This window comes from Kogia breviceps, chromosome 12 (genome assembly GCF_026419965.1).
Source record: "Kogia breviceps isolate mKogBre1 chromosome 12, mKogBre1 haplotype 1, whole genome shotgun sequence".
Taxonomy (NCBI): Eukaryota; Metazoa; Chordata; class Mammalia; order Artiodactyla; family Physeteridae; genus Kogia; species Kogia breviceps.
This window is the reverse complement of record NC_081321.1, coordinates 34593443-35746875: the sequence shown is the minus strand read 5'-3', so window position 1 is coordinate 35746875 and position 1153433 is coordinate 34593443. Positions and strand designations below refer to the sequence as shown.

The 1153433-nt window shown below is 37.8% G+C and overlaps 2 protein-coding genes, 1 long non-coding RNA gene and 1 pseudogene across 14 annotated transcripts; 2 read left to right on the top strand and 2 right to left on the bottom strand.

Moving 5' to 3' along the window:
- Positions 1-16795: 16795 nt before the first annotated feature.
- On the top strand, positions 16796-460135 carry NELL2 (neural EGFL like 2). Of its 4 annotated transcripts, none has more exons than XM_067009131.1 (21): positions 16796-17056; positions 91018-91103; positions 91547-91675; positions 142672-142822; positions 182198-182371; positions 182458-182554; positions 184949-185021; positions 185193-185275; positions 186511-186639; positions 188126-188228; positions 236526-236617; positions 239759-239861; positions 246515-246643; positions 289692-289817; positions 346653-346775; positions 349539-349634; positions 424512-424652; positions 438629-438822; positions 440337-440513; positions 442031-442255; positions 459429-460135. In XM_067009131.1, the coding sequence occupies exons 2-21, from the start codon at positions 91049-91051 to the stop codon at positions 459477-459479; spliced, it is 2451 nt and encodes an 816-aa protein (XP_066865232.1). In that variant the 5' UTR covers positions 16796-17056; positions 91018-91048; the 3' UTR covers positions 459480-460135. The 4 variants fall into 4 exon arrangements, with proteins under 4 accessions (XP_066865232.1, XP_066865231.1, XP_058937570.1 ...); XM_067009130.1 differs by lacking the exon at positions 16796-17056 and adding an exon at positions 90027-90074; XM_059081587.2 differs by lacking the exon at positions 16796-17056 and adding an exon at positions 90056-90309.
- Positions 460136-474780: 14645 nt separating this feature from the next.
- LOC131766865 (E3 ubiquitin-protein ligase RBX1 pseudogene) lies at positions 474781-475210 on the bottom strand (annotated as a pseudogene).
- Positions 475211-575308: 100098 nt separating this feature from the next.
- TMEM117 (transmembrane protein 117) lies at positions 575309-1112203 on the bottom strand. Of its 9 annotated transcripts, XM_067009093.1 has the most exons (10): positions 1111879-1112147; positions 1101906-1102210; positions 1096794-1096938; positions 1036980-1037179; positions 1013973-1014105; positions 820873-820972; positions 761999-762096; positions 670244-670403; positions 588365-588494; positions 575309-577053 (listed from the first exon to the last, which is right to left on the bottom strand). In XM_067009093.1, the coding sequence occupies exons 5-10, from the start codon at positions 1014083-1014085 to the stop codon at positions 576407-576409; spliced, it is 1248 nt and encodes a 415-aa protein (XP_066865194.1). In that variant the 5' UTR covers positions 1014086-1014105; positions 1036980-1037179; positions 1096794-1096938; positions 1101906-1102210; positions 1111879-1112147; the 3' UTR covers positions 575309-576406. The 9 variants fall into 9 exon arrangements, with proteins under 9 accessions (XP_066865194.1, XP_066865198.1, XP_066865193.1 ...); XM_067009097.1 differs by lacking the exon at positions 1096794-1096938 and having other exon boundaries at positions 1013945-1014105; XM_067009092.1 differs by lacking the exon at positions 1096794-1096938.
- LOC136792262 (uncharacterized) lies at positions 588048-609171 on the top strand. The gene is made up of 3 exons (XR_010835791.1): positions 588048-588246; positions 605586-605718; positions 609051-609171. It is a non-coding gene; the product is annotated as an uncharacterized lncRNA (long non-coding RNA).
- Positions 1112204-1153433: the final 41230 nt, after the last annotated feature.

Here is a 1153433-nt window from a genome sequence, read left to right as displayed (position 1 = left end):
GTAGATAAATATGCTTGAAGTATGAAACATTAATCCATCATAAATCCAATGGTTACTGTTTTCAAGGAGCTCAACTCTAGTGTGGGATATAATACATTTAGAAATACAAGGTGAACATGATAGCTTTGAGGCATAATATGGATACAAGTGTTGAAGGAATAGGCAAAAGAGAGATCACTGTGGGCTGAATCTAAAATTGCTTATGGGGGCTTCCCTGGTGGTGCAGTGGTTAAGAAGCTGCCTGTCAATGCAGGGGACAAGGGTACGAGCCCTGGTCTGGGAAGATCCCACATGCCGCGGAACAACTAAGCCCGTGTGCCACAACTACTGAGCCTGCGCTCTAGAGCCCACGAGCCACAACTACTGAAGCCCGCACGCCGAGAGCCCGTGCTCCGCAACAATGGAAGCCACCTCAGTGAGAAGCCCGTGCACTGCAAGGCAGAGTAGCCCCCTCTTGCTGCAACTAGAGAAAGCCCGTGCACAGCAACCAAGACCCAATGCAGCCAAAAATAAATTTAAAAATAAATTAAATTAATTAATTAATTAAATAAAATTGCATATGTAGGCTGATTCTCAACCAAATCAAGCAAGTCTCAATGTCCAGTCCCATCACAGCAGTACTATGGGAATATTACAGAACTATCAGTTATTGAGTGCTTACATTATGCTGAGAATTTTACCTATTTTTTTTCTTTTTACAGTGACTTTTAATGAATGTATTAACATACCCATTTTCCAGATGAGGAAACAAAGGTCGATAGATGTAACTTACCTATAGGTATATAACTAGTTAGTAGGAAAGCAGGGATTTGAAGTCAGTTCTACCTGGCTTCTAGGCCTGGATTTATTCCTGTATGTCACACTATGCTTTAGAGCAGCGGTCCCCAACCTTTTTGGCACCAGGGACCATTTTCATGGAATACAATTTTTCCACCGACAAGGGTGGGAGTGGGGGATGGTTCAGGTGGTAATGCGAGCCATGGGGAGCATCAGATGAAGCTTGGCTCGCTCACCCCCCGCTCACCTTCTGCTGTGCAGCCTGGTTCCTAACAGGCCGTGGACCAGTACCAGTCCTTGGCCCAGGGGTTGGGGGCCCCTGCTTTAGAGGGCTTTGTCCCCCAGAGCTTTCCATCCTGAGGCTTCTGGTGTTGCAAGCACTCTCGATGGCAAAGATCCCAGCAGAACGTTGGTCTTGCACATTCTGACTTCTGTGCTTTGTTCCTTCCTGTTGGAATAGTCAACCTGAGCCAAGATTGTTTTTATTTCTGCCTTCAGATCTTTTGCCATCTGTTTGTTGATCCGGTGAGACAATTCGCAGGGCAGTTTATTTGCATGGAGGCTGAGAAGCTTTTGGGGAAATATCTTGGGCTTTTGTGTCCACTTGCAAGGGTTGAGCTATATAATGGAGAGAAGTCCATTTCTCTTGTGAGAAAATAATTCCGAAGGTTGGGAAACAGTACTAGTGTCTTACATCTCAGAAGAGGGAACTATTCTGAAAATAGCTTAGTTACTGTTACTTGAATCACTGTTGTTATGAAATACTTTTATTCCCCATCCACTCTGCCACTGAACTTGTGTCTGGCTCTCTGCCCTCATCACGCTAACAACAAATCAAATTTTCTCCTCCACTGATATGTGAACACTGCCAGCTGTAGAAACCGAGTTCAGAGAAACCCACCACTGGTCTTTGCCTTACTGAATAGTAAACCACTCTGAAACCAAGAAAACAAAGCATAGAATGGAACTGTGTACTGAATGTCTCACATTATTTTTAATTAAAAAACAATTGGCATCTTGTTTCCCCATATGGGGAAGTTTTGCAGAGAATTTTTGGGAAATATTTTTCAATGTTTTTTTAAACTATGTTTTTACCTTTTATTTTTCAAGTAAAAACAGAGTATATGCTTGTGATAAAATCATTTAACATACATTAAAGTAGAAAGAAAGAAATAAAAATGACAGAACTTTATTACACAGACAATACTGATGTTTAATTTTGGTGTATTTTTACCATCTAGTTTATTTTCATACCATTATTTACTATATGATCTTTTTGTCATCATTTTTAAATACATAGTTAATATCATACCATATATTTATACACACGTATATAAAGATAGTTTACATGCATATACAAACACACATATACGTGTATATAGTTTTTATGTACAGTTATTGTAAGGACAAATAAAAATAAAAATAACAGGCTGAATGTTCCCTATTGCAAATAAGGGAAGAGAATTCTCCTTTTTCTTAGAGCATTTACTTTAGAAAACTTGTATTTTTAAGTACTTTCTCTTCTCTGAAATGTATATAAATTCTTTGGAAGACTAGAAAGTCATTTTGTCACTTTCTGACCCAGGGATGTCTTGCTCTGGGGACCTGGGAGCCTCCTCTTTGAATGTAGACATTGAGGGGGACAGCACCCCTTTCTCTAGTCTCTGGGAAGGCAGGAGCCTATCTTTGTTTGGTGCCTTGCTGCACATTGCAAAACTTCCTCATGCCATAAAGATATGAGAAGTTTGTTTCTCCTCTGGATAAAGCCAATTATCTAACCAACCCAGATGGTCACCCTAATTACCAGGTAAATTAGGATATACTATGTGTGACAAATGGAACTGTCATGTCCTCTTACTTGAGCACTATTGTTTATCTTGAGAACATGTAAGTAATGGGTTGTGTCTGCTTGGCTGTATAAGAGGGTGAGATTCCTTTCTGTTTTTGCAATCTCCTAGTGTGTTGCCTGTGATGTACATCGCATTCTGCTTTAATTTTTATTCATTAATGACAGTGTTTTCTTCCTTTACTACTTTTGTGGAGAAGAGTTTTGCGGGGAGAAGATATTTTTAAATTATATTTTCCCAACATTATATGTATACGAGTGTGTGTGCCTGTGTGTGTGTACAACATAATAGCATAGGATTATTCTAAGTCTTAGATGAAAGACAATAGGAAGAGGTGCTTGGTAAGACCTTATCTTCCTTACATTTCTTATTAATATTTCCTAATTAGAAAATACTCAGATTATCCAATTTGGGTTTTAAAAATACATAAAGTAAAATAATTATTTGTAGTCCTTGACATCTATACATTTCTAGCTTTGTAGACGGGCCACCTGTCTTTTGATCTAACTGATAATAAAGTTTTTGAAAAGCAGAGGATAATCCAAAACAACTTAAACACCAATTAATTTCTTATAAGAAATGAAAATTAGAAGATTTGTTCTACTAGACTAAAATAGTTAGTCCTAACACACTTTTTTGCCATATTGTATTAATATAAAGAACATTAAAATCATCTATGGTGAAAAACAAATATATAAAAAGTTATCTATGAATTAATAAAAGGAACAGGAAATGTCAAATTGAATGTAAATGTCAATAGCAATTAGGTATAATATATTATTTTCTTTTTCTTTTTGCAGATTATTGCATTCAAGGTCACTGTCATGCTTGATGATGTTATAGACTCAATGCTATTTAATTCTGGTGGCATTGTTACATGTTTTTGATTATTCTTTTACTAGAGTGAAAAGTGACAAATGTCGGTGACTTTTTTTTTTAAAGGAGAAATGTGAAACATTTTATTAGGAAAACTTTGAGCAAATAAGTGTGTAAGGAGCAGGGTATTATGAAATCTCATATTTCCATCACACAGTTTTAATGATTATCTACTGGTAGCCAATACTGCTTCATCTATATCCCTATCTATTTTTGACCCCTTCCCTGTTGATATATCTGAAGGAAACATTGTTATTTTCTGAATATTGTTTATCAACAATGAAACATTAGTATAACATCAAGAAATATATAATAATTATTAAGGTTGACTCTTTTTCTCTTAAACAGGGCTGATAATTTCTATTGTGACCGAAATGCTAATAATATTTTACTGTTTTTCCCTCTGTGATGTTAACTGACTTCCTCCCATCATGATTTCACTTAGAAATTTAGGGTACACTTAGAAAATACCTAAATTCAGAAAGTGTGACTTCGGAATACCTGTCCAGGTCACTATTACACTCTGATGACCAGGAGGTCGATGCCTGGGAAACTGCCTTGCATCATGCTTGAATCTCAAACTTAATTTGCAGTATTATTCCTTCGTCTATTTTTCTCAGCATTTTCATATTTATTTTCTGGGTGAGGAAAGAATATTTCATGCACTGCTACCAGACGTAGTATTAAAAGTCATAAGTCTGGTAATTTTCTTTTAACTATAAAACTGATAAATACACATTTTAGGAAATTTGGACAATACAGAGAAATGAAAAGAGGAAGCAAGAGATAGTCACCCATTATTCCACCATTTAGATAAACACTAACATTTTATGTCTTTTATTTGAAATATTTTTCAGTGCCAATAAATAGCACTAAGTTCCACATTAAAGTCATTTGGAAAAATTTACTTTTAGATCCTATGAAACTTGGCACTTGGAAATTTGTAATCTTGTATTCACTAGAGTTGTTAGTATAATTAACATAATTCAGTTATTTTGGGCAACAGGTGTTAGTTTATTGCTTGACCTAAAATTAAGTCAATTTTACAAGTATTTGTATTTCAAGCCATATAACAATTTAAAATTATACACTGAATATTAGTCATGGAGTTTAATTATTGTTACTTCATTGAACTTGTAATTCTGACTGGGTTCCATAGACTGTGTCTCCCCAAAGTTCATATGTTGAAACCATAATCCCCAATGTGATGGTATTTGGTGCCACCTCCAAACCGTTTGGGACATGATTAGGTTTAGATGAGGTCATGAGGGTGAAGTCCCCATGGTGGATTAGTGTTCTTCTAAAAAGAGGAAGAGACGCAGGATCTTTCGCTGTGTTCGTGTACCAAGGAATGACAATGGGAGGGCATAACCAAGAAGAGGGCCCTCACCAAGAACCTATTTTACAGGTATTTGTATTTCAAGCCATATAATAATTTAAAAGTAAACACTGAATATCAGTCATGGACTTTAATTATTGTTACTTCATTGAACTTGTAATTCTGACTGGGTTCCATAGACTGACTGTGTCTCCCCAAAGTTTGTATGTTGAAACCATAATCCCCAGTGTGATGGTATCTGGTGCCATGCTGGCACTCTCATCTTGGACTTCCAGCCTACCGATCATGAGAAATAAGTGTCTGTTGTTTTAGCTACCAGGTGTATGGTATTTTGTTATAGCAGGCTGAACTAAGACACTGGGTTTGTGAAAAGAAGCAAGAAGAGTGAAAAGGTCAAGATAGACAATTAATGTGGACTGTTAGTTCCCCAAATCCTTTCTTCTTCTTTTTAGTCTCATTCTCATCTACTTCCTTCTCCTCTTCTTCTGTCTCCTTGCTCTGCTTCTCTCTGCCACCTCTCCTGGTAGAGATGACCACCACATGCTACCTTGCTTGAAGGAGAAGTATTAAGCCACCATTGAGTCTCCATTTTTTTTCTGAGATGGAGTGTGTCTTAGGAGCAAAGGTCATGAAATTCATCACCTGGGTTTATATAATAGCCATCTGTGAATTTTTTGGAATTGGCAGGTGATAAGGTGAGCCTGAACTGGTTTGGAGATGAACTGGTTTGGAGATGAAAATAGAATTATCATGGGATAATTCCATTTTTAATTGTTTAAGGAATGACCATATTGTTTTCCACAGAAGCTGTACCATTTTACATTCCTACAAACTATGCACAAGGGTTCCAATATTTTCACGTTTTCACCAACACTTGTTATTTTGTTTATAAAATTTTTTTGGCTAGTAGCCATCCTAATAGATGTGAGCTGGTATCTCATTGTTTTTTGTTTTTTTTTTTTTGCGGTACAGGGGCCTCTCACTGTTGTGGCCTCTCCCGTTGTGGAGCACAGGCTCCGGACGCTCAGGCTCAGCGGCCATGGCTCACGGGCCTAGCCGCTCTGCGGCATGTGGGATCTTCCTGGACCAGGGCACGAACCCGTGTCTCCTGCATCAGCAGGCAGACTCTCAACACCTGCGCCACCAGGGAAGCCCTCATTGTAGTTTTGATCTGCGTTTCTCTAATGATTAGTGATGTTGAGCATCTTTTCATGTGCTTATTGGCCATTTGTATGTCTTCTTTGGAGACATACCTATTTAGATCCTTTGCCCATTTTTGAATCCAGTTTTTGTTTTGTTGTTGAGTTTTAGTAGTTTTCCATATATTTTGGATATTAATCCCTTATCAGATATATGCTTTTCAAATGTTTTCTTTCATTCTGTGGGTTTCCTTTTTACTCTGTTGATGGCATTTTTGATGCACAAATTTTTGAAAATTTCATGAAGTCCCGTTTGTCTACTTTTTCTTTAATTGTCTGTGCCTTTGGTATCATGTCTAAGAAAACCATTGGCAAATCCAATCTTGTGAAGCTTTACCCTTATGTTTTCTTCCAAGAGTATTGTAGTTTTAGGTCTTATATTTAGGTCTTTTATTGATTTTCAGCTTATTTGATTTTGAGTTTATTTCTGTATATGGTATTATAAGGGCCCAGCTTCATTCTTTTGCAAGTGAATATCTAGTTTTCCCAGCACCATTTGTTGATTAGATTTTTTCCATTGAATAGTCCTGGCACCCTTGTCAAAAATCATTTAGATAGATATATGTGAGTGTTTATTTCTGGGCTTTCTATTTTACTCTGTTGGTTTATATTTCTGTCTTTATGCTAATACCACATTGTTTCTATTACCGTAGATTTGTAGAAAGTTTTGAAATCAAAAAGTGTGAGTCCTCCAGCTTTGTTCTTTTTCAAGATCGGTTTGATTATTTGGGGCCCATTAAGATTCCATACAAATTTTAGGATGGGTTTTTTTCTATTTCTGTAAAAATCACGGGGATTTTGATAGGGATTGCATTGAATCCATTGATCACTGGGTAGTAATGACATCTTAACAACATGAAGTCTTCTAATTCACGAACATGGACTGTGTTTCTATTTATTTGTCTTCCTTTAATTCTTTCAGAAATGTCATCATTTTCATTGTAAAAGCCTTGGTTAAGCTAATTCCTAAGTATTTTATTCTTTTTGAGGCTGTTGTAAATGAAATTGTTATCTTAATTTCCTTTTCGGATTGTTCACTGTTAGGATATTGAAATGTATTTGATTTTTGTGTGTTGATTTTGTATCTTACTAAATTCATTTATTAGTTCTAATAATGTTTTTGTGGAATCTTTAGGGTTTTTACATATAAGTTTATATCATCTGCAGAGGTAATTTTACTTCTTTTTTTTCCAATTTGGATTATATCTTTTTCTTACCTAAGTGCTCTGGATATAAGTTCCGGTTGGATAGAGATGGTGAATGTGGGCATCATTGCCTTGTTCCTGATCTTAGAGGAAAAGCTTTCAGTCTTTTACCATTGAGTACGATTTTGTGTGTGTGTGTGTGGGGGGTGTTTCATATATGACTTAACGATGTTGAGGTAGTTTCTTTCTATTCCTAGTTTGTGAGTGTTTTTATGATGAAAGTATGTTGAATTTTGTCAAATGCCTTTTCTGCATCAATTGAGATAATCATGTGCGTTTCTTTCCCCTTCATTCTGTTAATGTGGTGTATTACAATGATTGATTTTCTTATGTTGAAACATCCTTGCATTCTGGGAATAAATCCCACTTGGTCATGGTGTATAATCCTTTTAATATGCTGCGGAATTCAGTTTACTAGCATTTTGCTTAGGATTTTTGCATCAATGTTGATAAGGGATATTGGGCTGTAGTTTTCTTTTCTTGTAGTGTCTTTGTCTGGCTTTTGTATCAAGGTAATGCTGGCCTCAAAAAATGAGTTGAAAAGTGTTCCCTCTTTAATTTTTTGGAAAAGTTTGAGAAGCACTGGTAATAGCTCTAATTTAAATGTTTAGTAGAATTCGTCAGGTTCAGGGCTTTTTTTGTTGAGAGATTTATAATTACTGATATAATCTCCTTGATAGTTATAGGTCTATTCAGATTTTCTATTTATTGATAATTTTGTCTTAGTAAGTTTTGTGTTTGTAGGAATTTGTCCATTTTCTGTAAGTTATCCAGTATGTTTGACTACAGTTATTCAGACTACTTCTTTATAATTCTTTTTATTTCTGTAGAATCAGTAGTAATGTCTCCACCTTCATTTCTGATTTTAGTGATTTGAAACTTTTTTCTAAGTACATCTAACTAAAGGTTTGTCAATTTTGTTGAGATTTTCAAAGAACCAAGTTTTCATTTCATTGATTTTCTCTATTGTTTTTCTATTCTCTATTTCATTTATCTCTGCTCTAATTTTTATTATTTCCTTCCTTCTGCTAGCTGTGGGTTTAGTTTGTTCTTCTTTTTCTAGTTCCTTAAGTTTTAAAAATAATTTTACTGAGGTATAGTTTTATGTATAAAGTTTGATAAGTTATGACAAATGTATACACCTGAGGAACTTCCACCACAATCAAGATATAGAACATATCCATCACTATAAAATATTCCTTTGTGCACCTTCCAAGATAACCCCTTTTCCCCACTCCTGGCTTCAGGAAACCACTTCTCTTCTTTCTGTCAGTATAGATCACGTTTGTTTAGAATTTCCTAATACGTCATGTAGTCTTTTGTGCCTGGCTTATTTTGCTCAGCTGCATGTTTGTGAGATTCTTCCATGTTGTTGAATGTATCAATAGCTTGTTTCCTTTATTGCTGAGCAGTGTGCCGTTGCACAGATATACCACAATTTAAAAAATCTATTCTGTTAGTGGACATTTAGATTCTTTCTAGTTTTGGCTATTATGACTGAAGCTGCTATGAATATTTATGTACAAAACTTTGTGTGAACAAATATTTTAATTCCTCTTAGGTAAATTCCTAGAGGTGGGTTTGCTGGGTCATATGAAAAGCATACATTTAACTTTAGAAAAAGCTGCCAAACTGTTTTCTAAATGTACTGTTTTGCATTCCCACCAGCAACATAAAAGGATTCTAGTTGTTCCTTGCTCTCAACAACAGTGAGACTTTGAACAAGTTACTGAATCCTGTAATCCTCCATTTATTCTTCTGTAAAGTGGAGATAATCACAACAGTTCTGTCTGGCATACATGTATATGTGTGTCTGTATATAAGTAATGGGATATTAAGTTGAAAATCTGAGACAATAAAATAATATTGATATGTACTACATACTGAACTGAGGTGGCACATCAAAATGCAGATTCTGAAAGCATGTGAACAAAAACCGGTTTTATGACGTTTGGACCTTTCTTCTAGAGGTAGAGTTATCAACTTTTACACTTTGCCTGGAACCGAGGGGCTCACCAGGATGCGGGATTTTCAGTGCTAAAACTGGGACAGTCCTAGGCAAATTGGTAAGGTTGATCATCCTATTGACCTAAAAGGGGGAAAGTGAAAAAAGGAAGTATTTGTGAAAAGATCTCTTGGGAGAGAAATTCTGTCAAGTTGTTTTTTCAATAACTCCCTTTTAAGGAAGTAGGATGGAGCTTTTTATTACCTTTATCTTAAGCCTAGAGCAAGGGGGTTTCAGTGAAGCTATTCCAGGAGCTTGAGATGTGTCTCCTGGTTTCTGGGAGACCCAGAGACTGAGGTCTGATTGTGCAGGAGACACTGGCTGTGAACCACTTTGTGGGAGAGTGAACACAAGTTGCTGTGTCCAGGAAGCAAGTGCACTCCCCTCTTGCTTATGGGTTAGATGTGTGACTGTTCCTTGTAGACTAGATATGGTCCATGGGGCAAAGAGAGCTGTCTAGAGCCACTGGAAGTCCTGTCCAAGAGAATTTCCTGGAAGAGATTCCCTGTCCAAGAGAATTTCCTGGAACCAAAATCCAGGGACTGAGGGGAAAGGGATCAGGTGAACAAGAGATATTGTTTCCTTCACTGAAGTTACAGCTCAAGGGGCCCAGCAGAAGCACTTCTGATAAAGTTTCAAAAGCACTCAGAAGTAAATGGGTCATCTTTAAACATTTGTCTGGTCCAGAGAATTAAGCCATTTTGCAACAGAGTCAGTTCAAAAATCAAACATCATATCCCTCATTCTCCCTAGGTGGGAAAGTACAGGATTGAACTGAGCTGGAGGCAGCGGGGCATACAAAGGGAATAGCATGAGGGGACCAAGGACCAGTCTGGGGTTGTATTCGGAGGTAGGAAAAGGAAACTAGTACCCACACATAGAAGAAAGGCATTGCCAGGGAAGGAGCAAAGACAACCTCACAAACTTGACCTATTCCCTCATTTGCCCTATTGTTTAATTAATTAATTAGTTAGTTAATTATTCAAGATTTACTGAGAATCTGCTCACAGTGATATGGGCTGTGTCGGGTGCTGAGAACATAGCATTGAACAGGGCACTCAGGGAGCTCACGGTTCAATTTAAAGGATAGTCAGATACCCATACAATTATAATCCAGTATGATGTGTTCACAGACTACATAGAATATTTGATTTCTCTTATTCATATACTGGGAGAACCAAGATTTCATTTTTTATAATGACAAATCAGTAATTCCCCAAGTACAGGGCTTTCAGGTGAATTAAGAATGAGAGAATGTGATTTTAGGCCTGAGACCAGAGTGGATCTTTCCAATCTGGGTTTCTTGTAGTGAACGGCAATGTTGACATTTTCCAGACCCAGATGGAAAATCCAGACATATCAAATCACGTGTCCAACTTGGAGGACTTATTACCTGAAGTCTGGTAGAGCCGGTCTAGTTATTTAAGTCTTAATTAAGACCTTCACAAATCAACCAGATTTTAATTTATTATGGTTACGTATTTAAGGCTCTACATATTTACCTTTTAGCTAAAGTCTATGATGATATTTTTTCTGTAGTTAATATCTGCATATATGCTGCTGCATGAGAGATAGATAAAAGATGAGATACTTTGATATCAACATAAAACAAGTGATAGTCTATGCTTGAAATGTGTGTGATACAGCATTAGAGAAAAGGTAGTGGCTAGAGCTGGGACAACAAAGGCTGATGACAAAGTGAAGGGAGAGGGGACCCAGAAGGTGAGGTTGAGTGAAAGTTAGAATGGAAGAATTTATGTCTCTAGAGTGTTGGGCTGTAGCGCACAGGCCTGCAAGGCCTGTACTTGCCCAGCTTCAAGATCGAAGAAAGAGCCCAGAGTCAGCGACAGAGACCTCAACGGCTTAATGAATGGGGGGAGCTTACATATCTGAAGTAAGATCCTGGAGCGACACCCCACTGTGTGCAGCAGACATGGCGGCAGTCTCTACTCCCAGGGGGAAGGGGAGATTACCAGTTATAGGGGAAATTGACATCAGGTTGGCTGGTTGGTTACCAGGGAAACTTGCAAAGGGGCACAGCCCTTACTGTCCCTTGGGTAAGGACAGTCACTAGCTGGGGCCTGGGGCAAGTATGTAGGAAGGTCAATCATGTGAGTAGCGTGTAGGGGAAGCAGGCACTGGTCGAGTAGGGGGTGTACAGAGAACAAGAGAACAGCCATCTTGAGTGGCCTGACCATACATAGAGTTTTAAAATTATATAAGAAAGGATGTATATTGACTTCCTATTACTGCTATAACAAACTACACAAACTTAATGGCTTAAAATAACACAAATTTGTTATCTTAAGAGTTCTGATAATCTCTGCATCTCAAGATCCTTAACCTTAATCTCATCTGTCAGTCTTCTTTGCCATGTAAAATAACATAATCACAGGGCTTGATAATTAGAGCATGGGCATCTTTGGGGACCACTAATCTGCCTACTTTTGAACAATGACACTAGTCATTTAGGCTGTCTGTTAAAATTAAATGAGATAAATTAATGAAAGTGCTTCAAAAATGTACCTGGCATAAAGGAGAAACTGAATAAATGTAGTTAACAATGAAAACAGTTCAATAACTAGCTAACTGTGAAGGTGTATCTGAAATTTAGTAGCACTAAGGAGACCTAGAAATGAGGGTAGTATCTGCTTTCAAAGGACGCCTCTTGTATTTCTTTTTTCTGCTGCAGTAGAAATCATCTAGACATGATAATCAGGGGTTGTCACATTTGGGAGACTGAAAGGTGGAAACTTGGCTGGAGTGGAGAGTCTGTGGTTAAAGGAAAGCACAGACTGTGATATCCAGGAGGCTTTTGGAATTCATAAATCATTCAGAATGATTTTTGAGGTATGCGCTTTTGTTACATTTTACAGTTGAGAAAACTGAGGCTCAAAGAGCTTAATTAACTGGCTCAAGGTCACAGAGCTGGTAAAGGGTGAGCAGGGACTCAAACCCAACCATCTGCTTTAAAGTCTGAATTTTCAGCTTTTGGACTCTTTTATTCCATATTTTGAAGCCGGCATTAAAAACATAGCCTTTTTACAATGGTGACTTATTTTTTTAAATATTCTTTGAAATTAGTTTTTGAAGAACTGGAGATTTAAATCACTCTATTAATAAAGCCTACCCCTTGGGGTCAACACATGGCCATTCTCTAAAACTAGCTCTCTGAAAGCAGGCGTGGCATTTATTAAAGATGCGATAAACCCATTTCCTCACTTTAGAATCCTAGAACGTTTAAAAGATGACTATATTGTATTTTAGAAAAACTTGTCTATTGAGTCTTCCCTGGATGCCTGACACTAATTCTTCAAGAACTAGAAAGAATATAGTTAGTGTGAAAATTAACTGTACCTGTTTAAAGTCTTCCTGTGAATAACTGAAAAAAGTAAAATTTTACTAATTCTTTCTGTGCTAAAATAAGAACTCAATATATTTTTGCAGAAAGTTGTTGAAACTAAAACCTAGAAAACCTAGAAAAAGCTAGAAAAACTGAAACATTTAGTTATTAAACATTAGACCTTTCATCGAAGGAAATACGCTGTATTTCTCCAGAGAAAGAGAACCAATAGAGTATATATATATATATATATATATATATATATATATATATATATATATATATATATATACTTATAGGAGGAGATATATTATAGGAATTGGCTTGTGCAATCATGAAGGCTGAGAAGTCTCATAATCTGCAATCAGCAAGCTGGAGAACCAGGAAAGTCAGTGATGTACACAGTTGAGTCCGAAGGCTTGAGAACCAGGAATACTGATGACCAAGGGCTGGAGAAGACGGATGTCCCAGTTCAAGCAGAGGTAGCAAATTTGCCTTTCCTCTGCCTTTTTGTTCTATTCAGGCCCTCGAAGGGCTAGATCATGTGAGGGCCATTTATGCATCATTCAGTCTACAGATTCAAATGCTAATGTCTTCTGGAAACACTCGCACAGACACACCCAGAAATGTTTTACCAGCTGTCTGCGCTTCCCCTAGCCAAGTTGACACATAAAATTAGCCATCACCTATGCAAATATATCCTTTAACTTCATTGTGAACAATCTCCAAATCCTCACTTGTTCACCCTTAGTGTAGAGTGCACTTTGGTATCTGATCACTTCTCACCACCCTGCAGCTACCTATCCAAACCACCTTCATCTCTCCCTGGATCCCTGTCCCAACTTCTGACTTGTCTCCCAACTTCCACCTCTGCTTTCTGCAGCCTATTCTGCACACAGTTGCCAGGGTGTCCACTTTAAACGTAAGTCACGTCATGGCACCCCTCTCCTTAAAGCCCCCCAGTCATCTCCCTAAGCTGATGTCTTGCCAATGTCTCAAGCCCTGATGCTGGGCTCCTCCAGTGAGCTTGTCACGTACCATCACACACCAGCTCACCCCCAGCTCCAGCTCCAGCTCTTACCCTTCCTCAAATATGCCGAGCACACTTCTGCATCAGGGATTTTCACTTGCTGTTTTTTCTGCCCAGATCTCTCTGCACTCTTTCACTTCCTGCTCCTCTTTCCCTCCCTGCGTTGACTCATCAGTAATGCCTCCCCTGACCACCCTGTATAAAATCACACTTTCCCATTCCCTGTATTTCCCTATCTCCTTAACCTGCTTTTTTCCCCCCTCCATAACACTAATATTCTATTTACTTACACATTCATTTGGTTATCATCTGCCATTCCCTGCCTCACCCTCATGCTTCTTGAAGAACATAAGCTCTACAAATAGGGCCGTGAATTAGTTCTTTGTTTCCTACTGTACACCCAGTGCCAAGAATGGCGCCTGGCATTTGGTAGGTGCTCAATAAACATTTGTTGAATAAAAGAATGTTATTTTTTTCCCCCAAACAATGAACATTCATCATAGAGAATGGAAAAATACAGGAAAATACAAAGAAAGAACATGCACCTCCCAAAAGATATCTATTATTAACATTCTATTGAATTTCTTCCAGGTTTTTCTAAAAATATATTTTTTTCCTTTTTGTGAAATCAAGATTATTGTTTATATAAAGTTTATATTCAGCCTTTTAATAAAATATATTGTGAGCATTTTTACATTACGCATGATTTTAGTTTGTTATTTTCCTTGCTAAATTATACAATTTTTGGTTCTATTATGTGTTTTCCAATTGTTCATATAACTTTATAAAATAATTGTACGTGTTTATATCTAAAGGATATGCAGTGATAGACACCACATGAAGAAATTTGAAATAAACAAAACATTCTACTCATATGATCATAAATACTTGAAGCATTAAAAAGAAATCCATGGTGGCCAACATAATTTTCTAAGGGGATAATTTTCTAGATGAAACTCACTGTGCTGGCATGTCAATATTTTAGGTGCCAGGACTACCGAGTTTGTGCTAGGACACTTTAAAATTGCTTTATATTCAGTCCATGGGTTGGTGAAATAGCAGCTCGCTTTTGGTTACCTAGAAAAATGTATGTCATTAAAATACTCTTTATATGCAACCCCGGGAACATATCCCATGCATAATGTATTCATAAAAAGTTCATTTTATTTACAGCTTGTCACGTTATATGGTGTAAGGAAGCACAGTTCTGATCTACTTCAATTGAATTATGCTTCTCTTTTTTACAGAGTGGGGAAATATATTTGTAAGAATGAATAAACACACCTTGAACTGACTACTTTTTGAGAAAGAGGCAGAGAGAAACACATTAACATCTATGGCAATAGACATTTTAGACATTTAATAACTGTTTGTTTTCTAAATTGGGTGCCTGAAATAGTTTATGTCAAAATCTGATGCCAGTTACTTGAGAAAGCAGTAAACTCCTAGAAAAACATTTTTCAGAATTGCAGTTTTATAATGCAGATAAGGAAAAAAAAATCTGTTGTTACATTTTTAGGCATCTAATCCTTTGATGTTTAATTCAATGTAATTCAAAGGTTAGTTTTTGTAATTGACTGCTGTGGTGAATTCTGTTTCACATATGGATAGAGACAGGATTGTTGGATTGTTTTTGTAGGACAGAATGCACCAGTACAGCATTTGAACAATTTTTTCGAAGCCATATTGACAAACATCCAGTCAAATAAATTAATTTTACCTCCTCAACAAATTCATTAATTTATAAATCAATAAAAGCATAAAAAGTAGAATACTAAACTGAGACCAGAGAGGAGATGGAGGTACTCTATAATACTTTAAGATGAATATCAGTGTCCATCTATTAGACACATTGAGGTCTAACGAGGTCTAAATTCTGTAATATTTGTGTGGACCATTTATTATCCCTTGCAATTCTTGGGCCACTAATTAATTCTTACATCACTCACCTCGCATCTAGCTATTGTGAAAATACATGCTCTTGGTTATAAGGAGTTTCAGAGGAGTAAAACGGATGGACCAGTGGAAATCCATCATTATTACAGGAAAAGGAAAAAAAAGATGAAAGAAAAAAAACTAAGTGCAAAACTCCAAGCACCTTCCTGCATAAAGAGATTTAGACAAAAGCTATCATCTTAGTTAATAATATACAGTTATTGTGCATTAACTACATTTTTGAGGATGGAGAACTCTTTTAATAGCCATTTTTGTGTATTTCTGGGTTTTCCCTTGATAAGAATATAAACTAACTGGTGGGATCAATTGACTTTTTTTTTTTTTTTTTTTTTGCCACACAGCCTGGCATGCGGTATCTTATTTCCCTGACCAGAGATGGAACCCAGGCCCTCTGCAGCGGAAGGGCAGAGTTTAACCACTGGACCGCCAGGGAAGTCCCCGACCCTATTTCTATAGCCATATTGTCTGTTAAGTAGACTTCTGGGGCACCTCATGTTTCACCAGGTCTGGCTCTTATTGGTCTGGAGTCTAGGTGGATTTTGACAGAGATGCCAGATTTTATTAAAGTTAGCTGAGGATAGCACGGAATGATACATTCAGAGTCTCAGAGATTCCAATTGTATTAGATTAAATAAAAATTAAGAAAAAAACAAATACAACTTCCTCTTATTGAATACATTCTGATTTTGAAGCACCGTCTATACCAAGCACTTTACATTTTCCAGATAAGGAAACTGATGAGAGATTAAACACATTATTCATTATAGCATGCTAATAAAAGACAAAGCTGGAATTTGAATACGTCTGTCTGATTCCGAAGCTTGTATATATTTTATTATTTTCTAATTCCGACATGTAACTTTTCTCCTTCAGGGCAACATCTTTGAATATGAGTGAAAAGTTCTAGGTCGGAATATCTTTCTCTACTAAGCATGCCAAGGCATCAGTGCCCCAGAAGGCATCTTCATCTAGCTTCAAATACCTGAGGTCCATCTCCCAATGTTCATATATTTCAGCTTTAGTGCCCTGTGCTGGTTGGCTGTTTCCTTCCGCGGCCCCCAGAGGGCCGCTGGCAGAAACGGTCCCCCTGAGCCCTCTAGTGGTCAGTAGGAAACTCTAACCGTGCCTCGGGGATCAACGTTCCCAGGAACATTCTCAAAGCCCCGCGGGTGTTGCCCAGGGAAGCAAGACTGTGTGACACCACCTAGAGTCACCCTCATAGCTTCCCTTTGGGTGCTTCTGGGCCATGTCCACTAGCGCTGCCCCAACTCAAGATGACTTCTCAAACCTGCCAAGTGTGCACTCTTGGATGCTACAGGGTAGATTCTATCACTAAATCTCAGGAACAATCAAATACAGGTATCTAGAGGATGCGGCAGCATGTCCAAAATTTATTTTCGTGTGTCCCTCAAAATGCACAGGGTGGTTTATTCAAACTGACTCCCAGAAGCAGCTCTGGATATCTTATACTTCCCCAAGGTAAATACTTGAATAGTTCTAGTAACACTCTTAGATTACATGGGGTAGTATAATTATGATTTTCTGGGATGTTTTGGGGGTATATTTACAGGGTATATTTAAATAATATTGGCAAGACACATGCTGTAATGTAGGGATATAATTTTTTTCCCTTAATTTTAATATAATTATGATGACATATTACAATAATTTCCTTATTATTAATACAATAACTCTAGATTATTCTTATTATTTTGGAACATAAATAAACGTATTTAAATATACACATACTTTAACATGTGTATTTTGGTTATCAAATACAGATAGCAAGTATATGTCTGTTTCACTGCTTCCACTGGAGTTTATTGATATTATTTTATTTTTATATCTAAAATAGATCAATTAATAGTGTTAAGTGCTGTAGAAGATGCAATAGGAATATGCTATTATTCCTAACTTCAGAGTTTGGTTCCTCAATTGTCTCTGTTCTGGGGGGCCTCTCAGGTTTGAGCTTGTCACTGAGCTGAGTGCGACTCTAATTTTTAAAGATATGTATACATGCATTTTTCATATAAAATGGGCCCTAAAAGCAAGCCAGCTACTTCCTCTGGTGCTCAACCAAAGAAACAGGAACCTGTTCTAATGCTGGAGGAAAAGCTGGCTGGGCTGAACCAACTCGTGGTCCCCAGTGGAGATCCTGTCAAAGGAGTTTTCCAGGGTAATTTTGATTATTTTTGGTGATTCATGACTTTCTTATTTTTGATTTTAGAATCTAAGAGGTGTGACTCGATTGTAAGATAAGTATCATCAGAGAAATAGATACATTTTGCCACACAGTAGGAGACTCTTAAATGTTTCTGGATAAGGATGTCGTAATATTGGGTTTGGGAGATTAATTAGGCAGTACTATTCTAGATAAATTGGAAGTTGGCAATGGAGGCAGTTAAAGGCTGCTATGATGGTAGAAGTGAATGAGAAGGAATGATTGTCAGACCGATGGTGGAGGTGGAATAAGTTGACCATTTTAACTGACTAGGATGGGTTAAAAATATAGCTTTGAAGTTTTTGTGACCATAACATTGGTGGCTTCCTTAACCAGAATTAGGGAAATTGGAAGAACTGGTCATGGCTAGGAGGATGAGTGTTATTTTAGACGGAGTGTGAGGTGATTATGGGACATCCAGGTGATATTCAGCAACATGATTGGAACTCCTACAGGAGAGAATTCTAAAAATGTTTGGGTTTGGGGTACATTCTGTTTAGAAATGGCAGTTGAAATCACAAGAGGAGACAACATGACTAATGAGGATCAACCCTGTAGAATGAAAGGAGAAGTTCAAGTCTAGGTTCTTGGTAATTACCTGCCTTTGGAGACCAGAGGAAGAAGACAAGAAGCCACTCAGGGAGCCAGAGAAGGAACATTCAGAAAATATATTCAGGGAAACAGAATTTTAAAAGGAGATGACATAAAGTGTTGCTAAAAGTTCAAGAATTATACAAATTCTAATGGACTAAAATTGGTCTAATGGACTAATTTTGAAGGTAGAAGGAAGAAAAGAAAAAAATAAGAGAACAGATGTTTGAAAAATAGGTCAGGGTGAGACAATTTCAGGAAGAAGAGGTAACAAATGATTTTAAGTGCTACTGAAATTTCAAGGAGGGTTGTTACTGAATTTGGAGAGATTAAAGTTTAAACCCCAAATTAAGATATGTGGTGTCTATCAAAGGATTTTTTCCTGATTTATAAATTTGTGTGACAAACATGTGTACTACAAAAATTAGTTCATATTTAGTTACGTCATTCATTCTTTATATGCTCAAAATCGTAAAAGTGTAAGAAACTGGGGTTTTCCCTGAAATGACTATCAAAGTAGTAATTAGTGACCTTTTTAGAGAATGTGGGCTGATATCAGATTACAAGCCAAGGAATGAGTTGGAGTTGAAGAAATATTTTGAGAAATTTAGTGATGGGGCAAGGAGAGAGAGGAGTAGGGTTAGAAGGCGGGAAAGACCTGGAAGACAGCTCAGACCAGCCTGGTGGTCTCATTGCAGCTTTTGGATTATTTTTCAATTATTCTTTCAGTCTTTCTCTATGCACGTACTATTTTGAAATGATACAATATGCCACAGATTTTGTCCATGTACTAAAACACATTGGAAAATACCATACAGCATTTGTTGCCAGGTGAAGCTACAATTAGTGCATGATCTGAGTGGAAAGATCATGCAAGTGTTCAGTCAAAGAAGATGGTTTCCATGACCCTTTAATAACTTCTAAAGTGTCATTAGGGTTTCTCCTGTCTGGGAAATACTATGATTCTCCATTCCCTAGCCCAGAAAAGAAGTCTTTGAAACAGTGGGGTGGGCGATGCGGATGTTTCTGTGGCAGAGATATTTCTCATTTCAGACATGTAGGATTAGGGCGATATTGCAATACTGATCCTTTCCTGAGTGCTCAGGCTCTTTAGTGGGATATGATTTTCTCAACTCAGCAATATTTACCATCAGGCCCATTCAGGCACTTACAACACTTGTTGATCATAGAAAAGTAGCTATAGCTTATAGAGCATATTAGGTTTAATGAGATAGGAAACACAATCACTACCCTTAAGGGAACAAGTCAGACAAAATGGGAGGAAAATGTATTGGAAATGTTTGCCTCAAACAAATCAGCTAATGTAAGCAAAGCATCCTATTCTGAGATGAGGAGTTAAATACAGTAGTAACACCTGCCACATGACGGGTTTTTTTAAATTTAAAATTTAAAAATCCATATCACATAGAGCCTGGGGGTGGGGCAGCTATTGTATTCTTTTGCATCTTTCCGAGAATAGCCCATTCTTCCTTCTCTCTCAAAATCTTCAACTAATGGAGGACCAGGATGTAGGACTTTCAGTGTTCAAATTGGGAAAGTTCTTTGCAAACTGCGACAGGTTGGTAACCTCTCTTTGGAGCAAGGCTACCTGACTATACACATCCTTACTTCCTGCAGTAATCTCCCAGTCTCCCTGTCAATCTTCCTCATTTGGTGAAGAGTTTAAGATCCAACTTACTTACGTTCTTCTTTCCATCACTGCTGCTGTTCATGTGGATAATCCATCCAATGCCTGATTTTTTTAGTTCCTTGACCTTTTCTCTTACGATCTTTTCCTTACCCTTCTCCCTGACTTTCGCTGCCATTTCTTATGGTCACACCTCAGATTTTGTCAATTATGAATAACTAACGATACTGCCCTCAAAATCTCAATTTCTAACATTCCAGTCACCAGCCACCTCTCCTCTCTTTTCAGCTCACTGCCTCTGTGGTAATTCTTTGATTATACTGGGGCTTCCAATCCATGCCTTCCTTGACTCCCTCTCTGCCTTACTCAAATGGTAGAAATCAATACTGATTAATCCCAACAATTTATAGAAAAATAGTATAATTTAGTGGCTAAAGGTGTGAGCTCCTTGAATCCTGTGTCCAATATTTATTAGCTAGGTGGCCTTGGAAAAGTTTCTGAACATCTCTGTGCCTCAATTTCCTCATGTGTGCCCAACTCATAGGGCTGTTGTGGGCTCACAGTATTAATAAAAGTAAAATGCTTAGACAGTTCTGGCACATGATAAACATTCAATATATGTTTCCCAAGCTTGCAGTTCATGGCTGGAGAAAAACTCCTAACTATTGTGACTGATCTCTTTTAAATTTTATGACTGTGTCTCAAGTGGGCCTTAATGCAGTCTCTACAATTCAGTCGACCACAGTTACCATTTCCTTATTGATTTATTTTCTCTCTCTCAGAGATTACTATCTTACACCGTCTTCTTCTCAAATTTCCAACTCCTCTTCCCTGCTTCCCACTGTCAGTGGATGATTTTCCTTCTAATCTCACTGAAAAAGCAGAAGCAATCAGAAGATAGAGCTATTTTTCCACCAACCAGCCTACCCTCATCTATAGCCTTCTGTTAAAATGAAAGTGTCTTTCTCTATTTTAGGAAAATCCTCTACTTGTGCACTGGATTCCATCTCTTTCCACTTTCTCAAGAACTTTATTGCTCTAATGACCTCTTTTCTGTCTTGCATCATTACATGTCTTTCTTCTCTGCTATAATGTGCTCTATTATTAATTAACAATATTAAACAAAAGGAGAAAAGAAACCTCCCTTGTTTCTATGCTCTCTATGACTATCAACTTATTTACCATCCTTTATAGCAAACCTTGATGTTTCCACAGTCTCAGCTCCCATCCTCATGACAATTCTAATCAGGCTTTCATTCCCCTATTCTACCAAAACCCTCACCTTTGTGGGCCAATGGCAACTTCCATCTTGTCAAATTGGATGATCCATTCTCAGTCCTCATCTTACTCTGTTTGTCACCAGTGTTTAACACAATTGACCACATCCACTTTATTGAAACTTTTAAAAATTTTAACTTGGTTTTAGGACACCATACTGTTTTGATTTATCATCTACCTTTCTTCTCAGTGTCCTTGACTGGCTTCTTCTTTGGACATTTAATTGTGTCTTAAACAACAGAATGCCCCAGAGCTCAGCCCTTGGCTCTCTTGGGCTTGCTGATGTGATTGGAGTGACCAAAACCAGGAGGAATTAATTTCATAGGCTTCATATGAAGCAGTTAGAACTGTGCTGTGAAAAACAAAGTAAGCATAGTTTGTAGGAAAGAGGAAAGTCATTTATTTTTTTTGTTGAATTTTATTAATATCTGATTGTTTAATGGAAGCAATTTATTGTGATAAATTCAGTTCCACAAATGTTTTCTGAGCACTAGGGGTGGAAAGGAGAAGGAAGACTCAAAGATGAAGCAGAAGAGTCCTTGCCAACATGGTCCTGAAAGCGGTTAGGTTATTATCCTTATTTAATTAATGGAAATGTAAGAGCTAAATCAATACTAGAACTAGAACCAGAATTCTTGGTGGTTTCAGGTCTTTGATTAGGTTGATTAATTTCAATCTGCCTCCCAGATTGAAATACAATAAAGAATAAAGTGTAGCTAAATTACAGGTTTAAAAGGTATTAAAATGGAAAATTTCTGGAAAAAGTAATAAAATAACAACCACGAAAATATAACTTCCCTTGGCATTTTCAACTTAACTACCCCAGAGCTGCTAAAAAGAACATATTCTTGCCTTTTTCAACAAGATCTCAAATTTTTCAACCAGCCACTACCAGGATTCTTGTATTGGTAAAATTGGATTCTCTTTTTGGAAATTGATTTTTGATGAAGAACGAACTAGAATATAGATGGATAATTCTACTTCATGATTAAAATCCCAAAGCTGAAGCTTTGAACAAACACATATTTTAGAAACATGTAATCATAAAGTTGCCTAATCACCTTTGAGTTTTTCTTTATAGCACCTAAAAGATTTAAGCAGTTTGTCTATTTAGATTTGAATTTTGGTGAATATTGTAAAGATTAGAAGTTTGGATATGCAGTTTATAACAAACCACTCTAAAAAATAATAACAGTGCTAATAGTGATAACTACTTTCTACTGAGCAACTATTTACAATTAGCTATTTACATCTGTTACATCTTTTATCCCTTACAATGACTGGATGAGGCGGTGTTATTATCCTTCCCAAGAAGAAACAGAGATTCAGATAGGTTCGAGAATTTTTCCAAGAAAATGAGAAATATGCTCTCAGTGCTCTTACTTCTAAAGGGAAAAAAGAAGGAAACAATTGAATACCAGATACCACACCTGGACCTTTTGTGTTACTCTGTTGTTTAATCAAAAGTAGGAGTTAAAAATAGGTTGTAATATGAGCGCTTGTAACACTTAGCACTTTGTGTTACAAGAGTACAGTTTGAATACATTTTAAATTAGAGAGCTTTGCAGTGCATTATAATGACTGTTCCCTGTTTCAGAATTGCATTTTATATGTGGATGCTTAAATTCTTGACTCTATAGAAAGGTATAAGAATTATTATTTTACATCAAGATTTTTCCTCTCATTTAATGATTGCTGAAGCATTTCCTCTTTGCAAACCAGCTTATAATACCGTTGGCCCTCGCTTAAAAATAAAGTTGTTGGGAATTAGGTACTTGATCTGCATACATATAGAACAATCATACTTACAGCTTTCCCTGTCTTATTTTTATTTTTTTTAGTTTTTATTTTATATTGGACTATAATTTATTTACAATGTTGTGTTAGTTTCAGGTGTAAAGCAAAGTTATTCAGTTATACATATACATGTATCTATTCTTTTTCAAATTCTTTTCCCATTTAGGTTATTACAGAATATTGAGCAGAGTTCCCTGTGCTACACAGTAAGACCTTGTTGGTTATCTATTTTAAATATAGTAGTGTGTATATGTCAATCCCAAACTCCCAATTTATCCCCCCCCCCGACCTTTCCCCTTTGGTAAGCATAAGTTTGTTTTCTGTCTGTGAAGTTCACTTTTATGATTTTTTTAAGATTCTGCATATAAGCAATATCATAAGATATTTGTCTTTCTATGTCTGACTTACTTCACTCAGTATGATAATCTCCAGGGCCATTCATGTTGCTGCAAATGGCATTGTTTCATTCTTTTTAATGACTGAGTAGTATTCCATTGTATAAATGTACCACATCTTCTTTATCCATTTGTCTGTTGATGGGCATTTAGGTTGCTTCCATGTCTTGGCTATTGTAAACAGTGCTGCTCTGAATATTGGGGTGCATATATCTTTTTGAATCATGGTTTTCTCTGGTTATGTGCCTGGGATTAGGATTGCTGGATCATACGGTAGTTCTATTTTTAGTTTTTTAAGGAAACTCCATACTGTTTTTCATAGTGGTTGCACCAATTTACATTACCAGCAACAGTGTAGGAGGGTTCCCTTTTCTCCACACCCTCTCCAGCATTGTTTGCAGACTTTTTGGTGATGGTCATTATGACTGGTGCGAGGTGAGACCTCATCGTAGTGTTTTGTTTTGTCTCTATGCTACGCCACGAGACATGTGGGATCTTAGTTCACTGACCAGGGATTGAACCCCTGCCTCCTGCATTGGAAGCACAGAGTCTTCTTTTTTTTTTTTTTTTTTTTTTAACAGGGTTCATACTTTATTCTACAAATTAATCCCCATTCCATACATGGAAGTGCAGAGTCATAACTACTGGGCTGCCAGGGAAGTCCCTTCATTGTAGTTTTGATCTGCATTTCTCTAATAATTAGTGATGTTGAGCACCTTTTCATGTGCCTCTTGGCCATCTGTATGTCTTCTTTGGCGAAATGGCTATTTAGGTCTTCTGCCCATTTTTTAATTGGGTTGTTTGTTATTTTGATTTTTTTTTTTTGGAAATTAAGCCCTTGTCAATCGCATTGTTTACAAATATTTTCTCCCATCTGTGGGTTGTCTTTTCATTTTGTTTATGGTTCCCTTTGCTGTGCAAAAGCTTTTGAGTTTAATAGGTCCCATTTGTTTATTTTTGTTTTTATTTCTGTTACTCTTGGAGACAGATTGAAAGACATCTTGCTGTGATTTATGTCAAAGTGTTCTGCCTATGTTTTCCTCTAAGAGTTTTATAGTGTCTGGTCTTACATTTAGGTCTTTAATCCATTTGGAGTTTATTTTTGTGTATGGTGTTAGAGAATGTTCTAATTTCATTCTTTTACATGTAGCTGTCCAGTTTTCCCAGCACCCCTTACTAAAGAGACTGTTTTTTTCTCCATTGTATAGCCCTCCCTATTTTAGTATCCAGGCACACAGCAAGTGTAGGACACTTCTGAAACAAGAAGTTGAACTTGTTTAACAGTGGTTTCTCTAGAGATCTTTACTTCCATTTGCTGGTTAAAAGTTGGTAAGTGAGTTTTGTTTCTTGTTGACATCAAGCACACTGTGAATATCTTGAGGTGAGTGCCTAAGTGTGACCAAATAAAACAGAAATAAAAGTCACATAAGACAAAAATTGGATTCCAACAGATTGCTCTGTTTTAATGATTTATTCAATATAACAAAGTCTCTTTCTGTGGCTGCTGCTAACTCTTCTGTAATCCTGTGTTAATATTTTAGGTAAAAAATAGAGTCCAGGTGAGGGGTTGGGGCAGGGGGGTGAGAGCCAAGAGTTGAGAGAGGACAGAGGTGAGGAGGAGGGAAACGTACCACACTAAGATTTGTCATTTTCTTGGATAGTATTATTTTTTCTTTTAGTTCTCTAGCAGGTAAGTAAGCTACATATTTCGATTTTTATTTGATTAAAGAAAGAAAATTTAGAACATTTTAGAAGGAAGTCACCCTCAAGTCCCCCACCCATAAATTTAAAACATAGATAAAGATACAAAGACAATTTTTCTTTTATCCACTGCCCTTGTTTGTTCAGGAGATGGAGTTTTAAAAATAGATTCAGGGCTGAAAGCCCCAAAACAAGAGCTTGGTAACTGACAGACTTAGAAACAAATCAGTACCACTATTGGTTAGTGCTGCTCTTGGTGACTTTAGGAATACCTGAATCATTCTTACCTAGGAGCTTATCACTGTGGCCAGAGACAAACACTATCATAAAATATAACTGATTCAATTCAACAAACGTGTTGAGTGGTGAATATGCACCGTGGTTGGTGTTAAGCATGATAGGATGAGTAAGACAGTCTTGATTTTCAAAGAACTCACAGTCTTAAGAGAAACAGGCAGGTAAATTTTGTTCAGAGTTATTCATAAGGAGCTAAGTTCCATATTAGGTTTTGAGCAAATTGTTATGGGAGCACCGAGGAAAGAGAGGTTGTTTAGTTCAATAGAAGGGACATTCTGTACTCTATGCTTTTTTAGGGTTTGTATGGGATGCACAGTCGTCTGTAAAGTACTTTGAAAAGTACATTGGAGGATAGGGTTCACCCAGGGTTTTGGCATTTGGTTCTACCCACTGATTTGGGAGAATGAGTGAAAAATCTTCTCTTCTTTCTCTTACCCTTCAAGGTTCTGTTCAATGTCCTACAGACAGCATAATTCCCAGAGTGGCCTTCCTCAGCATTCCCTCCACCTTGAAACGATCTTTGTACTTCACTGGTCCCCTAGGTGTGTTTAGGGAGGGACTGTGCATCATTAGTCATCTTTCACTTCCTGTGCCTAGCAAGTGCTTGGCACACTGTAACCTCCCAACACATTTTTGGTTAATTGAACTAAAGGAAGAAAGAAAGAGATGTGTACTTCTCTGATCTCACTCAACCAACCTTATTTTCCCTCCCACCTCTTTGACTAATTCCCTTATTTATGATTATGGAAATTAAAGAAAATGGTCCCTTAATAATTCCTTCGGAAACTGTGCTGCAGCCATATTAAGGGTTTTCCTATTTCCTTTCAATTTGAAAAGAAGGATGGAAAAGCCAAGAGCTGCAGCTTTATTCTTTTCCCACCCCTCACCCCCTTTTCTCTTTCTCTCTTTTCAGATTCCTTCTTTGGTTCCAGAGCAACCTCTAATAAAGATATTAACCTTGTATTTCTCTTTATCCAAAGCATGGACATAAATCACCTGGTTTCTGCATTATATATGTTAATCCTCTAGGATAATACCATCCTTTGCTGTTTGACAGACATCCCAGATTAAAGCGTTTTAAAATAATATATCATTAAAAGAAACTACACTTGGTGGCCAAGGAATTCAATTACATTTTTTTTTTTCCTCAATGGAATCAAAGCATTTTACTAATTAGATATGTTTTTCCACAAGATGGCGCCGTAGCCCTTTTGATTATTTGGAGTCTAGGAGCCCAGGGTTTTATTTTATTTTTTAAAGTAACTCCCCCTCCCTCTAATTCTTTACATATAAAAGTGACATATAAGAAAGAATGTAAGATTCTCACTCATAAAAGGCCAGATTTACTATCTGATTTTAAAGAGGTCCATAGGAATAACCATAGAATAGCTAATAACAGGCATTAGTACAAGATGAATATTACTAGACCTGATTTAATAGGGTGTTTTTTTTGCACTATTTTTTCTTTAAACAATTGTTTATCAAGAGAAAGGAAAATTGTTAAACATAGTGTAACTCAAATATGAATTAGGAATTTAATTTTTAAAGCATTATGGATAAAATTTTAATGTTCTTTAGTACTACTTATATTTGGGTGTTCAGAATGAGTTGTTGAATTCACTGGGCAATTTTTTTTGTTTGTCCTCATTTAGAAAAACATCTTATATAGAGGACTAATTTTTTTTACTAAATATTTTGGTCTTAATAGCATTCTCAGGTTTGTTCTAAATATTTTTTTATTGTTTTGAAGTTAAGTCTTCCCCAAATTTGCATACAAATTTGAAGGTGAATCCCATTTATAATAATGATGTTAAGCCTCTTTTATGTGCAAAGCACAGTTTTAGATAGGATCTAAGCAGGAAAACAAAACTTCTCTGCTACTTTCATATAATCCACTCAATCTGAAAAGTAAAGGAAAAACGATTACTGCTAAAAATATGTTCAGAAGGCTTAGATTTATTTTATTTTATTAAAAAATTTTTTTAACATCTTTATTGGAGTATAATTGCTTTACAATGGTGTGTTAGTTTCTGCTTTATAACGAAGTGAATCAGTTATACATATACATATATTCCCATATCACTTCCCTCTTGCATCTCCCTCCCTCCCACTCTCCCTATCCCACCCCTCTAGGTGGTCACAAAGCACCGAGCTGATCTCCCTGTGCTATGCGGCTGCTTGCCACTAGCTACCTATTTTACATTTGGTAGTGTATATATGTCCATGCCACTCTCTCACTTTGTCACAGTTTACCCTTCCTCCTCCCCATATCCTCAAGTCCATTCTCTAGTAGGTCTGTGTCTTTATTCCCATCTTGCCCCTAGGTTCTTAATGACCCCCCCTTTTTTTTTCTTAGATTCCATATATATGTGTTAGCATACAGTATTTGTTTTTCTCTTTCTGACTTACTTCACTCTGTATGCCAGACTCTAGGTCCATCCACCTCACTACAAACAACTCAATTTCGTTTCTTTTTATGGCTGAGTAATATTCCATTGTATATATGTGCCATATCTTCTTTATCCATTCATCTGTTGATGGACAATTAGGTTGCTTCCATGTCCTGGCTATTGTAAATAGAGCTGCAATGAACATTTTGGTACATGACTCTTTTTGAATTATGGTTTTCTCAGGGTATATGCCCAGTAGTGGGATTGCTGGGTCGTTTGGTAGTTCTGTTTTTAGTTTTTTAAGGAACCTCCATACTGTTTGGGAGAGAATTATTTTTGAGATTTATTTTGACAATGCTGGATCCATTTAATGAAAGTTACATATTGACCTCAAATACTAAAGATTTTAATTAATGCCTGACATAGTCTCCTTGTTAGAATCATAAATTTATTAAATTTTAAAAGTCCAACATGAAGAGGAAACAGATTACTCTGTGCAATTCTTAATTATGTCTAATTGTGAGTTTGTAATGCATTTCCATTTATAAAATCACCCTAAGTTATCAATGTCTGAGACAACAGTTTGTGTTTACAAATTGCACATTTTTTAAGGAGTGAATTTGTTAATGTGCTAATTAGAAAACTCTCATGAAAGAGAATACAGGTTGTGTGGCTCACTTCTGTCCATTTACTCCCATTTGGATCTTGTAGTGGTGAGTGGGTGGAAACACTATGGTTAAGTTTAAAACCGCTGAATTCACATTAACAGATATGTTTGTGCTTTTAGTTGGTGATTGAAGTATTTAAGCCATTTATACTCTCATTATTACTACTACTAATTACTTTTCCGGAAGGTCTACTGTGTGTCAGGGACATCAAGCATTTATTTAACTCATAATAATGGTTTGGAACAGGTACCGTTATTCTGATTTCACAGGTGAAGACACTGAGGCTTAGAGAAATTAGATAATGTTCCAAGGGTCAGGCAGCTGGTGAGTGGAAGCCAGGATCTGAATGCAAGTTTCTATGACTCCAGAGCCTGTTAACCATTTCAACCACTTACTTATATTGTGTATGTAATTACCATGTCATGTAGCTCTTGGTGAAGTCTATAAGTTTAATGTGAAATACTCTGTTCTTAATGTTTAAGGAATAACTTAGGCTTTCAATGCTATTTAGGGCACAATAAGGGCTTTTGCAAAGGGGATTTGTTAAGTTATTATGACAGAGGCAGCAAGCAGAGCATCTCTGGGGTGAAAAGGAAGCTCCGTTTTCCTCCTTCCTCTCGCCCCTTAACTTTCCCCCACGTCACTTTGTCAATGTACAATACAAGCTATCATGGCTCTAATGGGCAGACCTGATTGTATTAATTTAAGAATTACTTAAAACCCACCAAATTCATTACCTTCCAACAGAGTGAAAAGATGAAATGTTTCTATTTCAAAATGTTATCTTCTTAGAAGAAAAGATATGAGTTTTAAAAAATACTTGGTAAACTAAAATGACAGTTGAAGGGCCTTTTGTGTTAGTTATTGGACCAGATTTTCTACATATTCTGTTGCAAAGTATGTGAAAGTTATCAAAGGAAGCACAGCTGTGAATATCTCTAAAAAGTAGCTAAATGGTCATTTAGATGAGATGGATGTGGGTAAATTGAAGTCTTCATAGAGAAATAGAATAAACTTTAAAAAAGCTTATTTTAACCCTAAATTAACCCCAACCCTGAGGATTCTTTGCTTCCCTAAATGATGCCAGAAAGATCAACTGCTCCAAGCACAATGACAGGTATGAAGCAGATAGCACACACCTGGTGATGGAAGGTTTCAGAAATCAAATCATTCTTCCCTTCATCCATCTGTCTGGCCGCTATTTGATGGTTACTTAGTATTTGTAACATTCAATTCTGTAGTTACTAACCCCGCTGTTACAGGCGCTGTGTGAGGTACTGCAAGCCTTAACTTTCTCACAGAATTAAATCATCAGCTCAATATGTTTGCCTCAGTATGTGATTGTATCTTTTACAGGACTGCTGATTCAACCATTTGGGGGCTGTAGTCCTTGATTTTTATTGTCAGCTTGTTTAAGCAGGAGATAGTCTGTTCATTGATAAAGAGTTGATGGAATTTATGTATTTGGGTGACTGAATTGATCTAATTATTTGGTGTTTAAAGGATTTGGCATGTGTTATAGACATAGTCATTCACATGTTTAGGAAATAAAATCCTATGTCATGTCTACACCATAGTTTAGTAGAAGTAGTAGTAAGAATCATAGTAATAATGTTTATAATAGTAAATTTTACTTCATTGGTGGGAAGCAACTTCATATGTTAGCACTATAAATATTCTTTTGAGGATCTGACTTAGCAACTTCATTTCAAGAAACATAGAGAAAACATGTGTCATCTTGGGCAAGACACTATTATCTCTATCCCTTAGTTCCCTCCTTTGTAGGATAAAGAAGCTGCACTAGGTGATCTCTAAGTTAAAGTTCAATACTAAAGTTTTATAATTTTAGGATTTGATTTTCCTTCCTTTTAAAAAAAATTTTTATTGGAGTGCAGTTGATTTACAATGTTGTGTTAGTTTCAGGTGTATAGCAAAGTGAATCAGTTATACATATACATATATCCACTCTTTTTTAGATTCTTTTCCCATATAGGCCATTACAGAGTATTGAGTAGAGTTCCCTGTGCTATACAGTAGGTCCTTATTAGTTTTCTGTTTTATATAGAGTACTGTGTATATGTCAATCCCAAACTCTCACTTTATCCCTCCACCCTCTTACCCCTGGTAATCATAAGTTTTTCTACATCTGTAACTTTGTTTTTTAGATAAGTTCATTTGTACCCTTTTTTTAGATTCCACATATAAGTGATACCATATGATATTTGTCTCCTTATGTCTGACTTACTTCACTCAGTATGACAATCTCTAGGTCCATCCATGTTGCTGCAAATGGCATTATTTTGTTCTTTTATATGGCTGAGTAATATTCCATTGTATATATGTACCACATCTTCTCTATCCATTCCTCTGTCAATGGACATTTAGGTTGCTTCCATGTCCTGACTATTGTAAATAGTGCTTCACTTAACATTGGGGTGCATGTATCTTTTCAAATTATTGTTTTCTCCACATATATGCCCAGGAATGGGATTGCTGGATCACATAGTAACTCTATTTTTAGTTTTTTAAGGAACCTCCATACTGTTCTCTATAGTGGCTGTATCAATTTACTTTCCCACCAACAATGTAGGAGCGATCCCTTTTCTCCATACCCTCCCTCTCCAGCATTTATTGTTTGTAGTTTGTTTGATGATGGCCATTCTGACAGTGGAAGTTATACCTCATTGCAGTTTTGATTTGCATTTCTCTAATAATTAGTGATGCTGAGCATCTTTTCACGTGCTTTTTAGCCATCTGCATGTCTTCTTTGGAGAAATGTCTATTTAGATTTTCCACCCATTTTTTTGACTGGGTTGTTTGTTTTTTTGATATTGAGCTGAATGACCTGTTTGTATATTTTGGAGATTAATCCCTTGTGTGTTATGATTTTCCTTCTGATTTCAGAAGGTTTTTTCTTGGCACCTTTTGTTTTTGTTTTTTGTTTGCTTTTTAAAGTTGAAGTAGAGTTAATTTCCAATGTTGTGTTAGTTTCAGATGTACAGCAAAGTGATTCGCTATACACACACACACACATACACATGTATTCCTTTTCAGATTCTTTTCCATTATACGTTATTACAAGCTACTGAGTATAATTCCCTGTACTAGACAGAAGGTCCGTACCATTTACCTGTTTCACACATAGTAGCGTGTATCTGTTAATCGCAAACTCCTAATTTATCCCTCCTCCACCATCCCCTTTAGCATAAATTTTAGAAATATGAAGAATTTTATTTTTATTTTACTCTTTAGTAATGCCTAGCAAGTTATCTTACACATAGTAGACAATAAATGTAGTTGAGTGAATAAAAGATAGCATTAGACCAATATCAATGTTACATTTATTTAATACCTATTAACTGAGCATCAGCTATGTGCTGATCTACATGCCTAAGAACCAAGCAGTAAATTAGGATTAAATTCCCTTTTCTCATTTAGTTTACAATCTAGTGGGGAAACATGGATAATAAACCTTAAAATAGCAATGAGTTCAGATAGTAACAAATGCCCTGCAGGATAATGGGGAAGACCTGAGGTGGGCAGGTGTGTATAGACAGGATGGTCAGGGAAGGCCATTCTGCTATGTAAAGATCAAGAGTAAGAATATTCCAGGCATTGGGAAAATCTAAAGCAAGGGTCTTGAAGTCAGATATAGGTTGTTATCTTCAAGGGACACGTGGTGGATAGGTAAAGATCGAGGAAGTGTTCTGAGATGAGGCTGGAATTAGGCAATATCAACAAGGTGACGGGTCTTCTAGGACTTAGTAAGGAGCTTGGATTTTTTTCAGTTGCAGTGAGAACATGAGAAAGTCTTAAGTGTATACCTAATTCTCCCATTACATAAATGTATATTCTGAGATTGTGGCTGTTGAGTCATACTCGGCCAAAAATTTCCTTTTCCTCCCTTGTGTCCATAGCGATACCCTATTACTGTCTTTAGAAACTTGTTTCTAAAATTACTTCATTAAATCAGGAATGAATGTTTTTCCCAGCTCATGAATTGAAGATTGAAATGTTTCCAAAGGCCACTTTGAGAAATGAGAAGCAAATGGGGTAAACTTCAAGAGGAGATAAAAATATATTTGTAATCTTTCTTTAAAGAAAATTCAGCATTTACAAACCCTTTTTATTTTGTGAGATTTCTGGAACAGTGGGAGTCAAATCCTTACTTTTGTGATAAGGAGTGAAGGTTTGTCGTTTCCCCTTAAGATTCCCCTTCATATTATGAAGTAAAGTACAGTACAAATATACTCATCATGGAAATACAGATTTTACTTTATACTGGGGTAAAAGAGCATTCTAAATACCTCATAATGCAATAGAGAGAAGGACAGCTCAAACTGAAGTGCACTGATATTCTTTCATAAGAGTTTTATTCGATATAATATGGGATGCCAGTAACCATTAAAAGATAATTGGGAAGTTGACTCATCTACTGTTAGAGTGAAGTTTACTTATAGTGGGGTAAAACTTGGGTATAATGATAGGCAGTGTCTAGTTCAGCACAATGTTTCCCTCCAAAATATGGAAAGGCGACTTATTACATATAAATGGTAATGTACAGGTTTGAACCAAAGAAAAGTAAAAGTAGTGTGTATTTTGGGAGAAGTTGATTAATGTCTTTGAGCTTCTGCTTCCTCACCTATGAAAATAAAATTGAACCAAATGATTTCTAAAAAGGATTGTATGCAATTGACACTGATAAGTTAATTATGTAACTAATAAGGGGAGAAGAGGAGAGAGTGTTTATGACTTTATAATCAAGTTTTGAGTCAAGGATGATGAAAAGGGACAGAATAGATAAATTTTAACATGAAAGGCTCTTCAAGGATGGGTTGGTTATAAATAAGCTTTGTTTTGTAAATAATAGGAAAGCATCTTAAAATTTGCATTTTTCCCTCTGAATTAAGTGGAAATTGAATTCTATAAACATTCTCTAATGTTGCCCATTTCAAAAGCAGTTTCTGGAAAGAAAACTCTGTATGTGTTATTGCTTCCTGCATGTGTTTTCACACTCTTATAACCCAAAGTTAGTTTTGTGAATTAGTCATGGTATTATGTCATTGCTCTGTTTCTTGCCTCTCTCTGGTCATCAAATTCTCAGTAATCCAAAGGCATATTGAAAATGGAAGAGTAGTTCAAAGTTGAGAAGGAAGTGAGAATTCAGTCTGATGACAATACTTCTCTTGGGTTTGGGTTTGTATGTAGATGTTTATACAGGAAGCTTGGATATTGCAAGGCAAGTTAATGTCTTATGTGAAGAATATTTATCCAAAATTTACTTGGGGTTGACAGATGTACAAAGTAAATGCAAGTGGTTTAATTGCATAGGTTTATCATTGATAGATATTTGAAGCAAATTAAATTTTATCATCACCATTTAGTAAAATTTAAGATCTCAATGTTAAGAATAAAATTCAGAAGATTTGTTGTTTTTCAGTACATGTTTAATTTTTTAAAACAAATTAAGCAATGGAGAGCTTGTATTCAAGAAAATAAAAATGATTTACTCTAGATTGTAAAGAAATTAAGGATATATCCAAGTGCTTTAGTTTCTCAAGACATAATCCAAAACCTTTTTCTCTTCTCTTTAAGTATTTTGATCAATTACCATCTCTAGGTCTGTGGTTCCTTTCATTGATGTCCCAGGCCTCTCTGCCAAGATCGAGACTCATCTGTGACCCTGCCTACTCAGCATCTGCATGTGGATGTGTCATTAGAACCTCAGTTCACCATGGTCAAAACTAAACTCTTACCCATCCTTTGATATCTGATTCTTCTCTAGTTCCTTATCAGAAAAAAATGATGTCCCATTGACCCAGTAGCACAAGCCAGAACCCTTGTTTTCATCCTTTGCTCCTTCACATCGAATCAACTACAATTTTCTGCTTGTTTTTTTTTTTTTTTTTTTGATACTTATACAATCTTTGAATCTGTTTCTCTGTAGCTGGTTTTCTGCTCTGAGCTAGTCTTATCTCTCATCCAGACTGCTGTAACAGCCCCTGAGTCACCCCCTCTCCATGTCCACTGTTGTCGGCTTTCAATACCTAGTCTGGAGCCTGAGAGAAATTCTTGAAAGGCAAACATGATTATTCACTCTCCTTCTGAAAACCCTGCGAAGATTTCCCACTCTCTACTAGCAGAAGGTCAAAATGCTTAACCTGGCCTCAATGATCTGGCCACTGCCTGCTTCACCAGACTCACCTAGATGGAGCCTCCACAACACTTTTTGGGCCCTGGCCACCTTGACCTTTGAATTTCTAAAATGTATTGTATTCTTTTCTCTAAAGCCTCAGGGTCTTCATAAGTGCTATTTTCTTTGCTTGAAACATTCTTTCCTGCCTATTCTTCAAATTAACTCACATTAGTCCCTGGTGAGTGATTAACTTCTATTTATAACTCTGCCCAAATATCACTTCTACAGGGAAGGCTGTTTTGATCTTTTAGAAGAGGTCACATCTCCTTAATAAATACTCTTATTCTGTACCTTTTCTCTTTCATTCCTTTTTGGCTGTGCCCTGTCTTAGTTGCAGCATATGGGATCTTCCTTGCAACATGCGGACCCTTAGCTGTGGCCTGCGTGCGGGATCTAGTTCCCTGACCAAGGATCGAACCCCGGGCCCCTGCATTGGGAGCTTGAAGGCTTACCCACTGGACCACCAGGGAAGTCCCTCATTCATTCTTTCTTTCAACAATTATTGGGTGTCTACAATGTCATGTACTCTTCTAAAAACCAGAGATAGAATGAGAGAAGACTGACCGCAGTCATAGGACAAAACAAGCGAGATAATTTCATTATCTTGATGAAGATTATAAAGAAAATTAAACAAACTAATGTGTTAGGGAATGACTTAAGAGAGGTGCTTCGGGTAGAATGTTTGCATTCAGTTTCATGAATGTTAGTTTGTTTAATGTTTGTCTTCTCTGCAAGAACACAAGTGCCCAAGAACTGGGACTTTGTTGCCCTTGTTCACAGTATCCGCAGCACTTGGTACAGTGCTCAACACATGACAGATGCAATAAGTATTGCTGAGTGAATGAACTAACCTACTGTATTCGTTTCTTGCGGTTCCATAACAAAGCATATAGGTGGGGTGGCTTAAAACAGCAGATGTTTATTCTATCACAGTTCTGGAGACTAGAAGCCTAAAATCAAGGTGTCAGCAGGGCCTTGCTCCCTCTGAAGTCTCTGGGAAAGAATCCTTCCTCACCTCTTCCTAGTTTCTGGTGTTTGCCGACAATCCTTGGCATTCCTTGGTTTAAAAGTGCATCACTGGGCTTCCCTGGTGGCGCAGTGGTTGAGAATCCGCCTGCCGATGCAGGAGACACGGGTTCGTGCCCTGGTCCGGGAAGATCCCACGTGCCGCGGAGCGGGTGGGCCCGTGAGCCACGGCCGCTGAGCCTGCGCGTCCGGAGCCTGTGCTCCGCAACGGGAGAGGCCACAGCAGTGAGAGGCCCGCATATCACAAAAAAAAAAAAAAAAAAAAGTGCATCACTGCAATCTTCCTTCTTCATTACATGATCTTCTTCTCTTTGGGTCTATGTGCTTTATCTCTGTGTCCAAATTTACCTCTTCTTATAAGGATACTGTAATTTGATCAGGGTCCACTGTAATCTACTATGATTTTATCACTTGATAACGTCTGCAAAGAACCTATTTCGAAGTAAAGTAATATTTACAGGTATGTGAGTGGGGATTAGGACTACAGTATATCTTTTGGGGGGACATAATTCAACCCACAATACTTATATCCCTAAGTTAAAGGAAAATTGAAAAAGTTAACATTTTAAAAGCTTATATAGTTTTTAAGACTTATTTTTAAGGAAGTTGTATATCATGTACAAATATTTGAAAAGGCATTACTATTTTACTTTAGATAAGCATGATAAATTATTTTTGATTTGTTCTAGACTATTGGTTGAGTCCTAACCACACCAATATCTGTGCCATCCTAAAAAATCAATACCATGATGTGAACCAAATTCATCTCATGTTCTCTATTCCCTTAGCAGACAAGCACTTACTTCTTCATATATTAAAAATAAATGGGGCTTCCCTGGCGGCGCAGTGGTTGCGAGTCCGCCTGCCAATGCAGGGGACGCGGGTTTGTGCCCCGGTCTGGGGGGATCCCACATGCCGCGAAGCGGCTGGGCCCGTGAGCCATGGCCGCTGAGCCTGCGCGTCTGGAGCCTGTGCTCCTCAATGGGAGAGGCCACGGCGCTGAGAGGCCTGCGTACCACAAAAAAATAAAAATAAAAAATAAAATAAATGAATGTGGAAGGATATTCATGACACTCGCATCATAAAAATTCATCCTGACATTCTTGCAAAGACAGTGTGTGGAATGTTGACATATTTTTGTTATAAAATGACAGTTTTAGCACAAGTTATTTTCACTGTGACCAAGGAGAAAGAGAAAACTAAAGAAAAAGAATGTGTTACAGTACTACCTACGCATGAAGTGAACCTACCAGGCAACAGAATGGCAGAGGTACTTTCTACAAAGGTGGAGAAGTTCTTTTGCGTATGAAGGGGGGAGGGGGAATGACTAATATTGCTGCCTAATGCTCTCTATCTTAGGACAGTATTCCTGATTTTCCCACCAGATGCCATCTTGCCCTCCCTTGAATTCCATTAGCACTTTGTTTTTAGTTTTCTCAAATGACCCTTACCTCATACTTATTGCTTACACTGCTCTAGGTGCTTTGCATTTATTAATTGAGTCTTCATAACAACCTATTCCCATTGCATGGCTGAGGAACTGAAGCACAGAGAAGTTACATGACTTGTTAGGTTGCAGCCACAATTCAACCCAGTGTAATTCTTGGGTCTTTGTTCTTACCCATCATGCTATACTGCTTGTGTTGTTAGTAAATTTTAAACTTATTTTATACCCCTGCAGGTTGTAAGCTTACGAAGACTTGGTCACCATATCTTTCTTATGTTTGTATCTGCCATAAAACCTAGCTCAGTGTCTTGGGCGTAATAGATGCTCAATAAATGTTTGCAGATAAATTGAAGTTAGACCATGGTTTGCACAAGTCTATCCAGTGTCTGGGGCTATGACTCCAAAACATGAAGACGTTCATTTGGAAAAATAGAATCCTGAATAGGTAGATATAAATAAAATAAGGACACTGACAAATGTTGGTTTTGGTGCTTCCAGCCTCCAGATGCTTCTTTCCTTCACTCCCTCCCTAAGCCCCCACCTGCCAGCTATAAAAATGTGCACTTAGGTTGAGATCTCAAGTGTTTTCACTGAGGATAGCTTAAGATGTTGCCCTCTTTAAAAATATTTATATTACTCAGGAATCAATCACTGTAATAATTTCTGCCATCATCAATAGATGAGGGAGGTATTTATTTGAGCAGTAGCGCTACTCCTAAGCTACAAATTATATCAATTTTCATGTAAAATATCATTTTATAAGTCTGTTGGTAACTTTTGCACTTGTTTGCACTCTCTTCATGTATAAATATAATATTAATTAATAGCCAATAAAAACTTTTTAAAATTTGGCAGTTCTGAAATAATATAGCCATGTTCGTATTCATTCTGCTACTTAAGAATTTAAATTTAATTTTGCCTTTTTATTTTGTGATATGTGCATCACAAGCCTGTGGGCAATAGATGAGCTTTAATAAAGCTAAAAATAAATAAAATGGGAATGTTAATAAACCTTGTAGCTCATTAAACATTTGGATTCACTGAGTATCAATTTTAAATGAGACTACATTAAGAAACCTTTGTTACATAAAGGTTGTATTTAAGTGAATAATATATTCAAATTCAACACAAAACATCTTTTTCCACATCTTTTTACTGACAATTCTTTAGTAGGAAATTTCAAGGAACTGAAAGACTTAAAAAGTAATGATTAAATATGCAAATATAACAATTTATAGTTCTTTGTAAAGAATTAAAATTTAAAAGATATGTCCAAATGGATTCTCTATGACAACTCATTATTATCTTCTTAATCTATTCTAGCATTTGTGATTTCATCATTTTATTAAGAAAGTACGATTGTCTCTTAACCCTCTTTATTGTTCTGTTCCATTTGTATATTTGAAAATTCTTCCTTAGTTTCTGTTAAAATACATGCACTCTAAATTATTCCTTTTTCTTTCTCTGTAGAATATTCCTCTTTTAAGAATCTCTTCAGTTTCCGACCTAAGGTTAATCCATGTGTAAAGACTTTACTTTGAGAATCATTTTTTTGTACTATCATTATCCATGAAAATAAACATCACCTTATGAATGTATGACTATCAAAAAAGTGAACACTCATTTTCTGTGGGTTTTTTTTTTTTTTGGTTTCCTTTGGAATTTGGGTTTATTTTTAACATTGAATTATGTAGTAGTTTGCTAGGGCTTGTTAAAAAACAAAATTCAACTGAGTAAATTTGAAGATCTAATTGGCTTTATTCAATGATTCATGAATGAGGCAACATTTCATCTAGCAAATAGAAAGGAACTCCAAAGAGCTGCAAAGAAGGAATGGAGCCTTTTTTTTTTTTTTTTTTTTTTTTTTTTTCCCGGTTCGCGGGCCTCTCACTGTTGCGGCCTCTCCCGTTGCGGAGCACAGTCTCCGGTTGCGCAGGCTCAGCGGCCATGGCTCACGGGCCCAACCGCTCCGCGGCATGTGGGATCTTCCCGGACCGGGGCCCGAACCCGCGTCCCCTGCATCGGCAGGCAGATTCTCAACCACTGCTCCACCAGGGAAGCTCGGAATGGCTTTTAAAGTCAGAAATGAGTGGGATAGGAAATCATAAATAAAAGGAAGGATTATTTCTGACAAGATCACCTTCCTTTTGGAGGAAGGCAGATTCTCTCACTAGTGCTGGCCAGGAAGTTCCAGGATGACTGGTTAAGATTACATTCCTAGGAGAGGCTGAAACTGCAGTTAGATTAGGTTTTAAGTCTGGGTTTGCTGACTTGGGGCTTAGCACAAGTTACCCCATTTTAGGCCTTTGTCTCCTTTTTTTAAACAGGTGGCTGTAACAACGTACCACACACTGGATATTTGTACAATAGGAATTTATTGTCTCCCAGTTCTGGAGGCTACAAGTCCAAAACCAAGGCAATGGCAGAATTGATTTCCTCTGAGAGCTGTTTCAAGCCTCTCACCTAGCTTCTGATGGTTTTCTGGCCATCTTTGGTGTTCCTTGTCTTGTATACGCGTCACCCCGATCTCTACCTGTTACCTACCTGTTCTTGGATTCTTTCAATAGAAATTGGTAAGAGGCCAGAGGAGAAATTCAGGCAAGGCTTTATTGAGACTCATGCTGCAGCACAAGGGAGTGAAAACAAGTAACAGGTGTCCCTTGGTCAATCTCTGATGGGGTGGCTAGCTCGTTCTTTAAATGGGTTGACGGTAGGAGTGGATCGGTGGGTTGGGCGGAGGGGCGGCTTAGGCGGTCTGCCCACCCCTTTGGTGGTGCTGTGTGCAGGGCATGCACAGCACCCTGCTTTTGCTTCCAGCACCTCAGAAGTGGCAGTTGTTTTTCGGCCTCTTCGTATCTTATTGTTCACAACTTGACCCAGCTGTGCATGCGTGCAGTTATTTTTAGTCCCTTATAGTTTCTTTGCGTTTTGTTGCTCATTGAGACATTTGTCCAGGTGCAAGCACTGCAGTAAAGGGTCCCAGGTCCCAGCCTATCTTACCTTCATATACACATGGCATTTTTTTCTGTGTGTGTGCCTCTGTGTCCAAATTTCACCTTTTTTTTAAGTATAGAGTCATATTGGATTCAGACTGCATGTGATACTGTGATGTATAATAAGAAATATATATTTGTTCTTTATCCCCATTTCCAGCATAGATCTTCTAAAAACCTTGGCATTTCCTAAGTGTAATAAAGGTGTCTTTTGTTGTGTGAACGATGTGACTTTTGGAAAGCACCTAAGGATGGGGGCTGGCTGTTTGGAAAACCAACCAGGTGATTAGAGGGTTGGAACTTTCAGCCCCACCCCTCAACTTCCAGGGAGGGGAGAGGGGCTGGAGCTTGAATCAATCACCAGTGACCAATGAGTGAATCAGTCATGCCTATGGAATAAGCCTCTGTAAAACCCCAAAGTGCACAGGGTTTGGAGAGCTTCAGGTTGGTGAACACATGGGGGTGCCAGGAAAGCAGTGCTCCTGGAGAGGGCATGGCAACTCCACCCCTTTTCCCCCTGCCTTGCCCTCTACATCTCTTCAGTCTGGCCCTTCCTGAGTTGTATCCTTTTATAATAAACAGGGAATCTAGTAAGTGAAAATGGAGGGGGTCTTATGATCCTCTGATTTATAGCCAGTTGGTTGGAAGCACAGGTAGCCTGGGCTTGTGACTGGCATGTGAAGTGGTGGTGGAGTCTTGTAGGACTGATCCCTTAACCTGTGGAATCTGGTGCTGTCTCTGGGTAGATAGTGTGAGAATTGATTTGAATTGTAGGACACCCACCTAGTGTCCCAAGGATTGCTTACTGATGTGGGCAACACCTTCTCCCTGCCCAACCCTCCACGTATTGGAATTGGTATCAGCATCTGTGTACTTCATTGTAACTTGATCATCTTCAAAGACCATATTTCCATGTTTTCTTTTTCCATTGCCAAGAAAACTGAGGATTAGAGAGGTGATAAACTTGTTAGAGGTAGGCAACTGTGTCATGTAGGATGTTTGTAGCTGCAAGGAACTGAATTCCCAGAAAGTGGCTTACACAAAGAATTCATTTTTTCATGTTTGAAGAGATCTGAACCAGCAGGGTGGTTGAAGGTCTAGTTAATCCATTGGCTGAGCAGTGCTGAAGCTCAGGCTCTTTCTCTCTTTTCACTTTGTCATTCTTAGCACGTTGACTGTCTTTGTCAGGTCTCTTTAGGGTCATATGCTCATGACCTCAATAAGGAAGGTGGAAAACCACATATGTGGTCTTATTGGGACCACATCTACGTTGGGAATTAGGAACTGCCTGTAGGGGGAAAGGGAAGCAGTGAATGACTGTTGGGTAGTGTCTGTCATAGGAGAGATGCTGTTAATTTCTTCTTCATGCCCCCTTATGAAGGCTATTAATAGGAAGGCTCCCTTTGGAAGTTAAAGATAGATAATTTCATATAGCCTAACATAAAATCATTAGTGAGCAAGTGTTGAAGAATGAGCCTTCATGATGTGTTTGGATATGCAGTGGCTAGAGGTACTTCTAAATGTACTTTGTGCAAATATGAAAAGAGGAATACTAAAGTTCTGAGACTTTTCCCTGATTGGCCAGAGAATCTACACAGGCGTGTATGCACATGCATGTACATGGCTGTATCCCCAAATAACGTAAAGCTAGTGAGGTCGTTATGCAACTCAAGTGATTAATACAAACTAGAATAGATTAATATAAATTATTATATATATATATATAAAAACAGGGCATAATCAAATTTAATTATAAATATCATGTTTCTCATTAAGTTTAGGCCCCTGCCACAACCCCAGATTTAGCATCCATTAATGCTTTCTGTCTGAATAAATTTTTTCTGTGATGGTTGCATCCACTTTGGCAAGCCACACTTCAAAGGAAATTTAGCTAAAGTGGAGATGTTTGGCGTAGAGTTACCAGAGCCATGAAAAGACTGAAAACATTCAAACAAAATGGTATTAGTTTTATACTGCAGACCAAACTACCACAAACTTAGTGGCTCAAAACAACACGCTATTCATTATCTCAAAGTTTCCATGGCTTAGTAGTCTGTGCACAGCTTAACTGGGTCCTCTGTCCAGGGTCTCACAGGCTGCATCTTTATTTAGAGGCTTGACTGAAAGAGGGTCTGCTTCTGAGTTCACTCAGGCTGTGGGCAGAATTCAGTTGAAGCTATATGGCTGAGAACTCTGATTTTTTTTACCGGCTATTGACTGGAGGCTGCCCTCAGGCTCTAGAGGCACCTGCAGTTTCTAGTGGCCCATCCACAGTTCCTTGCCTTGTAAGAGAGAGTATCTCCTGCTTGTCTGTGCCTTCAGGGGGGACCCAGTCTCTCTTTTAAAGGGCATTCACCTGATTAAGTCAGGCCCACCCAGGAGACTCATCCCTTTGATTAACTTACAATCAACTGATTTGGAACCTTAATTATCTGCAAAACCACCTCATCTTTGAATATTCTATTGGTTAGAAGGAAGTCACAGGTCCCACATACACTCAAGGGGAGAGCATTTTACAGGGTATGAACACCAAGGAGTGGGAATTGTGGGACCACCCTGGGGTCTGTCCACCCTGTTTACCTGGGGAAGGCTCAGGTGGACATGATTGTACCGAACTGGTCATGTGGAGTATAGTATCTCCTCAAACTCCCCAGTAGTTACTATTATCCTCTATTTGCAGATGTGGAAACTGAGACTCAGGACAGCTAGGCAACTTGGCTGAGGCTGAGGTCACTCACTTAGGAAGTGGTTGGGCCGGGCCTGTCTGAATTCAAACCTTGTACTTTTTCCATGCTATCATGTGGCCTAATTCTTCTGTATAATCAGCAAGGAGTGTATCATCATCTGTATATCAATCTTTATAATCATCCTGGTGTGGCGTGAACTAGTCTAGTGCAGTGTTTCTCAGTTCTGGCTGAATATTAGAATCACTTCAGTAGCTTTGACAATATACTGCTTCTAAATCAGAGTCTCTCTGAGGTAGGCCCCAGTCACTGTGATTTTTTTATGTTTTCTTATCAATAAATGTCCCAGATAAAGTACTTAGTTTGGGTGACATAAGAATGGAATGAATAACAGGCTGAAGGTGAAATGGACCATTTTGGAAGATGGGGGATTCTCTATCAATCAACATGTTTCAGTAAAAATAATACAGCTGTGTGGCAGGAATGTGACAGAGGGAATTTGAGAATGGATACTTGGTTGGACTGGAAGACCTTTAAAATCTCTTTTGACCTTGAGAGTCTATGATTCTAGGACACTGACATTTAATAAGTGTTAAATATGACATAATGAGTTAATCAGAAGGGTCTCAAGTTTTGTCATTTTCTTGACTTCCATACTCCATATAAATCTCTTTTGAAAAATGGGTGTGCTGTGGTCAGGAAGGTAGTGTAATGCTGGATGCAGTGAGGAGTGCTAGAGAGATGTGATAGAGAAGAGAAGGCTATAGAGATTCTGTTGGAAAGGAGACTAAGAAAAATTCACAGCCATGACCTATTTTATATCAGTTTCCACAGTATTCCAGGATTCTCTTGCTTCTTTTACTCCCACCTTGGTTATAATAATTTCTGCTTTTAAAATGTGAGTTGAAGGCTTCCCTGGTGGCTCAGTGGTTGAGAGTCCGCCTGCCGATGCAGGGGACACGGGTTCGTGCCCTAGTCTGGGAAGATCCCACGTGCCGCGGAGCGGCTGGGCCCGTGAGCCATGGCCGCTGAGCCTGTGCGTCCGGAGCCTGTGCTCTGCAGTGGGAGAGGCCACAACAGTGAGAGGCCCGCATACCGAAAAAAAAAAAAAAAAAAGTAACTGATATATCTTTAGTATGTTAAAAGTTTGTATGAAAAAGTAGGAAGGGGCTTCCCTGGTAGCGCAGTGGTTGAGAGTCTGCCTGCCGATGCAGGGGACGCGGGTTCATGCCGCGGTCCGGAAATATCCCACATGCTGCGGAGCGGCTGGGCCCGTGAGCCATGGCTGCTGAACCTGTGCGTCCGGAGCCTGTGCTCTGCAACGGGAGAGGCCACAACAGTGAGAGGCCCTCGTACCGCCAAAAAAAAATGTGAGTTTTATTTGATGGTTGAGTAATACCAATTTCTTTTCAGCTCAGATCCTGAACCAATTTCATTTGCTTGATTTCTATTTTACCAACTGTTCAGGTTGTTTTTATATTGTCAACTCTCTTGCCTTTGTACATTTTCTTTTCATTTGATTTCCCTTGTCTATTTCTTTTATAAAATTTTAATTTCTTTCTCAGCTTCTTCATCTTCATAACTTTAAGCCTGCAGTTATTTGCAGTTTTTATGCAGGTAAGGTTGGCCCATTGATTGCCTATCATTTGCTGAGTCAGCGCCCTCTAATACATGTTACTTGTTAAATTATGTAGGCTTTTCCAATACTTTAACTTTGATTTAAACATAGTTGAAATATATAATGCAGATTTTAGAAATTTAAATATAGTAGGTGATGAAATATTGCATTTTGGAAAGTGGTGGTTGTGAATATTCATTAAAGGTGTTTGGAAAAGCTTTTAGATTATTCTGCAGCTAGGCAGAACAGTCGGAACTTGCCTAGCTGCAGAAAATTGCAAGTACTGATGAGTGATATCATTTAAGAAGTACAGTGGGCTGACAACTTCATACATTTAATTAACACAAATTACCAAGCAGTGGTGGTGGTTATTTTATAATACTTTCCCACTTTACACTTCTGTTTCCACTACATGCAGACAGCAGGGTTTTTGAGGGGACCATTTGGGATTCTAATGGCTGATTCTCAGTAGTGTTGTCTGACCTTGGACTCTGCATTTATATTTTGAAGAAGCTTCAGTGTAAGTTTCAAATTATTGGAAAGAGAATTGCAATCTCCATTTACTTCCAAGTATATTACTTTCAATTCCCACATGTCCTGTGAGTCACCAGTACAATTAAAAGGTCACAGAAGATACAGACTAGAATGCGAATTCTTTAAGCACACATTACATGTGTTTCATTTCCTTATTAGTGTTCCATGGTTGTTGTTTAAGATCAGATGGTAAACAAAGGGATGAGAAGACATCCATGTTCTTCATTTACTGAGAAAGTAAGATAACCTTGAATATGAAATAAAGCAAAATGTAATTAGAAAGCAAGTAAAAATTGACTCAGACTCCTGCAATTAGTTGCATATTTTGTATCATCTTAATTGCCTCCAGTTTTGTAAATTTTGCTAATTTGAAATTTGCAAAAAGTGCATTATTTTTTATCTTTATACTTTTCCAACAGATATGAAAATGAGCTCTCTTGCAAGTTTCCTTTTTACTGAGTCTATCCAGGCTTTATTTTTGATGCCATCTTCACTGATGACTCCTAAAATTATATCTCCAGCTCAGGCATCTCTCCAAATTCCAGGAGTGTATATTCAATTGCCTACCCAATAACTCCACTTTCATTTAACATTCACCAGATATTTATTGAGCACTTATTTATGTGCTAAGCACCATTCTAGCCTCGGGGAATGATAGCCCAGGGAACAAACCAGAAAAATCCTGCCTTCATGAAGCTTTCATTCTATTAAGGAGAGACAATGAAATAAATAAGGAAAATATATAGGACTTTAGATGGTGTTAAGTGCTATGTAGAGAAAATTCTGGGAAGGACGATAGAAAATACGTGTATGGGGTGGTTTGCAATTTTAAAAGAGGTGGTCAGGTCTCCAGAGAAAACATCCAGATGGCCAGCAAGCACATGAAAAGATGTTCAGTATTGCCAATTATTAGAGAAATGCAAATCAAAACTACAGTGAGGTATCATCTCACATGAGTCAGAACAGCCATCATTAAAAAGTCTATAAACAAATGTTGGAGAGGGTGTGGAGAAAAAGGAACCCTCCTACACTATCGGTAGGAATGTAAATTGGCGCAGCCACTATGGAGAGCAGTATGGAGGTTTCTTAAAAAACTAAAAATAGAGTTACCATATGATCCTGCAATCCCACTCCTGGGCATATATCCAGAAAACAAGAAAGTTCTAATTAAAAAAGATGCACGCACCCCAATGTTCATAGCAGAACTATTTATGATAGCCAAGACGTGGAAGCAACTTAAATATCCAGTGACAGGTGAATGGATATATATAAAATGGAATATTACTCAGTCACCAAAAAGAATGAAATAATGCCATTTGCAGCAACATGGATGGTCCTAGAGATTATCATACTAAGTGAATTAAGGCAGACAGAGACAAATATTATATGACATCACTTATATGTGGAATCTAAATATGATACAGATGAATTTATTTACAAAACAGAAATAGACTCACAGACATAGAAAACAAATTTATGGTTACCGAAGGGGATGGGGAGGGGAGAGATAAATTAGGAGTTTGGGATTAAAATATACACACTACTGTATACAAAAATAGGTAAACAACAGGGACCTACTGTATAGTATAGAGAGCTACACTAAGTATCTTGTAATAACCTATAATAGAAAAGAGTCTTTAAAATATATATATATATATATTCGTTACGTATAACTGAAACCACTTTGCTGTACATTTACAACATTGTAAATTAACTATACTTCAGTAAAAAACAACTTTCTTATAAAAAAAAAGATGGTCCAGGAAAACCTTATTGATATGGTGACATTTGAGCCACATGAATAACTGCAGGAAGAGTATTTCAGGCAGAAAGAACAGTATGGGCACAGGACTTGAGACAGGCTGGGACCCGGGCCCCTTTGCTGCAGTGCTACAGGGCTTGCACCTGGACACACCTCTCCTCGAGCAACAAAATACTAAGAAACCATAAGGGGCTAAAAATAACTGCATGCATGTGCAGTTAGGGCAAATTCTGGACAAAAGATACAGAGACCAAAAAACCCAACTTCCACATTTGAAGAGCCTGGAGCAAAAGCAGGGGGTTGGGAGTAAAAGCAGGGTACTGAGCATGCCCCCTGCACACAACACCCCTAAGGGGTGGGCAAAACACCTAAGCCACCCCTCCGGCCTGACCCCTGGACACACCTCTACCCTCACCCCATAGAAGGAACAAGCTCGTCCCCCCACCCCCTTGGGGAGCCAGGGAGCAAGGGAACCTGTTGTTTGTTCTCCATCCCCACTGCTGCAGCAGGGGCCCCAATAAAGCCTTGCCTGAATTTGTTGTCTGGCCTCTGATCAATTTCTGTTGATTAAAGAGGCCAAGAACCCTGGTCAGTAACAGTCTGACGGGCTTGTTATGGAAACAGTAAGGAGGCCGAGGAGACTGAAATGGAACAGAGGAGGAAGAGTGTGATCAGAGGGGCGACATGCATCAGATCATGGAAGACTCAGCAAGGACTTCTGCTTTTACCTCAAGCAAGATGGAAAAGCACTGAGGGTTTTGAGCCAAAGAGTGATGCCATCTGACTTGTGTTGTCATGGGATCATTGCTTTGCATGCTGTTTGGAGCACAGACTAAGGGGAAGGATGGTAGCAGGCAGAGCAATTAGGATGCTGGCTTGAACCAAGATGGTTGTGGGTAGAGGTCGTAAGTGGCCAGACTCAGGATATATGTTGAAGAGGAGCAGAGAAGATATATTGGATGATCGGGTGTGGAACATGAAAGCAATGGTTCCAAGATTTTTGACCTGAGTAATCAGGGTGATCCATCCAACACTTGCTGAAATGGGGAATATTCTTTTATTCAATCTGGAAGAGAAAGAAACCTTTTAGACCTTGTTATTATGAAATGTCTATAAGAAGACTTCTTAGTTTTAATCCTCAGAATTTGAGTTCTTAAACTCTTTCTTTCAATTTTACTTTTAAGGTAATTCTGAACACTTTTTTTTGTAGAGAAGTACAGTGACCTGAATTTTTAAGCAGCTAAGAATTCGATGTGAATCATATTGTTTTCTTTAAACTATATTAATGTTCATGAATTTTTAAATTATATTAAGAGTTTGGGGATTTCTTTGGTAAATTCACAACTATTTCTAATTTGAAACATAATGCTTACTCCTACCTTGAGCTCCCAATTATTACTGGCCACTATTGTTTGGATTGAAAAGGAGAAAAATTACTATATTGCATTGGTCTTTGTTTCTAGCTCTAGCTTGAAAGCTAACTTTTTAAAGTAACTTTTTTTTTCTGAATATAAAAATAATGCATACTGATTTTGGACAGTTTGAAAAATAGGAAGAAGTACTATAAAGAAACTAGCAATCGACTTTATTCCTTCATCCTTCAGTTACATTTTTATATCCTGACTTTTTCAACCAGGTGTGGGGAGAAAATAATGAGAGCTAGGAGACTGTGGCTCACTACCTAGGGTGAAGATTGATGTCTCAGTAAAGTTTCCTACTTAAGGGAAGAGCCCAAATGGCCTTGTTTTATCTCATTTTCACCAATCTCTAAACAGGCTAAGGATTTATTATGAAAATTTCCCAGAATAAATGTGCAATAAAATACTTTGTGAAAGGAAAACACTCCCTCTGACCCTAGCATATCTATTTTATTTACATAACGGAAAAACACATTGTGCTTATTATATACCTAGCACTGTTCCAAGCACTTTATAAATATTAACTTATTAAATTTATCCAATCATCAGAACAACCCCCGAGTTACGTACCATTACAGTTCCCATTTTACACAGGAGAAAATCAGTACAGATTGATCAAGTTATTTGTCTGAGCTCACACAGTTAGTAAGTGGAATAGCTAGGATTTAAATTTAAACAGTTTGGGTCCTGAATCTCAGTTCTAACTGCCACTATACCCTGATGATTTTGTGTCCTGTATAATAAGAATCCAAGTTCATTTTTGTTTTGTTCAGATGAACCCAGTAAGAATCTAATATTTTTATTCCTATGACCATAATTTGAATTTGTAAGGCTCATGTATTTTTATGCATGATTAGGCTTGGCATTTAGAAGATACTAAAAAAATTTTATTGGGTGAGGAATAGATATGTATAATGTCATGTGGTAGGAAGCCAGTTTATATTGTAGTGATGTCATCACTGGCCCAGTAGCATTTTGCAGAATACATTCCCATAAAACATTAGTCTTCTAATATGCTCCTTAAAAAAGTGGGGGTGGGGTTCCTGTGGTCAAATTAATTTGTAAAACTATATATTTCTTTTCTTTTTGAGATTCACAATGTGTATTAAGAAGTGCAGAAAAGGGCTTCCCCGGTGGCGCAGTGGTTGAGAATCCGCCTGCCGATGCAGGAGACACGGGTTCGTGCCCTGGTCCGGGAAGATCCCACATGCCGTGGAGCAACTAAGCCCGTGAGCCATGGCCGCTAGGCCTGCGCGTCCGGAGCCTGTGCTCCGCAATGGGAGAGGCCACAACAGTGAGAGGCCCGCATACCGCAAAAAAAAAAAAAAAAAAAAAAAGAAGTGCAGAAAAGTCTAAAGTAAAAAAATCCTTTAAATTTTGTTTAACCTTATTTGATCAGATAGCCATTTTTTATGTCATATCTGACAACATTCCATAGAACTATTATTTATGGAACACACTTTGGCAAATAACTACTTAACAGGAGTGAAAACAGACTGCTTAGTCTAACAGACTACTTAACTATCTAAAAATAAATTACTTACAAGGCTACATTTCTAATTTCACTTTACAAAACATTTCCATTGTTTCTCCTCATGAACCACACCTCTCTTCACAATTAATGTAAATGTCCTTTGCATTTATTCCTCTACATTTTGCTGATGTTTTTCCTTCTGCATGACCTTCTTGCTTCCCAATACCACCTTCTTCCAGAACACAGACCTTCATAAACCTCCTTCAATCTGAGCCTTAACTCAGTTCTCCAGGCCCAGTTCAGATACCACCTATGGCCCTCTTTTGACTCAGAAAGACTTAATCTCCCTTCCTTTTTGGTCCCTTAGCATTTGGTATGCAAATGTATATTGTACCTATATAGTTTTCTTATGCGTGTGTCTTTCTCTCTAGTTTATGGATAACTTGAAGGCAGGGATATGTCTTGTAGTAGTTTTTGTTTGCTTATCACATAGTAAATATTGTCATGACAGAGAACTATCTTGAAAAGCTTCTTTAGTTTTCATTTTTAGTTGACCCTTGAACAACATGGGTTCAAACTGTGCAGGTCCACTTATACATGATTTTTTTTCAATAATAAATACTACAGTAATACACCATCTGCTGTTGGTCGAACCCACAGATGTGGAACCACAGGTACAGAGGAACTGTGGATATGGAGGGCAGAGTATGAGTTATACCTGGAGTTTTTTCTTTTTCTTTTTAACGTCTTTATTGGAGTGTAATTGCTTTACAATGTTATGTTAGTTTCTGCTTTATAACAAAGTGAATCAGCTATACATATACATATATCCCCATATCTCCTCCCTCTTGCATCTCCCTCCTACCCTCCCTATCCCATCCCTCTAGGTGGTCACACAGCACCGAGCTGATCTCCCTGTGCTATGCGGCTGCTTCCCACTAGCTATCTATTTTACATTTGGTAGTGTATATAAGTCCATGCCACTCTCTCACTTCGTCCCAGCTCACCCTTCCCCCTCCCTGTGTCCTCAAGTCCATTCTCTATGTCTGCATCTTTATTCCTGTCCAGCCCCTACGTTTTTCAGCACCATTTTTTTTTTTTTTTTTTTTTTTTTAGAATCCATATATATGTGTTAGCATACGGTATTTGTTTTTCTCTTTCTGACTTACTTCACTCTGTATGACAGACTCTAGGTCCATCCACCTCACTACAGATAACTCAGTTTTGTTTCTTTTTATGGCTGAGTAATATTCCGTTGTATATATGTGCCACATCTTCTTTATCCATTCATCTGTTGATGGACACTTAGGTTGCTTCCATTTCCTGGCTATTGTAAATAGAGCTGCAGTGAACATTGTGGTACATGACTCTTTTTGAATTACGGTTTTCTCAGGGTATATTTCAAGGGTAAACTGTACTTTTGATTTTGATACATTCACCCAAACCAGGTTGCCCATAAGAGCTTTGTAGATTTCCTTTTGGTAGTGGCAATAATTAAAGAGGTACATTTAATTTTTGATGATGTTTCATCTATTTATCTTTGTGAAAGATTATACTATGTGAGTATAATTTAAAATCTAACTGGGAATACTTAGTGTTTAACTGCTGCTGAATCACAATGCCATCATATAGCTAAATGGTCACCACTAGAAATATATGTTATTTCTTATAGTCTTCTTAAGTTTGAACAAATGTAATCAATGGTCAGAGTGATCGCAACACTCATCTGAAACCTGCAGCTTTCCCTGTTGATGTACAGTAGTTAGAATACTCAGGGAGGAGATAATCTCATGTTAAATGGCTCAAACGTGTCCTTCCTTAGCATTCTTCCTGCCACCATGTTTGAAAAATAGTACTTTATTTTTAAATGTAACTACTTTTTCCTTTTTAAACTTAGTAGAGCATTGTATTGATTTCGTGATTTCTCTGTTCTTATGTGCTCTGTGTATAGGTATTTTTTAAAGGTCAAATACTTTAAAAGTAAATCTAAATAAATTATGTCAGCTGGCTCTTCTTTCAGTGAAAGTTGAAGTACATTACTCATATGGGAACTTTTCTGAAGGACTCCTCCTATAGAATGGAAAGGCATGAGCCAAACTTAAAGATGTCCAGATGATTTACCCAATACATAATAGATTCCTTTTTAGTCTTGATTGTTGAAATAGCTTTCAATTATCTGTCTTTCTAGTGTGGTCATTAATATTCTGTAGAAGGCAAAAGCAGGTTCCCATTTCTTATGATGAATACCCATCTTTAGCACAAAGTTTCTTCAATTCATTTACTTTAGGTTCCTTGTTGAATATAACCTTATTAATTGAATATTTTAGCTCCTGGCTTACTTTACTTCTTCCAACATTTCTCCCGCCACAATTCTTAAAGATTTTAATATCCATGTGAATCATGCTTCTACTACTCTAGACACTTGGTTCCTTGACATCTTCTCCTTCAGAGATCTTGTCCTCCATTATTCGTCAAATACAACCTATGTTCATTCAAGACCATATCCTAACTCATAACTGCAGCCTTGCCATAATCTTGATTCCCAGCATCCTTCCCTGACTATTTATCTCCAGTTTATTTCCTAATACCCCGATTGAACAATCATTTGACCCCTACCTATTTACTATCCCTCATTTCTTCATATTTTACCATTTTAACCTAGCTTAAATTTCATAATTAATCACTATATAATTCTCTTGTACATACCTTCTAATCTTTTGCCATCATAAGACTGGCAAGAGTTTTGATCACTGAACTCAAGTAGACTGATCATAGCTGCCTTGCAATCATACTTCCCCATGCCACGCATACTTCTATACTTCTACGTGTCTATTTCACACCTTCCCCTCTTTCCCCAAACCTTCAACATCTCTGCCCCATCCTAACTTCCACTAAGAAAATAGAAGCAACCAGAAGAGACCATCTTTAAGCTTGTACCATCACATTTAACCACCTCTGCCTTTGTGTGCCTCAGCTCCATCTTCTCTTGTTAGTATGGATGAAGAACTATCCAAGTTTTCTACTTGTGTATTTGATTCCATTTCTAGAATGTACTCAAGAACATCATTCCAGTGATTCTCCCTTTTTTCTCTCTGTCATCAGCTTTCTCCTCCCTAGTGGTTCTTTCTCACCATCTTGTAAACATATTGCTACATCTTCTATCTTAAAACAAGAACAAAGACAACCTCCTTTGATCCTACTCTTCTTTCTCTCCTGCTTGCCACTGCATTTTTCTCCTCCCCTATATAGGAAAATTGTTCCCCAAAGTTGTCTATCCTCACTGTCTCTAATTTCATTTTTTCTCATTTTTCTCTTGAAGCATTCCAAACTGGCTCTGCCTCTCTCATTCAAGTGAAATAGCTCTGGCCAGGGTTACTAATGACCTCCATGTTGCTAAATCCAATCAAATATCAATATTCATTTCTCTTGACCTACAAGCAGCACTTGACACTTCCATGACACTGCCTTCTTTTAGTTTTACTCCTAATTCACTGGCTTATTGTTCTCAGTCCTTTGCTATGTCTTTCTGTTCTTTCAGAACTCTTAATGTTGGAGTGCCCCGGAACTCTTGTTGTTTTCTGTCTGTCTTTTCTCACAGTTTTTGCGATCTCATTTGGCCTTATGGCTTTAAAAGTCATCTACATGCCAATGACGCCCAGATTTATATTTCCTATGTGTGCCTTTCCTCTGAATCTACATCACGAAACTCCAGCTGCCAGCTTAGTGTCTCCATTTGGACGTGTAATAGTCATCTGAAGTCTAATGTGTTCCAGACTTACCTTCTGATTCTCACTTCTCTTCCCCTAACCAGTTCTTCTTCTAGATTTTCCATCTCAATAAATGTCAATTTTATCTCTCTTAGTTGTTCATATAAAAGATCTTAGTGTTCCCCTTGATTCCTCTCTTTTCCTCATACTCCACACCCAATCTGTTGGTAAGTTCTATCTGCTCTGAATTCAGTATATATTCACAGTCTCACCACTTCTCACTGTACTTAGTCACTATTTCCCTGGTTTAAGCCTCATCATTCTCCCCTGGGTTATTGCAGTAGTCTCCTAGCTCCTCTACCCTTTTTCCTCCAGTCATTGTCAGAGCATCCAGAATTAAACATTTTAAATACAAGTCATTTAATATCATTCTCTGTTCAAAATCCTTCAGTGATTTTCCATTTCACTTAAAGAAAAAGCCAGCATTCTTACAGTGATTCACAGGCTCAGGTGACTTGGCGCCCTGTTAACATCTTTGACCTCCTCTCCTCTTACTGTCCCCCTAATCCCAGCCATACAACTGCTGCTCCAGGCACACTATTCTCCTTCTGTTCTGCAAGTATGCCTAGAACATTCCTGCCTCAAGGCATTTGCTGTTCCCTCTGTTTAGAAACCCTCTTCCCTAAGATACTGTCAAAGCTCACCTCCTTGACACCAATGCCCATTTTTTTTTTACATTATTGCTCCACTTTTTATTTAATTTAGTATACATTAGAATTGAGTATATTCTTCATAAATCACATTACTAAGCTAGGATCCTGTATGACTAATTATTGTAGTTTCTAAAGTGCCCAGCAGAGAATTTTGCAGACTTATTGATATTGAATGAGTGATTGGAGAAGGAGGACAGATATTCAGCTTTCATTGTTTTTCTTGTTACGTTTAGTTACATATGTGAAGTAATAGAGATATTTGAGATAATTATCTGAAAAATAAATACTAATGGTTTTTCCTCCCAATTTTTTCAAAACATCTACATTATTAAAGCAAAAAGTTGTTTCAACTCTAGTTTTTATAGAAGAAAATATTTTGGGGATTCTGCTTTGGTTTTATTTAATCATTGTGACAATTGCCTCAAGTCTTTACTTTGTGTAAATTTCTTATGTAATTCTGAGTATTCATTTCAGCATCTTTGTGAGACCTTTACTAAACACCCTATTTAAAATTTTAACCTCTCTATAAACTGCCTATTTCACTTTCTTACTTTATTATTTCCATAGTGCTTATGACCATCCAACATACTGTATAATTAATTGTAGTTAATTTAGTTTATTATTTGTATCTCTTCTTTTCCTCAGAATAAGCCTCTGAGAGGGTAGCAATTTTTGTCTGTTTTGTTCATTAATGTATCACCAATTTGTGGTGCATAGTAGACCTTCATTAAACGTTTGATAAATGAATATATGTATGATAGTCGTACCAAAGGGAGTCTATTTGTGAGGATTCAAACCAAACAGCCCCCTTTGGGGCTATGAGTGCCAGTCAGGTAAATGCATGGTCTCCCTGAGGATTACAGGATACTTTGATGATGATATTGGCCAGAAGAGGATATCAAATAATTCAGTTTATTTTAAAAAATGATTCGGGAAGAGACATTAAGGGTCTGTCAGTGCTCAAATGACCAGATATTAAAGAAGGAATTTATATTAATTGATTTCTTACCCATTTTCTGATCCCTATGTTTTGCTTGGTCAGTCTGGTCTCACTGAGGTCTCACTTTAAAAACCTATGCTACTGAAAGAAAGCATATCTTATAGAAGGAACATACTTGGAAATTGAAGTCATCTTAGATAATATTTATAAACAGTCATGAGAATTTATGCTTAGAATATTATCAAAAGGGAAAAATTTAAAGTATAAAAATGCCACGTACAATGCCCCCAAATGAAAAATATATTAAAAATAGATAATGAGAAATTCCAGCTGACAAATGCAACTACATTAGAAGAAAGAATAAAAAATATCCTAGAAAAATAAACACACAAGAAAAAAATCTACATCATCAGAACTCTTACCTATAAGAATTTTGTTTTTAAACACATAAAGCTGAAGAAAATTTGGTTTAGTAATTTAGTGTTCAGCGTTCTTTTGTCTCCTCCCAAAACTGTGTCTGATCCTCACTGGACATACCCACTGGAGAATCACCAAGAAATAAGTAAATCCCTGATGAATTATTAGGCTACCTCACTTCAAAATATAATGATTAGTGGTTCTATCCCTTTCCCTTAAATCCTTTCTCTTCAACTTTACTTTTTAGTATTCTCAATATTTGATTACGTTTATAACATAATATTTTGGTGTATTTATTGATTTGAAATACTTTGAAGTGATTTGAGGAGAATTAGAATGTATATTGTATAATTCTTCTGATTTTTTAAACAGGAATAAAGTCTTGGGAATGTGTATTAGTCAGGATGAGCTGACTATAACAAACCCCAATCTCAGTAGCTTTTATTCTAGTTCATATTGCAATCCAGTGAGTGTCGTTGGGAAGTAGGAGGAGGGCTCCTCTTCCACACATTCATAGATTTAATCTCCTTTCATCATGTGGTTTTTTAATATTTTTTGTATTTTGTCTTTTTAAATCTTCAAGAGTCTCAGAGCATTGCACTGTATAGTTTTGCACCTGGCCAGCATGCAAGGAAAGAGAGAGTACGGAGGTTTTAGGAGCCAGTCTTGGGAGTGTTGAATATCCCTTCTACCCATATTCTATTGGCCACAACTCAGTCAAGAGCATGTGCTAAACAAGGGAGCTTGGGAAATCTATTCTTGCTGTGTCTTTAGACTAAAAGAAAATAGAGTTTGTTGAACATATAGCATTATTTCTATCATAGTGTCTGATTTGGCTTTTTCCCATTTCCCCCCATATTTGAGATATTTAATGCAGTGAAATAAAGTATAGTCTTTCTAAAGTAACATTTAGTTTTTTAATTTGCTATCTTTATAAGCAAAAGTGTCCAAAAGAGTTCTAGACATTTGATAGCTTTGTTCTGGGTGCCCCTGACCATGCTTACTAATTTACCTAGATTTTAAAGAAGCTAAGTTTTAACACTGGAAAACACTCCTCTTTTCCACATCATATTTTGTAAGTGTGAACCTTCATTGGTTTTCTGTTGTTTCTGAGAATGTTACGATCAATTTCTGCACTGTGTTCTGTACTCTGGCAATCCCGACATGTATTTGACCAACCTTGGTAGGTAATTATTACTCATATTATCTTGTCAAATTTGAGAGGATTCACAGCTTCTTTTTAAGATTCTGATTTCAACAGTACTGTATAGATGGGCCTTTTTATAAAAGCGTGTCAGTAATGTATTTAGTATTCATTTGTACAGAAGAACAAAGGACATTTTAAAGTTCTCTGATTGAGTCACTCTGGTGCTTAAAAACCTTCAGTAGTTTCCTATTGTCTTCAAAATAAAATCCAGACTCATTATGGCTTTCAAAGCTGTGGGCTTCACTTACCTTCTATCCTTATCTCCTACTTATCCACTTTATGCATCTAAACTAGATTTTTATTTTTCAGACAGGGAGGAAACATTTGCCTATGATGTACCATCTGTCTGGAGTGTCCCTCATTCTCTCTTCTACCCTTTAAAAACCAAGGGTTTGAAGCCCAGGTCAAACTCTTCATTCTTCAAGAAAACTCCACTGGTCTACCAATTAATCTATTGCCTTTGTCCTCTGTGTTCCTCTAATACTCTAAGTAATTTCTCTCTCATAAAACCAATTACGTTTTATTTTGCCCAACAGTTTTCATGTGTATACATCTATATCCCTGAGGCTAGACTATACATTCCTTAAGGGCACATGCCCTTAGAAATAGACTACATTGTAGTTTTTAACCACTCCTGTGTATACCTTAGCCATGTAATTCCTTTAAGGAATGTTAGTTGATTTTGATTAAAATTGTGAAATTATGTTAATTTCGGTCATTTATTAGCAAAGGACAGTTAACTAAGAGATGGAGATGTTAGAAATCTTCTGACAGCTTTTTTAAGGAAGCCTGTAGAGCTAACCTCAGCTGGATATCCTGAACTAAAATATACATTTTCTTCTTTTTTTAAACTTTGCTGTGTATTTCATATTAGCTTACACTAGCAAATATATTTAGCAACCAACAAGAATTGCTTAGTTGGATGATTTTTGTGAAGTGGCACAACTTTTAGCCTTTAAAACATGACATCTAGCTTTCTGATTTAGTCAAACTAAGACCTGCCCTGATAGCCCCTCTCCCTGTCTTACTGAATAGTAATTACTCTTCTAACTACTTTGATCTAAATGGAAATCTCAGACTCTTGTTTTTTTCTTTCTTCATAACACATTGAATGATTTATTTTCTCTAGCCTAATCAGGGAAGTAAGATAGAAGATAGAAGATAGGTTTTGTAATCAGACTACAGCACTTTATAAAACCGAATATAGCAAAATATTTTCTATTTATAGATGTATGTATTATGTTTTATTGTCGAATTCAGTGGTTACCAGTGTAGACATGTTAGATGATATTGTAACCCAGTTGTCTATTCCATCTCTATTTATGTTGGCAGTATAATGCCACCAAAGAAAGGTTGAGTGATTCCTTTAAGGCTGTGAATCTCAAGGGTGGTGCTGTTGGTATCAAAGGTAGGGTAGTGCTATATTATTTCATAACATAAACTGTAGAAAATGAAACTCAATTACACAGCATTGTTACTCAACTACACTCCAATATAAAATAAAAATTAAAAAAAAAACTCAACAAAAATTTTACTGAGTGGTACGGATACAGATCAGAATCCCCTGGGGTTATGTTTATAAAGGGAACATGAGTTTAAAAGAGTTTGAGGATGCTCAACATCGCTAATCATTAGAGAAATGTAAATCAAAACTATAATGAGGTATCACCTCACACCAGTCAGAATGGCCATCATCAAAATATCCACAAATAATAAATGCTGGAGAGGGTGTGGAGAAAAGGGAACCCTCTTGCACTGTTTGTGGGAATGTAACTTGATACAGCCACTACGGAGAACAGTATGGAAGTTCCTTAAAAAACTAAAACTAGAACTACTATACGACCCAGCTATCCCACCACTGGGCATATACCCTGAGAAAACCATAATTCAAAAAGAGTCATGTACCACAATGTTCAGTGCAGCTCTACAATAGCCAGGACATGGAAGCAACCTAAGTGTCCATCAACAGATGAATGGCTAAAGAAGATGTGGCACATATATACATAATGGAATATTACTCAGCCATAAAAAGAAACGAGATTGAGTTATTTGTAGTGAGGTTGATGGACCTAGAGTCTGTCATACAGAGTGAATAAATCAGAAAGAGAAAAACAAATACCGTATGCTAACACATATATATGGAATCTAAAAAAAATGGTTCTGAAGAACGTAGGGGCAGGACAGGAATAAAGACGCAGACATAGAGAATGGACTTGAGGACACAGGGAGGAGGAAGGGTAAGCTGGGACGAAGTGGGAGAGTGGCATGGACTTATATACACTACCAAATGTAAAATAGATAGCTAGTGGGAAGCAGCCGCATAGCACAGGGAGATCAGCTTGGTGCCTTGTGACCACCTAGAGGGGTGGGATAGGGAGGGTGGGAGGGAGACGCAAGAGGGAGGAGATATGGGTATATATGTATATGTATAGCTGATTCAGTTTGTTATACAGCAGGAAACTAACACACCATTGTAAAGCAATTATACTCCGATAAAGGTGTTAAAAAAAAAAGAGAGTTTGAAAATTATGGCTTTAGGGCTTCTCACTCAACTACATGGGATGGTGACAGTTGCAAGACTAACTTTTCCTTTATTTGTTTGTAATGGAGATTTAGACCAAACTGTGATTTTGCATGTATCTGCAACAATATTTTTTTATTTAGTCATCAGTATGAATAGTAATTAATTAAACACGGCTAAGTCAAATAGGAATCTTAGAACCAAATTGGGAATTCCTCTTTACAGTTCAAGTGTTCCGCTTTGTTTCTTCTAACTGAATTTATGGCTCCTTACTAAATTGCTGTCATGTTATCATATCATACTTTAACCAGAGTTGACACTCACTCATCCTGATAAATAGATGCTCTTCTAGCACCAAAGCAAGGACCCAATCTGCTACTGTTCTCTAAGTGCCAAGGGGAAAGATCGCAGGAGGAGACTTCCTTTCTACTTTCTCTACTTCCTGTCTTTTCTCCTGGCCAACTCCAACCAGTCAAATGTGAAAACAAATATCACCTTTTTTCCTATCACCTCCCTTGTGATTCATACCTCTCACCCATGTGTTTACTGCTCATTGTATCTTTTAGCTCTCGTCTCCTTGTCTCTTTTTATGTCTGTCATCACAGCTTCTAGACTGCATCCTAGCTAGAATTTCTTATGGAAAGGGAGTTTACCAACCCTTCTCACATTCTCTTTCATTTATGAAAACGTAGCAAGCAGTATCAATAGTTAATTGAAAATTCAGTATGCGTTACACTCAGTTTCTACTTCTACACCATGTTACCATGCTATTTAGAGACCAGAATGTAATTGAAGTTTAAATTTTTTAATCAAAACTTTTTGTATAAAGATGAACTTAGATAAACATTTATTTTACTTGTATAAAGATAAACTTAGATAAGTATTTATTTTATTTATTTTCACATTTACTTATTTACATAAATAAATATTTATTGCCTGGCATGCACTAAAGGTTTTTAAGTGAATAGGGTTCATAAATTATAATTATAATGTATTATCATCAGATTACCAATTTAAAAATCCCAGACATAGCTGCAGGCGTCAGATATCAATTTTGAGGTTTTACAGAAATGGCAGTAATGCAAATATTGATGCTACTAAACCAGGTCAAAATGGATATATTCCATTAGGTTATTATGAATCTATGTCATAAATTCAAGGCAAAATGTCACCAAAGTGAAATTAACAAATTCAGAAAATCAGTACCTTCCCTATTACATTAGAATAAATTAGGGCAAAATTGATCTCTTTGCTGCAGAAAAGTGGGAATGAAAAAAATCCATAAAATATGAAAAATCATTTATTTATTTGGTTAGCTTAAAAAGATACCTTAAAGCAGAGAAGCCTTGTATATATTTTGTTGTTATTAATACTGATTAAAGGCCAAAGTCTAAGTTTGGACACTGAGAAATAAGAAAAGAAATTCTAGATCAGAATGTTTGTCATCTGGGCAAAGCACTGGGAACTCATCTCAAAAAGACTAATACATTATGAGTCCATTCTTCGACTGAAGGGCTGAAAGCATCCATATGGGAAATATGCAGGGTCTGGTGGTGAGATGTCCTTCTTCCCTGACCTTATTCTAGTCTATGTAAATCTCTGTCCTGGCTCTTATCATGCTTACCAGCTCAGTCTCTATCTTCATATCCTAGAACCTAGCACAATGCTTTCTATAAAGTAGATTCTCAGTAAATCACTGTTGGGAAAAAAACCACCAACAACAATGAATAAACAAAAGAACAAAGATACTCAAGTAAAGAGAAAAAAGGCAAATAAAAAGATAAAATTTCATAGACTATTAGGGACTTTTTTAATAACTCAAAATAGTCTGTTGTGCCTTTTGTCCTTATCTAATTTTTCTCCCACCTATCTATCCTCGTTTACTTTATCCTTAAGAATTACTTTTATTGTCATTTGGCCTAATTTCCATCCCCCACTCCATATCTAATTCCTTTTTTCCCCTTTCCCTACTCCCCTGTTCCCCACCCCTTACCCCCATTCTTCTGACTTCTTATGGACATATACCTTATTCACTCATTATATCAGCAAACATATTGAAATCTACACTGGGTCAGGCATTAAACTAGGTTCTGGCACCTCAAAGGTGAACAGGAATTCTTGCCCTCAAGGAAGATATATTCTAGATAGATGGAAGATAGGTAAGTAAACAACTTTGTAAAAATGATGCAATATTTGTTACAACAGAGGTGAATGCTGAGTGTTATGGATTTGAAGAATACAGTAGAGAACCAGGAGCATCCAATCCCTACTGTGTATGTGTGTGTGTGTGTGTGTGTTTGTGTGTGTGTGTGTGTGTAAGGTGATAATCACGTGAGTCTTGTGGCTGGATGGAAGTTCATCAGGTAGGGTGTGGGATGAGACTGGCGATGCAAAGTGAGATATGGAAGGCTATTCCAGACAAAGCAAATGGCATAATACAGAAAACTTAGCTGCTTTTTGTACTTGGCCCTCTTCTGAATTTTTTTCTTCCCTTCCTCCTATTCCATCTTACCCCACCTGCCCTTAATTCCTTTTCTTTTTCTGCCTCCAGAAGGCTCAGGGGCTAAATAGTTCCTAGAAGGATCCAGTTGTACTATCAAGGTGAGAGATCATTTTTCACTTTTGCTACCCAATGTGTCTGAAAATGGTATTTTATATTTTTTTCTAAAGATATGAGACATTTTTGTTGCTGCACCCTGTAAACTGCTGTAGAAAAATTCTGTTCAGTGCATATTTATTGTACACCTGCAATTTTCCTGGCATTTGTTGATAAAAGAAGGTAGACATAATCTCTGTCCCTATGGTGGTTACATTCTAGAAGGGAGCACAAATATTTTTAGAAATGGTTATAAAAATGACAAGCTCATCTTGTCTATACTATGCATCTATACTAGGGGAAGTGTGGAGTGTGAAGTGGGAGAGAGCATGGGGTATTTATATATGACCAGAGTATAGAGAGTGAGAGGCAAAGTGGCAGGAGATGAAGCTGTAGATCTGAGTGAGGATGAATTATGTAGAATCTTGTAGACCAGAGTTACTCAAAGCGTGATGCTAGTTTTAAACTGTTTATAATGGGTCCTCATGAGATAACTGAAGAGGAAATGTTTAGAAACTCTGATTGCATATTGACATTACCACAATGTCTAAGCAGGTGGTTTGCAGTTTAAGTTTTATGTAGAAGTGTCCTCCCGTGGTGCAACTGTAATAACAGAAAAGCCTCTGGAATATATACCCAGATTAAGAAGCTTATAATTTAACACACTACTTTTTTAAAAAATTTATTTTATTGAAGTCTACTTGATTTACAGTGTGTTAATTTCTGCTGTACAGCAAAGTGATAGTTATACATATTATATATATATATTCTCTTTCATATTCTTTCAATTATGGTTTATTACAGGATATTGAATATAGTTCACTGTAACACACTACTTTCTTTACCAAGAAAGTCTTATTATGAGAAAAAAAGTTAGCTGAACAGACAGCGTGTTTAGCGATGTAGCAATAATTGTGAGGTATGGTAAGGCTAATGTGTTAAATTCTACTACCTTATTCTCTTTGTGATGATGTGACACGAAACTGGTCATAAGCAGCTGTTTTTGCAGGCTGAGTTATGATGATTATAGAGGGAAAATGTTCAATTGAGAATGTATGAACCACAAAAGAAACAGTCTTTCTGCAAGATAAGAAATCAGTTTTATCTCAACATTTTAAAGTTGTGAATTGGACAGCATAGATTTGTTTATATATTTGACATCTTTGGTATTTAAAATTATCTAAATACATTCATTCAAGGAAGGAACCCAAACTATATTTCATTAATAGATAACACTGAAGTGTAAAATTGAGAGTTAGAAGCTTGGAAGAACAGTTTCTATGGATTGTTATGACATGTTCCATAATTTAATGAAAAATATCAATGGGATAATTGATGATCTTAGAATTTTAACATCTGTGAGTACCTTACAAATTTGATCGAAGTTTTGGAATTTTACTTTGTATCAAAAGAAGATCTGTGCATAAAAAATAGTGAATCCAACATTCCTTTTTTTTTTTTTTTTTTTTTTTTTTTTTGCGGTATGTGGGCCTCTCACTGTTGTGGCCTCTCCCATTGCGGAGCACAGGCTCCGGACGCGCAGGCCCAGCGGCCACAGCTCACGGGCCCAGCCGCTCTGCGGCATGTGGGATCTTCCCGGACCAGGGCACGAACCCGTGTTTCCTGCATCGGCAGGCGGATTCTCAACCACTGCGCCACCAGGGAAGCCCCCCAACATTCCTTTTAATTTTTGAAAGATAATGTAGATTTAACCATGACTTTACATGATAAATTATTGTGACTATTTACTGACAAAGGATTAAAAATGGATTTTGAAAATACGGCATCGTTTGCTTCACTTGAGATAAAAATAAAGAACAAATACCCCGAGCTTACAGTAATTCATTTTCTTCCATTCCTGACAGTATACCTTGTGAGACTGATTTCTCTATGATGAGTGTTAATAAAACAAGACATAGATGTATGTTATCCCCTGAGAGCAGCATTGTCATCAATCCAACTCAGATAGGTTAACAAGCAGGAAACAAGCTCAACTGTTGATATACATGGTGTTCATTCAAAGGGTGTATAAAGCAGTTTAACACAGGGGATTTCTATTTTCTTTATAACTTTTTTCTTTATGATTGTGAATGACAAAAGATATGAGCACAGCCAGCAATTCTCCATTTTATTCTCCTACATGCAAGCCTTCAATAAGCAATGTATATAGTTTCCAAAATTTTTTCCTGTTATGTTTGTTCTGATTAGATTTATTGAAATGTAATTTTAGGTCTGTTGAGTTTCTGTCTTTTAAAATTTATTTTTCTGGAAGTTCATTTTATTATACTTCACAAACATAAAATTTTGAATCTCTAATCTGTTGATTCATGATGGCTTAGAGATTAAAAATTTGTTCATCACTTCAATAAAACTGGGGAAAAAATTAGTCTGTCATTACGAATAGTTTGAGAAACACTTCTGTAGGCAGGTTTAGGATTTTGGGCACTGTCCCAAGGGCAGAAAGAAGCCTTTGAAGGTTCAAGGATAGCTGCTATTCCCATTATTTAGAATGCTATCTGGATATTCACAATTAGGAGGCTTGGGAGAGCCCAGCTGTCGGGCTTGTGTAGGTGCTCAGAACAAGTACACAGCTAGTCTCAAACATTTGCCAACTCGTTTTAAGATAGTATAAGTGCCACTCTGCAATCACTCCTGACGTGCAACTTCTACCCACTCTGCTCAGGAAGAGGTACCAATTAGATCCCAGAAATACTTGATTTAATTGCATTAAAATAATGTTAACAATTGTCATATAAATGATAGATGACCTTTGCTGCTAAATTATTAGCAAAATCATGATTATATGATTATGTACAATTACTAAGTATGTGAAGGGTTAATTTAGCTATTTTTTGTTTAGTATAATAGAATTTTGGAGCTGAAAAGGATTTGATGTATTTAACTTAGGCTCAGAGAAGTTCTATAGAGAGGACTGATTAAGAGTTTGGTCTCAGATGCAGAGATTGGAGTTATACAACCACAAACTAAGGAAGACCTGAGGCTACCAGAAGCTAGAAAAGGCAAGAAAGGATCCTCCTCCAGAGGCTTCAGACCATCACCTTGATTTCAGACTTTTACCTTCCAGACCTGTGAAGGAAGAAATTTCTGTGTCTTAAGCCACCCAGTTTATGGTAATTTGTTATGGCAGCCCTAGCAAACTAGTACATGTGCTGAAAAAGTGTCATGAATAACAGTTTTTTGGTACATGAATTTCCAAAGACTTAAACTAACATCCCCTCTAGAATACAATGTTCTATAAAAAGAGTTTGGGTGTGGAATCAAATAGTTATGATTCATATCCCAACTGTACCCCTTACTTAACATTGACCTTAGGTAGTTTACTTAATTTCTTTATGCTTTGGTTTCTTCATCTGTAATAATTTGGTAATAATAATAATGATAATAATAGTAGTAGTAGTAGTATTTACCTTATAGGAGGCAACAAGATGCTACAATAGTTAAGCCAAAGGAAAAAGATAATTTCATGTGTGGATAAAGGGAGCAAACAGGAAATAAAGTGAAAAATATGCCTGTAATGTTGGAAAAATAGTTGTCAGTCACATTGATGCAATTTGCTGGGGGAGAGGGAGGAAACTAAAGGAAATGAAACGAATATCTGTGCTCCATCCTAAGTTGGAGGCATTTTGAGGCACATTCTTGTGTAAAATCAATAAGAGCCAATAAGAGCCTGAAGTACTGAGATAAATAACAAGTGAAAATAAGTTGTCAGTTTCTTTTTGTTGCTAAAAAAATTTATGTTACAAAACTGCAGCTAATTTTACACAAGAGGTTTTGCTTAGAAACTTAGACCTCCATCAAAAATCACTTGTTGAACCCATTTTGAATATATAGTATTGATCTAGACATGAACAAGATGGGCTTTTGCTATATCTCAGCAACTATGGAATGATCTGTAGAGGTTAATGAGGAGGTTTTACATGCCCTAGATGATTATGTCCTGTTGATCATAAGTTAACATATTCTAGTAAATTCTAAGTAGTAATAGCTACCATTTATTGAATGCCTGCTATAGGCTCAACACATACTAGGTGTGTTTATATATATTATTCTTGTATTTGACATATTTACAATGTTCCAGGTACTGTTGTAGGTATTAAGAATAAATCAGTGAGAGGTCTTGGAAGATGGCAGAGGAGTAGGGGGACGAGTTCATTTCTCCCCACAAATGCATCAAGAATACATCTACAAATGGAACAATTCTCACAGAGCATATGCTGAACACTAGCAGAGGACCTTGGACACCTTAAAGAACAAGAAAGATCCCCATGTAACTGGGTCAGATGGAAGAAAGAAGAAGGGAAAAGGAAGAGGAGAGGAAGCAGGATGGGACCTTCGCCCCTAGGGGGAGCTGAAGGTGAGGAGAGGTCCCACATCTTGGGAAGCCCCCTCACCAGCAGGGAGATCAGCTGGGACAGAAGGGGAACTTCAGGGGCTCAGAGGAGGGCACAGCAACTGGTCTGTGGCAGGCAGGACAGAGTGAGACCTACACAGATATTCCATACCACAACCTTGTTTTCCCCAACCTGAGGTGGGTATCCACCAATACGCATGGGGGCTGGATGCTGGAATGTGGGGTTTGGAGAGCAGACCACCATACTATGAGATTAGAAATCAATTATAGGAAAACAAAACTGTAAAAAACACAAACATATGGAGGCTAAACAATATTTTACTAAACAACCTATGGATTACTGATGAAATCAAAGAAGAAATTTAAAAGAAACCTGGAGACAAATGACAATGAAAACATGATGATTGAAAACCTATGGGACACAGCAAAAGGAGTTCTAAGAGGGAAGTTTATAGCAATAACAATCTTAGCTCAGGAAACAAACAAACAAAAATCTCAAACAACCTAACATTACACCTAAAGCAACTAGAGAAAGAAGAATAAACAAAACCCAAAGTTAGTAGAAGGAAAGAAATCATAAAGATCAGAGCAGAAATAAATGAAATAGAGATGAAGAAAACAATAGCAAAGACCAATGAAACTAAAAGCTGGTTCTTTGAGAAGATAAACAAAATTGAAAAACCTTTAGCGAGACTCATCAAGAAAAAAAAGGAGACGGCTCAAATCAATAAAATTAGAAATGAAAAAGGAGATGTTACAACTGACACCACAGAAATACAAAGGATCATAAGAGATTACTGTAAGCAATTATATGCCAATCAAATAGACAACCTGGAAGAAATGGACAAATTCTTTAAAAGGTATGATCTTCCAAGACTGAACCCAGAAGATAAGGAAAATATGAACAGACCAATCAGAAGTATTGAAACTGTGATTAAAAAACCCCTAACAAAGAAAAATCCAGGACCAGATGGCTTCACAGGCGAATTCTATCAAACATTTAGGGAAGAGTTAACACCAACTCTTCTGAAACTCTTCCAAAAAATTTCCAAGGACAGAACACTCCCAAGCTCATTCTGAGGCCACCATCACCCTGATACCAAAACCAGACAAAGCTACCACAAAAAAAGAATATTACAGGCCAACATCACTGATGAAGATAGATGCAAAAATCCTCAACAAAATATTAGCAAACCGAACCCAACAATGCATTAAAAGGATCATACACCATGGTCAAGTGGGATTTATCCCAGGGATGCAAGGATTCTTCAATATGCGCAAATCAGTCAATGTGATACAGCAGATTAACAAATTGAAAAAGAAAAACCATATGATCACATCCATATATGCAGAAAAAGCTTCTGAGAAAATTTAACACCAATTTATGATTAAAAACTCTCCAGAAGTTGGCATGGAGGGAATCTGCATGTATGGCTACATACATGGCCAACATAATAAAGGCCATGTATTGTATGGCAAACCCATAGCTAACATCATAGTCAATGGTGAAAAGCTGAAAGCATTTCCTCTAAGATCAGGAACAAGACAAGGATGTCACTCTTGCCACTTTTTTTCAACATAGTTTTGGAAGCCCTAGCCATGGCAATCAGAGAAGAAAAAGAAATAAAAGGAATCCAAATTGGAAAAGAAGTTAAACTGTCACTGTTTGCAGGTAACATGATACTATACATAGAAAATCCTAAAGATGCCACCAGAAAACTACTAGAGCTCATCAGTGAATTTGGTAAATTTGCTGGATACAAAATAAATACACAGAAATCTGTTACATTTCTATAAACTAACAACATAAGATCAGAAAGAGAAATTAAGGAAATAAGCCCACTTACCATTGCATCAAAAAGAATAAAATACCTAGAAATAAACTTACCTAAGTAGGCAAAATACCTGTACTCTGAAAATTATACCCTGATGAAAGAAATCGAAGATGACACAAACAGATGGAAAGATATACCATGTTCCTGAATTGGAAGAATCAATATTATAAAAATGACTATACTATCCAAGGCAATCTACAGATTCAATGCAATCCCTATCAAATTACCAATGGCATTTTTCACAGGAACAAAAATTTTACAATTTGTATGTAAACTCAAAGGACCCCAAATAGTCAAAGCAATCTTGAGAAAGAAAAATGGAAGCTTGAGGAATCAGGCTCTTTGACTTCAAACTATGCTACAAAGATACAGTCATCAAAACAGTATGGTCCTGGCACCAAAACAGAAATATAGATCAGTGGAACAGGATAGAATGTCCAGAGAGAAACCCATGTCCCTATGGTCACCTAGTCTATGACAAAGGAGGCAAGAATATACAATGGAGAAAAGACAGCCTCTTCAATAAGTGGTGCTGGGAAAACTGGGCAGCTACATGTCAAAGAATGAAATTAGAACACTCCCTAACATCATACACAAAAATAAACTCAAAATGGATTAAAGACCTAAATGTAAGGCCAGATACTATAAAATTCTTACAGGAAAACATAAGCACAACACTCTCTGACATAAATCTCAACAAGATCTTTTACAATCCACCTCCTAGATTAATGAAAATAAAAACAAAAATAAAAAATGGGACCTAATTAAACTTGAAACTTTTGCACAACAAAGGAAACCATAAACAAGATGAAAAGACAACCCTCAGAATGGAGAAAGTAATTGCAAAAGAAGCAACTGACAAGGGATTAATTTCCAGAATATACAAACAGCTCATGCAGCTCAATATCAAAAAAACAAATAACCCAATCAAAAAATGGGCAGAAGATCTTTATAGACATTTCTCCAAAGAAGACATACAGATGGCCAAAATACACATGGAAAGATGATCAACAGCACTAATCATTAGAGAAATGCAAATCAAAACTACAATGAGGTATCACCTCACCCAGGTCAGAATGGCAATCATCAAAAAAAAATCTACAAACAATAAATGCTGGAGAGGGTGTGGAGAAAAGGGATTCCTCCTACACTGTTCGTGGGAATGTAAATTGGCACATCCACTATAGAGAATAGTATGAAGGTTCCTTAAAATCTAAAAATAGAGCTACCATATGACCCAGCGATCCCACTCCTGAGCATATATCTGGAGAAAACCATACTTGAAAAGGTACATGTACCCCAATGTTCACTGCAGCACTGTTTACAATAGCCAAGACATGGAAGCAACCTAAATGTCCATCAATGGATGAATGGATAAAGAAGATGTGGTACATATATATAATGGAATATTACTCAACCATAAAAAATGAACAAAATAATGCCATTTGCAGCAACCTGGATGGATCTAGAGATTGTCATATTGAGTGAAATAAGTCAGACTGAGAAAGACAAATATCATGTGATATCAGTCATATGTGAAATCCTAAAAAATGATACAAATGAACTTATTTACAAAACAGAAATAGACTCACAGATGTAGAAAACAAACTTACGGTTACCAGCAGGGAAAAAGAGGGGAGGGATAAATTGGGGGTTTGAGATTGATATATACATACTACTGTATATAAAATAGATAATTAATATGGACCAGTGTATAGCACAGGGAACTCTACTCAATTCTCTGTAATGGCCTATATGGGAAAAGAATCTAAAAAGGAGTGGATATATGTATAACTGATTCACCTTGTCGTATAGCAGAAGCTAACACAACATTGTAAATCAACTATACTCCAATAAAAATTTTTTAAAAATCAATGAAAAAAACCTGTGGAAAATGGATATTACATCCTTGGGTGGGGGAAAATAGACAGTAAACAAATAAGCAAGTAAATAATCAATGTATAAATAAGTAAAATTAAGCAAATAAGGGGGGTAGGAAGTACTAGAAATGTATAGTGGGTGCAAATTTGAATAGGGCCATTTGGGAATGACTTCACTGGGAAAGTGACACTTGAAAGAAGTGAAGCAGCTGTGTGGGAGAAGAGTGTTCCAGACAGAGAAAACTGGATGTGCGAAGTTCCTGGGTCAGGAGTGTGCTTGGATGGTTCAAGGAACACCCAAGAAGTGCTAGAGCAGAGTTAGTTCAGGGGTAGTTAATGAGAGATTTGGTCAGAGAGATATAGGTGGGATTTCATGTAGCTGTTCATGAAAGTCCATGTGGGTGGTGCATCTTGATTTTCTTGGAACATCAGGAAGCAGCAGTTATATTTTTAGATTAGTCTGTCACTCTTTATAAGGTCCCTTTGTCCAAAGTGGTGCCTGGGCCCTAGTTGAGATTTGCCGATCTGAGGTACGGAGCATGGTGCTGATAGTTGGACCTCCACAAATATCGGTGGTACAAATGACTAAATTAGGCAAACAAGGCTTATGAGCTAGCTCTGAAATTAATTAGTTGTGTGATTTTGAACAAATTGCTTGACTTGTCTGAGTCTTAGCTTGAAAAATGAGAACTTTTCAAGCTTTCCTATTAAGTGATCGTGAGTGATGGCCAGTCTTCCCAGCAAGGCCCTGACTTAACTCTGTGAATGTAATAAGAGTCAGCTCAGGGAAAGGATGAGGATGACCTGAAGACCCCCTGCACCACTAACACATTTATTTACCTGCTCATTCAGCAGCTATGTCGTTCTGTTTGCCTTCTCAGCTCCAGCCTTTGGCTAAGACAGTAAAGCTGTAGATAGAGTCTGGCTCAGGCAGGGTGATCTAACTCTTGAGGCTTTTCTTTCTGTCAGAGGATTTGATGATATGTGTGAATGGATACTTTGGCCAGGCTCATGCTGAATCTGGGTCCCTGCCAGCCTCTTTAAGATACTAACATAAATTTATCCTTGTTCTCAAGCCGTGAATTTGGGAAACCCGGTCTGGACTTCCCATCTAGTAACTACATGTTCATCAAAAAGAAGATTCTAATGTCAATAGCTAAGCACTAAGAATTATGTAATGAGTCAGGAAAGAATATGAATTATTGTGTCTTGAGGCCTGAACTTAATCGATTTCCTTTACAATGTGGGCTATGAATAGCCTTAGAAAAAGAGAATGATTTTTGATGATAGCAGAGGCAGAATCAAATAAAAATCTTCCTCTTAAAATGGAATTTTTAATAACTTGTGTATTTACCATTTCTGGAGTTAAGTTTACAAGATGAAGGGGGAAATCTGATATAAGTAAAGCTGGCTTCTGGATATCATTAAGAATATTCTGACTTTTAGCCCTTCTGGGGAGGGTTACTTTGTCTCTTAATGCTAGGCAAAACCCCATCCTTTAATAGAAAACCTTGAGCAAGGCCAGAAGCCAGCAGACCAGCTGGGTCCACATGGATGCTTTATTCTATTCATATGAACACTAAGTCCTGCAGTGTATTGGCAAAAGCAGCCAGTGCTCAATCTGCTTGTCTATTGGCAGTTAAAAATAAGGGCTGCATGGTGGGATACGTTTTTAAACCGATGACTCGTGGCTCTTGCAGACTGGTAACATTTGATAAGCCAGTAAGTCAGTCCTGTCCTCAGAACTATATATATATATATATATATATATATAGTTATATAGTTATATAGTTATATAGTTATATATATATAGTTATATATATATATACTTTAAAAATATACATATTTTTTCGACCAACAAGGCCCACTAGCTAACAGTGCTATTTAGTTAACCGTTTACATATTTCAGTTCTCTTTTCCTTTCCTATTCTCATGCGCTGATTTTAATTACCAATATTTTGCATTACGGCAATTGAATCACAAAGGGTAACGACAGAAACAGGACAACCTTGATGTAGCACAGTTTAATGTGACAACAACAGGAAGAACTAGCATTTACGTACTGCCTGGCAATTTTCAAAGCAGACTTGACCCTCCACGGCCCTGCGATAGCTAGGCATTCGTTATTATGCTATCCTGATGACAGCTTCAGGGCGGTTGTGTTTGGCTCAGGAAAGAGGAGGTGGGCCAGGGCCTTGACCCCGAGCTCCTGACCAAGTTCCAAGCTTGTTCCTTTTTGTAGACTGCCCCTAGTACTGGGTTTGAAGCACTAATTCCTTTATTTTTCTTAGAGCGTTTCAGTTGACTTGTGTGAGTAGTTCAAAGTATGGGGAGAATATAAAGAATACTTCTTCTAATCCTTTTTCTTTTATACTTTTTCTTTTTGGTATTTTAATGTTATTGGAGTGTTGGGCTCTTTCAAAAGACATGTGGGTTAAGGGAGGTGTTCGACTCTGTGGTTGGTTAAATAAATATGAGCCACTCTGCCTTGAGCCCTGGGACAGAAACCAAGGTACTCTGATGATTGCTAGTATAAAATGAAGGAAACGACAAAATGAGTCAGGAATCACCCTCTCGTCATCCCAGGTTTTGTCACAGTCAACAACATGTGAAAGCAGTGTATTGCTGCATGTATTAGTAGTTCATTGCTTTTCATTGCTGAATAGTGTTCCATTGTATGAATTTACCACAATTTTTTTTCCATTTATCGGTCTGTGGACATTTGGGTTGTTTCTACGTTTGGTTAAAATGCATAAAGCTACTATGAGTCTTTGTGAAGAAATCTGTTTTCATTTCTCTAGGGTAACTAAATACCTAGGAGTGAATATTTTACTTTATAAGAAGCTTCCAAACGGTTTTCTGAAGAGCCTGTACATTTTCATTCCCTCCAGCAAAGAATAAGAGTTCATGTCATTTTGTATCTTACTGGCACTTGGAATTGTCAGTTTTTAAAATTTTAACCATTCTTATATGTGTGCATCTCATTGTGGTTTTAATTTGGGTTTCTTTAATGACTGCTGATGTTGCAATTTTCATGAACATTTTTTGCCATCTTTATAAGATGTCTATTGACATATTTTTTCTGTTTTCTTTTAAAATTAAAAACCTTTTGTCTTACTGAAGTATGACTTCTTTATATAATAGGAAACAAGTCCTTTATTAGAGACATGTTTTGTAAATATTTTCTCCTATTCTGTATTTTGTCTTAATTTTCTTTATTTTTAAATTTATTTTTGGCTGCATTGGGTCTTTGTTGCTGCGCATGGGCTTTCTCTAGTTGCAGCAAGTGGGGACTACTCTTTATAGTGGTGTGAGGGCTTCTCATTGCAGTGGCTTCTCTTGTTGCAGAGCATGGGCTCTAGGCATGCAGGTTTCAGTAGTGTGGCACGTGGGCTCAGTAGTTGTGATGCATGGGCTTAGTTGCTCCACAGCATGTGGGATCTTCCAGGACCAGGGATCAAAGCCATGTGCCCTGCTATTGGCAGGCAGATTCTTAACCACTGTGCCACTAGGGAAGTACCTGTCTTAATTTTCTTAATGGTGCCTTCCAAAAACCTAGTTTTTAATTTTGAAGTACTATTTATCAATTTTTTCTTTTAATTTATGTGAATTTTGTGCCCTGCTTGAGAAATCTTTGCCTAACCCAAGTCACAAGATTTTTACCTATGTTTTCTTCTAAAAGTTTTAAAGTTTTAGCTTTTATACTTAAGCTTGTGATCCACTTCAGGTAAATTATTGTATATGGTACAAGATAAAGGTTACAAATAAGAATTATCTCCCTTCTTCCTTCTCTCCTCCCTCCCTCCCTCCCTCCCTCCTTCCCTCCTCCCTTTCTTTCTTCCTTCCTTCCTTCCTTCCTTCCCACCTTCCTTCCTTCCTCCCTCCCCTCCTCCCTCCCCTCCTTCCTTCCTTCCTCCCTCCCCTCCTTCCTTCCTTCCTTCCCATATGGATGTCCAGTTGTTCGAGTCATTGTTAAAGAAATTATCCTTTATCAATTGAAATATCTAGGTGCCTTTGTAAAAAATCAATTAATCATATATATGTGAGTCTATTCCTTTACTCTTTATTTTATTCCTTTGGTAGATATGTCTATCCTTATCCCAATACCACACCATCTTGATTACTGTAGCTTTATAGTATAATCTTGAAATCAGTTAGCAGACATTTGGTCCTGTCTAAAACATCCATAAGAAATTTGTTCCATGCCAAAGGGTCCTTGATAGTTGGTCCTATCCAAAATATCCATGAGTATATTTGTTTCATGTCAGATGGTTTTGGAATAGCACCAAATATCAAGAAACTTTCCTTTTGGCATGAACCAAATATCTCTGTGGTCATTTTGGACAGGACCAAATATGACCAAATATCAAGGACCTTTTGGCATGGACCAAAGGTCGTATGAACATTTTATTTATTTATTTATTTTTTATTTGCGGTACATGGGCCTCTCACTGTTGTGGCGTCTCCCATTGCGGAGCACAGGCTCCAGACGCGCAGGCTCAGGGGCCATGGCTCACGGACCCAGCCGCTCCACGGCATGTGGGATCTTCCCGGACCGGGGCACGAACCCGTGTCCCCTGCATCGGCAGGCAGACTCCCAACCACTGCGCCACCAGGGAAGCCCCGTATGAACATTTTAGACAGGACAAAATGTCCTGCAAGTTTGAAATGAGATAGTATAAATACTCCAATTTTGTGCTTTTTCAGGCTTTTTAATTTTCCTTGTTTTTACATATACATTTTATTTAAAAAATTTTTTTAATTTATTTTTTAATTGAAGTACAGTTGATTTACAATGTTGTGGTAATTACTGATGTACAGCAAAGTGACTCAGTTTTTTATATATATATACATATATATATAAAATACACTTTCTTTTTTTATATTCTTTTCCATTATGGTTTATCATAGGGGATTGAATATAGTTCCATGTGCTATACAGTAGGAGATTTTGTTTATCTATTATATATATAAAAGCTTACACCTGCTAACCCCAACCTCCCACTTTGTCCCTCCCCCAACGCCTCCCCCTTGGCAACCACAAGTCTGTTCTCTATGTTTGTGAGTCTGTTTCTGTTTCATAGATAAGTTCATTTGTGTCATATTTTAGATTTTATATATAAGTGATATCATATGGTATTTGTCTTTCTCTATCTGATTTACTTCACTTAATATGATGATCTCTCATTGCATACATGTTGCTGCAAATGGCATTATTTTGTTCTTTTTTATGGCTGAGTAGTATTCCATATAAATTTTATAATTGGCTTGTCAATTGCTGCCAAAAAGCCTACTGAGATTTTGATTGTCTTGAATCTATAGATAAATGTGAGTATAATTGATACCTTAAAAATATTAAATCTTCTTATTAAAGAGCATGGTAAATCTTTTCATCCATTTAGGTCTTCTTTAATTTCACTCAGCAATATTTTGTAGTCTTCAGTGTAAAATCTTGTCCATATTTAGATTTATCCATTTTAATGCTATTATAAAATGGTATCGCTTTTTATGTATATTTTCAGTTATTCCTTGCTTGCATATAGAAACATAATTGGTTTCTGTATGTTGGCATTGTAACATTGCTAAACTCTTACTAATTCTAGTAGCTTTTTTTCATAGATGCTTTGGGAATTTTTAAATGTAGATAACCAAATCATCTAGGGAAAAAATTATTTCTTCCTTTTCAATCTGAATGGCTTTTATTTCTTGGCTCATTGCATTGATTAGAAACTTCAACACATTGTTGTCTTGTTAATGTAGAATCTTTTAAAATATACTTTATTATACTGAGGAGGTTTCCGCCTACTTTCACTTTGCAGTGAGTTATTTATTTTATCATCAATAGTTGTTGAATTTTGTCAAATGCTTTTCTTACATCAATTGATATGATCACATAATTTATCCTCTTTATATTGTAAATGTGATGGATTACATTGACTGATTAAAATATTGACTCAACCTTGCATTCCTGGGATGAACCCTACTTCATTGCAGTATATTACTCTTTTTTATATTTTGGCAGATTTGATTTATTAATATTTTATAGAGGATTTTACATGTATGTTCAAAAGATATATTTAGTATCCATGTTCAAAATATATATTTAGTATCCATGTTCAAAAGGTATGTCTATGTTCTAGTTTCCTTTTTTTGTTTTGTATTGTCTTTGTCTGGTTTTGGTATGAGTAATGCCAGTCTCATAAAAAGAGTTGGGAAATATTAACTCCTCTTCTATTTTCTGGAAGGTTTATGTGATATTATTTTTTCTTTAAATGTTTGGTGGCATTTGGCATTGAAACTATCTGGGACTGGAGATTTCCATTGATTATGAGAGAGGAATGTGCAGAGTTTTTAAATGTAATTGTGGATTTTCTTATTTCTTCCTTCAGTTCTGTTCACCATTTCTCTAGAGCTTCAAGTATTTTGAAGTTTTGCTATTAGGAGCGTACACATGTAGGATAGGTATGTCTTCTTTGTGAATTGACCATTTTATTTTTAGGTAATGTACCCCTTCCTCCTGGTAATTTTCTTTGCTCTAGATTTACTTTTTATGTTATTAATATAGTCACTCCAACTTTCTTTTGATTCACCTTTACATTGTATATCTTTTCTTAATACTTTTACCTTAAATTTACCACATTATATTTGAAATGAGGCTCTTTTAACAGCCCTTAGTTGGGGTACATTTTTCAAGTCCATTCTGACAGTCTTGGTCTTTTAATTTTAATTGTTGGTTTTTTAGTCCATTTACATTTAATGCAATAGGGATATGTTTGGATTTTGGTTTTCCATGTTATTATTTCTTTTCTCTTTGTTCCTTCTTTTATCTGTTCCTCTCTTAATCCTTTTCCTATCTTTCAAGTTATCTGAACGTTTTTTAATATTCCATTTTATTTTATCTATTTTTTAAACTATATCTCTTTGTATAGGTTTTAAAATCAGTGTTCTGGAGAATACAATATACATAGTTAACTTTTCACTGTCTACTTAGTGTCCATATGTTACCACTTCAATTGGAATATAGAAACTTTTCTACCATATTGGTACCTTTATCCTCATCTCTTTATGTTGTGGTTGTCTTACGTATTAAATCTACAAACATTGAAACCCCTTTGGAGTACTTTAAAATATTTTCTTTCAATCATTATAGTAGCCAGAAGAATGGTTCCCCAAAGATGTCCATACTCTAATCCCCAGAACCTATGACTATGGCAAAGGAAACTTGCACAGGTGATTAAGGTTAAGAGCCTTCAGATGGAGAAATTATCCTAGATTATGAGGTAGCCCCAATGTCATCATATACATCCCTAGAAATTAAGGACCTTTCTGAACTGTAGTCAGAGAATCAGAGAGAATGCTCTGTGCGAAGGACTTAGCCTGCTGTTGCTGGCTTTGAGGATAGGAGAAGGGGGAAATGAGCCAAGGAACACAGACACTCTCTAAAAGTTGCAAAACGCATGGAAATGGATTCTCCTGCAGAAAGGAATACAGCCTTGACAATGCTTTGAGCTTAACCTATTGACTAGTGTCAGATTTGTGACCTACAATACTGTAAGATCATAAATTTGTGTTATTTTAAGTCACTAAGTTTGTGGTAATTTGTTATAGCATCAATAGACAGCTAATAAAACCATCAAACATATTTTATAAGACTCAAGAGAAGAATAATCTATTATGTTTACCCAGATATTTACCATTTCTATTGATATTTCTTCATTACTGATATGCTGGTTGCCTCTCTATTATCATTTCCCTTCTGTCTGAAGGATTTCCTTTAGCAATTTTAGAACAGGTTTTTGGGCAACCAGTTCTTATAGATTTTCTTAATCTGAGAGTACTTTCCCTTCATCTTTATTCCTGAAGGATATTTTCACCAGATATTGAATTCTGGGATGACAGAATTCTTTTGCGCACTTGAAAAAATGTTGTTCCCTTCCTTCTGGCCTGTGTGGCTTCTGATGAGAAACCTGCATTCATTTAAACTGTTGCTTCCCTATAAGTAACGTGTAATTTTCCTCTGGTTGCTTTCAGAATTTTTTCTTAATGATAGTTTTGTTTTTCTATTATTTTCAGCAGTTTGATTATGATATGGTTGGCCATGGATTCCTTTGTATTTATCATATTTGGAATTCACTGAGCTCCTTGAATCTGCTAAGTTTATGTCTCTCTCCAGATTAAGGAAGTCTAAGGCCATTATTTCTTTTTGTTAATGTATATATATATATATATATATATATATTTTAAAATCAATTTTTATAGGAATATAATTGATTGTTTCACAATACTGTGTTAGTTTCTGCTGCACAACAAAGCAAATCAGCCATATGCATACACGTGTCCCCATATCCCTTCCCTCTTGAGCCTCCCTCCCATCCTCCCTATCCCACCACTCTAGGTCACTGCAAAGCACTGAGCCAATCTCCCTGTGCTATGTGGCTGTTTCCCACCAGCCAACTATTTTACATTCGGTAGTGTATATATGTCGATGCTACTCTCACTTTGCCCCAGCTGCGCCCTCCCACCCCATGTCCTCAAGTCCATTCTCTATGTCTACCTCTTTATTCCTGCCCTGCAACTAGCTTCATCAGTACCTTTTTTCTTTTTTTTTTTTTTAGATTCCATATATATGCGTTAGCATACGGTAGTTGTTTTACTCTTTCTGACTTTCTTCACCCAGTGTGACAGACTCTAGGTCCATCCACCTCACTACAGATAGCTCAGTTTCATTTCTTTTTATGGCTGAGTAATATTCCATTGTATATATGTGCCACATCTTCTTTATCCATTCATCTGTGGATGGACATTTAGGTTGGTTCTATGTCCTGTCTATTGTAAATAGTGGTGCAATGAACATTGTGGTACATGACTCTTTCTGAATTATGATTTTTTCTGGGTATATGCCCAGTAGTGGGATTGCTGTGTCACATGGTAGTTCTATTTTTAATTTTTTAAGGAACCTCCATACTGTTCTCCATAGTGGTTGTATCAGTTTACATTCCCACCCACAGTGCAGGAGAGTTCCCTTTTCACCACAACCTTTCCAGCATTTATTGTTTCTAGATTTTTTGATAATGGCCATTCTAACCAGTGTGAGGTGATACTTATTGTAGTTTTGATTTGCATTTCTCTAATAATTAGTGATGTTGAGCATCTTTTCATGTGCCTCTTCTCCACCTGTATGTCTTCCTTGGTGAAATGTCTATTTAGGTCTTCCACCCATTTTTTAACTGGATTGTTTGATTTTCTGATGTTGAGCTCCATGAGCTGTTTGTATATTTTGGAGATTAATCCTTTGTCTGTTTCATTTGCAAATATTTTCTCCCATTCTGAGGGTTGTCTTTTTGTATTGTTTGTGGATTCCTTTGCTGTGCAAAAGCTTTTACGTTTTATTAAGTCCCATTTGTTTATTTTTGTTTTTATTTCTGTTACTCTAGGAGGTGGGTCAAAAAAGATCTTGCTGTAGTTTATGTCAAATAGTGTTCTTCCTATGTTTTCCTCTAAGAGCTTTATAGTGGCTGGTCTTACATTTAAATCTTTACTCCATTTGGAGTTTATTTTTGTGTATGTTGTTAGGTAGTGTTCTAATATCATTCTTTTACATGTAGCTCTCCAGTTTTCCTGGCACCACTTATTGAAGAGGCTGTCTTTTCTCCTTTGTATGTGCTTGCCTCCTTTGTTGTAAATTCGGTGCCCATATGTGTGTGGGTTTATCTCTGGGCATTCTATCCTGTACCATTGATCTATATTTCTGTGTTTGTGCCAGTACCATACTGTCTTGATTACTGTAGCTTTGTGGTATAGTTTGAAGTCTGGGAGCCTGATTCCTCCAACTCCATTTTTCTTTCTCAAGATTGCTTTGTCTCTTTGGGGTCTTTTGTGTTTCCATACAAATTAAAAATTTTTGTTCTAGTACTGTGAAGAATGCCATTCGTAGTTTGATAGGGATTGCATTGAATCTGTAGATTGCTTTGGGTAGTAGAGTCATTTTCACAATGTTGATTCTTCCAATCCAAGACATGGTATATTTCTCCATCTGTTTATGTCACCTTTTATTTCTTTCATCAGTGTTTTATAGTTTTCTGAGTCTTTTGCCTCCTTAGGCAGGTTTATGCCTAGGTATTTTATTCTTTTTTTGCAGTGGTAAATGGGAATTTTCCTTAATTTTTCTCTCTGACTTTTCATTGTTGGTGTATAGGAATGCCAGAGATTTCTGTGCATTAATTTTGTATCATGGAACATTACCAAATTCATTGATTAGTTCTAGTAGTTTTCTGGTGGCATCTTTAGGATTTTCTATGTATAGTATCATGTCATCTGAAAACAGTGACAGTTTTACCTCTTCTTTTCCACTTTGTATTCCTTTTATTTCTTTTTCATCTCTGATTGCCATGGCTAGGACTCCCAAAACTATGTTGAATAAGAGTGGCAAGAGTGGACATCTTGTCTTGTTCCTGATCTCAGAGGAAATGCTTTCAGTTTTTCACCACTGAGTATGATGCTTGCTGTGCGTTTGTCATATAAGGACTTTATTATGTTGAGGTAGGTTCCCTCTATACCCATTTTCTGGAGAGTTTTTATCGTAAATGGTGTTGAATTTTGTCAAAAGCTTTTTCTGCATCTATTGAGATGATCATGTGGTTTTTATTCCTTAATTTGTTAATGTGGTGTATCACATTGATTGATTTGCGTATATTGAAGAATCCTTGCATCCCTGGGATAAATCCCACTTCATCATGGTGTATGATCCTTTTAATAGGCTGTTGGATTCTGTTTGCTAGTATTTTGTTCAGGATTTTTGCATCTATGTTCATCTGTGATATTGGTCTATAATTTTCTTTTTTTGTGATATCTTTTTCTGGTTTTGGTATCAGGGTGATGGTGGCCTTGTAGAATGAGTTTGGGAGTGTTCCTCCCTCTGATATATTTTGGAAGAGTTTGAGAAGGATGGGTGTTAGCTCTTCTCTAAATATTTGATAAAATTCGCCTGTGAAGCCATCTGGTCCTGAACTTTTGTTTGTTGGAAGATTTTTAATTATGGTTTCAATTTCATTATTTGTGATAGGTCTGTTTATATTTTCTAATTCTTCCTTGTTCAGTCTTGGAAAATTGTAGCTTTCCAAGAATTTGTCCATTTCTTTGTGGTTGTCCATTTTATTGACATATAGTTGTTTGTAGTAGTCTGTTACATCCTTTGTATTTCTGCAGTGTCAGTTGTGATTTCTCCTTTTTCATTTCTAATTTTATTGATTTGCGTCCTCTCCTTTTTTCTCATCATGAGCCTGGCTAATGGTTTATCAATTTCAAAGAAACAGCTTTTAGTTTTATTGCTCTTTGCTATATTTTTCTTCATTTCTACTTCATTTATTTCTGCTCTGATCTTTATGATTTCTTTCCTTCTATTGACTTTGGGTTTTCTTTGTTCTTCTTTCTCTAGTTGTTTTAAGTGTAAGGTTAGATTGTTTATTTGAAAATTTTCTTGTTTCCTGAGGTGAGATTGAATTGCTATAAACTTCCCTCTTAGAACTGCTTTTGATTTGTCCCATAGGTTTTGGGTTGTCATGTTTTCATTGTCATTTGTTTCGATGTATTTTTAAATTTTCTTCTTTGAATCTTCAGTGATCTCTTAGTTATTTAGTAGCACACTGTTTAGCCTCCATGTATTTGAGTTTTTTATAGTTTTTTTTCCCTGTAATTGCTTTCCAATCTCATAGCATTGTGGTAAAAAAAGATGCTTGATATGATTTCAATTTTCTTAAATTTTCCGAGGCTTGATTTTTGACCCAAGATATGATCTATCCTGAAGAATGTTCCGTGTGCACTTGAGAAGAAAGTGTATTCTGCCACTTTTGGGTGGAATGTTCTATAAATATCAATTAGATCTATCTGGTCTCTTGTGTCATTAAAGCTTGTGTTTCCTTATTTATTTTCTGTTTGGATAATCTGTCCATTGTTGTAAGTGGGGTGTTAAAGTCCCCTACTATTATTGTATTACTGTCCATTTCTCCTTTCATGGTCGTTAGTGTTTGCCTTATGTATTGAGGTCCTCCTGTGTTGGGTGCCTTAACATTTATAATTGTTAAATCTTCTTCTTGGATTGATCATTATGTAGTGTCCCTCCTTAACAGTCTTTATTTTAAAATCTATTTTATCTGATATGAGTATTGCCACTCCAGCTTTCTTTTGATTTCCATTTGCATGGAATATCTTTTTCCATCCCTTCACTTTCAGTCTGTATGTATCCCTTGGTCTGAAGTGGGTCTCTGTAGACAGCATATTTATGGCTCTTGTTTTTGTATCCATTCAGTCAGTCTGTGTCTTTTGGCTGGGGCATTTAATCCATTTACATTCAAGTTTATTATCATTATGTATGTTCCTATTACCATTTTCCTAATTGTTATGGGTTTGTTTTTGTAGGTCCTTTTCTTCTCTTGTGTTTCTCACTTAGAGAAGTTCCTTTAGCATTTGTTGTAGAGCTGGTTTGTTGGTGCTGAATTCACTTAGCTTTTGCTTGTTTGTAAAGCTTTTGATTTCTCCATCAATTCTGAATGAGATCCTTGCTGGGTAGAGTAATCTTGGTTGTAAGTTTTCCCTTTCATCACTTTAAGTATATCCTGCCACTCCCTTCTGGCCTGCAGAGTTTCTGCTGAAAAATCAGCTGATAACATTATGGGGATTCCTTTGTATGTTATTTTTTGTTTTTCCCTTGCTGCTTTTAATATTTTTTCTTTGAATTTAATTTTTGTTAGTTGGGTTAATAGGTGTCTTGCTGTGTTTTTCCTAGGGTTTATCCTGTATGGGACTCTGTGCTTCCTTGACTTGGGTGACTATTTCCTTTCCCATGTTAGGGAAGTTTTCAACTATAATCTCTTCAAATATTTTCTCAGACCCTTTCTTTTTCTCTTCTTCTTCTGGGACCCCTATAATTCGAATGTTGGTGCATCTACTGTTGTCCCAGAGGTCTCTGAGATTGTCTTCAGTTCTTTTTATTCTTTTTTCTTTGTTCTGCTCCTCAGCAGTTATTTCCAACATTTTGTCCTCCAGCTTACTTATTCGTTCTTCTGCCTCAGTTATTCTGTTATTGATTCCTTCTAGTGTAGGTTTCATTTCAGTTATTGTGTTCATCTCTGTTTGTTCTTTAGTTCTTCTAGATCTTTGTAAAACATTACTTGTATTTTCTCAATCTGTGCCTCCATTCTATGTCCTGAGATTCTGGATCATCTTTACTATCATTACTCTGAATTCTTTTTCAGGTTGATTGCCTATTTCCTCTTTATTTATTTGGTCTTGTAGGTTTTTACCTTGCTCCTGCATCTGTGATTTACTTTTTTGCCATCTCATTTTTTTTTTTTTTTTAATGAGTGGGATTGTGTTTCTGTTTCACTGGTTATTTGTGTTCCTGTTTACTGGTTGTGAGGCTTCTAGCACTGGAATTTGTAGGCTATTTTGTAGAGTTTGGTCTTGGTGCTGATATGAGGAACTCCGTGAGACCTCACTCCAATGAATATTCCCTGGGGTCTGAGATTCTCTGTTAGAATGGTTTGGACTCGGAACTTCCACTGCATGACCTTCAGCCCAATCCTGGGCTCGTGAATGAAGATCCTGCAAACCCCGTGGAGCAGTCAAAAAAAAAAAAAAAAGAACAATAACAAAGTAAAAAATAAAATTAGACTAGGAAACTAACAGATATGTTAGAAAGAATATAAAAATAAAAATATAGATGAATCAACAACCAGAATGTACACCAGTACCACAATAGTAAAAAAGAGGAGGGGGAAAGTCCTTGGCTGTTGACGGTGGGGCCTTAGGAAAGGTGAGGTTTGGGAAGTGGGCGGGGCCAATGCTCAGGACCCACAGGGCTGCAAAAGACCCTAGGGGCTGTGGGGTGTGGGGCTTAGGCTCAAGCAATGGAAAGGGCCCAGGCATGTCCCCCACCCATGGTCTCAGAGGGCAGGGGACCTCACCTGGGAGCCCAGCAGGCTCCCATTCCCAAGTGGGAGGGGAAATCACCCTCTGTTTTTCTCCTGCTCCTCCCAGAGGGTCCCTCCCGCCTGCCTCTTCTGTTCTCCTCTCGGCCTCCTTCCTATGCCCCCAAAGACCCATGTGACCTGGATGGGGCTTTGGAGGTCAGGGGATTGGCCTGGGAGCTCAGCAGGCTCTTTGGACCTGAGTGGGTGAAGCAAATGCCCTCGGCTCCTTTCCCACTTCCTGGAGGGCCCCTCTTGCAGGCCTCTCCCACCTGCCTCTCCTGATCTCTCTGGCCTCCCTCCTATGCCTCTAGGACCCATGCAGCATGGATGGGGCTTGGAGGGGAGGTACTGGCTTGGGAGCTCAGCAGGCTCCCGGCCCAAGTGGGCCAGGCAATCATCCTCAGCTCCTCTCCCACTCTTCCCAGCGAGTTCCTGCCGCCTGCCTCTCCTGATCTCCCTGACCTCAAGGGCATCAATCCTGTCTGGCCTCCACCTCTCCTCCCCACTCAGTCCCCCTATGTTCTATCAGTTCACCTTGGGGTTCCTCCCATCTTCTTAAGCATCAGAGTCCCCCACCAGTGGCCGGCAGGTGCCCTAGCTGTGGGGAGAAGCTAACTCTGCGTCTTCCCACACTGCCATCTTGTCTCCGCCTCTAGGCCATTATTTCTTGAAACACTTTTTTTTGCTATTGAACTCTTCTTCCTCTCCTGGGACCCTAATAGCATTAAGGTTATTTTGATTTTGTCTCACAGATTCCTGTTGCTATATTCACTTAAAAATAAGCAACAACAACAACAAAAACAGTATAAAAGCAAAAACAGAAATCAACCAAACAAAAAACACTCTGTTGTTCAGATTGTATCATTTCAATTGATCTGTCTTCAAGCTTGCTGACTCTTTCCTCTGTTATCTCCATTTTGCTACTGAGCCCATTCTAATGAGTTATTAAATTTCAATTATTATGCTTTCCAGTTCTAAAATTTCCACTTTGTTCTTTTTTTATATCTTTTATTTAGTTGCTGCCACTTTCTATCTTATTTGTTTCAAGAGTGTTTGCCCTTGTTTTATGGAGTATTTTTATAATAGCTTTTTAAATGTCTTTTTAAGATAATTCCAACATCTTTGTCATCCTGGCATTGGTATCTGTTGATTTCATTTTTCTTATGTAAGTTGAAGTTTCCTTGTTTTTCATATTCGAAATAATTTCAGATTATATCTTGAACATTTGAATATGGTAAGTACTATGAATTTTAAGTACCAGGGAGAATGTCAATTTTTTTAAAAAAGCAGGCAATTGGCCCAGTTGGGTTTAGACTGTCAGTTTTGACTAGCCTTCTTTGGAGGGATTTCAAAGACTTTGTAGTGTATTCAGATTTATCTCATGTGCGTACCACCCAGAGGCAGTCTGTGACTTAGGTGATGGTGTATTTCTTAGAATTACTCACTGTCACTGTGGTGGTACTTCAAACTCTGGTCTTCTTTGTCAATTTGCCTGCTACTACTTAATTTTCAGAGTCCTCAAATACTCCATGAATTCTGTCCAGGTTTGGTAGCATTAAGTGGGAGAGAGAGGCTGGGGTGTGCTTATTCCATCTCACCCAGGATTAGATTCTCATGCATGCTTTAATTCTTGAAAGCTTTCACTCTTATTTGTTTAAATATTTCCAATAACACTATCTACTTCCATTCTCTCTAGTCTCTTATTTTACATCGCTAAGTAATTGTGTATGGATCTTCTAATTGTAACACTGTTCACATTTTCTATCTTTGTATCATTCTTGCTAGATTTTCAATAATATCTTCAGATCTCATTTTTTATTCCCAGGTTTTTTTGTTCTCTAATTTTCAGCTCTATTTCATCTGCTGCTTTTTCTAGCCAGTGTTTAAAAAAATTTTTTTTAATATGCTTTTGTGTCTAGAAGTTCTATTTGGTTTCCTTTGAAATCTGCCTAATATTTCCTCATACAGTTCTGTTCCTTCATTATTTTTTCTATTCCTTAAAAAACTCCAATCATTTAAAATATATTTTTTAATACTTTTTGATCACGTTTCTCTGATATTCTGAGTTCATGAGATTCTAATTCTCCTTTTTTTCTATGTTTGTCTCCTGACTCGTTTTCATGGTATTTTACTTCAATGCAATTTATTATTGCTATTGATATTATTGTAATTATTTAATTGTGATTATATCTTCATCAGAATTTTTTCTCTTATATGCCAGAAGTTGTGGAAGCTCCTTTAATGGAATTTTTACATTTGCTTCTTCAGGAGACTCTAGGGGGTTTATTCTAATTTCTGATTTTATAATTTCTTATACCAGTGCAGATGTAGTTTTGGACCATGTGCTTATAAGTGCCAAGGCTTGAGATTTGACATTTATTACAGATGACTGTTTTCTACCTATGGTCATGTGCAGCTGGCAAGCATTCTTGTCAATTCTTGGGCCAATTTGTGCAAAATATATGTGTATGTATGTGTAATATAATCATTCATATCTCCCTATTTTTATTGGAGGGATCAGTAACATCTTCACATCTTCTGGCTTTGGCCATAATTCATTGTTTCCAGTTCTTGTGTGGATATTAAAATCCTACCCCATTGTCTTAAGGCCCCTACTGTGTCCAAAACCCTGTGTCCTACCCTCTCCCAATCATTGCATGAGTTACTCCTTCTGCTAGTTTTCAGCTATCTCTGTTTTCCCCTAGCATCTGGAAATCTTTTTCTTTCATTTTTTTATTTAAAGTTCATCTATGAATAAAAAAATCTTGAAAATTTTATTTTGCTTGTGATGTATTTAAAAATAGAAGAGGATTCTTTCAGGGTCAGTAAAGTCTACCATTTTGACTGAACTTTATGTGGTTAGTATTTTTATTAGTTTTCTGTGAATGCTGAAATGAATTACCACAAATTTAGTGACTAAAACAACAGAAATTTATTATCTTACAGTTCTGTAGTTCAGAAGTCTAAAACAGATTTCACTGGGGTAAAATCAAGGTATTGGCAAGGTTGTGTTCCTTTGTGTGTGTGTGTGTGTGTGTGTGTGTGTGTGTGTGTGTTGGGGAGAGAGCATTATTATGCCTATCACAATGATTGAAAGCAAAAATTTTAACATTGTATACTGGATCTTTTTAATATGTAAGACAATCACAACTTAAAGGGGTGAGGATAAAGGAACCAATATGGTGGTGAAATTTCTACGTTCCAATTCAAGAAGTAACACATGGACTTTAGAGTAGATGGTGAAAAGTATGTATATTGTATTCCCTACAACAGCAATTTAAAAAGCTATACAAAATGATATAGTTATAAGACATATAGATAAAATGGAATATTAAAAATACTGGCATTTAGTGGGTAAAGACCAGGGATGCTTTTAATCATCCACAAGGCACAGGACAATCCTAACAAAGAGCTATCCAACCTTAAAATGTCAATAGCACTAAGGTTGAGAACCTCTGCCCTAAATAATACAATGATTCACCTTTATTATGGTTTTCTAAAGCTTTGCATTTCCATTTTGTGGAAACAGCTCTTCTCTGTACTCATATTTTAATGGTTTCCATAAGTTTAATTAGGTCACATATTTACCATAGCAGGTTAAACTGGATTAATTCTGGATACAAAATACCACTCTTCTGGAGGGAGCATAAGCACGTGTGACAAGTTTACTAACCCCCAGCTTTTAGCATGTCATAGGTGAGAGTCAGAGATTGGGGAGTACCCCTGATTCTATGATTTGGTTGAGGGCAAGTAGGTTAGGAGAACTTCTACATGTAAATATGTTTGCATATGTATATTTACTTTTCCCTCTCATTTTATGTCTCAATTTTTAATGTAACTTTTGTAGATACTTATTACAATTCATTATTTTGGTTGTACTGCTGTAGAAATATTTTTAATTTCATGGTGAATAATTTCCTTTGAATTAATTCAATTCAATTACATTAATCTCATTTTGTGTAGTTTTGCAAATTTACAAAGTTACATAAAACAATATTTCATCACATATATGTACTGGAATATTTCTCAAAGTTTACAAAATTACAGATAGAATCAAATGGAAAAACTGACAAGGAGAGCTCATTAAAACCTAATTTGGAAAAGCTTCCAGATTCTGATTTTTTTCCCTTAAACATTCCAAGGACAGAGCTAAATATGTTCCCCTCATCCCATTATAGTATAATATAGTACATATTGCTCTACTGGAGCCTCAGACTCTACCCAGTAGGTATTTTGGTAACTAGCTGTGTAGGATCCTTTTGTAGAATTCAGAATCTCCTTGTTTGGATGGAAAGTTAAGAAACTCATTTGATCTTTGTACAGATTAACAATTTAATCGCTTTTGAAACTTACTTTTTCAGTATGGGACTTTAATGTCATTATTCAAAATTTACCTCAAAATTTAAGGGCTATAGAATACTATATGCTGTTAACCTCAAGTATACTTTTGCCTGCTGAGAATTAGATCTCAAATGACCTCACTGTGTTTGTTGGCAATCTGTATATCTTCTTTGGAGAAGTGTCTATTTAGGTCTTCTGCCCAGTTTTGGATTGGGTTGTTTGTTTTTTTGTTATCAAGCTGCATGAGCTGCTTGTAAATTTTGGAGATTAATCCTTTGTCAGTTGGTTCATTTGCAAATATTTTCTCCCATTCTGAGGGTTTTCTTTTGGTCTTGTTTATGGTTTCCTTTGCTGTGCAAAAGCTTTTAAGTTTCGTTAGGTCCCATTTGTTTATTTTTGTTTTTATTTCCATTTCTCTAGGAGGTGGGTCAAAAAGGATCTTGCTGTGATTTCTGTCATAGAGTGTTGTGCCTATGTTTTCCTCTAAGAGTTTGATAGTGTCTGGCCTTACATTTAGCTCTTTAATCCATTTTGAGCTTATTTTTGTGTATGGTGTTAGGGAGTGTTCTAATCTCATACTTTTACATGTACCTATCCAGTTTTCCCAGCACCGCTTATTGAAGAGGCTGTCTTTTCTCCACTGTATATTCTTGCCTCCTTTATCAAAGATAAGGTGACCATATGTGTGTGGGTTTCTCTCTGGGCTTTCTATCCTGTTCCATTGACACTACTGGGCATATACCCTGAGAAAAGCATAATTCAAAAAGAGTCATGTACCAAAATGTTCATTGCAGCTCTATTTACGGTAGCCAGGACATGGAAGCAACCTAAGTGTCCATCACTGGATGTATGGATAAAGAAGATGTGGCACATATATACAATGGAATATTACTCAGCCATAAAAAGAAATGAAATTGAGTTATTTGTAGTGAGGTGGATGGACCTAGAGTCTGTCATACAGAGTGAAGTAAGTCAGAAAGAGAAAAACAAATACTGTATGCTAACACATATATATGGAATCTAAGAAAAAAAATGTCATGAAGAACCTAGGGGTAAGACAGGAATAAAGACACAGACCTACTTGAGGATATGGGGAGGGGGGAGGGTAAGCTGTGACTAAGTGAGAGTGTGGCATGAACATATATACACTACCAAACGTAAAATAGATAGCTAGGGGGAAGTAGCCACATAGCACAGGGAGATCAACTCGGTGCTTTGTGACCACCTAGAGGGGTGGGATAGGGAGGGTGGGAGGGAGGGAGATGCAAGAGGGAAGAGATATGGGAACATATGTATATGTATAACTGATTCACTTTGTTGTAAAGCAGAAACGAACACACCATCGTAAAGTAATTATACTCCAATAAAGATGTTAAAAAAATTTACAAAAAATAAATGACCTCACTGTTATGGTTTTGGTGCATATGGTGAAGGGTGGGTAGAGCCTGCATGAGTGTGGTCAACGATGGGGTGGCTCTTCTCTCTTGCCCAGGCTCCGTAGTCGTCTTCTGTTCGTTTCTCTGCCCCTCGACCCCATCGCCCGTGTGTGTCATTATCTATCGATCATCTATCTATCATCTATCTATCTATCCATCATCATCTTTTATCTCTTCTTTTCGGGATGGGCAGGCACGCTGACTGTTGGCTTTGCCTCCTGCTGTCCTGGAGAACCAGAGTCCGGGTCTGGGCGCTGTGTTTGGCAGGGGGCGCGCGAGGTCCCGGAGCTGTCCAGCAGTTCCTGGCTAAGTTCTCCCCTGAGCTCTCCGCGCTCTCCGCGCTGGGGAAGCTCTCCAGCGCCCCGCCCCGGCTAGGGAACCTCTCCCGCAGAGCTCCCAGGGCTTCCCAGGCTCGCCACCCGTCTCCGTCAGTTTCTCTCTACTTCCAGCCCCACCACGGGAGTCTAGCTTGCCTTAGCAGTCTTCCTCCGCAACCCCCCGAGAGGGAGTCCCCTCTCTAGTCCCCGAGGTTGCGACACTGTATGCAGGCTTCCCTCCTTTGCCTAAAGGGCGGGCGAGTGCGTCTCCTTGTAGCCTCGCCTTCTGCGATTGGGTGGTCCTTTCTCTCTCCGTCTTTCTAGACAGGCGCCCGAAATCTCGGGGTGAGAGCAAAGACCGCCCATCAACTTAGCACCTTGAAATAGAATCTTTCGATCCCGAAGGAGGTTGGCGTTGCCGGGGTCAGCGAGAGAGGGAGAAGGAGGGCGGAGGCCGCAACGGCTCCGGGGCTCGCTAGACGGGGCTTGGAGACCGAGGAGCGAGCCCGTGCGGGAGAGGGACACGGGACGCGGGCCTCGCCCTCGGGCTCCCTCTCTTCTCCTTCTCTCCCCGCCTACCGGCCCGCCCCTCCCTCTCCGAGGAGCCGTCTCTCCTCCGCGCGTCTCCCAGCGCTCTCTCCATTGTCTCTGCCTTTACAACAGGTTCGGGCGGGGAGGAAGACAGGCGGGTGCGGGGCCGCCCCAGCCCCGGCTTTCTTGGGGCGGCCTCCCTTCCTCCGGGTGTGCGTGCCTTCGGCTGCTTTGATTCGGCTCCGGAGCTAATTCCCCGGCGGAGCAGCCCCCGGCGAGTCCGACCCCTCCCTCAGGGCCCCCTCCCAGCCCGCTCCCCGCCGCCTGGGTTCTGCGTGTGGGAATGATGTGCGCGTTGGAGGGTCTAAGTTCTTCACGCGCCTGGGGGGTCCTCCCTTTTTTTTCTTAGGCAACCAAATCGTACTCCTCTTACTAATCAGTAAATCCAAGGCAGCGGCAGGAAAGACAAACGCTATTTTTCCCGCTTGATTCCAAGAACCTCTTCGATTTTTATTTTTAAAGAGGGAGACGATGGACTGAGCAGATCCACACCATGGAGTCTCGGGTCTTACTGAGAACATTCTGTTTGCTCTTCGGTCTCGGAGCAGGTGAGTGGCCTCAGAGCTGGGGCGGGAGAAGGGATGGCTCCCGCCTCGGGGCAGCCCGAGCTGCCTGAGGACGCCTCGCTCTTCCTCCACCTGAAGTAGGTCTGGAGTGGGAAGCTTGGAGTAGGGAGTGGGTTTGGATTTGGATTTTTTTTTTCTGTGCTTGTCTTGGAGGCAGCAGGGCGGGTCACACCCCTAGTCCAGGGTCTGAGGGCCAAGGGGAACTTTGCACCGAGAGGGGTTTAAAGTAGGTCACGGAAATGGGACTGGATGCTCTGCTCTTTAAAGCTTGATTGCTGATCTCAGGTAAGGCAGCGGAGGGAGTCGCCTCTTGTCAGTTTCCAATATTGTCTCTAAGACGCGGTTCTTTGCTGCCTTGGTGGAAGAGACTTACATTTTGATGGAGGTTTTTCTTTCTTTCCTCCTCCCTCCCCCACTCCCACCAGTCTGGGGGCTTGGTGTGGACCCCTCCCAACAGATTGACGTCTTTACGGAGTTAGGACTTGGGGAGTCCACGACCGGAGTGCGCCAGGTCCCCGGGCTACATAATGGGACGAAAGCCTTTCTTTTTCAAGGTAAGAGGCGCGTGCTCAGTCCCCAGTGTGGTTTCAGTTCGGATAAACCCGAGAGAAGCTGGCCTGACCCGCTCTTTCTAACTTCTGTTTTGCCTCATGGATGACATCTGAGCTGAGATGTGGAGGGATCCGTGTGAAATACACACACCTTCCATCTCTTTTTAAGTGGCTCGGTTTCTCTCTTCCCCCGCCCCCTCCTCTTTCTTACTTTGTACTCTTGCCAGTTCTAATGGATAGTCCCTTAATTACTGTACAGAAACTCCCATGGCAGATGGTTGATTTTGGAGTCTGGGTAACAATGAACTATAACACAAAAGCCTCATTTGGGTGAAATTGATTTAGGTAGGGAATAGGGTAGCTTAATCTTAGTTAAGACACTGCTCTCTGAAAGTTTCAGGTACAGTGGTGCCCAATTGCAGAGGAATTTCTTTATGTGGGTAGCTTTGTGGAAAAATTAATATCTTTCAATAGTTTTAACTACTGTATGTCACAAACACACTATATTTGAGACAAGATTCCTCACTGAAAGATAATGATTCTTCTTCATCAATGACAGGAGAAAGGAAATAATACTCTTAAAAATTATTTTGAAAATATTTCAAATAAATGTTAATTCAGAAGTATACTTTGTCTCACCATTAATCGTGTACTTAGGATTTTAAAACTTTCTCTTTGAAGTCAGTGGACTTTGGCTATGCACAAGTGTCTACATTTAAATTTATATTTAGGTGTGTTATGTAGTCAAAGCAAATTCCAATGCATCGATACTTCGGCTTTGTTTTACCAACCTTTTTGAAGATTGCTTGGTTTGTGGGAAGGTGCTGTAAAATGAGCTTCTGAAAGGTAGCTAAACAGATACAGAAAGACTAGTTTCACGTATGGTAAAGTACAGATGAAGGCAAAAGAGAAATGGAATTTGGTTTAACATATTTGATGGACTGACTAAAGCATCTTCTCCCCACCCCACCCAGTTTTTCTTTTGTGATTTCGGTGCTGTGGCTTCAAAAAAAGTGCAACTGATAATTACTAAAGAGTTGGATATGCAAAATAAAACCACTTCAGCAAATTTGCCACCAAGAAATAGGCATAAAATAAAACTTGAGTGTTTCTGTAGTGGTGTTGTTGCATAGTATAGCCAGTATGTGTCACCATGGACAGTAACACCAAAGCTTACAGTTGGAAAAGGAGGAAATTGACATGTGTTGCATTTATTTAAAGCAAGTTTACTCTTACAATTAAATGCAATTTTCTCTTTAATTATGGTGAGCCCACTAAATGCTTTTATTGTGAGGGATATTCGTGATAACATTTTATTTACGTAAAGTTCTTTTTTTTGGTGGGGAGTGGGGGTGTGATTTGGATATTGACTCCTTTAAAAACAATGACCAAATCTAATAAAGGAAATAAAACTTAGACTGTCAGCAAAATTCACAGAGCGGAATAAAAGTGTCATTAGAGTTAAGCTTCTGTTTTTCTCTTTTTCTTCTTCTCTTTTTTCAATCTCTGATTTTTCAATCCCTGTGAGCTGGAAACAAAATTACTTCAGGGCTGCCAATTTGATTAACTGGAAAGCTTTACAGAAACTAAAGCTCCTGATAAACAAATGGCGTTGAAGTGCCCTTAAAATTTCCAAAGGTCCTTTAAATTATATTGGTGTTCTTCTTGCCTTTCTCTGAAGACCGTCTGAGCTGTCACAAATAGAAACCTTCAGGACTGTGCATTTTATGTTCTGATGCTCAACAATTTCTAGGAAATAGTCTCAAGGCACCAATATCTTTTCCTGGTTAAATTTTTATAAGAAATGTTTTGTATTCATTTTTATTTAAATTGCCAGTTCTTCAAGGTAGGCATTGTGTTGTGAATGAATTGGCCATACTTACTACATATCAGTGCACACTGATTAATTGTTTTGTTTCCTTGTTGGTACCAAGCACAATATTTAGACAGAGTAAATGCCTGACAAGTATAGTTTACGAGATTTGGAGATGTAAAGTTTTATTTCTTGCCAAATTATGCACCTTATTTCATATAGCCAGTCAATCAGCAAGTATTTGCTACCTGCTGTGTTCTCAGTAGGCATGTTATTACTGATGTGTTTATTATGCTCTAATGATTTCTCTTATTCTAATATTTAGATTATAAAATTGACAACAGGTAAACCTTTGGCCCTGCTTGATAGTTTTGCATTACCTTGGAAAGGTGTTTTCTCTGCTATTAGAATGTGGAAACTGTTTTTAAGAAGTCAGTTCTGGGCTTCACTGGGATTACATGGATTTTAGAGAGACAAAAGCTTTCAGCCTCTGAAGATTTTATGGATTTGCTTTATAGTGAATTGAGGGTGCTGCGGATATTTTTGTATAGTCTTCAAAATGGCATAGCAGGAATAGTAACACATTACAAACCTGTGAGGTGCTCTCAGATTTCACATAAACCTATCAGATAAGTTACTTTGTGCTATCAGATATGTTCCAAATAGATGGAAGAGCTTTTTGAACCATCAAATCTCTATAACTGTCTTCTTTTGTCTCTTATCTTTAAATTAAAGAAATCTCAACATACAATTTCCCAATGATTTTTGCTCATTTAATATTGCTTCTCCATTTGGCTAGTTCATTCTTCTCTTTATTGTTTTTTAATATGCTTATAATTCAGTACTTTTAGAAACTAAATAGTTTTGTAAATTATTGTGCACTAAGAATCTACTATTACTTAGTAACTATTTTATTTATTATATATGTATAATAAAAGCAAGTAGAAATGTATTTCAAAGTCATACCTGATTTTTGTCATATATAACATCACTAAAATTGTTTTGTTGCTGTTGAAATTTGGTTTATAGTTGCTTTGGAAATTGAAGTAATAGGATGCTAAATTAGATCATCTTTTGATACATGTGGCTTTTGATCTGTGCCAATTATACTTTTCAAAAGAAAAAAGTGACCAGGCAACAGTTTGGAATCTATATCAAGATCTTCCGGGCTTCCCTGGTGGCGCAGTGGTTGGGAGTCCGCCTGCCGATGCAGGGGACACGGGTTCGTGCCCCGGTCCGGGAAGATCCCACATGCCGCGAAGCGGCTGGGCCCGTGAGCCATAGCCGCTGAGCCTGCGCGTCCGGAGCCTGTGCTCCGCAACAGGAGAGGTCACAAAAGTGAGAGGCCCGCGTACCACACACACACACAAAAGATCTTCCATGTATTTCTAGCTACAATCTGACTGATAGCCACAAAAATAGACTTATGGTTTTAAAAAAATAGAGGACCAGGTGCTGACAGTCAAAAGACCTATGAAAGGTGGTAAAGAATTCTGAAATGTTAAGGGCTAGTGCAATTAAAAATAGAATTCTACCAATCTTGTTTAAAGTCTAGGAACTGTTCTTCGAGATAATGATTATAATAATCTTTCCTCTTTGTACATGAGGCACCAAGAATGAGAGAATACAGAAGCATAGTTCTAGGACTTTCTAACATGATTTTTAGATCTTTGGTTTTAACATTTTGTCTGGCCAGGTTCCCAAACTAGATAGTTTCCTCTGTTGGTTTAATAAACTTTCTTCTAAGGTGTTCACAGATTTTATAATGTCACTAATCCCCACGAGAGAAGTAGATAAAATCAAAGCATATTTTTTTTCCCTGAGTTGGTCATTGGGAAATAAATATTTAGTAATTATTTTTAAAGAACTTTAAGATTTTAAAGGAAAAAAATGTTCACAAGTCTACCTTGTGCCAGTATTTGAAAACAGGAATGAAATTGGGCATTTGGTGGTGAGTCATTGGCTTGACTAGGCAATGGTAACAGCATTAAGGAAAGTGAGGTGGCAGTGAGTATTTTTCTTCAGTATGAAGATCAGAGAGTATCTGTGGACTCAGAGACAAGGGTCATTTTGATGCCGCATTAGAATAGAATGACACAATGACTGTGGGCTTTGAAGAGATGGGCTTTGAAACCAGTTAGACCCAAGTGGAATTTCATTAGTTGTGTTTCTATGGTGAAGTTACTTAATTTCTGTGAGCTTTACTGCCCTAAATTATAAAACTTATGTTTTGAAGAATTTTTTTGTGCACCTATTCTGCTAGGTGTTAGGCCTGTAACAAATGAAGTTAGAACTTTACTTTCATAGTGCCTTAAAAATAGTCATTAAACAAACAATTATGCAGATAATAATTTAATCACTATTAAGATAAATGATATGAAGAGAAACTAAGGCTGTAATGGGAATCCACATTCTTGTTTAGGGAGTCACAGGATCAAGGAAACTGTCGTTGAAGGGGAGTCATTTAAGCTGATAGCCAAAGGGTAAATAAGAGTAGTCTGGGGAAGAGGAACTGTAGGGATTGAGAAAGGAAGAGTAACACAGGCAAAAGAAATAGCATGAGCAAAGATCCTGACCTGAAATGAGCATGGTGCACTTGAGGAAATGGAAGAAATCCAGAGTAGTGGAAATATAAGTGTTATGATATGAAATAAAGCAAACAAAGAAAGCACAGATCAGTTTACACAGTAGATCATATTTATACAGAAGAATTGAAAATTTATCATTATACAAGATATACTGTGGTGGGCAGAATAATAGTCCCTCAAAGATGTTCACGTCCTAAGCCTAGGAACGGAGAATATGTTGTGTTACATGTCAAGGGGGAATTAAGGTTGCAAATCTTGGATGATCTGGGTAGGCCTCATGTAATCACAAAGGTCCTTTAAATCTGGAAGAGGGATATAGAAGAGTCAGTGTCAGAGTGATGCAAAGAAGATTGACTAGACCTGCCATTGCTGGCTTTGAAGATAAAAGTGGGCCACGACCAAAGACTGTGGGCAGTCTCCAGAATTTAGAAAAGCAAGAAAACAGATTTTCATTTAGTGTGTCCAGAAGGAACACAGCATAGCTGACACCTTGATTTTAGCCCAGTGAGGTACAATTTGAACATCTGACCTCCAGAGATGTGAGATAATAAATTTGTGTTGATTTAAGCCACTATGTGTGTGGTGATTTGTTACAGCAGCAATAGGAAACTAATACAGATTTTGATTCATGGAAGTGGGGATGCTGTAAGAAATACCTAAAACTGTGGAAGTGGCTTTGAAATTAGGCATAAGATGGAAGAATTTTGAGGAACATGATAAAAAAGGCTAGATTGCCTTGAATAGACAGTTAGTAGAAATATGGACGTTGGTGATTCTACTAGTGAAGATTCGGAAGAAGACGGAACATGGTAAAGAAAACCCAAATCACCTTTGAGAATACCTAAACTGTCATGAACAGACTATTTGTAGAAATATAGACATTAAAGGCAATGCTAGTGTAGGCTCAGATAGAAATCAGGAACATGTTGTTGGAAACTAGAGGAAAGGATATCCTTGTTATATAGTGGCAGAAAGCTTAGCTGAATTCTGCCCTGCAGTTATGTAGAAAGCAAAACTTGTAAACATGAGTTTAGATATGTAGCTGAGGTGATATATATGCAAAGTTTTAAAGGTGCAGCCTGGCTTTTTCTTGCTGCTTATAGTAAAATGTGAAAGGAGAGAGATAGATTGAGAGAAGAACTGTTAGGCAAAAAGGAACCAGAACTTGATATTTGAGAAATTCTTAACGTATCCAGATTGCAAAATATGCTAAAATTAGGAGATTCACTGGCAGGACAGCCTACTCAGGAGAGAAAGCCAGTAGTGTGGCCTAAAAACCTTTTGCTAGTGCCTTAGAAGTAAGGTCAGAGTGTTCAGTCACATAGAGGGCACTTTGAAGAAATTGAACCTGTGACTCATGTATTCCCTCAGACATCTCAGTGGAAACCTGTAATAGAGATGGATTTATCCAGGAAATATTTGTGGAGGAACCTGTCGTTTAATGGAGTAAATCTCTATGACGCATGTGGGAGACCCACAAGATTCTTGAGAAAACCATACCAGCAAACAGTCCTGGCTTAACCTGAAAGGGCAAGTGAGAAAATGTAATGAAAGAAGGTTGTTGGGTCCCCAAAATTCTATAAGCAAGAAACAGGCTGGTTAAACTACTCAGCTGCAAACATGTGCCACCTTTCATGGGCAAAACTGAGAGCCCAGAAGACAGAGCTTAGAGCCTAGAGGGTGGAGCCAAGAATCACAGAGGATTATTCACAGATCTCAAAAACCAAATGCAGTTTACCTGGCTGGATTTCAAAATTGCATGGATCTGGTGTCTAATTTTTTTAACTTCCATTTTCTCCCTTTTTGAATTGTGGATGTCTAAAACTGTTATCCGATTTCTATCCCACCATTTTATTTTGGGAGCAGTTAACTTGTTTCTTGAGTTTTACAGGTTCACAAATGAGAGAAGTTGTGTCCCAGGATGGATAATACCCAGTCTCATTTATACCTGATTTAGATGATGAGATTTAGGGCTTTTGAATTGATAAGATTTAGACCAGATTTTAAACTTTGGGTTGATATTCTAACGGGTTGAGACTTTGGGGAAATTTGGGATAGAGTAAATGTGTTTTGCCTGTGGGATGGTTGTAAATCTTGCTGAAGGACAGATTATGGTAGTCTGGATAATGGTCCTCCAACTGTCCACATACTAAATCCTAAGAACCTGTAAATATGTTATGTTACGGGGTAAGGGGGGATTAAAGTTGCTGAAGGAATTAAGGTTGCTAATCAGTGGACTTTAAAATATGGAGATTATTTGGGATTATTTGGGTGGACTTCATGGAATCCCTCAGGGGGTGCCCACAGGGCCATGTACCCAGGGCCATGTCCATGGCACTCCTTTAAATATGGAGGAGGGAGGTAGAAGAGTCAGTGTCAATGTAATGTAACGTGAGAAAGACTTGATTGGTCCTTGCTGACTTTGCACTTGGAAGGTGGTCTTGAGCCAAGGAATGTGGGCAGCTTCTAGAAGATGTAAAAAGTGAGGAAATGGATTTTCCCCTAGAACCTCCAGGAGGAGCTCAGCCTCACAGACACCTTGATTTTAGCCCAGTGGGATTCATTTTGGACTTCTGAACCTCTAGAACTGCGAGATAATAAGTTTACATGGATTTAGCCATTAAGTTTGTGGTGATTTGCTACAGCAGCCATAGGAAACTGATGTATATATTAAACGTTAATGTTCATTTATTTTGTAACTGAATTAAACTTTCTTTTGAGCCCTCCTTCTACTATGTATGAGAATAAATTTGTTCAGTGGTTGGAAACTTGAACTAGCCAGCTAAAGTTATCTTAGTCATTTGGGACTTAAAAGTTTTTTAAGTGTAAATTCAGAGTCTTCATACTAAATGATGAGTCTTTAAGGGATTCTCTCCATCATTCTGAGAACATTCTGAGGACAAACAGAGTAAAACCAAGTTGTGGGTTTTTTCAATTGTGCCTCTTTTTCAAAACTGCACCCCTTCTTCCCCCCAAAAGGTTCATCCAGAGGTTGAGGGGGAAAATTAGAAAGCATGCATATTTTGGAAGTAGAATGGATAGAACTTAGCATGGTGTTTGGGACCCAGTCAGTACGGTAGTCAGAACTATGGACAGGTGCAAGGATTACTAGAGTTCTCTGTCAGAAGTGGCAGGGGTATCTGTAGGATGCCAACTAGGTTTGATTTGGGAAGAGCTGGAGCAATCTTGATAGGCTCTGACTGGTGAATGATCTCAAATGTCATGGCTAAAGTGCACCCTGGATAATAACTGAAATGAAGGGCCTTTCTGTGGCTTTATTCCATCTCCCACTAGCTCATTCACCTCATGCTGGTCCCAGACCCCGTTCTTGCAGACACCTATCCTTTTTTGAGTTCTTGTCATTATCTGTCCATAATGCAGATAATTATTGTCCATATGCTAACTGGTAACTTTGGTATTAGATATTAAGGCCTTATGGTGTGATGTCTCCTGTTGATTTTACTTTAATTCAATTTAACAAATACTGATTGCACTGCTATTATGTGTAAGGATAGGACATACAGTATAATGGAGGAAAGAAGATGTCTACGTAAGTTATTACAGGAGGTGAAGCAGGAACCAAAATTTAATTGTAAATAGTGAAAAAGTAAATTTGGGACTTTATCTTAAAGAAGCTGGAAACTATGCAAATCATTTGTCCTAGTCTACATTTGACAAAATGTAGGTAATCATTTAGCTATTAGCCAATTATAAGAACAAGTAAATAAAATCAAGTGTTGGGGTTTTTTGTTTGCTTATTTCTGCAAAAATATCTGAGGACTGTCTCTTAACCTTTTAATAAGAAATCATTTATTTTGAGGTATTTATCATTTTGGTCAAATTTTTATTTTTCATGTTAAAAATTTATCTACCTAAATCAGATCATCATAAGTTAGTGCCTTTGTGTGTCCTTTGAGCATTCCTCTTACATTGTTTTTATCAATTTTATGAAACTTTTCATCTTTTGCTAGTTTTAGTTTAGAATTGACATTGAAGAGAGATGCCAGTCGTGTGGAAACTCATTTTTTAGGGGCTAATTTTTGTTATGGTAACTTTTGCTTCACATTTGTTGAAACTCAGATATAAACCACTGTAATTAAGAAGAATTAGGGAGAGAATAGATGGGAAGAAAAGTGGATCACAGCTCTTCCCTTTCCCATTAGGGCTGCTGCCAGGAACTGGACATGGGCCCTTGGACAAGTATTTGCTGAGTTGTTCTTGATGGCAACCGTCCTGACAGTCTTCATTCTGGGGAAGGGATGGGGAACCCAGACAACCAGGTGTCTCTCCCTTCAAAGAGAAGATTTAGAATGAGGACAACAAACCAGTGCTTGGAAGGTCACACTCTACCTGTCTAGACAAAGGGAAGAAATGATGGAGACAATTCCAAGTTCAAATTGATGTGCAGTAGTAATTAGGAACATGGACTCCAGAGCTAGATATCTTGGGTTCAAATCTTGGTTCCTTTGTTCACTAGTGCGAACTTGAACTTGTTATTTAACGTATCTCTGCTTCAATTGAGATAATGACAGTACTATTTCTTAGAGTTGATGTGTAGATTATAGGAATAAAACTGTGTATGGCATTTACTAAACATTCAGTACACGTTAAATATTGTTTTTATTTGGAATTAGCTTAGCAGCAGGTCAAGCTCCCTTGGATTGTTTTAGGGGCTCCCTGGTAGAAATGCTGGATTTTGTGGAGGAGCTAACCTAAGGTGACTTTCATGTGATGCAGGGATGAAGGTGAAGGTAGAGTGGAGTGGGGGAGAAACTGGCCCTGAAGCATCTCCGGTTCTATTTTTGTGGTTTGGGCTTTACTTGGGAGAAGAGGACATGCGGTTTTGGGTAGAGAGAAATGAGAACAAATGGTCAGTTTGTAGAGGAAGGGGTAAAATCTGCCCTGTTGTACCACTGTTCAGAAGTGGGGGGGGGGGGGCATAGTGAAAACCAGCAAAAGACGATTCAGAACATAGTTCCTCTACTGTCACCCCAACACACATTACTTTTTAAGTGCATTAAAGGTTTAGCTTAGATTCTGAGTCATGTATTGTGGGGAGAAGTGTTGGAAGTTCTGAAAAACAACACAGTTGTTTCCCTGGTTCTGTCTGGGTCACCTTGGCTTTCCTTGACAAGGTACCAGCTTGGTCTGTTGGTGGGGGCTGATGGTAGAGGATAAGATTCCAGGGAACCTTGAATGGTGGTTTAGGGGCCAGGGTAATGTTGACAGAACCTTTGGGGTGGTCCTTTGGGTCCTTTATGAATCAGAGTCACTTTCCCTACATTTCCTGCTACATCTTTGGCTTTTCTTGAATATCTTGCTGGCCTGATTGTTTCTCTTTATAGTCCTCTGCCAATTTTCATTCCAGTGGCACCTGGGACTCTGGTCTTAAGTGATGTACTGTCTTGTCTCTCTGTTGAGACTATAAGTTCCCCAGGGAAAGGATCATGCCATATACTTTTCCTGGCCACTAACAACTCTGTGCCAGTTCCTTCTCTGCCTTGTGTTTCCTCTTTCTTTTTCCTGGTGAACTTTTTCATATTATTCAGGACTCACCAAAGATACTAATCTGTCCTTGGTAGAATTGTTGTTTCTTCTTCTGTGTTCTCTAAGCTTTCTTTACTGAAACTACCACCTACCTCACTGTATTATAGCTAGGGTTTTCTTTTTAACATAAAAACTCCGACCACTTTTATTTTCCTTGCTGCTACTTCCCCGATCCACACCGTCGTCATCTTTTGCCTGGATTATTGCAATAACCTCCTAAGCAGCCTTCCTGTTTACCCTCTTGCTCCCCTGCTGTCTGTTCTCAACCTACTTGTCAGAGTGATCTTTGCAAAACATAATTCACATCATGTCACTGCTTTGCCCCAAACATTCAGTGGTTCCCCATTTCACTCAAAGTCAAAAATAAAGTTCTTATTATGCCTTACAAAGACCTACGTGAACACTGCCACCCCACTGCATTACTTTCTGGCCTAATTTGCTGCTCTCTGCCTTGCTCTTGGCTTTAACTCTACTGGCCTTCTTCCTGTTCCTTAAATAGGCCTGGCACTCTCTTGACTCAGGGCCTTTGCACGGGCTATTCTTTTTCTTTTTGTTTTTTTTGCGGTACGCGGGCCTCTCACTGTTGTGGCCTCTCCCGTTGTGGAGCACAGGCTCTGGACGCGCAGGCCCAGCGGCCATGGCTCATGGGCCCAGCCGCTCCGCAGCTTGTGGGATCCTCCCAGACCAGGGCACGAACCCGTGTCCCCTGCATCGGCAGGTGGACTCTCAACCACTGCGCCACCAGGGAAGCCCTGCACTGGCTATTTGTTCTTCCTGGAATCCTACTCTCCCAGATATCTACATGTTTTCCCACTAACTTTCTTCAGAGGTTTTCTCAAATATCAGTTTGTTAATGAGGCCTACCCTGACCACTGAGTAACATTTCAACTTGTCTTTTACCCCACAAGTATTCTTGATACCCTTTATTCTGATCTATTAATTTCCATAACATTTACCATCTAACGTGCTATGTAACGCACTTAATTATCATTTGAATTGTTTATTCTCTTTCTTCCCTCCGGAGAGTAAGCTCCATAAGAGTGGGGCTTCTTGGATGTTTTATTAACTAATATATCATCCAAGTGTCTAGCATATAGTAAGAACTCCATAAATATTTGTCACATGAATCTACTTGTCTTGCTAACTAGACTGCGATCTCCTTGAGGCTTGGGACTCTGCCTTATTCCTTGTGGCCTCCTGGCCTATTGTGGTGGCACATATAATATGCTCAGTAAATGATCAGTAAGTGAATATTTGTATGGTTGAATTGAGTCCATTTAGTCATGACAAATCTGATTGTTTTGGTGACATTATTATATTTTATCTTTATGTAACTTTAAAGAAGGCTGAAGAACTCTTGTACTAAATCAAAACGCCTACATTCTTCTCCAGTCATAAGAAAAGGTAAGAGGGTTGAGAGGCATTGAAAAAAGGTAGTTCTGCTTAACTTAGTCTCTGAATTATTCTGAGAGGGCTCTTCTGTATCCCAAGATGAAGTGTACCACGGAGGAAACAGCAGCATGGTGAAGAACCTGGACATCGTGAACACTTGTTGACAATGAGAGTTTAAAATTTCAGTTTGAAGTATTGTGAATTCACCATTTAGCAGAGACACTCATATTCATATGAACATACTAGGAAAGATTTCCAAGGCAGATAGGATTGATTTGGATTATCTATGCTATGGTACTTTTCCACTATTGCAAATCAAGCAAACAAACTGGAGTGTATCCAGAGGGCAGCAACCAGAGAATTGAAAGGTTTGGAAACCACGTCAGATGAGGAACAGTTGAAAGAGCTTGGAAGATATGACCCTATATTTTAGATATTTGAAGGACAGTAATGTACGGGAGGGCTTAGGTTTATTTCGTGTTGTTCTAGAGCAGTAATGCCCAAATGTCAGCCTGATGATCAGTGGTTAATTGACTGCCTTGTTAACAATACTCTCTGGCCTTCCTAAACTAACTAGGTTTGTATTTCTGGGGGTGAATCCTAGGAATCTATATTTTGAAAAATCTTCCTGGGATTTTGATGTTCAGCCAAATTTGTGAACCATTGTCTAGAACTAAGCTGTCCAATATAGCAGCCACTGGCCACATGTGGCTCTTGAGCACGTGAAATGTGGCTTGTACAGACTGAGATGCAGTGTAAGTATCAAAATACACATGGGGTTCTGAAGACAGTCTAAAAAAAGAATGTAAGATCTCAATATTTTAATGTTGATTATATGTTGTAATAATATTTTGGATATATTTGGCCAAATAGATGCATTATTAAAATTAAAATCATCCGTTCCTTTATTTTGAAATGTGGCTAATAGAAACTTAAAATTATTTATGTGACTCACATTTGTGGCTCTCATACTTCTTCTACTGGGCAGAACTGTTATAGAGGGCAAAACTAGGATATGCAAAGAGAGTTAGGAAGAGAAAATTTTTGAGTCAATGAAAGAAAAACATTTTCAACAAATAAATTCAAAAATTAAGAGGCTTATTTTAAGCAATATTTGTCCATCCATCCATCCATCCATCCATCCATCCAATAAACATGCTTCTAATAATACTCAAATAGAGATTAAATGACCTATCTCAGGGAAGATGTTTCAATGGGTGTGGGGTGGGGATTAGACTAAATGATTTCTAAGATTACTTTAGTTCCAGCTAAAAGTAAATTACTATCTTTTCCCTTTTAATTAACTTTTTATTGTAACCACGGATGTCCAGGACCTCTTCTTTTTCATCTGTCTGACAATCCTTGACTCTCTTCAAAACAGTTCCCTTTTAAAAAGTTCTAGTACTCTGAAGTTTGCTACTGAGAGATATCCTGTCATTTACTACTGTGCTGTGCATTTTGTATCTGATTTATAAATATTCCTTCTTTTTAAAAATTGAAATATAGTTGATTTACAATGCTATGTTAATTCTCCTGTACAGCAAAGTGATTCAGTTATATATATATGAGCATTCTTTTTTATATTCTTTTCCATTATGGTTTATCACAGGATATTGAATATAGTTCCCTGTGTTACACAGTAGGACCTTGTGGTTTATCCATTCTATATATAATAGTTTGTGTGTGGTAACCCCACACTCCCACTCCATCCCTCCCTCCACCCCCCATGCCTCCCAGCAGCCACAATTCTGTTCTCTATGCCTGTGAGTCTGTTTCTGTTTCATAGATAGGTTCATTTGTGTCATATGAATATTCCTTCTTAATGGTAGTGATCCACTTTATTTCTTCCATTCACTGGTGTTTTAGTGTTTAATCTATTTTGCTTGTCTATTTACATGGAGAATCCCCTAGGCAAGCAGTATGTCTAATTCTATGTTCTTGGAGTCTAACACATTGTACTGATGGACCATTAAATGTCCCAGAAAAAGTGCCAAATAGATTAAGTATTTTAGAGCAGAATATAACCTATATTTTTAGAACTCATTTAAATTTCCGGCAGTAATTGGTAGCTGAACATCCTCACTATGAGTTGTGTGTGTTGACATATACTTGTAACTGAGCAGAGTTCTTCCTGGAGACTAACAGATTGTTAAAAAAAAAAGACACATAAAAACGGTTGCTGCATGCTACCAATGAGAGGCAGTGCTCCTAGTAACTGTATGTTGAACCTGGATGTTTCCTGAGAGCCTGTCGATTTTGGAGGAGGACATGTTCACTGATATACTTTGGTGTATTCTTACTACATTTCGTCAAATTGCTAATTATACTATAAATACAGATTTGTTTAAAGTGTTTGAGTACTCCTGAGAGGCAGCTTATTTTATGTTACCATCATTCATGTTTGTTCTTCCTTCTGAGACATTTTCCGAAGTTCAGTTGAAATGTAAATACTTTGCTTCTGTTAGTACTTCCTATCCCCTGATGTTCAGACTGAATTTTTATAGGATACTTAATAGATAATTTAATTCAAACATCTTAGAAAAGCACTGTGACTCTAGGCTTTCTGTTTTTGCCTTTCAAATGAAAACAAGGAGATTTTTCACTACAGTAGAGGAAACATCATACCCCAAGTAAAGGGGAGATTTGCTTTAAGATGTCTCAGAGGTGGGATTGTTGTATCCAAATTTGAGACCAAAGAGTCCAAACTTGGGCTTGTCTGGGGTTTTAGGACACTTTATATTTCATTACTATTCTGAAAGAAAACATGTGGACATGACTTTACCAAATTTCTTTAACTTAAAATTCGAGGGTCAGAAGTTGGAACTCATTTTAATTGGACTTTTAACATTTTAAACTCAAATCTGAGTTGCCTTTACCATAACCCTTACCAAATTCTTCCTGAAGTTCATCACTAATTTCTGTGATAAACAATAATCCTGAAAAGACAGGACATTGTTTTAAATTATCCTTTTCATAGGCCATTATGGGTTAAAATTAAGAATTCTTTGAGGTTGAAATGAATTGGATATAAGTGCTTGAGTTGGAATGTGAAGTTGCAGTATGGGAATTTGCAGGAAATCAGGCCTATAAAGGGAAAGAAAAGAACTTAGAATAAATGTGTATTTACTGCTACTCACCTTGAAACACTGACTGATGCAGAGGTCAATTTTTTTCAAGTTGCTGCAAAAATTTCATTAGCCTTATCATAGATGCCTCTCTACAACAAAGTATCTCATAGTACATTTCATCCTTTTGCTGCTGTGGCTCTACTTTTTAATAATTGAGTTGCATTTCCAGTGACAATAGTGTAATTTAAATTGTTCTTTGATAACACACTTCCAAATTATAACATGTTTCAGAGACTAATGGAAAAAAAATGAGTGTTCACTCTGTGAATCATTGACCAGGCAGGAAAGTGTCCAGTGGGGAGAACCCACCTATTTAATGGATGATTACTTTTTGTTATTTTGGTCAGCAAATTAATAAAGTCAGAGGGTTATGTTGGGGAAAGGCCAGATAGGCTGTGGAAAGTTGCAGGCTCAGTCTTATTTCTGAAACTTTCAGGGACTGATGTTAATTACACAGGCATCAGACAAGAAAAGGCCTGCTTTTAAGTAAACACTATCCTAGCTGTCATGAAGAAACTAGAGGGAATGTTTAAACTGTAGCCATCTGTGTGTAACAAAGCTTTTCTCTCATGGGAAGAAAACAGAATAGAGGTGCAAATGCAGAACTACCTCTTTTTAGACTTTCTTAAGTTATTATATAACCATGCAACAAATATGTACTACTGGGAGATATCGGAGGCTTCGTTTTCTTTCTTTTTTTAAATTTTTATAAATTTATTTATTTATTTATGTACGGCTGCGTTGGGTCTTCATTACTGCGCCTGGGCTTTTCTTTAGTTGCGGTAAGTGGGGGCCACTCTTCGTTGTGGTGGGCGGGCTTCTCATTGCGGTGGCTTTTCTTGTTGCAGAGCACAGGCTCTAGGCACACGGGCTTCAGTAGTTGTGGCTCACAGGCTTAGTTGCTCCACTGCATGTGGGATCTTCCCGGACCAGGGCTCGAACCCATGTGCCCTGCATTGGCAGGTGGATTCTTAACCACTGCGCCACCAGGGAAGTCCCGGAGGCTTAGTTTTCTTTCCACACTATCTTAGTAGAAGAAGTAGGTAAGGAAAATATAATTTGTTATTTTTTTTTTCCAACAGTGTATGTTGGGATATGACTTCGCAGAAGGAAATGTTCAAATCATTAAACTGAGATGTAGAATTTCAGGTACAAGCTCTCTATTCAAGGAAAAATAGTAAATCGAATGCTCTGTTGATATTGATGACCATTGGACAGTGAATACATTTATATTTTAGTGGATTAAATGGAGAGAACTCGTAAAATAAATCTATAAAAATATGAGAGAGGACGATGGGAAGTGTAGAATGAATGTTCTACATTCTTGCTGCAGAGAGACTTATTTTTAATTAGAGCAAGTAGAACGGAGTGCACTTTCAAAGAAGAGATCAAATATTTCTGAAGAGCAAAATCCGTCTTTGTGGCATTGTAGGTGTTGAGGAAGAACACGGTATGGCATAAGACACCACAAGCAGACTCAGCTGTCGGTATGTGCTGCGTGAAAAGACCTGGGTACTGCCGACTCTGGAACTGGGTCTCACTGGTACAGATTGCTGCCAACATTTGGAACTGAAATAGGCCATCTTGCACATGGCGCGTCCTCCCTCTGTAGGAGGAATGGGGTTTATAACAAGTGTTAGCCACTATTCTGTCCTCCAGATAGACCTGTGAAGCTTTTTTGCATTTTGATTTTGAAAGCACTATATCTTTGGAGCTATAGTTTAATTCTGTTATAGCAGTAAATAAACAAATTGCTGGCGAAAAGTGAAGATTTAGCAGGATGCTAAAAAAGACTGAAAAAAAGATAATACTTGACTTTATATCATTCTGTTTAGTATTACCATGAACTAACAGTGGTTAGTTATCGTTTTTTAATATGTACATATATTGTTATTGACATGCAATCATAAGCCAAAAAACCCAAATTTGGACTTGTCTGGAGTTTTAGCCCATTTAATGTTTCAGTATTTTTCTTATAGAAAATGCATAGAAATGACTTTACGAAATCCCTTGCCAAATTTTTCCTGAAGTTTACCATTAATATTTATTTATGAATGTCTGTTATTTACTCCTCTTGATTTATGGTGGTGGGTGTGTGAGTTTGTCAGACTAACCCAGTCAGATCCTTCCAAGACAGTAGTGTGCTGACCAGATGGATTAAGGTATTTCTGTTATAAACAATAACTGTTTAGGGTTCTCTTGCTAATTCTTTGAACAAAAAAGGGAATGATGAACTACTTGATTAATACAATATGGAGAGCATTCTAGCCAAATTTTATTCATAATTATATAAATATGTACCTACAATATAGGTATTTTAAGCATACTGTATGTAAGATTATTAGGCTCCCAGAGCCTAATCGTATTTGTCCATTTCACCTAATCCCTTCATCTGGATTCACCACTTTCTTCCTAAATTGCACTTTCTCCTTCCTGATCTCTTTGACTGTTCTCTTTCATTAACATCTACATTGTTGTTGTTGTTGCCAAAGGTTTATACAGTCCCTATGGGCTCCATTTAATGGTGTTGCCACGGCTATGTTGCAAGTCCCTATCATTTCAAATTATTCATTTTATTACTGTTTATCACATACTTCAAGTTGGTAAATATTGCAACAACTGTGAGAAACTTGTTTCATAAATTTGCTTTATTCAAAGAGCTGTACTCCACTGTTTTCATGTACACCTCCGATATTAATGTTTTACAGAAGAAAAAATTACGATTTTGTATCGATACCCTCTTTCTTTGATGAGAGAAGCCTCATGCTATAATTAAATGTAATCTTCAAAACTGATATTATAAAAAATAATCTTTAATAACAATTTGTTAACAAAACAATGAATATATTATGGCTTTAGAGCAAATCAAAGTATTTTTGAAATGACTCTCCTGATACCATTAAAAAAATGACCAAGTGCACAGAATAGACATCCTTGTCACTCAATCTCTTACACTTTTCCACTTGCACAGAGACTTCCCTTCCTACTTAGTTCCTTTTTTATGTTGTTGGAATTATTTATGTCTGCGTTTTTTTTAATAATAATGAAAAATAATAATTAAAAAATCTTTTTCAGTACTATTAAGTTAGTAGTTCTGTCTCTCGATATGATTATTATTCTCTATGGAACTGTGTTGGTCTATAAATATATATTTTCATTGAGACACAATTAACATGCGGTTGAATGTATAAATCTTGAGTACTTAGTTTGATATGTTTTGATAATTGTATACAATTGTGTATGTACCATCCAGAACAAGGTATAGAACATTGCCATTCCCCCAGAAGGTTCCCTGGGCTCCTTTGCAGTCTGTCGTCCACTCCGTCCCTCACAACTATTCCCTGATTTCTTATGTGATAGATGAAGTTTGCCTATATATATATATATATATATTTTTTTTTTAATTTTAACATCTTTATTGGAGTATAATTGCTTTATAATGTTGTGTCAGTTTCTGCTTTATAACAAAGTGAATCAGCTATACATATACATATATCCCTATATCTCCTCCCTCTTGCGTCTCCCTCCCACCCTCTCTATCCTACCCCTCTAGGTGGACACAAAGCACCGAGCTGATCTCCCTGTTATATTTTGGAATAATGCAGTAAGTATTCTTTTGTGTCTGGCTTCTTTCACTTAACACAATGTTTTTGCGTTTTCTCCCTGTTGTATGTACCAGTAATGCGTATTTTTTCATTGCTGAGTTTATTCCATTGTATGAATGTACTACAATTTGATTATTTTCCTGTTGATAAACATTTGGTATTTTTCTAGTTTTTGGCTATGTGAATAATATGCTTTATTTCTCTTGGGTAAATATCTAGGTTAGAAGTTGCTGTGTAGATGTATATTTAACTTCTTAAGAAGCTGCCAATCAGGTCTTCAAAGTGGTTGTACTGTTTTGTATCACTCTGTGCTCCTATAGAAATACTCCACATCCTTACCAACTTTGTTTTTGTAGTCTTTGATTTTAGCCAGTTTTGTGGGTATGAACGGGTATCTCATTTTGGATTTAATCTGCATTTTCCTGCTATAGCATAATATGCTATTCAGTTATTTCTTTTTGTGAAATATCTGCTCAAATGTTCTGTCCATTTAAAATAAAAATCTTTTTATTGTTCACATAGAATTTCTTCATATTGGATTGGCCAAAAAGTTCGTTCGGGTTTTTCCATAAGATCTTATGTAAAAACCCAAACAAACTTTTTGGCCAACCCAATATATTGTATATATGAGTTATTTATCAGATATATACCTCGTGAATATTTTCTCCCAGTTGTGGCTTGTTTATTCATTTTCTTAATGGAGTCCTTTGATGAACAGGGATATTTACTTATGATGAAGTCCAATATATCATTTTTTTCTTCTATGGTTTGTGCATTTTGTGTCCTGTCCAAGAAATCTGATGTTCATCTAATTTTAAAAACTTCTTAATTTGTGAGTTCCTTCTTACCAACATGTAAATTCAGCAGAAAGAAACAGACCTATATCATCTTAAAATTTTTAAAGCAGACCATCACAAAATTATTGCTTACATGGTCAGGGTAAGTAACATAAATAAGCTCACTGAACCAGCTATGAGATTATAAGTAGTGAGGTCAATAGCTAAATGGAAAGTTCAAACTTCACTTAAAGCTGTTCAAATTCAAATTTATGTGTCTGGAAATGGATGGGCCAGTTTGGGGGTTTGTAATCCCTGCCTTAAAGAACTATTGAAATAGATTCTTATTAAATGATTTTTGTCCAGTGACCGCTGCTTAAACCCAAGCTCTTTTCAGGTGAGAAGGCGTGATCAGTCTGTTGATTAAAAAACCCCAGTCTCAGATAGTTTGTGCCTTCTGCTTTTTTCTACAGTGATGAAGGTTCATAAGGAAGATATGGCTTTGGTGACCTCATACCCAAAGGAAAGACTTGAGATCTTTGGGAGGCTTATCCTCTGGTTCCACTATCTGTAGGGGGTGTGTGTGTGGATGTTTGTGTGTGTGTGTGTTGATGTCCATCTCTCTGCTGCTCTCTGGGGTGATGTCCCACGCCCACCTGTTGCTACTTGTGCTGGCAGTTGTGGCTCAAGTCTATGGCTGTTGTTACCTGTACACTGGCTTTTGTACTTGTGCACTCGGTCAGAGCCAGTGGTATCACCTGGCTGACTGCCTTATCTTTGTCCTGCTGATGCTCTAAAGCCTCACGAGGTCTGGCTCTAACTCCCACTTGACCCTAGTCTGGGTGGCTGACCCCTCTGCGTCTCTCTTTGTTAAAGCCACCTCACTGTTTCTCTGGTCTTTTCTCTGGCAAGGTCCCGAACCAGACCTTGGGAAAGGTAAATCTCAAGACATCCTTCCTCCTAAGCCCATTGCACTTCTGAGTTTACTCTGGTGGAAGGGGTATTGTTAGTACACTACTAGGCATCTCTAAGAGCTGTGTTCTAGAAGCTTGGCTCTTGGTATATACAAGGAAGGACTTGAAAAATTTACAGAACCCTCTCTGGAGATAGTAGCAGGCTTGTAAGGCTGTAGTCTTTCTGCAAAATCCTATTTTTGAATTACAGAAGTTGAATATTACTTAGGCTTCTTTTCTTTGCATTCCCTCTGTACTGAGGCAAAATTTTCCTCCTAGGCAGAAGGATGCTTAGGCTAGCTAAGGTGAATGCATTCAGAAAGGCATATTAATAATTTATAAAATATTATCCCTGTTACACATAAATAGAAATAAGTCCACTGTGTTAAATCTACTATATTAGTCTCAGTGGAGTTAAACAGTAAATAGTAATAGGATATATGATTATAATGCTTCAGGAACATGCACCTTAGTTTGGAAGAGAGGATTAATAGAAGTAAAATACATATATGAATAAGATAACAATCCAATGCACTTACTTTATAAGAATGATGATTTACATATTCCATTCTTAACCCTGTTTGCATCCTTACTGTACCAGTGAGCTTGGCATAGGGTCACTAACTGCCCTGCCAATAGTAATATTGGTGATGGTGGTGACTGTACAGCTGAGTCTCTAGCCATTACTGTGGGTTTTTTTTTCTGTTCTGGCTTGCCTGAAGCTATTAGAAGCATGGACTATTACATAATATTCTGAGTTCTGCTATCTGGCATTATGTAGTATGGGGGAAAACTTTGCCTGGTGATAATCAGCTGCTCTCTCTATGTCCCTACAAGATATCCTGAGATTAAAAAGCCACTTTCCAAAGACCTGTGGCTGATACTGGCTTCAGAACTTTATTGTTTGTGAGATGTCAGAATGCCATGAGAGAGAGATGGATTGTTTTTAATTCTGGAAAGTGGTGTAACTGAAAAATCCCAAGTAACATCTGTATATATCATACATATAGAGTTCAAATGGAAATGGAAAGATCAGTTAGAGAATTTAAAAGTTATTGGCCTGAGAAAAACCAGAAAAAATGTGTTTTAGGATTTATTTTGCATTGATCATCTTCAGTGGGTTCCATTGCTAACAATAAAATGTCATAACGCTTTGGCACATTGTCTGAAAGGGGAGAGTATGTAAGAAAAATTAGATTATTTTTTCACCTGGAACCCAGGCTATTCTATTGTGGCAACTTAAAATACAATAGATGGCAGCAGGAGTAATATCAACATGATAAATGATAATGCTTCCAGAGGAGCTGTGCTGATCAATATTGCTAGTGATCCATAAACTGAGGACTCTCTTAGTGGGGTTTGGTATGATTAGACCACAGTGGCACTAAAGAAGCCATCCCCATCTGTGGCATTAAGAATCTTCATAAAAGCAGACTGTCCGTGTTGATGCTGACACCATAGACTGCCTGGCAGTGATGGAATTTTCCCTTAAGATAAATGCATCGTTAACTGTGATGGCTCCAAAGGAACTTTTGTGGTCTTTGGGGGTCAATAATCTCTAAATATATACTTGCATAACAAACCACAGATGCTATGAGAGCACTTTTATAGACATCTGGCCTATAAGTTGTCTCTTAAATGCCCTTAAAACACGTACATGGCCAAGTCAGTGACTTCAGTGGATCCACTCCAATCATTAGTCCATACGGTTATTAGTGCTCTTGGTGTTAATGTTACAACTCCATTTTTATTATATTAGCATTTTTATAGGTCCAGAATCAGCACTCCCTTAGCATGGAGCTCAAGCCATTTTCTAATCTAAAGTCTTGAATTTTAAAAGCCTTCAGGATTAAATCCTTGACGTAAATAGAGAATAACCAGGCAAAGAAAATACATCTTGGCGCAAAAACTTTCCTTGGAAATGGAGGCAAATTGAATTTGCTGTTACAAGATCTTTGGGGTGACTCTCATGTGAACTGAAATAAGACTGATTGACCTCTAGTTTTTGCTTTAGGGTTGTGTACATTCATGTGTGTGTGTGTGTGTGTGTTTATGAAAAATCTCTGGTTCACAAGGTTCCAAATCTTAATCCTTAGTATTGGGCCATTGCCTTTGCCTCAGAATACCAAGTTTCCATTGAATTTAAAATGTAGCTTTTACCTTAAGGACTGTTTCTGTCCCCAGCTTGCTTTCTAAATTGGACTTGTCCAATAGAAAGGTGTAATGTGTGGAAATGTCCAATATGGTAACCATTAGCTATGTGTGGTATTGCACACTTGAAATGTGGCTAGTGTGAATGAGGAAACTGAGCATTTAAATTTTTATTTAAATTTAACAGCTTATTTTTTGATTGGGTTGTTTGATTTTTCGATATTGAGCTGCATGAGCTATTTGTATATTTTGGAGATTAATCCCTTGTCAGTTGCTTCATTTGTAAATATTTTCTCCCATTCTGAGGGTTGTCTTTTCATCTTATTTATGGTTTCCTTTGCTGTGCAAAAGGTTTTAAGTTTCATTAGGTCTCATTTGTTTATTTCTGTTTTTATTTTCATTTCTCTAGGAGAGGGGTCAAAAAAGATCTTGCTGTGATTTATGTCAAAGAGTGTTCTCCCTATGTTTTCCTCTAAGAGTTTTATAGTGTCTGGCCTTACATTTAGGTCTTTAATACATTCTGAGTTTATTTTTGTGTATGGTGTTAGGGCGTGTTCTAATTTCATTCTTTTCCATGTAGCTGTCCAGTTTTCCCAGCACCACTTACTGAAGAGGTTGTCTTTGCTCCATTGTATATTCTTGCCTCCTTTGTCATAGATTAGGTGACCATAGGTGCGTGGGTTTCTCTCTGGGCTTTCTATCCTGTTCCATTGATCTATATTTCTGTTTTTGTGCCAGTACCATACTGTCTTGATGACTGTAACTTTGTAGTATAGTTTGAGGTCAGGGAGCCTGATTTCTCCAGCTCCGTTTTTCTTTCTCAAGATTGCTGTGGCTATTCGGGGTCTTTTGTGTTTCCATACCTAAATAGACATTTCTCCAAAGAAGATATACAGATGGCCAACAAACACATGAAAAGATGCTCAACATCACTAATTATTAGTGAAATGCAAATCAAAATTACAGTGAGGTATCACCTCACACCAGTCAGCATGGCCATCATGAAAAAAATCCACAAACAATAAATGCTGGAGAGGGTGTGGGGAAAAGTGAACCCTCTTACACTGTTGGTGGAAATGTAACTTGATACAGCCACTGTGGAGAACAGTATAGAGGTTCCTTAAAAAACTAAAAATAGAGTACCGTATGACCCAGCAATCCCACTCCTGGGCATATACCCGGAGGAAACCAAAATTCAAAAAGATACATGCACCCCAATGTTCATTGCAGCACCCTTTACAATAGCCAGGACATGTAAGCAACCTAAATGTCCATCAACAGAAGAATGGATAAAGAAGGTGTGGTACACATATACAACGGAATACTACTCAGCCGTAAAAAGGAACGAAATTATGCAATTTGCAGAGACATGGATAGACCTAGAGACCGCCATACAGAGCGAAGTAAGTCAGAAAGAGAAAAACAAATATTGTATAATATCGCTTATATGTGCAATCTAGAAAAACGATACAGATAAAAACTTATTTTCAAAGCAGAAATAGAGACACAGATGTAGAGAATGGGCGTATGGATACCAGGGAGGGAAGGGGGAGTGGGATGTATTGGGAGAATGGGATTGATATATATATATATATATATATATATATATATATATATATATATATATACACACTACTATGTATAAAATAGATAACTAATGAGAACCTACTGTAAAGCACAGGGAACTCTACTCAGTGCTCTGTGGTGACCTAAATGGGAAGAAAATGCAATAAAGAGGGGATATATATACATATATATGTATATATATACGTATATATGTACATATATGTACATATATACGTATATATGTATATGTGATTCACTTTGCTGTATAGCAGAAACTAACACAACATTCTAAAACAGCTATACTCAAATAAAAATTAATTATAAAAAATGTAATAGGGCTTCCCTGGTGGCGCAGTGGTTGAGAATCCGCCTGCCAATGCAGGGGACACGGGTTTGTGCCCTGGTCCGGGAAGATCCCACATGCCGTGGAGCGGCTGGGCCCGTGAGATGTGGCCGCTGAGCCTGCGCGTCCGGAGCCTGTGCTCCGCGACAGAAGAGGCCACAGCAGTGAGAGGCCCGTGTACAGAAAAAAAGAAAAAAAAATGTAATCGCTTAAAGTTAAATAGGCTTACATGGCTAGTGTACTGATATAGCCACTGCACACCACACCGCAGGCCACAGAGTACACGACTCTGTACTGTATTGACTAGCATAGCTCTAAATACTGTGCCTCATTCCTGTCACCTTCCCTATGCTTGGTCGACCTTAAGTCAGGAATCATAACATTTGATTAAGAAAGGTTTTTTACAATAAATGCTGGAGAAGGTGTGGAGAAAAGGGAACCCTCTTGCACTGTTGGTGGGAATATAAATTGATACAGCCACTATGGAGAACAGTAGAGGTTCCTTAAAAAACTACAAATAGAACTACCATACGACCCAGCAATCCCACTACTGGGCATATACCCTGAGAAAACTATAATTCAAAAAGAGTAATGTACCACAATGTTCATTGCAGCTCTATTTACAATAGCCAGGACATGGAATCAACCTAAGTGTCCATCAACAGATGAATGGATAAAGAAGATGTGGCACATATATACAGTGGAATATTACTCAGCCATAAAAAGAAATGAAATTGAGTTATTTATAGTGAGGTGGGTGGACCTAGAATCTGTCATACAGAGTGAAGTAAGTCAAAGAGAAAAATACCGTATGCTAACACATATATATGGAATCTAAACAAACAAACAAAAAAACAAAAAAATGGTCATGAAGAACCTAGGGGCAAGACGGGAATAAAGACGCAGACCTACTAGAGAATGGGCTTGAGGACATGGGGAGGGGGAAGGGTAAGCTGCGACAAAGTGAGAGAGTGGCATGGGCATATATACACTACCAAATGCAAAATAGATAGCTAGTGGGAAGCAGCCGCATAGCACAGGGAGATCAGCTCGGTGCTTTGTGACCACCTAGAGGGGTGGGATAGGGAGGGTGGGAGGGAGGGAGACACAAGAGGGAAGAGATATGGGGATATATGTATAAGTATAACTGATTGACTTTGTTATAAAGCAGAAACTAATATACCATTGTAAAGCAATTATACTCCAATAAAGATGTTAAAAAAAAGAAAGGTTTTTTACTAAATTAATAGTCTTTATTCCTTTATCACTCATTTGTGATGGGGAAGGTCTTTTGTTTGACATGTACAACAATTAATAGGACAGCTGGCTTTTTAGAATACAATTTGGAGTCTGTGTTATTTAATCTCATTTTCTCAAGTTAGAAAGTGATCAAATACTTTGATTTTTTTCTAGTTTGTATAGGAAAGGAGGCTCACCTTACATTTAGGAAATTTACTGGAACTTTGGGACTCTCATTATTCCCATTTTTGAATGGCAAATATAGCTGATTAAGACACTATGTCCAAAATATTCAGCAAGGGACAGGTTGGAACTATCTGGCAGTTTATGGCTTGCTTGAATTAAAATAATAGAATGGGTACCAATTGTAATTTTTAAAAATTAGATTCCTTTTATATCACTTGTGCACCTTCATAAACACTCTCTAAGGCGTTTCTCTTTACTAATACGAGATATGGAAAATAGAGGTTTGCTGTGAGCAGATAATCAGAAGTGAATACTTCCTACTACAATAATGATTTATTTAGTTATGGACTGAATTTTTAAATTGAGTAGACTTGTGCTCATCTTTAAAGATATTTTTCAGATTCTAATTTATACACAGTGAAATGCACAGACACTAAGTGTACAGCTCAGTGAGTCTGACAAATACGTGTACCTACGTATCCTGTATCTCATGATTCCAGGTACTCCAACATTTCTAATGTAAAACAAATTCAAGCATCCTTGTATCTCTTTCCAGGTGATCCCTGCCATTCCCCTTCTGCCACCCCCACTTCTGAGGAAACTCTGATTTCCATAACCATAGCTCAGTTTTGCTTGTTCTATTTCCTGTGTCTAGATTTCTTTCTTCAGCATAATGTTTTTGAGATCCCTTCATGTTGTACATCTGAAATTTGTCTTTTTTTTTATTGTCATTACATACAGGTATCACAACTTGTTTTTACGTTCTTTTGTTGACAGATATTTGGATTGTTTCCCATTTTTAGCTATTATTGAAGCTGCTGTGAAAATTCCTCTACAAGCCTTTTTTGTACATATGATTCCATTTTAGTTGGTAAATATGGAGGAGTGGAATTGCTGGCTCATAGGGTTGGTGTATGTTTAACTTTATAAGAAACTATTAAACTGTTTTTCTAAGCACTTGTATCATTTTATATTCCCTCCAGCAATGTCTGAGCATCCCAGTTGCTCCACGTTTTCTCTTACGTTTGGTTTTGTAAGGGTGTTGTTAATTTTAGCCATTCTAATTAGTACATAGTGGCATCTCTGGCTTGAATTTACATTCCCTAATGATGAATAATGCTGAGCACTTTTTCATGTGCTTATTGGTCATTCATATATCTTCTTTAATGAAGTTTCTGTTCAGTTCTTTTATTGAATTTTTATTGTTTATATATATATATAGTTTGTATATATTTATAATCATTTTTTTCATCTGTAGCTTGCCTGTTTTTTTAATGAAGTCTTTTGATGAGGAGAAGTTTCAGTCTCCTAGTGTAGCTGTAACAAATTACCGCAATTTGACAATTTGGGGGCTTGAAACAATGGAAATTTATTCTCTCACAGCTCTGAAGGCCAGAAGAAATCATGATGTTAGCAAAGCTCCCTCTGAAGAATCCTTTCTTGCCTCTTCCTACCTTCTGGTAGCTCCCAGCAATCCTAGATGTTCCTTGGCTTGTACCTGCATTATTCCAATTTCTGCCTCTGTCTTCACATGGTGTTTTTCCTTCTATGTGCGTGTCTGTGTTTCTGTGTCTCCATGTGTTACATGGCCTTTTTATAAGGATATCAGTCATTGGATTTAGGCCCACCCTAAACCCTAAAGTATGATCTTAACTAATTCCAAATAAGGTCACACCAGTGAACATGAATTTCGGGGAGACACATTCAAAACAATAGACTTGCCTACTTATTTTCTTAATGAAGTCTTTTGGTAAACAGAAGTTTTTCACTTTGATGAAATCCAACTTATTTATTTTTTATTTAATGGCTGTTGCTTTCTGTGCTCTGTATAATAAATCTCTGCCAACTCAAGTTCTCAGAGCTATCCTCTTGTGCTTTCTTCCAGAAGTTTAGTAGTTTTTACCTGTTACATTGAGGTCTGTAATGCCTTTTGAATTTGTTTTTGTTTTTATAGCACGAGATGGAATTCAAAGATGATTTTCTTCTCCATATGGACATCCAATTTTTTCAGCATGATTTATTGAAATATTACCTTTTCCCCTTTGAATTTCTTTGGTGCTTTTATTAAAATTTATTGAACAGACCTCTTTTGCTAGACTGTCTGAGCTATTCTTATATCACACTGTTCTGATAACTGTGACTTATGGTAAGTGTTGAAATCCGGTAGTATAAGTCTTCCATCTTCCTCCCTCCCTTCCTCTTTTTCAGGATTGTTTTGACTATTGCAGGCTTTTTGCATTTTGTTGGATTTTGTTGTCTTCTTTTAAAGAATGCTGAGTTTTTTTTGTTTTTTTGTGTGTTTTTTTGTTTTGTTTTAATCAGGCAGATACTAGAGGATTATCATTATTCTGTTAAGGCTTAGTTTTAAGCTTTGTTAAGGTGGCTCTAGAGTAGCCATTACTCTATAGCTAGAATGGATCCACTTCCTAAGGCATGGCCTTTCTGGCTTGAATGATCTTTGTGCTTGAAGAGATCTCTCTACTCTGGATGGTCATAATCCAGTGGCTTGTGTGTGACCTCTGGAACCTCAGTCTGGCTCCTGCCCCCCAGGAGCTGTTCTCTGTTTCTCTCAGTGCGTGCACAGCTTAATAATTGGCTAAAGCTGGTTCTTGGGAACCCCATTGCAGATTCCTGGAGCTCTTCCTCTGCACATCTGTCTTCTGCCTCTGTGCAGCGAAGACTGTGGCTATCTCTTTGAGCTCCATCTGTTTCCCTGTGCCTATGCCTCAGTTAGGAGGGTACACGTAGGCAGAAAGCCAAGGTTCTCACAAGGATCACAGCCCTGTGTTATCTGTTGTCCAGTGACTAAAAATAGTTGCTTTCTACATTTTATCTAATATTATAGTTTTAGATAGTAGTGGGTAAGTCTGATAGCCATTCCTGCATTATGACTGAGACAAGAAGCATGTGCTATCCTTTCAGAAAGAGAAATGTAAATATTATTACCAGTCAGTTCGATTCTGGATGATATCTAATTTTAAAGGTTTGATCTATAGAAAATTGAGGCAAGGTACATGATGTAGAAATAAGGGATGTGAAAAAGACCATGGGGTACACTTAAAGAAGTTCAATTACTCTGGGCAGTCAGGGGGATTGCAATCATTTTGAAATGTCATACCATAAAGCTTGCCAATTTCTGTTCTCTTCTATCCATTGTACTTTCTGCTAATAGAATTCTGAGGCATTGCCCAGTGCACAAGTGTTCACTGGGCTATTTTTTTAAACTGTTGAATTTTAATAAAATTATTATGGTTTCCCCCCAATAGGTAGTTATGCCAACAACAAAACACTACTTTCAGAATATTAAAAATATCAAGCCTAGGGGTCTGCATGCTTGTAGTGTTTTGCAAAACTACTTGTTATCTCCTCAATTCAGACACATAAACAATTGCCTTAGAAAGACATTTTTAGCTTTTTAAAAGATATCTCTTTCCCATGTATTTGACCTATTCCTGCCTTGGAAAGAAGGAGAGAAAATGAATTGCTACATTTACTGTAGACCTTTGACTTATACATACTACAATTTGTTTTAAGCTAGAGATCTATGAAAAAGTGGTAGAAATTTCTGTTGGTCAGGGAACCTTTATGACACATTGTTTAGTTACTGTTTGTTAAGAGCAGATGCAATTTATATTATGCCATTTAGAAAGAAAAGTAAAGAGCCTTGTTTAGGAAAGTACATTTCAACATCAAAGCAATAGGTATGCATTTTGAACCTACTGGGCCAGTTTGGATTTGGACTTTTGGGCTATGGAGAGACATTACTTAAAAAAAAGGCCACTATATAGAATGACTGGGATGATTTAGTCAATATTTCTCAACCACGGGTATTGTATAAACCTTTTCCAAAGGAAAAGTTAATTCTTTCTGACTTCCATTATGTACCTAAATTATTTGTATTGTTCCTTAAATTTATGTAAATGTAAAACAGTATAAATTCCTTGTGCTAAGAACATTTATACTAATAACACTATACTTCAATCAAAACACATTTACAAGTTAAATACAAACAGAGCTGTAAATACAAATTAACAACATTAGTTTAACACGATAGGTAATATTTTGCTGTTTACAACGTAAATATGATACCAAATATGTTTGTTATTTACAACATAAATATGACTGCTAGGATGCAGGTTCTTTTAAGCCGGATTCATGTACTATGGGATGACTCAATTCTCTCATCATTTTGCTCTGAATACTGTAAAACCTTTCTTAGTATTTATTCAGTATTGTAACTTGGCCATCTCTTGGCCTGAAAGCTGTCATGTTACTTACATGTATCTTTTCATAGTTGTCTCTGTGAATTATAATAGTACTGCTTGGGTCAATGCAGTTATAAACAAAAATACTAAGGCAGTCACCGAAATTTCATGAGAGTGCTCCAGAAGGTGGTTTTCCAGATGTTCAAGAGTGTATTAATACAAATGTTAAATTTTAGTGTCAAAACAAGTCACAAAATGATGCAATTCTTTTTTGTTTAAGATTTTTTTTTTTGATGTGGACCATTTTTTTAAAGTCTTTATTGAATTTGTTACCATATTGCTCCTGTTTTATGTTTTGGTTTTTTGGCCGCGAGGCATGTGGGAATCTTAGCTCCTTGACCAGGGATAGAACCTGTACCCCCTGCATTGGAAGGCAAAGTCTTAACCATGGGACTGCCAGGGAAGTCCCACAAAATGATGTAATTCTTATAGGTAACCTACGGACTGTTAGGGATGCATCCATGCACATACAGTTTAATAAACCATCCGGTAGAATGGATTTGAAGAGGCGAAGGTTAGACGCAGGGAGACTAGAAGACTATTGCAGCAGTCCAGAAGTGGGATATCAAGAGCTTGACCTCGAGTGGAAGTGATGGAAATGTAAGAGAGTCAATGGGTGGTGATGATCACTAGCCCCAATATTCTAGTTTATTTGAAAGATTTATTTATTCGTTCAGTCATTCATTTCTTCATTTGGGCATTCATCACTGGAGAGACTGTCTTCTATGATGACTAAAAATCTTTTTTTTTTGTCATCTGTCATTTCCTCATGGGATTGTTGAGTGAGATTAAAAAATGTAAGATCTTGGAACATAAGTTCTTGACAAATAAGGGTTATTATTAATCCATTCACATTTATTGAGTTTTAAATTATGTCAGGAAGTAGACTAAATTGGGATAGATAAGGCCTGAGTTCTGGTTTCAAGGCGTTCACAGTGTAGTGAAGGACACTGTAGTTTGGCAAGCTCTGCAGTGATAAACTCTCCAGCACTCAGTGGACTGGCATTCTGAGGAATAAATCACCTCCTCTGCCAACTGTAGCTGGGTTTTCAGGACTGCATCCTGGAGCAGGGTGCCTGATTAAGCTGGAACTTGGAAAGCATTTAGGTGCTTGTTTGACAGACCAAGAGGCAAGGAGGGACGTTCCAGGCAGAGGCATAGCATTTGCAAAGATACAGGGGGTTCAAGAGCCTGTGCGCTTGGAGGCATGCAAGTAGTTCGGTGTGGATGGAATGTAACACGTATGTGGGAGCATGGGCTGGGAGGCAGTTGGAAAGGTAGTGACAGTAAGGCAGTGTTGAATTCTGAGAATCAGAATGGGAACCTGACCTGTGACATCTGTCTTGCAAGTGTGTGCCATTGGTTATGGGAGGAACTGAGAAAGCCTGACTTAAGCAGTGCAGCGCAGCGCAGCCAAGCCCAGCTGCCAGAAAAGCAATCCAAAGTTGGGTCCCTAGAAGGCAAATCATGTCATCCTGGGTGAGAAGAGCAGAATTATTATGGTCCTTTTCAGTGGAGTCATTAGGAGAACTTTTCACCATCATCAGAATCCTGACAGCACACTGAAGGAATGATAGTTTTCAAGCAAAAACTTCATTGAGTAAGTTGTGTTAGAAGTTTGAAAAAAAATTCCAATAATGGAAAGAACTTGAAGTAAATTATTACCAGTACACATTTCATATTAGTATCTCTGCATAGAGCTGAAGGGCCTTTTGGAAAGCATTTTTGTTGTGATATTATTCAGTATTCAAATGTTGACATTATTCTAAAGGTAATGCAGGAATTTTTTTTTTTTTTTTTTTTTTTTTTTTTCTGTGCGCGGGCCTCTCACTGTTGTGGCCTCTGCCATTGCGGAGCACAGGCTCCGGACGCGCAGGCTCAGCGTCCATGGCTCACGGGCCCAGTGGCTCCGCGGCCCGTGGGATCTTTCCGGACCGGGGCACGTCCCCTGCATCGGCAGGCGGACTCTCAACCACTGCGCCACCAGGGAAGCCCGGTAATGCAGGATTTTTTTGGTTTAGTTACTAGTGCTCATGTTCTTAATTGATATTTACGAAGAGAAATCTTATGGGTGCTTAAAGCATTGATCTGGGTGATTGTTGCTAATAATTCTGTTTTTATGACATGTTGCATATAACATATATAATTGACCATCTCTGTTTTCTTCTAGTACAGTTTTCTTTTTCTTTAGTACCACTGTTATATATAAGTAACATGAAAACATAAACATAGACTGTTTTTTCTAAAAATGATTAAAGCGTCTTAGCTGTCTTTAAAATGTTTGTTCGGAGTTACCAAGGTTACCAAAGGGGCACATAAATATTCTGCAGAAGCATAATTAGTACAATGGTACAGAATAATCCTTCACAGATGGTATAAAGGAATAAGAGAAAAATTTGACAAAGATCATAATGAGAATAGGAAGTAGTGTAACATAAATTCACTCTTGTGGCACAGATTGAAGCGTGCGTGGGGAGGTGTGGGAGCTGCACAAAATTAAATCCCCTCATCGCACTCTGAAAATTGCTATCTTACAGTCATCAGGTCCTCCTCCTTCTCAGATGTTGAAGCTGTGCTCCCAGACCAGCAGAAGAAAATTTCATAGTTCAACATATTCCCATTTAGTTGATGAACTCATTTACAGTTGTGGCTGCTAAAAGCTGTTGATGAGCATGTTGAAATGACTGTTCATATCTACATCTGTTAGAGAAGTGTTTTATTTATTTATCCATTTACACACATCAGTTTGAATTCTTTGAATATCAAAGTGTGTGTGATATTAATTGGGCACTTACTAATATCACTTATAATAGCCAAGCACTGTTCTAAGTGGTATATATATGTATATATATATATATATAAATCCTGACAATGACCCTATGTACTATTATTATTCCCATTTTACAGATGGGAGCCAAAGTAACTGAGGCCCAGAGAGGTTAAATAGCTTGATTAAGCTAAAAAAGGATGGGAATAGCATAGATATTCAGTGTACACTTAGTCAAGAACACACACACATATTCAAAAATGATTATTCGAAGTGTAGGTCCATTTTTGCAGTGAAAGATTGGTGCTCACAATTTGTAAATTACCTACGTAACTCATATTGACATTACTTACAAAAATCGTTTTTCACACTTGTTCCAGATGAGTAGTAGTTGTTGGGTTTTCACTATAGTCAATGACATAAGAGTTCTTACTGACCTTTCAAGGTATCCTCTGTCAACATAATTTCAGACATCTTTTTTGTGCTCTGGGAAGCACCACGATACCAAATTCTGACACTGTATTTCTCAGTGGGTTTTATTACCTTTAATAAAGATATTTTCATCCTACATATTCTAAATACTAAAGGCAAGTAGAAGGATTTGAAATTAAACCCCTTGGACTTCAGTTTCAACATAAGTTTTTAAAATGAGAGAGAGGGGCATCCCTGGTGGCGCAGTGGTTGAGAGTCCGCCTGCCGATGCAGGGGACATGGGTTCGTGCCCCGGTCTGGGAGGATCCCACGTGCCGCGGAGCGGCTGGGTCCGTGAGACATGGCCGCTGAGCCTGCGCGTCCGGAGCCTGTGCTCCGCAGCGGGAGAGGCCACAACAGTGAGAGGCCCACGTAACATAAAAAAAAAAAAAAAAAAAAAAAAAGAGAGAAAGAGAGAAGCCCTGTGGATTGTGGTTTGCTCCTGTTGTTCTTAGAGTCGAGGCTTCTGGGAAGTGCACTGGCAGCATTACAATCAAGTCCCCCTTGTGCAGGTTTCACAAAGGCCATTTTACTCCTGGAGCTCACATGTTTGGGAAGCTATTCTCCACTGATTTGTGCTTCTACTTTAAGATGATTTTAGGATATTGTAATGAAAGTAGCACAATATAAGTCCTTAAGGCTGTATAGAAATCCGAATTGATTTAATGTGGACAATCTAATCTACTGAGTTCTGTAAGGAACACTGCAGTTCCCAAAAATGGGACAGAAAAGTCAAGGCCTTAGCCATCAAAAAACCAAAATGTAGCTTAGTCCTCCAAAAATATTTGAAAAAGTATCTGGAAGATATGAATCAACTTGTTGAGAAAAATACTTTAGATTATTCTTCTATAGTGTTTGGTTTCAAGGTAGCCATTCAGACGCACAGCTATGGTGAAAATGAGATGCGAGGGTGTGGGAAAGCACTCACAGGCGCCTGGTTCCTAACAAGCAGTGGCTAAATGTTAGCTTGTGTGCTTTCTGGCAGCTGAGATGGAGAGGTTAAGGGCATTCTCTGCAGTGGATAACCTGGACTCAAATCCTGGCACAGCCATTTATCAGCTAGAAATCCTAAGCAGTGGTTCTCAACCAGGGTAAACGTTGTCCCACAGGGCACATTTGGCAATGTCTAGAGACATTTTAGGTTGTCGCTCTTCAGGGTGGGGTTCTGCTGGAGGCCAGGGATACTGCTAAGCATCACAAAGTGCTCAGAACAGTGGGACCTCCCCAACAAAGAATTACCGAGTCTGAAACGTGAATAGCACTGCAGTTGAGGAGCCCCAACCTAGACCAAGTAACTTTGTCTCTCTGTAAATAAGGACACTTAGCGCGTGCAAAGAAAGCACTTAGAAAAGTGCCTCATATACTAAGCACATAGTAAATACTAACTCTTGTTATTCTTTAAACAATTATTTGTAGGAGGCTCCCTATGTGCCAGGCACTAGCCTAGGTGCTATGTATACAGTGGAAGTGGAAGGGGAATAGGCCCGGTCTCTGCCATCGCAGAGCTTGCTGTTTCTGGCTGCAGGGGTCACAGCAGAGGTGACCCCCACTCCTTAGGGGCAGCAGCATTGATCACTGTTGGGACCACTTCATGCTCTCTGTGCCTCCCTCCTCTTAAAGTACAAGTTCCTTCTTCATCTCTTTATAAAAATCTCTCTTTTAGACTTAGAAGAATCCACAAAAGGAAGAAAAATATTAGCCCTAACTTCTCCATCACACTCATCTGAATTTGAGCATTACACACCTCTCACCCGATCCATGTGCAGACATTGCCAGTATCTCCAAGCATCCTTTGTGAGGGGAGAGGTCTCTTTCATGCCAGTGGTGCTCCAGTTAGAGAACGCTCTTCACCCCAGGACTACTTCTCTTCCTTCTTTACTGGCTTTGGGTATCTTAGTCGTTCTCCATCAGTGCTGGGCTCCCTGAGTTTCTTCTCTCCCCTCCTTCCCTTATTCCCTCGGAGCTGCCTGGAGCCTCTCAGGCTCCTGCTCTTACTCCTGTAGCCCAGTGTGGCTCAGGGATGGAGACTCTCCATTCCCTTTACGGTGCTATTTAGGCAGAAGACACTCTGAGGGTCCTAAGTGTGAAGTTTGAATGTGATTTCACCTAGAGGCCAAACTGTAAAGCGTGGTCTGTTTCAGCGCTTCTAGGCTTGCGTAACGAGGCCTTGTATGCCAAACATTCCCAGTTCCTGAACCAGTTGTGACCAGGACAGGGAGTTTACTGGGACCTCACCCCACTAGTGTGGGCGTACAACTCATTAAAGTTCACTGTGCTAATGACTGGTGCCTGGTGCTGTGCTGCTATATGCCTGCTAAGCCATCCCTTCTCCTTCCACCTCACTCTGCTGGTCCAGTTCAGATAACTCGGCTTCTGCTTTGGTTTTCTCTTAGCCCTACTGTTCTCTGAGTAACACAGTGTCTCTGCAAAGGCTGATCACAGAACCATGATCTGTTCCTGACCACCCTTCTAAACTCCTTCCATTTCCCACCTCCCTCCCTCCTACATGCCTTATGCTCCAGCAGTATAAACGGTATAGAATACTGGTGGGTCCGTGAAGGTGCTGTGCTTCTGCGTACCACGTGCTTTGCACAGATTGCTTCCTCTGCCTGAATGTCCCAACTTGAACCAACACAGGGTTCACGTTTACTTCTTTGTTAGATGTCGAACTGCTGGCTCCCTTCTTCAGGATCTAGTCTGCAGCTTGTTCAGGTATCCCATCCCTTTACCTCATCTTGGCGTCCAGATTTCTCCCTTGCCCATCGAGCTTCCAGGTGTTCTGAGTTCAGCATCCTGGATTTATGGAACCAGAATCTATTGGATTTAAGTCAGCCACAGCATATTGTAGTAGATTGAGTCTTCTCAGGACCTAACCATCATGTAAAGTGTTGCTTCAGTGTAAAAATGCAGGCCAGAGTCCTAAAAACAGATCAGTCAATGATGGTTTAGAAACAGCCACATTTATAAATTGTAGATTGACCACAGCAAAAATGTGTTTGAGTGTATGTATGTACGTGTGCACACCCACATATATACACACACACGTATTAACATATACTATATCTTCTGCATTTCTGCTCATACTTTATGAAACGAGGGAAGAATGAAGAAGAATACTGAAAATAAGAATTCAGAAGAAAAACAAAATTAGAGTATATTTCTAGTGAGTGAATGTGAGGCTGTGCAGATAAGGGAGAGAAGCTATGCAAATGAGGAAATATGTGAATGAATCATTAGAGGTTGGTATTTAAATAGGGAATATTATTGTTGATGTTTGGTCCTAATTTCCTAAATTAGAAATGGAAATATATCTTTCACATATCTGTATGTAATTCAGAGGCATATCTAAATATGGCATTAAGGTGGAAATACCCATTTTATCTTCCAAATGCTAGAAAGAAAACACTTTTGTGGAATTGGAATATGAACTAAAGAGGAAGAAATATATGACTTGGGATGGCATTCAGACAGGAAATTCTGTGATGAAAGGAAGCAGCTTGCTTTAAGATACACTCAGATATTATGGTTTAAAAGAATTTTAAACTCTAGCAATTTTCCTGGCCTGGACTAATAAGATAGTTGGGACTGGTACTTAGTATGGGCCATGCCTCCCGGGACCTCTGCATAAACCCACGTTCAGGGTCAGTTGTGTTTGTCTGTGAGATTATCAGGCATTGCCTGTAGCTGTACAGTGAGTTCAGGGTTGTAAACCTTGCTTCAGTGGAAATTAAGAGGGGAGGGGAATGACATCCTTACACAACCAAGGTGGGTATGTTGTTTTATCTTCCAGACCTTAAAAAGGAAAATTAATTCAACTCTATTCAACAAATATTTATCAAACTCCTTCTCTCTGTCTTGGACCATCATTGCTGGTAGTTAGGAATAGAAGAGAACTAAAATGTACACTCGTTGCCTTCAAGGAGATTAAAATCAGTCTTTCTGAGGATTTAAGACTGGCATATAAAGCAGTTACATAAGAAACAGAGAAAGATGTAAGACAGCTCAGAGTGCTACACTGAAAAATAATGAAAGGGCATAATAAACAATCAGAGCTGTAGACCATCATAAGAGAAAAAGAATTGTCAAGAAGGTGGGATGTGACATGTTAAATCCTGATTGCAGTATAATTCCAGGATTATTTTCATGCCTGGTTTCTCCTCTGTTTTAAAGGGTGTGAAATATAGTGAGGAAAACTATCTGTAGACCACTGTGTAGACTTTTTGCCTGAATAGTTTTTTCAAAAGAAAAAAAAACAAGAACATTAATTTGTTAAGTGTTCTGAATATTCTATGTAGGTCAACTCACAACTATCCCCAAACTGATAGTGGAGCTGAAAGAAGACAAGTCCAGTGCTTTCATTTGGTTCTGGAAGGTGTTTCTTGCCATTCAATTAGAAATTATTTTCTCTGACATTCTGGAAATTTCTAAAATTTCTAAGAAACTACTCAACCCGCAGTGTAATCATCTGAGGGGAAAGTTTTGAACCTGTCATTAACTGAGACCTCTGTTATTCCTTTTTCTAGGAACATGCTCATCTCAGAGTGCTACAAAGGATTAAGTTCTTTTCGTAAATCTACAGTCCCTCTGCAGACTTGCCAGTTTGTATTGCAAGGCGAAATTGTTATCTTAATATTAATATAATTAATATAATTAATATATTGTTATCTTAATAGATAACAATATAAAACATTATTGTAAAATTTTTTGTACTTATTCTAGTTTAGTTCATTGGGGTTATCATCTGTTCTACCTTTTAAATCATAAGTTTTAAACTGGGTGGCAATGCAAAGGAGTATTTGAAGGCAAAATAAATCTCTAGCCTTTACTTAGTTATTTGAACAAACAATGAACACTGTTATGAAAAGGCATAGAAGTAGGTGGGGAAGTCATCAGTGAACAAGACCGTTGGCTGCATATTGATTTTCTACATGGACTGTGCCAAGAAGGAGAATTACAAAATTGATCCCTGCACTTGGAAAGCCTGTCACAGAATGAGAGAAGATAGGATATGCCCCCAATATACATGTCAACAGCAGTGATAAAGGCAAGGTAGCAGGAATTATTTGTCTCTTTTTTGATTCTATAGCATCTAGACTTGCCCTAACTAAGCAGATCATCACATTGTTTTGGTCTTACTTTCTAGGTGTAAACATAGCTAAAGATATAAAAGAATTGCGTTTTTTTTAAAAAAATTATTTTATCGAAGTGTAGTTGACTTACAATGTTGTGTTAATTTCTGCTGTACAGCAAAGTGATTCAGTTATACATATATCTTTTTCATATTCTTTTCCATTGTGGTTTATCACAGGATACTGAATATAGTTCCCTGTGCTATACAGTAGGACCTTGTTGTTTATCCATTCTATATATAATAGTTTGCATCTGCTAGTCCCAAACTCCCAATCCATCCCTCCCCCATCCTCTCTCTCCTTTGGCAATCACAAGTCTGTTTTCTATGTCTGTGAGTCTGTTTCTGATCTGTAGATAAGTTCATTTGTGTCATATTTTAGATTCCACATATAAGTGATATCATATGGTATTTGTCTCTCTCATTCTGACTGCTTCACTTAGTATGATAATCTCAAGGTCCATCCATTTTGCTACAAGTGGTATTATTTTATTCTAAAATAATTTTATTCTAAAAGTATTGCTTTTTAATCTAAGGGAAATTATATCTACATTTGTTGCTTCCAGGGGTCAGTAGACTGTTCCTTGTTTTTTTGATAATAGCCATTCTGACAGATGTGAGGTGGGACTACATCAAACCAAAAAGCTTTTGCACAACAAAAGAAACCATGAACAAAATGAAAGGCAACCTACTGAATGGGAGAGGATATTTGTAAACAATATATCCGGTAAGGGGTTGATATCCAAAATATATAAAGAACCCATAAAACTCAAAATCAAAAAAGCAAATAACCCAGTTAAAAAATGGGCAGAGAACCTCAATAGACCTTTTTTGAAAGAAGACATACAGATGGCCAACAGGCAAATGGAAAGGTGCTCAACATCACTAATCATAAGGGACATGCAAACCAAAACCAAAATGAGATACCACCTCACATCTGCTGATACTTGTTTTAAAGAATGATACCTCAGGGACCATCTGAGTGAGTCATAGGAGAGTTGGGGAGACATATTACCTAGGGAATAGGCTAAGCTCCTGTGACAAAGAGACCCCCCAAATGCAGTGTTTAATTAATAAATGAGTTTACAGCCTTAAAAAGAGTGAAATAATGCCATTTGAAGCAACATGGATGGATCTAGAAATTGTCATACTGAGTAAAGTAAGTCAGACAGAGAAGGACAAATATCATATGATATCGTTCATATGTGGAATCTAAAAAAAATGGTACAAATGAACTTATTTACAAAACAGAAATAGACTTACAGATGTAGAAAGCAATCTTATGGTAACCGGGGGGGAAAGGGGGGAGGGATACATTGGGAGATTGGGATTGACATACGCACACTACTATATATAAAATAGATAACTAATAATCATCTACTGTAGAGCACAGGGAACTCTACACAATACTCTCTAATGACCTATATGGGAAAATAATCTAAAAAAGAGTGGATATATGTATACATATAACTGATTCACTGGGCTGTACAGAAGAAACTAACACAACATTGTAAATAGACTACACTCCACTAAAAATTTAAAAAAAGAAAGGAGTTTATTTCTCTCTCACCTAACAGTCTAAAGGTAGGCAGGTGCTCCACTGGTGATGGGTAGTTCTGCCACGTGAGATTATTCAAGGCCCCACAATGCCCTTGTCCTCTTGGAAGAACTTGGCTTGCTACCACAATATCCTGATTCCAGCCTGAGGGAAAGGAGAGTGGAGAGCAGTCAGTTTCCTTTTCAATAATAAAATCTGGATCATAGCACATATCACTTCTACTCACATCCTTTTTGCCAGAACTGAAGTCACCTGGCCTCTTTAGCTGGAATGTAGTTTCTAGCTGGACAGCCATGTGCCCAGATGAAAGAAGGGAGTTTTATTACTAAAAAGAAGGTAATTATTGCTACTAGAGGACAGCAAGCAGACTCTGCCACAGTAGACAGTTCATTGTATTGAATTATTCCTGATCTTCTTTGCTGAATGCTCAGCACGAAGCAAGTGCTCAATATATATTTGCTGAATTAATGAAAGTGAGCAGGAAACCAGAGCCAATCCTTAGGCCAGGAATGAGCACTTAAAGAGAAATCCAAGTCTTGAAATGGGAGAGACATAAGCTTGGTAGGATTAGATGTAAGCGTCCTGGGAATGGATGAATCAGTAGTGGAGATTATATAGCTTCTAGTAAAGTGAAGTCCAGAGCTGAGCGTAGACAGTAAGTGAATCTTCTGTGCTTTATCCAGGGATAGCATCCTCACTTAAATAGAGAATATAATTTAGAAAAACTCACAGGAGCAGGAAGAACTCCACAAGGATGGTACGATGGGATGAGGGGAGGGTATGAGGATGAGTGGGAGTTGGGGTAGTATCCAGTCTGCTAATGGGGAATGTCCAGTAGCCTCCACAGTTCAAAGGCAGGCAGGCATCATTTGATGGATCTAGCATTCTGACACTTTTTAGCAGGGTTCATCCATTCCTGAGGATCAGCAGAGAGAATTGGCAAGATCCTGACTGGGCATTAGAGCCTCAACCAAGCAGATGGGGGGGCAGGGCAGGATTTTGAGTTCTAGGCTGGGAAACTGAAGCAGCAGCTCAACTTTGTATATTGGGCCAACATAGCAGGTCTGGGAAATGATTCATTTTAGAAGCTGCACAGATTCTCAGAGCTAATTTTTTTGTTGAATGTCTGAGCAGTAAGACTTAATTCTGAGCATCACTTCTAATTTTCTGGCATCTTTATCATAACTGGTTCAGAAATGGAGGGGAGACAGATACGGGGCCTGGGGAACAAGGGCAGAGGTTGACTGACATAAGGGCTGGTGTCTGAGACTCTGGACTGAGAAATTGATTATACTATGCCCCGTGTCCTTTGGTACTTTATAATGCTATTTTCTTTCTTGCAGTGAAAAGAATAGTCGTAAAATATAGCACAATTTCAATAGGGTGATAAATCATGATAACGGATATTTTGGTGTCTTGTTATTCTAAAATAATCTGATTATTGTAATTAAAGAAGGATAAAAGCAGAACTCCCAAAATTGATATCTCAGGTCAAATTGGCCTATTAGGTAGAAGATGAAATCGTGTATTTCAGCACTTCAGCTCTGCATAATTGATGGGGCACTGCTTACTATCTCTTTGGCTATTCAGCAGATTCTGTTAGAACCTGCTTGTGTAATTTTGAGGTTGCACAATTTATAACCTTCATAATTTTATAGATGTAAAACTATCTTAGAGATACCTATTCTTTATTCTTGTCAATTAATAGGTTCAATTGAATGTTGAAGATGTATAATGAAAATCTCACCTTGATCCTGTATGTTTTCTTCCTTCTTTTTACACTAATAAATCTACTAAGCTAAGCCAAACACTAACATGCATGTGGATAAAATGATAGCCAGCGTTGTGAATGCACATATTTTTATTCTCTCTTATCCTTCTCAGGGACTGTATGAATATTTGATCAGACTTCAAAGAAAATAAAGGAGTGACTTATGATTCACTTTTCACTTAAAAAACTAATTTATATATATTTCTTTTGAATTTCTAGTTACTGTCTTAATAGATGAACATTTTACAAAGAGTAATTATATGTGTATTTAAGGTATAGCTAGGTACTGTATAGGGGATAGTTTACAAGAGAAAAGAAAGATTACATAATTGATGAATTTGTACACTTCACTATTAATTTGAGTAGTTTGTTAATTTAAGCAATACCTCACCCATCATAACTGTATCAGTATAGGAAGGTGCAGTTGAGCCTTTTCATCTACTATTAATGGTAGAACCAGAAAAAAATCGTTTTTTTCTTTTTTTAAAAGAAATTCAAACATTTATTCAAGTTTTCAGTGGCTTTAGTCAAGGCAAAAGCATGTTTTGTAAATTATGGCAGTCCATGAATTTAGTTTTCCTTATGTGTTTAAGACATTGGCTCATGATATTAGCCAACACGTTGTATGCAGTTTAAGTTCAATTGGATATAGTATTTTGGACTACTTTAAATAAAGGTCTAGCAAATTACTAATTCTCACATCTGCTACGTATGTTCAAATGAGGTTGTTGAGACTGCTATCCATGAGTAGTGAGGCAGGATCAACAGAGGAATGCAGCCAGTCTATTGAAGTTGTGAATGACGTCGTCATCATCATCATCATCATTATTGGCATTGTCATCGTCATCGATCACCATATTCCCTTTTATTTGCGTAATATTTCTGCCTATTTGATCTTCTTGAGCAGTATTGCAGTTGAGAGAAGAGATGATAAAGAGGAATACTGTTTCAGCTCGTTTACCTTCTTAATTTTGCTGGTAACAAAAGAGCTGCTAATTTCACTGGTGAATTTCTGAGGGACAGCTAAACACTAGCTAAAAGCATTAATCTGATTATAAACTCAAGTACAAATTTTAATTTTAATCTACGAGGAGGATTATAATAATGAATGAAATCAGAATACTCATACTGTTTGATCACTACTGCTGTGTCCGAAGGGAAGTGTACCTTGGAAGCCAATTATTATCAGAAAGTTGTTCGTTGCCATGGAATAAAAACAAACAAAGTGGAATAACTTTAATATCTTGTCTTATCTCTGTTATGTATATAATTTTAATACTTTAATTTTAAGCTTCAAAGTATAGAGGTGTTTTATTATTTGTAGTCCCCCCTATACCCTGACTACATTTTGTTCTACTTTACTAGTGAAAATTCCAACGATTTATTTAAAGTCCATTAGTTAGTTGCTAAATCCAGGAGTAGAATCTGCTATTTGTTTTTGTTTCTTTGACTAGTTAGTGGATGCTTTTGTTTCTGATTATAATCACTTATGTACGTATATTTTTATGTTGTTAGATATTCACAACATTAAGCCAACAAACATTTTTTGTAAATAATACATGAAGGTATGTTTATTATGTTTATTATGTTACATATGTTTATTATGCATTGAATCAAATTATAATTAGCTGTATATTTGAAAGAAACTTTTGAGATTGTTTTGAGGTTAAATGAAGGGATATTTCCAAGTTGACATCCCAAGAGTATGTCCTTGAACTCTCTGAACCTAGGAAGGTAAAAGGCATATAGATATCTAAAGGGTGAGGATGTGACATCCTTAGATGTGAGTTTGCTGACGAAAAAAAGTTGTGGATTACTCATACATTTTGCCCAGTAACTTTTTGAGGAGAATTATTTAAAATTGTCTTTTTAAAAAGCTTTTGGTTTTAAAATTTAGTATTGTTTACATATCAGTAGTTCCAAGTATCAGCTGAGAGATTATGTGATATGAATAGTTTTGTAGATCTGAAAAACCTAAATTGATCCAAAGATGAAGAAAAATGTATTTATTTATCTTCAGAATATATTTTTTATAAAAGTTAACTAAAAATGAGGGTTTATCTACTCTCTAGAGTGTGCATCGTGCTTCTGTAATAATAGGAAGCACCTTGCCCTGGGTTGGGATCCAGGCTCTGCCACTTGAATTTGGTAGGTTCATTCCTATATCCTCTCATAATTGCCTTGGGTAGTAGCTATTGGAGGAGGTCATTGAGAGGACATGACCGCCAGTTGACCCACAAGCGGGATCAGGGCAATCAGAGGCTCCTCACCCCCTCCCACCCTTGAAATGTACATTCCACTGTTCCCACAGTGAGAGCTCTTTTCAAGGAAGCAACTGCCTTGAGAAAGCAATGTGCTGTTGAGACCATCTGGATGGCATAGGTGACAGAACCCAGTTAAGGCTTCTATATAAACTTTTAAAATTCCAGTAGGCGAGTGCAGAGGATGTACTTGTCTTGCGACCGCCCAAAACAAGCCTGGTGTGTAAGTTCCTTTGTTTCTTAAACCTGCCACCTACCAATCAGGAGCCATCTGCCTCTTCCTGTGGTCTCTCCTTGCCCTTCAGTGTACGTGCTCAGTTTCAGATTTCACGCAGGAAGGTCCCGAAGTTTTGAGCCAACAAGTTCCTAGAAGAGTAAGTTGATGGAAATCAGCTCTGATTTTGAGCCACTTACAGAGATAATCACAAGTGTCTTCGTTTCTCTGTGCCTCTCTTTTCTCATCTGTAATTTCTATTACTGTGGAGCTGATAATCTCATTTATTCAAAGTTGCTGTAGGCTTAAATGAGATTGTTGATGTTGAAGGACTTCGCAAACTGCATATATTGTGTTAATCAAATTTTAATGGCTTTTAAAATTGTTATTATTTTTGCCTTTAAAGTTTTGCACTGTAAAGGCATGGATATATTGAAAGGAGAGTAAGAGCAATGAACAACAACTATTGATATAATAATAGTTCTAATTTCATGTATTTCTAACCTGAATTTAGAAGACAACAACCTTTCATAGTTAGAGACTGAACAAAAGGGTAATTTGGTGAGTTTTGGAACATTCTAAGTCAACCACTCTATGCCCGAGATTAAACCGTTTTTATGATTGAATCTGCACATGGTATTTTTAATAGTCTGCTTATGTGGAGGGAAATCAATTTAGGTTTCTACACACTGCAGACAGGATAGACACCTGTCAGAGGCCAGAGACTCATTTGATTCATGGTGGCAATTGTAGTGATGCAGTTTAAGTGCAAAAGAGGAAAAGAATTCTTACCGATTGCTTTGTTATTGGGAGATGGACAGACTCCTTCTCTTTACTTTTACTACTAATGCACTAAACATACTTAAAGAAGTTCTAGTCTGATTCTTTTTCAGTAAACATCCATATTTGCTACCACAGATACACTTGCATTAAGCTACAGTCTATTTTATATAGAAAGAAACCAGTTTCTGTCTCTCCATCTCACCCTCACTCTCCTCTCTCCCCCTAACTATGTGTGTGGAGGATACACTGCCTCCAAACATGAACTCATCACTCCATCCTGGTTGTCCCATGACTAAAAATGAATATTTTGATGTAATTGCTTCTGACCTCCTTCATTATTTATTAATAACTACTGAAAATGCCACCCGTTGTGTCCTTCGTGGGATTTTTAGGCTTCTGCACGCAATAAAAATGGAAAACTTGGAAAGAAAGTTCTGTTTTAAACTCAAGCAGCTCTCCAATTAAAAAGACCTAATACAGCATGGGCGTGCTGGTAAGTTCTTCTGTAAGGCTTCCTAGTAGCATTTAAAGGCTCCTTTTCTCTGCCTGATTTTCTCTGAAGAGGCAGTTCAAATGATGGTCGTCAGCCCTTTTTTGAAAAGAAATTCAGCTTACTTTGATTTTTGTCCATAAAAGAACGATCATTCACAGTTCTCTAGAAACGGGGTGGTAGGCAGGATTTATCTTAAGAATAATTTCATTGCCAGAAACTTTTATGTTAATTTTCATGTGTGAGAACTGGTATTTTGTGGCTGAGTTTAAGACACTTAGAATGAAAGTAAGCTCAGAAAATCACCACAAGGGTATAATGGCTCTTGGTAGTTTTAGTGGGTTCCACAGTCTCATTGCTTGTGAGAGTAATAATAAACGTATCATAATTCTAAAAGCCAACATGTGGTGTTGCTACATGCCAAGCACAGCTAGTCATCTGCATAGCTGGCATTGGAAACTTATTTTTCTGGGTTGAGAATTTGTTCTCATAACCATCTACTTTTTATGTGTGGTTCCTAACAGGAGACCTTGTTGAGAAATTGCTTAATACATACTTGAATTTAATTATGAATTATGAAAACTGAAATGATAACAAAAATAAAGTAAAATTATTCTTCCATGGTGGTTTCTTTGACTTGACTTTCTGGTGAGGACTGGAGTTGGATCTTAGAGTAATAATCACAGGAAACTCAGAAGTCTCTCTGAACGGTATATAATCTTTGAGATGAAAATAGAAGGCAGGGATGCTAATTTTACAAATTGGGAAACAGAAATGCAAATGGGGAAAGTGACCTTTCTTAAATTAAATCACTACTAAGCGAGTCACTTAAGGAACTAAAAATGTTATGTTATATAATTACTTCTTTCTGGATTATTTTCTATGTTGATGCTCCTGAATTTGCCTTTCTGTTTGTGAGTGGCAGTTAAGCATGAGTAAGGATGCCACATTCAGGAGGCAGGGCAATTTAGTGGAACGAATACTGGACCAGAAACTGTCATCCCCATTACACCTCTAGCATGCCTGGTGCCTTTGGGTGAAGCACAGAATTGTAATAGTTGTCCTTGTTAAGCGTTGTGAGAATAAAATGGAATGTGGGTCAAAGGGGAAAATATATTATTTATACATTTTTGAAGGACAAATGTATGGTGGTAGACGTGCAGCATTGTATAGTACACGTATAAAGTTATATATGTTGTCCCTGCTGTGCTACAGATTTAGTGTTTTTATGGTCCATCCTTTTATCCTCTTCTCGTTCCTGTGATTCCTATGATTTACTCAGGCATGCCTATGACTTTAGATACTGTATTCTGATGACCGCTACATTTAAACTGCTGACCTTGACCTCTCTCTTGAGATCAAATTCTGTAGTGCCAGCCTCCTACCGGACATGTCCACATGCACGTTCCAGAACACCCGTTTCTAAAACTGAAATCCCATTTGGGTGCCATCATGCTCCTACTGCATTTTCCTTTCATTCTGTCTCTCAAGCTAGAAACTTTGGATTCAATTGGATTCAATTTTCTCCTGTTCTTTTGCCTTTTGCATGTGTTTTATAAGTGACCAAATTCTTTAGATTCTGCTAGAATTTCTAAAAATCTCTTGAATTCTATAATAATAAAGTTATACTCCCTAATTTTTTTTTTTTTTTTTTTTTTTTTTTTTGTGGTACGTGGGCCTCTCACTGTTGTGGCCTCTCCGGTTGCGGAGCACAGGCTCCGGACGCGCAGGCTCAGCAGCCATGGCTCACGGGCTTAGTTGCTCCGCGGCATGTGGGATCTTCCCGGACCGGGGCACGAACCCGTGTCCCCTGCATCGGCAGGCGGATTCTCAAGCACTGCGCCACCAGGGAAGCCCACTCCCTAATTTTTTTGAGCTACTCACAGAGTTCAGGCTCCCATCAAATCCTTCCCGGATGCAGGCATAATAAATTTTTCAAAAACATGTTTTTAAGGGGGAACAATAGATTTAAATATCATTAAGGTGAGGTAAGGATTGGTGGGAGGTGGTGTTCTGTTGACAGAAAGCTGAAAATCAGTATACTTCCTAGAGGTGCTCTCTCTGCCTCATTCAGTAATTTGTCTTCACCTGGGATTATAGATTCATGCAAGGCCCAGTTTTTAAACTGCTATACAAGTGAACTTGGTTAATCAGGATGGAAAAAAAAGAATTTTATTTTTCCTGTCCCTAAAGCGTAGGCTGACTGGAGCTTCTGCAGGGCATGTTTGGTATTGGAGGGTCCCTTCTTCCTGCAAGTCACTCTAACCGCCACAGAGGGAGCAAAACAGGAAGGTAATGGGCTGGGAGGAGCGCCTGGACAGGGTGAGAGAGCGTGTCCTGAATTGTGACCCTGCGTAAGTGAATAGGCTTACGTCTAAGCTGGATGGAGACCCTCTGGGACCACACTTACCACCCTTGCGGGTTAGAGGATGGTTCTGCCCTGCAGGTCTCCTTAAGCACTTCCTTAAGCATCTCAACGCAGATATCCATCTGGGTGGGGTTCACTTGGCCCTTCTCACATCAACATGCCTGACAGACAGTGAAAGAACCAGTAAGTAGTTCTGTATCACGATTCCTGGTGAAAGCCAAAAACATCAATTTGATTTAGGAAAGGTGGTTTAGGGATGTCAAAATGTGATATTTAAAATATGTGAAATTTAACAAAAAGTCAGTAATCACCTGAATTGCCAGTTTCTCAAGAGTTTTCCCAATATTCAACTTTTTTTCTTTCTTCAGATATTCCACATGGCTACCAGAGAAATTTTTCCAAAATGCAGATTGACAAATCTTTAAAAAAATGGTTTCCCTTCAACTACACTTGCCTTCCTCATGTTTTCAGCCGTGGTGGTTTACATTTTTACCAACGATACTCAAACGTAATCCATTTTTTAGGTTCTTCTTCCTTTCGTCATAAGGTCAGTCTTCACATGTCATTTCATCTGAAAACAAAACAGATAAAAACCCACACAAATAATATAGCCTCTCAACCCTTCTCACAAATCTGACTCCAAAAGCAGTGGAGAATAATATAGAGGTTTAGTGAGGGTTTTCTTTGTGTACCAAATGACAAAGCTTTCTAAAAATCCTCTTCAAGCATCTCTTCTTTTTTTTTTTTTTTTTCCTGCGGTACGCGGGCCTCTCACTGTTGTGGCCTCTCCCGTTGCGGAGCACAGGCTCCGGACGCACAGGCCCAGCGGCCATGGCTCGCGGGCTTAGTTGCTCCGCGGCATGTGGGATCTTCCCGGACCGGGGCACGAACCCGTGTCTCCTGCATCGGCAGGCGGATTCTCAACCACTGCGCCACCAGGGAAGCCCAAGCATCTCTTCTTTAAAGTTCCACCTTGTCAGGCAGCTGGCACAGTTTTCTCAGTTTCTTTTCTCTCACTATAAGAGCTCAAGCTTCCTGGGCTACACCTTCCCATCTCTCTGTGGCTCTGATCACCATTCCTGTATGTAATGTAGTCCCTTCCTCAGTTTCCATCATTTATTTCCCCATCTATCACCCTGTCCGGCAAGACAAAGGATGCTGCTCAAGCTCTATCTACCTGCCTGGAAAGGGTCGGAGTGGGGCGGGACCGGGGGTGGGGTGGGGTGGGGAGTGTAACATTTGTAATTCAATTTTACCCTTTTTTTAATCTAGCAAATTGAAATGAAGTCATGAAGTTTGTGAATGATTCACTTGTATATAAATTGGAGTGGATTAAAAGTTAACACTAGATAAATCCTTCTCACAGAGTCTCATTTTCTGTGCCTCCTTGGGAAGCAGACGGTTTTGGATCTCAGAGGAATTGGATGGCGTCTCTGCAAAGCCTGTCTTCTCTCTAGTGGAATCTAGGGAGAAACTATTACATTTACCATGGCTGAAATTGCGGATGATTATTACGCTTTTGAACTGTGACTATTGACTAGAACTGAGGAAGTTTCTTTTTTTTTTTTTTGCGGTACGCGGGCCTCTCGCTGTTGTGGCCTCTCCCGTTGCAGAGCACAGGCTCCGGACGCGCAGGCTCAGCGGCCATGGCTCACGGGCCCAGCCGCTCTGCGGCACGTGGGATCTTCCCGGACTGGGGCACGAACCCGTGTCCCCTGCATCGGCAGGCGGACTCTCAACCACTGCGCCATCAGGGAAGCCCTGAGGAAGTTTCTTTTTGGAAACTAGGAAGTTTCTTTTTCCTAAAACCTGGAACCAATATCCTGGGCCTGATGACTTCATTGCCCTGGATTAGGTGCCTCTTTCGGAATCAATTACCGTGGACAGGAATAGGCGACGCTCTGATTGGCTACTTTTAGCACAGAGGAAGCCATGGGTTAAGAGTGGGGAGGGATCGTTTTTCAGTGGTAGATGAGAGTTATTATTATTTATTTTTTACATAGAGAGTAAATTGAGGATGGTGACAGAAGCAAGTGTCTATTACATTGGCACACAAAGCCCAGCCTCTCCTCTTCAGCTTTCCTACCCAGCCCCATCCTGCAATGGCTGCTACTTGCTGTTTCAGCCATGTCATGCCCTATCACGTCTCTCTTTGCTTTTTCATAAGCTATTTCTATGACTGGAGTGCTTTTCCCTCTCTTCTCCACCTGGTGAACTCCTGACCAAATGCCTTCTGTTTTGAGATCCTGCCCTCCAGATGATGTTGGCTGCTTTCCCTCTGTGGTCCAACACCACTTTGTACTTAGCTGTATGACAGCGTTTCTTTTATTTTATTGGGATTATTTGTCCCCTCCTCCATTTTATGGGTATCTTGAGGGCTTCTCCATGTCTATGCATCCCCAGTGATGGACACAGACCAGGTGATTCCATTTTTATTCCATAAATTTGTGTGGCTGGAAAGGTGGGGAACTTTAGATTAATCTCATAAGCTCTGTTTCATCAAGGTTGTGGTTCTCAACCTGATTTCTGCTGCACTGTTCCAAAGGGAATGCTTGGAAAAGTGTGGGAGAACTTTGGGTTGTCACAACGACTAGGACTGAGTGCCACCGGCATTCATTGGGCCAGGACCAGGGGTGCTAAATGTTCTGTAGTGCATAGGACAGTCTTCCACATGAAGGGTTATTCTCTCCAAATGCCAGTAGCTTCCCCATTGAGAACTCCTTATCTAGTCTATCTAGTCTAAAGCACAGAAAAGAGGAGAACGATTTGATAGCTACAGAAACTGTGTTTCTGGCTCCCATCAACCCTCTTGCACACACTGTGACTAGGAGAGCAATATGCTCTGCGAGTGGACGGCTTGAATGATAGGTTTTTCCTGTCCACTAAATACATTTTCTACCCCTGGCTATTTCTCCCATGTCCTCTGGGTCCTGAGGTTGGAGTGCACGACGAAACCACAGGAAAGTGCCGGATAAAAATCTACTCTCCCACTCAAATCTCTCTTGTCTAGGTGTTCTCTAAGCCTGGGGAGAGGGATGTGGGAATTGAGTTCTGTGCATTTCTTTCAAAAATACAGCACGATAATTTGATCTTAATGTTTCATCCACTGCACAGAAGGCTGAGAGTGACTAATTTCAATGATCTTTTAAAAAATCTATTTATAGCAAGCCTTCTGGCTACGGATATCAACGTGGAAGGTGGCACATTGATTTAAATCCAGTTTTCTGTCACGAGGTGTCAGAAAAGCTAAATGGCTCTGTCATGGTTTTTTAGGTCCTTTTCTCGGAAGGACATCCTTTTGTTCAGTGTTGACACTGCCGTGGCTGTGGCATCCAGGATTTAGGAAGAGTGTGGGGAGAAAACTTGGGAGCTCAGTTCTTCAAACAGGGCTCTTTGATTCTTCACCTCAAAGACATTTTTGAAAAAAGATCTCTGAAACACAAGCTCAGTCATTCATGTGGTCTACTGTCCTGTGTTATGTGTAGCAAAAAGTCTTTTTGAACCAATTTACCAGGAGAGTCTGGAGCTTAGTATTTATCAGCAGTTGCTTGGTAATGTTTTCTGAAAGATATTGCCTGTAAAGGATGCTTTATAAAGCCAAGTTCTAGTCTATTTACTGTATGTTTCTTTTTTTAGATACTCCCAGAAGTATAAAAGCATCCACTGCTACAGCTGAACAGTTTTTTCAGAAGCTGAGAAACAAACATGAATTTACTGTTCTGGTGACCCTGAAACAGACCCATTTAAATTCCGGAGTGATTCTCTCCATTCACCACTTGGATCACAGGTACGTGCGGCTGCTAGAGTTTCCTGTGTTTTCATTATATATGGTGAAATTAACACATTAAAGAGAAGTAAACAAAAGCAAGATATTCATGATTGGTTTAAAACAGCAAGAATAATTTTGCTACATTATGCAGAATCAGAAACACAAGTAATTGAGATCAGCCTAAAAGCAGAAGAGGAGCTGTTGCTCTTGATGTTTCTAACAGCCCACGGAAGTCACCATTCCTAAAACCCACTTATTAATTACTAACTTCCTCATGAGTTATCTTCCTCGATGTTAAAGTCAAACATACTTCCTGTTAATTGGTGAACAGTTAGCCGCAAAAATACCATATTCTGTTTCTTTAGGATATTGCCTGGGTTTCGAGTTTAATAGTCTTATAATTTTAATCACAGACAGATAAATTCTTTTCCAGCACACTTCTTAGACTGTGGCAGTTACAGCTGTATTCTTGGATGTGTGTTGAATCAAAATGCTGTCTAGAATTTCCTAGCTTCTCGCACGCATAGAAGCATGATTAGGAGAGCTGGTGGGAGTAGTGAGGAAGAGGGGAGAGGGGGAAGAAGAAATTCATTCATGACACTTAGCATATACATAAATTGCTACTAAATAATATCAAACAGCTTAAAGTGATTCCTTCCTGAAAGAACAACCACAGTTCTGACAATGAAAGTTCTTTTGTGTTCATATTTTGAATGCCCATTTCGTGACTATCTGGGGACGCTGGGCAAGTCGTATAACCTCTCTGTGTCTCAATTTCCTCATCTGTAATATGAGGATAGAAATAGTACCTCCTTCACAGGTGGTTGTGAGGATCAAAGCGTTTATATATGTAAAGTGTTTTACATATATAATGGATTTAACAATCCTGTTCAGATGTGGGCAGAAACCTCTTTTCTTGGTTTCTCTTATGAGAGATGGGGCAGCCTGGGACATGGCAAATCTTTGCTAAATACTAAAGGGCAAACAGAAGCAAATATATGTGGAGAACAAAATATAGAAAATTGACACAGAGAGCGGGGTTCCTGATCACATTCTACCTGGATTACCCTCAGGGATTTAAGGCCCCATCTAATTCTATCTTTAGTTCCAAAGGATTGGCATAACTTCCCAGGCCCCTCACTTGGGTTTCTTTCCTCCCAGGTTTTGGCCTGTTTTTGAAGGGAGGGTGCCATCCTAACATTCACCAGGTAATTGGCTTGGGCTCCTTAAGACTGAGCAAGAAAGGGAGAGGTCCGTCTCCAAGGGTTCACGAGGGCTGTTCGCCTTGGTATGTTCCTGGTCCTCATCTTCAGGTGACTGATATCACGGGAGCTCCTCGTTTGTAACACTGCGACCCTGCCCTTCTCCAGTGGGCTTTAGGCAACATGGTTCACATACAGCGAAAGATATTGTTCCTTCACAGAGCAGCCTGTTTTATTGCTGATTATTTCTGTTTGCTAAGAAAATTTCCCCTGTATTTTGGGCACTAGATTTTTCTAAGCCCTGTGGCTTCTTGCTACCCCATTTGTAAAGACATGGAACTCGCCTAACCTTCTTCCAGATGACATCCCTCACGACCATCCCATCCAGATGGTCAATGTTTTGTTGGTCCCTAGAGTTGAATACATTAACTCTACAAATGTTTGACCAGCATGGATTTCTTATAATCTATGCACGTTCCAACTGATATGTATTAAAATCGTTTGAAAATTTTTTTAGCACCTTAGACATAGTAAGGATATGGACCACCGAAATACCCAACTTTTATCAGGTAGGTCCTTGAAGGAAGATTTGCTGTCAGACAGATCCTATCTTACTATTCCTATGAAGTAGCTTTGTTAAAGTTATGTGTAGGTCTTTATATTGATTTATTTCAATTAAAAATAATATTTGGTTTTTTAAAATTAGAATAGCAATATATTTTCACTATAGAAAATGTGGACAACTGACAAGTGTAATGAAGAAATAGGAAAACTCATACAAATCATATCACCAGAAGAAGACTGATGTTGAAATTCTGTCATATTTTAATCCAGTTTTTTGTCTGTGTCGGTGTGTGTTCTTAACTTTTGGATCCTGAACTCATTTCCTTTTTAAACTTTAAAAAATAACACCGTGATGAACATATTTATGCATAAATCTTTGTGCTCAGCTCTCATGCTTTCCAGTTACTCTTGTTAAATCGATTATTAATTCTTCATTCTTCCTTTGTATCATCTGTAAATTTGATAACATTTACCTAAACAAATACCATATTTGAGATATAGGATATTTTTCTATGATATTTAAAATCATATTATCTGTTTGGAAGGCGCTTTTCATTTGCTTGGAAGCCAACAATTATTAAAGGCTTACCGTGTGCTAGGCGCAGCGCCCAGTGCGTTCCATGGGTTAGTTCCTTTTACGTCAGTGTTAGATAGTGGTTCAGAGTGCAGATCTGGAGAAGGACTGCGTGCATTCCAGTCATAGCTCGAACGAAGACTTACTGGCTTTGTGACCTTGGGTAAATCACTTACCTCTTCTGAACCTCAGGTTCCTCATCTGTAAATCCGTATAAAGTGCTTGATGATAGAAGAGAAAAAAATCCACTAAAGTCCCATCATATTGCAAGGTCATTATTCTCATTATCATTTTACAGATAAGAAAAACAAGTCTTAGAGAGGTTAAGTTGTTAAAGGCTCCCAAGAGTAAATGCAGGTAGGGTTTATACTCAGGTAGTATGATTATAGAGCTGGCCTCCTGCACCTCTGTGCTGTGCCTTCTCTCAGTGTCTGAAGTTGTTAGACTAGCTTCTCTTCTGCCTGTTTTTTCACCGTATCACTTATCTAGATGGTGACAGAGTCGGCACCCAAACCCACTTCTTCTGATTTTTTTATTCCAGTTTTAATGAGATATGTCAATACTTGACATGCAGCACTGTATAAGTTTAAGGTGTACAGCATAATAATTTGACTTACATACATCATGAAGTGGTTATCACAGTAAGTTTAGTGAACACCCATCATCTCATATAGATACAACATCAAAGAAATAGAAAAATAATTTTCCTTCTTCTGAGAACTCTTAGGACTTACCCTCTTAACAACTTTCATGTATAACACACAGCAGAGTTAATTATATTTACCATGTTGTACATTACATCCCTAGTACTTATTTATCTTATAACTGGAGGTTTGTACCTTTTGACAGCCTTCATCCAATGCCCTCTTCCTCCATCACCCACCTCTGGGAACCACAAATCTGATTTTTTTTTCTATGAGTTTGTTTGTTTTTGAAGCATAATTGACCTACAACACTATCAGTTCCTGTTACGCGGCGTATTTCTATATATTTCAAAATGATCACCACAATAAGTTAAGATGGCACCATACATACACGCATACGTATAGTTATTGACTATCTTCCCCACACTGTACATTTCATACCTGTGACTCGTTTATTTTATAAGTGGAAGTTTGTACCTCTGAGTCTCCCTCACTTATTTCTCTCCTTCTCTCCTGTGGCCATCACCTGTTTGTGTCTGTATCTGTTACTCTCTGTTCTGTTATGTTTGTTCATTTGTTTTAGTTTTTAGGTTCCACATATGAGTGAAATCATACAGTATTTGTCTTTTTCTGTCTGACTTATTTTACACTCAGCATAATTCTGATTCCCGAGTCTGGTATTTTTATGCATCCACTGTGATATCTCCTAACCTCCCATCACCCTCACAGACCTTGTGCTTTGGTTTGTATTGTTTTTTTTCCTGTTGTTGTTGCTGAAGGTATCTTTCTTTCCTTAGTCTTATTCTCACCCATCTCTTTAGTGTCATCATTTCCTGAACATTTATTTATTCTCTGCTTATTTTCACAAAAAATTAAGGCGGTTTATAGAGATATCTACAGGACAATAAGACAAAAATAAAATGAAATATGCAAACCAAGGCAAAGAAGAAATAGACAACCACTTAGATGATAAGGGAATGCAACTATTCTTGGTTCTGAGACCAGAGACTTATTTCTCCTATTAACTTTTTTTTTTTTTTGCGGTACGCGGGCCTCTCACTGTTGTGGCTTCTCCCGTTGTGGAGCACAGGCTCCGGACGCGCAGGCCCAATGGCCATGGCTCACGGGCCCGCCCGCTCCACGCCACGTGGGATCTTCCCGGACCGGGGCACGAACCGTGTCCCCTGCATCGGCAGGCGGACTCTCAACCACTGCGCCACCAGGGAAGCCCCTCCTACGACCTTTTATGGTAAAATATGGTGAGTTCCTTTAGAGGAACAAGTTCAGAGGACCTCATGTCAGCTGGTGGCATCAAGCCACAGCGCCCTTCAGAAAAAGCAAATCTATAACGATGCCAGTAACGTGCATCTAGGTGTAAAGGTGTTTGAAGTTGAACTGTCTTTGAGGCCCTTGGGAGTGTGCACAAAAGTTCTGTGCAACCAAGTTTTACTGCTCAGAATGCCAATAGCACCTCCTATATGAAATCCTGATAAAATACCATGTCTTCTAGGCAATATTCCATACCAATTGCTTTTCCCAGTGTCTTGAGAATAATACTGAATTCAAGTTAGACTTCTCTGATAAATACCCAAATTGCAGCTATTCTTTGTTGACAGTTAAATGAGAGTTGTGTTGAGCCTCAGCAGCAATTGAGTTGGAGGAAATAGTGACATTTTATTATAAAAATTGAGGAACCAAATAAGACCATGCCTGAACAGAAGGTACCCACATCCTCCTGTGGTGGCTGAAGTAGGCAGTTCCGAAGGGCAGGGCCAGGCTTTTTCTGGGTAAGTAGTGTGGATTCTACTCTCACGTACTGATGGATGGATCCTCTAGAATGTGGAAATTTTAACTATGCTACAAATTTCAAACATTACATATAAGATTAATGCTTATAGTGAATTTTACAAATTAGAAAAATCACAAAGAAGGAAGCAAAAATCATCTGTAATTTTATCCCCCTGGGGATAGTGTCTACTAATGCTTTCTGTTATAAATGTCTACTTAAAATGTATAGATATACTATTTAAAAAAAATTAAATCACACTGTACATAATATTTTATAACTTTTTATAATTTAGCAAAATTTTTTGAGGATTTTCCTATGCCAATAAATGTTCATTTATAATGTGTTCATTAATGACCAAAGAGTATTCCATTACTAGGTGCAAATTAAATCAGGGAAATCAAATTCTCACAAAATTTTAATTTTGTCATTAAAAAAGCCAAATTATCCAAAAAATGTCAAATTTTGATCAGTAGAACTCTCTGAGGTATCCATTAAGATGACTAGCTTGCAAAATAGCGTCCTGGATAAGTGAATACATTTATGTGCTTTAAAGGACGGTTAGCTGTAAACCAGTGAAATGTTGGAAAATGGTCATCAAAATAAACAGGTGATCTGTCATCCTTTAACTGGCAGTGATTAGATGTGGATCCAGCCTTCCGTCAGGTCTGTCTTAGTTCACAGAAGAGCTCTTCCTCATGAGGAAAGAAGCTCATTTCCTAGTTGCTTTTGGGAGTGGGTGGGGTGAGGTCGTGGTGCTCCACTGACCACAGGTTCTTGCCTGCTTGGTAGGAGGCAAGAAGTTGAGTTATTCCCCCGTGAGTTAGGCTTTGTGAGTTTGACCAGAGTGCCTGCTGCAGAGCAAACACTAAATAAACATTAATGTTATTACTAGAGATGATGTGAAGCGGCTTCCCTGCTTCTTGTGTCAGTCCCTGACTTCACTCTTATCTCCATGCGGGTTGATGGCAGCGAGCTATCCTGAGATATCTGGCTATTGTGCATCTTGCTCTGATTCCAAATGAAGTAGGGAGAGGTCAGTGAGAAACAGAGACTGCGGGGAATGTCAGCTCCGGCACTGGCAGAGATGGAGAAAAGTGGTATCATTCAGTAGGGGTATAAATGCCAGGCACAGTGGCCAGTGGGCTCATCATCTATGTGTAGATCCTTTTCTTTCTACTCATCCAAGTCCTGTTCACACTTCAGAACTTCACTCACAGCTCCGTGAAGCTTTTACTGACCTTCCCAGTTTACATTAATTTCTTTCTCCAGGTTTTAAAATCTGGGCCACTCCTTTTGGCATTCTAACATATAACATCTTGTTGTTTCAATGTTTCACATATATACATATGTATTAATTGCATATGAGACGGTAAAAAGTATCATTTACTGCCTTTGATCACAATTTAAATTTTAAAAATCTAAATCTATTTGGTAACAAATATTTACTGAAGATTTTTAAAATTTAAATTGTAATTGTAATTTTAAAAAAATTGGTAATACATCCCATGGTTCAAAATTTAAAAGGCACAATAAGATATAGAGAAGAAGTCTACCTTCATCCCTCCCCAGCCACCTGATTTCTGTCCCTGGGGGCAACCACTATTATTATTAAAGACATTTTGAAAATAAGAAAAGTTAAAAGAAGAAAATGTTTCTCAGCCAGTCAGTGGTGTGCTGGAGTAGGCTCAGACTGACTGATAAGAGTTGAAACTTTGTGAGCTAGCTGACGTTACTGTTGTAGCTTGAAGTAGACTATGGAAATAAGCAAGTGCTACAGAATAGAGCTATTTTTAAACAATGTATTTTTGTTGATAAATATTCTTTTTTTAATATTCTTTTTTTTCATATTTCTTTTCTTCTATCTTCCCTAAAAAAATGGATAAATGAACCAATATCTTAGAATTATTCTGTAGAGAGCAGAGAGCCAAATGTTAAACATTTATCAGCACCAAGCCTGCAGTGGTTGTAGACAACCACCATAAGACTCCAGGATGTAACTTTCTAATCCTTTTCCCAGGAGTACTTGTGTGTTTGCCTGAAATTTTATCTAGCTGACAACAATTTTTGATTAGATTTTTTTTTTTTTTGCTGTAAAGGATTATGCATTAAACTTGCATACTCCATTTTACCTGCCATACTGTCATACAAAGTTAGATGCTAAATAAATATTTGGTGGATGAAAAAATGAGTGAAAGATCGAATGAAAGATCATCATGAGTACACCAGGTATCACAAATGACATCACAAAGTTTTCTCCAGGCTAGGGTAAAGGATCTGGAGAATGTTCAAATTGCTCTATTGATGCAGGGTGCCTAATCTATCCTGAAATGCCATTAGCTCTAGGTGTGAGGATTTCACTAACTGTCAGACACTACTTCCAAATGACTGTAAATCAAGTTCTTAGAGAATAACGGCACCTGTAATGAGCTGTGTAGCAACCTCTCAGCCACCGTGTGAAAGCTGGAAACCTAATCACACAACTTTGTTGGTTTGGACATATGAGACTAATGGACACGCTCTGGGTCTTGGGGTGTCTGAAGTGAGCTAAGAGCAAGACGGAAGTGGGAAAGGCAGACATCACAGTATCTTGGGACTGGAAGTGCGCTTAAGTCACATCTTGGTACTGAAACACAGCTTCAAACAAAGTGACATCATTATGAAGCTACTGGGAACCTTATAAGCAGTGCCTGGTGCGCTGTGAACAGTCTCATTTGGCCTCGCAACCTGAGATGCTGGTTTCCAGTGATGTTTTTCAAGTAGGGGCTGCTGTTAAAAATTGGACCACAAACTTCACGTGAGCACAGTGTAAAAAGATTGTTGGCTCTTCTGGCATTTCTGTGTATGTTTAGCCAACATCAGTATTACCTAAAAACAACAGACAATAATATATGGTACTTTATGTATGAAAGAATTAAGACACTTAGGCAGATCGAGTTTTCTCATCATTACAGTTTTCTGACTATTGTGTTTTGAAAAGAAAAAAAAAAGACTAGAGAAGTATTTCTAAGATATTATTCACTTATCTATTTGTACAAGAAATATAGAAGAGAAATATGAAAACAGTAAAGGCTAATTGAAAAGTGAAAGTATATTTGTAAGTAAAAATGAATGAGAAAATTTCCCCGAATTCCAAAAGGACTCTGTTCTCTTTTTCCATGTTTTGCAAAACTGCACTTTCTTCACAATCAATAAAATCCTTTTGCTGTCCCTTGGTGTAGCTTTGGTACAGTCCCTTAGATTATATTCTGTGGTTTAAAATTTCCTTTATGAGAAATTTATGGTCTACTCTATAGAATGGAAAATTTGGCATGATTTTGAGCAATTTGGGGGAAGTAAGAAAAAAATTCATCTGTCCTTGATGCTACTTAACTTTCTTCTTTGGATTTTGAAGAATTTGTGACAATGAAGGAGAGATTATCTCAGCACAATATTTGACTCTGCAATGAATACTGATACATAGACATTAATGGAAATACTGTTGATTAGTTTACTATTGATCTTTTAATTGGAGATCTGGAAAGGGGACAATGGTACATCTGTATTTAACTTTCCATCTTAATCTGCCCTGCTGTATTCAATGAATGATCATTTTGTCCTGCCTAACAAAGAAAAGAAATGGACATCTTGAACTTAGATCTACATATACTTATCTAGTGTAATATCTAATAGGTGAAGCTGGTGGTCCCAATGCCAATTACCCAAAAGCCCATTCTTTTCTCACATATTTGTAATGTCGAATGTAGTACCAATTCTCTTATCAATTCAGAGGTCTGTTTCTGGGCCTTGTATTCTGCTCTACTGACTGCTTGTGGCTCCTGCAGGAAGACCACACCACTCTGATTACTGTAGCTTTATAAGACTTGCTAACTCATAGTTCAGGTCTCTGTTCTTCCTGTTCAGATTTTTTTTTGCTATGCTTGAAACTTTATTCTTTGGTATAAACTTTAGAATCAGTTTGATAAGTTTTATGAAAAAAATGGCATTGGGATTTATATTGGAATTATATCACATTTATAGATTAATGTGTTAACATTTTTCTGATATTCATTTTTTAAAATCCAGGGATATGACTTATTTCTCCATTTTCTTTCATTTCTTCTTTATAATTATCTCTATAAAGGGCATACACATATTTTGTTAGATTTTTTCCTAGGAACCTTATAGGCTATTCTGTTACTCAAGTGGGATCTTTATTTTTCCATTATATTTTCTAATTTGTAAAAGACTTAAATTACTATATTTCCAGAAAAATGGACTCTGATTTGTATCAAAAGTAACATCTTCTATAGTATTTAACTTGCTTTCTCTTTTGTCTCTGGAGGAATGTTGGATTATTGGGATGCAACTCAAGTATAATAAGAAAATTTTCAAGGTGCCATCAAAGTTCATTTAATTCTCTTTTCTTAATCTTCCATACATTGATATGCGCTGACATTTCAATGATCTTTTCCAAGCTGAATGTTGAGGGATTGTTGTACTATATTTTAATTATTTGGCATTAAGACTCTTCTCCTTTTAGTCTTACGATGTCGTTGTGAAACTTCCCAAATGCTGTTTAGGCCTTTGGTCAGTCACTTAAAATCATTTTTCAAAAGACTCATTTAACAAATTAAAATGATCTTCCTGCAGTTTATTATGAAGTGACCAGAGATAGAATTGAGCTTATTTGTAACTTGTTTTGTTATCTCCTGTAGTGTGGTGAACCATGTACCTTTTAAAAAAGTCCATGCAAAATATTATTTTGGTGTCCTTATTGACATGGAGTTTATGTTATCTCCATTACTTAAGAAATCTTATTTCCCTAGCTGTTGTATACACTTGCATTCCATTGATCTTGGCAAGGCGTCATATTTTTGAAACCATATATTGATGTATTTCATAATAGATGAATGAAAGTCATTCAAATTTTGCCTCTTCTTTTCAGTGATTTTACCAATTGAGCATTTAAAGAAGGAGATGATTGGCATGCTGTCATCTTCCTTTTGTATTTTAACCTTTGGTTATTTAAAACTCTAGGTGGTGTAAAAATTATGTTTGATTATTATTGAGGATGTGAGTGCACTAGAGAATACATGAATCAGTGAATATTTCAGCTTAAATCCATTTAACTTAGCCAGTAAAAATACCCTGAACAGCACCGAAAAGAAAGTAAGATATGTGTTTTGAGGAAACAATTTACTTTGCAGATGACTTGAACTATACACTTTGAAGCACTGAGCACTATATTTAAAATACTTTTTGCTAATACGGTATCTGAGAAATGACTGTCATTTCTAAAGTTTACTGTTATTTGTACATTTTCATATATTTATTAGTAAGTTGTTGGTGTCTCTGATTAGATGAATAGTTTCTAAATATCCTTTGCCATTTTTACACCAGAGTCTTGTCATTTTTCTTGTTTATTTGTAAAATACTTTATATGTTAAGAATGTCAACTCACTGTCAGTTATATATGCAGGAGAGTTCCAAGGTTAATTAAAAAATGTTTTTTCAAATCATTTCAAACCTACAGAAAAGTTACAAAGACAGTACAAAGAACTCCTACCTCTTCTCTCACCAGATTCCTAATTGGTAATATTTTTAGCTCATTTGCTCCATCACCCTCTATCTCAGTCCAGTATGCCTTTTACTGACAATATATTCCATCACCCTTAAATACTCTAGTATATATTTTATTAAAACAAGGACACTCTCTGTATAACCAACATACACAATACAATAAAGAAATCAACATTGACAGCACAATACCATCCAATCTCAGACCCCACTTAAATTTCACCAACTGTCTAAACAATGTCTCTTTTTCCTTCTTGGGCCATAATTCCATTCTAGAGCACATGTTGCATTTGGTTGTCATATCTTATAATTTCCTTCAATTTGGAGCAGTTCCAGTCTTTCCCTGTTTTGGATATCCTTTAGAGTCTCAGAAATATAGGCATTTCATTCCATATTATCACCGTCAACCTGGGTCCATCTGATGTTTCCTCATCACACTCAGGCTATGCATTCTTGTTAGGAATACCACAGAAATGATGCTGACCACATCTGGAGGTACACTGTGTCAGTCTGTTCTACTGCTGATGATATTAACCTTGATCACCTGGTCAAGTTAGTGATCTGCCAGGTTCTACACTACTTTTTCCCTTTGATTTTGATCAGTATTTTATGGGGAGATAATTCAATTTCATTCCAATATCCTGTTCCTCATCAGACCTTCACCCACCTGCCTTAACATCCATTGACTGTTCCCACCTGTATAAGATACGATTGCTTCTTAGTGACACGAATAAAATGATAAAATGGAAAATTGAACTCATTCTGACTCAAATTCATTTTTTATACTGTCAAAAACTTAAGGAATATGTGTCATGTAAAAATATATTCTAAAAAATGGTAATTCAGACTTTTGTATCTCATTTTAAGTGCATGTCTCCCTTCACTATGCAAGGTATCTTTAAATTAACTACATATTTTTCTTTAATGAAAAGTATTCATTTATACTGAATGAAATTCAGAGAAAATAGTGTTATTTCCATAAAGTTGATTTGCCCAACTTTTCTACCTTTTTCTTGGTAGCTTTATATACAGTATTGCATTCATTGAACTAAACTCAAAGACCTTTGTGAAAACAACATCAGAGTGTATATAAGATATATTTCCAGGCAAATTTTGCTGGAAATACATTTAGCCTTCTATGACATCTAGTTATTGGATTTTCATTTTTTTGACATTTCTAATAGGTTAAAAATGCATGTTTTCTACATTTAAAAAATAATTCTAATGGTTATGCATCAGCCAGTAACTGAAATTAATATATGACAAAATCTTTCTATCCTTTAGTTTGTCAGAATTCACGATCTATTGCAGGAGTTTTCTTCAATCACATTAAGAAAAGTTGTGCTTATTTTTAATCTCTCCATTTCTAACTAGATTTGAGAATGTAGAGTAGTAAGACATATAAAAATGTCTGGTCATGTAAAATAAAGATCTGGCAGAAATATAAAAATTCTTCACACGAAAAAGGAAGGCCTGCATTTATTGCAAATCATCATCCCGGGGAGTGTCAATTCAGAAAAATGATGAAATGGGAACTCTTTGAGGGTCTGGACTTTTGTCTCCTTTTCCCAGTATTCTCTGTGCCTGGTATAGTGCCTTCCATAATAATGGCTGGTAGATGTTTGAGGAATGACTGAATGAGAAGTGCAGAGAATCTGCTGATACCCAGTGTATGGTAGTTGGCTGATTTCTTAGGTTCATTGAAATGTTGTTTCTGCATTATAAGGATTAACACTTTATTAAGTTCTTACTCTGTGTCATATAGTCTTCTAAACACCTTACATGGATTAATCTCATTAAATGTGCATCACAATCTTGGAGGTAGATACCATTCTTATCCTTATTTTCCAGATAAGAAAATGGGGCCTTGAGAGTTTAAGTCTCAAGTCCAAGGTTACAGTAAGTGGCAGAATCAACATTTGAACCAGGCTGCCTGACACCAGAGCTCATTCTCCTGTAACCACCATCCTGACAACTTCGCTTTCTACCTGTTTTAGAGCAGCACCATGGCCTTTCTGCTTCCTCAAAACCCAGGAACTCTATTGACAGGGTTAATACTCTTGCTTTCTATTGCTTTTGAAGACAACAATCATATATTTTTCTTCTATTAAGCTTTTTGTTATAGTAAAAATTTTTATCCAGAAGTTTTCTTTCTTGCAATTTATTTCTTTATTTCAATAGCATCATCATGGCTTGTTGAAGTTGATAACAGTATAAATAAAGCTGTTGTGGTCTTCATGATTGGGAAAATATTTTGTCTTTTCATTTTTTTAAATTGCCTCTCCATAAAATGTTTGTGCTAAAACTTAAAAATAAGATTGCTACATTTTTGGCATTTCCCTACTAGAATTTGGGGCCCAGTTGGATCTATTTTCTTTAGTTAGGGGGGTCCAGTAGCCATTTCGATTGGGAACGCTTGAAGTAATAGGCTCACTAAGAGCTAAATGTCACCTCAATGGATGACCCATGAATCCTGCTGCCTTCTTCCTTGACTTTTATCTATTCTGAACAATAGAGGAGACATGATGACCCATGAAGCATGTCAGAAAACAGATGCTGCAGTGTTGACAGCTTACTCTCCCCTGTGACTGCTTCCTTTCTTTCAAATACAGCCTCCCTAGAACTTCTAGCTGCCTTAATGCATCAATGCTTTTCCTTTATTGTCTGCCCATAGTTTCAGAATGTGTTATGTGTAAAGCTGCCAGAAATTCCTGCACAGACCAACCTCTATTGGCCTGAGGAAGTCCTATCGATTTTTTAGGACCTTAAGAAAGCAAAATGTTAACTTAAGAGGAAGATTTGAAACCAGATAAAATACTTCCTGGAATCAAAGGGCATTGAGGGTCTTTGGGAGTCACTTAGTCACCCCAGACGGATGTACTCCTAAAAGCATCATGAATCATTGTTTTAGGTGAAGGTGATGATGAAAAGTTACCATCTTGAGAACATAATTTTCTTCCAGAAATATTGTTTGTTGTTTATACTTTGAGATAGCACAATTGCATGCACACTTTAATACACTTGTAAAACCACTTAAGTATCTGGAAATTGAAGAGACCATTGCTGTATTCTCTTGGAATTACACATGCACACACACACATACACACAAATTCCAATTCATCCAAAACTACAATAATGTTTAAATTATGTATTTAAATGTATATGGATTTTAAGAGATCACCAAGTTCTTTCCTTCAGGCAGAGCTGACTTAAATCATTCTAACAGGTACCAGAAATGATGTTTTGTTTTGTGAATTTTTTTCACAAAAGAGATTGACTTAAGTAACCAAATTGAGAAATTAAAAAATGATGTATTATGGATTTTTTAATGTAAAATTAGGTACCTAGTGTCTTATATACTAAAGGATTAAGTAACTAATGATTCCTCAATGAATATGTTATTCCCTCCCTGACTGTGCTCTACTTTTCTATGTATGTATATTTTTAGATCCTTTCATATCAAAATGGATGTTATGAGAACTTTATGTATAAAATATCATTTCTATAGTTTTTGAACCCTACTTGACCATTAACACATCACAGATGGTTTCACAGATCCAGGGATAATTTACTCCACTTCCTTTCTGCAGAAATAGAATTACATATACTCAGTGGAAAAAAAATTCATGTTTTATATAGGCCTTTTAAAATAACTTTTCAGGAAGGGAGATGCAAGGGGGAGGAGATATGGGGATATATGTATATGTATAGCTGATTCAATTTGTTATAAAGCAGAAATTAACACACCATTGTAAAGCAATTATACTCCAATAAAGATGTTAAAAAAAAAGAGATAACTATAAAATAACTTTTCAATAGGAGTTTCATCTTTAAATTCAAATGAAGTGATACCTCAGTTAATAAATCCCTTGGAACCAAACGTATTTTATTACTTAACTATATTAAATATACCCTTGTGCGTGCGCATGCGTGTGCACACACACACAAATACTCACACCTCAGAGTCTTTCAAAACAGAACAGCTAGTGCTTATTTTTAATGACCAGATCTTTAAATTTTCCTCTCTAATACGTTAATCTGAGTTGTATAGAAAAAAGTATGACCATTTCTGAAATTAGAACAATGCTATATATCATAAAAGGATAGTGAGCTGGAAAAATTTTAGGAAAAAGGAAAGAATGCACTGACCCTTTCTCAACCTACCACTCTTCAGTGTAAGCCCTCTTGGGGAATTAGTGAAAGGTTATATTTCTAACTTCCTTTCAAATATCTCTACATTGGAGTAAGGACTAGAGGCAGAATAGCTTTGGTGATGCCATCAGGAGTGAGATGGGATGAATCCAGTCTCCAAATAGATTCCTTGAGTTTTCAGCAAGTGGGGATCTTATTGTACATGGCCTGTACTCGTAGGTGATAAATATAAGTTGGGAATCATTGCAGAAATCTTCTTTTTCCTTATATGAATGTCTAATTGATGCTCCCCAATTTTTTGAAAGAACGATTATTTTCTTTTAGAATTGCAGTCACCTTTGCTATAATCAGCTGAACCTGATATGTATGGGCCTGTTTTTAAACTATCTGTATGGTTCCATTACTCTATATTTCTATTCATGTGCCAACATTGCATAGTTTTAGCTACTGTGGTTTCATAATAATTTTAGATATAGTAGTGTAAACCTTCCAAATTTTGTTGTTCTTCTTCAAGATTATCTTGGGTATACTTGTCTTTTTCACACTTCCTTCTAATTTTAGAATCAACTTGATTTTTGGTTGGGATCTCATTAAATCTGTACTTAAATTTGACCGATGATTTATGTATTTGCATTAGAGATTAAAAAATTTTTCTGAGTAACATTTTTATATAACATTTTATTTCATTTGTTTGGTAAGGTTATCACACATTTTCTGTTAAATTCTGGGATATGTGATGTTTTCATGTTAATTTAATTGGCACATTTAAAATTATGTTTTATATTTGTTAGCAATACAAGTGAGTTTTGTACATTGATCTTCCAGTGACCTTTGTTACATTAATTTATAATTTATTATTACTCTTTTATTCATTAATTTATTTGCTATTCATTATAATATTGACTACCAATAACAGTGATACTTCTTTCTTTTCAATTCTCATACCTTTAACAAATTTTTCTATCTTATTACATTGGCTATTCAATATGGAATAAATATGGAATAAAAGTGTGCTGGCTGATATTTTTATCTTCCCAATCTCATGGGGAAGGCTTTTGATATTCCATTATTAAGTATGATGTTTTTCATAGTTATTATTGTTATTTTTGTTTATTTGTAGATTCTTCATCTTATATAAAGCAACTTCAGTTTTATTCCTCAGAATTGAGAAGAATGGATGTTAAATTTTCTCAAATGCATTTTCTACAACTACTAAATATTTAAATTTTCTCCTTTAGTTATCTATTTATTTTTTGCAGGGGATTTTTTTTTTTATTCAAACAGAAAGTCACAAAAATTATAATCATCCTCATCAGTTCACTCAGTCCTATGTAATGTTTTATTTCAGCTTGATCTTTTGTTAGCACTTTTATGAATTCATCAGTTTTCCATTAGAGTTCTGAAAATGCTTATTCATTCAGTTCAGCAGTATAGTCAGTTACCAGAAACCTGTACCTGTCAGTCTTTTCCATGAATTCCTTGAAGGTGAAACACTTTTATAGGAACATTTTTGCAAAAGCATCAGAGTACACCCAGAACTGTCTGTAAATGACAAAAGACTTAAAAATGACCACGGTTAAAGATTTGATGAAAGTCCATAATAATGCAATTGACAAGGAAATTTAGTTATTTCTGAGATATACATTTTAAAGTAATAACTAGAATTGTGACTTATAACATTATACCAGAACGTATAAGATTTTTATAAATTTCATGTAATGTCTGAAATATTTATATTAACATATTTCCTTACAAATAACCCAAAGAAAGTTTAGTATTAGTTGGTTTTGTTTGTTTGTTTGTTTGTTTGTTTGTACAGCAGGTTCTTATTAGTCATCAGTTTTATCCACATCAGTGTATACATGTCAATCCCAATCACCCAATTCAGCACACCACCACCCCCACCCCACTGTGGTTTCCCCCCCTTGGTGTCCATACATTCGTTCTCTACATTTGTGTCTCAAATTCGGCCCTGTAAACCAGTTCATCTGTACCATTTTTCTAGGTTCCACATACATGCGTTAATATACAATATTTGTTTTTCTCTTTCTGACTTATTTCACTCTGTATGACAGTCTCTAGATCCATCCACATCTCAACAAATGACCCAATTTCGTTCCTTTTTATGGCTGAGTAATATTTCATTGTATATATGTACCACATCATCTTTATCCATTCATCTGTAGATGGGCATTTAGGTTGCTTCCATGACCTGGCTATTGTAGATAGTGCTGCAATGAACATTGGGGTGCATGTGTCTTTTTGAATTATGGTTTTCTCTGGGTATATGCCCAGAAGTGGGATTGCTGGATCATATGGTAATTCCTATTTTTAGTTTTTAAAGGAAATTCCATACTATTCTCCATAATGGCTATATCAATTTACATTCCCACCAACAGTGCAAGAGGGTTCCCTTTTCTGCACACCCTCTCCAGCATTTGTTGTTTGTACATTTACTGATGATGCCCATTCTAACTGGTGTGAGGTGGTACCTCACTGTAGTTTTGATTTGCATTTCTCTAATAATTAGTGATGTTGAGCTGCTTTTCATGTGCTTCTTGGCCATCTGTATGTCTTCTTTAGAGAAATGTCTATTTAGGTCTTCTGCCCATTTTTGGATTGGATTGTTTGTTTCTTTAATATGGAGCTGCATGAGCTGTTTATATATTTTGGAGATTAATCCTTTGTCTGTTGATTCATTTGCAAATATTTTCTCCCATTCTGAGGGTTGTCTTGTCGTCTTGTTTATGGTTTCCTTTGCTGTGCAAAAGCTTTGAAGTTTCATTAGGTCCCATTTGTTTATTTTTGTTTTTATTTCCATTACTGTAGGAGGTGGATCAAAGAAGATCTTGCTGTGATTTATGTCAAAGAGTGTTCTTTCTATGTTTTTGTCTAAGAGTTTAATAGTGTCTGGTCTTACATTTAGGTCTCTAATCCATTTTGAGTTTATTTTTGTGTATGGTGTTAGGGAGTGTTCTAATATCATTCTTTTAAATGTAGCTGTCCAGTTTTCCCAGCACCACTTATTGAAGAGACTGTCTTTTCTCCATTTTATATCTGCCTCCTTTGTCATAGATTAGTTGACCATAGGTGCGTGAGTTTATCTCTGGGCTTTCTATCTTGTTCCACTGATCTATGTTTCTGGTTTTGTGCCAGTACCATATTGTCTTGATTACTGTAGCTTTGTAGTATAGTCTGAAGTCAGGGAGTCTGATTCCTCCATCTCCGTTTTTTTCCCTCAAGACTGCTCTGGCTATTCACAGTCTTTTCTGTCTCCATACAAATTTTAAGATGATTTGTTCTAGTTCTGTAAAAACTGCCATTGGGGCTTCCCTGGTGGCACAGTGTTTGAGAGTCCACTTGCCAATGCAGGGGACACAGGTTTGTGCCCCGGCCCGGGAGGATCCCACATGCCTTGGAGTGGCTCAGCCCGTGAGCCATGGCCGCTGAGCCTGTGTGTCTGGAGCCTGTGCTCCGTGACGGGAGAGACAACAACAGTGAGAGGCCCGCATATGGCAAAAAAAAAAAAAAAAGCCATTGATAATTTGATAGGGATTGCATTGATCTGTAGATTGCTTTGGGTGGTAGAGTCATTTTCAGAAAATTGATTCTTTGAATCCAAGAACATGGTATATCTCTCCATCCGTTGGTATCATATTTAATTTTTTTCATCTGCGTTTTATAGTTTTCTGCATACAGGTCTTTTGTCTCCCTAGGTAGGTTTATTACTAGGTATTTTATTCTTTTTGTTGCAGTGGTAAATGGGAGTGTTTCCATAATTTCACTTTCAGAATTTTCATCATTAGTGTATAGGAATGCAAGAGATTTCTGTGCATTAATTTTGTATCCTGCAACTTTACCAAATTCATTGATTAGCTCTAGTAGTTTTCTGGTGGCATCTTTAGGATTCTCTATGTATAGTATCATGTCATCTGCAAACAGTGACAGTTTTACTTCTTTTCCAATTTGTATTACTTTTATTTCTTTTTCTTCTCTGATTGCTGTGGCTAGGACTTCCAAAACTATGTTGAATAATAGTGATGAGAGTGGGCAACCTTGTTTTATTCCTGATCTTAGAGGAAATGCTTTCAGTTTTTCACCATTGAGAATGATGTTATCTGTGGGTTTGTCATACATGGCCTTTATTATGTTGAGGTATGGTCCCTTCTATGCCCACTTTCTGGAGAGTTTTTATCATAAATGGGTGTTGAATTTTGTCAAAAGTGTTTTCTGCATCTATTGAGATGATCATATGGTTTTTATTCTTCAATTTGTTAATATGGAGCATCACATTGATTGATTTGCGTATATTGCAGAATCCTTGCATCCCTGGGATAAATCCCACTTGATCATGGAGTTTGATCCTTTTAATCTGTTGTTGGATTCTGTTTGCTGGTATTTTGTTGGGTATTTTTGCATCTATATTCATCAATGATGTTGGTCTGTAGTTTGCTTTTTTTGTAGTATCTTTGTCTGGTTTTGGTTTCAGGGTAATGGTGGCCTCATAGAATGAGATTGGGAGTATTCCTTCCTCTGCAATGTTTTGGAAGAGTTTGAGAAGGATGGCTGTTAGCTCTTCTCTAAATGTTTGATAGAATTCACCTGTGAAACCATCTGGTACTGTACTTTTGTTTGTTGCAAGATTTTTAATCACAGTTTCAATTTCATTACTTGTGATTGGTCTGTTCATATTTTCTGTTTCTTCCTGGTTCAGTCTTGGAAGGTTATACCTTTCTAAGAATTTGTCCATTCTTCCAGGTTGCCCATTTTATTGGCATAGAGTTGTTTGTAGTAGTCTCTTAGGATGCTTTCTATTTCTGCAGTGTGTGTTGTAACTTCTCCTTTTTCATTTCTAATTTGATTGATTTGAGTACTTTCCCTCTTTTTCTTGATGAGTCTGACTAATGGTTTATCAATTTTGTTTATCTTCTCAAAGAACCAGATTTTACTTTTATTGATCTTTGCTATTGTTTTCTTTGTTTCTATTTCATTTACTTCTGCTCTGGTCTTTATGATTTCTTTCCTTCTGCTAACTTTGGGGATTTTTTGTTCTTCTTTCTCTACTTCCTTTAGGTGTAAGTTTAGATTGTTTACTTGAGATTTTTCTTGTTTCTTGAGGTAGGCTTGTATAGCTAAAACTTCCCTCTTAGAACTGCTTTTGCTGCATTCCATAGGTTTTGGATTGTCATGTTTTCATTGTCATTTGTGTCTGTTAATTTTTCGATTTCCTCTTTGATTTCTTCAGTGATCTATTGGTTATTTAGTAACATATCGTTTAGCCTCCATGTGTTTGTGCTCTTTACATTTATTTCCATGTAATTCATTTCTAATCTAATAGCATTGTGGTCAGAAAAAATGCTTGATATGATTTCAATTGGCTTAAATTCACTGAGCCTTGATTTGTGACCCAAGATGTGATCTGTCCTGGAGAATGTTCCATGCGTACTTGAGAAGAAAGTGTAATCTGCTGTTTTTGGATGGATTATCCTATAAATATCAATTAAATCTATCTGGTCTATTGTGTCATTTAAAGCTTCTGTTTCCTTATTTATTTTCATTTTGGATGATCTGTCCATTGGTGTAATTGAGGTGTTAAAGTACCCCACTATGGTTGTGTTACTGTCTATTTCCTCTTTTATAGCTGTTAGCAGTTGCCTTATGTATTGAGGTGCTCCTATGTTGGGTGCACATATATTTATAATTGTTATATCTTCTTCTTGGATTGATCCCTTCATCATTATGTCGTGTCCTTCCTTGTCTCTTGTAACATTCTTTATTTTATTGTCTATTTTACCTGACACGAGTATAGCTACTCCAGCTTTCTTTTGATTTCCGTTTGCATGGAACATCTTTTTCCATCCCCTTACTTTTAGTCTGTATGTGTCCCTAGGTCTGACGTGGGTCTCTTGTAGACAGCATATATATGGGTCTTGTTTTTGTATCCATTCAGCAAGCCTGTGTCTTTTGATTGGAGCATTTAACCCATTCACAGTAAGGTAATTATCGATATATACGTTCCTGTGACCATTTTCTTAATTGTTTTGGGTTTATTTTTGTAGGTCCTTTTCTTATCTTGTGTTTCCCACTTAGAGAAGTTCCCTTAGCATTTGTTGTAGAGCTGGTTTGGTGGTGCTGAATTCTCTTAGCTTTTGCTTGTCTGTAAAGCTTTTGATTTCTCCATTGAATCTAAATGAGATCCCTGCTGGGTAGAGTAATCTTGGTTGTAGTTTCTTCCCTTTCATCTGTTTAAATATGTCATGCCACTCCCTTCTGGCTTGTAGAGTTTCTGCTGATAAATCAGCTGTTAACCTTATGGGAGTTCCCTTGTATGTTATTTGTCATTTTCCTTTGTTGCTTTCAGTAATTTGCCATTGTCTTTAATTTTTGCCAATTTGATTACTATGTGTCTCGGTGTGTTTCTCCTTGGGATTATCCTCTATTGGACTCTCTACACTTCCTGGACTTGGGTGGCTATTTCCTTTCCCATGTTAGGGATGTTTTTGAGTATAATCTCTTCAAATATTTTCTCTGATCCTTTCTCTCTCTCTTCTCCTTCTGGGACCCCTATAATGTGAATGTTTTTGCGTTCAGTGTTGTCCCAGAGGTCTCTTAGGCTGTCTTCATTTCTTTTCATTCTTTTTTCTTTATTCTGTTCCGCAGCAGTGAATTCCACTATTCTGTCTTCCAGGTCACTTATCCGTTCTTCTGCCTCAGTTATTCTGCTATTGATTCCTTCTAGTGTATTTTTCATTTCTGTTATTGTATTGCTCATCTCTGTTTGTTTGTTCTTTAATTCTTCTAGGTCTTTGTTAAACATTTCTTGCATCTTCTCGATCTTTGCCTTCATTCTTTTTCTGAGCACCTGGATCATCTTCACTATCATTATTCTGAATTCTTTTTCTGGAAGGTTGCCTATCTCCACTACATTTAATTGTTTTTCTGGGGTTTTATCTTGTTCCTTCATCTCGTACATAGCCCTCTGCTTTTTCATCTTGTCTATCTTTATGTGAATGTGGTTTTTGTTCCACAAGCTGCAGAATTGTAGTTCTTCTTGCTTCTGCTGTCTGCCCTCTGGTGGATGAGGCTATCTAAGAGGCTTGATGGGAGGGACTGGTGATGGGTAGAGCTGACTGTTGCTCTGGTGGGCAGAGCTCAGTAAAACTTTAATCCACTTGACCCCTGATGGGTGGGGCTTGGTTCCCTTTCCATCCCTGTTGGTTGTTTGGCCTGAGGCAACCCAACACTGCAGCCTACCTGGGCTCTTTGCTGGGGCTAATGGCAGACTCTGGGAGGGCTCACACCAAGGAGTACTTCCCAGAACTTCTGCTGCCAGTGTCCTTGTCCTCATGGTGAGCCACAGCCACCCCCCGCCTCTGTAGGAGACCCTCCAACACTAGCAGGTAGGTCTGGTTCAGTCTCCCCTCGGGTCACTGCTCCTTCCCCTGGGTCCCGATGCGTACACTACTTTGTTTGTGCCCTCCAAGTGTGGAGTCTGTGTTTCCCCCAGTCCTGGCAAAGTCCTGCAATCGATTCCCACTAGGCTTCAAAGTCTGATTCTCTAGGAATTCCTCCTCCTGTTGCCGGACCCCAAGGTTGGGACGCCTGACGTGGGGCTCAGAACCTTCACTCCAGTGGGTGGACTTCTGTGGTATAAGTGTTCTCAAGTCTGTGAGTCACCCACCCATCAGTTATTTGATTTTACTGTGATTTCTCCCCTCCTACCATCTCATTGTGGCTTCTCTGTTGTCTTTTGTTGTGGGGTATCTTTTTTGGTGAGTTCCAGTGTCTTCCTTTTGATGATTTCCCAGCAGCTAGTTGTGATTTGGTGTTCTTGCAAGAGGGAGTGAGAGCACGTCCTTCTACTCCACCATCTTGGTTCCTCCTCCCTTTATTTTGTTAATATGTAGTGAATTAATTTGATTGATTTCTAAAATGTTAAACCAACATTAAATTTCTGATATAAGTCCCACTTAGTTATGATGTATTATTCTTGTTTTGTATTACTAGATTATATTTGCTAATGTTTGTTCAGGCCTTTTACGTGTATTCTTATGAAATAAATTGGTTTGTAGTTTCCCTTTCTTGTAATGTCTTTGTCAGGTTTTTGCCTCATAGAATATGTTAGGATGTGTTCCCTTTTTGGTAATCTGGAAGAATTTGTGGAAGATTGGTGTTACTTTCTCCTTAAAGTATTCAAAAGAGTTCACTGATCTAGTCATCTGAGACTGGATTAATGTTTGTGGGATGATTTTAATTACAATTATCCTTCTTTCTAGGTTTAGTGTCCATAGCCCTGACAATGGCCAGCATTCTAAACTGTGTATTAAATTGCATTTCCTCTCAGGGCATTGCTTCAAGAATTCACTTCTTCTTTTTCACTATTACTTTGTACTTTCTCTATCGGATAGTTCCATAAGCATATAAATATGCTATAATATTTATAGTCTGAAAAGCAAGCCAAATGTAAATCCCTCTATTGACCTTACCTATTCAACTACTGTTCCTCTGTTTCCCTTTGGTTGTCTCCAGTTCCCCTCCTCTCACTCTTTATTGGACCCTACTCTCTCTGCTTCACTGAAAATGTACTTGTCAAGGTTATCACTGATGTCCATCTTGCAAAGTCCATTCTCCAATTCTGAGTCCTCATCCTATTGGACTTTGATTATTCCATCCTTCCAAACTCTTTTCTTGAGCTCCCACTTTTCTGGTTTTATTCCTCGGTCTCCTGGCTCCTTCCTCCTCACACCCCTGACATCTGGATGTAGGACTGTTCTAAGGCTTGATGCCCAGACTTCTTCCCCATGTTCACTTAATTCCTAAGTGATCTCATACTGTCTAAGGGCTTTAATTCCCATCGCTATGATACAATGGATTATTAATTTTTTCTCTTATCTTGACCTTTGCCCTTGGACTCCAAACTTGTATATCCAACAGCTCACCTGCATCTTCACTTGCATAAGTTGGAATATCAAACTGTGCATGTCAGAAGTCAAACTCATCATCCTCTTCCTTAAACTTGCTCTTCATTCAGTGTTCTCCATCTCAGTAAATGGAAACTGCTTTCTTCTAGTTGTGCAGGCTAAAAACCCTGAAGTGTTTCTTGATTTCTCTCCCACTGCACATTTAATCCTGAGAAAATCTTTTCACCCTTTTCACCACCTTCCCTGGTCCAAGGTACCTCTAGCAGTAATGTTCAAACTCATCTCCTTGATTTAGCCCTTGTAATCTCCCACCCTTCATACAGTTTATTTCCGACACTGCAGCCAAAATGATTATATTAAAACTCCGTTCAAAAAACCCTCCCATGGCTTTCTACCTACAGCAGCCAAAGTTATTTTTTAGACCCTTAGCCCATAAAAGGTCTTCCTCTCTGCTTTCTGATGCCTTTTTGACCTAATTTCCTCCTATTCTGACCCTTCCTCATTCCACTCTAGCCACACAGGCGTCAGTGATATTCCTTGAATTTGCCAGGCAGGCTTCTGCCTCAGGGTCATTGCTCTTTTTCAGGGCTTCACTACACGTCACTTCTTCAATAAGGCTTTCTTCAAACATCCTGTTTTAGATATCATCTTACCATACTCCTTAGCCTCCTTCCCCACTTTAATTTGCTTCATAGATTTTATCACCATGTAACCCGTTTATTTGATATATTTTATTAATTTACTTTATTTTAATATAAATTCAAGGAGAGCTGGTATTTTTATCTCTTTCGTTCTCTTCTCTATCCCCAGAACCTAGAACAGAGCCTAGGACAAATAGACATTCAGAAAATATTTGTTGAATGAATAAATGAGTGAGTAGTGAATGAATATAAGAAATCCCTTTGAAATGTGTATGCCATTTGAATCAGCAATTTAGTTAAAATAATTTATTCTAAGAAGGAAATTGTGCAGGTGCACAAAGAAACATGTATTGAAATATTTTTATTAAGAATGAAAAACTGGGGAATTCCCTGGCAGTCCAGTGGTTAGGACTCAGTGCTTTCACTGCTGTGGCCTGGGTTCGATCCCTGGTCAGGGAACTGTAATCCCACAAGCCACATGGCATGGCCAAAAAAAAAAAAAGAAGAAAAATCAGAAACAGCAATAGGAAATTGGATGTTAACTAGATCATGGCACAGCTATACTATGAAATACCATGCTTCCATTAAAAAGGGTGTGACTTTACTTTTATTGACTTGGAAAGATGTTCACAGTGTATGGTTAAGTGAAGAAGACTGCAAAGGATACATGCAAAAATATTATATTGATCATCTCTTGCCAGCAGGACCATTAGTGATCTTACTTATCTTCTTCATGTTTTGTGTATTTTCTGAATTTTTGTATTTTTATAACCAATTATTTTATATCAGGAAAATTGTATACATATATAAAACCAAGTTGTCAAATTTTTCACAAGTAGCCATATTCTGCTTGGTCTTCCCACAAGGCAAGAATGCTTAGCTTGGAGTCCATGAATGGACCTCACGGGATCTGTGAACCCCTTGTCAAATCTGTAAGCCAGATTTTCTATGAACTTGCATGTGTGCATTTTCAGATCATCACAGCAATCCGTATTCCCTAGTTGATCTTCCTCAACCATACAACAGTGTGTTCCTGGGTTCATTCTTGATAAAGTAGGGAAGACTCATCTTCTTTGAGTCTGCCTCTTCTTTGAATGCTTTCTCTTCCGTCTTTCACTAATTTCCACCTGCTTGGTCTCCGTCACAACTAAGTGAACGGAGGTTATGAGAGGGCATAGCATTCAGTAGGTACTACCCTTTATCCAACAACATTTCAACTTGACTTTCACGCATACCCTGTTCTGCGGAGTGAGTACCCACTTACTACCAGTGCTTTATCACATCTGTTCTTTCTCCATCCTTGTATAACACCGTTCTCAAAGTGATATTTAAAAAGTACTCATGATGTCACTAAATTGTCCTCCCCTCCAGGATCATAGCTCAAAGTGTTGTTTCTTAGATTTTTTTGTGTGTCATGCTAGTAATAAATTACCTCCATTTCATGAATGGCCACTTTCCCTTTTATTTTATTGTAAACTCAGTTATGTGGGGTAATAAGATGGAGAGATTGTTATTCAAGCCCTCATGTATGATGCCAGCGCTTCAATCATGAAACAATTCCATTTGCTACTGCTGTTTCCTTTTGGTGATATAATTTTGCTTCCCAGCTATATTATTCATGAAGCAACTTTGTTACTCTCACTGATCTAGCTACATTCCTCTTCTTGCAGCAAGATTTTTATAGTAGTATTATTATTAGTTTTGAAATGGCTAAACATTTTTCAGTTAATAGTAAGTTTATTATTGAGGATCTCCAAGCTTCACTGTTGTTCGGCCTTATTCATTGCCATATTCTCAGTTCCCATAGTAAATATTTGCTGGAATAAATGAACAAATAAATCATAGTTTAAAAAACCATCTTCCCTTTATGTTTTAATATAAGTAAGGTCTTTGTTTTATAAAAATGAAATGATCGGCTTTAGGAAGTCATGAATAATTGGTCACCAGATGAATTCAAACAAACTGCATGACCATGTGATGGGAATATCATAGATGAGATGCAAACATCATTATTTGGGTAGATTCGCACTAAATTACTTTCTGTCTGATATTCATGTTTAAGTTAAAATCAACCCTGAAAATTTGCTGATGTTTAAATAACATGCATAAATATGTCATAGGAAATATAAATCATAATCATGATGTGTATGGAGTGCTTACTCTTTATCAGGAACTGTGTAAAGTCCTTATAACTTATTTCATTTACAAAACAACCACATACGTTCACAACTCTTATTACCCTTATTTGATAGGGAAGGAAACTGAGGCTTGGAGAAGATTTTCAACTTGTCCAGTTGTGAACTATGGAAACAGGATTAAGACTCTGAGGTCTTTTTTTTTGTGTGTGTGTGGTACGCGGGCCTCTCACTGCTGTGGCCTCTCCCGTTGCGGAGCACAGGCTCCGGACGCGCAGGCTCAGCGGCCACGGCTCACGGGCCCAGCCGCTCCGCGGCATGTGGGATCTTCCCGGACCGGGGCACGAACCCGTGTCCCCTGCATCGGCAGGCGGATTCTCAACCACTGCGCCACCAGGGAAGCCCTGAGGTCTTTTAAATTGCTGAATTATACTGCCTAGCTGATGACCAAATACTGTTAAAAACTAATAAAAATAGAATCAATATGATTCTAATGAAGGATTGCAAAAGTACACCTTTTACTCCCCACTCTCCCATCTCCCTCAATACTTGAGGGAATCATTGGAAGAGGCGAGGTGAAACAGCCGTTTTCTTTCTAATAAGTGAACGCAGCAGCCTAACTTACAGTAAATTTGGCCCTACCACTGGACTTCATGTTTCATATTTTACGGGTTACACTAGAGCCCTCATAATACCAGTGCTGTCCACTTAGTTTCTATGAGAGTGGATTAATCTTCTGTTTTTATCTGCAAGTTATGCCTCCTGGTTTCTGCATTATTTCAATTAAAAATGTATTCAGCACGCTGAACTGTATGCTTTAAAACAGTAAGTTTTGGGCTTCCCTGGTGGCGCAGTGGTTGAGAATCCGCCTGCCGATGCAGGGGACACGGGTTCGTGCCCCGGTCCGGGAAGATCCCACGTGCCGCGGAGCGGCTGGGCCCGTGAGCCATGGCCGCTGAGCCTGCGCGTCCGGAGCCTGTGCTCCGCAACGGGAGAGGCCACAACAGTGAGAGGCCCGCGTACCACAAAAAAACAAAACCAAAACCAGTAAGTTTTATGTTATGAGAATTTTGTCTCAAAAAATTTTCCAAAAAATGGGTTCAAATTGCTTGTTATTTACAGAATTGGCTATAAAAAGCTGGACTTTATAAATGATGCCTAATTGGGACTATTGACAAATAATTAAAATAGTTACCATTTATTGTGTGTTTCAGATGCCAGGCTTTATATGGCTTATCCCACTGAATCCTTATTTTACAGATGAGGAAACTGAGGCAGTGAGAGGTCAGGTCATAGATGGTAGTGAGAGGCAGAGCTGGTTTTCAATTCCAAAGCCTGTGCACATAACTCCTTTGCAGTTGTACCATCCTTGAACCACACTAATGATATAGTTGGCACTAGAAGTGCCTGTGGCTTTTCTTCAAGTGACTGATTTACAACTGGGTTGTAGCTTAATGTTCTGAGGTGATTTGATCATTTTTCTATTTAAGTTTAATTTAAGGCGGCAGAAAAATTCTCATTTCATGTTGTGTGCAACCTTTTTGTCGGGTGAGACATGACCTTATTTTTATCCTTTGATCTTGAGTTATGAAGGTGGTTGTTAAAATGAGTGATGTCCTACCACTGTTGCCTATTTCTCCAAAGCCTAGTCTTAGTTTATATTTCTGCCATTGCAAAGGATATTTGATTAACAAGGGCATAAATTATTATAAAGGGTGAACTTTATTTCTGATTTTAGTTACTTCTCAAGATTATGAATAACAAATCAGGGAGACATGATATGTTGAAGTGTGACAAATTATCTTCTTGGGATTTAAAATGTGATTGCAATTTAAGGTAGTAAATGCTTATTAAACAAAAGGGAAAATAAAGGACAGTGACAGTACAAAGAAGGTTAAACTTCATACATAGTTCTATCACTCAGTTGCTTTTAAAAATGTTGATACGTTTCATTCCAATTATATATTTTCCCCATGGTCACAACTGTAATGTATTAGTTAGGGTTCTTGCTTGTAAGGTGACTTTGGGGGTGATGGACAAGCAGGATAGCTTACAGTACTGATGGGAGGCTGAGGCACCAGAATTTGGAGGAGGCAATAATCAAAAGTGCCCTGGCAGATCGGCAAACAGGAAGCAAGATGCAGAGTGACCTTAATATAGCTGACGGGGACGCTGCTGCACTGTTGCAATGTAGGGGTCCCGCCTCCCTCTCTTCCTTGCTGTGCTTCATCCAGATACCCAGTCCAAAGGAAGAGTGTCAGATTGCTAAGATGTGTCATGGACCTGTCCCTGGCTGTACTACGGGGAGGAAGACAGAGGATTTGACCTTTGCTTTTTGAAATGAAAAATATATCTAACGTGTTTTGGGCATGCCCAACAGTGTTCTGAGTGCTTTCTTAAATTAACTCGTTCCAACCCTCACAGAAGTCCTTTGAGGCAAGTGCAATTTGTATCTTTGTTTTATAGTTGGGTAACCAGATGAGGCACAGAGAGAAGTAGCTTACTGCTACCAGGAGGGCTACCAGGATGTGAAGTGGAGGTCAGGCTTTAGGGCTTGGGTGCACTGATCTGCTGAACCTTGGGGTCGGGGGATAGGTGAGGGGAGGCCACCTCCCACTTAGATGCCACCCAATGGGGGACAGGTGGAGTTCTGGAAATGAATAATACTTATTGAATACTCACCACGTGCCAGGCACACTTCTAAGTGTTTTACATCATTATTTATTTTTCTTTTCACTAGATGTTTTTTGTGTATTACATATCTATTTCATTTAAAAAAAACTGAGCGAATGATGCTGGTAAAAATGTAATTTGGGGGGCTTCCCTGGTGGCGCAGTGGTTGAGAGTCCGCCTGCCGATGCAGGGGACGCGTGTTTGTGCCCCGGTCCGGGAAGATCCCACGTGCCGCGGAGCGGCTGGGCCCGTGAGCCATGGCCGCTGAGCCTGCGCGTCCGGAGCCTGTGCTCTGCAATGGGAGAGGCCACAGCGGTGGGAGGCCCACGTACTGCAAAAAAAAAAAAAAAAAAAAAAAAAGAAAGAAAAAAATGTAATTTTTGGTAAAATATTTAACTACTGAAGCGTTGTTCTTGTTTGTGCAGCATAGTGTCAGCCTCCATTCTATTAAGGATAATTCTGGTGCCTCAAATTTAGGAATTCAATACAGGTGACAGTAATATCTAGAGGAAGAGACCAGACCGACAGCAGTGGTAGGGTTCTTGCCTCCATGTGGTAAAAGAACTGAAGGTATATAGCAGTGGGGTGATATGCTTGCTGATGTTATTTTTTTAAATGCAAATATCTCTCTATAATTATGGAACTCACTAGTTGATTAAATAATAATTACTTGTTATCAAATAATAAGATAGAAGGGACTCTGATTGGTATCTTCTGGATCAGACACCAAACAACTTCATGTTTAATTTATGCTTAATAATTTTACACATGATTTATATTCTGGATTCCTTAGTTTATTTTTTATCTTAAAATAGAATTTTACTATATATGTGTGTATATATGTATTATATTAAAGAAGTAATACATAATTAATGGAGAAAATTCAACGTTATAAAAATATTTGAGAAGGTTCTTACATCCTTGTCCCCAAATTGTACTCCCCTGAGGTAACTACTGTTAACATTTTGGCATATATCCTTCTTGATCTTTTTTTCTCTAAACACACACACACACACACACACACACACACACACACACACACACACACACACAGAGTTTTCTCAAACTAAATGGGATTCTATAGAGCTTTTTTTAGTTTAATTAATATTGATAATTAACTATGGCGTTATTTCACGTCAGAACCTCATGCTTTCAGAGAGTGCCATAGTGTTCCAGAATATGGATGTATAATTCCCCTATGAGTGGATAGTTGGTATTTTATCAGATTTTTTTTTTTTAGTGACAGTGACACCACTATCACTTTTTTTCTCCTCTACTCTCATTGGCCTTTGGTTTCATTTTCTAGTTCCTCCTCAAAATGTTAATGTGTCATTTCATCTATAATAATTCCCTGGGTAATCCCTATGCCTTCATGGCTTTCAATACAATCTCTATGTCTATGATTCCCAAGTCCTATTTCCATAATGGACCTCTCTCCATCTCAGACTGGTAGATCTAGCTGACCTCCCTACATGTCCTCTTGATTGCTCATTAGGTACTTTAAACATAACATATCTAAGTCTGCCCTCATTAGGTTTAATTACCCAGTTGGATCATGATCATATCGTAGTCTCTCAAAGTGCTCTAGCAATTGTCAGTGGTTTACGTGAAGTGGCCATGGGTGTCTGGAGCACCCGGAAACTGTATCAGAGTTGTACATATTTCCAAACATTTTAAAAATGAAAAGGCTCTCATGTTCTCCTCACTCTGTGCACTTTGCTGTTGATGTGACAAGGCATTTAAAGATGTTTCTGGCATTTTCTTTTTTTAAAAAAAATTTGTGAGATGGTGTGTTAACTCTATGGTCATTGGCTAGGAATCCCGAGTTCTCAACTGTACATATCTATAGTTTGTAAAAAGAACAAAGCAACCAAGACACACTCTTGACGCTCCTTGCTTGCATGGAGGCTGTAGGAGTGATGCCTTCTGGAGGTGCTGTAGCTCAAGGCATGCACTGTGGGGCTGGACCTGTGGACACTGCAGTGGGCATGCATTTAGCTTCAGGTTGTCTTGTTTCTGTATATAGACACATAGCGTCCTGCTGCCATTCTTAGCTGTGGAAAAGGGGGGCGTTCAGCTGACATGAGAAGTGTTTTGGATCCTTTTTGGTTGAAGTGCAGTAGTTTTCAACTGTTTGTTTTTTAAAACAAACCATAGAACTCTTCATTGTCAGCAAAGCCAAGAGCCACTGCATTGATGAAAGTTCAAGAACCTTCTGTACTAAACACGATCTGCAATATTCTGTTATTTTTTTGTATGTTTAGAATGTTGAAATGTTTTTCAAGTTAAATAAACAGTATTACATTAAAAAATCATAACATATCTAAGTTTAAAAGTTGATTCAAATTATCCTTGTTTTTCTTTTTCTTTTTTTTTTTTTTTTTGTGGTACGCGGGCCTCTCACTGTTGTGGCCTCTCCCGCTGCGGAGCACAGGCTCCGGACACGCAGGCTCAGCGGCCACGGCTCACGGGCCCAGCCGCTCCGCGGCATGTGGGATCTTCCCGGACCGGGGCACGAAGCCGTGTCCCCTGCATTGGCAGGCGGACTCTCAACCACTGCGCCACCAGGGAAGCCCGTTTTTCTTAATTTGAGAATGCCTTGATTTCTTCATCTCTGAAGGATATTTTCACTGGGTATAGGATTCTGGCCTGATAGCTTTTTCTTTCATCACATCAAAAATATTTTTCCACTTCCTTCTGACTTTCATTGTTTCTTCTGGGGAATTCACTACCATTCTAATTCTTTATTCCTATACATAATGTGTCAATTTTTTTTCTCACTGCTTTCAATATTTTTCTCTTTATTTTTAGTTTTCAGAAGTTTTGTTATGATCAGTATTTCTTTGAGTTTATCTTGTTTGGGGTTTGCACAGATTCTTGAGTCTGTGAGTTTATGTCTCTGACCAGATTTGGGGAGTTTACAGCCATTATTTCTTCAAGTACTTTTTTAGTTCATCCTCTTTCTCCTCTTTTATGGGCTCTGATTATAAATATGTTAGAACGTTTGTTATAATCTCCCAGGGCTCGGAGACTGTTCTTTTTTTTTTTTCAGTCTGTTTTGTCTCTGCTGTTCAGATTGGATAATTTTTGTTCTGTCTTCTAGTTAACTGACTCTTTTTTGGTCCCCTCCATTTTGCTGTTGAGCTTTTTATTTCAGTTATTGTATTTTTCAGTTTGAATATTTCCATTTGGTTCTTTATTTATTTGGTCCTTCTATTTCTTTACTGAGGCTTTCTAACTTTTTTTTTAATTTTTGAATTTTATTTTTTCATACAGCAAGTTCTTATTAGTTATCCATTTTATACATATTAGTGTATATATGTCAATCCCAATCTCCCAAGTCATCACACCACCACCACCACCCCCAGCAACTTTCTCCACTTGGTGTCCATACATTAGTTCTCTACATCTGTGTCTCTATTTCTGCCCTGCAAACTGGTTCATCTGTACCATTTTTCTAGGTTCCACATATATGCATTAATATACGGTATTTGTTTTTCTCTTTCTGACATACTTCACTCTGCATGACAGTCTCTACATCCATCCATGTCTCTACAAATGACCCAATTTCGTTCCTTTTTATGGCTGAGTAATATTACATTTTATATATATGTACCACATCTTCTTTATCCATTTGTCTGTCGATGGGCATTTAGGTTGCTTCCATAACCTGGTTATTGTAAATAGTGCTGCAATGAACATCGGGGTGCATGTGTCTTTTTGAATTATGGTTTTCTCTGGGTATATGCCCAGCAGTGGGATTGCTGGATCATATGGTAATTCCTATTTTTAGTTTTTAAAGGAAATTCCATACTATTCTCCATAGTGGCTATATCAATTTACATTCCCACCAACAGTGCAAGAGGGTTCCCTTTTCTGCACACCCTCTCCAGCATTTGTTGTTTGTACATTTACTGATGATGCCCATTCTGACTGGTGTGAGGTGATACCTCATTGTAGTTTTGATTTGCATTTCTCTAATAATTAGTAATGTTGAGCAGCTTTTCATGTGCTTCTTGGCCATCTGTGTATCTTCTTTAGAGAAATGTCTATTTAGGTCTTCTGCCCATTTTTAGATTGGGTTGTTTCTTTTTTTAATATTGAGCTGCATGAGCTGTTTATATATTTTGGAGATTAATCCTTTGTCCGTTTATTTGTTTGCAAAGATTTTCACCCATTCTGAGGGTGGTCCTTTTGTCTTTTATGGTTTCCTTTGCTGTGCAAAAGCTTTGAAGTTTCATTAGGTCCCATTTGTTTATATTAGTTTTTATTTCCATTACTGTAGGAGGTGGATCAAAGAAGATCTTGCTGTGATTTATGTCAAAGAGTGTTCTTCCTATGTTTTCATCTAAGAGTTTTATAGTGTCCGGTCTTACATTTAGGTCTCTAATCCATTTTGAGTTTATTTTTGTGTATGGTGTTAGGGAGTGTTCTAATTTCATTCTTTTCCATGTAGCTGTCCACTTTTCCCAGCACCACTTATTGAAGAGACTGTCTTTTCTCCATTGTATATCTTTGCCTCCTTTGTCATAGATTAGTTGACCATAGGTGTGTGGGTTTATCTCTGGTCTTTCTATTCTGTACCATTGATCTATATTTCTGTTTTTGTGCCAGCATCATATTGTCTTGACTACTGTAGCTTTGTAGTATAGTCTGAAGTCAGGGGGTCTGATTCCCTTTTTTTTTCCTCAAGACTGCTTTGGCTCTTTGGGGTCTTTTGTGTTTCCATACAAATTTTAAGATTTTTTGTTCTAGTTCTGTTAAAAATGCCATTGGTAATTTGATAGGGATTGCATTGAATCTGTAGATTGCTTTGTGTAGTATAGTCATCTTCACAATATTGATTCTTCCAAACCAAGAACATGGTATATCTCTCGATCTGTTTGTGTCATCTTTGATTTCTTTCATCAGTGTCTTATAGTTTTCTGCATACAGGTCTTTTGTCTCCCTAGGTAGGTTTATTCCCAGTTATTTTATTCTTTTTCTTGCAATGGTAATTGGGAGTGTTTCCTTCATTTCTCTTTCTGATCTTTTGTTGTTAGTGTATTGGAAAAGAAGAGATTACTGTGCATTAATTTTGTATCCTGCAACTTTACCAAATTCATTGATTAGCTCTAGTACTTTTCTGGTGGCATCTTTAGGATTCTCTTTGTATACTATCATGTCATCTGCAAACAGTGAAAATTTTACTTCTTCTTTTCCAATTTGTATTCCATTTATTTCTTTTTTGTCTCTGATTGCCATGGCTAGGACTTCCAAAACTATGTTGAATAATAGTGGCGAGAGTAGACGTCCTGTCTTGTTCCTGATCTTAGAGGAAATACTTTCAGTTTTCACCATTGAGAATGATGTTTGCTGTGGGTTTGTCATATACAGCCTTTAGTATATTGAGGTAGGTTCCCTCTGTGCCCACTTTGTGGAGAGTTTTTATCATAAATGGGTGTTGAATTTTGCCAGAAGTTTTTCTGCATCTATTGAGATGATCATATCATTTTTCTTCTTCAATTTGTTAATATGGTGTATCACATTGATTGATTTGCATATATTGAAGAATCCTTGCATCCCTGGGATAAATCCCACTTGATCATGGTGTATGATCCTTTTAATGTGTTGTTGGATTCTGTTTGCTAGTATTTTGTTGAGGATTTTTGCATCTATATTCATCAGTGATATTGGTCTGCAATTTTCCTTTTTTGTAGTATCTTTGTCTGGTTTTGGTATCAGAGTGATGGTGGCCTCATAGAATGAGTTTGGGAGTGTTCCTTCCTCTGCAATTTTTTGGAAGAGCTTGAGAAGGATGGGTGTTAGCTCTTCTAAATGTTTGATAGAATTCCCCTGTGAAGCCATCTGGTACTGGACTTTTGTTTGTTGCAAGATTTTTAATCACAGTTTCAATTTCATTACTTGTGATTGGTCTGTTCATATTTTCTATTTCTTTCTTGTTCAGTCTTCGAAGGTTATAGCTTTCTAAGAATTTGTCCATTTCTTCCAGGTTTCCATTTTATTGGCATAGAGTTGCTGGTAGTAGTCTCTTAGGATGCCTTGTATTTCTGTGGTGTGTGTTGTAACTTCTCCTTTTTCATTTCTAATTTTATTGATTTGAGTCCTCTCCCTCTTTTTCTTGATGGGTCTGGCTAATGGGTTTATCAATTTCTTTTGTTTGTTTGTTTTTGCGGTACGCGGGCCTCTCACTGTTGTGGCCTCTCCCAGATGCGCAGGCTCAGTGGCCATGGCTCACGGGCCCAGCCGCTCCACAGCATGTGGGATCTTCTCGGACCGGGGCACGAACCCACGTCCCCTGCATTGGCAGGCGGACTCTCAACCACTGCACCACCAGGGAAAACCTGGTTTATCAATTTTGTTTATCTTCTCAAAGAGCCAGCTTTTAGTTTTATTGATCTTTGCTATTGTTTTCTTTGTTTCTATTTCAGTTATTTCTGCTCTGATCTTTATGATTTCTTTCCTTCTAATAACTTTGGAGTTTGTTTGTTCTTCTTTCTCTAGTTCCTTTCTCTAGTTCCTTTAGGTGTAATGTTAGATTGTTTATTTGAGATTTTTCTTGTTTCTTTAAGTAGACTTGTAGTGCTATAAACTTCCCTCTTAAAACTGCTTTTGCTGCATCCCATAGGTTTTGGATTGTCTTTGTTCATTGTCATTTGTCTCTAGGTATTTTTTCATTTCCTCTTTGATTTCTACAATGATCTCTTGGTTATTTAGTAATGTATAAAATAACCTCCATGTGTTTGTGTTTTTTACATTTTTTTCCCTGTAATTGATTTCTAATCTAATAGCATTGTGGTCAGAAAAGATGCTTGATATGATTTCAATCTTCTTAAATTTACTAAGGCTTGATTTGTGACCCAAGATGTGATCTATCCTGGAGAACGTTCCATGCACACTTGAGAAGAAAATGTAATCTGCTGTTTTTGGATGGAATGTCCTATAAATATCAATTAAATCTATCTGATCTATTGTGTCATTTAAAGCTTGTGTTTCCTTAATAAGTTTCTGTTTGGATGATTTGTCCATTGTTGTAAGTGAGGTGTTAAAGTCCCTCACTATTATTGTGTTACTTTCGACTTCCTCTTTTATAGCTGTTAGCAGTTGCCTTATGTACTGAGGTGCTCCTCTGTTGGGTGTATATATATTTATAATTGTTATATTTCTTTTTGGATTGATCCCTTTATCATTATGTATTGTCCTCCCTTGTTTCTTGTAACATTCTTCATTTTAAAGTCTACTTTTCTGATATGAGTACTGCTACTCCAGCTTTATTTTGATTTATATTTGCATGGAATATCTTTTTCCAGCCCCTCACTTTCAGTCTGTATGTGTCCCTAGGTATAAAGTGGTTTTGTTGTAGACAGCATATATGTGGGTCTTGTTTTTGTATCCATTCAGCAAGCCTGTGTCTTTCGATTGGAGCATTTAATCCATTCACGTTTAAGGTAATTATCGATATGTATGTTCCTGTGACCATTTTCTTAATTTTTGGGGGTTTGTTTTTGTAGGTCCTTTTCTTCTCTTGTGTTTCTCACTTAGAGAAGTTCCCTTAGCATTTGTTGTAGAGCTGGTTTGCTGGTGCTGAATTCCCTTAGTTTTTGCTTGTATGTAAAGCTTTTGATTTCTCCATCAACTCTGAATGAGATACTTGCTGGGATGAGTAATCTTGGTTGTACGTTTTTCCCTTTCATCACTTTAAATATATCACGGCACTCCCTTGTGGCTTGTCGAACTTCTGCTGAGAAATCAGCTGTTAACCTTATGGACGTTCTCTTGTATGATATTTGTCATTTTCCCTTGTTGCTGTCAATAATTTTTATTTTTCTTTAAATTTTGTCAGTTTGATTACTATGTGTCTCGGTGTGTTTCTCCTTGGGTTTTTCCTGCCTGGGACTCTCTGTTTCATGGGTTTAGGTGACTATTTCCTTTCCCATGTTAGGGAAGTTTTTGACTATAATCTCTTCAAATATTTTCTGTGGTCCTTTCTCTCTCTCTTCTCCCCGGGACCCCTGTAATGTGAATGTTGTTGCATTTAATGGTGTCCCAGGGTTTCTTAGGCTGTCTTCATTTCTTTTCTTTCTTTTTTCTTTATCCTGTTCTGCAGCAGTGAATTCCACCATTCTGTCTTCCAGGTCACTTATCCGTTCTTCTCCCTCAGTTATTTTGCTATTGATTCCTTCTAGTGTATTTTTCATTTCATTTACTGTATTGTTCATCACTGTTTGTTTGTTCTTTAATTCTTCTAGATCTCTGTTAAACATTTCTTGCATCTTCTCAACCTTTGCCTCCATTCTTTTTCTGAGCTCCTGGATCATCTTCACTGTCATTATTCTGAATTCTTTTTCTAGAAGCTTGCCTATCTCCACTTCATTTTGTTGTTTTCCTGTGGTTTTATCTTGTTCCTTCATCTGGTATATAGCCATCTGCCTTTTCATCTTGTTTATCTTACTGTGAATGTGGTTTTTGTTCTACAGGCTGTAGGATTATAGTCCTTCTTGATTCAGCTGTCTGTCCTCTGGAGGATGAGGCTACTTAGAGGCTTGTGCAAGCTTCCCGATGGGATGGACTGGTGGTAGGTAGAGCTGGGTGTTGCTCTGGTGGCAGAGTTCAGTAAAACTTTAATCTGCATGTCTGCTGATGGGTGGGACTGGGTTCCCTCCCAGTTGGTTGTTTGGCCTGAGGCAACCCAACACTGGAGCCTACCTGGGCTCTTTGGTATGGGTAATGGCAGACTCTCGGAGGGCTCACACCAAGGAGTACTTCCCAGAACTTCTGCTGCCAGTGTCCTTGTCCTCATGGTGAGCCAGAGCCACCCCCCACTTCTGCAGGAGGTCCTCCAACACTAGTAGGTAGGTCTGGTTCAGTCTCCTGTGGAGTCACTGCTCCTTACCCTGGGTCCCAATGTGCATACTACTTTGTGTGTGCCCTTCAAGAGTGGAGTCTTTGTTTCCTCCAGTCCTTTCAAAGTCCTGCAATCAAATCCTGCTATCCTTCAAAGTCTGATTCTCTTGGAATTCCTCCTTCCGTTGCTGGACCCTCAGGTTGGGAAGCCTGACATGGGGCTCAGAACCTTCACTCCAGTGGGTGCACTTCTGTGGTGTAATTGTTCTCCAGTTTGTGAGTCACCCATCTGGCCATTATGGGATTTGATTTTATTGTGCTTGCGCCCCTCCTACCATCTCACTGTGGCTTCTCCTTTGTCTTTGGATGTGAGGTATCTTTTTTGGTGAGTTCCAGTGTCTTCCTGTTGATGATTGTTTAGCAGTTAGTTGTGATTCCAGTGCTCTCGCAAGAGGGAGAGCACATCCTTGTACTCCGCCATCTTGAACCAATCTCAACCTCTAACTTTTTTCATTTGTTTCAAGTGTGTTCAAATATGTTTGTAATTGCTCATTTTAATCAATGCTTCTTTAAAATTTTTGTCAGGTAATTTTCACATCTCTGTCATCTTGTGATGTTGATATCTATTGATTGTCTTTTTTCATTATATTTGAGATCTTTCTGATTCTTGGTATGGTGTTTGATTTTTGACTGAAACCTGGATATTTTTGTATAATGTTTTGAGACTTGGATTGAAACATGGATATATTTGTGTGATGTTCTGAGACTTGGATCTCATTTAAACTCCATATTTTATGTGACTTTCTCTGACAATGCACTGGCAGAGGATGAGGGGGTGTCATCTTGTTATTTCCAAGTGTAACTAGAAATCCAGGTTCCCTACTAGGCCTTCAGTTGACAATTAAGTGAGAACTTTTATTATTTCTGGGTGAGGGGGCAGAAGTTCCAACTGCCTACATGGTCTCTACCAGACACTCTGGTAGGGATGGTGTCATTATTGCAGGGTGACGGTGAAAGTTCTGACTCTCCACTAGGACTCCTTTGAGAAGGCAGTGTGCTTTGTTACTAGGGATGGAACATGGTCTCTACTGATGCCATGGTTCATCTCATTACTGGATGACAGGGTTACAGTTCTTGGCTCTCTACTTGGCCTTTGCTGGCACCACCCTGGCAGAGGTGTTGGGTACCTGATTTCTGCCTCAAGAGAGTGGAAATCTAGGCTCCCCACTTAGCCTTTGCTGACATGTTTGGCAACAGAATCACAATTTTTCCTCTGATGCTTGGCTGGAATAGAGTGGTTGTTCTCTAAAAGTTTTTGTCTTTCTGGGCCTCTCCTTTTTTGGTACTTTAGCTAGAGTGAACAGGCTTTTGAGGGGAATTGATTTGTCTGCATCCATTGGTATTTCCAGGTTGCTGGCTCCTCCAGCTCCAAGACTGGCATATATGAGGCAAGAAGAAAACCCACTTCATTCACCATTCTGTTGTTACTCGGGCCTTGAGTGCCCTTGCATTTTAAAAAAATTTTCTCCATCTTCCAGACTCTTCTTATTGTTTGTTTTATCATATACTTTTTAGTTGTACTTACTGGGAGGAATAGGAAAAGTATGTCTGTTCCATCTTTCTGGAGACAGAGGTCGTGTACATCATTTTTGAGCTTTATTTTCAATGGGCCTCATGTTCTTCTTCTTCTCTGTGCAGGTACCTGGAACTGGAAAGCAGTGGCCATCGGAATGAAGTCAGACTGCACTACCACTCTGGCAGCCACCATCCTCACACAGAAGTGTTTCCTTACATTTTGGCTGATGATAAGTGGCACAAGCTCTCCTTAGCCATCAGTGCCTCCCACTTGATTTTACACATCGACTGCAATAAGTAAGTGAAATGTTCTCGGTTCAGGTAATGGAAGATTCTAAGAAATGACGGTTAATGCACATTACTTACCTGATGCTTCTTTGCAGAATATATGAAAGAGTTGTGGAAAAGCCTTCCACAGACTTGCCTGTGGGCACATCATTTTGGCTGGGACAGAGAAATAATGCACACGGATATTTTAAGGTATCTTCTGACTAAAGTCTGAGCATAAAGTGTAAATATAAATGCTTTTTAATGAATTTGGAAAAGTACGTTTTGTTTTTTATGGTGTAAAGCAGAATAATTTGATTTTTTTATAGTTTTTTAGGTTTTTTTTAGTTTTTTAGTTTTTTTATAGTTTTTTCTATTTGTGTCTATTTCTGTTTTAGTTTTTTGTTTTACACTGGTGTTTAATTTAGCTAGTCAGCACTATTTTCTCTTTTTTTCCTGAATGAGTTTGAACTTTAGACATAACAGAGATGATCACAAGGCTCAATCAGGGCCGTTAACATCTTCTTGAAATCAGGCATTCAAAGTAATAAAAATCCAAAATGTTAATATGCAAATAAACTTTCTACCTTCGAAATATAATCTTTGATGATACTTTTATAGGGGTGTTAATAATAGAGCATTAAAACTTTTCAATATTTGTTATTCATTGTCTCTTCATACTTTTGAAAGTGAGAAAGGAATACATATATATGCACAAATCTATCAAAGCTAGAAAGCAGTTATAATTTATATCTTTTTCTTATCGTCTATTTAGAGACACACTCCATGGAATTGCATCATAGGATCTAAAAGACATACCATTTAACTTTCAGTATTTTAAGGTTGAGGAAATGAAGTCCAGAAAATTGCTTGACTACAAGCCCATAGTGTAATCATTTTCCCCCCCAATGACTCTGACACTGCCTGCCATACAGAAGAGGATCGGCAAATGGTTGTTAAATGAAAGAATGATAGGTGATGTGTCTAACTCACGGATTTCTAGCTAGAGTAGGTACCAGTAACTTTGAAATTGTGTTCTAAGAAAGGTTTGTATTCCCAGAAAGGTATTTTTAAAACTTACTTAAACTGCTACCTGGAAACCAGGTGCTTTGAATATGTTATTTCATCGAATCCTAGTCTTGCTAGCCTTGGTGCAGGGCCTTTTTAATTTTTTAAAAATCTCTTTTACATGTGCACAAACCTGTTCAGAGAGGTTAAACAACTTATCCAAAGCCAGTCATGGGGAATTGATCCCATGCTTGTGAGTCCTGAAAAATCAGTGCTCTTTTCCCACATAAGGGATAGCAAGTTTGTGCTATAGGTGCTAGTCTCTCCTCTATTTGATCATGGCAATGGAGCCCAGATGTGGCGTCAGAAACCTTCTCACATGTCAGTTATGTGTACTACTCTAGGGGCCATAATTTTTACTGTAGACTGTAAATGGTGCTCACTAGATTTGGGCAGTGCACAAACTATAGAACTCTACATGGTAGCTTTGCTTTCATGTTGCTGCTACCAAGTGATAGGATTTTGTTGTATACAAGTTGCTTCCCTGCTCCAAACCCCAAGCAAACAGCAGATCCAGCAATTGCCACATAGTGTACTTAAATATTTATCATTTACACTGACACTGTTTTTGTACCATGCTATTAATCAGATTAAATATATAGAAGATATATAGGCCAGGATTTGACTGGTAAATCTTTGTAGGTACATTCAAAATTGTCTTAATAATATGTTGGTATGTCACCTCTGTCATTAAACGTTCTATTTCCATTTTTCAAAAGGGATAAAGTGAACTATTACTTAAAGAAAATATATAAAGGTGTTGAAGGAAGAGAGAGGGATGGTAAATGAAAGGGACAGCTGGAGTGTGTCTGATGAGGTCATTTCTGAGTTACCATTTGGCCATTGCTTTAAGAGCCTTGTAAGCTGGAAGCTAATTATATCTTAATGACAAAGGATGCATGTAAATTTCACATATAAACATGTGATGTCACCTTCTGTGTAAGATGGGTCGTTTCCATTTGGCATCTTAAAAAATTTTAGGCTAAACTTTCTATACTCCTAAGGACTTATCACTGAGTCTTGCTGTAGCTGTTTAATAAATCTCTTGTCCTTTTTAAATTGAGAAATTCACTTAAAAATATCCAACCGAGAAACAAGAAATGCTCAAATAAGCATTGCTCTTATGACGCTTTTCTCTTGTTTTCTTTTTGATGATTGCAGTTAACTTAAAACTGGTATCAGTTTCACTGTTGTTGAAACCCAAAGTGATTTTCAGGTTGATTTTTAAAGGTCATTTTCAAGCTTTTCTTCAGTGGCTAACTAAAAATAACTTCCCAAAACGCATACTATTGCCTCAATTATATCTTGACATTTAATCTTAAGGCTTTAACAATATTATCAATAAGAAGGTACATCTATTTTGCCTGCCTGATGTTTTTCTTTCCCTTTGGTTTGAAGTCAAAGCAATGTATTCAAAAAGATTTTATTCAGGGATTTTGGTGCATCTATCCTGTAATGTTTCCCTTCATGAACTTGACTGTTGAACATAATTTGGGCAGATGAAAGTAATACGTCTTTTTCAAAATTTTTCTCACACAGGGTATAATGCAAGACGTGCAATTACTTGTCATGCCCCAAGGATTTATTGCTCAGTGCCCAGATCTTAATCGCAGTAAGTCCATTAGTTCTTGCACCGTGTAATGAAAAGTATGCTTCTTGCTTAGTTTTGTCCAAAATGTCAGTTTGAAATTGGAGTTCTCATATATTAGTTGTCAACATAGACTTTACCAGATTGAACTCCTTATAAATTATAACTTGACCACTGTGGTGTTTGTAATTCTAGCCTGTCCAACTTGCAATGACTTTCATGGACTCGTGCAGAAAATCATGGAGCTGCAGGACATTTTAGCCAAAACATCAGCCAAGGTAAAAGCTCCTTAGAAATAGAGTCTGGGGGAGCTCAAAAATCCTTGAGGTTCCTTACAATTCCTTTTATAACCACAGTTGTTCACCTTTGAGACTTTTCTTATACCCTACTGTGTACCAGGACTGAACTGAAACCCTGCTCAAGAAAGGGGCTTATAAATATTCAAACCCTAGCCATCTGTATAACAAATGATTCAGTAAATCAAGAATGAGGCAGATTACTACACTGCTTATTACAACAATAGGATTTATTGTTTAATTTAGTTTTTATTATTATTTAGTTTTTCTTTGCAAGGAAGGAAGCAAGAGGACATTGTAAAGAATATGAGCACTAGAATTATATCAAGGAAATGGTTGCACGAAATCTTTCTATCACTATGTTACAGTTGTAGGAATATTGACTGTCTTAAGCCTGTATCAAGTTTACCTATAGTTTCACCAGGCTGTTGTCATGTTGCATAGCAGTTACTTATGACCTGAAAGTTGTGTTGTATTTCAGTGATTTGTTTCTGACCCAATATACATTCTAAAATTTATGTTTGCACTAGAGCAAACATAGTCATGAAATTAAACATTTTTAAAAATGGAAAATGCTTCTCTGCATTGTGGATGATTCTATTTTGACTAAGCATTCTTTTCCATCATATAAATCCTGCTTTTTTCCCCCAAAGGCAGGGGGCAAGTTTATTACAAAAAGAAGAGGGGAAAAAAAAATCCTTTCTTTTAAATTAAAGGCTTAAGTCATTTGCAGCAACATGGGTAGACCTAGAGATTATCATACTAATTAAGTAAGTCAGAAAGAGAAAGCCAATTACCATACGATATCACTTATATGTAGAATCTAAAATATGACACAAATGAACTTACCTATGAAACAGAAAAAGACTCACATACGTAGAGAACAGACTTGTGGTTGCCAAAGGGGAGGTGGGTGAGGGAGGGATGGATTGGGAGTTTGGGATTAGCAGATGCAAACCATTATATAGAGAGTGGATAAACAACAAGGACCTACTGTATAGCACAGAGAACTATATTCAATATCCTGTAATAAATCACAATGGAAAAGAATAAAATGAAAAAAATAAAGGCTTATGTATATTTATAATAAATAGTTGATGGGCACAGCCATCATTACAGCTATTCACCTGAAAAACAGTCAGATGCCTGTTGGAGTATTTTCCCTTTCTGCATTGCTGGAATGGTGAACAATATGAACCCCTTCCTTTGTGCCACAGCTGTCTCGAGCCGAACAGCGAATGAATAGATTGGACCAGTGCTATTGTGAGAGGACTTGCACCATGAAGGGAACCACCTACCGAGAACTGGAGTCGTGGACAGACGGCTGTAAGAACTGCACATGCCTGGTATGGCTTTTGCTGGAGTTCAGACTAAGGGAACTCAGATGTCCCCACTCTTTAAAAATTAATTAAAACAATGTCATCATGAAAATTTCAAGGCCCATTTCCTCAAGAAACAACACTAAAGTGCCAGCAAACCCGGTCAAATCTAAAGAACTGTGTGTTACATTATTAAAGACACTTTCTAGCCTGTAAAGATGATTACAGTTTAAGAATGCTATAAAGTTTTTAGTTTATTGGTCCACACGTGAAGCTAACAATTTAAATTGGGTCAGTAAAGGGATTCCCAAAGGATTCTATCCTGTTATCCCTAACTTTTCCAGGGATTTTTCCCCTCATGTTTTATTAATGCATTTTGATAAAATGAAATTAAGTGTAACAGGAAATACTGTGTCCAGATTGGGCTGTACAAACAAATCATGGAGTTTAAATAATCTTTAAAAGTTTACTAATACAGTGGAATACAAATTCTAGAGTATAAATAAGTTTGTTCTCTAATTGCTCACTAATTAAGTAGAATATTTAGTGCATTATTATTTCAAACATGTAAGTTCATTTTCAAAGAAAAGTTCAAAATGAGTTTAGTTTTGAACTTTTAAATTCCACATGAATTATCTGTTAAAACTGGTTGACTGGAAAGAAGTCAAAGGTCTAAAAAATTTTTTCCCAAGTTCATCCAGTTTATTCAAAAGTGGAACATCATGATGGCAGAAGGTCAAAGTTAGCTGTGAAATAACCGTACATGTGTGTATGTGCGTGCCTGCTTTGTAGGATTTCTATTCAGGAACATATATTCCTATTAAAGTCATAGCATTTTACCAATACAGTAAAACCTTCCCAACTTGTTAAATGGGTGCCAAAAATCAAATTGAGTAAAATACAACATGTGGTATGTGAAGTCAGTAAAATGACTAGAAAAGCAGCTAACCTACCTGGGAGCTCTGGGTGACCTACAGGAATCAAATTCCTTGAGGTCCCCTTTGCAGTTTGGCACCTCTTGTGATGATTGTCAGCATCGATTCGTGGCGGTGGCCTGTCCAAGCTTAAATATCCTTGGGAAGATTTCTGCATCCTGAGACTGGGTCTCCAGCATGGCAGCAGCTCTTCCAAAAATCTCCTCCTTTGTTGATGCTCATTTTGTGAGTCATCTGGGGAGACACGAGTGCCCCAGGCCGACCCTCAGCCTGCTGTTTCCCTGTCAGCAGGTGCCCTTCCCTCCACACCTGTCCTCATCCACTTCACAACAGGAGGTGAGAACTCTAGCTCAGTTGCTGGACAGAAGATGGAGCCAATCACCATCTGTGTTATGACGCAACTTGTATTACTGTGGGTTTTACTGTATTATGGGTTTTGCTGTATAATAACCAAAGAGAATAGTGGTATTTATGACATTTTACATGAAGAGTTTGAAATTTAAGAAATATATTAAACGATACTTGAAAGCTACCAAGCTGCAACTTGGAAATTCTTTAAAATACTGTTTTCTTCTCAGAATGGAACCATCCAGTGTGAAACTCTGATTTGCCCAAATCCTGGCTGCCCCCTCAAGTCGGCTCTTGCATACGTGGATGGCAAGTGCTGTAAGGAATGCAAATGTGAGCATAACTTTTATGATGAATACTTTTTTGGCAAAAATAAAGCTTTGTATTAATAAATATTCACCCATCATTGGTTTAATCTGGGTAAGCTAAATAGCTTTTAGAAATGATGGAAACACCTTCTCTATTTTGGTTGAGCAGTTCTTTTCCACTTAAAAGTGCTATACTTGTATTTTAGCAAGAAAGTTTTTCTTGGAGGAATCTATTCTGTATAGTGACAGTAGTAGCAGAGATATGTAAGAAACTTAGTGGAAGGCATTTCTCTCATTAACACTGCTTGATACAAATACCTCTCAACTAGGTTGAGAATAGTCCACACTCAGTCAAGATAAACAAGAAAATCCAAGATACAAATGACCTTCAACAGCAGAAGATACAAAACTCTATTAGTCCAAACCACAGAAGTGCACATTATTATAGGATTGTCCAGTGTGGACAGGGCAGGGCCATGATCTTAATTCATAAAAGAGGCTCATGGCACTGAATGAGGAAGCCATCTGCCTTTAGCAGCTGTTGTATGCAGTTCACTTCTGATGTCTGGAAATGCTCTTTGAATCAATAGCTATCCTCAAATGGGTTCTAAATCATTTATTTAATAACATAAATCATCGCATCTCTATTACTTACACTTTAAAAGATTGCCTTACATCCATGTTAAAAGTAGCATTTAAAACTGAGCTATTATTATTATTGTTTACCATGCTATTATTATTTTTTACATTTTTTTGTAAAAACATATATGAAAACTGGGTTGTTATAAAATTTGCAGACAATATAGGGCTGTGTAAGTGCAGTATAAGCATACACACACATGCACGCGCACGCACACAAGACAGAAAGGGGGGTAGGGCAAGGGAGAGGGAAGGAGAGGGGAACAAAAGTAACGGCTGCTTTTTCTAGGGTTTTTAATGCTCACTGGTCTCCGTTGCCATTGTCATACCTTACTCTTGCCTACACAGCGTGCAGGGCGCTCCTTCTGGTGAGAGTGACAAGTTACCAGAGAAAAATCAGGAAGTCGCTTTGTAGTCCATTGATTTAATTCCCTCAGGAGCTCATGTATATTTAATTTTGTTGGACTTTACCTTGAAGCCAATCCATTTCATTGGAGTGTATTAACCTAGTCAAGTAGATTTGGCTGAACCAGGAAAGGTTGAATGCAGTCGTTCTCACACATGTCACCAGCTAATTTCCTTGGTGAGGGGTAATCTGAGTTCTTCCTTGAACTTGTATTAATAATGAAAAGCTTGTGATGATATTCTGTAGTTTTCTTTGTAGATGCTTGGAGGTAGGAGGAAGAAGGGCCCTCTATAGGACTTTATATTCATAACACAACAGTAGCAGGAATCATACTTTTGGCTTTTATTTCTTTAATCCTTTCCATTGATACTTCTACATTGTTACCTGTGAATATTTACATTCACATTTACATTAAGTGATGTTGATTTTATTAGAGATAGGCTGATTGGAATAATGGACCATCATGATAGATGGATTAGTCAGAAGTTGTGAATTTCAGTTCTGCTTTTACCTTTTGTCTCTGTTACCAACAGTAAGTTGCCTATTAAATCAGACTGTGCTTGAAATCTTCCAGAAAGCATGTAGTTAGACTTAATGAAATGGTAAAATATTTTGAAATTCATTAATACAAAGTGCTTCCGGCAGACTTTGGTGTTAATGATTGGAAATCAACTGTATCTCATACATAAAATAGTGAAAGCTGCAAGTAAGTGATCAATGAGGGGACCATAGCATCAGTGGAGAAGTGTCAAAATAATTCATTTGAGTCTTTCATTTCATACGGTTAAAAAATAATAAAGATTAAGTGACTTTGGCTTTCTGGTCATATTCAGTGATATGAGTGCCGTGGAATATAGAGGATTTGTGTCCTATAGTTGGTTGTATTTCGAGTATTTGAACCTCTGATTCTGATGAATTCAACATTTTACGAGGGCTAGCATTATATTTTCAGCAAACACCCATAGATTTTTTTTTTTCCTATGAGAAATAAGTATTTAGTTCATATGGTAAATATTATTAGAGATTATTTGGGAATGTGTCTTACGCACAAATTTTTTTATGCAGAAAAGAAATAACATAACTTTTTATTGAGTATAATTTATCTACTATATACTATATATATGTTATACATATATATGATGTAATTTACCCGTTAAAAATGTACAATTCAGTATATTTTAGTATATTTGTAAGATTGTTCAACCATCATCACTACCTAATTCCAGGACATTTTCATTATGCCAGAAAGATACCCCATAACCGTTAAGAATTCTGCCCTCCCCTCTCCTGCCAACCCCTGGCAACCGCTAATCTACCTTCTGTTCCTATGTATTTGCTTATTCTGGGCATTTCATATAAATGCAATATACAATATCCACATGCATAAATTTAAAAACAGTCACTAGAAATATTTCAGGAAATGTGCTTCTGAAAAGTTTTGCAAAAAAATATTTTATAAAGGATAAATAATATTTACAATAAATTTAATAATCATTAGCTGACTTGTTTAGATCTGATTTTCATATGTGCTAAAAGTGGGAGAAGCTAATAGTTATACAGATCCATGATGTTCTGTGTGTATGTATGTGTGTGTGTGTGTGTGTGTGTGTGTGTGTGTGTGTATCACTGTTACATATGAGGGGAAGGAAACAGTCTCATTTTCCTATATAAATTTCCCCAGTAGTATCAGTGTTATAATTTACGAGAACTTAATTTCAGTGGAATATAATTTCTATGTGTTTTACTTTTTAAAACACCAACATAAGCCTTCCTCTTTATTATTATTTTTTTATTGGAGTAAAATTGCTTTACAATATTGCGTTAGTTTCTGCTGTACAATGAAGTGAATCAGCTATATGTATACCTATATCCCCTCTCTTGGACCTCCCTCCCACCCCCCATCCCAACCCCTCTAGGTCATCACAGAGCACTGAGCTGATCTCCCTGTGCTATACAGCAGGTTCACACTAGCTATCTCTTTTACACATGGCTGTGTATTTATGTCAAACCTAATCTCCTAATTCATCCCACCCTCCCCTTCCCCCTCTGTGTCCACATGTCTGTTCTCTACATCTGTGTTTCTATTCCTGCCCTATAAGTAGGTTCATCTGTACCGTTTTTCTAGATTCCACATGTATACGTTAATATACGAGATTTGTTTTTCTCTTTCTGGCTTGCTTCACTGTGTATGACGTACTCTAGGTCCATCCACGTCTCTAGAAATGCCCCAGTTTTGTTCCTTTTTATGGCTGAGTAATATTACATTGTATATATGTACCACATCTTCTTTATCCATTCATCTATCGTTGGACATTTAGGTTGCTTCCATGTCTTGGCTATTGTAAATAGTGCTGCAATGAACATTGGGGTGCATGTATCTGTTTGAATTATAGTTTTCTCAGGGTATATGCCCAGTAGTGGGATTGCTGGGTCATATGTTAGTTCTATTTTTAGTTTTTTAAGGAACCTCCACACTGTTCTCCACAGTGGCTGTATCAATTTACACTCCCACCAACAGTGCAGGAGGGTTCCCTTTTCTCCACACCCTCTCCAGCATAAACAATGGGCGTAAGACCTAAATAGACATTTCACCACAGCCTTCCTCTTACACACTGCACTCATTTGATCTTTGAAACTCTTTGGCTCGATAGGCTTTTTAATGACATAAAATTAACAAAGTATGTTCTTTAGTGAGAACTATTTAAAGAGATTAATCATTTATTGTTTCTAAAGCCCTCTGAAGGGGAAACATGTAACCTAACCGCTGAACTGTTACTCTGCCAAGGCTGAAAGGAACGAAGGCCGTGCACGTGCACGCGGCCAGTCTTTTCTGGTGTTCTTTATTTACTGCTTTCAGCCTTGCTGTGTCAGAGTTGTTTGTGCAACTCTGAGCAGCCCTGTTTTGCAGCCTGCTTTATATTTTCCCTCTGTAACTTCAGCTCTAGCCCTTTATCCAAATATAAATACTGTTGAATAGTAAGAAGGTTGTTGTTCTGGGAAAGAAGTCAGAGAGAACCAAGCCTGTCACTTTTCTTTATTTGACTCGACATTAGCAAAGTGTTGGGAGGAGGGGCTAAACCTTTTATGCCTCTACCATTGAGCCACTGTGGTGGAGTTAAACAGACGATGAAATCCAAAGGCAGGAATGCACCAGTGCCAAATCATTAAGGTCATAATAGTCACAACTAATCTGAGGAAGTCATATCACTTCCTCAGATTAGAAGGCACATACTTTGCTCCTCAGGTGAACTTCACAGTAATTGTAAAAGGTAGGCATTGTCTCCATCTTCCTCATTAGAGGGATTATGTGACTTGCCCAAGGACACACATTTAGTTAGATGTGCCAGGGAAATTCTATCTGAAAGTGTTGTGCTTTGCCAGCCTACTTTCCTCTTCAAAGCCACCTGCTATAATTAATCTCAGTGATCTACCTTCATCGATTGGTAACTAAGCTTACTATACAAAGCCATTTGGGGTTCTGGCTAAGTCTAGGTGAAATTACAAAGTAAGCAGAGTATCACTCTGCTTACTTTTCAGCCACCACTGCCATACCCTTTATTCCAGTCACAGGCTCTCAACTAGCCAACAGCAAGATTGACTGATGCAAATTCAAGGCAGCTCTAGAAAATGTAAAGTATAAATATTGGGGGTGACATTAAATCTGAAATAGGCTGAAGTCAAACAAAGTGCATAAAATCTCAACCCAGTTTAAAAAATTGTCAGAAAATAATCAACTAAAGTTCTAGGAAATAGAAAGTTACTAAAATCACTGAACTTAGAAAACATTTTTAAAGTATTCAGTGAATTCATTTATTTTCTTTCAGTGGACTGTAGATTCAAGTTTGAACACAGATCTCTGATTCACAGAAAAAGTGATTCGTGAAAATAGGGAATCTGAAGCAAATCTGAACTAATGCTGTAATGACTTTTGCAGAAAAGGCTATGTTTTAATAAACAACAAGGAAGGCAGATTTCCTCTCCATTTCTAGAAAGGCATCAAATACAGGAAATGTGAATGTGACCATCAGCATTGGTTGGTGCTTGCCTAGTAGCCATAGTTATTTTAATTGGTGTTTCCTCAAAGAGGCCAGATTTTTTTTTTTTTTTTTTTGCGGTACCCGGGCCTCTCCCGTTGCGCAGCATAGGCTCCGGACACGCAAGCTCAGCAGCCATGGCTCACGGGCCCAGGCGCTCCGCGGCATGTGGGATCTTCCCGGACCGGGGCACGAACCTGCGTCCCCTGCATCGGCAGGCGGACTCTCAACCACTGCGCCACCAGGGAAGCCCCAAGAGGCCAGATTTATATGAATAAATTAAAATCATTATTTTGGCTGAACAAAATCAGGGTTTTAATATGTAATATAGATTACATTTTAATATGTTTTGTGCTGATTAGACATTATACTGTTTTAAACTTAATTTAAAAACCCTCTTAGCTTAGATAAAATGGATTTTTGATATCTTTGCATATTGAGTGGTTAAGCATGTGGGTTATAGAGTTAGATTTTCTGGGTTTGAATTCTGGTTCTACTGCTGTGCAACTTCGGTCAATTTACTTAACCTCTCAGAGTCTCAGTTTCCTCATCCGTGATATTATATGTAAGGGTTGGTGTGAGGACTGAATGAGTAATATATGTAAAGTGCTTAGAACAAAGTTACCTATTATTACTGTTTTTATTAAAAGAATCATTTATGTTTTTATTGATGAAAATACAAACTAGTGAAACTCATTTGGTCATAGATCTTAAAGCTACATAGGACCTAGAGATCTTCAGAATAGCAATTTGCTTTTGAGGAGGTAAAGCTTCAATATCCCTATTTTACGTAGGAATAGTAAAGCCAGGGAGGTTAAATTGCTTTTCTAAGATCAGTTAGTTTGTAATGCAAGGTAATTTTTTTTTCAAATTCTGTTCTGATATACAGTACTACTCTTTTAAGGCCATTCCACCCTCAGTATTTTGGATAGGTCTTGACTAAGGTTTACACGTGGAACCAATTTATCATGCTTTATAAATTCTTTTGAGTCTGGCTTCTTTCATTCAAAATCATGTTTGTGAGACTCATCCATATTTTTACATGTAGATGTCATTTATTCATACTTATTGCTGTATATGTTCCATTTGTGTTAATGTATCACAATCCAGTCTATTATTGAAGAGTGAGTTAGGTGGTTTCCAGTTTTTGACTCTATAAATAGTCCTTCTATAAATGTTATTTACATCTTTTTTGGTGTTATGCATGCCTGATGGGTATATACATTAGAATTGTCTGGCCACAGGGTAAAAACTGTTTGATTCTACAGCAAAGCAGTTTTCCAAAGTGCTTATTCCAGTTTGGCCTCCCACCAATGGTGTATGAACATTCCAGTTGCTCCACAGTCTCACCCACACTTGGCATTTTTGGTCTTTTTAATTTTAGGCATCATGATAAATCACATTGGTACATCATATTGTACTGTAGTTCAGAATTGCATCCCCCTGATGACTAATGAAGATGAGCACTTTTTCATACATTTATGGACCAATTTCCCTAATTTTAAATAATAGAAAATAAGAGTAGATTTTTAAATACATACATTTCCCTAAAGAGGATTTTTCTTGTTTTTTTTGGGTAGAAGATGGTAGTTTTGGAGGTTTGCTTCTTTTATTTTCTTGTTAGCATGCAAATATGGATGATCTAGGCCTGTCACTTAAAATGCATAGCAAAGTAGGGACAGAGATTAAATGACAGTCACTCAAGTAATTTGGGGATTTTTTTTTTTTTTTTTTTGCGGTATGCGGGCCTCTCACTGTTGTGGCCTCTCCCGTTGCGGAGCACAGGCTCCGGACACGCAGGCTCAGCGGCCATGGCTCACGGGCTTAGTTGCTCCGCGGCATGTGGGATCTTCCCGGACCAGGGCACGAACCCGTGTCTCCTGCATCGGCGGGCGGATTCTCAACCACTGCGCCACCAGGGAAGCCCAATTTGGGGATTTTTTAAAGAAAGGAATGGCAGTAATGAAACTGACTCAGAGACTTTTAAACATGTGAATATAGGAAAGAGGAAGAAAAAGCAATGGTATATAGTTCACCAAGAATCTCTTTGTTCTTAAAAAAAAAAGAAACATAATTTATATAGGCTACATTAAAAAAGAAAATAATTTGGGGGCAACATAACCAATAAACTTAGCTGTCTCTACAGTAATTCTGGGAGCATGGGAAATATGCAGTATGCATTGGAGGTTCTCATTCATGAACACGATTATAAATTATTGGGCTTTATAGAGACACGAGGGGCTACGTGACTAGAATGCTAATGCTGACTCAGGGGGATCTATGCAATAATGAAAAAGGTAGAAATAGCAATCAAAAGGAAGGTGTGTTGTGTTACATATCAAACACAATATTTTGGGGAAGTTTCCCAAATGTCTGTGGTTATTAAGGAATATTATGTCAGCAAACAATTGAATGAGCTGAGTGCTTATGGTGTTGGTGTAAATCAAGTACGTGGCCTTGGTTTGGATTGTCTTTTCTCACCAAAATTACCTTAATTTAGTACTTAAAATAAGACTGGATAAATAATAGAATTATGACACTTTTCTGATTCTATAGGTAAGTATGAAGAAATGGGCAAGGAAATAGTTCACGTATGTATTAGTTAAGGTCATTGAACTTATGACAGGGAGTATTTTCACTAAAGACAAATAGCTAAGTTTTATTAAAGAGAGGTTTCATCAAGATAATCCTGTAGGTTTCCTCAACACTGTCATTAATTTTGTGCTGATTTTTTTCATCAACTCTTCAAACAGGCATTTGGCATACTGCTATCTTTTAAGCATTATAAAAACTGATAGATGTCAAATCAGAGGAGAAAACACTGAACTGGCAATATATTAATAAACAAGAATAATTAACAATATAGCCTTCAGATTAATGACTGTATGAGACACTGCATGATACATTTTAATGATCTTTTAGCAAAATAAAAAATCTATTGTTAATTTGTCAGCTTGTAGCAGAGCTGAGGTACCAGGAGAAGGCAGGGCAGAATTACAGGATGATGGCAATGTCACAATGATTTGCTGCTGTGTCCTGTATTCCACAGTTCTGAGATGTTTGACTCTATCATTCTTTCTTCCTAATCCTACTACAGCATTTAAAAAAATTTATTTTACTCAAGTATAGTTGATTTACAAAGTTGTGTTAAGTTCTACTGTACAGCAAAGTGATTCTGTTTTATATATATATAAAACATTCTTTTTCATATTCTTTTCCATTATGGTTTATAACAGGATATTGAATGTAGTTCCCTGTGCTGTATAGTAGGACCTTGTTGTTTACCCATCTTATATATAATAGTTTGCATCTGCTAATCCCAAACTCCCACTCCACCCCTCCCACCCCCCTTAGCAACCAGCATTTTTAATGTTTGAACGAAAAATAATGCCTGCATACGTTAAACATTCATCCATCCAAAAAGATATAAAATAAAAAGTAAAGAATCTCCTTTCTCCTCCCTCTCCTGAACTTCTTTTTTCCCACCATGAAATCCCCTGAACTTCTAGTTCTTGTGTATCCTTCCAGGTGATTTTCAATGCGTCCACTAACATATGCATGTGTAGGCTTTTCATGTACAGTAAATGACGTCATACGTCTTCCTGTACTTTTATCTTGGAGATGTTTCCATATCAACAAATTTTTAAAAACGGCTGCATAGCACTCCACCGTATAATTTATCATAATGTTATTTCTTCCCCCTCAAAGGATATTTTTGTTCTTTCTGATTTGTTGTGGTGGTTTTTCTTATGAAAATCACTATTGTGGGATGTCATTCCTGCATAATCTTGGTGCACTTTTATATGGTTTTATACAGTAAATTGCTGAGGGTGGAATTGCTGGGTCAGAGACTGTGGCACTTTTAAATATTGTCAGCTTTTGCTCTACAGTTATTTTCTTGCTCTAAATTACAAAAAGCTGGGTGTTTTTCCCTTCTAGTGAGGAGCACTTGGTGGCAGCGCTGAGGGAAAACTGAAAACACCACTTTTCTCTCAGTTTCACGAGGTCTTTAAAAAGAGCAGCAGGGGCATTTTTCTTTTTCCCAGGCAGCTTTGACAAGGTGATATCAATTCATGGGAGATCCCTCTGTGAAAGATAAGTCTATGGAAGCCTGAACTTTCTTGTTTTACCTCAAACGGTATTGTCTGGTGAGCTCATAGGAAATTATTATTAAAATTAATTGCTGTTTTGCATCTTTGGTAAATTCTATAGATGACATGAGAATATATTGAATTTATTTTTTTCTGAAATGAAAGTGGTTTTCCAGAAGACATAACACGGGTACTGCCCTCTGATTTTGATGCGTTCTGCTGTGCCTATTTAATCACTTTTTTTTAACATCTTTATTGGAGTATAATTGCTTTACAATGGTATGTTAGTTTCTGCTTTACAACAAAGTGAATCAGTTATACATATACATATGTTCCCATATCTCTTCCCTCTTGCATCTCCCTCCCTCCCACCCTCCCTATCCCACCCCTCTAGGTGGTCACAAAGCACCGAGCTGATCTCCCTGTGCTATGCGGCTGCTTCCCACTAGCTATCTATTTTACACTTGGTAGTGTATATATGTCCATGCCACTCACTCACTTCGTCGCAGCTTACCCTTCCCCCTCCTGTATCCTCAAGTCCATTCTCTAGTAGGTCTGTGTTTTATTCCCGTCCTACCCCTAGGCTCTTCATGACATTTTTTTTCTTAGATTCCATATATATGTGTTAGTATATGGTATTTGTTTTTCTCCTTCTGACTTACTTCACTCTGTATAACAGACTCCAGGTCCATCCACCTCACTACAAAAAACTCAGTTTCGTTTCTTTTTATGGCTGAGTGATATTCTATTGTATATATGTGCCACATCTTCTTTATCCATTCATCTGTTGATGGACACTTAGGTTGCTTCCATGTCCTGGCTATTGTAAATAGAGCTGCAATGAACATTTTGGTACATGACTCTTTTTCTTTTTTTTCTTGCGGTACACGGGCCTCTCACTGCTGTGGCCTCTCCCATTGCAGAGCACAGGCTCTGAACGCGCAGGCTCAGCGGTCATGGCTCACGGGCCCAGCCACGGAGCGGCATGTGGGATCTTCCCGGGCCGGGGCACGAACCCGCGTCCCCTGCATCGGCAGGCGGACTCTCAACCACTGTGCTACCAGGGAAGCCCTGTTTTACACTTTAATTACATTGTTGGTATAAAAACGTTTCTGAGCTGGCTGACTTCAGAGGGGCCCTCACTTACAAATATTAATTCAGATTGTAAAGACATGTCTCTCAAACACTTGTGCAACAAACTCAGAAAGTTGGGAGAGAATTTTAAGTCTCCAGGGCATGTTAGATCCTATACAGATACAATATTTATGATTTTAACCATTGGCAAGTGACCCTAATGATCCGTGATACATGTATTTGTAAGTTTCCTGAGACCTGAATTTTCATTCAACAATCTGTGAGGCCTGCACACGGGAACACAACACTTAGCTCAATGCTTCTCAAATTTTAATGGGAATGTGAATCAGCTGGGAATCTTGTTAAAATGAAAATTATGATTCCGTGGTTCTGGGGTGGGGCCTGAGAGTTTGCATTTCTAACCAGCTCCTGGGTGATGCTGTTTTGTGGAACACACTGAAAACACTTTGATTAGCAAGGAGTTAACTATTCAACCTAGTCAAGTTTTTATTCAACAAACTCCTCGTCGTTTATTGTAGCATCATTTATAAGAAGACATGAAAGAGGGACTCTTTCTCCCCCTGAGTTGTTATTGTTAGATTTGGGAAGCTAATTCTTCATTACGTTTGGAGGAAGAGAATAAAAGAGCAGTGGGTAACACGTCCTGTTCACACTACTTTGTGGGTAAGTATCATGTCCTTAAACCAATAAAAATTTGCGCTTTTCTGAGCACAAATGAGTTTATCTCACAGCAAGCAGTGTTAAGAATTGCTCATTTGTGTTTATGCCTATGGTTTACCCCCAGCATTTCTCAGGCCCTGAATCTCAGAAAGGTCACTTTTGTTAGTCAGCAAGGAGGGAGGGGGTGGGCTTGTAGAGAACAAGATGAACACTGTACTTGTTCACTGGTTTATTTCATCTATTAATTGTCCCTTCAGACCAGGATTTCTAAGTGCTGTAGGACTTGGAGCTGGGAGAGACAATCAGCTGAATGTGAAATGGAATTGGATGAACTCTGCTGGCTGCGTTCGCCATAGGCCTAGGAATGAGCTTAGGAGCTGGAGAGCTTGGAATAATACTGGAAATAGTAGTAGGGGGATGATTGTCCTTATGCATATGGAAATTGAGGGAAATAAAGGTGAAATCATGTATCTTGCCACTGTGTCTCTTTCCTCTAATTTTCATTAATTTGAAAAATAGTTATCAAGCACCTCCTGTGAATTAGTCTCTGCTACACACTGGGGATACAGTGGTGAACAAAATAAGATTTTTCTCTGCCCTCATGAACCTAATAATCAAGTCAGGGAGACAGACATTGATCATATTATAATCAAGTATGCAGTGGAATGTTGCAGCAGTAAGTTGTTGCTAAAGCACCTGTAGTAAGTGAAATTCATCTAGCATGGAGATCAGAGAAGGCATCCTTTAGAAAATGATGTTGAGTTGAGATCTGATAAGTAAATAGCGTTACACTAGTAAAAAGAAGAAGGAAGAAATGTTCAGGCTGAGAGAACTTAATATACAAAGGCTTTGTGTAGGGAGGTAGGATGTTGTGAAAGGAAGCTGATGTGGTTGATGTGCAGAGTGTCAAGGGCACAATGTGAGATGCAGCTGGAGAGAGAAGAAGGGGCCAGATTAAGGAGTTTAAATTTCATCCTAAGGGCAATGGCATGCAAGTAACACATTTTAAGCAAGGCAGGTCTTTTTTTTTTTGCAGTTATCCAGAGAAAAGATGATGGTAGCTTCATTAAGTAGAAGAAATATATATTTAAGGTAGAGCCAACAGGATTTTCTGATGGCTTGATATGGGTATGAGTTAAAAGAGAAGAGCCAGGATGACTCCAAAGTTTTTGGATTGATGAAGTAGAAGGATGGAGTTGCTACTAAGATGAGAAAACGGATAATTGGGCCAGATTTGGGAGGGTGGCTAAGATCAAGAGTTCAGTTTAGATATGTTCTGTTTGACAGGTGTATTAGCCACTTAAATGGAAGTGTAGACTAGTAGTTATATATTTGAGTCTGGAGTCTGGGACAGGGGTCAGAAGTAGAGCTAAGGATCTGAATTGTGGAATTTTTTCCTGCGTTTCTTGGCAATTTGTGTTTATTTTTTGATTTAATTTTTCATCTACATTGTCCACTTTAAAATTTAATTCTTTGTATTTTTGCTTTTTGATTCATAAGAGCTCTTTTTATACTAAAACTCATCTGTTATGTATGTTGCAAATATATTTTCATAATGTTACTCCTTCTATTTAGTATTTTCAAACATAAAGAAGATTCAAAATTTTATGTAACAAAGTCTTTGAGTCATGCTAAAAAAGACCTTTTCCTCTTTTTATTCATAAAAATATTACCTTCTAATTTCTGCATGGCCCCTCCCTTTTCATTTTAAGTTTAAACAATCTGGGATTTATTTTGCATACCTGAGATAATAATTCTAGCTTACTTTTTTTTGTTTGCTAAACAAGTTACCAATAATTCTAGTATCATTTGTTGACTAACTCCTTTTTCATTGATTAACATGCCACTTTATCTTATATTAAATATTTACGTATTTACATGTATTTAGGTTTGTTTCTAGGATTTCTCTTCTTGTCCTTTTTTTAAAGATTTTACTGTAATATTTTTATTTTATTCTGTTTGCTCAGTCTGTAAGATAGTGTTTAGGAAATACAGTTCAACCACAAGACTTCTTTAAAAAAATTTTTTTTTTGGCTGCTTTGGTCTTAGGTGGGGCACATGTTATCTTCATTGCAGTGTATGGGCTCTTTGTTGTGGCGCATGGACTTCTCTCTACTTGTAGCACTGCAGGTTTTCTCTCTCTAGTTGTGGCCCACGGGCTCCAGAGCGTGTGGACTCTGTAGTTTGCGGCATGTGGGCTCTCTAGTAGAGGCGCACAGGCTCAGAAGTTGTGGTGCGTGGGTTTAGTTGCTCTGGCATGTGAGATCTTAGTTCCCCGATAAGGGATCGAACCCATGTCCCCTGCATTGGAAGGTGGATTCTTTACCACTGGACCACCAGGAAGTCCCAGATTTCTCTTATTTTCTATTAATCTATTTGTGTTTTACGGTACTGATTCTACAGTATTTGAATTATTTTAGCTTTTTAGTATGAGTTATTATCTGGAAAAACCATCATTGTTCTTTCTAAAAACTTCCTTGGTTTATTTTCTCTCATTTATGCTTCCAGATGACTTTCACATATCATGAGAATTATCTGTTCCTTAACTGTTTTCAAAGCTCAGTCATATGTGTGTCTGATTCTGGTACTATTTTTTGTGATAATTCTTTGAGGGATAACACAGAAAATGTTTTTGTGGTTATTTTTGTTTGTTATTTTGTATGTATTACTGAAAGCAGTTTCATGGTTTAAGATTTGCAGTATTTCAGGGTGGAGTAATTCTGAGTGTTGACAAGTTCAAGGGTATGGTTATGGAAATAGGATGCTTAAGTGGTGAAGGAATGAAATTCTCTGTATACCAGGAGGCAAGGAAACTTAGATTCTAAGTGTTGAACAAAATTTCCAAAGACCTTTCGAAGTTTCCCAAGACAAAGTGGAATTGAAGATTGTTTTTTAGGTTCCAGTGACTCGGTCATAGATAGATGATATTAATAAGGAGAGGTAGTAGTGGGAAGGGATGGAAATCAAAGGAGGATGGATTCTTCCATAAGGATGAAAGAGTGGTGTTTTGGAAGTGACACTTCCCTCCTGTCGCAGACATAAATGTGGTATGGGAAAATGAAAAATCGAAACGGCATGGTTTCAGAGAAAGATACGTTATCCTCACTGAAAATCTAAGTTTCAATCAAAGGAGGGAAGTGAAGGGAGCATTCTGTAAGGTGTTAGATTGTGGAGGATATATATGGACAATGGTTGTGATGGAGGGTTGGAAGCCCTGTGGATCAGTTGGCTTTTGCTTTGTAGCAAAACATCCCAAAACTCAGTAGCCTAAAATAGTAGTTTGGCAGGTTGGAAATTTGGATTGAGCACCTGGGAATTTTTTTTCAGTCTTGATTTGGTTGGTCTAGTCTTGGCAGGACTTGCGCATGCATCTGTAGTTAGCTGGTGGGTTAAACTCGGTTGTTTTAGGACAGCCTCACATTTTGTGGCTGGGATAACGGGAGTCTCTTTCCATGTCTTCTTTCAAACTAGCAGGTTAGTCCAGGCTTGTTTATCTGACAGCTACAGATTTCTAAGAAAGTCCAAGCTTGCAAAGTTTCTTGAGACCTAGGCTAGGAAGTCAGTCAAACATTGTTACTTCCACCATGTTCTTTTGGCCAAGTCAAGTCACAAGACCAGTTTGATGATGGAGGACCTGTAAAGTCACTTTGAAAGGGGCATAGAAACAGGGAGTAGAAAGTGGTAGCCATTTCCACAATCTTCAGTACCTTGGGAGGATGATTCAGGGGGAAGGAAATCCAGAGAGATATGAGGATGAAAGAAGGAGAGATGTATCTGGTTGTTGCTTTCAGACTGTGGAGTTGTGGTCAAAAATGACGGGATAGGAAGTATTGTGGGCTTCACTGACCTCAAAAACTCGATTCTTACCCTGGGGCTAACTTTCAACACTGGTGCAGCCTGAATTCTCAGTGGTAACAGGAACTTGGTGAATCTAGTTGTCAACCACCATGGCTGAGGCCATTCCTGATGGAAGTAACAGATGGTATGTTAGAGGCATGAAGTTTTACTTTTTGGGTAGTGATTCAAATAGAAGAGAAGAGAAATGTAGTATGGTGCTTTTAAAGAATACTGTCCCAGAAAGACAAGGATCAGAAGTAGGTAACTCCCAGGAGTTCAGTTTCAAGGTAGAAATAACAGTGGGTGAGGCAAATAAGGAGTGAGGCTTCTGAAGAAATTCTAACGCAGGTTTATATAGAATGAATTGTTATTCTGTTTCACACAAGGCAAGGTTTATTTGTCATTTATCTCTGTATCTCCATCACTTGACACAGTATCTAATGCACAGTAGATGCTCAATAAATGTTTTTGCATCATTTATTAAATAAGGTATTCCATATTTTGACCCCTTTTCTGAGAATTTTTTATTGTACTCTAGCTCTTCTATATGTATTAACAGTAGGTTTAGATTATTATATTTGTGCATCTTCTGCAAAAAGAATAATTGATTGTACTTTTCTTCACTGGGTCAAGTTTATTCTTTCTATATTTTGAAGTGGGGCTTTAATAAAGCAGAGTAACCGGGGTTTATGTGTGGCAGCAATTGACAAAGCTAATAGCATTTAGAAAAACATTCACCCTGAAAGGAATAGAAGGATGGGACTTCCCTGACGGTCCAGTTGTTAAGACTCCACACTCCTAATGGGGGGGGTGTGTGTCCGGGTTCGATCCCCAGTCAAGGAACTAAATCCCATGTGCCACAAATAAGAGCCCGCACGCCACAGTGAAGATCCCGTGTGCCTCAACTAAGATCCCATGTGCTGCAACTGAGACCCGGTGCAGCCAAATAAATAAATATTAAAAGAAAAGAATAGAAGGAATTGTCTTTTCTAAATTCTTTACTTTGTCATGAATGTTGCAGACTTTCACTCAGGGCAAGTTAAAACCATTTCCTGATTTTGAATGCTTTGAGGATAAGAAGAAATTCCCCAATAATTCAGTGATCACAGGTAACATATCAGAAAAGTAAAAACATTTATCTGGGATAGTCTCTTTAGACTATGCTAAAAGCAATGATGAGTTAGCATATATGCAGTATTAATGTTGGGTCAACATATCTCCTGTATCAAAAGAGACCTTTCCCATACATAAAAGAAAATATGTTATACCAGATAAACAAAGCTTGATGTTCATTTTGTTTCCAGGTTTCACTTTTGTAAAAATATTGCCATAATTATTATATCAGGTTGAATCTAAAAGAACAGGAATTTATAGGTCAAACATACAAAATTTGTAGAATTTTGACACAGGTTGTTGAATTGTTCTCAAAGGTTTTATTAATTTACACTTCAGTAATATATGACTGCCTGTTTCTATATGCCACTCCAGCACAAGATATTGTCATCATTATATTAGAAAGAAAATATTTTCTAATTTGATATATAGTATATGGTATTTCATCCAGTGTGACTCAAGTATAGTGAATGGTGTGACAGTGTAAGTTGAGTATTTTGTGATGAAGGAGGAGAAAGATGCAATGGCAGATGATACAGGGTCGTTCAGGTGATATGAAAGATCTTGATATTTATTTAGTCTTCTAAAAAAGTCTACTTTATTTAGGTACAATTTACATGCAATGAAATGTACACATTTTAAGTATAAATTTTAATGAGTTTTGATGAATTTATACATCCATTTAAATCTGCTACCATCCATATATGATTCATTTCATCTAAGTCATCAAATTTGTAGGCACAGAATTATTCATTCTAGTCCTTTGAAAGATCTTGATATTTAACTCTAAAGCACTAGGACGCATTTGAAGGGTTTAAAATAGTAAAGTGTGAAAAAGTATTACATTTTAGATAGATTACTCTGCAGCGGTATGAAAACTGGATTTAAAGGAGCAGGAGGGGGTGTGGGGACATTAGGAAACATAAACACTAGTCCAACTGAGAGAGGTTGCAGTCTGGGGTAGGATAATGGCTGTGGAATTGGAAAGAAGTGAATGGATTTGAATAAGTAGGAAGTAGGTAGATTGTTTACACTGATTGGATTTCAGAGAATGAAGGAGAGAGCTGTATTACAAATAAATTTTCTATTTCAGATTGATTCAAGTAGGTGTATGATTATGCAACTTACTGAAGTAGAAAGCACTGGAGTAGAAGCAAGTTTGGGGAGATTATGAGTTTAGTTTGATCATAGTGAGTTTGAGATGCCCATGGATATTTAAGAGAAAATATTAAAGTTTGATGTATAAATTTTTAGTTTAGAAGAAAAGTCTGAACAGGAGACACAAATATGGAAGTCATGTGTACATAGATGATAATTGAAGCCATGGGAATGGTTAGAGTTACTTAGGGAGAGACTATAGAGAGAGAAAATGAGGACAGGGACCAATCCTTCAGGTATTCTAACATTTAAAATTTTTAAGAGGTGGGTGAGCCTCTAAAATAGTCTGAGAAATTGTTGCCAGAGATTTACATGGAAGATCAGAAGCACTTTTGTACCAGGGAAGCTAAGGGAAGAATGTTTTTGGAAGGAGGGAGTGGTATACAACAACAGAATATGCTGAGAGGACAGAACAATGATAACCAACATTTTTCATCAGATTCAAAATCTGAAGGTGACTGACATTGTGAGAGCATTTTGGTGGGGCCAGAAAGGAAGCCAGATTACAGTGGGCTATGGGGAATGGATAGGAGGAAAAGTGGTGATGCTTTTTTAAATAATAAATTTGTGTGTGGATGGGAAGAGGTATGGAGAATTTACTGGGAGCACATGGTAGGGTCCAGGGATTTTTTTTTAAGATGGCAGGGAATAGGAATAGATAATATTTAAATATTGGTGGAATGAGAGAAAGAGAGAGAGAGACGGATTGAAAATAGAAGGGAGGAATTAATTGATGGTATAAACTGAGCAGAAAAGATAGGGTTCAGAGCATAATTAGAGGGTTTTGCCTTTGCTGGGTGGAGAGATACTCAGTATGTAGAGCAAGAGGGAAAGGAGAGTGGGTAGATACAGATGCAGCTAAATGTATTGATTTGGTGGAAAGGAAGTTGAAGGAGTGGCATCTGACAGCTTTTATTTATGTATTTATTTATTTTTTTTTGCGGTAAGCGGGCCTCTCACTGTTGTGGCCTCTCCCGCTGCGGAGCACAGGCTCCGGACGCGCAGGCGCAGTGGCCATGGCTCACGGGCCCAGCCGCTCCGCGGCGTGTGGGATCTTCCCGGACCGGGGCACAAACCCGTGTCCCCTATACCGGCAGGCGGACTCTGAACCACTGCGCCACCAGGGAAGCCCGACAGCGTTTATTTTCTCCGTGAAGTGAGACCCAAGGTGAATTATTGGGGAGAAGAAGCAGCGTCACAGGTTGAGTAGAGATGGGTTGAAAGATATTTGGCTAAGAAATGTTAAAGTTGCTAACTAGAGGCTGCTATTCCTCCATCAGTTTATAAGATCTTACCTTAACCGTTTGACAACCCAGGCATGAGGAAAGTAGATTGATTTATCCACGGTTGGGATTTTTTTTGCGGTACGCGCGGGCCTCTCACTGCTGCGGCCTCTCCCTCTGCGGAGCACGGGCTCCGGACGCGCAGGCGCAGCGGCCATGGCTCACGGGCCCAGCCGCTCCGCAGCATGTGGGATCTTCCCGGACCGGGGCACGAACCCGCGTCCCCTGCATGGGCAGGCAGACTCTCAACCACTGTGCCACCAGGGAAGCCCCATGGTTGGGATTTTGCTTTCTGGACAAAAATCCCATAAAGAAAGTTATGATGTTGGCCAAAAATGGATCAGAACTAGAGACTCACAAGATTTAAGATAGATAGAAAAGAAGGTAAGGACGGTTGAGGTCTAGTCAATAGGGAGAAAGTGGGTTCATATTCAACAGGAAGAACTCATAGAGTTGAAGAGTAAATGCAGTGAGAGCAGTTGAGGAAGCAACTTGGAAGCATGAAGCGTTTGAGTTGGAGAGTCAGTAGAACGTCCGGTTTAGAGATTTTGGAGGCAGAGCCATTTTGAGGAGACAAGGGCAGAATATGAACTTGGAGGTGAGGGTGGTGTCAAAGGAGCCACGAGGTGGGGTGCTGGATGGGTCAATCACATGGATGCCAAACTCTTCCAGAATGTTGCAGACATATGGATGGAGAAAGATTGGACAGAGACCCAGGTTTCAAAGTCAGCAGTGAAAGTTGGGGAGTGTCCAGTATTGTCTGTGTGTGTGCGTGCACGTGTATGAAATGGTAGGAAGGTTGGTGATGTGAGCCTCGAAGAGCAGATATTTTTTTGTGAGGGTGGAGAAGTGACACCAACTATATCTTCTTACTCTGAGGTATGGAATGTGAACTTCACAGTGGACATGAATGTATGATTTTCCTGGGGCTCCATAACAAAATACCACAGACTGGGTGGCTTAAGCAACAGAAATTTATTTTCTCAGAGTTCTGGAGGCTAGAAGTCCAAGATCAAGGTGTTGGAACATTTGATTTCTCTTGAGCCCTTCTCCTTGGCTTCCGGATGACTGCCTCTCCTCTGTGCCTGCACATTCCTGTTGTGTCCAAGCTTCCTCATTTTATAAGGACGCCAGCCACATTGGATTAGGGCCCACGCTAATGGCCTCATTTTGACTTTATCACCTCTGCAAAGGCCTTACCTCCATCTATGGATGCATTGTGAGTTACTGGAGGTTAGAGTTTCAACATCTGCATTTTAGGGGGACTCAAATCAGCTCATAACAATGAAGTATCCGTAGTGGTAAAAGGGCACAGTCATCCCTTGAGAGGCCCATTAGGCAAGTGGTAATCTTGTGGGGAAACCAGAATTCAGTTAAGGCCAAAAGCCAAGGGGATGAAGCTACGAAAGGGATAGAATTAGAATTCCAGAGGACTAGGTGAGTTTGGCAGTGAGATTTTTTGGGTATAAAAGAAGAATCATACGCAGTATAAAGATTGGTATTCAGGAAGAGTGAATGAATAGAGTCACAAAGGGGAAAAAATAAAGGAGACATTTGACTTTTTGTTGAATTAGTTGTCTTATAGTGTTGTCAATATTACATCCTGTTGGAAAAATAGTGGGTTTGCAGTGCTTTTCGCAGTATTTTACATTATTTTCTGCTGCGAAGTGAATAGATTTTCTTTTTTTTATTTTATGCTTTGTTATTTCTATAAAGGAAAGCTATTGATTTTGGTCTACTTATTTTATAACTCAGTTATTGTTTCAAATAGTTTCTCAAGGATTCTCTTTTTTTCTAGGTAATCATTCATATCTTTCATAAATAGGGATCATTTTGTCCCTTTTCCAATATACTTCTAATCACATTAATTCTAATAGTAGTGATGGCTCTGGAAATCCTTATCAGATATCGGCCTATGGTAAGGACTGGATTTTATTTGTAGAAAATGTATGCAATAGTCTAGTTATAAGTTAGTGGAATTTAAGCCAGAGTGGGTGGCAGTGAACTTGAAGGAAAAGGAGTAGTTTTCATAATACAGTACTTAGCTTTTGACTGAATATGGAGTCTGGAAGAAGAGAGGTAAAGATGATTTCAACAGTTCCACTTAGATAACAGAGAAACACAAGGAGGATGCCTCTTGTGTTTCACTATTAAGTATAGGATTATTTCCTTATGGTAAGTGTTTGGAAGGGTAATAACTAGGCCAAAGACTATTTATCGTTTTAATACTTTTAGCCACAAACTACTGGACTGGATACCAGCTATGTTAACATACTCCTTCACCAATACCATTGCCATCATTTAGAATTTTGTTGTTAGATCCAAAGGAGGAATGTGGTATCTCATTGTTCCTTTATGAATTCTTAAAATGGCCTTCCCTAATGTGAGGTCTGACAAATATTATGTTAGTTTTTCTACTGGTATGATTTTAATATTTAAATACATTTGGGGTTTATCTTTGTATGTGGTGTGAGGTACAGATGTGATTCTTTTCCTCCAAAGAGTGACCTAGTTTTCATAACTCCAGATGGATAGCATTTTGAAAGAGGGAAATGTGGCCTGGGAACTCCATATGAAGGGAATAGCATTAAACCAAAACTTATTTATTAAAAAAATTAATTATTAGGAATAAATTTAACAAAAAATATTAATTAGTAATACATTAGGTGCAAACTCCTCAACATGATGTTTAAAGCCCTAAATCAGCAGTGGAAAACTGGCAGCAAGCAAGCCATTATAACACTAGCTAATATTTACTGAATGCTTATTGTGTACCAGCCCTTGTTGCGTCTACCATTTTATATACGCTTATTATATACATTACCTCATTAAATCTGAAATGGTCCTATGTGGTAAGCATTATTATTATTTCCTGAGGAAACAAAGTGTTCAAAGGTTAAGTAATGTATACAGGTCACACAGCCAAGTCCTAGGCTACATTTTACCAACCTACTCACTCTTCCCTAAAAATACCATATATTTTACAACTCCGTGTTTTATTTTGATGTGATTTGAAGCACATTGACTGCACTGTTAATAGTAAAGTCAAAGAGGGAAAAGAGTAGAAATTCATCCAGTCATTCATTCATCAACTGATTGAATAACTCAGTGTTTTCATCTTTCAGGCAGAGGTCGAAGGGCAGGGGACCTTCGAATAAGGAATTATAGAAACAGAAATCTCTCTCTGGCATGAGTAGAACTTACTGTTTGTTGGGGGGAGGGGAGAGGCAGTAAACACAAAATAAATAGTGATGTGAGACTCAAGGTACCATGAAAGAACAGTCAGGATGAGCGTATGAAGCAGGATGGGGCAGGGTGCTGTGGTCTGTCGAGGACGGGGCATTGGATCGGAGACCTGACATAAGCGAAGGAGCCAGCCATGTGGATATTTGGGACGCAGGATGTGCAGAGGCTCTAGGGCAGGCGTGTACTCGGCCCCATGTGTTCAGTGAACTGTGAAAAGCCCAGGGCTGGGGTGGGGAAGCCTGAGAGGCATGGTGGGAAAGGAGGCCTAGCTTCCAAGAGCCCACCAGACCTTGCAAACGGTGGTGAGGACCTTGGAGGTTATTCTCAGCCCGCCCAGTGATTTAGGGGCTAGTAATGAGGACTCAAGCCTGGGTGGTGGCAGTGAGAGGGGCGCCCCTGTGGCAGCGTGTGACTCGGCAGTTGACTGAGTGGGGTTGGCAGAGGGGTCGATGACACCAACATTTTGAGGCCTGATGAGGCACAGCTGAAGTGACTGAGAATGACGGTGCTGTGTAGAGAGGAAAAGATGATTTTCAGGAGAAGAGGCTATAACAGTCTGAAGGTAGGAAGTTGGGAACGTATACATTTAGGGAATGGCAAGTGGGCCAGGAAGGATTAGAGACATAAGAAGGGAACTGAGGTAGAGCTGAGTCCCCTGGGAAGTTTCCAGGACTTTCTGAATGGAGATTTAGTGGTCTTCTAATAACGTACTACCTTTGCTGGGAACCGAAAGCTATCGTGTGGTTGTCATTAACTGCAGCTGAAGTCAGATTGGGATTAGAGTCCAGTCTCTGTCACGTATAAACATTGTGAACCTGGTTAAATCATTTTCGTTTAATTTTTCTGTTTATTTCTATGTTTGCTGTGAGCTTAAATGAGACACTGTATGTCAACTCTACTCTGCTGGAACAAAATAAACCCTTATGAAATGGTGCTGTTATGGTAACTAATCAATACTGGCTGATTATTTTACATAATGTATATGGAGTAACTTTATGAGATGAAAGAAGCTAGGTATGAGGTATTAATGATGTCGATAAAACTAAGTTCTTGGTCTTTTCTGTACTGCTTTCTAACTGTAGTAAGTCCTGTACTAATTTTACAACTTTAGATGATCGTAGTCAGTTTTATAGAAATGTATGTAAAGCAAAATGGTGGTATAACCTTTTTGCAAAAAAGTTCAAATTACAGGCTTAGATAATTAATTGAAGCCCAGAATAATGTAATTTTGTAGTCTTATAGTAAAATTACAAGTTCACATATTGAAAATTTTGATGACATCATTATTTTGCCCATAAATTTCAGCAAATTAAGGAAGACTTGCTTAAAAGTTGAAGTAATAATGTTTTGATAATGTATGTAGCTTTGGAATCAGGGAGTCAAAAGTAAATTTAGGAAAAATATGAAATGAAGTCTTGGCCATAGAAGTAGGTATTGAATCTTACCAATAGTTTCTGGTTTTATCTTTCACAGATTTGTTTCTTGAAAACAAAATTAAAATAAATATGTGTAGTTAACAGTTAATTTTAATGATTATTTTTAAAAGGAAGATAAAATGTGCTTTACATTTTCAATGAGATGTATGTGAAATATAGTTATCTCAGAGGCTCAGCTGTTCCCAGCACCTGAGCTGCCCCCTTGAGACCTTAGGATCTCTATCTAAAATAGAATATAAAGAGTAAAATATACTTGAATGGAAAAAAAAATCTAAGTTTGTCTTTGAATGTATTTAAGAAAAAATGATTCATCTGAAACCAAAACAGTAATAATACCTTTGCTATTCCTTCCTTCTCCTTTTCACTTACTTTGTAATTGTATTTTATTTTCTGTTTCCCTGTCTCTCATGCCTTAATGACCTCAATTTTCTGACTGGTCCTCTTTGACCTACACAGAAGCCTGCTTAAGCATTCAATGAGTTCTTTATGAAATTCTGTGGTCATTTAATCTGCTCTGCGAGGCCCTTTTGGGAGCTTTGTTTCTGTTCTCTAACTTTAGGAGTGAAAAGCTGTTGCCAAGTCATGATTTTTATTTTTCCTCCTGTGAGTAGTATTTTAAAGATAACTCAAATATTGTCCACCCTGCTTTTATAATTATTCTTATTATAATTTTCTTTTGATATTGGATCACTTTTAGAAATGCAGAATTCCAATTAAATCATCTGATTAACTGCATTCATAACCTGTTAATCTTCATTTTTCCATTTAAAATATTTGAGTGCTTGTTATCTAGCCTTATCTCTCTGGATGTGTGTGATTTATCCAAGCCTGGATGTTTAGAAACATAATAGAAAGAAGCAGGCTTGCCTGAAAGCTTTAGTCAGCCAGATTGCTTTGGCTGTTATCATGGTGCCTTGGAGAGGGGCGCCTGAGAAAAAAATAAGGAGGCTTTTCCGTGGGTAATATTCACCTGAATGCAGTGAATTTTCTAGTAATGCAAGTTTCTGATTACTCTATTTTCTATTAGTGATGTTTAGCCTTGGTAATCCAGAACTGTTAATAGGATAAATGGATTTTTCAAGTTGCTTGATTTTGCTTGCATTATACAGTATAGTCACATAAAAGAATGCAAGCTTATAAACCCCCTAAAACTTCTTGTTTCCTGTCAGTGAACACTCTAGCATAAATGTATTAGGAAATATCTACCTTCTCATAAAAGCCTCAAAATAATTTGTCCTAACATAATTTTTTTTTTTTTTTTTTTCGCGGTACGTGGGCCTCTCACTGTTGTGGCCTCTCCCGTTGCGGAGCACAGGCTCCGGACGCGCAGGCGCAGCGGCCATGGCTCACGGGCCCAGCCTGTTCGCGGCATGTGGGATCTTCCCGGACCGGGGCACGAACCCGCGTCCTCTGCATCTGCAGGCGGACTGTCAACCACTGCGCCACCAGGGAAGCCCCTAACATAAAATTTTAATAAAATTTCCCTTATGTATTTAGCTCTGCTAGGCAATTATGGGCTTCTCTGAATAGCATCTGCTCTACAGGCTGTAAGGAAACATTCCTCCGTTTTTCAATTGATCTTTAGCAATATGCACTTGTTAACTCTATTTTGTTTTTGAAAAAATGTATAAAAGGAAAAAATAATCTCCTTTGAGTGACTTTCTTTCCCTTTGAAAAAGGACACCTTTCTAGTTCCAACCCCCTGTGGATGAGAGGTATTTTCTTGTAATGCACATTACATAGAGGCAGATATATGTACTTGGAATCCCCTCTGTAATTTCTAATTTTCTCTTCCTTCTAGTTTCCTAGGCTGGTTTTCATGCTTCACATACTTTCTGTGCCCCTTTTGTGGTAATAATGTTGTTGCTTGAGAATCTGTCCCTCCATTTCAGTGCCATGTATACTCACCAAGTGACAGAACGTGCAAGATAGTGCTTCTTATGCTATGGCCGTTTCCTGGCTCTGGCATCACTTTGCCTTTCTGCATAACTACATTCTGAATGATGGCATCACCTCTCCTCTTCTCCAACCGCAATCTGCAGTTGTTCTAAGAATGCCCTCACTATTCCACTCTCCTTTTCTACTCCTATGAGGCATCCATCACCACTCTTCGTTAGCTAAGCATAATGGCATCTTGGTAATACATGCAATAATCCTCAGATTCCATAAATTCTTCTTACTCTATTTTCTAAAGAGGTGACTAAATAGTTTCTTCTATAAGGGATGGAAATGTTCAGCGCTGCAGTAATTTTTGATGTGGGCTACATATGTCCTAGCTGGGGAAAGCCAGAAGGAAAGAAAAGTGGCCAAAAGTATATTAAAATAGAATCAGGAAATATAGTAGGACGATGACAAAAATTTATATTCTTTTTTCCCCATATGTCAGTATACTTGAGAAAAAGAGCAAGGAGATATAGAGCAAAATTGAGATAGCATTGAAAAATATTAAATATGTGTAATAAATAATTTTTTAAAAGAGCTTATAATGCATTACTCATCTTCTCACCTTTATAGTAGCTCCTGCTATCCTGAATCCTCCAGGGGAATTTCTTTTGCAGTTTACCTTTAGCTAAACCTGTTGGGAGAAACTGAACTAGAGTAACAGGGAGCTTCAGGAGGTTCATTACCTGTTAATCTTTGATTTAAATCCTTGTCAATGCTAGCAAAATATCAGTTAGTCCTTTTGGAGTCGTCTTTTTGTTCAGAGGACTGGTTTCATCATGCAAGGTTGATGTGGCATGAGTGATATTAAGTTAATGCTGAGACCTCTGCTTCTGTCAGAACCATTTTGCCTCTCACAGTCTCTAAATTATTTATGTGTGTGCACATTTTCCATAATACAAATCCTATAAAGTGGAGTAATACTAACTTTAATTGTTTTTTATGTTTGTTTTTTGTTGGTCTCTTCCTCTCTCTTTGGTAGTCTTTACTATCCCCTCTTTGGCATTTTATTGCTTGAATACTTAATTTGGAAAGCTGATCTTAAATTCTGACTGTTTTAATTTGCTAAATGATAGACCTTTTCATTGCTTTCACATGGTCCAAATTTGAAGAATTTGGTTTGTGTAAGCCAAAGCTGCTGGATGTTTCCAGTCCTATTCAGTAAACGAAGTATGCTCTATTTAATTACAGTGCCATGGAAACTAAGTATTTGTCAATGTTCAGTCTATTATATGATCACTTTCAAGCCACATTATATATAGGTATAGTGAGGATAATAATACCAATACTGATGTATTTATGTTTGGTTCCTTGGCATGAGTAATATTTAGTATTTTAAGTATTAAAGAAGAGAAAAAGTCTGTTGAATACACTTGATAAGATTTAATTATTTCTATAAAACATAGGATGTTGAGGAAATGCAAAATAAGGAGTGATTCTTTGTCTATAGAGATTAAGGGATAGAGCAAATAATACTCTTACCAATGATTTATGAAAGCGTATGTACTGTGAAACAGCTGGGGTTTTTTGTTGTTGACTACATTTAAGACACAAAGAAGTGTAAAGGGACACTTTTATTAACATATTATCTGTTAGCCTGTATGAATGGTAATGTTATTTGTATTCTAAGATGACAATATTGACAAATGTGTCCCATCAGTTTGAAATTTCTGAAAAACACTTTTGTGACTTCTAATCTTATGCTGTCGCTAAGTGCTGGTTAATTTGCTCTGCCCACATTTTATTGAGTATATTGCTCCTCTGATGAAGAATCCTCATTTTATAGATGAGAAAATTGAGAGTCAGACAAAGGACGGTGTAACATAGTGATTAAAAGCCTGGACTTTGAAGCAAGACCACCTGGTTTCAAATCCTGAAATTGCTAATTACCATGTGAGTGACTTTGGTTAGTCAAGTGGATTTACTGGTAGAGTTAGAGTTGAGATACATATATATATATATATATATATATACACACACATATACATATATATTATATATATAGTAATATTATATATATGTATACAGTGAGAGAGAGAGAGAGAGAGAGAACTTTGAAACATTACCTGGTATATAATATGCTCCAAAAAGTGTTAGCTATTATTGCTACTATCATTTTTATTAGTATGTGACCACGTTGATTGTCCATATTGGTCCTGGGTCAGAGTTTTTTTTTGTTTTTGTTTTTGTTTTTTTGTGGTATGCGGGCCTCTCACTGTTGTGGCCTCTCCCATTGCAGAGCTCAGGCTCCGGACGCGCAGGCTCAGCGGCCATGGCTCACGGGCCCAGCCGCTCCGCAGCATGTGGAATCTTCCCGGACCGGGGCACAAACCCGTGTCCCCTGCATTGGCAGGTGGACTCTCAACCACTGCACCACCCGGGAAGCCCTGTATAGCATTTTTAAGAGCAAGAAAATCCTTCCCAGAAGTCTCCTCACAGGTTTCCCCATTTCTCATTGGCCAGAATTGTCACATCTCATAACTCAACTTATCATTAGCAAAGGCAATTGGATTACCATGTTTGGCCTAGAATAACAATTTGGGTGGAATAGAGGATGAAAAATTGTTTTCTGTAAAGGACAAGACAGTAAGTATTTCTGTTTTGCAGGTCACATGTTCTCTTTTGCAGCTACTAAACTCTGTCTCTACATATATAAACAACATGTAAATGAACCAGCATGGCTATATTCCAGTACAACCATGCTTATTGACATTGAAACTTGAATTTCATATAATTTTCACATCATAAAATATTCTTCTTTTTTTTCCCCCAGCCATTTAAAGATGTGAAAACTAGTACTAGCTCCTAGGCTGTACAATATTGTACACCTATAACTTATGTAATATTGTATATCAACTATACTTCAATTTAAAAAACAATGAAAAATGATGATACTGGGAAAAAAAAATGAATGGCAGATGTATTTGACCTGTGAGCCATAGTTTGTCAACACTGAGTCAACCCTCAGGACCACTACAAGCTATTTTGACCAAAGAAGTTCTAATCTTGGTAATTATTTATTTTGAGCTTTCCTCCCTATAGCCTTATGAGACAAAGGGGACAGTAAGTAAAAACCCAATAGATGTATAAGGTGGGAGTACACAGGATACCCTCATCACAATAAGCTGGCATTCTAAAGACTGTACCTTCAGGACATGAAGCCTGAGTTGCAGTCATCTTGGTTGTTCAGGGGGCCTCAGGCCTTGGATTTAGTTTAAAGTCGTATATAATGCACTTGGTGAAAGAAAATGAACCTCCTTTCTAGAGCAATCTGCCTTCATCTTAGACTTCAAGTTATTCTTAGAAATATTTTTTTCAAGTACTACTAGACACCTAAGGAAACAAAACACTGAGAATGAGAACTGGCAGAAACAACAGACAACAGAAACAGACTGCAGAGAGGTCAGATTAGAATTAACCAACATTTAATGTAATACAGGCATGCTCGTATGTTTAAAGAAATAACAAGGTAAGTCTGGATTTATTTTCGGGGAACAGGAAAACAACTAATTTGAAAAAAAGAAACAAACTCTAGAAATGAAAAATACAATAACTTGGAAAAAGTACAACTTCAACAGATGGACTTAATAGCAGAGTAGACAGATATACATAGAGAATTAAAGAACTAAAAAATAGGTTGTAAGAAATTATCCAGAGGTCAGAACAAAGATTTTTTTAAAAGATGGAATATACTAGGGCTTCCCTGGTGGTGCAGTGATTGGGGGTCCGCCTGCCGATTCAGGGAACACGGGTTCGTGCCCCGGTCCAGGAGGATCCCACATGCCACAGAGCGGCTGGGCCCGTGAGCCATGGCCGCTGAGCCTGCGCGTCGGGAGCCTGAGCTCTGCAATGGGAGAGGCCACAGCAGTGAGAGGCCCGTGTACCGCAAAAAAAAAAAAAAAAAAAAAAAAAAGATGGAATATACTAAAGAGAAGGAAGAAGACAGGGAAGATGTAGGAGAATGTTTAATATACATTTCCTCTGAGTCCCAAAAGGAGAAGGGAGGGGAAATGGCTGAGGATTTTCTGGAATTGATAAAAGACACCAATCTACAGATTCAAATACCCCAGTGAATCTCATAAAAGATAAATAAACGTAAATCCTCAACTAGACACAATATGGTGAAACTTCAGAAAATTGAAGACAAAGAAAAATTCTACAAAGGAGTCAATAACAATATTACTTTCAAAGCAGTAATGAATAGACTGATCACACTGACTTTTTTAGAGACTATTTTTTAGAGGGATTTTATGTTCACAACCAAATAGAGAGGAAGATACAGAGATTTCTCATATACTGTCACCCCACACATGAATAGCTTCCCCCATTATCAACATCTCTCACCAGAATGGTACATTTGTTACCAAGGATGAACCAACTGAACATCATAATCACCCAAAGTCCATAATTTATCTTAGGGTTTACTCTTGGCTTATATATTCTGTGGGTTTGGATAAATGTGTAATGATATATATCTGTTATTATGATATCATACAGAGTATTTTCACTGCCCTAAAAATCTTCTGTGCTCTGCCTATTCATCCCTTTTCCCCAAGCTGATGGCAACCACTGATCTTTTTATTGTCTCCTTAGTTTTGTTTTTTCCAGAATGTCATATATTTGGAATCATACAGTATGTAGCCTTTCAGATGGCTCCTTTCACTTAGTAATAGGCATTTATGGTTCTTCTATGTCTTTTCATAGTTTTACAGCTCATTTCAATTTAGCACTGAATAATATTTCATTGTCTGGCTGTACCACAGTTTATTTATCCATTCACTTATGGAAGGACATCTTGGTTGCTTCCAAGTTTAGGACATTTTAAATAAAGCTGCAACATTCATCTGTGTGCAGGTTTTTGTGTGGACATTAGTTTTCAACTACTTTGGATAAATATCAAGGAGAGCAGTTGCTGGATCCCATAGTAAGAGTTTGTTTAGTTTTATAAGAAACTGCTGCACTGTCTTCCAAAGTGACTCTAACATTTTTCATTCCCATCAGCAATATATGAGAGTTCCTGTTGCTCTACATCCTCTCCAGCATTTGGTATTATCAGTGCTCTGGATCTTGGCCATTCTAATAGGTGTGTAGTGGTATCTCATTGTTTTAATTTGAATTTCCCTCATGACATGATGTGGAGCATCTTTTCAGATGTTTATTTGACGCCTGAGAATCTTCTTTGGCAAAGTGTCTGTTAAGGTCTTCGTTCCTTTTTTTTTTTTTTTCCTTTTTTTTGGTACGCGGGCCTCTCACTGCTGTGGCCTCTCCCGTTGTGGAGCACAGGCTCCGGACGCGCAGGCTCAGTGGCCATGGCTCACAGGCCCAGCCGCTCCGAGGCACGTGGGATCCTCCCGGACCAGGGCATGAACCCATGTCCCCTGCATCGGCAGGTGGACTCTCAACCACTGCACCACCAGGGAAGCCCTGGTTCATTTTTAAATTGGATTGTTTTCTTGTTGTTGAGTTTTAATAGTTCTTTGTATATTTTGGGTAACAGTCCTTTATCAAGATGTATCTTTTGTAAATATTTTCTCCCAGTCCGTGGCTTATCTTCTAGTTCTCTTGACATTGTCTTTTGCAGAGCAGAAGTTTTAAATTTTAATGAAGTCTAGCTATCAATTATTTCTTTCATGAATCTTGCCTTTCGTGTTGTATCTAAAAAGGCATCACCATACCCAAGGTCATCTAGGTTTTCTCCTCTGTTATTTTCTAGGAGTTTTATAGTTTTGTGTTTTACGTTTAGTTCTATGATCCATTTTGAATTAATTTTTGTGATGGATCGAGATTTATTTTTTTTCACGTCCAGTTGTTCCAGCAGAATTTGTTGAAGAGACTGCCTTTGATTCATTGTATTTCCTTTGCTCCTTTTTCAAAGATCAGGTGACTAGATTTATGGGGAGTCTATTTCTGGGCTCTCTATTCTGTTCCATTGATCTATTTGTCTATTCTTTCTGCTGGTATCACATTCTCTTGATTACTGTAGCTTAATAGTAAGTCTTGAAGTTGGGTAGAGTCAGTCCTCTAACTTTATTCTCCTTCCAAATTGTGTCCACTGACTTCTCAATAACAACAGTTGAAGCCAAAGGGAGTGAAAGGGTATCTTCAATATACAGAAGGAAAAGAGTTCCTGATTGGAATTCTGTTTTTAATAAGAATAATTTCATAGATGAAGTAAAAATGTTTCAGAAAAAAAAAAGCTGAAAAAATGAAGTTCATGTGCGTAAACCTAAATGAATATTGAGAGAATAAGACAATTTATCATCATTCTCATAAGATCTTATTTAAGAATATATAGAATTAACTTGAAAATACAACATTATAGTGTAGCAGGGAGTAAAATGTGTTAAAATGTGTTATTGAGTGTAAGGGAAAATAGAATGAGAAAAAACAATAGAAAATATAGAATGAAAAAAAACAATAGAAAATAAGTTATAAAACAGGGAGAAAAAGAAACAGCATAGGCAGAGGGAAAAACACAAGATAGTAGATTTAAAAATTAATTACATTAAATGTAAATGGGCTAAATGATCCCATTTAATATTTTGAAACTGAATTAATGAAATCCAACTCTACTGTTTAAAAGATGCACATCTAAAACATAAGGATACAGAAAATTTTAAAGTGAAAGAATAGTAAAAGCCCATGGAAAAGAAAGCTAGTTTCTCCCAATTAATATCAGACAATGTAGACATTAAGGCAAAAAGTATTACCAGTTACTTCATAATGATAATATTTCAAATCACAGGGAAGACATAGCAATTTTTTAATTAAAAATTTTTTTTGAACATCTTTATTGGAGTATAATTGCTTTACAATGGTGTGTTAGTTTCTGCTTTATAAAAGAGTGAATAATCTATACATATACATATATCCCCATATCACGTCCCTCTTGCGTCTCCTTCCCACCCTCCCTATCCCACCCCCCTAGGGGGTCACAAGCACTGAGCTGATCTCCCTGTGCTATGTGGCTGCTTCCTACTAGCTATCTGTTTTACATTTGGTACTGTATATAAGTCCATGCTGCTCCCTCACTTCGTCCCAGTTTACCCTTCCCTGTCTCTGTATCCTCAAGTCCATTCTTTATGTCTGAGTCTTTATTCCTGTCCTGCCCCTAGGTTCTTCATAACCTTTTTTTTTTTTTTTTTTAGATTCCATACATAAGACATAGTACAAAAACACAAAAAATCATTAGGAATACAGAGCACTTGAATGTGATTAACAATCCACATCTAAAGAACCTATATAGACCATTATGCTCCCAAAGTGCACTTTATGTGTTCCTTTAAGCACCAGCAGAACATTCACAAATATTGATTATGTACTGGATGATGAAGCTCATCTCAACAAATTTCAAAGAATTAAATTATATAGCGTATACTATCTGACCACATGCAAATAAGCTAGAAATCAGTAACAATAGGTAAATAAACAATTCTATGCTGGAACTCATTGTTTCTCAAATAAGCCAAGCTAATTTCTCCCTCTGCCTGGAATATTTTTCCTGTCATTTTCCCCACATTAGGTCCTCTCAGCCTTCAGTCTCAGCTAAAATTTCATCTCCTCAGAGAGGTATTCCCTGATCAACCCAAAGTAGTATTCCCTGATCAAATCTAAAATACCCTCCTAGTTATTCAGTGCCTGATTCTTGTTTTCTCTACTTAGTGTTAACCTGCAATTATTGCATATCTGCTTGGTTAGTTGTCTTTGAATCCTCCTCTATATCGCAGATTCTATGAGGGCAAAGTTCATTCTTTCTGTTCACGTCTGTGTCCCCAGTGCTGAGCACAGTGTGTGGTGTATAGTGACCATTCAAGAAGTATTTATCGAGAGGATGAGAATGAACGTTTCCATAATTTTCTTCTTAATAAATGGAGGTGAGGAGAAATGCAGCAATACATGTGATAGTATCTTCAAAGGCATATAAAATTGTGGGAAGCCCTTTCATTTCTTAATTCCAGAGACTTTGGGGGAATGTAATCACATTTTGACGTATTATTATGAGAAGTGTTAAATTTGGGGGTAATTTAATTCTTAATTTCTAGAGGTAATGTGTTTAACATTTTAACCTCAATGTTTCATTTAGCATAGCTGTAGAAAATTTTGCTTAATTGGCCCCCTAAGGGGGAAAATTGCCTGAAAATAGGAAAAATTGATGTATTTTAACAAATATTTTGTCCCAAAATACAAGTACAGCTGTATTTAACGAGGCTTAATCTTTAGTCTTACAGGGTGTATGAATTCTCTTTCTCTGTCTCTCCCTGGCATCCCCTCCCCCTCCTTCACCCTCTCCCTTGTCTTCCACTTCCATTACTCCTATTACTTTTTTGTTGTTATAAACATAAGAAAATGATTTAGAAGTTAAGATGTCACTGGAAATAGAACTTTAGGTTTATGATGTTATCCTTAACTATAGCATAAGACTAAAATAATGTTGGCCAAATTCTTTTAGTAACATCCTATCAGTTACTCTCTGATATTATCCAGGATGGAGATGTATATTAAAAGATCACTGAATTGACTAGATGGATTTATCTACACAGGTGATTCTCAACATGGGCCATACTCTGAAATCACCTGGATGCTCTTACAAAATACTGATGCCCAGGCCCCTCCTCCGGAGATTCTGATTTAATTGGTCTGGGTGCCACAAATTGGTAGTTTCAGCAAACTCCCTGGGTGATGCTTATGTGCAAGCTGGGTTAATAATCAATGGTCTACAGCTTTGCTACCCAAAATGTGATCTCTGGACTGGCAGCATCAGTGTCACTGAGGAGCTGGTGAGACATGCAGAACCTCAGGCCCCGTTCCAGATCTACCTAACGAGGATCTGCATTTCAATCAGATCTCCAGGTGATCTGAGAAACACTCCTCTGGGATTCTGTTGGCGCTGTTAAAAAAAAAAGTATCACCTGAACATGAGGCTAAACCTGTACACTTACGCTGCCATGACAGCATAAGTTAGATTTGCATGCTAACCAAGAGATAGATGTTTGTTCCCAAACCTTTTTATGGCAACTGTATTCGTATTGTAATTCTAATACTATTGAAATGCTATAAATACATATGCATAACATAATATGCAAGCCAATGAAATATGAATGTGAAAAGAAATAAATTTTCTTTTAATAAAAGTTGAGTGCTTTGGGAAAAGATGATAAACTCATACTGCTAAAAAATATCCTCTTGAACTAGGTGTCAGTAAGGCAGTTGTAAAACGTTAAAGAAAACATAGGATAAGAATGAACTCTCTTCAGATTGCTTCGTGAGTATCTTGTTTCCCTTAAACAAACAAAAACTTAGAAATTATGAGCAACACATTATAAATTTTATTTATAGAATCAAGATTACAGTGAAGCAGAAATTATGAGCAACACATTATAAATTTTATTTATAGAATCAAGATTACAGTGAAGCACAAAGAATCCATAGTGAAGAAAAGTGTTCTACTTCAAAACGTTGAATGTGTGAGGATGTGTTTTTTGTTTTGTTTTGTTTTGTTTTTTGGTACACGGGCCGCTCACTGTTGTGGCCTCTCCCGTTGCGGAGCACAGGCTCCAGACGCGCAGGCTCAGCGGCCATGGCTCACGGGCCCAGCCACTCCGCGGCATGTGGGATCTTCCTGGACTGGGGCACGAACCCGCGTCCCCTGCATCGGCAGGCGGACTCTCAACCACTGCACCACCAGGGAAGCCCCTGGGCATAGAGTTTTAAATATTCTTCAAGTGATTTTAATTTGCATCCACAGTTGAGAACTGTTAGCCCAGTAGATTGGGAGTATATAAATTGGTTATAAAATCAACTGATCATAAATGAATTCCAGCTTATAAAGGTATCCTGATGAGATGTTCTTTAGGATCTGGGTCTGAAGTCTATTATTATAATTATTATTCTATTCTGGTCTCTGACTGTATCATGAGTACTGTGTCTCTGATTTAAATCACATTAAAACGATTCTCCTTCAGTGGTCATTTTCAAATGTCCCTCCTCTGGAAAGCATTTCCAGTTCACTCTGGAAAGACGTTTTTCTTCCTCTGAGTTGTGTGGAGTTCCTCGTACTTGTGCTTCTCTGTTTCCCACGCTAGACTGAATGCTCCTTGAAGGCAGGAAGGCGCCTTCCTAGGACAGTGCCTGGTGGACAGGAGGTTATCATCAGTGCTTCTTATTTCCACCAGGTGTTGCCACTCTTTCTGCAAGTTTCTATGAACTTATTTTGCTCCTTTTGTTTAACCTTTTGTTGCTTTCTGCTTTCCTTTCTCCTGCTTCATCTCAATTTATGCTTTCTAATTTTTTTGTCCTCTGTTGCTTCCTCTGCTCTCTCCTCCCTCCTCAGTGTGCTGTCCGTCTGCATGTCTTATTCTACACGGAGCTGGCTCCCCTTAACCTTGTGCTTCTTCTCTTCCCTTGGCTCATACGCTTTGCATAATAGAAGGCATTATTAATATACCACTCAGACAACTACATTTAAAATATGTCCTCCTAAGACAGCTACTTTCCCCAGGGCCCACCCCCTACCATATTTTCTTCTTTGTTTTGCCTGTACACAGATGCTATTTTAAAATTGCAAAATCACTCTTTCAGGGGCTTTACTTTTTTTTTTTTTTTTTTTTGCGGTACGCGGGTCTCTCACTGCTGTGGCCTTTCCCGTGGCGGAGCACAGGCTCCGGACGCGCAGGCTCAGCGGCCATGGATCACGGGCCCAGCCGCTCCGCGGCACGTGGGATCCTCCCGGACCCGGGCATGAACTCACGTCCCCTGCATCGGCAGGCGGACTCTCAACCACTGCGCCACCAGGGAAGCCCGGCTTTACTTTTAATCTCTTAGTTGACCACTAGTGTGTGGTTTATAATGAAAAGGATCATGCTTTACAATTCACAAAACATTCAACATCTTTGTCAATATAATAATGAAACAGCATATGTCTAAAAGGTGCCAGTCATTTTAGAAATATGTTCCTCAAAGTTAAACTAAAGATTAGGCGTTTAAATTTTGACTGAGGTCGCTGGTTTCTTACTGGTAAGAAAATATACGCAGAAGTTTTTTTCAGAGGAGTTCTAGTTCTGGCTTTGAAACTAGCAGTGTGTGGCAGTTTCCGTATTATATTATATATTATGTTTTCTTTGTAAAAGCTGTCACCTCATGTATGTTCATGTTGTCACTTTAAATGTGTTCATGTACTGACATGAATATTATGTTTTTCTCCAAATCTTTACCTTCACTCATTAAATTTATTTTTCTTATCCCCAGGAGACTAAATGAATTTTACATTGTCTTTTTTTAAAGGATCCATCCTATGGTATATGAGGTAGCATCAAGAATAGGGCCAGTGGTAGAAAGGTAGCTAAATGAAAAAAATTTCAGGATCTATCTTAGTTACAATTTAAATGGGTAGAATCAAATTAGGGGCAAAAATACTGAATTCCTCCTTCCAGCTATAGACTTTGCCTTCTTGCTATGATCTTCTAAATATCCAATTCTTGCTTTCCCAGTTTCTAGCCTTCTAACCAAAGGCTGATCTGGATAGGGTGTTAGAATTTATGCTTTCGTTGTATTCTGGAAGTTATTTTTATCCTCCTTTGCCTCCTAACCCCTCACTACTGCTAGATGTATGGTGTTTCAGGGCCTGTTCTCGTTTTGGAAGAATAGGCTACTGACCTAAATTAAGGCCCCCCTAGGAGAAGCACTCTTTGGTCCCTTAGTAGTGCAAGGACATGATATATATAGGATGAGAAAGGAGGTTTGTGCATCTACTCTCATGCTCTCATTTCCTAAACTCTGATATTAGTTTTGCAAACAACTAAATTCCCAAACAATTAATGAGATTTAGTTAAAGGAAGCAATCATGTATAATTAATGAATTTGTGAATTATTTAAACACTCTGAAATTTTGATCATTTAAACAGCATTGACTCATAAAAGTTGGTTTTATGTAGAGAAAGGAGAAAGTTCTGTCATCAAATTGTCCAAGTAGACTTCCGTTGCACATGTTGTCTTGTATTATTCATACTGCTCTGACAGTAGCCAGCTACTTTATCAGTAACTGATAGATCTGCTCCCATTTCAAGTGCTCCAGCTCTACTTCAGTGGAGAATAAGCTGCCATTTAACAGAAAAGGCAAAATATTTCTGTGAGACCCAATTTATAGGACCTTTATTATAAGAGGCAAAAATCAAAGGATAGGGCCAAATATAAAGGGACACATGAAGATCAGAGAGGCCAGTTTTCTTGTTTTCAGGCTTTTCATCAAATAGAAAGCTGGAAGAAAACTTACCGAAAAAAATTCAACAAACCTTTAGAATTTATTATTTATGGCCAGTGCTGGGTGCTGAGTACAAGATCCAAAGACAAATTAAGACACTGCCCCCATCTCATGTAGGAAAGATAAAAGAAGTGTACAACTAGCTAGAGGAAAGGAAAAATGGGTTCAGTGCTCTAATAGAAATTTAAGCATTGTAGAAAGAGGGAAAATTAATTTATAGCACTTAGTGCTCAAAACTTTTATTACAACCATATTGTTAAGAATTGACTCCAAGTCCAGATTTCAAAAAACATTGTGGGCTGGATAAATGCAGCATGGCTTATTGGAGTCTTTAAGAATATTGAAACACTTTCAGATTTTTTTGTTTGACTCCAAAGAATCTTAGCCTGTTTAGTGAATACATTTATTGTGCATTCTTTTTTAAAAGCTATAATAAAAATATACGTAAACATAATTACAATTAATGAGATATTTTCTCATCCAACAGTTTTGATTTGTATATCACTAAGTATCATGTTGACTCAAAATGAAATAACTGCCATTGTACATGGGGTTTTTAAGAGTCCTCCCAGTGGAAATCAAGATTAGAAAGAACACAATGTAAAAGCCACTACTTTATACAACTCTGCCCTTAACAGACAGCTTAAACAATTTAAAGATCCCTGATACCTGGTGTTTTCAAAGAGAATTTTAAAGAAATTATAAATCCCATTTCTCACTAAGTGAATTATACTGGTTTTCTTCTTGGTATCTATAACCTTTAATTTTGTGTTGTATCATTTTTATTTATTTATTTTTCTTTTTTTCCCCAAAATGCATTATTATTATTATTTTAAAATGAATTTATTTCATTAAAATTTTTTTTTAATTTTGGAATTTTATTTTATTTATCCTTTTATACAGCAGGTTCTTATTACTCATCAGTTTTATCCACATCAGTGTATACATGTCAATCCCAATCGCCAAATTCATCACACCACCACCACCCCCATGGCTTTCCCCACTTGGTGCCCATACATTAGTTCTCTACATCTGTGTCTCTATTTCTGCCCTGCAAACCAGTTCATCGGTACCATTTTTCTAGGTTACACATATAAGCGTTAATATATGATATTTGTTTTTCTCTGTCTGACTTACTTCACTCTATATGACAGTCTCTAGATCCATCCACGTCTCAACAAATGACCCAATTTCGATCCTTTTTATGGCAGAGTAATATTCCACTGTATATATGTACCATATCTTCTTTATCCGTTCGTCTGTCGATGGGCATTTAGGTTGCTTCCATGACCTGGCTATTGTAAATAGTGCTGCAGTGAACATTGGGGTGCATGTGACTGTTTCAATTATGGTTTTCTCTGTGTATATGCCCAGTAGTGGGATTGCTGGATCATATGGTAATTCTATTATTAGTTTTTAAAAGCACCTCCATACTGTTCTCCATAGTGGCTGTATCAATTTACATTCCCACCAACAGTGCAGGAGGGTTCCCTTTTCTGCACACCCTCTCTAGAATTTGTTGTTTGCAGATTTTGCGATGATGCCCATTCTAACTGGTGTGAGGTGATACCTCATTGCCGTTTTGATTTGCATTTCTTTTTTTTTTTTTTTTTTTTTTTTTTTGTGGTACGCGGGCCTCTCACTGTTGTGGCCTCTCCCGTTGTGGAGCACGGGCTCCGGACGCGCAGGCTCAGCGGCCATGGCTCACGGGCCCAGCCGCTCCGCGGCATGTGGGATCTTCCCGGACCGGGGCACGAACCCACGTCCCCTGCATCGGCAGGCGGATTCTCAACCACTGCGCCACCAGGGAAGCCCTGCATTTCTTTAATTATTAGTGGTGTTGAGCAGCTTTTCATGTGCTTCTTGGCCATCTGTATGTCTTTCTGGAGAAATGTCTATTTAGGTCTTCTGCCCATTTTCTGATTGGGTTGTTTGTTTTTATAATATTGAGCTGCATGAGCTGTTTATATATTTTTGAGATTAATCCTTTGTCCATTGATTCATTTGCAAATATTTTCTCCCATTCTGAGGGTTGTCTTTTCGTCTTGTTTAGGGTTTCCTTTGCTGTGCAAAAGCTTTGAAGTTTCATTAGGTCCCATTTGTTTATTTTTGTTTTTATTTCCATTACTCTAGGAGGTGGATCAAAAAAGATCTTGCTGTGATTTATGTCAAACAGTGTTCTTCCTATGTTTTCCTCTAAGGGTTTTATAGTGTCTGGCCTTACATTTAGGTCTCTAATCCATTTTGAGTTTATTTTTGTGTATGGTGTTAGGGAGTGTTCTAATTTCATACTTTTACATGTAGCTGTCCCGTTTTCCCAGCACCACGTATTGAAGAGACTGTCTTTTCTCCATTGTATATCCTTGCCTCCTTTGTCATAGATTAGTTGACCATAGGTGTGGGGTTTTATCTCTGGGCTTTCTATCTTGTTCCATTGATCTATGTTTCTGTTTTTGTGCCAGTACCATATTGTCTTGATTACTGTAGCTTTGTAGTATAGTCTGGAGTCAGGGAGTCTGATTCCTCTAGCTCCGTTTTTTTCCCTCAAGACTGCTTTGACTATTCGGGTTCTTTGTGTCTCCATACAAATTTTAAGATTTTTTTTCTAGTTGTGTAAAAAATGCCATTGGTAATTTGATAGGGATTGCACTGAATTTGTAGATTGCTTTGGGTAGTAGAGTCATTTTCACAATATTGATTCTTCCAATCCAAGAACATGGTATATCTTTCCATCTGTTTGTATCATCTTTAATTTCTTTCATCAGTGTCTTATAGTTTTCTGCATACAGGTGTTTTGTCTCCCTAGGTAGGTTTATTCCTAGGTATTTTATTCTTTTTGTTGTGATGGTAAATGGGAGTGTTTCCTTAATTTCTCTTTCAGATTTTTCATTTTTAGTGTATAGGAATGCAATACATTTCTGTGCATTAATTTTGTATCCTGCAACTTTACCAAATTCATTGATTAGCTCTAGTAGTTTTCTGGTGGCATCTTTAGGTTTCTCTATGTATAGTATAATGTCATCTACAAACAGTGACAGTTTTACCTCTTCTTTTCCAATATGTATTCCTTTTATTTCTTTTTCTTCCCTAATTGAGTGGCATGGACTTCCAAAACTGTGTTGAATAATAGTGGCGAGAGTGGACATCTTTGTCTCGTTCCTGATCTTATAGGAAATGCTTTCAGTTTTTCATCATTGAGAATGATGTTTGCTGTGGGTTTGTCATACATGGCCTTTAGTATATTGAGGTAGGTTCCCTCTATGCCCATTTTCTGGAGAGTTTTTATCATAAATGGGTGTTGAATTTTGTCAAAAGCTTTTTCTGCATCTATTGAGATGATCATATGGTTTTTCTTCTTCAATTTGTTAATATGGTGTGTCACATTGATTGATTTGCATATATTGAAGAATCCTTGCATCCCTGGGATAAATCCCACTTGATCATGGTGTATGATCCTTTTAATGTGTTGTTGGATTCTGTTTGCTAGTATTTTGTTGAGGATTTTTGCATCTATAATCATCAGTGATATTGGTCTGTAATTTTCCTTTTTTGTAGTATTCTTTGTCTGGTTTTGGTATCAGGGTGATGGTTGCCTCATAGAATGAGTTTGGGAGTGTTCCTTCCTCCGCAATTTTTTGGAAGAGTTTTAGAAGGATGGGTGTTAGCTCTTCTCTAATGTTTGATAGAATTCCACTGTGAAGCCATCTGGTCCCGGACTTTTGTTTGTTGGAAGATTTTTAATCACGGTTTCAATTTCATTACTTTGATTGGTCTGTTCATATTTTCTATTTCTTCCTGGTTCAGGCTTGGAAGGTTATACCTTTCTAAGAATTTGTCCATTTCTTTCAGGTTTTCCATTTTATTGGCATAGAGTTGTTTGTAGTACTCTCTTAGGATGCTTTGTATTTCTGTGGTGTCTGTTATACCTTCTCTGTTTTCATTTCTAATTTTACTGATATGAGTCCTCTCCCTCTTTTTCCTGATGAGTCTGGCTAATGTTATATCAATTTTGTTTATCTTCTCAAAGAACCAGCTTTTAGTTTTATTGATCTTTGGTATTGTTTTCTTTGTTTCTATTTCATTTATTTCTGCTCTGATCTTTATGATTTCTTTCCTTCTTCTAACTTTGGGTTTTGTTTGTTCTACTTTCTCTAGTTCCTTTAGGTGTATGGTTAGATTGTTTATTTGAGATTTTTCTTGTTTCTTGAGGTAGGCTTGTATAGCTATAATCTTCCCTCTTTGAATTGCTTTTGCTGCATCCCATAGGTTTTGGTTCATCGTGTTTTCATTGTCATTTGTCTCTAGGTATTTTTTTATTTTTCTCTTTCATTTCTTCAGTGATCTCTTGGTTATTTAGTAATGTAGTGTTTAGCCTCCATGTGTTTGTGTTTTTTTACATTTATTTGCCCGTAATTCATTTCTAATCTGATAGTGTTGTGGTCAGCAAACATGGTTGATATGATTTCAGTTTGCTTAAATATACTGAGGCCTGATTTGTGACCTAAGATGTGATCTATCCTGGAGAATGTTTCATGCGCACATGAGAAGTGTAACCTGCTGTTTTTGGATGGAATGCCCTATAAATATCAATTAAATATATCTGGTCTATTGTGTCATTTAAAGCTTCTGTTTCCTTATTTATTTTCATTTTGGATGATCTATCCATTGGTTTAAGTGAGGTATTAAAGTCCCCCGCTATTATTGTGTTACTGTTGATTTCCTCTTTTATAGCTGTTAGCAGTTGCCTTATGTATTGAGGTGCTACTATGTTGAGTGCATATAAATTTAAAATTGTTATATCTTCTTCTTGGATTGATAACTTGATCATTATGTAGTGTCCTTCCTTGTCTCTTGTAACATTCTTTTTTTTATTGTCTATTTTTTCTGATATGAGAATTGCTACTCCAGCTTTCTTCTGATTTCCATTTGTATGGAATATCTTTTTCCATCCCCTCACTTTCGGTCTGAATGTGTCCCTAGGTCTGAGGTGGGTTTCTTGTAGACAGCATATATATGGGTCTTTTTTTTTGTATCCACTCAGTGAGCCTGTGTCTTTTGGTTGGAGCATTTACCCTATTCACATTTAGGGTAATTATCGATATGTATGTTCCTATGACCATTTTCTTAATTGTTTTGGGTTTGTTTTTGTAGGTCCTTTTCTTCTCTTGTGTTTCCCACTTAGAGAAGCTCCTTTAGCATTTGTTGTAGAGCTGTTTTGGTGGTGCGGAATTCTCTTAGCTTTTGCTTATCTGTAAAGCGTTTGATTTCTCTATTGAATCTGAATGAGATCCTTGCCAGGTAGAGTAATCTTGGTTGTAGGTTCTTCCCTTTCATCACTTTAAATATATCATGCCACTCTCTTCTGGCTTGGAGAGTTTCTGCTGAGAAATCAGCTGAGAAATCTGCTGAGAAATCAACTCCTTATGGGAGTTCCCTTGTATGTTTTTTGTCGTTTTTCCCTTGCCGCTTTTAATAATTTTTGTTTGTCTTTAATTCTTGCCAGTTTGATTACTATATGTCTCGGCATGTTTCTTCTTCAGTTTATCCTTCATGGGACTTTCTGTACTTTTTGGACTTGGGTGGCTATTTCATTTCCCATGTTAGGGAAGTTTTTGACTGTGATCTCTTCTAATATTTTCTCTGGTCCTTTCTCTCTTCTCCTTCTGGGACCCCTATAATGCAAATATTGTTGCGTTTGATGTTGTCCCAGAGGTCTCTTAGGCTTTCTTCATTTCTTTTCCTTCTTTTTTTAAAAATTGTATTCCACAGCAGTGAATTCCACCATTCTGTCTTACAAAACACTTATCCGTCCTTCTGCCTCAGTTATTCTGCAATTGATTCCTTCTAGTGTAGTTTTCTTTTCAATTATTGTATTGTTCATCTCTGTTTGTTTGTTCTTTAATTCTTCTAGGTCTTTGTTAAACATTTCTTGCATATGTTCGATCTTTGCCTCCATTCTTTTTCTGAGGTCCTGGATCGTCTTCACTATCATTATTATGAATTCTTTTTCTGGAAGGTTGCCTATCTCCACTTTATTTAGTTGTTTTTCAGAAGTTTTATCTTATTCCTTCATCTGGTACATAGCTCTGTGTCTTTTTGTCTTTTCTATCTTTCGGTGAATGTGGTTTTTGTTCCCCAGGCTGCAGGATTGTAGTCCTTCTTGCTCTGCGTCTGCCCACTGTGTTGTATCATTTTTAAAGGTTATGATACCAATAGGGAAATTTTGTGTAGACTCATGTATTTTCAATCCAGTAATAAAAAGAATCTAAATATGTAATGAGTGAGGAAATGTTTAGAAGTGAAATATATGTCTTTTTGCTTTTATATTCTAAAATATTGTTAGATAGATTTGGATAATTCTTTCTACAAAGGTTTGCAGAAGTTGATTTAGATCTCATTAGAGGGATATGCATTTTCTATCTTTGCATTAATGACCAATAAATCATGATGTTAATGTGTAACTTACAGCTTTTAGAGTTTGGCTTCTTTCACTTATCCATTTCTCAATCTGTTCTATAAATTCCTTTTCACTTTTTTACAACTGAAGACTCTCAAATTTGCATCTGTAGCATTTCCTGTCTTCTTATTTCTTGTTAATTGTTAAAATAGAGGAGAGATTAAGTGAAAATAATTCAGATTAATTGCTTTTGCAGATTTTCTCATAATTATGGTGCTATTAACTATGTAATTAGTGATATTTAATATAGCCTTGGTAAAACATATATACCAATTGTTATAGCATACTATTGAATTTCCCCAAGTTCTAGTTAATTTCTCTCCCTATGGCTTAATAGGCTGTTCATTGGACAGCTCTGAGTGACATAATTTACATAATGTGAACGGTACCCCCTGGTGTGTGTGTATGGGAGTGTGTGTGTTTGTGTGTGTGTGTGTATGTGTATATGAGAGTCATAGTGAATATGCATTTGACATTGGTTAATATTAATAGCTTTAGAGTAGTGGTAGTGCTATGGGTTTGTCTGACTGCATGGGGGGCTTAGCTTCTTAGTCTGCAAGAGTATAAGACTGTATCAGTGAATTAATACACTTCCCCCTAGAGGCCTCATTACCTTCGAATATGTACATGTAATATACTCAATAAATCACTTAGCGTAGATCTTTGAAAATGCAGCCTAGTTGCCATAATTCTGCTTTAAGCTGATAAATGATTTGGACATAGGAATCCAGAGTTATGTCACAAGAAACTTATTGCTATATATGCACACACTAGCAAACACACACACACACACACACCCCAATACTAGGAAAGAAATGAAGCCTCTGTCTGTGAACATGTGAATGCAATTGAATTGAAGAAGAAATCAATACAGCAAAATGATTATTCCTTTGTTGTTTTGTTGAGGAAGTGATTTCTTACAATGTGCTGGGGAAGGGTAAGCAGGGAGGTGCAGTTCAGTTAGGAAATTCTAGAGACTTTCTTGTAGTCAGTGTGGTAGCCACAGTGATCATTATTATCTCTGAGGCTTTGTCCCTGATACCTGCAGGGGCTAGCCTTGGTTAAAATCAGGGCAACACCTAATCTGCTTCCTCTCCTCTGTTTTAACACTTGATCTGCCCAGTTACTTCATTTTGCCTTCTCCTTGCTTATAGATCTCATTTTGATAAGCTATCTGAATTTTTCTTTAAATAGAGCTGTATTTTTTAAATGTCTCAATTTTGTACTGTGTTCCACTCTCTCATGCTCTTCTTTTTTTTTTTTTTTTTTTTTTTTTTTTTGGCATTACGTGGGCCTCTCACTGTTGTGGCCTCTCCCGTTGTGGAGCACAGGCTCCGGACATGCAGGCTCAGCAGCCATGGCTCATGGGCCCAGCCACTCCGCGGCATGTGGGATCTTCCCGGACCGGGACACAAACCTGTGTCCCCTTCATTGGCAGGCAGACTCTCAACCACTGCGCCACCAGGGAAGCCCCATGCTCTTCTAAGCAACCTATCCTTGTAAACTATTTCTCTTCATGGTCTAAATTGAATTACTGTGTTAGCCACCAGTGCTGGGGGTTGGTTATTTTTTCTCCTGGGCACCCCACACACCCCACCTGTCCTTCTCTGCCCTACTCTGTACCCCAGGAGCTAGACTTCTGCAGACTGTATCACCTTGGTCTCCTTGCCAGCTGGCTTTGGGTAGGGTTTGCCAATGAGATGCACTGGCAGGAAATCGGAAGGCCAGAGGAGAGAGAGTTGGCCGCGTTTCTTCCCTGCTCCTTCCCTGCACCAGGCTGGGTTTCTGGTGGTACCTGTGTCTCTCATGATTTTGGCTCCCACTGGGCTGCCTCTCCTTCATAACTCTGGCTCACTGTGGGCTCCAATAAAACCATTTCCTCTCCCTATTCCTTAACCCTAGGGTGACGATGACTTGTCTCTATTGCCAGAGTCTGGGTCCTTCTCCAGCCCTTGTTTCCTCACCTTTGATCCAGTGGTGCCCCCCAGTTTACCACTTGGTCTCCTGTGTTTACATGTCACTTACGAATTTCTCAGTTATAACACTTGAGCTTGGATTTTATTATAGCTAGTTGTATACGAGTCTCTCTTCCCAACTCAGTAGTGAGGGGTCGAAACATGTCTCTTTCATCTTTGAATCCTAGTACCTAGCAGACTACCTGGCATGTTAGCAGGAGCTCAGTACATATTTGTTAAATATATCAACAAATTAATACGAGTTTTACTCCTGCAGTCTACTCCTATGTCCCAGAGCCATCCTTATGGATTTTCAAGATTCCTTGTAGTATTTTTTAGGAATGATTAGGAATATATACATATGTATGTATATATGTACGTATATATATATATATATATATATATATATATATATATATATTTCTGAGTTTCTTAACATTTTTCCCCTAAAGAACCTAGGGAAGGCATACCCTGATGGCATTACTAGGTACTTAGAGTAAACCTCAGAATTATGGAGAATCACAGCAATTGATCAAAAAAGAAACAAGGCAAAAATCACTCACTTTGGGTTCTCTCTAAGCCAAATTCACACTGTTTGTGCTGATTGCTTGAAAGGCAATGAAGCAATTGTGATCTCATTCGTTTTGTGCTTCTCGCTCTGCCAAGCTCCATTTGGTGCCCTATTGTCTCACAAGTTGCCTATTTGAGTCTTTTGAATTAAGAGTTTCGAACAGAAGGTCCATCTCCTCTGCATGAATATTAAATTATCATAAGACTTTGTATATGGAGAATTTACCCTTGTGTTTTTACAGTGTTTCCTTTTCCCTCTGCTCTAAGAAAGACTTGGAACATCAGGTTTTTTTCTTCAACATACCCTTGGACTTTAATAGACTGCAGTTATCGAGTTGTATAATATAATAGGCTTAGGAAAATTTGACTGGCAGGTGCTGAATAGAAGAAGGTTTTATTTATTCTCCTTATCTTAGAAAATGTGATACTTAAGTATAATTGAACATGCCATAAGCCAGATCTTGGTACTTTGAGGTTATTGAATCTCATAAGAAAAAACAAAGCACAATCTTAAAAATTACACGTTGGAGATAGACATTTTACAATCAGTCAGGTTCATTAAATAAATGCACATGCTATTGTAATTCATATATGATAGATAGTATGCAACTGACAACTCCCTAGTTTCATTTTGAATATTCATGAGTGAGCAAGCTTCAGCCAGCTTTTAAGTAATATAATTTATGCAAATAAGTTGTATTCCCTTCCAACAACCTCCAAAACTGTAAAATCAATTTGCCAATAATATATATTATGTACTGAAATTTGTTAATAAAAGCTGAGTAAGGAGATCAGTTGAAGGATGGCATTTTAAAAATGTACATGCTTTCCATTATTTAAATGTGCACCTTTTAAATAATCAGTTATCTTTTGCGCAAAGATGAAAGTTGGCTTTAATATGAATATTTGTACAACCATATATATATTGAATATTATTAATAGAAGTATGTCTAATTTCTTTGTTATAAATTTTTTTAGGCAATGTGATACTTTTAAAGATAATGGGATATATAAATTCTGAAGAGGGACTTTATTCTAACTCACACAATGGAATTAAAAGGAAATATACACACCCTTTTTGTAAAATCCATGTAGTTATAATTAAAAATTGGATTTAGTAAATAGGGCTAACAAACTGCTTGAGTTTTTTTCCTATCAGATGACTGCTTCCTCTGGTCTTTTGAAGTGATTAGCTTGGGTTGATCTAGATGTTATGGAGTTCCAAAGCATCTACAATATTGAGTGTCCTTTGAAAGGAAAACAGTACAAATCTGTGAAAACAAAAGTTGGTTCAGAGTCTTAGAATGGAGGGCTAAGCTGGAGAAGGATACTGAAAGTTAAGCTTAATTAGCTTCAGGGTAAATCTGTCTCTGTTTAGGTGATGAATCAACATGGGTAGTGTGAAACATTCATTTCAAAACAAGCAAGCAGTTTCCATTGGCTAAATGTTTTTGCTGTGAATTGTAAATATTTTGAAAGTCTCAAAAAATTCTTTGATACTTTGTATGCATTTTCAGACATTAAAAATGTTTTCACCACTGAGTCTGAAGTTCTATCTTAAATTTTTATTTAATTGTGATGGAAGCAAGGCAGGCCCAGATTAAGACCTTTCAACATCTTAAATAGGGTGCCTTAACCCACATGTACTTACAAATAAAATGATACTAACCCATAAAACATAACATTTACATGTATGTAGTGGAATTAAAATAGTTTCTTTCTAATTTTCTGTTTTAAAATTCTGTAATGGTACATAAAAATGAACTTTTCTCATATTTGTGTTGCCCCTGATTTGTAGCTGCTTTGAGCACCTGCTTAATGTGCCCTGAAGTGGGACATCATCTAACATGCAAGTAATTGGCTTTGAGTCTGCTTATCAGCACTCCTTTTTCAGAGTTTAATTCTGACTTGGCATTGCCCCTTATCCTTTTTGTACCTTATTTTACTCTCTGAACTTAATGGGCATGAAAATAACTTGAGCCTACATGTGCCTTATATTGGGTTGAATTTAGGTTTACAGTTACTCAAACACCTTGAAAAGTCACAAGGACATGTGAAATATTGTGGCAAAATGATCTGAACACCTGTAAGCTATATTTCTTAATGAAACATTTAAAAAATATATATGTTTTTTTAACTCCAAAGCTATATGCCAATTTCATGGACGAACCTACTTTGAAGGAGAAAGAAATACGGTCTACTCCTCTTCTGGAGTATGTGTTCTCTATGAGTGCAAGGTAAGGAAGCTCTTCACTTGTGTTTCAAAATTCTTTCAGTTACATGAGCACAGTAAATGTTCCTTAAAAAGTCTCACCCTTGTAATACCTTTAAAACTTTTAAGGCAAAGAGAAAATTTAAGATGATAATTATAGGTCAAATGTATAGAAATTCTCATTGTTTTTGCAATCATGTAAATTAGTGGTTGTAAAATAATTTTCCCAATAAATAAAAACACTCTTTTATCAAATTAAAGTTTTATGAAGTTGTCTTATATTTTCCAAATACAAATCAACTCCTTGTTTGCTGCTTTGAAGAAAATGTATTAGATAAAATTAGACTCAGCCTGTTCTCACTCTTGCTTTTGACTCGTGATAAATATCACTCAGTCCAATTAAAATCAGAACAAAATTTACCTAATAAAAATTAGGTGTTGGATGGAGATGAGATTGATATTGATCTTAATTCCTTTGGGAAGAATCTTTTAAATAATTTTAAGGGGAATGTTTTATAAATGTACTCTTGATGTATGCTTCTGAAGCAAATGTGATTCATTTTAAGTCTGCTTCTTGACCTACTAGTTGAAAAACTAAATATGTTTCATAACACTTTTCACATTTACCTTTTATAAACTATGATTTTCTATTCCTTGACCATAATGTTATATTTCAAGCCACATTCTATCTAAAGGAAACTGACTACATATAAAATTTCTGCTTTAGGGTTCATTTACATTTGATCCTTAATTTTCTTCTTCAAATGCCTCCTGTACATGGTTTGTGGGGATGATTTAGTGTGTATAGATTATTTAGAAAATTAAGATAAGTGATTTACTCTGCTGGCAATAAACTGTAAGCATTAATATGATTAAGTGTTGGGGAAAGGAAAATCCGCAGAATTTTGCCAAGATAAGTTGAATCTGAAAAATCCAGCTGTATACCTCATGCATCTTAAGTTGGAAGACATTTGAGATAAACAAGGCAGAGACATAAAGATGCAAAACTGTGACAGATTTGGTTTCTAGAACATGAAAGCTCTGATTTGTTCATGTCCATTATAAGGTATTCTAGCTGCTTCTTTTGGCTTTAAATAAGCTCTCCCATGATGTAGGTTACCATCTTAAAGTAAGGGAGCTGGGGCATAAGAACATTAACACAATTGCTGAAGCTATATTTCAAGATGGATTTTTCTCTATCAGCATCCCTTCACAAATGCTGTTTTGAGTGGAGCAGGTCCCACTGTAGATATAAGGATTGGAAGGCTTGGAGTGAGATCTAGCAACACCAAGGAAATCAGGGAACTTTTACTTCAAGGAAGATGGAAAACTTTTATCAACTGGTTTCTAAGTAAACTCTAACTTTGAAATATCAGCCCTAACTCTGAAAATTGTGAAGGCATTTGAAGATTCTCCACTTTGTGTGTGTGTGTGTTCTTTTCATTTGACAAGTGTATTCCATAATACTGATAATTATGATCTAAAATTTACTGAGATAGTTTCCTATTTGATTTTAAAATACCTATAAAGTGATTTTATTTTAAATTTGATATATGAGAAGTCTGTGTGTAGGCAATTCTGCAGGTGCTTAATAAATATTGGGTGAATGAATAAATGTTACCATTTATTTGCTCAAACAAAAGAAATCACTTCCTACCCTCTAATGCTGTGCTGTCCAGTAGAAATATGGTGCAAGCCACACATGTGATTTTTATTTGGGCTAAATTTTCTGTATTCAACTCCATATATCCAAAATATTGTCATTTCTAATGTAATCAATATAAAATTCTTAATGAAATATTTTACATTATTTTATCATACGAAGTCGTCAGAATCTTGTAGCTAGTGGCTATGGATTCTACAGCACAGCTCTACCAGAATTTCATAAGCTTTTGTATTCTTCACTAAATTCTTGACATTAAGCACTCCCATTGTTTTTTCCTCCCTTCAGGCCCCTGAGCTATTTTACATAATTGTCACCTCTCTCAGGCTTCCATTTTCTGGGCTGTCAATTCTAGTCCTTCTTTGTTCCTTTATTGTCAGTTTTGTGGCCTTGAAAATGTGTCCTGGGAGGGGGGGCGGTCTGTGAGTTTCATAGTAACACAGAAAAACACTGTGGTCCTGAAAATAAGATTATCAGAATGGATATTACCGTCAAACCAAAGGAAGAATAGCGTTTGATTCCACTGTATACATGTCTTCTGACACTTTCTTTTTTTTCCTGCAACTCTGGTGACTTGGAGAAGGTCCTTTCCATCGATAAGCCAGGAAGAGGGAGATATTGAAATTACGATTTCTTCAATAAAAGCAGTACTTATAGAAATGATATCTAAAAAGCTAAGCTATTGAGCAGTATTAAAACGGAAGCCTTCAAGTTCCAACAGTTATTTTATTACTTACGTATTGGTAAGCATAGTATAACAGTTAATGACCCTCGCTCTTAAAGAGACTGGAGGTTGACAGTACAGAAGCAAAATGTTTGCTTCAAGGGCAATGCTGTTATATTTATCAGAAAAAATATTCTGTTCTGTATTTTGGTTTCTCTTTGAGAAGGGTTTTATCTACTTTGGTGACTAGAACTATAATCGTTTTACATTGATTTATTCATTCAGGAAAATTTTTCGATTGCTTGTTATATGCCAGAAAAAATGCAAGACATCTTCATACTCAAGAGACATAAATCCTGCCCTCATTTTCCTTATAGTTTTGTGAGAGATCCCCAGTGTTCCTCATCACACTCACTTGGGATAATCTATAACAGTTTAGGAAACTTTGAAATGAGAATGTTTAAAAAGCCTGGGTTTTATTGTTTTTTCCAAAGTGAGCTATTGATGGAATTCAAGCTGTATCTTTGACACAGTTGTCATCTGGATGTGCAAATATGTTGTAAGCTCACAGAATCTTTCAGGATTACCCTGATATTTGGAAATTGAAGGCATGGCTGCAGTGTGGCATGCTTCCATTCCCAGAGCTGCTTGTCCATTTGAAAGGCTTTCCAGTTGTCATTTAATGTCATTTTGCAAGTGAGTGTGTGACCTGTGCAGAGGTTCTCAGGGTGAAAATTTTACTCTCATGTTCGTTGAAATTTCTTGGATGCCGGATCTGAAAACTTCTGAGTTATTCCTAATTCAGAGGTTTGAAGCTTTTATTTTCTGTTGTCTGACAGGACCAGACCATGAAGCTGGTTGAGAGTTCAGGCTGTCCAGCTCTGGATTGTCCAGAGTCTCATCAGATTACCTTATCTCATAGCTGTTGCAAAGTTTGTAAAGGTAAGGCTTTTCTGTAAAATAAAATTTATGTGCATGAGTCATTCTAAGAGGCTACTTCAACTGACAGGAAATAGAACTTTTTATAATCAAGTTATTTCCAAAGACTATCGAATTAAAATCGAGATGCTCCCATGCATTTCTGCAGGGTGTATTGTACCTGTCTCAAGCTCTGGGTTTCTATACTTCTGTCTGTGTACTTGTTCTGAGTCAGCATGGCATTGTTGAAAACATTTACATAACAGTGCTGAGTTATTTTATTGTTTCTTTTTTTTTGCTGGGGGTGGGGGGGATTTCCTTTTTTTCTCTTTAGTCTATTTTTATAGTTGTCTGAGCTTAATTCCCATGTTGTTCAAATCCCTCTCTTCACAATTCCACTCTCCTTCACTGATAGGCTTCTACACTACCAAGAAGAGAGAGGCCATCAGACATGCATTGGTTGTTCTGTGTTGCCTCTGTGATGATAAGCCTATGACCAATAAGTAGGAGGAACTTAGATTTTTAGTTCAGTATAAGAAAACAGTAAAACTTGAGGTATTCAGAAATGCAGTGGGCTGCCCAGGAGGCAGTGAGTTGCCCATCACTAAAGATTCTTAAAGTTGGTATTTTGTTATAGATTTAAGTATTAAACTAAAGGATTAATTATATGGAATTTTTATGTTCCCTACCAATCATGAAATTATATGTGCCTTCTTGTGTTATCCTGAAATTATGTGTTGGTGAATCTGTCTCCTTCATTGGATTTTGCACCTTGAGGGCAGGGCTGGGTCTTTATATTCATCTCTTTATTCTTAATACCTAGTATGACACCTGGGATGTAGTTGAGACTCATAACTCATGTAGTTGGTACTGTATAACAGTGCCTTAAATGAGCTACTAGCACTTGTTTTAATAATAGCCTTTATTGGTGAATAATAAAACTTAAATGGAAAAAAGTAAGAAAAAGAAACTTTATAAAACATATACTATTTTGTTTCCTTTTAATCTCATCTGTTCAAAAGGAAACATAAGATCCCTCTCTCCCGTTTTTAGGAGGGTGGTACAGTTTTTTCGTTTTCTTTTTAGCTACTTCTTCCATCCATTCAATTAAGACAGCCTGATTGCATCCATTTCTTTGAGCCTTAATACATTACCAAAAGCAAGTTAAGAATGGAAAAGCTAGCTACAAAACTGGTTACATTTAAGTTGCCTATAAGTTTTAAAAATTAATATGTTTACACAGCCCACTCAGAATATCAATACAATGCCAAAATATACCGTGACCTACACCCCCTCCACCTGAGATCCTGGTATCATTGATATGTGACCAGCCAGAGCCAGAACCAAACTCAGGTTTGGCCTCTCATTGCTCAAAAGTCAATGTTCTAGAGACAGGGACTGGTGGAAAAAGAAAGATGTATTATTCAGGAAGCCGGCAACCTGGGGAGATGGGCTAGTGTCCCCAAAACCATCTCCGAGTTGCCAGTTAGGGGACAAGAGTTTGTAAAGGAAAAGTTTCAGAGGTGTGCAGTAGGGGGCTATGTGTGGGGCAGCACAGTCTGCTTCGATAATCACCTTGAAATTGGTGGTGCAGTGTTCTGGTCCGAGTCACCTTGATTGTGTAGGGAGAGCAGTTAATCTGTAGCTGCAGGCTTGAAATGTCCTGTAGTTCCTGGAATTTCACAAGCATGCAGAAGGTTGTTCTTTAAGCATTTAATCATATTATAGCTTATTCAGGCGTAGGTCATAGTTTTTTCTCAAAATGGAACTGGGGCTTCCAATATGGAGTTGCCTTCGCTAAGGCAGAAGCTCAAATCCCTTTTCCTAATTCCTGAATAAGTGTTTCAGAGCCAGATTTCAGATATACGGGATAGGGCCTTGGTATCACCTTAAAAAACACTCTTCAATAAATTATTTTACTCAGCCTGGATTGAGAACCTCTGGTTTAGAACTGGAACTGAAATTGGACAAGTTGGCCTTTCTTGAAACATTTAGCACCATTTAAAATAAAGGTTACTTCCATTTCTGACTTCAAATAAATAGAATAAACAAATGAGTCCTCCTGACATTCTCTGACTTTTAAACTAGAAAACGTCAAGTTCTGAAGGCTTAAATTTTGAGTCAACTCCTACACACATATTGTGACAAATTCATTTGTAGTAAGGTTGGCCTCCAGTTTCCAGGCCTGTCTGCCTAGTGCTAAAGATGCCGTGTTCACATCTGAAAAACTAAGTTGTTCAGCAACAGTTAGTAAATATTCCCCGAGGGCAGAGCATGAGATTAAATTGTTGACCTTTCCACTGGAGGCTCGGCCAGTGGTTGGAAACCAAGATGTGCACCGAAATAAGGCTCCAAATTTCTAGGCACCAAGTCAAATCCAGCCAGGGCTGTTTTCTAGGTACCCTGCTGTCTTCCATTGTAGCAGCTCAGGAGCAGTGTAGCAGGAATGTTCTTTTCACTTTTTTCATATTTGAGAGCTCTTTCAAGGAAGCTTATGACAAATTACAACACGCCAGAGACTTCATGATACAGCGAGGACTCTGACTTAGAAAGGTACAGAAATAACGTGAAACTGTATGTTTTCATATCTCAGCCCTTCCCATTCTTCTCCTCCCTTAGCCGCCCCTTTCTCTGCTTACAGACCATCAGGTCCTATTCACTGGATGCCCAACTTTAATTTAGCGTTGACTTTGTCGTGCCTTACAATTAGAAGTGATAGAGGCAGCGTGTGCATAAGGCTGAGTGGGTGTAGGTTGTTTGCACCGAACTTCTGGACAATTCAGAGTTTCCAACATCATTCAATTACACCTTCAGGATTCTTGTTATCTGTGTACCACAAATAACGTTATTTAGTTAATGTTTTAAAGTCTACTGTTAGTCAACTCATTTTGTGAAAATTTAGTTTTGTTCCTAAGCAGTAGTATCCATGAAATAATGGGATTATTTGTTAGATGCATGTATTTTTTTATACACATTTAAAGAATTCCATTGCTAGCAGTACTGTTTTTTTAAATGTTCATCCATGCACATGAACTACCTTTTGGGAAAAATCAGGATTATCCATCATCTTGCAGACGATACTGATATGAGTTAGTATTCTTTCAGGTACAAGTGATAGAACACCCAGTCCAACTGACTTAAGCAAACAGTGGAATACATGGCCCAAGTGACTGGCTTGACTCAGATCTCAAATCTCTCTCCTTTGCTTAGATGCATCGTTCTGTTTGTCTCCCTGAGGTGGCCTTATTTTCTATGTATTCCCTGAGGTTCTTATGCTCACATATTATGATACTCAAGTAGGTGGAAGAGAAAGTTCAGTATCTTCGTGAGTTGAACAAAGGTCCCAGAACTGAGTTTCAATTGTCTGCATTAACCTGAACTGCATCATTTGCTCAGACCTGAAGAAATTACTTCCAAGCCAGTGGTGTGCATTGATTGGTGTGGCCTTAACCAGTCGGCAGTGTAGTCCATTTTCCTGTAAGCACCTAGGCTAACAGTAGAGGTGAAGAGTTCATCCCAGATATGACTAGGTTTTTGTTTTGTTTTGTTTTTTTCCACAAAAAGGAAGAATAGACACCTGTAAGGCAAAACCAACAAATATTCACCTCAAAACTATTGCATTCTCTTTCTCCTGGTTATTATGAATAACATTTATTTATATTGTTCTTACGCATAATCTTTTCTATCCAACCCTTCCTTACCCTTTTGTATCCTCAGTCATAGAGAAATGCTTATTGATATTTTATAGAAAGATCTAGTATGCTTAATGAAAGAATCTCATGTAAATTTGGAAAGCTTAAGAGGAATAGAAAACTTGGTATCCTTGAGGTTAAAACCCAAAGGAGGAAATAAAAGAAAGACCTGATTGTATTAGATCATTAATGTATCCATTTATAGCAAATATTTGAATTTTCTCCTATGATAGGTATCTCAACACATTTGGTTTGTGGTTTATTAGTAATACTCTAATTGCTTTAATTATTAACAAATTCTATACTATTATACTTTTACATAGATGATCTCATTTGAACCTTTTGCAAGGTAGATATTATCCTAATTTTACAAGTGAGAAAAGCTGAAGGTTTAAAAAGGTTAATTAACTTACACAGCTAGTAATTTACACAGCCAGTAAGTGGTAGAGATCAGATGTAAATATAGGTCTTTCAACTCCAAAAACCAAGCACAGATGAGTAGAAATGTGGCTATAATGGTGGTAGGACTATGGTTTATTGCCAACCCATACTCTGATTTTTTTTGAAATTCTTCCCTATAGATTGGAAACAAGCCCCTTTAACTGAGTCTGAATTTTCTAACCATCAGTAGTTAACATTTTAACCTTGGCATTTTTGTATCTAATCAGTAAAACAACCAATAGATTCAATCAACTTATTTGTTGAGAGACTAAATCAAAATAGCTCTCTGACATTGTTTAGAGTAAATTAGTATTTGACAAAATTTTCAGTTTTCAAGTCTCCAGGTTAACTTAAAAAACTCATCTGATGAGAAGTACTCCCTAACTGAACCTAAAACAATGAAAAGTAGAATCATACTGTTATCTTATAGTTAGAAAATTCTTGCAACAATTAAACACTGCATGGTGAGCGTGTGCATGATATTTGATGCTGAGATGAGGGGATCTTACCGTTACTTAAACAGGCGGGAAATGGATTGTAATAGAGGAGGCTTATGGCATAGACAGTGACAGCATGGATTGGACAGAGTCTGAAAAACAGGAGAAGAGAAAATGCATCAAAATGAAGTGTTGAAAGATAGTTTTGAAAAATATAAACTTACGAAAGAAAAGTAAAAGTGCATCAGGAACAGTTCCTGTTCTTAGTCACTGCTCTCTAAAAATTGTTTGAAGCAGTACAGGTAAACTTCTACAGATTTAGCGCTGTGTTAAAACATGGTCTCTTAATTCTCTGTGTATCTTAAAGAGTGGGCCAGGTTTTTTGAGTAACATTGTTTTATTTAGAATAAATATAAAGTGATCTTTTGGAACATTTTCATTTTAGGATGATGATGTGCTGAGCTATTGGTATAGAGAATGAGGATGACTGTTTTAGCTGAAATCATCCCTGGTCAGGCATTGTAAAAAGACACTGGAATACATTTTAAGAAATATGGTCTCAATTTAGCTACTTAAAGAATGAAATAAAAAGACCCAAGGAGAAAACATTTTTAACTTTTCCTTTCCTTAAGAGTGAACCTTTTACTTCTAAATTTTCAGCCTTAATCATGAGAATTCAGATTGTGAAGAATCTTGTCAAGAAAAGTTGTCAAGTGATTTCAGTGCTGTTATTGACTATATATTTTTCCAATCTTCATACACTCTGTTCTATTTTATTTTATTTCTATAGAAATCACTAATTCTTTTTATTTTTCCTATACTTTTTAAACGCATCACTGTATTTTGAGAGCCTCACCCTTCCTAAGGCTTATTAAATTGTACAAACACTATTTTACTCTACATTGTAGTTGCATTTCATGGGAGATTTGTTTTAACTCTGGGTCAATATTCAACATAGTCATTATGGGCACAAACCCATTGGAATGGACATCAACCATTGTGCCTGAACCAGAGTATACCTTTTGGCTGTGGTATAGCTTAGTTCACTTTTTCAATGAATCACAGCACTGTATGGTAATTTGATAACAAATAAGATGAGTGTAGAACTTACATCTTCATGATTTGCTCAAGTAAAAGTCTTTTCTTGCATGTAAGCAGATGAGTTGATTCTGAGCTACATGAAATGTATTCTTCTGGAGCTCTCTTTTCTTTTATACATGGTGAAAAAGTAATTCATTAGACCATGTAAAACTAGACAGAAAATTTATGCATCGAGCAATTTGAAAATTGTTTGAATGATGTATAATCATATAATTTCCATTAAATATGGATTCCAGTGTTCCAGCTTTTTATTTCAGCATCTTAGATGATCTTTGAACAGGGATTCACACAGGAAAAAGAGATTTGAGAAATTACACATGATTGGTGTCACTGTTTATGAAATGTTCCATTTTACTTTCCTTTACATAAAGACTCTGGAATCTGTGAAGTCTTTATAATTCATAAAAACTTTCTTTTTCTTTTGCGTGGACATACTTCGTCTTGCAGATTTCCTGAGAAAATTAGATTAAAGTGATGTGGGTTTTTTTTACATGTTTAGAGTTTTGTGGGGGTTTTTAAGGATTCCAAGTTGTCTGTTTCATTTCTTAAATACATAATGAGCACATCTCGTCTGGCTTGGTCTGTATTACTCATAGTTATTGACAGTGTTCAATCACTAATTCTCAGACCACTTTCCTTCCTCACTGTGTTGTCTTCTATATGGTAAATCTTCATTTTTTACTCCAAGAATCTTTCTTTGTTTCCAGTGTTTGGAGGACTGTAATTGGAATATTAGGGACTAGAGACAGCATTTATAAAGTCAGAAATAGAGGAGACTTCAAGAAGGAATTAAGTGAGTTAACTTCAAGAAGGAATTAATTAAGTTAAACACACTCAAAAACTTTTTACTACACATAGCATATGGTCCTATAAACATTGGATGAAGATATCAACTTAATCGTTTAGAGAAATATAGCTTCTAAATCAAAGAAAGATTTTAAGGAGACAAAGTTTATTTGCTTTGTTATGATTTTATTTACCCTAATAAGTTTCTTTTTTCTTGTAGGTTATGACTTTTGTTCTGAAAGGCATAACTGCATGGAGAATTCTGTCTGCAGAAATCTGAATGACAGGGCCGTTTGTAGCTGTCGAGATGGTTTTAGGGCTCTTCGAGAGGACAGTGCCTACTGTGAAGGTAATCCTTGTAATGATGTGTAGCTTGGCTGTATAAATTTCCTAGGATTACTGCATGCAAAATTTATTAATTTCCCAGGTCGTCAAGTTGATGGGCCCATTAAAGGCAGTGAATTTAATCTGAAGCATATTAATCAGCTAAAAATAATTATCTTTCAAATTAAACTCTTTCAGCTATCTGCTACATGTCAGACTAATCAGTTAATATGGCTGGGTTTCTTGAATTAGGACAATGCTTCCACTGTGAAATTGCCTTCTTTTTTTCATAATTAGATATTCAGGTAGTTCACACATTGACATGATTACTGTGGCTTGCGGTTAGAATTGTAGTCAATTTTTTTCTGACAATGTTGTGTAACAAAGACAGTCAATTAACAAGAACATAAAGTGCCCAGCACCATTTCTGTTTGCTACTGTCTGTAATCTCAGTCGTTGTATTCACGCTCTATGGTATTTAGTAAATAGCTCCAGTGGAGAAAATAGTTTCCTAGTTATTTTAAAAATCTTAACTAATATCCCAGGTAGTTTATTGTCTCATTGAAACAGTCCAAATACAGTGATGAGACCCCTGGCATTCACAAATACTGTGGCTTTGGGTGTTCGGGAAGACCCTAGAAGTCCATGAGATGTAGTAATTTATAATTTCCCCAAGGCACACATTTGAATCATTCTCATTAATTGTGTGACTAGCTAGTGGCTCTTGCAAGTAAGAACACTGATATGATGGTATTTGGGCACTTGGACAGTTTTGGACTTACCCTTTCCAAATGTCAAGACAATGTGCCATCAGTCCTTAGAGATCATGTTTAGCTACATGATGATTTACTGGCCCTTGGGAAACCAATTTCTTTTGTTTCCCTCAGGTTTCAATAGATTTTCTCCACCTTAAAAATTGGTATTCACTTTTTAAATTGACCTTTTTTTTTTCCTCAGCATATTCCTTTAAATGCTTCTGATTCAGTCCTAAAGAGACCATTCTATTTTTGCCAAAAGAAAGACATATAGCTTCCCTTCCCCATTCATAAGTAGATTTATTTAAAATTCCTCATTTTGAAAGGTTTTATATTAGAAATGAATTTAAAGTAACTTAATATAATAATGTATTTTTCATTAATATTTGGGATCTCTAATATGTAATGAGTTCCACTGATATTGTTAATGTATGTAACATGAAATCACATGATATAAATTCATACGATACCTCTTTTTGAATCTTAATCTTATGATAATTATTCATATTTTGAGCTGCTTCTTTTTGTTTGTTGTTAAGTATATTCAAGCTTGTAATAAATATTTAGTGAGCACCTACTGTGTACCAAGCACTTTTCTAGGCATTGGGTAGTAAATGGTGAATAAGACTGATAAGGTTCCAGTGCTCAGGAGCTAATATTCAAGGGAGAAGACAGAGAATAAGTGAGTAACTTAGAAGTAGAGAATGCAATTTAAGGTAGTAATAAATAATAGGAAGAAAGTTAAACAGGAAGATGTGATAGAAATTGATTGGGGATTAATTTAGATGAGATGGTCAAGGAAAGCCTCTGGGTTTGGGGTTGGGAGGGGATTGACAGTTGAATTGAGACTTGATGATAAGGAAGTAACATGGAAAGATCTGCAACAGAGTATTCCAACTAGAAGGAATAGCAAGTAGATAGACCCTAAGTGGTAACTAGCTTGGATGTTCTAGAAACAGAAAGAAGGATAATGTTATGGAGCAGATGAGTCAGTTAAGATGCAGTTGGAGAATTAGGTAGGGGCCAGGTAATGTAGGGAGACTGTAAGTAGTTTAGATTCATCTAGTAGGGGAGTGATATGTACAGACTTGTATCAAAAAAGATAGCTCTGGCTGCAAGGTGTTAGATGAACTCTGGGGTTGGATATGGTCAGAAGAACAGAAGTGTAAACAGGAAAACCAGTTGGAAGGCTATTGCAGAAGCCTAAGCAAAGCTGTTTGATGGCCTAAATTAAGAGAGTGGTAAGAGAGATAAAGAGAAGGAGCATATTTACGTATGTTTTGGAAGTAGAGCCAACAATGCTTGCAGATAATTTACTGTAGAGGAGAATTAAAGAGTGATAAATGGGAGTCAAGGTTTTGATTTTGAACAGCACATGGATGATGTTGCCATTTATTGAGACAGGAAAGAATTCAAGGCAAGAGGCCAGAAATTTAGATTATTTATCAATACAACCTGTTGATAATTGATTTAATTGTAAAGACTAGATCTCTGTTTTTATCTACACATTTATCTGTAGTGCACATTGGCAGCTGTTTTCTATTCTGAATGGATCATACTGAAAAATGGTTTGTAAATTTCCTCATGTTATTTATTTTTCATTTAATGAAGTAATCTTCAAAAGTTAAAATAATGGAAAAACTTGTTGGTTTATTATAGGGATCTTGAATTTTTTATATAAGAGTACTTCTAGTGTACCTTTTGTTATTCATATTAACAGATTCTGCAATATTCTGATCAAATTTGATTTTCTTTTTTGTTTTATTGTTGTTGCTAAGAATTTTTTATTGAAATACAGTTGACTTACATATTATATTAGTTTCAGATGTACAACGTAGTAATTTGATATTTGGAAACATTACAAAATGATCAGCATGATAAATCTAGTTACCATCTGTCACAATATAAAGTTATTACAATATTATTGACTATATTACCTATGCTTTATGTTACATCCCAAGACTTACTTATTTTATAACTGGAGGTTTGTACCTCTAAATATCCCTCACCTATTTCACTAATCCACCAACCCCCTTCCCCTCTGGCACCCACCAGTTTGTTCTCTGTTTATACGAGTCTGTTTCTCTTCCATTATATTTGTTCATTTGTTTTGTTTCTTAGATTTGACATATAAGTGAAATCATATGGTATTTCTATTTCTTTGTCTGACTTATTTCAATTAGCATAATATCCTCTTGGTCCATCCATGTTCTCACAAACGCAAGATTTCATTCTTTTTATGGCAGAGTAATATTCCATTGTATATATATACCACATCTTATATATCCTTTCATCAATCAATGGGACCTTAGGGTGCTTTCATATCTCACCTATTTTGAATAATGCTGCAATGAACATAGGGGTGCATATATCTTTTTGAATTAGTGGTTTTTTTGTTCCTTTGGAAAAATACCTAGAAGTGGAATTGATGGGTCGTATGGTAGTTCTATTTTTATTTTTTTGAGGAGCCTCCATACTGTCATCCATAGTGACTATATCAATTTAGATTCTCACCAACAGTGCACAAGCACTCTCTTTTATCCACACTCTTGTCAACACTTGTTATATGTTGTTTTTTTGATGATAACCATTCTAACAGGCATGAGGTGATATTTCATTGTTATTTTGATTTGCATTTCCCTGATGACTAGTGATGCTGAGCATCTTTTCATGTGCATCTTGGTCACATATATGTCTTCTTTAGAAAAATGTCTATTCAGATCCTTTCCCCATTTTTTAATCAGGTTGTTAGTTTTCTTGATGTTGTTATAAGTTCTTTGTATATTTTGGATATTAACCTCTCATTTGAAAATACCTTCTCCCATTAAGTAGGCTGCCTTTTGTTTTGTTGATAGTTTCCCTTGCTCTGCAAAAGCTTTTTAGTTTGATGCAGTCCCATTTGTATGTTTTTGCTTTTCTTTCTCTTGCCTAAGAAGACAGATCCAAAAAATTATTTCAAAGACTGATGTCAAAGAGTGTACTGCTTATGTTTTCTTCTAGGAGTTTTATGGTTTCAGGTATTACATTTAAATCTTTAATCCATTTTGAGTTTATTTTTATATGGTGTGAGAAAGTAGTCAGTTTGATTCTTTTGCATGTAGCTGCCCAGTTTTCTCAACACCATGTATTGAAGAGGCTATCCTTCCCCTTTGTATATTCTTGCCTCCTTTTTCATAGATTAAATGAACACATAAGTTTGGTTTTATTTCTGGGCTTTCTCTTTTTTTTTTTTTTTTCTTTAACATCTTTATTGGAGTATAATTACTTTACAATGGTGTGTTAGTTTCTGCTTTATAACAAAGTGAATCAGTTATACATATACATATGTCCCCATATCTCTTCCCTCTTGCATCTCCCTCCCTCCCACCCTCCCTATCCCATCCCTCTAGGCGGTCAAAAAGCACGGAACTGATCTCCTTATGCTATGCAGCTGTTTCGCACTAGCTATCTATTTTACGTTTGGTAGTGTATATATGTCCATGCCACTCTCTCACTTTGTCCCAGCTTATGCTTCCCCCTCCCCATATCCTCAAGTCCATTCTCTAGTAGGTCTATGTCTTTATACCCGTCTCGCCCCTATGTTCTTCATGACAATTTTTTTTTACATTCCATATATATGTGTTAGCATGTGGTATTTGTTTAACTCTTTCTGACTAACTTCACTCTGTATGACACACTCTAAGTCCATCCACCTCACTACAAATAACTCAATTTCGTTACCTTTTATGGCGGAGTAATATTCCATTGTATATATGTGCCACATCTTCTTTACCCATTTATCTGTTGATAGACACTTAGTTTGCTTCCATGTCCTGGCTATTGTAAATAGAGCTGCAATGAACATTGTGGTACATGACTCTTTTTGAATTATAGTTTTCTCAGGGTATATGCCCAGTAGTGATATTGCTGGGTCATATGTTAGTTCTATTTTTAGTTTTTTAAGGAACCTCCATACTGTTCTCCATAGTGGTTGTATCAATTTACATTCCTCCCAACAGTGCAAGAGGGTTCCTTTTTCTCCACACCCTCTCCAGCAATTATTGTTTGTGGATTTTTTGACGATGGCCATTCTGACCGGTGTGAGATGATATCTCATTGTAGTTTTGATTTGCATTTCTCTAATAATTAATGAAGTTGAGCATTCTTTTATATGTTTGGTGGCAATCTGTATATCTTATTTGGAGAAATGTCTCCTTAGGTCTTTGGCCCATTTTTGGAATGGGTTGTTTGTTTTTTGTTATTGAGCTGCATGAGTTGCTTATAAATTTTGGAGATTAATCCTTTGTCAGTTGCTTCACTTGCAAATATTTTCTCCCATTCTGAGGGTTGTCTTTTGGTTTTGTTTATGGTATCCTTTGCTGTGCAAAAGCTTTTAAATTTCATTAGGTCCCATTTGTTTATTTTTGTTTTTATTTCCATTTCTCTAGGAGGTGGGTCAAAAGGGATCTTGCTGTGATTTCTGTCATAGAGTGTTCTGCCTATGTTTTCCTCTAAGAGTTTGATAGTGTCTGTCCTTACATTTAGGTCATTAACCCATTTTGAGTTTATTTTTGTGTATGGTGTTAGGGAGTGTTCTAATTTCATACATTTACATGTACCTATCCAGTTTTCCCAGCACCACTTATTGAAGAGGCTGTCTTTTCTCCACTGTATATTCTTGCCTCCTTTATCAAAGATAAGGTGACCATGTGTGTGGGCTTATCTCTGGGCTTTCTATCCTGTTCCATTGATCTATATTTCTGTTTTGGTGCCAATAGCATACTGTCTTGAATACTGTAGCTTTGTCGTATAGTCTGAAGTCAGGGAGCCTGATTCCTCCAGCTCCATTTTTCCTTCTCAAGATTCCTTTGGCTATTCAGGGTCTTTTGTGTTTCCATACAAATTATGAAATTTTTTGTTCTAGTTCTGTAAAATATGCCTTTGGTAGTTTGATAGGGATTGCATTGAATCTGTAGATTGCTTTGGGTAGTAGAGTCATTTTCACAATGTTGATTCTTCCAATACAAGAACATGGTATATCTCTCCATCTATTTGTATCATCTTTAATTTCTTTCATCAGTGTCTGATAATTTTCTGCATACAGGTCTTTTGTCTCCTTAGGTAGGTTTATTCCTAGATATTTTATTCTTTTTGTTGCAGTGGTAAATAGGAGTGTTTTCTTAATTTCACTCTCAGATTTTTCATCATTAGTGTATAAGAATGCCAGAGATTTCTGTGCATTAATTTTGTATCCTGCTACTTTTACCAGATTCATTGATTAGCTCTAATAGTTTTCTGGTAGTATGTTTAGGGTTCTCTATGTATAGTACCATGTCATCTGCCAACAGTGACATCTTTACTTCTTCTTTTCTGATTTGGATTCCTTTTATTTCTTTTTCTTCTCTGATTGCTGTGGCTAGATCTTCCAAAACTATGTTGAATAAGAGTGGTGAGAGTGGGCAAACTTGTCTTGTTCTTGATCTTAGTGGAAATGGTTTCAGTTGTTCAGCATTGAGGACTATGTTGGCTGTGGGGTTGTCATATATGGCCTTTATTATGTTGAGGAACGTTCCCTCTATCCCTACTTTCTGCAGGGTTTTTATCATAAATGGGTGTTGAATTTTGTCAGAAGCTTTCTCTGCATCTATTGAGATGATCATATGGTTTTTCTCCTTCAGTTTGTTGATATGGTGTATCACGTTGATTGATTTGCATATATTGAAGAATCCTTGCATTCCTGGAATAAACCCCACTTGATCATGGTGTATGATCTTTTTAATGTGCCTTTGGATTCTGTTTGCTAGTATTTTGTGAAGATTTTTGCATCTATGTTCATCAGTGATATTGGCCTGTAGTTTTCTTTCTTTGTGACGTCTTTGTCTGGTTTTGGTATCAGGGTGATGGTGGCCTCACAGAATGAGTTTGGGAGTGTTCCTCCCTCTGCTATCTTTTGGAAGAGTTTGAGAAGGAAAGGTGTTAGCTCTTCTCTAAATGTTTGATAGAATTTGCCTGTGAAGCCATCTGGTACTGGGCTTTTGTTTGTTGGAAGGTTTTTAATCACAGTTTCAATTTCAGTGCTTGTGATTGGTCTGTTCATATTTTCTATTTCTTCCTGGTTCAGTCTCGGCAGGTTGTGCATTTCTAAGAATTTGTCCATTTCTTCCAGGTTGTCCATTTTATTGGTATAGAGTTGCTTGTAGTAATCTTTCATAATCTTTTGTATTTCTGCAGTGTCAGTTGTTACTTCTCCTTTTTCATTTCTAACTGTATTGATTTGAGTCTTCTCCCTTTTTTTCTTGATGAGTTTGGCTAATGGTTTATCAATTTTGTTTATCTTCTCAAAGAACCAGCTTTTAGTTTTATTGATCTTTGCAATCATTTCCTTCATTTCTTCTTCATATATTTCTAATCTGATCTTTATGATTTCTTTCCTTCTGCTAACTTTGGGTTTTTTTGGTTGTTCTTTCTCTAATTGGTTTAAGTGCAAGGTTAGGTTGTTTATTCGAGTTGTTTCCTGTTTCTTAAGGTACGATTGTATTACTGTAAACTTCCCTCTTAGAACTGCTTTTCCTGAATCCCATAGGTTTTGGGTCGTCATGTCTCCATTGTCACTTGTGTCTAGGTATTTTTTGATTTCCTCTTTGATTTCTTCAGTGATCACTTTGTTATTAAGTATTGTATTGTTTATCCTCCATGTGTTTATATTTTTTACAGATCTTTTCCTGTAATTGATATCTAGTCTCATAGCGTTGTCGTCAGAAAAGATACTTGATACTATTTCAATTTTCTTAAATTTACCAAGGCTAGAGTTGTGACCCAAGATATGATCTATCCTGGAGAATGTTCCATAAGCACTTGAGAAAAATGTGTATTCTGTTGTTTTTGGATGGAATGTCCTATAAATATCAATTAAGTGCATTTTGTTTAATGTATCATTTAAAACTTGTGTTTCCTTATTTATTTTCATTTTGGATGATCTGTCCATTGGTGAAAGTGGGGTGTTAAAGTCCCCTATTATTATAGTGTTACTGTCGATTTCCCCTTTTATGGCTGTTAAAATTTGCCTTATGTATTGAGGTGCTCCTATGTTGGGTGCATAAATATTTACAATTGTTATATGTTCTTCATGGATCGATCCCTTGATCATTATGTAGTGTCCTTCTTTGTGTCCTGTAATAGTCTTTGTTTTAAAGTCTATTTCGTCTGATATGAGAATTGCTTCTCCAGCTTTCTTCTGATTTCCATTTGCATGGAATATCTTTTTCCATCCCCTCACTTTCAGTCTGTATGTGTCCCTAGGTCTGAAGTGGGTCTCTTGTAGACAGCATATATATGGGTCTTGTTTTTGTATCCATTCAGCCAGTCTGTATCTTTTGGTGGGAGCATTTAATCCATTTACATTTAAGGTAATTATCTATATATATGTTCCTATTCCCAATTCTTGTTTCAAATTTGTTCTTGTAGGTCTTTTTCTTCTCTTGTGTTTCTTGCCTAGAGAAGTTCCTTTAACATTTGTTGTAAAGCTGGTTTGGTGGTGCTGAACTCTCTCGGCTTTTCCTTGTCTGTAAAGGTTTTAATTTCTCCATCAATTCTGAATGAGATCCTTTCTGGTTAGAGTGATCGTGGTTGTAGGTTTTTCTCCTTCATCACTTTGAATATGTCCTGCCACTCCCTTCTGGCTTGCAGAGTTTTTGCTGAAAGATCGGCTGTTAACCTTATGGGGATTCCCTTGTGTGTTATTTGTTGTTTCTCCCTTGCTGCTTTTAATATGTTTTCTTTGTATTTAATTTTTGATAGTTTGATTAATATGTGTCTTGGCGTGTTTCTCCTTGGATTTATCCTGTATGGGACTCTCTGTGCTTCCTGGACTTGATTAACTATTTCCTTTCCCATATTAGGGAAGTTTTCAACTATAATCTCTTCAAATATTTTCTCAGTCCTATTCTTTTTCTCTTCTTCTTCTGGGACCCCTATAATTCGAATGTTGGTGTGTTTAATTTTGTCCCAGAGGTCTCTGAGGCTGTCCTCAATTCTTTTCATTCTTTTTTCTTTACTCTGCTCTGCAGTAGTTATTTCCACTATTTTGTCTTCCAGGTCACTTATCCGTTTTTCTCCCTCAGTTATTCTGCTATTGATCCCATCTAGATTATTTTTAATTTAATTTATTGTGTTGTTCATTATTGCTTGTTTATCTTTAGTTCTTCTAGATCCTTGTTAAATGTTTCTTGCATTTTGTCTATTCTATTTCCAAGATTTGGATCATCTTTACTATCATTATTGTTAATTCTTTTTCAGGTAGACTGCCTATTTCCTCTTCATTTGTTAGGTCTGGTGGGTTTTTACCTTGCTCTTTCATCTGCTGTGTGTTTTGCTGTGTTTTCATTTTGCTTATTTTACTGTGTTTGGGGTCTCCTTTTTGCAGGCTGCAGGTTCGTAGTTCCCGTTGTTTTTGGTGTCTGTCCCCAGTGGCTAAGATTGGTTCAGAGGGTTGAGTAGGTTTCCTGGTTTAGGGGAGTAGTGCCTGTGTTCTTGTGGATGAGGCTGTATCTTGTCTTTCTGGTGGGCAGGTCCACGTCTGATGGTGTGTTTGGGGATGTTGGTAGCCTTATTATGATTTTAGGCAGCCTCTTTGCTAATGGATGGGTCTGTGGTCCTGTCTTGCTAGTTGTTTGACATAGGGTGTCCAACACTGTAGCTTGCTGGTCATTGAGTGAATCTGGGTCTTGGTGTCGAGATGGAGATCTCTGTGTGATTTTTGGCGTTTGATATTACATGGAGCTGGGAGGTCTCTTGTGGACCAGTGTCCTGATGTTGGTTCTCCCACCTCAGAGACACAGCCCTGACGCCTGGCTGGAGCACCAAGAGCCTTTAATCCACATGGCTCAAAATAAAAGGGAGAAAAAATAGAAAGGAAAGAAAGAAAGGAAGGAAGGAAGGAAGAAAGGAAGGAAGGAAGGAAGGAGAAATGGAAGAAAGGAAGGAAGGAAGAAAGGAGGAAAGGAAGAAGATAAAGTAGGAGAAAATAAAGTTATTAAAATAAAACATACTTATTAAGAAGAAAAATTTTTTAAAGTAGAAAAATCAAAAAACAAAGAAAAAAAAACAGGACCGTCAGAACCTGGAGCTTTAATCCGCTGCTTCTGAGGCTGCTGGGAGAGACCTCCCCCTCTCTTCTTTGATCGCGCAGCTCCAGGGGTTCAGCTTTGGACTTGGCCCCGCCTCTGCACGTAGGTCTCCCGAGGGCGTCTGCCCTTCGCTCAGACAGGACAGGGTTAAAGGAGTAGCTGATTCAGGGGCTCTGGCTCATTCAGGCCAGGGGAGGGAGGGTTACAGATGCGGGGCGACCCTCGGCAGCAGAGGCCGGCATGACGTTGCACCCTCCTGAGGTGCGCCGTGCGTTCTCCCGGGGAAGTTTTTCCTGGATCCCAGGACCCTGGCAGTGGCGGGCTTCACAGACTCCCTGGAGGGGAGGTGTGGAGAGTGACCTGTGCTCGCACACAGGCTTCTTGGTGGCAGCAGCAGCAGCCTTAGTGTCTCATGCCCGTCTCTGGTGTCCACGCTGGTAGCCGCGGCTCACGCCCGTCTCTGGAGCTCCTTTAAGCGGCACGCTTAATCCCCTCTCCTCGCACCCCAGGAAGCAAAGAGGGAGGAAAAAGTCTCTTGTCTCTTGGGCAGCTCCAGACTTCTCGCAGACTCCCTCCCGGCCAGCCGTGGTGCACTAACCCCTTCAGGCTGTGTTCACGCAGCCAACCCCAGTCCTCTCCCTGGGATCCGACCTCCGAAGCCCGAGTCTCAGCTCCCACACCCCGCCCACCCCAGCGGGTGAGCAGACAAGCCTCTCGGGCTGTTGAGTGCTTGTTGGCACCGATCCTCTGTGCAGAAATCTCTCCGCTTTGCCCTCCGCACCCTGTTACTGCGCTCTCCTCCGCGGCTCCGAAGCTTCCCCCCGTCCGCCACCCGCAGTCTCCACCCGCGAAGGGGCTTCTAGTGTGTGGAAACCTTTCCTCCTTCATAGCTCCCTCCCACTGGTGCCGGTCCCATCCCTATTCTTTGTCTCTGTTTATTATTTTTTCTTTTGCCCTACCCAGGTACGTGGGGAGTTTCTTGCCTTTTGGGAGGTCTGAGGTCTTCTGGCAGCGTTCGGTGGGTGTTCTATAGGAGCAGTTCCACGTGTAGATGTATTTCTGATGTATTTGTGGGGAGGAAGGTGATCTGCGCGTTTTACTCTTCTGCCGTCTTCTCTCTGTCACGTCCATTCTTCACCTTAGTTCACTGATCATCTTTATAATCATTACCTTGAACTCTTTTTTTGGGTAGATGACTTATCTCCACTTCATTTAGTTCTTCTGGGGTTTTGTCTTGTTCCTTTGGAATATATTCATTTGTCTCCTCATTCTGCCCAATTCCCTTTGTGTATTTCTAAGTATTAGGTAGGTCAGTTATGCTTCCTGATGTTGTAGAAGTGGCCTTATATAGGATACATCCTGTGGGTCCCAGCAGCACACTACCCTCTGGTCTCCAGAGCTGTCTGTTCTAGGGGTGTCCCGTATGTGGATTGTATAGGCCATTCTGTTGTGACATTGCAACAACTGTTGTCACACTGTTAGGCAAGCCTGGCCCCTTGCCCAGTCAGCTGCTAGTTCCTGCCTGTGCCATGCATGGCTGCTTCCCACTGGTGGGTGAGGCTGAGTCCTGGCATGGCTGGCTACAGGAGCTGGGGTATCATGGGACTGGTTCCAGCCTGCTGCTGTGTGGGCCGACTCCCATCGTCTCTGCTTTTGGAGCCAGGGCTATCCCATTAAGCATAGTTTGACTCACTAGAAGCAGCATTTAAAATGTTTTATGCAATTGTACATGTTGTCCATCAACTGGTCTTATAGAGTTCTGGTCCTCTAAGAAATTAGACTTGTCATTATATACATATATACAAAAGTAAGCAAGTGATATAAAATAAATTTTATTTACTAAATCTGTGGGGTTGTTTTAATGATATAACTATAATTGAGATTATTTATTTTTACAATAATTTTGTTGATCAGAGTTAAAATAGCACTGGTAAAATTTGGAGTTTATTCATTTCACAAATATTTATTGAAGGCTTGTTTTGTTCCAGGCTAGGCTAGAGGTGAAGCAGTAAATAAGGTGTACATGACTGATGTTCTCTCAGGCAAGGAAGATCATTGCACCAAAGAGCATTTAATTGCACATGTGGCAAGTGGCTAAAAGAGAAATAGGTTAACAGGGGTTCTGATCTGTGTGGGTGGTAGTGCTTGAATAAAAGTGTTTTTCTCTATAATCTGAAGATTAAGTAAAAATCAGCTATTCATTGAAATACGTGGGGGAAAGAAGGGAATTTCCTTTGGAGGAATCACCATGTCTAAAGGCCTTAAGGTGAAAAGAAGCACTTCATAATAACTGAAGGAAGGCAGAGAACAGGGGAAGAGGTGCCCAATGAGATTAATGATGGGAAGCAGGGCCTTGAAGGGCACAGGAAAGACTAAGGGTTTTGTGCTAAGAACAAGGGAGAGCCGATGGAAAGTTTTGCAGAGGAATGCCCTGCTCACATTGGTGTTTTAAATAATCACTTCTGCTTCAGGCTGAATGAAGGGAAGACTGGATGTGGGAAACCAGTGGATGGGAGACAACAGTGGCCTGCAGAAGAAAGGGGGATGGAGGTGTGGGTGTATTTGAGAGCATTCGTGAGGTAAAACCAATCCTGATGATGAATTGGTGCTAGTAGATGATGAGTAGAGAGGTTTCAAGGGTGATACTCAGGTTTCTGTCCTGAGAAACAGGCAGGTGTTAGTGCTGCTCCCTTAGGAAACAGATTTGGTCGGAAAACCATCATGTTGGGTTGTAGTGCTTGAGGGACAGGTGAGTAGCCAGTTGAATATACTTCAGTGTGGGGTTCAGAGAGGTTTAAGTTGTACATAACATTTGGGATTCTTTGGCATATAAATGGTAGTTGAGAAAACGGAAGGAATTACCTAGAGAGTTTTGAAAAACTCTGGTATTTGAGGGTTTTGTAAAGAAGATGATTTGGTGATGGAGACAGGAAAGTCGTGGCTGACAATTAGGAAGAGAAGAGGAGGTGGTGTCACAGAAACCAGGGAAAAGAGAGGACTTCAAAAAAAGTACAGTGCTTCTGAGAGATCGAGAGTGATAAAGACTGAAAAACGTCCTTTGTGTTGAACATTCTGGATGACACTGAGGGCCAGCCGTGGCGAGTTTGGTGCAAAGGTGATGACAAAAGCCAGTTTGGAGTACATTCAGTATTGCACAATGGGAAAAATGGTTCTGACCAAGGAAGAGAACTCCTTCCGGATGTTTGCTTATGAAGGGAAGGAGAAAGAGAAAGCAGTAGCTTAAGGGGCAGTGGGGCTAAGGAAGGGTGTTTCTTTCCCACCTGTTTTTTCCTTTTCGGTTCTGTCTGGCCTCACCCCCCGTGACTCAGCCTTGCAGATGATAGCTTCTTGTTTTTGAAAGAGTTCTGTGACTCCTTAGATATTTATCAACATGACTTAAATTAGGATTTTATAACTAGATGACTTGTCCGGCTTTTAGATATTAAAGTTCTAAAATATCTGAGAGTATATTGCCCTACTTTATGTTTCTTATGAACTATATGTTTATCATATTTCTCTTTTAAAAATTATTTGTCCATCTCCATCCATTCAATGTTCCTCATTCCCTACAGAGTGTTACCAAATTTTTTAGTACTTTCCCCTTCATTTGGTCTCTTGCAATACATACAGTCTGTAAAGGTTGTCAAAAATTACGTTGGACATTGCGTTTTTCAGAATGATTCTTTGCTACATGTCTTGACTTTAAACTGAAAATGGTAGGAGCTTTTGATGTTTTGACTATACTTCCTCTTGACACTTCCTTACACTATTGAGTACTATTTTAGGACCATCTTGGCATTCCATTTTAGATAGTGTCTTCAGAAGTCACTTATTTGGTAAGTTTCTCTCTTCAGTGCATAATAGGTGCCAGGGATTACAGCTGTGTCAGCCCAATAGTGCATTATGATGAAGAAACTTGTTTCTGTTTCCTAAGCACCTTAAAATTGCTGGCATTGTTGCTGTCCAAGCTTTTGGCAGTACACTAAGAACTGGAAAATAATTCTGCATAGGTGAGTCATTTATATAGTTGCATATCACATTTGTTTACCAAAATTGGAAATGGATGCCTTATTAATGAAAGGAAGTTTGTGAGGCATTTCTTCAAATTAATGAGAATATAGAAAATCTGAACCCCCTAAAAGAATAATCCCTTGCTGATGGACCAGTTTTTTCTGGATTCATCTTATCTCTTTCATTCTGACTGCTGCTGCCATATATCATTTTGCTTTACTTCATATCACCTTCTGTTTAGTCATTCTGTCTCTAGTGTCTCGCTCCCTCCTACCCAACCAGGACCCATTCACTGGATTAATGTTTACAAAACCCATTTCTTCTGCTTGAGAGCTCATGGTGCTTTTTTGTTGCTCAACACATCAAGCTCAACTCCTTTGCTAAGGTTCCAAGCCTTTCTGTTGCCTGGCCCTACATAGCTATTTATCCATTAATCCATAGCAAGTCTCTTCCAGTATTTTCATCGTTTTCTTTGCTCATAATGGTTCGTCTGTGTTATGGGTTGAGTTGTGCCTTTCAAGAAGTCATATGTTAAAGTCCTAACCTGTTATCTCAGAATGGGAATTTATTTGGAAATAGGGCTGTTGCAAGTGTAGTTAGTTTATTTATTTATTTATTTGTGATACACGGGCCTCTCACTGTTGTGGCCTCTCCCGTTGCGGAGCACAGGCTCCGGACGCGCAGGCTCAGCGGCCATGGCTCACGGGCCCAGCCGCTCTGCGGCATGTGGGATCTTCCCGGACCGGGGCACGAACCCGTGTCCCCTGCATCGGCAGGCGGATTCTCAACCACTGCGCCACCAGGGAAGCCCAGGTGTAGTTAGTTTAGATGAAGTCATACTGGAAAATGTAGGGACCCTACTCCAGTATGACTGTTGTCCTTATAAAGTGGAGAAATTTTTGACACGGACACACAGGGAGAATGTCATGTGAACATGCAGGCAGAGATTGGGGTGATGCACCTACAAGCCAAGGAACACCAAAGATATCCAACAGAGTACCAGAAGCTAGGTGAGGAGCATGGAGCAAATTGTCCTTCTCAGCCCTTAGAAAGGCTGATACCTTGATTTTGGACTGTTAGGCTATAAAACCGTAAGACAATAAATCTCTGTTGCTTAAGACACCAGTTTGTGATGCTTTATTATAGTAGCCCTAGAAAACTAATACAGTCTGACAGGTATACCTTCTGCTTTTTGTTCTATCTATGATTTAATTATTGTTCTAGACTGCTTAATTTTTTAAAAAGATTTTCTTGATGAATTAGGTGCACATAAATTTAATTTCTCAAATCTATTTTTTATTTTATCTTACTGAAGAATTAATACCTTGTTTTGTACTAATTTATATCCAATTGTCTGGTTGTAATATACTTTATTATCTGCTATATTATTTATTAAGGGATTCATACATATGCATTTGTATATATTTCTGCCACCTAATAGTGTTTCGTGGTCACAGGCTATTTACTTTCCTTGAATTTTCCAAAACTTCTAAAATAGACAATTTAGAGTTTAAGAATGTTTGTTTATTGATGGTTTGAAATGCTTAGATATGCTGAACAGATGGGCACCGTTAGGCTTCCTAAAGAATTATTCAGGATAAGTATTGAACTTATTAAATTGTGCTTATATTGTATAAGAAAGTCTAATTGTCATATAGATTTTTGTAGCTAAAAAGAGATTCAGTTGTTTTAGATTGATAAGCATTTTCCTTTGAAAAATATTTTGAGTAGGGCAAGGAAAGGAAGTTATTTGTTTATCTCACTCATTGTACTGATAAATGGCATGCATACTTAAAGGACTACAAATTCCAGAAATTTTCCCATATCCACCATTGCTTTTACTGAACACTCTTAAGTTTTCACCTAAGATTTGAATTCTAGCTACAATCTGCAAACCAACTGACTTGAACATCAAATGTTTGGTATGTAGAAGTTGCTTAACTAAATGCTAGTTGACCTGAAGATTGGAATCTTAATAAACATTTGGTTAGCACTTGCTATGTGCCAGGCATGGCACACCTTCAAACATAAACTATAAACCACTATATTTAGATATCCAGTTCAAATACCTGTTTGCTTTTTTCACCAGTCACACCAAAAGAAAACACTGTCTCCTCTCACCCTGTTCCTGTCTTTTTAATTCATTTCTTTGACTAATGATACCTTTTCTACCTCCTTTTTTGTTATGCATTTCAGTAAATTCTGGCCCATGTACAAAGTAATGTAAGCATAAATCTTAATGAAAACAAGTAATTTCTCAGTTTTTTCCTATGTTGTATTCTTTTTTCTTATTATACTGTTTGCCACTAAGGCTGATATTAAAAAACAAAAGCAGCATAACCATATTGCTCTTTAGAGACATTTAGAAAGCTTTCCACATACAACAGTTTATTTCATCCAGCAGTCCTATGGTGCAGGCATTATTATAATCTCCTGTTTCGTAGTTGAGAAAACTGAAGAGCTTGGAAATAAAATGATTTTCCCTAAAATCACTTATTTAGATAGCAAACAGTAAACCGAAGGTTCAAATTCATGTCACCTTTCTTCAAATTTGGTGTTTTTAAACTTTTACTACTTTAAATTTACTTATTAGATACCTAATCTATTCTTATTTTTATGGGTAAGAGTACCATATAGATTTTTCTTCAAAAAGACTTTCTTTTAAAAGCAGTTAACTGGCTTTAAAAATTGAATGTTTCTGAAAAGGAAAAAAAAACTATAGTCCATCTGAAAAGCAGCTACTTGGCATTAAAGAAACTGTAATGAGATGGGACCATGGTAAATAATCCACACTGGAAGACAATGGGAAAACAAACTCTCTCATTCTTTCTTGCCCTTTCCTTCCCTCCCTTCCCTTACTCTGTCCCTCCTTTCTTCCTTCCTCCCTCCTTCCCTCCCTTCCTTCCTTCCTTCCTTCTTTTTTTTCTTTCTCAGCTTCACATCTAATTCATTTAGTAATGAATTCCTGACACAGTCAGTATCTGCATTTCATTAATTATGGAATATAGAGCCAATCTGAGATGACTTCTTTAACAGTAAGATGAGTGATAGCCTCACAGAGTTGCTCCAAGAGATATGAAGGAAAAGATGCAGAATTAGCTCAATTCTCTGATTGTAAACTAGCACACAACTCTCCACTGGAGCTAATGGGAGGCCTGCTAACAGAGTAGGGATAAATAACCAGAGGACCAAGCCCTATGGGATTAATTAGAAAATTCTAGCATATTTTAGCTTTCAAAACTATGGTTAATGATGCATGTTCTATTGAGTATTACAGTAGAGTTTCTTAAATAAAAAGGTCCAAGGTTACTGTGTTAGTCAGAGTTCTTCAGAAAACCAGAACCAATAGGACATATATGTCAATAGATAAGAGAGGAGAGAGAGAGAGAGAGAGAGGGATTGAGGGAGAGAAAGTATAAGGAATTGACTCATGTGATTATGGAGGCTGAAGATTCTCAAGATCTACAGTCAGCAAGCTGGATACCTAGCAGAGTTGATAATGTAGTTTTAGTCCAAGTCTAAAGACCTGAGAACCAGGAGAGCCAATGGTGTAAGTTCAATTCCATGGGTGGGAGAAGACCAGTGTCCTAGCTCATCAGTCAGGCAGGCAAAGTTTCCCTCCTACTCAGCCTTTTTGTTCTATTCAAGTCTTCAATTGATTGGATGAGGCCCACCCACATTAGGGAGGGCAATCTGCTTTATTCCAAGTCATATGTAAATCTCATCCAGAAGCACCGTCACAGATGGATACACCCAGAATAATGTTTGATCAAATGCGTGGTCACACCATGGCCGAGTCATGTTGATGAATAAACTTAACCAACACAGTTACAAATTAACAACAACAAAAAAAGGAGATGAGAAAAAGTGTTTCTGATGTTTCCAAATATGAATTAACCTTTTAATAGCATCATCTATCCATCTAATCAAGTGAAAAAGTTGCCACATAAAGCAGATTTTTGAATTAATATGATATATGGAAGTATTAAAGTATTTTAAGGCATTGAGGAATATCTATTTAACATGTTTACAATGCTGAGGAAATACTGTTTTGTGTTGTTTTGTTTTGTGTTTACATGAAAATCATTCCTTCTCCAATTAAGGAGTTTTGGTGCAAAACTTTTGAAAATCCCTATCAAGGGACATAATAAAATTTGAACTTACATTAGTGGTTTTTCTGGCCTCATTCATCATTTACTCTCTGTGATACTTAACTTCAGCTTTCTCTAACTCAATTTTTGTTCATTTATAAACTTGACTAAGTTTACATTAAGATACCCAAATCAGAGGAAAAGGGCATTTTTTCTTTGAAACCAGGGCCCCCTCTGATATGAAGGGAGGACTTGAAATTTTTAAAATCAAACCTAATAAAGATTAAACTTCTCTGAATTTCTTCTTTGGCATAGTTTCTCATGCAAAGGAAGTTGAAGAAGCTGTCAATGCTACCTATATACTATTCTTTTCAAACAAAATACCATACTTGTGTGATTTTTATGGTCGGCTGATTTTTTCCCCCAAAGAATGCACATCTCTAGAAAACACTCATAGTTAAGTCTGAGTTCATGATCACTTTGGATACTATATAGAGGAGAAATCATAAATCAGTTATCAATTAATGATATATCTATGTATTAAATAGGATTAAGAACAAGTATTTTCTTCTGAGGTGGATCTCTAGGCTTTTTTTTGGCATTTTAATTTACAATTGGCTTTTATCACTAGACTTCATATAGAGACTCTGTTAGCATTCATTTATTCACAGTATTTGTTGAGTACAAACTATGTGCCAGGTCTTGAATGGGTGCTGGCCATAAAGTCATGGGTAAAACCAATTATACTTCTGCTCTCGTGGAGCTGACTTGGTAGTGGAGGTAACATCTAAAGTCTATGTCCATTTTCCAGATGCAGGTGGAGTTGAGAATTGTGATTGATGGTTTCGCACTTTTGCAATAAGTAGTCCTGTCTTTGTATTCTTTTGGCAGTTGTTTTTTAAGACCTTATTATTCAACATGCTGGTCTGAGGACTAAAAGTATAGGCCATTACCTGGGAGCTGGTTAAAAATGCAGAATCTCATACTGTATCTAACACCTACTGAATCAGATCTGCATGTTAACAAGATCTCCAGGTGATTCCTATGTATATGAAAATTTGAAGAGCACTGGTTTAAGGCATAGAGTTTATTAATTTACCATCTCAATGATTTGGCAACTATCCAGTGTTTTTTAGCCATATGTTCAACTGGAGGAAAAGTTTAGTGTTCACAAACTCAGTTTATTTTCATCAGTATACATTTTCACTTCCTCAGCTTAGTTTCTTAGACTGCCCAGAGTTTAGAGGTTCAAGCTGCGTCAAATTCACCCAAAGAGCTTGTTAAAAATACATGTTGCTGGATGCAGCCTTTATCCTGGGTTGGGTCTCAAAAATCGGCATTTTTACAAGCTTCACAGGTGATTCTCACGCACATTCAAGTTTGAAAAGGATTATTCTAAATAGTTCTATATTACATCCTTCTCAGGATGGATTCAAAATTGTGATTACTTTTGAGCTTTTAATTAATCTATTCCTCTCTAGAAAGATGAATTGTTGAGCCTGTGTGGTCATATATCCCTGTGTATCACAATGGTGTTAGTTTAAACCAGTATTTCTCAACGTTGGTACTATTGACATTTTGGACTGGATAATTCTTTGTTGTGGGTGCTGCCCTGTGCGTAGGATGTTTAGCAGCATCCCTGGCCTCTACCCATTAGATGCCAGTAGCACACCTATGTCCATCTCCCCACTTCCAGCTGTGATAACCAAAAATTTCTCGAGACATTGCCAAATTTCCCTGGGAGGGCAAAATTGCTCCCAGTTGAGAACCATTGGTTTGAATTAAGTAAACAATAGGAGCATGGCTATATGTGAGCATGATGCCTACCCCCAGTGTCTGTTTATATTTTTGGATTTTCTTGAGGGCTTTTGATTTATGCCAAAGATGAAGAGGGGTTTATGTACAAGCTTGTGAGGGCTGCCTGGACCTTTGGGCTGGTTTAACACTGAATGGTGGGAGAGACATAATGTGATTATGGGAAAGGGGATAAACTCTCATATGTAGGACATAAACAAGGCTACTGTAGGGCCTAGGTTCCAAAGAACAAAACAAAGTTAGGTGAAAGAAACTTTTTTTTTTTTTTTTCATGCTGTGAAGACTGAAAAAGACGCTATGTGGTATCTCAAGAGTTTTGTAGTTTGGGGATGGGAGCTTTTTTTAAAGGGGCAAAATTCGGGACACAGGGATATGTACTAGCTTCGGCAGAGACTCAGAGGACAGGGAAAGGCCTAGAGGATGCCCAGGGGCAGGGTATTGGGCAGTGATGGTAAGCGCTGATTTATTCTAGAGTCCATAGAAACACTCAGGGTAACTGGAGAGACTTTCAAGGGAGGACTCAGATTCATCAGCAGCCAAGGAAGTTTGTATCCATAGCCTGTAATATTATTGACCTTCTGGTAGGTATGGTTTTGGGTTTTGTTTCACCTGCTATTCTCAACAGAATGCTTACCTTTGCATTGCTTTGTAATAATGATGGAGACATTTACTACCTGCCAATGTTAAACAAGCATTTATAACCATTACCCTTTACTGTCGATGCTGAAAAGTCAATTAGAACAAATACTTATTTTGTACAACTCCTTGTGCATAAGGACATATTCTGGGACCCAGATAGATACGTTGCAGGTTTAGATGTACATCTACCTGTAATTATTTTTTTTAAATATATGTCAGAAGAAATTTGGGGATTTAATAGACAAATGAATGTAAAATGTTTATATGATCAAATCAAAATCTTTCCATTTACTAACTGTGGGAACTTGTACAAATCACTTAATATATCTGAGCCTCAGTCTCCTCACCTATTAAACAGGGAGAAATTGTTTCATGAGGTTGCTGTGGGAGGGAGGTTAAACAAGATTAAGTGGGTGAAAATGTCTTCCAGAAAAATAAGTCTTTGGTAAGAGTGTGCCATTGAACTTGTGTTTTACACATATATTTATTACCACTAGTGTGTCAGTCAATTCATGCAACATGAGTTTATTTTGGGAACTAAGATATTATACTATTAGTTTATTGGAAACTTGAGGAAGCAATACTCAGAGTCAGTATGATAATGTCATATTTTAAGCCACTTATAATGAGATCTTTACTTCAGTAATTAACTTATCATGCATTATTTCTAGAACCAAACCACTTTATGCCAAATGAATAATATTCTAACCAGTTCTTAGATATAGAGTATGTACAATTTGTCCTCATTTTGTAAATTATATGATAAAACTTTAAATGTAACCATGGGAATTCATGTTATTTTTCTATAAATGAGTAGCAGGTTAAAGTACTTGATAATTACATGTACATGTACTTGTTTATTAATGTTAGGGAGAAAACCCCTGCATTGAATTAAGCAAAATCAACTGCAGGTGTCTTATGTGAAGCAGTGGTTCTCTATCAGTTTTTTGTTAGATAAAAAAAGTCATTTTTTAAAAAAGCCACCACCCTGGAAAAGTATCCATTTGAAGTGATATGTGAAGCATCACATAATTAATAATTTTTAAATTAATTAATTTAATTTTTAAATTTAATTTTATTTTTTTATACAGCAGGTTCATATTAGTCATCACTTTTATCCACATCAGTGTATACATGTCAATCCTAATCACCCAATTCATCACACACACACCCCCACCCCCAGTGCTTTCGCCACTTGGTGTCCATACATTTGTTCTCTACATCTGTGTCTCAATTTCTGACCTGCAAACTGGTTCATCTGTACCATTTTTCTACGTCCCACATATATGCGTTAATATACGATACTTGTTTTTCTCTTTCTGACTTACTTCACTCTGTATGACAGTCACTAGATCCATCCACGTCTCAATAAATGAGCCAATTTCCTTCCTTTTTATGGCTGAGTAATATTCCATTGTATATATGTACCACATCTTTATCCATTTGTCTGTCAATGGGCATTTAGGTTGCTTCCATGACCTGGCTATTATAAATAGTGCTGCAATGAATATTGGGGTGCATGTGCCTTTTTGAATTATGGTTTCCTCTGGGTATATGCCCAGTAGTGGGATTGCTGGATCATATGGTAATTCTATTTTTAGTTTTTAAAGTCACCTCCATACTGTTCTCCATAGTGGCTGTATCAATTTACCTTCCCACCAAGAGTGCAAGAGGGTTCCCTTTTCTCCACACCCTCTCCAGCATTTGTTGTTTGTAGATTTTCCAATGATGCCCATTCTAACTGGTGTGAGGTGATACCTCATTGTGGATTTGATTTGCAGTTCTCTAATTATTAGTGATGTTGAGCAGCTTTTCATGTGCTTCTTGGCCATCTGTATGTCTTCTTTGGAGAAATGTCTATTTAGGTCTTCTGCCCATTTTTGGATTGGGTTGTTTGTTTTTTTAATATTGAGCTGCATGAGCTGTTTATATATTTTTGAGATTAATCCTTTGTCCGTTAACTAATTTGCAAATATTTTTCCCCATTCTGAGGGCTGCCTTTTGGTCGTGTTTATGGTTTCCTTTGCTGTGCAAACGTTTGAAGTTTCATTAAGTCCCATTTGTTTATTTTTGTTTTTATTTCCATTACTCTAGGAGGTGGATCAAAAAAGATCTTGCTGTGATTTATGTCAAAGAGTGTTCTCCCTATGTTTTCCTCTAAGAGTTTACAGTGTCCGGTCTTACATTTAGGTCTCTAATCCATTTTGAGTTTATTTTTGTGTATGGTGTTAGGGAGTGTTCTAATTTCATACTTTTACATGTAGCTGTCCAGTTTTCCCAGCACCACATATTGAAGAGACTGTCTTTTCTCCATTGTATATCCTTGCCTCCTTTGTCATAGATTAGTTGACCATAGGTGCGTGAGTTTATCTCTGGGCTTTCTATCTTGTTCCATTGATCTATGTTTCTGTATTTGTGCCAGTACCATATTGTCTTGATTACTGTAGCTTTGTAGTATAGTCTGAAATCAGGGAGTCTGATTCCTCCAGCTCCGTTTTTTTCCCTCAAACCTGCTTTGGCTAATCACGGTCTTTTGTGTCTCCGTACAAATTCTAAGATTTTTTTTTCTAGTTGTGTAAAAAATGCCATTGGTAATTTGATAGGGATTCCATTGAGTCTGTAGATTCTTTCGGTAGCAGAGTCATTTTCACAATGTTGATTCTTCCAATCCAAGAACATGGTATATCTCTCCATCTCTTGGTATCATTGTTAATTTCTTTCATCAGTGTCTTATAGTTTTCTGCATACAGGTCTTTTGTCTCTCTAGGTAGGTTTATTCCTAGGTATTTTATTCTTTTTGTTGTTTGGTAAATGGGAGTGTTTCCTTAATTTGTCATTCAGATTTTTCATCATTAGTGTATAGTAATGCAAGAGATTTCTGTGCATTAATTTTGTATCCTGCAACTTTACCAGATTAATTGATGAGCTCTAGTAGTTTTCTGGTGGCATCTTTAGGATTTTCTATGTATAGTATCATGTCATTTGCAAACAGTGACAGTTTTACTTCTTCTTTTCCAATTTGTATTCCTTTTATTTCTTTTTCTTCTCTGATTGCCATGGCTAGGATTTCCAAAACTATGTTGAATAGTAGTGGTGAGAATGGACATCCTTGTCTTGTTCCTGATCTTAGAGGAAATGCTTTCAGTTTTTCACCATTGAGAATGATGTTTACTCTGGGTTTGTCGTATATGGGCTTTATTATGTTGAGGTAGGTTCCTTCTATGCCTACTTCCTGGAGAGTTTTTATCATAAATGGGTGTTGAATAAATGGGTGTTGAATTTTGTCAAGAGCTCTTTCTGCATTTATTGAGATGATCATATGGTTTTTCTTCTTCAGTTTGTTAATATGGTATATCACATTGATTGATTTGCATATATTGAAGAATCCTTGCATCCCTGGGATAGATTCCACTTGATCATGGTGCATGATCCTTTTAATGTGTTGTTGGATTCTGTTTGCTAGTATTTTGTTGAGGTTTTTTGCATCTATAATCATCAGTGATATTGGTATGTAACTTTCCTTTTTTGTAGTATCTTTGTCTGGTTTGGGTATCAGGGTGATGGTCACCTCATAGAATAAGTTTGGGAGTGTTCCTTCCTCTGCAATTTTTTGGAAGAGTTTGAGAAGGATGGGTGTTAGCTCTTCTCTAAATGTTTGATGGAATTCACCTGTGAAGCCATCTGGTCCTGGACTTTTGTTAGTTGGAAGATTTTTAATCATGGTTTCAATTTCAATACTTGTGATTGGTCTGTTCATATTTTCTGTTTCTTACTGGTTCAGTCTCGGAAAGTTATACCTTTCTAAGAATTTGTCCATTTCTTCCAGGTTGTCCATTTTATTGGCATAGAGTCGGTTGTTGTAATCTCTTAGAATGCTTTGTATTTCTGCGTTGTCTGCTTTAACTTCTCCTTTTTCATTTCTAATTTTATTGATTTGAGTCCTCTCCCTGTTTTTCTTGATGAGCCTGGCTAATGGTATATCAATTTTGTTTATCTCCTCAAAGAACTAGCTTTTAGTTTTATTGATCTTTGGTATTGTTTTCTTTGTTTCTATTTCATGTATTTCTGATCTGATCTTTATGGTTTCTTTCCTTATGCTAACTTTGGGTTTTATTTGTTCTTCTTTCTCTAGTTCCTTTAGGTGTAAGGTTAGATTGTTTATTTGAGATTTTTCTTATTTCTTGAGGTAGGCTTGTATAGGTATAAACTTCCCTCTTAGAAGTGCTTTTGCTACATCCCATAGGTTATGGATCGTCGTGTTTTCGTTTTCATTTGCCTCTAGGAATTTTTTGATTTCCTCTTTGATTTCTTCAATGATCTCTTGGTTATTTCCTAACGTTTTGTTTAGCATCCATGTGTTTGTGTTTTTTTGTTTTTTTTTCCCTTTAATTCATTTCTAATATAATAGCATTGTGGTCAGAAAAGATGCTTGATATGATTCAATTTTCTTAAATTTACTGAGGCTTGATTTGTGACCCAAGATGTGATCTATGCTGGAGAATGTTCCGTGCGCACTTGAGAAAAAAGTGTAGTCTGCTGTTTTTGGATGGAATGTCCTATAAGTATCAATTAAATCTATCTTGTCTATTGTGTCATTTAAAGCTTCTGTTTCCTTATTTATTTTCATTTTGGATGATCTGTCCATTGGTGTAAGTGAGGTGTTAAAGTCCTGCACTATTATTGTGTTACTGTTGATTTCCTCTTTTACAGGTGTTAGCAGTTGCCTTATGTATTGAGGTGCTCCTATGTTGGGTATATATATATTTAAAATTGTTATATCTTCTTCTTGGCTTGATCCCTTGATCATTATGTAGTGTCCTCCCTTGTCTCTTGTAACATTCTTTATTTTAAAGTCTATTTTATCTGATATGAGTATTGCTACTCCAGCTTTCTTTTGATTCCCATTTGCATGGAATATCCTTTTCCATCCCCTCTCTTTCAGTCTGTATGTGTCACTAGGTCTGAAGTGGGTCTCTTGTAGATAGCGTATATATGGGTCTTGTTTTTGTATCCATTCAGCAAGCCTGTGTCTTTTGATTGGAACATTTAATCCATTCACGTTTAAGGTAGTTATCACTATGTATGTTCCTATGACCATTTTCTTAATTGTTTTGTGTTTGTTTTTGTAGATCCTTTTCTTCTCTTGTGTTTCCCACTTACAGAAGTTCCTTTAGCATTTGTTGTAGAGCTGGTTTGGTGGTGCTGAATTCTCTTCGCTTTTGCTTATCTGTAAAGCTTTTGATTTCTCCATCAAATCTGAATGAGGTCCTTGCTGTGTAGAGTAATCTTGGTTGTAAGTTCTTCCCTTTCATTATGTTAGGTATATCATTCCACTCCATTCTGGCTTGGAGAGTTTCTGCTGAGAAATCAGCTGTTAACCTTTGGGAGTTCCCTTGTATGTTATTTGTTGTTTTACCCTTGCTGCTTTCAGTAATTTTTCTTTGTCTTTAATTTTTGCCAATTTGATTACTATGTTTCTCTGTGTGTTTCTCCTTGGGTTTATCCTGTATGGAACTCTGTGCTTCCTGGACTTGGGTGGCTATTTCCTTTCCCATGTTAGGGATGTTTTCGACTATAATCTCTTCAAATACTTTCTTGGGTCCTTTCTCTCTCTCTTCTCCTTCTGAGACCCCTATAATGAGAATGTTGTTGTGTTTAATGTTGCCCCAGAGGTCTCTTAGGCTGACTTCATTTCTTTTCATTCTTTTTTCTCTATTCTTTTCCACAGCAGTGAATTCCACTATTCTGTCTTCCAGGTCACTTATCCATTCTTCTGCCTCAGTTATTCTGCTATTGATTCCTTCTAGTGTATTTTTCATTTCAGTTATTGTATTGTTCATCTCTGTTTGTTTGTTCTTTAATTCGTCTAGATTTTTAAAAAACATTTCTTTCATCTTCTTGATCTTCACCTCCATTCTTTTTCCGAGGTCCTGCATCATCTTCACTATCATTATGCTGAATTCTTTTTCTGGAAGGTTGCCTATCTTCACTTCATTTGGTTGTTTTTCTGAGGTTTTATCTTGTTCCTTCATCTGGTACATAGCCCTCTGCCTTTTCATCTTGTCTACCTTTCTGTGAATGTGGTTTTTGTTCCACAAGCTGCAGGATTGTAGTTCTTCTTACTTCTGCTGTCTGCCCTCTGGTGGATGAGGCTTGTGCAAGTTTCCTGATGGGAGGGACTGGTGATGGGTAGAGTTGACTGTTGCTGTGGTGGGCAGAGCTCAGTAAAACTTTAATCCATTTGACTGCTGATGGGTGGGGCTGGGTACCCTGCCTGTTGGTTGTTTGGCCTCAGGGAACCCAACACTGGAGCCTACCTAGTCTCTTTGTTGGGGCTAATGGCAGACTCTGGGTGACCCTCCAACACTAGCAGTTATGTCTGCTTCAGTCTCCCCTGGGGTCACTGCTTCCCCTGGGTCCTGATTTACACACTACTTTGTTTGTGTTCTCCACGAGTGGTGTCTCTTTTTCCCCCATTCCTGTTGAAGTTTGCAAACAAGTCCCACTAGCCTTCAAAGTCTGATATTTTAGGAATTTCTCCTCCTGTTGCCGGACCCTCAGGTTCGGAAGCCTAACGTGGGGCTCAGAACCTTCACTCCAGTGGGTGGACTTCTGTGGTATAAGTGTTTTCCAGTCTAAGAGTCACCCACCCACCAGTTATGGGATTTGATTTTACTGTGATTTCGCCCCTCCTACCGTCTCATTGTGGCTTCTCATTTGTCTTTGGATTTGGGGTATGTTTTTTGGTGAGTTCCAGTGTCTTCCTGTCGATGATTATCCAGCACCTAGTTGTGATTCTGGTGTTCTTACAAGAGGCAGTGAGAGCACGTCCTTCTATTCTGCCGTCTTGATTCAGGCCTCTAATTTATGTTTTTATAATTTTTATTGGAGTATATTCGATTTACAATGTTGTGTCAGTTTCATGTGTACAGCAAAGTGAATCAGCCATACATATACATATATCCACTCTCTTTTAGATTATTTTCCCATATAGGCCATTACAGAGTATTGAATAGAGTTCCCTGTGCTATACAATAGGTTTATTCAGTTTTACCTATTTTATATATAGTAGTGCGAATACGTCAATCCCATTCTCCCAATTTATCCCTCCCCACCCCCTTATCCCCTGGTAACCGTAAGTTTTTTTTCTACATCTCTAACTCTATTTCTTTTTTGTAGATAAATTCATTTGTACCCTTTTTTTAGGTTTCACATATAAGCAATATCATATGATATTTGTCTTTCTCTGTTTGACTTACTTCACTCAGCATGACAATCTCTAGGTCCATCCATGTTGCTGCAAATGGCATTATTTCATTCTTTTTTATGGCTGAGTAATATTCCATTGTATATGTGTACCCCATCTTATTTATCCATTCCTCTGTTGATGGACATTTAGGTTGCTTCCGTGTCTTGGCTATTGTAAATAGTGTCTCAATGAACATTGGGGTGCATGTATCGTTTTGAATTATGGTTTTCTCCAGATATACACCCAGGAGTGGGATTGCTGGATCATATGGTATGTCTATTTTCAGCTTTTTAAGGAACCTCCATACTGTTCTCCATAGTGTCTGTACCAATTGACATTCCCATCAACAGTGTAGGAGGGTTAAAATTTAAATTGATGGAAAGTCTTTTTTTGCAACTTCATTAAGTTTAAGGTCAGCTATAACTTAGAGATTAAATTACAAATACCAGCTGTATCTTGCCTTTCAAGAAGTCCAAGTTATATGTTCCAGTTATATTTGTTAAAAGTGTCAAAGCCAGTGAGCAAATGCTTGCTTGAAGTGAAACACAACTATTAGCATTCCTCTTACAATTCTCTTCCTCTCATTATATATTCATTAGCTTCAAAAAGAAGAACAAGTCCAATATAAAATAAGATTATCATGAGCAGAAAGGACATTGGGAAAAAAAGGCTTGGAGATAGGAGATGGAAGTTTGAGCATGGTTAATGGCAGCAAAACAGTATAGCTACAAATACCTAAGGATTGCACAAATGAAATAAATCTAACTTTGATTCAATGGTGTAAAATTATGTTTGGGATCAGTTGTGACAACATGTGATGCTGTGAAGAAAAATGAAATGGCATGGTCAAAGCAACAGACATTGGAATAAATATTAGTCTCATTATTAATATTATATATAGAAATAGGAATAAGTTTTGAGGCGACAATATCTGTAGATTGTGAGAAGCACAAATTAAATGTCAGAGAAGGGTGAGAAATTTCAATTATGTGGAGAAGGATTTGGCTTGTTTGGGCAAATGACAATTCCAGAGCAAAAATAGCTGTGTGTGTTTGGACAGAAGGGATAGTCAGGAAATTGGTGCTACCCTTAATGAAGGTGAAATACTGGTAAAAGGCAAAGACATTATGGTTCTAATTTGGATCTCATATTCATTGGTATGGTATAAAAATAGATGCCTAGGATTTTGATAATACATAAAAATATTTTCATTTTTACTTTTAATTCCATTTTAAATTTCCTCCAAGTGATTTTACTTTAATATGAAGAATGTGCTTTTAAACAGATTTTTACAAATTGTTCATATCCTTAAATAAGAAAGTGACAGTAAAGAAATGGGACTGAAATTGTAGAACATATACGTTTGTTTATACTGAGTTGTTGTGAGGTCATACTTCCTAATCAGCATTAAACATTGCTTAAAACTGTCAAATTTAGCAATGCAATTTAGTCAGTGATTATGTGTAAACAAACAATTGGAAATTGGAGCAGCTTGATATCTTTCACGAAAGCACTGTTGTTATGTTTAGATTAATCTAATAACTTTGAATGGGCAGCAGTTTGGATATTGTAATGACTTGCTTTGGGTAAAATAAATATATATGTGTTAAGTTAATTTTTAATATTAAAAATACTAATTTGCCTTCTTGGAATGAATGCGGTTCAACTTGATGAATTTTCCTATCCAACATGGCAAGGCAGTCTTTCAAAGGAGCCTGTCTGTTCCTTAGTTTCAAGCAAGTTGGATTCAGCCAAAACAGCTACTAACTAGCCATGCATACGCACAGATAAAAAGTGCAGAAGTAGAGACAGATGGACTCCCTGTGGCCAAAGAGGTTTGGGAGACACTGTGGAGGAATTGGGGCTTCTTCTGGGCCCTGAAGGGAGGATGCAATTTAGTTTGGTAGAGAGAAGTAAGTAAAGAGAAAGAGCAAGCCATGTCTAGGAATTTTCTTGCAACAGGAGGCTTATGTCCAGGCGTGTTAGCAGGTTACACTGTAAAGACAGAGACCAGAACGTGGAGGAACAGTGGGTTACATGGAGTGATTCTGCTCAAGATTTGCCAACCACTGAGTTAGAGCAAACATCTGAGAAACTTCTCAACTTCAAACATGTGCCTTGGCTATGAAGAATGGGTACCTCTATTTGCTCTCCCTAGGTCACAGGGTTATTGTGAGAATGAACATATAATGCCTATGAACATGAACTGTAAGAATCAAGGTGTTACAAAAATGTCAGGCAGTCGATCTTTACAGCTGTGTGTGTGAGGTTACCAGCCCTAGCTGTGTGCTGTACTCTGCTTGGTGATTTACTCTGCACAGCAGCTCAGTTTCCTCTCATTTCTTATAATGATTACTTCAGACCTTCCCCATTCCCTACACACCTTTGACTCTACCCGTTCTCTTATTCTCAGCAGATAACTTCTTTATCAACAAAACAGAAAATGGAAACGTAATTCTTCATCCTCCTGCTGTCATTACGTAAACCCACATGCTTCACACCCACCCTTTCTTCCTTTCCTTAGTCTCAGTGGAGTAGATACCCTTTCTCCCAGGAGTCGTGGGTTCATCTCAGTGCTGAATCTCATCTCTTCCTGTCTTCAGAGGAAACTTGTTCCATCCAGTCCTCTCAAACGCAGTTTTCAACTTCTTTCTAGTTGTTCCTTCCCATCAGCATTTAAATCTCCTTAAATTTCTCCATTAACCCCACCTCCCCTTCTAGCTTTTGTGTTATTGCCCCCCTTCTTCTTTATAGTCAGATTTCTTAAAGACGTGATCTGATTTCACTGTCTTTATTTCTTCATGTCAGGTGCTCTCCTTAAACCACTTCTGTCGAGATTTTTCATCCCATATCCCCTCCAAACTGCTCTCACCAGTGTCCCTGATGACTTCTATATTGTTAAATCAGACATCTTTCAGTCCGTACCTTGCTTGACCTCTAGGCAGCAATTAATTCTGTTGATCACTCCCGCCTTCAAACACTTATTTACCTTGTCTCCATGAAAGCACGTTGTATTGATCGGGTGTCAGAGTTGCAAACAACAGAATCCACTCTGGCAGTTTAAATAGAAGAGGAATATAGTGAAGGATGTTAGGTGGCTCACAATATATGTGGGAGGACAGCTTTAGATGATGTTAAGCCACGACAACACCTATCACATCTCGGTACAGATCCCACTGTCTCCGCCTCTTGGTGTCAGCACTGCAACTCACACAAATACTGCACACTTTTCCCTGCTGACACCCAGGACTGGACTCCGGAAGTTGTACCACTGCCTTCTCCACCATGCTTGCTAGAAGCTCTCACAACCTGCTTAGTCAGGAGTTCTCTTCTGAATTGAAGTTTGGCATGAGTGCCCCTGATTGGCCATCCTAGGCCATAGGTCTATATTCTAGCTGCCAAGTACACTGAAAACTAGAGTTGTGACTTCTCTCTTGGGGAGATGGAGATTCCCCAAATAGAGAAAGTGCGTTGAAGAGTTGGTAGCTACCACTATTTCAACATTCGTCTACCTCCAATATGCTTCTAATTTCGCTGCCACATCCCCCCCGAGCAGTCTTTCTCAGTCCCCTTTCTTTACTTGCCCCTGGAGTGTTGAATCCCCCAGGGCTCCATCTTAATTTTTCTCTCCTCATTCTGAACCCTCTCCCTGGGTGGTGATGTGTAACAGCATGGCTTTAATTACCTTCTCAGTGCTTAGGACCCCCAAATCTTGATCTCCAGTTTTGAGCTCTAGGGCCACATAGCTGACTGCCTTTTGGACATTTCTACTTGGATATGTCTTAAGCACCTCAAAATCAACATGTCTAAAGCCATACTCCTCTGTAACCCAAATGCATTCCTCCAGTTCCTCACAGTACAGGTCCATCTAGTTGCTGAGAAGGAAGATGTTACCTTTGAGAGCTTCCCTCTCTCATCTGCAGGTATCCAGTCAGTCCCAGAATGCAGTCACTTTTATATCCCATATATATTGTTTTGAATCTGCCACACTCTCTTCCATATTCAACTAGAATAGACTGTCACGGTCACAGGAACCCAAACTACTAGGAGAGCTTCCTCCTAGCTTCCAGTTTTGCTCTTCTCTAATCCATCTTCTACCTTGCAGTTAAAAAGATCTTGCTGAGCAACTCATGTCGTCTCATTCCCCTGCTTAATGCCCTTCGGAGAAGTACAAACTGCCCCGCCCCCCACCCTCCCCCCGCCCATGCATGTGCTTATGTGGGCCTAGGGTATCTCTGGAAGGTTGCACCAGAAATTAGTAACCGTGGTTGTCTTGGGGATTTGGATGGGAGAACTGAGTGGCTGAATGTCAGACTTACTTTTATTGTGCACTCTATTGTATCTTTAAAATTTTTATACCGTGTGCACATATGATGTATTTAAAAATTGACTGAAAAAACCAGTAGATTCCCATTGATCGCAAGATAACGTCAAACTCTTTCATGTGGTTTGCAAGACCTCAACACAGAACCGCTCCTGCTTGCTTCTTGAGCCACATTGAATGTCTTGCTATTCTTTGAATATGTAAAATTCTCTCACTTTCCGTCATTTGCACATATTTCCCTTGTTAGAAATGCTCTCTTCTTTCCCATCTCCTTTAGTCCTCTGCTCAGATGTCACAGCTTCTGGGAAGCCTGTTTGACTAGATTTTGAGCCCTCACATTTTTTCTAGGTAGTACTATCCTTATCAAACTCTTATAACATCATCATCATCATTATTATTATTATTATTAATTTTGTCTCTTGACAGAAAGACCACAAGCTCTGCAAGGACAGATACCTCTGGCTTATTCAAGGCTATGCCATTGGTTTCCATGTTAACACTTTGGACATAATAAGAATTCAATAAATATTACTTACATATGGATAAACTACTCATGCGTTTGTTTCCTCTGCCCCTTAATATTTCATATTATCTCACCTTGCCCCGTAGGTATTAGTTGATGATCCACTCTCAACCCTGTCTCAAATTTTCCTACTGCATGTCTTTCTCTATCTCTCTCTCTCTCTGTCTCTGTCTCTTTATATATATATATATATATACACATATATGTCAGGAATCCTAAAGCTAGGAGTAATATAGTCTGTTAAGAGTAGCAAGAAACTGATATAATGCTAGTGGTTTCACTCTTCTTGAAGAATGTACCGTCCAATTTACAATGAATGAATTTTAAAAAATAAGTGAAGGAAATATGTGGCTACTGTTTTGAGATGTCAAAAAAATCATATGTTTAAGTAGCATATGATAGATACAGTTTTTAATACATAAAAATTAATGTTTGGTAAACAAACTCATTAATGCCACTGACTTTAAAACATGATTGCTGGCAATTCCTTTAAATGCTAACTTATTTGTAAATGACATTTTAATTTATTCTTTACTGATTTTTCACTGAGCAGCCTACTTTTACTTGCAAATTTTTTATTCTTAAAAATACTCTTATCTTCCCAAATGTTACTCTCAAATCTCTTTCCAGAATTACATTTCTCAGAACTTCGTCTTTTTCTTGATTTATGAATTAAGTTTTTGATCTCTTTGCCAACTTTCCCAAGCCAGTTTTTCACAGCTGGTGAGCCAAGATTTAGTAATAACCCATACTCATCTGTATCAGCCTTCAGTATGAGGAGTCCTTGCTGTTGAGCTGTACGACTTAAGATCTTATTGGCTGAGCAAGAAGGCATGAGTGTTCATTACCATGCTAATATAATCTTTTTACAGGACAGTATTGAAAATGCTGTCGCCTTAGAAATACACCATGCTTTTAAAAAAATGGCACCAGTGACATGCAAGGCATAAGATGGGGGTAGCTGGGTTGCGTGGCAGAAGCACGTAGGTGAGGGGGCAGCATGCCTGGGTGCCCACTGCCTCCAAGGTTAGTGTGGCGACCAGTCTATGGCCAAAAGGAACACTAACTTGGGACCTGGGGTTTGGAAACAGTGTTCTCATTTTGATTGTCACTCATTAGCCGTGTAAACTTGTATTAGAGGGATCTTCCCAAAACACAGATCGGATTCAATTAACCCTCTCCTAAAACCTTTTCCATTTTGTATAGGATGAAGTCCAAATTTTTTATGGTGGCTCACAAAAGTTTCATGATCTGACTGATCCCTGCCACCTTTTTAATTTGTCTCTGGCATCCCTGTGCCTCCATTTCTTCGATAGTAAATGACTGGGGTTAGTTTAGATGATTTCTAAAGTTCCTTTCAGGTCTAAACATCTATCATTCTGAATAGTTACAAAGTCGGCTTCAGCGTTCAGATAGGGTAAAAGGGAATTTATAAATTCCTGTTTCTAAAAGAGATCAGCTTGAATTATCCTGGGGCAAGAGAAGTTGTTCAAGTCTAGGACACACAGTTTACTTCTGCTTTTTAGGTTTGGTAGAGTAGGATTGTGTGTCCTACAAAATCCTAGAGAATCAGATTCTTCAGTGCAATCATATAGATCATGTTCTCTTTGTTGGAACTGTAAATTATGCAGGCTGGTAACGACTTGGAAACCTCTAGCCTTTGTCTTTACAGATGATTAAATTAAGGTCCAGAGAGATGAAATGCCTGTCAGGTTTATAATAGAGCCGAAGACTAGACTCCAGCCTTCTTTATTCCCACCACAGTGTTTTTCCATGACACAAGACAATTTCACCACCGTGCCTTATGTTCACTGTTCATACAAAAAAGCCCACATCTAAGTGAATGCCTGGGCTGTATCCTGGGAAGACAAAGGATTCACTCTGCCAAGTTGAACTCCAGGTCAGGCCAGTGTGAATGAGGATGCTTATCTTTTCTCCTTCCAGATGAAAAGCCATGAAAGGGTCCATTGATTCCTTCAGCAGATACTTAGTGAGGGCCAGCCATTATTCTAGAACAAGGTCTCTACCCTCCAGAATCTTATATTCCAATAGAAGCGGACAATAGACATACTAACAAATAACTTAATAAGATGCTTTCAGACACTGATAAGTAATGTGGAGCAACTGGGGCTGGGAAGGTTACTTCCCAGATTAGATTTAGTAACTACCTAAGACTCTGACTTTTATTAATTTATGAACATTCTCCTCACCTTGATTGTACCTTTTAAAATTAATTCCACAACTGCACCTTACCAACTCTTGTGAGATGTATTTTTCCTATGCTGCTTCCTCAACCTCCTCCTTCCACATGCTTTAATGTGCTTTAATATCACAACAAAGAAGATAACTTTCTTATATTTGTTGGGCATTTAAGTGCATTTGCATGTGTCTTCTATCCCATAACAGTGTTTCTGTTTTTTTCCTGCACAAACTTCATTCAAATGGAATGTTCATCGTTCCTCAATATTTCATATTTTTGCCATCTCTGCTGCCTACACCAGACTTGAATCTTTACAGTACTTCTTTTGAACACCTCTGTTTGACAGGAAACTCTCTTCTTTGGCAGCCCCTTCCAACTTTGTGCAAGTCAGTCACTTTAAGCCTACTTCTTCAAAAGCCACTTCCAGCCCTGCCACAGCATCACATCTTCCTTGGTTGCCTCTGTCCTTAGTCCTCAACCTTCCTCTTTTTTTTTTTTTTTTGCTTTTGGCACTTAGCACATAAGACCTCACGTTGTTTTTCGTGTAAGTGTGTCCTGGCTTCTTAATTTCATTATCGGCTCCTCAAGTTGGGGGAGGGAAGAGTTATAAAATCATTTGTATCACCAAATAGAAATTCCCTAATGTGTTCTGAATGAAATGGTGCTCAGAAGAAATAAGCACTGTGTTAAGAAAAAAAAAGTTGGTTGCTCCCTATTTAATGCACATGGTGTATGTTTCAGATAGACAGTATGTGTCACTTCCTAACATTATCTTTTAAGTATTATTTCTTCAGCTAGGTTTGTCTTTTTTGCCTCATGCAGTAACTAGACATGTTTCATGTTCATTATATACTTGTTGAATAAATGAGTGAAGATTTTTTAAAAACAACTAGATATTTAAAAGTCTGTACTTTGCTCATGTACATTGTGACTTTTAAGGAGGGGAATGGGGACAGGATAGTAATATAATGGTTCTGAAATTATTTGGCCATGAAATACTGTCTTTTCAAGCAACCATGAATCTCTTAGAGATAGTACTCTCTAAAATGTAGGCTTAGAACTTAGAAGGCACCTAAATGGATAATGATGATAATATTACTATTTCCTGGATTGTAAGTCCTTTTAAGGCAGGGTTTATGCTTTAACTTCCTTTGTACTGAATTTTGGAAGGGATGTTAAAAGCCCTATGGTTCAGCAATGTACCCTTTGCTTGAATCTCTACAGTGTGTCCAGCCATGTTTGAATTCTTCCACCTGGCAGGAAGCTACCTTCTAGTAACCCTTTCCAATATTGTGCTGTTCTCCCCACTTAATAGAGAATTCTATTGAAGCATAATCTGTCTGTGGTATTATCCACCTATGGTTGTTGTTTTACCCCTTAGGGTCATCAGTATGACTGAAACTCCAGTAAAGTGACTTGGACATAGAAAACATTCAATAAGTATATAGAGAATTGAACTGAATTGTAAGAATTTGACTCTTTGAGTTTTTGAATTGGGATTTGGAACTAAAACATAGCTTGGATTAGGATTGAATATGTTTTTCACCAGATTACTTTTTAGTTATGCCATTTTGGTGCCTGTATCTGCACATGTAAATGGAAATGATGTTTATGTAGCTTTGTAGTTCTAGTATGTAAATGTGACTCTTTGGAGAGTTCTTTTCCTGAAGATGGGGCATGAGAAATTTAAAAAGACAAGTGGCAATTAGGTATACAGTATTGCGATGATTTTTTTTTTGGCATTTTACTTCTTTTCCCCTCACAACACTGCTCCAGGAAATAGGTCTGACACTTCATATCTCTTTGTCGTGAATCCTATATTCCTATGTGATCCAAATCACTCAAATTCCTAAAAGGCTTCATATTAAATAGGTTCCTCATTTTTGCTTTACAACCCTATGTTGACCTGGGTTGGCCAAAAAGTTCCCTTGGGTTTTTCTGTAAGATGTTATGGAATATATTTTCTCTGACTATATGACAGCTTAAAAAGGAAACATCTGCAAAAGAAAATTGGACAGGCTGATGTCCCCCAACAGTCTGGGATGTAGACCTAACAATGAGCAATTGTTAGAGACAGTATTTAGAAGGCCAACTTACCCTTTCACAAATTATCCTTTATTCATCTTACAAATCAAAATATTCCATAGCTTGTAGCTGTAAATAGAGCCACATTAACAGAAATTACCCCAATTTACTGTCTCTTTTCTCCATCCTGTCCCATAGGACTTTAGTATTCTCAAAGTTCCCATTCCTTAAGGGTTCCTGGGAGGGATCTGGGTTGCTTCATACGTACCTACGAGTTTGATTTGCCAGGTTTGGTGGCTACTCCTGCTGTGGTAGGCTTTCTTCTCTAGGATAGTGTTTGGAGAGAGGCACAGTGTCTTCTGTACTTAATGCTTGTTTCACCTGGACTCAGTTCTGCTCCAGGCACTGAAGCTACTTCCTTGACTCTACCAGGAAGTATGATCTCTCACTAGGAACTACTCTTGTTTTGAGGTAATGTCACAGTGTACTCAGTGGTTTTTCCTTTTGCAAACCAAGATGCTGTCCCTGGGTTATGTTCATTGTTCTTGGCTCTTTCACCTCCAAAGATAAATTCTTCATGCTTTTGTGCACATGGACTTCTTTGTGGCCATCCCTCCAGCTCGCAGCTTAAGCCCAAGGGGCTTCTACATTGGTTTGCAGTAACATTGACTTCTCCTCATTACCCTCTCAGAAGGGCAGGGTTAAAGTCCTTTGATCCAGCTGAACACCTTAATAATCCCATACGATTCCTATTATGATCTTAAGACTCTGGAAGCAAATGAGTTTTCATCATATTCCACCAGTGTGCTTGTAGTTTGATTTTTTTTTAAGCTGTAATTGATTGTGATACTTTCCTTACAGACCAGTGCAAACATACAGAAGTGGCAGGAGTAGATAATGCTCCATGTGTGCTTGAGAAGAATGTATGTTCTGGGTTTTTTTTGGATGCAGTGTCCTGTAAATATGAATTAAGTCCAACTGGTCTATTGTGTCACTTAGGACCTCTCTTGCTTTATTAATTTTCTGTCTGGAAGATCTGTCCATTGATATAAGTGATATGTTAAATAAAGTCTCCTACTATTATTGTATTCCTCTGTTTCTCCCTTTATGTCTGTTGGTATTTGTTTTATGTATTTAGGTGCTTCTATATTGGGTGCATATGTGTTAATAAGTGTAATATCTTCTTCTTGTATTGATCCTCTTATCATTATATAATGTCCTTCTTTACCTTTCTTTATGGAATTTGTTTTAAAGTCTATTTTGTCTGGTATGAGTATTGCTATCCCTGCTTTTTTGTCATTTCTATTTGCATGAAATATCTTTTACCATCCCCTCACTTTCAATCCGTGTGTGTCTTTTGCCCTGAAGTGAGTCTCTTGTAGGCAGCATACTGTAGGTTCTTGCTTTTTATCCAAGCTGCCACTCTGTGTCTTTTGATTAGAGAATTTAGTCCATTGACATTTAAAGTAATATACTTATTCCCATTTTAAACCTTGTTTTCCAGTTGATTTTGTAGTTCTTTTTTCCTTTCTTTTTGTTTTTGCTCTTGCTCTTGTGGTTTGATGGTTTTCTTTTGTATTATGCTTGAGTTCTTTTCTGTTTGATTTTTGTCAATCTATTTTATGTTTTTGATTTGTGGTTACCCTGGTTTTCAAGTATGTTGATCCATAACTGTATCTACTTGCTTTAGACTGATAGTCGTATAAGTTCAAACACATTCTAAAAGATCTACATTTTTTTACTCCCTGCTCCAGTGTTTTGTGATTTTGATGTCCTATTTTACATCTTCATGTTTATCCCTTTGCAGTTAATTGTAGTTATAATTGCTTTTACAAAAATTGTTTTTCTTTATATAATGGCTTATTTAAGTGACCTTCAATACTTTTATATATTTTGTCTTTCCTATTGTGATTTTTCCTTTCCTGTAGATTCTTGCTTCTTTTCTATTTAGAGAAGACCTTTCAGTATTTATTTAGGATAGGTATGGTATTGCTGTATTCTTTTAGTTTTTGCATGTCTGAGAAATTCTTTATCTCTCCTTTTATTTGAAATGATAATCTTGTTGGGTAGAGTATCCTAGGTTGCAGGTTTTTTCCTTTCAGGACTTTGAATGTATCATGTCACTCCCTTCTGGCCTGCAGAGTTTCTGCAGAGAAATCAGTTGAAAGCCTTATAGGGGTACCTTTGTAACTGACTCTTTGTTTTTCTCTTGCCACCTTTAGAATCCTCTCTTTGTCTTTAGCTCTTTCCATTTTAATTAAGATATGTCTTAGTGTGGGTCTGTTTGGGTTCATCGTGTTTGGGACCCTCTGTGCTTCCTATTCCTTGAAATCCATCTTCTTCTTTAGATTTGGGAAGTATTCAGCCATAATTTCTTCAAATTTTTGATCTCCTTTTCTCTCTCTTCTCTTTCCAGAACCCCTGTTATGTGTACATTGCCACAGTTTTTATTATCCCATAGATCTCGTATGTTGCTTTTATTTTTTTTTCCTTTGTCTTTCTGTCTGCTGTTCTGATTCAGTGATTTCCATTATTCTATATTCCAGATCACTTACACATTCTTCTGTGTTATTTAGTCAGCTATTCATTGTTTCTAGATTGGTCTTTAGCTCACTAATTGTCTAATTTTCATTGGTTCCTCTTTATAGTTTCTAGTTCCTTGTTAACAGTGATCTGCGTTTCTATTGATAATCTTTTAAAATTCCTTTAGCATTTTTATTATCTCCTTTTTGAACTCAGGGTCTAGTAGACTGGTGAGGTCTACTTCATTATTTGTTCTTTCAGAGGATTTCTCTTCTGTCAACTGGCAGTAGTTTCTTTGCTGTTTCATTTTACTTAACTTTCTCTGTCTCTGAATTTAGGAGAAACCGTTATCTACTGTGATCTAAAAGGGCTGTTTTTATGTGGGAGCATACCTGTGTAGACTGTATGAGTCCAGTATTTTTGTTGCAAGGGCTGTTTTTGATCTGGTTGCCAGCCACGTCTTTCCCCAGAGAATGCTGGCTCTTAGCCCCTTGATAGGGAGTGTGACTGGCATTGTGGTGTCCAGAGACTGCACAGCAGTGTTGGACAGGGCCTCCTCTTTACTCTGTGGCTGTCACAGCCCTGTCAGGGGTGGGGTCTGCTTCCCAGTTCTTGGACTAGAAGCCCTGAGATCCAGGTTCTATAAGGCTCTGTTGCCCTTGAATGCCTGCTCTGTCCCAAAGGATGTGACCAGTGAAGCAAGTGAGGCCCAGGGAACCTATGTGCTGTCCGTGCAGGCATCCGTGGTTTTGCCCAGAAGCAGCCCAAGGGTGTGTGCGTCCCTTTCTCCACTGTGTTTGTCCCAGACCTAGTGCTACGCTGCAGTGTGGAGTGGGCTGGTGCTGAGGGCTGAAGTGCTGTGGCTGCAGGAAACGAGATAGTTATGCTGCTTCCTGGGGCCTGGGCTGCCTCTATGGCAGGCCTCTCCCAGGACCTGTGTGCCCCAGATCTGGCTCCAGGCTGTGGTGTGGGGTGGGTGGAACCAGAGGGCTCCCTCTGGAAATGAACTGCTGTATACTCCTCCCCAGGGACTGTCCGCCCAAGAGGTGCATTTCTGTGGTGCCACTTGACAAAGACTGCACCTACCCTGTGAGCTCTGAAAATGGGCTTTGAGGCCAGACCCGCTGCCTTCATGTATGAGCCCACAATGTCTGCCACATCTGGACCCACATCTGCCTGTGGGAGCACTGATCATGGCTCCAATGCCAGAACCACAGCTGCCATGTGTGTGTGCTGTGCTGACAGTGGGCTTTGAGATTTGGCATGGACCACTCCCCAGGCCTTCTGGGCTGTCTCCACACAGCTAGAACGAGTCCCCTCCGAGGGCCCTCTGCCTGAGATTTAGCGCCTAGCCACTGAGCACTAGTGGCCCTGCCCAGCACACATTTCAGACTTTCGGGAATGTGGTGAGGTAGCAGCCGTCAGCTCCCCTCGCTCTCCTCCGTGATTACTAGAAAGCCAGCATGCACACACTCCTCTTGAGCAAGTCCAGGCCCCACCCGTCCCAGCTGACCTCTTAGCAGGAAAGGAGGTTCCCCAGGACAAGGGTTTTGTGTGGACTTTCTCCCTTTCACAGATCCTTCTCAGCGGTGCTGGTTCCGTCCTGATGCCTTTTTCTTTCTTTGTTTCTTTTTTAATTTCCAACCTGAGTATGTGGAGATCTTTCTTGCAGCCTTGGGTGTATAAGAGATCTTCTACAGCTTCCAGTTGATTTTCTATGAGAATTGTCTCACATGTAGATGTATTTTTGATGTTGGGGGAAGGTGAGCCTCACGTCCTCCTACTCCTCCATTTCGGTCCTTCTGAGTGATTCTTAACTCTGATTATGCATTAGACAAGGGGTCATCAAACTATGGCCTGTAGGCTAAATCTGATTCATCTTCTTATTTTGTAAATAAAGCTTTATTGGAACATCGTCAGACTCATTCATTTACATATTGTCTATGGTTGCCTTCATGCTACAACAAGAGTTAAGTAGTTGCAATGGAGAACGTATGGCTCCCCAAAGCCTAAAATATTTACTGTCTGGCTCTTTGTTGAACATTTTTGCTGACCCCTGCATTAGACTCTTCACAGAGAATATTAAAAATAATATTATGTCTGTGTTGTACCACAGATAATTAAATAAGAATTTGTAGTGGGATTTGGGGAGTTGGCGCAAAAACTAATGTTTTTTAAAAGCATCTCACATGAATATAATGTGTAGCCAGAATTAAGAAACACAACTAGATGATCCCTACCCTTCAAGGGTATATTTGACTTACTGGAAAAAGAAACTTACAAAAATTAATAAAGGTACAATGGATATATCTATAATGGAAACATTTACAAAGTTGCAAGGGAGCACAGCATAGGGAGAATTTTACTTCATTAGGGGAGTTTTCTCAGAGAGACATTTAAACAGATTCTTGAAGGGTGAATCTACTGGTAGACAAGATCCACTGTAGGTGGTGATAGGGAGAGAAGGAGAAGAGAGAACAGCATATGCAAAAGCACATAAGTAAGAAAGAGTGTGGCCCATTCAAGAAATGACCAGAAGCTCAGTGTGGCCAGAACACTGAGAGGGAAGAGGAAGTGAGATCATAGAATATAAAGCCAGAAAGTAATGGTCAAACTGGGAGGGGCTCTGTATGCTAAGATGTTTGTAATTTACTGTGTTGACTTTCATTTAGAAGTTGAATGGAAAATTGAGTCTCTCTAAATCTCAGTGTTTTGATCCGTAAAATAAGTAGTTAGCCGGATGATTGCCAAGAACCCTCTAGCTCTAAAGTATAGCCCCCCGAGAGACTGTGTCAGCTATTTCTTTTGACACTGTCAGGACTGAGAACATAGTTGAGTTTATATGAATGGCATGACTTTTGTAGTATTGGGTCACCTGGCTATCTCCTGTAATTGATCCCTTTCTTTTAATAGTTACAAATGAGGTCAATGCTACTTTGTGGATTTACCACAATGATTTGAGAAAGCAGACTTCTGGAGGAGAAGCACCTTGCCTGGTCAATGCATTAAGGCCCTTAATAAAAAGTATAACATAATGATAAAATACCTGTAAAATGCTTTATGTTTCAGGCAGAGAGGGGCTATAAAATGGGGACAGTTTTATTGTTAAAATTCATACTCTTCCCAATTAGTACTAGTGCTTATTATGGCTTAGCATTTGCAAGTCTCTACACTCAAAACTTGGTTTGTGAATTACTGTGGAAGCTCTTCAGTATGATATCTTGTTTTGCTATTTTACAGCTTCTCATTTCTATCAGGCTCTAGATTGTAATTTCATCTCTGTTCAACACTTACTGGTATAGCTATATCTCTACTCGTATCTCTAATAAACTACATGTTATTTGTTTCATATCTTTAAGTGAAGTTTTTCAAGTTCTGGTGTATATTGAGTATTCTATTTACCTCTTGCAGGGTCTCCCCAAGTGTACAGAATAGCTAGTGAATCAGAAAATAATAGGTGGTCGGCTCAGTGATTGAAACGTCCAAGACTGTAAGGCAGCCCAGTCTCTACTTTCTGACTCATTTTATCAAACATTCTATCTAAGATAGATGAATGGACTGAATATTTTCAGATGTATTTTAGAATGATGCAAGTTGAAATATAAAGACATCTTTGAAACTCCAGCAAGAGCTTTTAGGAAGAAGTGTTATAATTTCTGTCATTTGAACATGAAAGGTTTCTACTAAAGGAGATACTTTGAATACATTTAAAAAATGCTTTTCAGTTAGTAACTTTTGCCCTCTCCCCACCAAAGAAAATTATAGAGAAACTCTAGAATACTGGCCACTATTGACCTCTACTTTTTCTTCACAGACGTTGATGAGTGTGCTGAAGGGCGCCATTACTGCCGTGAGAACACGATGTGTGTCAACACCCCAGGTTCCTTCATGTGCATCTGTAAAACTGGATACATCAGAATTGATGACTATTCATGCACAGGTAAACAGTGACTACTTGTGAAGTAAAATCTTTCTGTGCCTTAAATTACTTTTAAAACTTCCTTTTAACTCTAAGTGTGTGTGGAGAAGTGTGCCATAAATACCCCCTTACAACAAAACAAGTTATATGCAAAAGCATATCTTCTTGATTTGGTAGTTAACTCTGAATCTGTTCTAAGGAAAGGGCTAGTTCCTTGCTCTGGATAAGAAATTCCTATTAGAAATGTAAAGATAAACTGAGGAACAAAATCAATATTTTACCAATTTTATACTTACATAGTATTTATACCCAAAACTTGTGTGAATTCTATGGCAAATCTGAGAAACACCCTTAAATAATATTTCCTTTACATGACAGTTGACTTTTGAATAGAGGAATAATGACATAAATAATGTAATGTTTTCAGAAACAGATCCGTGGAGTGCTAGGAAATGGGAAAAGCTTCTTCATGCCTCTGGGGAGTACAGTGGAGTATCTACATCAAAGAAGTTTTGCTGATGTTTGTGCTATAAAATATCACTCCCATCAGTAGCATCCAGAGTCCTCCTCAGGGATATCTTGAGTGTTAGTAATGTCTGAAGTTGGTCCTAGGATAAGACAACCGATTCACTGCATATTCTATAGAATATGAAAGAAAGTGGTGCTAACAGCATAGCTTGCAGCCTATGGGGATTGAAGAAATGTGGGTGTGAAATAAAACATTCTTTTGGCTTTTTTTTTTTAAATAGAAGAAACATATACATACCATATTTTAGAAAAACATGTAAAATCATAAAACTGGAGAGCACCTAAAGTGTTATCTTGTCATTTTTACTCTTATGTCCCCATCATAAGTTGAAAATATAAGTTGAAAATGCATTTAATGCACCTAGCCTACCAAACATCATAGCTTAGCCTAGCCTACGTTAAAAGTGCTCAGGGGCTTCCCTGGTGGCGCAGTGGTTGGGAGTCCGCCTGCTGAGGCAGGGGATGCGGGTTCGTGCCCTGGTCCAGGAGGATCCCACATGCCGCGGAGCGGCTGGGCCCGTGAGCCGTGGCCGCTGCGCCTGCGCGTCCGGAGCCTGTGCTCCGCAACGGGAGAGGCCGCAACAGCGAGAGGCCCAAGTACCGCAAAAACAAACAAACAAACAAACAAACAAACAAAAAGTGCTCAGGACACTCACATTAGCCTACAGTTGGAAAAACTCAACTAACACAAAACCTATTTTATAATAATGTGTTGAATACCTCATGTAATTTATTGAATACTGTAGCGAAAGTGAAAAACAGAATGGTTCTAAGTGTATCAGTTGTTTACACTTGGTTCGCTGCCGCTGCCCAACATCGGAAGGAGGTATCATACTGCGTATCACTAGCCTGGAAAAAAGATCAAAATTCAGAATTCGAAGTACATTTACTACAGAATGTTTATCACTTTTGTGCCATCATGAAGCTGAAAAGTCACAAGTCGAACCATTCTAAGTGGGGACTGTCTATGCTTGATATCCTGTTTATTAGAGCAAAGGGACTGTCCTTCCTCTAAATTCAAGTGTAGCATTTATATAAAAACAGAATGATGCAAAGAAAATGTAATGAGAATTGCCTTCTCAGTCTGTGGAGAATAACCAAAGATATTCTGAAGGTAGAAAATATATTTAACATAGAGTTGCCAATGGATTTACAGATTCTTGCTTTTTTGTCAGTTCATCCTAAGCATTTCCACATTATGGGAACAAGTCTGCACTTTTTCTTTAGAAAAAGATAGAATCACACTGAGTGGCAAAGTATCCTGACAGAGCACTGTGGAGATATTTTTCAACATAAAAAAAGGAATATAAAAGAACAAGTCTTAATGAATACATGAAGAATAAAATAAACAGTTTGCCGTAATATTGCTACTATCAATAAATCTGCATTCCAATGTAATGGTTAACAGAACAAAACAAAAAAACTAAGATAAAGCTACTTGAGTGATATTTCGAGATGTACTCATTAAAAATAAGAGTGCTGGCAATTTTCAAGGAGTCTGCTAATTCTTCGGCATTAGAGACTTAAAAAGCTTTGTGTATTTTTGTACTTCCTAGTGATTCTTTTTGTTTTTCTTACAATCTCCAAAAGTGTTAGAGACAAGTACGGAAGAGTACACAACACAAGATTTGACCTAGTGTTGAATGAGGAGTGTTTCTTGGGGGAGGGTATTTTCAAGAGGTTCATTTACATCCTGAGCCTGTCTGTTGGCTGTAAATCCAAGGACTAGTTCAGCTGTCATCCCTTACGTAGCATCTTCTGCTTTGGCTTTACCTCTCCCAGTGTATTTTCTTTCCAAATAAAATTCCACAAATTGCTGGGGTGTTTTGGGTTTTTTTTTTGTGTGTGTGTTTTTTTTTTTGTACTACTTACGGAGAATTTCCCCTTAAGATTTCAAAGTATCTAATGATAAAACTGAAGTGTCCCTTTGTAGGAATACCAAGGAAAACCAAAATCATCTTAGGAGAAAAGCTGTTCAGGCCATGATTTTTTGCCTAAGGAGCCAGAGCCAGGAATTTCATGATCTGGCAGATGATGGAATGTGTTTCCTTAATGATGCACCAGCATTTCCAGCTAGCACCACTATTTCTATGCTTCCATTTAAAGAAGAGAGACTGGGCTTCCCTGGTGGCGCAGTGGTTGAGTCCGTCTGCCGATGCAGGGAACACGGGTTCATACCCCGGTCTGGGAGGATCCCACATGCCACGGAGCGGCTGGGCCCGTGAGCCATGGCCACTGGGCCTGAGCATCCGGAGCCTGTGCTCTGCAGCAGGAGAGGCCGCAACAGTGAGAGACCCGCAAAAAAAAAAAAAAAAAAAAAAAGAGGAGAGACTTTCTTGCCCTGAAATTTTCTGCCTACTATGAGTAGGTCTGCAAATTTGAGAATTTCCATCCATACATAAAAGTTGGATTTTCTTGGGAATATGAGTGGATTTTACTTTGTCCTCCAGAGTCAGGTGATCTTTGACAACATTTTATGCTAAACCATGCAGGCTCAGCATATATTTAGGGCTCCTGTAAAGGCAGTGAATGTTTAAATTTTTCCTCTTTGAATCTTTTCCTCTACCGTTTAGCTTTAGCATCTGAACAGAAGGCTTGAAGAAGGCTTGACTCCTCTATGATGTGGGTTTGCCTTATGGCTGAAGGCATCTAGGCAGTACCTTTTCAAGAGCTCTCATAAGACCAGAGTAGGACTTTATATCCCTAGTAAAGATTGGGATTTATTTTCTCTGAAGTTTACAAACAGACATTCACATACTTGCAGGAGTAGGCCTTCCAGAATAAATGTCAAAACACCACTGCAGAGCCATTATCTGATGTTTGTGACTGAGCTCGTGAAGTTCTGAATTTGTTTTGCTTCTGCGTCCCTGCCCCTCTTTGCTACTGAAGAGCACCCAGCCATAGCGTAACAAGTGACATTGTCAACACCATACCCAGCGGACTCTCAGATGTGCTTTTACCTCATCTGAAAATTAATCATGGGCAATCTAATTTAAGGAAGACTCCAAGGCAATACATGTTACTTTATAGTCAAGAGCTTTGATCAGTAAAAGAAGCCTGTTTTTGCTTTTATAACCCTGTAGTCTGGCATAGAAATTATATATGCTATAGAGTAATCACCTTCCACAGCTGGTAGAATTGCACAATTTTTTTTTTCTTTCACTTCTAGATAATTTGAGTTATATTTTTCCCATGATGAGAAAATTTTGGAGATGGAAGAATTCTTACAGAAAATCTAATCCAATTTCCTAACTTCTACAAATGAGGAAATTGAGGCTCAGAGAGATTAATTGCCTTACCTATGGTCATACAGTTAGTGAGAAGCAGAAGGGGGCCAGAGGATAAGACTTTTTATTCTTAGCTCTTACATTAGTCACCGTTGGTTTAATTTGCAACCACACAAAAATAAGGGGAAAAGATTCATATTTTATCTAGAACTGCGTTATTCCATTTATAATATTCAGTAGTTAAACTGCGTTCCTGCAGTTTCACTTCATTAGCTTCAACTCCAAGAGGAATTTTTCCCCTACAGATCGTATAGTAATAATCCTAAATCAGAAGTCAGTAGAGGGCTTCCCTGGTGGTGCAGTGGTTGAGAGTCCGCCTGCCGATGCAGGGGACACGGGTTCGTGCCCCGGTCCGGGAAGATCCCGCATGCCGCGGAGCTGGGCCCGTGAGCCATGGCCGTTGAGCCTGCGCGTCCGGAGCCTGTGCTCCACAGAAAAAATAGAAATTGCCATTTTCTGGGCCTCTGACTCTATTATGCAGTTTCACTGATGACTCAGTTGCACCATTTGCGTAGTTTATACTCTTGATAAAGTATTGATGCAACACTTTATATTCTTCTGAACTCATTAATATAATTTTCCTTCCAGTGATGGTGGTTTTTTTTTCTAGTTAATACTTCATAATCTCTGTCCTTCTCACATCCTGTCCTATTCTAGAGGAAAGCATGGTTATACCTACAGGAAAAGAGAAAGGAAGGAAGGGAGGGAGGCAGAGAGGGAGTGGAGGAGGAAGGAAGGGAGGAAAGAAAAGATAGAAAAGGCAGAGGGAAGGGAAGGAAAAGGGTTTGGTTTATATGAGCCAAGATGTTAGAAGCCCATTCTTCCATCTCTCTGATTACAAAAATAACTTAATTTTCATGAATAACAAAGTGTCTTTATTATTTAGACTAATGCCTTTCTTGGTTCACTCACATAAGCACTGATTAAATTGGGCAGTTCTTTCTGAGTCTTACTAGACAGCTCATCTTGAAACTAGTCTTGTGTGATGGACAAAGAATAAGATAGCTCTGGAAATAAAGATGGGATCAAGAATTTTGGAATTATCAAAGGATAAAAATATTCTGAAGGAAAAGGCATACATTTCCGATCTTCCCGATACATCTCTGTGCTTTGAGTATTACAACTAAAAAACATAGTTCTCATTCTCTTTTTGTGTTGATGAGCTTGTAATCTTCCCACTTTTGTGTAGTTTTTTAGAGTGGGAACAGGAGAATGGGAAGGGTGGACCAGTCTACCACCAAGGAATGGAAAAGGTCTTGTCCAACTTAGGGAGAAAATTCATCCTTTAGGGCAGTGGTTTTGTCCAACAGGGGCGATTTTGTTTTCCTACCTGCCAGACGTTATTTGACAATGTCTGGACACACTGTGGGGAAAGGGGGTTGCTACTGGCATTTGATAGGTAGAAGCCAGAGACATACTAAACATCCTATAATATTGTTAGACTAGCTATCCCCTTAAGGAAATGTCTTATTCTTCTGGAACCCTTTCAACTGGGAGCTTTTCTCTGATTACTTTCCAACTGAGTCATTAATCTTTATCCTGCACAGGACATCCAGTATAAGACAGCCCCCCATAATAAAGAATTATATGACCCAAAATGTCAGTGGTGCCAAGGTTGAGAAGTTAGGGTCACCCACTCAAAACTGTAGGATGTACACTTTCTTTCCTTTTTTTTTTCTTTTTTTTTGTGCGGTACGCGGGCCTCTCACTGTTGTGGCCTCTCCCGTTGCGGAGCACAGGCTCCGGATGCGCAGGCTCAGCGGCCATGGCTCATGGGCCCAGCCGCTCCGCGGCATGTGGGATCTTCCCGAACCGGGGTACGAACCCGTGTCCCCTGCATCGGCAGGCGGACTCTCAACCACTGCGCCACCAGGGAAGCCCACACTTTCTTTTTAATTTCACTTTTCCTCTCCAGGTTTCTTTTAGGCCTTGTATAGTGATGTCTTCTTTCGGTTTTTGAGGTACCCAGTGTCCTTCTATTGGCCTTTGGCCACAAAAGGGACCCCTTCTCAGTAAGGCCCACTCTCCCCCAAATTCTTTCCTCTCCTTTCTCTTATCAAAAACCTGTTCTTAAGACTCGCAGACATAGAGAACAGACTTGTGGTTGCCAGCGGGAAAGGGAGGTGGAGGAGGGATGGATTGGGAGTTAGGGGTTAGCAGATGTGAACTATTATATATAGAATGGACAAACAACAATGTCCTACTATATAGCACAGGGAACTATATTCAATATCCTGCAATAAACCAGGATGGAAAAGAATATGAAAAAGAATGTATAGATAGATAGATAGATAGATAACTGAATAACTTTGCTGTACATCAGAAATTAACACAACATTGTAAGTCAATTATACGTCAATAAAATAAATTTTAAAAAACCCAAAAACCTGTTCTTAGCTTAACAGGTGGAAAAATCGCAGACCTCACAGAGGTAGCAGAGGGGATTTTTTAGGGCCTCTCAAATTACACTATCCTGATGCCTCCCCAGTATGCTTTCCACTGACCCTGACTGCTTCCGTTTTTCCAGAGCTTCTAATGTAGGCTTTGGTCCATGTCACATATCACAGAAGGTCCATAAAGTATCTGAGCACAAGAAATTCTTCTGGATACTTGATTTTTGTTGTTAAACAAAGAGCCTCCTCTGGTGTTCCCCAAGGAGTTTTACTTCTTAAAGTACTTAACTTTTTACAGCATCGAAAACTCCTAGCACTTACATTTTATGATCTCATTGTAGTTACTTCTTTTTCTCTAACAAGGTCAATACTGACTTAAAAAAAATCATCGTTACCGTCCTATTTGTTGGGCTTTATTACTGTTGGTTTTCTAGCATTTTCAAGAGTTTTGGATGCTATTGACATGCACAGAAGGTTGCAGAGGATTTACTACTGGGCAACCAGAGCAAAGATTTTAAGTCTGTTGTAACCCATGCATGGCCTTTTCTCAAATAGCTGTCTTCTTTTTGTGTGTTTCTTTGAAGTTCCCTATTAATTAATGCTAGAAAAGGTAATTTGCTTAAAGTGCTTAAAGAGATGACATTTTGGAAAGGCAGCGTAACATTATTCTTTTTCATTCTGCAGTCTGCCAAAAAGAATTGAAATTGAAGCTGATAATTTATTGTATAGATGTACAATAACTTTATTATCAACTGTTTAAAAATAGCTCTTGGTGGGTTTATCAAAATCACAAGTACGGAAGAAGGTAGATAATTCATTGTGTGTGTACCCTGATAATTACTGGTATATAAATAGTGAAGGAAGTAAGAATATTGTGAACAACGGCAGAGAGGATAGGGGGCCAGGAGAGGCACAGACCAGAGAGAACAATGGTAAAGAAGAGTAAGTGAAAATATGCATATCAGCACTCACAAAACTCCTAAATAAACAAAGTCATTTTAGTTATAAAAAGCCTTGGCTCTTTATCTTTAGTAAAATGCCTAGCACAGAAGAAATCTTTAATAAACATTAGCTACAGTTATTGTTGTTGTTTCTATTGTGATTAGAGAAGTGATCCTCTTGAGGAAATGTCTTCTTTCCCTAGGATTTTTTTCAACTGGGCACTTCTCTCTGGTTACTTTTCAATGGAGTTATTTGTATTATTATTATTATAAATAGATAGACTTGCTGGAGCCATGGATTCAATGTGTTTTTATTTAGTCAACTGACTTATTATGTACCTGTGAATAGGGGCTTAAAAAAGAAAGAGAAACCTCAGCGTAATGGAATAGCACTCTCTCTGGAAGTTAGAAAAAATCCTTCCATAGGAGAATTTGTTGTAATTCCTGGGATCAGGGAGGTTCCTACTATTCTTGAGAATGAGTGTTAGATGGGGAGGCTTGGAGCTAGATATCAGCATCCAGGTCCTACTGTGGACACTAATCTACCCAGAGTAGAATCTGTGGCCTCTAAAGAATTAGTGAGTCTGGTCAGTTCTCAAGCAGGGCAGATTTTATGAGCCTGGCTGCTTCTATGTGGATTTCTTTTCTAAAGAATCACAATCAGCAATCAGACAATCCTACCATCTGGCCACTAGTTGCCATGACAGTTGGGAAAGACTTTTGCATTTTTATGAGCAATCACTCCAAATTTTCTTTTTCTGGAATCAGCATTACAAAATATGATACAATTGTGGCATATTTCATAAAATATGAAAAGTCAGATTTGGGGTTTTAAATAGGGCCTCTAATGCTAAAAGCTGTGTCTTTCATCTCCTGTAGTTTGCTATATATTATTATGCTGTGTAGTTATTATTGAGTAACTTGAACATCTAAACATGATCACAAAAGCAAATTAAAATACCAAGCCTTAGGACTCAAAGGATTAATAATGAAAAGCAGTTTTAAACAAACATAATCAAGGAAACCTCTCTAGAAGAATGTGTACTGTGGTTACCAGAAAGGGTTAATGTTTAGAAAACTTCAGACCATGTTTGGAAAACTTGCAGAGAACAGAAGTGAGACTCGTCTGCACAGTGAGTGTGGAGGCCAAGGCAATGTGCTTATCTCTTTGCTGAAACACATATATGCACGCATACAATTAGCAGTCAGCTCAAAATGGAACAGGCTCAAAGGCTCAGGGAGCCGAATTGCCTTTTACAAGATGAAAAGCTTGGAAAAGAGCCTGTGCTATCTGAATCTGTCAGTGAGTGGGGGTCACACACCAGCACCCACGTAGCAGTTTCCAGGCTTGTCAAAGCCTTTATGCAGCATCTCAGTGCAGCCCTCGTATCCATGTCTGACCTCCAGCCCGGCCGTGGTTTGATCCAAGCACCTGGTGGTGTGTGTCCACACAAGCTTGCCTCTGAAAGCTCATCTGAGCACTGAGATGATGGGAGCTGCCTCATTAGGCAGCCTCACTTGCTTTGACTTGGTTGGTAAACTCTAATTCACCTTTGTCCCAAATGGGTTTGAGTTTTATTATGAGATTTTTATGTGAAGAGCACAGAGCTGAAAACTCACATAGGGAAATAAAAAGATTATACATGCCAGGAATGTAATAATAGCGGTGTCGTAGCAACAGACACCTGTGGAGGACAGGATTATTGAAGTTGAGGTTTATAGAAGCCTTTCACTTTCTTCCTTTATTGTTGGCTTTGACATGTTAGCCGGAATGGATGTTTGGCTTTCCTTGTGCCTCTTCTCTGTGTGCTCCATGCAACAGAGTTCATCGTCTGGCTCTACTGCTGATCTAATCTTGGAGTGGATGTGTATCTACCTGGTGACATCACCGTGTCTCGGTGTTCCCCTTTTCTCCCCAGCCCAAGGTGCCTTTGCAGTGTCACATTCAAGTCATGGGTTTGGGCTCAGAGGGTGAGTTTCTTCTCTCAAATCCAGAGCTCCCTCTCTCCTGTGTGCCTCTGCTGGGGAATGGCAGAGCCTCACTCGTTGTTTGGATAGTGCTTTCACTAGTCTCTCTGTTGCCACGTATTTCAGTGATTGGTACTTTCTTCAGATAACTTCTGATACCACATAAGAGATTGCTTAAACTAAGTTCTTTTATCAGAGGGACTAACATTGTGTTAGTTATCTACTACCGCATAACAAATAACCCCCAAATTAAACAGCTTAAAACAGCATGCGTCTATTGTCTCACAGCCTGTAGGTCAGGTGTCTGGGCATAGAATAGCTGGGTCCTCTCCTTCAGGGTCTCTCAGAAGGGTACAATCAAGGTGTCCACCAGGGCTGGGGAAGGGTTTTTCTCTAACCTTACCTTTGTAGTTGTCGGTGGATTCAGTTCCTTACTGGCTGTTGATTGTTGATTGCCCTCAGCTCCTTGCCATGTGGGCCTTTCCAACATGACAGCTCGCTTCATCAAAGCCAGTCAGAGAGAGAGCCTGCTAGCAGGACGGAACCAACATCCTTTGTAACCTAACCACAGAAATGACATCCTATTGCCTTTGCTGTAGTGTATTGGTTAGAAGAAAATCACTTTTAGGTCCAGCCCATACTAAAGAGGGGGATTACACAAAGGCATGTCTATCATGAGGTGGAGATCACTGGGAACCATCTTAAAGGCTGCCTACTACAGACATTAAATATTATCAGTAGTTAACTAACCTGCTTCAGCTAAGTGCTGATAAAGAGCACCAGGTTAAGAGTAATGAAAGAGTAGTAAAAATTCATTGTGTAAGAACTGGGTGTGAGTGATTGTGAAAAATTCATGATATGTCACACATTTCTTTCACTTTTCTTGACACCAGAGCTTTGATCTGGGTGCATAGTAGGGTTATTGTCCAATTTATTACATGGAGGTGGTATAAATAAATCATTACTGTACATTGTGGTACATTCTGTAACGAAGGAATGTGCAGAGAGCTGTGGCCACCCCAGAAGAGGCAGTGAGTAATCTGGTTTAAGCCCACTTTTGGGCAGGCATCACTGAGTGACATTTAAATTGAGGTTTTTAAGGATGAACAGACATTTCAGGAGAGGAAGAAGTGAGAGAAGGCATTTCAGGAAGAAGGAAGAGTAGGTACAAACGTATGGGTTGTTGTATAATAGCAAGTTTAGTGTGAATGGAATTGTTAAGAGATAAAAGCCAGAAACCCCTGTGGAAATTCTAAGATAACATTTTATGGTTTCTAAAACATTTCACTCAGTCTGTGCACCTTCTGAGATGTGCATGTTGAAGTGTCCATGTTTTGCTTTGTTTTTGTTTTATGTTACTTTTCTTTTTTGCTGAAAAGTTGATTATTAAACTGGTGATACTTCCAACAATCAATGCAGAGCTAGAATCAAGGTGATAGGATATTTCATTTCAAAGAAGATAGAATGCTTTGTCGGTGTTCTTGGAACCCCATGAAAGAATAATTTCAGTGTGTCCTAATGAGAACCGAATTTAGAATTTTTCTAGAACAAAATCATAACCATTAAGTCACTACCTGAGGCATTTTTATACAATAGATTTGCACATACATATCCATTAAATGTTAGGAAATGCAACAACAGCAAACAACAAAAAAGACAGGAAATGGCTAAGAGTTCCATAGAGCTTCTCTCTTTAGTTGGTCCAAATCAAATCTTAATCGCCTCTCTGGGCCCCTCTTCTCCATGAATATTTTGTGGTGTTTTAGTGTACGGATACTAGCTCATTCAGGCTTCTTGGATTTGAATCTTTGTTCTGCTGTCTACTAGCTGTGATCTTGGGCAATTTATCTAACCTCAGCCTCTGTTTCTTCATCTTTAAAATGCAATAATATTACACACTTTATACGTTGTTTTTATTTTTATTTATTTATTTTTAACATCTTTATTGGAGTATAATTGCTTTACAATGTTGTGTTAGTTGCTGCTGTAAAACAAAGTGAATCAGCTCTATGTATACATATATCCCCATAGCCCCTCCCTCTTGTGAGACAAAGCATGCAAAGTCATCAGCATGACAGCTGAGACATAGTAAGCATTTAGAAGTGATAGTTATTATCTTTACCAGTTGTGGTAAACAGAATAATGTCCCTCCAAAGATGTCCACTTCCTCATCCGCAGAACCTTTAAATATGTTTCCTTACATGGCAAGAGGGACTTTGCATATCTGATTAAGGTTAAAGACCTTGAAACGAGGAGACTCTCCTGGATCATCTGGGTGGGCACGAGGAGACTCTCCTGGATCATCTGGGTGGGCTCAAATCTAATCACATGAGTTCATTAAAGAGAAGAACTTTTCCCGGCTGTTGTCAGAGGGAAATGTGACTATGGAAGAATGGTCAGAGAGTTGCAACATTATTGGCTTTGAACATGAAGGGGGGGCCCTGGACTGGAATAGCCGCTAGAGGAACAACCTGAAGAAGCTGGAAAAATCAACAGTCTCCAGAAAAGAATGCAGCCCTCTGGACATCTTGATTTTAGCTTGGTTGGACTTCTGACCTATAGAACTGTAAGATAATGAATTTATGTCATTTCAGGCCATTGAGTTGAGAGTAATTTGTTATGGTGATAATAGAAAGCTAATATACTATTATTATTAGCTAATACTGTTGAATTGTCCAAAACTATATTTATAAACTGATTCTCAGTTCTCATCTCTTTTCTAATTGTTGAGGAGCAACAATTCAGTTCCAGTAATACTGGAGCAAGTCTGATGTTTGTGGGGAGAGTTAGAAAGATAGTCTATTAAGTAGAGAAGGGATCCAGTTCATATTTATGTCCAAATTCCTCACTTTAATGATTGAGCTGCTTTTTTCATATTTGGTTTTTGGTGTAAAAGTTTAGGGTGCTCGTTATTTTAAAAACATTTTCCTAGTCTGCTTCTAATGAACACAAACACATGTGTCGATACAAACACACAAAATTAGGCAGAAATAGACTATACATTTACCCAAACACAGTAAATCCATTGATGACATAATACATTTCCCATCTGCCTACTTTTAAAAAGGTTCTGAACTTCATAATATGAAGAAAGTTGGCAGACAGTAACTTTGAAAACACTCTTTTAAAAATGCATGTGTAGACTTAGTTGTTGGGGGAATGCTGCTACCATAGGTCTTCGGGATGGAATGCAGGGATGTCGAGAATGACCTTTCATTCAGGAAGGCTCCGTGCCAGCAAGACTATATCTGACAGTGACCAAAATTGGCTCTCAGAGGCAATATATTCGGCTTTGGGGACATCTTAATGATTGAACATTTAAACAGTCAAAGATTCATTATGAAAATCTGGAATTCCAGCCAGATTTCCAGATTGTTCCCCATTAATTCTCGGTCTGCATCACTGCACCTCAACTATCAAATGCAGCTGAATAGTAGCAGCCCTCTTAGGGGAAGAGGGTCTCCCTAGTTCATCACAAGTCCTCATCTCCCAGCCCCTGAGACTCAGCAGTTCCAGTAAGAAAACTGTTTGACTTTTCAGAATTCCTATAGCTAGTCTGCCTCGTCCACTTACCGTATCTCTCTGACTCATGAATTAGAGTATTTTCAATTTGCAACCTATGATTTATAGTATTAAAGTGATAATAAGTATGGTCATCTTAAGCCATGGAGATTTTAATATAGAAATAATGTCAAAGGTTTGGCTTTGTTATGAGTCATGTTCCTACCAAATCTATAAGTCACATTGAAATAAACCTCAGGAGAACCATCAGACACTTCAGCAAATTTTGAATTCATCTGTATTGGTTGTGAAATTAAATAACCTTAAATAGTAATATCACAAGCAGAATATATATGCCATTCTAGTGTAGTGTTGGCCAATTTTTAAAACTCCTAAAAATTGAGTTCATTGCCAAGTTTATACAGAACAAATTGTTTAGAACTAAAAAACACAAAAAATTTATTGATAAGCTAGAAAAGGTCCATGGAAGTGAAGCTGTTCTGAATAATAAATGTTGTTTTATTTTCTAATGGCCAGTCTATTCTCTGATAGAGGTAATATTTTACAAAAGGGGGTAGCAGTCAATGGCTTGTAAGGAGATGAATGTAATTATCTAAGGGAATATAACACCTAGATTCAGTTTGCAGGATTTCACTGTGAGTTAATCAGCGAAAGAGGCTGTTACCATTTGCAAGTCCTTTGCTAGAGGAGCTGGGCCAGGGGCTGTTGGCTTTAGCTTGGTTGATATTAATTATACTTTTGATTTTGTTTGGCTTCTCTTTATACGCATAACGATTAGTGATATCCCTCCTTCAGCAGTAAAGCTCTCCACATTTCTATGTAGAATCTGACGAGTCCCATGATAAACAACTAAGAGAGCAGAGGGGCAGAGAGCCCTGTGTGGCTACCTACCAACTGTCCTTGTGACCACAGGCAGCTCTCAGCCTTTCTGCATCTCAGTTTCCTGTCACCAAACAGGGAAAATATGATTTGTTTGTATGTAGTCAGCGCTCTTAGGCACAAGTAATAGGAAAAACTCTGGCTATCTTAAGATTAAAGGGATTTCCTGGAAAAGTGTAAGTGGCTCAGAGAAAACATATAAAGCTTAAGAAGCAGTCTGGAAAATGTTCAGAGACCAGGGCACCTCTGGAGGCTTTGAAGCTCTGACAGTTTTCTCAGGATGGGGCAATTATAAGATGTTGTCACCCCTGATGCTGGGGACACACAGCACTGAACGTGAAAGCTAATTCTCCCATTGCTTTCCAGCCACTCACTCTACATTCAGACTTCCTGGGCAGAGACATGTAGTTGTTTTAGTTTATGTCACATGGCCATGTATTTGCCAAGTGACAGGAGGCTGGCTGGGATAAATGTCTTGCCTTCTTTTGGCTTCCAAGGTGGGAGAGGTGCTCTGCCTCCTACCTTGACTCACACAGAGGAATATGTTTTCAAAACAGACAAGCAGTTGAGGTGCTGGATAGGCAAAGAGTGGGGCAGGGGTGGAGAGGACAGGAGAGACAGAGACAGAGAAGTCTATATTGTCCTTGCTTCTCAGCTGATGTGGGTTCTCTGATAAGACTATAACTAAAAGAAGGCTGAAAACCTTTCAAAGCATTATAAAAACATAACACAGAGGGGATTCCCTGGTGGCGCAGTGGTTGAGAGTACGCCTGCCGGTGCAGGGTACACGGGTTCGTGCCCCGTTCCGGGAAGATCCCACATGCCGCGGAGCGGCTGGGCCCGTGAGCCATGGCCGCTGCACCTGCGCGTCCGGAGTGTGTGCTCCGCAACGGGAGGGGCCCCAACAGTGAGAGGCCCGCGTACCGCAAAGAAAAACAAAAAAACATAACATGGTATGGTTATTGTTATTATTCCCACTGTCAGTATCTCAGTTCAGACCTGCATTGCTTTTCACCTGGACGTTTTAGTTGTACTACTGGCTATCTCACTGTAATACTTTGCTTCTCCACTATTACCTCAACTTTGTCACCAGCTTTGTCTTCCTATCCTGTGGAGTCATTTCCTCCTCTAGAAACTTCAGTGACTTCTCATTGTTCAGAGAGTAACACTGACACAGCTTAGCAAAGCAGTCTGTCTTCCCAGCTTCATGTCCAACTATATCCTTCTACAAGCCACAGGCTTCTTCTGCTTTGCAAAACCACTTTAGAACTTGATAAGGGACCACACTGTAATGCAAAACTTGATAAGGTACTACACTATAATACAGATTGTGATGTAATTGGCTCCAGTCCCGTTCTCCACCTGGATGAACCAAAGGTCTTAGCTTTTTAGGGTATTGGGAGGAAGAAAGGAAGTAGGAAGTTACTGATTTATGATCATCTGAGACTTCAGCGGTTCAATTCAAAGCATATTTAACTTTGTAAGGATTCGGCAGAGAGCATGCTCCAAAGCCTTCCAGCAGGAGAAGGCTTCAATGCTCCCAACATGTGTCAATCTCAGAGTCTAGCCCTATAACCATCCCTGTCTGCTCTGCACACCTCCCACGCACAATAGGGTTGCACCCAAACATAGTGACCTGCACAGCGGACTCCACTGCTCCCTTCTAGTCTCAGCCAAGAAAAGTGACCCGCTAAATTGCCGAGAACCAGGAGTAGCAGCACGTGTCTGCTCCCCTTCCAACCATGCAAGGTATCACACATTATTATTATCACACATTATTATTATTATTATCACACATTATTATTATTGGGCAACCAAATAAAGGTAGTATATTTCCATCAACCTCATTGCTACCTTTGTCTTACTCGATTAGATTTTTAGACCCCGCTTATCCCATTGAGGCAGGTTTTATTGTACCATTCTCGAAGAATGTCTTTGCTGATGTAGTTTTTACTGGCCAAAATCGCTTTCTTTCCCTTTTTCTTACTGAAATGCAACTCACCTTCTGTGAGTCAGTGAACATGGTCTCACCTGAATGAAGTTTCTTTGAGTCTTCTCATTAGAAGGTGTGAGTTAATTTAGCAGCTAATGGCATGAAGTTCAAGTGGATTTAGTATTCACCTTCTTAGTCACAGTATGATATTTTAATAGATTTCTTCATCTGCATTTCTCTAGCTCTTAATTATATCTGTTTACTTCTGTAATTAGTTGTTTACACATCTGTCTTCCCCCGTTAAATTATACATGTTATTTGAAGACAGGCTTTTATGTCTTTTTCATATCCACACCCACAGAGTAAAATTTGGTGAATTTAATAAATATTTCTTGAATCAGTTAATTAAAGTTGGTATCCTATCTCCATTAGAACGAGAGCAAGCAAGTGATTGGCTAAAGCATTCACACAATCAGTGCATTTTGGTGTTTTCAGAAGTAGTTTTATCAACAGAATTCAAGAATAGGTCTTAGAGCTAGATAGCATTTCTATGGAATGTATAGCTATCATCTTGTGAATGCTTTCCACATTTTAATTAACTTAATCTCATGCAGGAGATATCCCTGTTCATAGATGAGAATAGAGGTTGAGTAACTTGCTCAAGTTCTCATTTATTCTAAGTGGAGGAATCCTATTTAAATAAGGAGAGGAAAGCACATTTGGCTAGTCTCTTCTTTCATTTTAAGGAAAGCAAAACTGTCCCCAGAGTATAACTATGTGAGCCAAACATGCATTCGTGAATTTTGTCTCTGAGTCTCACCATTCTCAAGTTCATGGCCATTAGGTTTTGTATCAGAGCTAGTCCCAGGTAGCATTGTATAAAGTACCTACTACCCACTCCTTGGCATCTTCCTCAATGCCTTTGGTTTCTAGTAGGCTCAAATTCCTTCTAGAGGATTAGAATGGATGTGCACTGTCACAATTCGTTACGTCCTCTCCAGCAGAACTCATAAAGCCAGGTATTCATTAGACAACTAATTATTGAGCACTTAGACATAAGACATTGTGCTAATAATAACAAGCGCTAACATTTATTTGTGCTTACCATATGCTGGATATAGTGCTAAACCCTTTATATGCATTTTTTCATTTAATCTTATTAACCATCTTTTAGATCAGCACTGTTGTCAGCCCCATTTTACATATGAAGGAACTGAAGCCAAAGAAGTTTATGTACCATCCCAAATTTGTAAGCTTTTAAGTGATAGGGCCACTCGGGGAGGCAAAAATTGTGCCCCAGTAGTATTTTGATTTAGTAATCAAAGTGGCTGCGTGGATCAAGAGTGATTTTAAGTTCCATTCATTCAAGTTTTTCTCTGACTTCTTCTCTTAGTTGAAATCTTCATTTCATATTCAGCAGACAGTATAGTACTATACACAGCATCACTCTGGAGCCAGATCACCTGGGTTTGAGTTCTCTTATGCAGCTTATCTGTATGACCTTTAGCAAGTACTTAACTCTCAGTGCCTCTGTTTCCTCTTCTATAAAATGGGAATGAAAAGAATAATACTTACCTTACACTTGATGTGAGGATTAGAGACTATATATATATATATTGCAGTGCTTGGCATAAGTATTTTAAAAAAATATTTATTAACTGTGATTTGGAAGACATGTGCTTGTTGCTTTGGATGATAAAAATGTAAATAATACCTATACCTATCCCTTGGGGACTTTATAATCTATGAGATAAGATAGAAATATATTCATTTAGCCAGTTAACTAAAATTAATAAAAGACAAATTAATTAATTGCTAAACAGAGTTACAAGCAATGTACTATGGCCATTTGCTTGTACAAAATTATAAGAATGGATGCAAAATGAGGGAAAAAAGAAATGAGGGGAAAAACATTGGCTAGAAATTAGGAAATGAGGGGTGTATGAAAGGACTTATCACTTATTAGCTGGAAAACTCAACAGTTACTATACCTCTCTGAGACTCTTTCTCTCTTGGTAAAATGGAGAAATTATACCCACCTTATAAATGTATTATAAGGATGACTGTAATATCATATATTAACACAGATATGTGGAATCTCAAAAAGTGGTATAGACGATCTTATTTACAAAGCAGAAATAGAGACACAGAAGTAGAGAACAAACATATGGATACCAAAGGATGGGGGGAGATGAATTGGGAGATTAGGATTGACATATATACACTATTGGTACAATGTATAAAATAGATAACTAATGAGAATCACTGAGTAGAGTGATCTGTGGTGACCTAAATGAGAAGGAAATCCAAAAAAGAGAGGATATATGTATATGTATAGCTGATTCACTTTGCTGTACAGTATAAAGTAACACAATATTGTAAAGCAACTATACTCCAATAAAAATTTTTTTAAAAGGATGACTGTAAAACAACATAATGGTTAACCAGACAATATGAAATTGTATACTATTATTTAACTATAAAACAGACTATTGTACTCAAGGAGAAATTTGGAATTCAGAATAAGAAAACATTTCTTTCCCAATCTAACTCATTTTTGCTTCAGCCAACACCCATTTGCTAAAGCAGTGGGCAACTAAGCTGCCCTGATTCCTCACTCACCCTCCACATCCAATTCATTTACATGGTCTTTGTTTTAGTTTTCAAAATAAGAGCTCAAATCCACACCCTTGTCTCCATCTCCCTCCCATTATACAAGTCTAAGTCACCCTATTGTCACCCCCATATTGGTTTTTCATGTTTGCTCTTACTGTCTCCAATCTGTTTTTCATACAGAAGTCAGAGCAATAATTTAAAAGCAAAAATTGAACTATGTTATGCCATTACTTATTGCCATTCAGTGGCTCCCTTTACAAACCTATGATACAGCTTCTCCTGACCTCTTCTCCCTTGTCTTATTCCACTCTGCCTTGCTTCTCATGTTTGGTCTCATTGGCCTCTTCTTATTTCCTGGAAGAAATCCCAAACCTATCTCTGCTTCAAAGATTTCCTATATTCTGTCCCTTTTATTTGGAACACTTTTCCTCCTTTTCCTTTTGCAGAGTTGCTCTCCCTATTCTTTAGGTTTTAACTTAAATATTACCTTCCTTTGTCCACTTTATCTAATTAGCCTCTTCCCCATCCCCTGTGGTTCTCAATCATGTCACCTATGTTTCCTTCAAAATTTAATATATACAAACCCTCCCATATGTGCTTTTCTTACTTACTGCCTATTGTTTTCCAGCTCCTGTAAGCTCCACAAAGGCAGGGAAAATGTTTACTACTTCTGCTTCGTTCATCACTGGATACCCAGAACGGTTCCTGGGAGGTACTTGATGAATGACTATTAGTAGACATTTGGGTCCATTAATTGATTCAACAAATATTTGTTGATTAGCTACCATGAGCATCAAAGCACATCACGTCAGAGTTTTACAGAATAAAAAATTAATATATTAGGGAATATGAAATGTTGTACATGTATATACTTTACTTTGTCTGGTATAGCGTATCTACGGAATTTATTAGTGCCTTTGAAAGATGGGCAAATATGTCACCAGGAAGCTGAGACTGAATTATTAAATCAATACTTCTCTCCTTTGTCATATCCAGTTGCCATACTTGTCTGATTCTATTTGAGGAAAAGTTTGGTGTATACCTTCTAAAGTACTAGTAGGTGGTTGCCATGACTTTTTCATTTCTAAGTTACATTGCACAGAATTTATCTCAGATTATTATACAAAATTAAATTCAGTTACATGCCACACAATGAGCTCATCTCTCTCAGTCCTACTAGCTCCTCACTCATGTTTATTGCTAAACCAAGCCTATTTTGTCTGTATTTTTTCTTTTACTGCAACATAATGACCTGAATATGTTATCCCAAGATTATCCCAGCAGAGGAATAGAATGAGGTTGTTAATATCCTTGCACTGGTTTCTGTGTTCACAGTCTATCAATAGCTGAATCTTTTTGTTAACAGTAGTAAATGTAAATTTGAGGCACTTTCAACCCAAATGTTCTTCTATTATTATTCCTTTCTAGTTTGTCTTATCATATCAAACATTTCCCTGATTAGATTAGATTAGATTTTCCCTGGTGATTTCATTGATATTGTTCCAAGTAGAAACTCTTACACATGTTTCTAGTCCTTTTTTACATTGATATTGTTCCAAGTAGAAACTCTTACCCATATTTCTAGTCTTTTTTTAAAGTCTTGTATTTGTTAAAGTATGGTATTTTCTTTTTAATTTTGTAAAATCTCGTATGCACATAACAGAACCAGTCCACCAAAATATTTATCAATAGAAACCATATTGAAATTCAAGAGAAAACAAACACACATGTTGTTAAAAGCTCAACATTGGTGAATTTAAATATACCACATTTACATGAAACCCTAAATTTTGCTGCTTTCATATTGCTACATGTTTTCTTTTATATATGTTTTATTTTCTTTCTGATACAGAAGTATTAGATGTGCCCAGTAAAAAAATACAGAAAAGCCCCCAAAAGGAGGAAGGAAATAAAAATCCCCCACTATCCCATCTCCTAGGGAGACTGCTGTTAATATTTTAGAAATAGTCCTTTATCTATGCAAGCAACGCATGTATACCTTTTAAAATTAGATTGGAATCATACTATAATATTGTTTTTTAATCTTTTAAAATGATCAATTTGGTATGAATATTTTCTCATCTCAATAATATTCCAGGGCATTTATAATGGTTGTTTAACATTCTACAAAATAGATTAACTTATTTAGTCAGTCATATATGTTTGAAATTTTAAGTACTTACCAAAGTTTCATTGTTACCGATAATATGTGGTGTGGGAATTTTTGAAAGCCTCTTTAATAATTTCTTTAGGATACATTTCTATAAAAGAAATCATTAGGCCTAAGTTTTGTGCATTTTAATACTTCAGATGTATATTATCAAATTGTCCTTCGAAAGTCTGCACCAATTGTATTCCCACTCAGCAGTATACAAGAAGGTTCCCTGAACTCTCTTTTGCACTGGTACTTTATCCCTTTTATCTATCAATTTTAAGATTTAAATATATATATATCTTGGCGTTTTTGTTGTCTTTTATTACCAATGAATATGAACATTGTTTTATCATGTGTGTATTTTTTTTTCCTTTTGTGAGTTGTGTGTTCGTATCCTTTGACCCTTTTATCTATTTTGGTTGTTGATGTTTTTCTTATTGATTTCTAAAAACTATATGGGTTTTCAAAATCTTCTTCAGGTTGTATAGCACAATTATCAGGTTAAGAATCATTTAGAAATTCTTGCCTAGAAGATAATGTAGTTACCAGCTTCTTCTACTAGCCCATACCCATCCCAGGAGACTCAAAAACTGAGTAGCAGTAAAGTGCAATAGTGACTTCATTGATCAAGATTTTCTAGCTTCAAAAAAATCTTGTGAATATCACAAGGAAGGAAATATCATCCCCATTTCACAGAGGAGAAAATTGTACTTCTGAAAATTGAGAAATTGATACAAGGCATCACAATTTTTAAATACCAGGGCACTGACTGGATTTTAGGTGCCAAATCTGCTACATCACCTTTCTTGTACTTATGATTTCCTCTTTCTCCTTTCCTCTTTATTATAATTTATTGTTCCTCACTATTTTTTTTTAACAACACATCAGCACTAAAAGGGGCATTTTCCTCAATGTGGTTTTAGCTTGCCTCTCAAGTCCTCAGGGGGGACTGGCTTTATGTCATGCACCGGGCATTACTAGATGCCTTGCAAAACATGAATCATTTCATTATCGTTCATCTTGTCCAAATCTCTTTTTATCATGAACTAAATTTGATTGAATTTTGCAGTTAATTTTACTACTTATTTCTGTAAAGAAAATATTTTAATAAATAGGCTGAAGGAAAAGAGATATGATTTAGCTGACAGGAATTAAGACCCTCTTTGCATTGTTTCTGCTTCATGCTCTGGCTTATGTATTTTGTGCTTACTTATTTTCCCCACTAATTTATCTTTCATATAAGAGGATAGTATTAGTCACCATTTTTCTTTTTTTTTTTTTTTTTTTTGGTTAGTGGTGATGGCTTTGTTTTTTTTTTGTTAATGGTGATGGCTTTGTATGGAGCTAGCCATATCCTCCTTAGTTATGTCTGGTTCCAAAAGAAAGTAGCTGTGAGAATTCTGGATAGGATCTGATATTTGTGGAGCATTTTTTTCCTCATTATAAAGTAAACATAATTCTCTCCAACAGTACTCCTCTTAACTGGTTTAATTCTAAAGTTTTAACATCCTCAGTTCCATGTTATCACCCCAAACTCTTTTGGATTCTAAATACATATGATGACTGGGAGAAGTATTTGGAAATTAAAGCATCCCAAACAGAAAAGCATCCACCTTATTGGTTATTGGTTGTGCTTTATTGCAGAGTTTCTGCTTTATAATATGCTGCACTAAATTTGCCCACCTTCTTCCTCAGATATTTCTATATGAATGGCATGTTAACTATATTGTAACAAACATAATATGGAAGTTCATTCAGCCTAATAATGCTCGTTGCTAGGCAACCATGTTCCCAAAATAGCAGCTGAAGCAGTGCAATGTCAGCTAAGCTATCTGAACAGCGTAGAACATAGAAACTCATCACTTATTTTTACAAATTTTGAGTTTGTTAATATGGTTTTTAATCAAAGCTAGAGAAAAATTAAGTGCTCAATTTAAAGCTTTTGGAAATTCAAGGAGGCAGATTAATTGTGTGTAGAGACAGACAGATCAGGATTCAAATCCCAGCTCTATTATTTAAATAATCCGGGAAACAGTGGGCAAAATATTTACCCCTTCAGCTTCAGTTTTATCATCATTATTACAGTAGTGATAATAACGTGTACCCTGTGGGGTTGTTGTGAAGATTCAGTGAAGAATGTTTCACATCGTTCCTGGTGCACAGGAAGTGTTCAGTAAGTTAATAGTATGATGATGATGATGATGATGATGATTCAAAAGATCATGCTAACCATTTTTTAACCCTTTTGTATTTTTGAAGCAATCAACAAATACTTCTTGAGCATAAGCCTTGAGTAATAAGCTACACAAATAAGTGCTTGCCCCCAAAAGAATTTACAGTTTCATTTGGGAGATATATATATACCCAAGAGAAAAGATAATGACTGCCCAGCATATGCCAAGGCCCTGAGCTAGGAGAAGAAGTTAATGTGTTTGAGGGGCTAAAAAGTGGCCTAGGGTTTGGAGCATAGTGAGCAAAGGGGGAAGGTGGCATGAGGTGAGAATGCAGGGGTGGGATGGAGTCAAATCATTCACTGAATTTTAGTCTAGGTATCATAGCAAACCTTTGAAGTGTTTTTAGCAAAGGAGAGATGTGATTTGATTTACATTTTAAAGACACTGTTTGGAGAACAGTTTGGTTGGAGGTGAGAGTGATCTTGGAAGGACCAGTTAGGAGGCTCATCTAGGTTAAAGATAACAGTGCGGGGCTTCCCTGGTGGCGCAGTGGTTGAGAATCCGCCTGCCAATGCAGGGGACACAGGTTCGAGCCCTGGTCCGGGAAGATCCCACATGCCACAGAGCAACTAAGCCCGTGCTCCACAGCTACTGAGCCTGCCCTCTAGAGCCTATGAGCCACAACTACTGAGCCCGAGTGCCACAACTACTGAAGCCCACACACCTAGAGCCCGTGCTCCGCAACAAGAGAAGCCACTGCAGTGAGAAGCCTGTGCACCGCAACGAAGAGCAGCCCCTGCTCGCCACAACTAGAGAAAGCCCATGCACAGCAACGAAGACCCAACGCAGCCAAAAAAAAAACAGATGATAGTGACCCAGGCGAGGGTGATGACCCTGGAAATGGAGAAAAGCTAGCAGATTCAAAATATTTTGAGAGAGAATCGTCAGGACCTGTGATCTATGGGTTGTACAGAATGAGGTCAAGATAGGAGTCAAGGATGATTCATCTTTCTAGATTGAGCAGCTGGGTACATTAGTGATAGTGAAGAATGAGTAAAATGTCAAGATGAGCAAGGAAGAGGAATTAGCTTTTTTGTTTTTGTAGTATGTGGGCCTCTCACTGTTGTGGCCTCGAGGTCCCGTTGCGGAGCTCAGGCTCCGGACGCACAGGCTCAGCGGCCATGGCTCACGGGCCCAGCCGCTCCGCAGCATGTGGGATCTTCACGGACCGGGGCACGAACCCGCGTCCCCTGCATCGGCAGGCGGGCTCCCAACAACTGTGCCACCAGGGAAGCCCAGGAATTAGCTTTTTAAGTAAGGGAATTGGCAATGAAGGAACTCAAGGTCTTGTTAGGAAATAGCAGGTGGCCCAGTTCAGCTCAAGGTGATTCACGTGTGTGTCAGGGATGGGATGGGGTAGTGTGGACAAGATAAAGTTGGAAAGGGGTTGGCACAGGTTCACAGATGTCAAGCAAATATATGTGGATTTGTGTCTTTATTTACAATCAGGTCTACTCTCTGTAGACTTTCTTTTCTGCTTTCCCCTATAGGCAGGCCTGATCTCATGGGTGATGAGGACAGGGAGAAAAACACAAAGAACAGCTGGCTGTCCACTAGGGTAACCACTGGCCACATGTGGCTGTTCAGCCCTGGAAATGTGGCTCGACTGAATTAACATGATCAAGTGTAAAATATACACTAGATTTTGAAGACTTAATATGAAGAGAAAGGATTTTAAATATCTCACATTTTTTATATTGATAGGTTGAAATAATATTTTGAAATGATTGGGTTGAATAAAATATATTATTAAATTTTCCTGAAAATTTTTAATTTTTCTATTAGAAAAATTATGCATGCACCTCACATTACGTTTCTGTTGGACCGTGCTGATCTAGAGTGGTTCTAACTCATGCCAACCTACGTGGGCCACCTGAAGAGTGAGTTTTCGTATTGCCAGTCTGTAGTTTCTTGAAGGCCGTGATCCTGATGTGTAGAGCAAGTGAGATAGTGTGAATGAGTCATTCCAAGATGTATTATCAATAAACACTCAACCAGGGTCCTTGGGTGAAGCTACAGATCAGCTTTACCTGCAACAGAGTGTTAAACCCTCTACAACTCACAGTACAGGATATCTGCAAAACATTCCAGATCTCTGCTTATTTCTCTTCTCATAGTTTGTTGCCCTCCATAGAAGATTTAGCAATTTCTCCTCAAGATTTGTTTGATAGACTTTTCCTGTGAATTTTCTCTAATCAATTCTTCCCACTCAGAATTACATGTTGTGCACTTCATTGCCATTGGCCAGGTGGTTTCCTGAGGTTAATCATCATAGAAAATGCAAATATATTGAGCACTTTTATATACATACTTCTTTTTTTCTCATGAAGATGTATTTCAGTTTTATACCCACTTGGTTCTGAACTTGTGAGGCTTGTTTAGTATTGGATGGAAATGGAGCAGTGTCAGTTATATTTAGGATATGTGGTCAATTATAAAGGTTTAATTTAAGGCTGAGCTTTTCACCTGGCAACCTTTTATAATGTCTGAATATATTTTCCCTTAGGGTAAAGAATTTTACAGGGATGGTGTAAGTGCAGGAAGAAAAGTAGCATTTTTTCCTACATGGTAGAAGCTCTTTTAACCAACCACGACTTAACCTACCCACCAGATATATTGATATTTTCCAAAACTAGTGTTGTTTCACACACAAAAAATAAGTTGAATGTGTATGAAAAACTTGATTCAGGTCAAGTCATTTAAAAATGTGTTCTGAAATTAGGTATGGGTAAGAAAATTGTAAAATATTTGGAAAAATTATAGAAATCTATTAATCTTCATTCAAATTGCTCTGCAAGTGTCTTTAATTTCTCACCCCACTTTAAATAAATTAAAGTTGGAACTCCCACAGAATGCATAATCAGTATGATTTATGAAAGAAAGACTTTGAGGCACTCAAGGTAAAAGACTTGGCCTCCATTAGAGACTGACAAATAAATTCTCATTTGTATATTTTAAGTAAAGTGTTTAAAATATGTATGCATTACCTTTTGTGATTTCTCTCTTCCTCTATCACCTGACCTCTAATCACACTGGGCAAAAGATTTCCTATGGATTTGACATTTTATAGCATGGAAAGGACCTCAATCTAGCTACCATTTACCACAACATATGTAAAGAGTATGGTTTAATACTCTGATTCACCAGCTCTTCTTTACCACTTGTTCACATCTTATTCACTGGCTTCTTTTTCTCCTTCTCTGAATTGGTTTACATGGACCAGTGACCAGTGACCTTGTAAACAACTTTGCTTTTGTCTCTCTAGCCTTTTATACTGTTGCCTTTGCCTCTTGAACCTGTCTTCCTCTTGGCTTATAGTAACCAGACTATTCTGACTTTTCTTTTTCCTATCTGCATGTTTTTTTTTCCCTCTTACTCCTTTATGGGCTTATATTTCTTCTTCCTTTTTTCTTACCCTGTTTTCTATTCTTACAAGTTTGATTTTTTTCTTCATACAATTTTCACTGATAGTCCCATTCACTATTTTTTCTTCATTTAAAAAACTTTTTTTATTTTATATTGGAGCATAGCTGTCAAGAAGACTATTGCTCTCTGTGCACTAGTTACAGTGCTCTCCTTTGGTATAAAAACCATAGGGATAATTGAATCATGATTAGAGCAAAAGGAGTTAATGAGATGCTTCTAAGAAACTTGGGATATTGGTGTATTTTGTCAGTGTACCCCTTCCCCAGACAATGAAGAAAGAATATATCAAATTCTACCTCCTTCAGTTTCCCACTGCCAGACGTTATGTAGACCGTCTTTTTCTTCTTCTTTTAAATATGTTAATGCCATTGATTACATGTTGGTCAATATCTCTTTTTCACTTTGTTCTTTCAGCTTTTTAAGTGGACATGAAATAATATTAAAAAAGGATTTCTTCCAGTGTGTCAGGCATAGTTCTAGATGCTTTAAATTTCAAAACGATACCATACATTTGATATTATTAGCCCCTTTGCATAAGTGAGGAGTATGAGGTGTTGGAATTTTCAATAACTTGCCTAATGAAAGCCATGTTTTTTAATGAATACATTTAACTCTATACATTCCTATCTAATCTTTACTTAAGCTACATCCCACAGATTTTAATATGCAGTCTTCTCTGTATCATTTAGATCTAAATATTTCATAATTTCCATTGTGATTCCTCTTTAACACTTGGAATATTTAGATGTGTTTTTCCTACAACATATGGAACCTTTGTTTAATACTTTATTAAATTACTTACTCAGAGTAACTTTTATAGATATCTATTTTTAGTTGAAATATAGTTTATTTACAATGTCATATTCATTTCAGGTATATAACATAGTGATTTGATATTTTTATAGATTATACTCCATTTAATATAAAATATGAAATATTGGCTATATTCCCTGTGCTGCACATTATATCCTTGTATGTTATTTATTTTATGCCTAGTAGTTCATACCTCTTAATCCCCTTCCCCTATCTTGCCCCTACTCCTACCCCTCTCTTCACTGGTATCCACTAGTTTATTCTCTGTATCTGTGAATCTGTTTCTGTTTTGTTATATTTATTCATTTGTTTTATTTTTTAGATTCCACATATAATTGAAAACATGGTATTTGTCTTTCTCTATCTGACTTACTTCACTAAGCATGATACCCTCCAGGTCCATCCATGTTATTGCACATAAGATTTCCTTATTTTTATGGCTGGCTAATATTCCATTGTGTATATAGATCACACCTTCTTTATCCATTCATCTGTTGATGGACACTTAGGTTGCTTCCATATCTTGGCTATTGTAAGTAGTGTTGCTATGAATGTTGGGGTGCATAGGTATAAACATCTATTTTTATTCATTATGTTTTGAATATTTTATTGCTGTAATTCTTAAGAAATGAGAAGGGTAGCACAGCCTTGTTCCTCTACATCTTTTTCACATGCTATAAATAAAAGATATGGATCCTATTCTCAAAAAGTTTAGTCAGTTAGAAACTTATAACAAATAAGATCAAAAGAAAACATTATAACAATGTCTAGGAGCTCTAAGGATGAGAAATTCAATGGGTATTGTCTCAGTCAGAAACGTTTTCATTAAAATGGTGGAATGCGAATTAGGTCTTCTGGGGAGGATAGAATTTGGGTGAATTGGGTAAAGAAAGGGGATTTCAAGCAAGGAGGCCAACACAAATGAAGTTACCACGGAAAAAATACTATGTTCTTGGGTCAATGACTAAGCCATCCATATTTTTCCCCTTGGAACACAGGAAATAAGTCTAATCTTGGTTGCATATAACAGCACTGAAAATAATGTTCATAAAACTACTAAGTCTCCGTGAGTATCCTTTTTGAATTAACTAACTCTTCCCTCAGTTATTATTCCTAATGAGTCTCTTCCTTTTGACTGCTTGTTGATATGTTAGTTAAACTTAATCCTTCTTAAATGGGACCCTTATAACAGGACATGATCCATGACTTCTTAAAGGTTAGTTCCCAGGATGAAACCCATAAGAAAACACCAACTGTGAAATCTTGAATATGGAATAATGCCTTGTAGTCAAATCCACAGTGTGGCCATGTGACTGGGACAGTTAAGGAGTAACTCATTTACTTTTCATAAGGTAGAAGACTTTAAATGAAGAAGATCAGTTAGATTGATTAGGTCTTCTTAACTTATTGTAAAGTCTAAGAGTTCAGGCTTGGAATTCAACAGATCTGACTTTGAATTCTAGCTGCTCCACTTAAAATTCTGTGACCATGGATGAATTTATTTAACCTCTTTATGCCTCATTTTCCTCATCTATAAAATGAGAATAACAATACCTATTTCATAGGGTTGGTATGAAAATTAAATCAAAGAACAAAGTAAATCACATGGTGTAGTACTTGGCACATTGTAAATGTTCAACCAGTAGCTAAACATAAGCCTGGGTATAAATGTCAGCCAAATAATGAGGCATTTTCCTGTTCACATCAACTCTACTCGATTATGCCAGTATAAATTTTATATCCCCAAAGTGGTAGAATGTTAAATATGCAAAATATGCATATAGGTCTTGCTTCTGTATGGATAATGAACAATAATTAATGGGGCTATTAGTACATAGGATCAAGTAATAGTGAGTGCTTCACTATTTATTATAACATGTAACCGAAAGGTTATGCTTTAAATGATGCTGTTTTTAGTCAAGACAGTACTATTTATGGGAATCTTTTCAGAGGACAAAGGCATATTAGAAAAGACATTTCTAGGGTAAACTTATATTCTGAAACCCTCCATGTACTTATCTAGGCTGGGAAGTAACAATTGCAGTGTAGTTGAAAATTTATGACAGAGTCGGCGAAAATAACAATGTAAGCCAGCTTTGGTGGTTGACGGTGGAGTCTGGGGAAAGCGATTTGCTAATAAATAGTTTTAGTCTGCATTTTTATTCAATTACCATGATATTCATAAAAATGAATGAGGAAAATAACATTTTAACCCAGAAGTGCCAGAGAGAGTTGCCAGTGTATAATATTATTTCATTGCATTTGCCCAATTCACCTCTGAAATGTGGAGTCCATCAGTGAAGGCCTTCTTGTGTTAATATGTGAGTATGAAGGTGACATCCTGGACGTTTCCAAACCAACTTGCCTCTAATATCTTTGTGATGCTTTTGCCTCTGATTCATTACTACAGGGGCAACCCAACCCTGTATTCTGTTGCTAAACACAGTATTTCTTTAGTGGGGTCTTCATGTTTTAATCCTCTAAAAACCAAAAAGTATCTAAATCCTCTAAAAACTAAAAAATATCTAAACCTGGTTTTAGATACTTCTATCAACTAGCTAATCTTATAAATAGGAAAAAATATTTTCAGTAAACTTTAAAAAAAAATTCTCCTTAGGTGATTTCCAAGTGGGTTTGTTTTTTTGTTTGTTTGTTTTTGTTTTTGCAGATACATTAAACTCTACTAACCCAATATTTTGCTTTTGCAGTGGACTCTGTTAATATGCTGGAACTGAAACTATACCCTTTCATGCTTCAATTTGGAAGTCACTATTTAGGCCATTTGTATAGTAATAGTTCTCATTCATAAGTAAAATTAGTACAGTAGAATAAAATTGTATTGTTGGACTCCTTTTTACCTAAATGTAGATACACTTTATATAATACCATATGTCTTGAAATGTAACTGCATTCAAATAAAATCCTGATAGTATACAATTATTCTACATTGAATAGAGAAGCTGTTAGTCTTATCCCTCAATGCATATTTTACTAGTCTTCAAATTTAGAGTTCTTAAGTGTAATAAAAGGCATACAGAGGGAAAGAAGCCCTTTAATCTGAAGGATACATGGATCCAATTCATAATTTTTGAGAGTCTGCTCTGGGCTGGGTGCAACGCTAATCACACAATTCCTCTCTGGTTGCCTTCATCATCATCTGGGGGGAGGTGGTAGGAGTAGGTAGAAGACTAGTAAACAAGCAAATGGATGAATATTATCAAATATTTGCTATGGAGAAATGCTATAGAGACTAGCATTGAGTACCTACTTAGATTATATGATCAGACAAAGCCTCACTGGGCTCATGAGAGAGGAAGAGCCTGGGGAAGAACATTACAGGTGGAGAAATCAGTAAGTCCAAATACCGTGAAACAAAATGCTGACCAATAACAGGGTAGGTCTCAAGGGGGGAGAGTTATACAGAACCCAGTGGGATTGGACATTGGAATAACAGATTTACTCACCTTCAGTCTCAGCTGCATGAGACTACATTTTGACTTGGATTGTGCCATACTGCAGGTAGCTAAGTGGTTTACCACTTTCTACCATATAAGTGGGTGGGTGTGCTGCAATTCTTCAGCAACCACTGGAAAACTGCAAAGTCTGAAAAATTGAGAGGATTTACTGAATTACCATTGCCTCCACTTTCAAAAGTGACACTATAGGGCTTCCCTGGTGGCGCAGTGGTTGAGAATCCGCCTGCCGATGCAGGGGACACGGGTTCGTGCCCCGGTCTGGGAAGATCCCACATGCCGCGGAGCGGCTGGGCCCGTGAGCCATGGCCACTGAGCCTGCGCGTCCGGAGCCTGTGCTCCGCAGAGGGAGAGGCCACAACAGTGAGAGGCCCGCGTACCACAAAAAAAAAAAAAAAAAAAAAAAAAAAAAAAAAAAGTGACACTATAATACCCATTGTACTATTAACTAGCATTGCATGTTGTTATGTCATAAAATGTACAATTTTTCTGCTCTTAGTGCATTAAGATATCAGGTATATGTGGAGATTTGTATCCTTAGCTTAATTCTTCCTTCTTGATATTCATATAGCATTTCCATCTTGAAATTTGGATAGCACTTATCAACCCTCATTTTGTTACAAAAAACAAAGAATATTAAATTTAAAAGTTAAGATGGGTCCAATCCTTTTGTGTCGCTATGGAATGAGGATCTCTGTTTGTTTCAAGTCACTGTGTACTTGAATTGCATATCAGCCCTCTCTTCTCATCTTTGTGTTTCACTGCTGGGCACATTCAACACTGATTATCAAGTACAAGTCCTTTACTCTTGACCTCCTCTCCCTTTTATGCATCGGTTTCTGCTGATGTTGCCAAACTACGTTAGAACATGTGAACCCAATAAGGACACAGTTAGTTCTACTTAATGATAATTGGCCTTCTGTTATGGTTTCCTGGAATATATTGCATGATTAAAGCAGGAAGCACTTATTGACAAAATCAAAATCATCTGGTTACTCCTATACTTCTGTTAACATATTGGTGTTATCCACAGGGAGAAAAAAACTGAGTTCGTTGAACGTATTTGCAAAAAGAGTTTGTACAACCTTCTTCTAAGTGTGCTGGTTTTTAATACTATGTATAAGCTATTCAATCTGCTAATCCCAGTCTTAGAATAGGAATTTGGTAATAGTACCTTTTTTTTTTTTAAAGAAAAGGGAAACAAGTTATTTCTACAGGCAAGTATGTACCTGTGCATTTTTATTTTTTATTCTGACAGCCTACCTGTAATTTGTGAAGGATTTTGGCTGGCAGCCAGACTCAGAGCAGTCAACTATTACAATTATTTGTTTCTGTATGTATTCTCAAGTGTCTTTATAGTTGAAATGAAACAAGTAACACGTTTGGTGTACATTAGATCACTCTAGACAAATATTTTGGCAGAAGCTTAATTTATTCAGTTCTCCTGACTTTTTTGGTGCATCTGCTTTTCTGTGAAGTATTCCGTGCATCTTTATAACCATTGAGAAGGCACTCTTGATTTAAAGCAAAACTTTGTTACAAAAATTGGCATTCCAATGCAAAAATTAGATTAAAGCAGAATGAATACACAATATTTGAGTTATGCTAAGTAATAAATGTCCATTTAGATTTGGGTTTTAATTTTTAAACATTTATTTAGCAAAATACTACCTGAAATCTGTAGGCAAAGATTTTTATTGTATTGACAGGGAAAGCAGTTCTGAATTTCATAAAGCATTCACCAGGGAGACTGTATTGTCAGCAGCAGTAATTACAGCAGGTAATTGTGTCATTTACCCTGTTACAGACCACTGAATGTGGCGAGCATGGGACATACCAGCTGTCACACCCTGCTAGCTTTCATGTTCTGGGATTTGCAAAATCACACTAGGCCTCACTCTTGGTGAATGAAAGGGAAACAAAAATAAAGTGGGATTTAAAACTATTGCAGCTTTTGTAGAGAGAATTTCTAGAAAACAAAAAGTGTAAATTTCTCTAAAGTTGATAGTCGACTAGGCATTCCTCTTCTTCATTTTTTTTTTTTTTTCCGGTACGCGGGCCTCTCACTGCTGTGGCCTCTCCCGTTGCGGAGCACAGGCTCCAGACGCGCAGGCTCAGCGGCCATGGCTCACTGGCCCAGCCGCTCCGCGGCACGTGGGATCTTCCCAGACCGGGGCACGAACCCGTGTTCCCTACATCGACAGGCGGACTCTCTACCACCGCGCCACCAAGGACGCCCTTCTTCTTCATTTTGTTTCATATAGTCAAAGGCTGTTGTGCTGGAAATAAATATAACTCAGACCCAATTCTGCTGCTTATTAACCATTAACCTTGGATAAGTGATTTAATCCTCTAGAGCCTCAGTTTCTTCATGAAACTAAGGTCCAGTTTCCCTTTTAAAATTCTCTTGTGTTTCTACTGGGAATAAATTCTCTTTTAGGTGTTGTAGATATAACAGTGAACAACTTAGGGTTGCTGCGCTTATGAAACTTTTATTCTAATGAGGAGGAAGACAGACCATAAACACATAAGCAAACACTTTTATATAGTTTAACATCAGATAAAAGCAGGTGTTGAGAAGATGGAATCCAGGTAAGCAGAGGTGTGAGACAGAGACTCTCTGAGGAGGTGCCCTCTGAGCAGAGGCCGGAAATAAGTGAGTGACTGAACCATGAAACCTTGTGGGTTAAAAGCATTTCAAGAGGAAGAAACTGCAAGATGTTTTGTCTGTTCAAGGAACACAGAGAGACCAGTGTGGCTGGGAGGAGGAGAGAGGTAGAATATGATTTCACTGGGGCACACTGTGGCCATGGCAAGGACTTTGGATTTTATTCGAAGTGTGAGTGAAGAGAATCCAGGGAAGGGTTAAGGGCGGCAGGATGTTGTGGACATCTTAAGTTTTGAAAGAATCTTTCTGCCTGCCTTATTAAATAAGGCTACCAGTGGGAATATTTGCATTTTAACAGAATATACTCAAATATATTGGTATATAAATGGTCACTTTAAAAAAACCACGTGATTTCAAATTTATGGGGAAAAATTTTTGTAGAGATGTCAGAGAAGACTAATGATTACAGTTGAGGTTCTTTTGATATCTTTTGATTTTTTTGAAATTACCTTTGAGTTCCATTTTACCTTAGATAATGTAGACTTGGTAGGAATAATCATAAAGGAAGAAAAATATTAACTTCATTTGCGCTGGCATGTTTAGTTTTCAACCTAATCCAGGAAAGATTAGGGGATATGATAGTGTATTAGTAGATGTGATTAAACACAGAATAATAAACACTTTTCTAGGTATCTTTCTCTAGAATAGTTGAACTGGGAGAGAGAGCCAATTAGACATGAAGAAAAGCCTGCACATACTCAGTATACAGGCCAGTAGCTTCTTATAACATTCTTGATGGGTTTTTTTCTTCTGTTGGTGTATCATGCCAAACTGATTTTTTTTAATGCATAAAAACATTTAATCAACAAACATAGGTGGAACATTAAGTTCTAGTCAAGCATTCTGCCAAACACTTGAGATTAAGCAGGGTACCTACAGAAAGTTTGCTGGTGAATATGTTTGACTAAGGAGCTCGGAATCTCTTAAAGCTGTTTTTACACTTCAAACTTACATTCTATCTTTACTTAGATGTCCAACAATGGCTAGAAGTTGGTTGCTGCCCATTATGGCAGGACTAACGTCCCTTCCAGTCGATCTTTTAAATTTCAGTTGGGTATAAAAACAAAACACATCTTCCTTGTCATTAGGAGAGCATAACCTAGAAGTGAACATTGGTAAGTACAACTGCATTTCAGTCCTATAATAGAAGGAAGCACAGCAAGCTAAGGAAACAGGTTAAGCAAAGATGCTGAGCCATGAAAGTGCTGAGGTAGTGACAAAAGAAATGGCAATTTAAAGAAAGAGGACAAATAAATCTCTGCACTTCTACCTTCCTGTTCCCAAAATAAATCTATAATTAACATCATGTTGTACTTTTCCTAACATTCAGTTTTTCAGAAATATGTATAGGTGAATGAGTTCTGTCTTCTCTTCTAGAGAATTCTGCTTATCAAAGGTTTCCAACCATGATCCCATCATTTTATTTTTCCTAGCTCTGGGACTTTTAAGAATGGCCATATCCCACTTTCAAAATAATCATTTTGATTTAGTGTCTTGGTCTGTTCAGGCTGCTATAACAGACTGGGTGGCTTAAACAGCATTTATTTATTACAGTTCTGGAGGCTGGGAAGATCAAGATCAGGGTGCTGACAGGTTGATTGGTGTCAGCATGCTTCCTGGTTTATAGATGACAGTCTTCTCCTTGTGTCCTCAGATGGCAGAAGGGGCATGAGAGATTTCAGAGGTCTCTTCTGTAAAGGCACTAATCCTATTCATGAGGACTCCATCCTCATGATCTAATCACCTCCCTAAGGCCCCACCTCCAAATACCATCACATTGGCGATCAGCCTTCAACAAGAGTTTCAGGGAGACATAAATATCCAGTCCGTAATGTTTAGTTTATCATTTCGCCTTGGGGTACATTGGGTTGAGGATGGAGGATGGATAATGCACAGGCCAGATTAGAAGACAGAAGCAGAACTGGCCAACAGAGAAGTAAGTCACAGTCTCCTTGGTCAATCTGCCATAGAGGCCCAGGAGGCTACTTGAGCCAGCTATTCTTTGATAACTTGCAAATATTTCCCATTTTGCCTTCTCGCCTTTTTCCTTTTGTCCTACTTTATCTTAAAGGGACATTCTGAGTGAACGAATGGATTTTATCATTCGTGCAAAGATATGTGGAACTAAAAAGGGAGGCTTTAAATACACTTACTTGCCAAGTTGTACTAGATCTGGGCCCCCAGAGAAAGGAGGGGAGGAAGCAGGTAGTGATGAGGGGGGTGCTGGGTGTAATTAGAGGAGGGGAGAATAAGATCTGTGAATACAAAGAGCACGTGTTTTCCCCAGAGCAGGACATTGCTGATTGTAATTAAAACATACTTGCAGTCAGGGAGAAGATTACAAGTTACAGTTTAAAAAAAAAGTTTAACTGATACTGTGGAAGAATAAAAGAAAGCAGGATGAGTAAATTGGGGGGGAATGAAAATAAAGCTTGCACTGGGAAACAAGGGCAAGAAACCAAGAGGTAAGAAGGCAAGTAATGAAACCGGAAGGCAAGAAAAGAAAGTTAGGATCAGATAGAGCCCCACTTGTTATTCAGCTGTTCCTTATGCTACACATCTTCTGGTTTTGAGGTCAGGTTTCTATTCACATTCAAACGGCAATCTGATTAGGATCCCAGAGGCCAGGAGGTGTGAGGACCCGTGAGGGGCATAAGGAGAAGGGAAGAATTGTCAGCTTGTTAAGGTGGGGTGTATGCTATTCAGGGAACGTGAATGATGGGATGGCAGGTTAAAGTCTTTCTTAAACTCCTCTGAACAATTTCAGAGATTCCTGAGGGCAAGAGCTCCCCTCTGTGAGAAACAGTGAGAAAAGAATTACTGCATTTGAAGGAAACTCATCGAGTAAAAGTGAGTGATTCAGAATGAGGTTTAGAGTAAAAGCCATTTCAAATTCTTGAAAATAATATAATATAAAAAGAAGAGACACTAGCCATATTATCAGGAGAGAAAATTAATTTTGGATTTTAAGAAATCGATTCTAAATGACAGAAAAAATGATTTTACTATATTACTAAGTTGATTCCTGCCTCCCAAGAACTAAAAAAACACAGGTGTAAATTAGGTGTCAACTTGCTATCTATCTTCTCTTTATGTCTAGTGCATACAAATTATATGCATTTATACATATACATATATACACACACACTCATACATAATATATTCACACACATACTGCACACACATAAAGAGATATATTTGTGTGTATTATTTTATGGGAAAACAACAGCTATAAATAGTTTGAGGACAGGTATTCTGCCTTATTCGTCTTATAACAATTACGACTCTTAAGCATAGTAGAACTTACATATTTGTAATATCATTAATATTATTGCAATTGGAAATACTAAAAGATATCAAAAGATGCCAGCTCTAACATATCAGAGATAGTTAAATGCTGTGAAGCACAGAGTACACAGAGAAGCATGAAATAAAAGTGTATCAAAAATACTTTCACATATGTTTTATTAAGGATACTAAAGAAATATATATATATAAATATATATATATATATAAAATCGTTTGGAATTGAAAAGAGTCTTATATCTTGTATTTTGCTGTGGTAAAGACTCAAATACCTTGCTCTAAGAGAGATGAATTTTGTAATGAAGCTCATTTTAAAAATTAAGTTTCCAAGTGAAAAGGTCAGTGATTCTCTTTTGCCCCATAGTCCCAAGCCTTTAATATTTGAGGAATCATTTTATTTTCTGTAAGTTGGAAGATAAAGGGTCAATATGATGTCTGATCTAAGTATGGAAATCTAAAATCAACTTAAAATGCATTGAAAAGACTTGTCTAGGTTGGAATACTGTGGTTGCTTTTCTTAGATAATTTTGTATTTAAAAAATTCCCTTTTATGTTGCTTTTTTTTTTTTTTTTTTTTGCGGTATGTGGGCCTCTCACTTCTGTGGCCTCTCCTGCTGCGGAGCACAGGCTCCGGACGTGCAGGCCCAGCGGCCATGGCTTACGGGCCCAGCAGCTCCGCAGCACGTGGGATCTTCCCGGACCGGGGCACGAACCCGCGTCCGGTGCATCGGCAGGCGGACTCTCAACCACTGCGCCACCTGGGAAGCCCAATGTTGCATTTTTTGAGATACTTTTTCTGATGCAGTTTGTTGAATACACTCTCTATTCTTATTATTTTTTGTAGGCATTAAAGCAGAGTAGGGCTGAGAGCTTTAAATGAAAGAATAGATCACATGGCGTTAGGTGGGGATGATTTTTTCCTGCAGTAGAAGTTTTCACTAGCTTAGTGAACACCTTTCCTTTCTTTCAAATAAATCTTAATAAATGGAAAAAAAACATGCCTCCATCCACATTTAGACGGAGCACCGACATGAAAACATAGTAGTATCAAGCTTGAACCTTTGCCTTGGTGAAGTTAAGCATCCCATGATCTCTTAAGCAATATATAGGTACTGTGCTAAATGATACATCCCAAGCATGTTACATGGATTTTGAATGAGTACAATGTAAAATGTAAAGTATCAGATGTGAAATACTCTGAGAAATTGAAAACACTAATTTTGTATAGATTGAAGCCGAATATTTATTCATCCGCATTTACCAAGCACTTAAAACATGTCAGGTGTTTTGGCAAGAACTGAGGATTCAAAGATCTATAATAAAAATTTGCTGTCTCAGGACGTATACTGATTAATGGGGGATGGGTAAAAGAATTAATAATCCCTGACAGTGTGATGCTAACTTATGAAACATTTACCTGCACTGGATTGTTCTAAGTGCCTTTTATACATTACTTCAGTTAATTCTTGCAACTTTGTGAAGAAAATACAGATGCACAATCCCTTCTCTATAGTTCTGAACTCCAAAAAGTCCCACACAGCTCTGGACAGTGGACGTTTTTATTTTTTTAATTCATTTAGCAGCAACATTTGATCTGATGCCATGTTATTTCTCATCTTTATCCAGTTTAGTATGAATAGTCACACTTTTACCACAGAAATATTTGTTTGATTACCAAGTACTGCCCCAGATCCTCCTGGAGATTTTACTCCTATACTATTATTAGGTCAATTTAACAGAGGAGAAAACTGATGTAAAGAGATTAAATAATTTATGTAAGGAGAGACCTTCAAGATGGCGGAGGAGTAAGATGTGGAGATCACCTTCCTCCTCACAAATACATCAGAAATACATCTACATTTGGAACCGCTCCTACAGAACACCCACTGAATGCTGGCAGAAGACCTCAGACCTCCCAAAAGGCAAGAAACTCCCCATATACCTGAGAAGGGCAAAAGAAAAAAGAAAAAACAGAGACAAAAGAATAGGGACAGGACTTGCACATCTGGGAAGGAGCCATGAAGGAGGAAAAGTTTCCACAAACTAGGAAGCCCCTTCACTGGCGGAGACGGGGATGGGTGGTGTGGGGAAGCTTCAGAGCCACGGACGAAAGCGCAGCAACAGGGGTGCAGAGGGCAAAGCGGACATCCCCAAACAGAGGATCGGTGCCGACCAGCACTCACCAGCCTGAGAGGCTTGTCTGCTCACCGGCTGGGGCATGCGGGGGCTGAGAGCTGAGGCTCGGGCTTCAGAGGTCAGATCCCAAAGAGAGGACTGGGGTTGGCTCTGTGAACACAGCCTGAAACGGGCTAGTGCTTTACAGCTATCTGGGAGGGAGTCTGGGAAAACGTCTGGAGCTGCCTAAGAGGCAAGAGACCATTGTTTTGGGGTACGCAAGGAGAGGGGATTCAGCGCACCACTAGAACGAACTCCAGAGATGGGCGTGGGCCACGGCTATCAGAACTAACACCAGAGACAGGCATGATACGCTAAGGCTGCTGCTGCCGCCACCAAGAGGCCTGTGTGCGAGCATAGGTCACTCTCCACACCTCCCCTCCCGGGAGCCTGTGCAGCCAGCCACTGCCAGGGTCCTGGGATCCAGGGACAACTTTCCCGGGAGAATGCACAGCACGCCTCAGGCTGGTGCAATGTCACGCCGCCCTCTGCCGCCACAGGCTCGCCCCGCACTCCATTCCCCTCACTTCCCCCGGCCCGAGTAAGAGAGAGTGCCCGAATCAGCTGCTCCTTTAACCCCGTCCTGTCTGAGCTAAGTACAGATGCCCTCAGGCGACCTACACGCAGAGGCCGGGCCAAATCCAAAGCTGAACCCCAGGAGCTGTGAGAACAAAGAAGAGAAAGGGAAATCTCTCCCAGCAGCCTCAAGAGCAGTGGAGTAAATGTCCACAATCAACTTGATCTACCCCGCATCTGTGGAATACCTGAATAGATAATGATACATCCAAAAATTAAGGTGGTGGACTTTGGGAGCAACTGTAGACATGGGGTTCGCTTTCTGCATGTAATCTGTTTCTGGTTTTATGTTTATCTTTGTTTAGTATTTAGAGTTTATTATCACTGGTAGATTTGTTTATTGATTTGGTTGCTCTCTTCCTTTTTTTAAAAATATATATAGATTTTTTTTTTTTTACCTTTTTCTCTTTTTGTGAGTGTGTATGTGTATGCTTCTTTGTGTGATTTTGTCTGTATAGCTTTGCTTTCACCATTTGTCTTAGGGTTTTGCCTGTCCTTTTTTTTTTTTTTTTTTTTAGTATAGTTTTTAATGCTTATTTTCATTGGTGGATTTGTTTCTTGGGTTGGTTGCTCTTTTCTTTCTTACTTTCCTTTTTTTAATTATTTGAAATTTTTTCCATTTTTAGTATTTTTTAAATTTTTATTTTAATAACTTTATTTTGTTTTATTTTTTTCTTTATGTTTTTCCTCCCTTTTCTTCTGAAGCATATGACTGACAGGGTCTAGGTGCTCCGGCCAGGTGTCAGGCCTGTGCCTCTGAGGTGGGAGAGCCAAGTTCAGGACAGGGTCCACCAGAGACCTCCTGGCTCCACGTAACATCAAACAGCAAAAGCTCTCCCAGAGATTTCCATCTCAATGCTAAGACCCAGTTCCACTCAATGACCAAAAAGCTACAGTGCTGGCACACCCTATGCCAAATAACTAGCAAGACAGGAACACAACTCCACCCATTAGGAGACAGGCTGCCTAAAATAATGATAAGGTCACAGACACCCCAAAACACACCAACGGATGTGGTCCTGCCCAACAGAAAGACAAGATCCAGCCTCATCCACCAGAACACAGGCACCAGTCCCCTCCACCAGGAAGCCTACACAATCCACTGTACCAAACTTAGCCACTGGGGGCAGACACCAAAAACAAAGGGAACTACGAAGCTGCAGCCTGTGAAAAGGAGACCACAAATGCAGTAAGTGAAGCTAAATGAGAAGACAGAGAAACACACAGCATATGAAGAAGCAAGGTAAAAACCCACCAGAACAAACAAATGAAGAGGAAATAGGCAGTCTACCTGAAAAATAGTTCAGAGCAATGGTAGTAAAGATGATCCAAAAATCTTGGAAATAGAATGGAGAAAATAAAAGAAACAATTAACAAGGACCTAGAAGAACTAAAGAGCAAACAAACAATGATGAACAACACAATACATGAAATTACAAATTCTCTAGAAGTAATCAATAACAGAATAACTGAGGCAGAAGAACGGATAAGTGACCTGGAATATAAAATAGTGGAAATAACTACTGCAGAGCAGAATAAAGAAAAAAGAATGAAAAGAATAGAGGACAGTCTTAGAGACCTCTGGGAAAACATTAAACGCTCCAACATTTGAATTATATGGGTCCCAGAAGAAGAAGAGAAAAAGGAATGGACTGAGAAAATATTTGAAGAGATTATAGTTGAAAACTTCCCTAATATGGGAAAGGAAGTAGTCAAGTCCAGGAAGCACATAGAGTCCCATACAGGATAAATCCAAGGAGTAACATGCCAAGACACATACTAATCAAACTATCAAAAATTAAATACAGAGAAAAAAATATTAAAAGCAGCAAGGGTAAAACAACAAATAACATACAAGGGAATCCCCATAAGGTTAACAGCTGATCTTTCAGCAGAAACCTTGCAAGCCAGAAGGGAGGGGCAGGACATATTTAAAGTGATGAAAGTGAAAAATCTACAACGAAGATTACTCTACCCACCAAGGATCTCATTCAGATTCGACAGAGAAACTAAAACCTTTACAGACAAAAAGAAACTACAAGAATTCAGCACCACCAAACCAGCTTTACAACAAATGCTAAAGGAACTTCTCTAGGCGGGAAACACAGGAGAAGGAAAAGACCTACAATAACAAACCCAAAACAATTAAGAAAAATCATAATAGGAACATACATATCAATAACTACCTTAAACATAAATGGATTAAAAGCTCCAACCAAAAGACACAGACTGGCTGAATGGATACAAAAACAAGAGCCATATATATGCTGTCTACAAGAGACCCACTTCAGACCTAGTGACACATACAGACTGAAAGTGAGGGGATGGAAAAAGATATTCCATGCAAATGGAAATCAAAAGAAAGCTGGAGTAGCAGACAAAATAGACTTTAAAATAAAGAATGTTACAAGAGACAAAGAAGGACAGTACATAGTGATCAAGGGTAAAATTCAAGAAGAAGATATTACAATTGTAGATATTTATGCACCCAGCATAGGAGCACCTCAATACATAAGGAAAATGCTAACATCCATATAAGGGGAAATCAACAGTAACACAATCATAGTAGGGGACTTCAACACCGCACTTTCACCAATGGACAGATCATCCAAAATGAAAATAAATAAGGAAACACAAGTTTTAAATGATACATTAAACAAGATGGACTTAATTGATATTTATAGGACGTTCCATCCAAAAACAACCAAATACACTTCCTTTTCAGGTGCTCATGGAATATTCTCCAGGATGGATCATATATTGGGTCACAAATCAAGCCTTGGTAAATTTTTTTTTAACATCTTTATTGGAGTATAACTGTTTTACAATGGTGGGTTAGTTTCTGCTTTACAATGAAGTGAATCAGTTATACATATACATATGTTCCCATATCTCTTCCCGCTTGCATCTCCCTCCCTCCCATCCTCCCTATCCCACCCCTCTAGATGGTCACAAAGCACCGAGCTGATCTCCCTGTGCTATGTGGCTGCTTCCCACTAGCTATCTATTTTACATTTGATAGTGTATCTATGTCCATGCCACTCTCTCACTTCATCACAGCTTACCCTTCCCCCTTCCCATATCCTCAAGTCCTTACTCTAGTAGGTCTGTGTTTTATTCCCATCCTACCCCTATGCTCTTCATGACATTTTTTTTTCTTAGATTCCATATATATGTGTTAGCATACGGTATTTGTTTTTCTCCTTCTGACTTACTTCACTCTATATGATAGACTCCAGGTCTATCCACCTCATTTCAAATAACTCAGTTTCATTTCTTTTAATAAGCCTTCGTAAATTTTAGAAAATTAAAATTGTATCAAGTATCTTTTCAGACCACAAGTTTATGAGACTACATATCAATTATAGGAAAAAAATCTGTAAAAAATACAAACACATGGAGGCTAAACAATACACTAGTAAATAACCAACAGATCACTGAAGAAATCAAACAGGAAATCAAAATATACTTAGAAACAAATGACAATGAAAACACAACAACCCAAAACCTACAGGTTGCAGCAAAAGCAGTTCTAAGAGGGAAGCTTATAGCAATACAATCCTACCTCAAGAAACAAGAAACAGCTCAAATAAACAACCTAACCTTACACCTAAAGCAATTAAAGAAAGAAGAACGAAAAAACCCCGAAGTTAGCTGAAGGAATGATCATAAAGATCAGATCCAAAATAAATGAAAATAAAATGAAGAAAACAATAGCAAAGATCAAAAAAACTAAAAGGTGGTTCTTTGGGAAGATAAATAAAATTGATAAACCATTAGCCAGACTCATCAAGAAAAAAAGGGAGAAGACTCAAATCAATAGAATTAGAAATGAAAAAGGAGAAGTAACAACCGATACTGCAGAAATACAAAGGATCATGAGAGATTACTACAAGCAACTGTATGCCAATAAAATGGACAACCTGGAAGAAATGGACAAATTCTTAGAAATGCACACCCTGCTGAGACTGAACCAGGAAGAAATAGAAAATATGAACAGACCAATCACAAGTAATTAAGTTGAAACCGTGATTAAAAATCTTCCAACAAACAAAAGCCCAGGACCAGATGGCTTCACAGGCGAATTCTATCAAACATTTAGAGAAGAGCTAACACCTATCCTTCTCAAAGTCTTCCAAAAGATAGCAGAGGGAGGAACACTCCCAAACTCATTCTATGAGGCCACCGTCACCCTGATACCAAAAGCAGACAAAGACGTCACAAAGAAAGACAACTACAGGCCAATATCACTGATGAACATAGATGCAAAAATCCTCAACAAAATACTAGCAAACAGAATCCAACAGCACATTAAAAGGATCATACACCATGATCAAGTGGGGTTTATCCCAGGAATGCAAGGATTCTTCAGTATAAGCAAATCAATCAGTGTGATACACCATATTAACAAATTGAAGGAAACCATATGATCATCTCAGTAGATGCAGAGAAAGCTTTTGACAAAATTCAATACCCATTTATGATAAAAGCCCTCCAGAAAGTAAGCACAGAGGGAACTTAGCTCAACATAATAAAGACCATATATGACAAACCCACAGCCAACATCATTCTCAGTGGTGAAAAACTGAAACCATTTCTCTAAGATCAGGAACGAGAAATGGTTGTCCACTCTCACCAATATTATTCAACATAATTTTGGAAGTTTTAGCTACAGAAATCAGAGCAGAATTAGAAATAAAATGAATTTGAATTGGAAAAGAAGAAGTAAAGATATCACTGTTGGCAGATGACATGATACTATATATAGAGAATCCTAAAGATGCTTCCAGAAAATGACTAGAGCTAATCAAGGAATTTGGTAAAGTAGCAGTATACAAAATTAATGCACAGAAATCTTTTGCATTCCTATACACTAATGTTGAAAAATCTGAAAGAGAAATTAAGGAAACACTGCCACTTACCACTGCAACAAAAAGAATAAAATACCTAGGAATAAACCTATGTAAGGAGTCAGAAGACCTGTATGCACAAAACTATACGACACTCATGAAAGAAATTAAAGATGTTACAAACAGATAGAGAGATATGCCATGTTCTTGGACTGGAAGAATCAACATCTGAAAATGACTCTACTACCCAAAGCAATCCATAGATTCAATGCAATCCCTATCAACTACCAATGGCATTTCACTGAACTAGAACAAAAAATTTCACAATTTGTACAGAAACACAAAAGATCCCTAATAGCCAAAGCAATCTTGAGAAAGCAAAACAGAGCTGGAGGAATCAGGCTCCCAGTCTGGTACTGGCACAAAAACAGAAATATAGATCAATGGAACAAGATAGAAAGCCCAGAGATAAACCCATGCATATATGGTCACTTTATTTTCGATAAAGGAGGCAAGAATATACAATGAAGAAAACACAGCTTCTTCAATAAGTGGTGCTGGGAGAACTGGACAGCTACATGTAAAAGAATGAAATTAGAACACTCCCTAATACCATACACAAAAATAAACTCAAAATGGATTAAAGACCTAAATGTAAGGCCAGACACTGTAAAACTTATAGAGGAAAACATAGGCAGAACACTCTATGACATAAATCACAGCAAGATCCTTTTTGACCCACCTCCTAGAGAAATGGAAATAAAAATAAACGAATGGGACCTAATGAAACTTAAAAGCTTTTGCACAGCGAAGGGAACCATAAACAAGAAGTAAATACAACTCAGAATGGGAGAAAATATTTGCAAATGAATCATTGGACAAAGGATTAATCTCCAAAATTACAAGCAAGTCATGGAGCTCAATATCACAAAAACAAACAACCTAATCCAAAAATAGGAAGAAGACCTAATAGACATTTCTCTAAAGAAGATATACAGATTACCAACAAACACATGAAAGGATACTCAACATCACTCATCATTAGAGAAATGCAAATCAAAAGTACAATGAGGTATCACCTCACACTGGTCAGAATGGCCATCACTGAAAAATGTACAAACAATAAATGCTGGAGAGGGTGTGGAGAAAAGGGAACCCTCTTGCATTGTTGGTGGGAATATAAATTAATACAGCCACTATGGAGAACAGTATGGAGGTTCCTTTAAAACCTAAAAATAGAACTACCATATGACACAGCAATCCCACTACTGAGCATATACCCTGAGAAAACCATAATTCAAAAAGTGTCACTTGCCAAAATGTTCATTGCAGCTCCATTTACAATAGCCAGGATATGGAAGCAACCTAAGTGTCCACCGATGGATGAATGGATAAAGATGTGGCACATGTATACAATGGAATATTACTTAGTCATAAAAAGAAATGAAATTGAGTTATTTGTAGTGAGGTGGATGGACCTAGAGTCTGTCATACAGAGTGAAGTAAGTCAGAAAGAGAAATACAAATACCGTATGGTAACACATATATATGGAGTCTAAACAAACAAACAAACAAAAAAGGATCTGAAGAACCTAGGGGCAGGACAGGAATAAAGATGCAGACATAGACATAGAGAATGGACTTGAGGACACAGGGAGGGGGAAAGGTAAGCTGGGATGAAGTGAGAGAGTGGCATGGACATGTGTACACTACCAAATGTAAAATACCTAGTAGGAATCAGCCACATAGCACAGGGAGATCAGCTCGGTATTTTGTGACCACCTAGAGGGGTGGGATAAGGAGGGTGGGAGGGAGATGCAAGGGGAGGAGATATGGGGATAATTGTATATTAGTAGCGGATTCACTTTGTTATAAAGCAGAAACAAACACAACATTGTAAAACAATTATACCCTAATAAAGATGTTTAAAAAATAGTAATTAATGTAAGATTTGACAGCTAGCAAAAGGCAGAGCTGGGATCTGAACTGAGGTATGCTGACTCCAACGTCCTTACTCTTAATAATACTATTGTGGCTTTTAAATGCTGTGATGGAATTAAGCACAAGGCTCCATGGGTCCTAAGGGGCTCAGCTAAATTAGACTGACGGAGTTTTAAGGAAGGTTTTCTGAAGAAGGAATCATTGTTTGATCTGAGTGGGAGGTGAGTAGGAGAGGTAGACAAAGAAAGTGGGGAAGGGCCTTTGGGGCAAAAAGCAAGGATGCATGTGTGAAATGTACAGGGATTGGCTGGTATGATCCTTGGCCTTTAGTAGAATCTCAATTAATATCATCATTAATAAATAGATGCCGTGGGGGAGTTATAAATGATGCAGTATGGTGAGAGCAAAATGTCATAATGAAAGTCTTAATGAGTAGGCGGTGCCTTGACGGCTAGTTAAAACAATGGGATGTCACTAGAAAAATTGAGAAGAGAATGGGGCAGAGATAGACAATATCAGTTTTTATTTGAAAAGTCATTCTGCTAATGCTTTGGAAACGTACAAAACTGGGGGCAGCGTTTTCATAATGAGACTAGTGCAGTAATCCAAAGGAGATATTTCGTGCCCAAATATGGGCAACTGCAGAACAGTGGGTACGGAGATGGGGGATAGGGGTGAGAATTGCCAAGGAAGTAGAATCTGGATGAATTGGTCCCTGGATGCAGTGAGTGAGAGGAAGTGCAGAGAGGTCTGTGGTGACTCCCAGATTCCTGGTTTGGGAGGAAGAAAGGCTTATTGGTACACGTAGCTACCGATTCATCTGTGGGTGGGAAACCTGAGGATGTTCTTTCCTGATGGCCTGGTGGTTTTCTGTGAAGTTGTTGGGAGGTTATGTGCCAAGAGTGAGGGAATGAGGATGGGGCAGGCATTTTAAGAGAAAACAGCAAAGCTGCTGAGGGGAATGGAAGAGAAAGCAGGAGATGTACAGAATTGTCACTACAGGATACATACCTTGAGTAGTTTGCATTAGCAGATCTCTGAATGTTTTTCATGTTAGAGACGTACTTTATGGTGATTGATTCACTCATTAACAAATAGTCACTGGAGATCAATTTTGTGCCATTTTGTTGGATGTTGGGGGGCAATTGATGAATTAGACCCAAGGCTTTAGCATCTAGGTGGTTATCTGACAGATTTGGGGTGGGGAATTTTTACTTAGTTTCTTGTCATCATCAGTAGAGTAAATTCAATTTCCTAATATGATCTTTGCTTTTACATTTTAACTTCTTAATTCTATTTTCTTCTTTTCCTTAAAAACCAAATCAAACCAAACTAAAACAAGAACAAGAATAACAGAATCCCTAAAGAAGCCCTCTTATTTCTATTCATCTCACCACCGTCTTCCCAGTCACCCAGATTTGAAACCTGAGCTATTTTTAATCCCTCTTTCTTTTGACTCAAAAATGGATTCACTGTGGGGCGCATTAGTTCTGTGTTTAAATCTGCCCCTCTTTCTCCATCACTGTAGTCCTTTCTATTGCAGGCTCTCTTTTCAACAGTTTCATTCCACAAAACATAGGAACTGGGCTGTATAAAATGAGTAAGACACGATTGCTGCCTTAAAGGGATTTGAATCTTATGATCTGGGGGTGGGGGGATAGCTTCTCAGCTATTCTTCCTGTGTCCTTGTAGTACTTCCTTATGCTGTGCAGGTACATTACCCAACACAGTGCTGGGCAGATAATAAGCTCTCAGTTTCTGTCTATTTGCTTTCTTCCATCTCCACTTCCCCTTCTCCTCCCCTTCCTCTTCCTTATCCCTTTGTTTCACCTCTCAGTGTTGCACAGACTCTTTTCTCAACTCTCAGTAATAATCTAACTCTGATTCAAAAGGAGAAGAATAAAAGGAAGAAAGAAGGATTAAGGAGAGAGAAGGAGGCTGGCTTGCTAACACGGGGCTCCTACTTTGTCAAGGAAAGTTAGCCTCTCCTCATCTGCATATTACAGTTAATTTCCCTAAAAATCAACGTTAATTTTATCATTCTACCTTTTATTGTACAGGGGGAAGTGGCTATTTATTGCCCTCCAGGATAAAATCACGCTGTACTCCTGACCTGTTCACACTGTTCCTTCTCTTCCCTGTCAGTCATTACCTGTGCCAGCTCAACCGCTGAACAGCCCTACCATACCCCATGCTTTTGTCTTTTGCTCATATGTGTCCCCTCCGAAGTCAGTGTGTAGTTATGTGTACTGGCCCGTGAAGAGCTTCAGAACAAGAAAGCCCGTGGGTCTGCAAGTGAGACCTCTTAATTTACTCTGAAAAGAGTGATGACAATGGTGAGTCCCCAGATAATATATGCCATCTCTATTTCTCAAATGAAACAACTCTTTGGACTTAAACCACGGTTCCTTAGTACATTCACAAGATAATTATTCTATGGCAGGTCTTTTCAAAGTGAGTCCAAACTGAAAATGAAGAATGTTCTCTATTACAACTCAACAATTACGAGATAGTTTGGGGGTTTATTGGAAAGAACTGGAATCCCTTCCTTCCTTCTTATCCCTCCTTCCTTCCTTCTTATCCCTACCCATGCTCTCTCCATATGGAATACTTGTTCCCATCTTTACCCTTTTCCTGTTAGAACCCTTCCTATCCTTTAAGACTCACTTTTTTGGCCTATTTGTTATATGACACTTTCCCAGGATTATGGGAATACCACTCAGTCGATCTTCATCTCTTCCTCTTTAAGCCTTTTGAAATCTTTGTTTATAGGTTATAGTTTTTTCAAACATTGAAGGCTTTTGGCCTTGTCACTTCCTAGCTGTGTGATGTTGGGCAAGATGCGTCCTTGCTCTGGGAAAGCTCTCTGTTCCTATTTGTAAAATAAGAGGAATAATAATACCGACCTGGAAAGGTTTTTGTGAAAGGCTGAAGGGGATAATCCATATAAAACACTTAGTGCAGTTCTCTATAGCATGTAGTAAGCACTTAAAAATTAGCTATTGCCATTATTAGTGTTATTTTCTCCCTTACAGCACTAAACAATGGCTGCAATATATCACAGTTCTTATCTATTCACATCACCAATCCTGTAATAGTTCAAAAGTTTCTTGAGGTCACAAATCCCATTTTGATGCATCTTTGCCTCTTCTGGAGCACTAGAATCAGACAGCAGAAGTTTCATAAATGTGTGTTGAAAGAACAAATCAGATAGTCAGAAAACTATCTGACTGATGGTTAAAAGTATTTTGTTGCCCTACAATGTGTTCAGACAAAGCTTATTTCCTGAAACACCAAATAGGACGAAACAAGATTTTGCCATAAAAATAGAATGTGAATTACTTTGTGAAATTACTGTAAGGGTAGAGAGGAAATTTGAGTGTGCTTTGGTTGTTAAGATTCTTGATCAAATAGGGATTAGGCAAGGAGGCTGAACATACAGTGAAAAGATTAGAAGAAAATAAACCAAGCATGTCAGAGGAAGGAAATCTGAACAAATTCCGAGTTGCTGAATGAACTGAAGAATAACAAGAAGTCAGTATTGAATTGGTGTGATCAATGAACAGGAAACTTGAGTAGTGAACAAGACATGCTTGGGTGTTAAAAATGAGTTTTAGTGGGTTTACTGCTGTTGTAGGCATTGAACAAGTTGAAAGTATAATTTCTTATAGTTACTTGAATAGTGTTAAAAGTAAAAGTAGATTTCTGTTAAAATGACATTGTACTAAATAGATTTTTCTCTGTAATATTAAGTGAGTAAATAAGGTAACCATAAGAAACAAAATGAATAGCTTTGGGTAAGCATGATAGAGGTTTCTTTTTCCTCAATATAACAATTAAAAGTTATTTCAGTGGAATTTTGGATACCAGAAAAATGTCCAAAGTGTATTTGATTTCAGAGAAGATTATGAAGAGAGCAAATCTGTGAGACATTTAGGTTTTGCAAATTGAAATAGAGGACATCATCTAGCTAATAACGACAAAATGAATTTTCCCACTGAAGTAGATAAGAAGATGAGAAGGTAACTGATAGTTGTTGAGTGTCTATGAACTGCCAGGGTGCTTACCTTCATCATTGAAGTTTATTCTTTGTAACAGTTCTCTAACATAGGTCTTAATTTTCTCATTTTAAACTTAGAAAGATCAGCTAACTTTCACACGGCCACTGAGAACTTAGGATAAAATAGAATCTCAAACCAAGCCTGTCTGGAAAGCATATGTACCACACTACCTCCCTGCTATTGCTTATTAAAATAGTACATAATTTTCTCATATTTCTACTTTGTCTTCACATTTACCGAGGGTCCTAGTACAAAACAGTTGATGGAGGATATTTTAAGCTAATGAATTGTAACAATCATCCTTACGAAGCAGTAATCGTTAGGACAAATGTTTTGATTTCAGGGCTGTGTCTTGCTGGTGGCAGTGAGCACAATATTGGTCTTCACATACCAGACCACTAAATATCTGTGGAGGGGAAGGAAGGAGGGATAAGAAGGAAGGAAGGAGGGATAAGAAGGAAGGAAGGAGGGATAAGAAGGAAGGAAGGAGGGATAAGAAGGAAGGAAAGAGGGATAAGGAGGAAGGAAGGAGGGATAAGAAGGAAGGAAGGAGGGATAAGAAGGAAGGAAGGAGGGATAAGGAGGAAGGAAGGAGGGATAAGAAGGAAGGAAGGAGGGATAAGGAGGAAGGAAGGAGGGATAAGAAGGAAGGAAGGAGGGATAAGAAGGAAGGAAGGAATTCCAGTTCTTTCCAATAAACCCCCAAACTATCCAGTAATTGTTGAGTTGTAATAGAGAACATTCTTTATTTTCAGTTTGTACTCACTTTGAAAAGACCTGCCATAGAATAATTGTCCTGTGAATGTACTAAGGAACTGTGGTTTAAGTCCAAAGAGTTGTTTCATTTGAGAAATAGAGATGGCATATATTATCTGAGGACTCACCATTGTCATCATTCTTTTCAGAGTAAATTAAGAGGTCTCATTTGCAGACCCACGGGCTTTCTTGTTCTGAAGCTCTTCACGAGCCAGTACACATAACTACACACTGACTTTGGTGGGGACACATATGAGTGAAACTCATGGATGAACTGCTGCAAACCTCATTGATATCGTAAGGCAAGCAGTCTGGTCTCTGGAAATATAAGAGGAAAATAACCAAGCACCTCTTCACTTTTGAGATAAACCACCCATCTAAGCATCCAGTTTGATGGTGTTATCAGTAAACTAGGATTATTACACTTCCATTGGCTTCCTTGCTGCAAGACTTATTCAGTCTTAAGCCTGAGGTAGCTTGTTCCCAGGTTAAGACCTGAGGTAGATTGTCACTAGGTTTACAGCCATATCCTGCTACATTCTAAGAGAGAATTTGCTCACTGTAAATTTATATTCCAGGAAACACTTGGGTCAGGGAAAGTGAAACAGTTTTCTTTGTGGAACTTACCCCTGTATGTTGTGATAACTGCTGTTTTCCCAACATTTCTAGATTTGGAAAGGAAAGTAGAAGATGCAGCATAGACAATATAATTCTTGTGACTGGAGAAATCTATCAGAGGAAAAGAAAGATTCTCTGAGGGTATTGGGCCAGCTATGAAGCTATATTACATTCTGTTACCAGAAGAGTGGAATTTGCTGTGTAAAAATGTCAACCCAAGGATCTAGTATGTTGCTGGGGGATATAAAACAGAATCCTCGAGAAGCAGTGGACGTTGTTACTAGGGCCTGACCACTGGTATCAGAGGAGAGGACTCTTGGACATTGGAGTTATCTGGTTACCAAACTACATTACGGTTGAGCTTCCAGAGATTTTTAAGCTGGGGAAATTAGTGCTGGAGTCCAAGTTCTGTGAGCTGGTTACTTTGTTTTTCAGGCATTTGTACATGACCATATTGATATCTTCCTTTTATTTTGAAAACATCTCTCAACTGTGTGAAAATGTGGATTTTAGTATGAACAGAAATTACCTCAGTGTTTTGCCCTAAGAGTTCTATAATTTTTAATAAGGCTCCTATAGGGTTAAAAAATACTAGAAAATACAATAAAGACATGATAACTTCCTAATTGTGAAACATTAGAAGACTTGTAATGTGTAAACATTCAAAACCTCTGGATAATTACAAAAAAGAACACTAGGATAAAAAAACAGATCAGGGAAAACCTACGCAATAAATGTGAGGAGGCCCTATTGCATAGCAATCAATAACCTAGCTTTTGGAGTCAGATGTTGTGATTCACAGCTCTACCACCTACCAACTGTGTGATCTCAGGCGAGATGCTTAGCTTCTATAAGCCAAGTTTAATTTTCTGAAAAATACTAAGGTTTCCTAATTAATATGAGGATTAAATGAGATAGTGTATATTACAAAGTATGTGGTATGCAAGCACTGAAATAGAACTAGGATTATTACAAGTCATTCAGGTTCAGTCAAATTCGTAAGAGACTCAAGATTCTAAAAACAAAAGAAGCAAAGTATGTAAATGCTGTTTCAGCTTGGAACCTGCCTCTTCCCCACACATGCATAAAAAATATCCATGCCAAATGCCCTGCTCTCCATGAAGTCATTCTTGCATTTCCACCTGACCCAACTAGAAATGACTTCCTCCCTTGATCTCTATGACCTTTTAAAACAGAGATTACTTCCTTGCTTCAGCATTTCTCATAATGAAGCCATGCACTAAAGGCACTTGTGTTTTTGTCTTATCTCCCCAACTAAACTATAAGCTTTGTGAGGATAGCTACTATTTATAATCATACTTTTAATCCCGAAAAGATCCTAAAACACAATAGACATTGAAGAAAATTGTATTTAATTGAATTGAAATGTAGATATATTTAAATTACTTTTCACTCCTATTTTCTGTAGTATTTGCCTTTTGTATCATAGTGAAATTCTCGAGTAGAACATGTGCTATGTGTATTGCATGTCTGTGCTGAAATCATAGTGAGAAAAGCTATATGAATTTTAGAATGGCCGTCTTGTCTCTAGGTAGTACATTCATTCTGGAAACAGCTCAATATGAATACCAATTTTAAAATCCAATTTGAATCCAACTCTATGTCATTCTGACTGATGATCTGTTGGGTGTTGAGTCTTAAAATGATTTTAGATACATTAACTTAAAACAGGTTAGGAGTTAATCAGTGAAACTGAAGTATTATTGTTATATGTAACATCTGCATTTAGATAAATTCAAATGTGTATATTATTACTTTATTTTCATAGAGGAATTTTACTATACTGACCCTTGTCACTGGTATGAAATCAGTTTTACATAGTATGTAAAGATGCAGAGCATACAAAATATGGCACTCAGGACAAATCTTTGCTAGCTATCACTGTAACATTATCTTTTCTGTATATAAGGTACTGTAATAATTGACACCCATACTACTTTTGTTTAGAACTGTTGAGGGGTGATGTTTTCTTTCTATAATTTTTTTCCTTTTTTTTCCATTTTATTTAAATTTATAATTCATAGGTACAAAAGTGATTAAATTTTCATTAAAATTATTATGTGCTAATATTTTTAAAGAAAAGAAAAAGAAAGGGGTGCATTCAGTTTCAATCCCAGCTATTGTTTGGACTGTCATGTCACATGAACAGTAACATTTTATCTGAGGATATGAAGATAGCATTGGATCTTATGGATTGGATATTCTGAACATCAGATCTGATGTGTCTGCTTTTCAATATATGTGAAATAAAACTAAGAAGTCATTCACAATTATATCCTGACATGCTCTTCTTAAACACTGGAATGTAATATGGATTTAAATTCTGCCTTAATATTTCCCTCCTTATTTTATTTAATTGTATGTATTATATGTTAAAAATGTTGAAGGAAGTATTAAAAATGGATAGGCTGACTGGTGGGTTGGTGGTGGAGTCCTTAGGGGTATGTCAGTCAGGGAAACAGTAAGAAGTTGACATTTGACCAAAAGTGGATATGGAGCAGCAATAATTATTTATTGAGATGACCTTATAGAATATTTGCTCCTTGCTTCATTCACATTCTCTTTTTTAAAGGTCTGTCAAATTAAAGTTAATTCTTCTGTGAGATTACAGTCCAGGCATTTTAAAAGGCTTTTCTTAAGATCACAGTTTAGTTGATAATTGTGAGTATAACCAACTTTATTTTAAGTAGTTTGAAAAAAATTAAAGTGACAATATAAAAGAATTAATACTTTCTGTTTTCAAAATATGTCCTGCTATCTTAATTAATATTTGAAATATCCCAAACCAAATAAAACACCACCATAGTAAAATCAGTAAAAAAACAGCTTAGGTTTCAGTAGCTTTCCATTTGGTGTCTAGTCTGCAATTGAACAAATTGGGATTGACTTAAATGATAACGGTATAGGAGGTATGTCCTTTGGCTGCGTTGGGTCTTCTTTGCTATGCGCGGGCTTTCTCTAGTTGCGGCAAGCAGGGGCCACTCTTCGTTGCAGTGTGTGGGCTTCTCATTGCGGTGGCTTCTCTTGTTGAGGAGCACGGGCTCTAGGCACACGGGCCTCAGTTGTTGTGGCTCACAGGCTCTAGAGTGCAGGCTCAGTAGTTGTGGCTCACAGGCCTCAGTGGTTGTGGCTCGCAGGCTCTAGAGTGCAGGCTCAGTAGTTGGGGCTCACAGGCTTAGTTGCTCCGCAGCATGTGGGATCTTCCCGGACCAGGGCTCAAACCCATGTCCCCTGCATTGGCAGGTGGATTCTTAACCACTGCACCACCAGGGAAGTCCCTGGTCACTCATTCTTTCAATCATTTATTCAAGATACTTTCTTTGAATGTTGAAATGAAATACAAAGAAAAATATAAAATTCTTCTCCAAAAATTCACACTCCCAGGTGGGGCATGAAAATAGAGAACCAAGGAGAAGTAGACACTTATGATAAAATATAGTAAAACAACCTTGTATCTGGTGCTAGGGGAAAACAGACAGAAGCCCCAGCTCTGTGGGAGGGCAAGAGAGAGGTATTTTCACAGAAAACATGCCATTTTAGTGTAATCTTTAAAAGTAGTAAGAGTTTTGCAGGAGAATCCATGGGGCAGGCACTGCAGGGAGAGGGGACAATATATGTACAAGTGTGCGCCAGTGCATTTAAAAACCTGAAAATTGTCTTCACCCTTGAGTTGCTTAGAAGCCACTTATTCATTTCAGTGGCCGCCGGGAGTAAAGGGCAAACAAGATTCCAGGTTGTGTAATTAGTTAACATTTGTTGAACATTATCATATTGGTTGCTAAACTGAATCTTGTTAGGTCCTTCCTCTACCCAGTGAGTACCGTCTAATTAAGAGGACAGCCAAGACAGGGATGAAAACAACATCAAATCAATCAGCAGCTGTCTTTAAAGGGCCCCACGGCTGTCTATATAGAGATTTATAGATTCACTGCAGCCCTTTGAATTGCAGTGGGAAGAAAATTGGCAGCAGCTGCAAACTTCACAGTGTGGTTTTATTTTGCTTCAGGCAGCTGAACCCAGAAGTAGGTGGGCTGCCCATTCTGGTCCCTCCGATATTTAATAGTGTCCAAGGGTATCCCCGATTAGGACACCCATGTGTAATCCAGCCATTTTCTAAGCTATCATCAATATGCATGAATTTATTAAGAACTCTGAAATATTCTGATTCTAGATAATAAAGGTGGAATTTTATATAATTGGGGGAAATTCAGTCAGGAATTTGGAGAATATCTATTTGTGTAATTCTAAAACCTTAGTGATTGAAATCTGTCTGAAAGGTTATTGGGAATATTCTTTATAGATTTTATTATAGGCCTATAGCTAAAACTATCATAACTCTGTGCTTGCGTAACACAGGACATAGAATCATGAAATGTTAATCTTTATTTTTAAAAAATAAAACAAAGAGCATTCTATTTTAGTATTATAGTTAAAATAAATGATTTTAGTCGAATCTCAACTACATATGTCAAAGGCAATTTTTTTTTCAAAATTACAGATACAGTACTATTATGTTGTCTAGAATAATATAGAGAGAGATACATATTGTTTGGAATGCAAAAAGTTCTAAAGTGAAAAAGCAATATTGCTTTTTGCTTTGATTATTTATATCCTAGTGAATTAATGGCTCGATCAATGTAAGTGTATTAAAATATATATTTAATTTTAGACCTAAATACTATTTATGTAAGAGACTGGGTAATAAGTAGTGAGGCTGTAGGGATTTTAGATGGCTGAACTAACTTGTATGCATTTCCTCACTTGTATTTCATTTCCTACTCATCTTGATTTCGATGTTAGATCTATTTTCTTTCTCATATTTACTGTATTTATTCCTCACACATTTTTGCTGAACACTGAGCTAGCATTCTGAAGTTGCCTAATATTTCCATGAACTTGGGCAGGCTACTGAAGCACTCTGAGCCACCACTAACTCATCTTTAAAATGGTGATAATGACATTGGTTCTGCCTCTCTCACAGCAGGGCTGTGAGAATCAAATGATTCAGTGCTTTTGAAAGTGTCAAGTTACACACAGTTAAAGGAGCTATCATATTGATTGTATATCTCAGAGTTTGCATTTGCACATATTATAAAGGCAAGTTTTAATCTTATTTAATAAAAGTGTGATACTTCCTTTGCAGAAAGCGGGAACTTACTAAGAAACTCAGATATTCCCCCAGCAGCTTGCACGTGTATCTTTATGCCTGCAAGTGTGGATGTAGATGTTAACTGCGTCTAATTCCACAGGGCTTCAAGTCCATTATCCCGCAGGTCAGGATTCATGGAGCAATACAGTTACACATACTTTCCTATCACCCTTTCCATGCTACAGGAAAAAGTTAGGTAGCAGACTTATATCATGAGATAATTCCCCAAATATTAACCACTGAGACTGTAGACAGCTGGCTCTGGGATCTACTTCTGAGAATTAATCCCCATCCTTCCCTCTCCTCTCCTTCTATTCCTTGCTCCTACTGGTGGGCCTTGTATCCAAATCCTTTTGTGTTTAAGGTTTGTGGATGTGTATACTATGTATGTGCTTCAAGAGGAGTATACAGTACTTCAAAATACAAGCTCTTCATTAATAGGTAATTTGTGTATGTCTTTGTTGGAAAGAAAGACATAGCATACAATAACAAAGATGAAGGTGCAATTTAAAGCACAGTGGTTTTGAAAATCTGTCTTTGAGTAACAAAAACGTATCCTCATTTCAGAACATGATGAGTGTGTCACAAATCAGCACAACTGTGATGAAAATGCTTTATGCTTCAATACTGTCGGAGGACACAACTGCGTTTGCAAGCCAGGCTATACCGGGAATGGAACTGCATGCAAAGGTAAAAGATTTAGGTGCTGGCACCTCTTCCATTAGGGATAATGCAATCCATCTCTTCCTCCCTCCACCCTTTCTCATCACTGTTACCTGCCTTCTGGGTACTTCCCACAGCCATTGAGAACTTTGAAGTGTAGCTCATGGGCTTCCTCTTGGATTACGTCAGTGTTTAAATGGCCAAACTGTTCAACAACTCTGATTTAATGCTCCATGACCTCAACCACAGTGGTTTCCACCTCTATTCCTCTCTAGTGGAATCATAGCCATAATCACATCCTGGGCATTTTTGTACAGAACTATTCCACTCTAGAAATCTAAACTTTAGCTTTTTATTATCTAACCCCACATCCTCTGCTTCCAGTTTGCCCACTCTGTTCTTTCCACAGTTTTTCATCTTTAATCTCTCTGACCTGTCCTTTTCATCCAGATTACCAGTCTCCTCCCAGGTTCCGATATTTCTTTTTGAGTCCAAACATCACAGCCATATTTTTTTCAGCAGCCCTATCAACCCATTTGTTTTACTACTGTGATCCACTGTGAAATATCTATTTGGGGGTCAGTCTGAGAGGTTTTTTTCTCTGCTCTCTCTCTCGAGCTAAGTACTAATTAACTGAGAATTTTAGGTTTCTATGTGTTATCATTTCCCATTTTACCTGGTTTGTCATTACCAATCAATAATTCTCGGGTTTTCATTTCCATCAGCGGATATTCCAGCTGTAGTCCACCACCATCCATTAATTCACTCTTTAATCCATGCCCTCATTTTCCTTCATCAGATGAGCTTACCTCCCACTTCACAAGGAAAACGGAGGTTCTATTCTGGAAACTCCACCAACTTCCATAGGATAAAGCCCATATTCCTTATTATGTCATATAGATTTATTTATCATTTGTCTAATTCAGGCATTTTAAGCTTCAAAACTGGTCCATTCCTCAAATGTACTGTGTTCATTATCCTGGAGTTTACCAAAATTAATTTTCTTTGTTACATGTATATGGGAGACAGGAGATAACGAGGAATTGTTGCTAATGCCATGTCCTTTGGTCATGACTTTCAGACCTGGTCTACAATCATACAATGGATGCAGATAGGAATGGGCCAGAGGGTTACTCTGTCAAAGTCTATGGAACTCTGTCGTTTAGAGCATTGTAAAAGCCTATGCATTTGGGAGTCTAAATCCCACAAAGATTTTCTCAGAAACTGGATGGATCCTGAGGAAAGCTAGACTTTCAAGTCCATAGCATGGTATAAATGCACCCTTAGGACTTCCCCAAAGCATCTGGATGTTCTGAGAGTTAAGATTTCATCTGGGAGCCCAACAGCTTCTCAATCTTATTTGCATTTGACTCTCACTCCTTATTAATGCAAAAAATAAAGTTTATACCGTAAAGAATTCTTGAAGCCATGAGAAGATGCAGACAGATAATTCTTATCTTTGAAGGAAGGAGAACTTTCCAGCGTCTACAAATTTCTTCTGGAAATTAGGACTATAGGTTGCCTGAGTAAAGACTCTCCGTTCCTCTGTGTGTCTGATGGGAACATCAAAAGCTGAGAGAGAAGTAGTTTAGCTGTAGGATCTGAATCACTGAGTCCTATTCTCTAGCAACAGGCTGCAGCCTTGCAAATTACTCCAAGGATGATATACACATGGTCTGGTGGGTGTACCCTTTCTTTTCATGAGGCTTCAATTCCTAATCTCTTTGCAAGTTCTTGGTGACTAGGTATTGTTCTTGCTGAGGACTGAAGACAGATTAAGACCTAGAATCAAAGAAGCCAAATGGCCTCTTTGTGCCCCTTCCTTTAACTCAGTAGCAGAATCTCAGATTTCTACAGTTTCCCACTCTGAGAAAGTACATCCTAACTAATTAGAGGAAGCACATGCCATAAAACTAGAGCAAAAGCTTTTGCCCCAGGCATGGAACAGGCTGATGGAGTTCATCCACAACAGGCCTTGCCAGGCTGAGGGAACAGCCTTTGCCTTACAGAGTCAAAGAATAAGCTGAAGTGGAAACAGAAGTTTCTAAGGGTACTCCATCCTGCCCATCTTGTTTTTCTCACCTTTTTTGAGGGCAGCGCATCTCAGAAGGTCACCCTTGCAGTGGCTCAGAGCTTGGCTTCTTTTCCTACTCACAGAAGAACTCCCCTCACTCACACACCCACTCTAACACAACAGGCTATGCACGGCCTTTGCCCTTGATCCTGGATCCTGACCTATCCTTGGGAGAGGGATTCAAGACCCTTCTTGAAGACTCCTTTATCAAATTCTCATTATTGGCTAATTCGTCACCAGGACTGGTTTAGAACTTTTTGAAGGATGGGGTACTTCTCTAGCATTTTGACATTTTGGACAGTGTGTAGAATGATCAGAGCCGTATAGGATTCAATTATTTATTTCTGTATCTTATTCTTTAGGTGGTGGTTTCTTCCTTACGAAGATGCCTAGGATAGCTGCCATTTTTTTTTAGATTTAATTTCAAACTGGATTGCTACAATGAGGTGCAATTACTACTTCTAATTCCTGTTTTATAAGGCTACTGTTTTTTGTTAAAAGAAAGCTCAGTATTTTCTTTTACAGGTGAAATACTTAACACTGGAAAGAGTACTATTCTGCAAATTGTGTTGAAGTTTCTTAACTATATGGAAAGTATTATTTGAATATGAAATTATAATAGCATTTATATCAAAGGCAATAAAGAAAAGCTAGTTTGGAGTATCTTGAACTACTTCCTTCTAAAGTGCTAAAATTATGTATCTGAATTATTTTAGCGTTTTGCAAAGATGGCTGTAGGAACGGAGGAGGTTGTATTGCTGCTAATGTGTGTGCCTGCCCACAAGGCTTCACCGGGCCCAGCTGTGAAACGGGTAAGAATATCATACCATCTTCTAGAAGGTGAATTTTTACGCCAATGTATAAAGTAACCCATGAGGAAAATAATGTTTCAAGTGGGCTCTCAAAGCATGGTACTTGCTATTAACACAGAAGCTTTCCAGGAGGCAGGAGGTGGGAAGTTTCAGTGAGGCGTAGTCACTGGGCGTTTGCCCAAAGTCACTCTAAGGAGGTTTTGCAGCTATTATAACTAGAAGTATATTGAACATTTTCAGAAGGATATGTTGGATTACCCAGGATTTTATGACTTCATAATTCATTTTACTCATTTGGAGTCCAGTTTTCCTGGAATCTATATGCCCATATTAAAGCATAGAGTTCAAGCGTATGGCCAACTCACTTCCTGGGACATGCTACTTCCTGCCTCCACATTTGAGAATTTTTAATAAATTTTTACCTGGTCCATTTAATATTTTTTCATTGTTGTCTGTTTACAAAGTGTTTAAAGTTTTCTACCCCTTAATTATTCCTCATCCAAGTCTCTTCTGAACTTACTCTTTCTGATAGATACTAATACTAAAAACTTTTTAAAATATTAAAAAACATATATGTATAGTCTGTATATAGATTATGACTCAAAGTAAGATGTTTTGCCCATTGAAAACACACCTTGAGAATTTAAAAAGTGCCTTGAGTATTAGCCCCTAATTAAAATCATATCAGTAGTAGTTTTGGTTTCTTTGGGTTAAGTGGGTTCTAGCAGCAGATGACCTGACAAAGTCTGATTATTCTCCCTAAGAGAAAGCTGCTGCCACCAATGATTAGTGGTTACCACCTCCTCTTGCTTTCCATAAATCTCAGTGCAGTAGATGCAGTGAATGTCCTGTCTCCATACCACCTGCAGTCATCGGGTTGAATAAATACACTGATCAGAATGTGAGACAGAAAATGCTCTGGTCCATTTGGGAAGTGAAAAGTTTACTGAATAAGTACTGCCACCGAGCACAGAAGGATGCTCACAAAAGAATCACTACATCCTTTCTTTCTGCAAGTACCTCTAAGTGGTGTTTTTCAAACTTCAGTGACTAACTGGTTACAAAGGTCTCTAACAGAAAATGCCTAGTGGCTATCTTTGATATGTGGGCCTCTTTCTTAAGGAGATCATTTCCAAAATCAAGAGTTCCAAAACTCATCGTGCATGTGAATCATCCGTAGAGCTTGTTAACTTGCTAAAAAAATACAGATTTCTGATAATGAACTATCATAGCATTTAATAGATCAAAATCAGGTACTACCAGTGCAGTGGTTCTACAATGTTTCTATCCTATGATCTGCAGTAGTACCCACACATGCATCAAGGTACACTAACAAGGTGTACATTCAGACCTATAGTAACTATGTTTCCTGAATATAGTATTTTATGCCGTCTCTGGTACAAAGCCTGGATACTGAATGAAATAGTGGCTTTTTCAGGGAATTTCAGTGGGGTGCAATTTTGAAATAAAGGCTGTCCCAGAAAATCTGGGAAGAATAATGGTCATGCTCAATCCTGCGTATCATTTCCCCACTAAAAAAAAATTATATGGAGAGATTGTGAAAGGGTGGGATGGTATAAGATTAATCTCAGCAATGTAAGATTTAAAACTGGAGTTAAAAGTAACCCAGCAGAAGATTTAGCTTACTCTGTGTAGTTATCCTTGATCTTTCAGTCTATAAGAGGACAAGCACAAAAAGCCAAGGGCTTTGAGAAACATGTGCGTTTAAAATCTGGTTTTACTCTTTCCTTGTTATGTGGCCTTGGGCAAGGTGCATAACTTCTGTGTCTTTTACCCTCTGTACATCACCTTACTCTTCACAGGTCTCCTCGAAGATAGGTATTATCTTGGAGGTATTATCTATTTACAAACAAAAATATTGGTTTCATCCTGATTTAATTTTTCTAACATCAGAGAGCTAGCAGCTGAATTCTAAGGTCTTTCTACTCCCAAATCCAGGTTTTTATCTATATAATTGCTTTTCAGAGTTTCTTCTGAAGTCACTAATGACAGAGGAGAGAGAATGCCTCCTATCTGGGATAATGTAATACCAACACTTGCCTTAAGGCATCTGTCCCAATTATTGCTCCAGGTTAGATCCCAATCCCTCACCTCCCAACACCACCATTTTTTTTGATGTAGTTATCAATAGAAGGTGTGCCCTTTAAAAAAATACCTTCAGATGAGAAGAGACCCATTTGAAATAATTTATTCACCCATTTATTCAACAGATGTTTAATTAGGATCTGTTATATGCTGAGCACTGATCTAGAAACAGGATATAGCAGTGAACAAAACTGAGGCCCTGTCTGCATGGAAATTATGGTGTAGTGGAATAGAGGACTCTAAACAGGAAAATAAATGTCAGGTAACAATAGGTACTGTAAAGAAAACTGAAGCAGATAGTATAAAATTATTTTATTAACCTCTGGACCTTACATATGATGGGCATTATTATTATTATTGATATTTACTTTATTAATAAAGGTAACTAACCTCAGCTTCTGTATCAAGTCCCAAAATTTCAGTGGTTAATATAAAAGGTGTATTGCTCATTCACACCTCAGTTTGATATGTTGAATGTGGTATTGAGGAGAGAGTTGAGGGGGATTCCTCAAACTAGGGACCCTGGCTATTGCCATTTAGTGAAGAAGCCATCCCCAGTACATGACCTCTAAAACTGCTAGAGAAGAGGACCACAGAGAAAGCATGGAAAACGCACACCCAGTGTTACTGCCTCAGGTCAGAGGTGTCCCTTCCCCTCACATACCGTTGGTAAGATCTAACCACATGGATTCAAGGGGTTAAGAAAATGTAGCTGAGCTGAGTGTCCAGGAAGATGAAACTGGTTTGGTGAGCATCAGGCCAGTCTTTTGCCATATCTGCGGTCTGTCATTGCTAGTGCAATTTACTCAAAGCAATCAAAACATTTGCTGCATTTCTCTGATGTGGTCAGGACAAGAAACTCTGAGTTACTTCCTTTTTCGATCACTGTCATGTTTATCCTCATCCCCCTGGCAGGGATTCTCACCTTGGAATTCCTGGACCCCTGTAGGTCTATGGATGGGCTTTGGGGTCCATGAATTCCCTGAGTATCTGTGCATGTGTACATTTTTCTGCAGGGAGAACCCGGGCTCTTAAAGATTTCATATGTGTTATATGATTTCCAAATAGTTAAGAACCTCTAGAGAGAGAATCTTCAATGATTCATAAAGAGAACTAACTGCTATTTCATTCTGTGGCATGTGATCCAAACCCAAATGTCCAATGTTTCTTTGGGAACCTTAAATCCAGAGACCCCAAACTGAGCTCATCGCCTCCATGACTCCTGCCTCATGTCCTCTTCCTCTTCTGTTTCCAAAACCCGGTTCTTCACTTCTATTTCCTGTTTCAGTGAGCGGCAGCCGTATCCACCAACTTTTATCCCTTCTTCCTGCCCTCCCGTCCCCCTCTCCCTCCCTCCCACAGGTTCTCAAGGAATCATCCCCCCCACACCCTTTCCACATCCAGTCAAGTCCTTTTTGTTCTCGGTACTAGGGTCCCTTTCTTTCAAGTCTAGCTGCAGCTACAGTTAGTTCGGGCCTCTCAGGCATCTCTCTCCATTGCAATCTCCACAGACTATAAAAGCCCAAATCTGATCATATCACCCCAGACAGAAAAAAACGTCAGTGCCTCCCATTGCTCTCGGGATAAAGGTGACATGTCTTACCATGACCTTCAAGATTTGACCCCTGCTAATCTACCCAGCTTTTGCTTTCTTGTCCATCTGTCTCCTCTGTTCACTTCCACACCAGGCATGGAGTTGTATGGGGGCAAAGGGTATAACTTGTTCACTTTTTAATCTTTGAGACATAGTATAAGGCCTATACTTTATTAGGTGCTCCACAAATATTTGTTGAATAAATAAACAAAGATGTAAATGAGGAAGAAAGAGATGATATGGTTGCTTCCATATTTGCTGGATATTTTAAAATATTAGTTTAAAGAGGGCTTCAGGGTCATCTGGTCTTACACTTTCACGTGGCAGATGAGGTAATTATGGCACGGAGAGGTGAAGTTACTTATACATGGTGTTTTATTATAGATACAGATCTGCAATTTCGAACTCATCTTCTGATTCTTATTTTCCTTTTTCCTTCCCCCCCTCCCTCCCTCCGTCCCTCCCTTCCTTCCTTCCTCTCTTCCTTCTTTCCTTTCTGCCTATGCCATGGTATATGCTCAGAGGAATTCATCCTACTGTCATCACTCATGAAGTCTGTGTTTTTGTTAATGCCCACCCCTTCAGCTACCAGATAATCCTGTTGTCTTTATCAGTGACTTCTGGGGCAGTTTTTCTCTCCCGAGGTAGAGAAAGCATCAGGATTGCCTAGATTGCCCATGTATAGGAATGGCATAAATGTGGCCTGCTGGAGTCGCATATGGCCTGATAGCTTACAGAGGAGATTAATTCCTGTCCCCAGTGGTCATCTGTTGAGCCCTCACAATGGATCTCTGAGGATGACATAAAAGGATTTACTGATTTTTTGAAAGACAATTCTAATGTACATGACATTTACCAACCCTGGTTACTTTAGTTGAAAAAGTCTCCCCTGAACCCCCTCCCCCAAATTTATTTAGTCTATTTCTGCATCATGTGTATCTTAGTGAAATGGTTGAATCCATTTACCAACGTCACAAAAGGGCTATGTGTATGTTTTTATTGAGTAAAATTAATTTTTCATGGCCTTCTTTTTTAGCCGCTGTGTAAGGTTACCCACTTGTACAGCATAACTTCATTTTTAATTAAACATCCTAATATTCCATCATGTGGTTAACTTGGGTTTAGCAGGGTGATTATTTCTTGGATAAACTCAATAAAATGTATTAGAAATCTATGTCCTGAGGTTTACCAGCTCTATCACTGCCATGCTATATTTATTGCACAATTGCTAAACCTCTACAAACATGTGTCTGCTGATCTAATTAATATGCAAAGCTGTCTTATTATACTGAAAGTAAATCTTTCAGTCATGATTTACAGCATAACTCTAAAAGATTTGACAGTCCCCTATAAGTAACTGCTGACTTAAATCAAATTAAGATGCTTATAACTGGGAAAAAATTGATATCAAATGGCAAAGCTAAAAAAATATGCTGCAATATCAAAGAAAAGGAAATCAGACATTTTAGTGATAAATGGCTTTGTGTGTATGTGTATGTGTGTGTATAAAATAATGGTTTTCTTGACCACAGATCAAAACATGAGATGAGATTTTAATTATTTACAGTGAGTAATTAAATGAATATAAATTTAAGTTGCATTCCTAAGTGTTTTTGTAGCTTTTTAATATCTGTAGTTTCAAGATGATAAAATGAAGCATGAGGCATATGGGTTGAGGTTGATTGATGTTTTAAAAGTTTGTATTATTACTGTTACAGTATAGGTAGTAAAAATCTTTCAATTCATTTATAGTAACAAAGTTATTTTGCCAGTAGTATGCATAGTTAGCATTTATTATTAATGTCGAACTGTATTACATTTCCTGATATTGTTAAACTAGCATTTTTCATCATTAAAGGAACATATTGATTTAATTTCATGATCATGTAACTTTTTCTAAAAGGCATATTTTTTAGACGCTTACATCATTTTATATCATTTTACATAGACTGAAAAAAATTCAGAAACAAAAGAAAAATTTCTAAAGATTTCTGCCATAGCATAGATACCTTTTTTTTTAACCAAAATGACTCAGTGAAATTCCATTACCAAAATGTATATCTTTTTGTGGGAGAAGAGGAGAATTTGAGTAAAAATGTTGAGCTAACATAGTTTAAACAGAAAGAAAAACTTTAAATACCTTCGCTTTACCAACAACGGTGATCTTTTTTTAATATTATTTTGAATTCATTTTGCTCTAGCTAAACAAATACAAACTTCACATACAAAAGCCATTTTCTGCCTAAGATGGAGACTCCAGTCATACTTGCTGATCTTCAGACTTGGTTCTCTAGTCATAAAAGTGAATAAATTACATTTGATGAATGAATGCATAGTAATGAACTTTGGAAGAATTAGGTGTTTAGATCCCAATGTTACTTTTTCCTGTTACCAAATTAAAAACAAAACTCTTACCAGAAGCTTTTTGACCATACCTGCATATGAGTTAACTTAGGTACTTAAGACATGTCTTCTCTTTATGTTGGTGATCCTTGACCTCTTTTAAATAACTCTTTAATTGCTTAATGTTATGCCAAACCTTGGTTCTCCTTGAAGCATTTAACAGAGTGGTCAAGAACACAAAAATTGAAGTCAGAGCGACATCAGCATGAGTCCTAGCTCTACTGTTGACCAGCTGTGTGATCTTTTCTATGTTACTTCTTTTTTTTATGCCTTAATTTTTATGTGTATAAAATGAAGATAATAATATCTACCTCATGGGTTGTTCTGGAGATTAAAAGAACTAATGTTCTTTTAATGGTGCACAGCACCATGTCTTTGATGTGGCAAGCACTCAATAAATGATATTTGATGTGATTATATTATACATTTTAAGTAAAATGTTCATACAGAGCTGTTTGAAGCTTTTAGATGTCCTTAAATTAGCGGTATGTACCCTGAAATGTTATAAAATAAGGGTTGGGAATTAGAAATAATTCTAGTTTTCTTGATTTATTTATAAACCTGCTTTAAGTATAACTTTACTACACTGTAATGGTTTAAAATGTTTAATTTAGGAATTTGCATTCTTTACATTTACTTATAATTGCTTTATTTTAGTCCTAATGCAAATCTTTAAAAATTAATGTTTTATGGAAATTTGTCTTTGTACTATTCGAAAAGTAGTTAAAAGTTCTCAGTGTTAAATCTCAAAGTCATTCTTCCAAGTCCTTCAGGTTAATTGGAAAAAGATCTTACTCTTTCCATGTATCAGTCATGTATAATAGATAACAACTCTGATGGGGAAATTTTTCAGGCTTTTATTTTAAGGCCTACCTAATTAACACTGGAAATGATGACACGTCATGGAGTTAATGTAAGGGAAAAGAACATAGGTTTCAAGCTGTTAGAAGGCAGGTCTCCAAAAAAGAAAAAAAAAAAAAAAAAAAGCCAAATGGATTACTTGGGAATTTGGAAAAGATCTTCACTTTTGCTTTAAAAGTATTGCTAATTTTTTCAAGGGATCACCCTTGAATATAACTTATATTGTATTATACCCTTGAGTTCCTAGTATCCATATCCCCTCTTCTCCTTTTTATTCAAAGCAAACCAAATAGTCACTTTTTAGATTTTTCTTTGATATTATTCTAAAATTAATTAACTGAATACTTAATATTTGAAAAAGCAATTTATGTACATGGTATAAAATTTAAAAGGACAAAGAACATATAATGAAAAGTAAATTTCCTTTTTATCTCTTCCCTAAACATTTGGTTTTTCCCCTTAAGAGTATGCCTTGGAAATCATACTATTGATATATTCTCATTAGACAGAATGATTCAGATAGGAAAGTCAGTGTTATAGGAGCATGCTACCACTCAAATAATAAGCTTTTAATTTGTAACTCTGGGGTTGCTAATAAGAATGCACATCTTGGGTACAAGATCTTTCTTTTCCTTTGGGCACCCCCGTACTTTGGTTGGGAATGTTCTGCCACTTTCTCCTTCATATAGTCTAAATTTTTTTTTTTTACAGACATAAGCTGATGACTTTCTATTCATTAGAAATATAATGGGGGAGGTACAAACTTGATATCTTGGAGAGACTTTAGAAAGTGGTAAAGACACGAATAGCTATATGGGACTTAGTCTTCTCTAATTCAAAATACATCTAGGACACATTTTATTTATAGTCAAATTATCTTTGCTTCTTGAATTCCATTTCTTTCTTCTATGTTTTGTTTCTTTCTTCCTGAAGGACCTACCTTAGTACTCTCTTAGAGTGAGTCTATTAATGGCAAACTCTCTTTCTCTAATATGGGCTTTATGCCATTTTCAGTCTTAGGTGAGCTAGCTGTAGAATTCCAGGTGTTTTCTCTAAGCACTGTGAGGGAAGTATTCCACTGCCTTCCCAGCCTCTGAGATTTGTGTTTAGAAGTCTGCTGTCAGTTCAATTGTATCAATAATTCATTTGAAAATACATCTTTTCTTTGAAGATCCTCCTTTCCTTGGGGTTTGTGGTTTCAGTGCATTATATCTGTATTTTTATTTATCTTGTTTGGGGCTCATTTAGATGATTGGATCTGAGGAGTCATCTCTTTCATCTGTTTTGGAAAACACTCCATCTTTATTTTATGTCCTTGAATATTCTCTTTCATTCTCTATTCTTTCCTTTTGGACTTCCTATTAGATGTATGTTGGCCATTATCTTTCTTTGTTTCTTCAACTTTCTTTAGTATTTTCCATCTCTTTATCTCTTGTGAGTGACCTTTGTGATTTCTTCATATCTGTCCCCCAGCCTATCAGTTATCTCCTCTCCTCAGCTTTGTCTAATCCTTTGTTAGCTTATCTGTTGAATTTTTTTTAAATAACTCTTTTATTCCTAGGAGTTATTTTTTTCAAATCATTTAGTTCTTTTGTGTTTTTTCCCTTAGTTCTTTTTCATTTCTTGTGGTTTTGATTCCTTCTTTTATGTCTTTAAAACACTTATATTACATTATAATCTTTATCACGTTGCTGTATTGTCTGAAGTTCAGGGGGGTCTAAATCATCTGAAGTTTAAGGGGATCTAAATCTGCCTTTTGTTGTGTTTGCTGACTCTTGCCCCTGATAGTGTTGCCTTATGTGTTTGTTTTTTCTTTTTAATGTCTGATCTTATCTTCATTGAAGATTTACCTGTGAAACCTGAGGTCTTTTCTCTCCAGAGGAATTTTGCATTTGCTTCTGCAGGTATACCAGGAGTATTGCAATCAATATTTGAGTTAATTTCTTTGCCAAGTGGTATACCACAGAAATGTTATAATTTTAAAGCTCAGAACTCTGTAAGAGCAAACATTTCTTCCTCCCCACTGAAGTACAGGCAAAATGGTGTCTTCTCCTAATCTCCTGTGCTGGTGAATGTTTTATTTGTGTGTATGTGTGTGTTTGTGTTTCTATCCTACACTTAAGCTGAAGGGCAGCCCTTCAAGGATCCTGCTGTCACCCTGTGGGCCATAAAATCCAAATCTGGTGTTTAGCTTCTTCTTGTGCCATATAAGAATTTCCATTTTTAAAAATGAGCTCACTTATGAATTTAAAATTATTTTTAAGCCATGTGTTTGTAGAAAGAAGGTTTTGAGGTGATGCAGTTTTCAGTATGACTGAAATTGGAAAAAGAGTCATTCATTTTAAACATAAGTGTGATTTTATTGATGCTTAGTGACTCCTGCGAGTTCTGAACTCTGGTTGCTAATAAATCTGCAGACTGTGAGGTGACACTCATGGTGGCAGAATGAAAATGGGGTGGAACACAGGAATAAACAGTTGTAATATGAACAGCTTAATAGAATATACTAGGAACAGAGCTGTGGATGCAGCTACTTCTTTCTTTTCCCTCAATTCCTGATGCTCCCAAAGAGAGTCTGTACTTCTTTTTGGAGGGTTCATATCCATGGCTAGTTTCTGTTTCTTTCTTCATGTAAGCTTTCTGGAAGAAGCCGCTGGCACTTAGGTACAACAAACCCATAACAGTCAGCTTTATCCAGCTGGTAAATGAATCTTCCTTAAGAACTCTCCTGGTTTTTGAGAGAATAAAATATATTCTAGATAATTTTTTTTTAGATTTAAACTAAAATGTGGTGCATAGGGACAGTTTAATATCAAATATATGGGTATACACTCAAGTTAAAGAAGATGAATCCAGTTTGCGAATGACATAGATTGGGGAAGGTAGCTAATATGGCAAAAAACAGAACCAAGATTCAAATTTATTCAGATTGTAGGAACAAGAGGATCGAAATTACCCTATGACACTTAACAAACATTTAAAAACACTTCCTGTAGTTGTCCTACTTTCAGCTTTCATATAAGGACACACTGCTTCTACCAGAGTTTCATTTTTAGATTCTTAATTCTGAGCTCTTACATCTTGGGCCCACATTCATTGTGCCCTTTGCCCTACCCTTTGACTGTCTTCTTTGCTTTAGTTGTCCTTTCTCTCCTCCCCCTTTCCCCTATTCCCTCCTACTGGTATATGGGTTCCTTGAGAATAGAAAGGAAACCTACAATTTTGTGTTTCTCATAGGGCTCAGCATCATGTTTTGCATATAGTAGGCATTCAATGAACGTTAATAAAATATAAATACACTCTTGAATTTGGGTTAGAAAAAACAATTGCACAGGATGGAGGAAACTGACTTTAACAGTTTCATGGTTTACTTGACTGCTGATCCAAGTTAAGTATGAGCAAAAGTATAGTGTGCTAGCTCTGAAAGAAAATATATACTTAGTCTGTGTTAAGAGAAACAGAGTACACAAAATAATATAAATAATAGTCTCCCTGAATTCCGTATTACTTATTCCATGGTAGAATATTATATTCACTTTGGCCAACAGATTTTAAGAAGTTATTGGCAAATGGGAGTGTGATTAGGGAAAAGTTACCTGAGAAGTGAAAGCCTTGGCAGATGTAAGCGGATTGTTGAATAAACCCTAGGTGTTTAACCAAGAGATGAAAAAAATAAGGAACTTGAAAGATAGCATACAAACTATCCTTAAATACATGGAGAGCTAAACTAGTATGTGAATTTGGGATTTTATGTGTAGCTGTAATGTGAAAAACTAGTAAATTTACCAGAAGACATGTTTGAGCTCCAAATAAGAAATAGGCTGATCTCAAGAATGATATGAAAGTGGAATGGCCCAGCCTCCATGTTCCGGTTGAGTCTAGATGACCAAATGTTAGAAGCACTTAAGGCCTAGAGGATTTTCACATGGGTCTAGTTGCCCTTGGTTTATTGGAATGATCTAGGACTCTTCTTGTTACAATTTTTCATAACAATGGTTACTTCAAACTGCATGTCTCAGGGTACTTCCTGAAATAATAAAAAGGCAATGTAGCCTGATGATTAAGAGTTAAGAGTGGGCTTGGAAGATAGCTCTCTGGGTACAAATCCAGGCTCTGCCACTAACTAACTGTGTGGATTGGGGCAAGTTACTGAATTTTTATATGTTTCTGTTTCCTTGTTTTAAAATTGAATGATAATAATAATCCTTATTTTATTGTATTGTTGAGAAGGCTACAGTAGTTAATACATACAAACAGTTACAGCATTGACTTGGTACATGTTAGTTATTATTATGACCTTACCCCTAATCCCTATAGTAACCCTCTAGAGAAGTTAATATTACCAGATGAGGAAAGTAAGATTCAGAAAGATTAAGTAATTTTTTTCTGGGCTATATAGCCAGTAAAGTGGGGAAGTAAGGAATCATGCCCAGAGCTGATCAAATTAAAATAATCTGTGATCTTTCTGCTCTGATATTTGACCTCTACTACACCATAAAAATGATTAAATGCCTTTGATAATGGCAACAAACTGTGTGGAATACAGGTTCCAAATTATCTAAATTAAACATTTATTAAGTTCCTGGGCATGCATATGAAGATGCAGAAAGTAAAAGGCAGGGTTTTTTTTTTCCCCCTTGGGAGTTTATATGTCTGTCTAATGCACAGGGGAGCATTTTACCTAAATGACAGGGAAAGAAAAGGTGGAAACAACAATAATAGTATACCTTTTACGTGATTGCTAACTACTAATCTTGTCTGATATGGTAACCCCAGAAGAAATTGCTCTCAAGAAGAGTGAATTCTGGAGCTGTAACCTGGCAGTTGTAATTTACAGGGGAAAGCTTCATGATAAACACCTACTGTTGGGGCCTGGAAGGCAAGCAAACAGCTGATTAAATGTGTGAAAAGTGTAATCTAAACTGTTAGACAGGCTTTTTATTGCCAATTTTCTCAGTATTCAGTCTGAAGGTAATTATAAGGCTGAATAAGAGTGAACTTCCACCCCTTGTTTAATCAAAAGCCTTAACAAAACAAGTCAAAGGAATTCTCTGATAGTCTTTTAAGATGTGGAACTCTTTCCACTCCTTCTTAGATGAGGTGTTTTCATTTGCCTTGAGAAACCTTCAAAATATAAATCACTCACTCAAGTATGGTTTTTTTCTTCAGATTTTAAAAGGCCCAACCCCAGTCTTAAAATGAACCTTACTTTTTTCTTTTTTTATGTAGAGCCAAGAATATTTTTACTACTTATTATTCTTATTAAAAACATTTAATTCAAGGAAAATAAAATCAGTTAACTGCAACTGTATTTCTTTTGGCTTGAAAGTCAGTCAGCCCGATGGATTCTGTAAACATGACAACTTATTCATTACTATCTTCCTGGTTTTAGCCATTTATAACGAAAAGAAATTAATTAAAACACAGAGACCTATAAACAGTCCTGAATAGCCAAGAATCAAAAGTAAGTTTCATATGGTAGTTCTATTTTTAGTTTTTTAAGGAACCTACACACTGTTCTCCATAGTGACTGTATCAATTTACCATATGACCCAGCAATCCCATTACTGGGTATATACCCTCAGAAAACCATAATTCAAAAAGATTCATGTACCACAGTGTTCATTGCAGCTCTATTTACAATAGCCAGGACATGGAAGCAACCTAAGTGTCCATCGACAGACTAATGGATAAAGAAGATGTGGCACATATATACAATGGAATATTACACAGCCATAAAAGGAAACGAAACTGAGTTATTTGTAGTGAGGTGGATGGACCTAGAGACTGTCATACAGAGTGAAGTAAGTCAGAAAGAGAAATACAAATACCATATGCTAACACATAGATATGGAATCTAAAAAAGAAAAAAATGGTTCTGAAGAACCTAGGGGCAGGACAGGAGTAAAGATGCAGATGTAGAGAGTGGACTTGAGGGCACGGGGAGGGGGAAGGGTAAGCTGGGATGAAGTGAGAGAGCACATGGACATATATACACTACCAAATGTAAAATAGATAGCTAGTGGGAAGCAGCCACATAGCACCAGGAGATCAGCTCGGTGCTTTGTGACCACCTAGAGGGGTGGGATAGGGAGGGTGGGAGGGAGGGAGACACAAGAGGGAAGAGATATGGGGATATATGTATATGTATAGCTGATTCACTTTGTTATAAAACAGAAACTAACACACCATTGTAAAGCAATTATGCTCCAATAAAGATGTTGAAAAAAAAAGTGTCATATTACAGGATGTCAAAACCTTTACTCAGTGAATGATGGGAAGTGATTTCCATAAGTCACAAAACTTAATTACAAACCAAAGGGTGCTGAATCTCTGTTACACAGATAATTTTGCACCCCACACTGAATGAGAGGTAATACTTAGTAAGTGTCTAAAATCAATTAGAGTCAATCAACTAATTTTAGCTTATGTAGGAGCAGAAGGGGGAGAATTATCAGAATTTGTTGAAATTATTAATAAATTTCAATACCATATTGTCTAAGATCAAATCTTTACCTTCAAGTTTACATTCCTAAAGGCAAATAGAAGGGAGATATTTGTTGTACACTTGCTGTGCTCATTTACCTTAGACTTTGCCCCACTACTGGAATGACTCTTTTGGAAATCAAATATAACTGCTTAATCACTATCTCTAACGAGCTCAAGTTTCTTTACCTTCCTGCACCAGTTCTTTCAGGCAACCCCTTTTATTGGTTTCCTTGACATGACATTTTCTCCAGACTGTCGTACACCTGCTGTACACCTCCAGACTGTTGTAACACCTACAACCTTATGTTGTAGGTATGGTGACTCACATTTTGGGGGAAAAGATAGAGAAGTAAGTGAATTGCCCATGGTGACATAGCTATTCAATTGAAGAGCTTGGAGTTAAACACAGGATGACCTAAATCTAAAGCCCATCAGCAAATGCTGCACTGCACCGCCGCTTGACAGCCCTCGTTCTATGATCTAAAAGGGAAGATCGGGCTTCCCTGGTGGCGCAGTGGTTGAGAGTCCGCCTGCCAATGCAGGGGACACGGGTTCGTGCCCCGGTCCGGGAAGATCCCACGTGCCGCGGAGCGGCTGGGCCCGTGAGCCGTGGCCGCTGCGCCTGCGCGTCCAGAGCCTGTGCTCCGCAACGGGAGAGGCCACAACAGTGAGAGGCCCGCGTACCACAAAAAAAAATAAAAATAAAAAATAAATAAAAGGGAAGATCCCCAAGGTAGTGTGCCCTCCAAGAGGTCCCATAAGGGGGCTAGGAGCTCATCTCGGCAGTCTTGGGGCCCCTAGGGCGCAGGGTCAGGAGAGAAACACTTGCACTAACAGATCGCCACAGCTTCAGCAGTGGAGCATGGTTTGGGAGCTTTTTCCTGATGCCTCACGAGGAGTGACGAGGCTTGATGAGACTAATTCGGTTATGATGCTTATCAGTCACCACCAGTTGTGCCAGCTATTTTCCCTTCCACTTCATCTAGGTCAAGCAATCAAACACATGGATTCCAAATTTAAACCAACTCTTACAGAATCATAAACATCGTTCATCATTTCGGAAACAGAAGGTTTTACTAAGTTAGCAGTAGACGGGTGACCACCAAGGGGGCTAATTATATGGTCCATAAAAATCAAGAAACACTAGACCCAGACAGGACATTTTTCCTTGAGATTTCTTCCAACTAATTGATGGATTTTAGAGAATCTAGTGTTATTACCTAAACACATCTCGTTTGCTACATTGAAATTACTTAAAAATAAAATCTGATACTTACTTGACACATGGGGGTAGATTACATGACGTCAGAAGTCCTTCTGGACTCTGATTTTATGAATCGTACCCACCCAGCATAACTAGTCATGAAAAGAAAAGTGCTATTTCAAATCGTTTCCTTTACCAAGCTATGTGAAATAATACATGTGATAATTTTGTAATGTAATATGCACTTACTGAGTTTAAATGATTATTAAACTTGTTATTTTAAAGCTGCCATTGTTTGTCAGTAATAATTATAATTATTTTAGTTTCATTTCATTCTGATTAGGGCTAACTGTGTATGTAATTTTAAAATGTTTAAGTACATACATCCCTCAACAACTAGTGTTTTAGATTAGAGATAGTTGTTATTTGTATTGCATGTAAGGTGGATATGCTTTTAGTCCCTTAACATAAATGTACTGCGCTCCTGCTTTGTGCAGGGCACTGGTCTAGGTACTGGGAATATGGTGGGGAAAGAAACTGGGCAACGTCCTTGCTCTCATAAAGCCTATTTCAACCTCCTCAAAACATAACCCTTGTATCTAAATAATTTAGTTGCTAATATGCTATAGAACAACATGGGGGGAAATTAGCTACTTCAATGTGTCTGGTATTGTACATGACATAGAAACCCTGTGAAATAATTTTCATTATCCCAATTTTAGATGAGAAGAAATTGCCTTAAGACACTTGCAAGACAAGTTAAACTGTAGCGTATCTTATCAGGCTATTTGGCAAATTCTATATAATTACTTTAAATATCTTTGCAAAACGGGGGAGAAATTTTAGAATTCGATGGGTACATAGGTAATCCTACTCTTAGCAGAGCCTATGAGAATGATAATTCATTATAAAAATTAACAGCAATAAAATAAATCCTCATTTTGAGAAAGTTTATGTATATGACACATAAATATGTCTGTATATCTATCTAGTCTCTCTTCGAAGTCCATTGTTTCTACCCCACTCACTACAGCAGTGGTTTCAATCAGAGGTGGTTTTGTCCTCTACAGAATGTATGGCAATGTCTGAAGACATTTTTCATAGTAATAATTGAGGAGGTGGGGACGCTACTGGTATCGTGTGACTAAAGGCCAAGGATGTTGCTACCATGCTACACTGCACAGGACAGAGCCCCATAGCAGAGTGGCACTGGACTTAAGGTTACAAACCCTACATTAGAGGTAACAACTATTAGCTGTTTGGTGTGTTTATACAAACCTGAACATACACACTCTCGTGGTGTGCAAATGGGATAATATTGTACTTATTATCCCGTGATTTGTTATTTCTACTTACTACAAGTTGGAGGTCCTTCAGTTAGTACATTTAGTTCTGTCTCATTCCGGAAGACTGCATAGCATTTACTATGTATGTGTAAATGTATCATAACTTAATTAACTCTTCTCATATGAATAGACATTTAGACATTTACGTTGTTTTCTTTCTTTCTTTTTTTTTTTTTTTTTTTTTTGCTATTTCAAATGGTTGCAGTGAACATCTTCATATGCACATTTTTGTACAAACATGACAGTATTTTTCTAGGACTATTTCCTCGAAGTAAGATTGCAAAGTCAAATTGTATGAACATTAGAAAAATTTGGTGGGTATCACCAACCCCTCCAAAAAGGATGTGCCCAAGTTATAGTCTATGAGATTGTCTATGAGAATGACAGGAATATTTTCAACTTGGCAACTGTGTTTACTAAAAAGGAATATAACATAAGCAAATAAAATTGTGCTTGATTTCAAGAATGTGTGGACAGATGAAGCCACAAAAGCCCAATAAGCTGTATCAAAGACATAATAATGGCCATTAGAAAGTAGACAGTGATGATCACAGAAATCCCTGTTACACAAGCAATAACAGTGAGAGGACTAAGCCCATAGCAGGTGTGTCCACTGTCCACATTGTGCTGGAAAATTTACTAAAGAGCTAATGGATTCTGGCTGCCTTGTTAATATGATCCACTGTGTCATCTGCCTTCACCTAACTAACTGCCTGGTAGCGGGAGGAACAGCAATTGTCCACAGGACTTATAGCTACTTAGCTTTTCAGTAAGGCAGAGGAAAAATAAAGCAGAAAAGATGTCATCCACTGAGATCATTAGAAAAGGAACCATGAATAAATGAATTCTAAGAACGAGATGTTGGCTAAAAGTGGAAGAGGTAAAACCTGAATTAAATAATCTCTTCCCCTAACCTTTCCCAAACAAAACAGCTGTTTAAATAAGGCCCAGATATATAATACAGGAATAATACTCAAGCCACTACTTTTCATATGAAACTGAAAGAGCTGGTTATAGAGCATGATAGATTTGTTGGCTGAAAGAGTGTTGTGTAACACGGGATCTGGAATTGCGTGCCTGCTTTATCAGCAAATCTTAATGAAATCTCTGTCATTTGTATGACGTTCGTCGCATGTTGCTCTGTCATTAGGCTATTTGTCCTGTAAGACGGTCACTCTGACTGGTCATCTGGGAATAGGCTCTGAGGTGACAGTGTTAGAAGAAGTAGAGACTTCGTCTCCTCATGGAGCTTACATTTTCAGAGGGGAAAACACATTTAAAAGTCAATGATATAGTTATTTAAGTATCTTTGTGATAAGAGTTGAAGGTGCTATGAAAAGATATAACAGGGCACCTGACCTAGTCTAGGGGGTGAGTGCGGAAGGCATCCTTCAAGTGACATCTGAGCCAAAACAGAGAAACCACCTTACTTGTACCTTTGAACACTTATAACAGTTTGTATCACAGGGTACATGTCATATATTTCCTACTGTTTTCATCCATTTCAAGAACTAAACCCTCCTGTAGAATGAACTTCCTAAAGAAAACTAATAATATTGTAAATCTTTGTCTTTTCATTAACAATTAGCATAGTTCACGACACATTGAAAAAGCCTAATCAGTAGTTTCATTCGTTTATTCATTTGTTTTACTCAGTGAGCAATGACTAAGATGTGCTCGTTACTATTCTAGGATCCCAGGAGATAGTAGTGACCAAGATGACAAGGTCATGCTCTCCCAAGGTTTCCATTTTGGTGGGGATCCAGGCAAACATATGTATAAATAAATGATATGTGATGTGATCTACTATAAAGAAAATAAATAGACTAACGTGGTAGAGTATGAATATTAGTGGTTAGAAAAATCTTTTTTAAAGAAAGGGGATTTAAGTTTTGAATTTATGCCATCAAACTGTACAACCCCTCCCCTTACCCCAGGCTTCCCGATTGTTCACCTCCTCTCATGCATTGCAGACTCCTACATCTGGATGATTATATTCTTCCCGCATGCCTTCCTTGGCTCTCAGTATGCATGTGGATGACCCAACCAAAACCCTGGCTTTTCAGTTCTTTGATCGTCTCATCTCCTCAGCCACCCACTCCCATGGCCCTAACCTGAACTTATCCTCACTTATAACTACGTCCTCCCCAAAATCTCACTTTCAAGCATCTTTCTCTTAGGCCACCACCTCCTGTCCTTCCATCTCACATACTCTAATACCTTTACTCCTTTAATTGTTTAACTTTATTGAGAACATTCATGTATATGCATTAATCCTTTTGTCTGAATACTTTTCTATTACTACTCAGCTTGATTCTGTGGTTCATCAGTCTAAACACTCCTTTATGAATACTCATTAACTTTCTTGGTCTTTCTCTCTGCATTGTATTATCCAGCAAAACCCCAGCCCTTGTCACATACAGCCCCTGGCTTTCTGCACTCTGCTTCAGAAAAGCACAGCTGTACTGGAGAAAAACACAGCTGTTCAGACTGGCCACTCTACGTTCATGAGCACAAATGACCAAAGGGAATGCAGCGCTACCATTCCCTAGAATGTTCGTTTTCCACCCTCCAGAATAACTGCTTCATGCCCATTTCTGTCTCATCAACCTTCACCTATCCCCTACTAGTGATGACCTTACCTCTAACTTCCTTGATACCAAAATGAAAAGAAGGAATTAGCCTTGAAAAGATTTGGAAAAAATGGTCGCATACAATTGTTTTGTAATTCTTTCTTCACACCCTTTCTCAAAAGTGGCTGCTTTAGCATTGTGTTTATGTAGCATGAGCTTAAAATTTTTTGTTGAATTGAATTTTTAAAATTCCAGCCGTAATTGGATACTTTTCTTTTCAATATTTACATGTTTAGGGCCTCATTTGACCTTGCTTCTTCTTTCACCCAAATTCAAAACTTCCAACATATTTCTAAGATCTCTATGTTCAAGTTAAATCATATTTTCAATCATATTTTTCAAATGACTTTTATTACCTTGTTAAAATCTCACAGGGAAAATGGCTCCAAGGCATTTAGGAATCCTAACTTTCACTTCAAAAAGAACTCTGAATTTTTTTTAATGTGTATTTTATTCTTTCAACCAGTCTATAAAAAAACATGTAGTTAAAATGAACCAATTAAAGGTTTTACACATACTTTTTTTTAAGTATTAAAAGTTACTTTGTAACTAAGACTCATTCCATGGTATTATCTCCCTCAATCTGTGGGTTGATTGTCAGTGTTTAAACAACTATAAAGACATTGTTCCAGATAGTTAGAAGAGTGTCTTATAATAATATCTTTAATGAACAGATGACTTCTCAGTTATGACTCAAGTTATAACCCTTCATTAGTTTATTCTGCCTTCAGTATATCAGGTGGGCGATGTAGATTGTAAAGTGGAAATGCCGTTTTGCTTTTAAATTAAATTGGCATGAGATGAAGAGTTCTAACTACTTTTCTTCTAATTAAAACCTACGAACACAAGAGTGGTTGTCCATTAGTGATACATTGGTTAGTAAAGACTGGTGGCTTTAAGTATAGGTTTTAGTCTAGAGCTACTAGAAATTTTTATTTATTCACTGAGAAACCTGAAATTATATGCATATGGAAATCACCTAAAATAGAAATGGAATTACTTACATAATTGACTAAAGCCCTCAGAAGTTGAAATATAAATTGTCCTATGCAAATGTTTGAATCTTTAAAAAAATTTTGTCTCAAAATGAGGTTTACCTATAAATGTTTTACCATATTGACCATTTTTGCAATAATACTGTTTTCTATACTGACTTAAGAAACATTGCAGTAATTTAAAATTCAAACTCACACTCTTTTTACTTATAGGGCATTTGTTAGATGAGATGAGAAGAAATATATAGGTCACAAATAGTAAAACATCCTGAGGCTTCCCTATAATGATTTTTGGAATTTAAAGCAACTTTCCAGAAATTCAGCCAATCTAGGCTTTCTAATTTTTGTTTCCAATATTAGTATACGGATATGTCCAGATAAGAATTTATATCTTAAAAATGGGAAGTGGTCTAAAATGGTCTAGAGAAGTAAATTTGCTTTTGGCTCAAGAGTGAATTGGTTTTTCTTGTGATTTCTGGAGAATAATAATAAATTCATGTACTGAGATCACTATGGTATCACTAATTGGACAATAGATTTTTTTAAAAATCACTTATAGCTTTAATTATACATAGTATCCATATCTTATTACTGTAGATATTAAAAGTTGAGCATGGAATGGTTTGTGAGTACTGGCAGACAATCCATGAGGTTGACTGTACTTTGCATTCTCAAGATGAACCAGTTCCTGTGGAACTTCAGAAGGTACGCCAGAGGTCACTTTATTTTGAAGGACAGGTGCATGTTATGTGAGGAGAGGAAGATGTAGAGGAGAGCATCTGAGGTCCATGGAATGGCATCTGTCCTACCTCTGTCCCTTTAGAGGACTTCGTGCCATCTGTGTGGTGCATTTCTGTCCGAGTTGCCCATATGTGAAGCAAGACTGTGAGGGGAGTTGGCTGCCCCTTACTCCCGACTCAATCTCAACAGATACCTCCTCTTTTCTTCCCTTAAATCAATTGTGGATCTTCACAAAACTATCCTCTATTCTGATGAACCCATAATAGAAGGATGACATTATGCAGTTAAGAAGGTTATGTCAGAAGGTTATGTCTAATTCAAATTTAACCTTAATTTGAAGTGGGTACAAAATTCATTCAAAATGACTTTTAGACAGATTCCCTCTCTAAACACATAGCATTGTAGCACATTTTAAAACCAATCGTTACCATTCCAAGAACCATCCCAAGAACTCATTTCTTGGTTCCAGAAAGCCTTCCAGGTAGCTTAAATAATCCTATAAAATTACTCCATAAAAATGAAGTTGTTATAAATATTTGAATATGGCTTAACAGTTTCATAGAGCTAAGGAATACATTATGTCTTTTAACTCTCTCAGAAAACCCTATCTTTATGACAGAGATTCCCCATTCTAGAGGTGAAGTAATTTAGGCTTAAAGAGTTAATGGATTTTTTTTCTGGTCTTCCACAACCAGAAATTGGCAGGACCAAGAATTAAAGTATTGTCTTCTGAGTCTGAATGTGCCTTAAAAAACAACTTACTCTGTTAATTTAATACTGTGAGAAAGAACAATTTAACTGTGTTCAACTAAACAGTGTTAAAACTAAACTCATATTTAAAGGGGGCAGTACTAAAGAATTCCATATTATGTAGTTAGGCATCTAAATTGCTGGGGATATAAATTTTCACGTTAACATCTTATAGGACCTAACAGAATATGGTTCCACTCAGAATAAGTTTACTTCACCTGTTTGAAAGTGCTTGATGAACAGGTATGAGGACAGGGTGCTGAGTATTACACTTGTTTCAGAATAAAATGGTTACTTTTATGCCTTTTGGCACAGTAACTGAGGGTCTCTGGTGAATACTTTCCCATGCACTTTAGCAGATTCAAAATTAATGTTTGAAAAGAAAAAAGTCTTAGCTGTGAGTAGCCCCATGGTACACCTGCAAGAGTAAGTAAATTCTGTGAGCTAATTCAAACTTCTGATTTTTTACTAAAACTTGCCAAGTTGGTCACCCATTTACTTGAATCTAAAGCAATGTGTTCTCTCTTTAATCACTAAACAAAATAATAGCATTTCAGGTACGAATCAGAAAATTAAAATTGGGAGTGATTTTGATCTAACACTTGACAAAAGCTGGTTTAAAACCTCTGATATCTTTAGAGCATGATAATCATAATGAAATCTCAAAATCCATTCCTCTGGGTTTTCGGAGCCCCATCTCTGTACAAACAAACAAAGCAAAGCCTCTGAGAAAGGGCTTTACTAAGTTACAGTTGAACTTAGGAAAGAGAGAAAGTAGGCATTTGAAAACTTTTTCTGTTTCTTTGCAAATCAATAATAAAACATTGACCATCCCCTTAAGACATTTCACTTATAAATTACTCTTAGAATTCAAACCAGGGGGAAAGTTTGTTTCTTTAGGAAAACCTGTATGTACCATTTTGCTGGATGTTAAAAACTCTCCCTCTTTCCAGTTTCGACTTTGTTGCCAGGAGGCTCACTTGCCTAGCCCTGGTGCCTCTTACTCTCTCTTGGGAGTTTTTTGCTGCCTTCATTTTAAATTAGTTATATACCCTTTGGGAAGTAAGCAAGATATTAATTAAATAGACACATGTATCTAAATTTTGAATAGAATCAAACCAAGATCTAGAAGAAAGTAGAATAGCCTTCTTCTTTAATACTCTCATTGCTTTTAAGGAATTTTCTTATTTCTCTTAATGGGTCTTTTCATATCCTTAGGCCTTTTTCTATCTTGATCAATTTTTTTACTTTAAATTTATTTTCAAAATTGAAACTTTATATTGTTTTCTTTTACCTATACCTGAAATACTATATGAGAAGATGGGGGTTTTTTGTTGTTGTTGTTTTTATATATTTAAATAGATATTAGTTTTTTATATATTTAAAATTAGATTGCTATGTTATGTTTACAGTGTTTATAAAAGGAAAGTTGTGGCTCCTTGAAGGAAGTTAGTAAAGAAAAAAATACTGGTAAAGTAGAGGTTTAGAGAAGAGGGACTAAGAACGGTATAAAGTAGTAGAATCAAAGAGAATTATGGCTTAAAATAATACTTTAATTCACACATCTATACTTAAGGGAAAATATTTGGTACTGCAGGTTATTCAAAATAAGTGCAGCCCAGCTCTTGCCTCTAAGGAGTTTAAAATTCAGTAGAGGGAATTGAAAATACACAAATTACTATAGCACATGAAGAAATCAAAAGATTCAAGAAATAGTAATTTCCTCCAGTTGTTGATATCTGGGCCGAATTCAAAACTGCATGTTAGATTAGGTCAGTTTCTATGTTAAGGGTCAAGGGAAATAGGGTAACTCATATAAATGCCATGATCAAAGGTGCACCCGTTCATCTGGAGCTGGTTTTAAGAGAAGGCAGGCTGTCAGGGTAACCAGAAGAAAAGCATCTACCAGAAATGACGATGATAGTGATGGAGAGAGAGACAGTGAGGATGTAGTCATTCAACCCACTCTTGTTATTGAGAGGCACTGTGATGTAATGACGGAAAAGACTCACTGCCTGCCCTCAGGGAGTGCTTGGTTTAAGGAGCACAGAGGTCTAACCAAACAACCCTCTGATACTTCAGAGGTCTGACTCTACTTAGTCCTAGAGAGGGTGTAGGCTGCCGCGACCGCTTCCACATCGTGTCTGGGGGAGGCGGGAGGATATGACTTACTCAGGGATACCAGAAATGCTTCACTGAGGCGAGTGGGCTGAACTGAGCTCTACAGAAAGGGTAAAAGTTCAGTAAGTGAAATGGGGAGAAGAGTGTTCCCTGCAGAGGAAACAGCGTGTACAAAGCGCCTGTGATGAGGGCGATGAGGCATATTTGAAGAATGGAAAGGAGGTCAACGTGCCTGGAGCACAGAGGCCAGGGAGAGCCTGCTGTGACACGAGGCTTTTGAGGAAGGAAGAGGCCAAACTATGAGGGCTGTGGGTTCTTAATATTTTGGTCTTTATCCTCCAACCAAAGAAAAACTATTCAATATTTTAAGTGAGGTCAGAGTTTTAATCACCCAGAGAAGAAATTGGAAGGAAGGAAGGGTGCAAAGAAGAGTTAGGCAGCTACTCAAGAGAGATGTGATAATAATGGAGAAAATGAAAATGTATTGAGCTCTAACTGTGTAGCAGGCACTATGCTGAGTGCCTTATGTGCATTATCGAGAACTTGCCTGGATAATTGTGGTGCTCGGTCAAAGTAAGTGCATGTTTCCATTTCCTCTTCAGCCCCAGTGCATTAAGCAAGCACAATGCAGTTCTACTAAGATGTTAGCCAAGATACTGGAGCCAAAGGGATGACGAAAAGGCAGGACCACTGACCGAGGCTTTATCTTGTGACACTTCCTTATGAATTACTCTCGTACTTCGTATCTCTCTGTTGCCACTTGTAGGCAGATGTCAGTGCTTTGTAGCAAAGATACAGCTAATCAAGAAGTCCAGATGCTTCCAAGGCTCTAAGAACCAAAGCTGCTAGGAGTTTGTAGAATTATCGGCCTGTAAATACCTGACTGAAAGTGAATCCTCGGGCTTCCCTGGTGGTGCAGTGGTTAAGAGTACACCTGCCAATGCAGGGGACATGGGTTTGAGCCCTGGTCTGGGAAGATCCCACATGCCGCAGAGCCACTAAGCTTGTGCTCCACAACTACTGAGCCTGCGCTCTAGAGCCCGAGAGCCACAACTACTGAAGCCCACGTGACTAGAGCCCATGCTCCGCAGCAAGAGAAGCCACCGCAGTGAGAAGCCCGTGCACCGCAGTGAAGAGTAGCCCCCGCTCACCGCAACTAGAAAAAGCCCGTGCGCAGCAACGAAGACCCAATGCAGCCAAAAATAAATAAATACATAAAATTTATTTTTAAAAAAAGGAAGAAGAAAGTGAATCCTCAAACTTCAATTATTCAGATATCCCTATTTACTTAAGACTCTTAAGTTTTAAGTAAGGTAAAACGTTATTTAGAAGGTTAGCTAATAAGATGATACTCAGTTGTGCTCATTAATTTCTATTTATTTTCTTGAGTTATTTGTTTATTAAAGATTTGCTTCAGTGACTACTATGTACAAGGCACTGTATCAACACTGAGGATACAATAGCGAAAAAAATAGGTGACAATTCCTGCCCGCGTGGAGCTTACTTTGTAGGGAGGGAATGCAAACCATGAACAGGATACGTAAATAAAGCATGTAACATGTTAGATGAGACCATGTAGCAAACAAGATATGCCTTATAACTTATCCTATATTTATACTATGATATAGTTTGGGTCCTATAATATATATTTCATAGTGAGAAAATTTAAGCAGATTGGGAGGAGTGTCAAGTATAGGTCCATTTGGAGGTTGCGATTTTAGATGTCTGAGGAAGGCTTCACTGAGTCTGTGGCATCATCATAAATACCTAAAGGAGATGAGGGAGCCAGCCATGCAAATATATGGGGCAAGAATATTCTTGGCAGAAGGAACATCAGTGCAAAATCTCTGAAGTATTAGCATCTCTTGATTCAAATGGTCTTTTCCCACCCATTTACCAATGCTGACAATCAAATTTGTAATATTTCATAAAAAGTTATATTGTCACCAAATAAGATTAAGTGGCTTTTTTGCTTTATCTTTTCAAATTCCATTTAATGTGGCATACAAGATATTTACTGGGTTTTGTTACAAGATACGTTATGTTTTAAAAGTTTTCTCTAAGGTTAAAAAAGAGGAAGATTATAAAAATAAGTGTTTGTTGTAGATATTTAAACTGTATTTTTCAATGTAAAACAATATTGATAGAGTCCTTGATGTTCAAGATAAACTTATTACCCCACCTCCAGGTTTTTGTTTATTTTTATTTTATACACTTTTTTTCTTTACTTGTATTAATTTTCATTCCTTTATTAAAATCTTTTTTTAAAATTGAAGTATTGTAGACTTACAGTATTACATTCGTTTTAGGTGTACGGCATAGTGACTCAATATTTTTACGTATGATCACCACGATTAGTCTCGTTACCCTCTGTCACCATACAAAGTTATGACAAGAGGAACTGTATTCAATATCTTGTAACAACCAGCAAATGGAAAAGAATCTGAAAAAGAATAGATATATATATATGTATAACTGAATCAACTTGCTGTACACTTGAAACATTGTAAATCAACTATATTTCAACAAAGATCTTTAAAAATTTTAAAAAGGTACGACAAGATATATTTGCACAGCTTCTTCTACATATGTAATCACACAGCATAATTGGCTGGGTGTACTTTTTAAATGAATAAATGCCTTCCTTTTGCCAAAAGTGTTTTGCTGGAGATATATTTGTCTTAACAAGGAACCGTGTGCTTCTCACTAAAGGGTTGAAATGCTAAAGTAACTTGTGCACTGAGATTACTGAGTTCAGGTCAGTCCTCCTTCTCCTGCCAGCCTGGCCTGCTGGCGTCTGCTCTGCCTGGCTATGGTTCAGTGCAACCAGGCCCTCTAGCCCTCACTCCACACATAGCTGCTCACCTTACCGCACACTCAGCTGTCCCTTTTCAGGCCTCTGCAGAGTCACTCTCGGGGCACAGGTGACATGGAGGTGGCTAGGGATTTATAATTCCATTTAAAAAGCTGACTAGACCATGACATGATAGAGATTTCCAAAGAACACTTTCAAACACCATTTCTCATGTGGCTCTTCCATGGGTGGTTTGGGGGGCAGAGTTGCTGGGTCTTGAATTGGTGCTTCTCCATCAACCCTGTGGGGAGGTGGCTGGCTCCTGCTGCTGGATGTGATGATGTCTTTTCCCCCTTCTCTGGGCCTCAACAAACTTCCCTGCAACAGGAAAGAAAGAATTTACCTGATATCCTATTACTCTGCTAGTCTAGCTGTTGTCTTGGGAGTATGGGAGGGTGACATCTGGGGTGTCAGGAGCTTCTGTGAGCCACTCAAGCCATGACAAGTTGATGACTTTCCAGTGTAGCGGCAATCAGTCATGTGACCGACGTGAGGAGTGAACTTGGGACGTGGGCTTGGGATTCCACCCTTGCTCGTGTGGAAATGAGCAGAAAGGTCAGCAAATGGCCACTGAAGATATTCAAAGTCTAGACGAGGCTTTTGCCATTTGGAAGCGAGCCAAGGTGGATGAATGACTTTACACCTGTTCATCTGAAGAATCTTAAAATGATAATCCCAAGGGAATAGAACTAGTCCTACACTTGACTAAGTCCGGGTTCCTGGGTGGAATAAAGCAATCACATTTTCTGAGGTTTTGAGGAGTTGGTGAAGATTTCATATTTTTTTCCTTCAAGCCAGTTAACAGGCTTCACCTTTGCCTCAGTTATAACAGGCCCACTTAATTCACTAGCATAATTCCACAGATTGGAGATTTACTAAGTGATCTCAGCGGCAGCTTTGAATATTTATTTATTTATTTATTTATTTTTAACATCTTTATTGGAGTATAATTGCTTTACAATGTTGTGTTAGTTTCTGCTGCATAACAAAGTGAATTAGCCATATGTATGCACATATCCCCATATCTCCTCCCTCTTGCCTCTCCCTCCCACCCTCCCTATCCCACCCCTCTAGGTGGTCACAAAGCACCGAGCTGATCTCCCTGTGCTATGTGGCTGCTTCCCACTAGCTATTTATTTTACATTTGGTAGTGTATGTATGTCCATCCCACTCTCTCACTTTGTCTCAGCGTACTCTACCCCTTCCCCGTGTCCTCAAGTCCATTCACTACATCTGTGTCTTTATTCCTGTCCTGCCCCTAGGTTCTTCTGAACCATTTTTTTCCTTTTTAGATTCCATATCTATGTGTTAACATATGGTATTTGTTTTTCTCTTTCTGACTTACTTCACTCTGTATGACAGTCTCTAGGTCCATCCACCTCACTACAAATAACTCAGTTTCATTTCTTTTTATGGTGGAGTAATATTCCATGGTATATATGTGCCACATCTTTATCCATTCATCTGTCGATGGACACTGAGGTTGCTTCCATGTCCTGGCTATTGTAAATAGAGCTGCAATGAACATTGTCATACATGACTGTTTGTGAATTATGGTTTTCTCAGGAAAATCCCAGTAGTGGGATTGCTGGGTCATATGGTAATTTTATTTTTAGTTCTTAAAGAACCTCCATACTGTTTTCCATAGTGGCTGTATCAATTTACATTCCTACCAACAGTGCAGGAGGGTTCCCTTTCCTCCACACCTTCTCCAGCATTTATTGTTTATAGATTTTTTGATGATGGCCATTCTGACCAATATGAGGTGATACCTCATTGAGGTTTTCATCTTCATTTCTCTAATGATTAGTGATATTGAGCATCCTTTAATGTGTTTGTTGGCAATCTGTATATCTTCTCTGGAGAAATGTCTACTAAGGTCTTCTGCCTGGTTTTGGATTAGGTTGTTTGTTTTTTTAATATTGAGCTGTATGAGTTGCTTGTATGTTTTGGAGATTAATCCTTTGTCAGTTGCTTCATTTGCAAATATTTTCTCCCATTCTGAGGGTTGTCTTTTCATCTTGATTATGGATTCCTTTGCTGTGCAAAAGCTTTTAAGTTTCATTAGATCCCATTTGTTTATTTTTGTTTTTATTTCCATTTCTCTAGGAGGTGGGTCAAAAAGGATCTTGCTGTGATTTATGTCATAGAGTGTTCTGCCTATGTTTTGCCCTAAGAGTTTGATAGTGTCTGGCCTTATATTTAGGTCTTTAATCCATTTTGAGTTTACTTTTATGTATGGTGTTAGGGAGTGTTCTAATTTCATACTTTTACATGTAGCTGTCCAGTTTTCCCAGCACCACTTATTGAAGAGACTGTTTTTTCTCCAAGGTATATTCTTGCCTCCTTTATCAAAGATAAGGTGACCATATGTGCGTGGGTTTATCTCTGGGCTTTCTATCCTGTTCCATTGATCTATAGTTCTGATTTTGTGCCAGTACCATACTGTCTTGATAACTGTAGCTTTGTAGTATAGTCTGAAGTTCAAGAGCCTGATTCCTCCAGCTCCGTTTTTCTTTCTCAAGATTGCTTTGGCTATTCGGAGTCTTTTGTGTTTCCATACAAATTGTGAAATTTCTTGTTCTAGTTCTATGAAAAATGCCTTTGGTAGTTTGATAGGGATTGCATTGAATCTGTAGATTGCTTTGGGTAGTCATTTTCACAATGTTGATTCTTCCAATCCAAGAACATGGTATATCTCTCCGTTTGTATCATCTTTAATTTCTTTAATCAGTGTCTTATAATTTTGCATACAGGTCTTTTGTCTCCCTAGGTAGGTTTATTCCTAGGTATTTTATTCTTTTTGTTGCAATGGTAAATGGGAGTGTTTCCTTAATTTCTCTTTCAGATTTTTCATCATTAGTGTATAGGAACTCAAGAGATTTCTGTGCATTAATTTTGTATCCTGCTACTTTACCATTTTCATTGTTTAGATCTAGTAGTTTTCTGGTGGCGTCTTTAGGATTCTCTATGTATAGTATCATGTCATCTGCAGACAGTGACAGTTTTACTTCTTCTTTTCCTATTTGGATTCCTTTTATTTCTTTTTCTTCTCTGATTTCTGTGGCTAAAACTTCCAAAACTATGTTGAATAATAGTGGTGAGAGTGGGCAACCTTGTTTTATTCCTGATCTTAGTGGAAACGGTTTCAGTTTTTCACTATTGAGAACAATGTTGCCTGTGGGTTTGTCACATATAGCCTTTATTAAGTTGAGGTAAGTCCCTCTATGCCTACTTTCTGGAGGATTTTTATCATAAATGTGTGTTGAATTTTGTCAGAAGCTTTTTCTGCATCTATTGAGATGATCATATGGTTTTTCTCCTTCAACTTGTTAATATTGTATATCACATTGATTGATTTGCATATATTGAAGAATCCTTGCATTCCTGGGATAATCCCACTTGGACAGTGTATGATCCTTTTAATGTGCTGTTGGATTCTGTTTTCTAGTATTTTATTGAGGATTTTTTCATCTGTATTCATCAGTGATATTGGCCTGTAGTTTTCTTTTTTTGTGACATCTTTGTCGGGTTTTGGCACCCGGGTGATGGTGGCCTTGTAGAATGAGTTTGGGAGTGTTCCTCCTTCTGCTTTATTTTGGAAGAGTTTGAGATGGTTAGGTGTTAGCTCTTCTCTGAATGTTTGATAGAATACGCCTGTGAAGCCATCTGGTCCTGGGCTTTTGTTTGCTGGAAGATTTTTAATCACAGTTTCAATTACAGTGCTTGTGATTAGTCTGTTTATATTTTCTGGTTCATTCTCAGAAGGTTGTGCTTTTCTAATGATTTGTCCATTTATTCCAGGTTGTCTATTTTATTGGCATATAGTTGCTTGTAGTAGTCTCTTAGGATACTTTGTATTTCTGCAGTGTCAGTTGTTACTTCTTTTTCATTTCTAAGTCTATTCATTTGAGTCTTCTCCCTTTTTTTCTTGATGAGTCTGGCTAATGGTTTTTCAGTTTTCTTTATCTTCTCAAAAAACCAACTTTTAGTATTTTTTCATCTTTGCTATCATTTCCTTCAATTCTTTTCCATTTATTTCTGATCTGATTTTTATAATTTCTTTCCTTCTGCTAACTTTGGGGGTTTTTTGTTCTTCTTTCTCTAATTGCTTTAGGTGTAAGGTTAGGTTGTTTATTTGAGATGTTTCTTGTTTCTTTAGGTAGGATGGTATTGTTACAAACTTCCCTCTTACAATTGCTTTTGCTGCATCCCGTAGTTTTGGGGTCATCGTGTTTTCATTGTCATTTGTTTCTAGGTATTTTTTATTTCCTGTTTGATTTCTTCAGTGATCTGTTGGTTATTTAGTAGTGTATTGTTTAGCCTCCATGTGTTTGTAGTTTTTACAGATTTTATTTCCTGTAATTGATACCTACTCTCATAGCGTTGTGGTCAGAAAAGATACTTGATATGATTTCAATTTTCTTAAATTTACCAAAGCTTGATTTGTGACCCAATATATGGTCTTTCTGGAGAATGTTCTGTGAGCACTTGAGAAGAAAGTATATTCTGTTGTTCTTGGATTGAAAGTCCTATGTATATCAATTAACTCCATCTTGTTTAATGCATCATTTAAAGCTTGTATTTCCATATTTATTTTCATTTCAGATGATCTGTCCATTGGTGAAAGTGTGGTGTTAAAGTCCCCTATTATTATTGTGTTACTGTTGATTTCCCCTTTTATGGCTGTTAAAATTTGTCTTATGTTTTGAGGTACTCCTGTGTTGGGTGCATAAATATTTACAATTGTTATATCTTCTTCGTGGATTGATACTCCGTAATCATTATGTTGTGTCCTTATTTGTCTCTTGTAACATTCTTTATTTTAAAGTTTATTTTGTGTGATATGAGAATTGCGACTCCAGCTTTCTTTTGATTTCCATTTGCATGGAATATCTTTTTCCATCCCCTCACTTTCAGTCTGTATGTGTCCCTAGGTCTGAAGTTGGTCTCTAGTAGACAACACACATAGAGGTCTTCATTTTGTATCTATTCAGCCAGTCTGCATCTTTTGGTGGGAGCATTTAATCCACTTACACTTAAGGTAGTTATCGATATGTATGTTCCTATTGCCATTTTCTTGTTTTGGGTTGTTATTGTAGGTCTTTTCCTACTCTTGTGTTTCCTGCCTAGAGAAGTTCCTTTATCATTTGTATAAAGCTGGTTTGGTGGTGCTGAATTCTCTTGGCTTTTGCTTTACTATAAAGGTTTTAATTTCTCCATCAAATTTGAATGAGATCCTTGCTTGGTAGAGTAATCTTGGCTGTAGGTTTTTCCCTTTCATCACTTTAAATGTGTCCTACCACACCAAATCAGCTGTTAACCTTATGGGGATTCCCTTGTATGTTATTTGTTGTTTTTCCCTTGCAGCTTCTAATATTTTTTCTTTGTGTTTAATTTTTGATAGTTTGATCATTATGTGTCTTGGTGTGTTTCTCCTTGGTTTTATTCTGTATGGGACCCTCTGCACTTCCTGGACTTGATTGACTATTTCCTTTCCCATATTAGGGAAATTTTCAACTATAATCTCTTCAAATATTTTCTCAGTCCCTTTCTTTTTCTGGAACCCCTATAATTCGAATGTTGGTGTGTTTAATGTTGTCCCAGAGGTCTCTGAAACTGTCCTCAATTCTTTTCATTCACTTTTCCTTACTCTGCTCTGTGGTAGTTATTTCCGCTATTTTATCTTCCAGGTAACTTATCCATTCTTTTGCCTTAGTTATTCTGCTATTCATTCCTTCTATAGAATTTTTAATTTCATTTATTGTGTTGTTCATCATTGTTTGTTTGCTCTTTAGTTCTTCTAGGTCCTTGTTAAACGTTTCTTTCATTTTCTCCATTCTATTTCTAAGAATTTGTATCATCTTTGCTATTATTACTCTGAATTCTTTTTCAGGTAGACTGCCTATTTCCTTTTCATTTGTTTGGTCTTGTGGTTTTTTGCTTTGCTTCTTCATCTCCTGTGTATTTCTCTGTCTTATTTTCCTTAACTTACTTTGTTTGGGGTCTCCTTTTCGCAGGCTGCAGGTTTGTAGTTCCCATTGTTTTTCCTGTCTGCCCCCAGTGGGTAAGGTTGGTTCAGTGGGTTGTGTAGGCTTCCTGGTAGAGGGCACTAGTGTCTGTGTTCTGGTGGATGAGGCTGGATCTTCTCTTTCTGGTGGGCAGTACTGTGTCCTGTGGTGTGTTTTGGGGTGTCTGTGAACTTATTATGATTTTAGGCAAGCTCTCTGCTAATGAGTGGCGGTGTGTTCCTGTGTTGCTAGTTGTTTGACATAGGGTGTCCAGCACTGTAGCTTGCTGGTCATTGAGTGGAGCTGGGTCTTAGCATTGGTATGGAGATCTCTGGGAGAGCGTTAGCCATTTGATTTTATGTGGGGCCAGGAGGGCTCCAGTGGACTAATATCCTGAACTTGGCTTTCCCACTTCAGAGGCACAGGCCTGACACCCAGCTGGAGCACCAAGACCCTGTCTGCCACACAGCTCAGAAGAAAAGGGAGGAAAAAAAGAAAAGAATAAAAAAATAAAATAAAATAATTAAAATAAAAAATAAAAATATATATTATTAAAAATAAAATAATAGGGCTTCCCTGGTGGCACAGTGGTTGAGAGTCTGCCTGCCGATGCAGGGGACACAGGCTCGTGCCCCGATCTGGGAAGATCCCACATGCCGCGGAGCGGCTGGGCCCGTGAGCCATGGCCGCTGAGCCTGCACATCTGGAGCCTGTGCTCCACAATGGGAGAGGCCACAACAGTGAGAGGCCCACGTACCGCAAAAAAAATAAAAAATAAAATAATAAATAAATAAATAATAAAATAAAAAGAAAGAAAGTAATAGAAGAGCAACCAAACCAATAAAGAAATCCACCAATGCTAACAAGCACTAAAAACTATACAAAAAAACCTGGCAGTACCTTAGAACAAATGGAAAAGCAAAGCTTACAGACAAAATCACACAAAGCAGCATACATATACACAGTCACAAAAAGAGAAAAAGGAAAAAATGTATATTTTTTTAAAAAGGAAGAGAACCACTAAATCAATAAACAAATATACCAATGATAATAAACTCTAAGTACTAAACTAAGATAAACATAAAACCAGAAACAAAATAGATGCAGAAAGGAAGCCCCAAGTCCACAGTTGCTCCCAAAGTCTACCACCTCAATTTTGGGATGATTCTTTGTCTATTCATGTATTTTACAGATGCAGGGTACCTCAAGTTGATTGTGGAGATTTAATCCGCTGCTTCTGAGACTGCTGAGAGAGATTTCCCTTTCTGTTTGTTTGCACAGCTCCTGGGGTTTAGCTTTGGATTCGGCCCCGCCCCTGCATGTAGGTTGCCTGAGGGTGTCTGTTCCCCACTCAGACAGGGCAGAGTTAAAGGAGCAGCTGATTTGGGGGCTCTGGCTCACTCAGGCCGGGGTAAGAGAGGGGTATGGATGCGGGGCGAGCCTGCGGTGGCAGAGGCTGGTGTGACATTGCAACAGCTGTGTGTTCTCCCGGGGAAGCTGTCCCTGGATCTGGGGACCCTGGCAGTGGCGGGCTGCACAGGCTCCCGGGAGGGGAGGTGTGGATAGTGACCTGTGCTTGCACACAGGCTTCTTGGTGGCGGCAGCAGCAACCTTAGCATCTCATGCTGTCCTCTAATGTCTGTGCTGATAGCCACAGCTCGTGCCCATCTCTGGAGCTCGTTTTGGTGGTGCTCTGAATCCTCTCCTCACACACCCCAAAACAATGGTCTCTTGCCTCTTAGGCAGGTCCAGACTTCTCCCAGACTCCCTCCCGGCTAACTGTGGCCCACTAGCCCCCTTCAGGCTGTGTTCACGCAGCCTACCCCAGTCCTCTCCCTGGGGTCTGACCTCCGAAGCCCGAGCCTCAGCTCCCAGCCCTCGCCCGTCCCGGCGGGAGAGCAGATAAGCCTCTTGGGCTGGTGAGTGCTGGTCGGCACCGATCCTCTGTGCGGGAATCTCTCCACTTTGCCCTCCGCACCCTGTTGCTGTGCTCTCCTCCGCGGCTCTGAAGCTTCATCACCCCCACCCCCGTCTCCACCAGTGAAAGGGCTTCCTAGTGTGTAGAAACTTTTCCTCCTTCACAGCTCCCTCCCAGAGGTACAGGTCCCGTCCCTATTCTTTTGTCTCTGTATTTTCTTTTTTCTTTTGCCCTTCTCAGGTACGTGGGGAGTTTCTTGCCTTTTGGGAAATCTGAGGTCTTCTGCCAGCGTTCAGTAGGTGTTCTGTAGCAGTTGTTCTACATGTAGATGTATTTTTGATGTATTTGTGGGGAGGAAGGTGATCTCCACATCTTACTCCTCTGTCATCTTGAAGGTCCTCCTATACCTTTTCAAAGTTTGTGAAATTTAAGTTTTTTTGTAACCATAACTTGCACAGATTTTTCAGATGGTGAAAGTATGAGGAAATGAATAAACAAAACTCTGGTTACATAAAAGTAAAGTACTAGGGATTGCATGTTTAGGGGAGAACTGTCTTAGTGGGTAATGCTTGAACCAAGACTGGAAGGCTCCCAAGATGGTGGCCAAGCAAAGATCTGAGTGGATAGTGTGTCTGTGTGAACATTCTGTATCATATTTACTAGAAAATGGTGTGGTCTTCCTGTGTATAATTAAAATCTTTCTTCTTTGTGAAGAACTATATTAAATATTTTTAAACAGGTTTCCTCTTGCATGTATTAGGGTCTCTATTTCAGAGACCCCAGTTACCCTTAGCTGAATTATGTTTGCCAGTCTTCCATATCTATTAGCTTCATCCTAATGACTTAAATCTTTTTCCTTCCAACTATATTTTCTCTGATTATGACAAGCTTTCTTTTAAGTTGGAAACTTTATTTTAAGCCATATATGTTTCATTCTTTCTGTTTCTAATATGCATTACTTCGGTAGAGATGTTGTTTTGGTCTTCAATTTTATTTCCTTTAGGCTTACAATTTTCCTTTTCTATTTTTTTCTACTGTCTCATTTTATAAAGCTTTTTTTAAATCAATATATTCCTATTAAGTTCTGTGGAAAATTTCCTTCTGTTTTAGGGTTATGCTTTTTCCTAGGCTGAATATTTTCTGTCTTTCTGTGCTATATGGTTTTGAGTGTTTTCCATAGTTTTTGTGCACTGGATTCAATTCCCTTTCCTCATATTTTACTCACACTTGGACAGTTTGGTCCAGATTTTCTATTTGACTTCTTTCCACGCCATCTGAGAACTGTTTGCTGCGCCTTCCTCAGTTGTAGTTTAAGGACTCAGTATTTTGTGTTCTATCCATAATTTTCTCTGGCTTTGAGGGCCTGTTAGGCTGAGGGGAGAGCTCAGCCCAGGGGGTGATATCTGAGCTTCACCTTCACTTCTAGGATTTCATAAAATGTTTGGTGTCAAAGTTCAATCCATGAAGTCAGAGAACTGTCCCATTTCTATAAAGATTCACCCTCAGGCTTTGGGTCAGCCCCTGATTCTGTGTGTCACTTTGGTACTTTCCTCTTCGAGAATCAGTCCTGTCCTGCACATCTATGTCAACCTGGTTTTCCCCTGCTGCTATTTCTCCCACTCCCTAAACAGAAGAGAGAAGCTACTTACTTTTCTTCTTGCCAGATCTGAGAGTATTATGGAGAATCTCAGAATCTGGTCTATTCTCCCACATGGCTTCTCGGAAATGGGATGGGAAAAGGAATTTGGTCATGTCACAATGGCTGCAGTCGGCTGCAGAGACTTACGTTTCTTTAGGTAAGCCATTGCACTGTGCCCTTTTGCTTGGTTAGTTATTCATGGTGATTTTTGTTGTGGTTGTTGCTAAAATCTGTGCTGTTGTCCATTCTACCATCTAAACAGTAAATCTCCCATCACCCTTATATTACTCTAGCTCTTTCATTTACCTGTATATAAACAGACTCAAAACCAAACAACACTGAAACATAGTTGTCCAAAAGGTATCTTAAAACAGATGAATATTAAAGCTTTCTATATTTGCTTTAAAAAATTCCTAGTGTTTTCTAATTAGCTGAGCTTTGTGTTTCTTATATTTCTTAAGAAAATCAAATTATTATTATCAAAAATAACAAACATTTGAGTCATTTGATCTTAAAAGTATTAGATATAAATAAGACATGTAATGATGGGCTTGGAATAATAAAATTTCTTTAAAGAGGGGAAGAAAATACGAAATGGCAATCATGACCCATCCAGAGTTATTTCTGTTTTGAATTATGTAATATTAAAAAGTCCATAACACTTTTGTTATGGTCTCCCTTTTTTAAAAATAAATTTATTTATTTATTTGTGGCTGTGTTGGGTCTTCGTTGCTGCGTGCAGGCTTTCTCTAGTTGCTGCGAGCAGGGACTACTCTGTTTTTTTTTTTTTTTGCAGTACGCGGGCCTCTCACCGTTGTGGCCTCTCCCGCTGCGGGGCATAGGCTCCGGACGCGCAGGCTCAGCGGCCATGGCTCACGGGCCCAGCCGCTCCGCGGCACGTGGGATCTTCCCAGACCGGGGCACGAACCCATGTCCCCTGCATCAGCAGGCGGATTCTCAACCACTGCGCCACCAGGGAAGCCCAGGGACTACTCTTTGTTGCAGTGCACAGGCTTCTCATTGCAGTGGCTTCTCTTGCTGCAGAGCACGGGCTCTAGGCATGCGGGCTTCAGTAGTTGTGGTATGCAGACTCAGAAGTCGTAGCTCGTGCGCTCTAGAGCACAGGCTCAGTAGCTGTGGAGCACGGGCCCCATGGCATGTGGGATCTTCCCGGACCAGGGCTCGAACCTGTGTCCCCTGCATTGGCAGGCAAATACTTAACCACTGCACCAACCAGGGAAGTCCCATCTTTCTCTTTTACTTGTTATGTTTATTGTTCATGTGGGTGGCTGTAATACGTACTCCGACTATGAAATTTTTATGGTTGATACTGAGCCATGAGTTCCTACTAAAATACAGTTGAAAACTTGGAAGCTGTTTCAGACCTGAGCCAAGAGAAAAGACATTGTGTAATCAACTTTTTGTGCAGTTTATTTGTCTTATAGTCGTGGGGCCCCCCAAAATATTTGTAAATCTGAGGGTAAGAACTCATATTCCATGTATTGTGCTGAAATGCTTCAAAACTCATTTTGGTATCTTAATAAAGATATTTACCAAATATGGAAAATTAACTTATCCGTTTATCTGGTAAATATTTATTGAATGCTTACCATGTGGCAGGAACTCTTCTGAAGACTGGAGATCCTCTGATGAACAAGATAAAATCCCTCCCCTTATATAGCTTTACTTCAGAATGAAGGAAATGGACAATCTGTGAAAAAATAATTACCTGATTGTGTTCTTAATAAGCATTCTCAAATTTAACCATTTACCCTTCAAACTCAGCCATTGTTGATCTGAGATCAGAGACAGTATATCAATATATCAGTGCAGGCTAATTGTTTGCTTGTGCCTGAATTGTATATTCTGAGTGACAGACCTATATACCCTGGGCTAAGCCAAAAAGGCACCACTATGCATAAAAATATATAAAGAGGGGAGAATGAATAGCTGAAACTCTTTAAAGATTGCCCCATTTACTACTCTACTATCTAAAAAGGGGAAATGATTGTAAAGACTATTTAAAGGCTGACCTCCATGGTGGATTTTCCTCTTGCTGCTAAAATTGCCTTTGTTCACACAGCTGTTTTCAGAATACTCTTTGTAAGATTCCACCTGGCTTTTTTCTCTTAATATATAAAGTATATGCTGTGCTTCGACCCTATTAATAAAGCACAATAGGGCTGTTGCGACCTTGATTCCTTGTGGGGGAAGAACCCCAGTGGGATTATGAGTGCAGCTTCCACAGCTAGCTTGAAATGTTAGCTGTCCTTACAAGGCAAGAAGGCATTTGGTTTGGACAAAATAGATTTCTGTCCAGTTCTTCGATGGCATATAGTGACATTCACTAATTGACACCATATTCACGGGCTACAGGTGACAATTTTGAAATGTCTGAGATGTGGGAAAATGAAGCAATTTAACTTCCAAGGACAATTTAGCAGGGAGATAAATAGAGCATTACCATTTTAAAGAGACAGTCCTTATAAAAGATAGAGAATCAGGATGTAACTTTTGGGGCCAGCCCTCAAAATTACAGTTGTGTTCTATCATTCAGTATACATATTTGTTTAGTTTAAATTTTAATGGGCATTGACATTCTTCATGGCAATGATACCAGTAGGAAAATACATTGCATACAAGTTTTTTAAAAAAAAGATTGAAACGTACAACTAATTCTCATGCCTAATTAAGTGTTCTGAATTATCAGCTTCGATTGTCACAAGTGTCATCTCCTTTGATAGTATTGGCCACCTAATAGGAGACTGTTACCATCCCAATTGTCTGTGGGCCTGTGATTGATCAATTTTTGACAGCAAAGGAATGTTAACAGGGCTATGTGGCGGAGCAGTCACTGGAAAAAATCCCTTTCACAATGTTCCTACTTATTTGTGAGCATCACCATTGCCACGCGTGATATAGCAACACAGTTAAATTTCCTTTTGCTCACATTTAGGGGGACCTATGGGGGTGTGCAGAAATCACTGGGGAATCAGGAGCCTGGAAAATTACATACTCGAAGAATTGATGAACTATAATTCCATATTACGTTCTCAATCACATTGTGCTTCCTTTTCATTAATAGAGCTAAATTGGTTTTCCATAGACAGGGAACTTTTAAAAAATACAATCACACTTTTGCTCAAATAAAATAAATGTTACCTGCTTTGCGGATGAGGCTTGTTCTATCATGAAACTTATCAGTGGGAAATTTATAGGCAAGAACTTATCTGCTGTGTTAACTCAACCTGTTGTAGTGCCTTGAAATTGGTCTTTAAATCCCTGGCTTGAAACAGTGACTCATTTCTTAGTCCTTGTTCTTTTTAAGGAGAAAAATGTTTTTGAGTTATATAGTGCTACCTAATAGAGTGATAATCAAAGGCTTCTCTGAATACAATGAATGTCTTCTCATAAACATTTTCAAAAATCAAAATTTTAGTATCTTAATAAGTATGTCAGTAGCTTCATATTATTTCTGGATCCCAAGTCATAAAAGCCTTTGGACATAATGTTCAAATTATATCAAATTGAAATCTAAACATAATGTTAAAAATCTTTAGCCAGCCTAAAACAGAGGCATTTTAAAATTCAAATTAAGATTATTTTCAGTGTATGTGGCAGTGATTAGTTTAGCTAAAGAAAGGAGTTCATCATGGTAGGCATATTGTAGATACTGCTTTCTAATTAACAGGCTAGCTATAATTACAGTGTGCTCTACGTACACACACACATACACACAATCACGCACATGTGCACTCTATAGTTCAGAATCACAAATGACCGTGTGGCAGTCTAACCTTGTAATAGCGAATTCTATCAGGGTTTATGTGTCAAAAACAATTACATTAATTTCTAGTAATGTTGCTATTATTATGTACACATCCCTCAAGTTCTAGCTTTTAAGAATCAATTTATATTTCCTTTCTAGTTGATTCTCTTTTAAGGATTACAGCAATGATATGATGAACTGTGGAAGTATAGAATATAATACCTTATTCTAGATGAATCGGATCCAAAGGCTTTTATGCTTCCATGCTCTCACTATTGTATTTCATTTCCATGATATCAAATCTCAAATCAAAATTCAGTCTGAAAAGAACTAAAGAATTGAAAATATGGGAATAACACAATTACATGAAAACTAAGATGTAGTTTTTGTTATAAAGTAAGCCACAATGTAGAATCAGATTATATAAGATTGGTTCCTAATTATATGATTACATAGTCTTTCATGAAATCGTAATAGATCTGAGCCTTTCACTTTTACCAAGCATTTATCAAGCAAATGTAGCTCAGTACACATACTGAGCTACATTTCCTGCCACCAAATCACTTAGTTTACAATCATACATCAAATCATATCCCTTTCCTTTTCAACCTTCCTTTCATCCATAAAGCTATTAATGACTCCCGTCTTGCCATTCAGGCCAACTATGCCCGATATAAATACTTTTCTTGTTTACTTCTGTAAGTATGTAGTATTCAAATCTTTATTTTTTGATGAGTGTGATTTTATAGGTTTACTTATGTGCATTATGTGTGTACTTGGATGTCCCTTTCAAATTTAAAAATTCTCAAAAGCATTTTGCTAGTTTGGCCAACTTTCCTTATTAAATGGCTGTAAAATTGTGGAAAAATCCTCAGCTGTGAAGGAAAGTGACAGGTACCTTACAAGATAATTGTGAAAATTAAATTAGATAACTGATATCATACACAGAGCATAGCGCTGAGCACATAGTAGGCATATTTAGGCATCCTTCTCATTTCTGTGGCCCTTGTCCTTTTCTTTCTTGCTCCATGTTCTAATTCATCCGATATCTAGTCCACTTTTAGCCACCTGAAGGGCCTTGATATGGTTTCACTTCAGGATGATGTATTGCTTGACTCTCTCCCCCCCCACCCACCCATTCCTGTGACTACTTTATTAAGTGAGACTCTCTCCTGGAATATTGCGACAGTGGCTACTTGGTGTCTGTGCCTGATTCACACGTGTGCCTGTCTGCCCCCCTGCTGCCCCTCCAGTCTCTTTTCCACACTGCTGTCAGAATGCTCTTTCTAAAGCATTATTGATGATGTTGGATCCTGGCCTAAAACTTTTTCAATGGTTTCTGAATAACGTTACAGTAAAGATCATGCTGTTTGATGTGGCCTTTTAGCACCTTCACGCTCTGACCTCTGCTTGCTTCTACAGCCTTGTGTCTTGCTGTTTCCCTCATTCTACCCCCAAGACACATACATGTGCTCATCAGCACAAACACACACACCAGCCAAGTGGTCCTCACAGAAGCCAGGTTTTTATCTAGCTTCTGGGCCTTAATATGTTTCTGTCTTTTGCCATCTGTCTTCTCCTGTCTTAACTCCTCTGTATTTTTTATTTCAACTTAGGTATGTCTTCCTCTAGGAAGCCTTCTGGGGCCCCAGTGTTCAAACTGGGAACGATTTTTAAGTGTCTCCACATATCCTAAGATTCTTACACCATGGCACATAATGCCCACCACTGTCAGTACCTATTTGATCACCCTTCACTCTGTTAAACTGATAAACTTCATTAGGACCATGTCTACATAATTCACAGTTGTATTTCCAATACTCAGTATAGGGCTGAGCACAGAACAGGCACCAAATAACTTTTTTTTCTCTCTTAAAAAACACATTTTTACCTGCTTTGAAAAAGGGGCTGGAACAGGCACTAGACATTTCATACACTATCGAGATGGGCTTAGATCAGAACAAATGGGCCACTCTGTGTAGCTTAGGTAGGCCCATTTAGACCCAGGAAAGATATTCCTGTACCTAAGGTAATGATATGGAAATCAAGAAAAAGAAAACCTAAGGATGAATGCAATATGAATAATGTCACATAATTAAAATGCCTGCACTTAATGCCTTTAGGTAAATTAAAATGCCTTTTAATTTTAAAAAGGCATTTAAAATGCCTTTAATTTTTTAAAAAATGCCTGTCTTTTCTTTTATATTTCTAGGCTATGTTCAGGTACTAGCCAAGATCATCATTTCCTTGCTCCCGTATTTTGGTCTTTCTTCTAATACTGTTTCCTCTCTTCTTCACTTTCTCATTACACCAGGGTTATTTAGAAAAATTCTGAATCAACTATATGTGCAGAGGTCATTCAACTCTGATTCTTATTTCAAGAATTTTTTTTTTTATATTCTGACAACTGAAAATCAGAATCTGCCCTAAAATAGGTTAAGTATTTGCATTCCCTTTCTATTAGCTTGTATTTTTTTCACAAAAGGATTCCATGAACATTACATCTCATTTGCTGATGTATCTGAAAACTGAGTAGAAAGATATTACAGTTCCTAAAGAGTAAATGGCATTGGGAAATGAAGATTGAGTTAATGTTTTTTAAACTATAAATAATTTAAGTATTTTTTTAACCTGACTCATTAAAACAGAGAGTTGTATGTCTCATTGGAAGTATAAAACTCCCTATCAGACAAAATGTATATAGTATAGTAAATACAGCACTTCACAGTTTTCAAAAAACTTTTATAAAAATTCTACAAAATAGGTGTAGTTGTCCCTGTTTTAGCAGATTATGAAACTGGATCAGCAAAATTATCTAATTTGCCTTAGAGCACAAGATATTAAATGATCAATGCTTAGATTTGAACTCAGATTTTCTGATTCCAGGTACAGGCCACCCCCTGCCCCAGCTGTGGATATATGTCATGTTATTATAGTCCTTATTGTTATTCATGAGATTTTTGTGTGTGTGTACATGAAGTCTCTACTAGGCTACATGCCAAAAGGGGCATGTGAACTCTGTGATTGATGTGTTGTTTTCTTTTCCTAATCAACTTCATCCATTCCTGATAATATTAACCTACCATCCATGCCATTTCTTTTCCCTGACATTATCTTCTCTTTATTTAGTGATATCTGTGAATACTAATTATATGTTAACATGTAAGGTTTTCCATTTGCATTTTTAATTTTCTTAAGGACAAAGGCTGTTGTAAATCTCTAAAATACACATCTGTTGTCTATAAATAAATAATTCTGTAAACTAAAAAAACCTGGGAAATAGCCTCACTAATCACTCACTCAGTACATCAAATTAGTCAAGAAGTCACGTAATTTTACCTTTTAAATAGCTTCTGAGTCTGTCTAGGAAGTCTTTCCCAACCTCCATGCCCATAGCCATCACTCTAATCAGCTCTCGCCTGAGCTATGGCCAGAGCCTCCTAAGTGCTCTCCCTGTTTCTGTGGTTCTTCTGTTGAAATGCATTGTCCAGACTGACAGAGTGACTGTTCTGAAATGCATATCAGCCCAGCCACTCTCCTGCTTCCAGTGACTCCAGGATTCTAAACTCCCTCGGAATATGCAGTCATCAAAATATTATCCCCACTTACCACGTCGGCTTCAGCTTCTCACTTCCCATTCCCGCCCCACTAGACCATCCCCTATAGCAATAATTAATAATAATAATAATAAACTGTAATCGAGAATGTGTTCTATGTATTGGACAATGTGTTCAACACTCCATTTGTATTCTATAATTAAGCCTTACAACCCTATGAAGCAGATTAAAATTCTCTTTTACACATAAGAAAACAGAAGTATGAAACGTTTAAAATTAGGTTGATCCAGTATCACTCAATGGCTAAATGTCAAGGCAGATACTGGAACTTAAGCAGACTGATTTGAGAACCCTCTCTACACCAGGCTTGTGAATGTCGTGTGCCTGTATCTGTGCACCTGCTCTTCCTATTGTCTGAAAGTACACTTCTCCAACACAGAGCTTCCTAGCAAACTTATGCTCATCCCTCAAAACTTTAAATTTTGACAGCCCTCTCAGTGTTATTTAGGGATAACAGTCTTTCATCAATTCTTAGTTGCACATATTTCCTATTTTAACATTTACAAAATCAGGAGGCATCTTATAACTGATGGGGTATCATTGTTTAATTGGCAGCATTTTTCTCTTAGTGATACGTAAGATAATGTGCAACTTTTGATTAATGAATTAGATGGAGTTGATGAAAATATGGTTATTTTTAGAGTTCAAGATCAATTTTGATACTAAGTCTCTTGAAGGCTAAAACAAAAGGAAGTGAGTACTTTCACAGATCTGAATGCTGGAGGGGAGAACATTCCGGGCTCCGTGGGTGGGTGGATTTCTAACTCTGAGGCATACATAGATTACCTGGGCACTGAATGGAAAATTCGGATCACCAGACTCCATTACCTGGGATTCTGACTTCATACGTCTAGGGAAAAGATCAGAAATCTGCATTTTTACTGGTATCCTCAGAGGATTCTGTCTCAAGTGGTCCACACTTTGAGAACCACTGCTTTAAGGGATGCAAAACTGTTTTTAGTATCTCATTCTCGAATGGAACTTCAGAATGAGTATGGATTGAGATAGATGATAATACTGATAGTGCCCCATAGTCCCTTTGTTGAAATCCATTGGACAATGCCCAGGAGTATTATTTGCAGACTGTGGCATCTGATGAAAGAAAAGGTGAGAGCATACTCTGAAAAGATATCTCAGTGTAGTTTTGCGGAAAACCAAGATAATACAGCTTAAGACCTACACTTGTATCTAAAATAATGAATAGATTACTAATAAGTTGTGTGTTTTTCTGACAGTCCTCACAGATAATTTATATACATATGCATATATGCATTTCATATGTATGTTTATATGTATTCATATACATATACATGTGTTTATTAGGGTGTGAGTCTAATAGGGCACAGGCTGTCTTTATGCCCTCAAGGCCTAGCTCAGTGCCTGGCATATGTAGAGACCCAAGCCAACAAAGTGCTTCCACACACATGATTTCATAATAAAATGCGGCAACTCCTTGAGAACATTATGTAAATACTGGGAGCTGAAACAGCCCCGAAAACTGTTAAAATATTTAGATCATTCAGCTTTTCCTTTGATAATGGAAATTATATCTCTGTTCTTTATCATCAATAAAGAATTTCCTGAATAGAGCTTGTTTTGTTGCCCTTTTGCCACAAACATATATTTTTGCTTTCTAATACTTCTTCTGCAGGTGCACCGCACTCCTATATATTAATAACATTCGCCTTCTGACTTGAGTATTTCTTAACATACTAACAACTTTAGGGATGATTTTTAGTTGGAATTAGTAAGGCAAGTATCATATCCTTTTATTACTGAAATGATCCAGCTGGATGAATATGAAAACAGAAATGTTCCATCATGTGATATCACAGAGTAGTTCATTAAACCACAGAAATGTGTTATCATCTCATTTATGTACTTTTCCCAAAACAGTTGTCCTAGGAATATACAGCAATATGTGCTCTATTCTTGACCTATAGTAAATTTATTAAAATCGGATTACTGATAACCATGGTAGGAAGTTTTCAGCAGGAAATAATTATAGCATCTTAGGGACCAGAAGCAAACTGGCAGTTTTCTACATTTGTAATATTTGTGACATATACCTTTTATTTCTTCCAACCTATCAATGTATTTAGCAAGTCTGAAAATAGAAAAGGCCATTTCTACTAGAAAGTATCAGTAGAAATGACAGTTCTATATATTCAATGATAACTGATGTTTATAATGATGGCCATGGGGCACTGTAAGTTCCTTCTAAACCAGTAAAGAAAGACTGAGTTAGGTCAGCATACTTTTAACAGCTAATGGGTTTTCTTATCTTGTAATTATTTGGAAACATATCCTTGAGTGCTATATATGATTAGACTACTTAATTAGACTCACCCTTCAAGTTAAGCAGGGTCACCCTTTCCCAAAATTGAAGATGAATGATGACTTACTAGGATTAGTATTAGTATATTTATGCATATTTAAATAATAAAACACCTTTAAAACGATGTTCTCTGCTTCAAATTCAGGACTCAGGATTTTACTGGTAGCAGAAGCAGAAGAAAAAAAAATTCCACCTATGACTTCCATCTACTAAAGATCCATTTCTTACCTTCTATCTTGAACATCAGAGAAGAATAAAATAATTTGTTTTATGAGCTATTTTTCATGCATGCAGAAGTAGTGAAATGGGATTAAAGCTCAGTTATCCATTCTGTGTTCTGTATCATCAGTCTTTCCTTTTTTAAAAAAAAATGTATTTTACTTATTTTTTTATACAGCAGGCTTTTATTAGTCATCAGTTTTATACACATCAGTGTATACGTCTCAATCCCAATCGCCCAATTCATCATACCACCATCACCACCCCCCTGCAGCTATCCCCCCTTGGTGTCGATTTGTTTGTCCATTTGTTCTCTACATCTGTGTCTCAGCTTCTGCCCTGCAAACCAGTGCATCTGTACAATTATTCTAGGTTCCACATACATGCATTAATATACGATATTTGTTCTCTTTTTGACTTACTTCACTCTGTATGACAGTCTCTACATCCATCCACGTCTCAACAAATGACCCAATTTCATTGCCTTTTATGGCTGAATAATATTCCATTGTATATATGTACCACATCTTCTTTATCCATTCGTCCGTCGATGGGCATTGAGGTTGCTTCCATGACCTGGCTATTGTAAATAATGCTGCAATGAACATTGGGGTGCATGTGTCTTTTTGAATTATGGTTTTCTCTGAATATATGCCCAGTAGTGGGATTGCTGGATCATAAGGTAATTCTAATTTTAGTTTTTTAAGGAACCTCCATACTGTTCTCCATAGTGGCTGTATCAGTTTACATTCCCACCAACAGTGCAAGAGGGTTCAATTTTCTCCACACCCTCTCCAGCATTTGTTGTTTGTAGATTTTCTGAAGATGCCCATTCTAACTGGTGTGAGGTGATACCTCATTGCAGTTTTGATTTGCATTTCTCTAATAATTAGTGATGTTGAGCAGCTTTGCAGCTTTGCTTCTTGGCCATCTCTATGTCTTCTTTGGAGAAATGTCTATTTAGGTCTTCTGCCCATTTTTCGATTGGGTTGTTTGTTTTTTTAATATTGAGCTGCATGAGCTGTTTGTATATTTTGGAGATTAATCCTTTGTCCATTTATTCATTTGCAAATATTTTCTCCCATTCTGACGGTTGTCTTTTCGTCTTGTTTAGGGTTTCCTTTGCTGTGCAAAAGCTTTGAAGTTTCATTAGGTCCCATTTGTTTATTTTTGTTTTTATTTCCATTACTCTAGGAAGTGGATCAAAAAAGATCTTGCTGTGATTTATGTCAAAGAGTGTTCTTCCTATGTTTTCCTCTAAGAGTCTTACAGTGTCCGGTCTTACATTTAGGTCTCTAATCCATTTTGAGTTTATTTTTGTGTGTGGTGTTAGGGAGTGTTCTAATTTCATTCTTTTACATGTAGCTGTCCAGTTTTCCCAGCACCACATGCTGAAGAGACTGTCTTTTCTCCATTGTATATCCTTGCCTCCTTTGTCATAGATTAGTTGACCATAAGTGCATGGGTTTATCTCTGGGCTTTCTATCTTGTTCCATTGATCTATGATTCTGTATTTGTGCCAGTATCATATTGTCTTGATTACTGTAGCTTTGTAGTATAGTCTGAAGTCAGGGAGTCTGATTCCTCCAGCTCTGTTTTTTTCCCTCAAGACTGCTTTGGCTATTTATGATCTTTTGTGTGTGCATACAAATTTTAAGATTTTTTGTTCTAGTTCTGTAAAAAATGCCAGTGGTAATTTGATAAGGATTGCATTGAATCTGTAGATTGCTTTGGGTAGTAGAGTCATTTTCACAATGTTGATTCTTCCAATCCAAGAACATGGTATATTTCTCCACCTATTTGTATCATCTTTAATTTCTTTCATCAGTGTCTTAAAGTTTTCTGCGTACAGGTCTTTTGTCTCCTTAGGTAGGTTTATTCCTAGATATTTTATTCTTCTTGTTGCAATGGTAAATGGGAGTGTTTTCTTAAATTCACTCTCAGATTTTACATCATTAGTGTATAAGAATGCCAGAGATTTCTGAGCATTAATTTTGTATCCTGCTACTTTACCAAATTCATTGATTAGCTCTAGTAGTTTTCTGGTAGCATCCCTAGGGTTCTCTACGTATAGTATCATTTCATCTGCAAACAGTGACACCTTTACTTCTTCTTTTCCTATTTGGATTCCTTTTATTTCTTTATTTTCTCTGATTGCTGTGGCTAGAACTTCCAAAACTATGTTGAATAAGAGTGGTGAGAGTGGGCAACCTTGTCTTATTCCTGATCTTAGTGGAAATGGTTTCAGTTTTTCACCATTGAGAACAATGCTGGCTGTGGGTTTGTCATATATGGCCTTTATTATGTTGAGGAACGTTCCCTCTATGCCTACTTTGTACAGGGTTTCTATCATAAATGGATGTTGAATTTTGTCAAGAGCTTTCTATGCATCTATTGAGATGATCATATGGTTTTTCTCCTTCAGTTTGTTGATATGGTGTATCACGTTGATTGATTTGCGTATATTGAAGAATCTCTGCATTCCTGGAATAAACCCACTTGATCATGGTGTATGATCCTTTTAATGTACTGTTGGATTCTGTTTGCTAGTATTTTGTTGAGGATTTTTGCATCTATGTTCATCAGTGATATTGGCCTGTAGTTTTATTTCTTTGTGACATCTTTGTCTGGTTTTGGTATCAGGGTGACGGTGGCCTCATAGAATGAGTTTGGGAGTGTTCCTCCCTCTGCTATCTTTTGGAAGAGTTTGAGAAGGATAGGTGTTAGCTCTTCTCTAAATGTTTGATAGTATTCGCCTGTGAAGCCATCTGGTCCTGGGCTTTTGTTTGTTGGAAGATTTTTAATCACAGTTTTTTTGTTTTTTGTTTTTTGTTTTTTTTTTTTTTTTTTTGCGGTATGCGGGCCTCTCACTGTTGTGGCCTCTCCCGTTGCGGAGCACAGGCTCAGGACGCTCAGGCCTAGCGGCCATGGCTCACGGGCGGCATGTGGGATCTTCCCGGACCAGGGCACGAACCCGTGTCTCCTGCATCGGCAGGCGGATTCTCAACCACTGCGCCACCAGGGAATCCCTTAATCACAGTTTTAATTTCAGTGCTTGTGATTGGTCTGTTCATATTTTCTATTTCTTCCTGGTTCAGTCTCGGCAGCTTGTGCATTTCTAAGAACTTGTCCATTTCTTCCAGGTTGTCCATTTTATTGGCATACAGTTGCTTGTAGTAATCTCTAATAATCTTTTGTATTTCTGCAGTGTCAGTTGTTACATCTCCTTTTTCATTTCTAATTCTATTGATTTGAGTCTTCTCCCTTTTATTCTTGATGAGTCTGGCTAATGGTTTATCAATTTTATTTATCTTCTCAAAGAACCAGCTTTTACTTTTATTGATCTTTGCTATTTGTTTCCTTCATTTGTTTTTCACTTATTTCTGATCTGATCTTTATGATTTCTTTCCTTCTGCTAAATTTGGGGTTTTTTTGTTCTTCTTTCTCTAATTGCTTTAGGTGCAAATTTAGGTTGTTTACTCGAGATGTTTCCTGTTTCTTAAGGTATGATTGTATTGATATAAACTTCCCTCTTAGAACTGCTTTTGCTGTATCCCATAGGTTTTGGGTCGTTGTGTCTCCATTGTCATTTGTTTCTAAGTATTTTCTGATTTCCTCTTTGATTTCTTCAGTGATCACTTCGTTATTAAGTAGTGTATTGTTTAGCCTCCATGTGTTTGTATATTTTACAGATCTTTTCCTGTAATTGATATCTAGTTTCATAGCGTTGTGGTCGGAAAAGATACTTGATATGATTTCAGTTTTCTTAAATTTGCCAAGGCTAGATTTGTGACCCAATATATGATCTATCCTGGAGAATGTTCCATGAGCACTTGAGAAAAATGTGTATTCTGTTGTTTTTGGATGGAATGTCCTATAAATATCAATTAAGTCCATCTTGTGTAATGTATCATTTAAAGCTTGTGTTTCCTTATTTAGTTTCAATTTGGATGATCTGTCCATTGGTGAAAGTGGGGTGTTAAATGTCCCCTACTATGATTGTGTTACTGTCGATTTCCCCTTTTATGGCTGTTAGTATTTGCCTTATGTATTGAGGTGCTCCTATGTTGGGTGCATAAATATTTACAATTGTTATATCTTCTTCATGGATCGATCCCTCGATCATTATGTAGTGTCCTTCTTTGTCTCTTGTAATGGTTTTGATTTTAACGTCTATTTTGTCTGATATGAGAATTGCTACTCCAGCTTTCTTCTGATTTCCATTTGCATGGAATATGTTTTTCCATCCCCTCACTTTCAGTCTGTATGTGTCCCTAGCTCTGAAGTGGGTCTCTTGTAGACAGCATATATATGGGTCTTGTTTTTGTATCCATTCAGCCAGTCTGTGTCTTTTGGTGGGAGCATTTAATCCATTTACATTTAAGGTAATTATTGATATGTATGTTCCTATTACCATTTACTTAATTGTTTCAGGTTGTTCTTGTAGGTCTTTTCCTTCTTTGTGTTTGTTGCCTAGAGAAGTTCCTTTAGCACTTGTTGTAAAGCTGGTTTGGTGGTGCTGAATTCTGTTAGTTTTTTCTTGTCTGTAAAGGTTTTAATTTCTCCATCAAATCTGAATGAGATCCTTGCTGGGTAGAGTAATCTTGGTTGTAGGTTTTTTTCCTTCATCACTTTAAATATGTCCTGCCACTCCCTTCTGGCTTGTAGAGTTTCTGCTGAAACATCAGCTGTTAACCTTATGGGGATTCCCTTGTGTTTTATTTGTTGTTTTTCCCTTGCTGCTTTTAATATTAATATGTTTTCTTTGTATTTAATTTTTGACAGTTTGATTGTTATGTGTCTTGGTGTGTTTATCCTTGGGTATATCCTGTATGGGACTCTCTGTGCTTCCTGGACTTGATTGACTATTTCTTTCCTATGTTAGGGAAGTTTTCAACTATAATCTCTTCAAATATTTTCTCAGTCCCTTTCTTTTTCTCTTCTTCTTCTGGGACCCCTATAATTCAAATGTTGGTGCGTTTAATGTTGTCCCAGAGGTCTCTGAGACTGTCCTCAGTTCTTTTCATTCTTTTTTCTTTATTCTGCTCTGCAGTAGTTATTTCCACTATTTTATCTTCCAGGTCACTTATCCGTCCTTCTGCCTCAGTTATTCTGCTATTGATCCCATCTAGAGTATTTTTCATTTCATTTATTGTGTTGCTCATCGTTGCTTGCTTCCTCTTTATTTCTTCTAGGTCCTTGTTAACTGTTTCTTGCAATTTGTCTATTCTATTCCCAAGATTTTGAATCATCTTTACTATTATTATTCTGAATTCTTTTCCAGGTAGACTGCCTATTTCCTCTTCATTTGTTAGGTCTGGTGTGTTTTTATCTTGCTCCTTCATCTGCTGTGTGTTTTTCTGTCTTCTCATTTTGCTTAAATTACTGTGTTTGGGGTCTCCTTTTTGCAGGCTGCAGGTTCGTAGTTCCCGCTGTTTTTGGTGGCTGTCCCCCCAGTGGCTAAGTTTGGTTCAGTGGTTTGAGTAGGTTTCCTGGTTTGGGGGACCAGTGCCTCTTTTCTGGTGGATGAGGCTGCATCTTGTCCTTCTGGTGGGCAGGTCCACGTCTGGTGGTGTGTTTGGGGATGTTGGTAGCCTTATTATGATTTTAGGCAGCCTCTCTGCTAATGGATGGGGCTGTAGACCTGTCTTGCTCTTTGTTGGGCATAGGGTGTCCAGCACTGTTCGTTGCTGGTCCTTTTGTGAAGCTGGGTCTTGGTGTTGAGATGTAGATCTCTGGGAGATTTTTGCCGTTTGATATTGTGTGGAGCTGGGAGGTCTCCTGCAGACCAGTGTCCTGAGGTTGGTTCTCCCACCTCAGAGACACAGCCCTGATGCCTGGCTGGAGCACCAAGAGCCTTTAATCCACACGGCTCAAAATAAAAGGGAGAAAAAATAGAAAGGAAGGAAGGAAGGAGGGAGGGAAGGAAGGAAGGAAGAAAGGAAGGAAGGAAGGAAGGAGGAGAGGAAGGAAGAGAGGAAGAAAGGAAGGAAGAAAGGAGGGAAGTAGGGAAGAAAGGAAGAAAGAAAGGGAGAAGACAAGATAAAGTAGGATAAAATATAGTTATTAAAATAAAAAATAATTATTAAGAAGAAAAATTTCTATTAAAAAAACCAAAACAACGGGTTGGTCTAATCCTAGGACATATGGTGAAAGCAAAGCTATACAGACAAAATCTCACACAGCAGCACACACATTCACACTCACAAAAAGAAAAAAGGGGAAAACAATAGTATATCTTGCTCCCAAAGTCCACCTCCTCAACTTGGGATATTTCGCTGTCTATTCAGGTTTTCCACAGATGCAGGGCACTTCAAGTTGATTATGGGGCTTTAATCCGCTGCTTCTGAGGCTGCTGGGAGAGACCTCCCCCTCTCCTCTTTGTTCGCACAGCTCCTGGGGTTCAGCTTTGGACTTGGCCCCGCCTCTGCGTGTAGGTCGTCCGAGGGCGTCTGCCCTTCGCTCAGACAGGACGGGGTTAAAGGAGCAGCTGATTCGGGGGCTCTGGCTCACTCAGGCCGGGGGGAGGGAGGGGCACGGATGCGGGGCGAGCCTGTGGCGGCAGAGGCCTGCGTGACGCTGCACCAGCCCGAGGCGCGCCGCGCGTTCTCCCGGGGAAGCAGTCCCTGGATCCCGGGACTCCGGCAGTGGCGGGCTGCACAGGCTCCCGGGAGGGGAGGTGTGGAGAGTGGCCTGCGCTCGCACACAGGCCTCTTTGGTGGCGGCAACAGCAACCCTAGCGTCCCACACCCGTCTCTGCTGTCCGCGCCGACAGCCGCGGTTCGCTCCCGTTTCTGGAGCTCCTTTACGCGGTGCCCTTAATCCCCTCTCCTCGCGCCCCAGGAAGCACAGAGGCAAGAAAAAGTCTCCTGTCTCTTCGACAGCTCCGCGCCCGTTTCTGGAGCTCCTTTATGCGGTGCGCTTAATCCCCTCTCCTCTCGCACTGGGAGACCTTTCCTTTCCTTTGAAAATATCAACATACCCTTTTCCTTTCTTTCACAAACTATTTTAAAATGAAATCTGTATACACACTCTTTATTTTATTGGTCTTCCATTTACTTTTCAACTGATTTCTATTTGTTCCCCCTTGCTCCCTTATGAATTGCTGTACCCAGAGACCTCTCTTCCATTTTCATTCTATTTAACCAATTTGACCCTGTTGAAAATAGTCTCTTTCTTGAAATCCTTTCCACCTCTTACTGCTTGAGGCTATTCTTCTGCCTTTGATTCCTCTTCCTCAGTCTTATTTCCTATCTTAAATACTCTCCTTTAGCAACCCCTTTTTCTCATTCCTTTTTATAGCTTCATTTACAACAGTATATAGCAAATAATACCAAATCTGTGCTTTGTTTCTAACCTCTCTTGAACCCTAGATATGTGTTTTCAGTGGTCAACTAGACATCTTTCCCTAGATGTCTCATAAGCACCTAAAGGCCAACAGCGAAGTAAGCTTCTGTTATTCTCTCCCTCTTTCCCTCAACAGGCAATGAGACACCTGGTCTTGTCGATTATACCTCTTCAGTATCTCTGCATTGATCGTCTCTGCTGCTACTGTCATTAATTCTATTTGTTGTCCCTGCTGGTCTTCCTCTAATTTAGCTTTCTTCCTACCATCTTCTCCTTCTAATCTACCTCCAAACAGATCTGGCCATGTGACTTCCCTGTCTCTACCGTTGATTAATAACGTTCCAGAGGCTAGGACCAGGCAAAGAATATTGGTACTTTTTGTTTCCTTTTTGCCATACTGTTTTAGCAATTAGTGGGAGCAGTGACCCCTTGGGGTGAAAATCAGATTATTGTTTGGTAAATAATCTGTAATCCAAAAGGGGCAGGCAGAGAGGATAGTCAAGGGGTAAGCTCCCCAGAGCAGAGAGTGAGTAGGTACTCAGGTTCAAAGCTGGAACCAAGACATTGCCTAGGAGAATGGGCGAGGGTTTGTGGGAGCTCGTTATCTGCTTTTTGTCACCATAAGCCTGCTGAGAAAGCTTCAAGAGACAAATCATGAGTGAACACCCGCTACTCCAAAGCTCCTTTGTCTCCACATTGCTTTCAGGATAGTATCTAAAACTGCAGCTGCAGCGAACAAGTCGCTTCACCATCTGACCCCAGCCGGTATCTTCTACCTTGTCACTTGCCGCTTCCCTTCACATGAATATGCCCCTGCCACACTGAGCCACTCTCTCTCTTCTCTGAACTCTGTCATCCTCCTATGTCTATAAGTAGGCTGATCTCTCTGTTTGGAATTCATTAGCTTGTCTTTCTAGTTAGTTTGAAAGTCACTTGCTTTGCCTAGCCTTTCTAGTGGAGCACATACCTCTAGTATAGCCTTTGCAAATTCATGTCTAGTGATTTCTTAACATATTTGTACCCATAATCTAGCTTCTGCAGAGCTGGATCTGGCCTGGGTTAGGGCTCTTAACAAATCTCCTCATATCCTGAAGGAGGCCCCAGCTTGCTGTAAAAGAGCCAATATCTGTTTCTTTAGATAGAAGAATTCCTCCAGGTTGATTCCCACTTCCTCTGCTTCTTCTGTTTCAACGATCTGGCATCTGGCTTCACCCCCTACTCCTAACCCTTTTGGGCTGATGACTGGTAATACCGCCTGCCAAGTTTAGTGTTTGTTTCCTTGCTACCTGTTTCTCATAATTTTTGGTCTCACACACTCCCACCACCTCCAAGGGCAAGCTCTGCCCATCCTTCTGTCTTGGTTAGGCTTTCAGAGCAGTCCCTCTGGGAAGGCACTTACTTGCCTGGAATGGGGATGACTAGCTTCTTTGTTGCTGCGTCCACAGTGCCCAACATGGTGTTTGGAACTTAGACTCATAATATCTGTCTGATTGAATTGGACATAAAGGCCCTAAAGGAAAACTGCAGAAACCGTATTTCCCCTTGTATCATGCCAGCTACACTGGATTAGCATCGTCAAATTGGAGACTGTGCCCTTCCCCCTCCATGTATCAGGGAGACCAAAGCAGCTCAAGAGCTTATTTTGGCAAGTTCTCAATAATGCAGACTGGTGCCTTCTGACTGCTGTGCTCGACAGAGTGGACCTGAAGGCCGCGTGCACATTTGGACGTGTGCATCTCAAGTGTGTGTGCCTTGACGGCTTAAGCTCCCCAGATTCCCAGCATCTACTACCTAGCCATCCTCTCCTCAGTCAGTCCCCCACTGATAAAGTAAGGGAAGTGGCAATGACAGATAAATAGTACGTTATCCAGCCCCAGGCAGATTTGCTGTTGAACTTGTCTCCTGCTCAGACAGACTACTCAGAACCCCAATCAAGTTGAATCACGCAGCAGGCAAGCCCAAGGGACTCTCTGAATTGGGGAATTGAGTTCATTTTTCTTGGCCTCCTGTCACAGCAGCCTCTGCAACCATTAATAAACCAAGTCCGAGATTTATCATTCATTAATTCTGGGATTCTGATGTCCATCCTTTACTTAGGTGAACTAAGCAGCTGATTCTATTTGTAGCACAGTGTCTTTGAAGCTGTTGATAGTGTCAGCTGAGAAACAGTGCTAATGAGCCTTAGGAAAGCCTACTAACATTACTTTTATTCCTTCAATCAATTTTATTGTTAGTAATATGAGGGATCAAAGATTCATAAACGATGCTTTCCACTGTAGGAATATGAGCTCAAACAGAGGGTTGGTGGTGGTAAGACACACATCAAAATAGCTATAAAGCAGGCTTCCCTGGTGGCGCAGTGGTTGAGAGTCCGCCTGCCGATGCAGGGGACACGGGTTCGTGCCCCGGTCCGGGAAGATCCCACAGGCCGTAGAGCGGCTGGGCCCGTGAGCCATGGCCGCTGAGCCTGCACGTCCGGAGCCTGTGCTCCGCAACGGGAGAGGCCACAACAGTGAGAGGACCGTGTACTGCAAAAAAAAAAAAATAGCTGTAAAGCAAGTCAGTTATGTTAGGAGACATATGATGAACCAGCAAGTGCTGTAAGTACTCAGGGGGAAAAAAAATTCCATCTCAGACTGGACCTGCCCTTCTAGCCCTTTCAAGATTCTATTTCCCACAACGAGATGCATTGATTTCCAAACAGGGTGAGCAGCCTGCTGCCCACCAACCCTTCCCGGGAACCCCAACCAGTGCTGATTGGGCTGCCCTAGACCCCCATGCAGTTATCATTGCTTCAGCACCATCTGGGAAGAACTTCCAGGCAGACAGACCTGCTGAGTTCAGTGAGTATTCAGGGTTGTAGCGCTCCTTCCAATGTCACCTGGTTTCCCCATTCTGCAAAGGAAGCTTCCCAGCCTGTGTTCCTGAACCTGTGCCTTTGCAAAATTTCTGTTTCTTAACGTGAGGCTAAATTACTGCATTCCAGGGCTTCCCTGGTGGCGCAGTGGTTGAGAATCCGCCTGCCGATGCAGGGGACACGGGTTCGTGCCCCGGTCCGGGAAGATCCCACATGCCGCGGAGCGGCTGGGCCCATGAGCCATGGCCGCTGAGCCTGCGCGTCCGGAGCCTGTGCTCCGCGACGGGAGAGGCCACAAAAGTGAGAGGCCCGCGTACCGCAAAAAAATAAAAAATAAAATAAAATAATAATAAATAAATAAATAAAATAAAATAAAGTACTGCGTTCCTGTTAATTTATGGCTACACTTGAGTTCCCAAACTCACACTGTGTCCCTTTACACCAACTCCCCCTCTCTGTTTTCCCTAGTTTCTGTAATTGATTTTCTTATTTTTATTGCTAATTTTGGCTCCTTTTCTAAGGACAGTTTGTTCACTTGAGTACTTGGAAGTTGTTTAGTCATCGACAGTTACACACCAGTAAAAGATTAAAAACCAATTTCTGATTATTGTTATCGTGTATGTGCATCAAGCTGAGAACACATATTCCTTTTTATTACATATTTTAATAGTTTTATTGAGTTAAAATCAACAGACGATAAACTGCACATGTAGAAAGTTGATGTTTTGATATATAGCATACACCTGTGAAGCCATCACCCCAATCAAAATTGTTAACATATCCATCACCCTCCAGATTTTCCTTTGCAAGAAATGTGCCCCTTTGTAACACCTCCCCCTTCCCCAGGGAGCTACTGATTTTCTTTCTATCACTGTATGTTACTTTACATTTCCTAGAATTTTATGGAAATGGAATTCTACAGTGTGTACTATACCATTTCTTTATTCTATATTTGATTTATTGATCTTTATTATTAGTTGACAAGGCATCCAGGCTGGTGAGAGAGGCATATGAAGAGTGATATTTTAACATACTATGGCTCAATTCAGAATTTTCAAATGTGCAATTCTTCTAAAATTTCTATCATCAGAATGTTACATTATTTTATAGCTTAAGGGTGGAGTCCTTCCTGAAAATTATAATAATATAGTAACATGCCTTTAGCAACTACCACATAAGGTAATTTCCTACATGAAGTACATGATATCTGTAATCTGAAGTCTGTCCTGTTACATTAGTACCTCTACCATATTAGAGTCTAATTAAGCCATAAAATATTTTGCACATGGCCAAATCATATTTGGGTGGAGCTAGTATATGTAAATTAGCTAAGTAGGCATTAGTATCCTGAAGAAAACAGCTCTGGGATGTGTGTGTGTGTGTGTGTGTGTGTGTGTGTGTGTGTGTGTGTGTGTAATAATGTGTGTGTGTACATTAGTATGTGTATAGAAATCAGCCGTCTCATTAGTTTGGAACACTTAACCACTTTTTTTCTCACAGTTCAATTCATTGTCCTGCACTTTATGATTTACCAACTAAAACAAGCTACTTATTTTAAGTATTCCCAATGTGTATGTAAATCACTATATATTTGGATTTTTTTATCCTTTACTCTTAGTTGAATTGTTGCTTCATTTTTTAAAGAATTTTTTTTTTATTTTGAGAAGAAGGAAGAACATTTTATATATTTGCTGAGGGAGCAATTCTCAAGTGTATTTAATAGGGTTCCCTGGCTGTGGATAGGAAGCCAAACGACAGTCTAAAACTAGCAGTTATTCTTCTAGAAATCTGCCTTCTTAGGGTCAAAGGATATGTTAGGTCATGAATCAACCTGGGAAATAGAGGTGAAAAGACTCATTTATAGGAAATGTTAACCTTTAACCATCCCTCCATGGCCCAATTGAAATAGGGAGATAGAGTAGATAATAGAAGCTGACCAAATGAAGCCTCAGCAATGAGAATCTCAAATTATGTCATATCGTATGGCACATTTGGGATCCTTGGCCTATGACACAATAAAATTTGAAAGTCACAGCAATAACTTTAAGACAGTAAGAGCAGTATTATTAATTCAAGGATTTGGGATGGTTTCTTCACAATGTAAGTACAATGTAGGTGGCTCATTTTTGTTCTTTTTTCATGTTTTCATATAGTCTTAACATCATATGCCAAAAATAAATTTGTAAATGTCTTCCTTGTGGAGAATTCTGTATAATCTGAAGAGAGCTAGTAGTAGTAATAATAATAACTATTGTTAGAAGTCTTTTTTTTTCAACCAGGAAAAGGCAATAATCACATGTAAAATTTTAGAATAATTAGCTTCACTGTAAGAGACCATATAATCGAAGTGTTCTTTGAAATGCCAGAAACACAATCTGAGTAGAGAGAGAGTTTGGGTCAGTCAGTCAGAAAAAAGTTATTATTTTGAAGAAAATATGTAGAGACTTTTTAGAAACCCCTCTAGGATATAATTATAGGACTTTAATTTCTGGATCATCTTTAAAAGGGACAAGCTGTAAGGGGTATAATTCATCTACTTCATAATATTGAAGCAATAAGAGACATGGAAAGCAAGTCAAAGTTACCAATTAATCCTTTGATAGCATTAATCTTTTGGAAAATTTTGTGTTTACTGTATCTAAAAATGCTGTCAAAATTACATGCAGTGAGAAAAGTACCTAGATAATCTAACTAAGTGATCTCAAGGTAATTTTTTAAAATTGCGTAGCTGAATTCCAGATGTCACCACTGATACTGTATTAGCAGTACTATCCCAAGGCTGTGCACTGTGAATCCCTATTATTGGCAATCAGACCAGTCATTTTCTGGGATTATTCTCGTCAGAGTATACCCGGAGATGCTTACATGTATGACCCGTGTTTCCCTGGGCACCTCCAGTTTGTGTGTCCAGGGTAATTTCACTTATTTTGAAGGGATTCCTGTAGACAGTGTTACAGAGGGGTGCTTTGTCTTATGAATAATCAAAACTTACCTCACAGTCACTGTGAGGTTCTCCACTCCAAGTTGGGCACCAGGTCCTATCTATGCTCCCCTCAGATGGTCTTCTGGATCCTTCCCCAGACCTAGCATCATCTCCTCATTAATTCCTTTCCTGTTTTTCCAAGCACCCTTAACTAATCTTTCCACTTTTGAATTTTCCAGCCTTTGCTGCTGTTTACAAAGTAGGTAGCTCAGTGTCCTCTGTGTGAGCTGGGGATGGGTGCTGGAGGAGGGAGGAAGGACCCTTAGGAGAGAAGGCCATTCATAGCACAGAGGGAAAGCTGAGTAAACAGGAAGCACACCTATTAGTACATCAGGTGATACTCCTGCTGCACAGATCTGTCTTTCTTACTACCTTAAGAGCTTCTCAAAGTCAAGTCCCATATTCCTTTTACTCCTGTATCCTCAAGGTCTGCTAAATAGTAGGTTCTCAGTCAAATCTGTTGCGTGGATGAATAAATTAAATTAATATAAATGTGGACATACAAGTCTTATGTATATTACATATGCTTCTAGAAAAAATAATATCTATATTCAAGGGAAAATAAATCATAAAGCAGGGCACATGACAAACATTACTTAGATTTCCTATGCATGTGAGCTAGAAGGTAGATTTCAGATAGTTTATATAGGGTATAGTATTGAATTAGGGGACTATTCGCAATAACAAATAAGAGTCCAAATACATTATGACTTAATCATAATAGAAGTTTATTTCTCAAGTAACTGTCCAAAGTAAGTGTTTCTTATTGGTAGGAAGTTTAGGGAACCAGACTCCTTCTCTCTTTTGCTTCCTCTCCTACCCCACCTTTTCTGTTTCTGGGGACCTCGTTAACTGTATCCAGCCAGCAGAAGGGGAAGAAAGAGGATAAAGGGCGGCACATCTGTTTCCTAAAAGCCTTGGCTACTCCTGTTCCATTGGCTGAAACTCAGGTAGTCTAGCTGTGTGCCAAGGAAGAAGAAGAAACAGATTTCTGAGATCTGCTAGCAATCTGCCACAGTGAGCATACTATAACTATTCGTATTCTTCCCAGGAATTTCTCTTATTGGTAGGTACTATGACTCTGTGTTCCTCAAGATAACAAGAGATTAAATATGTGGGTAGAAAAATTTACAGCCAACGAAGTAGAAGTCGTCAATTTATTTTCCCTGCCTGTCTAATAAATTTCGCTTTTCTAGTTAAGTGAATTTCTTTTGTTCTCTAGGCACAAGAGATATTAGAGTGGAAAGAATTCCAGAGGCTATCTTCATAGTTCAGGGCGAACATGCCACCAGAGCATAAATAAAGGTGAATTAACAGAGGATTTTCCTGTTTTTTAATGATCTGCCATAGGAAATTAAAAGCATAGACTGCTGAATTTTATAGTTTGCAATTACAGCTATTTTTTATTCATCATATATGAAATAGTTCCAGTAAAAATGTAAACAAATTTAATATTTATTATTTGGCTTTACAGCCCCAAATTTAAATTTCAGAGCAGTTATTGTTAGTATAGTTCTTAAATAAAGTGTTGGTTAATTGAAAATAAAATGACAGTTCTCAGTATATATGATATTCTTTAAACCATGTTAAAAAAAACTTGGGCAGCTTAATCTTTTAAGTCAGCCTCACTGATTTTTTTTTCTTTGATTTTAAAGTCCCAAATCCTTCTTGTTTTTGGTTTACTCACTGTGAACCAAAGTTTAAAAGAGCAGCACTTAAGTTGTGCTCTTAAATTCACTACAGAATTATTTCCTTTGAAGAAATATAATTGCTTAAATAAGTTCATTTCATTAATTGTCTTTCAAATGCTTTCAAACACTCATATGTCAATCCAGATGCCTCCTACTCAGGACTCAGTCCTGTTTGTTAAGGATGAATTCATCAGAATTCAACAGATATTTACTGAGACCCAAGGTACACCAGAAGTACCTTAGAAACAGAAGACTCAAAGATGAATAATGTAAAATTCAGACCCTCCAAGGGCTCTCATTTAGAAACAACCTGTGTCCATCAATGGATGAATCGATAAAGAAGATGTGGTATATATACAGTGGAATATTATTCAGTCACAAGAAAGAAGGAAATCCTGCCATTTGTGACAGTGGATGGACCTTGAGAGCATTATTCTAAGTGAAATAAGTCAGACAGAAAAAGACAGTACCGTATGATGTCACTTACATGTAGAATCTAAAAAAGCCAAACTCACAGAGGCAGAGAGTAGAATGGTGGTTACCCGGGCGGGCCTGAGGGTTGGGAGAAATGGGGACATGTTGGTCAAAGAGTACAAACTTCCAGCTAGAAGATGAATAAGTTCTGGGGATCTAATGCACAGAGTTTTGATTATAGTTAACCGTACTGTGTTAAATACTTGAAAGTTGCTAAGAAAGTAAATCTTACGTGTTCTCACCACAAAAAAAAGAAATGGTAATTATGTGACATGATGGAGATGTTAGCTGAGCAATGGTGGTAATCATTTTGCAGCATCTAAATGTACTAAATCTACATAGTGTATACCTTAAACTTACACAATATTATATACGAATTATATTTCTATAAACCTGGAGGGAAAAAAGTCTAATGGCTCTCAGCCAACTGTGGTAAATTCAACAACAAGTGCAGCAGGAAAACTAGAACCCAGAGACTTTGCGGTGGTATCCTGGATACATAAGACCTGAGAAGAGCCTTGCAAATATGATTTTTGTTGAGTCCAAGGAAGAGAATGTGTATTCTAGGAAAAAGGAACCTTGTAGGCAAATGCACTGAGATGGAAGCATCCAGTTCATGTGCAAGAAGGGGAGGGCCAGTATGAGTCTTGGACCATGGGATCTGTGGAAGGGTAACATGGGAGATGAGAATAGATGGCCTTGACCATCTCCTTGAGACATTAATTTACAAGGGTGCATAGGAGCTACTCTTCTAATCCATCCTGGTTTTATTTATAAACTCCATATCCTTTCTGTAAATCTTTTTAAATTATAAAAGCAACGTATATTTAATTTCTTAAATTTGTATTGAAGTAGAGTTGCTGTATAAAATTGTATAAGATACAGTATTATATAAGACAACAATCTTTTTAAATTATAAAAGCAATGTATATTAATCTGATAAGATTTATAAAATGAAGAAATACACAAAATAAAAATGATCTGTAACATCACCAGCTGAAGATGACTGCTTATTCAAAATGAAATACATGTTTACATACTGGAATAATACTTTCTTCATAATTTTAATCCTGCTTTTTTACATGACATTTATCATAAGTGCTTTTGCATGTCATTAATAATTTTCAGAAGAATATACACTACTCTGTATAAAATGGATAACTAATGAGAACCTACTGTATAGCACAGGGAACTCTACTCAGTGCTCTGTGGTGACCTAAATGGGAAGGAAATCCAAAAAAGAGGGGATATCTGTATACATATAGTTGATTCACTTCGCTGTACAGCAGAAACTTAACACAACATTGTAAAGCAACTATACAGCTATTAACAAAAAAAAGAAACACCATTTTAGTAAGCTGTATAGCATTCCATTTTATGAATATGCCATAATTTATTTAATCACTCCCTCATCACTGTACATTTAGATCGTTATCTTTGCTCTAGCAGCTTAATACTGAGATAGTGTAGATAAAACCAGACTTCCCATTGCTTCTGTTGTTGACTGATGCACTGAAACCACCAGAAGGACAAACCTTGCCAAACCACTTTGGGTGGATCTTGCCTCTGAGAAGCAGGATGAACTCCCGGGAAACACATGTGCTTCAGTAGAAAACTACAAGTAGTTGTGGCAGCTTTGCTCATATAGGGATTGTTTTTCCTTTGGGTCCCTTCATATCATTTCTCCAGTCACTACATGAATATTTTTTAAAAGTTTGGGTGTGTGTGTATGTAAACAGTAGTGTAATGGTATTTTATTTCCAGATAAAATATCTGACGCTTAGTAGCCAGACAACTGTCAGTTATCTTCCCTCTCCTAGTCCCTTCTTTATATCAGATAATCATAAAAATGTTGTCTAAAGGATTTTTTTCCTTTTTAAAATACATTACTCAAGTACAGAATGAGGCCGAATCTGTTAGCTCAAACACTCAAGATTGGAAACCCTTTGATGTATGATTTGCTGTTGCCTTAGTGATCGAATCTAATTGCACAACTGATCTGATTGATCATGAAGAAACAGGCTGTTAAAGCGAACAGAAAATACTATCAGTCTGGAAGAAGTTTAAGTGACCTCATATTGACAGGACCAAGCAGTGACCATCAGCCTGTGTGGTTAAGAGGTTTGGGAGCACCATAAAAGAGCAAACCTGTCTTTAAGAAACCCATAGCCTGTTTCACTTAATTGTAATTGGAAGGAGTTATTGGTTTGCTCGATTGCTTTCTTTTTGGTATTTTTCCCCTTCAATTAAATAAGTGGGAGAGCTGTGATGTTTCATTACTGGCTGAGAAGCCTGTATCAGGCTAATGGGTGTTTTAGCAGAGATGGAAGAAGTAGTTATAATAAAATGGTCTGAAAGTAGATAGTCTGTCAGAGATCTGACACTTGCTTAAAGCCAACAGAGGCCATTCATCAGTACATTTCTTGCTTAGCACCCACTCAAAGCTCTATCTGATGACTTCTCATTCAGATATGTATGGAAACTGTAGTATTCCATTTCTTTTTTTATTGTCATCAGTGAGCTGATTTTGCTCAAAGCAGTATTTCTCCTGATATAAGTTTATGAGTTAGCTCACAAATAAATACAGAGTAGCTATTTTGACTGTCATCTTACCATTCCTGGCATGCCATTCAAAGCTTGTTTTCCTGAGTAACCAGTAAGTGAGCTCATCAAAATGCAAAAAGCCTTATATAGTGCTATATTAATAGTTAGAAAGCTTGAATTAAATTATTACACACAGGCACTTTAGCCATCTTATTCTTGCTGGATAGTTTGAGGAAATCAGCTTCTTTTTTCTCCTTCCGGAAATAATCTCAGTATCAAGTAGGCGATCTAATCCTTGCTATTAGAAAGTGGCTCAGGGAAGCATAGGAATTAAGAGTTTCCTGGTTTTACCCTGATTAAAACCAGTCTAATTATTACAGAGCCAGTAGGTGCTTCACATTCATATTATCTTGGGAGCCTAACCATAATACCATCTAATGTACAAAAAAAGCATGCCGATTTTAAAAGTAGGTACTTGATTACAATGTAATAAATGAATAAACGTTTTAAGTAATTTTCTAGTATTTGCAGGAATAAATCTGGAAGTTTTTGTTCAGCCATATTTTACTCCAGTGGCCTAGTTTTCAGTGATCAGAGTTTCAAAGTGAGGTCATGTCTCCTTCCTGAATTCACATATTTCTTCACCTGTACTGTTCCTACAGGCCTCATATCTACCTTGCATCTGAGGTACTTGTGCTGATGCTACATTTTTTATTAGACTGTGAACTCTTGAGTATACCATCTTAATGACTAGTGTGTTTTCTATGCGAGACATTTGATATGTACTTGAATGAATGAGTAAAAGTCCCATATCCTACACACTAAGCTAAGCTACCTCGTAAAAGGGATATTATAATGGCAAAGTTTTTTAGGTTTTAAGGAGTTTCCAGAATTCCATTTTATTAAACGCTTTGTTCAACTTGTTGCTCATACATCAGAGGGAGTTTCAATTCTCTGTTAAACCAGAAGTATTTATTCTTAAATTTACAACAAGAGGCCATTGGAAAAACTCCTTGGCATTGCTGACAGTCCTTTCTTCTCCCTCGAGGTTCTCTTCTCCCTTGGTTCCTGTGGTTACACTTGTGATCTTCCCACCTTGCTGCTAACAATTCCTCCTACAGTTCCTCTGCCTTTTCTTTCCCTCCATTTTCCCCCAAGGACTGTCCTTGGCTCTTTCTTGTCTCTTTGTTATCTCAACTTTAGTAGTTTCATCCCCCTGTTCCAATTTCAGAAGCATCTTGTAGTATCAGTTCTGATACTGCATGTTTCTGGTCCTGATATCTTTTTCCAGAGCTTCTGGCTTATCTTTCTTTTCTTCTAGATATCACTACTAGCCAGTTGCTATCATATTATACTCAACACTTTAAAAATGCAGCTTCTGAATGTTTTCTAAAAATATTTTTATGGGAGGGCTTCCCTGGTGGCGCAGTGGTTGAGAATCTGCCTGCCAATGCAGGGGACGCGGGTTCGCGCCCTGGTCTGGGAAGATCCCACATGCCGCAGAGCAACTGGGCCCGTGAGCCACAAATACTGAGCCTGTGCGTCTGGAGCCTGTGCTCCGCAACAAGAGAGGCCGCGATAGTGAGAGGCCCGCGCACCTCGATGAAGAGTGGCCCCCGCTTGCCACAACTAGAGAAAGCCAGCGCACAGCAACAAAGACCCAACACAGCCAAAAATAAGTAAATAAATAAACTTTTTTAAAAAAATAAATATTTTTATGTATATGAAAGAAATTAGACACGTTTAAAAATCAAAAACAGAAGAACTTGGAATGAAAAGCAATAGTCCCCTGACTCACTTCCTGCTTACCTTCTATCAGCTTTTCTAAAAGGAGTTCCTCACCTGAGCTACAAACCAGGAAGTGACCCGAGCAACTAATTTCTCAGATCTCCCAAAGATGGTACATGACTAGTACCATACCAGATACACAGGAGAGAAGTTCATTCATTATTTACTCAGGATACCTTAGGCCATTAGAACTTATTTCTCTTGTGAAAGTCCAGTTGAGACAAGGTACTAGGGGGGACCACTTTCCAATTCTAATATGTTTATACCATGCTTTGTTTAACTGGTCAATTTTAGACGTCACCAGTAGACTTTTTTCTATGATAGATGATGATTAACCTTCCTTATACCACCACCCTTCCATACTCCCTTTTCTAATGTAAGTTACCTTTTCAGCCTTCACCAGTATATGTGTTCACCTTCATTTCTTGTTTTATCTACTATACATAGTTTTCCTTGCTTCCCTATTTCCAAATAAAGTTATGTTCTGAGTTCTTAGTGGACATGAAGTTTTTGGGAACAGTATTCAACCCACTACAGGTAGTTTTCAGTGTATTGATGGAGTTTGGGTATTTAAAGCCCTAGTATTAGATGAAATCATTAAGAAGTTAGTAGATGGAAAAGAAAATATCTGAATATAGATCCCTAGGGAACTCAAACTTTTGGAGATTGAGAAGATAAGACTTGAGAAGAAGACCAAGATATAGGGGCAATGAGGTGAAAGAACTAAGACAGTGGTATATCCTTGCAATGTGGAGAGTTTTAGGAGAAAGTGGTGAACTACTGATAGGTATTTCGTTACATGGATTTAGTCCTTTATTTTATTGCATTACATCATCAGTAAAATCTTTTAAAAATAGTAAATGGCACAAAAACTTTCTAAGAAATTATATATCTTAAAATATCTTTATCCAGCTTTTCCAGGTATTTGACAGTTTTGCCAAGTATAGAATTCTAGGGTCAAAGTCATTGCTTCACTATCTTAAACAAACAGTGAGAAATGTGATGTTAGACAGATTCTTATCCCTTTATGTGTAACCTTTAGGTTGCACATAAGAGTTCTTTCCCTTCTGGAAAATTTGTATTTTGTACCTACTGTGAAATTTCACAATGTGCATTTAGATGTGAATCTGTTTCATTCATTTGGGGTAGTGTTGTATATGGGGTAAGGGTTTGACCTCTATATCTAGAGTATCTGGATTCAAATCCTAGTTTAGCCCCTCAATAATCTTGAGAAAATTACTTAAACTCCCAGTATCTAAGTTTCTTTCTCTTTAAAATTGAGAGAGTGATAAAATTTCCTACCTCATGGGACTGCTGTCTGCACTATATGAGTAAATATAGGTAAATTGCAAAGAACAGTGGCTACCATATAGTCAGTCATCAACAAGTATTGGCTATTATTTCATTATTCATTATTTGGAGAACTTGATGGGGCCTTTTAATCTGAAGACTAAAGTCCTGTGAAAAGTTCTTCAATTATTATTGTTATTATTTAAGGTAGTTTCTTCACTTTGATTTTTCTCTTTTCTTGGTATGAAATTTGTCTTTAATCATAAGCTGTATGTACCATTTGAGTTGGTACATTTTGATTGTTGGTTGGTACAAAAGCTGTTTGATTTATTTCCTATCATATTTTTCTTCTATTTTCTATGTTACTTTTTTAGAAAAACTACTTCAACCTGATCTTCCAGGCCTTATATTGCATTTTTGAAAAATTTCAGCTATCATGTTTTTAATTTCCAAGAGCTCCTTCTTGGAAATATTCTCTGAATATTCTTTTTCATAGCACTGTGTGCTTTTCTTATGAATGAAATATTCTTTCAAATCTATTAGAAGGTATTAATTAGAAATATTTTAAGTCCTGTTCTGTGCATTATCTCTATTTCCTTCAGGGTCAGTTTTTATGATGGTATATCTTGGTTATTCTGTTAAATGTTATAGTCTTTTCTCACATATTTGTTTCTCCTTGATCTCACGTTAATGTTTAAGAGTGAATTAAACATTGACCTTTGATATGAAGGTAAAGTTTGTTGACTGGCGACTTACACTGGGTGAGCTAAAAAGGTGCCGCTTTTTACACTTTTAACTCTAAACACTTAAATGCAGGGGACTTAGTTACAAAGGATAACTCCTACATTAGCTACTTAGTTTCCTCCAGATATTTTATTTATTTATTTTCTTTACAGACGAACCATCCATTCTGGCTTTGGGGGTAATTGCTTTCTTTCAGCTGTCCGCTCAGGTGGGAGGAGGTGGTTGGGTGGATTGTTCATCAGTAGACCTTTAACTAACCCAGAAATTCATTGAATTTCTTCTCCACTGGTGGTGTTTTACCTTTTATCTTTGTTTACACTTTTCTTTGTCCCTTTAATGTAATGCTTATAAGATGGGAGGAAGAAGAGATTTAACAGTGTTTTTAATCTTTCATCTTTAATCAGAAGTTTGGATGTACTCTTTTTGTTAAAAAAATAATGATATATGTTAAATATATTAAATATATATTTACATTGTATTTCATGTATATATATATAATATACACATTTTCTATACCAATTCTACTCCATTTAATATTATAGTCAAGTTTTTGACATAAATATTTGAAGTAGAATGAGAAAGCATTATCTTATCATCTTGTTATTGCATCTTAATAAATGCTTTCAAGCTGCCACCCCTGCCTTAATTCCCCCTTACCTAGCAGGACTCAAAAGGTGACATGCTGAGCTTGCCACTTAGTTACCTGATACTACAAACGGATCATTCATTCACTCAGTAAATGTTTATGAATCTCTAACCATGTGTCTGGTTCTTTGCTAGATGTTAGAGAAAAAAAGAAAAACACACAGGCATAGTCACTGCCCATATTTTTACAAATTATTTTTCAACTATTTTGATATTAAGGAAAATTGAGGGTGAAAGCAATGTTTTATAGCTTAATTGTGGTAGTGTTTATGTGTCAAAACTCATGAAATTGTTGGTGATGTTTTTTGTATATAAATTTTACCTCAGTACAGTTGGTTTTAGGTCTGAGGAGATAATATGTATAACATGATGACTGTAGTTGATTATACTGTATTGTATAATAGAAATTTATTAAAAGAGTAGAACTTCAATGTTCTTACCAAAAGAAAAAAAAAAGATAAATCTGTGAAGTGATGGATGTGTTAATTAACTCAATGGGGCAATGGGGGAATCCTTTCACATTTTATACATATATCAAATCATCATATTGTAGTCTTTAACTATCTTACAATTTTATTTGTCAATTATACCTTAATAAAGCTGGAGAAAAATAATGTTGGTTTCAATAAAAAGGAAGACAAAAAAACCATTTAGGAATAAGCCCAGGCAAACTATATAGGTGTCCTTTCAGAAATCTATAAAGACCCATAAAAGCTATAAAAATTATTAGAGAAAGAGGAAATACATCATGTGTGTGGATGAAAAGATTCACTAATGTAAAGATATCAGTTCTCCCCAAATCAATCTATAGAATCATTCAATTCAGACTTCCCCTCCCCCCATTTTTGGTTTTGTTTTGGGGTTTTTGTGAGAAATTTTAAACTGATAGACAGAAAACCCAAAGAATCAAGGTACTTTTGAAAGGTGGGCACACAGATAAGGAGGAGTAGCTCTTCTGAGCCAGGCACTGCTTCTCCTGTGATGCCACGTATAGTTCGTGAATGGCGGTAGTTAAGAGCGAACTATTAAGAAATAGAGAGTATTACTTCTATTTCAAAAACAGAAAACCCAGAGAAGTTTAGTAAAATAACTCAAAGTTACACAGCTGACAAGCCACAGAGCTGGAATTCACTCACCTTAAGGTATACACTGATTAGTTATACAGCAGAAACGAACACACCATTCATTGTAAAGCAATTATACTCCAATAAAGATGTTTAAAAAAAAAAGACATCTGAGATGTCTTTTTTTTACTGAGACATCTCAAAGTATAGGCTGTTTCTGGTTGGCCAAGTGTTGGTCTTCAGAGGCAGCCTGTGGTGAGAAAAAGAGCACTGGACCTGGAGTTGAAAGAGTTCTGGTCCGTGGTGTGACCTTGGGCAATGCCTTTGCTCTCACCGCTTCTTTGTCTATGACAGAGGGATAAGAATAACTCACACAGCTGTTGTGAGGACTAAATGCCATGATGAAGAAATTATATTATGCTTTTTTATAGAGTTGTCATTAACTTCCTAATTATGAACTATAAAGTAGTGAAAATAATTTTCACTAAATCTCCAATGTTATTATCCAACTTGTGAAGAGGATTTTAGGATTTTCAAATTTTATGTACATATATTGTCATTTTACTTTCAAAAAGTTCACATGAGAAAAACCAGTCTTTTTATGAAATTTTGGATATTTTATACCCAAGTCTGGAATAGTTGTAAAAAACAATGTAATGCTCAAAAGAGTCTGCTTTCATTGAGCACGCACATCTAAATGTTGAAAGCAGACTCCCCAGAAGCTCAACAAAAGACAGAGGGAAATGACCTTGTGATTTTTAAAAAAATGCTGTGGATAATCTAGAAAGCAAATAATCCACATGTGGGTAATCAAGAGTTGATTAATTGTTTTGAGGATGTTTAATTTCCTACTGTTTATCAATATAATTTAACTACCAGTGAATAAAATAGTGATATAAATAGTCCAAGTACTATGTTTTTTATGAGAACTTGTCAGGTTTTTATTAATAATAAACACTTTGAAACACAGTACTCTCATGATTTGACTTTGCCATTAAAAGTACCATGCTCATTTTTTAAAAATAATTATATTTTCTTTTCTTTTGAATAGGGTAGCAGGTTAAACTAATGATTAGGGTCTATTTTAGGTATGGATGGTTCTAGATATTTACACACTTTTTATTATTCTTAGTTATGTTGTTATGATAGAAATAACTGTTACTATGCATGAGAAAGGGTTTGTTTATCATTCAAGTGTCTCATTTTATAACTACACTTAATTTTACAAAGAAATAATTTGTCATTTTCCAAAGTGACCCATTAAATGCTGATGTCAAAAGCCATTTTTGTTTGGCCTCCTCTGAAGCCAGTGGTTTGTGACATTGTAGGAGGCATGCAGTCTTGTGTCACCACACCTGAGGGAGGCAAAGAAAACAAGATACTGACATATGTGAGCTTTTTTTAATTTATACATTTTCCTTTCTTCTTTTCTGCTTGTTGCTTTGTTTTTAATGATTACCTCAAAACATACGTACTTTCTAGAAAATCTATCCCCACAGTGCCTTCCACTTCCATTTTCTAAGTTGATTTTTATCTCTGGAGTATGACTGCTATTTGTGACTGCTGTTGGATGGCTAAATATCTTTTGGATTTTAGATTCTCTCTGCTCTGGGACAGCATCTCAATATCATCACTAGCTGACTGTTCTAAATGTAGCTAGTGAAAAAGTTCTAATTGTCCCTAAGGAACTAGTTCCTTTCTAAGACAGAATATATTATGAAATCACAGTTTTTCATAAAATTTATTTTTAGTTTTTTATATAATGTACCTACAGAGTATAAAATTAAGGTCCTTATAATTAAGACTAAATCATATGAGCTTATACATCCTGTACTAGCCTTTTTGAATACTCTAATTTGGTTTGGAAAGTAATTTGTTCAAACTTGGTAGTTCTTATATGGAATAAAATAATAACATTCCCCCCCCCCCAGGTCTGCTGTTCTCTGTGTTTCTAACTCAATTAGATAATATAAAGTTTGGTTTTAACTGACCTAAAGAAAGTACCAAAGAAATAAATCATTTGATTTTTTTTACTACTTTCTGTGATTATATGATATGTAAAGCACAATATGTGCATATCTGAAATTGCACACAATATGTGTGCATTTATGTGTTCTAACTCATAGTAATATCTACATTTGTGTATAGTTAAAATATACTTAATTCTTAAATTGTGGATCAGATTTCAATTCTTTACTTATTAATGATTACTGAGCAACTAAAGATATACATACCATCAGCTAGCTTACAGATAAGGCTGCTTGTTTCATCTTTCACTTTAATTAGAACCATGAACCAAACAAACATACCTTCTGGTGGAAAGTGTATACTGTAGCAATTCAAGCACACTCTCATTTTCTACCGACTTTCACCAAAGTAGAAAAGTTTTCATAAACAAATCAAAATTAGCAGGAACATGAAAGTGTAAAACAAAGCAATGTATATTATCTGGCTAGTTTTACTTTGCTATCCTAAATGGTAGCAAGTATATAATTTGAGCCATGACATATGTATACTTATGCTATATTTTATAAGTTGAGTCATATTTTAAATGAATTAAGACATTTCACTACCTAATGAACTACTCAGTAAATCCTTCTGAGCTATGAATAATTGCTCCATACTGTATCTTAGTGTTTTCAAAACTCCAGTCATTCATACGCCACCTTAATAAGTTTTGTCATATTCATACACTGTTTATACCAATATCTACTTACTGTTGTTTCTGTAATCCCTCTCACTTTTTAAATTTAAATACAATTTCACTACTGTACTATTAGTATAAATAGAAATAATTCAGAAATATAAAAATGTAACCATTAAAATAAAGTATTTGCTGTTATCACCTAAATACCATACCAGTGACGGCAGATATATAACATGCTGGGAAACACTGTCCTGCATGATTGTAAATTCAGTCTTTCATAAGTTTAATTTTCTTAAAATAAAACACACTTTAGATAGATAGTAAACTCAGTAAGGGCAGAAATTACTTCTGCTTTATGTATCCTTGTTTCCCCAGCACTTAATACTTGGAATATAACAGGTATTCAATAAGTATTGGATGATAAATTAATGAGTGACATATATATTTTCATATCTATCCTCTAAAATACTACCTAGTATTAATAGTCAAATAATGATACTCAGATTGTATCGGAAAATACATTATGGCCAGCACATGTTGCAATCCCCAGTCTTCAGGGAATATGCACTAATATACTGTGTAACATTTCTATAAACTTTAATGGATATAGATCAAGCAAGGTTGCTGTAATATAAACAAAGAGAAGTGGGGATGAAGCAGTATAGGAGTGGGCCTGATGATTAGAAAGAGTGACAAGAGAAAATGAGTGAGGAGTAAATATTGAAAGATATATCTGTGTCATGTGACCTGAGGTAACCCTTGTGTTGCAGCAAGAAAAAATAACTAAATTAAAGGGTAAATAAGAGATGTGAAAGTTGCTTCAGTGGATAAGGCTATGTTCTATTAATATTTACTTCCAAATCACCAACGCTAATGACCAAATTATTCTAAAATGAGGTACTCTAAACATCTGCCTCCTGACCTTCTTCCAATAAACTCATTTCTAAAGCTTAAATTCCAACCTGTTTTCTTTTGTCCATGCACTTAAGAAAGGACATAACCAATTTCCTGCATCTTTTGGGTTAGAAGAAAAGACCATATAAAGCTGAAATGAGCATAGCATTTTAGTCCCATTTATAAATCATCAGTTGGGGAGGCCCCTGAAGTACATACAGATAGGCTGTTTCATAAAACCTATGAGGCCTTAGTAAATGGAAGCAGTCCACATCAGCTATGTGTCAGGAAGTCAATGGTTAGCTGATTTGGCCACTAACAATTATTTTGACAATAGAAATTACTAACAGTAAGGAACTGACTCTTCAGAAGAGAAACCACAGAAGCAAATCACTCATAGTTAAGAAATAATGTTAAAATTTTGCAATCATATAAAATATTTATTTTGGCTTACCTACCTAATCTAAGAGAATGGTTTGTGCCTTGTTTTACTGAAGGAACTCCGGGCTTATCAAGAAGTATATGAGTGATGACTTTTTTTTCTTTTAAAAATCTTACTTATTCAAAAATTTGTCTCTTTAAAAATTGAACATAGTAAAAGAGGAAATTTTAAAAGAAAATGAAAGAAATATATACTTCCAAGGATTTGAAGTTAGATGAGACTAAGAAGACAGTAGATACTGCTGAGCTGGAGTGGATTGTCTGGGAGGAAAGGACTCTAAAAAGTATCTGGTCTTCCCATCAATAGGAGGGACTTGTCATGCTGGTCACTGAAACAGTGAATATGATGCAGGTATGGAAAACATATAAGAAAAGGCTATTCTACCTTGGCGAGTGGAATCTGCAGTCATGGCAAAGGGTTGTTAAGATGGATATTTTTGGCAGCTGTGATGGTATGGTGCCGGCAGATCACTTAGCAAGGTCTGAGGCAACCCCAAAGCACCCCAAAACCTAGAAGGTATTAAGAAGGGGACACTCTGTAAGGCAACTCTAGAAATTACTTTTTCCTCTGTGACTGATTAAAGAGACTTGGATGGACATCAGATGCTCCCATTAATCAACAGCCTGGAAAAAAAAAAAAAAAAAAAACACTGAATAAGAAGAATAAAAGTCTCACAACATTTGGGAATAGTAATAAGCCACTGGAGGAAATATATGAAACTCAAGATACGTGCTCTGTTTGTTTAGACAATTTTGCCAATTTCAGCCCCTGTCTACTTGTATGAAGGAGCACACACCAGAAAGTTAGGCAAATGTGAACTCTTAGGTGACCTTGGTTAAATCCCGTAATTTCCTTTGCCTCATTTTTTTTTCATATATTCAATATGCTGTCCAAATGGCAAGATTTTTTTTGAGGGTTGAATGAAGTAATGATATATGTGAAACATTAAAAGGTGACATAGATGGGATATATTCTCAAAAATCTGAAGCAAGGGCTTCCCTGGTGGCGCAGTGGTTGAGAATCCGCCTGCCGATGCAGGGGTCACGGGTTCGTGCCCTGGTCCGGGAAGATCCCACATGCCGCGGAGCAACTAAGCCCGTGAGCCATGGCCGCTGGGCCTGCGCGTCCGGAGCCTGTGCTCCGCAACGGGAGAGGCCACAGCAGTGAGAGGCCCGCATACCGCAAAAAAAAAAAAAAAAAAAAAAAAAAAAAAAAAAAATCTGAAGCATGTTGATGCATGAATGCTATTGCCATATACTGGAGAGTATGTTGATAGTAATGAGACCCTAAAATTTCAGTGGCTTAAAGCAAAAAGGTTGGTTTCTTGCTCATACTCTATGTCCACCCCAACTAGAGGAGGAACATGCCCCATATCGTCTTCACTCAGGACTCAGGCTGATCTTCAGAGCTTCTGGAAATCACTGGTCATTGTGATGGGGGAAGAGTATGTGTGAATCACACACTGCATCTTTAAGGCTCTCTCTGGAAGTGACACATGTCATTCCCTAACTGACTTCAGGAAGTCACACGGCAATCCTAGGTTGTGTCCAGAAGAAGAGCTGGAAATATTTGGTGAGCAGCATTAATGACTATCACAGATGGTTTCTTTCCAGTTTCTACAGTTGGATGACTTTTGCAGCAGAGAAGCTGTCTAGATGTTTCTCCTATTGCTAATACCACTACATTCTTTCTGTATAGCTTTCAACAACCAAGTAGACTTTCTTGATTTTATGTTTTCTCAGTTTTAAGGATTTGCTGGCACTAAATATTTTAGTAGCCATCTAACAGAATATTTTAGTTTCTTTGAGAGAAAGGCAGCAATTGTATAACATCCCGTTTCTATTTTCGTTCCCAAATAGACATTGATGAGTGCTCTGATGGCTTTGTTCAGTGTGACAGCCGTGCTAACTGCATCAACCTGCCTGGATGGTACCACTGTGAGTGCAGAGATGGCTACCATGATAATGGGATGTTTTCACCAAGTGGAGAATCGTGTGAAGGTCAGTACAAGGAGAAGACCTAGGGTTTAAAGTCTTAAAATTGAGGAAAATGCAGTAAGATGTAAATAGTAGACATTGATCTAATATTTAAGGTATTGGTGATTTTTGCTGTGTGTTATACAACAGTGATTAGAAACATGTTAAAATCTAACTTTTGCTTGCTAATTATGATAACTGATTTTTAGATAATTAAAACTTGCAATAGTAAACCAGTTTTCTGTGGACACTTTTAACTGTTGAAGGGTGTTTTAGAATGAATAAACCCATAATGTCAGATAAATTTTTTTAAATGGCAGCATGTAAAAATCTGACCCAAAAATGAGCTAGAAAAAAAATAGATGAGGAAAGCAGGATAGAGGGAAAATGAGGGTAGAGGAAATACAATGATGATATGGCCAAGGGAAACATAATGCATGCTACTCTGGGCTATTCCTAACGTATCACTTACCTGGCAAAGTCAGAGATCTTTAGTGAATGTTGGATACAGAAGATATGGTCCCTGCTTCACATAAGATGTCAATCTAATAAGAGTGGAAATTTGAAAAGATTATATTCAATTATTTACCATTAATTTTGACTTATTTTCAGTGAATTGACAGCTCTGATCCCTTATATCCTCTATTAAGGGGCACAATATTTAGGAGGCAGGCAGAGTAAGCAAAGCACAGTGAATAATTGTCAGGGAAACCACCCATACTAAAAGGATTTGGCGTAGGATTGGAAAACAAAACAAACCTCAAGAAGTCATTATTTTCTCCATTGGTGTTTACACCTTCATAGAGTAACAGCCTAAGAGAATGATGCAGCTAAAATGACACAGTCGATGAAAGCCTTGGAGAATCTAACTTCGCAGTGCTTGACGCTTAAATGATGAGATGTCTTTTATCCTTGGGCCTCAAGAGTTTTTCACGCAGAGAAAAGTGAAACAGACTTGGGTGATAGATGCCAAGGCTCCCAGCGTGCTTTGCCAGCAGCTGCAGAGCTCTGGACCTTGAGCGGAACGTTCATCTGGAGTTTTACGTGGAATGGGAACGCTACTGCCTTACCAGGGGCTAAAACCTGGCATCTGCAAATAACCACTTAGCTGTGGTCTGAAGACTCTACCTGGCACTTGTGAATGTTCCAGAATGCGTACTTCCAGCCCTGTAGAGAATGCCATTCAAGAAGCCGATCAAACCGTGTGATTTTGCCCTTCCCCCGATAAAATATTTTGCCTGTTTTCTACAGTATATATTATGAGGAAGAAGTCTTCAATGCTACCTTCTTAAGATTGTCTTTTATTTTATTTTAAGTTACATACATAAAGAATGAATACAAGCTGATTATAAATAATTCAAATCATACAGAAATATATAGAGCAAAGCTGAAAATGCATCTTTATTTCATCTCCCCCTTTTCCCCAGCCCTTTCTCTTCTGCTCTAGGGGTAACCTGTGTTTAATTTTGCTTGGTATCCTTTTCTGTGCATCAGAATGTAATTAGAAAAAATACATACCTCTGCTGACTATCTTACTTTATATTTGCAACTGCTTTCACTATCTTTTAAATTTATGACCACATGTCTCAAGAGGGCTGTATTAGTTATCTATTGATGTGTTAAAAAGTTACCCCCAAAACTTAGAAGCTGAAAACAACAAAAGTTATCTCACGACTTCTGTGGCACAGCTTAACTGAATGCCTCTGGTTCAAGGTTTCTAATGAGGTTACTACCATTAAGTTGTTGCCCAGAGATGTGGTCTAATCTTGAAGGCTTGTCTGGGATGGGAGTGGAGAGAATGAAGGTCACTCATGTGATTATTGGCAGGCCTTGTCTCCTTAACACATAAGCTACTCCACAGGGCTGGGGGCTGGCTTCCCCTAGAATAAGCAGGTGCCCAAGATGACAGCCACAGTCTTTCCATAACTGAATCTCAGATGTGACATTTCATCACTTCTCCCATAGTCTATTTGTTAGAAGCCAGTCAGTAAGTCCAAGGGGAGAGGATTACACAAGCGTGTGAATATTAAATGGTGAGGATCATTGGGGGCCATCTTGTAAGCTACCTGCTCTGAGGACCATCGGCATCACCCAGTATTCCTACTTTATTTCCTTAGTTACTTTCCCCTGCATACCTTCTTCCGTCTCCTCAAATCTTAGATACCACTTTCTCTTCTTTCTCTGTCGATAACTCTGCTTATTTAACTGAGAAAAAAGAAATACTTTACTTTTCCACCAGACATTTGGTATGATACACAGTAAAGATGTAATGGTCAGGAAAAAAAGGACAAAACATAATTAGTGCATTCATTAGTGTCCAAAAGTAACAAGGAAAATGAAACTAGCCATTAAAATAACACATTATAAAGATGAATATAGGGAAGTAAAGGATTCTATGAAATACCTAAAAGACAGAAAAGGCTTTCTGAGGAAACTCCGTAAATACAGAAAGAATGGGAAATCTTATTTTTTTAAAAAGAACCACAGTTCTAGAAAGATGATTCTATTATTATCTTCCAGTATAATTTATAATGGTTATCATAAAAATCTACTACTCTTTCAGAAGACGGTGTGCTCTGAAGAATACTTTTAAAAGAACCCACCTATGTTGTATAAAACAAGAGAGAACTAAAGTGCTTCTTTTTAACAACTATCTATTTACTGCAATTTCAGTGATTTGTAGAATTGTAATATTAGTATTTAGAAGGTTGCAATTTTAAGAGTGTGATTATATCTGAGCAGGTTCCATTTTTCTGTGCTGGGGGAAAAGAAAAGAAGCATTTCAGTGTGGACAAAGCCACCGCAGTGGGTTTACAATTATGCTGAAGTATAATATTCGTATTTGAAAATGTGAATAAATAACTTTGCACTGTTTCACTACTTTTTAGGCTGTGTAATCTACAAATGTATGTTTATAAACTGCATTCGTACAAAGTGTAAACTGTTTTGCTCATCCATTTACCTCAAAGGTGTAGACATTTAATCGCTAGGTAATGTACAAGGGTACCACTTTCCTTGTCCATATCATCATTCCTAATGTGCCTGAAAATTTGTCTCTCTCTGAGAATAAAGCCCAGTATTTTTTTTTCAGGTAAGAATATTGTATTTTCATGCCCACATTTCCCTTTATTTAAAGCTTTTATTTCTGGTTTATCTTTATGCTTGGTGAGGATTTTCTGAACTTGTATGACCCCCAAAAAATGTTTATAGGGTAACATCTTTTGAGTATTATGTTCAAGCCAAATACTATAAATTCTAAACTTAAATCAAGGAAAAGTATGAAAATGAAATGAATCTATTTCAACTCAAGAAGTGGTTACTGAATCTATGCACAGGTACCTTGAGGTATTTTACCAGGAACCTGGTGTGAAGAAATATAAAGGAGGTATGATCACTGCTCTCAGCTTGTAGTTGAGATAAAATATGTACAGTAACAACTGTCATACAAGATAGAATGTAGTAAGTTTTTCAATAGAGGAGAAAGCTGCAAAGTTGAAAATGATGAATACATAAGAAAAGTATGAATTCAGAGCCATAATGAAACAAAGAGAGAAATTATTTCCTGTTGGGATCAAGAAAGGATTGAATATCTAGCATTGTTTCAGGACCTTGAGTATGATGTGATTTTTGGCTCATTGAGATAGGGAAAGAGAGTTCCAGCAAAGGAAGTAGCTTTAAATGCCTTTCTAATAAGTTTGAACTTGAGTCTGAAAGTCTATTTTTGAGAAAGGGAATGATGAAAGTGTTATATCTCCACCAAATCTATCTTTTGGCCCAGTCCTATTTTCTGAATTCCAGACCCACATATCCAGCTGGACAGCTGTACCTGGAAGCCCAGAGGAAAGTGTATTTCAACATGTCAAACTAATTCATGTCTTTGCTCATCCCTGCCACCTACTTCAACTCCCCAGCAAAATCTTGCTCTTTGTACAAATAGCATCAACCAAATTTTCCAAGCGGGAAATCTAATCATTCATGACCCTTCTCTCTCCCTAGTCTTTGAAGCCAACAAATCACTAAGAAGTTGCTTTATCTTTGTTGTTTCTATCTTGGAAGATTTTAGCTTTCTTGTTTCTTTCTATGCATCCCCACTGCTGCTATTCAATACAGCATTATGCCTAAGAGCACAGACTTGGAGCCTGACAGCTTGGGTTCCCATCTGGGCTGTATACCTTACTAGCTGTGTGACCCTGAGAAAGTTATTCAACATGTCTAGGCCTCAATTTCCTGATCTATACAATGGAGATAATGATGGTTGTTGTGAGTCATTATATGAAATGAGTCATTATATGAAAGTACTTAGAATTTGATACATACCAACCACTATATAAGTGTTTCCTTTTATTATATCACTATCTCTTTCCTGGAATACTGAACAGTTTATTAATCAGTCTCCTAGCTTCAGTTTCTAATCCATTTAAATCCCTTTTCCACAGTGAAGCCAAAGGACCCTTTCAAAAATGGATATCTGATTATGATTTTTTTTTTAGCAATTCCCTAAAATGACATTTTATTGTCTTTAAGATAAGGTTCAAATTTCTTACAACATGACTTTTAACTGATCCCTGAGAATGTCTTCAGCTGCCTGTCTACCCACTCTGCTCTTCCTAGACATTCAAGTCATACCAATACTTCTGATCCTCTAACACATCTTGATGACTCTGAACATTGGGACTCAGACACACCCTTACCTCTGACTAGACCAGTGTTTACCTCCTCTTTGCTTGGCTAAATCTTATTCATAATGTAACTGCCACACATGGAGAATGTGTATGCGGGCAGAAGAAAGATCCAAAAAGAGCTACCAGTGTGATAGGAAGCAAATAAAGGAAATTTATCAGGGAGAGGGAAGGACCTGTGTCAAAAGCTGCTGCTAGCTCAAGTTCAGTGGGAACTGAGACTTGACCACTGACTTCAGCAACATTATTTCTCCAATCACTCACTAAAGCACTTACCAATATTTTTTTTTGAATTTTGTTTTACTTATTTTTTTATACAGCAGGTTATTAGTTATCCATTTTATACATATTAGTGTATATATATCAATCCCAATCTCCCAGTTCATCCCCCCACCCCCCACCCACCACTTTCCCCCTTGGTATCCATACGTTTCTTCTCTGTATCTGTGTCTGCCCTGCACACTGGTTCGTCTGTACCATTTTTCTAGCTTCTACGTATACACGTTAATATACGATATTTGTTTTTCTCTTTCTGACTTACTTCACTCTGTATGACAGTCTCTAGATCCATCCACGTCTCTACAAATGACCCAATTTCATTCCTTTCTATGGCTGAGTAATCTTCCATGGTATATATGTACCACAACTTATTTGTCCATTTGTCTGTCAATGGGCATTTACGTTGCTTCCATGTCCTGGCTATTGTAAATAGAGCTGCAATGAACACTGGGGGGTGCATGTGTCTTTTTGAATTATGGTTTTCTCTGGGTATATGCCCAATAGTGGGATGCTGGGTCATATGGTAATTCTATTTTTAGTTTTTTAAGGAACCTCCATACTGTTCTCCATAGTGGCTGTATCAATTTACATTCCCACCAACAGTGCAAGAGGATTCCGTTTTCTCCACACCATCTCCAGCATTTGTTGTTTGTAGATTTTCTGATGATTCCCATTCTAACTGGTGTGAGGTGATACCTCACTGTAGTTTTGATTTGCATTTCTCTAATAATTAGTGATGTTGAGCAGCTTTTCATGTGTTTCGTGGCCATCTGTATGTCTTCTTTGGAGAAATGTCTATTTAGGTCTTCTGCCCGTTCTCGGATTGGGTTGTTTGTTTTTTTAATATTGAGCTGCATGAGCTGTTTATGTATTTTAGAGATAATCCTTTGTCCGTTTATTCATTTGCAAATATGTTCTCCCATTCTGAGGGTTGTCTTTTCGTCTTGTTTGTAGTTTCCTTTGCTTTGCAAAAGCTTTTAAGTTTCATTAGGTCCCATTTGTTTATTTTTGTTTTTATTTCCATTACTCTAGGAGGTGGATCAAAAAAGGAAGCAAAGGAAGTAGCTTTAAGCGCCTTTCTAATAAGTTTGAACTTGAGTCTGAAAGTCTATTTTTGAGAAAGGGAATGATGAAAGTGTATCTCCACCAAATCTATATTTTGGCTCAGTCCTATTTTCTGAATTCCAGCCCACATATCTGGTTTTGTTACCAGGGTGATGGTGGCCTCGTAGAATGAGTTTGGGAGTGTTCCTCCCTCTGCTATATTTTGGAAGAGTTTGAGAAGGATAGGTGTTAGCGCTTCTCTAAATGTTTGATAGAATTTGCCTGTGAAGCCATCTGGTCCTGGGCTTTTGTTTGTTGGAAGATTTTTAATCACAGTTTCAATTTCACTGCTTGTGATTGGTCTGTTCATACTTTCTATTTCTTCCTGGTTCAGTCTCGGCAGGTTGTGCATTTCTAAGAATATGTCCATTTCTTCCAGGTTGTCCATTTTATTGGCATAGAGTTGCTTATAGTATTCTCTCATGATACTTTGTATTTCTGCAGTGTCAGTTGTTACTTCTCCTTTTTCATTTCTAATTCTATTGATTTGCGTCTTCTCCCTTTTTTTCTTGATGAGTCTGGCTAATGGTTTATCAATTTTGTTTTTCTCAAGAAACCAACTTTTAGTTTTATTGATCTTTGCTATTGTTTCCTACATTTCATTTTCATTTATTTCTGATCTAATCTTTATGATTTCTTTCCTTCTGCTAACTTTGGGGCTTTTTATTCTTCTTTCTCTAATTGCTTTAGGTGTAAGGTGAGGTTGTTTATTTGAGATATTTCTTTTTCCTTAAGGTAGGACTGTATTACTATAAACTTCCCTCTTTGAACTGCTTTGGCTGCATCCCATAGGTTTCAGGTCATCATGTTTTCATTATCATTTGTTTCTAGGTATTTTTTATTTCCTGTTTGATTTCTTCAGTGATCTCTTGGTTATTAAGTAGTGCATTGTTTGGCCTACATGTGTTTATTTTTTACAGATTTTTTCCTGGAAGTGATCTCTAATCTCATGGCGTTGTTGTCGGAAAAGATACTTGGTACGATTTCAATTTTCTTAAGTATACTGAGGCTTGATTTGTGACCCAAGATATGATCTATCCTGGGGAATATTCCTAGAGCACTTGAGAAGAATGTGTATTCTGTTGTTTTTTATTGGAATGTCCTATAAATATCAATTAAGTCCATCTTGTTTATTGTATCATTTAAAGCTTGTATTTCCTTATTTATTTGCATTATGGATGATCTGTCCATTGCTGAAAGTGGGGTGTTAAAATCCCCTACTATGATTGTGTTACTGTTGATTTCCCCTTTTATGGCTCTTAGTATTTGCCTTATGTATTGAGGCGCTCCACTATTGGGTGCAAAAATATTTACAATTGTGATATCTTCTTCTTGGATTGATCCCTTGATCATTATGTAGTGTCCTTCTTTGTCTCTTGTAATAGTCTTTGTTTTAAAGTCTATTTTGTCTTTTATGAGAATTGCTACTCCAGCTTTCTTTTGATTTCCATTTGCATGGAATATCTTTCCATCCCCTCACTTCAGTCTGTATGTGTCCCTAGGTCTGAAGTGGGTCTCTTGTAGACAGCATATGTACAGGTCTTGTTTTTGTATCCATTCAGCCCATCTATGTCTTGTTGTTGGAGCATTTAATCCTTTCACATTTAAGGTAATTTATCGATTTGTATGTTCCTGTTACCATTTTCTTAATTGTTTTGGGTTTGTTATTGTAGGTCTTTTCCTTCTCTTGTGTTTCCTGCCAAGAGAACTTCCTTTAGCATTTGTTGTAAAGCTAGTTTGGTGGTGCTGAACTGTCTCAGCTTTTGCTGTCTATAAAGGTTTTAATTTCTCCATCAAATCTGAATGAGATCCTTGCTGGGTAGAGTAATCTTGGTTGTAGGTTTTTCTCCTTCATCATTTTAAATATGTCCTGCCACTCCCTCTGGCTTGCAGAGTTTCTGCTGAAAGATCAACTGTTAACCTTATGGGGATTCCCTTGTGTGTTATTTGTTGTTTTTCCCTTGCTGCTTTTAATATTTTTTCTTTGTATTTAATTTTTGATAGTTTGATTAATATGTGTCTTGGCATGTTTCTCCTCGGATATATCCTGTATGGTACTCTCTGTGCTTCCTGGACTTGATTAACTATTTCCTTTCCCATATTAGGGAAGTTTTCAACTATAATCTCTTCAAATATTTTCTCAGACCCTTTGTTTTTCTCTTCTTCTTCTGAGACCCTTATAGTTCGAATGTTGGTGCGTTTAATGTTGTCCGAGAGGTCTCTGAAACTGTCCTCAATTCTTTTTATTCTTTTTTCTTTATTCTGCTCTGCAGTAGTTATTTCCACTATTTTATCTTCCAGGTCACTTATCCGTTCCTCTGCCTCAATTATTCTGCTATTGATCCCTTTTAGAGAATTTTAAATTTCATTTATTGTGTTGTTCCTCACTGTTGGTTTGCTCTTTAGTTCTTCTAGGTCCTTGTTAAACATTTCTTGTGTTCTCTCCATTCTATTTCCAAGATGGGCTGATTGGTTTTTGCCTTGCTCTTTCATCTGCTGTGTGTTTCTTTGTCTTCTCATTTTGCTTAAGTTACTGTGTTTGGGGTCTCCTTTTCACTTCTGCATGTTCATAGTTCCTGTTGTTTTTGGTGTCTGTCCTCAGTGGCTATGGTTGGTTCAGTGGGTTGTGTTGGCTTCCTGGTGGAGGCAACTATTGACTATGTTCTGGTGGATGAGGCTGGCTCTTATCTTTCTGGTGGGCAGGTCCACATCTGGTGGTGTGTTTTAGGGTGTCTGTGACCTTATTATTGTTTTAGGCAGCCTCTCTGCTAATGGATGGCGTTGTGTTCCTGTCTTGCTAGTTGTTTAGCATAGGGTGTCCAGCACTGTAGCTTGCTGGTCGTTGAGTGGAGCTGGATCTTGGCGTTGAGATGGAGATCTATGGGAGATTTTTGCCATTTGATATTACATGGAGCTGGGTGGTCTCTTGTGGACCAGTGTCCTGAACTTGGCTCTCCCACCTCACAGGCACAGCCCTGATGCCTGGCTGGAGCACCAAGAGCCTATCATCCACATGGCATTGCAGAACTTGCCAACTTGTTATATTCCTCTATTCATCCTCCCTCTCTTCTCCTGCTAGTATTGGAAGGTCTCCTGCAAAGGTGGCGGGAAGCTGTGGCTCACTGCAGGGACAAAGACACGGCCGGTGGCAGTTCTGGGGTGTACTCACCAATGTGAGCCCTCCTGGAGGCTGCCATTTTCTTACCTCCATTCCTTTTTCTGGCTGAGTAATATTTCACTGTATATATGTACCACAGCTTCTTTATCCATTTGTCTGTCAGTGGGCATTTTGGTTGCTTCCATGACCTGGCTATTGTAAATAGTGCTGCAATGAACATTGGGGTGCATGTGTCTTTTTGAATTATGGCTTTCTCTTGGTATATGCCCAGTAGTGGGATTGCTGAGTCATATGGTAATTCTATTTTTAATTTTTTAAGGCACCTCTGTACTGTTCTGCATAGTGGTGTATCAATTTACATTCCCACCAACAGTGCAAGAGGATTCCGTTTTCTCCACACCCTCTCCAGCATTTGTTGTTTGTAGATTTTCTGATGATGCCCATTCTAACTGGTGTGAGGTGATACCTCATTGTAGTTTTGATTTGCATTTCTCTAATAATTAGTGATGTTGAGCAGCTTTTCATGTGCTTCTTGGCCATGTGTATGTCTTCTTTGGAGAAATGTTTTGTTTGTTCTTCTTTCTCTAGTTCCTTTAGGTATAAGGTTAGATTGTTTATTTGAGCTGTTTGTTGTTTCTTGAGGTAAGATTGTGTTGCCATAAACTTCCCTCTTAGAACTGCTTTGGCTGCTTCCTATAGGTTTTGGATTGTCGTGTTTTCATTGTCATTTGTCTCTAGGTATTTTTTGATTTCCTCTTTGATTTCTCCAGTGATCTCTTGGTTATTTAGTAACATATTGTTTAGCCTCCATGTGTTTGTGTTTTTTACGTTTTTTACCCTGTAACTGATTTCTAATCTCATAGCGTTGTGGTCAAAAAAGATGCTTGATATGATTTCAATTTTCTTAAATTTACTGAGGCTTGATTTGTAACCCAAGATGTGATCTATCCTGGAGAATGTTCCATACACACTTGAGAAGAAAGTGTAATCTGCTGTTTTGGGATGGAATGTCCTATATATATATATCAGTTAAATCTATCTGTTCTGTTGTGTCATTTAAAGCTTCTGTTTCCTTATTAATTTTCTGTTTCGATGATCTGTCCATTGTTGTAATTGAGGAGTCAAAGTCCCCCACTATTATGGTGTTACTGTCGATTTCCTCTTTTATAGCTGTTAGCAGTTTCCTTATGTATTGTGGTGCTCCTATATCAGGTGCATATATATTTATAATTGTTTTATCTTCTTCTTGGATTGATCCCTTGATCATTATGCAGTGTCCTTCCTTGTCTCTTGTAACATTCCTTATTTTATAGTCTATTTTATGTGATATGAGTATTGCTACTCCAGCTTTCTTCTGATTTCCATTTACATGGAATATCTTTTTTCATCCCCTCTGTATGTATCCCTAGGTCTGAAATGGGTCTCTTGTAGACAGCATATATGTGCATTTTGTTTTTGTATCCATTCTGTGAGCCTGTGTGTTTTGGTTGGACCATTTAATCCATTCATGTTTAAGGTAATTATCAATATGTATGTCCCTATTACCATTTTCTTAATTGTTTGCAGTTTGTTTTGTAGGTCCTTTTCTTCTTTCGTGTTTCCCACTTAGAGAAGTTCTTTTAGCATTTGTTGTAGATCTGGTTTGGTGGTGCTGAATCTCTTCACTTTTGCTTGTCTGTAAAGCTTTTGATTTCTCCATAGAATCTGAATGAGATCCTTGCTGAGTAGAGTAATCTTGGTTGTAGGTTTTTCTCCTTCATCACTTTAAATATGTCATGCCACTCCCTTCTGGCTTGTAGAGTTTCTGCTGAGAAATCAGCTGTTAACCTTATGGGAGTTCCCTTGTATGTTATTTGTCATTTTTCCCTTGCTGCTTTCAATAATTTTCCTTTGTCTTTAATTTTTGCCAATTTGATTACTATGTGTCTCGGCATGTTTCTCCTTGGGTTTATCCTGTATGGAACTCTATGTTTCCTGGACTTGGGTGGCTATTTCCTTTCCCATGTTAGGGAAGTTTTCTACTATAATCTCTTCAAATACTTTCTTGGGTCCTTTCTCTCTCTCTTCTCCTTCTGGGACCCCTATAATGTGAATGTTGTTGCATTTAATGTTGTCCCAGAGGTCTCCTAGGCTGTCTTCATTTCTTTTCATTCTTTTTTCTTTATTCTGTTCCACAGCAGTGAATACCATTCTATCTTCCAGGTCACTTATCCATTCTTTTGACTCAGTTATTCTGCTATTGATTCCTTCCAGTGTATTTTTCTTTTCAGTTATTGTGTTGTTCATCTCTGTTTGTTCGTTCTTGAATTCTTGTAGGTCTTTGTTAAACATTTCTTGCATTTTCTCGATCTTTGCATCCATTCTTTTTCCAAGGTCCTGGATCATCTTCCCTATCATTATTCTGAATTCTTTTTCTGGAAGGTTGCCTATCTCCACTTCATTTAGTTGTTTTTCTTGGCTTTTATCTTGTTCCTTCATTTGGTACATAGCCCTCTGCCTTTTCATCTTGTCTATCTTTCTGTGAATGTGGTTTTTGTTCCACAGGCTGCAGGATTGTAGTTCTTCTTGCTTCTGCTATCTCAGTATTTTTAAAGTTGGAATTTCTGTATACTATAGTAGGTTTTTCAAAGCAGAATATATACTCTTTATGTATATATTATGTATATAATGCAGGAATCTTATATTATGCTAAAACTATATGTAAAAATGAATTCCAAAATTCTATACTGTCATTCAATTGAGAATAGTTTCTGCACTGGGAAACCCAGTATAGATAACAAGCAGGAAAGTTAAGTTCAAATTAATTCAAACCTCATAGGATAGCAAAAGGTAATAGTCCTTTATGATGTTTTTGCCTATATATTTCTCTAGGAATGACAAGTACATGCCAACCATTGTCGTAAGCAACTTTTTATTCTATTTCTTCATTGTTAATGTACTTTATTTAAGGGTACATATTTTCTTTGTACCTATATATCTTCTTTTCTTTCTCTTCTGCATCAAATCCAAGGACAGTGTCTGCCTTTAACCAAACAAACAAACCTGTTACCAGAGCTTTTATTTTAAATGTAAGGCAAAATGAAATGATTGTAAAAATCCAGCCATTGCCATTAACAGAATAGTGTCTTTATATTAGTGGATATTTAAAGGGTTAAATATAATATTATATATATATATATAGTGGATATTAAAATAGTAGTAAGAGATATTTGTAAAGATTGTGGTCAAAGAGACCAAACAACTATGGTTAATTTTCTTGCTTACCATAATTGCTAATTACAAAAATACTTAATGGGAGACAAATATCAACTCATCAAAGATACCTTATTATTCAGATTAGACCAAATATAGACGTGTTTTACAAAATTCATTTCTATTACCAACAGAAAATTTTTTTCTGATCTTATATACAGGTATGTATACATATATATATATATCAATGTGTTTTTTTAAATTTTAATATATCCTCATGCTGGCTAAGAGTTATTTTTTGATCATAGTTTTTAATTATAAGCAGTATTATCCTTGACAAATCAAGCTATAATAAAGTTTACTGTAGTTATAATAGAAACCTTTTCAGCTGTCATCTCAATTCATTGGTTTTATTGATATGGGAACTAATAAAAATCAAAGTACATAGAGAGAAGTAATCATGTAGCTTATTTCCAGGGAAACATAATGACAGAATTTAAGTATTTAAGAATTTAAATGTGGCTAAAGTATAATCTTGATGAGTGCATGTCCCCAACAATGTTGAAATCAAACCATTTAAGGAAGATAGTTACTAAACTCTATAATTTTGAAGGGAAATCAGCGTACAGTTCCCCTAGTTAAAAGCTATATATTCCATCTTCTCTCTAACCCACTTTTCCTGCTGTGATTTAATTCTTTCTTTCTTGACCTTTACTCAGATGAAAAAGGAAATAACACCTTATTGCCACACATACAATATCCCTGAAATGTATTTTGGCTTGTGACCTTTAAATGATGTGGATAAATAAAATGAATCTCATATCTTCATATGGACCTGATCTGTGGGTCAACATATGTTTGCTTTTCATCTGTATGAAAATGCTTTGGTTGTGATTGCCATGGAATAGGTGAGGTCAGATGAAGATTGGGAAGTTGCCAACTGAGCCAGGAGATGAAACGATCTGAAATGGAAAAGTTAAGAACTGGGGGATTCTTTCTGCGAGAGATGGTAATTGCTTATGGTCACTTGCCCTTCCATGGGTGAGAGGTAGGGTGTAAGGACAGTGTGAAAATGCCTGGACTGTTAAGGGAAGAACACCTGGGCAGTACACTGGAAAGAGCTTACATATGGGTGACATAGCTGTGAGAACAGGGCTTGAAACTGAATAAAAATGCCTCAGGTCTTCCATGACATTTCATTTCCCACTAAGAAAGGATTTTCCATAAGCACCATTTTAACACTGAGGATGATTTCCCCAATTTAAAAAAAAATAGGCACTTTTAGAATTTCCACTGCCAAACTGTTTGTGTTTGAAACATTGAGTCCTATTCTTAACTTTCAAAAAATATAAATGTTTCATAAAGCCTAATGGTATTTACAGAGATATAAAAGTTAAAAATCTAGCCAAGGTTATTTGGTGTTTGAAACCAAGCCTGATAATATTTTTGTGTGAAATCCCTAGATCATTAACATTGCTTTAGTCAGCATTAATAGGAAATGTATGCCAGTAAGATGAAAATTAATTTCCAGTTGAATGCTTTATGTCAGGAGACAACTTGCCAGATTGCAGTTGTTTGAAACGGAGCATATTCTAAGCACATTGCCTGCTGCCTTTTCTTGGCTGTAGATATTGACGAGTGTGGGACCGGGAGGCACAGCTGTGCCAATGATACCATTTGCTTTAACTTGGATGGTGGATATGATTGCCGATGTCCTCATGGAAAGAATTGCACAGGGGACTGCATCCATGATGGAAAAGTTAAGCACAATGGTCAGATTTGGGTGTTGGAAAATGACCGGTGCTCTGTGTGCTCGTGTCAGGTTAGTATAAACAAAACATTGTAACCATTTTTATCGAGGTGTAATTTGCATATATTTCAAGAGTATAGCTTGATGAACTTAGACAAATGCATATGTCCATTTAACCATCACTCAATTAATACAACAGAACATTTTTACCTACCCAAAATGTTGCCTTGGTCCTTTCTTAGTCTCATAGCCCTAGCCTCAAGCAAACACTGCTTCCAGTTTCTGTAGATTAGATTTGTATTTTCTAGAGCCTGATATAAATGGAATCATATAACACAGTTGGCCTTCCGTATCTTCAGGGTCCCCATCCATGGATTCAACCAACTGTGGATCAAAAATATTGGGGGAAAAAAAATTCCAAAAAGTTCAAAAACCCAAAACTTTAATTTCCCCCACACCGGCAACTGTTTACATAATATTTACCTTGTATTAGATGTTATAAGTAATCTAGAGATAATTTAAAGTAAACAGGAGGGTGTGCATAGGTTATGTGCAAATATTATATCATTTAATATAAGGGACTTGAGCATCGATGGATTTTGGTATCCATGGGAGGCCTGGAACCAATCCCCCAGGGATACCAAGGGAAGAATATCCATACTCTTTTGTGTCTGACTTCTTTCTCTCAGCATTATGTTTTTACATTCATTTATATTCATTACATGTATCAGTAACCCATTCCTTTTTATTACCGAATAGTATTCCATTGTATGGAAATACCACAATGTGTTTATTTATTCATATGGTAAAATTTTGTTTCTAACTATGCTAATGTTTCTATAGTCACAATATCATATTTGAATGAATGCATAAATGAAACCATAATGAATATGCTATGCCTGTAAGTGAAAAATATCTGTTTGGTTATATTTCAGTTTTAGAGAGGTGTTCTATTATGTGTACCCAGTTGATAATAGACATTTCAATTATAGTTAAATGAATAATACCAAGGACTCAACTATTATTAAAGAAATTGGTAACAGCTTGTACAAATCATAAGGTTAAAATATTCTAGAAACTTAAGAATATGTAAAACTTGTTGACTAGCTACCAAATATAAACATACAAGTCCTCACACAAAATAAAATTTAGTTAGTATTCAAATTACTATATTAATAAACAAGTAAATGTATATTTATATATACATATATGCAATTTATTTACACATAAGAGCCATGCAGTGGTTATCATTTTAACTGGTTATTTCTGAAAATTTTCTTTCCAGTCAAGTCATTTAAAGAGTAATGTGTGGAAAGAAAATTGGAAGTTCTTCAGCTTAAGTAATTTCTGGGTGTTAGCTACAAAATGGAATTTTAAAGAAAATCAGTTATATTGGGTAAACAGTGTGAGTTATCTCAATTTCCAAATCAACATCTGAGATTATAGATATAGTATGTAATATATATAAAATGTATATATGTGTGTATATACACGTGTACACACACACAGATACACACATCCATATGATGTTAGTATATTGAGAAATGGAGGTTTTTGGTAACTGCTTTTTTTCCCTTGTCATACAGAATGGATTTGTAATGTGTCGACGGATGGTCTGTGACTGTGAGAATCCCACGGTTGATCTTTTCTGCTGCCCTGAATGTGACCCAAGGCTAAGCAGTCAGTGCCTCCATCAAAATGGGGAGACCTTGTACAACAGTGGTGACACCTGGGTCCAGCATTGCCAGCAGTGCCGCTGCTTGGTAAGTTCGGCTATGTGAAGTTCAGGGAAACGTTTAAATCCAGAATTGGAATCGTAAAATAACCTTGCCCTGTCCCCTGCACCGATATTCGGTACCTGGCCATAGTGTTGGGAGTTACAAAAAGTGAACCTGCTTAGGATGATAAGGTGATGGTTATGCATTCAGGACCTGAGAGGAATATCTGGGGGTAGATGTGGTACACCGTGTCATGTCAGTCTTTCAGGACTATCTCCAGAGCTCAAAAGAAGAAAAGGCTCTCCTGGCTTCCCCAATCCCACCCAGCTTAGGTTTACTTAGAGACAGTTATGAACAGAATAATGGCATTCAAAAACAAAATCACTTTTTCCAATAGACCTTTTGTTAATCCATTTCTATCAATTATGCTTAGATGTAAGAAAACAAAAACAAAAAAATCACACTTTTTTTTCTTTCTAAAGATTATTACTGTCAATGCTGTTCTGGTGGGCACCCTGTTTTACATATAATATGGATATGCAATAAATACTTACTAGAATCTTAGAATGGAATGTATATATTTATGAAACTTCTACTGGAAACAATAGGTTAAAAAGAAAATGAAGCCTTGATAAAGAAAATGAAGACTTGATAAGGAAAATACCAATCATTTTTTCATTTAACCAAATTTCTTGCTTCTTTCTAGTGGTGTAAATAAAAAGGAAAATTGGTCTATATTTCTTTATAGATGAAGGTTTCACAGATGCTCCTTTTAAAGTTAGGACTAGTTTCCTTTCTATTTGTGTGAAGATATTTTTAAGGCAGTGCTTTTTTGTTGCTTCCTTTTTATACTTACAACCCAAAAATCAATGGAAAGAACAAGGTCAGTTTCTGTGCCTGAAGGCTGCTTTCATCTCCAAGACCCTGAGACTCAGAATTATGAAGAAAATAGGAAACAGGTGGGAACTAGATTTTTAAAAAGATCCAATTCACACAATCTTCTCATGTGGAATAAAAAAGACTGAAATAAGCTCCTAGTTTTGTTTTGTTTTTTCCAAAGTCCCTACATTGAGAAACGTATAAATGAACAAAGAAAAACTGTCAAATTTCCTTCATATTTCAGTTTACTTTCTTGTCAGTGGACAAAACTTTGTTTTTGCAGAAGGGAATAAATGAGAAGGTAGGGGGAAAAGATCATAAAAGCGAAAAAAGCATCTCATAGTCAGAAACTAAGTAAAAACCTCTTCTGTAGTAAACAATTCTCCTTTGTCATGGGAAGGAGAAGGGCATGCAAATTTGTTTGTTTTAAGAGAAAGAGTTTTTGCTTTCCTTCATTGTTGTTCTTGTTTAACCCCTGAAGACTGTCCATCTGCAGTATACGTCTCATCTCTCTGATAGGACTTTTGTGGATTCCCTGCAAGATTCATAGCTGTGAAGGTCTGAGTATAAATGTCCATCAAATAAATTGAGTATTCGGTAAACACTGTGCTCCCTCCCTCCTCACCTCCCTCTATGCCCTCCCTCCCCCTCCCTTTGCCCTTGTTCATCTGCTTTCCTTATAGCAAGGGGAAGTTGACTGTTGGCCCCTGCCTTGCCCAGAGGTGGAGTGTGAATTCAGTGTCCTCCCAGAGAATGAGTGCTGCCCGCGCTGTGTCACCGACCCTTGCCAGGCTGACACCATCCGTAATGACATCACCAAAACTTGCCTGGATGAGATGAATGTGGTTCGCTTCACTGGGTCCTCTTGGATCAAACATGGCACTGAGTGTACTCTCTGCCAGTGCAAGGTAAAGCCCATTCATTATTCAAGTAGGGAGCACTTGGCCAGCTGCACCCAGGATTCACAGATACTAATGTGCTTAACCTGGCCAATGGGAAGCATCTTCTTTCCTATTTACTGTTCAAACAGAGATGAGAGGAGGGCCACTCGGCTAAATTAGTGCCAGGGCTGACTGTCCTGTGCATCCTCTAATGCATATTCAGGGAGAAGGAGGTGCTTGGTCAGAAACCAGAATAATGGGTTAACTAATATCACCAGAACAGAAAGAACCTACGTAAATTGCCCTAAAGCATCTAGCTGTACACATCTTAAAAAAAAAATAGTACAACACCAAACTTCATGTTTATTTCATGATAGAAGACAATATTATTTTATTGATTTTTATCTGGTCCTTTTATGAGATAAGATATATCAACAAAGTGAACATATTACGTTTTCCAAAGTGAAAATCAATGTGGCAAAAATGGGCATATTTCTTGGTTTGTGGTGGTGAGTTACATTGAGTTGAAAAATTTAAGATCTGTTGTTTACCATATTTTATTCCTACGGCTGGAGAAAAATCATTATAAAGATTTTTCTTTTTATTCTCATGGGAAAATAGAGCATTGTGCCTTTTACTTCACTGAGAATAGAAATACTGGTAATGTAGACAGAGTATATAGAATTCACAGATGGTGACAAAGTTGAAAGCATTCTACTTTGATTATTGTTCCTACAAACATTTGATTTCATGGTCATTGTACTTCATAGTCAAAATTTTAGAATCAACACTAGAACTAAGTAAATAATCTGGAAAGCTTAACAACAAAAAAAGCAAAGTTGTCAGATTTTTCCCACCATAGCACAGCCAAATATCTATAACTGCTCTGGTTCTTTAAGTGAGCATTTCCATTTAAAATTTTTTTTTCAATAGAGCAATTTCATTCAGATTCATGTAGTACAAATTTCTTACTAGAGTGGCTTGATGTAACAAGACAAAGAAATGTGAAATGCTTTAAGTTTTGAGATGCTATTATTATCTATTTCAAACCAAAATTTCTAGCTCTTTCAATTAATGCAATATGTCAATCAAGCACAGCTTTTTGGGGGAACATTTAATGCAGTTTTCTAAAAGTGCATTAGCACATTTGGAAGTTACTTTTACTACTAAAAGTTACTAATAATGTATATGCAGTGCTGCTTTAATATACATTTTTTAAAATAGACCTTTATTGGAATATAATTGCTTCACAATACTGTGTTAGTTTCTGTTGTATACCAAAGTGAATCAGCCACATGCATACATATGTCCCCATATCCCCTCCCTCTTGAGCCTCCCTCCCATCCTCCCTATATACATTTGATATGAGTACATTTGAGTACATTTAATGGTGCATTATCTAGAAACTTCAGCATTAATGACCAATAGGGAAATACTTTCTGACATTTAATTACCAAATAGAGTTGAGTCTTTCTACACTCCTAATCTAACTGTTAGATTATCGTTCTGAGCAATGACAACAAGTACATATACCAGGTGATAGAATGTAAAACACCAGATACAGCTCAGACAGATACTTCCAACAAGAAAGATGCATTCAGTAATAGGCAGAAAAACATTAGAGTGTTTTCTGGGGAAAAGAGTGTGAATGAGCTTGTCATTCACCACCTTTCAAACAACTACTAGGATTTTTTGGCTCATGGTAGAAATATAGTCCAGGAAGTGTATTTTGACATTAAATTAATTTCTTGTCAGATAAGTGCCGACTCTCAGAGGTTACTATGTGATGCCATTTCCCTCTTCCCTTCTTATTGAGTTATAAGAATATCCTCAATGTTACCAAATGAATCCCTAATACTCATCTTATTATGTTTATTTTGTGCTATTTTAAAAATGAAACTTATGCCAAACAGGCTTGAGAGATTTCATTGGAGGTGAGCATCCTTTACAATTTGGTGCTTTCAGAGCACCGTTTTCGCTTATCATCTCCCCATCCTACCGCTTCTGAGTTGTTTTAGTCAATAAATACAAATTATGTGGGGTATTGTTCCAGAACCAGGGTAGAATGATAAGCAAAACTGGGTACAGTCGTTCCTGGAAATATTTGCCTAGCAGCTTCTAGAGCTCTGCTGTCCAGTACAGTAGCCAGTCACCACACATGGCTATTAAATTCATTGAAATTAAGTTAAAAATCCAATCCTCAGTCACACAGCTACATTTTAAATGCTCACACGTGCTAGTGGCTATCGTATTAGATAGCAAATATAGAGAACCTTTCTATCATCGCAGAATATTGTATTGGAAAGCACTGGCCTAGAGGTGAAGAATGTGGCATCTGGAATCAGGCTACCAGGATCGAAAGCCTGGTCAACCTCACCAGCAATGTCACCTCAAGGGATATTTATTAATCTCTCTGTGGCTCCATTTTTCTCATCTAAAAATGGGAATAATAATATTACTTACCTAGGAATAATTATAGTACCTACTTGAGAAAGTTGCTATAAGAATTAAGTGAGAAGATCCATACAAAGTTTCCTACACATTTCATGTGCATTCAGAGTAAGCGCTCAATAAAGGCTGACTATTATTATTGTACGTAGTGGAGTATAGAAACATTAATTAAGTCATGAAACAGATAAAGACAACATTACACACCCTGATGGATGCTCTAAAGGAAAGTTGCACTGTGCTAAGAGGCTGTACAATGCATGAACCAGTTTTACTTCCTGAGGAATTAAGAGTTAGCTGGGAAAAATAGACTTAAGTGTTTCCCTTCCCTTTTTAAAGTCTTCAAATGCAATTTGCTTAGCTTAAAAAAAAATGTTTCCTCCACTCAGAAGTTGAATTCTTGCCTCAAAAAAGAATTACTAATTTTGTTTTTCCTAAATCTAATAGAGACTACACACCCTTATGATGGGTCAAAGAGCTTTCAGGCAATTATGTTTTGAGCTCCAGATGATAGAGAGGGATGTGCCCAGTTGAGAAATAAAGAGGGAGGAGGTATTAGAGAGTCATTCCCTTTAATAAATTATCACTGAGTGGGACACTTGGGAAATTGGAAACCAGAGGGCCACTTTTAACTCCTGGGGAGACTCTAGATGTAATACTGAGATAATTGAGATATGGAAAAAAATAGTTTTACGAGGATGCAGCTGCTAACTTTCTAAATGTTGCCTTCATCTATTAGAAACCATACACTTAAAGTTTGGAAAGTGGACATCTGTGCTAAAATTAGAATAGATAACTAAATCTATCTATGGAAAGAAATACCCCATAAATGAACAATATTATAATGAATACTTTAATATATGATCAGGAGAGCTTCACAAATCAAAAGAGGAAGAAAGGATTATTCTATAAATACTGGAATGACTGGACAGCAGTTTGAAGGATGTAAGTTGTCTATACTATTATATTATGTATCACAAAACAAATTCCATGAGGAAAAAATGCTAGATATTAAAAATAAAGCAAAGATAAGTAATCAAATATTTATCAAAATTCTTGAAGGAAGATGGCTTTTCTAATTTAAAAGTGATAAAATCTGGGCTTCCCTGGGGGCGCAGTGGTTGAGAGTCCTCCTGCCGATGCAGGGGACACGGGTTCGTGCCCCGGTCCGGGAAGATCCCACATGCCGCGGAGCGGCTGGGCCCGTGAGCCATGGCCGCTGAACCTGCGCGTCCGGAGCCTGTGCTCCGCAACGGGAGAGGCCACAACAGTGAGAGGCCCGCGTACCGCAAAAAAAAAAAAAAAAAAAAAAAAAAGTGTTAAAATCTACCTCAAAGAAAATTTAGAGCTTCTATAGATAAACAAAATTAGCAAAATAGAAGATCACAACTAGAAACAAGAAAAATATTTTCAACAGATAAGATTTCTTTATTAGATTAAATATATATGAAAATTAATTTAAAAATACTTATTTCCCCATAAATAAATAAAGGATGAATAAACAATTCACTAAAGAATACAGCTATCAAAAAAGAGGAAATCAATAGGATTTGAGAAGATGGTGGAGGAGTAAGATGTGGAGATCACCGTCCTCCCCACAAATACATCAGAAATACATCTACACATGGAACTGCTCCTATAGAACACCTACTGAACGCTGGCAGAAGACCTCAGACCTCCCAAAAGGCAAGAAACTCCCCCAAGTACCTGGGTAGGGCAAAAGAAAAAAAGAAAAAACGGAGACAAAAGAATAGGGACGGGACCTGCACTAGTAGGAGGGAGCTGTGAAGGAGGAAATGTTTCCACACACTAGAAGCCCCTTCACAGGCAGAGACTGCGGGTGGCGGAAAGGGGGAAGCTTCGGAGCCACGGAGGAGAGCTCAGTAACAGGGTGCGGAGGGCAAAGCGGAAAGATTCTCGCACAGAGGATCGGTGCCGACTGGCACTCACCAGCCCGAGAGGCTTGTCTGCTCACCCGCCGAGGTGGGCGGGGTCTGGGAGCTGAGGCTCAGGCTTCGGTCGGATCACAGGGAGAGGACTGGCAGCGTGAACACAGCCTGAAGGTGTTAGTGCACCACGGCTGGCCGGGAGGGAGTCCGGGAAAAGTCTGGAGCTGCCGAAGAGGCAAGAGACTTTTTCTTGCCTCTTTGTTTCCTGGTGCACGAGGAGAGAGGATTAAGAGCGCTGCTTAAAGGAGCTCCAGAGGCGAGTGCGAGCCGCGGCTACCTGCGTGGATCCCAAAGACGGGCATGAGACGCTAAGGCTGCTGCTGCCGCCACCAAGAACCCTGTGTGCGAGTACAGGTCACTCTCCACACCTCCCCTCCCAGGAGCCTGTGCAGCCCACCACTGCCAGGGTCCCGGGATCCAGGGACAACTTCCCCGGGAGAAAGCACGGCGCGCCTCAGGCTGGGACAACGTCACGCTGGCCTCTGCCACTGCAGTCTCACCCCGCACTCCGTGCCCCTCCCTCTCCCCTGCCTGAGTGAGAGTGCCCGAATCAGCTGCTCCTTTAACCCCGTCCTGTCTGAGCGAAGTACAGATGCCCTCAGGCTACCTACACTCAGAGACGGGGCCAAATCCAAAGCTGAACCCTGGGAGGTGTACAAACAAAGAAGAGAAAGGGAACTCTCCCCCAGCAGCCTCAGGAGTAGTGGATTAAAGCTAAATCTCAACTTGATGTACCAGGCATCTGTGGAATACCTGAATAGACAACGAATCATCCCAAATTGAGGAGGTGGACTTTGGGAGCAAGACAGATTATTTTTTCCCCTTTTCCTCTTTTTGTGAGTGTATATGTGTATGCTTCTGTGTGAGATTTTGTCTGTATAGCTTTGCTTTCACCATTTGTCCTAGGGTTCTGTCTTTCCTTTTTTTTTCCTTTTACTTTTTAAAATTTTTTTCTTAATATTTATTTTAATAAGTTTATTTTATCTTACTTTATTTTATTTTATCCTCTTTCTTTCTTTCTATTTTTTTCTCCCTTTTATTCTGAGCTGTGTGGAGGACAACCTCTTGGTGCTCCAGCCAGGCGTCAGGGCTGTGCCACTGAGGTGGGAGAGCCAACTTCAGGACACTGGTCCACAAGAGACCTCCCAGCTGCATGTAATATCAAATGGCAAAAATCTCCCAGAGATCTACATCTCAACATCAAGACCCAGCTCCACCCAACGACCAGCAAGCTACAGTGCTGGACACCCTATGCCAAACAACTAGCAAGATAGGAACACAACCCCACCCATTAGCAGAGAGGCTGCCTAAAATCATAATAAGGCCACAGACACCCCAAAACACACCACCAGACGTGGACCTGCCCACCAGAAAGACAAGATCTAGCCTCATCCACCAGAACACAGGCACTAGTCCCCCAAACCAGGAAACCTACTCAACCCACTGAACCAAACTTAGCCACTGGGGGGACAGCCACCAAAAACAGCGGGAGCTACGAACCTGCAGCCTGCAAAAAGGAGACCCCAAACACAGTAAGATAAGCAAAATGAGAAGACAGAAAAACACACAGCAGATGAAGGAGCAAGATAAAAACCCACCAGACCTAACAAATGAAGAGGAAATAGGCAGTCTACCTGAAAAAGAATTCAGAATAATAATAGTAAAGATGATCCAAAATCTTGGAAATACAATAGAGAAAATTCAAGAAACATTTAACAAGGACCTAGAAGAACTAAAGAGTAAACAAGCAATGATGAACAACAAAATAAGTGAAATTAAAAATACTCTAGAATGGATCAATAGCGGAATAACTGAGGTGGAAGAACGGATAAGTGACCTGGAAGATAAAATACTGGAAATAACTACTGCAGAGCAGAATAAAGAAAAAAGAATGAAAAGAACTGAGGACACTCTCAGAGACCTCTGGGACAACATTAAATGCACCAACATTCGAATTATAGGGGTCCCAGACGAAGAAGAGAAAAAGAAAGGGACTGAGAAAATATTTGAAGAAATTATAGTTGAAAACTTCCCTAATATGGGAAAGGAAATAGTTAATCAAGTCTAGGAAGCACGGAGAGTCCCATAGAGGATAAGCAAAGGAGAAACACGCCAAGACACATATTAATCAAACTATCAAAAATTAAATACAAAGAAAGCATATTAAAAGCAGCAAGGGAGAAACAACAAATAACACACAAGGGAATCCCCATAAGGTTAACAGCCGATCTTTCAGCAAAAACTCTGCAAGCCAGAAGGGAGTGGCAGGACATATTCAAAGTGATGAAGGAGAAAAATCTACAACCAAGATTACTCTACCCAGCAAGGATCTCATTCAGATTTGATGGAGAAATTAAAACCTTTACAGAAAAGCAAAAGCTGAGAGAGTTCAGCACCACCAAACCAGCTTTACAACAAGTGCTAAAGGAACTTCTCTAGTCAAGAAACACAAGAGAAGGAAAAGACCTACAATAACAAACCCAAAACAATTAACTAAATGGTAATAGAAACATGCATATCGATAATTACCTTAAATGTAAATGGATTAAATGCTCTCACCAAAAGACACAGACTGGCTAAATGGATACAAAAACAAGAGTCATATATATGCTGTCTACAAGAGACCCACTTCAGAGCTAGGGACACATACAGACTGAAAGTGAGGGGGTGGAAAAAGATATTCCATGCAAATGGAAATCAGAAGAAAGCTGGAGTAGCAATTCTCATATCAGACAAAATAGACTTTAAAATAAAAACTATTACAAAAGACAAAGAAGGACACTATACAATAATCAATGGATCGATCCAAGAAGAAGATATAACAGTTGTAAATATTTATGCACTCAACATAGGAGCACCTCAATACATAAGGCAAAACTAACAGCCTGAAAAGGGGAAATTGACAGTAACACAATCATAGTAGGGGAGTTTAACACCCCACTTTCACCAATGGACAGATCATCCAAAATGAAAATAAATAAGGAAACACAAGCTTTAAAAGATACATTAAACAAGATGGACTTAATTGATATTTAGAGGACATTCCATCCAAAAACAACAGAATACACATTTTTCTCAAATGCTCATGGAACATTCTCCAGGATAGGTCATGTCTTGGGTCACAAATCTAGCCTTGGTAAATTTAAGAAAATTGAAATAGTATCAAGTATCTTTTCTGACAACAACACTATGAGACTAGATATCAATTACAGGAAAAGATCTGTAAAAAATACAAACACATGGAGGATAAACAATACACTACTTAATAACGAAGTGATCACTGAAGAAATCAAAGAGGAAATCAAAAAATACCTAGAAACAAATAACAATGGAGACACGACGACCCAAAACCTATGGGATGCAACAAAAGCGGTTCTAAGAGGGAAGTTTATAGCAATACAATCATACCTTAAGAAACAGGAAACATCTCAAATAAAGAAAGTAACCTTGCACCTAAAGAAATTAGAGAAAGAAGAACAAAAAGAACCTCAAAGTTAGCAGAAGCATAGAAATCATAAAGATCAGACCAGAAATAAATGAAAAAGAAATGAAGGAAATGATAACAAAGAGCAATAAAACTAAAAGGTGGTTCTTTGAGAAGATAAACAAAATTGATAAAGCATTAGCCAGACTCATCAAGAAAAAAAGGGAGAAGACGCAAATCAATAGAATTAGAAATGAAAAAGGAGAAGTAACAACTGACACTGCAGAAATACAAAAGATTATGAAAGATTACACAAGCAACTCTATACCAATAAAATGGACAACCTGGAAGAAATGGACAAATTCTTAGAAATGCACAACCTGCAGAGACTGAACCAGGAAGAAAGAGAAAATATGAACAGGCCAATCACAAGCACTGAAATTGAAAATGTGATTAAAAACCTTCCAACAAACAAAAGCCCAGGACCAGATGGCTTCACAGGTGAATTTTATCAAACATTTAGAGAAGAGCCCACACCCATCCTTCTCAAACTCTTCCAAAATATAGCAGAGGGAGGGACACTCCCAAACTCATTCTGTGAGGCCACCATCACCCTGTTAACAAAACCAGACAAAGACGTCACAAAGAAAACTACAGGCTAATATCACTGATGAACATAAATGCAAAAATCCTCAACAAAATACTAGAAAACAGAATCCAACAGCACATTAAAAGGATCATACACCATGATCAACTGGGGTTTATTCCAGGAATGCAAGGATTCTTCAATATATGCAAATCAATCAACACGATACACCATATTAACAAATTGAAGGAGAAAAAGCATATGATCATCTCAGTAGGTGCAGAGAAAGCTTTCAACAAAATTCAACACCCATTTATGATAGAAACCCAGCAGAAAGTAGGCATAGAGGGAACTTTCATCAACATAATAAAGGCCATATATGAAAAACCCATAGCCAACATCGTCCTCAATGGTGAAAAACTGAAACCATTTCCAAAAAGATCAGGAACAAGACTGGTTGCCCACTCTAACCACTCTTATTCAACATAGTTTTGGAAGTTTTAGCCACAGCAATCAGAGAAGAAAAAGAAGTAAAAGGAATCCAAATCAGAAAAGAAGAAGTAAAGCTGTCACTGTTTGCAGATGACATGATACTATACATAGAGAACACTAAGGATGCTACCAGAAACCTACTAGAGCTAATCAATGAATTTGGTAAGGTAGCAGGATACAAAATTAGTGCACTGAAATCTTTGGCATTCTTATACACCAATGATGAAAAATCTGAAAGTGAAGTTAAGAAAACACTCCCATTTACCACTATAACAAAAAGAATAATATATCTAGGAATAAACCTACCTAAGGAGACAAACGACCTGTATGCAGAAAATTATAAGACACTGATGAAAGAAATTAAAGATGATACAAATAGATGGAGAGATATACCATGTTCTTGGATTGGAAGAATCAACATTGTAAAAATGACTTTACTACCCAAAGCAATCTACAGATTCAATGCAATCCCTATCAAACTACCACTGGCATTTTTTACAGAACTAGAACAAAAAATTTCACAATTTGTATGGAAACACAAAAGACCCCGAATAGCCAAAGCAATCTTGAGAACGAAAAATGGAACTGGAGGAATCAGGCTCCCTGACTTTAGATGCTACTACAAGGCCACAGTAATCAAGACAGTATGGTACTGGCACAAAAACAGAAATATAGATCAATGGAACAGGATAGAAATCCCAGAGATAAACCCACACACATATGGTCACCTTATCTTTGATAAAGGAGGGAAGGATATACAGTGGAGAAAAGACAGCCTCTTCAATAAGTGGTGCTGGGAAAACTGGACAGGTACATGTAAATGTATGAAATTAGAACACTCTCTAACACCATACACAAAAATAAACTCAAAATGGATTAAAGACCTAAATGTAAGGCCAGACACTATCAAACTCTTAGAGGAAAACATAGGCAGAACACTGTATGACAGAAATCACAGCAAGATCCTTTTTGACCCATCTCCTAGAGAAATGGAAATAAAAACAAAAATAAGTAAATGGGACCTAATGAAACTTAAAAGCTTTTGCACAGCAAAGGATACCGTAAACGAGACCAAAAGACATCCCTCTGAATGGGAGAAAATATTTGCAAATGAAGCAACTGACAAAGGATTAGTATCCAAAATTTATAAGCAATTCATGCAGCTCAATAACAAAAAAAACAAACAACCCAATCCAAAAATGGGGAGAAGACCTAAATAGACATTTCTCCAAAGAATATATACAGATTGCCAACAAACACATGAAAGAATGATCAACATCATTAAACATTAGAGAAATGCAAATGAAAATTACAATGAGATATCATCTCACACCTTTCAGAATGGCCATCATCAAAAAATCTAGAAAAAATAAATGCTGGAAATGGTGTCGAGAAAAGGGAACACTCTTGCACTGTTGGTGGGAATGTAAATTGATACAGCCACTGTGGAGAACATTATGGAGGTTCCTTAAAAAACTACAAATAGAACTACCATATGACCCAGCAATATCACTACTGGGCATATACCCTCTGAAAATCATAATTCAAAAAGAGTCATGTATCAAAATGTTAATTGCAGCTCTATTTACAATAGCCAGGACATGGAAGCAACCTAAGTGTCCATCAACAGATGACTGGATAAAGAAGATGTGGCACATATATGCAATGGAATATTACTCAGCCATAAAAAGAAATGAAATTGAGTTATTTGTAGTGAGGTGGATGGACCTGGAGTCTGTCATACAGAGTGAAGTAAGTCAGAAAGAGAAAAACAAATACCATATGCTAACACATATATATGGAATCTAGGGGGAAAAAATAAGGTTATGAAGAACCCAGGGGTAAGATGGGAGTAAAGACACAGACCTACTAGAGCATGGATGTGAGGATATGGGGAGGGGGAAGGGTAAGCTGTGACGAAGTGAGAGAGTGGCATGGACATATATACACTACCAAACGTAAAATAGATAGCTAGTGGGAAGTAGCCACATAGTGCAGCGAGATCAGCTAGGTGGTTTGTGACCACCTAGGGGGTGGGATTGTGAGGGTGGGAGGGAGGGAGATGCAAGAGGGAAGTGATATGGGAACATATGTATATGTGTAACTGATTAACTTTGTTATAAAGCGGAAACTAACACACCATTGTGAAGCAATTATACTCCAATAAAGATGTTAAAAATAAAAGAAACAAAATAAACATAGACTATGTGTCATGTAATACTGAAAAAAAAGAGGAAATCAGTGTTTTAAATAATTGACACTTAAATATAAACTAACATAATGAATTATTATTTTCACATACTACGGTAAAAAAATATTTCACAATAATTTCCAATGCTGACAGAGGTGTACTGGAATTGTAATTCTTATGCAATGTTAGTGACATTGAAAAATACATGTCAAGAACCACACATACATCTCCTTGCCCACTCCCCATCCCCACAGAAATATCCAGAAGATCCTACTAATTCTGGGTCTGAGAATCCAACCTAAAGAAATAATCTACAAAAAAAAAAAAAAAAAGAAAAAAAAAAAAAAGAAATAATCTAAAATATGGACCAAACTCTATTCATCGTAATATTAACCTCAACATTAATTGGCACGCAGAATCAAGGAAGAAATAAAAATATCCAACAAAGGAAAAATGGGTTAAATAAATTATGGTAACTCTGTAACATATAACAGTATATCATAATTATATAATATGTAATTATATGATTGCATTATTCAATTATTCATGTACTAACAATGCTTATAATAAAAATTAAAATAAAAATACTATGTGTGATTACATATGCACTTTGATTACAAGAAGGTTGAAAATAAAGGAATATGAAGTGAATTCTATTAGGACATACTAAAATATTGATAATAGTGGGATTTTAAATTATTAATTTTTATATAGTTTATTTATAGCCACATATTATATATGAATATATAATTACATATATTTATTATATCTCTAGTATAATTTATATACATATTAATTAATATATTAATACCATATAGTGATTGATAAGTAAATAATAAATATATTAAATTTAAATAAGAGTAAAATATATTATGCATTATATATATCATATATAAACATTTTACTGAAAGCTAAAAGTCAGCTGTCTTCTAATCTTAATGTTATACAGTTTACCATGCAAAGAGTGATGATGACTTCTTTACCAATAAATATAGCCAGAAATAACAAGGTGTTAAGGAAACTTACTGTGTTACTACATAAAAATAGATTTTATAATTAGTTATGACAGTAGGTGGTTACTATTCCTAGCAACCTAAGTTTCAGTGGGTCACCTTTTATTCTAGTTTTTATCAAGGTAATGTTTGTTAAGGTGAAATGCATAGTTATTTTGTATATAATTTTATAAGCTTGATGAATCAAAATACAGAATATTTCCAACAATCCAGCAAGTACCTTTTTGTCCCCTTCCAGACAATACCTACGTCTCATAGGAAACCTCAGTTTTATTTCATTATAGTAAATTTATTTAACTATTTAAAAATTTCATATAAATGGATCACACAGTATGTATTCTTTTATATCTAATGGTGAATTGACCAGTTTATCATATGTAATGTCCCTCCTTATCTCTAGCAAGGCTTCTAGATTTGAAGTCAATTTTGACTGGTACTTTTTTTTTTTTAATTTTCATTTATTTATTTAGTTGCACCGGGTCTTAGTTGCAGCCGGCGGGCTCCTTAATTGTGGCTTCACAGCTCCTTAGTTGCAAAACGTGGGCTCCTTAGTTGTGGCAGGCGGGCTCCTTAGTTGTGGAATGCAAACTCTTAGTTGCAGCATGCATGTGGGATCTAGTTCCTTCACCAGGGATCAAACCCAGGCCCCCTGCATTGGGATCATGGAGCTTTATCCACTGCACCACCAGGAAAGTCCATTGTCTGGTACTTTTATAGCCATACAGTATATTGTTTTGATTCATCCACTTTCAACCTATCTGTGGTTTTATATTTAAAGTGCATTTTTTATAGATGATGTATAAATAGTTCTTACTTTTTTATCCAGTGTGTGGCAATCTCTGTCTTTTAATTGAAATGTTAGTCTATTTACATTTAATATTGTTTTTGACGTTGGTGGATTTGGGGCCACCATTTTGCCATTTGTTTTCTACTTGTTCCATCTACTTTTTAATAGATGGAATCATTAAGATTGCATCATCATAAATATGATTCTTAATCATCTACTCCTTTTTGTTTGTTAATATTTTTTATATTATTCAATTTTACTTGTTCTTTTGAATTCTTAACTATAACTCTTTTTATGATTGTTTTAGTAGTTGGTATAGGAGTTGTAACATATATCATTCATTTATTACAGTATAGTAAGATTTAATATTATACTAATTCATATAAAATGTAACAACTTTGGAATAATATAATCCCATTCCCCTAACCTTTGCACTATAATAATCATATATTTATAACTATGTATTCTATAAACTCTAAAAATCTGTATTACTATCAATATATATATGTATATTTTTTTTGTGGTATGCGGGCCTCTCACCGTTGTGGCCTCTCCCGTTGTGGAGCATAGGCTCCTGATGCGCAGGCTCGGTGGCCATGGCTCACAGGCCCAGCCGCTCCACGGCATGTGGGATCTTCCTGGACGGGGGCACAAACCCGTGTCCCCTGCATCAGCAGGCAGACTTTGAACCACTGCACCACCAGGGAAGCCCAATATTTTTGCTTTAATAAGTCAAATATCTTTGAAGCAAATTAATAGAAGAAAATATGCTATATTTTAAATTTTATATTTATTTTATATTTATATTTATCCACATATTTACCATTTCTTGTGCTCTTCATTTTTTCTCACACATGTTAATCTCCATCTAGTGTTATTTCCCTTTATCTTGAATAACTTCCTTTAGCATTTTCCATATTGCAGATATACTGGCCACAAATTCTCTCAACTTACATTTATTTGAAAATGTCTTTATTTTTGAAGGATATTTAACTAAATATAGAATTCAGGATTGACAGATTTGTCCCAGCACTTTAAAGGTGGTACTCTACTGTTTTCTAGTTTCTATTATTTCTGATGAGGATTCAGCTATCATTTGTACTTTTGTTCCCTTATATGTAATATGTCTTTTTTTTCTCTGTCTCCTTTCATGATTCTTTCTTTATCTTTGGTTTTTAGAATTTTGACTATGATGCACTTAAGTATGATTTTTTTTTGTCCTCTTTGGTGTTTGCTGGGCTTTTTGAGTATCTAAGTAGATTTTTTTCACCAAATTTGAGAAAAATTTGGCCATTGTTTCTTTGGATATTTGGTTTGCCACATTATTTCCCCCCTATTCTTCTGGGACTCCAATTACACATGTGTTATATGGTTTAATATTATCCTGAAGGTCACTGAGGTTCTATTTTTATTTCAGTCTTTTTCTCTTTTTTTTAAAGATTGGATAATTTCTATTTTTTAAAATTTATTGACGATTTCTTCTGCCATCTCTAATCTGCTGTTAAACCCATCCAATGAATTTTTCATTTTGAATATTGCACTTTTCAGTTCCAGAATTTTTATTTAATTCTATTTATAGTTTCATTTCTCTGCTGTAACTTACCATGTTTTATCATGCATTATGACCATCTTTTTTTTACATCTTTGTACATATTAGTAATAGCTACTTTCTAGTCTTTACCATCTGGATTAACTTTGAGTCATTTCTATTCACTAGTTTTTCTCTTGGTGAGGAGTCACTTTTTTCTGTTTTTCTTCGCATGTCTAGTAATGTTTATGGTTTACTGGATATTGTGGGTAATACATAGTACAGACCCTACATTCTATTAGCTTCTTCTGAAGACTATTTTTGTTCTAGCAGATTGCAAATTACTGGCCAGTCATCTTGCAGTTGGAAAGGCTGGGCTTTACATTGGTTAGGTGGGTCTATTCCAGGTGTACCCTTAGTTTTAGGGTGAATCGCTTAATCTTGAGACATCATTTGCTTCCTAATCATGGCCCTTTTGGGCTTTCAATGGAAAGCCTGAATTTTTTATCAGTCCCTTCTAACTTGGCAGGACATAGATTTTAAACACACAGTGAACAGCATCTGAAATATCTGCTCAAATCTTTCAGACTTCAAGCTGTGACTCTCTGATTGTCTGTTTAGAGTCTCCTCTGCAATTCAAAGACCTGCCACAGATTTGAGGGGAGTTGACATGCTGATTCACTCCCTCCTTTCTAGAAATTTCCTCCTGAATTTTCAGCCACTCTGGCAGCCCAACAGAGCCCTAAATGTTGTCCTCTGACATGTGGGCCCTATCAGATTGTGGCTTTCTGCTTGAGTTATAGTTATCGTAAGCGTCACAGACTAGGGCGTGCCCTAAGGGAAAATGCCAAATAAAAATGAATCTCAGACAGTACATCTTCCTTCTTTTAAAGATTGAAACTCCTCCATTGTCTACCTGCTTTTAATCACTCTCCATTGCTTTAAATAGTTTTTATATTTTGTCCAAACTTTATAGTTATCCATAGGAGGGATAGTCAATAGTCTTAAATAAATAAATCTGCCATTACTGAAACAGGAGCCCCAGTGGAATATTTTATCAGTCTTTCTTGTATGAGCTATGTTTCCCTAATTGGGGAGCTTCCAATGACATGGTCTGTAGAGTATTTATGTTGCTATAGCAGAATTGATATGGAATAAGAAAAGCACTACTGGAAGACTTGGAAAATATACCTTCTCTTCCTAAAACATACTCATACTCCAAACATTCCCTAACTCTCTTTCTGCTCAAAATCATACAGTTTGAGAAACTGATATTCTCAAGAACTGGTACACCCCTCCCTTCATTGGGTCAATGGATTGGGAAAGATCATGTGACCAGGTTATGGCCAGAAAACCTCTGCCTCTGAGCATAATGACAAAGCTTTAAAATGCAGCTAGAGATCAAAGAGATGGATGTCACCTTCTTTTGCTGTCAGAATAAGAACTCTGCTTAATAACAATTTAAAAAGAAAGAGGATTAAGTGAAATTGATAATACTCTTCTTGGATATAGACTGGCTTTTCCCTCATTTGGTAAGCTTCAACAAAGGCTAAAGTACCAAAGTCCTTTCTTAAGTTTTATCTTACATGAACAGACCCTTTTGGTTTTATCCTATTAAGGTCTGATACATTTTCAATCATCTAAAGTCAATTATCTGAAAGAATATATCAAATAGAAGATGAGTTTTAGAGTCAGACTAACCTGAATTTTAATCCCAGCTGTACCATTATATTAGCTTTGTGATTTGGGCCATGATATTTAAGCTTTCTGATCTTCAGTTTCTGATCCTAAAAAACATGACTATTAATAGTGATCCTACTGGGAATGCTCTGAAGTTGAAATTAGATAATGTATTTAAAGTGCCTGGCAAAGAATCTGACACAGAGTACGCACTCAAAAAGTAGAAGGGTATTATCATCTTATGATTGTGGTAGCAATACTAACATTTTCATTATTATTAGCTAGCCAGTGGAAGAAAGTAAGAGTGCAAGGATTCAAAAGAACAAGATACAAATTTTTTTCCTCTTCTGTAATACACCATTACTCTTTTGGTACTTTGTTATAAAAACTAATTATGCATATCTGGCTCTTCCTTAACTATTTTTTCCTGCCTCTTCTCTGCACTGTTTTCTTCACCAACTTAAAATTCTCACCCAGACCAAACCTTTTTAGGTTTCTTAATTAGGTTTCTTAAAACTCTTTTCACTTTAAAGCCTTTTACTCATTCTGTTCCCTGTGCTCTTGGCCTACCTTTTCACAGATCTGTCTTGAAGTCTTGGTTTAAACATCGCTTCTACAGAGAAGTCTACTCTGGCCACCCAATCTAAGTAGCCAGACATTTATTAATCTCATGACATCCCCTAGTTTGTTTCTTTTCTAACACTTTTCACAATTTTTGATTGTACATTTGCTTATGAATTCCCCCTGCCCCAAAACTATAAGTCCTGTCCTGTGAGGGTAGTGACCATATCTGCTTTATTCATTCATCAGTATATCTCGGGCTCAGTTTACTCAATGCTTATTTTGTGAATGAGTAAATAAAACAACAAATGTGAGCTAGGAGAGTGCCGTGGGGTAAATAAAGCTAGCTTATGATTCCCCACAAATAACTGGCCATAGTTTGTTCTGCAACAGTAGAGACATGCAACGTGATTGAGCCATTGAACTTTTAGGGGCACATAAATAACAAACCATTCAGTTATGTTATATGTACCAATCGATGAGTATTGACTAATGGCTTAAAAAGTAATACCATGCTTTTTTTCCCCTCTCTTTTCTCTAGAATGGCCACATCTGTTGCTCAGTGGATCCACAGTGCCTTCAGGAACTGTGAAGTTAACTGTCTCACTGGAAATTTCTGTTTAAAGAATGTTCTTTCATTAAAAAGACAAAAAAAAAAAGTTGAAGTGGATGATTTGTGGGCAGCTAAGTGCAGCATTGTTAACAGCTGAGTAAAGTTTCAATTATGAAATTTGTGGAGCTTGAGAAAATCACAAAAGAAAACTTCTTGGGGCAAAACTAGACCAGAATTCCACCTCAACTGCGTCTGATGTGGGCATGTAGAAGAATGGGTGTGAAATACACACCATGACATCACGACCTCTGGATGTAAAGCCTGAGCTTCCAGGAGCTTTGGAAGCCTCTAGCTTCACTGGTGCAGAAAATTTTCCTCTAGATCAGAATCTTCACAAATTAGTTCAGTTCTTCACTGCAAAAAATAAAATGTAAGGCAGTGAATGAATTCTGTTTTCCGAAGCAAAGCAAAGAAGCTATAACATGTTATGTGTACAGTATACACTCTGAGAAGAAATCTGAAATGAGTTATTGTCATGATAAAAATAATGCACAGGCATGGTTACTTAATATTTTCTAACAAGAGATGTCATCCTTATTTCCTTGTTTTACTGCACTTAATAGTATTTGGTTGAATTTGTTCAGTATAAGCTCGTTCTTGTGTAAAATTAAATAAATATTTCTCTTACCTTATAACATGTCCGAGTGTCTGCATAATATGTTCCTTTTCCCCCACAGATGCCTCAGTATACAAACTGCTTTCTAGTTCTGCCGATGAGAAACTCCCACCCTGCTATTCGCGAACTGAAAGGTGATTTTCACTACATTACATGCCGAAGTGGCGGTGGGGTGGGTGATGGATACCTTTGTTCTGCCTCTCTGTATCCTCTCAATCACCTTTTACCCTGCCTCATATCCTGTGGGCTGACCTATATACGTTGTATTAATAGGTTCTCTTGTCCTCTGGATTCTGATTCGGTTTGACCAGTGGCGACCACCGGCAGGATATCAGAAAGGACGTTTGGATATTTATTCTGCTGGCTCCTTTCCTGCCAGGTTACTACCATGATTAGCTGTGTCACTTACTGAAGGTGACATCTCCTGACAGGTGACCCTCTCTGTTCAGCTACCCCCTCCGGTTTTTGATAACTTCTCTTTGCTTCTTCTGGCTTAGAGATAATAACAACTCTGGCTGCTTTGTCCTTTCAGGTATCCGATCGATTTCTTGTTGTTTTCCCTATTTCCTATTGCGTCTTTATAAATCGTCCCTTTGTTAAACTGTCTTTAATTAGCCAGCTCGAGTGTGCCATCTGTTTCCTGCCAGGACTTTGACTGATATACATAAGGAGGGGAGTATGTGAGGGTTGGGAATTGGTCCTTCACAATTTGATATAAAAATTTAAAGAATCCCAATCTTAGGAGGCATTATGATATTACATGTTAAAATTTTTGATGCACTAGAACCTCAGGAGGAAAAAAATTAACTTATTAATGCCCAATAGAGGAGTTAATCCAGTATTGCCCTAGTCATACAGGCAATATTTTGTGCTGTGTGAAAAAGGAAATAAAGATATTATTAAATTCACTTTTAGTTTAGAGACTTCTTTAAAGAAAAAAAAAAAAAAGGAAGTGAACAGTATATGACTCCCACAAGCTACAGAAATGGTAAAGTGGCATTTTAACTACCCCTTCCCCATTGTTATGGGAACAACCTAACAGGAGCTGAGCTAAAGGATAATTTATAAATGTCTTAATACTTTGGCATGTGTAATATTTATTGAATGTGTGAATTCAAGTAGCTCTCAATATTCCCTGGTTTTACCATAAACGATTTTTTCTGCAGCCTTTTTTTTTTTTTTAATTTTATTTATTTATTTATTTATTTATTTATTTATTTATTTATGGCTGTGTTGGGTCTTCGTTTCTGTGCGAGGGCTTTCTCCAGTGTGGCAAGTGGGGGCCACTCTTCATCGCGGTGCGCGGGCCTCTCACTATCGCGGCCTCTCTTGTTGAGGAGCACAGGCTCCAGACGCGCAGGCTCAGTAATTGTGGCTCACGGGCCTAGTTGCTCCGCAGCATGTGGGATCCTCCCAGACCAGGGCTCGAACCCGTGTCCCCTGCATTGGCAGGCGGATTCTCAACCATTGCGCCACCAGGGAAGCCCTCTGCAGCCTTTTTATATTTAATTTAAAATTTCAGCAGAGCAGTGAAAGGAATTTTAATAAAGTAATTTTTTTTTTTTTTTTGGCTGTGTTGGGTCTTCGTTTCTGTGTGAGGGCTTTCTCTAGTTGCGGCGAGTGGGGGCCACTCTTTATCACCGTGCGCGGGCCTCTCACTATCGCGGCCCCTCTTGTTGCGGAGCACAGGCTCCAGACGTGCAGGCTCAGTAGTTGTGGTGCACGGGCTTAGCTGCTCCGCGGCATGTGGGATCTTCCCAGACCAGGGCTCGAACCCATGTCCCCTGCATAGGCAGACAGACTCTTAACCACTGTGCCACCAAGGAAGCCCAAAGTAATTTTTAAATTTTACTTAAAAAAAATTTTTTTTGGCTGCGTTGGGTCTTCGTTGCTGCTTGCAGACTTTCTCTAGTTGCAGCGAGCAGGGGCTACTCTTCATTGTGGTGTGTGGGCTTCTCATTGCAGTGGCCTTTTTTGTTGTGGAGCATGGGTGTAGGTGCGTGGGCTTCAGTAATTGTGGCGCACAGACTCAGTATTTGTGGCTCGCGGGCTCTAGAACACAGGCTGAGTAGTTGTGGCGCACGGGCTTAGTTGCTCAGTGGCATGTGGGATCTTCCCGTACCAGGGATCGAAACTGTGTCACCTGTATTGGCAAGCAGATTCTTAACCACTGCACCACCAGGGAAGTCCTAAGTTTATTTTGGGGGGGCATTATTTACTATGGTAACTAGCAATTTAATCTCCAAGAGGGTATTAATTTGAAGTTTTTTCTACATATTTCTCCCATATATACATTTGGGATTTCATATTAAATCTCCCTAAAATATATTTTATTTGCTTTTATGAAGAGAGTGAGAAATAGTATGTGACTGTGCATGTGTGTATACACACACATACTCACAATCTACATCCATATATTTGTATATATTCATCGTTTATGCCTCTGGAAGAAGAAGCAAGGCTGGAACTGCATACTCCCAATCTGTTGTCTTTGTAGGGCTCTGAGCATACTGGTGGTTTTCAGAGTCTGGTTTCCATAGACTTCTGAAAGAAAGAAAAGTCATAACAGTGAGAAGAAAAGAGGGCAAAAATAAGATTATGTTCTTCCAAGGACCTTTGAACCAATGAATGTGTTCAGATTGAATTTTTCCAGATCCAGGAATATATATGTATACATATATATATATATATATATATATATATATATATATATATATATCCCTTATCTATATATATAAGGGATCCAGGAATAAGTTTATCAAAAGAGATGCATGGTCTTATGGAGAAAATATAAAACCACCTTGAACAAATTTTTTTTTAAGTTCTAGAATATACCTAGGTACTGTGTAAAGAGTTTATACAATGAGCCAATTTCACTGCAACAGTCCAGATACCGCAGTGAATAAAGTGCGTACAGAGGGGAAGCACCCACACATTGCTTCCTCATGGAGCTGACATCCTAATGTAGGGAAAAGGAAATAAATAGATGCTATGTCAGGCGTTTTGAAGAAAAATTAAGCTGAGTGAAGTAGTGATATGGACCAGGGTGCTAGTTTAGATAGGGCGGGGGTGAAGTCCTTTCTAGGATAAAGTGACACTGGAGCAGATACTTAATGACGTGAGGGAGTGAGGCATCCACATACCTGGAGGGAGAATAACAGGCAGAGAGAACTGTGTGTGAACAGGTCTGAGGTGTGGCCTGAGTGGGCTGAGCCCACTGAGCCTTGCAGAGGATGTGGTCACAGGAGCGGCTGCTGACCACATCACATAGGTTTTCTTAGGCCATCAGTAAAGATTAGCATTTTTATTCTTAGTGATTTGGAACTTGTTAGAGAAATGTGAGCATAGCTCTGACATAGTCTGATGACAATTAAAGAATCCCTCTATGCCCTTTATGGAGAATAGACCCGGGATTGGGGCCAGGTGGCGGGGGTGGGGTGCTGAGCTTGGGTACAGGTGGTACATTTATACCACAGAATTTCCAACAAGATGATAATGAATTTGGACTAGGATGGAACATTGAGGGTGAGAAGTGAGGACCATTTAACATGAAAGAAGATCTGCTTATGTGAAAAAATGGGTAGGAAGACTAAATGTCATAAAAGTGTCACATCTCCCCACTAGTGCTAATAAGGAAAAAAATCCTGAACTATTATAGAAAAGCAAATGGCCAAGAATATTTTGAAGAGTTATATCTGGGGGCAGGGGAGACTTATTCTATCATATATCAAGAGGATATAAAGCTATAGGAATTAAGAGTCTTTGTTATGGGAATAAATAAAATAAATGACAGATCAATCTACAATAGCATCAAGACCTCAGAAACATCCCATGCACAAATGGATACTTAATATGTGACAGAGGTTATACTGAAGAATTGGACATGTGGAAATTGCTTATGGAAAAGCAAAAACATAAAATTATGTCCTTATTTCACGCATATCAACTCCACATAGATAAAGGACCTAAATATAAAAAGCAAAATAAATTTATGGAGACATTTTAGGAGAATGCTTTCTGACCTGGGGATAGTTTAAAATAGACTCAAAGGGCATATATCATAAAATCATAGTTAAATTCTACTATATGGAATAGATGAAAAGACAGGCCATGGACTGGAAAAGATATTTGGGTATATATATTCACAAAGGATTGATAACCAGAATATATGTGTTTAAAACTCCTAAAAAGGAAAAAAATACCCAATAGAAAAATGGTCAGAAGACATACATAGCTGTTTCACAAGAAAGGAAATCCCCAAATGGCAAATAAACATGAACATTCGCTTGGGCTCCCTAGTCATCGGGTAAGTTTATATTAAAACCATAATGACAAAATATTTTTTAAAATCAAAAACATTAAAAAGTAGGATAACACCAATTGTTGGTGAAGATGTGAAATAGCAGGAAGTCTTGCACACCAGTAGTGGGATATACATCACACTTACCTCCACGCCACTTTGGGGGGCAGTTCTGTAATAATCTAAAGTCGAGGATATGCACTTGTCATGATCCAGCACATACTCCTACATTTATGATCTAGAGCTGCACTGTCCAATACAGTTGACACTGGTCATTTGTGTCTATTTAAATTTAAATTAATTTAATTGAATTAAAATTCAGTTCCTCAGTTGCATGAGTATATTTCACGGGCTCAATGGCTACTCTGTGACTAGTGGCTAGTGGCTACTTTACAGACAGCACAATGATATTTCTATCATCCTAGAAAGTTCTAATGGACAGCACTGATCTATAGGAATGCTCATAAATGTGTATAAGAAGACATGCAAGAGATATTCTTAATAGCGTTATTTGTAATAAAATTCTAGAAACCATGCAAATGTCAATCAGTGAGATCAGCAATAAACAAAATGTGGTATGTTTATATTTCAGACTACTCTTAGAGGATGCAAATGAATACATATAGCAACATGGATGAATCTCAGAAACATGTTGAGTAAAAAACAAGATGCAAAAAAGGAACATTTTTTACAGTATTTACATAAAATTCTTAAACGCAAAACTTTGTGTTATATTTATGCAAGTACAAATATGCATAAAATGCATATCAAAATGCATGGGAATGATGAATATCAAATTATGAGAGTGGCTGTGTCTGAGAGGTGGAAGAGGGGTGCCAGGTCCACAGGGTGTGTAACTGTATTGGTAATATCTGTTTATCGTTTTATTCTGTATATTTCAGATATTTCAAAATAATGCTAGCTATTGCTGACGTTCAGGTAAATGAATTTACAAATTGACTAAATGTGGGGTTTTTCTTGTTTTGGGGGGTTTTTTGTCCATGCTGCATGGCATGTGGGATCTTAGTTCCTGACCAGGGATGGAACCTGTGCCCCCTGCAGTGGAAGCTAGGAGTCTGAACCACTGGACTGCCAGGGAAGTCCCTACTAAATGTGTTTTCATTTATATTTCTATACCCCAAACTAAGCCAGTTAGTTTTTACATGCACGTATGGAAGTACCTAGATCTGTGGAAGCAAGGCTTTAAACAAATACACACCGTAACGCCTACAAGATTTCTATTCCTAATTATGTTTTTAAATAAATACAATACTAGTTAAAGACAGGTAGTAAAAGAAAAAAAATGATCACATGATCTCACCACCTTTGGTACTGGTTTTATTTTTCTTTGCTCTTTGTCAAATGCTTACATATTTTACATTGTTGTAATCACAGTATCATTTTTATTTCTACATTTTGCATAATATTTTATTGTAAACAATGTTTATATTATTATAAGTTTATAAAAATTTAAGGACTAGTAAATATTTCATTGATCTGTTAGAAATATAGTTTATTTCCTTCTAACTTTTTCACTGTTATAGGTGCTGCTACAATTCATATGGTGTAAGTTATTTTTTAAACTATATTATCAACAGTAGATTTAATGAAGCAAATTGTGAACTGTTCGAATAATGTAGTTTAGCTGAGGTATAGTTGATGTACAATATTATATAAGTTTCAGGTATACAACATAGTCATAATTTTTAAAGGTTATATTACATTTATTGTTATTACACATATTGGCTATATTCCCTGTGTTGTACAATATATCCTTGTAGCTTATTTATTTTATACATAGTAATTTGCACCTCTTAATCCCCTACCCTTTTCTTGATTTAATGTGTTTTATTGCTTGTCCAAAGGCTGTATCAAAGAACATCCACTGGTGATGTATGCAATTACTTTTTTTTTTGATATATTTTATTTATTTATTTGTTTGTTTATTGGCTGCGTTGGGTCTTCTGTGGCCGTGCACGGGCTTTCTCTAGTTGCCAAGGGCTTCTCATTGTGGTGGCTTCTCTTGTTGCAGAGCACAGGCTCCAGGCATGCAGGCTTCAGTAGTTGTGGCTCATGGGCTCTAGAGCACAGGCTCAGTAGTTGTGGCGCACGGGCTTAGTTGCTCCGCGGCATGTGGGATCTTCCTGGACCAGGGCTCAAACCCGTGTCCCCTGCATTGGCAGGCGGATTCTTAACCACTGCGCCACCAGGGAAGCCCTGCAATTTTAAAACAACCTTGTTGCCATTGGATATTATGAATTTAATTTTAGCTCTCCATTTTAGTTTTTTATAAGTGTAAAATGGTACGTTACTGTTTTAATTTTAATGTCTTTAAATAACTGTGAGGTTAAACTTATGTAGGCATTGCCATTTTCTACATATGTCCTTTGCTCATGTATCTCTAGTCCTTTGATTAATTATACATAAGATAAACAGTAAAAAATATTCATGTATAATTGTTGGAAATCCTTCCACGAATTTTTGCCAATGTTTTTCTCAAAATATTTAGTTTTTATAGTTTATTTCTTTTCATTTTTAGTATAAAGAATTTTAATATGTATCACTGATGGTTACTTTTATAACCTCTTATATTTGTTCAAAATTCATAATATTACATCTCCAAATAGTTCCCTACATATATTCCATAAATGGGAAAGTCACCTCCTCTAGAAAACATCCAAGAACTATTTGAGTTCTTCTGAAAATCAAATGAAATTAGTTTTCTTAAATTTCAACTTAATGTGTGTCATGTTGATCCTAGTTCTGTTCACTGGGACATATTAACTCATCTTCAAATATTCTTCTGGAACCCTCTTCTTCCACTATTAAATTCCTCTAATTCCTTTAATCTGTCTTGAGAAAAAAAATCTCAGTTGTTCTCTTCTAGATGTTTTCCTGTTGTTCATGTGCCCGTGTATGTGTCATGTCTAGAACTAAACACCATATTCCAAGAGAAATATCTCCAGCCAGGGACACACTTGGTTTAGGACCTGAGACTATAAATAAGGACTCCTTTACTGAGCTTTATTTTACAGAGAAGCAAAAAAATTTTTTTTCCCAATTCACCAACTGAGCTCTTCTAATATATTTGAAATTCATAAAATCTTTAAAATGCTAAATAAGAGAACATTTATATTCAAATTATATTCTCCCAAGTGTGTTTATGAAATCATCTTTCTTAGAGCTTATTCAGTGCTGTATAAAATCGTGTTCTATTCGGTGGTATTTCACTATTCCATAAAGAATCTAGTAGCATGTATTTTCTACTTCAAATTGAATTTTCCTAGTAATTTGGGCTTTTCATCTATAGTAAATACATTTCTCAGTACAGGTCTTTGTGCATCATTTCATCATCTCTAAAATATATTCCAAAGGAAGATAGCTTTGCCTTGTTATGAAGAAAACAACTTGATTTTATTTTAGTAATTTGAATCATTTTAACTGTGAAGCAAAGCCAGTAGAAACAGAGTCGTATCACCTTGGTGAAATTCTCACTCTACATAGAGTGGGACACCAGTAAAACACTTCATTAAATGATGATTAACAATAAAGATAGTTATTGCATAGGCATATTTAGCCCATGGCTAGCACAGAATAGACTATCAATACTTTTATGCTCTATAGTTTTTTTCAGCTTTATTGAGGTATAATCCACAAAAAAAATTGTAACATATTTAAAGAGTATATCATGATGAATTGCAATTTGTATACATTGTGAAAGGATTTCTGCCATCTAGTTAATTAACACATTACATTCATTACATATATATATATATATAGAGAGAGAGAGAGAGAGAGAGAGTACATTTAAGTTCTACTCTGTTAGCAAATTTCAATTATACAGTACAGTGGTATCAACTATAGTCACCATGTTCTACATTAGATACTCAGACCTTATTCATCTCAAAGCTGAAAGTTTTTACCTTTTTACCAGCCTCTCCCTATTTCCTCTGTCCCTAACCCCTGGCACCCACATTTCTACTCTATGTTTTGACGAGTTTAATTTTTTATTTCATATATAAGTGATACAATGCAGTACATGTTTTTCTCTGTCTGGCTTGTTTCACTTAGCATACTGCCCTCTAGGTCCATCCATATTGTCACAAACTGCAGGATTTCCTTCTTTTCGTGGCTGAATAATATTCCAATATATATTGGAATATTATACACACACACACAAGATCTATATTCATTCATCTGTTGACAGACATGAAGGTTGTTTCTATATCTTGGCTATTGTGAAGAATGCTGCAATGAACATGGGAATGCAGATATCTCTTTAAGATCCTGATTTCATTTCCTTCAGCTATATACCCAGAAGTCAGATTTCTGGACCATATGGTTGTTCTATTTTTAATTTTTTGACGAAACTCTATACTATTTTCCATAGTGATGGCACCTATTTACATTCGCAACAGTGCACAAGAGTTTCATTTTCTCCACATTCTTGCCCAAACGTGTTATCTCGTCTTTCTGATGATAGCTATTCTAACGGGTGTGAGGTAATATCTCATTGTAAAATTAATTTGCAATTCCCTGATTATTAGTGATATTGAGCACCTTTTAGTGTACCTGTTGGACATCTGTATATCTTCTTTGGAAAAATGTCTATACAGATCATCTGCTCATTTTTTAAATCAGAATGTTTCTGTTTTTTGCTACTGAGTTGTGTGAGTTCATATATTTTGGATATGAACCCCTTATTATATATATGATGTGCAAATATTTCCTCCCATTCCACAGGTTGCCTTTTCATTATGTTGATTAGTTTCTTTGCTGTGCAGATGCCTTTTAGCTTGATGTAGTCTTACTTATTTATTTTTCCTTTTACTGTCTTTGCTGTTGGTTTCAAGTCCAAAAAAATCATTGCCAAAACCAAGGTCGTAGCTTATCCCCTTTTGTTTTTCTAGGAGTTTTACAGTTCCAGGAGCTTTACAGTTTTGTTTTTCTAGGAGTTTTACAGTTTCAGGTCTTAAATGTAAGACTTTAGTCCATTTTGAGTTGGTTTTTGTGTATGATATAAGATGGTGGCCCTGTTTCATTCTTTTGCATGTGGCTGTCAGGTTTCCCAAAATCATTTATTAAACACACTAACATTTCCCCATGGTACATTCTTGGCTCTCTTGTCGTATCAATTGACCATACTTCCATGGGTTTCTTTGTAGGCTCTCTATTTTGTTTCCATTGATCTATGTGTCTACTATTATGCCATAGATTTAGCATGTCCATGGGAGAATGTGAATTTGGGAGGCTCTTATCTCCATCTTGGACCAGATTCTACCTATAGCATCAGGTCTTAGACTAAGGAAGAATGAAAGAAGTTCCAGCTCACATAGAGTCCAGAGAGTTGACTAAAAGTGAGTTTGAGGCCAAAGCCTCGTTTAAGGGCCAGAGAGTAAATAGTTCAGGTACACATTCTCTGTTGCAACTGCTCAACTCTGCTATTGTAGAGCTAATATATCAAGGTAGAGCATGTGTTGGAGAGCATAATACATAAGTGAATGAGTGGCCATTTTTGGCCAATAGCCCATAGTTTGTCAACCTCTACCCTATGCTACATGAACCAGGGGAAACTTCAACAGCAATATATGTAGCCCATTGGATATTCAGAAATTTGTTGCCCCAAACAGTTGTTCTCTTTCTTATATGTAAACATAGAGAAAATGCATGATCAAAATCCCAAAAGCATTTTAGTAAAGCCAAAGTGAAGGGATCACATTTGCTGAATCCACACATAACCCACCTCAGTGAAACTTGCCTCCTTCTTCCCTTAGCCCCAAACTCTCTACCTTTTCACCCTAAATCAATTAAAGCTGAGGATCTATGTCCACAGAAAGGCTTCTGCCTTTCCAAAGATCTATAAATGTCTTACTGCTGCACATGTGAAGACCTCAGGGCTCTAGAAACTGATTCTCAGGATTCATCAGGCATAAGGGACAGAGCCAACCAAACCCAGCACCCAGGATTTTCTTTCCCTATTTGACATGTAGAGGCAAGTGAGTTTATCTTCCCTAATTTTGGGCTAAGTGGAGTTACCACTTTGGAACCCAGGGAGGCAGACTCATATTTTCCCTAGGCCTGACAGCCTAAGTATGCTCACCTACAAAATGGAGTTAAAAATACTGCCTACATTGTAGGGCTTTTGTGAGGATTTAATGAATATTCATAAGTATCTAGCCCAGTGCTGAATATAAGTATGCAGTAAGTATATTTTTCTTAATACTTATTATTATTCTCAGGTGCCAAAGAGGCTGGTAGAAGAATCTCACTCTTAACTCCTTTACAAAAAGCCAGTAACAGCAACCTAAAGCCACTAGTTTGCTACCGATTATTCTGTTAAATTTTCTTCCCAAGAGATATTCATTTATTCAGATCCTCAAATGAGTCAATCTTTCCCTGTTAGCAAATATAAGTCATACTTTCTACATTTCTCTTCCTGAGCCCGTTACATATATTATTATTCAAACACAGATATTTTTCTTTCAGAGCCTAGAGGCAGCTGCAACATCTAGCTCACCAGGGCTCTTGGAAGCCCAGTCTTGTCCTGGCTCCTCTGGATATGAGGCAGATGTACCAGAGGGCTGTCCCATGAGGGCTTCTAATTTAGCCAAAGCCCTGCAGAGAAAGACTTCAGTTCCTCAGTTCAGAAAAGTTTGGGAAAGATTGCAGAGCAACCTGATTTCTAACTACCAAAACTGTAAGAGAGATAGATTTAGATTTCTTTAGATCCCTAGAAATAGCAGCAGAATGTTTCTCCATTTGAAACAAATGAAGGCTAAATATCCTTAACATAAGCTCTAAGAAAATATTGCCTGCTCAGGGCAAGTCCTACCCACTGCCCTCTGAAGTGGTCCATTTACTATCTAGCAGGACCAATACAGGATCCCAAGCTAATTACCCCCACTCAAGGACGTGCCAGCATTTACAGACAGCTCTTTTTTAGTTTATGTCCTCAAAGATATCTGCATCTTGGGGTTATTGGAGGGGCAGCAAGACTAGTTATCCAAAATTCCCTTAAATATTCTGAGAGTAGTTAAAAACCAAGAATGTGTTGGACCTGAGTTCACATCTCTGCCCTGTCATTTTCTAACTTAATCATGGTGAAGCTCACTTTCTAAAAAAATGGATATCCTAACATTATTGTCCTATCGACAATAATATCTAATGTACAAAGTTGTCAAGAAGATTACATTCTTTTACTTATTCATATGTTATATAGTCACTGAAATTAGTGGCTTTAACTGGGAAAAGAAAGAAAATCAAAGAAGGTTCACCATAGGACTGAATACACAGCTAATCCTGATATAAATAAATAACTTTGTGAGTTCCAAAACAAAACAAAAGAAATTGAAAGGTACTCCTAAGCTTTAAACCAACTTCCACGGTTACAATGCAAATGATGAGCAATACAAAGAAAGAGTGACGACTCCCACTTTAAAAGCAGGAGCTCTGCCCAGGTCCTGGTCAACTCACAGCCATGCTAGGGTGCTCTTTGGAGGGAGATGTAACAGCGCTCTGGTTTCCTTTCCTGTCTCCTTCTAGATCCTACAGCTGAGAACAATATATGCCTCCCTGCTGACTGGAATTTCTTTATCAATCCTAGGAGAATCCGAGGAGATATTTTAAGAGCTTTAGCCCAATTCTCTGGCACTTGGCAGCTAATGAGTCTTGCTCTTTATCTGGACCTAAGTTTTGTTTTCCTCTTTCCTAAGATGTACAGGTTCCTCTCTTACACCTAAACTCCTATTTCATTAGGTTTGAAACCTTATATAGCTCTTTCAAATCCCCTCCCAACAACTAGAGTCTGAATGACTACATAGAAAGCTGCCCAATGAACACCAAATTGTTTTATGATATGAATGAGGAAAAAAATGGAATTGCTTTAAGCTATTGATATTTTAATGTTGTTTGCTACTGCCCTTAGCCTAAATAATACTTAAATTTTCCAGGGGAAATTGGAGACTATGGTTTATCAGTAGGAAGGTAGTCAGCGGATTGAAAATCAGGAAAGCATTGTGTTATGGGGAAAGACGTCTGCAAAAATCTGTTGCCAGCAATAATTTGGTAGGCAGATCTTGTGCTTACTGAATTGTAGCTCTAGGGAAAGAGGTTAGAAAACAATGTTAGTGCATACAAACTAGTGTTGTCCGCATCTGGGACAAGAAAGAAATGAAATGAGCTCCGGAAAAAGTTGGTCACTTTATAAGCGGAAATGAGAGGGAATAGAAAAAAATCGAAAAATGTGGGCCATCAAAGTGTTGGAAATATCTTTGTTTCTAGATCCTAAGCTGTAAGTGATGTGATTGAGAAAGGCTTGGAGTAACCAAAAAACTGCTGCTGCTCAAAGTGACTTAAGTCTTGCAACAAAGATCACACACATTAATAGCCATTTTTAGCCACCATTAAATTTAGAAGAAACAATTGGAGGGATCAGGCAATAAAATCAAGCTGATTAGAAACCAACGTCTGGGAAGCATCTTTGGGTATGGTTACAGGCACATGGTACTGATCACAAGCAAATAGACCTGAAGCTTTGCTCATGAAGAAATTGCATATCACATCAAACCACGTGGGTGGTCTCAGGGAGCTGGTAATTAAAGAGCATAAAATAAACATTGGGCAAACAGTGGGCCCACAAAACTCTGCAGCCCCAGGAAGGCACAGCCCACTTCAGATGTGCAAGGAGGATAAGAGATAAGGAGGAAGCTTCCAAAGGATAGAGTCAGGGGGCCACAGAGCACAATGTGCAAAAGAGTTCCTTCCAGAGAGCTGATTCAGAGAAAAGTCAAAGATCTCCCCCTGCTCTCTGGGTTTGTCCAACTGGATTACCTCTGACCAGTAACGGCTGTGTCTCCCTGTTTTACCCTTTCCAAAAGGAACTGTTCTTTATGGTGTATATCAGGGATGGATACTAAGTGCATACTCACAGGACTGTGAGAAACTGTATCTGATAGATTGTAGAGGACATGCATTATCTGAGATCCTGGAAATGACTGTAATCTTGATGTGGGAAAAGGGGAGAGAATGAAAATTTGGTAACCAGAAAGAGCAGGCAATGGTGAAAATGCTAATATTTTGCAATACACATATTCCCTTTTCTTGGACACATAGAAAAACTACATTTCCCAGCCTCCTTTGCAGTTAGGTATGATCAGGTAATTGAGTTCTACGTAATGGAAGGTGGGCAAAAGTGAAGTAGTCTAACTCTAGGCATAGTCCACATAGCCTCCTGCAGTGGTGGGCTCCAAAGCCCTAGAAGTAAGTAGAAAACTACAGCCCATGGGCCAAATCTGGCTCACTGCCTTTTTTTTTTTTTTGCATATTTTTATTAAAAGTAACTTTTTCAAAACAAAAAAAATCTTTAGAAGAGCAGCATTTTTGCAAATCTCTTTTATATCTGACAATAGAAGACAGCTGGATTCTCTTGTCAGCTTCTTTATTCAACATGTTGCTTTGGTTGAAGCATATAAAGAAAAGCTGGCCTCATGGTCATGCAGTTGGAAAAGGAACTTCGTGAAACTTCTGAAAGGGTTTCAGGTACCCCCAGGAGTCCTCAGACCATACTTTGAGAACCACTGGAGTAAACTATACTGTTTCTCAGTTAGAGACTATATGGCTATTGAATCAGTATTAGACCAAGATATTTTAAACAGGGACTTCGCTGGCGGTCCAGTGGTTAAGACTCAGCACTTCCAATGCAGGGGGCACAGGTTCGATCCCTGGTCAGGTAACTAAGATCCCACATGGCGCATGCACTGCCAAAAAAAAAAAAAAAAAAAAGACATTTTAAACAAATTGCAAAGGGTGGTAGTAGGGAAGGAAACTTGAATTCTCCAATTAACTCTATTTTAAATATCAACTTTCAACTTAAGTTCAAAACTTGCTCTTAGCCAGCCAAGATTACATATTAGGTTTTTTCAAGTTTACTTTTCCAAACTAAGAAGAGAAAGCAACATGTCATACAGAAAGTTCACATTTGTACAGTGTCATTACGGTTTACAGACTCCTGTGTCCACCTGATGCCATTTAATCCTTAGAAGGCAATTGATAGGGGAGGAAAGCTTGGAGCAGAGATGCAACTTTCCCAAGATCGCCATCAGTAAGCAGGCTTCCTCGTGACCAAGCGATGTGCTCACAGGACAATTCTGCTCTGTCTCTAATGAAAAAAACGTCTGTCTTGCAAAAGCTGGCTTCCCAACCTGGGAAGAGGGGACTCTTTATTTATGTTCACTTTTTTCACATATATACAACAGACAGCATCTGTTCTAGAATCCACCCGGATTTCATTTGACACAGACTATCAATACGATATGGCTGCAGGAATAGCAAACTGAAAAGACAAAGCATAAAAGACACGGGTCTATCTAATTAATAATTAAGGCACAAAAGGGCAAGTCATTAAATGAATAACAGAACAGCTGAGCTTGATGGAAGAATTTTTTTTTTTTCTCGTGCACATACTTTTGGAATTCCCACTGTCTGTTGTCCAACAGACACACCTGCCCTGTTTCGAGCCAGCAGGAGACGCAGTGGAAGTGAAAATCATGGTCACAGACTCCCCATGCAACGGGGCACTCTTCAGAAGTAGCAGATGCCCGGTTAGCTCAACATCCTATGGAAAGATCCATAATGTGGTTCCTGAAGATGGCACAGTTATGAGCCACAATATCCCAGGCCCAGAGGGCTACTGCATTTCATTTTTTTCACTTCAGTGTGCTTCTTGCCCGTGCTGTTGCTGGTCCCCCTTGGGGTGTCCATATCCATCAGTGCTGCCATTTTGGAAACACACCCCCTGTGGTCCTCCCTGCCTGTTCTGTACAACCATGAGCTAAAATGGCTTTACTTTTTTAAATGACCTTTAAAAATAATAATAATAATATTCCACAACATTCAAAATTATATAAAATTTAATTTGTAATGTCATAACGTTTTATTGGAACACATTCACGTTCATTTCTATATTGTTTATGCCCGCTTGCACACTAAGTGGCAGGGTTGAGTAGCTACAGCAGAGACCATGAGTGGTGCCCTCACTGCTGCCCCCTGCTGACTCAGTGCATTCTACATTGCAATGATGCAGTTATAACTTGACCACATTTTGACTGCCATCCATATCACTGTACTGTAACATTTTATTTTATTTTATCCTTTTACTATCAGTGCATATTCGTCAGGTGAAAACAAGAAAGGAAGAAAAAAGTGGACTTCCTATGGTGCATGTTTGAGGCATACTGGAGTGTGGATTATTTTGTTAGCAAATTAGGTGGCAAAGCATTGTGTTTTTTATACAATGACCTTTTAGCTGTGGTAGGCAAAATAATACCACCACCAGCCCCAGATGTCCATATCCTAATTCCTGGAACCTGTGAATATGTTATTTTACGTGTCCAAAGGAACTATGCATACATAAAGTAAAAATATTAAGGAAAAATAGGAAATTTGCAGGTGCAACTAATTTAAGGGATCTTGAGATAGAGATTTTAAAATTTAATCTAGATACAAGACTTTATTTACAAATATTTAGATTAATAGCATTTTGGCACATCAAATGAAGAGCACCGCAGTCTGAATAAATCCTGTCACAAAAACAATAAGACCCACTGTAAATAATTTTGTAAATCAGGGAATTGCACCTCAAAAAGCCACAGTCTTTAGTTGTGACGGCTACCTTGTATCCCAATGGGTAACTTTTTCTTTTGTTTTTGTAAATATATACGCACACCAGCAAGTCATGGTCCCTGGGGGAGTCCCCTGTGATACAACACTATAAGCAAAATGGAATGCTGTAAGTCTTTAACAGAATGTACCAACCTATTCTAGGAATCTGGTTTTTAAAAAAGTTAAAGGCAAACATAAAAATGATGCCACAAATTCACCAAATCCTATTTTCTGCACATTCCACTTTTGGGTTTTATTTAACATTGACTGTATAATATTGTTATTACCACATGTTTACAACCCAGAAAGACATATTTTTTACTTTAGTGTCTGTAAAAAGGGATTTAAAATGTGTAATTTAAACACTGCAGCTGACCTGAATGAATTTTATATTATATGCTGAGGTTTACCTATCCTACTTCAAACAACTTCTCAATTCCCAGTGTGAAGCATGAAGTCAATTAGAAATCAATGAACAGAAGTGAAGAACTTGTTAAAATATAAGTTTGTTGTCTTAAGAAATAAGATTGTTTCCTTTGCAATACAGTATTTTCTCAGTGGCCAGAACACCCAGAGCAAAGTAATAACTTACTTTGTATCAATACAAACACTGAAACACCATTAGAAACACCTTCCCTTTAACAAAACAATTTATGCCAACATGACATATAATAGCCCCTCATACTAAGAACACAAAGAATATCTTAAGTTATTTCACTGCATTGTTAAAAACACACAATTTAAAATCCCTTAACAACAGTCTGGCTGTCTGGTTCAGAATCTCATCATTCCAGAAAGGCATTGAGACCATTATTACCCTAGTGGTTCTAATGTATTCACAATGGTCCTTACAAAGGGAGAAGTGGGGCAGTCAGTCAGAGGAGGAAATGGGATGATGGAAGCAGATGTAGGAGTGATGTAATTGCTGGCTGGGGCTGTGAGGCAAGGAATTTAGGAATCCTCTAGAGACTGAAAAAGCAAGAATTGGATTGTCCCATAGATCCTCCAGAAAAATCACAGACTCCCCAATATTTTGATTTTAGCCAGTTAGACTCCCTTTGGATTTTTAACCTCCAGAACTGTAAGATAATAAATTTGTGTTGTGTTAAGTCACTAAGTTTGTGGTGTTATAACAGCAATAAGAAACTAATACAATAAGTCTTGATATTACCAGAGCACATATTGAAATATTCCCAACTGACAGGAAAACAATGTCCAGAAAAATTAGAAAATTTAAAACAAAATATCTTATCACAGTAGAATTTATTTACAAAGGTAAAGAAAAAAATAAGGCTGCAACCTAAATACATTTTCCAGTGGCTCATTTGTTAGCCAAGCAAGAAAGCTGTTTACTTATGGTGAGTTAATTAAATTGTGTTTGATTGCAGCTAAAGAAATACATCAGAAAAAAATAATTCAAAACTATTACCCTTTTGATGAGAACAGTTGCTCAAAAAGTTAAGGATATTGGAGACAACACGGAGAGTTGACAAAAACATTAATCATAACGTAGATGATTTTGAGTGGTTTGTTTTGGTTCTTGATGAGTAAATGTTACCTATACCACTCAGTTGTTTATTGGATGCCAAGTTTTACGTTACTGAATCATCTGAGTGGAACAGCTACAGCTGAGTACCTTTTCAGAGAAGTTGAAAAAAACATTAATTCAGTACAACATAAAGTAGAATCTGCTAGGATGTATTACAACCGATGATGGTAAAAATATGTGTGGAGCAGAAAAAGGTTCCGTTGGACAAATTCACAAAGTTTGTGAAAAAATAAGGTATTTAAAGCCTATGGTTGTTAATTGTCTTAGTTATGAGCAAAGACTGCAGAAAATATTTGAATCTATCATGTGTTATTGAAACGGAAGTGTCAACAGTATATTTCATTTGCTTTCATGGATTTATCCATCTCCAGTTCCATGAATTTTTGTCAGAAATAGAAGCTGGATTTCTTACCCTGCCCTACTACACAGTACTTTGATGGTTTAGCAGTGTTAATTTATTGTCAAAATAAACAGACTCAAAATTAAAATTTTTCTGAACAAGGAAAGCTGTGCTCAGCCACTTATCATCAAATACTGAATGACTTTGGAAATCATCTTTTTCCACAGAATTAATAATGCTTACTGAATTCAACCTAGAATTTCAAGGCAAAATAGCACTTACATGTGAAACACATACACTGTAGTCATTTCCATAACAACCTAATTTTGTTTGAGCCACAGGTAACCTCAAGCTGCTTTATATACTTTCTATGCTGTAAATTTAAAACAAAAACCCAAATCTCCATTCCCACATAAATTTGCAGTGATATGCTTTCCCAGCTCAGACTACCGTAACAGCAGTATTTTTGGTATCTCGATGCAAGTACAAAAATTTTCATATTTCATAATCCATATAATGGTTCAATTGAGGAGCTTCCTTCTAATCTTCAATCGGAAGTGATTAGTCTACAATGTAATGATAGGTTAAAAGGCAAGAGAAGAATCTTATAGAATCCTGAAACTACCTTTCAAGAGATGAATATAGTCAATTAAAATCATACACTCATGGATTGATATCAGTATTGGCAGAACTTATCCATGTGAAAAGATGAAATAAGAAAAAAAAATTCAATACAGACTAGCATTAACTGATGAACATTTGTAGTCATTTTGACCATGGGGAAAGTAATTTAAACCTCAATCAAGCAAAATTGTATCCCTCCACAAAATAATTCAATTTTTCTCATTGATAGGCTTGTATTACAAACTATACTCAGTTATCATATTTTGAAATTCATCTAAATAATATTTGCTGAAATTTGTTTTCTCTCTTGTTCAGTAAGTACCTACATAATATCTTTGATTTTGCCTCTTGACTGGCAAAGCCTAAAATACTATCTGGTCCTTTACACAAAATGTTTTTTGACTCTGATTTAGGAGAGGTAGAGCTATTAGATACCAGCAGACTACAATACTAATCACTAGATGGAGGGCTGATCACTCAACAGTCAGTTGGATCACTGAATAAGAAATTAACCTTCATTGTCTGAAGCCACCAAGACTTGTGGGTTGTTTGTTACAACAGCCAGTGTTACTTACCATGACTAAAACAACCTTTTAATTACATGATTGAAATTCACATTTAAGGAAACCTCAAAAACCATGAGAATTTCCAGGAAGTACTAACTCACTTTGGGAAAAAGCTACAGATGCATTACCTTAGCAAAGTAAATCAGCACAGGGAATTCATCTTTCATTAATTCAGCCAACATTGTTCAAGGCACTGTGAGGAAGGTTATATGCAAGGTTGATTTGATGTTTCTCTTTGAATTATAAATTCCCACTTATTTCTGAGTTGAGTAATTTAATGCATTTAAATCAATAAATCTTTAGAAGCCAGATGCAATCATTTATTCAAAGGAAATCTTCCCCTAGATGAAGAAAGAACATGCGTTTTTGCTTTCCTAAATGAGCAATTTCTCATTCCTTGGAATAATGCTAAACTGTTCCTTGCTTGCAAACTAGAAAAGAGTAAATTTTGAGGTCTGAATAGGACATTGCTTTGAAATACCCCCAGAGAGAGCACTAGGCGAACTTCTGTAATAAAATGCAGCCACCAAATTGTCAATATTTGTCCCAGTTGCATGAAGAACTACAGAGAGCAAAACACTGAGGAGAGAAATTCTTTTTTTCCCATTTTGCACTGTGAAGTGAAAAACTACCTGAGATGATAAACATTTCACTTTCTGATTCAGAGTAGAATCAGGTCCATAAAATTAAATTATATAAGCATGGCTCAATATTTCTTTTAAAATCACATATTTTAAAAATATTTTCTGCTTGTGTTTAATATGATTGTGTATCCCAGATCTCATCTTAATCATTCTAATTAATTTATCCCCAAATGTTCCTAAGCATGAGAATCCCTTGGGGTAAGTGTTTGTTAACATGTCTGTTTTTGTACCCAGAAACTCATTCATTAGGTCAAATGAAGGCCTAAGACTCTGTACTTTCACAAATTCACCTTGGAGGTTTAAGTGGATGCTGCATATTTTGAATGGGGCTCACTCAGCCTCCATTCTGCCTTCTTAGAATCTCTTGCAGCTAGAGTTCTGGCTGCAAATTAATTCCACTAGTTAGAGTGCACTTGCAGAAAATTTGGAAGGTGGAAGCTACCTTTCTGCCCCTTTTTGGCTATTTCTCAGGCATGGTTGTGGTCATGAGTTTTCTCAGGTAATATTTCAGTATCTGTTGTCCAGTTTTCTGTATGTTGAACAGTGGCGGTTTCAGAGGTAGTAGCGGTGTCCCTTTTTCCTGGCATAGTTCCAGTGATGACCTATTGTTCTAGAATGTTCCTGGAGGCCCAAACAGGAAAGTACCTTTTTATATAACTTCTAACTATTCTGTAAGCATCTAATTCTCTGCATTATGTCAGTTCCTGCTTAAAATATCCAGAGTTGTTTCTGTTTCTTCAACTAAACTGTGACTAATAAAGAATATGGCATCAATGTTAACATTATACCACAGTGGGTTCTACCAGTACCATTGTTTCTGTCTCTTAGAAACCTATTCTTTTCTCGTTGTATAGGAATGTGTTTGTGAGAAGATTCATTAATGGCATAAAGATGCCATTGAGATCCTGGGTTGATATTTGGACAGCAAGTATGATTGCCCACTGATTCCCTACTCCACCTCCCTTCCCAACACAAAGGATCCAGGATCATAGTAAGCCTTTTTACCATTGCTTCTCCAGGTGGGGACCACCCTTAGGCTGAGACCACAGACCCTTTCTAGAAGAGTGGCAAATGTGATAGATGAGGGCAAAAGACCATCTGAATATAAACTTCATAAGGGCAGAAATTTCTGCTTGTTTTTTTTTGTTCAATGTTACAATCCTAACACCTAGAACAGTGCCTGACAGCACTGTTACATAATAATTACATAAAGAATTTTATGAACTGATGAATAGTCAGTAAATATTTGTTGAATAATGAATTAATATAGCACTGTCTAAAGGAGTTACTACTTCTTATCAAGGTAAAACTTCCAGAGCCTTGTCTTGCCTCAAGGTTTGAATGGTGTATTAGGGCTAAAAAAAAAAAAAAGAATATGCAGGGTCTAGAAACAAGCATTGGACCTACATAGTCTGGAATTTTACTTACCAACCTAAATCTCTGAATACTATGATTTTCACCTCTTTGCCTTGTTCACTGGCTGGCCACTCTGTAACCCTATGTCGTGTTTCAAATGTTGCTCTGAGCTAGTATTGGTCACTGCCAGTCCATCAAGATATGTCCTGGAAATGACTCTGCTAGCTTCTGTTGGAATGCCAAGCCTACCTTTGCATGGTTTTGGTTTTCTAAACCCCTTACAATTAAGTGGGTGTTGATGTTATAGCTTGGCCTTAGTAATAAGAACAAAATCTAAGTTATCAAAATCAGCACTCACATTTAGAGTCAAGTTGCCATTAAGTGGCTTAAAATTAAGCCCCAGAACACTGGACTAGTACATACATCCCTCTTGCCTAAGGTCAAGATTGCCCTAAGAAATGGTATGGCTGATGGTTTGTGGTGGACACTGAGGTGTAAGAGCTATAAGAAGTAGGTTATACAAGTTGATATAAACTCTGCTGAGGAAAATTTTATTTTATTCATTTATATCAGTCCCACTTGCTGATCTTTTTCATCAAACATGGAATTCCCAAGGTTTGAATAGAGGGGAGCTTTGGGACAAGAATCCCCAAATAATATTTCATCTAGCTCCATGACTTGTATCTTTCTGCTAGGGTTCCCTCACTCCCATTATCATGCCGTATTCACTCTTTAAAACCATGATCCACCAATGGAAAAAAAAAAAAAAAAAGCAAATAAACTTAATAACTTTCTGCACAGCTGGGCTCTATCAGCATTTTAAAAAATACCTATGATTCTAAGATAGATAAAATTAAACAAGAGGAAAATATAAACCACATATAAACTATCTAATTCCCTGAGAACTCCCTTCTAGCCTTTGTAAAGGCCCGATACATTTTCACCTAACTTGGCCTCCAGCCCTCTTTGATTCTTTCTTATTTCCATGAGACAGAATGCATCTCTGTCCTCAGATACGCTGATAAATTTCCCAATCTTTTCTCTTTGGCAAAAATATCTTCTGTTCCAGTGAATATTGAGGTTGCTCTTGTACAACTCAATTAGCCTTTCTAAATCACTTAGCCCACATCAGAACAAAAGATTAGATTTTATTTTTATGATTCAGCTTCCAATCACTGTTTGAACTTATCCATTGGTTTAATATAGCAAATATTTGTTGGAATCATTTCATGGACCAAGGATTATGCAAAGTTCTAGGCATACAAAGATGAGTGGCTGCTGCCTTTCCCATCAAAATGCTGTCTGTGGTACCATGGACAGAGTCACAAAAACCAACTAAAATGCAAGTCATGATATGACTTGAATTGGAAACTGAATTATCAGAATAATTACCAAATATGGCAGGTTTTGAGCAAAATGAAGGTTGAGATTCTTCTCATAGAACAGAGCACTGGAAACAGCAAAAAGCAACTGGCAACATTTAAATTACAGTGGGACTGGGCTGTACTATTATTTGTGAGATAGAACTTTTTTCTAAATCAGATTATATCAATTATGAAAGTGATTCTTTTTTTTTTTTTTTTTTTTTGTGATATGCGGGCCTCTCACTGTTGTGGCCTCTCCCGTTGCGGAGCACAGGCTCCGGACGCGCAGGCTCAGCGGCCATGGCTCACGGGCCCAGCCGCTCCGCGGCATGTGGGATCTTCCCGGACCGGGGCACGAACCCGTGTCCCCTGCATCGGCAGGCGGATTCTCAACCACTGCGCCACCAGGGAAGCCCGAAAGTGGTTCTTTAGTTGTCAAAAAAAGGAATTGAGTTATAGGTTTATATTACTTTTAGCCTTCTTTTTAACTTTTTTTTAATTACATACAAAAATTTCTTTTCTTTTGACAGGGGATACATAACATATAGTCATAATTTTGACAGTGTTATATCAATATTTTTGTATTTATTAATAATCCAGGGTCAAGGTGATTTTAGACAATTTGAATTTCTTTTAAGTTTTTACAATCTCTTTAATTTCAAATGAGTGACCTATCAATAAAACGCTGGACTATAGGTATACAAAGTATTTAAAAGTTAAATTTTAATAACAAATGGGTTCTACTGACCTTATTCTTTCTAAATCTCTAGAGATCAGTAATGCAGTATACAGTCAATTCTGTTAATTTTCATTAAATATTCTCTACACTGTTTAGTATTTTTCTTATTTTCAACAATAGACATTTTTTCATTAAAAAAAACTTATTGGGCTTCCCTGGTGGCGCAGTGGTTGAGAGTCCGCCTGCCGATGCAGGGGACACGGGTGCGTGCCCTGGTCTGAGAAGATCCCACGTGCCGCGGAGCGGCTGGGCCCGTGAGCCGTGGCCGCTAAGCCTGCGCGTCCGGAGCTTGTACTCCGCAATGGGAGAGGCCCACGTACTGCAAAAAAAAAAAAAAGAAAAAAGAAAAAACAACTTATTTTAAAATAATTCTTACAAATTTTCCCCACATGGGAGCTACATAGTTTCTCTCAGTTTGTCTAACCATAAAACCATTTCAGTTGTATTTGACAAGACAAAGGTAAAGGGTTTTGTTACAAGTAGTTGTGAGAATCCATACAATTGTTCAAATGTTCTTGAAACTTTTAAACTTGATATCAGCACTTACATAGCATCACTGAAGAATCATGGGAATTATTGAATCCTGCTTCCTCAGTCTCCTGCTGAGAGTCAGGAAAGAGAACTGATGTACACGGATAAGATCACATACTTTCTTAGTTTATGACAACAATGGGAATATAACCCAGAAATTTAGGTTTCTATTTTAGGACACTTTTATTATAACACAGTTGTCTTCTTAATTAACTATAAAGTAATAAAAGGTCACTTTTTTGCTCCGGACGCGCAGGCTCAGCGGCCATGGCTCACGGGCCCAGCCGCTCCGCGGCATGTGGGCTCTTCCCGGACCGGGGAACGAATCTGTGCCCCCTGCATCGGCAGGCGGACTCTCAACCACTGCGCCACCAGGGAAGCCCAAAGGTCACTTTTAACATAAAAGTTGTAAGTTAAAAGTTCTTTGTACCCCAGATACTTAAATAGATCTGTGATAAATAATGATACAATATCCCAGTTTTATAATTTAGGATATTTAAGAAATTTTCACTTAACATCAGTGTTTGACTTGAATGATAAGCAAGGTAGCATGTAGTTTTAAGTCAACATAATACCCTAATAATATATTACAGTAAATATTTTCAATCCATAAGTATTCTTTGAACATGCCTACTTGCAGAGCACTGTCCTAGGTTTCAGGGAAAATGGTTGAGGAGGTTGGAGAGGATTAAAGAAAAGTAAAGGACATCATGTTTCTTTTTTTAAAAAAACAAAACCTTTAATATATTAATAGAAGTGGGGGGAAAAACATGATTAAATAAAAGAACTGGGCTTCCCTGGTGGCGCAGTGGTTGAGAATCCGCCTGCCAATGCAGGGGACACGGGTTCGTGACCCGGTCCGGGAAGATCCCACATGCCGCGGAGCGGCTGGGCCCGTGAGCCACGGCTGCTGAGCCTGCGCGTCCGGAGCCTGTGCTCCGCAACGGGAGAGGCCACAACAGTGAGAGGCCCGCCTACCACAAAAAAAAAAAAAAAAAAATTAAATAAAAGAACTTTCTTACCAACTTTTTTGGTCTTAAAATTTTTTTATTTGCCAAGATATAGTGCGGGAAGGAATCATCCTTAACTTCTCTCTTTCCCTTGCATTTCAATTTCCATTCCAAGTATAAATATTATACCTCTGTCTTTAAAAGAGTTCCAGAATCTGATCACCTCTTATCATCTCTCCCATTATATAATAAAGAATCTGACTCCATTTTGGATGTTTGGCTGCTTACCCCTCCCTCTTGCCCTTCTGCCCCAGTTGCTCTCCCTCCTTTAGCACCAGGGTAGAGTCAAACCACTCACAGGAACCCTCACTCCAGCCCCACTCCCTGACCAGCCTAAACCCCCAGGCAGTGTCCTTTTCCTGCTCTCTCAGCCATTTTTGGACCATCTTGGGAGGTCTGCCCAGTTCTCTCCACAAAGCCTTGTTATATAAATAATAAACCTTTCCATGCTCCCTCTTAATGCATGTTAGTGGGGATGGGGGATGGCGTGGTAATAATGTCTGACATCTGAGCTCAGTTTTGGACAGGGGTGCGTCCCGTGGAGAGGCCACAACACATTATCACCTTGGTTTAAGCTACCTCTGCCCCTTGCCTAGAGCATCGCAATAACCTACATTTTTGGTCTCCCAACTTCAGCTGTTGTCCCATTTTTGTCTGTTTTCCATAGGGTAGCCAGGGTGATAACTTAAACGTGTAAGTCATATCTTGTCACTCTTCCATTCCAAATCCTCTAATGAAATCACTTGGAATAAGAGTCAGACTCCTGACCATAGACAGTAAGACTTTTTGTGATTTTTCCTTCCCTACTGCTTTTATGACATCATCTCTTAGCCTCTTACCATTCCCCCTTTATCATTCCACTCCGGCTCGCCACGGTGGCCTCTCTGTTGTTTCTCAGACATGCTAAGCATGGCCTACCTTATTTTCATGTACTGTTCCCTCTGCTGGACTTCAGTTCTCTCCTATTCCTCCTCAGAGCCTGGTGGCTAGTTCCTTCATATTCTTCATATCTCTGCTCAAATATCACCTTATCACGGTGGACTTCTCTGACCATCTGCATAAAAAATAGAAATTCCCTCACTCTCTAACATTCCCAATCTCTATTACCTTACTTTATTCTCTCTTTATAGCCTTGATCATTCCCCCAATGCATTATATATTGTCATATCTAATTACTGTCTGTTTTCAACTAGAAATTAAGCCCCCTGAAGTCAGGGACTATGATTTGTTCATTGCTGTATCGCCAGTACTTACTGCCTGTCATAAAGTATGTCCTCAGTACTTGTCAAAGCACGTGTGTGTGCGTGTGCAAACACCCATACCCCCCCCACACACACACACCAGAATACATGGTTTTAAGAATACACTGCTTGGATAACTAAGTAATTATTTAATCCCTCATTCTCCTATAGACACATAAATATACTATGAACATCAACAGCATTTTTTGACTAGTCCAAATCTCTATTCTCTCTGGGCAAGTAGAGAAGGAATAATATGCACAATTTAAAAGTTACACTAAAAATAACTTAGTTTGTGGACTTCCCTGGTGGCGCAGTGCTTAAGAATCCACCTGCCAATGCAGGGGACACAGGTTCGAGCCCTGGTCCGGGAAGATCCCACATGCCACGGAGCAACTAAGCCCATGCGCCACAAGTACTCAGCCTGCACTCTAGAGCCCACGAGCCACAACTACTGAGCCCACGCACCACAACTACGGAAGCCCGTGTGCCTGGAGCCAGTGCTCCGCAACAAGAGAAGCCACCACAATGAGAAGCCTGTGCACCGCAACAAAGAGTAGCCCCCGCTCTCCGCAACTAGAGAAAGTCCGTGCACAGCAATGAAAACCCAACGCAGCCAAAAATAAATTAATTAATTAATTTTTTAAAAAACCCTTAGTTTTGTTTCCTGGTCTTATTCTGGACATAACTTTTGCTATCAAAGAATTTCAATTGGCCTGTCATTTCTGCAGGGAATGTGAGGCTACATCTTCAACTGAGAGCCATGAGCTGGGTTTATATGCAGATGGGAATATAAAGGAGGGAAATGGGAAAAGGAGGATGCTGGAATCAGTTGGTCCTAGTTTACATCATGCACTGTGGTAATTAAATAGAATGATTATTCTACCATTTGTTTTCCGAATGCCCCTATGTTTCCCTTCAATTTCTGCCCTGCAATTTTTACATGGAAGCACTATGGATGCTATCTGGGAAGCTACAGCTTACCTCAACTATTTTCTTTTTATCCTATTGAGTTGGCTCAGCATGGCAGTCCTTTGAAAGCAGTGGGAGCCCTGTGTCTGCATCCCTTCCAAAGAGATGCACTCTTACTGAAGCTCAGGAGAGAATGCAGAAATCAGACTCTTCCTCCAACCAAGATGTTTTCCACAGAAAGCTGCATGAAGTAAGGGTCTCATAGGAACTTCCAGGTTTTTACAGTTTAATCTTCTACATGTTTCTTTTGTTAAATCATAATTTAAGAAATAGACTTAAAGCTACTCTTAGATGCAAGAATCAAGGATGTGTGATGCCCTGACTAATAGCCCCCATGGAGATATGATACTATTGCACTTTAAACTTGTGGCAATTCTGGCACTGGATGTGAAGTGAAAACCTGGGTTTCTATCACCCTGCATTTGAATTAGTGACTTTTAATTCATTTTTTCATACTTTAGCTTTGCCTTTATTTGTAACTCTCTTTGTGACACTTAGTATCCTATGCCTTGTATACTTTTGCTTCTACCATTCTTATCACAATTATCATGCTATGTCTTGTATTGCAGTTTTTTTATTAGCTGGTCTTCCCCAGAGTGTAAGTTGCTTGAAGTCCAGGAAGATATTTTTGTGTCATCTCCTTAACGTTGGGCCATATCATTCACCAATCTAAAACCTCTCTACCTGGTGTAAGTCAGCACCCAGGGTTTTGAGAAGTAGTCACCATAAACATAATAATCTTTAGCCAACCCCCAGATGTCAAAGAAACTCATATTAGAGGTAGAGAGGGGCCAGACCTCTAGCAGTAAGATTCAACACCCCATACTTAACCTGGTTCCATCAGCAGTTCCTCGTTAGTGGGGCCCAGCCAAGTTCTCTATCAGGAGGGGCAGTGGCTCTTCTCACCATATTATCTGATTCATATATTCCTGTGAATTAATATTTTGTTTTTATGGCATGTCTTTCTTCATCTCTAATAATACTCCTTTTTTTTTACAGTCTTAACATCATCTGATGGTGACCCCATCGCTGTGGTTTAAGTGTTTGTATTATAGATCATTTCCTACCATTTGTTTTCAATCTTATGTCTAATGCCTATTTCTAGTAAGCAGCATATACTTGCTTTTTCCTTTTATAACCAGTGAGAAGACTTATTACAGTATAATAAAAATGATTACTTTTCCCCACTCCCCTAGCTAGTTGTAATATTACAACCTTAGAACTTTTCATCTCCATTCCCCCTCCCTTCCCATTTTTTGTGTTACGCTTTTTATGTGAAAAATCTCCCTCCATATCATTTCTCTGCTGTATTAAAACAGCCAAAATATGACCCTGGCTGTCTAAATGCTGTTCTCTTGTCTTTATTTTTAAACAATTTTATTGTGATGTACTTTTATGTGGTTTCCTATTTATTCTGATGGGTGTTCATAGAGATTCTTGAAAAAGTGGCTATGTCTTTTTATTAATTTTGGAAAATCCTTGTCTATCGTCTATTTAAATATCGCTCCTTGTCCATTCCCTTGGTCCTTTCATACTGAAACTCTGTAACACAATTATTTTCTTTAATCTGTGTAGTACCTTTGACCTTAAATTCCATTTTGAGTGATATTAATATTGCTGCTCCTGCTTTCTTTTTGTTTGCATTTGACTGGTATTTCTTTATCCATCTGTGTCCTTTTTTATAAAATAATTTCATTATTATTTTATTTTATGTAGGTTACTTATAAATAATAAGTAATATAGTATATAAGTAATATAATATATAAAGTATATAAAAGTCTAACAATTTCTGTCTTTTAAATCTTTCACTGACATGTAGTATAATAACTAATATACTTTATTTTATTTCTTTCTTTTAAGTGTATTGGTTCTTTTATCCCATAATTTGCTTTTTTCCTTTTTTAAAATTATTGCTGTTTTATTTAATTTGCTATTCATTCCATCTTTTGCTCCCTGTTTATTTGGAAGTTCCATTGTAGTTTTCCAGTAATGTATGATTGGCACTGACCTAACCCTAGAGATCCACACACAGATCTTATCTATATTCATAGGCTGAAGTTCTGACCCTCAGGCTCAATGCCATTAAGCAATTGCTTACCCAGACCACAGGAGAGGAAGCCCCTCGGGTTGTTTTTTTTTTTTTCCTAAGACCACAACAGAACTCAAGACTTCCTTTATAACCACTTGCCAGTAACTTATAGCAGCTGCTTGAATCTGGAGCTACACAGCTTGGAGTTGCTCAGAAGAAGGAGGCTGCATTCAGGTAACCCTGTTTCTAGAATCCTAACTGCCTCTCATACACTATCTCATTTAATCCTCCTAGAACATTTTCACAGAATGTATTCATTTCCATGATGTCTGCATTAGAAGAGATAACCCATGTAACAGCACATAGTGGCACACACCTGTCTTTGGAGCTGAGCTGAAGCATTGGTTTCACATTATTTTTTCAAGATGCACTCCCTGGGTACAATCTGGAGTCTGTTCATTCCTTTCTGGAAATGTCTCTATTCCAGTTAATACTAAGATTAGATTAGTTGGAAGTCCTTTCTGTGTAATCTCTCTGGGTCACCTAGGTCCACATCCACATATCAGTTCTAGAGACTTGCCAACCCAAGGCATGCCATGGTTGTTCAGGACAGATATGACAATGGTAACTATAGTAACAGCAATAATTATAATAATTTTGGTAACTTACCAATTACTGATTGCTCATTTTGCAACACCAAGAAGCTTAAAAAATATATTGTTAATCTTTACAACTTTACAGGGCAGTGCAATTATCCCCTTACTACAGATGAAGAAACCAGGGCTTCAGAGAGCTTAAATGACTTGCTCACATTCATTCAGCTTTTCAGTGCAAGAACCTGGGTGCAGAGACCACCTTGGTCTGCCTGTGCTTCCTCCCACTACATCTCAGGTGCTCAAGCTGGGCTCAGAGAAGCCGTCGGTTTCCTCGGAGCCTTCCTAGGGTAGGGGAGGATTTAAGTGGTGTAGTTCCAGCCCCATCCATGCTTCCACCAGAGCAGTGCAGCCCAGGGAGCCCTGACAGTGAGGATGGGAAGTAGGTGATAACACTTTCTCAGCTTCTCGGTTTGGGCTTCGTTCTGTTCTTTAGCACTTCCTGTGTCTCTCTGCTGTGCCATGTGGAATGTGAAAACTCTTTTCTTCCTTGTCAATGTCCCCATTTTTCTTCCTTTCTCTGTTTCCTAGCTCCTATTCTGAGCCCTATTCTTTTTTTTTTTTTTTTTTTTTTTTTTTTTGCGGTACGCGAGCCTCTCACTGTTGTGGCCTCTCCCGTTGCGGAACACAGGCTCCGGACGCGCAGGCTCAGCGGCCATGGCTCACGGGCCCAGCCGCTCCGCGGCACGTGGGATCTTCCCGGACCGGGGCACGAACCCGTGTCCCCTGCATCGGCAGGCGGACTCTCAACCACTGCGCCACCAGGGAAGCCCTGAGCCCTATTCTTAATTTCAACTGCTAAAGTAGCACGTGATCTCTAGCAAAATGAAAGCTACAGGAGACTTTAGAGAGAAGTGAGCAAACCTCTTTGTCTGGCAGAAGTTGGGGCAGTAACTGAGGCCTCAAGAGACTATGGGGCGGACTTGGGTGAGGCCCCTGACTCATAGCTCTGTTCCCCCACACAACATGCTACCTCATTCAGACAAGATGGGGTAGCTCCTAGGGCTTAAGGTATGTTGTCTCTCAAGGATACTTAAGGAAAATCCCTGAAGATGGAATGCCTCACAAACAGCAGGCTGAAAAGGTTGTCTAAAGGGCCCCTCGCCTTGCTCACCCTATCACTCTTAAAGGGGTCTAACCTGTGCCTTGAGGAAATGAAATCATATTCTGATATGTCTCCATTATACAGAGTAGAATAGACACAGCAAAGATGAAGGCTGTAAAAATTAAATGTGGTGTCTGCAGGCCTACTAATGGCTGTTACTGGCTATTAATTGATATAATTATGTTTTCATCTTTAACTACTCATTTGTGATTTAAAATTTAAATGTATTAACAACTAACTAGAATCTTTCCTGGAGCCCTTTCCTGGAATGTGAATATGTATTTTTAAGCAGATTCATGTTTATGCCCCAAAGTCATCAGAGCTGACATGAAAATAAAATTACTCCTCTGGACTCAAGCCCTAAAAGAAATCAGCAACAGTCTTTTTAAGAAACATCTAATATTCCTAGTCTTTTGTGTTTTTTTTCCCTTTTCTTTCTTCTTGCATTCATCAGAAGCATCTTCTGCAGCCAGTCAGGTGTCTCACCTCCAGGCATATGCGGATACTCCTGAGGCAGGAGAAAATGCAATTCTCCTTAGCTTTAGATCAGAGCAGAGCACCCAGAACTATTAGTCAAAGAAAATAAGAGTATTTCAGTTAGAATTTTTGGTTGCAAGAAACAGAAATCAACTTCAGCTAACTTAAGCAGAAAAAGTTATTGGAAGGATTTTGGAAGCTCATAGAATCCTTGGAAAATATGGAGAACCAGTCTTGGAAAACAGACCAGAATCAAGAAGACTTGGTATCAAGAAACACAGCCTGGTGGTGCCATCAGTCAGTTCAGTTAGAGCTTCCCTGCAGCCCCCACCACTTCTGGACCTTCTAGACAATCATCGTTACACTCACAACCTTCCATCTGGAAATATGGTATCAATTGTCTCTGCCTTTTTGCTCAGTTCTCTCAAGATTCAAAGTCCAAGGTGAGAGCAGCTGATTGTTCACATCATATGTTCATTGCTGGAGGGTGAGTAGAGATATCTGACTCCTTCCTTTTCTCCAGTGGGAGATACTGTACTTATACACAGAGATAGAGTCCCCATAATCAGAAGGATATTCAAATATTTGGTAGCCAACGAATCCATTTTGGACAGTCAAAAATTTCCCAGTTCACTTAGATAATTATTCTGGCTTAATTTCACATTATCCTGATGAATCCATCAGACTTTCTACACTCCTACATTAGCTGGATAAATGATGACAGTCTGATTTGCCTGTGAGTCCTGGCCTAAGTGGGGATGGAGGCCCTTCCTATCAGAAATACACATACAGAACATCATCTCAATAATTAGAGCACTTCCTTCTCAAAATAATTCTATGCCTAAATGGCAAAGTCTAGAGGAAAAATGTGTTTATATCCCCAGCATTGAATATTATGCCTGCTATATAACAATGCCTGATAAAATGTTTGTTGAATGCATACTTATAAGAGCTACCTTTTATTGGGCATTTAGCTACATACCAGGCACTGTGGAAAGCAATTTATATGCATTATCTAATCTAATTGCCACTATTATTATCCTTATTTTACAAATGAGGCAACAAATGTAATGAGGTTAAGTAACTCGTTCAGTGTTGTAGATCTAATACGTGGCAGAGTCCCCAGAAGCCTGGTCTATCTAGAGTGAGCCGGGTAATGGGATACTTTCTCAAATATGTGTCCTGCTCTGTACTCCCAAGAAATGACTACTGCCAGTTTAATTTCAGCTCAATCATCTTTGGGATAAGCTTTTTATTATTCAATCTAAATGTATCATAGAATAGAGCAGAACAGACACTAGACATTTTTTCTTCCTGTCCATCTGTATCTATTTTCTTATACAGTCTACCCAGACCTTTCTTTTTCCTCTTGGTGAGGTGGGGAGGGTTTTGAAGGGAGCAGATACTATCACCTACAAGAGGACAAAGGACTTCGGAACACAGTTGGGAACTATGTTTTCAGGGAGCAGGAGGAAATAGGAAGAATTTTCCACTTATATTGTACTTATAGAGATAGAATTTCCACATACATAAACCAATTCTTAGAGACTTAACATAGAAAAGATGCCATGAATCCGAGAGAGAGAGAGAGAGAGAGAGAGAGGGAGGGAGGGAGGGAGGAAGGAAAAGAAAGAAAGAAAAGAAAGAAGGAAAGAAAGAAAGAAAGAAAGAAAGAAAGAAAGAAAGAAAGAAAGAAAGAAAGAAAGAAAGAAAGAGAAAATAAAGTTGACAGTTGCTAATTGGTTAATTAGTGCTTCACTAAAATGACTCCAAATTTGAGCGCTCCAACATGAACAGTAGGAAAAGTAAGCAGGAAACACATTTAATGCACCTGAAGTGGGATGCACGTGGCTGTTAGATGAGCAACTGGTCTGCATTTTCTTGCCCACCGTTTGCAAGGTAGGGCTTTCCTGAAGCAACATATGAAAATGCATAGAACATAAGGGATAATCAATAAATATTAGTTCACTTTCCTCCTCCAATCCACGTTCTTCCTTCATTCCTTGTTTGCAAAGAGAGGACCTGAAGCCACCCCATACGTTATCAGCAGAGGGAATGCATGCATGCATCACTCACTCAACAGCAATTCCTGGGGGGCTACTATATGTCAGGGACCATGCTAGACACTGAGAAAAAGCAATAAACCAAACAGACATGGTTCTTCTTCTCATGGAACTCATAGCCTTGCACAGCCATAAACTTTAAATCAATGATTACTTAACATCCTTCACGATGTGTGATATGAAGATAAAAGGGACAGCCACCCAGAATCCAAAGAGTGGAAAGGAAGGATGTCCAGACCTAGAAATAGTCCTCCTTTTCTTCTTTCTTCCTCCTTCTTTAGCCAGGGATCCCACGCCTGAAATAATTGGGCAGGAATGGAAGAAGAGGATATAGTACTGTCAGTGTTTACATAAATCAGGTTGTGCCTTGCCTCCAGCTCAGACTCAGACCAAAGCCTTGAGTTCCACCCAGTGTCTTTAGGGAGTGGGCACACGGTCAGCCACTTTGAGTTGCCTCTGTCCCCGCGAAGCTCCTGGCAACATATGCTGAGCCAGAATCTCAGGTATCCTTAAAATAGGCAAGCAAAGGATGTCTGAGATGGCAGATGCTCTTGTTTTAATGTCCATAGAAGATGATGGGGTTGCGTTCTTACCTTATATTTTCTGTGTCCTTCAATCTCCATGTGGCTTTATAGCTAAGAAATTGTTCTGGTCCTGGCACTTTGCTTTGGAGGATCTTTATATCATAAACATAGAGACATATAAGAGCTGTCTAATATGTGTGGGCAGCCAAAAACTATTTCTTGATAATAATAGCTAACTTTTATTAAATAACTTACATGCCAAAACATTTCAGACATGATCTCTTGGGGCATCATTATCCTACTTCATTGAAACTGTGATGCTGTAGCTAGTTAAGGTTTGGGAGTTTTGAAATTTAGTTCAGTCCCTAAGAGCTTAAATATTTTAGTTTGAACAGAAGACTTCAAATCTGTATCTCAGAATTGCATTTAATGTCAGGGCAATTCTTTTTATCTTGTCACCTAAGGCAAGTTATTTAGCCCCTTGAGCAATGGTTCTTACAGTGAAGGGGTTAAACTAGATAAACTCTAAGATTCTTTCCAGTGGTGCCATCTTTCTCTTTCAAACAGATGAATCCTGCCTTCTACATAGAAGAGAGAATGGTGGTCATAAAGAGTTTTAGATAGTTTGCTTTACCTATTCAAGAGACTGCATGAAAAGAAAAAGAGAAGCTGATATTAATGACACCTAGACTGAAGCAGTATTTAGTTTCATTTTTTTACAAAAATGTTTTCTAATTTCCCATGGATATTCTTTATACCTGATAAGATAGAAACTTCAGAAGTGAAACTCGTGTCTTTTCCAATGAATCTAAAATGAAATCCTAATGAGAGTACGTTCTATTTATATATGGGTGAGAGTAGGGAGGGGAACAGCTTTCCCCTACCACATTGGCAGCAAGCTTTTGAAAAATGGCAATTTAGATAAGATTTGTCAGTCTTACCACCATGGATAGATTTCAAACCTCTGGGAAGTTGGAAATGGGTATTGTCCTCTCAACTAGAGCATAAGACCAATTTCAATTTTCTGCTTTATCCAAGATTTGGGGGTAATCATGAAAAAAAAGAATCTTTAAAGTTATTCTTGCAAATTTCTCTGCCTCCAAAGAGAGGAAAATAAAATATTTCATGCCGCACCAGAGAGCTGTGAGTACTCATTCTTGTTTGTAAATGTTAATCAAATGATAGGCATGGATATCTGCAAAGTATGGTTTCTGTCTAATTTAAAATTGGCCAGATTATTGACTGAGGTCTGAGTAATGATTACAGCTGGGGTTTGGTGTGTATTCGGTGCCATTCTTCCCTTTGCATTAATTTGGAGCTGGGTGGGAGCTTTAGGGCTTTTGGTGGAGACAGTGCCTATAATGATTTACTTAAATTCTGACCATGCTTTCTAATTATGTAAATATTCAATCACCTCTATTGGTGACTCGACTCTTAAGATGTTGAGAACATTTCCTATACATAACATTTGGCAAAATTTCCTGGCTCCTATGCTTTAAATGCTATGAGAAAGGATGTGTTGCAGGGAACAAAGAATCAAGCTGAGTGCTTTTCAACAATTCACCATTCTTCTGGGGTGAAAATCTGACACTTATATTCAGAAGTGCTATCCATACATCCAACAATGTTGAAATTGCTTTTGTTCACTGGAAGAGCTGGAGGTGTCATCAGACCCTCTGTGTCTTTGGGGGTGTAACAATCGTGCGGTGGCATATAATGTATCAGCATATTTCCTTGGCCATTGCAGGGCAGGAAGTGTACACCCAGTCCTGACTGAGCTCACAGTGGTCAGTTTGGAACAGCCATACCTTTTCATATGCAATCCCAGGAGAAAAACACCACGAGTTAGCAAGCTCTAATGATTTCTCATCATTACATCCTGTTATCATTCACTTCCTCCCAAACCTTCTGACTTCCATCTCTTAAAACTTTCCCCTCTGCTCATCGCATGGCAGCTACACTGGTTTCCTTGTTCCCCCAGACACACTGAGGCACATGCCACCCACTCCCACCCCCACCCTTGGGGCCAGGGCTGCTAACCTTCCAAATACAGCCCAGCTTGCTCCCCACTTCCTGCTGATCTCAAATGCCACTTATCAGAGACATCTTCCCTGACCACCTTCCTCAATAATCCCACTCCCCCCACCCCTTCCTTTGCCTCAAACTCGTTATCTCCCCAACCTGGTTTATTTTTCTTCAATTGATAACATTATTTGACATGTATTTATCTATCTTTCCCAACTTATTATCCTGACTTTTCCTTCCACAACAGTTCTCTCAATATGACATTTATTTATTTTTTATTGAAGTATTGTTGATTTACAATGTTGTATTAATTACTGCTGTACAGCAAAGTGATTCAGTCATACATATATACATTCTTTTTTTAAATATTCTTTTCTCTTATGGTTTATCATAGGATATTGAATATAGTTCTGTGCTATATAGGAGGACCTTGTTGTCTGTCCATTCTCTATATAAAAGCTTACATCTGCTGACCCCAACCTCTCACTCTATCCCTCCCCCAACCCCCTCCCTTTGGCAACCACCAGTCTGTTCTCTATGTCTGTGATTCTGTTTCATAGGTAGGCTCATTTGTGTCATATTTCAGATTCCGCATATAAGTGATGTCATATGGTCTTTGTCTTTCTCTCGAATATAAGTTGGTGCAGCCACTGTGGAAAACTGTATGGAGGTTCCTCAGAAAACTATTTGTTTGTTTTATGTATTTTTTGTCTCTCTCCTTCTGCAGTATCCTCAGTGCCTAGAACAATGTAGCAGTCATTCAATAAGTGCTTGTTGATGAAATGAGTGATTGAATTATGATTTATAAGATTCTCTTCAACTTAACAATGTGTGAATTGTTCCTATTACCTAGAACAAACCAAAAAACCCCAACAAACCAAAAATCCACCAAAAACACCCTCCATAAAATTCCATGCCCCCAAGCTTTTCAGCATAACATTCCAGGTTTTCAGCAGTTGGGCTCCCAAATCCTGATATAATCTTAACTTCCATTGTATATTTGTCTCCTGGCTCATGCAACATTTGTTCCACTCCTGAGGAATATCAGCTGGTCACAGGATACACCCAGCATTCTTCTCACTCTAGATTTTTTTCCTGGTGTATTGTGCATCTCCCTATTTGCCTGATTAAATCTTTTCCTTCCGTGCTAGTTTGCTAAGGCTGCTGTAACCAAGCACCACAAACTCAGTGGCTCAAACAAGAGAAATTTGTTGTCTCACAGTTTTGGAGTCTACATGTATGAAATCAGGTGTCCTGAAGGTTGGTTTCTTCTAAAGGCTGTAAGGAAGGGTCTGTTCCAGGCCCTTCTCTCCTAGCTTCTAGTGGTTTACTTTCAGCCTTTGGTGTTCCTTGGCCTCTGCTATATTGCTCTGATCTCTGCCTTTATCTTTACTGGTGTTCTCCCTGTGTGCATATCTGTGTCCAAATTTCCTCTTTTTGTAATCATATAAATATAATCAATCATATCTATTAGGGGCCCACCCTACTCCAGTATGACCTCATCTTAACTAACTATATCTGTAGTGACTTATATCCATATAAGGACACATTCTGAGGTATTGGGGGTTAGAACTTCAACATATGTATTTTTAGGGGATACAGTTCAATCCATAGTACTTTCCTTCAAAGTCGAGAACAAATATCACTTCCTGTAAAATGCTTTCCTGATGCTTGTAGTGGGAGTCCCTCTCCCTTCTGTGTTCCCATTATGTTTTCTTTATATCTGTATTCTTCCTTTGACAATGGCTATTTCACTAACTCATTCACTTACCACTTAATTCTTAAGGGTGTTTAGTTTGTCTCTGGGAACATGCAGTAACTGAAATATGCCTTCTGCCCTCTCGGAGCTCCTAGACTAATGATAATGAGATTCTAAACTCCAGAAGGACAGAAATTTTAATCTCTTGGTAAACTTTAGTTGATTTCAATAATTACTCTTTGATTTAATATTGCCATGATGGATATATATAAAGAGGCAATGGTATAACAAAGGAGGCTGTTTTCACAGAAGGGACCCTTGCTTTTCTCTGGAAAGGTCAATAGAAATGTGGCTGACCTGGTGGAAAACAACAGAGATTTCCACAAGAAATGACAATAATCTGGGGGAGGCATGGAAGAACAAATCATGTTTGGGATGTTATCAGAAATCAAGGACATTGGCAGTGTAGAAGTCAGGGAATCAGATCTTGAGTGTCTTCTGAGTCATAATTAGGAAATCAGAAGTGACTGAATGTTGAATACAATTCTTGTTCTCTCCAAATTTGTCTAAAGCCCCCAGATTGAGGGCCATTGTGAAGAGGAGCAACAGACACCTCTTTAGATCTTATTAAGATGAGTCCAAAGCACTCTTCTTCCTCTTTTCCCCACCCCTCCTTCCAGCTTATATAAGAATTCAGTTTGTTGAAGAGAGGATTGATAGAGGCATGAATCTTATGCTTAGAGGAAAAGTATTTTACATTTCTTTCTTCTCTTCATCTCCCCAAACTAGGAGAAATGGAGAGAGACAGAGAGAATGAATGAGAGAGAGACATTCAGAGAGGCTGAGGGTGCCAGCAAAAACAAGCCAGCATTTTACCCCTATGCTGATGCTTGTTCAACTACAGAAACTTTTAGGCTCTTCCCACTGGGGCTGCCAGAGGGGAGAGAATTCTTGAGAAACATAAATAGACCTGGAGTATGTATATATTTCCTGACCAGAGAACCCTGAGGATGAGAAGTCAGGCAGAGGTCCACATTCAGGCAGCAAGGCTGGGGATAAGGAGAACGTCAGGGCTCTTTTCTCACCTGGCAGCAGGGTGGCCAAAAGTGAAACAGGAGGGAAACAGGCAGGGCACAACCTTTGAAAGAATGACATGATGTAAACTGATTAGAAACACATGGACCCAAGATGGCAGACAGGTCGACTTCCACTAGACGTTGAGACTTGGTATACTCAAGTTGCTCATTGTACCATATCAGCAAGCTAAATGACACACCCACAGGCTCCATGACAGTTCCAAGGCCAACCATAAGGATCAAAAGGTGGGTGGTGGCCCAATTCCTGGAAATCCCTGCCCCTTCCTGAAATAGCTAGAATATTCCTCCCACTCATTAGCCTGTGAAATTACCCACCCCTATGAAAACTGATAACACCATACCCTGGTGCCGCTCTCACCTTCTGAGATAGCGCACACTCTGTCTGTGGAATGTGTTTCTCTCTAAATAAATCCACTTCTTACCTATCACTTTGTCTCTCACAAAATTCTTTCTGTGATAAGACATCAAGAACTTGAGCTTCATTAAGTCCTGAAACCAGGTGTGTGATCTCACTTGGAAGACCATGTGTTTTGGCTGGGTTTGAGTCCCAGCTGTGTGGGTTCAAGTCCCAGTCAGGGTTTTGGCTGGGTTAGACTCCTGGCACGTGGGTTCAAGTCCCAATCTGAGGTGCCCAGTTTCAAAGTTGCCTCATAGATGCTCACGCAAGGGAGAGCTGCTTCCCAGGGTGAGGGTACCTCAGGGATAAGACACCATGTGTTGAGTTTCCAGGACAAGTGCTGTCAGGCAGGTGGGTGGGGGGCATGGAAGGATCCAAAACAGGTTCCTGAGAGAATGCTTTACCCACTGTGTGAATTATGCAGTGTGGAGATCCGTCTGAGGAGCCCACAAAAATGTTCCACAAGACAGCCAGCATCTGGATGCTGCTACTGGGAGGACACTGTTGGTGAAGAGAATTACATACATCCCTATGTGATTAAAAAACTTTCACCTCTTGTTTTCCTCAGTCTTTTCACCAGCCCAGATCCTAGAGCTAGAAGCAACAGAATGAGAGGAGGAATTAGAGAAAAATAAAAGAAGAGACAATGCTTCCCCATCCCTTCCCTGCTACAGGATCCCCTAGCTTTGAATTGGGTGCTAAACTGAAATTTTAATTCAGACTGGGCTGGATGTGTTTCTCCATCTGAGCTGCAAATTGGTTGTATCATCTGATTCAGTCCATTGTATAAGCCTGTTACACAGACCTTATCTTACAGTGGATGCAAAGATGCTAAATGTTTTCAGTCAAGGAGATGTGTACTCAAGTTGTCATTCTGAAAGATAATGCCAATAAAATTCTACACTTCTTCCACATCCCAGTTATTACTGACTCAGGTAAGCCTCCTCCTCCATCACCTCAGTCACTTCTCCCTGCTTCTAACATTTACCCATGTAGCAGTATTTGCCTCTCTTTCAGAGAAGCACAGGAGCTGTGCAAACAAAGAAGAGAAAGGGAAATTGCTCCCAGTAGCCTCAGGAACCGCAGATTACAATCAACTTGATGTACCCTGCATCTGTGGAATACCTGAATAGACTACGAATCATCCCAAAATTGAGGTGGTGGATTTTGGGAGCAACGATATATACATTTTTTTTCCTTTCTCTCTTTTTGTGATTGTGTATGTGTATGCTTCTTTGTGTGATTTTGTGTGTATAGCTTTGCTTTTACCATTTGTGCTAGGGTTCTATATGTCCTTTTTTGTTTGTTTGTTTTTTAATATAGTTTTTAGCACTTGTTATCATTAGTGGATTTGTTTTTTGGTTTGGTTGCTCTCTTCTATCCTTCGTTCTTTTTTTAAAAATTACTTTTAAAGTTTTTTATTTTAAAAAATTATTTTTTATTTTAATAAATTTATTTTATTTTTTCCTTCCTTCCTTTCTTTCTTTCTTTCTTTTTTTCTCCCTTTTTATATGAGCTGTGTGGCTGAAAGAGTCTTGGTGCTCCGGCCGGGTGTCAGGCCTCTGCCTCTGAGGTGGGAGAACCTAGTTCAGGACATTGGACCACCAGAGGCCTCCCGGCTCTACATACTATCAAACGGTGAAAGCTCTCCCAGAGATCTAAATCTCAATGATAAGACCCAGCTCCACTCAACGACAAGCAAGCTATGGTGCTGGAAACACTATGCCAAACAACTAGCAAGACAGGAACACAACCCCACTAGTTAGCAGAGAGTCTGACTAAAATCATAATAAGGTCACAGACACCCCAAAGCACACCACCAGATGTGGTACTGTCCACCAGAAAGACAGGATACAGCCTCAACCACTAGAACACAGACACTAGTCCCCTTAACCAGGAAGCCTCCACAACCCACTGAAACAACCTTAGCCACTGGGGGCAGACACCAAAAACAATGGGAACTATGAACCTGCAACCTGCGAAAAGGAGACCCCAAACAGAGTAAGTTAAGCAAAATGAGAAGACAGAGAAACACACAGCATATGAAGAAGCAAGGTAAACACCCACTGGGCCAAATAAATGAAGAGGAAATAGGCAGCCTACCTGAAAAAGAATTCAGAGTAATGATAGTAAAGATGATCTAAAATCTTGGGAATAGAATAGACAAATTGCAAGACACATTTAACAAGGACCTTGAAGAACTAAAGAGAAAGCAATCAATGATTAGCAACATAATAAATGAAATTTAAAATACTCTAGATGGGATCAATAGCAGAATAACTGAGGCAGAAGGACAGATAAGTGACCTGGAAGATAAAATAATGGAAATAACTACTGCAGAGCGGAATAACGAAAAAAGAATGAAAAGAATTGAGGACAGTTTCAGATACCCCTGGGACAACATTAAACGCACCAACATTTGAACTATAGGGGTCCCAGAAGAAGAAGAGAAAAAGAAAGGGACTGAGAAAATATTTGAAGAGATTATAGTTGAAAACTTGCCTAATATGGGAAACGAAATAGTTAATCAAGACCAGGAAGCGCAGAGAGTCCCATACAGGATAAATCCAAGGAGAAACACACCAAGACACATATTAATCAAACTATCAAAAATTAAATACCAAGAAAAAATACTAAAAGCATCAAGGGAAAAATAACAAATAACATACAAGGTTATAACATACAAGGTTAACCTTATAACAAGGTTAACAGCTGATGTTTCAGCAGAAACTCTGCAAGCCAGAAGAGAGTAGCAGGACATATTTAAAGTGATGAAAGGGAAAAACCTACACCCAATATTGCTCTACCCTGCAAGGATCTCATTCAGATTCAATGGAGAAATTAAAAATTTACAGTCAAGCAAAAGCTAAGAGAATACAACACCACCAAACTAGCTTTACAACTAATGCTAAAGGAACTTCTCTAGGCAGAAAACCCAAGAGAAGGAAAAGACCTACAATAACAAACCCAAAACAATTAAGAAAATGGTAATAGGAACATACATACCAATACTTACCTTAAATGTAAATGGATTCAAAGCTCCAACCAAAAGACATAGACTGGCTGAATGGATACAAAAACAAGAACCATATATGTGCTGTCTACAGGAGACCCACTTCAGCCCTAGGGACCCATACAGAGTGAAAGTGAGGGGATAGAAAAAGATATTCAATGTAAATGGAAATCAAAAGAAAGCTGGAGTAGCAATTCTCATAGCAGACAAAATAGTTTTAAAATAAAGACTTTTGGGCTTCCCTGGTGGCCCAGTGGTTGAGAGTCTGCCTGACAATGCAGGGGATGCGGGTTTGTGCCCCGGTCCAGGAAGATCTCGCATACCGCAGAGTGGCTGGGCCTGTGAGCCATGGCTGCTGAGCCTGTGCGTCCGGAGCCTGTGCTCCGCAACCGGAGAGACCACAACAGTGAGAGGCCCACGTACCGCAAAAAATAAATAAATAAAATAAAATAAAATAAAGACTTTTATAAGAGACAAAGAAGGACACTACATAATGATCAAGGGATCAATCAAAGAAGAAGATATAGCAATTGTAATATTTTTGCGCCCAACATAGGAGCACCTCAATGCATAAGGGAAATGCAAACAGCCATAAAAGGGGAAATTGACAATAACATGATCATAGTAGGGGACTTTAATACCCCACTTTCACCAATGGACAGATCATCCAAAGTGAAAATTAATAAGGAAACACAAGCTATAAATGACACATTAAATAATATGGACTTAATTGATATTTATAGGACCTTCCATCCAAAAAGGACAGAATACACTTTCTTCTCAAGTGTTCATGGAACGTTCTCCAGGATAGATCATATCTTGGGTCACAAATCAAGCCTTGGTAGATATAAGAAAATTGAAATCATATCATGTATCTTTTCTGACCACAATGCTGAGATGAGATATCAATTACAGGGAAAAATCTATAAAAATACAAACACATGGAGGTTAAACAATACACTACTTAATAATCAAGAGATCACTGAAGAAATCAAAATATACCTAGAAACAAATGACAATGAAAACACGATGACCCAAAACATATGGGTTGCAGAAAAACAAGCTCTAAGAAGGAAGTTTATAGCAATACAATCCTACCTCAAAAAACAAGAAACATCTCAAAAAAACAACCTAACCTTACACCTAAAACAATTAGAGAAAGAAGAACAAAAAAACCACCAAAAGTAGCAGAAGGAAAGAAATAATAAAAATTAGATCAGAAATACTGAAAAAGAAATGAAACAATAGCAATGATCAATAAAACTAAAAGCTGGTACTTTGAGAAGATAAGCAAAATTGATAAACCATTAGGCAAACTCATCAAGAAAAAAAGGGAGAAGACTCAAATCAATAGAATTAGAAATGAAAAAGGAGAAGTAACAACCGACACTGCAGAAATACAAAGCATCCTAAGTGACTACTACAAGCAACTCTATGCCAATAAAATGGACAACCTGGAAGAAATGGACAAATTCTTAGAAAGGTATAACCTTCCAAGACTGAACCAGGAAGAAGTAGAAAATATAAACAGACCACTCACAAGCACTGAAATTGAAACTGTGATTAAAAATCGTCCAACAGGGCTTCCCTGGTGGCGCAGTGTTTGAGAATCTGCCTGCCGATGCAGGGGACACGGGTTCGTGCCCTGGTCTGGGAAGATCCCACATGCAGCGGAGCGGCTGGGCCCATGAGCCACGGCCTCTGGGCCTGCGCATCCAGAGCCTGTGCTCCACAACGGGAGAGGCCACAACAGTGAGAGGCCCGCATACCACCAAAAAAAAAAGAAAAAATAATCGTCCAACAAACAAAAGCCCAGGACCAGATGGCTTCACAGATGAATTCTATCAAACATTTAGAGAAGAGCTAACACCTATCCTTCTCAAACTCTTTCAAAAGAGAGCAGAGGGAGGAACACTCCCAAACTCATTGCATGAGGCCACTGTCACCCTTATATCAAAACCAGATGAAGACGTCACAAAGAAAGAAAACTACAGGCCAATATCACTGATGAACATAGATGCAAAAATCCTCAACAAAATACTAGCAAACAGAATCTAACAGCACATTAAAAGGGTCATACATCATGAACAAGTGAGGTTTATCCCAGTAATGCAAGGAATCTTCAGTATATGCAAATCAGTCAATGTGATACACCATATTAACAAACCGAAGGATGAAAAGCCATGGGATTATCTCAATTGATGCAGAGAAAGCTTTCAACAAAATTCAACACACATTAATGATAAAAACCCTCCAGAGAGTAGGCATAGAGGGAACTTACCTCAACATAATAGAGGCCATATATGACAAACCCACAGCCAACATCATCATCCATGGTGAAAAACTGAAACCGTTTCCACTAAGATCAGGAAGATGATAAGCTTGCTCACTCTTGCCACTATTATTCAACATAGTTTTGGAAGTTTCAGCTACAGCAATCAGAGAAGAAACAGAAATAAAATGAATCCAAATCAGAAAACAAGAAGTAAAGCTGTCACTGTTTGCAGATGACATGATACTATACATACAGAATCCTAAAAATGCCACCAGAAAACTACTAGAGCTAATCAATGAATTTGGTAAAGTAACAGGATACAAAATAAATGCACAGAAATCTCTTCCATTCCTATATGGTAATGATGAAAAATCTGAAAGAGAAATTAAGGGAACACTCCTATTTACCATTGCAACTAAAAGAATCAAATACCTAGGAATAAAACTACCTAAGGAGACAAAAGACCTGTATGCAGAGAATTATAAGACACTGATGAAAGAAATTAACTATTATACAAACAGATAGAGAGATATACCATATTCTTAGATTGGAAGAATCAACATTGTGAAAATGACTATACTACCCAAAGCAATCTACAAATTCAATGCAATCCCTATCAAACTACCAATAGCATTTTTCAGAGAACTAGAACAAAAAATTTCACAATTTTTATGGAAACACAGAAGATCCTGAATAGCCAAAGCAATCTTGAGGGAAAAAAAAGGAGCTGCAGGCATCAGACTCCCAGACTTCAGACTATACTACAAATCTGCAGTAATCAAGACAGTATGGTACTGGCAGAAAAACAGACATATAGATCAATGGAACAGGATAGAAAGCCCAGACATAAATCCACACACATATGGTCACCTTACCTTTGATAAAGGAGGCAAGAATATACAATGGAGGAAAGGCAGCCTCTTCAATAATTGGTGGTGGGAAAACTGGACAGCTACATGTAAAAGAATGAAATTACAATACTCCCTAACACCATACATAAAAACAAACTCAAAATGGATTAAAGACCTAAACGTAGGGCCAGACACTGTAAAACTTTTGGAGGAAAACTTAGGCAGAACACTCTATGACATAAATCACAGCAAGATCCTTTTTGACCCACCTCCTAGAGAATAAATAAACAAACAAACAAATAAATAAATAAATAAATAAATAAATAAATAAAAACAAAAACAAATGGGACCTAATGAAACTTAAAACCTTTTGCACAGCAAAGGAAACCATAAACAAAACGAAAAGACAACCCTCAGAATGGGAGAAAATATTTGCAACTGAAACAAGCGACAATGGATTAATATCCAAAATTTACAAGCAGCACATGCAGCTCAATATCAAAAAAACAATCAACCCAATCCAAAAATGGGCAGAACACCTAAACAGATATTTCTCCAAGGAAGATATACAAATTGACAACAAACACATGAAAGAATGCTCTACATCACTAACCATTAGAGATATGCAAATCAAAACTACAATGAGGTATCACCTCACACCAGTCAGAGTCACCATCATCAAAAAATCTATAAACAATAAATGCTGGAGAGGGTGTGAAGAAAAGGGAATGCTCTTGCACTGTTGGTGGGAATGTAAATTGATACAGCCAGTACGGAGAACAGTATAGAGATTCCTCAAAAAACTAAAAATAGAACTACCATACGACCCAGCAATCCCACTACTGGGCATATACCCTGAGAAAACCATAATTCAAAAAGAGTCATGTACCACAGTGTTCATTGCAGCTCTATTTACAATAACTAGGATATGGAAGCAATGTTAAGTGTCCATCCGCAGATGAATGGATAAAGATGTGGCACATATATACAGTGGAATATTACTCAGCCATAAAAAGAAACGAAATTGAGTTATTTGTAGAGAGGTGAATGGACCTAGAGTCTGTCATACAGAGTGAAGTAAGTAAGAAAGAGAAAAACAAGTACCATATGCTAACACATGTATATATATGGCATCTAAAAAAAAAAAATAGGTTCTGAAGAACCTAGGGGGAGGACAGGAATGAAGACACAGATGTAGAGAATGGACTTGAGGACACGGGAAGGGGGAAGTGTAAGCTGGGATGCAGTTAGAGAGTGGCCCAGACTTATATATACTACCAAATGTAAAATAGATAGTTAGTGGGAAGTAGCCTCATAGCACAGGGAGAACAGCTCAGTGTTTTGTGACCACCTAGGGGGTGGGATAGCATGGGTGGGAGGGAGATGGAAGAGGGAAGAGATATGGGAATATATGTATACATATAGCTGATTCACTTTGTTATAAAGGAGAAACAAATACACCATTGTAAAGCAATTATACTCTAATAAATATGTTTAAAAAAATACTAAATAAAAAGAAAAAATGCACACAGGCATAACTCGTTTTATTGTGCTTTGACTGATTGCACTGCTTCACAGATATTGCATTTTTTACAAATTTCAGGTCTGTGGCAATCCTACATTTTAAGATGACAATTAGCAGTTTTTAGCAATAAAATACTTTAAAATTAAGTTATGGAATTTTTAAGGCATAATTCTATTGTACACAATAGGCTAAGGTATAGTGTAAACATAACTTTTTTATATACTGGGAAACCAAAAAGTCATGTGACTGGCTTTATTTAGATGTTTGCTTTGTTGTGGTGGTCAGAAACAGAACTGCAATGTCTCCAAGGTCTGCCTGTACATATTTTCTATGACTACCCTGTAAATTCCCTGAAAGTGGGAACAATGCCTTATTGGTATTTACATTACTGATTTTATCTAGAGGAGTACTCAACAACTCTTTGTTGCAATTAAATTAATTTTAAATTACCTTTACTGATTTTGAATTCCAAGGTATCTGATAATTCCCACTTGCTATCTGGAATTTCAGGATGCTCCTTTGTTTATTCTCTTCTGCTGGTCTCAGTCACGTTGTCTTATCTCATGGGTTTTGTTATATCATTGATTCTCTGTGTGACTTTGGTTTGAAAAAATACTTCCAGAAATACTTTTAGGTATAAAACAATGTATTCCTCCAGGAGAATTTTTATTTGCTTCTACAGGTACCTGGAGGCATTAATATTCAGGGATTCTTTTATTTCAGTTTCAGAATGAGATTTTCTGAGTGATATAGATGGTTTTGTTACCGAACATAAGTTTGTGTGCCTAATGCACAGTGAAGCCAAATAAACTGAAACATTGGACTTTGGAGCAAAAAAAAGGTTTCTTGCAAGGCCAAGCAAGGAGAACAGGTGGCTCATGCTCAAAACCTGTGAACTCCTTGGTGGTTTGCGGGGAGAAGTTTTTATAGGCAAAATTTGAGGTGAGGGCTGCAAGGTGTGTGACTTTCTTCTGATTGGTTGGTGGTGAAGTTACAGGGCAGGTTTTCCAGGAATCTTCTGCTCAGCCTGAATTTACCATCCTCCACCTGGGTGGGGGCCTTTGTTCCTGCAGAAGAACTCAAAGATATTCCCTGAGGAGGAACCAGGACACTGCCCCAAGGCTGAATTATTGTTCTTTGACTTCTCCTCCCTTGTTTCTGCATTCCCTCCCTTCCTTAATTAACAAATGTTTGAATCTGCCTTTGGAAATCAGGGAATGGCAAGGAGGCTGAATGAAGCCTATTTCCTACAAACAAGAAATGAGAGACACAGAAAGAATTTTGTGCCCAGGAGGGTCCCACAGTATCCTGCTTGGTTTCATTTTGAAACCAGGCCTCAGTCAGAGAAAGGCTTAGTGTACTTCTGGGTCCCCTTTTCTCCTGAGGTATAGCCTTTTGGGGTCCCAATGCAAGATACAACTGGTTTAGCAAACTCCAGCTGTGGACCTTTAAGGTTGTGAAAATTTTGTTTCGTCTTCAGCTGTCTCACCAGGATCAGCAAATGTCCCCAGGGCAGAAGCAGCCATTCGGGAGGAGTCTCTTTCTCTTGCCAGTGTTGGCCTGATGTTTCTCACTGTTATCTCTCTGAACCTTTAAGCAGCTGATTTTTATCTTGTGTCCATCTTTCCTAGTTGTTCTCAGTGACAGTCCTCAGAGCTGATCCAAATTACTTAGTCCATCTTTACTGGACGCTGAATCTTGCAAACCACAATGTTGAACTGACTCAGTGCTTTTTTCTAACTTTAAAAGAATGACCATTGGCTTTGGCAGATTTTAAATTAACCATAGCAGGAACCTTGGATTGTTGCCTGACTACTGGGTAACATTTTGGAAGTTACCAGGAAATGTTAATGAAGTATCAGATTCTATGCTTCCAGAGTTCAGCCAAGTGCCTCCTCAACTTCAGAGTGAAACAATAGATTTAAACTTCTATGCAAGTCAGTCTTAATTCCCCATGAATCTGTTTTCATCTTGGGTATGATAAAATGTTAGTTAAGAATTAACATTGTGATAACTTAGTTTCCACATAGAATTCACTTATCAAAACAACAGGATATGTGAATAGGCGAAAAGAAATGGAAGAATTATGGCCAGACTCCATGGACAAGACTTCTTTCTGTGGTGACTTTAAGATTATTTGTCCATTAATTCATCCAGCATTTATCAGAACTGCAAAGTGTGTCAGGTGTGATAAGGATTCTGAGAATGGGAAGACAAATTGAAAAAGAAAGCCGTGGTTCCTGTCCTCCCAGCAACCACTTAATGTACTATTACTCTAAGAACATTCCAAAACTTTCCAACACTCATTCAAGAGTGTTTTATTGGCTCTACTGCCCAAACATATTTGCAGTGGGTCCTGAAATCAGCACCTCATGGCAACAAGAGGTGAACATGTGCTGGGAGCAGTGACTAGGGGAAGGGAGCGAGAAAGAGTTGGCAGTAGGAAGAGGAGGAGAGTTTCCTGCTATGCTGTTTGGGATGGGGATTGGAAAGAAAACTAATCTTCAAGGTCACTCTGAGCCCAGCTTCCACTCCACTGTTTTTTCTTTGTGTTGAGGGACTACTCCCTGGATAAGAATCCCTTTTTCCTACTTCACCTCTCTTTTCACTGCTACCAAAGCAAAATATCATAGTGAGAATTCTGCTCTGATGGATAAGTGGATGTCTGTAATGAGGACACAGATAAGACATAGCACTGTTCCTGACATTTTAATAGATCAGAAGCTTTAATTAAAGCCAAGAGAGAACTGAAATTGTTCAAATTCACTACTTTTGCTTACTCTTTAGACTTTTTCCAGGAATTCGTGAGAAGAAAGCAACTGTTAGGCCAAGCATATTTCCTAAGTATGGAAGAGAATTAGAAAGTTAAATAGACGAGCAAAATGCCATGGAAATTAAGCAAGCTCCTCATATTAGTTCTTCTTGTGTCTTAAAACCAGGACTATGACCTAGAAGTCACAATGTGTCTTGTCTCTATCTCTATCGTAAATAATTCAACCAAAATGACACATCTTGGTGAAGTTCAAATATTTATGAATAAGCTGGTCGAACAAACCTGCTTTGAGCTTGGATGTGGAAACTAAAGACAAACACCAGTGGTGTGATTTGACAGAGTTAGAAAATAAGAAGTGGGAGGATTACAAATGTGAAAGATTTGAGAATTAAAGGGCTAAAATGTGAAAGTAAATGCAGCTGTGTTAACACCATTAACACCACAGTAATTCATGTTTCCTGAGGAAGCTAATCTGATTCATTGTAAAATTAATGCTATTGGCTTGTTATTATATTATGTAGTTAATTAATTAATTGAAATTGAGCTTGGTTGTCCAATTAAATTTTAATTAATATAATAATTGGAAGTAGTCAAAAAAGCATTGCTTACCAGCAGCCCTTTGGGACCCATTTTTGAACAGATCAAAATGATTTATAATTAGGTGTGAATTATTTATATTGCTAAGGGGCCTGAGGACATCTTGAAAAGTTTATTCTGAAGAGGCTTAAACTCCTTTCCACCTGCAACCTTATTTATATTTATTATTAATTTTCATAGAAAGATATATTCACAGAGAATAAACTAGCTTTTTTCTCTGCTTGTTTGAAAAAATTCTAAACTTATGGTGAGTAATTAATAGAATTTTCTTATGTTTTATTTAGTTTAGTCTTTCAAATAGGAGCTCATCAATGGATGGCATTGTGTCTATTTACAAGAACCAGTTTGACTAAATTCAGCTTAAACCTTGTTCTTTTTTACTTTTTTAAGAGGAAATATATCATCAACTAGATTGGCTGATTTCTTCTTTCCCTTCCCTTCCTTTTTTTTTCTCCCTTCCTTCCCTCCTTCCTTCCGCTATGATCAGACCACCCAAGATAGCTGTTATCTTGCTCTCCGTACATCCTCTGCCCTAAAAGCCCCTGCCTCACCTATACCCTACTCACATGACAGACCTTCCGTCTTTTTTTTTTTTTAAATTGGGGTATAGTTGCTTTACAATGTTGTGTTAGTTTCTGCTGTACAATGAAGTGACTCAGCTATATGTATACATATATCCCCTCCCTCTTGGATCTCCCTCCCATGCCCTCCCCATCCCACTCATCTAGGTCACCATGGAGCACCAAGCTGAGACCCCTGCACTATACAGCAGGTTTCCACTAGCTATCAGTTTTACACATGGTAGTGTATATATGTCAATCCCAATCTCCCAATTCATCTCCCCCTTCCCCCCACCCCCCGCCGTGTCCACACGTCTGTTCTTCATGTCTGCGTTTCTATTCCTGCCCTGTAAATAGGTTCATCTGTACCATTTTTCTAGATTCCATATCTTAATCAGCCTAATCAGTAAATGCCTACTTGCCCCCCACCCAGCTAGTGACTGTTCTAATCTTTAGATCAGAAGGTCTTCACTATGACAGTTTATCAAAGGGGTAGTAAGGCGCGGGCTCCTCTGGTTTCACTGGTAACCAGTGAGCCAACCTGACATCAATTTCCCCTATAACTGGTAACCTCTCTCTTCCCCTGGTAGCAAAAACTGCTGCCATGTCCTGCCTGCCACCTGCCATACATGGTGGGGTGTCGCACCAGGACTCTTTTGCTTCCAATGTGATCCCCTGTCCAAAAATCATTGATGTCTCTGTCACTGTCTCTGGGCTCTTTCTTCCTTCCATCCCTCCTTCCTTCCTTCCTCTCTTTCTCTCTACTTCCCTTCCTCACTACTACTTTGTAGGAAGGTCCTGAGCCTTTCTGTTTGTCTGTGTGTGGGGACACACTGATCAAGTGTTTGTTAAACGTAGTTTTCATCAAAGATATTTTACACTCATATAAAACTTGCACATATTCTCCTTTAATCCCCACAATTTAATGATTCTTAGAGATAATGATTTTTTTCATTTAACAGATGGGAACATAAGTTTCAGAAAAGCAAAGGATCCAACTCAAGATCAATGGTTACTAAGTAATGGAATTGCTACTATTACAACATGCTTGCCAATATTAGCCAACTTTATGTGCCATAAAATTACAGAGTAAAGTATCTATTAAATGTTTCAAGATTATGCCACCTGCACATGTGGCAGAGTCTGGTTGGCCTGGAAATATTCTCTTTCCCTCTCAGTTCATTGCTCTTTCTTCTATCTTCAGAAGCTAAGAGAACAGCAACATCTCTCCATGTTAGTTAAACTTAGAACCTCCACCAATTCCAGTCTCCAAACACAGAATCCCCTGAAACCCAATCAGAAAAACTCAGAATATTTTAAATGGTTTTCAAGCTCTAATTTTGCCTATAAAATTAGAAAAGTTTTTTTCTAATGTACATTTTCAGCCCTAGGTCAAAACTATTTTTTGTGTCTCCCATAAGAAGACCTGGGTCCTTAAAATGCTTCTATGCTGAAACTAGACAAAAGGGTGACACAATCTAAATGTAACTTTGACTTGTGATTTGGTGAATGCACCTATGTTGAACCATATCACCTTGCCCGTTATAATTTCATATTTGTACTTGTATAAATGCCCAGAACTAAGCATTTTTTTATTTAAAAAATATCTAAAGCTATTTTCTTTAAAAAGCACATGATCTCTACACCTCTTCTTCTAACCTTTCTGACACTGTTAAACTTTCCTAACTTGATAGATTTATGAATTTAAAAAATAATCAGTGGGATAGCATGTCCTCCATTAACCTAGGACAAAAATGGTTTATCCATTAAAAACAAAGTCCCCCAAACCTGACAATAACATTCCATGGAAATATTTCTGAAGAAGCAAATACAGTCACTGTTGAAGAGCTGATACAGAAAACGGGGATATGATTTTTAAAATACATTAAATATATGTGCACATACATGAAAGTAAAAATACAATTAAACATGTTCATTCAGGCTAAAATATATATAACACAATCACATAATGTATATAAATATGCCAGAAGTACTCATTTCCTCTTATATAAGGGGAATATGTTGGCTGATTTCCTTGGTAATAGATTAGAAGATGGAATGTTTTGAGTCTCAGGCTCCTACCTATTGCTTTACTATTATATTTACATTTAATTCTCATTTTTACAATTAGCTAAAATGCTAGTAGAAGAAATGGCCTCAGGAACTGGCAGGTGTCATAGAACCCTGGAATTGCATGGACAAGCAGTGGATGTAAGCAACTGCATATATTATAATTACTTTCTTATTAAAAACCTTAGAAAACTGTGGCTGCAGAAGGAGGTCCTCAAGAGGACATGACCACCAGCTGACCCAAGAGCTGGACCTGGGCAGGGCAATCGGGATCCTCACCACCTCCCTTGGTGCTGGAATGTACATTCTGTCCACCATTCCCACAGTGGGAGCTGCTTTCAAGGGTGCAGCCCTGAGAGAGTAAGGTGTTGTTGAAACCAGCTGGATGGTATATGTGACTGAACCCAATTAAGAACTCTATATAAACTTTTAAAATTCTGGCAGGTGAGGGTGGAGATCTACTCATCTTGTAGCTGCCCAGCACAAGTCTTGTATGTAAATTCCCTTGATTATTAACCTTGCCACCTACCAATCTGGAATGGTCTGCCTTTTTCTTGGGACTCCCCTTTCCTGCCGTATATGGGGACCAGTTTCAGATTTTATCTAGGAAGGTCCCAAGGTATTGACTTGGGAATGTTTTGCCTAATTAAAAGTTGTTGACTAAAGAAAAACCAAAAAAAACCCACAACATAAAAGGTGTGAGTCAAGTTTATTCAGTGATTACTGAGGACTATAGCTTGGGAGACAACCTCTCAGATAGCTCTGAGAAACTTCAGAAGAGGTAAGGGGGGATGTCAGTATATAGGTGATTTTGGTACATACAACCAAACTCACATTTCAGGAGAAGGTTGTTGCTAGTCATGAGGAACAGGCATCTTAGTTAATGATTTTAATGTTTTTCTAAGTATGGCAAGATGCAAGAATCCAGGTTCGTAAGAAAATTTCTTCTGAAAATATCTATCTGAAGACCTGTTCTGCCAGTTTTCCCAGAGCACAGAGTGCCTCATTCCTGATCTCTACCCTGAACTCCTTTCTGGGGGTGTTGAAGGTCAGTGACTGCAGTGGTTAATGACTCAATACTTGTAGAGCTGGATGGCAAGTAACATTCTTTAGCTGGCAAGGTACTTCCCCCATTCCACCCTCCAAGGTTCTACATTCTCAGTTGACAGAAGTTAAAATAGAGAAAAACTTAATCTTTGTTTCCAAGGCATCCCCAGTTGTGAGTAGAGAATGAGTTTAATCTTTATAAAGTTATACTTTCTTATTTATAATAATTAAAACATATAATTATTATAAATAAATTTCATTGGCTCTTGCACCCACTTGTAGATTCAGCTCCTGCAATATTCACTCCCAAGTAGTTCTAAGAAACCCAAAGGGCTATCTAATGTGTTCTCACATGCAATTAAGCCCCCTTGGGACTCTGCTATTGCTCCATTAGGTTCCAAAGATCCCTCTAGGGCACCATAATCTTCTAGAAAACTCTGCCATTGCTCCCCCAGGCATCATTGCCAATGCACTCAGGTCCACAGTAGATAAATGGGCAGGGGGTGGAACGCCTCTCTTCCCTTGTGTTATAATTTGTCAGAGGGGTCCCCAAGCAGCACTGCCTGTACACCAACATTTTCAGAGCTTTTATGTAAAACTGCTCTTTCAGTTTTTAGTTATCATATTCTCTCTCTCTAGACATGCATCTGGGCTAGAGATGGATCTGAGTGACAGCCATTATGTACTCAAAATGCTCATTCTCTTTCAATGACAAAGGCTTTGTTACAAGTGTGTCATGCCTGCTTCCTTCTTCCCTTTATATGAACACATTTCCAGGAGGCCTCTCAGACCCTGTGAAAAGAGACTTCAGTCAGTGTCATGCCAAAGTGTTCTAGACTTACCAGAATGTCAGCTACACATAGATTGGACTAAAGATGAAATCCTTGCTATAGAAATAAGAACACATTGCTGGACTAGTAGAACTGAAAGGCCAGTTGGTGCTCTGATATTTAGTTCAAAAACAAAGATTAATGGTAATTTCAGAAGAGAGCAACTCAATGTCTAATAGTCATATTCTTTGTGGAAGAGTGTGAGGGAAAATTACATAACTGGGAGTTAGCTTGGAGTTCCAAAATGGACCCCTCCCAAACTGAGGATGATAATTCTGGAGATAAAGATCTGGATTTATCACTTATTGGTTATAAAATCTCTTTTATCTTTAATTTTCTCACCTGTAAAATGGAAGATCCTAATAGAATATGGAGAAAACTATGGACTTAGATGCTACACTTCTCCTTGGACAAAATATATATGTGTGTATATATATATATATATATATATATATATATATACACATATATATATATATGTAAAATTTTCTCTCTTTTCAATTAGTGAAAATGTGTATTTTAAAATTTTTTTACTGTGAGAATTTAAAAAAAATATTTTGTACAATTTTGTAATGTATGAACATCAAGGGCAGGTTGTTTTAATATTTTACAAATACGTCACTTCTACAAAGTCAGGATAAGACAGCCTGAGCCTGAACATAGATTCCTTTTCATAGAAGTCCTCTGTACCTAACTGCAGCCTTCTTCTGCTGGTTCTTCAGAATGACCTGTTTAAGGTTGCTCAGGGTCCAGGCCTGAATGAAGTGGGGGGTAGGGGGTCCCATTGATGCTACTGTATCTCATTGAATTCTCTCTGTTCCCTTGAGGTCCTGAATGGTACCCTGGGACAGTGGGAGAAACAACTGAGAGTGAAATTATTTGCATTTGCTGAGCACTGTGAGAAGTTTTGCCTTTAAACACTGGATTTCTCAGTCTGATTAAGAAGAACCAGGGATTAAAATGAAGTTCATTGCTCTTCCCTTTGAATTCACTGAATTCTTTCCCTAAAACCCAAACTTTACTCTCATTATTGAGTTGCTGGGCAGATTGGCTTTGTACACTCTAAAGCACTATATGAATATTTTTAGAGTAGTCATCACGTGAGATAGAATATCAGAGCTGATTTATTAAGCAGCCATTTATTTCCAAGACTGAGGCCCAAAGTCCCAGTGAAGATTGATGTTATGCACCAGAAGTGCAATATCTAGTACAATAGCCTGGAGCTAAAAATTAGAATTCCAACAATAGAATAAATTCTCCATTCTTAACAGGTCACCTTAATTAAACCCATAATGATCCAAGAGTCTTTGGAGACTATTTCTCAGCTGCCATGTCCTGTTTGGCATTGACACAATGATTGCTGCCATAGAGGCCAGAGATGAATGAAATCACCAAGACAGAATGTCCTCCTCTGTGGTGTCTCCTTTCCAGATGTTCATTGTTCTGTTTTGCTGTTGGAGCTACTAGGTTTGCACTGTGCTACAACAAAAATTACAAATGGGAAGTCCACCCTTCATTGTCCTGCAAACTGCACTCATCATAGGCTACAGAGAAGAGCTGCCTTGTGTCGCCACTGTCTCCACGTTAGTGAAACAGCTCTTTAAGGTGTCTTTGGAATTTTGATATGTTCTCCTTTCCTTTGCCCTTAGGAGCAGGGTTAGAAACCTTATGTCCAACCCAAAATGGCTCTTCCCCTTTGTCGTTAGCTTTTGTTTCAATAATGGCCCATTTTCCTTTGTCCAAATTTATGAACCTCAGTCCTCTATTCCCTTAGGTTTACATTTTTCCCTCAAGGAGTTTACTCTCAGTTCCCAAAGCAAATAAACTGATGTCACACCTATTCTCATAGTCTTTCAGAAGTGTTTAGTCAAATCTGGATTCTGGAGAAAAATAAAAAAGACTTGTACTGGCAAACTGGGCCTCCCTGCTATAAGCATAGTATCCTAGCCATAAAGTATTGAGAGTCACATGTAGATTCTACACTTTAGGACATTTTAAACAAAAGAGTATGCAACTAGTTGCTGGAGGTTTATTTCTCTTTGCCTAGAAATGGAATGGAGTAGAATCTGTGACTCAATCGGTGGACTATAAACTGGATTTTCACTAAAACTTTGGTATTTCACCCCTCAAGTAATATTCCTTGAAGGAAAAATATCACATCTGGAAGAAGTGTCTCATCAGTGCATCATTGCTCATTTATTCAAAGATTGCTGTTCAGTATCTACTATGTGTGTGTCAGTCAATGTTCTAGCTTCTGGATAGAGCAGTGAATAAGACAATAAAGCTCTGCCCTTTGTGGAGCTAAATAAATTAGTTCTGCCCTTTGCAGAACTAATGATTTTGGAAAAAAAACTTTTGTAAAGATACTTTTATGTACCATGTAGGCCCCAACAAAGCACCCTTCCAAGTGTTTTAAGGTCTTTATAACACGATAAGGACATTTTGAGAGCAATCCAATGAACTGGTCATGAGAAAAACTGACTTTGGACTGTAATTTCTTTCCTGGAGTTTGAACACTGGTCATCATTGTCCTCTAGAAGTTGTTTGATCCATTCTACTGACTATGAACTGTTAAATTAACATCAATTAATAATATTTACATGTTTGTGCAAGCTGTCAGCAGATCTATTACTATAAATATCACAATCTGACAAATCAAAAGAAAAAAATAATTTATTTCTTCAGTACAGAACTATTTATTGATTTCCTACCCTGTGCCACTTACTGCACTAAGCATTGGGTCCTCTCACAGTTTTAATTGCTTCTCAATAAACGCAAGTCTTAGTTTCCAGATTGGGGTATAGAGAAAGATAATGACTGAATTTTAATATGACAATTTTAGAACCAAAAATTGCTTTATAACCAATTCATTTTTTTCTCTGCATCATGATACTGTTTTCTGCTAATGAGTAATATATCAGTGCCCCTAAAATGATCCAACTGTCTTCAGTGATTTTTCTGAAAGAATATGTTTTCAAAGATGTCATTTATTTGCAGAGAAGGAGGTACTATTAATAGCGTGCTAGTACAGCATTGCACTTAATGACAGAATAACCTGAGATGAGATTTGGGACACAAACTTAAATGTTTCATAAAATGGTAACTTGCTTTGTATTCTGAGTGGTGCTTGCTAATTAGTGCTACATGTTGTCAAAACTTTTCCAGCATCTCATTTTTATAGCATAATAACCTTAGCCTGCTTTTCATTGGGCAGGTACCTCTGCTAGTTTTCCTCAACAGACTGTATGGAGTGAGAAAATTCAACAGCCCATTTTAAACTTCAGTGAGATGAATAAGCCCAGGAAAAGAATCAGTCAAGTTCTGCATCCTCCTGACACTGAAATACATGTTTTTCCTGTTTAGATGCACAGTTTACAAGGAGTAATTGACAGTTTTGCAGAACTTCTCAAGGTTAGATCTTATGGTTCTTTAAGGTCTTACTGAGGATGTTATGAGTGTATCAATAACCACCCTTTCCTGCCAAATTCAATTCCATAGAGCTTTCTATCCTTGAATGTGCTCAATAAGTGTTAAGGCTGGCTAAGTAACTGGAAGAAAGTTATTCATCACCTGCAAAGCTGTGTGGTAGTGATTGAACAAAGAGAAATCTGAACACTTTCCACATGTCAAAAAGTGCAAGGTTAGTATGATAGTGTTTTTGATTTTAAATACCTGTCAAATGTAGTAGCAATTTTAACCTACTTAATTTTGCTGATTGTTAGAGAAAGGAATAATGGAGAGTTGGTTTAATCAGGGCTGGAATTCATTTTTGTGCACTTGAGCATAATGAATTCATATGTACATTCTGGTGAGTATATGGCTATTGCTACTTTTAAATTTAAGGCAAAACATACTAGTGGAAAATTGCCTTGGAGCAAAAGCTGTATTTTATACTGCTTATCATAGTAGGATACATTTTTTTGGGGGGCAGGACTTATTTATTTATTAACATCTTTATTGGAGTATAACTGTTTTACAATAGTGTGTTAGTTTCTCCTTTACAACAAAGTGAATCAGTTATACATACACATATGTTCCCATATCTCTTCCCTCTTGCATCACCCTCCCTCCCACCCTCCCTATCCCACCCCTCTAGGTGGTCACAAAGCACAGAGGTGATCTCCCTGTGCTATGTGGCAACTTCGAACTAGCTATCTAATTTACATTTGGTAGTGTGAATATGTCCCTGCCACTCTCTCACTTCATCACAGCTTACCCTTCCCCCTCCCAATATCCTCAAGTCCATGCTCTAGTAGGTCTGTGTTTTATTCCAGTCCTACCACTAATCTCTTCATGACATTTTTTTTCTTAGATTCCATATATATGTGTTAGCATACGGTATTTGTTTTTCTCCTTCTGACTTACTTCACTCTGTATGACAGACTCCAGGTCTATCTACCTCATTACAAATAACTCAGTTTCATTTCTTTTTATGGCTGAATAATATTCCATTGTATATATGTGCCACATCTTCTTTATCCATTCATCTGTTGATGGACACTTAGGTTGCTTCCATGTCCTGGCTATCATAAATAGAGCTGCAATGAACATTTTGGTACATGACTCTTTTTGAATTATGGTTTTCTCAGGGTATATGCCCAGTAGTGGGATTGCGGTGTTGTATGGTAGTTCTATTTGTAGTTTTTTAAGGAACCTCCATACTGTTCTCCATAGTGGCTGTATCAATTTACATTCCCACAAGCAGTGCAAGAGTGTTCCCTTTCCTCCACACCCTCTCCAGCATTTATTGTTTCTAGAGTTTTTGATGATGGCCAATCTGACCGGTGTGAGATGATATCTCATTGTAGTTTTGATTTGCATTTCTCTAATGATTAATGATGTTGAGCATTCCTTCCTGTGTTTGTTGGCAATCTGTATATCTTCTTTGGAGAAATGTCTATTTAGTTCTTCTGCCCATTTTTGGATTGGGTTGTTTGTTTTTTGTTATTGAGCTGCATGAGTTGCTTATAAATTTTGGATATCAATCCTTTGTCAGTTGCTTCATTGGCAAATATTTTCTCCCATTCTGAGGGTTGTCTTTTGGTCTTGTTTATGGTATCCTTTGCTGTGCAAAAGCTTTTAAGTTTCATTAGGTCCCATTGGTTTATTTTTGTTTTTATTTCCATTTCTCTAGGAGATGGGTCAAAAAGGATCTTGCTGTGATTTCTGTCATAGAGTGTTCTGCCCATGTTTTCCTCTAAGAGTTTGATAGTATCTAGCCTTACATTTAGGTCTTTAACCCATTTTGAGTTTATTTTTGTGTGTGGTGTTAGGGAGTGTTCTAATTTCATACTTTTACATGTAGCTGTCCAGTTTTCCCAGCACCACTTATTGAAGAGGCTGTCTTTTCTCCACTGTATATCCTTCCCTCCTTTATCAAAGATAAGGTGACCATATGTGTGTGGGTTTATCTCTTTCTATGCTTTCTATCCTGTTCCATTGATCTATATTTCTGTTTTTGTGCCAGTACCATACTGTCTTGATTACTGTGGCCTTGTAGTAGAGTCTAAAGTCAGGGAGCCTGATTCCTCCAGCTCCATTGTTTGTTCTCAAGATTGCTTTGGTTATTCGGGGTCTTTTGTGTTTCCATACAAATTGTGAAATTTTTTGTTCTAGTTCTGTAAAAAATGCCAGTGGTAGTTTGAAAGAGATTGCATTGAATCTGTAGATTGCTTTGGGTAGCAGAGTCATTTTCACAATGTTGATTCTTCCAATCCAAGAACATGGTATATTTCTCCACCTATTTGTATCATCTTTAATTACTTTCCTCAGTGTCTTATACTTTTCTGTATACAAGTCTTTTGTCTCCTTAGGTAGGTTTATTCCTAGATATTTTATTCTTTTTGTTGCAATGGTAAATGGGAGTGTTTTCTTAATTTCACTCTCAGATTTTTCATCATTAGTGTATAAGAACGCCAGAGACTTCTGTGCATTAATTTTGTATTCTGCTACTTTACCAAATTCATTGATTAGCTCTAGTAGTTTTCTGGTAGCATCCCTAGGATTCTCAATGTATAGTATCATGTCATCTGCAAACAGTGACACCTTTACTTCTTCTTTTCCTATTTGGATTCCTTTTATTTCTTTTTTTCCCTCTGATTGCTGTGGCTAGAACTTCCAAAACTATGTTGAATAAGAGTGGTGAGAGTGGGCAACCTTGTCTTGTTCCTGATCTTAGTGGAAATGGTTTCAGTTTTTCACCATTGAGAACTATGCTGGCTGTGGGTTTGTCATATATGGCCTTTATTATGTTGAGGAAAGTTCCCTGTATGCCTACTTTCTGCAGGGTTTTTATCATAAATGAGTGTTGAATTTTGTCAAAAGCTTTCTCTGCATCTATTGAGATGATCATATGCTTTTTCGCCTTCAGTTTGTTGATATGGTGTATCACATTGATTGATTTGCGTATATTGAAGAATCCTTGCATTCCTGGAATAAACCCCACTTGATCATGGTGTATGATCCTTTTAATGTGCTGTTGGATTCTGTTTTCTAGTATTTTGTTGAGGATTTTTGCATCTATGTTCATCAGTGATATTGGCCTGTAGTTTTCTTTCTTTGTGATGTCTTTGTCTGGTTTTGGTATCAGGGTGATGTTGGCCTCATAGAATGAGTTTGGGAGTGTTCCTCCCTCTGCTATCTTTTGGAAGAGTTTGAGAAGGATAGGTGTTAGCTCTTCTCTAAATGTTTGATAGAATTCGCCTGTGAATCCATCTGGTCCTGGGCTTTTGTTTGTTGGAAGATTTTTAATCACAGTTTTAATTTCAGTGCTTGTGATTGGTCTGTTCATATTTTCTATTTCTTCCTGGTTCAGTCTCAGCAGGTTGTGCATTTCTAAGAATTTGTGCATTTCTTCCAGGTTGTCCATTTTATTGGCATACAGTTGCTTGTAGTAATCTCTAATAATCTTTTGTATTTCTGCAGTGTCAGTTGTTACATCTCCTTTTTCATTTCTAATTCTATTGATTTGAGTCTTCTCCCTTTTATTCTTGATGAGTCTGGCTAATGGTTTATCAATTTTATTTATCTTCTCAGAGAACCAGCTTTTAGTTTTATTGATCTTTGCTATTTGTTTCCTTCATTTCTTTTTCATTTATTTCTGATCTGATCTTTATGATTTCTTTCCTTCTGCTAAATTTGGGTTGTTTTTGTTCTTCTTTCTCTAATTGCTTTAGGTGCAAAGTTAGGTTCTTTATTCGAGATGTTTCTTAAGGTATGATTGTATTGCTATAAACTTCCCTCTTAGAACTGCTTTTGCTGTATCCCATAGGTTTTGGGTCGTCGTGTCTCCATTGTCATTTATTTCTAAGTATTTTCTGCTTTCCTCTTTGATTTCTTCAGTGATCACTTAGTTATTAAGTAGTGTATTGTTTAGTCTCCATGTGTTTGTATTTTTTACAGATCTTTTCCTGTAATTGATATCTAGTCTCATAACGTTGTGGTCAGAAAAGATACTTGATACAATTTCAATTTTCTTAAATTTGCCAGGGCTAGATTTGTGACCCAATATATGATCTGTCCTGGAGAATGTTCCATGAACACTTGAGAAAAATGTGTATTCTGTTGTTTTTGGATGGAATAGCCTATAAATATCAATTAAGTCCATCTTGTGTAATGTTTCACTTAAAGCTTATGTTTCCTTATTTATTTTCATTTTGGATGATCTGTCCATTGGTGAAAGTGGCGTGTTAAAGTCCCCTACTGTGATTGTGTTACTGTTGATTTCCCCTTTTATGGCTGTTAGTATTTGCCTTAAGTATTGAGGTGCTTCTATGTTGGGTGCATAAATATTTACAATTGTTACATTTTCTTCATGGATCGATCCCTTGATCAGTATGTAGTGTCCTTCTTTGTCTTTTGTAATTGTTTTTATTTTAAAGTTTATTTTGTCTGATATGAAAATTGCTACTCCAGCTTTCTTCTGATTTCCATTTGCATGGAATATCTTTTTCCACCCCCTCACTTTCAGTCTGTATGTGTCCCTAGCTCTGAAGTGGGTCTCTTGTAGACAGCATATATATGGGTCTTGTTTTTGTATCCATTCAGCCAGTGTGTGTCTTTTGGTGGGATCATCTAATCCATTTACATTTAAGGTATTTATCGATATGTATGTTCATATTACCATTTACTTAATTGTTTCAGGTTGTTCTTGTAGGTCTTTTCCTTCTCTTGTGTTTCTTGCCTAGAGAAGTTCCTTTAGCACTTGTTGTAAAGCTGGTTTGGTGGTGCTGAACTCTCTCAGCTTTTGCTTTTCTGTAAAGGTTTTAATATCTCCATCAAATCTGAATGAGATCCTTGCTGGGTAGAGTAATCTTGGTTGTAGGTTTTTCTCCTTCATCACTTTAAATATGTCCTGCCACTCCCTTCTGGCTTGTAGAGTTTCTGCTGAAAGATCAGATGTTAACCTTATGGGGATTCCCTTGTTTTTCCCTTGCTGCTTTTAATGTTTTCTTTGTATTTAATTTTTGATAGTTTGATGAATATGTGTCTTGGTGTGTTTATCCTTGGGTATATCCTGTATGGGACTCTCTGTGCTTCCTGGACTTGATTAACTATTTCCTTTCCCATATTAGGGAAGTTTTCAACTATAATCTCTTCAAATATTTTCTCAGTCCCTTTCTTTTTCTCTTCTTCTTCTGGGACCCCTATAATTCGAATGTTGGTGCGTTTAATGTTGTCCCAGAGGTCTCTGAGACTGTCCTCAGTTCTTTTCATTCTTTTTTGTTTATTCTGCTCTGCAGTAGTTATTTCCACTATTTTATCTTCCAGGTCACTTATCCGTCCTTCTGCCTCAGTTATTCTGCTATTGATCCCATCTAGAGTATTTTAAATTTCATTTATTATGTTGCTCATCGTTGATTGCTTTCTCTTTAGTTCTTCTAGGTCCTTGTTAAATGTGTCTTGCAATTTGTCTATTCTATTCCCAAGATTTTGAATCATCTTTACTATCATTATTCTGAATTCTTTTTCAAGTAGACTGCCTATTTCCTCTTCCTTTGTTAGGTCTGGTGTGTTTTTATCTTGCTCCTTCATCTGCTGTGTGTTTTTCTGTCTTCTCATTTTGCTTATCTTACTGTGTTTGGGTCTCCTTTTTGCAGGCTGCAGGGTCGTAGTTCCCGCTGTGTTTGGTGGCTGTCCCCCCAGTGGCTAAGTTTGGTTCAGTGGGTTGAGTAGGTTTCCTGGTTGGGGGGACTAGTGCCTGTGTTCTGGTGGATGAGGCTGCATCTTGTCTTTCTGGTGGGCAGGTCCACGTCTGGTGGTGTGTTTGCGGATGTTGGTAGCCTTATTATGATTTTAGGCAGCCTCTCTGCTAATGGATGGGGCTGTAGACCTGTCTTGCTCTTTGTTGGGCATAGGGTGTCCAGCACAGTTTGTTGCTGGTCCTTGAGTGAAGCTGGGTCTTGGTGTTGAGATGGAAATCTCTGGGAGATTTTTGCCGTTTGATATTGCGTGGAGCTGGGAGGTCTCTTGTGGACCAGTGTCCTGAGGTTGGTTCTCCCACCTCAGAGACACAGCCTTGACGCCTGGCTGGAGCGCCAAGATCCTTTAATCCACACGGCTCAAAATAAAAGGGAGAAAAAATAGAAAGGACAGAAAGGAAGGAAGGAAGTAGGGAGGGAGGGCAGGAAGGAAGGACGAAAGGAAGAAAGGAAGGAAGAAAGGGAGGAAGGAAGGGAGGAAAGAAGGGAGGAAGGAAGGGCGGAAGGAAGGAAGGAAGAAAGGAGGGAAGAAGGGAAGAAAGGAAGAAAGAAAGGGAGAAGACAAAATAAAGTAGGATAAAATATAGTTATTAAATAAAAAATAATTATTAAGAAGAAAAATTTCTATTAAAAAAAACACAAAAAACCCCGGGTCGGTCTAACCCTAGGACAAATGGTGAAAGCAAAGCTATACAGACAAACTCTCACACAGCAGCACACACATACACACTCACAAAAAGAAAAAAGGGGAAAACAATAGTATATCTTGCTCCCAAAGTCCACCTCCTCAACTTGGGATATTTCGCTGCCTATTGAGGTTTTCCACAGATGCAGGGCACTTCAAGTTGATTGTGGAGCTTTAATCCACTGCTTCTGAGGCTGTGGGAGAGACCTCCCCCTCTCCTCTTTGTTCGCACAGCTGCTGGTGTTCAGCTTTGGATTTGGCCCCGCGTCTGCGCGTAGGTCGTCCGAGGGCGTCTGCCTTTCGCTCAGACCGGACGGGGTTAAAGGAGCAGCTGATTCGGACGCTTTGCCACAGGCCGAGGGGGAGGGAGGGGCATGGATGCGGGGCGAGGCGGCAGGTGGGGCGAGGCGGCAGGCGTGATGCTGCCCCGCCCCGAGGCGCGCCGCACGTTCTCCCGTGGAGGGAGGGGCACGAATGCGGGGCGAGCCTGCGGAGGCAGAGGCCGGCGTGACGCTGCCCCGCCCCGAGGTGCGCCGCACGTTCTCCCGTGGAGGGAGGGGCACGGATGCGGGGCGAGCCCACGGCAGCAGAGGCCTGCGTGACGCTGCCCCGCCCCGAGGTGCGCCGCACGTTCTCCCGTGGAGGGAGGGGCACAGATGCAGGGCAAGCCCGCGGCGGCAGAGGCCGGCGTGTAGCTGTACCGGCCCGAGGCACACCGCACGTTCTCCCGGGGAAGCTGTCCCTGGATCCCGGGACCCCGGCAGTGGCGGGCTGCACGGACTCCTGGAAGGGGCGGTGTGGAGAGTGACCTGTGCTCGCACACAGGCCTCTTGGTGGCGGCAGCAGCAACCCTAGCGTCCCACACCCTTCTCTGCTGTCCACGCCGACAGCCGCAGCTCGTGCCCGTTTCTGGAGCTCATTTAAGCGGCGCGCTGAAACCCCTCTCCTCGCGCACCAGGAGGCAAAGAGGGAAGAAAAAGTCTCCTGTCTCTTCGGCAGCTCTGCGCCCGTTTCTGGAGCTCCTTTAAGCGGCGCGCTGAAACCCCTCTCCTCGCGCACCAGGAGGCAAAGAGGGAAGAAAAGGTCTCTTGCCTCTTCGGCAGCTCCAGACTTCAACCGGACTCCCTCCCGGCTAGCAGTGGTGCACTAACCTCTTCAGGTGTTTTTCACTCTGGCAACACCAGGCCTTTCCCTGGGATCCGACTGAAGCCCAAGCCTCAGCTCCCAGCCCCCGTCCGCCCCGCAGGTGAGCAGACAAGCCTCTCGGGCTGGTGAGTGCCGGTCGGCACCGATCCTCTGTGTGGGAACCTCTCCGCTTTGCCCTCAGCACCCCTGTGGCTGCGCTCTCCCCCGCGGCTCCGAAGCTTCCCCCCTCCGCCACCTGCAGTCTCCGCCCGTGAAGGGGCTTCTGGTGTGTGGAAACCTTTCCTCCTTCACGGCTCCCTCCCACAGGTGCAGGTTCCGTCCCTATTCTTTGTCTCTTTATTCTTTTTTCTTTTGCCCTACTCAGGTACGTGCGGAGTTTCTTGCCGTTTGGGAGGTCTGAGGTCTTCTGCCAGCGTTCGGTGGGTGTTCTATTGGAGCAGTTCCACGTGTAGATGTATTTCTGATGTATCTGTGAGGAGGAAGGTGATCTCCGCGTCTTACTCTTCCGCCATCTTCTCCGGAAAGCCGGTAGGATGCATTTTTATTAAAAATCATGACTCCTACACAGAAGTAGTAATAGTAGTCCTGATCTGGAATGTCATTAAAATGAATACTGCTGTAAGTAAGCAGATTTGAGAAGAACCACATTTTAGTTCTTTGTTTATTTACTCATTCTTATCTTTCCAAGAAGAATGTCACCTATGTTCTTTTTTCTGCCTTTTTCTCACCTAACCTTTCCAGAGCTATATCACTTTAACCACATCTCTACCCATTCCTGCTAAACTCCCTTTTTCCAGGAATAAGGACATAAAATTCTACTAAAAATCATTACAGAGTGGTTTGCATCTTACAAAGAATATCCTTTTCATTTCTTAATGCAGTTCTTTCAAGTAAAATCCATTTAATTCCAGATGTTCATGTGATGAAACTGAGGCTCAGGACCATTGAGTGCCATTGTCCATGGCCACATACCAATAAGCAGCGGAGTGGGAAAGGAAATATGGGTGCTATAGTTATGCTACTCGGAGTATTTCTGCACATGTGGATCTGAATCACTTGTATCTGAATTGTCTGGGTAGTTGTTATAAATGGTGATTTCTGGGCTCCATCCTAGAACTACAGAATCAGAATCTCTTGCAATAGCACCTGCTGAATCTCATTTGAAATAAGTACTATAAGTAATTCCAATGCAATGTATACGTAGTTTAAGAACCCCTATATCATACTGTAGTATCATTGAGCAAATCATCTACATAAGACTGTTGAATCGTTTTATGTTTGTTTGTTTGTTTGCTTGTTTGTTTCGTTTGCTTTCACACTTTCATCCTCAGAACAAATCTGGTTGTTGCACAGAACAGGTATTAATTTTCCCACCTCTGTCTTTCCCCTAATGTCTTTTAAGATAGATAAACTGAGACAAGGGGGAAAGTGATTTGCCCAAAGCCACATAGCAAGTCCCAGATTTCAAAGCATTTATGCAAGTTAAATATAAAGTGCCATTACCAGAAATCGTTTGAGTAAGACTGACTTTTAATGTGAATCTATGTTAGATGTGCTATGGAGGAAAATACTTAACGTTTCAGATATGCTCATTTCTGTGGTGTAGTCTATGCCCATGCAGACACTGAAAATGGAGTGTAGCTTTTTAAATTAGGAGCAATGAGCAAATCTTGACAGAAAATGCAACACTGCCCTTTGAGAGCGATTTTCTATTCTAAGTTCTAATTGATTATATTATTTGTTTAGGTCTCCAAAGGTCTAATTAGAGAAAGCAGAGGTAATAAATTCAAAGCCTCTGCAGTGGGTCAATAGGAATGTACCCTTTGGTTGTGACTGTTAGATTGAATGATGTTCCTACTAATATGGAAGACATGGTCATTTACTCATGGTCTTCTCTGACTTTTAAAAATTATTTTGGATTATAAAAGGCTTTATTTTTTTTAACTTTTCATTTTATATTGGACTATAGCTGATTAACACTGCTGTGATAGTTTCAGATACACAGCAAAGTGACTCAGCCATACATATACATGTCTCTATTCTCCCCCAAACTCCCCTCCCATCCAGGCTGCCACATAACATTGAGCAGAGTTCCCTGTGCTATACAGTAGGTCCTTGTTGGTTATCCATTTTAAATATAGCAGTGTGTACATCATGCTGATTCCAAACTCTCTTAACTATCTTTTCTCCCCACCCTTCCCCCTGGGTAACCAGAAGTTTCTTTTCTAAGTTTGTGAGTCTGTTTCTGTTTTGTAAATAAGTTCATTTGTATCATTTCTTTTTAGATTCTGCGTATAAGGGATCTCATACAATATTTCTCTTTCTCTGTCTGACTTCACTCAGTATGATAGTCTCTTGGTCCATCCATGTTGCTGCAAATGGCATTATCTCATTCTTTTTAATGGCTGAGTGATATTCCATTGTATATATGTACCACATCTTCTTTATCCATTCCTCTGTTGATGGACATTTAGGTTGTTTCCATGTCCTGGTGACTGTAAATAGTGCTGCAATGAACCTTGTGGTGTATGTGTCTTTTTGAATTGTGTTTTCTCTGGGTATATGCCCAGGAGTGGGATTGAAAGGTCATATGGTAGCTCTGTTTTTAGTTTTTTAAGGAATCTCTATACTGTTCTCCATAGTGGCTTTGTTAGTTTACATTCCTACCAACAGCATAAGAGGGTTCCTTTCTCTCCACACCCTCTTTAGCATTTACTGTTTGTGGATTTTTGTTGATAGCCATTCTGACTGGTGTGAGGTCATACCTCACTGTAGTTTTGATTTGCATGTCTCTAATAATTAGTGATGTTGAACTTCTTTTCATGTGCTTCTTGGCCTTCTGCATGTCTTGTTTGGAGAAATGTCTATTTAGGTCTTCTGCACATTTTTTTGATTGGATTGTTTGTTTTGATGATATTAAGCCTCATGAGCTGTATGTAAATTTTGGAGACTAATCCCTTGTTGGTCACATCATTTGCAAATATTTTCTCCCAATCTGTGGATTGTCTTTTTGTTTTGTTTATGGTTTCCTTTGCTGTACAAAAGCTTTTGAGTTTAATTGGGTCCCCTTTTTGTATTTTTGTTTTTATCTCCATTATTCTGGGAGAGAGATCAAAAAAGATATTGCTGCAATTTATGTTAGAGAGTGTTCTTCCTATGTTTTCCTCTATGAGTTTTTTATAGTGTCCGGTCTCACATTTAGGTCTTTAATCCATTTTTGAGCTTATTTTTGTGTATGATGTTAAAGAATGATCTAATTTCATTTTTTTTTACATGTAGCTATCCAGTTTTCCCAGCACCATTTGTTGAAGAGAATGTCTTTCCACCATTGTGTGGTCTTGCCTCCTTTGTTGTAGATAAATTGACCATAGGTGAGTGGGTTTATTTCTGGGTTTTGTATCCTGTTCCATTGATCAATATTTCTATTTTTAGGCCAGTACCATACTGTTTAGATGACTATAGCTTTAGAGTATAGTTTGAAGTCAGGGAGCCTGATTCCTCCAGAGCTGTTTTTCTTTCTCAAGGTTGTTTTGGCTATTCGGAGTCTTTTGTGTCTCCATACAAATTTTAAGATTTTTTTGTTCTAGTTCTGTGAATAATGTCATTGGTAATTTGATAGGGATTGTATTGAATCTGTAGATTGCCTTGGGTAGTATAGTCATTTTGACAATATTGATTCTTCCAATCCACGAACATGGTGTATCTTTCCATCTGTTTGTGTCTTCTTCAATTTCTTTCATCAGTGTCTTATAGTTTTCAGAGTACAGGTCTTTTGTCTCCTGAAGTAGGTTTATTCCTGGGTATTTTATTCTTTTTGATATGATGGTAAATGGGATTGTTTCTTGAATTTCTCTTTCTGCCCTTTCATTGTTAATGTATATAAATGCAACAGATTTCTGCGTATTAATTTTGTAACCTGCAACTTTACAAAATTCATTGATGAGCTCTAATAGTTTTCTCATAGCATCTTTAGGATTTTCTATGTAATATATCATGTCATCTGCAAACAGTGGCAGTTTAACTTCTCTTCCAATTTGGATTCCTTTTATTTCTTTTTCTTCTCTGATTGCCATGGCAAGGACTTCCAAAACTATGTTGAATAAAAGTGGCAAGAGTGGAAATCCTTGTCGTGTTTCTGATCTTAGAGGAAATGCTTTCAGATTTTCACCATTGAGTATGATGTTAGCTGTAGGTTTGTCATATATACCTTTATTATGTTAAGGTATGTTCCCTCTATGCTCACTTTCTGGATAGTATTTATCATAAATGGGTGTTGAATTTTGTCAAAAGCTTTTTCTGCATCTATTGAGATGATCATATGGTTTTTATTCTTCAATATGTTGATGTGGTATATCACACTGATTTGCAGATATTGAAAAATCCTTGCATCCCTGGGATAAATCCCACTTGATCATGGTGTATGATCCTTTTAAGGTATTGTTTGGTTTGGATCACTAGTATTTTGTTGAGAATTTTTGCATCTGTGTTCATCAGTGATATTGTCCTGTAGTTTTCTTTCTTTGTGGTATCTTTGACTGGTTTTGGTATCAGGGTGATGGTGGCCTCATAGAATGAGTTTGGGAGTTTTCCTTCCTCTGCCATTTTTTGGAACAGTTTGAGAAGGATAGGTGTTAGCTCTTCTCTAAACATTTGGTAGAATTCACCTGTGAAGCCATCAGGTCCTGGACTTTTGTTTGCTGGGAGTTTTTTAATCACAGTTTCAATTTCACTGCTTGTTATTGGCCTGTTCATGTTTTCTATTTCTTCCTTGTTCAGTCTTGGGAGACTGTACCTCTCTAAAAATTTGTCCATTTCTTCCAGGTTGTCCATTTTATTGGCATACAGTTGTTTGTAGTGGTCTCTTATGATCCTTTGTATTTCTGTGGTGTCTGTTGTAACTTCTCCTTTTTCGTTTATAATTTTATTGATTTGAGTCCTCTCCCTTTTTTTTCTTGATGAGTCTTGTTTATCTTTTAAAAGAACTAGCTTTTAGTTTCATTCATATTTGCTATTGTTTTCTTCGTTTCTATTTCATTTATTTCTGCTGTGATCTTTATGATTTCTTTCCTTCTACTAACTTTAGGTTTTGTTTATTCTTCTTTCTCTAGTTGCTTTAGGTGTAAGGCTATTTGTGATTTTTCTTGTTTCCTGAGGTAATATTTTATTGCTATAAACTTCCCTCTTAGAACTGCTTTTTCTGCATCCCATAGGTTTTGGATCATTGTGCTTTCATTTATTTGTCTCTAGGTATTTTTAAATTTCCTCTTTGACTTCTTCAGTGATCCATTGGTTGTTTAGGCTCCACGTGTTTATGTTTTTTATAGTTTTTTCTTGTAGTTTATTTCTAATCTCATAACATTGTGATTGGAAAAGATGTTTGATATGATTTCAGCTTTCTTAAATTTAGCAGGGCTTGCCTTTTGGTCCAGCATGTAGTCAATCCTGGAGAATGTTCTGTGTGCACTTGGGAAGAATGTATTTTCTGCTGCTTTGGTATGGAATGCTCTATAAATATCAATTAAATCCATTTGGTCTGTGTGTCATTGAAGGCCTGTGTTTCCTTATTGATTTTCTGTATAGATGATCTGTCCATTGATGAAAGTGTGGTGTTAAAATCCCCCACTATTATTGTGTTACTGTCGATTTCTCACTTTATGGCTGTTAGTATTTGCCTTATATGTTGAGGTGCTCCTGTGTTAGGTGCATAGATATTTATAATTGTTACATCTTCTTCTTGTATTGATCCCTTTATCATTATGTATGTCCTTCATTGTCTCTTATAATAGTCTTTATTTTGAAGTCTGTTTTGTCTGATATGAATATTGCTACTCCAGCTTTCTTTTAATTCCCATTTGCATGGCATATCTTCTTCCGTCCCCTCAATTTCAGTCTGTATGTGTCCCTAGATCTGAAGTGGATCTCTTGTAGACAGCATATATACAGGTCTTGTTTCTGTATCCATTCAGCCAGTCTATCTCTTTTGTTTACACATTTAATCCATTTACATTTAAAGTAATTATTGATATGTACATTCATTTGCCATTTTCTTAATTGTTTTAGGTTTGTTTCTGTAGGTCTTTTTTCTTCCCTTCCTCTTTTGTTCTCTCCTCTTGTGGTTTGATGAGCATCTTTAGTGTTGTGTCTGACTTGCTTTTTCCTTTTCGTTTGTGTATCTATTGTAATTTTGGGGTTTGCTGTTCCCATGAGGTTTTGATATAGCAGTCTATGTATGTACAAGGTTTTTTTAAGTTGCTAGTCTCTTTCCCGCCTAGAGGAATTCCTTTAGCATTCTTTGCAAAGCTGGTCTAGTGGTGCTGAATTCTCTTAGCTTTTGCTTGTCTGAAAAGCTTTTGATTTCTCTGTCAAATCTGAATGAGAGCCTTGCTGGGTAGAGTATTCTTTGTTGTAGCTTCTTCCCTTTTATCACTTTAAATAAATCATGTCATTCCTTTCTGGCTTGAAGAGTTTCTGCTGAGAAATCAGCTGATAACTTTATGGGAGTTCCTTTGTATGTTATTTGTCATATTTCCTATGTTGCTTTTAATATTTTTTCTTTGTTTTTAATTTTTGTCAGTTTGATTACTATGTATCTTGGCATGTTCCTGCTTGGGTTTATCCTGCCTGGGACTCTCTGTGCTTCCTGGACTTGGTTGACTGTTGCCTTTCCCATGTTAGGGAATTTTTCATATATTATCTCTTCAAATATTTTCTTGGGTCCTTTCTCTCTCTCTTCTCCTTCTGGGACCCATATAATGCAAATGTTGGAGCATTTAATGTTGTCCCAGAGGTCTCTTAGGCTGTCTTCATTTCTTTTCATTCTTTTTTCTTTATTCTGTTCTGCAGCAGTGAATTCCACCATTCTGTCTTCCAGGTAACTTATCCATTCTTCTGCCTCAGTTATTCTGCTATTGATTCCTTTTAGTATATTTTTCATTTCAGTTATTGTATTGTTCATCTCTGTTTGTTTGTTCTTAATTCTTCTAAGTCTTTGTTAAACATTTCTTGCATTTTCTCAATCTTTGCTTCCATTCTTTTTCCAAGATTCTGGATCATCTTCACTGTCATTATTCTGAATCCTTTTTCTGGAAGGTTGCCTATCTCCACTTCATTTAGTTGTTTTTCTGGGGTTTTATCTTGTTCCTTCATCTGGGACATAATCTTCTGCCTTTTCACTTTGTCTAACTTTCTGTGGTTGTGTTTTTTGTTCTGCAGACTGCAGGATTGTAGTTCTTCTTGCCTCTGCTCTCTGCCCTCTCGTGGATGAGGCTGTCTAAGAGCCTTGCACAAGCTTCCTGATGGGAGGGAATGGTGGTAGGTAGAACTGGGTCTTGCTCTGGTGGGCAAGGCAGTGCTCAGTAAAACTTTAATCTGCTTGTCTGCTGATGGGTGGGGCTGTGTTCCTTCCCTGTTAGTTATTTGGTCTGAGGTGACCTAGCCCTGGAGCCTACAGGCTGTATGATGGGGCTAATGGCAGCCTCTGGGAGGGCTCATGCCAGTAAGTATGTCCCAGAACTGCTGCTGCCAGTACCTTTTTCCTTGCATTGAGCCACAGCCACCGCCTGCCTCTGCAGGAGACCCTCCAACACTAGCAGGTAAGTCTGGTTCAGTCTCCTATGGCGTCACTGCTCCTTTCCCCCAGGTCCTGGTGCACACAAGACTTTGTGTGTGCCCTCTAGGAATGGAGTCTCTGTTTCCCCCAGTCCCATGGAAGTCCTGCAATCCAATCCCACTGGCTTTCAAAGTCAAATTCTCTGGGGATTTCTACTTCTGTTGTTGGGTCCCCAGGCTGGGAAGCCTGACGTAGGGCTCAGATCCTTCACTCCAGTGGGTGGACTTCTGTGGTATAATTGTTTTCCAGTTTGTGGGTCACCCACCGGCAGTTATGGGATTTGATTTTATCGTGATTGTGCCCCTTGTACCATCTTATTATTATATGTACCATCCTTTGTCTTTGGATGTGGAATATCTTTTTGGTGAGTTCCAGCATGTTTCTGTCAATGGTTATTCAGCAGTTAGTTTTGATTTCGGTGCTCTCAGAAGAAGAGGTGGGTGCACCACCTTCTACTCTGCCATCTTGAACCAATCTCCTCTTCTCTGACTTTGGTGTCCCGTTTGAGCACTTTTCCATTTGTGGCACTAAGGCTTAAGGAAATCAGTTTGGCATTCACCTAGGATGGTATATTTTATTTTCTGCAGTTAAAATTGGGTGGAATGACATGGCAAATTGCCATTGAAAAAGGCGAATCAAAGATAAAAGACCAAAAAGGTTGTGGACGTTATTGAATTGATTAGTAATTCATTCTTCTATGACTTCCTTCTCCTCCATCCCCCAAACTTATGTCCCCTTCATGCAGGGTTCAAGTCCTTGTTCCAATCTGGGGCAACTCTGAAGGGCTCTCCCAGCTCCAGAGCTCCCTGTAGGGTTAGCTGAAATTTTTGTTGCAACTTCTTCACAGTTTAATTTCTTCCTGTGCCCCATTCCACTTCATTCACCCCTCATAGGTGTAGGCCTCCAGTACATTCCCCATATACCTCCTGCATGCAAATCTCAGAGTCTCAGAGTCTATTCTCAGAGAACTAATTGTACATCTGGGCTTTATGAAGACAATTGGTGATAACTTCTCCCAAAGTCTAATAAGAGGTACAGAGACATCCATGCTGAATATACTTAAAGGGAGCAGAACTAGTCTGTGACCATGAACTCTTATCAAACATTCCAGTCTATTTGAAACAAGAATTGAAGAATGATCTAAGCCTACAGAGGGAATAATTGAACTTTTGCTCTCCTTTCCTGTGGACTACACCTGCTTTTTACTCCAAGTCAAAGAAGGGGGCCTAGAAGTTTTCAAGTGAGTTTGGGGCTGCCTACACAGAGAGATATTTTATTCCCTAGTTGGAAATTACCAGAACTGCAGAATCCTGGGTGATGAGGATACCTTGGTCCCAACAGAACACCATAAGAGAGTTCTTGGAAGAGCTGAACAAGCCATCATCTAAAGTTGAGGCCATATGTTAACATGCTGCTTCCTCTAGGTTTGGAGAAGCTTAAGCTAAGCAGTGTTGTGTGAGCCCTGACAATTGTTGTTTTTCTTTTTTGTAATGCAAGTTCTTGACATAAGCTTTGATTGTCCAGGTATCCATTTCAAAAAAGGCATCCACTTCAAAGACAGCTATCTCAAATAAGCACATTGCCAACCATCCAACTGTATGAAGAGCCAGGCTACCTCTCCAACTGAGGTTCTTTTGTTTTAGAGATCTTGGTTGATTTTGATAGCTTACCATTTGGGCCACTTTAAAAAATTCTCTTCCTAAGCCTTAAATTCCTGCTCTTATGTTTAAACTTCACCAATAAAGATTGAGTCCTTGAAATCTTAGGCCTGTATCCTCACCCCCAATAAAAACAGAACCCCAGGCCTGCCTGTTACCTCACTGTGTGGTCCCAGGTGTGCTATTATAATTTCCAGATTCTGTAAGTAATGAACTTTTATTTTTTCAAAGTTTCCTAACGGTTGTTACTAAAGATGTCTTATAATCAAAATAAAGAGCATAAGGACTGGTCCAATCACGACATTGGTTATTGATAAGCTGAGACCATCACAAAACAGGCAGGAAGTTAAAACAGCCTGTATTTTCAGGGAGAAAAGAGAAGTAACAGGTCACAGTGGCAAGGAGGTGTGAGTTTCCATATTCCAGGGGGATGCTGTGGCTGGTAGCTGTGCTACAGCTGTCTTGATGTGACTTCATTAGTGAAAGGCCAAGTGATATAAGTCTAGCAACAGGAGCTGAGAGAGAGGTAAAGGAGGTCAGCTGGCCAGTGCACCCTCCATGTCAGTTTCTGAGCTCTACATCAAGGGTTATTGGACTAGACATATGCATGAGATCTCCTGAGGGATCTTCACTGGTCATCTCTTGTATCTGAGCTCTACACTCACAGTGTTTATTATACTCCTTTCTCTCTGATTTAGTCTCCTCTCTCTTGTCATTTTCTTCCGAAATCACTTTCTTCCAACCCTAATAAATTTTCCTTAATTTCTTCAGGAGAGCAGTTTAGTTTTCTCTTTGTCTTGCTCCTCATCTATGCCCCAAATTGCCCCCCAAATTATTTAGTTAACCCACCTGTTCTCTAATGTTTTGGACCCAGAATGACTTAAAATATCTGTCAAAATTACAGAAAGTTACAACTCATTTTTTTTATTGTGGATTTTTAAAATTTATTTATTCAAAATTATTTGATGATGATTTCAAGAAAAAAATGTTAGAAAGAGAAGAAGATCCCTTAAATTTAGGAAGTAAAGGGATCCAGTGTTATTAGTTACTCAAAATGATTTGATTACCATAATTAGGTCTTAATTTGGCTGAATTAAATTTCCTGGCATTGAGGGGGGAAAAAAAGGAGAGAGAAGATGGGGGAGTTAAGCATTGACGTTCTGGCAGAAGAAAATATTTAAATTTGTCAACAGAGAAACTTTATTCATAAACTAAACTCAAGCATAAATTTATTGCATGTCATTAAATAAGAGATGCTATGACTTGCAAAAGATGTATAAATGGTTTCAGAATGGACAGCCCTTGAATTGACATTCTTTAAAGCCAGAGCACATAATATTACATTGTAAGGGCAATTCTGTGGAATAGTGGAAAGCACTTTGGACCTGGAATCAAAGATCTGAGTTTGAATTCTGTAAAAACTTTACAGAAGCTCGGAGCAACATTTTTCTTATCTCTAAAGAATACTGTTTGTTCATCATGGGTTTTTTTGTGGAAATAAAATGAATACATATGAAAATGTATATAAGGTTGCCTGGCTTAAACTAGAAGATAATTAACAGTTTCTTAAATTTAATCCAGGAGGAAGAGGAAGATAGGGAAATATATTCATCTATCAACTACATATATTTTTCACATTGTATTTAACTTTAGTTTTGCATTTTATGCTATATGCATAAAATTTCTTTCTCTCAAGAATATTATTCCCACTTTAGAGAGAGAAAAGTGGCTGTTGGATCCTGATTGATCTTTGTCCTTAGAGATCCATAGACTTTCAAAAAGAATAAAACAAAACAACCGTGGTAACATTCTTCTTGATTGTTCTTGTAAGGATGAGCTGGTATCCTCACCTTCTAAGCCAGCAGAGTTTCACAGTGGGCTGAACCCTCTCTACTCCTGAAATTAGAGACTAGTAGCCTTCATAGCTTGGGAGGCAACAGAGCACAGTGTTCTTCTTGGAATCCCAATACAGGATTGACAACTTTCCAAATTAGCCCACAGCAACAGAAACTGCTATACTCTCACCAGCACACAAGGGAATGCTGCTGCTCAAGGAGGACTAGAAGCTCTTTCTAAGCCCCTATTGTAAACATATCTATGTGTGGCAACTCCTCTAAGGAAAACTAAGTGTCCTTAAAGACATTCAATTATAGGCTCTCAAAGGACTGATTTTCAACTTAAATATTTAATAAATGAATTTTTAAAAAGAATTGTCATTATTGGGCTTCCCTGGTGGCGCAGTGGTTGAGAATCCGCCTGCCGATGCAGGGCACACGGGTTCGTGCCCTGGTCCGGGAAGATCCCACATGCCGCGGAGCGGGTGGGCCCGTGAGCCATGGCCACTGAGCCTGCGCGTCCGGAGCCTGTGCTTCGCAACAGGAGAGGCCACAACAGTGAGAGGCCCGCATATCACACACACACAAAAAAAAAAAAAAAAAAAAAAAAATTGTCATTACTGAGAACCAAATTTGAAGCTTGAGAAGCTAAGTAGAAGAAATATTTCAAAATACAGAAAAAAAATGCAAAGGTATGCAAACCATCAGGGAAGATGTAAAAGACTTGGAGGACAGATTTAATAAACATAACATAGACATATGGGAATTCCAGAAGAAGGTAACGGAGTATATGGAAGATAGGTTATAATTTAAAGAAGAAGAAGAGAAGAAAAAGGAAGAGGAGGAGGAGAGGGAATTAATTTCACCTGAGTTAAAGAATGACTTGAATCTAGAGATTAGAAGGGCTTGCTGAGATCTAGGAAGGAATGGCTGAAAAAAAAAAAAACATATACCTAGGCATATTCTGGTAAAATTTCTGAACTCTAAGAATAAGAGGAAAACATACAAGTTTCCAATAACAATGAAAACACTTAAAAAGGAAAGCAATTTTGTATCAGATTTCTCAGTAGCAGCAATAAAACTAGACACAGTGGGGAAAAAAAAACCTTACAGACTGATGAGAAGAGAGGACTCCAGCCTAGGAATCTCATATCTGAGCATGATATTCTCCACTAGTTATGATGAAAAATTTGAGGATACACAATTCAAAGAATATGCCATGATACCCCCCTGTCGGAGAAAAACCACTCAAGAATAATAGACATTATAAATGAGTCAGAATAGAAACTTCAAGACAGGGGAAGTGTAAGAGGAGAGGCATTGGTTATGAGCAAATAGTTATGCATTTGCATAGTTAAATCTAAATAGTTAGCAATAGAGTGATTGGAAACACACACAAGGAATATTGAATAAAGATAATTAAAAAGAAGGAACACCCTACAATCAGGAAAATCCCTAAGAGGCTGGGTGGCCCAGAGCACCTCCATGGTGTGTGATGGGGAGAATAATGGTCCCCCAAAGATGTCCATGTCCTGATCCCTATGAATATGCTGTGTTACATGGCAAGAGGGACTTTGCAAATGTGATTAAGTTATGAACCTTGAGATAGGAAAATTATTCTAGATTGTCTGAGTGGGCTCAATCTAAGCATATGAGTCATTTCCATAGACACTTTCCAAGATATGGCCAGTAGGAAGTTTCACTACAGATGAAATATGCAACTTCACTGGCTTTGAAGAGGGAGTAAAGGCCCATAAGCCAAGGAATTTGGGAGTCCTCTAGAAATTGGAAAAAGTAAGGAAATATATTCTTCCCTAGAGCCACTGGAAAGGAACACAGCCCTGCTTATACCTTGATTGTAAGCCTTTGAAACCCATATTAGACTTCTAACCAACAGAAACTAATACAACACTGTAAATCAACTATACTCCAATGAAATTTTTTTAAAAATTAAAAAAAGGAAAAAAACTTGGGAAATTTGTATTTTACTAGGATAGTTTTCTATAATTGTCTCTGAATTTTATTTAGTATTCCTTCACAGTTCTTTTAAACCCCCCCTTATTTCTGGTTCTCCATGATTGGTCCTTAGCTACATTTTCAGTTGCATCTTGCATTAGTCTGCTTCATGCTTATGGCCAATCCTCAGCAAATTACCAACCCCTTCCACATCATCCTCTTCTTTGAATGTTCTCTTGGCCTTCATGTTCTGATTGAACTAAGGTTTCCTCTTAAATCATCCTTTCCATCTCAGACAGGAGAAATTCTTGTCCTTCTTGCTCTTTACTGTTATTTCTAGACCATTTCTTCTTCTTCTGTACATCTGTAAAAACCCCAGGTGACATCCTGCAACATTTTTTTGGGGGGGAGTCTTCTATACCCCATTCTTCCTCATTTCTTGACTATTTTAGCACTTAGCTCCCTGTATTGTCTCCAAGGATGCCTTTGCCATGAATATATGACCAACTGTTGAAACTGGGAAGAGTTTCCTCCACCTAGTCCTAAATCTTGGTGATTTCAGTATTCATATGGATGATCCTTCCAATGTTGGCCCCTGGGTACCTTAATGTCTTCTTCAATATTCTCATCTTATCAGTACTTATGCCACATTCCCCTTTCATAGGAAATCCTAGGACATGTTAGTGCTGAAAACTGCACAACCTTGATAATATAAATTTCAACACTCTTTCCGATTATAATGGGTTAACTGGCTTACTCTATTATCTAAATTTCAAAACTTCTGTGACTCTGTTCACAGAGACATATAATCAAGTGATCACCTTTACAGTACTTCTCAATTTTTTATATCCTATATTTCCTTATATGCTTACATCCCCTATTCCATCACTTTAATTTTTCTTTTTGTATACTCTTATCTTTTGTGCCTTTTTCTCCTTGCAACATATTTGTCTGGCAGAAGTCTGTTTAACTCCAACTCTCTGCTTATTCCCAATCTATACTCACAGTTTATGTCATGATTGGAGAAAAGACAAACCATTGGGTTGGCCAAAAACTTTGTTTGGGTTTTTCCATAAGATGTTTCCATAACATCTTACAGAAGTAATATGTTGACTTTTTTCTGCTTAAATTCAAACTGAATTTTGTTGTCTGCCAATCTGATAACATTTCCCTAGCCTTTCTCCCATCCTCTCAGACAACTATGTCACAACTTACCCTCTCTCTTCAGAAGTCTAGCACCTTTTGGCCCCTCTTACCTGTTGCTGTTTTCGTTTTCATTGAAAAAAGAAAAAGCACTGAACCAATGAGGCCTTTCACTAGCTCACACTATACCTACCTACTTCACTAGATCTAAACCTGTATACTCTGCCTTCCCACCTTTTACCATGGCTCTGAGGTCACTCTTTCCAACTGTGCTCTAAATACCTCACTCTCTCATCTCTTCAAGAACTTCACCCAGAAATTATCCCTTATCTTTCTTTCTCTGCTAAGTCACGCCTATCAACATACAGAATAAAGTAATAATTCCCATCATAACAACTCTTCTCATGACCCTCATTTCTCTTCCAATTATGTCTCATTTTTCTGTTCTCCCTTATACCAGAGCTTCACCAAAGAACCACAGAAACTCAGTGTTTCCACTTCCTCCTTTCTTATTCTTTCTAGAACACACTTTAATCAGGCTTTTATAACTCACCATTCCAACAAAATAGCTCTTGTCAAGGTCATTCATGGCCCCTACCTTGCTAAACCCAATGACCATTCTCAGTCTCCATCTTACCCAACTAGTTGGCAGATTCGACACACTGATCAATGTTTCTTGAAAAATTCTCATGATTTAGCTTCTGGGACACCACCCTCTTGATTCTCATACCTCACTGACCATTTATGAGACAGGCCTGCGGACTGGGATGCTTTGCTGAAAAGCTGCAGTGTTTGCACTTGGACACACCTCTCCTTGAGGAACAGAAGACAAAGAAACTGTATGGGACTAAAAATAACTGTGTGCATGTACAGTTGGGTCAAATTCTGGACCAAAAGATACAAAAAGACCCAACTGCCATTTCTGAAGAGCCGGGAGCAAAAACTGGGTGTTGGGAGCAAAAGCAGGGTACTGCGCAAGCCCCCTGCACTCAACGCCACAAAGGGGGTGGGCAGAACACCTAAGCCACCGCTCTGGCCCGACCCCTGGCACACCCCTACCCTCATAAGGAACAAGCTCGCCTCCCCTCAGAGAGCGAGCTAGGGAACCTGTTACTTGTCTTCTCTCCCTCCTGCAGCAGGGGCCCCAATAAAGCCTTGCCTGAATTTCTTGTCTGGCCTTTAGTCAATTTCTATTGAATGGGGAAGGCCAAGAACCCTGGTCAGTATCATTTACACTCAGTCTCCTTTGCCAGTTCTACCTAATCTCCTGACTTCTAAATTTTAGAGTATGCCCAGGCTCAGTGCTAGGATATCTCTCTACACTCACTTGGTGATCTCATCTCATCTCACGGTATGAAATAACATCTCTACCCTCACCGCTTCTAAATTTATATCTCAACCTTGACTCTTCTCCCTGAACTACAGATTCATATACTATTTCATTTGCTAGGACCAAATCATTGGAGTCATCCTTGACCTCTCTCTTACTCTCACATGACCAATTTAATTTGTCGGTAAAAGTCCTTTCAGCTATTTGCAAAACATATCAAAAACTCGTTATTTCTTGTTACTCCTCCATAGCTATCTTAGTCCAAATCACCATTATCTCTTGAATGTATTTCAAATGCCTCCTGTTTTCCCTGAATCTGCCTTTGACCTGTGAGATGCAACTGCCAGATGCAACTGCCAGATGATACTACTCCTTAAAATATCCTCCAAGGTCCTAATACTATTTATTTAAAAGTAATCTCACATCACCTGTGAGCTTGTTGGAAATGCAAAATCTCAGGCCTTATCCCAAGACCGACTGAATCAAAATCTGAAGATTTAATGCGATCTTCAGGTGGTTCATATTGCACACTAATGAGAAGCACAGCCCTGTGAGTTCTGTCCCTCTCCTACCATCCCCATCACTTTCCAGATTTCTTGCCAAGCTCCCCCTTGATCTCCCCCTGGAGTCACTACATCCTTCCTTGTTCATTGCTGTTCTCTGAATGCACCTGTCATGCTCTATCTTCAAGGTCTTTGCGTTAACTCTCCTTTTGTTCTGAAATGTGCTTCCTCCAGATATATGCAGTGATCTTTATTCATGATTCTGCTCAAATGTCACCCTTTCAGAGAGGCCCTTGCTGACTACCTCATCTAACAAAGCAACCCAATCCCCCACCCCTAAATTCTCTTTTCCCTTTTCTCAGCTATATATTACACAGCTGATGTATTATAAATTTATTTGTTTTTCATATGTCTCTCCACATTAGAATGTAAGATCCATGAAAGCAGGAACTTCATATTGTCTGCTGTGAGAGTGTCTGGTTCTAGTGGGCCATCAATAAAAGATTGCTGAATTAATGAATAAATGCAACATGCACCCCAGTCATACCTGATTCTTTGCCATCACCTGTACACTCTATTGGTGCTTCTTCCTCCATCTGCTTCTATTGAAATGTCATCCAGACCCAAACCCTCCACTCAAACACTGTGTCTTCCATTAGGCCTTGTCTAACTTCTCCAGGTGAAAGTAATTTTTCTTTCTTCCTTTGATATTTAACTTTCTATTGTTATGGTAGCACCTACCACACTCTGCCTCATGCTTTGTATATTCAAATTATCAACCATCTTTTTTTATCAGCTTTATTGAGGTAAAAAAATTACATATAATAAAATACACACATTGTAAGTTTATAGTTTGAGGAGTTTGACAAATGTACACCCCATCTAACCACTAACTCAATCAAGATATAGACTATTTCCATCACCACAGAGATATTTGTCATGCCTTTTGCAGTCAGTCCCCCTTGTCCCACTGATTCCTGCATCAAGCAATGACTGATCAATTTTGTATCTTTAGAGCTTATTTTGCCAATTCTAGGGCTAGAATAAATCATATAGTACAAACTCTTTAGAATTTGGTTGATTTCACTGAGCATAATATTTGAAATTCATTCATGTTGTTGTGTGTATCGGTTGTTTCTTCTTTTTTATTGCTGAGTAGTATTCAGTCATATAGATATACTATAATTTGTTTATTCATTCACCCACTGATAGACCATTTGGTCACTTCCAGTTTGGGCTATTTTGAATACAGCTCCAGTGAAGATTTATGTGGATGCCTTTTGTGGACAAAAGCTTTTATTTATTTTGTGTAAATACCTCAGGGTAGAAGAGGTGGATTTTATGATAAGCATTGTTTATCTATATAAAATAGATAACATGCTTTTGAAAGTGGTTTTATAACTTATACTCCCACCACCAATGTATGAGAGTTTATTTTTCATTTCCCTGATGACTAAAGATGTTGAACATCTTCTCATGTGCTTACTGCTCCTCCTATATCTTCTTTTGAAAAATATCTATTCAAGTCTTTTGCTCATTTAAAAAATTGGTTTGTTTGTCTTCTTATTGTTGAGTTGTAAGAGTCCTTTCTATATTATTTATACTTATATCAATTTATTTTCATATGTATTTATATATTCTGGATAAAAGTCATTTATTAGAAATTGCAAATATTTTCTCCCATTGTTGCTTGCCTTTTCATTTTCTTAAGATTATATTTTAAAGAGCAGAAGTTTAAATATCTTTTTTTCTTAGTACTATTTATAGCCTCAAAAAATCTTTGCCTACCTATGTCACCATTTTAAAGTCAAGAATTATTTCTAATTCAAGGCACTGTTTGCAGGTATTCAGTGATGTTTATGTGATTGTTCAAGATCATTAGAGCTGGAAGAGCATGAATCTAATGCAGCTAATTGTCATCCCAGTCGTTTAGTCGATGATTAAACATATGGGTGGTCAGTTCAAGTCATATGTGACACCATCAAAATGGGATTGCATCTGTCATAATGTTCCCACTAACTGTGATCTTAGCAGCTACTCTTCTATAGGCACCAAAGAAGCATAAATTCTGTATCAGTCACATAGCTTCAAGAAACATGAACCAGATCTGCTTTAAGAAAAAAATGGATTTATAGAAAGGATATTGAGTAGCTCACAAGATTTGGGAGAGTCTGCTAAAGCAGGATTTGAAAACAGGCAGGAACCCAGAGGTCTTTGGAAGCTGAAAGGCAGGTGGATTCTAGCATGACTCTTCCTCTGCTAGTACAGTGGTTCTGCGGACATCATCTCTGTTGAGTACCTCCACCAAACACCTTGACTTCTATGGTCCACCAGCTGGAATAAATTTTAACTCCCTTAATTTCTGCATTATTTGTTCATAACTCAATATTATAGACAGAAGCATCAAATCCACTGAGGGTTTTTTTGTGTGTCAAGTTGCATTCCATGTGCTGGGGATATACTCACAAACAAAATATATAAAAGTGCTCTCCCTTATGAAGCTTATGGTATTGAAGAAAGTGCAGACAGTAACCATAAATATGATAAATAAACAAATATATAATAGGATGATGTGCTTGTTACTGTTTTCCGGAAGTAAGTAGAGGACGTATATCTCCTATTTCAGCTTCTGTAATAATCAAAGTGGGCACTTCATCACATATATGCAGATGGGCAGTTCCCAATGTGGGGAAGAAATGGGATGTTGGAGAGGCAAAAAGAAAGAAAGAAAAATATTATAATATGGATATCGTTTAATTTAAAGAACGGATGAATACTTATTATTATTTCATACTTACCCAGTAATATTTATTGACCTCTTTGTTCCAGGTACCATACACGTCAGCTTCACATATATTATTATTTCATTTTATTCTCACAACTATCTTATAATCTCTTAGTTACTATCCACCTTTTCTTGAGATAAGGCAACTGGGAGTTCAGAGTAGTTGTCTAGCTTATTTGAGGTTGGACAATAGAATTAATTCCCAAGTCCTTTCATTCTATACTCTGTGTGTCTTTCATTATGCTGTTCTTCTGGTTAAGAGACGTTTGGTTATTGGAACCTCCAATGATAGGAAGTCTGTTGTGTGTTCTACTACCTTCACGTGGTTCCCATTCCTGACCCTCACACATGATAAATGTCCCTAATCCACAGAATGAGCCTTAATGATTTAATCTATGGCCTTCACCAATATTTCAAAATAATAACTGGCCTCTACTGCAGTTCAGGGCTGATTATTTCTACTTCTGGGGATAAGATAGCAGAGGAAGAAAAGCAATTATTGCATCTTGCACTGACTGAGGAAGTGCTTCTCATCCATATCAAGTCAGATCAAAAAGTACATAAAACTGCAAAAAAAATTACCGGCAAGTAGGAAAGTGTTTCCACTGACCTCAAAAGCACTCAAAGTGTCACTTATCTGGGGGGGGGGGGGGGGTGTCACAAGAAGGACCATTATCATTCCTTGTTTTCTTTCATTAAGTGTTTACACTTGGCATTCTATTTGGCAATAAGCTCAAAGTTATGCTGTCAGTGCAAGATCGTTAGCTTTACAATTTTTCAAAAAGCGTTTACCTTAGCAAATGTTCATCCCAACCTCAGTGAACATGTTTATGTCCAGGTGTAAATCCTGTTGCTGGAAAATCTGCTTGCTAATTACACTGGCTGCTGTTCTTTATTTCTCTGTGCATGAATTGGGCAGCAGAAATTCATCAGAAACCTTTTCTTCCTGAATGGCATTAGCTGAAGATTTTAACATAAGCTTGAGTTGTTGTGCCTTGGTAAGAAATTTCCTCCTGCCAGCTGTCCAGGGCAAGGTCTGAGGAGCTGTGCCTCTTTCACCCCAGCATCATCAAGGCAACTAGAAAAGGTGACAAATGTCTAGTTATTTTTCGTTAAAGTGATATCAGTTTGATGTCAGAAAATGTTCAGGCTGATACATATCTTCCTTTTTTTTTTTTTTCTCTGAATGCTCTTTGAAAAAGAAAGGGGATGTGATTTAGAGGGGAGGTAGAAGGGGTTGGTAGATGAAAATGAGACTTCAAAGAGCAACTAGAGTACGGTGGATACTGTGTTCAGGGCTTACGCTACAAGGGTGACACTGCCCCTACCTTCAAGAAAAACCCACAAACCCCAAAACCCTCAGTCTAGGGGACAGAAGACCATGTAACAAAGTAGTTGCAATATATTGCAATACATGTTTATTACTGGGATTGCCTCAGGTGATTACAGAGGCCGACCAGGAAAGCTAATGTTGTAAGACAGTGGAATAAGGAATATGGTTAGACTTTGAGTATGTTGGAGTGGCTGCAATGCGGAGCGTGTTAGAAGGTATGGCAAGATGAGAGGGAGGAAAAGTTAAAAAACGTTTCTAGAGTTCCAGGAGTAAGAGGGAGGGTCTGAATTACGGCACATTTATCAAGGATGTAGTTGAAGAAACATATGGATGTAGAGACTAGGTATGTGGACTGATTGAATGGGTGAAGTTAGGGAAAGCAAATAATCTGGGATAACTTCTTCCTTCAAGACCTGAGCATCTGGGTGAACTGTAGGGCCAGTTATCAAATAAAAAATGGAGGCAAACTGTTCTAAAGCCAATTTGGCAGATCAGAAGACATCAGCTTATTTGGTAAATATGGTAGCCTCTGGTGGAGTAGAGGTAGGTGGGGTCTAAGCTTTCTCTTCCCCACAACCTTGCTGCTAGATGGTGTGCCACTGTGAAAGCCAGTCTTAGGCCACGTTCTACTAAAAGCCCAAACGTGCTTAGCCAAAAGTCACAAGAACAGTGCCACACTCTGCACCAGCCACCTGACTAGCACCTTGCAGAAAAGGCTTAGGAGAAGTGATTCCAGAACATTCTGAGAAAAGGGGCAGCCAGCTTTCTGGCCTGGTTGGGTTACAAAGTTCTGTGTGGAGTAGGGGGTTGCCCTACCACTGGCATGTTAGCCTCAGGCTCTTGTCGGATTCTTACTCTATGTTTGTGCAAATGAAGACTGTAGAACATAGCCAGTCATTTTTCTTGAACACATTCATATCTTTAATAATTATTTTTTTAAAAGTTCTAATAGCCTTTAGGCTAATTACTTACTCGAGTGTCTTAGATTTTGATAATGGTAATTCAAATATTTAGTAAAAACCCTTGGAGCTTGATTTCGGATGGGGTACTTCTAATACTAACTAACCCCCCCCTGGGGGTGTAGCATGAAATTAACTTGTATAATTGTTTAAAACTTAAAAATACTTCACACTGTTTATGAAGTAAATTTTTAATGTAAATTTTAAAGTAAATTATCAATATAATAGGAAGGCCTGTGGGAAAGTCTTAGATACACTAAATGTACAATGCCTTTAGTGACTAAGTGTATACATTTGGCAGGTACTTACATATCTAAATCTAAAGTTAAGGAGCGAGATCTTAGAAATGTAGAATTAGGCATCATTAATACAAAGAGAATTGATGAAAAAGAGGGACAAAATGAATTGGCCTGAGTCGTATACATATAAGTTAAAAATTCGTTTGCATAATCAACCCTGGGTAGATTGATTGATTTCCATTCCTCATGGATAATAATCACAATGGTCGCACTAATTGCTTATATTGACTTATAAATCCTCAAAAGTCCCTGTAAGGTAGGTGTTATCATTGTACCTATTGTAGGTGAGGGAACGAAGCCACAAGTAAGTTAACTTACTTGCCCAACATCACATAACTACAAAAAAAACCAATATGATTTCTGTGCCCTTTGTTACTAAAATAAAAATTAATGTCATTTTAGCAACGGAGACAAGGGAGGTGGTTTTACTAGGTGAGTGAAATGTAGGGATTTTCTGTTATTTATTTCTAAAACAGAAAATCAAGTTACTCTCTCTAAATAAAAGCTGTTTAAATACTCTGTTCCTGGAAGGCCCAGGCCTGTGTCAGAGCTTAATGAAGCTTTTTTCTTTTTAATTAAGTAATTTATTTTTGGCTGTGTTGGGTCTTCGTTTCTGTGTGAGGGCTTTCTCTAAGCTGGGGCCACTCTTCGTCGCGGTGCGCGGGCCTTTCACTGTTGTGGCCTCTCTTGTTGCGGAGCACAGGCCCCGGACACGCAGGCTCAGTAGTTGTGACTCACGGGCCTAGCTGCCCCGCGGCATGTGGGATCTTCCCAGACCAGGGCTCGAACCCGTGTCCCCTGCATTGGCAGGCGGATTCTCAACCACTGCGCCACCAGGGAAGCCCTTAATGAAGCTTCTTAATTAACAATGTGATCATTGGGAAGAAGCATGTCTAAGTGGCAGATTGAAGGAGAGGGCAGACACAGTAACCTGAGGGAGGACTTTCAGGAAATGGTGATGTCCAGTTCTCTCTGTGAGGGGAAGGAGTTAGTTGCTTGGCTCTTCAGCGAGGTCAGGCACTTGTGAGGAACAATATTTGCATAACTCTCACCAGACATTCTTTACTGATTGTGTCTCTCTGAAGGGCCATGTGTCCTCTTCTCTCTGCCACATGAGGTCTTAAACTGAATTTGTAGGTCTCCTGGGGCTGCCAGGTAGAGAGGAATGGCCCACACCAGCTGCAGCACCTGGTCACAGCCGCGAGTTCTTTGTGTGGCCACTGAGAGCAAATCCTAATGGCGTTTCCCCTAGAGACTGACACGGGCTGTGAGAGTTAAGTGGTCCCTCTTTTTCTGGAGGTGGCCCCACTGGCTGGGACCTCTCCAGGAGCTTGCTGGTGCCTACGAGGGTGGGATTGGCATCTCACACTCACAAGAAGATAATTAAAAATTGTTTTCTAATTCTCCAGATGATTTGATTGCCCTGCATAGAGGTAGAGGCTGTGGAATGTGGGGTTATACACACAGACCAACAGTGTTCAGATCCCAGGTCCACTCTTGCCAGCTGTGACACTTGGGGACATTGTATCATCTCTCTATGCCTTAATTTCCTTACCTGTAAAATGAAGATTATAATACTATCAACTTTAATAGTCGATAGAAGATTTTAATAGTCCTGCGATAGAACATAGTAAGTGTTCAGTAAGTGTTAGCTGCTACTATAATTATTATATGCAGTCAGAGTAAAACTGAGAAGGACGGGCTAAGGCATTCATCGTATAACTTTACCTTGTGACTCCACTGTCTATAATACAGTGTGAATTAATATATTTTAGAAATCCCATTGCTATCTGATAAACAAGACAACTATATTGCAGCACGTATTGTATATGTGTATTTTTCTATTTGAAGCATTTTGTTTCAGAAATATAAGGCAAACTTTTTGGACATGACCCACAGGGTGGCTATATTTGAAGATGTGGCCTCTAAGGAAGCAATCAAGGTTAAAAGAAGTAATAAGGGTGGGGCCCTGATCTAACAGGATTAGTGGGCTTATAAGAAGAGACACCAGAGCTTGCTTGCTTGCTTGCTTGCTCTCTCTCTTCCTCTCTCAGCATGCCCTGAGGGAAGATCATAGGAACACATAGTAAGGAAGTATCTGTCTATGAGTTATGACAACAACCTTCACCAGAAGCTGAATCAGCTAGCACCTCCATCTTGGATGTTTAACTTCCAGAACTGTGAGAAAATCAACTTGTGAATAAACTTCTGTTGTTTAAGCCTCCCACTATATGGAATTTTGTTATGGCAGCCTGTGTTATAGTTGATTTACATACCATGTTTGTAACTTTTCTATTTGTTGTACTCATTCTTTTCTTTTCCTTTTTTTGAAATCTTACTCTTTTTCTGCCTTCTCTGGCTGGTTTGGATTGAGTCATTTAATATGATTCTATTTTTCTCTCCTTTTTCAGCATATCAATTATACTTCTTTTAAAGTTCTTTTTAGTGGTTGCCCTCAGATTTGCAATCTACCAACTAATCTAAGTTCACTTTCAAATAACGCTGTGCTGCTTCACATGTAGTGCAGTGACCTTCCAGTAGAGTATTACCAATACCTCCCATCCCTTATAACCTTGTATTTCACTCATCCATAAGCCATAATCACCCCAAATATTATTGTTTGTTATGATAGTATTGTTAATTTGAACAAATAGTTGTGTATCAGATCATTTAAGAAGAAGAAAAGTGAAAGATTTTATTTTATCTTCCTTTATTCCTTCTCCAACTCTCTTCCTTTCTTTATGTAGATTAAAATTCTGACCTATATAATTTTTCTGCTCTCTGAAGAACTTCTAACATTTCTTATAGGGCAGGTGTAACAGCAATGAATTCCTTCAGTTTTTGTTTACAATAGTCTTTATGTTTCCTTTTTTGAATGATAATTTTGCTGAGTAGAGAATTCTAAGTTGATTTTTTTCTTTCAGCTCTTAAATATTTCACTCGCTTCTTGCTTGTGTGGTTTCTGACAAGAAATCCAATGTAATGTCTATCCTTATTCCTTTTTGGTTAAGACATAATTTTTTTCTCTGCCTTCTTTTTACAGTTTTCTCTTTTTCTTTGGTTTTTTGGCTGTTTGAATGTGACATGCCTATGTATTGATTATTTAGTATTAATCATGCTTGGTATTCTCTAAGCTTCCTTTACCTGTAGTTTAGTGTCTGTTACTGATTTTGGAAAATTCTCGGACATTATAAATTTTAATACTTCTTCTGTGTTGTTTTCTCTTTCTTCTCCTTCTGGTATTTCAATTACATAAATGTTATATCTTTTGAAATTATCCCACAGTTCTGGATGTTCTAGTTCTTGAATTTTTATTCTTTTTTTTTTCTCTTTGCACTTCAGATAGAAAGTTTCTAGTGACATATCTTCAAGTCCACTTATTATTTCCTTGGCTGTGTTTAGTCTATTGATGAGCCCACCAAGGCATTCTTCATTTTAATTGCAGTTTTTAATCTTTAGCATTTTCTGTTTATTTTATTATATTTTTCATCTCTTTGTTTGCAGTACATATCTGTTCTTCTATGTTGTCTACTTTTTCATTAGAGACCTTGATATATTAATTGTAGTGTGTATATTCCCTAACTGATAATTCTAAAATCTATGCCATCTCTGAGTCTGGTTATTATGCTTGCTTTTTCTCCTTAGACTGTGTTTTATTCTTGCCTCATAACATGCCTTGTAATATTTTGTTGAAAGCTGGTCATGTGTAGGATAATAGGAACTAGTGTGAGGTTTTATGTTAATCTGATTGGGACTTGGGCCATGTTTAATATTTATTGTAGTTGTAGGTGACAGAGGCTTCAGTTTCCTTTAACGTCCTTGTTTATATATCTTCTCATCTTGGGTTTCCCAAAGAACTGCTTCTTAAATAGAATTTCTATCTTGCAGCTCTTTCAGCTGTAATCCACTATTATTATACTGAAGCCGTATTGATGTGATGGTAGGGTTTGTGGGGGATGAGAAACATTCTACAATTTTATGATTGAATCTCAGTCTTTTAGTGGGTCTGTGTCCCTGGGTTGTGACTTTTACAGAGGTTCTAAACTTGCTTTTATCTCTCCATAGATGAGATGGGAGAGCTAGAAGGAACTGGAGTTGGATAATTGCTCTTCCCTCAGGTGTATAAGGGTCTGGCAAAATTGTTTCTCTTAGAGATTGGGCTTTTGTTATAAAGAATGGCTATTTCTCAAAATGACTTATTTTGCCCTCTCCCTGCAAGAAATTGGTGAATTTTTTTCCTTGGCTGTTCAGCATGAGAACCTGGGGATTACAAGGAAGTGTGGGGGCCCCCCAAAGACTGGGCCCCCAACAGTTCTTACTCTCAAGCTAGTCCACACTCAGACTCTGGCCACTCATCAAAATGATCATTTAAGTGTTCTTACCAGTTTTGGGCTCCAGTAGCTTCTAATCCAGATAAGCTGATGTCAGCTGTGATTCTCTGTGTTTGGCTGTGATTCTCTGTGTTGACCTGTCTTTCCAACTTTCAGGGTAGCAGTTCACCCCTGTGACTTCAATTTCTCTGACGAGTCTAAGAAACATTGATTTTCAGTTAGTTCAGCTTTTTCATGGTGTAAAGATGGGAGCCTCCAAGTTCTTTACATGTTGCAGCTGAGACCAGAACTGTTTTACTTATCCTTTTAAATGATCAACTGCTAATTTTTTTCATTTATTTATTATAATACAATTGAGTTTAAGCACTTGGATTAATGATTGCAGAAGAACTACTACTGATTGGTTTCAAATTGTTTCAGCCTACAATGATGGGTTTCTATTAGACTTTCCTTCTACCAACCCCACTCCCCAGCCCCCGCTCCACTTCCTGACTTAAATACCAAAGTCTGTTAAACAACTTCTGGTATGTTCTGTTCAAAATAAGGAAATACTCAACATTGATGTATTCCTGCAGGTGGCCTTTAAGAGTAATTCAAAACAAAGAATGTTGTCACAGATCACTTTACTCTTCAGTGAAACCCTACAACATCAATTTGGGTTTACTGGTGCAATATGGAGACATAGAACCCAGAGAGAATGGCATTCTGCCAACTAGCTCTCCAGGCTTCCTTTCTCAGTGCCAGTGATTCCTTCTCCCTGGACTCACATTACTATTTCCTAGTTCATGCCCTGCCACCCACTCATATACCAGATGGTTCCAGGATGTGATCCTGGAACCATCTGCTTCAGAATTACTTGGGCTATGAGTTTAAAAGTGCGTGTTCTAGATGCTGAGTCAGGATCTTGGGGTTTGGGCTGTAGAATCTGAAACTATAATTCCCTTGTCCTCCTGTTCCACCATCACCACCATAGTTTTTATACTCACTTAAATTTGAATGCCATTGCTCTTAGATTAAACATTTAAGAAACCACTAAGTTAAACTGAGTTTGAATGCACTGCATGCAATTCAAAGGTATCAAGTGGCTATATACTATTACTGTGCTATAAAGAACATGAAGATGTGATCCATGTCTTTAAAACACTCAGATTTAGTAGGGGGTCAGAATAAAATGACTAATTATGATGCTTATCAAACTTAGATACATGTAGTAATAGAAGCAGGAAAGATTACTTCTGAGTAAGGGGATCAGGAAACATTAGTGGAGGAGGTGAAATTTACGTTTAAGCTTTGAAAGGTAAAGAAGAAAAGGTGTGTGTTCTAGGCAGAGGGAACCCCAGAAGCAATAGCAAGGACCTTGGCCATGACCAGTGGGTGTGTGGCAACTGTGCGAGAATTGGAAGGAGGAGATGAAACCAGAAAGTAAACTGGTGACAGCCCTTAAATTCCAATGTAAGAAATTCTGTTTTATTCTTATAAAAGGAAGAGGGAGGGGAATCACTGAAGGTTTCTGAACAGTGGGTGACACTGAAATATTATGGCAGAAATGTGAAAGGGCAGATCAAGAGGAAAGACAGGTGGCAGTAATTCATGTGATAGATGATAAAAAGGTAATCTGGATGGTAGCCGTGGAGGTAGAGAGGGTATCTGAAGTATACTGGAAAGGTTTACATTTGCTGCTAGTTTCCATTTATTTTTTTAAAAATTGAGTAATATCAAAGTTGATGCTGAGGTTTCTGGCTTGTGTAAATAGATGAATGATAACAATAACCAAATGCAAACAGTCTTAAATTGATTGGATGATGCACCCCTCTTAGATGCTTTCATAGATAAATGTAGTCTCTAAAATTTGAGATGATGAAGATTACCTATTATGCGTTAAGGGTAGCATTTCATAATGAAAGCAGGTTCTTAGACAAAATTCTGCCTCCCCCTTAGACATTTGTTAAGTATTTTCTAAATAGGCATGAAACAGTGCATACAAACTGCCTTGTAATCTTATTGACATTCCATCTCTGCTCTTAGGTGACAATGCAACTTGCATGAAAGTTTCACCTGAGACAGATTGAACAATACTTTAGAGGCAGAATGTGGTCACTTTTCTAGTAATCATGAGGAAACAAGGATTCTCTGATCCAGTGACTGAACCCCCAAGGGTCCTCTAGGGATTAAGTCTTGAGTGAACTAAGAGTACAATTCATCGGATTTGCCAGGTTCTTATTCTGCGTTCATCCAAAGATGAGAAGTATCGTTAAAATATCCTCATCACTTAAATATTAATTTCACCAATGAGAGCTCATTTCTGGCATTCATCATACTAACCCCCCTAGAAATGAGATTTCCTTCAGGACCACTTACTGCCTAGACCATAGTTTACACAAACATGCACACATTTGTATCACCCTATGTTGAAGAACTTTGAAGTCAATATTACATATTATAACAGCAAGATCTGGAATACAAGAAGAGGAATGATTTTAAGAAAGGAAAAATAATTTGCTGGGCTTCCCTGGTGGCGCAGTGGTTGAGAGTCCGCCTGCCGATGCAGGGGACGCGGGTTCGTGCCCCGGTCCGGGAAGATCCCATATGCCCGTGGAGACGCTGGGCCCGTGAGCCATGGCCGCTGAGCCTGCGTGTCCGGGGCCTGTGCTCCACAATGGGAGAGGCCACAGCGGTGAGAGGCCCACGTACAGCAAAATAAATAATAATTTGCTTATGTAAATCCTGACATTTTACAAACATATATAGCTGTGCATAATAGGTGGATGTTTGATCATTAAAAACAATCTCTTTTCAAATTTACTTATTCTTTGCTTTTCTTTGGCACCATGTAAAATCCTCTGCCAATAGAAGTATGTAGCAAAAGCTAAAAGCAGTTTTCCACTAGCATTTTTTTCTTGGGATCTGCATTTGAGAAAACTGGTTTTCCAAAGGAGTAAAGAAGAAAGATCATATCAGCAAAAACTGGCCAAAGAAATGACACATTCCAACATGTAGGAATTTTGTGTGTTAATTCTCACAGAATGCTGCAGAAAATGAAGCATACAATATGTTTGTAATCCAATTTGATTCAGTGATACTGAGACTTCCCCACCTTAATTCTACAAGATGTTACAGGGAGGGCATGAAAAATAAATTCTGTTTGTAGGGCCGTGGCAAGGGACCACAGTGGCACAGGCAAAAAGACAAAATGAGCTGACCTCTACTGGAAGAATCTCTTTGATCTCTCCCTCCATGCCTCCTACTGTCTTCCCATCATAGTACTGGTATGAAGTCTGGGTGTAAGCACAGAGCAGGGCTATACATATTGTTGGAGAGGAAGGAATTTTCCTCTACCCTTCTAGGTTCTTCTGGCTGATCACAGAATGAAATTGACATGAGACAGGTTAACAGGAGAAAATCAGACAAAAGTTTAATAACATATGTACATGGGAGAGACCCAGGAAAATTGAGTAACTCACCAAAATGGCCAAAGCCCTCACCTTAAATACCACCTTCAGCTAAAGACAAAAGAGGATGTTTGTTAGGGGTAGTGGTTTGAGACCTCAAAGTTGGGGGAGGCAATTCACAAGGAGATGGAAAAGCAAATGTGTGCTGGGCCAGGCAGAGACAATGGGACACAGAGTAGACTGTGATCTCTAGTCCCTGCCTAGAGTTTCCTCCACAAAAGCTAGCCTATATTCTTTGCAGATATCTCTGCTGATAGCTCTATTCTGGGACCAGGCCCTCTATCTAAGTTCTTTCAGGCAGTTAAGGGTAAGGACAAAGTTTCTTCCCCGAGTCTTTTGGGCCTACCTGGTGTTTTCATCTCAAAATAATCTGTAAGCCAAAGAGATAATTTAGGGTAGCAAGCTTTGCTCCCCTACCATAACTATATATCTACAGATTACTTATATATCTATAAATTTGAACCAGGCTATACTAGTTCTGCAACATTATCCATGTTTCTGAATTTCTCTTAGCCTCAGTTTCTTAATCTGCCAAAAAAGGAGATAATGATTGTGTCCATCACAGAGATTATGTGGGGATCAAGTGAGCTAATGAGTGGGAAGTGCTTAACAAAAGGCCTGGCTCACAGTAAGGGATTCAACACATGTTACTGTCTTCACTGAAGTGCAGTGTTGGGTGAGACTGAACTCAAAACTGTTGTAGCAGCTGTGGTCTTTTGCCATGGCCCTGTTGTTTTTTCCTTTGTTGAATAGGCCCATCAATTTACCTTGTGGCAGCTCTTCTGTGTTTAGGTCATAGGTTGTTGAGGAGTTGTTAGTTACATAAAGGTAAGGCTGATTTCCCTTGAGGAGGAAGGTGTAAGGCATTGGTTATGGACAAGGAGATTCCCTCTTGGTATGTAGAGGAGAGTAAATATGGGGCCCAGAAGCCTTCTGGGAGGAAGAGAGACCTGCATCACCTCTTTGAGGTTCAATATCATCAGCAACTCTATAACGGATTCCCATGCTTTCAGTTAGTTATCTGGCAAGAAGGAACATCAAGGCCCCCAAAGGAGTGTGCACCAGATAGGAAGGGAGGGTCTAGGCTCAACACCAAGTTTAAAAATGCTTTGTGGGCAGGGCTGCTTTCAATGCATCATGATACGAAAGCCAAAGGACTCTCAGGACCCAGCGTCCTGTCCATTGCATTGTGCTCTGTTTAAAAAAATGGCCCTCCATTGAGGATAAATTAAACTAAAGAGCTTCATTTTGGGAACTGAAAGCGGGGGTGAGGGAGGGGGGATTCCTCTTGATCCTATCCCTTTTAAAGGGTGTAAATTCTTAAGGGAGTCATCTCAGCAGTGTGAATCAACCCCTGTGGCTAAAAGGGACCAATTTCCAACAGCAACCACATATGGTAATGAGGATCACTAATGATAATGGACTAGCAGACTTGGCATATCTCTCAAATGCAGATGGGCTGAGAGACCTGGGGTTAACAATTGAAGTAAGAACACTTCAGGGAGGTGTTACGGGATTCCGGATAATATGGGCAAGCAAGTTTTAAGAGATCAGTTATGAAAATGAAAGGGATAAAATCACATATTATGTAAAGCTCTCACACCACTTATATTGTATTCCTCCATCCTTCCATTCATCCATTCATCTATTCATTTATTCTCTCATGCATTCCTTTATTCATTCATCCATTCAATATGTATTTATTGAAGATGCTATTTAAGATAGAAAGCTCTATAAGACATCCTTTTTGCTATGAAGGGGCCAATAATCCCATCAACCAGACAGGTTTCCTGGAGCAGCTCATGGAGGAATATCATTGCATTTAATTTGTTACTATCTTTCCAATGAAACATTGCATACTCAGAAAATCCACATCATCACCTCGTCACGGGTGCTGAAATGGTTCACTTTGTGAGTGTGTGTGTGTGGTGTGCGTGTGTGCGTGCACACGCATGCATGCTTACGCGAGCTTTGTGTTTAGAGATTTTGGGGGTGTACAAAATACTTATGCTAATCTACTTGGTTTTAGTGTAGTGACCACTATTTTGGTGTGGAAGTTTGTTTTGCAAAACAAAATTAAAGCTCCATAACACACTACTTGGAGAAGAAAACCTCAGAAAGCATGCCATGGTGGGGTCTCCCTCCTTTACCTAGGGAGACAATTCAATATCAGATTTGGCTCCCATGGGAGCACTGCTTGTCTTTTCTTCTGATGCCCACACTGGAAGAGGTACTTACAGAGACAGCTTGGCTAATCACCTGGTAATGAATATCCATCCCCTGCCACATCAACCCTTATGGTTCTAGAATAAGTGAATTCCCGCCTGTTATAGATTATCAGATATTTCTGCAACTGTTCAATAAGGGTGATATTATTTTAGTGCAGTAAAAACAGGACTGCATCTGTCTTTGTTTCTTTGCTAGTCTTCTATATTTTGCTTTTCAATCTCAAGATGCTGGAATAAACATGTTCTTTGGATGCAAGAAGACATCTGACCCAATATTCCCTAATTAATGTACTCTCTTTAAAAGCATCTCAGTATCCTTAGAAAGTCTTTGAGTACCCAGGCAGAATGAGGAACAAGCTTACTGCACTTATTTAAGAATTCCTATTCATAGCAGTGTCTCGCTGAAGTATTCTAATCAGCTGTCAGGACAGGCAGGTCTCCCCATCACTTCTGGACAGCCCCAAGGCTCACAGAAAGATGGTGGAGAGGGTCAGGCAGGCTGACATATTGTTTTTGCTGTTTTAATGAGCACAAAGTAACTGATTTTGCTGAAAAATCTCTCTGGATTATGACAGACAAAACATCTCTCACACAACATGATAGGTTTTCAGTGGGCACCTCTGGTTTCTTCCTGTAGAGGCTGCCCATCCAGCTTGCCTGTTCTAGGATATGCCTTGTTAATTTTTTTGCCATGATGACTCAGCCGCAGCAATTCCCCAAAATGCACAAATGCAAGATTAGAAAGCAAAGGCAGAATACATCATATATACTTTTTTCACCTGGGGTGTCCAGTGGTAGAGGCTGACATCAACTGCTGAGTCATTTTTTCTATTTTGTAGTTTAATTCCTCTTTCATGGTGAATGCTTTCTTGTGAGCATTAACATATGATACAAAGACCTTCACACTTTGTGATCCCTCTCCTTATGTCTTTTCATATGCCTCCACAACCCCTGACTAGCCTGCCAGGCCTCATGCCACAACCTGTGAGTCCATATATATTCCAACCTTGGGTTACTTTTTTCTTCCACACAAAGTATGTGACCAGATAAACCAACCACAGCACTGCCCATTGGGAAGAATTTCTCTTTCCCATGTCTTTCAAGGTCACCCCTGAGTGAGCCATATTAGATTTGCTGTTCATATTTATTTAGCTGACTCTCGTATACCAAGTTAAGCCATCCATAAACCAACATTGGGTTTTTTCCTATTAGCTGGTCATTTGGGATCTGTCATATGTCCATACAAGAGATGAGGGAAGTATGCTATTATGATAGATGTGGATGCTGTCTTAGTCAGTTCAGGCTGCTATAACAAAAATATCATGGAATGAATGGCTTAAACAACAGACATTGATTTCTTACATTTCTGGAGCCTGAGAAGTACGAGGTCAAGGTACCAGCAGATTTGGTGTCTGGTAAGGACCGGCTTCCAGGTTCATAGACAGCTGTCTTCTTGTAAGATCCTCACGTGGCAGAGAGATTCCACTCTGGGCTCTTTATCTCCTTATAAAAGCACATGTCCCACCGTGGGGTCTCTACTCCCAAAACCTCATCCAAATCTGATAGCCGCCCAGAGTCCCCACCTCCGAATGCCATCGTATTGGGGATTAAGCTTCAATATATGAATCTGAGGAATTCATATGCAGTTGCCACAGCGGGGAGGGGTGGGGTCTGGCCTACCGCCTTACGCCCCTTACTTGTGCTCTCTGGTCCTGCTTGTGCTTGATACCAGATGTATCACTTTCATCTTACAATGAACTGTTGCTGGGCCTACGCAACCTATCACTGGCCCATAAGCAATGGAGCTGTATGATCAGATGGTGTCTCATCTCTACCAGGGCCTAATACCATGTCAGGAGTCGTTTTACACATATAATTCTCTGCTGCAGATGGCATGGCCTTGCTCCAGAAACCCGGGGGGCCTGTGTTGTGATTCTTTCAGTGGGGCATGGCACAAACTCCACTCAGCCTCTTTATTCATCACTGATGCCACCAATGCTGTAGGGTCTGCAGATCTTATGGTCCGAGTGGTGACAGAGTTGCTTTGCCCTCATCTTAAACATGCTGCAGTCCTTTCCTCATCAAGGCTTAAATCCACTTAAGTCTAGAAGCCTTTCTCATTGCCTGGTATGTGGACTGGGGCCATATTTCTGTATGTGAAATGTAGCTCATCATTAGGCAGTGTTCTTCTCCTCCTCCTCCTTCGCTTCCTTCTCCTCCATCACCACGTTCTTCTCCTTCTTCCTCTTCTTCTATTTCTTTTGTGGTAGGAGATGCAAGATACACTAATCTTGAGGGGGATGTCTCAGTATGTTCTCAACCACTGGACCCCTGAAAATTTTATGAATGTGTCAGGCCCCTGAATTTTCTCAGGGCCCACCATCTCTCTTACCAAGACCTTCTGTATGCTAGCCATCTTTTGCTCATTTGGCCCTATAAATACAATATCATTGATAAAATCAGTCAGTCTGAAGTTCTGTAGGATGTCTAGATGATCCAGATTTCTTTGGATGATGTTTTTATGAAGGGCAGGTGAGTTCTCCATAGGTAACACTGTAAGTAAATATTTTGTTTGATCCATGTGAATGCAAATGGCTTCTGATACTCTTTTCTGACTGAGATAGAAAATAATGTATTTATGTTGCTGTAGGAAGGGTGTGGCCCTGGGCAGGGTGGCTCTGCAGCTGAGGCTGACCAGAGGAGCTGACAGTTAGAGATGTCTGCTGACGGCATCCCTTGCAGCTGGGCAGCAAGTCCTTTGTAGAGCAGCCCATCTCCATGTTCACCACAAGCCATTAAGAGGCTTTTTATTGGCATTGTTGGTGTTTTTGACAACTATTTGCAGAACCGAGGTGTTTTTGCTGCTGTTTTTTTTTTGTTTTTTTTAAGGAGTGGACCAGAGCTAGAACTGAGATACATGATTACATTTCTACTTGCATGTTATCTGTGTATGTAAACCCAGACACATCTACCTCTTTATTTTCCTATCTCTAGGCTTAGGTTAACTTTTTGAAGAACAGTATATATTTCACTTCATTGTATGAGCTGAAATCTTTGCAGGTAATCTTTCAGTCCTTATGAAGATCTAAGTTACAAGAGCCTCTTCTGGGTCTTTAAACTGGATGCTCCAACCCACATTTGTTACCATTTCCCTGTTGCAGACAGTGAACTCACAAACTAAGAATCCTAGTTAAAACAAGGCCTGTTTGATGTGTCATCCTCACACAAGCAGGTGATGAGTAATTTGTCCAATTGTGGAGAAGGGACCTAAAGACAGCAAAATCAAAGCTAGGTTGATTTAATTATCTTATTGTACTGATGGGGTCTTGACATCTATTCTTTGTTAGAGAGATCTTTTAAAATATGCTATATCTAATAATATTATTTCTTATGTAAGATTCTTTAGAGGTTTCCCATTATCTTGAGAAAAACATGCAAAGTCCTGAACTTGGTCAAGAAGGTCTAAGCATGATCTGCCCTGCCCACCTCTCCCACCTGAGAGAGGAGCTAGAGATACAGGAGTGAGCCTTAAAAACAACTCGAGAGAGAGAGAGAGAAATATACGGTAAACACATGATTACACAAATAATAACTTAATCAGACTTAATGTGAAGCACTACCATTACTTCTGGGTTTTTTTGAAGGTAGCCTGCTGTAAAAGCTAATGCAAGCTTTTCTGCCTCAGCATGGCATTATTCTCCGGCTTTTGTTTTTGTTTTTGATTTCACAAGAATGTCCTTATATCTTTGGATTCAGCTTTGTTCAGTCACTGTGTGACTCCTATCAACATTTCTCAGTGTCCCGGAAGAGCCATCCTTAGCAGTGAGGTCTGTTCTCATAAGCCATCTCCTGTTTGGGGTGCGGTGGGCGTTATTTCTTTCCCCCCTCTTATTCAGTGTGTCTGGTGGGCAGGGCTAAAACACAGCCTGGTCTCTTGTCTGCCTTCCAGCTCTACTGGTATCCTTCCTTGAATCCCACACCACTTAAATGTAGGCCAGGTGCCCCAGAAATTGCAAACTGGTCAATCTCCCAGCTCTGGGCCATCCCTGTGTGCCTCCTTGGACCTCTCCCAGGAATGTTTCCTGCTTCAAGCTGGACAGATTACTCTGGAACCATGAAAACACCTTGACAGCTTCAGCAGTATCTGCTGCCACCCTTCCCCGTCACTGGATCCCTTGGATACAGAGCATTTTCTGCCTTTTTGGACAGCTGCTCCTGGGCCTTTTCAAATGGATGAACCATGCAGGGAAATGAAATCCTTGGCCCTGACTCTTGTTTTCCTCAACGTGCAGACTAATGACGCTGTTTTTTCAGGTTGGGCTGTGACACATGTGTAAGCCCTTGGGTTTTAGAAAAACACTTCTCTGCTCTGTCCTTTAGAAAGGACAACAAGGAGTGAGGCTGGTGCTGGAGTGGAGTTAGGATACCGCGTGCATCCGCTGCCTGGAACTAAGAGGTGACTGACGATAAAATGCCAAGGAGGCAGGAGAGGACATGAGGCATCTCCTCCCTGGCATTTGGCTCTCCACCACAGCCGTCATTCTGCTGGATCTCAGGCTGATGAGGCTAGCTGGGATACTCGCACTTAGACCCCACCCCATTGATTCAGACAGGGCTGCGTGCCAGTTTTCTCTTCCAGCCCATACAAAACTAATCAAATTAATGGATGCCGCTGCTGGCTCTCATCAAATGCCATTAAAATATAACTCTTTCATGAATAATTCTGAACATTGACTCAAAGCAGTTGATTACAAGGACTACGTATTTCAAATGGGAGGAAAAATTGATGTTTTCAGTATGTAAATGGCTTCTAAGGAATTCTGAGATACACGTTACAGGAGTACCGCTATAATCACAGTTCATCTGAGTTTCAGAGCTCCTGACTTGTGTTAATTTTCCAATTTTGGCTTCCAGAGAACAACACGTAAAATCCCGCAAACCTGTTTCATCATCTCTCTTCACTCTGTGGTGCCCTGCCCCTGGATTCCCTGAGGGCTTTGCTTCTGCAGAGGGCTATGAACTGCTCACAAAGTTACACAGAACGAAGTAGTGTATTTCCTTTCTTCTAAGCGACAGCATCTCAGGATACACAGTCAGTCATCAAGTCACTGCCTACCCAATCACTCACAGTAAACTCACCCATGCTAATCTGTAGTAGCAGCAGCTGACTAGTCAGGTGAGGATCTAGAACCTCTGTCTCAGGATTAGAACATAGACTTCTAGTTGCCGCTGTGATTTGTTTCTCTTCTCTCATGCTTTGTCCTGGTTTAGTTCTTAGCTCCTATCTTGAGCCTCCTTTACTTGAGGAAGAGTTTGCACACATTTTTCGGCTCAACTGTGATGCTCCCTTTCAATTAGAATTTGGTTAACTTTATGTGTCAAGTTGAGGGGGCCTGGGGTGCTCAGGTTAAGTATTGTATCTGGGTGTGTCTGTAGGAGTGTCTCCAGAGGGGATAAGCCCTTGAGTTGGTGGACTCAGTAGATTGCCTTCCCCAGTGTGGTTCGGTATCATCCGATCCACTGAGGGCCTGAAGAGAATGGAAGGGGAGAGGAAGGAGGAATCCGTCCCTCCTTCCTTGCTTTACTGATTGAGCTGGAATGTCTCATTTCATCTTCTCCTGTCCTCAGACGGAGATTTGTAGCATGGGCTCCGTTGGTTCTCAGGCCTTCATACTCACACTGAATGACATCACCACTTCCCTGGGTCTCCAGCTTGCAGAGAGCAGCTGCAGGACTTCTTTGCCTCTATTATCTTTTGAACCACTTCCTCATGATAAATCTTCATATCTATATGTATATATCTGTAGCTCTTATATCTATATCTATATATTCTATTGGTTCTGTTTCTCTAGAGAAGCCTCACTAGTACACCTCTCACTTCCCGAATCAAGTGTAAATAATGACCCTGCCTCCCACCTAACTGAAAGGGTTTGTTTGGTGGAGTCCATTCCCTACAATATTTATCATCAAGGGGATCCGAGAATTTGAGAATATCATGCTATACAAATGAGACAGTTCTAAGTACGTTGCTTCACTACATAGTTATTCAATCAAATTTTACCTCACCTCATCATTTTATGCAAGATCAAGGGGTTTATAATTGAACAGGAGGTACAGACATGCAAACCTATAAAGGAAGAGAATGTTAAAGACGCTTTGATAGATAAAAGGTAGGTCATGTAGGAATACAATGGACGGGCAGTAATTTTCACTTTTTTTTTTTTTTTTTTTTTTTTTTTTTGCGGTATGCGGGCCTCTCACTGCTGTGGCCTCCCCCGTCGCGGAGCACAGGCTCCGGACGCACAGGCCCAGCGGCCATGGCCCACGGGCCTAGCCGCCCCGCGGCATGTGGGATCCTCCCGGACCCGGGCACGAACCCGTGTCTCCTGCATCGGCAGGCGGACTCTCAACCACTGCACCACCAGGGAAGCCAGTAATTTTCACTTTGGAAGGTGAAGAAAGACTTAAAGAGATGATACCTGAGTTAACCCCAGGGGTCATGGTGGAAAAGAGGATTCCAAACAGGAGACACTGTGACAATAGCAGAGTTGAGTGGTACGGTGGCTCATTAGGAAAGTAGTAAGTAGTTCACCGTGGATGGATGATGAGAGCCCTGTAGGCATGGAAGACTCAGAGAGAGTCCTCAGCGCCAGAGAGGCGTCTGCATTTTATGAATGGTCCCCAAGTTGATGTTTGTGAGACAGTCACCTATGGAACTTTTAAAACTCAGCTCAGCCGCTGTTCTGTCCTAAAGCCACTGCGTTTGAACTCGCGGACGTGAGACCTGGCTGAATTTATATTTTGTAAGTGCTTCTCTGACTAGAAATTACCCCAATTGTCCCCGTCCTTTGTGGGCAGAGAGCTGAAGGCGTTTCCTAGCATCAGTTAGGCAGACCCTGCAACAGAGTTCTGGCCAACGGCATGCAGAAAGTGATGTATGTCACTTCCAGGTCTCTTCCTAAAACTTTCTGTAAGATTTTCCTCACCCCCTCTCTTTCCCCACCAGCCAACTAGATACACAGAAAACTTAGAGTCAAGGAGCTGCTTGTTGGAATAGGTTGGATCCCCACATGGCTGAATGGAAGGCCAGCCAGTGGACACCCAGTTCAATGGCAACATGAGCAAGAAATGAAATCTTACTGTGTGAAGGCTTTGGGAAGGTGGAATTGTGCACAATAATATTAAAAACCAGGAGGAGATGTGGGAGCATGTGTGTATGTATAACTGATTTAGTTTGTTGTAGAGGGAAAACTAACACACTATTGTAAAACAATTATACTCCAATAAAGATGTTAAAAAAAAAAAAAAAAAAAAAAACCAGTACTGAGCAATCAGTGGTAACTGAAAAGGTGAAGTAATGTGATCAGACTCTAGAAAGATTGTTCTGGTAAATGTGTGGCAAATGGATTACACTGGATAAGGGGAGCATTGGGAAGGGCAGTCAAGGCAACACTGCGGCTGTCCTGGGGAGAGACGAGGAGATCTCTGCACGGCAGTAAGTGATCATGACAGACAGTAGGGGAGAAGACCCGTGAGACACAAAGTAAATACGGTCTATTCCCACTGGAAGGCATTTGGATGTGCAAACGGCAGGATCTCCCAGCTTTCTGGCATATTTCAAGCTCTAAGTACTGCTCTTAAAATTCAGAAACATTAAAATTCGTTCAAGGATAATTTTATAGTAATTTCATCACCGTCAAATCTGAATAGTAATTATTAGAGTTCCTAATTTGGCCATTACTCTTTCTCCGATCTTACACATTTTGTTTCAGTCAAGAGTGACTATTTTAAACTGCAGATCTTTTCTGGTGTCGGTTAGATTTAAGTCAACAGGGCCATCCAGATAAAATAATGAATTCAAGGCAAATAAGCCTATAAACTGAATGGAAAACCACGATCCTGTTTGAAAATGCCATTCTGTAAAGCACCATGGCTTGGCGGAGGTGTCAGCTTGATGCCATGGGATATGGAGGTGGGGTCTTCCTAAAAGGCAAGGCTGGGGTGACACCCTGATTCTGAAATGGCTACCTCAACTGCATCCAAATACAGCCGGAAGATGCTGAAGGGCAGGGGCTCAGGTGTCTGTGTCGGCTCTCATTTAAATGCAAAGACATAAGCACTTGCACTTCAGGATTTATGAAAGGTGGTGGATTACTGGCATGATGAGAGAGTCTCCATAAGAGAAGCTGGTAAAGCAATCATAAAAGGAAGGAAATAATTGAAGAACTGTAGAGCAGAGGAAACCTTGAGGAATAAGTTTGGCCCAGCAGCTCCAAGGGATTAATGCCATTGATTTCAGACAATTTAGTCACTTGCTTTAAACTAAGGAATCTGAACTTCCGTTAAAAGTGAAAAGGGATTACATTGCAGTTTGTAGAATTCAAAACAACTACAGAGAGAGAGAAAATTGGGAACAAACTGCCTAACCATGTTCAATGGTGTCTGGAGCTGTTGGTGAAGGCACGCCCAGTGGGCTCCCTGGAAAGGGGGGCACTGGAGGGAACTGGAGCTCACGTCTGTGATATTACCTTCCAAATGCACAGCTCACTGCAGTTCACAGAACGCGTTCACATACAGTCTAAGCTGATTCTCTTAAAAAACTGTGCGCTCTTCCCATTTTGGGGATGAGAAACTAAGCTTCATAGTGTTCAAGGGACATGTTTTCAATATCAGTGCTTGTTTATACCACAGTATAACTTGCTCACCTTGGTAAAGGTTTTAAAAGATAAATTATGGATGATTACTTCAAAATATAGTTGTTTCCAGAGCCCATATTCAAATTATGCTTTCTAAAACTGGTCAATCCCTGATCATTTTTTCCCTAGTTTAAATATTCATACCTCCCTATTACTCTCCTGACATCTGCCTGGGGATGTATTCAAAACGTGCAGAGGTCCATTCTTTCCCCTCCGCCCAGGAAAGTGAAACCATGAAAGAAACCAATTCCAATGCTGGAAATTGTATTAGGACAAATCTGTGCTGTGGTTTTATAAATGTAGCTTAAATCAGAACACCTGGCAATGAATGGGATGCTTCTGCCATTTAATTCAGACTTATCTTTTCGATCATATGATTTAACTTGTAAATTGCTTCCAGACAGCTGTTAGAAATTATTTAACTTAGATTCTTGAGAGAGAAAAATTGCTAGAAATCAAGCATCTTATGGTTTTACAACTGCTCCTCAGGTTATTCTCAGCAAAGATCCTGTCTGAAACGGACACTCTAGTTTGGATGGATCTTTATGAAGGATTGTCATGGAAAATAATGGGGCTTTGGAGTCAGATAAACTTGCGTTCAAATCTTAACTCTGCATTTGCCAGCTGCGTGACCTTGGGCAAGTTAAGAAACCTCTCTGAATCTCAGTTTCATCATCTATAAGGTGAAATTAAGTATACTTACCTTTAATGGTTAATGTGAAGATTAAGTGGGATAATTTGCTTGCATATAGAAAATACTCAAAATGGTATAATATTAATATGAGGATTGAACAAAGATCTAGATAGAGCAAAATATTTATTAAGATGAGGAACATCTATAAATTTGTTTTATTACTGTAGTTCTCAGTTATAAATTATAGTGGTCCTTCTCAATCATGCAGGTTAAGTCCTCAAAACGCCCAGTAGCACAATTATTTGGTGTTAAAAAACCTAAGACCTTATGAAAAATTGTGTTAGAGGACAGAGCTTTAGAATAAACCTATGAAATACATTGTATGTGTTTTATATTCTCTGAAGTAAAATAACTGATACTTCACACACAATTAAAATAATATCTGTGGTATTTTACACGTGTTAAATTAGTAATAATACTATCTAATTTTGTTTCTCACTAAAATACTTCAGAATGTCTATTGCAAAGTATCTGCAAGATATTTTTATTTACAAGATGTCAGCTTTTATTTGCTGATAATATGTTAACAGACAGACTCTGCCCTCGTGTTTGTTCTCCCGTCAAGGATGCTGCAGTCTCTCTGAAATGTTAAGTGTTGATTTTGTCCTTCTCTTCTCGTGTTGCCCACTCTCCCCACACCTACTTCTGGAGTTTGTTTCCCAGGTCCCACGCCTCCTCTCCCCGGTCTCACCGCACTCCCTGGGGCAGAAATGGCATAACTTGAGTGCAAGCAAGGATGCTTAAGAAACCAACCAACCAACCTTTTGTGTAACCCCCTCAGTTGTGTTGAACATATGTTTTTGAGTCTCCTGCCTAACAGGTAGGAGTACTGCACTCATGATAACTTTATGTTGAAGTTCCTTTGAAAACGCCTCCCTCCTCTCTCTGAAGTTTTAAAGCTCATTTGCACTACAGCGGTCATTTTTCGTTTTCAAGTCTTCCTTGCTGTTGCTTCCATCCATGCTCCCCATCTGCCTTACCTTGTCTTTCCATTATAAATATCCACAGCTCTTTCCAATTATCTTCAACAAGAGTGACTTATGAGCTACAAATACTACGTCTCAACTTCTCTAATTGTTCAAATTATAGTACAGTTGTGGTCCAGCCGAAACAGTAGTAAGCCAAACACGTATGACCTCGAGTCTCTTATCTATTTTTGTTCTCATTAATCACAACCCCATGCACACAAACATCTTTAAAAATAAAAATAGGGATCAAGGAGAAAACTGCCAGTTTATCTGTTGCAAAACGAATTCAATTGCTCTCCCCCTCTTAAGGGCAGGGCTGGCTAATAGGTTAGAGTTGTGTCCTGAAAGACAAAGCTAGAGGAAATCAGGCCAGCTAGAGTAAGAAGCCATGTCACTGTCTTGAGGGAAAAAAAGACAATAAAAGCACAAGACCCAGACTGGGGTTGCGTATCCGAGAGTGTTAATTTAAAATAAGGGTCATTTCACAGTGAGGACAGATAGGTGACAAGCAATGGTGGGGTGCTGAGATTTTGGGTGAATGTCAGATAATACAGTGGTCATCATAAACCATTAGTTGTATAGGGGCAGCTAAGAGTGGTTTATTAGCATTACTTTTCAAAAAAATTTTTTGAATTTTATTTATTTTTTTATACAGCATGTATATATATATATATTAGTCATCAATTTTATCCACCTCAATGTATTCATGTCAATCCCAATCTCCCAATTCATTACACCCCCACCCCCCACCACTTTCCCCCCTTGGTGTCCATATGTTTGTTCTCTACATCTGTGTCTCAATTTCTGCCCTGCAAACTGGTTCATCTGTACCATTTTTCTAGACTCCACATATATGAGTTAATATACGATATTTGTTTCTCTCTTTCTGACTTACTTCACTCTGTATGACAGTCTCTAGATCCATCCACGTCTCTACAAATAACCCAATTTCATGCCGTTTTCTGGCTGAGTAATATTCCATTGCATACATGTACCACATCTTCTTTATCCATTTGCCGGTCGATGGGCATTTAGGTTGCTTCCATGACCTGGCTATTGTAAATAGTGCTGTAATGAATATTGGGGTGCATGTGTCTTTTTGAATTATGGTTTTCTCTGGATATATGCTCAGTGGTGGGGTTGCTGGGTCATATGGTAATTCTATTTTTAGTTCTTTAAGGAACCTCCATACTGTTCTCCATAGTGGCTGTATCAATTTACATTCCCATCATCAGTGCAAGAGGGTTCCCTTTCCTCCATACCCTCTCCAGCTTTTGTTGTTTGTAGATTTTCTGATGATGCCCATTCTAATTGGTATGAGGTGATACCTCATTGTAGTTTTGATTTGCATTTCTCTAATAATTAGTGATGTTGAGCAGCTTTTCATGTGTTTTGTGGCCATCTGTATGTCTTCTTTGGAGAAATGTCTATTTAGGTCTTCTGCCTATTTTTGGATTGGGTTGTTTGTTTTTTAAATATTGAGCTGCATGAGCTGTTTATATATTTTGGAGATTAATCCTATGTCCATTGATTCGTTTGCAAATATGTTCTCCCATTCTGAGGGTTGCCTTTTCATCTTGTTTGTAGTTTCCTTTGCTGTGCAAAAGCTTTTACATTTCATTAGGTCCCATTTGTTTATTTTTGTTTTTATTTCCATTACTCTAGGAGGTGGATCAAAAAAGATCTTGCTGTGATTTATATCAAATAGTGTTCTTCCTAGGTTTTCCTCTAAGAGTTTTATAGTGTCCGGTGTTACATTTAGGTCTCTAATCCATTTTGAGTTTATTTTTGTGTACGGTGTTAGGGAATGTTCTAATTTCATTCTTTTACGTGTAGCTCTCCAGTTTTCCCAGCACCACTTATTGGAGAGACTGTCTTTTCTCCATTGTACATCCTTGCCTCCTTTGTCATAGATTCGTTAACCATAGGTGCATGGATTTATCTCTGAAGTTTCTATCCTGTTCCATTGATCTATATTTCTGTTTTTGTGCCAGTACCATATTGTCTTGATTACTGTAGTTTTGCAGTATGGTATGAAGTCAGGGAGTCTGATTCCTCCAGCTCTGTTTTTTTCCCTCAAGACTGCTTTGGCTATTCAGGGTCTATTGTGTTTCCATACAAATTTAAGATTTTTTGTTCTAGTTCTGTAAAAAATGCCATTGGTAATTTGATAGGGATTGCATTGAATCTGTAGATTGCTTTGGGTAGTAGAGTCATTTTCACAATGTTGATTCTTCCAATCCAAGAACATGGTATATATCTCTCTATCTGTTGGTATCATCTTTAATTTCTTTCATCAGTGTCTTATAGTTTTCTGCATACAGGTCTTTTGTCTCCCTAGGTAGGTTTATTCCTAGGTATTTTATTCTTTTTGTCACAGTGGTAAACGGGAGTGTTTTCTTAATCTCTCGTTCAGATTTTTCATCATTAGTGTATAGGAATGCAAGGGATTTCTGTACATTAATTTTGTTTCCTGCAACTTTACCAAATTCATTGATTAGCTCTAGTAGTTTTCTGATGGCATCTTTAGGATTCTGTATGTAGAGTATCATGTCATCTTCAAACAGTGACAGTTTTACTTCTTCTTTTCCAATTTGGATTCCTTTTAATTCTTTTTCTTCTCTGATGGCAGTGGCATGGACTTCCAAAACTATGTTGAATAATAGTGGTGAGAGTGGACATCCTTGTCTTGTTCCTGATCTTAGAGGAAATGCTTTCATATTTTCACCATTGTGAATGAAGTTTGCTGTGGGTTTGTCATATATGGCCTTTATTATGTTGAGGTAGGTTCCCTCTATGTCCACTTTCTGGAGAGTTTTTATCATAAATGGGTGCTGAATTTTGTCAAAAGCTCTTTCTACATCTATTGAGATGACCATATGGTTTTTCTTCTTCAATTTGTTAATATGATGTATCACATTGATTTATTTGCATACACTGAAGAATCCTTGTATCCCTTGGATAAATCCCACTTGATCATAGTGTATGATCCTTTTATGTGTTTTTGGATTCTGTTTGCTAGTATTTTGTTGAGGATTTTTGCATCTATATTCATGAGTGATATTGGTCTATAATTTTCTTTTTTTGTAGTACCTTTGTCTGTTTTTTGTATCAGGGTGATGGTGGCCTCATAGAATGAGTTTGGGAGTGTTCCTTCCTCTGCAAGTTTTTGGAAGAGTTTGAGAAGGATAGGTGTTAGCTCTTCTCTAAATGTTCGGTAGAATTCACCTGTGAAGCCATCTGATCCAGGACTTTTGTTTGTTGGAAGATTTTTAATCACGGTTTCAACTTGATTACTTGTGATTGTTCTGTTCATATTTTCTATTTCTTCCTGGTTCAGTCATGGAAGGTTATACCTTTCTAAGAATTTGTCCATTTCTTCCAGGTTGTCCATTTTATTGGTATAGAGTTGCTTGTAGTAGTCTCTTAGGGTGCTTTGTATTTCTGCAGTTGTAACTTCTCCTTTTTCATTTTACTGATTTGAGTCCTCTCTCTCTTTTTCTTGATGACTCTGACTAATGGTTTATCTATTTTATCTTCTCAAAGAACCAGCTTTTAGTTTTATTGATCTTTGCTATTGTTTTCTTTGTTTCAATTTCATTTATTTCTGCTCTGATCTTTGTGATTTCTTTCTTTCTACTAACTTTGGGTTTTGTTTGTTCTTCATTCTCTAGTTCCTTTAGGTGTAAGGTTAGATTGTTTATTTGAGATGTTTGTTGTTTCTTGAGGTAGGCTTGTCTTGCTATAAACTTCCCTCCTTGAACTGCTTTTGCTGCATCTATAGCTTTTGGATCATTGTGTTTTCATTGTCATTTGTCTCTAGGTATTTTTTGATTTCCTCTTTGATTTTTTCAGTGATCTCTTGGTTATTTAGTAATGTATTGTGTAGCCTCCATGTCTTTGTGTTTTTTATGTTTTTTTCCCCTGTAATTGATTTCTAATCTCATAGCCTTGTGGTCAGAAAAGATGCTTGATATGATTTCAATTTTCTTAAATTTACTGAGGCTTGATTTGTGACCCAATACACGATCTATCCTGCAGAATATTCTGTGAACACTGAAGAAGAAAGTGTAATCTGCTGTTTTTGGATGGAATGTTCTATAAATATCAATTAAATCTATCTGGTCTATTGTGTCATTTAAAGTTTGTGTTTCCTTATTAATTTTCTGTTTGGATGATCTGTGCATTGGTATAAGTGAGGTATTAAAGTTCCCCGCTATTATTGTGTTACTGTCAATTTCCTCTTTCTTAGCTGTTAGCAGTTGCTTTATGTATTGAGGTGCTTCTATGTTGGGTACATATATATTTGTAATTGTTATATCTTCTTCTTGGATTGATCCCTTGATTGTTATGTAGCGTCCTTCGTTGTCTCTTGTAACATTCTTTATTTTAAAGTCTATTTTATCCGATATGAGTATAGCTACTCCAGCTTTCTTTTGATTTCCATTTGCATGCAATATCTTTTTCCATCTCCTCACTTTGTCTGTATGTGTCCCTAGGTCTGAAGTAGGTCTCTTGTAGAGAGCATATATATGGGTCTTGTTTTTGTATCTATTTAGCGAGCCTGTTTCTTTTGGTTAGAGCATTTAATCCATTCACATTTAAGGTAATTACCGATATGTATGTTCCTATTACCATTTCTTAATTGTTTTTGGTTTGTTTTTGTAGGTCCTTTTCTTCTCGTGTGTTTCCCACTTAGAGAAGTTCCTTTAGCATTTGTTGTAGAGCTGGTTTGGTGGTGCTGAATTCTCTTCACTTTTGCTTGTCTGTAAAGCTTTTGATTTCTCCATCGAATCTGAATGAGATCCTTTCCGGGTAGAGGAATCTTGGTTGTAGGTTCTCCCCTTTCATCACTTTAAATATGTCATGCCACTCCCTTCTGGCTTGTAGAGTTTCTGCTGAGAAATCAGCTGTTAACCTTATGGGAGTTCCCTTGTATGTTATTTGTCATTTTTCCCTTGCTGCTTTCAATAATTTTCCTTTGTCTTTAATTTTTGCCAATTTGATTACTATGTGTCTCGGCGTGTTTCTCCTTGGGTTTATCCTGTATGGAACTCTATGCTTCCTGGACTTGGGTGGCTATTTCTTTTCCCATGTTAGGGAAGTTTTCTACTATAATCTCTTCAAATACTTTCTTGGGTCCTTTCTCTCTCTCTTCTCCTTCTGGGACCCCTATAATGCGAATGTTGTTGCGTTTAATGTTGCCCCAGAGGTCTCTTAGGCTGTCTTCATTTCTTTTCATTCTTTTTTCTTTATTCTGTTCCACAGCAGTGAATTCCATTCTATCTTCCAGGTCACTTATCCATTCTTTTGACTCAGTTATTCTGCTATTGATTCCTTCCAGTGTATTTTTCTTTTCAGTTATTGTGTTGTTCATCTCTGTTCATTCGTTCTTGAATTCTTGTAGGTCTTTGTTAAACATTTCTTGCATTTTCTCGATCTTTGCATCCATTCTTTTTCCAAGGTCCTGGATCATCTTCCCTATCATTATTCTGAATTCTTTTTCTGGAAGGTTGCCTATCTCCACTTCATTTAGTTGTTTTTCTTGGCTTTTATCTTGTTCCTTCATCTGGTACATAGCCCTCTGCCTTTTCATCTTGTCTATCTTTCTGTGAATGTGGTTTTTGTTCCACAGGCTGCAGGATTGTAGTTCTTCTTGCTTCTGCTGTCTGCCCTCTAGTAGAAGAGGCTATATAAGAGGCTTGTCAGCATTACTTTTCTCATGTTTTGTTTCGGGTTGTGTTGGGACTCACAGGACAGCGAAAGAATGTAACAGAATTACTCCAGAGCCTAGTGGTGAGCCACGACAGTGCTACTCGCACCTTCATATCTGAGTGTCTGTGTTGAACATCTTCTTTCCTTGTACTGTCAGCCCGTAGTGCTATTGGACACTACTTGTGAAATCTGATGGTATAAAAGTGACAGGAGATTTTATGCCTGGCTGACTCTTAGGACAAATGAGGAAGAAATAATTCTTAACATTTCTAATATGATTCACTGATGATTTTAGATGTGCTAGAACATAAGTGAACAAGGATAATGAGCCACCATGGGGAGATGAGTAACTGACTGTGGTTATATAATTTAAATGGGCACGTGATGATAAGATTTATGTCTAGGCGTATATTGTCAGGCATGAAGTCATAGAGTTTATTTAATTTTCAATTTATACTACTAATGAAGTCCTCTATGATGCAGGATACTAAAATTGTGTCAAATAAGTACAAATTCTGAACTGCATGAAAGAAAATACTATAATTACTGAACAGTATATATATAATTGTTTACAGTCTTTAAGCATCACTTCAATTAAGGCATCATATTTGTTATGCTTTCTTTAGAATTTTGGTTAGTAATTTTTTTTGTGTGTGTCTGGTATGCGGGCCTCTCACTGTTGTGGCCTCTCCCATTGGGCAGCACAGGCTCCGGACGCGCAGGCTCAGCAGCCATGGCTCACGGGCCCAGCTGCTCCGCGGCATGTGGGATCTTCCCAGACCGGGGCACGAACCTGTGTCCCCTGCATCGGCAGGCAGACTCCCAACCACTGTGCCACCAGGGAAGCCCTGGTTAGTAATTTTTTAATCTTCCTTTTAAACTCACCATTTTTCTGAATTTTTAAAAATGTTTCTGAATTTAGTACACATTTTTTAAGTGTCCCTCATAGTCCAAAAGTTTTGGTATTCATAAAGCTCTGCAGAGTCATAGTCCAGTGACATATGACTCAGGATCTGAGACTAAACATGGATGGGTGAGATTTTGACTTAGATTTTATTTCGTTTTCTAATTTTTAGTTGGAATAGGTACAAATGGAATGTGCAATACACAAAAGAGGTTGCAAAAGAAGGAGGGAGACCCACACGCAGATAAAAAGGTCAAGATTGGTCTATACAATTGAATATTGGAAGCCTTTGAAGGATCTAATCTTGTTTGACTATTGAAGTGTCATCCCTGGATATTACTCTATTTGGTATTAAACTCATGGAAACTTTAAAGACAAATATTCATATCAGTTGATAACCAGTTTCTCTAGTCAATCCTTTGAAATGTATAAGCATAGTGTTCTAAATTTGTTGGTTGGTAGGTTTTCTATCTTATTTCTGCTGACTAGATTCCTTCATTGAAGCACTTTTTCCTTAAAAGCCACATAGAGATTCTCAAATAATATTTTCATAAGGACTACATACTGATAATAACACCCACTTTCTAAATCAACTTTCTTCTTCATTTTACAAGACAATGACTTTCAGAATATATAAAAATATAGTCCTAAGTGGCATTATTTACTTGTCCCAGAGCCAAAAGTTGGATGGTCCACTATGCAAATTTGGTCATGGCCAATGTTCCTACATGTCAGGGATAACATCGTAAGTTTCTTTGGACAGAATGGTCAGTGGGTTACTATAGTGAGCTTGATCTCTGCAGTTTTAGTGTCAGAGATACTTATGATTCTAAGTACCCCATGTGTGGCTATTAAAGGTAAAATAAAAAGCAGGGGTATGGTTCCAGTTGCTTAGTAAACAATCATAGAAAGATGTTTATTAAATCTGACTCTCAAGTGACAGATAAATGCACAGTTCTATTATGTATGCTAAACTTAACATGCTGCAAGCTTAAAAGCAGATAGATCAAAACAAGAAATCATAAAGACAAAATACAGCTATGTCAGTATGTGACAGGAAAATAATTTTGCCTTAAAAGTGATCTCCCCCAACCCCCTCAAGGAACATGAAACCACAATTTATGGAACAAAATTAAAGCAAGTTGGGAATATTCCATTTCTTAGCCTGCTTGGCTTTGAGTTAAAAAAAAAATTAATGAGCTGTTGTTAAACTAAGATACAATTGATCTCTTCTACTATAAACAAAAAACTACATCACATAATTACTGATGTATAATTCTTATTTATTAATGGGCGATGTTTAGTTCTTAAAAAAACAAAACAAAAACAACAAAACACACACACACACAACAAGCCAGTAAACAGACTCTTTCATGCACATCCTTTTTTCTACCTTACAAAGTTCCACAGCATGATTTTTTAGAGGAGTTCCCTTGCTCAGGGTTGGCATATGTTTTTCAATTTTTCACTGTCAACAACCATATTTACAGAAAGATGTACAAATATTGTGAATGGTAGGCTGTGCAACCCTCACATGATTAAAACTTCAGTTTCTTGGTTTTCTAGGGCTTTGTGTAAATGCCAGTAAATTTGAGAGTTCTCCTAACTGTGCATCTTAACCTTTGTTCCCAAAGGTGAAGGGCAGGATTTTTAATCAGGTAGCAATTTACCTTAATTGGGAAAACATAATTAGGTATTATTATCTAATTGCAATTACTGGTTGGAGAAAGTCACATTTCACAAGTAGTGACCCATGATGGATTATCACTCTCCTATTACTGAATTCTGCATCTGTATTTGTGTTTGGCAGACAGCCAATAAAAATTCAAAGGTAATCACAATGCTTCTCTGCAGTCCAGCTGTCAAAGTCACCAACTCCGCTGCCGAATAAGAAACCGAGACATACTTCCTGAGCCCCATCTTGGCTATATCTGTTTCCTGCTCAGACAAGTGGAGATCAAAATAATTGTATTAAAAAAACCCCATGTGAAGCAGGTTAGAGAACTGTTCCACACTTCGTTTCTGGTACAGTTAAAAAGTTTGATGTCTCAAGGCACCACTATGGTTGAACATCAGATACATGGGTAACCAGCTAATCTACTAGGCTGTAAAGTCAGTAAGTAGCTTGTGCAACTGTGAAAAAGCAATCTCTAGAGGACTGTTAGATATACTGTAGGCACAGGTATCATAATACAAATAGAAAACAATGAGTCCTAGAAAAAGCATGTTGAGCACCGTTGTGGCATCGTTTGTATTTCTTTACCTAATGCTACGTAAACCTTAACATTTACAAAAGGAAAGACTAACTTTTGAAATTTACACCCAGAGCTGCTCTTTGTGCTATCCCCCAATAAGCGGTTCTAGTTCGTCGGTGCACTTTTAGAAGTCGTTGGATCTGGGTCACCCCCTGTGGCGCTGGTTGATTCATTCAAGTGCGAGCTCAAGTTCTCCGACGTTAGGTGGGAAGACTTGTAGACGATCTCATTGAAGTCAGACCTGATGCACACCAAGGGGGGGTCATTCAACGGGTCTTCCACTGAGGCCTGGGTGTTTTCTCGCGTGATTCCCATGTCCTTGCTTTGTTCTGATGGGGATTTTCTTTTCATGCGTGTGTAAGTTTTGTCTTGATTCTCCATGCCTTGCTCATTTTTCAAAAACCGTCCAAAGAACCAAATGAAGAATCCAAACCACACAAAAGCTATCAGACTTGGCACAAAAGCCAGACACTTGACATCAAGTCTTGCCCCTATGAACCTGCTGTGTAAGAACATGTCTCCCTCAACATAGGTTTTATTAGTCTGAGGGTTGGTGTGATTGGACCTCCATTCCCAGGATAGCTTGGTTCTGTTCAAATCCTTTAGACTCTCTGAGTCTTTCACTGTATATATCTTCTGCCCTGGGCCAATATACTGTCCATATTCATGAGGCTTATAAAATATCTGATTCTTCCACATATTAAGATCCAGAATCAAGACGAGAAAGATAATCCCATAGTTAAACCATTTACCTGCATTAAAAAAGAAATACTGCATATTAGTCAAAGACCATAAATTGTTAATATTTTAGACCTGCTAAAAATTTTTTGAGAGTGTTATGCTGCCATTAAGTGAATTGGCAATGGGAATTTCCTAAATGGATTCTGGGCACGTGAATATGTAACTGTAGATCCCAGAGCCAGTAATTTATGGTATTTACACTTTCTAGATTAAGTCTCCTGGTTGCACCACAGTTATACTCAAATTTGGTTCCATGTAGGTTATTCTATAGAACAATTTAATTAAGGTTTAAAAACAAAGTTTTGATGAAATTCTTAAGAAAAGTCCAACATATAGATTGACTGTCTCTTACAGTTTTATAATTAAGCCAGGGAAAGAAATAAATCATGTTGCAGTGTAAGCACAGCAATATATCAATTGAATTCACATTGCTCTTTGTAGATGACCTGTTGATTAAACCATTAGTTGATGTGATTCAGATCAATAATCCTTGAGCATTCATTTCAAGACTTTAAGAATAATTGCATCAAATTCTCATTGAACAGAATCCATTTATCAGACATATAAATATAACTAAAGCTGTAGAAGACATGATTTGGAGAGACTGTAATTATCATGACTTCTTTGTAGTATTTTAAAATCTTACATAAATAAGGTATTATTTAGAGACATACTACCTAGTGAAATCTTTGCATCTTTAAATGGAAAGAATGTTGAAAAATTTCAAAGGATACTAGATTCCATTATAATTTTTATTATAATTTATTCCAAGTTTTAGTGTATCATAATAATATAGTAATACTCAGCTCATAGTTTTGCAAAATTAGGTGATATATATAACAGGTTCTAAAAGTTTTAGTTATATGTGTTATGTCAAAATTATTTTATTTTGTATTTAAAAATAGTGATCGTGAACATCATTAAGTTACTGCTTCACATGAGAGATAGGATCTTGGGCAAACTTCTTAAACTAAGATTGGTAAAAATGTATTTTTTAATAGGTACTCCAATAGAACACATAGCTCTATAAAAATATAACTTTGTAAGGAGTTTAAGAAAGTATTTTATCACCATCATTACACATTTTCAATCTCCTATTATATGCAAGGTTGAAGAACTTTAATCCGGGGCTGGCTCCCAAACCTACTAGCTATGTGACCTTGGGTTAGTTGTTTAAATTCTCTAAACTCCAATTTCTTTACAAGCAGAAAATAACAGTACTTATTAAGCTGTTAGCATTTCATGAGATTATTAGATACTAAGCACAAATGCCTGGTACATAATAGGAACTCAGTAATTGTTACTATTATTATCATCAAAGCCTTGCCCAAGTCATGATAATGTCTTCATTTGCATGGGAAGGTGCAACTTCTTCTCTATGAAGAGAATTTATATAAATCATATGAAGGGAAATTATAACTCTGCCTGTCCTGAAATCATTCAACTATATAGGGTTTATAATATTTGTAACGGAAGCTCTTGCCTGAATGATTTATTTGGCACACCCAAACTGCAAAGTAAGATAGAACATTGGAAACGTTTCCAGATATGATAAAATGTTTCTAACATCTGGTACTGTTAAGTTCAAACCACTCCTGCCCTCTTGAATCTTCAAAACGAAAACAGAATCAACCATAAAACAAATTAAGAAAGCTCAAGCCAGAGAAATTCAAATACAAAGGTGAGCATCATTACCAAACATTTATTGTGCTCCGAAGAGACTCTGTGGAGGGTACCTTAGTAGATGCTGAAGACATATGCTACTGCCTTCTAGGAAGGAACTCATCATCTTATGGGGGAAATAGGATAGACACATCAACAGGTAAATAATAATAAGAGGCCACATTTAAGAGGTGCCAAAGGAGTGATACAAGCCATTAATGCTGCAGATGTTGAGAAAATGGAATAAAAACTGGTGGCTAGTTTCTGCAGAAAAGATTTTGAAGGAAATAGCAATTCATGTGGTCCCAGAAAGAAAAGCAAGACAGGGAACAGTTTGGAAAATGTTATGTTTCTTTTTAGTATATGCTTTTATTATGCTGCAGATAGAATAACATACAGAAAAAGATCAGGTAATGTGGAAGAGAGGGCCTGAGGGGAGAGAAAAGGGAAAGAATGGAGAATATCAGAGGAAAAAAAGGCCAACCAGAATGAGAGACAGGTGATATATAAAAGTTCAGGGACTGTCATTCAGTATCTCGGAGGCACCAATTTGTAGCTTCTGTGATAGAAGCATTTGGGAGAGGGGCTTTGGATGATGCTTTGTTGTAGAAGATCCATACTTATTTCCTTGTTGTAAACTACATGGGTTATGAAGCCAGACTGGATGGTGAGGGGAAGATGTCCTTGGACTTGTGTGACTGACCATCACCTTCTTGACTCATAAAGGTCCCTTGGAAAAATGTGTACCCTCTCCCGGTCACTTTTACAAACTCATGAACAGAGCAGTCCTTCATAAAGGGTCATGTTTCCAGGGTAATGACGTCAGAAACTGAACATAAGCAGCATCATGGAATCAGCGAGGAAAAAGAGGAATACTCATGGAGCTTGGAGAAGGGTGCTTTCCTGGTGGGGAGAAGATGCTCAGGGAATGTTTAATAGTCAAAGGAAAAAAATAAAATCAGAGAATAAAAGTGGTAGTGAATGTACAGCGATCAAACTGAAGGAACCCTGAGGATAGAAGGAGCTTTTTTCCATTCTTTCAAATTATTTTCTCTACCCAAGTTGAATGGTGCTGGGTCAGTTTGACCACTAGACTGTCACACTAAAGGATCACGTTATGGGCTTCCCTGGTGGCGCAGTGGTTGAGAATCCGCCTGCCGATGCAGGGGACACGGGTTCGTGCCCTGGTCCGGGAAGATCCCACATGCCGCGGAGCAACTAAGCCCGTGAGCCATGGCCGCTGAGCCTGTGCGTCCGGAGCCTGTGCCCCGCAACGGGAGAGGCCACAACAGTGAGAGGCCCGCATACCGCAAAAAAAAAAAAAAAAAAAAAAAAAAAGGATCACGTTATGTTGTTTCTCACTTGACCTGGTGTCTGAATATTTAGATAGGATGAAGGAGACACACACATTAAGAATGTGTTGCCAGGGCTTCCCTGGTGGCGCAGTGGTTGGGGGTCCGCCTGCCGATGCAGGGGACGCGGGTTCGTGCCCCAGTCCGGGAAGATCCCACGTGCCGCGGGGCGGCTGGGCCCGTGAGCCATGGCCGCTGCGCCTGCGCGTCCGGAGCCTGTGCTCCGCAACGGGAGAGGCCACAGCAGTGAGAGGCCCGCGTACCGCAAAAAAAAAAAAAAAAAAAAAAAAAAAAAGTGTTGCCTGACATGGATTTCATCACCCTGTTCTAACACATCTTTGCGGATTTGTGAGAGAGACTACCATAGTGACAAAAACTGCAGGCTGGACACCAGCAGACGGAGATCTAATACTCAAATAATACAACCTTGGGTAACTTGTTTAACCTCTCCAGATCTCAGCCATTTTATTTTCAAATTGAGGAAACAGAACTAGACACCTCCCAGCTCTATGATTCTGTCCTCTTCCCCCAAATCCTTCTACGTGTTAACTATTCAATTTTTTGTTCTATGAAATGGAGAATAATACCAACATAACCACTTCAAAGGATTATTGTGAGGATAAAATGAGAGGTTATAGTTAACAGTTCTCTGAAATGTATTGTTTGCCAAAAAATGTAGGGTAGCGTTATTTCTGCCATTTCTTCCTTCTACTTCTTCAGTCCAGTTAATACAAGATCTTAGTGATAGAAAAGAGAGAAGAGTGTGTAAGGATTTATAACAAAGATATATCCTAAATGTTTCAGTTTGGATAAAACAGGATAAATTACTGAGCACTGACATTACTGGGTAGATATCACTGGACTAATTATCCGAGAGGACCCAGAGTACAGCTGTATGTAAATATGCTTTGTGAATCACCATATTTAACTTGTAAAAAATCCTGAGCAATTGTAATTTGTCTACAGCTTGCAGTAGTATTAGTCCAGAGACAAGGTCTTTTATACACACAAATTTGGAAGCAGATAGATTCTTCCCTCCCCTGCAGACAGAGCGTGTTGGGGGTGGGGAAGTGCAGAGAGGAGAGAATCAACTGAAGCAGGATCCCTATTGATTTATTTCCTTTTCTCCTCTGTGAAGGTAGCTTGTCCTTCCCCCCACTGCTGTAGCCACTCAGTCGAAACTTGGGAACAGCTGAAAATATAGAAGAAATGGCTCTTCTTATTTTTTGTTTGTTTCCTGCCCACCTGACATAACTTCTGGTCCATGTATCCATTTGCACAAGGAAGGATGTTCATCTTTCTCTATCATCCATTCTTCCATTTTCCTATGCAGTGTTTTATTACTTTGGTAATACTCTCTCCTCTTTAAAAAACCAGTTTTATGAGATGCAGCAAACTAGAAAGCAAAATCAGGCGGGACAACTCAACCTTAGAGTTCTTGTCTGTAAAGTGAAGGAGTTGAGCTATATAATCCTTAAGATTTCTTCCCTGTCCTAAAAGTCTCTTTGATGATTCTGTGAAATAAACATCACCTAAACCTCAGTGTTTTATAATGGGCCAGAAAATTCTCTCCATTAGAGCAAAAAAGATGCAATACACAAATTTCAGATGGAGAAAGCTTTCCTTTAAAAAAGATTGGATATTCTGAGAAATGCAGTTTACCATAAAAAGATAAATTTGAGTCCCTGAAATGACACGCATGACAAAGTATAAGACACAAAAAAGAAAAGACTAGAACTGTCATTTTCCCACGTGTGTTGTTGTGAACCGACAATCAACCATAACAAGAGGTTTGGTATTTCGGCATTTTCACACGAGAGATTTTGCATTTCCCCCTGTTGTTTCAACTGCATAGCATAATGTAAATCAGCAAGGAGGAAGGGTAATAATCCATACATTATTTCTATTAATCTCCTTCTCAAAGTACCTCACTGTCTCCTTTAATGAGAAATCCCTGCATGGTGTTGGTGGGATTACCTCTTTCTTGTGTTTTGTGCTTTTAATGAATCTTACTGATTGTCAAAAAGGATATTACAGTGGTAGTTTTATCATTTTACTTTGTGGGAGTTTATAGAATCCTGGGCTAGTTAATTTTAAAAGAATTCTTCATTAAATATCACCCTCACTCAGCATAGGAAATGACAACAGTTTGGGGGAAACTGCTATGTTTTCAACTAAGGAAAAAAACTATAAGTGCTGATATTTCCACCATAGAATGAACCTTTCATGATTCAAATATGCAATTATAATATTTTTTAAAATCTTTTACTCAGTAGGGTTGCCAGTCAGCGTTGAGGTTGAGCTGTGCTGTGAGCACCCTCTATACCAAGTGGGTGTCACCGCTAAGCCAGACTCCTGCGTCCAGTGGTCATGATCCACAGAACCACTTAGTATCCATTATGGGATAGCAGGAAACCATGGCCTTGAAGAAGACGACGTTCGGATAATTAAAGAAATAACAGTTTGCTGTAACAGGCTTCTTGGCCGTATTCAATGTCCTCTCATTCCAGACATGATCAGTGAAAACAGTGCTCACTGAGTTAGCATCTCTTTAAGCCCCCCTAGGTATTTTAGGGATATCTAGAGACCACATTAAGCGCTTGCGCCATGAGGAGACCATTTAGCAAATTGAAGATAATTACTAATTATCTCCTTAAGACTTAAAAGCAAATGAATATAGCTTCTCAAAGTACCTCTCTTGTCATTGTCTTTTCCGTAAGTGGGAGGCTACTCCTTTAGGACATAATCCAATATGATGAATAGAGGTAGAAACCTGTGATGATAAAATGTGAAAGAAAAGGCCATGCAGTTGTACTGAATTAGATGACCCTCAAACTCTGACTTTCTTGAGATCGGGAGCTGTGCCACTCATTTCCGTATTCCCTAGATCTTAGCTTAGTTTTAGACACATGTTAACTCAGAAAATGTCCACTAATCATTAGGTAAATGTCTGAGATACTGTGTCCAGAAAAATTTCGAGGAGTGAAGTTCTAGTCTTTCAAGTCAAATACACATGTCACCATGATCTGGTGAATTCCAGGATACTGCTAAAATAAAATAAAATTAAGATAAAAATAAGATAAAATCTGGAAAATTGGGATAAACAAAATATTTGTCTCAAAGTTTATGATTAACTATATATTTCAAGTCTTTCTTCTGGATGTAAAGACAAATTCCTGAAAATCACGTGAGTTTTATTACAAAAATCCTCATCTATGCATAAGTGAACCCAGAACACCTCAGCCTGGACAGGACAGACCAGCTTAGGGACAGCAAGGACTGACAGGCAGTAGGCAAAGCAAGCATGACCTTGAAGAAGATGAGTTCGGGACAAATAAAAGGGATTGCTGCTTTATGTAGAAGTAAACATAGTTTACTTACATAGTAAACTCCTAGAGCTTCACAAATGTGTTGAAAATGGAAATTGCTGCAGGAAGGGTTTAGAAAAATTCATGACTGAGAGACTAGCAAGAGATCTTTGTGTACTTTGGATAAATTCACGATCACTGGGGACTGTCAAGGTGAAGGGGATGCATTGTATTTCCCTATAACAAGTCCCTTGCTAATTTTGCCAGACAGAATATTCTGCTGGCTGGACCACCGGCCTGCCCTCACCAGCACTTTCCATGATCTGTTTGACACAGGAGAGCTCTTTAAAAAACAATCCTTGGGAACTCATTTGCCAGAAATCAGGCACCTATGGAAATAAAATGAAGGGGTTTTCAGCATTATTTTCCACATTCTCACCATTGTAAAGCACCTGTGCCCTCACGCATCTCAGGAAAGTGAAATAGCACACAGACCTACAGAGGCTTGTTTACTTTTACATTTTCCGTTTTTGCCGAAAGGCTTCCCGTGGGTATCATCGTGCCAGCAGTGTGAATTCTCTCCTCACAGATGCACAGGCCTTCCTTCTGGCCTTTCCCCCAACCCTCTCCTAATTTACTCAGATGATGGCCACCAATGGGACACTTCCTTTGTCTGGCTGGGATGACAGATGGCAGAGCTTCCACCAGGATCGGCATTAATAGGACTCATAGGAGCTTCCAAGACTAAATTGAGAGGCCATTCCTCTCTTGAGACTTAGTATATCACATTTTGAATCCATCTTTGCACTCACCTTATAGGTAAAAGGGAAGAGGGCAAAAGAAATAATTACACAGTTGCATTTAGCACTAACTTTTAGGAGAAGAACAATGGACTTGGGCTAAAAGCACCAATGTGACCGAATCACTAACCATTTATCCCTTTTATTACGGAAGTCAAAATTCCCAGAAAAAAATATTTTAACACACCCTTGGATAGAGATGATTTATTTTTTATAAGCTGTAGCCCAGCTTATAAACTGAAAGCTCATACATACTGCAGCAAACCATCTGTCAAGGGGGATCCAGATGAGCTAAACAGATGCAACAATTCAAGTTATTTCTGACATGCATAAATAAAACTAGCTAGGAATCAGGATTAAAAAATACTCAAATCCTAAAGGCTTTTAAAATGTCAATGGGAACTCATCAGTGTCAGATAACCCTCTACATACAGAGCATTTCATTGGGAGAGAGATTTTTTTTTTTTTTCATTCTTAGATTTATCTTTCTTGAGGACTCAGAACAGTAAATAACAGGAAGGAACTCAGGATCGTGGAAAAATAATCTGAGAGCCCTCTCGCAGGCTACCTAATGTTTGTGAATTAAATAGGAAAGCCAGATTCTGGAGGGATGAAAGGAAAAGCTTTAGGTAAAAATACTGAGAGCTTATCGAGTGCTTTACTTCATGGCAGGCAGTGTTTTAAGTGCCTTGTACATATTAATTAATTTCATTCTCACTACAATCCTATGGGATAAGTACCATTACTGTCCCCATTTAACAGATGAAAAAACTGAACCTCTAAGAGGTTAAAGAGCTTGACAAGTGCCCTGCCACCAGTTAGTAGCAGGGCTGGAACCTATGCACCAAGTCTTTACATTCCATTGCCTCAGTATTCACTAAACATCTTTTCTAGATCACAGAGAAATAATAGTTGAGGCCATCAAGCATCCTTGACCCTGGGAGAACCCCAGCCATCCTTGTCTAGGCTCTTCTGGTGCAGAACAAACACAGAGATAGAAAGCAATAGACAGAGCTATCTGGAGGTCTGCAGGATCCCTTCCTAGCCCTGGCTCCAGCTTCTTCTGGACCTCTCCCCGGTCATGCTCTGCTTTGGGACCTCCTCTGTTGGCCCCAGCTCTGAACTTTCTAGCTCCTGCCAGGCCCCTACCATGTGCCTTTCTCACTGGCTACCCCATTTCTATTGAATTTGCATTCTGCCCCTTGGCTTTTTTTTTTTAAGAAGTGCATAGAAAATAAATAAAAGCTGAGATGACAGGAATTCTAACTATAGAAAATGTTTCTCGGTAGCAGTGTTTCTCAAAGTGTGGTTCTCTGGCTGCCTGCATAGGCATCATTGGTGGTGCTTAAGAGGATGGCAGATTCTGGGCTCCACCTCCTACCTCAGGCGTCTGACTCTGGGTGTGTGGCTGATCTTTTCTACAAGCTCTCCAGGTGATTCTCATACACATAAAGTTTGAGAAACATAGAGGGATGTAGAGGGTTTCACGCTTAATACTCCGAGGGGTGATTTGCTGAACAAGGAAAGCATTAGGGTCTCTTTACAAAAAGAAGCACAACTTGAAGGAACCTATCAAGCTAGCGTTTGTGGTTCACTTGGAAATTTGTGGGCTACTAACTGTTGAGCATGTTAAAATACAACATGTAGCACTGTGTTTTGGGGGTTTTGCCTGGGTTTGCCTAGAAACAACTATCTTACAACATCAGATAAAGTCAAAGGCCTTTCAGGGGAGATGGGTGATACTCCAGAGTGGCTTCAGCAACCTCTCCACCAATTCACAGAACAAAGAGAGCAAACAGAACAAAACAAGAGGGGAAAGTTCTTTTTTCAGCCTCCAAACCTGTCACCATTTTCCTAGAAATTTTTATCTTGGATCTGGGGAAGCACATGACCATCTTACCACAAACTGGATTTAAATAGTTATGGTGGAGCCCTTCACCCCAAAGCCCACATGTATCCTGTCTTATTTTGAATTTAAGCCCCAGAATCCTCGAAAGCCTTCCTAGTAGGTCCAGATCCCCAATCATTTGCATGGCTCTTCTCAGGGAGACAGTCTGACCTCACCGGTGTCTTCTCAATCAGAAAGGAGCAGTTCTTGATGGTCAGCATCACCCAGGGCAGCTTTACAAAAGTCCCATTCCTTGGCCTTTGCCCAGACCTACTGGGTTGGGACCACTAGGAAATGGGGCCCAACAATCTGTATATTTATAAAATTCCTGGATGATATGATAATCAGCATAATTTGGCAAATACTACCCCAAAGCCTTAATTATAATATATTTCCATCTTCTGGAAAACTTTATTAATGTGAAGTCTCTATTGCAAAAACTTAGCTAGCCTTTCCTCCTTTTACATTTTTAGAAAATAATACTTGGTGTGATGAATGTTTTAGTTCAAAGGCATAGGAGGCTTTACCTTGAAAGTAATGATGCTGAATCATCAGAGATTCCTGTATGCCTGGCTCCCTTCCCAGACACTGAAGACAAGTTTTAGTTGTAATTTTGTATTCATATTCTTAAGTAAAGCATTCCAAATTGTGTAAGCTTTGGGAACCACAAAACCTACCCCTGCCCCTGTCTATAAATGACAGCATATATGACAAAGCTATGCAAAAGTGCCCGAAATTAAATATTTTTAACAGCTTTATTTTTCTTTCTGGCCAGTGGATTTTCTGAGTCTTCTTCCATTACCCCCTTTTTTAAACCTGATATTCTGCACTCAAACAGTATATTTTTGTAGGGCTTCTGATATTCAGTCAGAGACAATATTAGTGCCATGATGGCCTGAGACAAGAGCTGATAGCAAGAACAGATGGTCCCGGCAAAAGCCCACTCAGAGGGATATGATGATTCCACGTGTGTGATAGCTGTTTTAGAAGTCCGAGAGGGTAGCATGCTGCAGAGATTAAGTGGGGACTCTGAAACCACACTATGTGACCTGAACTCAAATTGATTGATTTACCCAGTGAATTTAATAAAAGAGCCTCATTCATTTTGAATAGGAAAAGAAACCTGCTGCATCTTCCCTATTCATGAGCTCATTCTCCAATTTAGGAAGGTTGCCTCATACTCAAAGCAAAAAACAGCCTTCAAGTTGAGCAAAGGTTTTTTTGCAGTACTCAGATGTTCACGTTTTCTGTGCTCAGGCTATTTTTATTCGGCAGCACAGACGGTCGTGTAAGCACGATTTCTTCAGCAGTTTTTATTATAGCAGGTGTGGGATCCTAGACCATTGTCCTTAAAACACACATACATTCACTACCTGCATTTGAACAGCTTGAGAACTAATGCCATTCTCTCTTTGTGAACATTCAGCTGACTGCTTCTTGTTATAAAGAGAAAAAGAGGTATAAAACGAAGCTCTGGGAAGCCTTGTTTAGATGAGAATGACTAAGTTGTCATGAAAGAAAATTATAATAAATCATATTCGAGCTATTTCAAGAGCAGGACACATCTGAAAATGGAATAATCTGAGGATCTACAAGAGAATCGCCTGAGACAAACATGAGCCCTGCCACAGCAGTAAGTTTTACTCAATCAAATGAGAAGTGGCCCAACTCCCTAAAGGCACGTGGTCTGATTGGAGCTCTACGGTACCACTGTTTTGATCTCAGAAGCAAATGAAGAACAAAGCATAAAGAGTATTCACGATGAAAAAATATACTGAGCTGTAGGTTGTGAAAAAGAAACCCACCTAATGAACAAAACCAACGTGCAGTGGTCTATGGAGTGTGGCAGAGATAGCAAACAATCCATAACAAAGATATGACTCATCTCTGATGCTCCTAGGCTAGAACATGAGACCTGACATCACCAGTGGCTGCCCAATGGGGGACCACATCTCTCTGCTCTCCTCAACTCTACGTGGGGCTACCCCATGGAATGTGCGTGGAGGTGACATGTTTTATTTCTAGGCCAGGGGGTTAAGAAACAGGCAAACTCCCTTAGTCATTTTCCCCATTCTCATTGTTCCCATTTGCCCACTGGATGCTGAAGTTGAAATTGTTACAGCCACCAGGAATCTAAGTCCCAGAATTATGGTCCACAGTCTTCTGCTGATCTGGAACCGCCTTGCACTGTTACGTGAGTAAAATAAAACCATATGCCTGTATGCCTCTAAAATGTTACCATTTGCTTTGCCTTCTATAGCAGCTAGCATGACTCTAACTAGGAGACAATCAAACTGTGTTCAAAATTATACCTGTTATGTGAATATGATATTCCTCCTTGAAGATCTTCTGGAAGAAAGGAATCTTGAACTGCATGTGGGGCGTGTGCAAACCGGGAAGATTTACATCGACGTCTCCCATGAAATGTGGGAATTCCCAGTCCTGCCAGAGAAAATCAACATGAAAACATATCTGTGATTCGTTTCATTCCTAAGCAGCTAAACATCAAAAATTGACTTTTTATAAGCACCTATTTTAAAATCATTTAAATGCAGCCAGCTGTTGGGTGTATCCGTTTTGTTCTGTGATGGTTGTTTTATGTACATTAGGTAGCGGTATGCAAACAAAATCAAAATTAAGTCATAACTTATATCCTTAGATTGTCTCTTTAATGTGATAATCAGAAACCAATGCAGATTTGATGTGCATCAATACATGTTTCTATCTTTCTTTCTGGAGACCTGGTCTCCAGAATTTTTATAGGAAGGAAGTGATCCATATTTTAGAAATATGGGGTAATTTAGTTATAGTTTGTTCCACTACTTAAAAAAAATAAGAACCTTATAACAGCATATTTGTGTAAGAAGACAAAGTAAATAGGATCTAATTCACTTAACCGAGTTCCTTAATTCACATCAAGGGAGCTTTATTAATCATCTCTGCTAGCAACTATATGGAATGGAAAAATGCCAAAGACTCCCGTCCTGCTCTCTTGCAATTTAGCATCAATTTGAACCAAACGATGGAGGGCCTGACATACTAGCTTGTGAGATGAACAGTGAATTAATTCCCAAATTGTCATTAGTTATTTCCTTGTTGTCAAGGCAAAATCAGGTGGGATGACTCTCCTCATAAGGAAGGAAAACAGATGCAAATGAAGATATTTTTAGGTGTCTCATCTGCTCTTGGTTTTTGGATAGAGGTACCAAATTAAAGTTCATAACTAGCGTGTGAAGAAGAAATACACTAAATAATGAGGAAACCTTTAAGCTGAATCCATATTTTTATTTCTAGTAATGAAATCATCACTAAATTAACAGTCCTATACTTAAAGAATTTTTTTAAAAACTTGGATATGAAAAAATAATAAAATATTAAGATTTCAATCTGCTATCTCAATATAAGAAAAAATCTTTTCCAAGATTTCTATATATATATGCAGCTAATAGAGGTGTGCTGTTAATAGTGTGCCTGAACATTTTAGGAGTTTCCATGTCCATTCCACTCCCTCTTTGCTAAAAATTCTGATTAAGGCAGAACAGACCTTAAAGGAAAGGCGAGTATGTGAGTGGTGGTAACCAGGAAAGTTTTCAATGTCTATTAATTTCTTGATCTATGGATCACTTTAAACCACTAATAAGAAGTAAATATATAAGAAGAAAATGATGCAATATCATCGCTTTCTATTGATATGTATGCAAACTTCTTGTTGGTCTCGCCTCTCCTGGTTTTTCAGATTTCAGCAACAAATAGACATGTAATTTTGGAAATTCAGAAAACCCAAAAGCATTGGAACCGAATGAATTTGGAACATTTTGATCTAAAATATTAGTAGGAAATGGATCGGTAATAATACTTGTGAACGATTGCATTTTATTAAAGTGCACTTGTTTCTATTTTTTTCCCCCCACTGATAATACCTTGTTCTTTCTATGTTACTTGAAAGACTCTTGCAAGAGAATTGAAAATGAATTTAGTCTTTTACTAAAATATAACTGACATCTGCCATAAAAAATTATGCTTGGCAGTGGTAACCAGAGAATCTTTCACTAGCCCTGGATAAAAAACACAGAGCATGGTCAATAGAGAAATTCTCTCTCTTATTTCTTGGTTTAAGGAGGAGTTTAGGATTAACAGATGCACACTATTACCTATATAAAATAGATACACAATAATGACCTACTGTATAGCACAGGGAACTATATTCATTACCTTGTAATAACCTATGATGGAAAAGAACCCGAAAAAGAATACCTATATCTGTATCTCTCTCTATATATATATCTGAATCACTTTTCTGTACACCTGAAACTGACACAACATTGTAAATCAACTACACTTCAATTTTTTTTAAAAAAGTTAAAAAAAAAAGGAAGAGAATACTTCTTGGTAGTAATTGGGCAAGTGTACTTAGGGTGCCTTCTTTTGGAAAGATGTTCTTAAACTGTTATCATTTAGCTTTTCATTTCATGAAATGAAAGCTTTCTACTGGGTATGAAATCGATTTTAGTTTGAAAGTAATCTCTAGAGATTTCTTGTAGACTGGGATCAAAATTTCATTCCCCCCCAAATTGTTCCTCAATTATTTCCCACCTGTACTTGGAGATAGAAAGATGAATTAAGGAAATGGAAAGTAGGGGAAAGAGAAGAGAAAGTCTTGTTCTTCATCTAGAAGATGGCATTACTTGTCCTTTTATTTTTTTAAAGAAGGGATCAAGGCAGGGATTTGGGGGGAAAGTGTGAGAGAATTATCTTATGCCATCTAATAAATTAAAAACAAAGGGAACTAATAAAAGAGATGATATGTAAATTCTCTTAGATTCCCCCCTTATGTATTATTTTTTATAATGACCAGATTTTGGTTTTCAAAACTGTCTTCCTTAGTCTTCAAACTCCCTACCCCCATTCTCTCCCTGGTACTCTGATTTCTGTAGTTCAGTGCCTACTCTGCATATTTCTGCAGACTCGTTGAATCAGCATAAACTTTGACCTTGACTTAGAATGGAATGATAATAATAATCATTGCTGGGACTTCCCTGGTGGGCCAGTGGTTAAGACTTCACCTTCCAGTGCAGGGGATGTGAGTTCAATCCCTGGTCAGGGAGCTAAGATCCCACATGTCTCACCGCCAAAAAACCAAAACATAAAACAGAAGCAATATTGTAACAAATTCAATAAAGACTTTAAAAATGATTCACATCAAAAAAGTCTTTAAAAAAATAATAACCATTGCTACCACTTGCAATATGTTTTAGACTCATCTTAATGGGGGCATCTGAGGGTGGTGATACCCCAAGTATTTATTTATAGGAGACAGAAGAGGAGAGAGGATGATATTCTGAATCCCCACCTTCATCTGTCAGTCTCACAGGCTTCTTGCGAGGATGAGACAATGCCTGGACAGCAATTAGCACACTGATGGAGACAGATGGAAGAGACAGAGAAAGACCAGCAAGCATGGTTGATTTCCAAGTATGATTCCAAGGTCAGGGTTATCCTGAGAGTGAAGCAGAGGAAGCAGATAGGTCTGTTTTCAGGACAGTCGCATCCAGGGCTGCCTCAAGGTCCAGGTGAAAAAGGAAAACAGCCATCCTCTCCTTTCTGCCCTCATCCATGGCACAGCACTGGCCTCCTGAGGTCTCTGATGGGACTTGGGTCGGAGCCGAGTCCTCCCAGAGGGCACCAGGAGTGGGACCATAGAGAAGGGCACCTCTCTCAAAGAGATGTATGAGGTGGCTTCAAAGAAGGATAGAAGAACAGGAGCAAATTGTGGGTCACACTGTGCAATGTGGGTGACACTGCAGCAACACAGAAATAACTGTGAGGGACTTGCAGTGTGGTGGGGCTGGCACTGCTACTGTGTAGGCAGGAGCTGGTAAGCCAGCAACATGAGAGGCTAAAGGAAACCTGCGATGCTTGTGGTATAAAGCATCGAGCACTGGCAGTGTTCTAGCATCATCCTCAACTACAGAGTTACATTACATACAAAATCATCCCCAGATGTTGCTATTATTAACCCATTTTACAGATGAGAAGAATTTGCCTCACAAAGGTCGAATTGTCACACAATGATGCAGCTGTCATGTGGCAGAGGCTGGGCCAAAGAATACTCCTTTCTGCTGGGCCACACAGCCTCTAACCATGAAAAGTGACAACCCTTTTGGTTTTTGACTCCATACTGGCATTATTTGTACCTGCTGTACCTGCTCTAATAGAGAATCACTGATGACACTCATCACCTGCTCATCTCTCACCCAAAGTCAGTTCCATGAGGGGCTTTAAACTATCCCTGCCTGCCACCACAGGAGGTTCTCATATTTTATCTGACCCTAATTTGAACAAGAAGACCAACTGTAAATTTTTCTCCACTAAGCAACTGCCTTGGGATAGTTGGTTTCCAATCAGACTGTTGAGTAGGGAGATTTGATGAACAAGAGATTACTAGCAAATATTGAGATTCTCTTGGCATGAAGTCTATGTATGTATAGCAGTTTCATGCACAGATTGTATGTACGTTATAGAGACACGGCTTTCTTTCCTTCTGCATATGGTTTTTTTTTTTTAACATTTTTACTGGAGTATAATAGCTTTATAATGGTGTGTTAGTTTCTGCTTTATAACAAAGTGAATCAGCTATACATATACATATATCCACAGATCTCCTCCCTCTTGCGTCTCCCTCCCAAACTCCCTATCCCACCCCTCTGGTGGACACAAAGCACCGAGCTGATCTCCCCGTGCTATGCGGCTGCATGCCACTAACTATCTATTTACATTTGGTAGTGTATATATGTCCATGCCACTCTCTCACTTCATCCTAGCTTACCCTTCCCCCTCCCCGTGTCCTCAAGTCCATTCTCTACATCTGCATCTTTATTCCTGTCCTGCCCCTAGATCCTTCAGAACCATTTTTTTTTTAGATTCCATATATATGTTAGCATATAGTATTTGTTTTTCTGACTTATTTCACTCTGCATGACAGACTCTAGGTCCACCCACCTCACTACAAATAAATCAATTTCGTTTCTTTTTATGGCTGAGTAATATTCCATTGTATATATGTGCCACATCTTTACCCATTCGTCGATGGACACTTAGGTTGCTTCCATGTCCTGGCTATTGTAAACAGAGCTGCAAAAAACATGGTGGTACATGATTCTTTTTGAATTATGGTTTTCTCAGAGTATATGCCCAGTAGTGGGATTGCTGGGTCATATGGTAGTTCTATTTGTAGTTTTTTTAAGGAACCTCCATACTGTTCTCCATAGTGGCTATATCAATTTACATTCCCACCAACAGTGCAAGAGGGTTCCCATTTCTCCACACCCTCTCCAGCACTTATTGCCTGTAGACTTTCTGACGATGACCATTCTGACTGGTGTGAGGTGACACTTCTTGTAGTTTTGATTTGCATTTCTCTAATGATTTGTGATGCTGAGCATTCTTTCATGTGTTTGTTGGCAATCTGTATATCTTCTTTGGAGAAGTCTGTTTAGGTCTTCTGCCCATTTTTGGATTGGGTTCTTTGTTTTTTTAATATTGAGCTGCATGAGCTGCTTGTAAATTTTGGAGATTAATCCTTTGTCAGTTGCTTCATTTGCAAATACTTTCTCCCACTCTGAGGGTTGTCTTTTCGTCGTTTATGGTTTCCTTTGCTGTGTAAAAGCTTTTAAGTTTCATTAGGTCCCATTTGTTTATTTTTGTTTTTATTTCCATTTCTCTAGGAGGTGGGTCAAAAAGGATCTTGCTTTGATTTATGTCATAGAGTGTTCTGCCTATGTATTCATTTACGAGTTTTATAGTGTTTGGTCTTATATTTAGGTCTTTAATCCGTTTTGAGTTTATTCCTGTGTATGGTGTTAGGGAGTGTTCCAATTTCATTCTTTTACATGTAGCTGTCCAGTTTTCCCAGCACCACTTATTGAAGAGGCTGTCTTTTCCCCATTGTATATTCTTGCCTCCTTTATCAAAAATAAGGTGAACTTGTGCTTCTCTGGTGGTGCAGTGGTTGAGAGTCTGCCTGCCGATGCAGGGGACACAGGTTCGTGCCCTGGTCCGGGAAGATCCCACATGCCACAGAGAGGCTGGGCCCATGAGCCATGGCCGTGAGCCTGTGCATTTGGAGCCAGTGCTCTGCAACGGGAGAGGCCACAACAGTGAGAGGCCCACGTACCACCAAAAATAAAAATAAGGTGACCATATGTGCATGGGTTTATCTCTGGGCTTTCTATCCTGTTCCATTGATCTATATTTCTGTTTTTGTGCCAGTACCATACTGTCTTGGTTACTTTAGCATTTGTACTGCAGTCTGAAGGCTGGGAGCCTGATTCCTCCAGATCGTTTTTCTTTCTCAAGATTGCTTTGGCTATTCGGGGTCTTTTGTGTTTCCATAAAAATTGTGAAATTTTTTGTTCTAGTTCTGTGAAAAATGCCATTGGTAGTTTGATAGGGATTGAACTGAATCTGCAGATTGCTTTGAATAGTATAGTCATTGTCACAATGTTGACTCTTCCAATCCAAGGACATGGTATATCTCTCCATCTGTTTGTATTATCTTTAATTTCTTTCATAACTGTCTCATAGTTTTCTGCATAGAAGTCTTTTGTCTCTTAGGTAGGTTTATTCCTAGGTATTTTATTCTTTTTTCTGCAATGGTAAATGGAAGTGTTTCCTTAATTTCACTTTCAGATTTTTCATCATTAGTGTATAGGAATGCAAGAGATTTCTGTGCATTAATTTTGTATCCTGCAACTTTACCAAATTCATTGATTAGCTCTAGTAGTTTTCTGGTAGCATCTTTAGGATTCTCTATGTATAGTATCATGTCATCATCAAGCAGTGACAGCTTTACCTTTTCTTCTCCGATCTGTATTCCTTTTATTTCTTTTTCTTCTCTGATTGCTGTGGCAAAAACTTCCAAAACTATGTTGAATAATAGTGGTGAGAGTGGACAACCTTGTCTTGTTCCTGATCTTAGAGGAAATGGTTTCAGTTTTTCACCATTAAGAATGATGCTGGTTGTGGGTTTGTCATATATGGCCTTTATTATGTTGAGGTAAGTTCCCTCTATGCCTACTCTTTCGAGGGTTTTTATCATAAATCGATGTTGAACTTTTCCAAAAGATGTTTCCACATCTATTGAGAAGATCATATGGCTCTTTTCCCTCACTGTGTTAATATGGTGTATCACATTGATTGATTTGCATATATTGAGGAATCCTTGCATTCCTGGGATAAACCCCACTTGATCATGGTGTATCATTCTTTTAATGTGCTGTTGGAGTCTGTTTGCTGGTATTTTGTTGAGGATTATTCCATCTATGTTCATCAGTGATATTGACCTGTAGTTTTCTTTCTTTGTGACATCTTTGCCTGGTTTTGGTATCAGGGTGATGGTGGCCTTGTAGAATGAGTTTGGGAGTGTTCCTCCCTCTGATATATTTTGGAAGAGTTTGAGAAGGATAGGTGTTAGCTCTTCTCTAAATGTCTGATAGAATTCACCTGTGAAGCCATCTGGTCCTGGGCTTTTTTTTGTTGGAATATTTTAAATCACAGTCTCAGTTTCAGTCTTTGTGATTGGTCTGTTTATATTTTCTATTTCTCCCTGGTTCAGTCTTGGACGGTTGTGATTTTCTAAGAATTTGTCCATTTCTTACAGGTTGTCCATTTCTTTGGCATGTAGTTGCTTGTAGTAATCTCTCATGATCCTTTGTGTTTCTACAGTGTAAGTTGTTACTTCTCCTTTTTCATTTCTAATTCTATTGATTTGAGTTTTCTCCCTTTTTTTCTTGATTATTCTGGCTAATGGTTTATCAATATTGTTTATCTTCTCAAAGAACCAGCTTTTAATTTATTGATCTTTGCTATCGTTTCCTTCATTTCTTTTTCATGTATTTCTAATCTGATTTTCATTATTTCTTTCCTTCTGCTAACTTTGGGGTTTTCTTGTTCTTCTTTCTCTACTTGCTTTAGGTGTAAGGTTAGGTTGTTTGAGATGTTTCTTGTGTCTTGAGGTAGGATTGTATTGCTATAAGCTTCCCTCTTAGAACTGCTTTTGCTGCATCCCATAGGTTTTAGGTCATCGTATTTCCATTGTCCTTTGTTTCTAGGTATTTTTTGATTTCCTCTTTGATTTCTTCAGTGATCTCTTGGTTATTTAGTAGTGTATTGTTTAGCCTCCATGTGTTTGTATTTTTTACAGATTTTTTCCTGTTATTGATATCTAGTCCTATAGCATTGTGGTCAGAAAAGATACTTGATATGATTTCAATTTTCTTAAATTTACTGAGGCTTAATTTGTGACCCAAGATATGATCTATCCTGGAGAATGTTCCATGAGCACTTGAGAAGAAAGTGTATTCTGTTGTTTTTGGATGGAATGTCCTCTAAATATCAATTAAGTCCATCTTGTTTAATGTATCATTTAAAGCTTCTGTTTCCATATTTATTTTCACTATGGATGATCTGTCCATTGGTGATAGTGAGGTGTTAAAGTCCTCTACTATCATAGTGTTGCTGTAGATTTCCCCTTTTATGGCTGTTAGCATTATCCTTATGTATTGAGGTACTCCTATGTTGGGTGCTTAAATATTTACAAGTGTTATATCTTCTTCTTGGATTGATGCCTTGATCATTAGGTAGTGTCCTTGTCTGTCTCTTGTAACAGTCTTTATTTTAAAGTCTATTTTGTCTGATATGAGAATTGCTACTGCAGTTTTCTTTTCATTTACATTTGCATGGAATATCTTTTTCTATCCCCTCACTTTCATTCTGTATGTGTCCCTAGGTCTGAAGTGGGTCTCTTGTAGACAGCATATATACGGGTCTTGTTTTTGTATCCATTGTGCCAATTTATGTTTTTGTTTGGAGCATTTAATCCATTTACATTTAAGGTAGTTATTGATATGTACGTTCCTATTACCAATTTCTTAATTGTGTAGGGTTTGTTATTGTAGGTCTTTTCCTTCCCTTGTGTTTTCTTCCTAGATAAATTCCTTTAGCATTTGTTGTAAAGGTGGTTTGGTGATGTTGAATTGTCTTAGCTTTTGCTTGTCTGTAAAGGTTTTAATTTCTCCATTGAATCTGAATGAGATCCTTGCTGGGTAGAGTAATCTTGGTTGTAGGTTTTTCCCTTTCATCACTTTAAATATGTCCTGCTACTCTTTTCTGGCTTGCAGATTTTTTGCTGAAAGATCAGCTGTTAACCTTATGGGGATTCCCTTGTATGTTATTTGTTGTTTTTCCTTTGCTGCTTTTAATATTTTTCTTTGTATTTAATTTTTGATAGTTTGATTAATATGTGTGTTGGCATGTTTCTCCTTGGATTTATCCTGTATGGGACTCTCTACGCTTCCTGGACTTGACTATTTCCTTTTCCATATTAGGGAAGTTTTCAACTATAATCTGTTCAAATATTTTCTCAGTCCCTTTCTTTTTCTCTTCTTCTTCTGGGACCCATATAATTCAAATATAGGTGATTTTAATGTTGTCCTAGAGGTCTCTAAGACTGTCCTCAATTCTTTTATTCTTTTTTCTTTATTCTGCTCTGCTGTAGTTATTTCCACTATTTTATATTCTAGGTCACTTATCTGTTTTTCTGCCTCAGTTATTCTGCTATTGATCCCTTCTAGAGAATTTTAAATTTCATTTATTGTGTTGTTCATCATTGTTTGTTTGCTCTTTAGTTCTTTTAGGTCCTTGTTAATTGTTTCTTTTATTTTCTCCATTCTATTTCCAAGATTTTGGATCATCTTTACTATCATTACTCTGAATTCTTGCCTATTTCCTCTTCATTTGTTTGGTCTGGTGGGTTTTTACCTTGCTCCTTTATCTGCTGTGTGTTTCTGTGTCTTCTCATTTTGCTTCACTTACTGTGTTTGGGGTCTCCTTTTCACAGGCTGCAGGTTCATAGTTCCCATTGTTTTTGGTGTCTGCCCTCAGTAGGTAAGGTTGGTGTAGTGGGTTGTGTAGGCATATTGGTGGAGGGGACTGGTGCCTGTGTTCTGGTGGATGAGACTGGATCTTGTCTTTCTGGTGGGCAGGGCCACGACAGGTGGTCTGTTTTAGGGTGTCTGTGACCTTATGATTTTAGGTAGCCTTTCTGCTAAAGTGTGGGGCTGTGTTCCTGTCTTGCTAGTTGTTTGGCATTGGTTGTCCAGCATTGTAGCTTGCTGGTTGTTGAGTGGAGCTGGGTCTTAGCTTTGAGATGGAGATTTCTGGGAGAGCTTCTGCCGTTTGATATTACGTGGAGCTGGAAGGTCTCTGGTGGACCAATGTCCTGAACTTGGCTCTCCCACCTCAGAGGCCCCGGCCTGACACCTGGCCAGAGAACCAAGACCCATGGCTCAGAAGAAAAGAGAGAAAAAGAGAAAGAAAGATAAATTAAAATAAAATAAATACTATTAGAATAAAAATTTTAAAAGTTATTGAAAATAAAAAAATTAAAAATAATAAAAAGAAAGAAAGAAAGAACAGAGCAACCAAACCAAAAAAACAATTCCAGCAGTGATAATAAGTGCTAAAAACTGTACTAAAAAAAGATAAAAACCGGACAGACAGAACCCTAGGACAAATGGTAAATGCAGTGCTATACAGACAAAATCATACAAAGAAGCATCCATATACACACTCACAAAAAGAGAAAAAGGGAAAAAATAGGTATATCTATATATAAAAAAAGAAAGGAAGAGAGCAACCAAATTAATAAACAAATCTACCAATGATGATAAACTTTAAATACTAAACTAAAATAAACATAAAACCAGAAACAAATTAGATGAAGAAAGCAAATAAGTCTACAGTTGCTCCCAAAGTCTACTGTCTCAATTTTGGGATGATTCATTGTTTATTCAGGTATTCAGAGATGCAGGGTACATCAGGTTGATTGTGGAGATTTAATCTGCTGCTCCTGAGGCTGCTGGGAGAGATTTCCCTTTCTCTTTTTTGTTCAAACAGCTCCTGGGGTTCAGCTTTGGATTTGGCCACGCCTCTGCGTATAGGTCGCCTGAGGGGGTCTGTTCCCACCCAGACAGGATGGGATTAAAGGAGCAGCTGATTAGGGGGCTCTTGCTCACTCAGGCTGGGGGGAGGGAGGGGTACAGAATGTGGGGCGAGCCTGCGGCAGCAGAGGCCAGCATGACATTGCAGCAGCCTGAGGTGGGCCATCTGTTTTCCCGGGGAAGTTGTCCTTGGATCTGGGGACCCTGGCAGTGGCAGGCTGCACAGGCTCCCAGGAGGGGAGGTGGAGATAGTGACCTGTGCTCGCACACAGGCTTCTTGGTGGCGGCAGCAACAGCCCTAGCATCTCATGCCCATCTCTGGTGTTTACGCTGATACCTGCGGCTCGCGCCCGTTTCTGGAGCTCCTTTAAGCGGTGCCCTTAATCCCCTCTCCTCGAGCACCCCGAAGCAGTGTTCTCTTGCCTCTTAGGCAGGTCCAGACTTTTTCCTGGACTCCCTCCCGGCTAGCTGTGGCTCATTAGCCCCCTTCAGGCTGTGCTCAAGCAGCGCACCCCAGTCCTCTGCCTGGGATCTGACCTTCGAAGCCAGAGCCTCAGCTCCCAGTCCCCACCGGTCCTGGCGGGTGACCAGACAAGCCTCTCGGGCTGGTGAGTGCTGGTTGGTGCTGATCATCTGTATGGGAATCTCTCTGCTTTGCCCTCTGCACCCCTGTTGCTGCGCTCTCCTCTGTGACTGTGAAGCTTCCCCCCATCACCCCCTCATCTCCACCAGTGAAGGGGCTTCCTAGTGTGTGGAAATTTTTCCTCCTTCACAGCTCCCTCCCAGTGGTGCAGGCCCCATCCCTATTCTTTTGTCTCTATTTTTTCTTTTTCTTTTGCCCTACCCAGGTACATGGGGAGTTTCTTGCCTTTTGGGAGGTCTGAGGTCTTCTGCCAGCGTTCAGTAGGTGTTCTGTAGGAGTTGTTCCATATGTAGATGTATTTCTGATGTATTTGTGGGGAGGAAGGTGATCTCCATATCTTACTCCTCTGCCATCTTGAAGGTCTCCCCTCTACATACGTTTTAAAAATTATATTTTGAATACCAGATGAAAGTGTTGAATTAAGAGGAATTACAAGGCAAGATATGTTTGGCTACTAAGACCAGGGTACAAACAGGCTTGTCCTGTGACTGTATATTATAAAATGTTCATTTACTCTGTTCTTTAAGAAATATTATCAGTATTCAATAATTCAAAGCTTCCTTATTACAGTCTGCTATCAAATCTAACAATGCCTTCAGCTGTCTGTCCCATTTGTGACTCAGTGATGTGAGAAGGATTTAGGTACATTGTGTCATGCACCCTATTGTAGTTCTCATCAGTTTATGGTGATGAACAGAGTTCCAACTTTGTATCTTGCTTCATATAGGAGAAAGTTAATTTTATTCAGAAGGGTATATTTCCCATATAAAAATAAATGAGCAGCACCATGGTATGTATCTACTCCTATTTCTTATGTACAATGGTTTACTTTTGCCTATAGCTATAAAAATCACATTTGAACACTGATGTGCAAATTGTATTCGGACATGTAATTTGGATGGATGTGTCCAAATGTGATTACATCCAAGTGTGGCCCTGTTAATCATGGGCCACATCTAGACAGAGTTTCAGGACAATGTTAAGTATATAGGCAAGATGGTCTCAGGATATCCTTGATTCATCATTTCCCCACATTTTCTCATTGAGACACATGCCTTGGGGCCAAGGAAAAGAACTTGGTACTGTGCAGAGGAACTCAAGCTTGAAACCAACATGGTTTTGAATTCCCCAACTGGCATTCAATTTCCCAAATCAAATGAAGGGACCCCATTTCTATTTAGAGAAGTGTAAAAGGATAAAAATGTAATAACACTGAGTACTCTACCCTGCAAAAATGAAACCACGGTATCAGAACAGAAGTCGTATTTTGGAGTCTAAAGCCTGGCCACCTGGTTTTTGAGAAATTTAAGACGCAAATTAGATTATAGTTTAACAAAAAGTATTTATTGATAACCACTTAGAATAGAATGACAATAGATTCCTAAATACCAATAAAATATCAGGATTTTTCAATGTAATAATTTATATATCTCCTCTTTATAGGCATTAGATTATAAAGCTTTAAATAATTTCAAAAGCCAACTTTACAGATATGCTTCTTTCTCTTTGTTAATTTCTATTTCTCCTATTCAGAACTGAATTTAGATCCATGAATATCAGAACATCATTCTATCAAAAATGTCCCCAGCTTGTAAAGTGTCCTTAGCTTTTCTATGCTTACCATGTCCTAGCAATAAGATTTTAGATGACAGTGAGCAGTGGTGGCCTGAAGAATTGTACTCATGCTTTGGGTGATATTTTTGTTTCTTATTAAGAATCTCGAGTGCCTGATTTCTTTCAGTAACCCTATGCTTCTCCTAATTAGCAAAACTGCCATGGTGTCACTTAGATGAATAAATCCTTGGAAATCTTGACATATAGTAGATGTTGCTCATTTGTTTGTTTATTACCTGCCTCTCCCATTGGAATGTAAACTCCAAGGAGCGTACAGAAAATTTTCCTGTTTTGTTCACTCTTATATTCCCCATATCTGAAGTAGTACTCAGCATACAGTAAGAATTCAAATATTGGTTGAATTGATGAATGGAGCTCTCTGAAAGTTAAAGATATACAACCATCTCTTTTTGGTTTCATGTAAATGGAATTTAGGTAAACAGAGACAAAAAATACTTGTTTTTATAAATAATATTACACATCAAACTGAGATTCATTATTATGAAAGAAAATTGTTGCTTTATTTTTTCCCTATAAACAAGTATACTGGAATTACACAGAGAGTAACCTAAATATAAAGCCATTTGCCAGAGATCACAGAGGAGAAGAGAGAGTGGATAATGGGAGGAAGAAAGTGGTCAAATGTAAATGTTGTGAGATGAGGCAGTTAATGATTGGAAAATTAGTAAAAATGCTCATTGGGATGATACATTTAGTTATCATATAAATGTAAAGAAGCTCATGAGACATGTCCAGCCAAGTCAGAGAACATAAAAAGAGAATGTAAACCAACATGTGATTAAAAAAAATATGGAGGATCATTTCCCACAGTGGGTGACGCCAGGAAGGTGGTCAAGGCAATGCTGAATATCAGAGACACCCTGCAGTAAATGTGAAGGACGTACTAAAGAGAAAGACCAGCAGCTTACTTCTTAGATGTCTTTTGACAAATATTCTTTTCTTATAAGTTATACTCTTATTTTCTCCTAATATTCACTATTGTTTTTTTTTTCCCCTCAATGGCAAATGAATTCCATAACCTTTTGGAGTTCTGTCTCAGGAGTCGCATATGCTATTTAAAAGATTTAAAACCTTTGGGGAAAAATCTTGGCTTTCTGGTTAAAGTAGACTTTTTTCAACAAGTAGAAGAGACGGCAGATCTCATTCATCATTAAAACAAATCCAAGTCAAACTGTAAATCCTTACTTAAAATGTTTAAAGAAGTTGACACGTGCTTTTTATGCATTCTAAGATACCGATAAACTCTCAAAATTGTCGTTGTCCAAATAATCTAATTCATCATGAAGGCCTATTTTGTAGTGTGGTTTAATGTATTTTCTTCATCAGTGATCTTTCTTACTTGCAAAGGCCAATAGGAATTTTCCTGTCTAATTCTGAAGCCAACATACATCAATAAGATATAAGTAACAGTTTAGTGCCTGTAGAAAAAGCAAATAAGTCAAGCCCAGAGTAGATTTGAGAAGTAAGTGTAGTTTGTTACGTTTAAGAGACTTTACTGTGAGGTTCTGGCAAGATAGCAGTGGGTTGTTAAAGACACGTTTTTTATATTTAGACAGCTTGAAAGCTTCATTATTTTAAGCACCAAGGTGGAAGAGTGTCTGATGAAATGCACCGTGCCTCATTTAGAGATGTCCTGCCCTGGCAGACTGATGTGATGGAGTAGAAAATAAAAGTCAGTCTTGTAAGTGTTTATAACTAATAGAAATGCATCATGTGGCATCTAGGAATAATAGGAAATCAATATCCCTCACTAGGGCAATAGAGTTCACCAACATGCAAGGAAAGAGTGCTTGACATTTTAGAGACTCCTATGTGTATATGTGTGTGGAGGTGTGTAGACAAACCATTGACTAGGACAAGTTGCTGACAACTAAAGCTAGTGCAAAGTCTAAAGAAACACAGTGTCATAACTCAATGATAGATCCTTTTAGATAAAGTCTTCCATCCATCATCAAACAACAACTTGACCTACTTTGCACTTCTTAAGAAGAGTGAATATTAGCTACATAATAAATCCATATTTTTTTAATTAAATGAGAACTCCTGATAACTCCTCTTTTCCTAAAGAAGAAAGAGTGAAATCTAGTGGAAGGAAATTTTTAGACAGCATACTTTCATGTTATTTTTCAGACACTGGCTGCGGTTCAATATCACACAGCCCTTGCTTATTATGTGCTTTATTGTATTTGGACATTTGGTATAAAATGTCACTGCTCCACTATCTGTTCTGGCTCTATGCATGCTGCCAGGAATGGTCACATTCAATTGTCTGAATGACTAATTTCTTCTATAGGCTATATAGGAAAATTAATTGCATACTGTCAAAAGAGTAGATATTGTCCTTGGTAAAATTTTTATTTAATATTGAAGTCATTTTTCTCCACGAAAAATTAATAATAGTGGAGATCAGTGGATAAATGTGATTCAACATAAAAATATTCACTTCACAAACAATAGAGAGGGTATGAAGTTGATCTAGATATCAGATGGGTAGTTGAGGTAAATGGCCTCTAGTGTTTCTTGCAATAAGTTCATTTCTATTTTCATAATTTTTTGTCAAGAATGTCTCATGGAGCATATATTCTAATAGAAGAGAGACCAGTCAATCATCAAATAGCAATAAAATATGGTGTCAAATAGAGATAAATGCTTTAAAGAAAATAAAACAGGGTAAGGGGATCGAGAGTGGTGAGTTAGGGGTGGGTGCTAGTTTAGTTAGTCAAAAGAAAGCATCTTTGAAGATGACCTTTGTACGGAGTGCTGACTGGTATGAAAGAACAAGCTCTGTAAACCTCTGGAGGAGGAGCTGATCAGCTAGAAGGAAAAGCAAATGCAAAGGCCCTGAGGAGGAAATGAGCCGGGAATGTCCAAGAAACAGCAAGGATAGAGTGGCTATAGGAGTGTGAGTGATGTGGAGAGTGGGAGGTTGGCTGTAGGTGGAATAAAGTCCAGTTTAAAGACCACTGTAGTAATTTAGGTGTGAGATGATGGTGGTTAAACAATGGTGGTCAGGTGTTCAGATCAAGATGTATTTTGAAGTGTCACCAGCTGAGCTTCTGAATTTACCAGTTGCTCTGGCAACTGGTAAATGACAGCATCATTTACTGAGAAGGGAGAATTTGGGGAACCAATAAACTTGTAGCAGATAGGGAGGTGGGTAAGAAATCCAGAAGTCTATTTAGAACACGCTATATATCAAGTGGAGGTATTGCGCAGGCAGTTGGGAAGCGTAGGGCAGGGATCAAGACTGGAGATTTCGTGTGGAAGTCACCCGTGCACCTACTGATCTAGAACCACGAAGCTGGATGAAATCATTTAGAAAGGGAGTACAGAAAGCCAAGAGAAGAGGGCTGGGGACTGAGCGCTGAGGCACTCTGACATTTGGAAGTTGGAAGAGGAGAAGTCAGTAAGGAAAACAAAGCAAGAATGGTGTATAAGAACGGGAGAAAGTGCATCCTAGAGGCTAAGTGAAAAGTGTCTCAAGAAGGCAGAAGCAGTCAACTTTGTTGAATGAAGCTGAAAGTGAGAAGAGTGAAAGTTAACCGTAGGATTCAGTACTGTAGGAGAGGGGTTGTGGGGGGTTTTTTTGGCTGCACTGTGCGCCATCTTTGTTCCCCTATCAGGGATGGAACCCGCGCCCCACACACAGGGTCCTAACCCCTGGACCACCAGGGAAGTCCCAGGAGTTGTTGATCTCGGTAAGACCTCCAAGCTCCAGAGGAAGCTGATGTTGGCGACAAAGGCCTGACTGCAGTTGGTTCAAGAGAAAATGGGAAGTGAGAAGTAGGGACAATAATTACAGAGCTCTTATGAGGAGCTTTGCTGTGAGTGGGAACAGAGTAAAGAGGCATTAACTGGAGAGAGACTATGATTCTGTTCATTTCAAATAAATTTGTTAGTGTCAAATAAAGTCAATTTTGGCAGGATAAGGGACTCTGAGTGGGACCTGAAATTTCGTTTTTATATTTTAAGTAGCTTCTGCAATGGCTAAAGTTAAAAGCTGGTGTGCACCAGGGTGGATGCCTGATTGTTTACAGCTGGTGTCCATTCTAGTTGATGAATGCCTCCACTGTATCAGTAGTTAATAAATATTTTGACTATCACTGTCTGTGAAGTCAAAATGGCTGTTTTCCTGAAAAAAACAAATCAACGCTAGGCTAAGTTAATTGTATCTGGAATGTAGCAGACTTTTAGAAACAATAGGCTGGATCCTTGTTGCTCTACCAATGTGATTTCCTTCTGTTTCATCTTTCTCAGTAAAGACAATCACAGAATGTCTGCCTCTGACCCCCGCGGACCACCCAGTGATAACACGGACAGAAAGTAAAACCTTTAGAGCAATGGATTTGAACTGCCAGACATCCCATGCCTTTCTTCAGTGTGTTTTAAGGTAAAGAGTGTTCATCCTCTGAGCTCTTGAGAAAACTTATCAAACCTCAATAGACTAGGAAAACAAGATATATAGAGGCAGGGTGGAGGGATGGAAACAATAAAATACATTTTGTTGTTGGAGAATTATACCCTCAGTGATTTGAAAAGTTTTCTGAACCTACTTTTAGTCCAGAGGTCAATGGCCAAGAAAAACCTAAAATACGTTGTTTTCCTTGTTGGGAACCTATGTGAGAGAGATTCTACCACCCTCAGGGTCCTTTTGGGAGACAAGTTTCCAAGCTGGAGTAAAGAGGCCTTACATGCATGTTAGCAGTTGCCTGTCCTTATACTGACACGATGCATTCAGAAAAGCCCGAGGTGACTACAGTGGGTTTGGTTTGTAGAGTCCACATAGCACTTTTAGAGTGAATGTGAAGTCTATATTTCTTGCAGAAGTTTCCAGTAACTCACGCAACTTTCGCATAGGATAGTATCACACTATTATTCAACTAATTCAATACTTATTGAATGCTGACTATAGGCAAAGCATTTATTCTCAAAGAATATCTAATGGCATTAATAAAGAAAGAAATTACACTCTTCCTTTTGCAGATATAGACAGTGACGGTCAGTGAGGTCACTAGATTCTTCCCATATTACCCAACAGACAACTGGTAGAGAAAAGATTAGATGAAATTCAGTCAGTACACCTTGAACTGTATTTCACTGCATCCCCCTTATTGAGAATCCTATTTAGAAGAAAGCAAACCCTGTTTAGGAGATTGACTTTATTTTCATATGCTATTCAGACAAAGCAAACCAACATTTATCATAAACTTGCTCTGTGTCAAGCATTTGATCCACTGTAAACCACATGCAAATATATATGGCAAGTAAGCTTTTTCTCATTTTATAAGCAAGTAAACTGAGGCTAAGAGAACAGTCAAGTAGCTTGCCCAATGCTGCACAATGGGTACCAAAAAGATTGGTTACCAGGTCAGTCTGACTCCAAAGATATTTTTTATACCATACCAAGCTTGTTCATGTCTTTTTTTTTCATTAAGCTCTAATGTTGCAATTATCTTCCCACCTAAAAGCCAACTGTCATGCCAATATGTGTTTCCTTTGGATGCTAACTTATCTGTAATGAAAACTTTCCTTTAAGTGGTATGTTGTAGCTCATCTTGAAATAATGTTGGTACCTGCAGCACACGAAGAAGGAATCCTGTCTCACTTCCACTGCAAAGTGAAATAATGGCAGCGGGTCTATGTTTATCCTGCGAGTCATTGACAAAGCCTGCAAAATATGCAGGTTGAGGTGCACATTTAACTCTAGATGGTTTATGACCATCTTAGAATTTTTACTGCCAATGCATAGATTTGTCTCTAAACTTAGAATGTTGCTGGTAATGAATACTATCTACCCAACTTTGCATTTCGGTTTTCTCACCTGAGGAAATTTTTCGTCATACATAGGCACTCTGATGGCAGACTCCTATATCACTGCAATGGAAAACAGGGTGGATTTGGGGATGATTTAGTGCCCACTAGTGTTGGCTATCAAACTTTGCAACTTCCTAAAAAGACAAAACTTTTATGTTTCTTTGGAAGTTGTATGACAGTGAGATTTGTGCTGTTAACACATTGTGGCTGGACATATCATTAAGTGATAAAATTTTATATTATGTAGGTGACTCGAGGCAGTGCAAAAACATTAGAAAAGAACTATAAGGACAATATAACAAATATAACATACATTATCCTTATAGTTTTCTTTCTTGTGTTTATCTATATACATATGTATAGTATAATTTTATGTAATGTATATATAAAATATATATATTCTGCATAGTTATCTAAAAAACTTATTTTATCTCAAGTCTTCCTTGTTCTGTATATCGGTGGACTAAGTTACTATGTTACTGGGCACCCCTTACTTCAAGGATTAATTCTTCATGCTCATAATTATGACGGGTAGAAGATGATACAATTTCCATAAATGTAACATTATTAATAATCTATTAAACGGAATTATCAGTGTAAACAACATTGAAAAATACATTGGTAATGTTATGAGGATGAAGCTCCATATAACATCTCTGTGTAATACATGAGATTTCTAATGAAATGTATCATATTTAGAAGTATTACAAACAATATCTTTAAGCATATGTGGAAACAAAGTAACAGTGAACTTTGGGAAGGTGGTAAAAATTATCAGAAAATAATTTTATGGTACCTCAGCATAATATCTCCTAACATTTTTATTTGTAAAAATTGGTAAGCCTATGGTTCTGAAAATTGACTTTTAATGCACAGAGAAGCTACATGAAAGCAATCATAAAAACTAAACATAAAACACAAAAGTTTGCCTTCAAGCACTGGATTGTACTTGGTGAGTCATAGGTAAATGTGAAATTATTACATTTTCCAGTTGCCAAAGGCTTTGCTTTATGGATATCTGAAACACATAGACATAAGTCAATTAGTATGCTATTTTTCCTGTATAAACCCAGGTGCACTTGATTCATTACCTCTCACTAGAGGAGAAGTTGGCAAATCAACATCATTATGAAACTGTTCAGGCAATAGACTATCTTCAGAACTTAGTTTTCTGAAAATGGTTCCAAATTGTTTTACAAAGTTATGACTTGCTGACAGATCCCCACCCCCACTCCCAATTCAGAGATACCAAGACTTTTAATATTGTGTTTCTCTTTTAAATAATAAATCCACTCTTTAACATCTACACACCCATATTAAAAACTTCAACTAATCTTGTATCATTTGCTTTTCAATACAGATACATGATTGCCTTAGCCAGAAATGCAGACTCCTTCATATCTCTTCTTTGGAAACAATACAGATGAAGAATGTTTGGGTGTTTTAATGTAAGCACCTGCAAGAGATGCTAATTAACTCAGAATCAGTGAAAGGTTTCAATTGTACTTTCTGAGCCTCAATTACATACAGTGGGAAAGAATAAATATGAGAATAATGAACAGTTTTTCTATTTTTCTTTTTCACGTCAGTGGTTTATGATTTAGCATTCCTTCACTGACAATTGTATAGCATGATCAATAGTTTACTCACGCTATGGTCCAAATAAAGATATGCTCTCTAAAGTGATTTAAGTGTGAGGAAATGGATTTCTTTTTACTAATATTATCAAATATTCTGCTTGCCACACCTCCAGCTGGGCACTGTAAGTGGTGAACTGTTATGACAACGGCCACTATTCAATGAGCTAAATGAAACAGGTTCCGCACCAGCATAGCTATTTACATATATTTCCTTATTTTATCTTTAAAACAATGGTATGAAGTAGGTTTTCTTTTTCCCATTTTGCAGTTATGGAAACCCAGGTTCAGAGAAGGTACCAGACTTACCCACTATCATACAGGTAATAAGTGGAAGAGGAGGAGCCAAATCCAGGTCTTCCCAGCCTCATACCCGGTGTTCTTTATACCACACTCAGGAAGGTGAGTAGGAATTTAGCATGTCCTGCCTCTAAATGACCTATTACTGTCTTAGTTTAACCATTGTTTTTTTCTTGTTATTTTTGTTTTATTGTCTCCCTCATTGAGCCCTAAGGGAGCCAATGAGTTGGCCACAATTGTTTGTTTCTTTTCCTTCCTCCCTACTCTGTGATTTCTACAGTCGTTATTTTCCATTAAAAGTGGATCTCGCTTCCGCCACCACCATTTCTAAGCTAACACTTGTTTTGCTAAACTGGCTGAAACCTAATCCCCCTCTTTTTTTTTTGCCTTTTAAAAAAGAAATTACCTTGTCTTTTCCTTTCATGCCATATACTTTATTTACTAAATATTTGTACACATGGCAATTGGTTGTGTCAGCCCCTTTTCTCCGCATTGGCAATACAGTAAGGAACCAGGTAGATCTGGTTCTAGGCTCTGCCGTCATGGGGTTTACAGTTTGAATGTAGCATAAACACACAAACAGAATAATTTCAGAAAATGGTTAGTGCTAAAGAGAAAATAAGTCAAGATGATTGATTAGCAGAAGCTACTTTAGATAGGGTTAGAGAAGATCTTTTGGTGGATAAAACCTCTCCGGTGAAAGCTACCAGGTACTGTGATATATGCTATGGATGCAACAGGGACCAAAACAAACCAACAGAGTCCCTACTCTCGAGCAGCTTAAGTCTAGAGGGAGCAAAAGATGAAAGACTTAGTGTCAATTAAATGAAATAAGAAGTAATAAGTGCTTTGAAGGAAATAAACTGAAGACTGAGAAAGAGAATAACAAAGAGGCCACTCGGGAAGGCAGCTTGGAAGAGGTGATACCTGATCTGAGAACTGAGGATGGGACTGATCCAGCCACACAAAGAACAGAGAATATTGTGCAAAACAAGTGCTCAATTCTCTACTTTATGCCAGGTACTTTGCTTGGTCCTAGCGATACAATGGTGAAAAAAAGCCTAAGTGCACTATGATTTCTTGGCTCTTACAGTCTAGTGGGCAATTTAGACATGAATTACATAATGATGGAAATGGACCTTGATACTTCTGGGTTAACTTGCATGACCATGCCCATCCGTCACTCACTTAACCATCGCAATGTCACAGTCTTTGGTGTATGTAACTCTTCTTGGCTCTTTTCTTCAGTGCTGGCACCAAAGAATCTTCTGTTATAGCTACATGGTATACTACTGCATGGTGTTCATTAACTTTTCATATTTTTGTGTTATTATATGCTCCTTGAAGGTACACTTCTTTATTTTTTTCTCAGTCCTCAGCATAATGCTAAATACATAGTAGGAAGTAAAAACCATTCATTGTTTAATTATTCATCTATATTTACAAGGTGCTTACAGTGTGCCAGAAACTGTACAAGGCTGTGGGATACCAAAGATATAAATCAAAATTCAAGAAACTCATTCTCTCCAGGGGAAGTAAACAAGTTAAACAGTACTTGCAGGAATATATGGAAGCATAATAACAGAGGCATTAAACAGGTCCCCAGTAGGAGTTTCTATTCAAACTTTGAGAGAACAAGTGAATTAACCAATCATTTCCTATCTTCCATTTTCATAGTAACCACAGGCTACTGAGAGGGTGTAGATCATCACCATGCTGTAGGAATAGGATGGAGCCATATAAATTGCTCACCTTTGCTATAATTTGAGGAGTTACTGGTTTTAAACACAGACCAGATGAACTTTTCCCAGTGAATAATTTTATCTAACTTTAGGATATCTAATGATCATCGTTCACAAGTCCACTTTCCCCCCAGTTTTATTAAGATATAATTGACATATAGCACTGCATAAGTTTAAGGTATACAACATAATGATTTGACTTACATATGTCATGATTTGATTACCACAAATTTTGTGAACATCCAACACCTCATATAGATTCATCGCTAAAGAAATAGAAAATCTTTTTCCCTGTGAAGAGAACTCTAGGATTTATTCTCTTAACAAATTTCATATATAATGTACAGCAGTATTAATTATCTTTATCATGTTGTACACTGCATCCCTAGTACATATTTATCTTGTAACTGGAGTTTGTACCTTTTAACTGCCTTCATCTAATTCCTCCTCACCCACCACCTTTGATAGCCACAAATCTAATCTCTTTTTCTGTTTGTTTGCTTTTGAAGTGTAGTTGACCTACAAAACTATGTTAGCTCCTGGCAGACAACATAGTGAGTCCACATTTCTATACATTTCAAAATGATCACCATAAGTCTAGTCATCATCCTATGTGTTCTCTGTATCTATGACTCTGCTTCTGTAAGTTATGCTTGTTCATTTGTTTTGTTTTTAGATTCCGTGTATAAGTGAAATCATACTTTGTCATAGACTAATTGCCCATATAAGTGTGAATTCATTTCTGGGTTGTCTATTCTATTCCATTGATCTATATGTCTGTTTTCCTGCCAGTAACATACTGTTTTCACTACTGTAGCTTTGTACTATAGTTTGAAATCAGGGAATGTTCTTTGCTCTTCTTCCAGCTTTGTTCTTCTTTCTCAAGCTTGTTTTGGCTATTCGAGGTCTTAAACTAATTTTTTCTAGTTCTGTGAAAAGTTCCTTGGTATTTTGATAGGGATTGCATTTACTCTGTGGATTGTCTTGAGTAGTATGGTAATTTTAACAATATTAATTCTCCCAATCCATAAGCACAGTGTATCTTTCCATCTGTTTGTGTCACTTTCAATATCTTTCATCAGTTTTCCAAGTACAGATCTTTTACCTCCTTAGTTAGATTTATTCCCAGGAATTTTATTCCTTTTGATGCAATTGTGAATGGGAATATCTTAATTTCTCTTTCTGATAGTTCATTTTTAGTGTATAGAAATATATTAATTTTATATCCTGCAATTTTACCAAATTCATTGGTGAGTTCTAATAGTTTTTTTTTTTAATGTTCATTCTTTTTTTTAAAAAAAAAATTTATTTATTTATTTATTTTTGGCTGTGTTGGGTCTTCATTGCTGTGTGCGGGCTTTCTCTAGTTGCGGCGAGCAGGGGCCACTCTTCATCGTGGTGTGCGGGCCTCTCACTATCGCGGCCTCTCGTTGTGGAGCACAGGCTCCGGACGCGCAGGCTCAGTAGTTGTGGCACACGGGCTTAGTTGCTCCACGGCATGTGGGATCTTCCCAGACCAGGGCTCGAACCCGTGTCACCTGCATTGGCAGGCAGATTCTCAATCACTGTGCCACCCCAGAAGCCCTCTAATAGTTTTTTACTGGTGCCTTTAGGATTTTCTATGTGTAGTATCATGTCGTCTGCAAACAGTGACACTTTCACTTCTTTTCCAATTTTGATTACTTTTATTTATTTTTCTTGTCTCATTGCTGTGTCTAGGACTTCCAATACTATGTTGGATAAAAAGTGGCAAGGGTGGGCATTTTTAGCTTGTTCCTGATCTTCAGGAACTGCTTTCAGCTTTTCACCATTGACTATGATGTTAGCTGTAAGGTTGTCATATATGGATTTTATTATGCTAATAAGGTATCCCTCTATACGCACTTTGTTTAGAGGATTTATCATAAATAAATGTTGAATTTTGTCAAATACTTTTCTGCATCTATTGAGATGATCATGTGATTTTTATTCTTTAATTTGTTAAGGTAGTGTATCACATTGATTGATTTGGGTATATTGAAGAATCCTTGCATCTCTGGGATAAATCCCACTTGATCACAGTGTATGATCCATTTACTGTAATGTTGGAATTAGTTTGCTAATATTTTGTTGAGGATTTCTGTATCTATGTTCATCAGTGATATTGGCCCATAATTTTCTTTTTTTGTGATATCTTTGTCTGGTTTTATTATCAGAGTGATGCCGGCCTTGTAGAAAGAGTTCAGAGGTGTTCTTTCCTCTACAATTTTTTGGAATAGTTTGACTCTTCTCAATGTTTGGAAGAACTAACCTGTAAATGTCTGGTCCTGGACTTCTGTTTGTTGGGAGGTTTTGTTTTTTAAATAATGATTTTTCATTATTGGCAATTGGTCTGTTCATATTTTCTATTCCCTCCTGATTCAGTCTTGAGGTAATTACTTTGGTAAGTGACTATGGCATAAATCAGATAACCATATAACAACTCACCACTGAAAACAGCTATGTGCATACCATTTCCCCCAATGCTTCTATAATTAATAAGAAAACTACAATCTTATTTACCTCCTTGAAATGGGACTTCATGTATTGGTATACGCACACATACCTAATTATTTTCAGAGAATATTTGTCCATGTAAATTAAAATGGCAGATAAATTATCTGTTCTATCCAAGTAAATCTACTTTCCTACATCTGGTACAAATCTGTGTTTTCTATGAGCATCAACTTTCTCTTTTCTATCTGGTTTCACACTATCAAAGTAATTAACTATAGACATGGTGGAAAATAAAATCAAAACACTTGTTTGTGCATAGACAAATATTGCTTACTTTTCCACTTTTAATGTGGCTGCTTTGCCAACTCATAAACATAGTAAGTCATTAGATAAATTTATTTTCTTACTGTTTCTTTTTCTGACTTATTTGTTAATTTTGGAGTATGTTTATGTAGACTTGTTATAACATACTTATACATCCATATTAATCTGATAATTCTACATGTGGAAATCTTTCTGCTAAGGAAATAACTTAAAATATAAAAATCCGTATGCATAAAAATAGAGTTTCAATTTACTGTTACTCAATAAAATGAGAAAGTGGAAACAATCTTATGATAGAAGAGTGAAACAAATTATGGTATATCATTCCATGGAAAATTATACAAGCTTCTCAGAATTAAAACTATGCAAACTTTATGATATATTGTTAAATTAAAAATACATAACATAAAATTGAATATACACTGTAATTTTAAGAGTAATCTTGCGTATACACAGTATTAAAAAACAAACAAAACAAAAAGCTAGCAAAAGATATGAAGATAATATACCAAATTTGTTCTGTATTGCAGTAAAATTACTGATGGTTTAAAATCCCTTGCTTTTTGGGCTTCCCTGGTGGCACAGTGGTTGAGAGTCTGCCTTCCGATTCAGGGGACACGGGTTCGTGCCCCGGTCTGGGAAGATCCCACATGCCGCGGGGCGGCTGGGCCCGTGAGCTGTGGCCGCTGAGCCTGTGCATCTGGAGCCTGTGCTCGGCAAAGGGAGAGGCCACAACAGTGAGAGGCCCACGTACCGCAAAAAAAAAAAAAAAAAAAAAAAAAAAAAAATCCCTTGCTTTTCAAATTTCTAAAGTGTTCATATATTATTTTGATTTTGTAGCTACAAATATTTATAAACACACTCTAGACACTTTCACATTTTTCAGAGTAATTCCTTTTTTTTAAATCTCTCTTTAATTCCAACAATTTCTTTCTTTAAACTCTAACCTTATATTGTCTTATAAATCTTGCTTTTATTCAATCTTGCTTTTATTTACTTTTGGTTGAAGCAATTCCTTTTCAACTCTGGGTTCAAAGGGGATACAATATCACCTGCATTCTCTCAGTGTCCCCAGTGCGCTGTGAGATTAATGAGATAACGTCCATGCAGCACTTTATGTTCCTTAGAGAAAGGTGCTGTATAAAAACAATGCATTAGAATTATTTATGTTATTATAAAACCACGGAGATATTAGACCTACAATTTAGCACAAGGAGACAGGGTTGGACTCAATCCAAGTTCAGGCTGGGCAATGTCCCTTAATGCCAAACTAGAAGGCAGGAGTGGGAGGAAGTTGCTCCCTGCACTGAGAGTACCAAAAGGCAAACACCCACTTCCTCTCAAAGTTAAAAACAGGATACTTTGGTTTTTATGTACAATCCTCTAAAAATTATAGTGTGTCATTTGTGTTTGCTTGATATACCACTCTCCCTGTCTCTGCTGAGTTCCACCTGAATACATTCTCAGTTATTTATGGGAAATAAGCTTCCAGAGCTAGGGTTAAAATTCAGCTATTACTGATTACTCGAAATCATCAGATGATCTGAGGACTGTATACTAATGAAGAATAACACAACTTCTGAACTGAATTAGAGGCATACAGTACAGCCACCCCTTACTTTATGCACAAATCCCCTAGCCAACCACTCATAAGTGGTCAGCCACTTCCGAGCATCTCTACAGAAGGGACACTTTTACTTCCTAAAAAGAGCTCTGACACTTAGAATGTTCTGCTCTGCATTTAGCCAGATCCTGCCCTCCTATCGTTCTGCTTTCTTTTTTTGTTTGTTTGTTTTTTTGTGGTACGTGGGCCTCCCACCTTTGTGGCCTCTTCCGTTGTGGAGCACAGGCTCTGGACGCGCAGGCTCAGCGGCCATGGCTCACGGGCCTAGCCGCTCTGCGGAATGTGGGATCTTCCCGGACCAGGGCACGAACCCGTGTCCCCTGCATTGGCAGGCGGACTCTCAACCACTGCGCCACCAGGGAAGCCCTCGTTCTGCTTTCTGAAGCCACACTAAGTGTCCATCCTCTGACTTAGTCATTTCACTATGCTTTTTTATTCATTCATATAGTCAACACTTACTCTGTAGCCATTGTGTAGGCTCCCTGTGAGCGTCTGGGGACACAGAGAATTTTTGATACTTCTCTGTCTTACAGGATCTCACAGTCTAATGGGACGCAGACACCAAGATAGGGAAATCATCATAAACATGGTAAGTGCTATGTTGCAGGTAGGAAGTAAATTGTCAAAGGACAGAGAGGGGGGAAGAAAGTCATCCTGCCTGAAAGCATTCAGAAAGGCTTCCCAGAGAAGGTGATTTTTGTCCTCCTGTTGAAAAGATGACTGAGGTTTTGCCAGCTGAAACAAAAGAGCATAAAATAGTTGTGAATGGGCCAGGTTTGTGTAGGGAAGGGTGAGAAGTTCAGTGTGGTTGAATCTGAGTGGTAGGAATGAGACTGAGAGACCAGTACCTGAGAGTACTGAGTACTGACCAGACTGAGTACCTGAGGGTTTTATTTCTAATGCTTCCATGATTGGACTTTATGCAACATACAATGGGGCCAGATTCTGGAGCTGGTGAATGACGTGATCAGAACTGTCCTTAGGAAGATGACTATAGTAATAATGTAGGTAGATTAATGACTAGAGTGGCAGCATCTTGTGATAAGAAGTTACTGTAAAGTCTATGGAAGACTTGATGAGGCCAGTGCTAGGAAGGCAGGAGTGAGGTTTGAGAAATTAATGATGGCTCTGATGTCAAAATATTGGATATGAGAACCAAAGGCGTGGGGGAAGCAAATGGCAAATCTATTTTCCTTACTTGAGAGACTGAATAGATGGTGACATAATTAACAACAACCACAAAATATAGGAGGCAGAGCAATTTGGGGGAGAATGGTAAGGTCATAAAACAACTGCTGACTGTTAAGTATGAGACTCCTGTGGGATATTCAAGTGGCAGTGTCCAGAAGACAAGTGGAATGTGGGTCTGCAGCTTGGGGAAGAAGTCAAAGCTGGAAAGAAACTGGAAAAAATATTCCAAATATAATAAACAGAAGAAAATAGTTTATAGGAATTCAGTTGAATACCTATTGAGGCACTATTGTATTGTGATCCTCCTTATCCTGTTCATTCTGTTCTTCCTAAGATTCTGCTGACTCCACAAACTCATTCAGAAGACAATACTATAAATGTGAAATGGATGAAAGGAGCTTAATTTAACTGCACTTTGCGCCTTTATAATTTTAATTTGGGTTTCATTTTGTTGTTGTTTGACAAGTGCAGTTCTTTTCCTTTATCTGCTTTACATGTAATCTTGTAATCTGTCCTTCTTTTTCTTATCCTATCTTACTCATTTGTCTTCCCCAAGGCACCTCCAGAGGAAAAGGAAGTTAAGGCATTTCAAGACCTCTTATTCTTAAAAAATTGCCTCATCACCTCCCCCCACACTGCCACACATACACTAGTACCGGGAAGTTGACCAATGGGTCTCACAATTGCACATGAACTTGGTTCTTGCTTTTACCGAGTAGCATCTGCCTTTTCCATTTTTTTTTTTTCCTGACTCACAAAAGATATTGACCACAAAAGATATTATTCACAAACTTGCTAGGAAAATACTGGAAAGACACTGAGGATTCTGATTAGCCTTTGTGAAACTCTGCCTCCACTGCTAGAATTACTGGTTTTGCCTCCAACCAATGACTGTTGAAGATGTTTCCAGTTCTGCTTCTTCTTGGGGTCAGGTATCAATCAGGCTGTTCCAGCCTCCTCTTGCAGTCATTCTTTCTGTTCTATGAACTCCATTCTTCTGGTGCTATATATAGCCTACTCTATCAAGTTTCTCTATTCCTATAGGATGGATTATTTCCCCAAATCCTCCTCAATCCATCATGCAAATGAACTCTTGGCAAGCCAGTCCCCTAGGGCTCTCCATACATATCTGATTATGTCTGATTCAAGGTAGATACAGATTGGCTGATCCTGGGTAATGCCACATGTCTCAAATGGGTAACCAGGTAGAGTCTATGTAATTTCCAAATAGCCAATGGAAAGGAAGTGTCAAATCAAACAGAACTAAATCTCTTTCATTTTGAGAAGTTCAAAACACTATCTCATTAGTATATTCAAACAGAAACTTGATCATTCTAAAGCAATATCAACCAAAAGATATAGACTTCTAAACAAAAATATAGAGCTGAAAAGGCCAACTTGTATAAGAACAACTCATTTTTCAAATTATTGTGCATCATTTAACTTTTACAACATCATGCATGAAACTTTAGCTACCTCAGCCTTTGGAAATAATAATAATAAAAACAGCACTGTATATCCATTTACTTTGGGTCTGCTGATTTTATTATTTTTAATACTAATAAAAAGTTATATAAGTATGATGATCAGATTATAATTTCATGATTTTTCCAGCGATTATGGTTCTGCACAGAATTTTCAAAAGAACTAGAAGACATAAAATTTCTTCCTATGACATTCTCTTTACAGCTTAATACTACTAAACATTAATTCTCAAATTAAAAGCAGTTAACTTTCTTTTCAGTAAAATGTTCTTTTTACAGCATTTAGTTATCATGCATATATGTCTGTCTTAAGAAACGAAAGGGGAAAAGGCAAGAAAAGTAAATAAAAGTGAAGGGAAGATAAAGCTGTTCACTAGCCTCCTATAATGACCCCAATGCAGAAAAGGCTTTACTGAGGGCAATTGCTGTGAAATGCAATTTCAGCTTTTTTTATGCCATGGTGATATATCTACCAATTTCAGTGCTGTGTGGAGAATAGGAACATCATTCTAAAAGCAGTTCTGTTTTCAGAAATCACTTGGGATGAGTTGTCAAAAATACTCTAAAATATATTCGAATTGCTGTAAACTCACTTGAATTTTGACAAATGCAATTGTTTGATTTGAATTTTAAAATAATTTTTACTAAAAATACACAAGCAAAATGTAATTATTATTTTCCCTGTGTGACAAATTAGATTTCTGTACCAGAATCAAAATTTATTTATAGGACTTGAATGAATCAAAAAGTATGTCAGGAAAGTCTTTCCGAATGAAGATAGGCCAGTCCCAGAAATGAACTATTTTTAGAAGAAATAGAAAATAATATTGAGGATTTTTAAGAAAATATCAATGATTCATATCATTGATATGCTTTGGATAAAAACTGAGTCAGTTGAAAACATAACCCATTGGTTGGCTACTTCTCTCCATCCTGTATTTCATTTCCTTTCATTGACATTTGAAGCCAGGATCCTCCTGACCTTCTTTGGATGCCATCTTTGCTTTTCCTGGCTGAATTAGGAGTACCCTGCATATGGCAAGTTGGCTGATTTTGTCTTTCTCCTCTGCTACATTTGTAATAACTTGAAGGCAAGGACTTTGTCGTATTCATCTTTTATGTCCTTAGCGCCTGATACAGTTTTGAGAACAGAGTAAGAGGATGGAAAAAAAAAAATCGAAAGAATGGGTAAGTGAGTGAGTGGCTGAGTGAATCTATTCCATAAGGCAGCTGCATTTTACTAAATTAGGAAAAAAATGACAGATTAAGCCCTCAGGGGGAGAAGGATGCTACTTCCAGAAGAGTGCTCAGCATTTGTCTGGGAACCTAAAGAGTAGATTCCAGAATGTATTCTCACATGGAGTGACATAGACCAGCACCCAGCACTCTGCAGTTGATCTGACAGGAATGTCACTTGCCATGCTGTGATTAATAATGGAGAGATACTACAAGAGCTTAGAAAGAAGCAGCTTGCACTGCTTAAACCAACACACACGAAATGGAGCCTAATTTCCTCCATTACAAATTCTGCCAAAGCACCCAGACAACCTGATTCCAGTTTCTATAGCTGTTAAAATAACTACCTCATTCATATTTTACTGAAAGGGTGGCTTTCTTTTAACATGTGTTTGTAATAAAGATATTCACTTATTATTTGTTTAAACAACAGAAAATTCATATAACAGAGGCCCTGAAGAATGAGTTAAATTGATCTATTATCTATTAACTTTCACAGAAAAAAGTTAAACATAGATTTGCAAAAGTTTGAAGATATCCATCATACTTTATGGTCTAAGCCTTTGAAAGTGATAAGGAAACATATCATTGATATCAGCCTATACTATTTTAAGAGGGGCAAACATACAGTTTGTTTGAACTCCTGTACCAGTGGATCTGTGTTAAAAATGTATACTTGATTAATAATAATAATATAATTTCAGTACTCACTGTGATTGGGAAAGGCTTTCAACCCAAAATTTTGTTTAATTATCTCACTGGCACAGGACTTTAAACCTGGAAATACAGGCTAGGATGTAAAGGAATCAGCTCTTTAACAAAAGCAACACTCTTTAAGGATAAGAAAAAAGTGAGCTTTGTAGAGAAAAATAAACTCTGGTGGAAGAAGAGGTCCACAGTAATAATCTCAATGCTTTACCCTCAAGCTTCATTCTATGTCTCGAGGCTTTTTAGTTTGGTCCTTCCTGCCATCAGCACACATTGCCCCAAAGATAAAAAAGTCCCCTTTTCTTAATCCAAAAACAAAAACCACAACTGAAACAAAATGCTTTTCCTTTTGCTCTTTTAAATGTAACTAGGTCTAGTATTAACATTCCAAAGAAAATTTAAGAAAAAAATTGACATATAAACATAAAAAATACAAAAATAATTTTTATATATATATATAGTTTCTATATATAACTATATATACAGTTTCTGAAACTACAGTAATTAATGCCATGACCTACTGGGCACTAAGAACTTTTTATCTGGTGTGTTGTACCTTAAAGCATGCCTTGGTAATTTCTGAGATGTCCTTATGTTAAATAATGTTCTTGTTTTAAGAAAATCTCCATTCAAAACACTTTTTATAGCCTCCAAATACATCAACTCCCAAAGGTTCCTCTGGGTTTTTTTTTTGTTATCACAATGCCCACGTAAGATTCTAACTAGAAGCAAAGTCAAGTATTTACTATTACTCTATTGGTCCCTGTTTGTGATTAACCCTCTTAATAAAGCATAAATATATCCCACTGAGGCCGCGGTGCTCATTCCTGACTCACTGGATCCTACCCTTATACAGTCACTTCAATTACTTGACAGTGAGATTCGGGTATAGGTATTTTTTAAAAGCTCAGGACATTCTTTTTTTTTTTAGCATCTATTGGAGTATAATTGCTTTACAGTGGTGTGTTAGTTTCTGCTGTATAACAAAGTGAATCAGCTATACGTATACATATATCCTCATATCTCCTCCCTCTTGCGTCTCCCTCCTTCCCTCCCTGTCCCACCCCTCTAGGTGGACACAAAGCACCGAGCTGATCTCCCTGTGCTATGCGGCTGCTTCCCACTAGCTATTTATTTTATATTTGGTAGTGTATATATGTCTATGCCACCCTCTCACTTCGTCCCAGTTTACCCTTCCCCTCCCCGTGTCCACAAGTCCATTCTATGTCTGTGTCTTTATTCCTGTCCTGCCCCTAGGTTCATCAAAAAAAAATTTTTTTTTTTTTTTTTAGATTTCATATACATGTGTTAACATATGGTATTTGTTTTTCTCTTCCTGACTTACTTCACTCTGTATGACAGTCTCCAGGTCCATCCACCTCACTACAAATAACTCAATTTCGTTTCTTTTTATGGCTAATATTCCATTGTATACATGTGCCACATCTTCTTTATCCATTCATCTGTTGATGGACACTTAGGTTAAAAGCTCAGGACAGTCTAATGTACAGCTGAATTTGAAATCATTGTTCTAAGAGTTGAATACGGAAACATTTACAGGAAAAATTCTGATGATAGGGACAGCTAATGGTTTCTGACTATTTCTCTGAGTTTTAAAAAATGCTGTCCTGTCACTTTGGTCCCATGATTCTAACTCTTGTAAGAAAATGATCTCTATTATTAAGCAAAACACAAAGTTCCCTATGAGGGAAGCAACATCTTACTTGAAGAATGTCGCCACCCTGAATTATTTTGGTAACAGAGCCAGATATAAGAAAATTAATTAATGGTGATTGTCTCTTCAGAGCTCTCCTATGTGCATACACAGAAGATTTGGCGTTTATGTGAGAGAATTTCCTTCACAGCTAAATACATACTTAATGCACGCCATCGAAACTGTGAGGTTATGCTGAAAGATAGGAATCATTCAGAGAAACTAATACCTTTTTCCTCTGTGAATACTTAAAACTTAAGTTCCTTTGAACCCAAGAGTACTTGGGAGCACACCAGAGATTTTTATGATTCTATCACAGGTTGTGAGTTTTTTTGAGTTCAAATTTATTTCTACATCTTTGTACCTTAAGTAGAGGTTTAACATGTATGGCTTTGAAACCCTTCCAGAATCTGTAACCTGTGGGGAAAATTTCAAACTTTTAATTTAGAAAACTATTCACCATGGAATAAAATATTACAGGATAGGTAAGATTGATTTAATTGCAAGACTACACATATACACAGTGTGTGTGTGTAAAAATAGACTGGATATAAATCATGATGGAGAAGATTGACAAATAAATTATATTCAGTCGTGTAAACAAATGGCAAATCAATGTCCTTATCAGACAAAAAGCAATTAAAATTAATTCATTGGCCCCCAAAATGATTTCTTCTCACAACGCATCCCTCAGAGGGACATTATTTTCAATGATATGCTTACTTAATACACCCATTTGCAAAGGCACAACCACTTCAGTGAGCTGAAGATTTTACTTACATTTGGCCTATGGCATCTTTCCCCCTGTGTTGGAAAACTCAGTTAAAATTCACATAGACTGTCAACCACAGAGCAGGCACTCAACTCTCAATTGGTCAAGCTGCATTTGACACAGTGAGGAGCAACTGAGCAACATATGCTGAAGTGACACAGCCTAGAAAACAAGGAACCAAGCATGTTCTGCGGCTTCAGACCTTAGCTATCATGCAGTGTGTGCAAGACTCTAAGAGCCACATAGACTTATGAGTCCTTATACTGTTGAGAAAAGGAAAAAGAGGGAGAGAGAGGGAGACAGAGAGAGAGACTCTGTTGTGTTTTTTGTGTGCTGCATGTGTATTTTGAAAATGAGATTATGGACAGCCACACTCTGTATTTTGAAGCAGAATGACCAAAACTCTATTTACCCACTGAATGAGTGAAGGGCATAGAATACGCATCATTATGCAGGAACTGAAAGTTGTGTGGGTAAAATAATTTAAATCCACCCTGGTGGAATACGACAAGTGGCATACACCATTACTAAAGCAACATGCCATTTATAAATTAAATACACTGGCAAGCACTTGTCCAAAATAATCATTTCAAGAGCATAATAAAAGCAGAGCAGTAGGAGAAGATAATAGAAGTCTTGTTTCCCCACTAGGACCTAGACTGAAGTGATGTAAGTTAACTTATTTAAAGATAACTGAGTTAAACAAATAAAATGATTTTATTTTTATTGAACAGATAGAATTTTAGAGGAAAGTAATTCAGTACTGTAAAAGACACAGTTTCACAGATCTCAGTTTCTTCATTTGTTAAAAGAGGAAACCTTAGTAGATGATCTGTAAGATCCCATTTACCTTTAAAATATCCTGTTTTTCTACACACAAAATACATAATCTTAGTAGAGGATAAGAAGCTATCCCTAACAGTAGGGACAGCTATCTACTGTCACTAATTGTCATTTTATTTGCAGAACCATAAAAAAAGAGACTCTAACAGTACCAGGCTCACTATTCAGTATATTTTCAATTTTAAAATGTAGAATTAATTAAATCTATACCTACAAAATAACATTCACAATCAGAAAATAAAGTGATAATCATGATATGTTGACTATGTAAATGAATCACAGCTCTCTGTTCACCTTAATCCCTATAGACTTTTGTGTTAGTCTGTCTGATATGTTTTCAGCCCTTCACTATCTGCATGATATTATAATGCCTATAACATTAATAATAGATACAAGTCATTTAGGATCTGTTTTGTGCTCTTACACGACATATTTTATGTTATTTAATCTTCACAGTAATATTATATGTGTTTCATCTGTTTTATAAAATTAAGAATATGTAAACTCAGCTCTGAGAGGTAAAATAACCTATTCAAAGTGTCCCATCTGCTCTGTGACAATTCCAGGAAATGAGTTCAGGTCAGACTGAAGTCAAGGTGCTGCGATTGCAGCTTTTCCACATGACAAAGGAACTGAGGGGAACATGCCCTGAAGGAAAGGGAGCCGGAGAAATGAATTGAAATCAGAGCTAATACAATTCCCTCCAGACGACTCAGCTCAGGTGACCCCACCCAGACAACTGTCCTCCTTTGGTGAGAGCCCGGGGCATGGATCCATCTCCTTTCCGCCATGCCAGGTGCCAAAGGAGCCCCCCCGCCCCCCGTCTGCCCTTCACCCAGCCCTCAAGTCCCAGCTTGCAGCTTGGACATCCCATTCCGCTCCCAGTTCCCAGCTGGTTGAAATCCCTGGTCCAAAACCCGATTACTGGTTTAATGTGCCGCAACATGGGCAGGCCCATCCTGCTGGGGGCTAAAGATGAAAAGTGACAGCAAGAGCTGTAAGAGCAATGTAAGCACTAAGACGTCCCGGTGGGAGGCGTGGGGGACCCTGCAATCCTAGGTCAAGTCACTTGGAGAACCAGAGACAGAACCTTGGCCTTTTCCCATCCAGGATCTCCTTCATGGTGTGCGTAGAAAGGCAGGAACAACGTGGGTTTGCAACCATGTAACTGCACAATGACACAGCCCACCCACAGGTGTCTGTCCGCAGCAGTGGACCGACAGGCAGGCTTAGGGAACATCTTTTTGTCTACATACTAATAAAACAAAATCATTCAGGTAAACAGCCTGCAAATCTTCCATTTTTAGATATTTAATGAGTTTTTTTTTTTTGACTAATCAGCACCTCATTTCTGCTTTCCTTATCCTGGGTTCACCTGAGTTTGTACTGGGAACACTTTGCCTAGATATGCAACTCCTTACAGGCTGGCCTTGATAAATGGTCTGTGTTTGTGTAATTTAAATTAGTTCAGTAATTGTTTGGAACAAAGGCCAGAAATCTTCCCAAGGTTATTAAACATTCACTTTCAGGGCTTGGTGGTCTGTGATGAAGGGAAGGTCAGACCAAAGTTGCTTTACCACCTTTGCCTCAAGGTCACACCTCCTCTTGCTGCCTACAAGCAGCTGTCTGGAATCCATCAGCTGGAAGCTGGCTGAAAAGAACAGGGTTGATTCCCTCGATTTTCCAGGAAGCTGAGATGTCGTAAAGCTGGCTAATCTTTAGAAAAAATCAGAGAGCAAAGCAAAAGCAAAATCGAAAAGGTAATAAAAGTGGTCCTGTGGCCTTTAGACGTGATAAACATTCTGCTGTGGTTCTGCGTTAAAGAGCTGGTTCCCCAGAATAGTTCTTGAGAGACTAGTTGGCTGACTCCTAGCTTTAAAACTTATTTTGTTTTCTTACATAGAACTATTCCTTTCTTGTCTTTTAAAATATCTGGGGACTCTTACTAACAGTGAGTACAAGAAGGATTATGACGGCCTCTAAGAACTCTGAGTTTGTTTATTTATTTATTTATTTGATGTATAGTTGATTTACAATGTTGTGTTAATGTCTGCTGTACGGCAAAGTGATTCAGACATATATATATAATATATACACATTCTTTTCCATTATGGTTTATCCCAGGATACTGAATATAGTTAGTTCCCTGTGCTATACAGTAGGACCATGCTATACAGTTTATCCATTCTGTATATAATAGTTTGCATCTGCTATCCCCAAACTCCCAATCCATCCCTCCGCAACCCCCTCTCCCCCTTGGCAGCCATGAGTCTGTTCTCTACGTCTGTGAGTCTGTAGAATCCCGAGTTTGATCTCTATCCCTTTTGCTCGCCTTACCTGATTGACAGGAGGCTCAGTTCTGAACAGCTCTCACAATGGGAGAACTCACTACCGAACATGGCAGCCTCCTTGGAGAGCCTCACTGCTTAGCATTCCCCTCTTTCATCAATCCAAATTTGTTTCCTTTAATATCCTCCCTGATGCCATCATATCCCTTGAGCCCACAGCCAACATGTTTTCATGCCTTTTCCAGACTCTCTTTCATGAACACTGCTCTGATTTCTATCCCAGTTCCTCATCCAAATACATGACACATCCGGATGCTTGTTCTGGCATGACTGCAAATTCCCTTATGTCACGGTTGCTTTTCCTAAAACGTTCTGGCTGGTTCACAGACAAATCTTAGAGGGTAGTGTCTACATCTGAACCCAATCCCAGTTCACCCCCTCAGGACAGAGCATGACAAACACCAACCCTGTTCTAGATGCTATGGCACTTTTAAAATATGAAAATGTTCATGTGGTCAGAAATTCCAACATGCCTATAGGCATACAGATGCCTCTAATTCAAAACCAGTCTCCCCCTCCTCCAAGGCCTCTAGCCCACGCCTCCCCGGCAGGCTCCCCAGACTTTCTAAAACTGAACTGTGGTAATGCTGGCTAACCTTTCCAGAAAAGTAGAAAGCACAGCCAGATCACAGTGTTTATAAATGCAATCCTATGGTCTTTAGATCTGATAGCTAAAAAATGATACATCTTTACTTTGATTGGTTTTTCTTAAGTTATGAGTGAGGTTGAACCTCCTTTAATGGTTATGACCCATTTATATTTATCAACTATCTCTTCGTATTTTTTAACTAATTTTTCACCTTAATATATTTGTTTCATCTAGAAGTGATTTTGCTGTTAACGATTTAGGTTGAGATCCAACTTAATTTTTTTTCCAAATACCTAGCCCGTTGTCTCAGGAGTTATTGAATAATCTATCTTTTCCCCACTGATAAGAAATATCACCTTCATTTTACATTAAATTATTTCTATATGGATTTTAGATGTGTTCTAAATCTCTACCCTAATCCAGTGAACTTCTATTTCTTTCGTAATGCAGAAATGATTTTAGTTATGGCTTCATGATATATTTTAATATCTGGCTCAGATATTCATGGCTAATTTTGCATACATATTTTTTCATTTTAAATGTGGAACTGTCAGGTTCAAAAACAGTCTTGTTGACTTGGGAATATATATTATACATATATATATCTTAAATATGATTAAGGAAAATTAAAATACTGGTAATATTGAATCTTGCTATTCAAAACAAAGCATGTTTTTACATGTGTTTTTTCTTATATACTCTAGCAGGAATTTTCAAGGCCTTCTTCACATAAAACTTACACATTTTTATTAACTTTATGGGAGCTGGTATATGTTTTGTTGTTGTACTTATAAATGGGATAACTTCTTTCATTGTATTGTCTAAGTGGTTACTGATTATAGAAAAGCTATTTGATTTCTATATATTAATTTTAAAACCAAATATCTTTCTGAAAACTTTCTAGTAGGGTTTGTGCTGATTCTCTTGGTTTTCTGAGTATATGTCCCTATTAACTAAAAACATGATAATTCTGCTTCCTACTTTATACTTCTGCTTTCTTTCTCTTTTTAAATTTCATTGGCTACTACTTCCAGAGCAAAGGGGTAGTAATGTGGCAGATGTTTTAGATCATTTCAATCATGGCTGTTTCATTTTCCTTTTAAAATGACTTATTGCTTGCTAAAGGCTAGGAAACTAAGACAGTATTTCCCAGGGTCACTTCAAGCATGGATTCTACCTGTAATCTATCTCACACTGAGAAGGAGAAGATGTCTCCTCATGGGATATGGAGGGTGGAAGTAAGGCAAACTGGGCTGTGCTTCTGGTCTGCTGATTCTGCAAACCAGGAACACCGTCATAGAGGTTTTGAGGTTTTCTCAACCATACAGAGATCCTTGTCTAATGGCTACTTCTGTAGGTATTGAGAGGTAGTGGGCAGGGCATTCATTTTGCTGCCACAGGTCATACCTGAGATGGTGTGGTCACGGAGCCAACAGCTGGGGTAGTGGCTGCCAGATTTCCCCACTTCATAATCACGACAGTGACAGCAGCTCTCCTGGCAGGCCAGTTCTAGACTGGCATTCTGGGAGACACACTTGGAAGCTAAGCCTAGAGCCTGCTCCACAAACTCTTCCAACAATTTCATAATCAGTTCTGCCATGTGACCATATTTACTTAAACTAGCTAGAATGCCTTCTGTTATCTGCCAACCAACTCTAATGAGAAAACATCCTTATCTTGTTCCTAAGTTGAAAGGAAATGTATTGAGAGTTCTAATATTTAACCATTAAGTATGTTGCTGGCTTTTGAAAGTGTGTGTGCCTGTGTACACAGGTACAAATATATTTGCATAATGCTTTTGAAATATTTTTGAAATTATTCCTTTAATTTCCTCTATATTCATGGTTATTTACTCTTCTCATTTATAATTTTAAGGGTTTTTTTTCTCCTTGTTTCCTTTAGTTTCTGGCTTTGAAAGCCAATTTATAGTCAGTAAGCATCCACTTTTCAACCACTGTTTTAAAAAATATTTTATACATGTTACTTTAAAGACTATTTTCCACCATCTTTTTTATCTGTGTGTGTGTGTGCATGCACGTGCATATGTGTGTGTTTAAAGGATAGAAGTCACACTTTATTTCTGTTAAACTGCATCTTTTTAGATTTGGCCTAGAGTTTTATAATCCAATATATTATCTATACCTTTCATCTTTGTTTCATCTGTAAATTTGACCAGAATACAATTTATATAATGTACTTAAAAGGAAAGAATTTAAATAGGAGAGGACTAAAAATAAAAGCCTGCTGCAAAACTTTAGAAATCACATTAAAGACATTGATTTTTTAAATTAATATGTTTTTAGTCCAATCTTCAATCAGTTCTGAATCCACCAAATTACACTCACACTTATCCCACATTTCTTCACCTTAATTTAGATCAGGACATTGTGTTAAATTTTTCAAATAATTCATCAATTTCCTAGAAGGTCAAGATCTGTTTTTAAGAAATAATTATTTCAATAAATTAAAAAAAATATTTCTTATAAAAATATATTTTTTAAAATTTCTGTAAATTTTAGTACTAATGTAACACTTATCCCTTAAAATCAAAAATCACTTAGAAAGGTATAACCTTCCAAGACTGAACCAGGAAGAAATAGAAAATATGAACAGACTGATCACAAGAAAAGAAATTGAAACTGTGATTAAAAATCTTCCAACAAACAAAAGTCCAGGACCAGATGGCTTCACAGGTGAATTGTATCAAACATTTAGAGTTGTTTGTTGTTCACTATATATGTAAATATATTTATTTCATTTATAATATATATATATATATATATATATATATATACACACTTTATATACATACATATACATTCAAAATATTTTGGCATTAAATTAAGAAATGCAAAATATTTACTTTGTGAAAAATTGTATAAATCAAATGTTGATGAAAACATGTACAGTTTGAGAACACCCATCCTTCTCAAACTCTTCCAAAAAATTGCAGAGAAAGGAACACTCCCAAACTATTTCTACAAGGCCACCATCACCCTGATACCAAAACCAGACAAAGATACTACAAAAAAAGAAAATTATAGACCAATATCACTGATGAATATAGATGCAAAAATCCTCAACAAAATACTAGCAAACAGAATCCAACAACACATTAAAAGCATCATACACTATGATCAAGTGAGATTTATCCCAGGGATGCAAGGATTCTTCACAAATACACAAATCAATCAATGTGATACACCATATTAACAAGCTGAAGAATAAAAACCATATGATCATCTCAATAGATTCAGAAAAAGCTTTTGACAAAACTCAATGCCCACTTATGATAAAAACTCTCCAGAGAGTGAGCATAGAGGGAACCTATCTCAACATAATAAAGGTCATATATGACAAACCCACACCAAACATCATTCTCAATGGTGAAAAACTGAAAGCATTTCCTCTCAGATCAGGAACAAGACAAGGATGTCCACTCTCACCACTACTATTCAACATAGTTTTGGAAGTCCTAGCCACAGCAATCAGAGAAAAAGAGAAATAAAAGGAATACAAATTGAAAAAGAGGAATTAAAACTGTCACTGTTTGCAGATGACATGATACTATACTTAGAGAATCCTAAAGATGCCACCGGAAAACTACTAGAGCTAATCAATGAATCTGGTAAAGTTGCAGGATACAAAATTAATGCACAGAAATCTCTTGCATTCCTATACACCAATGATGAAAAATCTGAAAGAAAAATTAAGGAAACACTCCCATTTACCATTGCAACAAAAAGAATCAAATACCTAGGAATAAACCTACCTAGGGAGGCAAAAAACCTGTATGCAGAAAACTATAAGACACTGATAAAAGAAATTAAAGGTGATACAAACAGACAGAGAGATATACCATGTTCTTGGATTGGAAGAATCAATATTGTGAAAATGACTATATTACCCAAAGCGATCTACAGATTCAATGGAATCCCTATCAAAGTACCAATGGCATTTTTTACACAACTAGAACAAAAAAAATCTTAAAATTTGTATGGAGACACAAAAGACCGTAATAGCCAAAGCAGTCTTGAGGGAAAAAAACAGAGCTGGAGGAATCAGACTCCCTGACTTCAGACTATACTACAAAGTTACAGTAATCAAGACAGTATGGTAGTGGCACAAAAAAAGAAATATAGATCAATGGAACAGGATAGAAAGCCCAGGGATAAACCGAGGCACCTATGGTCAACTAATCTATGATAAAGGACGCAAGGATATACAATGGAGAAAAGACAGTCTCTTCAAAAAGTGGTGCTGGGAAAACTGGACAGCTACATGTAAAAGAATGAAGTTAGAACACTCCCTAACACCATATAAAAAATAAACTCAAAATGGATTAGAGACCTAAATTTAAGACCGGACACTATAAAACTGTTAGAGGAAAACATAGGAAGAACACTCTTTGACATAAATCACAGCAAGATCTTTTTTGATCCACCCCCTAGAGTAATGGAAAAAAAAAATCAAAAATTCACAGTGCTTTTCTTTCTACTTTAAATATTATCAGTATTTCCCCACCATAGATTAGGGGTTTTTAATCATTCACTGCTGCTTTCTCTGTTCTGTGGTTTGCAAAGGAATGAAATATTGTTAGACTGTACATATTTTCATCAACATTTGATTTATACAATTTTTCACAAAGTAAATATTTTGCATTTCTTAATTCATTTAATGCCAAAATATTTTGAATGTATATATATAATAAATGAAATAAATATATTTACATATATAGTGAATATATAAAGTCTATTGTAAGATACACTAACAATTAATTTAATCGCAATATTTTGAATGAAAAGAATATAGAATTAGTGCATTAAATTTGTTCACTGACTTTTGAGATGCATTTAGATGTCAAAATGTGCGTGTTAGAATGGCTTGCATGCTGTGACTCTGACTCCTAAGGATCTCTTGCAAGGCTGGTTGTCTTCATCTCTGTCATAAGATACATTATTTTTCTTTTCAGACAAATATATTATTTGGTCCTTTAGAACTCCTTTGGAGTTGGGTTTTCAGTCCATAGCAGAGGATGTCTCTGAAGGATGGAAGGCATGATGGACCAGAACTGGGATCACCCCTCCACCTCCTTGGACCTCTTTATCCCCTCACAGCAGCTCTGCTACATTCTTACCTTATTAGATGCCACCAGATATTTTCTACAAGTTTCCACAACCACAAAGGCTACCACACACAGCAGAAAGGAATATCACTTACTGAAGGCATTGAGTTTCAAATAATATTTAAAAGATCAGTCTTGCTTCTCACATGTTTAAATTCATAGCACTAGCCCTGTCAGCAGCTTCAATTTCTGGGTGTGCAAGAGCTGCTCTAGCCAACAGCAGGTCTTGTTGATGAAGTTTACTCAAGTTGTTTTGAATGAATAATTTTGTAACAGATGCAGGGTGCAGCATAAGAGGGGAGGAAGGGCAAGGAAGAAAAATCTAGATTTAAACATTTATAAAATACAGTCATAAGTAAGTACTCTTACCAACAACAAGTACTTACCCTATGACTGATATCATGTTTTACATATAGACCTTACCGGGAAAAAGAAAAAGCTTTGGTTTAAAAAGAAAAGCCTTTAAAATGTAACTTTCAGGCACTTTTCCAATGTCTAATGGATTGCTTTAAAACATAAAACCAGGAATACAGGAATTATTTTTTTCTGGTTTCCAATAAAGCTTCATTAATCACCACAGATCACTAAAAATCAGTAAAATGTCACAAAAGCTTCCATTCCATTTTCCTGCAAACCTAACGCTGACACTTCTGGAGCGAATGGTTAGAAAATGGAATGGAATAGACATGTTGTAGAATACAAATTAGTAGTTCATGGCAAATAGGAAATATATGTATGTCTGTACCTATGTATAAAATATATGCATAACAGTGGTTTTGCTTGTATGAGAACTTTTTATTCCTTACCATCAATTCATTTATTTATTCCTATCCTATTTTAAAGGACTCATAGTTAAAATTTACTATTACTATTATCCACATTTTATAGATAAAGACAATAAGACTTAGAGAGGTTAAGAAACTTGCATAAAATAACAGATTAGTAAATGGGGGGTCAGGGTTTGTACCACAGCAAATCTGACTCTAGAATCTGTCTTCTTTAGCACTAATCCTACACGGACTCCCCTAAAGCATTCAGCAGCAAATGGTCACATGCATTGTTCTCTGGCCAAAGGGTATAAGTCAGCTAACAGAACTCAAGAAATTAAGTTAAACGTGTTGACTGCTATGTCCTAAATTCGCTCTGTTTATAGAACACTTATCATGTCTCTTCTACAGGAAAAAGCAGCCTCTGTAGTAAATACTAATTTCTTGTTTTATTTCTTATACTTAAAATATTTTCCCTTTAAAACTGTAGTGTAGTCTATGTGGTTTTAATGGCAAGAATTGTTTCTGGCTTTTTGTATGTAAGCTAAAGTAACATATATTACTATTTGAGTCATATTGTATGTCAGTATTATAAATTTGGGTTTATCCAGCAAAATCTGACTAATGTTCTTCAGTGCTGTTTTGTGGGTTTACAAACATGCATACGTTTTTAACCTAAAAGCAAAAAAGCCTCACCAACAAAAATCTCTACCCGTTTTCACCAAGATTATGGTAAAAATGTCTTCAGACAATATACACTAAAAAACAGAACTATATGGGCTTCCCTGGTGGCGCAGTGGTTGAGAATCCGCCTGCCGATGCAGGAGACACGGGTTCGTGCCCTGGTCCGGGAAGATCCCACATGCCGCGGAGCAACTAAGCCCGTGAGCCATGGCCGCTAGGCCTGCGCGTCCGGAGCCTGTGCTCCGCAACGGGAGAGGCCACAACAGTGAGAGGCCCGCATACCGCAAAAAAAAAAACAAAAAAAAACAAAAAAAAAAACAAACAAACAAACAAAAAAAAAAAACAGAACTATAGCATTGCTACCATTAGATAAATTTTAGCTATAACTTTAATGATATAGATTTGAAATTCAGGAATTCTTCCTTTTAATCCTGACTCTGCCATTAATTAACTAGATGGCCCTGAACATGTTACTTAACCTCTCTGAGCATCTGTTCTTCCTCTGTAAATGCTGCCCTACCTGGTTGAACTGCTATGATGATCAGTGAGATAAAAGAAATGGGCATGAGTTAGATGTTCAGGACATTATTTAAGTATAAAATATTATTTTTAAATGACTTTGTCCAGAGCCTTCCTTCTTTTAGACTTACTTCTGTCCTAAAAATCTATCCTAAATTTCTAGAAACTTTATTATGAGCATGTTAGTTTCATGTTCAATGCCATCAGGGGCCCACATTTCCAAACCCATCAAGTGAACACTCCTCTTGATTTTTTTTCATTATTAAAATGTTTAAACACAGCTAAATGTAAAGTTAAGAAATAAAAAGACAAAGTCTGTGCCAAAGGTGGTATAAATTCTTAATCGGTTGGGTGTTTTCTTTTTTTTCCTTCTATCCCTAACTCTTTGCATTCCTAATCATTTTCGTCTTTTATTCCCATGCTCTACTTTAAAGAGGAAATGCTCACCTACTTAATTCTAGGCCAAAATCTTTTCTAAATAAGAAAGATAAGTTGTATTTCTTAAATACAATTGACTCAGTCTTACTATTTGCATGATTACTCTCTTTCTCAACCTTCTCCTAACTTGCCTTTATTAGCATTTTTTTAACAAAAGATTCTTTAAATTCTCGGCACATGAAAAGATGTTCAACATCACTAATCATCAGGGAAATGCAAATCAAAACCACAACAAGATATTACTTCACACCTGTCGGAATGGCTATCATCAAAAGAACACAAATAACAAATATTGGCAAGGATGTGGAGAAAAGGGAACCTTCCTGTACTGTTGGTGGGAATGTAAATTGGTGCAGCCACTGTGGAAAACAGTATGGAGGTTCCTCAAAAAACTAAAAATAGAATTTCCATATGACCCAGCAATTCCATTGGAAAATGGAAAGGATACATGCACCTCAATGTTCATAGTAGCGTTATTTATAATTGCTGAAGTATGGAAGCCTGTAAGTGTTCATCAACAGATGAATGGATAAAGAAGATATGGGGTGTGTGGTTACCAGTGGGGAGAGGGAAGGAGGCAGGAGCAATGTAAGAGTAGAGGATTAAAAACTAGGGTTACTATGGGATTATATGAAATCATGTTTGTGAAACTTCTGAAAATTATAAATGGCTCCTCTTGATATACAAGACCCTCCACAGCCTGACTTCCGGCTTCAGTTCCCACCACTAACTACCATGGATCACGCTGCTCTTTTCAGCCCTGACTGACACACTTTCATATTTCAGTCATGGCCTGTCCATTCCTCTTCTACTTAGTGAATTCTCTTCCAGTCTTCAAAACCCCATCTTTTCCATGACCATCATTGGACCGCATGAAGAATTTATGATGCATACCTCATTTTATGATGCCCTTCTTTTTTTAATTGAAATAAATTATTTATTTATTTATTTTTGGCTGTGTTGGGTCTTCATTGCTGCACGCGGGTTTTCTCTAGTTGCGGTGAGCAGGGGATACTCCTCGTTGCGGTGTGCGGGCTTCTCATTGGGTGGCTTCTCTTGTTGCAGAGCACAGGCTGTAGGTGTGCGGGCTTCAGTAGTTTTGGCACGTGGGCTCAGTAGTTGTGGCTCTCAGGCTCTAGTGTGCCGGCTCAGTAGTTGTGGTGCACAGGCTTAGTTGGTCCGCAGCATGTGGGATCTTCCCAGACCAGGGATTGAACCCGTGTCCCCTGCATTGGCAGGTGGATTCTTAGCCACTGCACCACTAGGGAAGTCCAGTGATGCTGTTCTTATATTGTCTGATTTTTGTTTATTTGTGTTTTAGCTTTTTTTTTTTTTTTTTTTTGTGGTACGCGGGCCTCTCACTGCCATGGCCTCTCCCGCCATGGAGCACAGGCTCCGGACGCGCAGGCGCAGCGGCCATGGCTCACGGGCCCAGCCGCTCCGCGGCATGTGGGATCTTCCCAGACCGGGGCACGAACCCGCGCCCCCTGCATCGGCAGGCGGACTCTCAACCACTGCGCCACCAGGGAAGCCCCAGTTTTTTGTTTTTTTTTTAATTGGAGTATAGTTGCTTAACAATGTTGTGTTAGTTTCTTCTGTACAGCAAAGTGAATCAGTTATACGTATACCTATATCCACTCTTTTTTAGATTTCTTTCCCATTTTGGTCACCACAGATTATTGAGTAGAGTTCCCTGTGCTATACAGTAGCTTCTCATTAGTTACCTATTTTATACATAGTAGTGTATATATGTCAAGCCCAATCTCCCCATTCACCACCCCCCTTACCCCTTGGTAACCATACATTTATTCTCTACATCTGTGATGTGTTTTAGTCTTGCACTGCTCACTTAACTATAATCTCCTTAAGGTGAAAGTTCAGCCTGTATGGTTTTTCAGAACATTTTTATGGTGCTGAGCACATAACTGGTGATCTTTTTTCTGACTTAGATGATGCACCAGATATTGTCTCAGCAGCATGGTGACTATTAAGTGTTGGGCATTGTACCAAGAGCTGAGGCGTGAGGCGGGCACTGTTCACCTCCACATGGAGAGCATAGTGTGGGGAAGATTCAGTCCTATGCACACACATTCGGTAAATAGTGGCCAGATTCTTCTTTTAAGGGAGCCTCGGGCAGTGACAATAGCCCAAACCTTAGGTAGTCAGAGCAGGTTTCTCAGAGGAGGTGACTATCAAGCTAAGAATCCCAGAAAGAATAAGAATCAACCATGTGAAATGGGCACTAATTTAATTTTTCAGCTTCCCAAGATGATTGAGCTAAAAGGGATTTGAAATTGGCTGAGACCCAGAGCTGTACCCTGACTTTGCAAGCATCTCATTTACAGGCATGTTCTCCTAACTCTTAGTTTGGTGGGTTTTCCATTAAGACACATGGTTTTACTCAGTCAAGCTAATGATATGCATAATGCATGCTATTTTCCTAAAGTCGATAAATCCATTCTCTTAATTACACTCCTGGTCAAACATTTGACTGGAAATAAAATGCCCTATATTGAATTCCAGTATTTACTGCAGGTACAATGCTATTGTGTAATTACTTGTCTTTGACTTGGATAGAATCTGTAATAATACTTAAGAAGAAGAATGCTACCTTATTAAGCATTAAGAAAAAGTTTGTCATCAAAGGAGCAATGGAGCGATAGGACACTATCATTAAAAAAATGCATATTATGTGCCAGCCACTAACAAATCTGTTTACAGTCTTTAAGAACTGTGTTGAGGTAAATACCATAAAGTCCTTTTATAAATGAGAAAACTGAGATTTCAAATAATTTAAGCAACTTACCTCAGGACAAAGAAGACATATTTGAAACTCAAGCTTATATCTGTCCAAAGTCCAACGTCTTTCCCTACATCACCTTCTTTACCTAGTTGATTGGTCAGAGAAGTGATCTGTAACCAAGCTCTCCAGACCATGCCACGTCCCCCCTTTTCAATATTCTCATATCTCCTTGTACTTTTCCATAAGAAAAATCACCACAGCTTGTATTTTTGTATCTATTTCTATACTTCATTAATTATTATCTGCTTCTGCCACTAGATTCCAGGTTCCTAAAGGGCAATACCATTTTTATCCACCACAATTTATGCCCAGGGCATGGAATATTGTTGGCATTTGATAAGTACTTATCCAACAAATGACATTTGTACCCTGCAGTCTGAAGCAAGAAGCTTGGAAGTGGTTGATCAAAGACACTTCCAGTTAAGAACACCACAGTCTCAGAGAGGTGAGAGATGTGCAAATGGTCTGAGTTGTTTTTGACAACACAATTGTTGTTTATTAGTTTGAAAATATTAAGAAACACTCTAGTAATCTATCACTCAACTGTAATAAAAATATATAACGTGACAAAAAACTGTCAACATACGAAGACCTATTTTAAATCTATTAGTATCACTTTCAACTGAATAGGTATAGCTTTATATAAAATTATTTTAAAGGTATTTTAAAGTTACAGATACTTAAAATCCTCTGGTATTAGTTAAAACTGTGTATACACACACTCAGATGCTTGACTAGAAATATCAGTATTCAATATAAATTGAGTATCAGTATTTCCATAATGATACAATTCTACATTTGCGTGTGTGTGTGTGTGTGTGTGTGTGTGTGTGTGTGTAGTTTAATTTTGTTTTTATAAGCCTCCAGATGTAAGCTGATATTGCCTAAAAAAGTCTTAGGATTATATTAGTGCTAGAGAACTTACATATTAATTATGCTGGGGTCATAATTTTTAACTCAGACTGCAACAGGGATCTACAGAACAGTTTCACCAGTGGTCATATTATTACAGAACATTCAAAGGTAGCCCTAAATAAGCAGATTTAGTTTTTGTGTCATTTGGCCCAATTCTTTGTCTGATACAGAACAATCTGGTATAATGCAGTGAAAGACTGGCTTCATTAGTCTAAATGAGGAGATATTTTTTCCACTTCTGATAAGAAGTGAAATGCTCTGTACAAACTTATTCCATTTCTGCAAAGTAAAGAAAAGAAGAAAAGGGATAAAATAAAGCATTACAGAATTCATTTCTTACAGCAACACTTAGCGGCAGTATTACTGATCCCATCGCATAAATAAGGGAAGCTGAAGCCCAGAGAAGTTCCATAACGTATCCAGTGCACCAGGGCTGGTAAGGGACCCATGCAGGGTGTGTCTCCTCTGGGCCTCAGTTTACACACACGTAACAGAAAAATAATCAGTGCTTGATTTATGTGATAAATTAAATAAGTGTGATGCCTCCAGCACAGAGATGGCACTTGGTAGGCACTCACATAATTATTGAATAAATATTACTTTAATGAGCTAAATTTATTTTTGGAAGCATAGGTAAAACCACTGTGCCCCAGGTGTAAGAATGAAAATTTTCCTTGCCAGTCCAGCCAGTCCATGGGTACATGTCACTGAGCATTATGGTGGAGCTGGGTGCCCTGAGGGACAGAAGAGTAACAGCAGGCAGGGATTCAGTCCCCACGCAGCTGCTCTCTAGAAGGGAGGGAGCAATCCAGTGTACAAGAAGGGAGGGGTATCCAATACTCTGAGTAGTAAAAAATGTTGAATTCTATAGGAAGCTTAGAAAGGTAGTCAATACTGTCCATTAAATTTCAATGAACCTCACTGTATCGCTAATTCATGAACAATTACCCTGTGATCCAAATTGTCAACAGTTAAGCTTAAATTGACAAGAGGTTCCTTCTTAATTGTTTAAAAGCTCTTTAACTTTTTGGCATGCAGGCTGTACATAGATGAAACAAATATGAAACCCTGAGGAGCACTGAAATGGGCTAGAACTTAATGGCTATTAGTGATGGGTTGGCCCCAAAGGGGACTCTTGGCTTATGAATCATCACTGTTATTAAAACCGACAATGATCTCGGAAAATCTAATATCTCATGTGACAATTTCTGATTTGGCACCCATGGTGCCTTATTAACAGGATAGTGCCTTAGCTTCTGCAGAGATTAGAATGGCACTTAGATAATCAAGGAGTTTGAATGGCACCACTTAGGTGACTCATGGGCTGCTGGAACAAAGAAAATGAAAACGAAAAACAAAATCAGCATGCCAATAGGGGAAATATTAGAGCTAATTAAAAAGGCCTTTATTTGATCCACAAATCAAATATTGAAGAAGTCACCTCTATACAGAAACTGACCAATTGATAAATGATGTGATTCCAAACTCTGTTTTTATATTAGTTCCTGAGCAATCAAAGCATCTGTGGTTCAGACTAGCTGAACCATGTGTTACAACTTAGAGTTTAGTTGAAATACTGTGAGTTTTAAAAAAATGTAAAATAGTAGAAAACAATACTATCACCTAACAGTAATATAACAAAATGGAGAGACCCTCTGGCTGCTGCTGTCCAGAGGGAGATTTCCTTCCATATGTGAGTCTGTGTACACATGTGTTCAATATGTGGATGGCGGTGAGGCAGCAATGTGTCCTCATCCACTCACAAGCTGCCCGTGTACAAAGGATTTCTGTACAGCATGTACTGATAACTGGTTTTTCTTGCCTTATAATTTTTCATAGCTTTAATGAGTATTTAATTAGAATCAAGATCTTAGTTAGACCTGTGCAACACGGTAGCCACTGGCCACGGGTGGCTATTGGGCATTTGAAATGGGGACAGTTAGAATTGAGTGAGGTATGCTATAAGCAGAAACCACACACTAATGACTTAGTATGAAAAAGGAAAGTAAAATATCCTAATAATTTTTCTACTGATTACATGTTAAAATGATTGTTTTCTAGATATACTGTATTAAAATATATTATTAAAATTAATTTTATACATTTCTTTTTAAAAATGTGGCTACTAGAGAACTTAAAATTACATAGATAGTTCACATTGTATTTCTATTGGACAGAGCTATCTTACAACATGGGAGCTTAGGAGGTTAGAGGGTTCCAAGTAACTCAGAAATACAAAAAAGTTTATAATTTTAAAGAAAAACAAGAATGGCTCATCATTAGGGAATGCAAATGCAAACTACAATGAGATAGCACTTTACATTCATTAGGATGGGTATTATTTAAAAAAAAAAACCCAGAAAATAGCAAGTGTTTGAGAGGATGTGGGAAATTGGAACCCTTGTGTACTATTGGTGGGAATGGAAAATGGTGCAGTTGCTATGGAAAATGGTATGGCAATTCCTCAAAAACTTAGAATTAAATTTAAATTAGAATTACAATATGATACAGCAATGCTATTTGTGAGTATATACACAAAATATTGAAAGCTGGGACGCGAGTAGATATTTGTACACCCATGTTCACAGCAGCACTATTCACAATAACCAAAAGGTAGAAGCAACCCAAGTGTCCATGATGGATGAATGAATGAACAAAATGTGGTATATCCAAGCAATGGAATATTATTATTCAGTCTTTTTAAAAAATTTAAATTAAATTAATTTATTTTGTTTATACAGCAGGTTCTTATTAGTTATCCATTTTATACATATTAGTGTATATATGTCAATCCCAATTTCCCAGTTCATCCCACCACACTGCCCCCTCCGCCGCCATTCAGTCTTAAAATAGAAGGAAATTCTGACACAGGCTATAACATGAATAAATCTTAAAGATACTGTGTTAAGTGAAATGGCCAGTCACAAAAGGTATAATACCATGTGATTCTACTTATATGAGATATGTGGAGTAGTCAAGTTCATAGAGACAGAATGTAGCATCGTGGTTGCCAAGGCCTAGGGGAGGAGAGAATGAGGAGTTACTGTTTAATGAGTACAGAGTTTCAGTTTTTCAACATGACAAAATTCTGGAGATGGATGGTGGTGATGATTTTGTTTAGAAAAAAATCAATTTGACATGTTAAAATGGTAAAAAATCATTCTGACACTGTTAATCATTCTGACACTTTAAAAATAGTCTTTATTCAGGACTATTGCAACAGGTGTCAAGACCACTATAATAAAGGAGAGAGATTGGGCTCAACTCTAAACACAGTAGAGACAGCTGGGAATTTACATCTAAGGAGCAGAGTGGCTGGGGAAGGGGGGTGGGGCAGTGGTGTCCCTGGGTGGAAAATTACTAAAAGGACACATCAAGGGTAGGGGATTATTACTAAACCGCCTTAACAGGATTCTTGCTGAAGGCATGCCAGGTGATCAGATATCCAAGGCTGGGCAGTCACTCTAAGCTGATTTATTATGATTTTTGCTACAACTGGGCTAGGCAGGCTTGAGGACAAGGCCCAAGGAGGAGGCATAGTGGAGAAGAGCACTCAGAGGAGCCTGACTAGACTCTGGTCAAGGAGAGAGCCTTTGTCAAGAGCACAACAATGTGAATATACTTCATGTCACAGAGCTGTACACTTAAAAATGGTTAGGTTGGTCAATTTTAAGTTATCATTATTTTACCACAATAAAAAATTACAAAAAAAACCACAAAAAACCCCAAGCTATGGCTCATACCTATCATACTTCTCTTTTTCTCACAATCTAAATTTTGAAAACTTCATTTCCATCACCTAATAAGATTAAGGACTTTATCCTTAGGACAAAGTCTCTGTCTTATATCAACGTCTTAGTATTTTAAGAAAATTATCTTATTTCTATTGAAAACTTTCATTTCCAAATTTTTTATTAATCTTCACTATCCTGGACAATTTCTTCTGAAAGTGGTCCAGTTTTACATGGATCTTTCTTTTTTATAAAAATTTTATTTTACTTATTTGTTTATACAGCAGGTTGTTATTAGTTATCTATTTTATACATATTAGTTTATATATGTCAATCACAATCTCCCAAGTCATCCCACCCCCTCCCCCCCTGCTTTCCCTCCTTGGTGTCCATACATTTGTTCTCTACATCTGTGTCTCTATTTCTGCCTTGCGAACTGGTTCATCTGCACCATTTTTCTAGATTCCACATATATGCATTAATATACGATATCTGTTTTTCTCTTTCTGACTTTACTCTGTATGAGAGTCTCTAGGTCCATCCACCTCTCTACAAATGACCCAATTTCATTCCTTTTTATAGCCAAGTAATATTCCATTGTATATATGTACCACATCTTCTTTATCCATTTGTCTGTTGATGGGCATTTAGGTTGATTCCATGACCTGGCTATTGTAAGTAGTGCTGCAATGAACATGTATCTTTTTGAATTATGGTTTTCTCTGGGTATATGCCCATTAGTGGGATTGCTGGGTCATATGGCAATTCTATTTTTAGTTTTTTAAGGAACCTCCATGCGGTTCTCCATAGTGGCTGTATCAATTTACATTACCACCAACAGTGCATGAGGGTTCCCTTTTCTCCATACCCTCTCCAGCTTTTGTTGTTTCTGTAGGATTTCTGATGATGCCCATTCTAACTGGTGTGAGGTGATACCGCATTGTAGTTTTGATTTGCATTTCTCTAATAATTAGTGATGTTGAGCAGCTTTTTGTGTGCCTCTTGGTCATCTGTATGTCTTCTTTGGAGAAGTGTCTTTTTAGGTCTTCTGTCCATTTTTTGATTGGGTTGTTTGTTTTTTCAATATTGAGCTGCATGAGCTGCTTATATATTTTGGAGATTACTCCTTTGTCCGTTGATTTGTTTGCAAATATTTTCTCCCATTCTGAGTGTTGCCTTTTTGTCTTGTTTATGGTTTCCTTTGCTGTGCAAAAGCTTTTAAGTTTCATTAGGTCCCATTTGTTTATTTTTGTTTTTATTTTCATTACTCTAGGAGGTGGATCAAAAAAGATCTTGCTGTGATTTATGTCAGAGTGTTCTTCCTATGTTTTCCTCTGAGAGTTTTATAGTGTCATGGTTTTACATTTAGGTCTTTAATCCATTTTGAGTTTATTTTTGTGTATGGTGTTAGGGAGTGTTCTAATTTCATTCTTTTACATGTAGCTGTCCAGTTTTCCCAGCATCAGTTTTTGAAGAGACTGTCTTTTCCCCATTGTATATCCTTGCTTCCTTTGTCATAGATTAGTTGACCGTAGGTGCATGGGTTTATCTCTGGGCTTTCTATCCTGTCCATTGATCTATATTTTTGCTTTTGTGCCAGTACCATATTGTCTTGATTACTGTAGCTATGTAGTATAGTTTGAAGTCAGGGAGTCTGATTCCTCCAGTTCCATTTTTTCCCTCAGATTGCTTTGGCTATTCAGGATCTTTTGTGTCTCCATACAAAATTCAAAATTTTTTTGTTCTAGTTGTGTAAAAAGTGCCATTGGTAATTTGATAGGGATTGCATTGAATCTGTAGATTCCTTTGGGTAATACAGTCATTTTCATAATTTTGATTTTTCTAATCTAAGAATATAGTATATCTTTCCATCTGTTTGTGTCATTTTTGATTTCTTTCATCATTGTCTAATAGTTTTCTGACTACAGGTCTTTTACCTCCTTGGGTAGCTTTATTCCTAGGTATTTTATACTTTTTGTTGCAATGGTGAATGGGATTTTTTCCTTAATATCTCTTTCTGATCTTTCATTTTTAGTGTATAGGGATGCAAAATATCCTGCTACTTTACCAAATTCATTGATTAGCTCTAGTAGTTTTCTGGTGGCATCTTTAGGATTATCTATGTATAGTGTCATGTCATCTTCAAACAGTGACAGTTTTACTTCTTTTCCAGTTTGGATTTCTTTTATTTCTTTTTCTTCTCTGATTGCCATGGCTAGGACTTCCAAAACTATGTTGAATAATAGTGGTGAGAGGGGACATCAGTGTCTTGCTCCTGATCTGAGAGGAAATGCTTTCAGTATTTCACCATTGAGAATGATGTTTTCTGTGGGTTTGTCATATATGGCCTTTCTTATGTTGAGATATGTTCCCTCTATGCCCACTTTCTGGAGAGTTTTTATCATAAATGGCTGTTGAGTTTTGTCAAAAGCTTTTTCTGCATCTATTGAGATGACAATATGGTTTTTATTGTTCAATTTGTTGATATGCTGTATCACATTGATTGATTTGCATATATTGAAGAATCCTTGCATCCCTGGGATAAATCTCACTTGATCATAGTGTATGATCCTTTTAATATGTTGTTGGATTCTGTTTACTAGTATTTTGTTGAGGATTTTTGCATCTATATTCATCGGCGATACTGGTCTGTGATTTTCTTTTTTTGTAGTATCTTTGTCTGGTTTTGGTATCAGGGTGATGGTGGCCTCATAAAATGAGTTTGGGAGTGTTCCTTCCTCTGCAAGTTTTTGGAAGAGTTTGAGAAGGATGGGTGTTATCTCTTCTTTAAATGTTTGAGAGAATTCACCTGTGAAGCCATCTGGTCCTGGAGTTTTGTTTGTTGGAAGATTTTTAATCACAGTTTCAATTTCATTGCTTGTGATTGGTCTGTTCATATTTTCTGTTTCTTCCTGGATCAGTCTTGGGAGGTTATACCTTTCTAAGAATTTGTCCATTTCCTCCAGGTTGTCCATTTTATTGGCATACAGTTGTTTGTAGTGGTCTCTTATGATCCTTTGTATTTCTGCAGTGTCTGTTGTAACTTTTTTCATTTCTAATTTTATTGATTTGAGTCCTCTCCCTTTTTAGCTTTTAGTTTCATTCATATTTGCTATTGTTTTCTTCGTTTCTATTTCATTTATTTCTGCTGTGATCTTTATGATTTCTTTCCTTCTACTAACTTTGGGTTTTGTTTGTTCTTCTTTCTCTAGTTCCTTTAGGTGTAAGGTTAGATTGTTTATTTGAGACTTTTCTTGTTTCTTGAGGTAGGATTGTATTGCTATAAACTTCCCTCTTAGAACTGCTTTTGCTGCATCCCATAGGTTTTGGATTATCGTGTTTTTGTTGTCATTTGTCTCTAGGTAATTTTTGATTTTCTCTTTGATTTCTTCAGTGATCTCTTGGTTATTTAGTAACATATTGTTTAGCCTCCATGTGTTTGTGCTTTTTACATTTTTTTCCCTGTAATTGACTTCTAATCTCATAGCATTGTAGTCAGAAAAGATGCCTGATATGTTTTCAATTTTCTTAAATTTACTGAGGCTTAACTTGTGACCCAAGATGTGATCTATCCTGGAGAATGTTCCGTGTGCGAAGAAAGTGTAATCTGCTGCTTTCAGATGGAATGTCCTATTAATATCAATAAAATCTACCTGGACTATTGTGTCATTTAAAGCTTGTATTTCCTTATTAATTTTCTGTCTGGATAATCTGTCCATTGGTGTGAGGTGTTAAAGTCCCCCATTATTATTGTGTTACTGTCGATTTCCTCTTTTATAGCTGTTAGCATTTGCCTTATGTGTCAAGGTGCTCATATGTTGGGTGCATATATATTTATAATTGTTATATCCTCTTCTTGCATTGATCCCTTTATCATTCCAGTGTCTTCCTGTTGATGATTGTTCAGCAGTTAGTTGTGATTCTTGTGCTCTTGCAAGAGGGAGTGAGCGCACGTCCTTCTACTCCACCATCTTGAACCAATCTCTATGTGATCTTTCTGAACACAGTTCTGGATATGTTGGGCTGATCAGTTCAGACTTGAACTGAATTTGTCACCTTCCATGTTATAAATTCCATATTTCTTTTAATACAGCCTTAGTTCCTATTAAGTTTTTGGTTTGTTTATTTTTTTATTTGGCAGCCACAGTATGGTGTTGGTTCATACTCAGCAATGTTTTCATGCCTGTTGTTACTAAGCTTCTATTCTGTATGTTGGCAGCTTGATTTTTCAAAACACTTACACTTCTTCATAAGTTATTTAAAATTACTTTTGTCAATTGTTCTAGAGTCGTGGTGTCCAAAATATTTTGAACAGTGAAACTCTGAGAGACATTACATAGGAATCTGCAATAAAACTGAAGGTGTTCTGAAGGTGGATAATCCCTTTTCCACTCACTACCACTTTTATGGCCTTTGACTCCCCCTCAATGGCCCCTGTGGCATATCTGCAGAAGCTAGGGTTCTGGAAATACAATTGTGTCTTGAGATATCAAGATATATTTTCTTATTTCTAACATCATATCAGCTCCCTAAATTCCTTAATCCACTCACCCTGATTTCAAGAGTCATTGAGAGAAGACGTTATTGATGCAACAGGAGACTTTGTTTATATACTGTATCTTTTAAAAACTATTTCTGACTTTCCCTTTACCTCATGTCACTAGGCTTTTTAATGGTCTCTGAACTCCCTGGTAATGAGAAGATCTCTCTGCTACAGGAAGATTCTAGAATTCTCTAGAAACAAATGAGTTGAAATGGTAGAAAAAATTTAGGTGAAGATTGGGAAAAATTGGTCCAAATCCCAACAAAGATATCTTTTAGTTATACATTATAACATCGATTATAACATTTGCTTTACCTTGGCTAGAATTTGCTGCTGTATCTGGTCTGGGAAGATAGTTTTCCAAAAGTAGCTGAATGAATGAACTATAACAGCTAATAGTTCTCTCATGGAGTCATTGACTTACTGGAAGGATAAAATGCACTGTTCCTTAAAGCTTCAAACTCTTAAGTAGAACTGAGAGTGTTAATAGTGCTGAAATTCTTTGTAGTTTTTATAATCCATGGCAAATAAAGTTAATTCAACTCAATACATATTTATGGAAACTCTTATTGCATCACACTGGCCAAATGGTGGTGATGCTAAGATAAATATGATGTCTCATGCTTTCAAGGAGCTCACAATATAGTGCATGCTGCATTGCTTTGGAACTTGCAAAGAAAATCAGTCTTAGCTAATACAATTTGTATCAAATCTCAAGATATTCTATAGTCAAAGAATAAAAGTGTTATTAATTCCTTGAGAAAAAGCTCGGGTTTTTGATCAACTAGAGATAATGTCAAACTGCATTTGGCTGACAAGTCTACTATTTAGAAATTACTTAGCTGGCTCACTGCTCTACAGAGTAAAACACATTTGTAATCTGTCACAGAAGTTTGGGCTTGCGTCTGGCCATTTAAGTCACTGCGTGTAATGTTGAGGAATGCTTTCCTTAATGGGCATTCCATGACAGCTCACTAGCCAACTCTGGAAGTGTGGAGATATGGGATTAAAATATTGAAAGCTTCTGACCTAGCAATTGTGGGGTTCTTGCTGACTCGGAAATTCAGCGGCACACCACACATATCTGAAAGGAGTGACTCCAGATACAATAATATATTTAAGTAATTTGCTTCTAGAAAAACTACAACTCCTACTTCAAATTGCTGTGTGACAATAAGAAAAAAAACATTTCTACTATACAGTGGAAAGGAAAAATATCCATTAATGGCCACAATAAAATATAAATGTAACAGATGCTAAAATGTGTAACAGGCTCATTATCCAAAGACATTCAGTGATTAACTAGGCATTTTCCCTTTTGTTATGCAAAAACATGCAGCCGCTTTATTGAACATTATAGGGATTCCTAAGCAAGTAAAAATGAGCATGTCTTTCAGTTAACAAGCTGCATAACGCCAATCAAATTTTCAACAGAAGCATAAACATCTTCCATTTAATCATCTCGGCAAAAATTATGCATTTGTTTCAGAACACAATGCTGCTAGTCCTCTATATAGATAAGGCAAATTTAATGCTTTTCTTTTTTTATTTATTCTCTTAAACATAGTTTTATGTCTGAATGCATTATAAATCACTTGAATTTCGATAACTGCTGAAATGTGAATTACATAGTCGTGATGCCCTCTCCAATTTTTAAATATTCACTAAACTTTCCCATTTAATTTTCCTTAATTCTTCTTTTCTGAAATGTTGAGAATCTTAGAAAAAAGGATACGTATTTTATTCATCTTCGTAGCCCTAATACCTAGCCTATAAAATATTAACTACATATTAATATATGTAAATGCATATAAATACAACTCTGGGCTTTTCAATGACTTCTTTTCTGGGTAAGGTCACAGTGGTGAGATTCCAGAAAGAGGATCATGTGAGAAACGACCTCCCAAGGATTCTGGCCTGACCAGAGCTCAACATCTGGTTCAGGGCAGAGGGAAGGGGGGTTAGCAGATCATATAGCTTGTGAAACTCAGATTTGAGAAGGAGGAAAGACTCATGAACCTGTTGAAATTTTGAGAAACATCAAGCCCTCATTTGGGCAGCACATTGGGTGAGTGTGGAAGGGGTGAGGCTGGCAGATGAGGCTGGGATTGTGAGGGCTCTCAGAGGACACTGAGTGTTCTCTGAGAGACAACAAAAGCCATAAAGGATTCCAGAGAAGTGACATGATGAAAGACATTTTGTAAATGGAAATTCACAATGGAAGATGGATTTTGATGCCCTGGACTTCAACACACTGCTCTTAGTACAGCCTTCTGGTACAGCAGAGAATGGCTACATGCTTTGTTCCACTTGACAGTGGAAGATAGCTAGCATGTTCCTTCCCAAAATCTATGCTTCAAGCTAAATATCGCATTCCCTCCATCATTCCTTTGTCACTCTGGTTCTCTCAACATCCTGGTTGTTGGCCTTTGGGCATGTTCTCTAGTTTGTCAATGTCTCCTTTGAAACACAGGCCCACAGCTTAACATAAAAGGCAGAAACCACAGAGGAAAAGTTTGATAAATTTCACCAGACCTAAACTGAAAACAGCTACATATTGAACAAACTCAGCCACAAACCGAAATGTGAGTCTTTGATTACCTGTATCAGAATCACATTTGGGCCTTCTAAGATTCAGACTCCAGAATTCTACCCTGACCTTTTATACCATATTTTCTATGAGCAGTGTTTAGGAATTTGCATCAAACATTTATGTGCATACACATACACACACATGCATGCACACATACATAGCTACTCCTCACCACACACAGACATGCTAGGTGATTCTTGGGTAGACACAAGCTTGACAACAGCTGTTGCAAACAATCTTAATAACAAAACTCAGGACAAATATTTATGATACATGTAACAGGAAAAGAAGTAAGATCTTCAATGTGCAAACAGTAATTACAAGCCAATGAGGAAAATAGTAAGCATCTTAATAAAAAGCTGAACCACCAATTTATAAAAAGAATAAATATAAATAGACAATAGAGAAGGAAAAAAAATGACCATCTTCACTACATGTTTACCATCCCTTATACTCAATTTCGAAGTAGAAAAGCTCTGAAAATAAAGATATTTCCAGCATTCATAGAGCAGTAAAATTTAATCTGACTTGAGCTCATTTGGTGGTAAAACCCGTCAAGAAGAGAGGGTATTGATAGTCTCTGTATGTCGTACTTAGTGTGGATAGTCATGTTTCACTGCAGAGGGATGCAGAAGGTTTTGTTTGTTTATGGTTGGCTTAACTACCCCAGGCCCCCTGAGGTGGCTGGAGAATGTACAGATCTGTATTATCTTGCTAAAACTCAAAAAGAAATCCAAATTTTAAAAGAGTTGAATTAAAATGATCATGGATAAGTATAATTAAGGAAATGTATATCAAAATGAAATACTCCTTTTTTTGCCAGTCAAGTTGGAAACTATTAATACAAATACAATATTCTTTGCTGTTGAGGGGGCTGGTCACCTTCCAGCACTTATTGTGGAACTATAAATAAAACAACCTCTGGAGGGAAATTAAGCCAAGCATATTAGAAGTCATTATAACATGCAACCCTTTTTACCTAGCAATTCAACTTGTAGGAATTTATCTCAAGAAAATATTCACCGTGTCATGTTCATTGACGCACCACAAATAGTAATAAAATGGAAACAAATGTTTAACAATAGAGAATCTGTCAATACCATCACTGATAAAATTATAATACTTGATTAAAATAATTTTGTGAAAGAACATGTAATAACGTGGAAAATTTTAATAACATTGTGAAGTGAAAAATCAGGTTATAAAACAATAATAATTTAGAGGATGATTCTGTTTTCAGAAAAAAATATGTAATTATTATCATAAGCTAAAGTCTACAAGTAATGATGAATTTATCTGGAATATTATATTATAAATAATTCTATTTCTTCTTTATTCTGCTCTATGCTTTTTAATTTTTTTCAAAAACTTGTAAAGTTTCTGTAATTTAAAAGTCAATACATGAGGAGTGGAGATCAAGAGGGTGGAGTAGAAGGACATGAAGCTCACTTTCCTCCACAAACACACTGAAAATAACATCTACATGTGGAACAATTCTCACAGAAAAGTAATTGAAAACTGGCAGATCTCTTACACAACAAAAGCTGCAAGAAAGATTCCCTTACAATTGGGTAGGACCAAAAAAAAAAAAAAAAAAAAAAAACCATCAGGACAGGACCTGTACCCCTGGGAGGGATCTGTGAAAGAGGAAATGTTCCCTTGCTCTGGAAACCCCCATTGCCAGCTGGGAGGTCTCCCAGGGCAGATAAGGAGCTAGAGAGGACTGTATTCTGCTCACAGGAGTGTGCAGGTGCTGGCTTGCTTGCAATCAGGACAGAGAGAGATGGGCACTGATGGCTGTCAGTTGCTGTTCTTCCCAGCTGGAAACCAAAGCCAGATGGGGCTGCTGGTATGCACAGTATCTAATCGCTGAAACTCAGGCTCCAGTGACAGTCCCTGGGAGAGGACTCAGTCTAGCTGTGCAGAGACAGCCAGAAGGGCCTAGAGTGTGGTCCCCAGTTGCCACTGTTAATGTGCACAGAGTGGGGTGTGGTTCCACCATAGGAGCCCCAATATCACTACGCACAGGACAGGGCGTGGGTCTGCCATTAGAACCCCATTGTCAGCGTGCTCAACAGGGCATGGCTCCAGTGGCAGGAGGCTTTGTGATGTCACACAGGAGGAGCAGGGCTGACACCTGAGCCTATCATCAGCTCTACCACAGTGGAGACGGGTCAGAGGGCAGGTCCAGCAGCAGCAGACTTTGTTGGTTTGCATACCAAGTGATGGGCAGCATCAGAATTCCACGTCCCACAGACAGACCCTGTGGAAGAGTACTCAGCCATTCCTTTCCCCACAGGAGCACTCCAGTTTTACCTACCTCACACTGAAGCTTGGAGCCAGATCTGGGAGCTTCTTTTCCAAGTGGAGAGCTTATCCTACTCCCAACAGAGCTATGGCAAACACAGAACAAAGAGTGCCCAACTTCCAGTGCAGGCTCTGGTCACCACAACACCAGTCACACCCCCTGTCAAGGGGATAACAGCCAGCACACACTGAGGAGAGACATGGCTGGCATCCATACCAAAAACACTCCTCACACCAAAAATATTGGGCTCACACAGTCTACACAGGGATACTCCCACATAAAAACAGTCCTGCAAGACCACAGTAGATAACTGTTTCTCTTAAACTCACAGAGACAGAGAAACTTATATAAAATGAAAAAAACCAGAGGAACTACTCCCAATCAAAAGAACAAGAGAAATTCCCTGAGAGAACAAAGAATGAAATAAACCTCACCAGTCTACTAGACCCCAGGTTTAAAAAGGAGGTAATAAAAATGCTAAAGGAATTAAGGAAGATTATGGATAAATGCAGATCACTGTAACAAGGAACTAGAAACTATAAAGAGGAATGAATAAAAATTAGACAACTAAATTGCCAAGATAAAAATTGAGCTAAAATCAATGACTAGCAGACTAAATAATGCAGAAGGATGAATAAGTGATCTGGAAGACAGAATAATGGAAATCACCCAATCATAACAGCAGACAGAAAGACAAACTAGAAAAAAAGAAAGCAACATATGAGAGCTATGGGACAATATAAATTGTGCCAATCTATGCATAATAGGGGCTCCAGAAGGAGAAGAAAGAGAAAAGAGGATCAAAAATGTATTTGAAGAAATTATGGTTGAAAACTTACCAAAATTCCTTCCTTCCAGGTACAGGAAGCACATAGTGTCCCAAACAAGATGAATCCAAACAGACCCACACCAAGACACATCGTAATTAAAATGGCAAAAGTAAAAGATAAAGAAAAGGGACTTTCCTGGTTGTCCAGTGGTTAAGACTCCACGTTCCCAATGCAGGGGGCCTGGGTTCTATCCCTGGTCCAGGAACTAAGCTCCCACATACTGCAACTAAGTCCATGTGCCACAACTAGAGGAGCCCATATGGCACAATGAAGACCCGATACAGCCAAAATAAATAAATAAATTAATTAATTTTAAAAAAAACATAGAAGATTCTACAAAAAGAACCTACTGTATAGCACAGGGAACACTACTCAATACTCTGTAATAACCTATATGGGAAAAGAATCTGAAAAAGGATAGATATATGTATAGGTATAACTTAATCACTTTGCTGTACACCTGAAACTAACACAACATTGTAAATCAACTATACTCTAGTATAAAATAAGTTTAAAAATAAATAAATAAAAGCAAGCAAAAAAGAGAAAGGATTCTAAAGGCAGCAAGAGAAAACAAAAAGTTAGTTACAAGGGAGCCCCAATGAGGCTATTTGCTGATTTCTATATAAAAACTTTGCAGGCCAGAAGGGAGTGGCAGGATATATTCAAAGTTCTGAAAGGGAAAAACCTGCAACCCAGGATACTCTACCCATCAATTATACTATTTAGAATATAAGGAGAAACTAAGAATTTCTCAGACAAGCAAAAACTAAAAGAACACAGCAATACTAAACCTACCCTAAAAGAAATATTGAAAGGTCTTCTCGAAATAGAAAATAAGCAAGAATCTATAGGAAAGGCAAGAAGACAATAGGAAAGGCAAATATATAAAAGGATTGAGGGACTTCCCTGGTGGTACAGTGGTTAAAGATCCGCCTGCCAATGCAGGGGACATGGGTTTGAGCCCTGGTCCAGGAAGATCCCACATATGGCAGAGCAACTAAGCCTATGCACCACAACTACTGAGCCTGTGCTCTAGAGCTCACAAGCCACAACTACTGAGCCTGCTTGCCACAACTACTGAAGCCCACACACCTAGAGCCCGTGCTCTGCAACAAGAGAAGCCACCGCAGTGAGAAGCCCTCACACCACAACGAAGAGTAGCCCTCGCTTGCTGCAACTAGAGAAAGCCTACACACAGCAATGAAGATCCAACACAGCCAAAAATAAATAAATAAATAAATTTAAAAAAAACGGACTGAAGATCACTTAAATGCCATACATAGATTAAAACAATCAAAAAATTGTGTAAAAGCAATTATAACTATAATTAACAGCAAAAGGATAAACATGAAGATGTAAAATAGGACATCAAAATCACAAAATGTAGGGGAAAAGAGTAAAAAATATAGATATTTTAGAATGTGTTTGAACTCACATGACTATCAGTCTAAAGCAAGTAGATACAGTTATGGGTTAACATACTTGAAAATCAGGGTAACCACAAATCATAAATGTACAATAGATTCACAAAAACGCAAAAGAAAGGAACTTAAGCATAATACAAAATAAAACCATCAAACCACAAAAGGAAAAAAAAAGAAGAAAAAAAACAAAGAACAACTACAAAATCAACTGGAAAACAATGTTTAAAATGGCAAGAAATACATACTTATCAATAATTACTTTAAATGTCAATGGACAAAATGCTTCAATAAAAAGACACAGAGTGGCAGATTGGATTAAAAAAACAAGATCCTGCAATATGCTGCCTATAAGAGACTCACCTTAGAGCAAAAGACATGCATAGATTGAAAGTGAGGGGATGAAAAAGGTTTTTCATGCAAATGGAAATGGCTCAAAAAACAGGGGTAGCAATATTCATACCAGACAAAATAGACTTTAAAATAAAGTTCACAAAGAAAGGCAAAGAAGGACACTATATAATGATACAAAAAGAGAGTATTACACTTGTTAACATATATGTACCCAATATAGGAGCACCCAAATATATAAAACAAATACTAACAGACTCAAAGGAAAAATGGACAGGAATACAATAATAGTAAGAGACTTTAACACTCCACTGACATCACTGGACAGATCTATCTCCCAGACAGAAAATCAATAAGGCAGCAGAGATCCTAAAGGACATAGTAGAACAGTCAGACTTTATATCTATATGCCATTACATCCAAAAACACCCCAGAATACAGATTTTTTTCAAGTGGGCATGGAACATTCTCTAGCATTGACCACATACTAGGGCACAAAACAAGCCTCAACAAATTTAAGAGGATAGAAATTATTTCAAGCATCTTTTCTGAACACAACGATGTGAAACTAGAAATCAACTGCAGAAAGAAAAACAAGAAAAAAAATAATTACATGGAGACTAAATAACATGCTACTAAAAATCTAACAGGTCATTGATGAAATCAAAGAGGAAATCAGAAAATACCTTGAGACAAATGGCAATGAAAACACAACCATACAAAATCTATGGGATGCAACAAAAGCAGTTTTTAGAGGGAAGTTCATAGTGATAACAGGATTTCCTCAAGAAACAAGAAAAATTTCAAATAAACAACCTACCCTACCACCAAAAATAATTAGAAAAAGAGGAACAAAAAAGCCCAAGCAGAAGGAAGGCTATAATAAAGATCAGAAGGGAAATAAATAAAATAGAGATCAAAAAACAGTAGAAAAGATCAAGAAAACCAAGAGCTGATATTTTGAAAAGAAAAACAAATTGACAAATGTCTAGTCAGGCTCACCAAGAAGAAAACAGAGAGGACCCAAATAAACAAACTAAAAAATGAAAGAGGAGAAATAACAATCAATACCAGAGAAATATAAAAAATCATAAAAGAATACTATGAACACTATATGGCAACAAATTGGACAACCTAGAAGAAAAGGACAAGTTTCTAGAAACATAGAGCTTGCCAAGACTGAGTCAAGAAGAAACAGATAATTTGAACATACTGATAACTGGAAGTGAAATAGAAACTGTAACTAAACAAAAAAAAACGCTCCTTGCATACAAAAGTCCAGAACCAGATGGCTTCACTGAGAAATTCTACCAAACATACAAAGAAGAACTTATACCTATCCTTCTCAAAGTACTCCAAAAGACTGAAGAGGAGGCAACACTCCCAAAGTCATTCTATGAAGCCACCATCACCCTGATACCAAAACCAAACAAACACACTACCAAAAAGCAAAATTACAAGCCAATATCTTTGTTGAATATAAATGCAAAAATCCTCAACAAAATATTAGCAGGCTGAATTCAACAATGCATAAAAAGGATCATACACCACGATCAAGTGGGATTCATTCCAGGGTTGCAAGGATGGTTCCACATATGCAAATCAACCAATGTGATACAGCACATTAACAAAAGGAAAGACAAAACCCACATCATCTCAATAGGTGCAGAAAAAGCATTTGATAAAATTCAACATCCATTCATGATAAAGTCTCACCAAAGTGGGTATAGAGAGAAAGTATCTCAACATAATAAAAGCCATTTATGACAAACCCACAGTCAGCATACTCAGTGAAAAGATGAAAGCCTTTCTGCCACTAACACAATATTGGAAATCAACTATACTTCAATTTAAAGAAAGTCAATACATTTTTAATATAGTACCCCAAACTCAACACAATTCTGCTGAAATGTTCTGACCATGATAAAATAACATGGGACTATTACCTCTTTTACCCGGATACTTCTATTAGTACAGTCCAAGTTGACATAATAAAAGATGAATTAACAATATATTTATAATTCATTATACTACAAACAGGCTTTCATATAAGGTATAATCATGTTAGTGATAAAGACAGTCATAGTAATAACAATAAAACATCATAACAAAAGAAATCTAATGACATTACAGGCAACGAGAAGCTATGTTGCCAAAAACACTTCTCCACGGAGGTCCTTTCTTATGTCTCACCTCCTTTTTCTTCCATAATGACAGGAATGGCTGAAGGATGTGAAAAAATAAAACTCTAATTTTAAAAGATGGGAGTAAGGAGGTACTACCTCAAAATAGCAGTTCGAGATAATATGGGTATTTTCCTTTTCTCTCTAAACAACTTTGAGATTACTGACTTTACACAAAAATGGGGTAGAGAAAGAGGATGTGCAGCAAAGCATGGAATAATAGAATGTAACACAAATAGCTCCTTTATGTTTCCAGAGCACAGCAAAAGTCAGAGGCTTTCAATTCATTTATAGGACTAAAGTAAAGATGATAAAAATTAGCAGGAAAAAAGGTGACACACATCTCACTTAGAAGTACATTTGCAAAATTGATTCAGCTGTTTATTACAAATAATGCACTGTCACAAAGTGGGATATACTCTAGTGATGTAAGAATGGGTCAAAGTAAGAAATCTATTCTCACAGTTTATTATATTAAGAGTTCAAAGTCTAAAACATACTAAAAGAAAACACATCTGTGATAATCTCCCATGATATTGAAAAGCTGCTTTATTTTATAAAAATTCACCATAAATTCCTGACAAAACTTAGAAAACACTTTTGTTAATGTGTTAGACACCAACAGCAAAAATGAAACTTAATGGTCAAATGAATGTGTAAGGAAAAAAACCTAGAACCTCAATAATAAAATAGGATCACTTTGTCCCAGCTTACCCTTCCCCCTTCATGTGTCCTCAGGTCCATTCTCTACATCTGCATCTTTATTCTTGTCCTGCCCCTAGGTTCTTCAGAACTTTTTGTTTGTTTGTTTTTGGATTCCATATATATGTGTTAGCATACGGTATTTGTTTTTCTCTTTCTGACTTACTTCACTCTGTATGACAGTCTCTAGGTCCATCCACCTCACTACAAATAACTCAATTTCGTTTCTTCTTATGGCTGAGTAATATTCCATTGTATATATGTGTCACATCTTTATCCATTCATCTGTCGATGAACACTTAGGTTGCTTCCATGTCCTGGCTATTGTAAATAGAGCTGTAATAAACACTGTGGTACTTGACTCTTTTTGAATTATGGTTTTCTCAGGGTATATGCCCAGTAGTGGGATTGCTAGGTGAAAGAATGGCATGGACATATATACACTACCAATGTAAAATAGATAGCTAGTGGGAAGCAGCCGCATAGCACAGGGAGATCAGCTCGGTGCTTTGTGTCCACCTAGAGTGGTAGGATAGGGAGGGTGGGAGGGAGATACAAGAGGGAGGAGATATGGGGATATATGTATATGTATAGCTGATTCACTTTGTCATAAAGCAGAAGCTAACACACCATTGTAAAGCAATTATACTCCAATAAAGATGTTAATAAATAAATAAATAAATAGATAAATAAATAAAATAGGATCAGCTCATGAGCTGGATGTTCATAAAGCAATTTTAATATCCATCAAATATCTAGGAGAAGGAAATAAGCTCTAACTAACAATGGAAAAATTGAAACACAGTAAGATATTTTTGACCTTTGGACTAGCAAAACGTTTAAAAGATCAATAATCCCCAATATTAGCAAAGATGTGGAGAAAGATATATTAGTTTCCTACTACTGCTATAAAAAATTACTACAAACTTGGTGCCTTAAAACAATACAAATTTGTTATCTTATAGTTTTGGAGGTCAAAAGTTCAAAATGGTTCACATGGAGCTAAAATTAAGGTGTTGGAAGGGCTGTCTTTGTTCTGGAAGCTCTAGGAAAAATCCATTTCCCTGCCCTTTTCTGATTCTAGATGCTGCCTGCAGTGCTTGGCTAATTGGCCCTCTTCCTTTATCTGCAAAGCCAGCAGTGTTGGGCCAAGTTTTCTTCATGCTACCATGTCTCTGGTTCTGCCTCCCTTTTCCTCTTTTAAAGACCTTTATAATTACATTGGGCCCTCCTGGGTGTTCTAGGAAAATCTCCCTATTTTAAGGTCAGCTGACATGAAATGTTAATACCAGTGCAAACTTAACTTCCATTTTCCATATATTTTAACATATTTGGAGGTTCCAGGGATTAGGATATGAATATCTTTGTGTGTGTGTGTGTGTGTGTGTGCGCGTGTGTGTGTGTAGTGGCAGGAGGGCATTATTCTGCTTACCATGCCAGGTATTTTTAGTCACTTTTGGTGGTGTATATATTGTCATAATCTTTCTGGCAGATTGGGTTTAAAACATCCCTGAAGGTTACTGTGCATCACAGGACTATGGTTGTATATTAATTTGATTTGCAAATTCCCTTTTTTATAGCACAGCTTTAAAACAGATCTCAAAAGAAGTATTGAAAATATTTACACTGGCCCACCTCCATCAAGCTTGGTGGTTGATGATCTACCCTTTCTGACTTCATAAGCAAGTTACAATCATTCAGAGATGGAAATAATTGTCTAAAACATTCAAAAACACATCAGACTTACTCTTACTGAGAGATGAGGAATTCAGAAAGCCATTTTAGTGGTGAGATGAAGTGTCTCATGAATTTGAACAGAAAGAGTGAGACTGCTAAACCCTCTAGATCGTTGAGAATCAATAATTTAAAAAAGAAGTTCCATTATTCATTTAAGTATTTATCTCATTGGGACCATCTCAGAAAATACACATTGTATTATCAAGAGAAAACTAGAGGTCAAACAGAAAATGTTCTTGAGCTGCTAACCATACAAATGCAGAAAGAACTAACACCTGGACCATGCTGAGGATGATAGGTTTAGTGTCTTCTCCATGACAAGGCTTGTCTGATAAACATCATCAACTCATTTTATTCTAACAAATTATGTCCTTTTTATAGTTCATTGTCCTCCAGATCATACAGCTAGAGATTTTTCCAGTTACAACAACTCATTTTATTAGAATCCATTTTTCAAGTTCTCTCACTTTACCTTGTTAAAATCTACAAATTTTTTCCTCTCTTCTTCAAAATAAACCATAACTTTTTATAATTTTATTATAAAAATTTAGTAAATATATATTTAAATGTATATCTGTCACTGTTTGAACCCTTGAATGATTCTATACTAAGATACAAAACAGACTGATGTTATTATTAATATTACATAGTCCTGAGTTGAAAATAGATGGTTGTTATTTTTATAAATTAATAAAGTATCATGGACTCTCTATGACTGAATTTAGGATTATGAGCTTTTAAAGTTGTAAAGTGTTAGTCAGTGTAGTCCTCCATCACTCCATCCATAAGGAAGCCCTTCTGGGGGAGTCACCATGTCTCTCCTAACAACAGTGACAGGGTAAGTCAAGGCTCAGTCATAACATTCTTACCTCTTTTCCTTCTTTCAGGGATTAGGAAAAATATAGCAGGTCTGTCATGCTCAGAATCTCTTCCTGATGACTTTTCAATCAGGACTTTTCTAGCCTGTTTCATATTACAGGGAGGACCAATCATAGCACCAAAATTTCTTACTCTTTTAGCCTCTTTTGTACCCGTCTGTAAGTGGTATGCTAATAGCAGTCATGGAGGACACCAGTTTCAACTAGGAGAGTCTACCTGAGCAAAAACTGGACTCAGGGAAATACACAGTATAGTCAGAACAAAGACTCTACTCTGGGTCTATGATGGTTGTGTCTTGCAAAATATAAAGAAAATTGAATTAGATGATAACTATTTCTAGAACCTACACCATTGTCTATAAGGACTTGAAGTCATGGTGGTGGATGAAACTGCCTTGGAAAAATAGCTGGGAAGAAAAGATAAAGAGGCTAGGACAGAACCTCAGAGTATACTGATGTTTAAAGGTAGTAAGAGGAAGGGGATTTGACAAATGGGATTGAAAAGAAAGAGACATAGTTTGGCTTTGAGCCAATACAGAGGTAGTTCCATGGAAACCAAAAAACAAAAGAATTTCAAACGTTTAATAATTGAGGCAGTTGTAAGATATAGCAAATGCCCCCTTGAGATCTTATTTCTACACTTACTCATTACATGTAAAGATCCACTAATCTTCATACATGTGTAATCAAAACATACCTTGGCCTCTACAACCTTGTCCTTCCCCTGAATCTTGTCCACAAGCCCATCTTGAATTGAAAAAGCAGGATGGGGGTGGGGGAAAATTATGCCAAAAGGATTGGAGAATATATATTTTAACTGAAATTTTCTTGGGAATCTGGGTATAACATTGCATATGATAGAACAAAACTTTTCAGAAAATCCTCTCTCTCCCAAGTTCTATTAGCTGTAGCAGCTGCCACCTCTATGTATTCTCTCTCTCTTTCCCCACAACAACTCCTTCTAGGCTTCTGGCTCCTACTGTCCTACTGCATAAGCAGGAACCACCTCTATGTCCTTGAGTTTCCTAATTTTGCATCCATACCTATCAATCTATTCATTAAAATAAAGGATATTCCTTGGTACCTATTCACTTTAGAAGGAATGAAAAGAATTATAAACAACTAATTTACTAATTTTCTCTTTTTACCCACACATACTTTTGTGTAGAAATTAATTCTGTTATAAAACTGAGAAATATATACCTCTTTGGTTTCATGCTATTCCTATACTTTAGATCTTACTCAACTTGCCAAATAAACGTACACAGCTATTGAAATCAAACAAAGATTAAATAAATGGTAAGTATCTCAGACATAAATACATTTTCGGCAAAGGGATATTTATAAAATATATTTTCATCAAAAATTAGAGAAAAATGCACCATATACATATTTGATGTTAACTGTTCAGCTTTTCACAATGTGCACCACAGGAATGATGTATTTTTATAGGAGAAATGCAAAATTCTGAACAATTCATCAAATGCAATAAATTCCAAGTACCATCTGGAAATTTGGAATTTTCTTGAGTTTCTTTTATGTATAGCCATCTGAATTGTAGTAACTATGGACATTCACTTATTTCTAGGGCATTACCTTAGAGCAGTGAGCTTCGGAGAAATCACATTTAGGCTAAATAAAAACGCATATTCACAGGCCAAATCCTCTAGTACTTCTGATGCCACTAGCTGTAAGAAGAACACCCAAGAATCTGCATTTTTAACCAGCTTCTAGGTGACCATGGTCACAAGAATCATCTGTAATGCTTAATCCCCTGGCACCACTGCACACATACGAAGCCAGAAACTTCTGGCAATCTTTCTATAGCCAGAGAATTCACATTTTTGGTAAGAATTTTGGTGATTTTTATGATCAGGTAAGGGTTTGAATCATCCCCTTAGCATACATCTCTTTTAACATATTATGGCTGCAATGCACTGAGACTCCAACTTCTTTATATACCATCACATTATTATAGTTTTCTTTAGCTAAGATCAAAAGAAGCCTGAATGATTAATTGTAATGCAAAGCATAACTCTGAAACTTTTTTCCAACCAAATTATTTTCTTCTATCCAGATTATGTAATTTCAATATGCAAAAATATCTCACTTCAAGGGCCTTTTTAAGACTATCATAAAAATAACATGGGTCAGGAAAAAATTGTCATGCCAGAGATGAGAAAATGGATTCCTAGACATGAAGTGACTTAACCAAGATCACACTCTAAGAAATAGAGCAAAGGAAACCATAAGCAAGATGAAAAGACAAACCTCAGGATGAGAGAAAATAGTTGCAAATGAAGCAACTAACAAAGGATTAATCTCCAAAATACACAAACAGCTCATGCAGCTCAATAACAACAACAACCAAAACAACCCAATCAAAAATTAGGCTGAAGACCTAAATAGACATTTCTCCAAAGAAGATATACAGATTGCCAACAAACACATGAAAAGATGCTTAACATCACTAATCATTAGCGAAAGGCAAATCAAAACTACAATGAGATATAACCTCACACCAGTCAGAATGGCCATCATCACAAAATCTACAAATGATACATGCTGGAGAGGGTGTGGAGGAAAGTGAACCCTTATGCATTGTTGGTGGGAATGTAAATTGATACAGCCACTATGGAGAACAATATGGAGGTTCCTTAAAAAACTAAAAAGAGGGGCTTCCCTGGTGGCGCGGTGGTTGAGAATCCGCCTGCTGATGCAGGGGACACGGGTTCATGCCCCAGTCCGGGAAGATCCCACATGCCACGGAGCAGCTGGGCCCGTGAGCCATGGCCGCTGAGCCTGCGCGTCCGGAGTCTGTGCCCCGCAAAGGGAGAGGCCACAACAGTGAGAGGCCTGCGTACCGCAAAAAAAAAAAAAAAAACCTAAAAAGAGAACTATCATATGACCCAGCAATCCCATTACTGGGCATATACCCTGAGAAAACCATAATTCAAAAAGAGTCATGTACCAAAATGTTCACTGCAGAACTATCTACAATAGCCAGGACATGGAAGCAACCTAAATGTCCATCAACAGATGAATTGATAAAGAGGATGTGGCACATATATACAATGGAATATTACTCAGCCATAAAAAGGAATGAAATTGGGTCATTTGTAGAGACGTGGATGGACCTAGAGACTGTCAGACAGAGTGAAGTAAGACAGAAAGAGAAAAACAAATATCGTATATTAACGTATATATGTGGAATCTGAAAAAATTGGTATAGATGATCTTATTTACAAAGCAGAAATAGAGACACAGGTGTAGAGAAAAACGTATGGATACCAAGGGGGAAAGGGGGGTGTAGGATGAATTGGGAAATTGGAATTGACATATATACACTATTGATACTATATATAAAATAGATGACTGAGAACCTACTGTATAGCACAGGGAACTCTACTCAGTCCTCTGTGGTGACCTAAATGGGAAGGAAATCCAAAAAAGAGGGGATATCTCTATACATATAGCTGATTCACTTTGCTGTACAGTAAAAACTAACACAACATTGTAAAGCAATTATACTCCAATAAATTTTTTTTTAAAAAAAGAGAAAAGAAATAGAGTCCCGGCTCTAGTCTATTGCAGGAGTGTTTCCTTCATTCACCAAGCTTCCTGCCACACGTCAAATGCTTTGCTTTGGACATTACTTGTGTATATTACTTAATTTGATATGCACAATACTACAAGGTCTGAAAAATGCATGGGCTTTGGAATCATACGGTTCTGTTTTTTAATCCCCTTTCTGCTGCAGCCAGACTCTATCTGTGTACCTTGGGCAATTCCCATCTTCATTTGTAAAATTATAGATAATAACAATATGAATCCTGTAGGGGGGTTTGAGAAGATTAAAAAAGATGTAGTATATCTAGGCATCCAGGTCACAGTAAGTGCTCAGTGAATGCTAGCCTTTTACATTTCTTTCTGCCTCCCTGCCTCCTTGTCTCCCTCCATCCCTGTTTTCTTTTTAGTCCAGTTATGTTTCCATTGCACACTCTGCCCCTCTTCATAGCTTGTTCCTCATTTCCACTATGAAGGGTTCTCGCTATGGTCTCCTAGTATTAGACCCAATCGCTAGTCTAACTATACTAGACTGGAGTTTGAGCCACTTGCTGCACAGTATTTCTTGCATGTTCAAATCCAGATTTAATGGACCTTTGACTTAAAAACTACCTGTCAGGTGGTCTCCACTAGATTTTGATCTCTCAAGGCTGCACCCTTGAAAACAGCTCCCACTATGGGAAGAGTGTGAACAGCAGGTATACCAAACACAGGGGAGCAGGGAGAAGTCTTCAAGTATCAGGTCTTGCTTGTGGGTCAACTGGTGGGGTCACATCCTCTTCATTACCTCCTCCAACAAACCTATAAAGCTCTGACCTGAAGTACAATACTCTGTTTGAAACCCGCCCCAGTGAAGCTGAGGGCCTGATGAAATGACCGACCATGTCAGTCTTCAATATGGCACTTTTTTGGGTCATGTACAGTTGGTGCAATGACAAGTGGAAACACTACACAAGACATCCAGGGAGAACCGTGATACACACACACAAAGATGGGGTGGAGGCCAGGGCTGGAAAACTCTTTCAGGATGATGATCAAGCACTGATCATTCCACAGCACCTGGAAACAATGCATCCACTAGAAAAATACTAATTTATGGGAGATCTATTTTGCTGCCTCAGCATGGCTTTGAAAAAAATTACTGCTCATGTGCAATAGTGTAGAATTTATATCTTCCCAGTTTTTTAAACATGTTCTAGCTCTTTTTCTAAAAAAAAAAACCTCAGGGTTTGAAGCATTTAAATGGGGCTAAAATTTGAATGTCTCTATTTTCCGCTCGCTTAACCAAATCTTGTAATTCCTTCAAGCTACATTCTCCCCACATTACCCATAAAGACTTGCGTGATCTTTCCTGCTCACAATAATCCCTCATAGAACTTACTCCCTCTTTCAAAGTTGTGATCTATTTCATACGCTAAGCAGACTATTAGTTTCATTTTCGAGTGAGTATATTTGTCACACCAGTACCCATGACTGGATGCTAAATTTTGTTTTGCCTGATAACCCCAATCCTTCCAGCTCACCTTTCACCTTCTGCCAAATGTTCCTGATACCTTGGGTCACCTGCCAAGGTCTGTTCTCTGGCATCTCCTGCCCGCTTGGCTGGCTTCCGTCAGGCTGCATGAACATGACTTATCGTGGTAAGTCTGTCTGCTATGTGGAGACCAGTTTCTGGGACCACTAATAAATATATTGATTTATAGGTGTATATATATAAATATATAACAGTCTGTCTACCCACTGGACCAACAATGATGTCAGAAGCACAAAACGGTGACAGTAAATAAAGTTGCGATTCAACCTCTTAGACACATCATGAAGAGAACAGGCATTTATGGTTAATCTAGGAACTATTTAAAGGATTAACCCTTACTCTATGTCATCATGTGGGACCCATAACAGAAATTACCATTACTGTGTTTTTCAAATAGGAGTGTAGACCTTGCATAAGAAAAATAAAGATGCAAAATAAATGTGAAGAGGAACTTTAAATACTTTGAAGAAAGCTGTGTAAAGTATTCCCAAAGCTGAAGAACATGTTAAAACTGGTGGACAGACATTTAAACAACCCTTTCTAAGTAACCTGGAAGCAAAACAGTTGAAATAACTTATCCTAAAAATATATGACCACTTGTCAAAACACTATGGCTCTTTAATTAAAATAGTTGCACACTTGTTGCTCTGCCCTACGTTCTAAAGGAACTGATTCCATTTTCAAAAATTATGACCTCAAAAGAAGTGCCCTACTAAAGTCAGGTCAACAGAGTTTTAAAGTCTACCAAGAGGCATAATGTCTATTTTTTTTTTAAACTAAATCTGCTTCTAAGAATGATGCACGAAACAGAAAAAAAAATTTAGATTTTTAGATGTTACACAGTGAGATGTTTGTTGAATGTAATTTTCATAATTATTTTTTCAGTGCATTAATATTTTCAGGACTTTTCAGGAAATATCACTTCTCTCTACATGCTTTCCAACTAGTCCAAAGAGTCCTTTTTAACACTTAACTGAGCATTTTATTCAAATTTTTTTTGGATATTTAATTACTGTGGGATCACACTTCAGTGGATATGACCTAATCTAATATTATTGATGGTTCATTCTCTTGCTGTTGGTAAACATTTTACTTCTTGAAAAATTTCATGTTCTTTGGCTTTCCTGAAATAATGTTATGTTCATTCTGTTATTCTTTCATTCAGCAAAATATTTATGGTAAAGCTGCAATGTACTGAACATGAGTTAGCTGTGGGAATGAAAAAATACATTTCCTCTCCTCGAGCTCACATGTTACAGGGGGAAGGTGGGTATGTAGGTACAAAGATAATAGGCAGGTATATAGATAAATTACAAGAAAGAGAAGTATTGAAAAGATGTATCAACAGTGTTTTCACACATATATTCACCAAAATATGATCCTTGAATCTTTTGTCTTCTCTTTAAAAGCCTCTCTTCTAAAAGATTTCTCTCATCACCTTGAAGCACATAAAGCTATTACATATACAATGCGTATTTTATCTATATTATGTATCTATTTATATACATAAATCTAAGATACACACACGCACACACACACACACACACCCACGATGATGCGAGAAGCTTTCTAGGGGAGAGGCTGTTAAAGAAAAGAAAGGTTCAAGGATACATATATATGTGTAAAACCTTCCCATAGTTACCTATAAACTCTAGCAATTTAGCTCACAACTGTTTCCACCTCCTGGACACTTTGTTCAGCAGATGCTATCTTGGTGCTAGGCTACACTGGTCCAGTTGTGAAACTGAAGAGTTTTTTAATCTCCTTATACCAATCTGCCAGAGTTCAGTTATGTAAGCATTTATGAGAAACTTGACCACAGATATAACTTCACCAGCCTCCGTGGTCATCACCACTGCCTAATCCTGTCACCTCCCCCCCCCACACTGGCTCCTTCACTCGTTCCTGCCTGTATCCATCTTTCTGGCTTCTCACCTCTCTTCCTCCTCCTCCTCCGTCTCCTCCTCTCTCTTCCCTCTCTCACTCTCTCTCTTCTTGTCTAGTAAAAAGCCCAGAATGTTCTTTAGCTTATGAAGAGAAACTTCCTTCTTCTAAAGCCTTCATATCAGCAAATAGATTCTGGCAGCGTGGGTGAGTTGAATTTAAAAGTGTGAGGTAGGAATTTTCACTTTCTACCTGAACCATTCATCTCAATAAAGATAGTCTTTCTCAAATGTCTCTAGTTTTCTACTCCTATTTATTCTATTAAACCATGAATTCCTCTCTGCAGCTACAGACTCCTGTGCGGTGTGTCACTGATCTTTGATCTCCCTTCCCCCTGTCCCCCGTCTCCAGCACCGGGTGCAGTGCACACTAGAAATGAATCTGTGAACATTTTCTGAACTTAATGGAACAAAACTGATTCTTACCTTGATGATTATGATACTACTCCCAGCTAGAAAATTTTTCTTGTTCATTGCTCTGCCTTTTCAAATTCTAGCTGCCTGTCCTTCTAATCTAATCTCTTCTCTGAAGCTTTCCCTTACTACTCTGGCTGCACGTCTACACTGCTCTCTCTCTCTCTCTCTCTCTCTCTCTCTCTTTTTTTTTTTGGTGAACTCCTAAGAGTCATTTTTGTTCTTTGCTTACTCTATAACATGTTGTATTTTTAATTCTTATATGTCTTAGGTATATCTTTTCTTCAATCTAGCAGAAAAGATGAGTAGGCGGGATAGAACTGCAAATTAAATACTTATGCAAGGAATTAAAGGAGTATATAAAAGTTAAGTGACATAATTATAAATATTAAATGAATTTGAGATAAGATTTCCTCAGAGGGAAGTGTTCTTTACAATTTACTTCTCATGTTCTGTAGTAATGTGTGATTTATATGAGTCATGGTATACTTCACTGGCATCTATTTATGCCTTAGTTATAGTGAATTTCCTAAAACTACAGAAATATGTGATACAACAAACAGTTTTCACAATAAATGTACAAAAATTCTATTTAAAATATTCATAAAAATAAATAATTGCACTTTCTCTAAAAGTATTCGGAATTGGCCAACTAATTTTGTTAAAATAAAATCTTTACAGCAGTAGTATCATATTCTAATGGTTTCTTTTCTTTTTTTTTTAACCAAACATTAAAATCTCTTTCAATCATATAAGTAGAATTTTCCTACCATTAGAAAAGCCTAGGGTCTATTGTTTTTAAATCACTTAATTCTAATGAGGGAAAACCTTTCAGTAAAACTACTGCCTCCATTTCCACCAATCTTGCTACTTTTCTATTGTTCTTTTGTCTAAAATATGTGAATATAAAGTGGATTAGATCAGAGTTTACTTGGTTAGGGACTTGTTAGGACATTTGTATTAGATATTTTTTTAAAGCTGGACTATATATGGCTTCTGGGGCTGTTTCCTTAAGTTCACTCTCTCACCACATGCACTAGTTCCTTGCACTTCAACATGATGCTCCCAGAGGGGCACAGAGTTTGCATGAGACTCAGTGCTGAAATGCCACTTCTTTATCCTCATCAAGCAGTTATTACTTTGGGCCTATTGCTGACCATGTAAGGCTCTGTGCTAGAGAGGCTCCAGGGATATATCATTATAAGCTATAGTTTCTGCTCTATAGAGCAGGAAAAGGTGAAATGCTGATCTGCAGTTCAGGTAAAATGTGCTGCAGGACTTGCAAGGAGGAATTCATCCCCTGGCTTTACTGAGGGCATTGGAATGTTCTTCAATGGTAAAGTCTAAATGAACAGAGCAGGAGAGAGACACAACTTGAGGAGGAAACAGAGGCTCACAGACATCCTGGAATAAGCATGCTGTGGTTGGGGCCAAGCAACAGCTCTCAGGGCTGGGCAGAGCCAGAGCACAGAAGATATGGGAGAAAACACCAAGGGCAGACCGGGGAGAGCCCTGAGAGAGAGCTCCTAGAGTCTGGACTTCATTCTCGGACAGTGGGAGTCACTGACAATATTTTTGATTGAAAAGTGACATATACAACATGGCATTTCAGTTTGAAAGCTTAGGAAGGTGAGCTGTGTAGGGCGTGTGGGACAAGAGGACATCTGGAGGCAGAAGGTTTCACTGGAAATTATTTTACAGTAGTATAGAGGAGAGCCAGGACTGAATGGTGGCAGAGAAATGAGCAGGAAAGGTATGGCTACAAGAGACGTAACAAGCGATGAATCGATAGGCCTGGCTGGCTGACCATGTGTTGGGGGAGAGAGAAAAGCAGTTAACAGACCTACTTTGGGGGACCCATTTTTCAACTCCTCCTTGTATTAATTTGGTTTTTGAGGCCCAACCTCTCCCCCTTTTTCTCTGGGACTGCGTCACCCCCAGTCAGTTCACAGATGGATGCAGGACAATCTAGTCCCTGCTATTCCTTCCCTGGAATCCAGAATTAGACCCGACAGCCAGGAGTAGTCTCCCTCTGAGGTGCTGGCTGTGGCCATCTTCTTCTACGTGAACTGGAAAGCTGAAAAAGCTGCTTTACAGTAAGAGAGAAAAAGAAAGCAGAAGTGAAAGAAAAAAAGATGAGAGATGGAGAATAAGAGCTAGGACTGGGTTCCCTGTTACACTTTAGTCTCTGCTCTCATGTGTCCCTAAAATGCTACTGTATCCCTCCTCTTTAATTCTGCAGGGCATCCTTATAATGCAGTAATACATTTTCCTCTTTGATTAAGCTGGCTCGGCAGGGTTATTGTTACTTGTAGCCGAAATGGTCCAAACTGATATATTCCTCAGCAGGGGCCCTCCATCTTCAGTCAATTGGTGCTCTGGCCACTCTGTAAACACTTCAGTACTTTACCGACTTCACATTTTCATGCCATTTCCTTCATCTAGAATGCCTTTCCCTTCCAAATCCTGCTGACTCTGCCTGCATAAATCCTGACTATCCTTCCTTCCATCTCTCTTTATGAAGTACTTTTTGAGTGAGTCCATAATATCTGCAAATTTTAATGTTACATTTTCCCACTTCAAGTCCCTGATTTTAAGTGAACCTATTGCAAGAATAATTAAAACTATATAAAGAGGATAAAAGACGGTGGATGGTAGTAGGAAATCAGGAAATTTATGCTCTCACATATACAAATTTAAACAAATTAAAAGATAATGGTCTACTTGGCCACTAATACCTTTGACTTTAAGATGGGTTCAAAGAGGTACCAGTAGGCCACTTGGCCAAAGCAGATATTTTACATATAATAGTATGTTAGTTAGGAGGAGTATTAGATGAAAAAATATAAAATAGCCTTCAAAAAGTAATGCACGACATTATTGCATAAGTGCTATAAATTCAATTTTATAAATATCCAGAGGAGGTCCTATAGCAAGTGAGAGACAGATATGGAACCTTGCCAATGCTTCCTTACTCAAAGTCCGGGGCTTTCTTCACTATGCTAAACTATCCCATGGGAAATAAAAAATAAATACATCAATTTTTAGATGAGACAAAGAATTCAATTTCATTTAATTTTTAAAAACAATAATGTATTTTAAATGATCATCTATTAAAATAATAATATACTCTAGAAGCCATCTTGAGCCTCACACCTCGGCTATGTTATATACCAAAAAAACCCAAAAACCAAAACACACCAGATTGTTATTCTCTTTTAAAACACTAACACTAAAATACTTAATCTCTTATAAAGGCCTCGCTTTGCCTGTAGCAATGAGAAAACCAATCTGCTATCCTGTGAAATCTCACATAAATTCGGAACACAATGAAGTTTACTTTCCCTTCAGCCATGGAGCCTTTGTCCTGGTCACTTACAATGCCTCTGGAGAGGAAAACACAAAACTGCCTTATGAAAACAATAAGAAAATGTCTAGCAAATGGGTGGATATTTAATGAACAAGATAAAGTGCCAAGTAATAATGTCTCTTTCGCTCGATTCAAAGGAACACCCCTCAGACCCCAAAGCATTCACACCAGAAGATTACACGAGTAGCACTGATGAGCACGATGCCATTGTACAAAGAATCTGTTGCTAAACAGGGCAGAAATATTGTTTACATGAAAATGGAATGATCTCTGGTGAATGCTGAAAGAAAGTGATAATTTCCATAACCAGAAAAAACATTTTTATATTATTCCATTTCGACTGCTCTAAAACCCTAAGTTGCTTTAGCAATTGCTTATCCCTGCTTTTTTGGCTCATATCATCCTCATCTCTGCAACTTTCCATTTACTAAATGACAGGCATTTTTTTGTTTTGCTTTGTTTTGTTTTTTTTCCCTGAAGCTTTGGCAAAAATACCACAACCATTCTGTATGGTTTCCAGGGGCCACCTTTCAATGGTCATACAATGACTTTTTGGTGCCCTTCTCATAAAAGCCTAGTTGGTTTATCCTCTCAGTAAAATTGTTGAAAATATGATCAGAGAAGCCTCCATTTATAGAAACTGTAAACTATGCATTTCTCTAGCTTTATGGAGCCTTTCACTGTATAGTGTTTGTTTGCTGAGAACAAAGCATGGAGTGGCTTCAGTGAGAGGAGGAAAATACAAAGCCACTTACCTGCATTACAATAAGGAGGTCAAAGACCAAGATGAAAGAAGCCAGGAAGGCTCTGGAAACTTCATCACTGGGCAAAAATCCCCGATTCAGCTTGTCCCAGCTGATCCAGTCAGTTGTAATGACAAGTACAACCACAGATGTCAGAGTGAAAAGAACCGTCCTGCAAGGAACAAGACACTCAGTAAAAAACATTAGATGTAATAATATAAACAGTGCAGAGTTCATGTGATCTGCTGTATTAAAAATCCACCCCTTGCCAAATACCTATCCTAAGGCACAGTCACCAAAGGAAGATGAAAAAAGAAGCAAATTAAGAGCTTTCTTTCAAAAGCAATTAGAAAAAGGTATGACAGCATCTCTTCCAAGATTTTCCCTAAAGGGCAATAAGGTAATGGTTATAGAACAAATAGTTAACAATAAAATATTACAAATAATATTGGTTAGTGCAATATATGTCCCAAAGAGAGCATTGGTTGTAACTCTCATTACACGTACATTGTTTTACTGAGGGTAGTGAACAAACATATATAGGAACATAAGGCAGATGGGTAAGGAAGTCTTTGGATTCCATGGTTATCCTACAGAAGAGAGGGAAGATAGACTGGTCCCTTCATTATTCCCTAGCCTGATGAGCTCTGTAGAGGAACCACCTCTACGTGCCAACTGCGTAGCCTCTTTTCCTCATGGTACTCATATCATAGATATCTTGTGGCCTAGTGACCTGTCCAGGTCACACCATGTCTAATCCTCCATCCATCATTATAAGATACTAGGGGCCTGAGATTTGTCTCTTACTTATTTTTGTAGTCCCCGTAAAATCTTACATAATTATATGTAGATGGAGTTCAAAGAATGTTTGTTGAAATTGCAACAATTATCAATTAAGCTTTTTACAGAAATTTAAAAATATTTAAATTAGTCTTTAATATTGACATTCAAAGTAAATCTGAAATCCGGGCAGTGAAAATTCAATCTGCCAGAGAATTGTCCATAATGTTGTAAAGCCTCTGCTTTCAGAGCTATATTTGTATATAGAGATTGTTTTGAATTATAAAAAGGAAAATAAAGAACAACAAATATTTTGAAAATAATTTTAATGTAAAGGAATAAATAAATAAGAGAAAAGAAAAATGGAATAGTATGAATCATCCTGGAATTCTCTTAACAACTGAACAGAATACAAATTTCTGTACTGGAATTTTGGCTTTCCTTGTCACAACTTTTTATTTGGAACAAGTTATACTCTGATAAAATAAGTATAATGAACTCCTCTTTAGATTTGTCCCCCATGAATAGAAAAGATACATTTTTTTTAAATTTTGGAAAATAAAATTTTTTTTAAAATTTACTTATTAAACTGCAGACTCTCAAAAGAATTTGACTCATGAGCTCCAAAACATAAATTTAAAATTATCTTTGCTACTGTTTAGAACATCTTTGAGCATTTCCAGAAACTCAAATGGATTAAATGAGCATGGGAGAAACCGAAAATAATTATTAAAATACAACAGAAAGAAATTGCAAATATTATATAGTCAAACATAAGAATATTGGAATTTTAAACAAAATTTTCTCCAGGTTAAGTTGATTCATTTGTTTTTGGCTTTTTGAGTTTGAGAAACTTCAAGGAAATTTGAATGCAATTACCACAATTTCTTTTGTCAACAAGGAATATAACAACTTCCATGAAGAACAGATAAATATTGACTATTCTTTGAATCTCTTTTTGGTAATAGTATTTCCTCATCACTCTTGGCTTTTTATATGTGTGTTTCACAAGGATGCTATGAATATATATAATTCTTCAAGATGTACTGTATGACCGTACAGGTTGGTAAATGGTTGGGATCCCAATTCTCTCAAGTTCCCCCTTCTTTTTCTCCCCGGCTTCCTTCACAAGGCCCCACATCTTCCTGTTATCCAGCACTACAGGGTGAAGTCTTGGTGAAACATGGGTACTCCAGCACCTCACTCCAACTCTATGGCCAGTATCCATCCTATTGGTTCAAGCCTGTGGTTGACACATTAGTATTTATTATTATTATTTTTTTTGGATTTTTTTTGATGTGGACCATTTTTAAAGTCTTTATTGAATTTGTTACAATATTGCTTCTGTTTTTTTTATGTTTTGGTTTTCTGGCCCTGAGGCATGTGGGATCTTAGTTCCCCAACCAGGGGAAAAAGAACCCATGCTTCCTGTGTTGGAAGGCAAAGTCTTAACCACTGGAATGTCAGGGAAGTCCTGACAGGTTAGTATTTTTAATATCATCCTTGCATTTTCCCCAAGAGCTACCTGGAAACTTCTTTTTGTGAAGACAGATGATTACATTGGAATTCATACTCTAATGTTACTTTGTTGGTCTAAATATGTAAACTGATATTGTAAAATTAAATACTAATGCAGAGGAATATTCTTAAGTGACAAAATCTGAGATTTTGGAATAAGCGTTTGTTGAGCAATCACAAACCTCATCTATTACAAGATTTATAAAGGAGTTATTCTTTTTTAAAAATTTATTTTATTGAAGAATAGTTGATTTACAATGTTGTGTTAATTTCTGCTGTACAGCAAAGTGATTTAGTTATACATATATATACATTCTTTTTCATATCCTTTTCCATTATGGTTTATCACAGGGTATTGAATACAATTCCCTGGGCTATTCAATAGGACCTTGTTGTTTATCCATTCTATATATAACTGTTTGCATCTGCTAATCCCAAACTCCCAACTCATCCCTGCCTTACCCCCTCCCCCTTGGCAACCACAAATCTGTTCAAAGGAGTTATTCTTATTCATGCTAACAATCTCATTGTGAATAAAGTCATTAAAATTAATCATTAAAACTCTTTGGTAATTAGAATTTATCATAAAGCCTGTTGTATAAGAGCTTCCTGAGATCAAATCTGCACCAATTCATGTCTTAGATGTTTGCTTTATTTGATACATTTCATTTATCCAATATGTAATAATACTCTTCCTAAGACCTTTTCATAGGTGTTCTCCTGGCTTTATTAAGTACATCTGTTTTGACAAAGAGTATTGCTACAGATCTTAAGAACAAGTTACTGGTAATATTTTATTACTCTAAAGGGAAATTAAAGGAGGTATTCTGCCCTATATTTAATATTTAATACTACAAAAAGAATAAAAATGGCAATCATTAAATATGAATGCATATAGCTCAGAGAAGGAGCTGTAAAAATAAGTCAAGAGAATGGAAAAAAGAAAAGGAAAAGGGGGACCAAAATACATTAATTGGTCATTCCACCTCCAAAATTATATTCAATGCCTTATCTAGATATAGGTATGGAAGCAAATGTATTGCTTGTGGTTTGTTTTTCTGAGCCACATCTTGTAAAATTGATAGACTTTACCATTCTATGATAATTCAGTTAAAACACCAATTTAAAAGAGCCATGACTCAATTACAAATTACTGTTACAGTCATATGCCAATTGTAATGTGTCAGGGTCTGGTATAAGAGCTTTACACAAAATAGTATAATCCTTACTACAAGCCTACTGTCACTACCTCCAATTTACAAGTGCAGAAACTGAGTCTCAGAAAGTTCAAATAACTGGACCTGAGTTAAAGACTTTGTACGTTATATAAGATATAAGATGATTCAAACCTAGGCTGACTCATGACAATATGTGTCACAACCGTTGTATGTATTGTCTCTCATAGGAAGCACTTGATTTTACACTCTTGTTACTAGGTCTGTAGCTAAGATTTCACTTATTTTCCATTTTTATTATAAATATAATGTTGGAAAATTATCATCCAGGAGTACTTAATATTGAAAAGTAAAACAAAGACTCTGACAAGAACTGACAGGAAACAGTTAAAAGGGATATTTTCAATGGCAGTGAAAATGGAACCTCAGGGATGCTAACCATCAATGCAGCACCCTTGGGTTTTTATTTAACCAGTATGGTTGAAAAGATGTTTACTCTGGACCACGATTCTTGGGAGTTTCAGCTTCTCTTTTTAAATAGCATCCAATTAAACAATTATCTGGATTATTTCCTTTCAATATGCAGCCAGCACCAGCAGGACATCCTGGCTCATCAATTCTACTGTCTCTGGTTTCTGGCCACCAGTCAAAGGGAAAGAACTCATACATAATTATCAGCTCAAGTGGTTAGTCTCACTTCCCTGTTTTCAGATTTCCAGTTTGTTTGCTTTTCCTCAATTGTTGCTAATTCCTCTTAGATTAATAGGAATTAGAATGTGAGACCAAGAAAGGTTAACAGAGCTTTTAAGATTCACTGCTTCCCAATCTCTGGGCTGGGCTCCTGGGAACCACAGAGTTGCTAAGAAGTGTGAATTTATAAGTGCAGTATGAGTTGTCTGTAAAGTGAAAATACGAAATGTTTCCAGAGAGGTTAGGGGACTCACTCATGTCACACAGACTGCCAGGGACAGAACTACCATGAGAACTGACTCTGAGCAAGGACTTGCCCTGTAGTAAACCACTTTCTCTCTTTCACTAAAAATCTTCAGATATGCTAAAAATGCTAATATCATCTGGAAACATACTTTATGGCCTACTCAAATATCTATTGTGTATATGGACTGGAAACAGAGTAGTACATATAAATGAATCAAGATAATCCCCCAATTTGGTTTAATTCATAGCCGAAACCACTCTTTCACACTAATTTCTGGATTTTAAAAAATACTGAACTTCTACTTTAAGTAACTAGTTAATATTGCTTTTCTTCTTCCAATCATAACCACTTTAAGATAGACTTATTGCATAGTTAAATAGCCTGAAATCAGGGATTAAATCAAGAGAGAGAAGAACTGGCATTAGGCTTCGATTATCCACAGAGGGCTAACTCAGTGTTAATTATCACACAATTTCATTTTGATTAAACCAGGCAGCAGGAATGTACAGAATCTCCTAACTAAAAGAATATATGTTGAACCAAACAAAACTGCCAAAATTTGACCATGTTTTATCCTACTAAAAATAGCAATTTCATGTGATTCAACATAATAAATATGCTTTTATGTGTTTTAATATATTAGCCATTATTCATGTTCTAAAATGTTTATAATCTTTGATTCCAGTCATGAATATCACATTCCTTTCTGATCTTGCTGCACAATTACTGTGATGGCTACAGGAAGAAAAAAATCACTTTAATTTCTTTCTATAATACTTGTGTTAAAATGTTGGAACTCAATCAAAACAAGTCATATCATGTTTCATGATTTCTCATAGCAATATAAAAATCTGAAAATCTTATTAAAAATGAAAGGTTTAATGTTATCACTACAAAAAAGAATGAATGCACCGATCAAGATAGCAAATTTAATCTCACAATTAAGTTAGATATAGTCTCATATTTCAAAGTACGAAATACATGAAATGAAATGTGGCATGGCAATAGAATTTTAAATGATTTCATATCATAATTTCTCACCATGTGGTTTAGAGGGAAAAATACAACAAGCAGGCATAAACAGAAGAATGCTTTCCTTCACTTTTCACTGCAAAACGGAGAGCCAGTTCAAGCATCCAGTTCCATTCTGAATACCAACTACCAGCACACAGAAGTCACAGATGGCCATGAGAGAATGCTGACACTTTCCGTTTTGCTTGTTTTAATGATCAATGTTGCCATTGCAACTCTGTTAGTAAAACAATCACCACTTGGGTCCTCAAGCCAGTTCATCCTGAAATTCATGACTTTACTCAGCACTGTAGCCTAGCTGATGAAGTCAAGATTGCTCCTGAGAAGTCTGTAAGGAAATGGTTTTAGTGTCCTTCCAGTTTCCCACTCTTGGGATCAGGAAGCATCAAGGGAATACAAAGGTGATGTTTGCTAAGTGACCTAGGGAGGGAGCACAGCTTCTCCATGTGGCTTTCATTAAGTAAATGTCACAGTCAGTTCTTAGCCAACCTCAACACACTTGTTAAGATAGGATCCCTGAGAAAGAAGATGCAGTTATTAACTTGTCTTATTTGTGGCTGCATTGGGATCTGGAGTCTATAAAGGAAATTATTAGACTCTAATGTTGTCCATTAAAGTATACATTTTTTTTTTTTTTTTTTTTTGCGGTACGCGGGCCTCTCACTGTTGTGGCCTCTCCCGTTGCGGAGCACAGGCTCGGGACGCGCAGGCTCAGCGGCCATGGCTCACGGGCCCAGCCGCTCTGCGTCATGTGGGATCTTCCCAGACCGGGGCACGAACCCGTGTCCCCCGCATCGGCAGGCGGATTCTCAACCACTGCGCCACGAGGGAAGTCCTAATGTATACATTTATGTGTTATTTACCTTTATATGTATTATTCCATGAAGAAAAGTGCTCTGAACACAGCAGGAGCTCAAAAAACACTGAGCAAATTGGAATGAAGAAGGAACTTGGTAACGCTTGTTCCTGAAAGGGCATGAAAGAGGTGGCTGAAAAAGGTACCTCTGGGTTGGGCCATTTGGCCGCACAGATTGTAATTTATGTCGACAGTGTCCTGGCATCCTAATCTATGTAAACAATGTCCCTTGGAGTTCTGCAGTGTCCAATCATTGCAACTTTATGTGGAGCCTTGGCCATTGGCAATCTTGATATAAGAGGTGGAAATGAAATGACCACATTTCTTTTAGTGGCTTGAATTCTTCTACATATGTTTGAGTGATGTTAGTTTACTCAGAGGTTCTTAAAAGTAGCTTATTGATACAGAGCAGAGTTAGTCTTGGTCAGGAGAAATCATTTTAGTTTCTTTGTGTTTCATAGTTTTAGGTGTGGAATAAAACACATGTTATAGGAAAAAGTACTTAGTAGACTGCAAAGTTCTTAGGATTTGGGCTGTGTCATTCATTACTGATTATCAATGAGCAGCACACTGTTGATATTTAAAAAACAGTATGAATAAATCAATCTATTTAACCTGATGTAGGAAATACTTATCCCTTACCCTTCACCAAGTTCAGATACTTCTGCAACTCATGGTACTTCCTCCAGTATTTACAGAGCAAAGAGGCCTGTGAAATGCAAAATTAGGTTGCATGGAAGTAATGAGCATGTTAATCCTCTGTGTCTCTTAGTAAACTCACCAGCCCAATTTTTCTTCCTAGTGAATTACCTTGTAATTACTAAATAATTCACCAATTCAGTAGAGTGAAGCATATGAGATATACTCTACTAATTGTTACCCCAGGTATAAAATATTACCACAAGTTCAGTAATGAAAGTGGTAATAAAGATAAGGGTATAAATAAATGCTCATTAACTACAGATAATGCCAGCAAGAACTATACCCATTATTGTTTATTTAATGAAAATAAAATGATAGCTATGATACTCCAGACATACTTTTGACTTTTCAAAATGCAAAGTAGAAAATTTAAGCTAAACATACCATGTTGCATTTTTTTCCTGTTAAATTTGCTTTTTTTAAAAATAAGAAAAACTAGGATCTTCTGGGGTGAGCAGGAGGAAAGTATGCTTTATTTGATTTAAAAAATAGGATTAATTTATATACTGGGTTAAATATAAAGGTTCAGGGCTTCCCTGGTGGTGCAGTGGTTGAGCGCCCGCCTGCCGATGCAGGGGACACGGGTTCGTGGCCCGGTCCGGGAAGATCCCACATGCCGCGGAGCGGCTGGGCCCGTGAGCCATGGCCGCTGAGCCTGCGCATCCTTAGCCTGTGCTCCGCAACGGGAGAGGCCACAGCAGTGAGAGGCCCGCGTACCGCAAAAAAATAAATAAATAAATAAATAAATAAAGGTTCAGGTAAAATTTTGTGACTTTGTTGAAGCCAGCCAAGATGATTACATAAGTCAAACCAAGACCAAAAGTATATTTTCAGTATCATTTCAAATATCTCTTGAAGAAGATGTATCATCAGGAGACTGTCCATTGGGAAGAATGCTTTCAGAACTCTCCACAAGTATCCCTGGAAGAAAGAATCTTTTCAAAGACATTGGGTACATGATATAATGGCTAGGAAAGTAAAGATTATGAACATAAAATACTTTTCTTTTATGAAAGAAGACTACAAAATAGACCCCAGGAACAGAAAAATTCCCGAAAGTTATGCAAAAATATTTAAAGGCAATAATGTCATGTCACAATGGGAGATCAAAAAATTAATATTAGGTTTCATAAGGGACATGATTCATTCTTCAATTCTAATGGAAAAGATTTTTTAAAACATCTAAAGCTTTATGACCGCAGATATACATTTATTTTCTCTTGGGAACCTGTGAAGAATCTATGTTTTATTTATAAATAATTCAGGACCAGCTAGAAAAAAAAACACTACCTCCCTCAAAAATAGGGAAAGAGCATGTTGACACTAGTGATCAGAGGACCAACTTATAAATTTGATTTAATTAAGAATAGATCGTTAGCAATTTAAAAGCATATCATCCACCTTGTCTGGTCAACCCAGTGGAGAATTCTGAAGCTACATAAAAGTGTAATTTTATCAAGAATTTAGATAGCTCCTAGGTAGAAAAAGCAATTTCAGGTAATGTACAAGATTGAAAAACAGTGTTGCTTTTTGAAAGAGAAAGTCATACTGTAATGCATGAAAGGGCACAGAGAATTCAAGAAACATTTATTGAGCATATAAGGCACAGACATAAATTGAAGATACATAGGAATGATCTCTGCCCTTAAGGAACTTGTCACCAGCTAAAGGATGGCAATATATACAAAACAATCAAACCTGAAGTTAAGCAAAAACCATGATGCTATGGAAGTTTTCAGGAATATCTGATTTATTTTTATTCAGGTATGAAAAGTAGCTAGGACATTTAATGAAATTAGACCTAAAAAATGAGTAGATTGCAATAGTGGAATGGATATTGCAGGCAAAAGACAAATTTGAAAGAAAATATGGAAATGGTAGTGGGTGGTAGTGAAGTATTAGGGAAGAGTGCCAGATGCTTCCAAAGTTTCTAGATTGTGTGACTAAAGAGATTGTGACGTCACTAACTGAAGTGAGAAATAGGAAAGAAACCAGGAATGAAATATTACGAATCCTGTTTTGAACACCTTGTTGAGTTTAAGGAGCTGGTAGGACATCTATACAGGAATGAATAATAGTCAACTGGAGATAGGAATCTGGGTCAAGGAAAGATCAGGCCTGAATTTTGATTCATTCAAATACAAGTAATTGTTAAAGCCATGAAGATTAATAAGACTTTTCAGATAAAAAAAGTAAAAGGAATAAAAAGAACAGAGAAAACCAAGGACAGAGTCTTGAAGATCACCTCTTTTTATGGTATATCCAGAGAAGGCTGGAGGATGACAAGGCCATAGACATATGACATGATATATGAAGAAATCCAAAATAAAACAATATTATAGAAGCCAGAGAGAAAGATAATTTCAGGAATGAATTTGTGGTCAAAACCCCCAAATACTACATACAGGTTTTATGGGATATAGACTGAAGATGGACCACTGTTGAGCACACTTCTTTCTTTAACACGACTCCTTTGAAAATTGCAAAATTGGATGTAAATATAGTTTCAGATATTTTCTCTGTAAACTCAGATATGGGCCTAATTTGTGTTCTGCTCCGAGGATCTCTACTAGCAAAGAGGAAGAGACAACTGGGGAAATTATTTGGGTAATCAATTTAAAACCATTTGGTTGCAATTAGCCAAGTAATTGACAATTTTATTAGAGTGTACACAAATATTTCAAGCAAAGTCATTGTTTTGCAAGATGGCTTCAGTCCTGGAGGAAATTTAAAGCACAGATTGACAAGGAGTAGAATGTAGACAATTGCAGTAATGCATGAATGATATGGTTATAATGATACAGAGGATAAATAAAAAATATATTTGAAAGCAAAATTAATAGAACTTATGCTAAACTTGGATAATACTTATTGAAATAGGGAAGTTGGAAAGAAAGTTGGTTTTAGAACAGACTATGAGATGGCTATTCAGAGAGCTGCAGAAACCTATATTTGCCCTGGTAGTACCCTGGGCCCTGCAAGCGGGCAAAATTCTAAGATGACCTTCAATGATCCTTGACCTTGTACAATCTCCTCCCCTTGAGTCTGGGCAGAACCTATGAATACTGTGAGATATCACTCCTGTGATTATGTTACTTTATATGTCAGAAGGGATATTTGCAGACTTAATTAAGGTTACTAATCAGTTGGCCTTGGGTTAATCAAATGGGAGATTATCTGGGTGGGCCTAACCTAATCACATGAGCTCTTTAAAAACAGAGAGTTTTCTCTGGCTGGTAGCAGTAGAGGCAGGTGGAGAGATCTGCAGTGTGAGAGGGAGGTCCTCTGTTGTTGAGATGGAGGGGGTCATGGGACAAGAATATGAGAGACCCTCTAGGAGCTGAAAGCAGCCCTGGCAGACAGCATGAAAATGGGGATGTCAGTCCTCTAACTACAAGGAACTGAAATCCGCCAACAACAGGAAGGGGCTTGGAAAGGACACTGTGCTCTAGATGAGAAGCCAGCTGACAACTTGACTAAAGCCTGACCAGAGAATCCAGACACATCTTGCCAGCCCTGACCTACAGACTATAAGAAAATAAATGAGTGGGTTTTTTTTTAAACACTAAGTTTGTGGTGATTTGTTATACAGCAATAGAAAACGAATACAGCCCTAGAAATTTAGGATTCTTGGGATCCTAAAATAATTGCTTATTGGAAATATTTCCAAGCCACATATAGAAATGCTTAGCTCTTGAAATCTGAGATAATTAAGATCAATTAAAATCATTACCTATCTAATCTGGAAAATAAACCCAGGCTTCTGTAAAACATCTAATCACAGGAAAATGCTCACTGAATTTAAAAACCAAAATTAGCCTTAAAAAAAGCTTTGGTCCAGCTTCTTGTCTTCAAGTGCATAAATAATTGTACAGGGAAGGTTCTATTGATGTCTTTTCTTAAAATGTAACAAGAAAAAACGATGCTTTCGAAGTGCATCCAAGCATATTAAAATGCCACCTAATGCCTAAATGCAATTTCTCTTAGTTAAATTTAACTATCCTTGCACTAAAAGGTTATTAGTCAGAATCTACTCCATGAGAAAAACTCTTCATATATTTAAAAAGAAAACCTCGTCAAGGGAAAGAGAAGAACAGGCTTCTGGTCATGGCTTTTAGTACTTATTTATGTGCACTCAGAAAAGTCAGTTACCCTCTCAGGATTAATTTCTTAACTCTGAACTGGTGATAATGATTATGATGACGATGAAGAAGTAAATGATGATGATAGCAGTTATAAAGTATTAGGTAGTTATATTACTGCACCCATATACTCAATTCTCAAACCAATCGTATGAGCTAAGTACAATTAATCACCTCATTTTACATAAGGAACACTGGACTGAGCGATATCCAAGATCACAAATATATTAAATATGGAGCTTAGATTTTTAAACCCATGTGTCTCTGACTTCAATGCCAAGCTCTTAGCCACTGTGCTATTCTGACTTACCTATTTATGATGTTGTGAGGAATGTATGTGAGATAACTGAAGATTTTAAATATTGTTTTTATAATTTAAAGGTAATAATCCAATCATTCTTTAGTCTTATTTCTCCAAATTATTCAGCAGGTATTCAAGGATAAAGCTACTACAAATTATCTCACTCTCAAGTAGTTAAGGAGATTTTCTTTTGAATTATAAGACTTGTGTGTTTTTTTGTTAAACTTAGAGGTGATGTGTTTAATACACAAACCCTATTTCTCACTGGTAATAATTTGCTCTGCTTTGTTTGGTAGCATTAAGTTAAAAAAGGACTACCCACTCTGGAGCTGGTTGTGTGCTTGCACAGGCACAGAAATATCTGATTTGGCCCAATGCAGACTTGGAAAGTATCATCCATTAACTTAATGAAATTAGGTGATTTTCAAAAATTATCATCATATTATGATTAATTTCAAGAACATTTAAAGGATCTAAGGTGTGTGACTCTCTGGTACGTAGTTTTCAAAGGAAGGGTTTTTTTTCCCTGAAATAAATAAAATTTGGATGAATTAACTCATCCAGTTCAAACTTGTACATTTTTATTATACTTAGTCTACTGGCCCCATTCCCTAGAGCTACAGTTTAGGCCCTTATCATTCTAACACCATCCATTCCTTGTCTAAGAGTGAAGGGCTCTAGTGCCATTCTGCCTTCCTTTCCAGTTGAGGGATTTTAGAAGGTCATCGTTTTTTCCTCATTTCCACTGTAAGATGTTTATACTCTTTCCTGGTTCACAGATCTTTTGACACTGGTGATGCCACATGAATTTCACTGTGTGTTTCGTAACAAGATGTTGGGACTGCATGAGCCCAATAAGCACTATTACAGCATACTGGATGGGATCCTTCAAAAGAAATGCCAAACATCTACTCTTATGCTTGTGATAATAGTTTGAACTGTTCATTGTGGGATACAGGAGTCTAAAATGTTGGTACTAGCTGGTGGGGACTCTTTCTTCCTACATTCTCCCCCTTCCAGACCCCAGATGGGCCACCCTCAAGGAGAATTGAGATGTGTATAGGAGGGGGAAGTTGGGAATGCTGCCATAGAGTTGAAGCTTAACTACAGAATAATGCAATATAGAGAGAGAAAAAACTCAGCCATAAAATAGAATGAAATAATGCCATTTGCAGCAACATGGATGGACCTAGAGATTATCATACTAAGTGAAGTAAGTCAGAAAGAGAAAGACAAATACCATATGATATCACTTATATGTGGAATCTAAAATATGATACAAGTGAACCTATTTACAAAACAGAAACAGACTCACAGATTTAGAAAACAAATTTATGGCTACCAAAGGGGAAAGAGGGTAGGGGAGGGATAAATTAGTAGTTTGAGATTAGCAGATAGAAACTACTATATATAAAATAGATAAACAACAAGGTCCTACTATATAGCACAGGGAATGATATTCAATATCTTATAAATAAACCATAAAGGAAAAGAATTTGAAAAAATGTGTGTATATATATCATATATTTATATATAACTCAATCACTCTGCTGTACAACAGAAACTAACACAACATTGTAAATCAACTATGCTTCAATAAAAAAATTTTAGAAAAGAGAAAAACATGTGAAAAGAAAAACAAAGAAAATAAGTCTTTTAAAATCCCTTCTTTCTAGTACTTAAATGTATGACTTTTGATCCTGAAAGAGCTTTCTGAACCTATCTTATCAAATAGTCTTAATCTATGCTTTGCTTTTCCAGATAAGCCTTGACTAGACCCCTAGGCCTGCTTGTGCCAAGCCTCAAGTCCTTACCTGTTCATACTTGTTAGGGAAAGTAATTTTTCCTTTCTACCAATAGCCTTTCTTGTCATGGTGCAGTTATGGACTTTTAGCAAATTTAAACCACAATTAGCTAAAATAAACATCTTTACATCAAGATGATAAACTGAGCTCTTTTGTTAACCACTCCAAATCCCATTGATGTTTTAGTGATGATCTATAAAAGGAAGTAAACCCATAATAGCAAGGAGAACATGAGTGAGAAAGATTTTGAATTTCCAGAAGAAGGGGTAATTGGATTTAGATATATGTGACACAGAATGAAGGAAGCAGGAGCATAGGTACACACAAAGGCTTAGTAGAAAGGCCTTCATTTCAGTAAGATTCTGGGGAGCTCAAAGCAAGGAGATGGCAGGTATGAAAAGCAGGAAGAGAAGTGCTGTGGTAGAATTCTCTCTATTCTCTTCTCTTACTATCCATGACTTGGGGCAGCTGTTTGAAAATGAAAAGAGAGGATATATCTGACATTGGTACCAGTTACGTGGTCTTCTCTTAATGTCAGATTTAATGTCATCACCTTAATTACATGATCGGTCATATTACTTGATTCTTCAGTGAATCAAATTTTAAAATATAGCGTATAATTTAAAAACCATTAGTGGGTTTACAAATGGTGGGCTGAATCAATAGACAAAACATGGAAGGCAATTACAGTTCCAACAATAAGTGTGTAATTAACCTCAACGGTGCAAAAAAAATATAGCTGATAGAAGCTTAGAGGGTGTGGAAGGGCAAAAAAGGCACAGAGAAATATGGAGCCATTATTTAAAGGCAAGAAATAGAAGAACCAACACTAAGAAAATAAATAAGAAACGCTGCAAACACTGGGCTGGAGGGGCATTAGAAGGTGGTATAGGAGAGTAAATTTCCTATTTTTGATAGTTTGTTGTTATTACTGTTTAGACTTTATACAATTAAAAATTGTTTAGGATTATTTAAGATTAGAAAAACCAGAAGAACCAAATACAGGAAAAGTTTTAAGCAGCCACTCTTGGGAGTAGGCCTAGAGGTGGTAATGGTTTACTTTTTATTTTATGTCTTTTGGTGCCACTTGAATTTTTGTCTTTACCAAAGTACATGTATTAGTTACAGGGTAATAACATCACATAACAAACCACAAAGCCATTCTAGTTTAAACGTTAGACAGCAGAGACAGAAGAAAACTTGTCTTAGGTATCAGACCTCCATAAAGTTAATATTATTATAAAGCATAGGAGAAAGTTTCCCAATTCATTTAATGTCTGACAAAGTAACAAAATGAAAACTATGGGTCAATCTTAATATGAAATGGTGTTCTTACTAATTAAAGTTCAAGGAAATTAAAATTTAAACCATGAAGAAATACTTCCACACACCTGCTAGTGTGACAAAAATGTAAATCTGACAATACCAAGTAGTGATGAGGATATGGAACAGTGTGAACTAAATTATAGTGTTTAAACTGTTACAACCACTTTGGAAAACCATTTAGTGTTATGTAATGTAATTGAAAATGCACATACTATACAAGCCACTTCTGGGTATATACTCTAAAGAAGTTCTTGCAATGCACACTAGAATATTTCTAGCATTACTGATCATAATGACTAACAAAAAGATAACTGGAAGCAACATTAATTCAATGGATAAGTAAATTGCCTTGTATTAATGCAAAGAAACATTAACAATGATGAAGATGAATAACCCACAGGTACACCAACAACACAGAGGAAACTCACAGATGTAATGTTGAGTAAAAAAAGCAAGATGTAAAAGAATATATACAATCACATAAAATTCAAAAATGGGTAATCCATAATAATTATTTAGGGATGTATGTGTAAGTTTGTAAAACTATAAAGAAAATCAAATAAATTATTATTATAAAACACGAATTCTGGTTACCTTAATCTGTTTACCTCACAGAGTAAAGAACTATAATCTAGGAGTCTGGTGTGTCCCTATATTTGTTTATTTCTTAACCTAAGTAGTGGGTACTTGGTATACTCTTTGTAGTTTTTGATTCCCTATGATATATGCTGCACAGAGCAACAAAAATGACCTGTTAAACATAATCCAGGTTGTATCACTCGCTTCCTCCAATGGTGTCTCAATTGTACTGGGAATGAAATCCAAAAACCCTACCTTAGACCTACATGATCTCACCTTGTTCCCATCTCCAATGTCATCTGGTACCACTTTCACTCTGTCCTGTCCTGTGTTCCTGGATCACACCAAGTTCCTTCCTGCTTTGCAGCCTTTGAATTCCTGTTCTCATCTTTGCTTTCCTGGTTTCTTATACAGTATGCAGCTTAAACCTCAGATAAGTGTTCTCTGAACTCCCAATCAAAACTAGTCACCTAAGCATTCTTTTTCATGTCATCTTATTTTACTTCTCAACAAGCAATCTTCACAAAGCTGATATTTTTTCTCTTGCTGGTTTTTCATTTGTTTGTTCATCAATCCACTATGCCTACAACACATTTTCTGCAATCATATTGCCTGGTTTCTAGTTCCAGCTCTGTCACTTTGGGAACCACTGACATTATCTGTACATAACTCATCAAGTGGTTGTTGTGAGGATTAAACAAGATAATGTTCATAGAATGTTCAAAAATGTTGCTAGCCTTAATATATGGTAGTTACTATTATTTATTTTGGCTCTTTCAGTGAACAACCATATACATGGTGAAATTCAGTATTATATGTATTATATGTAATATACATATTATAACATATATTATATTATATTTATTATATTATATATAGTCAAACCACATCTTTATATTTTTCTCCTTTTGTTGGTTTTATGGTATCTAGAAAAGCATCTGTTCTGTCAGATTTCTGTGGTTCTGAGTAGTTTAGTCCACCTGACACACATATACAAATGCACTAAATAACAAAGGTTGCCCATGCTATCATTTACTTCCCTTGCCTCAGTTAGGTGAGACTTGTCCCCTCTCCTTTGCCTTCCCTTACATCTTCTCATCAATGTCATTCTCATCTGAGGGATCTCTGAGGAGGCTTCTCCACTCCACCCCCTGCCAACACACACACATATCCTCCTCTCAAAAACACTGTCCTATGTCCCCAGAGCCACAGAGTTAAGATAACAGATATTCAGGGGAAGAGCACTGCTACTGGGTCATGCTGAAGGTCAATGTTCACATTTGTGCTTGGTGAAGAAAAAAAATGCCATAGGGTGAAGCTTAATTAATAGTTATAAAATCAAGGAGGTGAGAGAGAACACTGAGAATGGATTCTGAATTTCCAGCTAGTGGGAAATCTTTTAGGCAGAAAACAGAGATAGAAATAATGAATAAGAAACAGAGGAAAAATAACCTATTCAGAAAACAATATGTTATCTCCTAATCACCCATTAAACTGATAGTTCTATCATATTAACTGTACCTCATATATATAGATAGTCAATGTTGGCTTGTTTGTAACTATACCGAGAATTCTTTAGAAAGACATGAAACTGAGTAAGTAACATTTTAGAGCCTAAAACAGAGATTCTAATTATTAAGTTGAAATGTTGTAAAACATTAAACAATTCTATTACTTTGAAAATGTTAATGGGATCCTCCTTCAATGAAATAAATTATGAACTATAAGAATATGGCTTGATTACTCTATTTTGTTTCAGCTGGTGGAAGAATATGTACATTTTCTATTTGTGTTTTTCATGTACAGTAAAGAATTTTTCAATTATTTTTCCTTACGAGAAGCATAATGACAAATAATTCCAATATTTCCAAAAAAAGGTATAGCATCATCGATGGCAGCTCAATCAAATGGCCAATTACCTCCAGGGATAGCCCTCTTATCTAGATGGCAATATCTTGCCTTAAAGGTGCCATATCATCCAAGAAATGCTTAAAATAATAAATACTGATCTCATATTTTTCTCAATGGCATGAGAAATCATATTAAACAAACATACAGAGAAGCATTAGAATTCTAAAAAAACTTAATGTTATAGGTAAAAGCAACTCTGAATTTATTTTACCATATCATTAACTTCCCAAATTGAAATTATTATCTACTTCAACACCAGCCTATTTATTTTATTTTAGTAACATCTTTATTGGAATATAATTGCTTTATAGTGTTGTGTTAGTTTCTGCTTTATAACAAAGTGAATCAGCTATATGTAAACATATATCCCCATATCCCCCCCTTACGTCTCCCTCCCACCCTCTGTATCCCACCCCTCTAGGTGGTCACAAGCACTGAGCTGATCTCCCTGTGCTATGCAGCTGCTTCCCACTAGCTATCTATTATACATTTGGTAGTGTACATATGTCAATGTTACTCTCTCACTTCACCCTAGCTTACACTTCCCCCTCCCCATGTCCTCAAGTCCATTCTCTATGTCTGTGTCTTTATTCCTGTCCTGCCCCTAGGTTCATCAGAACCATTTTTTTAAAAATTCAATATATATATGTGTTAGTAACGGTATTTGTTTTTCTCTTTCTGATTTACTTCACTCTGTATGACAGACTCTAGGTCCATCAACCTCACTAAAAATAACTCAATTATGTTCCTTTTTACGGCCGAGTAATATTCCATTGTATACATGTGCCGCATCTTCTTTATCCATTCATCTCTGGATGGACACTTAGGTTGATTCCATGTCGTGGCTACTGTAAATAGTTCTGCAATGAACACTGTGGTACATGAATCTTTTTAAATTATGGTTTTCTCAAGGTATATGTCCAGTAGTGGGATTATTGGGTCATATGGTAGTTCTATTTTTGGTTTTTTAAGGAACCTCCATACTGTTCTCCATAGTGGCTGTATCAATTTACATTCCCACCAACAGTGCAAGAGGGTTCCCTTTTCTCTACATCCTCTCAAGCATTTATTGTTTGTCATATATGGCCTTTATTATGTTGAGGTAGTTTCCCTCTGGGCCTAGTTTCTGGAGAGTTTTTATCATAAATGGGTGTTGAATTTTGTTGAAAGCTTTTTCTGCAAGTATTGAGATTATCATATGGTTTTTATCCTTCAATTTATTAATATGCTGTATCACATTGATCGGTTTGCATATACTGAAGAATCCTTGCATTCCTGAGATAAATGCCACTTAAGCATGACACTGGCCTATTTAAATCAAAGTGTTAACTTATAAGGGCCACTACCTCTCTGTGATAGAGCAAAAGTCAGAGGTTTATACAAAGCACAATTTCAATAAATAATATTACATAAAAAATAGAGAGCAGGGATTAACACAAATTCTGGTCAAGAGATTTTTGTTACCTCTCTTCCATTCTAAAAGGTAACTGCTTCATTTAGGAAGACAGTAATATTAAAAATGGATCACATTCCATGAAAATAGTGGTATATCATATTAAGTTAACTGCTATAAAATTATACAAAATGGATCACAAACCACATGAAACTTTACTCAGGTGGTTGAGTATGAAGGTATTCATAGCTATTACTTTTGTACCTCAGACAAGCTACCTCCTTCGTCTCCCTCAAACACGTGCATTTGTGGAAGCAACAGGAATGAATAGAATTCCCTGTTCTTCACTGAGTGAATAAAGGATCCCTGCCATCGACATTCAGCCAAAGGAAAAGGGAGTTTTCTTTTTATTTCTATAGTATTACAGTTACAAACAAATCATGTTTATTCACAAATTTATAGAAATTGGAACACACACATACATACACATTACTTAATATATGTATTGTGATAAGCTGAAAAATTTGTGGTGCAATTCAAATGTTAGGATGTTGAATATAGTCTGTATCATACTTTTTTCTTACTTTTAAGGCAGAACTTGTCTTTAGTATCAAAAATGTTAAGGGAAAACCCTGAAGAAGTTGGCACACACCTATATTAATCCTTACAGGTATCTCTTTTATGTAAAGCCCATATGGATTTTCTTTTAATTGCAAAAACATTGGCTGTTTACATTCCGGTTCATTAAACAAGGTAATTTTCCAACTTTGAACAAAGGTCACTATCATGAAATTTATACTCAAATCACTAGAGAATTACAATAAGGTGATTCTTAACATGGTACAAAGTAAAAAAAAAAGCTACTCCAGAACTTCTTTCAGATGGGCTTCCTGACTTGCTTTTGATTGAGCTTTACTATAATGCATCGTTCCAAACTCCATTCATAATGCTGGCACATGTAAAGGTTTTTCAAACACTCCTACTTTTCAATTTACCACTCAACTGGGAAAATTACAGCGGTTTTCTTTACCAGTTAAATGGCATAATATCAACAGCAGGAGTAACTGAACATCACAGTATCTTCCATCTATGTTCCTATTATTAAATTGGACTGCTTCCTTAAGCTTTATTTTTTAATATGACTTTTTCATATAACAATAATACTCACAAACATCTGCAGCATCAACTTTTTTGAATATAAACCTTTAAGTAAATGAAAATAGTCCAAATCTTTAATGATATCAAAATGCTTTCTAAGATACTAAATATCCATAATTTTGGTGATATAGGGACCAAAAACTGCAGATTTTTTTCACTTTCCATATTATATTTTGATATTTTATCAAATGGCATGGCAAATTAGTTTTTGAGTTAGGCAGACTTATATCTGAATCACAACTCGGCTACTTACTAATTATGTGATATTGAGAAGTTATTTACCCTCTTCGAGCCCTAGTGTCTTCACCTGTGAGAAAAAGATAGTACCTTCCCAGATTTCCAGGGGGTGTGGGGGGAGAACAAGATGGTGGAGTAGAAGGATGTGGAGCTCATGTGCCCCCAAGAACAGATCAAAAATACACCTACATGTGAAGCAATTCTCGCTGAAAACTGACTTGACACTGGCAGGGAAACTCTTGTACATAATACCCAAGGCTGTAAGGAAGTTCACACAGAATCAGGTAGGAAGACAAGAGAAGCAATCAGGTGGGACCTGCACCCTAGGAGGGGCATGTTATATTTAAAGTACTGAAAGGGAAAAGTCTGCAACCTAGGATACCCTACCCAGCAAGATTATCACCAAGAACTGAAGGAGAGATAAATAATTTTTTAGGCCAGTGAAATCTAAAAGAGTTCACCACTATTAAACCTACCATAGAAGAAATGTTAAAGGGTCTTCTCTAATGGAAGAGAAAAGGCCACAAGAAGAAGTCAGTATCTATAGGAAAGAAAAAATCCCACTAGTAAAGGCAAATATATAGTAAATGCTGGGTATCTACCTTACTAAATAATATAAATGTGTTTCATTTATTTTTTTGCATTTTTAATTTATATTTTTAAAAATATATATTTTAAGAAGGACAGTATACAGTATATTTTTATAACCTGTATATATTTACTGTTCAAAAATATATAAAAATTCTAAGACAAATGAAGAACTCAATTTATTCAATTAATAAGGATACTAGTAGATTAAAGTGTATGCTATATAAATTCTAATATGCAACTCATAAATACAAAACTGAATATTTTTAAAGCAGCTTGTTAAAATTTTTTCTCTCTCTTTTTACTTGTGGAGTCTGATTAAGATGCTTAACCTCAAGATTTATGCCCATCTGCCTCTTCTCCAGCTGCCAGGATCTATAATTTACATACGGTTTCTCACTGTAAAACTAGTGGGGAGTAAGGAAATATGGAAGATAGTTTAAAAAAACTAAACTAAACTCTATCCATGAATTGATATTTGTCTTTTTTTCCTCCTAAACTTGCATAGCCTGAAGTACATATTGTCATGGCAAATAACGATCACTGGAGTAGCCAGCTTTAAAATGAATTCACTCTGAATAGTATTTTCCCCAAATATCAAGTAAGAAATCATGTACAAATTTTTGGGTTTTGTATTTACTGTAGGAGATAATAATGGATGGTATGACCAATGGATTGAAAATAGAGGATATCAGATAAAGCCTACAAAATGGAAAGTTCTTTCTAACTAAAGACCTCTTTTCAATAAGTAACAATTATAGCATCCTTTAGGTACAATTTCTTTTGATGTCACATGGCTTCTCACCTAACATTAAAGGAGTTTTTACATCTGTGCACATAATTGCCAAGGCAGGATCTGAGGAAAGGTTTAGACCCTTCTTAGCCAGGAAAGAAGTCAGAAAATCACAAGTGGATCTATAAGGCACAATTTCATAGGAATTCCCCTTGTAAACACAGTGGTGACTACAAATTGCTTAAGAACATGCTTTCTTACCTTTCTCTAACCTATGGATACTTGTGGGATTATTTTGGTGGCCAAGTCGGGTCTTGTGGACAGAAGAACTATGTGCCCTGGAAAAATACCTCAGCTACCACCAGTCCCTACCTTGGCCTATTAAGCTGATAGGGAAGAGGCCCTACAGCCAATTTTGAGCAGTGAAGTGAACCAGAATAACCCAGTCGAAGCAGGTATCAACACAATATTCTAAGTGTTCTCAAATATCATGTACCTCCATAATCATTTTCATGTTAGTTTTTTAAAGAAGAAAATGATTTCATAAACAAATGGGTTTCAGTATTCAACTCATCAAATATTAGTAGCACTAAATATGGGCAAGGGTATAAACAATTTAATAATGAGTTTTTATAGTATATATTTGGTTTCCAATGCCTTTTTCTCTAAGAAATCATTTTAGTTCCAAGATGCTAATGTTATTTTTAATATGTTTAATACGCACTGTTATTATTTAATCATTGTATTCATAAATGTGCACAGAAATATCAAAGTGCCCATTTCAGTGAATGCCATGATTTATTGTTCCTCAAGTTACATATTTAATTGCATACTAATTGTAAAGCAGCTAAGGTTGGAGAAATCTTGTATAACTGTTGCCCATAATCATCCTAATCATGATCATCTCCCCCAAAGATCAATATACTTTGACATCACTCCTCAATAGAAGTCAATATCTTAATAGATTTTCTGGGAAGCCTTGAAATAGAAGAAAGAAAAGCAGTTGACAGTAAAAAAAAAAAAAGAAAGAAAAAAAAAAAAAGAAGGACGGGCTGTAAAGACTCTAACTTAGTTTTGAATCCTGACTCAGATACTCAGTCACTCTGTAGTATCAGACAAGTTTTTAAGACATCTCAGATTCAGTTTCCTCCTTTTGAACCTGGGGTTAGTTAATAACTACATCACTGCATGTTGAGAAGAGTAAATGAGTTGATTTATGTAACTCACCCAGTATATTGTAGGGATTCATACTGTAGGCTGCCATATTGCATAACTAGAACATTGAGTATAAGGCTTGCCACCTCATAGAAGGACTCAGCTCAGGTCATTAGGAGAGCAGTTCCTCCTCACATGTAATTTAATAAGCAACAGTGAGTTGGACATGAATAGAGAAGCATATTTTCATTCAAATGTTTTGTACACAAAGACAGAAATATAACACAGGCCACATACATAACATTTAATTTTCTAGTAGCCACATTAAAAAAAAGGGAAAAGAAATGGTGACATTTATTTTAATAATGTATTTAGCCCAATGTATCTTAATATTATCATTGCAACATATAATCAATGTAAACTTAGGGATTTAATATTTTACATTCTTTTTTCTCTTACTAAATCCTTGATATATCCATGGTGTACTTTACACTTACTGCACATCTCAGGTCAGACTGCCATATTTCACACACTCAATAGTCACCTGTTGCTGGTGGCCCCCTGTTGAAAAACGCAGACTGATGCAACACCTGGATGCGGGGCTGAACTGATCAATACTAATCTCAACAGTCCAGCAGCCTGTGAGCACAGCCACTACTGCACATTTGCTAATTCTGAGGTTTACATGGGATTCTCAAGGAAATCTATCTTCTCCATCGAGATGCCTTAAAAGAAACATTGACTATTGAATTGTGCAAAGCTTTCCAAGGTAAAATGCAATTGCAAATGTTTTGAACCCATCTTTAATGTTTCTTCAAAAGAGTTTGAATAAATATAGATTCTTTCATCTAACAAGGTTGATTTTTCTCCTCTAAGAGTTTAAATAAATGTCAAAACACTCTAATCTTTTTTTCCCTGGTGATGCTTTAATGTTAAAAATATTTCCCTAGAACACACACCATATGTCATCAGGGAAGAAGACAAAAATTTTTTTTCATAAGTGAATGAAACTTCATAATCAGTTATATGAGCAACAAGTCTTTCAGACTATTGAAAGAAATAGAACAGCCATTGTTCAATGAGGCCATACCTGTTCATACATTATAGACAGTAATTGCCTAAGGTTACAAGAGCTAATGTCAAAGCAAAAATATAAACACATACTTTTAAAACCTTAATGGAATGAATAGAGAGCTTCCTTCATGCTTTGGAAGGGTTTGTACTACTGTCTAACATCAAACATGATGGCACAGATGCATTTCATTCACAAATTTTTACCTAACGCTTTAGTACCTACTGAGTTGAAATCAAAGCTAAGCCAAGATAAGAAAATTCCTAGTAAAAAGGTAATTAAGTTTCATCATGAAAAAAAGTAATGTTCAAACTATTTATAATACAATTTATTTATTTTTTACTTTACTGAGGTGTAATTGACAAAAACTGTATATATTTATGGTGTACAATGTAATGTTTTGATAAACACATAATTGTGAAGTGATTACCACAATCAAGCTAATTAACAAATCCTTGACCTCACATAGTTATCCTTTTTTTCATGGTGAGAACACTTAAGATCTACTCTCTTAGCAAATTCCTAGTATACAATACAATATAATTAACTATAGTCACCATGCTGTATATTAGTGGTCCAGAACTTACTCATTCTGCCTAACGGAAACTTTGTACCCTTTGACAAAACCAATGTCTCTCCATTTCAAATTATGTTTTTTCTTTCTATAATGGTAATAAATATAAATAATCTCCAGGTTTTCTGAATCTGCTTTTTTTAAAGATATGGGATACAAATTATTCTAGAGAAGAGGATGAAAACTACCAAAGTTATGACTGAACAGCAATGAGTTAAGAAATGTTATAGCAGAAATAATTTTGGCTCAACTGAAAAACATATGTGCACAACATATACTTTATTTAAAATAGAAACAGCATATTTTTCTCCTGGATTTCCTCCTTATTGCATATTATATCTTTGTTCTGAGAAGAAAATGCAAAACAAAAAGTTTCTTCTGCATGATGTGTTTCATTTCACTGAGTAGAATGAATGGACTGGGAGTTGAGTGGCGTCCAGATTGGAGTGGCTGGTTTAAGAAAGAGGAGAGTCTCATGGGTGTGCAACATCTCCTTCCCCTCTCTTCCAGTGACCTAATACGTGGGCTATTTGAGGGGTCAATGAGGTAGCATGTGTATAAGCATCTGGTATATAACAGACATTTGGTAAATCATTTTTTCTCTATGTGAGGAAGGGTTAATAGGATGGGTAGAGGTCATTTGTTAGGGGCAGCAGGAGCCAGTCACAGACCTGGAAAAATGGAAGAGACTAAGCATAGAACTGAGCTGTATATCTAAATAATGTCCAAGTTACAAACCTTTTTGAAAAAGACTTAAAACCAAACAAATTATCATCACATACTGGGATTGGTAAAAATCAATAGCCTGTAGAAAAAAATTGTGCATTCTTTTAAGATAATGAAAATGCTTTAAAGGCACTGAGTTTTTAAAACACAAAACATTTCTTTTATTATCCCAAATAATGCTATTTTCAGAAGCAGAATTCAAATAAAATAAAAGCTCATGTTATTTTACACTTTATAATTGTATCTGTAAATTCTTTTTGGGGTTTGTGACATCATACTAAATTCTAATGCATTATATTTCTATTGGCCATAACTTTTGGTATGAAATCCAAGAATGCATAGTAATATAAGGCAGTAAAATTCCACATTGTATAAATCTACATCAAAATCCACATGAAACACCCATGTATTATTTATAAGAGTAATTTCATCTTGTGATTCTGATCAAATCATAAATAATGAGATGAGGCTGAAATGAAATTTAGTTTTAGTGAAATATATGATTGCATATTTCTTCCCTTTTTCATATTTAAAAGGTTAAAACATGACATTTTGGGTCCACATTCAATACTAACTGCTTTAAGTATAATAATGAGATTGTATATATCTGACCAATGGAGCTTTAAATACTATAGGTCAGATGTGGCTGCAATTTTTAAAAATGCAGAAATGCAATTAAAAAATCAGAAAAACGTATGCTATTCCTTTCAAGATATACATGTCGTTTCTTATATATGTACATACATTATATATAAAATTTATATATAAACTTAGGTATATATAAATTATATATACATCTTTATGTGTGGGTATATATATATGTGCATATAGTGTGTATGTAAATATTTGAAAACAAAGTTTTCTCAAAACTGCTGACCACAAATGATGTCCCTAACTAGTGTTTCCAGTACTGTAACTGGAGTTATAAGTGACTGATATGAATAATTTAATATAAAATGCCCTTGGGGGTCTGAGGCATTGTCTGGATCGTCTCTCGAAGTCGGGTGATCAATAGTTCCCTTCACTGGACAGCAATCCTGTAGTTATCATCAATATCCAGCAATGTTTAGAATGACAATTGTAAAATATGAAAAGATTGTTTTTTAAAACTTATTTTCCATTTTAAAATTATGTTCTAATACTCATTAAAGTTATAGAAAAGTACATAATAGAAAATAAAATGACTCTTACAGTAATTTGATGGATGATTTCCTGCCAGTGCTTTGTAATTCTTTGGTTGTATTTCGTTCCAGTATTTTCTCTATAGCTATGTGTGCATGCCCGTGTGCGTGCACGTTCACATGCCCATGTGTGTACTACAAAACTGTGATCCTGCCATTTCCAAGTTTGTCTCCTGATTTTACACTAAACTTGTTACATTGGATATTTTCTATCAGAAAACTTTAATATCCTTCAAAAACATTATCTTAGCTAAACAGCTAATATTAAACAATATTCCAAAACACAAACTTATTTAGACTTGTTATTTGTTTCTAATATGTCAGTATTATAGACCCTAGTCAATATCTAGTATTTTCTTAAGTTATACTATTACAAGCAGAATAATTACTGAATCAAAGGGTATGATTATTTTATGAGTACTTTGCATATTATAAAAGTTGTTTCTTGGAAACTTGATTCAAATTACACTCTCTACCAGCAGTGTAAGAGAGTGTCTATTTTTATCTTACTCAGTAGAAACTTAAAAAATATCTAGGCCAGTTTGATGGGTGAAGATGGTATCCTTCAGTTTTCATTTGACTAATGTTTGACACAGTTTTCTGTGACTAATAATAAGTTGTTAATTGTACATTTTTAGTAGTCATAATTATGCATTTTCTATAAACTTTGTCTATTTTCACAGTGTTTTTCAAATTGATTCTTTATCGAGTAAGAATATTAATCATCTCCTCTGAAAATAGTTTTCCAGTGTGCCAATCATTAAAAAATTTTTATAACTATTTTCTACCCAAAATATATATAAGCATATATATATATATATATATTATGTAGTCAATATAACAATCTTTTCATTTGTGATTTTTTCTTTTGATGGTTATAAATTTGTTATGAGTTTACTTAACTATTGACACATAAGCCATTCTAATCAGTATTTCTTTTTATTTTTTGTTTCATAGTGGTTATTATTACTTTGCTTGAATTGTTGTTTAGTCTGGTTTTTTTTTTTTGTCAAATGGGGTAAAGGGAAAGAAATGAGGATCAAGCAATTTTTTCCCCAAAAGATCATTTTCTAAGCTTCTCTACTGACAACAAGACCTTTCTTCATCTTTTTGTAATGTTTGCCTTCGATTGGGTCCGTGTGTGTTTGTGTGTGTTGTCAGGGTGTGTGGGGGTGTCAGTATAGCATCGTGGCTTTTATGCACATTCTGAAGTCACAGTGGATGTGTGTGGCTCTTCCACTTACTAGTGTGTGGCCTTAAACAAATTACCTAATCTCTCTCTGCCCAAATGGTCTAAGTGTGAAGTGTGGGTAACAATGTCAGCCTCATACAGATGCTGTGAGAATGGCATGAAGTCAGCATATAAAGCACCTCACCAGCTGAATCAATCAAGCCATCAAACAATCCAGTTTCTAATCTCCTGGAGTCCATTACTTAGATTTGTCTTTGGGAAAAGGAGCTCCTTACAACCAACACTTGAAATTCAGCAATTCTGCCCTTGTGGCTTTCAATTTGGGGAAGTTCATGTAGGTCTACTGTCATCCCACCTTCACCACCTCCTGCCTCATTATTTGTAGGAGAAAATAATTACAGCATTCTTAGCATAGCGTTTACAACAGCACCTGGTTAATTCCCCATTTCCAGCCTTTTCTCCATCTCTTGATGTGGTTATGCTCCAGTTTTCTAGCTTCAGTGTGTTGAGTGGATGGCTGCTTCTTGCCTTAAGGTGCCTCCTTCGGGCAGACTGGGTTATGCATAAACCATAGGAGTCCACATTTTAAGTTGATCCTCCTGAATATCCTTTCCAAATATGGTGAAAACTTCAGCAATGTCTACCCTAATACTTTAATCTGCTTTTTGATTCCGGGGCCAAATTCAGAATGCTTTAATTTTTAATTGTATAATTAAAAAATATAATAAATCAAGTCAAATATGTCCTCCCCAACTCACAGATACTCACCCTATTCATTAATGTTCGGTTACCAATTTGAAAAAGTAACCATATTGAAATATACAAATGTATCAAACCAACACATGGTACACTTTGAACTTACACAATATTACATGCCATAATTATCTCAATAAAAAATAATTTTAAAAAAATTCTCATTAATTTATTTCCTGTGTTTTGATGGGTAACTTTTCTCAGAAGTAGGAAGGTAATCTTAGACATACCATTTAAAACCATAGATCAAAAATGCATTGGTTCTTAGACATTTGTGTTTCAAGCATTGATTTTTTTAAAATTAGAGGCTCAATATAGAGAGGATTGCATTTTTTCTTATCTTTCTCTCTGTGTCTTTTTTCTCTTTCTCTTCTTTCTTAATCATTGTTTTTGTCTTCTTCTCTTTGCTAAGTATTTACTATAACAACAACAACAACAACTAGTTGATAACCTTTATTGTTCTCATTTTGCTGGAGAACAATAAGTATTGTTCTTTCCTGGACAGGGGTAGGTGGGTCTGACGTTCCTTAAATGCCTTTAATGCTTACTCTGCATCAAACACCATTAGGTGCTTTCCACAACCCTGTGGAAACACTGAGGCTCAGAAGGTTAAATGAGGTGTTCCAGGTCGCTCAGCTGAGAAAGGCATTCCATCCCAGTGTAAATCAAGCCCGTGTCAACACCCGACTCAAATACTAGGAAGCAATTCTATAATGTAAGGATGAACCAAGGGATGTAAAAATGAAGAGAAGGAGCCCTGAATATGTAATAGAGATGGAGGAGGACTCCATAAAAAATGGCATTTAAGCTGAATCTTGGGATATGGATAAAGTTAAATAAGTGGAAAAAGGAGGAAGGTCTTCTAGGCAAGGGTGGAGCATGGTCCATATCTCCCCAAAGATGCACATGGAGAGCTTGTGGGCTTGTGAGTAGATGGCAGGTAAGCTGATGTACAGGAAGTCAAAGGATGGAAACAGCAAATGGGGGTGGACCAGATGACGTAAAGCCTTGAACGCTATGGTAAGAAGCTATCTTTTTGTTAGTAATGAACCTGGAGGCAGGGGGCAGTGAGGGTGGGGTGGTGATGATCTCTGGCTGGGTTCTTACCACTTAGAGAGGAGAGGTTTCTGAAAGTGATCCAGCCCAATCAGCATTTTCAGAAGCTAGTGCTGCCTGTTTTACTTTGTTATCTACTAGTCTGTGACCTCAGAAATGCGTGCTTGACTTACCTACAGGTGAAGGACTTTAACATCATTTTCTTTAACCACCTAGGGTACAAGAGTCACTAATGAAAAGATTAGTTAGGACTGCTGGTAGATTCAGTGTCAACTAATAAGATTATTCAATATTTCTAAATATTCAGCAGCCAAGATTATAAGTTAATTACACCATCTTTAAAAACTACCTTACATATGTGTGAAGGAGCTGTGAAACACTTCCTCGGTGATCTGGGACAGTGGTCAAACTACACTTGGCTGTATGTTGCCATCACAGACCATTAAATGCCAGGTCTCAGGGGAGCTGAATCAATTATCTTATAAGCACCTTTAGGATTTCCTCAGGGTAAGAAAAGCATCCAACCAATGGCCTATGCACTCTAAATGTCGGGGTCCTAAAAGAAGCTTTGAAAGCAGGGAGTTTTCACAGCTCATAAATTGGCCATGACACATCTATCAGTAACCACCTTTTAAATGCTTCCCTGGGATTTCAGGTTTCCATTTTAGAAGGCCTGTTTTCATTTTATATCCAGTTAAATTATGGTGATGCTTCAGCCTTTTCCTTTAATAATGTTGTAAATCTATTTCAAAGATGAATGCCTGGGCTTTGTGGTGCATCCCTCAGAGCTGTCACTCACTCTGCTGCATGGCTCTCATCCCTGTAATGCCAGTTTCCCAGGATGACATTATATGTAACAGGGAAAGGGTAGGGACATCTACCAGAGCGATCATTCCTCTGAGAGCCCTCTCAAAACCCTGACCTTTTTGGGATATTCTGCCCGTTATACAGATTCTAGTTGTTTGATAATTTCATTTACTGCAGACTTCAGCCTAGAATAATGAACACCATTGTCCAGTTGGAGATCATTAGTAGTGCCCCACATACATCTGAATATAAACCCCCAGAAAAACAAACAAAACAACCTTGCTCTATTAAATATCTTCATGCTCTTTGTAATTTAAAAAAAAACTAGCGCATAGAAGAAAATATTGCCTTATCACTCTGTTGCATTTTTTTGCACAAAATTTTTTTTATAGTTGATTTAATCAGTAATATTACAATAGCTCCATTATTCACGAATGGCATAAAGTGCAGCTAGTCACTACCACACAGACTTCTCTTTGTGAGAGGGAAAAGTAATGATCTGAAGATGCAGATTACAGCAATAACATAAGTAACTGTAATTTGAAGGCCTAAATGCCACTGCTGTGAGCAGAAACAGGAGGTTTGATAATGCTGGTACTTTCAATTAAATGGGTTGAAGACTGTCTGGCATAGGCTTAACAGTGCCAAATTTATTCACAAGGTAGTGCTGGGTACCTGAATGCTAATCCCAAACTCCTATTCTCCCTCCTCTCCTGCACTTCTTGAGATTATTAAAAATAACCATGGTTTTTGAGTGATTGTCAGTCAAAGCTCTGTGCAGGATGCAGTGTACACAGGTCCCAGAAATGTCTTTAGACCATTAAGCATCAGCTCACTGGAAGGTGCTGAATAAATTAAACCAAAAATATAAACCCCATGTTGATGTGTTTGAACTTCTCAGCAAACATTCTTCATACATATTTAATTGCTCCATTGAGACTGTTTCTGTTTAGAGAGGTTCCAGGCATTATTTCCATTCCATTAATTAATAAGCTTTCAGGGTGTCTATTCCTTAACCCAAAATGATTGATTCTATAAATGCCTTCCTACTTACTGACCTGAACCTAATTGAGTTTGTGTATAAATTAAAAGAAAAAGTGTGTTTTCAGGAATTGTTCAAAATATATTGCTGTCATTTAAATTCCTTGTAGCAGGAGAAAAAGGCATGTCTAAATGATGACACTAAACATCTTATCTGAATTGGCTTTTTAAAACATGATGTGCAGCAAACTAAGTTACAGAAACTGGAAAAAATAAAGAAGCTGAAGCAGATTTTTGAAGGCAAAAGCACACTGTCTTCTTTAAAAGGAGAATAAACATTGTGGATACATTAATAACTTATTCTGCCAACTTCTAACTCTCCTTCATGTGGTAAATGTATTTATAGTAAGAAAACATAAATCTTGTACTCAGAAACAGAAAGCTAAAACCCAGAATACCTTATTATTTAGTTCTAACTCAAGAGAGAAAGCTAAACGTTTCTTCATATTCTTTTACAAACAGACTTAAAATGGTGAAGTGTACATTACCCTACCAACAGAGTAAAATTTCTACCTTCATACATGGGTCATTCAAGATAAAATATAACTAATTAATTTTAACATAATGTGGTTCAGCTTGAGAAACTAACCTCATAATTTTCATATTTATTCACCTCTTTGTTATGCTACAGTCTGTGGTCAAATTAAAAAATTTAAACCTCTAGCCTAATATAGAATGAGTGAAAGCAGTTTCTACAAAATGATGCATTAATAATTGTTTTGACCCTGCACATATGAAGTTATAGGAATGCTATGTACCACTGTACCTGTAATACATTTCTTTTAAATGGTCATTTCCATCTAAAAATGCAAGCTAAATTGAGATTATAGAGACTCCTGTTTTCCTGATCCTACTAATTTTTTTCCTAATAATCATTCTAATGTCCACCAAAAGTGCTCCTTTTAGCTCTTTTAACTATCCCATCCAGAGATCTCAGTAGTACTTTCTTAGTTTCCCCTCCCAATTTTTTCCTTAAATAATTAAATTTAAACAATAAATGGATTGAATTCATTCATACTTAGTATTTGATCTGATTTTTTTAACCTGAGAAATATGTAAACTCTTAAGATTGTAATAACAAATAGAGTCGCCTCCAGGGTTTCTCAGGCATAGCCTTCTAATTAATTGATCCTGGCCTTAAATCATACAAGATATTAACCTAGAGAACTATTTCTGTATATTCTGTGAAGACATTAGTTCTAATCTGATCTAAATCTGATAATGCCAGCATTAAAAAGGTAATGTAGATTCTGGAATCAATCCCCTGTAGATACCAAGGGACGATTTTTTATCAAAAGCTAACAGATGGAGGAGACCTTCAAGATGGCAGAAGAGTAAGATGTGGAGATCACCTTCCTACTCACAAATACATCAGAAGTACACATGCAGAACAACTCCTACAGAATACCTACTGAATGCTGGCAGAAGACCTCAGACCTCCCAAAAGGCAAGAAACTCCCCACGTACCTGGGTAGGGTGAAAGAAAAGAGAAAAAGCAGAGACAAAAGAATAGGGATGGGACCTGCACCAGTGGGAGGGAGATGTGAAGGAGGAAAGGTTTTCACACACTAGAAGCCCCTTCGCGGGCGGAGACTGCGGGTGGCGGAGCGGGGAAGCTTCGGAGCCACGGAGGAGAGTGCAGCCACAGGGGTGCAGAGGGCAAAGCGGAGAGATTCCCGCACAGAGGATCGGTGCAGACCGGCACTCACCAGCCCGAGAGGCTTGTCTGCTCACCCGCCGGGGCGGGCGGGGTCTGGGAGCTGAGGCTCGGGCTTCGGTCGGGTCTCAGAGAGGACTGGGGTTGGTGGCGTGAACACAGCCTGCAGGGGTTAGTGCACCACGGCTAGCCGGGAGGGAGTCCAGGAGAAGTCTGGAGCTGCCGAAGAGGCAAGAGACCATTGTTTCAGGGTGTGCGAGGATAGGAGATTCAGAGCACTGCCTAAATGAGCTCCAGAGATGGGCGCGAGCCGTGGCTATCAGTGCAGACACAAGAGACGAGCATGAGATGCTAAGGCTGCTGTTGCAGCCACCAAGAAGCCTGTGTGCGAGCACAGGTCAGTCTCCACACCTCCCCTCCTGGGAGCCTGTGCAGCCTGCCACTGAGAGGGTCCCGTGATCCAGGGACAACTTCCCCGGGAGAACACATGGCGTGCCTCAGGCTCTTGCAACATCATACTGGTGTCTGTCGCCGCAGGCTCGCCCCGCATTCCATGCCCCTCCCTCTCCACGGCCTGAACGAGCCAGAGCCCCCTAATCAGCTGCTACTTTAAGCCCGTCCTATCTGAGTGAAGAACAGACGCCCTCAGGCAACCTACACGCAGAGGCAGGGCCAAGTCAAAGCTGAACCCCAGGAGCTGTGCGATCAAAGAGAAAGGGAAATATCTCCCAGCAGCCTCAGGAGCAGCGGATTAAATCTCCACAATCAACTTGATGTACCCTGCATCTGTGGAATACCTGAATAGACAACGAATCATCCCAAAATTGCGGTGGTGGACATTAGGAGCAACTGTAGACTAGCGGTTTCCTTTCTGATCAAATTTGTTTCTGGTTTTATGTTTATCTTAGTTTAATATTTATAGTTTATTATCATAGGTAGATTTCTTTATTCATTTGGTTGCTCTCTTCCTTCTTTTTTCTTCTTATTACATATATATATATTTTTTTCCTTTTTCTCTTTTTGTGAGTGTGTATGTGTATGCTTCTTTGTGTGATTTTGTCTGTATAGCTTTGCTTTAACCATTTGTTCTAGGGTTCTGTCTGTCCATTTTTCTTTTTTTATTATAGTTTATAGCACTTGTTATAATTGGTGGATTTGCTTTTTGGTTTTGTTGCTCTCTTCTTTCTTTCTTTCTTTATTAACTTTTAAAGTTTTTTAGTTTTAATAATACATTTTAATTTCAATAACTTTATTTTATTTTTTTCTTCCTATCTTTCTTTTTTACTCCCTTTTCTTCAGAGCTGTGTGGCAGACAGGGTCTTGGTGATCTGGCCAGGTGTCAGGCCTGAGCCTCCAAGGTGGGAGAGCCGAGTTCAGGACACTGGTCCACCAGAGACCTCCTGGCTCCACGTAATATCAAATGGCAAAAGCTCTCCCAGAGATCTCCATCTCAATGCTAACACCAAGCTCCAGTCAAGGAGCAGCAAGCTACAATGCTGGACATCTTATGCCAAACAACTAGCAAGACAAGAACACAACACCACCCATTAGCACAGAGGATGCCTAAAATCATAATAAGGTCCCAAACACTCCAAAACATACCACTGGATATGGTCCTGCCCACCAGAAAGACAAGATCCAGCTTCATCCAACAGGACACAGACACCAGTCCCCTCAACCAGGAAGCCGACAAAAACCCAGTGAAACAACCTTAGGCACTAGGGGCAGACAGCAAAAACAACAGGAACTACTAACCTACAGCCTGCAAAAAGGAAACCCTAAACACAGTAAGTGAAGCAAAATGAGAGGACAGAGAAACACACAGCAGATGAAGGAACAAGGTAAAAAACCACCAGACCTAATAAATGAAGAGGAAATAGGCAGTCTACCTGAAAAGGAATTCATAGTAATGATAGTAAAGATGATCCAAAATCTTGGAAATAGAATGGAGAAAATACAAGAAACGTTTAACAAGGACCTGGAAGAACTAAACAGCAAACAAACAATGATGAACAACACAATAAATGAAATTTAAAATTCCCTAGAAGGAATAAGTAGCAGAATAACTGAGGGAGAAGAACAGATAGAAGAACAGACCTGGAAGATAAAATAGTGGAAATAACTGCAGAGCAGAATAAAGAAAAAAAGAATGAAAAGAACTGAGGACAGTTTTAGAGACCACGGGGACAACACTAAACACACCAACATTCAAATTACAGAGGTCCCAGAAGAAGAAGAGAAAAAGAAAGGGACTGATGGTCTTCCCTGGTGGCGCAGTGGTTGAGAGTCCGCCTGCCGATGCAGGAGATGCAGGTTCATGCCCTGGTCCGGAAGGATCCCACATGCCGCGGGGCGGCTGGGCCTGTGAGCCATGGCCGCTGAGCCTGTGCGTCTGGAGCCTGTGCTCCACAACGGGAGAGGCCACAGTGGTGAGAGGCCCGCGTACCACACAAAAAAAAAAAAAAGAAAAAAGAAAGGGACTGAGAAAATATTTGAAGAGATTATACTTGAAAACTTCCTTAATATGGGAAAGGAAATAGTCAAGTCCAGGAAGCACAGAGAGTTCCATATAGGATAAATCCAAGGAGAAACACACCAAGACACATATTATTCAAACTAACAAAAACTGAACACAAAGAAAAAATATTAAAAGCAGCAAGGGAAAAACAACAAATAACATACAAGTATATCTCCATAAAGTTAACAGCTGATCTTTCAGCAGAAACTCTACAAGCCAGAAGGGAGTGGCAGGACATATTTAAAGTGATGAAAGGAAAAAAACTACAACCAAGATTACTCTACCTAGCAAGGATCTCATTCAGATTTGAAGGGGAAAGTAAAACCTTTAGAGACAAGCAAAAGCTAAGAGAATTCGCACCACCAAACCAGATTTACAACAAAGGCTAAAGGAAATACTCTAGGCAGGAAACACAAGAGAAGGAAAAGACCTACAATAACAAACACAAAACAATTAAGAAAATGGAAATAGGAACATACATATCGATAATTACCTTAAATGTAAATGGGTTAAATTCTCCAACTAAAAGACATAGACTGCTGAATGGATACAAAAACAAGACCTGTATATATGCTGTCTACAAGAAAACCACTTCAGACCTAAGGACACATACAGACTGAAAATGAGGGGATAGAAAACGATATTCCATGCAAATGGAAATCAAAAGAAAGCTGGAGTAGCAATTCTCATATCAGACAAAATACTTGAAAATAAAGAATGTTACAAGAGACAAAGAAAGACACTACATAATGATAAAGGGATCAATCCAAGAAGAAGATATAACAATTGTAAATATTTGTGCACCCAACATAGGAGCACCTCAATACATAAGGCAAATGCTAACAGCCATAAAAGGGGAAATCGACAGTAACACAGTAATAGTAGGGGACTTCTACACACCACTTTCACCAATGGAAAGATCACCCAAAATGAAAATAAATAAGGAAGCAAAGCTTTAAATGATGTATTAAACAAGATGTAGTTAATTGATATTTATAGAACATTTCATCCAAAAACAACAGAATACACTTTCTTCTCAAGTGCTTATGGAATATTCTCCAGGATAGATCATATCTTGGGTCACAAATCAAGCATTGGTAAATTTAACAAAATTGAAATCAGATCAAGTATCTTTTCTGACAACAATGCTATAGGACTAAATATCAATTACAGGAATATGTCTGTAAAAAATACAAACACATGGAGGCCAAACAATACATTACAAAATAACCAAGAGATCACTGAAGAAATCAAAGAGGAAATTAAAAAGTACCTAGAAACAAATGACAATGAAAAGACGATTACACAAAACCTATGAGAAGTAGCAAAAGCAGTTCTAAGATGGAAGTATATAGCAATACAATCCTACCTGAAGAAACAAGAAACATCTCAAATAAACAACCTAACTTTACATGTAAAACAATTAGAGAAAGAAGAACAAAAAAACCCCAAAGTTAGCAGAAGGAAAGAAATCATAAAGAGCAGAGCAGAAATAGATGAAACAGAACTGAAGGAAATGATACCTAAGATCAATAAAACTAAAAGCTGATTCTTTGAGAAAAGAAACAAAATTGATAAATCATTAGCCAGACTCATCAAGAAAAGAAGGGAAAATATTCAAATCAATAGAATTAGACATGTAAAAGGAGAAGTAACAACTGACCCTGCAGAAATACAAAGGATCATGAGTGATTACTACAAGAAACTATATGCCAATGAAACGCACAACCTGGAAGAAATGTACAAATTAGTAGAAAAGCACAATATTCTGAGACTGAACCAGGAAGAAATAGAAAGTATAAACAGACCAGTCACAAGCACTGAAATTGAGACTGTGATTAAAAATCTTCCAACAATAAAAAACGCAGGAACAGAAGTCTTCACAGGCGAATACTATCAATTATTTAGAAAAGAGCTAACACCTATCTTTCTCAAACTCTTCCAAAATATAGCAGAGGGAGGAACACTCCCAAACTCAATCTATAAGGCCACCATCACCCTGACACAAAAACCAGACAAAGATGTAACAAAGAAAGAAAACTACAGGCCAATATCACTGATGAACATAGATTAAAAAATCCTCAACAAAATACTAACAAACAGACTCCAACAGCACATGAAATGGATGATACACCATGATCAAGTGGGCTTTGTCCCAGGAATGCAAGGATTCTCCAATATATGCAAAAAAATCATTGTGATATACCATATTAACAAATTGAAGGAGAAAAAACATATGACCACCTCAATAGATGCAGAAAAAGCTTTTGACAAAATTCAACACCCATGTTTGATAAAAACCCTCCAGAAAGTAGGCATAGAGGGAACTTAACATAATAAAGGTCGTATATCACAAACCCACAGCCAACATCATTCTCAATGGTGAAAAACTGAAATCATTTCCACTAAGATAAGGAACAAGACAAGGATGTTCACTCTCACCACTATTATTCAACATAGTTATGAAAGTTTTAGCCACAGCAAACAGAGAAGAAAAAGAAATAAAAGGAATCCAAATTGGAAAAAAAGTAAAGCTGTCACTGTTTGCAGATGACATGATACTATGCATAGAACATCCTAAAGATGATACCAGAAAAATACTAGAGCTAATCAACGAATTTGCTAAGGTAGCAGGATACAAAATTAATGCAAACAAATCTCTTGCATTCCTATACACTAATGATGAAAAATCTGAAAGAGAAATTAAGGAAACACTGCCATTTACCAATGCAACAAAAAGAATCAAATACCTAGGAATAAACCTACCTAAGGAAACAAAAGACCTGTATACAGAAAACTATAAGACACTGATGAAAGAAATTAAAGATGATACAAACAGATGGAGAGATATACCATATTCTTGGATTGGAAGAATCAACATTGTGAAAATGCCTATACTACCCAAAGCAATCTACAGATTCAATGCAATCCCTATCAAACTACCAATGTGATTTTTCACACAACTAGAACAAAAAATTTCACAATTAATATAGAAACACAAAAGACCCCCCCATAGCCAAAGCAATCTTGAGAAAGAAAAACAGAGCAGGAGGAATCAGGCCCCCTGACTTCCGATGATACTAGAAAGCTACAGTAATCAAGACAATATGGTACTGTCACAAAACCAGAAATACAGATCAATGGAACAGGATAGAAAGCCCAGAGGTAAACCCACGCACATAGGGTCACCTTATTTTTGATAAAGCAGGCAAGAATATACAATGGAGAAAAGACAGCCTCTTCAATAAGTGGTGCTGGTAAAACAGGACAGCTACATGGAAAAGAATGAAATTAGAACACTTGCTAACACCATACACAAAAATTAAACTCAAAATGGATTAAAGACCTAAATATAAGGCCAGATAGTATAAGGCTCTTAGAGAAAAACATTGGCAGAACACTCTATGCCATAAATCAAAGCAAGATCTTTTTTGACCCACCTCCTAGAGAAATGGAAATAAAAACAAAAACAAATGGGACCTAATGATACTTAAAATCTTTTGCACAGCAAGGAAAACCATAAAGAAGATGAAAAGACAACCCTCAGAATGGGAGAAAATACTTACAAATGAAGAAACCGACAAAGGATTAGCTTTCAAAATTTACAAGCAGCTTATGCAACTCAATATAAAAAAAATAAACAATCCAATCCAAAATGGGCAGAAGACCTTAATAGACATTTATCCAAAGAAGAAAGTATATACAGATTGCAAACAAACACATGAAAGGATGCTCAAATCACTAATCATTAGAGAAATGCAAATCAAAACTACAATGAGGTATCACCTCACACCAGTCAGAATGGCCATCATCAAAAAATCTACAAACAATAAATGATGGAGAGGGTGTGAAGAAAAGAGAACCCTCTTGCACTCTTGGTGGAAATGTAAATTGATACAGCCACTATGGAGAATAGTATGGAGGTTCCTTAAAACACTAAAAATAGAACTACCATAAGACCCAGCAATCCCGCTACTGGGCATATACCCTGAGAAAACCATAATTCAAAAAGAGTCATGTACCACAATGTTCACTGCAGCTCTATTTACAATAGCCAGGATATGGAAGCAACCTAAGTGCCCATCAATGGATGAATGGATAAAGAAATTGTGGCAAGGAAATACTAGAGTTTGCAGCCTGTAGAACAAAAACCACATTCACAGAAAGATAGACAGGATGAAAAGGCAGAGGGCTATGTACCAGATGAAGGAACAAGTTAAAACCCCAGAAAAACAACTGAATGAAGTGGAGATAGGCAACCTTCCAGAAAAAGAATGCAGAATAATGATAGTGAAGATGATCCAGGAGCTCAGAAAAAGAATGGAGGCAAATATCGAGAAAATGAAAGAAATGTTTAACAAAGATCTAGAAGAATTAAAGAACAAACAAACAGAGATGAAAAATACAATAACTGAAATGAAAATTACACTAGAAGGAATCAACAGCAGAATAACTGAGGCAGAAAAACGGATAAGTGACCTGGAAGACACAATGGTGGAATTCACTGCTGTGGAACAGAATAAAGAAAAAAGAATGAAAAGAAATGAAGACAGCCTAAGAGACCTCTGGGACAACATTAAATCCAACAACATTTGCATTATAGGGGTCCCAGAAGGAGAACAGAGAGAGAGAGAGGACCCGAGAAAATGGTTGAAGAGATTATAGTTGAAAACTTCCCTAACATAGGAAAGGAAATAGCCACCCAAGTCCAGGAAGCACAGAGAGTCCCATACAGGATAAACTGAAGGAAGAACGTGCTGAGACACACAATAATTAAATTGGTAAAAATTAAAGACAAAGAAAAATTATTGAAAGCAGCAAGGGAAAAATGACAAATAACATACAGGGGAACTCCCATAACGTTAACAGCCGGTTTCTCAGCAGAAACTCTACAAGCCAGGAGGGAGTGGCATGATATACTTAAAGTGATGAAAGGCAAGAACCTACAGCCAAGCTTACTCTACCTGGCAATGAGCTCATTCAGATTCAATGGAGAAATCAAAAGCTTTACAGACAAGCAAAAGCGAAGAGAATTCAGCAGTATCAAACAGCTCTACAACAAATGCTAAAAGAACTTCTCTAAGTGGGAAACACAAAAGAAGAAAAGGACCTACAAAAACAAACCCAAAACAATTAAGAAAACAGTCACAGGAACATACAAATCGATAATTACCTTAAACATAAATGGATTAAATGCTCTAACCAAAAGACACAGGCTTGCTGAATGGATACAAAAACAAGACCCCTATATATGCTGTCTACAAGATACCCACTTCAGACCTAGGGACACATACAGACTGAAAGTGAGGGGACGCAAAAAGATATCCCATGAAAATGGAAATCAAAAAAAACCTGGAGTAGCTATACTCATATCAGATAAAATAGACTTTAAAATAAAGAATGTTACAAGAGACAAGGGAGGAGATTACATAATGATCAAAGGATCAATCCAAGATGAAGTTATAACAATTATAAATATATATGCACCCAACATAGGAGCACCTCAATACATAAGGCAACTGCTAACAGCTATAAAAGAGGAAATTGACAGTAACACAATAATAGTGGGGGACTTTAACATCTCATGTACACCAATGGACACATCATCCAAAATGAAAATAAATAAGGAAACAGAAGCTTTAAATGACACAGTAGACCAGATTGATTTAATTGATATTTATAGGACATTCCGTCGAAAAACAGCAGATTACATTTTCTTCTCAAGTGCGCACAGAACATTCTCTAGGATAGATCACATCTTGGGTCACAAATCAAGCCTCAGTAAATTTAAGAAAATTGAAATCATATCAAGCATCTTTACTGACCACAACGCTATGAGATTAGAAATGAATTACAGGGAAAAAAACGTAAATAACACAAAGACATGGAGGCTAAACAATACATTACTAAATAACCAAGAGATCACTGAAGAAATCAAAGAGGAAATAAAAAAATACCTAGAGAAAAATGACAATGAAAACATGATGATCCAAAACCTATGGGATTCAGCAAAAGCAGTTCTAAGAGGGAAGTATATAGCTATACAAGCCTACCTCAAAAAACAAACAAAAAAAAAACTCAAGTAAACTATCTAACCTTACACCTAAAGGCAGTAGGGAAAGAAGAACAAAAAAACCCCAAAGTTAGAAGTAATAAAATCATAAAGATCAGACATAAATGAAATAGAAACAAAGAAAACAATAGCAAAGATCAATAAAACTAAAAGCTGGTTCTTTGAGAAGATAAACAGAATTGATAAACCATTAGCCAGACTCATCAAGAGGGAGAGGACTCAAATCAATAAAATTAGAAATGAAAAAGGAGAAGTTACAACAGACACTGCAGAAATACAAAGCATCCTAAGAGACTACTACAAGCAAATCTATGCCAATAAAATGGACAACCTGAAAGAAATGGACAAATTCTTAGAAAGGTATAACCTTCCAAGACTGAACCAGGAAGAAATAGAAAACATGAGCAGACCAATCACAAGTAATGAAATTGAAACTGTGTCTAAAAATCTTCCAAGAAAGAAAACTCCAGGACCAGATGGCTTCACGGGTGAATTCTATCAAACATTTAGAGAAGAGTTAGCACTCATCCTTCTCAAACTCTTCCAAAAAATTGCAGAGGAAGAAACACTCCCAAACTCATTCTATGAAGCCACCATCACCGTGATACCAAGACCAGACAAAGATACTACAAAAAAAGAAAATTACAGACCAATATCACTGATGAATATAGATGTAAAAATCCTGAACAAAATACTAGCATATAGAATCCAACAATACATTAAAAAGATCATACACCATGATCAAGTGGGATTTATCCCAGGGATGCAAGGATTTTTCAATATATGCAAATCAATCAATGTGATATACTATATTAACAAACTGAATAATAAAAACCATATGATCATCTCAATAGATGTAAAAAAAGCTTTTGACAAAATTCAGCACCCATTTATGATAAAAACTCTCCAGAAAGTGGGCATAGAGGGAAACTACCTCAACATAATAAAGGCCATATATGACAAACCCACAGCAAACATCATTCTCAATGGTGAAAATCTGAAAGCATTTCCTCTACGATCAGATAAACTGAAAATGGATTCGAGACCTAATTGTAAGACCGGACACTATAATACTCTTAGAGGAAAACATAGGAAGAACACTATTTGACATAAATTACAGCAAGATCTTTTTTGATCCACCTTCTAGAGTAATGGAAATAAAAACAAAAATAAACAAATGGGACCTAATGAAACTTCAAAGCTTTTGCACAGCAAAGGAAACCATAAACAAGACAAAAAGGCAACCCTCAGAATGGGAGAAAACATTTGCAAATGAATCAACAGACAAAGGGTTAATCTCTGAAATATATAAACAGCTCATGCAGCTCAATATTAAAGAAACAAAAAACCTAATCAAAAAAAGGGCAGAAGACCTAAATAGACATTTCTCCAAAGAAAACATACAGATGGCCAAGAAGCACATGAAAAGCTGTTCAACATCACTAATTATTAGAGAAATGCAAATCAAAACTACAATGCGGTATCACCTCACACCAGTTAGAATGGGCATCATCAGAAAATGTACAAACAACGAATGCTGGATAGGGTGTGGAGAAAAGGGAACCCTCTTGCACTGTTGGTGGGAATGTATATTGATTCACCCACTATGGAGAACAGTATGGAGGTTCCTTAAAAAACTAAAAATAGAATTACCATATGATCCAGCAATCCCACTACTGGGCATATACCCAGAGAAAACCATAATTCAAAAAGACATATGCACCCCAATGTTCATTACAGCACTATTTACGATAGCCAGGTCATGGAAGCAACCTAAATGCCCATCGACAGACAAATGGATAACAAAGATATGGTACATATATACAATGGAATATTACTCGGCCATAAAAGGGAACGAAATTGAGTCATTTGTTAAGGTTTGGATGCATCTAAAGAATGTCATACAGAGTGAAGTAAGTCAGAAAGGGAAAAACAAATATTGTATATTAATGCATGTATGTGGAACCTAGAAAAATGGTTCAGTTGAACTGGTTTGCAGGGCAGAAGTTGAGACACAGATGTAGAGAACAAACGTGTGGACACCAAGGGGGGAAAACCATGGTGGGGTGGGGATGGTGGTGTGCTGAATTGGGCGATTGGGATTGACATGTATACACTGATGTGGATAAAATTGATGACTAATAAGAACCTGCTGTATAAAACAACAAACAAACAAAAACAACTAATACTAAACTTTCTTTGGGTTATTTGTATGGAAATATGTTAATATAAATGTTTCAGACATTATATGAAATTTCTAAAGATCTTATATGTTCTGGTATAATGTTATTAGTCATAATTCTAGTTATTACCTTAAAATGTATATCTCAGAAATAACTAAATTTCCTTGTCAATTGCATTATTATGAACTTTTATCACATCTTTAACCGTGGTCATTTTTAAGTTTTTTGTCATTTACAGACAGTTCTGGGTGTACTCTGATGCTTTTGCAAAAATGTTCCTATAAAAGTGTTTCATCTTCAAGGAACTCATGGAAAAGACTCTGACAAGTACAGGTTTCTGGTAACTGACTATACTGCTTAACTGAATGAATAAGCATTTTCAGAACCCTAATGGAAAACTGATGAATTCATAAAAGTGTTAACAAAAGATCAAGATAAAAAAATTAATTACATGGGACTGAATGAACTGATGAGGCTGATTATAATTTTTGTGACTTTCTGTTTGAGTAAAATAAAAGCAAAATCCCACAAGGACTCAGAGGCAAAAAATATACAAATCAATTTTCACTGCAAAGTAAAGGATCTGTTACAGTGGAGGATTACTGGACTGAATGTCAATATTATGACATAGTATGAGTGTGTTTCATGTTTGGTAATTGCAACCATTGTTGCTTTTGTTGTGGTCATCCATTTACAATGCTTGGTGTTGGTTTATTTATCTCTTGTAAAAATAAAATACAGTGTGTGTGTGTGTGTGTGTGTGTGTGTATGTGTGTGTGAAAAAAAAATAGACAACATGAACTTAGCTGGAAAGAGGCAGACATGACAAAACAGGAGCTAGTACTGTGTTCTAACAGCACAGTGGTAAAAGGTAGGAAGAAACGAATAATGAACACAAATGTGAACCAATTCCACCCAGAGTGCTGAAACAGTACTCAAATTTCTCCATTTAATTAACCTGTCAACTAAAAAGATAGGGAATCACTTATTTTTTAGAAAAATAATGACTATGAATACATAAATGAATTCTAGTGGAGAAATGAAAAAAAGGTATTTTGGATGCTCTTATTTCGGGTGTTAATTAGGGATGCTTTAACAAAATAAAAATGATTATTTTAAGCAAAAAAAACCCCAAAGTTGTGGCACATTTATACAATGGAATATTACTCAACCATAAAAGGAAACTAAATTGAGTTATTTGTAGTAAGATGGATGGGCCTAGATTCTGTCATACAGAGTGAAGTAAGTCAGAAAGAGAAATACAAATACCATATGCTAACACATGTATATGGAATCTAAAAAGAAAAAAAATGATTCTGAAGAACCTAGGGGCAGGACAGCATTAAAGACGGAGACATAGAGAATGGACTTGAGGAGATGGGGAGGGGGCCATGTAAGCTGGGATGAAGTGAGAGAGTGGCATGGACTTATAAGTACTACCAAATGTAAAATAGATAGCTAGTGGGACGCAGCCACACAGCACAGGGAGATCAGCTCCGAGCTTTGTGACCACCTAGAGGGGTGGGAAAGGGATAGTGGGAGGGAGACGGAAGAGGGAGGAGATATGGGGATATATGTATATTTATAGCTCATTCAGCTTGTTATAAAGCAGAAACTAACACACCATTATAGAGCAATTATTTTCCAATAAAGATGCTAAAAAAAAAGAAAAGGTAATGTATAAAAAGATAACAAGAAGAATTCATCTCTTGTCAGTCAAAGTTGGTTTTGCTTGGAAGACGTCTTCCAATCAATTCTGACTTGACAACCTTGAGCAGTTTGTAATTCAAAATGAAAGCCTAGTTATTCACGAGGGTGGGCACTCTGATAAATCATCCCTGGCTTTAAGTTAATAACATGAAAGGCTACACCCTAAAGACAGGGTAAACTGTTAATAACAGAGCCCTTGCATGGACTCTTATCCCAGGTTTATTACTTCATTATGGGTAATTCAGGATACTTCAAGCCTTGAACTTGTATTGAGGAAGATCTGAAGTACCTTGTGTAAGAAACAAAAAAATTACTCTGAAGAAAGAAACCACATTTTAAGCTTCAAATTATGCCTATAAAGCATTTTTTGTTTTTCTTCTTAAGATACAAAATGTCAGTGTAGAGCCAATAATGCCCAGGTATGAAAGGAAACAAGTTACCAAGAGTGAGAACAAACAGAAAGAACATAAGCATTCACTCAAAATATTCAGATAGTAGAAGTATCAGACATAGACCATTAAACAACTATGCTTACTAAGTCCCAAGAAATAAAAGTCAAAAAATAAAACTTGAGACTTAAAATTTCAAGAGTGAAGTAAAAACCAGTAAAATAACATGACAAATTTGGGGAAAAAACCCAAACTCTCTATATAAAAATAATGACTGAAATTAAGAACAGAATTAACAGAATATTAAAGAGAGAACTAATTAGCTAGACACAGGCTAGAAGAACCTATTGAGAACATAGCATGGAGAGACAAAGTGGTGATGAAAGAACAGAGGTGAGTGTAAGATAATAGAGGATATAGTGAGAACATTTAATATGCATTTAATTGGCAACCCAGAGAGAGAAGTGGAAGAGAATAGCATAGTGGCAATATATGAGAAAAATAGAAATTAAGAAATTATGAAAACTTAGGAATGAAACCAGTCTACTGATTCAATAATGACAAGAATTCCAAGTAAGATATACACATCATTTTACATATAGATATTTAAATCCACATCAAGGCATAGGCATATCATTTTTCAAAAAGAGAAAGAGAGTAAAACCAAAGAGCAAATCTCAAAGGCAGCTAGAGAGAAAGGACAGGTTACCTATAAAGGAAATACTTAGACCAGCACCCACGTTCTTAATAGAAACAATGGAAACCAAGAGGCAGGTAAATGATAATTTGAATGATAGATTCAGTATATTAAATGCAAAAAAGAATTCCAACCTAGAATTCCATGGTCAGAAGAATGTTCTTCAAGATTATGGTGAAATTAAGACATTTTCAAAAAATGACTGGGGAATATTATAACCTAATAATAGACCTACGTTTAAAGGAATAATAAAGAATTTACTTCAGGCAGAAGTAATGATGGAAAATGATCCCAGGTGGAAGATAATAGATGAAGAAAAGAATAAAGAAAAAGAAAACAAATTGAGGAAAAGGAAAATGTAAATTAAGTCTAGTGCTACATAGACCAAGGCCAAAGGTTTCAAACTGTACAGTATTGTTTGGCACAAAATATTCTCTTTCCTCAACTGCATTCCCTCATTCCCAAACACAAAGCCAATGCTGTTTATCACCTTGGAGCTGGACTCACACCAAGTCATTAATTCCACCCTGCTTGACAGCTATTTTCAGGAAAAGTAATGACTGATTATTAATGCATAGTTCATTTCTCTGGTGGAACACTTAAAATTTAAAAAAAGGTCATATAGGAAAGTTGACTTTTCTTTCTCCTGGTGTTCTGTTCCATGAATTTGCCACATTTAGAGGTTTTTGTGTTAACACTCCCACCATCAGGTTACAGAACAGTTTCCTCACTGCTAGAAACTCCCTGGGCTTTCCCTCTGTGGTCACATCCTTCCATCCAGTAGAAGATTTTTAAAGTTTTGGTGCAGAGCTGTGTTTCATGGAACATGTCCCTAAGTCGTCACTTCTGGATCATTAGAGAAGTGTGTTCTCTCTTTTTCTCTCATCTTGGCAGTTTGCTCAGATGATCAGTGCCTCTTCCTGAGTGTGTTATACAAGTGCCAAATGTCTTCCAAACTAAATGGCATTGGATTGAGTATGATCATCTGACCCAAAGGTCAGGTGTGCAGAACATTTGCTGGAATAGCACTTCTGATCATGGGATCTAGCCGGTTGGAGGTAGCAGTAGCCCAGGGAGGAACCTGAGATCTGGGATCGATGGATTGATTTCAAGCCAGGGAACGGAAGTTGGGAAAAGGACACCCCAGGTTGAGGAAGTGCGTGAGCAAAGCATGAAGGTGGAAAAGTTCAAGACACTGGGGAAAGCCATGGTTGTCCACACAGCTGGCATGAAAGCTATGTGGAGTGGGGTAGTGGAGAGTGAGACCCACAGGGATGCCAGAAGAAGGATTTTTATTAACTGATGGTGGGAGAACATTGACTCATTTCTGAGCTGGTGCACATCTGAAATGTGCTTCCAGAAGAATCATTGTGCAGGTCAAACCAGGCTTCAGGGACAAGAATACTTGGGACATCCAGAAAAGGATCATGATGATATCACAGCTGCTCCTTTTGATGCTCTGTAGTGAGGATGAGCTGGATGTTGGTAACCGAATGTCATATGATATCCCTTATATGTGGAATCTAATTAAAAATGATACAATGAACTTATTTATAAAACAGAAACAGACTCACAGATCTCAAAATCAAACTTATGGATACCAAAGGGGAAACATGCGGGAGAAGTTATAAATTGGGACATTGGGATCGACGTATACATACTACTATATATAAGATAGATAACTAATAAGAACCTACTGTATATCACAGGGAACTCTAATCAATATTCTGTGGTGACCTATGTGGAAAATAATCTGAAAAAATGGATATATGTATTGATATACATATAACTGATTCACTTTGCTGTACACCTGAAACTAACACAACACTGTAAATCAGCTAGACTCCAATAAAAATTTTAAAAAAGAAAAAAGAAAAAGAAAAAAATATTGAGAAAAGTGTAAAGATGTTAACATTATATTTTGATAAGGATTAATTTCTTAAAATTCTTACAGTAATTCTAATAGATTTAAATCTGAGTTTATTACTTTCATATTGATGGGAAAATAAATAAAATAGTGGAAAAATACTGATCCAACTAAAAAAGGACAAAAAGGTAAAAATTAAAGCACAAATTTAGATGATACATTTAAACTCAAATATATCAGCATTTACTGATAAACTCATGGGCCATATATTCCAGTCAAAAGGAAATAATTATAGATGATACTTTAAAAACGTATGTGCACTAAGAGACATCTAAAGATCCAAAATACTGAAAGTAAACAAATGGAAAAAGAAGAGAGCAGGTTTTCTATATTAATATCGGAAAAAGCAGACTTTAAAGACAAAAAGCATTTTCAGATATAAAGAGAATCACTAGAAAATGACAGCAGATATAAGAATTTAAAAATTGTATGCATCATTAAGATAGTCTCAAAATTTAAAATAAATTATTAGCACAGTGTAAAGAAACAGAACCCATAATTTTTGGGGGTAGCCTTAATACCTACATATAGCTCTTAGTAACTGAAACAAGCAGACAAAAAAATCAGTAAAAATATAGAAGAATTGAATACAATTAATAAACTTGCCCTAAAGGATATAGAGATAACTATGTACTTCCAAAATACAGAATACAAATTTTTAAACACATCAGAAGATTTTCAAAAGTGACTGTAAACAAATGGTTATAAATACGTCTTGGCATATTTCAAAATGTTGATATTACACAAAGTACACACTCTGACCAAAATTCAAAGGTACTAAAAATCAACAAATAATTTAAAAATATTCATATGTAACTAAAGTAATACTTTATATATAACTAAGTGCATATATTAGAAAAGTTTGCCTATGAAGTAATGAACTAAGTATTCATCTCAAGATGTTAGGGAAAAAAAACAGTAAAAAATGTTCAAAATAAGAAAAAAATAAGAGCAGAAATTAATGAAAAAATACAATCTAGAAGATTAACTAAGGAGCATTTAAATACATAAAGCAAATATTGACAGTAATACAATAATAGTAGGGGACTTTACATCCCACTTATCAATAAATAGATCAACCAAACAGAAAATCAATAAGGAAATATTGGCATTAAATGACACAGTAGATCAAATGAACTTAATAGATATAAACAGGACATTTCACCTAAACCAGTAATATACACATTCTTTTCAAGTGCACATGGAACTTTCTCCAGGATAAATGATATGTTAGGACACAAAATAAGTTGCAATAAATTTAAGAACACTGAATTATGTCAAACATTTTTTCCAACCACAAGGCTATGAAACAAGAAATCACCAAAAAGGAAAAAAGTGCAAAAAACACAAACACATCAAGTCTGAACATCATGCTACTAAGCAACCAATGTGTCCCTGTAGAAAATCAAAGAGGAAATCAAAAGATACCTGGAGACAAATAAAGATGGAAACACAATGTTCCAAAATCTATGGAATGCAGCAAAGGCAACTCTAAGAGGGATGGTTAAAGCATCACGAGCCTACCTTATGAAATAAGAAAAATCTCAAATAAACAATCCAACCAGAGGAACTAGAAAATAAGAACAAATAAAACTCAAAGTTAGTAGAATGAAAAAAATCATAAATATCAGAGCAGAAATAAATGAAATAGAGACCAAAAAGACAAGAGAAGAGATGGATGAAATTAAGAACTGGTTCATTGAAAACACAAACAAAATTGATAAACCTTTAGTCAGACTCATCAAGAAAAGAAGAGAGAGGGCCCAGATAAATAAAAACCGAAGAAAAGAGAAGAAATTACAACTGATACCACAGATACACAAAATATCATAAGAGATTACTATGAAAAAGTGTACACTAACAAATTGGACAAACTAGAAGAAATCGACAGATTCCTAGAAACATACAATCTTCCAAGACTGGATCTGGAAGAAATAGAAAATTTGAACAGACCAATTACCAGTAATGAAATTGAATTAGTAATCAAAAAACTCCCAACAAACAAAGGTCCAGGACCAGATGGCTTCACAGGTGAATTCTATCAAATATTTAAAATAAAATTAATATTTATCCTTCTCAAACTATCCCAAAAAGATAAAGCAGGGGAAATTCATTCTCTGAGGTCACCACTACCCTGACACCAAAACCAGACAAAGACAACACAAAAAATTTAAAGTTATAGGCCAATATCCCTGATGAACATAGATGTAAAAATCCTCAACAACATATTAGCAAACTGAATTCAACAATACATTAAAAGGTTTATGCACCATGATCAAGTTGGATTCATTCCAGGGATGCAAAGATGGTTGAGTATCTGCAGATCAATTAACGTGATTCAGCACATTAGCAAAATGCAGAATAGAAATCACATAATCACTCAATAGATGCAGAAAAAGCTTTTGACAAAATTCAACATCCATTTATAATAAAAACTCTCAACAAAGTAGGTATAGAGGAAAGATACCTTAGCAAAATAAAGGCCATATATGACAAAACTACAGCTAACATCATACTCAATGGTGAAAAACTAAAAGCATTTCCTCTAAGATTATGAACAACACAAGGATGCCCACTCTTGCCATTTTTATTCAACATAGTATTGAAAGTCCTAACTACAGCAATCAGAAAAGAAAATGAAATAAAAGCCATTTAAATTGGAAGGGAAGAAGTAAAAGTGTCACCGTTTGTAGATTACATGATGCTGTATATAGAAAACCCTGTAGACTCTATCAAAAAACTATTAGTACTCATAAATGAAGTTGCAGGATAAAATAATTAATATAAAAAAGTATGTAGTATTTTTAAACACTAATAATGATCTATCAAAAAGAGAAATTAAGAAAACAATCTTATTTATAATTGCATCAAAAAGAATAAAATACATAGAAATAAATTTAACCAAAGAGGTTAAAGACCTGTACTGTGAAAACTGAAAGACACTGTTGAAAGAAATTGAAGAAGGCACAAATGGAAAGATATAACGAGCTCATGTATTGGAAGAACTAACATTGTTAAAGTGTCCATATTACCAATAGCAATCTACAGATTCAATGCAATCCCTATCAAAATCCCAATGAAACTTTTTACAGAAATAAAACAAAAGATCCTAAAATTTGTATGGAGCCACAAAAGACCCAGAATACCAAAGCAATCCTGAGAAAAAAGAACAAAGCTGGAGGTATCATGCTTCCTGACTTCAAATTATTTTACCTCAAGCTGTAGTAATTAAAACAGTATGGTATGCTGGCTTCCCTGGTGGCACAGTGGTTGAGAGTCCGCCTGCCGATGCAGGAGACACGGGTTCATGCCCCGGTCCGGGAAGATCTCATATGCCACAGAGCAGCTGGGCCCGTGAGCCACGGCCGCTGAGCCTGCACATACAGAGCCTGTGCTCCACAATGAGAGAGGCCACAGCAGTGAGAGGCCTGTGTACAGCAAAAACAAAACAAAACAAAACAAACAAACAAACAAACAAAAGTATGGTATTGGTAGAAAAATAGCCACATAGACCAATGGAACAGAACTGAGAGCCTAGGAATAAACCCACCTATATATGGAAAATTAATTTACAACAAAAGAGGAAAGAACATGTTTTTCAGAAAACACAGTCTCTTCAAACAGTGGTGTTGGGAAAACTGAATTGCCACATCCAAAAGAATGAAACTAGACTACTGTCTCACACCATACACAAAAATAAACTCAAAATGGATTAAAGATTTGAATGTGAGGGGGTGGAGCCAAGATGACAGACTAGGAGGACGTGGAATTTGGTGGGTGGAATGTCCTAAAAATATCAGTTAAGTCTATCTGGTCTATTGTGTCATTTAAAGCTTGTGTTTCCTTATTAATTTTCTGTCTTGATGATCTGTCTATTGGTATAAGTGGGATATTAAAGTCCCTCACTATTATTGTGTTACTGTTGATTTCTCCTTCTGTGGCTGTTAGCATTTGCCTTATGTATTGAGGTGCTCCTATGTGGGGTGCATAAATATTTACAAATGAAGCAACTGACAAAGGATTAATCTCCAAAATATACAAGCAGCATCTGCTGCTCAATATCACAAAAACAAACAACCCAATTCAAAAATGGGCAGAAGACCTAAATAGACATTTCTCCAAAGAAGATATACAGATGGACAACAAATACCTGAAAAGATGCAAAACATCACTAATTATTAGAGAAACGTAAATCAAAACCACAATGAGGTATCACCTCACACTGGTTAGAATGGCCATCATCAAAAAATCTACAAACAATAAGTGCTGGAGGGGGTGTGGAGAAAAGGGAACCCTCTTGCACTGTTGGTGGGAATGTAAATTGATTCACCCACTATGGAGAACAGTATGGAGGTTCCTTAAAAAACTAAAAATAGAACTACCATACGACCCAGCAATCCCATATACTCTGAGAAAACCATAATTCAAAAAGAGACATGTACTACAGTGTTCATTGCAGCTCTGTTTACAATAGCCAGGACATGGAACCAACCTAAATGTCCATCAACAGATGAATGGAAAAAGAAGATGTGGCACATGTATACAATGGAATATTAGCCATAAGAATGAATGAAACTGAGTTATTTGTAGTGAGGTGGATGGACATAGGATCTGTCAAACAGAGTGAAATAAGTCAGAAAGAGAAAAACAAATACCATTTGCTAATGCACATATATGGATTTTAAAAAAGTGGTACTGATGAACTTAGTGGCAGGGCAGGAATAAAGACTCAGATGTAGAGAACAGACATGAGGGCATGGCAGGGAAGGGGAAGCTGGGATGAAGTGAGAGAGTAGCACTGACATATATGCACTAGCAAATGTAAAATGGATGGCTAGTGGGAAGTTGCTGCATTGCACAAGGAGATCAACTCAATGCTTTATGGCAACCTAGAGGGATGGGATAGGGAGGGTGGGAGGGAAGCTCAAGGGGGAGGGGATATGGGAATTGGGATATATGTATACATATAGCTGATTCACTTTGTTGGACAGCAGAAACTAACACAACACTGTAAAGCATTTATACTCCAATAAAGCTGTGGAAAAAAAAAGATGTGAATGTAAGACCTGAAACCATAAAACTTCTAGAAGAAAACATAGGTGGAATGCTCTTTGACATTGGTCTTAGCAATATGCTTTTGATTCTGTCTCCTCAGGCAAGGGAAACAAGCAAAAGTAAACCAATGAAACGCCATCAAACTAAAAATTCTTTACACAGTGAAGAAAAGTATCAACAAAACAAAAAGGCAACCTACTGAATGGGAGAAGATATTTGCAAATGATATATCTGATAAGGAGTTAATATCCAAATATATAAAGAAATTATAGAACTCAATTTCAAAAAAAAGCAACTGATTTAAAAATGGGCAGAGATCATGAATTGACATTTCTCCAGAGAAGACATACAAATAGCCAATAGAAACAGGTAAAGATGCTCAACATCACCATTCATCAGCAAAGTGCAAATTAAAACCAAAACGAGGGCTTCTCTGGTGGCACAGTGGTTGAGAGTCCGCCTGCCGATGCAGGGGACACAGGTTCGTGCCCTGGTCCGGGAAGATCCCATATGCCGCGGAGTGGCTGTGCCCGTGAGCCACGGCCGCTGAGCCTGCATGTACAGAGCCTGTGCTCCACAACGGGAGAGGCCACAACAGTGAGAGGCCTGCGTAACAAAACAAAAAAACACACCACAACAAGATATAACCTCACACCTGTCATAACGGCTATCATCAAAAAGACAACAAATAACAAATATTGGTGAGGATGTGGAGAAAAAAGAACTCTTGTACGCTGTTGGTGGGATTGTAAATTGATGCAGCCATTATGGAAAACAGTATGGAGATTCCTGAAAGAATGAAAAACAAAACTACCATATAATCCAGCAATTCTGTGTCTGGGTATTTCAAAAAACCAAAACCAGTAATTTGAAAAGACATATTCACCCCTATGCTTATTGTAGCATTATTTACAATAGCCAAGATATGAGAACAACCTAAATGCCCTTTCATAGATGAATGATTAAAGAAGATGTAATATATATATATATATATATATATATATATATATATATATATATATATATGTAGGACTATTACTAAGCCATAAAAAAATGAAATTTTGCCATTTGTGACAACATGGATGGACCTAGAGAGTATTGTGTTTAGTGAAATAAGTCACACAGAAAAAGAGAAATACTGTATGATCTCACTCTTACCTGGAATCTAAAAAACAAAACAAAACAGAAACAGACATAGATACAGAGACCAAACGGGTGGTTACAAGAAAGGAGGGTGAAAAAGGTGAAGAGGCTTAAGAGATACCAACTTCCAGTTATAAAATAAGTGAGGAGGATATAATATACAGTGTAAGTAATATAGTCAATATACTATAATAATTTTGTATGGTGACAGATAATTACTAGACTTATCACGGTGATCATTTCATAATGTATTTGATTGTCAAATTACTATGCTGTACTCCTGAAACATAATACTGTATGTCAACTATACTGCAGTAAAAATAGAGGATCAACAAAGACAAGGTTAGTTCTTTGAAAAGACTAATATTGAGAAACTGTAAAGAATGATTAAAAAAATAGATATACATAACTAGTATCAGGAATAAAAAAAAATCCATGGCTACAAACCCTGCAGAAGATTAAGAACAAGTTTATGGAAAAATTTGAAAATGTAGACCAAACTGGAAAAATGCTAAGGTAGGTGTAATTTATCATAACAAACTTAAGACAAAAATTAAAATGTGACTATAAATCAGCCTGTAACAATTAAAGAAAATGAATTATCTACAAAGAAAATATTCTTGCAGAAAAGTCTCTAGACTCAAATGTCTTCACTGAGTTCTGCCAACCATTCAAGAAATAAATAATTCCAGTTTTATACAAATGCTTCCCAAGAACAGAAAAATAGTGTATAATCCCCATCTTATTCTACTATGCTAGCATAACCTGGAAATATACACAAGGGCAGGGTAAGAAAAGAAAAATACAGGCCAATAATATATACGAACCTAGATGCAGAAACCCTAAAGAAGTATTAGCAACTGAATTCAATGATATATCATCTCACACCTATCAGAACGGCCATCATCAAAAAGAACACAAATAACAAATGTTGGAGAGGATGTGGAGAAAAGGGAACTCCTGTACACTGTTGGTGGGATTGTAAATTGATGCAGCTACTATGGAAAACAGTATGGAGGGTTCTTGAAAAACTAAAAATAGAACTACCATATGACCCAGCAATTCCACCCCTGGGTATATATCCAAAAAAACAAAAACAATAATTTGAAAAGATACATGCACCCCAATGTTCATAGCAGCATTCTTTACAATTGCCAAGATATGGAAGCAACCTAAGTATCCATCAACAGATGAATGGATAAAGAAGATGTGGTATATATGTACAATGAAATACTATTCAGCCATTAAAAAGAATGAAATTTTGCAGCAACATAGATGGACCTGGAGGGCATTATGCTAAGTGAAATAAGTTAGATAGAGAACAACAAATACTGTATGATATCACTTATATGTGTAATCTAAAAAAATACAACAAACTAGTGAATTTTTTTTTTTTTAAAAAGAAGCAGACTCACCAATACAGAGAACAAATTAGTGGTTATCAACAGGGAGATCGAAGGGGGAAAGACAATATAGGGGTAAGGGATTAAGAGGTACAAACTAATAGGTATAAAATAAGCTACAAGGACATAATGTTATCCATATACTGTATATATTGTTACTAAATTGTATTTATACCAGATCATGCAGGTTATTTTAATATTAGAAAATTAATCAACATACAAGAATGTTCATAAAAGCATTGTTAATAGTGTAAAAAATTTGGAAGCACCCTCAAATGTTTCTCCAAGTGAGAATAAACAAATTGCATTATATTCACACAATAGAATTTCATTCAGTAGTCAAAAAAAAGAATTATATACACATGCAATATATGGGTAAACTTAAGCAATAAAATATTATGTGAAAAAGTGCCACCATGATATCTTTTTTCATACAAATAAAAAAGATATAATAAAATGTTTTAAAAAGAAAATAAAAGATTTCAGAATTAGTTTTTCTTGGGTAGGCAGGGGATGAGATGGAAGCAGGTCATGTAAGTAAATGTCAATTATTGTGAGTGACATAGAATTGCTTTGCATGGTAGTGCTACACATACTTAATGTATTATTAAAAGCAGTTAACTAAAATAATTAAGTGAATACATAATGTGAGCATGAATGAGCCAGAGATGAGATAATGTCCTGACTCAAGAATTATGATTAATCTAATTCCATGTACCTGAGGTTCAAAGAAAAACTTTTAAGAAAAAGAATATAAGAAAATTAATGTAATGCACCTCATTAACTGAAAAATATATAATCATATGATTATCTCCAAAGGTGCAGAAAATCATTTTATGAAATTCAACATCCATGCATAATATAATTCTGAGAAAACTAAGAATGGAAAGAAAATTTATTAATCTAATAAAGGCAAACTACAAATAAGCCCACTGCAAATATCATACTTAATCAAGACATTATCAGAATCAAGGACAACTCAACTCTTCCCACTTCTATTCAAGTGTTGTATTGGTGGCTTTAGCCATCACAGTAAGGCAAGAAAAAGATATAAAAAGTGCAAGGACTGAAAAAAGTAAAAACAAAACTATCATTATTCATGAAAATCCAAATAAATTGAATGTAAATCATTAAAATGTACTAAGAGGAGTTAGTAAGCTCGATGGATAGAAGATCAATATATAAAATCTAGTTTTATTCCATGTACCAGTGAAAGCTGTCAAATGAAACTGTAAAAACACTATAATTTACAACAGTATCCAAAAATACCAGGTGCTTTGTAACACATCAAAATTATACAATTTACTGAGAAACATTTAAAAATACCCAAATAAAGGAAAATGTATCCCTGTTCAAGAATTGGAATTCAAAATTGTTAAAATGTGAATTCTTCACAAGTTGATCTATAGTTTCAGTGAAGTTGTAGTCCAAATTCCAATTTTCTTGGGGAAATTGACATGCTGATGTAACTAGAGATACTCACTAAAGCATGTATAAGGCTTACAAACATAATTATGCGTGAAAGAAGGAAAATATAGAGCATGATTACATAAATTTTAAAAAGGGAAAGAACTAAACCGTACTGTTTAGGAATTCACGTGTGACTGGTAAACTATTTTTTTTTTTTTAAGCAAGGAAATGAAGTCCAAATAGTGGCTAACTTGGCTGTGGAGGGAAGGCGATAAGGAGGGTTTAATATAAAAGAGCTATTGGAGAGCCTCTGGGATGTTGGCGATTTTTTTTTTTTTTGACTTAGCAGAGGATACACAGGTTTTCATTTTATAATTACTCGTTTTATATATATATATATATATATATATATATATAATACCTTATGTTTAAGTCTTTTTCTCTGTGTGTGTTTAACTTCACAATTAAAAAAAAAAAGTTTTAAGTGCTCCAGGCAGAGGGCAAAAAATGTGTAAAGATACAAAGGCAAGTGATAGTGTCAAGCCATGTAGAAATCAAAGACATTCATTATGGCTAGAGGGAAGAGTGCCAAGGGAGTTGCAGGTGTAAAGTGACAAGGGATAAAGCTAAAGAGTCAAACACAATTTCATAAAATTAACTTTGAAATCCTAGTATAGTCTGAAGTCAGGGAGCCTGATTCCTCCAGCTCTGTTTTTCTTTATCAGGATGGCTTTGGCTATTCAGGGTCTTTTGTGTTTCCATATAAATTTTAGAATTTTTTGTTCTAGTTCTGTGAAAAATGCCATTGGTAATTTGATAGGGATTGCATTAAATCTGTAGATTGCCTTGGGTAGTATAGTCATTTTGACAATATTGATTCTTCCAATTCAAGAACATGGTATATCTTTCCACCTGTTTGTGTCATTTCCGATTTCCTTCATCACTGTCTTATAGTTTTCAGAGTAGAGGTCTTTTGTCCCCTTAGGAAGGTTTATTCCTAGGTATTTTATTCTTTTTGATGTGATGGTAAGTGGGTGGGATTGTTTCCTTGATTTCTTTTTCTGATCTTTCGTTGTTAGTGTATAGGAATGCAAATGATTGTGTATTACTTTTGTATCCTGCAGCTTTACCAAATTCATTGATGAGCTCTGATTGTCTTCCGGTAGCCTCTTTAGGATTTTCTACGTATAATATCATGTCACCTGCAAACAGTGACAGTTTTACTTCTTCTTTTCCAATTTGGATTTATTTCTTTTTCTTCTCTGATTGCCGTGGCTAGGACTTCCAAAACTATGTTGAATAATATTGGTGGGAATGGACATCCTTGTCTTGTTCCTGATCTGAGAGGAAATCCTTTCAGTTTTTCACCATTGAGAATGATGTTTGCTGTGGGTTTGTCATATATGGCATTTATTATGTTGAGGTAGGTTCCCTCTCTGCCCACTTTCTGAAGAGTTTTTTTTTTTATCATAAATGGGTGTTGAATTTTGTCAAAAGCTTTCTCTGCATCTATTGAGATGATCGTATGGTTTTTCTCCATCAATTTGTTGATATGGTGTATCACACTGATTGACTTGCATATACTGAAGAATCCTTGCATCCCTGGGATAAATCTCACTTGATCATGGTGTATGATCCTTTTAATGTATTGTTGGATTTGCTTTGAAATCCTGTTAAAAATTTTGGAAGTTATCATAAGAGCCATCTTAAGGGGGACCATTGAAATGCTTGAAACAAGACAGACATTTTATTCTGGCTTTTGAGTGAAGAATGGGTTAAGTAAGGGCAACAATGTAGGCAGGAAAATGAGTTAGGTAGCTGTTGTGGTATTTCAGAAGAAAAGGGGTGATAATCTGAACTGGGGAAATGGCAGAAAGGATAGCAAATACTGGACAGATTCCACAGCTATGAAAAGTAAGAATTTTCAGGACTTGCAGAATTATTGGATGTAGCAGTGATGAATAGAAAATAAAAATAAATTGATGATAGTAGCATTCTGATACAGAAAGAGAGAGAATGAGAGAGGGAAACAGAGACAGAGACAGAGAGATGGGGGAGAGAAGGAGAGGGAGATGGGAACTGGGGTGGGAGAGAGGAGAAAAGAGCAGAATAGAGCAGAAAACAGTTAGTTCCCTTTGGGAGTCTGGGACATTCAAGATGAAATATTCAGTAAACAATAGGGTTAACCAACCATTTAGTATATATGTATTGGATGTCTGCTGTTCTAGACACTGAGAATATAAGAGTGAAATAACAGAGGCCCTCCTCTTATGAAGCTTTCATAAATCTGAAGCTCAGGTAAAAGCCAGGTGGAGAAAGAGAATTGAGAGCCACCATTTGCTTTACACTTTGTATTTTTGGAATATGAAAATTTAGTGAATGAAAGTAAATATTTCTATAAAACCACAGCACGTGTTTCAATAAGTTGGCTAAAGAGCAAGCTGAAAGAATAATTATAGTAGGGCAAGGTGGAATGATTAATTTTTAAACCAAGTTAACTTGATCATGATTCAAAAGAGGGTATGGGTGTCAGATCCTCTACTTACTAACTACATGATATCAAGCAAGTCATGGGCCACTCTTGTTTCCTCATGTACAAAACCGGGTAATATTACTATTACACAGAGTTGATGTGCTGATTAAATTAGGTAGTATAAAAGCACCTTGCTCAGGTCAGAAGAGTGGCTTGACACTGAATCTGAATCTGGAATGAGGATAATAGGGTGCTTTTAGATGTTGTATGGAAAAACACATCATTAAGCACGTGCATGTGACTGAAGAGTGAAGTAGCTCACAAAATTGAACAAAGCAGGATTTCAAAAATGTAAAATTAGTCTGATTTATGTTGATTTTATAAGTAAATATTTCCATTGATTTGTGTGTTGAATGTGACTCTATATTAAAAGCATTGGAATAAAGAGTAACATTTTCCCCCAACGCTTACAAGTGTAATCTACAATAAAATTTCTTCCAATGTAGTGAACACTTGTTAGGTGTTAAAACATTAATTATAGTTCCCAAAGGATGTCTTATATAAATAGTAGAGTTGGTGAGAATAGAAGCATATCTATGGTCTCTACCAGCTTTACAAAGCAAGGAGGCAAATGTGCGGGAAAGGCTCCCGGGGATGAGAGGAGTCAAAAGATGGTGTCTAAAAAGTGAAAAATGGGGGATGAGGTAATCCAGAAGCGAGTTGCTCCAGATTCCCTGTGCAATGTGCATGAGCTGTGTGGTGTTCCCTTTCCTCGAGCATGGTACATCCCTCTGGGTTCAGTAAGCACATGTCCCTCTCTGGCAACTATGTACTAGGAATTGTGACCTTGTCTCAACCTATGGGAGGTCATGGTGGTGTGGCTCCACTCACTCATAAATACAGAGTTTGGGTTTTTCGTTTTGTTTGGTATTGATTCATTTAAGCTAGAATGGTCTACATAGGCTAGGTTGTTTCGTTAGTATCTCCAACATGATGTTTAATAGGTATCTCAACTTAACATTTAATATTTTATTGCTCAAACCAGAAACTTTGGAAGTAAGATCTTTTTCCTTTTCTTTCTCTGATAATCAGCCTTTTTGACATAATAACTTGGGCGTTTAATAGACACACATGCAAAGAGAAATCTTGATTCTCATCTCCAAATCTGCTCCTCTGCCAATTTTCCATCTCTAAATGGCACCATCATCTGCCCAGGTGCTCAAGGCCACAAGTTACAAGTCATCTTCGGATCACCTCTTTCTATTACTCCTGTCTATTTTCCCTCTAAGATATATTCTGAATCAATGTACACCCCTCCATCTCCACCACTATCATTTTGGTGCAAGCCAACATCATGTCTTGCCCAGGTCACTGTTTTCATATTGCCTTCCTACAATCTGTTCTGTACACAGTAACTAGAGTAACTATTTTTCAAAACTGACAAAAATTTCACAATGGCTTTCTGCTCTACTCTTTAGGGTGACCCACAGGCTCCACACCACATCTTGCCCTTTACTGCCTTTTGGAGCTCCCTAATCTCGAAGGACTCTCCAACTTTTTCACTCCCTGTAAGCCACACTGGCCTTTTTTCTATTCTTGGAACATGCCAAGCTTGTTCCTGTCTCAGGGCTTTTGCATGAACCATTTCCTGGTCTGTAGGAAAGTATTCCATGGAATACTTTCTCCTGGATCTTCATATGGTTGATTCCTTTTTGTCATTCAGTTCTCTAATTAAGTATCCATGGGAATTTCCCTGACCATACAATTTAAAGTGGCGTCTTTTGGTCACCACCCTGTTTTATCTTCTTTTTGGCAAAAACCATTATGGGCTTTTTATTTAATTATTTACTTGTTTGTTTGGTTTTGCCTGTATAACTCCACCAGAATGTAAACTGCATGTCCTGATACCAGGTATCTTATCTGATCTTTCCCATATCTGTTCAGTTTCTTAAAACAGTGACTTAACACACAACAGGTAATAAATATTTGCCAAATTAATAAATAACCCCCTCGTGTCTAATATGTCAGCAAATCCTTTCAGTTATCCTTCCGAAATATATCTAGAATCAAGTTATATCTTTTCATCTCAGCTGCTTCTTGAGAAGCCACCGATGTCTCTCTCAAGGGTGCCTGAAATGTCCTCTTAATTGGTCTCCTTGCTTCCCTCAGCAGCCAGAGCAATCTTTAAAAATGTAAATGAAATCATATTGTGCATCTGTTTAAAACTGTCCACGGCTTTCCATCTCCCTTAGAATAAAATCTTAACACCTAAGGTGATCTAGCCTCTGACTCCCTACCAGGGCTCCCATATCACTGCCTCGCCTATCCCAGCTTCTGGTTTTTGAGTCTCTCCCTAACCCGACTTGTCAATTAAACTTTCTGGATGTTGGGTTCTTCAGTTGTAAAAATAGTATTTCTGGGAAGGCATAAGGAGCTCCACAAATATTTACTGGACACCTGCTGCGTGCCAGGAACTCTTCTGGGCCCTGGGAACAGAAATGTGAACAGCCTTAGTCGCTGCCTCTGAGGAGATCAGCATGCAGTAAACAGACCACATTATGGTGCAGTGAAAGCTATAACAGAGGGAAAGCTGGATGACATGAGATCAAATGGTGCTGAATCTATTGGCAGAGCCTGGGAAGGCTTCACAGAAGAGGAGACAAGCCTTGAAAGGTCCTTTATCGATCGTAAAGCACACTAGAAATGCAAAGCGTGTGAGTTCGTATTATTGTTCAAATACAGAAGTAAGTATAAGGTTTGTTTTCAGTAAAGTCTGCTCTGCCTTAACACATGTTTAGGCAGAAAAAACTGTTTGAGTGAACTGAATTTCTAGCTAACTTGAAAACCCATTTTGTTCCAACTTGCATATATTTCAGAAATCGAATTGCTTGCTTTCAAAAGTGTAATAGACTAAACATGATTGAATCTTTTCTTTCATGACTGCAAATAATAAAGTGCCCCAGGGTTCTGTTTCTGCAAATCAACCACTGCTGTGACTCTGCAGTTCAAATATTGAATATGTGGAAGACCGGACATAACATGTAATGAGCCAATGACATCCAGGCCTGAGAAATTGCCTTTGCAAAAATCCACGCTATTAGGTTATTTTTGCATTATTTAACTCTTTATTTCTTAAAAAAAAATTCATTGTTTGGGGAGTGGGATCGGTTAGGCTGATTTTTATTATATTTATATTATACATGTGTATAAGTTTGCTAGGGCTGCTGTAACAAAGCACTATAGACCAGGTGGCATAAATATCAGAAATTTATTTTCTCTCAGATCTGGAGCCTAGAAGTCCAAGACCAAGGTGCCAGTGGAGCTGGTTTCTTCTGAGGCCGCTCTCCTTTGTCTTCTCCCCGTGTCTTCACATGATCTTCCTATGTGTATCTGTGACTTAATTTCCTCTTCTTTTTTTTTTTTTTTAATTTTTTTTGCGGTACGCGGGCCTCTCACTGTTGTGGCCTCTCCCATTGCGGAGCACAGGCTCCGGACGCACAGGCTCAGCGGCCATGGCTCACGGGCCCAGTCACTCCGCGGCATGTGGGATCTTCCCGGACCGGGGCACGAACCCGTGTCCCCTGCATTGGCAGGCGGACTCTCAACCACCGCGCCACCAGGGAAGCCCAATTTCCTCTTCTTATAGGGACATAAGTCATGTTGGAATATGGCCCACCCTAATGACCTAATTTTAACTTATTATTATTACTTAATTACAGTCACACTTTGAGGTATGGGGGGTTAGGACTTCAAATATGAATTTGGGGGAGACATATTCAGGCCATAAAACATGTATATGATATTTGTGTATATATACATATATTATACATGTATGATCTATTTTATATTAAATATATGCATATATACACATATAAAGATGTTTTGAGTTCAATATATTTATTGATTTCACTGGAGTTTAAGTGAGGTAAACTCTCCCCACTTCAGGGTAAAAGAAAATCTATGATATTCAACGCAGGGGGTCTGCTGGTTGCATATCTTACTTAGAAAAAACCCATTCTATTAATGCTATTTTAAGGGCATTTCAATGACCTTTATCTCTGCCTTCCAACCTGTTCTTATCCAGAAACAGAGCGCACGTCTCAGCCCAGTGCCCAATGACACAGAGATGGCCACGGTACCTGAACAGACTGCAGTAAGTGCCTAAGGGCAACTTGGCACTATTTTTGCAATGTGACTGGGATAATTCAAATAGACGTCAAATATATTTTAATGTAGTTTCATGGCAGTTTTTAAGCCTGTCATTTCCTTATCGTGGTACTCAAATTTCATTTCATTAAGTACTAAGTTGCTTCATGATACATTACAAGAGAATCCCAGCCAGTATTTTACAAGTGTGAGGAAAAACCCAAAAGTGGTGTGTTCTTTCTCATTTGAGTAAAATAAAGTGTTTCTTTCAACATAAAGTTTTTGTTCCCTTCCCTATCCCAAATTTACCACTCCCCACCAAGACACATGAAAATGCTGCACTGAGAAAGCATAGCATGTAGTGATTCTACTTTACCAAAGCTGCAGATATGAATAAAACATGCATATGTTGGGACACTGAGCTCAGCATTCCCATCCCTTATGGATGGAGGAGGGAAGGGTGGAAGCCTGGTGGGACAGGTGACTGCTCTGCCCTAAGCTTCCAGAAAGCTCTGGGGAGATGTAAGAAGAGGTGGGCTGAGGAAGACTGAAATGCAGTGGGCCTACAGAGAACAAAGCTATGGTGAAATTCTCCATTTTTCCTACAATGACAGCTGCACTCATTGAGTTATCATAGTGAATCACATCGCCTCTGGCGTGGTTTGGTTCCTAAAAGAATATCCAGAAGCAAGGCCAGCTTCACAAACAAAGGGACTGGGGATCTTACTTATACAGTAGGATTTCAGAGGCAAAAATGAAGTTCCCAATGACTTCCAAATCCTCCTTCACATGCTTTCTAATAATTGAAATTTTGCCAAAGGTAATTTCCTTTTAGATTAAGACTTCATTAAAAAAAATAAATACTTAAAAAATAATTACTCATTCCTGGCTCCCCTTTGTTCTGGACTTCGCACAGGTGAAGGAGGTAGAGAAAGGTTATTGAAGAGTACGTAGTTTTGAAGTGGATGGAACAAGAGAGTCCAATTTAAAGTATTGTACTTTGTGGGTTCTTAGGCAGATTGACAATGATTGAAATCCATAAAGTCCAAGATTGACCCTATCTAGATGTACAGAAAAAAGTAGGTCTTACCTGGGTCAATAAAATAACTGTCATGGACCAAGGATTGTAATCGGTTCACTGTATGTTCGTGTGTGCCTGCACATCTGAGCGTATATATGTGTGGGCTTATGTGCATTTGTGTGCAAATGTGTATGCACATGCAGGTGTATTGTACCTGTGTGTGTATGTGTAAGGGGGTCGAGGCAAAGACAGGCGATAGAAATTGGAATGAAGTTACAGGTATTATACTTGAGTAAGAAGGGAGTCGATAAGGGTTAGGGCATAGGGGAAGGAATATTTACCAAAAAAGATGAGAGAATACTAAACTTTGTAAATAGTACAAAGTTATCAAGATATGGGGGAGGTGTGTTGACAGCCAGGGTGATGGATCACATCCCAGGAAGTCCTCATCTTCTGAAAAGGCCCAGCCAATTGGCAGAGTGATGCAGACAATCATACTTCTCAGAAGCTTCTCTTGGTATTTTTGTTTAATATTGACCTAAATTTCTAGTTTTGCATCGGTTTGTTATCGGACCTCCCAAGTCAGCCTATACAACCTATACTTTGCTGAGCTAGTTAATTACAGTGAAAATCTGGTGTGGACAGTAAGAGGCGAGACCCTGAAACTTGTAGAAAACTCATGGTTTATGAAGAAGGGAGTGCTTTGGATTAAAAAAGTGAGTGGCATATTCTTAGCAGCTAAGGAAGTGCCAATTTGTGGAAAATTAGAATATTTTTTAATGGTCTTTGTTTGGAACCATGTATGAAAAATAAGTGAATTTTAATTTTGGTGGTAAGAAAGACTCTCTCAAATACACGTAAAAACTGAAGGACTGAGCTCCAAATGATAGTCTAGGTAGAAGCCCCCACGAGGAGAGAAGGTCTGGGGTGAAGGTTGAGGGAACTTTGTCACAGGTGAAGGGCCCAAGTCATCTATAGGAACACTGGCACTATAATGCTGGAATAAGGGAAAGAGTGCAAAGAAATTCATATGGAGTGGCCTAAGGACCGGGGACTAAATGAAAGTTCAAGGAGATTTTTCAAATTCTCAGTTTACGACTTTTCCCCAAAGTTCACAGTTTCAACATATTCCTGGGTCTACAACCACCATATGTGGTTTACAGAATGAAGTATTCTGAAAAGATTAAAATTCCTAGAAAGTGTAATGTAGGGCATTATATTACTGCTTGCATGCAAGACCAGGACAAAGATGCAATGGGGATTATATTCTGAAACTATTAAGCCAATATATTTTAATCTTTGGTATCCCTGGTGATTCCCAGTTTCTAATATATCAGGGCTCTTCTATCAAGAGGACTGGATACAGGATGGATATATTATAAGAGAAATTCCTGTCTATGGAAATAGGAGAAACCTGCTCTTCCAGCCATGGAGTATTGGAAATATAAGAGGGATATAAGAAGGATGAAGAGACCAGACTGCAAGTATCTTTTTCCCCTACACCACCAGGGTCCACTTTAAGGAGGAAGTAGTGACATGTAGAAATGCCCAGATGAATAAGAAAGCACTCACGCACGTCAGGGCTTCTCTGGCTGTAGCCCAAGGAAGGTGGCAGGTCTTTCCCACAAAAGAATGATATCACAGCTTTAGGGCATTTGTAGAGGGATGGGGCTAGGTACAAAAGATTAAACCCATTCCAGATACCTCCTGGAGAGGACAGCAGAGGCCTGCAGTCAAGACAAAATGACTGTTGAGACTTAAGCCAGGAGAGGCGAATGGAATTCCTAACTAGAAAAGGACTTAAAAGGTCAGACAGAATCATTTGTACCTCAGCCATCACTGTCCACAGATAAGGCTAAACCAACAACTCCACTGTGGAGATCAGCAAAGATACAGAGACTTTCCTTTCCTCTGTCATCAAGTAAGGCAAGAAAGTCAAGAGGGTGGGTGGGGGAAGGAGATCTGAAAAACTGAACATTAACCCAAAATAGACAGACTTAACTAAATAAGACTGAGTCCTCCAAAAGTGACCATTTAGACCCAAAGCCTTCGAGGTATCACTAACTAGTAATTTAAATTTTTGTGATAATCTCCCATATCTCCAAATCCTAGTAGCTACATGACAGCTTGTAAGGAAGGCATGATCAGTTAGAGATCACAACATATTCAAACTTCTTTGCATACCTACAACACATATATGCTTGAGATATCTCTATACTGAGATGGGAATGATATCAATAAATAAAACAAAAAAGCCCGTAATTAGAATCTTATTCAAAGACTAGATCACTGGCCATATGAAGCCTGTGGCTGCTACCGCCTTGAGATGTCTACTTCTGTCTATCCAGAAGTAGACATCTCCTCCTATAAACAACTAAAGTTTACGTAACAGTTCGGGAGAAGGCCCCTCAAATTGTTAGAAAAGGGGATAAACGGCATTTTCTTCTCTCTTTCTGATCTAATGAAGATATAGAAGTTCAAAAATTGAGCCCAAGTAAATATAAAATGTTTATAATAGGACGGCATTTTAGAGATGTGTGGAGTCTTAATCTATACACTACCAACATGATTCATCACTGATGATATTAAGCTTGAACACAGAGCTGGGGTAATGTTTTCCAGATTCCTCCACTGTAAGGTTACTTTTCTCCCATTTCCCTACTCTACTCTTTGGAAGCAAGACACAAACTTCAGCCTATGCTCAATGGGTGAGGAGTTAGGCTTCACTAGTCTTTAAGGGAGGAGTTTCTCCATAAATTATTTAGAATTCTTCTATATGGGAGACTTCTATCTTCTTCTCCATTTATTTATTCAATCATTTATTTCTATTAGTATGAACTCATGAATATTTATTTGATACTTGACATGCCTCTATCATTTTGGTTTTGAACACTTCCTTAACTTCTGGTATAACAAGTTGCTCCAGGATCATGTTATATATTCTCTGACCCAGACTTAGAATCAGTCATTTCTCCCAAGTGCCCTGGTTCCTTTTATTGAAGAACAACATTAGAAACCAAGATTTGGGCCCCAAGTATATTCTTTGCTACCAGAGTGTCGTTCTGACTAAGCCCTCTCAGGGCACAGAACAGGAAATATATGTATATATTCTAACCTATATATACAAATGTACCTAAAATTATTTCTGTAAGTATCCATCTGTCTCTATATTAAGCTAAACATGAGTTTATACTGATGTTTCTGACTCTAATCTAGTACCACATTATTCATGGTAGCCTCCCCCCAGCCCTCCTTGCTTATTTCTAACTTTCCTCTTCCACAGTGAGAAATCTGCTTAAAACTATGCACCATTCATTTATTCATTGATCAATCCCAGTATGCATGTGAAGCAGGCTCAGAATTGTTAATTCTGACAGTCAACCCTTGTCCCCATAAGAAATAACTTTACCAAATAAATACAGTTCTTTATGTCTAGTTCCCTTTTTCTTGGACTTTCAGTTCCCAGTCAAAACAGTTTCCCAAAGTTACTTAGATCGGCATCTTTTTTTATCTCCACCTTTCATGTCATTAAATATCCTGCCAAAGCATAGCTTCTAATGGCTGGATAGTGTTCCATAAAATAAGCAAGCTAAAATGAACATCTCCTTACAATGTTACTTTGAGTTGCTTTAATTATTATTCTGAGCACTTCATGTCTGGACAAACACATAGATAAACTTAGATAAGAAAATTGTCTACCCAGAATCATAGAATTTTAGAATACAAAAATTTTTGGTTATCACCTAGTCTATTCTTGCAATCAATGCTGAAATATTCTCTCTCTGGCAGATATTTTCTGCAGGAATGTTAAATTCACTGTTTTCCAAGGAGAAAGGGCCCTCCTTTGATCAGCTGTAATATTTAATATCTTCTCACTTCTAGTGTCACCTAGTAAAATGCTGTGTTTTTGTTGTGATTGTTAGTACCAGCTTTTAGGACATCAACTGTAATCTTTATTTTCAACCTTGCAAATATGCTCTAAAGAAATCAAGTCCTTGAAACTCCTGAAGATAAAATAAGAAAAACAGCAATTGGCTTTTTATATGAGCACTTAAGTGAAGGTTCTGTTAATACATCATGCTTTATTGGCATATTAGACTACATATTGTACAACTTCTTCTTAACTAATTCTTGTAATTGAGAAAAAAATGATATACAATTACATTAATTTAAACTACACAGAATGTTCTGATTATTACTATTAGCTTATAAGACCTGTTACCTTAACATATCCAATCATCAGCAAGTTCTTTTAGTCAAATTATATCGATTTTAAAAAAATAATATAAGGAAGCAATGTGATACAGGAAAAAAAGTATATTAAACTAGGAAACAATAGCCCTGAGTGTTCGTTGCCATACAGACAGACGTTAATTAATTTTGTGCCCTTGAATATGTCACTGGACTGACTTTTGTTTCAATTTCTTTGTCAATAATATGAGGGTATTAGAACATAAGTAGATAAACTCAAAGGACTCTTGGACTTTGTCTATTTATTGAGTCAACCCAAATTCATTTGCAAGAAGAAAGAAAGGGTTATAGCAATTTATTTGTGAAAAATATGACTAATCATTGTTAACTGTGCTAAATGTCTTAACATCTTGGAATAAGTGAGGCTGCTCAGTGCAGTATTGTGCAGATTCTGAAATCAGCCTGCCCTCACTCGAATCCCAGCTTTGTTATTCACCAGCTATGTGACCTCTGTAAGCCACAGGTTTTCTTTAAACTGCACATAATGATGATAATCACTGTGCAGAGTGGTGGTGTGGATTAAATGAAACGGTGACTGTGAACAGCCCAGTCCTGAGCATGCAGGAAGCACTCAGCAAATGACAGTCACTTTGGAATAGACTTACAAGGATATTTCAATAGTGAGGCAAGGACTGAAAAGGTAATATGGTTGAGAATCTTATAAAAGGGACTTGAAGCTACTGCTAATTCTTCTGTGGAGGTTTGGGCTCCTGTATGGTTCACATATAATACTCTGGATAGAGTAATAGCTACTCGGAGGGCAAGATCAGACTGTGGTGGATTGATCACCACAGTCTGTCAATAACTCAGACTCACAACTGGAAAGGTAATTGCAACACTGTGCCAAACTCACTCAGAAAGGACTCCATTTCAGCCAGAAATATGGTGGCCCTAACCCCAAAGAATCAGTCAGAGCAGCAAGTGAAAAAGGTAAAAGGTCCCTGAAATTGTTCAAACGTCTAAAGTGAGGAGATGGTAGAGGATCACAGACCTGTATGTAGGATACCAGACTGTGTTTATGACATCTTCACATTCTGAAAATACTTCTTTTTGGTTTTTTTAATGTTTAGTACTGGTCTTCTGGGACATTTTGGACTCTATTAACTGTGATAACGAGAAACGAAGAATGTGTTTCTTATCATGCTTGGCCCAGGTTTTGGTGATGGTGGCAGGAATGCAAATGAGACAACACCAAGGGAAGGGCAAGACCCCAAGGGACGAAACTGGGGCTACTTGTACTGATGAGCCCTCCCCACAAGGATGTCCTCATTCCAGAACAACTCTCTACTAAAAAAAAAAATATATCAGAAGGTTCTAGTTTTGTTTACCAAGGAAGATTGTACTCGTTTATTCTGGCATCAGAAGTTGAACAAATACTTATTAAATGGTTAGTAGGCCCTGGGAATACTGAGCAAAACAAAACATGGTCCCTTCCCAGAACTCACAGCTAGAAGATCATGGTAAGAAAACTACAAAAATGCAGACTTTCTTAGCATAATTGGGAAAAAAGCCTAAACTGTTAATCTTAGTCTTTCATTGGAGATTAGAGGACTCTAAGTATCTTCGACTCAAACCCAGGGGAAACACAGCATTGGGACAGCACTGTTGCTTGTCTAGTTCTGAGTTCGGAGCTTAGCTATGGTCAATAGGCTTTAGGCAGTTCCTAAGAGGCAGTCTTATCTTTTCAGGTAAGTTCATGTGTGTAACCCACCTCTCAGTACCCCAGTGCATCCGAGAACTGTGGGCAATTCCTGCTCTGAAACCCCAGCCCTGTGATAAGATTCTTAATGTAAAAAAAAAATCTTTCTTTTTGCCTGGTACCCATTTGGACCCTAGAATACTGACCGTGCCAATCTTCCTATGAGTGCTCTTGTCACTTCTTGCTTTATCTGAAGGTTCTATTTCTCTGTGCTTCTTCTTAACCTTTGCTTTCTTCAAGGGTCTAATTAGATCCAACTTCCTCTGTGATTATTTCCATGACAACCTTAATCCTCTTTGGTAATGTTCCATTTCCAAATGGAACTCATAGTCAGCATGAGATAATTTTTCACGAACCATCTCATGTTACCTGCCATCCGTTGTATTTATGTGTGTTTTGATTTGCCCAAATCATTTGCATGGATCTCGGGAGCTGAGATCATGATGCATGTTTCCTCTCTCTTCCACAATTTGAGCCCAAAATGGAGTCTACTTTAGCAGCTTATTGAACGCTTGCTTAAAGTACTGCTGATTCTGAACTACATAAGACAAATATAAGGACAGGTTTAAAGAAGAATGGCAGAGAGCAACATTTATTTTTCAGAAGTTCACTGAGCCAAATTGAATATGTGTTGTACTAAGAATATATTCAATTCCTAAATGCGTGTATTATAAAAAAATATTCATAGTATATGATGTGTTGTCTAAAGCTCATCAAATCTTGAAGGAGTTCTAATATATCTTCATCAATTGATGAAATATTTTATTTCAGCACCCATAAAAGAACACGCATCTAAAAAATTCCAAAGAGGCTTGACAAATAAATGTGTTGCATGTTTCCGTACTGAATACCAAACTAGATGAAAACAAAACAATGGTTTAATTTTTATTATTTCTCTCTTCATCTAAAGGACATTATTGAGACAACTGGTGAACTTTGAATAAGGTCTGTGAATAAAATAATGTTGTGATGTTAATATTCTGATTTTGACAACTAGACTGTGTGAGAAAATATCCTTGTTTTAGGAAATAAAACAAAGTATTTACTCTTTGCTAAAAGAAAAGACTTTTAGGAAGTACAGTGAAATATTTATCCTTTCCTGAAAGAAGAACATTATCTCACATGACTGCAGTCTAATTAGCAAAATCAGGAAATTAATATTGAAACATTACATTTACCTAATTATATAGCAAGTGAGAAAGAATGATAAAGCAAATGTCTTAAAAATTTGTCAGCTGGGGAATATGGATGAAAGATATACAGGAATTCTTTGTAGTAGTCTTACAACTTTGTAAGCTGGAAATATTTCAAAATAAGAACATTAGATTTGTCATTCAAACCAGTAAAATATTTAAAGTATTATTTATGCTGGACATGCTGTCTTAGTCTGTTTGGACTGCTATAACAAAATACCATTGACAGGCTTACAAACAACAGAAATATATTTCTCACAATTCTGGAGTCCGGAACACCCAAGATCAAGACACCAGCAGATTCAGTGTCTGGTGAGAGCCTGCTTCCTGGCTCACTGCCAGCCATCTTCTTGCTGTGTCCTTACTTGGTGCAAGAGGTGAGGGAGCAATCTGGGGTCTCTTTCATGAGGGCACTAACCCCATTCACGAGGCCTCCACTCCTCCACTCTCATGACCTAATCCCCTCTCAGAGGCCTCACCTCCAAATGCTGTCACATCGGGGATTAGGTTTCAACCTATGAATTTTGGAGGGGCACAAACATTCAGTCTACAGTTTACGCTCATGTCATACATGTCTCCTACCTCTCAAGTCAGTTAACGTTCCTATTTTACCTCTTGAGGCATGTTTTGTTCCAAATTTTGATGTGTAGTTCAGGCATGCCAGATCCTTCCACCCAACCATGCTTCCTCTCATTCCATTTCCAAAACTCCGAAGCTTGCAAATACTGAACTACAAGGGCCTGTACAGAGTGAGTGATCACGTAACACATATGTGTTAATTAAAAAATGAAGAGAAAGTGCTTTTATAGAGGATCATTCTGATTCTAAATAATTGAAAGGGCGTTCATGTACTAGTATTAATTTTATCGAAATGACATTTTATATTTAAGAAAAGAGCATAATGTCTAATACACATAGGAAAAAGTTCCACCTCATTGTTTGACTTAAAGAACATCAATAAAAAAAGTCAAGAGAATGGAGTTGGGCTCCCCCTGAGGAGTTGAGGCAAAACTCAGATGAGTAAATAGAGGACCCCAAAGGAAAAGTGATTTCCCCAACGTCACATGGCTGATCGGGACCAAGGCTGCAACTGAGACCTGAACTTCTAGAATTGCCGTCTGTGCTTTGGGCTCCCTTACAGCAGTCTGATAAGTTATAAGATCTGGAAAGTCAGCCTCTACCTGTCAGGTGAACAGAGTGGGAGCTAACGCATTTGAGCTACTGCTCTTGAATTCTACCCAAGAGGATGAATACTACATACTACAGGGAGGAAAACCCAGAAAGTGGCTACAGGGGATGCCATTAGGGCCGGGGCTGAGTGGCGAGGTTGGAATCCTGAAACTGGAGATCAGTATCCCACAGCAGGGAACTGTGCTCTGTGGGGACCTGCAGCTTCTTCAGAGAGCTCACACATGTGTCCCACTAGAGATCCAGGCCTTGGACGCCTGCCTACCCAAGGCCTCTGTCATCACTCAATGTCACTAAGTAAAACAGCAGCAACCCAGAGAGAATTCCAATGGATCCCAGTGAAGCAAAAAGACATTTGCTCTGAAAAGGAAGAAAACAATTCCACTTCTAATAGCATCAAGAAGAATAAAAATACTTAGGAATAGATCTAACAAAAGAAGTAGAAAATTTGTACAATGAACATTGTTGAAAGAAATTAAGGAAGACCTAAATAAATGGAAGGACATCGCGTGTTCATGGACCAAAAGGCTTCATACTTTTAGGAGACTTTCTGAGTTGATCCACAGATTTAATGCCTTGTGGGTGAGGGCCACAGCCAGGGCTCACCTGAAGACTACCCCGCTGGCAGCCCGGCAGGACAGCTCCCAGAGGGCAGAGTCTGGGCTGGAGAAACCATTGAGAACTGGAAAATATCGGGCAGCAACCAGGGACAGGTCAGAGGGCTGGTGCTGAGGGGACGGCCCCGCCCTTGAGATGGGAGGAGACATGTTCTCACTACACAGTCCTCTGTATTGAGTGGGTTTTAAAACTTTGTGTGTGGGGGGCTTCCCTGGGGGTACAGTGGTTGAGATTCCATGCACCCGGTGCAGGGGGTCCGGGTTCGATCCCTGGTTGGGGAATTAAGGTCCTGCATGCCAAGGTGTGTGGCCAATAAATAAATAAAAATAAATAAATAAAATGTGATTAAAAAAAAAACACTTTGGAAAACTTTAAAAAAAATTCTGTGTGTTGGGGCTTCCCTGGTGGCGCAGTGGTTGAGAATCTGCCTGCCAATGCAGGGGACACAGGTTCGAGCCCTGGTCTGGGAAGATCCCACAGGCCGTGGACCAACTGGGGTCCGTGAGCCACAACTACTGAGCCTGCGCGTCTGGAGCCTGTGCTCCGCAACAAGAGAGGCTGCGATAGTGAGAGGCCCGTGCACCACGATGAAGAGTGGCCCCCGCTTGCCGCAACCGTAGAAAACCCACACACAGAAACGAAGACCCAACACAGCCAAAAATAAATAAATTAATAAAAAAAAATTCTGTGTGTTCATTTCATTTCCAAAAACCCTTTAAAAAAATAGACCAAGGAAGGAATTCCCTGGCCATCTGGTGGTTGGGGCTTGGCGCTTTCAGTGTAGGGGGCCAGGTTCAGTCCCTGGTCGGGAAGCTGGGATTCCGCGGGCCGAGCTGTGTGGCCAGAAGAGAAAAAAAAAAAGACCAATGATTGGATTTTTTTCAGTGTGGTATATACATACTATGAAATATTATTCAGCCTTAAAAAGGGAGGGAAATCCTGACACAGGCTACGACCTGGATGAACTTTGAGGACGTTATGCTCAGTGGAATAAACCAGTCACAAAATGACATGTACTGTGTGATTCCACCTGTATGAGGCACCTAGAATGGTCACATTCTAGAGACAGAAAGTATAAGGGTGGGTGCTGTGGCTGGGAGGAGGGGGACAGGGAGTTAGTGTTTAATGGGGACAGCGTTTCAGCTGGAGAAGACAGGAAGTTCTGGAGATGGACCATCATAGCACCACAGTGTAAATGTACTCAGTGCCACTGAACTGTACATTCAATAGTGGTTAAAGTGGTAAATTTCATGTTACGGATATTTTGCCACAAAAGGAAAACATGGGCTAATGAAAGATGGACAAGACAACTTCTTTGTCATCTGGTCTGAGTGACTAAGAGAGCAGTGATGCTGTTGACTGAGACAGGAAGTGGGGGGGAAGGGGCAGGTTCGTGGGGAGGATGCGGTCAGCTCTGAGCGTCCCTTAGGATGTACCCGCTGTGTGCGCGTGTGGGCAGGGCTTTGCACCCGCTGTCACCCACCCTCACAAGGTGGGTGTTCTTGTGTTGCCTTCTCCACAGGGAGCTAACAGGCCTGGGGCCAGGAGGTGACCCCAGGCCTGCCCCTGCCCCGAGTTGTGCTGGGGTTAGGGTGCCAGCGAGCCACCTCTGGGGAGGTGGCAAACAGACAGGGGGGTGGTGTGGAGCTTGGAGGATGCAAGTCAGAGGATCCAAATTTCCTGAGCTGAGAGCCTGGGAAAGCCACGGGCATGGCTAGGCCCCCAGGAGGGATGGGGAAGAGGAGGAGGAGGACAGAGGCAGCTCTGGAGGAAGACCTATGTTATGACACCCCCCCTGCACGGAAGCTGCTGGCAGAGCATCCCCCATGTCCCCAGGTTGAGATCTGGGCCTCGCTTAGCACCTACCCAACGTCTGCCTTGGGGCTTCCACCAGCTGTAGGAGAGGAGCCGGCTCAAAGTGACCTTATTCTAAATCAGGCCAGCTCTACTGCTGGCAGTTGGATCCCTGTCAACACTCGGGCCTGCACTTGGCCGTGAAGAGCCAGCCTGGAGGAGAGGTACAGGCTGCACCGCTCTGCAGAGAGCTGGCCATCTCGGCGGAAGCAAAGACACCAGCAGGCTGAGCCAGCTTGGGAAGACGGACTAGAGGGTGAGGCCTCCTGGTGGACTGGGTTTGTTGGGCTGTGGGCTGGTGGGGGGGGGGGGGGGGGCGCGGCGGCGCTGTGCAATTCCCAAGTCACCTAAAAAACTATACGCATTTCAAGAAGGAGGCCACTTCCCAGCTCTAAATAATAGAAGCATCCAGAAAGGAGGAACCAGAGGCTTCTGCCAATTGATCTGGAGACTGGGAAAAGGTCCCACAGTTATTAATAACCCCTGTGTTCTGGGAACTGATTTCATGCACCAGACAAAGGGATTAAAAAATTGCTCTTGAAGGCAAAGTGGTTTCAGCCAAAGCTCCACTTTCTGTTCTCCCAAGAAAGGAGTATTTTTCTCCCCGGGGAATGCTGAGAGCTGATTGGCCTCATGATAAATCTGGTGAGCTGTGAGCTGTGCCACTGATTGGCATTGGTATAGTTGGTATACTTCTATAACCTCTGTCTTCCTAGTGTTTCTCTGGGGACAACCCCCATCTCAGCTTGCTCAGGTTGGCGGGGGGCGGGGCACAAAACAGGTGCTTGGGTGGCTTCTAGGAACCAGAGCTGAGGAGGTACCCACTCAGGGCTGGAATCCTAGAAGATAGAAACTATGTTAATTCATCCTTGCAAAGTTAGTGCAGTGAACTCCACCTTGTCCAACAGGGATGTTCACTCCAGGGCTTGTGCTTGGGCATGTCTGGGCCCACTCAGCAAGGGGTTACAAATAAATAGATGAGAGACCTGAGGAAACCCTGTTAGAAATGATGGTCAGCTCCCTTCACTCACTCACTAACCTGTGTGCAAGCAAGTTTTTTATTTTTTTGGCCGCACCAAGCGGCTTGCGGGATCTGGGTTCCCTGGCCAGCGGTCGGGCCTGGGGCCCTGGTGGTGGGAGTGCCGAGTCCTGGCCGCTGGACCACCAGGGAATTCCCCTAACTGAGCGACTTGACGGGAGGTCTGTGCTCCCAGACAGGACGCAGTGCCCGTCAAGTTTAGCCACTTTGAAAATGAATACTGAATGAATCGAGCGCTGTTGGAATTATTTCTAAAGACAACTAACAATTACTTATAACTCCCTTCCCGTGAGGATTTACTTCATCGTCTCAGCCAAGGACAAAAGAACTACGTCTTTACCCTGCCCCTGCCCTTCTACCGCTGGGGTCCCCAGTTCCCAAAGCATGGTCAGGAACAGGTATCCGCAGGACAGTCATTTATTTCTGGCCCTGCCACTCGCTCCCCGTTCAATGCTGGTCAGGTCCATGTTTCCTCTGTGAAATCAGTGTGCCCAGTACATTCAAAGGTAAATTCTTCTTCTTTACAATTCCTTTCCCACAGCCCCTCTGTCTGCTGATGAGAAAGTAGACCGTAGGTTTTCTAACTCTCTCAGAGCCTCCCACCTAGGCTCCTGCAAGAGCCACCCAGTGGGTCTTTTGTCCCTTCAAACTCATTTTCCTTCCTGCAGGAAGAGTGATTTTATTAAAACACAATCTGAAATGGGTAAAATTAAAAAGACTGATGTCAGAGAAAGACAAATATCATATGATATCACTTATATGTGGAATACAAAATATGATACAAATGAACTTATCCACAACACAGAAACAGACTCACAGACATAGAGAACAGACTTATGGTTACCCATGGGGATAGCGAGGGTGGGGAGGGATGGATTGGGAGTTTGGGATTAACATACACACACTGCTGTATGTGGAATGGGTAACCAACAGGGACCTGCTGTGTAGCACAGGGAACTATAGTCAACATCTTGTAATAACTTACAATGGAAAAGAATCTGGTAAAGTATAACTGAATCACTTCACTGTGCACTTGAAACAGCAAAACATTGTAAATCAACTACACTTCAATAAAAATTTTTTAAAAAATGACTGGCAGACCAAGAGTTGACATGGACGTGGAGGAACTGGAATGCTCACACATTTTAGGTGGGACACAAAATGACCACTTTGGAAAGGAGTTGGGCTGTTTCTTACAAAGTTAAACATACACTTACCATGTGACCTGGCAATCCCTCTCCTGGCTTTTTACTGAAGACAAATGAAAATGCATTCATACAAAAAAACTCATACTATTTTTTTAATAGAAGTTTTATCTGTAATAGACAAACACTGGAAACAACCCACATGCCCATCCACTGGTGAACAACCGTGGTCATCCACGCAATGGAATGTGAATTAGCAACTGAAAGGAATGAACTACTGAAATGCACATCAAAATTATGAATCTCAAAAGCATTATACAAATGAAAGAACTTAGACATGGAAGACCACATACTGTATAATTTCATTTATATGAAATTACAGAAAAGGCAAAACTATTCTTTCAGAAAACTGATTAGTGGTTGCCCAGGGCTGGGAATGGGGAAGAGGATTGACTGCAAAGGGCACAAAATAACTTTTTTGGGTGATGGTGGTTTTACAACTGTAACCTTTGTCAAAATTCATTGAAATTTCTTACTTAAAATTGGTAAAATTTGTTGTTATAAACTGCATCTGAACAAAGCTGATTTTTAAAATAAAGGCATAAAACTACTATATATAAAGCAGATAACGGGGTCCTGCTGAGTAGCATGGGGAACTGTGTTCAGTGTCCTGTGACGGATCATGATGGAAAAGAGCGTGAAAAAGAATATATACGTGTGTGTGTGTGTGTGTGTGTGTGTGTATATATATATATGTGTGTATATATATACACATACACACACATATATATATACACACATATATATATGTATAACTGAATCACTTTGCTGAGCACCTGAGGCTGGCACAGCATCATAAGTCAACTATACATCAATTTAAAAAATAATAATAATAAATGAAGGCATATAATAATGAAAAAAAACGCCACAGTCTGCAAAAAAATTGAAGAAGTAATAGAGGGTTGCACAATGTGGAGACTTGATGCAAGATCTGTTAGGAGGCAAGTTCTATCCAGTGACGCCAGGTGTGGGAAACGGAGCCTCATGTAGTACTCTTCTAAGGCCGTGGTTCTCAGGGCGTCAGGAGAGCTTGGAGAACTTGGCAAAAACACAAAGTCCCAGGCCCTCCCCTACTGTAATGAGCTTGGTCCCCTGTGCTGCTTATGAGGCTCTAGCCTTATTGGACTTCATTTGTTTCATCAAGGTCACCCTGCTTGCTCCCTCAGAGCTTGGCACACGTTCTTTCCTCTCCTGGAATGCTTGAGCAACTTTCTGATTCCCGAGATTGGGTTAAGTCCACCTGCTATGCCCATGGCTTACCGTACTTGTCTTTCATCAGGTATACCACTTTAAAAAAATTTATTTTACTGAGGGATAGTTGATATGCAGTGTTGTGTTGGTTTCTGCTGTGCAGGGGTGATTTGGTTATACATAAATATGCATAATTTTTCCTGTTCTTTTCCATTGTGGTTTATCACAGGATATTATTTATTTGTTTATTTATTTGTCTACATTTTGTTCTTGGCTGTGTTGCGTCTTCTTTGTGGCTAGCGGGCGTTGCTCTTCGTTGCGGTGCGTGGGCTTCTCACTGCAGTGGCTTCTGTTGCGGAGCACGGGCTCTAGGTGCGCGGGCTTCAGTCGTTGTGGCTCCGGGGCTCTGGAGCGCAGGCTCAGTAGTCGTGGTGCACAGGCTTAGTTGCTCCGCGGCATGTGGGATCTTCCCGGACCAGGGATCGAACCCGTGTCCCCTGCATCGGCAGGCGGATTCTTGGCCACTGCGCCACCAGGGAAGCCCCTCTCCATGTGCTTTTTTAAAATTTAAGTATAGTTGATTTACAATGTTGTGTTAATTAGCACAATGTTGTCCTAATCCCAAACTCTCATGTACACTTAAAATTTTGTAAGTAAAATTTTATTTTACGTAAATTATATCTCAATAAAGCTGAGTTTTGAAAATGATGGAAAAAAAAGTCAAAGTATTACTTTTCAACTATGTCCTTCCATAACTGCCCAATTTAAATAAAAGATGGCCCACCAAAGTCACCAATGCTTGATTAACCTCCAAAACAGTGCTGGTTTGTACAGTGGAAATGTGACACAAGTTGAAATTCAGGAGAACTGATGGCAAGAAACCACCATGGAGTAGAAGAGGAGAAGTGATGACAGTGTAATTGGCAAATAACAAGGTGGAGAGTGAGTGTGGGCAACTCTTTCAAGAAGTGTGACCTGAAAAGGGAGAGAACTGGAAAGGGGTACCATCCCTGATATTTGTTTCCTTCCTAGAACTTATTGTTATTTATAATTTTTTATTTAATTATTTCTTCTTTTCTATCCTACCAACAAGCTAGTTGGTAAGATATACAGTAAGTCTTACATGAGGTTAAGAACTATGTATGTTTCCTATTCACTCTTGCATGCCCAGTAGAATACCTAACACAGTCAACAAACATGAATGATTGAATGAATGAATGAGACAAGCTTGAATTTTTGTCTTTCACTCAACAGCAAAGCTGCGTCCAGCTTACATATGGGGACATGGGTTCTTGTTTGGTTTCCAGAATGTGGGTTACTCATATGCCCAGCCACTATAATCGGACTATATTTAACCTTTAGGCTAATAAATATACATGTGAGGACAAACTCAGAGTGCCTCCTCTGATTTGACACCTGCCTATACATTCTACCTGTAGTTCATCAGAAAGCTTCCTAGGTGCAACAGCAAACATCAAAGCATTTCAGTCTTTAATAGCATTTCAGTCTTCTCTTCTAAAGAGAGAAGGCACAAGGAGCTCTGGCCAGCAGCGGTGGGGGGAATGTAGAAACAGGACACTCTGAAAACAAGAGCTGGCATTTTGGGTCCAGCACTAATGGGGGGAATTCATATTAGCTCTGGGTGACAGCAGCAGTCTGGTACCGGAAAGAAACTGCACATTGATGGGGACTGTCAGAGGCCTCAGCTTGTTTTGGATGAACCCTGCCTGCACTCTTCATCTCCCTTAATTTTGATCAGTGGTTCATGAAATAAACAATGATTCACTTCCAGTTGATAATGGTAAAAGAGTTGCCTTGCAGAGAACATCGGAGTATTAGTTACCAGCAATTCTGGTTTGAAAATCGATCAGTTGTGACTTTCCAACAGTGACTAATGTACCACAAAAACTGAATTGGTGGCTTGCAGATCTCAGCACTGGATGTGAACCATAGTGAATCATGGGTACTAAACAACCAGCTGTACCTTGGTGACACTGAGACGCTTTTCTCATCCCATTCAATCTACAAAAAGCTGATAGGAGGGATTTAAATAAAGAATGACAGCTCTTCTGATATGATAATTGTCTCCTGAATAGGAAACCTTAATCCTAATAGGCAGGTTTGACCAAACCATATAAAAACAAACATGTTTTTAAGGAGGATTTTTATGCTAGCAAAGATATTTTACTCTAAGACATTTGTATTGTAGCCACTTTGTAAATATTTGCAGGATGAAGATAAATATCTCAAAGAATTCTACCAATGGTTACTGGGAGATGTGGGGAAATGGCAAAAGTGAAAATAATATCTGGGCTTTCTAACAGGTGGAGTCATAGAAATACTTGGAGTTTTGTTAAAATGGAAAGATTTGCATTTTTCGTCTATTAGAGATGGTACGACAGGGGGCACACACTCATGCCAAAGAAGGAAAAGACAGGCAGGGGTGCCCACACTGCTGAAATGGATCGAGTCACTAAACTTGATTAAATGTTGCTTTCTATTCTTCTAGAATTTATTGTTTCTATTTTAATTTCGTGCATTTATACTATTATGTGCGAACTCAGGGACCTTTGAAAACATGACCTATACTTTAGAAATTTAATAAGTATGACTCAGGTCTTCCAGCTCAGGGGAGTATTCCATTCAACCAGTAAATTTAAGACTAAAGAGGAATAACTATGTTCTACCAACAGCTGTTATACAGAAAAACTATACAGTATTTCCAAGTCTTTATTAAAGGGCATTTTCTTTCAAAGATTCATAAATTGGAGGATTGTTCTTGGACTCAGAGTTGCTATTCCAGGCTTTCGCAATTAGAATGAAGGCCTGTAATAGGGAGGTTACTAGTAAGTAATTTAACACTGTTTATTTAATCCTTTTTCCTTAAACCTTACTCACCTTTAAGAGATGAGGAAAGGATCCTAAGTTAAAAACCCTCAGGGTCAGTGTGGGGCTGACACTGCATCACTGTAGAAACATATCCCACGATTTTTAAATGCACCTTCTAGCTCTAGGTAAAGCACATAATTTGCAACGAAAACAATTTTTTTTAAAGTACTGAAAATAAATATTTCTAAAAATTTTTCAGAAAAAGCATTCATAAGGATTATAAATCTTCTTATAAAGCATCAGTAATCACAAAGTCAAAATACTTTTAATTATCCTTTTATCGTTTTCAATGAAGTCCTCTATCTAAAGAAATTTTCAAAAATGTCCTAGAGTTATATATTTGAAAGTCCTCACCAAAGTAGTTAATTCAGCAAGAGTGTATTTAACGCTTACTGTGTGCCAGGCAGTATGCTAAGTCCTCGGGACATGATAAGTGAGATGCTATCCTGCTCTCAAGTAATGTGATCTGAGCAGAAATATGTAGAGAACTTAGTCACCATTTTGGTTTTAATGCATTTCTTTAAATTTTTAAAGGTTTTTAAATTTAAAACCCTATGAACTATTTATTCTCTATCTTCCTACTAAAAAATGAGAATAACAAACAGTAAATTTTCACCACAAAATTTAATTTAAGAGCCTTTTATTCAGTACCTGGACAACAAGTAATTCGAAATGACCTCCATCTCTTGGGAGAAAAACAAATATGCTCTGGACAAGACAAATCAATTAATAGCCAAATCAGTAAATACATTTAAATTTTTCCTGGGGAATATTCATTTTTAAATATAGATATCCCTCCAGGCTCCTCTCTCACTTTCTAAATATCCTCCCTGTTCCTATTTCCTCCTGTCCTGATCGTGGGTTGACCCGGTACAAGTCTAGCATCTATCAGCAACATTCCGGAAAACCATTCTTGCCAAGCTCATCGCTGATGGTCCTCTTAGAGTGAAACCCCATAGACACTTTGCATTTTGATCTTATTTGATATATCACTAGCATTTGACTATTGACATTGTTATGTCTCTTGATATTCTCTCTTCTCTTGGCATCTATGACACACCCTTTTCAGACTTTTCATTCTTTTTGTTCCCTCTTTCTCTGTCTTCTCTCCAGATGCCTCTTCTGCCTGCTCCCAAATAAAAGAGCTCCGTAGGTTTACTCTAGTAGATCTTTTATTTTCACTGTACACCAACTCAAACACCCCATACATGTAGATAATGACATCTACAAAAGTATAAAACTGTAAACCAAGATATAAATGTTAGTTATATTTCTGTCTCAGACCTCACTCCCTCACTCCTCAGCTTCAGATCCCATATAAGGACCTGCTTACTAGGTATCTCAATTAGTACATCAAGTTCAGCATACTCAAGCCTGGATTCATTATGCCTCCATTTAAGACTCAGTTCTCCACCAGGATCTCCTGTCTCTGAGTAACATAAGCTCCTGTTCAGCTGCTCAAGCCTAACTACTCAACGATACCCTGAACTTCTCCCTCTGCCTCACTCCACATACCTAACCAATCACCATGTTTCTGGCTCCTACTTATCCTGAGATGACACTTCAGCCCTAGCAAAACCATCCCGAGAGCTCACCATGAACCTACACCTTGGTGGGTATTACCTCCTGCCCCCATATTTCTCACTGGACAGAAAATAATGCTGTCAGAGTCCTTATTTTCTCTCTCAAGGTTGTATTCTCAGCACCATGGAGAGAACCTGGTGCTCATAATACCAGTCATAACATATCATAATACCAGTTAAAACAACTAACACACAATAGTAAGTAGTAAAACCAGGACCAAAAGCCAGGCAACTGGCTTCAGAGTCTGCTTCTAAACACTATTTCATATTATACTCAGCGCTTAAGTATTTACTTAAATAATTTAAATGCAAACAAGACTTGTTCTTCATTCAGCAAAATTAAGTCTCAAAGGGCATGGAATTGTGTCAATGCCCAGTCATAAATATATACCTGAGAGTTAAATCCCTCAGGCATAAATATAGAATTTATTTTTTCAATGAAAATCTCTAAATAATATGACAACACATTAATTCAACAAAACAGTAATGCAACATCAATCGTCTTTTTAGCCAGAAGTAGGGAACAACATCTAGCAAGAAAACCAGGTGAAGCATATCCTTGGATTCTTCTGCTGAGAAGTAGCCAGATTTAAATGGAGCTTGTTAACTTAGTGCAATGTTTAAAGTTAAGGTGACTGATTCAGTAGGTACAGTTACATGCTTTGGGCTAAAAATGTTCTGCTTTTCCTCACAGAGGCAGCTTTTAATTAAAGACAGACAACTGTGTAAAGAGACATGTTGAGATGGAAGGAAGGCTGAAGGCAAAAAGACAAAATCCATCCAGAGAAAAGATATGGGCTAATTTATTATTTGGGAAGTGAGGCAAAAAGCTGTGCATACTCTAGTTGCCCCTGGAACCTTTCATGAATCGTTGTCTAATGTAAAAATTCTGTTCATAATGATGATGGAATTATACGAAGCATATTAAATTATAATTAGCATCCTCTCTATTGAAAATCAATATGCAGTACTTTTCTAGTTAAAAATGTCGAGTCACAGAACCTTCAAGTTTGATGAAAATTTAAAGTGATTTACTTTTTTCTCATTCAATGTGAAAATCCTGTATAGCATCCCTGAAAGACTATGTAGCCTTGGCAGGAATACTTCCACTGATGGGGAATTCAGCAGTTCATCAGGCAGGCTCATTCAGCACTCAGACGTTCACATTATTAGGGAATTCTTTCATACATGTATCCAAAGCTGCTTCCACGCGACGTAACACTCATTGACTCATATCTTAGTCCATTTGGGATTTTATGACAAAGTATCACACACTGGGTGGCTTATATACAACAGAAATTTATTTCTCACAATTCTGGAGGCTGGAAGTCCAAGATGAAGGCACCAGCGTGGTTATGTTTGGTAAGTGCCTCCTTCCTAATTCATAGCTGGCGCCTTCTTGCTGTGTCCTCACATGGTGGAAAGGGCTAGGGGTCTCTGTGAGGCCTTTTTTATAAACTCACTTATCCCATTTCTGAGGGCTCCACCATCATGACCTAAGCACCTTCCAAAGGCCCCATTGCCTAATACCATCACATAAGGCATTAGGATTTCACCACAGGAATTTTGGAGGGACACAAACATTCAGACTATAGCAGTCCATATTGTGGCCTCTGGAGCAAAGCAGACAGAATTACTCACTCTCCCACACCTTAATCTTACAGTAGAAAATAGCACTGTAGAGCAGAAAAGGACCACAAAAAATAACAAAACATCCCTTTTACAGAAAAGAAATTGGAAACTCAAAGTAGTCATACAGGTCATACAGTTGGATATTAGTAGAGCTATTACTAAAACCCTTCTAACTGACATTTCCCCTGATTCTCTGGTCCTTTTTATTACTTTATTCCATTTATTATTATTATTATCATGTCACTCTCCCACACATGTATGTTAAGACAATAATTGTTTTTTAAAGTGAAATTAAGGAAACACACCCATTTACCATAGCAACAAAAAGAATCAAATACCTAGGAATAAACCTACCTAAGGAGACAAAAGACCTGTATACAGAAAACTATAAGACACTGATGAAAGAAATTAAAGATAATACAAACAGATGGACAGATATACCATGTTCTTGGATTGGAAAAATCAACATTGTGAAAATGACTCTACTACCCAAAGCAATCTACAGATTCAATGCAATCCCTATCAAACTACCAATGGCATTTTTCACAGAACTAGAACAAAAAATTTCACAATTTGTTTGGAAACACAAAAGACCCCAAATAGCCAAAGCAATCTCAAGAAAGAAAAACGGAGCTGGAGGAATCAGGCTCCCTGGCTTCAGACTATACTACAAGGCTACAGTAATCAAGACAGTATGGTACTGGCACAAAAACAGAAATATAGATCAATGGAACAGGATAGAAAGCCCAGAGATAAACCCACGCACATAGGGTCACCTTATTTTTGATAAAAGAGGCAAGAATATACAATGGAGAAAAGATAGCCTCTTCAATAAGTGGTGCTGCGAAAACTGGACAGCTACATGGAAAAGAATAAAATTAGAACACTCCCTAACACCATACACAAAAATAAGCTCAAAATGGATTAAAGACTTAAATGTAAGGCCAGACACTATCAAACTCTTAGAGGAAACATAGGCAGAACACTCTATGACATAAATCACAGCAAGATCCTTTTTGACCCACCTCCTAGAGAAATGGAAATAAAAACAAACAAGTGGGACCTAATGAAATTTAAAAGATTTTACCCAGCAAAGGAAAGCATAAACAAGATGAAAAGACAACCCTCAGAATGGGAGCAAATATTTGCAAATGAAACAACTGACAAATGATTAATCTCGGAAATTTACAAGCAGCTCATGAAACTCAATATCAAAAAAACAAACAACCCAATCCAAAAATGGGCAGAAGATCTAAAGAGACATTTCTCCAAAGAAGATATACAGGTTGCCAACAAACACATGAAAGTATGCTCAACATCATTAATCATTAGAGAAATGCAAATCAAAACTACAATGAGGTATCACCTCACACCAGTCAGAATGGCCATCATCAAAAAATCTATAAACAATAAATGCTGGAGAGGGTGTGGAGAAAAGGGAACTGTCTTGCACTGTTGGTGGGAATGTAAATTGATATAGCCACTATGGAGAACAGTATGGAGGTTCCTTAAAAAACTACAAATAGAACTACCATATGACCCTGCAATCCCACTACTGGGCATATACCCTGAGAAAACCATAATTCAAAAAGAGTCATGGACCACAATGATCATTGCAGCTCTATTTACAATAGTCAGGATATGGAAGCAACCTAAGTGTCCATCGACAGATGAATGGATAAAGAAGATGTGGCACATATATACAATGGAATATTACTCAGCCATAAAAAGAAACGTAATTGAGTTATTTGTAGTGAGGTGGATGGACCTAGAGTCTGTCATACAGAGTGAAGTAAGTCAGAAAGAGAAAAACAAATACCGTATGCTAACACATATATATGGAATCTAAAAAAAATGGTCATGAAGAACCTAGAGGCAGGATGGGAAAAACGATTCAGACCTACTAGAGAATGGCCTTGAGGACACGGGGAGGGGGAAGGGTAAGCTGGGACAAAGTGAGAGAGTGGCATGGACATATATACACCACCAAATGTAAAATAGGTAGCTAGTGGGAAGCAGCCTCATAGCAGAGGGAGATCAGCTCGGTGCTTTGTGACCACCTAGAGGGGCAGGATAGGGAGGGTGGGAGGGAGGGAGATGCTAGAGGGAAGAGACATGGGGATATATGTATATGTATAGCTGGTTCACTTTGTTATAAAGCAGAAACTAACACACCATTGTAAAGCAATTATACTCCAATAAAGATGTTAAAGAAAATAAAAATAAAGAAAATAAAGTTTCCCCATAAAAAAAAGAAAAAAGACAATAATTGTTTCTTGATTAGCTCTTGAATGGTCAAAGTTAAACAACCTTGTTAGACTTGAATAATAACCATGATACTCAAAGCAGGAAAACCAGCAGCAGCTCATTTGTTTCTCAGTCAAGACTAAAGCTAATCATGATCAAACGATGCCCACCCAAACCATGAGAGCACTAGATAAAGTACTTTTTAAAAATATAAATATACTAATCATCAAAAAAACCCCACACAATTTTCTCTGTGCAACAGAGTGGAATGGAAGTGGACAGTTTTATACAGATGCACACAGCAATGCACTATGTTTTCCAATTTCCAGGCATCTAAGTAATCACAGACCACAGTTTTTACCAAATGCTTTGCCACTATATACTATCTTTTCAGCCTTCATTGGTTTTCTTGCCATTTGCTGTCCAGCCCTCCAGACTAAAATTTCTGCTTTCTGCTGTGACAGCACTCCATTTCCAGGGATCAGTGACTGGATACATCAGGACAGGCTGGTTTATGTTGCAGTATCAAATAATCCCCCAATCTCAATGGCTTACCATTTGCAGAGGTATATTCCTCGCTCACACTACATGTGTTGTAAAGGATGCTGGGCTTATCCAGGTCATTCAGGGAAGCTGAATGACAAGTGCTCCAGCTAGACACAAACTTCCACAACGGCTACCTAGAAAGGAGCCCCTCTCAGTGCTTCTCGCTGGCAATTAAATGCTTCTACCTAGAGGTGACACAAGCCTCTTTCACTCACATTTTAATTGGTCTAATCAAGTCATGTGATCAGAGGGGGCAGAAAGGTGCAAACCTCTCATGTGTCTCCAAGGCAAGGAACTGAAGTATCCGGGAAGCCCTAGTAACCAGCAGCTCTCCCAACTCCTTCCTCCACCAATTCCCCAACTGATCATAGAAGAGTGTCTTCCTTATTTTTTAAAAAGTTAAGCATTTGGGAAATATCCCAAGACGCTTCCCCTCAAAAGCATATAAATTGTGTCTCTAGAGAGTAAATAAAACAGGGAGATAGAAGCTAATATAAATATCATACTACTTATTTTTTTAGGTCTATGTTTATGTATACATTTACTTCAGACACAGGTGAGTGAAAATGGGTATTGGTAGCCCCTCGGGAAAATAGAACAATATACGGCATTAACCTAGGATTTTGATTTTAAATTTTTATCCTTCTTAATTAACAAAAGGGCTGGGGACTTCCCTGGTGGTGCAGTGGTTGAGAGTCCACCTGCCGATGCAGGGGACACGGGTTCGTGCCCCGGTCTGGGAAGACCCCACATGCCGCGGAGCGGCTGGGCCCGTGAGCCATGGCCGCTGAGCCTGCGCGCGCAGCCTGTGCTCCGCAACGGGAGAGGCCACAACAGTCAGAGGCCCGCGTACCGCAAAAAAAAAAGAAAAAAAAAGGGCTGGGAATGGGGCTTTGGAAGGGAAATTCTATAAATAGTCTGCCCTTTCCCATTTAGTATTTTCAAATCAACCACAATTTAGTCTCCTCCCAGGCATAAAGGCCCACGTGTTATAGCAGACTCATCTTTGCACAATTACAGAAAGAACTAGGAACCATTCTTTCCAATGTAGAGACATCTGTCACTAAGAATCAGAAGGAACTTAGCCACACAGTTGCAAATGAAATAGTTTCTGACAGGCATTTGTGACTTAAAGCAGCTACACTTAGGTAAAGGTAAGTTTACTACAACAAAATTGCATGTTGTACTGTTTAAACTCATAATCACATTGCAACGTATAAAAGCTTTCCTTTGCAAAATTTCTTCACCACAGATTTATTACATGAATATGTCTCTCCTTAACTAGGCCAAAACCAAAAGAAAATACCTTTTTCTGAGTGGGTGACACATAGTATGTAAATACTATCTTTTATTTCATTTAAAACATTGCCAATGATTTCTGTATTTTTATCTCCTAGAGCTAAAAAACCAAATGCCCTTTATACTTGCTAAATCCCTTTTATCTGAAAAGTATGAACAAAAAAGGAGATTTTTTTGCTTCCCACATAAATTCCATATTCAACATTTTGCATCAGATTTTTCTTTTTTAAAACCATGAATACTGTTGTCAAGATAATCTAACGGTATGTAATGGATAAAATAGGAAAAAATATGTTCAAAGCAGCATTTAAATTTTCCTCCAGTTGTTTTATGCTCTCCATAATTTGAAATATTACTTCTGAAATATAACAATAAAAATCATCTCTCAAATATATTACCTAATAATCAATAATTTTACAGAAACAATGACTCCAAGAATAAGTGTGAATTTTAGTTTGCTCTCCATTTAAGAATATTATCTATTTGTTAGTGACTAATTAAATTATTTTACAATATTCAAAATACGCTTTAGGGCTTCCCTGGTGGGGCAGTGGTTGAGAGTCCACCTGCCAATGCAGGGGACACGGGTTCGTGCCGCGGTCCGGGAAGATCCCACATGCTGCGGAGCGGCTAGGCTCGTGAGTCGTGGGCGCTGAGCCTGCGCGTCCCGAGCCTGTGCTCCGCAACGGGAAAGGCCACAAGAGTGAGAGGCCCGCGTACCGCAAAAAAAAAGAAAATAATAATAATAATAATACGCTTTAGATTACCTATTGGGACTGTGTTATCACATATGTCAAAAATAAACCCACTTGTATAAAAAGAGATTGCTAATACATAGATTTGAGTAAAAACGTTCAAGGAAAATGTACTAAGATGATTAAGGAGAAATCTAGTATGGATTCCTCTCCTCTGAAACAACAACTGCAACTAAGAGTAGCTAATGACAACAATAATAGAGGCATTCAGATATGCATGGCTCACCTTTGCAAATGATATATGTGTGACCTTGGTAACTGGCCACACTGAACAATAATCAATGGGCTGCCTTTGAAGATACGTTAAATAATACAAAATATCTGAGAACATAGTAAGTAGATATTTTAAAAGAGAGATAGCAATAGCCCATAAAGACTTTTAATATTAGAGTTTATCTCCTTATATTTTTTATTTATTTATTTATTTTGCAGTACGTGGGCCTCTCGCTGCTGTGGCCTCTCCCGCTGCGGAGCACAGGCTCCGGACAAGCAGGCTCTGCGACCATGGCTCACGGGCCCAGCCGCTCTGTGGCACGTGGGATCCTGCCGGACCGGGGCACGAACCCGTATCCCCCACACCGGCAGGTGGACTCTCAACCACTGCGCCACCAGGGAAGCCCTAGAGTTTATCTCCTTTTAAATTATGATTCTTAAAACCCCTGTACAGAATTCTATAGGGTAGAATGATTTCCCAGAATCTCACGTTCTTATTTAGCCCATTACCTAAACAATGATTAAGGATAATCATTTGGAATTTGCACACCGATGTATCCTCTTTGTTTTTCTATAGACAGTCTAATGTAATGATTAATAACTGGGGCCCTGAATTCAGAGACCTATGCTTATAATAATAGCACTTACTTACAGGGTTATCAGGATTAAATGAGCAAGTTCTTAGCATAGTGCCTGGAGCAACACATATCTTCAATGAATACTTGCTAAAATTATTATATTACATATTATTTAGTCAAGCTACATGGGGAGCTTACAAACAGGAAACAATATGAAGGTTAACTGTGCCATAAAATAGGCCACGCTTGACTCAGAGGCAAGTTGTGAATAAACATCTACAAAATCATATTCATTTTTACGTTACTGAAAAATCTATTTTTTGTTTACTTGCTGTTAATTGAATTCAAAATGCCATATATCTGAAGCAACATTTAGTAATAGTGCTAAAGCACAAAGATAGCTTAGAGTGTATATTTCCCTCCAAGTACTTAGTGACCATGATTTTTGCAGCTTGTACATGAAAAAAATCAACCCTCAGAGTTAGATCCAAGAATAAACAGACTTTTTTTTTCTTCATTTTGAAAGGCAGGTGAACAGAATGCAATTTATGAAGCACAAGTCATCATCAATTACAAGGCTTCTGGGTGTTAATGTAGATAACTTTTCATACATCGGGTTGAATCACTGTGTTTGGGCAGTGTCACACGGCCTGGTGGAAGTGCCCTTCTTGCTGTCTCTATATTCCTACCATTTCTGTCTAAGCTTCTTCAAATATACATAAATAATGTTGACTCCACAAAAAACAAAGTTCCATAAGACATGGATTGTTTTTTAATTGCAATGATTGGGCTGGAGAGCTAAAGGAAATTATATTGGTACAAAAAGAAGTGCCAATGAGCCAGATGTGGTCTGTAAAGAGGTTCCTTCACCGTTATGATTTCTTCAAAGCAAAATTATATTCTGTCAAATACACTGGAAATTCAGTACTTACTGGGGACATTTTTATACCTGATTCCATTGATGAAACTTATAGCTTATTTTTGCTGACTCAAAAACCTACTTACCTCTAGTAAAATCTTATTTGCTTTACTATATTAGTAAATGTATCTCTTGTAAATGTGTATATGCAACAATGTGTAAGCGGAAATTAATTGATAAATAGGATAATGGTTTTCATCATTTTAATGGAGCACAGTGTCCACTAGAAGTGCCTCTCTAGATAAAATTTTATATATCTAAAGAAAAGTAAATCCAACTCAAGTCCTTGTGAATGAGGCAAGACACATGTCAATAAATGAAAGAATCTCTTACCAGAATAAAATAATCCTAACATTTCCTTTCTTCCAGAAAGCTCTTGCAGATTTTCCCCAATCAGGATAGGGCTTGTCCTGAAGCATCATATCAGTGACCTGAAGCAATGAAAGAAACTTATTTAGCACTTTCAGAAATCTTCCATTCAGGTTTAAATATGTATATAATTCACATTTTGCTAAGAATAAAATATGTTATGTATTTTAACATTAGAATATATGCAGAGATACAAATTAGAAGAATATACTTGAATGAAAAGTTTTAACAGTTCATTTGACTTCACATAATGAATGAGCATATTTAAGGCTGTTCAATGTATCAAATAGTGATATTTTTTAAAAAAACATCAAGATTACCTTATCCAATGAGGCATCTTTAGGATATTATTAACTTCTCCATAGAAACAAAAACAAAATAAATAAAATGTCATATTCTTTTTAAGTTTGTCTAAATCAGAAACTCCAAAATTCAAACACGTCCTGATGTGTCTAGATTTTTTACCTATATCACTATTCAAAATATTACCTTCCTTTCTCTCCCTTTTTCCCTTCAATGATGTATGAGATATAAGACTTGAACCCTTTTTATGGCATATTATTCTAATTATCCAGTATTGTTCCAAAAATGTTCTATCTCTTTTTCTCAGGTGCACAAATCCTGCCCATCTTGGGTAAAGTCACATCACCACTGTGATGTTTTCACCATTCCCTCCAACTGTAGTAGCCTGATTCCTTCAGCTCCATTTTTCTTTCTCAAGATTGCTTTGGCTATTGGGGCAGGGTCTTTTGTGTTTCCATACAAACTGTGAAATTTTTTGTTCTAGTTCTGTGAAAAATGCCATTGGTAGTTTGATAGGGATTGCATTGAATCTGTAGATTGCTTTGGGTAATACAGTCATTTTCACAATGTTGATTCTTCCAATCCAAGAACATGGTGTATCTCTCCATCTGTTTGTATCATCTTTAATTTCTTTCATCAGTGTCTTATAGTTTTCTGTATACAGGTCTTTTGTCTCCTTAGGTAGGTCTATTCCTAGGTATTTGATTCTTTTTATTGCAATGGTAAATGGGAGTGTTTCCTTAATTTCTCTTTCATATTTTTCATCATTAGTGTATAGGAATGCAAGAGATTTCTGTGCATTAATTTTGTATCCTGCTACTTTACCAAATTCATTGATTAGCTCTGGTAGTTTTCTATCTTCAGGATTCTCTATGTATAGTATCATGTCATCTGCTAACAGTGACAGCTTTACTTCTTCTTTTCCTATTTGGATTCTTTTTATTTCTTTTTTTCCTTTGATTGCTGTGGCTAAGACTTCCAAAACTATGTTGAATAATAGTGGTAAGAGTGGGCAACCTTGTCTTGTTCCTGATCTTAGTGGAAATGGTTTCCGTTTTTCACCATTAAGAACAATGTTGGCTGTGGGTTTGTCATATATGGCCTTTATTATGTTGAGGTAAGTTCCCTCTATGCTTACTTTCTGGCGGGTTTTTGTGTTAAATTTTGTCAAAAGCTTTTTCTCCATCTACTGAGATGATCATATGGTTTCTCTCATTCAATTTGTTAATATGGTTTATTGCATTGATTGATTTGCATATATGGAAGAATCCTTGCATTCCTGGGATAAACCCCACTTGATCACAGTGTATGATCCTTTTAATGTGCTGTTGTATTCTGTTTGCTAGGATTTTGTTGAGGATTTTTGCATCTATGTTCATCAGTGATATTGGACTGTAGCTTTCTTTTTTTGTGGCATCTTTGTCTGGTTTTGGTATCAGGGTGATGGTGGTTTCGTAGAATGAGTTTGGAAGTCTTCCTCCCTCTGCTATATTTTGGAAGAGTTTGAGAAGGATGGGTGTTAGCTCTTCTAAATGTTTGATAGAATTTTCCTGAGAAGCCATCTGGTCCTGGGCTTTTGTTTGTTGGAAGATTTTTAATCACAGTTTCAATTACAGTGCTTGTGATTAGTCTGTTTATATTTTCTATTTCTTCTTGGTTCAGTCTCAGAAGGCTGTGCTTTTCTAAGAATTTGTCCATTTCTTCCAGGTTGTCCATTTTATTGGCATATAGTTGTTTGTAGTAAACTCTCACGATCCTTTGAATTTCTGGGAAATACTTATCATATTTTCTATAAGGAAGCAATCTGCTACTATATGACCAACTATCACAGCAGCATGTTTTGTAAAAATGACATGCAAGGACAAAGGATTTTCTCAGGAAAATAGCAAGATGAGGCAAAAAAACATTTTTTCTGATGCCAGACAGCTGGGTTTTTTCACTCCCAGCTCCAACTCTTTAAGTCATATCATCAGATCAATGTCAGGTCACTTGCAGCTAAATTGGCAGGAGCAGAGACAGTCATTAAAGGGATGCATTCAATAAAGAAAAATCCAATTACCTTCTGCATTAGAGAAATCAAATTCATTTCTGGTGTTGGTCAAGGACAGTTGTTGTGGGAATAGATGCAGGAAAGGGGGGACTGAGGACAATGCAAAAATGTTGCTGTGTAGCATAAATACAATGTGAAATTTGTTGATGCTTCACTCCAGGGAAGATTATTAGAATTTGAAATTGCTGGTCTTTCTTTCTAAGCTGGGAGACATTTGTCTAAGTCTTTGAGTCTCACAATCCTTCCCTTCTCCTTTCCTCTCTACTAGGTCTTTGCACAAAACTCAGAACTTCATTATGCCCCTTATCACATTATGCCTCGTTGGTAGTCTTTGTCAGTAGAATATAAGCTTATTTGGGGGCTTGAGTATAGTACAATTTGAGCAAGAACATGCATGTTGAGATTTAAAAGTCAGTAAATGATTGTAAAAGCAAGTGATCTCTATAGGAATCTAAGGGAAAGCTTGGCTCCTCTGTGAGTTGAGCCTATATGGCATGGTGCGAACAAGGGCAGCAGGAAGATACAATGGCATCGGTAATATCTTGCATTTGCTAGAGAGCTTCATGGATTACAAAGCTCTTAGATGTACTCTTCTTAACAACTGTTGTAGCAACTTTATAAAATAAGTCATTATATCCCACCTTTCGCCCAAGGAGAAAGAGAAGTTATTGAGCAGCGTCACACTTCTAATGTACTGTTATGTTCACCAGTTCTGGGGCCAGCCTCCTTGGCTTCTAATCCAAGTTTTGTCTCTTACTATTTTTTGATTTGGGGCAAAGTAATCAACCACTCTGTGTCTCAGTTTCTTGCTCATTATCTATGGGCACACAACACATGTTAGCAGGTGTTATAATAATTATTGATGTTTATTGTTGATGTCTATCATTCTGCTTCCTGTGACTGTGTTGAATAACTGGATTTGGAGTCAAAGGGAGTCTCATCTCTTCCATAAAGACAAAACTATCATATATTGAACCGTTAGAAAATGACAAAGATACAGTACAATGTTAAAATACATTACAGATTAAATTGCTGTGAAAAATCAAAGGGAAGGGAGGTCAGCAACCAAAGGTTGCAATAGTCTAAGAAGGTTTCATAGATTTGTGTAACATAACTGAGAATTAATTTGCATCTTGTTACCATTCTTCAATTTTTCCAGTCTTATTTTCTTAGCCCAACTGTACATGTAGGTACTCACATGTAGGTGCTACATACAGTTTTATGTTAAGCATGTGATATTAATAAAAAATACTGATTTATTAGGATACAAGGTCATAACGTAATAAAAATAACAGTAGCTACATAGTGCCTCTCTTGAGATAGCTAATATGCAGTGGACTATCATTTAAGAGAAATAAGTGCTATGCCATTTATACACGAGCATATACATTAAGGATATTAATGAACATACACATACAATTTTGCAATGCTCTTTTACAACTTTTCTCTATTTAACAATATATCTTGAACATTATTATATTTACATCAGTAGTAAAACTATTTAAGTAGTTTCTTTTTTTCGTCTTCTATCCTACATTCTTATGTGCATTTTACTGTAATATAAAAGGTTTCTATTTTTTCTGATTATTATCTTTATAATTAAACTTCATTTAATAGATGTATTTTATTATTTCTTTTGATTTTATTTATTCCCTACTATGAGCGTTGACAAAATTATTTTTCTGCTTCTTCTCCCCCCGCCTTCTCCCCCTCCATCACCTTATTGTACTTATTATATTATTTTTCCTGTTAACTTTTTGACTCTTTGAATATATTAAGTCCCTATTTTATTTATCATCTTTAAATGATATCTTTTCCCCTCATCTATAAAAGATGTGAACATCAGAATATTATACTTTTTTACACCATATATCATTTCTATGTTGTTATGGTTTGGGAATACCTCTATATTCTGGTCTATAATCAGAAGCCATGCATTTCTTTTGACCTTAGTTCTTCAATCAAATTGCCTCAACCATCTTTTCCAGTAGTACTGCTGGAGTTTTTCCACTACTTCCAATGCCTGAACTTTTCTCTATAACACATTCTTCCGGAAGATTTGTGCAAACAATGCAGCCTACAACCAAATTGTTTATTTTCTTTACACCTGACCAATAATTAGGGTGAGTATAAAGTTACACAATTTTTTTCCTTAGAATTGAAGGCATTGTTTAACTTTCTTAACACTGTTGAGTGATGCCAAGGAGCAGTATCAGAAAACTGGAACAAGAAAATTTTTTTTCCATCTTTACAGGTGAATTGAGTTTTTAATTGCTTGGATGCCCACAGTATTCTCTCTCTCTCTCTTTTTTTTTAGTGTAATAATTTTGCTAAGTTTATTGATTGTTGTCTGTCACTTTTCTAGGCACAATTTGCCCTTTAAGTCTAAAGATTCACATGTTTCTTTATTCTATTAAGTCTTTTGGGAATACTTAACCATTACTTATCCATTTTATCAGTTCTATTTTTTTTTTTTTTTTTTTTTTTTGCGGTATGCGGGCCTCTCACTGTTGTGGCCTCTCCCGTTGCGGAGCACAGGCTCCGGACGCACAGGCTCAGCGGCCATGGCTCACGGGCCTAGTCGCTCCGCGGCATGTGGGATCTTCCCGGACCAGGGCACGAACCCGTGTCTCCTGCATCGGCAGGCGGATTCTCAACCACTGCGCCACCAGGGAAGCCCAGTTCTATTTTTTAGAGACACAATTATGCAGATTCTGGGGTTTTTTTCTGTCTTCTATGTCTACACCTCTTTTTAACTCTTAATTTCACTCACTCAGTCATATCATATCCCTTACTATGATTATGGGTGTGTTGACTAATGTTTGTGGAGATGCCAATTTGACCTTTTTTTCTCTACATTTTTCTCTTCTGCATTCCTTTCCTGAGCCTACCATCTCTTGTTTCATCTTCTACTGTCTCACACCATCCTCTCTAAATTCTAGTATCTTTGCTTTGAAACCTTATTTTATAAAGACAATGATTTCACTAATTTTTTCTAATTCACTGGGATGTTTTTATCAAAATTTTCCTCTGGCTTGTGGTATCTTTTTTTCTGGTGGAGGGTTCTTCACCTGTTATTGGATTTTCTTGTTATTTTCTTCCTCTTTTATTCTTAATGACAAAATTCTCATACTGGTTCCTTTGGAATGGATCGCCTTCTGAATGATGTGAGGTTTTCCCTTGACTAGCATTCTTCAAGAGGCTAATGTTGAGAGGTGACAGGGCCCACTCCCAATCAGAACACTCCATCCCCATTATTCCAGGCCTTTCAGGGAGGGCCACCTACTTTGGAGAACTGTTCTTTGCCAACTTGGCCTGAGATCTGTAGTCACCATATGTCCTCTTAGCATTGTCATGAAACATTGTTGACAGTCACTACATTTGGTAACCCTCCATCATAGATGATGCTTCTGATTTAGAGATGTGATTTAGTTAGAATCAGATAAAGTTAGATAAAGTTAGAATCTCTGACACTTATACTCCACACTCTTTTAGTTCATTGCCCAAATCTTCCTATTTTAAAATGGAAATTCTGTATTGTTATTTAAAATGATTATTAAAAGCCTTATTCATGATGATAGGTATTTTGGGCAATTTTGAGGCCATACCATCAAAAATAATTACTACATCTGTGATATACCTGTCTCCTTGTTTTAATGGTATCCATCAGATGACCTAAATAGCATTCAAAGCTAGTTTTTATTTAACACTGTTTTAGATTAATGGCTTCACCAAATACAACTTTATTCAAAATAAAATAATGAAACGTAATATGAGATTTTATAGGTATTCGAACATAAGGTAGTTTCAGATTTTCTGAAATATTATTCTGAAGAAAAGCTTTGCTTCATATTCAGCATATGTGTAATATAACAATTTAATTAGGTTATCTGGCTACCTATATTTATTATATAAGTGAATTTTGAAAAAGCGTTCAGTTAATAGAATGATAAGTATTCTGTAAGAGCATTTATAATTTTCATCTCTTAAAGATAATAGTGCTAATAGTTTCCCAATTTAATAGTGTCTTCCATCTCATGAAAATTAGAGCAAAATATGCCATCAGCAATGGATGATTTTCATGGATTTCTACAATTACTTTTTAAACACTTGGATAAAGGTCCTTGTATAATTGTTACTATGACAAAGATTTGTTTTTTGTTTGTTTGTTTTTAGTTCCTTGTCCAGTTAAGAAAGTAAATTGAGATTATTAGTAATGTACTGCCCCACAGCTGCAATATTCTTTTCCTGACTTTATTGATGCTACTTTTATTTAGATTTCATTGAGGCATGTCACAGGTACACATTAATTATACAAAATTCTTTAGATGGAATTATAAGCCAGTAATTGGCACTTATGAAGCATGAATAGGCAATTAATGCCAAATTTTCAACACCAAGCAAACCCATATTTTGGCAGGTGTTTTGAAATTCCTTATAGTGTTCATTCAGGGACAGGAAGGGAAGTTACAAAGTTCCTTTAATTTGTAATAGCAAACTTAACTTTTGAGGGCTTTAGCTGCCCAAAGAATTATGGTTCAGGACACACTGATTTACCAATAGCCAAAGCCAATATCAAAATGAGTGAATCTTCACATACCCAGGCCAAGAGGAGAGATTGCTTATCATTATGAATAACATGAGCATGACAGTCAGTAATAAGTCATTGGTCACAAACCAGGAAATGTCAGCACTTAAGCTGGAGAGGAAGAAAAGATGGTGAGCAGGGCTCCAGTATTTCTTTAAATTGTTCATTTTACTTCTATGCTTCTAAGCAGATTGATGGAAAGTCCTTGTTCATGCTGCAGCCATATATCCCCCAATTCTTCCCAATGTCATCAAAATTATAGTAAGAAGTCTGACTCCATTTTTTTTTTTTTGATATTTGACTGCTGACTACTTTTAAGCTGCACCATCCACTCTTCTCCTTTTGCCCCACATCTGGGTAAGTTGATGAGAAAACCCTAGTACTCCTTCCCTTGGCATCAGCAGGAAGCCCAAACCATGAGCAAGAATTCTCACTCCAGACTCACCCCAAATCCACCATAAAAACCCCATGTCAGTCTCTTTTTCTGACTCCTTCAAGCCATTTTTGGCCCTGTTTGGGAGCCACCATGCTCTCTGAGAACCTTCATTATGGGAGGAATAAACCTTTTCATACACTGTTGGTGCAAGGGTGGCATCATCACTGTCAACACTTGAACAAATTTGAGATGGGGTCCATCCTATTTCTACGGAACGGTCACAACAATAGCAAACTTGACATCATCATGACAAATAGAGAGTCCTTTGTGATTTTTTTCTCAGGTCTACTTTGAGATCCTAACTTTTTGTTATGGAATCTTGGCATCTTCTGATACAAACATATTCTCATCACCAAAGAGCAGTGCAAAAGTCTTCAAATGAACTGAGATAGTCCTAAGAGACTGTCAAGGAAACGTCAATGTATTCTTGAAACTAGTTCCATGAATCAAAGGCTAATATTATATAAAGACAAAACCTACCTAAGTGACTAAAATGAAAAACAGTAACACCACCAAATGAAGATGAGGGTGTGGAAAAATTGTGGGAGAATATCTCCCATATATTCTAGGAAAGTGAAATGTTACAGAAACTCTGGAAAACAGTTTGGCAGTTTGTTATGAAACTATACATCAATTTCAACACAGTCCAACAGTTGCACCCTTGGGTATTTTTCCTAGACAAAAATAAATGTATGATAACACCAACATCTGTACACAAATGTTCATGCCAGTTTTATTAAAAATAGCCTGAGACTGGAAACAATCTAGATATCCTTCAGTTGGTGGATAAATACATGGTTATACATCTGTGCCATGGAATAGTACTTAGCAATGAAAAAGAGCAAACTACTGATACATACAACAATTTGTATGAATTGCCAGAGAATTATGATGAGTGAAAAAAAGTCAATCCAAAAGGTCACGTACTTTTAACATCTATTTAGATTGCATTTTGAAAAGACAAAATTTTTGAACTGGAGAACAGATTAGACATTGCCAGGGGTTAGGAAACAAGGTGTGGCAAAGGTCGGGGGCTGAATATGGTGGTATAAGGTAGCATGAGGGATCCCTGTGGTGATGGAATTGTTCTGTATCCTAACTGTGGTGATGGATACACAAACATATATATGTGATAAAATGGTATAAAACTAAAAACACACACACATACACACATACAAATAAGTACTAGTAAAACCTGAGAAATCTATATAAGACTGGTGGATTGTGCCAATGTCAATATCCTAGCTGTGATAGCGTACTATGAAGTAACAGAGGGGGAATCTGGATAATGGGTGTATGGGATTTCTCTGTAGTATTTCTTACAATAGCACATGACTCAGTTATCTCAAAATAAAAGTGTTAATTGAAAAATTTTTAAAAAGCTGATGTGGTATAAACCCTTCATACAAAATAGGGAGGAAGTAAAAGCTCCCAGCTCTAGCAACAATATCCTGAATGTAAAGGGAGACTCTGTAAAATGCAAAAGACTTAAAGTGGTTGAATTAACCCTGCAAACCTACTCATTATCAGAATATAAGCTCCATGACTGCAGAGATTTTGTATATTTTGTTCACACTCTGTCCCCATCCTCTAGCATTCTATCTAGTATACGATAGGGTCTCAGTAAACATTTATTGAATGGATGAATAAAAGGATAACTGGATGAATGAGTAAACAAAGGGAATCAAGAGGAGCATGGAATGCAGAACAGACCAGTGGGGAAGGCTAGAATAAATAGTATTAGTCCAAAGAGCTCTTTCAGAATTCTGTGTTTAAAGCCTCTCCAGTAATTAGTGGTGATGATGGTGCTAATAGCGGCAGTAGCAGTAGTGGTGGTAGGAGTGTAGTACATGGATGGTAGAATATTTCTTTTCCTCCCAACCCCACCCCTTCACCTCTTGGAAAGGTAGAAGACACAGGAGGTATATAGTTAAGATTCCAAAAGAGGTAGAAGTGGTCTTTATCAATGTCTGGAAAAATAAAGAAATCAAATACAATTTCAAATAAGGATATTAAGTCTAAGATGCGTGCTACTCACATTATCCATGTGCATAATATATTTGCTTTATTATGAATTTATTTATAGATGAATTACATAAGGACACATAGCAATCCCCTATTTTAAAGACTGAACAGTATATACTTTCATATGCCTTTTTTGTGGTGTTGATACATAGTGTAATTCTGGGGGGTAGTGTGTGGTGGCCTCTGGACTTGGACAGTACCCAGCCTGTGCATCTTTACATAGTGGTCCTGTTTTATTGGTATCTCTGCATTCCTTGTAGCATAGCATTGTTTTCTTATCCTCCCTCTTAGGTCACTCTATATGGAAACAAAGTCTAAATGCACTTCTCTGACACTAAGGAAATACTGTACTGTACAGGACAATGCATGTAGTTTTTCTCCTATCACTGCCACCTGACCCCCACTACACACACCATACCACATACACGGACACACACATACAGTCAGTCTTACAGAACAGCACTTCCAGCTGAGTCAAAGAAAGAGCCAATGGCCAACCAGAAAGGATTATGCATACTCACTGAGGTACATTAGCTGAGTATACAATTAAGTAAATGGAAAACACGGATAAAATTTTCCTAAATTACCTAGGGATGCCTTGAATGAATTGTTACAAGAAATATCTGAAAATCACTGGCAAACATCTACTGGTGAACATTAAACCTGGAATGTATTCTACAGCTTTTTAGAAGCACAACCAGGATTTCATAAGGCATGAATATTAATGCACCTGCTTATTATCTCCATTGACAGCCTACATGCTTTTGTGATATATTGCACCTTATTGCTGGATCCCTACTGATTTACAAAGAGTCATGGACTGTTTTATTATTAAGTAAGGAGATTGGGCATGTTTCGGTATATAGAAGCATTTAGAAAAAGATAGCTGACTTACCTGAATACAGAAATATACACAATCTAAAAGTATGTTCCCAGGCAAGGTCTGCAGAGTTTCAAACAGTGTGTTAACAGATGCAGAATAAATACAATGTGCCCCAGTACAATTTGCTGTCTAGCACTTTGAATTATAATATAGAATAAATGGAAAGAACTAGAATTATTACTGATTTTGCTGAACAAGAAGCCAGCAGAAAAATATTTAGACTATCTTCTGCCATGTTATTCCTTATGAGTGGCTAAATTATCAAATGATAGTAGCTTAATATTACATGGTTAAGCATTTATTTTTGTTTTGTGGCTTGAAGGAATAAGCAGTTTTCAGCATCCATACTTTCCTTATTTTGTTAACATAGATAAGAGATTGCTACTAGAGAAATTAATTATACAAAATAGGCCATAATATGGTAGCTTTGTGACCGTACATACGAATGGAGGGCCAATAGAAAGACATATAGAAGATGCTTTCAGAAATGTGATTATAAGAACCATTATTCACCAAGCAGCCTTAGAACACAGAAAGGGCAAACATCTCCTTAAAGGGAAAATAAATCTCATTTTAAAGATCTCAGCATTCCAGTCTCTGAGTGAAATGCCTAAAACATGCTATAGCTTTAATGACAGAACCAATGGAGTTGGTTCAATCTCCCAGACCCAGCACCACTATGTAACCTGCCATATTGCTTGCATGATATTTATTAAAATGTTTTGGTCAACTCTGAAAGGTGACAAATCCAAATCTATAGGCCAGTGGGTTGAAAAGAATTGCCTTGACATTCCTACTGCTAGTAAATAGCAAGTTCAAGAAAAGGCTGATAAATCAATCATCTGACATAACCACCTTTGTTCTGTTTTCAAAATTTGAGAGATTGTCAAGTAAGGCAACCACCAAGTAACATACCTTATAAATTTAAGCATTATTTCTATGCTGTATTGGTGCCTGATATAATTATAACACTATGGACTAAATGTTTGGGTGACATAATAGCAAGCTCAGAATTCAAAAGCAGTATCCTAAATATGTGTCTTCACAGTGGGATTATTATTTCAGCATTCAGTGTCTAAAACTAAACATTTTCATTTCAAATACAAGTAAAATATTGGTTTAGAGCATATTTTAAAAATTAAACCTAGGAAGTTGCTTTAATCAATATGTTTTCTGTCATTTTGTTAATATATCACAGACATCTACATATTCAAGATGTTTTAATTAAAATTATTAAAATTGTATCTATATCAAAGAGCATATAATGTATATTAAGGAATAAAGAATACAAATAAATAGTACAGCATCTTCCACTATGTACCTTGAAAAATATAGAATAAAAACAAAAACTTTTAAGCCCTCTGTGTACTTAGCCCCAGTCAAATTACCTTGGGGTAATCACAATTCTAAATCTTGTATTTTATAATTCCCATTTTCTTCTTTTTCTTTGTGGCTTTATGTCATCTGGATGTAACCACAAATATAATAAGATATTATTTAGTTATATATATTATTTAGTTATATATTTTGTGTATTTGTAGGTAAACAGAATAATTCAGTGTGATTTTCCTACATCTGGCTTTTTTCACTCATTATTTTTCTGAGATTTATCTAGAATGAAGCATTTAGTTATACCTTTGATCTCTACTGTATCTCTATTGATAATTTCTTTTTCACTTTTTGTATGGTTTATTTGTACCTTTTTTCTTTTAATTTTGATTACTCTTTAAAGATTTGTCAATTTTATTAGGCTTTCAAAATTTCCTTGGTTATTTTAATTTCTCTATAGTACCTTTATTTTTATTATATTAATCTCTGCTCATATTTATTCCTTCCTTCTGTTTTTTAACTGATTCTCCTGTTTTTATTCACCCTAAGATCTTAATGCTGTATACTTAATTTATTCATTTTCAGTGTTTCCTTTTTTTATTGTAAGTATTATGATGGTGGAGTTATCAATTATTAAATTCTGTCAATTTATCCTTTACAAATTTTGAAGGTATATTATAGGGTACATATTAGTTTAAAATTGTTACACCTTCCTGGTGAATTCATTTTAACCCGTGGTTAACTCTCTTTAACCCTAAAAATGCTTTATTTTCCCTCTCAAAGGTCTATTTTGCTTGCTATCAATGCAACTACATCAATTTTATTTTGGATAGTGTTCCCCTAGTACCTATTTCCCATTCCTTTACTTTCAAAATTTCTGTTTCTTTATATTTGGGGCATCAGTCTTGAAAACAGCATGTGCCAGGCAGAAATCGAAGAATTATCCCAAATGACCCTTGCCTAATTGATCCAGTGAATTCTGCCGACAAGCTGAATGAACTTGGAAGGGGATTCTTCCCCAGACCCTCCAGGTAAGAGCCCAGGATGGTCAAAACTCTGATTTCAGACTTGTGAGATCTGAAACAGAGAACCCAGTGGAGCTCATGCAGACTTCTGACCTACAGAACTGTAAGCTAATGATTAGGTTTTGTGTTAAGCTGCTAAATTTGTGATAACTTGTTATGTAGCAACAGAAAACTAATATACAGCATATAGTTTAAAATTGCTTTAAGCTAATCTGTCCATCTTTGTCTTTTAAGAAGTTACATTAGCTGTGCTTACTAATATAATTTATTTCTACCACTTCATTTTTTACCTCTATTGCTTCAACTTTTCTTTTTTTCCTTCATTTTTGCCTTCTTTCAGATTGATTGAGTTTGCATTTCATTTCTTTCTTCTGTAATGATTTCGATGCTATAGTATTTATTTCTATTTACCAGGAATTTGTCCCAGAAATTGTACTCAGTATACATAAATTAGTAAAATCTAGTTAATCAGTATCACTACTCTACTGCCAAACAATTCAAAGAACTTATAGTGATTGAATTCTGATCACCCCTTCCCAACTTACATGCAAATTTGTCTAGAATTTTAGTTCCATCTGGCTCTTATTACCACCTGCTTATTTTTAACAAATAAGTCATTATGGTTAATTTTTCACAGTCATTTTTTTGCTTATATTTAAAAGCATATTAAACATTTTTTGTCCACAAATCTCTTCTAGCATCTCAGATTGTCTTTTTAGAATCATTATTCTTATATCGTCATTGTAATGTTGCCTTGAGAAGTTTCTTTAGTGAGTTTGTAAAGATAAAGTTTGTTTTACTTTTTTCTGAAAATTTCTACTTGGCTGTTATTGTTACATAAGAGTTTTTATGGGTTTTACTGTTCTAAGAAAATTTTCTTTTAACATATGGAAGATATTCTCCTGGCCTCTTTTGTTGCTGGTTAGAAATCATCAATCTGTCATTTCTTTATAGGTAATTTGTTTTGTTTTCTTGTAACTTTTAAGGTTATTTTTCCTTTGATGATATGTAGTTTCACTCTCACTTATATAGGGATGGAATTTTTTTCCTATTTTGAATTTGTTGTGATTCTGGAAGCTGAAAATTTGTAAAACCTAAGCTTTTTTTTCCCTTCAAATATTGCTTCACCCCATCCTATTTCCACCTTCTGGAATTTTGATTAGATGCACATGAGAACTTGTCACTTCATGTCTCTTACCTTCTTTTAAATATTTTCTATTTCTCTGTACATCACTATGGAAAAATATATTTCAGATGTATTTTATACTTTAATAATTATCTATCTTTGTCTAATATGCTCTTTAACCCAACAAATAATTTTTCATTTCAATCATTATGTATTTTTATTCCTAAAAGTTCTGTTTGGGTCATTTTCAAATTGCCCAGTCTTTCATTTCTTAGTTATATTTTCAATTCCTTCTTTATTCATTTGAATATATTATTTGAAAATACGTTTTTATGTGCTATATAGAACATTCTAAAAACTAAAATCTGTGTGGGTCTGTTTCTGCTAGTTGTATTTACTGCTGTTACTCATGATACTTATTTTTTGTGTCTTTTGTAATTTTTGATTATACAGTCATGTTTATTGGCATTTTATTTATGGAGATATTTTAAGGACAGGTTTGGTAACATGTTCCCTCAGAGAGAATTCATGCTTTGTTCTGTGAAGGGCCTAAGAAAACTTCCAACCTGGGATCACTTTAAAATAAATTCTTAGTGTAAAGTTTATGAACCCGCAGGAAGTGAGAATTTGGGCCATCCACCCACTTGGGGGACAGTTTATGGTTATAGATTCTCAGGGGAGACTTCATTTTCTCCTCTCTTCAGAACCCATGACAAGGCAGCCAGGTTTCTAAGGTGTTTCCTCATTTAGGGCAAATTTTTACCAGTCAACTTTCTCACTGAGAGTGAAGTTTTTCCAGGTTCCTGGCTTTTTGTTAACTGTTTCTAATTTGACAGTACATCTCATCTGGAACTTCAGTTTTGTCTTCTTTTCCTCACATGAGTGTAAAAAAAAGAGCTCTAAGTCACTAACAATGGGCAGATGCCCTCAGGCCAGTCACTGTCCCTCTCCTTAACTATCTGGGTTTGATTCATATTTTACTTTTGGTTTGTAAGGATATCCTTTATTTTCCAAAAAAGAAAAAGACCATGGTTTTGAAGATTGCTATTTTTATCTTCTATTTGTTTGATTTAAAAATATGAATATAGTCAAGGTGTTTGTTATTGGAAGGTCGTTGATTTTGTTATTGTTTTTGCTTTTTCCCAGTTATCTAGTTCACCATATTCCCAGTAACAGTTCAATTTTTCCACACCCTTTCTATCACGCTCACTTTAGCAGTGTACAGAGCATGATGTTTTAACAAAGATACCAAGTTTTCATCATTAATCCTAGAAAGGCTAGATTAATGTCTAGAAATAATTAATTCTAGAATGAATAAAGATATTCAATAATTTTCAAAGGTGTCTAGCCAAATAAACTCATAGGTTCTCTGTTTTGTTTTCCAGTCTACAAGTACAAAGCTGGGTGCACATGAGAAATGCCTCCCCTCCCCACACATAACTCATTTCTACCTTAATCTGAAGCAGAGAAGATGCTAATCAAGTTTTCACTTTATATCTTTGGGAGTTTAACACATGTTTATTGATAGCAAATTCACATGCATTTTCTCCATGATCTAGGCATCACTGTGTTCCCAGTTTTGGGAGCAGAGGAGGCTTGATAACTGGTCCAAGGTCAGAGTGTGGCAGAACCAGGATGCAGAATAAATGCCAGTATGCCCAATTCCAAAGTCTAAGCTGTGAGCCAGTGTGCTCTGTGTCTACTTCATTAATATTATCGATGTTTTATTCCAACAAATAATTTATCATCAATTGAAAAAATCTTCATTTAACAAATGGTGAAGCAGATACAGAGGAGTTTCGTGACATGCACAGAGCAATTTAGCATTTACAGCCAAAGTAGGCCATCTTGTTCTTAATCCTTTTCCCTCACTGACACTTACATTTGGAATATGACAACCCCCTCTAGAGAAGTCTGAAAACACTGGGCATCCAGTATTTCCTAAGAGACAGTCAGAGCAGGAAGCCAAGGGCCCAGCTTCAGATGCAGAGGACCTTGGATGCTATGCGTGGCCCCCTGGCTCTGCTGCTGAAGACTCTACTGTGGGAGTGGGAATGAGGTTGACATGTGATTATCCTTTACAGTTTTATCCCAAACCCACTTCCCCTACTACTGGTCTACTCCGCTGAGATTGAAATTATTATTTGAGGCAATGGTATACAAAGGGGTGTGATTACTGTATTAAATCTGAAAAATTAGAAAGAAACATCTTAGAGTCACAATTTAGTGTCAATCTTACCCTTATACATTCCTCTTTATGTGTAAACCTTATTCTGATCATAAATACACAAATAAAATGTGTATCCATTGACTCCTTTATGTTTTATCAAATGATTTGGAAAGTGTTTACATATTTTATAAGTATTTATTAAATATGTTTCTTTTAAAGGTTTTTGAACCACCACACACTAAAGTACTTCTTTACTTATGGGAAATAAATAAGTTGCTACTTCAACTCAATTTAAAGCAATGTTCAATATACTAAATACTCACTGACCACTAACCTTGTGACCTCCACTAAGCACTAAGATAGTTCATTGACTTGTTTCAGGTTGTTCATCCTTATCACGGGGATGATAAGCCCTGCGTCCCTCACAAGATTGTTGTGGGCCTTGTGGTGGTTAATTTTATGTGTTACCTTGATTGGGCTAAGGGATGCCCAGATACCTGATGAAACATTATTTATGAGTGTGTCTGTGAGCGTGCTTCCAGAAGAGATTAATATTTGAATTGGTAGACTGAGTAAAGAAGATAGCCCTTGGACTTAGGGGCATCATCCAATCCATGGAGACCCTGAATAGACCAAAAGGTGGAGGAAAGGTGAATTTGTTTTTTGCTCCTGCTGGGACATCCATCTTCCCCTGTCCTTGGACATCAGCGCTCCTGGTTCTTGGGCCTTCAGGACTCAGACTGGGACTTATACCATTGGACTCCATGTTCTCAAAGTCCTTTGGACTTGTACTTATATCAACGAACCCCCTACTCTTAGGTCCTTGGACTCAGACTGAATTATACTGGCTTTCCTGGCCTCGCAAATGGCAGATCGTGGGATTTCTTGGCCTCCAAAATCCCAGGAACCAATTCCTATAATAAATATCCTCATATATATACATATATCTATATCTAATCTATATCTATCTATATTTCCTATTGGCTCTGTTGTTTTGGTAAGCCTTGACTAATATAGGTCTGGAGCAGAAAATACTATAAAATGATCCAATACGTAAGGTCATTATTGAACAAAGCAAGCATATCAGAGTCCCTGCCTTCAAGGAGTTTAGAACCAGTCAGTAGAAAATCTCAAATCAGTTCAATGCAGGACAAAACAAAATGTCAGTTGAAGCCATTACAAGTCTACCAACTCTTATCTAAAATTTACTGGGGCCAGATACATTTTAGGATTTAGAATTCTTCAGATTCTAGAAGGGGAACATAGTAGACATAGGTTTAGGAGGTAACACTTCCACAATAAAACATATTCATATTTCTGTAACAAAACACGTGAGTCTTCACACTTGCCAGGGTAAATAAACAGCACAAAGAGCCTTGTGTCAGCGCACATCTGGTTTTGCCAAGAATGAAGGCAGGGTAGGTTTTGCCATGAAGTGAGTTGTAAAATCTTTTTTTTGGCTTTCAAAGCTTTTGAGATTTTGGAATTGTGGATAAAGAGTTATAAATTTCAGGCATATGTAACTGAAACAATTATTTATCATTGGTTTCTTACTCAATCTGTTCCTTTCATTTATCCACAGATTTATCTAGTAAATGAATTCTCTTTCTGGTAGAAGCCACAACAGACATCAGAATCACCTAAGTAACATTCCTGTCACTCAGTTGCTGAGCCTTACCCCAGGGCAATCGGATCCCATTTGTCTGGATCCAGATCTCAGTATTTTTTCTAAAGTCCTACAAATGATTTTCTATACATCCTTTTTTGAGAACCACGATTTTAAGAGACAATATCTTTGCTCTATATCTGGTTTAATAGCTCAAGAAAATCAACAAACAAGAATGTTTCATGTTAAGTTAAATTAAATTTCATGATATTAGAATATCATGAAAGTGGGTTGTCTATTTCATTAAATTCTGTACTTTGGCCATTTTCATTATTATTACTTTCCCTAGCTGGACACTTCTACTGTTCACACTGTGTGCACAGCTGGTGTGGATCAATCCTTGGTCTAGAGCTGGTCCTGTTTGTCACCTCTATTCCTTTAATTGAGCAATTTAATCAGGCATAGGCATAGGTCTATGAAGCTTATTTTGGCATAGGTCTATGAAGCTCTGTCAGAAAATCATGCTCGGTTGCTATTCATTTAAAAACAGGGAACCCGAGAATGTCATACATTTTCAGCCATCTCATCTAGCACGTAGCTCCAAGAATTTAGAAGAAATGATTTAAACTCTGGATTTTTATTCATAAAATAAATCTAACTTTTCTAAAATCACTTCTACATCCCCTTATAGTGATGCAGAGAAGTTAATTTTGATACCACTTCTAAGTTCTTTCCTTTAAGTTTGTAGAAGAGCAATACATTACTGCTTTTCTTTGCCAATTTAAAGTTTCTGAACCTTTTTCCCTTTCCCTTTTACAAAAGAGATGTTTAAGCATTGCAGGTTGCTGAGACTTTTTTGTTGTTCTGAGGAGTAACAAGACAATATGTTATTTTTTCTTTCAGGTATAGCATGCTGTCATATCCTTTTGTATATTACAAACAAGTTAATAAATTCATGCTTATGATCACATGAGCCTAAGGTAAATACCTGTATGTCTCAGAGTATACTATTGTACAGAAGAAAATCTAACATTCTTTTAGGGTCTCTAGCTTATCAAAACCATTCTCACAAACCTTTATATATTTTCCACAGCGATAAGTAATCCCTTCATACAATACTGAGAAATACCATTTTCTGCAATAGCACTTGACTGAAAGAAAGATTCCCAGCAAATAGATATTTGAAATAAGTATTAAGAATGCAAAATAAATCCATTCCTAATTATGGCAACGAACTGGACAAGGGAATTACTCACTCACTTATTCTATTATGAATTCTTAATTCATTAAGAATTATCAATGTGCTAAAGCACTATTTTAGATTCTTGGGCTACATCAATGAAAACAAATAAAAATTATGGTATTAACATTGTAGAAGGAGGGGCTTCCCTGGTGGCGCAGTGCTTGAGAATCCGCCTGCCAATTCAGGGGACACGGGTTCGAGCCCTGGTCTGGGAAGATCCCACATGCCGCGGAGCAGCTAGGCCTGTGAGCCACAACTACTGAGCCTGCGCGTCTAGAGCCTGTGCTCTGCAACGGGAGAATCCGCGACAGTGAGAGGCCCGCGTAACGCGATGAAGGGTGGCCCCCGCTCGCTGCAACTAGAGAAAGCCCTCGCACAGAAACGAAGACCCAACACAGCCAAAAATTAATTAATTAATTAATAAACTCCTACCCCCAACATCTTAAAAAAATTGTAGGAGAAACAAAATTTAAACAATAAACATAAATAGGTTCCATGGTATATTATAAGGCAATAAGTGACATGGAAAAGAGACAAACATGAGAATGGTAAGACAGATGGGCATGCCAGGGGGAAGCAGTAGCAGAAGATGGGAATGATTGCAATTGTACTTGGGCTTCGCTGAGAAGGGGGCATTTGAGCAAAATGGACAGCTAAACACAAGGCGCAGGAGCAAGGAGGCTCGTCACTCAAGTCTGCTGGCCTCCTCTCTTTATCCAATGACCTCTGAAGACAAGAGTCAAGAAGTAACTGGCCACTAGGAATGGCACAATTAGGGCTGAGTTGCTCTAGAAACCATGATAACCTGTCATTACTCTCAGATTCTCTTTACCAAGTTGAGGGGTCCTTGAATGGGTTAAGCATTAAGATGTAGCAAGACGGAAAACCAGTACCAGAAAAACAATAAGGAAAAATGAATTAGGATTAGCAGCAAAGGGTCAGCAGAGAAGTAAAGCCAAAGTCGTTTATTAGATGCTCAAACGGAAGATGACTAAAGTTACTGAAACAGAAAACAGAACCACAGGCCTAAAAGAGGAGCCCAAATCAGGAAGAAGTAAAATCAGATATGGAGATGCAAGCAGCTCACACTGTCCAAGTAATTTAATGTGATCTTGGAGGCCTGGATGTAGGCCTTCCTGCTTCATGAGGTGCCCCTAACTATTTGACTGTATTTTACATCCCTCTTTCAAATTTGTTCCGAAAGAGGCACTATGTGCAAGTTCTTCCCCCAAACACTAGGTTGGATTCTTTTACTTCATCTCTTAAACCATTATCAGAGCCACCTAAAAGCAAGGATTTAATTTCATCAGCTGCCTGTTGAAATAGAAAGCTGGCTCTATTGATTCTTCCTTAGACCTAGTGGATAGATCAATACTAAGTAAATCATTGGTTAGAGCTCCATATGAGTCAGTTAGGATCTTAAAAAGCGTCTCTCTGCTCAATATGTGTATACTTGCACCCCTTACATAAAGCAACTCTCTCAAAAAGCAAATGCTGATGGTCAAATGAGATTACTTAAGGGCAGTAGACGACTGATCTTCAAACATTAGGACATAGTACTTTGCCTGAGAAGCTACCCACTTCTTTGGTTTAATTCTATTTATGACTCAAGACCCAGCACAAGTACAATATGCCATCCCCCCATTCGACTGTGAGCAGGTCTAGGTTACAGATCCCAGTGTATTCAACCTGAATGCCCCACACTTTCTTTGGCACATTATATTATTTCATCAAACACTACTAAGGGCCAAACATTAAAAATATATGGCCCTTGCTCTTCAGGGACTTTCAAATATTTGATAAATGATTAAATGAAAAAAGAAATATTAGGTTAACAGCATTTGCTCTAAAGGGCATAATAGGAGAAACTACACAGTCAAAATTCCTCTTATAGCGTATAACACAAAATAATATACTTTTGAAAAATAGAAAAATGAGAAGTTTGCTTTGACAAACATACAAATCATATATTCAAGATCATAATGACGTTGATATTTTTTCCTATTTACTTCTGTCCATCTGGATTAAACTGACATGGGGAAAATAAATATGCAAATATAAAAGTCTGGATACAATTACAAAACACATATACATTAAATAGTTTTAAGAAGCCTCTCTAGTGAGAGTCCATCTGTGCAAGAAACTAATATGTACTAGAAAACTTGACTGCCTTCAGAATTAAATAAGGAGGATGCTTAAATATAAAATTACTGCTAGCTTAATGTAAGATTATTTTCTACATACTCCCAGGTTCTCTCCATTCAAATCGCTCCTGAAGAGAACGTTGGGCATGTTTAAAGACAGAGGACACAGGGAGGGGGAAGGTAAGCTGGGACGAAGTGAGAGAGCGGCATGGACATATATACACTACCAAACATAGGGTGGATAGCTAGTGGGAAGCAGCCGCACAGCACAGGGAGATCAGCTCGGTGCTTTGTGACCACCTAGAGGGGTGGGATAGGGAGGGTGGGAGGGAGGGAGACGCAAGAGGGAAGAGATATGGGAACATAAGTATATGTTTAACTGATTCACTCTGTTGTAAAGCAGAAACTAAGACACCATTGTAAAGCAATTATACTCCAATAAAGATGTTAAATAAATAAATAAAGATAGGGTAATTCCTTCAGACCACTCAGTAGACCCAATACTGAGTCTTACTCTCATGAATTGAAATTTTAATGTGTTCCAAAGAACTGAGCACAGAGTAGCAGTGATTTGGGAGATTGGAGATGAAATTACGTTTGCTTGCCTAGTGTAAAAGTATCTATTTTTTTTTTAAAACAAATTCATAACCTTTTTCCTCTTGGTTTTCTACCACAAAGTTGTTATAAAATGAGGGATGCTAAGGTAGTCCTTCTATTAGGGACAGTAAAATTAATCTTCCTAGATATACAACGTGGCTACTCGAAATTATGTTAAAGTGAACAGAGTTCTGAATATTACTAGGTTTTTAAAACATAAGTTTCTTATAGGCTATTATGATAGTAAATCATTCTCCTTGTCACCTACCCTGTTCCACAGGAAAACCGGGTAAGTGTGACACAACATATGGGGAGGTTTGACGGTAAGCAATTCACACATGCACGCCTCTCTCTCTGCATCTTTTCACGTGCCTTTAACAGCTCAGAGAGAATTTGCTAAGTTGGCTATCAATTAAACAAACAAGTTGTAAAGTGAAGGGTACTGCTCTCACTGGACCAGCTTTTCTTGGTTTGCCAACCCTAGGTCTCTGTAGGAGAAAATGTTCTGATTATTCTCATTGAGGCATAAGGTTCAGGGGAAGGCAAGTCAACAGGGGTTGCTTGACTCAGCTGTCAGTGTTGGTATTGGAAGGGCTAGGGCTTCCCGTGATATCTGAAAGAGCAGATGTCAGAATCCTAACCACACACCTCATTATCACGACTCCCAAAGGCCCTTTTCACACAGTGGGGGTTTTGGCAGGGATTCTAGGCAAATCATCTGCTGATCGTTCTGCATTCCTCCTGCCGAAATTCCCTTAGAAGTTCCTACTGGATATATATCACGTTCTGCTCATATTGCTACAGAACATTCTGGTGACCCGTTTTTAAATTGCTGCTTTGTGTTAGAACGGGTGGTAGGTGGCATGTAAAAGACACTAATAATAACACTGTAAGAAATTAGGAGCTTATATGTATATATTAGGTAGGTCTGAGAATGAACAAGAGATCTAACAAACTGCTTAATCTCAAACATCAACCAGATTATTTTTTCCCGTGCATCATGTTACACAGAAGTGGGAAAACCATTAAATAAATGACCCCCAAACAGTTATTTCATACAGCAGACACCCTCTACCTGATTCAGGGACTAGAGTGCAATACAGTGGCACATGCAACAACAGCTATGTGGACATGCATCCAATGATAGGGGATGCCTGAGTGAACAATGACATATTTATACTAACCAAATAATGTAATATAACAATTAACAACAATTCTCTTATATGAGTGGGGAAAATATTATAAATACACCAAAATTTAAACTGTTACTATCTCTACCTGAGGATTATTGGCAATGTTTTGTGTTTTTCATTATGTATTTCTGAGTATACTAAATCCTACAATCCTATATGTAAAAAAAAAAAAAAACACAATTAATGGTTAAAAATAGTTATAATTATGTCCACAGGAGTATTTTAATACACTAAAATACAAAATAAAGTAAGGGTATATAATAAGATAAGGAAGGCAACTAATAGATGTAGAAAGTTATTTTAAATTAAAAATTCCCACCTAGAGGGAATGCTGAGGTTTAACGTATCAATAAATGTATTGGATGATATACAGTTCTATGCTTCAAACCAGTGGGTGACAGGGAAATGGCAGAATAAGTAGACTAGATTAGAAAAGAAGATCAAAGCATATATTAAAGGAATGCAGAAATGGCCTGAATCTTACAAGTTAAAATTAAATAAGGTTACATGTCATTTCTATCATCATAGCCAATAAACAAATTAGACAGAATGGGAGAGGCATGGCTTAGCAGTAGCCTATGTGACAAAGTATAGTTGTCAGTACATTCAATATGAATGAATAAATTGATGGAATTATCAAAAACAAAAGTAATCTTGGGCTAAATTACTGGTGTATCTAAAACATTAGAGGTGATAGTATAGTTCTTTTCTGGGTTAGCTGGGCCATAGCTGGAGCAATGAATTATATTGCATAATCTACATTTTAAGAGAAATATTGATAAAGTAGTGACTGGGATATTGAGGCATCTTGAAGTCAAGTCAATTGAGAAATGACTTAAGTTGTAGATGGTTGCCCTGAGAAGAAAATGTGTAGGTGAATTATGTCATGTATCTTTAAATATATAACAGGAAATTTTGGTATGTCTGCAACAGTTGGAACAACAATCCCAAAATATAAGCTCAAGAGAAGTGATTTCGGGTCACTGTAAGGAAAAGCTTTCAAATGTCAGACTTGTCAAGAGCTAGAAGAGGTTTCCCGTGAGGTAATGAGATCTTTGTCACTGGAGGCATCCAAGTCTATCCTAGACAATTCATTGGCAAAGTTGTAGGTTACAATCCAGTGATAATTGACATTAATAAAATAATCACTATATTCTCTTTCAAAACTGAAAAACTATAATTAAATGGATAATTTGTAACTGTAAATTTTAATCAACTCATACCCCAATCAGTCCTCACTTTATAAGTTGTGAATATTGAATTATTAATAACTTTCTGAGGCATGGTGAATCAGGTGAGGCAAAGATCTAAGAAAAAGAAGTGTGAGGGGTTTCAGCCTGAGTATAACCAGCTCACGACCTTTAATGAAATTTGCAATAACCCGTTTCACAGTACCTGCAGAATCATAGCCACAGGCAAATGTAGAGTACAAATAAGTTATAAATAAATAAATATTTCAATAACTGTCCAGGTTTGTGATTATACACGTGGAAAGAGTAGATTGTTTTAAGATTTAGGTGATGGGACGGCCAAGAGAGTGTTCATTTGGCATTGAGCTTTAAATTAGCTATAACAGTAAATCTTTTGTGAAAAGAGGGAAAGGAAGACAGACATTCAACATTTTGCCCAGTATATTATTGCCCAAAATAGTTGTGTATTGACCATTTTGCCCCAAATAGTTGTGTATCTTTCTGTTCTAAAGAATTATTTCCCTCCTGAAATGGTCTGTACTGCATTGTAAACAGAATGTTCTTTCCTACAAAAAACCAGCAAGGAATGGGGTTTTTGCTGGAAACAATACTTGTATCTCTTTAATGGTCTGTAACTCAATTTTTTAAATCTGAGAAACGCAGCTGGGATAACAAACAGGTTGCCAACATGCGTTACATACGGACCTTAGTCATATATAACTTTACCCCTTTCCTTTCTGAGTTGGTCCTCCGTTATACTGTACCAGTCCTCAGTAGCTACTTTTTTTTTATATATATTCTTAACTTGGTCACTCTCTTCCTGTATTGTTTTATAAAATTCTTTGAGGGCAGCTTTTTAATTATGTTAAGACCATTACATAACATTCTCTCCATCACCAGTTGGAACTCCAGCACTGGGGCAATGCAGAAAGTGAAATGGCCATAGTCAAGTGAAGACCACCCGATTTTAATCTTCCTACAGAATATTTTAAAAGGGAAAATACTTGCTTTTGGTTTAGTAAACCAAAGCTTAAAAAGCTGAAAACAAGTTCTCTGTTCAATATTCCTTGGAGTCTAGATTGTTAATCGAACTCTCTTCCTTCCCCCACATATGTAAGGCAGAAATTTAGTCATTCTGAACAAACATGTTTAAGACCTGTTAGGTGCTAAAATATGTACAAGATGAGGAGATCCATAGATTAACAAATCATAGCTCTTTCCACCGAGGAGTTCACAGTTTAACAGGGATCTCTATGCATGCGATTACTGGTTAACAAAGACTTCCACACTTAAGTACTAATGAGATACCACTTACACATCTCAATTTAACAAGGATATAAGGTTCACTCATTCATTCATTCCACAGGTGAATTTATTGAGCACCTACTATGTGACACACAGTGTTCTAGGTGCTAGGTATACAGCAAAGAACAAAAAAGATTTTTTTAAAAAAATCCCTGCTCTAGGTGTGGAGAAAAGGGAACCCTCTTGCACTGTTGGTGGGAATGTAAATTGATACAGCCACTATGGAGAACAGTATGGAGGTTCCTTAAAAAACTACAAATAGAACTACCATATGACCCAGCAATCCCACTACTGGGCATATACCCTGAGAAAACCATAATTCAAAAAGAGTCATGGACCACAATGTTCATTGCAGCTCTATTTACAATAGCCAGGATATGGAAGCAACCTAAGTGTCCATCGACAGATGAATGGATAAAGAAGATGTGGCACATATATACAATGGAATATTACTCAGCCATAAAAAGAAACGTAATTGAGTTATTTGTAGTGAGGTGGACGGACCTAGAGTCTGTCACACAGAGTGAAGTAAGTCAGAAAGAGAAAAACAAATACCATATGCTAACACATATATATGGAATCAAAAAAAAAGGTTCTGAAGAACCTAGGGGCAGGAATAAAGACACAGACATAGAGAATGGCCTTGAGGACACGGGGAGGGGGAAGGGTAAGCTGGGACAAAGTGAGAGCGTGGCATGGACATATACACACTACCAAATGTAAAATAGGTAGCTAGTGGGAAGCAGCTGCATAGCACAGGGAGATCAGCTCTGTGCTTCGTGACCACCTAGAGGGGTGGGATAGGGAGGATGGGAGGGAGACACAAGAGAGAAAGGATATGGGGATATATGTATACGTATAGCTGATTCACTTTGTTATACAGCAGAAGCTAACACAACATTGTAAAGCAATTATACTCCAATAAAGATGCTAAAAAAAAAAAAATCCCTGCTCTAGCAGACCTTAAATTCTACTATTCTAGTTAGCCCTAAGTGAGGCAAGAACTTTCACATGCCAATGGTGGAAGCACAAATTACTAATAATGTTCAAGAAGATCTCTGGAAATATGTATAAGATTAAGCTTCTTTCTTAAAAATCAAACAAATAGACAACAAAACCTTCCTTAGCTCTACCTCACCCTTGAGCTTCTTCTATGTTATGTCTCTTCTTTCACAAACTTCTTAATAAATCGTTTACACTTGCTGTTCCTTACCTTCGCCTCCCACTTAACCCGACAATCTCCAAGTCATTTCTACATCACGACTCGGCTGAACTAATTTCATACATATCACTAAAGACCATCCATTTCAATAAAACCTGTAATCCCCTTTCCAGTATTTTGCTGGCATGATTCTCAGCAACATTTGTCACCGTTGGTCACTCCTTTCTTTAAAAACTCTCTGTCCTTTGATTTATGATATCATTCTTCTGATTTACTCCCATGTGTGTTGTCAGCCTTTATTATTCTACCTTTTATAGCTCTACCTCCTTTATCTAACCAAAAATGGTGATGTTCCTTGGGCCTTTATCTACCTCCTTTATCTAACCAAAAATGGTGATGTTCCTTGGGCCTTTATCCTAGGCTCTCATGTTCACCTCACTTTATACTCAGGTAAGCCCACCAACTCCCATGACATCTATAATCGCCTGTCGGCCACAGGCGTCAGAATATGTATCTCCAACGTTATACTCTTCCCGAGTAACGGGCCTTCAGGAGTCTTTCAGCCATCTCAAACTCATCGTCCTAATTCCCATCCCCGCTCCCAAGAAACTCCTCCTTCTCCAATGCTCTGTCTCACTAAACGACATGAAAGTCTTCCCAGTTTCATAAGCCAGAAACCAGGGTCATCCTTGGTTTCTCCCTATTCTCAATGCCTACCACTAGTTACCACAAAATCTTGTCAACCCAGCCTTCAAAATATCCCTCAAATAATGTTCCCTTCTTTCTGTCTTCACCATAACCACCATCTTCTCTGGCCTGAACTCCTAACTGATATTTCTGCATTGACTCTTTATTTTCTCCAAAACAGTCTCCATTTTCCTGCTAACGTAGTGAGCAAATCTGCTTTAGTAGTTTCTTAAACACTTACAATCCGAGAAAATTATCACAGCCTTAAAAAAGCCTTTGAAACCTGCTCCTTCAATCTCTCCAGCTCGATCCACCCCCTTACTCCTGCTGCTTCAGCCAGAATCCTGAGACTTTGAGGTCCTTATACTTCTCTGAATCTCTCTTTGGATTTTTTCATTGTGTTGCTTCTCCCTGAGATTCCATATTCCCGCTGCCAATGCCAGCCTTCCACCTGAAGACTGATTGTTCATTCTTCACATGGCACCACTTAAAAAAAAAAAAAAAAAAGTGGCCTGACCTCCTCAGTTTAAGCCAGGATTTTCTGATGTGTGATAATCTCATTAAATAAGTTCTGTATAATGCTTATCAAAATGCTCAACATGTTTTAATATATATAATATTTATTATATATATTTAATATATATTTATACATTTATATTTATTATAATATTTAATATATATGTTTTTGTTAAATTGTAAACTCTATGAAGGAGCAGATCATGTGTATCTTGTTTGTAAGTGTATCCCCAGAAACTAATACAGCATTAGTTATAAAATACATATTTAATACATTTTGTTGAATGAAGGAAAGGATAAACAAATAACTATATTAAAGGTATTCAAAATTCTGGCCTAAGAAAACTCAAGGTAAAGAAAAATATAATAGGCAAAATTTCATTACCATGTTATATATTAAGTCAAAAGAAGTAAACTACTTAAATTACAAAACTCAAAGAATAATAAAGTATATTAGAGCAGAGTTTACAAACTTTTTCTGTAGAGGGTTGGATAGGAAGTATTTAGGATTTTTGGTCTATACAGTCTCTGTCACAACTCCTCAACTCTGCCAATGTAGCATAAAAGCAGCCACACACAATATGTAAACAAACGAGTGTGGCTGCATTCCAATAAAACTTTATTTACAAAAACCAACAATAGGTTGGATTTGGCCCATGGGCCATAGTTCTCTGACCCCTTTATTAAAGTATCTGTATGATGGTACATTTGGCAATCTTTAAAAATATTTACAAAGTATGTTCAATAACATGCTGTGATCATAATGTTAAGAAAACTGAGACTCTGCAGATTGTACATGGAGATTTAATTAATGTGGTTAAAATATTTGCATGGAAAAAAGCCTGAAAATAAATAAACCAAATGTTAAAAGCAGTTACCAGTGAGTCACAGGGGTATGGGAAACTGTTTTCCCTTCAAACCTTTCTGAATTTTCTTAAACATTAACCACTTAATTTACATTCATAAATAGATATGAAGTGTATCATTTTAATAATTAGGAAAAAGAAGCATTAAAGGTCTTTAAATGTAAAGAAACTTCACTCATAAAAACTAGAAGATCAAATGGGGAGAATATTTATCTGACTTTTTAATAAATTTTCTGTGCTCAAAATGTATAAAAGAAATTTCAAAGAAAAAAAACCTGAAACACATAAAAAAATCCAAACTAAACATTTTATAAAAATAAATATTTAATGTACCAAAAACAAATTGGGATGTTTTGTGCAGAAATTTAACAGATGAAACCTTAATATAATTTCCATATTAAGTACTTATAGATGATAGCAAGAAAAATTCTAGTGTTCTAAGTGATCAAAGGATAACTGTCAAAACAGACAATTCATGAAATTACACACATCCCACAAATGTATGGAAAAATGAACATTCTAACTCAAAAGAAGGCAATCAACTAGACATCAGGGAAAATGGCTCCCAACTATAAAATTCCAATGCAAAAACAATTCTAATTTATAGCCTAAGCAAAATACATGAAGTTATTACATTAGTAAAACAAGAGCAGGCTACTTAAAAGGGGGACAATTTGACAACAGGGAAGATTTTGAAAATTACCAAAACCTACCATATAGGTGGGTGTGCAAAAGTAAAGGAAAAAAATACAGGCAGTGTTATGGATTGAATTGTATCTCCCTAAAAGATATGCTGAAATCCTTCCCCCTAGTACCTTATTTAGAATGCGAACTTATTTGGAAATAGGGTCTTTGCAGAGGTAATTGGTTAAGATGTCCAACTGGAATAGGGTGGGCTCTTAACCCAATATGACTGGTGACTTTCATTAGAAGAGGAGAGAGACACAGGGAGACAGAGAAGGGGCACTATATAAAGATACAGAGATACTGGGGGAGAAGTCAGCCATGTGGAGATGGAGGCACAGATGTTGCCACAAGCCAAAGAATGCCTGGAGCCACCAGAAGCGGGGAAGAGGCAAGAAAAGATTCTCTCCTAGGGTCTTCAAAAGAAGCATGGTACTGCTAAAACCTTGATTTCGGCCTTTTAGCCTCCAAACTTGTGGGAGAATAAATATTTCTTTTTTTAATCCTGCTATTTTGTAGTAGTTTGTTATAGCATCCCTAGGAAACAAATTCAGATGTAAATAACAGAACTACAACGTTGAAACTACCTATGAAAATTGTCCTCCAGTGGCTTCCACTGTCCCTACCATAAAAGCCATACTTCTTAACAAAGTCTTCAAGACTCTGTCGGATGTGGTCACTGCTTACCACCCAACTTCATCTCCTAAGCATCTCTGCCTTGCCCACTATGCTCCAGCCACACTAGCCTTCCTTGAGTTTCCTGAGTACACCAATGACTTAGCTGTCTCAGGGCTGTACACGCACTGTTTCTTCTGCTTGGAATACTCTTACCTCCATTTTCTCTCTGCCTGATTCCTTCTCATACTTCTGGTCTCAGCAAAAATCTTACTGTCTCTGACCATCCCTTTAAGTTACTGTCCCCTGATACTCTCTCTCATGGTGTTCAGTTTATAAAATAGAGAATATTAGAGCTGGGGGGAGTCTAACATAGATAGGGTAATCAGAGAGAGCCTTTTGAGAAGGTGATATGTTGACCCAATGACTGAGCAAAACATTTTTATTATAATATTAAATACTATTGCTAAGAAGCATAACTTAATAAATAAATGGGGAAGAAGGGATAGTTCTTTCTTTTAAAATAAGTCCAGTCAATGAATGTAGAAGGAAAGAGGGAAATATAAAATCACCACTAGGCAAACACCACAGTAATAACTGTTTCAGGAAAAATTAACTAATGGATGCTGAAGTTAGTGGCAAAAGTCTGAGGAGAAATAGAACATTTGTGTCATCTCAAAGGTATATCTCCAAAGGCTTTTTTGTCAATTACAAAGAGAAAATGTGGGATTCTGGATCAGATCCTGGAACAGAAAAAGAGACATTGGCAGAGAAACTGATTAAATTCAAATAAGATCTGTATTTAGTTAATAGCGTTGTACCAATGCCAATTTTCTCTTTCATATAATTAAATTATGGTTATATAAGACATTAATATTAGGGGAAGTAGGTTGGAGGATACAAAGTTACACTCTGTATTTTTGCAAAGGTTTTGTCAGCCTAAAATTATTTCCCCCAAAAAAGTTTAAAATAAAAAAAATTAAGTCACAGGGAAAAGAGTGCATCGATCTATCAGGATGTAAAATTTACTGGTTCTCCCTCCAGAAGGTAGAAAGAAACTTGCTTGGTTCTTTGGCCTAAAATGAATGTGCATATTTCTACATCGAAAATTCAGTTGTTTTTTTTGGGGGGGGTACTTGGGCTTCTCACTGCTGTGGCCTCTCCCGTTGCGGAGCACAGGCTCCGGATGCGCAGGCTCAGTGGCCATGGCTCACGGGCCCAGCCACTCAGCAGCATGTGGGATCCTCCTGGATGGGGGCATGAACCCATGTACCTTGCATCGGCAGGCGGACTCTCAACCACTGCGCCACCAGGGAAGCCCGAAAATTCAGTTTTATAAAAAGTTCATCTTAAAAAGAAAAATAGAGTTGGAGGTCTTACATTTCCTGATTTCAAAAATTACTACAAAGCTATAGTAATTAAAACAATACGGTACTGGCATAAAGAGAGACATACAGACCAATGGAATAGAATAGAGAGTTCAGAAATAAACCCTTGCATATACGGCCAAGTGATTTTTGACAAAGGAGCCAAGACCACTCAACAGTAAAAGGACAGTCTTTTCAACAAAATAGTGTTGATAAAACTGGATATCCACAGGCAGAAGAATGAAGTCAGATCCTTTCCCTATACCACATACAAAAATTAACTAAAAATAAATCAAAGACCTAAACATATAAGAGCTAAAATTATTAAATTTTTAGAGGAAAAAATAGGGGAAAAGCTTCATGACATTGGATTTGGATGATTTCTTGGATGTGACACCTAAAGCACACACAACAAAACAAAAAACAGATAAACTGGACTTCATCCAATTAAATTAAAAACTTTTGTGTATCAAAGGATAGTATCAACAGTGAAAAGGAAACTCGTGGAATGGGAGAAAATATTTGCAAACCATATATCTGATAGGGGGTTAATATCTAGACTATATAAAGAACTCCTACAACTAAATAACAGAAAACAAACAATCTGATTAAAAATGGTCAAAGGACTTAAATAGACATTTCTCCAAAGAAGATATACATATAGCCAATAAACAGATGAAAAGATGCTCAACATCACCAATCATTAGGGAAATGCCAATAAAAACCACAATAAAATACCTCTTCACATTCAATAGGATGACTATTACTAAAAAAACAAAACAAAGCAAAACAGAAAATAACAGCTGTTGGTGAGAATGGAACCCTTGTGCATTGCCGGTGGGAATGTGAAATAGTACGGCCACTGCAGAAAACAGTATGGTGGTTCTCCAAAAAATTTAACACAGAATTACAATATGATACATCAATTCCACTTCTGGAGAGACAACTGAAAGCTGGGACTTCAGGAGATATCCGTATACCAACATTCATAGCCAGATATTAGCCAAAAGGTGGAAACAACCCAAATATCCTTCATTGGATGAATGAACACACAAAAGGTAGTATATGCATGCAGTGGAATAGTATTCAGCTTTAAAAATGAAGGAAATTCTGGAAGATGCTACAACATGGATGAATCTTGAGGTAAAATGCTATTTTACCTAGCATTAAGCTAGGTAAAATAAGCTAGTCACAAAAAGACAAATATTATATGATCCCACTTATATAAGGTACTTATATAAGGTATCAAATCCATAGATACAGCAGGTAGAATGTTTCTTGCCAGGGGCTGGGTGAAGGAGAGAATGGAAGTTATCATTTAATGGATATAGAGTTTCAGTTTGGAAAGATGAAAAAGTGGTGGAGATTAATGGTGATGATGGTTCCATAGGAATGAGAATTAATGCCACTGAACTGTATCATTAAAAATAGTTAACTTTTAATAGCTTAGCATATATACTTCCAGACATTTTCCATCATGGAAAACTTTCCATGAAGGCATATGTATCCCTAATTCATTCTTTTTAATGGTTGCATTATATTCTAAAATCTGAGCATATCATATTTTAACTCTGACTACTGAGATACACTTGGGTTATTTCCCACTTTTTGCCCTTATAATCAACATAGTAATAAAATTCTTGGTATACACACTTTTTTTGCAATGTGCAAGTAATTTCTGTTGGCTAGATTCCTACGATTGGAATTGCTGAATGAAAAGATAGTTCACTTAAAATTTTGGTGTGGGGTAGTTTCTTTCTTAAAATCTTGTAGAAATGCTGAACAATGCCCAACAATGTATGAAAATGACCATTTCCACATGTCTTTGCCAACATTAGATTTTATGACTCTTTGCCCTTGTGGCAGTCTGATGGTATCTCACTGAAACAAAAAAAAGGTTAAAATGGTAAATTTTATGTTATGTTTATATTACCACAATAAAAAATTATGTACATATTTGGGGGTTCAAAAGTTCTAATTTGGGGAATCTCTATCAAGAAAATAACATGAAAAAATTGAAAAAGCTTCATGCACAACATGCATCATTATTTAGAATAGCACAACACTAGAAAAAGCCTAAATACGTAACAATGAAAAATCCTAATCGAACTAGGTTACAATCATACAGAGTTATGATGCAGTCATTGCAAAGATTTTGATAACACTGAGTAAATGCTCATGTTAGTGTGCTAAATGATAGAATTTAGAGTATATCATTGAAATGTAATTATAATAATTTACAAAGGCATAAACATTTCTAAAGAAAATAAAATATTAACCATGGTTTTCCCAGGTGGTTGGAATGAGTGATTATTTTTTTCTTTTTTCTTTTCCATTGCTTCAGCAACACCCATACATTTCTTGTACAAATAAAATGTCTTGGGAGGATAATCATCACAGCAGCAGGTTCTACAAGGTGGCCCATCAGTCCTGCAGATCCAAGATTTTTTTACCTGACCTAAAAATATAGGAACTCAGGAAATAAAAGGCCAGTTTGGAATTTTCAAGAGGAGACTAAACTTTTGTTTTAGCTCTGACTGTGCAGGGCTCTGAACTACTCACCTGTATTATGCATACTATGACCTATATTACGTAATGCAACCTCAGAACTGTGTATCTGTACACATCACTTTCTTTACTCTCCTGGGAAAGAAACTAGGATTCAACAAGACTATGTAACTTACTCAGTGTCCCACTGATTGGAAGTGGCAGAACTGAAGCCAGAGCCCCAATCGCCTGATCCCACAGTTTCTATTTTTTCTACACTACAAATCTCCAATACAATAGGGGCAAGAGGAGTGTGCCCAGGCATCCAAAACAACTGTATTAGTCTCTAGGGGGGAAGAGAATTTAATATAAGACAAACTCTACAATCCAACAAGACTACAGTGCATTCAGTATTGTTATGCTGCATGATTTGACAGTAGAATCATCCATGGAGATATTTCCTGTGATATACAAATTCATGTTTAGTATAACAAAGTACATTTTACTGCATATGATTTTAGATAAAAATCCATTGAGGAAAAAAATACTCTAGGAGCTATCCTAGTGTATCCCAAATTTCTGGGAAACTCAAGTAGAAGAAAGATGTAAAAATCCTACAAGAGATGTGGCAATTTTTATAAGAATAGTGTTCATTCAACATACATTTATCAATCAACTACAGGGGGCTAGATACAATACTAGTATGGAATGAAAAATTATAGGCTTTAAGACTTGACAGGCTCTGGGAATATTTTAAGCTATTTCTGTGTTTGATAAGAAGCTTTGTAAATCTGGGTAAGGAGGCTAATTTTAAAGACAGAGTGCTTGCAGAATTCTGCACAGAAGTTGCTCTTAACCATTCAATAGGGAAGATTTCGCAGAATGCTTAAATATCAGTGAACATAACAGTCTGACTAGAGGGCTAATAAATATAATCTTTTAACTGCAAGGCTTGTAGCATGACCACTTAAGTAATAAAACATGTTTATTTTAGAACATTTGATTCGTCCATTTAGAAACAGACCAGTCTAGTGTAATTCACCCCATAAAGACACCTCCCCTAAATGCAAGCATTTTCAATGCTTAGGCTGGCTCTCTCTGGAAGACTCTTCTTAGTAAGAAGATTCAAGTTGACTCTGGTCCAAACACAACGTGAAACTTCATTTCTTCCACAAAATTACTGGTAATACCTGCCCCAAATGTTCACTTTTATAGATTCACTTAAAAAGAAAGTCCAACTGAAGGACTTAGTGCTACTAACCATGAATGTGGTTAAAATGTACCATCCAGACATTAGTTTAAGCATTTCTCAGAATATTGACAGGGTCACTGTATTCATATCTGCTGTTCCAACTGCCCACGTGACCACAGCTAAGATTGCTAGCCCCTTAATTCAGAAATCCCCTTATTAGGTTCTAGAGCTTAAGGAATCTTCCTAGGTTATTCTCTCCATTTCAAAACTCTTGTTCTATATTCCCACCCTGTTGTCTTTGACCAGGGTGTCTGTCCAGCCCCTCAGAGTGGTATGGTTCTGTGGCTTTGGTTTACATTTTGACTCCTTGGTGCTGTGTCTCTGGTCTCCCTCATTCCACTGTGTATTCCACAGGCGATGGAGAAGACATTATGCCCAAAACCACCCTAGTTCCTGCCCATGCCCCCAGGAGTCTTGGGAGCCAGTTCAATTAACTTGGGATCCCTCTTATTTGGGAAGAAAGAAAACAACAGGTTGCTCCAATCTAGGGCTTCAATGCTAAATGAAAACAAGAAAATACTTCAGAAAAAATCCAGTTGACCTGGCATATTATGATGAGTGGCTTCAATAATTCTAAATGCCATTAAAAGATTAGATATGCTTGTCTTAAAACATAAAAAGTAATCAGGATGTTACCTAGAATGTTATATTTTAGAGGTCCCATTTCTGAATACTAGCAAATCAATGGCAATCCAACAATGAAATTAGTAGGATTTGGTGATGCTCACCATTTCCTTCTCAGAGGAGTCAGTGAAATAGTTTTTCCAATCATCATTCTAGCTTAAGTAAAATAAATCCAGTTTTTCTCTTTTCCGTTCAATGCTATAAATTCTCACAAACAAAACTGATGACTATCAAAAATCTTTATCACTGTGCTTTCAAAAGTGTCACACATTTACCTATTGCTTCTAAGGCAAAGCATGCAAAGGTAAGAATTTATTTACTGACTGATTCTCTTATCTTCTTGTAACTTCAGTGAAAGATCATTTCAGAAATGCAGACTTAGCTAAAGATAGAAATTCTATACTATTGCTAGATAAATATAGAGCTCATCCTGAAAAAAATTGGTTTTAGAGCATTTTTAAGCTCCCCATATCCCTAGATGGAATCATCTTGTGGACAGAAGTTATTAAGAATGTTTGAAAAGCTTTGGTGAGCAATTTAAAAATGATGCACATACTGCTGAAGAATTTTAATCTTATTTCTTAAGTGTGCTGGTATCTAGACTTCTGTTTAAATGTAGACGTTATGGATTTGCTAAATTGTTCTCTTTCTTCCCAAGAAGAAAATGTAAACTTTGCAGGAAGCCATTTCTAAAGTATTTTCGCTGACTTCTTCAAATGGCAAATGCCTTCTGTAAGACATGTAAGCGAGCCAGAAAAGAGGGCTGAGCCTGGCTGGGAGGTGTCTTTGATCCACAAGCTGGCGTAGCAGAAATTAGCTGTATGTATTTACCCAATGCTGCTGACCAGTCAAAATACACAGATAGCATCAGTGAAGATTTTTCTAGGGTACAAAAATAACTTGGAAAAGGCTGTTTGTTTTTTTAAATCTATGATTCAATAATTAATTTTGAGAAAGGCAAGTGTATACTACCCATGGAGATGACCACATAACTAAATGCACGTTAGTCTTCTTTTATGAAACAGAGGCAAGATGACAGCTCTGTGTGATCAGTATTCATTGAATCTGACAACTACCATAACCTCATCCATGCATCCAACCACTCCATCTTAATGCTACAGTAAACAGATAGAAGTGGAAGAAAGGAAGAAAAAGAAGGAGAAGAGATAATAGCGATTTGCGAAAGCAGTACTGTTTTGGCAACAAAAGCTTCTGGACCAGGGCAGCTCATGCAGCCAGTTAAGGGCTGTGCATTAGGTCAGATCCTGAGGACCTAAGAGATACAGAGAGTGACAGATGAGGGAGTAGTTCTAAAAGGAAAGAGCAAGCTCACGTTCTTTTGTCCAATACCATTCAGCTCTGGGGAGGGAGAAAAAATGCACTGTGAGGGCAGAGTGTCAACTGACATTCCTGGTGAGATATCAGATTGCTTCATGCAGAGGACACTTAGGAAGTGGAGAGAGTGGGACCAGGCAGTAGCAGCCACCCCAAAGTTTGTATGAAGGTCTAAACAAGGGACACTATGTCAACGATCGTAGAAGAATTGGATAGGCATTTGAAGGTCAGGGTGGACCGTGAATGCGCTGCTCACATACAGTGCCCAAAGTTGCTATGGTTCTCTTCTTATGTCTCTGACTATTCACTCTTTTATTTTTAGTTATTTTTATATGTATCAATTGTTGTCTAGAATGTCTATGTTCTCTGGAGCTCCAATACATCATAACTCCCTTTCTTATTCTTTAAATTCTCTTTCATGGTTTCAAATAATAGAAACATTTTGATGATTCCCAAATGACTGTCTAGAGCCCAATTTAATTTCTATATCCAGTTGTTGACTCTGCTCCTGTACCCGGATGTCCCATAGATGCCTCAAACCAACACGTATAGCTGATCTCACCACCTTCCTCACTACATAATCCTCTCCTTCCTGCATTATGGACCTTGGTTATGAGGACCTAACAAATCACCTGGCACAACTAGGCATTCAATAAAAATTAATGAATTAATTAACCTACCATAACCATAAATCAACAAGAATAGGGAATACATATAACAGGACAACAAACTGAAGGGTGGAAACTAAATGATACCATAGTAATAACAGTAACTGACATGCAATCAGTCTTCCTATGTGCCAGACATTTTTCTAACTGCTCCGTCTGCATGAACCCATTTAATCTATATGCTTACTGAATTTTAACTACTAAGTGTTGTGCTAGGGTATATCTCACACACATACACATTTAGAAATGACAGCATATACAATTCTACTGATTTACTTCACAAAACCCCTGTAAAGTGAGCATTATATTCACTTTCCGTTTAAGGAAATGGATAATAAATAAAAGTAATAAAATAATAAATAATATTTTAACAATGATTAAATATTATTATTATTAAATAATAAATAAAAGTAATAAAAATAATAACAGCTAGCATTTATGACAGCCTACTGAGACCCAAGTTCCACACTAAGTGATTTACAAGGATGTAGGTATCAGTACATTTCACTAATACTGAAACTAAGGCCCAGGTCATGTAACACCTAAGAAATAGAATTGAGATCTGAACCCAGACCTAGGCAAATTCAACATTCTTTCCGCTATAAATAAAAAGGGTTAACTTATCTTTATTATTTTTTGTTCGTTAAGATAGGGACACATACAACAAACTTCAGCAACATTTTCATCAAAACACAATTACAATCACAAATCTCCAGGGATTAAGTTGCATTTATATTAAATATTAAGTGGGAAAAAAACATTTTTGGTGTCACATAAATGAGATGTTACTCAGTATCTGTTAATAACCCCATTGCCCGAGGCTCATGAAACCTCTTGGTTATATTCACTTAATAATTGTGTAATCTTTGGCGTACAATGCCTCCATTTCTTCAACTGTAAAATGGGAGTAATAATAAATATATCTAATAGGACTGGGTCTAAACAATTCAATAGATTTAAAACATTTAGAAGGTACCGGGGTCCAGCCCCGGCAGAACCAGGGGTCCCTGAGATGGAGGCAACGGCGTCGGCGAGAAAAATAAATAAATGGGGCAAAGGGGTAGGTGCAGGAGCTTCTGTTAAGCTTCTGATCGCTTTATTTTATTTTATTTTTTCCTCCTGTGCTGATCGCTTTATTTTTGACACATCATTTCTTATATAGGATTTTCTAAATAATAGCATCAGCATTTTTTACGTAACTCCTATTTTTGGCTCATTACCTCAGTTCTAAACCTATACACAGAAACATTAGCAAGCATTGTTCCGTCTTAAGATCTTTTCGCGCAAACAGGATGTTAAGGTCTAGAAAGCTAATTATTCTTTTCTACTTCAGCTAACAACATATATTGGCCTGTGTCCCAGTATTCTCAGTACCTTGTTCAAAACACATTGTGCAAAAATACAATTCTATTTTCTACATAAGGCAATCAATTTTAACTTTCATAGTTACATATAATTCATTCGTAAAATATTTACAGTAAATTCCTTCCGCATCTCTCTTTTTCCTCCAATATACCGGAGAGGGGGCATACCACATAATCCACCATTTGGGGGCATCCTGTACATAATACCCCACTATTTGCTTCCCTTCTTTATCCCTTATTCCTTCTTTGGGCCACAGCTCATCTAATTCTTCCTTTAAACTTCTACTCCTTAATTGAAACATTCCTTTGTTGTCTGACCAAGGGACTTTTTTCCAAAGTAAATTATTTACAGTGGGTATAGCTACTGTTGTGGTTACAGGGGTTGTTGTGGTCTCGTACCGAGGGGGATTTGCTTTGTAATACTTCCATCTTCTTGGCCTAAACCCTCCAGAAACCCCCTCAATTTTTAGCAAGAATTTTCCCAGAATCAGAAGAGATGCTTTCCGCCGCCCACCAGGAGAGGAGCTTTGCTTCCTCATGCCACAACTTCTCGCCGAGCTTTGCTCAGGCAACAGTTGGCAATGCTGGACGGCTTCCGGCAAGAAGGGGTCCTGGCACACGGGCTCAATGAATTTTATATGTGATTGTTGTTACTATGGCAACTACAATAATTCCTTTAGAATCACCAATCTGAAACAGCCCATGGACAGAATAGCTTTCTAAACAGTAAAATGAAATCCAATACTATTCAACAGTAGTATTCCTGAAAAATTATGTACAATTCATTTAAAAAACAATAAATAGCATTTTTTTTCTTAAAATAAGCTTCATTGATGGATTATTTTGCACTGTTAACCAATCATTCCTTTCATCATTTATTTCTAAAATAAAATTTTTAAAAGGTAAGGAAGGGGCTTCCCTGGTGGCGCAGTGGTTGAGAGTCCGCCTGCCGATGCAGGAGACACGGGTTCGTGCCCTGGTCCGGGAGGATCCCACATGCCGCGGAGCGGCTGAGCCCGTGAGCCATGGCCGCTGGGCCTGTGCGTCCGGAGCCTGTGCTCCGCAACGGGAGAGGCCACAACGGTGAGAGGCCCGCATACCGCAAAAAAAAAAAAAAAAAAAAAAAAAAAGGTAAGGAAGAATGGAGAAACTTAGATTTTTAATATATTGACTTTCCTCCATAAGAATCATATATATATATATATGTATCTGTATATGGATATATATACACACATATATATGAGGAAAAGTACATGACTAAAGTAATTTAGATGCTCACTAAAATGACAACCGATTTGGTGATTTAAAGGAGTTACCGCTGATTACAAATGCATGAGCCTTATTCCAGGGAGTAGCTTGGATATTTACACATTCTCAGTCTTTATTTTGATCCTCAGAACAGCTCGGGAAATGTCATGTTGTTTTCCAGGTTAGTGACGGGGTCCTGCTAATTTACAATCTGCCGCTTCTCTCTCAGCCTTCGTTTGGCCAGGGTTTTTGTGCTTTCATCCACTCTCTGATTTGAAACTCGGAGCCTTAGTGGAGAGGCACAGTACTGTAAACTGCCTACATTTGTTTCTTTGCCTTCTCTGTCATTTCCACATCAGCACTTTGTTTCTCACCAGGTAATCTGGTAGCTTGGATTCTTTTTCTAAGTCACTTTTAGTACCTCAAGAACCATCCCACTTAAGTTTATTCTGTTGATGATTTCAACAAAGTCACAAAGTAATTAATAATAATTTCGTCAGCATTTTTACTTTTAACAGTATGTTTAGGGAGAACAGGAAATATATTTGAGGGTATCAAGTGCTAATTCATAGGCATGCAGAAATTATATGCCTCACAGTTTGACACCAACTCTTGTGATTATCTGGCTGTACATTATACTCATGAATTTCAAGGATGAATGGGCAAAGCCCATTAAAAATTATGGGCCCACTGTTTAGGAAAAAATAATGCTAACCTCAAAAGTGGGGCTGGCATTCGGCAAGCTTGCAAAAGCACAGCTCTGCAATTGTTTCAGCTTCATTAACCATTCACACCTTTGCATTCGTTTTGGAAAACTAAACCATCTGACTTTAGTTTTGTTTCTTTAAAAACAAAAAGAAAGGTTTTTAAAGAGTAAGTAATGTGGTTGGACTCTGCAGTCTGCTGTTCCTGCAGGAAAAGAGAATAAGAGCTCAAGTCCAACAAGCTGGCAAATGTTTCTCAAAGGGAAGGAAAAGCGAAGAGAACTTAGCATTTTGAGGCGCTACATGTACCAGCCTTCCACTTCCCATAGCTGTAGTATTTGATGATTAGCAATCATTGCCGCTCACTGCCCCCACTGCTGAACGGTTATTCCAAGACCTACACAATTCCCTCCACTTCTCTCTCCATTAAATATTTTTCATTTAACACCCCCGACTCCCAATCATCCCAATCACCACAGAATTTTCCTGCAGATCCCCGCCCCTCACCAGCGCTGGCCATCATACATGCATCAGCCCAGTCTCTCAGGCCTCTGGCATCTTGTATCCTGCAACCCTCGCTCCTCCTCACCGCCTTTCTTCTCCGCTTGCCCATTAGCCACAATCTGTCAGCCAGCTGTACCACAGCAAGGAAGCCAGAGAGCAGGGCGGTCACGAACAGCTACTGACAACACAGTCAATAATCACTTTTCCTATTGTGTAGAATCTCTGTAATTGACTTTTTTCAGGCCTTGCTCGTTTTTTGTGTGTGTCCAAATGCAATTTAATTTTTACAATAACATTTTTAAAGTTTGTTATTTTCCATCTATACTCAAACACCCTAAACCTAACATTTAGAACTCAACAATATAAAATTAAATTTTTTAACATGCCATGGCAACCAAAGATGAAATCTGAATTTGAATAAAAGAACTCAGCCTCCCTTAAAATTCTTCTCTTAGCTGAAAAGAATGCTCATATAATTTTATGTGGAGTCTTGTCAAGTGCATTCAAGAAATGTCAAACTATATTTTTAGACGTGGAGTTTGCTTAATCCCATAAGACTCTATCTCGCCTTTATGTTGACAAATGAACAGGACGGAAATATCAGGGATCTGAGCTTCTGTCAAGATCCACTGTGCATCAAAAATTGTTGTTCTTGCGCAGCTGTTTTCTCAAAACTTCCGAATTAAAATCTACGCTTATTTTACAATCCCCTGGGTTTTCTATTGAATTCCTTTGTTGTCACACCTTAATTGACTCCAAGCTTTACTCTTATAGACAAGTCAATGAACTGTTGTGGAAACATAACGCGGCAGGAAATCAGATGAGAGGCTCCAGATAATTGTCATTGACTGGGAAAATGTCATCTCTATGCATCTGCTTCTCAAGTTTGCTTCTTGAATGGCATATTTAGCCCCAACCGCCTCCCTTCATATTTTTCTGCATGTAATTCATTTTAGAAACTATAAAATTAGTATTTTAATAAAACCTGTAACTTGGACCCTACTAAAACAAACAGGACTAAAAATAAATGGCAAGAAACCTTTCTAAATGAGTGTATTTTTTTGCCTCTAATCTTAGTAGAGGAATTCCAATACTGTTTGGAACTCAGTGCCCATCAGGAAAGAAAATTATGAGATAAAGTTTCATGGCAGTTAAAAGTTTAAATTATCTACTTTGTGTCAAGATTATACTTTAAAATTCAGCATTTTTCAATACTACTTTTTAATCACTTATTTTAGTAATTGGGAACTATGATTTATTTACTCAAGATTGTCTTGTCAACCTTTGGAAAGCATAGCTGAGATATAAGCATTTGTTGAAGAATATAAACTTTTCATTGGGAGTTTTCGTCACTAAACATAATCCCTATAATTCATATCTTAATTCCTATAAACAGAGGAGATTCTGGCAAATGACATAACATTAACATCATGTATATTTATAATTTAGAGTGATCTACTTAAAGCTGACCTCATTTTAGAAAACATGTAAAATGGTGACTATACAATTTTGATGTTAGTTCAGTCTGGCTGAGCTATGGGAAGGACAGTATAGTAAAAATTAAAAGATGTTAAAATTAGTAAAAAGTCTTCATTCAGAAAATGCAAATTGCAGACTGTATTTTAAGATGTTCTCATTTATGAAACACTATAATTTTTTAAATGAAGTAACACTAACAATAGTAACAGTCATAATTCCACATGCTTTATCTTTATCTCACAGCAGTTCACAGCCATATTCTCTAAGTAATAATTATTAAAAGTAACCCACCCTCTGAGTGAATGGCACCAATACTTAGTAACATTTACTGAGAAGTAAAGAATCAAATTAAAGCACATGGAGAATTGGGGGAGTGGGTCATTTGCTGGTAGGGGTGGATTGAAAGGAAGTTCACGTAGATGATACTCTATTAGAATAGGCAAAATGATGGCATGACTATTCTTCTCCATCTTATGAGCTGGAAGGAGGTGGGGGGTGCCTGTCCTGCTATCTGGAGAGGCAGATTTCTTGAATAATTTGAGCCAAAGCCAAGGCAGATGACATTGGTCAGCTTTTCAGCAAGGCTGGTACACATTCAGGGGAGTCTGCTGTGAGTTTCAGAAGTAAGCCAAGGCCAAAGTTGCTCAGTAAGAAGCCCAAATCAAGTCCTAGACACACCACTGGAGGCCAGGGAAAATTTACGGAGCACTTACATGGCCCTGTGGCAAGGTGTGTGAGAACAGCCCTCTCCCCACCCATTCTGCCTTCAGGCCTGCTTCTCTGTTGTATAGTCTCCCAGCAACGCAAGATTCTTTCCTCTGATTTCCCATCAGCCTTAATATCAGATGGTTATGACCCCATAGCACATGTCAAAATACTCTCACACCAAACTTCCTGGAATCACCTAAGAGAAATGGCCCCAAACTTGTCTGCATATTAGAACTCTGGAAACCTTTAAAAAATTCCACCACCCAGGTTACAGTCCAGACAATTTAAGTCCCTATCCCTGGGAGTGGGACATAGGCATCAGGGGTCTTTGAAGCTCCCCCAGGAGATTCCAATGTAAAGACAAATTTGTGAACCACTGCCTTAGGGAATGCATATAAAAAAATTGATTGGGGCTACCAACTAAACAATAAGCTTGGTTCATTGTATCTATTTAGAAACTGCCTCAGAGCTTTATAAATGTTGAAACCTTAATGATAGTTGCGTTCACTTTAAGAACTGCACAATATGCATAGTCATCAGGTATCCACCCGCACACCCTTTCCCTATGATGAACCAAAGCTAGTCAGTCAACAAATTTGGCATGAGCTCTAAGTCTCTCTGCACCCATGCTGGTAATGGCTAGCTTGACCTCAATAACAAGCATTTCATTAACACTTCAGAAAGTGTTACTGTGAAACTGTTTTTTGCCCACTTGAGCCTTCACTGTTCAGGTGAGATGAGCGCTAAGTGGTACAGGGACTCGGGATGTTCTCATCAGCTGTGATTAGAGCACAGGGAGCTCTTGTCTCCCCTGCACGTCGGTGGCTGTAACCAAACAGGGAGAACCTACTCTTAGAGGATGGATACGTTTAAGAGGTGTGATTGAGATGTTCCGAAATGGCACCTGCCCAAAGTTCACTCCTCACGCCCGTCTCTCCATTTTCGTGTCCTGTGTCAGTCTGCCACTTAATGAAAGCATGAAGCGGGTGGACAGTGGGCAGAATCGGTGTTGAAATTATAGCCTACATCTCATTCCTGGTATTTTTGCCCCAAACTGAATTTTTGTCGCCTCTTTGTGGGAATATGCTTCTGGTTCAACACAGCTACCCCCGACTGCACACCGTTTTATCTCATACCAGATGTCTCACAATGTACTAGAGTGGCCTGGCCCTTAGGGCATTGGAATTTGCAACTCCAGCATTTATTATTTATGTAAGTTTAACACAGAAAGCCACCGTCACTCATTAAAACCTCACCACAAATTGATGACTGAGGATACTCAAAGAAGGTGAGGAAGATCTGAACAGACCAAAAGATGGTGTAGGACAACAATTCCCACACAGCCTGAACACTCGCCAACCCAGCAAGTCTTGTGAAGGGCTGGCTAGGGCAAAGCACTTAGGAGACTCCTTTAAAAAGAGGAAATTATCGTTAAACGCAATGATATTAGAACTCCATTTTTACCATATTTAACATATTCTAATGATTACTCCATCACTCATTTGTTATTATCCTGTAGGTGTTTAGTGTGTATTTATTAAGTGAACAGATTAATGAATAAGGGAAGGAGCCCCTCAGAATTGTCTTGGGCTGCTAAAGGTCTGTAACTTTGCAGCATCAAAATTTGGTAAAATATTTAAAAATGACACAGAGAAAACTTATTTGATGAGTTGTATCATGTAAAAATATTTGTGAAAAAAAGGTAGCTTGAATGGAAACAAAAATATGATATCCACAGAAATATTGGGGCTAAAATACTACTAAAAATAGATTTGTACAATCATCCATTTAGCAGAATACACTGAGTTTCACAGGGCTTTTGACACTAGAGAACATATTTTCTCAAAAATATTATGGTCTATATCATCAGTTGGAGGTGTCAACAACTTCAGAAAGATACCAATGACAATACCATAGAGACTTTTAGGACCAGGAAAGTAAAGTACATGAACTGGTGCCAAGAATAATTATTCTGCTTGTTTATTTGTGTTCATATAATCAAAATAAGGGATTTGTAAAATATATATTTGCTTTACTACACATGGGTATATGTTATTTTTGTACTTTAGAAAAAAATGAATTTTTAAATGGTCTTTGAAAAGACATTTTATATCTCTACCAATATAGTAAATCCAATTTGTTGGTCAATAAATATTTCAACAATTTTATAATTTTAATTATACTTAGTCCTTTAATACTGAAAAGCATTGTATAATATGGTTGTAAAGTATAAGGTTACTATATAAATAAATACTCATTTAATGAATAAATGAGTTTAGATATCTAACATACGGTTACACAGAAAGTTGATTCATTTTGCAAATTTTTTATTGAAGTGAAATAAGATGCATTGCTTTTTTTTTTTAATGTGCACTCGGATTTGTCAAAAATCTTTCATTGATTCTGTCACCTCTAGTTGAAATTGAAAATGTCAAATAGAAATTAGGATAATTATAAGATAAGTCAAGGGAAAAAATACTCAGATCTTGAAAATTATTAGCTTTCATTTTTCTTTCAAAGCTACAGGTTCACAGTATCTTTCATGATATATTTTAAAACCTTTATTAGAGGTGCTATTCTTTTCAGTGAAAACATGGCATCTCTCCAGGTTTCCTGTTTCATCTCAAGCACTTGACTCATTTAGGCAATACTTCTCAAATATATTCTCTGCTTAGTAGTCAAGAACAATTTGGAATTTTTAAGTTGGCATATGTGATGTCCTAACTTTCTTTCTGTGAGCACTGGTCTGTTGCATTAAAGAAACTACTGATGTGAACTTAATCATCTGTTCTATTTGATATCTTCAGAAATATCAGAGGTCATTTATTGGATATTATACTTAATTAATCAGTTCCATTAGTACTGTATGCACAATTTACTCCTTTCCTTGTGCAACAGTATGTTCAGAAAGCTACATAAGATGTTTCACTGAGCAACTTGGTAGACTAGTGAAGGATACTGGAGTCAAGTTCAGGTCTGGGATAAACCTTAGCATATTTTGTCAGTCAAGACAAATGGAAGTTCTTTATTTCCAAATCAGCCTTCACATATATAAGAACAGAGAAGAATATATGCCAAACATAGTTTTACTTAATCATTCATTATCAAAATATTCCTTTTCTTCACTCAAATATTTCAGTCTCTTGAAATATGTAATAGTTTTTATGAAGCAACAAAAATAAAACATAAGTACTAGCACTTCATGTTATAAATTTCATTTTGATGTTTATAGAACATTTAGCTACAAATGTAACATACACTGTGAATATAAAAATATTTCTTGGGGCAAACAACTGCTAAAGGATAGCAATTTTATATAAACAAAACACTTAGCACTTCAAAAATCAGGAATTGAAGTATCTATCTTAAAAAGATTATATAAAGCTATTTTTTACATTCTTCCAGTCCCAGAAATAAGAGGCTTTCAACCACCTATATTTGTCAAAAGGGAACAGGAAAAAATATCTGAGTTTTCTAAAGTTTAAAAGTAATAGTTTGGCGAAGATGTGATGTACTATCATTTAGTACCTAAAAAGATATGCAACTCCCCTCTCCCAACTAATGACAAAATTGGACAAATTTTATTGACACACTGGCAGAAAAAAAGTATCAAACCAACTTCTACAGCTATATTCCATGTCTTGTTGATATCTATGATTAAATATTCCCAAGAAAACTATTTAGCTTGGCAAGATGGCATAGTAGTTGAAAGCACTGAAAACTCTGAAAACTAATTAAAATTTTACACACACACACACAACACACACACAACACACACACAAACATAAAATAGTGCTTGGCCCACAGGAATAGGCACTAAATAAAACATTTTAAAAATGTATAAGGGGAATAATCCAACTACTTCTAAAATGACTACAAAAAGAAGAACATAGCTTCTTTTTTGAGGTTCTGAGCTAATATTAACAACTGGTACCCATTTCATTATATTATTGACTTTCAGAGGAAAAAAATATCAATGTCCCCCAGCTTTTATTTAAACTTCAGGCAAATGACTGATAAATGGTGCTTTAAAAGGTGTGGAACATCATGTTAGAAAAATCATAACAAATGTGTGGACAAAAAGGAAACCTGCCTTGAGGAAGTATAAACCAGGTAATAGAATAAAGTGTAATGGAATTGAAAAATGCTAAAACTAAGCTGGGGATGGAAAAGATGAAAAGTGAGCATCTCCTGCCTCTAGTAGGGCTGTCTTTCTATAAGAGATGTGCTTAGTGTCTTTCACATCTTAATGCAGTTCAATCCAATACACTTCCCTGGTGCCTTTCATACACTTAGAATAATATATTGCATAAATTTTTAATAAATGAATATAAATTACATACAATATACCTATAAAATACTATGGAATTTCTGATAGAGATTGAGTTTAGGAGAGTTACAGCAGAGACAGAATTTGTGCTTCTATTCCTAAATATCTATATTCTATACTATAATCTATTTTACTCAGAAATCCTTTTTTTCATATCATATTCTGTTAGGACTTTAAAACTCTAAGATTCCTAAAAATTAAAAGACTCTGATCACCATTTGTGATGCTATCAGAAAACAGGAGGTTAGACTCTGTCTTATTAATTTTTTAGTAAGAACTTATTATTTTGAAGGAACATGAAACACAATGCTAAAATATTAATAGATACATTAAAATATTTATACACACAGAAGCAAAATGACCACATTTGATTCCCTCAAATTTTCTAATACATAAAAAAGAAATATAAAAAATTTCCTCTCTTATGTTCTCTGTTTCAATCAAATAATCAAACAAACTGACAATTTTTTCTGGCAATTATGGATGCCACTCAATCTAATGTCCTTGGGTTTTCTCAGTGTGGTAATCAATGTTGGTGATGTTGGTGTCCCACCCAGATCCCCTTCACTTACTGGTACACTCCACTCCCCAAGAACATAACACCTGCCCAGTGGGTCAAGCCAAGGATAGATTACCTGAGACCACATGACTACATCTTTGCTCTTCTCCTTCCCCATCTCTCTCTTGTTTCTCTCCTCTCCTTACAGATTTCCCTGAAGAGCATTTCCTCAATAAACCATGTGCCCACAAATCTCTGACACATGCTCTTTTTCTATGGTATCTCACTTAAGAGAGAATCTTTATAGAAAGATAGTATATTACTTATTTAAATGCTTGATCCAGTGTCCAACTTCACAGTATAAAATAGGGAAATGCAACATAAATTTACCAAATATGGGGTTAACTAATCAGAAAGTAGACTGCAACTACGAAATAGATTCAATGAACAGGCAGAGAAAGAGAGAAAAGAGAACATCTCAAAGTAATGCTGGGCTCTTGGGTCCAGCTCCAATGGTTTAATATCTAATTTGCCCCTTCCACTTGTCAAATATACTTGTTCAATGGGTTTGCTAACTATGATCCTTCTATTCAATATTTCACAGTTTAAATGCTCTTTTTTTATGAACTTCAGTAGAGCTATTATTGCTACTTTATTTCAGATATTAAATCAATTCAATTATGCTCTTTATTCTGTCATTTTTGAAATATCAGTGGAAAAGAAATAATTAGAAAACTGGCATTGATCATAATGTGAATTGAAAAACTCAATTCCAGACAGGATAACAAACTAGATATGATGTCAGTTATATTCCAGGTTATTGTTCACTGACAAACTTAGCATGTGCAGAACAGTCCACAAAATGGTGACATGTATAACAGAAAACTTAAAACTAAATAAACTATTACTAATTTGGTGAAATGAAAATAGCACAGATAATCACACTCCTTCCTTAGTAAGCATGAAATAAACATGGGACAATAGAAAAACTCACCAAATTTTAGGTATGTATTTATAATTACAAAATGTATTTCATATTTTCTATATTTAAGCTAGAAGGAATACTTTACTCCTGAATGCTGCAGAAATAGTTCCTCTCTCTATTCCGTTCTAGATTTGTAAATAAATACTAACCCAGAAGTATAAATTATTCTCAAGTATACACCATTCTTTAATCCTCTCTGCCTCTGTCCACTGAAGTTTAACCAATTTTCTGTCTTACATAGTACAGTAAAAGCTCTCTGCTTAAGTGGCTAAAGGGATATATCTCAACCTAGTTTCCTTCTGTTGCCCCCAGGAGCAAAACTATGCTCCTGAAAGCAACAATGACCACTCAAGGAATCATCTAGGGGGACCTGAGAGTCTCAATCTTTATTTTGTCAAAGAATGCAAAATTGTACAAAAGGTTACATCACCATTTAGGAGAATTACATCAACAAAAATGATACAAATGAACTTATTTACAAGACAGAAACAGACTCACAGACATAGAAAACAAACTTTTACGGTTACCAAAGGGGAAAGGACAGGGATTTATTTACAAGACAGAAACAGACTCACAGACATAGAAAACAAACTTTTACGGTTACCAAAGGGGAAAGGACAGGGAGGGATAAATTAGGAGTTCTGGATTAACATACCCACACTCCTATATATAAAAAAGATAACCAGCAAGGCCCTACTGTATAGCACAGGGGATTATATTCAATATCTTGTGATAACTTATAATGGAAAAGAATCTAAAAAAGAATATATATGTCATACTAAGTCAGTCAGACAGAGAAAGACAAATATCATGATATCACTTATATGTGGAATCTAAAAAAAGGGTACCAATGAACTTACCTACAAAACAGAAATAGAGTTACAGATTTAGAAAACAAACTTGTGATTACCAAGGGCATAAGGGGCAAGGGGAGGGATACATTGGGAGATTGGGATTGACATATGCACACACTACTATATATAAAATAGATAATTAATAAGGACCTTCTGTATAGCACAGAGAACTCTACTGAATACTCTGTAATGGCCTATATGGGAAAGAATCTAAAGAGTGGATATATATATATATATATATATATATATATATATATATATAAAACTGAATCACTTTGCTGTACACCTGAAACTAACACAACATTGTAAATCAACTATATTTCAATAAAAATTAAAAATACAATCTATTACATCCATTCAAGGGTGTTTCCTAGCATGTGTCCTCCTGGTTATGGAAACAAGCTAAGCAAGAGCAAATGCAGGGGAGGAGGAAGGGAGTTGATATCAAGGCACCTGGAACAGTACAGGTCTCATCCCTCCACATTTTCAATATTCTAGAATGCCCATTTTATAACACTAAGTCACAAAATTGAATGAGAAAAGAAGAAAGAGAACTTACTGCTTATGTGCTCTTATGATATATCTATTTATTCTTTCAATAAATATTTCTTGAGCACCGTTTACTTTTTTATGCCTGGTACTGTGTTGGGTGCTAGGAATACAATTGTGAACACAATTGACATTGTAACTCCACTCAAGAAGTTTATAGTCAAGGAAGGTAGAAAGAGTTTTCAGCTTTGCCTATTAAATAAACACAACCTTTTGAAACAAAGATATTAGCAACATAAATATGAATCAAAAAAATCTCTCTGAAGAAATGAAAAATGTGTGAAAAATAGGAAGGCAAAATTTTTCCCTCAAATATTTAGAGGGATAATGTAGTATTTACACATAAAACAGGCAAGATTAAAACAGAGAGGTAAGGGACCTCCAGGTGGTCCAGTGGTTAAGACTCCGTGCTCCCAATCAGAGAAAAAAAAGAAATAAAAGGAATCCAAATAGGAAAAGAAGAAGTAAAGCTGTCACTGTTTGCAGATGACATGATACTATACATAGAGAATACTAAGGATGCTACCAGAAAACTACTAGAACTAATCAATGAATTTGGTAAAGTAGCAGGATACAAAATTAATGCACAGAAATCTCTGGCATTCTTATACACGAATGATGAAAAATCTGAGAGTGAAATTAAGAAAACACTCCCATTTACCACTGCAACAAAAAGAATAAAATATCTAGGAATAAACCTACCTAAGGAGACAAAAGACTTGTATGCAGAAAACTATAAGACACTGATGAAAGAAATTAAAGATGATACAAATAGGTGGAGAAATATACCATGTTCTTGGATTAGAAGAATCAACATTGTGAAAATGACTATACTACCCAAAGTAATCTACAGATTCAATGCAATCCCTATCAAATTACCACTGGCAATTTTTACAGAACTAGAACAAAAAATTTCACAATTTGTGTGGAAACACAAAAGACCCCAAATAGCCAAAGCAATCTTGAGAACGAAAAATGGAGCTGGAGGAATCAGGCTCCCTGACTTCAGACTATACTACAAGGCCACAGTAATCAAGACAGTATGATACTGGCACAAAAACAGAAATATAGATCAATGGAACAGGGTAGAAAGCCCAGAGATAAACCCACACACATATGGTCACCTTATCTTTGATAAAGGAGGGAAGGATATACAGTGGAGAAAAGACAGCCTCTTCAATAAGTGGTGCTGGGAAAACTGGACAGCTACCTGTAAAAGTATGAAATTAGAACACTCCCTAACACCACACACAAAAATAAACTCAAAATGGATTAAAGACCTAAATGTAAGGCCAGACACTATCAAACTCTTAGAGGAAAACATAGGCAGAACACTCTATGACATAAATCACAGCAAGAACCTTTTTGACCCATCTCCTAGAGAAATGGAAATAAAAACAAAAACAAACCAATGGGACCTAGTGAAACTTAAAAGCTTTTGCACAGCAAAGGATACCATAAACAAGACCAAAAGACAACCCTCAGAATGGGAGAAAATATTTGCCAATGAAGCAACTGACAAAGGATTAATATCCAAAATTTATAAGCAACTCATGCAGCTCAATAACAAAAAAACAAACAACCCAATCCAAAAATGGGCAGAAGAACTAAATAGACATTTCTCCAAAGAAGATATACAGATTGCCATCAAACACATGAAAGAATGCTCAACATCAGTAATCATTAGAGAAATGCAAATCAAAACTACAATGAGATATCATCTCACACCGGTCAGATTGGCCATCATCAAAAACTCTAGAAAAAATAAATGCTGGAGAGGGTGTGGAGAAAAGGGAACACTCTTGCACTGCTTGTGGGAATGTAAATTGATACAGCCACTATGGAGAACAGTATGGAGGTTCCTTAAAAAACTACAAATAGAACTACCATACGACCCAGCAATCCCACTGCTGGGCATATACCCTGAGAAAACCATAATTCAAAAAGAGTCATGGACCAAAATGTTCATTGCAGCTCTATTTACGATAGCCAGGACATGGAAGCAACCTAAGTGTCCATCAACAGATGAATGGATAAAGAAGATGTGGCACATATATACAATGGAATATTTCTCAGCCATAAAAAGAAATGAAACTGAGTTATTTGTAATGAGGTGGATAGACCTGGAGTCTGTCATACAGAGTGAAGTAAGTCAGAAGGAGAAAAACAAATACCGTATGCTAACACATATATATGGAATCTAAGAAAAAAAAATGTCATGAAGAGATTAGTGGTAGGACGGGAATAAAACACAGACCTACTAGAGCATGGACTTGAGGATATGGGGAGGGGGAAGGGTAAGCGGTGACGATGTGAGAGAGTGGCAGGGACATATATACACTACCAAATGTAAATTAGATAGCTAGTGGGAAGCTGTCGCATAGCACAGGGAGATCACCTCTGTGCTTTGTGACCACCTAGAGGGGTGGGATAGGGAGGGTGGGAGGGAGGGTGATGCAAGAGGGAAGAGATATGGGAACATATGTATATGTATAACTGATTCACTTTGTTGTAAAGGAGAAACTAACACACTATTGTAAAACAGTTATACTCAAATAAAGATGTTAAAAAATAAAATAAATAAATAAAATTAAATTAAAAAAAAAATACTCCGTGCTCCCAATGCAGGGGGCCCGGGTTCAATTCCTGGCCAGGTAACTAGATCCTGCATGCTGTGACTAAAGATCCCCACACCACAACGAAGATGCTGCACGTGGCAATGAAGATTCCACGCGCTGCAACTGACACCCGGAGCAGAAAGTAAATAAATAAATATTTTTAAAAATAATAATAATAAATAAATAAAATAGAAGGGTAAAATATACTCTTAAAAACTTATTTTTTTCTAAAATCATATTCTTACTAGAGCTTCAGAAGAAAGAAACTAAGCAAATTTTAAAAGTTTATTTATTGTTCTAATACAACTACAATGGCTGTGTTTTATCAGTCCAAATGCATTTCCACATGAAGGTGTTGACTGAGCTTGTCTGGTTCTAATACATCTCCAGTTTCAGGAAGAAGAAAAAACCTGTTAAATTCACGTATAATTTTAAAAACAAATGATCACTATGTAACCGAGCAGGAACCTGGGAGGCCTTCCAAGAACAGAACCCCACCATGTCCTCTGCCTGCCTCTTGTTTGTCAAAAAACTTTAGTCTCATAGGCTTCCCTGAGTTCCAAAGAGTACATTTAATCAGAGAAGCAAGAAAATGCAGAAAGGAAAACAGGCACAAAGACAAAATAATCAGTTTAGCCCTTAAACAAAGTCAAGGACATTTAGTTCCTTCTCAAGGGCTATAGATAATATTCTGAGCTATGTCCTTTGAGCTGCTTTGCAGAGCCTGAAACCCCCACCAGGTGGAAGGAGTTAACTTCTTAACTCTTCCACCCACAAGCATGTGGACCCCAGACGGGTTGGAACCAGAAGGTTGATGATGTTAACTCCTGATTATCTCACCACCAACAAATCAGAATAATGTCCATGAGCTGGTCACACACCCCATAACCCCCCTCCCTTACCCTGTCTTTAAAAACTTTTCCCTGAAAAGCTTCGGGGAGTTTGGGCCTTATAAATACTATCTGTTTGGACTCCTCACTTGGTGCCCTGAAATAAACGCTGTACTTCCCTTCACCACAAGCTGGTGTCAGTAGATTGGTTTTACTGTGCACGGGCAAGCAGACCCAGGTTTGGTTCAGTAACAACTGTAATAACCTGAAATAAAGGCAAAGGCTATTGACAAAAATCTGAATTGTTTTACGAGTGTATGACATAACTCCATGGTGGAAGCTTCGCCAGTCGTGGCATATATACACAAAGGCCCACACACAATTCTGGGAATGATATGTCGAGACCAACCAAGGTCCCATGACTATTGGGAATTACAACACAGTATGTGGTTTTATGATGTAGGGTGTATGTAAAAGTTTTATGATGACTTTAGTGTTTACCATCAGAACTGTCTTCACTTTATTTGTAACCTCCTTCACCTCCCCAGAGCCATGAACTTCAAACCTGGAGTCTGATGTCCCTGTCACCATCATCATGAGCCATGTACCACTTACTGCTGTAAGAGAAAGCCATCAGAGCAGGAGGAATCAGGAGCTGGAGAAAGGGGATGATGATTAGGTACACATATACAGGAAGTGATTTTTCCCTCTGGTATTTAGTGAGGGGCAGAAGCAAGGGCCATCATGATGTCCTCAGGATCCCCTGCCACCTTAGACCTCAGCAGAGGCCATGACCACTGTCTTCCAAACGGGGGAGGTGGTCAAGCTGGAGCCATGTCCTGTGGAACAGCCAACCCTCCTTGGCTCTTTGCTTAATGGCACAGAGCATGGGCAAACATGGGGCTACGTGGCAATGGTGTCACATGAGACACCCAGCATTTTTGCTTTCTGCGTGTCCTCGTGATAGAGCTCGTCTCTGCAACTCTTAACAGAAAGGGCCAGCTCAATGATGAATTACCTCACTGGTCATTTTATGTATTTCTTTTATGCTAATTTTAAAAAAGTCTATTTGACAAAAAAATTAGTAACTTGAACCCTGACATATACTTATAGCCTTCTGTACAAGGCATACCACTGAGCCCGGAAAAGTCAGGACTGCCAGGGAACTGAACCTAGCAGAGCTTGACACTCGGTAGTGTGAGGGTCATAGATTTTTGTCAGATTGGTTGACATCAGCCTTGCCTGTGGATCACATCAGTTCTGATGTGCCTTTTAAAACCAAGGAAAATTTCTGAATTATTTCCACCAAAGAAAAAGCCTCTATTTCTGAACTGCATTGAAAGGCACGCTTTTATTGGAAATGTAAATAGTCCGTTGGTTTTCCACAAGGGTCACCATCATTGGTATTCATTTCATGATGAGAATTCTATGGAGAAATGAAGGTCAAAGCGTCCTTAGACTCCTCTCATGAGGAAAACTATTATTTTAAAAAAAATGTTATCAATGACACATATGTAGACATATAAATATTTATATGGAAACGTAATGCCTAGTCAGTGAATAGAAATGGGAATAGAAATGATGTGCTCTGGGAATCCTCCCTGTGTAACTGTACTTTCAAATCAGGAGAGAACTGTTTCTTTTGCCATTTCTATCCCTGTGGCTAATGGGGAAAGGTCAGTTTTTCAGATCACATAAGCAGAAAGGGATTTTGATTCTTCCTCAGTTTGCAGAAAGGAACAGATGAGAGGCCCCAGAAGGTTTGCTGGGTTAAACCTATAACATAGTTTTCTTGACCCTCAATCTAGTCCTACTTCTGTGGTATTGGAAGTATTGGTTGGAGCAGTAATCTATGGTATGGGAAAAGGTAAAAAGTTATCAGGTTAGTTAGTAGAAATAGAAGGCATTAAAGTAGTAAATTTAGGAGAAACTCTGAAGGTAAGACAGAGGATGGAGAGAGAGAAAGACTACAGATTGAACTGTGGAATTATTGGTATTCCCCTAAACCATAAGAGTAGGGCAGAAGAGTGCATGGTAAAAATCCAACCAGGAAGGGTTAAAGGTCTTTGGTCAAAGCTGTACTATGCATTTGCCTCTCAATGCTGCCTAGGCATTGGACCCCACCTTATGGTTCAAAAGAAAAATAGCCTAATTTTAAAAAATAATAATATAACCAATAAATAGGGGCAGAGCTATATATGGCCTACTTTCCCACTGTTTTGTGGGAAAGTCTGGGGAGAAATTGGGCGGAATTTGGCTACAAATAAATAATGATGTCATCATAGGAAAGAAAATGATTTAGGTATCAAATGGCTGACTTGAGCCTGAAAACTCCAGAGCAGCTCTTAGGTTTTGTGGGTCTGCTGCTTCTACCCTGACTTTGATCAAGATCCGTATCAGGCAGAAGTAAGGAAGCAATGTACTATATTGGTTTAGTCTGCTCTATCATGGGCGATAGGAAAGAAACTCCAGATGCTGTGAACCCCAGGCCTGGGATAAGGTGGGATTCTCATGCTCCTGGAGCTTCACAGAAGAGACAGGAAGTCTGGGAAGCCTAAGGTTTATATCAATGACCTGCCTTTGCCATTACTTCAAGGAACTGGGCCCAGTCAAGAGGATGGGGTTCCAAAAACATGAACAATAACAATAAAGCACTTATACCTCCCTTACATGTCAGCATTTTAAGTCCTGCTCTAGGACCACACGTTTAATCATCACAAAAAAACCTGTAGCATCAGTAGGAGCTAGTAATCCCTTTTAAGAAATGTGCAGACTAAGGTTCAAAGGATTGTACATTATTTGTGGAAGGTCAAACCATAGGTGGCAAGTCAGAGAATCCAAATTTCTGAACTCTTGTTCCAGTTCTCTTTTTCATTTCAGTAAGTAGAGCCATCATAAAATGGAGTCAAAATCATAATCCACAATTAATGCAGAGATTTCCAAAAGGCATTGTCTCAAATTTTAAGGAAATGACAAGCTTAAAGTTCATATATTTCCTTTTAAATAGTTTTTCCCAATGGAAATAGATGAGGCAGCCTGGTCTTAATGTCTGGCTTATTCTCACTGCTATTTCTAATGATTACAAGAAATAACATCTTCAAATTTCGCTTTAAAGTTAACAAAATGGAATGCATCTGGTAATTTGTTCTGGCAACATTCTAAAATTGAACAGAGGTGGGAGGGAGCTCAAAAACAGGCTAGACAAACTCTTTTATGGTTACTTGATACTCTTGCAGGATGATGACAGTAGTAGCAGTTAAGATACAACTGCTTCCTGTACCCTGAAAACACCTGTTCCAGGTAAGAAGCAAAGCTATCAATAGAAGTGGCAGTAACTGTTGTGAGAATCTCCCTGCAGTATCAGAAACACATCTGTAGCTGCATGTCCCTGCCAAATCGTGTTTGGTTTGGGCATTATCTGTCTTTTGATAAGTCCTCTCATTTTCAAGTAAATGAATTTGAATAAAGCTACTTAGGATTAACTACACTTATGAAAGGTGTCAATGAAGGTTAAAGTGTTCCTTTTTTATGAGAGTTACACTCTTTGCACTCTGAAACTCTTCTGTAAACTTACAGGACCTAGGGCCTTTAAGCTACATATTGTCTTTAATTAACTCAATGATTAGAAACAGAAGTTACTCTCCTGGCAGATGAACTCAGCATGAAACATGGTTTGTCTAATTGTTGCAGACCTATAGTAATAAAGACTGATAATGCACAAAAGAGATTAAAACAGACAACTCTCAGAACTCCTTAGTTACCATTAAGTTAGTAGGTTCAGTGAGGAAAACAAATGTAGAAAACTATTTTTTAAGTCCTTAAAGAATGTTTCATATGGTCTTCTGAGACAAGCCATACAGCATTTCTTACCTGAAAAGTGTAAATGTCAAAAAACAACAAGCAGACAATCTTCACAAAATTATTTAGAACTTCACAGGAAAGAATTTTCCACTAATTTTATGAATATGTCTATGTTTGTATGCCACACATATGTGCATATGTTTACGTTTTGGTACATACACATATATACGCATTTTATAAATAAATATATCCTGGTAGACAGTCATTAGTATTAAAATTGTATTGACGTTTTTTCCTGAGGTAAATAGATATTGCATATAATCTCTAGATTTGTCCACATTCATGAATTTGTTCCCCTTAAAACAGAGGTAACTATTTTGCTCTAAACCGTGAAAAGCAGTGTGTATCCAATAAAATCCAATTCACATTAGTTGAGAAAATGAAACTATCTCTCTCCTCCTTGGGAGGACAGAGGAATGATATAACAAAACAAAGAGCACGGCTGTGTCATAAAGGGGCTGGAGATCAGGATGCTGGGCTGACAGGCACATGAACAGTTAGAGCTCAGCATTTCCTGTGACTTGTTGCTTGAAAAACCGGGGATAACTGGACTTGGATTATCTAACAAACCAGTTACTGAAATGACTGTACGTTCAAATTTTGTGAAATAAATGAGACTTTCTCATGTTTGAGGGCTTTGCACAAATGCAATAATGCGAACCATGAAAACAAGATCCTTTTTCTTTTACTTTGGAATGTTATTTGACATGTAATATGAAATAAAATAATTCATGAAGTTATTTGTTAAAAAAAAAAAGTAGTGTGTATCCAACATTACGAACATGTCTTCCATCTGACATTTGAAATGGGTGAAGTTAAAATTTCTTACCATCCAAGCTGTGACAAAGTCCCCCATCCAGGTCCCTACTGCAGCTAATTTCATGAAACTTTCATTTCGGATGCCCATATAGTCTGTAATGATATATGCTCTGTGGAAACAAACACACAAGACATTGTCCGGACTCAGAGAGCCATATAGACAAAGCTTTCTGGTTCAGCAACACGCAAAGGGTCTTTTTCCCCTTTCCACAAGCTTTCTTGCTTTCATCTCATCATCTATGCTCACTAATCTGAAAGGCTAGGAGGAGCTCTGAGGGTGTCTGGGTCAGTTCCAATTAGATTTGAAGACTGACTGTGACTATACCAATTACCACGTACCTTTTCTTTTTGAGTTATACGACTGACAATAGCTTTTGGAAAATCAAACAGAAATACTCAGCAAGGGCATAATTTCACACTCACTCAAGTATGAGGAGCGCAGAAACAATTCCTGAATTAGAGTAACTTGAAAGGAAGAGAAGTGCTCACTTTCCTTCAGTTCTGTCGAGTCAGAACTATTGAAAAGGTGGCGGGAATAGGCTTTAGGTATAATATCATATCTGAATAATGTTCAGAAGAATATCAAGATTAGAGAAAATTTTCCACACAGTGAAGTGATGTAAAAATTGACTCAAATATACGTGGTTTAAATTATTACTTAAATAGCAATAACCAGAAGACTTCATTTCATCACTCTTTTTACATAGCTAATTCTTGTTTGCTTGCTATATAACACCAATTCATATGCCTCACAGCTCAAAGAGAGATTCAAAGGTACACCCAATCATTAAATACAAGTAATAAGACCATGCTTATTGTTTATCAAGCATTTTCATTTTTTTGTTTGATAGTCAAGAAAATTCTAAGTATCATTTTTACCATCTTGTAATTTCTCTGAGAAAACTGGGACTCAAAGAGATCACTTAACCTGCTCAATCAATACCACATAACAAATGAATGGTAGCTAGGAACCAAATTTGTCTCTCTAAATTTTTAATGCTAAGTTTTTCACTCAGATTTCTTTTATTTTTTTTTTAATATATTGGGGTTAGTTGCTAGGTTTCTTTTCCTTTAAGTTTTGTTCCTTTTCTTAAACATGATAATACCTGTATAACTTAGAGTACCAGTTAAACATGACTCTTCTTAGATTAACTTCATTTTTTAACTTTTTATTTCATATTGAAGTATTAACTTTGAAACAATATGCAGTAGAGAATGATATGTTTGTTAGTTATCTATTGAAACTATGAAGAAGCACATTTTCAAAGTGGCTGAGAGTTAAACCATTTCCAATTCAGTTATTTTTTCCACAGTTATTTCAGATTTTTTAAAATCCATAATATAAACAGATATTTACATAGTTTTTTAACAACAAAAAAAAACTTATGAATTCTTAAAACAATTCTTTTTCCACATGCATCATTCTTTGGAGGGGCTATGTAAATATCTTAAAGTCTATGGAGGGGCTATGTAAATATCTTAAGGTCTCATCTCAAAATTCTGGGTCTCTAATTCTATGTGCTTCCATAATAGCCAAAAATTTTTTAGCTACCATAAACTGTATGCTAGCAATGTTCTAGAGATTGTTATTAGCACTTTGAAAACTGAATCTCCATCAACGTTCATATCAGAAAAGTGAAATGTTTTGTTATTCCTGTTTCACAGATATGGAATTAAGGCTTTAGAGAGTTTTTGCAACTTTCTCAAGGTCAAGCATCTAGTAAATGGACAAGATTTGAATCTAAATTTGATTGACTCCCAAATCCAAGCACTTAACCACTGTGCTATACCTTCTTCCTACAAGTGTTAGTAGAGATATAAAAAACACAAAGAATATCTCTGTTCCCCAGTATTTTAGTAAGACAGTGACAATCAAGAATTACTTCCTGTGAATATAATTCATAATAAGAAGTCAAGAGTCATATCCAGAAGCTACAACTCCCCAGAGCTACCATTAGGTTTTGGACTCCCACTTATACTGAGTTCATCCATCTAAGCAGTTCTTGGGCAGTGAGCTCAGTGTACTATGGAGTATTAGCTCTGTTAATTGCCCAGCTTTTTAAATGACACCTATTTTGAAGATTTTGTTCAGTGATACATCTCTACCTGTCCACTCTGTCGATTAATTCTAGAATACATTGGGCTAGGGTAGAAATTTCCGGCTACATCCTTTGTGGTTGTATAGATGTGTGTAAGAGAAGGCATCATTCTTCTATTTCAGTATCTAAAAATAGGCATGAGATGGTAAGCATGCAACAGACCAATGATCCAGCCAAGAACAACTAAAAGATCTAAACAAAATATAAAAGTCACTCCCAAAATCCGCTTAAAGGCATCTGAGATCTGATGAAGCAATGAGGACAAGAAAAACCAAGATACCAGATTGGAGAGAATTGTGGAAAGGTTATCTATACTATATTTTCTCTGAAGACATTAACTGATTCTGTGTGCAAGGCAAGAGGAGGAGGATCTGGGGTTTTCCTGGGCAGAGGGTGGTCTCAGTGGGTTAGAGGGGCAACATTTGAAATTTAAGGAGCCAAGATTCTTGTGAGAAAAGAGAGGCCCAGAAGAGAGCACGATACACAGTTGGTTGCCCTTTCAAGACATTTACCAAATTATGAACTTGAACACTGGGGATGCTGAGAGACTAAGCAGAAAGTCTCTGTAAAGTATAGCAGAGGTTTGGCAACTTCCCCATGCTGAGGAAACTATTATAGTTCAGAGCCTGCTAGAGAGAATGGCCCAAGATATACAGGGGTATGGCAGGCTAGAGAAAACCAGAGATGGACGGGTCCTTGATGAAACTGTAAATCAGTCCTTACCCAGTCCATTCCATGACTGAATTAAAGTGATCAGCTTCTATTCTTTCCAACTAACAGAGGAAACAGTGAACCTTTTCGGGAAGAATAAAGTATCACCTAGATCCTCTATACATTTTTAGGTATAAAATCCATCATTCACTCAAAAATTACTAGGATGTTAAGAAACAGGTTCCCATCACTGAAAACCATGAGAGAAAACAATAGCTAAAACTAGATAATAAGCTCCAGGAGGACTGGGAGTTATTTTAGCTAATTTTTTTCACTGTTAACTCCCCAGAACCTAGAGCACTGCCTGAAAATAGTAAGTGATCAATAAACATCTGCTAAATGTATGAATTAACAAAGTGACCCAAGTTATTCGTATTTATTGATATATTACATAGGTAAACCTATGTATATTAAACCCTAGAAACAGCAATAAAATAAGATTGAATTATGAAGAACTTTACCACAGAGAAAACCATTAAATATGTTTTTAAATTGTTTTGTGTTTTAACTTCTCCAACTACATTTGTATTTCCTTGATTGCAGAATAACTGTCCTGTATTCATCTAGAAAGATATGTCAGCACAAAATAGGGGAATGTCCCTCCTGTGTGGCTGTGGGCACATGGTGAGTACTGGCCATGATAATGCAGGGGAGATGGCACAGAGAATTTATGAATTAATTAATATATTTAAAAGTGAAGAGTGAGGGCTTCCCTGGTGGCGCAGTGGTTGAGAATCCGCCTGACGATGCAGGGGTCACGGGTTCGTGCCCTGGTCCGGGAAGATCCCATATGCCGCGGAGCAACTAAGCCCGTGAGCCATGGCCGCTGGGCCTGCGCGTCCGGAGCCTGTGCTCCGCAACGGGAGAGGCCACAGCAGTGAGAGGCCCGCATACCACAAAAAAAAAAAAAAAAAAAAAAAAAAAAGTGAAGAGTGATATATAAAATTTAGTAGTTATTCTAGACATTTCTCCAAAGAAGCCATACAGATGACCAACAGGCACATGAAAATATGCTCCACATGGCTAATTATTAGAGAAATGCAAATCAAAACTACAGTGAGTTATCACCTCACACCAATCAGAATGGCCATCCTGAAAAAGTCTACAAATAATAAGTGCTGGAGTGGGTGTAGAGAAGAGGGAACCCTCCTACACTGTTGGTGGTAATGTAAATTGATACAGCCACTATGGAGAACAGTATGGAGGTTCCTTAAAAACTAAAAAATAGAGCTACTATATAATGCAGCAATCCCACTCCTGGGCATATATCCAGAGAAAAACATGGTTCGAAAGGATACATGCACCCCAATGTTCACTGCAGTGCTATTTACAATAGCCAAGACATGGAAGCAACTTAAATGTCCTAAATGGATAAAGATGGATGGATATATATATACACAATGGAATACTACTCAACCATTAAAGAGAATGAAATAATGCCATTTGTAGCAACATGGATGGACCTGAAGATAATCATGCTAAGTAAGTCAGAGAAAGACAAATATAATAGGACATAGCTTATATGCAGAATCTAAAAAAATTGATACAAATAAACTTATTTACAAAACAGAAGCAGACTCACAGACATAGAAAACAAACTTATGGTTACCAAAGGAGAAAGGTGGGGGGGGGATAAATTGGGAGTTTGGGATTAACATATACACACCACTGTATTTAAAATAGATAACCAACAGGACCTACTGTATAGCACAGGGAACTCTGCTCAATAATCTGTAATAACCTAAATGGGGAAAGAATTTGAAAAGGAAGAGATAAATGTATATGTATAACTGAATCACTTTGCTGTACACCTGAAACTAACAATACTGTAAATCAACTACAGTCCCAAATAAAATAAAAGCTATTTTTAAAAAGATACATTGTACCAAAAAAATTTAGTAGTTATTCTTAATTTTGCTGTTTTGGACAAATGTAAAGAAGAATTACAAATATGCAGACCTGCCATAAAAACTTTCAACCACTAGTTCACTGATTTGCACATTCATTAACATTTAACAATACTTCTTGCTCAGGTTGTAAAGGACAGAGTGTGCATATATTTATATCAGCAATTTTGGCCAGTTTGAATATCACATTAGACTCTGAAAATGTGAAGTTGTGGAGTTTATATACACAACAGTTTAAATTTTAGTTGCTAGGAGGCACCATTAAAATTTTAGTTTCGTTCAGAATTTTAGCTAATTATTTCAACTCTTCATACATCTTTTGTTTGTTTTGCTTTGAGCTTTAGCTGGCTTTCTACGCTTAGATCTAGAAAAGCTTGCAGTCTTACCAGCCTTCCAGGTAAGTATTTATTGTTGATATTTTCTTTAAAGATCCTAAACGAATTTCTTTTCAAGCTACAACTTCAGTTTGTTTTTCTTGAGATTTCAAGCTTAACTGTCAAATCCATAACATATGTGTGTAAACGTCAACAGGATCTTGGAAAGGTTCATAATTATCATAACAACCTGAAAACATGAGCTACTAAGCCTACTGTAACTAGTGAAATCTATGTGCTAAATGGCCATAAACTAAACAGACTCTAACATGGGCTAAATAGTCGATGAAATGATAATATAATGAATTGGCCTTACAGGTGAGAGTCTTGAGCACTAGAAACCAAGACTCCAGTTTACTTCAGTCTATTACTTATATGTAAGTAGATGCAGTTAATGTCAGGTGATTTAGGAGCTGAATCTCTAAAAGTTTAACAAGAGGCAGTAAATATAGATCACCAAACCAGTATGGATTCATGTTTCACTGAAGACCCATCTGTGGTCAGCTGGATTCATAATGTCACAGCTGTCTCTCTCAGCCATGTTCGGGCAACATAAACAAGATTGGGGGCTTCATACACAAGTAAATCATGGACAAGAAGTTGACTTACCTGCATTAAACACAATGAAACTCAAGCAAAAACTCAATGTTATTAAGGCTTGAGGTGAAAATCTGTCACTATAAAATGCCAGAAATTAAACCTAGATTTATTATATTAACGTTTCTCAATCTTTTCACTTGTAATGAAATGATTAATAGCCTTTAATCCAGTCACTTGTTCAACTGTTATCCAAATAAACACATTTTAGTATTTCTGCTCAAAATAGCTAGTTTTTGACTATTGAAAGACTTTGATAGAGCTCAGTACATGTGTATGGACCTTCCAGGCAAGACCTAGGGTATGAAGTACAGAGCAAGATCCTTTGGAAGGTGACAAATGTCACAGACAATTGTTAGAAGGAGGCTGGAGTGATCAAAATTGCATCTGGACCCAAAAATGCTTACAGATAAAATACCAATGCAAATTCCCCAACTTTAGTCATTCATTCCCTCTAACTTCTATAAAGAAGACATATACAAGACTACAGATGGAGTTTTCATTGGACAAATCCATCCTGATTGTTAACACATACACACATCAACTCTTCCTTTCATTTTTGTCTTGCTTAAGCCCATTCAATGAAATTCGTTTGTAGTAGATACAGAAACCTTACTATAACATCAATTCCTCCCTGTCTTTTACCCTCAACATTTGGTTAACCACTGAGGTTACTTCTGAAAGGGCCTCAAATCTATGCTGTTTTTCTGTTATCACCACTACCAGTGTCTTAACTCTGTTCATAACCATCTCTAATCTGAATTACACAATAACCTCCTATTTCCCTGTGATTATCCTCACTTCACTATAGATTCTTTACTGCCACTATGGTAACTTCTGGAGAATTAATATGGTGTACTAGAAGAGCAAGAGTCCTGGAACCAGAAAGTATTAGGTTTGCAAACCACCTCCCCACTTTATGACCTGAGAAAAATGATTAACTTGATAATCATCCATTCCCTTATCTGTAGAATGGGGATAAAAATAACTTCCCTTCACAGGGTTTCTTGAGGATTACATGAAATAAAGAATATAGAGCTTCTAGCACAACTATTTCATAATAGGTATGAAAAAAAAGTTAGATCTCTGATATATGGGCTCACATTTTCAAAATGATGTAGTGGTTTCCAAAAAGCAAAGCATGGATAAGAAGATCCTTCACTCTCTCCAAGCTATCTTATTTTTCAGATTCATATTTCATCTCACAGTCTCCTTTTTTCAGGCCCTCTTCCCCACCATGAAACCAATCTCACCAACTATCCCACCATTCTATGACATACCTTAGCATCTTTGCATGCAATGCTCCCATTGTCTGGAATGTCATACCTTTCTTCTGGCCTAGGATTACTAACTAAGCCTGTCCACTGAGAAATCGACTGCTATTATTCCTGTAAGTCACCCCTTCCCTGGTGTTACTGTAACACTTTGAATATGACTTCTATGTTAAACAAATTTCCCAAAGTCTTCTAATGACTGTCTCACATTGCCCCTTTCTACCACAAGACTTAGTTCATCAAGTGTAAAGAAAATATTTCTTTCATCTAGGCAGCTGAAAATTTTTGTTCGGTGTATAGTATGATTTAGGAATACAGAAATACTTAAATGAATGAAGCAATGAATTTATGAATTAATATAAAAGGATTATTTAGATCATCTGACACCAGGGCCAATTAGGAAGAGAATAAAAGGATAAAGATAAAAACAAGGATTCTCAATATAAAAAAAACTAAAAGAAAACCACAGATAAATTGTGGGCCATGTAATTAATTATGATGTTCCAACAAAGTTAGAATAGAGTATCACTCTATCATTTTTATACCTCTTCTAGAATAAAAAAAACTAGAGGGTAGGATATAATCTAATCAAAATAAAGAACCCATCTTCGACTCTCTGCAATCACACACTGGAAATTTATTTAATTTGAATGTAAGTTAGTTGGCTAATAATGAAAAAAGTGAAATATTGTAAAATCTCTGCATGGTATCTACTGAATCTTATTGTTTCAAAACAATCCTTTTAAATGGGACTAGATATCAACCTGTAACTTCGTGCACCAATTTGCTGGCACAAACAGTGAAAGAGCTATATAGCAAAATACATTTATTTTATCCATGTGAAAAAAGAAAGAACATTTATTTCATCACCCTTCAAATGTATACTGCCAAATTACATTTGTTGTTTGTCCTATAAAATCAATGGTGAAGACAACTGCCAAGGAGTAGGATAAAGAAAAAAGAATGAAAATAATTGAGGACAGTCTCAGAGACCTCTGGGACAACATGAAATGCACCAACATTCGAATTTAGGGGTCCCAGAAGAAGAGAAAGAGAAAGGGTTTGAGAAAATATTTGAAGAGATCATAGTTGAAAACTTCCCTAAATTCCCTAACATGGGAAAGGAAATATCCACCCAAGTCCAAGAAGCACAGAGAATCCCATACAGGATAAACCCTAGGAGAAGCACACCAAGACAGATATTAATCAAACCAACAAAAATTGAAATCAGACAAAAAATATTAAAAGCAGCAAGGGAAAAGCAACAAATAACATAAAAGGGAATCCCCATTAGGTTATCAGCTGATTTCTCAGCAGAAACTCATCAGACCAGAAGGGAGTGGCAGGATATATTTAAAGTGATGAAAGGGAAAAAACTACAAACAAGGTTATTCTACCCAGGAAGGATCTCATTCAGATTCAACAGAGAAATCAAAAGCTTTACAGATAAGCAAAAGTTAAGAGAATTCAGCACCGCCAAACCAGCTTTACAACAAATACTAAAGGAACTTCTCTAGGCTGGAAAAACAAGAGAAGAAAAATATCCACAAAAACAAACCCCAAACAATTAAGAAAATGGTAATAGGAACATACATATCGATAATTACCTTAAAGGTAAATGGATTAAAGGTTCCAACCAAAAGACACAGACTAGCTGAATGGGTCCAAAAACAAGACCGGTATATATGCTGTCTACAAGAGACCCACTTCAGACCTAGGGACACATACAGACTGAAAGTGAGGGGATAGAAAAAGATATTTCATGCAAATGGAAACCAAAAGAAAGCTGGAGTAGCAAAACTCATATCAGATGAAATAGACTTTAAAATAAAGACTGTTACAAGAGAAAAGGAAGGACACTACATAATGATCAAGGGATCAATCCAAGAAGAAGATATAACAATTGTAAATATTTATGTGCCAAACACAGGAGCACCTCAATATATAAGGTAAATGTTAACAGCCATGAAAGGGGAAATTGACAGTAACACAATAATAGTGGGGGACATTAACACCTCACACTAATGGACAGATCATCCAGACAGAAAATTAATAAGGAAACACAAGCTTTAAATGACACAATAGACCAGATAGATTTAATTGATATTTATAGGACATTCCATCTGAAAACAGCAGATTACACTTTCTTCTCAAGTGTACACGGAACATTCTCCAGGATAGGTCACATCTTGGGTCACAAATCAAGCCTTGGTAAATTTAAGAAAATCAAAATCATATCAAGCATCTTTTCCGACCACAACGTTATGAGATTAGAAATAAATTATGGGGAAAAACTGTAAAAAACACAAACACATGGAGGCTAAACAATATGTTACTAAATAACCAAGAGATTACTGAAGAAATCAGAGAAAATTAAAAAATACCTAGAGACAAATGACAATGAAAACACGAAAAAGACGGAATTTTACAGCAATACAATCCTACCTCAAGAAACAAGAAAAATCTCAAAGAAACAATCTCACCTTACACCTAAAGGAACTAGAGAAAGAAGAACAAACAAAACCCAATGTTAGCCGAAGGAAAGAAATAATAAAGATCAGAGCAGAAATAAATGAAATAGAAACAAAGAAAACAATAGCAAAGAGCAATAAAACTAAAGACTGGTTCTTTGAAAAGATAAACAAAATTGATAAACGTTTAGCCAGTCTCATCAAGAAACAGAGGGAGAGGACTCAAGTCAATAAAATTAGAAATGTAAAAAGAGAAGTTACAATGGACACTGCAGAAATACTAAGTATAATAAGAGACTACTAAAAGAAACTATATGCCAATAAAATGGACAACCTGGAAGAAATGGACAAATTCTTGGAAAGGTACAACTTTCCAAGACTGAACCAGGAAAAAATATAAAATATAAACACAAATCACAATTAATGAAATTGAAACTGTAATTAAAAACCTTCCAACAAACAAAAGTCCAGGACCAGATGGCTTCACAGGCAAATTCTATCAAACGTTTAGAGAAGAGCTAACACCTACTGCTCTCAAACTCTTCTAAAAACATTGCAGAGGGAGGAATACTCCCAAACTCATTCTATGAGGCCACCATCACCCTGATACCAAAACCAGACAAAGATGTCACAGAAAAAGAAAATTACAGACCAGTATCACTGATGAACATATACACAAAAATCCTCAACAAAATACTAGCAAACAGAATCCAACAACACATTAAAAGGATCATACACCATGATCAAGTGGGATTTATCCCAGGGATGCAAGGATTCTTCAATATATGCAAATCAATCAATGTGATTCGCCATATTAACAAATAGAAGAACAAACACCATATGATCATCTCAACAGATGCAGAAAGAGCTTTTGACAAAATTCCACACCAATTTATGATCAAAACTCTCCAGAAAGTGGGCATAGAGCGAACCTACCTCAACATAATAAAGGCCATATATGACAAACCCACAGCAAACATCATTCTTAATGGTGAAAAACTGAAAGCATTTCCTCTAAGATCAGCAACAGACAAGACAAGGATGTCTTCTCTTGCCACTATTATTCAAAATAGTTTTGGAAGGCAATCAGAGAAGGAAAAAAAATAAAAGGAATACAGATTGGAAAAGAAGAAGTAAAAACTGTCACTGTTTGCAAAGGACATAACACTATACATAGAAAATCCTAAAGATGCTACCAGAAAACTACTACAGCTAATCAATGAATTTGGTACAGTTGCAGGATACAAAATTAATGCACAGAAATCTCTGGCATTCCTCTACACTAACAACAAAAGATCAGAAAGAAAAATTAAGGAAACACTCCCATTTACCATCACAACAAAAAGAATAAATACCTAGGAATAAACTTACCTAAAGAGGCAAAAACTTATACTCAGAAAACTATAAAACACTGATGAAAGAAATCAAAGTTGACACAAATAGATGGAGAAATATACCATGTTCTTGGATTGGAAGAACCAATATTGTGAAAATGACTATACTACACAAAGCAGTATAAATGTTTTGCAAAGCAAAATGAGAAATAGTGATGGTTCAACTTTTTCGATTGTATGAAATCCTTCTGGAGATATTAAGGAAGGAACTAAATTCTGCCTCTGAACCTCAACAATACTCAGGGACTGAAGGCTCAGTATTTCTGGTTGTGAGGGACAGGAGAGATGGAACTTAAAACAGGAGTTGGAAATCCTTTATGATGAGTAATTTACATACTCTCTTCCAGCCAATAAAACCAGAAAATGACTTTTGCCCCACAAGCTAAGATGAGCATTTGCTACCTGGAGAAATTCAAGCAGAGAGTTAGACACCTTAATGAGAAGAAAAGCTATAAAAATACAACTTTTTATATTAAATGAGTCCCATTACCTAAATATTGTTTATATGGGTTGAAGACAGAAGTTTCATCTCAAAGAAAACTGACCAGCTCTGCCCTCGCCAAAAAACTCATTAACAATTGAAGATCACCCAGTGAAATAAGCAAATTCCCATCGATCACAATTCCTCTCCATACAAGTCTTACTGGTCACAAGGCTTTTTATGCACAGAGACTTTCCAACCATCTTTTACAGCCCACTATTGAAAATGAACTCACTTCATACACTACCATGTATTTGAGGTAAATTTCTAACAAGAAAAAAAAGCTCAAAACCAAACAAAAATGAGGTACTCACTCAGAGGAAATAGACAATACAGAGAGCAGAGAAAAAAGTGTCCAGAGAGAATATTTTTCAGACATGCAAATTCGAAATTCAATTATATGCTGCCTATAAAAAAATACAACTAAAACTAACGCTACATGAGAGTTGAAAGTAGAATAGTAAAAAAGGTTTCAAAGATAACATGCAAACAATAACAGGAAGAAATGTGGTATAGCTATAATAATATCAATCAAGGCAAAATGTATTATTACAAATTGAGAGAACCTTACTAGTGACAAAAGATTCAACCCATCAGGAAGATATAAGGTACCACCAAAATACAGGAATTAAAGTAAATTTATAAAGTGGTAAGAAATACACAAATTGACATAGAAAATGTATAAGATATCAACATATTTCTCTCAATAACCAATGAAACAAGCAGATAAAAATATCAGTGAGGACATAAAGGATTTGAATAAGATGATTAGCAAACTCTCTAATGTATGTGTATATATATATATATATATATATATATATATATATATAGACTCACCCCATACGTACAGAATACACATCCTTTTCATGCAACAGAGAACATTTAGACATCTTGAAAATAAACAAGGCTATAAACCAAGTCTCAAAAATTTTTAAATGACTGAATTATATAAAGGATATTCTTTGACCATAATGTAACTAGACTATAAATCAATAATAAAAAGATAACTTCACAATCCCCCCACATCTTTGGAAATGAAGAAATACACTTCAGAGGCAGAGGCGAGAAGATGGCGGAAGAGTAAGACATGGAGATCACCTTCCTCCTCACAGATACATCAGAAATACATCTACACGTGGAACTTCTCCTATAGAACACCCACCGAACGCTGGCAGAAGACCTCAGACCTCCCAAAAGGCAAGACACTCCGGCAAAAGAAAAAAGAATAAACAGAGACAAAGAATAGGGACGGGACCTGCACCAGTGGGAGGGAGCCATGAAGGAGGAAAGATTCCCCCACACTAGAAGCCCCTTCGCGGGCGGAGACTGCGGGTGGCGAGGGGGAAGCTCCGAAGCTGTGGAGGAGAGTGCAGCAACAGGGTGCGGAGGGCAAAGAGGAGAGATTCTCGCAGAGGATCAGTGCCGACCGGCACTTACCAGCCCGAGAGGCTTGTCTGCTCACCAGCCGGGGCGGGTGGGGGCTGGGAGCTGGGGCTGGGAGCTGAGGCTTGGGCTTTGGTCGGATCCCAGGGAAAGGTCTGGAGTTGGCAGAGTGAAAACAGCCTGCAGGGGTTAGTGCACCACGGCTGGCCGGGAGGAAGTCCGGTTGAAGTCTGGAGCTGCCGAAGAGGCAAGAGACCTTTTCTTCCCTCTTTGCTTCCTGGTGCACGAGGAGAGGGGTTTAAGCGCGCCGCTTAAAGGAGCTCCAGAAACGGGCGCAGAGCTGCCGAAGAGACAGGAGACTTTTTCTTGCCTCTTTGCTTCCTGGGGCGCGAGGAGAGGGGATTAAGGGCACCGCGTAAAGGAGCTCCAGAAACGGGCGCGAGCCGCGGCTGTCGGCATGGACAGCAGAGAAGGGTGTGGGACGCTAGGGTTGCTGCTGCGGCCACCAAGAGGCCTGTGTGCGAGCACAGCTCACTCTCCACACCGCCCCGCCCGGGAGCCCCGGCAGCCCGCCATTACCGGGGTCCCGGGATCCAGGGACAGCTTCCTCAGGAGAACGTGCGGTGCGCCTCAGACCGGTGCTGCGTCACGCCGGCGTCTGCCGCCGCGGGCTCACCCCGCATTCGTGCCCCTCCCTCCCCGGGAGAACGTGCGGCGCGGCGCACCTCGGGCTGGTGCAGCGTCACGCCGGCCTCTGCCGCCGCGGGCTCGCCCTGCATCCGTGCCCCTCCCTCCCCCGGGCCTGAGTGAGCCAGAGCCCCCAGTCATCTGTTCCTTTAACCCCATCCTGTCTGAGCGAAGGGCAGACGCCCTCGGATGACCTACACGCAGAGGCGGGGCCAAGTCCAAAGCTGAACCCCAGCAGCTGTGCGAACAAAGAGGAGAGGGGGAGGTCTCTCCCAGCAGCCTCAGAAGCAGCGGATTAAAGCCCCATAATCAACTTGAAGTGCCCTGCATCTGTGGAAAACCTGAATAGACAGCGAAATATCCCAAGTTGAGGAGGTGGACTTTGGGAGCAAGATATACTATTGTTTTCCCCTTTTTTCTTTTTGTGAGTTTGTATGTGTGTGCTGCTGTGTGAGATTTTGTATAGCTTTGCTTGCACCATTTGTCCTAGGGTTAGACTGACCAGTTTTTTTTTAATAGAAATTTTTCTACTTAATAATTATTTTTTATTTTAATAACTATATTTTATCCTACTTTATTTTGTCTTCTCCCTTTCTTTCTTCCTTTCTTCCTTCCTTCCTTTCTTCCTTCCTTCCATCCTCCCTCCCTTCCTTCCTCCTTTCCTCCCTTCCTTCCTCCCTTTTGTCCTCTCCTCCTTCCTTCCTTTCTTGCCTTCTTCCTTCCTCCCTTCCTTTCTTCCTTCCTCCCTTCCTTTCTTCCTTCCTCCCTTCCTTTCTTCCTCTCTTCCTTCCCTCCCTCCCTCCTTCCTTCCTTCCTTTCTTTCCTCTCTATTTTTTCTACCTTTTATTTTGAGCCGTGTGGATTAAAGGCTCTTGGCGCTCAAGCCAGTTGTAAGGGCTGACAACTGAGGTGGGAGAACCAACCTCAGGACACTGGTCCACAAGAGACCTCCCTGCTCCACGCAATATCAAACGGCAAAAATCTCCCAGAGATCTTCATCTCAACACCAAGACCCAGCTTCACTCAAGGACAAGCAACGAACAGTGCTGGACGCCCTATGCCAAACAAAGAGCAAGACAGTTCTACAGCCCCACCCATTAGCAGAGAGGGTGCCTAAAATCATAATAAGGCTACCAACATCCCCAAACACACCACCAGATGTGGACCTGCACACCAGAAAGACAAGATTCAGCCTCATCCACCAGAACACAGGCACTAGTCCCCCCAACCAGGAAACCTACTCAACCCACTGAACCAACCTTAGCCACTGGGGACAGACACCAAAAACAACGGGAACTACGAACCTGCAGCCTGCAAAAAGGAGACCCAAACACAGTAAGATAAGCAAAATGAGAAGACAGAAAAACACACAGCAGATGAAGGAGCAAGATAAAAACACACCAGACCTAACAAAGGAAGAGGAAATAGGCAGTCTACTTGAAAAAGAATTCAGAATAATGATAGTAAAGATGATTCAAAATCTTGGAAATAGAATAGACAAATTGCAAGAAACAGCTAACAAGGACCTAGAAGAAATAAAGAGGAAGCAAGCAATGATGAGCAACATAATACATGAAATGAAAAATACTCTAGATGGGATCAATAGCAGAATAACTGAGTCAGAAGGACGGATAAGTGACCTGGAAGATAAAATAGTGGAAATAACTACTGCAGAGCAGAAGAAAGAAAAAAGAATGAAAAGAACTGAGGACACTCTCAGAGACCTCTGGGACAACATTAAACACACCAACATTCGAATTATAGGGGTCCCAGAAGAAGAAGACAAAAAGAAAGGGACTGAGAAAATATTTGAAGAGATTATAGTTGAAAACTTCCCTAATATAGGAAAGGAAATAGTCAATCAAGTCCAGGAAGCACAGAGAGTCCCACACAGGATAAACCTAAGGATAAACACGCCAAGACACATAATAATCAAACTGTCAAAAATTAAATACAAAGAAAACATATTAAAAGCAGCAAGGGAAAAACAACAAATAACACACAAGGGAATCCCCATAAGGTTAACATCTGATCTTTCAGCAGAAACCCTACAAGCCAGAAGGGAGTGGCAGGACATATTTAAAGTGATGAAGGAAAAAAACTTACAACCAAGATTACTCTACCCAGCAAAATCTCATTCAGATTTGACATAGAAATTAAAACCTTTACAGACAAGCAAAAGCTGAGAGAGTTCAGCACCACCAAACCAGCTTTACAACAAATGCTAAAGGAACTTCTCTAGGCAACAAACACAAGAGAAGGAAAAGACCTACAAGAACAACCCAAAACAATTAAGTAAATGGTAATAGGAACATATATATTGATAATTACCTTAAATGTAAATGGATTAAATGCTCCCACCAAAAGACACAGACTGGCTGAATGGATACAAAAACAAGACCCAAATATATGTTGTCTACAAGAGACCCACTTCAGACCTAGGGACACATACAGACTGAAAGTGAGGGGATGGAAAAAGATATTTCATGCAAATGGAAATCAGAAGAAAGCTGGAGTAGCAATTCTCATATCAGACAAAATAGACGTTAAAATAAAAACCATTACAAGAGACAAAGAAGGACACTACATAATGATCAATGGATCGATCCAGGAAGAAGATATAACAGTTGTAAATATTTATGCACCCAACATAGGAGCACCTCAATACATAAGGCAAATATTAACAGCCATAAAAGGGGAAATCGACAGTAACACAATCATAGTAGGGGACATTAACACCCCACTGTCACCAATGGACAGATCATCCAAAATGAAAATAAATAAGGAAACACAAGCTTTAAATGATACATTACACAAGATGGACTTAATTGATATTTATAGGCCATTCCATCCAAAAACAACAGAATACACATTTTTCTCAAGTGCGCCTGGAACATTCTCCAGGATAGATCATATATTGGGTCACAAATCTAGCCTTGGCAAATTTAAGAAAATTGAAATCGTATCAAGTATCTTTTCTGACCACAATGCTATGAGACTAGATATCAATTACAGGAAAAGATCTGTAAAAAATACAAACACATGGAGGCTAAACAATACACTACTTAATAACGAAGTGATCACTGAAGAGATCAAAGAGGAAATCAAAAAATACTTAGAAACAAATGACAATGGAGTCACGATGACCCAAAACCTATGGGATACAGCAAATCAGTTCTAAGAGGGACGTTTATAGCAATACAATCATACCGTAAGAAACAGGAAACATCTCGAATAAACAACCTAACTTTGCACCTAAAGCAATTGGAGAAAGAAGAACAACAACAAAAAAACCCCCACAAATTTAGCAGAAGGAAAGACATCATAAAGATCAGATCAGAAATAAATGAAAAAGAAATGAAGGGAACAATAACAAAGATCAATAAAAGTAAAAGCTGGTTCTTTCAGAAGATAAATAAAATTGATAAACCATTAGCCAGACTCATCAAGAAAAAAAGGGACAAGACTCAAATCAATAGAATTAGAAATGAAAAAGGAGATGTAACAACTGACACTGCAGAAATACAAAAGATTATTAGAGATTACTACAAGCAACTGTATGCCAATTAAATGGACAACCTGGAAGAAATGGACAAATTCTTAGAAATGCACAAGCTGCCGAGACTGAACCAGGAAGAAATAGAATATATGAACATACCAATCACAAGCACTGAAATTGAAACTGTGATTAAAAATCTTCCAACAAACAAAAGCCCAGAACCAGATGGATTCACAGGCGAATTCTATCCAACATTTAGAGAAGAGCTAATACCTATCCTTCTCAAAGTCTTCCAAAACAAAGCAGAGGGAGTAACACTCCCAAACATTCTATGAGGCCACCATCACCCTGATAGCAAAACCAGACAAAGACGTCACAAAGAAAGAAAACTACAGGCCAATATCACTGATGAACACAGATGCAAAAATCCTCAACAAAATACTAGCAAATAGAATCCAACAGCACATTAAAAGGATCATACACCATGATCAAGTGGGGTTTATTCCAGGAATGCAAGGATTCTTCAATATACACAAATCAATCAACGTGATACACCATATCAACAAAATGAAGGAGAAAAACCATATGATCATCTCAATAGATGCAGAGAAAGCGTTTGACAAAATTCAACACCCATTTATGATAAAAACCCTGCAGAAAGTAAGCATAGAGGGAACTTTCCTCAACATAATAAAGGCCATATATGACAAACCCACAGCCAGCATTGTTCTCAATGGTGAAAAATTAAAATCATTTCCACTAAGATCAGGAACAAGACAAGGTTGCCCACTCTCACCACTCTTATTCAACCTAGTTTTGGAAGTTCTAGCCACAGCAATCAGAGAAAAAAAAGAAATAAAAGGAATCCAAATCGGAAAAGAAGTAAAACTGTCACTGTTTGCAGATGACATGATACTATACATAGAGAATCCTAAGGATGCTACCAGAAAACTACTAGAGCTAATCAATGAATTTGGTAAAGTAGCAGGATACAAAATTAATGCACAGAAATCTCTGGCATTCTTATACACTAATGATGAAAAATCTGAGAGGGAAATTAAGAAAACACTCCCATTTACCACTGCAACAAAAAGAATAAAATATCTAGGAATAAACCTACCTAAGGAGACAAAAGACTTGTATGCAGAAAACTATAAGACACTGATGAAAGAAATTAAAGATGATACAAATAGGTGGAGAAATATACCATGTTCTTGGATTAGAAGAATCAACATTGTGAAAATGACTATACTACCCAAAGTAATCTACAGATTCAATGCAATCCCTATCAAATTACCACTGGCATTTTTTACAGAACTAGAACAAAAAATTTCACAATTTGTATGGAAACACAAAAGACCCCGAATAGCCAAAGCAATCTTGAGAACGAAAAATGGAGCTGGAGGAATCAGGCTCCCTGACTTCAGACTATACTACAAGGCCAGAGTAATCAAGACAGTATGATACTGGCACAAAAACAGAAATATAGATCAATGGTACAGGGTAGAAAGCCCAGAGATAAACCCACACACATATGGTCACCTTATCTTTGATAAAGGAGGGAAGGATATACAGTGACAACCTCTTCAATAAGTGGTGCTGGGAAAACTGGACAGCTACCTGTACAAGTATGAAATTAGAACACTCCCTAAAACCACACACAAAAATAAACTCAAAATGGATTAAAGACCTAAATGTAAGTCCAGACACTATCAAACTCTTAGAGGAAAACATAGGCAGAACACTCTATGACATAAATCACAGCAAGAACCTTTTTGACCCATCTCCTAGAGAAATGGAAATAAAAACAAAAATAAACCAACGGGACCTAGTGAAACTTAAAAGCTTTTGCACAGCAAAGGATACCATAAACAAGACCAAAAGACAACCCTCAGAATGGGAGAAAATATTTGCAAATGAAGCAACTGACAAAGGATTAATATCCAAAATTTATAAGCAACTCATGCAGCTCAATAACAAAAAAACAAACCCAATCCAAAAATGGGCAGAAGAACTAAATAGACATTTCTCCAGAGAAGATATACAGATTGCCATCAAACACATGAAAGAATGCTCAACATCATTAATCATTAGAGAAATGCAAATCAAAACTACAATGAGATATCATCTCACACCGGTCAGATTGGCCATCATCAAAAACTCTAGAAAAAATAAACGCTGGAGAGGGTGTGGAGAAAAGGGAACCCTCTTGCACTGCTGGTGGGAATGTAAATTGATACAGCCACTATGGAGAACAGTATGGAGGTTCCTTAAAAAACTACAAATAGAACTACCATACGACCCTGCAATCCCACTACTGGGCATATACCCTGAGAAAATCATAATTCAAAAAGAGTCATGTACCAAAATGTTCATTGCAGCTCTATTTATGTTAGCCAGGACATGGAAACAACCTAAGTGTCCATCAACAGATGAATAGATAAAGAAGATGTGGCACATATATACAATGGAATATTACTCCACCATAAAAAGAAATGAAACTGAGTTATTTGTAATCAGGTGGATAGACCTGGAGTCTGTCATACAGAGTGAAGTAAGTCAGAAGGAGAAAAACAAATACCGTATGCAAACACATATATATGGAATCTAAGAAAAAAAAAATGTCATGAAGAGATTAGTGGTAGGATGGGAATAAAACACAGACCTACTAGAGCATGGACTTGAGGATATGGGGAGGGTGAAGGGTAAGATGTGATGAAGTGAGAGAGTGGCAGGGACATATATACACTACCAAATGTAAATTAGATAGCTAGTGGGAAGCTGTCGCATAGCACAGGGAGATCAGCTCTGTGCTTTGTGACCACCTAGAGGGGTGGGATAGGGAGGGTGGGAGGTAGGGTGACGCAAGAGGGAAGAGATATGGGAACATATGTATATGTATAACTGATTCACTTTGTTGCAAAGGAGAAACTAACACACTATTGTAAAACAGTTATACTCCAATAAAGATGTTAAAAAAAATTAAAAATAAAATAAATAAATATATGCTAAAACTAAAAAAAAAAAAGAAGAAATACACTTCAAGTAACATGTGAGTCAAAATTGAAATCTCAGTGGGACAGAGAAAATAGTTTGAACTGGATAGTAATAAAAATATTGTTAGATATACCTAAAATCATGCCTAAGCTTTCCATTTTAAACAAATATATTTAAAAAGAATAAACATTAAAATTAATGAATTAAGAATCTTTCTCAAGAAATAAGTAGCAAAATACACCCAAAAAATAAAAATAATAAAAAGTTTTAGAAATAAAATTTAATTAAACAAGTATAAAGAAAAAATGGATCTATACAATAGAGAGGATGAACAAAGTTGGTTTTGTGAAGACATAAAATTGATCATTCTCTAGCAAGACTGATCAAAATATAAACAGAGAATGTACAAGTAACAATTTCTGACAAATAACCATGTCAGAAATGAAAAAGGGGAATCGCTGCAGATCCTGCAGAGATTAAACAAATAATAAGCATGCATTTGATGAAATTTAGATGAAATCAACACATGTCTAGAAAAACATTTACAAATTACCAAAATGTACATAGGAACCAAAAAAGAATTTAAAACATAGATCTATTCACAAACTTGAATTTATAATTAGAAACTTCTCCACAGGAAAGTTTCAGGCCCAGATGTGCACATGGGCCAAAGAGATATGTGCAGGAATGTTTATAGCATCATTATTTGTAATAGCCTGTAAGTGGAAACAGCCAGAATGTCTAGCAACAGAAGAATGGATAAATATATCACGGCACAGGCATACAATGGAGACGATTCAACAATGAAAGTGAACAAATTACTACTATACAAAGCCTGTATGGAGCTCAGAGACTTACATAAAAGAAGCCAGAGAAAAATAAAAGAGAACATATTGTATAATTATAAGTATATAAAGCTCAGAAACAGGCAAAACTAAACTACAGTGATTAGGAAAGTATTATAGGTGCTAAAACTACAAAAAAAAAAAAAAAAAAAACAAGAAAGCATAGAGCATAAAAGTGAAATAGGGGTTACTTTGGAGAAAGAGAGCTTTATTATAAGGAAAGACAGCCAGAGGGTTTCTGGGGTGCTGGCAATGTTTTGTTCGTTTGTTTGTTTAATACAGATGGTAATAACACGGGTAACATGGGTGTTCACTTAAAAATATTTGATAATAATTCACTTTGCAATAATTAACCTGTATATATGTGTTCTATGTGCTTTTGTATAGGTACGTTATTTCCATATTTTCAAAAAATTTACCAAAAAGAAAGTACTTATTATTATAGAAAATATTAAGAAATGGTAGCTATTATTGTCACCTAATAGGAGAAACACTGGGGTCGCAAAAGGCCAACACAGCTTTTGGGAGAAAATTATTTTTAGGTTGGATTGGAGAGTACCACAAAGGGCCGTAGAGGAGCAAGAGAGCTTCCTGAAGGGTGAGCAAGCCTGCTGTGCGGGAACAGTGCAATTAGTGAAGGATCCTGGCTAAAGCAAGCACAGTATAAAAGAAAAATGAAAGATGAAGCTGAAAACTAATTATGTAGGGAAGGTTACTGAGTACCCACAAGGTAATTTAGCTCCTGTTTCAGAGCCTGTGGACAATTCACATTTGGAATTTAGATTGCTTGAGTTTCTTCCATAAGGTGCTGCATTTTAAACATCTTTCTGCTTGTTAACTAACCATGCTTCTTGGTATCTCTTAATGGAAAAGAGGTGATATCACCTTATCAAATGCAAGAACTAGCAGTTTGACATCCGTAATGCCTGATAAGGTCGAGATTAAATCAAGTGCCATTTGAAAGACCCTTAAAAATGTATATCTGCTTCATTGATATCAAGGGGTGAAGCAGAAAGTCACCTAGAAGCACTTGTTCCCTCGGTTCCTGGAAGAATCGCTTGGGTAATTTCCCAGGAGCTCCATGCCGGCGAAGTGGAATCGGCAAGGGTGTATTCAACCTCTGAGACTCTGGCAACGCTCTCCAAGATCGCTGACATGCAGAGACAGTCACAGGGGAGAAAATGGGTCCATTTACTCCTCAAGAGGGGAGGTACAGAGGCTTGTGGAGGACGTGACTGCAGCCCAGTGGCAAGAAAGAATCATGAGGCCTCCTCAAACAAAAGTCGTAAGCAAAGTGGTGGCCAAGCTGCTGACTCAGGGGCAGGGATGGGAGAGCTGATTTCAGCAACCGTGTGACTGATGAGAGCTCTTCTGAACCCAGTCATTCTGAGGTGAGGGATACGCTCATGGCCAAGTTTGGGTCTGGGCCAGGCAGGGCACCAAGGCTGAGTGGATAGGAGTGTGTGTAACTATGCAGGTGCAAGCTTCAAAAGTCACACTATATGGCAGCGAGACACTTGGACAGTAGGAGAATAATCAATAGCTTCCTCTATGGCTCATACTTGAAAAAGACCCCAGTGACCCCACATTGGACTAGGTAAGGCACTGAATTTAAGGTCAATTGAGTAGGTAAAACTTCAAAAGGGAGACTGGACTCCCTGCTAACGAAGGCAGGCAGAGTCTCAAATCATCAATTAGATAGGCTAAAATAAATCAGGCCACCAACATATGATGCCAGATATTTCTGCACAGTCAGCTTAAATCTGCTTGCTGTATATATCATCCTCCACAAACACTGAAAGCAGAGACCTTGGGTAGGAATTAAAGGTTTGTTTGCCTGGAGATTTCTCTTCAGGCACCTCAGATACAAGGGGCATATCCAACCCTAAAAGAATAGCCACTTAAGACTCCTCCCAGTCTGCAATTTAACTTGAGAGGGTCACCTATTTATTCATTCTTTCCACAATACTGACTGCACACCTCCCATACGGCTGGAACTGTATGAGGTGCTGGGAATACAAAGATGAACAAGATGTAGTCATTACCATTTAGCAAATGAAAAAAGACATGCAAATAAACCAACAGTGCCCTATGTGGAAAATGCTGTACACCAGGGGAGAGGTAGAGATGAGAGATTCCCAATTCTTTTGACGTGAAGGAGAGGGGCCCAGGGAAGAGCAGGCTTCAAGAGGAGGGACAGAGGAAGGAAAATGCGTTTGAAGTAGAACGAAACAGACATACAAACGTAAAGAGGGTTGAAAGCAGCAAGCATGTTAAAGAGAGCAGCAGGGGCAGTTCAGGGCTGCTGTCCAGATGCACAGTGAGACAGGAAGGGAGCCCAGAAGCCAGGGCTGCATCACTGAAGGCTTTGCAGAGCCTTCACAAAGTCTGTTGTTTTAAATACTCACTGATATTGGAACATCAGAACAATAAGCTCCACACAACTATCCCAACATCTACCTAAATAGTATCGACTTCATGTCTTTAAAATGCTTTCCGGGGCTTCCCTGGTGGCGCAGTGGTTGGGAGTCCGCCTGCCGATGCGGGGGGCGCGGGTTCGTGCCCTGGTCCGGGAGGATCCCACATGCCGCGGAGCAGCTAAGCCCGTGAGCCATGGCCGCTGGGCCTGTGCGTCCGGAGCCTGTGCTCCGCGGCGGGAGGGGCCACAACAGTGAGAGGCCCGCATACCGCAAAAAAAAAAAATAAATAAAAAATAAAAAAAATAAAATGCTTTCCGTTTAGGAAACTGTTATCAGTCAGGGTACTCCAGAGAAACAGACCAGTAGGAGATAGATAGATAGATAGATATACAGATAGATATAGAAAGATGGGCACAAGTACATACACATGCACATACATTCACATAAGGAAAAAGATTTCTTTCAAGGAATTAGCTTATGCAGTCGTGGAGCCTGGCAAGCCTGAGATCTGCAGGGCAGGCCAGCAGGTTGGAACTTCTTGGGCAGGAGCTGATGCTGCAATCATCAGGAAAAATTTCTTCTTTCTCTGGGAATCCTGTTTTTGCTCTTAAGGCATTTCTACTGACTGGATGAGGTCCTCCACGTTACGGACAGTAAGCTCCTTTACTTCAACTCAACTGACTGCAGATGTTCACCATATCTACAAAAGACCTTTATAGCAACGCCGAGATTAGTGTTGGATTCAACAGCTGGGTACTAGAGCTTAGCTAAGCTGACACATAAAACAAACCAGCACAGAAGTCATATTCCCAGTTTACATTTAAAGATACACTTGTTTTTACATCCAGAAACTACCACTCCCATCAACACCAGCTACGACATTTTTAAATTCCTATGATTGTAATTTTGGAATTCACAGAAGCCTGTAACATTGCCTCCGCTTTCCCCAATACACCTACACACAAAATATACAAATAGTACCTCATTAAAGAGAGATGATGTTTCTCACCAATACTCTGAAAAGTCCATACTCATTTAGTCACACCTTATTATTTTACCATTCAAACTGTGAAATTTCACAGTATTTCTGAAATTGTAATTCCATTTCCATGAACGCATACCTGCACCTTAATCTGTAATGAGTTATGTTTTACTGTTTCAGCACAAGACTCTGTAAGCTCTTTTCCTTCTAGCCCCTTTCTGAGGTTCTCACACTAAAATTATTTTTGCTTCAAGCATCAACTTTTTACTCTTCTGTTTGCAGCTACATGGCAACAGGTAAATTATGTACATTCATGTCCAACATAGAAAGCATTCTTTTGAAACCCCAAGGTATTCACTTTTAGTTCCTCTTGAACATAGAGGTTGTGGTTATATTAGTCATTTTTATTATGGCCTATTTTGTTCATCAAAAATAGACTATCCGGGCTTCCCTGGTGACGCAGTGGTTAAGAGTCTGCCTGCCAGTGCAGGGGACACGGGTTCGTGTCCTGGTCCGGGAAGATCCCACATGCCGCGGAGCGGCTGGGCCCGTGAGCCATGGCCGCTGCGCCTGCGCGTCTGGAGCCTGTGCTCCGCAACGGGAGAGGCAGCGACAGTGAGAGGCCAGTGCACCGTGATGAAGAGTGGTCCCCACTCGCCGCAACTGGAGAAAGCCCATGAACAGAAACGAAGACCCAACGCAGCCAAAAATAAATAAATAAATAGAATTTATTTTTAAAAAAATAGACTATCCGTTGAACACACTATCCCTCGTATATAATACAAGTAGCATTTTCTAGTAAGCAGTCATCAGCCTGTGAGAAACACCATAGAATGTTTAACAGCATATGAAATCACTGGCAGCCAGAACCTTGAAGATCAGAACCTATGTTTGGAATCCTGAAGGTTGCAGGGCATTCTACAAACACAAGTAGAAGTAGCTAACATAGTATCCAATGCTGCGGGTGTTTAGTGAGTGCATGTTAAATCTGAAGAGAAAGGGAGAGAAATTTCATCTTCTGGAGAAACACAACCTCTGATGGGTGAGGTAAGGCCTGGAAGTTGATATCAAACCAAACTGAGTATTGTATACATTTATGCTCAGTTATTGAGAGAAAAGCATATATTCATTATAAATTTGAGGATCACTCATACTCAAAAATATACTTTTAGACATCTTTATAGAGTCCTTAAGTGACTCATTCCCTGTGAAATTGTGGGTTACAAGGCAGAAGAAGGCATGGGGACACACCTCTCAACCTCTTAACAATGGTTCCCATGTATGTGTCCCAACTACCAGAAACCAGGACGGGGCCTGAGCGATCGGAGTCTGAACTCGGATCCCAAATCTAGGCTTAGCAGATAACTAAGGCTTATTTAAAGATGCTCAGACAATTGAAAAAACCATATCACCAGCTCCAGGGAGGTGATTTAATGGAAACATGGGCACCAAAGTACAAAATTGGACCATGTCCGTAGGCAGGCACAAGGGAAGCTAGTAGCAACTACTGAGCTTAAAAGTAGGCCCTCTGGTTATACACATGGTTAGCTTTTTTTTTTTTTTTTTAAACGTCTTTTATTGGAGGATAATTGCTTTACAAAGTTGTGTTAGTCTCTGCTGTATAACAAAGTGAATCAGCTATATGTATACATATATCCCCATATCCCCTCCCTCTTGCGACTCCCTCCCACCCTCCTTATCCCACCCCTCTAGGTGGTCACAGAGCACTGAGCTGATCTCCACATGGTTAGCTTTTTTTTTGTTTTTTTTTTTTTTGTTTTTTTTTTTTTTTTACATGGTTAGCTTTTTATCCAGCTCCTGGAGCTGGAGCAAGGGCATGGCAGGAGTGCTACCTACCAAATGAGCAGAAGATCAGGCCCAAGGGATGCCTCCAGGTGAATATCAGTATCAGAGCCTGGTGAAACTTACCTGATTTTTATAGGCCATGCATAAACACCCACATGTAAGGAAAACCAGGAAGATGGCACCTTTTACTTAACATTGCCTTGATAAAGTCATCAGTGGCTTTAGTTTGTCTAACAATCCACATGCAAATCAGCTGCCCTCAAAATTGAGAACAGAAGAGAGCAACGAGGAAAATTATTACTTCTACTAATTTGAAGTTCTACTAATTTGAAGTATTTGTTGTCTATCTAACTAACTGTCCCTTTTTCCCTGAACTTGTCTCTTCACAATATGGCTTTAGCTATCTGGGCACACACCTTCAAGGACATCAGGTAATGCACGGCAGCTGTTCCGGCCCCCATCTTCTACCCTCCGCTTTGAGTTTTCCCTCTTCAAGCCTTCCAATCATCATTCTGTCGACTTTAAGCCTGACTCTTCCTCTCCACCCAGACTACTGCTACCTTAAAGAGTCTATCTGGATTTCATTTCCTCTCTTTCCAAGACACTGCTTCCCAGACCTCTCAGCTCCCTTCACCATGGTCCACAGGTGAGCTTGCCCTGCCCATCCTTCAGTCTTGATCCATGCTCAGCTCATTCTCAGTCCTGGTTACATGCAGATTCACCTGAGGAACTTTTAAGAACATCATTGCCTGGGCCCCTTCCCCAAAAAGCTTAACTTAAGCTGGTGTGGGCTTCAGACATCAGAATTTGTTTTAAATCTCCTGGTGATGCTAACACACAGCCTGACTTGAGAACCACTGCTGAAGCTAAGGCTTCTTTACACTGCTCCTGGGGGTCTGGAAGGCAATTTGGAGCAAGCATCATGGCCCCACTGAGCCACAAAGGGTCTCGGGAGTCATTACAAAGGACCATTGTAAAGCAGAATATGTCATAAGAAGCAGAATATATTCTAAGAATCATTAAGCACCTTAAGAATGATAAACACCAAAATGACACATTTAAGTACATTTGGGTAGATCAGGAATGATCAAAGCTGGGACTTATGAAAAGGAAACATTTACGGCCTCCTTACTTCCAACAAAGGACCCTCATTTATTCATTAGACACTGTTCACCAGATTAACAGTCAATCTCATTCAGAAAAACCGTGACCATCCAGCCATCAGGAGACATCTAAACTCTGCTCTGCGTGCTCGAATTCTTTTAGCTGCCCCAATTCCCGATGCCAGCTCATGAAAAAATGATGGAAATATCAAAGAACAATTTGCTTCAGAATCATTGATTTAAAAGCACATAGCATATGATGACTTAATTATATCTTTGATGATTAACAAAACCAGAATTTATTTAAATTAGAGACCTTCTGGTTGAAATGAGCTGCAATCATGAAGGGATGTACCTGGCACACACTGCATTCAAAGTGTAGCATCAGAAGTACTATAACCCCACCCTAACTGCTCTTGTTCACTTTGGAGTCAGTTTCCCCCCCCAAAAAAACCTATGGGTCATGAATTATGAGTAAAGATGGGCAGTTTAATATTACTTTAGTTTCTTTAGAAATTTGGGGAAAGTCTCTTTGCTAATGACTGAGTTATATTCCCCAGTGATGCCTGAGAACAGGAAAAATAAAATACAAGAATTGTGTTTTTAAACCATAGATGAAAATGAAACTACTTATGACAAAATAAAAATATAGCGAGTTTTGTCCAAAGGGTGTTATACGAATAAACTGTGACGTTTAAAGAAGTGAACATGTACTGATACCTGGAAAACAGAGGCTGAAAAAAATGCAATGTATATTAATTTTAATAAAATGATATACTGCATAATACTTGAAGAGCTAAGAAAAAAAGAAAAAGTACTTCCTTTCACCAATTCCTACCAACAGTTATGGATGAACAAAATAACATGGCGAACAATCTTCTACTCCTCTCCTTCTCATATGCATAGTAATCTCCACCCATGCTGAGTCCCTCTTGCTTTTCTATGTCTGTGAGATTTTGTACATTGCTGTTTCCTATGCCTGAAATATCTTCCTTTATCTTTTTCAGCAGTCAACCCTTGCTTATCTTTTGAAATAAAGCTCCAGTATCACTTTCTCTTCCTTGTCCTCTTCCCCTATCTTCTAAAGCTGAGTTGGGTTTTTCTGTCTTCTAAATCACAGTACTTTTCCCCCTGGTTAATCTAGGCACTTAATAAACTTCTGCTGGTTGAATAATTCTTAAAAAGAAACTTGGGTCATTATTCAATGAGAAAGGAACTGGTCTGAATATAAAATGTTATTATTTTTCATGAATATATGTCCCCTTTATTTTGTTGCTTTTCTTCTTTTAAAAAGTTTTCTTAATCATAAAGGTTAAAAAAAGTTCACAATTAAAATAGAAAAAGCATTAAAAATGGAAGGGAAGATGTCATCTGACATTCCATCATTCAGAACAACTACTACAATTTCCTCCAATATATTTTCTACATATTTTCTAAATAAAAGAATCAAGGTGTGAGTAAGGACAAAATGTGGCAGAAGATTACAGAGATGATAGATAACTAGATAGATAATAATTTATAAAAATAAATTATAAAATGATTATAAACAAGACAACTGATAATCAATACATCCCAATAAATCTATAACACAAACATATAGTAAGACATTTTACTTATAAGATCTTTTGACTCGAAGAAGCAGGAGGTACTTGAAAGAGTCAAATAGTATCATTCTGACATATATCATGGTGAAGTGAACAGTAATGACTAACTAGAAAGATAAAAACACAAACAGTTTGCATGCCCGCTATAGATGATATTAAAATGATGCTCTAAATTAAGTGGGAGGTTATTCCATAATTATCATTTTTCTCTCCCTCACTAGTGAAAAGCAAGACATAGCCTGGTTTTATCTCAACCTCTGATGACTTCAGGATCAGATATTGCGTATTGTTCACCATTAGCCAATGCATTGGCAAACCCCAGAAGAGGAACTCTGTCAAGAGTATGTCCAGAAGCCCCAGGACAGAGTGGGTAGACTTTGGGGAAAGAACCAGTCATGGTGCATTTGATTCACCTAATGGGTTATGAATAGTAAAAGACATTGGGATAGACAGCTAAAGATCAAAAAGGACAATTGCAATGCTATGCAGAAAGTGCTGTAATTAAAAACAAAAGAAAATACTCTATAGTTCAAGGAAAGGTTCAATGTAGAAATGGCATCAGAACTAGAATTTAATGAATGAGTCAGTTTGGGGAAAGCAAGAGGGGTAGTGGGAATTTCAGGTGGAAGAAACAATCTATGCAAGAATAACTAGGCAAGAGAAACCGTGATGCGTTCAAGGAGCTCAGAGTACTCAGAAATTGAATCCCAAACTAAGGCTTAATTGATGAAGAGGATCAGGGTGATGAGTGACAAAGCTGAAAATGCAGGCAGGAACAGATCTGGAAGAGGGAATTGTTTAAATTTAATCCTGAATGTAAAGGGGGCTTTCAATGATCATAGGTTTGTATGTCAAATGATTCAATTTGTGTTCTATTGATACTAAGCTGATAGCAGCATGGAGACTTGATTGATAGGGCCACAATGAGATGAAATTTGACCAGTTAGGAGGCTGCTGCAATGAGTCAGGTGGAAGATAGGGGCCTGACTAAGGAACCAGCAGCAGAGAGGAGGAGGTGGAGACACAGTCAAAGCTAATAAGGGACAGAATTTCCTCATTTGCAAGATGAGGATGGTAAGAGAAAGGATGGAGTTAAGAGTAACTTCTGTATTTCTGCTTCAGCAACTGAGTGGGCGGTGATGCCGTTCATCAAATCAGAAAATACAGGGAAAGAAAAAAATGTGAAGAATACATTGTTTTGGAAAAGCTGAGATTTACCTGCTTGTGGAACACTAGAGACATGCTCAATAGGTAGCTGAATATACGAGTCTGTACTGGAATGCAGAGAAGGATGTAAGAGCACTTAAGAAAGAGGTGGAGTTTGCACTTCGCCGCTATAAAAGTGGGTAAAGGGCTTCCATGGTGGCGCAGTGGTTGAGAATCTGCCTACTAATGCAGGGGATACGGGTTCGAGCCCTGGTCTGGGAAGATCCCACATGCCGTGGAGCGGCTGGGCCCGTGAGCCACAACTACTGAGCCTGTGTGTCTGGAGCCTGTGCTCCGCAACAAGAGAGGCCGCGACAGTGAGAGGCCCGCGCACCGCAATGAAGAGCGGCCCCCGCTTGCCACAACTAGAGAAAGCCCTCGCACAGAAACGAAGACCTGACACAGAAAAAAAAAAAAAAATTAATTAATAAACTCCTACCCCCAACATCTAAAAAAAAAAAAAAGTGGGTAAAATTCTATAACGAGAAGAAAGGAACTAAGATCAGAATCCCAAGAACATCAACCTCAAAGGAATTGTAAGGAGAAAAAGAATCCACACTATTTAAAGAGAGGGCTGATCCAGGAACAGGATCTGTCTAGAGAAAGAAAAAATTAGGAGTATCATCGGAGTGAAATACAAAAAGAAATTCAAGAAAATGGAATATAATAAGAAAATTTTTAAAGTGAAAATGATTGACAGTATGAAATGTTTAATTGAAGTGAAAAATTAAGAATTGAAATATAACTGTTAAATTTAACATTTAGATCACTGTTGATCTCAGCAAGAACATGCCAGGAGTTGAGTAGAGGTAAATATTAGAGTGCAGGGGGTCTGATCATATTTAGGAAGAAAGGAAATGGAGACAATGAGTACAGGCATTTATTTTAATTCCAAAAGCTTGCCTGTAAAGGGACAGAAAGACACACCGATAATTAGGCCACATAGGCTTAAGGAAAGAGAGAGACACAATTGTGTTTCTAATGGAGGGAACTGAATCAGAATGCATCATGCACCATGGCTATTTTTGTACATGACTCGTTTTCTCTACTTAACTCTAAGTTGTTTGACTGCAAAAACACTAACTCAGGCATAGTAGTGGCTCAATAAATGTTACTTAATCAGGGAGTAAATGAATGCAGCAATCAATCAGAAAAATATGAAGAATATAAGGAATATTATAAATGCAACCAGACTTAAAAATTACAGAAACAACCCAGTATCACACAATAAAACTGGAGGGGATCATGTACATCTGAGTTTTAGTTCATACGACACCAAAAATAAAAAGTTGCATGATTTTAGTAAAAAAATACATAATATTTGGACTTCAGATACTTTTTCTGTAAATTAGAAAGTTGATCAGGAATGACAGAAGCTTTAATTCATACCGAGTCTGATGGATTGGTCCTAAATGCCTGGCACAGTGTTATGAAGTCTAAGGTTCTGTCTTTACTCAAGGGAGTGGAGGGTTTTAAGGGATCAGCAATGTCTGCTATGGGTACAGAAAGAGGAGTGGGTAACACAAGTGCTACATTATTGACCAACCCTAAAATAGTTCATGTATCCAGCTCTGAAAGGTAAGAAAGATATGTGATTTATGGTCTTTTTCTGAAAATTCATGCAGAATAAAGTTTTAAAAAGAAACTCCTACAGTGAATGGAAGACTGGATAGATGTTTTATCCATGGCTTGTTTCAGATTCTTTTTTATAAAAACCAAACTAGCATGGCCAGACTATCGAATCTCCATGTAGGAATCTGGGAGTAGCTCATGATGCTCAGTGGATATGCTTTTATTAATCTCAGCAGACTGCTGTGACGGAGGTTAGCAGTAAGTATGATTAGCCTCACCGACCAGATGGGGAAACCAAGCACAGAGAGAATAAATTACTTTTCACAGGCTACTGAGCAAACCAGAAGTGGATGTGAGAATGGTTTCTTTGGTCAAGCAGATCCAAGACCTGATTTAGGCATATGCTCAAGTATTCGAGAGCTGTACAGAGAAAGGTCCCCTTGAGGTTTGGACTCAGTACCCCTGAGTTATAACATTCACCCAATACTATACTAAAAAACCATCCTAAATGCAGAGGTGAGCTCACTACTTTGAGTTTCTATCTTGCCACAAAGTAGTACAATTTCCATAGCCGCTCATTTGCAAGCATCAGCAGCTACCTCATTCCTGCCTGCCATTAAGCAGAGACATAAGAAGGAAATACGAAGTGAAAGTTGCCATTTTTCTTTAAAATAGAAACTTAACTAAATAATATGTTCCCTTTGGCACAAGTGATTAGTGGGACAAATAAGGAGAAAGAGAAGATGAACTATTCCTTTTAAATTCTATCTGGTGGATGCACTGATCATAGTCCAAAACATCTATGAACGAAGATTTAGCCTGTTTTAAAATGTTGAGAAGATTTTACTTATTTTACTAGTTAGTGTCAGAATGAAAAATAAACAGTCAAAGTTATAGACCCAAATAAACAAATACTGCAAGGCCCTATTTGGCCCCTAGAAGCCAGGTCAGACACTAATGGCCATGTTATTTTTTGCCATGTTATTAAATTGGTTCAGTGTAGGAAATGAACAACTTTTAGATGCTCTATCCTACAATGATTGCATACCCTACCTCCAAAATATGAAGAAAAAAATGTTTCATAGATACAATGCTAGCCATCTGTCCACAAAGAAAACAAGACTGTTTTATGAAATTCATTTTAATTTTAATATTAATATTTCTTCAGAGGGACTATGTGAATTGGGCAGAGGTTAGAAGAGTTTTTGAATTTCTAGTATTTTTTGAATTAAATTTTAAAAAATTTATTGTATTTCTTGAGTTTCCTTTATTTTTTGAATTTTTGTAGCTGTTGATACTCTGAGCTCTGGAATCACTCAAATCCGGGTTCAAATCCTCACCCTACAGTTTACCAGCCCTGGGGAATAGGGGAAAGTTTACTTAACATTTCTTCTCTGACTCATAAAATTTACTCAATAAATGTCTGTTTGTTGTTGTTATTGTTTTATTATACCATCATCAACTTTACTGAGAGATAGACAAGTCATCATTCATCCCGACTGCCATCTAAGGAAGATACCTTAAATTATGAGTGCAGTGTTAGTAGTAAAGTAGCTTAACAAAGAGAAAAGAGATATAAGAGTAACAAGAAAATTTTTACCATATAAGTTCTGTTTTACAAAAGAAAGTCTACATTTCTTTGAATGGGACTAAGCAATCTCAAAATCTGACATAGGAAATATTCAATCTATAATTAGAACTCATCTTTTATTCCAAAAACAAAATACTCAATATCTATTATTTGTCAATTATTAATTTGGTGTCAGTATTAATTTGTTTTGAATAACCTGTAGAAGAAATTTTCCATACTTCAATTGTACTTTCCCAGATATATAATTGTTATTCACCATAATAACAATATATAATTGTCATTCCAAGCAGCAGACCCATTGGAACAGCTAAGGTATAATAGAAAGAAAATTGGAATTCAATTTCCAAAAATCTTAGGCTCTGTCACTTATAGTCATGTTTGACCTCAAGCAAGTTATTAACCCTCTTAGAAAACCGTGTCTGCTTTCATATATTTAAAATGAAGATAATAATACAAATCATAGGCCCTTTGTGGGGCTTAAATGAATTAATAAATAAGATAATTTAGTAACACTTAGCAAATGGTACTGGCTCAATAAATATTTGTGACACACACATGAAAAATACAACCTAAACCCTACTTAATAGAAAACATTTAAATGATATAATTTTGATTGAATTGATTGTGTATGCTCAAAACAATTTTTAAAAATGAAAAAAAGTATAGAGGGAGGGAACACAAAGCTATAATTTAAGCGACTTGATTTTTCTGTTAGTTAATATACTGACAAATAATTCTACTTTACAGCAGCATTATTTACACTCAGTTCCCAAAAATTGTTCCAGGGCAGCTTATGTTTGAAGGCACCTGTTGAAACGGTAGTCCAGAGTGGTCATTCATACACTGGAAACTTACACTGCTTACAGTGACTACTGATCCTTTCTCTTATCTTAATTTCCTCTCTTCTACCCTTCAAGAGCTGTGTCAATTTCACTCTTCTCCCTAGAGTTTGTATTGTGAAGCTTTAGTTCTGGGGTTTGCTGGGTCACAATGAACCTGTGATAATGGACACTAGATTGTTCTCTTCAACTATGACATGAGAGTTAGTTAAAAAAAAAAAAAGAAAAGAAAAAGAAAAAAAGGAACAAAATTAAATTACCTTTTAACTTCTAAAATGCTTAAGGGGAAAATCTAGTAAACACTTAATAAAAAAGTCAAGGATGAGATATTGTCCCAGCTCAGAGAAAAGAAAAATGATTTTATCAATTCAGCCATATGACTTTCTCACATATAACATGAGCTTTAATATCTGTCACCTCATTGCCATGTGAATTCCAGTAGCAGGTGCTGATCCATCAGCAGGCCGACTGACAGGATGCATCGGTTGCATCCATGAAGAGCCAATCTCATAAAAAGATAAGGGGAAATCTACCCCAAAGGCTGAAAATTAAAAAGGAATGAAAAGAATAGAAAAAACCATAGAGAAGAAATACGAGGTAATGTTAATGAGAGAAAGACAAAGAAGAATGTCACCAGCATCAACAAATGAAAGAAGGGAAGTCCACACATAAGTAGAAAGATATAACAGCTACAATCTACAAAATCCCAGGGTTAGAAATGGGACCTTCAAAGATATTGCTCAAAGGTGAGCAGGGCTCTGTGTTCCTCAGAGCAGTGATATGATTAATGTCCCTTCCCTTGGACTTCTAACATCAGACAATGAAGGAACTTTACACTTCTCTGGTCAAATGCACTGTCCAGAAGTTATAGGAAAAAATCTTCTCTAAAGGAAGAGACAGGGAGTTTTGCTGAGCAAAGTATATGGCAGGAGAAAGAAGATCTCAGAAAATAACACTGTTAAAGAAAGTGATCATAAAAACTTCTGTCCTCAACTCATTACAGAAATAGAAAATTTCCTTTAACCCAAAATATTTGTAATGCCAACCAAAAAATACAATAAATTTGAGATAAGAAAAGGAGAATAGCAGTGTTTGGACCATTTCTGAAAAACTTTTGCTTATACTGCATACTGGGGCTGGAGGATGGGGTAGAAATATTGGGGAGTGGAGGGAGAAAGAGAATAAAGAGAAAGAAAAACAGAGAAAGAAACAGAAATAGAACGGCAGAGAGACAGAAAGCCAGAGAGAGACATTCAGAGGGTTTGGATAGGGGCAAAAAGAGACAGACTTACTAGGGAAAAAGGACTTCATGAGATCCCCTAATTCAGGGGTCCCCAGCCCCTGGGCCTGTTAGGAACCGGGCCACACAGCAGGAGGCAAGCGGTAGGCGAGCAAGCGAAGCTTCGTCTACATTTACAGCCTCTCCCCACTGCTCACATTATCGCCTGAGCTCTGCTTCCTGTCAGCATTATGGTGAGTTGTATAGTTATTTCATTATATATTACACTGTAATAACAATAGAAATAAAGTGTACAGTAAATGTAACGTGCTTGAATCATCCCGAAACCATCCCCCCCCCACCCAGGTCTGTGGAAAAAGTGTCTTCCACGGTCCCTGGTGCCAAAAAGGTCGGGGACCACTGCCCTAATCCAATTCTCTGCATTCAGGCCACTTCATACCTAAACTGGTTAAACAGAAGAAAATATATCTTTTCAGGTCTATAGATAAACAAATTTTTGGAGTTTCATGAATAAACAATTCTAGATAGCCAATCCCTTATCTGGGAAATATAAATTTCTTATGGCAAATATAAATCCTACGTGCTTTGCTGTGTTTTCTTCTCTATATTAATAGAGGATGGTCTGAGTTTATTCTCTAGGAAATAATTTTTCACTCTTCTATCTCCCCTTAGGTTTTTTCTTCCCTTGGCTGAATAACTGCTCATTTACCTGTTTTCCATGGTTCTAATTTTCCAAACTTTTAATTATCGTTATTGGTTTCCTGATCATCCTCTGCAAACCCTCCTGAGCCCACCTCAGAGTGACCTCATAACAGGAGCCACAATGAACATGTATAGATCATCATACAGTGCTTGTAGGAGATTCACCAGTTACACAGGCAGCATTTCCTTCAACCACCACAATCTCGTCTTAATGCAGACATTGCAGTTACCCTTATTGTTATGGATGAGGAAAGGCATAAAGAGGTTAAAGGCGTGGGAGCCTCCCAGACCGGGAAGGGGACAGACACACGGGCAGGAGCAGTTCAGAGGTATCAGCCCCTGTTAGGGAGGAGAGAGAAGGGACACGAGGCAGGGATGGAGAAGGGAAGTCAGACTCAGGAGGCCTGTGTGCCATAGTAAGGACTTTTGTTTTACCCACTGGGCAAGGGATGTTTTGAGCAATCGAGTGGAGAATCAGGCTTGTTTTAAGGGGTGACTACTCTGACCACCATTTGTAGTGTGATCTGGAGCTGGTGGGAGAGGCTTGTGCCCAATAATCGGTGAGGATTTTGAGAGTCTCTTGAAACAGACCAGGTGAGAGGTGATGAGTCCCAAACTAAGGCAAACGCTACAGAAATGGAAGATGTGGGCCCACATCCAGGCGCCGTTAAAGAACAGAAGCAGGAGAGCCCATGAAAGAGACTGAGAGCAAGCAGCCAAAGAAGCCGGAGGGGCGATAGGAAGAGCGGCACAGAGGCTGCCGAGAAGCTCCAGAACCGGCACTTGGTGGGTGGCCACGGTGACCCGAGGGTCTGCTTGTTCTGAGCAGTGAGAGCAGGAGACATACTGCAGTGGGCTGAGAAGGAAATACTGCGAGAGAGAAACCGTGCCATCTGGGGGCTTTATGGTGGCGGCAAGGGATAAGATAAACGTGAGGGAAACTGAATGGGCAGAGGACTTTTGCTTTGGGAAAAGTTACAGATAGAAGAGAATAAGCAGAATATGAGCGAAGTATCATCAAGCATTATATCTGTATGGATGAAAACACATCAGTACTTGGCAATGAGTGAGCCTTGGCTAAAAATAGAATGAATCTGGCACTAAATACTCCTACAATATGCAGTATCTAAGCATTAATATGTACATGAAATCTGAGATGATTAGGGTATTTAAATGGAATTTATTGGTCTCTGCATGTATAGATATTTTTATATATTCCAAAATCTCTTACTAGCATTGCCCATACGGAAAAAAATTAACCAGGAGTTCTTTGTATTTGCAACCAGAGTTGCAAATACAAAGAATAAATCCCAATTCTAACACTGTTGGTCATTATATATCATTGCCCCACATATTAGTAGGTAATAGAATGCTAGTGATTCCCATCTGGCATGTTTATGAGGCATGAAATAGCCCATGTCTTTTTGTTTTTGCGGTACGCGGGCCTCTCACTGTTGTGGCCTCTCCCGTCGTGTGGAGCACAGGCTTCGGAGGCGCAGGCTCAGCGGCCATGGCTCACGGGCCCAGCCGCTCGGCGGCATGTGGGATCCTCCCGGACCGGGGCACGAACCCGTGGTCCCCTGCATCGGCAGGCGGACTCTCAACCACTGCGCCACCAGGGAAGCCCAACCCATGTTTTTAGTTTTTAGCTTCTGCGTTATTTTCAGTACACCACGTAAAATAAAAGTACGTAGCACTGTGTCCAGCCCATTATAGAGGATAAATGGATTAAACTAAACTCTGTCACTATCTTTGGAGTCCCGATTCCTTTGCTCAAAAAGAATCATTCAAATTTTACTACAATTGTAAACACTTCCTGAAAGCTTTTGCAGTCTGATTCCGATGTTCCTCTGCAATCTGTAACTAGCGTTCCCCTTAACTCAGTGTCAGCTCACCGTCCTTAGCATTCCCATGGCCATATGCTTGTTCTGCTCCCGATTCACTATGGCTTCTGGGTCCATTTTAGCCTTTCTACTGATACCAGTTTGTCGTAGTGGACTTTTTCAAAGTGCTCTTCCTTATACATATGGCAAAGTCATATTCCGTTTCTTTCTCTCCACCAACAGCATTTAACATTGCAGTTCTAACCTCCAGATTTTAAAACAGTGCTGTATAGAGTTCTAAGCCAGGATTCCACCAAATTCACCTGCCCACCAGGCTTTAGCTAGAGTCTCTCTAATTTTATCAAGTTCACCATATTTTATGGAAACAGGGTTTACTGCTAGTTTGAAAACAAAAAATCAAAACACCGTTTTTAAAAATTTTAAACATCCTCTTGTGTTATTGTTTTTAACAAACCTAAGGAATGGTGAAATAATTAAACAAACATATACGCTAGTACCTATAGTACCCTAAAGGAAAGTGTTCACATTCACATTTCAAATTTGGATGAAAAAAGTACAGTGCTAATACTAATCTCCTCAACCAAGTCCACTGTGAATTATAATACCACTTGGTGCATGAAAAGCAAAACACCACTGAGATCTGTATAGGACAATGGTGAAAATAGGTATTAGTCATCAGGCACAAATCTATTTAAGTATTTTGTGCTCACAAGTTCTAAAAAATAAGAAAAGAAAAATGCTGATACCAAGAAAAGACATTTTGTGAAAGGATAATTAGTTGCTGCTCTACTTAATGATCTCTTTAGAAAACTGCAGGTAACTTCAGGTTTTTTTTTGTTTGTTTTTTTTTTTTTCGATATAGTCTAAGGTTGGCTTTGCCAATAATCAAGTAACAGCAGACTTCTAAGCAGATGGACTGGAAACAAATGTCAAAAGCAAATTAACACATCATGAGATGACTCTGACCCCTGAACAGTAGATAGACATCACATAAGATGATGGGTTGGCCCTTTGCCAGCCATACTTGAGTCAGGAGATGTCTGGGATAAGCTGAGATCAAGGAATGACACAAGAGAACCAGTAAAAGCAAGCAAGAAAGAAGAGCTTATCCATTCTGTCGCTGACTTAAAAGTAGTATCTCTCACTCTGACTTACTTCACTCTGTATGACAGACTCTAGGTCCATCCACCTCACTACAAATAACTCAATTTCATTTGTTTTTATGGCTGAGTAATATTCCATTGTATATATGTGCCACATCTTCTTTATCCATTCATCTGTTGATGGACACTTAGGTTGCTTCCATGTCCTGGCTATCGTAAATAGAGCTGCAATGAACATTTTGGTCCATGACTCTTTTTGAATTATGGTTTTCTCAGGGTATATGCCCAGTAGTGGGATTGCTGGGTTGTATGGTAGTTCTATTTGTAGTTTTTTAAGGAACCTCCATACTGTTCTCCATAGTGGCTGTATCAATTTACATTCCCACCAGCAGTGCAAGAGGGTTCCCTTTTCTCCACACCCTCTCCAGCATTTATTGTTTATAGATATTTTGATGATGACCATTCTGACCGGTGTGAGATGATATCTCATTGCAGTTTTGACTTGCATTTCTCTAATGATTAATGATGTTGAGCATTCTTTCATGTGTTTGTTGGCAATCTGTATATCTTCTTTAGAGAAATGTCTATTTAGGTCTTATGCCCATTTTTGGATTGGGTTGTTTGTTTTTTTGTTATTGAGCTGCATGAGCTGCTTATAAATTTTGGATATTAATTCTTTCTCAGTTGTTTCATTGGCAAATATTTTCTCCCATTCTGAGGGTTGTCTTTTGGTCTTGTTTATGGTTTCCTTTGGTGTGCAAAAGCTTTGAAGTTTCATTAGGTCCCATTTGTTTATATTTGTTTTAATTTCCATTTCTCTAGGAGGTGGGTCAAAAAGGATCTTGCTTTGATTTATGTCATAGAGTGTTCTGCCTATGTTTTCCTTAAGAGTTTGATATTGTCTGCCCTTACATTTAGGTCTTTAATCCATTTTGAGTTTATTTTTGTGTGTGGTGTTAGGGAGTGTTCTAATTTCATATTTTTACATGTACCTAACCAGTTTTCCCAGCACCACTTATTGAAGAGGCTGTCTTTCCTCCACTGTATATTCTTGCCTCTTTTATCAAAAAAAAGGTGACCATATGTGCGTGGGTTTATACCATATGCTAAAACATATATATGGAATCAAAGAAAAAAAAAAGGTCATGAAGAACCTAGGGGTAAGATGGGAATAAAGACACAGACCTACTATAGAATGGACTTGAAGATATGGGGAGGGGGAAGGGTAAGCTGTGACAAAGTGAGAGAGTGGCACGGACATATATACACCACCAAACGTAAAATAGATAGCTAGTGGGAAGCAGCCACATAGCATAGGGAGATCAGCTCGGTGCGTTGTGACCACCTAGAGGGGTGGGATAGGGAGGGTGGGAGGGAGGGAGATGCAAGAGGGAAGAGATATGGGAACATATGTATATGTATAACTGATTCACTTTGTTATAAAGCAGAAACTAACACACCTTTGTAAAGCAATTATACTCCAATAAAGATGTTAAAAACAAAAACGTAGTATCTCTCAGAACCTTGCTCTATATTATTTGGAGTAAATTAATAAGACCTATTCCTTCCAGAAGTATTAAGAGAGAACAAGAACAGCTAATCAGAAATATTGGATATCACCAAGTGGCCAAGCTGGCTATTTCTCAAGAGCCTGAGAGATTGATGATAGCATAGGGTTTGGGACCCAGCCCTCAAGACTCAACAACCTGATTTTGGTAGCACTCTAAGAAGGGCTCCATCCCTTAGGGGTGGACTCACAGTACACCAGTAAAACACACAGAATGCTAATGGCCATACCTCAATGATTCTAAGTCCTGTGAGAGGATCAAGGACATTGTCTTCTTGTTCATTCATCACCATGTCCCATGTCTGGTACCTGGTAGGCATTCAATATAGATTTGTGGGCTGAACGAACTCAATTCACCTTCTTCTATCTTTGCAAGGCTAACCAATGCGTATTCTGTTTCAAATTCGTTAATATGCAATCAGGTTACCATAGAACCTGCTGGCCTACATCTGCTCTGACTAAATATGAACTCTCAGGAGGGACAGCCTACATTCCTTATTTCAGAATTCATTATGGATGCATATGTGAACTGTCCCCAAGCACCATAAACACTCTGACCTAGTCCAGATTATTTGTTTGACATAATTCCAATATGGCCACTGGTGAAGATCGAGAAGCCATCTCTAAGTCATGGGAATTAACATCTACTTGGAAGTAAATGGAAACTGTGAGCTGAGTCTTTTCTTCTCTCTTTCTTCTTTATCCCCAGTGCTTCTTCTCCTCAGCTTTCCTTTGAATCTAAGAGCCCACTTTCATTTCTCATTTCTACTCCTGTACTGAAATATACTCACTGTCTAACCTTCATTCCATTCTGCATCTAAGAAATAATTTCTATTTCTCATCTCACTTTCTTACTTATTTCCATGTGGTCCCACCAAATTTCTATCTGCATACTCCCCCCCCATTCAAAACCATCTTCGGCATGAACTTCATGCAAGATGACTTCCCAATCCTAGTCATTGAATGAGTTTGCTTATTTTTTCTCAATGTTATTGCCAAGGAATTGTTTGTCTTGAAAAGTCCATACACAAAATGACAGAAAAAAAATTAAACTGAATAAAGCAAGTAAAAATGTTGATGCTTCAGGATCAGACTCTCATTAAAATACTGGTATGTGTTTGTGCAATATTTATTTTAGTGGGACAGGTATGTATATATACCTATATACATGCAATAGGTAAATGTTAAATAAACATATAATTGACAAATGTTCTTCCTTTACACTGCTTACCACATTACAGAAGCAGAAAGAACAGGTTGTAGTGAATCTCTTCAGTGCCTGAAGAATATATTTTATGTCTTACCAGCCCCCACCAAAAAAAAGTTGATCATCATAGTAATATAATAATTAATTAACTATTCTTGATAAGATCACACAACTGATGTAAAAATGTGATGGTATGTAGATATTAAAGAATGTCACAGGGCTTCCCTGGTGGCGCAGTGGTTGAGAATCCGCCTGCCGATGCAGGGGACACGGGTTCGTGCCCTGGTCCGGGAAGATCCCACATGCCGCGGAGCGGCTGGGCCCGTGAGCCATGGCCGCTGCGCCTGCGCGTCCGGAGCCTGTGCTCCGCAACGGGAGAGGCCACAACAGTGAGAGGCCCGCGTACCGCAAAATAAATAAATAAAAATAATAAGGAATGTCACATATTTTCAGACAAATAATATTTATTACTTATTTGTAAACTAGTTAAAGTGTCTAACAGAGTCCCTGGCACAGTAGGAATTTTTGAAATTTTAATTCCTTCTCTCTTTTTCTCTTCAACTGAGTATACACTATATATGTACACTTACACATGTGTGCATTTTATTTCCCTGATTCGTTCTGTTCATTAATTGATAACTAGTGAATTTTGAGAAAGATCAAAATTCATAGATCAAAATATATGTCCACAGGATGGATTTTCTCAGTAATAATGGAATTCTTGATGTATCTTCATAACAAGAATGGGAAGAATTAAATATCTCACAAGAAAGAAAAATTAAAATGGATGTTCCTATCGATTGAATTATGCTCTCTTATCAACCACCTGATCTTGCTCTTTGTGCTAGAGATGTCAAAGATAATTTTTTAATACTTTTTGCTAATGTATTTCCCTCATCACTCCTTCTGGGACTTTCTATATAATCAGCAAACTGGCCAAAATAAAAAATTAGAAACCATTACTATTAATAAATGCAGGCTCCCGGGTAAAGTGTCAAAACATTTCCAAAGGGCCAGATTTTAACCTCCTATTCATTCCACTCACTTCTGTCCAATTACCAAATGCATGCCATTTTAACCGAGGTACACATTTTTAAAGTTTGACATTGACATGCACCACACAGCGATCAGAACTGGGCAGAGGCCCATGACTTACTATGATTTATATTCTGTCATTGAAGCTAATGCATAGTGAATGGTTCAAAATCCTCTTCCCTTTCTCCAGCCCTTTAAACGGAATCAAGCATAGGTACCATATTAATTTTAAAGTTAACTTACTCTAATTGAATGGCAATGCTTTATTACAGTCATGTATCAAACAAGGACCATAATACATCATAAATGACATAGCTAAAGTAGATCCTTTTATGCTTTGCTTTTCATTCTCCTTGATTTTTTCTCCACAAGCGCTTTAAATGCCACCATTAGTATATTAATATACTCTGTTAGTAAATTGGTATTACTAAATTACCCCTATACTAGAAACAGCATTCTTAATGATATGCAAACCACTTCATATTTCTTCAAACAGAGGTGTTCTTGTATCATAGAAACCCATAGCTAAAGGAATCTTAAGTGGTCATCCAGTCTATATGCCTTCTTTTAAGAATTCATTTTCTCACAGGTATTAAACCTCTTTGTCCCTCAGATGGTTCTCTCTTACTAGCATCCAAGATAAAGTAATGAGTTAGTGATATTTCTTTTAAAAAATATTTCAGTAAGAAAACACATAGTATGGAACTATCCTCTTTACAAATTGTTCATTGTATAATACAGTATCATAACCTATAAGCACAATGTTGTACAGAAGATGTCTAGAATATTTTCATCTTGCACAACTGAAACTTTATACCCATTGAACACCAACTCCCATTTTCCCCCTACCCCTAGTCTCCAGCAATCACCATTCTACTTCCTGCTTCCATGGGTTTGACTACTTTATATATCTCATATAACTGGAGTCATGCAGTATTTTTTCCTTCTGTGACTAGCTTATTTTACATGGCGTAATTCCTTCAAGATACATCCATGTTGCTGCATGATAGGATTTCCTTTTTTAGAGGTTGAATAATATTCCATTATACATATATATGTATATGTGTAAATATATATATCTGTATTTGTGTGTGTGTATATACATATATATATATATATATCTAATTACCATTTACATTACTTCCACATTTTAGCTACTATGAATAATGATACAATGAACATGAGAGTGCAAATATCTCTTTGAGATTCTGATTTTGTTTTGGATATATACCCAGAAGTAGAATTGCTGGAACATATGGTAGGTTGTATTTTTAATTTTTTGAGAAACCTCCATACTGTTTCCTAGTAGCTCCACTATTTTACATTCCATCAACAGTTCACAGGTTTCCAATTTCTTCACATCCTCACCAACACTTGTTTTTTCTTGTTTTTTGATAATGGTCATCCTAACTATGATGAGGTGATATCTCACTATGGTTTTACAGAATGGGACTGTCATAAAGACAGATAGAGAGACAAATGGAACAGGATAGAGAGTCCAGATACAAATCCACACATATGTGGTAGCTGATCTTCAACAAGGTCACCAAGAATACACAACTGGGAAATGATAGTCCCTTCAGCAAATGGTGTTGGGAAAACTGGATTTCTATGTGAGGAACGAAGGAACGAAGGAAGGAAGGAAAAGAAAAGAAAAGAAAAAAAGAAAGAAACAAAGAAAGAAAGGAAGAAAAAGAAATTTGACCCATATATTACACCATCACAAGAATCAAATCAAAATAAATTAAAATGGAAACTGAAGACCTGAAACTAAATATGTTAGAAGAAAACATATGGGAAAATCTTCATGACATTGATCTTGGCAATGGTGTCTTGGATATGATACAAAAACACAGGCAACAAAAGCAAAAATAGACAAATGAGACTACATCAAACTAAAAAGCTTCTGCACAATAAAGGAAACAATCAACAGAGTAAAAAGGCAACCTAAGGAATGGGGGAAAAATTCACAAATGACATATTTGATAAGGGGTTAATTTCCAAAATATATAAGAAACTCTTACAGCTAAATAGAAAAATATCCTAATTTTAAAATGGGCAAAGGCTAATGCTATGGTGGTAATCATTTGTCAACATATAAGAGTATCAGGACTTCCCTAGTGGTCCAGTGGGTGAGACTCTGAGCTCCCAATGCAGGGGGCCCAGGTTCCATCCCTGGTCAGGGAACTAGATCCTGCATGCATGCCACAAATGAGTCCACATGCCGCAAATAAAGATCCTGCATTCCGCAACTAAGACCAGGCACAGCCAAAATAAATAAATAAATAAATAAATAAATAAATAAATAAATAAATAAATAAATATTTTTAAAAAATGTGTCTCAAATCAATATGTTGTACACCTTAAACTTACCCAATGTTATATATCAATTATATCTCAATAAAGCTGTAGAAAAAAATGGTCAAAGGACTTGAACAGATATATCTCTAAAGAAGACATAAAAATAGCCAACAGGTATACAAAAAAAATGTTTACTATCACTAATCATCAGAGAATGACATTTTTTAAAAGATTATATTCAATGAAAAAAATGATTCTCAGTGATGTGGTTGATTTATAACTTCCTGGCAAAAAATAGGAACCTCTTACAGTTGAGTTGGAAATAAAAAATGATTTTTGTTCATATCTGCCTGACTTTCACTGTAAACATTAGAACTGACCTAAAAGAAAACTGTGAAGCCTGTGCTGACACCCTCCATTTCCCTTGAGAAGTATCCTGGTTTCTATGATTCTTTTATTTGTTTATTTACTTATTTATTTTTCTTATGAGTTATCCATTTTATGCACATCAGCTTATACATGTCAATCCCAATCTCCCAATTTATCACACCAAAACCCCCACCCTTTGCCACTTACACCCCTTGGTGTCCATATATTTTTCTCTACGTCTGTGTCTCAATTTCTACTCCACAAACTGGTTCATTTGTACCATTTTCTAGGTTCCACATATATGCGTTAATATATGATATTTGTTTTTCTCTTTCTGACTAACTTCACTCTGTATGACAGTCTCTAGATACATCCACATCTCTACAAATGACCCAATTTCATTCCTTTCTTTGGCTGAGTAATATTCCATTGTATATATGTAACACATCTTCTTTATCCATTCATCTGTCAATGGGCATTTAGGTTGCTTCCATGACCTGGCTATTGTAAAGAGTGCTGCAGTGAACATTGGGGTGCATGCGTCTTTTTGAGTTATGGTTTTCTCAGGGTATATGCCCAGTAGTGGGATTGCTGGGTCATATGGTAATTCTATTTTTAGTTCTTTAAGGAACCTCCATACTGTTCTCCATAGTGGCTGTAACAATTTACATTCCCACCAACAGTGCAAGAGGGTTCCCTTTTCTCCACACCCTCTCCAGCATTTGTTGTTTGTAGATTTTCTGATTATGCCCATTCTAAATGGTGAGAGGTGGTACCTCATTGTAATTTGGATTTGCATTTCTCTAATAATTAGTGATGTTGAGCAGCTTTTCATGTGCTTCTTGGCCATCTGTATATCTTCATTGGAGAAATGTCTATTTAGGTCTTCTGCCCATTGTTGGTATGGGTTGTTTGTTTTTTTAATATTGAGCTGCATGAGGTGTTTATATATTTTGGGATTAATCCTTTGTCCGATGATTCATTTGCAAATATTTTCTCCCATTATGAGGGGTGCCTTTTCTTCTTGTTTATGGTTTCCTTTGCTGTGCAAAAGCTTTGAAGTTTCATTAGGTCCCATTTGTTTATTTTTGCTTTTATTTCCATTACGCTAGGAGGTGGATCAAAAAGATCTTGCTGTGAATTATGTAAAAGAGTTTTCTTCCTATGTTTTCCTCTAAGAGTTTTATAGTGTCCTGTCTTACATATAGGTCTCTAATCCATTTTGAGTTTATTTTTGTGTATGGTGTTAGGGAGTGTTCTAATTTCATTCTTTTACATATAGCTGTCCAGTTTTCCTAGCACCACTTTTTGAAGAGATTCTCTTTTCTCCATTGTATATCCTTGCCTTCTTTTTCATAGATTAGTTGACCATAGGTGCATGGGTTTATCTCTGGGCTTTCTATCCTGTTCCATTGATGTATATTTCTGGTTTTGTGCCAGTACCATATTGTCTTGATTACTGTACCTTTGTAGTATAGTCTGAAGTCAGGGACTCCGATTCCTCCAGCTCCGTTTTTTTCCTCAAGACTGCTTTGGCTATTCGGGGTGTTTTGTGTCTCCATACAAATTTTAAGATTTTTTGTTCTAGTTCTGTAAAAAATGCCATTGGTAATTTGATAGGGATTGCATTGCATCTGTAGATTACTTTGGGTAGTATAGTCATTTGCACAATATTGATTCTTCCAATCCAAGAACTTGTTATATCTCCCCATCTGTTGGTATCATCTTTAATTTCTTTCATCAGTGTCATAGTTTTCTACATGCAGGTGTTTTGTCTCCCTAGGTAGGTTTATTCCTAGGTATTTTATTCTTTTTGTTGCAATGGTAAATGGGAGTGCTTCCTTAATTTCTCTCTCAGATTTTTCATCATTAGGGTATAGGAATGCAAGAGATTTCTGTGCATTAAGTTTGTATCCTGAAACTTTACCAAATTCATTGATTAGCTCTAGCAGTTTTCTGGTGGCATCTTTAGGATTCTCTACGTATAGTATCATGTCATCTGCAAACAGTGATAGTTTTACTTCTTTTTTTCCAATTTGGATTCCTTTTATTTCTTTTTCTTCTCTGATTGCTGTGGCTAGGACTTCCAAATCTATGTTGAATAACAGTGGTGAGAGTGGACATCGTTGTCTTGTTCCTGATCTTAGGGGAAATGCTTTCAGTTTTTCACCATGGAGAATGATGTTTGCTGTGGGTTTGTCGTATATGGTCTTTATTAGGTTTAGGTAGATTCCCTCTATGCCCACTTTCTGGCGAGTTTTTATCATAAATTGGTGTTGAATTTTGTCAAAAGCTTTTTCTGCATCTATTGAGATGATCATATGGTTTTTATTCTTCAATTTGTTAATATGGTGTATCACATTGATTGATTTGCCTATACTGAAGAATCCTTGCATCTCTGGGATAAATCCCACTTGATCATGGTGTATGATCCTTTTAATGTGTTGTTGGATTCTGTTTGCTAGTATTTTGTTCAGGATTTTTGCATCTATATTCATCAGTGACATTGGTCTGTATTTTTCTTTTTTTGTAGTATCTTTGGTTTTGGTATCAGGGTGATGGTGGCCTCATAGAATGAGTTTGGGAGTGTTCCTTCCTCTGCAATTTTTTGGAAGAGTTTGAGAATGATGTGTGTTAGCTCTTCTCTAAATGTTTGATAGAATTCACCTGTGAAGCCATCTGGTCCTGGACTTCTGTTTGTTGGAAAATTTTTAATCATAGTTTCAATTTCATTATTTGTGATTGGTGTGTTCACATTTTCTATTTCTTCCTGGTTCAGTCTTGGTAGGTTCTACCTATCTAAGAATTTGTCCATTTCTTCCAGGTTGTCCATTTTATTGGCATAGAGTTGCTTGTAGTAGTCTCTTAGGATGCTTTGTATTTCTGCAGTGTCTGTTGTAACTTCTCCTTTTTCATTTTTAGTTTTATTGATTTGAGTCCTCTCCCTCTTTTTCATGATGAGTCTGGCTGAAGGTTATCAATTTTGTTTATCTTCTCAAAGAACTAGCTTTCCGTTTTATTGATCTTTGTTATTGTTTTCTTTGTTTCTATTTCATTTATTTCTGCTCTAATCTTTATGATTTCTTTCCTTCTGCTAACTTTGGGTTTTGTTTATTCTTCTTTCTCTAGTTCCTTTAGGTGTAAGGATAGATTGTTTATTTGAGATTTTTCTTGTTTCTTGAGGTAGGCTTGTATAGCTATAACTTCCCTCTTAGAACTGCTTTTGCTGCATCCCATAGGTTTTGGGTCTTGGGTCTTCATTTTCTTTTGTCTCTGGGTATTTTTTTGATTTCCTCTTTGATTTCTTCAATGATCTCTTGGTTATTTAGTAACGTATTGTTTAGCCTCCATGTGTTTTTGTTTTTTATGTTTTTTTCTCATAGTGTTGTGGTCAGAAATGATGCTTGATATGATTTCAATTTTCTTAAATTCACTGAGGCTTGATCTGTGACCCAAGAAGTGATCTATCCTGGAGAATGTTCCATGTGTACTTGAGAAGAAAGTGTAATCTGCTGTTTTGGGATGGAATGTCCTATATATATATCAGTTAAATCTATCTGGTCTGCTGTGTCATTTAAAGCTTGTGTTTCCTTATTAATTTTCTGTTTGGATGACATGTTCATTGGTGTGAGGTGTTAAAGTTCCCCAGTATTAATGTCTTACTGTCAGTTTCCTTTTTTTAGAGCTGTTAGCCGTTGCCTTATGTATTGAGGTACTCCTATGTTGGGTGCATATATATGTATAATTGTTATGTCTTCTTCTTGGTTTGATCCCTTGATCATTACACAGTGTCCTTCCTTGTCTCTTGTAACATTCTTTATTTTAATGTCTATTTTATCTGATATGAGTATTGCTACTCCAGCTTCCTTTTCATTTCCATTTGCATGGAATATCTTTCTCCATCCCCTCACTTTCAGTCTGTATGTGCCCCTAGATCTGAAGTGGGTCTTTTGTAGACAGCATATATATGGGTCTTGTTTTTGTATCCATTCAGCAAGCCTGTGTCTTTTGGTTGGAGCATTTAATCCATTCATGTTTAAGGTAATTATCAATATGTACGTTCCTATGACCATTTTCTTAATTGTTTGGGTTTGCTTTTGTAGGTCCTTTTCTTCTCTTGTGTTTCCCACTTAGGGAAGTTCCTTTAGCATTTGTTGTAGCACTGGTTTGGTGGTGCTGAATTCTCTTAGCTTTTGCTTGCCTGTAAAGCTTTTGACTTCTCCATAGAATCTGAATTAGATCCTTGCCGGGTAGAGTAATCTTGGTTATAGATTCTTCCCTTTCATCACTTTAAGTATATCATGCCAATGCCTTCTGGCTTGTAGAGTTTCTGCTGAGAAATCAGCTGTTAACGTTATGGGAGCTCCCTTGTATGGTTTTTGTTGTTTTTCCATTGCTGCTTTCAATAATTTTTCTTTGTCTTTAATTTTTACCAATTTGATTACTATGTGTCTCAGCATGTTTCTCCTTGGGTTTATCCTGTATGGGACTCTCTGTGCTTCCTGGACTTGGGTGGCTATTTCCTTTCCTATGTTAGGGAAGTTTTCAACTATAAACTCTTCAAACATCTTCTTGAGTCCTCTCTCTCTCTCTCTTCTCCTTCTGGGACCCCTATAATGCAAATGTTGTTGTTTAATGTTGTCCCAGTGGTCTCTTAGGCTGTCTTCATTTCTTTTCATTCTTTTTTCTTTATTCTGTTCCACAGCAGTGAATTTCACCATTCTGTCTTACAGGTCACTTACCCGTTCTTCTGCCTCAGGTATTCTGCTATTGATTCCTTCTAGGGTATTTTTTACTTCAATTATTGTATTGTTCATCTCTGTTTGTTTGTTCTTTAATTCTTCTAGATCTTTGTTAAACTTTTCTTGCATCTTCTCAATCTTTGCCTCCATTCTTTTTTAAGGTCCTGGGTCATCTTCACCATCATTATTCTTAATTCTTTATCTGGAAATTGCCTATTTCCATTTCATTTAGTTGTTTTTCAGGGCTTTTATCTTGTTCCTTCATCTGGTACATAGCCCTCTGCCTTTTCATCTTGTCTATCTTTCTGTGAATGTGGTTTTTGTTCCACAGGCTGCAGGACTGTAGTTCTACTTGCTTCTGCTCTCTATGATTCTTATTCATATTAATTGTGAGAATTGAATGATGCATGTAAAAATATGTAAAAACACTTCATAAACTTAAAAAAATTGTACAATTATAGGAGTAATGATAAAAATGGGATTGATGAAAGTGGTAATAATTAGAAATACCAAAATGAGAAAGAAAAGAGTTTTTTGGATTTATATACTATAGGGAGATGGGGATAAATAATTTAATTCAAAGAACATGAGAAAATCTATCATGTTATTCTTTCTTCAGAATAAAACAATGTAGCCTAATCCAGCTTAAAGCCATACCAACATTCTTGTAGATTCAGAACTTTATCATGCTCATCTTGAATTTTCAAAGGCTCTCTCCCTCTCCCTGGAACACCTGCCCTCTCTTCTTATCCCCATCTCAGTCTAATTTCTGGCCATCTTTCAGACTGTAAATTAAAAGTCACTGCTTCAGTAGAACTTTCCTGCCCCCAACCCTGCTCCAAACTAGGTCAGGTCAATTCCCCTTATTACAGACTTTCAAAGCACTTTTACTCCTCCTTTGCAGCACCGAAAGACAACATAACCACAAAGTTATTTGGTTGTAATGTATACTCCATGTGCACAGGGGTTATCTTATTCTGTTCATGTCTGTCCTCTGGCTTAGCATTCAAGTTCAATAACTTTAGCAGAAAAAAAAGTGAGAAACTAATACTCAGCCTCTCAGCCTCTACGTGGAAAGTGCTGAAACTTTTCCACACAGCTTGAATTATCTGGTTTTCTATTGTGTGTGGCTACTTTTGAATGATTTCAACATTTTTGTTTTGTGAATTGGCTTCCACAATGGTTATTCTATTGGCAATACCACACTCCTACGTGTGGGGTGAAAGGTGATGCAATTTCAATGCCTCTGGGTGTTCAATGCCTCTGGGTGTTCCCTAGGTGGTGATAAAGTAATGTCATCTACATGACCCAGCATTAAAGCACATCGTTTCCACCTCCTAGGTGAGTTGATCTCATCATATGTCACTCAGAAAAGTCCCCAGTTCTAGGTTTCAAGCCCTGCCTCATACCTGGGCCATGGGGCTGAGCTTAGCTGCTCACTGTTTTGCTCTGAGACAGCAACATCTTGACAGAAGGTGTGAGTGAGAAATATACCTTCAGAAATTCTATGATTTTATCAACATGTGAAGAATCCAGAATGCAGTAAGAGCCTCACAAAGTTGAGCACTTAATCCCACACAATGATATGAGAATGACTTATTTCTATACCTAGCTGTTATTTTATTATAAAGAGGAGTATCTGACACATATCAGATGCTCACTGTGATTGGAGAATCTTTCTTTGCTACCAGTGAATCATGCTAATTCATATTGCAAGATGAGGCATCTGAGCTCACTATCTCCTGTGTACCTGGGGCAGCTATACTTGCCCCCTCATCAGTTCTACAAATCTCATGGCTTATAATTAATCTTCTCAGACCCCATCTTTGTTGCCAGAGAATGTGGGTGTAGTATTTGCAAGGAACAGCTAACATATCCAAATAGATTGTTACGATACAGCATGAATAAAAACGTATGACTGGACTACATTTATCAGAATTTTTACCAGGATAACAGAGAGGGGAAAAAACCTGGTAACATGCAACTTTCAATTGTTTCTGTCTTTCTACTCAAGCTTCTCTTGGGTAAATATAACCTCTAGGCTGCTGTCCATTCCAAAGGCTTGAATTTTGAAAAGAATACAAAGTTGATTGTATTCTGTCCTCCGTTGTGCCAGCTGACTCTGCGGTGCTGAGAATAGAAATATTTTCCTTTCTGACCTTAATATCAATCAGTGGACATTGTCAAACTTGACATTTTATTATCCCTTCCTTAGTGGCATGCTGTAAATAGAAACATTCTTGTTATAAATTGTTCTTTGAAGTTTGACATTGTACAAATTACACTGTGTACTCTATTTTATTAAATGGTGAAACTTAGCAGGCTTTCTCTCAGGAAGCCAACCTACGGTACTTTGTTCTCCTAAGAATGAGTGTTATGTTGGCAGGCTAAGCAAGAGGTTTCATCATAACCATTCTGTCAGCAAATAAGTCATAAAATCTTTTCTTAGGATATATGTCAAAGCATTTATCCTGATGTTTAATATATGTCTTAACATAGAGAGCAATACACTACAACTCAGCATGGGCTGGTGCCTGCACTCAGCAAAGAACCAACACATAAATGCAACATTAAGAATTAGTACACAAACAAAAAGGCAACAGTATGGAAGTAAAGAGGGATCAAGGGTTTTTTCTTGATTTAAAAAGGCATTTAAAAGTAAATCACAAATATCTAAATATATGTCATGTTTAGGGTACCAGGAAAGATGTATGGAATACAAAGAATAAGGCTGTCTTCATGGAGCTTATGGTCTAGTTGAGTAAGTATCGGATAAATACATGAAAACAGTAAGAAAAGAAGAAAGCACATGACAAATGACCACTAATCACCATAGATGCTCAAGGACAAGAGTTGGAACACTATGGATCCTTTATAAATAATTATGACAAGTTATTTGTAGGTGATTTTATTGGAACACAGCCACACTCACTTTTTAAAATATTATCTAAGACTGCTTTTGTGCTACAACAGCAGAATTGAGTAGTTGCACCAGAGACCTTATGGCCCACCAAACCTAAAATATTTACTGTCTTTACCGAACAAGTTTGCCAACTCCTGTTCTAGAAGAGATTGCTGTGCGCTGGACTGATAAAGAAGGGGTCAAAGAATGGGTAGAAATCAGTGGAGGAAGGAAATGAGGGAGAAGTACTCTGAGCCAAAGGAACCAAACAAGCAAAAGTGCAGAGGTGGGAATCTGTGGCCTGGAGCAATACAGAGACCCACCTGGCTTACAGTGATGGGGTGATTGTTTGAAGAAGTGGTGACCACATGGAAATGGTGCTTTTGAGTTGGGCACAAGAATGACAAAGTACCTAAAGGCCAAGTGAAGAAATGGGACTTTCTCTTCACAGCAGAAGAGAGCTTTGTTATGATGGTTACTGTTTTGTGTGTTTTGCTTTGATTTAGCAGATAAGTAAAACAAACGAAAGATATAGTCTAGAAAATATTACCATTTTTCTCTCAGTAAAGCAGGCATTTTATTTCATCTAACTCGATCAGTTTACTGCAAAGAAAATAGTCAAATAGCTTTTTACACCATCTCTATAAATCCATCCTTCCTTTTCATTCATTTCAAAGAAAATTTAACACTGTTACTTATAGTTTCTTACCCAGCACATACTTGTGTTCCTTACACCTGTGATCCATATTTTCTTCATGTTTATTACTTGAAGAATCAAAGCCATCAGTAGCAACAGAGATAAAGAATGGTCTTTGATCCTGTCCTTTTTTGACTTACAGGGTGTATGGTGCTGTCATTTTGATTTGCCCAAAGGTTAAAGCTTAAAAACAGTACAGAAAGTGCAGTCCTCCAAAGAGATAAATACATCAGGGCCATCTCCCAGGCAAACAGTATCTGATATTTTTTGCTCCTGGCCATAAGCCATTTGAGTCTAGTGTTGGGACCTAGGAAAATCTTAGCAAGTCTCTCCACGTAGCCAGTGATCCTGAGTGGTAGCCCAATTACAAACCATTTGTGCCTATTAGGACTCTCTGAAAAGTACAGGTACATTCTAAGGCAAAAATTTAGCCTCGAGATAGATATAATCCCAGGATCCAACTAACGAAGACCCCCAAATCTGTGGGTTACCCATGAACAAAACCTGCCTTTCAGGTGTCACCAGACAGATGAGACATCACAGGATCTCTCAAAAGTTTAATGGAGACTTCAGCTCTGATTCTAATCAGTCTCATGCTCCAGAGGCTATGCTGGAACCAGATATAACTCAACTAACCTAGTTTCATGGAGAATTTTCAGGTTACACAAGTTTGGGGGAAATATGTTATAATGGAAAAATCACAGGTTCTGCAGTTGGAAGAACTGAGTTTAATTTTACTAGTTGAGCTCCCTTGAGCCAATCACTTAATTTCCCTGAATATAACTTTTCTTACATGTAAAATGACATAATCATAATCTCACAGTGCTACTGGGGGGAGTCAAATAGAAAACATTTGTTAAATCACACTGTAAACTTCAAGTCAATCTACAAATATTTCTTGTTACTACCACTTCACATTTTATACAAGCAGTTTCTAAAATATTGTCCGGGGGTACCCGGAAACACTAAGACCCCTTTAGCTCTGCAATAAAACTATTTTTATAACTAAAATAAGCTGTTATTTGACTTTTCATTCTGATTAACTCAAGTGTACCAGGGAGTTTTCCTGAGGCTCAGTGGTATATGGTGACATCATCGCTCTATCAGCTGATGGAATGGTGTGCTTGTGCACGTTTATGTTTTCCAGAATTTTCTAAAATAAACCTTTGGGGTCCTCAATAATTGTTAAGAATGTAAAGGGGTTCTGATATTAAAATGTTTGAGAACTACTGTTTTATAATATAGGTTTAGAGATGCTTAAATGGACTTTATAAGCAAATAAAACACACACTGTTCCTTTGCTAAATGTGTGCAGATTAACGAGGAAGAAAGAAATATCTTTAAATGTTATACACTTAGGGTTTCCCTGGTGGTGCAGTGGTTAAGAATCTGCCTGCCAATACAGGGGACACGGGTTCGATCCCTGCTCCGGGAAGATCCCACATGCCGCGGAGCAGCTAAGCCCATGCACCACAACTACTGAGCCTGGCTCTAGAGCCCACGAGCCACAGCTACCGAACCTGTGTGCTGCAACTACTGAAGCCCACTTGCCTAGAGCCCTTTCTCAGCAACAAGAGAAGCCACCGCAATAAGAAGCCCGCACACTGCAACGAAGAGTAGCCCCCGCTTGCTGCAACTAGAGAAAGCCCACGCACAGCAACAAAGTCCCAACAGATCCAAAACTAAATAAATTAATTTTAAAAATGTTATATGCTTATGAGCTTATCAGTTTAAAAATAATAAGACTGAAAATAAAAACATTGCAAGTTCTGTTATATCAACTAAGGTGCTTACTGAGTACTTTTTACTATTTAGCAGATTGCTCTAAGGCACACACAAGAAAAGTCCAACACACTTCCTGCTCAAAAACCTTGAGACAATTAGTGAACAAAAGAGCATTTTATAGATAAATATAGTATGTTGATTAAAAACCTGAGTTATTTTTTGTTGGTAAAATTAGTAACATAATAAGATGTAATTTGGAACTAAAGGTATGTATGGCACAGACAAAAGTAAAAAGAGTTAGAATAGGAAGAGATCTATATTACCAATCAATATTATTTATAAAGTCATAATAATATAAATAATACATGTTAATTTAATTAAAATGAGACAAAAGTTGTTGGCCTTGGGAAACAAAATTCAAGAATTGATCTTGGTTGTTGTAATAATGACCCAAAAGTATTGTTTGGCCTCATATACTGTGTTCATGCATTACAATGACAAAACAGAAAACTATTTTAAAAAATTGTCCTTCAATTATTAACAATAGTCAAGATATGGAAACAACTAAGTGTCCATTGATGGATGAATGGATAAAGAAACTGTGGGGTATATATATATATATATATATATATATATATGTATATATATATATATATACATATATATATATATATATGCACAATGGAATATTATTGAGCCATAAAAAATGAGGAAATCCTACCAGTTGTGACAACAAAGATGGATCTTGAAGGCATTATGCTAAGTGAAATAAGTCAGACAGAGAAAGACAAATACTGCATGATCTCACTTATATGTGGAATTAAAAAAAAACTCACAGAAAAAGAGATCAGATTTGTGGTTACCAGTGGGGAGTGGGGGGACTGGAGAAAGGTTGTCAAAACGTACAAACTCCAAGTCATAAAATAAATAAGTATTAGGGATGTAATATACAACATGATGACTATAGTTAACACTGCTATATGATATATAGGTAAGTTGTTAATAGAATAAATCTTGAGTTCTCATTACAAGGAGAAATTTTTTTTCTTTTTTTCTTCTTCTTCTCTTTTTATTGTACCTGTATGAGATGAGATGATAAGATAATAGCTGAACCTATTGTGTTAATCATTTTACAATATATGTAAATCAAACCATCATGTTGTATGCCTTAAACTTACACAGTGATCTATGTCAATTATTTCTCAATAAAACTGGGGGGAAAATTGGGCTTCGCTATTTTGTTTGATATTGTAAGAATCACCAAAATCTCAATTACACAACACAGCTGCCTACAAATGGCCCTCAAACATCTGAACCTCTGATCTATCCAGATAGATTTTTGTTTGGGATTTGAGTCAGAAGCAGAGAAAGTCAAGCAAGTCGGAATGTGAATAGAATCTAAGTATGAAGCCAGAATGGAGAACAAACCTAGCTTTGGAATGGAAAACAGGACCAAAGTAGGATGTAAGCAGAAGTCAAGAGTTGGGAGCAACATCCAGGATACCCCAAGCCAAAGCATTTTAAACATTCAGTATCCTACTGAAATTAAAGTATGGCAGAGACTAGTTCCATTTTCCCCTGCTGTTAGCTTTCTGGATCACTCTTCTTTGTTAAAACTGATGCTTGGGAGTAAATTGTTCTTTAGATGACTTATAGAGGGGAACTTTGGTAAAGGAGAAGAATTCATGCAATTTAGAACTTCATATTGCAGAGTAACCTGAGAGATTATCTTGAAATCCATAGAAAAGACTATAATAAAGATTACTTTAGCAAAATTAGGTCTGACAAAGATGAGGTCAATAAAAAGACAGGCTAGAATTAGGGCATGCCATAATGGCTTTAGGGAAAATTTAATATCTCTCTCTCTCTCTCTTTCTCTCACTCCAAAAACTGTGACTCCGGAAGAAGTTACAATTTTAAAATAACCTCTACTCTATTTCTTCTCTTTCCTCTCTCTGGAAAAGATAGCCACAGGAATGGGACAAAAATATGTTTACACACTTTAAAATTGTTATATTCAGAAGTAATTAGGCATGGGGATAAAGAAGATCACTTCTCTCTTCCAGTGAAAAGAGAACTTATTTAATTCTGAAGTAGTACAGATTCAGTGAGGTAATATACATGGGCTAAAATTTACTATTAGCAACTATCTTTCACAGGTTAGAAAGCACCATTTTGCTTTCCCCTAATATATCTTTCTCCATCTATTTTCTGTATTGTTGAAAATGAACTCTTGAATCCCTGAAAGAGAAAACTGGAGGAGATCCACTTTTGAAAGTATACTCAGATCAAGTTCCCCATGGATAATTTAGTGATAGTGAACCAGAGAATGTGGTTATAACAGAGCCCCCAGAACCACTAGCCACTTTGAAATGATAATGGCTTTATAAATGCAATTTTTATTTAAAAGTTCAAGTGAATACAAGCTATATTTCTACTGGCTAACTACATTTCTTAAATTTGTGGTTATGACATAAATACACATGGATCCTTTACTATTTAACCAAAACAATATTTATCAAGCATTTATTACCTGTGAAATGAGACAAAGTCTCTGTCAAATTAGTTTTCATCTGATTATGGGTAATAATACAAGTACAAAGGTAGCCCCCAAAAAACTATAAAATAAGAGCTGTTCATATTTAAAATAGAGGTTTCGTAAGGCAGGCTTATGAATTAATAGAAAAACATGGTATACATCAAATTTGTAAATAATATAGAAGCAATATCATTTTCTTCATTGGTAACACTTAATGAACACTAACTCCGTGTCAGGCACTGACATCATTTAATCTTCACAATCATCTTAGACACAGCAAACGCTGAATGTAATTTTCAGAAATTCTGCTAATATTAGATGGTACAGAGAAGCAAAAGTCTCAGAGAAGTTCTCCCATATAAAATTTCCTTACTCCTCAGAAACTGGATTTAAGATGAACTCTCACCCCATCTGGGGAGCACTGGTTTAAATGTCTGATGATACCAGCAAAGCAGAGTGCTCTTTTATATAGGAAGCAACAGCATGGAGAATATTTTCGGCACCGAATCCAACACAGTCATTGTTATGCTACTGTAAACATATGAAGTCAAAGAATAAATTCGACTTAGCATGGGGGCCTGAGATCCAGTGAGAAGCACTGAAAAGAAAAGGTCTTGGGAATGCAAGCCATCTCACCAGGTAGAAAAGGTGAAGTGAATAATTATCCCCAGATAGTGACCTTCTCTGATACAGATGAAGGAAAGAACGAAAAACACCTAACAGGGAAAGCTCATGCTTCAAAGAATACACTCTCCTCTTACAGGTGAAATATCACTTTAGAGCACAATTGGATTTTAAAGTTGTATTTTAAATAATTACAATAGTTAATATAATAGTGGTTAAGTAGCTTTTATATTGATACCACGTTACCATTGACAATGGCATGATGATATACTACTGGCAAGAGCATTAAAAATAAAAAAGACCTAAAGATATGATAGCTATGACCTAAGTAGTTATCATGCTAAACTTTTTAATTCAATGGATATTGGAAGACTTTTCAAAGTACAAAGTCAAAACGATAATTAATTAACATAAAATAAAAGCATCAAGCCAAGTTTAGTACTCAGCTTGCCCCAATAATATATATATTAGAATTAAAGGCTTTAGAATGAAAGATCACTCTTAGCTCTGGGTTTAAAAAACATAAACATATTTCTAACTTATATATATATGGTTTAGTCTATCATCTACCCTTGAATATAATATTTAATTAGAGATGAGCATTCTCTTGTTGGAGACCATTTTAAATAAATAAAAATTATCACTGCTTCACAGAATCCACATAACTTTTTGAAGCCCTGTTGGGTTCCAAAATATTTTGCTGGTGTCTTTTGTTGTACTTAAGGGTAATTTTATTTAGGAAAATGTGTTTTAATACAAATCAATAAGAAAAAGACAATAACCCAATAGGGAGGAAAAAAATAGACAAAAGACATGACAAGACACAAGATATTTCATGAACAAAGAAATATGTAAAAGTAATAAAAATATAAAGATGTTCATTCTCATTAGTAATTAGGGAAATGAAAATTAAGACTATAATGAGATCATTTTACACCCAATAGATTGGCACAAATTAAGAATTCTGACAATACCAAGTGCTAGTGAGGATGTGGATCAAATGGAATGTTGCTGGTGATAAATTTGCATAAGTATTTTTAAAAACAATGTGTCATTATATGGTAAAGTCATTATTTGAATAAACTATGATCTTCCATAGCTTAAACTACTCTTCTTCATTATATGCCCTGGAGAAACTTTTGCAAATGTCAAAAGATGCTTACAGTAATATTCACAGCAGCACAGTATAAAATAGGGGGAAAAAACAAACTTGCCCATATGTCCAATAATAGGAAAATGGATAAATAGTTTGTGGTATATTCACACAATGGAATATTTTACTGCAGAGAAAATGAATGAAATAACACCAGATACAGTATCAGGGATAGAAAAAACAAATTACAAAAGAAGTTCGAAAATAAGCAATACTGGCAATGGGGGAGGGGGGTTATGATACATAAAACCTTTGGGATTTTTTTTTGGCCAAGCTGCACAACTTGTGAGATCTTAGTTCCCCAACCAGCGATCAAACCCTGGCCCTCATCAGTGAAAGCACTGAGTCCTAACCATGGACCCCCAGGGAATTCCCCATAAAACTATTTTAAAATAAAAGCATGGGAATAATAAAAACAAAATTCAAAATAATGTCTGAAGGGATCCAGGATACTAGTGTTCTGATTCTTTTTTTTTTTTTTTTTTTTTTTTTTTTTTTTTTTTGTGGTATGTGGGCCTCACTGTTGTGGCCTCTCCCGTTGTGGAGCACAGGCTCCGGACGCTCAGGCTCAGCGGCCATGGCTCACGGGCCCAGCTGCTCCGCGGCATGTGGGATCTTCCCAGACCGGGGCACGAACCCGTGTCCCCTGCATCGGCAGGCGGATTCTCAACCACTGCGCCACCAGGGAAGCCCTAGTGTTCTGATTCTTGATGTGGGCGGCAGTACTCACTATATCGTTGTGTTGTATAACATGCCTGCATGTTGGATGCATTATTCTGTATTTGTAAACTGGTATATTTAAATGTCTTTAAAGATTTACATGTAACACCATGTTACATAATTATCATTTCATAGTTGTAATTATATCTAACTTTCCTCCTTTACTTCCTACCAGTACTTTTACATAACTCATTTTCTCCAACTATATTTTATTGATTAATCATCTATAAATGCTGTGAAAAAAACATAAGAACAGGTAATGTGATATTTACTATTTTATTTATAAGAAAAATATTTTATAATATCTATGTCTATAGCCCTATAGAAAGATTGACTTGAAACAGAAAACCTATAGAAAACAGTAGCTATAAAACCTATAGAAAATACTTCATACACACTTAGAGGTCATTTAAAGTGGTCAGAAGTGTCAATTACGTTTCACATATTCCTAGTGAAAAAACTGAATTTAGACTAAGAGATGCTTAAAAATGTTGATTGTTAAATCCTTTTCTAACACTTACTCAAATTTTCTACATTACCAGAGATCCCATAAATAGCACACATACAGTTTTGATTTTATATAAAACAGCGTAAATAAAGATTAATATGGTGTCAATGTCATTCTAAGAGAATTATTCTATTTATTTTACATATAAGCAAATAGTCATTTTTGTTCAAATGATCTTATATCTCAAATATACAGCTTAAGATTTCATAAAGAGAAATTAAATAATATTTTAATAGTCTTTACCTAGGAAAGTTTTTCTCATATCCCTGTCTGTTTGAAAAGGTTTTAATAGTTTCTCAGATTAAGATTTATACAACTAACTCCCTCTCACAGTAACAGTGGCACTGGGTCCAAAACCTCACTGTTATATATGTGACTTATTATATTATGCTGATGTGATTTCATTAATGGAATTGTGAGACACTGTGCTTCTAATTTACACAGCTTCCAGTAAAGAACCTGCTTGATAAGATTAGAGATTTATTTGTTTACTAACTCAGTCAGAAGTTTTGCATTTTGGACTTAATCCAGCCTCGAAAGAAGTCACAAGGGAGTCATTAATTTTAAAAATAATTATAATCAATAATCATGGAAGCCTCAGACTTAGAACCTAGAGAGGTGTCAACAGAAGAAAGCCATTCTACAGCAGAAAGCTAAGATTTATATTCCAAGGCCACCTAATTATTGATTTTTACAAATCAATTTCTTTATGTATAAATGGATGATTACAGATCACAGAAGCTTCTGTCTCTCAGTGAGAATTATCATAGAGATTTGCACATATTTTTAATACTGCATGGCATAGAAGAACCATAAAAAATGAATTGGGAACAGGAAATGCTAGAACACCATGCATCTAATTAGGATTACATTTAGCTGGGTTAAATCAGGCACAAATATGGTTTGTGATTTCACAAATGTATTGTTTTCAAATTTATGGCCATTAACTGCTTCAGGGACATGACAAATATGACTAAATTAAACAAGTCTTCAAAACTATGTATTTACTGGGAACCTACTACATATAACATGAAAATGCTGACACAATCAAACATGTTACAATTATGCATTCATAATGTTAGCCCATAAATAATTATGACATAAAGTCCAGTTTAACTGTTAAAAACTACTTACCTTTTCATTATACAATTGCAGATCAAGATCAGAAACTAAGTAATTTAGAACAGGAGTTGGCAAACTTTTTCTGTAAAGGGCCAGATAGTAAATATTTTAGGTTTTGTACAGATTGTCCCTGATGCAGCACCTCTACTCTACTATTTCAGCATAAAAGCAGCCACACACAACAGACAATATATAATGGACAATGCATAAATGAATAAACATGGCTGTAGTCCAATAACACTTTATTTATGGACGTTGAAACTTCATTCATATATACTTTGTGTGTCATGAAATATTGTTTTTCTTTTTTTTCAGACATTTAAGAATGTGAATACCATTCCAGTTATTCAAATTTTCTCCTATGATTCTGTAAATATCTTCGTTGTTTAGTTGGTTGCTAAAAGTTTTGGTGTTAATATGAAGAGCATCTTCTAGTTGGTTATTACTAGCAACAACTAGTGCTTGAAGGGCAGTCAGGACTTGAAAAGATAGAGATGGGTTAAGGGCGTTCCAGGGAGGGGGACAAACCTCAGTGGCAATCCACAGCCTGCACAGATTAGAAGACACGTGGGCAATGGAAAAGAATTTCATTTTCTAGAGCCAAAGATATACAGAGAGCGCTACTGAAGAAAAAGGATAAAGCAAGCGGTAAAGGAACATAGAGAGCACACTACGGAGTTTAGGTTTCAGAGGTGGTAGAGTATGCTGCTTGAAGTCGCAGATTCTGCAGCCAAACTGCCCATCTCCTGGCTCTGTCACTTACTAGCTGGGCGACTCTGGCTCCCTCTGTTTCAGTTTCCTCATTGATAAATGGAGATTATGATAATGCTAAACTCATAACAGTATAGTGAAGATTAAGTAAGTTAAGACATGTAGCACCTGGTGTGGAATACGTATTCAATAAAGGTTAACTTTAAAAATAAATGAGAAAACCATTCATAGCTGACAGGTCATACCAAAACAGGCGGGATTTGGTCCATGAGCCATAGTTTACTGAACCTGGCTTAGATATAAAGTTATTCTCTTTCAGAAAAGTCTCTTTCTAAAAATTATCATCTTTATGCATGACATTCAAAAAAATTTATAGTGTTTCTCATATGGCTTTAAAAGTTCTAAAATGGTACCTTGGACAGAATTACCAAGCGAGCATATACTTACAGAAGAACACCTTTATTGCATTTAATTTGAATTCATTTTTAAAAGTACTTTACTGAGGATGAAGAATATTGTAGTGTCTCCCCTTGGTCTTATAAAATCTTATGTTGAGTTCATCAGATCTGCCTTATTCAAAATATATTGATATGTCTTTAAACATTGGAATTGAAACATGTAAAAGCAAAGATATTGTTAGTTGAGTCGAAAGTGCCTTCCCTGTGGTTCATCCAATCACTCATACATTCTTGAGTTGCCCACAGAGTATACCCTCTGCCACAAATGACTGACCATGGAAGAACCAGCTGTGTGTCATAAATGGTGTTGAAATGGAACATCCAGCTGAGGAGAGTCACTTTTCCTACAATGTTAAAGAGCTCTTTGAGGGGGAGACCTTCAAGACGGCAGAAGAGTAGGACATGTAGATCACCTTCCTCCCCACAAATACATCAGAAATACGTCTATATGTGGAACAACTCCTATAGAACACCCACCAAACCTCAGACCTCCCAAAAGGCAAGAAACTTCCCACGTACCTGGGTAGGGCAAAAGAAAAAACAGAGACAAAAGAATAGGGATGGGACCTGCACCAGTGGGAGGGAGCTGTGAAGGAGGAAAGGTTTCCACACACTAGGAAGACCCTTCACTGGTGGAGACAGGAGGTGGTGGGGGAGAAGCTTCGGACCTGCAGAGGAGAGCACAGTAACAGGGTGCAGAGGGCAAAGTGGAGAGACTCCCGCACAGAGGATCAGTGCTGACTGGCACTCACCAGCCCGAGAGGCTTGTCTGCTCACCAGCCAGGGTGGGCGGGGGCTGGGAGCTGAGGCTCAGGCTTCGGAGCTTAGATCCCAGGGAGAGGACTGGGGTTGGCGGCGTGAACACAACCTGAAGGGGGCTACAGTGCCTCGGCTAGCTGGGAGGGAGTCTGGGAAAATGTCTGGACCAGCCTAAGAGTCAAGAGACCATTGTCTCAGGGTGCGTGAGATGAGCGGATTCAGAGCACTGCCTAAATGAGCTCCAGAGGCGGAAGTGAGCGCGGCTATCAGCGCAGACCCCCGAGACGGGCATGAAATGCTAAGGCTACTGCTACAGCCATCAAGAAGGCTGTGTGCAAGCAAAGGTCACTCTCCACACCTCCCCTCCTGGGAGCCTGTTCAGCCCACCACTGCCAGGGTCCCGGGATCCAGGGACAACTTCCCCGGGAGAACACACGGTGCACCTCAGGTTGTTGCAACGTCACATTGGCCTCTGCCACCGCAGGCTCGCCCTGCATCCGTGCCCCTCCCTTCCCCAGGCCTCAGTGAGCCAGAGCCCCCGAAGCAGCTGCTCCGTTAACCCTGTCCTGTCTGAGCCAAGAAGAGATGCCCTCAGGCGACCTACACACAGAGACGGGGGCCAAATCCAAAGCTGAACCCCAGGAGCTGTGCAAACAAAGAAGACAAAGGGAAATCTCTCCCAGCAGCCTCAGGAGCAGTGGATTAAATCTCCACAATCAAGCTGACGTACCTGCATCTGTGGAATACCTGAATAGACAACGAATCATTCCGAAATTGAGGGGGTGGACTTTGGGAGAAACTGTAGATTGGGGTTTGCTTCCTGTATCTAATTTGTTTCTGGTTTTATGTTTATTTTAGTTTAATATTTAGAGTGCATTATCACCGGAACATTTGTTTACTGATTTGGTTGCTCTCTTCCTTTTCTAAAAAACATATATAAATATATATTTTTTTTTTCATTTTTCTCTTTTTGTGAGTGTGTATGTGTATGCTTCTTTCTGTGATTTTGTCTGTGTAGTTTGGCTTTTACCATTTCTCCTAGGGTTCTCTCTGTCCATTCTGTTCTTTATTTTTAGTACAGTTTTTAGCACTTGTTCTCATTGGTGGATTTTTTTTTTGGCTTCGGTGCTCTCTTTTTTCTCTCGTTTCTTCTTTATTACTTTTTAATTTTTTGATTTCTAATAATTTTTAAATTTTTAAATTTAATAACTTTATTTTATTTTATTTCTTTATTCTCCCTTTTTTCTGAGCCATGTGGCTAAGAGGGTCTTGGTGCTGCGGCCGGGTGTCAGGCCTGTGCCTCTGAGGTGGGAGAGCCGAGTTCAGGACATTGGTCCACCAGAGACCTCCCGGCTGCACATAATATTGAACAGCAATAGTTCTCCCAGAGACATACATCTCAACTCTAAGACACAGCTCCACTCAACAACCAGCAAGCTACAGTGTGGGACACCCTATGCCAAACAACTAGCAAGACAGGAACACAACCCCACTCATTAGCAGAGACCATGTCCAAAATCATAATAAGGTCACAGATACCCCAAAACACACCACCAGACATGGTATTGCCCACCAGAAAGACAAGATCCAGCCTCATCAAGCAGAACACAGGCACTAGTCCCCTCCACCAGGAAGCCTACACAACCCACTGAACCAACCTTAGCCACTGGGGACAGACACCAAAAACAATGGGAACTACGAACCTGCAGCCTGCAAAAAGGAGACACCAAACACAGTAAGTTAAGCAAAATGAGAAGACAGAGAAACACAAAGCAGATGAAGGAGCAAGGTAAAAACCCACCAGACCAAACAAATCAAGAGGAAATAGGCAGTCTACCTGAAAAATAATTCAGATTAATGATAGTAAAGTTGATCCCAAATCTTGGAAACAGAATGGAGAAAATACAAGAAATGTTTAACAAGGACCTAAAGGAACTAAAGAGCAAACAAACAATGATGAACAACACAATAAATGAAATTAAAAATTCTCTAGAAGGAATCAAAAGCAGAATAACTGAGGCAGAAGAATGGATAAGTGATCTGGAAGATAAAATAGTGGAAATAACTACTTCAGAGCAGAATAAAGAAAAAAGAATGAAAAGAATTGAGGACAGTCTCAGAGACCTCTGGGTAAAAGAATTCAGCACCACCAAACCAGCTTTACAATAAATGCTAAAGGAACTTCTCTAGGCAGGAAACACAAGAGAAGGAAAAGACCTACAAAAACAAACACAAAACAATTAAGAAAATGGTATTAAGAACAAACATATCGATAATTACCTTAAAATTAAAGGGATTAAATGCTCCAGCCAAAAGACATAGACTGACTGAATGGATACAAAAATAAGACCTGTATATATATATGCTGTCTACAAGAGACCCACTTCAGACCTAGGGACATGTACAGACTGAAAGTGAGGGGATGGAAAAGATATTCCATGCAAATGGAAATCAAAAGAAAGCTGGAGTAGCAATTCTCATATCAGACAAAATAGACTTTAAAATAAAGACTATTACAAGAGACAAAGAAGGACACTACATAATGATAAAGGGATCAATCCAAGAAGAAGATATAATGATTTTAAATATTTATACACCCAACAAAGGAGCACCTCAATACATAAGGTAAATGCTAATAGCTATAAACGGGGAAATCAACAGTAACACAATAAGAGTAGGGGACTTTAACACCCCACTTTCACCAATGGACAGATCAACCAAAATGAAAATAAATGAAGAAACACAAGCTTTAAATGATACATTAAAAAAGATGAACTTAATTGATATTTATAGGACATTCCATCCAAAACAACAGAATACAGTTTCTTCTCAAGTGCTCATGGAACATTCTCCAGGATAGATCATATCATGGGTCACAAATCAAGTCTTGGTAAATTTAATAAAATTGAAATCATATCAGGTATCTTTCCCAACCACAATGCTATGAGACTAGATATCAATACAGGAAAAAATTTGTAAAATACAAACACATGGAGGCTAAACAATACACTACTTAATAACAAAGAGATCTCTGCAAAAATCAAAGAGGAAATCAAAAAATACCTAGAAACAAATGACAATCAAAACACAATGACCCAAAACCTATGGGATGCAGCAAAAGCAGTTCTAAGAGGGAAGTTTAGAGCAATACAATCCTACCTCAAGAAACAAGAAACATCTCAAAAAAAGAACCTAACCTTACACATAAAGCAATTAGAGAAAGAAGAAGAAAAACCTCCCAAATTTAGCAGAAGGAAAGAAATCATAAAGATCAGATCAGAAATAAATGAAAAAGAAAGGAAGGACACAATAGCAAAGATCAATAAAACTAAAAGCTGGTTCTTTGAGAAGAGAAGCAAAATTGATAAACCATTAGCCAGACTCATCAGAAAAAAAGGGAGAAGACTCAAATCAGTAGAATTAGAAATGAAAAAGGACAAGTAACAACTGACACTGCAGAAATACAAATGATCATGAAAGACTACAAGAAACTATATGCCAATAAAATGGACAACCTGGAAGAAATGGACAAATTCGTAGAAATGCACAACCTTCTGAGACTGAACCAGGAAGAAATAGAAAATGTAAAGAGACCAAACAGAAGCATGGAAATTGAGACTGTGATTTAAAACTTTCAAACAAAGAATTGCCCAAGACCAGATGGCTTCACAGGCAAATTCTATCAAACATTTAGAGAAGAGCTAGCACCCATCGTTCTCAAACTCTTTCACAATATAGCAGAGGGAGGAACACTCCCAAACTCATTCTACGAGGCCACCAACACCCTGATACCAAAACCAGACAAAGATGTCACAACGAAAGAAAACCACAGGCTAATATCACTAATGAATATAGATGCAAAAATCCTCAACAAAATACTAGCAAACAGAATCCAACAGCACATTAAACGGATCATACTCCATGATCAAGTGGGGTTTATCCCAGGAATGCAAGGATTCTTCCATATACACAAATGAATCAATGTGATAAACCACATTAACAAAATGAAAGAGAAAATCCATATGATCATCTCAATAGATGCAGAAAAAGCTTCTGACAAAATTCAACACCCATTTATGATAAAAACTCTGCAGAAAGTAGGCATAGAGGGGAACCTACTTCAACATAATAAAGGTCATATATAACAAATCCACAGCCAACATTGTTCTCAATGGTGAAAAACTGAAACCATTTCCTCTAAGAGCAGGAGCAAGACAAGGTTGTCCACTCTCACCACTATCATTCAACATAGTTTTGGAAGTTTTACCAATAGCAATCAGAGAAGGAAAAAGAAATAAAAAGATTCCAAATCAGAAAAGAAGAAGTAAAGCTGTCACTGTTTGCAGATAATGTGATACTATAGATAGAGAATCCTAAAGATGCTACCAGAAAACTACTACAGCTAATCAATGAATTTGGTAAAGTATCAGGATACAAAATTAATGCACAGAAATCTCTGGCATTCCTATACACTAATGATGAAAAATATGAAAGAGAAATTAAGGAAACACTCCCATTTACCATTTAAACAAAAAGAATCAAATACCTAGGAATAAACCTACCTAAGGAGATAAAAGACCTGCATGCAGAAAACTATAAGACACTGAGGAAAGAAATTGAAGATGATACAAACAGATGGAGAGATATACCATGTTCTTGGATTGGAAGAATCAACATTGTGAAAATGACTATACTACCCAAAGCAATCTACAGAGTCAATGCAATCCCTATCAATCTACCACTGGCATTTTTCACAGAACTAGAATAAAAAACTTCACAATCTGTATGGAAACACAAAAGACCCCCAATAGCCAAAGCAATCTTGAGAAAGAAAAATGGAGCTGGAGGAATCAACTTCCCTGACTTCAGACTATACTACAAAGCTACAGTCATCAGGACAGTATGGTACTGGCACAAAAACAGAAATACAGATCAGTGGAACAGGAGAGAAAACCCAGAGATAAACCCAGGCACATAGGGTCACCTTATTTTCGATAAAGGAGGCAAGAATATACAATGGAGAAAAGACAGCCTCTTCAATAAGTGGTGCTGGGAAAACTGGACAGCTGCATGTAAAAGAATGAAATTAGAACACTTCCTAACAGTGTACACAAAAATAAAATGGATTAAAGACCCAAATGCAAGACCAGACTCTATAAAAACTCTTAGAGGAAAACACAGGCAGAACACTCTATGACATAAATCACAGCAAGATCCTTTTTGACCCACCTCCTAGAGAAATGGAAATAAAAACAAAAATAAACAAATGGGACCTAATGAAATTTAAAAGCTTTTGCACAGCAAAGTAAAACATAAACAAGACAAAAAAACAACCCTTAGAATGGGAGAAAATATTTGCAAACGAAGCAACTGACAAAGGATTAATCTCCAAAATTTACAAGCAGCTCATGCAGCTCAATAACAAAAAAACAAACAACCCAATCCAAAAATGGGCAGAAGACCTAAATAGACATTTCTCCAAAGAAGATATACAGATTGCCAACAAACACGTGAAAGTATGCTCAACATCACTAATCATTAGAGAAATGCAAAATGACAATGAGGTATTACCTCACACCAGTCAGAATGGCCATCATCAAAATATCTACATACAATAAATGCTGGAGAGGGTGTGAAGAAATGGGAACCCTCTTGCACTGTTGGTGGGAATGTAATTGATACAGCCACTATGGAGAACAGTATGGAGGTTCCTTAAAAAACTAAAAATAGAACTACCATACGACCCAGCAATCCCATTACTGGGCATTACCCTGAGAAAACCATAATTCAAAGAGTCATGTACCACATGCTCACTGTAGCTCTATTTACAATAGCAAAGACCTGGAAGCAACCTAAGAGTCCATCGACAGATGAATGGATAAAGAAGATGTAGAATATATATTCAATGGAATACTGCTCAGCCATAAAAAGAATTGAAACTGAGTTATTTGTAGTGAGGTGGATGGACATAGAGTCTGTCATACAGAGTAAAGCAAGTCAGAAAGAGAAAAACAAATACTGTATGCTAACACATATATATGGAATCCAAAAGAAAAAAAAAATGGTTCTGAAGAACCTAGGGCCAGGACAGGAATAAAGATGCAGTCATAGAGAATGGACTTGAGGACACAGGGAGGGGGGAGGGTAAGCTGTGCCGAAGTGAGAGAGTGTCATGGACATATATACACTACCAAATGTAAAATAGATAGCTAGTGGGAAGCAGCCGAATAGCACAGGGAGATCAGCTTGGTGCTTTCTGACCACCTAGAGGGGTGGGATAGGGAGGGTGGGAGGGAGGGAGATGCAAGAGGGAAGAGATATGGGGATACATGTATATGTATAGCCTATTTAGTTATAAAGCAGAAACTAACACGGCATTTTAAAGCAATTATACTCCAATAAAGATGTTAAAAAAAAAAGAGCTCTTTCATATGTGTTGCATGACATCTATTCTCAGCCAGCTCATCCACTTTCTATTATTTGATATGGTTTTAGTAACTTCTACAAGAAATCAGATAATTCTGTGGGATCTTAAATGCTTATGGTTAATTGGCAGATCTCTCTGCTCCAGAGGAATGCTCCTGCAAAACATTAGCTGAAGAAAAAAAAAGGGGCTAATAGCATTAAAATGTCTTTTAAACAAATGGTGTTTCCTTTATTAAAAATTAAACATTTCTATTACATTTCCTTTTTCTGAATTTTTATCAACACATAACTTATGATTATTTACTTCCTATAGTTTTCCTTTCTGAATTTTGTCCCTTGATTTTACATTTATTTTGAATTACTTATTTATAGGAAATGGCAAGGAATTATTGGGGTTTTTGTCCCTCAAGTTTTTTTGGATTTGTGTACTGTAAGTATAACAACATATTTCAGTATCAGGGAATATCTAAAGCTATGTCTTTAAGAATATATTTTTTATGACTAATAAAATTTAAGATATGTACCAGGAACCTGGAATTGTCAGCAAATTGAATAATAAAATAGTGCTGTTTCCGCATAGCACACGAGATCAGCTCAGTGCTTTGTGACCACCTAGAGGGGCGGAATAGGGAGGGTGGGAGGGAGACGCAAGAGGGAGGGGATATGGAGATATATGTATACATATAGCTGATTCACTTTGTTACACAGCAGAAACTAACACCATTGTTAGGCAATAATATTCCAATAAAGATGTTAAAAAAATGAAATAAAATAAAAATGAAATAGTGCTGTTTAGTTTGAAATACTCTGCCAAAATCATGAAGCAGTAACATTTTGCCTCTTTTTCAAGGTACGACTGCAAGTGAAATTATCTTAATGTTTCTAAGTTGTTCTTAGAAGGTAACCCTTAATTTTAAAAAAAATGCTTAGAACATAATTTGGTAATTTAGCAGATGGTATTTCAAACTGAGAGCAAAATCCTACAGGAGTCATCCCTTCCAATCAACATAAAGGTGCAGTGAATTAACCAAGCTCAGGGCTGAAGTGTGACATTGTATCTGGTCACTTAAAGGGCTAGAAAGTGTATAGTTCAAGCCATTGTTTACATTTCTAAGTAATAAATTTAGCTCAGACCGTTCCAAAGTAAGACCTCCAAAAAGTCTTTTGGTAGATATTCTCACATAGGCTATAAACCAAAATGGTTTCAAACATTAAATGAAAACAAAGCTCTCTAAGTTTCGCAAAAATTCAGAGCAGAGTTCTTGACCTGTTCGCAGCAAGTTGTACCGTGGAAATGCCAGCTTCAGAGTAGCCTAGTAAAGAAACAGGTTAGGAGGGAGATATAAGTGTGACTCATTTGAGCAACTGTTCTAATGCACACTTTCCACTGCCTTCAGCAGGTTAAGAATATTAAAGCTTCGTTCCTGCTGAGCACGCCTGGATATCTTCTATTTAACTACCTGAGAACTTGTTGTAATGTGTCCTGGTGAGTATAAGACAGTGCTACCTTCTGTAGTTGCCAGCTGGTAGGAGCAAAAACACCTGGGCAAGGTACTTGTTAAATGGCATATTTCTTCTCCATGGCAGGCACTGCAGACTGAGAAATCTGCTTCTTAGTACCGTGTTTTTTAAAAATACATTGTACAAAGTGTCAAACCAATAGTTTAATTTAAGTCCCATCTTTACTTTGGTTCCTAGCAGTGGGTGGTGGATTTTATTTTTGTTGTCATTGTCTCATCCATTGGGCTCACCATTTTACAACTTTCTACAGTGAATCCACAATCAGCTCTTTATCCATCACTGATCTCAATAACAAAGTTCAACTGCTAAGAAGACAACTCTTTTTAACCATGCATTACCAAAAATCAACATATTTTTGTGGACACTGATTACTCAAATACATTGAGTATTGGCTAATTGGGAATATGTGCTGATTTGCTATTCATATTTAATTCTACCGTATAAATGTAGGCTCATGAACAGAATCCTTCACTTGCATACTAAATTGCCTTCAACTTCATGAGCCATGAGGTGTGAGCAAGAAATAAAAACCTTCCTAAACACCACAGGAATAAGCCATTATTATTTTTTATAAAGAAGGGATGAATTAGTAACATTTGTATTGAGTTGTTTTTTTTCCTTGCTTTTGGTGTTCAGATTATGATTTGCTAGAAAGTTATATTGCCTAATATATAATTGAAATACAATAATTCCCAACATTAATTAATAGTAATAAAGGAGGCTCATTTGTCAAGGTAACCTATATGTCACAGAGCACACTAACTCAGAATACAACACAGGTCTTAATTTTATCAACAACCCACCTTTCTCCGATGCCACTTCCCCACTAGCTTTTAAAGTCTCTCTAGCCCTTTACAAAATCCATTCCAATTATTTCTCAGTGTTCAGAAAATTTCTCACCTGTGTTTTTAATACAGTGCCTAAGGAACCACCTGACATCTGCCCTTCTCCCCCTCTTCCTCCCATGATGATGTCAGCTCATTTTTGTGGTGGTGGTAGTGGTGGTGGGTATATCTGCTGCTTGGCTCTCTGAGGCCCTTTAAAACCTCAGAGGGAAATTTACCAGCACTGCCGGCACCGCCACTGGCACTCGGCCAATGCCAGTCCACCAAGCTATGGTGCCGATGCCAACATGGTGGGACCACAGCCCAGCTTTGCTGAAGTAAAGAGAAACTTCCCTAATCTTCATGTCGTACTACGTGATGGTGTTTCCATACACGTTTGCCTTGTGCTTCTAATGTCTCCTAGATATCCTCATTTAAAAGAGCACTTTTATTTGCCCGCTTCCCACCCATGGCACATGCCCACAGCTAGCTAAACCAACAGACATGGAGAGGAGTGAATACCACACAATGGCCAAGTTCAACCTTCCTTTTTAAGGGATTAAACAGTTTGGGTTAAGCCCATTGCCTGACTCTACCTTCCTGCTGGCATATCCTTTCCTAGGAGGATCCTATGCACCCTAAGATGAAGAAAAATGTCACCAGCCCTGTTTTATAAATGAATAAAACAAATTAGAAACAAGACCTGTTACATAATTTGAGGTCTAGTGCAAAATGAAAATGTAAGGCTTCTTGTTCAAAAAATACTACAAATTTCAAGATAGGGATAGCAGAGCATTAAACAAAAGGCAGAGTCCTCCTGAGCACCAGGCCCTGTGTAACTGCATAGACCACAACATCCTTGAAGCCAGCCCTGCACAGAGAAGTGAAGTAACTTGCCCAAAGCCACACAGCTACTGCATGCCTGAATAGGGATTTGAAAACAGAGGTCTGACTATAGCCAGCGCTATGTTCAAGATTCAAGGTCACCAGCTCCCCTATTCCTCATGCAACATCACCATCATTCTTCAGATGTGCCCAGTCTTGACCAAAACCTAATGGGAGAGCATAGCTCAGGTTCAAGATGGGAATCACAAAGTAACCTTAGTCTAGTTTCTTACAGAGAGACAAGGTTACCAGTGAGCCACTTTAAGAAATCAGCATTACATATACACATATCCCCTCCCTCTTGGACCTTCCTCCTACCCACCCCCAATCCCACCCCTCTAGGTCATCATAGAGCACTAAGCTGAGCTCCCTGTGCTATACCACAGGTTCCCACTAGCTATCTATTTTACACATGGTAGTGTATTTATGTCAAACCTAATCTCCCAGTTTATCCCACCCTCCCTTCCCCCAACTGTGTCCACACATCTGTTCTCTACGTCTGCATCTCTATTCCTTCCCTGCAGATAGGTTCATCTGTACCATATTTCTAAATTCCACATATATGCATTAATATACGGTATTTTTCTCTTTCTGACTTACTTCACTCTGTATGACAGACTCTAGGTATACATATAGCTGATTCACTTCATTGCACAGCAGAAACTAACACACACTGTAAAGCAATTATACTCCAATAAAAAAAAAAAGAGAAAAAGAAAAAGGTCTAGCACATTAAAAAAAAAAAAAAAGAAATCAGCATTTATCACCATGGAAAAAGCACAAGGCAAGGGTTAATTGAAAACACTCAATTTCTGAGAAAACTGAATGGACCTTTGGAGGAAAGAAGAAATGGACTAAGAAAAAATAATGCATGAGTGCACATGGATAATAGCTTGCATCTCTTTCCATTTTTTGTTCTAAATTAACTCAGAGTAAGGGATGCTCCCATGTTCTGAAGGATTCCAGGAAGAGAGACTTCAACCTTCATGGAGAGGTTCAGGTTACCTCTTCCTCTGAAATTCTCTTGCTGTTTCTGAGACAGTGTGAATTATTTTAAGAATCACAGTATTTACTTAAATGCAGTTATTATATAACTTTCTACTTTAGTACCAGACTGTCAACGTATATTCTGATAAAATCCCAAATCAGACGGATCTGGAATTAAAGCCTCATTTATATCTATTACTTACTAGCAATGAAGCCTTGAGGAATTTCCATCTCTCTGAGCTTTATATCTATGACTGAGTGAGATGATGCCTAACAAAAAAGCATTCAATAACTATTTATTTTCATTTCTTTCTTTTATGTTAAACACTTAACTCTTCTCATAGCATTTGCATGACTGAGCCTTTGTAAGCTTGTTTTTATAGGATCTATGAATTTATTTCTGATATTAACTAAGAAATGACTAATGATGTATATTTAATAAATGAAAACTATCATTATGCTGCCCATATATTCCAATTTACACAACCCAAGTTGACACTCATCTCAGCTTAGTTATTAATAAAAATTCCCTTTCTATTCTCAAAAGTGTCCCCTTTTGGATAATAGATTTTATGATCACCCTGGCTATAATGCAACTGGTATAACTTCAAAAGTTACCAGTCCTCCCATTCCACATATGTTGTTTTTAACAAAAATCGTTTCTGTTTATGACTGTGAATGCAAAATCAGTCAGAAAATACAGAAATCACATTCATTCCTCAACACATGTTTAACTGCCACTTGCTTCCTATAACCCCTGTTAGGCATGAGAAGGCAATAAAAATGAAAAACAAAAGCTCTATCATTCATTTTTTCTTATCTTGTATTTCTTTTTCTCGTCTTTCCAAAATGGCTCATGGACCAGAAACTTTATTAAGAACCATGTTCCTACCTTAAAATAATCACACATCCTTTCATTTTCCCTGACAGAAATAATTGTTCTTTTTCTTCTATTGCTTACATTTGCGATATTTCTCGATTTGTGTAGCTCAAAATAGAGAACTGCACACTGAAGATCGATTTGCAAATACAGTCAGAGGGTGGCGTCAAGGGTGGTGTCAGGCTGTGTCTACACCACATGGTCATGGTCAGGAGTGGCTTCCAGGGAGGCCCCTTCCAACAACTCTCCTTGCTTCCGTGTCCAACAGCTCTTGGTGCTTCTCTGACCCATCTGGTGCTCATCGCACTGCCTTGCTTTTCACCTTTAAATATAAAGACATATCTGTGTCCCCACCTATACTATAAGCTCCTCGGGGGCATCTGAAAAACCTCAACAATAACAGTAACTGAAATTTATTAAATATTAAATATGTGCCAAATGCTTTAGTTATTTACTCTTCAGAAAGAGCCTCTAAAGTATACTTTATAGATTTTTTTTAAATGAGGCTCAAAGGAAAGAAGTAACTTTTGCCTGGGTTCACCCCACTAACAGGAATCAAAAGCCAGATGTGACCCAGAATCAGTTTAACTCTTAAGTCTGTGCTGTTAGCACTGTTCTTCTTTACATGACCTCAAAATACACAGTTTTCTGGGCAACAGGCATAGTAATAAATTCTCAAGAGTAATTTATTTATTCATATGTTTAAATAAGCTTATAATACAGAATAGGCAAGCAAATTTTAAAGGTTTCCAACAGGAAAACAAAGACAGTGTGGTTTTCTCAATCAGTTCTTTTAACCATAAATTATTTCTCAGCCTAGCACCTGGCACATACCTGACAAAAAACAGACACTCAATAAACATTTGCTGAATGAAGGAACAAACTTATATTCAAGACTACAGCCTTGGGACTTTTGTTCTGTTTTACTCTTTGTGTTGCCAGGCTGAGCTCTCTATTTAAAATAAAGCCCCTGCTCTGCCTGAGCCCAACATCAGGTCTGAGTGACATCCAGGGGAACGGAACTCTTGGCCTCAATGCGGATCTGGTGAATTTGGCCAGAGAGGTGGGAACCTATCACAAAAGTAACTCAGAGCCCAGGAACCTAATTCTTGTCAGAAAAAGGCAAGAGACAAAAGATACCTTCTCTACTAAGGATTCAGAAAGAAAGAAGCAATGGGGATGTGAAGTCTGTTAGTGAAAAGAGCAGTATTTTTAGCTTCCTCTGAGACTCTCTTCTAGTGTGTCTGGCTGTGTGAGGGAAATTTTTTAAAAAATTATAGAATCAAAGTAAGGGGGAAAAATAATACACATGGTGTACATTTCCCTCTTTATATATATATTTTTTAATTTCTGTAATTTTACCTAGAAAGGGGTTTCTCTGCTTCTTCTATACCTTCTCTAAGTTCTCAAAGTCTTGGAATAAATGGGAAAATTCTCTATTGGAGAAAATCTGTTTATCTTCATTCGTGAGCAGTGCATCAATCTGTTTTCTCCCAATTCCTGGAAGTGAAGCCAGAAGGCTCCTGAATTCTTGGTGCAGTTCTGACTACTGAATTTCAATTTTGAGTAATATTTCTCTAAATGTCTTTTGCAGAGAATCTGCATTAAAGTCATCTGGATACTTACCAGGTGCGGATTCCCAGACTCTGCCTCACCCCTACTTAACCAGAACCTCTGGGTCGGAGCCCAGGAATGTACATTTTAAAAGAAACTCCTTCAACGATTTTCAATCACATAGACATTTGAGAACCAACCACACTGATCTTGAACCAGGCCATAACAAATCCCATTTATAGTATACCTCTGGTATTACCTGTTTCTGAATTCAGTCCCTGAGACTTCCTAGAATTTTATCACCTTTCCTAATTTTTCCCTAGAGTTCTTTTGTGTGTGTATGTTTGTTTTGCGCTAGAGTGTTTAGGACGCAGAAAGCTGTTAGTATTTAACTGAGTAAAACATGCTTGGATCGAAAACCCGGTTTTCGATTGCTTATTGATTGTAACTTTAAGTAGTTTAATTAGATTTCAGTTTCTTTACCTGTAAAACAGAAATAGTAATAAAAATAGTAACATTTCATGCTTTTTAAAAAGGATTAAATGCAGTTTGCATTCTCAATATCATATATAAGTTAAATTTTCCATTCCTTATTTTTTTTTTTTTTTTTTTTTTTTTTTTTTGCAGTACGTGGGCCTCTCACTGTTGTGGCCTCTCCCGTCATGTGGAGCACAGGCTCCGGACGCGCAGGCTCAGCAGCCATGGCTCACGGGCCCAGCCGCTCCGCGGCATGTGGGATCTTTCTTCCCAGACCAGGGCACGAACCCGTGTCCCCTGCATCGGCAGGCGGACTCTCAACCACTGCGCCACCAGGGAAGCCCCCTTATAATTTTTTACATTTTTATTCCTAAACTTAGGGCCTTGCTGTGTCTTTTCATAGCCAAGTCGGAGCCTTAGGGCATTCATTATTTTGGTCCCAAGGTCGCTTAGCTAAAACAACATCAGTGTTGTGAAAGGGAAGGGTGAATGCACCCCTGGACAGAAGATGGATCGAAAGCTGAAGAGCTACACCAGCCCCTCTTAGCTGCATCCACTCTGAGACAGGAGGAAAAAATCTCGTCTGACACAGAGTGCAGATGTTCTGCTTCTCAGAGCCACTTGGAAACCCAGCTTCAGGCACGTCTTATAGAAATAGTAAACCACAGATTTCGTCAAGAGGCAAAGGGCAATTGTTACCTTTATAAAATAATTATATAATTCATAATATTAATTAAAAGATACTTCCTTTACAGAGAGAGCTCTTCTGGTGCATTTTAAATGTTTCTGCCAGAAAAACATTCAATCCATGAATTTTCAGCAACCCTTCTACCGGGTCACAGGCCAGATGGATGACTCTGCCTCTTTCATGCCCAGAATAATGCTTTTCTTTACTCCTTGGCTTTCTGTGTTGCCTCAAGGAGCTCAGACCTCAGGTAACCAGAAAACAGGCCACAGAGTGACTGTAGTCCCCAAGCCTTCCGAGAGAGCAGGAGCCTTCTAGTAGCCTCTCGTTTACTGGAGGAGGCTGGATGCATATGGTAATGCATCAGCTAGGGAGAGAAGCCAGGCTTTTCATATGATTCTAAAGTTAGGTGCCAGGAAATAATGAATGAGAGTCAGTGACATCTTTTCTTGTCCCTGACCTGTCACTAAACTACCCCGTGGGGCAGGCACTTCTGGGTCTTGACTTTCTAATCTTTCCAATGGAGCCTAACACCCCTTCCTTGCCTTCCCCCAAAGGATTACTGTAGGACCCAAATGAGAAAATGTACAGCAAAGAGCCTGGTAAATTGATAAAGCAACACGGATAAAATGGTTCGCGGTTGTCAGACACTGTAGGTTAACTGATCTAGCACCCATCCCCAACTCTTTTCCTGCCTCTCCGTAGAGGCCAAGAAAACAAATATTATACTTTTTCATCTTCTCTTACAGAAAGAATAGCCTGTTACACAAAGGTAAATATTTCCAGGTAGAGGTGGCTAGTGTTGCCTTTCCTTCCTCCTTTTTTCCCTGCACAAAGATGTGATGACTTTGTTCCATGTTATACTATACAGCCACACCATAACCAGGAGGCAAAGAGCACAAGAGGAAAGCCAGTAGGTGGGGGATGATAGAAAAGAAAGATAAATAGAGCCTGAGTCTATGATGGCAAAATGGAAATGCTGAACCAATTCCAGAAATCTCCTGTATTAAAAACAAATATAATATGAATCCCCTATTCATTTAAACTACTATTAGATACTCTGTGTCTTGCAGCCACATGTGTTCCTAACTGAGACAATGATAGAAGCCAGAATAATCCTTTTTAAAACTTAAGTTGGGTCATGTTGCTCCTTTGCTTCTAAATGCCCCCAACGACTCCCTACCTCACTTAGTATAGGCACTCTTCCCAAGGCCCAAAAAGGCCCTACACACTCCGCCTCTTGTGAACGCCTGGACCTCATCGCCTGCCATCTTCCCCTGACTAGGTCTACTCCTTGGTCTTGACTCAACACACCAGGTGCACTCCTACCTCAAGGCTTTTTTATTTTCTTTAGTTTTCTCAGCCTGGAATGTTCCTCCCATTGATATCTGCCAGGCTCACTCCCTTTCTTTTGCCAGGTCTTTGCTAAAATGTTACCTTTCAGTGAGGCCTTTCTGCTACCCAATATCAAATTGCAAAAAGTCCCCCTGCCTAGCCCTGTTTTACTTATCCACATAACTTTAAAAATTAATACAGATCCCTATATTTCCTGAAAACTATAGGTTTCATTCAAAAAGCTGAGTTAATACCTGAGGGCTTATGCTTTTCTGAGCTGTAAAAAGATTAACACCATTTTAAAAAATTATTATTTATGCCATGACAACATCCAAAACAAAGATTTGAGGCACTTTATAACAAGACACATGCATAGTAAACCATTACATAAATTAAAAAAATTAAAAGTCATAAGGAATAGAGATTTAAATGGCGATTCCCCATTCTACTTATTCTAAACTCTTTGGGTGGGCTCAAACTCCTCTGTAAGAATCAAGAAAAATAATTAATTGTGACAACCAGCTCTCATCACTGCTAGATACCCATGCCAATTTACAAAACTGCCTGCACCAAATAAATACAGTCCATATTCTTCAAGGCCTGGGGTTTCCTCCAATTAAGCAATGGCTTCAAATCAGAACAGGTGACACAGGTAACTCAAAACAGTTAGCTTGTTTAGTCTGACTCACCAAGTCAGCAGGAAGATAAATAACTCTACAAACAATTCCAGAGGATGCTTAGAACACCATCTTTTACTTCTACAGCTAAGGCCCATAGCCATAATCTCATTTACTTATCCCTCAAACCCTTGCCAGATGCCTCACCTGATCATTCTTAAAGATCCTAATTGGTTCTCCAAACTAATTTACTGTTTACTTCACTTGTATGTGATGTTCTCCTTATAACATCATTATCATGGAGAGAGGGACCATGTTACAAAAGTAACAATGTAAATCGCTGCGTGTGTGTGTGTGTGTGTGTGTGTGTGTGTGAGTGACGCGGGCCTCTCACTGTTGTGGCCTCTCCCGCTGCGGAGCACAGGCTCCGGACGTGCAGGCTCAGCGGCCATGGCTCCCGGGCCCAGGCGCTCTGAGGCACGTGGGATCTTCCCGGACCGGGGCACGAACCCGTGTCCCCCGGATCGGCAGGCGGACTCTCAACCACTGCGCCACCAGGGAAGCCCTGACCCACTTTTTAATAGGGAAGAACAAATCTGACCCCATATTGGGTCCATTTCTTTTACTTTAACCTCTGTATTCTATTGCTTTTGCTATAAGTTAAGAATGCTGCCTATAGCGTGAAATATACAGGATAGCCCATTCTCAAGGATCTGACATTAAAGGTATAACACTTTCCCATTCACATAGAGATAAAAAGTTGCAGAACAGAGAATAACACTTGTCTCAACAACATTTGTCCTCAACAACATCTGTCCTCTGGCAGGTTTACAGGAACATCATGACCTGACATACCTGGACAGATGCAAGAATAAAGGATTCTGATACCAAGAAGTCTGCAACAACCAACGGTCCCCCTCCCCTTTTAGTATAAAAGAAGCCTGAATTCTTACCAGGTAAGATGGTTCTTTAGGACACTAATCCACTATCTTCTCGGTCTGCTGGCTTTCCAGATAAAGTCACTATTCCTTGCCCCAGCAACTCATTTCTCACTTTACTGGTCTATCATGTGGCAAGCATTACGAACTTGAACTCAGTAACAACTTTACTGAATTTCAGCTACATTTGTTTATCTGCACAAGAGTGGGATCTCTTCTTTATCTCTTTTCTGTTGCTTACCACATGAACTCTTTCTTGATTACAAGGAAAATTTCAGTTCAACACTTTTTATGAAGCCCCCTACCCTGAATGATTTACATGGATTTTTACAAAATAAAATTTGTAATTTTTGGAGTTTTATCTTCTCCAAATAAAAAATATAATCCTATAATCATACATATATTTCTCTATGAATTATTTATCCAATGTTTTCAAGAAATAATAATGACTGGGTGGCCGAGATGGTATATATATTAGGAAGACCTGAAGTTTAACTCCTCCCACAGACTCACCAAAATTACCGCTATTTACAGAATAACTACTGATGAGCATGACCTGAATTTTAGCAGAAAAAGGTCTTCTACAACCAAAGACTAAAGAAAAGAAACACAGTAAGCTGGCATCAGGGGCAGAGACCCAGTATAATCAAGACCCATACCCCTAGGTAGGCAACCCATGAACATGAGGAAAATCACAATTGCTGAGGTTCTCCCCAAGGTGAAAATTGTCTGAGAACTGCATTGGGCTCCCCAGAATAGTGGTTCTGCACAGGACAGCAGGAAATTGTGTACAGGAGAGCCAGAGGGCTAAAGGAAACAGAGACTCTGCTCTTAGAGGGCACATGGAAAATCTCACACACTCTGAGACCCAGTGCATATGCAGTAATCTTAAAGGAGCTTGGGTGAGACCCAATTGCTGATCTTGGAGTGCCTCCCAGAGAGGCAGGAGGCAACCGGGACTCCCCATGGGGACACAGACATTGGTGAGAGCCCTTTTGGGAAACTCCTTCTACCACGAGGACACTGGTGCTGGTAAGCACTATTTAGGAATCTTCCCTCTAGCTTATTAGTGTGGGGGCTTACCCATCCACCAGCCAGTTGGCACCAGCCATGGGACTCCCCTAGGCTGAGCAGCCAGCCTTGCAGGGACTCAGCTCTGCCCATCAGCAGACTGGCAACATCTCTGGGCTCCCTGGGAACTGCTGCCAGCTGCTGCAGGACCTGGTCCCCCCCACCAGTGGGCCAGCACCAGTCCCAGGACACCCTGGCCCATGCAGCCATCAAACTGGGACTCAGCTCTGCTCAGCCGCTGGCTAACTTCCAGTCCTGGGCCCCCCAGGTCCTACAGTCAGCTGCATTAGGACCCAGACCCACCCACCAGAGGGCCAGGAGCTACCACACGAGACAGGGTCTGACAGCTAACCAGGCAGGGCAGCGTGCCCGTAGTAGTCATTCCCACCACAACAGGAGGCCCACACAGTCCACATAGGGGGCAGCCCGAGAGCATGTAGCTGTAGTGACCAGAGGTGAATGTACTGCTGGGCCCCAAAAGATGTCTCCCACATGAGGCCCCTTCTACAAGATCAGGAAAGGTAACCAATCTACCTAATACATAGAAATGAAAACAGAAAATTAGCCTAAATGAGGTGACAGAAGAATGTATTCCAAACAAAGAAACAAGCTAAAACACCAGAAGAAGAACAAAGTTAAGTGAAAATAAGCTATCTACCTGGTAAAGACTTCAAAGTAATGATCATTAAAATGCTCAACAAACTTAGGAGAAAATGGATGAATACAGTGAGAAGCTTAACAAAGAGTTAGAAAATATAAAGAAGAACCACACAGAGCTGAAGAATACAATAACCAAAATAAAAAGTACACTAGAAGGAATCAACAGAAGATCAGATAATGCAGAGGAACAGATCAGCAATCTGCAAGATAGAGTAGTGGAAGTCACCCAAACTGAACAGAAAAAAAAAAGGAAAGAGAGTTTTTTAAACGGAGGAAAGTTTAAGGGACCTTTGGCACAACATCAAGCATAAAAACATTGGGATTATAGGGATCCCAGAATGAGAAGAGAGAGAGAGAAAAGAGCAGAGAATTTTTGAAGTTCTCTAAAAATTTATCTAACCTGGGAAAGGAGACAGACATCCAGGTCCAGGAAGCACAGTGTCCCAATTGAGAAGAACCTACAGAGATCCACACCAACTCATTGTGATTAAAATGGCAAGCATTCAAGATAAAAACTGAAACTTGAAAGAAGCAGGAGAAAGCAGCTAGTTTCATACAAGGGAACTCCCGTAAGACCACCAGTTGACTTTTCAGCAGAAATTCTGCAGGCCAGAAGGAAGTGGCATGATATATTTTAAATGATGAAAGGAAAAAAATAACCTATAACCAAGAACACTATACCAGGCAAGGGTATTCAGATTTGAAGGAGAGATAAAGAGTTTTACAGAGAAACAAAAGTTAAATGAGCTTAGCACTACTAAACAAGCTTTACAAGTGACTTCTCTAAGCAGAAAAGAAAACAACTAGAAATATGAAAATTATGAAAGGAAACATCTCACTGGTAAAGGCAAACATACAGGAAAGGTAGTAGATCAACCACATATAAAGCTAGTAGGAATGTTAAAAGACAAAAGTAATAAAATCATCTATGTACACAATAAGTAGTTAACGGATACACAAGATAAAAAGATGTAAACTATGATGTCAAAACATTACAAAACTGAAAGTTAGTAGAAGGAAGGAAGTAATAAAGATTAGAGTGGGAATAAATGAAACAGAGACTAAAAAAATAGAAAAGATCAATGAAACAAAGGTCTTGTTCTTTAAAATGATAAACAAATTTGATAAACCTTTAGCCAGACTCAAGAAAAAAAGAGGGCCCAAATAAATAAAATCAGAAATGAAAGAGAAGTTACAACTGACACCACAGAAATATAAAGGATAATAAGAGATTACTATGAACAATTATATGACAACAAAATGGACAACCTAGAGAAATGGATAAATTCCTAGAAATGTACAATCTCTAAGACTGAAGCATGAAGAAATAGGAAAAAAAGAACAGACCAATTACCAGTAATGAAATTGAATCAGTAATCAAAAAACTTTTCAAAAATAAAAGTCCAGGACGAGATAGTTTCACAGGTGAATTCTACCAAACATTTAAAGAAGAGTTAACACCTATGCTTCTCAAACTATTCCAAAAACATTGAAGAGGAAGGAATGCTTCCAAATTCACTTTATGAGGCCAGCATCACCCTGACACTAAAATCAGACAAACATACCACAAAAGAAAAATTATAGGTCAATACCACTGATGAGCACAGACACAAAAATCTTCAACAAAATATTAAGAAACCAAATTCAACAATTATAAAAAGGGTCATAACATCATAATCTAGTGGGATTTATTTCAGGGACACAAGGATGGTTCAATATCTCCAAATCAATCAATGTGATACACCACATTAACAAATTGAAAAATAAAAATTGTATGATCATCTCAATAGATGCCAAAAAAGCTTTTGACAAAATTAAACATTTATGTTAAAACTCTCAACAAAGTGGGTATAGAGGGAACATAATACAATAAAAGCTAAATATGACAAACATACAGCCAACATTATACTCAATAGTGAAAAGATGAAAGCATTTCCTCTCACATAAGGAACAAGAAAGTATGCCCAATCTCACCACTTTTTGTAACACAGTTTTGGAAGTCCTAGCCACAGCAAGCAGATAAGAAAATAAATAAATAAAAGGAATCCAAATTGGAAAGAAAGAAGTAAAAGTGTCAGTTTGCAGATGGCATGATACTGTATATAGAAAATCCTAAAGACAATGCCAAAAAAATTAGAACTAATAAATAAAGTTGCCAGATACAAAATTAATATACATAATCTGTACATTAACAACAAACGATCAGAAATAGAAATTTACAATTGTATCCAAAAGAATAAAATACCTAAGAATAAATCTAACCAAGGAAGTAAATACCTGTACTGGGAAAACTATAAGACATGGATGAAGGATACTGAAGACAACACAAAAAAATGGAAAGATAGATCATGCTCATGGATTGGAAGAATTAATATTGCTAAGATAACTATACTCCATATGGCAATCTACAGTTACAGGGCAATCACTATCAAAACACCAATAGAATTTTTCATAGAACTAGAACAAATGATTCTAAAATTTGTATGGTAACACAAGACCCCAAATAACCAAAACAACGTTGAGGAAGAACAAAGCAGGAGGTATCATGCTCCCTGACCTCAAAGTATACTACAAAGCTAAAGTAATCAAAAAAGTAAAGTACTGGCACAAAAACAGCCAGGTAGATCAATGAAACAGAATAGAAATTTCAGAAATAAACCTACAGTTATATGATCAACTAATCTACAAAAAGGCCAAGAATATACAATAAAAATAAGACAACCTCTTCAATAAACGGTGTTGGGACAACTGGACAGCTACATGCAAAAGAATAAAACTGAACCACTTTCTCACAGCATATACAAAAATAAATTCAAAATGGGTTAAAGGTTTAAATGTAAGTCTTGAAACCATAATATTCCTAAAAGAAAACATAGGGAGTACACTCTTTGACATCTGTCATAGCAATATTTTCTTGGATCTGTCTCCTCAGGCAAGGGAAACAAAACTGAAAATAAATAAATGGGGCTACATCAAACTGAAAAGCTTTTTCACAGCTGAGGAAACTATCAACAAAATGAAAAGGCAGCCTACTGAATAGAAGAAGTTATCTGCAAACAATTTATCTGATAAGGGGTTAATATCTAAAATATACAGAGAACTCATACAACTCAACATGAAAAAAACTACCAGAGTTAAAGAGGACCTGAACAGACATTTTTTCAAAGACATACAGATGGCCCACAGACACATGAAAACATGCTCAACATCAATAATCATCAGGTAAATGTAATCAAAATCACAATGAAATACCACTTCACACCTGTCAGAGGGCTATTATCAAAAAGACAACAATTAACAACGGTTGGCAAGGATGTGGAGAAAGGGGAATCCTTGTGCACTGCCTCTGGGATTGTAACTTGGTACAGCCACTATAGAAAACAGTACAGAGGTTCCTCAAAAAATTAAAAATAATTCCATTTCTGGGCATCTTTTGAAGAAAATAAAAACACTAATTTGAAAAGATACATACACCCCTATGTTCATTGTAGCATTATTTACAATAGCCAAGATATGGAAGCAACCTAAGTGTCCATCCATAGATGAATGGTCAAAGAAGACATGGCGTGTGTGTGTGTGTGTGTATATATATATATATACATATATATATATATATATATATATATATACACACACAATGAACTGCCATAAAAAGAATGCAATATTGCCATTTGGGACAACATGAATGGACCTAGAGGGTATTATATTAAGTGAAATAAGTAAGATGGAGAAAGACAAATACCTTATGGTTTCACTTATATGTGAATTCTGAAAACAAAATAAGTGAACAGAACAGAAACAGAGTCAAAGATACAGAGAACAAACAGGTGGTTGCCAGAGTGGAGGGGGGTTGGGGCTTGAGTGAAACAGGTGAGAGAGATTAAGAGGCACAAACTTCCAGTTACAAAATAAATGAATTACAGGGATGAAATGTACAACATGAGAAACGCAATCAGGAATACTTTAATAACTTTGTATGGTGACAGATGGTAACTACACTTACCGTGATCATGTTGTAATGTATAGAAACATGGAATCACTATATTGGACACCAGGAACTAACAGAGTGTCGTAGGTCAACTATACTTCAAATAAATAAATAAATATTTACTGAACTCCAAATATGTCCAGAAACTATTCTAGGCACTGAGAATAATGGTGAAAATAACCAAAGCCTCTGCTTCATGGAGTTTACAGTTTACTATTATTATTAATTTTAATCTTTATTTTATCAGGTCATATTACTAAAAGTAACCTAATAGGGACTTTGCAGTTGTGCACTAAATTAAGCATAAGCCTCCTACTGCTTAAAACTGAAGAGAGAAACAGTAGTTTATCGTATCACACTGAGAATCATACCATTCAGAAGAGAAAATTCTGTTTAAAAAAATGGATTCATCACCTGAGTCATGATACATATGACACTGCAAAACACTTCATAAAAGTCTTCACCAACAGACTTACAGAACATGCACACACCTTCCTCAAGGAGCCACTTGACAAAATACCCTTGCAATTTAAATAATTTTAGCACCAATTAGTGGCAGAATCATGGATTTGTTTTTGGTCTAAATTGCAAGCCCTAAACTTTATTGAAATAACAAATTAGCATGAGCTTCCAAATCCTTTTGCAATTAAAAGCACATATATTATGCAAATAGCTAAAGTTTAAATTAACTTAAAATAAGCATCGATATTTAAGCAGATGCTCTTTAAACTTTTCTAAAGCAAAACAGAAATAACGTCAACTGATTGACACTGTCTCCTTGGCTTTAAGGAAAAACCTCCACCCAAACTATTTAATTTTGGCTTGACTCCCGAAGTTTGTCATCATCTCTTTTTAGCGAATCACCTCATGCTCTGTGGTTTTCTTTTTTGATCCAGCAAACCACAGGTCTCTCTTCAGAACTGCTTCTCAGTAATCTCTTCAAGGAGATCCCCAAGAGGCTCGTAAATTCAACTTGGCATGCAAACATATTAAGAATCTAAGAATCCCCCTAACGCATGAAGTTTTTCCCCTACGAAACAATTTTAAATTTCCCTCCTTCCACCCGATTAATGCCGTATTTGAAAGAAGCAAGCCTATTAATTTACAGCTTTGTTGGTTGCCCCTGGCAACCACCGTTAGCCACTTTCTTCCGTCAGAGCCATGCATCCTTTACAACATCAGAAAATTGCATATAATTTTAATTGGCCTTATTACATCTCCCAAGGATGAAATGGAGTAAGAACCATGTACGGAGTGAAGAAATAAAACCAGGAGTGACAAGTTTTTATCCTCTTTAACTGCATAGACACTTCATATTTTCCACTGGCAAGTCTATTGGAGGTTCCTTTGAGCAGTAAGTTTGCATACTGAAAAGCAAACTGGCATTGCTAATAAAATATTCAAGGTTATGCAGAGACTAAAAACTGGCAATGAGGGACTTAACGGATCTTAAGCATTCTTTCATACTCCTAAAAAGTCCTTCTTGCTTCAAAATAGAAATAATTCTATATTGAAGAAATACTAGGAGAGGCGAGAAGATGGCGGAAGAGTAAGACGCGGAAATCACCTTCCTCCTCACAGATACATCAGAAATACATCTACACGTGGAACTTCTCCTATAGAACACCCACCGAACGCTGGCAGAAGACCTCAGACCTCCCAAAAGGCAAGAAACTCCCCCACGTACCTGGGTAGGGCGAAAGAAAAAAGAATAAACAGAGACAAAGAATAGGGACGGGACCTGCACCTGTGGGAGGGAGCCGTGAAGGAGGAAAGATTTCCCACACACTAGAAGCCCCTTCGCGGGCGGAGACTGCGGGTGGCGGAGCGGGGGGAAGCTTCGGTGACGCAGAGGAGAGCGCAGCCACAGGGTGCCAAGGGCAAAGCGGAGAGATTTCCACAGAGAATCGGTGCCGACCAGTACTCACCAGCCTGAGAGGCTTGTCTGCTCACCGGCCGGGGCGGGTGGGGGCTGGGAGCTCGAGCTGCGGCTCGGGCTTCAGTCGGATCCCAGGGAAAGGTCTGGAGTGGCAGAGTGAAAACAGCCTGAAGGGGTTAGTGCGCCACGGCTAGCCGGGAGGGAGTCCGGTTGAAGTCTGGAACTGCCGAAGAGGCAAGAGACCTTTTCTTCCCTCTTTGCTTCCTGGTGCGCGAGGAGGGGTTTAAGCGCGCCGCTTAAAGGAGCTGCAGAAACGGGCGCGGAGCTGCTGAAGAGACAAGAGACTTTTTCTTGCTTCTTTGTCTCCTGGTGCGAGAGGAGAGGGGATTAAGCACACCGTGTAAAGGAGCTCCAGAAACAGGCGTGAGCCGCAGCTGTTGGCACGGACAGTAGAGACGGGCGTGGGACGCTAAGGTTGCTGCTGCCGCCACCAAGAAGCCTGTGTACGAGCACAGGTCACTCTCCACACCTCCCCTCCCGGGAGACCGTGCAGCCTGCCATTGCCGGGGTCCCGGGATCCAGGGACAGCTTTCCCGGGAGAACGCGCGGCGCGCCTCGGGCCGGTGCAGCGTCACGCCGGCCTCTGCCGCCGCGGGCTTGCCCCTTATCCATGCCCCTCCCTCCACGGGAGAACGTGCGGCACGCCTCGGGGCGGGGCAGCGTCACGCCGGCCTCTGCCTCCGCGGGCTCGCCCCTTATCCATGCCCCTCCCTCCCCCCTGCCTGAGTGAGCCAGAGACCACGAATCAGCTGCTCCTTTAACACCGTCCTGTCGGAGTGAAGGGCAGACGCCCTCGGACGACCTACACGCAGAGGCGGGGCCAAGTCCAAAGCTGAACCCCAGCAGCTGTGCGAACAAAGAGGAGAGGGGAAGGTCTCTCCCAGCAGCCTCAGAAGCAACGAATTAAAGCTCCACAATCAGCTTGAAATGCCCTGCATCTGTGGAAAACCCGAATAGACAGCGAAATATCCGAAGTTGCGGAGGTGGACTTTGGGAGCAAGATATAATATTATTTTCCCCTTTTTTTCTTTTTGTGAGTGTGTATGTGTGTGCTGCTGTGTGAGATTTTGTCTGTATAGCTTTGCTTGCACCATTTGTCCTAGGATTAGAACGACCCGTTTTTTTTGGTTTGTTTTGTTTTTTAATAGAAATTTTTTTTAATAATTATTTTTTATTTTAATAACTATATTTTATCCTACTTTACTTTGTCTTCTCCCTTTCTTTCTTCCTTTCTTCCCTCCTTCCTTCCTTTCTTCCTTCCATTCTCCCTTCCTTCCTTTCTTCTTCCCTTCCTTCCTCCCTTCCTTCCCCCTTTCTTCCTCTCCTCCTTCCTTCCTTCCTTCCTTTCTTGCTTTCTTCCTTCATTTCTTCCTTCCTTTCTTCCTTCCTCCCTTCCTTTCTTCCTTCCTCCCTTCCTTCCGTCCTTCCTTTCTTTCCTTTATATTTTTTCTCCCTTTTATTTTGAGCCGTGTGGATTAAAGGCTCTTGGTGCTCCAGGCAGGCATCAGGGCTGTGTCTCTGAGGTGGGAGAACCAATCTCAGGACACTGGTCCACAAGAGACCTCCCAGCTCCATGCAATATCAAACGGCAAAAATCTCCCAGAGATCTTCATCTCAACACCAAGACCCAGCTTCACTCAAGGACCAACAACGAACAGTGCTGGACCCCTATGCCCAACAAAGAGCAAGACAGGTCTACAGCCCCACCCATTAGCAGAGAGGGTGCCTAAAATCATAATAAGGCTACCAACATCCCCAAACACACCACCAGACGTGGACCTGCCCACCAGAAAGACAAGATCCAGCCTCATCCACCAGAACACAGGCACTAGTCCCCCCAACCAGGAAACCTACTCAATCCACTGAACCAACCTTAGCCACTGGGGACAGACACCAAAAACAGAGGGAACTACAAACCTGCAGCCTGCAAAAAGGAGACCCCAAACACAGTAAGATAAGCAAAATGAGAAGACAGAAAAACACACAGCAGATGAAGGAGCAAGATAAAAACCCACCAGACCTAACAAAGGAAGAGGAAATAGGCAGTCTACTTGAAAAAGAATTCAGAATAATGATAGTAAAGATGATTCAAAATCTTGGAAATAGAATAGACAAATTGCAAGAAACAGTTAACAAGGACCTAGAAGAAATAAAGAGGAAGCAAGCAACGATGAGCAACACAATACATGAAATGAAAAATACTCTAGATGGGATCAATAGCAGAATAACTGAGGCAGAAGGACGGATAAGTGACCTGGAAGATAAAATAGTGGAAATAACTACTGCAGAGCAGAAGAAAGAAAAAAGAATGAAAAGAACTGAGGACACTCTCAGAGACCTCTGGGACAACATTAAACACACCAACATTCGAATTATAGGGGTCCCAGAAGAAGAAGACAAAAAGAAAGGGACTGAGAAAATATTTGAAGAGATTATAGTTGAAAACTTCCCTAATATAGGAAAGGAAATAGTCAATCAAGTCCAGGAAGCACAGAGAGTCCCACACAGGATAAACCTAAGGATAAACACGCCAAGACACATAATAATCAAACTGTCAAAAATTAAATACAAAGAAAACATATTAAAAGCAGCAAGGGAAAAACAACAAATAACACACAAGGGAATCCCCATAAGGTTAACATCTGATCTTTCAGCAGAAACCCTACAAGCCAGAAGGGAGTGGCAGGACATATTTAAAGTGATGAAGGAAAAAAACTTACAACCAAGATTACTCTACCCAGCAAAATCTCATTCAGATTTGACATAGAAATTAAAACCTTTACAGACAAGCAAAAGCTGAGAGAGTTCAGCACCACCAAACCAGCTTTACAACAAATGCTAAAGGAACTTCTCTAGGCAACAAACACGAGAGAAGGAGAAGACCTACAAGAACAACCCAAAACAATTAAGTAAATGGTAATAGGAACGCACATATCGATAATTACCTTAAATGTAAATGGATTAAATGCTCCCACCAAAAGACACAGACTGGCTGAATGGATACAAAAACAAGACCCATATATATGCTATCTACAAGAGACCCACTTCAGACCTAGGGACACATACAGACTGAAAGTGAGGGGATGGAAAAAGATATTCCATGCAAATGGAAATGAGAAGAAAGCTGGAGTAGCAATTCTCATATCAGACAAAATAGACTTTAAACTAAAAACCATTACAAGAGACAAAGAAGGACACTACATAATGAGCAAGGGATCGATCCATGAAGAAGATATAATGATTTTAAATATTTATACACTCAACAAAGGAGCACCTCAATACATAAGGTAAATACTAATAGCCATAAACAGGGAAATCAACAGTAACTCAATAAGAGTAGGGGACTTTAACACCCCACTTTCACCAATGGACAGATCAACCAAAATGAAAATAAATAAATAAACACAAGCTTTAAATGATACATTAAACAAGATGGTCTTAATTGATATTTATAGTACATGCCATCCAAAAACAAAAGAATACACATTTTTCTCAAGTGCTCATGGAACATTCTCCAGGATAGATCATATCTTGGGTCACAAATCAAACCTTGGTAAATTTAAGAAAATTGAAATTGTATCAAGTATCTTTTCTGACCACAATGCTATGAGACTAGATATCAATTACAGGAAAAGATCTGTAAAAAATACAAACACATGGAGGCTAAACAATACACTACTTAATAACAAAATGATCACTGAAGAAATCAAAGAGCAAATCTAAAAATACTTAGAAACAAATGACAATGGAGACACGACACCCCAAAACCTATGGGATACAGCAAAAGCAGTTCTAAGAGGGAAGTTTATAGAAATAATATCATACCTTAAGAAACAGGAAACATCTCGAATAAACAACCTAACTTTGCACCTAAAGCAATTGGAGAAAGAAGAACAAATACCCCAAAATTAGCAGAAGGAAAGACATCATAAAGATCAGATCAGAAATAAATGAAAAAGAAATGAAGGGAACAATAACAAAGATCAATAAAAGTAAAAGCTGGTTCTTTCAGAAGATAAATAAAATTGATAAACCATTAGCCAGACTCATCAAGAAAAAAAGGGACAAAACTCAAATCAATAGAATTAGAAATGAAAAAGGAGATGTAACAACTGACACTGCAGAAATACAAAAGATTATTAGAGATTACTACAAGCAACTGTATGCCAATTAAATGGACAACCTGGAAGAAATGGACAAATTCTTAGAAATGCACAAGCTGCCGAGACTGAACCAGGAAGAAATAGAAAATATGAACAGACCAATCACAAGCACTGAAATTAAAACTGTGATTAAAAATCTTCCAACAAACAAAAGCCCAGGACCAGATGGATTCACAGGCGAATTCTATCCAACATTTAGAGAAGAGCTAACACCTATCCTTCTCAAACTCTTCCAAAAGATAGCACAGGGAGGAACACTCCCAAACTCACTCCATGAGGCCACCATCACCCTGATAGCAAAACCAGACAAAGATGTCACAAAGAAAGAAAACTACAGGCCAATATCACTGATGAACATAGATGCAAAAATCCTCAACAAAATACTAGCAAATAGAATCCAACAGCACATTAAAAGGATCATACACCATGATCAAGTGGGGTTTATTCCAGGAATGCAAGGATTCTTCAATATACGCAAATCAATCAACATGATACACCATATCAACAAACTGAAGGAGAAAAACCATATGATCATCTCAATAGATGCAGAGAAAGCTTTTGACAAAATTCAACACCCATTTATGATAAAAACCCTGCAGAAAGTAAGCATAGAGGGAACTTTCCTCAACATAATAAAGGCCATATATGACAAACCCAAAGCCATAACTGTCCTCAATGGTGAAAAACTGAAACCATTTCCACTAAGATCAGGAATAAGACAAGGTTGCCCACTCTCAGCACTCTTATTCAACCTAGTTTTGGAAGTTCTAGCCACAGCAATCAGAGAAAAAAAAGAAATAAAAGGAATCCAAATAGGAAAAGAAGAAGTAAAGCTGTCACTGTTTGCAGATGACATGATACTATACATAGATAATCCTAAGGATGCTACCAGAAAACTACTAGAGCTAATCAATGAATTTGGTAAAGTAGCAGGATACAAAATTAATGCACAGAAATCTCTGGCATTCTTATACACTAATGATGAAAAATATGCAAGTGAAATTAGGAAAACACTCCCAGTTACCATTGCAACAAATAGAATAAAATATCTAGGAATAAACCTACCTAAGGAGACAAAAGACTTGTATGCAGAAAACTATAAGACACTGAGGAAAGAAATTAAAGATGATACAAATAGGTGGAGAAATATACCATGTTCTTGGATTGGAAGAATCAACATTGTGAAAATGAGTCTACTACCCAAAGCAATCTACAGATTCAATGCAATGCCTATCAAATTACCACTGGCATTTTTTTACAGAACTAGAACAAAAAATTTCACAATTTGTATGGAAACACAAAAGACCCCGAATAGCCAAAGCAATCTTGAGAACGAAAAATGGAGCTGGAGGAATCAGGCTCCCTGACTTCAGACTATATTACAAGGCCACAGTAAACAAGACAGTATGGTACTGGCACAAAAACAGAAATATAGATCAATGGTACAGGGTAGAAAGCCCAGAGAGAAACCCACACACATATGGTCACCTTATCTTTGGTAAAGGAGGGAAGGATATACAGTGGAGAAAAGACAGCCTCTTCAATAAGTGGTGCTGGGAAAACTGGACAGCTACATGTAAAAGTATGAAATTAGAACACTCCCTAACACCACACACAAAAATAAACTCAAAATGGGTTAAAGACCTAAATGTAAGGCCAGACACTATCAAACTCTTAGAGGAAAACATAGGCAGAACACTCTATGATATAAATCATAGCAAGATCCTTTTTGACCCATCTCCTAGAGAAATGGAAATAAAAACAAAAATAAACCAATGGGACCTAGTGAAACTTAAAAGCTTTTGCACAGCAAAGGATACCATAAACATGACCAAAAGACAACCCTCAGAATGGGAGAAAATATTTGCCAATGAAGCAACTGACAAAGGATTAATCTCCAAAATTTATAAGCAACTCATGCAGCTCAATAATAAAAAAACAAACAACCCAATCCAAAAATGGGCAGAAGAACTAAATAGACATTTCTCCAAAGAAGATATAAATATTGCCAACAAACACAAGAAAGAATGCTCAACATCAGTAATCATTAGAGAAATGCAAATCAAAACTACAATGAGATATCATCTCACACCGGTCAGATTGGCCATCATCAAAAAGTCTAGAAACAATAAATGCTGGAGAGGGTGTGGAGAAAAGGGAACCCTCTTGCACTGCTTGTGGGAATGTAAATTGATACAGCCACTATGGAGAACAGTATGGAGGTTCCTTAAAAAACTACAAATAGAACTACCATACGACCCAGCAATCCCACTGCTGGGCATATACCCTGATAAAACCATAATTCAAAAAGAGTCATGGACCAAAATGTTCATTGCAGCTCTATTTACGATAGCCAAGACATGGAAGCAACCTAAGTGTCCATCAACAGATGAATGGATAAAGAAGATGTGGCACATATATACAATGGAATATTACTCCACCATAAAAAGAAATGAAACTGAGTTATTTGTAATGATGTGGATAGACCTGGAATCTGTCATACAGAGTGAAGTAAGTCAGAAAGAGAAAAACAAATACCGTATGCTAACACATATATATGGAATCTAAGGGGAAAAAAGTCATGAAGAGATTAGTGATAGGACAGGAATAAAACACAGACCTACTAAAGCATGGACTTGAGGATATGGGGAGGGGGAAGGGTAAGGTGTGACGAAGTGAGAGAGTGGCAGGGACATATATACACTACCAAATGTAAAATAGATAGCTAGTGGGAAGTTGTGGTATAGCACAGGGAGATCACCTCTGTGCTTTGTGACCACCTAGAGGGGTGGGATAGGGAGGGTGGGAGGGAGAGTGACGCAAGAGGGAAGAGATATGGGAACATATGTATATGTGTAACTGATTCACTTTGTTGTAAAGGAGAAACTACACACTATTGTAAAAGTTATACTCCAATAAAGATGTTAAAAATAAAAAAAGGGGCTTCCCTGGTGGCGCAGTGGTTGAGAATCCACCTGCCGATGCAGGGCACATGGGTTCGTGCCCTGGTCTGGGAAGATCCCACATGCCACGGAGCGGCTGGGCCTGTGGGCCATGGCCGCTGAGACTGCGCATCTGGAGCCTGTGCTCTGCAACGGGAGAGGCCACAACAGTGAGAGGCCCGCATACCACAAAAAAAAAAAAAAAATTAAAAATAAATGGTAAAAAAAAAGAAATACTAATGTACAGTCCTCATATTTTAGTAAAGAAAATGATAAAAGATTCTTGGAGACAGTATTTGGAGTCTGAGTCTCTTTACGGGTTCTGAGAGCGTTCACTTTCTGTCGGAGGTGGGACCGCATTGTTTCAGTTGCAGCTAAACAGTCCGACTGTTCAAGTGAGAAGACATCGTGCAGCTCCGACAGCAGGGGCACTGCACCCTTTTATCTATGAGGTGGAGAGTTAATGCTTTTTAAAAACAAAGTGTTAAAATTATATTTTTAGGATTACATCTTAAGGTCTTTTTAGAAACTGGATCTAGAATCACGATTATCCCACCATTTCGGCCACAAGGAAACTTCGGGACATTCTTTCCATTTCAATAACCAGTTTTTTGTCACAGCATTTATCAAATAAGATTCTCTAGAGGGAGAAACATATTGGCCCAGCTCATCTTTTCTTGCTCAGCCACGGACCATAAGTCACTAAGTAAGTACTGCTTAGCTGTCGCATGTCAGGGGACTCGCATATTCCAATCAGCTGTGGTCCAGGGCAGATTCAGACAATTTGGTTAAAACCATGGCTCCCAGGTCTATCCCTTCACTGGGAACTTTAACATGAACTTTCCTCTTAGAAGGGACAATGGGTAGAGAAAATGCCATGAAATATTTAAAATAGCCCATAAGAGCAAAATACTGAAGTAGTTAATGGGGGGATTAACCACATTTGGATTATTCCACAAAGTGTAGAGTCTCAGAGACAAAAAAATGGAGATATTTCATAGAGGATATGGACACCTATATAGATACTTTAATTAGATGCCCTAAGACTTATACATTTAGTTAGTGGGACTTTCTCTTTTAAGAAAACTGACATACGCCCTCCTGATACAATCTGAAGCAAGCATATAGACCTTCTTACTTAAATATATCCCTAGACTTTATTCATTTCTACTCCAAATGGCAACATTACTAGAAAAATTTATAAAACTAATGCAATGGCATTGAAAACTATCTGTCTCTGCTGCTTGGCAATCATTTTATTCATTTGTTCACTCAGATGAGCCAAAACACTTGCCTTCCTCAAGCCCAACATTCAACCGTGCTTCCTCACACCTATTTTTGAGTCCATCTAATCTCACTGTACTTTTGATCTTTTGCTCTCTACTACTTCCTTCATCTACCCCCAAAATTTTTTAATTCAACTATTCTAATCTTAGTGTTATAAAACAGCCATAACAAATTAAATGCTAATGACTATGAGCCTTCCTCCTTATGAAGTGACTATCTCAGTAATTCACCAACATGATATAAATCTTACAAGAAAAAACAACGAATAGTACCAACTATATGTTGAATTTTGTCATTTTACTGAAATGTGTGAGGATTACAGAAGGTGTCATGTCATACAACATATAAATTTTCACTAAAAAATATGTCCCTTAAACACATCTCTACCTCAGTCTCTTTCCTTGACCCCAGCCACTATATCTTGCCTGGAAATCCTCCCACTAGAAAGAGCTGAGACCAACCCTTCCTCTTTCTCCCTCATTTATCTTTCAGAGTAAAACGTTTTTGCTTCAGTATAAAACACAGCCCAGCCAAGCTCTAGCAGCTTCCTCTTAATCATCTTCTCAGAAAAGTTCTTCCCATCTTGCAAGGATATTCTCATATGAGTTGCTAAGAGGATAAAATTCTCTCCATATCATTACCCAAAACCCTCCTCTGACCCCAGACATCAAAGGCCTACTATCATATTTCTCTTTTGCACTGCTCAATTTCCCCAAACAATAGAGGACCTCTGCCTCTGATTTTTAACCACGAACTCCTCCTTAATTCCAATGGAATGAAACTTTTCAACTCTCAGTTGAAACTATTTTCTTGACCTTCACCAAAGATCTCTTAACTACAAAAGCCAATGGGTTTGTCTGATTTTCTTTTTTGTGTATCTTCTCAGAACCACTTAAAACCTTCCTTTTTGAACTCTTGCCTTGGGGATGTAATCATAAAAGCAGAGCGTGAAGTCAGATAATCCTTGGTGTGAATTCAACTTTGCCACTTAAAAACTGCATGGATGATCTGATTTAATAACCAAAACCTCCTCTTCTGTTCTGGAATTTGGCAACAGTGGGGTTGTTATAAAAATAAAGTGAGTTAAAGTCACCACACAGTGACTGAACCTAGTAGGAGCTAAGTCACCCCCTCCCCTACCTGCCCAGCACACTTGACAATCTTCTCTGTTCTCCTTTCTCCTTTTCACTCAGTGACCATTCTTTTATCTTTTACTGGTTTTGCCTCCTCTGATCTGCTACATGTTAGCATATGCCAAAGTTAGTTAAGACCTTGTACTTTCCCCTCTTGGTCCTGTCCTCCTCCTCTTCTTCATCTTCTTGTTAGCCTCTCTCTTTTTCTCTCTCTCTCCCCCTCCCTTCATCCATTCATCCCTCTCTCTCTGTAGGTCTCTATGTGTGTGTCTCTGTGTATGTCTCTGAAAACTCACCAACTCCATGGCTTTGACATATACAGCCCTAAACTATCTCCTGTTACTCCTTCTTCTTTTAAAATCTCCTATGTCTAAAAATGAATCATCTTCTTATCTCTGAAAACAGCTCCTCTGCAGACAAACTTTTCTCTATAAATGTTGCCACTGTTCTAGCAAGTAAAATTGTTCAACAACTTCCCAGTGCCTATAAGACAAAGTCCACGGTCTTCTTCTGGGAGTATCATGCTGAAGCCCTCTGCCATCAGCCTCCAACCTCCGCTGTTCCTCCACTGACCCTCAGAAACACCAAGTGAACCCCTGCTGCTCAGCCTTTGCTCTTGCAGGTCCTCTTGTCTAGAATAATCTCTGCATTTCCCCCAACTTTAACTTCCATTCCGAGTCCCTTCAAAGACTAGACTATGTTCTGCCTCTCCCTTGATTCTTCTTCAGTTGTTCCAACTTTCCCCCTGAATGACTGCACTGGTTGTTGTTGATAACACACCTTTTGCACCTCACATGAGTTTCCTTACATAGTGTGGTAAAGGAAAAGATGGGTAATACTACAAGAGAAGAAAAATGAAATATATATGAACTCTCTCAGATATTCTAGTCACTGGGCTAGAAGCTTTCACGAATCCTCTCCATACTCCTAAGAGGTAGATACTTTTGTTGCATGTGTAATTGTTCCAGGGCTAGAAGCCTCTCTGTTTGTCATATTTGGAAATCATTTGATGATACTCACTTTCTCATTTTTTGTTTCAAATTCCCAAGGTACTTGGGATAGTCTATGCCTAAAATGTGTTATAACAGAATTATACAGCTACATATAAGCTATTTTCACTATGTTCTTTTTATTGAGGCTGTCACCATTTAGCCAACTGAGAGGACAGGTCTCTAACTTTAGTCCATAAAGCTGTCACTATGATCCTCATGGACAATTTACAGTGACATGCCCATAGGCATGTTAAGAAGAAGTACATATAAATGTCATAGTCAAATACTTGGTGGCAATTTTTTCTGCTTTTTCTGTTGCTGTAATTTTAATGAGCACAGTGCAAGTTCTCATGTGGGACCTGCAATCCATTAGAGAAGGTTGCTGTATACACTGTGTAGGTACTTGCCTGTCACAGAGTGATTTGCTGACAAAATGAAAATTATGCCTTATTTCTTCAACGTGACAAGAGGTAAAATGGTGCAAACTTTTGTAAATGACTTACAAGATGATGCCATAACCCACTTACACTGTTTTTTTAAAGTAAGGACCTCCCCAAACAGAAAGAGTCTGATTATCATGTGTTTTTGAACTACTGCAATACACTTGCTAGCACAAAAGTAGGCAGAATTGTCTCAGAAGATGAGCTTCTCTCCTTATAATAGTGGGGAATCTGAAAAAAATGTGATATATAATTCTTTCACATTTATTTATTTATACATTTTGGCTTTATCTTAAAGAGATTTTGATAAAGTGACAAGAAGGTGGGTGTCAATAAGCCATTTGTTTATAAATGTATCTGTTATTCTAATTTCTTTCTAAACTGTAGATGCTCTGAATAAACTAAAATACATTCTTTCCTTCTTTAGTTCATACAACTGATTCCTCTGATCTGCAAAGTTGACAGAGGAAAAGGTACAAAATACATTGACAATACAGTGAACCAAAAAAAAGCTGAAGAAAAGGTTTAAAAGCAGAATCCATATGAGTCTACAACAGCTTCATATCCACAACTGCAGTTTACTGCAATAAGTGTCTGTACATTACAGAAACCACTTCCTTGCTAAAGAAGAAACACTTTTTAGAATGAATGTATCTATGTGGAATTTTTTGAAAATTACCATGACAACTTTTACTTCTTCAGTATATGAATTTAACTGCTTGAAACAACGTAAAGGAAGAAGTATCCCGAAAATAAGATCCAGTGTTTGGTTCATCTTTAAATGGATAGTGGAGAAAAATACAAAAACCCAAGGAAATGATTCCATTGGTATTCACAGCATAGCAAAACTGATCCAGGTAATATCACCTACCAATGCCTTCCTGTGTAACACCTGGTGAAATAGCTTCCTATTGTGATCATAGAAGATCATGTTTGGTGAGAAAATACAGGTTTCAGATTTTGTCATACTGATTTGACTATCTCTTGTTGTATAAGTGAGCTTTCATTTTTTGACTAGAGGCTGCTGAGATTCTTAGCGAATATATTATTTTGAGCAAGTTAAATTATCCAATATTTGATGTCAATAACAAGTATGATGATTGTTCCAGAAAAGAGCACCTCTATTTCCTACATCTCTATATTGTTGGTTTTCTCCAAATTAAATATTGAATAAAAATAAAGAAACACAGCTGCTCTCAAATGGCTTCTTATCAACATAACTGGAATGAAAGAAATGTTTCAGAGATGACTTATTTTTACATAGAATAACCTTGATTAAATAAAATTGGAAAAAAACGGTGAAATCCTGATATTGTGAACTGCAGCCTATATAGGTGCTGGATAGACCAGATTCAGTCACCAGTGCTTAAAATACAGACACCGTTTAATGCGAAACAAGTCAGCTTCATGCAAGCTTTATTATCCAATTTTATCCTGACATATAGTCTATATTTTTATTTTTAGATAATAAACCAAGGAACAGAGAAATATCTGGTTTCCCCCACAGTCACATAGCTTATCAATGGCAGAATTAGGCCCAGAGCCTAGATCCCTAAATACTTTGAATAGTGTTCTTCAGGTTGTCCTCAATAATTCAGACAAATCTTCAGTTTTCCAAACTGTCAGCTGGCCATACAGTTTCTAGCCTTTTATCCAAAACACATAATCATAGCACTGACTTTTTACAGCAAATTTTCTCTCAGAACTTCTGTGACATTATCTGCCACCATATGCTAACTTAGAGGAGAAAATCTTTTACTCTTTCAGAGTTACGAGTGGTGTATACACAAAGCAGTTTGTGTTTGGGGAGTTCACAAAGCAGTTATTCGATGATATCCCTTGTTTTCTCCTGAGACCATTTATTCCCCCTCTGGTCTGTCATTATCTTGTGTATTTGCAGATTATTTGCCTCCCACTAGAAGTTCCTTAAGAACAAGGCTTATATCTCTGTCTTATTTAGGTAAGAATCTCCAGAACTTCAGGACCATAACTGGCACATAGTAGGTGACCATGAAATTTTTTATTGAATCAGTAATTTATTCAGAAGAAACTCTTACCACCTTGGTAATTTAGACACACAGCTTACTTTTCTAATGGGGTCAGGGAATCACACCACACAGCCACCTCCTTAGGTTTAACACTTCAAAGTAAAATACAAATTTTTAAGCTACAGAAATGGAAGAGAACCATCATATAAAGCAATTTCCTTCAAAACTCCTTGAAAACAAATAGGTCGAGGTCTCTGGCTTTCTCCCAGAGAGTCCGAGATAACTCATAGGCATAAGACTTTCTTTGATCAAGCTCTGGCATCCTTTCCTCCATCCTGCACATAGGCACCTGCTCATGTCTGCTCTGTATATAACAGCTTGTGCCGGCCTTAAGTGCAACCCAAGCCTCACTTCATGCTCGGCTCATTAAACCTTCAGGTGACCTAAACGAGGCTGCTATTTCTCTATCCTTGAAACCACGATGTAGGTTCCACTTATAGCTCCACTTTCTGAAGGCAATTTTCCCCAAACGTCAAATTTGTGGCTTCCTTCTTGCCTTTGATTCCTGGATTAAGGAATCTGGAAAGGTAATATGTGTCATGCACAGAGTCTGAACCAGACTGCCGGGTTTAAATTGTGAGGATGCACCACTTATAGCTAAGGAAACGTGAGCAAGTTATAAAACCTCTCTGTATCTCAGTTTCTTGGTCTTCAAAACTGGGATAAGAATACAGCCTGTCCCATAAAGGTATTATGAAGACTTGAAATACATGTGCTATATATATATTTATGCTTATTCACACACACGTCATTCAGCACAGTGCCTGGCACATAGTGCTAGTGGTTCTCAGGCTGAATGGACGACCTATTGTTCATTTTTCCACCTGTGTCATGCGCTTTTCCACAGATGTCGTCTGGGTATAAATCTATGTTAAAATACAAAAGAGGCAGTCAAGCTCAAGTCCCTGCTATCTGCTAAAGTTGCCACACACTTTTTCAAAGCTGTATTCTAACACCCACAACTGCTATTAACATTCCAAAATTCCTTCCAACTCTCTGTGCAAGTAAGTGTAATTAAGACTTTAAAATACTTAATCTCTAGGAAAAAAGATTAAAATATAAGCTAAAATGTTTGACAAATGAGAAAGTTTTTATTGGAAACACATTTCCCAATAGGGTATAAACAGGTAGCTTGAGAACTGAGGTTTAAAGGGGGTGGCAATAGCCTCATTCCCTGATCCTGGGGAAAAAATTAGTGGGATATTTAAAAAAACAATTTTTAAATTTATTTAAAAATGCTTATGAATGTGTATATATGTATGTATCTTGTAATTCTACTTCTTACAGTTTATCCTAAAATCCTGACTGCTACAAATTTAGATGTATGAATCACATTATGACTGTTTTAAACAATAAAAAGCTGGAAACAAGCTGCTAACTAAAGAATGTCACTTGCCACGTGGTTCTACACAAATCAAGTCACTAGCCACTGCAGTTGCTGACCCTCAACACACCCTGAAAGGAGTCCACGGTGGAGATCAGGAATGAGGCACTCTGTGCTCCGGGAAAACTGGCAGAACAGTTCTTCAGATAGATATTTTCAGGAGAAAATTTGTATGAACCTGATTCTTGCATCTTCCCATACTTAGAAAAGCACTAAAATCATTAACTAAGATAGCTATTTCTCATGACTAGCAGCAACCTTCTACTGGCATGTGTGCATGGTTGCATGGACCCCCTTCACCAAGATCACATTTATACTGACCACCCCACTTACCTCTTCAGAACAGTTTCTGAGAGCTACCTGACAGGCTGTCTCGCGGGCTACAGTCCTCACTAAGACACTGAATAAACTCGTCTCACAGCTTTTACATTGTGTGTTTTCTTTCAGTCAACAAAGCCAAAAGTATAATAATAGGATATACAATTTTGGGATTAAACATGCGATAAATTGCTCTAAGAGTTTAATAATTAAATTGTATAAAATATGAAAGATGTGGAAATGATTATAACATACATGAAAAAACAGGAACAAGTACAGTAGGATAAAATTTTTGCTCAAAGATCATGTGTATATACCTTATTTAAAGTAAATTTGTATAGCACTCAATATGCTTCAGACACTGTTCTAAACACTTTACACACATTAACTAATATTCATTTCTACCCTATAAAAAGGTGTTATTATTGTTTCCACTTTACAGATGAGGGACATCGAGCACAGAGAGGGAAGCAAATCCTCCTGATGTCACATTAGGAAGTGGACATGCCAGGATTTGAACTCAAGGGTTCTGCTCCAGAGTCCATGCTCTTATTCACTAATTTTTTTTTTCTAAGATTGATTTTTGACTAGCATTCAAACTATTTTTAAAAAATTAAAAAATTAATTTTAATTAATTAAAAAATCTATTTTAAAAAATAGATATATTTTAAATTTTTCTACAGTGAATTTGTATTATTTTTAGGAAAACTGTTCCCAACAGCTAAATGTTTATTCTTCACCAAAGTGTGTATTTATTTTCATGGAAAAAAAGTCACAGGTATAAATAATCAGTAGAGATATAAAAAGTTTTTATTTAATACAGGTTTGTCTAATTTGAATTTTCCTGTCTCTACTTAACAAAATAAAAAGCTTCCTGCTAACTTTTAAAAATTTGTACCACAAATTTATACTTGCCTTATTCTAAGTTGCTTTCTATGTTAACAGTATGAATTTGAATCATACAATCGTCTACCTATTATAAATAAAGTAATAAATATGTTAGTGAACCAGGTTTGATTTGCCTGATGTACAGCAGGCCAAACCGCTGAGATGCCTAGGTTTGCAGCTAAGAGAGGGTTTATTCGCAAGGCAGCCAAGCCAGGAGATAGGAGAACGAGTCTCAGATCTGCCTCCCTGAAAGCGAGGGTCTAGGGGTATTTATGCGATAAAGAATAAAGAAGTGGGGTTGTCCAAAGTGTGGGGAATGTGGGGAGTGTGGGGAAAAGGTGTGGTAATTGTCATTCTGTGCAGGTGTAACTAAGCTACAGACCTCTTCATGTCCAAAAATAAAGGCGCTTAACAAGACCTGAGGGCAGAGTTTTCAAGCCCCTGACTTCAAAAGGTCACTGAGCGGACTCTTGCGCATGCCCAGCTAGAGGGTCAGAGGTCCTATCCAGTCTTAACCAGCTCAGTTCAAACTAGACATAGCTGACTCCAAGTTCCTGGAAAACAACTCAGGCAAACGTCTTATTATGTAGGCGATATGCCCTTTTGAGGACATGCAGTTCTTTTGTAGCAACAATTAAAACAACCTTGATTAGTGATGGCAGATGAAATGGATTTGTTTAATGATCACCCTTGATTTCATATGAAGCTCTCTGCTAAATATCTGAGTAGAGATAACAGGTTAAGCTTATGGTGTGGCCGGTCTGCAGACTACACTCGTATTTGGAGGCACGGACATTTTTTGGAGAACAGGGCAAGTCTACCTCAACAGTTTTATTGTTATCTAAAATATCATTCATCACACAACCTAACTCATAAACTTAAAAGCTAATGGGAAATTGTGCTCCAAGTGATAACAGATACTTCTGATCTTTAAAACATATTTTGCAAAGCATTCCAAAGTTTCCTAATTCTATTTATGACATCTTTTGTGAAATATGACATATGGTTTTTTTTTTTTTTTTTTTTTTTTTTTTTTTTTTTGTGGTACGCGGGCCTCTCACTGTTGTGGCCTCTCCCGCTGCGGAGCACAGGCTCCGGACGCGCAGGCTCAGCGGCCATGGCTCACGGGCCCAGCCGCTCCGCGGCATGTGGGATCCTCCCGGACCGGGGCACAAACCCGGGTCCCCTGCATCGGCAGGCGGACTCTCAACCACTGCACCACCAGGGAAGCCCGACATATGGTTTTTAAGATAACCTCTCCATGCAGCTTTTCACAATTATCATAACCAATGCTTTGACACAGTTCAGTTGAATTTCCAAATTGATTGTTCATATATTCAGGGAGATTTGCAAGAAAATCAATTTCCAGATGATGGAAAAGAGCAGCCTTTTGAGGAGTCTCAATATGACCCCAAGGCGTTCTTCAAAGTCAAAGCATTTTAGTTTCCTCAGACACCTTTGAAAATTTACAAATTACCAGATAAATTATTCCTCTCTAATCCTTGATTAAGAATTACAGGCACAAAGATTCTTTCTAAATACAAACATTTCAAATTAGGAAAATATCATTCTCAGTATATGCTTTGGTACCCAGGGGATCGCCATTCAAATTGGTTCACCAAAGGTAAGACCTTCATGGTGTTTACAGAAAACATTAAAAATATGTCACTAGTTATCAGGGATGCCATTTGTCAACAAGTGCTTTGATTTGCTTCATTTCCTTTCACTTATGATTACAAAATTCCAAGAACATTTAAAATTATCTCACCCAAACTTAAAGGTCATACTTGTCCTATATGAACTAACATTTACATCATAATACTTATGTTGCACTTTCACTGTTAACAGGATATTAAATGGGATTCTTCCTGTCTCACTTTTGGCTGGGACCTTAAACAGTAGGTACCAATCACTCCCAAATTTCAAGGTGGTGGGGTGATAAAAAAATATATATTGATCTTTGCCCCAGGTTCCAGACAAAAAGCTTCAGAAATTCTTGGGTTTCCTCAGTCTCTTTGTTTTCCATACAAGCCACTCTGGACGATACCAAAGTTTACACTTGTGAAGTGACGCATGGTGGTGAGAGGGAGGGGTGGGGCATGGCCAGATAGCTTCTGGAATGAAAGGCTGGTTGCCAGAGAAACCAACCACAGGATTAGAGGGTTAGAACTTTCAGCTCCACACCCCAACCTCCAGGGAGGGAAAGGGGACTAGAAATTGAGTTTAATAACGCTGCCAATGAATTACTCAATCATGCCTGTGAAATAAAACCTAGAGAATAACTCAACACTGAGGCTTGGAGATCTTCCTGGTTGGAGAACATACTGATGTGCTGGGTAGGTGACGTGCCCGGAGGGTGCATGGAAGCTCTGTGCTCAGGACTCTTGTAGAACTTGCAACTCTAAGTATCAATCTATCTGGCTGCTCATTTGTATCCTTTATAATAAAATAGTCTTTGTAAGTATAGTACTTTCCTGAGTTCTGTGTCATTCTAGTATATTTTCAAACCTGAAGGGGGATTGTGGAAACTCCTGAATTTGTAGCCAAGTTGGACGGAAGTGCAGGCAGCATTGGAATGGAGGACTTGCAGCTAGCATCTGAAACGAGAACAGTCACGTGGAACTCAGACCCTTAACCTGTAGGGTGTGTGCTAACTAGGGTAGTTAGGAATTGAATTGAATTGAATTGTAGGATGCCCAGTTGGTGTCAGAGACCTCTAAAGAAACCTTCCAAAGGAGGTGATCAAGAACGTCTTCTACAACCCTGACCTGAATACCCACATCTGAGTCTGGAGAGACTGAGAGGAGAGGCTGGAAATTATAAGAGCTCTTGGTATTCCTGACAGTTAAGGAGGGATGTTCTTGAACAATAAGCCCTGGGAAAGCAGTACCAGAGATTCATATGTGTCTCTAGAACTAAGAGGATACACTCAGCTGGTATGTGGTCTACTCCTGAGAAATCTAACAAGGAAGAGACTCTGGCTGGCTACCTGACCCGACACCCTTGACCAGAGTGGCCCCTGCACTGGGGACAGGCCACAGTTGCAGAATGAGTTGAGCTAAAGTGTTTGTGACTCTTTGCCCTGGGTCAGGGATGGCCCACATTTCAGAGGGCCAACAAGAGTTTTCTTAGGTTCTAGCCAATGGAGAGATCATTCTGGGAAATGAGGGTGGAACCAGAATTGATAGTCAAAGAGATCCACATCAAGGGAACTAGAAGGGAGAAATTCCCAGCTATGCTGCATGAGGATCTCCAAAGAACTCACAAAAGCACCCACGATTGCCTGCAGAGTGCAAGCAAAGCTGACCATGACAGTTACAGTTAATTATGACTTTTTCTACCCCTTATCTCTTGGCCCTTCCTTTGCTGGAGGAGGCAGAGGCAGCCTAGAAAATTGGGAAAAGAAATCAGAGTGCCAGGTGACGGAATAAAGCGGCCAACCTTTGCATGCAGTCAGCCTGAAGCAGCCTGAGTCAGAAGGAAAGGGGCTTTCACTAAGCACATTGGGAAGTTTGATTACTGCCCCCGACTGTACTGAGCCTACTTCAAGGGGGACTAGAAGTAGCCAAATGAATTTATTTTTACGTAAAAGATGCCAGAGAAGTCATGTGATATGGCCTTTATTTTATCAAAGGGATTGGAAAGGGTGAACAACTCCCACAGAACCGTGCAAAAACAAATGCCTCAAACATTTTGAAGACAACGAATCATTCAATGAGATAAATATCTTCCTATAACTTTACCAGAATTGTTAATATTTACTGAGTTTTATTATGTGCCACACACATTTAATCTACATGTTCACTCTGTGAACTATGGTTACAATTATTTTCATCTTTATATTTGATAAGGAAACTGAAACTTGGGAAAATGAAGTAACTTACCAATATTCCACATCTACTTAGGGGTAGAGCTGGTATCTGAATCCAGATCGTTTTGACATCAGTGATGGTGCCATTAATTAATGTATCATGTTAGTTTGCCAACTGAATGTAGGTTTTTAAAAACATACTGACAAAATGGATAATGCTGATTAAGTCCATATGATTTCTTTTAAAGTTGCTACTACATACTCAGGTTCAACTGTTTCTCCATTAACTTGAATAATAAATGGGGTGCATGTGGGACATGGCCATTCAGGGACTAATGCCCCCATATTGTCCCCATCTCTGTCTCACCATTGCTCTCATTCACACAGTTGTTAGTTACCATTTTACGCATCTCAACTTCTTTACCAGGATGATATGATTTGCATTGTCAAACAACTTGATCATGGAAAATCTGAATAATGCCCCTAAATGGTTACCTGATTTACCACTTGACAGGAGGGGAAATATGTAGTGAAAGAATACATAATGCTCAATTTTCCTCTTACAACATTAGCCCTGCCAGAGCCTAGTTTTACAATAATTTTTAATTATATTCCCTCAGGCTTCCAGTATATTTTATTATTCATTTCTTCTTGAGAAATGAAAAGAGGTTTGACATTTCTTGCATATATATAGCATAGTTTTTGCCACTGTTGTTCATTAGAACAAATGTAGATATTATCTATTATTATTGTCATCATCATTATTATTATTATCCTCCCTCCAGCATCAAATTGCCATAGCTACTGTGAATTAGGGGGGAGGGTTTGCAACACCTCTGACATTCCACAGGATTTATCATATTTTGAGACTGCAAGTTCCCCTCAGGATATCAAGGGCAGCAGTGTGTATGTCTATGTACATTTCTTTCACCATTCCAGAGATCTCCACCCTGAACTTCATATGCAGTCTGCGACACACTTGGGAATCCTTCAAAATGAATGACTCCACAGTATATAACACATAAAGGGATTATTATTGTTGTCTTCAATTATCTCAAGTCCCAAGGATCGTAATAAATGAAGGCTCAGGAATAATGAAATAATAAATTTTCATTTAGAAGAAGTAGCAATCTGAATCTCCTTAATACATGCCATCACTCTCACTCCTAAACTTTCCAGAACATGGGTGATATTGCCCTTGAATGTCCTCAGGGTTGTCAGTAAGATTAAATCTTCACTCTTTACTGATGTAAATTCTTAACGCAAGGGAATATAAGACATTCTTTGTGAAACAAAAGGTGACAGATTAAAAATGGCTTAAGCAATCACTCTTTAGAACTATATTATTAGCAAGAGATCTCTGAACGGTTCTCTTACCAGATTGATAGTTCCTTGAGATCATGTACCTACCTAGCAAGTATGATGCCTCAAAATATGCTTGTGCCATCAATATTAGATTTGTTTTTAAAGGAGAGACAGAAACAGATTCAGAGAGACAGGGACAAAGGGCTGGGAGAGACAACCAGGAAAGAGATTCATCTACAAATCAACTTTTCAGTACCTAGAGTCTGCTAGGTAGACTAACCTGTTTTACATTCTGACCTGCTGTAGCTGCCATTTGGAAAGTCCCACCCAGCAAACAAAGACTGTGGTCTGGGTTCCCCAACTACCCAGCAGCTTGTTCCCCTGCAGGGCTCCTAGCTTTCCAGTGATGCCACCACACCTCACTTCCCTTCATTCTGCAGTAGAACTGTGAATTAATGATTGCTGTGCCTTATCTGTCCCTCCACCCCCCTGGTTAACCATATATTGATGGTAGTTAACTTTTCTGTAACATTTGCCAAATAAAACAAAGCTTTATTATTCACCGAGCATTGGTCATTATTTGCTCTGGAAGTTTTTTTATTTGCAAGGTGGCAAAATCTTAAGTTAATTCTTTGGCCTTTCTTTCCAGCTGAAAAGCCCATTAACCCAGGCTTTCATTTCAAAGGAGGGCACCAATGATTATGTTTGATGTCACGTTTCTTAAATGGTTTGACTATACTTAAATTTTGTTTCAGTTTTCTTTGTTTTCAATAGTCTTAAAAATATTTTATAAATTTTGAACACGTTTTGATTAATCCTTAAAAATATTTAAAAATTAGTATTTCCTAAATGAATCCCACAATAATAATTTGTAAAATTATAATCATTTATTTTTATTTAATTCTTCAAACTATACTCTGAGTATGCATTGTGGGTAAAAATCATTTTTACGGGCAATTTGAAATTTTAGATTAATGATTTTGTAGAGTAATAAAAAAGTCATTATTTCATTCATGAATACATATAAACTTGTCTATTGGTACTCACACATAACATCACATGCAAAGAAATAAACACATGGATAGGAGCTAACCCAGGGATTCTTCAACCACCATTAAAATTAGGATGGAATTATTCATTGTTTAATATATATTTTCTAATACTGCCCATTCAAATATCAGTACTGTGCCAAGAGCTGTAAAGAATATAAAGACAAACATCACTAAATCATTAAATGCCCCTCCTACGAAATACTGATTTGTTGTAATACTGTTTCTGAAAGTGTTATTTTTTACCAGAAGGAAACACCCCAAATGATGTGTGTTTATAACTCTTATGCTTTGAATGTTAATATGCTCACAGCCATTGACAGCTAGTGTGACAAATACACTTTGCACGGTTTTGGCCAATTGGTATTACTCTACCAAGCTAAAAATTTTCTTAACCAATGTGCATACTACCTTGTTAGGAGTTGAACATGCTTTGAAATATTTATTGTTCATTTAACTGTTTTGCCCTGTATTTGTGTGCAATGAAAACAGTTTTAATCCATAAGAGCTGAAAAAAAAAGATTTGCAAGTGACATTACACACCAAAATTTGTGAGATTCTGCTAATACTGTTGTAGAAATGTATAGAAATGTGTATAGCCTATAATGTATATAAAAGAAAAAAGCTGTAAATTAATGACCTAAATATCCTGTCAAAAAGTTATAAAACAGTAAAATAAATATGAATAAAATGGAAAAAGAAAATTAACATATGTTAGAGAAGAAATTAAAGAAATAGAAAACAAAGAAAAATTAGAGAGGATCAATACAGCCAAATGTTGGGTCTTTGGAATGTCTATAAAACTGATAATCCCTTGGAAAGACTAATCAAGAATAAAAGAGAAAAAGCAAAGGTAATAATGTTAGGAATAAAAAGGGACATCATTATAAAAATCTATAAATATTAACATTATAAGACTATTAGAACATTTATGATAATGAATTTGAAAATGTAAACAAAATTAATACACTTATAGAACAGTACAACAAAACTGACATAAGGAAAAAAATTTTTCAACAGTCTTATAACTACTAAAGAAATTAAATCTGTAATTAAATTTTTTTCCCAACAAAATTTCAAGCCTAGATACTTTCATTGGGAAATACCACTAGCATTTAGAGAAAAAAAATAAAGCCATCTTTATACAAACTCTTCCAGAGAATAAGTAAAAAGGGAAATTTTCCCAACTTACTTTGGGTCAGCATAACCTTGATACTAAATTCTGATAAGAAATTGATGCAAAAGGAAAATTAGAAGTCAGTTTTGCCTGTGGACATAAACGCAAATATCCTAAACAAAATATCAGCCAACTACATCCAGTAATACATATAATGAACAGAACACTGATCAATTTGGGATTTTTCCCTGAAGGCCTAGCACTTTGGGTTTTATAGTCAATAATCATGTAAGGGATTGGAGACAAAGCCTATGGACTATGAAAATTAGCTAGTAAAACTATAGACTACTGAACAAAGTAAGAATTTTGAAAAAGTAATACCCTCTACAAAATAATGAACTAGAAAATAAAATACACCCTACAAAAGAGAATGAGAGGAAAAAAAGTGTATTTGTCTTGAATACGGATGGAGGTGAGGGATTTGGAGACTGATTTCACAATATTTGTGTGGTCAAAAAAAGCTCAAGCCGAGATACTGATATCAAGTAATCCAAGGTTGCTAGAGGCTACACTTATGCATGAAGCAAACTCAAATTCTCTCAGCAGTAAAGCACTTGAAATGCAAAGCTCAAAAAAGTCCATGGATTCTAAGTTCAAGCGTATGTATTATACTAACATGAGGAAATAAACAACGAGAATACAGAAATAGCAGGAAACAACAACAAAATCAGGCAAAAATTGTTGAAATTATATTCAGTATGTAATCTAATATAAAATAACTATGTTTAATGATATTTGAAGACATTTTTTGCAAAGATTTTAAGAGATTATTAAAAATAAGTGAATAAACCACAGCAGATTTCCCCTCAAAAAACTAATAGAATTTTAGGAACCAAAAGGTATAATTATAAATGTGAAGAAAAATGAATAGGCTAAAAGGAAAATTATATGTAGCTGAAAGGAGAATTAGTGAAATGGGATATAAATATGAAGACATTACTCAGAGGTAGTAAAGAAACTTAATGTGGTCAGAGAACACTGCTTGCATGATACAGATTCTGTGAAGTTTTCTGAGACTTGTTTTATAGCTGACCTATTAAATGGCCAATTTTTGTAAATATTCCATGTGATTTGAGAATACTATATATTCTTAAATTATTCAATGGAGTAATCTGTTTTCTTCCAGTAGATCAAGTATCTAATTATGTTGTTCATGTACATTTATTTTTGTGGTGTACTTATTTTTCCATGTCTCCTTTTACTTCTGTTAATCATTGTTCTCTGTATTTTGATGCTATGTTATTAGGTATGTGACAAAATACTCCTGGCAAGTTTAACATTTTTTGCTACATAGTATATGATCATCTCAATAGATACAGAATAATCATATCATAAAATTTAACACCCAAGGAAACAAATTCTTATCTATGAATAAAAGAAAACTTTTTGTCTAACTAAGAAGATATCAAAAAGAAACAAAATCTTAAATCACTCATTGAAAATCAGAAGCAAGACATTTTCCCTTACCACTAAAATTTAACATTGTATTGGAGGTTCATGTCAATGCAATAACAGAGCAATAAGATATAAAATATGTAAAGATTGGAAGTGAAGAAATAAAACTGTCATTATTTACAGATCATAGGATTGTCTACAAAGAAGCCAAGAAGAATGTACATATAAATTATTCAAATTATGAATAGATTTTACCCAGTTTGCCAGATATAAGGACATTACGTAAAACTTAAATGCATTCCTACACACTAACAAAAAAAAGTGTTAGAAAACTTAATTTCATAAAGCGAGAAAAGATATGTAGAATAGTCACACAAAACAGAAAGAACCTAGACAGTGGTATTCTGGAGTTGGTATATACCGCTTGCAAAAACTCATTGTTAAATTTTCAAGAATTGTGCAAGCCAATTGTTAAGCAAAGCCATTGTTTAAAATTAAATTATATAAATGTATAATTAAATATTCAGTTATGTTATTAAATTTTACAATTATTTGTATAGCTGATTCATTTTGTCATACAGCAGAAACTAACACACCATTGTAAAGCAATTATACTCCAATAAAGATGTTAAAAACATTTTACAATTATCTATGACCTTGAGTTTATTTACATCTATTGTTTCTGTCTGGTGAGAATACTATAATTGTGTGCTACTTCACATCTCTTCCCAACTCTGCATTCACATTAGTAGCTTGAAATTGGCCATGGTAGGATAATTTACACCATGGAAATTAGCAAACTCTACAAATCATTCCCCTTCTCCCCTACCCCAGAAGGCCTATTGTTAAACATTTACCAGCATATCACTGAACCATGGAATAAATCTCTCAAAAGATGTTAAAGATCTTCATGGAGGATATTATAAAAGTTAATTTATTGAGTACCTACTGTGTACCAGGAACTATTCCAGGAAGTAACTAAACAGATAAAAGTCTGCTCTCATTTATATTATATCAAGGAGAAACAATATGTAATATGGGGTTAAACACTATGGGAGTAAAATAAAAGCATTGCAGGAGAGGACAGGGGTTATAATTTTAAGTAGGCTGGACAGGGAATACCTCACTGAGAAGAAGAAAATTAAAGAACAGAATAAAGAGAGGAAAAAACTAAACAAATGGAAAAGAGCAACACATTCACATGTTACAACTCCAAATTCTGAAACATAGAACTTCACCACAAATTTATCTATACGTGGATTGTGGTACCAATAAAAATCTCAAAAGTTTTTGGTAGAACTTGATAATCTAATTCAAAAATTTACAAGAAAGAGCAAGGTCCAAGAATAGCCAAGATTTCTGATGAAGAGCAAGGTTGAGAACTTTTACTTTATTAATAATTTATTATAAAGCTATAGTAACTAAGATAACATGGCATTAGCAGAGAGTCATAATAAGAGTCCAGAAACAAATCCTCACAAATTTGGAAAATTCATACATGCCAGAAATAGCATTAAAGATTGGCTGGGAAGGGCAGGGGGTACCTAGTATAACTAGTGCTTAGACGAAGAGGTATTCTTATTTAAAAACAAAATGAGCAAACAAAGAAAACTGGATCTATATCTCACACCATACATAAAAATTAATTTAAAATGTAATAAGAACTTAAATGTGAAAAAAGAAAGCTTTAATGCAGACCTAGAGAATGAACTTGAGGACATGGTGAGGGGGAAGGGTAAGCTGGGAAGAAGTGAGAGAGTGGCATAGACTTATATATACTACCAAAGTAAAATAGACAGCTAGTGGGAAAGAGTCGCATAGCACAAGGAGATCAGCTCAGTGCCGTGTGACCACCTAGAGGGGTGGGATAGGGACGGTGGGAGGGAGATGCAAGAGGGAGGAGATATGGGAATATATGTATATGTATAGCTGATTCACTTTGTTATCAAGCAGAAACTAACAAACCATTGTAAATCAATTATACTCCAATAAAGATGTTTAAAAAAAAAGAAAGCTTTAAAATATACAGAAGAAGACACGAGAATATCTTCATGATCTAAATTTACAGAGGATTTCTTAAACAAGAAATATAAACACATAATCTGTGGAGAAAAATAGTTAATAAACTCAACTACATTAAAATTAAGAACTTTTGTTCATCACAAGAACAAGCAACAAAGTGAAAACCAAACCACAATAAAATTATATGACAACTGGGATTTGCTTGATGGATGGGGAGTGGATTGTGGGTTGAGATACAGATGAAACAAGAGTAACCACATACTGAGGAGGAAATTGATACTGTTATTGCCAGGCAATGGTTACCTGGGCTCAGGGCACAATCCTTTCTACTTTTGTGTGTTTGAAACGTTTCATAAGAAAAGATCTAAAAGGCCACAAATTTGAAGAAATTATTAATGACACATATATCTAGAAAAGAAGATTAACCTCCAAAGCATTTGAAGAACTCCTAAAAATTTTAATAAAAAAAATAAAGAATTCAATCACATAAAAAGGGTGGGGGCGAGAGACATGAAAATTTTCCACAGAAGAATATGAGATATCAATAAGCATAAAAAGAGACACTCAACTCCATCTATAGTCAAGGGAATTAAAATTAAAACCCCTAGCAGATGTCATATTACACCTACCAGGTGGGCAAAAACTTAAAAGTATGATGATGATGTGAATAAATAAGAACTGATCTACAGCTGATAGGAATGTAAATTGGAACAGTCAATTTGGAGAATAATTTGCTGTTATCTAACAAAGTGGAGATGCCCATAACCTACAACTTACAATTTGACTGCTACTAATATTTGCTATCTGTACATATGTACACAAAGAGACATGTAAAAGAATATTCTTATCAACAATGTTTGAAATGGCAAAAAAACTGCAAACAACCAAAATTTCCGCTAAGAACAGAAAGGATAAATTATGTGTGGCATTTTCCTCCAATGTGATACAGTATTGAAAATGAATAAACCTTAGTCATGAACAACAATATACATCTCAGACAAAATAAGTTGAGTGAAGAAAAGCAAGTCTTGGAAACATACATTATTCATATTAAGTTCCAGAAATTCAAAAATAAATAGTATATTCATTTAAATGCATTTATATGTGATAAAATATGAAGAAAATCAAACGATTATAAACAAAAAATTCATATGGAAATTTCCCCAGCGCAGGGAGTGGTGGGTGGGGGGTGCCCAGAGAGTGCGTCAGGATGTTGCTAAGGTCCTGTGCTTAAGCAGAGTGGTGGGTAGAGGATTGTTCCTTTCATTATTATTCTTTAAACTTGCAAATACTTTATATACTCTGCTACATGATATGTTTTATAATACCTATACTGAATCTAGAAAGAGTAATATACATAGCAATTTTGGTGGGACAGTTGTTCTCACTGCAAGGTGAGAAGATAATCTTTTATTTTTACAATTGGGGTATAGTTGTTTTACCATACTGTGTTAGTTTCTACTGTACAGTGAAGTGAATCAGTCATATGTATACATATATCCCCTCTTTTTTGGATTTCCTTCCCATTTAGGTCACCACAGAGCACTGAGTAGAGTTTCCTGTGCTATACAAGAGGTTCTCATTAGTTACCAATTTTATACTTAGTAGCAACACTGTATATATGTCAATCCCAATTTCCCAAGTCATCCCACCACCATACCTTTCCCCTTTGGTATCCATACCTTTGTTCTTCCAAAATGTAGCAGAGGGAGTAACTCTCCCAAACTCATTCTATGAGACCACCATCACCCTGATACCAAAACCAGACAAAGGTCACAAAAAAGAAAACTACAGGCCAATATCACTGATGAACATGGATGCAGAAGTCCTCAACAAAATATTAGCAAACAGAATCCAACAGCACACATTAAAAGGATCATATAGAGTGATCAAGTGGGGTTTATCCCAGGAAGGTAAGGATTCTTCAATATACGCAAATCAATCAATGTGATACACCATATTAAAAAACGGAAGGATAAGAACCATATGATCATCTCAAGAGATGCAGAAAAATCTTTTGACAAAATTCAACACCCATTTATGATAAACACTCTCCACAAAGTAGGCATAGAGGGAACCTATCTCAACATATTAAAGGCCATATATGACAAACCCACAGACAACATTGTTCTCAATGGTGAAAAACTGAAAACATTTCCTCTAAGATCAGAAAGAAGAAAAGGTTGCCTACCCTTACCACTATTATTCAACTTAGTTTTGGAAGTTTTAGCCACAGCATTCAGAGAAGAAAAAGAAATAAAAGGAATCCAAATCAGAAAGGAAGACGTAAAACTGTCACTGTTTGCAAATGACATGATACTATACATAGAGAATCCTAAAGATGCTACCAGAAAACTACTAGAGCTAATCAGTGAATCTGGTAAAGAAGCGGGATACAAAATTAATGAACAGAAATCTCTTGCATTCCTATACACTAATAAGGAAAAATCTGAAAGAGAAATTAAGAAAACACTCCCATTTACCATGGCAACAGAAAGAATAATTTACCTAGGAATAAACCTAAGGAGACAAAAGACATGTATGCAGAAAACTATGACACTGATGAAAGAAATTAAAGATGACACAAACAGATGGAGAGATATACCACGTTCTTGGATTGAAAGAAGCAACATTGTGAAAATGACTATAGTACCCAAAGCAATCTACAGATTCAATGTAATCCCTATCAAATTTCCAATGGCATTTTTCACAGAACTACAACAAAAGATTCCACAATTTGTATGGAAACACAAAAGACCTTGAATAGCCGAAACAATTTTGTGAAAGAAAAACAGAGCTGGAGAAATCAGGCTCCCAGACTTCAGCCTATTACTACAAAGCTACAGTAATCAAGACAGTACGGTACTGGCACAAAAACAGAAATATAGATCAATGGAACAGGATAGAAAACCCAGAGAGAAAACCAGGCACATATGGTCACCTTATTTTGGATAAAGGAGGCAAGAATATACAATGGAGAAAAGACAGCCTCTTCAATAAGTGGTGCTGGGAAAACTGGACAGCTACATGTAAAAGAATGAAATTAGAACACTTCCTAATACCATACACAAAAATATACTCCAAATGGATTAAAGACCTAAATTTAAGGCCGGACACTATAAAACTCTTAGAGGAAAACATAGGCAGAACACTCTGACATAAATCACAGCAAGATCCTTTTTGACCCACCTCCCAGAGGAATGGAAATAAAAACAAAAATAAACAAGTGGGACCTAATGAAACTTATAACACTTTTGCACAGCAAAGGAAACCATAAACAAGATGAAAAGACAACCCTCAGAATGGGAGAAAATATTTGCAAATGAAGCAACTGACAAAGGATTAATCTCCAAAATATACAAGCAGCTCATGCAGCTCAATATCAAAAAAACAAACAACCCAATCCAAAAATGGGCAGAAGACCTAAATACACATTTCTCCAAAGAAAATATACAGATTACCAACAAGCACATGAATGGATGCTCAACATCACTAATCATTGGAGAAATGCAAATCAAAACTACAGTGAGGTATCACCTCACATCAGTCAGAATGGCTATCATAAAAAAATCTACAAAGAATAAATGCTGGAGAGGGAGGGTATGGAGAAAAGGGAACTCTCTTGCACTGTTGGTGGGAATGTAAATTGATACAGCCACTATGGAGAACAGTATGGAGGTTCCTTAAAAAACTAAAAATAGAGCTACCATATGACTCCAGCAATCCCACTACTGGGCATATACCCTGAGAAAACCATAATTCAAAAAGTGTCATGTACCAAAATGTTCATTGCAGCTCTATTTACAATAGCCAGGGCATGGAAGCAACCTAAGTGTTCACCAACAAATGAATGGATAAAGAAGATGTGGCACATATATACAATGGAATATTACTCAGCCATAAAAAGAAACGTAATTGAGTTATTTGTAGCGAGGTGAATGGATCTAGAGACTGTCATACAGAGTGAAGTAAGTCAGAAAGAGAAAAACAAATACCGTGTGCTAACGCATATATATGGAATCAATTAAAAAAATGGTTCTGATGAACCTAGGGGCAGGGCAGGAATAAAGATGCAGGCATAGAGAATGGACTTGAGGACACCAGGAGCGGGAAGGGTAAGCTGGGACAAAGTGAGAGAGTGGCATGGACATATTACGCTACCAGATGTAAAATAGATAGCTAGTGGGAAGCAGCCATGTAGCACAGGGAGATCAGCTCAGTGCTTTGTGACCACCTAGAGGGGTGGGATAGGGAGGGTGGGAGGGAGATGCAAGAGGGAGGGGATATGGGGATATATGTATGCATATAGCTGACTCAGTCTGTTATACAGTAGAAACTAACACACCATTGTAAAGAAATCTATACTCCAGTGAAGATGTTAAAAAAAAAACAACTCAAGAGACCCTCCACAGTCTCTACAACTGCCAGCTTTACCTTTCTAGTGTGATTCTAGTTGTTTTCATCTGTTATCAAATGACATTCACACAGAGGGAATGAAGGATCCCATTCTCGCCCACTGAAGGTTTTATCAGGCATAGCAGGTTTAGCTCATTGCAAGGCCTCAACACTGTAGCACTGCCAGCAGGCGAAAGTCATCTAAATGTAACCCAGATTGAGAATAATGATAAAGATCATGGACTTTAAAGAACGAGCATATTTCAGTTTAAAATGCTAGGTTATGGTAACAGCAATGAATGAGAACAATCAGTTCAGTATTAAGCCTGAACTAATGCAGTTGTCTTCTGTCCAGTCTCCCTGCTTCAAGTTTCTTTAATCAGTCCATTCTATGTATATTTCTAGGTAAATATAATACTGTGTCTTAATGATCAGCATATGATTGTTTCCTCACTAGACCATGTTTCTTGAGTGCTGGAGCGATACTTTATTCATCTTCAAATGCCAGCATCAGGCATATAGTAAACAGTTAATAAATACAAAATGAACAAAATCCTAATCGCAATACATAAACATTCATATCCTCAACTCCTCTGTTTTCACAGGTGAGAAAATTGAGACCATGAAGACTTCTCAAATACCTAGAGAGTTGTTTTGTTTGAAACTTTATTTTTTTAAATATATATAATATAGTACCTTCTTACAAAGTTCACGTTTTTCAAAATGTAAAATAATCATTCATTTTAATTTTCTGAATTTTGATTTTATTTTAGTTTGATTTGTTGAGTGGATAACTCTGGTAGGTTTTCAACCACTAAAATTTTATGTGAGCCTTCTCTCTTAAGCAATATTTTTGAGCCCAAGACTAAAGTCTGCCATAGCTACCAAAAACAAAACTATGCATCTGCAGAATTCTAACATGACTTTAGGAGCAATCACCATAAACCTAACTGCACTTAAAGCCATACATATGTTTTAATTAATTTGGACTAATTTAACAATGATTATTTATATTGATTATATCTATTATTTTATTATTTATATCTGTTATTTAACTCTAATACTAATACAATAACATGCAAAGCCAAATGTTACTGATTTACCTCCGAGGCCGCTGAAACCCAGGACAGAACCCCTGTTTTCATCACTCTCAATGTTTGGCCCCTGTGAATTTCTTTTACTTTCTTATGGTCTCAGCTACTAACATAAGAGTATGTTTGCTGTTTCTTTTTCTTTCTTTCTTTTCTTTCTTTTTTTTTTTTTGTGGTACGCGAGCCTCTCACTGTTGTGGCCTCTCCCGCTGCGGAGCACAGGCTCCGGACGCGCAGGCTCAGCGGCCATGGCTCACGGGCCCAGCCGCTCCGCGGCATGTGGGATCTTCCCGGACCGGGGCACGAGCTCGTGTCCCCTGCATCGGCAGATGGACTCTCAACCACTGAGCCATCAGGGAAGCCTCTGTTTGCTGTTTCTTATCCAGCATTTCTAGACATTTGCAGCAGGAGGGTTTCTCCGATGTAAAATCTGTCATAATGTAGTAAGTGGAAGTACAGGTTTGCCCCACTATCCAAAAGTAGAGCATTCCTGTGAAACCTTTCGAAAGCTGAAAAAATGCAAAGTGAAGAAGCAGTTACCTTAGGACACATCCTGCTAACGGATGCACAAAATAAATCAAGAAAAAGCACTGATGCTCACAGACACATTTCAAAGCTATGGTGTCTTGATGCTGAGATGCTACCTGCAATTCCCAGGAAAGGAGTTTGGCACTGGCTCTCTTGCTGCCTGGGGTGTGTGCTGTCTCCATAATGACTCACTGCAACAAAACAAACCCTAAACGCTATTTTCACTTTCACCTTCTTCATAAAAGCAAGATTCTTTTGTTAGTGAAAACAGGTGCCAATGTCAGTCTTTCATTAAAGTGAAGCAGTGTAAAGGAAACCTTTGAAAAGCAGGAAATGGCTGTGTAACCTCTTTCCTAAGAAGGAATGAATTTTCCATCTCCTTATTTTTCTCATCTTTCTTTTGTTGAGTTATTTAAAAAGGCACACAGTGCTCTAAGATTACCAGCATCACAGAATGAATGGATAATACCATAATGACACAAATGATCTTTGCTGTTGACCAGGTAGACGAGAATCACAAAAACCAAAATCAGTACATTTCTTTCTACACTGAACTGAAGAAAACTTCAAGCTCTATTAATGGCCTTTGATTCTGTCTTGAGAAACTCACCAGCATCCTTAAGCTGAGGTGAGTTGAGAACACCCATTTGGCAGAGCCCCATCCAGTCCATTACCCTTCTCCAATTAAGGAGAGTTACAGTAAAAGCATTTTTATTAGATTCTCTGGTCATCCTTGAAGGAGATAGAAGAAACCTGGAAGCTGATGTCAAAATATGCTTCTACACTTAGAAAATCCTTTCTGGTGAAGAGATTAAGAGAATTACCCTAAAATCTGGAGACCACTGTTAAGGAAATATTTGGATCCCAATCACGCCACTGCGTGGCCTTTGGCAAACCACTCCATAATTTTAAGACCTCAGTTATTTCATCTGTTAGCTGAGGAAAATGGCTGAGGGAAATAGGGAAATGCCCTACAGCTATGATTTAGTATGGTATGGCGAGCTGCGTCTGACCAGCAGAATAACAGTCGCCACACGCTAGATTCTTCTCGTATCACACTTTATTGGAGTACAGCTTGGTTATGAAAAGATGGAAGGAAGACGCCGCAGCCTTAAAGGCAGCTGCCTATATAAGATTCGGGGTACCGTGCAAGTCTCTGACTGGTTCATATCGAAGGCATGGCCACGCGTCACCTTCGGATTGGTTACTGCTTCAAAACCTTGTTAGCATATTCCAACGCATGCGCACTGGCTACATGATGGATGACTCAGCTTTTTCTATCCTGCTTTGCGGCAACGCTTTGCCGCGCCCCACAGTATGGTTCTATCAAGGACATACTATGGAGACAATCAAAGGATCAATTTGCAGAAATGGCATGTTATCACAGAATAAATCTAAACATGAACACTAATTGATTCATTGATTCATTCACCTCATGTCTATGTTCTAGCCATACAGGCATGTATGGAAATATATAATATTTTTTAAAATAACAATAACCTATACCTTGTCAAACTGCTTATTGACAGTAAATAACAGGTAGATACTTCAAATACATATAGAAAACCTAAGAGTGCGTTAACATCTAACTCTAAACCTGACAGAAGGACCCTAGAGGCCCGGATTCACACACAAGTCATCTCTATATTTGAACAGTTTCATTAAAACCACTTGTAAGGCATACTGACTAACAGTATGCTTGAAGTTCTAGAACGTAACCCTCTACCATTCACTCAGTCAGTCACTGTTAAGGAATTTGATTAACAAATTCCTTAGTAATAAATTTCTTAGTAATAAACCAGAGAGATAAAGACAAATACTGCATGGTATCACTTATATATGGAAACTTAAAAAAAAAGAAAGAAAGAAAGTCAAACTCATAGAAACAGAAAGTAGAAAAGTGGTTGCGAGGGGCTAGAAAGTGAAGGAAGTAGGTTGGTAAAAGGGCACAAACTTTCAACTATAAGATGAATAAGGTCTGAAGATCTAATGTGCAATATTGGGGACTATAGTTGATGACACTGTGTTGTATAATTGAAATTTGCTAAGAGAATAGAACTTAAATGTTTTCAAAAAAAGAAATTTGATTAAAATGTGGCAGGTTGACATCATGTGCCTCCTCATGTGATACTGTGAGAAGGAAACTTCTCTCAGGTAATATTCCTGACAAAAATGCACTGCCTGAATCCAATCATGTGGAAACATCAGATAAACCCAAATTTACAGATACTCTACAACATTATTGAACTATCCTCTCTTAAAAGGTCAAGGTGATAAAAAGCTAAGGATTCATTTGATGTTAAAGGAGAATAAAGAGATGTGATATCTAAATGCAATGTGTGATCTTGGCTTGCATCTTGGACTGGTTAAACAATTGCTATGATAGACATTGATGGAACTGTTGTCAAAATTTGGATGTGGACTGTGGATTAACCATTAATATCATATCAGTGTTAAGTGTCCGATCTTTACAATTGGCTTGCGTTTTTAAGCAACAACAACAAAAAAATGTCCTTAAAGGGACATTTTTAGAAAGTAAAACTGAAGTATTTAGGGGTTTATACATAATAAGAATAGGTATATATAAAGAGAAAATGATTGGGAGAATACAGCAATCATGGTAATAGTGAATCTAGATATCTGGGAGTTCTACTATTACAGCAACTTCTTTACAAGTTTTAAATTATGTCAAATAAATGGCTAAGAAAATAACTGAATGTATATTAACCAGTCAAGGATCTGGGAATATAAAAATGTTTCAGGCAGACATGGTGCCCACCTTCATGACTGTAGAGGAGAAACACATTTTTTAAAAAGTAAAATATACTATAATTATAAATTGTTGTAGGTGCTATGAAGAAAACCCACAGTACTTAAATAAGAAATAATAGAAGTAGGTGGAAGGTGGGAACCAGTGGGAACCAATGATATAAAGGTCAGGGTAATGTCTTTCTGAGAAAGTGACATACAAGCACAGACACATGAAAACCTCAGGAAAAGCAACAAAGGCATATGGGATAGTATGTGTTAAGGTCATGAAGTGGGTCTCAGGTTTTTAACCAGTGCCTAAACTTACAAGGAAACACAGGGGGAGAAAAAAGTATGGCAGCAGGGAGCCAAAGCAGCAGGAGTACAAAATCAGAATAGCCTATGGTATTATCTTGGACATATGGACATGCGTCAAACAAAGTATTGATAATACCACTGTAGACATCTAGAAAATAGCCACAGTGAGGAAAAAGCCCGTACTTCTCATCTAAGTGAAAGAGTTAGAATAATCACAAGGCCAAGAAGTGATAAGTTATAGACTAACAGGGTCGCTTGCTGCGGCCTCACACTAGTCAATATGCTTTACCATGAAAAAGGTGGAAAAGCTTTCTGGTCCCACAGTGATTTGTGTTGACAACTAAAGAGTAATCACTCTCGGAGTCATCTTTGAAAGGGAAGGACAGGTGACCTGGGCAATCTGAAATTTCCTCCAAATGGATATGTAAGTGGTCCATGAAGAGATGGATATCCTTTTGACGGTACCTGAATTTCATAATATTTCAATTAAGAATTGCAGCTGTGCAATGAATCTAAATTTGGAATTATATCACATATGTAATTGACAGAAGATTTGAAATACCATCTGTTTTCATATTTAAACTTCAGAAATCTTCTCTAGAAATGTTCCTTTTCTCAAGGAAAGAAGATTCTTTAATACAAATTTAGTAGAATAAAATATGAGGTGTTCCAACAGGCTGCCAGCATCATTTTTTTCCCTAAAATCCAACATCTGAATTCTCTAATTGTCCCAGCATTTCATTACTAAATGTTCCTAAACTCATGAAAAGTCTTTTCAACACCAATCAATAGAGCAATGAAAAATGAGGAATTTCTCTCTGCATTCTTGTTTTTTACATTTAAATAAGTGAATTCAATTCTAACATGTACTCATTTCTCCGTATCTTTCATTTACCCTCATAGTCTATTTTCCTAAATTTCCACATGAGTTAAAGTCTCAACTCTGCCTATTTCTATATTAGCAGAAGGAGAAGGCTGACTAGGATGTATATTTCTGAAAAGTTAAACAAATCTCAACTTTACCTAGTTCCTTCTTAAGTGAAAATCAGCATTGCATGAATCAACACTGTTGCATACTCCTTGCTTATGATGGTCAAACGCTCCTAGGCTTTATCTGTTCAACTTGCCTTCTCCCTCATTGTTTGATGATGTTGATGATGATGATGATGAAAAATTAAGTCTTTAATGTATGGCAATATTTTGCAGGCGTTTCTTCATCTACTCCTTACAACCATTTGAGCATTACAATCTCCATTCTATACAACAGGAAAAACTAAAGCCTAGCAAAATCAAATTATTTGTCTAAGGTCATTCATTCATTTAGTTACTATGTAGTGAGCCCTATAATATAAGTGGTGGGGCAACCTATTCACCTTTTAGTTGTATCTGGAAATCTAACTAATCAGTCTATATTTCGGAATGGATAAAGAATATGGGTGTATATATATATATATATGTATGTATATATGCATAGATATTCAAAGGTATGTATGTGTGTGTGTATATATATGTATATATATATTCAAAGATACAATATTTTATACCTATACTGACTAATGGTTAACGTAATTACCCATATGTTAAGAAAAAATCAAGTAGGAAATGTTTGGGTAAATTTGTCTCTCAATCACCATAATCCCTTGACTTCTTTTCATCTGTTATTTGTTCTCCCCCACTCCTTTGCTTCCTCCCTTCCTTCCTTCCTTGCATTTATTCAGCTGTATCCTGCTTTCTTCCCCCAAAGATTTATAGCATGGCTATCTGTCATATAACACACATTAAATAAACTCCTTGCTTTTGTTTCTTAATAACTTGTTTTCATCAGTGCATGCGGTCAATCTATGCTCTCCAAACTAGTGGTCCCCAGCTTTTATGGCACCGGGGACCGGTTTCATGGAAGACACTTTTTCCGTGGACTTGGTGGGGGGATGGTTTTGGGATGATTCAAGTGCATTACATTTATTGTGCACTTTATTTCTATTATTATTACATTATAATATATAATGAAATAATTGTACAACTCACTGTAATGCAGAATCAGTGGGAGACCTGAGCTTCTTTTCACTTGCCACTCACTGATAGGGTTTTGATATGAGTCTGCAAGCAGTTGACTTATTATGGTCTCTGTGCAGTCAAACCTCTCTGCTAATGATAATCTGTTTTTGCAGCCACTCCCCGGTGCTAGCATCACCACCTCAGCTCCACCTCAGATCATCAGGCATTAGATTCTCACAAGGAGCGTGCAACCTAGATCCCTCATATGCGCAGTTCATGGTAGAGTTCGAGCTCCTATGAGAATCTAATGCCGCTATTGATCTGACAGAAGGCGAAGCTCAGGCGGTAATGCCAGTGATGGGAAGTAGCTGTAAATACAGATGAAGCTTCGTGTGCTTGCCTGCCACTCACCTCCTGCTGTGCAGCCGAGTTCCTAACAGGCCAAGAACCAGTACTGGTCCATGGCCCAGGGGTTGCGGACCCCTGCTCTAAACCATTCATCACAGAAATAAACACTGTAAGGTTAAGGAGCGCTCCCTTTCGCATCTGCCTATCCAGCAATAATATTTTTATCGTATACATTGTCCAGGTCACCTTATTTTTATTTCTTCATTTTCCATCAGTCATTTCTGTTGCTCAGCATGTAGTCTAAGTAGATGTATGAATTGACTTCATTTTAGCTACATTGTCTTTGCTGTAACCCCCTTAATGCAGTGCACCAGACCAAGTGTACACACCTTCTAATAGCTGCACTTAGCAGTGTTGTGCATTGGCTCACAAAGAGCAAATGTCAAAAGTTCATTGTGTATTCTGATCCCACTTTACCATGCTAGTCTTCTGGAAAGGGCTTCCCATCCTCATGTGGATAGTTTTAGGAAGACTAAGTAACCTCACTGTTGCTATTCAAGCACAGTCTCTGCTTTTTTCTATTAAGAGGAGGGGCTTCATCAATCCAACATGACAAAAGGCATTCAGCATCATATTGAAGCCACTGAACTATAGTCTGATAATTAATCTGCTTTTTTTTTTGTAGTATTTTATTAGATGCCAGAACTCATTGATGTAATTCACTGTCTGGAAATTAAATTAAAACAGGAAGCTTACTTGTTTTTTTTAATCCATCTCTGTACTTGGGTAATATTTTTGTGGTTTAAGTATAATATATGTGAAGGCTACATATATATAAACCATGAGAAAGGGACATATGAGAATTATTTTGATCATTTGAGGGCATTTTTATTCTTAAGTATTATTTCCTTTTAATATTTCACACTATTCACATTTCAGAGTTGTCTTTCACATAAATGCAGAATTATTGCCCAAAGTCTTAATGGTTTTTTAGAACTGAGTATCACATACTCTGACACATCTTGCTTCTGTAATATGCTCACATGCCTCATGACACCTGTAAATGTCTTATATGATACTTGTACTTCACTTCTTTTTACCATTGAAACACATACATAATACACATTTATGTCTGCTCACTAGAAATATTTAAATGAGAATTCTTTTGATCCTCAGGGCAACCCTATGAAGGAAGTAGTATTGTTACCCTTATTTGGCAATAAAGAAAATGAGGTTCAGGGAAGTTCCCCTAGGTCACCTAAGTTGTATGGCCAAGATCTGAAGATAGAGTCTGTACTCTTCATTACACAGTGCTTTAGAGTTTACCAACTTATTTTATGCCTTTTTTGTCACCTCTGTATTGTCATGAGGTCAATAAAAAGGATTGTAAGTGGTATCATCATTATTTTATAGCTCTGAAACTGAACCTCAGAGAGGCTATGTGTCTTGTCCAAGGTCACACAGTAATAAATAGTCAAGGTTCAAACTCAAGGCTTCTGACTTTAACTCCTTTCACTATATCATGCTGCCTTTATTGTTCACATAAATCAACCAAATTACTATTTCACACCATGAAGGAATAACAATTATTAGCACATCATTTATATAGATTCATTTTTCTCCATGCCCAGACTAAAGCAAGCCTATCTGGTTTATTGTTTTTAAAAAATATACTCATAGATATACATCAGAGCATATGTGGTAAGTTTGAGGACTTGGGGGTTGATCAAGGAAGAGGCAGAGCCATGAGAGGCAGTAACACACAACATGCTTTATTGGACAGCATGAGAGTTGCTTAAGAGGGGAAGTTCCTCCCAACTACAGACCTTCCAGAGACAGCAGTGCTGGCCACCACTCAGAAGGGGAATAGGGCAAAGGACCTCATGGGGCAGGAGAAACTGGAGAGGGGATTTATGTGTCTAGATGATGTTGCTCAGCACCAAGGGGCAGAGTCTCTGGGTCAGAGAACTCCAAAGGGCAAGAGAGTTGGGGGTCTTTCATAGCTAGAGTCTGTTTTACCTATAGTTAGTAGATGTTAGGTGCAGTTTCATGGGTACGTAAAGTAGGCAGGCTCTAAATGGCTAAAAATATGCTTATTGGGGATATATTTAAAGCAACTGAGCTTCTATCATGTGAGCAAAATAAGAAGATACCACCTCTGAACCAAGAAGCTGGCTCTCCTTACCAGACACTGAATCTTCCAGTGCCTTGATCTTGGATCTTCCAGCCTCCAGAATGGGACATCAGTATTTTTTCCTGCCTTTGGACTTGAACTGAAATATCAGCTCTCCTAGGTCTCTAACCCGCCGAGTAGATTGTGGGACTTCTCAGCCTTCATAACTTGCTGTAGCACTAAGCACTGAGCCCCCTGAAGTAAGAAAGGATTGTGTGGCACTGATATGGTTTGAGGATCACCTACAAGGCTCCCCTGTCCCAATATATTTATCCTCAGGATCCCTTCCAGGATGCCACATTACAGTTGACTGTCCTGTCTTCTTGGGCTTCTCTTGGCTGTGACAGTTTCTCAGACTTTCCTTGTTTTTGAAGATCTTGACATTTTGGAAGAGTACTGGTCAGGAGGAGCTCAAGATGGCAGAATAGAAGGACATGGGCACATCCCTTCTTACAGAAACACCAAAACCACAACTAAACAACCATCAACAGAAAAACACTGGAACCTACCAAAAAAGATACCCTACATCCAAAGACAAAGAAGAAGCCACAAGTAGATGGTAGGAGGGGCACAATCACGATAAGAGCAAATCCTATACCCACTGGGCTGGCAACCCATGGACTGGAGAGCAATTGTACCACAGAGGCCCTCCCACAGGAGAGAAAGTCCTGAGCCTCATGTCAGGCTTCCCATCCTGGGGGTCCAGCAATGGGAGGAGGAGCACCCAGAGAATCTGGCTTTGAAAGCCAGCAGAGTTTGATCATAGGAAATCCACAGGACTGGGGGAAACAGAGACTCTACTCTTGGAGGGCACACACAAGGTCCTGTGTGCACCAAAACCCAGGGGGAAGAAAAGAAGTGACCCCATAAGAGACTGGGCCAGACCTACCTGCTAGCATTGGAGGGTCTCCTGCAGAGGTGGTGGGTGGCTGTGGCTCACTGTGGGGACAAAGACACTGGCAGCAGCATTTCTGGAGAGTATTCATTGGCATGAGCCCTCCCAGAGGCTACCATTAGCCCCACCCAACAGCCTGTAGGCTCCAGTGCTGGGACACCTCAGGCCAAACAACCAACAGGGAGGGAACACAGCCCCACCCATCAGCAGACAGTCTGCTTAAAGTTTTCTTGAGCATGGCTCTGCCCATCAGTGGATCAGACGACCTACCTCCACCCAACAGTGGAGTCCCTCCCAGCAGGAAGCCTGCAGAAGCCTCTTAGACAGCCTTATCCACCAAAGGGCAGACAGCAGAAGCAAGAAGAATTACAACCCTGCGTAGGTCGCAGGGAACTAAAACCACAATCACAGAAAGTTAGACAAAATGAAATGGCAGAGGAGTAAGTCCCAGAGGAAGGAACAAGATGAAACCCCAGAAGAACTAAGTGAAGTGTAGATAGGCAACCTACCAGAAAAAGAATTCAGAATAATGATAGTGAAGATGATCCAAGATCTCTGAAAAAGAATGGAGACAAGGATCAAGAAGATGCAAGAATTGTTTAACAAAGACCTAGAAGAACTAAAGAACAAACAAACAGAGATGAACAATACTTAACTGAAATGAAAAATACACTGGAAGGAATCAATAGCAGAATAACTGAGGCAGAAGAACAAATAAGTGATCTGGAAGACAGAATGGTGGAAATCACTGCCACAGAATGGAATAAAGGAAAAAGAATGAAAACAGGTGAAGACAGTCTAAGAGACCTCTGGGACCACATTAAACGCACCAACATTAGCATTATAGGGGTCCCAGAAGGAGAAAGAGAGAGAGGACCTGAGAAAATATTTGAAGAGATAATAGCTGAAAACTTCCCTAACATGGGAAAGGAAACAGTCACCCAAGTCACCAAGCAGAGAGTGCCAGGCAGGATAAACCCAAGGGGGAAAACACCAGACACGTAGAAAAGCAACTGAATGTATGAGAATTTGTTTGATGCCAGCTAACTATCCTAGCCTGGCATGAAGTGAACACAGAAGCCCTTGTTAGTCTAATTCGTACACAGACGCCATCTTTGGGTCATTTACATAATAATATACAAATCTCCACTCTAAAGACTGAATGTTAATTAATTTGTGCCATGGAAAAGAATAATAGTTAAACACATGAGTTTTACTCCTGTTTATATTTTTAACAAACAAGCTCATATGTTCTGCTCTGATTTCGGACTTCGAGTAGAAAGAAATAAATACCTGGGTTTTGCAAGCTTTGTAATTTCTATCACCAACCTCAATGGCACTATAAACCATGACATACACTTTTGGTTTAACAAACTGAGGAGTAAACTGAAGAACAATTTTGGATTTTGTCATTTCTATGTATTACAGTCTCCGTTGTGTTTTCAGCATTCTCCTAGACGGAGTAGAGATTGTGGACTAAGTTCTAGCTGCTAGCTAATTTTAGCAAACTGCCAACCCCTTAAAAATATCCATAAAATACCCTGACTATTGAGAACTCAGGAATGTTTGTAAAATCACTGGAGTTTAAATGAAAACTCCCTAGTCCCAAGTTTCAATTAGCATTCATAGCCTGGGAGTTTGCCCAGAATTTGAAGCATATTTACTTAAATATTCACACAAAACTTTAGGATTAAAAGGCATAAATGATAATGTTAGGCCAATTCCCTCAATTTATAGATGGGAGTTAATGATGTCCCAAGATCACAACGGTAAATGGCAGCCAATGATAGAAGTCAGGAGTCTTGAATTCAAAATGAGTTAGAGTTGTACTATGCCATGCTACCACTTGATAAATCTTTCACAGTTGATCTTTGACCACAGGAAGAATATACAGAAGGTAGTATGAGGCATAACACCATGTGTTCTTTTAGAACGTTGATTCTTGTCAGATGGGGCTCCATGTAATTTAAAGACATAAAATAACTCTGATTCACTGATTGTGATATCTGAATACTGCTAACACAGAAACTTACTATTTTCATTGAATGAGTTAAGCTGTTTCTCTAGCAGACTCACAGATATAGAGAATAAACTACTGGTTACCAGTGGGGGGAGGGGGGAAGGGCAATATAGGGGTTGGGGAGTAGGAGATATAAACTATTGGGTGTAAGATAGGCTCAAGGATGTATTGTACAACATGGAGAATATAACCAATATTTTGTAATGACTGTAAATGGAAAGTAACCTTTAAAAATTGTATTAAAAATTCTTTTTAAAAAGGTAAGCTGTTTCTTTTATCAAAGATATTATACATCGTATCATTGGATTTGTCCAAAAGACCTGGAATTCTTTAATCCCAGCTTTTTCTTTTTTGATATGTATATATAAATTTATTTTTGGCTGAGTTGGGTCTTTGTTGGTGTGCAGGCTTCCTCTAGTTGCAGCGAGCAGGGGTTACCCTTCATTGCAGTGCCGCAGGCTTCTCACTGAGGTGGCTTCTCTTGTTGCAGAGCAAGGGCTTTAGGCACACTGGCTTCAGTAGTTCTGGCACGTGGGCTCAGTAGTTGTGGCACATGGGCTCTAGAGCACAGGCTCAGTGGTTGTGGTGTACTGGCTTAGTTGCTCCACGGCACGTGGGATCTTCCCAGACCAGGGCTCAAACCTGTGTTCCGTGCATTGGCAGGTGGGTTCTTAACCACTGTGCCACCAGGCAAGTCTCCCAGTTTCTTCTTAATTCATTTTTAATAAGTGTAGTTAATAACTGCAAATTAAGAAAATGCTATTACTGACTAAAACATTTCCTATGCTAGAGTGGTAGAGGGATGAAGGATTTCTATTTGCTGAGTATTATCACCATCAGATTCTATCACAATGTGACAACAATCATTCTGTTCAAAGAACAGAACCTTCATTCAGTTCAAAGAAGCTAGGGGTTATCATACATGGAATGAGGAAAGTCAAAGCAGCTTAGGGGGATTCATTATTCATGTTCATAGAACCTTTATTAAAACACTTCTAGAGATATAATTCCATCTTTCAATAATTAGGAATGTATGCAGTATATAAGGCATCACTTGACTAGTTGGTAATCCATAAATATTTATGCTGATTGATGAACCTGCCATTTTAGAGAAATAAAAATTAATCCAAAATTATGTTTATGGACTAAATCATTACATAAAGCTTAAAATAATGACCACATTAAACTTGAACTTCTTTGTCAGAAGAAGTTCTTATTCAGAAGAAGATAAAAGAGGTAGATAAGGAGGAGGTGGAGAAATGTACACTGAAGAGAAATGCAGACCAGGTAATGAAAGATTTGGGTCCTGGTCCTGATTCCAGGGCTTATTAACAGTGCAAATGTAAATGAGTCAATATTCTCTCAGAGCCTCAGTTTCTAGGCTGCCTGTCTCTCTGGGGTGCTTTAGGTGAGCATGCTTAGGAAATATAATGGATCTTCCAGCAGAGAGAACTGCATGTATGCGATCACTGAGGGAAGTCTGACTGCTGTACAGATTTGCCTGAAATGATCTTTACCTCAGGTTTTTGCATGTTTCCCATTGTGGGGGAATGATGAGTCTAGTCACACCAGATGAACTTGTTCATCACCAGATGAACTTGCCCCAAGATCTGGAAAAAAAATGGCTGCCTTTCATCATATATCCCCATGGAAACAACAGTCTTCTATACAGAAATACAATTAAGCAAGCAAAAAACCTCCACAGGCAATTAGGATACATGAATCACCTCCTTCCCTGACCTCTGCCCAGAGCTGGGAACCACTGACTTAGATGAAGTCTACTTATGGTTAAGTGCAGCTACAAGAGTGAAGAGTTAATTATCAAGAGTACCTTCTGGATAAAATAATTGATAAGGTCCTTGGAGTTGTTGTTCAAGACATATTATATGCAGTTAGAAGAGTTCATAGTAGCAGTAGTCTCCATTTATGTAACACCTAATAGAATAAAAAGTACTAATAAAAATAAACTAAAGAAGAGTTAGTTTCAAAATTCTAAGAATCATTAACATTTTTATTAAAGTAACTGGCTCCAAATTACCGTGGCCATTTCTAATTAAAGTTCTTTCAAATGTATTTCATCTAATATAACCTATTTACCAAAAACTGTAGAAAAGTGTTGAAAATTTGAGTTTTTATTGCAGGCTTACAGTTCCTGCAAATTCAGTAGGTCTAAGATACAATTTTGATCTTTCCTTAAAGCATACATATTTTCAAATGATCTGAGAGCAAATCCAAAACTTAAGAAAGAAGAAAATGTAATGAATCTCTTAAATGAAAGGGTCCTTTCCTCATTCAATTAGCAAAGACTCCTTTTTGTCTTTTGTAACCATTTTGGAAGTCTAGTTGACTAGCTAGGGTTTAGCACAGATCCACCCATTTTGATGGTTCCTCTCTAAATTCAAGACAAAGGCAGCAAAAGGTTGTGGCTGTGTATCACACAGTATGAAATGAAGCCCAGCAGAGTGGCCTAGTCACCACAAGCAGCCGGCATACACTAAACTGAGAGCGATTAATGCATGATCCACTAACTAGATAGCCTAATTAAATAACAGTGGTTAACTGCTAATTAGTATGTGACTTATGTGGGTAGAAGCACTTAGACTTGTCAAATGTTAAAAAGAACACTGAAAAAGATCAAAGTTCTGTCATTTCAGTGATCTATAAAAATGATGCATCAGAAAGTTGGGGTTTTTTGCCATCATTTGTCTAGCCAAAACACACTGAAAAACTTTTCTCTTTCTAAAACTGATTTCCTCCTTCTATTTAAGTAATAATGCTACTTTTGATGGTGTGAAACGCTATAAATACTAAAATGAAGCAATATTTTGAAGTGTGTATAGGGGGACAGTGCAGTTCCTATTATTAATTTAAACCCCAGCATATTTGAAATCTAGCCACTACTAATCAGCTGGACACAGTTGGTTCTCACTTCTTACATGTTTATTTTCTGTACATTTAGAAAGCTCTGGTTTCAACCAAAACCCCTCTATTTAGGCAGTCAGAATATGCGAATCTACTGTTCATGAAATTCACTGTCCTAGGGGGCTAAGGAGGGGCTGGTAGCATCTGAGAGCTGCTTTTAGAAATTGTGTAAGACTTGCTTCCACAACCGTGAGATTTGGGAGGTTTTTTTTTTTTTTTTTGGCATCTGTAGAAAAAAATACCATCTGTCTCCTCATTACCCTTAAAAAAAAGAGAGAGAAAGAAAGGAAAAGAAAAGCTTGACATGGCATACTGATGCCAACCTTTACTTTCAATTATTTATCATCTAAAAAGAACACACACACAGAAGGTTTCATGAATGATGCTTTCCCCTTTTGTGAAAAGTGTAGGTGGAAATAGTTACATGCATACCCCTAAATGGGCAGATGAGATCGATGCCCATCTTTACTAAACATTATTTTTTCATAACCTCACCAAACAAACCAACGACATACCTTTCCTGTCTCCTTGGTGATAGTGACACATGTGCTGCCTTAAAACAAAAACCCATAAACAAAAGATTGCACTCTAAAATCACAACACATGCGCCTGAAAGAGGCTTGAGGATGCAAGGCCTATTGCATAATTTATCAGTGTGTGGCCTGAATGCCACCCTCCTCAGAATGGATGCTTCCTGGGTCTCACTCCACACCTCTGGTAACCTGCATTTTTGATGAGCACTCCCAGGTGATACTGATACAACCTAAATTATGAGAGCGGTTGTGGTGTTTACCATCCAGACAGGAAGAGCCCTTCTGGACATTCCTCTCATCCACACACCTTCAGACATTTTGCTCACCATTCACCTCCGTCTTCACCCCCATGAGCTCTGAGGAGAAGAAAGAAAACTGATTTTCAACTCTGGCTAAAGAGCAAAGGGAAGCATGGTGTTGTTTCCCATCTAGGTCAGAATAGTCATTGATTGAAATGTAGACTAATGGAGTGAAAGCCCTAGAGAAAAAAAAAAAAAAAATTGGATATTCCAAAAATACTAAGTTAGGAGGACAAAAGTCAAAGAGGGAACCACTCCCGGGGCAGAGGAACAGAGGGAAAGAGGGGAGACTGTTGTGTCTGCCAGGTGGTCCTACTCCCTCTTGGGAAGTGAGATGAGTGGAATTCCCAAAACTAGATCTGGAGGAGATGTTTGCTAAAGGAAATCACCCTTGCTAGCTTGAGGCCAGGAGGAAATAACTGCACACATACTGCTGGCTGGACAGCTGGCTGCCCTTTAACGTAAAGGAAAAAAAGCAACAAATGCTCCTGAAGAGTACCAGGTAGGGAAGCAGAGGTGGCCAGAAGCAGTGGTCATCAGAAAGCAAAGTAGCTTAATCAGGCTCTAGGGAGGCAGAACACAGTCAACCCGGCCCACCAACAACAGAAGGGAGGGGGGCGCTAGTGCTAGCAATCTAGCTAGTGGGGGCACCCACGGATTAGCAGCTCATGACTGAGTATTTTTGTTCTTTCACTTTTCAAGTAGAGATTGCAGCTTTGCAGTATTTCTCAGCCAGTGGGCTTCTATAATTAAACTGGTTCCCTCGCCCCTCAAAAAACCTCTACATTCCGTTTTTTAAACCCCATTATATATAAATGAGTTGTATAATTTAATTGGGGCTTTTCTGTTGTTTTGTTATTTTTACTTTGATATAGCAAATAAATGTCAGTTACAATGTGTATTGAACAGACTCTTGGAGATTAGCTTAGGAATATATTGCTACTTGCTTTATTGGTTCTGTGAGAAAAATGCATTCTGAGTTCCAAAGTAGTAATTTAAAAACAAAATTTTGGAACAGTACATATGGGTAATTGAAAACTTCCTGTACAACTAAACTCAGGCAAGTTAGATCTCCTGAATAGATATCTTTGGTGCAAGTGTTTATCCATAGTGCCCTCTAGCTGCTTTAATTGTCATTTCAACAGAGATAAACAAACAAACAAAAAAAAAGAGTCCACTAAGCAAATGCTCCGAGAACAAAGTTCCATATTTGAAATGACTGTGTATATTTAAAAGTCTCAGAACTATACAATCTAAGAATTTGATATCTGGGAAATACTAGTAGATATCATTGAGTTTATTATACAGTCAAAATTTAATCACTGCTCACTTGGCCATGACACAAAAATATGTTATTTGAGGAATCAATCTAGGCCTCCCTTGGTTTTGTTCTCTTTAATTAAGGACATCTGTATGGACACAATAATGAGCAATTTAAGACAGGCTTTTTTCTTATTTGAATTTTCTATTTTCTTTTTGTTTTTTGAAGTCCAGCTTCCCCTCTTTCAGACAATGCACTATTCCTGGACAGATCTTATAGCTAGTAACCGAGTGATAACAGCCAGTGGGGGGAAATAATGTTTTCCATGGTAACTTCATCATCTCTGTCTGAAATCTCAAATCTTTGATTTATATATTATTACTGCAGTCATCCAATTTGTTTTTTCTGAACTAAGTTTCTAAGGTTTTTCAGATGCCCCTCAACAAATAAAACCTCCAAAGTGAAGCTCATAATAGAAGTTATGGCAGGCTTTGTGCTGTTCTCAGGCTAAACGCAAGATAATTCACCTTAAGCTTAATTATATTATATTATTTTCACATACTTATCACAGTATCTTACAAAACATGGGGGGAAAACACAATACAACAAACACAGTTTCTGAAGAAAGATCACAGTAAGGAGAACAAAGAAAATGAAGAAAGAAAGAAAAGAGCCAACATAAAAGCACAACATTAAAGAAAGAAAAAATACTAGTAACCAAGAAATGGAAATACAAGTGTCCATTTTCTTTGCAACATCTAGGTGATTAATCATAAAGTTTCAAAAGATACACAACCCATGGTAATGAGTAGTGTATCATAGCTTTTGATCATGCATTGAGCTACTTATACCTACCAAATCATATAAGGTTAGGAAGTTAGCTATAACATCGTACAGTGGTTTCCAGAGTACTCTCCCAGAACCAGCATCAGCATCATCTGGGAACTTGCTAGAAATTCTCAGGCCCCACACTAGACCTTCTGAATCTGAACATCTAGGTCTTCACACATCTTGCAGGTGATTCTACTGCATAGTACAGTTTGAGATCCATTGTGATGGATCAAATATTGACCTTAATTGGAAGCAGAATTCAGAAAACATGTGTTCAAGTTCTGTGATGATTCTGAGAAGCCCGATCTTAGGCATCAGTTTCCTCATCTTTGAATAGAAGACCGTAATACCCACCTGATACAGGTAGCCATCTCCTTGAGACCACTAGTGCTTAAGCCTAATTATTCATTCATTCATATTTTTTAAAATATTTATTGAGCACCTACCAAGAACTGTTCTAGATGCTTGGGATCTATCAGTGAACAAAAGATTGAAAAATCCCTGCTTTCCTGGAGCTTATAATTCCAGTGGAATAAAACACACCTTAAATGGTAAACATATTGTATGTTTCCTAGGGCTGCTGTCACAAAGTGCCACAAAGTGGAAGGCTTACACAACAGAAACGTATTTTCCCACAGTTCCAGAGGTTAGAGGTCTGAAACCAAGATTTCAGCGTGGTGGGTTCCTTCTGAGAGCCATGAGGGAGGAGTCCGCTCCAGGCCTCTCTCCTTGGCCTGTAGATTGCTGTCTTCTCCCTGTGTCTCTTCAAATCATCTTTCCATGTGTGTCTGTCTCTGTGTCTCTGCTTCCGCTTTTTGTACGGATGCCAGTTGTATTGGATTGCGCCAGCCCAATGATCTCACTTAACTCAATTACCTTTATAAAGACCCTATCTCCAAATAAGGTCATATTCTGAGGTCTTAATCCTACTGGTTATTAGGACTCTAACATATCTTTTCTGGGGGGGACATAATTCAACCCATAACACACATTAAATGAGGAAATTATTAGTAAGTTAGATGATAAATTATGCTAAGGAAAAAAAAAAATTAGGTGGGATAGTTGGGTTTGGGAGTACTGGAGTTGAGTTGGGATAGAATTTAAATAAGGCCAGAGCAGGCCTCAGTGGGCAGGTGGCATGTGAGCAAAGACTTGAAGAAGTCTTAGTAGTGATGTCACAGAAGAGACTCAAGCATCAGTAGATGATTTTCTATGTCCACTTGGAGCCTAAGATTCATCATTACCCTTTCTCCTATCTAGCTCTCTTCTGTGTGCTGCGCGGAGTGAATCTACGTGGGGGATGAGACTCAGTAACTAGGGGCCAGTGCTCCCAGCTACTTTTTCCCAGGCTCCTGTTTCAAGAAAATCTGGAGATTTATGATAAAAGTCACTCCTACCAATTTCCTAAAAGTCTGAGAACCAAGGATCGCTAAACGCAACATATATTCCCCCAGGCCGTCAAAGTATCAATATCATAGTCTGTGAAACAAAAACAGAACTGTTGGAGTCTTTTTTACCATGACTACTTTGCTACTCATTAGTCTGATTTCCTGGAGTACAGCTTATAGTCACCTCCGCATTACCTACCTTTCCTAAAAACAAACATTCCTACAAAGTTTCTCTTTAAATATTCAAGACTTCCTGAAGAATACTGTTAGGGCTTCCCTGGTGGCGCAGTGGTTGAGAGTCCGCCTGCCGATGCAGGGGACGCGGGTTCGTGCCCCGGTCCGGGAGGATCCCACATGCCGCGGAGCGGCTGGGCCCGTGAGCCATGGCCGCTGGGCCTGCGTGTCCGGAGCCTGTGCTCCACAACGGGAGAGGCCACAACAGTGAGAGGCCCGCATACCGCAAAAAAAAAAAAAAAAAAAAAAGAATACTGTTAACCAAATGTAGACATCAGTATGAAAAGTTCGTATTTTATATTTACATCTCATGGAGTTGAGATTTAGAAACTGGGCCTTATATTCTTCCAATGGTATATTTCTAGATTTGCTTTCATCATTTTGATTTCCTACAATGCATACACTGATATGTCCTTTACAAGATGTAAGTGGCTGTGTGTTTCTCCTGAGGATATGTAAGGCGGTATGGTGGAAATACTACTGGGTAGCAGAGGACCTGAGTTCACTTTTAGCTATTAATTTACCCTGAGCCCTTAGGGCCAGTTTCCTCAGCTATAAATTAGGTAAATAAATAAGGGACAGTCTGTATAGCTCTCAGACTTCCTGTTGACATCTACACACCTGAGGGAAGGGACACACTTCCATCAGTATCAGAGAGGTTCACTAGAACATTGTATGAGGCTGCAGGTGGAGGTTAAGGGTAGAATGGCTTTTTGAAAAATTCCCACAGAAAACTGATGTATCCTAGAAGCCGAGATGAGCTATAATATCATCGCCATTTTTCAACACCACAGTTGTGGACACTCAGACCTAGCCATAGCCTCAGGTCCATCTAGTCTCTGAGCCCACCCTGAGACTGGTAGTCAATGTACCAGCATTACTACCACCAGCACCATCTCCAGCAGCCCACTTCAGCTATTACCACCGCTCACTCTACTGCTCTCACTCCTATTGCTAGTGTTGTTTGGTTGAGCGCTTATTATATGACAGGCACTGTGCCAAGTATTGTGCTTACAGTGTTTTAGTCTATCTTCCCATATGTGCAAAAATATCACTTTATTTCCTCTGCAATAGAAATTCCCACCTCCAGTTCATATTCTGCCTGGAAGCAGAAAGTTCATGTTAGTTATAATAAATGCAGTTCCTCAATGGCCCGGGTCTAAGGTCTTCTGTCCACCTTTCTTATTTTCTCATCCTTTCATCCTTCCCATCTCACCTGACTTGTGGACGGAACATGTCCATACCACTGTCAGAGGCAAGGACAGAAAGGATTTTGTTATTCTCTGCATCAGAGTTCCCAGTGGAACTCTGTGTTGGGTCTTCGTTTCTGTGCGAGGGCTTTCTCTAGTTGTGGCGAGCGGGGGCCCCTCCTCATCGCAGTGCCACAGGCTCCGGACAAGCAGGCTCAGTAGTTGTGGCTCCCGGGCCTAGCTACTCTACGGCATGTGGGATCTTCCCAAACCGGGAAGACCCGGGGCTTGAACCTGCGTCCCCTGCATCGGCAGGCAGATTCTCAACCGCTGCGCCACCAGGGAAGCCCCTCCCAGTGGAACTCGGTAAGGTTGCCTTGCCCTTCCACCTGCCTTGGCCTATCAACCTGCAACATTTTCTACTCTATGGCCGCTGTGCTCTAGGAATGAAGAGGCTACTGAGCATGGCATCTCACCTCCCGGGCTGTACACAATGATCAAGACACTGAACTTCCCTTCCCCAAGGTCCCCAAATGTGTCTGAGGAGACAGTTTTTCTCCTTGTGTCACTTCCCTGCAAAGCTTGCTGGGTACTCTCAGTAGCCATCAGCAGCAGGTGTCTTACTCTCTTATTTCCAGTGATGGTCAGTTTTATGAGTCACCTGAATAACCCGGTTATTCACACACTATTCTAGGCATTGCTGTGAAGGTATTTCGTAAGTGTGGTTAACATCTACAATCAGCTGACCTTAAGTAAAGGAGATTCGTCTCAGTAATGTATGGTGGCCTCATCTAATCCACTGAAAGGCCTTAAATGCAAAATTGAGATTTTTGCTGAAGAAGAATAAATTCTACTTCATGACAGCAGCATCAGCGCTTGCCTAAGAGTTTCCAGCCTGCCGACCTACTGTACAGATTTCATACTTGCCAGCCCTCACAACCACATGAGCCAATTCCTTGGATCATTGTGTGTGTGTGTGTGTGTGTGTGTGTGTGTGTGTGTGTGTGTGTGTGTATTCATTCCATCCCCTACTGGTTCTGTTTCTATGGAGAACCCTGACTAATACATTTCTCCTCCTACTCTCCCTTCTTTAAACCAAAGAATTTTTATTTTAATATTTTAAAATAGCATCCCATTACATATAGATTATAAGTTGATTCAGTTCTCCTAACCACTGTATGTGATAGATACTTGTATCCTCATTTTGCAGATAAGGGAATGCAGGCTTAGAGAGGTGAAATAATTTGCTAAAGGACAGTCAGCAAGCAATTGGTTAAGCAGGTGCTGGCTAATCTCCAAATCGTTGGTCTTGCCCATTCATTGATACACTCTAAAATTAGTCTTTCTCAAGGCTGTTACTTGACATAATTTTTATCTATCAACTTGACTGGATCATGGGGTGCTCAGATGAAACATTATTTCTGGATATGTCTGTGGGGTTGTTTCCAGATGACACTAGCATCTGAAGTGGTGAACTTAGTACAGCAAATGGCCTTCCCCAATGTGGGTGGATATCATCCAATCTGTTGAGGGCCTGAATAGAACAGAAAAAGGCAGGAGAAGGGAGAATTTGTTCTCTCAGCCTAACTACTTCAGCTGCGATATCAGGCTGCTGCCCGTGGACTGAGACTTGTGCCATCAGCCCTCCTGGTTCTCAGGTCTTTGGACTAGGACTGGAATTTAGACGGAAGGCTTTCCAGCTTATAGATGGTAGATCATAAAACTTCCCAGTCGGGCTTCCCTGGTGGCGCAGTGGTTGAGAATCCGCCTGCCAATGCAGGAGACACGGGTTCGTGCCCTGGTCCGGGAAGATCCCACATGCCGCGGAGCAACTAAGCCTGTGAGCCGTGGCCGCTAGGCCTGCGCGTCCGGAGCCTGTGCTCCGCAACGGGAGAGGCCACAACAGTGAGAGGCCCGCGTACCGCAAAAAAAAAACAAAAACAAAACAAAAAACTTCCCAGTCTCCTAATTACATGAGCCAATTCCTTAGAATAAATCTCATTTTTTACATATATATAATTTTTCTCATATATATTATACATAGTTTTCATATATTTTTCATATATATATTTCCTATTTGTTCTGTTTCTTTGAAGAACTCCTACTAATATAGCACACCTACATGCTAACACTTCTGCAATAACACCATGGCTCCCAGAGACATGCTTCTTCAACTTTCCCATTCGACCTTGCTTGTGATCAGTTAGTTTCCACAACCAGACTTTGCCTTTGTTTTCTAACGCATTTCCATTATTTGGCTGAATCTAGAGATCTCCATTGACAGCTATACTCTTGGCTGGAGCTCTGACAACATTTCCAGTCCTTGCCTTTCCCTCTGCCAATGTCTAGATTACCTTGTCTCTGTAATTCTTAAGCAGTAATTTACATCCTATACTTAGAGGCAGAACCACAATCCTCCTTGCAAAGTGATCTGCATATTGCACAAGTTGAGATGGATTTTTGTGTTGATCTAGCCAGTCCCACTACTAAAAAGAATACAGTCTCCTGATCTACCTCCCTTGCCCTGTGCAGTTGAGGGAACCATGCCTCCCACTGAATTTGTTGTAACCAGTAACATTAGAGTGGGTATGAGCACGGGCTTTGGGAGAAGACAGAGTTGGATTCAAATCTGGGCTCCATCACTTATTATGTATCTGACCTTGGAAAAGGTATCTCTTTAGAGTTTCCTCATATGTAAAAATGGAGAAAACAAAACCAATGGCATCAATAAGAAGAGTAATAGTAGAAGTACCTAAGAAGCCTCATTAGTAAAAATTAATAAGAAAATACACATCAAGTTCCTAAATCACTCCAGGCCCATGACAATCACTCAGTAAATATTAATGTCAGTGATGATGGTAATGATGATGATGATGAAATATCACAGGTTCCACGTGGATGTTCTTATTTTTAAACCTTGAGGGTAATGGGAGAAATGGGGAGGGCAAAGGAAGAAACAAGAAACCAGGTATCTTTAACAAAAGAGTTGATAACCAGTCCCAACTGTATGAGAAGCAGTCTGGACTATATGGACAGGGTATACATTGAGAGTAGTAGGTGGGAAACACAGAAACACAAAGGCAGAAAGAGAATCTCTTCACTGTTATATATTCAGTTCTCTGTCCCTGTACCAGAAAAAAAGAAAAGAAGAAAATAAAAAATTAAAACGAAACTAAAATTCACAGGTGCCTATGCATCATTTCTCCCGTTCTTGCTGCTATTTTCGTTGGAGAGAACCACGTGGAAATAGAAGTCCCAGAAAATCTCTTCTCCAGGAGTATGTATCTTAATGGTTGAGTGTGCAGATTTTGGAGTCAAATATATCTGAGTTTTATCACAGTTCTACCATTTTCCAGCTTACCTAATTTCTCTCAGCCTCAGTTTTCTCATCTATAACCTCCAAGGTTAACGTGCTAGTCAAAATATTTTGTAGAAAGCAACAGAAATCCAGCTCAAATAAGCTTCAACAGAAGAGAATTTACTGGCTCAAGGTATCGAAAGAAAGTTTGAACTTGAGTCATGAGAAGCCAGAGAGGAAGCTGAGTTTCAAGAACAACTAGAACTAAAGACACTGGCAGGTGCTTTTTTCTAACTCTTGTATCTGCTCTCTGCATTGTCAATTTAATTTTTTCTTACTAGGACCAACAAATATAGCCAATGAAAGCTCCCAGGGTTTCAGCTACCAGAGAAATCCCACGTTTAAAAATTTCTTGGAGAAGCACTCCAATTAGCTAAGTTTGGCCAAGTGCCCACCTCCAATCCAACCAAATACAGCCAATGGAATACGGTTAAATGAGAACGTGGTTGCTTCTACAGCAACCATGCAGACAGTGGAGGACCGGACACAGGAGACAAGACGATGCTAGGCAGAAAATCCCTTGGATATCCACTACATTTATATTTTTAGACCACTTAAATATAAAAATGTTTACAAAAAGCTTAATAATATGTTTCAGTGAAAATGGTTACATCAAATTTGAGTAAAAGTGGATATAGGGGGCTTCCCTGGTGGCGCAGTGGTTGAGAGTCCACCTGCCGATGCAGGGGACGAGGGTTCGTAACCCCGGTCCGGGAAGATCCCACGTGCCACGGAGCGGCTGGGCCCGTGAGCCATGGCCGCTGAGCCTGTGCGTCCGGAGCCTGTGCTCCGCAACGGGAGAGGCCACAACAGTGAGAGGCCTGCGTACACCCCCCCACCCAAAAAAGGATATAAAACTGCATATAGAGTGCAATCTAAACTTTAGAAAATAATATATACTAAAATCATTGTAAGAAAATGCACTAAAATATTAACAGTGTTTTTCATGGGTAATAGAATCATAAATAATTTTCATTTTCATAAAATGTTTTACTGTATTACGTTTTTCTCTTAAACCGGCTTGTATTATTACTTATATAATCAGAGGGAAAACAATAAAAGGTTTCTGTTGTTATTATTGTTGTTTTAATACTTGTTTCAGATTAAATCCTGCAATACCTGAGACTCAGGTTCATACCCAGCTCAGTTTATAACCCTAGTAACAACCCTTGAGCCTGAGACAGAAGTTTTATAAACTCTCTTGTGATTTCTACAGGAATTGTGAAAGTTGTCTAGCGATTATGTGCTTATTTAAAGACAGAGCTTCAAGAGGAAGTTTTCAGAGAGGACCCATTAAAATCACATAGGTTGCTAATTTCATCATCTGGCTGTTTATCATATTACCATTATTGTTTCTGTGATGTTTGAGTTAATAGTCTACTTTGTTGTGGCCTGGGACCTCTGATCATTTAGTATTCTATAGATCATACAAAGTCCAGATCATTAGCTAGACTAGCTAATGAGAAGACAAGTAACTACTGGGGATACTTTCATCTTTGAGGGCTATTCTAGCTCTCCAAAGAGCATGGGAAAATAGTTCCAATTTATCTGGTAACAGTAATGTCATTTCCTGTGTAAACACTAAGGCATCTAAAAAGGCCTTTGGAAGATACCAGTTTTTGCAAAAGGTATCTAGTTGGGGGTCCGGGCAAGGCGGAGGGAACCTTATAGGCTTCAGAGTCAAAGTCGAGGTTAAAGGCCAATTTTGCAAGCTGTGTGACCTTCAGCAAATTCCTTCATTTCTGAAGCCTCAAATTTCTCACCTATAACAAAGATGCTGCTTCTAACATACAACAGGATTGCCGTATGGATTAAATGAGCTAACACTTGCAGTATACGCATGATGGGCCTGGCACACACTAGGCATGAGTCAAAAGTCCATTTTTCTCCTTCAACCCCCATTCTAACCCCTCTCCTTCTCTCCTCTCCCAATCCCAACAAAGGTCACTTTCTAACAATCATGTGCCAGGTAAGTAAACACAAAATGTGATTTCCCTTGAACATATATATTCACTCTAACAAAGGGATAATAGAAGCCTTTCAATTATTGAAAAAGAAAAGGAGCACTGAAATGTACTACTAGATAAAAAAGAAAGAAAAATACAAAATGCCAAGATCATGTACCTATTCCTAATCTCCAAAATCCTGGACTTTACTACTGTTTTGTTGCTGTTGTTTATGTGTATGTTTGTTTGTCTGCTTGCTTTCCAATCTCTGATCCTGAAAAATAACAAAACTTAATGATTATACAAAAGTTACTCTATGGAAAGAATTTTTATACATCATTAAATACTAAATTTAAAATGACCTAGTAAGATTTCTTTTGTTATAATAAGAAATAGGACTATCCGAAGATAAAGATATATCAAGTCTGTTGAATCATGATATTCCACTGTAACTAAATATTTTGAGGGTCTATTATTAATAAACACACCTCTGTTCCTCAGAGATACAGCTCATTACCTGACTCTGACTAGAGAAAGTACAGAAATACCAGTTATTCTTGACTTTTGTAGCACCACGGGACCTTTTGAGAATAAAATGGTCTCTCTCCTCAGAGAAAGAGAAATGCATTAACAAACTTTTGCACTTTTTTAATTTCCAGGAGTAACCCCATCCAGAACTCCTATTCATAGGAGTCCCAATAGACTCGAGTTCATCCCTGGCTTAGATTAAGAATATCTAAATATTCTACATTAACATCTCCATTGTCATGAAAAAATACAACAAATCAAACATTCTCATGATAAAACTAGAGCTTTAAAAGAAAAAAATTTCTTAACTATAGGTATTTTGAAAAGAATTTCACATACATAATTCTATAACTGTTCTGAGACATAAGTATATACATATATATAGTAATTTATGTTTTCATCTCCCTTCCATTTTCTCCTCAGACCTTTCACCCCTTCCATCTTCTTCGGGGCTCTCTGCTCAATCCCAAATCCTTAACATAAGTTTTAGTGTATATACCAAGTATATATGTGTTCCCCATCATCAGGCTTAGGAAGACAGCTTACATCTCCTTAGTCTATCTCTCAAAAGAGTTAAGAATAGGTTTAATTGAGCTGAGGTATATAATAGTAATAGATATCATTATAATATCAATTGTATAGATGTATAATGTCTTACAGCTAGGAAGTAGCTACATTGGGATTACATTCTGGCACAAAGGCTACAGTTTAAGTAACTGATGCCCTAGAGTTTTATTTGAATGCCTTTTACTCCAGAAAGAAAAATATTCTAGCTCAAGTACTTCCATCTCTGTGCTCCTTTCTCTGCCTTCATAGTCAGGGACAGTCTCCCCTTTCTGTAACTTTTATCACACTATTTTTCTGAAGCAATTATTTAACAGTTCCACACTGTTATCTATTATTATTCATTCAACATGCATTTACTGAGTTTCTACCATGTGCCAAGAATTAGACTCTGGGGAAAGACCAGCAAATAAGACATGGTCCCTGATCTCAAGGCTCTTGAATTTAGAGGTGGAGAGTGAAAAAATGTTATTGTAACCCCATGTGGTTAGTAGATAGGAATGTAGGAATAAAAGTCTTTGAGAGCACCTTAGGGAATCAAATTACTTCTTGGTGAAGGTGTATAAACTGAACTTGACAGAAGAGTAGAACAAAGTCTTAGTAAAGGAAGTAAAATAGGGTCAGATGATGGGAAGTGCACCGCAGCTCAGGCAAGGAGTGGAATGGAAGCTCAGGCCAGACCTGGAGACCTGCAGACCTGAGACAGCATGCAGACCTGCCACATTGTCTAAATTTCGGAATGTGGAATTATAAGTTAGAGGACAGGTGTAGTATAAATAAGCCTGAAGAAGCAGTCAGGGGCTGGATCACCAAGGGCGTGGTCAGTCATATAAACCAGTTCATACTAAAATACATGCAGAGCAATGACTTTTAAGATGGTGACTAACATGCTCAGATTTGTATTTTAAATTCTCTTTTCTTTCGACGTGGGAAAACGGACTGCAAAGGCAGAGGCTGGAAACAGGGAGACCAGTGTGGAGGCTACTGCAGTAATTCAAGTTAAGAAGTGATGATGGGCTGATCTAAGGCAATGGGATGGGGAACAAATAAACAAATAAGTAACTTTCTCTCTCTCTCTCTCATCTCATCCACAGAGAATAATAAGAACTGATATTTACTGAACACTTACTATGTAGCAGGTTCTCTCCTAAAAGTTTTATGTTTGACTCATTTTATCCTCAAAACAATTCCTCATTATATAGATGAGGAATTTGAGGTTCAGAAATTAACTTGGCCAAGGTTCTCAAGATCAGAGACATTACCTTATATTTCTTTCATTATATAATATATATAAAAGAAATATATATATAAATATATATGGTGCCCAATAAATATTCGTGCATTGAGTATTACAATTATTCACCAGTGGAACAAAGTCTCTTGGAAAGAGATGTTTCCATCTCCCAAAGTGCTCAAGCAGAGACTGTGTGATGACTTGTCAAGAATGCTTTGGAACAAAATCCTACATTTTGTGTAAGCTTCCAGAAACTTCTAAAGCCCCTAATAACACTAACGTTTCAATGACTGTATGATTCAGTGAGTTTAAAGGATGAATACCTGCTAATTAATAGAAAAATCCCTGAGCTTGTAAGAATCTCCATTAGTAAGAAAATTACCACTAATCTCAACCACACTTACAGTCACCATATTCTCTTCTGGCTACTATTTCTGATGCCATCTTTCAGGGCTCCTTATATGACTGGACAAAAGAAAATACCTACTTATGTGCAGTAAGGACACTTCGATTACACATAGCTCTTTGGAAACCCTATCAATTGTAATAGAGAGAAAGAGATATTTTATTAAATTCCTCTTAGGTCCATTTAAATTTCCTAAAGCACAGGGCATGTAATAATATGCTAATTTTCATGGACAATGTAGCATTTTAGAGTGGAATTAGTAATATATTTTGAGGAAAGATTGAAAATCTCTCAAGTCTGGGGACTATGCCTTTATTGCTTTTCTGCTATTAACTTGCTCTGGGACTTTAAGCAAGTCCCTTAAGCCTCTCTCAGCTTCATTTGTACCTCATTTTTAAAATAAGGAATAATGCTTAACAACTACCTCACAGGGATACAGTGAAAAATAATGAGCTCATATAGACAGGCAAGAGGCTTTGAGATCTCTGGATCAAAGATCCAACACATTATATCCTAATTAATTTAAATGAATTAAAGACGTATGCAAATCTTATTAATGTATACACTTCAGAGGAATGGACTGCGATATTATAAACTTTACGAAAACTTCTACAGTGTGAAGTATAAAAACATTTAAAAACAAGATCATTTTCTAAATGCTCTCGCCATTTAGATTAAAAGCCAGTAGTGCTAAATTTCATCTTCTTCTAAAATTCCAGAGGATAGTGAAATATCTCATGATAGCATTTTAAAAGGAAATGCGGTTACCTTGAAGTCATTTTTGGATGATAAAATGGTTTAAAGTCTAATTTCTGAAACTGCAAGAGAAAAGACCTCATATTCGCTTGAGCTTCAATACCTACATTTGTCTACATTTCTAATGTGGGTTTAAAGCAGGCAGAGGGTTAACAGCTGCCAGGAATGCTAGAGTTCTAGACTGAGGGGTGATGATCCATTGCTATAATACCCTCCATTCCAAGAACTGCCTTTAAGAGCTTTTTTAAAATCAATTTTCTTACAATTAATATTTCCTAAGGCAGATCAACTTCTACATTAGGAAATGCTGGCTTGATTTATGTACTAGGTTAAAACTTACCAAAGGGCATGTTTCCCATTTTGGAGATACAGCCTAAAATGCTATCTGAGAGCAAGTATATAATATAGTCATTGTTTCATTCAAATGTGTTGCCTTTAAGGTATTCAGATATAATACAGAAATAAAAATATTTCTTTAGGAGTCAGGAAATGCCACTGATCCTGAAGATAAAAGAGATTTTAAGATCTAAGCTCACAAATGTAAGTAAATCATTCCATGTTGTCATTTGAGGATGAAATCTTGAGCAGAAACCAAGTAATAATAATAATTGTCATTATTATTATTATTGTTATTATTACTACTCCTACTTGAGAAATAGAGGAGCAGGTTCTATAGAGCCAGAATTTGCTAAAAAGAGCTTTAACATTTTAGAAGCCTTAAGCAGGTAATTGCAGAATCCCCTAACAGAGAGGACAACTGTCCAGAAAAATATATATATTCAGATGAAAAGAGGTCATTAATCTGATTGGAATCTTGTAAGTCAGAGCTGAAATCTCCAATACCCAAATGTTAAGCTACATTCATAGCTATCAACCAGTTTTTGAAAAAGGATAGAGAAACCAGCCATGGGTAGAATAAATGGTAGAATGTGGAGTAATATTGCAGTTAAAGAAAATGTAGCAGTAGAGAGATTCTAGGCCTCACATTTGTAAAACCAGAACTCAATTTCAAATACAAATGAGTTGTCAGGAAAGTATAACTGCAAAACTGCCAGTCAGCCTAGTTCCAGTTCCAGTAAGGTCTGAATCAACAGCAGTGACTGGAAAGCAATGAATAAAATAAACATATGCCCAAGAAAAACAAATTCCAAAAACCTGTCCCAGAAATATGAAAAAAAAGTTGTAAGGAATAAAGTTGTGCCATTTGTAAATCTATTGTTAAAATATTTTATGAGGACCAAATAATTAAAAATTGGATGCTACATTTTTTATCTTATTAGCACTTGTAGAAGTGCCAGTAAACACCCCACGCTGATACCATCCCTCCCTTTCCTCTTGCACTGTAAACACTGTTTATTGGAAAATGATACTTCCCACTAAGCACCTTTGCTCAGAGATGGTCTTTGAATCCTCTTTAAAACACTGCTCCCACATAGTCACTACCTATCAACTGAAGGTTCTGAGGTGACATCTATTTCCCCATGCCCATTAAGTGTGTTAACACTTAACAAACACTAAACTATATACAATAGTTTTGAAAAATGCCAATTATCATTCAGAGCAACCTCTAATTGACCTCCCAACCTATCCCCCATGCAATTCCCATTGGTAACCACTGTTAAATATTTAGTGCAGTTCTTTACAGAATTTCCTAAGGCATTATAATCTCTCATATTTCCTCAAGTCTAAATTCTACAACAATTTAACAATAGCTTTCCTAAAGAAAAACAACAACAGCAAATGAAACACTACCATATTAATGTAGTATCATAGATTATAACACTGCCAAGTTTCAGTCATTAAAAGTTGAAAAATATGTGACATATATGTAATTTATAAAAGTTAAACCTTGTAACTCACACTCTTCTATCTCTTGTGAAAAGTAATTCTAAACCAAGGGCTAAATAACACAAAGATATATATCTAGACCTCACTTTTGCAAATGCTGCTAGGCATCTGATATATATTTTTAATCAACAGGTGAGTCTTATGTGCCCCTTTTGTGGAGATCTATTGCCACACAGTATCTTATTTTATTCTTTTATAAGAAGATATTTAACTGAAATTTTTCTATTACAATGTTTCAATTGTTCATGTTTTCCAAAGCACTAATGTCTTTTCCTAAGGCTAACATTCTAAAAGGGTTTTAACCCAAAATGAGGGCATTATTTTAGTTGTTACAAAATTAGAATATGATAACAATATCCTGACAGATTGAAATTGGTGGTTTTCTATGATTAATGGCAGGTATTAAATAGAGCTAAAAACAAGATTCCACCCCATCTGCAAACACTCATGTGTTTTTCTGTCAAATATAGAAATGAATATTAATTTTCAACTTCCTGGAGGAGGCCAAGAAAGACTTATAACTTGCAGATATGACAGAACCCAGAAATGGATAACACTGAATCATCAGAACAGAATGTAGGCTGATAAATGAACTCATTTTTTGTTTCCAGAAGATGAATATGTATACTCACCCTAACTTTACAAAAGAGGAAATGCATGTAGTCAGTAAGCATATTAAACGTTCTAACTCATTAGTACCTAAAGTAAGACAAATTAAAATGAGATTCGATTTTTGTCCATTGGATTATTATTCTTTAAACTGACCTAGGGCACACAAGACTCCCAAGAAACAAACTAACTAGAAAAATGGAGTGATATCAGTAAGACAGTGGAGTAGGAAGCCCTGAACCCTTCTTCCTCCCTCCATCACCACCAAACACACTAATTTAGCAACAATTCCCAGAAAAATTACCTTTGTGAGAAATCAAGAAACTCATTGGAAGGCTCCTACACATTGGAGAATGCAAAACCAAACCTAATGAAGCCAGTTGGGAGATTCTGGATATCCTCTTGTCAGAGTCCTATCCCTGGTATAGTGCCACATGATCAGGAAGAAACCCCCTAACACCCAGCTTCATTCAGGAAAGGAAAGGGATCGGTTCATGTGTCGAGCAGGGCCTCCCAAGAAAAATGGCTTCTGTCTTGACTGTTAGAGCTCTGATTCAGCACAAACTAGTCACCCAGGGGAAAACAGAGATGGTGTCTTGGGCTGGTAGACACCATAGATCTTCCCCCTGCTAAGCACAAGTGAGTGGATGAAAAAAATCCCATCTCTATTTCCCCCTGGGGAGGGAAAGAGGTGATCTGTATGTCCAATGACCTAACTTCTCTGGGACCACCTAAAGAACTAGCATCTGTCTTGCCAATCTTGGAGCTCCAATGGGGTCTGACACAGTCTAGCAGCTTGGGGGAGAATGAAGGTGACACCTTGGGCTAATAGACACCACAGATCCTCCCCTCTGCTCAACATACCAAAAGCAGATGAAAAATCCCAACTGTCAGATTCCCCTTGGGGAGGAAAAGTTGATCCATACATCCAGTGCCTTAACTTTTCCAGGGATGCCTAAATAATTAGCATTTGTCTTACCAGTTTTGAAGTTCTGACAGGTCAAGCATCGTCTAGCTACCTGAGGGAGAACAGAGACAGCAGTTTGCACTGATAGTTGCTGTAGCTCTTCCTTCCTCCCCAGCTCACCACAGAACAAGTAGACTAAAACAAAACCTGCCTACTTCACCCTCAAGATGGAAAGAGTTCATAGAAGCCTCCAGAACTGCTGGCAAGGATGCTTGATGGGTGTCTTTTTCTGTACAAGGCTGCTCTGTGAAGACTGAAATAGGTGTTTGCTTTGTCCAGTGCACAGACAACAACATACAGAGTCAAGAAAAATGAGGAATCAGGCAAAAATATCACAAGCAAAGGAATAAGGTACAGCTTCAGAAACTGACCATAGAGAACAAAAAACTGATATGATTTACCTGACAGATAATTCAAAATAACTGTCATAAAAGTAAATACTGAGGTCAAGAGAACAATGCAGGAACAAAGGGAGAATTTTAACAAAGAGATGGAAAATATTTTTTTAAGTAACCAAACAGAAATCATAGAGCTGAAGGACACAATAATTGAACTAAAAAATTCACCAGAAGGATCCAACAGCAGACTAGAGTAAGCAGAAGAAAGAATTGGTGAACTCAAAGATGTATCATTGGAAATAATTAAGTCAAAGGAGCAAAAAGAAAAAAAAAAAAGAATGAAAAAGAGTGAAGAAAGCTTAAGGGATTTATGGGACACCAACAGGTGAACTGTTATACAAATTATTCGAGTCCTGTAATGAGAAGAGAGAAAGGACAAGAAAGCTTATTCAAAGTAATAATGGTTGAAAATGTCCCAAGTCTGGGGAAGAAAATGATAAACCCAAAGATATCCATACTAAGACATAATATAATCAAATTGTCAAAAGTTAAACACAAAGAGAGAATTTTGAAAGCAGCAATAGGAAAGTGACTTTGTCACATACAAGGGAACCACCATAACACTATAAGTGAATTTTTCAACAGAAACACTGCAGGCCAGTAGCGGGATAACCTATTCAAAGTGCCAAAAGAAAAACTGCCAACAAGAAATGTAAAGAATAAAAATCACATGATGAGAAAAAACATTTGACAAAATTCATGATGAAAATCTTTCAGTGGGGCGGACACAATTAAGCCCATAACAGTATGGAAGGAGGAAAAAGACTGATTTTAAAATAAAATAAAACTTATGGAAATGGAAAACACAATCTAAAATTTAAACTCCAAGTGGTAGGTTAAACAGCAGAAGTTTAGTTCAAAGTTTTGAGAGGTAATTAGTGAACTGGAAAACATCTGTGGACAATATATAATATGGCACAGAGAGATAGATAGAAAAAGAAGATCTTATTCTTAAGGAGAAATAATTAAGACGGAAAGAGAATAAGATGAAATGGTACAATTTATGTCTTATTGAAATGCCAGAAAGGATATTATGGAAATGAGGAAGAGGCAATATCTACAGTGATAATAGCTGAGAATTTTCCAAAAATAACAAAAGATGTTAATTCTAAAATTTGGGAATCAAAAAAAATTCTAAGCAAGATAAATGAAAAGAAATCCACATTTAGACATATTGCAGGGAAATGCAGAACTTCAAACACAAAATGATCATAAAAGCAGTAATGGAAGTAGAACAATTATTATCTAGAAAAGAATAAAAATTATACAGATGTCAACAATAGATGTAATAGGACAACAGAATAATACCTTCAAAGTGCCAAAGGAAAATAATAGTCATTTGTAATTCCATTTCCAGCTACACCTTCATTCAAAAAAAGAAGGCAAACAAACAAACAAAAAAGTACATGAACTTATACCAAAAAGTTAATTATAATTACTTCTAAGTACATGAATTATAGGTGATTTTTGTTTCTTCTTTATACTTTTTGTGCTTTAAAAACTTCTACAGTGAACCAATGTTGCTTTTAACATTTAATATTTTAACATTAACAATTAACATTAAACAGAAGCAGCCAAGATGATGGGGTAGAAGGACCCTAAGGTCACCTCCTCTCATGAGCACACCAAAATCACAAGTAACTGCAGAACTATTGATGAAAAAGACTGGAAGATACCAGAAAATATTTTCTACAACTAAAAACATAAAGAAGGAACTACAATGAGATGGGTAAGAGGGATGGACTCAAGATATAATCAAATCCCATACACCCTGGGTAGGAGACCCACAAACTGGAGAATAATTATATTACAGAGGTTCTCCCACAGGAGTGTAAGTTCTGAGCCCCATGTCAGGCCTCCCAGGCCAGGGATGCAGCACTGGGAAGGGGAACCCCCAGAGCATTTGTCTTTGAAGGCCAATGTGGCTTGATTGTAGGAGCACCACATGATTGGGGGAAATAGAGACTTCACTCTTAAAGGGTGCATACAAAATCTCACATGCACCAGGACCCACAAGAAAAACAGTAATTTGATAGGAGCTTGGGCCAGACCTACCTGCTGGTCTTAGAGGGTCTCCTGGGGAGGCAGGGGCTGGGACAGCTGTGATTCACCCTGGGGACACAGACACTGGTGGTGAACATATCAGGGAGCATTCATCTGCATGAGTCCTCCTGGAGGCTGACATCTTGGCACCAAGATCTGGTCCCACCCAACAGCCTGTAGGCTCCCATGCTGGGATGCCTCAGGCCAAACAAAAAACTGCGTGGGGACACAGCCCCACCCATCAGTAGATAGACTGCCTAAAGACTTTCTGAGCCCACAGCTGCCTCTAGACATACTCCTAGACAGTGTGCTGCCCACCAAAGGGCCAAGACCCAGCCTCACCCACCAGGGGGAAGACACCAGAAGCAAGAAAACTAGAGTCCCACAGCCTACAGACCAAGTCTGCAAACGTAGGCCAAACACTACCTTGGGACCAGCTGGCCCCTGGCCCTTGGGTGACAAGAGGGGACAGCACTGCTGGGATGCATAGGATGTCTCCTACAGAAGGCCACTTCTCCAAGGTCAAGAAACATAGCTAATCTACCACATACATAAAAATACAAACAGCAATGTAGAGTAAATGATTCAACAGAGAAATATGTTTCAGATGAAGGAATAAGATAAAACCCCAGAAGAAAACCTAAGTGCCATGGAGATAGGCAGATGGTCAAAGGACTCGGGAGGAGAATGGATGAACAGAGCAAGAAATTCGTAGTTTTTAACAAAGAATTGGAAAATATAAAGAGCAAGCAAACAGATTTGAAGAATACAATAACTAAATGAAAAATACACTAGAAGGAATCAATAGTAGACTAAATAAGGCAGAAGAAGGGATCAGAGAGCTGGAAGACAGAGTAGTGGAAATCACTACCACTGAACAGAAAAAAGAAAAAAGAATGAAAAGAAATGAGGACAGTTTAAGAGACCTCTGGGACAACATCAAGCATGCTAATGTTCGCATTATAGGGGTCCCAGAAGGATAAGAGAGAGATACCTAAATACATAATGCAAATATTTACTTGACATAAAAGGAGAAATTGACAGTAATACAATAGTAGTAGGGGACTTTAATACCTACTTAAATCAATGGACAGATCATCCAGACAGAAAATCAATAATAAAACATTAGCCTTAAATGACACATTAGTTGGACTTATTAGATATATACAGAATATTACAACCAAAAGTAGCAGAATACACATTCTTTTCAAGTGCACATAGAACATTCTTTAGGATGAATAACTTGCAAGGCCACAAAAAAGTCTCAATAAACTTAAGAAGACTGAAATTATATCAAACAGCTTTTCCAACCACTATGCAATGAAACTTGAAGCCAACTACAAGAAAAAAAATGGCAAAAAAATACAAACACATGGACTCTAAACAACATACTAGGAAACAACCAATGGATCACTGAAGAAATCAAAAAGAAAATCAGAAAGTACCTAGAGACACATGAAAATGAAAATTCAACCTTTCAAAATCCATGGGATGCAGCAAAGGCAATTCTAAGAGGGAAGTTTATAGCAATACGGACCTACCTCAGGAAACTAGAAAAATCTCAAATAAACAATCTAAGCTTACATCTAACGGAACTAGAAAAAGAAGAACAATCAAAATCCATAGTAGAAAGAAGGAAATAATAAAGTTCAGAAAAGAAATACAAGAAATAGAGACAAAATCAGAAATGAAAGAGAAGAAGTGGCAACTGACACCACAGAAATACAAAGGATCATAAGAGATTACTATGAACAATTATATGCCAACTAATTGGACAACCTACAAGAAATGCATAAATTCTAAAAAGCATACAATCTTCTAAGACTGAATCTGGAAGAAATAGAAAATTTGAATAGACTGATAACTAATAAAGAAATTGAATCAGTATTCAAAAACTCTCAAAAAACCCAGGACCAGACAGATTCATAGATGACTTCTACCAAACATTTAAATAAGAGTTAAAAATTATCCTTCTCAAACTATCAGAAAAAACTGATGAGGAAGTAATGCTTCCAAACTCATTCTAAAAGGCCAGCATCAGCCTGATAACAAAATCAGACAGACACCACAAAAAAAAAGAAAAAAGAAAGAAAAGAAAAGAAAGAAAGTTACAGGCCAATATCACTGATGAACATAGATGCAAAAATCTTCAAAAAATATTAGCAAGCCAAATTCAACAATACATTAAAAGGATCATGCATGATGATCAAGTGGGATTTATCCCAGATGCAAGGATGGTTCAATATCTGTCAATCAATCAATGTGATACACCATATTCACAAAATGAAGAATAAAAATCATTTGTTCCTCTCAACAGATGCAGAAAAAGCTTTTGACAAAATTAAATATACATTTATGTTAAAAACTCTCAACAAAATGGGTATAGAGAGAACATAGCTCAACATAATAAAGGGCATTTATGACAAACTTAAGGCTAACATAATACTCAACAGTGAAAAGCTGAAACTGTTTCCTCTAACATAAGAAACAGGACAAGGTTGACCACTCTTGCCATTTTTATTCAACATAGTATTGGAAGCCCTAGCCACAGCAATCAGACAAGAAAAACCCAAAAAGGATCAAAATTGGAAAGGAAGGAGTAAAACTGTCACTGCTTATAGATGACATGATACTATACATAGAAAATTCTACAGATGCCACCAAAAAACTACTAGAATTCATCAGTGAATTCAGTAAAGTTGCAGGACACAAAATTAATAGCAGAAATCCACTGCATTTCTATACTCTAATAACAATCCATCAGAAAGAGAAATTAACAAAACAGTCAATTTGCAATTGCATCAAAACCATAAAATACCTAGGAATACATGTAACCGAGGAGGTAAAAGGCCTGTACTCTGAAAACTTTCAGACAATGATGAAAGCGAATAAAGACAACACAAATAAATGGAATGATATCCCATGTTCATGGTTTGGAAGAAATAATACTGTTAAAATGACCATGCTAAACAAGGCAACCTACAGATTCAATGCAATCCCTATCAAAATACCAATGGCATTTGTCACTGAGCTAGAATAAATAATTCTAAAATTTGTATAGGACAAAAAACCTTGAATAGCTAAAGCAATCTTGAGAAAGAACAAATCTGGAAGCATCACACCCCTGCTTTCAAACTATATTACCAAGCTTTAGTAATAAAAAACAGTATGGTACTGGCACAAAAATGATCACAAAGATCAATGGAACAGAATAGAAAATCCAGAAATAGACCCACATTCATATGGTCAACTAATCTATAGCAAAGGAGGCAAGAATATACAATGGGAGAAAGCCTCTTCAGTGAATGGTGCTGGGAAAACTGTAAAGCTATATGCAAAAGAATTAAATTGGACCACTTTCTTACACCATATACAAAAGTAAACTCAAAATGGATTAAAGACTTAAATGTAAGACCTAGAACCATATAAATGCTAGAAGAAAACATAGGCAGTAAGTTCTTTGATATCCACCTGAGTAATATTTTTTGGTGATCTGACTCCTCAGGCAAGGGAAACAAATGAAAAAATAAACAAATGGGACTACATCAAACTAAAAATCTTTTGCATAGGGAAGGAAACCATTAAAAAATAAAAAGGCCACCTATTGAATGGGAGAAGATATTTGCAAATGGTATGTATGTTAAGAGGTTAATATCCAAAATATACAAAGAACTCATAAAACTTAATATAAAAGAGACAATCTGATTTAAAAATGGGCAGAGGACCTTAATAGACATTTCTCCAGAAAAGACATACAGATGGCCAACAGGCACGTGAAAAGATGCTCAAGGTCACTAATTATCAGGGAAATGCAAATTAAAATAACAATGATATATCACCTTACACCTGTCAGAATAGCTATCATCAAAAAAACAACAAATAACGATTGTTGGCAAGGATCTGGAGAAAAGGGAACTCTCATGCACTGTTGGTGGGAATGTAAATTGGTACAGCCACTATGGATAACAGTATAGAGGTTCCTCAGAAAATGAAAAATAGAATTGCCATAGGATCCAGAAATTCCACATCTGGGTATTTACCTGAAAAAAAAATGAAAACACTAATTTGAAAAGATATATGCACCACTATGTTCACTGCAGTATTATTTACAATAGCCCAAATATGGAACAACCTAGGTGTTCATTCACAGATGAATGGATAAAGAAGATGTGGTACACACACACACACACACACACACACACACACACACTGGAATATTATTTAGCCATTAAAAATAAATCTTACCATTTGTGGCAACACTGATGGATATAGAGGGTATTATGCTAAGTGAAATAAGTCACACAAAGAAAGACAAATACCATATGATTTCACTTTTATGTGGAATCTAAAAAATAAAACAAATGAACAAACATAACAAAACAGATTCATAGATATGGTAAACAAACTGGTAGTCACCAGAGCAGAGGGAGTTTGGGGGTTGGGTGAAATAGGTGAAAGGGATTAAGAGGTACAAACCTCCAGTCATAAAATAAATAAGCCACAGGGATGTAATATACAGCATACAGAATATAGTCAATAATACTCTAATAATTTTGCATAGTGACAGTGACTAGACATTGTGGTGATCATATCATAGTGTATTTAATGTCAAATCACTATGTTGTACACCTGAAACTAGCATAATATTGTACATCAACTATACTGCAATTTAAAAATGTTAAATGGATTTAATAGAAAACTGAATTGCTCATTCATGTTTAAATGATGTATAGTGAAGGGGGTTCTTTGTATCAGGTTGTTTACTGTTTGGTATAACTTTGACTGTAAATAGTAAAAGTACTTCTAATAAATGTATCAATTCACAAAGTGAAAAAACAAAAACCTAAATAAATATTTAAATAAATATTCATTCAAAGGCTTTTATTCTTTTCCAATAAAATTTGTGACCTCAAAATGACAATTTAAGACAAGAAGTGGGAGGGTGACTTGGAATTTGGGTGTAATGGAATTATAACATTGTACTAACAAAATATTATTGAACCAACAAATTATAGAACTTTCTATTCAAGGTAGCCACACTGGGTCTCTCCTAATGGTTTGTTCTTTCAGCATGTATGAGCCTATTATGTCAGCAGTCAAAAGTATGGTCCAATGAGCCAAAGTAGGAATCCTGCTGGGGTTCCATACTCGGTTAATCTTATCTTGTTGGGGACATTACCTTCTTTTAATCACCTTCATTTTCAGTTTCTATCATTTGTTTACTAACATCTTTTAAAAAATTTAACGTATCTGGCACTAATTACAAGCTGATTGTTGTTGCTGAATCTTTCCTTCCAAAACAATATTCCAAATACAAAACAATATTTAAAAATAAAATCAATAAGAAATAATCACACCACAATTACATTTCACAAGCACTTTCAAAATGAAAAACTATCATGTCTTTAAAGTTATGCTCTTCACTATAATTTCTTAAAATGGGGGTAATTATCAAAATATATCATGACAAATAAGCTGGCCATTTTGTCTTTCAGTGCTTCTTTGGAATATGCCACATTTTAGAAATATCATCATCTTTTTTTGTCTGAATATTACTTTCATATGAAAATTTGACCTTGTAATTTTCAATGTTTCATTGCAATTTTACTAGCATTTGGGCTCTGGCAGAATCCTGCTGTTTTCCTTGCAATAAAATAATTTTAAAATAACTTTCCAGCCCACACTTTACTTGGTGAGCACAGAAGATGACAGCTTTAAAAAATCTCTAATCAATCTATAAAGCACTCTTGTGAATTTCAAGCTACTGTTTGAATTCTTTGCTTGCAGAGATTTGTAGGAATTTATGGACATTTTCTTGCTATTGTTTTTTCTACCAAGTGATTTCCAGTTTATTAATTTGCAATCTTTATTCATGTTGGGTAAATATGAAAAAATAATTTCAAAGGGAGAAGCTTCAAATAAACCCATCAAGCAGAAACTTATTTCAGTTCAAAGAAACTTCCATTGGAAATGCTCCTATTTTGTTGATATTTCTTTAAAAGTCTCTTTCTCCTCCAACATTTAATGGAAAGGTTCCACTTTGCAAATAAAAGAAGACATTTCAGTATGTGGGCTGATTTTAAAATGAACGTTCCATTTTGCATGATCGAAGAAAAATGGGATTAAAAAGAAATAGTAATAGATTGTGAATAGAATGCTTTCCCCTAACCTCTTTCAGACACCAAATTTGAATAACAAATGTTTCAGTTCAAACCAGTGTTGCAACCAAACTATTTCAATGCCTGATTTGCTCTTTATTGGTTTCTAAAAGGGTCTATCAATAAGGGAAATTTATGTTCTAATCTCTTCCACTCCAGAATATCAAATCTTTCCTAAGGTCATTATTTTCTTTAAGTCTCAAAGAAATGTTAGTAGATGCTGATAAAAAGAGATTAGCTGCAGTGGAAAAGGTCAGGTTCTCATCACCTGATTAAAACACTATGTCAATGTGATACAGTAGTCAAGGTACAACTTTCAGATAAATCAGGAATGGGAAATAGTGGTATATTTTTAATCTCCCCTCGTCATGAGCATTCTGGTTTCGCATGCTCATGGGAGACCACAGAGGCTACTAGAGTGGCTTGCAAGCTTTTTGAAAAGCTATCCATTGTAAGAATTTTATTATGTATTGTGAACCAACACATAAAAATAAAGACAGTTTCTAAAACAGTTGATATCATTCGTATGTATCATTACTAATATTTTCTACTCTATTCTTTCTTTTTTAAACTGATTTTGAGATCATTAGACTTGTTAACTGTGACCTTAGACATGTTATTTACCCTCTCTTAAATTCAGTTTTTTCACTCTGATTCACAAAATTAAATGAGATAACGTATGTGAAGTTCTTGGCACCATGAGCTCTCAATGTATTTTATTCCCTCCTGTCCATACCACTTTTACTTTCTTCAGAGTCTATGCTCATCTTATGTTGACCAAAACCAAAAGTTAAAATGCATCAAAAAAATTAAAATAAATGTACACACAAATACGATAGATGGCTATAGTAACAACTTAACTGGTCACATCTCGTTGCATCCATGACCTTCCACCGTCCGCTTCCTCACCAGCATGTGACTTTCTTTGACCAATGAAATATAAGCAAATGTGACACAAACAAAGGAGTAAAAATTGTTTGTTCATTGGACTTGTCTTCCTGCTATTGGGAACTCTCTCTTGCAACTTTTGAAATGCTGCCACCATGTGAATAAGCCTATACACCCCTGCTGGGGACTTGTGGTGCAGCCGACAGCAGGAACCAACAGACAAACACGTAAGGTCATCCTAAAACATGTCAGACTACAGCTGCATGAGATGGGCAAAAGAACACCCACTACTCCAACCTGAATTGCTGACCCACAGATAACATGCACAAATAAAATGGCTATTTCATTTAAGCTACTAAATAAGTTGGCTTTAAGCCACTCACTTTTGAGGTGGTTTATTGCGCAGCTTTTTCAACTGCATAGTTATTTTCATCTTTGTAGTAAGATTTTTAAAATAAGAATTTGCTTAAAAGGACACATATTAAGAAAATCCTTAACCAGGGGAAATGGGCTCAAAGGACTTTTTTTCCAAAATTCATGTAGCTCAAGTCTTTAATGGCTGAGCTTCTAAACAAAATATATAATACATAAATACCCTCTATTTTCTGATTGGTGATATCACAAGAGAAGTAAAAGAAAGAATATTTTATGCCCAGGTTACTCCCAGGAGAGATTGCAACTGAGTAATTCAGGGTGTTATTTTTCCTGAAGAAAAGAGGCAGACATGGGGCTTCCCTGGTGGCGCAGCGGTTGAGAATCCGCCTGCCAATGCAGGGGACACGGGTTCGAGCCCTGGTCTGGGAAGATCCCACGTGCCGCGGAGCACCTGGGCCCGTGAGCCACAACTACTGAGCCTGCGCGTCTGGAGCCTGTGCTCCGCAACAAGAGAGGCCGCGATAGTGGGAGGCCCGCGCATCGCGATGAAGAGTGGCCCTCGCTCGCCGCAACTAGAGAAAGCCCTCGCACAGAAATGGAGACCCAACACAGCCCTAAATAGATAAATAAAAATTAAAAAAAAAAAAAAAAAGAGGCAGACAAAATAACTTTTGAAAGAAAATAGAGACCTTTCCTTAGTATGAGCAAAGTGAAAAATATTACGATGACATTTCAAAAACTTGTCAAGTATATGCACGGAAAAAAATAATTATAGTAATGTAAAAAATTAAATCATAATAAATTCACCATTGATTTAAAAAGAGACTTCATCACTGGGTTTCTTAGATACTTTATAGAAACCTGATCAAAATAGGCAATTTTAAAATATGGGTCACACACATGTGTAATCTAAAAAATGATACAAATGAACTTATTTGCCAAACAGAAACAGACTCACAGATATAGAAAACAAATTTAGCGTTACCAAAGGGGAAAGGGGATGGGGGAGGGATAAATTAGTAGTTTGGGATTAGCAGATACAAACTACTACATATAAAACAGATAAACAACAAGGTTCTACTGTATAGCACAGGAAACTACATTCAATACCTTATAATAAACTATAATGGAAAAGAATCTGAAAAAGAATATACACATATATGTATACCTGAATCACTTTGCTATGCACCAGAAACTAACACAACATTGAAGTTATACTTCAGTTTTAAAAATTAATTGAAAATATAAAAATTTTTAAAAATGGGTCATAATAATGTACTTCATGAGAAATTTGGGCAATAAAACACAAATATAGGGGCCAAGCAAAAATAAAAGTATCTTAAAATAACTAATTACAAGACTATGGATTTAACTATAACTTGATCCAAGGTACTATCTTTTAATGTGTTTAATTAGAAGGGAAATGGCCAGAAAACAAGAGTGTGTGGGTTTCTTGGTTGGACCTATCCTTTCCTATACTTAGTAAAGAGGGTAGTCGTCAAGTCAATGGGTCCATTGAGTCTGTCTAGCAGACCTCTCCCTTTCATGGAGATGGAGGCATTAGAATCTGATGTGAGTAAACATTCAGTTATGCACATACTCCCCTTTGTTCCGATTCAGACTCACCCTGTATCCCTCTGACAATCTGACTTTCAAAAATTGCATTCTTCAAGGAAACTATTTACGCTGACCCAGTTTTCCTGACATTTGGAGTTTTGTCCTAAAGTAATAAATTCACATTCCTACCTACAGATAAAAAGAAAGTGTTATTTACTTGTACAAGTAAAACTGAATACATATAAAATAAATTTTAAAATTGTACAACTTAAAAAAGCTAAAAGTTAATATCTCTTTAAAAGTAGATATTACTTTTCGTAGTAGAATCCATTTTTCTCCTCATTTAGACTTCATTTTATGAGGCAATATTTTGCTCTGTTGCAAACATTAATGTCTCCTTTTTTCTTAACAATAAAGGGTTTTGGACTTGGAAAAGACATTAGAGTTCGCCAGGTTTAAACATTCCCTCAAAGCAAAGATCTTTTCTGTATTCTCCCTGACAAGTGGTTTATCTAGTAGCTGTTTGAATCCTGGCAGGGAACTAACTCATTGCCCTACCAACGGAAGTCACTTTAGTTTCAGATGGCTTTAAGAGTTAAAAAGCTCCTTCTTATATTAAGCCCAAACTGATTCTCTGTAACTGTGAATCATTCATCTTTCTTTTCTGTCCCTCTGGCACTTAAAAGATTAAGACTATCCCCAATTGTACCTGACAGCTCTTCAAGTATTTGAAATAGAGATAACATCCTGGGACTAAACTCCAGATTTAACAGTTCCTCAAATCAAATAGTCAGAAAATCCTTTATTAGTGTGGTCTGGTCTCCAAATACAAGCAGATGGCCCATAAACCTTTGGGCATATGAACCGAGACCTGATCAAAATGTGTGAGACATGGTCTGATACTGCAGAGTACAAATCTTTTCCTTATTTTGGAAAACAACTCTACGTATTATGCTGTTAGCTCTGTTAATAGTCATGACACACTAGTGATTCCCATTCAGCCTCCAGTCAGCTAAAACTTTAGGAGCTTTACTAAACAAACCTCCATTAAGAGTATAACCTGTATTCTTCTGGTAGAATCCAAGAGTAGGATCTAAAGTTGCATCAGATTTTCCTGTTACTTTCAACCCATCACTCTAGTCTGTGGAGAAAGGATTCTTAATTCCTTTAGCCAAGTTCCTCAGCCTCTTTACCATCACCCACGCTGCTGATAGGCTGACAGGCCAGGGGCAGATCCAGAGCCCAGTGGCACACCGTTAGAGATGCTGAGGATTATCTGGCTATTGGTCTTTTTAACATGTGCTTCTCGGTGTCATCCTAAAACCAAAACACTCTCTATATATTTTTTCACTATAAGATAATGAATCGTTATCACAAAGGCATTTGGGTTTCTGGCAAAAATCATCTTTGTTTAGTGGAGAATACAATGTACCCTGAGAGTCTGCTAATGTTTGGTGTTTAAAGGTTGATTTTAAAAAGAAAAGAATCATATTCACACGTTATATTACTAATCACCAAATGAATCCTATAATGTAGGTATTACTATTTTTACTTTATAGCTAGGAAAACTCAATGTGGCAAAAACTGCAGGTTCTCTGGAGTCAGACAGCCTGCATTTGAATTCTGACTCTGTCCAATACAGTATCAGCTACTTAACCTTTATTAGTGGACTCTCCTCCTAAGATTTTCATGAGCACTAAATAAAATGATACACATAAATCATGTAACACAGCACCTGGAAAATAGTAAGGTTTTGATAAGTATTATCTATAATTATTATAGCCAAAGACAAGAGAGTTAGAAAAGTGGCAGAGGCAGGATTTGAAGCAGAGTTTGACCCCAAATCTATTACAAATATGTATTGTCAAGGACATATAGAACTACTTTTTTCATATTAGCAAATAAAATTAGTCTTCCTGATCATATCCTTTGATGCAATACAAAATAGAAATAAGATTTTGAGACTAATAAAAGGAAAAATGGAACCAAAGACATAGGCCAGTTAGAGATTTTATAGTGACAACTTAAGGACAAAAACCAGGCTAAAAACTAGGTCACAGGATCAAGATGAGCTACAAGATAGACAAGTGGTAGCTCAAGGCAGGACATTCATGAGGTAGCAACAAATTCCTTTGTTGCTAAGTATTTGAGAGCAATGCTGAATGGCATTTTGACTTTGATGGGTTATATAAACTGTTCTGGTCCTTAATATCTCCCTGAACTTCCTGGGCTTTAGACTTCCCCTAAATTTACACTCAGGAGGTTAAATTATTCATTAGCATTACATTTTCTTAACAGACACATCAATATTACTACAGATATAAATCTCAAAGGAAAACACACACATGTTGAACAGATATATTTTTAAAACGTTCAACATCACTAATCATCAGGGAAATGCAAATCAAAATCACAATGAGATATTACCTCACACCTCTTAGGATGGCTGTCATCAAAAAGACAAAGGATAACAAGTGTTGGTGAGGATATGGAAGAAAAGAAACTCTCCTACACTGTTGGTAGGAATGCAAATCAGTGCAGCCATTATGGAAAACAGTATGGAGGTTCCTCAAAAAATTAAAAATAGAATTACGATAATGATCCAGCAATTCCATGACTGGGTACATACCCAAAGGAAAGAAAATCATTATCTCAAAGAGATACCCATGTTCATTGCAGTGTTATTCATAGTAGCCAAGATATGGAAACAACCAAAATGTCCATAGAAAGATGGATGGGTAAAGAAAATGTGGTATATATATACAATTGAATATTATTCAGCCTTTAAAAAGATGGAAATCATGTCATATGCAACATCAGGGGTGAACTTTGAAGACAGTACACTAGGTGAAATAAGCCAGAAACAGAAAAACAAATACTGTATAATCTCACCTACATGTGGATCTAAAAAGTTGAACTCATAGAAGGTCGCTACCAGGGGCTGAGAGGCAGGGGGTGGGGGATGGGAAATTGGGAAATGTTGGTCCAAGAGTACAAAGTTTTAGTTATGCAAGATGAATAAGGTCTAGGGATCTAATGTGTAGCATGGTGACTAAAATCAATAATACTGTATTATATATTTGAAATTTTCCAAAAGAGTGGGTCTTAAATGTTCTCACCACAGAAAAAAGGTAACTATGTAAGAGGATGGATATGTTAATTAGCTTGATTTTAGGAATAATTTCACAATGTTTACATATATCAAATCATCACATTGTACACCTTAAATATAAACAACTTTTGTCAGTTATAAGTCAGTAAACCTGGGGAGGAAGAATGTAAAGATACAAAAATACATAATCTATTTTATGCTTTCCTAGTTAAAAAAATCTATCTCCATGTTGTAACAAAATTAAGGAGGATGTATTAAATACATGGAAACTGGGATGAAAGACAACAAAAAATGTACATCTGGAACAAGGTAAGGTAAGACAGAGGGACAGATCACAAATTTTGCTTATCTTAGTTATCAGATTAAGAAGACAAAGAGAATTAAGGACAGAAACTCTGTTCTTCTGAGAGAACAGAAAAGAGCATTCTTCCACTATCAGGTATCAATCGGTGTAACATGTATTTAAGCACTCTTTTAAAAATATGTTAAAGAATCAAGAACTCAGAAATAGAGTAAGTCCTTCATAAAACTTACTTTTCAAAGAATAATTCCCAGTTACATATTCTTTCATTTTAAACAAACAATAACATCAATATTCTCCTGTAAAATAAAAAGGTTTCTGAATAAAATCAAATTTTAAAATGCTAAAGTTTACTTAAAGTCTCTAATATTAGGACTCAATCAGAGGTGTACAATCAGGGCTTCTCTAGACACTGAGATTAATGACAAAAGATAGTGAAATGTCACAGTTCTGTGTCAGGTGAAAAACCAGGCAGGATGACACAGACAGATCTTTCGAGAGCATAACAAAGGCAGGAAACTCTTCCAATTGTGGCTTAAACTCAAATGGTTAGAAAAGGTTATTTATTCTATCTAATTAAGCCCTTCTTTCTCTTGCCTGACAACTAGAATAGTTCTGTGGAAAAGACTAGGTCACATACAGTTCTACTACAATCCATAAGAATTCTTGTTTGATATACCTAAGCTGACAAAACTATGCAAAACTGTCTATTTTAGCTTCTCAGATGTCTCAGTACTCAAGCAAACTTCACTACTTTAAAAATAAGAAAGTCACTAAAATTTGGCAAATAAAAACAGGTCATAATCTTGACTTAGAAATAGTCAAAGAAGATCACTTGTAGTTTCCTTTAAATAGCAGCATCCAAAGAAGTATCTCAGTAAGAATTATACCATCTTGGAAACTAATCCCAAACCAAGGACCCAAGGTTGCCTGAGTAGGCTTGAATGCCAAGCTCTGCAGCAATAAGCATATGACAGTCCCAAAGTACATACCATTGCAAAGGGCAGCCAGTCTTGTTTCAGATTTTTCCACTAAATACACTCCAAAGTAGTAACTGATTTTTAATGTGGAGAAAAACAAATCGACAACAAAACATCATCATTGAAAGGGTTTCATCACTTTACACTGCATGAACACTTTCAAGTCCACCATCGTCATCTCATATGCTCCTCAAAACAAGTCTAAAAGCTATTTTTTCAATCTATAGATATGGAAATTGAAGCTCAAAGACATAAACAGTTTGCCTAAGATCTGACATCTAATAAACAGAGCCAAGACTCAAACCTCCACCACCTTACTGAAAAACTTACATTTGCCCAATTAACTGTCTCCAAATCTCCTAAACCAGCAAGGGCTGTCCATTATTACAATTCCAAAGTCTTACCCTCTTGTTTCCTCTATGCATGCTTTCCCTTTTTTAAGAAGAGCAAGAAATATATGGAGGAAAATGTAACACTTCCCAGACATGTTTATTTATAATAAAAATTATATTTCTCCATGAAGAAAAAAATGCAAGAGAGCCCAGGAAGATTGTCTTAAATCTTGAATCACTACAGAAAATATCTCAAAGCAAATGCCATATTCATGATCATGGTGATCAAAATGGCCACAGACAACCGTTCTTTTGAACTGCTGCAGTGAGGAGTGCCAGCTGTGGTTATTTGACACATACAGCATTTGAACCTTTGCTGTGCACACATTAACACCATCCCTGATCAAGCAAGCTAAAGCCACACAAAAATCAAAATGAAAAGCTTTTTATGACTGAGTAATATTCCATTGTATATATGTGCCATATCTTCTTTACCCATTCATCTGTCGATGGACACTTACGTTGCTTCCATGTCCTGGCTATTGTAAATAGAGCTGCAATGAACATTTTGGTCCATGACCCTTTTTGAATTATTGTTTTCTCAGGGTATATGCCCAGTAGTGGGATTGCTGGGTCATATGGTAGTTCTGTTTTCAGATTTTTAAGGAACCTCCATACTGTTCTCCATAGCAGCTGTATCAATTTACATTCCCACCAACAGTGCAAGAGAGTTCCTTTTTCCCCACACCCTCTCCAGCATTTATTGTTTGTAGATTTTTTGATGATGGCCATTCTGACCAGTATGAGATGATATCTCATTGTAGTTTTGATTTACATTTCTCTAATGATTAATGATGTTGAGCATTCTTTCATGTGTTTGTTGGCAATCTGTATATCTTCTTTGGAGAAATATCTATTTAGGTCTTCTGCCCATTTTTGGATTGGGTTGTTTGTTTTTTTTGATATTGAGCTGCATGAGCTGCTTGTAAATTTTGGAGATTAATCCTTTGTCAGTTGCTTCATCTGCAAATATTTTCTCCCATTCTAAGGGTTGTCTTTTTGTCTTGTTTATGTTTTCCTTTGCTATGCAAAAGCTTTTAAGTTTCATTAGGTCCCATTTGTTTATTTTTGTTTTTATTTCCATTTCTCTAGGAGGTGGGTCAAAAAGAATCTTGCTGTGATTTATGTCATGGAGTGTTCTGCCTATGTTTTCCTCTAAGAGTTTTATAGTGCCTGGCCTTACATTTAGGTCTTTAATCCATTTTGAGTTTATTTTTGTGTATGGTGTTAGGGAGTGTTCTAATTTCATTCTTTTACGTGTAGCTGTCCAGTTTTCCCAGCACCATTTATTGAAGAGGCTGTCTTTTCTCCATTGTATATTCTTGCCTCCTTTATCAAAGATAAGGCGACCATATGTGCGTGGGTTTGTCTCTGGGTTTTCTATCCTGTTCCATTGATCTATATTTCTGTTTTTGTGTCAGTACCATAATGTCTTGATGACTATAGCTTTGTAGTATAGTCTGAAGTCAGGGAACTTGATTCCTCCAGCTCCGTTTTTCTTTCTCAAGATTGCTTTGGCTATTCGGGGTCTTAAGTCTGCAATTTGGCACCTTCAGACAGATATCAAGGTACTGATGTTAAAAAAATCTCTCAATGTTGTAAGAAAGGATGCATCCATCACTTAAGTTAGGTTAAAAACTTTTGGTTGTAAAGCAGCTTTATATTTTTGTCCTATCTGCAAACTCCATGTCATGGAGGAATGCTGACAAAATATGATGAGTGAGTTGAAAAGTTTTGAAAGGCTCACTGAAGCTAAAGAACTAAATAAGTAAAATGCCAGTAGTAAACACAGTAGTTCTATAGACACATCAGTCCTAGAAAAATCATTCAAAACACATATCTCATTAACACGTGATCAGCTTATTATTTTTTGATTGGTAATTTAGTGCCATGGTACTATACCATTGACACATTTATAAGCTTTTCCTATATGTGTTGGACATTCATTCTCTGGTAGCAATTTAGGCAATTGATAATTACATTAATTCTTTCAGTTCAGTGTAGTATTTAAAATGTCACCTTTATAGGCTGCTAAATAATACATCTTTTGGAAAGAAAATCCAATAAGTCCACTCAATCAACAAATATTTATTTAGTATATGCCAGGTAGACACCACAGTAGGGGCCATTAATACTGCAGCAAAGAAAACAGGCAGAAGAACATTGGCCTTAAATGACACATTAGGTCTGATTGAATTAACAGGTACATACAGAACATTCCATTCTAAAACAACAGACGACATATTCTTTTCAAGTATACATAGAACATTCTCTAGGATAGATCACATGCTCTATCAAAAAAAGTCTCAATAAATTTAAGAAGATTAAAATCATATCAAGCAACTTTTCTGACCACAATGGTATAAGACTAGAAATCAACTACATGAAAAAACTGTAAAAAACCCACAAAAACATGGAGTCTAAACAACATGCTAATAAACAACCAATGGGTCACTCAAGAAATCAAAGAGGAAGTAAAAAATACCTGGAGACAAATGAAAATGAAAACACAACACTCTAAAATCTATGGGACATATTAAAGGCAGTTCTAAGAGGGAAGGTTATAGCAATATAAGCCTACCTCTGAACAAGAAAAATCTTGAATAAACAAACTAAACTTACATCTAAAGGAACTAGAAAAAGAAGTACAAACAAAACCCAAAGTTAGAAGGAAAGAAACAATAAAGATCAAAGAGGAAATAAATAAAATAGAGAATTTTTTAAAAAAACAGAAGAGATCAATGAAACTAAGAGCTGGTTCTTTGAAGAGACAAACAAAATTTATAAACCTTTAGCCAGAGTTACCAAGGAAACAAGAGAGAGAGCCCAAAGAAATAAAATCAGAAATGAAATAGGAGACATGACAACCAAAACAAGAAAAATACAAAGTATCATAAGAGGTTACTACAAACAATTATACTCCAATAAAATAGACAACTTAGAAAAAATGAGTAGTTTCTAGAAATGTACAATTTTCCAAGACTGAATCAGAAATAAATAGAAAATATGAACAGACCATTTACCAGTAATGAAATTGAACCAGTAATCAAAAAACTCCCCAAAAGTCCAGGATTTTTTTTTTCCACAGGACAATTTTACAAAACATTTAAAGAAGACTCAACACCTATCTTTTTCAAACAATTCAAAAAAGTTAAAGAGGAAAGAATGCTTCTTAACTCATTCTTCAAGGGTAGCATCAGCCCAATACTAAAGACAAAGACACCACACACACACACACACACACACACATTTACAACCAATATCACTGATGAACATAGATGTAAAAATCTTCAACAAAATATTAGCAAACCAAATCCAACCATACTTTAAGAGGATCATACACCATAATCAAGTGGGATTTATCCCAGGGATGCAAGGATGGTTCAGTATCTGCAAATCAATCAATATGATACACCAAATTTTAAAATAAAGAATAAATATCATATGATCATCTCAATGGATGCAGAAAAAGAGCTTGTGATAAAATTTAATATTCATTTATTATAAAAACACTCAATAAAGTGGGTATAGTGGGAACATGATATAATAAAGGCTATATATGACAGAGCCAGCTAAAACATTTATTCTAACATCAGGAACAAGACAAAAGTGCCCACTCTGGCCACTTTGATTCAACACAGTATAGGAAGTCCACAGCAATCAGACAAGAAAATGAAATAAAAGAAATCCAAATTGGAAAGGAAGAAATAAAATTGTCACTGCTTGTAGATGACATGATACTATACATAGAAAACCCTAAAGATACCACCAAAAAACTATTAGAATTAACAAATGAATTCAGTAAAATTGCAGAATATAAAATTGATACACAAAAATATGTTGCAGTTCTATACACTAATAAAAAACTATCAGAAAGAGAAAAAATAAGAAAACAATCCCATTTACAACTGCTTCAAAAAGAATAAAATACCTAGAAACAAATATAATGAAATAGGTTAAAGATCTGTATTCTGAAAATTATAAGACATTGATGAAAAATACTGAAGACAACACATACAAATGGTAAGATATACTGTGCTCATGGACTGGAAGAATTAATATTGATAAAATGACAATACTACCCAAGTCAATATACAGATTCCATGCAATGCCTATCATAATACCAGAGACATTTTTCACAGAACTACAACAAAGGATTCTAAAATTTGTATGGAACCACAAAGGACTCCAAATAGCCAAAGCAACCTTGAGAAAGAAGAAACAGAGGTATCACACTCCCTGATTTCACCTATACTGTATGGTACTGGCACAAAAAACAGATTGATGGGACAGAATAGAGAACCCAGAAATAAACCCACACTTACATGGTCAGTTAATCTACAACAAAGGAGACAGGAATGTATAATGGGAAAAAGACAGCCTTTTAAATAAATGTGCTAGTAAAACTGAACAGCTTTGTGCAAAAAATCAAACTGGACTACTTTCTCACACCATATACAAAGATAAACTCAAAATGGATTAAAGATTTAAATGTAAGACCTACAACCATAAAACTCCTGGAAGAAAACCTATGCAGTAAACTCTTAGTTATATTTTTGGTGATCCATCTCCTCAGGCAAGGGAAACCGAAGCAAAAATAAACAAATGTGACTACACTGAACAAAAAAATCTGCACAGTGAAGGAAACTGTCAGCAAAACCAAAAGACAACATACTGAATGGAAGATGGTATCTCCAAATGATATGCTTAATACGGCATTAATGTCCAAAACATACAAAGAACTCATACAACTCAACATTTTTTTTTAAATCTGATTAAACATTGGGCAGAGGACCTGAATAGACTCTCTTCCCAAAGAAGACATACAGATGGCCAACAGTCACATGAAAAGATGCTCACTCAGGAATCAGTAAACATCTGGGAAATGCAAATCAAAACCACAATCAGATACCACCTCACATGTGTCAGAATGGCTATTATCTAAAAGGCAACAAGCAACAAGTGTTGGTGAAAATGTAGAGAAAAATGGACCCTCATTGATGGGAATGTAAACTGGTGCAGCTGCTATGGAAAACAGTATGGAGGTTCCTCAAAAAATGAAAAATAGAACTTGCATATGATCCATCAATTTCACTTCTGGGAAGCAACCCAAGTGTCTGTCCAGAGATGAATGGATAAAAACGATATGGTATCTATATACACAATGGAATATTACTCAGCCATAAAAAGATGAAGTATTTCCATTTGTCATAGCATGAATGGATCAAGAGGGTACTATGCTAAGTGAAATAAGTCAGACAGAGAAAGACAAATGCCATATGATCTCTCTTATACGTGGAATCTAAAAAACAAAACAAAATGAAAACAGACTCAAACAGTTGGTTGCCAGAGGAGAAGGAGGGGTGGATATAGTTAAAGGGGATTAAGAGGTACAAATCTCTAGTTATAAAATTTTTAAAGTCATAGGGATGCAATATATAGCATAAGGAATATGATCAATAATATTATTATAACTTTGTATGGGGACAGATGGTTACTAGACTTATCATGGTGATCATTTCATAACGTACACAAATGTCAATAAAGTGCATTTTGGCCTAAAAACAAAATAAAACAAAAATTAAAAAACTACTGCCTTCATAAAACCCATAATTTGATTGGAAATACGTACAGGTAAAAAGGCAATTAAAACACAGTGTGGGAAATGTTATGATGTGGATGACGCATAAAATTATGGGAAAATAAAGAAGGAACATTTTACCTGTCCTTTAAGTGTTAGGAAGATTTTCTCAGGGGAAGTGATGTCTAAGCAGAGATCTGAATAGAGTTAGCCAGAGGTGAGAAAGAGAACCGTTCTATTCATAGAACTAAAAGTTCCCTTTGGATGGAACTTAGTCTTTGGGCAAAAGTAACAAAACAGCAAAATAATGAGGTAAGCTGGGGCCATATTATTTTGAGCCTTTAAACCATGGAAGAACTTGGACTTTATTATGAAAACAATGAAAATCGACTGAAGAGTTGTAAGCAGGGATATCCATGTTTTAGCAGAATCACCAGGGCGGAGAATGAATGGGAAGGGGCAGCTGTTGCAGAAATCCAAGGAAGAAACAATAGGGGAGTAGCAGTAAGGACAGACCTAAGTAGATGGATTTGAGAGATATTTAACAGGTAGAATCAGAGACCCTTTGTGATTTATCACATGTATGAAATAAGCAAAGACAAGAAAGAATGAACAGTACTTAAGTGTCTAGCCTTAGAAACTAGTTAGATAATAGTGCCATTCACTGTATGGAACAGAGGAGGACATATAAACTAAGAATATAGAACATTTCAAGAAGGCAGGAATGCTCGTAAGTGCCAAGTGCAAGAAGGAGAGGTCAAGTAAACTAAAGACTGAGAAGAATACATTAGATGGTTTTACAAGTAGTTGGTAAGTGACCGTGCGGATTTTGGATACACCCAGAACAATAGCAAGATTTACAGCAAAGAGCAAGACTCTGAGACAGGGGCTAAAACCTTTTAGTGAGTGAGAGAGAATAATCAGCAAGTTGCCAGATGACGGGATGGAAGAATTACAAAGTGAATATGCCAGAAGCCTCCAAGGGTTTTTATATGAGAGTGGGGTATAATTTTAAATTGATTTTTGAAGGGATGATAATAAATCTGCAGCACACTAACAGACATCTATCACAAAGAGTATATTGCTCCTATCTTTCCTTAAAACTATTACAGAGAATTTTCTGCTTCATTCGTGAAGTAAAAGGATATTCCCATGGCTCTGCTGTGCTTTCCTGGATAAGGGATGCTATGACTTTACTAGCTGAAAGCGTTTTATCATATCTTTTTATATTTCTGCTTGTAATATCATTCTTACTTCCTGAAGTAAAATTCAAACTCATTTCCTGCTAAAAGGATATACATATAAATCAGTGTGTCCCACAAAGCTCACGAGGAAGTGTTAAGTGATTTTAGTAAGAATTATTTGCTCTTGTGCAGGCTGCAGTAAAAACTGCCAAGTCTGGAAATAGTTTTAAATACAGGTACTTTCTCAGGCCTAACTGAAAGGGCACTGCACAATTATTCCTAAATTAAAGTGGTATATGGCACCTCTAGCCTGATGACTCAAAGAATCTGTACTGCTCTAAAGAGAGACATAGAAAAATCCTGCAGAGTTTTAGCTACCCCTATAGTCAGAATAGGACGAGAAGTCGCCTGGATTTAACCTGTCTCAGCAGGTTTTCAAGCCGAATATATACCTTTTTTGTAACAAATACGAAAAAAGAAAAAACAAAAAAGGTTTAGACAACAAATAATGGAATTATATAACTAGAAAAAATTTAAGATGTTACCTGCCAACTACTTTTTCTTTGATCACAAGTAGAACTTAATGTCTAAAAGAAACCATCCATCTGCAGAAAAAAATTTGACAAACGCCTTTGCTGTGATGCTTGATATTGTTGAAAAAGCCCAATATGTAAGATGCTCTCCTGGGAAACTAATGAGTTCCACTTGGGTGCCATACCTACAATTAGGTTAGTCCTTAAGACTGGAAATAAAGACCATATTGACACACTTGAAAAGAACCAGCTCACTAAAATTCACTAATGTTCTAGTTACTGTAAGGAAATTGCTAGAAATGTCATTGAGGATGCCATTCTCTATATTTTTAGAGGGTCTTCTCTATGAAAACTCATTGGAAAATTTTCTCTACCATTTCCATAAGAAAGATCAATAGTGCTTCTCCTAAATATCCACCGTATGATACAACATATGGTCTCTGTGCCTGATACTATCTTTTGATTATTTGCTAATATTCTATGGGACTGCTCTAAAGTCTGTTCACCATCAACATGAAAGATGACAGCCGGAAAAACAGAGCTGAAAATAAATATTAGTGCAGAGAGTGAAGGAAAACATAGGAAAAACTCCCATCCAGCATACGCAGGGATTTTGTGGCCATTCTGGATGTGTGTGTGTCTAAATATGTATATATTGCTCTTCTTTCTGAACATTTGCATCACATAGAACTCACTATTTTAAGCACAGTGTATCTGCTGCTGGAAAACAAATGTTCCCAAAATGAAGTAATTAAAAATAGCAAATAGGGCTTCCCTGGTGGCGCAGTGGTTGAGAGTCCGCCTGTCGATGCAGGGTACACGGGTTCGTGCCCCGATCCGGGAAGATCCCACATGCCGCGGAGCGGCTGGGCCCGTGAGCCATGGCCGCTGAGCCTGCGCGTCCAGAGCCCTGCTCCGCAATTGGAGAGGCCACAATAGCGAGAGGCCCGCGTACCGCAAAAAAAAAAAAAAAAAAAAAACCAAACAATCATTATCTCATAGTTTCTGTGGATCAGGAATATAAGCACAGTTTAACTGGGTCCTCTGGCTGACGGCCTCTTTCAGGCTGTAATCACCATGTTCGCTGAGGCTATAGTCTTCTCCAGGCTTGATTTGGGGAGGATCAGGTTGCAAGTTCCCTTGGCTTGTTATTGGCAGGCCTCAGGTCCTTGCTGGCTGTTGTTGGCAGACAGTTCTTTGCCAAGTGGGCCTCTCCATAAGACAACTCCCAGTGGGGCAGTGTGTTCCCCAGAGTAAGGGTGGCAGGGGTTGAGTAAGGGGATGGGAGGGAAGGGAAGGGAACAGAAGGGAAAGCAAGACAGAAGTCTAATCTTGGAATTAAAGTCCCATCACTTTTACCATATTCAATTCCTTAGAAGTGAGTCACTAGGTTCAACCTACACTCAAGGGGAGGGGATCACAAGGGCTTGAACACCAGCAGTGGGGATCATTGGGACCATCTCAGACACTGCCCACTGCACACACTTACAGTCATTTTCTCACATTACAGGGACTCTTCTTCACTCCTGTTGGGATCTAAGATGAGAAAATGGTGCTTCATTGCTTTGCCCTAAGCAAAAGGGAACTTGATTTTAATTTTCCTAAACTATAGCCATGGGTGCAGAAATCAGCCCTTAACCTTGGCCATTCTTTGGTCAATCACTAAGGCCCTTTCTGAGGCTTCACTACGAATATGGATCCCTATCACTTCGTTTTCTGCCTAATAACTCATTCTTCCTACATTTTAACCTGGTACAGGTTATTTCTGGAAAAGATCAAAGAGATCGTTAATCTTTTTTTTTTTTTTTTTTTTTTTTTTGTGGTACGCAGGCCTCTCACTGTTGTGGCCTCTCCAGTTGCGGAGCACAGGCTCCGGACACGCAGGCTCAGCGGCCATGGCTCACGGGCCCAGCTGCTCCGCGGCACGTGGGATCTTCCCAGACCGGGGCACGAACCCGCGTCCCCTGCATCGGCAGGCGGATTCTCAACCACTGTGCCACCAGGGAAGCCCGATTGTTAATCGTAAAATAATCTCAAATAGCCCCAAACTGTGAACAACCCACATAGCCATAAACAAGCAAATGGATAAACAAATTGTGGTGTACTCATACAACGAAATACTACTCAGAAATTCAAAGGAAAGATCCGTCAGTGCATGCAACATGGATGAATATCAATCTTACTGAGTGAAAGAATCCTGACCCCCAAAAAGCACATATTGTATGATTCAATTTATAAAATTCTAGTAAAAGAAAGCTAAACTATAATGATAGTCCAGGGATGAAGGTCAGGGTAGGGAAAGGCAGGAGGGTGGTATCAAATTGAAGGCTTTAAGTATGTGCAATTTATTGTATGTAATTTTTATACCTCAAGCTATTCCAGAAAATACTGCAAAGATAAAATAATGAAAAGTGGGCACCAATCCAAAACAATAAAACACAATGTAGCTAAAAAGAAGAATCTCATGGTCCTTATTAGAATAGAACTTGACTGCAAATTAGTTACAACTGGCCAGGAACTCAAATACTCAGTGTGCATCACGGCCAAGACTTTCTTCTAGAACATCCCTGGATGATCTTCTTTCCCTCCTGATCTATCTGTTATCACCTACTGATTTTAGGTAGGGTAACCATACATTTCAATTAGCCTTGAACATGACAGTTTATGCCTTTTCTCTCATGTTACTATTATTAGCACTCCCCTTCATTTCCAATAGTGTCCTGGTTTGGATAATAAATTATAAAATCATCCTATTTTTAGGTAATACTGTGTGGGTTTTTTTTCCTTATTTCTATTCTGTTTTTTATAGGGATTTGTTTAGGGAGCTATGAGAGTGGAATGGAGGGAATACCCCTTTTACTCTTCTTTTTCTTGTGAGAAAGGTTCAGAGAAGGAAAAATAGAATTGAAAGAGTGAGGTTCTCATTGTCCCATTGTAGACTCTTCCCAGCCTCTCGGTTCTCCAAGCAGTGGTGCACATATGACATACATTTAATAAAAGTGGAAAAGGCCCAGACCATTGGGCAGATTTTGAAAAGATGGATTTAGCAAGGAAAAATGAAACCTACAGAAACATTAAAAACAAAGTACAGGGCTTCCCTGGTGGCGCAGTGGTTGAGAGTCCGCCTGCCGATGCAGGGGACACGGGTTCGTGCCCCGGTCCGGAAAGATCCCACATGCCGCGGAGCAGCTGGGCCCGTGAGCCATGGCCGCTGAGCCTGCGCGTCCAGAGCCTGTGCTCCGCAGCGGGAGAGGCCACAACAGTGAGAGGCCCACGTACCGCAAAAATAAAAAAAACCAAAAACAAACAAACAAACAAAAAGCACACAAAAAAAACAAAGTACAAAGTAAACTAAATTCACAGAAATATATGGGCAGGACTGTTTTGACTGCCTCTTGATCCTTCTGGGCAAATGAGAACTTCCTGGGTAACTGTAAAAGCAGGCAGAGCTATCCACACAGCATATGGCTCCACTCCAAGCCAACTTACACAGATCACCATTTCTCAGTGCCATTTCCCGGCTATGATGGAAAAGATAATGTAGACATTCAGCCATGCGATGTACTATCTACCCTGACTTCAACCAAAACCAGGGAAGAAACACTGCTATGTGCAGTGCTATGCCCGGAAGCTTTCAAGCTCAGCCTTAATTTAATTATTTTATTTTTCTTTTTAAATTTAAATTCTTCCCTTCTCATGACCTCATCCTTTGCCTTTAGCAAACTCCTCCCTTAACCTTCCCAGAAGTAGGAGTTGACTTGAACACATATTCTTCTACCTCCAGTTATTACTTCACTCACACTATAACATTACTTTCTTGGAAAGGGGGCCCTGTTGCCAGGGAAACCAGAAGGACTGCATAAGTTCAGCCTCAGTTGGCTCCTTTATTCTAATTGATCAAATTCTGTGTTCTTGACTCATCTCATTTTTGCAGTCATAATAAGGTAAGACACTTCGTAATTCCTCTGACTTATATATTTTATCCATATCTTCCTAAGATCTCATTGACCTGTGTCTTTTCTCCCGAATTCACTAAATTAACTCATTTATTTCTATTAATCAGGGACACTATTCAAAGTGTTTAGAACAGATTTGGCATGAGAAGTACCTATCAGAATGGGTGTATTCACCAAATCAGAATGTATACTAGCCATAGACAAGAACCAAACCAAGGGCATACTAATCACCAATCTAACTAACCTTGATATCTTTCCTTCCTGCTATCAGCCAGATTTCTCCTCTGATCAGTCATGGCACACTTAACATCCTGATAGGCCATCTAATATTATTACCATATACAATTGAATAAGTATTAGATTTTGATGAAAAATTCATCTTGGCCTTTTATGTCAAATCACAGGATGATGATTTTTTTAAAAAATAAGTTTATATATCTATTCCCTTCATAGGAAGAAAGACACTGTGTTAGAAAGTAGAGAAGGCTATTAAAGGCAAGGTACATAGGAAGGAGAAGTACAATATATTTGTTACTGAGAAGTAGTAGAGACAGATACTACCCTCTCCTGATTGATATATCTTAGTTTTAAGATCTTTTCATTGGAGCCTCCTATTTAGTGTCCTAATTCTGAGATACCTACTTCAGTGGCTCTCAACATGAAGTCTATAAACGTCCTCATATTGTACACAAAAATTGGGAGGCTGGGGAAGAGGGTACACAGTGATCATTAGACACCCCAAAACTCCTGATGTTGTCTCTACCTTGTTGCTGATTCTTTTTTTTTTTTTAACTGTTGTTGACTCTTAAGTAATCTATACATTTAGTCTATAACCATGACAGATAATCTCTTGCTGCCAACCTTGACTTGGATCTCCTAGTCCTAGATTCTTACCTTATCTTTTTTTTTTTTTTTTTTTTTTTTTTTTTGGTGGTACGCGGGCCTCTCACTGCCATGGCCTCTCCCGTTGCGGAGCACAGGCTCCGGACGCGCAGGCTCCAGACGCGCAGGCTCAACGGCCATGGCCCAAGGGCCCAGCCGCCCCGTGGCATGTGGGATTCTTCCGGACTGGGGCACGAACCCGCGTCCCCTGCATCCGCAGGCGGACTCTCAACCACTGCGCCACCAGGGAAGCCCCTTACCTTATCTTTGTAATCCATCATCACTCATTGTCTGGCTATGATTAAATGTGTCCCTAACCTGCTTCCTGAACCAGCTCTGGATTCTTCTTTGATCTCAGGGAGATGAGTCTCTAAACTATAACTGGTGATTGGTACCCAAAGGAAGTACTCAAAAAGTCTATTTTTTTAATCAATGAGGCCTAGCTCAGAGAAATTAACAGTGTCAATAGCCTGACTTTGTCTGAGACCCTGTTCCTAAGAAACATAAGGAGAAATGGCTACTGTGAATTTTATTTTATTTTATTTACTTATTTTTTGGCCGTGCCATGTGTCATGCGGGATCTTACTTCCCTGACTAGGGATTGAACCCATGCCCCCTGCAATGGAAGCATGGAGTCTTAACCACTGGACCATCAGGAAGTCCCGCTATTGTGAATTTTAATTAAGAACTGTCCCATAGCCTGAGAGTCTAAGTAATAGGTAAATTCCCTGGAAGCAATTCACCAAATGGATGCACAAATCTAGCTTCTTCACTAGTTTAGGTCATTGAATTTTCATAAACTTACCCTAAACTGACTCCACTGTAGTTGGTGTAGTGAAATGATGATTAACACCATCTTCTCCAGACACTTAAATTGTTTAAGAAGCTGACTTAGCTTTCTCCTTTTTCTGAACCCTACGTATGCATTAACTTGACATAATCCCAACATAAATATCACATCTGTTGCTCGTTTAACACCTACAAAATCTTACTTATTTCTCAGTTTTATGAATATCCACATATTAGATGACTCTGTAAGGTTCAGTACACACACACACTCTGCTGCAATTTCTTCTCCCTGGGTAGTTACTCATAACTTTATCATCAGTGAATTATTTTGGGTGCTTAGCTTTAAGTTTACACATCAAACTCTCTAATAAAAGTAAATGACTTAATTAATAAATAGATTTGATTACCTAATAATTAACATTTTATACATATATACATATATGTGTATAACAGTATACTGAATAATATATACTATTATATATAATGTATATTTTATAATATATCAAAATAACAGAATACACATTAAATATAGCATATGGACAGTCTTGAAGCAAACAAATCCATTAATTTTTTTTCTAAAAGAATATAATCATTTTATATGTGATATATATTTTTGCCTGTTAACTGCCCATGATGTTGAATATTTTACACTTCTCATCACACCTGAGAACCATCCTCCTAATCTTTTAAAATACGTATTTTAAGGAGAGAGAATTAAAATATGTAGGCTACAAAACGTAAGTCAAAATCTAATACCCCTTTACGTTCTTCAAATTTTTTTTATATTATTGATCTTTTATTATAAAGGATGTAATATCATTGTTTTTAAATTAGGTAAGAATATTCATTTAATATGTTGCTTTAATCAGGATCTGTCTTTGGGTATCCCATTTCTAAGGAATTTCAATATTGCAATTATTATGATGCTCTCTGTGTCTTTTGACAGTAACTTAAGCCAGTGAATTATGCACATTTGCTTCTCTAGAAAAAAAAAATGTAGAGTGTCAGGGTACCCTCATGGTAGCCTAAAGGAAACTGAAATAGAGAGAAGTTAACCAGTTCCAATGTGATGCTCCCCTTGAGAAGAACTCAGGCAGGCTTGCACTTCTCCACCATGAAAAAGTCATTATCCTCCTGCGCTGGTGCAAAAGAGGTTGTAGACATTCTCAACCAAGCTGCCAGAGCAGTGTATATAATTATTCTGCCATTGACATTACTAGAGCAAGGAATTTTTTGAATGTTGAAATATTTTATCAACAGAACTCCGTTTACTGCTTTTCATCAATCCCTCAAGAATAACTACGGGGTTAATAGATTACAAATGGGATAACTTGTCACAGAAATGTCACGTCTAAGCGAGTGCTGAGTCATCTCTTATTAATTTATTTAACTATATAACTTTTGGTAAACCTCGAACCTTGGGTTATCATATACTTCAGTTTTTCATGTCTGGAAAGTATTTATTTCCTGCGTGTTCACCACTGAGGAAAAGGAATTGAGAAGGAACCTCAAGATGTTTATTATTATATAGTCTCTAGATAATGGATACACACACAACACACATGCACACACCCAGAGACCACTATGTCATTAATTTACATGATGTCAGCTATAACTCCACCAAATTGGCCCTCTCCTTTCAAAAAGGTCAAAATTAGCAAATAATCATTTAGTAACTTAATATGTGTTTGATTTGCTTTTCTGAATCCTAATGAAATATTCGTTTTCTGTATTTACTTTTCACTGATGAAAAACAAAAGAAAGAATAGCTTATGTGCACTCATAAAGATGTGTTCCAATAGCATTTGAGCCAGGTGCTATGTATTCCATGTACTAATTTCACTCCTAAATCAAGTAAATTTAAGATTATGTATGATGTTTTATGGCATAGGAAATTAATACTTATTGAAGACCTACTGGTGCCAGGCATTGATTTGGGCATTTTTTATGAAATTGATAGTAATTATTATAATTGCGTATAATGTAATAAGATCATTGCCATAAGTTATGTCATTTCATTACATTAACCAAAGTACTTGTTACTATAACAACTGATATTTAATGAGAGCCAAAGATTTGAGAAGCTAAAATGTTCTGTTATTATAGCAGCAACTAGCGTTTATCAGGAGCTCATGGCGTGGCAGGAACCACGTCAACTGCTTTGCACACATTGTTATCTCTGATTGTCACAACAACAGGAAGGTAGGTACCAATATCCCCATTGTATGCTGGAGGACCTCAGGCTCAGAAAGTAAAGTTTCCCTAGGGTCACACAGATACAGGGTGTCACGACAAAAGTCCATGCTGTTTCCACTACACCACGTTGCCTTCCATACCAAGCAAAACTAAAGGCAACCAAGATTTTTAGCAATCTTTAATTTAGTTTGTTTCTCCACTTTAGAAGCACGCATTTCCCCCAGATTAATAATAATGATGATGCTGATAACAGTAATACTAATAAGAACCCTATCACAACAACCAATTTCTAAAATAAAAAAAAAAAAAAAAAAAGGAAACTGTTTAACTTTTCTGAGTTATTTTTGCCAGTAAGTAGCTAAGATGGGGTCTCCAACCCAGGTATCTCATTCCTGGATCAGAATTCTTCCCCAGTAACAAGCTGATAAACTATTTAATAAGAGAGTTGAAATAAGCAACTATGAACAGTGATCACAGAATACCTCCTAAGACTGTCAAATCAATGTCGATTCTGGACAGACGATAATGTACGCCATAGAGTAATAAGGATGCAACATTAATTGTGTTTTTCATTACTGTTTTAAAATTCCATCAATGCAGACAACACTAACAGTAAATCTTTGACAATTTGGGCATACTGTGGTATTTTACCCTTGTGCTATCAAAACCAAGTAACGTGCAAGCAACAGTATTAAAAGCAGCCACCTGAGCCATGTTGCTTTACTGCCTTTGGCTAAATAAGTTTGTCTGTCTGTCTCTCTCTCTCTCCCCGCCTCCCTTTCTCCCTTCCTTTCTTTCTCACCAGCCTCCCTCCTTCCCTCCCTCTCCCCAGTACCCCACTGGGTCAGCCGTCTTGACCAGACTCAGCTATTCATTTCCAGCTTTTCTTCTCACGAGCCCATTCTGGGCAACCAGCTCTGCCCCTTCCTCCCAGCCTTAGTAATTAATTGTGCTATTATTGTGAATTAAACGTACAAGCAAGTCAATGTTTAGCCTAATTAAGAGTGAAGCCAACAAATTATTTAAAGCACCACTCTAGCAAAATTTGCATTCAGTCTTGTATTAGCAGCCAATCAAGCTTTTCAGCCATCGACTCAAGTACTTCCAGGCTTCACGAACACTTACAGCTAGGCTTCCTCCCCACCCCAGCTCCTGAACCCTGCCCCAGGCCTCCATCCCTTACCCATCCCTAAATTCAGTGTTTTATTACATACCACTGAAAGTAACATCAGATCCCTTTTTTCATTTACTACAACTTAAATGGATACATTTGTGCTTCAGTTATTTTGTCAGTTTAGGTCATACAAAAACTGTATAGTTTAACATTATTAAAGACAATTTAAATTTTTTCTTGTCATTTCCCAAAATAAATTTAGCATCTTTCAAAACAAATTCACAAACATTCCTTCCTTAGAATGAAGCTACCAGTATAAACAGTGGTAGGAGGTCAACCAACTTTGTACTGAAGAGCAAAAGCAAATGAAAATCACAGTCCTTAACAATAAAAACATGTACCAGGGCTCCTATTTCTAGACCAGTGGTGACTAGAAAGAGGCAAAGTTTGATTAAGGAATCTGAAAGCATTAGTGAAGGTTTTAAAAGTAGTGAATTTAATAAAGAAAAAAGTACTGCCCAGAGTAAAATTTCACCTGATTTTTTTCCATTGAAGGATAATTCAGCTTTGGGCAAAATAACCTGCTGAAACATATATCCCCGACAAGAGAAACTGAAGCTATAAATCAGAGTCTTTTCTGATACAATGTATGGACACACTGTTGGACCAGAGTATGGTCATTCTTTAAAACAAACAAACAAACAAAAAAAAAAAACGAGGATAAGAGAGTGACAGGCTAAGGCCTAGGTCAGCTGTACACATGGACTTTACAAAGCATTATTAGATCTTGAACAATTTCATGCAACCTATAGACAAGTACTCTAGGCCAATCTCTCATTTGTTTTTCTTATTTTTCCTTGCTTGCTTTTGCTGCCGCCTCTGTACTTAAAAGTCATGCATTTTAGATGTTAAGAGAGTGTCCATTTCAAATATGCCCTCCTGTCTCCTCTCCTCAACCGAGCACCCGTATCACATCCCACTCAATGTGCTAACGTCGCTCATTCAGTGAGTGCTACGTACAAGTTCTTACTAAAACTTATCAGGAAGGAAACAGAAGAGACAGAATTTACTCCATTTTCATTACACTCATCACCTAATTCTTACCTCCATTTTTTTCACGTCCTGAATATGAATACTAATATTTATTTTTGAAATTGCCTGAATCACTTTGTCTTAATTTCTCAAATTCTGTCCCTGCAATACTTAACACATTTGGTGGGTTTTTTTGTTTGTTTGTTTGTTTGTTTTTTGCGGTACGCGGGCCTCTCACTGTTGTGGCCTCTCCCGTTGCGGAGCACAGCATCCGGACGCGCAGGCTCAGCGGCCATGGCTCACGGGCCCAGCCGCTCCGCGGCATGTGGGATATTCCCGGCCAGGGCACGAACCCGTGTCCCCTGCATCGGCAGGCGGACTCTCAACCATTGCGCCACCAGGGAAGCCCAACACATAGTGACATATTAATTACTATTTGTAAAACTCCTCAGGAAAAGGCTTTGTATTAGGAAAAAATAAAACTTTTCTTTGTGATTAACACTAGAAAACATCAGCTTCTTCATATCCTACTCTAAAGAGTATGCACTCTTTGGACACTTATTCTAATTCATAGAGGAATTTTTATCAGTGAGTCGTGTCTAATTTCCTCAGTGAGAAACACGATATTTATCCTTGTAACACTGGAATAAGTCTATAAACATATAGATGTGTATGTGTGCATACAGATGTTTATATGCGCTATTATTTAAACCTGTTTTAGAACATAAAAGGGGGCCACGCACATCACGAAATAGGTGCTTATTAGAGAGCTCACTATGTGGATTTCTTAAAAATTGCCATTAAACACTAAGAGAGCAAATATTTCAACACCAAGCTTCAGAAATTCAGAAGGGGGAAGAATCTTCTTTTCAAAGGAGAGAAAACCTGCCAGTGATAACATTGAAACAGTGATGAAAACATGCCCTTTGCTGCCATCAAGTGGCTGCTTTCAGAATCTTTTTATCAGCCTCAACCACGGTGCAAATGCTTTTCTTTCCCACCGTTTCATTCCTCACACATCACACACGTGTTATCCTTTGGGGGACTGGTATATTTGAAAAGACCAGGCGAGCGTTTCCTAAATTAGGGCGTAATACTATGGATTCTAAAATGTTCCATGACTAAGAACTTCTTAAGAAAGACAATGTCAAAAGGGGGTTGAAGTGTCCAGACACTGAAAACCCTTCCCGGCCCTGTGCGTCTCACTCCGTTTCTGTCACTAAAGTTCTCAATCTGGCCTTGGGAGCAGAGCTCTCCGTTTCTATCCATAAAGAACTTCTAATCGATTGGCTTTAAGGCACCTAGTGAACACAGAGGAAATTTTTTAAATTGGAGAGAGATTCATTTAGAATCAATTTTAATCAAGTCCTGTAACTGTAGGAGAAAATGGTTTCGTGTTTCTTTCCTATTTATGTCTCGCTGCCTTGAAGCTTCAGTTCTGTATGTAAACAAGGCACCGTATTGTTGAACCGTGATTACTACATAACCCTAATTTTAACTTGGCTGCTTGCTTTGCCCCTTTTTCTTTGAGTATCTTCGTTTTTCTCTCCCAAGAGACAGTTAATTAAATACACAGCTGAATGAAAGGAGAAAGGACAATTGCTATTTTTAAAATATGCAAAATGCCATGGCAGCAGCCCCTTCATATTCTGGGAAGTCAACAGCATTCATCTTAGAGTATGGGTCCTTTTGATTGGAACATGCATTCATATGATTTTGGTTATGAAAGGAAAAGCCCCAGATAAATCAAAGCGGACAAAAGTTGGAGGGAACTAAATTGCTCTGTATAAGGAAACAGAGGAATTCTGGAAGTTATTTGGGGGTGGGGAGGTACTCCAGAGAGAAGTAGAAACTTGAAACTGGGAGAAGAGAAGAGCCAGGGAGACTTGGGCAGGGGGTGGAGGGTTCTAAAGTCCAAAGGAAAATGTATATGAAAACCATAAAACCACACCTGCAGTTATGAGTTCTTGGAAGATCTTTGTGTTCTACCCAAAGCCCAATCTAAGTCAGACAGGCTTCTTGATGTTCCCTGTGCTAGTGGTTATATGTTTTCCAGTCCATCCTTTCTCAGTAGCAGTTTGCAGGACCATCTAATGTGGAGGCTTCTGTTTCAATTTCTCACTGATACAAGCCCAGATCCCTGTTTCTGATGCAAATGTGAAAGTTAAAACTCAAGTTCCTGAGTCACTGCCTGAGTGTCACTTCACAGGCTCACTGCCTTGGTGTCCAGATCCTTCTTCATTTTTGGCCTCAGGGTTTGTCCTTATCTTTGGGTACGCTCAGCTATGCATTTATAAAAAGTCTATCAGGGTTTGGGGAAAACTGGACAGCTACAAGCAAAAAAAAAATCAAAACTGGACTAGTTTCTCACACCACATAGAAAAATAAACTCAAAATGGATTAAAGACTTAAGTGTAAGACCTGAGACCATACAACTCCCAGAAGAAAACATAGGCAGTATGCTCTTTTACATAAGTCTTAGCAATATTTTTTTGGATCTGTCTCCTCAGGCAAGGGAAACAAAAGTGAAAATAAACAAATGGTACTACATCAAACTAAAAAGCTTTTGCACAGTGAAGGAAACTATCAACAAAATGAAAAGGCCACCTACTGAATAGGAGAAGATATTTGCAAACAATATATTGGATAAAGGGTCAATATTCAAAATATACAAAGAACTCATACAGCTCAACATCAAAAGAACAACCAGATTTCAAAGTGGGCAGAGGACCTGAATACACATTTCTCCAAAGACATACAGATGACTAACAGGCACATAAAAAGATGCTCAACATCACTAATCATCAGGGAAATACAAATCAAAACCACAATGAGATGTCACCTTACACCTGTCAGAATGGCTATCATCAAAAAGACAACAAATAACAAGCACTGGTGAGGATGTGGAGAAAAGGGAACCCCTGTGCACTGTTGCTGGGAATGTAAATTGGTGCCACTATAGAAAACAGTATGGAGGCTCCTAAAGAAAAGAAAAACAGAACTACCATAGGATCTAGCAATTTTACTTCTGGGTATTTACCCCCCCAAAATAAAAACACTAATTTGAAAAGATACATGCATCCCTATGTTCACTTCAGCATTATTTACAATAGCCAATATATGGAAATAGGTAACCTAAGTGTCCATCCATATATGAATGGATAAAGAAGATGTGACTAATATACAATTAGTCACTTAAAAAAAGAAATGAAACGTTGCTATTGCAACAACATGGATGGATCTAGAGGGTATTACATGAAGTGAAATAAGTCAGACAGAGAAAGACAAACACCGTATGATCTCACTTTTATGTGCAATCTAAAACACAAAACAAAGACACAAACAAAACAAAATGAAAAGAGTTATAGATACAGAGAACAGACAGGTTGTTGCCAGAGGGGAGGGAAGTGATGGGGGCGAAATAGGTGAAGGAGATTAAGAGGTATAAACTTCCAGTTATAAAATAAATAAGCCACAGGTATGTAATATTAAGCATAAGGAATATGGTCAATAATATTGTAATAACTTTGTATGGGAACAGATGGTTACTAAACTTATCATAGTGATCATTTCATAATGTATGCAAATGTCAAATCCCTATGCAGTACACCTGAAACCGACATAATATTGTCAATCAACTATATTTCAATCAATCAATGTTAATCGCATCTAAAAAATAAAAATAAGCAAATAATATTAAATGAAGAGGGAAAAGAAGTCTAAGGCTGCACTGTATTTTTCAGCATTCCTGAAGGTTTTGTAGGAGGAGAGGCTTCAGGTTAGCTCGTCTGCCACCTTGTAAAAAGGAAGTTGTTCATAAAATGTCTAGATGTAAAACTCTGCCCAGGATGAGAGCCTTCTCTGCAGCAGAACCCTCCCCAACGACCTCACACATTTATGGAAGATGAATTAAGTTCATCTTGGTGACTTAAAGAATAAAGCAGCACTTTGGTGGCAGGAGGTGTGGAGGGAGAATCAAAGGTGAGAGGAGACTTTCCCCTGAGTGCAGGAAATAGGGATTGTCTCGGTCCCTTCTGCACATCTCTAACTCCCCTCTTTCCCTCTCCATCTCACTGCCTCTCAGCCTGGCCCCCCACAGACGGCTGAAACCACGAGTGAGTGTACACTTCAGGACACTCACTGTAATGAGAGCTCCAGGAGCACGCAACTTGACTCTTATCAAGCTAGCTCTGGCTAAAACTATCAGTTCTGATCAGATAAACCTAGGGACTTTGTTCTTGGTAACAAGGGATCAAGGGACTTTGGTTGAGACTAAATTTACAAACAATTCTAAAATTGGGGGGGGGGGAGGGAAAAAAGCAAATCATTCTAGGGAAACTTCTTTTTTTCCTTTCTTAAATCCTAAATCCACTCTCTGTAGGCCTAATGGCTTCTGTTTTGGAAAGGAGTTCTAAAATACATAAACACAAGTCCAGCCATCATAGAAAATCCTTGAAATCCTTTTCCGAATGGTTCTGGACCCATATTCCTAGAAAGATCCACAGACCAGCACAGGTTGAAATCCCCAATGCAAATCAGATTCAGTGTAAGGAGTCCAGAATTCCTCTCTACCACCAGCAATCCTCTGATATAAAACCAGTCAATCATGACATTGGTTAGCCTGTTGTCCTTTCTGTACCCTCTGGCTCCATCATTCCCTGCCCTATACAGGATAGGGCAATGCCTCAGGTAACATGGTGCTTCTACCCCAAAGGCACAGTGGTACCCACCTGCTCTAAGAACTGATTTTCCTCCAGGTTTGCATTCCTACATTAAAGCTCCCACTAGGTCAAATGGCATGTGTTGTTAACTGTTGATAATACATCTTTTATAAATGGAGATTTAATTTTTTAATCTGTAGAACTAAACCATTTTCCCCTTGCTTTGGATTTTTCTTTAAAAAGTAGCACCATTGGGGCTTCCCTGGTGGCGCAGTGGTTGAGAGTCTGCCTGCTAATGCAGGGGACACGGGTTCGTGCCCCGGTCCGGGAGGATCCCACATGCCGCGGAGCGGCTGGGCCCGTGAGCCGTGGCCGCTGAGCCTGCGCGTCCGGAGCCTGTGCTCCGCAATGGGAGAGGCCACAACGGTGAGAGGCCCGCGTAACACACACACACAAAAAAAAAAAAAAAAAAAAAAAAAGTAGCACCATTAAAGATGTCCTCTCAAGCAAAGATCCTTTTCAACAAAGATGAGGCATACTGGTGAAGAGTTCCAGAGTTACGTAAGAATATGGAATTTATGTAGTCTGAGAATAAAAGACAATCACCTTCAATTTTACTTAAGACAGATACACATAAATTCTAGACTAACTCTTCTCCTATTTCCTGCACATTATCTCCTACTTCTTTCAATTTTCAAATTCAGCTTGAATGATAAAAACACAAAGAAAGGCTAATGGCATATGATGACCGGACAACAGGATTGACCATCCATCGAATGTGTGCGAGCTTAAGAGCAGGCTGTATCACTAGAATTCACTACTTAATAGCTCAACCCCTTCTCTATTACTGCTTAAAATAGAGATTTAATCATAATGTAACTTTGGGCAAGTGACAAAACCTCTCTGGTCTTTAGTTTCTTGATCTGTAAAATGGAGATAATAAAAATACCTATTGCAGAGGGTCATTGTGAGGCTTGAAACAATTCGTGTCTCTTACTGAGTGGTCAATAACCGCTAGCTCTCACTAAGGTTAGCTCTGTTATTAGCTGTTGATTGTTTTACAATGTGCCAGGGAATATCTATTATTGCATTTAATTTATTATTTTTAATTCTGCTTCTTTCCTCAGAATAAGCACTTCTGGTTAGCACAAACCTCATTAGCTCCATATTAAAAAAAAAAAAAAAAAAGGTAGAATTAGATGAAAAGTCAACTTCAGAGCAAAGGATATATTCTATGTACATACACTATTCAACATTTTATTTCCAGCAACAGCTTAAAAAGAGTACGTTTTACATGGATCACTTTCTCTTCTGGTCCCAGGGCTGAGAATGCACAGTTCCTCTCAGAGAGACTTTTGATTGTCTTAGATAAATCCAAGAACACCATTACCTGGTTCCATTATACAGGCACTGTTCTAAGGCTGAGGCTTATTCTGACTAGGCATGGGTTAGAATCTGTAACCCCACCATTTAAAAGTAGACCCAGTAGGAATGGCGTCATTTGAAGCCCAAGAAATAATTACAGACAAAGCATTTTAATAACTTCCTAAAGCCTGAACATTTGATCTGTAATCAGATTCTTGAATTTATCACTTGTTAGTATGGACTAAAGTATAAACCTTGTGAAGTACCTGCTTTTCTTTTACTATTCATCTTTTTAATGGTGGGAAAAAAACAATAAAATTTTAATTGAGCTATCCCTCTCAGCAGTGAACAGTGGTGGATAAAATCTATACATAACATCAAAATAATTGTACCGTAGAACTGGCCAGCAGTCTTGCCTGGCCTACATTTAGAAGAAAAGGATATGAGCTAGCTTTCCAATCTATTGGGGAGGATAGATCAAAACCTTCTAGAGGAACCACTTCAGTGTACAACAAGTATCTAAAGTGGTTTCTTATTGTCTCTAATCTAATTCTTAAAGCTGTAAGTTAAGACATTCTGCTTACATTCTGCCCTTAAAACTTGTAAAGAGCAAACCAAGAACTGGAGAAAGTTAAAAAAAAAATCTACAATCTACTTGTTAGCACATCTTCATGCCATGGTGATTTGATTAGTGATTTGATAAGTATAGATTACAACCTTGGACTTAATACAGGGTGGCCCACTTTTAAAAAGGCCCATTTATAACAAAGGTCTCTCTGTTGGAACTGCCAAGAGAGTTTTAAAAAAAATGCCACCAGTATCAAACACTTTTATTTAGCCACGCATTGTAGAGCAATGTAATTGCAAACCTGGAGAGCTACATCTTAGGACAGTTCTACTGATCGTGTGATTATAAACAAGTCAAGAAGATTTCCTGATTCCCATACTCTCTGTCACTGTAATGAAATTACTACCTGCTTTCAAACTACTCCACAAAGACGATCTAAAGAATAAGGAACACTATATAAGTATTGCAAAGTGCGATAAGCTTCTAGGATAAAAGACTCTAAATGTCTTAAGAAAAATGCACAGATTATCCTTATTAGCGTAGAATATTTGTAAGGAAGATTTAGGTTACTATAAACTAAAAAATTATTGAATTCTTACAAGTTTCAAATATAACACTCACCACAGTAGAAAGGGGAAAGACAACCTACCCCATGTTCCCATCCATTAGAAGAATCATGTTGTATATGTGAGAAAATATGAAGAGAAAGAGAATTGTGCTGAAGAACATTGTCATCCACGATCCATGATCCTCTCGAAACATTTTTAACCGAAGCAACTGACCTGCAATATAAATATTATTGGAAATCAGTATACACTGTAACTCAAAATCCATACAGCTTTGCTTTATTTTAGTGAATCTCTATTATCTCACAAATATTCTGAAGTCTTTGCCCTAGCACTTGTCTTATGGGTGAAACCACTATCTAAGGTCCTTTTTGCTCTTTTGTACATAAATGATGAAGTCCAAGACAACCCCCATATCATCATCCTAGAGCAAACAAAACTAGTATGAGAATCTGGTATACAGAGATCACTCACTAGGCTGGCATGAAAACAAATTAATTAGAACACTATTACCTGCTATTTTTTATTTCACAAATATGTTTTTGGTTCATTTACTGAAACTACTTAAGTAAGGCAAATGGTAACGATGTTGCATAAATTCCATATAATTCCCTTTTGCTTCCATAGACCCATTCCCAATACTGGCCAGATGATAAAACCAAGTCATACTTCACTTATAAGAAGATCCAGTTGTTAAAGGTACATGAAAACATGAACGGTAAAAATAAATTCTCTGTCGTAAGAGACAGAAGGCTTAGCCTTACTCTTAGCTAAAATATTCATAACCACTTACTGGCTGGTGCCCAAGTCTGTGGGGTGTGTGGGGCCTGGTGGCGTGTGCATGTGTTATGGAGTTGGTATGGCTCCTAGCAAAACATAATTTCTACCCTGATACCTAAAATTCCATTTATAAAGACAATGGCTAAAATTGGAAAGGATGGTCAATTAATCTATGACAAAGGAAGCAAGAATATACAATGGAGAAAAGACAGTCTCTTCAATAAGTGGTGCTTGGGAAAACTGGACAGCTACATGTAAAAGAATGAAACTAGATCAGTCTCTAACACCATATATAAAAATAAACTCAAAATGGATTAAAGTTCAAAATGTAGGACTGGAAACCCTAAAACTCATAGAGGAAAACACAGGCAGAATACTCTTTGACATAAAATTGTAGCAATATTTTTTTGGATCTGTCTCCTAAAGCAAAGGAAATAAAAGCAAAAATAAACAAATGGGACCCAATTAAGCTTAAAAGCTTTTGCACAGCAAAGGTAACCATCAACAAAATGAAAAGACAACCTACTGAATGGGAGAAAATATTTGCAAATGATATGACTGACAATGAGTTAACACCCCAAATATATAAACAGCTCATACAACTCAACATCAAAAAAAACAACAAACAACCTGATTAAGAAGTGGGCAGAAGGCCTGAATAAACATTATTCCAAAGAGAACATGCAGATGGCCAACAGGAATATGAAAAGATGCTCAACATCACTAATCATCAGGGAAATGCAAATCAAAACCACAATGAGATATCTCACATCTGTCACAATGACTATCATCAAAAAGAACACAAATAACAAATGTTGGTGAGGATGTAGAGAAAAGGGAACCCCTATACACTATTGGTGGGAATGTAAATTGGTGCAGCCACTGTGGAAAATAGTATGGAGGCTCCTCAAAAAACTAAAAACAGAACTACCATATGACCCAGCAATTCCACTCCTGGGTATATATCAAAAGAAAAAACCCACAAAAACCCTTATTCAAAATGATACATTCACCCAAATATTCATAGCAGCATTATTTACAATTGCCCAGATACTGAAGCAAGTGTCCATCAACAGATGAATGGATAAAGAAGATGTGGTGTATATACACAATGGAATACTATTCAGCCACAAAAAAGAATGAAATTTTGCCATTTGCAACAACATGGATGGACTCAGAGGGTATTATGTTAAGTGAAATAAGTCAGACAAAAAGAGAAATACTGTATGATGTCACTTATATGTGGAATCTAAAAACTAAAACAACCTAGTGAATATAACAATAAAAAGAAAGCAGACTTAGATATAGAGAACAAACTAGTGGTTACCAAGAGGAGAAGGAAAGAGGAGGGGAAATATAGGGGTATAGGATTAAAAGGTACAAACTAATATGTATAAAATAAGCTATAAGGATATATTGTAAACCACAGGGAATAGGACCAATATTTTATAATAAGTATAAGTAGAGTATAACCTTTAAACATGTGCAACAATGCATAATATTGTAACATATAATACTGTACATCAACTATACTTCAATAAAAAATGAAGAAAAGAATGTTAAAATGCAAATACTTCAAAGAGGAAAATGTATTAAGATGAACACTAAAGTAAAAATTACTAGTATCATAATTAGTCCAGATAAATATTTTGATTTATGATAAAGAGAACTGAGAGCACTAGTATCCTGAAAGGTGAGAAAGATTTAAAAAAAAAAAAAAAAACAGGATTAAGAAAAAAATAAACATAGGTCACCCTGGCTTCTCCTAAGAGAAAGTTTATCTAAATAATGATAAAGGAGATGATTCACATATAGGAACTACAATTCAAACAGGGTAGGCCTGAAACCTTAACAATAAAATTTCTCACTAGAGAAAACATTCCCTTTTTTTGATGATATGTTAAAGGTATGGGGAAAATATGTATATTTCCATCTGTAAATATGGTCTCTCTAGGGACAGATAGTAGCTCTCATGTAGGCTACTGAGCATAGGAAGAAATCATCTTTTAAGATTTAACTACTAATTTTCCCTTGTCCCTTTCTTTCATTAAAATAGCACTTCAGATTTCATTTGGAAACCAGACTTACAGAAACACTACCCTAGCTAAAACTTTAAATGGAGCAAAAACGGGAGATTTGGTTACATTATCTGGTTACTTGGCCTGCACAAGAGAAGCAAAGGACAAATCTGAAAGTAAGCGGGAATGTGAATTATAACTGAAAGAAGAATGTGGAAAACGTTCTACTGAAGCAAAGGATACTAACACTGCAAATTACAGCCTTACAGAACTTGTTGATTAACTGAATCAATAATTATAGAAAGCCAGGGATTTGCAAGTCTCCACACAACACATTGACAGGAATATTATAAATAGATATTTAACACAGAATGCTTAAGAGTAAAAACCCATGCCACGAATATCTTAAAGCAAGCTGTAGAGAATATTATTTATTCTTTGAACAAATATTTAATGTGTGCTTACATGCCAGCTGTGGTTCTAGGTGCTGGAGATACAGCTGTGAGCAGGGTAGGAAGTGTTCAAAGTCAACCATCATTTGGATATTTAATGAAAATGTGATCTTATTTTAGACTGATTTGACTCAATGTCCCCTTCGCTGCAAGTCCTTCAGCCTTGACCTATTTATTTAATTCAGCAGTTGATATTGAAGAACTGCTAAGACCAGCAACTAGAGTTCTTGGAAAATTAAAAAGTGAATTTCTTTCTTAACATATGCATATGTCAAAAAATTCACTAATGGATGTACTTTAAAAGTCAAATAATAATGCTGGTGACAAGAGTGCTTTGCAAATAAAATACAGTGGGTTAACTGTACATGGCTGAAAAAAATACAGAGTCAGTAAAATGAGAAATGTGACAGTACCATTTATGCTGTCATCGCCAAACTCATTGCCTGGCACTCATTTCAGTCATTAGAGTCATTAGAACAAAATGGCAGGTTAACACAGCTTGCGATTCACTTGAAACACACAATAAAAGTGCTGCAATCTATTAAGGCCAGAACTGGTGTGACCCAAATGTTGAGTCAAATCACATTGAAAAAATTTCCCATAAGCTATTTCAATTTAACTCATTGAGTGTCCATCCTAATGATAGAAAGCTGTATACACAGACGGCCATCAGCTGATTCCCCATGCAATCTAACCAAACCAGGAACCTCAGAGTTACCCCAGGATGTCACATGAAAATGCACTATCTCCCCCCCCCCCGCCTGCAGTGTGACCATATATTTGGTTTCCCTGGGACATCAGTGGCTTATAACTGTTGTCCTAGAATAATTATTAATACTGCCCCCTTCCTTTCTGAAGTGCACTGGTTTTTTTTGTTTGTTTGGTTGGTTTTTTTTTGCGGTATGCGGGCCTCTCACTGTGTGGCCTCTCCCGTTGAGGAGCACAGGCTCCGGACGCGCAGGCTCAGCGGCCATGGCTCACGGGCCCAGCCGCTCCGCGACACGTGGGATCCTCCCGGACCAGGGCACGAACCCGTGTCTCCTGCATCGGCAGGCGGATTCTCAACCACTGCGCCACCAGGGAAGCCCCAGTGCACTGGTTTGGACAATAAGTTATATGCCACCTTCCCTATAGGTCACAGGATTCAGAGTTTTTTTAACACTTTAGAGGAGTTTCAGGAGATAACTGAGTGAAAACAGTCTTCATAGGTCCATAGAGGTAAAAGACATCACTAGGAGGGGTACATTTCTGACAAGGTGATAATGCCTTTTATTTTAATCATAGATATATTTGTAAATCTGAGTGTATGTTTATGTTACTAATAAAATCTGTCTTGCACTGTATGGACTATAACCTTTGATATGGTCAAGGTAATTGGAAAACAAATCTTAAAACAATCCGAAGCATCAAGGCGGTACCAAGCCTATATCTGTGCTGGAGGTTAGGGTTGGAGGGCACGGATTAATTGTTACGAACGTTGATTAAAGTAAACAGAAATAGCCTAGAACCTCAGAATCTTTCCTGGAGGTACAGTAGGTTTAGAACCACTAAGATGTCATAAGATTCTAACAAAGATAATGACCTAAAAGCATATTTTAAAATATATGATGAGCTCACATATACTGTGGAAGACAGAGGTAGATGAGTGTAAGAGAATTATGGAGAGACCACTTGGTTTCTTGGCTTTTTTTGCTGCTGTGTTCTCATCAGCAAAAGAATAGAAAGGAACATTTTCTTTGTACCTCACAGCCAGACTTTTACGCTAAGTTCTGGGTGCCTTTTCTTCAGGCATAATTTTCACAGAGGTCTTGAACAAAGAAATACACTAAACAATCTCTGAGGAGAAGGAGTCGAAGTGTTTGTGCTTCCAGGGAAGAGATCAAGGTACTCCTGGGAAGTTGTTAAGGCAAGATTAAATAGAGTGAGGGTGTCTAGATTCATTGAGGATACAACGAGTTCGGCCTCCAAGGTGACAGAACCTCATTTGGGTTTGATTCCCATGGATGCTAGTGAAGGCCAAAGTATCAAGGGTCATGGCCTTGGAATTCAGGTAAGGAGACTGAGCTGTCCCCAAAGGAAGGAGCCAACAGAGCAGCCACCCACCTTCATTAGGAACACAGTGACCTGGTTAGGCTGGTGGAGGTCATCGAGAGGACATGACAGCTGGCTGACCCAGGAGATGGACCTAGGCAATCGGAGGTTCCTCACCCCCTCCCCTGGCCTTGGAATGTACATTCTGCTCACCATACCCCCAGTGGGACCGTTTTCAAGAAGACAGTCTTGAGAGAGCAATGTGCTGTTGAGACCATCTGCACAGAATATGTGACGAACCCAGTTAAGGCCTCTGTATAAACTTTTGACCCTGGTGGGCAGGTATAGAGATCTACTTGTCTTGCGGCCGCTCAAGACAAGCCTCATACATAAGTTCCTTGGCTTGCTAAACCTACCAATCTGGAGCAGTGTGCCTCTTTCTTTGGTCTGTCCTTTCCCTCTGAGAACGGGGCCAGTTTCAGATTTCACCCAGGAAGTTCCTGAGGTTGCAAACCTACACTCTCTTAGATGGCACCATTGTGCTAAAGAAGAGGCAGAAGACCATCACTCAAGCAGCAACGGGAGAGGGGAAGACAGGTAAATGCAGACTCAAGGATTTGTTTCCAGGACGCCTATAAGCCCTGGGACTGCTTTAAACTTTATATATTAAAAAGATGATCTAAGAAATTACCAATTTTGTACTCTCTGTTCACCTTGGTAAGCGGGAAGTCCAAGCAAGATTTATTTAATTTAGAGGGAAAAGTATGGCATTACACATACCACCCTGACCAGGAAATACGAAAGGAGGCATTTTCCTCAAGAGGACGCTAAACTGAAGTTAACACTACTATCCATTAAGTCTTCTGCTGCAAAATATCTTACATATGGTTCAGCCAATTATAATGTATACATAATGTGTACATGCAACTACTTAATGTATACATAGATATACATAAGAAACAAATGTAATCTGCAGTTATTTAAAGGAATATATTTAATTTGTTGGGGTCAAAAAGCAGTCAAAATCAGCATAGCAGGCATTTAACATACCAGTAAGAATATTTTCTGTTGCAAATAATAAAAACAGTGGTTCCAAACCCTTGCTTTTAATCACTACAGAACACTTGGACTTCAGATGTGCTCCGAAAATGGTGTTACAAAAGTTATAAGTTAAATAAATATCATTTTAAAATTAAAAAGCAAAAATGAAAAATAAAACAAACAAAAAACTAATACCAGCTTAAACTATAAGTCTATAGGCTTCTCATGTTTCCTAACAAGGGTATTTGTTCCCTGAACAAAAAATAGTTTTCTCCTTACTATAAATGTTTAGAAAATATTGTAGATTTAGTTTAACTAAACAATAATATGACTTCAAGAAAGGCTTCATCCAGCACTCAGACAATATGACCAAGGTTTGATTTATCTGCATTTCCCAGCTCTGTTCCTTCAGGGTGGGGTCCCATCTCAGCCAGCCCCTCCAGCACATTCATACATACTCTTTGTAATCCTAAAATGACTGTAGCAATCCTGACAGATGTGTCTTCATTTCTGTCTGGGGAGGAAAGCATACTGCTTTTGCCCTAGCATTTCTTGAGAAGTCATGTGATTAACTCCACTTGGGCTTGTTTGGGTCCTGAACCAATCACCATAGCCAGAGTTATGAAAAGCAATGATTAGCTAAGTCTGTGTCACATGCTCCACTCCCAGAGCCAGATGACATTAGTTTCCTAGCGCTACATTGATCCACAGATGCAAAGCAAGTATGGCAAACAAGTTGAAAAATGTAGAGCCCTAAGATGAAAGGTCCCTGGGTCCTTGAATCACTCCTTGGAACAGAGATGCCTGCCATGTTTGGGGCTCAAGTGAGTGAGAAATTCAATTGAGATGTAGTCAGTTCTAGGTTTTGTAGGGTTTTATTGCCGCAGCTAGCATTGTCTTACCAGATACAAGATGACCAGTGAATAAAAGGCCCTGAGAGGGTAAGAAAAAATGGGGTTAAAAATGGCCCAAGTGGGGCTTCCCTGGTGGCGCAGTGATTGAGAATCCGTCTGCCGATGCAGGGGACAGGGGTTCGTGCCCCGGTCCGGGAAGATCCCACATGCCGCGGAGCGGCTGGGCCCGTGAGCCATGGCCGCTGAGCCTGCGCGTCCGGAGCCTGTGCTCCGCAGCGGGAGAGGCCACAGCAGTGAGAGGCCTGCGTACAGCGGCAAAAAAAAAAAAAAAAAAAAGGTCCCAGTGGAATCTTTACTTCTTTTTCTTTTTTATGTCCCTAGTACTCAGCAAAACACATGGTAAAATATTTATATTGGATGAAATACTGACGGGCAGATTCTAAAAGGAAAACTAAGACCCGTCCTCAAGTCCTCCAAAAGAAAACTTGTACAAGTAAAATACGCAGGAAAACACATCGTGTTGGCAATGACGTAGTCATCACTCAGACCGCTCAATCTCAAAGACCTAATGCCCAGGACTGTATAGTTTGTTGTCTACTGTGCGTGCACCACACCTGTCTACAAGCTGCAACACAGTGAGGCCATATTTGTCTTCCTCACCGCTGGTGTCCCCATGGCACTGACACATAGAATGCTTTAAAGGAATAAATATTTGCCCAATAGATTAAAAAGGAAGGGACACACAAACAAATGAACAGACAATATTCCGCTGTATGACTAAAAGCCCTCTGTCTTTGTAAATCTGGTGCCTACCGCACCCGCCCTGTGAGCCCCGTGGGGCCCCGCAGTTCTTCAAGCTTCGCCTCCTCTTCATTTCCTCCCCATAAATTAACTACCTCCTGAGATCTATTCCCTCCTACTCAGCATGAAGCTCCTGTTTCCTTATCAGACTTTCTTTTCTGCAGCACCCTTGTTTCTTGGGCACCCCAGGTTTATTTTATACTTGCCCTTCACAACCCCAACTCGGATTCAGAGCTACAATTTGTTTTCTCCAATTTCAGTAAACTTCTGTGGAAAAAGCTACACAAATGGGTTGATAAGCTACTACATCATCATGATTCCCAACGTCTGCCGCTACCACAGCACTGCACATTCATACATCCATTTCAAATTTCATCTCCAAACTCCTACTAAGCCTCTTTCACTCTCAGAATATGACCTTAGTCTCAACCTCAAGAAAATGTCGCTACTACTGAGTATGCTTTCCTTCAACCTTCTTCCCACTCACATTTATCCACTTATCTGCTTTCTCTGTTATTCGTACTTTCTTCTTCTGTTTTTCTTTGTGCTCCTCCCGCAAAAGAGACCACGTGTGCCTTTCTAAAAACATACCCTCCTCTCTCTTGGTGCCTTGCTTCCTCATTCATTCTTCCTCTCCTTTGTGTTTCCAATCTCTCCCACTCTCCGGGTTCCCTTCCCTCTGCCTCTAAAGCCTCTTAAGTCCATCCTATAAACAAGGCTTTCTTGACCTCATATCCCTGAACTCCCATCCATTCAACTTCCCTTCTCATCCAGACTTCAAGAGAGAGTAATCTTCATCAGCCCCACTCACTGAGATCTCACTTGCAATGCAAACACTCTATTGAAATTCTTCTGGCAGATGTTAATGGCCCCCACCACTGCCAAACGCAATACAAATATACTGGCCTTTAACTTACAGGACATTTCGGCTGCATGTGACACTGCAGTATCCACTCTGTCCTTTTTGACACTCTACTTCTTCAGCTTCCCCAACACCAAATACTCCTTGTGCTTTTTCCACTTTGTTTATTCTTATCACTTTGGGGGGCATCTCTTCTGCTTGTCACATAAACGATAATGTTCCCCATGGTCTGCCCTCAGTCCTTCTCCTTGTCATACCACTACATGGTCTTGAAATGGAGCAGGACCCTATGGCCCTTGCCCCCGCCCATGTCCTCGGCCTGCCTTTTGTCTGTGGAAAAACTTTAGCCACAGAATAAGTTTAATCAGAGAGGGCTTCCCTGGTGGTGCAGTGGTTAAGAATCTGCCTGCCGATGCAGGGGACACGGGTTCGAGCACTGGTCTGGGAAGATCCCACATGCCGCAGAGCAACAAAGCCCACGCGCCACAACGACTGAGCCCACGTGCTGCAACTACTGAAGCCCACGTGCCTAGAGCCCGTGCTCCACAACAAAGGGAAGCCACCGCAATGAGAAGCCTGCACACCACAACAAAGAGTAACCCCCACTCGCCACAACTAGAGAAAGTCCACGTGCAGCAACAAAGACCCAACACAGCCAAAAAAAAAAAAAAGAGTTAATCAGAGAAGTGAGAAAATGCAGAAACAAAGGAAAACAGTCAAAGGAGACCAAATAATAATAGTTTAATCATTAAGCACAGTCAAGGACATTTAGTTCCTCCTTAAGGTCTATAGATAGTATTCTGAGCCATATCCTATGAGCTGTTTTGCAGATACTGAAGCCCCCACCAAGTGAAGGAGGATAACTACATGATGACCAAATTGAAGCCATGACATAAGCTGCCACAATTCCGAGAACTGGCCTCAAAGAAATGGGAGCAAACCCTGGAACTAAAGATTAACTGTACTTAAAACAACCAAGATGATGCTGGTCAGACTACCGATGACCAATTTCAAGATGACTGTCAGAGCTGACTATACTGTTTCTGCATGTAGCCCCCTCTTTCTGTCTATAAAAGCTCTTTCCCCCTGATTGTCAAGGGGGGTGTCGGCCTTTGGACAGGAATCTTCCCTACCCCCTGGTTGCCACCCTCCGAAATAGAGCAACCTTTCCTTTCCTACCAACACTTGTCTCTCAAGAACTGGCTTTCAAGTGGCGAGCAGCCTGACCTGGGTTCGGTAACAGTCTCACTCACTCTGTGGGTTTAACATCCAATATCTCCTGATCTTCAGACTGGAAGAGCCACCTACCCACTGTCCTCCTCGATGTCCTACTGCCAATTCAAACTCAGTATACAAAAAAGAATTCAAAATTTCTACCTCTCATCCCAACACACAGTATACCCACATCTCCAATCTGACATTTTCCGTCCCTAAATCCACCCCTACTTCTGACTTTATCATCTTATTATTTTCAAAATAACTAAAGGTTGGACTCATTCTTGATTCTTGATTCCTACACACCTTCCATTTCAATCAACAGTCTTATTATTTTATAAACTTCCATGCATGCTCTTCTCCCATAATTTGGATTCCCACTGTCTCTTAAATGGGACTGTTGCAACAACCTAACTGGTCTTCCTTACTCCAGCCTCTTTTCCCATCTCAATCTACCCCCAATAAATCTAACTAAAATATAAATATGGTCACATCGTCCCTTCACTTTAAATCTTTCAATGATCACTCTTCTCCTACAGTATAAGATTCAAGTTACGTATCAGGGTATACAAGGCATTGCTTGACCTGACCCACGCTTATCTCTCCTCTCTCACCACTCCCTACCTTTCACTCTAGTTGCATAAACACTAAACAGGTTGCAGTTTCCTATGTTCATGCTGACCCTCTGCCTGGGATACTCTTCTCCCATCACTCAACTAACGCCTGTATTTCCTGTGGGCCTTAAAATGTAAGTCAGAGATGCTCTCCTCTAGGAAATCATCCTCACTGTTAAATATTTCATATATTGGAGTAATTGTCAGAAGAGCTTATAGGATCGATTCTCTCAGGAGGTAGTAAGTTTCCTTCAGGGCAAACAAGGAGGAATGGGTGCTACTGAAGCCAAGTGTAATGGGCTGGATTACATGATCTTTATGATCCAGTCAAATTTGAGGATTGTACGGTTTGTTGTATTGGTGAGAGACTAGCTCAAAGTCTGCTAACTCAAAAGACTTTTAGTTTTAAAAAAAAGAAATTAGGGGCTGCCCTGGTGGTGCAGTGGTTGAGAATCTGCCTGCCAATGCAGGGGACACGGGTTCGAGCCCTGGTCTTGGAAGATCCCACATGCCGCGGAGCAACTGGGCCCATGAGCCACAACTACTGAGCCTGCGCGTCTGGAGCCTGTGCTCTGCAACAAGAGAGGCCACGACAGTGAGAGGCCCACGCACTGCAATGAAGAGTGGCCCCCACTTGCCACAACTAGAAAAAGCCCTCGCACAGAAACAAAGACCCAACACAGCCAAAAATAAATAAATAAATTTTTTAAAAAATTAGTCTTACCTGTTAAGAGAAACACTATTTTTTCTTATGTCTTATCTGTCATCATATGCCTAATATATACAATGAACCCAAAGTAACAGTAACACACTGACAAGATTCTTTAAAGTTAATATTTAACATTTTAAATATTAGAATATGTGACAATTGATATGTCCTATTTCTTATATCTAGAAGAGTAAAGTATAAAGTGAAATTGGATCAGAGCACTTGAAAATTAATTGAACTCTACTTCCAATCAGACTAAAATAAGTATATGAAGAATTAATGACTGACTTGTATAAATTTATAGTTTATAAGAACATGATATTTTTTAAGATTTACTCATTTTAAAATGTCAATAAAACAAAAGTAACTAAAATAAGAGAATTATTCCATGGATGGGACACCAACACAGAAAATTATCTAACAAAACACACCAGAATATCATTAGGGATGAAGGATATTCTACTTAGACAAACATGGCTTTATATAATAAGTATAAAATGATGAAACTTTTGTACCATAAGGGTACCATTTCATTAATATTCAGATCAAATCTTGTTATTTCAGTGTACAAAGAGAATTTTAAAACATTGAACAGATGGTTATTGTCCCTTATTAGAAGTAGGTGCTTACACAGAAAATGTTTGTAATTCACTCAGTTTGACAGAAAATCAAATATGGAGAATTGAAATAAATTGCATATGACTAAAAATATGCATTATAATATGTATTTCAAAAGGTTCTAGAAAGAAAGGAAAATAAGACCACGGTTAGAAACAGCAAAAATTATAGTATTTTCAGATCTAGGGTTTAATGTCAATTTTTAAAAAATGTATGTATTACAATAATTTTGAGTAAAATATGTATCCACTAAATAAACAAATATTGACATAAGTTATTCTCCACAGGAAAAACAGGAATAAATCTTCCATTTCTTTGAGAAAGTCCAAATATTATATTTTACTATTATAATATGGCTCTTTCCATCAGATCGTTCTTAGAATTAATTGATTTAAATTGCTCAAGAGGAAAAAACATAACTCCAAAAGGAAATAAAAGGCATTCACTTATTATTATCTGTTACTTTTCCTTTTAAGGAGAAAGGAGCTATTGAATAAAATGAATATTAAATTAACATTACATCTTAGCTTGTAGCCTAAGATAAGATTGTAAGATAAGATTTAGCAGCACACTTAATTCATGCACACATATAATATTATAATAGTCTATAATTTTGATGAAATCAATTTGTTCTTTTTTTCTAGGTATCTACTAAGTGGAATCATATTAAACAGCATTTTTGGAGTCAAAACCCATCAAAAAAGAGTAAAAAATAAAATATTTTTGGAAATGATACAGGTTGTTATTATCATAATTTTGTATTTTGAAATGGGCGATGGGATAGAAAGTATAGCTTCCTGTTTTGTTTTGGGTTTTTTTTTGCGGTATGCGGGCCTCTCACTGCTGTGGCCTCTCCCGCTGCGGAGCACAGGCTCCAGACGCGCAGGCCCAGCGGCCATGGCTCACGGGCTTAGTCGCTCTGCGGCATGTGGGATCCTCCCGGACCGGGGCACGAACCCGTGTCCCCTGCATCGGCAGGCGGATTCTCAACCACTGCGCCACCAGGGAAGCCCAAGCTTCCTGTTTTGAAACATTAATATCATCACTATTATTATTAAATTTTTACATCACCATTATTATATGGATACCAGCTTTGAAAAATAATAATACTTACACTTTTAAAATAGGTTTTTATTTAGTGTTGGGCATCTACTGATCCAACTGAAAAAGAAAGGTTAAGTTGTCAAAACTAATCCCTTGAAGGCTGATCCATGGTTTCAAGCAATCCTGATCAATCACAAGGCTTAGACACTGGCTCCCTGATCACAGGTGGAGATGGGACAGGAGGGACTGGTCCTCCCACAACCGTAAATACTGGGAAGGCAAAACCAGGCCAAAATTCTGTCATATCACCCACAGTTCCAGTATCCTATCATCTGTATCCATGACTCCTTCCTGCTATCCTGAACTTGGCTTTCATTCACAGCTTTCCACGAGTCCTCTAACTCAGACTGGTTCTTTGTCTTTGCAAACTTGTTTTCTCTACCCATTCCATTTATAGATTTACTAAATAAAGATATTAAAAATTCATAACAGGTTCCCAGTTCTGCATATATCTGAACAGACTGAAAAATCAATAACTTTTCTAATAAATCAATAACTTTTCTGTAACAGAGGTGAGGTCAAACCATTGCCCCCACGATTAGAGAGGCAGACAGGTGAATACAGGGAGTCACAGCTGACTGCAGCAGAAACTCACAAAAAAAAAAACTGCCTTGGGAACCAGTGCTGGCATAGGAAGACTTGAACTGTAATTAACAAATTGCTGGAGGGCTTAGTGTGTACAAGACTTAAAGTTAAAAACTCCAGAGAAACCTAGCCATAGGAGGGGTAGGAGGGGGGCTCATTTTAAAATGTGCCAGAACACTCTATTCTTCTTTTTTTTAAAAAATTATTTCTTTACAATGGTGTGTTAGTTTCTGCTGTATAACAAAGTGAATCAGCTATATGTATACATATATCCCCTCCCTCTTGCATCTCTCTCCCACCCTCCCTATCCCACCCCTCTAGGGGGACACAAAGTACCGAGCTGATCTCCCTGTGCTATGCAGCTGCTTCCCACTAGCTATCTATTTTACATTTGGTAGTGTATATATGTCAATACTACTCTCTCACTTTGTCCCAGCTTACCCTTTCCCCTCCCTGTGTCCTCAAGTCCATTCTCTACATCTGCATCTTTATTCCTGTCTTGCCCCTATATGGAATCTATTCTTCTTAACAAGGACTGCCCTCAGGAGAAGCTACTTCACCAGACCTAACTTGCTGAATTTCAATCAGAACCTAAGTGATCTGGAGGAAAAGAAATACTCAACTCTAGCCCTCTCTAGCCATCCTCTCCCACCTTAGAGAACTGTGGGGGAACTAAGAAGCATGTGTAAATTCATAGTCCAGAGGCATAGGCTCACTAAAACACTGAAGCCTAATCATAGGACTATAGAATGCCTCCTCTTCCCCCACATCTTACCACCATATTACTAAAGGCCTATGTATACCTGGTACATTATGTACAGTTATCAAGAAAAAAATTACAAGGCATACTCGAAAGCAAAAACAGATTTTGATGTTTATGATAGTAGCTTATATGGAAAATTCTTAATTTTGTTGGTAATATTTTCACAATAAAAATATTCATTTTACACATTTGTGGAACACCTACTATGTGCCTGGCAAGTGTTATATACTATAAATATAATATAATGTAAATATAATATAAATATAATTGTGAAAATGCAACAAATGTACATTTTTGTGTATTACAAAGGAGCAGGAAGCAAGAAGTATAGTAAGCTAAAATTTAAAGGGTACTAGTGAACAAATTTAAAATCTAGGGTTACTTTAGGGCCAAAGGCCCATAAGAGCACTAAGAAAATGAAATAAAACTAAACCTGGAGATAATGCATATTAGGAACTGAACCTGAGTCTCCACAGTAAATCACGACCCTCCAAAGAGTCTAAAGTTGTCCTAAAAGAATAGTGTCCCCTGGATTCCAAACTTGGCAAACCCAAGTACATTCTAGAAGAAAACAAGCCTAATTTAAATCCTCAGAATTCCCACAGATTATATTATTAAAGTATTAGTTCAAAATTAATACTCACCAAACACAAAAAGAAATGTAACTATGAGTGAGAGTTGACAAAAACAGCAAATAAAATATTTAGACCATACAAGGACTTCAGATATTGGAATTACCAAATATAAAGTATTTAAAATCTGCTGTCTCAACACATGTTAGCATTTCTCTACCTTCTTAAACATATGAATTACAGTAATAATTTCTGATATCTTTGTCTAGTAATTATGTCAACAGTGTCATTTCTGGCTTTGTTCTATTGATTAATTTTTCTTCCATCATGGGTCATATATTCCTGCATCTTTGCATGCCTGATAAGTTTTTAATGAATTCTAGACGTTATGAATTTTCATTTTCTTGGGTGCTAGATATTTTTGTATTCCTATTAGTACTTTTGAGTTTTGCTCTGAGATGAATTTAAATTACTTGTAAACAGTTTGATCCTATTGAGTCTTGCTTTTAGACTTTGTTAGGTAGGATCAAAGAAGCCTTTAATCTAGGGCTAATTTTGTCCCACTACCATCGTTCTGAGTACTCTACCTGATGCACCATAAATTCCAGATTTTTCCTCTCTGACTTGTGGGGACACAAACTATTTCTGGCCCTGTGTGAGAGCCAAGGACTTTACCCCTGATTCTTTTGAGTGGTTCCTTCCCCACCTTGGGTGGTTTCCTCACATGCATGTGCTGAATATGACTCAATTGAAGACTCAAGGGAGATCTGAAAAATCTTTGGAGTTATTTCGCTGTGTACCTCTCTTCTCTCCAGTATTCTGCCCTGTGAAATCTAGCTGTCTTGGCCTCCCCACACACCAAACTCCATCTCTTCAATTCAAGGAGACACCAGGCTCTGCCTGATTTCCCTCTTCCTGCACTGAAGCCAGGAAATTCTCTCCAAGAAGTAAACTGGAGTAATTGGAGGGCTCACTTATGTAAAAAGACAAAGCGAAGATCTTAAAATCAGTCAGTAAAGGCAGATTTCTTCAAAGTAACAACAACCATACCCATAGAAGGTATCCTAACAGTAACAATGGATGTCATAAAACAGTGTTTCAAAGTGCTGAGAGGAAATAACTGCCAACCTAGCAAAAGTGTCTATTGTAACAAAGGCAGCTATTTGAAGGCACCAAAGAGCAAACAAGGCAGCCAAGATTGAAGGCCAAGATCCCTGAAAGAAAAATGCATTTAGATAAGTTCTCATTTATTGCTGCTTTTTCCCCTTGGAAGATTTGCTGATTTTCAGAGACCATATGTAAAACTGTGGCTTATAATTTGAGGCAGTGTCACTGGGTGAGAGAGACAGAAATTGAAATCCTGGGCTACCAATACCACAAGGACACAATGGACGAACTACCAGAAAAAGGGAAACTCCGAAAGTAAGCCCGAAATTCTAACACAATTTCCTATAGAGTATTTGCTGACACCTAAACTATGTAGGTGAGAGGTAATACCAAGCAAAGAATAACTAAGAGAAAAACCCTAAGCATAGGTTTTAGCAGTCTCATGATGATGAGGAAACAAAAATTGGAATTCAGGATACAACAATTCAGGATACACCAGGAACTCTGAATGAAGTCTAGGATTTCAGATGCGGTACATTAAGGGCTATAACACAACAGTGCGGACAAACCAGAAACAGACTAGCCCAAACAAAGCCTGAAACTAATTTTCTATCTGCATTCCAGAAGAAAATTAAATTTTCCCTGGGAAAGAGTATATCATCATGAACCTCTGTAATTCTTCATGTATTATCCTTGATGTTCAATTTAAAAAAAAAGGACACAGGACAACAAGATAAGAAAAATTACTGAAAACCCAATAGAAAAAAATAGATAATATAAACTCATTAATGACACACACAGAAGTCAAAATAACTATAATTAATATGTTCAAGAAATAGATTAAAATATTATGAATTTTATCAAAGAACTGGAATCTATTTTTTGAAATCAACTGGATGGTCTAAACTAAAATATAATAACTGAAATTAATAACCAATAGATAAATTTAACGGTAGTTACATATGTACATACTATATGATTTCACTTATATAAATTTCTAGAAAATGCAAACTAAGCAGAACAGTGGTTGCCCGGAGGTTTGAAGGGATAAGAGAAAGGGATTACAAAAGCTCATGAAGAAACTTTAATCTTGATTGTGGTGATGGTTTCACAGATGTATACATATGTCAAAACTATACACTTATATATATGTACTTTATTGTATGCCAATTATACTTAAATATATGTACTTTATTGTATGCCAATTATACCTTGATAAAGTTGTTTTAAAATAAAACAATAATTATATTATCTTTTTGGTTTAACACATACGTGGAATTTAAGTTATGACAAAAATAGGGAGTAAATGGAGTTAAAAGCTATAAAGGTCTTGTAAAATGTTGGCAATATTAATTAAAGGTAGACTCTATAAGTCAGTTATGTGTTTTACTCTCTAGGGCAGGGGTCCCCAACCCTCAGGCGATGGACCGGTACTGGTCCGTGACCTGTTAGGAACTGGGCCGCACAGCAGAAGGTGAGAGGTGGGCAAGCGAGCAAAGCTTCATCTGTATTTACATCCGCTCCCCATCACTCACATTACCGCCTGAGCTCCGCCTCCTGTCAGATGACCAGTGGCATTAGATTCTCATAGGAACTCAAACCCAACGTGAACTGTGCATGTGAGGGATCTAGGTTGCATGTGCTCCTTATGAGAATCTAATGCCTGATGATCTGAGGTGGAGCTGAGGTGGTGATGCAGGCACTGGGGAGCGGCTGCAAATACAGATTATCATTAGCAGAGAGGCTTGACTCACAGAGACCATAATAAGTCAATAGGTTGCAGACTCATATCAAAACCCTATCAGTGGGCTTCCCTGGTGGTGCAGTGGTTGAGAGTCCGCCTGCCGATGCAGGGGACACGGGTTCGTGCCCCGGTCCGGGAAGATCCCACATGCCGCAGAGCGGCTGGGCCCGTGAGCCATGGCCGCTGAGCCTGTGCGTCCGGAGCCTGCGCTCCGCAATGGGAGAGGCCACAACAGTGAGAGGCCCGCGTATCACCAAAAAAAAAAAAAAAAAAACCCTATCAGTGAGTAGCAAGTGACAATTAAGCTGCATCTTACAGAGTAGACTGGACATAAGCAACACACGTTGGGTGTCACCATCTCCCATCACCCCCAGATGGGACCATCTAGTTGCAGGAAAACAAGCTCAGGGCTCCCACTGATTCTGCATTATGGTGAGTTGTATAATTATTTCATTATATATTACAATGTAATAATAATAGAAATAAAGTGCACAATAAATGTAATGCACTTGAATCATCCCGAAACCATCCCCCACCCCCCAGTCCATGGAAAAATTGTCTTCCATAAAACCGGTCCCTTGTGCCAAAAAGGTTGGGGAACACTGCTCTAGGGTGATCACTGAAAGAATAAAAGTTTGTATAACCAACAAAGAAATAGAGTGGGAAAAATAAAATACAAAAATATTTTATTTATACAAAGGAAAGCAAAGAGGAGGAAAAAAAAGAACTTAGAAAATATTAGACAAATCAAAAGCTAGTTTATAGCAAAATGATAGATTTAAGCATGCATACATTCATAATTACGTAAGTACAAATGGACTAAAACTGTAATTGAAAGACAATTGTCACAAGGATTTAAAAACTGAAGGAAAAATACAAATTGAGAGAGCATATCTTCTATATAGCTTCAAAAAACTTCTAAAGGTTGTACTTCAAGGAAAATGAACCTGAATCCAGAAATGACCTCAAAATAAATATCTGAGACAAGAAAGAATGGTGAAAAAAGAAACTGATCAACATGCATCAAATCTAAACAAACATTGTTTGTATAAAATAATAAAAATATTGGGCTTCCCTGGTGGCGCAGTGGTTGGGAGTCCGCCTGCCGATGCAGGGGACACGGGTTCGTGCCCTGGTCCGGGAGGATCCCACATGCCGCGGAGCGACTAGGCCCGTGAGCCATGGCCGCTGAGCCTGTGCGTCCGGAGCCTGTGCTCCGCAGCGGGAGAGGCCACAGCAGTGAGAGGCCCGCATAACGCAAAATAATAATAATAATAATAATAATAAAAATATTATTGTCTACTTTATGGGGTTAAAAAGAGAACCAGAGGACTTCCCTGGTGGTGCAGTGGTTAAGAATCCACCTGCCAGTGCAGGGGACACGGTTTGAGCCCTGGTCCGGGAAGATCCCACATGCTGCGGAGCAACTAAGCCCATGTGCCACAACTACTAAGCCTGCACTCTAGAGCGTGCGAGCCACAACTACTGAGCCCGTGTGCTACAACTACTGAAGCCCACACACCTAGAGTCCCTGCTCCGCAACAAGAGAAGCCACCGCAGTGAGAAGCCCGTGCACCACAATGAAGAGTAGCCCCTGCTCACCACAACTAGAGAAAGCCCGTGCAGCAACGAAGACCCAACGTAGCCAAAAATAAATAAATTTATAAAAAATAAAAATAAACCAGAATACTCAAAAACAACCCCATGTAACTAAGAAAACATTGACCTTACTTAAAATGTTTTAAGAAATTTTATCATACGGGAGAGGACTAAAACATTGATTAGCTGTACAATTGCTAGGTTTTTAAATTTTACTTGAAACAGTGATACTTCAAGGATAGCCACTAAAAGAATAGGTATTGAAAGCATAAATTATAAACCAAATGGAGAGGTAGAGGAGGGATAGAAAAGTGAAAGAAACAAACAAATGAACAAAATACAATCACCCTCATCCCCCCTTCCCAAAAAAGTAAAGAAAGAAGAAAAAGAAGGAAAAACTATGTAATAGAAAACACACAAAAAAGTGGGAGAATCAGATCGTAATATAAATGTAATATGTTGATTTTACATAGTACAATAGTTGTTAGATAGAAGAGAGAAAACTGACAGAAAAATAAAATCAAAGATGTGTGTTTTCAAGAGACATGTGCAAGAATACAGTAAGGTTGGAAGTAATAGGGTGTAAAAGTATATATCAGACAAAACTAACCAAAAGAAAGCTAGAATGGGTATGAATTCTAGACAAATAGATTTTAAGTGAGAAAATAATACTAGGAACAAAGAGAATAACTACACAATGACAAACATTAAATTCTCCGGGTAGATACAATGATCTTCAATTTGGCACAATGCATCAAATGAGATAGATTCAAAATATATAAATAAAGACTGATAGAATTAGAGGGAGAAATTAAGAAATCCACTATCATAGTGTGAGATTTTAACATCCCTCTGCTATTTATTGATAGGTCATGCAGACAACAAACATTAACAAAGAAATAGGGCTTCCCTGGTGGCGCAGTTTTTGGGAATCTGCCTGCCAATGCAGGGGACACAGATTTGAGCCCTGGTCTGGAAAGATCCCACATGCCGCGGAGCAACTGAGCCCATGAGCCACAACTACTGAGCCTGCGCGTCTGGAGCCTGTGCTCCGCAACAAGAGAGGCCACGATAGTGAGAGGCCCGTGCACCGCGATGAAGAGTGGCCCCCGCTCTCCGCAACTGGAGAAAGCCCCCGCACAGAAACAAAGACCCAACACAACCAAAAATAAATAAATTAAAAATGAGTCACGATTAGGAGAGGAATTAATTCTTCCTTCTTAAAAAAAACAAACAAAAAAATAAAATAAAAAACAAACAAAAAAAAGAAATAGAATAATAAAATTAAAACGTGATTTAATGGACTTATATTGAACCCTCCATATAGCAATTCGAGAATACATATTCTCTTCAAACATGCATTGAAAATTTTACAAATTGACCATGTATTACGTTACGAAAGAAATCTCAGCAAAATTCAAAGATCAGATATCACACAGACCACATTTCCAAACAAAATACAGTTAGCAATCAATAACAAAAAGTTAATGATTTTTATATCTCACAGTTCAGAAATTTTAAAACGTATTTCAAAATAATTCATGCATAAAACATAAATTTTAACGGAAATAAAGAAATATTTAGAATTGAACAATTTTTAAAATATTCCATATCAAATATATAGAATAAAAAAGAAAGCATTACAAAATGGGAAATTTAGTCATCTATTGCTTATATTAAAAAAGAAAGCATGGGGGCTTCCCTGGTGGCGCAGTGGTTGAGAGTCCGCCTGCTGATGCAGGGGACACGGGTTCGTGCCCCGGTCCGGGAAGATCCCACATGCCGCGGAGCGGCTGGGCCCGTGAGCCATGGCCGCTGAGCCTGCGCGTCCGGAGCCTGTGCTCCGCAATGGGAGAGGCCCACGTACCACAAAAAAAAAAAAAAAAAAAAAAAAAGAAAGCATGAACATCTATAAACTAAACATCGAACTTAAGGAAAAAAGAATAAACTTGTAAGATGATGTTAAAGACAAGAACAATTATTAATTAAATTGAAGGTAAAAATAAAATACAAAGAATCAACAAAGCCATAAAAATTTAAGTTTAATAAAACACACAGATGTCGTACTAGATTGATGAAGAAAAAAGGGAGAAGGCAATAAAAAGTACTAGAAATGAGAAAGGTACATAACCACAAACACAACAGGGATCCAAAATGAACAAATTTCTTGAAAAATATTTAACTTGCCAAAACTGATTAAAGAAGCATAAAACTTGAATTATTCTAAAACTAAAAAGTTCTTCAGTAGTTCAAACATCTTTTTATAAAGAGAATATCATGCTTAGATGGTTTGATAATGGAGTTCTTTTAAACATTTAAGTAACACAAAATTTCAATCTTTCAAAAACTCTTTCCTCTAGGATTTTATAATTCATTAAAATGTCTATTTAAAAGAGTAGATATTGACTATGATGGCTAATGTTAATTTAAATCTGAAATTCAGATGTTATTTGTTTTCTCAGACATATTCCACAGCTTATGAAAAAAACTTCTCAGAAGAACTTAAGCACTACAGTTCCTGAAATTCTACAGGATAGGAGCTTAGTAGATGCAGCTGGTTGGAAGAGGGAAGAAGAGTGTTGAATCTACAGTTACATAGCACTTTACATAAAATGTAGGAAAATCAATTATCCGTATTTGGGAAGGATATGCCAGGGTGCTTCTCCTGAGTTTCACACTGCCCATTTTGAGTTGAATTATTCCATTAAAGTACCAAAGATACCTTGACAGATGTTTGCAATGAATAATTCCAAGACATACAGAACCAAATCAGGATTTTTCTCAACATATATTTAATGAGCATATAGGTTAACAATCTTCTAAGTTCAACATTTTTCCAACAAATATTATTTACACAGCTACTAAAAGTACTGGGGATACATATGTTTAACACATGCCATGTTGTGCAGATCGTGGCAGATGGCTGGTTTGAGCCTAAAGCTGGGATTCAGACAGGTCTGATGAACTGAAAGGAAAAATTCCTAATAATTTAAATACTTTATTTTCTTGAGATATTCTAGCTGAGTATAAAATGAAACAGGCAAGACAACACTGTTTCTAAAGCTCAGAGGTATATATTATGGTAAAGCTCAGACTGTGGATCAAGGTCTGAGCCCTGTGAGACATAGAAGCATACTCTTTGGGTACTTAGGAATAAAGTATATAATTCAGAGGTGCCAATAGAAACTTATTCCATTCTTGGGTGGAAATTGGTACAAATTTAAAATAAGAAGTAATTATAAGTAATTATAATTTTGGGAGCGCTTGGAAACCAGAGCATAGGCATGGATCTCAAACTGAGTAGGTTAAAACATGAAGCCATAGCAATGGAGGCACCAGCCTCAACCAGCTTCAACCCCATTCCACCTCCAGGCAGTAGACATCAACAGAAGGCATTAGAACAGAATATAGCTTCATCAGCTCATATGATATGCCCCTGGGGACTACAAGAAATAAGTGTTTGAGATTTTAAAGAAGGCTAGAAATTAGAGGTTGCAAAGAGTCAGTGAAATGGTTATGCACATAAATATGATCCTCTAACCCAATTCAATACTTTTAACCAAAACACACATTTGTAAATTGTGATAGCCAAACTCCAAGATGGCCCCTACTGAGTCTCACCTCTTGCTAGTCACTCCTTGTGTAGAATCTTCCCACACTGAACAATGACTGGCCTGTGGCCAATAAAATATGGTTGAAGTGACAATGAGTGACTTCCAAGACAAAGTTTGAAAGACACTGCAGTCTCCACCTTGGTTTCTCTCTTGAATTTCTCACTCGGGGGTAATCAGCTGTCATGTCTTGGGGACAATCAAGTCGCCCTATGAAAAAAAATCCACGTGGTAAGGAACTGAGGGGTCCAGCCAACAGCTAGCACCAACTTGCCATCCACTTGAGAGAGCCATCTTGGTAGAGAACTCTCCAGTCAAGCCTTCACATGCCTGTAGCCCTGGCTGATATATTCACAGCAACTTCATGAGAGATTCCCAAGGCAGAACCAACCAAACTGTTCCCAAATTCCTCACCCAGAGAAACAGTGTGAGATCACAAATATTTATTGTTGTTTAAGCCTCTAAATTTTGGGATAATTTGTTACACAGCAATAAATAACTCTAGGTCCTGTAATTATTCCGAAAGCTAATAGGAGCCACTTCAGAATGTGAAGCATAGAAATAACAACACCTAATATGATATATGATTTTTATGCTGAAAGACCTGAGATCACAAAATAGAAAATAAAAGTACAATATTCATAGTGTAAATACTTACTTTACCTTAATAAAGTGTTTGACATTATGGTGACAGAGCAAAGAACCTCTGTGGAAATAACCATCATAGCATAAAAGCCTTGAAATAATTGAGTAATTTCAAAGGGCAACCTTTGTGGAGAAAATGTCACTAATGATATTTTCTTTGGATCTCTTCTATAATCATAATGTGTCATATTTCTTACTATATTTTATACACTATTAGCCAGAGTTTTGATGCATATATTACCAATAAAATTAAAAATATAGGAGTTACTTTAGATGATCAGTGTCTAGGCAAACTGAATGAGTAACAATGCATTATACTTTAGATGTTAAGGGTTTTTTTTTTGTCTTTGAGCATGCAGGCAATAGTACTTCCAAGTTTTAATCTACTAATATTTATAATTTATCTCAGATATAAAAAGAATAAACAAGCAAAACAAAGAATCACACCACATTCTGCATTTACAAGTTGTATTTACAGAAAAGAGATAAGTGTATACAACCCATTAGAATCTACTATACCACTTTTTCTTGAAATCCTACTCCTTCATAATCCATTATTTTATTTAGTTCTTATATAATAGACACTTATGTAGTGTTATGGTCTTCTAGGCTGTGTTATAGGTATTTTATTAAAGAGTTACTTATGTAGCTTTATTCTAAGCTTTGATGGCTATAATTTAATATTTGTATAGTGTAAATTGCTTTCCCATCCTGAACATCACAACTGTTTCTCTTCTATGACTCAATCACTGTTGAATATTACTGACGCTTATTTTCTGTATGAGAGGGCATGAAAAATCTGTGGTTAGAATATTGGTATATTTCAATACTTTCAATTCAAAGAACTATTTGTCCTCAATGCAGTTCCATGACTATACAAAATGGAATTGACTATTTCTGAAGTATACCAACTTGAAATTATGACAGAAAAATTTTGTTTTTATTCACTCAAGTATGCAAACCAGCAGCTTCAGAGAGATCAGTAGGAAAATCTTTCCAAATATAATCTCATTTGAATTAGTCTCTTGTACAGTCTTAGAAATAGTTATTTGTCAGTGCCTGGGGGAAGTAATAACTTATGATGTGTTGGTGGTGATGAATATTGATGTTATAACAGGCTAGATGCTACAGTGGTTTATCATTAAGACATAAGATAAAACAGTGATACCTATCGTAGGACTATATTGGGAATCATTTGTGTAACTGCCAATGTGTGACCAGATGTCACCATAATTTGCACATCAAATACATGAAAAAAAATTTTTAGGTAGCTTTTAAATGCAAAGTATTACCTGAAATCTCGGCTATTTCTTTTATTAAATATGTCAAGAGAAATCCGTTATAACTGTTCATACCATTTTTCCTAACCACCAAATTATCACAAGATGATTAACACTATTGGGGAATGTCTAGTCCCTACCCCAGGTTATTTCCTTCCAGGTAGAAAATACTCCACCAGGTACATTACTTCTCACCTCTCTCCGCTTCAGAGGGGAAGTGACTTATCTGACTGATCATTCTGGAAGAAGAAAACTGGCATGTATAGCTTAGCATCTTTTCTCTAGAGACCCAGTTTCTCCAAGAGAGCCTGACAAATTCTGCTCTGCTCCTCCAGGGGAGGTGTGTCCACACAGTGTTGCCTGGGACTGGGAAGCCTACTTAATTCTGGAGGTGAGTATTAAGAAGTCCTCTGGTCTGCAGATACAAGCTACATTCTCCAGTACGTTGTCAGAATAGAGGTAATATCTTGGTCACCATAATATTTATTTCTGTCTTACTTCCTAATTTATTTAGAACTTGGGCAGAGAAGAGGGGTGCTTCTTCTTGGGTCTCCTAAAGGACTTTAAAACATCAGTGATTAGAACAACCAAATACTCTACAAAATGACAAAATGCAACCACCCAGACGATAACCAGCATTTTCATGAATTCCAACTTTTATACTTATATAAACTACCTAAGTTGTTTGAAGTCACAATAAGGAGAGTCAAAGAATTTAGGCAAAGGTAAGGTTAATAAATTAACATGGCTTAACCAAGAAAACCTCAAAGCAAAGATGATTTTCAGACCAACTGAAACATAATATTAAGATGATGTCATGCTAACATAAATTCACCAAATTCATCACCTTAGTGTAATGACTTTGCTTTAAAAAAAAAACACAGACATTTAAATCACTAATTATAATTAAACCAGAAGCACAAATAAGGCTAGATTTGCCTGCTTGTTAATTTCAGTAGCATTCTCTGTTTTCCATCACTATCAGGATGTCATCAAGGATGTCTTATTTTCTAAAATGTCCTTAAGTGCAAACAAAAAATTAGAAATAATTAGATTCATAATCAACCTTTACAGACAAGGAAGTTACTGCTCCAATCCCTAAATGTACAGCCCTTCCTATTAAGAGAATCCATTGCAAGCATGCTGTCTTCTAACACCAAAGAAAAGGAATGACTAGGCAAGTGTTGAGAGAAACCAAAGTTTTTGTGAGATATGTTTGACTCAGTGTTAAATCCAACTAAAAGACTCCCTATTGTGCTTTTTTCTGGTCCTGCTGACAAGAGGTGCTCTAGTGCAGGCAATATGGAGAAAGAAAGATTTAAGACTATGTACAGCAGAGTTCAGGAAGAAAGGTCACCTTAAGAGCATAAGAGCAGGCATTTGGAAGATGTGTGAAGAACAAGAGGAAAGCAACCAAACAGGAAAAGATGGAAGAGCAGCCAATATAAGAAAGTCATTGAAGGGAAAGAATGTCAACTGAGTAAAGAGGTGGAACTCATTTATTCAATGAATATGTGTTGAGCGAATCTCTATGTAGAGCCTAATGTTAACTTCTGTTGTGAATGTGAAAACTGTTACTTCCCTCAAGGAACTTGACATTTAGTTGGGGAGATGAGACACACAGTAACAAAATGTAAATAACAAAATATGATTAAATAACACTTGCATTGTTATTTAATACATGATAATAGAGAATAAAGGAAGAAAGAATGAAAGAAAGAGAGAGCAGAAAAAATAAAACTTTTATTCACTCTTTCTCTTTGCCAAGGTCTTTCACATAATACCTCATTCAAATGTCACAGTAAGCACTAGGTACGATTGCCCCCAATTTAAAGATGAGAAAGGGTAGGCTCAGTGAAATTACATAATTTGTCCAAGATCACATAACTAGTAAGTCTAGGATCTAAATCTAGCTCTATCAGATTCCAAATCTTTTTCTCTTTCTACCAAATAATTTTTTAATATAAGAAACTGTATGTAAGGGAAACCAAGCACTGGAAAAGGAGCAAAACACATTGATTCATCTATGCATCTACCAAATATTTATTGAATACCTTCTCTGAGTACATGCATGTGCTGGAGGGAAATGATCAGAAAGAAAATCATGTGTCTACAATTTTCAAGCTTCTAGGCTAGAGATAGGTAGTTAGGCAGAGAAAGATAGAAAGATGGCAGATCAACAAATGCAAATAATACAGAGCTAAGTAGGAAAAGCACAACAGAAAAACCAGAAAAGGCTGTAGGGTTCAAATGAGGATAGATCACATTATTTTCAGAGAATCAATAAAGGCATAATAAAAGATGGAAAGGTGGTCAGGTTTATTATAACTGGAGCCAAAGACTCCAGTTATGGAGGACAGCATGAGTAAAAGATCTACAAAGCAAATAAGATCAAGGACTAACAAAAAGCAATAGTGTAAATGAAGTATAAGATACAGGAAGCAGACTGCAGGAAGGAAAGCAAAAAGGTAAATTGGGGTCAGATTGTGGAAGACTTCAAATATCTGGCTAACTATTATGTTTAATTTTGAACACAATGAATAATTAGGTTTCCAAGCAGAGAAGAGGCATTCTCTGAGTTATGCTTCAGAAGATAAATTTATACAAAGTTATCCACATTGTAAAGAATGGACTTTAAAATGCTATTGAAATAGTACAGGTTTGAAGTGGTATGATGGCAAAAAGAATGAAAAAAGGAGAGGAGTAGGAAGAGGTACAAAGACAGTTAAGGGATAAAATCCATAAAATTTGGTAATTGATATCCTCTTGAGTATAAAGGAAAGAGAGGTCAGAGAATGGCTTCAGTGTTTCAAACTCAGGAAACTGGGAAATAGTAATGGCGGTAACAGAGACGGGGAAGATACAGAGAAGGACAGCTGGGGTAGGGGTGCTGTGGAGGGAAGGAATCAGAGGTCGAATCTGAATCTGGAGTTCTAGTAAAATCTCAAAATGGAGAGGTCCTAAAAGAGATGGAAATATCATGAGTGATGTTGGACCTAGAGATAGGAACTTGGACTGCACGAACCCAGAGCTAATCAGTGAATTCTTTAGAGTAAATAAAGTCACCAAAAGAGACAGCATCCATTGAGGAGAAAAGATTGGAGAGGAGAACTGAGATACAATACTATCTCTAGTGCTTGAATCATAGAAGTTTGAGCTTTTGAATCATAGAAGCAGCTATGTCATGTGATTCACTTAGTACTTGTAGGAAACTGGAAGTTAAGAAACCAAAAAAGGGGACCAAAAAAAAAAAAAGAGCAGAGTAATATAGTAGATAATGTTTACTATGGAAATCAAATAAGAAAACCTCAAGGAGAGTACGGTTAAGAGTATTAAATTTTACAGAGATTAAAAGAATGAAGACAGGTCATTTGAGACTGAAGAAAGCATTTCCAGAAGCATAGTGAGAATGTTAAAGTGGCTTTGAGTGGTGGCTAAGGCAGACAGCTGTGGAACTCAGTAGAACACAGGGTAATTCCCAGTGTTAAGGAGGCAATCATAGAGGGAATTCTCTGGTGGTCCAGTGGTTAGGACTCCATGCTTTCACTGCCAAGGGCATGGGTTTAATCCCTGGTTGGGGAACTAAGACCTCACAAGCCATGAGGCACAGCCAAAAAAAAAAAAAAAAATTGTGTACAGGAGGCAGGCATAGAGCCAAGAGCAATCCAAGCATTGTACCAAGCAAGTATCAAATTAGTTTAAAAAAAAATAAAAAAGAAAGAAAGAAAGGAAAGGAGGAGGGGGGGGAGTTCAAAGAAAAGGCCTAGAGTCCAGAAAGCATTTATCTTGAAATATAGAATCAGAAGTAGCTTCTAACTAACTACTCAGTTATACAAAGCCATCCAAGAGGATTAGTATGGTGAAATAACCTTTTGTTTAGGCAGTGATTAATTCTCAGGTGAGGTTGGCACTGAAAGACTTTGCTGGAATTCGGTGACAAGTTAAAAAAGAGAAATTTTTTTTAAAAGGTATTCAAAATTCCTGCAAGAGATGTTCTAAAAATGGAACCAAAAAACATGATTGCTGACGACATAAAAATAACCATCAACTTTCATCAGACTACACCAGATGGAGCCTGCATACACAAAAAGTGCACAGTCACTAACTACAAAAGTAAAAAAGAAATGTTTGGGCGAGGACAGACTGAGGTGTCTGGTAAAAGCCGCGGTCACAGCACTGTGTCAGGAGTCCTGCGGCACCATGTATGCAACATCTTTGTCAAATAATGTGAGTGTGTCTGGCGGTTATGTTCTATCACAGGCTGTGTCCTTGATGATAAGTGTATTTTGATGGAGTGGAAATAGAAATTGAAGCATTCCCCTACCCACTAGAGAAGAACACTAAGATATCAATCTAACAAACCAGTAAGGATGACTCAATGTCACAGACCGAGAGACTGGAATAGAGATCAGAACAGAAATCTAAATCAACCTCAACCAGCCAAGGTCTAAAATCACAACCTAAGTCTATACAACCAGACCATAGGAAAAGGGCATCGCTGAGATCCCTCACTCTGGCTGCAACATTCTGTGAGTTTATAAATCCTTACAAAATGTCTTGCTTCTTGCCTGATAAAAGTCTAAAAGAAACCTAACATTAGAAATAAATAAAATAATTGGCTTGAAAATTCACGAAAGAATTATGAACCTTCCTGGTTTTATTTTAGCCCAGGAACCTAAAAAAAATAAATTAAGCTAAACATTATACACCTACGTTTACGCTATACATAATGAGTAAGGGTGAGGGCTTGGAAACAGACCACCAGGGCTCGAATCATGGTTCAGCCACTGCCCACTGGGATGACCTAGAGCCAGCTATGTAACCCTCCCCACCTCTGGTTCTTCATATGCCAAGTGAAGGTACTAATATTAACCACATCTTCGGATTTTTCTTAGGGTTGTATTGCAATTTATACATCACTTACTCAAGAGCCTGACACAAAGCATGCCCTCAAGGTGAGTTGTTATTATTGTTTTATCTCTGCATCAGTAAATCACATTTGATCTCTGCATGCAACTCATCACATCTACAACTGGGCATAGAAGGGTCTTACCTAAGTGGTGTCAGATAATCTGACTATGCTCTAGGAGGTTGCAACCCTAACCTGGATCTAACTGTAGCAGGAAAGAAGGATGGACCACGGAGGAATAGCAGAGGGCAGTGTAGGCACTGAATGTAATACTGAAGTTGTATCAGCCAGAAGAAGCCCACATCTACTTCAGGACAACAAGAAATCAGAAGGAAGCAGAGGCTCTGCCCAGTACATCTACCTGGCTTATGGTTTAGCCCCTTCAACCCTAGGGAATAGAGGAGTCCTGTGATGGAGTAGGAAAGCTGCAATAGATAATCTTTGATTTTTCAGTCCCAGGAGCTGCAGAGAGAGCCCCATCAGGACCTAGCAGTTACATATTCCAGCAGCAGTAATGTAACAGCACTTCATTGTGTTTGTCTTTCTGACAATGTAGAAAAATTTATGGACTAAGATGTTCATGTTGGAGTGTTGTAACTAGTAAAAAAGGCAGCATCCTATGAACATCCTAAATGTTCAACCAAATATAAGTGATAAAATCATGCAGCCATTAAGATGCATTTATAAATGATAGTTAATGACCTGGAAGGGATAGAATTGTAATAAATATTGAATGCATAGTCTAAGTTCATATTTTATAAATACATATTCCCAAGAACACACGTCAAAATATTAATAGTGGTGGTCTCTAGATGAAAGGATTACAAGGGAATTTTTCTTCTTTGAATCCTGCTACATTTTCTAAATTCAATACAATATTCTTATTTTAGCTTAATAATATAAGTGATGGTTTTTAAGGAAAAAAAAAAACGGTTAACATGGTTTGCGTTAAGTCACTGAAAATGTCTGGCAGTGAAGAGCAAACAGCTGGGACAGGGACTCCCTCCCCTCTCTCCATTCTATTTCCCCTTGTACCTGTCTCCCTCCATGCTTTCCCTCTTCTGCTGGCCAAAGAGACCGTTACAGTCAGGTGGCCTGAAAATATAGCTGGGGAGAGGAGAATGAGTTAGTAGTTGCTATGACTCTATCCTCCCCTTTTTCCTTACCCAGTCCTCACCCTTTCCCTGCCACTATTCACCATAATGGCCATGGCAGTTCTTTTTCTAGATCAAATAGGAGAATTGTTAGTGTTAGTGGCAGGAAGTGGCAATGTCTATAGTAGCAACAGAGAAGTATGGTCATATCCTCCCATTAAAAAAAAAAGTCTTTCCTTACCCTCACCTCCTCCTCTACGTGAGGATAATATATACTCAATAAACATTACTGAATTTTTCCCTCCTTCCCCCTTTCTTTCTTTCTTTCTTTCTTTTTCTTTCTTTCAGTAAAGGAAGCAAACATTCTCTATCCTCCTTTACCTGAGCAGTCATCTAAATTAGGCAATTCTAGGGTTAGTAGACAGCCATTATCCCGGGACTAAGGTGCAATAAACCCTTTTGTGATCAAGCAAGAGTGTTTGGCTATGCAAAGTTATGATTGAAGGGGATGTAGACCAATTAGCATAAGGAGCCACTAAGATGTGAAGTTAGGGAGCCTTATTGGTCCAGGGCAAAGAAGAGTAGTAAAGGTCTAGAAAGAAAATTACCTTGAGGCAAGGAGAGCTATGGCTGATGAACCAGACTCAAAACAAGATGTCCAGGGTCCACAGTAGAGGGGTGACTTTGGTCTGTCCTCCATTTCCAGCCACCTGTCACAGTGCCTGGACCCTAGGGGGCAATGGCTGGTCACAGGGTTATTAACTGAAGGGGAAACCCAAGTGTGAAGCTCCTTTGGTAAACGTCACTGAAGGCTGGGCCAAACCTCCTTCATAGAACAATGGGTAGGACCTGTGCCTTGAGGGCAGTGCAGAACAGGGATACCTGTAGGCCTGAGAGGGACCATCACTTAATGCTGATAGGGTGTAGAAGCAGAAAAAGAAACGGCAATAATACGTTCAAACATCAGCGCTTTGCTTTGGGGATGAAGGCACCCAGACCGTCCCTTTAGAGTATAAGCTGCTGGCGTTCTTGGGCAAATCTAGAGGAGAAGGAAATCCCCAAGGAGATACTGCGTACTTTCTGATACGCAGATCTATAATTGGTTTTAATTCAAATTTGCAGGCTTGGGGAGGTGGTGGTGGTGAATTTACACCACTGAGTATTATCGAGTGATCCATAACTGTTACACTACGAACAAAGTCAAATATGACCCAATCACTACCCTCTGAAGCTTCCTGCTTCCTCTCCCTCTGATCCCCAAGTTTCCATATACCCAAATGCATTTTAGACAGAGCCTCGATTTAAAACTGAATTGATTTCATCAATGAGAGAGAGGAGAAGAAAGATGAGCCACTGCTACTGCCCAATTTCATCAATCCTGGCACCCTTCCAGATGGAGATTATCAGTCCGAGACTGTAAGAGTAACCCACTGTTCCCCATATCTTTCTCTATCATGCATTTAACCAGAGGCTGAGAGCTCCAATGGCCGGAACTGTGTCTCTTCTGTTCTCTACTGAATACTTAGCACAGTGCTTGGAACGTAGTAGGAGCTCCACAATCACTTGAGAAATGAATGAATTAGTTCATTCAATCACCATATCAGACTTGCTGCAAAGATAAGGAAGAATAAGAAGTGATCACAATCTCGAGGAAGAATGAGGAGTGTGTTCATTCTTAAGACACCTTCAGGTATGAGGAGGGGAATAAGGACTGACAGAGAGGAAGAGGAGTAAAAACCAAAGCAGAATCAGAACAAGTTGACTAACTCCATTTTTTTCTCCACAGACAAGTGTTGCTAGCACCAAGCCCTCCACACCTATCCTTTCCCTACCCCGCTTCCTGTCCCCCACTCTCCACACATCGATTATACATCAGGCTGCAGGATCTGGGCTTGCACTTATCCCAAGCCTTCTCCTGTGATCCTTTGTCTACCTCAGGATGCACCAGAAAAACAGTGGAAAGGATAAAGCATTTCTACCTTTCACATCTGGATATTTATACCTAACATCCCAAAAACATATGGGAGAATTAAGTCTATTGAAATGCATCAATATAAATGGAAGTCCCCATGATACCTTTTATCCTATTTGACAAGATATATTTAACATTCTCTCACTTGTAATATTGCTGCTCTCAACTGTATTTCTGTAAACAAATAAAAAATTATTTTTCTGTTTGCCAAGATGGAAGTGAGCAAAGTGCTTAATGAAAAGGAGACATCAAGTTCTCCTTTATTCTCGTATTAAAGTATATTGTGTGACACTGTGTCTTGCATAAATCCAATTTATATTGATTTTCTGGAGACAATACAGTCTAGCAATAATGGCAACTTGTCACACAGTGGCAAAAATGGAAATGACTCATAAACTTAAGAGGACTGGATGTTAGGACTAAATAGAGTGACAGTTGCACACAGTCAAATATACCTCTAATAGCTTCTGCTCCTTCCCCTGTGTCCAGTTCCTGTGCAAATGCCATTCAAATAAATAGTCCCAGCCTTCTATAAAGAAAAGTCCTTCTCAGTTAGCTCCCTTCCCCTTGGATATGATTAGGCCCTATATAGCAACATGACAGGACAGATACCTAAGACAAATTTTATTAACCTATGTGAATATGTGGGCACTAAAAAGTTTAAAATATGATCATAAAACTATGACTTTTTTATTACTAGACATTGTTTCATTTAATATTTATTAAGCATAAGGCACTTTCCCATAGTGGAGGATGAATCAGAATCAGACACCCAGCTCAAGGATTTAAAGTTTGGTATTTATTGTCCTTAAAGTCAGGTTATCTAACCGGAGTCCAAGAACACATAGACAGTTCATGAATAAGCTTTCAGAAGCTTATAAACCTCTTAAAGCAAATGTACTGTGTTATACATTGGTAAGTCCATTTGGCAGGGTCAGATGTTTGATAGATGCCAAATTTTCAAAAGGATTGGTGGCCCCAATGAGGTTAAGAACCACTGACTTGGGGCTTATAAAAAGTATTGCATCTCTCAACATATTTCCAGTGGCTCAAAACATTTTTTGAACTTTTCCTTTGGAATGTTTTAAAGGCTAAGACATCTTTTGTGAAAAATCTCAATGATGCCAAGTCTTCCTTCGAGTGGGCTCTGGTTTTTAAAGTCATCCAAAATCACAGTGTAAAAATATGAAAGGTAAATGCTTAAACTGTGAAGTTTATTTCTGGTTGAAATGAAAATATAAAGTAATGAGACTAATTTTCTTGAAGGATATAAAAGGGATTAAAGGCTACATGTTAACTGAAAATCACATGGAAAAGCACAAATAAAAACGTCAGCACCCTAAGGACAATATTAACCAAGGGGTGGGGAATCACATTTTCTTCATTCATTGAACAAATATTTATTGAGTGTCTACCATATACTGGGCATTCTTGTAAGTGTTGAAAATACACACAAAAATCCCTGGCTTCATGGTGCTTCCATTCTACCATCTTTGTTTAATAATTCTTCTAACATATATTGGTCAACTATGAATAAGTATGAATAGAAATAAAATAGAAATAAAAAATGTTATAGAGAAAATAATGTTTGGGTAGAAAACTATTAGCGGCAAAATACAACATAATGCTTAACATGCTGGTAAAGACATTTGGTAAAAGTGAACAGAATCATGGTAACCACAACATATTGTATAGAAATAAAGAAATAAAGGATATTATGTGCTTGATAATTCTAAGAAAATATATCTTCTTGACTATATTCAGTCACCTGATCTGAACAAAAGCAACAGAAAAATTTTAGGGATTTGGGAGTACAGGATCATAAGATAACATGTAGGGAATGAAAAATAGGGTTGTCAACAGAATAGGCTGGGGGCAGAGTTTACTCCCTTCTCTATAAAGTATAAGGGAGATGTCAGAGTCAGATCCAGGAGTTCATGGAAAAAGAAGGTTCTTGCTCCAAACCTAAATAACTGTCCTAAATTAAATGAACAAGTTAGTCTTCATCCTTCTCTAATCTGAACACTTCAGGGTATTTCTAACACACTTAAACTACAGACAAAAAGCCCAGACATGATATTTTTCTGGCATTGTTCTTTCACACGCACACAAATAAAATAGAAAAAAAATTACAAATGGTTTAAAAAGTATATGTGAATTGATATAACAGTTGACGAGAGAAATGTAATGGGAGGAAAGTCTGGATCCATGGGGTCGGTCAGGAAGAGAAGCAAAATTATCCTCTGCTCCCCACTCCCCATCAGCATTGCCCACCAACCCTCCCATTGTGTGCCTCAAAAACTCAATTGGGTACATGTTGAGGATAAGAGAAAGAACAAGGAGTCTTCAAGTGTTCTAGCCTAAGTACTAGGAAACTCATCTGATGCCTTTCAACCGAAGCCACCATTTCAAAGCTTTCTCTGCAAAACTTAGGGAACTAGAAATCTTGAGACTGGACACACACACACACACATACCCTTGCTCTCAAAAAACAGACCTTTTGATATGCAAATATTGAAGCAAATGCTATTTGGAATGAAGAAACTGGAACAATAAGGGACTAAACTGCTTGGTATAATGACGCAGAGGAGTTGTTTTTCTTGGATACAGAGAATATTAGCTGTATGATTGTTTTTCCTTCTTCAGATGGGTAGAGGACCAGAGAGATGGAAGCCAAGGCGTTCACCTGGGGGTGATAAATGGTCAACTGGTACAAAAGAGCTGGCCAGGACCTCGGGAGGAAGACTCCCTTGTGAAAGGGCATGGTGAGGACTCTAGGGCTGGTAGTATCAAGATCACTTTTAACATTTATGCTATAGGCCAACTAATGCACTCATGTAATTTTAGGCCTGAAGTTAAGCGTATTTTAATATATGCATGTTGAACTGAAATGTAAACATTTCCCTGGACTGGGTGAAGATTTTTCTTCAGGCCATGGAGATTGAGTGGCAACTCAAAAATCAAATCATTGTCAACAGATCTCTCCGATTCAAACACATTCTTCTCTGCTATTTGGATTTAGAAACAGAAAAATGCCTTATCTGTCTAGCCATGAATTTTTCCACCAATTTCAATGCTTGTTTCACTCACAAATGAAAGGAATAGATTCTGAATCTTTTAAAAACCACCTGTCTACATTATAAAATGGTTGCCAGCAATTCCGGGTATACTGAGAAATTCCCATTTAAAAGATGAAGCTATCATTTAAAACACTAATATCATGAAGGATTTTAAAAGTAAACGGTTGTTTTTAAGTAAATAAAATTTCTTTTAGTGAATTATTTAAAGAATCTGGTTTACACTATGATTTTGAAAAGATTTTTTTTAATCATCCTTTTTAATCTGTGACAGTGCTAAGATTTCTCAAGCAAACCAATTTTAGAAAAATCAAAATGTTTCTTTTCTTAAATTATACCACCTGACACGATGATCATGCTTTGACTTAGATAAAACGCAGTACTCTCTGAATGCACAATCTTTAAATATGATAGTGATAAAGTTAAAGAGTTGAGCTTTGTTTCATTTTGTGGAAGAAAAAGTTAAGACATCAGAAGAATGGTACTTGAGTACATAAAGGAGACATTGAGGCAGAAGTAAACACTCACTCACCCACTTTTGGTGGTAGGAAGATTATAAAGGACAGGATTCCTGTTCCAAAAGGTCAGATAATCAGATAACCATGGCTAGGCATATAAATGGTCCAGGCAGAGCTGAGCCGCCAGATAGAGTGTTGCTTGGGTTGAATCATCTCCAAGAAAAAAAGCCCACTGGCAGAAACTTTTTTTAAACAGTGCAGTTATATCAGACATTTTTACATTTTCTCTAATGTCAGAGCTCCTGAAAAGCCCACATCTTAGGCTATAAATGTTCCCTTATCACTAACCTCTTCGTCTTGTCTTTATCTAAAAATCCACTTCAATGGGTTACATTTTTTCAAGTATTATAACAATTAAATGAAATTGAAGGCAGATTATTAGTGCAACACGTGAAAATCATTCAAATAAAATTTTCTGCTGCACTGATATTTCCATTTAAGAAAAGTGGGATGACTCATTCTGATGTCTTCTCAGCTAATTTGTATTTTTCTCTGTTCTATAGTCAATAGCTCCCTTTTGTATTCAATTGGCCTCATGTCCTCAAAACTCAATATCTTATAAATTTCTTCTTAAAATACCAGAAGAAGCAGTAATCAGTAGTGCTTAGTGACCTTTTCCCAACCAACACTAGAGAAACCAGATTTTCCTTTTCATAATTTCATGGTATCCACTTTCTTTAACTTGGAGCCAAGAAAACACAATACTTATTCTGAAAAGCACCTGCCAAGTAGCACCAAGAGAGGTCTGATATATATTTTACACTTGTTCTAAATGTAACTGGACACTACGAAATCAAGTAAATTTCAAGAGACATTAAAACTGGTAAGAATAAAATTACTAATGTCACAATTTTAAAATTCCATTAATAGCTCATTAGTTTTCCAGAAAAGGTCAACCATAAAATAAAGGTCTTCAATCCTTTAGTCTTTAATTTAGTAGAAATAATTTACTGGTAGCACTTGTTTTTCTATTTCAATTACTGTTGGGCATTTGTCTTTGCTAAGCTACTGTTGGGTTTTAATAATTTATCCAGTTTTTCAAGATAATATTGAAATCTTATTTCCCAAATTACAAGCTACTATTTTTATTTAATGTCATTTGAGTAATTAATGGCTTGTTCTCTAATTTATCAATTTAATGTAAGTGTTAAATAGCACTGAATCGAGGCCTGTCTCCTCTGGGTCACCATATATCCATCTAACTTCTAAAACATTGATAGTCACTTTTCAGTGATACTATTGTGGTCTGTCTGGTTCCAATACCCTCTTACCCGCAAGTCTCCTTTCTCCACTGTGGGAGCCATTTAATCTCTCCTGGATGTTCAGTCTTATCTCAGGCTTTGGATCAATAGCATCCTCATGAGACGGGAACTTTGGCTCAATATAGGGCACTAGATATCAGGTCAAACTTACTTAGTCCAACTCTGATAACTGATCCTTTGGCAAAGTTTTAACAACTAGGCTTCTGGCTTGTTCCTGAAACCAAGTCCCAATTGATCCTCTAGCTGTGGTAATTGGGTCTCTTGCTCACTTCCCTCTGGGGAAGTGCCTAGTTCTCTGTCTTGATAAAACCATTACATCTGTTCTCTGTGTACCCCAAAGTACTTTCCTGAATGGATTCCCCCACAGTGTCTGTAGTTGTGTCCTGGTCACACATCCTATCCCATCCTCAACCTCCTCCACTCAAGGGCATGTCTAGTTCCAACTTCCAGACCCCCTAAACTTCCTCTGTTCCAATGGAGTGAACACTGTCTCGCCTGACTCTGTCTCAAGATATACAACAACCAACTGGAAACTCACCAGTACCAATGGAATGCATAATTGATCAAAAAGGATTTTTGATAGATTTCTAAACTTATGTAGGTTGAATAATCAATAGTCTTACCAAAGCCATGAAATGTTAACATTATCATTTTCTCTATATATGACATCATTATAACCACATAACAGAAAAAGAAGTACAAATTGTAGACAATGACATAAGAAATGGTACAATATTTGTTGAAAATTGAATCCCATTCTCTCCTAGGCTCCTCCCCAAAAATGATTAGGCAAAAGGATTAATAATAATTTCATGGAATATGTACACTTTTTTCTTTTTGAAACAAATCTTAAGTATGCCTTCAGATGCTTCACTTATTCCTCATAAATCCTTCTAAAAAGTTAGTAGTTCTGAAATTCCTTTGCTCTCTTATTTTGTACACTAATACAAATTTAACTTTAATTTTCTTGGTGAGGAAAATGGTAAATGCAAATAAGTTAAAGAAGGCCAAATGAATGCTCTACTGTTGAAAAAGAAGGCATCTGGAAAAAAAAGGAACTCTTATATGCTACTGGTGGAAACGTAACTTGTTCCATTCTTTTCAGAAAGCTATTGCACAATTTGTTTCCAGAATTTTTTTAAAAATTAGGGCTTCCCTGGTGGCGCAGTGGTTGGGAGTCCGCCTGCCGATGCGGGGGACGCGGGTTCGTGCCCTGGTCCGGGAGGATCCCACATGCCGCGGAGCAACTAAGCCCGTGAGCCATGGCCGCTGAGCCTGTGTGTCCGGAGCCTGTGCTCCGCGGCGGGAGAGACCACAGCAGTGAGAGGCCCGCATACCGCAAAAAAAAAAAAAATAAATAAATAAAAAATAAAAATTCAATTTATTTTGACCCAATAATTCCCTTTCTACTGGTCTTCCCTTAAAAAAATTCAGACATTGAGACAAAGATTTATACACAAAAATGTTTCATTTATATTAACAGAAAAAAAATGACCTAAGCAATTTTAAAAAATGACCTAAGCAATTTAATAAATTACAGGATAGATATATGTTGGGAAACCATATAGTCTTTTTAAATTATGTTACCTTATAATACTTAATAAAATGAGCAAAATCCAGAATCAAAACTGTAATCTGGTTAGTCAAGAGTGGTGGAATGGCAGATGATTTTAATCTTCTTTCCTCTCTCTCTCTCTTGCATGAGCGTTTGGTTCTATAGTTTTCAAATGCTCTGTACTAAGTATGCATTGCTCTTAACCTGGAAAAATATATAAAGAATATAAAATACTTTAAAAGCATGAGAGTATCTTCAAGTATAATAAAGGATCGAATTGATTTCCCTTTTTAAATAGTTAATAACTTAACAGGGATGGTTTCCCAAAAGAGTTGCACTCAGTGTTACAACTTCTTTTTTGTGGTACGCGGGCCTCTCACTGTTGTGGTCTCTCCCGTTACGGAGCACAGGCTCCGGACGCGCAGGCTCAGCGGCCATGGCTCACGGGTCCAACCTCTCCGTGGCATGTGGGATCTGCCCGGACCGGGGCACGAACCCGTGTCCCCTGCATTGGCAGGCGGACTCTCAACCACTGCGCCATCAGGGAAGCCCAGTGCTACAATTTCTTAATCTACCTCTGTGTGGTGGCTGCTCCTAGCCTCAGAACACGGTCCCAGCAGATCTCTAAGGCTGATCTTAAGAAAAATGCATGCAAGCAAATACACCAAAAACACTGTATGTAAATATCTTATTCAAATGCAATACAAGGTAGCAAGCTCCAGCTGTCTAATCCCACCAGTAGATTTTTACTGCTGTTAGGAGAATCAGACAGTTTGAGAACAGATTGAGAAAACTGTAGGCGGGCTCCAAGTTTCAAAATAAAAACTCACTTTCAATTCTCATCCAAGGGATTAGTGTAGATTCTTACTGAGTGCTACTGATTTTGACCAGCTTTATATTAATATACATATGAGGATAAAACAAGTACACATGAATCCTTATGACAAACCTCTTCAGAGATAAGAAAAGTAGTTTGCACAGTAGTTCGCAAATCTACGTGGTGGCAAATCCAGATCTGATGGCCTCCGAAGCTCATTTTCTTTCTAATACACTTCTTAGGGCTAATGATTCTGCTAATTCAAGACAGGACAACTAAAGAGAATTATGTATATAAAGTACCTTGCTAGGCACTGAGCAAGTGCTCAATAATGACAGTTATTTTTACAATTGCTGAAAGTTAGTGATTTTTGTACATTCTCACTTCAGAAAGAATTAAAATGTGGGGAAAATGCACCTAAAATGAATTTCAAAGGCTTTCTGTTCATTGAATTTGCTCATTAAGAAAACAAAGCACAATTTCCTATGTGAGTCCAATATGCTGAATTTACTATGTAGTACATTTCTGTTTATTCAGAATGATCAATAAATAAGGTTAGGGCTTCCCTGGTGGCGCAGTGGTTGAGAATCTGCCTGCCAATGCAGGGAACACGGGTTCGAGCCCTGGTCTGGGAAGATCCCACATGCCGCGGAGCAACTAGGCCTGTGAGCCACAACTACTGAGGCTGCGCGTCTGGAGCCCGTGCTCCGCAACAAGAGAGGCCACGACAGCGAGAGGCCCGTGCACCATGATGAAGAGTGGCCCCCGCTCGCCACAACTAGAGAAAGCCCTCGCACAGAAATGAAGACCCAACACAGCCATAAATAAATAAATAAATAAAATTTTTAAAAAAACAAGAAATAAGGCTGTTTAGCATTGCTACTTCAAAATGCATATATGTACTACCAGTGTTTTACACAATAAAATCCTCTAACATACTAAAAATAAGTTGGTCTTTTGATAGTCCAGGAGAAAGTTTGGAATCTTTCACAAATCATGAATATAAATTGCCACGGTGGTCTAGACGGAGAACCCATCAGTAAAGATATTCAGGAAACTGTGCTCTAGATAACCCGATGTTTACTTCATGCCTTACAAAGCTCTTTGCTATTACGATGCCTTCAATTGGAGCCAAAGGAAATATTTTAGGTTTCTTTATTAAACATGTTCAGGACCAGACTTCAAGCAATATGAGTTTAAACAAAACAGCATAATAATCAGCTGCTCTCACATGGTTGAATTAGGCCTTGTATTGAATTCTCATTAGTCTGAAAAGTACCTGTATGGGGGCAGAGGCTTCATTCTCAAGATCTTTTTGATCTTGCCATAATGCTTGGTTACCACGTATACTTGATATATACCCATTGATGGGCAGCTGCTCCACGTCAAGTGGAAGATGATTATGTCTTCTTTGGCTGGACTAAGAGTCTGAAAGTTCTTGAATTAGTCAGATAGGTTGCTTTTCCAACTACCTGTAAGGCCACTTGCGTCTTAAAGCCAATCCTACCTTCTGTAGGTCTCAGACTCTCTGGTTCTATTGCAAATGTTAACAAATCAGTTCAGGAGTTGAATTTCAAGAGAAGTGTTGTATAAGAGAAGCAGTCTGTTAGAGCACAAATAACTACTGTGCTGGACATTGTGAACTAAGTTATTCAATACCAACATCACAAGGTGCTCTCACCCATACAGAACTGTTTAGGGGACACCGTATTAGGTCAAGATCAACACACTGCTTGGACTCTGGAGTCACTATTTTCCTACATCCTAGATATCTAAAATGAATTACAGATGAAATGAAAACAACCTCCTACCCCACAAACAGATCTAGGCCAGGTCTAGAAATGTGTACTTCAAGTAGGGTTCACTATTATTAATCATGACTCAAGTAGGGTCTATTATCAATCATTATTAATCATAATATATCCTGAAAGTCTAGATTGACACTGAAAGTACCCAGAAGGGTATAAATAAAATTCTAGCTATATTACTAAGAGAAAAATAACACTATTAAAAGAAAATAAACTCATGAGGACTCAGATTCATAGGATTAATTTTAAAAGTATACAGTAGCTATATGAACTCATCTGGAGGGAAAGATAAAGAATTCTGCTTTGACTTGTTGAGTTTCAGATGCCAATAAGCAAACAATGGAATTTAGGAGAGAAGTCAAGGCTGTGAAGTGTGTGTGTGTGTATGTGTGTGTGTGTGTGTGTGAAGTATATTTAATAGTCACCTTCATAGAGATGACAGCTAATACCATGGGAATAGTTAAGAACAAGAGAGAAGTATGTGCAAAGGAAACAAAAGCCAAGAGAAAAACCACAGGGAATTCCTATATTTTGTAGTATAAAAAGAAAGGCAAGCACAGAAGGAGATGTCAGGTGAGTGAGGAATTAGAATAATCAATACCTTAAAAGCCAAGGAAAACAAACATTTCGAGAATGTGGTCCAGCACTTTAAAAATGTGGTCAGAGACTGAGGAAGATACGGACTGAGAAAAGATTGAATCTGGCAATGTTTTGGTCAAAGCATTTTGGATTGCAAGAAATACTCAAGCAAAGGAGGATTTATTTAATCATCTGAGAGGCAATCTCATAAAGAAAGAAACTAAAGTGAAGTTCAAACGTAGAGGAAGTTGAACTGGGGAACAACGACAACCAAAGCCACCCTCTCAAGAGTCTCTAATTTTTGTCTTCTCTCTTTGTGTACAGACCAATACGGCCGTTGACTCAAAAGCAGATTCAATTACAGGGCGAATGTCTACCACAAACTGAAACTTCCCAGTCTTAGTGCAAACTCATTAGAGAATCTGACAAGCTTCAGCTGATACGCTGTGGTTCAGCTAATGAGTTCATTGCCTTGGGTCATGTGCACGCTCCTAGTCCAATCAACAGCAGTAAGGGGAAGTCACATGGGATAATCACGGTCACCAAGGCCATTAGCAGAGGCCATGGACTGAGGCAGAATTCCAAAAGGGTCTGTAGGAGGGGGGAACCACAACAGATGCGTTTGTTTCAGGCAACCTGGGAGTAGCTGTTGTAATTTAATCAGTGTTCCAAGTTGTGGGGGGTACATATATCATACTAGGTCCTATAAACTGAACCCAAAATTTGCTTCTTCCTGAATGTTAGCAGAGTCAGAGACTCAAAGAAATTGAAGACACCCATACAATTACAAACTGAACAATACAAAAACTACTATATAAAAGTGGTAAGATGACCAGAGAAATAAAAATGACTTCATAGAGGAGGTGAAATTTTTTTCTGACACCTGAAAAATGAGTAGGATTTCAACAGGAGATGGGAAAAGGAAGAAGAGGGATGAGGCCCTATCTAGGAAACACTGTCTCTAACACTGGCTGAGAACCCCTTGAGGGTAAGGAACATTTCCCTCTCACCTTTGTATCTCTAGTGCCCAGTACAGTATCTCACCAAGTAGCATCTCAATCAATATTAATATTTTAATATCAAATGTTAATAAGTATAAAGAAGTAAGGGGAAACTAGATGGAAACATCAGCAAAATTATGAGAATGTTTTGGGTCTGTTCACAGGACAAGAATACCCAGTACTTAAAGAGTAGTGACCGGTATAAATGGAAGGGTAGGTTTATGGCCATATTACGCAGGGCCTCTAATGCCTGAGGTTAGACCTCCACATGGTGTAGGAAATATCACTGCCCTGGAAATACAGAGAATAACTTAAATTACAGGCCCAGATTTGCCAAAAGTTCCCTTGACTGTTCCTCATCTATAATATGAGGCTGGCAGATTCTTTCCACACACCTCAAACATGGTTGTGAGAATCAAATTTTAAAATGGATGTTAAATAAGGTGTTATTAATCTTCAGATCCCTCACAGCACACATCACAGAAGTTTACCCAGTAAATGTTTAAAGACTTTAAATCACCTGTAAACTGTAAAACTATTCAAATGTAAGAAATGTTCAAACCCTACAATTAATCTACCTACTGAATTTAGCAGATATTCAATAATTATTTGTTGAACTGAATTATGTTTTCATTTCAGTATGTATTTTCTAAGAATACTGCCATGTAAGTTCTGTTCAAGAAATGAGCATTGAAAATCAGACAACGGATTAGATACTAGCAATACAAAGATGAACCAGCCATTATTTCCTCCCTCAAAGAGTTTTTCAATCGAATAAGAGATATGAGACATCTATACAAATACATATAATACCAGGGAACACTATGAAAATAGATATTTAAGTAAAGTGCTATGGTGTGATAGGTGTCTCCAAAATGGCTGCTATTAATTCCTTTCCTCCCCCTGTATACACATGTAATTCTCTTGACAAGGAATAAAGCCTTTCCCCCGTTGCCTTGAATCTGGGCTGGCCTGTGACTGCAGTGAGAAGTACAGTATGATAAAAGTGATGGTATGTCAGTTCCACATCTAACCGTTAGGAAAACGGGCAGCTTCCATCTTGGTCTCTTAGAGGACTCAGGCTCCATGTGAGAGGCTGCCATGCTGTGAGAAACCAAAGCCCTGAAGGAGGAAGCACCAGGTGGAGATGGAGAAATGCCAAGAAGCACTGAGGTGAGTGAAGTAGTCATCTTGAAAATGGATCCTCCAGTCTCAGCTACTCTAGCTGACGACTCATCAGGTGAACGATGTAGCTGAGCCCTTCCTGCATTTCTGACCCACAAATCATGAGCAAAGGAAAACTGGTATTTTAAGCCACAAAGTTTAAGTTAGAGTTTTAGGTGGCAGTAGAGAAGTGAAATGCATGGGAAGAGAAATTAATGCCAAAGTGGAAAATCAGGAAGGATGCATAGAAAAGGAGTTTTGAAGAATAAGTAACATCCGGATGCAAAAGACTAGCTAAAGGGGATCATAATTTTTCACAAGAAGACTTGAGTATAAAATGAATTATGGAGGTGAGGAAAATATATCAGATTTAATTAATGGCTAGAAACTTAGGTTGATTTAAATATTGAGTATATAAGAGGAAATTTTGAGAAATTTGGGGTCTTTAGGAGATTGGTTCAAGATCAAAAATGCACTGAAGGTCAGAGTAAGGTATCAGAACTACATACTGTAGCCACTGGGTGACTGGAGTTCTTAAACAGTAAAGTGTCATAATACCTTCTCATTATTCCACTGCTCCCACTCTAGTCCAACCCCTCCATGACATCTTAAGACTTCTAGAACACAGTGTTCTTCCACGCTTACCCTAGTTTTTGACAGCAACTAATACGAACATTTAAAAATATGTTAGATTATGTCACTCACTGTTCCAAAAGCTTTGAGAAATAGTGCAGTTTCTGACAATTTCTCCAAACTTATCTCCTTCCACTCTCTTAGCTGTAGTAATCTTCCACATTCCACTTTAGCTGTAGTAATCTTCTTGCTGTTTTCATCTCTGGGCATTTCACTTGCTATTCCCTCTGCATAAATCCTCTTTTTAGTCTCTACTAAAATTTCACCTCTTCAGACAGGCCTTCCCCTGTGACTCCATCTAAAACAGTGTCCACCCCATCTCACCGTTCCTTATCTCATTAAACTGCTTTATTTTATTTCATAACCTTGATTACCACCTGAAATTGTATTTTCCAAGATAGGGATTTTATCTATTTTGCTCACTACTGCACCTCTAGCACCAAACACTGTATTCAATACACTGCAGATATTTAATAAATATTTAGTGAATGAATGAATACCAGAGCTACTCTTTAAGAGGAGTGTGCAGACCAGTTAACATAGAGGGTCTAAACTGCTATCCGTAGAAAGGCCTGTTTGCAAAGTTGGCCCTTGGCTGGCATGTGGGAATTTGGATTTGGAAATTCTCACCATTCTATAACTAATAAGGCTGTCTCATTGTACCTAAACTGTTTGTATAAATAATATGACCATGCTAAAAACATTTAAACTCTATGCTACGTGTAAGTGTGATTTCCAGATTTGCATTGTCTCTTAAGTGTGAAATTAAGCCAAATGAGTCAAACTGATATACTTTAAACTCTAGTGCTATGGTAAATGAAACTAAATACAAAAGATAGTAAAATAAAATTTGCTTTCTTTGTGAATTAAAAAAAATTAAAAATAAAAACATGCTTCCCTTTTGGGAGTCTGGAATTTGGATATGTGCCAGAGGCAGAGGGCACCTGTGTGACCAGCCCTCAATAAAAACTCTGCGCACTGAGTCTCTAATGTGTTTCCTTGGCTGGCAACATTTCACACATGGTGTTACAACTCCTTTCTGGAAGAATTGCATGTGTTCTGTGTGCCTTCACTGGGAAAGGACTCTGGAAGCTTGTGCCTGGTTTCCCCAGCATTCTGTCTCATGTAGCTTTTCCCCTCATGGATTTTGCTTTGTATCCTTTTGACGTAATCACAGCCACTAAGTACTAATATATACTGTGGCCTGTGAGTCCTGGTGAATCATCAGAACTGGGGTTGGTGTTGGGGACTTCCAATCACAAAGCATATTCTGCCAGCAGCTTATAAGGTAGACTTGAAGACTGAAGTAACTATTGCTGAAGAGGCCCGTTAGGAACGAGTCTGTTGCAATGGTCCACGAGAGGCAGGAGGACAGCAGTGGAAGCTTAAAGAGGTAAATGTGTGAGTATAGTTTCCCAGAAAAAAATTTTTGCAAACTTTCAAGGTAAGACATTGGATTACAAGATTACAAGGAATGAAGGAGAACTAAAGAAGATGAGAGGGCTTCCTGGTGGTGCAGTGGTTGAGAATCCGCCTGCCGATGCAGGGGACACGGGTTCGTGCCCCGGTCCGGGAAGATCCCACATGCCGCGGAGCGGCTGGGCCCGTGAGCCATGGCCGCTGAGCCTGCGCGTCCGGAGCCTGTGCTCCGCAACGGGAGAGGCCACAACAGTGAGAGGCCCGCATATCACACACACAAAAAAAGAAGATGAGACACTATATGCAGACTACTCAGACAATGGAGGAGAAAAATAAGAGAGTGTGGTGGTTTTAGGGTAGCCTGATTATAAATATATATATATATATATTAAAGTAAGTGAATATGAGTATACTTTCAGAAAGTTTATAGATTCAAGAGGAATTTCCCAAAGGAAACATTTAAGAGATGGACTTAAGAATGTAAATAAGGACCTATTTACTATAAATGTACATTATTCTGTGAGTTCAGTGAGGGCAGGGACTTCAGTGTGTTTTGTTCTTTGGCACATTCTAAGCACCTAGAAGAGAACCTAACATATCGTATGTACTCGACAAATGGTCAGGAAAGAAGAAAGGTCATATAAAAAACACACAGAGCTTGCAGTACGGAAGAAGGAAATGGAGAGATGTCAAATATGATTATCTCATACCTCTCAGTAAAGTAAGAGGCTATGAGGGGCAGAGGAGGAGGTCCTGGAAGAGAAGAGGCAAGGTCCATGATCACCTCTCTGGAAAAAATCATCAAGGAACCAATAAGAGTAACAAAAAGCACTATCTTTCTACCCAGATTTCTTCTTTAGATAAAAAAGTAATATGAATTTCTAAAATACTTTTAGAATATATATAACATGATACCTAATTGAATTGAACTGAATCAGTGCCTTCTTTAATAATATTCCTATGAAAATAATCCTTAGATAAAGTCCTTATCTCTAGGCCTAAAACCTGATGAAAAAAGAAAAAGACACTAGTTTTATCTTAAACACATCCAGAATGGCTGTACATACAAATGATCTTCATGTGAACTGGAGAGGAAAAAGGACTTTTACACTATTTTACACCGCTTGGAGTGAGATTTATTGACAGATTTTCAACAGCGGTCTTAGAGGCAAAACCAACGTGTGGAAACAGTTAACCTAGTACAGAAGTTGCAAAGGGAGTGGTTAACCTTTGAAAGGAAAACACAGAAAATTAAGCTTCAAACAGTTTATAACTGCTTCGAAAACAGAACACTGAAAATAAATCTGTATTCCTATATTAAATGTGACTTTCCTCCTTTTTCTAAATTACGTATCACCAATGGATGCTGGGCTACACCTACCAAGTCCCCCTTCAAAACTGCTCTCTCGGGCTTCCCTGGTGGCGCAGTGGTTGGGAGTCCGCCTGCCGATGCAGGGGACGCGGGTTCGTGCCCTGGTCCGGGAGGATCCCACATGCCGCGGAGCGGCTGGGCCCGTGAGCCATGGCCGCTGAGCCTGTGCGTCCGGAGCCTGTGCTCCGCAGCGGGAGAGGCCACGACAGTGAGAGGCCCGCATACCGAAAAAAAAAAAAAAAAAAAAAAAAAAAAACTGCTCTCTCATCAGCTGGGAATGCTGTCAGCTGACCGCTCTCAGCCAGCTTTCAGCCCTCTCCAAGAATGACCCTTTGTTGAAGAGAGCCGCCTCACCCATCACCAGGGTCATGCTCCCTTCCCAGCTGGCATCCAATGGTTGCCTGGGAGGTGAATGATTCACCTGCTGTTCTAAGAATGAAATGTAAATAGAATCTATGCATTACTTTTTTTTTTTAACAATTTCAGCAAAATGGTTATTACAGTATATTCCCCCCAAAATGTATTTTATTTAAAAAAAGTGAAATGTGATAGAAGTGCAAAAGCATACATCCTGCTTTCAAAAAAACTACTCCAGTTCCACCATTAATCCATGTGAGCTTGGACAACTTAAACTCTTTGATTCCCAGTTTCTTCTTATTAACAAAAAGTTAATAGCACCTATCTCATAAAGCTGTTGTAAAGGTAAACTAAGGCGACGTACACAAAAGCATACAGTAACAGCCCAACAAATATCCCTTCTCTTCTCTCCACTCATTAACAATGGGGCAGGAGTTTAGAGTTGCTTTCCCATAACAGGCATGCATTTGCACTGATGATGCAAACTCCTAATAATGAAGAGCATGCAATATGAAACATGTGTGTGGTAAACGGATGATATATCTGATCAATAAAGTATGAGAAAGTAGTACTCATAGTATATAGAATCTGATAAGTAATAGTAACTTAGCACTTACTGAGCATTTACAATATGCCAGGTACAACGTGGAGTGTTTTATATACTATATTATATTTAATCCTCAAAAAAACACTGAGGTAGGTATTATGCCCATTTGCAGATATGAAACTGGTGATGCTCAGAGAAAGCAATTTGTTCAAAGCTACCCATCTGTTAAGTGGTAGAACCAATATTTAACTTAGTTTTTCTGCATATAGATATTTTGTATTGTTCTATAAGATCTCTTTAGCTTCACCCCTATTCTACAGGTTTGCCCCCATATAGAGGCTACCTCTGGCATACCAGCAATAAAAAGACACACAGAGCCATCAAAGAGACCACTGCCTGCAGAGCACAGCAGAAAAAAGGAACCTGTAATCTCTGATTTGATCTTCAATCTCCTCTTCAATACCACATTCCCTTTGCTTCCACGCCTAGTCCATGGAATCTGTCTTCTCACCCCTGTCATCCTTGAGTAGACTGACATTTTCCTGGGTATTGAGGCTACACCAGCCCTCACTCTGATTCCACATGAGTATAATTTCTGCTACCCCTTCCCGTCCTCCAGGCCTGGCAGTGAGAAGCAGCACATTAGATCTGCTGGAGTCTGAGTGTTTGTCTCTCCTGCATTTGGGGCCCCTGTTCTGAGCTCTCATGTCTACACTGGCTCAAAGTCCTGGTCACAAAGCAGACCGAACGCTAAGCAGACTCCAGCTGCACCTTTTTAAAAAGCGTATTTAGTTTAGCTTCTTGTAAAAGCCCCTATATTTGCCACCAAAGGTTGCCTTCCAACTATTTAATTTTTCATGATGCTGTTTCAACAACCTGCAACGACTTGTTTCAATCAGTTTTGTGTACATTGCAGGAAATAGCAGGAAGAAAAGTACATTCTTTATTCTTAGCCTGCATTAATCATTACTGGCCATAGAGAACAGCTATTTACAAGACACCAAATAACATTTTCTCCTAGGAAATCTCCTCCTGAGAACTGGATTCTAACTTTGTTCCAAGCAATAGTCCTGATTCCTACTTTGAAAGAATGACAGCTGGTGCAACCATTGAACACCTCATTGAAAATAGGTGTTCCTTCTCTATCAAGAGCAAGAGAACAGCAAAGGGGGAAGCTGCATCCTGTTCTCTTTGCAGCACTCACGTGTTGACAACAAGCCTATCTGGGCATGGGGCACCTTGTTCTCAAACAGTGTCCTTATAGAGCCCGCCCTGACTAGGACCAATACACACAGAGCTGAATTGTTCACACCAAAAGAGGCCAGGTGGCCACCCTGCTCTCAAGTGACTGTGGTTGCTACAAATCCATGAGGTGTTTTTTGGCTCACTGCCTCGCTTTCACAAATGGGATGGGACAGAAAAACGAAAACAGTCGGAGTGGAGCAAGAACAAAGGGACACGGTGGAGACAGTTGCTTGGAAGACTCCACTTAAATGGATAAATCCTTACAAAAAAAATGTTGTCCTCTTGAAAGGACATGGGTCAAGGTCTCTCATCAACAAAAGCCTTTACTGGAGGTTGTGAAACAAGCATATATTTCTGGAAATAGAACTGAACAATAGTTATGACTGAAGCTAATATTGTAAATTTTAAAATTTACTTTTTGGTAAAGTGAGTTTGAATGAATTTTTTATTTCATCGAAAATTTATTTATCTAATAAATAAATAAAATACTATGTAATATTAAATAGTGATTTTAAAGTCTGTTCCCACATTGAAATGCATGAAAGCTTTTTAACTAAAAAAGCAATAGAGAGCAATAATCTTTTCCTAAGAATGAACAATTATTTCAGTTCCTCGTTGCCAGTACGGGTAACTTTTGGCTCCTTTCTCTAATGCAGTAGGCCAATCTCATGTTTCCTTCTTAGGACAGATTTGATTGGCTAGTTCCTTGGTTTTGTCTTGTCTTGGTATCTGTGTTATGTTTTCATGGTTTTTCATATTATTGTTGGATTTCGAAGAAGGTAATATGTATAAAACAACCACAATTTTAGAAATGGGTTGCCAGGGACTCCAGATGAAAGGAAAATCCAACTGACCCATTCCCTCATAGCCATTCTTTATATTTAGTCTCTCTTACTCAGCTTAAAAAGGCAACAGATGCTTTGGAGAATTTTGGTTAACTGATTGGCTGGATGTTGCCTCATATCCTAATTGTTTTGCTGGACTTGTTTGTAATTCCAAATCATGAGAAATCTATTCTGTTCTCAGTATTAAGATCTCAGTGGTTTAGCAGTTACTCCTGACAGGCTTTGAATATGAAATGTGATGATGAAAAGATATAAATTGAATAATTAACCTTTATATGTACACATATACATCAAGAAGAAACATAAAAAAAAAAAAACAAGAAATACATGAACCAAACTCTTTCAACAGTTTCCCTTTTTAAAATTTGTGTCTACAAAATAACTAAAATTAGTTCTTGAGAATGTAATGACTTGTTTTTATATCTTTTCTCCCTCATTTATCCAATGAAGCTTACTTGTTTAGATCAAATAATTTAAATACCCTCATGTTTTGCAAAGAAAAAAGACAAAAATATAGAACTCTTTTTATAATGAAATACAAAAGTCTCAGTTGGAAATTTGGGAAGGGGAAAAAATAGGTCAAGAACTTGAATGGGAGCTTCATTATTTTTAAAAAGCACAGCAAATCAGCATGTTATTACACTGTCTCAAACTAAGCATTGCATAACTAGGAAAAATAAGTCCCAGAACTGAAATGAGACCTAGTTGTGAAAGAAGATGCTACAGAAAAGTGGATATCTTTATCATTAGTCTTAGTTTCTTTCTCCAAATATCTGAAATAAATTACTTGCCTATTCCAGGATCTTAAAAACTACAACTGATTGTTGAAATAATCTGCTATAGTCAGTACATTCCACAAGACGGTGCCCTCTCCCTAAGAAGAGCCTCCTTTATATACACAGCTAAACTGCATTATGTTAATGCACACTGACCCAAAGTGAGTTTAAAATCGACTTTCTATAAATGAAACCGCTAAGAAATGAGCAAACTTTTGAAATAATTCTAATGAAATTTTTGATGTGAAACAATGAAAATTAATGCTTCCAGAAAGTGCACATCTCCCTAAATTGCCCTCAAAATCAGGAGTTAAATGAGGGAACTCGATGAAGAGAAGGATCTAAATAATACATCTATACCAAGACTGTTTAGATCAGTACTGTGCAATAGAAATAAAATGAATTTCATATGCAATTTTAAATGTTCTAGTAACCATAGTCAAAAATCAAAGAAAAAAAGAGTGAAATTGATTTCAATAATATATTGTACTTAATCAATATATCCAAAATATCATTTCAACATGAAATCAATGTAAAAATTATTAGTAAAATATTTTACATCTCTTTTTGTACTCATCCTGGTGTGCATTTTACTTGTCCAACACATGTCAATTTGTACCACCCTCACATCAAGGGCTCAATAGTCACATGTGGGCAATGGCTACTAAGGCCCTCACCCAGGTGAAGGATGGTAACTGCAGGCTGAGCACAAGATTCCTGTAGCTCCGCCCTGTTACCTCCCCACCAACCAATCAGAAGAAAGTCACATACCCTGTAGCCCTCACCCCAAATCATTTCTATAAAAACTACTCCTTGAAAACCATCGGGGAGTTCAGGTTTTTTGACACGAGCCATGAGCTGCCCATTCTCCTCACTTGGCCCTGCAATAAAACTTTCTCTGCTCCAAAAATAAAAAATAAAAAAAAAAGAGAGAGAGAGAGAGAGAATCTAGAGAATCTAACCTACTTCATTTAGCACCACACTTAATTTCTGATTAAAAAACTAAACATTCAGCCTATATTTATTTGGTCAAATAATATATATAAGCAAAAATGCAAATAGATTTCTTACCCTCACTACTGACACAAAAGAATTCACAAGTGCTTTTTTGTTATAAATCATATGAAAATAATTGGTCTAAATTCCCTTCATCTCTATAAGCTTTGAACTGGAGCATAACCTATAGGTGAAAAATAAAATAAATCCTGGCCTTATTTAATAATATCTGTGTTACTGACAGAGCCAGGCATAAAATATATAGGAAGGTATAGCAGACCAAAAAGTTGCAAGCTGTCACATACATAAGATGGGTATTGCATGTCATGATTATAATAATAATGAAAACAAAGAACAAGCATTAAAAAGGGGATTTAACAAGCATCTTCTCATTATGCATTTTAGAATTCTCTATTTAACCAGCGCTGCTAGTTAGAACTTTCTAGTCCCAGATAGAAAAAGCATAAATGGCCTATTTATCAATACCGATTCTCTTTCTTCATAATATGCTGTACTTCTACATGAAAAAATGGGAAGTTGATACAAAAGCATTCTTAACAAAAATGAAAAGGATTGACTTCTCATTAGGACATAAGAGAAGTCAATCATTTTCATTTTTGTTAAGAATCCTTTTCAGGACCTAAGGTCCTGAAAGTAGACTGGGTTTTATTTTTCTTGTCAACAGGAGCACAAGTTTAAAAGACAACCTTGTTTCTTTTACAAGACGTGTTCATGAGAGCAGTGAAATACAATCACTTTGAGAACCTGCAGCAGAAAGAGGTCACACACTCTGGCTCAATGGAAAGTGGCTAAAGGAAAACACTGCCTCTGGGACTGCAGGTGCGTCTTCAGGGACCCCTGCACCCGGTTCCAAGACACAACTAACTGGAAGTGGGAGATATAACTTTTTCCTTAGGAATTGCACATCCAGAAGGAATGGGCACTCACCTGCCATTCCTCATGTTCCCCAAGCTTCTACAAAGCCTCAACTACTTAATTCTACAAGATAATTTTGAAACTGGACATGAGTGATTACAGGCTGACTTCCTTTCTGAACAGAAAAAACAATAAAAGATAAAAATTCAAGTTAATGAGAAATTAAATTTTTAAAAAGTCCTCTAACTATGTAACATAGTTAGGTATATGTTGTATTCAAGTAGTAGTATTTAGTTCAGGAAGTTATCAAAGTTATAAAAAGCCAAAAAAAAACCGAGAAAGAAAATAATGCCTTAGAGTGGTGTGCAAATGTATAATTTATAGGAGCTTTTGCATCCCCCTAACTACTTGATCTTCACAAAACTGCAGAATTGAAGGCAATTATTACTATTTCATTTTATAAATGAGAAAACTAAGACTCAGAAAGTCTCCTACTGAAAGGTGATAAACTAAGGAATGTTAAAAAATAAAACGATACTTGAAAAATATTTACCTTCCTTACATATGAATCATTATTCTGTCTTGGTGAAACAGATTTCCTTTCTCAAGGTCTATTACAGCCTTCATGGACATTTTTTTCTAGCCAGCCAGAATCACTCTCAATCTTCCTCCAGTAAAGGGAGCCTCCTGGAAGCTCAGCAGCAGCTTCTACAGCACTGTGGCTCTGTGTACAAGCAGGCTCTCAATTATTCAAGATAACACAGAAAGGCCTGGGGATAGATTATCCCAAATGCAGCAGAAACAAATTAGCAGTTATCTGTGTTAGATAAACTTGAATAAGTGAATGTTTTAAACTGTACATTCTGATAAAGTATACATTGATCAAATCTGCAGAGAGGAGGCAGGCTCTCCTTAAAATACAGCAAGTAGGTAAAAGATCATTTAGAATCCAAAGTCTCTGTGCAAAAGCCATAGACCACATCAGACCCATAATGAGGAGTAGGCAGGAACTGCACTTCTCTGCATGTTAACTACTGATACACTTGATTCACCCAATAGCAGAACTATATTTATTTACAGTTTTGGGTCCTTCACCAGGACAGCTTGTAAAAGTTTGCTTCAGGAAAGAGACCTTCAAGATGGCGGAAGAGTCAGACGTGAGATCGCCTTCCTCCTCACAAATACATCAGAAATACATCTACATGTGGAACAACTCCTACAGAACACCTACTGAACGCTGGCAGGAGACCTCAGACTTCCCAAAAGGCAAGAAACTCCCCACGTACCTGAGTAGGGCAAAAGAAAAAAGAATAAACAGAGACAAAAGAATAGGGACGGGACCTGCACCAGTGGGAGGGAGCCGTGAAGGAGGAAAGGTTTCCACACACTGGAAGCCCCTTCGCGGGTGGAGATTGAGGGTGGCGGAGGGGGAAGCTTCGGAGCCGCAGAGGAGAGCGCAGCAACAGGGATGCAGAGGGCAAAGCGGAGAGATTCCCACAAAGGATCGGTGCCGACCAGCACTCACCAGCCCGAGAGGCTTGTCTGCTCACCTGGACGGGCGGGGGCTGGGAGCTGAGGCTCGGGCTTTAGTCGGATCCCAGGGAGAGGACTGACAGCGCGAACACAGCCTGAAGGGGTTAGTGCGCCACGGCTAGCCCGGAGGGACTCCGGGTAAAGGTCTGGAGCTGCCGAAGAGGCAAGAGACTTTTTCTTCCCTCTTTGCATCCTGGGGCGTGAGGAGAGGGGATTAAGCGCGCCGCTTAAAGGAGCTCCAGAAACGGTCGCGAGCCGCGGCTATCAGCACAGACGCCAGAGACGGGCATGAGACGCTAAGGCTGCTGCTGCTGCCACCAAGAACCCTGTGTGCGAGCACAGGTCACTCTCCACATCTCCCCTCCAGGGAGCCTGTGCAGCCCGCCACTGCCAGGGTCCCGTGATCCAGGGACAACTTCCCCGGGAGAAGGCACGTCGCACCTCAGTCTGGTGCAACGCTATGCTGGCCTCTGCCGCCGCAGGCTCACCACTCATTCTGTACCCCTCCCTCCTCCAAGCCTGAGTGAGCCAGAGCCCCCAAAGCAGCTATTCCTTTAACCCTGTCCTGTCTGAGCTAAGAACAGACGCCCTCAGGTGACCCACATGCAGACGTGGGGCCAAATCCAGAGGTGAACCCAGAGAGCTGTGCAAACAAAGAAGAGAAAGGGAAATCTCTCCCAGCAGCCTCAGGAGCAGCGGATTAAATCTGCACAATCAACTTGATGTACCCTGCATCTGTGGAATACCTGAATAGACAACAAACCATCCCAAATTGAGGAGGTGGACATTTGGATCAACGATATATATATTTTTTTCCTTTTTCTCTTTTTGTGAGTGTGTATGCTTCTTTGTGTGATTTTTTTCTGTATAGCTTTGCTTTTACCATTTATCTTAGGGTTCTGTTTTTTTTGGGGGTTTTTCTTTTTTTAGTATAGTTTTTAGCGCTTGTTATCATTGTTGGATTGATTTTTTGGTTTGGTTTCTTTCTTTTTTTTCTTTTTTTATTACTTTTAAATTTTTTATTTTTAATAATTATTTAAGGTAAAAACCCACTAGACCAAACAAATGGAGAGGAAATAGGCAGCCTACCTGAAAAAGAATTCAGAGTAATGATAGTAAAAATGATCCAAAATCTTGGTAATAGAATGGAGAAAATACAAGAAACGTTTAACAAGGACCTAGAAGAACTAAAGAGCAAACAAATAATGATGAACAACACAATAAACGAAATTAAAAATTCTCTAGGAGGAATCAATAGCAGAATAACTGAGGCAGAAAAACGGATAAGTGACCTGGAAGATAAAATACTGGAAATAACTGCTGCAGAGCAGAATAAAGAAAAAAGAATGAAAAGAATTGAGGACAGTCTCAGAGACCTCTGGGACAACATTAAACATACCAACATTCGAATTATAGGGGTCCCAGAAGAAGAAGAGAAAAAGAAAGGGACTGAGAAAATATTTGAAGAGATTATAATTGAAAACTTACCTAATATGGTAAAGGAAATAGTTAATCAAGTCCAGGAATTGCAGAGAGTCCCATACAGGATAAATCCAAGGAGAAATGCACCAAGACACATATTAATCAAACTATCAAAAATTAAATACAAAGAAAAAATATTAAAAGCATCAAGGGAAAAACAACAAATAACATACAAGGGAATCCCCGTAAGGTTAACAGCTGATCTTTCAGCAGAAACTCTGCAAGCCAGAAGGAGTGGTAGGACATATTTAAAGTGATGAAAGGGAAAAACCCACGAGCAAGATTACTCTACCCAGCAAGGATCTCATTCAGATTCGACAGAAAAATTAAAACCTTTACAGACAAGCAAAAGCTAACAGAATTCAGCACCACCAAACCAGCTTTACAACAAATGCTAAAGGAACTTCTCTAGGCAGAAAACAAAGACAAGGAAAAGACCTACAATAACAAACCAGAAACAATTAAGAAAATGGTAATAGGATAATACATATCAATAACTACCTTAGATGTAAATGGATTAAATGCTCCAACCACAAGACACAGACTGGCTGAATGGATACAAAAACAAGAACCATATATATGCTATCTACAAGAGACCCACTTCAGACCAGGGACATACACAGACTGAAAGTGAGGGGATGGAAAAACATATTCCATGCAAATGGAAATCAAAAGCTGGAGTAGCACTCCTCATATCAGACAAAATAGACTTTAAAATAATGACTATTACAAGAGGCAAAGAAAGACACTACATAATGATCAAGGGATCAATCCAGGAAGAAGATATAATAATTGTAAATATTTATGCACCCAACAGAGGAGCATCTCAATACATAAGGCAAATGCTAACAGCCATAAAAGGGGAAATCGACAGTAACACAATCATAGTAGGGGACTTTAACACCACACTTTCACCAATGGACGGATCATCCAAAATGAAAATAAATGAGGAAACACAAGCTTTAAATGATACATTAAACAAGATGGACTTAACTGATATTTATAGGACATTCTATCCAAAAACAACAGAATGCACTTTCTTCTCAAGAGCTCATGGAACATTCTCCAGGATAGATCATATCTTGGGTCACAAGTCAAGCCTTGGTAAATTTAAGAAAATTGAAATTGTATCAAGCATCTTTTCTTACCACAACACTATGAGATTAGAAAGCAATTACAGGAAAAATACTGTAAACAACACAGAAACATGGAGGCTAAACAATATGCTACTAAATAACCAAGAGATCACTGAAGAAATCAAAGATGAAATAAAGAAACACATAGAAACAAATGACAATAAGAACACTTGACCCCAAACCTATGGGATGCACCAAAAGCAGTCCTAAGAAAGAAGTTGATAGCAAATTAATCCTACTATATATACTACCAAAGGTGATCTACAGATTCAATGCAATCCTTATCAAACTACCAATGTCATTTTTCACAGAACTAGAACAAAAAATTTCACAATTTGTTTGGAAACACAAAAGACCCCGAATAGCCAAAGCAATCTTAAGAAAGAAAAACGGAGCTGGAGGAATCAGGCTCCCTTACTTCGGACTATACTAACAAGCTACAGTAAACAAGACAGTGTGGTACTGGCACAAAAACAGAAATATAGATCAATGCAACAGAATAGAAAGCCCAGAGATAAACCCACGCACATATGGTCACCTTATTTTTGATAAAGGAAGCAAGAATGTAAAATGGGGAAAAGAAAGCCTCTTCAATAAGTGGTGCTGGGAAAACTGGACAGCTACATGTAAAAGAATGAAATTAGAACACTCCCTAACACCATACACAAAAATAAACTCAAAATGGATTAAAGACATAAATGTAAGGCCAGACACTATAAAACTCTTAGAGGAAAACATAGGCAGAACACTCTATGACATAAATCACAGCAAGATCCTTTTTGACCCCCCTCCTAGAGAAACTGAAATACAAACAAAAATAAACAAATGGGACCTAATGAAACAAAGTCTTTTGCACAGCAAAGGAAACCATAAACAAGACGAAAAGACAACCCTAGAATGGAAGAAAATATTTGCAGATGAAGCAACTGATAAAGGATTAATCTCCAAAATTTACAAGCAGCTCATGCATCTCAATATCAAAAAAACAAACAACCCAATCCAGAAATGGACAGACGACCTAAATAGACTTTTCTCCAAAGAAGATATACAGATTGCCAACAAACAGATGAAAGAATGCTCAACATCACTAATCATTAAAGAAATGCAAATCAAAACTACAGTGAGGTATCACCTCACACCAGTCAGAATGGCCATCATCAAAAAATCTAGAAACAATAAACGCTGGAGACGGTGTGGAGAAAAGGGAACCCTCTTGCACTGTTGGTGGGAATGTAAACTGATACAGCCACTATGGAGAACAATATGGAGGTTCCTTAAAAAACTAAAAATAGAACTACCATATGACCCAGCAATCCCACTACTGGGCATATACCCTGAGAAAACCATAATTTAAAAAGAGTCATGTACCACAGTGTTCATTGCAGCTCTATTTACAGTAGCCAGGACATGGAAACAACCTACGTGTCCATCACATAATGAATGGATAAAGAAGATGTGGTACATATATACAATGGAATATTACTCAGCCATAAAAAGAAATGAAATTGAGTTATTTGTAGTGAGGTGGATGGACCTAGAGTCTGTCATACAGAGTGAAGTAAGTCAGAAAGAGCAAAACAAATACCATATGCTAACACATATATATGGAATGTAAAAAAAAAAAGTTCTGAAGAACCTAGGGGCAGGACAGGAATAAAGATGCAGACGTAGAGAATGGACTTGAGGACACGGGGAGGGGGAACGGTAAGCTGGGACGCAGTGAGAGAGTGGCATGGACATATACACACTACCAAATGTAAAATAGATAGCTAGTGGGAAGCAGCTGCATAGCACAGGGAGATCAGCTGTGTACTTTGTGACCACCTAGAGGGGTGGGATAGGGAGGGTGAGAGGGAGATGCAAGAGGGAGGAGATATGGGGATATAGGTATATATATAGCTGATTCACTTTGTTATAAAGCAGAAACTAACACACCATTGTAAAGCAATCATACTCCAATAAAGATGTTAAAAAAAACAGTTTGCTTCAGAGAGATGTGGTACTCCCACTGACCTTAGCAATGGGGAGCAATGAATGGAATTATAGAAAGAATTATATACTGATACATATAGTGGTCACCAATAACCACCATAGAAGCTTTTCATTTCTATTTCGCCATCCAATTTCATTGATTACTTTAAAGTTCTTTGCTTATAAAGTTGTATAAATGCTTTAAACTTTTTGAATAAAAAATGCTTTAAATTTTATTGATTTTAAAGTTTTAGAAAATATAAGATAAAATCTGCCTTATTCATTAGCTTGTGTTACCACTTATTTATGACCTATGTTGAATTTATAGCAGAGTTTAAATTCTGAAACTCTTACAGGAGTAGAATAATTTCAACATATGCCATGGATAAAACTATATGTGCAGCTGAAATATAAACATATTAAAATAATATTAACATTGTAATGTTCAGACCCATAATCTAGTAATATTTTAACAAACTTATTCACAAATCAGCATGTATACTAGCATTTATGATTATCATTTATAATTTAACTCAAATATATTTTGTTTATTGGCTAATCAAGTATAAGTACAGCTTCCCAGGGACTCACTTCTATAGATATTTTCAAAATATCCTCGGTACACATTTAGAAACTGATCAACTATTATATTTAAGTTACTGTGTTGTCTGTTCAGAGGCTTTCAATTACCAAACTCTTATCCATGAGCAATAACCAATTTTACTTTCTAAATAAGGTACTCATTTTATGTTTGTTCTTTAAATTACTAAAATGTCACATTTTTAAATGATTTTTTTATAGTACCACACTTTAAAATTTCTAAAACATACAAAAGTTTTTTCCTTTTAACACTTACTGCTCTCCCTTACAAAGATGAAATTTCAATCAAAATCTTCATAAATCTGATGAGTTGCCAAAAGCAAAATGTAGTACACCTATTGTTTCATCCTATTTGATTCTATATTTTTAGCTGCTGCAAAATTTGTTCCTTCCTCTTATCTACTGAAAGTTATAGATTAGTTCTAAAAATAATTTCCTAAATTGATACACTTTTGCTATTTCATTCACTGTTTCCTCTTCTGAAAAATTGGTTGTTTGACACGAACCAGGCCAGGATGTAAGCAGACCATTATTTTCAGAGGTCTTTCTGAGGATGATCACCTCTGAGAACATCAGTAACTGGAGAAATCCCAATAGTTTAGCTGTTACCTTGCATAAAATAATATACCAATTAAGTTAACTATAAAAGTCATCCCAACTTCAGGGCACATTCTTCAAAGCTCTGAAATTCCTCTGGGGACTGCAGGAAGCTCTCTAGTCCAGAAAGCAGTTTGCAGAAAAGTTAGAGTGGTTTGTTAGGGCTGTGATGTTTTTCTTGATTTTTGTTTTTAGCTTTTTATTACAAAAGTAAAACTTCCCTATTGTAACATGTGAAACAATAAAAAGATGTATTCACACACACTGCCTAAGATATAGTTTTAAAAACCTTAGTGAAAGGATTTTCACAAATTTCTCTGTGTTCTAACAAATTTAAAATATACACATATAAAGTGTGATTATATGTATATATGTGTGCATGTGTTTTGCTTTTTGGTTTTACAAATACAAAATTATACCAGGCACTTTACTCTGGAAGTTGTACTTCTCCCTTAGCATCATGGACATCACCATGGGTCAATAGACATAGAAAATTTTAATGGCTACATAATACTATGTAGCATGGATGGTCCACATTTTATTCAGCCTTTTTCTTATTTGTGGTCATTCACATTGATTGCAGCTATTTGCTGCTACAAGTCCCATAAATATTTACACAAACATTTACATAAAAGCACTTTTATTTCTATAGGATAGATTTTCCCAATTAATGGGTCAAAGATTATAGCTGCTTTTTAATAAACAGATATTTCTTCAAGTTGAAAAATCATAGTTCATAGGACAAACTGGCAATAAATAACAACTCAAAAATTTGCATATTTTTTAACTCACAAATTCCAATTCTAGGAAAGAAATAATTGAGCAAAGGAGCATAGATTTGTTTCAAAATGCATGTACATGAATATTATTTGAAATTTTATGAAAGAGGAAAATGGGAAATATCCAAAAATTTAAGGAAACTATTAAATTATGTTGGACACATCCAATGGAACACTAAGCATACACTAAAATTGAGTGTATACTATGCATTAAAAATTTTGAAAATACATATTTCTTGACAAGGAAAGATGTTTATAAAAATACTGCTCAATAAGAAAGAAAATACTTAATTGAATTTCACTTTTGTAAAATAATTTCAAAGAGAGGGATACTGAGGAAAAAGATATGCCAAAAATAGTTATTTCTCTGGGGTAAGATTAAGTATAATTTTTCAAGTCATATTTTTGTTTGTCTAACATCTATTCAAAAAAGTTATTGTGTATCTATATATCAGGCATTATGCTAAGCACAGTGTTGATAAAAGCAGTAACTTAATGAAAATTACTGTGTGTCTGTGAAAGCAGAAAGAGAACAGGCGCACTCAGAAAGGGTAAAGAGAGAGTCTTTAGGAGGTGGAAAGGGCAGGTCAAAGTTTCAAAAAAACACTTGAAATTGTATAATTTAATCTATTACCATGCCCAGTGAGGGTTACTGAGCAAGTAAGCGGTAGAATATTAAGACTCAGATCTTAAGATTCCAACATTCTCACCAATAGAATATAACCAGAAATAATGTGTGCTACTTCCAAGCAGAGGTAGTTAGAAACAAGTACGCCTTTTCCATCCTCTTGTCCTCTGTCTGGCAGCTGGATATTAATGAGAGGGGTGCCCTTGAAAACCGCATCTTGAAGACAAGCCTAAGTTCCTGAATGACCCTAGAGATGACAGAACACCGCCGAAGAAAACTGAGTGCAGAGCCCACACCTGGCTGCGGCCAGCCATGGCAAAGAAGAGGTGGAACACCTAGGGTAGGAACCAACAGATGAATCAGTCAAGACCCAGAGAGCCCAATCGGCCAGGGATTACCACCACACCTGAACAATCTAAGAGAAACCAAATCAGGAGTTTTATCAGCTGCCAATCTTTACCATAAATGCCAGTAAGACAAACAAGAGCCAGAATGAAAGGGACAAAGCCATGGAGACAGGATGAGCCATTGGACACCATGCAGATCATGAAAGGCACACTCTTCTACCATACCTCAAGATGACATTTTGGAGAGGAAATCTGAAATAATGAGTAATTTACCCAAAGGGACTAAGTCAATCAAAACTACCCCAGCAAGGTATTGGTGTTTGAACAGACCAAAATTTTAAGCTGTTCAAATTATTCCACATGAGTACATTTACCAAATGGAACTAAAGGCAGAGGCTCCAGCTACACAGTGGATTGGGCCTGTGGACCCACATCATTCTGGAAAAGTAATACATAATAGGAAAGAGAAAAAGGTGAGATATAAAGACAAGGCAAAATGGCCTCACATTTTTTTCCCTTGCTCGTTGGTCGCCAAACTCAATAACGGTGTGATAATTTGTCACTCTTTCTTTCAACAATAAATAAAGGAGCCCAACATGTTTTTGTTCTAGGTTCTGTCCCAAATTAGATCTTTTGAATTTTAAACAGATAGAGGCTCAATCCAGCCAAAGTCATAGTCAGGGGAAAAAGAAAATAAAGAGATTGAGAAGTGAATTTATGAAAGAAACTCTGTTAGACATGATCTTGCATGACTTTTAGAATGGAATGAGAAACATAGAAGCCAAATTGAATTGCTTGAGCTACTGAAGCATAAAGCAGTAACAACATATCTCAGAAGCTCAGATGTGGAAGGGAGGTCCAAGAGGGAGGGGATATAGGTATGCATATAGCTGATTCACTTCATTGTACAGCAGAAAATAACACAACATTGTAAAGCAATTTTAATCCAATTTTAAAAAAACCCCAAACTCAGTCACATCTGGTCCAGGGGTCTGAGCACCCAGGACTATGGATAGATAGTAGGAGACATGCAGCTACTGGACCTCCTGTAAAACTCAGCTTAGGCTTAGCCCTTTCTGCTTATCCTTTTGACCTACCAGACTCTGACTCTGGTTATACACACCTCATTACCACACCACACACACACACATATATACACGCACATACATATACCCCTCCCCCCCCCCACACACATACACACATTGTTCCCCACCGTTCTTTTCAACCCCTTGTGCTTGGTTTCAGCAAATCTTAATGATACAAAGAAACTATTTGTATTTCACTTTTTAAAAATGCATCATTTATAAAATACTTTGGGGTAACTTGTATCTATTAAATGATTGAGGCTAACTTGTATTTCACAGAGGAGAATTAATACAGTCTGTATTAACCAGTTCAGTTCCCTTGGGGATCTCCTATTACTTGAGAAACTAGGAGAGCAAAACTTATTAAATATCAAATGTTATTTACTAGTGAGAAAACGTAATTCCCACCTGCACCCCCAGAGGGTTTTAGGCTACCCTGGCTTTACTCCATCCCACAAGATCCAATTTGGTATCACCATTACCCTTCCAGAAATTAGAGGTTTGGGTGTGTATTTAGACGGTGATGAAGCGGGTACATTAGATAGTAGCTCAAATTAACTCAACTGATATGTATGGCGTGTTATATGAGTGCCAAGTACTAACAAAGGACTTTAACTGAAGAACAAGTCAAATTTAAAAGAACACCAAGAATGCGGGATCAACTGTCCAAGAACCTGTTTAGATTAAAACAAAAAGAGGGAATAGGAATTGGGGAAAACAGACAGACTAGATGACGCTATCTTCCAGGATTTAATACTGCTTATACAACTTTTTGAAGCTCTCACCCCGAAAAGAAGAGACAAATTAAAGTTCCATAATACGTTCCTATTTATTGTGATGGAAAAGCAGAATGTTCTCTTCTCTTCACTATTTTCATTCCCTCCTATAAAGTTATAAAGTAAGAAAGTTTAGTTCTACTAGTCCAAAGAAAAAACACCAACAATTACAAAGTGGGAGAAACTAGGATAGGAAAAGAAGAGTAACATAAAGAAATGAAAAGAAGGAAGTCAAAATAGATTAGAGGACAGTGAGTGAAGATATATATGGATTTTTCAGTTCAGATTAATAGGTAAGCTATTACAAAATAACAATTATAACTCAGGGGCTGTAACAATAAATAAGTAAAAGATGATTGAAAGAATAAAAAGAAACAAAAAAGGAAACAAGTATATGCAGATAACTTTAAGCTAGAATAAAAAGAATGCAAGAAACAAAATAGCAAAAACTCAAGTACTGATATTGGGAAAAGGCAAGAGACAAACTCTCAGAATGAAACAGGAAATGACAACAAAAGGTAAGAAATAAAAGCTAACAAAAAAAAGATACAGTAAAAATGGGTAGAAACAGTAAAGAAAGAAAAAAACTTTAAAAGATTAAAATGAAAGTGAGCAGCTTATTTTATTTTATTTTTTTAAAATTTTATTTATTTATTTATTTATGGCTGTGTTGGGTCTTCGTTTCTGTGCAAGGGCTTTTTCTCTAGTTGTGGCAAGCGGGGGCCACTCTTCATCGCTGTGCGCGGGGCCTCTCACTATCGCGGCCTCTCTTGTTGCAGAGCACGGGCTCCAGACGCGCAGGCTCAGTAGTTGTGGCTCACGGGCCCAGTTGCTCCGTGGCATGTGGGATCTTCCCAGACCAGGGCTCGAACCCATGTCCCCTGCATTGGCAGGCGGATTCTCAACCACTGCGCCACCAGGGAAGCCCTTATTTCTTTTTTAATGAGATAAAATTAAGAAAAATGTTTTCCTGCTTCAGTATAAGTCACAGATTTTTATTAATATCCATGACAAGCAAAAACAATAGCAGATTCAATCTTTTTATAACATTTGATACAAAAAATAACTGATAAATTAGAGCTTCATCAGAGCTGTGAACATGTGAATGTGCTGGATGAGCTTCATTCCTTTATATCATACATTAGAGTTGAAAGGTTTCAGATGTATGTAAATATACTCTCATATACTAAAGGTTTTGATTAAAGTAGATTCTTAAACAGATAATTAACTTTGTAAATAATTCCTATGCTGCACAGCACTTGTTAAATGTGCCATCTTATACTGTACTAAGCTTTTTTAAAAGAAAGAAAAGTAAGATTTTCATTCCTTTTCAAACTGAGGGATAACACTCAAAGAATTTAAATCTATAAAACATTATCATTCCATAAAAAGGGATAAAATGGAAGCAGTTTTCTGTCATAAACTGTTGTTGCTATTTTAACTATCACCACATTTAATGACTTTCTCTATTTGCAACATCTTTCTGTCTTTCTTAAAGCATTAATCTCTACTGAGCACCCACTTCTTAAAATTTTGTTTCCCATGGCATCTTTGAAGAATTCCCTTCTGGTCTTTCTCCATCCTCTTTGACTACTGCCCCTACATTTCAGACTCTGACTTTATAATATTCTATTTCAATATATTTTCCATTGCAGTAAAATACGTCATTTGTATCATCATTTTTCTTTCTCTTTGCCAGAAAAGAATCACAAGAAGAAAAGTAGGCTATAATCTATGGATATTATAGAAATTGCATAATGCTTGTAAGGGTATTAAGAATTCAAAGATGGCTAAATTTTACTTCATGACATGATTTCTTTGCACCATGGAGCAAGTCATATACTACTTGACGGTAGAGTGGGGAGGCACATTATTATCTTAAATGCCATTATTTAAAGATGGAAAGATTCAAAATTACCTTTGCAACCGGGGGATTGTCAACAAATCACGCTCAACCTCTTCAAGTAGGTCATATAATGATTTATAATTTTTCATTCTTGAGTACGCTAGTTCTCTGGTAAGACTTAAACACACACACAGGGTCTTCCCTGGTGGTCCAGTGGTAAAGAATCCTCCTTCCAATGCAGGGGACATGGGTTCGATCCCTGGTTGTAGATCCCTGGAACTAAGATCCCACATGCCACAGGGCAACTAAGCCCATGCGCCACAACTACTGAGCCCATGGGCCTCAACTAGAGAGCCCACGTACTGCGAACTACAGAGTCCACGTGCTCTGGAGCCTGGGCGCCACAACAAGAGAGAGCAAACCCACACGCCACAACTAGAGAGAAGCCCACATACCTCAACAAAAAGATCCCACATGCCACAACAAAGATCCTGAATGCCACAACGAAGACCCAACACAGCCAAAATAAATAAAGAAATGAATGAATACAAATATTTTTAAAAGTCAGGATCATTGTCAAAAAAAACATTTAAAACACACACACAAGGTAGATAATCAGAAATTCTCAACTAAAAGGTAGCAAATTAGATGCCTAAAAGAAAGTATCTTGCAAAAAAAAATTTTTCCTGCTTCTTAATACCTGCTGTGTCACTGCATCCTACATTGGCCAAATAGATATAATGCCTTAGTCACACGTTTTCGACGACAATTTTTTCATTTATTTTTAGAATAGTATCTGTGCTCATAATGATGGTCTGTGCCTGTACTGTTTCCAAGCCAATCCTTGATTACTACAGGATATAAGTCAAAAATGGAAAATGATGAGCCTGCAGTTTGTATAGGTAGCAGGTGGTTCTGAAGATAGGGGACTTTGAAAAGCCTTAGTCACAACTCACCCCATGAAACAGCAGAGACTACTGCACTCATTTACATCAATAGCCTTTGAGCAATTACCATTTATGATTTAGCGCAATTACATATTTAATAATTAACAAATACGTTGTCTAAGGAATGAAGGAACTAAGATAGGACCCAGAAAGCTTATCAACTGATAGCATGCTTTTTTTCTATCAGAACGATACCTGGATGAATTGTTGAAGACCCAGTAAGGCCTAGTACTGTGTTCCAAACACAGAAAAAAAAGATCTCTCATAAATGCTTAGCAAAATACCTCCAATTAATCTTTTATGAAACATTAACTTCTTGTTGGCATACATCGATTACAAAATCAAATCAATAAGGCAATCCACCCTCAAGTGTTGCAAAATTGCTCTGTAATAGCAATTGTATTAAATGTTAGTCATTGTTGTGCAGCCAAACTAGACATTTTATTCAGAGTTAATTTCTAGTCATAAAAGCACGATACCAGTGAGGATGAAGCTACAAAGAGGAGGTTGCTTCTTTGCATCATCTAACATAATAGACACCTGCCTTCATTCATTCATCTATTCATGCAATTCAAAAAATGCTTATTAAACCCCTACAATATGCAATATGAAGAGGGTTTATACAAAGACAAATCAGGGGGCAATATTTGGAATACATTGTGATGAAGAGATAAGATTTGACATGTAGAGATGCAAGGGAACAGGTGGCATGAATTTGAAAGGCAGAAAATGATGAGCAAGAACAGGGAACAGAAAGCAACACAACTAGGCCTCATATTCCGGATTTTAACAATTGCATTCTACTCTGCATGCAGAAAGAAAATGAGAATATGACACCCATTGATTGATCACAACATCAGAGTACACACTTGAAAGCACGTTCCAGTTTGCCCACAAATTTCTGTCATCTGTGGGCAGAAAACAGCCAGAAGCGTTTAGTTCTGTTAAGTATATAGCATATGTTGTAGGAGGTAATCATTCCTGAAATTTTTCTTCATCTCTCCATGTCCTTACCACCGTCAACATCTGACAAATACGTTATCATTTCTAAAGTGCTTAGAACAATGCCAGGCACATAACTACTATACAAGTATTAAATAAATTAAACGAATGAATCCTTGATTCTCTCTTTTGCTTAGAGGATAACACCTATAAATCCTCAAGGCCACGAGAAATGGAATTAAGCCAGGAAATTTCTTTATGGATAGATTTTTGATAATGAATTCAATTTACTATATACATATAAAGCTATCCAGATTATTTCTTATGTTGGTTTTGTTAAATTATGTCTATCAAGAAATTTATCTATTTCTCTTGTGGTGTTTGAGGGAATTTATTGGCATAAGTAAATTGGAATTCCCTACACTTTTGATCTGTTTAGAATCTGCAGTGACACTCCCTCTTTAATTCTTGGTATTGGTAATTTGTTTTCTATCTTTGCTTCTTGGTCAATCTTAGTATAATTTCTAGTCTTATTAATTTTTTCAAAATAATCAACCTTTGGCTTTGTGAATTTTCTCCATTGTTTGTCCTTTTCCTCTTTCCTTTCTGCTCTTATCTTCATTATTTTTTCTCCTTTCTACTTACTTTTGGTTCAATTTGCTTTTCTTTTCCTAACCTCTGAAGATGGAAACTTAGAGCAATGATTTAAAACCTTTCTTCTTTTTTTTTTTTTTTTTTTTTGGTGGTATGCGGGCCTCTCACTGCTGTGGCCTCTCCCGCCGCAGAGCACAGGCTCCGGACGCGCAGGCTCAGTGGCCATGGCTCACGGGCCCAGCCGCTCCGCGGCACGTGGGATCCTCCCAGACCGGGGCACGAACCCGTGTCCCCTGCATCGGCAGGCGGGCTCTCAACCACTGCGCCACCAGGGAAGCCCCCTTTCTTCTTTTCTAATACAAGCATTTAAAATATAAATTTACCTCTCAGCATTGCTTTTGTTACATCCCATAAATATTGATGTTATATCTTCATCACCAGTTAGAAATATTTGCTAATTTCTCTTGTAAATTCTTCCTTGACCATAGGTATTTAGAATTGTGTTTTTAAATTTCCAAATATTTGGGGATTTCCTCTCTGTGTGTATATGTGTTCTGTGTTGTATGTATTTGTTTTTTATTTCTAATTTAATTCCGCTGTGATCAGAAAACATACTCTGCATGAGTATCTTCTGAAATTCATTTAGACTTGTTGTATGTTCCATAGTAAATAAATTAAATAAATATATAAATCCTTGATTCTCCCTTTTGCTTAGAGAATAAACCTTGGGGAATATTCCATTCCACTTGAAAAGAATGTGTATTCTGATGTTTTTTGTTTGATATTTGATATTAGTTTTTAAATAACCTATATTTTTATTAATTTTTCTGTCTAATTTAATTCTATCAATTACTAAAAGGAAAACAGTAAAATTATACAACTATGTTTATGGATCTGATTTACCTCCCTCTAATTCTATCAGTTTTACTTTCAGATGTTTTGAACCTCTGTCATCAGGTACATATATATTTATGACTGCTATATATTCTGGATGAATTGAGCCATTCATCATTTTGATATGTCTACCTTGGTTACTTTGTCTGACATTAACATATTCACACCAGTTTTCTTATACTAACTGTTTATGTGATATATTCATTTTCCATCCTGTCAAGTTCAATTGCTCTGTCTTCGTAAAGTTTACGTCTTACAAACAGTAAGCATATGCTTGGATAAAGCTTTTTAAATTCAGTCTGACAATCTCTGCCTCTTAATTGTAATGTTTAGGTTTTTTGCATACAATCTAATTATAGATATGTTTGGGTTTAGGTCTACCACTCTGCTGTTTGATTTATCCTTATCCCATCTGTATACTGCTACTCTGCTACTTCTTTCCTGTCTTCTTTTGGCATAATCAAATATTTTTTTTAGTTAATTTTAATTTCCTTCCTATTAGATTTCTGATCTATCCTCTTTGTATTATTTTTCAGTGATTGTTCTAAAGATTGCAACATGACTCCTTAACTTATCATAGTTTAAGATTAACATTGTGCCACTTCACGTAAAAATGAGAATCTTGCCACAGTATAATTCCATTTACCTCCATCCTTTGTGTTATTATTGTCATATAGATTATATCATCATATTTTATAAAGCTCCATAATACAATATTATATTTTTTTCCTTTACACATCCAGTTTTCTTTTAGAGAAATTAAGAAAAGAAAAAAATAGTCTTCTAACTTATCCCCATATTTATGATTTCTATTTGCTACAAGAAGTTAGCTATCATTCATACCATTATTCCCCTATATAAAATGTGACTTTATTCTCTAGCTGCTTTCAACATTATAATTTTATCTTTGATTTTCAGCAGTTTGATTATGAAATTGTTAGTGGTCTTCTTCGTATTATCTTACTTGCCTAAGAACAATGTATAAACACTACTTTAAAGTCCTTGTCTGCTAATTGACTTCTGTTTAATCTAGGTGTCTGTTTCTATTAACTACTTTTTCTTCTGACTATGGGTCAAATTGTCCTGGGGGGCTTCCCTGGTGGCGCAGTGGTTGAGAGTCTGCCTGCTGATGCAAGGGACACGGGTTCGTGCCCCGGTCCGGGAGGATCCCACATGCCGCGGAGCAGCTGGGCCTGTGAGCCATGGCCGCTGAGCCTGCGTGTCTGGCGCCTGTGCTCTGCAACAGAAGAGGCCACAGCAGTGAGAGGCCCATGTACAAAAAAAAAAAAAAAAAATGTCCTGGGGTTTTGTTTTTGTATTGTTTTTGCAAATATAATCAATTTTTATTTTATGCTGGACATTATTTTATGCTGGACATTATGAATGATACATTGTAGAGACTCTGCATTCTGTTATCTTCCTCTAAAGAGTGTTGATTTCTTATTCCACAATGCACTTAAATTATTGGCTAATCACCTGGAACTTGTGTAGGCTTAATTTTATACTTGGTTAAGTTGGGTCTGTGCTGGTTTCCTCCTCAGGCCTGGGGCAAATCCCATAGCCCTAGGATATAGCATTTACTTCTAAGGGACAGCCCTTCTGGAGTTTCAATGAAAAGCCCAAGGTGCTTACCAATCCTTCTAACTTAGTTTGAGTCCAACTCCAAACTGTCTCTCCTGTGGTAGATAGCCAGTGAAATCTCTGTTCAGCTTCTTCAACCTTCTAGCTAGTGCTTTTGTTGGGATTCTTGAAGATTTCACCAAGAATGTACAGCCCAGGGCCAGTCAAGAATTCAAGCAGAGTTTATACATAAAATTTGGAGCACTCCACTCTGTGGATATGACTTTTCCAGAATTTCCCTCATTACTTTCCAACTGCTCCATCAGCCCTGAACTGCATATTCTGAGTCCTCAAATCAAAAGAACTGTGGCTTTCTACTGGAGTTCTAGCTGTTACCATGCTTAATGGGCTGGGAAGTACCTTCAGGGTTAAAGCTATATGGATCTCACAAGTATGGCACCCTTTTAACAAGACTGAATCCCCTCCTGTTTCTGTCTTATTTTGGTCATTCTCCAGTGCCTTAAAACAGTAGTACTGGGGGAGGAGGAAGGATAAAAAGTTAGAAGTTCTATCTGCAGGAAGGTTAGTCTGATATAAGCTACTTCATATTACTAGAACTGGAATCTCAAACATACCCAACATGTATTGAATAAGTATGAATATAGATCGGCGTTTCAAACTCAATGTGTCCAAAACAGAAACTTGATTTCTCATACCTAAGTATTTTATTCCCTCAATCTCTCTATTGAATAGCAACACAATCCACCCAGTTGCTCAAACACACACACACACACACACACACACACACACACACACACACACACACAATCCATCCTTAAATCTTATGTGTATCACCCACATCCAATCCATCATCAAATCCTATAGGATCAACCTCCAAAATGCATCCTAATTCCATCCACTTCTCCCCATCTCCATACTACCATCCTGAATCAAGCCATCAAACTCTCTGATAAGGACCAATACAGCAATCTCCTAACTACCAGTTAGAAGTTAGTCTCCCTGTTTTCATTACTTCCCCCATACAGCCATTTTTTCCAGAGAAACCCAAATAATTACTATAAAAATCAGATCATGTCATTTCTCTGCTCAAAGCCCTATGATAGCTTAGTCTTAAAATGAAACAAAATTTCTTGACCATGACCTGTCAACTCCTACAACATTAGCTCTTACTTACTTCTTCTTCCTCCTCCCTCTCTAGTCTCCGTGAACATCCTTGATGTTTCTCAATCATATCAAAAGGGTTTTCCTTTTGATTTTTGATTTGCTCTTCCTTCAATTTGCAGTGCACTTCTTCCAGATTTTCCCTCAGCTAGCTCTCTCTCATCATTCAAGTCTTAGTTCCAATCTAACCTCCTCACCCTATTTAGAGGAGCCTGTATACCATACTCCAGGCACTTTCTGTCACAGTTCCCTGTCTTGTTTTCTTTATAGAAATATAAATATAGCATTATATATATATATATATATATAATATAATATAACATAATATAGCATATTATATATATTGCATATTATAGCATTATATATAATATAATATAGCATTATTTGAAGTTATCTTTTTAAAATTGTGTTTATTTTTAACTTACCGTATCAGTCAGGATAAGCCAGGTTATGCCACGACAACAAACAACTCCAAAATCTCAATGACTTTAAAGCACAAAAGTTTATTCCTTTCTCATACTACATGTCCATTAAGGGTCAGCTAAGAGCTCTACTCCACACTGCCTTCACTCTGGGTCTCAGGTCAATAGAGCAACAACTATCTGGAGCACTGCTGGTTGCTGAGGAAACGAGGAAACGAGACTGGAGGGTCTTGCATGTGCAATCAGATGCTCTAGCTCAGAAGTGCCACACACCACTCCTGCTCACAACTAACCAGTCAGAATTAAGTACAAGACCACAAAGTAGAATCCCACCATGTTCCAGAGATGTGTGAGACAGAAATATTTGATGAACTGCATGAATGATCACTATTGTTTATATATCCCCACCAGAGCATACGACATATGAGAAAAAGAATCCTGAGTGTCTTCTTGTTTTTATTATTATTCACTGTTGTATCCCCAGTGCCTGGAATTGGGTCTCCCATAAACCAGGCACTCTTGAAATACCTCTTGAATGACTCTTTCATTAATCTTTCTTGTGTATCTAGGGCTAGAAAATCTAGACTTGCTCAAAGTATTTTGTCTGAAAATCTTCCTCCACCCACTGCTGATAGTTTTCTGAGAAAGAGTAAGAATACTCTTCTTTCATTTTCAATTTGATCTGCCAACTAAAATTCAGCTGTTAAATAAATTCTCTGTCCTAGTTTAAACAAGGATTGTCAAGTGCTTGTGTTTAAAAAATTTAATGAAGGGGACAGTCTAGTGATCTATTTAGGCTCTAAATAGAAGCAGGAAAGCAACCTAGAATTAAATGAATAGGTTCATTTTCCCTGGGGCTAAACTAACAGACTCATGGCTGGGGTTATAATGGGGGAAAAACCTGGGAAGGGCTGTGAACCTCCATCTCTACAACACCCCACCCTCTTATATGGACAGAACATCTATTCATCCCTAGAGAAAGAAAAGATGCTTAAAACTCTATGAGGGAAATGTGAGAGTCAGGAGAAACAATTGGGGCTGCCCCCAGGAACGTCTTCTCCACCTCCGCTGCTGAAAATACCACTACAGAGTTAACACTGCTAGCGGCAGGGATGGGAACAGGCACAGGGTAGAGTGACTTTAAAATTATTTAAAATCACTTAAAAACTCACCCACCATTAGAAAAGCAGCTTTCTTCCCTTCTACATCCAGGGATGGGAACAGGAACAGAGTAGAGTGCCTTTAAAATTATTTAAAATCACTTAAAAAATCACCCACCATTAGAAAAGCAGCTTTCTTCCCTTCTATATCCCACTAGAGGGAGGGAGGTGAGGTGAGAACCCCCATAAAAGAGCCATAATGGGGAGTTCGAAAGAGTAAAGAAATTGCCAGAATAAAAATCATTGATTGTGCACTATTTCAGAGTAAACCAAGAAGCAGGGCTCAAGGGCTTCACTAAAATACCAATTTTAAATACAGTATATCTATGTTAGAAACTACATTCTTAAAGTCACGCTGGTGTATTTGTTCATTGGTGTGCCCCTTTTCGCACTTAGGGGAAAAGGACTGTTTACAATGAAATGCCTGTGATCTTGGCAGCACATCTCAACCCCACTTCCATTTTCTTTTCTGCACTGGCCTCTCTGCTGTTCATCAAACACAAAATACACGAGTGCCTTGGGGCTTGCCCTGCTCTCTTCTGTAGTTTTCCCCCCAAAAAGCTACTTGGATTGCTCCTTCATCTCCTTCAGGCCTTTGCTCAAATGTCATCTTTTCAGAGAGGGAATTCCAGCAACTTCCCAGACCCCTCCCTAGAGTTTTCCTGCTTTATTGTCATGACAGAATTTATTGCCCTCTGACATAACATGTAATGACTTATTTGTTTATTGTCCATCTTTTCCCACTAAAATATAAGCTCCATCAGGGTAGGGGCTTTGTATTGTTCAGTGCTGGATCCCCAAGGCCTAGAAAATGCTCAGTAAATATTTACTGAATGAACAAAATAAAGCCCTATATAATTAAGGTTCCTATACTTTGCAAGTGAATTGAAACCAATCAAAGAGCATGATTCAAAAGAGTGGACAAGGGCAAACAGACACTAAGCTTCTAAACAGAAATTCAGTGCCATCAGTGTCTTCACAGCTTTATTTATACCTGTGAGCATAAATTTGCTTTTTCCTAAAGTGTCTTCTAGTGTTACAAGTAACCAGAATAATACATTCATTTCTTTCAGCAAACTTAGAAAAGAAGGTAGGATGATCTAATGATAATTTAAGTTCCAATCTTAGAAATGGATTGATATATCTTATGTTCGGTAAATGACGGGCATGGACTCAGGAAACTGCAGTACTTGAAATCAAGACCTTATTTTTATCAATAAAAGGAGAAGAATAGTGAGTGTGCCTGAACTTCCTTCACACCCTCTCTTCCTTCCTTCCCTGCTACCCCATCCTCATCGCCTCTGCTAAATCGAGCCTTGATCACCTGAGGGCAGGTGCACCCCAGCTGCAGAAGCACACACCTCCTGCCTCAAGGTCAACTCATACTGCGTTCATCTCCCTACAACAGTACCTTGATCTTGTCATCCTGTGGTCGAAGCTTTTGATTTTCTTCTTTGACTTCACCTATTTTAGGGTTTGGGTTTTTTTCCCACAACAAGCTTGTACTACTTTTGAAAGGGACAGACATGCTCCATGGCTTGCTATCGTTTCCAAAATAAATTTTAAGCTCCTGAACTTGAAATTCAATACTCTCCACAATTTGCCTTGCAGCTTTCCTTTCCTGCCTCAAATCTGCTGATGCAGATTCACACTGTACCCCAGAACCATTTGTCCTTTTCCTCCCCACAACTTTACGCTTGCCGTTTCTCCAGCTTGGAATGCCCTCCTTCTCTATCCAACAGAATTCTACTGGAAGTGCCAGGCAAGTCTCAGATTCATACTCAAGAACTGTTGTAGAAACAGTGGTCAGATACACAGTACTTGGGAGATGGTGAGTTCACCATTATTAGAGCTGCTCAAATACTGGCTGAAAATATAACAAGGATGCTCTCACTAACTCCATTCACACTGAGATACTATGGTTCCCATGAATTCCTACTCCTATTAAGAAGACTTATTTAACCATTTTTATTGGGAATGACCTCTTGCCCCTTCAGAATAGACTGCCCGTCCTGCTTACATGGCAATTATCATATGCTGGCATTGCAGTTATAGTACAGCTGTATTTTCATGCATGTGTCTAGTCTCTTAGCTCACTGCAACCTCCTGAAAGACAGTGTCTCATGGCACCTAGCACTGTCCCTTGCAAATGAGAGGTACTTGATGTTTGTCAGTGATGATGCTGAAAAAATGGTACAGTTCAAACAAGAGTCAATTGGGAAGGACATAAAAGGAAGAGGGAGATAGGTCATGAAGCAGCAATGAACTGTTTCATACTCTCTCATGAGATGGTCAGTCAGGTACAGTCACAAGAGGAAACACAAAGAGAGACAAAGGAAAACATTTATTATACTCACAGGTCCTAGAGAGACATGCCACAGGGAGGCCACACAGGGTCAGAGGCTTGGAGGGCCAAGGAAGCAAGCTCAACCAGCCAGGCAGGGTGCAAGAAAGTAAGGACCCACGGGCAAGTGCCTTTACAGGGGGTCAGGGCCACATAAGCAAAAGGTGTGACGAATTTGACTGGTGTCTTTGAATGTCACTAGGTCACAGTCAGGGGAGGGCAAGAAGGGAAACTTGTGGCAAAGGCCAGTCTCCTCACACTGGTGCACCGGGTCACCTGGGTCAGGTGCTCACAGCCTGGTCATGGGGATGTGGAAGCAGCAGGAAAATATGGAGTTTAAAATTTACAGTACAAACGTTAACTTCCCTGGGCTGCTGGAAGGTAAGTTCAAACTCACTCTCCCAGGTTTACATGCATACACACTCACCTAACTCTTAGCGGGTCTCTCCATCTCGATGGGCGTGTCCTCAAGGACACACAAAGAATCATCACGAGCACGGACAAGCCTAGGGAAATCCTGAAGCGTAATCACATTCCTCTGGAATCCAGGGAAGAAGTAAAGTCCAGCACAGGCTGTGAGATTACTGACGGCTGCCAGGGCAGAGAGCACCGTGCTGAGATCTGGGTCAGCACCGATGACAGGCTCTGTCCGGGAACTGTACAACTTCCTGCGGGGTCAACTAAATGACTTTCTCTGTCCAAAAGAGAGGGCTGGTCAGGCAGGAGGTGGTGCCAGAAAAGACCCCTGCGCGCAGGCAAAGTGGAGCGAAGCCGTGGGGAGTGGCCTTGCACAAACCAGTCCTGAGGCTCGCCGGCTGCCTGTTCCCCATCTGGGATGCCTGAAAAGGCACCTGTCTGGGAACCAGGAGGCTTCAGTTTATGTTCCAATTTTGCTGCTGGCTATTGTTGTGACCTTGGAGACAGGCAAACCAACCCTGTACATTTCTGTTTACCCATCAATAATAAGTCTGAGTCACAGCCACAATAAAAATTCAAATCAAGGGCTTCCCTGGTGGCGCAGTGGTTGAGAGTCCGCCTGCCGATGCAGGGGACGCGGGTTCGTGCCCCGGTCCGGGAGGATCTCACATGCCGCGGAGCGGCTGGGCCCGTGAGCCATGGCCGCTGAGCCTGCGCGTCCGGAGCCTGCGCTCCGCAATGGGAGAGGCCACAACAGTGAGAGGCCCGCGTACCACAAAAAAAAAAAAAAAAAAAAATTCAAATCAAAAACAACAACTGCTTCGACTACCACTGATACTCAAAATCAAATATGCAGCTTTAAGTCCACCACCAGAAAGCAGCTAGACTTTGTCTTTGGCAAGGCTGTGCACCCCGTATTCCAGCCTGACCCCCTGTTCACCCCCAGGTCTTCTAATGGCCTTTTTCCCCCATTCTATCTGGAATCCTGGACAGCAACACAGCTACCACGTCAGAATGTTCTCCTGCGTTCTTCCATATACCAACACTCACCCTTCGAAATAGATCTCCCGATGATACCGACTGTTAACATCCTTGTTAGTTCATCACCCTCCCAAGTAGCGCAAGACTTCAAGCCAGTGAAAATACCTTCAAGAAATGATTCTAGGTATGAGCATTAATAAAAGAGAAAAGAAAACAAACCATGGAAAACTTTTATTTGTCAGTGTCCTTTCAAATCACACTCCTCTCTTGCCCAGGACTATTTACCCTATTATTTGAAAAACAAACAAAACTTCTATCAATGTGGTTTTAAATGAGCAACTGATCAAGCACTCTTCGCTTCCAATTTTACTATGTATCGTTTAACCAGCTGGCTAGCTCCACCCTGGCAAATTATATTTCACTCATCAGTGAAGCGGTTTCTCTTAGCACCGTGTGTGAGGGTCTAGTTGCGGCAATTCCATTTGATAGCTGCTTTCGTCAGAAATTTCTGCCATTACCCCCCATAGGTGGTAAATGAGAAGAGGAAGTGGAGGCCAGGATTGGACCTGGAAACAGTGCCTTGGCCCCTGAATTACTCATCTCTACCAAGTACGGTAAAACGTACCGAGAAAGGTACTTGGTTAATAATTGCTTCATTACAATGCTCTAACCTGAGTTAGTTTTATTAAGTCCTCGAGGTATCTTTTTACAGCGTTTGTATCCTCTGTCCTAGGGGAACTAGAGCAGCCAATCCCAGCACGTTGGAAGCTGCAGCTGGTGGCCCTTTAGTGTTAATGGATGCGCAGCTGACCGCACTGCAAACTAATGAAGGCACCTAATAAGTAAGTACGGGAGGAAGCGGCTGTACAGTTGGGGTTTCCAGCTTCACCTTCCTTTCCTGCTCAATGAGAGAGAACATTAAAGTAACAGGATACGTTTTTTTTGTAAAGCGCCACCAAGTTCAGTAGCTATTAGACATCAAATTCCCCTTTGAAGAGGGGTGTTCCTTGGGGATTGTTTTAATGCTAAATATCATTTTCCCAGCTTACCTTTCCTAACCTCTCATATCAAAAACCTTGCTTTTTTTTCTCCCATGTTAAAGGCCACTCCAAGCAATGGTATAACATTTTCTCTAACATGAATTCTGTGGTCACTCTGAGCTCAAAATTATTTCACTCCACAAAAAGGAATTATGTGTTGACAATTCAAGCATCTAGAAAAATGAAGATTCTGGCACTGTGTATACATTGGTTGAGACTGAACATGGTAATAAACATTTAAATAATATCTATCGTGAGTATCAAACACTGTATCTTGAGAAGACAAAGCTTAAAACTGTAGATATTCTAAGTATCATTTGACCACATATATAGCATTTGTTCAAGTAATTCCTCCAAAAGGAAGTACTTATTATCTTGAGAATGCAATACTTAAAATAATCAGCTATTGACAATCACCCTGGGTAATAATAAATATACTATTTTTAATGTACTGTAAACTATCAGGATAGTTACTATCAACTATCAGAGCCATTTACATTACTCAGGTATTCAGATCTTAAATTAACACAAAAGAGGTCAGATCATACCCACATCATTATATTAAAATAATAGTTTTTCCTTCCTAAATATCTGATGAAACCTGTTTCTTCATGTGTTGATCTTCCTGTATCCCCAAGACTATCTTACCCACACTTTCTGGAATGTCTGAAACTTTTCTATTCTGAAATGATAAAATCACGTGTGTAGCTCAAACACAAAGAAAAACATTCAAACTAGACTTAAAGCTGAGACAATAGAAAAGAAACAAGCATTTACCTTTATTAAATCCATTAAATGACAAAACATTGTTGAGTTACTTGGTATTTTATGGGCAACAGCTTTTTGTTTAAATAAAATGAAAGAAAAAAACCCTAGAATTTGTTTTCTCAGATTTCTAGATGTATTGAGAATGATTTATTTAGAATTTCCTGTTTAAAACTAAAACAGACATAGGTACACAGAAAATAGCAAACTCTTTAATATTTTGCATAATATAAACACAAGAAAAAAACCTTCAACATGTATTTTTCTTTTGTAGATGTCTAGTTATCAGTCAAACCATAATTTCTTAAAAATCACAGCCTTCTAAAAAAGAATTGTGATTTCTATGCAGCTGGATATCTTGGGGGGACCAAAGATTTATATGAAATGTTGCTTATAGTCAAGTACAGGTCCATTATCCAATTATTGTAATTCTGAAATCCAAAAGATGCTATATTTGTAACTGATGTGTTGGTAAGACCTGACCAAACCTGAATTCATTTAGCAGCAAGACCTAACCTGAACTGATTTGAGGCTGTTTATAGCCTTTACACCACTTCATGTGAATACATATACATATACATATACATTCAGCTACAGATACATCGATGTGTTTGATGATGGAGTATTTCCTCAGTCCCATAGGGCAAGCTACTAAATGTAAGCACATGCACTGACGTCTGAAACATGTCTGGTCTCAAGGTTTGGATAAGAAATGGTGGGCTTGGATGAAGGTAAATAAATCCATACTGTGCCGTACAGAGCACTATTCAAGGTAAATGGACCGTTGCCTATGTTCTCATTACCTCCACCCATCATTTACTGAACTCATTATCTTCTCTAACTGGATTCTCCTAATAAGTCTTTCTTTTCTTAATAAGATAATCACTCCCTTAATCACTCATCCCAATATTCCTAGTTACCCATAATTTCACCTTTACTCTCACCTCCTCACATCTCATCAGCTGTTGAAGCTTCACAAGGTTCCGAGAATCACCCTGATGCCCACTGTACCACCCCTATTCCAGATTGGCTTCAACTATCTCAAGCCTGCATGACTGCACAAGGCTCCAAAAATACTTTCCTACTCTTTTCTACTCCCTTAACCTCTCCCTCTCCAATTCCCTCTAGATTCTGCTTCAAGACTAATCCTGCCATCATCTCCCATCTTGTTCAAATACTTTCCTTGACCCAAATACTGCAGTAGAAGGGAGAAAGACCAAAGTACAAGACTGGCCTAAAAAGACAAAGAATTCAGACTCAGCCTACCTTGCTATTGCATCTCCTGCTCTTTCCTAAAACAAACCTTTCACTCCAGTCAAAGTGAGCATGACCTCCTCGGTTTTCCCCCACTCTAAAAAAAAAATCTAAACTGTTCCCATCTCTTTTGCTCACCCCATCTACCTCATGACCTAAAATTTGTAATGAATTCTTTGCATCGTATTTGACTATTCTAATCCCGCTCATGCTTCAGACTCCCTCACAGCCCACGTTGGCAGGAAAGTCTTCTTTCCCCTTCCTGGCCCACCGTGACCTCCCTTCTTGAATTCCCACAACTCTCACAGTCTGTACATTTGATACTTGGTGAGCATTTCCTTGTATTGTCAGAGTAATTAATTTTTCATGCATATGCATCTTATCTCTTTAACCAGATTTTAAATTCCTTGAGATCGGAGACCATGTCTGATATCTTATAAATGAACAAATGAATACTCTTCTACAGCTTACAATAAAAAGGCAGCGCTGGCAAAGATAACATGTAAAAGACAAAGGAATATTAATTTATTTATTCATTCAAATTTATCAAATAATACTACATTCCGGGCATTGTTTTAGGCACTGAGGATTAAATGATAAGCAACACAGCACAATCCCTGCCCTTGTGAGGCTTATGGTATGGCTAAGACATGAAACATTAATGAAATAATTAGGCAAATAACTATATACATGAATATATACGTTTCAAAAAAGGAACTATGCATGTTAACAGGTCCAGCATCATTTCTATACACTATACCTGTCAGAGCATTCTGAGTCGGCCTGCCCTTCATCCATGTTAAAAAGAAAAGTGCAACTAATAGAGGCTTTCTGCACATGTTAGAAAACAAAAAGAAATGAAGGAATACAAATAGCTAGAGCAGTCTGTTTAAGAAATACATTGGTCATAGTCTTGATGTTCTAATATCCATCCCTAGATAAAGCTATTCAATCAGAAGGCATTATTTAGACCCTGATCACTCTGCCCTTCATAGAATTACTTTCAGTGAATACAATATCACAAATTTATTTGATGCTTAAAAGGTATACTCTAAACTTTTATGAAAGTTTGCTTTAAAACACAAGAATACGAAATCCATTTCTGCACTTGCCACCTCACCATGCAGTGTGTCTTATACCAAAAAAAAAAAAAAAAAAAAAAAAAAAAAAAAAAAATTCCTTACCAGAGTTTAGGGCAAGAAATTCCAGAATTTAGTGCAAAGAAAAATTCCCCCATGAAACTTGCAATTTTCATCATTTCTGATATCCAAAGCTATGTAATGTATCACATTTCCCCTTTTGCCCAGCCTCCAAGGAAGCTCAAAACCAACAAGGTAGCAAAACTCATGAAATCAAAACATATTTGATTCTGTGGTACTCATTTACTATTCCGATTGTATTAAACATAAATGTTTTTGTAAGTCATTTCAATTCTTTTTTTGGAATAAAAATGATTTCCTTGGTCTATGTCATAATGGTGATGGTAGTTATGACTGTAAACATATGGCAAGCCTCATAAAATTGTACTTTTAAAATTGTTCATTCTTATTGTATGTAAATTTTACCTCTATAATCCTGATTTGTAAAAAAAATATTTGTCCTCATTCTGGGTAAGAATGGTTCAGTTCTTAGAAACAAAATAGCCTATCTCCCCTCTCTAGAGTCAAGTGAAAACATTTCCATGCCTTCTGGCTAGTTAACCTCCCCCAAGAGTAACCAGAATTTTTCTAACAGGAAAAAAAATAAGAGTCGATTTCTTAGTGGATCACCCCGTTAGCCACTGGTCAAGGGATACCTGACTACTTTCCTTTCCTCAGAATTGACGCCATCAGTGGCTCCACGATTTCTGTTTTCGCAGAGTCACAGTCAGCTCTGAAGAAATGAGGGTCAGCAAACAAACATGTACAAGTTATTTCCTTCTCTTGACCTCAGTTCGTACCCTACACAGAGGGAGAGGGATGGATATAAGAATTTCTCAGGGGTTAAAAAAAAAAAAAAGATTTCTTCAATAAGCTCAAAAAATTAAGTTCCCCTTTCTATATAAGCCTTATCAGCATAATAATTTTAGATTTCTCTATTCATGGATATGCCAAATGTATAATCCTCCAAAAGGGTAGGATGCATTATTTGAACACACGCTTATTTTTTTACACAATGGAATCATCCAAAAAAATTGAAAAGAGAGGGACTGGAAAAGTATAAACTGATATTCCAATGGAATCTAATTTTCATAAATCCTGATATAATATTTACCTCAACAAGATTCAGTGTTAAACCTAAAGAAATTTTTTTGAAATGTATTAATTCTCATTTCACATGTGCTCTTAAATTATATTCTGCATTTGGGAAATTTGGGATTTGTGACCAGCCTGAAGTCTTACAAGTTTAGTGCTACTATGTAGGAAAACCAACTCTCTCATTTTATTCCAATCATACAGCACAGGTGAGAGGGGAATAGTTTTAAATGCATTTAATCATTTCTGCCTCTGATAAAAAGCAATTTCCAATTTGCAAGAGTCAGCATTTTTATTTGGGACAAATCCCACTACAAATTATAAATCATGAGAGGGTTTCATGTTGTTAAGTAAATAGCCACAGCATTGTAATATTCATGTCTCATAAAAAATAAAATTTAGGGCTTTCCTGGTGGCGCAGTGGTTGAGAGTCCGCCTGCCGATGCAGGGGACGCGGTTTCGTGCCCCAGTCCGGGAAGATCCCACATGCCGCGGAGCGGCTGGGCCCGTGAGCCATGGCCGCTGAGCCTGCACGTCCGGAGCCTGTGCTCCGCAACGGGAGAGGCCACAACAGTGAGAGGCCCGCGTACCGCAAAAAATAAAATAAAATTTAAAACCAATGAACTGTATTAAATCATGTAATCACAGAATCATTCACTCTTCCTCACGCATGCTTTAAAATGGCAATATTTTGTAGTCTTTTTGGAATCTACAAAGAAGAGACTTTCCATAATAAAATAAGTGAGGGAAGACTCAAGTTAATGAAATGAAAGTGGTAGTGGCATTCTACTTAATATTTTAATTGGCATTTCAATGGAGAATTACAAAAAAATAAACTGTTTACTTGATCACACAAAATGATTCTGATTATTTTGTAAACTATTCCAATTTCTGTAACAAAAATTTCTGTGCTTGTAGTGAACAATCCCACTCCACTCAACATACATACACCATCATTACCATCACCACCACCTACCACCAGCTTGCATCTACAAATCGTTAAAGGTTTAAATAAGGCCTTTTAAAAAAGTGAATTATGTACAAATACTACCTTGTGGGGGACAAGGGTGGAATCATTTACCACATTCCAAGCCAGTGAGGACAATGTGTGTGCTTGCATTAAATTTGGGGTTCTTTTCCCCAAGGTTGCTTGGCTGTCAGTTCCAAAGCACCCTGCTGTACATAATACTTGAACTTGGATATGAAGGAAAAAGAGAAATTGGCCAAGTTAACAAGAAGAGGACAAGCATGATGGGCATAGGAAAGCACATATGCAAAGGCACAGAGGCATAAGAGAAGACAGCAGGTTTGAGCCAGCAAATAATTCTGTAGAGTATGGAATGTTAAGAGGCCAGGTTAAAAGGCTGGCAGGAGCAGATCATAACATGCTTTGGAGTTTAGATTTTATTCTGTAGGTGATAGGAGCCGTTTAGTCATGTAAAAAAAATTATTCCAGTAGCAAAATCTGGAATGAATTGGAGGAGGAGAGAACTATTACTAGCAAACGACTAATAACAGTTTGTGAGTGAAGGAAGAGACAATGGCCATGAAGAAAGAAAGAAGGAGAAGACCAGTTTGGAGTTCATTAGAAAATTCAATCGGGAGTCCAGTTATCTTAGCCAGTTATCACCAAGATTTGCAGATTATCATCCCTTCTCTAATACCCCATATAATTTCATAGACTTTCAATAACAGGAAAAAAAGAAAAAAGTAACTTACCAAATAGAAGTGATAAAGCTGACTATATTATAAAATCGTACCTATCATAAGCAAAAAAAAAAAAAGGACACACTTTTGCATTGTTTTAAAATAATTTGTAGTCAATAAACTACTTGAAATCGAGAATGATTTTTTTTCAGGGCTGAATTATTTATACCAATAAGAGATTTAAAAGTAAGCCATGACTAAATGTGATTTTAGTATAAGAGATAGGACGGCAATAGAATGTAGTAATTACAAAACCAAATGATCTGCCCTTATTATTAATATCATGACTCCACCATATGATTTTCACTCAGTCTTTTATAATATAGGCTGATAACTTTTCTCCAAACTGTATATTTTGGTCTCAGCTTGCCTTAGCTTCCTACCCTGAGCAAGTTTATGGAATGGATTACAGATGCATCCAGCCATTGCTTGTAATGGACATCTATTGTTTTGCCTGCTCAGCACCCTTCATCCACTTTTGAAAACTGACTGTCTCTCACTTACCCCCTCCCCTTGACTTCTTCTATCCACATGATTACTATAAACAACACCATGCTTGTTCAATGTTCGGTGGATGGCCCAGCTCACACCCAGTTCCCAGTTATCCTCTGTGTCAGTGACCCCCATCTCTCCATTTAACTTTAGCACCCACTCTCTAAAGAACACACCCTGGCTGGGAATCACCACTAAAGAATGGCTATACTTCTGTTCCAACATGCCATCTAACCACACCCATCAGTCCGTTCCCTTCTCTTACTCCCGTTTCACCTGTTCCATTTCATCCAAGTCTTCAGGCCCTTGCCCACTCCTCCGAAACCACTGTTCTCCTCACCTCCTTTCCACACCCAGCCAGAACCCCCTGCTAATCAAATCAATACCTCTTTTACTAGAACTCTCCATTGATTTTTCCATCCTTTGTTTCCAGTACAGCAAGCCTGAGTATTCCCCAACCAGGTGAATCACTCAAATTCTGTTCCAGGTGACTGAGCTCTCACAGAGAAAGCTGCTCAGCTATTCAGATTGGTATCATTCAAATTTATCGTGACTAACCACCTCAGCCCTCGGGGATCATCAGTAACCCTTTCATTTGTCCTAGTCTGTTCACATCCATATTCCCTAGAGTAGCTCTTCTGAAGTTGGACCACTTTCTTAAGCCCCTTGCTCATCAATCCCTCCATCTTTATCTTTAGCTCTTCCTTCCTCGTAGTGAAATAGAAATCACCAGGTGGGAGCACACTCACCTCTCTACTTCTCCACCTCAAATGCACCTACTAGAGTACCAACCTTGATCTCACTCATGACTATTTCTGAGGAACTGGGGTCTCTCCTCCTGTCCTCTCTAAGGCCACTGTCTGTGGCCTGTGTCTTAAGTCACAGACCAAAGCAACCTTCAGAGATGCTGTCTTCCTTCTATATCTTTACCTGCACTTCAGTCTAGCTTCTTCCCTCATGACAAGCAGATCAATTAATCTCACTCCTCAAATCAAATCACCATCATCAAAAATAACAAGAAAAACAAAATCTCCCCTTAGCCTTCTTTCCATTTATAGCTACTTCCCATTTCCTTCTTCCATTTCCTCATCAAATTTCTTGAAACTACATATTTTATAATATAAAATATGTACATTTTATATGTTTATGCAATAGAAACAGATGGCAACCGTTTGAGGAGTAGAGATTGAGAAGAATATATATATAATATTATGCGTATGTGTGCACATATATTTGTTGTTTATTCCCTAAACCATTGCCATCTGTTTCTAACCAAATTTCTAGACTGAAAATACCCACACTAGGTCACCTATGATCTTATAATGCTAAATTCAAAGTTTCATTGCTAAGTTCTCTCCCTAATTGACCCAGTAGCATTTAAAACTTTCTTTTTCCCCATAGCATTTATCACCTCTTTGCATTTTATACATTTATTTGTTTAGAACCTTTCTCCCTCCTGTAAGATGTATATATGAGGGCAGATACCCTGCTTTTTTGATTTGATGTCTAGAATAGTGCCTGGCATAATAAGTAACCAATGAATTTGTTGAATAAATTGCACCCACCTCCTGGCCAAAATCTATTGGGCCAGAGGTAGGAACCACACCCAACCTGGGTCAACTTCGTTTAAATCTAAGAGTTTAAACTTGGGACCAAGAGTCAAGCCAGTCTCTCTAAGTGGATGTAAACTGATCTTCAGTGTGAAAGGAGAATAAAGCAGATATGAGAGAGAAGTCGAGACAAAAAACATCCTGGTAGAATTCAAGCCCCTGTTTCCATTATCCCAATTATCAACACAAATTCTACTCTTGGTGTCTGTGAAATATCCCAATACCGGTATAGTAAGTTACCTTTTAAACTTAAACAAATTTAGTCCCTTTTTCTGTTGCTTACCAAGAGATTCCTTACTATAATACTGTTCTGTTCTGTGGTTGATCAGGCTCGAAATAAACACTCTAAAGCCAATGTTCAAAACGAAAAAAAAAAAAAAAAGGAAAGAAGGAAATGAGGGGAAAAAGTTAAGAGTTCCTGTTCTAATTCCCTGAATGAGCAATATGTGTAAATATATGCGCAATGGTTAACTTACTTTAATGAGAATGTGGTGTGATATGGAAGCATTCTCTTTATGATTTACAAACCCTTTATGATATCATACTTAGGTACTACTTATGGGAAAAGAGCTATTTACATGTCTTCGTTAAATAAGATTACAAACACAATCATTTTAGATGTAACACCATTTTTAAAAATTCAGTTTAGAACTAATTTTACCTCATGCTAATATTCCTTAGGCCATAGAAAAGTACACCATTAAACACAGAACAGTTGAAGAACCTGAGCTACAACAGCACATAACTAATTAAGGCTGGAAGGCAAACTGAAAGGCATTCTAAACTGGCATTTAGCAATAACAAAGCTCTATATTGGAGTATAGAATTAAACAATTATCTACATTACATTTCATGGGTACTTACCAAACAAACGCTGATGGAACAGAAATTTGCCAGCTATTAGTCCTATGAGAATGGCAAGCAGCCATAGAAGCACCTTCAAGAGCCTCCAGCCAACTTCTCTAGGGTATTTATTTGTTACAAATGAAAAACAGTTTCCAACAACAATAACGTTGGCTTCTGTTTGGCTATGAGAAACTGGGTCCTCCGCAAATATTAAGAAGTTAAAGAAGATCACCAAGTAAGCCACAATCAACCGAGACCAGGGATGCTGGAAATAATAACGAAAGTCTTTACCCATCCTTCAAAACTTCAATTCCGTAGTCTACCTGCATAAGAAAAGATACACAGGGTTAGAGCAGAAAAACAAGTGATCTCTCTCTTCCTGTTATCTGTTCAGATTTATTAACAGCTCAATAGAGAGGTATTTGGAAAAGACCTATTCCTATTTATGGCACCAAGACAAGCCTGAGATTGAGGATAGTAAGATAGTGAGATTGTGGATTGTCCCTTCCCCATCATTTCATCATACCTCTGACCTACGGGGATTCAGGAAAGAAGGAGAGTATTGCAAAGAGTACAGGGAGAGGGAGGGACATGAGAGGGCAGATCATGGTCCCAAATTGGGATGATGACTGAGACGATAGGTAAAAATCATCTCAGGAGGCAATATACAGCAAAAAAAATAATGCAACACTCTTCCTCTTGTAGATTATCATTTTTTTTATTTTTTTTATATTATTTATTTTTTTTATTTTTTATTTTTTTGTGGTACGCGGGCCTCTCACTGCTGTGGCCTCTCCCGTTGCGGAGCACAGGCTCCGGACGTGCAGGCTCAGCGGCCATGGCTCACGGGCCCAGCCGCTCCGCGGCATGTGGGATCTTCCAGGACGGGGGCACGAACCCGTGTCCCCTGCATCGGCAGGCAGACTCTCAACCACTGCGCCACCAGGGAAGCCCTAGATTATCATTTTTATGTTACAATCATAATATGTATCATTTAAAAATTAAAGCAATGTAGAGGTAAACTGAGGACATATTAACAAAATATAAACATCCTCCTGGGCTTCCCTGGTGGTGCAATGGTTAAGAACCCGCCTGCCAATTCTGGAGACACGGGTTCAAACCCTGGTCCAGAAAGAACCCATGTACCGTGGAGCAGCTAAGCCCATGAGCCCTAGAGCCCGTGCTATGCAACAAGAGAAGCCACCGCAATGAGAAGCCCGCGCACTGTGCCCGCAACAAGAGAAAACCGCGGGCAGCAATGAAGATCCAACGCAGTCAAAAATAAAGAAATGTATTTATTGATTATTTTTTTTTAAATCCTCCTCTGACCAAACCCCTCTCCTCAGAGTTAAGGTCCCTTAATAATTCGATGGATATACTTTCAGACCTTTTCTTTTTTTTTTTCACATTGACAAAAATGTGTGGGGGGGGGCTTTTACAAAAATGATCACAGTCTACTTGCCAGATAATTTCAACACGGAATAAGGTTCATGAAATAGCTAAGTCTATGGCAGAGTAGTTGCACGTAGGTAGCATGTAGGAGAGCTTGGGCAGCTCTGCTTGTAGGAAGTGAAGAGGAAGGGGAAGATTTCACAGAGGAGGACATACCCAAATTGGAGGTTGGGGGATCAGTAGGATTTTTTCCCCAGTTAGAAGGCAAGGATGCTCAATCTAGGCATATGCAAAGGCACACAGGCATTGCAAAATATGTGATATGCCTAAAGGGCTAGGCCCTAACGTGGATGTACACTTCGAGTTCAGAAGCTTTCTTAAAACGCTGATGTCCAGGCCCCATCCCCTAAGTCTTGCTCAGCTCCTCCCTCCTTCCTCTTTGGGAGCCAGCCTGCCCATAGGAACACAAGCCTGTCTAGGTCCATCAGGTCTGGGACTGGGTCATTAGGTCTATCTAATTCTGGGGCTCAGTTGTGGTGAGCCCATTAGGTGCTCAGACTAAGCTACAGGTCTTTTTTTCCCAGCAAGAAAGCTGATTAAATCTGGGGTAATCATAATAATAATAATAAAATTCTCACTTTACACATGGCGAAAAATACAAAGAACAAGTCACAAACCTGAAGTAACTTGAAGTCAATGGAAGAACTGAGAATAGGCTCCAAGGCTGGCTCCCAAGTTCCAGTCCAGCATTCTGGGCTGATGAATGTCAAGTAAACCCACAATCTAAGCTAATGAAGACTTGGCTTAGCTATTTTAGAAAAGCTATGTAAACACACAAAACAACTGGCAGTAAAATTTAGCACAACAAATAGTTACTGTGCCTTGGATTCATAAACCTTCTAAGCAATTTCAGGTCCTTTGTGATCTTCATGAATACTCCAAAATATCTGTTCCCAGCATCTGTAGCCCAGATCACTAAGGAATGGTGATTTTTTTTTTTTTTTAATGTGAGGTTCCTCACCCAAAGACCTGTGTGGTTCTCACACCAAAAAGAGCAGAGAAAGTGGTGAAGAAAAAACACATCATGCATTTTCACAGTATTCCATACGCTAGGATGCCAGAATGGGTCAGCTGTCAATTTGATTTTATGCAACATCTTTGGAAATGTCGAAAGACCACTATTAGAAGAGAATACATAGAAACAACTCAAGGCCAATGAGTCCTGAAGCAGGAGTAGTTCCTACATGCCCATCAGAACTGGACAGGGGTGTCAGTTAACAAGTTAACAGGTTTCTACATTGCTTCTCCTACCAGTGAGGAATTCTGGTGCAATTGTCTCACCACCTCCCTTCCTCACCCACACACAAGCAAGGCAGCAGGATTTAGAACACGGACTGCATATAACCTTGATTGTTTTTTAAATAAATGCTTTGTGGAGAGTTGGCATATACTTATTTTATTGTTGTTCTTGTTAACCTCAGAACCTTGCTTTGTGGGCTATGTAATGTCCACAGGTCCAAACTGAATTACAACATTCAAAAAATTTGGAGACAGCTGTTCCTCTCCAATATTTATATTGTTTCAAGAGAGAGAACTATAGTGCTGAACAACAACCCTGCCCTAGTGGAGATCCTAATTCCCACAGCATGCTATGAATGCTACTATCATTCCCATGTTACGGGTAAGAAAACAAAGGAGCAGAGCAGGTGCTGCCTACTTAATTTGCATATCTAGCGGGTGGAAGCGCCAGCACTTCAGTCAAAATCCACTCCTAGCCCTTGATCTCATATACGGCAACAGAGCCGGAAGTGTTTGTTCCCATAAATAGTTCCCATCGCGTTGACAGTTTAGTCTTCATCTCCCCTAACTAGGTTCAGTGACTTAGACAGTAGCTTAGTGAACAGGATCATTTGGTCTTTTTATTTTATGCTAAATGTGGTTATTTATTCTTGCTTCATACTCTAAAGGGGAAGCGACGTCTTCTAGAGGGTCCCAAATTTCCAAACCTACATCACAACTTAAACAACACCTGTGCTTATCTCCACTTCCTGACTTCATACACAAGGTTGCCAAAAGTTTGCCACGTGATCTCGGCCTGTTATCCAGAGCACCAAAACTGCTTTCCTCTCTGTAGTTCCCATAAGGCATCCTGATGATGAGAATAGAGTCACCAGTTGGTGACTCTAATGTTAATAATCCAGGACTGAGGTTGTTCAAATTGACAATGCTCCACTGTGTACACAGTCTAAAAACTTTTTTCAGTTTTTTAAAATTCAATTCTGCTACCACAGTTGAGCTTTCATCGTAAACAAATGTGCTTTTATCGTAGCTCTTAGCAGATCATAGTGAAATGATCTGTTTTTTATGTGTTTGTCTCCCTCACTAGAACACAAAGTCCCCAGAGGAGGGGCTGTTTACTTTCAGAGCAAGCAAAGTGCTGAGCTCATAGTGGGTTGTCAGTAAGCACCTAGCGGATAAGCTGAGCAGAGATCAGTCCCCTCATTTGGGTGAGATGAGAAGGCAGAGCAATCTGCCATTCCTTCCACTAAGGGAAGAGAAGAACAGCTGAGTCCAAAGTCTGCAAGGATGACTCAGCCAGGAACAAGTGCTGACACACCCCATGCCCACCCCTCCAGTTACTATGTCATTTCAGCCCCAGGTTCTGCACTGTTATCATTATTACTAAGGCTACCATTTATTCAGGACTTAACCATATAGCCAACTCTATGCTAATGAGCTTTACAGACATCTCATTTCATAGCAGTCCAATGAAGAGATAATCTACTGTAAGCAATGTTGAAACTGAGTTTAGTAACTTGCATGACAGAACAAAACAAGCCTATGCCACAGCCAGCATTCAAATCCAAGCTGCGTGGCTTCAACATTCTACGCTACACCTTCCCCATGCGAAGACATAAATTCCAAAATCTTGCCCTTTTCATGTTGTTTAGAAAGTTCCTAATAATAAAGCCCACTGATATAAAAGATTCAAAGTACTTGTAGGACAAATGAGTCTACTATTACTGTTCAAACTGACTTGGTAGCATGATCAGTAAGAACTGGGATTCCTGGAATTTTTTCCTTCTCCTTGGAACATCCGGATAAGTAGTTGAGTCGATCTGATCTGATTGTCCTTTTGCAATGCATCACTGATATTCATTCTGTGATTTTCCAACTCTGCTTAGGGAGAACACTGCACCTCTGAGAACCAGACTAGTTCACACCATTCAATTCTCTCTCCTGATAATATCATCATTAGGTAGATGCCACCATCAACACCTTGGAAGCCTCTGCTTTTTCACATAATAGCAGTGACAAAGATGATGGTTAACTACAGGCTGAAACTTTATATACTGTCTGATAATCCATAGGCCTTCAGTCATGGTTTCCAACTCTAGAGGGACTAATATTTAGAGTAGATATTAGAAATGTCACGCATTTTACTACAAGCCAGTATTTCACCTGGTACTAAAGGCTAAGAATGGAAAAATGGAAGGTAGGGTAATTACACTCAAGTTGGGAAGATGAGCTGAGCAAAGGCCCAGGAAAGGCTATCTGGGACAGGCACAGAGATGTATCAGTAGTTCTGTGTGGCTGGAACATAGAGCACTTGGGAGTGTCCTGGGAGAGTTAAGGATAATTTGGGGCCAGCTCAAGGAAGATTATACAGAAGTACTGTTCTGTATTTTACCGAGTAGATACTACTGATTCAAAGTTTTCAGATCCGAAGAGCAGTACAATTGTTTGGAGCAGGGTTTTAAAAAGATTTCTCTGCCAGCTTGGAAAATGATCCTCTGGTATGAGGCATGATGGAAATGGCGAGACTAGTTTGGAGGCACCTCCAATGGTTTATGTAAAAGATAAGCAGGTCCTGGACCTGGACAACATCGATGCCCTAATAATTGTTGTAATAATTTGTTTGATTACACCAAGAGTACCCTGCCTTCCTTACTTATTAGGATTTTTTACAAATAAGTGAAAATACTCAAGGACTTCAGGAGTATGAATTTCATGTTTCCTCAGCAGGAACCCTGGCTCAGGTGATACTCTTTGCATAATGACAAGTATCATCAAGAGAGAGCCTTTCACTACTATTTAAAAAATTTATGAACGCGTATGGCAAAGTCCTTGAAGAACTAATAAAATATGCTATACAAAAGACATTGTTGGGGCTTCCCTGGTGGCGCAGTGGTTGAGAGTCCGCCTGCCGATGCAGGGGACAGGGGTTCGTGCCCCGGTCCGGGAAGATCCCACGTGCCGCGGAGCGGCTGCGCCCGTGGGCCATGGCCGCTGAGCCTGCGCTCCGCAATGGGAGAGGCCACAGCAGTGAGAGGCCCGCGTACCACAAAAAAAAAAAAAAAAAAAAAAGACATTGTTACTAGCCAAGTAAAATTCCCTCAAAGCCCAGCTCTGCTAACGTAAGTCTTAGCATCTAGTGATACCTAACCAGGTAATAACATCATTTTCATTGTGGAGCACTATTCTAGGATAAAAAAAAAGAATTTCTCCAAATTTGTTGAAGCTCCTTGGTATTTATGTCTGAAAATTCACCTGTAACCCTTCTTAGCTCTTGTCAAAGGACTTACTAAAGATGACTGCGCCTGTACTCTGCCAAGAGTGTGAACTTTATTCCAGCACCTTGAGTCTAATTTCCTAAAAAATAATGTTTAAAAAGACTTCTTGTGCTTTATTTTTTGCAGTATGCACTTTGTGCAGCAGACAGCTGTGTTTTGGACACTTCTTGGCTGTATTAGTACAAGACAAAGTTAAAGGCTACTTTCTTCAGTTACCTAGCTATAGTATTATGCTAATGTATGTAAAGTTCTTTGCAGTTAACAGAACACTTTTTACAATCATTTCATTTAATCCCTAGGAAATCATCGCTTTTAAAATTGCCTATAAAAAGGGCAGACAGAACTTTAAATTATTGAATACTGTTTCCTTAACAGATAAATAATGATAGCCTATGTTTATATCACATTTTACCTCTTAGTGTTCTTAATGGGTGAAATCACACCTTTAGAATGACTTTACAGAAATGATCAAAGGAATCAGGAAGGCAAAATAAATGGCCGTGGGAGGAATATGGTCCAGTTCTACTTGACTCTGCTACTCACTAGCTCCGTGACCTTGAGGGCATCCCTAACTGCCCTGAGATTCCATTTCTCCACCAGCAGAATCCTAATGCAAGTTCTTTCCTCATAGGGTTGTAGTGAAGACTAATGGAGATTTCATTTGAAAAGTGCCTGGTCACTTTCAGGAACTTCCTACCCTGAGGACCACTATTAATATACAAGTGTCTCTTGGTCATTCCCATTAAACATGAGCATGAAAATAATATCAACTCTATATCACATTTACTGAGTGCTTTTCACATGCTATTCTCAGTGTCAAAGGATTTTAATGTAACAACATAAAGGATGAATATCATCCTTATTTTACAAATATTGAAAATGAGGCTCAGAGAGGTCAAGCTACTTGTCTAAAATCATACACAGAAAGAGGTGAAGTCCACTTTTTGTTAACTCCATACTAAGTCCATAATTTCTTCATTCATTTGTTCACTATTTACCAATTGTCTATTTGTGCCAGGCACTGGCCTATGTGGGAAGGTTCCTAACAGACAACACAACACCCCTGTTGCCTTGCATCTTAGAGTCTCAACTGAGGGAAACAGACATTAAACAGAGAAAAATGAAACACACAGTATTTTAGAAAGTTATAAGTTTCTGGAGAAAATTAAAACAGGAGAAAGTTAATAGGGGGTGTCAGGAGTGAGGGAAGTCGAAGAAGTCCTCACTACAAGGTGACAATTGCCCAGGCGTGAAAGAAGGAAGCAAGGCAAGCAGATATCTGGGGAAAGAGTGATCCAGACAGAGGGAACTCTCAATTGTAAAGGCCTGTGCTGGGTGCATGATTAGTGCATTTAAGGAACAGCCAGGAGTCTAGTGTGACTGGACAGGGTGTGGGTGCAGAGGAGTATGAAAGGACTAGAGGTCTGGGAGGCAGCATCACCACCAGGCCTTGAGGCCATCCTGCCATGTGGGCTTCACCCTGTGGGAGATGGGAAGCAGAGAGTGATGCAATCTGACCACTCTGCCTGATGCTTGGAAATTGATCAGATTCTGGATACATTTAAAAAGAAGAGATGACAAGATACACTGATAAGACTGGATGTGGACAGGGCCTGGCAAACCCCAGAATGGATTTGCCATTTCCTGAGATGGGAATGCATTTCCTGAGATGAACACTGTTGGAGCAGACAGGCAACATAATAACAACTAACATTTCGTAGTGCTCTTTATGTGTTGGGCTCTTGGCAAGCATTTTTCATGCATTATCTCAATTAACATTTAGACCAAACCTTCGGATTTACCAGTGAAGAAATAGAGATTTTAAAAGGTTATAATTTGCCCAAGGTCATACAGCTACCAACTGGCAGAAGCAGAGAGAACTACCTCTTTATTACCCCAAAGTCAATACTCTTAATTACTGTGTATTCCCTACCCTGAAAAGTATAACACCTAATAAACTTCCAATGGGGAGGGAGCAAGGGTAAGAATTAGGTGATGATGTGCACCTAGTAGGCACCCAATAAATCTTTGCTGATGGATGAGTAAATGAAAAACTGTGTGATGACGGTTGGATAACAGACCAGCCTTGGGTGAGAAAAAAAGCACTGAATATTCCATTCCAGACAGAACAGACTCTGGATAATGGAATATCCAAGTCTGTAAAATGAGAAATGTCAGAAGGTGAGAAAACCCAATATATATTTGCCTGGACCACTCCTGAGGTAAGGATAGGTCTTAATTTACTATCTTGAATTGTTAGATGAAAAGGCAGGCAGGCATGAGGGGATGACACCCAGTATTTTTATGTAATGCAAGTGCTTAATACAGGTTTTTAAAATACAAACAGCGGTAATAACAGAAGTAATATTGGAACTTCTTACTTTCAGTCCAATGCAAGAGACCACACAGCCCTTTAAATAAAAATCAGCCTTTTAAGTCAATCAGTGAAACCACCATAAGTGGCTCTGTACAAATACCAGGATTGTATTTGTGGTACCCTAGCTAATTTAGAGGATCGCATCCATAAATCACTTCCTAGACTTTCTCTTCACATAGTTTCAACCTTTAAATTATGTTCTTCCCTTGTTATTGTCCTTCAGTCTTTGCGATAACAAAGCACTGAACCAATGCAAGTGTTTAAAATAGAAAACATGAAAGCAAAGCAGCTCTGGGGTTCTCTCTGAACTAACACATTAGCCAACTTTCCATCAAAATGGCAAAATTTTGATCAAAATGTCCTTTTCATGTCCTAAAGTTGAAAAATCACCAATGAATTCTTTAAAAATATTTAGACTTCCTTTTCACTACATGTGTTGATGATAAAAAATTAATTGCCATGATCATATTCTAAACACAACACCAAATAAAGTAACAGTTAATGAATAAAATAAAATTCATTCATATCTGAAATTGCTTTTAATTGACTGACAGTTTTAAGAAGCAAATAAAATACAACAAACAAGTACTGGTTTCTGATCACAAGGATCAGGTGAAGATGGGATGGGGTGGGAATAAATATCTGAGTCAAAATGTCAAAATCCATAATTACCTTTTAAGTACAAAGATTGGGGGAGAAGGAATAGAGTTAGAAAGTATAAGCATGGCAAAAATTCAATACTTTACAACAAAAATTGCTTTTACAAGGATTCTACTACGCTTGACATTCAATAAATTGGAAGAACTTTTTTTTTCTGAAGACAAAACAAAACCCTGAAATCTTCCTTAAAGTCCTTCTCTGGATTTCAAATAACATATCATTTATAACTAGGGGGAAAATAATTTATTCAACATACTTTTACTCGGAAAAAAAATGTTGTTCATGAGACTTTTACCTACACATAAATACTAAAATAAGCATGTGATGTTTACTAGCATCTCTCTCTCATATACACACACTCGTTTATTGTTCCACAGCGAGTAGAATGAATAAGGGCAGCCAAAGTGGACCCACGAGTCAAACACACTTGTGGGCCTCTGGCATTTTCAAAAGTAGGACTCGACAAATAGCTTTATTAATCACGATGAAGACAGTAAACACCCAAACACTGAAGTTGTGTGGGGTTTGGAGGGGTTTGTTTTTTAAGGCGAACACTCCTGAACTACAACCTGTTAATTTAATTAACGAACAATACTGGGGCTTTTACTCTGTTCGCATCCTAGGAACCCCTGAAGCGAGGAAAGTTCACCGTCCGTCCTGGCGACGACCCTCACCCTCGGATCCCGGTAGTTTGAGGGTCCCCCGCACCCGCCGCCGCCCCGAGCCCTCCCCTAGCCCTCCTCCTCCTCCTTTTGCTGGAGGGCAGGTGCGCGCCCTCCTCCCGGGCACTGCACGGCCCCTCGGCGCGCCGACCCCGGGAAGGGAGGAGAGGAGTCGCTGGGCAGAGGGCCGGGGGACGCGGCCGGGGCCGCAGTCGCGGGCAGGACGAGGAGGCGGCGCGGCTGCGGGCGGCCGGACCGGGAGGGCTCCGCCGCAGCGGGACCGAGCGGCGGGGGAGGCACGCCGGGCGCCCGGGCCGCGTACTCACCAAGGGGGCCGCGCGGGCTCGGGGCGTCGGCACTCGGGAGACCCGGTGGAGCGCAGCCCTCCGCCGCGCCCGCGGCCTCGCTGGAAAGCGCGGCGAGACGGGCCGGCGGCGTCGCTGCCACCGCAGCTGTCACCGAGCTATAAATACCGGCTCGGCCCACACTCGTCGCCGCCTACGCCGGGGGCCCTCCGCAAAGTCCGCCGGCCGCGGGCCGGGCAGCGGGAGCGCGAGGGCGACAGCGCCGCGCAGACTGCGCCGGCTCCAGCTGTGCGGCAGCTTCCGCAGCTGGAGGCATGGCCTCCCGCCGCCCCCGCCCCTGCCCTCCCGCTCCCTCCCCTCGGGCCCGCGCCGCGGCCCGACTCCAGCCCGCGGGCCGTGCGCCGCAGCCGAGCTGCCCGGGCCGGGCCCTCCTCTGCAGAGCCGGTGGCGGCGGCGGCGGGCGGGGGCCGACTTCGGTACCCGGAGGGGTAGGGTAGCGGCCGGGGGCGGCAGGGCTTCAGCCGAGCCTGTCAACAGCGGTCCCTTCTTCGCGGGGGGAATCGGTCGACTTCTTATAAAACCCACCATCCTGCGGGCAACCAATGAGGTTCCCAGGTGGAATGTCCTCTAAGAGCTGCAAACTTTCTAACGCGGTCGGGTCACAGGGCATCCTTCCTGCTTTTGTCTATTGGTGGCGTGGAGGGCTGGGGGTGGGAAGAGACAGAGCCCGCGACGATCTGAGAAGCCTGAAACTTACTTTCCAGCCTGTCTGACTTACACAAAACATATGCTAATATATTCACACATGTACACACTTTTATAAGCACAAACACATTCATACACACTTAGAAGTGAGCTGCATATGTATACACACATATATAAATGCATACATGCATTTATGCACACATATATACGGAAGCACACAGGAGCACAATTTTTAACCTTTTTGCAGCCTGAAGCTCTCAATAAACTATCATTCTGTAGTGCTTAAGTGATTCCTTTGCAGCATGCAGGAGGAAGACCCTCTGACCACATTTAACAGGTTCCTTTCGTCCTGTTGTAGCGTCTTTTCCATCATATATGTGTGTGGCCTTGTTTCCATCCACACCCAATAACAACTGCTACCTCAATTTACAGGTTGCTTATAATGTATTAAAAACTGCTATCCGGCATACTGATATTCCATGCTAACAGAAGTGACCAGTAGTTTGTATAGTCAAATGGAACATGGGATAATTCATATCTACTTAACAGTAGCAAACTTAGGAGGAGAATAGCTTCTCTCCTGGACTGGCAGCATGATTCAGGAATAAACTGGGTAGCAACGGGGAGAGCTGAGATGTCAGCAGATTTTGAGATGGCATAGAGAGAGCCATTCCCAAGTCCTGCAGTGTAGCTAGTGTACACAGGGATCATGGGGAGTCCACTGCCATACTTCTCACTAGTTTGACATTTGTTCTACTTCTAAGAATGACCACATATATCTACATTGTAGTCACAGTTTGTGATCATCTTATGGAACTCTCAGCATAGCGAAGCTTTCACAAGTTTTCCCAGAAAGTTATTTCCTATGCTAGGACTTTGTACATTTTACTGTGACATTTCTTACATTTGCTGTTCTGTTTTACAACTTCTTTTTCTCCCCCACTAAACAATAAACTCTTTGAGGGTAGAGACTAAATCTTACTCACCATTGCATCCTCAATACCTAACATAATGAGTTATAGTAATGGCTCAATGAATAGCAGATTAATTCCACAGTTTAACTATTAGAGTCTACTGTACTTTTGTAACTAAAATCAGGATTATTTTACAAAAAATTATTAAACAATGTAACTAATTAACATGAGTTCCATATGCTATATATATATATTTTTAACTATAGATTTACAATATTATATTACTTTCAGATGTGCAGCATAGTGATTCAGTACTTTCATAGATTATATTCCAGTCAAAGTTATTATAAGATAATGGCTATATTTCCCTGTGCTGTACAATATATATTTGTAGCTTATTTATTTTATACATAGTAGTTTGTAGCTCTTAATTCCCTACCCAATGTTGCCCTTCTCCCCACTGGTAACCAGTTGTTTTTTCTCTATATCTGTGAGTCTTTGTTATATTCATCCATTTGCTTTATTTTTTAAATTCCATGTATAAGTGAAAACATACAATATTTGTCTTTGTCTGACTTATTTCACTAAACATAATACCCTTCCAGGTGCACCCATGTTGTTGCAAATGGCAGAATTTTATTCTTTTTTATAGCTGAGTAGTATTCCTTTATATATATATATATATATATATATATATATATATATATATATATATATATATACACACACACACATACTACATCTTCTTTACCTGTTGATGGACACTTAGGTTGCTTCCATATCTTGGCTATTGTAAATAATACTGCAGTGAACATTGAGGTACATGTATCTTTTAAAATTTGTGTTTTTGTTTTCTTCAGATATATACCCAGGAGTGGGATTACTGGATCATATGGTAGTTTTATTTTTTGTTTTTTGAGGAACCTCCATAATGTTTACCATAGTGGCTGCACCGATTTACATTCCCACTGACAGTGTACTAGGGTTTCCTTTTCTCCACCTCTTCACCACGTGCTATATTTTTTTCCTTATATCTTCATTTAAAGCAAAGAATCTTCAATCAGTTAAAACCAGAAAATGTTAAAGCTTCAAAAATTGTGCAGCATAATACTGAGGCCTGTGGGTTCTTAACTATCACCCCCTCCCCCCAAAAAACAAAACAAAGCAAAACAAAAGACACTTTTCCTATCCCTGAAAGACAGTGTGTACAACACATTGTATTTCAAAGGATATTGGGGTAAAAATCACTGAGCAGCTTCTCTTCTGTCTACTTGAAAGGCAGAACTCACTCCACTCCATGACTGGTTGAATTACTCTGGTATCTACTAGAATGAATTTCAGTTAATCAGAACTGAAATGTCTAGCCTCGGTTACGTGGTGCTCATTACCCTACCTTTAGATCTCTGCCTTCTTAACTTATGGTCTGGCTTCCTTTAATAATAATTTTAAGAATAAACTTAACCAATGCTTACTATTTTTTTTTTTTTTTTTTTTTTTTTTTGCGGTACGCAGGCCTCTCACTGTTGTGGCCTCTCCCGTTGCGGAGCACAGGCTCCAGACGCGCAGGCTCAGCGGCCATGGCTCACGGGTCCAGCTGCTCCGCGGCACGTGGGATCTTCCCAGACCGGGGCACGAACCCGCGTCCCCTGCATCGGCAGGCGGACTCTCAACCACTGCGCCACCAGGGACGCCCTTACTATTTGTTCTTAATTGAGAGATCTCAGGCTTTAAAGAATACAGTTCTCCAGGACCACTTCAAGGCAAAATATTGAAATGAGCAGGATTTTCTTCAATATCAATGCTCCCTTTTTACCACTGACCAAGAAGCTTGTGCCCTTTGCTTTGATAGCCATCCACGATCTCCAGTTCACCCCTATCTAAGAACCAGACAGGAGAATAGCCTTTACACTGGATCTTTGTCACAATAACATGTAGTGATAAAAGCTTGATTTACTAAAGGCTTATTGTGCACCAGGCCCATTTCATGTATTAAAATGTTTAATCTCTGCAACAGACCTGTGAGATACTGCAGTTAGTTTCACTTCTATGTTTGCCTTTGCGGAAAGAGACAAGCAGAGACTGAGCAGTTCATGCAGGATCTCACGACTAGCCAGAGTGGTGGAGTAAGGATCCGAAACCAGGCAGTGTGTCTCGCCAGCCCACATTTTAACTTCTCATCTTTTACTTCCTCCCTGTGTACCTCAAAAGGGATACGGGTATTAGAGTTAGGAGGCCTGGAATAAGGAATATGGGTGTGAATTCTGGTTCCATCACAACCCTAGCTGCAATCCTGAGCAAATTGCTACTATAAGATTACCGTAAGAATCCCTAGGTCTTCTTTTCTTCACCATTAAAGTGGTGAGATGTTACATCTGGACATGGACTTATGGGCCCAAGGTAGGTCTTTTGGCCTGTTCAAGGACAGCTCCTATTCAGGATTTAGGCTACTGTTCTCCCTATTCTCCAGTCTCTTTCCATCCCAGTTGCCACCTACCACACAGACCTGCTGGGAGTTTTAAATGCCTTAATGTGTGTAAGACACCTATAGAATGCCAGGTACATGATAGGCTCTCAATAAAGGCCAATTCTTCCTTCCCATCAAACCTTAATGTTCTATGAAAACTTGCCTCCAGACCAAAATCTTTTGGTCCAGTGCACAGATGGTGACTGTTTACTCACAGAAATTAACCATCTCTCTAGTGTTGGCCAGCAGTGTTTGAAAATGGTATTATAGATAGAAGCCCCAAGAAGAAACCAAGATGGCAGAGCTGCATATCTCACACTCATCCCATCCATATCTTAACCCAGACAGCTCCGTTTCTTTTCTTTATAGGCAGTAAATTGGCCACAGTTTCAGACAATGTCAGGGCAATGATATAAATAGTTTAAGTAGGAAACTCTCAAATGCCACTATCCAGTCTTCTGCCTACTCTACTTCCACATACAGAGTCAACCCTGCAGACAGACAGGCTTAAAATATGTCTTGTTTACATATAATTCCTTTGTACCGTCTGACCCAAGAGGGCAGAAATTAGAAGTAACCACATGAGATGATGTTCTTCTGTTTGCCTCATCTATCCCAGTAGATTAATAATAGTTATACTCTGTATTTTTAAAAAAAGGAAAAGACAAGCTCAATATACGTTTCAAAATTTGGTGAAAACTTTGATCATGACCAAACTGTATCCTCTGTAAATGGCCCTTTGAAAGCAAAAGGAAACTATAGGCGGAAGCATCAGTAGTCTGTACCAAGTCTATCAGGAAACCCTTTCATCAGTGATTTGATGTACTCCAAGCAAAATCATTTTTAACGTCCAATAGGTCAATCAGGATGATGCTTATTGCACACTCCACATATAAACAGCATAATTCCCTTGTTTCCAAAGAGGCAAGAATAGAAATTTGAAACTGATCCATAATTTTCTTCTGGTATTTAAAAGTCCATGACTCTATTGCCAGGATTTTCCTCAGCAGACGTAATTGTAAATGTCTAGCCCCACTGTACCCAGAATACACTGATATATTTTATAAATTTATTTATTTATTTTTGGCTGCGTTGGGTCTTCGTTGCTGCACACGGGCTTTCTCTAGCTGAGTTGCTGTGCGTGGGCTTCTCATTGCGGTGGCTTCTTTGTTGCGGAGCGCGGGCTCTAGGCTCGCGGGCTTCAGTGGTTGTGGCTCGCGGGCTCTACAGTGCAGGCTCAGTAGTTGTGGTGCACGGGCTTAGTTGCTCCGTGGCATGTGGGACTCGAACCCGAGTCCCCTGCATTGGCACGCAGATTCTTAACCACTGCGCCACCAGGCAAGTCCCTGATATATTTTAGTTAGTCCACATGTCCTGAATTTTGCTTAGGAAAAGATTATTACATGTCTACTACTTGGAATATTAGAGCCTGTGCTCTGAAATCCTGGTTCTGCACAGATAGTGGCAATGTGATATTAAGCAAATTACTTAGTACTTGCCTCACAGATTGTTAGAGGGATTAAATAATGTGTGTTTTACTTTTAACATTTGGCCTCGTTCATATTAAGTTCTCCATAAATGTTCTTTTTATAATCATAATTATTTATCTCATCCCTGCCCTGCTTATATTCCCACAGAGTTTCTTTTACCAAATGACTGATTCACCTAGCCTCCATTTCAGCCTATAAATGGCCAGGCAAAGGGATTGTTCTGTACAGTTTTTAAAACAAAGGAGTCATGCAAACAAAGGGCGGACTAGCAGTCATAGCAAAAGTAGAGCTGCCACCTACTTGGTGGCCAGCATCAGCCCTGACTCACACCTGTCTTGAAGAATCTGCATAAATGCAACAGTGCCTTCAAAGAACCATTTCTGTTATGATGACAGAGAGGGGCAATTGTTTCACTGGCCACTCCCTTCAGTTCTTTTTACTGCCTCTTCTTGCTCTCTCCTCTGCCTCTCACCCACTCTTGTAAATACAAGAGACCCTAAGAACTGACCAGTGACTCACTCCCAAGAAGCAGCACTTGACTGAGATTGGGGATGACTTCATCCACAGGAAATGCAACTGCTGGTTTTAAATGGCAGATTTGCCTTTGGGCAGTTTTGAGCTGACCTTTGCTTTCTTCCTGATTGACCATTAAAACAAATGGTCTTTTTTTTCATTCTTCAGACTGTCTCCGACAGACCCATTTAGACAGGTTTCATAGACCTAGCCCAAGGGGGAGAAGCTTGATTTGAGAGCCTTCAAAACTCTTTATTTCATATAAAGTACCAAATATACCACCCAATCTATAAACATGGCCAAAGCAGCTAGTCCATCAAAGCACTGCAAGGTGCTGAGGTTTCAAAGACAAACACAGCATATCTATTTCCTCAGGAAACTCATTATCTAAATGAGCAGACAAGAGATGGGTTATAATCATCATAAACAGTAATGAAAGGTGACCCGTGATCAAGGCCAAATGCATTTTACTGACCATAAGAGCTATAGGAACTTGAAATGGAGAAAAATAACCCAAAAAACTATCCTTAGTAATTCCTGTATTAACCAAATGGAAGAAGGTGCTTGAAGCAAATGTTAAAGGATAAGGAGAATTTAGATAAGCAGAAAAGGGAGAAAGAAGAAATTCCAGGCAAAGGGGAGCAGCACAGAAACAATGCTCATTCCCCCTAAGGTTCTCAATCAACACACGCTGAAGCAGGGGAGAAAGAGAGGGAAGACCAGTAGGAGAGAAAGCGGGAAGAGGGTATGAAGAGAAGAAGCTAGAAGGATCAGGAATGTTATGGTCCATTCACAGGAGCAGATTGTAGGAGATAGTGAAGTATGTCTTTGGAGAAGTAAGGAAAGCCAGATTATTGAAAATGGACTTTTCAGTTTCAGCTATTTTAGCACAAAGGGGCTCAGGGCAGGGGAATAATAAGAGAAATAATTAGCACCAGGAATTTTTTTAAAAATAAGAAATGAAAATGATTTACTTCTGTATTTGACAGCAATGGCCCTGTTTTTATGTAGCCATGAAATAAAAAACAGTAGCCTGACTCTACCCATAGACGAGAAGGGCTGTTCTCCCTGCCTCCCATAAGGGTTAGGGGGAGCCATCATCCCCACCCTCCGCTTCTTCAATTTATGAAAAAATAAGGAGGGGCTTCAAAAGCCTTCTTTTCAGTGCCTGGGGCCCCCTCCTCCATCAGAGCTGCTCAACCCAGAAGCCTGGCTGGCCCACTCCTCCAAGTTTTAGAAAGTCATTAAAAAGATGTCTCTGCAAATAGTGACAGGGAAAAGTGTCGCTGTTTAAAGATGACATGATCGTCATTTAACCCTGGTCAATTCACTCATATTTGTGTTTCTGTTTCCTCATTTGTAAAATGAAGATAATAATGGTATCTAGGACGTAGATTTGTTGGCAATAAATGAGTTAAAATATGTTAAGTGGCATAGACTATTACCTGTGAAATAGCAGATACCACATCCAATATTATGTTAGATGCTATTAATATTATTGAAAACAAGTGAAACTCTAAACAATATGCCTAAACCTTTGTTAAAAGGAATAAGCATTTTTTAAGTTTTACCATGTGGGATTTTTATGTAGCCCTCTATTTTGTTGTCTTAAATATTTAACTAAATTCTATTTCTAGTTAATATAAATAAATAAATAAAATAAAGCTGACATGATATTTTACATAGAGAACCCTACAGTCTCCACCCAAAAACTATTAGAGTAAATGAATTCAGTAAGTTTGCAAGATATGAGATTAATATACAGTAACCTGTTGAATATCTATACACCAATAATGAAATATCAGAAAGAGAAAGTAAAAAAAAATCATAATGAACTTAACCAAGGATGTGAAAGATCTATACTATGAAAACTATAAACATTGATGAAGGATAATGAAGATGATACAAAGAAATCTAACGATATCCTATGCTCTTGGATTGGAAGAATTAATATTGCTGAAATGGCCATATTGCCCAAAGCAATCCACAGATTTAATGCAATCCCTATCAAAATACCCATGATGTTTGTCACAGAACTAGAACAAATAATCCTAAAATTCATATGGAACCACAAAAGACCTCAAATTGCCAAAGCAATCTTGAGAAAAAAGAACAAAGCTGGAGGCATAACCCTCCCAGACTTCAGAATATACTACAAAGTTACAGTAATCCAAACAGTGTAGTATTGACACAAAAGCAGATACATAGATCAAGGAAAGAGAATAGAGAGCCCAGAAATAAACCCACACACCTATGTCAATTTATCTATGACAGAGGAGGTGAGAATACACAATGGAAAAAAGACAGTCTCTTCAAGTGGTGCTGAAAAACTGGAGACACATGTACTAAAACAATGAGATTAGAACATTCCGACACACCATATACAAAAATAAACTCAAAATGGTTTAAAGACCTAAATGTAAGAATGAAAACCATAAAACTCCTAGGAGAGAACATAGACAGAACATTCTTTGTCATAGATTGTAGCAACATTTTTTGAATCAGTCTCCTAAGGCAAGGGAAACAAACTCAAAAATAAACAAATGGGACCTAATTAAACTTAAAAGCTTTTGCACAGCAAAGGAAACCATTGACAAAATGAAAAGACAACCTACAGAACAGGAGAAAATATTTGCAAATGATGTGACTGACAAGCGGTTAATATCTAAAATATATAGACAGCTCACCCAATTCAATATCAAAAATATAAACCACCCAAGCAAAAAATGAGTAGAAGACCTGAATAGACATTTTCTAAAAAAGACATACAGATTGCTAACAGGCACGTGAAAAGATGTTCAACATTGCTAATTGTTAGAGAAATGCAAATCAAAACCACAAAGAGACATCACCTCACACCTGTAAGAATGGCTATTATCAAAAAGTCTACAAATAACACCTGTTGGAGAGGATGCAAAGAAAAAGTAACTCTTGTACACCGTTGGTGCAGCTGCTATGGAAAACAGTATGGAGGTTCCTCAAAAAATTGAAAATAGAACTACTACCATGTGATCCAGTAATTCCACTCCTGGTTATACATCTGAAGAAAATGAAAACATTAACTCAGAAAGATACATGCATCCCAATGTTCATAGCAGCATTATTTATAGTAGCCAAGACTTGGATACAAACTTAGTGTTCATCAACAGATGATTGGACTAAGAAGATGTGGTATACATACACAGTGGAATACTAGCCATAAAAAAAGAATGAAATTCTGCCATTTGCAGCAACGTGGATGGACCTAGAAGATATTATACTTAGTGAAATAAGTCAGACAGAGAAAGACAAACACTGTATGATATCACTTATATGTGGAATCAAAAAAAATACAAATAAATATATATATTCAAAATAGAAACAGACTCACAGACATAGAAAACAAACTTGTGGCTACCAAAGGGGAGAGGGGAGGGGAAAGGACAAATTAGGGGTATGGGATTAACATACAAACTACTATACATAAAACAGATAAGCAGCCGCATAGCACAGGGAGATCAGCTCGGTGGTTTGTGACCACCTAGAGGGGTGGGATAGGGAGGGTGGGAGGGAGACACAAGAGGGAGGAGATATGGGGATGTATTTATATGTATAACTGATTCACTTTGTTGTAAAGCAGAAACTAACACACCATTGTAAAACAGTTATACTCCAATAAAGATGTCAAAAAAAAAAAAAAGATAAGCAACAAGGATATTCTTTATAGCACAGGGAATTATAATCATTATCTTGTAATAACCTATAATGGAGTATAATCTGCAAAAATACTGAATCACTATGTAGTGCACGTGAAACTAATATAATACTCTAAATCAACTATACTTCAATAAAAATTAATTTTAAAAAAAGGATGAGTCTCACAGAGAGCACTATCTTCTTATAGTGAGTTAGGTATTATAATACTTAACTTCAAAATATTGTAGACTAATTTATCTATGGCACAATCCACATCCTCCTATCCACAAGTAAGCAAATATCTCCTGTCTTCACTATGTTCGTTTCCTAGGCTGCTATGACAAATCACCACAAATGGTGGCTTAAAACAACAGACACTGATTTGCTCACAGTTCTGGGGGCCAGAAGTCTGAAGTCAAGGTGACATCAGGGCCTGCTGCCTGCAAAGAGTATAGGAGACAGCCCTCTCCTGCCCCTTACAGCTTCTGAAGGCTCCTGGTGTCCCTCAGCTTGACCGGTGCATCACCCCAGTCTTCACGTCACCTTCTCTTCTGTCTCTGTGTCCAAATCTCCCTCTCCTTTTTCTTATAAAGATACAGTCATTGGATTTAGGACCCACTGCAAATCCAGCATGATTTCATCTCAAGATCCTCACTTAACTAATTACATCTATAAAGAACTTATTTTCAAATACAATTACGTTCTGAGTTACCAAGGGAACATGAATGTTGGGGGGGACACTATTCAACTTGTTACATTTGCATTCACCAATAAGCAAGTATCCCCCATTCAGATGTCGTGATTTTACTTACAGTACTGGGTTACTCCTCCAATTCAGGGTAAAAAACACATGGGAGAAGTCATTTACTTAATGATAAAGTGTTTTTTTGTAAATATTCCTCTGAATAATATTATCCAAATCTCTCACATTATGACTCCAGCACTGTACAGCCCTGGGTCTTTATTTTGCTTCTTTTTGCAGAGGTATATTAGCCCTCTGAATGCAGAAGTGTTGCATGTTATTTAAGCTTCCATTCCCAAACTTAAAACCATCATTTTCGGGAAGCTTTACTGTGTCAGACACTTCCAGTGATGTGGTGTTGAAAAAAACAAAGCCCATGCTCTCATATAGTTTATTTTAGTGACTGTGTAGATAGTAAACACAAAATGCATAATGATATAATTTCTGGCAGTGAGACATGCTATTAAGAAAAGTAGGTAGAGGCGGGAGGGGCAAATTAGGTGTGTGGGATTAAGAGATACAAACTACTATGTATAAAATAGATAAGCAACAAGAATGTATTGTCTAACACAGAGAATTATAGCAATTATCTTGTAATAACTTTTAATGGAGTATAATCAGAAAAACACTGAATCACTATGCTGTATACCTGAAACTAATATAATATTGTAAGTCCACTATACTTCAATTTTAAAAAAAAAGGAAAAATAAGTAAATAAATAAAAGTAGGTGCAATCAGAGCATGGAGAAAGATATGGAAATTTTAGAAAGGGTGGCCAGGGCAGGTTTCTCTTGAGGGACACTTGTGCAGAATAATTAAGCTAACTCCTGGCTGTCACAATCTTATATCTATTTTCTTCATTGCATTTTTACTAGAGGTGCTAAATAGTCCACATACTACATTAAACATAATAAAATTCCTGCAATGTAATCACAGTTCTTCATGTCAGAGGGGTTTTTCTGGTCATTGTATTGCCAACCAAGCATAGATCGATGCAACTGTGGTGTATATATTCACAATACTGCACTACTCCAGGCGCTATTCTATATGCAGGCAGATGCAGAAAATCCACAACAAAAATCCCCAGTACCAGGTAGCTCCCCTAGAATAGGGTTTGCGTTCCAGCATTAGACATGAAAACAGAAAACTGAGGTTTGACCCCCAGCTCTCTTCTCTTTTACTCTTAGAAAATCACTTTGTGGTTCGAAGCCTCAGTTTCCAAGTGTGTAATGTAAAGGAATTGGACTAGACAATCTCTGAATACCCTTCTGACTCTAGCACTCCATTGTTTTAGAGTAGGCGGCAACCTGATTTGTCGTACCATAGTTAAATATGATTTCAATTCAGGAAGCCATCAATATCCCTGGAATCATAATTAGAAAAATAACAGCAGGGATCCTAGATCCTGGGGTCTGTAGTTAGGTGGGTGGTATGATTGTGGGGAAAAGATGACATTATCTATTTTTGAAGCAGAGGTTGCAGCCAGCAAATGGAAAGATGGGGGGAGCAGATTTAGCTTCAGGGGTATGGAGCTGGCAAAAACCAGACAGAGAATTCAGTGGCTTCAAGAAAAGATTGAATTAATACATGTGAAACACTTAGAAGGGTGCCTGGTACAGAGTAAACCTCAATAAATAAATTGTTATTATTATTGCCTTGTCCCAGAAGAACTGGATTACACTTAGAAAGCCAAGGTAGAATAACTGAGCAGACGCGGCAAAGCATGGATAGGAAAGCAGCTTCTTGGTGGGCATGCTGGTGCCCACCATATAGCCCTCACACCCTGAATGCTAGTCCCCACCCATCAAAGCTGCAAATGCAGATTTCTGGCCTGGGAAACTAAGTTGATAATGATGCATTTCAATGAAATAAAAAATATGTCTGTATGCAGGCTTTGAAAGAAAATAATACACTTGGACTCAGACAATAAGTTTGAGATATCCAGGTAAAGACGGTGGAGATTTCCAGCAGCAGTTGTGTATACAGATCTATAACTTAGGCAAGAAACTAGGGTTGAAATAACAGATGTGCCAGCCATCAGTATCCATCATGAGCCAGTGTTTCTAAAGTGTAGTCTCCAGACCATCTGTGTTACGGTAAACTAAGGTGGATGTTAAGAGCAAATTCTAGAACCCATCTACTGAATCAGAATCTCCTGCAGTGTGTTTAGTAATTTCTATTTTCATAAGCTCCTGAGTTATTCTTATGCACAAATAAGTTGGAGAAACACAGGTAGAGGGAATTATTGAAGTTATGACTCTGTTGATAAAGTTGCATAAGAGAATGTAGGAGAAAAGGCAGCCAGAGAAGCCTTGTTGATACGGCCCTGCAGCACGTGGAATTCCATCACTTCATGCCCCCTATTAAGTGCGTAGGGATCAACCTCAACTTCACATTAGGGTAATCTGATGCTTGGGACTCATCCCAGACCAATGAAATCCATCTCTCTTAGAGGGAATGAGGCAGGTCCTTTCCCTCCAGGGTCCCAGATAGATGCCCTATACCAAAGCTTACAAACTGGTGGCAATTTGGCCGGTGGAATTACTTTCTTTGACCTCACACTACTTTAAAGCTCTAACTTGGGGACTTCCCTGGAGGTCCAGTGGTTAGGACTCCGAGCTTCCACTGTAGGGAGTGCAGGTTCATCCCTGGTAGGGGAACTAAAATCTCACGTGCTGCGCAGAGAGGCAAAAAAGGCAAAACAAAACACTCTAATTTAGTTGCAAATATTTAAAAACCAACAGATTTCACATTTAAAACAAAATGAATTTCTAGCTTCTCATGAAAACTTGAAGAACTGGCTTTGCTGGACCTACATTCTTGATTGGCAAAACAGCTGCCCCAAAATGGCCTTCTGCAGTCATTTGAGTTACATGCTTGGACCCCTGATCTCTGAAGACATTTGAGGCCTATAATGCACTCTATCAAGGGGCTTTATCCTCTCAGCTTCCCCCACCCCCTGCATCCCAATCTCCCCAGCCTCTTGTCACAGATTTCAGTCCCCCCCAAGCATGGCACATAGATGGGGAAATCACGTGAAATGGGCCCTACCTCATCTGCTGGTTTTATTCTCTGATTCAAAGCGCACTTCCTGGAGCTGTAATTGCCAACATCTCAGGTCACACGGCGAGAACTGGGGCAGTTACCCTGGAAGCAGAGCTCACCTCAGGCCAAGGTGAAGTCCGACACCGATATGGATACTATTGCATTCTACCAGCAGGGCTAGGCTCCCTGCTACCACAAATCAGCTGGACACCTGGGTTTCCCGGAATGAACCCTGGCAAGCCCCTTACCTCAGTGAAATCACTCTTCTTTGGGAGGGAGCAGAGCTGGTTTGTTTAACCGGAGAGCTTCCTTAGGTCCGTGGAGGGCTGGGTTTGGTGAGAGGAATTTGAGAAGCATGCTCCTCCCTGTAATAATGAACTTTCTCAAGCCTCTTGTTTCCCTTATATCCACAGATATTAGCTAATGGATTGGTCGTTATTTTTGAAAATAGCAATGCTAGACCTTTGCATGTAATTAGTGTTTTAGTGCTGGGAGAATATATATATTAATGTAAGCAATTTGTCACTTAAAACTGCTAAGCTGGCACAAAGTGTTTTCTCTCTACAATAACAGGGGAAAACTTGAAAATCAGCATTTGAACTGATGGGGAAAGTGTTTCAGTTAATTTATTATTAGCACACAAAAATTAAAAATAAAACTCACTCATACAATTTTGTCTGAGATAGTTTTCAGCCTTACTCAAAAGAATATTCTTGACCATCTCATCTCTTACCTTGAGTAAACGTGTAGTATAAGGAAAACATAGTAGATTTTTTGGAGTTGGATAGACAGGCCTGGGTTCAAATCGTATTTTGCTACATACTCTATCTAAAACAGATATCCTTGTCTAAAATATCTGGCTAATAATATGTAAGTTATGGAACACAGGAAGGATTAAACAAAATAGTAAAACATCTGGTATATCCTTGTACATTTTCTATTCCTTCTTTTTAAGTTTCATTTCCATGGGTAACAGCTTTAGTGAAAGGCCTCACATTTTTACCAAAAATTTCCTATATGAATGTTTCACCAAAATTTTTTTTTTTTTTTTTTTTCCTTTCGGTATGCGGGCCTCTCACTGCTGTGGCCTCTCCCGTTGCGGAGCACAGGCTCCGGACGCGCAGGCCTAGCGGCCATGGCTCACGAGCCCAGCCGCTCCGCGGCACGTGGGATCCTCCCGGACCGGGGCACGAACCCGTGACCCCTGCATCGGCAGGCGGATTCTCAACCACTGCGCCACCAGGGAAGCCCTCACCAAAATTTTAATGGAGAAACTCATGAACCCCTTGGGTCCATGACTTTTACTCAGTACCTCTTATGCATGTTATATGTTCAATTTGTACAACAGAATTCTCTGTAGAGAAAAAGATTTTCAAATTTCAATGGATCGCCACTTCAAACAATATTTAAATCATTCTTTTAGCAAGTATTTACTGTATACTGTAGGAACAACTAAGATAGCATTATCCAGCTTATCTTATAGAGAAAAAGACCAGATACACATCGTTCTATTACAACATAGAAACTGAGGAACTAGTATCCTATGAACCACTAGCTTTGCCTAGAGACATAGAAGGATCCACAGAAGTAGTAACAGGCGATAGTATGAGATTACTATGAAAAGAATTTAATCATTACAAATAGAGCATGTTTTAATGGCATTTTACTTGTATATTATTTTATGTTAATTTGTGTTCTTCTCTGTGAACGCATAGGTTGCTTTGTGTATGAATGCCTTGTCCCCAAATAGATTTACTGCATTTAAGAGAGAGAAATCCAGGGAACTTAGAAAAAAGATTCCCTCATTTCCAAAATATCATTATATCATAAAATTTTTCCTAAAGTATTTGTAAAACATAATAAAAATGTTAAAGAGCTCTTTAGACCTTTAATGATGTTATAAATACTAAGTTATAGCCATTTTAAAAATTATTAAAGTTAGTTTTGTCATGTAACTGACCTGTGTTACAATATTATCATTACTGAACAAGCAATAATCATGAATTTACTTGAATCTGAAAAACCAAAGTTTCTAATACTTCATATGAGTTCCTCTGCAGGATATAACAGCAAGAAAATAAATATCTTGTTTTAATATGGGTATGGTTATCAGAGTTCACACAATAGCTAAGTGACTATCTTTCTGAAACTGGTCTCTCATAGAAGTCAACTCACATTTGTGCCTTAGTAAAGATACACATAAGCATGTAGGTTGAACCTTGGGTGCCCATAGAGAAGTCTTGAAATCTTGAATACCAGTTCCATACCCACAAATGCCCAGATCTCCTAAAGTTTATGGAAAGACATCGAGACCCATCATCTTTTACTTCTTTGTGGTCCTCCCCATGAAAGACACAAACAGGATCATGGTAGGCCCACACCCACATGGGCACACATATAGCTTGTTCACCCTGAGTGGTCTTCTTCTATACCCTCATGGCTGACACTCAAGAAATACACAAAATAAAATAAATTACTCTAAAAATGTATCTTCCTTGAGGAGGTCCAAATCCCTGCCCTTCCCCACTAAAGAAACACAATGATTTAATAATTCAGTACTCTTGCAAATAATCCCATTTGAAATATAACAAAAGGAGGATTAAAAGGGGAGTCAGGAAAGGTGGGTTTTAGTCAGCTCTGCCACTGCCAATCTGTATCACCTTGGATAATTCATTAATCTCTGTGCCTTCAGGGCCTAATGCACCCAAGGTTTATACTTCATGTACTTATGTGTATTTTTACTAATACACATACACAAGATTTCTTCATGTGAACAATAAGGGTACTGGACACAGATAATTAAGCCTATTTAATCCCTAAGATTCTAGTTATAAATAATTTATACTGAGTGGTAATAAATGCAAATTTTATTCATTTTGTGTCTTAAAACTGCTCATAGATAGATTGACAGGTTTGGTAAAGATTTAAATCACTTATTTGTCTCTGTATGTTTGAGACTAATTATCTTATGCTTATGAGAGAACAGTGCTTTTCCTCCAGATGTCTTTTGATTATGAGGACAATAACATGGGCAAGATGCAGATTCTGCACATCTGCAGAATAAAGAATGCTTGTTGCTTATTTTTCTACAGCAATGCATTGATTCTCCATTGATTCCTTTCATTACATACTGATAAGGACTAGAGAGCTGGAATATCTGAAAAACATCGGCTTTTTTTTCTTTTTCTAATTTTATCTTACCATATTTATGCAACTGCCTTTATCTGGGAAATATAAGCTTAGATCTTTTCCATATCGAAAAGGACCACAAAATGATTCGACTGGCGATACAGCTCTTTCTAGAATTCAGCATCAGCCTACAGAGTTATGTGCTGTAAAGATACATATTGAAATTTAACCGCCCCATCACAACTAGGATAATAGAGAAAATCAATGCTGTTGGGTCAAACATCCCTTCTGAAATATCATAAGGGGAAATGCAATACTATTCCGAGAAACAGGATAGGGAAGTTCATCTTACAGTGGAGTCTGCCACCAATCAAGCTTTAGAACTGAAAATCTGAAAAACCTGCAATAAACAGAAAGACTTCGAGACAGGTAGAGGCCCCTATTCTTTTCTTCCTTGATCATAGTTAAGAAGCAAGAAAACAAGTAAAACTTGGCATAGACTGTGTCTACACCACGTCATAGGAAGTGAATGATTAGGTCAACAACTGGTTCAACAAGGCCTCCCCCCCCACACACTTATTTAGTGACTTAATCAGTAGCTGTGAACTAGTGCTGCCTCTCCCTCTACAATTCAGAATCTTTGGCTTCATGTTAACCCCGTGTTCTCAATTTATGCAGTCCATCGTGGAGAATTATGGAAACCCCATCAGTTTCACTAGAGTGATGTGATACTGAGAGGTATTTCAAGTTGAAAGAACAAATGACAAGAAAGGAAAAGAAAAGTGATGAAAAGAAATCAAGAGTGGAGAGGTATTATGAAGATATGTAGTTCTTTAACATATTATGGACATACACATCCCTCTAATTGCTTTTTCTCACTCCGTCAAAAAATATATCAAAATCTGAACTGAGTCCATAAGGGTGATATTAAAATGTTAAGATTAAGAGAACTGATACAAAATTTAAAAAGTAAGAGAAGGCTGAGATGGGGAGGGGGCAGTGCAGATTCCTTATAAATTAGAAAAACATTTGTTGAAAAGTTCATTTTATTTTCCAGTAAATGGAATGTTAAAAAAATGTCAGCAGTTACTTTTATGTACTTTCTATTCTCCACAAGAAACTTGATTCACTCAGACACCTAGAACTAATCATACATAAATGGGTAGAAGTGAGAATCTATTTGTATAAACTTACTTGCAAGTTTTAAAGTGCATATAGGAAAAGAACCAAAGTCCTTTTTAAAAATAACACTCTGAAGGTGTGCTTAAGATTCTACAAACTCATGAGAGAGGCATCTTTGAAAAGTGAGACGACCTTCTTTCCCCATATTTTTGAGCTGCTAAGTAAGTGCAAGAATATACTTGTTCTACCACTAAGAACACATTTTCAAGAAGATAAGTCAAAAGGGCCATAAAGTTTCTTTGCTTCTATTATTTTTTTAAAATAGCATCATCACTCATGAGATAAACTGAGAAGCAGCTCTAAATTTAGATCATGAAACTAACCTCTCTGAAGAATAAAGCTCTTATGTTTGCATTAATATAGCTGATATAAGTAAATTTTATGCTAGTGGGAAATAAAGAAATAATTCAGTGTAAGCCTGAGCTTAGAAAAAACTGTGCTTTTATATATTCTGCATCGATGCTAAGTGGAATCAACCAATTTAATGAGTGTTCCATCCAAAATACTCCAGGACAATGATGTTCATATACTAACATAATTTATAGTCTGAAAAGTAAAAGTTCGTTTTTTTAAAAAACTCCAAAGAATGGTGTAGGTCCTTGTCAGTTGACTCTAACATATTTAAATAGTTTCCACTGCCTTTAGGAAGAGTGAAAGTGTTCCTTAGTTGCTTTCTAGATTTATGAAAATCCGAAACCCATTCCAGTCATTTAAGGCCATAAATTCAAATTTTACTCTTGTCAAGTCAGGACTCCAAAAAAAATAAAAGATAAACAAATGTACGTATTCTTCTCAATCATACAACAAAGGGAATATCTCCTAAATCACCCTCAATTCTTCCCCCAAGAGGAATTTTTATTCAATAATTAAGTTTTAAACATAACTCTTACTAACAGGAATATATTTCCCTTATCAGCCTGTTATCCTTTCAGATAGGGCCAATGCCTTTGACAGAGATCCATAAAAATTACTTTCTGAGAGTAGATTTAACAGTCACACTTTCTACACAAATTGCTTTTCCTAGCAATTTAAATTATATGAAGTTTTATTCAATTCCATCATTTATTCTTATTTTTAAAGCGCATATTTGAACCAATATTTATATTCATTTACTAGTTGACTTTTCGAAGGCCCTTTATCTGCTCGAATGCTCCAGAATCCAGTGTGCTCCTTGACAACTGAAAGGGTTAGGGAAGCTAGGATATTTCTGTATTCTTTCACATCTCCTAGTGTCCAAGTAACTTCAATTTCTTTTAAACTCTTCTTGGACTTTAGGTTGTGTGAAATTTTAGTTACACCCTTTTGCAATAAAATTAATATGTATCAGATGTCAGAGAAAATAATGCGAGCATCACATCACAGTTTGGGTCTCAAGCAGTTTATCTTCAGTAACTTCAACACTATTAATATATCACTATAAAGAACTCTTTAGTTCATGATAGATAAGTCATTTTTAAAAAGTAATAATCACAATGCAGTTAATATCAGGAGCCTAAGAAATGTGGAGGATTCTGCTTGAATCAAATGGCCAAAATGACTCACTGGCATATGATAGCTAAGTCTTTTCTTTCTTTGCATCGAGTTCCTAAATCCGGGGTTCACCAAAATCCCTGTTCCCTCAGCTACTCTTTTATTTATTTATTATTATTATTATTATTTTTTGCGGTACACGGGCCTCTCAGCACAGGTTCCGGACGCGCAGGCTCAGCGGCCATGGCTCACGGGCCCAGCCGCTCCGCGGCACGTGGGATCTTCCCGGACCCGGGCACGAACCCGCGTCCCCTGCATCGGCAGGTGGATTCCCAACCACTGCGCCACCAGGGAAGCCCCCCTCAGCCACTCTTTTATGTCAATCATCTCTCCAGAGTTTTAGACTGTCGTGGGTAGCGCACAGGAGGCAAATGTCAGAAGAGAGAACTGTGGGACGACAATGAGTGTGATGGAGCAGAATGTACGGCCCACTAGTGTCCCTCACCATCCAAACAGCATTTTGTCTCCCTCCTGCCTTCCCCCCAAGCTGACAGTCCCAGATGACTGCTCAAATGCCACTTGAAGTGGTAGCCCCAGGCTTTGAGTTTAAAATCCTTTATAACCTGCACACAAAGCCAGTATTTTTTAAAAAAATTTTCACAACACAGAAACATCCTACAATAGTAGGAGGCCTACTCAACGTACAAGAATATGCAACCAAGCAGGTGTTTCATTTAGGCACTCTGAAACTTGACACCCTAAGATCTGAAGCCATAAACAGTTGAAAAGTACGACACACATTTAAGTGGCAAACTAAATAAATGGAGAGCTTTATTCCCACTTTCTCTTGTGTTGCCCTCCTGCCCATGTGCATAACCAGCTATCTGGTCTCTTGATTTATCATTGTCCTCTACGTTCAAAATGATACTGCTGATGGCTGACGGTGTTGTTTTGCATGTGTGAAAGTGTGGCAAAAAGACGGCTGCAGTGACCAGAAGTTCTATCCATCAGGCATATGCAGGAAGGCAGCCATTTGGTTTACAGCTGTTGCAGCAATCTTCACAGCATGTTACTGTTTATGGCTTTGGGCTCTTCACCTTGCATGCTACCTGACACCTTGACTCCAAACAAGTGACCTACTTTTCAATTCATGATCTGCTGTTGCTGTTTCCTGGCATTTTAGAGCCAGGCTGCCTCATTTGAAAACATACCTCTGTGTATCCTTTTAACACCTCTCCTGTGTCTTCAGCAATTCGCTCTGCTTCAGTTCCTCAGACAGCTGATACTTGCGTATTCTAGTGTCAGAACTGAGACAACTGGTGTGGGTGAGAGGCTGGGAAAGACTTCTGACTCACTAAATGTCTCTCACAACCTGTCATATGACGTGTAATTCTTATTATTGTTAAGGCACTGTCAATTTACATCCAAAGTTAAAATGTGAAAGGTCCCCATAAATGATATACAGAAAGGATAACCAATAATACCATAATAGTCACTATATCTTTAACATCTACTCTGAGCTAGCCACTGTATGTAATTGTCCTTAAAACGCAAAAACTCCTGCAAGGAGTTATCACTATCTTGTACCCATTATACAGATGAAGAAAGTGAGATTCCAGAAGGACTAGGTAACTTTTTCAGGATGGAAGATTTTCTAGCAAGTGACAGGGTGAGATTCAAACCCAGGACTGTCTGACCCCAAAGCTCAAGGCTGCCACAGTGTATGTTGATACTGCAGAGGAATGGCCTTGGTCAGTCATTCACACTCAGCACAGGAGCTGGGATGCTCCGTAAATGTTTGATGAATCCGTGAATGAGCACCTTGCTGTGAATCAGTTTACCAGACTGGCTTCCGGTTACCTGGCAGGTATTCTGAACAAGTGAGAGCCTGGACAAGTTCACTGTGGTAGGAGGAAGGAAAGGTACGGCCTAGGGCAGAGGGCCCAGCACCAGCAGGCTGGGGTGAGACACCACCCAGAGAAACCAGGGAAGAATCAAAGAATTACTGTAATGTTAGAAGGACAGCAGTGAGGAGAATGGAAAGAAAAAAGCCAGCAAGATAAGAAAGTACCAAAACAGCTCAGGGATCTATTGCTGCTCAAAGATGACTGCGCCGCTCTCATCCCTTCCTTACCCGCTTTAACACCTCACATACAACATCTCACAGCTAGGCAATCATGGACGTGAGAGTAGAACCCAGAGCTCCTCCCACTGGGAAATACAGCCTCCCATCTGCACATTCAGACTTTTAGTTCCTAGAAGTGCAATTTACCTCACTTTGAGCTGTACTTTTCTCGGGCACATTAGCCATTCTCTCAAATGTATTTCTATCCAGACTTGAACTGTAGAACAGAAAGATCTACATCCTTTTGAACACTGTATGATCTGGCCACCCAAGATGGCTGTTCTCTTGCTCTCTGTACATCCCCTGCTCGACCAGTCCCTGCCTCACCTACACCCTACTCACATGACTGACCTTCTCTCTTAATCATAGAGCCTAATCAGCAAATGCCTACATACTTGCCCTCGCCCCAGCTAGTGATTGTTCTAATCTTTAGATCAGAACAATCCCTCTATGATAGCTTATCAAAGGGGAGGTGAGGGGCCTGCTCGTCTGCTGGTTTCCCTGGTAACCGAAGAGCCAACTTGACGTCAGTTCCCCCTATAACTTCGCCCCCTCCCCAGTAGCGAAGACGGCTGCCATGTCCTGCCTGCCATCTGTGGTGCGGTGCTGCTCCAGGACCTCGCCTCAGACACGTAAGCCCCCCCTCCCCACCATCTGTTAAACCCTAGATGGCTCTGTCGCTGACTCTAGGCTCTTCAGTCTTGAGGCTGGGCAAGTACAGGGCTTGCAGTGCTGTGGGGTGCAGCCCACAGCACTTATTCTAGCCCCATTATAAACATCTAAGATGTGCCGCAACAATAAGAATATACCTGAGGTTCCCCTGGGGAGCCTCTCCCTCTGTCCCACTTCACTGTTAACAAGCTAAGATAGTGACATGGAAAACACCAGGGCACTGACAATGGCTGAGGGTCGAAGGAAGGAGAGAGGAAAGATGGGATGGAAGGGATAGAGGGAGGGAGGGAAGAAAAACAATCTTTAAAAACAAACAGAATCAAAGTTAAAGTGGATTGGAGGTTATCGTGTCTAGAGCCAGGGAAAGTGAACTGTGCTTTAACTGGACCTGTGCTGTTGTCCTGTGAAAGAATGGTTCGGGAAGAAACAACAGCCAATGAGTAAGGGCTGTGAAATGAGCTTCTTTGAGAGGGAGCCTAATGAACCCTGGCAAGAGAAATGGACTGGTGTGGGCTGATGTGGGCTGCCACAGCAGAGGGCTACTGCATGAAGAAATAAGCTGTGCTTTATTTCTGAGGAAGGAAAAACAGGAAGAGTTCAGGATGTGAAAGGTGAGAGGGAAAAACAGTTCAGAAAACTTGAATGAAACCCAGCACCCAGCATCATTGGGAAGACTGGTAAAAGTATTATTATGAGTGTAGGTGGGATGGACCCACTGAGCCAGTGAGTCACGTGACTCCAAGCAGCACAGTTCTAATAGTGAGGCCAGATGGAACTGGACCTGGGAGCCGAGTGGCAGATTCAGCTTGCTCTTAATGAGAGAGTCCAGCCTATTCCTAGGATCAAAGTAAACTGGTTTAATAAGATTGATCAGGGAATTCCCTTGGCAGTCCAGTGGTTAGGACATGGCACTCTCACTGCCGAGGGCCCGGGTTCAATCCCTGGTTGGGGAACTAAGATCCCACAGCTGTGCGGTGTGGCCAGAAAAAAGAAAAAAAAAAAAAAAAGGATTGATCAGAATTGCCAAGTAAAAAGGCTAGTGATGAACTGGGAGGTAGAAATGAGAAGTACATGGAAGAATCCGTTAACAAGTGAAAACTTTGCCAACCTGATAACTGAATAGCAAGCACAAAAGTAAGAATTTGCCATTTCTTTCTCTGGTATATCAATATATCCTTCACTTTCCTTTTACTGTAGTAAATCCAAGGTGCACATGACTTGTATTAAAATGTGCTGCACTGCAGTGAGTAAAGAGAAAGAAAAGGTGAGACGAGTCTCCATGCTCCTGAGGAGTCCTTGGTCACATTCCACTCAATTCTCCAACAAGCTTGACTCTCTACTGACAACAGGTCAGACATAACTGACATGAAACACCAGAGAGAAATTGTTCCTAAGAGTTTTCTCTTTTAGGAGCTGCCTCTGAGAACTCATTTAGGAGAGAACAGATAAAATAATGTCCAATCTAAGGCGGTAGGTAACAAAGAAGGAGGTACAAACCAGGATTGTAAGATGACATCATAAATTCAGAGAGGGAATACTGATACCTGTTTACAATGCTATCTGGCAAAGCTAGGCAACAAACAGACTCCTAAATATTTTTTCAAGACAGTGAAGACTCTTTGAATTCCTAAATAACATTGAGTCAGTATTTAGGAAAACGTTGAAATTCAAAAAATATATGCCAAATGTTTCAGTTATTATAGAAGTGAGTCTTGCTAAAGTTTAAAAATGTTTTTAAAGAATAGAGAAACATTTATATATTTTGTAAGATCTACAGTATTTCCAAATCTGATAAAGAATGCATATTTATCTGCTTTTGTACAAAGGAATATTTTTAGGTCTAGGAGGATTTGCTTCTCTTATTTAGCAAAGTTAAAGGAAAACGTTGACACTTTCTATCTTGTGAATACAGGGAATGTAGAATACCAACTAGCTGTGATTTCACCTTTAAAACTACATGTATCCCTTGCTAACCAAATTATTGCTCATTGTTATCCAAAATTCCGAACCAAAGGGATTTGGATAACAACATCTCTCATTTTAAAAACCTGCTATCCTGGGTCTCTATGAACTAAACGAAACAGTTTTAGTGAAACAAAATCTCTCACTTATGAAATATACGTGGCTGCTAATAACAGAGACTGGAAATAATAGTGGCTTAAATAGGATGGAAGATGTTTTTCTTTTTTAAAAAAAAAATATTTAAATATTTATTTATTTATTTGGTTGCACCAGATCTTAGTTGTGGCTCCAGGATTCCTTTGTTGCAGCTCACAGCCTCCTTAGTTGCAGCACACGGGCTCCTTAGTTGTGGCATGTGAACTCTTAGTTGTGACATGAATGTGGGATCTAGTTCCCTCACCAGGGATTGAACCCAGGCCCCCTGCATTGGGAGCACGGAATCTTATCCACTGTGCTACCATGGAAGTCCCGGAAGATGTTTTTCTTACATGTAAAGGAAGTCTGAAGGTAGGCATGCCCAGGTCTGATATGAGAGAGAGAGATTCCCCTCTGTCTTTCTTTTCCACTCTCCACATTTGTGGCTTTTCTCATCAAGGTTGCCTCAGGTCCAAGACAGCAGCTAAAACTTCAGCCCTCACATCCTCATTCTAGTAGGAAACAGGAGGAAGTGGGAAATTAAAAAGGGTCCTCACCAGCTATTTAGCCTTGTTTTAAGAAGCCTTCAAGACTCACCCAACAGCTTTTCCATCTCATTGACCAGAATTTAATCACAAGGTCACATTAAGCTGCAAGAGAGGTAGAAATGCAAACTTTTATCTGGGTACCTTGCCATACCAAATAAAATCTGAGCTTTCTTGTTAAGAAAGAAGAATATTGTGTGCCCACCAGTCTCGCCAAAAGCTATTATTAAAGCATTAAAAATACATATGATCCAATATAATTATTCAATGACTTTTGAACACTCCCTTTCCTGGAATTCATTGTACTACTGTGCCCATCATTAACATATAAAATGTAAGTTAACTCCTTTACTGGCATATCCCTAAATAAAAGTCACCACATGAATCTAGTCTACCCCTAAAAAACAGAATAAGATACACTGAAGCTTTAGTATAGTGTTTATTAAGGAGCTGTACTTAGTAAAATGTTAATCCATTTTGTATCCCCACAATGAAATTATGGTTTTCAGACACCTCCAAAGGGTAGTTTAGGATGAGAGTGAAGGGGCCTTAACCCTCTCATAATCTTGCTCAGCTCTAACTCCACACCCCCCCTCAATTATTTGATATGAATGGTTTTCTCAAGTTTATCTCACACACAGATACACATACACAAGCACAAACCCCCCTGCTAGGTTAGCTCAGCTTCACAATCCCTTGCACTGCTTTCAAACTGGACTGCAGATTCCAGCCCTAAATTCCTCTAATATGGAAATGCTGAAGTTGCCTCTGTTGTGACTACAAAAATACTTAAAGGACATAGAAGGTCGTCCCCCATTTTGGACTTAGTATTAGAGAGGCTTTCTCATGCGTGCTCTTAAAATGTTAGGTGAGCTTTTAGGTGTGAATTAGAAACCCTAGATTAAGGGTAAGCTGTGACAAAGTGGCATGGACATATATACACTACTAAATGTAGGGTGGATAGCTAGTGGGAAGCAGCCGCACGGCACAGGGCTATCAGCTAGGTGGTTTGTGACCACCTAGAGGGGTGGGATAGGGAGGGTGGGGGTGGGGAGGGAGACGCAAGAGGGAAGAGATATGGGAACATATGTATACGCATAACTGATTCACTTTGTTGTAAAGCAGAAACACACCATTGTAAAACAGTTATACTCCAATAAAGATGTTAAAAAAAAAAAGAATCCCTAGAAAAGACAAAGAAACAGGGAAGGAAAGAGCACTGTATTTTCAAAGTAGTTTGCAAATACCCCCATTAGCCATTTAAACCATCCTACTCACATGAAGACATTAGAGATAATGAGAATGAGGTTCAAGATCCTGTTGCCAAGGCACTTCTCCAAAGCAGGGTGAAAAAATCCCACTTTAAATAATGCATTAAAAAGCTGGTTGCCATGTGCTTTCCTGCACTTTGATTCCAATATGCATCCTTGTCATTATAAACAGCTCTTTTGAACCAAAGCGTTCAATGTTTCATTAGAAAGTACATATCACTTAAGATTACTTCAGCACAGATTTCACTCATTGAGAGTAACAAAGCGATATTATTTGCTTGAACTGATCTTTAACCCAAACTGCTCTGTTTCCTTGGTGATTAATTCAAACACACAGAGCCCCACTGAAATGGGAGAATCTTCTGTGGTATACTCTATTGTGTTAAAAGTTTCAGCAATATTGCCAGGGGTTTATTACAGATTGTTGGGGGTTATAATTACATGCATATAACAAGTTCCTTAATGCTTGATCCTTTTTTCTTATGACCAAGGGTTATTTTTCTTATCTGATGCTTTATAACTCTAAGGAAATGTAAATAACACAAAGAAGTTAACAGTGATATTGTAGTTTTATGAACCTATATAAGAAACCAACATTGGATCATTGCTTTTGATGTTTGGAAATTCAATCTAACTTTACTTGCTCTGTTTTTTTTGTTTGTTTGTTTCTTTTTGCGGTACGCGGGCCTCTCACTGTTGTGGCCTCTCCCGTTGTGGAGCACAGGCTCCGGATACGCAGGCTCAGCGGCCATGGCTCACGGGCCCAGCTGCTCCGCGGCATGTGGGATCTTCCCGGACCGGGACACGAACCCGCGTCCCCTGCATCGGCAGGCGGACTCTCAACCACTGCGCCACCAGGGAAGCCCTACTTGCTCTGTTTTTAATGATATTATCTTGAAACATACTGTATGTTTCATACTGTATGCTTCAAAAATACAGTATTGTGTTGAACCTAATTCCAACTAGCAGATATGAAGCCTAACATACACTGAGCACCTAATAAATGTCAAAAGCTTTATAAAGTCGTGTCTCACTTGATGTCCACGACAATCATGAGACATCGGTATTGACATAAGAGAAAACTGATACTCAGGTTAAAAATTTTTGTTCGAGGACATATAGCTTCTACACGGCTTTTTATCCTGTAACAGGGTTTGCTCTTTAGGAAAGCCTAAAGCAAATAGTGCAGCTCTCTATAATAAATTATCTCACAAAGTAAAGAAGAAATTATTGCTTCCATCAAGTTTCTCATTCAGAGACAAGGTGGATGAATGATTCTTTATGTTTTATGTGTATACCCATTATATACAAATGTGTACTACTTACATTAATGCTGTACACATTGTATTCTCTTCCATTGTATAAAAACTTTATGGAGGATGTGAGTTTTTATTTTTAATTTTTTTAACATCTTTATTGGAGTATAATTACTTCACAATGGTGTGTTAGTTTCTGCTTTATAACAAAGTGAATCAGCTATACATATACATATATCCCCATATCTCCTCCCTTTTGCGTCTGCCTCCCACCCTCCCTATCCCACCTCTCCAGGTGGTCACAAAGCACTGAGCTGATCTCCCTGTGCTATGCAGCTGCTTCCCACTAGCTATCTATTTTTCATTTGGTAGTGTATATAAGTCCATGCCACTCTCTCACTTCATCCCAGCTTCCCCTTCCCCTTCCCTTTCCCCGAGTCCTCAAGTCCATTCTCTACATCTGCGTCTTTATTCCTGTCCTGTCCCTAGATTCTTCAGAACCATTTTCTTTTCTTTTTTTTAGATTCCATATATATGTGTTAGCATATGGTATTTGTTTTTCTCTTTCTGACTTACTTCACTCTGTATGACAAACTCTAGGTCCATCCACCTCACTACAAATAACTCAATTTCGTTTCTTTTTATGGCTGAGTAATATTCCACTGTATATATGTGCCACATCTCCTTTACCCATTCATCTGCTGATGGACACTTAACGTTGCATCCATTTCCTGGCTATTGTAAATAGAACTGCAATGAACATTGTGGTACATGACTCTTTTTGAATTATGGTTTTCTCAGGGTATATGCCCAGTAGTGGGATTGCTGGGTGGTATGGTAGTTCTATTTTTAGTTTTTTAAGGAACCTCCATACTGTTCTCCATAGTGGCTGTATCAATTTACATTCCCACCAACAGTGCAAGAGGGTTCCTTTTTCTCCACACACTCTCCAGCATTTGTTGTTTGTAGATTTTTTGATGATGGCCATTCTAACTGCTGTGACATGATAACTCACTGTAGTTTTGATTTGCATTTCTCTAGAAATGATTAGTGATGTTGAGCATTCTTTCATGTGTTTGTTGGCGATCTGTATATCTTCTTTGGAGAAATGTCTATTTAGGTCTTCTGCCCATTTTTGGATTTGGTTGTGTTTTTTGATATTGAGCTTCTTGAGCTGCTTGTAAATTTTGGAGATTAATCCTTTGTCAGTTGCTTCATTGACAAATAGTTTCTCCCATTCTAAGGGCTGTCCTTTCATCTTGTTTATGTTTTCCTTTGCTATGCAAAAGCTTTTACATTTCATTATGTCCAATTTGCTTATTTTTGTTTTTATTTCCATTTCTCTAGGAGGTGGGTCAAAAGGATCTTGCTGTGATTTATGTCATAGAGTGTTCTGCCTATGTTTTCCTCTAGGAGTTTGATAGTGTCTGGCTTCACATTTAGGTCTTTCATCCATTTTGAGTTTATTTTTGTGTACGGTGTTAGGGAGTGTTCTAATTTCATTCTTTTACAAGTAGCTGTCCAGTTTTCCCAGCACCATTTATCGAAGAGGCTGTCTTTTCTCTGTTGTATATTCTTGCCTCCTTTATCAAAAACGTGACCATATGAGAGTGGGTTTATCTCTGGGCTTTCTATCCTATTCCACTGATCTATATTTCTGTTCTTGTGCCAGAACAATACTGTCTTGATTACTGTAGCTTTGTAATATAGTCTGAAGTCAGGGAGCCTGATTCCTTCAGCTCCAACTTTCTTTCTCAAGATTGCTCTGGCTATTCAGGGTCTTTTGTGTTTCCATACAAATTGTGAAATTTTTTGTTCTAGTTCTGTGAAAAATGCCAGTGGTAGTTTGATAGAGATTGCATTGAATCTGTAGATTGCTTTGGGTAGTACAGTCATTTTCACAATGTTGAGTCTTCCAAACCAAGAACATGGTATATCTCTCCATCTGTTTGTATCATCTTTAATTTCTTTCATTAGTGTCTTATAGTTTTATGCATACTTTGTCTCTTTAGGTAGGTTTATTCCTAGGTATTTTATTCTTTTTGTTGCAATGGTAAATGGGAGTGTTTCCTTTCAGATTTTTCATCATTAGTGTATAGGAATACAAGAGATTTCTGTGCATTAATTTTATATCCTGCTACTTTACCAAATTCATTGATTAGCTCTAGTAGTTTTCTGGTAGCATCCATAAGATTCTCTACGTATAGTATCATGTCATCTGCAAACAGTGACAACTTTAATTCTTCTTTTCCGATTTGGATTCCTTTTATTTATTTTTCTTCTCTGATTGCTGTGGCTAAAACTTCTAAAACTATATTGAATAATAGTGGTGAGAGTGGGCAACCTTGTCTTGTTCCTGATCTCAGTGGAAACGGTTTCAGTTTTTCACCATTGAGAACGATGTTGGCTGTGGGTTTGTCATATATGGCCTTTATTATGTTGAGGTAAGTTTCCTCTATGCCTACTTTCTGGAGGGTTTTTTTCATAAATTGGTGTTGAATTTTGTCAAAGCCTTCTCTGCATCTACTGAGATGATCATACGGTTTTTCTCTTTCAATTTGTTAATATGGTGTAACATATTGATTGATTTGCATATATTGAAGAATCCTTGCATTCCTGGGATAAACCCCTTTGATCATGGTGTATGATCCTTTTAATGTGCTGCTGGATTCTGTTTGCTAGTATTTTGTTGAGGACTTTTGCATCTATGTTCATCAGTGATATTGGCCTGTAGATATCTTTCTTTGTGACATCCTTTTCTGGTTTTAGTATCAGGGCAATGGTAACCTCGTAGAATGAGTTTGGGAGTGTTCCTCCCTGTGCCATATTTTGGAAGAGTTTGAGAAGGATAAGTGTTAGCTCTTCTCTAAATGTTTGATAGAATTTGCCTGTGAAGTGATCTGGCCCTAGGCTTTTGTTTGTTGGAAAATTTTTAATCACAGTTTCAATTTCAGTGCTTATGATTGATCTATTTATATTTTCTATTTCTTCCTGGTTCAGTCTTGGAAGGTTGTGCTTTTCTAAGAATTTGTCCACTTCTTCCAGGTTGTCCATTTTATTGGCATATAGTTGCTTGTAGTAATCTCTCATGAGCCTTTGTATTTAGGCAGTGTCAGTTGTTACTTCTCCCTCTTTTTCTTGATGAGTCTGGTTAATGGTTTATCAATTTTGTTTATTTTCTTAAAGAACTTGCTTTTATTAATCTTTGCTACTGTTTCCTTCATTTCTTTTTCATTTATTTCTGATCTGATCTTTATGATTTCTTTTCTTCTGCTAACATTGGTTTTTTTTGTTCTTCGTTCTTTAATTGCCTTAGGTATAAGGTTAGGTTGTTTATTTGAGATGTTTCCTCTTTCTTGAGGTAGGATTGTATTGCTATAAACTTCTCTCTTAGAACTGCTTTTGCTGCATCCCATAGGTTTTGGGTCATTGTGTTTTCATTGTCATATGTTTCTAGGTGTTTTCTGATTTACTCTTTGATTTCTTCAGTGATCTCTTGGTTATTAAGTAGTGTATTGCTTAGCCTCCATGTATTGTATTTCTTATAGATTTTTTTTCCTGTAATTGATATTTAGTCCTATAGCTTTGTGGTTGGAAAAGATACATGATTTGATTTCAATTTTCTTAAATTTACCAAGGCTTGACTTGTGACCCAAGATATGATCCTGGAGAATGTTCTATGAGCACTTGAGAAGAAAGTGTATTCTGTTGTTTTTGGATGGAATGTCCTATAAATATCAATTAAGTCCATCTTATTTAATGTTTCATTTAAAGCTTGTGTTTCCTTATTTATTTTCATTTTGGATGATCTGTCCATTGCTGAAAGTGGGGTGTTAAAGTCCCCACTATGATTGTGTTACTGTCGATTTCCCCTTTTATGGCTGTTAGCATTTGCCTTATGTATTGAGGTGCTCCTATGTTGGGGTCATAAATATTTACAATAATTATATCTTCTTCTTGGATTGATACCTTGATCATTATGCAGTGTCCTTCTTTGTCTCTTGTAATAGTCTTTATTTTAAAGTCTATGTTGTCTGATACGAGAATTGCTACTCCAGCTTTCTTTTGATTTCCATTTGCATGAAATATCTTTTTCCATCCCCTCACTTTCAGTCTATATGTGTCCCTAGGTCTGAAGTGAGTCTCTTTTAGACAGCATATATATGGGTCTTGCTTTTGTATCCATTCAGCCAGTCTATGCCTTTTGGTTGGAGCATTTAATCCATTTACATTTAAGGTAATCATGGATATGTATGTTCCTATTACCATTTTCTTAATTGTTTTGGGTTTGTTATTGTAGGTCTTTTCCTTCTCTTGTGTTTCCTGCCTAGAGAAGTTCCTTTAGCATTTGTTGTAAAGCTGGTTTGGTGGTGCTGAATTCTCTTAGCTCTTGCTTGTCTGTAAAGGTTTTAATTTTTCTGTTGAATCTGAATGAGATCCTTGCTGGGTAGAGTAATCTTGGTTGTAGGTGTTTCCCTTTCATCACTTTAAATATGTCCTGCCACTCTCTTCTGGCTTGCAGAGTTTCTGCTGAAAGATCAGCTGTTAACCTTATGGGGATTCCCTTATGTGTTATTAGTTGTTCTTCTTTTGCTGCTTTTAATATTTTTTCTTTGTATTTAATTTTTGATAGTTTGATTAATATGTGTCTTGGTGTGTTTCTCCTTGGATTTATCCTGTATGGGACTCTCTGCACTTCCTGGACTTATTAACTATTTCTTTTCCCATATTAGGTAAGTTTTCAATTATAATCTCTTCAAATATTTTCTCAGTCCCTTTCTTTTTCTCTTCTTCTGGGACCCCTATAATTCAAATGTTGTTGTCCCAGAGGTCTCTGAGAGTGTCCTTAATTCTTTTCATTCTTTTTTCTTTATTCTACTCTGCAGTAGTTATTTCCACTATTTTATCTTCCAGGTCACTTATCCGTTCTTCTGCCTCAGTTATTCTGCTATTGATTACTTCTAGAGAATTTTTAATTTCATTTATTGTGTTGTTCATCATTGTTTGTTTGCTCTTTAGTTCTTCTCGGTCCTTGTTAAACATTTTTTGTATTTTCTCCATTCTATTATCAAGATTTTGGATCATCTTTACTATCATTACTCTGAATTCTTTTTCAGGTAGACTGTCTAGTTCCTCTTCATTTGTTTGGTCTGGTGGGTTTTTACCTTGCTTCTTCATCTGCTGTATGTTTCTCTATCTTCTCATTTTGCTTAACTTACTGTGTTTGGGGTCTCCTTTTCGCAGACTGCATGTTCGTAGTTCCTATTGTTTTTGGTGTCTGCCCCCAGTGGCTAAGGTCGGTTCAGTGGGTTGTGTAGGCTTCCTGGTGGAGGGGACTGGTGCCTGTATTCTGGTGGATGAGGCTGGATCTTGTCTTTCTGGTGGGCAGGACCATGTCTGGTTGTCTGTTTGGGGGTTTCTGTGACCTTATTATGATTTTAGGCAGTCTCTTAGCTAATGGGTGGGGTTGTGGTTCTGTCTTGCTTGTTGTTTGCCATAGGGTGTCCAGCACTGTAGCTTGCTGGTCGTTGAGTGGAGCTGGGTCTTAGCATTGAGATGGAGACCTCTGGGAGAGCTTTTGCCATTTGATATTACATGGAGCCAGGAGGTCTCTAGTGGACCAATCTGCTGAACTCAGCTCTCCCACCTCAGAGGCACAGGCCTGGTACCCGGCCAGAACACCAAGACCCTGTTAGCCACACGGCTCAGAAGAAGAGGGAGAAAATCAGAAAGAAAGAAAGTAAATAAATAAATAAAGTTATTAAAATAAAAAATAATTATTAAAAATTTAAAAGTAATAAAAAAAAGAAAGAAGAGAACAACCAAACCCAAAACTAAATCCATCAATGATAACAAATGTTAAAAATTATACTAAAAAAAAGAAAAAACAGACAGACAGAACCCTAGGACAAATGGTAAAAGAAAGAAAGAAGAGAGCAACCAAACCAAGAGACAAATCCACCAATGATAACAAGTGCTAAAAAGTATACTAAAGAAAAAAAACCAGACAGACAGACCCCTAGGACAAATGGTAAAAGCAAAGCTATATAAAATCACACAAAGAAGCATACACATTCACACTCACAAAAAGAGCAAAAGGAAAAAAATATATATCGTTGCTCCCAAAGTCCCCCATCTCAATTTTGGGCTAATTCTTTGTCTACTCATGTATTCCATAGATGCAGGGTACATTAAGTTGATTGTGAAGATTTAATCCACTGCTCCCGAAGCTGCTGGGAGAAATTTCCCTTTCTCTTCTTTGTTTGCATAGCTTCTGGGTTCACCTTTGGATTTGGCCCTCCCTCTGTGTGTAGGTCACCTAAGGGCGCCCTTTCCAGCCCAGACAGGACGGGATTAAAGGATCAGCTGATTCGTGGGCTCTGGCTCACTCAGGCTGGGGGAGGGAGGGGCATGGAGTTCGGGGCGAGCCTGCGGCTACAGAGGCTAGCATGACGTTGCAACAGCCTGAGGCGTGCTGTGTGTTCTCCTGGTGAAGTTGTCCCTGGATCACAGGGCCCTGGCAGTGGCAGCCCGCACAGGCTCCCGGGAGGGGAGGTGTGGGTGGTGACCTGTGCTTGCTCACAGGCTTCTTGGCAGCTGCAGCACCCTTAGCATCTCATGCCCCTCTCTGGGGTCCGTGCTGATAGCTGCGGCTTGCGCCTGTCTCTGGAGCTCGTTTAGGCGGTGCTCTGAATCCCCTCTCCTTGCGCACCCCAAAACAATGGTCTCTTGCCTCTTCGGCAGGTCCAGTCTTTTTCCCGGACTCCCTCCCAGCTAGCTGTGGTGCAGTAGCCCCCTTCAGGCTGTGTTCATGCAGCCAACCCCAGTCCTCTCCCTGCAATCCGACCTAAGCCCGAGCCTCAGTTCCCAGCCCCCGCCCGCCCCGGCGGGTGAGCAGACAAGCCTCTCGGGCTGGTGAGTGCTGGTCAGCACTGATTCTCTGTGCAGGAATCTCTGCTTTGCCCTCTGCACCCCATTGCTGCACTCTCCTCTGTGGCTCCAAAGCTTCCCCCCCACCAACCCCCTGTCTTCACCAGTGAAGGGGCTTCCTAGTGTTTGGAAACTTTTCTTTCTTCACAGCTCCCTCCCACTGGTGCAGGTCCCATCCCTATTCTTTTGTCTCTGTTATTTTCTTTTTTCTTTTGCACTACTCAGGTACGTGGGGAGTTTCTACCTTTTGGGAAGTCTGAGGTCTTCTACCAGCATTCAGTAGGTGTTTTGTAGGAGTTGCTCCACAGGTAGATGTATTTCTGATGTATTTGTGGGGAGGCAATCTCCACGTCTCACTCCTCCGCCATCTTGAAGCTGCCTTGGATGTGAGTTTTTAAATGTCATTATTTGACAATTGACCAGACAGATCTAGGTCAGAAGTACTAAACTACAAGTTGATAGTTCAGATATGACTTGCAGTCATGGCTTTTTTTTTCTTTTCTCACTCATTGGGATTTTTAAAAAATTTTAACAGAGATTTTACATAAAATCCCAATTTCTGAGTTTATTTGAAAATCAGAAGATTGGTTGCCCAGGCCCAGACTCTCATGGAGTTGGAGTTGAGTAGTAGCAGCTCCCTTTAGATTGAGCCTGTGGTCCATCTGGGTACTGCAGCCTCCATCTGTCAGCTTTATTCATTTATGTTATTTAACTGCCCTTGGGATGCATTTGATTTGTGACTTCTGAGGTTCTAAGCACCAGCTCTACCAAATTGTAAAAAGTAGAAATTCTAAGACTATATTTCAGATCCAAGATCCATCTCCCCTCCTACAGTAATTGCCTTCATGGAGCAGTGTGCACTGGGTAAACCACCAGCCAACTTGGCCAAGGATGATTTGATACCTGAGCCAAGCAGGGTCAATCATATGCTCTCCTAGGAACTTGGAACTTAGAAACAACTATTCAATCTCTGCATATAGCTAGAACTGTGACTGTCAATTGGGAAGGGTAAGGTGGCCATATTCTGTCATTTTGAGTGCACAAGCAGAGAGATCCTGTTAGGAGTGAGTGAGAAAAAGAGAGAAGCAGAAATGAAGCCAGGCTCTTGGGGTACATGAGATTCTCCTGTATACTTATAATAAGTCCTGTTATTTGCATACATTGGCTTAAAATGGTTTCCGTCTCTAGTAAACACTTGCCCTAGCCTTAAAAGTTGCTAACTTCCTCTCTCTATCCCTCAGATTTTCACATCTCTGAAAGTTAAAAAATAAAACCTGATAATACATTATTCAGCCTGTCAGATGGGATTATACTGGTGCTCAAATAAGTCTACCTGTGTTCTTTCAAAATTTTAAACCATTATACAAATTGAAGGTACTATTATTATGACGGTTCTGACAAATGTTTAACATCTGGAGACATAATAGATGAGGAAAAGTGGGAAAATATTCATGCTTAGAGCAGAGGATTCATACATATAAATTAAAGGAATAAGAATACATAATTTGATAGGGCCGACAATAAGGTGCCACTGTTTTACATCAGTTTTTAAGGAAAGAGGTAGGGTGAGAGGAGGCAATTTTTATAACTGTCTGAGTAGCCACTGCTAAAAACATAAAAATAGTTACCATAAAAATAAAAGTTTTTTTAAAGAAAAATCTTACAATGCAGATTTTTCAAAAGAAATTTGGTTGAATTGCATAAACTAATTGGAACTGTTTCCAAACAGTTGTTTTACTGAGTGGATATACAATCATTTAAATTACCAAAGAATCATACAGTTTGATAACTTAAAAAAGCATTCTTGGAAAACTGTTCAGCATCCTTATTTTGCAGTTCCACTGAGGATACGTGACTTAGCAACATTCATTTCCACATGTAAAATAAAAGTCATCAAGATCTTTTAAATTCCAGAAATGTTTACAGAGCACTGTGATCATGATTATATCCCCAATTTGAGAAACAGTGTATTGAATGGAAGAACAAATGAATAAATAAGTAATAAATACATGTGAGATGCAAAAAGGAGCAAGATAAAGTCCTTGATAGCAAAGATTACACAGTCTAATAGGAAGACTGCAGTAAGTTCAAGTACATCTATGACTACAGAAAAGAGTAAGAGAGGTGCTAGAACAGACACACAAAATGCTAAAGGCATTTAAAGAAACAAGACTTCTTACATATTTGACATTGAAAAAAGGTTTCATGGAAGTTGATATGGCTCCAAAGGATGGGTTAACTATTAAAAGGCAGAGACAGCAGAAAAGTGCTGGGTGTATAGCTAGGGAGTGAGGAGTTGTCTTCCAGATCAGTAAAACAGCATAAGACAGTGCAGTGTAGTTTGACTGGGGCATAGTGCACAGTTAGGAAAGACATGGCAGAGGGCCTTGGGTGCCAGGCTGACGAGCTTGGACCATATTCTGTAGGTAGTGGGAGGCACTGAGAGTCAGCATGTGGGGGACTGACCAGTCAAAGAGCATTTCAGGAAATGAACTTGACAGCTGAGCATGGATTTGTTCATATGGGGCCAATATAGAAAATAATATAAGGCAAGGTAAGAAGAGTAGAGCAACAAGACACAAAAAAGGGAACCCAAACAAACAAACAAAAAGGGAACCCGAAGATGTTTTGCTTCTGAAAGTAAAACGGTTGAATCTATAAGATTTGGAAAATAATCAGATGTGAGGATTTGAAAGAGGTATAAGTGAGGGACTGGGTAAATGGGATACTTTATTTTTTTTAACATTAATTGCCTACTCTGTCTTCTTTTTTTTTTAACATTAATTGCCTACTTCACTGAACTTTGCTAGGTAATTGACAAGAGTGATTCAGTGAATAGAGATTGGATATGGAAGAGTTCGGCCTCACAGTTCCAAATTTGAGCAATTTAATTACGATCTATGTTAATTTTGTATCTGATACATGCGATGTGGTTAATATAAGCACGGCCTCCTAGGTCTGGAGTCAGCTGTGTAGCAGGTTAGAAGGACCTGTTTTTAAGTGATGATATCACATTGAGAAACACTGAAGTCTAGAGTAGGGCTAGTTGGATGAAGATATAATGAATTCATTTTTCACATGTTGACAAATGAGGTAAAGAAGACAGAGGAGTTAAAGGGTATTAGGGTTCTCCAGAGAAACAGAATTAACGGGATGTGTGTATATTCAGAAAGAGAGATTTATTTTAAGTAAATGGCTTAGGCAATTGTGGAGACTTGGTGAGTCCAAAATCTGATGGGGTAATCCCCCAGATTGGAGACTCAGGGAAGAGTTTCAGTTCAATTCAAAGGCAGTCAGCTGGCAGAATTCTTTCTTGCTCTAGAGAGTTCAGTCTTTGTTCTGATAAGGTCTTTAACTAATTGGAAGAGGCCCATCCATATTGTGGAGGACAATCAGCTTTACTCAAAGTCTACCACCTTAAACTTTAATCTCATCCCCAAAACACCCTCACAGTAACATCCAGAGTAATGTACAACAATAATACCCTGGACACTGTGGCCCAGCCAAGTTAAGAGGGGGATCAGTTTAGTGCAGTATCAAAGAAGAGAAAAAGGAGTATGTCAAGAAGAAGCAACGATTAAGAGTATAAAAAAACCTCAAACATCTGTCGCAGGTTGCTGGTTGAATGGTGACACTCCAGAAGATACGTCCACATCCTAATTTTGGAACCTGTGAATGTTACCTTATTTGGAAAAAGGATCTGTGGATGCCATTAAGTTAAGGATATTGAAATAAAGAGATCATCCTGGATTATGTGAGTGGGTCTTAAATCCAATGACAAGCGTCCTTATGAAAGTAAGGCAGGGGAAGATTTGAGACCCCCAGACGAGGAAGAAGCAATGTGACCATAGAGGCAGAGATTGGACTGGTGTGGCCACAAATCAAGAAATGCCAACAGCCACTAGAAGCTGGAAGAAGTAAGGAAAGATTCTCCCCTAGAGCCTTCAGAGGGATGGCAGCTATGATTTTGGACTTCTGGCCTTTAGAACTGTGAGAGAATAAATTTCTGTTGTTTTAGGCCACCCACTTTGTGCTAATTTGTTAATTAGCAGCTACAGGAAACTAATAAAAAATCTGAGAATAATATAATCGATTTTGCTATCAAGAAGGAAGACATTGGTCATATTCAAGAAAATGCTTTCAACAGAGCGGTATGGAGAAAGCCATATACAAAGGTTCTAAGACAGAGGTTCACAAACTTTCTCAGTTCATGGGATCTTTCATAACTCAGTGATTTTTTTCATAGTATTCCTAAGTCAAAAGAAATACTTAATAGTTCAGTTTATTAAGTAGTCAGTTCCAAACAACTTAATCAGTATTTATGTACTAGCAAGTTAGATGCTGTTTGAAAAGTAATACATAAAAATTGAAAGAAAAATATTTGATTTTATTTTTAAATAATCACAGTTACTTACTAACAGGATGCACGCACCTGTTACACACTACAGAACTTCCTAAATTTTGGAATTAGATAAGATGCTAGCCACTGTCATTTCCTGTTCAACACTGATTTTTGCCCTGTAGTTGCTTTTATCACAGCAACCACTGAATATCCAGCTTTTCAAAGATATGACATTATGAAAAGGAACGTAGAGCGATCTAATGTTGAAACTGTAAACTACCTCGAGCTAATATTTTGTGTGGTATCAGAAAGACATCAAGTACTACTATGTTTCCCTCAGAATTGTGTAATATCCCCCAGGCGCTCCCATGAGTTCACTGTGCCTGGGGCATCTCTGTACACAGGTTGGAAACCATGGATTGAAGGAGTAAGAGGTGAGAAAGTGTAGATGATATTTATAAGACACTTAGTAGAAACTTAGGGAAGGAAAGGTAGAAGATATTCAAAAGATTAGGAAAGGGCTTCCCTGGTGGTGCAGTGGTTGAGAGTCCGCCTGCTGATGCAGGGGACACGGGCTCGTGCCCCGGTCCGGGAAGATCCCACATACCGCAGAGCGGCTAGGCCCATGAGCCATGGCCACTGAGTCTGCCCGTCCAGAGCCTGTGCTCCGCAACGGGAGAGGCCACAACAGTGAGACGCCCGCATACCTCAAAAAAAAAAAAAAAAAGATTAGGAAAGATACTCTAAAGTTAAGGGGAGAAACAACAAAAATAAAATATATTGGACAAAATCAAAATTAAATATTTCTGTGCATCAAAAGACACAATCAACAGAATGAAAGGGAAACCTACAAAATGGGAGAAAATACTTGCAAATCATATATCTGGTCAATATCCAGAATACATAAAGTACTCCTACAACTTAACGTCAAAACAAACAACCCAATTTAAAAATGACTGGAATAGACATTTCTCCAAAGAAGATATACAAAAGGCCAACAAATATATAAAAAGATGGTCAACATCACTTATCATTAGGGAAATGTAAATAAAACCCACAATGAGATACCACCTCACATCCATTAGGATGACCATGATAAAAACAAACCAAAAAGAAAATAACAAGTGTTGGCAAGGATGTGGAGAAACTGGAACCTTGTGCACTGTTGGTGGGATTGTAAAATGGTGCAGCTACTATGGAAAACAGTAGGGAGTTTCCTCAAAAACATTAAAACAGAATTGCCATATGATCTAGCAATTCCACTTCCAGGCATATGTCCAAAAGAATTGAAAGCAGTGACTCAGATAATTGTACACCCATGTTCATAGCAGTATTATTCAGAATAGCCAAAAAAGTGGAAGCAACCTGAGCGCCCATGATGGATGAATGGAAAAAATGTGGTATATACATACACTGGAATATTATCTAGCCTTTAAAAGGAAGGAAATTCTACATGCTACAGATGGATGAAACTTGAGGACATCATGCTAAGTGAAATGAGCCAGTCAGAAAAAGACAAATACTGTATGATTCCACTTACATGACGTAGTAAGAGTAGTCAAATTCATAGGAACAGATATAGAATGTTGTTTGCCAGGACCTGGAGGTTGGGTTGGAATGGAAAGTTATTTAATGTTAATATAAAGGTTTAATTTTGCAAGAGGCAAAGAGTTTCGGAGTGTGGTTGCACAACAGGTGAATGTATTTAACACTACTGAATTGAACACTTAAAAATGGTTAAGATGGTAAATTTTTTGTTATGTGTATTTTATCACAATATTTTAAAAAGATAAGGTGAGTAGTCACATGATTGGGATCAAATTAAAGATGTAAGCACAAGAGATTAACCAAATAAACAGGATTTCTATCACAATCTGTTCTCTTAAACAGGTAAAATATATGCACCACTAGCACTATTCATACTCAATAAACCATTTCTCTAAAGTTAGTACAATGATCTAATCTGAAATGAACATCAGGCATAATAAATCAGTGAGATTTTAAGTGCATGGTCAATATCAAACAGAAACATTTTCATAAAACAATATCCTATGAAAGCATCAAGAACCCATGTGTTGCACATACGAAAATACAGTAAAACAGAGGAAATTATTTAACTATATGTAAAAATGTTGATGGACAATAAAAAAGATCATTTTGGCCATGCTGTTCACATCTTAGCAAACATTTTCCCTTCTCAGATTTCCTGTTTTGCTAGATGAACTTTGCTGTTTCATAAACAATGCAAGCCCCTTGCAGTTTTAAGTCAAACTACTGTACTGGCAGAAAAGAAGCATTTTCTGGTGGATGCCGTGGTCGTCTTATCCAACCTACCTGGACTTTCCTCCTCCAGGGCTGAACATAATGGGGTCTTTTCTAAGCATGAATATGGGAGAATTATTTTTTTCTCACCAGTGCTTTTGAGTAGTGCCAACCTCCTTAAGCAATTTTCCCTAGTCACCATAACATCAATCAGTCCAAAAATTGCAGATGAACTCTCTGTGCTCAACAATGCTATCAAAACTGGTAAATCAGGGTGAACTGTTGTGTCAGGAAGCATTTGGTTAGAATGAAACACCTCCCTACATTTCTTAAATCCAAACAAGTTATAAGACTCAGATTACATTTTGCTTATTCCAGAATATGAGGAAGTGTTTGAGAAATAAGGCTTAAGTAACTAGAAACAGGGCATAGCAACGTTGCTTGCTGTGACCCTCGTAAAGAAATCAATTACCCAGCGGCTAGTTAACTAATTAAAAATACATTGCATTTGAAGAGTGATTTTGTTAACTTGCATTTATATTATTGGCCTGTACAGAGTATTTGTTGATAATCAGATTGTACTTTTGTATACTTGTCAGTTCAAGGCCCTAAAAGCAAAAGACCCAGCTTTCTACCTAGGAAACTATAATCTAGGAGTCCTAGAAAAGTAGTTCAAAAATAACTACTAAAATTATCCTTAGAAAGGGAAATACATGCTCATAAAAGCAGAAAATGAGAAATAATTT

Bases quoted from the DNA above. Each gene is read 5' to 3' on its own strand.
- NELL2 (XM_067009131.1), top strand. From the start codon at position 91,049: ATGGAGTCTCGGGTCTTACTGAGAACATTCTGTTTGCTCTTCGGTCTC. The intron at 424,653-438,628 runs GTCAGTACAAGG...TCTTGGCTGTAG, and splicing joins AAGTGGAGAATCGTGTGAAG to ATATTGACGAGTGTGGGACC. The intron at 438,823-440,336 runs GTTAGTATAAAC...CTTGTCATACAG, and splicing joins GCTCTGTGTGCTCGTGTCAG to AATGGATTTGTAATGTGTCG.
- TMEM117 (XM_059081600.2), bottom strand. From the start codon at position 1,102,182: ATGGGTAAAGACTTTCGTTATTATTTCCAGCATCCCTGGTCTCGGTTG. The intron at 762,097-820,872 runs GTAAGAAATTTT...TCATTGCTTCAG, and splicing joins ACTTTGTCACAGCTTGGATG to GTCACTGATATGATGCTTCA. The intron at 670,404-761,998 runs GTAAGAGATTCT...TGTTCCTTGCAG, and splicing joins GTTAGGATTATTTTATTCTG to GACGGTTCTTTTCACTCTGA.